The 1,093,726-nt window shown below is 36.5% G+C and overlaps 6 protein-coding genes, 1 long non-coding RNA gene and 1 other non-coding gene across 20 annotated transcripts in view; 4 read left to right on the top strand and 4 right to left on the bottom strand.

Moving 5' to 3' along the window:
- LOC145663920 (follicle-stimulating hormone receptor-like) overlaps positions 1-107,605 on the bottom strand; it is a 590,817-nt gene extending 483,212 nt beyond the window's left edge. The window contains exon 1 of the mRNA XM_081730117.1: positions 107,377-107,605. The gene's annotated coding sequence lies outside the window, so the exon portion shown is untranslated. The remainder of the gene's footprint in view (positions 1-107,376) is intronic.
- A 12,640-nt stretch (positions 107,606-120,245) lies between these two features.
- On the bottom strand, positions 120,246-120,317 carry TRNAC-GCA (transfer RNA cysteine (anticodon GCA)). Its single transcript has one exon. It is a non-coding gene; the product is annotated as a tRNA-Cys (tRNA).
- A 6,813-nt stretch (positions 120,318-127,130) lies between these two features.
- On the top strand, positions 127,131-245,531 carry Yif1 (Yip1d-interacting factor 1). Of its 4 annotated transcripts, none has more exons than XM_081730112.1 (8): positions 127,131-127,353; positions 133,900-134,073; positions 139,722-139,975; positions 149,596-149,682; positions 181,582-181,718; positions 195,865-196,020; positions 202,532-202,625; positions 244,885-245,531. In XM_081730112.1, the coding sequence occupies exons 1-8, from the start codon at positions 127,317-127,319 to the stop codon at positions 245,047-245,049; spliced, it is 1,104 nt and encodes a 367-aa protein (XP_081586238.1). In that variant the 5' UTR covers positions 127,131-127,316; the 3' UTR covers positions 245,050-245,531. The 4 variants fall into 4 exon arrangements, with proteins under 4 accessions (XP_081586238.1, XP_081586240.1, XP_081586241.1 ...); XM_081730114.1 differs by having other exon boundaries at positions 127,132-127,347; XM_081730113.1 differs by lacking the exon at positions 127,131-127,353 and adding an exon at positions 127,424-127,574.
- LOC145663919 (uncharacterized) lies at positions 176,078-338,783 on the bottom strand. Its single transcript, XR_014127296.1, has 3 exons — positions 337,290-338,783; positions 181,340-181,541; positions 176,078-176,209 (listed from the first exon to the last, which is right to left on the bottom strand). It is a non-coding gene; the product is annotated as an uncharacterized LOC145663919 (long non-coding RNA).
- KrT95D (phosphofurin acidic cluster sorting protein KrT95D) lies at positions 266,805-654,535 on the top strand. 10 transcript variants are annotated; one of them, XM_081730103.1, is made up of 20 exons: positions 266,805-266,996; positions 463,320-463,407; positions 509,860-509,949; positions 529,980-530,105; positions 534,554-534,716; positions 568,389-568,543; positions 572,780-572,888; positions 576,233-576,403; positions 585,706-585,738; positions 599,152-599,327; positions 603,601-603,642; positions 606,654-606,782; positions 618,657-618,865; positions 622,532-622,686; positions 626,220-626,433; positions 627,605-627,647; positions 628,931-629,118; positions 630,951-631,156; positions 641,447-641,563; positions 644,585-654,535. In XM_081730103.1, exons 1-20 carry the CDS (start codon positions 266,848-266,850, stop codon positions 644,701-644,703), a joined length of 2,682 nt encoding a protein of 893 aa, XP_081586229.1. In that variant the 5' UTR covers positions 266,805-266,847; the 3' UTR covers positions 644,704-654,535. The 10 variants fall into 10 exon arrangements, with proteins under 10 accessions (XP_081586229.1, XP_081586230.1, XP_081586227.1 ...); XM_081730104.1 differs by having other exon boundaries at positions 585,706-585,759; positions 599,152-599,294; XM_081730101.1 differs by having other exon boundaries at positions 585,706-585,759.
- Positions 654,536-662,385: 7,850 nt separating this feature from the next.
- On the bottom strand, positions 662,386-686,052 carry LOC145663914 (protein FAM50 homolog). Its single transcript, XM_081730099.1, has 7 exons — positions 685,866-686,052; positions 683,235-683,442; positions 676,915-677,079; positions 673,222-673,437; positions 670,326-670,428; positions 664,337-664,491; positions 662,386-662,841 (listed from the first exon to the last, which is right to left on the bottom strand). The coding sequence occupies exons 2-7, from the start codon at positions 683,412-683,414 to the stop codon at positions 662,620-662,622; spliced, it is 1,041 nt and encodes a 346-aa protein (XP_081586225.1). The 5' UTR covers positions 683,415-683,442; positions 685,866-686,052; the 3' UTR covers positions 662,386-662,619.
- A 3,212-nt stretch (positions 686,053-689,264) lies between these two features.
- Positions 689,265-689,887, top strand: LOC145663915 (fatty acid-binding protein, muscle-like). The gene has a single exon (XM_081730100.1). It carries the CDS (start codon positions 689,398-689,400, stop codon positions 689,800-689,802), a length of 405 nt encoding a protein of 134 aa, XP_081586226.1. The 5' UTR covers positions 689,265-689,397; the 3' UTR covers positions 689,803-689,887.
- A 31,360-nt stretch (positions 689,888-721,247) lies between these two features.
- TrpRS (Tryptophanyl-tRNA synthetase) lies at positions 721,248-772,795 on the top strand. The gene is made up of 7 exons (XM_081730098.1): positions 721,248-721,515; positions 735,878-736,106; positions 741,867-742,049; positions 758,775-758,985; positions 762,652-762,825; positions 764,705-764,845; positions 768,468-772,795. Exons 1-7 carry the CDS (start codon positions 721,365-721,367, stop codon positions 768,624-768,626), a joined length of 1,248 nt encoding a protein of 415 aa, XP_081586224.1. The 5' UTR covers positions 721,248-721,364; the 3' UTR covers positions 768,627-772,795.
- Positions 772,796-1,093,726: the final 320,931 nt, after the last annotated feature.

The raw sequence follows: 1,093,726 nt of genomic DNA, 5'->3' as shown, positions 1-1,093,726 counted from the left end.
ACATATTTGTGATTTATCTATTTTGTCTCAGCCTAGAATAAACTCTCAGAAGAAGAATTTAAATGAAAAGAGGTCTTTAACGTATCACAGTTATATATCTTCTAGAACAATGGTGACATATGATAAATGAACGGCTTCTTGTCCAAGTTATGATTGTGTGAAAATAGAAAAATAACTTTCATCCAGATTAGGTTTATAACGACTGTGCATAAGACAGTCAGGCGGCAAATATCATTATGATGAATAAGAGTACAAAGGATTCTTCACATGACAACAGTGATTCTCACAAATTATGTGAATACAATTTGGACGAAATTAAACTGCATTAAAAGATTTCCTCTTCGTAATACCTAATTCCGTGGAAGATAATTCCGAACACAGAAGGAATGAAACTCGACGAAACACAATCTGTTGCGCGTGTTGCACAATGATACAAAGAAATACAGTTTCAAATTACCGATTTATTCTGTTTCATACAAAGTAGGATCACTGTAAAATACTCAGAGGTACCTTGTACAATATTTGTGCAATTTAGTATGTGCACACGAGACAGCGTTGAAGAATTACAGTTCACAACCTGATATTGTCGACCGTTGACCGCATTGCAAAGATAACATCGGCAAAGCCTTTAAGGGTCAAACACACCTGAAATTTCGGAGATAACTGCCGCAGCTATAACAACTCGAGCTCAAGCAACAAGTTCTTGGGCGATCGTGGCTGGCGTTGCATACAAAACGCATCCTTCTCTCCCAATCCAACAATCTGGGAATGTGTCATTTAGGTAGGTTTGCATATTCCTGTCAAAATGTGCAGGTGCACTGTCATGCTGGGATCACATTTGCTGCCTTATTTTCAAGGGCACTTATTCTAACAATTTTGGGAGAAAAATAAGTAAAAATAAAAGATACATATTCCCATACAGGCGAGCCAGTAATAAGTAAGGTTCTATTATAAAATTATCCACTATATGCACGGTACGCTCACAATAAATATCTGCTGCTGACCTTCACTAGAGTTGTATGTGAATTTTTACGCCCTACAAATGGCTACTGCTATTTTCAGGACAGTTTCTGATAAATTCCAGTACGCTTTCTTTAAATTCAACTGTCCACATGGTTAGATTTCATCCGGTTTCACGTAGGGAAAATTGAAAAGACCTTATCTCTCGAAAGCGAATATGGAGAAGTGGAAAAAATATAGGGAAAGTTATTCTCATTTTCGTCACCAGTGAGAACTTGTTCGTGGTTAAGCGGTTAACGTGCGCGCCGTTGGCGTGGGAGACCAGGGTTCGATTCCTGGCGGGAGTTCATGTGGTTCGGATTTCACGTTAATCAGTAGTTTACGTCTCATAACTAACCTCCCTGGTGAAAGGGAAGTTAAATTCAAAATCAACAACTCTCCAGTAGTGACAAAATCAAAATGTAAGTGGGTTACTACAGTAGAACGCTATTTTGGTATGTTCACAATAGCAATGTAGTTTTTCGTAGCTCACGGGTAAGAGTCGGTTTGCAAACTCCAAGGGAGGGGATAAGTCCCTCGAAAGTATATCTGGAAGAATATTCACCGAACGGTTAAATCAAGTATACTGTCCCAGTGCATTTCTCTGTATCGTTACGCAACGTGTACAACATCACGTGTTTCGTCCATTTTTGTTGCTTTTGTGCACAGAAGTATCGTATTTCACGGAATTACATATTACGAGGACAAAACTTTTAATGCAACTTACTTTTGCTCAATATTATTATTATTCACGCGATATTTGGGAATCCTTGTCATGTGCGGAATCCCTTGTACACTCCTTCATCACGTATATTCTTTGCATTTTTGGATACTATATGTTATGTTTCTTTACATGCCGCCTGACTGTCCTATGCACAGTCGTTATAAACCTAATCTGGATGAAAGTTATTTTTTCTATTCTCACACATTCGTAACTTGGACAAGAAGCCGTTCATTTATCATCCGTCACCACTGTCCTAGAAGATATAACTGTGACACGTTAAATACTTCTTTTCATTTAAATTCTTCTTCCGAGAGTTTATTCTGTGCTGAGACAAAATAGATCAATCACAAATATGTATCTTTATTTCTTTCGGATTCTAAGTGTTCCTCTAACTTGAACGATGTATTAATACTTTTGATTGTTGAAATCTTGTACTTGATTGTTGTTCATTTCCCTCATTCAACGCTTGATAAAATACTCAAAGGAATACTCCAGTTTCTTTGGGACTCACCTTTGCACCGCCACTGTTCTATATATGATCTACACTAATGGAATCTACTACTAAAAATAATGGAAATTCTCTTTTACCCGACTTCGATCCGACCTTTTGTTCTTAAATTATGGCTGTTTTCAACGGCGCCGACTGTCCAAAATGTATGTGGGTGCATATTAATGGAGGGATGGGTTAGTCTGTATGTTTTCAGGGAAGTCTCGACATTTGACAGATTTATTTTTACTTAAAATCTCTTATGAATACTGTCATAAAGTGCTATTCTGTGATAAAGTGAAATATACCGGTACTATAAGGGTAAGTTGGGGTTGCCCTAGCTCAGTCGGTAACACGGATGTCTTAAACTCAAGAGAAAGGGGTTCAAACCCGAGTCCAAACTAAAAATCTTGTGGGTGCGGCGCACCCACAAGATTATTTGTGTGGGTGCCGGAGCTCCGAAGCACTCACGTAGTCGATGGGCATGGCTTTTCACATTTTTCCGACAAATTTTCAGTTGATCAAGGCACCAAAAGGAGATATTTTTACACCCAGGTTAGTGCATGCTTTTCCTTTTATCTAGGTGTCAGGAATCACCTCCTGACGTTTGTTGTATTAATTCAGTTACATCCTGTATATATACGGGCGCCATTTTATGTACTAAACCACCGAATTTGTTTAGTAACGTAAATAGCTAAACTGTGAAATCTTCTTCACTAGAGAGACACCTTTTAGTTCGTGTAATAAAATTTTTGTCAAACAAAATGAATCTCAATATATACCAATAAATCAATGTAGCTATTTTTTAGAAATACAGTAGACACTGATCATTTGAACACTGCTCTAAAACACCTAGGAACAATCAAATTTGTAAATGAAGAACCTAAATATCTTGAATTATTAAAAATGTGCTATATCGATTTTGCTTAGCATCTGAAAGATTTTTTTTGGGTAATAAATGAGTAGCAGCACAAAAAACTCCTATATTATCTTACTAAATAGACCTACGTGTTAATTGCTTTACTAGCTTTACACATATTTTTTTTAAAGTGTTTGTACTCTTTACCTGTTCTTTGCCATGAATGTATAAATACAAAACTAGTATACAGAAGAATTTTAAAAATATTTATAATATGATATTTCACAGGCCACCTTTTATAAGGGCGCACTGTACCCTTCATAAGTTCTTGACCAACAGACACTATATGAATTTACTATAGAGAACTGGTATGCAGAACAACTAAAATCGCTTATTTATAATGTGATGTTTCGTAGGGCGCTCTATGCGCAGGGCGCAATCTACCTTCACTATTGGCTATTCATCAACAGTAACAGTACTGTATGTGTTTATTGTACAGAATTGTGCTATACAGAAGAATAAATAAAACCGCTTATCTTGATGTGATTTCGCAAAGGCGCCTTACATAAAGGGCTCACTGTAGGGTTCTACTTTTCACGGGTTCTTTACCAACAGTAACAGTATATATTCATTGTATAGAACTGTACCATACAGAAAAAAATACAACTGTTTATCTTTGATGTGGTTTCGCAAGGGCGCCTTATGTAAATAGCGCACTGTACTTATCATGAGTTATTTACCAATAACAACTATAGAATTTATTATAAAGAGGTTTGTCCTTTATTTATAATGTGATGTTTCGGAGGGCGCACCGGGACATGTCCCGGTGTTCCGGTGGGCCAGCACGGGCCTGATTCTTATGAGTCAAGAGTTGAGGTTATCTCGTATCGAAAAAGGCGACATGAAAGCGATGTCTCATAATGTCTACAAGACGTACAGGTATCTTACAGTTTCCTGAGGCTTCTGTGAATTTGTTTTTCAAAAGAACAGAACAATAACACCACTTTGTGTCATAAAAATCAATACAACCAATCTCAGAATGAAATGAGGATGGAAATGATATTTAGCGTGAAAGAAAACTTTCCCACTCTGTCTTGTCACACGTTTGGTTTAGCGGTCAAGAGTTCAGCTTATGGTAATAACCAGGACCCGGATCTTGTTGACAAGTCAACTTTTTTCTGTTACGCATAGGACAAGGTAAGTTCAAATAAAAACATTATCCATCAACTCTTGGTTCTAAAAATATATATTTTTAGTGTCAACTTTTGGTCACTTTTTGCCGTTTTGAAGTTTCAGGTCAATTTTTAATATTTTAAGGTAACTTTTAGGTCACATATGGTCTTTTTATTCTTTTTCTTCTACATAAGAAAATCTTAAAATGAAAACTGTTTACGGATTTAAAAACACGAAGTTAAATTATCTTTTTTCCTGCTTCCTGATTGTTGTGGTGGAAAAATTGCATTCCTAACAAGTTAATAAACACTAAGCTGTACCTGGTTGACAAGGGCTGGGGGTTCGTAAGTGGCCAAAGCAGTTAGTTGTAGGTTGTTTACCACAAAGGATATGACTACATGAATAACTAAAAATAGATTAGAAGACGTTCAAAAGGTTTTAAACAGGGTTTTTATCTATTATTCTGGTGTATACAATCTACACTTGCGAACTTTTATTCTTTAAGTGTGCTTCCTAGTTTCAACTCGAGAGTGAATTGATGGTTTCAGTATGTAGAATGCCAAGGCCTAAACCATCTACAGCTTCTCATTTAAGACAGATTGTTTCTGAATTTGGTGTGGATGTTTTTAGTACTGACGGTACAATATTGTTTTGCAAGGCATGCGAAGTAAAACTGGCAGCAGAGAAAAGATACACTGTACAAAAGCATATCAGAAGCGAAAAGCATTTACGTGCAGGTGAAAACAAACATAAAACCAAGTGTTCGCAGTTGTTACTTGTGGAGAGTGCTTCGAATAGTAAAGGGAAATCCTCAGTTTCCAAAAGAGTTGTGTGAAGTTTTTGTGTCTTCAAATATTCCTCTTTGGAAACTCAACAATGTGAAATTGCGGGATTTCCTGAAACGTCATACAGGTCGTTCCATTCCAGACGAAACGAATCTTAGGAAAAATTACATGTATGCCAAAGTGTAACGAGGACACAATAAGAAAAATAAGAGAGGAACTTTGGACTCAGAAAATTTTTGTTTCTATAGACAGACCAGTGATGTGGAATGAAATGAAATCTTTGAGTTTTACGTCCCGCGGATATGCCGGTTAGGCTAAAGGAGACGGTGATGAAGAGAAATAAATGAAAATGGTGGAATGAAGAAAGTGGGAGGAAACGGGACAATCCCGAGGAAATCCACGGACACGGAGTTTGTCCACCACAAAGTTCACTTGTCGGGGCTGGGATCGAACCCGGGACCCCAAGCACCAGAAGTGAACGCTCTACCACTAAGCCACCGCAGCCCGGATGAGTGATGTGAAGGAACGTTATATAGTCAATATCATTTTTGGGGTAATGAAAGCCGACGAACCTAGCAAAATATTTTTGCTAACTGGTGAAGTGTTGGAATCTCTCAATCATTTTACAAGATGTAGACTTTTCGATAAATCGATATCCTTACTTTGGCCTGAAGGTGTCCAACATGACCATGTTGTTTTTGTCAGATGCTGCTCTGTATATAATTAAGGCTGCTAATTCAATAAAATCGTAACAATGTTTACAGTTATCTTCTGCAATGCTGAATAAGGTATGAGCTAAATTTTCTTATGATTACAAAGTTCCTGAGTTAGTTCGTTGTACCACAGCTTAAAAATGTTTATATGTTGCTTAACTGGCTATAGGCCTATATATCTGTAATTCAAATATGAAATGCTTAGTTATTTACTAAATTCGTCAAAGTTTAGTTTTAATATTATTGCTTTTTCAAAACCAAAGGCACAAATGATCAATGGACTGCAATTAACTGAAACAAAACTTTTGAAAATGAAAATGAGAAATGGTAATTAAAATCCAACAGATATTCCAACACTGTCAATGTTTTAATGAAATAAATGTTTAAAAAACTGCAAGTTTTAAGGTCAACTTTTGTAAATTTTAGGGTCATTTTACAGGAATTTTAGTGTCATTTTATAGGTCACTTTTTAGAAAATTTTAGGTCAACAAAATCCGGGCCCTGGTAATAACCATTGTCCGTAGGTTTCCTTAAGAAAATTTCCCTTGACTGACACAAAATGTTTTCCTTTTCTTATAAAATTTTCCCTAGCTTTTGAGTATTCAATTCCTACGACATAACTTATCTAAAAAGATTACTATATTAAACGACGTACCAACAACATTTGTTTTATTCATTTTCTTTTTTGCTTCTTTTTTACGTTTTCCTTCACTTTTTTTAAAAAGAATACAGACACACCCAGTCAATGGGTGCAAATTATGCTACTTTGAACAGATACATACACACATGCACACAAACAGTGGCTATTATATTGATTTATTGATGAACAAAGAAAAAATTAAGCATTTAGACCTATATTGATTAGTCAGTGCGAGAATTTCCCTGCATTTTCAAATTTTATCGAAAAATTCCCTTTTTCCCTTTTTGGTAAATTTACCTATATGAAATTTCCCTAGGTTAGAGAAATTTCCCTCAAACTACGAACACTGACACAATTTCACTGTCAAAATATCATGCAACCAACAGATCATCTGCGTATCGCGGGTTGCTTACTTGTCAGTTAGTATACGTTTAATAAAGGATTAACGTTAATGCTAGTGATAAAAAGTTCAAAGTTCCCACGCTTGGATACATCGCTTTTTATACAAATTTAGGGATGCTGAATCCAATGGGTTGTATTTTTAGACAAAAAAACCATCAAAGTTGGGATTTTTATGTTTATTTATATCCAAATTTTAATAGGGGAAACTATACAGTCGTGGGCACTCTGATAGTGATGGGCACCTTGCCAATTATTTTCAAATAATAAGAGTCTGAGCGCCTGTAACGAGCTATTGACGACTTTCAAATGTTGGTACGCCTTTCTTCTTTACGCTCACAATTTGTCAATTGTCTTCCTTCTTTCGTGTGTGTGGCGGGGTGTAGAAAGGTGCGCGATGTGAAACGTTGTGATGGTTGTTGTTAATTTCTAAAGAATTCTTTTAATCAGATAGGTGTACTGATTAAGGTTTTGTTTCATTATAAATCAATTGGAAATTAAAATTTTGTATTTGGAGTGATTATTAAATGATAAGAGCACTTCATGCTAATGAGATGTAAGTCTAAATAGAGTTTTGCTCTCAAATCATGAGGTGCTCACCACTGTATTTTAATTTCATGGAACATGATAGTGATGGGCACCTAGTGCCCATAACTATATTTTACTATATGAATTTTTTATCGTTATTTTAAGCCTAAAATGCATTTCAGGCTGTTGTGTTTCTTGCTCGAAAATTTCATGAAATTTAAAGGTTATTTAACAGTGATGGGCCCAGTGCCCATTACTGTAAACTCACTATGCCCATCACTATGTTTATATTGGATTAAGCCACGGCCTCCTTTGTTATACAAGCCAGAACCTTGAATATGGCAACTGCGCAAATCGTCCTGCCACAGACTATCCACCTTCAACAGTTGGCAGTCCACAGACTATTTCTCTACCATTTTAGCGAGGATCCTCCCTTTCTCTAGACATTAATGCTGAGAATTTGGGCAGTCGGCTGTGCTGGGTGGATAGTCTGTGGAAGGCAAAAAGGCGCAGTTGCCATTTCAAGACTGGCCTGTATAACAATAAAGGCGGCCGTGATTAAGCATAACAATAGAACTAGGCTTATTTTATAGAGACCCCTTTCTGGAAAAAATGTACAAGGGAATGTATAACTATGATCTCAGTATAGGGCCCATTATAATCAGGTTACTTAAGTAGGTTTAAGTTTGTCATGTATCTGATTACATTTAATTTTAGGGAAAAGGAGGAAATCTGCACGCTTACCAATATGAAAGGAAGGTTTCGACGCTTCGACTCAGCTAGACCTAGATCATGATCCCAAAACAGAACAAGAAGGGGAAGCACTGCACAAACGTCGGTGTGCGTTGGAAATGCGAAGCCTCTTTTTTTCATATTGCTAAGTGTACAGTTTTTTTCCTTCAAAATTAATAACAAGGCCTAGTCATATTTATCACATATGATTACATTTAAAATATAGTTACAGTCCTCGCGCTAGCAGAAAGGCCAGTGACTTACGTTGTGACAAAGTACAGTACTTACACGTGAAGTTATGGAGTATAAAATAGGCCTAGTTGCTATTGAGCTGAATTCTGTGAAGTAATGGCCAGTATCTATCGGTGATTTTTGCACTGATACCTCGGATGTGATTACTCAGCGCATCATTTGCCACTACTGTTAATACCGGCTTTTAAGAAACTAATCACAGCGTTTTCACTCAGGTAGCTGCCCAACTTAGTTTGCAGTGCTGAGTGAGGACTGAATTATTTCCAAGATTATTTAAATACAATTTAAATGCAATCAAGTTTTCGTGATTTGAGAAGTTTTGTGATTTACTTCGCCCGAGAAGTGTAACCAAATAAAACAGTTTACAGATAAAGCTGCAAATGGCCATGAAGAAAAATGTGAAGATTTTTGCCTTTTCTGTAAGATATCTGAAGAATTTTCTAAAGATGAAACGCTCATAAAAATCCACACAAATGATGAGTTGCCGTCAGATGAAGCCTCAAACTCACCAAGATTACAACAGAACAGCTTGAGGAAGCAAGCACTTCTCTACAAGTTGAGGTGACACCAGAAGAGCAAAACAGATGTACTGACCGGGGTAAAATGTATCCAATCAAGAAATCAGATATGCTGCTTTTTAAGGACTGTTTGGTATGGCCAGAAACGCCAAAGCGGAAAGGTCGCCATATTCAAAGATTTCCATTTGTAATAACATCAGATAAATGGAAAGAGCTCCACAAAGAGAAAAGAAATACAAGAGAGGGAGAAAGAGGAAAAGAGAAGTTAAACAGTCAGGTCCAGCTGGGAAAGTAGAAAAAGGACACGAAGATACTCCTAGTGTTAATCTATTTTCTTCTGAACGTACAGGTATAACTGGAGCTGATGTGGAGAAATTACCTTCTGCCCCTCCGGCTAAACGAGTGCTTTTTGGCGAACTGCAAGAGAACAAAATTGAGGGAGTTCATTCTTCTTCAGCATCCAAAGAAGATTCAAACATTGAAAGTGAGCGTGTTGGAAAAAAGTACGGAACAATTAGAAAACCACACTTTTTTCACTTTCTGGATTGTGTAACCAGTGTGGTGAGAGTGTAGGCCCTCGTTTACCAGAAATGAACTGCAAACGCTGTGGACAGGCTTTTCATAAAGCTTGCCTTCTTGCTATGGAGAAGTCTACGGTGATGATGTATGTTATTGTATCCATTGTTTGCAGATCTTAGACGAAACTGAAAGTGACAGCGATTAGGCAAACAGAGTGCCTAATTTCATAAGTTCTTAATTTTTTATTAAAATTGTTACTATAAAACTACAAAATATCAAAACGAAATGCTGTATTATGCATTTATGTAACAAAGTAATGTATCTTGGCATTATTAAATAATTTTAGAAATTTCTGCACAGGTGCCCATAACTGTAATCAAAAGTGCCCAACTCAGTCTCTGTAGGGCCCATCACTATAAAAGTTATAGTACTTTTTTTAAAAAAAAATATTACACGTACCTAATGTTACATTTCAGTCCGATATCATATTTATTTTAAAGCCCATACTGTAACAATATTATTTAACAAATATTAGATATATGTATGGCCAAACGTATAAAAGTTATAAATTAATTACTTAAAAAAATGCCTTAAGGTGCCCACGACTGTATAGTTTCCCCTATATAGTATTTCTTCTCGTGGTCCCATGTTTTAAATGGTTCCATTGGATTCAGCATGTTCTAATTAGCAATAAAAAAAAGAAATGTATCCAAGTGTGGATACTTTTATCATTGTTATAAACAATAATATTTTATTAAATACCGTATTATTTGTTTTCTCCATGGTCCGCGGGTGGCTCGGTGTAAGAGCGCTCACCTCTGGTGTGTGGAATTGCTAGAATTCTAGTTGACGATGAATTTTGCTATATATATATATATATATATATATATATATATATATATATATATATATATATATATATATATATATATATATATTGTACGGAAATAAATAACAATTACTATCAACAAACATAAAATTTTTCAATTATTATGAACAACGAGCGACATATGTCTAATCCTTTAAGGCTATCTGTCTTTTTTCTGAGAGAGAGAGAGAGAGAGAGAGAGAGAGAGACGTCTTATAAGCAACCCCAGCCTGTGATTAGGTACCGAATGATTTATTTCACAAATTAAAGAAGTTGTTTTCGATTTATGGTGACGAAATTACACGCCTCGTGCAGCACCATTAGCGGAGAGAAAAGGAATCTGCCAGTCGTGTGAATACCTTGGACCATTGACTGTGCGTAACAGGTGTGGTAAGTGTATATCGGCACAAATACAGCCGAAAATAAGTGCTTATTGGGAAGATTACATAAATACCCTTTCTGACGTGAACTACAGTTATAGTGCCATTATCAAATTGTGCAAGGAGCGTGGATTCACTGTGTCCAACAATGACATATCAGGGTGTTGAAAGGGGCAATTAAAACGAGGCGTGGGATGATTCCTGTGGAGCCAGTTCCCTGCCTGCCACTAGCCGTACACGAGCTAGAATTCGGGAAGTCGAGGCTCTGGTCACTAGGTAGAATCCAACCACACAGAGGAGTATTGCGAATCGGCTATAGACATCACTGAAGACAGTGCACACCATCATTCACCGCGATTTAAGGTTGGTAAAGAGACGACAAGGCGTGTTCATAAGCTCTTGCTAAAATAGATCCAGAAACATCGCACCAGCTGTCGAAAGCTGTATGAGCAGACCTGGGCGGTGAACAGTGGAAGTCTGTTGTAACACTGGATGAGGTATATGTTTCTCTGGATGACTGTCGCAAGCTACGTGCAATTTTGTATCGATCGACAGGTGCGAGGAACTTTCAAAGATGGTTCACTGAATGCAAGGAAAGATTTGGCAAACGTTTCATGATCATTGCTGGATACTCGCAAGCTGATCATACATCGTGTAGTCAAAAATACGAATGTGAATTCGGTATATTATCAGGCTAACGTCCTGACACCTGTTTATCGCCATGACATTCTTCATCTCTACGGGAGGGACAAGAATCGTATGTGGGTGCATCAAGACAAGGCGTCAAGTCACACATCTCGCTCAACCCACCTCTTCCTCCAACAAATGGCAGCAGAAACAGGAATACGTGCCATTCCATTCATAGAAACTCCAGTGAAGTCCCTTGATGCATCACCAATGGACTTTGGCGCCTTCGGCCTCTTGAAACGAGCCTTGTCTCCAGGAGACTCCGCATCCTTAACTGATATGGAAAGCCTGTCAGAAGTGATTGCGGCTTGACATGACTACATTGCGTGCCAGTCTCCTACAATGGAAACTTCGCTGTCAGGCAATTGCCGAGATGCAGGGCCACCAAATAGAGCATTCTCGATGGTGACGACATGGTTTGTTTTCAGGTAAATGCAGTTTAAAATCGTCACCATAGATCGGAAACAATCTTTGTAAACTCAGACCAGGCTTATAAATCACATTCTCCATCAACGGAACGATCAGTTATGTGTTTATATACAACTTCTGTCTCTAAAGGGTTAAGCGCCATAAAAGTTGTTTTTTCTATTTTCTCTTAAACTACGCATAAGAATTGACACTCTAGTACGTCATTTTGTTCAGGTCGATGAGATGTATTGATGTCTTAGCGTTTGACAACATTTTAATCAAATTAAAATTAAAATTTCAGAGTAAATTTTAATTTTTAGGCCATATCTCATTAACTATATTATTCTGTCATCTTGCAAGTGTCATAGTGAAGACTTCATAAGGGTATGCTTTCGTTTCGGTTTCACTTCAGTACACAGCATGGTTCAATTTTTAGATTTACAATAATAATAATAATAATAATAATAATAATAATAATAATAATAATAATAATAATAATAATAATAATAATAATAATAATAATAATAATAATAATAATAATATAATAATTTTTCTCCATTTCCTCAGAATAAAGACATGGAATTTAAGACTCACTCGCTTCATTTCCTTCAGCTCGATAATCCCTATCGATCGGTGTATATCTCATCTTTGGACTTCTTTAGGGGGTTGATAAACGGTAATTTTATTGAATTATAATATATATTATAGTACATAATATAATATTATATAGATTTCCATTGGAAGAAGCAAACACACAGTTACGGCATTTCTTTGATGAGAGTTTTAAAAAAGGAATTATAACTTAGAGACCAATATCATAACGGAATATTTTACATAGAAAAAAAAGGCAGGGAGCGAAAATGTTGTTTAGAAAAAAATCCTTTGTGGAAGCTTAGTGATAAAATGATTAATGGTTATGAACCGGAAATGTATGCTTAAAACTTAAAAGAAAGGGGAAAAAAAGCAACTTCATATTCTTTTATATTACAAGGTTATTTATCATGACTTTGTCATATTCAAAATCGGAAAACTATATTATTCGTTCGTTTGTAATACGTATATGACATGACGTAATAATTAATATCTATAAAGTGTCGCTAAAACATGGAGGTGTACCAGATAACACGAAGTATGACACATCTGACACATTCTCAAACATTATTTTGTTCGTGTTCTCTAACAAAGCGTGATAAGATTCTCATTTTGTGACTTTTAAACAATGTTTTTTCTTCTATACAAATCGAATAAGAAAGAAAGAAAAGAAGAAAAATTTCTAGGCCAGGGGCGCCCGAAGAAAATTTTCTGGGGGTAGGCCATCTCCCTGGTTGCTATATTACATTTAGTATTTTTTTTATTTGTATTAAGAAAAATCTTAAGAAATTTGGGAATACATTATACATTTTCGTGAGCCAAGGGGGAGGCGGACCCCCTGCCCTACCTTCGGGCGCCCATGGTATAGGCTAAGAATTTAGAAACCTAAGATTCAGTCTATGAATTAAAATCTCAAGCACAGTATGAGAAACTAAAAGTTCAGTTTGTGAATTTAAAATCAATTGGCTTAGCTCAATATATATCGGGTGTTCTAAAAATGGCGTTCACGGACTACAGAACACTATTCTACAAGTTAATATAAAGCGAAAATTATATATAGCTCTATACCTCTTAGGTCCTCGTCTGGAGATGCGAATTGCACTATATGGCAACGTCACAGACAAAGCTACCAATCCATCAAATAGTTACATTAAACTTTTCAGATGGCAGATATTAAAATCAATAGAGGTTGACACAAGCACCATTTATTAGCGTAAGAATCGACGTAACTGTTTGATGGGTTCGTAGCAGGGGTAAAAGTTGATCTGAAAAGGTAGGGGGACGCATGACGTCCCACCGTCCCCCATGTCTATCTTTACCCATTGTAATTCTTTAGGAAGTGGGGAGACGCCATAGCTATGATTTGGAAGTGCGGTAATGGCGTCCTCCAGCGTTTCCCCTCACTTTTACCCTTGATTCGTAGAGTAATGCTAACGGTACCAAGTTAATATGCGATGTTGTCACATAGCAATTTTTGATTCCCCGTAGCAGGTGAAGGAGATCCCGGAGGGTATAACATTATGTAGCATTTTGGCATTATTTTGACCTGAAGAATAGAGCTCTGCTGTCCGTAGGTACCATTTTTAGAACACATCTGTTTGACACTTTGATTTTTTTTCTTTTTGTTCGGAGACAAATAATAATAAAAAAAAAACTTGCTACGGTAGGAATTCTTGCAACTTTCAGTTTGATATTTAATCAAGTATGGAAGGCAAGCCAGTGAGGTGAGTCGAGCGGTCTTGGAGGTTAAGATTAACGACCATGAGATGAAATAGATCGTGGGTTCGAGTTTAGCATTAGAGCGTGAGTACTTTTAACTGTTCTGAATTTTTCTATGTGCGCGTCCCTGTCGTTTATGATCCAAATATCACTTCAAGTTAACGAGTAAGCCACATATAAACAACTGTCAAGTGACAAAAAAGTATAGTGGCTAGAGGGCCAGTCTTTCGTGCATGTCGTCCCACGTTTGAATTCCAGTACGAGGTCATCGAATGGACTGCAGTGGTTTCAGATCCCACTTTAAACTCTGAATTTCGCTCTGTATAGCATCGTGATTGACCGAGGATTTTTTAAAAGACCGAACAATCAATGATGTTTTTAAAGTAAAAGCCAATTAAATATTCAGATGAATTAAATTTGTGAAACTTTATTGATTTTCTGGCTTACATAATCCACTTCACCATAGAATCATCGCCGCACAAACAAACAAAAGTTGTTGTATTCTATCTTGTGTCAATATTGGTACATCCTACTTTACCAAGTTCCTGATTCGTACTCCCTTTTTCAGCACTATCCACGAGTCTCTTCCCAAAGAATTTTCAACTATAAACTAACTTATAGAGCTGTATATACAAGATCTGTCTGGAAACTAATACCATCACGAAAATTCTGTCTCCTCAACAACCCTTCCACACCGTCCAGTAAAACGTTTCGAATGCTCGATAATGTCAACAAGAAGGCAAGCGTTTATAGTATTTGAAGGTGGCGCTCCGTGTTCCCTTTAAACGCTGCTAGCAAATGAGAGAGCTGCGATGTTGCCAGAGTACAAGAACTCTGTCACATGATCACGCTGTAGTTCGTCTGCTTAGCCTCGGCTCCGACATTTCTTGACTAAAATATCCAGGACACCCTATGAAAGATTACAATATATTCATAAATGTATACTTGCTTCTAATGACAACAACACCCATATTTAAGTGTGAGAGGATGGAAAATAGGACACACTCGGGGCAGAAGAAGGTGGAGGAAAGGAATTAAAGACGGCAACACCGATCATCGGAAAAGGCGGAGACAAAGAAGTTATTGTTTTAGATTTGTGGTTGAGAGTTAGATTTGTTAATTTTTAATTATTTTTCTTGTCGAAAATAAGTTATAAAATATAAAAGCAGCTCTGAAAACGTCTAAAGGGTAAAAACCTCATACACATTGCAGAGATGTTCAGCTATACAATCTCGGTATTACCTGACCAGGATAGCAGTGCGGTTTTGGAGGGATGGCGCTGCTGTTGTGTTTACATCAGTCCTAGGGCAAGCGCGGTGGGACAGGGGAGCGGAGAGTTTCATCCTGCAGTGTATCCAACGGTTTTTAAAAGTTGCAGTTTAGATGTTATACATAGCCTAATCTGTTTACGCGTAATAAAGAAAACCTTAAGTTACGTAGTTTAGTGAAACATTCCTGCAGTAATGCAGATGGATTATGAATAGTGATATATGACTGGAAATTACCAATTTAAGAACAACATAGCACAATTGACAATTCAGTGAGCTTTTACCGTGTATTAAGCAGATTGTATAAAAATTGATTACGTTTTATTCGATTTTATTATAAAACAGCAATGCCTGTAGTCTGTAAAACGCAGAAAAGACAATGTCAATGACTAAAGGGTTCATTTAAGGTTCATAGCTGAGAGATTTGCGAAATACCTTGTAATTGTAAGTTTAAATCAAGTTAAGGTTAAGGCTCACGATGCTTGTGTTTGTTTATCGGCTCACGATGCATGGGACAGGTTTTAAGTGTATGTTTATCGGTTGACAATATATATATATATATATATATATATATATTCTCTAATTTTGGCCAAGAAAGAATCCCGATATGTTTCCACTCGAGAACTGTGAAAGTCCTCTCCGTTGGTCTATTGGCTAGGGCATGTGCTTTTACTGTACGTGGTTCTGGGTTTGATTCCCAGTGGGAGACCAAAATTTAATTTTACAATCCTTCACTTTCATTAATCACCTGTGTCCTCTAGCATAAACAACATAATCATGGGACGTTAAAATAAAGCTTTTTTTAAAAAAAAGATAAGTGAATCCTTTGGGGGAAAAGGAGGAGAAGAAATTTTTCCTTCATTTTTTAAAGATTTATGGGATTGGATAGCTTGCCTTTCGGGATTGATTTGTAAAATTTGATTCAGTACATCCTTCTTTTAGGATCATTATAGAAATCCAGCCCTTGGTAGAGTTCGAATAGAAATATTGATAAAACATTAGCGTATGGGTAGTGTAAGCGTAAGTATCATTACTTCAGTACATAATAAATTCATAACTTTTATTTATGAGAAAAGAAATTTCCCCTGGATTCCCTCTGATTTTCTCTCAGGTTCTAGCTATCATGTGACAAAGAATTAAATCTACTAACTGTTTTCACACACAATATAATTTTGAAACTCGGGAGCCTAGTGGTATCTTTGTGTCTGAGTATATAACAATGCTGATACGTTATTCTCTTGAACATCTTAATGGCATTTGTCGATTGACTTCAGAGAACTGAGTTTAGCCTGTAAGTACAAGTTACCTATAGTTAAAACACACAAGATGTACGGTCTTCTTTAATAAAACCTGCCCCTTCCCTCTTCTATCTGAAAAGCCCTATGTTGTTATTCATATATGAAAGACAAAGGCAATCGTCTTTATCCAGTTGTATTTTTATTTCAAGTGTAAGTATTAAAGTGTGCTAAGCATGGTTGCAAGAGGTTGGGTGTTTTGTTGTTGTTGTTGTTAATTCTGAACTTAGGTGCCTAATATTGGGACTCATCTTCTTCATGAATTGATATAAAAAGCGGCCGCGTGATTTCCGGCCAACTGGTATCTATGAGCAATGAGATAACAACAGTGGAAGAAACTTCGTTCTTCTCAAAAATTTGATACTTTAAAAACTTATGAAAGTGGTTTCGTTATTCAAATACTCACTCTAATCAGTTTCAGAAGTAGCATTAATCTTATAATAACGTAATGGCTGTAAGAGTTACCCTGAAAATGTATTTTGTATGTTTTCTTTTATTAGGTAATTCAGAGATTTTTTTTCTGAATTTCACCGGAGTTATAAGGAACCTTCAATTATCAGGCACCCCACTTTAATCGCTACCCCTCCGCCCTCAATGCAACATTGGGTATACTTGCAGCTTAGTGTAGCAAACCATGATCGTGCATATTTGATTTCTGACTCGCTTGCTCATAGTGTTGCCCTCGAAACGAGATGAGAATTCAGGTTTTCTCCTCTCATGTCGTAAATGTTTGTAAAAGTGTTGTCTCGAATCAAGATTTTCTCGTCTCGTTTTGTAAATTTATGTACAAAATGTGTCCTGATTTCCATCTTAGTTTCATGTAGAAGTTATCAGAATTCTTCCAGGTTACAACGAGTCCACGAAAGATTGATATAACGACATTTAAATCATATTTATTATTGAAGTAAATTGTGTAATGACTTGCGTATCTTTAAACGTTGATAAATGATCTTTCTTGTGTTCATACAATCACCGTATCAAATTGTTACTTTATAAAATGAGTCAGAAAGAATTTGGCTAGTGTTAGCAGATTAAATTACTCTTATTGTAAACTATCCGGAATAGTATATATCCAGTAATCAAAACTCCTGTGTTCACTACATACAACAATCTGTAAACTTTATTCTTACTCGTAATCGTATCTTTTTTCTTAAATCATCTTAACAACAGTATCCTTTGAATCTTACGAATTCGTATAATTATTATATTCTTTCTAATCTTTGTCCTTACGACATATACTCAAAATCTTCCGTGCATCTTGTTTATCTTAGCAACGACCACAGACTATCTAACATTAATCTTAGGCTACATCAGCATGTGCACTCTTTTGTGACACTTCCTGCCAACTACCAACACAAATTACAGTATCCTAGTCATTAATTATATAACACTAAACAGTGTTTGAAATTGAGATGTAACATTTGGGTGAACTAGTGATGCCTACAAGACTCGACTATTTTCTCGCCTCTTCTCGATTCACGTCTCACTTCATATTTAACAAAAGAAGGAGCGTATACATGGATAAGCACACCCTATATTTTTGAAAACGGGAGATCGTATGTTTACCGAAAGTTCTAGTGTATCTTGTGAGTATTCTACAATTTGTTTCCACCAATGATTTTTTCGTCCCGCGCATTATTTGAATTTGTCCCCATGCATATTTTATAGACTTAAAAATAGTAGAGACAGTCACCACAAAATAATGAGTACACATCCTACATATCCTCTCGTCAAAAACTTCGGAATGACCACCCTTCGAAGTTTTAATTGGTTTTCTTTGCCACAGAGAGTATCTGATCCTTTGCACAGTACCGAGGTTAGTTTATTTGTAAGTTAATATGGAGGATGTATGTATTTTTTCCTTTTTTTGCTTGTTATTTAAAATGTTCTGCAAATAACTTCAATAATTTTTGAAACTGTTTGTCTTCACTTGAGCATATGCGTTTCGAAGACGAACAGGAAAAAAAGTACTGTAATAGATTAATTACAAGTAATCCGGTTAGAAACACTGCTGCTTGCATTTTAGTTCCAAAACCGGCCGCTCGCACTCGTTTGCTGGTCAGGTAATAACACAGAGTATCAATTACTAATATATATATATATATATATATATATATATATATATATATATATATATATATATATATATATATATATATATATACGAGGGCTGTCTAAAAAGTATCCGACCTTTTGCCAGAAAAATAGTTGCGAATACCTGAAAGATTTGGGACCCTAATCCCCTTCAAAGTAGACCCCTTGTGCTTCCACACACTTAGCCCACCGATCCTTCCACTGCTGGAAACACCGCTGGAAGTCTTCTTTTGGAATGTTGTTCAGCTCCGTCGTCGTGTTCCGCATTATATCTTCTCTACTCTCAAAACGGGATCCCTTCAGAGGCGTCTTCAATTTTGGAAACAACCAGAAGTCACAAGGAGCCAGGTCTGGAGAGTAGGGAGGTTGGCGAACGGTTGTAATTCCATGTTTGGCTAAGGACGTGTGGATCAATTGGGATGAATGTGCTGGGGCGTTGTCATGATGGACGTGCCAGTTCTTCGCTGTCCACATGTCTGGTCTTTTGCGCCGGACTGCGTCACGGAGTCGCCTGAGAACATCTTGATAGTACTCCTTTGTCACTGTTTGTCCTTCCGGTGCGTACTCGTGATGCACAATTCCACGGGCATCGAAGAAAACAGTCAGCAACACCTTGATTTTGCTTCGCACCTGCCACGCTTTCTTCGGCCTTGGAGAATCGGGATGCTTCCATTGAGACGATTGTTGTTTTGTTTCTGGGTCGTACCCGTACACCCATGACTCATCTCCAGTTATCACGGTATTCAGATACCCAGGATCAGTGTTGGTGGTGTCCAGAAGGTCCTGTGCAACATCAAAACGGTTGTCTTTTTGTTCCTGAGACAACAACTTGGGTACAAATTTAGCAGCCACTCGTTTCATGTTCAAATCGTCACGCAAAATTGCTTGTGCAGAATCTTTACTCACTCCAACATCTTCTGCAATCTTCCGCACTGTCAAACGGCGATCTACCATCACCAAATTTCGCACCCGCTCAACAACAGCTGCGTTCCGAGCAGTTTGGGGCCTGCCGCTACGCTGCTCACTCTCGACTGATGTGCGGCCATCTTTGAATCGGTTGAACCATTGTTTAATTAGTGTTACACCCATCGCATCTTCTTCAAACACCTGCTGAATCTTACGAATTGTTTGGCTTTGAGAATCACCCAGCCTTTGACAGAATTTGATGCAGTATCTTTGCTCAATTCGTTCAGTCATCTTGCGAGAAACACTAAATCCGACGAACACTACCAACAGCACCTCACTTCGCGACTACCAGCTCACGACTGGCACACGCGAACGCGGTTAAAAAATTCAAGCATGCGCATTAAGGTTCCTCCTTCCACCGTGCACGGTGGCGCCGCCTGAGAATCACTACTTTGCTTGGAAAAAATTAAGGTCAGATACTTTTTAGACAGGCCTCGTATATATATATATATATATATATATATATATATATATATATATATATATATATATATATATATATATATTTAACGAATTATGTTAACTTATGTTTTGGAGGTAAACAGGGATTTTTAGATTCCCGAACTATTTCTACGGGACAGAGGAATGGGTTATATGAATTCTAGATCGTTCCTGCTAAACCGGGATGTCTGGAAGCCCTGACTTAACCATACCTCTTTACCACACAGGAACATGACGTTACGGCTTTCGTTTCATCGCCTAGCTCACAAGCCATCGACTATGTCTCACACACACACACACACACACAAAAAAAAAATATATATATATACAGTGGCGGATCTAAGGGGAGGGCTATAGGGGCTATAGCCCCCCCCCCTTGACGCTCAGATATACACTGGATAAAATGGGCTTCAATCCTGCTTTACACTGGATAAAACGGCAAAACAAGGCTCAGCCCCTCCCTTGATCATATCCTGGATCCGCCCCTGTATATATATATATATATATATATATATATATATATATATATATATATATATATATATATATATATATATATATATATGAGCAAATTACATAGAGTGCTTTGAAAAGGACTTTACAAATTCATATAGATTTATCCCAATTATTTATAGAGCTGATTTTGATGTCATTTAGAAGCAAAATAAATCGAGTTTTGGTTCACGTAGTGCATAATACCGACTAGCACCACTATTGCGACATCAGCGTTAGCGACAATTGTAACAAAGACAGCTATCTTCACTGATCACCCTGATGCACCACTCCTTATATACCCAATTGAAATTCAAATCATTCCCACAATGCAACGAAATGGATATCAGCGACCCTGCCGACTACAGTCGTAACTAATCGCATTGTCTGCTACTGGTTAATCGTATCGTTGGCTAATAGTATCAAACCCACGCGCTCTGAATGATTTGATTCGTTCTTGTTTTCAGTAGTTCATGCTACCCGAACTGCTTTGAGTGGCGGCGCCACAGTTTTCAGTTACGTGATTTAGTTTCAGCGGGAAGAGAAGCTGAAATCTCTTATACTACAGCCTTACTACGGCTATCTTCACTAGTTCTAAGGCTGCTCGCTGTGTGTTTCAGTTTAAAGAATCTGCAACGATTGTGCAACAGAATTTTCGTACCGACTATGCCAAAGACCATCCAATAGGTCTACCATTTATGAGTGGTATAAATGTTTTATTGCAACCGAGTGTTCAGTAAGAAATAAGAAATCATCAGAGCGTTCCCGTGTGGCTGGCGATGTAGAGGAAGGGAAGGCAAAAATATCGAGGGGGGCCGATAGCATACAACGACTCACCAAAGGTAGTCGTTAACCCTGGTTCAGTTATATCTTTAGTGGCAATAATCGTTTTCACCTTAAAATATCTTCTGAAGTTATATTCACTAGTATGCTCACCTTTTCTACTGAAATTACAAGTCCATAATGAATATTAAATAATTTATTCTTTGATTCCCTTTTAATGTATATTCACACAAACCGACTTGCAATCAAACATGTTAACTGAGTATCTATAAACAACAACATAGCAACCAAATAGACAATAATGTATATTTCTTATATATTAAAACATTCTTCTTTTATTATTTTTAATTAACATTATAACAGGTATAGTGCTTGTGTAAAAGCACTTTCTGCCCGAGATATATGTAATTATGAGCCGATACAAAGTATCTCGTTATATAAAATGTCGCCCGATAAAGGGACTAAATATAAAAGTTACAAGGGAGCTTGACTTTTATATTTAAGAACCACTGATCCGTTTATAATAATGACATGATAATAATTGTGTTCTCTACATTTTGATCGCCCTTCATATATAACTTCATTAAGTTTCCTTCATATAAATACATTTATAATAAAACTTTTATTCCATTATTATTTATCTTTTATCATTAAAAATGTCGTCGCTTACTAATACAATCAACGAAGGATGCGAAATCAAAAGCGTAAGAGATAATTACATTTTAAAACACAAATTACAATGATCAACGATTTCATTCATCATTAAAAACGATCATGTAAAAAAAATGTTTGCTCTTTCCAGGGCGCATTATATAACAATTACGTAAGATGGTATTTTAAAGTATACATCATATCAACAAGGCGTCATGATACAAAAGAATCTTATCCAAGTATCAGATAAGGTGACACATGAGTACAGTCGTCGGATAATTAGCTTAATAGAATGAACCTTCTACTGAATATAATCTTTGACAATAAAGTTTCAACATAAATCAATATAATATAAATAACCTTTGTTTTTAATCAATAACAACACAACGATTCGCCAAAGGTAGATATAATAATCTATGCTCGAGTGAACGAAAAGAAGGAATTAAATTTATTTTCACACATAAATATTCATAAGAATCAATAGCTGATATGGGTTTAACCCCTAACACATCAACTGCAATCAGTTTAGATTCGTACTTGTATATGGTTCTAATAAAGTACATTGTACCGCACAATCATGATTATGTTCCGCATTATTATTCTGTACATGAATTGCGTCATTGTTTTGATTTTGATACGAAGTGCCATCTCTTGAACTACAGTTACGTCTATCAATGCAGTTTACAGTATTTCTAGAATTTCGCCATGTATTTCGTCTGTTTTTGAATCTACTTTGGTTAAATGGTCTGACATAATTATTGTCACGATTAGTTAGGTTAGGTGTGTTCCCATCATATCTTTGCCTATTTTGATTGTTCTGATTGTTTAAATTTACTCGATTTAGGTTATGTTCCGTATCGTCTACATTACGGATATTTAGATTCCGGACTGGTACTGATCTAAAGTTATCTGAATTGTTTTTAATTTTGCCTATTCCCGCTTGATGATTCTGTGCCTGGTATTGAGTTTCATAACATTGAACAAGCATTAATAGATGATTAAAACTCATGCATTGCGTAGAAAACAGGATTTGTTGTAATTTAAACGGTAGTAGATTTCGAATAGATGCGATCACTCTAGATTCAGATTGTAGTGGATTTACGATTTTTAATTCATTATACGTATTCACAACAAAATCAACAACAGATTTGTGCAAGCGAGGATTAAAGGGTTGATTTCTAATCGTAGCGTCTCTGTTTGCAAGTAGAAAGTCATTCTCATAATTTGCAATCAGCGCTGCCTTGAATTCCTCATATGTGTTGACGTGTTCCCGTACCGCTTTAAACCATAAAGAACACGGTGGAAGTAATAAATGAGGGATTAGTTTCATATATTGAGATTTATCTATACACATTATACTGCATTCGTCCTGAAATTTTTCTAGGAAAGAAGTAGCATTTTCATTACATCTACCACTAAACTTACTCATAGCACGTCTTTCGCTCATTTTTACACTTAACTTTACATTTCTTTCACCGTTTCGTGTTCGTGTTGAGTGAAAATTTCTACCTACTGCGTTATGTGTGGTTCCACCATCTCTTTTCCGCCCATCTGTATTCCTTGGTTGAATTCTTTCCAAAATAATATCCTCATCGGATGGGTTACTTGAAGAAGAGATAACGCAAGGTCCACGTCGATCTACTGCGGGTGAATGCGAGGTCATCTCTTGTGAATGAGGGAACTCCAAACGATCATTAACCATGTTGTTGTTGTATGCGTTGTCTTTAATCTGTAATGTCCTAATTTCCTCCTGTAAGGTAGATATCAATTGTGTATTTGCACGTATTTGGTTAGAATTATCTGTCACCTGAATCTTTTGCTGACGAACAGAAGATTCGATTACTTCAAAATCTTTTTTTACAATATTAACTTCTTGGATTACATGATTGTAATTATCCTTGCAATCTTCAGATAATCTTTTTAACTTCTCGTCGAATTGTAACGTGATGTCTGTCACAGCTTGTATTACAGATTGTTTCGCTTCTTCGGACTTTTGATCTATTTGTTCTAACTGCCTACCCAATTCTTCATGCTGTCTCTCTAATCGTCCATTCAATTCTTCATACTGTCTTTCTAATCGTCCATTCACTTCTTCATACCGTCTACTCAATTCTTCAGATTTTTGCTGTACTGTTTGTTTTACTTCTTCGGACATCTGGGCTAAATTTTGTTTCATAATTTCTAAATCATCCTTTCGGCTTTGTTCCTGTCGCTGTAATGCTAGTAGAATTCTTTCTTCTAATGTCAACATTCCGGGTGCAATAGGAGCTATATTCTGCCCGTTGTTAGCATCTTCAACAGTTTCATTCTCTACTGTCTCACCAATCATGATTTTTCTTGTAATTACTCTACCACTTCTAAGAATAGTTGAATTCGTATTCATGAACCTTCTTACTAAGGTAAATTCACCCTTACTTAGACTTCGGGATATGAATTTACAAGAATCCCGGGTGAGGTAAACCAAAAATTTTACAACGACTCACCAAAGGTAGTCGTTAACCCTGGTTCAGTTATATCTTTAGTGGCAATAATCGTTTTCACCTTAAAATATCTTCTGAAGTTAGGGGGGGCCCAGAGGGGCCGCCCCCCCCCCAAAGGGGTCCGACGATGTACTTTGGTACTGTGATGTTTGTAATTTTTTATATATTTTTATGTTTATATATTTTTTTGTTTGTAATTTTTCTATATGTACCTATAACAGCACTTGGGCCCCCCCAAACACACATCCTGGCTACGCTACTGCTAGTATGCTCACCTTTTCTATTGAAATTACAAGTCCATAATGAATATTAAATAATTTATTCTTTGATTCCCTTTTAATGTATATTCACACAAACCGACTTGCAATCAAACATGTTAACTGAGTATCTATAAACAACAACATAGCAACCAAATAGACAATAATGTATATTTCTTATATATTAAAACATTCTTCTTTTATTATTTTTAATTAACATTATAACAGGTATAGTGCTTGTGTAAAAGCACTTTCTGCCCGAGATATATGTAATTATGAGCCGATACAAAGTATCTCGTTATAAGCATAGCCACCTCATTCTCTGAATCTGGCAATACTCAATTTTTAATTCTTGGGACTCATCAAAAAGAAAATTTGTAATCCACATTACGGAGTTGAAGAAGCTACGCCTGCCATGCTGCTGCGGATTTGGCAGGAAATCGAGTTCAGATGAAGTGTCTGCATTATCATCAGTAGAAATCGCATTGAACCTCTCTATTATGATACAAAATGACATCAAAACAAATTCCGTAAGTAATCTGAATGAACGTATATGAATTTACAAAGCTGTACAGTCAATTTTGAAGTACCTTGTATTAACATATAACCATGTTCTCACATTTCAGTATTTTTCTCTGCATTTATGCGATTACAAACTCATTTTCCTTTTTTTTTTTTTCTTTCTTTGTCAACGAATTTCTCTAGATAATCCTTCAGTTGACAAGTGCTCCCATATCAGAACTCTTTCTAAATTGAAAGAAATGTGCACAGTGTTTTTGTCGTGGGAGAGAAATTCCGCTGTTATTCCTCTTTACTTCCTCAGATTCCACATCGCAAAATGTTCAGATGTAACACAACTAGCAAAAGTAAAGAAAGAAAAATAATCTCTCCTGAGCTTGAAATTTTGTCTGTTGGTAGAGTAATAAATAGGTGAATTACTTCCAAGCATGAAACCTTGAAAGAAAAAAGAGTAAAGCCCCAGACTACTAATAAAAAGTAATATGGCGTAAATTACACAAAATCCTCCGTTTACTTAACAATGGTCTGCTTCAGTGGCGACACGCTTGGCTGGTATGAGAACTATTCAATTTAGTGCTCTAATGTCACCGTTTTATATTGGCTGCGATCATTTTATATGATCTCCATAACCGTAGTAAAAGAAATCAGGGTCTTAAGGGAGTTAGTGATAGCAAGAGTTATGTTCAAGTAATATTTTAAAAAGTCTCCATTGAAAATAACCAGAATATTTGATTTAATCGATTGAAAATATGACAAATAGTAAACAAGATGCCAAGAACTTGGTTTCATAACAGTATAAAGCATACTTATACACACATCAGAGGAATATTCAGTGCTATGTGCAAGTAAACATCTTTGTGGTGAACACAATCTCAAAGTCTTTATACGCAGTAGTTCTGAATCCAAGATCCATCTGTATTCCCAATACACTTCTCAAACAGCCGCATCATTTCAGGTTTTGCTTCAGGGGGATGACACCCCGTGTAAGTAGATTTTCACGTTTTTTAGTGATATACAGGATAGAGCAGAGGAAACGCTTTTTTTTTTAACCGCTAGTACTCGGCGACGAGTAGGAGTATTGATTTTGAGCAACCGTTGACAAGACAGCTCAAACAATGCAGTTCCAGAGGTTGGAGCGTAGACCATTGTGTGTTCGCGGTCGAGCATTTAGAAACAATTTTTCTGTGGTCACGGTTCAACGTCTTTTCCGTCAAAAGTTTCATGTCGAACGTCGAGGTACCGTCCCTGATCGAAACACTAGACCCTATACTTCGAAGGGTTGCGGCGTTCAGAAGTAGCCTACTGGATCTGTAGTGAAAAAGAAAACTTGAGATCATCATGTAAGATGCGATGAAGCGAACGACACGACATACCCAGCGATACAGCCAGTCGCCTAGCGGATCGTTTCGGACTAGCAAGAACTGTCATTTTCACTCTGTCTACGTTTTCCGGAGTTTGAACTGGAACGGGGAAGACCAGGTGGTTTCTTTTCATCACAGATCCAGTACTTCTGAACGCTGTAACCCATCGGAGTATAGTGCTTCGATCTGGGACTGTAGCTCAACGTTCGACATGAAAGTTTCGACGGAAAAGACATTGAACTGTGACCACAGAATCATTGCTTCTAAAGTACCGCTCAAGAACGAACATACAATGCTCTACGCTCCAACTCTCCATAACGACTGAAACTGCATTGTCTGAGCTGTCTTGCCAACGGTCGCTCAAAATCAATACCCCTACTCGTCGCCGAATACTAGCGGTTTAAAAAACAAAAGAAACATGCGTTTCCTCTGCTCCACTCTGTATATCATTCTATTGATTAAAATTTACATAAATCTTGGATTCAGGGAGGAGGAATATGATGAATAACATGTTAGAAATCCAAACTTGGCCCACAACTCACCTTAATAAAAACAATTTAAAATACAGATTAAAGTTGAAGAGCTAACCATAATTTTGAGCTATTTCTCTTTAATCTTACGGTGTCATATCGTTCTGCTAGTGCTCCAACAAAAAAGCTTGATTAGTCTATACCTCAGTCTCAGTTTTATGTTAATAGATGGCGTAGTTATCGTACTGCATTAATTTTTAAGTTTACAAACAATTAATTTGGTTTACAAAATACTCGAACTTCTCGAAAACCATGCGATGATGATTCATAATCACTAATATCATTCTTTTTTTAATTTAACGAGATCTATCGATTAGTATATCTTTCGATAGATAGTATATCGATTAGTATCGATTAGTATTATTATCTTTGAACTTCTTTTTTCTTTGTTTGTTAAAAAAGCTAATATTAATCCTAGAACAGTGCTGTCCAAATGGCGGCCCGCCAAATGATTTTGTGCGGCCCACAAAGCTTTCACGATTTACAATTCTTATTACTGACATATTTTCATTTATATTTATTCATTCTTTTAATGTTTCCACTCTTCTTTCGAAATAAGGCATCCATTTAGCGATTCTGTACAACAAAAAGGCACGAGAATCCACGGCAACACCTTTCCCTAAATCTTGGAGCTTGGTCGGGAAAGAGTGTCAGCGTTTGAAAGTGCTTATTTGTGTGAAAGTGCATTTTCCACCATGAAAAATGTGAAGAATCGCTTCAGAAGCTGCCTTGGACATTCTTCTCTTTTACATTTCCTGTGGCTCGCAACGACAGGAATGAATTTAGATATCCCGACCCTTGAAAGCGCTGGTAGTCACCTTCATTTCTCACATTGAATTGAATAGGTAATGTATTATTTCAAATACGTTTTTTTTTTAGATTTTTCTTTTCTAGCATTATTATTATTATTATTATTATTATTATTATTATTATTATTATTATTATTATTATTATTATTATTATCAGCTGCGGCCCTCCACTTTACTAGTAAAGCCGGTTATGGCCCTCAGGCACATTATAATTGGACACCACTGCCCTAGAACTAGCAATGGGAGGATACTTTGTGCCACCACGGTATTTTTTTTATAATTACTTTTCTAACCGTTCCTTTAAAATTAAAAAAAAAAAATCCTCAACATGTTTAGCTGAAGCATAAGTTATACCTTACGCTGGTGCAAATGGAACGTTAGTGTGTCTCATAAATTTGTTATTTTAAGTTGGTGGGCACAAAGTAACATCCTCTCCCCCTTGTTGATAGGAAATGTGATTGACATTTAGAATTGTCACTCCTAGATGGCAGTATAATAAAGTTAGTTTTCCCGTGTACTGTTCATTTCAGTCACAGGAGATTTTTGTGAGAGTTTCTAGTTCATTTCTTTTGTGACATATTTTTAATCTTAATAGATGAGTACAAAATGCTCTCTCCTTGGTAGCCTGCGTTACCAAAAAAAAAAAAAAAAAAAAAAAAAAAAAAAAAAAAAAAAAACCTAGGTAGTACGAGGGTTAAAACGTAGGTATAGATACCTCTAATTTGATATTAAAACACTTCTGACAAAACTAAAAGTGCAATTTATTTCATTTATTGCTTAATTGCTATAATGATATAGAATAAAACATCCGTGTTGCCCTCTCCCTCGAAAAAAAATGACTATATATGCTTAAGTGATACTCTGACCCGAATGTGTAATTTATTCTTTATGAAATTCATTAACACATTTTTTTTTTCATTCACTTATCCTGATGAATGCATGTCATACATTCGTGTCAACTTATATAAAAGAAAAGAAACTTACAAACTTCTCAAAATTATTATTTTTTTTATCATAAAAGGAACTTGGTTCATTTTTTCCACCTTTTTCATCCCGCAGCGTTTCAATTTAACTGTGCTCACGACCATAAATATCCATCTTTGCGTAAAAGTGCGAAACTTCTTTGATGAAATATGATAATGAAAACTAAAGAGGCCTTAATGCTGACCCTTGGGGAACACCTTTCTTCATATGGCTCTCCTAGGACGTAAAGTAATTTCTCTTCATTTTAAATGGTCTTGCACTGAAGAGTCTTTTCATGTAACTTTCGGACAAACGTTGGAGTTGATTTTGTAGTTTTTTTTAACAATAAAAATTGCATAATCGAAATCTCTGCTTATTAAATTCATGTACAGCACATCACTTCCTTATTATTATTGTTATTAACAGGAATCGAGAAATGTGGGCGCCAGGTCGCCATTGGGATTAGAAATATGAGCCTGGAGTCTAGCTTTTCGATGTTGCTATTTCCAGTTTTTATCAAAAGTTCTCATTGTTTATGTTTTTGGATGGACTAAAAACAGTTTATACTAAATTCGTATTACCTTGAATTTCAAACATATTTAACTCCATTGAATTACGAATACTGTCTACTGTATCGTTTTTATTCTGCGCTTTATGTGTCGGTGTCTTTGCTCTGGAGTTGAAGCAATCTCAACTGACGAATTATTTTAGCATAGAGGTGGAAAAGAAAGATTAGTGTCGAAGTACGAAGTCGGAAACATGTGAAGTGGGGGATAATATTTCAGAATTGGTTAACGTTACTCTTGTAATTCTACTTTTTAACCAATAACTGTAAGAGCTTATCCAATTACAATGATGTGAACAGACTTTGGGGGATATGGCTGAAATTCATCTAAAATATTGAAGAGACTATTTAGATTCTACATTCCAAAAGCAAATTGCTCTCAAATAGATGGAACATAGTCAAAAATCAGGAAACATGAACATTAAACTCAATAGAAATTATATTTACAAAAAATGAATTCGTGCACATATCTAAAAAATTATAATAAGGAGATGGCTAATTGGCAAAGTCCACACTGATGAACAAGAAGGTTAAGTTGTGTGTTTGGTGGGATCGGAAGGTCATCATGCATCACGAGCTGCTGTCACCGGGCAAAAAATGATAGAACTGTACTGTTGACAATTAGCGCGAAGGCGCCTAGCAATTCAAAAGGAATGGCAGGCAGAAAGGATGTCGTACCACGTTGACAACGCCAGACCACATCTATTTCTAACGACCGGTGAGAAATCGAGAGAACTTGCCTGCGCGATTTCAATGTATCCACCTTATAGTCCGGATCTGGCACCGTCAGACTATCATTTGTTTTAGTCGCTGAAGAACTACTTGAATTGTGTTAAGTTAGCTTCAAAAGAAGTTTGTAAGAACCAAGTATCGCTTTTTTTTTCTAAACCAGAAACGACAGAAGTTTCGTAGCGACTGGATTATGGTGTTGCCGTAAAGATGGCAGAAGGTCATCAAACAAAATGGTGTATATGTGGTTTCATAATGTTATTTTCACTTCCTAAGGCTCAATACTTTTTAGACAACCTGATATTTTTATTAGGTTCAACAAAAAAAAAACTGTTAACCTGAAAAACTCACTTAAATTATAAAATAATATTTGACTAAAAAAAACTTGTACCTATTAATATAAAAATAAAATTGTAACCTTAGCTCATTTTCCATGTATAGGATAAAGGATATACGTAGATAACCACTGATAAATTTCCTTATACCTGTGATAATATCAACGGATTAATTCCATTAACGAAGTCAACCGAGATAGTCACTGTAGCTGTGCATTGCATAAAAGCAGAATTTAAAGTAGCAGATGGACTGGTAGCAGGTCCTTATTGCAAAAAACGAAATAAATCCACAACAAATAATCCACAGGCAAAAATTGATAACAATAAATTGTTCCCATTCGGGAACAGTGAGATTAAAAGGGTTAAAAATATACTTTCGTTCAAATAGTATCATGTGGAGTAACTGATTTACGTGCGTAGTACTAATATTACGATCTTATAAAGTATAGTACCCACTAGGGTAATCCTAATAATATACCGTTGTCAACAGGTTTCCTCAAATTAAAAATAGCTAAATGACTTACAAAATTTAGCTAAAAATGCTAAACTATTATAGTAGATATATAAGTAAATTTTCTAGCTGATAGAATTTAAGAATAAGACAAGCAAAATATTTCATAGTTTTATTGTATACCTAAAGTATACTGTAGCATTCTTTCTGATATTCTAAAATAAAATACCTTCACCTTGGATTGCATCATTGACAAGGGGTTTTATATATATCCCTTGAATTTCTTTCTTCGTTACCAAACTCTGCAGAAATATTGGCTGCATGTTTGTGGAATTATTGATCTAGAACAGAGGTATCCAAACTGCGGCCCACGGGCATCACCTCTATATTTCGAGTAACCAAGCATAACTGACGTTTTGCGTAATTCCGCCGCTACCTACAAGGTGGCGCTGGCGTTATAGTGTGTTAGTACTATAAGTTAGCTAAGTCTTGACTCTGCGAACTTAGTGGAGAAGTCAGAGTAGCCCTTAGACTAAAAGCTTTGAAGACCCACTGACCTAGAATATCACTAAAGAAACACCTTCCTTGTTCAAATTTCCTTGTCGCAAATAATGCGTTAAAATTAGCTGTTGGTAAGTGGGCTTGTAGTACCAACTACTGCCTGCATGCATGCCTTTTTTCCTCACTACAACACAGTATTGACATTTTTAAATGAAGTTATTGTATGAACCTTTTGTAAACAGATGATACCATATTTAAGATCCACTAATTATCTGGCAGTACAATAACATTTTTTCTTTATCATCACTTTTATATTTTTCTCCTTCTTATTTTCATTATTGTTTTTATTTCTCTTTATTTTCTGCTTTTACATCATTCGTTTTATCTTTTACTATTTCCTTCTCTTTTTCTTTCTTTTCACTTTCAACAACTTTTATTTTTCTTCTCTTCACTATATTCCCTTTTATTTTTCTATTTTCTTTATCTTGTTTATTATCATATTTATATTTCTTATCTTCACTAGCACTTCTCGAAATACTTCTGGTTTTACTAATCATATATATATATATATATAGTGTTTCAAAATAACACCGACAACGTTTGGGAGGTGATTCCTGACACCAAGATAAAGGTGCTGACTGCCACGATGGCGTGCTGACTGCCACGAGCCTGAGAGAAAGTTGCTAGACGTAACATTACCGGACGCCAAGAAGCATGAAAGAAACTAGATGATCCTTAAGATCTTGTTGTTCAGACCAACACCTAACAAAGGTAAACAGGTCTCTGTATGTACACTTATGTCCAAAATTATTGTCACATGATTATAAATATGTTCTTCTAGTAATATAATTTGATAACGAATTCGCCCGGTATTTCTTATAATGTTAGTATGTGTATAATCGGCAAAGACAAGTATGTAGTAAATTCCATGTCAAAAGAGCAGTAAATAAGAATCCTTCCCATCAGCACAAGAGCTGGATGAAATTTTTTACTTAAAATAAGTAGTATAAACATGGTGATGGACAGCGATTTGTTTTCCTAAGTTTATTTAGTAAATCCGTTCTATTTTCCTTTATAATTCTTCGCTGGCATGATGTTCTTATTTCATTTTTTTATCACTAATTCCGAAAAGATTTTCCTAAGATATTGAACTTAGACGGACTCCTATCTTTTTAAAAAAATATATCGTGCTAAACTGTGGTCTCCAGTTCCTGTTCTGTGTTCTGGTAATATTGAATGTGTCGTTGTCGAAAATGGAGTGCTAGGTGTAGAAGTGTGTGATGAAATAGATTTTTTTTAAAAAACATTTATCAGATGTTTAAGCATGATATATGCGACTGTTTCACTAAATGTAATACTTAAACAATTAAACACAAAAATATAGTTAGTATTTCGAAAGCAAAATATAATAATAATAATAATAATAATAATAATAATAATAATAATAATAATAATAATAATAATAATAATAATAATAATAATAATAATAACACGTGTATTTATATTAATGTTATCCTTGTAGTACATATTTCTTATAATATATCTGTTGGTAAACTAAAAAAGTAAATAAGAACAATAAAACGAAAATAAAATTTTCTTGTCCATTTAGTTACATTTTATTTTACTCATTATGATTTTCGTATTTATAATTCTTTTCCTATGAAATTTATCACAAATATAAATTTCCTGATTATACACATAATATAAGTATTAAAAGTACTCTGCAAAATTATCAAATTATATTCTTACAAGAAGACAGTTATAGATATGCGACAATAATTTTGGACATGAGTGTACTTTCAGTTTTGTCAGGGAGCGGTGCGTACAAAATTGGTACGATTTATGTATTCTCACTTGAACTCCCTATGTCAGCATGAACTGTGTACAGCTGTGCAAATTGTTTCGAGCAGCTCTTGAAAGTTCCATCAAAAAAGCACTGCTGGCTGTACCTCACAAGGGAAGTTCAGGAGAAAGCACTCGCCTGCAGAGAATCTAAGCATGCCATTTGAAGCCCCAATTCATGCTGATTATTTATAACAAGCTAATAAAATTCCTGTACGATTGAGAACGGTTCGAGATATTCAACTTGGAAGTTTATATGAGAAAATGAGGATATACGCATTTATACGTGTCAAGTACAATATAATTAGTAACGAATATTGACATACGAATTGAAAGCTATTAAACTTGAAAGTTTATATGAGAAAATGAGGATATACGCATTTATACGTGTTAAGTACAACATAATTAGTAACGAATATTGACATACGAATTGAAAGCTATCGGAAGTAACAACAAAAAAAAGTGTTTCGCAATAACTAACGGGTTTGTTAGATACAATTAGTCATTACATTGTTCACAATAATCATAGGTTAGAGATGAAAATTGATCACTGTTGTTCTTCTGTTTTATGAAGAAATGACGCAGGCAAAATACTCCCTTGCACCATGAACATTTTATATGTGCAATTGTGTTGCATCCGTCAAGAGAACAATTCGCAGAACCAAAGCAAAAAGCAAATTCGACAAGTGATTCAAAAGTTATAGGCCTATAATTTGTTCGTAACCTGCCTTGCAGAACGCAAACTGAAACAATCCAATGTATCGCGGTGATCGGAAGTGATTCGTATGGACACGAACTTTATTTGATTGTTTCGTTGGTACATTATAACGTCCAGATGAAGAAGTTTCATACTATGTACAAATCTCCTACCATAATCTTTGATTGATCGGAATCAAAACACATCAAATGGTTGCATAAATCGTGTGCAATTCTTTGGTATCTTCTCAACCATTAGGTCTTTGCCATCCGTCATGCAACTTGTAATGGACAATTTGCCTGCGAATGGACCCCAGTGATCAAGCAATAGCAAGTTCAAACCATCAGGCTTCGCCATGGGTGAGAATACTTAACGCATTGAAACGTGCACCCACTCATTTTCTCATATAAATTTCCAAGCTGAATATCTCTAACAGTTCTCAACTTACAGGAGTTTTATTACCTGTTGTAATAAGCATAAATTGGTCCTTCAAATGACATGCTTATTTCTCTGCAGGCGAGTGCTTCTCCCAAACTTCCCTTGTCAGCTGGCTTCAGACCATCATATCCATTAAATAATACAATAAAACAATTAATATAAACAATGAAATGTGCAAATTGTACATATAACAGAAAAGACAACCCCTTTATAAACATCCAAGTGTATGTCGTTCCACTTAGTGAGCAACTTTGTAACTTATAGGATGCCACATAGATTTGCTGTTTATGATTACTAAATTAATCCCTACTAAATTAATTAATAATCATAAATTTAGTATGAGGGATTAATTCCTCTCTTTCGAACTACAGTTTCTCCCAGGTTCGTGGCAGTCAGCACGCCGTCGTGGCAGTCAGCACCTTCATATTTGCAATCAGCGACAGTCGTGGCAGTCAGCACCAATAATTGGCTGTGGCAGTCAGCACCCGTGGCAATCAGCACCTATCCACCTGGGTGCACAATACTTCCTTTTGGAGTTATAGGCTGCCGAAAACATGTAAAAATGAATTTTAAAGGTCCATAGCTCCAAAACTATGGGGCCTACCGCAGTCGGATGAACACTTTGTTGAGAAACTAGTGCACCCTATACAAATATCCATGTTCAAGAATCCTGCGGTACTTCCGCAACAATTTTTATAGAGGTAGCTGGTGAGTATCTCAAATTATATGCTCCGTAGTCAATTGCATCTATAAAAATTGTTCTGAGAGTGCCTTAGGATTCAGAAACATGTATTTTTGGATAGTGCACATATTAGTTCCTAAGTGAATTCTTTACCCGACTACGGTAGGCCCCATAGTTTTGAAGCTATGAACCATTAATCTTCATTTTTTTCATGTTTTCGGCAGCCTATAACTCCGAAAGGAAGCATTTCGTGCCCCCAGGTTGGTCTATACTTTTCGTCTTATCTTGGTGTCAGGAATCACCTCCCAAACGTTGTCGGTGTTTTGAAACACCCTGTATAATATTTTCTTATATTTCATTCATATCCTTTTATATCAAATATAATTAATTTCTTCTTATATACCTTTTCCTTCTTACTATATTAACAAAATATATTCTTTATTTATTCTTACAGATACGTTGAACCTCCGCTACAACCATTGATGTCAGTTTCTAGGCCACAACAAGCGTAAAGCTGATCCTCGAATTATTTCCAGAGCATCATTCATTTTGTATTTAAAACATTAAAATAACTTGGTTTGTCAGAATTCCATATTCCTAAACGATATCTCAAATTGTGTTACGAAACCGCAATCTGAACTATCCATCTACCATGGTTAAGGTTAGTGTAAAGGGTCAAGTTTTGCCGATAGATGTCACTACAGTCTTCGTATCGCTCCCACGTATTTTTTACCTTTCATGAAAATTTACAATTTCTTTTACAAATTTCAACGTAGAGACTTTAAATTTTTAGAGAAGGAACTTCATAACCTATTAAAGGGGACAATCCATGTCGATTTTTTATTTAGAATTTTCTTCATTGTTGAAACAGTTCCATTGTTAAAGGTTTGGATATCCATTTCAACAATCAAGCCATTTCAACAATGAAGAAAATTCTAAATAAAAAATCGACATGGATTGTTCTCTTTAATAGGTTATGAAGTTCCTTCTCTAAAAATTTGAAGACTCTGCGTTGAAATTTGTAAAAGGATTGTAAATTTTCGTGAAAGGTAAAAAAATACGTGGAAGAGATACGAAGATTGTACTGCAATCTATCGACAAAACTTGTCCCTTTAAACCAACCTTAAGTTTTAATAGTGAATTCATATTATATTTCTGAATATTCAAAACACAGGCAACGTAGAAAATATCGGAGAATTCACTATGAAACATGAGATTTTGACTATTTTAATAATGTTTTACTCTAGATCATGTCTTCCTAAAATAATGGTAGGGCACTTTATAATTATTTATTCTCTTTGCCCCTCAACAAAATATACGATTAATTAATTCGATTTTACCTTGTGTTACTCCTAACTTCAATTCATATCCGTAGAAGTTAATTAGCTTTATTTGGTAGATTTTGTCTTCACCTCAAAGTAACTTTTTTAATTCTTGTATTGTATTGTATTGGTCACCTCCAAGGAGGTGTTTTCTACTGGCGCAGATGTTGAAATCCGTCTCGTCAACAACGCTAGAAAGGTGCTTTCGCTAATTTGTACAAAATTTGTTAATCTTGAAAAAATTGATGAGTATCCGGTGAAAATTGATTAAATTACCATGCTTTATTATTATGATTCTTACCAAATTAATATGATTGTTATTTTTTTCATTCTTTTTCCACCGGATTGGAATTTCCAGAAAAGTATAGTTTACACGTCTTTATTGTAGTTTCCAGACTTTTTTTTCTTTCAGTTACCTCCCTTACGAGAGATTTATAAAGGAAGTCCCAGCCTTAGGGCCTTGTAGACTATGTCACTATATTTGTTTTAATTGCTTGAAATAAGTAAATGTGCTAAAATGGCACGAGCCAAGATGGCCGAATTTGCCTGTTTTAAGGAAGGATAAGCGGCGCATGAACATTTGAAAATGAAATATAGTTTATGAAAATTGTAACAAATAATAAAATTGTCCAAAGTAATGAATTGTAAATAGTAAAAAATGAATAAAAAAAATAGAGCAAAGCTCCCCACTACTTAGTCCGACAGCGCCATCTCTTCTCCCGACTTTTTTTAATTCATAACATAAAACATTTGTTTCAAGGATGTTATAAATATAGGATCTGCTCATATGTATCTTCATCATATTAAATCGATGAAGCCAAAAAACAACCGAGCATCGTTACGTCTGATTGGCTACTCTCGTTTCTGCCATCGTCTGATTGGTTACTTTCGTTTCCGCCATGATTGTTGGCTCAAAACATTGCGATCCTATTGGGCGGAGTGGGCAGAGTAGGGGTGGCGAAACTGTGACGTATGGCTTCAAGATTTTGTTGTAAGGGCAGATCCTCTATTTTATAAGATTCTTGATTTGTTTATACTGTATATTTCGATTCGAAAACATTATTCACTTTTCTAAATTTATATTCTATGATGCGGACTGCAATCCTTATCACCACCTTTTAAATATGTAATGTGATGTTGTGTAGATTCGGAATAGCAGCCCATTACAGGCTTTTCCTAATATTTTATTATGTTATTCTCTTTTTATTCATAATTTCGGTAAAGTTTCATTTTTTAAAAAAATGTTTTATCTATCGCTAAGCAGAAATAGCTAGAAATCGGCAACTTCAAACCCAGAACTGGTTAAAATAATAACTAAGTAATAGCTAAACTATATTTTTACTGACTAAACACCCTGTGGATTTAGGATTTTGCTATAAAATGGCTCTAAGGCAACAGTGCTTTAAAAAATCCAAATAAAACTTCGGAAACTATTTCAGTTAATTAGTAACATTTCCTTGTTCATCAAATGATAATCAATGATAGTCCAGAAAATTAATAATTAATCGTTCGACAAAACAGAGTAAATTATAATAATGGAATTTATGCAAAATCAATACACAACTTCAAATACTACCTCGCTCGTCATGATCATATTGAAAGCAAACAAGTAAAGCCTTACCTTGTTGCTATGCACAAGAAAAGTACATTTCTCACAGATACACATCCTGAAATATGAACAGTATTTCTTTTCCCTTCAGAGCAAACAAAATTCACTTAAGAAAAAAAAACTAACTTCGGACTAATGCAACATAACTTACGTTGGCTTAGATCAAATTATTATCACAGACCTTCACCAATCCGAAGAATCACACTGAAATGCAACTCATCAGGATTTCTCTCATCTACATGCATGTGATCACCATTGTGACTGCATTTCTATCCTAACCTCTGTTTAAACAAACATGGCGACCGGGTATTATGAGAGACAAATGCACTACTACGAGTTTACACGCGCATTAACATAACAATCGAAGCAAATTGTCACACTTCCTTTATTTTTTTTATATATCTTCTTTGGACAATTATGTAAATATTTGGAAGCTACTGACGCATAAGGACAAACTCTTTTCAAATTTTCTACATTTTTTTTTTCTTTTCATGTGCAATAACAGAAAGTTTGGCGTCATTTCTTTCGCTGAAGTTGTTTTCTTTCGTCGTTTACATGGTTAAAGGGTAAATATCACTTCCTTCAACACAGAAATTTAAGTTATTCAGTGGTGGCACAATGGCTTTGTGTTGTATACAGCTCTAATGTAAAGTATCCCTGGTTCGATCCAACAGAATTATGAATTAATGGACAACACTTGTCCGTGACTTCTCTTGATTTCACTATTCTTCCGTAATAATATATCTGCAATATCACCCATTTGTTTTAGCTCAACACCCTCGTTCTAGCATTCAAACTTCTTGTAGGAAGTAAAAGACAAATTCTGACTAAAGCATGTACTATTAATAAATTATATCGTTACAGTTTCGTCAAAGAATCTTTGCCTTCATCAGACACATTATAAAATACAATTTCTAAGACTACAACTTATATATCTCAGAAAATGAGACGAGATTATATCTAGGAACCAATCAGATACCTCCTTTGATCTTTAGTAATTTTTAATTGATTACATATTTATAACTTTTAATGATACAACTTTCACTTGAAATCTTAACGTTTAATTTATACACCTGTGCTATTATAATGAACAACTTTCAATTTCGAGAATGAGAATTATAATTAACAACTTTTAATTGGTTATCTGCTATAAAAATACACCTGTGTCACCTTTTCTTATTCCTATGCTTTATCCAGTATCCTTCCCAATAGGCTGGAATAGCGGACTAGATATAAATAATGTATGGAGAAGGATACTGATCAGAATTTGCTTTTTCCTTTATATCTACACCTGTTTTAGCCTATAATTCGCAATATTGTGGAGGTACACTTAAAATTGTATTCTTCTTATTCTCAAGATGTTCAAAGGGAGACACATTGACGAAATACCTACAAGTGTGTTGCTGAATAGGGAGAGAAAGGACCAATTCAGACTCTTACATTGTTTCAAGTTACCTTTTCCCGGGACTCCGCAGAAGACATGCGAAAGCAGTGTTGCCAGATTGGGCTACAAGTAGCGGATTGTGTGATTTTTTTAAAGTTCCCTCGCTACCAAATTTTCAAATTGGGCGACATGCTACTTTTGGGCTACTTTAAATTATCTGCAGCCTATAACTCATAAGAATGCGCTATTTTCTTATTTTTCTTCTATGAAATCACAAATTATTAGTTTTACATAATACAATAAAAGTTTTGTTTGCCAAATATTCTATTAATAACGAACAATAGTTTTAGTAAAACTAGCATGTTCGGTACTAGTTCAATTCTTATTTTAGTACTTTTTAATCTCCAGATCTGACAACACTAGACTTTTGTTAACTTTACGCTATTGGAGTATCACTGGAGTATCACTAACTTTACGCTATTGGAGTATCACTGGAGTATCACTAACTGTACGCTATTGGAGAATCACTGGAGTATCACTAACTGTACGCTATTGGAGTCTCACTGGAGTATCACTAACTGTACGCTATTGGAGAATCACTGGGGTATCACTAACTGTACGCTATTGAAGAATCACTGGGGTATCACTAACTTTACGCTATTGGAGTATCACTAACTTTACGTTATTGGAGTATCACTGGAGTATCACTAACTTTACGCTATTGGAGAATCACTGGAGTATCACTAACTGTACGCTATTGGAGAATCACTGGGGTATCACTAACTTTACGCTATTGGAGTATCACTAACTTTACGTTATTGGAGTATCACTGGAGTATCACTAACTTTACGCTATTGGAGAATCACTGGGGTATCACTAACTTTACGCTATTGGAGTATCACTAACTTTACGCTATTGGAGAATCACTGGGGTATCACTAACTTTACGCTATTGGAGTATCACTGGAGTATCACTAACTGTACGCTATTGGAGAATCACTGGAGTATCACTAACTTTACGCTATTGGAGTCTCACTGGAGTATCACTAACTGTACGCTATTGGAGTATCACTGGAGTATCACTAACTGTACGCCATTGGAGAATCACTGGTATCACTAACTTTACGCTATTGGAGTATCACTAACTTTACGTTATTGGAGTATCACTGGAGTATCACTAACTTTACGCTATTGGAGAATCACTGGGGTATCACTAACTTTACGCTATTGGAGTATCACTAACTTTACGCTATTGAAGTTGCTGTCTCAGTTAATGTCTACGCTCATAGTTCTACGAAGCTGTGTAAATGTGAACATCGCAAATGTAATTTTGTTACTGTATTATCCATGTAACGTAATGTGTAAGCAGAGCTACAATAAAAACCTCCAAATTCATGGCTCCCAAATAAAGAATTTAGTGATTGAATTAAAGAAGTTAGGAAAATCAGTGAAAAATCATATAAACGTTGTAAAGTGTATTTAAGAACCTACAAAATTGACGTAAGCAAACATGTCTCCTTGAAAATCAGAAAGGTCGCCCATTATATATTGTCATCGTCTACCCAATTCATTCCACACTGGAGTTGTACTGCTCTTGATGTAGTATGGAGTTAGCCCTAACACCCCACCGCCAACAGTCCGAAACTATAGTCGCCACCTGACCGTTGCCAACCCAGATATCTGGACGTATTTCTAATTCCAGATGTTTCTATTTAATCGTATATGATTAGTAAAAGTGTATAGTTGTAAAATAATTATTTTTTTTATGTTTGGGCTACAAATAGTTCATATTGGCTACTTTTTGATCTTCGGATCTGGCAACACTGAGTGAAAGCAGTGATTGTTGTAACGATTGCTTCAATTTTTACTACTAGTACCCAGTCCTGTTTTGTGTATCTATACTAGGATGAACACAGAAAAAAAAGGGGGCACGGGTCGAGGAGGAGTTAGCAAGCAACATGGTTACATTCATTTTTTAAATGTAGATATGGTTTGCTGGAATTTGTAGAACTCTTGTTTGTTATTATCAGAAGTGCCCGTCCGTCTCAGAGTAGTAAAGTATGCAACCTGCGAAAACAACAGAGTATTTTGGGTTGTCTAACTTAAGGGAGTTCTGAAATATTATATACGTTTTAAACTTCCAGAAAGTATAACCCCCAATCCCCACCGAATCAAAAATTGAAAAAAAAGTAGTTTCGTAGTCGATTAGATCTGGGGAATGTCCATCTGTGACAAAATCTGTCCTCTTTCGGATCTGATGGCAGACATATACTTGCAAGTTCTTTTATTTATTACTAAGGAAGGACGGATCTGAAGCCATTTCATTCCTCGTAAGCGTGTACAAAAAGTATTTATTTCAGAAGAGAATTGACTAAGTTTTTTGTGAAAAACAAAAAAGATGTTCCGTAATCGCCTCAGCTTCCCTTAACTAAATCCGCCTTTCAAATTCTCTGAACACCAATTTACAGTTGAGAAGTGTTTCTTGTGGACTCTTGCGATGTAAACAAAATGAATATCCTGGAATGTACAACTACTTAAATGTTGCATGTCATTGTACCCATACGTAATTGTAAAAGCAAAAGGAAGTGATTACTGAACCATACTCAAATGGAATGTTACAGTGACTTTGTATCATTTAAAAAGCAAAATGGATCAACAGGATTTCGCAAGCAACGATCACTTGTGTTTTGCATGATTTCATACAGATCTAGCAACCATTCCACTTACTTTTACCTTTACTAATGATGTATGTGAACCTCTCTACACCACATGAAATGGTAGAATGCCTCAGTGAACTCTTCGCATGGTTATTTACAAATACACTACCTACACTCATCACTGGAAGCTTTGAGGGAACCAAGCCGAAAGGTAGAATTATGGGAATTCTCTAATTGAAATATTGTTTCTGTGTATGCCACTCAGAGAGAAACCAACATCTCTATTGGTTAGAGATCCGTTTTCTATGCACAAGAAAAGTTTCCCAGAAAGGAATTGGTTGTTGGTCATGTTTACTTACACTTAATGATCTGATTCACCTGCTATAAAAAAAAAAGATAAAATTGCAAAATAGTATTTCATGGTAAGAAAAAAACTATTAGGTTTCCAAAAACGAAAAAGTATGGATTAGTTTTGCAAAAGGGATATTTACACATAAAAGCATATTTCTTTCGTATTTTTTCTTTTGCTTTATAAATTGGGGTTAGTTGAGGATTTTTTCTTTTTTTTCCAATGAGTAATTCTAAAAAAGAGAAAGGAGAAAAATAAACAGAGGCATAGCATAATTTTCTACTTAGGGGAACCCTCTATTTTTAATACATTTTTCTGAAATTTTAATCCATTATTCTTATATCATTATTACATGATTTATATTAATGTGTTTTTTTGTTCATTCAGGGAAGGGGCAATTCTACGGCTTTCATGCACGCTAGGTTGATATGAAAAGTAGCCCTTAAATATAAAAAGGTTGGCCAACTCGATTTATTTTATCTAGTTATAATCTATATAAATAAAAATGAAAGTGGCTGTGACTTAATAGCTCTTGAACTACCCGACCGATCTCGATAAAATTTTCAACATAGATGAGGCGCAGGCCTGGGATGGTTTTAATCATTTCACTTCGACGGTACAACCTAGGGGAGGGGGAGAGGGGGATATGAAAATGATCAAAAATAATCGATATTAGTGCCGAAACCATAGTTTTCGGGGTCGCTGAGATGAACAGTGACGCTTCCAATTCCGTTTGAATCCAAAATCAGCCTCATAACTTGGGGAGAAGAGGGGATATATATATATATATATATATATATATATATATATATATATATATATATATATATATATATATATATATATATATATATATGTGTGTGTGTGTGTATGTATGTATGTATATAAATGATCAAAAATGACCAATATCAGAGAGCGTTCAGTAATAGTAAAAAGTGACTGAATAATGGAACATATTACTAATGTTTCTTATTTTAACCCAGTGAAGCGGGTAATTGACGCTACTACTTAACTAAAACTAATGGTTTTAATGATTTTAATGATTAGTTTTAATGATTAGCAAAGGTTTTAATGATTTTGAAAAATTGTACTTAAGGCATGGGAATATACTAAAGTGATATATTCATTTAAAACTCAAATACTGTATTAACACATGGGTAAAAAGATGCGTTGGAAAGATTTCTTTAAATCTAATGTGACAGAATGCATATGAAGTGAGCTGTGCATACAAATATGGGATATATATCAAGAATCAAGAGCCTTAACCATTTCCTTTATTTTAATCATTATCATCATTACATAGGCTTTATCAGCGTAGATCTATTGCATTCTGTCTGACAAGTGACACAAAAGTCATTAAGTAGGCCTACTCCACATCAGAGATGGCGTGCGTCGATGAAAACTTTACCCATGACCCATTGACCCACCATCCACCGTGAACCATGATCTACTATGACCCACTCAGAACCATGACCTACTGGACCCAACACCCACCGTGACCCATTCTAACATACCAAGGCACCCTGACCCATCACCCACTAAAACCCACTCGTCATCAACTGTGACCAATAATCCATGCCGTCCTCTCCACTGACTAAAGAGTGTATACTTGTAATAAAAAAGGCTGTGAAATTATTATTACTAGAAATCGTAGTTTGAATTTCTATGGTTAATCGCTCAATACCGGTGGATCTAAACTTTACGATATAAAATGGTAAAGTGTTTGTCATGGGTCATATTACGAAGAATTCAATTTAATTATCACATATAGTTATTTCCTTGCATATCATATGAATTACAGATACTTTTCAGTGGAAAATATGCTACTTGACCCCCGGTTCCATTTGCAAATTTTGAGTGAGACCCCGCCTGGGACCCTGCGAGTGCCCCGGGGACACAAATTTTGCATTCCAAAGGTGATGTGCTCCCCACACTAATATAATATGTATTCGCTGAGTTTCCTTACTCGACCGTTTCCAAAAAATCTGACTTTGTAATGTATAGTATGGAGCTCAATTTCTAACTTTTCACGCTTATATCTCCGCAACGGTTGCGATCAAGGATGTATCCCTTTTCGTGTTATGTTCTTTTAGGACAAGGTATCCAACGGCCATAGTCTCGACTCGAAGTGAAAGTTACATGGATTGGGTCCCTCGTTAGTTGAATTAGCTTGAGCTTCCATTTCAGGCACCATGTAACTAGTTTGTCCAAAGCTGGTTGTAGGAGTTGATTAATGCGATCAACAGAAGATTCCAATGCTCTATAAGCGGTATCATCAGCAAATTGTAAGGCATGTAGCGAGGACTGAGGTTGAGGCATGTCGGCTATATAAAGAATATATAATAGATGAGATAAAACAGATCCTTGGGTCACACCGGCGCGGAGTTGAAAGATGTGTGACTTTGGCCTGTTGATCTGAACGAAAGCCTGGCGCTGATGTAGAAAATTGACTATTAATTGGACATAGCTGTGAGGAAGCAGACGTTTGAGTTTGTAAATTAACCCCTCATGCCAAACAGTATCAAACGCTCTTTCAATATCAAAGGAGATCAAAACAGATGGTAAACGCTTATTAAAATGGTTGACAAGTAGTGTAGAAAGTTTGAGTAATTGGTCAGCAGTGCTATAGAGTGGACGGAATCCAGCTTGTATAGTTGGTAGTTTGTTTGTGATTTGTAGGTAGTGATGTAGCGTTTTACCATACGGCGTTCTAGTGTCTTGATAAACACGTTAGTAAGGCTAATGGTTCTGTAGGATGACACAGCCGTTGGATCTTTGCGATGTTTTAGAAAGACCACAATTTTAGCAAGTTTCCATTTAGTTGGAAAATAGCCTGTAGATAAAATAGTTTTTAATATATTTCATTCTGCTCTGGTCAGAACTGTGTTTTATTTGTTATAAAATAGTTGTATACAAAGAAGCAAGTAAGACTAGAAACGCCACAGGTGCCTTAAGCAGTTGACGATACGTAATTGAGTCTGCCCCCGGAGCTGTGTTGCGACGGCATTTTAGAACAGCTGTAATATCATCTGACGTTATTGGAGCAGTGAGCTGATTTGTTCGATCAAGGTGATAGTTGAAATCAGGTTGAAATGATGGCTGCACTAGAGAACCAGCGTGTGAGATATGGGTATCTGTAGGACAAGTGAACAAAGGAGTAGTGTGTGGAGTGAAGACTCCCTCAAGATATGTAGCGAAAGCAGTTGCCTTTTCTGCATCTGTCGTTGGTACTTGGCCAGCATATATGATGGGGTATTGTGGGACCTGTTTCTGAAATGTGAGACGTTTATCAGTATTCCAGAATTTAGTGGGATTTGTTTCTTGACGCAAAGCATTACAGGAGACACGCCAGTCTAGTCGTTTGCGGGCTACTATGTAGCTCTGTACTGTTCGTTGGAATTGACGATGCAGAAGAAGAAATCGGCAGTCATTTGTGCGACGAAACTCTGTTAGCGCCGGAGAAGATCGAGGGCGCGTGCTGGTAAACGAGGTCTAGACAATTTGCTGGCACATTTAGGAACTGCGTAATCCGTAGCGTGAGAGACTATGTCAGTCAGAGTATGTGAGAGTGTTTCAATAGATGCAACTGTTGTGAGAGTAGGTAACAAACGCACTTTCTTTTTTTAACTGTTAAACCGCAGACGATAATGTCGTCTCTTCGGGAAGAAACGCGCCTGAGCTCCAACCTATAACTTTGGATTTCAAACTTTTGATTTACGGTTATTTGTAATTTCACGTTTAATAAAGACAAATATTTCAAAGTATGTGTACTTTAAATAAATAATTTAAATAGATCCGTTTTTCATAAAGTTTATCTTTTTTAAATTATTGTTCAAAGCCTTTGTATTTTAATAAGCCTTTTCCAAAATCAATGAAATGAATTGTCCTGCCATCTTTGGAGTTCTTTCAAACTATACGTTTCTGGACGTTTATATGCTTGTGGTCAATCCTTTCGACAATGAGATCTCGGAAACTACAAACTCTAGAAAGATGGCGTTTCCATTGATCGATTGCAAATTATATGCAGATTGTCCAGTTCTAATTGAATATTTAAAAAACATGGCCATTATTTCTTTATTGCATTTTTACGGGTACACTGGAAGTGTTGAAATTAAAGAGAAAAAAAACAACTAAAGCATGATATTCTAAACATTATAAATTCCAACACCACATGATTGTATGAGGTTGCATATCTCTCAGGCGTTTGTTTCATGGCCAAAGGATAATGAAAAACGAAGGATAACAATTTCTCCAGTCTAAGTTGAATCTTTATTGTTTGGAGTGTTTTGACTAATGAACACCATATATCACTGGCATTATAATTAATTATGTGCATAATGTTTTTGCTTATTACATACTTCATGCAAGAAGAAAGAAAACACTGATCGTACATTAATTAAAAACTCCAACCGGAAGTAGGCTCAAATCTCTCCTTTATTGTATATCTTGCCGATTTTTATCAAGACGTCTTTCACTTGTACAGAAAAGGACATGTTCAGATGTGAGGAATAACAGAGATTCATGTTCATATCTGAATGATGCGCTGTGTAGAGAGCGCAGATTCAGCTAGTACATTAAGTAAAGTTTCTCTTCACAGCTTACAGTGATAAAAATGTAAATTTCTGTTGCTTATTGTGATTTGATATCGAGATGCTAGCACGTAGTTTCAATAACGGTGAAACATAGAAATTTAGAAAAGGCCTCATGCTGCACGGGGCCTCGAGTTCGATTCGAGTTCGTTCGAGAATTGAAATTTGAATGCATTTCAGCAATTCGGGTTCCACTTTAAACTGTAGACTCATGTCTCATACAGCCGCGATGTTGATAAGGAACGCTGAACTTCAAGAAAATGAGCTACCAGTCATCCTGTATATCGTTTCTGACTTGCCTTTGTAACGATAATCTAGCAACAAGGAAATATTTTAAACATATCTCACCAGTTGTCTTTTACTTTCCTTGATACCATAAGACCAATATAACCTTTTTAAAAAATGAAACATGAGAATCCAATTGAAACGCCCATTGCGAATCTTTCTTTTAAATCCCTACCAGATTGTATTTTCAGTAATATTATTAAATTTCTTACCAACAAGAAGAGCCTGTCAGGCGCATTTCGCTACTTAAGAAAAGCTACTTTTTTAAAAAAATCTATTTTGCAAAGCATGACGAGAGAGAGAATGGAGCTAGGGGAAGGTTGTATGTCATCAGACGCTACCAACAGACAAGTTGACACGAGATGAAGTGGTTCTCAATTTTCCCTCCATTAAATGTTTCCAAGCTCTCTCTCTCTCTCTCTCTCTGCCTCTCTCTCTCGATCAAGGAATGCTGTTGCTGATAGGCCGAGAGAAAATTGAATTTCTGAGGAGAACTATCTGTTCTATGCATGTCAACCTCATCCTCCTCAATTGGCCTCCCTCATCGACGTTCCTGTCAGCACAGAGGCTAACCACTTGAGGATTCGCGGAATATGACAACACGAACTGTTAATAAATCATATTATTGAATCTGACAATTTACATTGCCAAAATTGGATGGATATATATTTCAATCTTGCCACAATATTCTATTAGGAACTTCCCAGATATAGACTAACTTTCTAAACTTTGATCGTTAATTAGTATTGTTAACAGTTTCAGTATTCCGACAAATTTTCAGCATTTTGTCACTAGAGATTATTTCTTCAAATAACAGTAACTACTAAGCTAGTCTCTGTTACTCCATAAAAACATATTTTTGTCTTTAATCAGAATTTGAATGTCTTTAATTAGAATTTTAAAATTTTTAATTAATTTATTCACATTTCGAATTTCTAACTTTATGCAGAAAGACAGTTGCTGTAAGACATATTATTTAATTAAATATTAATTAAAATATTTCCCTTTATGTCTTTTATGCTAAGAGAGATGATGATTAACGCAAGTGAATGATGATACAAGATTTGGTGGAATGAGAATGTGGGTGGAAAAGGGAGTACCCCGAGAAAACCCACGGATACGATATTGTCCACCACAAATTAACTTGGCCGTGATCGATCCAATGACCACAAACACCAGAGGTAAGCGTCCTACCACTGAGCCACCATTTTCTTCTTCGGAGAGTCTTAAACCCCTAATAGGCTTCTCTTCACTATTGTCAGGCTAACGCCTCAGACTGCTCGTCTACACCACTGACTACCACTGAGCTACCATAGCTCCATTCTCTTCTTCAGAGGGACGTGAATCTTCTACCTGTTTTTCCTTATGATTGTCAGGCTAACGCCTCAGAATGCTCGACTATACCACTGGCTACCACTGAGCTACCAAAGTTCCATTCTTTTCTTCAGAGGGACGTGAATCTTCTACCTGTTTCTCCTTATGATTGTCAGGCTAACGCCTCAGAATGCTCGACTACACCACTGACTACCACTGAGCTACCATAGCTTCATTCTCGTCATCAGAGGGACGTGAATCTTCTACATGTTTCTCCTTATGATTGTCAGGCTAACGCCTCAGAATGCTCAACTACACCACTGGCTACCACTGAGCTACCATAGCTCCATTCTCTTCTTCAGAGGGACGTGAATCTTCTACATGTTTCCCCTTATGATTGTCATTTGTCAGGCTAACGCCTCAGACTGCTCGACTATACCACACCGTATCAGACCAGTGGGGAAGGCACCAACGTCTTACAACCTGTAATGTAATTTCTGTCTGTTACGTTTCCTGAAAAATTCTATATCCGAAAACTGTTCATGATTTCGATTGTCGAATTCTGGTCTGTACGTGTAATTTCTCTGCTTTCGTTTCCATGATTTCTAAAGAGAATTTTTCGATATATATATATATAATTGTTGGTTTTTCGGATTCACAATTAAAATACTATTCAACATACATTTTTGTTTAATTTTTCAAGAAAAATTGCATTTCGGTTAGAGCTGTAGAAATATGATGAGAACTTGGATGTTAATAAATGGAAATATAGCATTAGAAAAGAGAGGTATACATAATAAATTATTATTTTTTTTATAATTTACCATATAATTAGTAATTTAGTTTCGCTGACGAGGACAGGTTTAGTCTTTGAAGATTAAATTGAAATGATGCTTAAACTGGTTTAAATATTAATTTTAAAATTGCTGACTTATTGTAAGCTTCTATAAAAATCTAATTTTGTAACCGAATGTGACAGATTTCTACAATTTCCGGTTTCAATACTTGGATTAGAGTAGGGCCGTAACTTGTGGGGGAAAGGGGGCAACTACCTCCCCAGAGAAGCTCCCCGCCGTTCGAGGGGAAGCCACTTTAAGACACAATTTTCTTACTCCATATACGATATGAACATGAAATTATAAATGACGCATCAAACAGGTTCACTACATTACATAAACAAAACAGCACACAACAGATAAATAAAACAAAAATCAGTCATGGGCCCATTTCAGTAAAAAAAAGTCTACTATTAAGGGCCCTAGAAATAATATTTATTCGTATGGCTTTGAGATTTTTCAATATTGTTCTCTTAATTAATTTGTCATATATGGAACAAACTTTGCCGTTTGGAAGGGCCCACAGGCTCCGGGGGGCCATAAAGAGTAAGAGAAAGATAGAAAGAGGGGGCCCAAGGTTTAGAAAAACAACTTTTTCTAGAGGGCAAAAATACGCGTATTAATGCTTGCCTTCACAGAAAAAAATCCAGGTTACGGTGCTGGATTGGAGCTGGAATAGCATATATTCATGTAGCGCTAAATAGTATATATGCCCCAAAGCAGTTTCTCGTTATCTATTGTCGCTTTTGCGTTTTGGAGATCATCATCGAAACCGGAAGTTATTGCAAAATTTCTACCATTTCCGGTTTCCGTAAAAGAATAAGGACGGAGAAAGAGTATATTTTTTGAGACACTTAATCCATATTAGGGCTCAATCTTGTCTCAGTGGTTAGCATGCACGCCTTTGGCGTGGGACGCCCGGGTTCGAATCTCCGACGGCAGCTTATGTGGTAGAAATCATAGCTTCACTGGTCTCATATAGCTTCACTGCTGAAAGAGACGCTAAACTTGATATCAACTCAACCGAATCCATATCAAACAAACCGTTTCTCACTATGATTTATAATTGTTTGTGATGCAGTCTGGGACAAAGATTTCATTTCGGTTCCGCAAGGGATGTGTAAACAGGAATGCATAAACTGTTGCTGTCTAATGAATACAAAAAGAAAAAGTTCGTAGTGGAGAAAACAAAGAGGAAAAAAACAAAGGATCTATTTATGTTGGTGCAATGAAGTGCTTTTATGGCGAGCGCGGAATATAACACACAGTAAACACGGAGATCAAAGTGTGGTAGCGAAACATTTCAATTAGGAAATCTCGGTGCGTATGGAAATTTTGTGGTTAACGCTGGTCGTTGTCTCAATGCAAGGGATTTAGGCTTAAGCAGCGCAATAACCTGATACAATTCACTTTAAAAAATAGCAGCTGACAAGGAAACGCAATTCTCATTTCAACGTCAATTCCGTTGTGGCGGGATCTCGCCTTCAAACTCGCTTTACTGGTGAATAAATCAACATGCTAAATTATCAATACCTAGATAGAATGTAAAATCGATTTCTGAAATTTCGATATATCGATCTAGATATTTTTGTCGAAGTCTAATATTTGCAAATGTCAATCGAATGTCATATCATCTCGTTCATTCGTAGCAATAAAGTTAGACCACGCGTCTTTGGAACGGTGAGACCTGTTCCATTCCGGTGGGACCTCATGTGCTTCGGATCCCACGTAGGTCAACGTGTCATAGCCTTGCTGCTGAACGAGACGCTATACTCTAATCAATCAACCCATCATATCATTTCTTAGTTCTCACGAACTGCGTAACTTGTAACCCAAAGGAAACAGAACATCATTATACACATTGTTTGGTAATTCGAACAAGCATGATCCTCGACTCTCTTACTTTTCTCACTAAATCTATAATTTTATTTCTCTCTTGTTGCATGTATGTATGTGTACGTGTGTGACGAAGCAGTACACTGAAAGATAACTGCAAGGTCTATCAAAGTGTATGTGCGTTTGAATCACAGAAAAGAAAAGCTACATTTTTTTAAGGGATATCAACGTTTAGTCGAATGAGCCTGTAAAACTTAACCTGTAGAATATAAGTAGACAGTAGCACTGACTGGGCTCCAAAAAATATTTTGTGAAATCTATTTAAATCTATTAAAGCCAGTAGCCTATATTTTACTTCTCCAAAGGAAGACCTGATATTATATATGAAATATTCAAGACATGGTACTTTAAATGAGAATATCACATCTGAAATCGAACACATGAATATTCGAGCTCGAACAGTGGACATCATCAAATGCATACGATCCTTTGTCCAGTAGGAATCGTCATTTTTAATTGTTTCATACTTGTCCGATGTCGACTCATTTTTTTCGTAAACGAGGGGGCCGCGGTGGCTCAATGGTAGAGCGTTCACTCCTGGTGCATGGGGTCCTTGGTTCGATCCTAGCTCGTGCCAAGTGAGCTATGTGGTGAACAAACACCGTGTGCGTGGGTTTTCTCGTTCCCTTCCACTCTCTTCATTCCACCATTTCATTCATTTCTCATCGTCACCGTCTCCTTTAACCTCGCCGGCATAACTGTAAGACATAAAACTGAAAGATTTCGTGTCGTTTTTTGTAAACGATTCAACGTCTATAGGCAACATATTATGACTATGAACAATATTCGACCAACCGGTTTCAATACTTACTTCCGCAGACTAAAAACGATAAATGCTATCAAAATGTTTTATCAGTTGTTTCAGCGTCTCAAGAGTAGATTTCATATCCTTTCTTAGCCCTCTATTCAAAACGGAAGTGGTTAAAATTAGCCATTTCCTGTTTCAACTTTTATCGCTTTAGAACGAAAACTGTAAGGTATATCGACTATTGGCTTCTTCATGTGGATTCAGCGTCCGAGGAAAGAATTCTATCTTTGATCGTATTACTCTATTGCAGCCAGTGCACTACTTCAAGTTTGTGTATTAAATTCCCATAGTTTAGAAGTTTTTGTTTCAGTCTGTAAAACGATACTCTCATCACATATAATTATTTACTGTAAGTATCACGCTAATGAACATTGTAAGATTGTTAATCTTGAACGAAAGCGAGTTTTTTTTTTAATTATGTTTCTTGCAATAGATAGATAGAGTGGTTAGTTCGTTAATAGAGTCAACCCGTTAACACTTGCAAGAGTAATGATTACGTTAGCTGTGGGTACTCATGTCTGCCCCGTTTAAAGTCTGTAACATTCCCTAGCTTCTATGCAACCTGTACAGTAGCAAAGTAATGCTGGTTGCCTATAATAGAAGGCTAAGTAGTTTTTCTTATTGCAATTATCTCGGCCGAGTTGGATAATGGAGTCAATCCGTTAACATCTTCACGGGTAACGGTGGCTATTCATATCCCGTTTAAAATTATATAACATTGCCTAGCTTCTATGCAACCTGTACAGTAGCAAAAAAATGTTGTTTGCCTATGATACAAGGGTAAGTAGTTTTTCTTATTGTAACTATCTCGGCCCAGTTCGTTAATGGAGTCAATCCGTTAACATTTTCACGAGTAATAATTACGTTAACTGTGGCTACCCATATCTTTCCCGTTGAAAATCTACAAAATTCCCTAGCTTCTATGCAACCTGTACAGTAGCAAAGTAATGCTGGTTGCCTATAATAGAAGGCTAAGTAGTTTTCTTATTGCAATTATCTCGGTCGAGTTCGTTAATAGAGTCAATCCTTTAACATTTTCCCGAGTAATAATTAGGTTAACTGTGGCTACCCATATCTTTCCCGTTGAAAATCTACAAAATTCCCTAGCTTATATGCAACCTGTACAGTAGCAAAGTATTGCTGGTTGCCTATAATAGAAGGCTAAGTAGTTTTTCTTATTGCAATTATCTCGGCCGAGTTCATTAATGGAGTCAATCCGTTAACATTTTCACGAGTAATAATTACGTTAACTGTGGCTACCCATATCTTTCCCGTTGAAAATCTACAAAATTCCCTAGCTTCTATGCAACCTGTACAGTAGCAAAGTATTGCTGGTTGCCTATAATAGAAGGCTAAGTAGTTTTTCTTATTGCAATTATCTCGGCCGAGTTCATTAATGGAGTCAATCCGTTAACATTTTCACGAGTAATAATTACGTTAACTGTGGCTACCCATATCTTTCCCGTTGAAAATCTACAAAATTCCCTAGCTTCTATGCAACCTGTACAGTAGCAAAGTATTGCTGGTTGCCTATAATAGAAGGCTAAGTAGTTTTTCTTATTGCAATTATCTCGGCCGAGTTCATTAATGGAGTCAATCCGTTAACATTTTCACGAGTAATAATTACGTTAACTGTGGCTAACCATATCTTTCCCGTTGAAAATCTACAAAATTCCCTAGCTTCTATGCAACCTGTACAGTAGCAAAGTAATGCTGGTTGCCTATAATAGAAGGCTAAGTAGTTTTTCTTATTGCAATTATCTCGGTCGAGTTCGTTAATAGAGTCAATCCTTTAACATTTTCCCGAGTAATAATTAGGTTAACTGTGGCTACCCATATCTTTCCCGTTGAAAATCTACAAAATTCCCTAGCTTATATGCAACCTGTACAGTAGCAAAGTATTGCTGGTTGCCTATAATAGAAGGCTAAGTAGTTTTTCCTATTGCAATTGTCTCGGTTGAGTTCGATAATGGAGTCAATCCGTTAACATCTTCACGGATAACGGTGGCTATAGGGAAAAGCGGGATATTCACGAACACTTAAGCTTTCATTACAAAAACTCTTTTTTTTTTTTTTGAGATAAAATTAAGATTTCTTGTGTACATAAAGCTTGGAGTTTTTCCTGTTTACTAAAGTGCAGAGGAAACTGGAAAGTAACATTTTTCAACAAAATCAGTGAGATGTTTTAAAAATGTACCTATATGTTCGGCATTGTCCTAGGGGTCGGGGTAATCCCAAACATACTGTTTACTTTAAATTTGCCTTAACGAAAGAAGCGAAATGCATTAAAATACATTAAAATTATACCGTAATTTAGTATTTAAATCTTTAATAATTATTATAATTACAAACATAACTCAAGTTAATGAGACGCATGATTAACCCTCACCATCTTTGGAATCATTATAAATGAAAGCTAATAGGTAAAGTCTAAACAAAGTGTACTCTTATGAAACAAGTTCAGAAATAACGGTGCATTAAGTAAAATATTCATTAAAATGAAAACGTAATTTGGAATTGTAGAAATCACAGAATTATGCATTAATGTTTTGCTCCAAACGACAATGTTCTTTAATAGTTCAATTGTCAAATGCGGTTATTAGGCTGAACAAAATTGGCTAACTGCTAAGACGCTACTAGGCTAAACAAATTTGTAAAACACTCTGTGAATCTCACACAGAAAAGATGCAGCCTATGGTGAAGGATCATATATCGAGAATAGGGTTACTGATTATAGAATAATGAAGTAATTCTGCTGCGAATGGTCTAAAATAACAAATATAGCAAACTATTCTAATTAATAAAGCTAATAATGCTTATTAACAAAACATGATTTATTTCCTAAACCAATTTCAATAACTTTATTACCTACTTTTTAACAAAAAGAAACTATTTAATTTATTTTTTTTTGATAATTTATTTTACACCATGGGGCAATCCCGAACATTCCGGGGTAATGGGAAACATTCTGTCTGGCATTTTTCCATGAGGCACCATTTTATTGTTAATGTCGAAACAAAATATTGACTGCATACAGGCTAGTAAAATTACAAAGAACTAATGCTCGAATAAAGGGAAATATATCCCTATCTATAACAATATAGATAGAGCCAACTTACCTTGCCCAGATTGTTGAATCAACGTTATAAGTGAATCGACAAAAACAACAAAACGTCTTCTTCCTGGTAATCCACTTAACTGATTGTCACCAAATTAATGCTACACTTTTCCAGGTCTCTGGTAGAGTGCAGCAAAATCATGTAGTTTCTAACAAGCTTGCTTGGGTGTAAGCTTGGGTGTTCGGCATTACCCCAGTGTTCGCCAATACCCCGGTTTCCCCTATACATCCTGTTTAAAATATATAACATTCCCTAGCTTGTATGCAACCTGTATAGTAGTAAAGAAATGTGGGTTGTCTATAGAAAAGGATATGTTCTTTTCTTACTGCATCTATCTTGGTCGAGTTCATTAACGGAATCAATCCGTTAACCTCTTCATGGCAACGCTTGCCCTTTCAACGCAAGCGATAATTTAGCTTTTTGTTGTATTGCAAGCGATAATTTAGATCCTTAACAGAGCGTCATATAACTGGCCATTCACTGGCTATTGACTTGCCGCCAGCATAAAAGATTTACGTCAAGCATGAATGGAACATTAAATGCAGGGTTGACCCCATGTAACTTCGTTACTGGAATCTAGCTGGCGGCATGCTTGCACGCTTTAGAATCAAGCCGGATGCAAGCTTCCCGACTTGCAATGCAAGCTTACAGCAAGCGGTTTGCAAGTTGTCTCTGTTACTAGGGATTGATTAAAAGACATGTGTTTTTGAAACTCAGAAGGGGTAATTGCCCCCTACTCTCCCCAAATGATGTCCGTGGTCCCCTCATAGAAAACATATGGGGAAGGATTTCGAAAGAAAAATAGTTTCCGCACTTGCGTAGTATATTACTTATATATCTTTCACATAAGTACTTCACAGTAAAACGGAAAAAAAAATAACTGTGGTCTGCAGAAAGAAAGAAAACAAGGCCATATTATTGCTGACACGCAGAAATAAAACTCCCCTCTTTTACTATTATCAAAGATATAAACAACAATGTGAGGGAATTGGATGTCGACGCAAGTGATTAGGATCAACAAATTACTTTTCGCGAATTCAATGTAGGTATACAGGGGAGCTGAAGAAGGAAAAAAAAAACAATTTTCCTCAGACAAGGAAACATAGATGAGTTTCGCCTCTGTCTTTTTTTTTCCCCCTTTCTACACAAGCAAAATAAACTCTGTGACACATACCGGTAGGTGGCGCTGGATCGTGTTTCGAGAGTCAATCGTGTCGGGAGAAGCCTATCTGATGTTTGTTTGTCAGTTTTCGTGCTCTGTAAGCAAACGACGAAGCTAGAGAGAACACGAAGCACAGTGGTGCCAGCTAAAAGAAAAAAAATGTCTTTATAAATGAAATTTTCGTCAGGAGGACTGGAAAAATGAAGCCAAGGCGAAATAAATGCAAAAATGATATTAATGGATAAGCGTTATAAGCTCTCGCGTAAGTAATAATGGTATGATAAATTGAGTTGGTCAGCGAGGAAAACTGAATCACATCACGTAAAATCTTGTTCAAAAAATCTAGTCACCTATCTCTCATTAAAAAGTTCTATAACTACTCTTATCAAACCGAATACGCTAAAATCTTATTTATCCAATTTATTTATTTTTTTTATTTGAAAACAAAATATTAAAAATTTCATTATGAGAATTCATTCTTTAAAAGACCAACGCCTTTTTCTTACAGGTAACCACCACAGGGTAATCTTTCAAGGAAGGAATGGAGACACTTCAACGGTTTATCCCTCCCTTGATCATATCCTGGGGATCATGTCCGCCACTGCATATATATAAAGTTCCAATAAGCCTATTTGGGTATTATGCGTCTAGGGAGCGACCAAGCCAGATGTTCTTATTTGTTATTTAATCGAGGTGACGTCACAAAAACTGCTATTTTTTTAACGTCAGTAGCATACTACTTTAATTAATCAAGATAAATTCTGTATAAATTGACGTATCTTGTTTATTCTTTTTTTTGTTGCGCAAATGTGAAAAACAAACAGCACTTAGAGACTAACGTAAATTGATTCAGATTGGCTTTGTAGGTGAAGAAGCTCTAGTCTTTATTAGGTCAATAATCGTTACATTTTACTTATTTATTCTTTATAATATTAACGTAGTGAAGGGTGGAAAAATAAGTGTAACCTCAATGCTATGAGAGAGATTCGAACAAGCGTTAGACAGGAATTGCGATTTTGCTACCCTCTCATCCATATCAATTGTCTGATATTCTCTATTTTCTCGTGTGATTTTCAATCAAATGTCCCAGTTGAGTACTCTATAAATAGGACCTTCGGGAGACTAAAAGAAAAGTAATGGATGTTGTGCACATGCCTATAAGTTCTAGAATGAAAGCTACGACACTTTGCGCCAGGGGAGAAAACTGTGTTCCTGAAACCACTGTCTGTACAGAAAATCTCCCGCTATGTAGAAAATAAAATAAAGAAAAACACTAAATATCTGCAGTTGTCATCTTGTCAAATGGTTTGACAATGAAGATCATCATAAATTCTTTGTAATCAGAATTCGATTCTCTTATAGAACTTCGTAAACTCGTTGTAATGGTAAATGTGTCTTTATTCTCTAATTATTATTTTTTTTAAGAAGTTAAACGTCTCTTTTTAGTGTTAAGGCTGTATGAGATTGTGAACATCTGTCCAAAATGGGATCCGACCATTTACTGGGGGTTTGTATGTTAAAATAATCACTTTCGAAGATTCAAGCCCGGCACAACGAGCAAAGTAGCCACTTGGCAATGAATGGGTGTTTGTTATTGTGTTTTTTGATGGGCAGAAAGTGTTATAAGTAGAAGAATATTTAATTAGCACTCACCCTTAATAGAAAATTAAAGTATCAACTAAAAAAGATAATTTTTCATCATTTATATTTCGTCTTCTGTGAATAATAGAAATTAATGTTTCTCTATGGTGGAAATAGTACAGTGATTACCAATACACGCTGAAGGAAAGAGTTTTCGGGCCAAGTATATGTATATTTAAATGTGTTAAACGAGAAAGTATTAGGAATGGTGAGAGAAAAGAGAATACTTCAAAAAGAAGAGATAAGATGACTGGAGACATTGTGAGACATAGAGGAATCACGTCAGTAGCTATGGATGGGATTGTAGAAGGAAAAATTTCTACAGGAAGACCACCATTCAAAATTAAGGACACAATAATACAAGATACAGGCAAGAAGAGCTACAAAAAACAAAAACAAAAAATGTTTGACTCACAAGCAAAGGGTACGATATCAGGACTCGAGTCGCGCAATAAGAGTTATATTTTCTTAAAGAGCATCAAATAGTTAGTTAATTACCAAGTTATTAGCTGCAGTCCGCCAATAGGGAAAAAGTGATGTGACTTCAAAGGTAATAATGGAGCCTATGGCAAACACACGAAAGAAAGAAAGAAAGAAAGAAAGCGTCTCTCCTATATATTTGGGGAAGTGATTCGAACGACATATTCAAGTCACACAGTTGATGTGGAAATTAGAAAAGATCGAATGATCCAAACAAAAGCAGTTTGTACAATGTGAACACCTTTGAACAACAAACAAAGACAACGAACTTTACAACAAATTTGATCCTGCAAATGTCACATTCACGAAGAAACTGATCCCGGCTGGTAATTGGTAACTAACTATTTGATGGTCTTTAAGGATATATAATTCTTATTGCGCAACTCGAGTCCTGATATCGTACCATTTCCTTGTCAGGATAGGGAAGGTTGAGAAGCTGCATCAACCAATCGAGAGATTGCTGACCTGAGATAATGATCTTATTTTCAGTGAGTGCGCGTAATATAGCTGCTGAAACGTATGTGCATGAGGAAGCTGGCCGAACAACTCTCCTCTGGAATTCTTTCAATTTAGCGTCCGACGATTAGCCTTTTAGGCCAGGTAAGACAATTGATTAAAGCAAGTGAATGATGATCGAAGAATTGGTGGAATGATAATGTGTAAGGAAAGAAGTGTACCCCGAGAAAACCCACGGACACAATGTTGTCCATTACAAACGTATTTGACCGGGTATCGAACCAGGAGTCCCACACATCAGAGATAAGTGATCTACTACTGAGTCACGGTGTCCCCTTCAACTCACCTCTGGTTCTACGATTTCTCTTAATTATTTTTTCTTGCGTTTATCACATATCTTCTTTAGCATACTCGACATAAGAGCGCAACGTTAAATTAAAGATTTCTGTTTTAAAAGTAAATCGAAGATAAAATCAATATGATCTAATCTTATTTTGCATAACTTCGAAATCATTATTATTCACTTGATGTCGAATAGAAAAAAAAAGCGAAAGGTAATCGGTGAGTGTTGTAAACTTGTTGCCATCAAATCTGAAACGTTACTCTCTACGACTAGTTGCTTAATGTTAGTCAGGTACTTTCGAAATCTCTATATTTTGTCATTATTGAAGCTCATAGTAGCAATTTGAAAGCCAGTCTCGGCCAGTAAACAGGATACAGTTTCATAGCACGTGGCAACCAATAGCGGATACAGAGGGATCGATCGCCTCCTGTATAATCAATGTAGACATGAAATACAGAGTTCATCAAATCAGAATAAAGTAGTGCAATATTTTATAGATAGACCTATAGAAAGTAACCTTTTTAGGGGTACAGATGCCCCCAAGCAACCGCCCTTTCCGTGCATTTACTACTGGTAGCAACATTGCACTTCACTGGTAGAAGATACTTCCACAAAAGAGCATCAAATAGATCGAAAGTGTTGAATATAAATGTATTTAAACAACGATTATTTGTTTCTTGAAATCATTTAGTTTTATTCTACTTTTCATACTGCGTCTGGGTGTTATTTTTGGCTTATTTTTTGCTCGACTGTCAAAACAGCCCCGACAGACAGACTGAATAATAAGCTGTGCTTGCATGTCGGATGAGACCCGCACAAACTTTTTCGTTCGCGTAGCTCGTGTCGGGGTTAATACCGCGATATTCCTAACTTTATAAGCTTCTGCGATATGTAGGGAAATCGAGAAATTAACAACTGTTGGTTATAAAAATAGACATGGTAGAAATGGGTAGTGGGTAGCAAGAGCGCCGATTTCCCAGTAACTTTTGGGGGAGGGTCATTCATAAAAAATACATGTAACAATATATTACAATAAAAAATACATATAAAAATATACATTCATAAAAATACATGAGGGCGCACATGAGCTTTGGGGGGACCGGGCTCCCTCGGCCACCCCAGGATCGGTGCCCTTGGTGGGTGGGGTAGAAATGTTAGAAACAAGGCAAATGAAAAGGATACATACCATTTCTACAAGTAAAACTATTGCAAACCACGTGAAACCACAAGATTTTTAACCTTCTTATACCTTCAAGTGGCAATCATAGCCAACTACAACGCAAAATCATGAATTTATTACTGTTTCTATGCAATTTATTGAAATTTTGCTAACATTTTACATAATTCAATACAAAGAGTAAAGAGAAATCAATTACGTATTCCTGCGGAACAATTCCATACCTCTCTGTCCAGAAGTGCATGAACAGATATACGTATATTCTATATATAGCCTACTCAAATACATGCTCACCTTTGGGAATGGATATTATTTGCTTGATTAACGAAAAAGGGATTTTTTTTTGTGTCTCGTCTTAAATGAAATTTTTATTCTGTAAGTATTGGCAACCCTGTCTCAATAGAGAGGCGTCGAGTGAAAGAAGTGATTTGGCACAGAATATCCTTGGAAGGACTTGCGTTTTTCCTCACAATTTCCTTACTATTTTGTCTCGAGAACGCTGATAGAGCCAACCCAAAAAAGAAATGTCGACAATGATACCGGGCGACAAGCTTTAGATGAAAAGGAGAGTGGGAATGAATTGAAGTCTATTTTCCACGACATGTCAATAAAAAGGCCTCATATCGGAACGGTTGGTAGTTCGACGTGCTAAGAGTTCTTCTCAATAGCTTTAAGCATTCTTCCTTTTTCCATCTCCAAAAGCAAAGAAAGGTCCGCATTTGACCTCCAATAAATGCGTTTCCTTCACTCAAAAATTAGATTTACACTGCTTCTGGAAGTCTGAACATGACCAATGATTTCCTTCACTTTTTTTTATAACTTCTTTAGAACTAGAAGAATTGCAAACAAGGATTTTTTAAAACTGTTTTCACTAAAGCTGACATCGGTGAGGTTAAATTACCGATCATGATATAATGTCATGTGGTATTTAGTCAACATTCTACATACAATTTTATTGATAAAAAAAGCTATTTACTTGTGCTATGAAACATAGCTGAGCGAGCGTTAGCGAGCAAAGGGGGTTAGAAGCCAGGTAGGGCTCGTTTTATTTCACCTTTACTCCACTGATAATACTACCTGACATTACGTCGTGATTGGGTAGTGTAACTTCAATGTAAATCCAACCTCACCCAAGCTGACATAGGGATCTCAAAGATCATCATTGCAAGTTGATCACTTCAACTGTTACCTAGTTATGATACAGGCAAATATGTCCCTATCCTCATGAGTTAAAAAAAATAAGCATAAGCAGTTCTATCTATGGTAAGTTTTATTTGCATTTTTATTCCTATGCACAATGTTAGCAATTATAACGTTTGTATATGCTAATGGCAGTGTTCCCTATATACTTCATAAATCCATAAATTGCTGGTAAAACAAACCAGAGACTGATAACAAAACAACTAGAGAGCAAATTTATACTTACATTAACTTAGATTCAAGTTTATTTAGGTAGTTCCTGTATCTTTAACGTCTAACACAAGAAAATTGAAACACTTTAAATAATCGAATACAGAATGCTCTTAGCAGTGCCGCACCTATTCCTAATAATGACAGAATACTCCTAATAGTGACAGAAATCTCCTAACAGTGACATAATACTCCTAATATTAACACACGTACTCCTAATAGTGACAGAATACTTCTAACAGTGACATAATAATCCTAACAGTAACACACATACTCCTAATAGTAACACACGTACTCCTAATAGTGACAGAATACTTCTAACAGTGACATAATACTCCTAACAGTAACACACAAACTCCTAATAGTAACACACATACTCCTAATAGTGACAGAATACTCCTAACAGTGACATAATACTCCTAACAGTGACATAATACTCCTAATAGTAACACACGTACTCCTAACAGTGACAAAATACTCCTAACTAGAGCCGGATCCAGGATTGTTTGAGGGGGTGCACCAATAACCAATCATACCGAAACTCTTCAAAGTGACATGTGACAGTATTCTTTACTCCTGACAACGCTGCTACATAGAACGGAGGAGGTATTTTAAAGAGGTGGCAAGTGGAATGGAGGACAAAAATGTCCTTCTCTGCTCCTGCCTTCTGTTTTCTTTTCTAGTTTAAAAATGTTACATTGTTTTGCTTGATGAATCCTTTTGCTTCAACTTTCAGAAAATCAACTTAAACTTGCTTTTCCAAAGCTCTGCTTTCTTTTATGCCCCAAACGCAAACATGATGGAAGAAAGTTTCGGAATGTGTTGCTTTTTCACTGCTAGCTTCTCATTTTAGATAATGTATACTTACAACGAAGGGGGTGCACGTGCACCTTTGCACCCCCCTAAATCTGGCCATGCTCCTAACAGTGACATAATACCCCTAATACTAACACATGTACTCCTAATAGTGACAAAACACCCCTAAAGTGACATAATACTCCTAATAGTAACACACGTACTCCTAACAGTGACAGAATACTCCCAACAGTGACAGAATACTTCTAAGAGTGGCAGAATACTCCTAACAGTGACAGAATACCTCTAAGAGCGACAGAATACTCCTAACAGTGACAGAATACTTCTAAGAGTGACAGGATACTCCTAACAGTGACAGAATGCTCCTAACAATGATACACATACTCCTAATAGTGACAGAATACTCCTAACAATGATACACATACTCCTAATAGTGACAGAATACTCCCAACAGCAAGGCATGTACTATTTGTAAGTTGACTTGTTAATGTGCAGTGGCGACTTTAGCGGGTATGCCGGGTCTGCACGGGCCTACCCAAAAAATTTGAAAAAATATATAAACGCTAAAAGATACTTAAAGAGTAAATGTATTTTCCACTATTTATATTAATGGTAGATAATTATTTAAATAGCATCAACCACTACTATAAAACTAATTTCCTACTGTCGTTAATCAACCAAATGTGTGTACTGTATAATGTATCCATAAGCGAGGGAGCTGGCCCACCCAAAATTAAAATCCTAAAGCCGCCCCTGTTAATGTGATTACGTTAAGTTGTAGAAATAAACTACTAGTTCCAAGTTCTTGTAAAAATAATCTAGGAACAAGGATTTCTGAGACTCAGGCTTGCAACTTCTATATTTTAGGAGTTATGAAGTAATAGCTTAATAGTTTTGAAATTCCTAACACTTCCTACTAAAAGAAAAAGAAAAAGAAAAAAAGAAAGAAAAGAAAACAGAAAAGCCTGATGGTGTAAATATAAAAAATCTTTAACCTTTCTTACTACACTACAAGATTCCAATAATAGTCCTGTTCTAGAATACGAGGAGAGGTAAGGTCTCAGTGAATCAACGTCAAATAATTTTAGCACTTACTGTTACTATGACAACAAGTTGTTTATCGAACCGTTTGATTGAGAAAATAAACTGAAGCCGGAAAATGAATATGCAACATCCGATTGCTTCTTTTGCAATGTTTTCTTGTAGCGTTAATGGACCGTCACGATCACAATTGTTGACAACGTAATAGATTCTGAGTGAAACTTCGTACTTTGTCGCTAAGCGATGGGTTGGTCTACAAAGTACGTAACTTTGTTATTCTATCGATTAAAGTCGAGTAAAGTTCTCGAATACGATCGCATGTCGTCTCTTGCACCATATTTTCAAAGCTTCTAGTCCTTGGGTTCGTGGGGTTCCTGGTTCGACCCCCGACCAGGTAAATTCGGGGTGCACAACATCGTGTTCGTGGGTTTTCTATCGTATTCTTGTTTCCTGTTACATTCTCATTCCACCAATGTTTTCATTGTCATTTCACTTGCCGCATTTATTAGTCTCCCTTACTTTAACAGGCATAATCGTGGGACGTTAAACTGAAAGATTTCATTTCATTTCAAAGTCTCTAGTGCAAAGACTACCAGGTTCGAGCAAATTCCGCTTAAGAGCATTGAAAACTACTAAGTGTACTTGCCATGAGTGAGGCGCTTTGGAGTAGAACAAAACCTCTGGAATCCTGGGTAGGGATGCGCACGAGACAAGATTTGAGGCTGTCTCGACTCGACAAACGTATATTTTTCTATTGGAAGAGCTGTGTCTCGATTCGAATTTTCTCAGGAAAATTCTGTCTCGACTCGAATTTTCTCATGAAAATTCTGTCTCGACTCGATTCGTTCGCATCCCTAATCCTGGGATCATGTTAATTTTGAATCAAAACAGGAAAACTGGAGCTCTCTTTGGAATGGATTCCTAAATCCTACTTATGTTGAACTCTTCACAAGTCCTTCACACTGATCTAAAGGGTAGCGCAAGCCTTTGGTGCACAGGGTCCAAGGTTCAATTCCCGATGTGGGGAACCTTGAAATTTGAATGCATTCTTGCGTTCGAATTCCACCTTATGCTGTAAGTTCACGTCTCATACAGTCTAAAAGGGGACTTGAACTCCGGTCAACCAACCAACCATGAACTCATCATTTTTTTTTTCTAATGAAGTTTTCTTTTTTAAAAAATCTGACTTGAATAATTTAATAAAATGCTTAAAGATCTCTCCAATATTGCCTGGTTTCTCTTATTAGATGAATGATCTCGCCATAGAAGTTTAGGGATGGGCACGAGCGAGTTCGAGCGAGTTTTCTTTGAAACTCGACTCAACTCGGAACACACATCTTTGAGCTCGACTCGTCAACTCGGCTCGAAAAATTTCCTGCAACTCGACTCGAATTCGAGCTGAGTTTCGAATCGAGTCGAGAAAAACGAACTAAATCCTCTGTGTAATTTCAAGTACTCTCTTCAAGTACTTGATACATATACAATATATTTTCAATACTACTACTACTACTGCTACTACAACTTATTATTATTATTATTATTATTATTATTATTATTATTATTATTATTATTATTATTATTATTATTATTATTATTATTATTATTATTATTATTATTATTACATCGTGTAACACACCGCGTAAAGATAGGCGGTTTGTTTCTGAATACTAAAATCTAGTTGACTACCGATCTCGATCGTGGACAAGTCTTCAGGAGGCAAGGACTTCGGTTCTGGGTTTGAGTTCCGAAGGAACATGTATTCGGGCTCGAGCCAAAAGTTGTTAAAAGTTATAGGGCGCCGGCCAAACATGTTCAAAACCACTCGGCCCGGATTTAGGGTTGTCAACGGCTCGAGGAGCTTGATTTACAGCTCATTCGCTATCGAGCCAAAGGGAGAAGTAAGCCGCATTGAAAGCTCACCAAACCGAGCCGGCTCGAGCCAGTGACTCACCTGAGCCGAACCAAATGGAGCTGATGGCTCACCGCAACCGAGCCTGTTCGAGCTATCGGCTCAGTTGAGCTCAGTCGAACCAAACCGATGGGCTCACTTCAACGGAGCTTCATGTGGTTCGAACTCCACGTTAATCAGTAGGTCTAATTTCATATAGCCTCTCTGCTGAAAGGGATGTTGAACTCAAATTCAGTTCAACTCGTTTCAACGGAGCTGGTTCAAGCTTATGACTCATCCCAACCGAGCCGGTTCGAGCCATCGGCTCAATTGAGCCGAGTCGACGGTTCATCCCAATCGCGTTGACTGAGTCCAATCTTCGACGGAGTTGAACCGAGCCGAGCCGGTTGACATCACTACCCGGGTTGGGCTTCAGCTTAGGCTCAAAAATTCGACTGTGCAAGTCTCAGCCTTCATAGTAAGAACTACAGTATATATTTACTTATGTGGTGGTCACGACGTTCGAGGCTGTCTCGTTATCAAGACGAGATGAGATGCGAATAGTGTCCCCTGTCATGAGCTACACGACACATAAGTATTCCACATTACAGCTTACATTTCTTATAGCTTTTGCTTTCCAACAAACTCGACTCGACTCGAAACTCGGCCTTAGAAACAATGACTCGTCTCGGAAGTCGACTCGTTAAAATTACCTTTGACTCGGCTCGAAACTCGACTCGTTAAAATTACCTTTGACTCGACTCGAAACTCGAGTTGAATTCGAATCGAGTCGAGTTTTAGCTCGACTCGTGCCCATCCCTAGTTATAACTGGTAATAGATATATATTCAAATAAAGCAAATCTGAAACCTGTAAGAAATGTAAATCTTCGACTAGATAAGAGGAGTAGAAATACATTAAATGCTTCCGAAGAGTCTGATCTTCACAAATGTATCAATATACAGGGTGACTCAATAAGAGCTCTCATATTTTAAAGGCTAATAAGGCAAAAAGTATTGGAGATAGAAAATGTTTACTGAAAAATATGAAATGATATTTATTACAGTTTGCAATTACTTTATTTTGATTTGTTCTGTTCTTACACCTTTCTTAGAAAGCTTTACAGCTGCAGCATGCTAACTTACAGAACGTTTTGCGGACAGCAAAATGTAGACTGTCTTACAGCCTCGATATTCCAACAGTAAACCTGTTGTTCGGTAGTACTCGACCCACTGCAAGTAGTCTTCCGATCAGGAACATTTTCACTACGTGGAATAGCAAACTTTAAGCGGAAAGCTCTTTGCACTGTAATCACAGAATTACTGATTTTGAAGAACATATCGACTGTATGTGCGATGAGCTTCTGGCCAAACCATATTGACGACTGAAAACTGCAGGAGAGGTGAGCGGAAAAGACGATCCCAACTCTTCTTTCCTCTCCACTAAAAGCGCTATAGCCGATCAAAAAAGAATGTGTTTTTATGGGGTGTTATTTACAATAATTGTATTGTCAATTTGCTGTGTAATTTCAACACACAATAGTGCAGAATAATTATGAACTGTTTTCAACACCATTTTATATTTTTGAATAAACAAATGTCTAGCTTCAATACTTCTTGTTTTATTAATCTTTAAAATATGGGAAGTTTTATTGGGACGCCCTGCACTTGCATACATTAATAATAATAATAATAATAATAATAATAATAATAATAATAATAATAATAATAATAATAATAATAATAATAATAATAATAATAATAATAATAATAAGAAGAAGAAGAAGAAGAAGAAGAAGAAGCAGAAGAAGAAGAAGAAGAAGAAGAAGAATATTAAGAATTAGAAGAATAAGAAGAAGATATTGGCAAGATCCATGAGGACGACATCCTAACCTTTTGAGATTTATGCATAGGGTTTAGGTATAATAATTTTTTAACATACTATTTTCTGCGGTGTAAGTTTCGTTGAATAAGTAAAACAATTGTAAAATTCTCTGTGTTTATAGAGTAGAGCAAAATGTGTTACATGGGAGATCGGACTTTCCCATTGCCTTTTATTACAAAAAGTTCCTCTTGAATACAAGTATATTACAATAAGTAAAGTTTCCTCTAATTATGTAGGTAAATAGCAAAAGGAACTCAATGACCAGGCGTCATAGGGCTTTGTTGGTTAGGTTACTCTGAATGACCGGGGCGGGCGTCTTAAAATACGTTGTCACTTTACATGAATCTTGTAGCTGTCATTCAAACATCTTGCAACCCGATCTTTCTATTTACTGTTTATACATTACAACATTCTGAAAGCAAGAAAGTTATCTCCACTCATGCAGCACTGCACTCTAGTGGACAAGTAGTGAACCTTCTCATTAAAAACCTGTATTTTGGCGCGCTTCCCATTCCTGTCCAAAAGAATCCACTGTTTCGGAAGCGGCGAAATTGTTTTTTTTTTTTTCTTTATGTCAGCGGGAGGGCGTCAGCAGGTAGCAGGCAAGACGACCAAGAAAGTTGCACATGGTTTGACCCCTTACAAGATGAAAAAAAAAACTGTTGTACGTAACTTTCAAGATTGTGTTTACATGGAGAAATATTATAGGATTTTAAGATTTTTTTTTTATGACAGCTACAAGATTCATGTAAAGTGACAACATACCTTGAGAGAGGGAATGAGAATTTGTTGATTATTATAGGTGCCTGTCAATGACCGGACGTCTTAGAGAGGAAAAGGAGCTCAATGACCAGGCGTCTTAGAGAGGAAAAGGAGCTCAATGACTAGGCGTCTTAGAGAGGAAAAGGAGCTCAATGACTAGGCGTCTTAGAGAGGAAAAGGAGCTCAATGACCAGGCGTCTTAGAGAGGAAAAGGAGCTCAATGACCAGGCGTCTTAGAGAGGAAAAGGAGCTCAACGACTAGGCGTCTTAGAGAGGAAAAGGAGCTCAATGACTAGGCGTCTTAGAGAGGAAAAGGAGCTCAGTGACTAGGCGTCTTAGAGAGGAAAAGGAACTCAATGACCAGGCGTCTTAGAGAGGAAAAGGAGCTCAATGACTAGGCGTCTTACAGAGGGGTAAGGTGCTCCCAGTGGCCTATGAGAAGGGCCATTGGCCCAGGAATCGACGTGATATACCGGTATACCTCACCGCGGTGCCATAATGTTCAGTGAGGCGGCTATTGTAACCGCCGCTACTGGGGAGAGTGATTGGTTTCTCCCAAGTGAAAGTACCTACCTTGGTGTAGATTGGCTACATCGCCCATTGGTATCAGTAATGTGCGGCATACCTTTTCCATAACATAAGGTAGGAGGGCCTGATACCCTGTTATCCCTAACAAGAGAGGGAAGCCTTCAGGATACCTCTCAAATGGGCAACTAAGGTGTGCCCTTAGGTTCGGGAAATGGTAGGTTAAACGCCTACTAGGTACCTCTTAGCGCTGTGGAACGATAAGTAAGTAAGGAGGCCAGGATCCGAGCCCCGGGTTATCCTGGGGTTTCCTGGTTTGGATTGGATTCTTCCGGGCTGTAATCAAATCGTGGGATTCGGTAATATTTTAAAACTTCATAACTCCCTTAATTTTGGATCATATCATTAAAAAAAACTGATTTCTATTTTTGGTTTTAAAAAACTTGGACAGTTGTTTAAAAAGTTATTAAGTATATTAAAATGACTTGATAATGTGTGTCACGAAGATTGAACCGGACGTTGCCGCACTAGTGAAATTACATCATGCTCAGGTATCTCGTTAGCTTTCAATTTTGATTGTATTTCAATATGTAGGTTTTGTTGCATTTGTATTTTTCTTGTACTTCAATATGCAGTTCTCATTAGTTTCATATCATATCTTTTTTCATTTAAATTGATTTTTAAACAACTCTGCACCTGGCGAAAATTTAAGTACACCTATTTTTTGTTGTCCTTAACAGTATGTATAAAAATAAACATATGCTTATCAAAACAAAACTCAAAATAATATTTAAAAATATTTTCTGGTATTAAATTATAATTATATTTCTCTCTTACGCCTATCTTCATAAGCCCTATGAACTCCTCTCGCAACTCCCTAAGGGTCGCGATCCCTAGGCTGAGAAACGCTGATATAGAAAATTGAGTTGATTTTTGAGTTTAACGTCCCGTTCAGCAGCGAGGCTATATGAGACGTGGACCTACTGATTAACGTGGAATCCGAACCACATGAGCTCCCGCCGGGAATCGAACCCGGGTCTCCCGCGCCAAAGGCGCGTACGCTAACCGCTTAGCCACGGAGGAGCTCGCTGATATAGAAAAAAAAATATGGCGATCACCACGGCAACAGAGAGGAAGTGACAATCATTGCAGTTCATAATGTACTTGATTAGGAATTAGTGGTGCTATCTATGGGTCATTCCGGGAATTTATCAAACCATCTTTTTATTCTTCTTTTTCCTTTTTTATATTCAATTCAAGTAATGTTGAATTAAAACTAAAGAGGAAAAAGATGAAAATAATATAGGCAGAAATATAGAACTTTAGCCTATAGGAACAGATGTCATATGCTATTAGCTTACCTAATGGAGTACTAATTCAAAACCTACATAGATGTTGTTCATACAATCGAACAGCGAGCAGGAGAGGACAAAAGGAGAAAGTAAATAAATGAATAATCTGTTGTCCAATATACTGGTATTTCAACAACAAAGGAGTGGTAGTTTAAAAGAATAGAAAAAAAATGGTGCTCTCTCTCTTTCTCTCTCTAATATCTCCAACGTTTACATATGGTAGTGGACTGTAGTACCTAGAGAGCATATGAAGAGTACTACTACTATATATCATTGAAAAGCTCTTTGTAAACAAAATACTTGTATTGGATTAGTGGTCTCCATGTAATGACCAATGTTGCAATTTAAAGGACGTACTTCATTAAGCTTCTGTTTGTTGTGTGTCCTTGGTATCCACCGTTGCAATTATTTTCCCCCCTCACTTTCCATATGTCGTTCAATATAACGTAATTACCAGTCAAATTGTTTTATTTCATCTATGCTATACACAATGTTCTCGTAAATATGAAACATACCACGAAGACTAGAAATTCACTTTTTAAAAAAAGTATCCCGTTTATGGCGGAAACTAAGAATGCAATTTGTGAACTCATGCCTTTGCCATTGGTTTGATTTATATTCTTTTTACTCGATTTAAGGTGTTCGTTTGTCCGGATACTCCATCCAGATCCTTGAACCGTTCTTAACGAAAAACATTGTGATTTGAGAGCGCGCGCTATGTGTCGCATGTCCCGATGGGACATAAAATTGAGGAATAATTACCGAAAAACGGTATGCCTATAGACTGAACATTGGAAAAGCATTTGGAGGGCGAATTTCCATTGTTAACAATGAAACAGAATTTTCAGCGTTAGAAATAGGGCGAAACCCATTTTGTTTTGTTCTGTGAACAAAATTTTTCAAAGCCATTACTCTTTTCACTACTTCCCGAATTCGACTATTTGCATGCCGTGTTCGTCCACGAAAACAATTGATGCAATAAAAAAACTCTATGAATGATAATCAATAAGGGTTGATCACTTCGCTCCAAATTTGCAATTAATGCATACCTAGTTTAATTCATCGTCGAAACTGAATTTACACAAGCAGTCATGAAATTTAGCAACTATAGATCGGCAAGTTAGTGAACTATTTCCGACTGCGCAGGCACGAGCATCAGTAAACGTGGACTGCTTATTTTAATCTTTTGTTTGAAGTTATAAGGCGAGCAAATGATAACAGGGGTTTGTGGTTCCTCTTGAATGAAAAGAACATGTTTGTATCCCGATTTTTCATCTAAAACTAGCTGAACCTGCGCTTTCTATACAGCGCATCATTCACATATAAGCATGAATCTCCTTGTCATTCCTCACAACATCTGTACATGTACTTTTACACACACAAGTGAAGAACGTCTTGATAAAAATCGGCAAGGGGCATCATAAAGGGGAGATTTTTTCAATATCTCCCACTGTTTGCAAGATTTGATTCTACTTCAGGTTCGAGTTTCTACTTCATGTATATCAGTGCTTTTTTTTTCTTGGTGCACGCACTATGTAATAACCAAATACATTCCACACATAATTAATTATAATGTCAGTGATATATGGTGTTCATTGGGCAAAACACTCAAACAATAAAGATTCATCTTAGACTGGAGAAATGGTTATCCGTTTTTCATTATCGTTTGGCCATGAAATAAACGCTGGAGAGATATACTAACCCCGTATACAAATATATGATGTTGGAATGTATAAATCCAGACCTGTAGCCAGCCCAAAAATGTAGGGGGACCGGCTGAAGTTAGGGGGGCCGATGCAACCATATTATAGTTCATCATCATATTATAGTTCATTTCTCAGTCTACCGTGAAAATTTTAGGGGAGCTAGCCAAAATTTAGGGGGGGCGCCCCCCTAGACCCTTCCTGGATACGGGCCTGTATAAATTGTAGGATATGATGTTTTCTTTTTAAAATTTCAAAACTTCCAGTGTACCGCTAAAAAATGTAATAAAGAAATAACGGCCATTTTAAAAATATTCAATTAGAACTAAACAATCTACACAAAATTTGCAATCGATCAGTGTAAACGGCATCTTTCTAGATCTGGTTTCAGAGATATCACTGTCAAAAAGAAAATGAAATGAAATGAAATTTTGAGTTTTACGTCCCACGGTTATGCCGGTTAGGCTAAAGGAGACGGTGAAAATGAGTAATGAATGAAATGGTGGAATGAAGAAAGTGGGAGGAAACGGGAAAACCCCGAGAAAACCCACGCACACGGTGTTGGTCCACCACAAAGTTCACTTGGCGGGAGCAGGGTTTGAACCCGAGACCCCTAGCACCAGAGGTGAACGCTCTACCACTGAGCCACCGCGGCCCCACTGTCAAAAAGAAAAATGAAAATGAAGTCCTTGAGTGTTACGTCCCACGGATATGCCGGCTAACCTAAAGGACACGGTGGTGATGAGAAATGAATGAAATGGTGGAATGAAAAAAGTGGCAGAAAACGGAAGAACCCCGAGGAAACCCAAGCACACGGTGTTGGTCCACCACAATATTAACTTGACGGGAGCTGGAATGAACCAGAGGTGAACGCTGTACCACTTAGCCATCCAGGCCCCTTCACTGTCAAAAGAGTTGGCCACAAACATGTAAACTTTTCTTCACTACAAACACGTAAACTTAGCATTTTAATATCTAGATAGCAACTGAATGTTTGATTTTTCGGTATATTACCGTATATAGGGATGCGCACCAGTCGAGACATGTCTCGAATCTCGACTCGACTCGACTCGAATTCGAGTCGAGATTCGAGTCGAGACACACTTTGTAAAATTCGAGACGAGTCGAGGCAAACGTATTTCTCGACTCGAATTTTCGAGTCGAGACTCGAGTCGAGTCGAGACATCTGCTAAAAATCTCGACTCGACTCGAATGTCTCGAAAATTTTTCTATAATTTTTAATATTATTTTGAAGAAAGTGCTCGCTCAGAAACACTCGGCACGAGTATTTCGGAAACTGCAGGACTTGTCAGGTGTTCGAGGAGTGCTGTGGTGATTGTCTTCAGCAAGTGGCGAAACCAAGGGGAAAAGACGTCCAAATGTCGAGGGGTTAGGTGCCCCCACCTCATTACAGATGTCGAACGTTCTAATCTAGGCAGATTGGTAAAACAGAACAGGCGGCGAACTGCGTCGGAACTAAGATCAGAGTTTAATGCTGGGCAAAGTACAAGTGTATCTGAACTAGTTTTGTCAAATTTCCGGAAATTTTGAACCTGTTTTTTTTTTTAAAAAAAAACGTTTTTTTCGATTTTCTGGAAAAATTGAAAAAATAAATATGTTTGTATTGGGTTAATTTTACTAGTAATGATATCTTTTTTTTTTCAAACACTGGAAAAATTTAAGTTCAAAAATTTCAATATTGCGAATATTAAAAAATAGCACTCGAAAATAAAATTATTCCAATTATTATCTATATATTAAAATACTAGATTTACGCGTATATGTTTCTCCTCACAGAATAGTTTATATGTTTGTCTCCAATCCTTTCAACAATGAGACCTCGAACCCACAAGTGCTAGAAACGTGCCGTTTTCATTTGTCGATTCCAAATTTTATGTAAATTGTCCAGTTCTAATTGAATATTTTTGTAAAAAAAAAAAAAAAACAAAAAACATGGCCATTAGTTCTTTATTGCATTTATAGGGGTACACAAGAAGTATTGTGGGGGCGCGGTGGCTCAGTGGTAGGACGTTCACCTCCGGTGTATGGGGTCCCTGGTTTGATCCCAGATCGTGCCGTGTGGACTTTGTGGTGGACAAACACCATGCTCGTGGGTTTTCTCGGGGTTCTCCCGTTTCCTCCCACTTTCTTCATTCCACCATTTCATTCATTTCTCATCATCACCGTCTCCTTTAGCCTAACCGGCATAACCATAGGACGTAAAACTAAAGATTTCATTTCACTAGAAGTACTGAAATTTTTGAAAAAGTAAAGCATCATACCCTACGAGTTATATATTCCAACATCACATAGTTGTATATAGGGCTTGTATATCTGTCAGGCGTTTGTTTCATGGCCAAATGATAATGAAAACGAAGGATAACCATTTCTCCAGTCTAAGATTAATCTTCATTCTTTGGAGAGGTTTTTCTTTTTCAATAAACACCGTTTATCACTGACATAATTAGTTGTGTGTGTACTTTATTTACTTATTAAATAATGCATGCAAATGCATGCATACACAATATGGGCATTCAGTAAATGGATACTTCAAAATTTGAACTCAATTATCTATACAAGCCGGCTACGAGTCTTTTGTTAGCCGGCTACGGGTGCAGTGCAAACTACTCTTTGGATTGAGCTTCTTACCGGATGTGTAGCCTACCGAAGGACCACACAGATGTTATCGAAACTATTGTGCTTTGTGTTTTTTTGTATGCTTTGGCAGAAAGTTCTGTAGATATCGAAGCCCGCCAGTGAAGCCATATCTAGCATCTTGGTGCTAGATCTAGCATAATTCACTCCCATCTAGCATCTAGCATCTTGACTTTAGCATCTTGGCAAAATCTCATTCTTTACTCTGGAGAACAGAAAAAGAACGAAAATTTAGATGGCTCACTGAGCGTTGGGAATTACCCTTGGTTGAAGCGATGGTTGGAGTAATAAAACCAGTTAGTATTTCCGCTGTTGTATTGTTGAATTCACAGAAATGTTCAAAAATAAGCAAAACGTGACTCTGTACAAGATGTTTACTTACCCATAGTTTTATTATTGTCAACTGAACCCTGAGTGTCTGGGATGTTTCTGTCCCTTCTCACTTTACAACTTGAGAGGGGAGGGGGGTATGACCGCTAAAAGAAATGCTTCAGTGCTGCGTCGGAAGCGGCATGTTTTGTATATATTTCTTCCCCTGATTCTCTTTCCAATACAGAGAACCGACTCTTTAAATGAAGAAAGAACCCTGAACCCTCCCGAAAATGCAAAAATGAATGATGCGTACAAATAAATCTATGGATGAATCAAATAATGCAGATACATGAGAAGATGATGACGTGTGTCTTGTAATTGTTATATTAATATCTACTGGATTAAGTGAAAGTATAAAATGGATTTGATGACTGCCAAATTGACGTCACCTTGGCAGGTCACAATATTATATATGAAGTCATTATTTTTTAATATTTAGTAATATTAAATTAGATTATCGTTTAACGTCGTTTTCAGGAGCAAAGCTCTACAAGACGTGAACGTACAGTTTAAAGTCGGATTTGAAACACATGAGCTCCTACCATGAATCAAACCTCGTTCGAGAAAGGCGCATACGCTAACCACATAGCAACGGGAAGCTCAACATTTAGTGATATGTATATTAAGTTGTAAAATTATATTCGTTTAATTTTCACTAATATAATCTTCACAATGTAAAGCATTCGCTAGGCACGTTATCTTGTTTAAAAACAAAAAGCCTATCTCTTATGTTTCCGTCTCGGGGTTGGACTGCGGGATGATAGAAATCCGAAAGAGATGTTTTTATTATATTTTGTGCAGTAGATCTGCTCCTTCATAATCTCCGTGTTTGATAAGAATGAACCTCCCTGGCTCACGAAAATGTACAGGTAATATAACAAATCATGCACATTAAATGCCAGACTAATATAGCAAACATTGAAGATGCCCTCCTACAAAATTTTCTTCGGCCGCCCATGTCTGGAGGTACACAATTTCGCAACTTAGTGGATACGATGTGGATGTATTCAAAGTCTACTGATTTACCCATAAAATTTAAATTTTATAACAATATTCTCAGTGAATACTATTATGAAGAACTATTTTTTTTATCGCTTTTTTTTTTTTTTTTTTTTTGTTCACCAGGTCTCGGTAATCGTCTGGCACGAAAAATGAAGTTTCTACAAGTGTTTCCCCAGCATTTTTTTTTTTTTTTTTTTTTGAGAAAGGGGTCCTCCAGGAGCGTTATTGAGGGTGTAATTCCTACGTTTGTTATATACATATATAGATATAGATAGATATAAATATAGAGATACTGCGTATATATATATATATATATATATATATATATATATATATATATATATATAAAGATAAGTAGGAGCGAGTCTTTAAAATTAGTTCGGAAAGATAATATGAAAATCTGGCATAATTTGCAAGAATCTATCTAGTCTAATATATATAAAATAAATAGTTTGTTTGTGTTTGTCTGTTTGTATGCGGCCTGGGGACCAGACGAGTGGACCGAGAGTTACCAAATTTTAGTCAGGGGTACCCTGGCCCAGGCCCCAGATCAAGACGAATCTTTTTTTTTTTAATTCGGACCAGGAGGTCTCAGGGGGCGCTTACAGGGACATGTAAAAGTGGTAGAAAATGGCCGATATTACTGTCGAATTCGTAGTTTTCGCGGTCGCTGAAAACTCTGATCACATTAACTTACAAATTCACCCTATTCGGGCCGGGGGTCGCCGGGGGAATCGGATACCGAGACAAGTAAAAGTAATCCAAAATGACCGATATTAGTGTCAAATCCATAGTTTTCGCAGTCGCTGAAATCAATGGTGACAATTCCATCAGCGATGATATGCAAATTCAGCTATAATTGTATGCGGACCGGGAAAAATCTTTAAGTTTCTACGTCCCACGGTTATGCGGGTTAGGCTAAATGAGACGGTGATGATGAGAGATGAGTGAAAGGGTGGAATGAAGAAAGTGGGAGGAAACGGGACAACCCCGAGAAAACCCACGCACACGGTGTTTGTACACCACAAAGTTCACTTGGCAGGGGCTGGAATCGAACCCGGGACCCCAAACACCAGAGGTGAATTCTCTACCACTGAGCCACCGCGGCCCCCAATGAGGTTGGAAGCTGGTCAGTCATGGCGGGAGGTGGCACATGCCATAGGAGTGGCACAAAGTGTGATGTGATTTCCCGATTGTGGAATCGATTTCAAACAACTGGAAGTGTTCGAAGAAGACAAGGACAGGGCCGTCCACTAGCAACTAAAGCCAGAGACGATCGTTATCTGTTGTTAACAGCCCGTCGAAACCAGAATACAACTCTGCTACCGCGAGCCTTCCGAACAACAACAGGACGCATAATATCTACTCAAACGGTCCGCAATCGCCTTCGAGAAGGTGGTCTCTACGCACGTAGGCCTATGGTGTGTGTCCCATTAACTGCACGACACCGTGTTGATCGAAGAGCGTAGGCGGAGGAACATCGTGGGTGGGACGCAAAGAATGGGGCAATGTTTTGTTCTCTGACGAGTCTCGATTCAGTGTAGAGCCTAATAATCGACGTGTTTTCATCTGGAGAGAGTGTGGAACACGACACAATCCCATGTTTGTGCGAGAAAGATCCCAGTATCATAGTGGTGGACTGATGGTGTAGGCAGGAATCAGCATTGGTGAGCGTACTGAGCTCCACATCATCCGAAATGGCTCTTTGACGGCTCTCAGATATAGGGATGAGATCATGAAAACTCTTGTTCTTCCTTATGCTGGTGCCATTGGTGATTCGTTCCTTTTTATGGATGACAATACTCGTCCTCACAGAACTCGGTTAGCGGATGAGATGCTGAGGGTATCGCTCGGATGAAGTGGCTAGCATGCTCTCCGGATCTCGTTCCAGTTGAGCATGTCTGGGATATGCTTGGCAGACGAATTGCCGCTAGGCCAGTAAATCCAACAACCATTCCAGAGCTGGAAGTCGCTCTTCTGGATGAGTGGCACAACATCCCCCAAGAACTCATCGATAATCTGATTGAATCCATGCCACGCAGGTGCGAGGCTCTGTTGGCTATTCGAAGTGATCATATGACATATTAACGAACAATCAGTGTTGTTGCTTTGCCTGTTTATGGGCAGTTCGAGAGATGCATACATAACCGTCTTGTGTCATGAGTCATGTGAACAAGGTTTTCCGTGCCCCAATACCAGTATGTGCCCCATTTTTCTACTGTATCTTAAAGCATTCCTTCTTGTATGATATATATGAATCAAACACAAGCTTATTCATACACTATCTTAAGGTCTTGTGTGATATTTCAGCTGAACCCCTAATTTTTTTGAGTATTATATATATATATATATATATAGTGGCGGATTCAGGATATGATCAAGGGAGGGGCTAAACCATAGTTTGCAGTTTTATCCAGTGTAAAGCAGGATTGAAGCCCATTTTATGCAGTGTATACTTGAGTGTGAAGGGGGGGGGGCTATAGACCCCTTGGATCCGCCTCTGTATATATATATATATATATATATATATATATATACATGATCGAAAATGGCCTCGAATCCATACTCGCTGAGATGAGCAGAAGATGCCGTTTAAATCCACAAATTCAGCCCCATTAGTACTCTAAGGAGGATGGTGACATGTAAAGATAATTGAAAATTATCGATATTAATGTCAAATTCATAGTTTTGGGGCTCCACAAGTTCATTAGTGACAGTTTTGGTGCCCTTTGCGTCCAAAATGAAACGTATTCTCCCCGTGCGAAGAATGGATATTCTGCTAGTCTGTGATAATAACTAACGGAAGTTTCATTTAATATATTTCTCGCTGCTCAAATTTACTCACTTGTGCGGTATATGTGTGTAAAGTAGAATTAAAACCTGTTGCTATAAGTATATTTCCGTTAGCGAAATACATTGTATATACAGTAGGACGTCGATAATCCTAACGTCAAAAATCCGAATGCGGTCCCTAGAAGCTTTTTACATTTTGTCTTAACGCTAGCGATAAACAAACAATAACGTGTCCATCGACATTATGTGAAGTCAGTGTTTTTACAAAAGTTCATTTATATGTAATTGTTTGTCATGTATTTTTATTTTTATTTTTTCTTAGACCTATAAGTTTTAAGTGTGACTTACAAGAACAGTGTTATTTAGAGTACAAGCAAGTTCTTCAGAAACATTAAATGTAAGTAGCCTTACGTACGGTATTGTAATTACTGTATGTACTGAATAACCACTGTATCGATAGAAGAACATACCGTACAGTATGTAAGCCTAAATGGCATTTTCTTGGTCATTTTCGAAAATCCGAACAATTTGAAAATCCGAATACCTGTGGTCCCAATTAGTTCGGATTTTCGACTTCCCACTGTATATGTTGCAGACATGTTACAGCAAGTAAGATTACTAGCATCAGGCTAACAAATAGTTTTTAAACTACATTTTCCTGTTTTTGCCAATATTTCCGAACAAACGATTTTTTCTAATGGTTTCAAAATTTCAGGAATTTTACATAGAACAATCAAGATATCTCTATGAAATATATGTTTGATTTAACATATTAACTAAAATGATTCTGTGATTAAATGATGATTCTGATAATACCCAAATTTTCCGTTTTTTCCCCAGCTCGGAAAAACAGTAAAAAAAACTGTTTTTTTAACCCAAAATTTCCGTTTTTTTCACAGGCCTTCACAACACTATTCTGAACACACACTCCTAACGATGGCGAATGTTAACACCACGACATCGGCAACTATAACTAAAATGAACACGTGACCATCGCCACTAGACCTTGGCACAATGGCAGAGCGTTGCATTGTCTGGTGAATCCCGATATCTTCTTCATCATGACGATGTGAGGGTGCGAATCCGTAGTGTTCATAGGGAACAACTCCTTGACATCTGTACTGCGGGACGGAGACAAACAGGCTACGGCTTAATTATTATCTGGGGAACATTCAGGTGAGCATCTATGTGTCTAGTGGAGCTTGAGCAAGGCACCATGACGGCCAAGGTATCGCACGCTGCTTGCAGACTACGTACACCCCTTCATGACGGCCATGTTTCCCATCGGTAGTGGCATTTTTCGACAAGATAATGCACCATGTCGCAAGGCCAGGAGTGTGATGGAGTGGTTCGAGGAACACAGGAGCGAGTTCCAAGTGATGTGCTGGCCCCCAAACTCTCCGGATCTGAACCCAATCGATCACATCTGGGATGTGATTGAACGTGACGTGAGGGTGCATCACCCCCTCCCCGGAATTTACGGGAATTAGATGACCTGTGTGTGCATATGTGGTGCCAACTCTCTCCAGCGACCCACCGAGGAACATTGCGACCATGCCAAGACGCGCTGCCGTTGTTATTCATGCCAAAAGGTGGATATACTAACAATTAGGTAGGTAGTCATAACGGTCTGGCTGATGTGTGTGTATATTTTAACTCGTATATTTTGTCTCGACTCGAATTTCGAGACGTCTCGACTCGAATTCGAGTCGAGTCGAGACACAAGTCGAGACAGCAACATATTTTCGAGTCGAGACACGAGTCGAGACAACATTTTCTCGAGTCGAGTCGAGACAGGCTTAAATCTCGACTCGAATGCATCCCTAACCGTATATGTAGTGCCCGGAATTAATGGCAAAATAACAAGCCCAAAGTGCCTGGCAAAATTCCTAAATAAAAACCCAAAAATGGCAAAATAAAGAAAACAGCTTTTGGAGGAAAAATGGGTAGTAAAATTTAAAAACCGCAAGAGCGGTTGCTAATTGAATAAGAAATAGGGATTCCTAAGAAATAAAATTTTATCCATTTTATAGATAGTACTTACAATTTAAACTTTCTGGAAATTTGCAAGTTGCGCAACGCGTAAGGGACATTTAATGATCCATTCATCATTCTTAAGTTGTAACAATGAAACAAATTGATAAATTCAAAAATTATCACATCGAATGTGCGACAAAATTTCGAACTAATTTCCTTATTTACAAGTGACGTCAGCCGCATTTCAGGATTGTCAGAAGTACTGATTTTACTTGAGATTTCTTTCATAGGCATTTTTTTTTTTTTTTTTTTTTTTTTTTTACGAAAATCAGGATATCCTGAACCAATTCAGATTTGATGGAATAAGTCGTGTACATACTTTAAGTCGTTGTGCGCTGAATACATAAAACTATTTAACATGGGATATTTAAAACTAAAACGTCTACAGTTTACATATGAAAATACAACTTAGATAATAAAAGAATATCAAACAATATTTAAAAAGCATTAATTTAATACGTCTGCAGCAGTGGCGGAGCCAGAAAAAACATCTTGGAGCTAAAAAACACTGTCATATATATATATATATATATATATATATATATATATATATATATATATATATATATATATATATATATATATATAACGCTCTAAAATGGTTCTATATTAGACCAAGGTCACCCATGAGGAAAATGGCTTCAATTAAATAATATGAACGAGTAGAATAGCTCCGACTTCATACCTCATGCGTATCCTAAGCGCCAAAGAGATTCAAATACTTTTCATAACCCTATTCTACTCGTGCGAAGAACGGACAATTTCAGCTAGTGTTTAATAAAACAAAATTATATCGTATTAAGCAACGTTTCTGTTCAGAGAAAAAGATGCATATAACATTTTTATTCGGAGAAAAAGATACACCATTATAGAAATGCTAGTGCTACCACTTAATATCCGCAATGCTGCCGATCTAGCTACCGTATTAGGCCCAACCATATAACTAATATTTCCTAATAGCTGAAACTCCATACGCAATAACTTCATCATGTACATTTCTCATACAGATCTTATAGCGTGAAGGGTTGAACTTTAAAATCCACAGTATTACAGAATAAAAGATTTTTTGTTTCTCTAGTTAGTGACGTAATCGTCTCTAAATAGAACAAACTACGTAATTTTGTCACTATCTTTAATAGAGTTGTTTCTTTTAAAACTCAATTCACTTGAATTCTGAACCTATTTATTGCAAAACATTTCTGCTCATTCAGCATTTGTATTATCTCTGCTCTAATAAATATTTTCTGATTTATAGGGTGTCAGGCATACTTTACCACGCACTCATAGTTCCTAACCAGACCTGGTAGAAAAAGCAGAGTTGCCAACCTCAGAGAACAAAATTATCGATTTTCGCCTTTAAAATTATCGTATATTACAAAATTTATCGTATATTTATTATGCACGTGATAATTGTGGAACCAAGTATAATACTATTAATAATAGCAATAATATATTTAAAAACTTATCTAGTACTTTTCAGTTTCAAACTCCATATTGGAGTCACTATTCTCACCACTTTTAAAATTAAATAAAATATTTCAGTTTAGCGTCTCACAATTATGCCCTTCAGGCTAAGATAGACCATAATTAAGGCAAGTGAATGATGATGGAAGAATTGGTGGAATGATGAAGTGGAAGGAAACGGGAATACCCGAGAAAACTCACGGACACGATGTTGTTTTCCACAAACTTACTTCGCCGGGCATCGAACCAAGAACCTCACGCACCAGAAATAAGCGCTCTATAACTGAGCCACCTTACCCCAGTCACAGTTTTAAAATCCTTGTTAACACTACTGTGAATAACAACAATATTCCCACTCCCTCGTAAACATAATGGAATTTAAAGAATGAAAGCAGGGTTGCCATTTGCGAAATCTCAAATCGTTATTGATTCATTTTAGCTGGAATGACTGTTAAGAAACCTCAGAGTGTGTGTTTATAATTATTTTATGAAGATCTACAATTTATTTGCACATTCAACAACTACAAAAAAAAAATGTCCGTTCTGAAAATATCGTATATTCACCTTTTATTTCAAGGGCATTATCGTATATATCATGAACGCTTAAATTATAATTATCATATATCATGATAAATTATCGTATGTTTGGCAACCCTGAGAAAAAGAGCAAATAAACAAACGTTACAGTGTCCAGCAAGATTAGACTTAAAACTCCATTACAAGAAGACAATCGATCGATGCACAACACAAATTCACACTTAAAGTCAAAATGAGATTTTTATTGAGTGCTAATGCTCATAAAAGTTGTTAAATTGAGCTTCCAAAGTCAGTCTTCTTGTATTTCTTCAAATGTATTTGTTCCAAGATTCACACTTTATTTCTTGTAATAAAGAAAGAAGGATTCTAAATTACTCCACTAACATAACATATGAGTTTCCGATTGCATGTTCCTTATCTACTTCGACTGCTTTAAAAAGCTCATTTAGAGAGGAGAAAAAGCCTTGTGTTGTGTCTTTGTGTTCTTCAAAGTCTTCTGTTTTACGCTAGAAGGTTTGTTGTGTGCCGTGAGTCACGGTGACACACGGTTTGTTTGCTTCTCACTGTTTTAACAAAAGAGGTCGCCCCTTTAAGGAATTACTGTAGCAACAAAAACAACAAATGTTATGTGCCTCTTGAATGTCACTATCGGGAATCGAAGGCAGGCAGAAGAATTGTTCTGTTTACAACGGCGTTGTCGGTCTTTTAGAGCGACCTTAACCGAAGATAAAAGTACTATGTAAACATTTTTTTAAATAATTTATAACCGCAATAGATGGCCTTGGACTGGAGCAGAATTTCCGCTAGTGTTCTAAAAATTGCGCCCACGGGCTATATCATGTTTGACATCCAGAACATTGAAATTTCAAAATGTACTACTATAAAACATTAATTTCCTCAAAACTTCAAATTATAACTGAACGGACAGAGCCAAACACTGGTAAAACTACCGACTTAAATTTGAGAAAACCATTTTTAAACGTGCAGTCTTTTCTCAATATTACCTGACCAGGATAGCAGTGCAGTTTTGGAAGGATGGCGCTGCTGTTGTGTTTACATCAGTTTCTTTGCAAGCGCGGCGGGACAGGGGAGCGGAGAATTTCACTCTGCAGTGTATCCAACGGTTTTTAAAAGTTGCAGTTTGGATGTTATGCACAGCCTAATCTCTTTCCGCTTAGTAAAGAACGCCGTAAGTTATATGGTTGTAGTGAACCATTCCTGCAGTAATGCAGATGTATTATGAATAGTGATATATGAATGGAAATTACTAATTTAAGAACAACATAGCACAACTGACAATTCAGTGAGCTACTACCGTGTATTAAGCAGATTGTATAAAAATTGATTACGTTTTATTCGGTGTCATTATAAAACAGGAGCACCCTGTAAAACGCTGCTCGCTAGTTTGTTCGCAAGTTAATATGGAGGGTGTATTTTTGTTGTAGTTTTTTTTTTTTTTTTTGGCTTGTTACTTAAGATGTTTCGCAAATAACTTGCAAATAACTTCAATAACTTTTGAAACTGTTTGTCTTAACTTCAGCCAGGGGCGGATTTAGGCTGAATGTTTCGCAGTTAAATCAAGATAAGAGTGTATTGAAAAAAAAAAAGTAAAGCAACTTTAGAAAAGGAGAAGTAGCTATTGTCTGCAATTTCTAGAACAGAAATGGCCACCTGCGATTCCAAAGGTGGACATTTTTTTGAGCAAGAACGCCAATGTAAGTAATTTCTTGCTATTTATTGCTTTATTTGACTTCTGCGACGTAAAACAAAAAAAGTAAGGCCTACCTATTTTAGGTTTTATTTTACATTTATAATACAAAGGTGAAAATTCTTAGGTTTTATTTTTAAAATAAAAAAATATCCCATTCTGGGGGAGGGGCAACCGCCCCGCCCCATGGTTCTGCCCCTGACTTGAGTATATGCGTGAAGTGGTTTATTACGAACAGGACAAAAAGAACTATGATAGATTGATTACAAGTAATCCGGTTAGAAACACTGCTGCTTGCATTTTAGTTTCAAAACCGGCCGCCCGCACTCGTTCGCTGGTCAGGTAATAGTGTTGTGTATATCTAAGACTGTTTTGTATCTAATTGATTTATATGGGATTTTTTTTAATTCTCTTTAAAATGAACTGGATTTTCAACGAATTTAAAACGTTCATTACTGAATTCTCTCTGTCTCTCTCTCTCTCTCTCTCTCTGTGTGTGTGTGTTTGTGTGTGTGTGTGTGTGTGTGTGTGTGTGTGTGTGTGTGTGCCTGTTATTTGCGAATTTTTCAATTTTGAGCCAACTATTCGATACAGCATCAAAAACTATCTCAAAGAAGTGATGGAATTTTTCGCGTCACACTTATCGTTCCCGAGACATTGGCCAAAAAGCTTAGGATTTCGGGAGATTTGAATAGCTATATTTCGGGAACCGTAAGTCATAGAGAAATGATGTTGGTATTGATCGATACCTAAGAGGATGATGAACATTATGGTACCAAATAGGAACCGGTGACCACTGGCTAACTGGCTACCGCTCCCCAGATATTGGCCAAAAAGTTCAGATTTTGGGAGATTTAAGGAGCCATATCTCGGTTACCGAGAGATTACTTTGGTGTTGATGATTTAATTTTCAGCTCTCCATTTGATGGAGCATCAAAAACTATCTGACAGAAGTGATTACATTTTTCACGTTACTCTTATTGTTCCGGAAATATTGGCCAAAAAAGTTCAGATTTTGGGAGATTTAAAGAGCCATATCTCGAGAACCGTAACTCATAAAAATACGATATTTTGCGAATCTTTCAATTTTGAGCCCTCCATTTCAAGCACATGTCTTCGTAAAACAACATATCATAAAACGTTTTAACAGAACTCTTAAACAAAACATGCGGAAAGAATTTAGTACTCAAGGAAATGATAAATGGATAGATATATCACAAGAATTGTTTAATGAGTATAATAATAAAGTACATAGAACAATTGTTATAAAACCTGTAGAAGTTAATAAGAAAAATTAATTATTTTGAAGTTTGTTCTGGGAATCGTCTTGGAGCATTCTCAACTGGTTCTTAATTATGATTTTACTGATTTCTTTTCCGAGTCTAGTTACGTGTGTGTTGTATTTTCAGAATTAATTTGCATCAAGCTTGATATTATTTGAACTAAACTTGATTATTAATATTAAAAAAATATCTACAAAAAATTTAATTTTCACGAAATAAGAAGCTTTTAAGTAGATTTGAAGAAGAGACCAGTAAAAATAATTCCTCAGATAAATCAATGGGCTAGAAAGAAAGAAAAATTAGCATTGTTAAAAATGAGATCTTGGTATCTTGATTCATTAAGAACTAAAATTTCAGTAATGAGAATATCTTTCTCAAACATACTGCAATATCCTCTCGTATTGGAAGCATCACGTATTAGTAAATAAAAATCACGTGCTTTGGCAAGCACCTGTAGGCGGCCGACGGATGCCGTCACATCGATGGAATACGGAAAGGATCTCTTCAATCCCTCTACAAGCTCCGCCTCCAAAGACTGGATATAAAAACGGACACTTCGAGGCAGAAGACGTCAGTTAAGAATTGGTCATATCTTACCTATCACTCAGAGCTGCATCGGGCGGGAGAGACTCCTTTAACCTTATATCTGAGCTGCAATGGGCAAAAGGTATCTTCACCTATCTCCGAGCTGGAGTAGGGAGAAGATACTGCCCTACCTCTCAGCTTCAACGGGCAAAACGTTGCTTACCCATTTCCGAGCTGCAATGGGCAGGAGATATAATTCCTACCTCTGAGCTTCAACGGGCAAAACGTTGCTTATCCATCTTCGAGCTGCAATTGGCAGGAGATATAATTCCTACCTCTGAGCTGCAACGGGCAAGAGGTTGCTTACCCATCTCCGAGCTGCAATGGGCAGGAGATATAATTCCTACCTCTGAGCTTCAACGGGCAAGAGGTTGCTTACCCATCTCCGAGCTGCAATGGGCAGGAGATATAATTCCTACCTCTGAGCTTCAACGGGCAAAAGGTTGCTTACCCATCTCCGAGCTGCAATGGGCAGGAGATATAATCCCTATCTCTGAGATGCAATGGGCAAGAGGCACCAACCCTCCCTCTGAGCTGCACCGGTCAAGGGTTCCTTTAGACCCAGCTACAACGGGTAAGGTCGTTCTTAACCAACAAACCATTAATCACGAGCTTCTATGGGCAGAAGGTCCAAAGAAGGAAGATCTATTATAGAATTACTTGTTTGCATCTTGTATATAAACAGTATAATGTCTTTTATAACCAAAAAAAAGGTGAGGGAAACCTGTGTACCGTTACTCTACTGAATATTACAATACACTCCCTCATAGATGAAAATATCAAACTTTACTTTAAGACTAAATAGACTATGGGTAGAGCGCATGCCTGTTTCGTTTCCCGGTGGAAAATATATCGAATGCATTACAGTGATTCAGATTCTATTTTAGAAATGAAATTTCTGAGTTTTACGTCCCACGGTTATGCCGGTTAGGCTAAAGGAGACGGTGATGATGAGAGATGAATGAAATGGTGGAATGAAGAAAGTGGGAGGAAACGGGAGAACCCCGAGAAAACCCACGCACACGGTGTTTGTCCACCACAAAGTTCACTTGGCGGGAGCAGGGTTTGAACCCAGGACCCCAAGCACCAGAGGTGAACGCTCTACCACTGAGCCACCGCGCCCCCGATTCTATTTTAGAGTATAGCATAGGATATTTTGGATTATAGACATCATATATAGTCTCGCTGTTGACGAAGGACGTTTAAGTGCTAATCAATCAAGCAAAACCTCACTTTTCAGACAATAATTCCTCAGTGTACCCAGTAAGAAACGTTCTCTGAAACTTAACAAAAAAAAAAAAAAAAACTTTATTGGGAGTGTGAGGCACAGTTTACGTGTATGAAGCTATTATTTGAAGTTTTCAACTAATATCACCAATGCATTTTTAAATTCCATTTCTCTATACGTCAGTTTTGATCAAATATATACTACCTCTTTAATTAAAGAATTATATGTATATCACACATTGTAGGTAAACAACGATGTTGCTGATGAATCTCTATTAATATACACCGTTTCTTGTTATACGGAAAGTAATAAATCGACTTTAAATTTCTCATTTATATTCCTAGTTTAATTAAACAATCATCCGAAAGAAAGAGATAAATTTGCCCTTGTTACGAGTAACACAAAATTTGCGAAGTAAACTCGCGTGCGTTTTGTATCAGCGGAGAAAGAAGGACCAAAATATTCTAGATTTTGTTTTCCAAACTCATTAAGTACAGTAGATTGCTATACTTCCACCTGACGCGCCTTTATAGCTTCTAAGCTAATAGAGTTTTAAAATAAAACGTACAAATTATGTGCACTCATGTCCAAAATTATTGTCGCATGTCTATAAATATATTGTTATAGGAATATAATTTGATAACGAATTTTTCCGGTATTTCTTATAATGTTAGTATGTGTATAATCGGAAAAGACATTTATGTGGCAAATTCCATGTCAAAAGAGGAGTAAATAAGAACAATAAAACGAAAATAAAACTTTCTTGTACATTTAGCAACATTTTGTTTTACTCATTCTAATTTTCGTATTTATAATTCTTTTCCTATGAAATTTACTACAAATATACATTTCCCGATTATACACATAGTATCAGCATTAAAAGCACCCTGCAAAATCATTATCAAATTATATTCTTACAAGAAGACAGTTATTGATATGTGACAATCATTTTGGACATGAGTGTACAATGCAAACATAAATAGTGGGAAGTCGTTTAACGTATTCTGCAATACTACCAGATTAATAGTGTTGCCAACGGAACATAAAGTTGTATTTCTTTTTAAATAGCAGAACGTAAGATTATTATGTTTTCAAAATCTACATGTTAAAAGCAAAACATACAATATTACAAACCAAGGATGCTGCAGGAAAAAAATACGTGGTGTAACAGCTCTTTTTATGGGTCTAAGATGCTCCAACGCCATCTGTTAGCGATTAGGTGAACTACGCCCAGTCTAGCAAAGAACACGCGGTCAGCCCGCTTCTCGCCCTGTCTCTAACAGGTGTATCAGGACTAGTGGCCATCACGTGACTCCCCAGTTTGCTACACGACGCTGGGTGGACGCCGAAAATTTGGAAACACCGAACGGGAATCGAACCCCCGACCACACGGAGTGGATCCAATGCTATAACCACTAGACCAGTGATTCTCAATCTAATTCCTATCACGGCCTCCATTTTATCACATCCTCTTGCCAGCGACCCCCTTTATAATTTCTGGTTTGATTTTTAAACAACTCTGTACCTGTTGAAAAAGTTTAGTAGACCTATTTTTTATTGTTCTTAACAGTAACCAAAAACGGAGCATGGCCTCAAGCCCTACCTTCTCACACACTCGGCCTACACCTTTCTAATGAGAGCTTTCGTATACGCTGGTGCAGAAAACGTCACTTCCGCTTCCTCTTTAGCTAGCTGGTTACAAACAAACCAGCTTTGAGCGGGTTATATAAAGAAGTTTACATGGTACTAGCCTCTGAAAATGATTTGTTCCGTTTTCGGATGTAACCATAACAGTTTAAGAGTAATTGACTACAGAATGATTAAGAAATCAAATCAAATTAGAAATATTGCACTACATAATATATTAAAGAGTAACAATAAGAAAGCCACGCTATACAACAAGCGATATAGCGATTAATTATTTATTGGGTGAACAATCTTTTAGAGGGACACTTTCTCTCTTTGCACATTTTGCCAGGAAGAAATTAAAATACACATTTTTACCAAAAGCACCCTTGCTCTGTCTTTTTTCTTTGTTTGTATGTTTGTGACATTTTAGGTTAATTTCGCTAACTATTTAATATATATTAATACTCAGAACACTGTAATATCTTTTCTTAGTAAACTGATAACTGAATCACACGTTTAGGGACACTATAATCTTTAAACAATGTCTACCTCAGCATGGAGTGTGATACTCGTCTGCCTCCGCTCTCTCCGAACCTCACTAGCGCAAGTTCGATCACAATTTTACCCTTGTGGTAACATATAAATTATGTGTAAAAATTCGAAACGCTTGATACAATTGACATTAGCAGGCAATGGATGATTTTAAAACTGGTAAATCGCCGTTTACACATATATGTAAGACAACCGCATTTAATTAAGCACAATTAACCTAACTGTACCTTACTGCATATGAATGTTGGTAACAGTCGTTCTTTCAGAAAAAAATGTTCCGAAGGGGCACTCTTACTATTCTGAGGGTCCCTGCTGGTACTATTCTATTTATTATTATATTATAGACGTATTATTTTGGTCTCCTCTGGGGGGACACTCTCAGAGCTCCGGGAGAGGGGGGCAGTGCAACCCAAAAACATATCTGAACACATATGAAAGAAACACTGGTTGGTAAGAGTATAGTACAGGCAATATAGTAAAGTTTAAATCGGACTTGTTAATTTGTCTCATTTCGTTTGACCTAAACTATAATTGCTCCATCCTATCGATCTACGTTAAGTGCGCATGAAGAATACAGGATCATTTTTTGAAAATTTACGTCTAAAAATCCGCTAATCTACGGAAATAGTTATGTGGAAGAAAATTATTTACGTTGAGGGAGAACATAAAAGCAGTGTTTTAAAAGGGTCATGGTTACTAAGAAATTCAAATGCAAATCCATCGTAAGGTTCTAGAACACAGGTCCCCCCATATAGGTTAGTAGTTAGGTTGGTTCCTTTCTGTACCAAAGTTTAATATTTAATCCAAATAGCATTGCCGAGCTAGCGTTAGCGAGTGAAGGCGGGTTAGATCATCGAAGGGCACGTTGTTTTCTGTCTTTTTGTTACAGACAAATGGGAACGGGGACATGTGTTCTAGAACCTTGTACAAATTCACTTGTGGTGATTACTACTCCAGGTTGGTGTATGATTTTCGTACCTGTCTTTCTTTCTTTGCACACACATCAAACTTCACTGATCTGCCTCCTCCCTACACATGCATCCTTACGGGCGCTCGAGCTTCAAGCGAGCTCGAATTATCATAAATGCCGGCATGTTACAAATCTGTACGCCGTTCGTGGCAGACGCAAAGAAAATAATACTTCAGATAAGATTAGGACATTATATAAAATAGTTCGAGTATTATATCTTTTAAATAATTATTTCTGGTGACGCATTTCAACTTTACCAGAACCAAGCAAGGAATGAACATCTGCTAACAAAAGAATGAAGGATAATTTAGAAAACTATTTCCACGAAGAGATGTTACGTTTCTGAGATCAAGTATTCGTAATTGTATATTATAAAAAGATTGGATATTCTAGCGCTGCACTCTTTCGCTCCGAATATCTGATCCCCATTTATTTAAAAATCAACTTTCTTTCATATTAAACATTTTCACTGAAGCTAAACAAACAATATGACAAAAGTATATAGCATTAAATTTTCAGTACTTTTAATTAAACTCAATCCAAAATTATTATTAAGGGGCGCTCATGTACATACTTAGCATTGTCACTCGCTTGTTGTCCAGCAAGTTATCGGCGATTGCAGTAAATAAAATGTAGTGTAATTTTCTTTCATATGATAAGATATAGGGTTCATATACGCATAAAGTAAATATATTCACTGCTATTCGTTAAATCAGACATTTCAGCATACGCATTTATGTGGTTCATTAACACTATATTGAGAATATTTCACAAGACTCAGCAGTTTCAATACGACTCCATTGAAACTGCCTTAACAACCACCCTAGCAACGGTTTGTTTGTAACCAATATGGCTGCGCCCAGTAAAATTCACAGCAGACGACTTCAGCAGCGTATTGCTACAGCTCTGCGCTTAGGTGCTAATATTTGTGAGCCTCACTTTAGTCCTGCTTGCAACGCATATGTTGATAATAAAGGATTACATGGTCCTTCATGTAAAAAAAAAATGCGGGAAGACAATCTCGACATCATATTGTAAAGGACATTATTTGTAGAGCCCTCGTTTCAGCGGGAGTTCCTTCAATAAAAGAACCAAAGGGTTGTTGCCGCTCTGATGGTAAAAGGCCTGATGGCATGACCTTGGTACCGTGGAAAAATAGAAAGGCACTAGTCTGGGATTTCACATGTTCCGATACGTTTGCTCCTTCCAACTTATCCCATTCTTCAATTCAGGCAGGTCTCGTCGCCGCTCACAGAGAATTAGACAAAAGACTAAAATACTCAAACCTATTGGACAAATATTGGTTTGTAACAGTAGCAATAGAAACCAGTGGGTCTTGGGGTCATGAAGGATCTAATTTCATTAATGAAGTTGGTCATCGAATACAGGGGTGCCCAGAAGGGGGGGCTATGACGCAAACTGCGTCATTGAAATATTTGGGGGGGGTTAAAAATCTATATAAATATGTTTGGCGAGGGGGGGTAAAATTAATCGAAAAGATTTTTTTTCATGGAAGAATACCTATGGATAGACAATTGCGGGGGGGTGCGTCATGGACATAAGGGGGGTGGGCACCACTGTCGAATAGCAATCAAAACTGGTGACCCCAGAGCTACTGCATTCCTTTTCCAACGTATCAGCATCGCCATCCAGCGCGGGAATGTGCCATCTATCAGGCACATTACCTCCTGGTAAAGAACTGGACGAGATTTTTCTTCTATAACACAATAAGACGGAAGTAGAGACATCCTAGGAGGCTGACAACCACTTTGACTATGTTCATGAAGAATTTTTTGAATACAGTTTGGATAAATATAAGTTCTTGGAAGTCATGGCTAATACCGGTAAATTTGGGAGTGGTAGCAACATTATCTACAGATTTTACTTTGTTGCTCAAAATCGTTAAAGACCCGAAAGATATTGTTGTCAAGCTGTCCGATGTTTATTTTGGAACATATATATATATATATATATATATATATATATATATATATATATATATATATATATATATATATATATATATATATATATATATATATATATATATATATATATGGTGTTAATGAACTATAGAGACAACCGTAAGAGGTGATTTCTCACATCAAAATAAGACAAAAAGTTCATATGCACCTATGGCGAAAAGAGCATAGTTTCAGAACTAGGGTGTCCAAAATCGTGAAAAAGCTAAATTTCAATAGGACCTATTTCAAATTCCTGAAACTGTGGATGGTAGTTCCTATCAACGTTAAAAAAAAAAAAAAAAAAAGCTACGCATACACAATCCAAAAGTGCATATTTGTTTTTATTATTATTATTATTATTATTTACTAAGAAATTCTGTGTGCTAAGAGTATTTCGAAAATAGTGACGAAGCGTGTTAATTTCATAAGAGGAGGAAACCGATCTTTGACCAATCGCAACTTTCTTTTGTTTCCTAGAAGAACTTGAATCCGAGTATAGTGATTTGGTTCTGTACACTGAAGTTCGCTGACTGAGTAAGGCAAATTACCTCAGACGATTTTTCTTTAAGAAAGGAAGTTGTCGAATTTCTGGGTAAAATCATTAACAAAGGTTTCAAGGCTGTACTAGTCGAGCTGCAGAATCCGGAGCTCAATTTCGGTCCTGCATTCCTAACAGACATTACGCAAAGCTCAACGAACTGGATTTAAAATTACAAGAACGAAACCAAAGTCTTTCAGACTTAGTTGCATACACATTTAGATGGGTTCGTTAGTACTATGAAGCTAGATCAACAGCTAAAGGAAGAAACTTAGAAATGAAATGAAATCTTTAAGTTTTACGTCCCACGATTATCCCGGTTAGACTAAAGGAGGCGGGGATGATGAGAAATGAATGGAATGGTGGAAGGAATAAAGTGGGAGGAAACAGGAGAACCCCAAGAAAACCCACGAGCACGGTGTTTGTCCACCACAAAGTCCACACAGCGCGAGCTGATATCGAACCAAGGACCCCAAGCACAGGAGGTGAACGTTCTACCAATGAGCCACCGCGCACCCGGAAGAAACTTAGACTACTTGACTACCTTAGAAATATGATTTTCACTATGTCGGTGTTTTCATTATCGGTGTTTTGTTATCTGTGTTTCGGTGTTTTGACTGTCGATTTTTTAAACAGACACCCGTAAATTCGACGATTTATGCGCTAGGGTGTAATGAATGTATACTATAAACGTAAAGCATCAAATGAAGTTGGGGTCCTCTCCACATAGAAATTTCAGTCATGCGGTCCCTTAGTTTATATAAGTTGGCCATCACTGTGCTATATTATTAATGAAATGCTTACAGGGTGGTTCATAGTTGTGTATGTGATGTTTCAAAGATTGCGGTAAAGAAACTAGCAACATAACTTTAGCATAAATTTGAACATAAACACACTACTCTCATACCTTTCATTACAAGAATTTTAATCTCTGTTCTCCATGGCATGGTCCATCAATTCACCAACCAAATGAAACATGTCTGGTGACGAAGAACAACGTTGTTATAAACAGCTTGACAGACCCATACTGGTATCCTGTGGAACTCTTTTGTAATAGCTGCCCGTAGTTCGGTCAAATAGCGTATGTGATGTTGATACCTTTTGTCCTTTTAAGAAAAAGTCAGTTGGTCAGGAGATCGAGCTGGCTACTCCCCAGACCCACGTTGACCGATCCAGCGGTTCGGGAGTGTTTTGTTCATCCACACCCCTGTCTGGCATACATTAACCGTTCTAAGTCCAGTGACCGCAAGCCAGTATTTATATATTGTGCACCCTGTACTCTAAATAATTTGCCGACCCCTGCACAAAATTTGCCGCCCCTCCCCGAAAACGATCAATATTAGAGTTGAATTCATAGTTTTGGGGGGTTGCTGAGATGAATAGTGATAGTTTTAATCTAATTCAACTTCAAGGTCATACTCCACTCCCTAGGAAGGGGGCGAGATTTTAAAAGTAATCGAAAACGACAGATGTTAGTGTTAAATTCATAATTTTCGAGGTCGCTGAGTTTAACGGCATCAGTTTTCATGGTGTCGAAGTTCATCCTCACCCTTATGGGTGGGGGTCTCTGCGGGTTGCTAGTTTTAAATGTTACTTTACTGTGAATCTTTTAAAAAAAATCCTGATGGCCGCGGTGGCTCAGTAGCAGAGCGTTCACCTCTGGTGCATGGGGTCCTTGGTTTGATCCCAGCTCGCGCCAAGTGAGCTTTGTGGTGGACAAAGTGTACGTGGGTTTTCTCGGGGTTCTCCAATTTCCTCTCACTTTATTCATTTCACCATTTCATTCATTCTCATCATCAGCGTCTCCTTTAGCTTCGCCGGCATATTCGTGGGACGTAAAACTTAAAGATTTCATTTCATTTCATTTTAAAAATCCAAAATTTTGCAGCACCCCAAATTCTGCCGCCTGTGCTCGAGCACAGAATAGCACTTACCTAAATACGGGCCTGAGTGACCGTTATCCTCACTCTCAAGGTACACAGTGTTGCCATACCGAATTTTTTGTTCAGATTTACAAAAACTTCAGTCAGTCAAACATCATTTACATAATTATGGGCCATTTGTATATAGGAAATAAAATCAACTGTACACTTCTTGAGAAAATCTTCCGAAAAAACTCATTCCCAAGAGGAAACTACCCCTTGTGTGCTTTTGCATGTGAAATTATGTACATCGTGTTGTAGGACTATTAAGAAAATATTTATTTATGAAATAGGAGGGCCGGATGGCTCAGTTGTAGAGCGCATACCTGTAGTGCGTCGATCCCTATTTCGATCTCCGGCCAAATAAGTTTGCGGTGGACAACATCGTGTCTTTGGATTTTCTAGGGATACTCCCGTTTCCTCCCACATCTCATTCCACCAGTTCTTCCATCATCATTCACTTGCTTCAATCATCGTCTCTCAGCCTAAAAGGACGTAATCGTGGGACGTTAAACTGAAATATTTCATTTCATTTCATGATTTAGACTCTAATTTCTTTATGAAATAAGAACAAAATCAATTGGACATTCCTCTACAAAATCCTCCAAAAAAAAAAAAAAAAATCCCAAGAGTAAACCATCCCTTGTGGACTTTTCCATATAAAATTATGTACGTCATATTGTAAGGCTGTTAATAATACATATATATTTGTGAAATAAGTATAAAATTAACTGAACAATTTTTTGCATAAAATCATCTGAAGAAAACTAACTCCTTGCGATCTCTTTTATGCAAAATGATTTACGCTTTGCTGTAGAATTTTAATTAAATGTTTATTTATGAAATACAAACAAATTTGTCGGAGTCGTTTTGATGGAAACAGCTAAGACAAAATACTTCCACGAGTGAGACGTTCATTCATGAAATACGAATAAGATCATTCCAACTCACCCGAAGACTAAACCACCCCTTCTAGTTAAAAAATAAAAAAATAAATAAAAATGCATACAATATAAATTTGTTCATGAAACATTTGTTTCTTAAATGGTTCGTATCCCACGCTAAGCTAAAGGTCCACGTCTCATATAGCCTCACTGATGAAAGTTACCCGAAAGTAAAAAAATCAAATCAAATCAATCTTCAATATGAACAAAATTGCTTGAGTTGTTTCTGAGAAAATAGTCCATAAAAAAATCTCACCCTAAATGTAAACCTACCTCTCCTGGATTTTTTTAGAGAAATGAGTTATACTATATTGAATTGTTGCAAACTATCCATATTTTCGGTGTAAAAGGCAATTTCCAGAAATCCACCTGAAGATTCTTACAAAAAATGGAAGTTTAAAGTTTAGTTTAGATATGTTGAATGGTATGGCCCAATCGAGAGTGCTTAAAATCGAGTGTGCGAAATTGGGCATATTTGATCTTATTTAGAATGATATCGAAAGATTTATTTAACGCCCAAATTTTCCGAACTAAGCCTCATATCTGTATTACCTGAGAATATTAACCTACACGTACTCTTTAACAGTTTCATAATCAAAAAAAACAAAGCTATCCGTCCACAAGAACTTGAGATTTCCACACGTATGATTGGAATTAACGTTATAAGGCTCTGCAGCCTTCCCCAAGCACTTAACCACGTGCATACATTTAAAAACAACACAAATACATAGAAAATATTAACAACTACTGAAAAAAGTATTTCAACCACATGAAAAGAACATGTTACTTAAGTAAAAAAAATAATTAAATATTTTAAAACAAAAAAATGAAAATAATATACAAGAGAGTAAACAAAAAAGACGTCTATGTATGAATACAATCTGAAAAAAAAACATAGAGTAACATAAATTAAATATTGTATATAGCGGTGCTAGAAATATGAATATAGCCTGTATAAGCTGTACATATTATCATAGGTTAATAAATTGATTGTGTTCATACATGGGTAATTAATAATCTGGTAAGACCAAGATACCTCATGTGCTTCTCACATCTTTATCTTTGCTTAAAACAAAGGAATTTACAGATTTTTTTAAAAAATGGCAAATGTTGGAACATTGTGTATTACTTGAGATACGAGGGTAAGTCAACTGAAAACCATAAAAGTAGAAATAAAAATCCGCATATGGCGCCAGTGAGCTGTAAGTTGGCATGCCTGTTTACGATAGTATGCCGGATGTCTCCTAGGTGGCAGCAGCCGGCAGATGCACAAACACCGGCGCAACAACAGTTCCAAAATGGCAGCCCCACTAGCCACATGCACCAGCGAGGAGCAGCGTTCTGTGATTCGGTTTTTGCGAAGTGAAGGTGTGAAACCGATTGACATTTTTAGGCGAATGAAGGTTCAGTATGGAGATGCGTGTTTGTCACAGCCACAAATCTATGAATGGTGCCGGAAATTTGCAAATGGTGTTACGTCTATGGCCGATGCTCCACGCCCCGGCCAGGCTCGGCGCGTAGTGACTCCAGAGACCATTGCAGCCGTTGAAGCCATCGTTTTGGAAAACCGCCGTGTGACAATAGACGAAATTGCAGCATGTGTACACATGAGTCATGGATCGGCACATCATATTGTGAATGATGTTCTCCAGTTTCATAAGGTGTCTGCAAGATGGATGCCCCGACAACTGACGCCTGAACTGAAACAGCGACGTGTTGATGCGTGCGAAGACCTTTTGTGGCGTGCTGAACATGACGGTAATGCCTTCCTGTCACGAATCGTCACTGGTGACGAAACATGGGTGCATTACCAACAGCCTGAAACAAAGCGAGCGAGCAAGGAGTGGCGCCACTCCTCATCACCAAAACCCAAAAAGTTTCGAACACGGCCGTCTGCAGGAAAGGTTATGCTGACCCTCTTTTGGGACGAAAAGGGCATCATCTTGGAACACTACACGCCACGAGGAACCTCTATGACGAGTGCTACGTACTCGGACCTCCTAAAAAATCATCTTCGGCCTGCCATCAAAACGAAACGACGTGGATTGCTGTCAGCCGGTGTGCTGCTGCAACACGACAATGCACGGCCCCATACGGCGCGTGCAACGGTTGCGACCATCACAGACCTGAAATTTGAATGCCTCCCACATCCCCCTTACTCGCCAGACCTCGCACCTAGCGATTTCCATCTGTTTGGTCCGCTCAAAGAAGCAATGGGCGGCAGGAAGTTCCACTCCGATGAAGAGGTACGCAACGCGGTGCACGAGTGGTTGCGCCGTCGCCCAAAAGACTTTTTTCTGCAGGTATTCAGGCTCTTCCGAAGCGCTGGCGGACTTGCATTGAACGAGGAGGGGACTATGTTGAAAAGTGATTTACTTCTGTACCCTGTGTGACCAATAAATAATATTTAAAAAAATAATTATGGTTTTCATTTGACTCCCCCTCGTAAATTGTTCCAAAGGCATGTAGTACTTACTGTGAACTGGATTAGATATTTGGAGTATGAATCCGAATATTGTGAGAGGGTATGGAGAGCAAGAAATTATCCTGTGATCTTGCGCTTCTATTATGAAAGTCCGATAAATATAAAAATCTACGATGGTTCTGTCGTAGTAAGTACTTTGTACAATAGGGTAAGATTATGTACTTCTTTCTACTAGCGTCAGCCATGACAGTTTTTTTATATATATATAAAATGATGTGAGATGTTCACTGTAAGTTAAATTGAAAATAAATCTAATGCAAACATTTTGAACTCTTTGCAAGCGCTTTGATTGGTTTTCAGGAAGATCAAAATAAGCTGAGTCGCAATAGTCAAAATGTCGAAAGACGAGTACCTTGACAAGTTTTATCTTTAGTGATATCGGTAAGAAACTTCTTAGCCGATTTAATGAATGCAAGGCACCAATTGCTCTCTTACAAACTGCATTTATTTTGATCTGATCAGGAGAGATTTTGATTTAATATGACTCCCAAATTTTTGACAGTTGTAGAAAATAGAATAACAGTATTGGACAATTTTATATTTGGGAACTGATAGATATTAATAGAAGAGAGAATTCTTGGGGAGTCAATTAAGATGCACTATGAGTTTATCACATTTAATTTTAACCTGTGAGCCGTAGACCAGTCGCTGATTTTGTTTAATTCACTATTTATTTTCTCAACCGCATTATTAATATCTTATTGGAGAAAGGAAGCATATAACTAAAAATCATCAGCATAAATATGGTATTTACAATATGTCAGAATTTTTGGGAGATCATTAATGTAAAGGACAAAGAGAAGGGGACCTAGTACGCTACCTTGTGGCACTCTACTGTAGATATAATGCCATGTCGATTTGTGATCCTGATTTTTCACTATTTTGTTTGTTTACGTTAGTGAAGGTAAGGGTGAAACAATTTAATCATTGATTCAGAAAAATTAAATAATAATGATAATTTCTGAAGTAATATGTCAAAATCAATCGTTTGAAATGCCTTACTATAGTCAAGTAGAATAAGGAGCGTCAGTTTTCTGTTACCAATAGCCGATCTTATATCATCCGTTACGTTCATTAGCGTAATGTTTGTGCTATGATTACTTCGAAAACCAGATTGAAATGTATGCAATAAACTATTTGTTGTTAAGTATTCCCGAATTTGATCATTTACAATATATTCACAAACATTAGAAAGCACGGGAAGGACACTGATTGGACGGTAGTCTGTAATATTGTCAGTATTGTTCTTTTTTTTGGAAGTGAGCGGACCTTAGCAAGCTTCCATACCATGGGAAAAATGCCTGTAGAAAGAGAGTAATTAAATGTCAGTGATAGGATCAAATACATGCAGTAGGATTTTCCTGATCATGGTGATTGAAATATCACTTATACCTATAGCTTGAGATTTAATTCTTTGGGTCGCTTTTAATACATGTGCAGGTTGTGCGTGAGAAAACGAGAACAGAGAGTTAATTTCCGAAGATACAATATTATTCATTGTTTGTAGTTTCATGGAGTCTGGTATCATTTGCTTTCACATAAAAAAAAAAGTTCAATTCGCCTGGTGTATAGTTACCTGCATTGTTGGCTGTTTCTCCCAACACCTAATACTTTGAGATGTTTCCAAAAAAACTGCTCCGTTATTTTCGAATTCAAGTATTTCATAAGCAAAGCGCTATTTAGCCTCCCTTACTTCTTGAATGCAACAATTTCTTAATACTCTATAGTTTTCGAATTTTGTATTGGGGTTTATTGTGCTAGCACTAGAAGGATCATTATTTTTTAACATGTCTTCTGTATGTTCCATAGCCTTTATCTCTCCATGCCATTAACGAACGTAACTGACCTGTTAACCATGGTGATGGAGGTCGCGAAACGCGTTTTTCTTTTTAACTTCATGGACCTACAGTTTATAATATGGGGTCCAAATCGCATGAGCTTCCACCGGGAATTGAAACCGGGTCTCCCGCAATAAAGACGCGTACGTTAACCATATAGCCAAAAAGAAGCTCTACCCTTCATCGTGTTTCACAGCAGGAGATAAATTCTCTTCCGTCAAAGTCCTGTTCCATCTTTTTCTGTCCTATCACTTTAATATCTGATGCAAATAGCTTAAACTTGATTTGCCTGTAAAAAAAGAAAATTTTTCCGCCTTTCCAAGTCGTTTTTTTTTTTTTTTCATATTCTCTTGCGAATAAGATTGAATCGTTTTATACATGTATGGTTCGTTCGTAGCTGTTGAACCACGGAAGCCTTCATCATTGTTTCGATATTAACAAAACTTACTAAAACGCAATGTTACATTAGTTAATAGACAATTATTTAGTCGTTAATTATTATTACTATCCCCGGCTTAGAATGGAATAATAATGTTTATACATTATATTTGAGAATAAAGAGCTGAATAGAATACGAGGTGTACTCAAAAAGAAACCGAACTTTTGCTATATCATCTTTATTGCTCATTGTACATTTTAAGCACTGTTCCCTTCAAAGTAGTCCTCTCTACTGGCAATACACCGTTCCCAACATTTCTTCCATTTCTGAAAAGCCTCCTGAAACACTTTCTGAGATGGTGCGCAAGTTTCTTGTCGCGTTATCCTGAGTCTCCTCTACGATTTGGAAACGACGTTCTTTCAAAGTGAGTTTAAGTTGGGCAAGCAGGAAAAAGTCTGCTGTGGCTAGGTACGGAGAATAGGATGGATAGAGCACAACGGAAATCTAATGGTTTGCCAGTTAACTGCGGATGAGGAGCGAAGCGTGAATGGGCACGTTGGCACGGTGCACCATGCAAGTCTGATTTTCCCACAATTTACGCCTCTTCCTTCGCATAACATCCCTGGTGAAACTGTTTGTTTACTATCTAATCACGTGATAGAAATTCATGGCAGACAATGCCTTTCCCATCAAAAAGCACTACTAACATCATCTTGATCCTTGATCGACCTATGCATGCGTTTTTGGACGAGGAGTACCTGAATGAATTGAAAAAGAATTGAAGTGTCTCTGTTAATATTTTGCCAAGTACAGTAGAGCGTCGATTATCCGAAGTAATTGGGGGACATGGGTGTTCGGAAAACTGGTTTGTTCGGATAATCGAACTGTACTGTACTGTACTGTACTGTACTTCTACAGCCAGTGCCAAACTTACAGAAGTGTGCTGATTGTTGAAACACAGCGACTGGCGGCTTGGCCGGTCAGCAGCGCCTTATGAAGGCCCCATTAGAAGCAATGTTCCGCCAGCGGTGGCTCAGTGTGGCGACTACTGTGGGAAACTTGGTTTGGGAGTGAGGGGGATGATGGACGGTAGGGTGGGAGAGTAACAGGTGCGAGCGAGTACACAGTTCGGTTAAGCGGTCGTTCGGTTGACCGACGTTCGGATAATCGACGCTCTACTGTACGTAGCAAAATTTCACACAAATGTTGTTCTTCAGCTCCTTTAGTCTCACTGTATCATTAATCAGTCGAAAGGCTTGTGCACGTGCTCACTTCAGCAGCTATTGCTCAGCGACTAATGGTCATAGCGAAACGAAATAAATGGCAGTTTGTTGTCTAAACTTGCCTTTAGATGCGATCAGTAGCCGTAGCCGCAGTGCGCTCCCTCTGCCACTTGGCGCGCTATTTCAAAAGTTCGGTTTCTTTTTGAACACACCACGTAGATAACGACAAACAACGCCTTCGGCGTTTCCCTTGTGAAATCCCGGGTCAGTTGCGATGCACTTTTTTAATACTAAACTTGGGTTTAAATGTCATCGTAACTGTCACCAATCAGCTTAGAGAATCCAAATTAACGCCGATGGGACCTCAACTTACACTGTATCAGGAGTGTCTATTCATCTCACCGACTTCAAGAACTATGGATTCGATTGTGATATCGGTTGTTTTCGATTAATTGTTATTGTAACGTCATCACCTTTCCATCTCCCTAGGGCTGTCTTTCCTCCACGGCACTTTTTTTTAAATTTTAAATCATATGTGTATCTCCAGTGACGGATCCAGGATATGATCGAGGGAGGAGGTAAACCATAGTTTGCAGCTTTATCCAGTGTAAAGCAGGATTAAAGCCCATTTCATCTTATGTATACCTAAGCGTCAAGACGGAGTAAAACCCCTATATCCCCCTTGAATCCGCGCCTGTGTATGTCTTTTTTTTTTTTTTTATTAGAAAAATGAGTTTATGTGGTGAGTTTCATCTTACTAACATGAAGAATTCGAGATATAACCTAATTATTTTTTTTTTTTACATAAATCTTAAATCATTTGTTCCAATTTGAAGCCCCCTCCTCCCCTCCCCTCTTTAGGATACGCATCAACAAATTCTATCTAGTTTACAGCCTCTTCAAGATTATGGTATCTATATATTAAAATGCTAGGTTTATATGTTTGTCTCCAAAGAAAAGTTTATATGTTTGTCTCCAATCATTTCGACAGCGAAATCTCGAAAACCACAAATGCAGGAAATGTACCGTTTTCACTAGTCGATTCCAAATTTTGTGTAGATTGTCCAGTTCTAATAGAATGCTTTAAAAAAGATTGCATTACGTTATTTCTTTATTACATTTTTCAAAGGTGCATTGGAAGTGTTGATTTAAAAAAAACATCATATCCTACGAGTTATACATTCCAACACCACAAAGTTGTATATAAGGATTGTATATCTCTCAGGCGTTTGTTTCACGGGCAAATTACAATGAAAAACGAAGGATAACCATTTCGCCAGCCTAAGACGAATCTTTATTGTTCGGAGTGTTTTGCCCAATGAACACTATATAACACTGACATTATAATTAATTGTGCGTGTAATGTATTTTTTTATTACATACTGCATGCAAGAAGAAAAAATACTAGTCACACATGAATTAGAAACTCCAACGGGAAGTAGGCTCAAATCTTGCAAACGATGCGGGATATTGAAAAAATAATCGAAAAAATCTCCCCTTTCCTTGCCGATTTTTAAAAAAATCAAAACGTATTTCACTTGTGTCTGTAAAGGGACATGTACAGATGTCCCAAGAAATGCAATGAGGTTCAAGCTCATATGTGAATGATGCACTGTGTAGAATGCGGGTTCAGCTAGTCTTTAGTAAAAATTACTTTGAAGTGTGCTAAATTAACAATATGGACGAACAAACTAAAAATAAAAAAGACCTAACTAAAATATACAGGGTGGTCCAAAAGTAGGTATACACCCCTGCATTGATAAAGTATAACATTCTAGTTTATGGATGTCTTTTCTTCGGCTCTTCCCAAGATGTAAGTAAAAACACATTAAGAACAAATAATAAAGAAACTAAGCCTACTTGACAGGTAACAATAAGAAATTATATAAAATGCAATGAGCTTATCAGTACGGTATTGTATACCTACTTTTGGCCCATCCTGTATATTAATTTGAAGTTTTTTTTTCTTGTGTCTAATAAAATAACTGTTATTAAGGTTTAATGGATTTTTGTTTGTTTATTCAAAGATAAGGCATACACCAAATCGACAAACCTCGTCGCGCTGAACAAAATGATAACGGTGATTTTAAATCCTCATGCGTCGTTCTCGAGAAAGTAGAAAGAAAACTATTTTTGATGCTATTATGATAACCACGCCATGTATTAAGATGAAGCTCAATTAAGTATAACCCCATCAACATTTTTCTTTATTATTATGTTTTTTTTTTATTATTATATTATTAAAGATGACATGACCCAGTACGGTTTAACTGTACAGATACTAACATGGGTGAAAATTCACCCATGGAAAATTTCAAATCGTTATCAGTAGATTGCGTAAGCGTCGCAGGTGTCTGAGCTTCCAGATATGCTCCCCTGCTTTAGTGTGATTTGTGTTGATATGCGTACCGGCCGCGTTCTATGCACTTGCTATTCTGTGTATAAGCGATGGGGGTGAAAATTCACCCGTGTTAGTATTGACGGAAGTTCTAAATGTGATTAGTTTATATAGTATCTCTATTATTTTTTCTGTAGTAGTATGTAACGTAATGTTGTATTAAAGTATTTATTTAGATATTTTTTTTATTTTCAAAAAAATTGACATTGGACCGCATCAAAAGAAAAAAATCTTATTTTACCAAGAAAACATTTAATGCAAAATTTACTTTTTACGATTTGTCACATCTCACATATAATTTTTATATATTTTTGCACACGTATCACGTTAAAAACTGTATATAGTATTTTTATTATATTTTAATAGTATTGTATACAATTTTGGATTGAAGTAATTATTTAGATTTTTTTTTAAAAAAAAATTAAAAAATCACATTGGAACGCATCAAATGAAAAAAAATCTCATTTTGTCAGGAAAACATTTAATGTAAAATTTACTTTTTTAAGATAAAAATATGTCATAAGAACTATATTATCTTACAGATTCGTCACATATTGAAAATCTTAATTTTTTTTTTTTTCAAAATTATGCAGCAAAACATTATGCGGGTGAAAATTCATTCGTGTTAGTATCTAAGAGTATTAAAACACGTTAGTACACTACGGTAAATGAACTATAACCAAAAATATATAATTAACTCTTGAAAACATTGTTTCCGTTTACCTAATAATATTTTCTATAGGTTAGGCATACATAAACCGATAGGTCACATTGTGCGGAACAAAATGACATTGTTTAAGGGGACATTTTCATGCGTAGTTTTCGAAAAAATAAATTTTTATTCCGCGAAAAGGCATGTCGTTCGTTATCGATAATAATTTGTAACTTTTATTTTCTGCTGGGACAAATTGTATACTTATTTTTTTATTTACAGTATGTGTAAAAATGTTAAAAAATGTTAGCTTACAGATTGTACTTACTGTTGGGCTTCTACTAACAGTAACACAAACACACACATATACACACACACACACATATTGCTTGTAATTTAAACTGATCAAAAAAATAGAATCAAGAATCCATTGAAGGTAATTTATCTTAACCAGAGGTAAAAGTGGGTCTGAAAAGGTAGGGGGACGGTAGGTAGCGGCATAACGTCACGCCATCCCCCTGATAATCTTTGCCCATTGTATTTTTTTTTAAGGAACTAGGCAGACGCGGTACATATATTTTGGAGGTGGGGAACGACGTCATCCCACGTTCCCCCTGATCTTAACAACAAAATAGATGGGGGAAAAAGAGATTTATGAATCGAAAAATTAAAAATATTGAAAAATGCTCAGAATTCATGGAATGAGCAAGGAAAATAGAAATCCTGGAAATTGTAACTCATGTTGAAAATTCATAGACTTACGTTACTCTGGATTACAAAGAGCTTGCCATTTTATTTATTTATTTATTTATTTATTTATTTATTTAAAGTTGTGGGGCACGGTGGACAGTAGGTAAAGCGTTTAACTTTGGTCCTTGCAGTCCCTCGTTCGATCCTTGGCCAAGTAAGTTTGCGGTGGACAACATCGTGTTTGTGTGTTTTCTCAGGGTTCTTCCTTTTTCTCTCACTTTCTCATTCCACCAATTCTTCCATCATCATTCATTTGCTTTAATCATCATCTCCCTTAGCCTAAGTGACATATATGTGGGACGTTAAACTGAAAGATTTCATTTCATTTTTTTTTTAAAGTTAAATGTTAACAGAGTACTGAGAAATATGTTCTATTTCCATCAGTACTAAGTTACAACAAACAATTGACAATATGTTTCAATTTCATTATTGAAAATTTACTTTGAAAATTAAATAAATTCTTTTTTTTTTTTAGTTTAACGTCCCACGGTATGCCATTTTGTAGGCTAAAAGGAAACGGATGGTTAATGGATGTAAATGATTGTGTAATTACATTTTTAGTGCTCTCCCACTGGGATTCGAACCTAGGACCATATGCACCAAAAATATATGCGCTAACCACTAGACGAGCGGGAAAGACCTCGTGGTTAATATACGCATTTTCAGTGCGGTAAACTCGGGTTCGATTTGCGATGGGAACTTATGTGGTTCGGATCCCACGTTAAGCTGTAGGTCCACTTCTCACATGCAGTCCCGCGTAGCGTAGTTCCTAACGCTCTCACCTTCGGGGTGAGCGGTCCTGGGTTCGATTCCCGCTGGGAGCACTCGGTTGAAAAAGTCTGAAAAGCTTTTACAGGCTAGCCATCCTCAATGGGCTTTTACAGATTTTTCTTACTTACACCAGGCAAATGCCGGGATGGCACCTAACTATTATAGATCCCAGGCCGCTTCCTTCCTTCTCCAATGCTTTCTTCGTTCCCTTTCCCCTGATAATGTACTCGCTGAGGGACGCCATCCCTCATACGTGGCGGGATAAATGGCCATAGATGCCGAAAATCCAGAAATCTAAATCCTAAATCCACTTCTCGCATACCCTCGCTGTTGAACGGAATGCTGAAAACTAACTAACTCAACAAATGAACTTTTTCTTTATTGTTTATTTCAGGAGCGTCATTTAGAGGGTCAGAAGGGGCAAATGATCTCCAACAATTTGAGAAATACATATACTTTAATCGATTGTCTACTAATACTAGTACAGAATTTGGAAGTCTTCTTGCCCCCATCAAGTGAAGTCTGAAATTGGCCCTTGGTTTATTTGCCGCGGCGCTTCATAATACTTGCAAACCGATTAACAGTAATAAAATTATCATCCTTTTAGTGCATTTTCGTATGAAAGGATCTTTAAGAAAACAATTTTCTTTTAAAATATAACACAAGTAAACAACATCAATTGCCAACAGAACATGAAATCTTCTATAAAAGCAAATAATTTGTGGCATAAAAAAAAAAAAAACAAATAGTTTTTGACTTACCAATCAGATGAAATAATCTTTAGCCGGAAAATTTTAAGTTCTATAACCAAGTGTTGAATATGTATATTTTTTTTCTACGGAACTATCTTCGTCTTAAGTCCTAAATAACTTGATAGACAAGGAAGGACTAGTGTAGTCGCTTATGAGATTAAGCTACCGGAACGAGTTGTGTCGTATCGCGAACTGAGATAACGTTTGTCATCCGTGCGTGTTCCAGCGATGTCCTGCCTTGCTTTTCTCCCTTTTGGAGGCAATCAAAAGTGCAAGCGCCTGCGTGTTTTCCCTACTCTTGCCACGCTGAGCCATCACCTACCACAACAGACGCGCAAGAAGCTATGTAAGATGATTTTTTTCCTGAACACGATGGTTAACAGAATCGAACTAAGCTTTTACTTTAAACAATCTTAACAATAAATAAATAAAATAATTTTCTGTTTTATTGTGGTCTTTCTTTTACTATGAACGATTTTCCTTCGTATTTACAAAACAAGAACACTTATTTTATCATTGAAAGAGATTAGCTTGTATCCAGTGTTGTTATTCTAATTTTTCAACAACCAGTTATATATATATATATATATATATATATATATATATATATATATATATATATATATATATATATATATATATATATATATATATATATATATATATATATATACATATATATATATACATACATATATATATATATATATATATATATATATATATATATATATATATATATATATATATATATATATATATATATATATAGGGTGTTTCAAAACAACACCGACAATATTTGGAAGGTGTTTGCTGACCCCAAATAAGACGAAAAGTGCGTTTACCTCTAGTGCGTGGCGTCCCTGGTTCGATCCCAGCACGCCTTAAGTGGGCTTGGTGGTGGACAAACACCGTGGGCTTGGGTTTTCTCGGCTTCTCCCGTTTCCTCCCACTTTCTTCATTCTACCATTTCATTCATTCTCATCATCACCGTTTCCTTTAGCCTCGCCGGCATATTCGTGGGACGTAAAACTCAAAGACTTCATTTCATTTCTATGGTAGTGAAATTTTCCTTTATACATTGAGAAAGTGTTCAATGTGAGGATTCGCTTAAACTGGAGATGTGAAATTCCGAATGTAAACTCTTAAATAAAAATATTGGATTTAGTGGTTCCGAATAGTCCACTACACAGTGGCGTGCGTGAGAGTCTCTTAAAGATGTGAATTCCAAATATAAACTCTTATATAAAACAATGAAACATGTTTCAAGGCTTTCATATATTCTATTGCTAAAAGAAGAAGGGCAGTCATTTATATAATATCAAAATTTGCACTTATATATTTACAGTTTAAGCAAGGTAACCAGACGTCCCGTTTTAGCCGGGATAGTCCCTTTCTTCAACCGTTGTCCCGTTTTTCTCTGATTCTCAAACAGGATGCCTAAATGTCCCGTTTTAAAGCAAAAATGACCCACGTGTCCCGTAATTATTATTCAAAATATAAATGGTCAATGCAAATTCTACACTCTGTACCAACACTCATTGGGAAGGTTCAGAAGTGTATGGAATTTCTGAATGTTCAAATGAGAATTGAGTGTTCTGTGGTTCAAGTGGGAATTGAGTTCGATTTCTGAGTGTTCAGAAATTGAAAATGAAATGAAATCTAAGTTTTACGTCCCACTTTTATGCCGGTTAGGCTAAAGGAAACGGTGATGATGAGTGAAATGAAGAAAGTGGGAGGAAACGGGAGAACCGCGAGAAAACCCACGAGCACGGTGTTTGTCCACCACAAAGTCCACACGGCACGAGCTGGGATCGAACTGGGGACCCCAAGGAGCGGAGGTTCACGCTCTACCACTGAGCCACCGCACCAGTATCTTCGAGTTCGATACCATAAAAGATCTCGCACGATGATATCTCTAGTTCTTTATATATATTATCTCAATTATTCTTGTATATAGACTATGTATGAACTCATATTTCTGTAATGACAGCACTTATCGATATTTTTAAATACCTATAGACTTGTATTTTTAATGGCTCCCTTCAGAAAAAAATAGAATTGAACGCTTTGTTATACTATATATTTTACAATAATAATATTCTTAACCAAAACACTTATGAATAGTTTTTTGTCGTTCCACCCCTTCTCTTCAGTACTTTAATAAATACTTATCAATTTTTAGTTTATTTTGAGCTCCATGATCATTGCTAGCACCAAGGCTATATGTGACGTGAGTCAATCTCTTAATATGAAATCCGAACCATGTGAGCTCCAACTGGGAATCCAGCAAGGAACCCCGTACATCAAAGGATACGTGCTAGCCATTTGAGCAGCGGGGAAGGCTTGACTTAGGTTATTATTATTAATTTATTTGTTTGTTTGTTTATATTGAAGATTACCGTCCCTTTCCAGCACTGATGCTATATGAGACATGGTTCTACAGTTTTAGGCGAAATCCTGTTATTTAGGATATTAGATTTCTGGGCTCTCGGCGTCTAAGGCCATTTAGCCCGTCACGTTTGAGGCGAGCACACTATCCGGGGAAAGGGAAGGAAGAAAGAATTGGGTAAGGAAGGAAGCGGCCTGGGACCTACGCATAAGTTAGGTACCCTCCAGCATTTGCCTGGTGTGGATAAGAAAAATCCAGGAAAACCTCATTCAGGGTGGCTGGCCTGAAAAAGCGTTTTACACTTTTTCGACTGAGTGCCCCCATCGGGAATTGAATCCGGGACCGCTCACACCGAAGGCGAGATCGTTAGTAACTACGCTACCAAAGTGGAATCCTGTTATGCCCCGGTATTCTGAACCTCTACCGAGCAATACATATTTTACCGATGTTTAACTTTAATATTGTTATTAAGTTTTAGTTAACTTGATTTCTGAAAATTTAATTTGAAGGTTTGTGTTCCATATGCAGGGCCGGATTTCCCAATAGGCCCGGTAGGCCCGGGCCTATGGGCGCAAGCTCCCAGGGGGCGCACGACCTAGAGAAAAAAATTAAAAAATATCTAGAAATAAAAATAAATAGCCATAACTTAACATATTTTTTGAATTGATTTTAAAAATCATGCTAATAAAGCATTCTGATTTTGAAGTTCATTGGAACAAATAATTGTTGGTAAAGTTAAAATATTTTTCAACATTATGCATCAACTTCGTTACAACATTGATCTCAAAAATGTCATTTTTTATACTAGTACAATTTACTATTTGTACATACAAAATATCTAGTTTTACTTTAAAACACAGTTTTTGTGTCACGTTATCAGAATATTTCATGTAAGCTGTGTTTCTGAGATTAAAACTATTTTATAATGTATTACAGTTTCTTTTTATATATTTGCCCAAATGGCTAAATTGAAAAAAAAAACATAAAACCAAAAACAAAACCAATCTTTTGTTAATACATTAACGGTATTTTTTAAGCCCAGAACCAAGTAAATTCCTCAAAAAACTTGCAATGATAAAATTGCATCGTGGAGTGGTGTTTAAGCAATTAACATATAGGCCTGATATATTTTTTTAAATAAAGGTTTTTAGGAAAGTAACTTTAACTAGACTAGGGGGCGGAAAAATTATTGGGCCTAGGGGCGCCAAAATGCTAAATCCGGCCCTGTCCATGTGGTATAATTAAAGGATGTAGGACACGGACTTTTCAGTGCGAGCCATCTGAAGTATCGCATAAAAATTAATGAATATGTTTAATGGTGAAGAAGCAACACAAAATTGATAAAATTTAAGTTATGGGGAGCTGATCTTCAAAAATTAATGCTCCACCAACAAATACATTTTCTTTTTTCTAAATTATGGCAGGTATTAGAAACTAATTTTTAACCAAATAAATCAATATTTCGTGTGTTTGCTAATAAACTAGTCATAAATTGGAATTATCCAATCTGTTTATAGTAGCTGGTTTTTATAACAATTTTCCAATTACGTAATGGAGTTGGTTGTTAGCTTATTAACATTCTGCTCTCGCATGAAATTTTATAAGCTATGCATTTTCTAGCTTTGTTACAAGATAATTATTTAATGTTGAGAAGACGTCAGTGATTTGCCTGCCTAATCATTAGTGTGTGTAGTCGTTGATTTTGTAGTCCCTGCAAAAGAAAGCACTAGCTAATTAGTATATGTGTAAAAGCAAGAAAAAAATACGGTATATGAAGTTACTTAATGAAGAATTTTAAAATGTAAAATAATAAGGAAGAAAGCAGATGACGCGAAGCAAGTCGCAATAATCCTATGAAGCATATATTATTATAAGTAATTATAGTTATTTAAATTATGTTTGAATATGCGAGATGAAATTTTGATAGAACACTTACCGGGGATGCTTAGTTTATGATGGCGATTTTTTGCGATGTCTTGAACATATGGTCATCTGAAAAGACTAAACGAAACAACATTAGTTTTAAATAAAAATTCATACTAATAACAATTTCCTAAGAATATAACAACAACGTAAATTTGCTCCATGACATCTAGATATCTAAGAGAACAAACTTTATTCTGAATTAACTCTGATCTAGTACATATATTAACTATATATATAAAACTACATGAACTGACATAAATTAAAAAGGTACTTCCGGTTGACGTGGAAAGTTGAAATTTGGCATGATTGTAGCTTTCCAGGACTAACCGACATGAAAATTTTCAAATGTGAATATTTTTAATTTTTAGAAGTCTAAAGATGAAGAAATTCCCCCTGTTATTTAAATTGGTGTTTTTTGAACCTATAATCTCATATTTTAGGTACTTGGAATCAGGGCCGCCCACAGGGGGGGATGTATGGCGCAAGCTGCGCCATTGAGAAAAAGTTTTTTTTTGGGGGGGGGGCATTTTACTCTACTTTCGAACTAGCAATTTTACTGTCGGAATAGCATTAAAACACGATTTTGAGAAGCTAATTTTCAAAAATTTTCCGGGGTGAACCCCCGTACCTCCTGCTTCGATACTCGATGAATGAAGTACCGCGCAAGTAGCCGTATGAAAGGAAAGGTTGGTTCGTTTTAAGAGAGAAGGGCCGTCCACAGGAGGGATGAATGCCGCAAGTTGTGCCATCGAGAAAAAAATTGCGGGGAATAAAAAAATTGGGGAAGAATTTTACTCTAATGTCGAATAAGTAATTTAGCTGTCGCCAGAATAACATTGGAACACGATGCGATTTTTTTTTTTAATCTCGAGAATGAATCCCCCTACCCCCTGCTTAGAAACTCTATGAATGAAGTACCGCGCAAGTTGCTATATGAAAGGATGGCGCCAAGTTCTGGTGAACAACAGTTACAAACACTCAAGGAATCACTTTCAAATTTAGATTTGAAACTTGCCTATGTTGTCTGTTGAAAATTATAAAGTAGTTTGACATAATTGTGAGCTAGTGGTAACCATACAGACAACAGCCAAGTTTCAAATCTAAATTTAAAGTGAGCCAGTGAGTGTTTGTAACTGTTGTCCACCAGAATTTGGCGCCTATTTTTGTGATTTCAATTCTTTTTAAGGCCACTCGTACTTGGCTCTTTTACAGGAATGTTTTTTGTTGGATATCACTCCTTTTTGTAGGCTAATTTCGAGGATAACATTTTCTTTAGGTATCAAACTCAATAACTTGTAACTTGCGTCTTACTTTTCATGTACAAGGGAATTATATCAATATTTTGTAAAGAAAAAAATAATACTACTAATTGTAAAAAAAAAAAGAATACCTGTGCCATACACAGTGTGTAGAAGTTTTTATACCCTTCAATATCCTTATAGAACATATTTAGTATTGTACACTACCAAGACTACTAATAAAAGTAATGCCATTTTTATAATTACTACTGCCCCTACTACTACTACAAGCATTCTATAATACTACTACAGGAAATAAAAACAACAAAAATAACAATTACTAGTACTATAAAAACTACTGCTACACTGGGCAATTGTTTTTAGAGGGGGGAGTGCGCCATCAGCTTTGGGGGGGAATGGGCACCCCTGCTTGGAATTAAAATACAAACTTGAAATTCAGTATGATTTACGTTTTCGTTAGTATTACTCGTACCTACGTAAATCAGTAAAAATAAAAGTTTCCAACTTTAGAGTGTTTAGGGATACGCACGAGACGACTCGAGACGGGATTTTCCTGACAAAATTCGAGTCGAGACACGGCTCTTCCAATAGTAAAATATACATTTTTCGAGTCGAGACATCACTTTTACAGCACATTTTCGAGACGAGACAGCCACAAATCTTGTCTGGTGCGCATCCCTAAGAATGTTTTATGGGGAAAGAGGATGTCTACACCCCAAAATATTTAGGCACTTGCGACTGGATTAGAATGATGAAATTTGACATGATGGTAGCCCTTCGGGACTTACAGGAAAACTACCAAAAGTGAATATTTATAATTTTTAAAGGTCTAAAGGGGATGCAGAAATTCCCATGTTATTTAAATGGGCATTTTCTTGGGATACAAAATCTTATCTTTTACGTAGTTAAAATACGAAAAGAAACTTAATATTCGGTAGAATTGTGGTGTTAATTGGTACGAGGCTGTAGGCCGAGCTAAGGGGGATATGGGGGCGAAGCCCCCAGCCGAGAAAATTCAGGAAATGTGAAGAGCAAATGCACAAAATTCACTGTTGATTCAAATGCTGATACATGAGAGGTACGAGGCCGAAGACCTAGTAAACACGGGGGTTTGGGGGCGTAACCCCCAGCTAGTCAAAGGCTAGTTTAGCTATAAAATTAGAATACTCACCTTCTGGAAACTTCAATGCTACAGTACTTACCTTCTCTAAACCTCATCGTCAATACTTACGTTTCAGAAATCTCACTGTATTTACCTGGACATCTTTGTGTATACTTATCTTTGGAAACTTTAACGTAACCTAAAAGGATACCTTCACTACCTAACCTAACGGTGTTATACTTACCTGAGCTTATTCTATCAAGTGCATTTTGCACCTCTACTAGGGATTTGAACTGGTGTCCTCTAAGGTGATTGTCCAGGAAATGGAACAGGTGATAATCGGAAAGTGCAATGTCCGGGGGAGTATGGTGGGTGCAATAGTGTTTCCCATCCAAGGCGTAGAATGGTGTCACGGGTTGTCCTTTAACAGGATTACCCCTTTGCGATTCGGAAGTGCTGGCTCCAGAGTTTTAAATGTTTCTTAAATACGGTTCAACGGCTAACAGTACACAGTTGCACTGCCTCTGACCAGCTGGTAGCAGTTCCCGATGCACGATGCCGTAAGCAGTTCAACAAACACACAGGAGGACCTTCTTCTGGTGCAGTGCTGGTTTTGGCTGTTTCGGAACCGGTTTGTGGAATGCTAACAAATGACGAGGTGCCGTGAAGTTTCGTACAGAACCCACTTTTCGTCACATGTCAACACCCTGTCCATAAATGGCTTCTTCCTCAAACAAGACAGCAAAGAAACACAGGTGTCTGCTCGCATTGCATTTTGGCCCGGAGTCAAATCATGAGGGACCCATCGACCCAACTTGTAATGCTTCCCAAGTTGGTGGAGGTGCTGCAGAATGATTTCTCCACTTACACTGAATTATAGTCCCAATTCCTTACATGTCTGGCCACGAACCACCAGAATGCGTTCAAATTTTTTGAGGCTCTGCCAGCGGATAGGATGCATGCTATTCACTGCATCAGCGGGGAGAGCTAATAATAATACGAATAACAAGGCATATGTTTAGTTTTGAGGGGCCATTATTTTTAGGAAAAATGTTAAAATTACTCTAATTTTATGTTGTCTTCGGGTTAGGTTAGGTTACACTATGTTACATTAGGTTAACCAAAATTTCCACTCTCTTACGTACGCCCTACAGTCTTTCGTATACCTCACTTCCATACAGTGCATTTGCATTCCATTGACCTGTAAAATTGCACACGAATCAACTACACTCATGTAACATCAACTCAATTCTCCTGTAAATCTTCTCTCTTTTTTTTAATTATTATTATTATTTACTTTTGGCCCTCCATATCTAAACATAACCCAATAATAATAAGTTTGTAAAATGAAAATAATTCCTTTTAAACTTAACATCTTACTTTCATGCTCTTTAGGCTAAAGAAGAGAAATGATTAATGAAAGTATTTTTACTGCTCCCCCTCGCAAATCAAACGCATAACCACGTGCAACCAAGGAGCACATGCCAGAGTATGTTTGTTTTATCTTGGCACGCTTCCCGCCTAAAAGATGGATCTGTCTGCTACACGTTGTTGCCAGGCCACGGTTAAGTTGAGAGTTACAATACACTAGGAAACACAGTAAAACGCCACATTATTCACAAATCACTATAACACATTTGTTAGCGTGTGGCAACTAAGCACTTCAACTACCCGCCAAATAGCAATGACCTCATTTGATGGGCTGGATGACAATTAACGTCACGTACACAGCAAAGCCAATGAAATGTCTATTGGATTAAAACGTTCACGTGGGTGCTAGCAGAAAATCTTTAAAGGCCAACCAAGTGCACTGGCGGGAAGTGTTCCAAAACAAAACAAACGTACTCTAGACCAGCAACGATGGCTGAATTAGAACTGTATGGTTTTCTTGTATTACCTTACATTGCTTTTATTATACAAGTGTTTCATCTACAAAATACTTAGACTTATGTATTATTTCATTGATAAGAAAAGGAATTTAAAATTATGAATGTATATATATGAATGTATATACATATATATAATTATGTATGTATCTATATCCTTAAAAGCTTCTCAATTACTATATTTTGTAATGCGATGACATGAGATTATTTATTTACATTTTCCAGTTACATGTTTCATAACTGGAAGTGTGAAAGTCGATTCTGCTTTTTACCTAATTCTCAAATGTTAGTGATGATCTTTTGATCTCTATTTTGAGGTCTTCTCCAACCCTGACTCAACCTCTGAAACTCTTGTAAAAAAAAAAGTTGATTAGCTAGAATCCTTTTGATGAGTAGTCTGTGACCAGGCTGCTGACCAATAGTTTAGGCTAGGTGTTGGACAAATAAGAGAGAGACATTTAGATAATTAATATGGCTCTCACCATTGCCTGGAAAAGAACGCTTCCTGGTGGAATCTTGTCATTGCTTAGTAAAGTTTAAAAGAGGCTGATACAAGCTAGATAAAGAAAAAAATTAGAGCCATTAGACTAGGAGCTAATTTCCTATATTTTGGAAATTAGGAATTAGTGATTTCATCTGGAATCCCCTTTCGCTGTAGAAAGAGGACGAACAGAGAACAATTTATCATCTAGAGATCTTTAGAAAGAAAGAACTATTTCAGAAATAAAGAGATTTCAGTTAAGAGGAAATATGTTGAGTGTTTGGTTAAAGGTTTGAGTCTAGATTAGTTGGTTAAGGAAAAATTCGTAACCGTTTTCTGCGTTAATAGAGGCTATGACTGTTATTCTTTAAGGACATTTTCATCTCTTTCTCTTTTGGGTAACTTAAAGGAAAAGGAGGAAAGAGGAGTAGGAAAGAGTTAAAGATTCAAGAAATTATTATTATTATTATTATCTTTATTATTATTATTATTATTATTATTATTATTATTATTATTATTATTATTATTATTATTATTATTATTATTATTATTATTATTATTTCATTGTAAGGATTCTGCGTAGAAAGCAAGGAAAAGTCATATACTGCTTACCAAAATCTTTTTGAAAAATTATCCATCTATAGAAACGAATGAAAGTTTTTTTTTTTTTTTTTTTTTTTTTTGTCACTTCGGATTCAAGCGCTCCATATAATGGTAAAGTAAGATATCAAAGTGGTGTCAAAGATATCCAGAAACTTCACATTGCTGTACTATTTTATTTGTTAACTCCAAAATGATTTGTGCGATGTAAATACGTACAGTGCACAAGAACGGAATTAATAATTGCAAAGTTGCCGAGGCAATTTGAAGCATTTGCAGCCTCTTGAATCACATTTCGTAAAAGGTTTTGTAAAAATTGTGGGGCGTAACGCAACAAAGAAAGAAAGAAAAAAAGAAAACTCAATAATAGCTACTACACCTATTTTTATTGCAAACCAAGACGCAGATTTTTGCGTTGTGTTGACGCAAACTGTCACGGAATGAACTGTGTCAATTTATTGCAGCGCTATTCATTCAAATCACGATGTTATCCTGGTAAGCTCAATCACAAAACATAAAACTCAATTGGAAAATACACTCTGCGTTAACTATTATTATTCAATTACGGTTTGAGTCATATGCAAATGAACTTCCGACGGCAATGATGTAAATCGCAGCTCTGCACGTGAAAGCAAGCATAACATGTATTTTTGTTTTTTTAAATAGAGGAACAAACTCGTCTTATAGACTAGCGTTTCTCAATCTTTTATCCTTTGGGGCACACTAAAGTACGTTTCAAATTTTCGCGAGACCACTGCATGTCATTTTTTACCCTAGCTGCAAAAAAAAAGCAAACACATAAAAATACACGCAATACATTAAAAAAAAATATGGAACGATTATGACATACAAATCTTACAAGCAAATTAATAAGACTCTTGAAGTATTACATATAAGTAGTTACATATTAAGTCGATTGACGATAACTTTTTAATTTCTTCTAAAGATTATTTCTTTGCGGAAGATCTTAGAAGACATTAAAAATCTCGCGGCACACTAATGTGTCGCGACACAGCGATTGAGAAACGCTGTTAGAGACAACTACAAAACAATGTTCCAACTAATTTCGTTAAGGGATCAAAATGGTTTTAATAATAATAATAATAATAATAATAATAATAATAATAATAATAATAATAATAATAATAATAATAATAATAATAATAATAATAATAATAATAATAATAATAATAATAATAATAATCGTTTAGTGCGAACAGATTCTTGCAATGTTTCCAGTAATCGAAAGTTATTGGTAATACTGATCAAATTGTATGAAGCTCGTCGTAAACAAATAATGCTTGTTTACGAGGTACAGTATTTTCTTTCAATGAGCAAATAAGTTTGTTTCTTGTAAACAAATTCAGCATAAAACTCAAACAATAAGGACATCCATGTTGTGTGAAGGTTTTGTAGTAAGCTTCAGTCTGTGATAATATCAGATGATTTCCCACGGAAAGAATATACAGTGAAACCTTTAAGTTACCAACCTGAGTTGCCAAAATGGCTGAAAAACAGTAAGTGTGTTACATTCCATGTTCTCATTGTTAAGGTAATAATCTTTTTTAAATATATCATATTATTATGAAATAATAGTTTTTTCCTGGTACTTGAAATACGCTATATTCCACTGAACATATTAAAAATAGTGAATACTTAAAAATTTAAATTATTTTATGGTGTCCGACTTCTGTGTTAAAGCATTTGTTGACATTCCAGTAGTCGGCTAGACTGGCCGGCCACTGATGTTTTGGGGTGATTTTTATTTTCATGTTACACTTGCATCTTATTAAATTAACGTTATAGTAGACATTTTTCAATATATTAACACTTTCGATCCCAAGCTCAAGTCAGACTCTTCTGTATGTTTATTCCAAAACGCCGGAGCCCGAGTCCAATAAATGTCGTGTTTTGAGCATGAGCAGTTTTAGGGATTGTCTGCTGTGGGGGCGGATCTTCCGGGGGTTTGGAATACCCCTCAGTAGAGTGAGGAGTCTGGGAATTTTCCCGCGGGAGGAAATTGTTTATATAAAAGCTCAGTTCTTAAATATTCTGTATAATACAACATAAGGAGATTTTTTTTTTTCAGAAAGTTGTTGCCGAGGAATCAAAGCTTCTCCATGCCTTCCTCCTGCCCACCCCTTAACTACAGTGGTTTTCAGTCATTATATAAATAGAAATTCAATCTTTTAGGCAACATACCCTCATTGTAATTCAACATTTAGGTAGCCAGTATGTAGAGTCAAAATCGTAATAAAACATACCGCCTCTGCTTTTCTTCCACTTTGAACACTGGACAAGAGACACCCTAACGTGACTCCCTGAAGCGCACATAGTCAACGGCAAGGCAGCCCGCCAATTGCCCACCGACAGTGTTCTAATTCGTCTAGCAGGAAACAAATGGCCTGGAAAACCAGGCTTGCATAAAGGGTCAAGGTGGACATTTGAAAACTGATTGGTTCTCTTCATGCTCCACACTTCCATTTTGCAAAAGGATATCCATATACATCATCAACACAGTGGCTCTGTTTTATTGCAAAATCGCTGACAATATTTATTAAGTAACTAGCTAGACCTATTCAAAAACGAACGGAATGATGAGATAGGTAAGTGTACTAGTACGGTATGTTAACTTTCACTCAAATTTGTAACAGTAAATTATGAGTAAACCTGTAATAGATTTTTTTTTTTTTTTTGGTATGTCATTAAGATAGATCAGATTTTCTTAGTCACTTAGCACTAATGGAACATTGGTAATATATAATTTAAAACAAATTCTGACATACATTTTTGCTTATCTATCACAGTGTAAAGTTAAAGCACATAAAATTTGTGTTTTAGAAAATAAAGAAAAATAGAAATAAAAGAAGCAATAAACAAAACCAATTCTAGATGAATCGCAGTCTGAATACGCAAGTGAGAAGCTATATAGGCCTAATTAAAGAAGAGAGAAAAAATAATTTGAAGAGATGAGAATTAAAATAGATCAAAGCGCGAATCCTAGTAAATCGCTAAGATAGTGCAACAAGAATAGGCGTGCAGAATCAGAAGTAATGTAAAAAGAAAATTAACAATTCTTGTGAAAGATTCTTTCAATTCTCAGAAAGGATACGATCCCCTACAGCCAAATGTCATTGGTACGCCAATGGAAAGTATGTATGGAACAATTTTGAAATAAAAAGGACTATTTGGAATCTTTAAAAAGTATCAACACAAAGAAAAAAATATTCAGAGGGGGCACCCGGGTTTGAACCGGGGACCTCTCGATCTGCAGTCGAATGCTCTACCACTGAGCTATACCCCCACGACAAAAGGCGCCCTGCAAATGAACTAATTCCTGTACTGTGGGAAGCGTCATTTACCAAATACCGAACTGGAAGTTTTTTTACAGGAATGAAAGATGCTTGTCATGCTGAAATGGAAATAATAAGGATGTTAAATTCTATTCGATCAATTGCTTGCTCTTCTCGTAACAGATACTGTTCTGCCAAAGCCACATACTGCGCCTCCGCTTTAAAGACCTTGAAATGTCGGCAGCAAACGAGGAAAAATAGCACAGGCTCAGATTAACACACGTCATCGCTTTACCTCATAACGTCCTTTACATAATGAGTTACCTTCTTTCTTCCATGTCTTTAGGGATTCTCTTTAATTGCATCAGAACCCTTGTGTGGTAGAGAAAAAATATCGGTATTTTGGCATTTTACCGGAAAGTAGTGTTCCGTTTCTTATTAAAGAAAAAGAAAAGGAATGGCAAAAAGTTCACGACATGTATTTGTGACAGGAAGTTGTGACGGAAAGAAGCAAAGTTGAGCGCCGATCCGAGTGTAGCACATACAGCAATCGTGTGCAAAAACCAGCCCCACATATCGGTCCCGGCCCAACTGGGACATTGTTGAAAATGTTTTTTCTTACGTTATATCTGAAACTGAATCATTTTTGTTTCTTTTCTGGATAACTGATATCCAAGGGCGCCGATTTCTTTGGAAATTGGGGGGGGGGGCATTCAGATACAGAACGTATATATATATATATATATATATATATATATATATATATATATATATATATATATATATATATATATATATATATATATATATATATATATATATATATATATATATATATAGATGAGGATTTTAAGACAAATTGCATTCAAATTATGCAAAATATTGTATATTCATAAATACAACACGGGGGCCCACATGAGCTTTGGGTTGGGGCGGGTCCCCTCGGCTCCCCAGGATCGGCGCCCTTGCTGATGTCCACCTTGAAAATATCCTCTGCACAGCGGCGACTTCAGCTTCAGTTTTTGAGGGAAGCAAGAAGAGGGTAAAAAAAAAGTTTCTGGGAGGTGCAGCTATTTTTTTTACCGAAAAAAATACTTTTCATTAAATGATCTACATTACAATAGAAGTGTCTGAGTGAGCTAACTAACCAGAGGTGACACGCCCTCTTGCCCCCCACCCCTTAGACTCGTCAGTGGATACTAATGCAATATCTACGAAAAGCCATGTTGGTCAGCCTAAATGAAAAGTATTCTCAGGGTTTTAACCAATAGTAAAATTAATTTTGAGTGACCAAGATAGTAGAATGTATACAATATAATTTCTATATACCGATCAGCATGAAACTTGACATGGTAGCCTTTACCTGCATGGGGAATTAATTGTTCAGGTTTTCGTTTCTCGAATTATAAGCGGTCAAAAGTTGAGCCAGGTTTTGGGGAACAAAAGTAAATGGAAATAGAAATGAACGGAACTCATCCGAACGGGAACAAACAGCATAGTGGTATACGTTGACCTACTATATGTATGAAATATTGTAGTGTATCAGTCTTCTGGTTCTTAAGTTACACACACTGGAAGTAGCCTACTAAATTAACTCATTGGGGATAATAAAAACGTAAGAAATATTGATAAAATATCAATAAACGGTGATTCGGTAACGATTTCCGTTTACGCAATGCAAAATTTGCAATGTAGTTTGCGATAATCGATATAGAAGTTATAATGAGTTGTTGCAAGTTTCACATTTTGTTGCTGTGCGCAGAATCTTGCGAAAACTGATATGGAATGCCTCCAAAATAAAGGATTATTATTTATTTATTTATTACGACTGGATTTTTTATTTCTATATGTAAATTCTATGAATCAGCTAGAATACCTTCACATATACACTGTGCAAAATGAATACTAGAATTATTCCCCTATTCTGTTCTGGACTACATATATGTATTATTTTGATACAGAGAAAAGTTGTATAAATTGGCTCTATTGTTATGTCATTTGTAACTGCTAGAATTTCTTACGTAATTTCCCAATTACTGAAAACAAATTGTGACTTATCCTGTTTCATACATAGTTAGAACTATTTTTCTATTTCTTTCTTTCTTTTTTTTCTGTTACGAGAGTAATGAGACAAACTCACAGAAACAAGATACCTGAATTCAGGGGTCAGTTTACCTACAATTAAAAATATTTTTCCTTTTTCTTTTTTTTTCTTTTTCTTTTTTTTTTTTTTTTTAAGTTTCGAAGAAACGTAATATGTTAATACTGTAATATATCTCTTCCTGTGTATACTTTTATAGGGTCAGAATCAGTTTATTTATTCATTATAGTTTAGCGTTCCTTCCAGCAGCGAGGCTGTATGAGACATGGATTTCTGTCTCTGGCGGAGGGGACGAGGGGGACACATCCTCCCCAATATTTTGAAGTACAAAATATTCAATATTTTATTCTAATTTAATTATTTACTAACAATAGAATAACATAAATAATAATAATTTTTTATTTGGAATATAATATTCAGGCTGTGAAACGATTATAACAGAGTTCTTGATATACCTCACAAGTAAGGGACCATATGGTTGTCGCGCAAATCAGATGCAGACATACGCCATCTGATTGAGCATGAAAAGATATGGAGAACACAAAAATTTAAGGTGCTAAGGGCCATAGGGAGCGGAGCGAAAAAAGAGGAAACATTGAATGTCGGCAAAATTGAAGAAAGTCAGGAATGACGGGAAAAGTTAATTTCTTGCAAACAGGGAAAGAAAGTCAACCAAAAGAACGAAACTAAACATAACAAGGGCATCAAGGACGAAGAAAGATCATAATCAGGGTTGTCATCCGGACCACAGTGTTGCCAGCGCTGCTTAACATTGATATGAAAGGTATAGCACTCCAATGAACATCCTGGATAGTTTGAAACACCTTCCGCATATTGCTTTGAAAAAGGACTCACAGAGGAATGCTGCAGAGACGCGTGTGACCAGCTTGCTTTCATCCGATGTGCTCACTGCGAGAAATGTTTGTGTGTTGACCACGCATTCTTCGTGATCTTCACGTCAACTGCAATTAAACTACAAATGGTGCGTACTGTTTTCTATTTTCCTCTATTTGTATTCACGCGGGTGTAATATTCACTCACGACTAGTTAAACCTTTTTACGCACGTGTACAGAGTCTTTTCAATTATCTTTTGAGTTACTAATTTTTTTCCTTGTGCATGAATTGCTATACTGTGCTATATCTTCCATATCAATGTTATGCAGCGCTGGCAACACTGCGGTCCGGATGCCAACCCTGATTATGATCTTTCTTCGTCCTTGATGCCCTTGTTATGTTTAGTTTCTTTCTTTTGGTTGACTTTCTTTCCCTGTTTGCAAGAAATTAACTTTTCCCGTCATTCCTGACTTTTTTCAAAATTGCCGACATTCAATGTTTCCTCTTTCCTCGCTCCGCTCCCTATGGCATGCTCAATCAGATGGCGTATGTCTGCATCTGATTTGCGCGACAACCATATGGTCCCTTACTTGTCAGGGGATCCGTGAAGGTAAGCAGAGGGGTAAAATGGAATCGAAGATAATAAACAGGTTGGACTAGGAAGTACCATTTAAATCAATTTTTTTATGCCCCCCCCCCCCTGCAAATTTTACATGCCAGAGACTCCAGTGGCGGATACTGATGTTATGTACTCTTGGGACTCTGAATAGTTTACAGAAAGCTGCTTGTCGCAATATATTAGCTTCCATTTTTGTTCTATCGCAATAAATGTTGAAACCAGAAATCGTCAATTTGAATCACATCCGGTTTGGATAGAAAGTTAGAACTAATTCTTTGGAATCAATTGCAAACAACTGTATCTCGATATCTCTTACCGATATTGCTCTCAACCACTTCCGGTTTTGTTAAAATGTTGCGGGTTGTGATAGTTTGTTCTATTGAGGCTCTGAATCGTTTGCAGAAAGCTTCTTGCTATTTTGCTCTATGGTGATAAATGCTGAGACTGGAAATGGTTAATTAGAACAAATTCAAGTTTAAACTAAAATTAACGGAAGATATGTAACCTATTCTTAGGACGCTGAATTCAACTAAAAAAAAAAAAGTTCAGTATTTCTTACTACTTTTGCTCTAGCTTTATGAAAATCAATATTGAAACCAGACGTAATAGTTAATCTTAACCGCCTTCAGTTTCGATAGCCGGTTGTGAGTTGTGACGATACACTCTCTTGAGACACTGAATCGATTTCAAAGCGCACTTGCCGCTATATCTGACCATTTTTATTCTATGGCGATAAGTGTTGAAACTGGAAATGGCTAATTTAAACCAATTCCGGTTTGAACAGAGGGTTATTACAGAAGGTATAGAACCTATCCTTGGGACAATGAATCGATTGCATAAAACCGCATCTTGATATTTCTTATTGTCTTTGTTCTTTGGAAATCAGTATTGAAACCGGAAGAAATATTAAATTTGAACCACTTCGGGACTTTGTAGAATTTTCGGGATAGTCATAGTACGTTGTCTTGAGACGGCGAATCGTTTTCAAAAAAATCCGCTTCTCGGTATCTGTTTCCGTTTTTGTTTTATGGCGAGGAACGTTGAAACCCGAAATGACTAATTTGAACCACGTCCGGAGGAAATGGAATCTATCCTTGGGGCGCTGAATCGACTGAAAAAACAAATCTGCATCTTGATATCTCTTACCGTTTTCGCTCTGATACCTGTCGACAGACAGACGAACGGACAAAGCCGTTCTATAATACTTCCGACACTTATGTATAGCATAGTTTGGAAATCAAAAATCTCAATTTTGTATATAAGCTGTATATAATAATTTCAATGCCTGATTTTCCATTTTTGTTTCTTCTTTAACTTCATTGCACTAGCTATTTTACCGTATTGGCAGCTCTTTACAAATTTTGGAAACTAAAAAGTATTTTGCATATTATTATTGCTATTGTCATTAAAGGATGTTCGTTTCTACGAGGTCAGCTCGAAGAAATTTATGCTTTCTCTGTCAGATATGTATGAGGTTTACATTCAATAACTACTTGGGTAGGGAGAATCACCCAAGAACCAAGACCCATAGTCGTCAAAGAGGTTTGATTACGGGGCAGTATGCAATCAAAATCAAACACATTAAGAGCTCTCTGCTCATTTTCTTCTTACGAGAAAGTCAATTGATCACTTAAATGTCTGTCGACAAAATAAATCTCGAAGCATCGAAGCTTTCGTATTTCAAAGGGATCGTGAACCACAATTTTAATTTTTAGAATTGCATAGAAAGGATTCCATAGGAAGAATCAGCGTGACCACCTAACATAAATATTTCGTACTAAACTATGCAGAAAAAAATTACTAGATCTGGGGGGAAACTACTAAAATTTTATCTGCTTCCGTTTCACTCTATTTATGACATTTTACGACGTTTAATATCTTATTAGAAGGATTCCGGCAGCTCCGTCTTCCTTTGGGTGGGGGAGTGACTCACCACATATCCTTGATAGAACCCCAACTTTATTTTTTTTAAGTCAAAATTCGATACAAACCGTGCAAAGCACTTGCACTCTCCCAATTTTGACTTTACACCCCCAAACTAAAAATCCTGGCGGAATCTCTGCTTAATTGGTGTATTAGAACTCTCTGTTAAACCACTAAAGAAACGCAAGAATGACAAGTATAGAGGATGTCGGAGAAAACAAGAAATATCATAAAATGCGCTTATTCCGAAAATTGAGTTCTAATTATTTAAAATCCTACTGTTTAAACGGATCACCAAATATGTAATATTGTTTACTGTGGTCACTCATTAGTTGGAGGAGGCGACCGGATGGCACCTAAGCCCCACTTCTGGTCTTGTAAATACCAATGTTGAAAAATCGCAGAAAAAAGTTATCAGAAACAGTGAAATTTTCGTACATTACCAAATTTTCTTCAGGTTCCTTCTTCTCTCCCAAATGTATTTATGAGAAAAGAAGAGGAGGAGAAAAGTACTAGATTTGTTGGTGAACGTACTAGAACACTAAAATAAATAATTATAAAATAAATTATTATAAAAGGTACTAGACCAAGTACGAAAGTATTAGTGGTGTTCACACTGGGAAGAGTGATGTATTTTTTGTTTTGTTGATCGAGGTTTATGATGCAGAAACCGAATATATCTATATTAGGTTTCTTCTTTTATCGATTCGTGAATAATTGATGTGTAAAATTAGTAGAAAAGGAAAAAAAAAACATATTTGTTAAATTTTAATGTAGTTAGCCTATCACACGAATTCATAACAACGATTGTTTGTATAAGTTTGTACAGGTCAAAGATACAGAAGAGACATCTGTTAGCAATGTGCGGTACTCCGTGCTCAAATCTTACAGATAGTTTGGTCTCTCAAATCTTGCAGATGGTCTTTTCTAAACCCACACACATTTTTACGTATACTTAATCCTCATACGAAACAAATTCATTTTCGATGACGAATTGAAGCATGAAAGAATACTGAGCTATCTGGTCTGTTAAAAGTGCTGCAAACAATTTAAAGAAAAAAAGCAGACTAACAATATCCTACATGAAGGCTAACAATATTTGGAAAATAAAGATAGATTGATACCGCGTTAAACTGAAAGTCTCTGTTTATCAATAGCCATGCAATGATGTTTGCACGGTGAATAAATGTTAACAGGGTGAGAAATACTTTCTGAATCATTTCTCCGTAATCTTTCAAATATATAAACAGAAGCTGAAAAGTTGAATTATAAAAAGGATTGGGTTGTTAAGAACGGAGAAATGGATTTACAATTTGTAAGTCGGAAATGCAGTGGCAACATTGCACTTCGCTACACGTTATGTTGTTGTTTTTGGTGACAAGTTGGTTGGGATTTGTTGGAATATAATGATGGATCCAAGCAAAATGGACACATAGTTATAAGGAGACAAAATTATATTTTATTTAGGTTTGAGTTGTGCAGTAAATATTGGAAAGTTATTTGTGGAGTTTACCAATATTTATTAGTGAAAAATGAATTATAATGCATCAGGAGCGAGGCATCGTAAGTGTACGTTGTCACGAATAAGTTTGATGTGGTGTGCTTTCATGGTAAAGCGGCGGTATTTCACGTGTGTGCTCTTAACATAAATAAAATAAAGTTATCGTATTGTATATTTAACTTGCTAGTTGAAGTATAAACAGTTGTATTGCTAGTGTGTTAGATAACACTAAGTAGTGTTACCTTCAAAATTATGCTTGATATATCCACGTTGGAACCTTCCCATACGGGTAATTAAATTCAGTTGTTAGTATTTGAACTTTGGAATCACTGGACTTGGAAGTAGTTCTTCCAGTATTGGAATATTTTATTTAAATATGTATTAGACAATGTAAAATGAGTTTAGTTACCGTTATTATTATCAAAAAGATAAATTGCGATATTGGAAAATATGCTGGCAAACTTACAATTAAAAGAAAAAAAAGAAACGTTTATGAAGGCGCTATATCTTGGACTAAAGTAGTAACATAAATAATGTAAGCGTCATTACTATTCAGTTCCCCGTATGATAATCATTTATACATTATAAATTCGTTTAATACCTTACATGCACTAATATGTAAAGTAACTTGCTTCAAATAGGTTTTCAGCGGAAGTACCCTAATGCTCCCACTCTCGGGTGATATTCTCGGCTATAGGCTCCGCAGATGCCAAGAAAATAAAACGAGAAAGGTTCACATTTTCCCGAGTTATGTTCCTCTGTAACAGGTTATCTTTGAGACTTACCCTTGTTTTTCTCCTTTACGTTTGTTGGTAACGCCCTCACCTTTGGTACGAGCGGTTTCGGGTTGGATTCCCGGTGAGGACACTCGGTCGAAAAGGTGTAACAGCTTTTCTACGCCAGCCATCCTGAGTAAGGTTTTTCCTGGTTTTTTCTCATGCGGTGGTACCTAACAGGTCCCAGGCAGCTTCGTTCTTTCCTTGAATAGTGTGCTCGCCGAAGCCCAGAAATATCTATAAATAACTTACAGTTTTTATGACGTTTGTGCCGCAAAATAGGTCCAGTTTTTTCAGACTGAAAAACATTAAAACTTTGCCATTTATGAGAAAATTCACTGTCATTCTCTTAGAAAGTGTTTCTTAAGAATTGCTCTGTTCACAGTCACTTTGAGAGAGGACTTTACCGTTTTGCGTGTGAATACTGCGTCCGGAAATTCCATAAAAAAACAGTGTAAGACAAACCAACCGGCACTAGGTGGTTAATAAAAAGCACGAATGCTATCTAACCAAATCAGGGCAGAGGTCCCGGGCATTAGCGAGGGCGTACGTCCTTAGGGAACAGGCGCGTCAGCGATGGTGGGTATGCTCATAAACGAGGATGTCGCTAAAAGCGTTAGGTTAGGTACCTTCTTTATCGACAACTTTGTATCCTGGAAAAAGTGTTTCATTGCCGACTTTCCAATGACATTTCATACCATCAATACGACTGTCACATTTGAAAATATATATGTGCCCTCTTTTATTATTATTATTATTTTTAATGCCTGTCTACATTTGCCATACTTTCTGCTCAATTTCAATAATTCGTTCCTCTCCACATAAGTAATAAGTTTTTTTCTTCAGCAACATAGGGTTGTGATTCACAATCGAAACTTGACACCCGTCATATGAAACTACCGTATTTAAATGCTGGCAATTAATGTCGTCATTACACCACAATGTCTGACGTCAGCATGCCTCCACTCAAAATAGTACCAACAACACTAATAACACTTTTAACATTACAAAATAGCAGCTTCTAACACTTGAAAATGCCACATTACACTTCTTTTATTAGCACGAATTTAATGAAAAATAACCAATTCATGTTTCCTTTCCTTCAAATTTTATGTATTTTTTGCATTTCTGGCACTTAACCCGTCTTACATATTTATTATTTTCGCTTTTTATTTCATTTTCATTAAGTACGTATGTATCCTTGGTGTGTTACTTGCAAAAGGAGTACCTTTAAACTCTCTTTACAAATAACAAAAACACGATTCAGAAGAATTAGAAAATTGTTTCTTTGCTTTATTAGGTACAGCTTCGGTTATATATTACTGTTTATTACTACGTGATTCTCGTCCTGCACTGCTAACCTTAGTAAGAGAGATTGGAGACTCCTCATAAAGCATTGTGTTTACAACTGCAGTTTGTTCCATCCGTGACTACAAGGGACATACACCGATGTAGCTTCACTGCTAATGTTCTAGAGGAAAGGGCTGGAGGGGAGGGGGGGGGGTCGAAGACGCAATAGAATTTTGCAGCACTGGTTTATTCTGATGTAACGTTAACGTACGTGTTACTGGTAACACATTAAAGGTGAGGGATTAAGGGCAGAGCTACTAATACTGACTTTATAATACTTACAAATCGATGCCAATTTATTTTTCTATACTAAATTCCTTGCGCAAGGTAGGCTTGCGTTATATTTTTCTTGTGTATGTTTGAATAAATGTAGTTTAGGATGAGTTAAAGTGCTGCCAAAATGTCTTGAGCCGTGGCAGAAGTGCGAACTAAAGCTCACCCTCGACACAGCCATGCGTTGAGCCAATAAGGGTTCAACTGTTGCTAAGCAAGAGAGCCTCAGCAAAAGGGAGTGGAATTCCTTCAGCCGATAGCAGCGCTCGGAACGGAAAATTAGGTGTCAAGTCAATGTGGTACATTTATAGTTACCTTTTTGTAAGTGTAGCTTAGGTTAGATTCCAACATATCACAGAGACATTCCTTGGACATGTCCAATTACGGTTAACGAGATATCCAATCAAGAAATAGCGAGATGTTCATAAGACAACCATTTTTGCCATTGGACATGTCCATTTATGTCCTGAAACTGTGACTTCGTGTAGAATTCCTATAGGACACGTCTGGGTTCTTTGAGAGACATTCTTGGAGGTCCAAGGGATATCCTTTCACGAGTAACGAAGTAACCCACGGACATCAAGGGATAGCTTGTATAAACTTTCAACATACCACAGAAACATCTTTTGGGTATCCCAGGAATGTCTAGTCACTGGCAATGGGTTGTCCATGAGACGTGTAATTTTGCCTTTGTTAATTTCTGGGTTCTTTTTGGGCATCCAAAGATTGGTTTTGGACATCCAAATTTTGTCCCGCGAAAGGCATTTTATCCCTTATAGGTAAAAGATAACTCTGAAGCATTTTATTGGTTTACGTGAAACTTTGGCTCAATGTGTTGTGTTCTACATTTTGGACATTTTCACAGGCACAATAAAATTAGGTTTATTATTATGTAGGTATAGCTGTACGTTATTCTTGAAATGTCCCGTTATGTTGCGTTTGAGAAACTCTTCTGTGTAATTCGTACATAATAATTTGATGTAACGGAATATTATTAAAAAATGTTTGATAGTTACTGTAATGATCTAGGGCAGTTAATTTGTATTTTTCCACTTCAATTCTATAATCACACTAATCTCTATTATAATGAACAGTCATGTTGAGGTTCCTTATGGTACACAAATACTATGAATAATTAACGTTTATGGGGCCGCGGTGGCTCAGTGGTAGAGCGTTCACCTCTGGTGCTAGGGGTCTCGGGTTCAAACCCTGCTCCCGCCAAGTGAACTTTGTGGTGGACAAACACCGTGTGCGTGGGTTTTCTCGGGGTTCTCCCGTTTCCTCCCACTTTCTTCATTCCACCATTTCATTCATTACTCATTATCACCGTCTCCTTTAGCCTAACCGGCATAACCGTGGGACGTAAAATTCAAAATTTCATTTCATTTCATTAACGTTTATGTCACAAGTAAATCATTGAAGATTATATTTGCACAATGAGAGAACTAATAAAACGCGTAAAGAAATGCTAAGCATTTTGCCATCGTTTGCAATATCTACCAGATAATTTCTTGACCAGCGTTGGAGATATTTCCCTTGTTGATATTTTTTTAATTATAGTAAAATAAAAATTGACGTATTCACTATAAGAGGTTTAACTTAGTTACTACAGTATTTTTTTTTTTCGTATACTAATTGAAAGTGTCCAGGTCTGCTGTGGCTCAGTAGTAGAATGATCATCTCTAATGCATGGGGTCAGTGGTTCGATCTCAGCTCGCGGCAAGTGGGCCTATGATAGACAAACACCGTGTGCGTAGATTTTCTCGGGCTTCTCTCGTTTCCACTCATTTCATCCATTCCCATCATCGTCTCTGTTAGCCAGCACGGTATAACCATGGGACATAAAATAGAAAGATTTCAGTATTGATAGTTATGAGAAAAGAAAAAAATCCATAAGTAGTTGGAAACTGCCAAGTTGTCTCTAAATATGGCTTCAGTATGTTCAACATTTCGCTAAACGATTTATTAATTCTCTTATTTTGTAAATGCCCGTAACCCCTTGAACTATTTATTCGTGTAATGCAAGGTTACTTTCTCATATCATGATGTTTGTGTATCATAAGGAACTTCAATACGATTTAAATAGGGACTTCTGTATTCATAGAGCTTCATAAACACCTGCTAACGAAATATTTTTATAACTGCAATATTGAATTACACGGAGTGGTTACCAATAAACTTTTTGTGAAATATATATATATATATATATATATATAAAGCGTCATCTAATTGTGGTTTTCCTTATTTCTTGAAGAATGTAATAGAAATCAAGTTGTTAATTTTGTAGCCACAATGTCCCTGAAGAAATATATAGGCAGTGGAAAAATATAAATTTTATTTTTTCGTTACTTAATAAATACCAAACGATTTCCACACATTTTAGAACAGAAGTCGTGCACTGTCCACAGACTTACCTTGTTTATTTATATTTTTGTTTTAATACTTCTTATAGGCTATACTTAAACCTATTAAAAATTATCTTTTATATGCATGGTTAATTGCACTAAGGTGCATGCGTTAGTAATGCAGAGATACAGTATCCATTTAGCCACCACATCTTGCTTTCTTTGTGACATATTTCTAGTATTATTTATGGTTTTTAATTTAAATATATGTAATGAGTAGTGCTTGTATTCTATTTATTCTTTATTTTTAGTTATATATTTGTAGTTATTTACTGGAGAGAAAAAATAGATAATATTGATAAAGCCCATTTGATGTTGATCTGTAGAATATTGCTAGTTTACTTTTTTTTTTTTTTATTTGCCTTATAATTAAATTTTCTCATTGAGACTTCTATTCTTTTAGTATTATTAATGAACTGTTGCTGTTTCGTTTTGGCTTTGTATACGTAGGGCCTAGTTTGTGCACTTTGACTGATCAGTTACAAAAATTATATGGTTATTTAGTTTTGTTTGAGCTGTGAGGAGTGATGTATATCCTAACGTGTAATTTTTGTCTATACCTGCTCTGTTTTAGTTAGTACGAAATGCATGTACGTGATATTTATGAACGAAGTTTCAGATACAGAAGTGTGAAGCCATGTAATCATGAAAAGCGAGAAGGAATTTTGAGATATTGACCAAGGTTTGAATTTTTTTTTTTTTTCAATTAAAACGGAACAAGTAAATAAACATTGTCCTAAAAAACATTTATTTTATAAATTTACGGATAATTCCCAGTTTCCTTACGTAATTTCCTTGTCGGTCTAAACGTAACGAAGGACGAGTTTTTGAATACTCTGCTGATAGAACTTTGCCACCTGTTGTAGTAACCCGTTATTCACAATCGTTTTCACTTATTTATGTATGTCGAAACGGTTGCTACCAAGGGAGGTCTTCAGACGGCGAAAGAGATGGTAGTCGCTAGTAGTTGAATTGTGGTTTCAACAGCGTGTACCAAATCATCAGTCATTACAGGTGACCGTTTTCCCGATCCTCCGTGGGAAAATCTGATCTCGCACTTTGCTATCACGTATTGTAATGTCACTATACACCTCACATACTTGGCGATGGGAACTGCCTCATGGTTATATATTTGGCCTGCAGCCTTTGGAGCTGGAGACCCGGGTTTGATTCCCGGTGGAAACGTGGTTCGGATCCTTTTTTAAAGCTGTAGGTCCAGTCTCGTATAGCCGTGGTACTGAACGAGACACTATACTCCAAATTAAGCCATCAACAAATATCTGGCGATGAATATTCACAGCTCTCATGTTTCTTGTTAGGAGTCGGATGACTGATCGTATTTCACAGTCGTTGAGCCGCTCTGTTTTCTTAAACATGTTAACCTCGCACAGCGAAGTGTACAGACTGACGCCGTGAAGGCACATTGGGTGTAGTTGTACGCAAGGAATGCCGGGAACCTGCGAGCGCTCGTTGTCAAGGGCGCGTCAAATTTCAAATGATATAATATTTACAAACGAATTTTACTTTTAAAAAGTGTCCTTTGTATTACGTAAAGACATTTTTCATATTGTTAGATGAAGAAAATTCTCAGTCAGGAGAGGTGAGTTACGAATTTGAACCGAGGACCTCGTGTTTACGAAATAAGAACGTTAATGTATGCCCATTCTCTGTTGGATTCTGTAATATGTGGAATTCTGTCAAAACTTGTACTAGACTGTAAGTGTTTTGACCTCTCCTAAACACAAATTTTATAGTTTTAACTTTGTTTGAGATAAGATTAACCTCTCTGCTTTCTTTCTTTCTTTTCTAGCTGCCCAGAAGACGTCGAGCAGGAAACAGAAAAGACTAGGAGAACCTCCTCCGGGACCTCCGATGTACCCTCCTCCGTACAATCCGTATGGAGCGCCAGGACCACAGGGAGGTCCTTATGAAATGGGTGGGCCACCAATGCAACCACCACCTGCCTATCAAGGCGGTGGCGGAGGTGAGTTTCTAGTTTTATCACTGGTTTGCGTATGCTGTTGAGCTTCTTTGGTTATGTTCGTTTGACTTTATACGAAGGAGGATCAGAAACTAACGCTACAAGGCCGATATTTCTGAAGTTTCGTCTATTAAAGAGGAATGAAGAGTGTGCGGTAATTTTAATACATGGAGTTGGCAACTGTGCAGAGTTTCAGCCACGGCGCTACTTGTGGGTAATCGCGACTCGTTTAGATAATTTGTTTCGCGAAGAAATCCGCATAGTTATTCGATTTCTGTGGGCAAAACATGTAACCGCGGCTGAAATTCACCGGCAGCCGGTAAAGGTATACGAAGAGACTGCAATTTCTCGTCAGTATGTCGCAGAATGGTATCGAAAGTTTACGGTTGGTAGAGAAAACGTCATCGACGAGGAGCACGGCATCAACAGATTTGAATGTAGCTCGCGTTCACAGCCCGGACCTCGCTCCAAGCGACTTTCATCTGTTCCCGCACTTGAAGAAGCACCTCGGAGACCGTCGCTTCGCTTCAGACGAGAAGGTGAAACACTTCGTAACAACGTGGCTGAACACGCAAGGACAGGATTTGTACGAGGAAGGAATCTTCAAACTCATCCCACGATGCGATAAGTGCCTCAACCTATGTGCAGGACTATGTCTAAAAATAACCTAATCTATGTACTATCTGTTGGTTATATGTAATAATATATACACACTTCACTTACTGATCACCCCTCGTTTGTCTGAAGCCCTACTTTTCGATTAATTAAGGGCCGCGGTGGCTCAGTGGTAGAGCGTTCACCTCTGGTGCTAGGGGTCTCGGGTTCAAACCCTGCTCCCGCCAAGTGAACTTTGTGGTGGACAAACACTGTGTGCGTGGGTTTTCTCGGGGTTCTCCCGTTTCCTCCCACTTTCTTCATTCCACCATTTTCATTCATTTCTCATAATCGCCGTCTCCTTTAGCCTAACCGGCATAACCGTGGGACGTTAAACTCAAAGATTTCATTTCATTTTTACTTTTCGATTAAAGGAATCGAGAATGATTCAGCCAAGGTTCTAGTTTATGTACTAATGTGACATTTGTTGTAGCTAAGAAAGATGTTGAATAGCTGCGTGTGACAAGGAATTAAACTCCATTTTCTTCAGGTACTAGGAAAATGAATTTGTCAAGTTGAGGAAAATCAATAATACAGTTGAAAATGTACAGGCAAAATGGAGAATGCTAATATTAAATAAATAATGCGATTTTTTTTTTTTCTTTACAAAGGGCAACGCATTGAGCGTAATATGTTAACGTGTTCATCTATATTCTTATTCTTCTATCTACGAAAGGTCTGTAAACTTCTGGCTTTCTCTCTGTAAGCAAGATTTGTTGAATACTCCCTTATTCGGTTCTATTTTACGTTTCCCAATTTGATCTATAAAATATCCTTTTGGGGGGGGGGGGGGATTACACTACTGCCGTTATTTTTAAGACATCCTGTATCTCAGTGCCTTCTGCGTCGCATTAGACTTGGAAGTGAAATTGGTTGTTGGATTCTTACTCCACAAAGCAACCATCAAGTGTTCAGCAAATAGTGTAAAACAAATCAGCAAGACTTTCCCGTTGAAAGTAAAAGATCCCATTAACTGAGGAGTAGTGTATGTGGATTAACAGTTCATTCTAGTCTGCTATTCGTCAATAGTGCCTGATATAAGCAAAAATTGTGATTGGCTGAGCTTTTTGCCTGTGTGGAGAAACTGGCGTCCCTATTGATAAGTGTGGCTAAACGCATAAAATTACCTTGTCGGAAGCTTTTTAAAAATATTTAGTCAGGTACTTGTTTATTGGTTATAAATGTGATATCGTGTACGTTAATGTGTGTTTAAACTATGAATAACAAATCGTTTAATATGAGGATGTGATTATTTAGATAAAGCGGGGTGTAATTCTACAGAACATCAAAACGCATTACATTACCCGTCCTTAATACTCAGTGTTATTTACCACGAAAGTACAGGGTTATTCAAAAAGAAAGAACAGATTTCAAACATTTATTTCTTCCAAACTACAAAAAATAGAAACATGATTCGAACGTTACTTGATTAAGAAAAGTTTACAATTTAAACAGCTCGGATAGAAGTTCCAATCACGGCCGCATTGGCGCTGTTGTTTGTTTGTCTGTGTAGTGAAATGGCGGCGTCACCACAGGGGAAGTCTTTTTGTGTGCTACAGTTGGCAAAACTTGGGTCCATTGTTGCAGTTCAGCGAGCATTTCGCCGTCAATTTAATAAACAACCGCCGCATCATAAGCAAATTTACGAGTGGCATTGAAAATTCGTAGAAGATGGTTGCATCTGCAAAGGGAAAAGCACGGGACGTCCACGCATATCGAACGAGAATGTCGAGCGTATTCGTACACTTTACGAAAGGAGCCCAAAGAAATCCACATCACGAGCAAGCAAAGAACTTGACATTCCGCAACCAAATGTATGGCGAGTTCTAAAACATCGTCTGCACATGAAGCCATACAAACTGCAGTTATTGCAAGCATTGCATCCTGACGACCACAACAAAAGGCACACGGTGCTCATATCGAATGCACACCATAATTACTAACAATAAATTGTAAACTTTTCTTAATCAGGTAACGTTCGAATCATGTTTCTATCTTTTGTAGTTTGGAAGAAATAAATGTTTGAAATCTGTTCTTTCTTTTTGAATAACCCATGTTTCATTGTGTTGATGATAAAAGTAAGTACAGTTAAAAAAGTACTTTTCATGCATGATCAATCCTTTTGTCTGGATATATATATATATTCCGTTTTATAAAATCCGGTAAACACGAGATTATTGTGATAATACTAGTGAGTTAAGGCAACTAACGGCTCACGAATTTTGAGAATTAAACGGCTTACAGTATAATTGTTTATGATCTGTTTTCATTTCGGAGAAAAATAACATTCCTCATCCTCGGGCAGCAGCGTTTTGCAAAGAACATCCGATCATGGTACTAGTAAAAAGTGACCACGCTTGAGTAAACTTTTAATTGCTCTTTTTTATGCTAATTTGAGGACGCTGAATTCAAAGAAATTATTTTAAAATTTATCCGTCTATGGTGTTACGAAAAAAAAAATTAAGTTAGAGTCTTTGAAATTTACGTCAGTTATAAAAGTGGCCACGCTTCAATATATTCTAATTTCACTTTGCAAACTATTTTAAGCTTACACACTCATGGGATCACAGTCGAGTGACCTCAAAGTTTTGAGTCTTTGAAGTACCGTTTATGTCAATAGTAAAAGTGTCCACGCTTTCTAATTGTACTTCTTTGTACTAATTTGGACATGCTGAATCCAGTTGACCGATTTTTTAAAACGTATCCGTCCAGGGAGTGGCGCGAAAATGACTTCAAAGTTGGGATGTACATCTTTGTTATATTGATCATAAAAAACAATTTCTTTGAATATGCCATACTACAAATCATTCGTATTTAATATACTTACCGTGTTATTTAATTATATACAGACACTTTTTAAAATAAAAAAATATACACGGTGCATATGGAAAGTTCGGTGTAGGTAGCGGAAAATAAAGAAAACAAAGAATTACAAACAGAATTCCTGTACTGGCCTTCAAAGTAATCACCATTAATCACCTTTACTTCTGATATCGGTTGTAAAGCTGTTGGAAACTGTCAGTAAACGCTTCCCGTGGAATCGCTTTCCGCAAAGTCGGCGAAGCGTAAGCCTTTCAGGGCTAACTTAAGGACAGGTACCGATCATCCCCAAGCTTCCGTTACACTCGTTCTATGTTGTCTGGGATTGTGCTTGTAGACTGTCGACCCGAACGCAGCTCATCCTCGACACTTTCCTTTCCATTTCTTTACCACTCAAAACACGCATATTTTACTCACTGATTCAATACCATACACTTGCTTCTACTAACATTCCATGAGTCTCCGTTTTTTCTAATTTGAGGTAAAATTTCATGTAACACGTTGCCACATTGAGCGCTTCATTTTGCAGTGATAACGAGTCCTCACACTGACTCCTTAGCTTGGTCGCAGGTGCACCATGCTTCAATTCGGTAATCTGCACGGAAGGGGGGCGCTTGTTGACGTCTCTCAATGGGTGTGCCTTATGCTAACCAGCGCGATTTGTAACATATGAGACCATTCACCGAACGTTTCAGACGCACCTTGTAAAAAATAGTATCTGGCACTTTTTTTAGTGTTGGCATAAGCGATACTTCAAAGATCCCAACTTTGTCATTTTTCTCTTGATGCCATGGACATATAAGTTTAAAAATAGTTATGGTCTCAGCATCATCAAATTAGTATAAAAAACGTAATTAAAAATTTATCTAAGCGTGGGTGCTTCTTACTAGTGCCATGATCTTTTTTTTTTTTTTTTTTTTTTTTTTTTTTTTTTTTTTTTTTTTTTACATCCTTCTATTTCTGTGTACATTGCAGACACATAGAAATACGTACCTTCTTGATTACTTAGGGTTAGTGTAAAGACTTGACTATCACCAGTAGATAGCATTAGTTTCTCCTGTCTTTCCAAAGTATTTTCTGGTGAGTAACAATAATCATAATAATTCTATGAAATTCGAGAGAGGAATATTCGAACTTTGTACTAAGACACTCTGTATACTTATTCAGAGGTTAATTCGCTCCATTAATTTTGGTGTAGCTGACATAATAATTGAAGAAACATTGCTACTTAGTCCCATTCGTACGCTTATGTTTCTTTCTTTCTTTCTTTCTTTCTTTTTTTTTCCCACTCTGTTAACAGTTAGTGTTTACGAAGTGGAGTATGTAGGTGCTAGAGTAATTTTATGAAAGTATACTGGATTAAGAGAAAAGAATCCTATTGAGAGGAAGATAACGAGGGGGCTGTAGTTTCATACACAACATTAGCTTTCTGAAAGAATTTGTGCCGAGGAAGGCGATAAATACCTTGCCGAAACATACACATTTAATAATTCTGTATGCTTTTGGGGTAAAGTTACTTTTTCGAATATGGAATATGCATCCTGTTAAATCAAGCAGCTACATATATCTATATAAATTCAGTGGTACCTTAGAAGCTAGGTGTATATATACACTCACTGTTCGTATTAAAGTTAGGCGCACCCGCTGCCCGAGATTTTTTTTTCCCTGAAATACAGGGTTAGCCTAAATGATTCATAGGGTATCAAAGCACTGTTTATTTACAAGTATGCGGTATACAAAGACGGGTTATACATGAAAAGATACATGTACTCACCCAGTTTCTGGTACATTCGACAAATATTCAATATATGTACCCGTGGTCACTTGGCACACATCTAAACGGTAATCCAGTTCACTAGCCTGTTTCCGTCAATGTTCGTCAGCAGCAGTGATGCGTTCCTGCAGTTCTCGCAGCGTTGTTGGCATTGGAAGTACATAAACTTTGATCTTAACACAATCCCACAGGAAGAAATCACATGGCGTAAGACTTTGAGGTTAGTGCTTTGAAACCGGATGAATCATTTAGGCTAACCATGTATAGTGGTAGAAGACAGTACGCATAATATTTGGCTTTAGGAAGATAAAAGGTAGCTGTGATGCTCTTAAACTATTATTGTTATTCCTAACATTCAAAGGTTAGAAATTTTCCTAAATGTTCTGTTATTTTTACTCTATAGAATTTTCGTCGCAATCGAACAATCGAGGCTATTACCAACCGGAGCAGGGTTTTGCTATTCCTGGACTGAGTGAACCACTTGTAACAAATATGGCAATGCAGTATGGACAAGTGTTAGTCGGTCAAGGGAAGCAGTTGGTGGACAAAGAGTTAGAGAAATATGTTCCTGTTTCACGGTTGAAGTACTACTTTGCTGTTGACACGAGCTACGTAACGAAGAAACTCTTCCTATTGCTTTTCCCATTTACACATACAGTGAGTTAAAAATAATATATATTAGTTGTTTATAGTTTTTTTTTTTTCGTTATTTATCTTTATGAAAAGGAATGCACAAAAGGTTGATCACTTCTCTAGTCTGGTATTTTTTTTCTTTTAATCCGTAACGCACAGACTTGTTCCTTGTCAACTTCCTGTGCTTAATGTCGTAGTGATGTCTTGCAGTTCAAGTAAGAGTCAGTGCAATTTTTCAGTTAAAAATAAGTAAAGGCATAGTTAGAATGTCCTGAACTTAGCGTTTTAGAACGTGTTACTAAGTGGAAAGAGTTTCTGTCAATTTCTTATTTATTTATTTTAATATACCTCTTATTTTGGTTACGTTTATTAAGATATATATATATATATATATATATATATATATATATATATATATATATATATATATATATATATATATGGTATTTCTGACACCAAGATAAGACAAAAGGTATAGACTAACCCGGGTACAGAAATCCATATTTTCGGAGTTATAGGCTGCCGAAAACATGAAAAAATGAACTTTAAAGATCCATAGCGCCAAAGCTACGGGACCTACCATAATCGGGTCAAGACTTCACTTAGGAACTAGTATGTATCCTATCCAGATTTTCAAGTTTCAGAATCCTGTGGTACTTCCGGAACAATTTTTATAGAAGTAGTTGGAGGTTAGTTCAAATTGTGTCCGTAGCCAAACTCCCTTTGGAAATATTGCTTCGTGGTACCTTAGGATTCTGATAATGTATTTTTGGATAGCGCACATATTAGTTCCTATGTAAAGTCTTGACCCGACTATGGTAGGTCCCATAGTTTTGGAGCTATAGACCTTTAAAGTTCATTTTTACCTGTTTTCGTCAGCCTATAACTCCGAAAGGAAGCATTTGTGCATCTAGATTGGTCTTAATTTTTTGTCTTATCTTGGTGTCTGGAATCACCTCCCAAACGTTGTCGGTGTTGTTTTGAAACACCCTGTATATTGATACGTGAGTGGTAAGAGTTTGTTAGTTGGACACCTATTCTTCGTATGATTTATGTTTTATATACTGATATGTATGAAGTAAGTAAGAAGTGCGTTCTGATTTCTTTGTTCTTCGTACGTTGAGAATGAGAACTGAAGCTGTTCTCAAAAACATATCGCTGGGATAAATTCCTTGTCACTGTAAGGTTAGTTATATAATTTACGTAAGAAAAATGCACCAGATGGTTTATTTACTTCTTTTTAAAGTATACTTATTCATTTACTCTTCATGACATATAGGAGAATCCAAATAGCATGTTGTAGCTGACCATGTACAATAAATGTTAGCTTCCAGAGCCTGGTAAAGCATCAGTAAAAGTGTTTTACATGTATGTGTGGTCGTACTGTAGTATTTTAATCAGAGTTTTTAAATAACTAATTTCGTTTGCAGCTGTAAAAATGATGAAAGAAAAATTTACTCCCGAACGTCATAGTACTTTCTAGATTCTATTGTGCCACCTAAATTCTAATTTTGCTATTCATTGTAATTATTATAAATGGTGTGAATTTTACTTTAACAATGGCTTAAGGACATTAACTTTCGCTTAACTGAAAACCTTTTTAAGATATTCAGTTGATCTGTAATGACAGTTTGTGTGCTTAGTATTTCAAGTAAGGCTCAATTAATCCAAACGCCAGATGTGCTTAATATTTCAAGTAAGAATCAATTAATCCGAATAGCAGGTGTGCTTAATATTTCAAGTAAGATTCAATTAATCCGAATAGCAGATGTGCTTAATATTTCAAGTAAGATTCAATTAATCCGAATAGCAGATGTGCTTAATATTTCAAGTAAGAATCAATTAATCCGAATAGCAGATGTGCTTAATATTTCAAGTAAGAATCAATTAATCCGAATAGCAGATGTGCTTAATATTTCAAGTAAGAATCAATTAATCCGAATAGCAGGTGTGCTTAATATTTCAAGTAAGAATCAATTAATCCGAATAGCAGATGTGTTTAATATTTCAAGTAAGATTCAATTATTCCGAATAGCAGATGTGCTTAATATTTCAAGTAAGATTCAATTAATCCGAATAACAGATGTGTTTAATATTTCAAGTAAGATTCAATTAATCCGAATAGCAGATGTGCTTAATATTTCAAGTAAGAATCAATTAATCCAAATAGCAGGTGTGCTTAATATTTCAAGTAAGATTCAATTAATCCGAATAGCAGATGTGCTTAATATTTCAAGTAAGATTCAATTAATCCGAATAGCAGATGTGCTTAATATTTCAAGTAAGAATCAATTAATCCGAATAGCAGATGTGCTTAATATTTCAAGTAAGAATCAAGTAATCCGAATAGCAGATGTGCTTAATATTTCAAGTAAGAATCAATTAATCCGAATAGCAGGTGTGCTTAATATTTCAAGTAAGAATCAATTAATCCGAATAGCAGATGTGCTTAATATTTCAAGTAAGAATCAATTAATCCGAATAGCAGGTGTGCTTAATATTTCAAGTAAGATTCAATTAATCCGAATAGCAGATGTGCTTAATATTTCAAGTAAGAATCAATTAATCCAAATAGCAGGTGTGCTTAATATTTCAAGTAAGATTCAATTAATCCGAATAGCAGATGTGCTTAATATTTCAAGTAAGATTCAATTAATCCGAATAGCAGATGTGCTTAATATTTCAAGTAAGAATCAATTAATCCAAATAGCAGGTGTGCTTAATATTTCAAGTAAGATTCAATTAATCCAAATAGCAGATGTGCTTAATATTTCAAGTAAGAATCAATTAATCCGAATAGCAGGTGTGCTTAATATTTCAAGTAAGAATCAATTAATCCAAATAGCAGGTGTGCTTAATATTTCAAGTAAGAATCAATTAATCCGAATAGCAGGTGTGCTTAATATTTCAAGTAAGACTCAATTAATCCGAAAAGTAGATGTGCTTAATAATTCAAGTAAGATTCAATTAATCCGAATAGCAGATGTGCTTAATATTTCAAGTAAGATTCAATTAATCCGAATAGCAGATGTGCTTAATATTTCAAGTAAGAATCAATTAATCCAAATAGCAGGTGTGCTTAATATTTCAAGTAAGATTCAATTAATCCAAATAGCAGATGTGCTTAATATTTCAAGTAAGAATCAATTAATCCGAATAGCAGGTGTGCTTAATATTTCAAGTAAGAATCAATTAATCCAAATAGCAGGTGTGCTTAATATTTCAAGTAAGAATCAATTAATCCGAATAGCAGGTGTGCTTAATATTTCAAGTAAGACTCAATTAATCCGAAAAGTAGATGTGCTTAATAATTCAAGTAAGATTCAATTAATCCGAATAGCAGGTGTGTTTAGTATTTCAAATAAGACTTATTTAATCCGAATAGCAGAAATAAAAGCTTTGTAGTGAATCGTGTGCTAAGTCAATGCAATCAGAATTGCATTACTTCACTAAAAGCTATCCTGATATTATCTTCCATCTTATATATAATAATTCGATGAAATAACCTATTTTAAATAACATCAATTTCTCTATAACGGTAAGCCGGTAACCAAGGTCCGAATTACGGTCTGCTCTTGATTTTTTTTTTTATAACTCTTTTTGGATCATTTTCCATATTTGCCTATCCATTAAACTTTTACTCAGAAGCTTTCCAATTAACTTATTATGTGTGTGTTTTTTTCTGTTCTAGCATGTCCTGATCAGACCCCGATGTAATTATCTGCCCTGTATTTGGTGGGCAACTTCATACTCAAGATTCAGTATTTTATAATTTCCTTATTCACACATCCATTTGGTTTGATTTGCAGTACATATTTTCATCAGCATTTATCTTAAAGATAACAATTGATGCATGCCATTCCATAATTAAAGGCATTTCACCACTTGCTGCGTCTTGCTATGTACTTTCGTATCTTGTTTCGATAAATTTGTCTGCTTCATCAATAGGCTAGTCCCTTACTGGAAAATGTCCCTCAGATCACAAAAATATATAATGTTTATCCATTTGTACATTTTAGGAAGGATCTGATCCCCTATACTGCATACCCACGAACAGTGTACTGTACATTTTATTTCCTGATACAATTCACGCAAATTTTTCTCTGTAATTTTTCTGATAATTTTTGCTTCCTCCCCGTCCCACAAGTAGTAGTTGTTTCTGCTCTTTTAAAAGTTAATGGTGGTGAAATGAAACAAATTTATCAATGCTAAATTACCTTTCTAGTGTGGAGTAACAAAAGTTATTCTCTTTTGTGTTTCAGTGTTTTTATTTTATGTTATTTTGTTATATTATTATTATATTCTATTGTTTTTAATCACTTTGACCAAACTTAAGTGCAGAGCTAAAAGCTAGATAGAAGTGGAAACTAGAGAGTAAATGATTTATATAGAAACCAGTTATTAAAGTCCTTCTTTGTCACAATAAGGTTAAGGCATCAACAATTCACCGAAACTTACTATTCTAAATTGGGTGACGGTATTTCCAGCACATTTTCCTCTGTGTCTGAGAATGGATCGTCTCATTTATGTTTTGAATCACATAAATTACGTTTCTCAGGTAAATGATTGTGCAACTTAGTATCTCGTTAATGGATAGGTTAGCTACGTTGGCTTAAGCGATCTAAAACTTAATATCTTGTTAATGGATAGGTTAGCTACGTTGGCTTAAGCGATCTACTAGACTCATTTCACTTGCCTTATTTTTAATTTTATTACCTTTTTCTATTGATTGAGCAGTTAGGAAGCTCACGCTTCGGAACTCATGATATCCACGTTTAATATACAGTACCTCGATATTATAATGGAAACACTTTTAATTTAATATGAGTTAAATTTCAGACTTTTAAGTGACTGAAAGAAAGAAGTAAAAGGCTCTATCAGGAATTTACACGAAACACGCATCAAAGCATGAACTTAACTGCAGAGATTAATTTCCCAAAATTTTTTTGGTGTTGTTTCGGAACTCTGTGGATTTATTAACTTCCCGATTTGCGAACAGTTCGGTTTACGGCAAATTTTGTGAACAGTTTTTCCCTCAGCTTACGACCAGTATTTCGGGATATGAACGGCACACGCCTTTACTAGCAATTCCATGCGCCTAATGGTACTTTTGCGCGTTTGCCATCAACATCATGTCGGCATTCTGTGTTGAAAAATTCCTTTTCTTTATATTGTGTGTTTTTGGCCCTTATATTGTTTTGTTTAATTTAGTGTTATTACTTTCAAAATTACCTTCAAGAAGTTCAGTGTTATTTCTGTTCTACATTTTTCATCACAGAGAAACACATATAAGTTTGAAAAGTACATACAGTATCATGTTTCTGTGGCTAGAACGAATTACTTGTATTCCTATTAATTTCAGTGGAAAACATAATTTTGGTACGAACAGCGTTACGGAACAGATTTAGTTCGTAATCCGAGAATTCACTGTACTTAATATTCAGTATAATATAAAATTGTTTCTGTCTCTACCTTTGGTGCTAAGGTTCAATTTTCTGTGGGTCCACATACTTTTCAGCATTGACACAGTTTGATTTGTCGATGCTGAAGAAAGTTGAAATAAAAGATAGTGAACCCCAGTGTTTGTAGTGGATGTGCTGTCTACACGTCGTTCAGTAGAACGAGCTCCATGTAATTGGGTTGTAGTGTCAGTGAGTGTATTTTTTGTAACATCAAAGCGCTCTGGGTAAGTTCTGATCACATCCAAAATGTATGTATCCAAAGTAGTTCGTTTTCCAGCTGAAGGAATCCGAAATAATAATAATTTTGTATGGTATACTTGATATGTGTTCATATAAATATGTACGAAGTCAGTTTTTACAGTTCGAATTCAGGTGCTTGTTCCCAGGTTGAACCAGATTAAACGCTGAATGAGTGAGAAACCTGGCAATGTATGTGTTGTTGTATCTCCAGATATAGTTGCTGATCATTATATGTAAGTTGCTTGCTATTTCTATCCCTTACTCTGTAACACTTATACACATGTAAATATGCTGTTCTTTTGTAAATATATATATATATTTATCATTACATGTATAATTTACAATATATGCCTTTTTTATTTATAGATTGCTTGTTACTGGCATTTTTCTTGTATTTTGTGCTCTTGCAGTAGTAATGTTTACGATTAGATTTTTATTTTTGATTTTTTTGTTTTTAACTAGTAGTAGAATGTGTTCGTGTTCTAGGGAATAATATTGGTTTATTGGCATGCTACATGTCGAGCAGAATGACCTACGTTAATTCATTGTCCTAATTCTGTTGTACCTGACGTCTGCTGGAAGTATTTCAGAATAAATAATGCCGGAAAGTAGTTCAGATTCCACATATGCGATAATTAAGATTTTTTTTTTTTTAAGTTAAGGGACAGCATTTCTTTCGTTAATTGTTTCTAGTTTTTTAGTTTCGGAACACTTTCTGAGAAGAAATTCATTACGAAGCACTTAAGGTTGGTGTAAAGGGACAAGTTTTGTCGATAGATGTCACTACAGTTTTCGTATCTCTCTCATGTATTTTTTACCTTTTACGAAAGTTTATAATTTCTCTTACAAATTTCAACCTACAGACTTCAAATTTTTAGAGAAGGAACTTCATAGCCTATCGAAGGCAACAAACCATGCCGATTTTTTATTTATAATTTTCTTCATTGTTGATACAGTTCCATTGTTAAAGGTTTGAATATCTATGTCAACAATCAAGCCATTTCAACAATGAAGAAAATTCTAAATAAAAAATCGATACGGATTGTTGCCTTCGAAAGATTATGAAGTTCCTTCTCTAAAACTTTGAAGTCTGTAAATTAAAATTTGTAAGAGAAATGGTGAATTTCCGTTAAAGATATAAAAAAATACATGAGAGAGATACGAATATTGTAGTGACATCTATCGGCAAAACTTGTCCCTTTAAACCAACCTTAATGTCATTATGCAGTCAGGTTATCTAAAATGTATTGAGCCTTTTGGGAGAGGTCAAAATTGAGAATACATTTCTTGTTATTTGAAAATACGAGGGTAAGTCAAAAATTATCCGCAATGTTGACGTAACTTTTCTTATATAGTTCATACCGACCTTTATCTTCGTTTATTTTATAGTTCTGTTGTAGTCGTGCTATAAAAGTTTGATTGTAATTCCTCTATTTGTCTTCCTTTTGTTGCAGATACATCATGGCCGCTCCATTAGAAGTTTGCACCAAAGAGGAACAACAGGCTTGGGTTTCGTAAAGTCTGTGCAAAATGGGTTCCACTGCGGTTCATCAATAGTCACTCGTCTAACGGAACGATATGTCCACACTCAATGTTGTCATTATTTGTGGCCCTAGATCAGCGTTTCCCAACCTTTTTCAACTTGCGGCACACTACGGGTGTTATTTGGATTCTCGCGGCACACTTACAGATATTATTATTTATAAATATAAAACACAGTGGTATTTTTTTCTATGATTAATGATCTCCTTCTCACAGAGAAGAAAGCTCTATCACTGGTTTTTCCCCATAGTAAATCATTATGCTTATTTTTCATTCGAATTTAAAAAAAGAAAACAATTGATGAAATATTGGACTCAGGTTTTTAAAATACGCTTTCTTTCTAAACTGTATCCAACCTTTTACTAAGAAGGAAGATCACTAAATAACGAACGAACAAACAAATCTCTTTTACTTTTGAAACACAAATGTAGGTAATTTGTCGAAAGGATTGAATAATATTTTAAATTTTCAAGTTACGAAATAGTCTGCAACAATAAAGAAGCAATAATGGTTATAACAATGATAACAAATGAAGGGTAAGGGGAGAAAAGAAGGAATGTCACAAAACTACATTTTCGAGAAAATGGCACTTTAATATTGAAAAGCTGTATAAAATGAATAGGGATAGTCAAATCTTTTCTCCGTTTTACATGGACATTTCTACATCTACGCATGCATGCATATACAGTCAAATAGTACCAACAGTCACCAACAGATAGAACAAAGCACCCGTTTAAGCACACACATGGACAGTCCTTGTTTTTTCCCCTTACCCTTCAAATACTTTTTTCAACATTAGAAATGTACAGAACAGTAACACGGTATAAAACTTAAAATTGTAGATTTATAGTAGAGGTTCATAGTAATGTGAAATACAAATATACATTTTTTTCCCTACGTTTTGCAATTTGATCGCTATAAATTTAATAATTTTGTTTCGATTCCTCGCGGCACACCAGCAGCCCATTCACGGCACACCGGTTGGGAAATGCTGCCCTAGATGGTCGCCCGGCTCCTTCTTCGGACGTGATAATTTTTCACTTTTTGTGTGTAATCTTACATAACACTTGTGTTACCATTTTTAAATTTTTCAATCCATTCGTAGACACTCCGTTGCGACAAGACACTGTACCCGTATTGTGCCGAAAGTCTTTGATAGATTGCGAACCCTGATAAATCTTCCAACCACAAAAACCGGATCAGTGCTCTTTGTTCCTCATTGGTGCAAACTTCTAATGAAGCGGCCATGATGTATCTGCAACAAAAGGAAGACAAAAAGGGAGGAATTAGGATCAAACTTTCATAGCATGACCACAACAGCATAACAATAAAATAAACGAGGACAGAAGTCGGTACGAACAATGTAAAAAGAGTTACGTCAACATTGCGGATACTTTTTGACTTACCCTCGTAACATTGTGAAACCGCATATGTGCCATTTTGTGATGACCTACTGCCATTTTTCCGAAAGGATCATAATCCCGTTGCTATTGATCTTTTTGGTTTCTGGTCAAAAAATTATAATATATGGTTTTCACAGGTCTTTTTTGAAACTAACTTAACACCACCTAGGGAGTTCTGCAGAGACCGAAACAAATGACACACTGATGGTGCCAGGTCCCGGCTATATAGTGGATGTATTAAAACTTCCCATCCAAGTTTTCTCAATTTCTAACGGGTCGCTACACATGTATGCGATCCAGAGTTGTAGACTGATATACGACACCCTTTCTGTTAACGTGTACTCGTGCTAATTGTCGATAGTCCACAACCGAGTCTGTCGTTCTGTCCGGCAGCAGCAACTCGTAATGCACGATGCCCTTCTAATCTTCCAAACGCGCAGTATAACCTTGCTGGGTGTCACTGATGTACGTGGTCCTGAATTCAGTTCCTATATTTAAGTGCTGACCTAACATCGTTTGGCAATTAATAAGTTACTTGATTAACGGTGAATTTCAGTCTAGTATTCGGAAATAACAGAGCAATGCGCCTATGTACTCACACTATATCACCCAACTAATAAGCCAGCAACATGAGTAGACGAGTTGTTAGCACTCATACTTCTGTATGAGTGCTCATGAGTTCGATCTCGGCAGAGTACGCAAGATTTATTAAATTGTAAATCCCCGTAGAGCCTCGATGCTGAATTGCTATCAAGCCGTCTAGTACGAGCCTCTTGGAGGTTGTGGATCTGTGTATGAGTAACCGAGATACATAAGTATCAAATGTAACTCAAGTATTAGGTTTTAAAAGGAAGTGATTTCGTAATATGATTGGAATATGTGCCCTTTTTCCCCCCACTGGTTCATTCTGTTGTCATGTAGCATCCAGATAAGACCTGAAATAATAGAAAGTTTGAGATTTAAGATCTGATGATTTGAAAGATTATTTTCTATTTAGTTGGATGAAGAGACTGAACCTGTAATGACCTTCGATGACCTCGACGACGATAAACGATATCCTGTCTTACTGGAGGCAGAGGTGTTGGTATGTGTGAAAATTCATCATTAGAGTAGGACGTTTAGCTTAAATGCTAGATTAACTACCTGGATAGTTCTTAGAGAGGACCTTCTAGCGATTCCATTAGGTTCCATTACTCAGATTGTATACATACCTATTTGTTTAGATTATTTTTTAAAAGAATATAACTTGGTCTATTTCAGTTAGCGAAATAAAAGTAAAGACAAGAAAAATGGTGAAGTAATTTAAAAGTGAATACTAGCTGAGAGTACGACGTCTGCGGTTCCATTTGACAGTTCATACATACAATGCGTCCCAAAAGCTAATTGAACAGTAGGAATAAATTTATTCAGTACAACAAGAATTTCTTATCTGAACTGATGTTTCGTACAAGTATATCATTAGCTGTTTTAGTGATACGTTACAGAAAGATTTACCTTTAAAATGTTGCGCTACACAGAGCTTTTCGATATATATAAAAGGGAAATTATGTTTAAGTAGATTTAAAATCCGTAAAATTTAACCTCTGGAATATGCCTACATTGATCACTGTCAATTCTGAAGAAACTGGTCAACTTATACTAATACCTCATCTTAGTAATAATATATCTTATATCTTTCTAACAAATTTTACTGTATTTGCTTCTTTCTGTTTTCTTAAAAATGTAACACGAAATATCTAGCAATAAATTTATTCAAACTTGAAGAAACCGATTCTGACATCAAAAAAGTAATTGCAGAAAGAGCGTCTGTAATTTTCGTAAGAAATACATATATGTAAAAAGTACGAAATACTTTTTATTAAATGTATTCAGTTTTTTTGTCAGTAATAACAATTAGAAAAGAATCTGCTCCTCATTTCTTGCAGTATTATTTTATTTAAGGATCATAAAGCCTTCTCAATTAGAAAAACTCCTATGTATGTAACAGCCTTGTCGTTTTGAAGCTGTTTGTCGTATTGTGTAGAAGCAAAGTTACTTCACTCCCATTTGAGGTATCTCCACATGGCGGCGAAACGAATTACGGAGAGATATTGATGTTCGTTGAAGTGCTTGACCCTATTTATGGCTAATTACTTTCGTAGTGTATCAGTCTTACATTAAGTACGTCTATTCCAAACACGAATCCAGAATCTGATTCAATTAAGTTCATTCCACCTTGAACATTCATTCCCCTGAATACATATGATCACCATTTACTTCTCCTGTATGGCCATCCGTCAATTACTAACATAAAAATCCATAATCAGACCGATTAATATTCTTCTACAAATTACACCAGATGGTTCCAGAGAAGAAAGAGTTGAATTTTTCCTGGTGATTTTAGTAAGTCTTTTCGGGGTATCAGCTAGGTGAAGGTATTGACATCCGACGTTTCGAATGTAGACATCGCATTCATATTCAGGGATTGATTATTTCCTGATCCACCTGTGTACTATTCTTAGAGTTACGCATTCTGCCCCGGCGCCCTATAGCCACATTCATGTCATGGGAAGATTTGCTACTGCGAACATACTATACACGCAGTTAACACAGTTAACAAGACTTATGGAAGTGCCCTTTTCACATCACGTGCTCATACGATGTAAGCTGCCTCCTACACGGAGCGATTGAAAATGCAAGTTAGCATACTGTAAAGACCACGAACTTCTTTCGATAAGCCGATAGCATGGTGAAATTAGAAAATTATCATAGCAGTTAGCAAGTGGCACACTAAGATAGATACTTATTATGTAATTGTTGATTACATTAAGATATTTTTATGTTTTCACTGCATTTATTACGTATAAGATACAAACCGATGAGAAGATAATAATCAATTACTGTGTTAGAAATATGTATATCATCATCTACTGTCTTGTTAATTATACGTACTGTATATAAGTTGGCCATTTTCCAGAGGAACCAATGGTGATTAACGTAGACAGATCCGAATGTAGTAACATTTTGTAATTGGAACAAACTCTTTTATTTAGATAATTGGATTTACATAAAAGATAACCTGTTTACTTAGTTGCAGCATCCTGTAAATACCATTAAACACAAAAATTGTTTAATTCAAAGGGCGTGACCGTAGAATAATACGTGTTAGTAAATAATACAAATATGAATAAGGTCAAGGAAGCTAAACCAAGTAAGTAAAATATTTATTCTTAGATTAGTAGAAGTTGAACTTACATCGCAGCAGCTTCTAAAGTTATACATGCTTGATAAACATGAAATTAGCTCTAGTTTGTGTAATTTCGTTAAAATATTTTTATTATTTTTATTTAGTAAGCTAAATAGTTATAAGTACTTCTCAAGTTACAGTGATACGTGAGTAATGTTGAATTAGTATTATACTTATAGAATATCGACAAGTAATATTTCTTATTCTTATACCAAATGAACCAAAAAAAGTAATATTTTTCATAACATGAATTCAAAAGTTGCTTCGTTTATGTGTTACAAACATCAGAAATTTTGATCCCGAAAACTCCGCAGATAAAATTAGGCACGTTGAACACTTCATGCAAGGAAAAGAAAGGACATGGTTTATTGTTTTATTTTTGAATTAGACAGTTATGCACAATTTTCTCTTCTAAATAAACTAAGTTTGTAAATAATCGATATTCAAGGAAGGACTACAGGTGATGGACAAGAATAGTTGACACTGGGAAACAATATGGAATGGAAATCGACATCGAAAAGTCGAAAGTTGTAAGAATATCCTGTGGAAAGACGCCTTTAAGGATCAGAGTAGAACAAAGAGAACTTAAAAGCCAATCATTTCAAATATCTGGGAAGTAATTTTGCGAGAGACGCTTACTGCACCAAAGAGATCACGTCAAGAATGGCATTAGCATGAGAGATATTCAACAAGAAAAGAATACTCCAACTTGGGCATTACGGAAGTTAGATAAGTAATACTTAGAGAGTTACGAAATGTGGTGTTTGAGGAAGATGAAGAAAATAAAATGGACAAAGAGAGTGACAAGTGAACATGATTCAAAACGAGTAGGAGAGAAGAGAATGCTCTTACCCAGCAACTTTCGTAGAATGACCAACTGAATAGATCTTGCGAAGAAGTTGCCTTCTTCATACCGCCGTAGAAGGTAAGATGGAAGGGAAGCGAGGAGTAAGAAGAAGAACACAACTTATCGGTGATTTGAAAAGAGAAAGCTAAAGATCGAGAAACTTGCCAGATCTTAACCTAAGAGAAGGGGGAGAATGTCCTATTAGTCCCAAGACCTGCTAACAGACAGAGAATACTTAATACTGTACTGCTAACGTGGAGCTCTCTCTTGGGTCTGTGCTTAGCTTTCGCGCCAGTGACGTGGAAGATTGGGATTTGATTCTTCGTGGGAGTTCATCTTACGTTGTAGGTCCACGTTTCATATAAATGTGGTGCCAAATGGAACGTTTAATTCTAAATCAATCAATCAACATAGAGGAAATGACTTTATTTGGTCTAATCGTTAGATCAAGCATTTCCAACTGGTCGATAAATATCGTAGGAGTGATCTTTACTATTAGAGCCAGGACAGAGAGAACTGGTTGAGCAAAGAATGGGAGGTAGCCAGATAGATACGAATAGAATAAAACAAATGTTCGTACTGAACGATTAGCAATGAATCCATGAGTAGTATATATGCAAAACTATCGACTAAGTCTCTTTTCCCAGTCATCACTGTCTTGTATCAACGCTAAGTTTGCTGTCGTCGTCTTGTTCTCAGTGTGCGTTTTAGTGAGAATAGGAATAGTGAGCTGTGACGTCACTGAGCACCAGTTGGAAATGACTATTTTAGACCAATAGTAACGAAGCGAAACTACGATAACCAACTTCCGTGTTTCCTAGTACTTTGTTCCCGTAAATTTCTTGCTTTCCTTTCTTCAAGTTTCATACATGTAGCTTATGTTGTATTTTTATTCCTTTCAAATGTTCTTCCTATTTCCTAATGCTACTTTTATCAATTTTCTGCTGCACTATCCGTCCCAAACGAATCAGTTAGACATAAAGACTTGTGCAGATTCTTTGCTTCTTCCAGTTCGTCGTCAAAAGTGAGCTCCTATCACTTTATTAGTGTTGAATACCTACACAATCTCAATCTTCGGTTATTATTAACCTATTGATTTATGTGAGGAATTATTGGTCTGATTTCTTTTGAAATGAAATTTTAATTGTTTCTTCTTCAGATATAATTAAATGTCACTTTCTCCTTGAAAATTAAATTTTGTTATACAGTAGACTCGACTATGCTCTACGCCATTAAGGAGAAGTGTATCGAAAATCGTGAATTCAGAAAATGTGATAAAACAATCCAGATTAGAAAGTCGTTTTCTTATTTCTCACCTCAACCATAGGTTGGTGGGGAACATGGAAATTTTAAAACTTTTCTCTCCCTTGGGAGAGCTGTTTTATACTTTGATATGGTCTCTTCTTCGTAACTGCATCCAGATATTCTATTCTTGGTTTCCTCTTCCTGGTTTTCTTCTGCCTTTCCCTCCATCAGCACGGTGATCCAATCAGAGTGTGGAATAAGATGGCCAAGCATGCTGTTTCTTCTGTTTCCTATTCATGATCTGTCGTCCTTCATTAGCTTTCTTTAGTACGTTTTCATTCTTTTTCCTTTCTGTCCATGATATGCATAGCATTCTGCGCCAACACCACATTTCAAGTGGTTCCAGCTTGGATATTTCAGCTTTTCTTAACGTCCACGTCTTTGATCCGTAAAGCGCCACGCTCCATACCAGAGTCTTAATGAGTCGTTTACGGACGTCCAACGACACATTTGTTGATGTTAGCAGTTCTCTTTTCCTATTGAATGCTTGTTTAGCCCACGCTATTCTGGAACTTACGTCTTTTTCACTTCTTCCGTCCGAGGATATTAGACTTCCTAAATAGAACGTCTTAACGTCTTCGATTTTCTCTCCATGTAGCCATAAGTTTCCCCTTCCTGTTCTTCTTCTGTGTACTTTATAAGTTTGATTTTCTTATTTATCTTCATTTTTCACCCAGTTGTTCGTTCGAGTTTGAAAGTGCTTCCGGCAAGTCCTTTCTGTTCTCCGCTATCAGTGCTATGTCATGAGTAAACCTTATTGTGTTGAAAACTTTGCCATTTACTTTTACTCCTTTTTCGTTTTTATCAAAGAATTCTTTCATAACTTCTATATAGACGCTGAACAGGAGAGGTATAATTTTAAAAAAAAGTGAGACGGAGGGAAATCACACACAGAGCTGACTCCAGATTCTGTATGGAAAAACTCTGATAACCTTAGACATCGACGAATACATTATTAAACACTGTATTGCAATATTTCTAATTTATTTGAAGGATATAACATGTTCCAAGATTCCAATGTTAATGATACTTTTGTTTCTCAAACTTATGTGATTTTGTGCTACATTAAAGTGTAGATCCTTGTGTCTGATATAGCTTGGACGCTGAAAAGGGATGTTCAAGTCCATACCAGCGGATATTTCTTATTCCTTATTCTTTGGAAATTTACGATTATAGTACTTTTATATGGTTCATTTGGTGTAAAGGAACATTTCTTAACTCTCTAGTACAGGGCGCAAAATTTCTACTAGACTAGAAATTTAGAGCTGGCAACCAGTGTTCAGTAGAAATGGTTTCTGCCTAAACCCACAGAGCTGCGCAGTGTGTGTTTCGCACGAAGATACTTGTCACTGAGAGAAAACACGAAATTTGAAGTCTCCATAACAAACATGGAAAGTGAGGTCTTCACAACGTTGTAATTCGACCCTCCTTTTCCACCTTCAATCGAAATAATTTGTACGTGAGACATACTGGCGACCATAATTTTGGATTGGCCAGTGCGTGTGACTTTGAAATTTTGCGCCCTGCTCTGGTATAAACAATGAGTGTAACGTTGTATGAATGTATAAAGTTAAAAATTTATTCCAGGTTAAATCTCTTCTGTCAAATTGATTTGATGTACTCAGATGCAGAGCTTAATGGAGAATTTCTGTTTTTTTTTTTTTCGTATAAAAAATAAGGGTTATACTGTTGTATGCCTTTAATGTCATTTGGCAGGTTCATATAAAACAAAAAAAGAAAAACATTAATAAGCGCATTAGGTGCAAGTTTTTTTTTTTTTTTTAAATGTATGCTGTTTGTTGACATTGTTGTTTCTCTAAACTGTGTAGATTTTAGTAAGACTTCAGCTGGGTGCATAATATGTATATATGTATAACCAGTGCATCTTATCTGGGTGAGTAGTAAAGATGCATGTTATTGTGCATGGATTTGTATTTTAATATTAATAATAATAATAATAAAAAAAACATAAATTGCACATCGACTTTTTGAGTGCATGCACCGCACTTTGCATGTAGACCAACAATTCAGTTGTAATCAAAGCTTCAATTATTGAACAAATTTTTATTTCTTTGTGTGGATAATTTTTTTGCATGTTAGTTACTAATAATTATGTTAGCATGGTAAACGCAAGCATGAATTTATAATACGCAATTGCTTTAATTTTTTTAAATTTTAGTTTTGCTTCGCAACCCATTTTATGTAATTAAATTTTCACTATCACGTATGTTGTGATATTTCGAGTGTTCTTTTTTTTATATACATATTTTCTCCAAGTGCACTATCGTTATAATGTTTTATGTTCTGTCTATGTACACGTTTATATAGAATTATTTCTGTATAATTCAGAAGATTGTGTTCATAGAGGGAAAGTTCATACCAGTTTGATAGTAGAAGTGATCAACCATTGTGTATCTATAAATTGAATTTGTTGTTGAAATATGGTATAACATGTAACATCGAAATATTACTGCTGGATAGGTAGGTATTAATTAGACCTTTAAATTTTGTGTCAAAAATGATTTGAAGCATCAAGGCAGTGAAAGTTTTATTCATGTATTAATGTAAAACACCATATGTGTAATTTCAAAGAGTGAAAAGATAGTGAATTTCGATTGACTTTACAAGTATAGTTGATTTAATATAATGAAAAGTAAGCTTGATTCCTTAATTTCATATAAAATAGGCTTGATTCCTTAATTTCTTAGATAAAATAGGCATGATTCATTCATTTCTCATATAAAATAGCCTTGATTCCTTAGTTTCTTATATAAAGTAGGCTTGATTCCTTAATTCCTTATATAAAGTAGGCTTGATTCCTTAATTCCTTATATAAAGTAGGCTTAGTTCCTTAATTTTTTTTTATATAAAATAGATTTGATTCTGTAATTTTTCATGTAAAATATGCCTGGTTCTTTAATTTCTCATATAAAATAGGCTTGATTCCGTAATTTCTCATATAAAATAGGCTTAATTCCGTAGTTTCTTATATAAAGTAGGCTTGATTCCTTAATTTCTTATATAAAATAGGCTTGATTTTGTGATTTCTCATAAAATAGGCTTGATTCCTTAATTTCGTATAAAATAGGTTTGATTCTGTAATTTCTCATATAAAATAGGCTTGGTTCTTTAATTTCTCACATAAAATAGGCTCGATTCCGTAATTTCTCATTTAAAATAGGCTTTATTGTGTAGTTTCTTGTATAAAATAGGCTTGATTCCTTAATATCACATATAAAATAGCCTTGATTTTTCATGTAAAATAACTAGCAAATGCCTCCACATGTTACTGCGAGTTATATTTTGTAGGCCTCCTTCTGCGTCTTACATATATATCAATAGAATTCCTTTGAACTCGGAGTCTCGCACGAATTGGCAACGTAGTGTACCCCACCTTTTTTTCTTTCCTTGTAGAGCAAATAATTAAAAAAAAAAAAAAAGTGACACAATTTTAATCATTTTAAATGAAAGGTTCAAATACCGAATTTCATGTTCGTAACAAAGGAATTCAAAGATATGGAGATCTGATTATAACAATTACAGCTTCCATTGTATCCCTTCTCACGTCGAATTTTCGAAAAATTCTTCCTGAGTGGTACATTAGTCACTGTCCTAGTTTCAAATTTCTGGCCCAAACCGTGTGTTCTAGGCGTTGATCAAACTTGAAATTTGAACAAGGCATAGAATTTGTGATGTAAGTTACCTCTATTGAAGGATTCTTGGAAATTCGATGTGGAAGAGGGAAAAATTAGAGCTTTTATTATCATAGTGTAATGTTCATATCTCCGAATCTCTGAATGGTAAATATATGAAATTTGGTATATAGTCTTCTTATTTAAAATTTTAGACACGTGTTTCGCCGGTTTATACATATATATAAGGGAAAGCAGGTGGTTATAATTGTTATAATACGATATCGATATCTGGAAATCCTTTAAGATTAGAGACATTAAATTTGGTATTTAGGCTTTTCACCTAAAATAATGAAAGACGTGTTTCAGCGAGTTTTGATAACCTAGAAGGGACGAAGAAAGGATGGCAGTTAGAATTGTTATAAGATGGTCATACCTCAAAATTTCTTAGGGTTAGACATAAGGAAATTTGTATTAGGGTTTAATTTAAAATAACTAAATACGTGTTTTAGCGGTTTTTTTTTTTTTTTTTTTTTTTTTTTTTTTTTTTTTTTTACGTTTCCTTAGAAGGGAAGAAAAAGGGTGGGTATTGCAATTGTTATAAGATAAGATATATCTCGGAATCCCTTAAAATTAGAAATATATTAGGGATATGAAACTTCTTATATAAACTGAAAGCTGAAATATAAGTTGCGATTCCGTAGGCTCTGGGGGCAAAGTCCCCAGGTAGTCGATGGCTAGTATGTAGATATAACTACGACGTATTCGAATTAACATTTACCGAATCTTGACGGTTGATTGACTGCTTATAACCAAACATCGCTTTTTTTTTTTTTTTTTTTTTCAAAGTAGTAAACTGGATTTTGCTATATTGGGGTCATCAACGTGGAAACATGAGCTCGTAAATTCGTATTTTAACTTCGTTTGAATTCCTATTCAGGTAAATAAAATTCTGAACAAAGCACTACAATTAAATAAATATATTATTAAACTGTGTTTTCAGTTTTGGCTTTATAACAGCACCTTCCAAACACATCATTAGAATAGTGTGTGATGAAGGCGTTATACCAAAACTGTAACAATTTAGTAATATATTTATTAACCGGAGTGGTTTGATCAAACACTTATTTATCTGAATGAGCTTTTAGTAATGTGATAAACCAGCCTTAGCTGGAGTTAGATCCTTCGCTCCGGCACCGATACGGGAGTCGTTCAAAGGTGACAGTTCAAAGGTTTTAAACTGGTCGTCGAATGCGATGCTGATGCAAAAAGAAATACTTTGTCATTGAGTTCTCGTGCTGTTTTTAGATGGCGCATCAAAACAAAAGAATTCTTATCTGTGTAAAGATTGGTGATGGTTAGTATTTAGTTTGTTATGTGAAGCACTAAAAGTTACAATAATGGAGAAGTTTTTCATTTCATTCTGTTTTAGTTTCTGTCTTCACGCTGTAAGTGGCACGGTATCATTCATTGCATGCTTATTGGTTATTTCGGTGTCGGAGTCGCGGCATTTACTTTGAACGAGTAGTTTAAATGAACGAGATACTTGTTCAAATGAACTTGCCGTTCGAAAGAGACAGTTTGTGTAGGAACAATCTATCGCCGATTAACATACTTGTACATAATATGGCAGAGAGCTGTATGAACTAGAATTTAATTTTAAAATTGTAGACATTATAAGTGGGAAATTTGTAGAAAGATACCTTTCGGGAGGTAGTGTGTATATATTGGCCGTGTAGAGACCAACCCAGACCGTATTTGCTTTAGACAAGATAACGATTTACTGACGAGCTTTTATTTCTGCCGTGATGTACAGTTTTGTTAGAAAAAACTGACCACCCAATTCTGAAAAGCCCTACGCTGTTACGTAAAGTTGAAATTAAATCAAACAAGTGTGGATTTTTGATTAATTGAAATCTTTACTTAGAACCAGAACATTTGAATTTCGTACGTACAGTTGCTAGATTTTTTTTTCTTTAAAGCAAGGTGGGTGACCAAGATATTTTTGTACATGACTGTACCTTCAGATTCCAAAGCCATAATGTGAGGTACATTACTATATATATATATATATATATATATATATATATATATATATATATATATATATATATATATATATATATATATAATGTAACTATATATCGGGTGTTCTAAAAATGGCGCCCACAGAGCACTATTCTACAAGTCATATATATAGTTTAATACATTATGGTGCTAATTGTACTATGTGGCAGTGTTGCAGATAAAGAACTATAGAGTAGATGTATCAGTCCATCAAAGAGTTGCATCCATTCTTTCCAGGTAGATAGACATTGACACTAGTACCACTTAATTAGCGTAACAATCGATGTAACTGTTTGATGGATTTGTAGAGCAATGCCAATGGTTCCAAGTTAATATGCGATGTTGCCACATAGTGAAATTTTTGATTCCCCATAGCGGCTGAACGAGGCCACGGAGGGTATAGCATGATATAGAGTTTTCGCTTTGTTTTGACCTGCAAAATAGCGCTATGTTGTCCGTGGACGCCATTTTTAGAACACCCGGTATATAAATATAGCGTAGAAAATAATGCTTAATAATGAGCCCTTTTATTCTAGTGCGAAAATGGTAAATGGAAAAAAAAAAAAATAGCATACTTCTGTGTTTTTGTTTGTTTGTTTAGTAAATAATGAATCCATTCTATACCCAGTTACAAACTCGGCTATCCTTACGCTCTTAATCTCCACAACTTTTATATAAATTTTAAATTCAAATCTCGAAAACATTCCGGGTAGAAAGCAATGCGTAAGTTCTCATTCTTACTGAAATTATTTATATATGGTGCAGTGCATACCATTCTGCACCCCGGCGGAGCTCATGTGGTTCGGATTCCACGTTAATCAGTACATCCCGTCTCATATAGCGGCCGAAAGGGACATTAAACTCAAAATCAACTCGAGCGTTGTGCGTCGTACGTACTTTCTGAAAGTAGTTCCTAGCTTTACTTGATTCTTTATTTTATTTAATTACTGTAAAACATGAAGCATAAAATAAAGTAGGTATGCAATAATTGCAAATTTGAAGCGAAGCGTGAACGAACACAACATGCAAATAGTTGAATTTGGCGATGAGTGAAAAGCATAATGACTTTGAAAAATGGTGTTCGTAGAACAAAACGAAAACGGCTTTTCCCTATTACTAATGATAAAAATTCTGTTTTCCATTGTTTACAATGAGAGTTCGCCCGCTAAATGCTTTTTCATTTTTAAGTCTAGGGGCGTCCTGTTTTTCGGTGATTATTCCTCAATGGTATGTCTGATCGTTGGGACATGTGACCCTTTACGACACTCAGTGCGCGCTCTCAAATCACCATGTCAAAATTGGTTAAGAACGGTTGGGGATAATATTCGGACAATCGAACGCTGAAGTCAAGTAAAAAGGAACTTAGCTCCATTAAAATAATAATAATAATAATAATATATATATATATATATATATATATATATATAATAAAATTGGTCTCATCGTGAATAAATGGTTAGTGTAATATTATTTTCGATGCGGGAAACTTCGATTTTAGTTCTCTGGGAGTTCATGTGTTGCGAATCTTTCGTTAAGTTACAGGTTTGTAGGTTATTAATGCAGCAAACTCTGCATTTAACAAACTAACTGGAGCGAAAGAGTGTCCGTAAAGTCGCACTTCCGTTTATAATCACAAATTGTGTTATGAGCAATATTTAAAATAGGACATTACACTTGGTAGTGTGCTGTATAATGTAAATGTGCAGTATTTGATGAAAACATACCATATTAGTAACGAAGAAATTAAATAAATAATAGAATCTTTTTTTACAACTGCGTATTAGAGGTGAATAGCCTGAAGCTTCAGTACGTTTCCCATAAAATGTTGTTTCGTTATAATCAAAAGATCTAAACTATCTGAAATTATTATAATAAGCCAACACTTCTAAATCTGATGATGATCTTTCTATGTATGCGATAATAATGTCCATATGGCCGCTTGCTTGTTAAATCATAAGTGGTCCTTTGATTCGAGGTGCTTTAAATCCACGGTTTACTGTATACCCTTGATACTGAAAAGGTTCACAGAAAAAAAAAAAAAAAAAAAACTGGGATCAAGGTGTTGGACAACTTCCGAACATGTAATGTATGACTGATGATTACGACCTGATCAAGTATGATCAAGTTTATTTTTCAGATGTATTAATTATCGAAAGAAATTTATAACGCCACACAGTTCGATTTACTTATTTTAAAAAGACGTATTGTAGTATATGCTTATAAGAACTTGTTACTATTTACTACGATGATAATTCAAATGATTAAACACTATTTTGATCATTTAGGAGCACTATATTTTCAAGTAATTGATAATTACTTTCCAACAATTTCATCTAAATTATATGACGTCTTCCTGAATTATGTTAAACTAACTTGTAAATAAAACCTTAGTAACGAGAACTGTTACTATAGCAACCAGATTACGACGTATAAACAAACATTTTCCCTCTAGCGGCAGCAAAATAAAACATTTACAAATCGAGATTATTCGTGGCATTTTTACATTTTTTTTTTCTATTTTGTAGCTATTGCCAGATAAAATAGCACTTTTCCCCCAACATATTAAATAAAATAAAAGCTGTAAATACATGTTATCGTTGTAAGTTGTACAATCCGCGGCAAAAAACCTGCAACATGAGGATGTAAGTTTATTGTGAAACTACAACTAACAGCACAGGGAATGAACATAACGTTTAAGTGGAACGAATCACGCCAGGATAAACCCCGGCCTCCTCCCATGAACACTTATTTTGGAGCAAAAGACTTCGTCATTTCACAATAAACTTACATGATTATGTTGCAGGTTTTTTGCCGCTGATTGTACCACGGCATTTTATAGTACATTCCAAGTTCCATGTTTTCCAGATTTTAATCTTGTCTTTTGTTTTGGGTATTTAACTGAAATGAACCAAAAGGATCGAATAAATTATTATTTTTTTATCTAGAACTAAACAACTCTTTATTTGGAAATCTACGTCTTGTTCCGTTTAATTTATAGTTGTTCCAAATGATTGTTTCGCTAGTTCCCCTGCTAGCTTCTTCAGGAATATATTAATACCGTCAGTGTGCTTTGTTCCATCAGTGCTGTTTATTGATTTCTAACTGAACAGTATGTAAATGTAATTTAAATTATATCAACATTAATTGTTGTTTTCTTTTATGATTTTCACTTCTTTCAGTCATTCGATCAGTTTTTTAATGTACAGGGTACTTCATTTATAACGATAGTAGTAAATATATCAGAAATCTAAAAAAGGCAGAGAAGCAAAATTTTGCACCAACAAACCATAAAGAGGCGGACAACGTCCTAGGTATTATGCAACATCACCGAATGAACAATGTTGCCAACTCAATATAAAGTTTTTTTTTTATACGGCACTACGTCAGATTATTACATATTTCAAATCAACATGTCAAATGAAAACACTTAAAATACCATGTTTATTATTCAGTGTTGCAAACTAAGGATGTTATAGTATCACAAACATCCAAAGTCTGGAAGCCTCTAACGGACATACAGACAACGCAGATGTACAGGATAATGCACATTGAAAGTATCTAACCGTTGGATACCGAGGTCGTGGTATGACTTGTTTGGAATGAATAGGAACCAATTTACCAGAGCTTGAAAATTTGAAATTTTTGAAATGCTTTTTTAAGAAAAAACCTTAGGTAAGTATCATATCTAGTTATTTGTGTGGTTTGCAATCGACGCACAAAATATTTTACCGGTTACTGGATTTCGATATCTCAAACCGTTCCGGAGATATGATAAACCTTGATAACTGAAAATGGCGTATTTGTAGAAAATATTTAAAATGATTCTTGTTTTCCTTCTGTTTTATATCATTACAGCTTTTATTATTGCAGGTTGTCGCAATTTCATGATTTAAGCAGTTTTGTAGACTTCAGCAATGTTTATCATATCTCTGAAAGGGTTTGAGATATCGAAGTGCTGTAAACGGCAAAATAATTTACACACCCATTAAAAACCATACGGGTAACTAGATATGATACTTATCTAAGCATTTTTTCGAAATAAAACATTTTTAAAAAATCATATTTTCAAGCCCTGGTAACTGGTTCCTATCCATTCGAAATAAGTCATACCATGACCATGGTATCCAACGGTAAGCTACTTTCGGTGTGCATTATCATGTGCATTTGCGTTGTCTGTATGTCCGTTAGATGCTTCCAGACTTTGGATGTTTGTGATACTATAACATCCTTACTTTGCAACACTGAATAAAACATGGAATTTTAAGAGTTTTCATTTGACATGGTGATTTGAGATATGTATTAATTTGACGTAGTGCCGTTTGAAAAAATATAACATTATATTGAGTAGGCAGCATTGTTCGTTCATTCGGTGATGTTACATAATACCTAGGACGTTGTCCGCCTCTCTATAGTTTCTTGGTGCAAAATTTCGCTTTTGTGCCTTTACGATTTCTGAGATATTTATTGCTATCATTATAATTGGGCTATCCTATATATATATATATATATATATATATATATATATATATATATATATACAAATTCATGGAATTGCTGAATTAATAATACCACAGCAGCACTGTCCCTTCAAAATTAAGTTGCAATTACGGATCACTATGGTAGGACAGTATTTTGGCAAATAGTGTAATAGTACAACTCCCTTATCCAGTATTTTGATTTGTGCCCTTGGGCGAAATTTTCTGGAAGAAAGCCTGTATACCAGTGCGTATAAACGTAATACAGAGAGAAATCATCGATGGTGAATCGTTGAATTGTACCGGGAGATAAAGTTCTGTGTGGAGATGTATAAAAGATTAAATCATGTTAGAGACCCTTCCTGATTTTTTGTCTCACGAACGGACACACACGGTAAACATATAAAAGAGTTTTCAGTAAACCAAACTCCATAAAAAAAAAGATCAGTAAAAAATAGGTAGAATATCATAATGAACAGAATCAGTAACAATGATTTCACTATACAATCATTATTGATAATTGTTAATGAAGGTTGATTAAATTAACCTTGTTCAGTTAGAAAACAACAAACAACAGTGCTTTAATATTACAGGTATACTGATAGTTTAACATGTTAATATATCCGTAAAGAAACTACTAAAGTAGTGGGCGAGATAATCATCGAGAACAATTATAAAATTATAGTAAATATGACTTAACAAGGAAAGAGTTGTTTAATTACAGAAATGAATTCACACAATCGTTGTGAAAGTGTTAAAACATGTTCCAAGATTGTTGTTCGTATTTGCTGTCATATGGTCAAAATCTTGCCACTCAAGTCAGTAATAAATATAATTTCAGTTCAAGAACAAATAGATTGAAGATACTCTAGAGTTCAGATTACACTGGTCTACAAAATTAAGCTTTAACGTAATTTCTTTGTATCTAACTAGCTGTTTCTTACAGTTTTCGAACTGCTGAAAGCGAATCTGAGCTTAGTTTAGGTTTTGCACTTTCCAATTTAGAAATAATGCCACTAATAGTATTAACTGTGTTTTTTTCAAGAATGAATTTTAGGCTTTCATTTAGGAAGTGTCTCTTTCTATCCTAATTACCATAGATTTATAGTTAGTGTATCATTATCTTTGTAATAACTCGTGCTTTCGAACGATACCCCACACACACTTCACGATCAGTAAATTTTGGGGAAATTCGGGAAAATTCGAGAATTTTCTCAGAAAAATATGTTGTTTAGCAATCTAGGCGTCCGTGGCGGGGCCCTAGTGTGAGGTACGTATACCAGATGTACCCAAACATTATTCTATATTGTGGAATATATTTCTGCCAAGTTTCATTGAAGTAGGTTACAGATGTGAATATAGGAAACTTTTCGAAGTGCGTTTCAACACTATATATATATAAATTATACGTAATAAGCTCCTAATTGTCATAGGTTCATGGTTCATACGTCATTATTTTTAGAATAATTCCGGCTTTGGAATAATACCAGGAACACTTGCAATGAGGATCCATAAATTGTGGAGTTACTGAAAATTCCCTTTAAAAGGTTATATTCTAATTGGGGCCTTATTGCCAAGTATCTGCATGAATGGTACCTAGAAAAAATCTTATTGTCCTAGATATCTTTGCTAACATGCATTGAAATACGATTGGTAATTATGGAGACACAGTAAGTTTTCCAACAGAGGACAATAATTCTTACAGCATATATGACTTTCGTAAGAGATGAGCGAGAGAGGATTATAGAGTGACAAGGGTGTTTTCATATAAAAATGATAATCTTAACCTATAAGATGCTTTGTAGCACACATTTAGAATATAATTAATGGTATGCACAGGGGATGTACAAAAATATGGAAACTTGATATAAAAGAGGAAACTTATTTTAAACACGATTTGCGTCTGAATGGTAGGTGTCGCTGTGGTCACCGGCACATTCTGTGGGGTATACAACCTGGCCAATCGAACTGATAGGCCACTTACAGTTCAGCAACCGATCCGTGCAAGTTATCGTGAATCATGTCTGAGCTGACAGTTTCAAACAGGGCAAATTATGGGTGCGCGTATGGTGGAAGCTTTCTAGACGAAAGTAGCGAAAATGTTTGGTGTATCAACAGGTACAACCTCGAAGATCATGACTGCCTACGAGTGTTCCGGAAAAACCGCATCAGCGAAGCACCAGCGTGGACGCAAGTCTGTGTTGTGCGACAGACAGACGCACATTGGGTAGGATTGTGAGCAAGCAGATCACCCAAAGTCACAGCTGAGTTGAATACAGTGCTTACAAACCCTGTTAGTGTCAAAACAGTCAGAAGATAACTCCACAAGCAGGGCATTTATGGTAGATCTGCAATTCCCAAACCATTCGTGACTGTTGACCATGCTGTTATATGGAAAGAGTGGTGCAACGCCCATAAAAACTGGACAATCGAGCAGTGAAAGACTGCCATGTGGTCGGATGAGTCATTTTTTGTTTTACGGGTGCATTGTTTCCAACTGCTATCCGAGTTCACGTGTGGAGATACGATACAGAGTGTCTGTTATCAAGATTGAAACATGGTTTTGGTTCAGTGATGATTTTGAGCAGCCATATCCTGGTATTCTGCCGGCCCCATCATCACCCTGCATGGACATGACACTGCCAAGGATTATGTAACCATTTTGAGTGACCAGCTGCATCCCATGGTGCAAACCTTGTTCCTAGATGGTACTATCGTCTTTCAAGATGACAGAGCGCCTGTTCATACAGCTTACATCGTCCAGGACTGGTTTGATGAGCACGAAGATGAAGTGTCACATCTGCCTTGGTCTCCATAATCGCCAGATCTCAATATCAGTGAGCCCTTATGGTCAGTTTGGAGACCAAGGTGCGAGCCTGCTACCCACCACCGTCGTCTCTACAACTTGCAGTTGCTTTAGCGAAAGAATGCTACAACGTCCCTTTGACAACCATGCGTGACCTATTTCTACATTCCCCGCCAACTGCAGGCCGTTCTGCGTGCCAAAGATGGTCCTACTCGCTATTAATAAAGCTAATGTACAATTTTTCAGGTGTTTTCATATTTTTGTACATCCCATGTAAATACCAATCAAATGAAAAAAAAAATATTCTGATCACCAAGCTTCTCACATTAGTATTTGGTAGAAGTTCTAACTACAATGAATTCAGGAAAATATATACGTAAAGTTCGTATAATGCAATACAAAACTAGTCATGTGTAAACGAATACTTAGTTTATTGTTTCACGTTGGATTCCCCCCGTGCGGTTTGTGATGTTCCAAACCAATCCTCAGTAATATTCTGCAAGAATACTTGATTTTCACTCACTTTAGTAACCTTTAATCATTGCTGATATTCTTTGCTGAAGTACAATGACTGTAAACTATGATGAATTACAACCACCTCTAAGCCAACTTCACTTGTTTTTGAAATACTAATTGCAATAAGTTAAAATTTTAATGCTGTTTTTATAAGTAGATGTCGTGCATGAAATATCTTCATTTAATACAGCTTACGATTACGGAAGCTTAATCCTTTTAAAATCAGCCGATAAACACGTGACCAGAATACGGTGTTTTCATTTGCCTTGTATTTACATACCCTTAATTACATTCTAAGTGTGTGCTACCAAACCTATTTTACACGTAAGATCATTTTATTATGAAAACACCTTTGCCACTCTCTATTAACCTACCTCGCTTATCTTTCACAAAAGTCATATTCACTGTAAGAATTATTGTCCTCGGTTGGGAAACTTCCTGCGTCTCCATAACTACCAATCGTATTTTAATACACGTTGGCAAATTTATAACCTAGGACCTGTAAGATTTTTCTGGAGACCATTCGTGCAGATACCTGACACCAAAGGCCCCAGTTAGAATATAACTTTTTAAAGGACATTTTCGGTAAGACGATAAACGCTGGTTCTTTTATAAATTAAACTTGAGCCACATTAAAATAACACGCACTTCATTCCGTCGTTTTTGATTCCATTTATTTATATCTGTATGTCTGGTTGTCCCTGACGAAGCTACATTTGCCATAATTCTATTTATTTATATTATATATTGTTATCTGGTTGTCCTGCCAACCACGTATTGACAATCTCATTATTTAAACATTTCTTTCTCTTCAGATAGTAAAAATCAGCCAGCCTAGTACAAATTTGAAATATCTTATGGCCCAAAACCATAAACAAATACATATTTACAATACTAATATACAACGTACCGTTGTATCGGTAACTCCACAATTTATGGATCCTTACATATGCGTCCAGTATCATTTCAAAGTCGGCATTATTCTAAAGATACTGACGTATGAACCATGAGCCTATGATAATTAAGTTCATGGTTCATACGTCATTCATTCCTCTCTTCTTTACGGTATTCAGATCTCAACTACTATTTCTGACATTCATAACTTAATGATCACCGATTAAGTTTGTATTCTTATCAGCACTAACGAAACTCGTTTGAGCAACGACTGACACATTTGAACACTGATCACCGGTGCTGCCTTCTTGTACTTCAATCTCGAATCCGGTCAGCTCCATCTCCTCTGTGATATATACTTCCAGTAGTTTATATAAAGTAACAGTATTAACGAATGATGTAAATAAATTTGATGTTCACATTGATAATAAATAAGAACTCATGAATCACAAAGTAAGATCCATTTATCTTCTATACCATTTCGCACTAATAGTAGCGGTAGTTGCATTTGGCAGCTACTGCGGTTAGTTTGGTTTTTAAGTGTAAAAATATAAGTACACTATTTAAAATTTATAGTCAGTTTATGTACAAAGTATTAATCTTATCATGCCTTGTCTGTGAATTTTCACGGGGTTCTTCTGTTTCCTCCCACATTGTCCTTCTACCAGTTATTTCATTAACTTCCACTTTCGTTAAGCATCCTCCTCCGTTAGCCTAAAGGGCATAATTATGGGACGTAAAACCAGAAATTTCATTTTATCTTGCCCCGCGTAGTATAGTCGCTACGCTCTTCCCTTCGGTGCAAGCGGTCCCGGGTTCGATTCCCGGTGGGTCGAAAAAGTATAAAAAGCTTTTTCAGGCCATCCACCCTGAATAAGGTTTTCCTCATTCACACCAGGCAAATGCCGGGGTGGTACCTAACTTATAGGTCCCAGGCCGCTTCTTTTCTTTTCCAGTCCTTTCTTCCTTCCCTTTCCACGGATAGAGTGTTCGCCGAGGTGCGTCATCCTTCAAACGTGACGGACTAAGTTGGCCATAGATGCCGGAAGCCCAGAAATCTAAATCCTATATCCCTTCATCTTATTATTTAAAACACTTGCAGTCTACGTATACTTAGACCACACTTTGTAGCAAAAACTTAGCTCAAAAATCCTCACATTATACCTTTTCAAATTATGCGCTGAATGAAAGTCATACACTGGTATGACAATGTGTAATACGGAAAACAACAAAGAAACACATTTAAAAAAAAAACGCATATCACAATTTTACGTAAAGAACATCACTGAAGGGAATGTATTAAAATTATATCTACTAAAACAAAAGGAAAAAATCCAAAATTAAACTTAGACCAATTATTAAAAAAAAATGCCTTCCCTATTAAATAATTACAATACACCGTTAGATAAAAGGTGAAACAACGTGCAGCAACACTGAAATTATTTTTTGACTCCTACAAATTAACCTTTCTAATGCTTATTGGGGTCCAGTTGTAACTCAGCCCTTATTTTTCATTAAAATATGTAAGAAAATACCATATTTGAAAGTTACCACTTTATTAATATGTCATAAATGTATTCTACTTCATTATTAAATAAATAAATATTTTCCGTAATGCAATCAATTTCAGTGTTAAGAAATAATATATTCATTAGGGTCCACGGGGGACATTAAACTAAAATTTTATGTTTTTACCTCATAGCATTTGACCTTCCATAAATATTCTTTGAAGTTGGCAATACATATATAGAACTATGTTGGCTGTCGTGTTTACTGTTATCATACCCTTTTTAAAATATAATTTGTTCAGTGTCATTTCGATTGTAAATATCAGCTCACCCTTTTTCCTGGCTTAGATTGTGCATTCATCATCATCATAGGTATTCTGCCATTATTGGCAGGTCACTCGCTGCAACTGAGAAGCTCCCATGTTCCACGTTTTTCCGCTAACCTCTTCGTGTTACCATACGACTTTTCTGTTTTGATATCATCGATTAATTATAGTCTCCTTCGCCCTCTCCCTCTCTTTCCTGCCACCATAACCCCTACCACGTCACTCATGATACAATTCTTTCTTAGCCAATGTCCCAACCAATTTCTCTCTTCTTAATAATATCTAAAATATCTTTTCTCCCCACAGTTTTAACACCTCATTCGGTTTCAGCTCGACCCATCAAATTCTTTCTATTCTCCCCCACACCCACATTTGCGTAATATCCATGTTTCTGACCCATATAGCACAATACTCCACACGAAATATTGTATAAGTCTTTTTCTCAACTCTTTTATTCAGGATCCTTTTATATATATATATATATATATATATATATATATATTCTCGTAAAGGCTTCTTTCGCCATTCCTACCCTTGCTTCTGTTTCACGTTCACACTTCATATCATCACTAATAACACTACCCAGGTATCGAAAACTACCCACCGGTTCTATTTTCTCCCCTCTTACTTCTATATTTGACACTGACCCGTTCTTTCCAATCACCATTTCTTTTGTCTTTCTAACATTTATTTTCATCCCATATTCTTCACAGCCCCTATAAAATTAAGTCTTATAAAATGTTTTATATTAATAGCCGAGAAGGCTCCTTTTTATGTAAATAATTGTTTAATGCATATTTTTTGACATCAAAGATTCAGTAATTGTAAAAAGTATGATTGATCCTGAGACGAATATTCGGACCCAAGAGGAACGGGAATGGGAAATGGCGGGAACTTTATAACGAGAAACTACATAATTTATACGGTTTACTAAACATTGTTAGGGTTATCAAATCTAAGAGGCTTAGGTGGGCAGGTCATGTAGCTAGGATGGAAGAAAGTAGGAACGCTTTCAAAGTCATAACTGGAAGTCTAATCGGAAAACGACTATCAGGAAGACCTAAGCCTCAAATGGGATGACAATATTAAGATGTATCTCGTAGAAGTAGGAATACAAAATAGAAACTATGGATCCAGTAGGTTAAGGACAGAAGGCAATGGAGAGCTTTTGTGAACGCGGCATTGAACCTCCGGGTTCCATAGGCCTTGGAGTGAATTAGTTTTTAGTACAAAATATTATTATTATTATTAGAGTTTTACACGGAGTCTACAGAACCCCTGTTTTACGTGAGTAGTTTTCATACGTTAGTATTAGCAAGATCGAACTACGTTTTCTGCAACATATTTTGCGAAAATCTGTGTAGAATACTTTTCAAATACCATTCTCAGTTCCTTTTTTGATCCCGATATCCATTTTTTTAAAGTCCTCTCCTAAACCTCAGTTTTACCTCAATCTGACTAGTATAGCTAAATAGTAAATGCCAAAAATAACGAACTAGGATTTTGAAGTGACTTTCTCATTACGAATTACAGATGGTTTTCGATGGAAATCTTGAGCTGTGTTCTGTGTTTCTCTGCTGTATTTTTTTTAAGAGTCATCTTCGCTATTGCTTTGCTTGTACAGTGAGATGTGTTTCCTTATCCTACTCTTCGTTCTTATTATGCATATTAAGCATTTGTTAGTGTAATATTTTAAACAGATGCAGTGTTCGCAGGTGCAACACTGTGATTATGGTATTGTTCTGGGTGCATCATACTTCAAAAACAACTTGGGGTTTGCATTTTTTTTTTTTTTTTTTTTGGTATAACAATATGTCATAGAGTGCTTCTTTGGAAAATAACATATGTTCTCTTATATTTCTGTCTCGCAAAATTCAACAACAGCATACGGTAGATCATTCTCTGTAAAAAGGCAGGAAATTTGATTTTCGTTCGAGGGATTTTTTTTTTTTTTTTTTTTTAATTAACAGAGAATTGACCGAAATTCAGGCGCTAAGTGAAATATGTGAGGGTAAGTTAAATAATTATGGTTCTTAGGAGGGACTTTTCTTCAAATTACTTTCTGAGTTGAAAGTAAATATGTAGTAATTCTGTGTTTAAATATTTATATATTTTAAGCTCATTAAATTTCACTTAAAAAAAAAAAAAAAAGAATTGAGGCCAATAATGTTTCCGGAAGTTCCTTTGCTGTCATATGATTTCCCAAATATTAGAAAATTATGTTTGCATTACTGTAGTATTGTATTTTTGTTTGATTTCGTCATTATACTTTATCTCAGGTGTTCTAAAACTGGCAGCCACGGACTACAGAGAACTCTTCTTCATAAAGCAAAAAATATATACAATTATATAAGTTTCGGGTCGTCGTGTATAGACACGAATTGTACTATGTGGCAACGTCGCAGATGAACCATAGAGTAGGTCTATCAAGCCATCAAATAGCTACATCGATAATTTCCAGATAGCAGTTAAGGTCGATACATGTTGACACTAGCACCACGTATAATTGTTTGATGGATTCGTGGAGCATTGCTAATGGTTCTAAGTTAATATGCAACGTTGCTGCAGATTGTCACATAGTGAAACAGACTCCCTCTAGTGATTGAAGGAGGCCCCGGGGAATATACCATTATATAATATTTTCTCTTTATTTTGACCTGAAGAATGACGCTCTGTTGTCCGTGGGCGCCATTTTTCGGCATGAATAGTTTCCAGAGGAATATTGTATAATTCCTCGTGAAGTCCAACACAGTGTCAGTTGGCTCATTGGCAGGTCAGAAACTTGCACCATTAGTCAAAAACAAAATCTGGACTATAGGATGCATGTTGCCATCTAAAATATCCACATAATTACCGGCAGTTGTGCGTTCTGTAAGCGTAATCACAAGATCCAGGGAATACCAGGTAATTGCGATCGACAGCATTACAAAGCCGCCGCCATGTTTTACGATCGAGGGGAGATAGATCGGATTACAGTCATCTTTAGGCGTTCACCGTACGTAAATGAAATCTTTCATTTTAACCTCACACGATTATGGATGACTAAAGGAAGTGAGTGATGATGGAAGAATTGGTTGAATGAGAAAGTGGGAGGAAACGGGAGTACCCCGAGAAAACCCACGGACACGATGTTGTCCATCACACTTACTTAGCCAAGGATCGAACCAGGGACCCCACGCACCAGAGATAAGTTTCTACCAAAGCCGTCGTGCACCCTTCCGTATGTAAGCACAGCCTATTGTTGGAAGTAGGGTGAAAGAAGACTTATGGAACCATATCGCGTTTTCAGTCATTTGTAGTCTGCTTTGCATGTTGTTGACACCATTTTCGTCACGCTAAAGTTTTCGTAGTGATCAGCGTTTCGGAAATTGCCGCCAGACCACGAATGTTTAGATCATACAACTCAGGTCGGCTTTGTTGGTTGCAGTAGGATTTTTCAGGTGTTGGTTGCGTTCCGTAGTCACTTTTAGCATATCCACTCTTCGATCCTCGGTGATGATGATAGTTGCTCTTGAATATCCTGTTACTGAGATCCTAACCGGCGTAACTGTGGGACGTTAAACTCAGATTTCATTTTTTTTTTTCTGTTACTGAGATGTCTATTTCATTCAGTATTACTCTTCGCCAATGTTTCTTGCTATTAGTTCTGTAGCATGGGATCATGGTCTCAAAGATGATCGAAGTATAATGAAAACATAATCTTACACATGAACGAGAGTACATGCTACAAGCTAAAAGTTTTATTTTAGCAGTCACTTCCCTGAATAAATTAATATAACTCTTCGAAAAAAAAAATCGCTGTTTACATTCACCAAATTAAACTATAATAGATTTGACAGATAACTTTTCCTCTAATCTGCGTTTATTTTACAATTATTTAAACCCTTGAACATTCTTCACTGAATAAATTGTTATGGCGATATTTTGACCATGCAAACGTTCGTTCTGCGAGGTATTAGGGCGGCGATGTTTTCAAACGCGAGATTTTGTCCGTATAGCCAAACCTAAAAATTGCAAAATCCCTGACGTCATTCTTATCTGAAAGCTCTGAAGAAGATGGCGGTAAACAGACATCAAAATTTTTAACAAATTTAATTTACACAGAGTACAAGAAAATTATATAATTAATCTTTATAGTTAAAATGTGTCCTTTGTGCAACGTTAGAAAATACATCTCAGTCTGTTTATTACAACTGAAAGTAAGGTTAGTGTTTTGGCGTGTGTGTGTATAGTGTAAAGTCAGCTAATCAATTTTCACATTAGAATCACGAACACATGCGTATTTTTATTATTTTCAATAATGTAAATATAATATTTTGCACTGCGTTCTGTCATTTCTCGTGAATATAGCACAGTTTATTCAATTTTTCGTTTGAAAAAGAGTAATTTGCTTGCTTACACGAAAATGAGCGTGATTTGTATTTTATTGACACTATGCAAAATTTGGCTTTATTCAATTGTTTTTTCTTGTGTATGAAGGAAACGTCATATTCTGAACCGTTGGTTCGAAGAAGAAATGGTATTTAATATGATATAGAATAACTCAGAGTTCAATATGAAGATTTAAATTAACATTATAAGATTATGTTGTGAGTAATGGAAAGATATTAATAATTACTTGTTTATTGGCTATATGGATGGCATTATATTCGATTTGCACCGGCTGTCTTAAAGAGAGACTGACGGATTTATATCTCAGCATCCAATATCTATTCCAAAATGTAGGATAGTCTTACAAAATGATTATAGGTTTGTCGTCGTATGCGTTGAGGAAATTTGTAATTTTTAGTTTTAGGAGTCGTACAACAAACTGATTGTATATTTAAATTATTGTATCGCACATTACCGTCTAAATTTTTAAATAATAATAATAATAATAATAATAATATAACTCCGATATACAGGGTGAGACAAAAAAAACGTTAACATTAAATGGGGATTTACTCGCGTGAAATTTTTACAGGGTTTCAATTTGGCACCCATCCCGCTCAAAACACTTATGGAGTCTGTCCATTGTAGATTGTATGGCCCTCTGGGCCATTTGGACAGGGATAGCAGGATGACCTGAGTGATGCGGTGCTTCAGGTTGTCTAAGTTGCTAGGTGTGCTGGCATACACACGATCCTTGACCATGCCCCACAACCAAAAGTCACATGGCGCAGGTTGGGGGAACGCGCTGGTCATGAGAAAGAACCACCTCTACCAATTCAACGTTTAACGAACGTGTTGTTCAGGGAATCTCGAACCATCTGACTGTAAAGTGCTGGGGCGCCGTCTTGCTGAAAGTACTCTTGCTGGAAAATGGCAAATGGCGCGTTTTCCTCCATAAACGTGTTGAGCATGGCAAGGTAATTCTCTCCCCTGACAGTCTCTTCTTCAAAAAAGAAGGGTCCAATCACTCCAAATTTGCATACTGTACACCAAACATTCACCTTGGAGAATCCCGCATGGGCTCGCGAACTTTCTGCGGGTGCTTGGTCGCCCAGATGACATAGTTGTATTTGTTCACACGACCACTGATGAGGAATGTTGCTTCGTCAGAAAACATGAACAGAATATCCGGCTCCATGCGCACCATTTTCAAGATAATTTACGTAGCATTCAGACGTGCTTGCTTCTTCGCGTTTGTGAGATGCTACACAATTTGCAAGTGGTATGACTTCATTCCTAAATCACGGTGTAAAATTCTAACCATTGACCTTTGAGAAATGTTAGTCTCTAGAGAAAGTCTGCGCAAGGACTTGGTTAAGCTGGCTAGCATCGCTCCCTGGACGAGAGTGATATTCTCTTCAGTTCGGGCAGATTTCTTTCTACCACTGTTCTGTTCCTTGCAGTCGTCTTGAACGGACCCCTTCCTTACAAACTTCTCGTAGATCCTACCAATCCGTGCATCTCGTCCGGTACAGGCCGTGAATTTTTCTTGTACGATGCTTGGGGACTGAAAAACCTTCATCCACGCAGCTATTTTCCTTCGTTCCTCAATGAAATATTCTCACGCCATGGTTTAATCTGCAAAACAAAAAGAAACAAAAAAAATCCATTAAATGTTAATATCTTTTTGCCTCATCCTATAGGTGCATTAAAAAATAAGTTGTCCATTATTTTCGCTGGATCGTTAAAATAATCAAAGTGAAACCACGGAGAAGTGTAATCACAATTTTTTAATTTTTCATTAGACGAAAGATTAGAAGAGAAATCAATAGTTTAGTGTTTTTTTAATTATCATGCTTTCAGATACCACCGGTGTGAGTAACTTATATATTAAGATACCATCCCTCCATTCACTCATTAGGACTGAAAAAAAAATTTGGTCAGGAGCTACGAGATAAAACAATTTATAACTGTTTGACGCATATTAATATTTTGTTCCAGACCCAGGTCTTTATGTTGTTCGAACTTCTTTTCAGCCCTTTCACAATCTTATCCTACATTGTTGCCCTTAGGCACGAACCTTTCGCGTTAGTCCTCACGTCAACTTCTCTTTTCACCTTCAAACTGGCCAGTAAATTCAACTTAAATTGAAAAACGTTTATATTCAAACCAATTTTCTCTAATTCCTTCTAAGAAAGTCAAGTTTCCAGTATGTCTTTGTTTTGTTCGTCATGGTTTGCACTTTTTTGTGTCTGCACCTAAGCCTCAATCGCTTCGGTTTCATAACATTAATGGGAATGGGTAGCTTTTAAACAATAATTGCTATATTAGAAGCAGTAATTGTATTCATAAGGTAACTTTTTTTTTTTTTTTTTTTTTTACTTCTGAGGTAACTTTCTTTCTAACTGTTTTGTGTATGGCTATCCTTAATTTCACACACGTTACGAACTAACAATGGATACTAAATATCTCAGTCTTTGTAAAAGAAACATCATAAAGGTAATGCGTTTTGTTTTGGAAAATTCCAGTTTTGGAAAAGAAGAAAAACTTAGAAGTTACGTATAACCTAAGATTAGTCAAAACATCATCCTTTTCTTTTTACACATGTTTGCTATCATGTAAATAATTATTAAAATTGACTGTGGAAAATTCCTGAAGGCTGTGTTGTTCATTCATTCGCAAGCTCATGCATTCACAGCGAATTTAATGTCTTCCACATTCTCGAAATGTTTTTCAGAGTGACCAAATAGATCAGAGGGAGCCAAATCACGATTGCAGAGATGTTCGGGGATCACAGTCCATCACCCCATTTTAGCAATGGCCTTGAATGTTCGTATTGACATGTAGAACATAATATAGGGTGTGACACAACACTGTCAATGAGTGGGCTTTCTTTTTCTTGTAATAGGTTCCTCAATTTCTTTTAAAGTTCTGCACATAGCGAGTGCTATTTATTATTTAAAAATGTTCATGAAAATCAGAAAAAATGTCATCGTGTGTGTCCCAGAAAATCATCAGCACCTTATATAGGAATCGAATGCTTTTCCTGTTTAGGTGAAGAATTTCTGTGCCACTCCATTGAAACATCTTCGGTTTGTAGGTCGTAGAGGGGACAGGTTTCAACCCTGTTGCCACGTTCCTAACTCTTCCTCTTGAAACGTTCCAGAACATTTCTACATACCTCGCTTACATTGTTCACGGGTTAGATGTTGTGAGATCCACTTTGAATATATACCCCGTGTTTGCTCGCACTATGGCTTCGCATCTTTTATATATATCAGTCTTTGTATCAAGAATTTGTGCATTTACTCTTAATATTTCCTGGATTTGACCGCTGTGGGCTTTGTCCTCAAACCCCGCTAACGGAAATGTACAAGCATACCGAATTTCAAGTTTTTATTGCAATTCGAAGTACGTAAAATATGAGATTATAGGTTAAAAAAAAAAAGTCCATTTAAACAACGTGGAGAATTTCTTCCCCCCCCCCCCTTAGACCTTTTATTTATTTATTTATTTTTTTTCAAGTCCCGAAAAGCTACAATCATGTCATATTTAATCATTGTAGCCCTACAGGAAGTGCCCAGTAATTTTGGGGTGTATATGTCCCATATAAATAACAGGGAAGATTTTTCAGTTTCCCCTAAAAGCGCACTAACATTGGAAAATTTTTATTAGTAATTTTGTTAAATAATCCTATAGAAAACGTGTAAACGTGACGAATTTCAACTTTTTATTCCAATTCCAAGTACCTAAAACATGAAATTATAGATAAAAAAAAGGACCATTTAAATAACATGGGGAATTTCTTCATCCCTCCTTTAGACCCCCTAAAAGTTAAAAAAAAAAAATATTCACTTTGGCAATTTTCCTGTGAGTTAGCCCCGGAAGGCTGCAATCATGCCAAATTTCAATTTCCGCATCAACCGGAAGTACCCGTTATTTTATGTCAGGAGTAAGTTCATGTTATATATAGTATATATATATATATATATATATATATATATATATATATATAATAAAAGATTAATAATGGTTAGGATATAAAAATATTAATAACATCGGAAATTACGGATTAATGTTGTCTTTCTCTGTTGATACCAGTCACTGCTGCTGCGGGTCTCCCACTTCAATGTTTTCCATTGACAGAACGTCTTTATTCATTACATACACATACACCATAGCCTGAAACAGTGCGTAACCCCAAGAAAATGTGACGTGTAAAAATGTCATAATGTATCGCTGATCCCCTCCCACGCTTCCACACGCGTCCCAAATGTCTCAGTCCTCCTCTGAACTACTTGCTAGGTCATATGAGATTCTGGATTTGATTTCCGTTAGAAAAGCATATAACACACTGCATTGGTTCAGATCTCTCGTCCTATACTGTCTCACTGCCGACAAAGTACGCAAATACAAATCGATCAAACTAAAGACTCCGATAAGGCGAAGTTTTCGGAAGAAACATGAAATATTTTTATTTTATTTATTTCTTTATTCCAATCAAGGTGAAAGAAATTGCGTATGTTAATGTTTCGGGCCCCGCATCCCATCCCCATATCCTTTTCTGTGTCAAAGTTAAAATAGAAATATTTACTTCAAAAAATTTGAACCATCTCATCATCCTACAGCTGTTCATGAAAAGAGTGAATCCTACACTCTGTCCTTTGGGGATAATCACTATTGACCCAAATAATTAGGAATAGAAATAGTTTCAATGTAAATACTATATCTATTTCGAGTACCACACATTTTGATTTCACTATTTTTTTGTTTCCAAACAAGTTAATGCTGCAAGTAAAGTGAGAAGGGGCGAATCTGAAATGACCCAGTTTTTAGGATCCCCCCTTCCTGCATCCTAGAGATCTAAAGCATATGCATGGAGATATCCTGTATTTTAATATTTTCTTCTGTTCATTCAGAATTTTTTGATTCAACTTATACATATCATCATATCAACAGTTGTGGCGGATGCTTATTTCATTAATTGCGCGCTTAGTTTGTGGAATATTTGGAGCTGTATTTTGAAAGGGACAGAAGAGACAATTTTGCATGTTGGTATCTGATGAGAAAAAAGTGTAAATTGGCGTTTAATGACAGCTTTTACTTATTTGTTTAATGAATTGTAAAACAAACTTTCGGATGGCAGAAGGCAATTCAGTTTCGTGTACAGTAATCGGTGGGATCTTGCATGTTATAAAATAATCCATTCTGAACATGTATATTCCTATACGTTGAGAAGAAACTACATTGTTATATGCATGAGTGATGCTTTCCTGCCTTTTGCTTAGAAGCTATGAGTAGATGATAAAGACTGAATTGTAAAAGCAATAGAGAAAACTAGAATATGAAGAGAGACCCACTAGGAACAGCATTGAAACATCACTTTTCCAGTGAGGTAGCCAATGTTTTGCTTGTTCAATGCTAGATACATAATCACATTATCATTTGGCGACCTCAAAAGACAATGTGTTCCAGCGTTGTTTCCCCGGCGAGTCCATGCCTCTTATATACTTGACGATTTTATTGTTTTTACATATATATTTCATTTTCTGTGACCAAGATACCAGAGGAGAGCTGAAAGCTTGCAATTGCAAAGACATTCAGGAATTGAAATTAGGAGCGAGTGAGATAATTGATAACATTGGACTTCTTTCTCAAATTAGTGTACACTTTCTTTAAAACAGAATATCTCACTAATTAAAGCAAATAGATATATATATAATTTTTATGGTGTTGTGTACTTTAAGGATGTGTGTTCAAAATAACCGTCTTCCACTGCAATACACCAACAACAACGTAGAATAGCGGTTATTATAAATGATTCATCGGGTTTGTATTTTTAAAAAATGTATATAACGTATACAATAACGAAGGATACATGAAAATATACAGAAACTCCAAGTTTTAGACGTACTGTTACAAATGTTCGATGTGACCTACTTTCGTCACACAACACACACGTGCTACCTGAACGAAAAACTCCCATGGCCGTCTAGATCTGCCGATCTGGCAGTTTGTGACTTTTCCTTGCGTGGGGCATATAAAAGACGCAGTGTACGTGCCTCCATTACATCATCTTTGGATGAGTTCCAGGGACTGCATTTACGACCATTAGTAGGGATATACTAGAGCACGTGTGTGGAGGAACTATACTACTTCACAGACGTGTGTCGGTGTTACGAAAGGAAGTACATTGAACATTCGTAACGATTTGTATAAATTGGAATAGTTTCTGTATATTTTCGTGTATCATTCATTATTGTAGGCGTTATACATTTCTTACTAGAACCCCTTCAAACCCGATGAATAATTTATAATCACCCTGTATTGTTTCCAATGATATAGCATCACAGGCTTGCTTAATTTGCTCTCCTAGAGATTCCAGTATTTGTGGTTTTTCGCCGTACATTGTGTTCTCTACACTTCCCTAAAGAAAGAAACCTATGGGGGGTCAAATCTGGAGATTGGATGGATACTGTGCAGCATTTTCTTTTCGTTCTAACCGTTTCTCAGGGATATGCGATTGAGAAAACCCCTCACATCAGAATTAAAGTGGGATAGTGCCCCATCATGTTGAAGGTAGAAAACGTAAGGTACACCATGCTCCATCATCATCATCAAGTAAGTATGTAAAGAACACAACACCACAAAAATTTTATACTTTAATTAGTAAGATATTCTATTTTAAAGAGTGTATACGTTAAATTGAAGCACTGTACTCCTAAGTATGTCTTCATACTCGAAGTTAAACGTCATGTTAAAACTTACCCTTTCTGTTGTGTCTCCAACGTATTTTTGACTCCTAAGTAGAAGCCATCAACAGCTTTTTGTTCATTCTTGGCATCCAGAAAAATTAAAAGTGTCCAGTTTTCTAAAATGTTGCTTTTAATTTAGCCACCAAGTCTTAATATAAAAATGATGACTATTTCCTTGGTATAACTCTGAGATAATAAAGTGTTGAACATGGTATCTGTGAAAGAACAACAATAAAAATTTATTTATTTTTCTAGGATTGGTCCGTGAAGTACGAACAAGATGACCCAGTACAACCACGTTATGATATAAATGCTCCAGACTTGTACATACCAACAATGGCATATGTTACGTATGTCCTTGTGGCTGGACTTGTGCTAGGAATGCAGAACAGGTAAAAGTTATATACTAAGAATATAAAATATACTCTACTTCACTTACAGCTGGACGAAGCGGCTTACATTGCATTTAGAATTGCACGGTTTAGACTTAATAAACTATACCATATATAAGCATGAGAAGTTCTATAGAACAGTCTATCTGTTTCTTATCATATTAAAAATAGTAAGAGATAGCAGGATTCCCATGCCAGGAAAACTATTGAAAAGTTCTTTAATATCAGGGAAGTTATTGAAAAGTTATTTAATGTCAGGGAAACTATTGAAAAGTTCTTTAATATGAGGGAAGTTATGAAAAGTTATTTAATGTCAGGGAAACTATTGAAAAGTTCTTTAGTATCAGGGAAGTTATTGAAAAGTTATTTAATGTCAGGGAAACTATTGAAAAGTTCTTTAATATGAGGGAAGTTATGAAAAGTTATTTAATGTCAGGGAAACTATTGAAAAGTTCTTTAGTATCAGGGAAGCTATTGAAAAGTTATTTAATGTCAGGGAAACTATTGAAAAGTTCTTTAATATCAGGGAAGTTATTGAAAAGTTATTTAATGTCAGGGAAACTATTGAAAAGTTCTTTAGTATCAGGGAAATTATTGAAAAGTTCTTTGCCAGGGAAATTATTGAAAAGTTCTTTAACGTTAGGGAATCATTGAAAACTTCTTTAATGTTACGGAAATTATTAAAAAGTTCTTTAATGCGAGGGATGTTTTTTTATTAAGAAGTTATTTAATGTTAGGGAAGTTATTGAAAAGTTCTTTAATGTCAGAGAAATTATTGGAAAGTTCTTTAATGCCAGGGAAATTATTGAACAGTTCTTTAATGTCAGGGAAATTATTGAAAAGTTCTTTAATGCCAGGGAAATTATTGAACAGTTCTTTAATGTCAGGGAAATTAATGAAAAGTTCTTTAATGTCAGGGAAATTATTGAAAAGTTCTTTAATAACAAGGAAATTATTAAAAAGTGCTTTAACGTTAGGGAATCATTGAAAAATTCTTTAATGTTACGGAAATTATTAAAAAGTTCTTTAATGCAAGGGATGTTTTTTTATTAAGAAGTTAATTAATGTTATGGAAGTTATTGAAAAGTTCTTTCATGTCAAGGAAACAAAGTAGTCGTTCTCGATAATGAACGTAACTTGGAAGTAATAAGATTGGTTGGGATTTAGAGATCAATAAATACTATAATATAGAATAATATGTTACAGATGCATTAAATTATATTAAGGTGTGTTGTGCCATGATTTATGACATCTATAGGTGAAATCAGTTAAGCTACATCATCTTGAATCCCTTACTGTAGACAGTGTGTGGCGTCTCTGATCTTCTGAGCGATATATATATATACATATGGGTGATTCCACGAAAAAGGGAAATTTTCACTTGGAAAATTTTTGTTCCGTTGATGGTCGCCTATTTCGATAAAAATATCACATGCACTTACTACTACTAAGTACATGTTAATTAGGTGTTCAGCAGAGCTGAATCGTTATTGGTGTAGTAAATAAAAAATAATAAACTTTTCAGCACCCACGGAGTTGAGACCATAGGTCACGGAGTTGAGATTAGTTAACACGGAGTTGAAAATTGCTGTGGAGTTGAGAAACGTAAAAATCTGGGTGATAAGTTTTGGTTTAAAAGTGATTAAGCTTATAATTTACATAAAAATTGAAATAATTTTCCAATAGTTTTTGTAAGTTAGAATTATTCTTCTTATGTTGAATAAAATTCTAACAAACTAGATGACACGTAATTTGTTATACAAAAATACTCCAGAAAATACTGCAAACATATGAAAATATATCTAATGAAGATTCCAAAATTGAGTACATATATATATATATATATATATATATATATATATTATATGAATATGTGACGTAAATAAGAAAAAAAGAAATACACATACACTTATCGAATATTGAAAAATTATTGCGCTTTCAATATGTTGACTATCATATGGAGAGGACAAACTTTTCACATAAGCTTACGAAACAGATGAAGTAGTCACTAAACCTGTCTATTGTCTACTTCATTTGTTTTCTGAGCATATGTAAACCGTCTGCCTTCTCTGTGTGATCAAGTCAACACGTCGAAAGTGCAATACTTTTTCAACATTTAGTAAGTGTATTTGTATATTTGGTATATATACAAGGTGTTTCAAAACAATACACACATCGTTTGGGAGCTGATTCCTGACACCAAGATAAGACGAAAAGTATAGACAACTGGGTGCACAAATGCTTCCTTTCGGAGTTATAGGCTGCCGAAAACATGAAAAAAATGAACTTTAAAGGTCCATAGCTCCAAAACTATGAGATCTGCCGTAGTCGGGTCACGACTTCACATACGAACTAATATGTGCACTATCCAAAAATGTTTCAGAATCCTGAGGTACTCACGAAGCAATTTTTATAGAGGGAGTTTGGCTACGGGCGTATAATCTAAAGTACTCACCAACTACTTCTATAAAAGTTGTTGTGGAAGTACCGCAAGATTCTGAAACATGGATATTTGGATAGCGCACATACTAATTCCTAAGTGAAGTCTGACCCGACTACGGTAGGTCCATAGTTTTATGCTATGGACCTTTAAAGTTCATTTTTTTCATGTTTTCAGCAGCCTATAACTGCGAAAGGAAGCATTTGTGCACCCAGATTGGTTTATACTTTTTATCTTATCTTGGTGTTAGGAATCACCTCCCAAACGTTGTCGGTATTGTTTTGAAACGCCCTGTATAATGCACACTAAATGACAGTGTAAGGCACTCATCATTTCTGTTTTCTTTGGATAATTCTATGTTCTTTGTTAAGTAGCCCTCATTTTCCACTCCAATGAAGGAAATGTCTTGAGGAAACAGGGAAGGGCTGTTCTAGTCTACACAGAATGACAACTGTCAACGCTTTTTAAAAGTCAGGTTTAGTAGACCAGGAGAAATTCCTCCTGATCCGCGTCATAAAATTGACTGTCCGTACATTGCCCTCAGACTCTTCGACAATCCCTGAAAAGAAAACAATTAGCTGATCATAAGATTGAGACGTCAATAGGTTAAAAACAGATACCATCCATCTTGACTTGACTGAAGTTTTACCTCCGGCTACCTGACAGCCTCAAATCTGAACTTCCGCGAAACACCCCTTAAATGGGCTAGGACCCACCAGCCGGCCTTTGAGTGTGAATGACACGTGGTCAGCGTGTCGGCTCCTACAGCCGTTGTGATGGTCTGCGCGATCAGGTTTCAGTACATCTCTACTCAAATGAGTTTTTCAATTACCTCACTATGCGGTAAACACCATTAACTTTTGAGCTTCCACCGGGGAACAAACCCAGAACCACGCACGAAAGGCGAGCATACTAGTCACTAGACCATAAACGATATTTATTTCTATCAATATATTGAAAGAATAAATATTTGGAAGAGCATGAGCATAACAAACACTGTAGGATTATCAACTCCGTGAACTTGTCTCAACACCGTGGATTCCTTAGTTTTCAGATGGACATGGAGTTGAGAACCATGGAGTTGAGAAAATCGAATATAATTTATCTTTACCGGCCCACTTTTTAACCAGTACATGTGAGTAATTGTGTACGAATTTTCTACGTTAAGGCGTACGTTCCTCAAGAGAAAGAAGGTATATACCATACAAATGCATTCAGTAATAAATACCATGGTGTTGAGTATCAATTAATATACGCACCTGCTTTCCACACATAAAAATATTTTTCCTATAGCTTTTAACACATGCACAGAACTTTTTCTGTTCTTCAGTCAAACATGTCTGCCTTGCCTTCTTGTGGGTGTTGCCAATGTGGACGACCATGCTATCTGTTGAGAGCAATGATAATTTTTTCTATTGCCATGGAGTTGAGACGAAATAGAGGTGACAGAAACGAAGCATAGTCAAGCTTTCGAAAATAATCGTTATAAAGGTTTACTTTCCACAAAACCGAAACATTGAAGTGTTCTCTTCCATTTAATTACCATTAAATGATGTTTGATTTGCGACTTCAGTTGTAATTTATTGATTAAAATCAGTCAACTGTAGTCTGTGACAGCCCACGGTGTTGAGAAATTGGGTAATAATTAATTTTTTACGCATGTTTCGTGTTATATTTGCAAACTGTTATACATGGCGTACCTACTTTGTAACGGTTACTACCAAACAAAATAAAAATGAGATGATTCTTTCTAGTAGTAGTTTGAAGAAATGCCCGTGACGGAAAATTTCCCTTTTTCGTGGAATCACCCATATATATACGTCTTTTTAACAGATTTTAAGAAGGAAAAAAAAAAAAAAAGGTTCTCAATTCTACCCGTTTATGTGTATGTTGTGCGTATGTTCAGGCAATTCTCCGATACAGATTTTTTCCTTATTAAATAAAGAGTGTTCTTCTCCAGTGGTTCCACATAAGTCTCATGAGTATCTAACAATAGTAATTGAAGCAATAGACCATGAAATTCCTCAACGGTTAATAGTGTTAATATCGTAATTAAGACTTCATCGTGTGCATGCTTATGCATAATTCAATACAGATGTACATGTTTTTGTTTTGTTTCAAAGAGTGTAGTTTCTTACAGGTACTGTATAAATTTTATTAGGACCTGATAATAGTTTTTCGAATTACACGAAGAAACTCCTCAGGATCTGATTTTATTCATATATCGTTTGTATGCTATAAGATATATATATAATTCGGTAATGCGTAGATCGATTTTTATATATATGCATCCTTCGTAGGTCGATCTATTTTATAGGAAATTAGTGTCCTGCCTTCAGTTTAGGTATCTAACTAAACTAATAGGGTTGCGAAAAACTGGAAAAAATAAGCAAATTTTCTCGGAAATACGTAAACCTTTATCAGGAAAAATCAGGGAATGTCAGGGAAAATAGATTTAAAAACTGTGGGATTTTTTAAATTACTATTTTTATTTATTTATTTATTATTTTACATGAATTCAGTGTTCATTGGATAGGTTACATCTCCTCCGTGAACACATTGTTCACACCGGAAATGGTAGAAATCAACCATTTTCGTTGAGGCTATGTGTTCCCCCTTATCTCTTTAGTAAAACCGAAAGCAGTAGAAATTGCTACAATTTTCGGTATCAGTTGTAATCTCAATAGAACAAAAACTATAGTAAGTAGCATTTTAGCTTCATAGATTCAGCGCCTGAGGAGCAATTTCTATCTTCGGCTTTATCCCTCCATTAAACCGGAGGTAATAGGTCTACCAATTATATTGAATATCCATAATTTGAGTGTACCGTAGTTTCTCTCACTGTAGTATGTTCCAAGGGTTTTGAATTATAGTGTTTTTATAGAACATACTCGAAATCACACCCGTTATTTTTACACACATCCCGACTCTGCTGATTTCATTATCACATGGAATAACAGAATGATATGGATATGTTCCCGCTTGGATAGAACCGTCTTCATCTACCTGGAAAGAGATAACAAATTCACTATTCTAAACTTCTAACGCAACTTGTATGTTCAAGAAAGATGATAATCGGGGAAGATATACCTTAACTGCGAGAAAAACTTCGCACAAAGTGCATCCTACACATTCAGAATCGATGAAACCTCTTTCAGTGCGACCACCCAAAACTTTCAGTTAAATTCGATCGTCTAGAGAAGTGGTCTTCATAAAGAGTTTTAACAATAATTTTTCATATCAGGAATTAAAACTCAAGTAAGGCAAACTGCAATTGAATTACATAATACACCATGCTTTCATTCATATAAACTTTGCACTGTCTTATTACTATTAGCCATACTATATATCATGAAAAATATCAGACTATGTACAACTAGTATGTAGTTTGTTAATGTAAGTCCGTAAGACCTTATTGTACAATTATTGATTTATAAAGAAAGAAACATTCGAAACGATTGTTTTCAAGCTTTTGACCAACCCAGAATAATTCAAAAACCCTGTTACAATTAGAACAGCTTACAAGATTGTACTCATCAGTTTGTGAGTTTTCGTAGAATTCCATTTTTAACCTCCGCCGATGCACTTCATTTTACCTTAAGAGAAGGGACGTTACTCTTAAAAACAGGATTGGTAGTTGTTTTAAGATATCACATCGTATCGGAAGCTTTGTACTTGCATGAACGCATGCCTCTTTCACAAACCGAACAGGGGGCTATATATATATATATATATATATTACCTCAGTTTCGCCAACCTATCCCACCAGCTCAGGTTATTAGCATCATCTGGCCACTATGTGTTAACACTGCAAGTACCTCATTCGTCGAAGCATATGTTTATAATGAAGTAGTCGTGTTGAAGAGAGTAAAAGTAATATTTTCTGAGAAAAATCATTGTTACTGGTCGAGAGGAAAAATGATTACCATACAAGAGACTCAGATCTGCTGCCCTTACGGGATTACAACTCCGTTCCAGCGAAAAACCAGTCGTGATGAGAGGTGATCATCAAGGGCGCCAATTTCTCTCTAAATTGGGGAGGGGGGGTGGCATTCAGATGCAGAAGGTATATATGTGAAGGTTGTAAGATAAATTGCACTCAAATTATGCCAAATATTGTATATTCACAAATACAGTAGGGGGGCCCACAAGACAAATTGCACTCAAATTATGCCAAATATTGTATATTCACAAATACAATAGGAGGGCCCGCCCTTGGTGGTCATTCATCGAGGTTTCATCATATTGTATATCTGTATCTTCATTATTATGCTCTTTCCTTGTGCAGATTTCAGTGATTCCCAACTGTTATGGAGTCGAGGACCTCTTAATGGCCATGACTTATTTAAAGACAATAAATAAATATAATATGTAGATTTTGTTTGTATAAGTGCTAAAACCAAAATAGTGCCACCTTTGACGCTTATCACGAATTCCTCTGAAGCGTAATCAAAGTTTATTTGAATAAAACTAAGGAAATAAAGTATTCAACCATGTCTTCATTGTACGCGCTGGGATGCAGAAACAATAAAACAGTCGTACTTCCCTTTATCCTTTGTATGTGAATAAACGTAGTTTCTTCAATACTTTGGCTGAAAATCAACTTTTGATCTAGGGTTGCCGGATGAACTGAAGGCAAGCCCAAAGACTAGCCGCATTTGTGTACTGTGGAGACAAAAATTTGAAACTGAAGATTTCATCATGCTGTCACCAATGTTAGTTCAAACATTTATAACAGGGTTCCTACTGATCAGGGAAACTCAGGGGAAAAGACTGGAAATCACGGAAAATCAGGGAAATTTTATAAAATATATTTTTTCTAACATTAATTGTACACCAATTTCAGCTGAGCCAACCATTATAATACCTATTTCGTTTTTTATTGCTTTTTTTGTTATACGTATGAGCAATTGATTATTATTTGTCTCTATATAATAAATGTTCACATATATAAATATTCACTGTTATTTGTTCCTTATTTATGTGTCAACGTCATCCGATACCGGTCATGAAAGTCAGGGGATTTCCTGCCAAAGGTCAGGAAAAGTCAGAAAGAAAGCAGGGAAATAGATTTCTCTAGATCAGTAGGAACCCTGTATAACCACTAATGCTAATACTACCAGTAGTACTAAACAAACGTATACTGTTATTACGTTTGTGTGTGATACTGATTATAGATGCTTATCTTATTATTCTTGTTTTTCGGAGCTTCTCGTTACGTCAAGCTTCAGAACAGTTTTTGCACAAGTCTTGACAAGACATTTTTATTTTCATATAAACACAAATTTAGGTCATCACAAGTTCCGTTGACTGTGTCTCCATCATCTGACCATAAAGCGCTTATTACATTAAACACTTCGTGAACAAGAGCATTACTGACTGGTATAGTGAGATTATTTTAGGTCTGATTCATATTTTTCGCGAAAAACACACTGCATAATTTGCAGCAGTTATTATTCTCTTTTCTATTAAGTATTAATAGTACAGTTTCAAAATGAAAAACTTATTGCATTTCCATCGGAACCCCACCTTGTCAAAGCATTAAATAAAATTAGCTTTGATGTTGTGCGACAGTACAGGCTTAACAATGAAATAATTAAAACCTTTTGTTACAGTAAGAATCCTTGGAAATAGCTAGCAACATAAAGAAAAATAAATGTTTTTATATTCCTTGCGTTAATTGGTATTCTTATTCCCGTGTACTTCACTTCCTATGTACTGGAAGCATCTGCAGAAGAATTAGCCCTTGAAGGTAGATCGAACTTTAATTACATGCATCCCTTGTGTATCTTCTTCCGTGTATTTAATGGGTACCGCTTTTCAATAGCTATTATGATAATGCTAGTGCTAATGAAGAATCGCCATTTTTCGTAAGTGACTGTCAATTTGTTTTTCGTATAAAGGACTGGATATACTTTGTAAGAAAAAAAAATATTTAAGACATTTGCAGTGAACATTGAGAAGCTGTATACAGTAAATACACAGAAGATAAATAAGAAAAGTATGTAATTAGAACTTGATCTATCTTCGAAAGCTAATTTCGCTTCAGATGCTTCTAGTATATAGAAAGTGAAGTATAAGAGAATGAAAATACCAGTTAACGCACGGTATATAAATACATTTATTTTCTATAAAATAACAGACAAATTCGGACCAAAGCAATATACTAATAAATAATAGCGTTACAGTTTCAGCAAATTAACTTTGCTTTCATCAGACACATTATGAAATACAATTTCTAAGATTACAGCTTATATACTTCTTAAAGTAAGTTAATTTGCCGAAACTGTAACGCTATTATTTATTAGTATATATGCTTTGGTCAGAATTTGTCTGTTATTTTATACAAGAAGTTCCAAAGCTAGAATGAGTGGCATTTATTTTCTGTATGACATAAGTGCGTAAACAACATGAAAACTTTAACTAGGAGCAACCAAGTACGACAAATATTATAGGGCATAAATGGTGATTGATACTCGCCCCATTAAACGAGGACTACAGCTGTTGGAAGTGTGTAAGTAGTATATGCAAAAGACACACGATAGTGCTGCCTAACAACCAGATCATATTACTGCTGCGCACGGGTTGATCAGTGCGGCGTCAAACTTGGTAGTGTGCAGACGTGAGTGTAGACAATGGAGTATGCGCTAATAACATGGAAAGAGACAATCATGGGTAACGGTGGATTGTGCTGTTCCCTTAGAAGGAAGGTGTGGCTGTTACACATCCATACGAGGTTAGTGGCCGTATGTCGAAACGCAGCACTAAGTCTCAAAACCGTGTTTCGTTGATTGCCTGAGTTCAAAACCAGTAAGGACTATGTGGAAAAAAGCAAGAATAGTGATCGTCCTGCAACTGCACACAAAGCAGATAATATTCAGCGTACGTCCAACCTGATACAGGAGAATAAACGAATCCGTTCGGTGACCTGGCAAACGCAACAACTTGTCACGCGGAATCTTACATACCATTCCTCACGAATTGAAACTGAAAAAAGTATGTGCGTAATGGGTGTTCATTCCTTCTCTAATGCAAAAGCAGAAGTCTATAGAGATGTGCCAAAAAAATTGCTGCAGCGGTATAGCGCGTAGCAGGCGGAGTTCTTGGAACGTCTGCGCACCGCGGACGAATTATGGTTCTGGCAGGATACTCCCAACAAGAAACGCCGTTCCATGGAATGGAGACACGCTGGAAGCCTTTCTCCTAAGAAGGCATGCCAGGATTATTCGTCCGAAGGCAAGTGGCGACTGTATTCTGGGATCAAGAGGGAATCTCCTTATTGGAATGTCTGCTTGTCGGGAACATCCGTGGGTAGTGGTCGGCACTAGAATTCACTGCAGCAACTGCACAGATGTATTCAACAACGTCCCCCAGAAAAATAGACGCGGGATGTTCTTCACCAACTGGTCAATGCGCGTCCACATTGACACCCTGGGTGTTTAAGGGTTAACGGAGCTGCCCATCTTCCGTACTCACCAGATCTTGCTCCGAGTTACTATGCCCTGTTCGACGCAATAACAGAGATCCTGAGCTCTAATAAATTCACCAACTATGCCCACCTTCAGGCCGTTGTCTAGCAGTGGCGCCGGATGGAAACTGCCGAAACAATGGCAACGGCGCGTAGACGTTGAAGGAGACTACCTACATGATCACCTGTATTGACGTTGTTCCGATAAATGGTTATTGGAAGCATGCCCCAAGTAATTTAATATTTAAGCCTATAAGTTTTTAATTCATTGGTCTGTTGATGATGAAGATGCTAATATTTTAAACTTGTACTTCAAAAATTGTGTAATCCAGTTTAGCGCAGGAGTACGAACTTAGTGATTCCAGCCACTATACTTACTTTTGTTACATAAACTGTAGCTATCAAACAATTGTATCTATATTTTATATAAGTTTCCTTGTTCAGAGTTTAATTTAGAGTTTTTGTTTGTTTGTTTGTTTCAATGAAAATTAATTCATAAATGCTTATTATTTATTTATTTATTTATTTTTTTAAGAATGTAAAATCTTAACTTGTGTAAGATGTTGATTTCTAGTTCTTAAGTATTAAGACTTCTACTTTTTGGTTCCTAATATGTTTACTGAAGGAAAAAAGTAAATAAGTTACAATATATGAAGCCTTTCTACATTATTTTCCTAAAGGAAATTTGGTTAAGATATGAATACTTCATAAATACGTAACCGCCGATTTCATAAAACTTCGCTCGTCTGGATTAAACAATTTTGACAGTGGAATTTTAAAATCATTATGTACTTCTCTCTCCAAAATCTTCGTAACTACCTCGTCTTATCTTTGTTCAGGGTGTACTATTTTCAGACGAGATATTAAGGAAATTACATTTACACATAGATTGAAACAAAAGTATGTCTTAGAAAATTTGTGAAAAGGAAAGAGTGACGGAATAGAATTACTTTTTATGGGCTATTATTTGATAAAATAAGTACAAGATTATGTCAGTAGATGTAACTTTTTTTTTTTTTTTTTTTTTTTTCAAATTAGCTGTTTTCTGTTTTAAGGAAAATGGCATACCGTAATATATATATTCTTCTTTTATGTCCAATATACAGACACAGAATCAGAGGGCTAAATTTTAAATTAGGGCTTGCCTATCTGTATGTACACTTGTTTCCAAAAAAATTGTCCCTTCTTATCATGTTAGTATGTGGGTAATCGGCAAAGACATGTATGTGGCACATTTCATGTCAAAAGAGCAGTAAATAAGAACAATAAAACTTTCTTGTCCATTTAGCAACATTTTGTTTTACTCATTCTAATTTTCGTATTTATAACTCTTTTCCTATGAAATTTACCACAAATATATATTTCCCGATTAGTCACAGTATTAACAGTACCATGCAAAATCATTATAAAATTATATTCTTACAAGAAGATAGTTATAAATATGCGACAATGATTTTGGACATGAGCAGGGTTGGCAAAAACCATGGTTTTTATTGAAGAAACCAAAAGCCGGTTTTTGGTTTAAAGCCGGTTTATTTGGTTTAAACCAGATTTTTTTTTTTTTTTTTTTGGTTTAAAATAGTTTGCTCTATGTATTTATATCACATATGGACAGAAATAAGTTTGTTTCGCTTTGGTATTATTATGCAAGAACCGACTTATGCTGGAAGGGGTCACATAAGCTTAAAGCGGAATCCAAACCGCTTTTCGGCTTACATCCGAGAGAAATTGTTCTCTATTTGAACTCGAAACCGGGACTAGTTGGCCACAAATGAGATACGTCTGCCGACTCACTCACGAAGGACTCCTGATAAAAATAAGTTGTGCTGATACATACTTGTTAATATAATTGTCAAGAGTCACTCAGAAGGACAAAAAAATAAATAAATAAATAGATAAACAGTTGACCAAGTAAAACCATTGTACAGAATTACATATGAACAATTTCAAAATACTGCAGAGTACAGGAGAACTAATTTAGTCCAAGTTAGTTCACTACGACTTTTATGAGTCCAATTCATTACTCATCATCACCGTCTCCTTTAGCCTAGCCGGCATAACCGTGGGACGTAAAACTTAAAGATTTCATTTCATTTTATGAGTCCAAGTTAAAGAAATACAAAACTTAATTTGCATATCAGTAAGGGAAGTGAATAAAGATACCAATTATTTGAGTTGACACTGACTGACCCATTTATACATAAATAGATACCAAAGATACTTCTGATTTCAATAAATATCTCTCGTGGGGTTGGTATGACCCCCTCAAAAAAAAAGTACGGCATTTCGACGTATCTTATCAATAGTAAACATTATTAAAACGAAACAATATTTAGAATTTTTCTCCACAAATGGTAGCAATTCTTCTAAACGAGTTCATTATTACTGTGGACCCTTCCGCTAAGATAGACTGAGCGCTGTGCATTACTGCCTGGTTCAATAAACACCAGCTGAGTTTTGGGTAATGATTGCAAGTTATAGTGCACGTTTGTGTTTTTAATAGGACAATTTTTGAAGTCCTTATTAAATATTTAGGAAGAAGGGTATAATACAACAGAAATACTATACATGATACTAAAAATACTTTAGAGGACTCAACTTTGGTATTTTCAAACTTAGACGCGATTGTGAAAGCCTAGAAGATGATCCGCTAAGTGGATTACCTGAATCTGTCATTATACTACATATTACTCCAATTGTGCACAATATGGTATTCCAGAATTGCTGATAAAAGGTCGAATTATATTTCGAATAGTCTAGGCATTTCAGGTGAATAAAGTGGTTCAGTGATTGAACACTCACTTCTGGTGGTAGGATTCCGTGGTTCGATCCCAGGCCTTTTAGTTTGTGGTGGCCTCCATTGTGTTTATGAATTTTCTTGGGAGTAAGACTCCCATGTCCTTCTACATCATCATTCCACCAATTCCTTTATAATCATTCACTTTCCTTATTCATCTGTCTCTGGTGTACAGAATATAATCGTGAGGCATTAAATTAAGATTTTAAATTTATTTCTTGCGACAGCTTAGCACGTTTTAAGGAAAATTGAACTGCTTTTGCGTGGGTTTCTCTGCTATACTTCGGAAGTGAAACATGAGTGAAAACGTGGAGACATCATGATTTTCCATTTCCAAATAAGGTTATCTGTGTGAAATCTGCTGGAGAGCTCATGAGTCTAACTTTTTTTTGCGATGCCAAAGGTAATTATCCATTTACTACCATTCACCTAATGAAACCATCACCACTGAGCAAAACAAAGGTTTTGGATCAACTACGGGAACAAATAACAGAAAAACGACTGGGTTTATTGAAAGAGAAACTCATCTTGCACGAGGAAAATGTATTGTTCCCGTACAGGTGTAGTTGGAATGAGCAAAATTAATTTGTTGGACTATGATTGGCTGTCATATCTGCCGTGTTCACCAAATTTGGCGACAGACTTACACCTCTTATAAACATCTATATATTTATAATTTCGTTCGTTATATTATAATTTCTGGAGCTAATTAAAACGTTGTTTACTTACTAACTGTTCAATAATAACACTCAAGAAAAACATATATTTATACTGATGTATTTTCCAAAGATCTTCTGCATTTATCTTTTTATTTTTCACAAAATTCCTTCCTTATAATTGAAAATACATCCACTGTTAATGGCTTCTTTACGTATTCAATCCGAACTGTCTAGAAAAACATGTTTATACATGTCTGGCCACAAAACAACAAGTTAAATGTTCAAGTCTGGCCATATAAGAAAATACAAAAATACGATACAGATTATTGTCCATATCAACATATACATAAGTGTTATTGTTATATTCTTCACACAGTTGAAAAACTACTTTGACAGAATTCGATATATATATATATATATTTCATAGGACGTACTTCAAGCGTCAGTGGAATATTTTGCAGGCTCGGAGGACTATGGTTTCCCCTATGGGATAAAGGGTTTAGAACGTCTTTGGACCAAGTGTATTGGTATCAGAGAAGACTATTTTGAAAAAATAAACATAATTTAGAACTGTGGGAGTCCCGGGTTCGATTCCCGGCGGGAGCTCATGTGGTTTGAATTCCGATTCGTTAATCAGTAGATCCCGTTTCATATAGCCTCGCTGCCGAAAGGGACGTTAAACTCAAAATCAACTCAACTCAATAATTGAGAACTTTTCAAATGACTCTCTGTATTATATTTCATTCAGTGTAAGATATTAAAAAAGTCTTAACTGTTTGCAGGTTTACACCTGAAGACCTTGGGATTCAGGCTAGCTCAGCATTGGCATGGTTAGTTGTGGAAGTGGTTGTGGAACTGCTTACTCTTTATATTACGAACATCAAGACAAATCTCAAAACATTGGATTTAGTGGCGTATGGCGGTTACAAATATGTAGGGTACGTATCACGTTTGCATAGTTGCAAGCGAAAATGCATACGCACCGCATGCTGTGTTGTTAACTGTGGATATAGAATGAAGTAAATTGAGTACAGTGTTTGGTAATGAAAATTATTTTTAAAAAGTACACAGATTGGTCAGTTTCGAAATTATCAAAAGGATTGGTACAGTGAAACCTGTCAACTTGGCCACCTCTCTAAGTTGGCCACCTGCCTATCTTGGCCTAGTTCGTCTTGAACCTGCATTTTCCCATAAGACATTCGTTACTTACTACTCTATAAGTTGGCCACCTGTCTATCTTGGAAGTTGGCCACACTGAAGCAATGTTTACCCTATGATGATAATGATAAATTTACCTGCCTATCTTGGCCACGAAAAATACAGTTTTGTTATTTTTCTGAACTCTTTCGAATTCCCATATGAGAGGCAGATGTTCTGTATTTGTGACTGGACACAAGAAGCATGATTTGTTCTTGGAGGTCAATGGCCAGAACACTACCCTCATAAAAGGGTGGTGAAGGAAGATGTGAATAAGAAAAAGCACGCACAGGAATTCAGGAAATGGTTGTAAGTATTTGTTTACCCTGTCTGTTTTGGTAAAACCATTAGCTATATCGGCTCCCTTCATCAGTGGGAAGCTTTAAAATTCCGGAAAAATCTCAAGGTTAAAGCTCAATTGTCATTTATTGGCACCTGACTGCATGTCAAAAGGTAGCGGAGGTTTTGAGATATGAATTCCCTCAAGATTTTCTCAAAACATCTTTTGCTCCGAGGAGTTAACTACAATATTAGAATGTGCATATCTGCCAAAAAGAATAAAGGAAATATGTCTAGAATGAACCACCATTCAGTAACAACTGAAAAGAAGTCATATAAATTGCATATGAATTTCTCAATTTATAACTTAGCTTTTCTTGTTTTCAATCTGAATAACTCAGTGTGCTATAATATCAATTCCAATAAACTGCGTACATACACTTCTATTTCATGGTTGTTTGTTTTATTGTGTTTTCAATCCGAATAATCCAATGTACCAGACTAGTTTTCAGGAAGAGAAAGATATGCATATATATTAAAGATACTATCAAGAGCGCCGATCTTGGGGGGACCGAGGGGACCGGGCCCCCCAAAGCTCATGTGGCCCCTATTTAATTTATGAGTATACAATATTTGGTATAATTTGAGTGCAATTTGTCTTAAAATCTTCATATATATACCTTCTGCATCTGAATGGGCCTCCCCAAATTTACAGAGAAATCGGCGCTCTTGCATACTATAGTAATATTTTCTAGTACTGTATATTTTTATGATTACTCTATATACATTATTTATAAGTAGCTGTCGTGCCACTGCTTATTAAAATTTTACAATCAAGTAATACTAGAAATCCTATTCTAAAAATACACAAATCACACTTATTTTCTGTAAGTTGGCCACTTTTCGATGGAACCGATGGTGGCCAACATAGACAGGTTTCACTGTATATGTATTGGGTATGTGTTTTCGTTTTCAATTGCGTTATTTGCATTTTAGAATAATCATTTTGTTTTTACGTGAAATGTCAGTGTATCTGTACTTGATTGTATAATATTATAATTACACTATATAAATATTTTTGGTGTAGAATGCACTATGAACATAATAGGTCAGTATGTGTATTTCTTTCTTTCTCATTTTTTCTTGCTCTCTCTTGCTTGCTTGCATTCTCTCATTCATTCGGTCAAAGAGCCTGATTCTTGAAAGTTGGTCTACTAAATCCTAGGCCAAAAGTATCTTTAGTAGAGTTACTAGAGGCTTGGACATGTATCCAAATTTGTTTTAGTGGGAGCGTAGAAGTTTCGATGTTAACCCAGGATCGTGAGACAGTTGGGAAGCTGGGTAGCGAACTGATGTCTAGGAATCCAAAATCAACAAGATTGGGAACCGATGTGCTCACCACATATCAACCGACTAATATACTTCTTGGCTGCCATAATCTTCTTGTGGGCTCTTATATGGAGGAATAGAGGATGACGCGAAATTCCCGGTCTTATTGATGACCAAGCGCTCGGGTCTAGCTACTGGATTCAGATCCAAAACGTCGAGTACTGATATAGAGTATGTACTTGAAACGTGAGATCTGAATCATGCAGGCTGTATTGAGATTTTTATGGAAATGGTTCTTTCACTAAGCAGTAACTTTGTTTTAACTAACGAACTGATTAAAGGATTCGAAAATTGAGTGTTTTTTTCTGTTGGTAAGCAACCTTCCTGCAATTTAATTCTTCTTGTGGTCAATAGTAAACAAGTATGTTAATTAATATTTGTTAAAGCTACAATGAAACTGACAGTTACTGACGTATTTCTTGTAGAGACATTTGGCAATGGTATTCAGATGGCAGTGAATAAGAGAGAGTGAACAATGATAGAAAAAGTGTTAGCATGAAGAATGTGGGAAGGGGTTCTGAAAGGAGAGCTACTCTTGCGTCAGTTCCCTCTGCTACGCCATTGGCTGCAGTTCACTCTGAAGTGACGACGTTGCTCGTAATTTTTGTTTGTTTGTTTGTTTGTTTGTTTGTTCGTTTGTGTCTCAAGTGAATTTTACCACTATCACTGAACCGGTGCTAACGTGAGCTGAACTTAAATGGCATTTAGAGTGTCACTCTTTATCTAAGCGACCCCGAAAAGTGTGGATTCCACACTAATATATTTTTTTTTTATCATTTTGTGGTGGACAAGTTTTCTCGGGGTTCTCCCGTTTCCTCCCACTTTCTTCATTCCACCATTTCATTCATTTCTCATAATCACAGTCTCCTTTAGCCTAACCGGCATAACCGTGGGACGTAAAACGTAAGATTTCATATTCATTTTTTTTCATATATATATCTGCCCCTCCCACTCCTCCCTAGAATTGCTGCGGGGTTTTGCCCTACTGGGGGCTCAACATGGACTTAAAAGGCATTAGGATTGCCACCAATTAATTTAACGACGCTGAAAACTAACGATTCGACACTAATATCGGTCATTTTCGATATTTTTATGTCACAATTTCACCCCTTTACCCGGTGCCAATGGGGGCTTACATTGGACATAAACGGCATCATAAGTGTTACTACGGATTCGACACCAATGTGGGCGTTTTCGATAATGTTTATGTGTCTTCCCCTCCCCGTAGGAGTGCTAAAGGGGTTTTACCCCAACCGGGAGCTGACCTTGGACTTAAAGGCCACCAAAACGGTCACTAATTAACGTAGGAACTTCAGAAACTGTAGATTCGACACTAATATCGGTCATTTTAAATTATTTTTACCTCTCTCCCCCCCCCCCCACACACACACTGGAACATTAATGGGGGCTGAATTGATTTAAACGGCGTCAGAAATGTCACTGTTCATCTCAGCTACCCCATAATCTACGGATTCAATACTAATATCGGCCATTTCGATCATTTTTACATGTCACCCCCTCCTACTAGTCTGTGTGTGATAAGGTGTCTTATCCTCACTACGGGGCTGAACTTTAACTTACAAAGCACCAGAACTGTCACCAATTAGATCATAGGCCCCGAAAACTGTGGTTTTGACACTAATATCTGTTGTTTTCGATCATTTATGTTTGTTTCCTTCCTAAGTGTGCTGGGGGTCTTACCCCGACAGTGCTCTTTTCCTGACTAAGTGATATGTGTACAAAGTTTGGTTAAAATTTCTCCAAACGGTCCGGAGTTATGCTGGAGCATCCATCCAATTGTAGGAAGGAAACATTTGTTCGATCTTGTCTCCTTGTATTCCGTCTTAGGTGGGAAAAGGTTCTCGTTAATGTAGGTTAAAAATTAATGAATAAAAGCTTCGAAAGGTTTAAAAAAAAAATCTCTGCGAGAACATGGATTCTAGGAGAATGTAAAAATATTCCTTTCAATGAAGTTAAAACTAACGGTGCTAAAGCTATCTTCAAACGTTACAGTATTTATCAACTATAATACATATCATATGTGAGCTTGGACATATTATCAGGTAAAATTACGAAACCAGTCGCGGATGGAAGAGCCATAACTATGGAAAAATACCTGCTAGAGCCATTCTGTTTCAAGTGTGCCTCTACTGGCAGTGCTGTCGATGTGTTTTCCCGTGTCTCCCTCGAAAGAGGAGGGACGAGTTGCTTTGGCCGAGTTGCTTTGGCCGAGTTCTTTCAATAGTTGCCTGTGGATAAAGTTGCCACATTGACGAACTTCACTGTGCACTGTCTTGTTGGCCATTCTAAGTAGCCTACGATCTTTACTCGCCCAGACCAAACGACTGAATGAAAAAATGGCTACACAGCCGAGGTCATTCACTTCTTTCCCCAAAGTGAAGGGATAGATTTCTCCGAAAGAGGGCGGGGGAGGGGGCAAAGTGTGTTTCACATATTTTCCGAGGGCACACTTGAAAGGCTGTAAGAAGCGGAATGACATTCGTGATATGTCTAATTTAAAAACAGTTGTTCAGTTATATTTGCAGATAAAAACCACTGAAAAAAGGATATTTGCAGATAAAAACCTCTGAAAAAAGGATATTTGCATATTAAAACCACTGAAAAAAGGATATTTGCATATTAAAACCACTGAAAAAAGGATATTTGCAGATAGAAACCTCTGAAAAAAGGATATTTGCAGATAAAAACCTCTGAAAAAAGGATATTTGCAGAGAAAAACCTCTGAAAAAAGGATATTTGCAGATAGAAACCTCTGAAGAAAAAAAAAAGAATATTTGCAGATAAAAACCTCTGAATAAAGGGAGATAGTTTGGGTGCACTCTATTTTAGTAGATTTCTTGTCGGATAGTATTTCTTTTATGAAGTACTAAGCCAAGGAGATATACGTGGTGGCAGTGTTAGAGCGGTTATTTCTGCAGCAAACAGTCCTTGGTTCTTTCCCAGCCTGTGAGAGTTTGTAGTACAAAACAGCGTTAGTGGAACTTTCATAGTTCTCTCTTACATATCCCACCCTTTTTCTATTATTATTTTTCACATTTACCATTTGTCTTGTTTAGCCATGAGGTAATAATGGACGTTAAACTAAAGATTTTATTTTTAGTACGCAAGTGCAATTACCAGTCGATATATTGGGTTATTCAAAAAGCGCGCCGGTTTTGTTACATCAAATTATTTTTATTTTTTTAAAACACACTAACAAAATTCATAAACATATTCATTACACATTCCGATTTCAGGTATGGTGAATGACGTTGGGCATATGACTTCCTCTACTGCGCTGGCATACAATAACTTTGTTCGTGAAATTTACTGTGACTGCCTGACTAACAACCACACTGTCATGAACCAGCGCAATGTTTTGCTCAGAACGACCACTACGAGGACGCCCAGGACTTGTAATGTTCACTGTTGAAACCGTTTCAATAAACTTCTTCATAAGTCTGCGAACTGTTGATTAATTTATAACCACACAATGCCTCAGTTTGTACATATATTCGAATATATTTTATATGCTCCTCTTATTTGAGATAACTTAAAGAAACATACACCAGTCTTGATTTCACAGAACTGTATATTTTGCAATAATAGCTTGTTTTACTTTACAATTCAAGATTACACGGCTAACTATAATGGCGTTTTTTCACAATTATATATTATAAACATATCCTTGACAACGAATGCCATCACCATAGCAACGTACTAACAAAATATATTGCTCAATCTACAAATATTACTTACATTTTTCTTTCTTCTTTTATTTTGTGGCTAGTGCTTGTAATATAGCACTTCTGCCCTGATTGCTATATTAGATAAATAATAAGATATACAACATATGATGTTACCGTTGTACATTCGGTGCCTCACTTCGCTCTAGAACCGCGCGAAGTCGCCTGACAGTTGCTGCGTAATTTTCTCCGTTCCGATAAAAAGTTTTCACAATTAGCACACGTTGCGTTATAGTAAACTGCTCCATGGCTAGACACAGACTGAAGAAATGCGAGAAATTCAGACTAAGGCGACAATCGGAGTGTTTGTGGGTAGAGCAAAAATACAAAACAATGTAGGCAACCGAGAAATAAAAATTTGCCAGGCGATCCAAAACCGGTACGATTTTTGAATAAATCTTGAGATGATAATAATTTTCTCCTCAATAAATGCAAGAAATAAAAAAAAATCCAACCCTACAATTGACCTAAAGTTTCTCTTCAGTTCATTTAGTTGCAAATGAATGAGGAAATGTTAACCGCCCTAGTGAGAAAATGTATCGTTATTTCCATTATATTATTCCATTTGGTTCCATTTTGTTCATAGAATCGTGAGGTAAAAATATCGTCTACGTAGCCACTATTACTCTTTCCTGGCTTTTTCCTCATCCTTAACAGGCTCCTTCCATGATGGTAGTTTAAATATGTCTGCTTACTTTCTGTTTTCGTTATTTCTGCTGATTGTTAATTATTCCTGTGTAAATTGACCTTGAAAGCTGAATCTAGGAATGAATTAAATAAATAATAAATTGTGATACTGTAGATTTGGTATTAATTTGTCTATTTTCTTTACCTTCAGGGTCATAATTTCACTCTTGCTGAGCTTATTGTTTCAAAAGATGGGATATTATCTAGGATTAATATATTGTAGCATTTCTTTAGCATTTTTCTTGGTGAGTACAAGTTCTCTTATGTTTGTCTGTGTAAGTTAAAATAACTGAAAGTTTCGTCATAATTATTATGTTACTCTGTAAGTATAGTTAGACAAAATAAGCTATAATAAGTAATCAAGACTACATAAAGATAGTGTGTGGTTGTTCTGGAGAGTGAACTGGGTGGCGTAGTGGTTAATGCATCGGCACGGTATGCTGGAGATCCCGAGTTCGAGTTCTGGTCCAGTCACTCTTTCACTCTTTCTGTGATACCATAAAAATGTTTGACTATGTCGTGATATTCTGTATATAAGGTTCCTGTAACTGGAAGCTTCAAAGTGTTCGTGTTCACAAGTGTTAATATAATGTACAGAGTGTTTCAAAATGATTTGAATAATTTCATCTTTATATATATATATGATTGTACTAAGTAATTAAAATTTTACACGTAAAGACTATAACTGTCAGAGTTTTAGAGGTAAAAATTATAATACAGTAACTTAAAAATGGTAAAGTGAGCCGTCTTTGTACCATGTATACATCAGTTTGGTAATCCAATTCCTTCCGTTCAAACCCTGCTCCCGCGAAGTAAACTTTGTGGTGGACAAACAGCGTGTGCGTGGATTTCCTCGGGGTTCTCCCGTTTCCTCCCACTTTCTTCATTCCACCATTTCATTCATTTCTCATAATCACCGTCTCCTTGAGCGTAACCGGCATAATCGTGGGACGTAAAACTAAAAAATTTCAATTTCCAATTCTTTCCACATCCGCTTCAGCATGTTTTCATCAACAATTTACACTATACTACAGCAGTAATGCGCTTTTAAGTTCATAAACATCTTCGGGTAGAAGTGATTTATATGCAGTGACTTTGAGAGATGTTCACGCAGAAATATCGTATGGGGTCCCGACGTCTGCTCATGTGGTGTCTTTTGACATCTGTCTGAGACGTGGAAGGCTTACTAGACGAGTTGTCCTTGCAAATGCATCCTTTTGTCTTGAATTATTGATACCACTTGTGAATGGAATTCTTTGGTGCTGGTTCTTCACGAAATTTTATACGAAACTCACGTTTAATACTAACAGCAGGCCAACTAACATGAAATTGTAGGATGCAAAATACTTTATCCGCACCTCAAGCAGTCATCGTGCAATTCGTCTCTCTGCCGCCTAGCGGAAGAATTTTGAACTACGAGCGTGCGAAACAAAACTCAAGAAGTCGTCGAAAGTATTTTGATACAATTTTAATTGTCAATGGAGTGTTAACGCTCATGGAACTATTTCTTTACCGTTAAAATAATTTTTGAAACGCACTGTATTTGTGTATCTAGTTATAATCTGTATAATTAAATTCCATCCACTCTGTTCCTACTAAACCCATTTTCTTAACTTTGTCTTGGCAATGTTTGATAGCAGGTAGAGAAAATTTTTGCTCCTAATAATATCTAGGTGTTTGTATATATATTTTTAATTCTAGAAGAAATGTTTGTTTTGATACTTCTATACCACAATGATGGATTCTATGTGATATGATGAATTTGCTGAAGAAGTGCGAGTGCAAGTAAGAACAAGGGCAAATTAAAAAAAAAAAAAAAATCTTTCGCAAGTAACGTTGCCAAACGTATCATGTACTATTGTTGAATCTTTTGTTGTGTGAAATATAAACTTTATAAACGCTTGTAAACATTTTAAAATTATTATTATTAGGAGTTTTACAGTTCTGCTACGCGAAGAAAGGGGTTTAGTCTGGGGAAACCGTGTGGTGATCATGGAATTGTCACTTTCTCAGGGTTCAAATAATTCTTGGATTCCCGGTGTAAATCTGGCGTAGTCTATTTACAGTTACAGCTTCGACATTTTAAAGTTCTGAGAAATGAAGGCGATAGAGAGACTGTGGAGAAGACAGAAATTTGTCAGACAATTGGTTCATTTCTCATTTGAGATATCAAAATTAATTAAATAATAGGTAAACACTCAGCAAAAATGAGTGTGTGTGTGTGTGTGTGTGTGTGTGTGTGTGTGTGTGTGTGTGTGTGTGTGTGTGTGTGTGTGTGTGTGTGTGTGTGTGTGTTCCCGCATTCCTATCCTTGTTGGCACCTGCATATGGTTTAACACCTTACCAGTTGGGACCGGAAAAATTGTTGGGACATTTTCCGGTGCCAACAATTTTTAAGCCTACAGGAGCTTCGTGGCGACCCCCTGGGCCTCCTGGCCGAATTTCGGGAAGGTCCCAATAATTATAGAAAAATGTGAAAATCTGTGTATACCGTGTGTATGCTCTGCCGAATTAGCTGCCTCCTGGTGGTCTCACACTTTAACTAAGAAATGGTGTGTAAATATGACGCATACCGCATTTATTGGCACTGCCCTGCTTACGGGATGGAGAAACGTAAGGGGAGCGGAAAGAGGAGGTGAGTCGTGCGGGGGAATAAACACACAAGCAAATTTACACAGTGCTTGTTGGTACCGACGCAACCTTGAAAATTTCGTTTGCGCAGTCGCGTCTACTCACAGTAGCCTGCCTGTCACATGACATAGTTAAAGAGCAGAAGGTGGGTTGAAATCAGGGGGAGGCATTGATCACAATTGGAGAAACGTATATGCATATATTTACAACTCGTACTGCCAGAAACGATGGGAACAGAAACAAAGATTGTGGTAAATGAATGGAAGACAGGCTAGCGTAAAACATATACACAGAGCGTGATCTTATCGGGACACAATTATTGTTTCTATCTACACACGTAGTTCGATTTTCTGTTGCTCCATGTAAGAAGGTCTGAGACCAGTGTCTGAAGCGAAAGTTAATTTATTTGAACAAGAGCAAAAACAAATGTATCCTAAGATGTACACTAGAATGGTCTAGGATTGAAGACTTACAAGCACATTTGCAGAGCACAGATTCATACATACCTACATACTATATGTTCCAACTTTCACACTATTTTATTTCCTTCTTTTGTCAAACAGAACTCATTAGTTTAAAAATAATAATAAACTGAATATTTATTTTAACCTTTAACAAATAAAAAAACACATCCGTAGTTTACAGATATGTCGCATACAGATTTATTAAATTAATTCAAACATATGGAGTAGGAAACACGTAAGATGTCTGGGTTGGCAAACGATAGGCAGCGACCGCAGCACTTGATTGTTGGTGGGAGTGATAGGGCTAACTACGTATTCTGTGAGTCTTAGTAGAATAGTAGTGTGTCTGTATCGAGCAAGCGGTCCTTAAGTAAAATACATTAACTAATTTCCAAAGAGGCCAAATTATTAAAGCTCGAATATATGGTGTTAGCGTGGTGAAAGTGGTAAGAATGCTGAGTGTTTCGCGAGTAACAACATTTAGGTGACGGTCAAAGTGATGAAATTCTACAAAATTTGCGGGGAAACCACATCCTCGAAGAGGAACAGTGGTTAAAAGGAAATCCTCGGTGACAGGTCTCACGTACAGCTGTGCGATATTACGATGTATCGATTGGTAGATATTTTTAAGTATCGAAAACTTATAAGATCGGTGTTTTTAATATTTCAATATTTTTAATATTTCGGTATTTTTCAGTATTACGATATTACGATTCTTCGATACTTTTAATGCTTTAATATGTCCATGTTCCACAATATTTCAATATTTTCTATTTAACCTCTTCAATCCCAGGTAATTATCTGCATCATACAAATTTATGTATTTGTGTATTTGTATCGTAGGAAAAGCAAATTTGTATATTTTTAAATTGGGGTATTATAAAACATAGAAATGACGTTTTGTAAGAAGACACTACCTAGGTATATTTATTTTAATAACCCGAACCTGCCTAATCGAAAAAATAAAGAAAACCTGTGAATTTCAGTATACGAGGCCTGTCTAAAAAGTATCCGACCTTAATTTTTTCCACGCAAAGTAGTGATTCTCAGGCGGCGCCACCGTGCACGGTGGAAGGAGGAACCTTAATGCGCATGCTTGAATTTTTTCACCGCGTTCGCGTGTGCCAGTCGTGAGCTAGTGGTCGCGAAGTGAGGTGCTGTTGGAAGTGTTCGTCGGATTTAGAGTTTCTCGCAAGATGACTGAACGAATTGAGCAAAGATACTGCATCAAATTCTGTCAAAGGCTGGGTGATTCTCAAAGCCAAACAATTCGTAAGATTCAGCAGGTGTTTGGAGAAGATGCGATGGGTGTAACACAAATTAAACAATGGTTCAACCGATTCAAAGATGGCCGCACATCAGTCGAGAGTTAGCAGCGTAGCGGCAGGTCCCAAACTGCTCGGAATGCAGCTCTTGTTGAGCGGGTGCGAAATTTGGTGATGGCAGATCGCCGTTTGACAGTGCGGGAGATTGCAGAAGATGTTGGAGTGAGTAAAGATTCTGCACATGCAATTTTGCGTGACGATTTGAACATGAAACGAGTGGCTGCTAAATTTGTACCCAAGTTGTTGTCTCACGAACAAAAAGACACCCGTTTTGACGTTGCACAGGACCTTCTGGACACCACCAACACTGATCCTGGGTATCTGAATACCGTGATAACTGGAGATGAGTCATGGGTGTACGGGTACGACCCAGAAACAAAACAACAATCGTCTCAATGGAAGCATCCCGATTCTCCAAAGCCGAAGAAAGCGCGGCAGGTGCGAAGCAAAATCAAGGTGTTGCTGACTGTTTTCTTCGATGCCCGTGGAATTGTGCATCTGAGTACGCACCGGAAGGACAAACAGCGACAAAGGAGTACTATCAAGATGTTCTCAGGCGACTCCGTGACGCAGTCCGGCGCAAAAGACCAGACATGTGGACAGCGAAGAACTGGCACGTCCATCATGACAACGCCCCAGCACATTCATCCCAATTGATCCACACGTTCTTAGCCAAACATGGAATTACAACCGTTCGCCAACCTCCCTACTCTCCAGACCTGGCTCCTTGTGACTTCTGGTTGTTTCCAAAATTGAAGACGCCTCTGAATGGATCCCGTTTTGAGAGTAGAGAAGACATAATGCGGAACACGACGACGGAGCTGAACAACATTCCAAAAGAAGACTTCCAGCGGTGTTTCCAGCAGTGGAAGGATCGGTGGGCTAAGTGTGTGGAAGCACAAGGGGCCTACTTTGAAGGGGATTAGGGTCCCAAATCTGTCACGTATTCGCAACTATTTTTCTGGCCAAAGGTCGGATACTTTTTAGACAGCCCTCGTATTTGTTATCTAATGCACTATGTATATTAGAGTTGTTCAACTACCAAAATACCAGCAAAATATGATAAAGGCGGCTTGTAAGATAAATTACGACTGTAAAAGTAAAGTGATATTGCGTAAAACAAACAGATGTAATACTTTTTCGTGTTCTGACTGTTGATAACAAAAATAGGAACAGGAAGTGACATTTCTTCTCTCAGTCTGATGCGACAAAACTTTTAAGTTTTACGGACATGACTTCCGGAGCCGAGTCTGGTGTTGAAATTGTAATATTTATTATTATTATGTCCCTTCTTTCTTCTGTATTTCATATCTGTTTTACTTTACATGCAAATCATCAGGACAGTTTCTATTTTCTCAATACACAAAAACATCTTTCACTTAACGTACTTGAAACTTTTTGATTTCGAACACCCAACCTTAGTCCATCTTTGGTAGGTTTTGTCTTCAGCTTTCTTTCTTTACATATCTGCATCACATTCATCCGTTTCTTCAGATTTTTACGCAAGAGTTGTTGGTTGATTCAGGGCTTAGCATCCTATACAGCACCGAGACCTTAGAAAGCATGAAATGCAACTTAACGCGGGATCCTAACCACATGAGGTCCCACCAGAAATCGAACCCGGGTTTCACGCACTTAAGGCGCGCATGCTAACCATGTAACCACTAGGAAATATGAAAGCGGAACTATTTCTAAGAGTATCCGAAATTAAAATTGTATTTTCTATGGACTATTTGTTCTTCCAGATCTACAAATGCTTAACTATTTAACAGTCACACCTGAAGATGGAAACACGTCATATATCTGGGTCACCAAAGATTACGCGGCCACCACATATTTGAGACGATAGTAGTGGCGTGTTACGGCCAACTCCATACTACGTGAGGGGTAGTAGAACGTGAATGGACAGTGAGCTGAGCAGTGTTAGTGTAAAATGAGAATTCTATTTTTTTTCAAGGAAGGAAAACTGTTTCTCCGTCAAGTTCTGCAAGCGCGACAAAACTTATAGGCCTGTTAGGTGTGCCGCAAAGGACAGTGTCCAAAATGATTACAACCTACAAAACTGACGGCAAATCCTCATCCGCGAAATGAAACAGTGGATGGAACAATACCGCCGTTGACAGATCTCGCCAAGCCTTACGGCGTATTGTCACTTTGAATTATCGTCTGACTGGGGAGCAAATAATGGAGAAACAAATAGCACCTTCCTCAACCGGCGTCGACAATCAGTCTGCCAAGTTACATAACATGAATATGACCTGACATGGATGGCCTTCATAATGGACCATGACGCTTTAGCACAATGTCACCAGTGAAACATGTCGACGGCTCTGTGTCGTTGTAGGCTCAAATATCCTGTTTTCAGTAGATTCTGTGCTGACGCATAACGGTTGTGCCAGTGTCCGTGATTATGTCGTCATTTTTGAGAATCAGGTATTTTATGATCCAATTGTCTCAGTTATGAAAGAGAAGAACACCGAGAAACCCATTGAGTACAAAGAAGTTTTTCCGCACCTGAGGTATGGGTAGGTAATGCAAAAGCTCAACCCACCTAGCATCCTGCAGACAGAGCAAAGATATTAACACGCTGTTACAAATCTTTACAGAAAAAATAACTGGAGAACGAATAATTTCGTTGAGAACTTGTACCAAAATTGTAAACCAAGTATTCCAATTCCGACTATCAACGAAGGTCATGATTTTTTTAAACTGTTCGCAGCTGAGAAATTTAGAAACGAAGAAAAATGTATTTTATAGAAAGAACGCGACTAAAGAAAATATAGCAACCGTCTAATTAACGTTTGAGGAGTCCAGGGAGAAATGCGGGATGTCCACTTTTAGGCGAAATTTCGATTTTCATGCCATCTTGTTGAGCACGCTGAGAGTTTCATTCAATATATCGAAAAGGGGGAAAAGGTTTACGGTTAGCCTGCTATAGCAGTTTAAAAATCCTTTTAAAATGGAAGGAGGTATCGTCATCACTTACGGTGGGAGAAAGGGGAATTCATTTTACTCTTATTTTTCTGTCTCTTTTGTCGATAACGTTCAACTGTATTTATGTTCCAGTGTTGACTGATCATACAGCTAAATGTAGCTTCAACATTCTATTTTCTAAAAAAAAAAAGTAAGACAAATCATCTCCCAACATCCATAATCTTGAGCATTTCTGTTACTCTTGCAGTAGTCAAAATAAGGATTATACTTTATTCAGATGCCTTCATTGCATTGCACATAAAAGGCAGGGGTTCATTTTCTTTCAAGTGACATTCCCAATTCGTGTCATTCCTACCTTGAACGTGATAAGAACATGAGACTGGTGAACATAAAATCAAGAGATCAAATACCAGAGGATTGGAATAATGTAATCAAAGGCAGCAGAGTGAAACGTACACCATATAAAGCAAGTGAATTTACAGTTTCATAATTCGAGATTGGATATCATTCTTACAACCAATGTACTTGGGAGAATGCTCATTCAACTCTAGGCCAATCATGAGCTTCGAGTAGAGAAAAGTCACCCATGTTTTGTGATACCTAGGGAGAATTATAATGGACTTTGGTTTTCTTATGTGATTCACCTACTATTAACAAATGGCCCACCACAACCATATTTATTGGAGGGAGAATTCTTTAATCCATAAATGACTCGCGTCGGAAAGCTGGACGCTTATACCATAAATTGTATTAATGTTGGAATATAGTACAATAACACTGCACTTGACACCCGGGTTCGATTCCCGGTGGGAGCTCATGTGGATTGGATTCCACGTTAATCAGTAGGTCCACGTCTCATATAGCCTCGCTGCTGAAAGGGACGCTAAACTGAAATTCAACTCAACAACTCAATAACACTGCAATAATGCGCAAAGAACCGCATATACATTACTATGAAATAAGAAGAAAAATCGAATGAAAAGAAGACCAGGATTGTAAAAATCATATTATGCATCCGTGATATTGATCTGTCATGGGCATGCGTGCAATACAGGTATATCCAATGAATTATTATTAAATGAGTTAAAGTATATAACTATTGTTCCAGAACCCGATTTTTAAAATTCTAATGTCGTCAAACTTGCTTACAGCAGATTTCAAATGATAAGCGACATGGCCTTGAGTTGGCTTCACACGGCGTCCAATTGGCTTTGAGCGGTGTTGACAATTCGCGACAAGCAGTTCTGCACGCTGACTTCTCGCGCTACTGCAAATCTTGACAATAGCAGACGCGCTTATTAGAAATATTGTATTAGCACATTAACTGCTCACTTTACGAAGCAGAGAAAAGAATTACGAACACATACGTGAAAACTACATCTTTTTATGACAACTGGTTGTCATGATACACGCTTTGAAAGGTTTCCATATAAAACAATTAGTAAAACGAGTGTTGAGTCCCGTCTAATTTCCAGTGGATTATTCTTCGATTTGGAAATGGAACTCAACTTTTATTAAAGGATAATCAGGGGTGTAACCAACAGGTTGTTCTAGGGGAACATTACTTTCAGGGGGAGGAAAGCTTTTCACACATTAAAAACAGAACAAATGACTCTTTCAGAATATGAAAGCATTTTAACTCACCATGTATACTATACACATATTATGTTTTCTCGATGCTACCTTAACAAAAGACGGATCTTGACAGTACTGAAGTTGAAAACCGGATTGTAAGAGATAAATCAATAAGCTATTCATAAGAAAACAAATGCTGTTTCTAGCAGTCTGTTTATCCGACTTTGTGTTTATGTAGGTTAGAATACTAAAGAGAAAAAACTCGAAAAAATATCAACTCAGATATTATTATGCAATAATATAGTAGTGAGATCACACTGTGAGCGTCCAGTTAGGGAAATGAGAATATAAAGCATATAATTAATGTTAGTTGTTTTAATTAGGCAAGGGCGCCGATCCTGGGGGGACTACGGCAGCCAGGGCCCCCTCATTTTATTTGTAAATTTGCAATATTAGGCATAATTTGAATGCAATTTGTCTTAAAATCATCATATATGCTTTCTGCATCTGAATGCCCCCCCCCCCCAAAAAAAAATTACAGAGAAATCAACGTCCTTGTAATTAGGTACAGAAACTGTATTGATGATGTTTTCTTTTTTCCTTTTTTTAAATCGTATTTTATTATAAACGTTCCTAATTTGCATTAACTATTAAATAAGTTTACTAAGCATATAACAGATGAACCTCATTTCGGGGCTGGAAATAGTTTTGAAAGTCAAGGCCCCCTTTTCCCCCGTTTCTACACCCTTGAGAATAGTAAGCGATCGAATTAAATAGCAAGCCTCTGCAATCTGATTCATATATATATATATATATTCGATTCCCGGCGGGAGCTCATGTGGTTCGGATTACACGTTAATCAGTAGGTCCACGTCTCATATAGCCTCGCTGCTGAAAGCTAAACTAAAATCAACTCAACTCATTATATATATATATATATATATATATATATATATATATAAAAGAACAGAAGGTATGGGACATTCGTAATATTGTTTTGAAATTGCCTTCATGCAAGATTCTTCCTTATTCGACAGAAGAAACGCAGTATGATTTTTTTTTCTTCGTTTCAATACCTTACGTATGTGTGGCCAATTACGTACTCCTTCTTTAGTCCTCTAGCAGGGATGCAAAAGCACCAGGCGTCTGAGTGGTATCATAAATTATTGTAACCCAAAACAAACTCGACCATATCGTGTTGCTTACGAATCAGATGGATTGTTGTTGTGAGATCTACATCAAGTATAAATTCTCAACCAAATGTTATTATAGGAACAGACATGAAAGCAAAGGAGCTAGTTGTGTGTGTAGGAACGCAACTTCTCTTCTAGCATAAACAGAATTCATCAGTGTCTGGGATGCTTTCTTTCGTGGTAGTTCATTTGTTCTCCAAAATTATAGTTGACAATGTCTTTGAGGAAACCGAGTACAAGTGCGGAATTTTCTTTTAAAAAAAAGTGCTACGAAGTGAAGTTTGAAGAATTATTTTTTGTGTTTACATTTTTTGGAACTCCTAATAATAAATTTACAAGAGTCAGATTCAGACAATGGCGAAATATTAATTGACATAGACGACAGTGAAAGTAGTGTTGAAGACGAACGTTTAGTAGTTCCACTGGAATAAGTTAATAGGTAGGTTATTCAGTTGCTATACTATATACTTCTAGGATACAAAGCCAAAATCTTTGAATTTGCTGGAATAGTATATTTACATTGTGAATAATGTTGCCATTGTATGTGTAATAATCTCAACTAGAGGAAGAGCGAGAAGGGAAAGGGGAGTCCGAAATCCGGCAACACCGCGCGGAATATCACACAACATTGGCTACTGACCGTGATGCTTTACATCTGAAACACACAATAAGCAACTGCACCTTTCCGTAAGCAATGTCAAATAGTCTTTTATAAGGCGTTGACTCTCAGGTCAACAAAGTAAATGATACTTCGTACCCCACTTGTTCTCCTTGTTTCACTCTCCCATATTTGATATTGATTAGAGGATAAAATTACATTTTCAAGATTTTTGTTGTACATTAAGGAACTGGGTTAAATCGGTTGAGAACAGTTTGAATGGGATGCTACGACCAACATCATAATTATTAGTGGGATTTACAAGATCGTTTCCTCTTTCTTAAGGGAAGTTGCTTATCTAGGAAGAAAAATGGTAGGATCTGTATGCTTTGAATGTCTTATGCAGCCTATACGCTTAAGCCTTCTATACGAAACTCCAAAATAAGTAATTAGCGGAGTAAAGGAGAACAAAGATGTCATATTTTTAATAATATTATTTTTAATTTGATAAACAATTGCCTCTTTTTTCCGTTATTTTGCCTGCAATAGACCCGTTTTTTCCCAGTATATACCAACCTCATGTCAGTTTTCTTGTATTCTTTTACTTACAATAATACACATTGAACATAAGATTTTGTAAGCTAGTTTCCAATATAATAAAGAACTTTTAAACCAAATCTGAAGCAGTTTCCACGACTAGTTTCCGAAATAAAATGTTTTGAACTTTAAAAATCGTTTCCTGAAAAAATTGTAAAAATGGACATCCCCTTTTCCCCTGGGCTCTTTATTTATGACAATTTAAGAAGGGACTACTCGGTAGCCTTATACAAACTCATGCAAACGATAAGCATACGTGCGACATGCAGGCATTCGACCTATGTTTGCGCCATGAGTGACAGTATTTCTTCTAGAATGACCTTGCCGTCTGATTGTCTTCATATGGTGGTGCTCTAAAGATATTTGTAGGTAGCGCTTATACGTAATAGTAGCGTTGGTTAATTTAGTTTATTCAGTAATATGAGTAATGTTTTTCGAATCCAGGTTTTCTGCATCAAAGACTGTAACGACAGTGATTTAGCTACAAGGGAACTAAAGAAGGAAACTAAAATTATCCAAAATTTTTGTGTTGGAAAAATTGCGACCGTAGCTATGCAAAACGTAAAACCAAAGAGCCCATTGGGAATGAAACGAAATCTTTCACTTTTACGTGCCACAGTTATGCCGGCTAGGCTAAAGGAGACAGTAATGGTTATGAAATGGTGTAATGAAGAAAATGGGGGGAAACAGAGGAACCCCCAGAAAACCCACGCACACGGTGTTTGTCCACCACAAAGTTTATTTGGCGTAATCAAACTAGGGATCCCACTCACCGGAGCCCATAGGGAATAATAGAGAAGAAATTAACGTAACTGGAGACAAAGATAGGTTAGGACATCACTGCTGGACAAATTGTATTGTGGGAGAGTCGGTAGTACATGTGAGAGGAAAAGGGGTAAATACTACAAATTATGATGGTATTAAAGCTGACAATTCGCATATCAGGACAATAAAATTGCTGAGAATCGCAACGATGAAAATTCGCTTCAAGTGGTGTACTTGTGATGGCAAAGAGCTATAATGAATTATATAATACTGTAGTAGAGACAACAACTGTATTTCGTGTCGCAATGTGAACACGGTGCACTTTGAAACTATGAACATTCAATATTAAAACTGGTTGCAGGAGACATATAGGTTTCGATTGCAATAGAGGAATAAGATTAGAGATTACACGTTCTTCGGACGCTGAATACACAACAAAAAAGTTCTATGTATTATCGTATTTGCTCTATGGAGATCAACAATGAAACCGGAAGTAGTATTCGGTTTTACTAGTTTCGCCTTTAGTGTCGAGGTAAGAGTGAAAAAAAATATATTCTTGGGACGATGAATCGAATACAAAAAACAGATTTTCGCTATCTATTTCCATTTTTGCTGTATAGAGATTAACGTTAAAACCAGAAATTGTCTACTTTGATCACTTGTTAATTAAATTGGTCAAAGACTCAATGGATCCTTGGGACCTTGAATCGATCACAGAAAACCGATTCTCATACATAACTTTCAGTTTTATATCAATGCAGATCAATACTGACACTAGCAGCAGTAGTAATTTCTTTACCATTTCCGCTTTAATAGAGAGAGAGAGTGAAGATGGTATATTTTCTTGAGATGCTCAATTAATTCTAGAAAACCGCTTGGCGCTATCTGTTACTGTGTTCTTTCTATGGTAATCAGTGCTGAAACCGTAAAATGTTTATTTCCACTACTTCCGGTTTTAGACAAGCGTTAACGGAGAAAATGGGAGCTATTCTTGGAATGGCGAATCAATTCCAGAAAACCGCTTCTTGATATACCTTACGGTTTTCTTCCTGTACGGAGATTGATATTGACACGTTGACTATAGCTCTTTTCAAATGTCAAGTTAAACACCTTTGAGAAGGTTTCCTGCTCCTTTAATTGCAGTGAAGCGACGTTGTCATCATTGTGGGGCAGATGAGAAACAGTATATAGACACACATAATTTCGTACTACTATGATTTTTGTCAATATCTGTCGCAGTACCTAGAAATATCGCGTATCATTGGCTACCGCTCAAGTAGGTTTTCATGTGAAAATAAGTATAGTAATAATTTCTGGTTTTAGCAGACAGACGACAGATATATTTCCTTAACACGCTCAATCCATTCTTAAAAAAAAAAAAAAAAAAAAAAAAAAAAAAAAAAAAAAAAAAAAAACTTGTTATATATTGAAGCTTTTATTCTATGGCAATTAATCTTGAAACCGGATATGGTTGTCGTCTACCACTTCCGAGACTTATCAGAGCCGATTGAATCTATTCTTCAGTAGCATAATAGATTCCAAAAATCGCATTCTCTATATCTTACTTTCGCTCTCTCTCTCCCTCCCTCTGTGTAGATCAATAATGAAACCGGAAACAGTAGTAAAATATTACAATTTCGAATTATAGTAAAGAATTACAGGTTTTTTTTGAGAAACTGAATCGAATTCTGGAAACTATTTGTCAATATCTAGTACAGCTTTTGTTATACTTAATTTCTACCATTTCTGTTTGAACAGCATATTAACGGAATAAAGAGAAACCTATCTTGGGACGCTTAATCGATTAAAAACTGGTTTTCGACATATCTTACCGTTTTTTCTATGGATATCAATACTTCAACCGGAAGTAACATTAAATTTATAATGCTTTCGGTTTTACTACCATATGGATGAAGATTATAAAATCTTTCAAAAATTGAATTGATTCCCGAAAACAACATGTTCTGCAGCTCTTTTCAAGGGAGAAGTTACATGAGTGGTAGCCAATGATACGAGATGTTTCCAGGTAGCTCATCTGGCATTGACAATAATCATAGTATTGCGAAAAGTCTTGAAAAGATTTTTGATTATTACTGTTAATTTTAAGGCGATCAATGTTGAGACTGCATAAGGTTGACTTTTACCACTTAGGACTTCAATAGTGGATTAACGGAGGATAAGATGGTGCCTATTCTTGAGACTCTGAATCGATTTTCAAAAACCACTTCTCGATATATCTCACCAGTTTTGCTCTAATTCCCGTCGACAAATGGAAGGACGGGTATAGCCGTTTTGTAAAACTTCCGATATTTATGTATAACATAATTTGGAAGACTAAAAATTGAAACTCATTAGCTTTTAATTCAAATATCCATCCAATTGCCTTACCATTTCAACATAACTTTAGTTAAGTCTACAAGTATTATAAAACATTAGTTAAGTCTACAAGCATTATAATGCTTTTATTGTACCAATCAATTATAACATTCAAGAGACGCCCATGCTTATATGAAGTTATTCTGTGCTCATCCGGTAACGTTTTGCCTTTTATGAGGAGCTATTCTTTTACTTTGTACATTTTCATATTTCTCGATTGAGTAGCCTAGAGCTTCAGCAGTACCCGTGTCACGACGCGCTCACACGTTTCCTCATTTTAGTGTTTACAGGAATGTTTCCCTTTATCATAAAATGTTAGGCCATTATGAAGCATTGGATTCAATTATTTTCAAACACAGGAATACGTAAGAAAAATGTATTTAAAAGTTTTGTTGATCATTTCAGTTTGGATAAAGTTTCAGTTGCCTTTTTATCATAACTTAATCAACTGAGGTATCAGTAGATTTAGCTTCGTATCAGTATTCTATATCTCTCGATCAGTATTCTATACAGTATTCTATAAGTATTTATCGTTCTACTCTGTTCTATATTCTTAAGAGGAGACTAAGGCTACTCTGGTCATTAATAACATGTAAACGAAAATAATAATAAATAGCATTTATTAAGAATGCCAAATTTTTATGTGACTTTATTAAAATTTAAGCTTGGTAAAAAAATCGCGGATTTAGAAGACAAAAGTCCTCACCACCAGGAACGACATTTTGGGAGGGCATAGACGGTAATTGTCACTCCTAGTTTTTTTTTTTTTTTTTTTTTTTTGGGACAAATACAGACCATTTAATAAAAAATCGTATTTTGGCAAGCAGTTCTTGTTGCAGGGTCTGTCACTTTTCCGTGAGAGATTTTCGAAAGTCTGGAAGAGTACTTGGTAGAGGTATACGCTCGGCAACACGTCTCCCTAGAGCATCTCAAGCATGCTCTATGGGTTGAACTCCAGGGAATACGCTGGCCATCAGATTTAATGAATATCCTCTTCCTCAAGGAGGGCGGCCACGGCAGCTGTACGATGCGGACAAGCATTGACATTCATAAAACGAAACTTTGGACCGATAGCTCCACGCAACAAACGAACATAACGGAGAATGACATTAATGCAACAACTGGCCTCTGTTATAGTCCCTCCTTCTACGAACTGCATTTCACTGAGTGTTAAATAACAAAATTGTATCTTTCGTGCCCTTACCTAGCTGAAAACGAACTCGGAGACTGATTGTCGGTTGAGAGAGAAAGTTTGGAATTTCACTATTAGCTAAGCCTAGGACTATTTTCATCATCTATTTACAAGTAGCATTAACAACGTTTCAGCTGTTGTGTGTGATCTATTGGTCTTAACGGTAAGTTCGGATATCTTATAATTAGCTATCTGTACTTTTTGCGAAACACGCACCGTGGGAGCAGATACATTTTTGGAAACCCAGTTATATTTTTGTGTACCCAAAAACTGCTGTGATAATACAGCTTGCCTGGGAAGCGGGGGTTGTCACGAGGACGGAAGGCGGACGATGTGATCTAAAGGCGCCCGTTCCCCTGGTCCCTTCTAGTGTCGTCACTGCGTAGCAGTCATAAACGTCTTCGTTTTTTGTTCCAACAACCGACGAAATTAATATATAGAGAATAAAATACGACAGAGAACGAAATACTATACAAGCGTATGAACCATAGTAACTGGAATAATAATAATAGACTCTAATAACAATAATAATAACTCAAAAAATAATTTCCTACGATGTCGAAAATTTGCATCACATTTTTCACCTTGTCATGGCACTCTGGCGCCGCGGTACGCCGGTTGCAGATCACTCGTTTAGTATACTGGGTGCATCTAAAGACCGAAACTTAAGATGCAACAACAGAAAAATGAAAGTTGTTGGAAATAGAAGGTTTTCAATCTAAAATCTCGGATTTATTCCAATCGCTCCAGCCGTTCCCGCTCCACACTGTAAGGCGTCCAGTGTTAAACGTTGACAGTGTTTTTCTGTTTAATTTGAAGGATATACGAGTATACCGTATATATTGTATATAATACTCATTGTCAAAGCTGCTTCAAGATAGATTCCCGGCGACGTCACCACCAAACAGGTCGGGACTTTGGAAATACTTTAGTAAGGCGAAGATTGTAACTCACACTGTAATGTAGGTTCCATAACTCTTTTTATTTTCAGTATAAAGTCGAAATTCCTAAATCTATATCTTGGCTATGTCACTGATTTAGATACAATCAAAACCACCAGTAGGATTTTATTGATTATAAATCTCACGACCGCAGTTGAAAATTACAACATGATTGCTTAATTTGATGCATGATTATAAAAATAATGGTTAATGCTTATGAACTAAACCTTAAGAGAACAACAGAAACGGTAATGAAAATGATAGAATTATTGTCTTGTGTAACTAATAAGGACAGAATTCTGCTTTGATAAAGAAGGAATAGGAAGAAGTTATAGCCTTGATTTTTATAAAAGGTACGGGCCACCGCACTACATTTTGACGCTCCAATTTCCTAAACTGTTAGGCCACACTTCCTATTGAAACTTGTATTTGGGAAATACATAATATAAATAATTTGTATAATGGGAATGGGAATAAAATAATTTGTCTTGGAAAACTCAATTGAATAAACTTCACCCTTCCTCCCAAAAAAATGTACCACCCCTTCAGATATTTTCATTAGATATGTCATACTGTATATTAGAGCAATTAACAAAATAATTGTTTTTGCAATATTAACAAAAGCACCTGAGCCATTTTTGAGAAAATCGTTAGAAATCTCACCCCAAGAGCAAACTACATATTGTGGATCATTTTCGATCCTGCGAGTTTAGCCATATATTTTAGCTAATTAATGAAACATTTATTTTCGAAACTTGAACAAAATAGTCTGAGTCGTTTGAGAAAATTTTCGGGAAAAACCTTGAGTAAACTACCCTTTGCTTTTTTTTTTCAGGAACAATGAGTTATTTCATGTTATTAGATTACTAATGAAATACTTATTTATCAAATCACTTGAGTTGTTTTCTAAAACGAAAAGTAGCCGAAAAATACACGAATATGCTACCCCTTGTAGATTTGTCCCAGGGAAATGATTTTTACCACAATATAGGATTGTTAAAGAAATATTTATAAATTATCAACAAAATCGCCTGGGACATTTTTGTGAAAATCGTCGATAAACAACTCACCCCCAATTCACAAACTGTCCCTACTATATTTCTTCACGTCAAATGACTTATGCCATATTGCCAGGTTATTCGTGAAATACTTATTTATGAAATACGAATAAAATAGCCTGAGCCGTTTTTGAGAAAAGCATCGATAAAAAGCTCAACCCCAAGAATAAACTACCCCTCGCAGATTTTTCCCAGGGTAATGTCTTATACCACAATATAGGGTTCTTAATTAAATGTTGATTTATGAAACTTAAAAAACTGAAACTTCCTAAACTGTTAGGCCACACTTCCTATTGAAACTTGTATTTGGGAAATACATAATATAAATAATTTGTATAATGGGAATGGGAATAAAATAATTTGTCTTGGAAAACTCAATTGAATAAACTTCACCCTTCCTCCCAAAAAAATGTACCACCCCTTCAGATATTTTCATTAGATATGTCATACTGTATATTAGAGCAATTAACAAAATAATTGTTTTTGCAATATTAACAAAAGCACCTGAGCCATTTTTGAGAAAATCGTTAGAAATCTCACCCCAAGAGCAAACTACATATTGTGGATCATTTTCGATCCTGCGAGTTTAGCCATATATTTTAGCTAATTAATGAAACATTTATTTTCGAAACTTGAACAAAATAGTCTGAGTCGTTTGAGAAAATTTTCGGGAAAAACCTTGAGTAAACTACCCTTTGCTTTTTTTTTTCAGGAACAATGAGTTATTTCATGTTATTAGATTACTAATGAAATACTTATTTATCAAATCACTTGAGTTGTTTTCTAAAACGAAAAGTAGCCGAAAAATACACGAATATGCTACCCCTTGTAGATTTGTCCCAGGGAAATGATTTTTACCACAATATAGGATTGTTAAAGAAATATTTATAAATTATCAACAAAATCGCCTGGGACATTTTTGTGAAAATCGTCGATAAACAACTCACCCCCAATTCACAAACTGTCCCTACTATATTTCTTCACGTCAAATGACTTATGCCATATTGCCAGGTTATTCGTGAAATACTTATTTATGAAATACGAATAAAATAGCCTGAGCCGTTTTTGAGAAAAGCATCGATAAAAAGCTCAACCCCAAGAATAAACTACCCCTCGCAGATTTTTCCCAGGGTAATGTCTTATACCACAATATAGGGTTCTTAATTAAATGTTGATTTATGAAACTTAAAAAAATTGTTGGAGTCATTTTTGAGAAAATCGTGTTTTTCGATTTTTACTCTTCAGTAAACTACTCTAATTTGAAGAAAACTTAGCGAACGGACGGACGGATATATATCGAAAAATCACCGAACCTAGAAGTGTAATAGGTAAATTGCGGAGAAACCGGGAGGATGCTCATTAAAAGGGAAACTTCATATTAAAAATGGAAAGTTGACATAAGATTTCATGTAGAAGAGATTTCTTTTTAAGAAAAGAAGTTGATTTAGGTGTTTGTATAACGATAAAGGTCCTAACATTACAACCCACGAAGATTTGGAGGGCTTTTATAATGACATTTCATTAGCACTATGGTTCCAATCGCAAATTATTTTTGGTTTTCTAATGTATGAAAATGACCAATGACTGATGACGGTCATTGATCGACTGGTTGGAATTAAATCTCCCTTTTTAGCACCTAGGCTATATCACAAGAGGCACACTAATGTAATATCCAAAACACATTGCTCGGGTTTGTATTTGAAGCAACTACCACCACTAAAACTTGAACCAATGATACCAACTTGTGGGATAAATCCATATTGTAGGATTTTTTAACATTTGCTTTTAGAAAAGGGATAAAAGAAGTTTTCGTCGAAATTGGCAGCTTAGGTTTATGTGGGATTTTTACACCTTATCGACGCCAACAATTATTTTATGGTCCGAAAATAGTCTAATAAATCTTCAATCTAAAATCAGGTTAATTGTAATTTTATGCTACAAACACATGGTAGAGGAAAATGTCTTTAAAAAAACTGCTATCGGCGGCCAACAAACTTAAATTGTGCTCTGGCATTGAAAATATATACTGCGAAATGAAGATGTTTTTTTTAATTTTTTTTTATTTTCTTTTCTTCTTATTTTCATATTAATTTTTGTTGTTACATCCACTACAAGATGATGGCACAAAGGAATGGCAGAAATAATGTTTTGAAAACAATATATATATATATATATATATATATATATAACGTTTGAAGTTAGCGTAACTGATTTGGAACCATAATCATAATCTGTCACGAAGGACATACAATGGCGGTAATTATGTGGATTGATTGATAATGTGTGCGGGACTACGTATACCAAAAGTGCATTCGCGGTCTCATTGTTAAGACCCGTACTCCGAGGTCATATATTCAAGGAATTTTCAAATGAAAAGGCACGAAACGTCGTAGAAACCAAACGTCGTATGTTGAAATAGGAATATATCGCTTTGAATTAAAGTACTGCGACAATTAAGGAGAGAATGTAGTGTCCGACCTGTAGTGATTCTGCTCCACGATTACGCTTGTAAACACGTCTCGCAGGTCACACGAAGTGTACTGAATAAGTTGAAGTGGGAGCAGCTCAGCCCTACAGTTTGGACATATCTCACGGCGACTTCAATCTGTTTGGTCCGCTAAAAAGACATCTCAAAAGGCAAGCGCTTGAACTCGGACGAGAACTGAAAGAAACAGTGGAAGACTGGTTGCTATCACACCCACTGGATAGCATAAACAGTGGGATAGTTGTGCTCAGGTGTCTGGTAATTACTTTCGAACAAAGACTTCGATTATATCCACAGTGTCATCTTTCACCTTTCCATTTGAACACCCCTCGTATATCTGACTTCAATATAATAAAATGAATACATTCTTTGTATCAGGTCTAGTTAGAGAGAACGATGAGAAGCAAAACTTGGCTGCCATAATGGTTTTCTGTTTTTGATAAGAACTGCTTCTTAACTGTTATATAATGATCCAACTTTTTTTAAATCACCAACTTTTTAATGCGATAAATTTGTGTTCTTCTATCGCAAGCATGCATACTATTAATTAAACCCACAGTGCTAATAATATTATCAAGCAAACAGGTGGTAGCAACGATCCTCCAGATCCTTGGAGGAGGGGTGAACCTCGAAACTGTTTTGCACAGGGCTTGGGTGTTATTCCAGTAATGGGAAAACTTATTTAGGAAGGGGCCAAAAGAAAAAATAACACTTTGGCCGGCTAATATTCAAAGAAAAAGAACAATTAGGTGGCCTATACATTTTCCTAAAAAAAAAAAAAAAAAAAAAAAAAAACTTCTTGTAATACTAAGCCCATGATTGAAAAACTATAAAGTAGAAGTGCTAGATGAAGTTTGTACAGTATTTCTACAAGTTTCTCACAATATTGATTAAAGTGGGATTCACGGATTTTCAGAAGTGAAGTTAAATTCTGTAGATCAGGACTCATACTGCGGACCTTGTGATGGACAAACACAGTGCTCGTGGGTTTTCTCGGGATTCTCCCGTTTCCTTCCACTTTCTTCATTCCACCATTTCACTCATCTCTCATCATCACCGTCTCCTTTAGCCTAACCGGCATAACCGTGGGACGTAAAACTTAAAGATTTCATTTCATTTTTCACATTGCGGACCTGATAGAATGTTTCAGCCGGTGGCATCGGTTCCGTGGGCCGTAGTTTGCCCATCACTGTTCTAGTCTACAGATGGATAAGACAAAACCGGTTCCGTCACCATTGTGCCAAGTTGCTGCATAATTAATATCAGTGCCAGACCTTAGTTATGCACTGAAAAATTTTGTTTATTTTTGTAAGGTGTTGGCATGTCTGCACTCCTATTCTTTGCTGTCTTGGGTTATAGATTGTTTTCTTTCTTTAACTGCAGTGACCAAACGACCTGGGCTCTACACCAATCACATAAATGTTTTGCTTTACCTCTGATACATCGAAAGATTTCGATATACGATTCGTGGAGCCGTCTTGCGAACGCACGCTTGACAAAACGTTAAGCACCAAAAGTTCACGAACAATATTACCGAACTTTGAAGACGTGCTGATGATTTGGTTTCGCAAAAACACATCCTAAATAAATCTAAAGACATTGTATCCTCGTGAGATGTTCTCCGTACAATGGAGATGACAGAGCCAAAATTTCATGCATAGGAGTTGTAAACCGCCCCCCTTCCCCCTCACGTTCTATAGGAAGGAAATTCGGTATATATAGGTGAATTAAGCAATGTAGGCAGTGGTGAATGATATTACGAGGAGTGTTCGATAATTCCTGATATAGAAGATCTTCCATTTTCCCACATAGTTCCCTTTCACTATATTGCACTTCTCCCAACAATGTTCTAGAGCATGAATACCAGTTTTTAAAAAAAAATCCTTGATTGCTATACTGGAAGTCATTCTTCGACAGCCTGCTGCCTTCGACTTTGTTCTTCGCGGGTGCTACTTAATCTTGGGAAACACGTGAAAGTCACTTGGGGCAAGATCTGGAGAGTGGGGAGGGTGCTCAAGTATTTCATACCTGACATCGGCAATAGCGGTGGAGGAAAGGTGACTTTTGTGAGTAAAAGCATTGTACTGCAGCAGCAGCACTTTCATGTGTAGCTGCGTTTCCCCTTGATTGCCCGCCTTACTTTTGGAATCAGTTGGGAATAGTAGTCACTTGTAATTGTTGTGGAACCTGAAGATAATCAATGAAAAGTATGCCCTTATTATATCCCCTTCCAGAAAAAAATGTTTGCCATAATCTTGCCATCTGATTGCATTATCTTGAATTTCGTGAGGGGTGGACATCATGAAGCCGCCACTGCATGCTATGTTGATTGGACTTTGGACCGCAATGATGTACACCTTGTCTCAAAAAGGTTGAGCGCATTCTTTATTGGTGTTTTGAGGCAAAAATTTTCAAAGTCCAGCTTCGGGTATCTTCGGGAAAAAGTAAGCCAGGTTCGAACCTCCAAGCCAGCCTTTGCAAAAGGGTAAAAGTTTGCAGATTTGTTTTTCTTCTTTTAAATATAATAAGACTTGTTACCAAGTGTTTAAAAAAGCAACATTGATTGAAATACTAAATGATACAATATTTCGAAACGTTTTTATTAATGTGAGCACATGCTTGTTTGTCATTTAGCTCTCTATACGTAATGGAACATTTAAATACGTTAAAGAATCTTTCCATATGTAAAAGAATGCTCAAAATTAAGAAATAGAACATAATTATCGCCTGAGTACTAAAATAAAACTCAAAGTAGAACAGAAACTGCGTTTGTAATGGATATGAATGTCATAATCATCTTGAGATCCGTTATACGTTGCTAGAAGCTTAGTTTTAGAAGTCCTTGTGTTAGCTCATTGGTAAGCTGTCGGATTTCAAATCATATGGTTGAGAGTTCGATTCTCGTCTGGGCCAATACTTTTTTTAAAATTGCATTTTCCGCAATGCATGAAAAATTATATAAAATAATTACATTAAAATACATAAGTTGTTTATATATAACATAATAATTGCAGAACATAGTAATTATTATGTTTAAAATATAACATCTGAGATAATTTTCACAGTAGGTCGGTATTATATATGAGGATGTAAATACAAGTTAAGAAACTCGTTCAATAGCAATAAATAAATCATGTAGTGTATTTATTTGCAGCTATTTGTCATATAGAGAGTAATTCTCAACATTCATAATACAGAATGTCATTTATGTTCTTGAAAAGTTATTCGATGCATAAACAGAGGGTATAAACAGAGAATCCAAAGTCGGAACGCTCGCAAAAAAAATTCATGAACCCCAATGGTCACGTGAGCAGACTGGAATTGTGCTTATGAAGCATGCCACAGCAGAAAGTCTTTACATAGATTTTCAATTCAATTCCTGATATATGCTTTTGCAATGTGGAAGTGGTGATGCCTTGAGTCGCCTCTCTCTCGCTCGCTCGCTCGCTCACTCTCTATTTATACAGAATATAAAAGTGGATTTATGTGTGTGTTTCAACATAATTCTAATATATCTAGAGCAATTTTAACTATATTTCTTACAGTCTGGAAAAAGAGTACTGTCGGGATACATATCAAAAATGCTAGAAACGGTTCGATATTAGTATCGAATCCATAGTTTCGTGGTCGCTTAGGTGAATAGCTCTACTTTCAATTCAAGTCCAATTAAGCTCCCATTAGCACCCAGGGTGGTTACGTAGCGACATAAAGATATCGAAATCAACCGATATTAGAATCGAATCGTAAGTTTTCAGCGCCGCTAACAGTGTAGCATTTCCCATTAGTCCACATTAGTCCCATTGCCTAGAGGGCAACATATTTGCAGAGTGCAAATTTTAAAACTTGAATAATATTTTAATTTTTTCCGTATGAAAAAGTTAAAAATCATGAGCAAATATACTATTTCACGAACAATCCTCTTTTACTATTCTAATATGTTTAATAATTGCGTAAGAAATGTAATAGTAATTCAGAACATGTTTCACAGTTGTTATTTTTGTTACATAGTTGTAGCTATAGCATGTAGTGAGTGGAATTTAACTGTAATAAATTCAGTAATTAACCATATTCGAATTAAGTTTTATTTTTAAGTTCGGAATGAAGGGGCGGAGAAATATGCAGTTATTGGCGGCACCGAGCTTTTCTACATTTTACTTTCAAGATCTCCATTTTTCTTTTGTCATTTGTTCCTAATAAAAAAAGTTCAGTCACTTTTGGATTGTCATAGGATAGTAGGAGTTGGATTTTGGGATGCAGCCTGTGAGATTCTAGAGGAGCTAACTGCTTGAAAAAATATTTTTGAATCATCTGTAACATATGAAATAAGGATATGTATCATAAAAAATTGAAAGTAACTATGTCTGCGTAATCATCACGGTCAAATTGCAAAGTCAAATGAATTGACGTTTGGTATATAATCAGGCTCCAATCCCAACTGGGAAGTTATCATACGCGTGTCACTTTCATTATAATACATATCCTTAGGGGGAGTTGAAGTCCGAATTTTTGCGAAAAATTTGGTATCTCACAAGCCGTTCAACTGAGAGCTGAAATTCAGCATACAACTCTTTATTAAAAATAAAGAGAATATGCCCTGGCATTTTTTAAAATTGTCTTTTATGAGCGGGGGGACGGGGGTGCCTTTTCTATATAGTGGAAATTAATAGTGGGTTGATTTGTAAAAATAATCGAAAACGATTGATATTAGTTGAGAAAAAAATTGAGTAATGCAAACTAAAGTTCTTTTTGAATTTTATACCCACTGCTTTCTATTTATAATTGCTGAAGCTGGTGTTTAATATATGGAGCGTTCCGAGCATAAGGCAATCAAGCCATAAAGTTAGAGAAAATGGCCATAAAATTTGTATTCTAAACGTAATTACATGGGCATTTTCAATTTTTTTTTTTTTTTTTTTTTTTTTTTTACGTTGGTCTACTTTTCCTTGATTCGAAACTTTTAAATTTCACCCTATTTTCTACTGAATGTGTCTGTAAGGCAACAAAGAAATAATTACATATGATAAATTTAAATTCATTTTAAATCGGAAAATGAGAAACACTTTGCCATTATATATCGTAAAGGTCAGACCCACCAGTATTGTAACAAAGAGGTGCTTGAGCCAATGACGGTAGAAATTCAAACTCCGATAAGTGATAATTTCACAGTCTTGTTTTATTACAAGTGTAATCTCTTTAGTCAATGGAGAGGAGGACGTGGGTCATCGGTCAGAGTTGATGTCGATGGGTTTTGGTGGGTCGGAGTTGGTCGCAATGGTTCAGAGTGGTTCATAGTTGGTGGTGGGTCAGAGTGGATCACGATGGTTGATGGGTCAGAGTGGGCCAATGGGTCATTTGGGTGGTGGGTGATAGTGGGTCATGGTGGGTCGTGGATCAAATTTTCATTGACCCACACCATCTCTGGTTAAAATTGTACTAAAGATAAGAGGCACCGAAGATGCATGTCGGCTATTATGCTCAAATTTTGCGCATGGATAGTACTTTACCAGAAAGCAATAAATCTGAAACGGTTCACGGTATCACCTCCTAGAACTCGAGATGTAGGGGTTTGTCTGATTGGCTAAATTAAGACGTCAATGATTTATCCTTCAACAACCAAGCTTTTTATAATCGTTTCCGTGGGGAAGTCAGAAGAACACGTGCCTAGTAATCGTAATATTGATAGTTCGCGTCCACCCCGGCGTATTTGTTTTGTGTTTTTTTGATTCACCTAAATATAAACAAATCACACATATAGGCATTTTAACATATTTTGGGAGAGTAATTTTTGTGGTTCGTTGGCGTTTCATCGCGTCTCTGCCGCTGGTAGTAAAGTTTTCAAAATTGAACTTGGGCCATCACGGATCGTCGCTGCGGGGCCACCAATTTCTGGCGAGAGGTTAATAGTTGACCATCTGTACTCCACCGACGCTTACAGCTTAGGGTAATGAACGATGTCCTTGCCTTGTAGACTTCATGACTACCGACGTCGGCAGTCAACTAGCTTTTAGTATTCCTTTATTAACCATCTATCGTTCATGTTTGTACACGGTGTTGTCATAATAATAATAATAATAATAATAATAATAATAATAATAATAATAATAATAATAATAATAATAATAATAATAATAATAATAATAATAATAATTATTATTATTATTATTATTATTATTATTATTATTATTATTATTATTATTATTATTATTATTATTATTATTATTATTATTATTATTATTTGTAGTAACAGTAGTATAATTGATGATAGAATAATTATTGTCTATGTATTGTCTAGGTAGGACTACACACAGGATTTGGCTCGTTTTGGTTCGACTTGACTCTAATCCGAGTCGAGTTGGAAGATATTTTTCGCGCCGAGTCCAAGAGTAGACCTCAAAGATGTCTGTTTCGAGTCGAGTCGAGTTTCAAAGAAAAGTCGTTCGTGCCCATCCCTACTAATGAGAGCTTAATCGGAGTTAAGCGAAATTGAAAGTCTCACTATTTATCTAAGCGACCCCGAAAACTATGAATCTAATATCGATCATTTTCTAGCAATCTTTTATATGTATCCCCCTCCCATTCACCATAGGTAACCCGACAGCACTCTTTTTGAAACTATAAGAAATGTGGTTAAAATTACTCTAGGCCAGTGGTTCTCAATCTAATTCCTATCACGATCCCCTTTTATCACACGCTCTTGCCAGCGACCCTTTTATAATTTGTTTTATAATAAGCTTGTGTGGGATTTTTAACATACCTACTTCTATAATAGTAGAATCCATTTTTTTGGTTTATAGTGAACAGTGCCATGGAAAATCATTGCCCGGGGCGAGAGTATAGTACGATGTCACCGTATATATGAGTGACGTCGACAGACTAGCTACGAAGCGCCACCATGGTTGGCACGAAGCTCAATAACATTTTCAAAATAAACCCTACCTTTCCTTAATTTTGAGCACATTTTATTACGTTTTCCTTCTATTTTACACATGTGCACATGCACTTTCCTAACATGAGTAACACACTTCCTCCGAAATGTGTGGCCCCTTTTTTAGGCGTCCGGCACTGACAGTGGATACAGTAACTGTAATATCTATATTCCCAACGACGAAGGTGATGGTTCAAGATGGATGTTAAACTCCTTCATTGAAGAGGCCATTAACGTATCCGATCTAAGCCCACAACTTCTTGACCAAATAATAGAATGATCATGCGACAAGTCTTTGCAACTGGTTTTCTGTAACGAAGACTTGGACAAGTTCTGCCTGATGAGGAGAGAAGAATATCCTGGTCTGGTGATTGCTGCTTTAAAAGTAATAATTCCATTTGCTATATCGTACTTGTGCGAAAGTGTTTTTTTTATGGTAAACATTAAAACAAAGATAAGAAATCGCTTATCAGTTGAAAATGGCTTGATAATGTTCATCATGAAGATTGAACCGGGCATTGCTGCACTAGTGAAATTACACCATGCTTAGGTATCTCATTAGGTTTTAATTTTAATTGTATTTCAATGTGCAGGTTTTGTTTCATGTGTATTTTTCTAGTATTTCTATATACAGTTCTCATTAGTTTTATATCATACCTCTTTGATTTAAATTCATTTTTAAACAACTCTACTAACTAACTAACTCTATGGCCTATGGAACCCGGAGGTTCAATGCCGCGTTCACAAAAGCTCTACACTGACTTCTATCCTTAGCCAATTGGATCCAGTTTCTAATTTGTATTCTTATCTCAGCGAGATCCATCTTAATATTCTAGTCCCATCTGCGCCTAGGTCTTCCTAATGGTCGTTTTCCGTTTGGTCTTCCTGTCAAGACTTTGAAAGCGTTTCTACTTTCTTCCATTCTAGCTACATGACCTGCCCACCTAAGCCTCCTAGACTTGACGACCCTAACAATGTTGGGTAACCGTATAAATTATGTAGTTCCTCGTTATGAAGTTTCCGCCATTCCCCATTCCCGTTCCTCTTGGGTCCGAATATTCGTCTAAGGATCTTGTTCTCAAATACTTTCAGTCTATGTTCTTCCCTCAGAGTAAGTGACCATGTTTCGCAACCATACAGAACAACAGGCATGATTATCGTTTTGTATATTTTAAGCTTCATATTTCTCGACAGAATTCGCGACGACAAGATACTTTGAACCGAATAGTAACACGAATTCTACACCCTTTGAAAATGTTCAGTAGACTTATTTTTTATTGTTCTTTACAGTGTGTATAAAAAATAAAAGTATGCCTATCAGAACAAAATTAAAAATAATATTTAAAAATAATTTCTGGTATTAGATTCTAACTATATTTATCTCTTCCGCCTATCTTCGCGATCCCCTAGGGGCCGCGACTCCCAGGTTGAGAAACCCTGCTCTAGGCACACATGAGTTATGATGGAACATACATACATACACTTTTATATGTATAAATGCAGATAAGAGAGAGTTGAGAGAGAGCGATTAAGGAATTACCGCTCTCAATCTCTTCACTTTACTTTTGCGATTCGTGAATTTCTTACGTGACAGTTTGGGGCTAGCTAGTTTTTTTTGTCTTGAACCACGATCCGATTTTCGATATGCTCGACCTAAATGCTGTAATGCGAATATTGAGAAGTTATCTGCGATGAAAGTAGCTGCAAATAAATACATTACATAACTCATTTATTGCTATTACACGATTTTTTAAATTTGTATTCAATATTCACACATAACACACCGACGTTCTGTGAATACCTCAGATGTTATATTTTAAAGATAAGAATTACTTATGTCGTGAAATGATATGAATATATATATTCAACTCATATATACAAGTGATGGTATGAAAATATATATACAACTGATGAATTGTAATGTAACTATTTTACATAATTTTCATGCATTGAGGAAAGTAGAATATCATAAAATAATCTCATCTGAACGGGTATCGAACTCACGATTTAAACACTCGGTGGTGTACCACTGAGCTAACATGACCGCTTTTCGGAATCTGCTTCTGAAATATAACTGAGCTCATACGTAAATGCTCTTTTCCGTATGGAAATCACAATGACGAAACGAGAGTGTGAATACATAGTCTCGAAATATTGTATCATTAAGTATTTCAATCAATGTTACTTTTTTCTACACTTAATACCATTTCAACATGTCTTATTATATTTAACAGAAGGAAAAACATATCTGTACATCTTTTCCCGATTACTAAGGTTGGCTTTGGAGGTTCGAACCAACAGCTTTAGTTTACTGTTTTCCGAAGATACCCGAAGTTGGACTTCGAAAGTGTTCGTCTCAAAACAGCTATCATCATATCGCTCAATCTGTTTGGTATATGGTATATGTTTTTATACGTGTAAAGTCAGTATAACAATTCATTCTTTAAACAGCTTTTCGTATGTATTAATATTTCTTTATAAAAACTGTTTTTAATATTATTATTACGGCGCACCATTTTCAGATTTCTTTCGCGAGTCGTTGATCAAGTCGTTCGCCACCAGCGTTGCCAGACTCACAGCTCGGAATTATTCCAAAACCTGATCGAACTTATGCTAGATTCGGTCAAATTATGCTAGATCCTCATAATTACTAATTCAGGAGTTTTAAAAAAAGGAAGTTGAGATACGATAACGTAACTTAAAATACACAGAGAGCAAGAATGCATGGATAGAACTCAATACTTCACGCACCAAAATTTTAACTCAACTAAATTACTGCAGTCGTTGTCAGACTCAATGGCGTATATATCGTATAAATGAATGCAAAGTTTTTCTTTACATATTTTGAAAGAAAATTACTTCGCAGCATAAGCGGAGTTGGGAATCATCTGCTGGGGGGGGGGGCAGATTTTTGGTCGGTCTCGGAGCTGTCATTTCAGGAATAAATATGATCATGAAGTCAGAAATAAAGATGGTGAAGTTGCCAAAAAGTTGGGGGGAGAATGGCCCCCATAGCTCCGCCCATGCCTCGGAGTTAAAGGATTAGAAAACCCTGGGTGGAGCCACAAAAAAAAAGCCCAAAGCCGTTCCGAACTTACTTCGGAAAATAAGACTGCCTGTATGGTTTACCGAGTGTATGAATCAATGGAAGAGGATACATTTCTGCCGTTCTTTTTCTTCCCACGACCAACTTCTTTCTCATCTCCAGGTTTTACGGCTTTTTGATAACTTGCTGAAATTGTGCTAGATTTGGGCAGGATGCTAAAAGCAAGATGCTAGATGCTAGAGACATGCAAATTATGCTAGATCTAGCATCATTATGCTAGATCTGGCAACGCTGTTCCCCACAATAGGCGTGTCGTGCAAGTAACCAATCACACGCCAGGTACTAGCTTTTACCTTATGCTTCCTTCTCACAGCTCAGAACATTAGTAACTATGGATAGACGTACAGCAGTAATTACTTTATGGGAGTTGGAAGGTTATTCTGCAACTGCAGCTAGCAGGCGAGTAGGTGTCCCGGCCTCTACAGGAAGGCGATGGATTCGGAAATATGGTGTTACAGGTCAGACTGGTAATTTACGATCTCCTGGTCGTCCGCATGTGTCAACCGAAGCCCAAGATGCGAGATTAGTAAACGAAGCCCGGTTAGACCCACTAAGGACGTCTGGACAGCTAAGGGAAGCTTCTCTCTTTCCTGGTAGTAAGCATACAGCTCTGCGAAGGCTTCGTCATGCTGGGTTACGTGGCCGTGTTGCTGCCGTGAAGGAAAAACTCTCAAACGACCACAAAATTTACCGTCTCGCGTTTGCACAGGCGAATGTGGGTCTCAATTGGGAAAACGTAGTTTTCTCAGATGAATCCATATTCACAACATCAAAGGAGGGACGCCGTTTTGTGTATCGTCCGAGAGGCACCCGATATGACCATGGATATGTGGCTGCTTGCAATCGCAGTGGCCATGTATCTATTTTATGTTGGGGTTGGATTTCCAGTCGCGGAGCAGGACAGCTTCATAGAATTGAAGGACATCTGGACAATGCTCAGTACTTAGACATTATCAGTAATATCATGGTGCCATCTGTACGAGTATTTCAGCCTGATGGTGTAATTCAGTTCCAGCAATACCAGTCGCCAATACATACTTCCCATGTGGTTCATGAATGGTTCGCAGGGCACCCTGAGATTGATTTAATCGACTGGCCGCCTCGTGGAGCAGACCTCAATCTCATGGAAAATATGTGGGCAGAAGTGAAGCGTACTCTAAGGGAAAGTTGGCCTGAGGCAGATCCACCAAGAACTCAGGATGACCTGTGGCATCTTGTTTCCGAAGCATGGCTGGAGGTAGGGGAAGGAGATAGATTTGTCACCCATGTAATAGATTCCATGCCCAGAAGAATGGGGCGTGTAATAAATTCAGAAGGGTCTTGGACACAATATTAATGCCCCCCCCCTTAACTCGCGAAAAAAGCCCTTTTCAGGGCTACCTAAACGCTTCTGAAAATATTTCTAGAAGTAAACCACTCCTTGTATCCGATTTCTGTGCAATCCTACTAACAAAAGAATGATAATTAGCTGTAGGCTTTGAACTCAATACCTCTTCAGTGGCAAGTCCGTACTCTACCAGTGAACTAACATGAACACGCAAACCCAACCTGAAGAAACACGACTTTCAATTTCTGGTATTCGATGACAATGATGCTCATATACTTTGCAAATGTTGTATTCAACTTGGGATATTCCGCAACACACACACACACATAAACAAAGCGAGAGAGAGAGAGAGAGAGAGAGAGAGAGAGAGAGAGAGAGAGAGATGAATACACAAAAGCATATTCAACGTATTCGAATGAGACTCGGGGGGCGCGGTGGCTCAGTGGTAGAGCGTTCACCTCTGGTGCTTGGGGTCCCGGGTTCGATCCCAGCCCCCGCCAAGTGAACTTTGTGGTGGACAAACACCGTGCTCGTGGGTTTTCTCGGGGTTCTCCCGTTTCCTCCCACTTTCTTCATTCCACCATTTCACTCATCTCTCATTATCACCGTCTCCTTTAGCCTAACCGGCATAACCGTGGGACGTAAAACTCAGAGATTTCATTTCATTTCATTTCGAATGAGACTCTAAGTAACGACATTCCGTTCTAAAGAGAATTTGTGTTTCTTCCCGTGACGTTAAGGGGATCGGGAAAAGTTGTGTCTTGAAGCAGGATACGACTTTGGATACTCTGTTTATACACTTTCTATATCCGTAGGAATATACTGTATTTCACGAATATAAATAACATACTGTAATGAGAATATTGAGAAGTTAAATCTGTATGACAAATAGCTGCAAATAAATACACTACATAACTTATTTATTGCTATTAAACGATTTTCCTAACTTGTATTTAACATTATCATATATAATACCGACCTACTGTGAAAATTATCTCAGATGTTATATTTTAAACATAATACTTACTATGTTCTGCAATTATTATGTTATATATAAACAACTTGTGTATTTTAATGTAATTATTTTATATAATTTTTCATGCATTGCGGAAAATATAATTTTAAGAAAAAGTATTGGCCCAGACGAGAATCGAACTCTCAACCGTATGATTTGAAAGCCGACAGCTTACCAATGAGCTAACACAAGGACTTCTAGAACTAAGCTTCTAGCGATGTATAACGGATCTCATGATAATTATGACATTCATATCCATTACAAACGCAGTTTCTGTTCTACTTTGAGTTTTATTTTAGTACTCAGGCGATAATTATGTTCTATTTCTTAATTTTGAGCATTCTTTTACATATGGAAAGATTCTTTAACGTATTTAAATGTTCCATTACGTATAGAGAGCTAAATGACAAACAAGCATGTGCTCACATTAATAAAAACGTTTCGAAATATTGTATCATTTAGTATTTCAATCAATGTTGCTTTTTTAAACACTTGGTAACAAGTCTTATTATATTTAAAAGAAGAAAAACACATCTGCAAACTTTTACCCTTTTGCAAAGGCTGGCTTGGAGGTTCGAACCTGGCTTACTTTTTCCCGAAGATACCCGAAGCTGGACTTTGAAAATTTTTGCCTCAAAACACCAATAAAGAATGCGCTCAACCTTTTTGAGACAAGGTGTACCTAGGTTCCACACAGCCATAAGAATACATAGCCAAATCAATTCAACTCTCTCCACTGTTCGGATTTTTGCGCACTCGTGCTATGTGAAAGGAATTTTAAAGTTTACAAGAGAAGGAGAATCTTTGTTTTAAATAGAACGTCACTTCAGTTTCCGTATTTCAAGATAATTTATTGAGAATCTGGTTTAAGATAGATTAACAGGGAAAATAATTGAAATATTTTCATTTTTCTAATGCTTTTCCCTCGTACGTAAGGTGTTGGTCAGGGCTGGATTAACTTATCTGGAGGACCGTGGCTAGAAAAATATATGTGGCCCCTGCTGACTTCACCTAATAAATATCTTTCAAAGTACAGTACGAAAGTTAAGAGAATGTGTTTAATATTTTTGGTCATTTTATTTTATGATGATGATTATATCGTCATGATTCTTTTTAGAAAGCCAGTTGAGATTTTGATCAGATTGGAGGACCCTATTCACCTGGAGGCCCGGGCTATAGCCTCCTTAAGTCCCTCCCTTTATCCGGCCCTGGTGTTAGTGCATGTGCTTTCGTGTGCATTGCTTAAGCTGCTATCCCGATACTAGTACGTTCTCTGGTTTAAAATTAGAGAGGTTGAAAAATTTCGTATCCGATTCTCTGAAACCTATCGTCTATTTATGTTCATCCTGAGAGTTATCGAAAGTCATGTTAATTATTTATTATCTGCACTCATACTGTTTTTTTTTTTCTGATGCGGTAGTGGGAAGTCTGCATGTGATGTTTTGATTGGACTATAGAATATAAATACACTTACCAACTGGTCAATATTTGTTCTCATTTCATTCTTCCTTCTACGATTTTGTAAGATTATTACATGGAAATTGTCGAACAGTGGACATTCTTTCAGAAAATAGTTGACTTTTTATTAAAAAGTTAGACTTTTTACATGTAAATTTGAAAACATTTTACCTTGTGGATGATGTTGAATCTGCATTGGTTCTTGAATCAGAATTGTAGTTGCCCCGGCCAGCATTTTTTGACTGAAGTAATGCATGATGATGTTCCAACAAGTATTTGTAAAATTCTTCATAATTCATGTTCATGAAACTACGTACATTTTAGTACAATGATCGATCCCGTAACTGACTGTATTAACGAGCTTTTTTTACATTAAGCATTGACTAGAAAAAACACTCTTTACTCGCTGCATTACCGTACTGGTAAAATCGCAAAACAAATTTGATAGCTGGAAATTTCAATGCTATTGTTACTTCTGAAACATACTCTTCAGCAACATATTATCACTACTCTTCAGCAACAGTTAAATTTTCATTTTAAACTAAGAACACATATAAGATAAGAGACACATAATGAGTTATTAGGCCTAAGCTATGTGCTATATGCCTATGCTTATATAACTACTTACATAACTTTCGTCATTTATAGTTTCGTCTTTCATTGATTATTTTCTGAAAGATCAAAGGGAGTTACAGAGTACAAATTCAACCGAACTCATTGACCTGAATCAAACTTGGCAAGGTGTAAATCTTGACGTTAAACTAATGTGAAATAAATATGATGTGCAGGCTTTTATTTCCCGAGTTAGATGAGATCAAATTTAAAGTTTGGACTTCGACACATTTTAGAGAATCAATTTTAATAAAGAGTTGATTAAAAACCAATGAAGGACAGTTTTCTAACGCAATTGGGAAACACTAATTTTTAAAGCAAAATATTGAACAAATACAAATATGATTAAATGTCAGACTATTCAAAAATAATTGAAATGATGTCTCGACATTGAAAAATCGCAAAATGTCGGACATACTCGGCAAACGCCGAAAGGATGGCAACCCTAATTTCACTGAAATTACCTGTGAAGAAACATAAATGTTCTTTTTCGGTATCTTATCAATGCTTTTCACTTACTAATATTGATATGATTCAAATGCCGGAAAGAGATGGGGAACTACTTGTTTACTAACACGCTGAATCACAAGAACTATTAATATATCTCCCAATTTAGATTCAATTCCAGATCTCGGATACAAATTCAAAAAACGATTTAGACTGTAATTCTGATCCGACCACTTCTACCTCACAAGTTGGCAATTTTGTTATGGTAGGCATATGCACGTTCGGCGCAAGACGCGAATTTGATTCCAGGCGGGAGCTCATGTGGTTCGATAGCCACGTTAATCAGTAGGTCCACGTCTCATATAGCCTAGCTGGTGAAAGAGACGCTCAACTGAAACTAACAACATTCCGGGTGGGAACTGAACGGGTTAGGACATAACGATAAGGCGGAAGTTCGTGTCAAATGATTCAGTGCTCAAAAGGCATGCTAAAATCCGAACCAAACAATCAAGCTGCAGAGACACATGAGATGTTCATGTACGTTCAGCACGACAAAAGATTACGTTAAACAACTTATTTTTTTCAGGGCACGGGAGAGATAGTGAATATTGAGAAAAGCACTATGTTATTAAACATTATATAAAATGCATCTTTTAGATAAATGTTTATCTAAAAAGTTAATTTCAGAGACAGATTAAACATTTATGGATAGGATGTTTATCTCACAAGGAGACTTACGAAAGTGAAACTCACCGATTTGAATGAAACTTTGTAGACTTGTAAAACATCGAAAAATAATCAACGCGTTTTTTTTTTTTTGTTTTTTTTTATTTCGGCATTGGTGCGGGTTTAAGAGTAGAAACAAACATTGAACGTTTGAGGTGATCTTGAAGCATAGACAGAAAACAATTACTTAATGTAGAAAGAAAACATACTGCCAGGGGGTTTCAGGACAGCTGATTCAGAATCTCACGTCTAAATTAGAAACTGCAAAATTGTGGATCTAATATGGTGATTACAATTACAAAAGTCTTCTGGTTTGAAATGGTCTGCAGTTAGCCAAGAGCAATTATCCACTATCGCAGGCAGGGGTTACTGCGAGGAGGTTGCAGAACGATTTGAAACACCTTTCTCTACTTATTTTAACGAGATGCTTGATTAAAGTGCATCTCTATACCTCTCATATTCGGGGCGCTTGTTTATAGTGAGTCTCCTCGCTTGTCAATATGTCCGAGTTTCATATATCCTCAGTTGTTATAATTATAAATTTATTGAAACACATTTTACAGTAATGATATTCCGTAAAAAGATGTATGATGCATAAACATAGTTTACACAACGCACACCTTATTACAGCAATAACTGCGCACAAATTGCAAAATGATGCACAATCTTTGAAATAAAATGTTATGGGATTGTCATACGTAGGAGGTTTTTATTACAAATAACCGCTTTCGTATCACAGGTACCTAACAATATTTGCAAATGTGGGAGAAAAAACCTATTTATGAATCAAAGATTGGATCTTAATTATATTATTACGGAGATGTTAATTTATGTTATAGAAAGGACAATGCCAGAAAAATGTCCCGAGATGTTTTCCCAGGAACTAAAGAAGAGTACATCAAGATGCCAAATCCAGTTGTTCCTGCAAAAATGGTTTCTATTTTGAGATACTCTTCTGAGGTTTAACTCGGGACTCAAATATAATATAAATCACTTAAATACGCACCCCCACTAGTGAGAGGCGATGGGACTCACTTTAAATAAGCACCCCGAATAGTGATAGGTGCAATCAAACATGAAGGTTTCAAATCGGTTTCCAACCTTCTCGCAATAACTCTTGCCTCCTATGATTGTTCTTGGCTAACTGCAAACAATTTCAAACCAGAAGACTTTTGTTAATTGTAATCAACATACTGGATCCGCAATTTTGACGCCAGATTTTGAATCAGCTGTTCTAAAACCTCCCTTGTTTCTTCAATATTAAATGATTGTTTTCTGCCTATGCTTCAAAACCTTCCCTAACGTTCAAAGGGTTATCGAGAGACCTTAAACCCGCACCATTGCCGAAATTAGAAAAAATACGTGTCGATTATTTTTCGATGTTGTACAAATCTGCAAAGTTTCATTCAAATCGATGAGTTACACTTCCGTAAGTTTCCTTGTTAGAGACGCATTCAGTAATATAATAATGATGGCCAAAAGAATTATCTTACACAATGACCAGGACTATTACAAGAATATTTTTTAATTCTAGAAATTACATACAAACTGTGGAAACAAAGTTGTCAGTTATTTTCTAATGTGCAATTTTTGTACTGACTGCTCTTGTTTCAATGTAATTAAGTTTGCTTAAAGTGTCAAATGTGGAATACATTTAAATTCATTTGATCAATACAAGAGCAACATCAAAAGTCCTGTTCATCTATCCGAAAAGCAATTCCAAATGTCCCATATTGAAAGTCTAAGTACTTAGCAAGAAAATGCAAAAATTAGCTACGCGTTAAAATTCTCAGCATATCCTATTTATGTTTCTGTATTAACATTTTTCTTTCGAAACAGTTCAGATCTTATGCTTTTCCTTTCTATCGACGAATGTGATATAAAAGGAGTCTCACTGTCGTGAGAATGTTACAACGTCATCGTCACGCAGAAGGTAAAGGAACTGTTTGAATGGCGGGGGAGTAAATTGAAAAGGTGGATATATCCTTCTGAGCGTTTATTAGCAAATGCAGCAAGCAGTTGTGATCGTAGCAAACCTCGAATGACCTCTCGGCCGTTTACGAACGAGTTGTTTCTTTCCCGGTAGAACTTGTTTTAAATACCCACTTCTACCCCGATAAAGCGAAGTGGAGACCAAACATACAGAGCGTCTCCCGGTTTAACGTGGTTGCCAGATTTAAGGAGCAGTGTAGTAAGTTCACTTGACGGATATCTGATAATTTAAATATAAACAACTATGTAGTTTCTTTCCACATATTTTTAAATTCTTGTAGCCTTATTTCCCCAAAACTGCGTGTACTTTCTTACTTTTTGCTATTATTTTACACTGTAGATAACTGAAATATTGCAACACTGTAGGGGTCCTCATAACGCCTGCAATTCTGTAGAATAGTGTTAATAGTGTGTGTGTGTGTGTAACATTAGATGATCCAGATATGTTATTGGTAGCGGTACCATTTATATCTTGCAGGTGATGTTGGCACCAGGATCCAATAAATATAGTACGGCACCACACGTGTTTCCCAAGAAACTGCCAGAAATAGCGACATAAGTATTTTCCCACCGCAAATATGAATAAAATTAAAGCATTTTGATCTCACTCTCGTTTTTGTATCTCTTCTAGTTTTTTATGCACATTTGGTTCCAACAAGTCGGTCTCCCAACTCGGAGCTAACAAGTACACAAATACGCGTATACGTGTGTGTGTGTGTGTGTGTGTGTGTGTGTGTGTGTGTGTGTGTGTGTGTGTGTGTGTGTGTGTGTGTGTGTGGGTGTGTGTGTGTGTGTGTGTGTGTGTGTGTGTGTGTGTGTGTGTGTAAGAGAGGGAGAGAGAGAGAGAGAGAGAGCGAGGGTAAGTTATTTCTATTAGTTGAATATCGATGGCTAATAAAAAATATGTTTTTAAATATCGCATGAATGATATTAACGTACGTTTTGGAAAGAAAAAGAGAGAGATTTGATTGTCAGTTCGGATGATTTGTTGACGAATATACAGATCATGTCCTAATAAGTGCTTGACTTGAGATAACCCATTCACATTGATAAATCTGGAAACGAGGCGATTGAAAAGCAGAAGGCGAAGAACATCCCTTGACGTTAGGGATGTGTGAAACGTTGCCTCGTTTTCGTTTATCTCTTGCACAAGCCTCACTGTACAATTACTGATTTGAAATTCCGCAGCATGTCTTCGAGCAGAGCGGCCCGGGCTTCGTAACACTGCTGTTCTAACTTTCAACATTGTCCGGAATATGCGCCCTATGTCGTGCACCTGATAGTCTGGTTTTCATTAATGAATCTCCTGAACGATGATGATTAACCCAACCTAAGATACGAGAGGGAATAGGCATTTCGGTGAATTTTGAATCTACGGTTAAAGTCAGACTAATTCGCGGTCAGTGATTTATCATTCCTCACAAATCCCTCCTCGTATACAAAAACACAATATTCTGATCATATTATTGCGACCTGTGATAATGTTCACAAAGAGATGTAAGTGAAAGGCTACTACTCACCGCAAAAGAAACAAAATATTCTAAGTAGCGTTTTCGGAAGACCCTGCTTTCATCTTCAACTTAGAATCAGATACACCCTAGAATCAAATTTACGATGGAACTTGGAGCTGAAGAAATTGGAGCTTCCTTGACATTACTATCAACATACAAAACAATAATTTGTTATTTCGGTATATCGCAGACTTTCTGCTCGTACGAAATATATTAATTTCAAATCATCACATTCATGGCTTCAAAAATGAATGTTTGAAAAAAAAGCTTCTGTAGGAGAACTCTTCTACTTTCAGACCTCCCTGGAAATTCAATATTTAATAAAAATCGGACAAGAAAATGGTTTCCAAAAATCTTTATTACTGAAGTGGTGCATGTAGGTACAACAGGAAATCGTAGGCACCGGCACCCAATCAACAACAGATGCCGAGGCGATAAATGGATTGGTGACCGCATATTTGGGCAAAAATTAAGAAGATACTGCAAAAACACAACATCAAGATTTCAGAAGCTGCTCCTAAATCTATAGAAAAATACATAACAAATTTTAAAGCATTTTTTACTGATCCTCAACAAAGTAGTGGCGTTTATCGGGTTAAATGTCAATGTAACAATATATATATATATATATATATATATATATATATATATATATATATATATGTCAAATATAAAGAAATATTTGTACCAGAATAGCTTAGCACATTCGCACATCAAAATCCCGTAACTTACAACAGTTATCCGGATTGGCAGAGCATCTTAAAGACAATAACCATAGCATTGCTAACTCATCTTTGATAGAGAAAGCAAAAACAACAACTGAACGAAAAATTAAAAGAAGTCTATTACATTCATAAAGAGAAGCGTATACTCAATTTAGATAAAGGAGATATAAATGTGATTTGAAGCAGTCTTCATTAAATATTTTTTCCGTCTGGAAGGTAAGTAAAAAGCAATGAACAACAGTGAACAGGGACGAGTGAGTGACCATTGGCATGTGTTTATTTTTGACAGAAGACTTGTGATTCACATATTTTAAATCCATTTAACCATTTTTATACCTACCCACTGTTACACTGGGGTCCTTACTACAGGAGTCCCCAATTTGGTATACTGGCATGCCCTACTACAACTACTAAGTTATTAAAACCCTTCACTGTGCTCTAAGGAAGAAAAAACAGTGATCACTTCACACAAAAAATGAACTACACCAGAATTAGATGGTCTGCTTCGAATTCTCACAATAATTCTTCTTGTACCTTCCCTGTACTATCCCGATAGTGCGCACAAATAATTTTATACACCCTTTTAGATTAATACCAGATAAAATAGAACTACGATCAGATATATAGAACTACAACCAGGCCTAGTGTTCGTATACTGAATATATTTGCATATTAAATTTTATATATATATTGTACTTATACATTAACAAACATGCACAGGAGAAAAGTGCCAAGAACAGAGAGAGCCGAATTGGAGTGGGGATTTAAAGCGTTTCGCTGCAATAACATATTCGCTTCTTAAAAGTGTTTGTTGTGTGTGTGATGAGGGATGGAGGTGAAGAGGGATGGGTCATTCTGTTGCAGATTTGCTTCCTTTCGTTCTGCATTTCGGCAAGAGACGTTAGATGACAATTTCGTGAGTTTTTCTCTCATTGCTGCAAGTGCATTAAAAAAAAAAAAAACTTAACACTCAATGGAGGGGAGGCTTGTGCCAGGTGAGCAGCCCCTAAATACGCCACTGGAGATATTATATATATATATATATATATATATATAAAGTAGCAAGGTGTGCCTTGCACCACATTTCTCCCCCATGTTTTAAATCCTCTTCGAATTGTTTCTAAGGTGAAGATGGAAGCAGTTATTTTCCGAAAGCGCTACGTAGAATATTGTGTACCTTTTGCGATGAGTACTAGCCTTTTGCTTACGTTAAGATGTTCTAACGTTTACAACTATATATGATGTCAATTGAAAATGAACAAAGAAATGGAACGCCTTCACCCGCATTTCTCTCTCCATCCTACAAGCTGAGTCTAGCCATTTCAAAAACGTCCTAGTTCTCTGTCTCTCCCTATAGTTTGGAAGTGTATTAGTTTTACACAATGTAAAAATAATCTCAATTTCAATACTTAAGAACGTGACTTACTTAAAAAAAAAAAAAAAAACTTTTGCTTGTTTTTCATAAGTAAAAGGAGATAATGAATTGCAACTTACCACAACCATAGATAATGTTATTCTACAACAGAAAATATGAACTTCAAGAATTTTCAGTGTTGCCGTCCATAGAAATTACAGTGTTGCCAGAATAGCAATTACTCCAAAATCTAAGTTACGGCACTGCCGTGTCGCGACAAAACGCTGTAACTTGAGTTACATTGTTTTGTCGCTATAAGCATTTGTGAATTTCCCGCCACCGATATTTATGTTCACCAGGCCCAGCATTGAGCTGTCAAATACTTCTGAAAATATACCAAAGAGAATTTCGATGTAAGTAGGAAATTAGTCGGTCTGTAGCGACTTTACGGCTTTTTCTCAAAACTGCTCCGCCAAAGTTACAGCGTTTTGTCGCGACAGGGCAGGGCAGTAACTAGAGGAACGAACTCAACTGCATTTGGTTACGTATCATGTCTTGGTGTCCTGCAGGGCCGGGCCGTGGAAAATCAGTGCCCGGGGTGAGAGTACGACGGCGCCCCCATACATATATTCCAAGCAATTTTTCCTATCTTTTTTCCTTTTTTCTCCCCAATTTTTCGGCGCCCGGGGCCGTTGCCCCGCTGCCCCCCCCCGGGACGGCCCTGGTGTCCTGTGAACTACTTTTTAAATAATAGTTGTATTTAGTTTGTAATAAACAAAATAGTTTTAACATACAGTTATTAAAATTAAGTAATAATGTGATTTAAAAAGTAGTTCACAGGATACCAAGACAACATGATACGTAACCAAATGCAGTTGAGTTCGTTTCTCTAGTCTCTGCCGTAACTTAGATATTGAGGAGTTGTTATTCTGACAACACTGTAATTTCTATGGATGGCAGCACTGAAACTTCTTCAGGTTCATATTTTCTTTTGTAGAATAATATTAATTATGATTGTGGTAAGTTGCATTTCATTATCTCCTTTCACTTATGAAAAACAAGCAAAAGAAAAATGGTAAATTTTGTATTTGTAGTAAATCAGGCCCTTAATAGTTGACTCTTATCTTTTATATCAGTGGTGATGTTTGTATTGTAATATTTTATTTTTTCAGATCCGAACGTTAAGAGTGCAAGTAGTCCCAGAGACAGGCCAAGAACAATATGTTGTAAGCACCGGCAACAAACGGAGACTTTATTTGCTACTGTTCGTCGCTGGCATACAACCCCCTTTAATGTGGTGGCTATCAGCGCATTTAATAACTCCTCCGAACTCTTAACACATTCAAAAATACTTTTTTTTTTCTTGCATGAGTGGGAATTGTTTTACAAAGCTATTGATTTGACAGTGTCTGTCCAGTTTTTTTTTCTTTCTTTAAAAAATATCAAAAGTGTCATTTCACTGGATTTTTAGAAACTACAATAGGAAAAAAAATATTTATTTATATAAAAAAAAAAAGAAAAATAACTGAATTTTCAGTTGTCCTTGCATTTGGCAGTTTATTAACTAAGACATATTAATGAGATGTTCAGGATTTTAAATTGTATTTGTGACATTATTAGGCTAAATGTCGTAGCTACATAATGTCTATTAATATTTGAAGTCATAACCAACAATTGAAGCGTTAATGTAATAATGGGGGTAAAAAAAACTTTTGTATTAAGTTTATACGGACGTAATGTGTCCTTCTCAATTAACTGCAAATATTGTACAGATTTTATTGACGTTACTCTGTATACACAATAAAATATATTTGTAATACCGATGGTTTATTTATCTATTTTATGTTTATCGTTGGTAAATTTTATTTAAAGCGTAAGTTTTGTTTTCAAATGTGAGGCTATGTAACAGATGGACCAAACTTAACGTGAAATCCAAGCCACATCTATTCCTACTGAGATGGTAAAATTTCTGCTAAAGGGAGAAGGTTAGTGATTGTACCAAGAATCCTACGAATCAGTGAAAGTCGATATCTGGCAATAGTGAATTTACAATGAACATCAAAGGGCAAGCACATTCTAATAGTGGAAGTTGAACATATAATTTTAGTATTTTCACAGCTTTGGTGTGTATTTTAAAGATTTACCAAGAAAGCAACAAGATGTATAAACTTCTTGCTCACTTGCTATAAGCGCTCCCTCCAATGATCTGGTGGTTAGCGCGCATGGAACCGCGGGTTCGTTTTCCGGTGAGAGAGCATTGACATTTAATCGCATTGTGCTAGTTTGGATTCCTTTAACTGTATGTCACCATCTCATACAGCTTCGGCACTGGAGAGAGCATTGAAATTTAAACTCATTTCGGTGGTTCGGATTCCTTTAACTGTAGATCTCCGTCTCATGTAGCCTCGATGGTGGAAAGGGACGCTCGGGTAAACCAAACCAAATACCTACTGCAAGAAGCTGTAAACCCCGAAGTTCGCAGAAGATTAAGCAGATGAAACAACAGGCAGTATTTTTTTCGAAGAGGAAAACAACACGCAACTCTAAAGTAAAATAGTTTCAAATTGTACTAATGTAAGTTGCGTAGAGACATGATATTTCTTTTATTTATTTATTTATTTATATATTTATTGCTCCGTTGATGTAATGTTCGTTACAGGTACATAGTACCTCCAAAAATACTGTTATTCCAGAGGAGGCACAGTATATTCTACGGTACTGTATAACATAATCACCTGGATATCTAGATCTGTTTCTTGTCTCAATTTAAAAGCTATCAACCGGGAGTGTTGTTCCAACAAATTAAAACACCATCACATTGATCCAAGGACGTCCTCAGGATTTTTCTAAGGGAAGGGAGCAAAGGACTGATACTTTCGCAAGTACAGTATGGTCGGAAATACACATACACTTTGAGGTTAGCCTGCACGTAATACATTATATAAAACAACAATTATTTACGTACATACATGTGTCTTTACTAAGTACAGTAAATACAGTACAGTCACCCATATAAGTATCTGGACCCCTGACTGTTATAATTCCATTATGGGGCCCAGGTACTTATGTGGGTGACTGTACATAAGTTGTAGCTACATTACCACGTTGCTTTACAGTAGCGATCTGCACGGTTGGGCTTGGACGAGTAGACTCTCGTTTCTCTTCAGGTCGCGGCCCGATTAATTGCAATTCTTGGATGGTATTTAGCATTTCCTTCAAATCCATCCACGGCTCTGCAACCGGTACTGTGACCTATAGTGAGTCGTATATTTTTTTGATGCGTATCCCCACCGCCTTCCCACGGACGCATCCCCGTGCTAACGCTCGGATCCCCCTGCTGCACTCCTGTCCTGACTCTGTTAGTGTTCGTGCTTTTTAGTGGCCACCTAACACACGTTGGTTCGTGTTTTATGCACTGTAGTTTTTATGCCGTACGTCCACACTATAACCATGACTAAATTACCGGTGCAAACAATGAATCGTAATCACTACCAGGTGAGCCAGGGTCACTACCAAGTGATTTGGGAGAGAAAACCAAATAATATCAGCAGTTCTTTAATAAATCATTGATTTTCGTTAAACGATAATTGGAGTAAAGACAAACGTTGAAATCTTGTGTGCACATAGAACAATGCAATATTTACAGTTGGTGTTGCTTAGTGACGGCTTGCTTATCAGGACGGGTCAAAACTTACCGGGCTGGGCTGGGCCTAGGTACACTCATGTCCAAAAATATTGTCGCAAGTCTATAAGTATGTTGTAGGAATATAATTTGATAATGAATTCGCCCTGTATTTCTTATAATGTTAATATGTATATAATTGCATAGATATATATGTGGCAAATTTCATGTCAAAAGAGCAGTAAATAAGAACAATAAAACGAAAATAAAAAATTATTGTTCATTTAGCAACATTTTGTTTTACTCCTTCTAATTTTCGTATTTATAATTCTTTTCCTATGAAATTTACCACAAATATACATTCTCCGATTATTTACATAGTATCAGTATTAAAAGTACTCTGCAAAATCATTATCAAATTATATTCTTACAAGAAGACAGTCATAGATATGCGACAATCATTTTGGACATGAGTGTACATTCGGGCTGGATTGGGGTTGGGCGAAAAAGTCGATCCCTGCAGGTTTACTATGCAGCACTGAGCGAGCCTTGGCTTCCTCAGCGATACACCTTCACTCCTTTCTGAACGTTCATTCCAACCTACTTATCTATAGTAGTTAGGGAGTGAGATGATCAGTTTTCCTCTGTGGTTCAATAAGATAGTCATATTGAACACTGAAAATTAAGGAACTGGAGTGGAGGGATAAATTGAACATTAGGATTTGAAATGGAGATGTATACAATAACTAGGTAATTATAGCGCCATTATACAAATAATCGCTACAAACGTCAATTAGTATTTCTTGATATAAGGAACTTGGGCTTCTTATGGTGTCGAACAAAATACTTCACAAGTTGTGTTACAGTATTTTTCTAAGTTTTAATTCATTATTTTTATTGACGCCCTGACCAACACGTATTCCGTCTTCGTGTCTACTCAGTTGCAGCTCTGTTTAGGAAGAAATTTAAAACGTTAGACACGAATGCGAGAAGAAATCAGTGTTAACAAGTCAAGAAATGTATTGTTTTAAAATTATGCACATAATAACTTTATGGTGTTAGTAGGGTTTTTTTTTTAGTAACAAAATACAGTGGGCCAGGAGTGGTGGGTTGGAGTAAGTAATGATAGATCGATGGATCAGAGTCGGTCACAAAGTAACCCACTAACCATCAAAATTTGACTTACTTGATCCATTTGAGCTTCGACCTACTGGCCTATTCCTGATAGTGCAGTGCAGTGCAATCTTCTCTCTTAAGCTCATGTTCAGACCGAAAGTGGCAGAGATCAACTATGTCGATCGCCATAGAATAAAAATCGTAATGAATAGCGAGAAGTTGTGTTCTGCAATCAATGAAGCATTCCAAGAATATATTTCATCTCGACTCTAATTTACCTATTAAAACAAAGTAACAAAAAATCAATCTCTCTCGGTTTAAACGTTGATCGTTATAATCTAAAAACGGTAAGCTAATAGATAGCAGAAACAGTTTTCTGCAATAGATTGATCGTTCCAAGAATATTTTCATTTCCGTCATTAACTCTCTACTAAAAACAAGAAGTGATGGGAATCCGCTACAACTTCCGGTTTCAATAATGCTCTACATGGAGCAAAAACGATAAGAGAGAGCGAAAAGAATTTTGTTTTAATCGATTTTCCGTTCTAATAATTTGTAGCATCTTCTGTCTTAACCGCCTATTGAAACCGGAAGTCGCAGAAATCAACCACTTTCGGCTTTAACGTTGGTCGTTATAAATTAAAATAATAATAAATAGTGAGAGGCGGTTTTCTGCAATTAAGCGTTCCAAGTGTATATATATATATATATATATATATATATATATATATATATATAATATACAGTGAAACCTGTCTTTAGCGGAATCGAGCGGGACTTGCAAAAATTTCCGTTAAATTCAGGTTTCCGCTTAGTGGAGGTAGACCTTTTTTTTTTTAAAAAAAAAAAAAAAGATACATGTTTATAAAGGGGCATACTGCGAAAATATATTGCTGTACGTACATTGTTCGATTACAGTACGTCTTTCTTCTACGAATAAATACACAAAAAAATTAAAATGAATACAAAATATACTATGCACACGTTTGCTTTATTTTTCTAATAGCCAAGCAGGGTTTTTTGTGTACATTGCTGCTTGGTTACTTGACTTTTCGCATACACTTTAGCCTGAGAAATTATACTAAGTGAATCAGAATCATTTTTCCGTAAGGCAAAGTTTTGCAGTTCCTTTAAACTTCTGAGAGCATCTTGATATGTATTTATTCTACACTCTTCTTCGAACTCGGTATCGTATTCCTCTTCTTCCTCTATCTTGTTTTCTTCTTTTCGACATTCCGTATGATTCTTGATTAAGTTGCGGGGATTAAGGACAATTTGTGGAGGTGAATATGAGTAGTGGTTGGGGAAGGTAAACGCTGTCCAGAAATATTTAACTAAAGAATGAACATTTTATCGCAGACAGTGTAATGTATATGTCTCACAAAATGTCTAAACATCTTCTAAACGCTGTAGTCCGGAACTCAGAATTTTCCGTTAAGTGTTTATTTTCTTTCCGTTGTCCGCGTAACACAGTTTCCGCTTAATGAAGGGACTTTTTACACGTTTTGTTCTCCAAAATTCACGGGACCGTGAAATATTTCCGTTTAAGACAGTTTTCCGTTTAATAAAGGGTCCGTTGAAGACAGGTTTTACTGTATATATCATCTCTACTCTAATCTCTCTACTAAAAGCCTAAGTGGTGTATATACCACTTCCGGTTTCAATATTGATATATGCCATACAAACCAAACTCCTTCACGTGGTGTACATGTCGCGGTTTGCGAAGAACTTTCCAGGTTAGCCACCGGTGAAGAAATATTTAATTCGACTAATAAATATGTGCTCCATAATGAATTAAAATAGAAGCATTCCATTGGTGTTTTTACAGATGGAGCCGATTATATAGCAGACAGTGCGCAAAGTAAAACCTAACATGCTTTGAGATCATTCTCATTCACCGCGAAATCATTGTTGCTAAAGCCATGCCATCTTCTCTGAAAGTTGTGCTGGACAAGTAGTAAAAGTCGTGAACTCATCAATTCGCGGCTTCCCCCCCCCTTATTTTGTCAGGAAATGGGATCATAACATATAATACACTTTTGCTACATACAGAAGTGTGTTGGTTATCACGATGAAAAGTGTTAACTCGATTTGAGGTTCGTGTATTTATGACTATTGAAGAACATAAGTACGCAGTTTTATTTGCATATAATGAATGGGTACCTAAACTGGCATATCTTTCCGATATTTTTGTACACTTGAATGAGGTGAACCAGGGACAGGCAGGGGTTAAGATCCATATCCCTCCTCCCCGAAATTCCAACTTTTCTGTGAATTCAGTCTAATTTGATGTGTATTTTACAATTTTTAGTATAATTTATTCTTATATTGAACTTGGACCTCCCGAAATAAATTCCTGCGTACGTCCCTGTCTCCTAGTATACATTACTGTCATGAAATAACCCTTTAAATATGTACCTGGCCTTACGTATTAATACAATTTAATCACACATTCCTCGCAACTTTAAAGTCTTTCGTTTTCTACGTTCTTGGAACAACACGAGAGGAAAAAATAGGGCAAAGCCTGTGAACTCTTGTGTTGATCGCGCGCTGAATAGAAGGAAATACATATACATACAGTCAAGAATTACTAACGCTATATCGGAAATCTCCGTAAATCTACTCGTGCAAACCTCAAACAAAACAAAAGAAAAATCATATCAATAATAATATCAACGTCACAATTCATAACCGCCATCTAGGGGCGTCACAACCAGAACACATAATTTTCGACTTATCCAAGGATTCTTACTGGCCGCAACGAGATACAAACTATGTATTGCTTTGAGCAGATCTTAACCTTAATTCTAACCTCTAACAATCAAAGGGTAATAAGGCTGCCTTTTATCACCTTTAAAAAAAAAAAAAAAAAAAAACACGAGACTACAAGACAAGACCAAGACTAAAAATTGAAGGAAGAGAGGGACTTGGGACTTGGTTTCTGCAACTCACGGGAGAAAGACTGGCTCATTGTTTCAAGGTGGAGAGCTCCTCAGTGGGCTTTCGAAGAATGATTGTGCTTGCTTTTGTGACATTCATACAAACCATTATAAAGAAAAGATACTTTGTTAAATCGCTTTAGGATTTCGGAATATATTAAGACCTGATATATGTCTTTTTTATTTTATTTAATTATTTTATTATTATTATTATTTCAAATTTAAAGTACGAATTAATATTCTTGAACTGCATTTTAAATTTATTTACCTCTTAAAAGTTACTGTGAAAGCATGCAATTGAAACCAGAAACGAATACGTAAGTATCCAACTTGCAGTTTAAATAAATAACTATAAAACGCAAATAGGTAGAGAGTAGCCCAATGTTGAAAAATAAAATTTCAAATTTTACGAAGAGATAGACTTCATATACACAAATTTCCTTGGACTTACTACTCTAAAAGTCAAAATTATTGTGGTTTGGGTTAATTTCCTGTATAGGGTGGACATGAGGCAGAAAACACAAATAAGAGTTTCAGTAAATTCGGTTCCATTAGACTTGTGGAACTTCATGCATATTTTGAAGTTTCCTTGTGGATATATGATTAGCAATCGGTCTTCAACATGGAATGCAAGGTTCAAGTTCAAGTAGGAGCAAGGATTATACGTTAAACGGTAGGTCTACATCTTAATGCTTAAAAGATATTGTCGATTGAATTACCTATTTGCTTTACTAGCGATCAAAGTCAAATGCATATACTTGAATTTCAATGCATTATGAAAGCATTATCATATCCCTATTTTAGAAGCAAATAAATGATACAGGCCAAATATACGATCAATGCAACTAATTAACTTTTCACTAAGATTTTAGTCTTTCAAAGTCCAAACTATGCTATGCATAAGTGTCAGAAATCTTATAGAAAGGCTTTGCTCGTCAGTCGGTCGACACGTTATCATGAAAATCGGAGTGATATATCGGGAACTTTTTTTTTTTTTTTCAATCCATTCAGCGTCCGAAGAATAAGTTCCATCTCAGTTAACTCTCTATTCAGACTAGAAGAGATTCAAATTAACAATTTCCGATTTCAACGTTTTATCGCCATAGAACGAAAACTGTAACAGCGAGAAGCGGTTTTGTGCAGTTTGCTTCAGCATCTCAAATCATTATGACCCGCAATACTTGCGGAAACAGCCTTACCCTCCCAAATGGAATCGACATCCAATGATATTACATTCTGAAAATATCTCCCTGATAGCTTCGTGAGCTGTAGTTTCAAAGTCTACATGGATTGATTTCAAATTTATTACAGATTCTCAACTTCTTATGATTCCCAAACTTCTTATGGTTGCTTTGAAAGCTTGCTTAGCCTTTCCTAGCAAATACGCATAACATAGAGGCGAAGAAAATCCATTTTTGTGTGCGTGAATAATATACAGCTGGTGAAAATCACGAGGAACATATGTAAAGGTAGTACCATCGGCGTAAACCTCAATATCATTTGTTTCACACATAAATCTGAAAAGTGAAACGAGAAAAAATGTTACTTCAGTTGCATTAAATTTATTAACATTAATACTACAAATATAACAATTCCTACTATTCAGTTGTTCATCATAGTCAAGTTTATATACAAAAACAGCCAACAATATTGATATTATACTAAGGCCGTATCCAAAAGTGCAAAGTGTACACTTCGAGGATGCACGCTCAATGTCGAGAAATGGAGTGCACACTTAGTCAAATTAACTTTTGATCCACACTTCGTTCCAGCGCCTCGTCGTGGAGAATTCCGTATATTAGAATAGACTTTTTTTTTCTTAGATGATTGCCTTTCCAGTTATGAAGTAGGGATGGCCACATTTTTCGGAAAAAACGGAAAATATTTTTTTCCGGAAACCGGAAAATTGAAAATGGAAGACGGAAAATTATCCGGAAAAACGGAAGGCGCAAAATTTTCCGGAAAACGGAAAATGAACATTTTTCGGAAAAACGGAAGGCGAAAAATTTTCTGGAAAATGGAAATGTTCACTTGGAATAGTGACATTGGTCGTCTTACATTAAGAAAAATAACGAAAAATGCTACGCGAAAACAAGTAAATGAGGCAATGCTCTTCACCATCTATAGGGATGCGCTCGAGTCGAGTCGAGACAGAATTTTCCTGACAAAATTCGAGTCGAGACACAGCTCTTCCAATAGAAAAATATATATTTTTCGAGTCGAGACATCACTTTTACAGCACATTTTCGAGATGAGACAGTCTCAAATCTTGTCTCGTGTGCATCCCTAACTATCTAGTGCTATAGAAACGCAACTCAAACTTAACAGTTGATAGGAGAGGAAAGGTCGAGTAAATCAGCGACGAAACATTCCTTCCTGCTACATCTATTTGTACACTTCTTTAATCACGTACTTTTTCTGTTTATGTGAGGACTTGCGGATTATTCGTTTGCACCGGGAAATTCCGATCATGTGTGTGTTTCGGGGAATCCCCGATTATGCGTTTGCCTGAGGGCAGACCCCTGGTAGTAAAGAGAGCTGGCAGTGTGTTATTAGTGCAACTGGTGTGTTTATATTCCAACCATTTCTTCATTGCTTATCATGATCACGGTGATCTGTCAAGGTCACTGATCCCCTGGGGGGCCGGGGGCAGCCCTCCTCAAAGTTCATGTGGACCCCGCATTGTATTTATAAATATACAATATTTTGCATAATCTTAAAACCCTCATATATGCCTTCTGCATCTGAATGGATCCCAAAAGTTACAGAGAAATCGGCGCCCTAGATTCTATAGAATCCACACGCATTGATCTTGTATCATTTCATGGGCGGAGTACACTACGGATTCCAACTGAGCTCAGGCGTTAGGCTAGTTTTAGACGGAAGCATTTATCGTAACATTTCTCGTAGCAAAAATCGTATCATCGATATCCTACCGTGTAAAGTAGCAAATGTTATAGCATTTCCCATGCCATGGCATATCCTATGGCATTTCTTGTCGATAGAACCTGCTCTATTTCGTAGCATTTTCCCCAGCATTTCTGCTCCGATTGCAGCGCCGTAGTGTTAAAAGGAAGCGAAAATTGACTTGTAGTAAAGAAAAATGAGTTTAGTGATACTATTATTATGTTGATTAAAAAATATGAGGAGCATCCTTATTTGTACAAAGTTAAAAGCGTGCAGTTTCACTATACGAATCCACACAGAAATTCATTAAAAAAAAAAAAAACTTTCTCGTTCCATTTATTGTACCTTCAGCAATCATTTCTGAGGTGTGCTCTTGCATTCTCCGGTGCAGGTTCACTTTAACAGGTCTTCTGCAAGACAACTGGCAAGGTGTTGTTTTACTATACGAATCCATAGTATAAGTAGTAGGAGGAGGAGGAGGAGGAGGAGTAAGTAGTAGTAAAAGTACTTAGTAATTGTAACAGTAGGAGTAGGTGTAGTAAGAGTAGTAGTAGTAGTAGTAGTAGTAGTAGTAGGAATGGGAGTAGGAACGGATAGTAGTAGTAGTTGAAGTAGGAGTAGGAGTAGTAGTGGCAGTAGTAGTAGTACTAGTAGTAGTAGTATTGGGAACGGGTTAGAAGCCCCGAAAGGGTTGGTTGGGTTCTGTTCTTGATACAAAATGGGAAATTATAGACTTGCCAAAATTTCATGGCAGTTTATTGAAGATTACGTGCAATTCGGGTTCGACTAATTTCTATATTTCCACGTAAATATGCATCACAGATGTAAGTGCACACCATACTTCCATTACTTACACACTACTCTATTAAAATATTAGAAATTTCTCCTGTAAATTTTATAATCTATGGATCTATATCTAGGACGCTCGAATCGAACATCGGTCTTCTGAATGTTAATGCGATGTTCTAGAAGACCGATGTTCGATTCGAGCGTCCTACCGTCCCAACTTTTTTTTTCTTGTAAGTTTATTACTCAGTTACACCCGACCTGTGCCATAGACTTTTTAAACCCGTAAGATAAATTCAGTTCTACTGATGTAATTGAATTTTACACTGTACCATCTTGCAACCAGGGTTGAATCCAGGGGGTAGCCCGGGGGAGAATCTCCCCCCGAAGAAAATTCATTCCCCCCCCCCGGAGAAACAAAAAATTAAATTTCAGTCACAAAATGTAGAAATTACTTCACCCAATTATTTGCTTTCTTTCCGTGCACGTGCAGACGAAATCCGATCTCTCAATATACATATAAATGACGCAGACCCATTCTATATAAATATTAAACATGTAACATCTAAGATAGAATACCAAATAGTCAATAAAACTTCTAGTTCTTAACGCTATGACCGAGTTTGGCAGAACATGAAATTGTTAACTGTTGAAGAAAGGTTTGTATTTTAGTAGGTACTATACTCTCGCTCTATATTATATATTAGTAGGGAGATAGGAAACGAAAAATAGGGAAGATCCTTCGATCATTCCATATGATCTCTGGTGTCAGCAGACTTCAGTTCTTGAAAATGTACAGTTCTTGCATTATTTGAAATAGAGCGCCTAAATCCCATTTCTCGCATCGGAAGTAACAGACGTAAATGTGTTTTTCGATTGTTAAAGTAAACACACCTATCTTTAACTAAAAATAGTTCAATTAAAGGGTGAGATTCAGAGGGTGTCATTTAGAGGGATCAGGGAGGAACAGTTATCCCTCCTGGGTAAGAGATTTATATAGAATTTATCAATATGTCTGTCATATGTTTATCAATATGTCAATATCTGTCGACCTCACTCATATATACGGGGGTATTGTCGTATACTCTCGCGCCAAGCGCTGATTTTCCACGACACGGCACTAATCCTACTGAAGATTTCATAAACTAAGCTATTGATGTGTATGCAGTGAAGAAACCAAGGCTAATATGCTTGATTTAGAATCAGAAGTGTGAGAAAGAATGATAACTTTTTGTTAAGATATTCCTATGTATGTTTGTTTTAGGACAAAAATATTTGAGTTAATTTAAATCTTTTTAAAAATTTCTACATTAGTAACAAACAGTAACTACTGAATATAGAAAATAATAACAAAAATAGCTACTGTAAATAGCAGTTAAAGTTTAGTCTAAAGTATTTTTGCCAGTCTTTATTTAACGTTTTAAATAAAATTAAACGATTGTTTTTTTTTTCTTTATTATAATCTCACATTGAATATTTATCAGCAATTAGTCTCAATATTAGGTAAGATGTGAATAGAATTGTTAAATATGCTGCTTTCTTGTAAAAATGAAGAAAAACAACTCTCCCCCCGAGGAGTTGACATTCCTCCCGGGTGAAAATGTCTGAATTCAACACTGCAACTATAAGCGTCACGAATTCCAAATACCATTACTATTGACTATACATACCATAGTATGTTGCACTACTTGATGTAGCGCCAGTTATTCATATAATGATCTATTCCACATAATTCTCTATATAACTTTTTCCGCCAATTTCTCGTAAACTGAACGACGATTCCACCTAGTCATCGATATATCAATTTAGTTCTCAATGCTGACTTATTATCTATGTTTTTGTATGCATTTGAAAGTTTTACTTATTATTCTACGTTCATGTTTTGTTACTAAATTGTCAACTCTTAATGCAATCAAAGTATTTATTTTTTATTTCAGAAAGTAGATGATAATCTAGGTGCTTCTACCTCTATATCTCAGATTATCGCTTCACCTGGTGCAAGCTCAAATGCATCTAAAGTAACAGAAAGATCCCAGGAAAAATGTTTTACAGATAAGGGAACATAGTAGTACGTAAGAAACAGAAAATAATTCTGTCTTATCGCAGAGGCCCTAAACCTTGTTCTCCCGCAAGAGCAGAGGTGCTTGAGTAAAATAAGTAATATGGTACCAAAGGATCTTCTTCCTTTGCCTTTCGTTGAAGCAGTTCGGTTTCTTGAATTTATGAATGAAATAGGACCAAGTCGCTATCCAGACAAACTGTGACTCGCCGTATTGAGGCCTTGTTTTCTAAGGAGAAGTGTGGCTGCGGAATCGATTGCTTTGACAACAGATAACTGGACTTCGCATGCTACGGAAAGTTATATTACAATCACAGTCCACTATATGCTTGCATCTAAGTTCAATAAGTTCAGTCCTTCAAATAATTGAAATAGAAGTGAGGCACACAAGGGTAAACCTAACTCAGCACTTAGCAGTGTTGGGTAAGTTACTTGTAAAACTGTAACGCGTTACAAGTTACTTTACTTTCTCTTAAAATGTAACGCGTTACTTGCCCCAAAAAAGTAACTGTTACTTTACTTCGAAAGTAACGCGTTACTTTTAGGTCCGAAACTTTAAAAATGTGAAAAAATATGACTTTAATTTTCCGTACTACTATTACTACCGCTATTATTATTATTATTATTATTATTATTATTATTGCACGTTCTGAATCGCTTTATCTAAATGCATGGACAAATGTTTACTTGCTATATGAACATTTTCATATAATGTAACATTGATAAAATGCCATACTGCGTTACTCGTAGGGATGGAAACGAGTGAGTTCGAGCGAGTTTTCTTTGACACTCGATTCGACTAGAAACAGACATCATTGAGCTCGACCCGAGAACTCGACTAGAAAAATTTCCTCAAACTCAACTCGAATTGAGGTCAAGTTTCGAGTCGACTCGAGCCAAATCCGGTGTGTAGTTTCGAGTACATTCTTCAAGTATATTACATAGACAGTATAATTATTATCAATGACACTACTACTACTACAACTTATATTATTATTATTAATTATAACAACACTGTATATAAAAATGAATGATAGGCGGTTTGTATTTGAATACTAAAAAACTAGCTGATTGCCATCCTCGGTAGTCGTGAAGTCTAGGAGTCAAGGGCATTGTTCACGAGCTTCTGAATTTTGGTTGAGGATCTAGGTTGAGTATTCGGGCTCGAGCCAAACAATGTTAAAAGTTATAGGTCACTGGTCAAATATCTTCAAAACTGCTCGGCCCGGGTTTAGAATTGTCAAGAACTCGAGCAGCTCGGCTCACAGCTCATTCACTATCGATCCGAACCGAGAAGTGAGCCGAGCCAACAGCTCACCCAATCGACTCGGCTACATCCCTCGGCCGAACCGAGCAAATGGCTCATCCCTACCAAGCCAGCTCGAGTCGATGGTTCACCCTAAGTGAACCGGCTCGAGCCATCTTCTCAGTTGAGCCGAGCCGAGCTGAGCTTGTTATAAAAAATCTCTTGTGATCTCGCTACCGAGACGAGACGAGATGCGAGCAGTGTCCCCTCTCGTGAAGAACACTAAAAGTATTCCATATTACTGTTTAGCTTACATTTCTCATGGCTTTCGTTTTCCAGTGTAATCAGGCCATGATTTCAAGACGACTTAAAACGAACGAGCCATTTATCAAACTCGACTGAACTCGAAACTCGACACGAAAAACTGAATCGGCTCGGAACTCGACTCGAGGATATTACCCTTGACTTGACTCGAAACTCGACTTGAATTCGAGTCGAGTCGAGTTTTAGCTTGACTCGTGCTCATCCCTATGCGTTAGAAAAAATGGTTGCTTATTAATATTTCTGCTAAACTTATTATATAATAATAACAATGTTGTTATGTAAAATTAAAAATAAAGAATATAGAGAAACATTACACTATTCTATAATCAACTTGACTGTAGGATAAGCAAACTGATCTGAAAGAACTCCAATATTACATACCATCAGCAAACTATTTTCTAGTAATAAAGTAGACCTGCTCATCAGAACACAGTTTATTCATATTAACCCCTTATTGTAAATCGTTAATTATGGCACCCTAGTTGTTGATAAATATTTTCTGCCGGGACACTTCAGACACTTTACTTTTAAATTCTGTCCACCATCATCCTCGGCTCTTAAGAAAAAATATTCTTTCAAATTTTCGAACGGTAAAATATTTTCGATCTCCATCTTTATAAAAACAACACCTATCAAAGTAAAATAGACTACCGGTATCATTTCACTCCTAGTTCACTCACTGAATGTATTGATTTGGAGCTGTCAAAATCTACGACAAAATCTTCCAGGTGCTTGCAATCAGTACACGTGGTTTCCCTAAGGCTGTCCTCATCTTCAAAAAACAGCAAGTGGCACTACGAACTTATCTGTTTCTCTGTGTGTCTGTGACTGTCGGTCACTGACAAACGTAGTTCATGCTCGATTGTTTCATTCTGAGAAATTCACTTACAGGAAAGAAACATTTATTTCTGAAAAAAATATATACATATATTGTAGTTACTCATCCGAAATGTAACGCGAAAAAAGTAACGCAAACTAGGTACGTTACTTAAAAATTTGTAACGCGTTACCGTTACAGTTACTTTGGAAAAAATGTAACGCGTTACTAGGAAACGTTACTTAAAAAGTAACGCGTTACTTGCGTTACGTTACTTCCCAACACTGGCACTTAGCACATGATGCAGAGTAGAGGAACATTTCAGATAAAACACATGCAATTGTCTATGACAATGCTAGTAATATCACAAGTGCGGTACGAGAACTTCCGTATGTAAGCATATGTAGTTTTGTTCAGACCCTACAACTCTCTATAAATAAGGGTCTTACAATAGAAAAAATCGAGAAAATGTTATGTGTTGCTAGTCGGTTTGTTTCCCACTTTAAACATAGTACGTTAGCAACGTCAGAACTGGAAAAACAGTAAAGGCTATTAGGATTGGCAGTACATTCCCTTATACAGCAAGTTAAAACTCGGTGGAACAGCACACATGGAATGCTTGAGAGACTGATAGAACAAAGAAGAGCTCTTAACAATGCATTATCAGATAGAAATGTAACAAAGGCGTCAGATTGCAAGAAGTTTAACCCTTTAAGGATTTCCACTTTCTGAGGTAATTTTAGACTTTCACTCAAACAGCTACTGCTTCCTTACATTTATCGTTGGATCATGGTTCATACCTCGTTTTTTTCACGATAGAGCATACTTACCAACGGTACCACGTGTCCTTATCATAAACCTTAACAGGAAAAATCGGGAAAAAAACGGAATTTTTCTGAAAAAAAAAAATCACCCCTTCGTAACACTTGCGCCCCGGCCCGGTTTCACGTAGGGATCTAAAAAAAATTGGTAAATACCCAAAGGTACACACAATCCTTATGCAAAGTTTCAATGTGATATCTTGAAATCTAAAGGCGTGAAAAAGTTTTGAAATTTGTCTTAAGAAAAAAGTCACGCCCCTTCGCCCCACTTTGGCGCCACCAAGTTGACCATCCGGTTCCAAAACACATCTGCGATATTCTTTGGTCCACCCTTGACTTGAAAAATAAAAAAAAAAATATCCCGGCTTAAATATCTGTTATAGAACCTCGATCAAAGACGATAGTACGCCATGGTATATAAATATACCAGAACTCTTTAAAAGATTAAACTTCCTACAGACTAGGGATGACCACATTTTCAGGGAAAGCGGAAAACGGAATATAATTCTTCGGGAAACTTGAAAATTAGAAAGGAAAGACGGAAAATTTTCCGGGAAAATGGGTGGAAAATTTTCCGGAAAATCGGAAGAGGATTTTTTTTCGGAAAATCGGAAGACGGAAAATTTTCCGGAGAAACGGAAAACGAAAAATGTGATTTCCGGAAATCGGAAAACTCTTTTTCCGGAAATGGCCATCCCTATTATGAAGATAAATATATCATACAGATTGACAATATGGGGCAACCATAAAATGACTTACGAGTTTCTAACTGGAGCTAACAGCTTCAGTTTTGCCATACTTGGGAATATTTGTCATTTCAAATATCTCATGCGCAGATTAACAAGAGCGGAGCGTAAAGGCAAGAACTATATACATATTGTGTTATGTGCACAATAAACTCGTAACAGCATAAAAAACACTAAACTATTGGCCTTGTTAAATGTCAGTAGGCATGCTTGCGCGAGGGAATATTTTTTAATCCGCCAGGAGGAGAGTAGAACAGGTGGTTAGAGCTCTGATGATACTTGCGAAGTAACAGGTATTTCATTGCAAGTGAAAGAAGACAACTTACAAGAGCTTTAGGACACCGAATGTACTGAGGGGACCGCTACTTACAATATTGTGACGCGAAATTATTTTGAGAGAGAGTTCATATTGTGTATAGTCCTAATTGCTTCCTGTACGGCAGATAACACAACAAGGACAGTGTAGTTGTAGTAGTTCTACCCTATTGCTTCAGTTACAGGCATACTGATTGGACTATTTCTATAATATGACGCTAATAATTAAGTTCCTTAGATGTTGCTCTTTCTTTGTAAATTATAGATTTTAACCGTACATTTTCGAAATAGTGTCTCCATATTCTTAATCTGCATACGTAACAAATCTCCTAGTTCAAGTATAACATAAATAAAAGCTTCTAATAAGAATTTTATGAAAATTAAGAAATGGTTTTATGAAAAAAAAATACAGTACGTATGTCATATAATAGCTTTCACTGTTGAACTACACGGAAGGAATTACTTGTTTATAATCGTTTCATAGTGGGTACGGTAATGAGATTATATGAATTAAGAGGAATGCGTGAAATCTTTTATAAATGTATGGAAAAAACTTTGGCCTGTATTTCACTTCTAGTTAGCTGTCAAAAATGCAAAATGTACAATAATTGGCATATTACGATCCCTCACTCAGACCAAGTGCAAGGAAATATGGTAGCTTTGAACAAGGCCTCCGATCCTGTGGGGTCGGGGGTCCCCAAAGCTCGTGAGGGACCCCTGTATTTTTATGAATATGTATTTTTATATTATTTTTTTCTTGTTATATGTATTTTTTATGAATGCCCCTACCCCCAAAGTTACAGAGAAATCGGCGACCTTGGCTTTGAAGGGATTTGTTTGTTTAGAATCAAAACTGGAAAATTAGGCCTATCTACATAAGAATTAACATTTGAAGCTGTAGTTTCATTATTCTATGCTAAAGCTTAAAATTTTAATCCGCATGCCATTGAAGTTTGTAATTTACCAATTAAAGAATAACTTGTGAAAGACTTGTTTTTTGGGAAATGTTCTCTCAATTAGTTTCAAAGCGGGTGACTAACATATTGAAACCTTGTAAGAAGTGAAAGTATGCTGGAATTTTGCTCCAATAGGTTAATTTTTGGGTTATTTTCCGTGGCAATTAAAACGCAATTCCTGTAGCTATGTTAACTCCACGGGAAGACAACCAATACGGTTTGGGTACAAAACCTCGCGGCGAATACTTCGCGGACCAAAGCCTCGCCGCCCAAAACCTCGCCATTCGAAAACCTTGCCCCCTAAAGCCTCGTGTCCCAAAATCTCGCCTGGCCAAAACCCCGCGGTCATAAATCTCGCCTGGTCTAAACTGGGAAGGACATACTCTCGCCTAGGAAAAAATGTCAGTATCATATAAAACCTCGTCACAACGATTTCTTCGATGTAGAATGTTCTATATGTCGTTATACGTTTATATTTAATAATAACACATAAATGAGGCTAATTAATGGAATTGGTTGTAAGGTGGCGACACTAACAACCAACAAACTTCTCATTCGTATTCTGGACCTCAATACAAGCAAAAGTGTATCTGCGACTTTGATTGGAAATGTTTATTTGAGGACATAGGGCTAATTAAAGGTAATTTGAGGAAATGCCATTTCCACTAATTTCCTTTAATTACCGGTATCTCTATCTCCTTAGTAAGCGTTTCCGACCAAAGTCAAACAAAAACGTTTTTCTTGTACTGATGTTCTGAACACGTATGCGACGTTTAATGGTTGTTTTATTCAGTGTAGTCACCCTATCACCATCTTCACTGCTTACCTTTAATTAGTCCTATCGTCTTAATTAAGCGTTTCCGACAAAGTTGCAGATAAATTGTTTTCTTGTATTGAAGTCCGGAACATGTGTGTGAAGATTGTAGGTTGTTTTATTAAGTGTAGTCACCCAAACTTCAAATCGAAGGATTGGGGATTGTGGAGTTATTTTGCGTGTATATGTCCGTTCATTTTAAATGCATCAATAATCTTGTGCTTCTAATCTCTAAAGTATACATGTATTTAAATCTCTTCTTGTTTTTCTTGTTCTCACGCAACGGCAAATATTATATGACACAATTTTTTCTATGAAGCAGTAATACACATAAAATCTTTACATTTCCAAATGAAACTATATACATTAATGGGATACTTAGAAAAAAAGTGGGGGCAACTGTCCCCTTTCACCCAAACGCCGCCCATGCCCGTATCATCCCGTAATCATCCCCTTTTCTTCCAGCGCCCCTTTGGAAACGAGAACGCATACGTTAACAACTACTGGTCCATGTAGTAAAACATTAATCGTATTTACAAAATTATAATTATAAACATAATTTGTATTTTTAAACAGATCTATAAAAATTAAGGTAATGGGATTTAAATTTGATCGTTCTAAAGTTGCATGAAGCAGGCTATCCTTCTGTCCATTTTCTCTTCTCTTCAGCCCAGGGGTGTAGCCAAGGGGGGCCCATCGGGGCCGGACCCCCCAAATGGTTTCCTGGCCCCCCAAATGACCAGCTTTTAAAACATTATAGTAAAATTATCTCGCTTCATTCATTTAAAAGTAACACATTTTATTGACAATTAATAATTTATGGTAAAATAGTAAGGAGAAATATTGTTTTTTTTTTTTTTTCATACCGATCGAAAAATAGTATAGTTTCTCTTCCTTATACCGATCGAAAAATAGGATACTTTTTTTGTGACAGCAGATTACACAATTTACTGCGATTTATATGATTAACAAGTATATTTTTATATGCTTTAACAAGAGTTTTAAAAGACATAGAGCAGCGTTTCCCAACCTTTTTCAACTTGCGGCACACTACGGATGTTACTTTGATTCTCGCGGCACACTTACAGATATTATTATTTGTAAATATAAAATACAGCGGTATTTTTTTCTGTGATTATTGATCTCCTTCTCACAGAGAAGAAAGCTCTATCACTAGTTTTTCCCCGTGGTAAATCATTATGCTTATTTTTCATTCTAATTTAAAAATAGAAAACAATTGCAATGAAATATTGGACTCAGGTTTTTAAAAATACGCTTTCTTTTTAAAAACTGTATCCAACCTTTTACTAAGGAGGAGGATCACTAAATAACGAACGAGCAAACAAATCTCTTTTACTTTTAAAACACAAATGTATGTAATTTGTCGAAAGGATTGAATGACACTTTAAATTTTCAAGTTACGAAATAGTCTGCAACAATAAAGAAGCAATAATGGTCATAACAATGGTAACAAATACTTTTTTCAACATTAGAAATGTACAGAACACTAATCCGGTATGGAACTTAAAATTGTAGATTCATAGCAGAGCTTCATAGTAATGTGAAGTACAAATATACATTTTCCCCTGCGTTTTGCAATTTGATTAATATAAAATTAATAATTTTGTTTCGATTCCTCGCGGCACACCAGCGGCCCATTCACGGCACACCGGTTGGGAAACGCTGACATAGAGGATGGAAAATTTGGTGAGAAACAATGCTTTTATTCAATTTGGATTTCATTCGCTCTCTCTTTTATTTCTACTCAATGTAGTATTTTTTTTTTAAGTCACGAATAATAAATATTTTTGTCAGGAAACCGTAAAGAAATTAAGTGAAATTTCAAAGAAAATCAATCTTGTGTAGATAGGTTCTGTATACAAGGTCTTAAATTTAAAGGTAACCAAGAGAAGTTTTGTTGCTTTTTCACCCACCACCTTCGAACATTGATATGTCACCTTCGAAGATCGAAAATAGTTCCCATCAGCATCGACGACCTTCTGAAAACGTTCTGGAAGGCCATGGAATCCATCGCGGTAGAACTTGGTGGGTCGTGAAACGAAGAAAGTATCAGGTGCATTTTGGACTTTTACTAGGGATTTAAACTGGCGTCCTCTAAGGTGATTGTTCAAAGAATGGAACAGGTGATAAACGGACGGTGCAATACCCGGGTAATATAGTGGTTGCAATATTGTTTCCCATCCAAGGCGGAAAATGGTGTCCTGAGCCATTCTAGCCACGTGAGACTTAGCGTTGTCCCGTTTACGAGGACCCATTTGCAATTCAGAAGCGATGGCTCCATAGTTTTGAGTTTTTGTTGAGCACAGCTCAACTGCTGACACTACACAGTTGCATTGATACTCTGACCAGCTGGTAGCAGTTCCCGATGCACGATGCACCAAACACACAGAAGGACCTTATTCTGGTACAGTGCTGGTTTCGGCTGTTTTGAAATCGGTTCATGGGATACTAACCAATGATGACGGCGCCGTGGAGCTCCGTATAGGACACACTTTTTATCACATGTCAACGCCCTGCCCGAAACAGTAAATAAACACAGGCGACTGCCGCGTTTCCTTCTGGCCCGGAGTCAAAATATGTGAGACCCATTGACCCAACTTGTAGTGCTTCACAAGTTGATGGATGCTGCCGAATGGTTTCTCCACACACTGAATTGTAGTCCCAGTTCCTCTTTGTACATGTGTTGATCTTCCGGCACGTGATGTTTTCGGGTGTTTCGTCATCGTCCTTAAACTTATTAAACCATTGCTGCAATGTCCGCGTCGTCAGGACACCCTCACCAAAGGCCTGGCATATCTTCTGTCCCGCTACAGCGGCGTTTGACCTCCATTTGAACTCGTTCATCATACATGCTCTTATGACGTTCTGTGGATGTCCCATGTTCCCTCTGTCTTTACGCAAGTTCACGGTGTGTCTGAATTGCCACAACCAGGTAGTATGTTGGATATACCCACACCAACAACTGACGTTCGCCTTATCTCCACTCGCATTCAACTCACGATGTGAGGTCCAATTCAACACAGACTTCCACGAAAAGGGGCAGAACTTTCTTGTTACCTTTATAGTTATGCACAAAAGTATAGCGTTTGGTCCCGGGCAGTAGTTCTTGATTAAGCATAATAAAAACCATCTTGAATATAATTTATGGATAATAATAATAATAATAATAATAATAATAATAATAATAATAATAATAAGCTAAAATAGTGTCTTTAGTTTTCCAGAAGAAAACCAAAATTTTCCTTTCTTTCAGGCCTCAAAAACACTAGCAGAACACTTTTTTTTTTTTGGCTTTGTACATTGTAGCTGGCCCCACCTCAAAAACGACGGGCCCCCCTACACAAACCTGCTGGCTACACCCCTGCTTCAGCCTAACAGAAAACAAAAATTTTCATATGGAAACTAAAGTACTCCCATAAATAATGACAGCAGTTGAACTAATTCAATTATTTTCACTCTCTCTCTCTCTCTCTCTCTCTCTCTTACGGAAACGCTTCAATTGCACGTGAAGAGTCATGCGTCATCGCGGTTCCTTGTTTACGTCATGAATAATTTATTTGTGCAATGCAGTTAGTTCAGTGTTTTGCTAAAAGGTGGCGTCGAAAGCTTTTGAGTACATGTGCCGCTGCTGTACTGACACTCCTCAATGCACGCTGGGAAATCGGGATTCAGTACGCGAGTAAACATGGCGGAGAAAGCGAGTAAGCCACCGCCGATCATGGGGACAAAACCTGTCCCTATGAAACTTTTTGCAACATGGGAAGTGGATAGGACACCACCAAACTGCATTCCAAGGTATAGTAATTTTTTGAAATTCTTAAATCAAAAAGTTTTCAGTAAGAAATGAAGAATGAAGCAATGGGAAATCCTGTGCAGTGTCAAATCGCGATCATGTGTATGATGGCAATGACATTAAATGTTGTGATAATGTTTTCGTGATAGTTAAGTGCAAAGTGTAAATTATAGTGGCAGTGCAATGTCGAAAATACGAGCGATTTGTATGACTGTGTGGTCCAAATTGTTTCTGGTTCATGTGTACTTACACGCATGAAATTGAAAAAGTGTGTACACAACATCGAAGTAAGATTGGTACTTGAATTAATATTCATGAAGAAATGTAACAGTTTCTAGTTTCTAATTGTTCCGAAATCTTGCAACATGTTTAAGGAGATAGCGGGTAATAATGTCAACAGTTTACACGAGCTGTCATATTTTTTTACTGTGAATAATAAACCGGTGACTTGATATTCAGTCGTGACGTGTGATATGGCTTTGACAGTTCTAGTTACCGGTGGAAGTAAATCTGGGGCACGAGAATGAACGAGCCAAAATTTAACTTAATTTAAGCATGCTTATTCGGATAATAGCTCCGAAATTAATGTTGTATGCATATTTAGTTTCTGAACAGATTTGGCATATTCAAAGGTAGTTGCAATGTAATGTATCGAAATCTTTGCCCTTGCATTACCATACTTAGTACGAGGACAACGTGTGGGGAGTGTCATAGTTGATTGTTTTAATGAATTATCATTATTTTTTTAGCTGAGTGAGGTCGTATTTGAGTAAATGCTTGTATGTATTTTCTAAAAAAATTAAAATATTGACATTAGTTAAAAATACAGAAGGTGTATCGTGGCACAGTCCGTATTTCAAATTTCTCAACTAGCCCTAATCCATTCGCTTTTTATTTGAAATTTGTCGCTATGATGTTATACATTTATTTTTGTTGATTAAACGCGTTTGTTGTACATGGCTTCGTGCATATGGCAAGTTCTAGTTTGCTATCAGTACGTGGTGGCTGAGTTGAAACTGAAATCACAGTGAAGTTCATAAAATTCAAATCCCACGCCAAACTGTAGTAGGGCACTTTGATACTGATAAAGAGTCTAGCTTTTTATTTTGTTTTAATTAGTTATTTACAGTATATTCAAAGCGTGTGTTATTTTATTTTAGAAATGGCTCGTTCGTAGTCCTTGTTTGGATGCCTTGAAACTTCCTATAAACAATTTGACATTTACCAGGCTTCGTTTTTTGAGGAATGTAAAAGTGTTTATTTTGATTAGTAGCTGTAGGAAAAATGACTCTGGGCGTTTTCTGCTCGGAGTTAAAGCATGTGTTTTTCAATTGCAAAAAAGTAGGAAAAGTATTTTGGCACTAGCCATATTAATAGTTCAAATGATGTGAGCAGTATTTGAACTCAGTATTATTATTATTATTTTAGATTGTCCAGTAAGTCAGGGCCGTGCCGCGGGGGGGGGGGGGGGCACCGAAGTAAGGGGGACGAAAAATTCGGGAGAAAAAAGGAAAAATTGCATGGAATTATATGTATGGGGGCGCCGTCGTATGTTGTCGCCCCGGGCGCTGATTTTCTACGGCACTGCCCTGCAGTAGGTGCATTCATACACGTTTTTGTTTTCTTGTGTGTCAATGTGGGGTTCACTGGTATTATTTTCTTAATAGTACAGTAATGTTTCACGATCGTTATATGATTGTTTTCATAATGGTGATTTTTTTTTTTAAATTGGCATTTATTTTTACAATGTTTTGAGACTAGAAATGTGTTGTGTTTACTTCCACGGGCAGTGTCAATGCTGCAGATATACGGTTGTCGAAGTTCGAATTTTAAGGCCAGGGAAAATTTTCATGATAATGGACTACGGGAATCATGCTCGTGGTGCATAGTTTAGGGAAAAGTGCTTTTCTTCCGGCATCAAAATACCTTGAATGTAGTTAAAGTAACACTTTTGTATTTTGCTGTGGGGTAGCACTTACGGAGAAGAAATAGGCTAGCACCAACGACGAGAATTTCACGATAGACTGACCACATATTCCCAGTTAAAGATCACCGACTGCTCACCTCAGTCTCTTCGTGTCTTTCTTAGAGGGAGTTTGGATAAGTTTGTATATACACTATATGGTGTTAAGATTACTATTCGAATAATTGTTCTGTTATTAGGATGGCATTTATTCAAAAAATCTTGTATGCAAATGATAGATTATTCTAACTTGAAACACCACTGTTGCATGTGATTCATCGTTTTGCACTTTCGAATCAACGTGTAGTTAGAGGTATCCCTGTTTTTTAATCTTTGGTTATATGGTTCATTCACTCATTCCACTAGTTGTTATCCCTGCCTTTTACGTTAATTGTGAGGAATTCGGCTGTTGTTTGTGTTTCTTCGTTTTTCCACCTCTTGAAAATATTATTATTATTATTAGCTTGTATGTAATAGCTTATTGTCATTTAGTTACAATAATAGTGATAAAACAAATGCTTCAGTCCGTTGTAACCACAATGGGCCAGTCTGCAGTTATAATAATAAAATTGAAGGTTGGTTCGTTGTGGTTAGAGTGGATTGAAGATGTTCTTTTTCTGTCGAGTTCGTTCTTGTACCCCCGCCAAGTGAACTTTGTGGTGGACAAACACTGTGTGCGTGGGTTTTCTCGGGGATCTCCCGTTTCCTTCCACTTTCTTTATTCCACCATTTCATTCATTACTCATCATCACCGTCTCCTTTAGCCTAACCGGCATAACCATGGGACGTAAAACTTCATTCAGATTTCATTTTTTTCGTTCTTGTACGTACAATAGTATGCAAGTACAAACCAGTATACGGGATATGATAGGAAATAAAAAAAGATTACAAAGCCTATTACGGCTTATGTGTGTGATATACCTAGAAGATTAACACACCTGATGATAGAGGGCGCTCAACACTAGTCCCCGATGTAATCGCGAATTTTTGTTCAACCACATATCGCAGCGATAGATAGTTTTCCATACAGTTTGCTAGAAGTCCGCGTCAAGTTCTGAAAACCACTATGAGGGCAGCGGTTTTGGCACAATCACATGCCAGATAATGGTGGCCAGCCATTTTTTGCTTTAGAACAGAGAAAGGAAGAAGGTCACGGCTGTAAAAAAAATGCTCTAGTCGTTCCAAACGTAACGTCAATTGTTGGAGTACTGTGTCTACCGCTGTGTCCAGGGTTGTCAGTATCAATATTGGACCTTTTTCTTTGAAAACACGACATTACTTCCCTACATGTTGCCTTGAAATTTAGCCCTCCTCATACACCTTCACAATCTGCCTATGAATGTCAGGAATGTTCTGGCTCACGGAAACTGCACCACTCTCCTTACTTCTACTGTTGACTAATTTTCCAGACGAGTCATAATTTTTAATCCCCGTTTTTCGGGTGTATATGAGCAGAGATCGAAGTCTTCAAGCCTGTACCAAGACAGACACGTTATTCATCTAGAAATAAATTTTCGTTAAATTACATTTAATAACATAAAAATTATGTGATGTGTAATCTTTTCTTTTGGTCATTCCTCGTAATAGTAGGTAGTTTTGGTTTAGTGCATTAATTCTCACAGTAACGTGTTACTAATCCGGCATGTATTGTAACAGATTGTGCTCGACTGCCAGAAGAGTATCTAAATTGAAGCGTCCTATTTATATAGTAATAGTTTATAAAACATGTTAGTCTGTGCGACGGTAATATTACACAGTCAAGCTAGTGGGTGTCGCTTGCTCCAGGGCAATTTGCAGATTCAACACTATTGTGACGATGTAATTGCAACATGAATGTGTCTTGCTGCTTATTGTTCTGATACACACACACACACACGAAAAAAAAAAGTCCCACGTATATTCTCTTTAAGCTAAAGGAAACGGTTGATGTGAAATTGATTTGTTTTTGTGCTTTCCCGCCGGTAGTCGAACCCAGAGCCACGTGCACTGAAAGTATTATGCATCGTAGCGTCTAGATCAGCGGATAAGGCTAATAAGGAATTTGATTAATTAGGGTTTGTAATTAGGCATGACATGAGGCAAATAGACCAAGCAATTCAAATATTATACGTTTTAAAGTTTACTGACATAGTGACCTGCAGTGACACGTTCTCTCCCACCCCTCTCCGCTCACAAATAGCTCATCAGAAGATTACGAATTGCTTGACGGGCCGCAGGGATTGTAGAAAATTTGTTTTCTTACATTATGCAACGACGAGCTTACGTAGGATCTGACCTTTTCCGTCAAAGTGGGTTCCAAACAACATCCAGGACTTGAATACGGTGCAATGGGAGGATGGATGGACGATCATGCAAAAATTAAATTATTTATTATTATTATTATTATTATTATTATTATTATTATTATTATTATTATTATTATTATTATTATTATTATTATTATACATTTTAATGCTTCACAGTATTGCCCGTTAGCCTAAGGGGGCGGATGATTAGGCAAGTTAACGATGGTGGAATTAGAATGTGGGAGGAAACGGGAGTACTCCGAGAAAACCCACAGACACAGTGTTGTCCAACACAAACTTACTTGGCCAAGAATCGAACCAGGGACCCCACACACTAGAGCTAAGCGCTCTACCGCCGAGCCACCGTGCCCCCGACGACCCTCAACATATGAATCGTTCCCCTTAACACTATCTCGCCTCTTGATAGTTGGATTACAGGTGCAAGACAAGTTATATCTTAAGGGAGCAGCCTGCTAATTATTTTACAAAAGCTAATATTTTTTTTCTTTTGTCCGTTTTTCGTTGAATTGTAACTTACCACAATAATAGATACCGTAATGTTATTCTATACCCGAAATAATAAATCGGAAGAATAATCAGTGTTGTCATCCATAGAAATTGCAGTGTGGCCAAAAAATGAATTACCCAAAAATCTAGGTTAAAGAAAAATGAACTCAACGGTATTTGATGAATTATGATGCCGTGTTTGTTATTTGTTAACTGCTTTTTGAATATTATTTGTATTTATTTTGTAATAACTACATAATTGTAATAAGCGTATTCTCCCTTTTGTCACGTGCTAAACTTATTCCCAACTACTGGGGTCCATTGGGAAGAAGCATAGAAAGCATACAGTATATAGGGTAGTTATATTTATAAAAACTTGTGTCCATTACTATTTTTGACCCTTAACTTGGGAAGTCTGAAAGAAATCACACACCTTGTTTTATGAACATCTTATAAAGTGTTAAGAGAGTTGCTGTTATTATTTTACAAAATAATAATAATAATAATAGGTTTAACCTCTTGGTTTTATGTATTAATCTTCCAAGTTTTGGGTCTCACGATTATATGGGAGGATGAGAAGTGAATGATAGAATCATATTACGTGATTCTCATGCCCTGAGTAGGATTCGAATCTGTAACAAAGGCCATTGCCTTAGGTCGTTCAGTCATGCCACGCGTCTTGTCTTTGACTAATTTAGGCACTAGGCGTGGTGGCTCAGTGGTAGAGTGTTCTTCTCCGGTGCTTGGGGTCCTGGTTTGATCTCAACTCCCGCCGTGTGGACTTTGTGGTTGACAAACACCGTGCTCGTGGGTTTTCTCGGGGTTCTTCCGTTTCCTCCTACTTTCTTCATTCCACCATTTCATTCATTTCTCATAATCACAGTCTCCTTTAGCCTAACCGGCATAACCGTGGAACGTAAAGCCCATAGATTTCATTTCATTTTAATTTTAGCCACTAGCAGTTGTGGTAATTCAGAAGTCTTAAACAATATACATGATATCTTTCATGAAATGTCGTACAAGACTTTTATGACGTTTTATCGTGGTGCATGCTTTTTAGCTGTCTTTAGGTTTATTTCATATTATTTTTATTCCTTGTTACTGCCAAAAGAAATAAAATGACATTTTTAAGTTTAACATCCCACACTTATGCCCTTTATGTTAACGTAGACGGATGATTAATGATATTGAATAATTGTAGAATTATTATTTTTTTCTGGTATCTCATCGAAAATCGATCCCGGGATTGCATACGCCAAAGATACACGCTTTGGTCGCTAGACCAGAGTCTCTTAAGCTAGGGGTCGCGCAGATAAGTAGAAGAGAATAACATAATTAGAATCTAATAGTGGAAAAAAAATTAAGAATTATTTTGAATTTTCTTCTGATAGTCATATTTTTATTTTTATAAATACTGTTAAAAACAACAAAACAATAGGTCTATTAAACATTTTCAACAGGTGCAACGTTGTTTAAAAATCGATTTAAATGAAAGAGGTAGGATGTGAAATTAATGAGAACTGCGTATTGAAATACGAAAAATACAAATGCTGCAAAAATTGCATATTGAAATACAATTAAAATTGAAAGCTGATGAGATACCTGAGCATGGTGTCATTTCAGTAGTGTGGCGATGTCCGGTTCAGTGTTTGTGACGCACATTATCAAGTCATTCAGAATACTCAATAACTTTTTTAGCAACTGTTTTTTTTTTTAACCAATATTACAAATCACTCTATTGTTTTATCATATGACCGAAAATTAAGGAAGTTATATCCATCAGAGTACAATTAAGGAAGGAATATTAAAATTTTCAAACTGCCTCAATTTTGAAACGGTATGATGGATCGGATTTGATATTTGTAATATGAATAAAGTGGCCAGATTTGGTTTTAATTCATTCGCTTTTAGGGAAGCTACTGTATGCATTATATACAAGAAATGGATTCTATTATTATAGAAATAGGTGGATATTGTGAGATCTCTGCACACGCAAGCTTATTACAAACCAGAAATTATAAATGGGTCGCTCGCAAGAGAATGTGATAAAATGGGGGTCGGGATACGAATTAGGTTGAGAACCACTGCACTAGACTAACGATGAGGATCTGATAGAAAGCAAAACTCTCTCGTCTCTCGTGTATATGATTAGCGTACGCGGTCTTCAGTGCGGGAGAACCGGGTTCGATTCGTGGTGGTGCGAGCTCGTAGTTCGGATCCCACGTTAAGTAATAGATCCACGTCTCGTATAGCCTCAATACTGAAAAAGACGCTTAACAACACGCCTTTTGATTAACAATGTGGCATACTTGTTATAATTTGTAGTATATTTACGTCGTGAACACTATGAAGTTCATTGTGTATGTATTGCATGCCCTGTTCCCAGGGACACTTTGTTGTTTTTCTCTAGTTTTAACGTATGTGATTTCCTTCTCCGTTGGGTTCTTTGATAAGCTTGCGTGCTTATGTTTCAGCGAATCAGACAAGCAGTCGTTACTAATTTGGGCAAAAGTCCGTAATTGTGTTCCCGTAGGAGAAGGAAGTCTATAAGCAAACAGGTAATCTCGTTGGAAGCAATAACAATAATAATTACGAGAAATTAATGTTAGTCGCAGCAGGAAAAGGAAATTAAAACTGTGCTTTGCAATTTTAAAATTTTCATCATCTGGAAAGCATTCTTCTCTTTCATGAATCGAACGCTAAAGCTCGTTGCATTGTTTTCTGTTAACTTAAGAGTGCAGCAGCGTTTTCTTTTTTCTTTTTTTTAATTTTTCTTATCTCAAGCAGGGAGCGCAGTGTGAAATTTTCGTGTCGAGCGTGGAGCAAAGACTATAGTCGTTAAAAAAATGATTACTTTCTGCAGGAAATTTTTGATTGTCTCCGATTAGTTCCAGATTGAAGTTTGTTAGCAAATGGTACGATATTCTATGTTGGAGATAGCACACGAACAAGATAAAAAAAAAAGAATCCATTTTATGATAGAGAAGATCATTGATTTTTCAATTCTACAAACAAGAAGGATATATAGCGCGTGGTTGTTTCTTTTTAGAGTTGCTAATCAATTTTGTGTTGGTGGTATGTGAATTTACTTACCAAAGACCTTTTAATGTTGTTGCAATTTTAAATTACTATCTTCTGTGTAGACATTAAAGTTACTAAAAATGGGATTACGTGTAGTTACTTTTTATTGTCTTGATTAATACTACTGTTTTATCCATTCTTTCGTTAACAGCGGTCTATGTTTTTTGTCCTAGTGTTTTTGTTTTATGTGTAACTTCAATATCCGAATAGTCGTAGCTTTTTGTTATTTAAAACTGCGGATTCCAATTGCTCATTTTTTATTCAAAACTAACCCCCTTCCCCTGCTACCTTTCGAGGCATTTACTCTTAAGAGATCAATGTGAGCATCTGCCATTGTAGTATTCGTGGTTGTGGGTTCTATTCTTGGTAGGAGACGGGTTTCCTTTATGCTGAAATTCAGACGTGGGATGTCAGACTGTTTTTTGATTTAGAAGGGAATCGTTCATAAGACCTAAACAGAATAAGACTCAGAAATAGGGGCACAAATCCTAAATTTTAGGGCTTATGCCTATTCCATTCCGTGCTTTCGTTCTGAATTTTGCCTCCAACACACAGAACTACTAGCAGAGGTCGGCTCCTACTTTATGAACTGTAAGACCCGTCTCATATAGAGTCTGAACTGAGCAATTTAAACTGTGTATGCTTTACCCTTGTTCTGCAGATTACACCCGTCGAAGCAGTAGCGGCGATTAAGGGCCATTTGCGCTCGCATATTCAAGAATCTTGTGAAGTATTGAGTGATTTCGTTAGTAATATTGATTGTTATGGCGATTTGTTTTCAAAAGGGGTCCGCAGTGGCTCAGTGGTAGAGCGTTCATCTCTGGCGCATGGATCCCGTGGCTCGATCCCTGCTCGCGCCAAATGAACTTTGTGGTGGACAAACATCGTGTGCGTGGGTTTTTTCAGGGCTCTCCCGTTTCCTCCCACTTTCTTCATTCCATCATTTCCTTCATTTCTCATCACCGTTTGTTTTAGCCTAACTTTCATGCTGTGGGACGTAAAACTCAAAGGATTTTTGTTTTGAAAAGGTACTTTGAAGATTTAATTTTGATTGAAAGACCGTAATGCACTTTTTACCGCAAGTGATTATTTTCCGTTTTATTATTATTAAATATAAACGACAAAACTTTGGTAGGTGATAAAGATATTTAAGATGCACTCGTCACACAAAAACTAGATAGAAGGATTTTATGTTCTAATTAAACGGCAGAATAAGAACGAAGGGAAGCTTCAACGTGTTCTTGTTACAGTGAATAATACTTTATTTAGGGACTACGTTCTTTCATCGTATTTTTCACTTTTTCTTTCATGTTTCCTAATTCCTGGCTTTCCAACCTTATTGCGCTTGCGGGTCGCATTATAGTTTTCGCAAAATTCTTCATTTATTCTTTCACTAGATTTCTTAATGAAATATGGTGTTAGTAACACTGTTTAAACTTTTGAGCTGTCAAGTTACTCAGTGATTTCTGTTTTAGTAGGACACATGGAAATCTGTTCAACTTGTAGAGATGTTGGGATTTGTAAATGGTTAGAACTCTCATATTGTCATCGTTGTCATAAGTTTTCTGCCATGAGAGTCCGTCCACTTGCTTCCATGCCTTGCAGTTCATCTTTCATTGTTCGTTTTGATGGAAGAATTACCATTTTTGATATCAGTTTTAAATATTTTGACCTATGAGAAACAGTATTTTCACTTGTTGAATGTTATATACGGCAGGGCCACGCATCTTCCGATTGGCAGTGAGCACAGACCACCGTTCCTGGATCTGTAAATACAGTAGAGTTTCATAACCTCGGCCTAACGTGAACCGAATGGTAGCCGAGTTTCTAAAGCTGCCGTGTTATCGGGAATGGAGTTAAGAAAGAATAAGTACAAGTGTTTCCGAAAATACTGTTCTGTTCTTGTACTGTTCTTGTATGTATTGGTTGCTTTAGAATACAACATGCAATAAACTGCCCAATTCCCCTTAAACAAAAGAAAAGTGCGTGCTTTATGAAGGCATAATGCCTTTACTATACGTGAAAATGAAAATTAATGAATACACACTGTACAGTAATTTATCTAATAAGATACACATCAGAAAAATACCCTGCAATGACCTTGAATGGGTCTGCGCGAGGTTTTTTTTACTAGGGATGCGCAAAACCGGTTTTTATAAAACCGAAAACCGGTTTCTAAAAAATCGAAACCCGAAAAACCGACATTTCGTTTTTCTCCAAAACCGGTTCGGTGAAAAGTTTTGAAAAACAAAACTATTTCTGTAGAAACGTATTCGGTTTTCGGAGAACAACGAAACACTATTCTAGTCAGAAATAGAACAGATTTTTAAAAAAGTCTGGAACTGGTTTGAAAAAAAAAAACGAATCCGGTGAAAAACAACCGGTTTCGGTGAGAAACCGAACCTTTTTTTTCTAAACACCAAAAAACCGATTTTTGTGCCCACCACTAGTTTTTACGTCCTAACAGGGTGTGGTCGAGGTATCCGGACTGCCGTGTTATCGAGTGCCGAGTTTTCGGGACTCGACTGTATGAATATTAACTTCGTCGGTGCCCACTGAGCTCATTTTGAAATTCTGTATCATCGGAACGAAAGTTGACAAACCAACGACGAATGGTGCGTTCATTTGCCATTTGGAGCCCATATACACTGTCAGTGTGTTTTGCGGCTTTCCAACAGAATGTCACCTGGAGAATTTTTGCTCATTGCATTGCAGAAGTGCTCCATGGGAAGTGGAGTTTTGGAGACTCTGTCTGAACCACGATCTAGAATAGCCCATATATGTTCAGTTGGGTTCATATTGTGGGTTGACTGACCGACGGCAGTTTTTGAATGCTATTTAGTGTCTGCCAGGTTTGGGTATTTTTGGCAGTATAGCAAGGGGTGTCGTCTTGCATGGATCGGCCTTTATTGACTCCTTCATTTCCTTAGGAATTTCTCCTTTCTGGCAAATGAGGTGTGTTCAGTGAGGTATCGAACCTTTGGTTGGTAAACATACATTTGTTGACTTGGAAATCCGAAACACTAATCCCCTTTTAAATAGTCTCCTTGGTAATGCATACATTTCTGCCACCGCTTCCGCCATTGTTGGACACACTTTTGGAACGCAGTTTTTGTAATGGTGAGCAACTGTGTCCTCGGATTCCACATGTCTTCTCTTGACCAAAACGAGTCTCTTTTACTGTTATTTTCAGCTTGGGAAATAACCATAAGTCACACGGAGCCATGTCGGGTGAGTGTGGAGCCTGACGACACACAGGAATGTTGTGTTTGGCGATTAAAACCTGAATCAGATTTCACGGACACACCCTTCATGCCCAAAATCTCATTCTAAATTGAATGTACTTATCAAATTGAATAGTTTCTACTTGGGTAGCTCCAAGCTTTTTGCAAAATTTGATGCAATATCACTGCTCAAGTTTTCCTGTCATTATAGTAATAATAATAATAATTATAAGAAGAAGAAGAAGTCTAACGACCGCTCACTATACGTCTCCACTCGTTGGCCGACTGACGCATTGTGCGGGCGGGAAAAAATTCACGAGTACGCATGAGTGTCTCCTCTATATCTACACTGAAGAAAGCCTCCCGCGCTTCAGTGATTTACGCGGGAAAAAAGGTTCGATACTTTTTGAACACACATCGTATTATCGAGATGAGTCTGTGTATGCAATTTCGACACTTCCTTTTTTTGTTCTCTTACAAATTGCACTTTGGTTACTGTACTGTACTCAAGGCTTATCAATTCAAACTATCAATCGTAAGCTTTATGTTTTCCTAGTGACGTTTCGAACTCCAACCTATCAATGAATTAAAGTGATCCTTCTGCACAGATAGAGTATAGAGCTTCCGATTAAGTGAATAGTTTATGTATTTTTTTTTATTTATTTGTAAAGTCCTTACCTTACTAAACCTTATCTACTACAGAGATAAGATTTTGTGATCAACTGGATTACTCCTGTACATCTATAAATGCGATAATGCTTTTGTAAATATTGTCATTAGAGTCATGTTCTTGGTTATGCACTCATAATATACGGAATTTTTATTTGTAAAACACCACACTTAATAATAATAATAATAAAAAAATTCTAATTCTGATGTACGTACTTGGATTATCTACTTTTGGAACCATGATGGGTATCAGAATAATCTCGTGTTTCCAGTCCAGATTTTCTTCCAGAAACTTTTGTTCGGAGGGAGAGAGAGAGAGAGGTGCAATGGAACACTGCTAAGGGACTTAACTTCGCAAGAGTGTCATCGCAATTTAATTTCTGAATTATGGGGGAGGGGAGGAAAGACACGTGTCAGAGGTCTGAGATGACATATTTATTCAACTTCTTCCCAATGGAGATCACTGTATTTTTGACAGCGTTGTTGAAGTTTTTCTGGCCCATGCAAAAAATTCTTTTGATTGTCCCTCAAACCAGCTCTCAGCAGCTTGTGTGACGTTAGAAATGTCCTCAAAGCTACGACCCGTCAGGTGTTTTTACGGGTTGGGAAATAAATAGAAAGGGAAAAATGAAATCTTTAGTTTTATGTCCCACGATTATGCCGGCTAGGCTAAAGGTGACGGTGATGATGAGAAATGAATGAAATGGTGGAATGAAGAAAGTTGGGGGGGAAAACGGGAGGACCCCGAGAAAACCCACACACACGGTGTTTATCCACAAAATTCACTTGGCGCGAGCTGGGATCGAACCAGGGACCAATAGTCAGAAAGGCCAGTTTTGGGGAATAAGGTGGGTGGTGTACCAATTGGAATCCCAGGGTGGTTAGTTTGACAGCGACATTGTTGGACTTGTGTATGGGTGCATTATCGTGTAATATCATGATCCCTTTTGCGAGCTTTCCACGGTGTTTTCTAGTAGTTGCCTCTTTCAGTTGGTCTAGATTAGCGTAATACTCTCCGGTGATAGAGGCGCCATTCGGCAGGTGTTTCACTATTATAATGCCATCTTTGTTCCAGAAAACAAACGCTATGACTTTTTTTTTTTTTTTTTGGCCGATTTCTGAATACGGAACTTTTGTGGCGGGGGGAACCACTGTGGTGCCATTCCTTTGACTGTTCCTTAGTTTCGGGATCATGAATATGGAGCCAGGTTTCATCCTCTGGTATTAGTCTAGCCAAAAAGTCATTTGTCTTTTCAAAATAAACCAATGTGGCTTTGGATGCTTCGATACGTTCCTTCTTCTGATCCGTACTAGAAAGTTTCGGCATCCATTTTGGTGAAAGCTTGCGCATGTTTAGGACTGTGGTAATCATATAACCAACTTGCTCTCTGGAGATGCCAGTATCTGGGCACTCTTTTTGGCTGATATTCGACGGTCCTCAGAAATCAGTGCATGGACAGCATCGCATGTTTGCTGGTATGTTGAGGTTGACGGGCGTCCGCTGTTGGTCTCATATTCCACCGTGAAATAGCCAGTCTTAAAACATGGTATCCAGGTTTCTACACAGTTGTACAGAGGTTATTCAGCCTACGTTTTTTCCGAATTCGTTCCTTTCTCCTCCCGTTCAGAATGGACTCACCCGACCTGGCTCGTGGCGTCCTGCAGTATTATGCAGTGACTTCGTGGGAACGGAGTTGTTTTCCGCGCGGGCGACAATAACGCACAAAACAGGACCATTTTTGTGAGTGTTGTGTTAAATTTGTTTCCAAGTGTGTGTGTTTTCACTCTGTGACCAAAATGCCGCCCAAACTAAGCCGGTTTTGGAAAGGCTATGTTGCGGCTCTTTATGACGCCCACTTTAGTGTTTCTGTCATTAGTAAACAATGCAAGAAGAATGATTGCAACATCAGTTTAAGTGGATTAAATAGTGTTATTAAAAAGCTCCACCATTTGGATCACCAACGGAGTTGCCTAGGAAGCGGGAATGCACCAAGGTCACCTCCACCATGCAGAGGAAACTTCGCAAAATGGCAATGCAAGAAAATCCGCCAACACAAAGGTGTATGGCTAATCGTCTTGACGTGTCTTTGGGGACTGTGAGCCGGACGTTACACCATCAACTCAAGCTGGAAAAAGTCATGAAAGCTCGCGGCCATCTTCTCACGGATGCCCACCAAAAGGAACGAAAGTGTAACGCCCGGAAGCTGTACGAACGGCATCTGGCAAAACAAAGGTGTATGTACGTCGTAACGCTCGATGAAGCATGGATTTACCTTTCCGACTGCGGCAAACCGAGAGCCATTATGTACCGAGAGAAAGGCGCCAAGGACTTCAGAAGGTGGGTCCGTGTCTGTAAAGAACCCTTCCCAGAAGGGTTCATGGTCGTTACTGGCTACTGTTACCGAGGTAAACTGAAGATTCGTAGGGTGGCGAAGAACTGCAAAATAAATTCGCAGTATTTTCAGAAGCAGATCATGAGCATGATATTCCAACAATGCACGGAAATGACGCCAATCTGGTGGGTATTCACATGGACAAGGCCTCATCACATACCTCACGATCGTCCCTCGCATTCTACAGGGAGGTGGAGGAGGCAAGTGGCATACAGGTGATACCTTTCAATGAGGTACCTGTTAAATCTCCAGATGCAAGTCCTATGGACTATTGTGGATTTGGATTGCTGAAGCGGGCTTTGGGAAAACGGCGTGTGGCAACTGTGGAAGGAGTTTGGAAAGTTGTGCAAAGGGACTTTCACCTATGTTTTTAGAGCAGGTGAGCGTAGATGAACAGTTATATCTTTCTTGTTTCGCAGTCAGGAGATCCTGGATTCGAACCCCTAGCTCAATTATTCTAAACAAAGGTTTTCCGTTTCTCTATTCGACCGAGTGAATGCTGGGATAGCGCCTTTAAATAATAGTTCTAATCATCGTTATTTTGAATATTTCTTTTTCTTATTAATGTTTTAAGTATTGCAACTCCATGGGTCTATTAGCATTTTCCTAAATACAGAAGTAAACGAAGTTTAACCCCAGATTGTTTTCAGTGGAGCCAGCTCATCAGTAGTTCATAGAACGAAATCGTTTCGCATATTTCAAGAAAAACCGTATTAGCTGCTTCAGAAGGAAAAATATTGTGTTCTGTTCTTTTTCCGTTTTCTTTTTTCAGGGGTCGCACTGTGACAGTGATGTAGTGCTTACTGATCCAATAATGTATGAGCGTATTCTGGACGACATCGTGTTTTTTTTTCTAGGATTTTTGTTTCACCTCACGTTGTTATTTTACCAGATCTTTCATAGTCATAGGACTATGTGAGCTTCTGTTGTCTGAAACCGGGTGTACTCGTTACAGAGGCTGAGAAAATATATGAATCAGACAGATGTGAATATATAGGGGTTAATTTTCAGGTTTTCGGTCAAATGTTTGACGCTTTCTACGAATTCTTCAAAAGGATAAATCGAAATGTGCCCATTGTATCTGTTGGGTTTGGTTATTTTGACTTTCAACGCCCCATTTCGCACAGAGGTTATGGGAGATGCTCTTACAGTTTATCTTGAGATCCGAACCAGCTGAGCTCTGCCGTGAATCGAACCTTCGGTCTTTATCTTTAAAAAAAATAAAAAAAAGAAGAGGATTTTTCGTGGATGGTTAACTGGATTCTTGTGGTAACGTGTACTACGACATCGTATATAGTTCATTTTTATCTTAAAAACAAAATAATCAATCAAAGAGCGAGAGAATAGGGTCAAACTAGTAGTTCCGTGATAAAATATGCACGCTACTATTGAGTCGACCTGAGGATCCACGTACGTCAACTTAACTCATCATTGAGGGAGCAATGAATTGGGCCGAGCCACTATAGTGTTTCATTATTCCCGGCCTTAAGCTTTTAGTTATTAAGAACAATATGACCATTTCGGATTGAAAAGAAGTCTGAAAATAATTATGGGCCAACCAGATTTGCTTCTTACTGTTGAGAAACCAGCAATCTTAGAACTAACTTGGGGCCTCAGCGGTAGAGCGCTTCTTGTGGTGTGTGGAATCCCTGGTTCGATCCTGGGGGCCGGAGGGGCCGACCCCCCAAAGCTCGTGGGCCCCCTATTATATTTATCAATATACAATATTTGGCATAATTTGAATGCAATTTGTCTTAAAAATCCTCATATATATATCTTCTGCATCTGAATGCCCCCCCCCCAAATTTACAGAGAAATCGGCGCCCTTGGTTCGATCCCCATCCAAGTAGGTTTGTGATGGACAACATTGTGTACGTGGGTTTTCTCGGTGTACTCCTGTTTGCTTTAACTTTCTAACAATTCTTCCATCATTTACTTGCCTTAATCATTCGTCTCCCTTAGCTTAAGGTTGGTGTAAAGGGACAAGTTTTGCCAATAGATGTCACTACAGTCTTCTTATCTCATGTATATATTTTTGTTTTTACCTTTCACGAAAATTGACAATTTCTCTTACAAATTTTAACGTACAGACTTCAAATTTTTTGGAGAAGGAACTTCATAACCTATCGAAGGCAACAATCCATGCCGATTTCTTATTTAGAATTTTCTTCGTTGTTGAAACAGTTATATTATTAAAGGTTTGGATATCCCTTTCAACAAACAAGCCATTTCAACAATGAAGAAAATTCTAAATAAAAAATCGGCACGGATTGTCACCTTCGATAGGTTATGAACTTCATTCTCTAAAAATTTGAAATCTCTAGGTTGAAATTTGTAAGAGAAATCGTGAATTTTTGTGAAAGGAAAAAAAAAACATTAGAGAGATACGAAGACTGTAGTGACATCTATCGGCAAAACGTTCCTTTAAACTAACCTTAAAGGGTATGTTAAGCTGAAAGATTTCATTTAATTTTTATTTTAGAAACCTGAAAATAGAAACTATATTAGAGCTCCCTTTTAGAAAAGAGCGGGAGCCGCAGCTACCAACTTAATGATTATGCAACACAAAACAATGCAAACAAACAAAAAATAATAAATAACGTAATTCTATCTGCAATTTTGATCAATTCGAACAATAATTATTACGGTAAGGGATTCGGTGCAATTTTGAAATGACAATGGAGAAGAATTTCCCCATTTTGAAGTATCCAGCTGCGTGTGAACTAAGTCTCTCTTGTACGCTTTCCTAAATGTTTAATGCAGATAAACACTTATTGATTGGATGTACGAAAATCACTCACTGCCTTTGGATTTCAGGGCATAAATTGATATATGAACTTCTGTTAAAGTGTCTTCCGTGCGCGCTTGTAATATCTTTTGTTGGACTGTATCACACTTAAACTATACGTAAGGGAGATGTCAGTAGCGTGGCCAGGATGTGTGTTTGGGGGGAGGGGCAAGTGCTGTTATAGGTACATATAAAGTAAATACAAACAAAAAATATATAAACATAAAAATTATAAAAATATTTACAAACATCAAAGTACCAAAGTACATTGTCGGACCTCTGGGGGGGGCCCTCTGTGCCCCCTTTCCTACGCCACTGGGAGATGGTGTAGTAGCCTCGCTCAAAAATGCCATTTCCTTTCGAAGGATGCCGCCTTATTTACTGGGTTCTCTGAAATATCACGTTTATTGTTGTCTCTCCTTAGCTGTTTTATCAAATTGAACTGTTTCTTGTCCAAAAGCGTCCACTTAATCCAACCCAGGGCGCCAATCCTGGAGGGAAAGGGGTCCAGGCCCCCAAAGCTCATGTGGGCTCCCTAATTTTATTTATGAATATATAATATTTGGCATGATTTGAACTCAATTTGTATTAGAATCCTCATATACGCCTTCTGCACCTGAATGTACCCCCCAAATTTACAGAGAAATCGGCGCTCTTGATCCAATCCCATGCTCACGTTCCGACATCACACCCACTCAATCTCAACTTTCATTTCGTACATTGCATTTACTCGACATCACGCTCATACTCACATCACCATTCTCATCACACGCTCACTTAATCATTACCGATATATCACGTTCACTCGACCTCACAATTACATAACCATTTCGAAATCGCGGTAACTCGACCTCATACTTACAACGTTTTTTCATCACGCTCACAACATCCTCTCGACATAACGCTTTTATCATTCCAACATGCTCACCTTTATGAGTTTGTTTGAGCGAGAGTTTCGAACTCACGGACGCCGACCTAATGAGTTCGGGCATCTTCGTTCATACTTGTCAGGTAATGAATTAAAGCTTACTTTTCGAGGCATGTGTAGTAGTATCCATGGTTTTCACGAAAAATGGTGGCTCAGTGGTAGAGCGTTCACCTCTGGTGCATGGGGTCCTTAGTTCGATCCCAGCGAGCTTTGTGATGGACAAACACCGTGTTTGTTTTTTCTCGGGGTTCTCCCACTTTCTTCATTCCACCATTTCATTCCTTATCATCACCGTCTCTTTTAGCCTAGCCGGCATAAGCATGGGACGTAAAATTTAAATATTTCATTTAATTTAATTTCAAAGTTTGCCAACTAAAGACGTTATGGATGCATCTAATATATATATTTAATTTAACCAACAGAACACCAGGTAATACTCAGTGTATGGCAAGTTCCTGGAAGGAGCAGAGGAAACAATGACAAATAGGTAGAATTAGTAGATCAATACTTTATCAGAGGAATCAAAAGCAGGGTCTTAATCTGCAAGCTAGGGAAGGGAAAACGTACTATACCACTGTGTGTGTGTATCTACAATGTTATAACTATTTCTAGTTGCAAAGTGTAACGGACGCTTTTTCCAAGAATATCAGAATGAAGATTTAAATGATGAGTGACAAAGATAGATTACAGTAAGGACGTCATTAAACACGCGATACGGAAAAACTGAAAGATTTATTTGTCTTTAATAGCAGATCAGATTCTCATGAGAAGACTTGTGAGAATACACGAGTGTTTTTTTTCTTTTTTTTTCTTTCGTGTGCTGTAATTCCTCTTTTCCTGGAATTGAAGAAGTGCGCTTTTTTTCTTCCTTTCTGTGTTCCTGGTAAAAAAGGAGTTAAAACAGTTCTTATATGCCACAGAAGTTGTCCTGTTCAGAAGCATAGCGCTTGCAGAGCTGTGTCAGTAGCCAAGGAGAATACTTCGAAGAATTTTAACAAATTGTACCAATCGGATCAATAAGTTACATTTCCTGGACCCAGTCTCATTACTTTCCAGGCAGAGCTCCTCCGTGGCTAAGCGGTTAGCGTACGCGCCTTTGGCGTGGGAGACCCGGGTTCGATTCCCGGCGGGAGCGCATGTGGTTCGGATTCCACGTTAATCAGTAGGTCCACGTCTCATATAGCCTCGCTGCTGAAAGGGACGCTAAACTAAAATCAACTCAACTCAACTTTCCAGGCAACCTTGTACCCTCAAAAAGTGCCTGAGTTTGTCGAAGCTCTTGCTTTCTTTAAAAAGAGTTTCCTACATAACACACGGACGTCCACGGGTTATCCGAGATTGACCCGCAACGGGGCATCCCGGGAACATCCGAATTTGCTCCCGGGACATCTATAAGACCCCCGCGGGATATCCAGATTTCCGCTATTATCCCGGAAAATGGGATATTCAACGGGATCTCAAAGGGATGTCCACTGGTAAATCGTGGGGTAATGTGGTCCGAGGTATGTCCAGCGTGGGATTTCCCTGGGGTCTCGTGTCCTATCCGGGACATCCCGTGGACATCCTACGAGGAAATCCTTTAGGACGTCCATGGGATGTCTACTCATTGTGGCGATAATCCCGGGAAATATATAGGATAATGGGATCAAAATTGGACGTCCTAGGGACGTTGTGTATATATATGAAATTGTTTATATATATATATCACATGATACAAATCAAACTCATCCACGCGATATACACGTGACACTACCACTTGTTTCATATTGTAGTTCTTTTCCTCACGTCCTTGGCCTTTTGAAAATAACCAAATAATAGGTAGGCCTATTTGGATTGCTATAGGCAAAGTATGATTTAAACAGAATATGTTGATGGTTTGAATAGAGAGCAACTTTTTGTGTGCGCATTGGTGATTAGGATTAATTAATTATCTGTTAGAGTAAGACTATCTTCTTTAATTCTGTCGTAAGTGCTAGAGTACTTAGTAGAAGTCGCAAAATGTGTTTGATGTAGTTTTTGTTCCAAGTAGGTCTTTAGTCTTCCATATGCTGTTGGAACGCGATCAAAACAGATCTCTCCTGCTGCGAACGACCACAATAACTTCGCAAGAAATATTTGCACAGGCTGTGGTGAAAAAAAAAAAAAAAAAAAAAAACTGTTGTCAGTTTATCTTGTATTGACACTTAAAATGAACTTGCGTGCGGTCAAGATGTGTATTTTCAGGGGATTACAATATGCTTTAAGTATCAGTGTTATAGTTCCTTGGTATTCTTCAAATATTTCACGTGTTAACGTAAATACATGAACATTTACAAATACGTATCAATTTAATGGAAACACCTATAAAAAGCATCTGTAAAAATTTTAGTTAATACTATATGATATTAACTATGTTAATACTGGTATTAACATTTACTGATACAAAATGATTTGGTTTGAAGGTGACGGAAGTAGGTGGTCCGTCTAATATTTCTAATGAAAGTACTCCACACTTGAAAAAAGTTCGAGGAACACTGCTATATGGTATTAGGTTTTGTATCTTTTTTCTATAAGGTATTAAATTCTATGTAATATTTATAATGTGGATATCAAAAGATATTTGTTTATGTATAGGAGAAACAAAAACGTTTACAAATACACCCTCTGATATGGAAAAACAATGAGCATAAGATAGTTTCGTGTTCGTTCAATCAGTTGAGGCTATGTTGTGATATATCGTACTTGTTGCGTTACCGCAGATCAATCATATCATTTGAATTGTTCCATGAATTTTTCTGTTCTTATCGCTTTCTACTGTCTTTCAACTATTAAACAGTTGCATAGATTCTGCTGTAGAGGGGAGAATTTCGCAAGAAGGAGCGCATTTTGCGTTCAGAACTACTTATTACGTAAAGCTACAAATAATTTAGTGGAGAACATTTGTCCCATCTTGTAAGGGGAGGGGGGCTCAGTGGTAGAGCGCATACCTCCGTGCAGTGTGCGAATTGAAAAATTTTCCCAGGGGGGGATGAATTTCACCCATATGCGCACCCAGTCCTCCCCCCATATATATATACACTAACAAGTACAAAACAGTTGAGATGTGAGATCTTTCATAAATTTTCACTCAAGTAATATTTAGGTTAGCTACGCAAAGTAGACCTACTTATCTTTATGTCCACTTAAAAATACTCCAGAGGGGGAAAAAGTTATCCCTGCCAGGAATAAAATTTTTCTTCTCCAGGGTGGGAAAGATTTTTGTCAGGGGGGGAAATCCCTGGCATCCCCCGGCCAATTCGCACCCTGCCTCCGTGTCGTGAGTTTAAAAGGACAAGTTTTGCCGATAGATGGCACTACAGTCTTCGTATCTCTCCCGTGTGTTTTTTTATCTTTCACGAAAATTCACGATTTCTCTTACAAATTTCAACTTACAGATTTCATATTTTTAGAAAGGGAACTTCATAATCTATTGATGGCAATAATCAGTGCCGATTTTTTTATTTAGAATTTTCTTCATTAATGAAGTGGCTTGATTGTTGAAATGGATATCCAAACCTTTAATAATGGAACTGTTTCAACAATGAAGAAAATTCTAAGTAAAAAATCGGCACGGATTGTTGTCTTTAATGTTATAAAGTTCCTTCTCTCAAAATTTGAAGTCTCTAGGTTGAAATTTATAAAAGAAATTGTAAATTTTCATGAAAGGTAAAAAATACATGAGATACGAAGACTGTAGTGATATCTATCGGCAAAACTTGTCCCTTTACACTAACCTTAAAGTTGCCTACGAAGCGAGACAAGTAAGATTTTGTTATCTCGTCTCGTAAATTTAATAGGGGATTCTCTAGATTGTCAGAGAACTTTCTCGTATCGATTCTTGAAAAAACTTTTTCTTATCGCGTCTCGATGTTTCTTGTCTTGTTCAGTAAATTTATGTAATTACAGAATTTATTGAAGAAGAGTTCGGAATTTGTCCATGTCACAAGAGGTTCATGAAGGGTACGATTGAGCAACGTTTAAACCATATTTATTTATACATATTTCTGGGCATTCGTGTTATGCGTCAAGTTCGTGACGTATGATGAATGACATCTCTCGGCGAGCACACTATCCGTGGAAGGAAGAAAGCAGCCTTGGAGGAAACATCCTGGCATTTGCCTAGTGTTATTGAGGAAAAACCTCGGTTAGGATGACTGGCCTGAAAAAGCTGTTTTACATTTTCGACCGATAACCCCGCCTGGAAAAAACAATATTTATCGTCGGAATGTATTGTGTAATGACTTGCAAATCGTTCAACGTTGATAATTACTCTTCATTGTGTTTGTACGATGACTTTATCGGTCACAAAAGTCACGAAATCAGAAAACGGTCATGAAAGTCACGAAAGTTAGCTTTTGGGGCACATTCTTTTTTTTATCTGTATAAATATAAGTAGAGACTTGAAAATTTTGTTCTATAAAAAGTAAAAAATTACCACCAAAAATGTGTATGAGCGGCTTTAGTCGCTACCAAATCGCAAGCAAATCATGCTACTATCGCATTCATGAAAATTCGGCCTAATTCGCACCCAAATTCGCACTTGGAAATGTTATGAAATTTTATGGTTTGGAAAAGAAAAGATCACGAAAAAGTCACGAAATTTCATTTTGGAATTTTAGTAGACACCCTGTTGTAGCTTTTATACTATGAATCATGTAATACTAGGATACTAGGGTCTGAGACGTGCCTCCAAGAGACCCGTGAAATTTATCGACTCGAATTTAAGAATGTACTCGTCTCGTTTTCGAAACGAGAATCGAAATCGAACGAGAAATTTCTCCTTTTCGGGGGAGTCCTAACTCTCCCGTTTCCTCCCATATTATCATTCCACCAAATTTTTCATAATCATTCACTTAATCATCTGTCTCTTTTAGCTTATAAGTAGACATTGGATTTTTAGGTTCTAGAAAAAAAAGTATGTTTTAGGTGCCTAAAATAGGTGCCAAAAATACTAAATTAGGCATTACAATTGAAAAAACAGGTTCTTATAAAAGATACTTATTTTTGAATGGAATGATTCATTATGATGCATTACGATCTGAATACAAACTGTAAGATACAGAAATGCACGCACACACGTCATGTTGCCTTACATTTTAACCTGCTCTATATTGAAATATTGCTGACATTAAATTTTTTAAATAAAACTATATGTTTGTAGATAAATCTTCAGTACAAAATATAACACCTTCACATTTCTGCACCACATAAGCCATAATTGGCATCACGGTAAATAACAAGCACTTTTTCCATGTTTTATATGGTGAAACTGTAGCGTTTGTTGGTGAGGATGAGCTTGTACGCAGAGAGTGAATGTTCCACATCAACTAACACGATAGAGGCAAACTTCAACTTGGGTACATGTTTGATTGGTATTTCGCATTTGTATTTACTTTGTTTCTCAGCCAAAATATCTGCTGCTGCTTACAAACTCTTGAGTCCCAAGTTCTTTCCCAATACACTTTCAAGTTTTACCTTCGCTTTCTCTCCAACTTCACCGGGCACTTCCACGATTTTTTGCTTCACTTCCTGAAGAAGCTCAATATTCTTAGAAAGGGTATTCCCGAGCCCTTGAATTCTGCAATAACTCGAATAAGAAATGTGCAATGCGATCGGATGTGTGCCAGATAAGTAGGGATAGAAGAATCATTCATAAACTCTTTGGCAGCAGTAACGCTATAAGCATCCTCCACTAAATTTTCAACAATTTCCTTTGCTGTCACTATAGTACTCAACTGCTTTCAATCGGGTACCCCATCGTGTAAGCACTGGTTGAGGTGGCAGAGAGCTATTTGGAAGCTTTTCTTTAAAGGACCGTACTCTTGATAGAACACCTTCAGCAACTTAACTGCAGCAACCATGTATGATGCAGCATCTGTATAGGCAAGAAGCACTTTCTTCTCATCAAATTTGTTGGGATACAATATTTTTAGTCCATTGTTCACAAAGTGTGCTATTGTTTCCTAATTGGTTGTTGAAAGTCGTTTGGCGCAAATAAGGTAAGCTCTGGACGGTGCCTCAGAGTTTAGTTTCCCGACAACTAAGTTACAAATGGATCGTCCTATGTCGTCAGTGGTTTTATCAACCGATAACCAAATATAAGAATCTCCAATGTCATTTCGTATTCTGGATATTGTTTTGTCATATGTGGGTTGCACATAGTTCTTGCGTAACATCGCAAAATAGGCAAAAATAAGATATAACGTTCAATTAGACAGTTTTAGGCAAAATAAAACTTGGTGCTAGTCCTTTAATTTGTCATAAAACCTTCATATAAGACTTTATTTTTCATTCTGAGCTAAGAAAAAAAAATAGGTTTTACCAAAAGATCCGATGTCTACTTACAAGGTAAAAACGTGGGACGTGACGTGGTATTTTAATGTTCATTTTGTATTGAGTGATGCTGTGCATCGAAATGATAACACGAGTTTATTTGTGGTCATATATTTGATTCTTGATATAAGGACGCTGCATTTCTGGTGTTGGTCCACCGTTGTGAGGTAATAGAGGAGAGAGGTAGATCTAGATACACTCGATCTAGCAATAACGGCAGTAGGAATACTATGCTGACCACAGAATATTTTCTGGCGTGCTGTATCATTCTTTAGACTAACCGAGCAGTTGTCAACAACGAGGCAGTATGAGTTGTGAACCTACAATCTAAAATCCGGCTCAAACCTCTTGACGTCTTTCGAAAGCCAATGGTGTGCAGGTGCAACGTTGTCAGATTTTGCTTCCTTTCGTGTACGTGTATAACGTTAAACATTAAAGCGAGAAAAAACAAATTCGTTCTTACAGATTTATTAACAGTATAGTGACATAAAAATATATCAATAAGAACGTATCTTCAAAATTACTTTCTCCTAATCCAGGAACAAAGCTTAGACAACGTCAACCAATTTGCGTTGAATGTTGCAAAAAGGAGGACACGTCTTAAACGTCAGGAGGTTTGAACCGGACTTGTAACGCAGGATTCAAGACGCATGAAACTCCAACGGGAATCAAACTCCTGTCTTTGACAGTAATAACGAGAACGCTAACCGCCAATTACGTGAAAAGTCCATAAATTTTGTTTTCTGTTACAAAAGCTAGATCAAACCGAACTGCGCCAAATGCTTAAATGTGTTATACAAGGTGACCAGAATTTTTACTTGCAAAAACGGGACGCATACGAATCGGCGACATGGGGGGGGGGGGTAGAGAGTAAATATCTGAATTCCAGATTGAATTTTGGGACCCAACGGTGTTTTGAATTTACAAAATACACAAGTACGAGCGACAGCACAGATTTTCTAACTTAAGGACTACCCAAAAATATTTTTTACTACTTGAACACTCAGAATCCCTACTCAATTCCTATTTGAACCACAGAACCCTGGATTTCCATTTGAACATTGAGAAGCTCCAGACACGGCAGAACCTTCCCAATGAGTGTTAGTACGGAAGACTGTAGAATTTGCATTGACCATTTATATTTTGAATAATAATTACGAGACACCTGGGTCATATTTGCTTAAAAGTGGGACATTTAGGCGTCCCGTTTGATAATAAGAAAAAAACGGGACAACGGTTGAAACAAGGGACTGTCCCGGCTAAAACGGGACGTCTGGTCACCTTGGTGTTATAACGTAAGCGTGAATGTTCCAATGCGATTCTGAATATAATCTTATCAGTATGCACTTATTCATGTATGAAAAGCCAGTGTACTGATGACTGTGTTTAGTGTTGATGGTCATTTTTTGTAAGAGAATTCTATACTATTGTAGTCTGTCCTGTACAATTGCCATTGAGTATTCTTAGTCACGAGAAATGAACATTTCCGTAGCAGCCAAACGTGACTTGGCAGGATTCATTCTCTTTCTTCGTCTTGTTTCCGCCGTGATTGTCATACTAACTTGCACAGGTACTCATTGATGTTTAGCACGCAACATTACTACAATAAATAAATAAATGCACAAAAAAGATATTAGAACATATTAACTGCTATGTGTATGGTGTGGGTATTCCGTCCGATTGTCCAGAAAAGATGAGTGGACAGATCACTAACTGTAAGAGAAGTTCTGTTCCTGGCTTTTTGATATTTTTTCTTGAAGATAATCATTATATTTGGATATGTAGAGTGGGAAAGGCTAGTGTAAGGCTCTTAAGATCCATAAAGAACTTCAAAGTTCTAGTTTCACGATAATGGAGATGGAGCATTAGTGGAAATAATTGATGAAATGGTAACATGGAAGAACCCCGAGAAAACTCAACGGATCATAAGGAATTTGTGTATAAAATACGGAACGAAAGTAAACGACCAAAATTGTCATTAGTTTTAATGGCGTTTTTGGTCGTTCATTTTTGTCCCGTAATTTAAGTTAATAATAGACGAATATAAGTAACATAAGAAGCTTTAAGTGGAGACTTTATTCAGCATATACACTATGTGATCAAAAGTATCCGGACACCTGGCTGAAAATGACTTACAAGTTCGTGGCGCCCTCCATAGGTACTGCTGGAATTCAATATGGTGTTGGCCCACCCTTAGCCTTGATGACAGCTTTTACTCTCGCAGGCATACTTTCAATCAGGTGCTGGAAGGTTTCTTGGGGAATGGCAGCCCATTCTTCACGGAGTGCTGAACTGAGGAGAGGTATCGATGTAGGTCGGTGAAGCCTGGCTCGAAGTCGGCATTCCAAAACATCCCAAAGATGTTCTACAGGATTCAAGTCAGAACTCTATGCAGGCCAGTCCATTACAGGGATGTTATGGTCATGTAACCACTCCGCTACAGGCCGTGCAATATGAGCAGGTGCTCGATCGTGTTGAAAGATGCAATCGCCATCCCCGAATTGCTCTTCAACAGTGGGAAGGAAGAAGGTGCTTAAAACATCAATGTAGGTCTGCGCTGTAAGAGTGCCACGCAAAACAACAAGGGGTGCAAGCCCTCTCCAAGAAAAACACGACCACGCCATAACGCCACCACATCCGAATTTTATTTTTGGCACTAGACACGCTGCCAGATGACGTTCACCGGGCATTCGCCATACCCATACCCTGCCATCGGAACGCCACATTGTGTAACGTGATTCGTCATTCCACACAACATTTTTCCACTGTTCAATCGTCCAGTGTTTGCGCTCCTTACACCGAGCGAGGCGTCGTTTGGCATTAACCTGCGTGATGTGTGGCTTATGAGCAGCCGCTCGACCATGAAATCCAAGTTTTCTCTCCTCACGCCTAACTGTCATAGTACTTGGAGTGGATCCTGATACAGTTTGGAATTCCTGTGTGATGGTCTGGATAGATATCTGCCTATTACACTTTACGACCCTCTTCAAATGTCGGCGGTCTCTGCCAATCAACAGACGAGGTCGACCTGTACGCTTTTGTGCTTTACGTGTCCCTTCACGTTTGCACTTCACTATCACATCAGACACAGTGAACCTAGGGATGTTTAGGAGTGTGGAAATCTCGCGTACATACTTCTGACACAAGTGACACCCAAACACCTGACCACGTTCGAAGTCCGTGAGTTCCGCGGAGCGCCCCATTCTGCTTTCTCACGATGTCTGACTACTGAGGTCGCTGATAATGAGTACCTGGCAGCACAATGCACCTAATAAAGGTTATGTTTTGGGGGTGTCCGAATACTTTTGTTCACATAGTGTATCAATGTGTCTTAACCTTTTCAAATCACACTCAAATTCAAGACTATAAGGAATTCACGGGACCCAAAGATACAGTGTGTATCAGAAAGGACTTTACAACTGAATACTCATTGATGTATTTATTTAGCTTACAGACATGATTTTGGTGTCATTTCATAGCAAAATACATCAGGCTTTTTACCTTATACCTTAAGAGGTTCAATGTGGCTTCGATTGGTGATGCGACACACATCCCATCTGAAGTCTCACTTGCTCAACAACGTCTTCAGACGGTACGGGGACGACCTGAAGATTTGTTGTCTCTTACCGAACATCCAGTTTCAATAAAACACTTATGCCACTGATAAATAGTAGACCTACTGGGAGGATCATTACCATACTTTGTACGCAAATTATGTTGCACAGTTGTCGCAGACTTGGATTTTTCAAACCAAAACACACAGCTAGCACGCTCGGACCAGTAAAGCCAGCTATCTGTGCTACAACCAGTGTTGCCAGACCGATCAGTTGGCAAAGCAGAAGATTCGAACATAAAAAACAGGAGAAAGCAGTAGACACACAAAGTTGCGGCATTTTAGTGCAAATGCAGGGGAGGACCAAAAAATTGCTATTATTAAGAGGACAGCGGTCAAAACAAGAGGTCCAGAATTCATTATTACTTTAATTTCAAACTAAAACAATACATACAAACCATAAATTTGAATTTGAATTACTTCAAAATAAGCTGACGATCGCGGAGAAGTGATCTAAGCTACTCTTCCAACCAGGGGTAAAAGTGGTTCTGAAATAGTAGGATGGCGCATGATGGGCCGTCCTCCTTGCCTATGTTTATTTACTGTAATTTTTTTAGAAAGTGGGGGACGCCATATATATTTTTGGAAGTGGGGAACGACGTCCCCCAGCATACGCCTAACTTTTACCCTGCTTCCAACCCAAGTCCCAATCTTCGTAAATCTTACACATGATCGCCAACCATCATCCATATAAAAGATGACGTACAGTTGTATCCTTGTATACATATTATATACATCAAAACTCTATAACTATTTGCACTACAGAGCTTTGTGTATGGATACAGAGAAATTTCCTCTTTTTATGTAAGAAAAATGAAAATTCAATATTATTAATAATATATTTCTGTAACTTCTCGAAGGAAAAAGCAGGAGATTGTTCACTGTTCATTTTCTTTCACAGTGAAACGTAGAAAAAGTAGGAGTTCTCGTGCAAAATCAGTAGGTCTGGCAACACTGGCTGCAACTGTCGCTATCGCTTGCGGTGGTTTAAACTAATGTACTACATGAGTCAAAACTTGAAATATTTGCTACAAAATGACACCAAAACCATGTCTTTAAGATATATGAATAAATCAATATAAGTTTTCTAAGTTGTAAAGTTCTTTTTCATACACCCTGTATAGTGGAAAGGAGTTATCTTCCTTACTCCACAAACTAAATTCCTTAAATAAATCGGATGCTGAAGCTGAAAATCAAACATGTTAGGACTTCGTTATGTCTAAATTGTAGGAATTTAAGATCCATATGTTTTTTGAAGAAAGATAGAAAAAAAAAAGTTCTATAATTGATGGAAGCCAGAAATGTAGTTGCATGCATTCAACGATTCATGCATTTGTGAACAAAGAAACGAGAATATTAGCTGTTGCATTATTTTGACTTCATTACAATGTTTAACCTTCTAATATTTTTCTTCTTTTATAAACTAAAGTGTGGCAGGTGACATCAATTTTTCAGTCTTCCACATTGAGATCATGTCATTTTTTATTCTGAAGTCTAGTTTAGTAAAAATCACATGTAGCATTGATACAAATGACTCATCCTAGGTGACCACATATGTAAATATGAGAGGTGGTCTTCTTCACTGTAGAAATATTAGATAAGCAAATGCATCACTCGATATTTCCTAAACAATGCAATAATGTAGGCAAGGTGTGTCTCATTTTTTTCTTTTTTCTTCAAAAGGCACACAGTTCCTAGCCTTCGATCTGGATGTTTTCTGATGACTCATGCGATCGACTAGCCTATCTTATTGGCAGGTTTACAGCATGCATATTGTGTAATATTGTAAAATCTCTTTTTGTTTTGTTCTTGTTGATCTTCATAAAGGCGTACTCTGTCTTTATGTATGACCAGGAATTATGCATGCAATGTTTAAGTATATAGTATAAGCAGCCTACAAATGAATGATCATGATGCATCATTGATGTGCGTCATAGAAATTTAAGGGTAGGACAAAACAAGCATTTGAAACATTTAACTAGTGATCAATCTGTCTATATAAATACAAATGAAAGTGACTGTGTTTGTGAACTTAATAACTCTCGAAACACCCGACTGATCTCGGTCTAATTTTCAACATAGATGTGATTCGGACGTGGGAGTGATGTTATTACTTCAATTTGAGAGTACAACGTAGGACAGAGGGAGATTTGTAAAAATGATCGAAAATGACCGATATTAATGTCGAATTCATAGTTTCAGAAGAACACCGACAACGTTTGGGAGGTGATTCTTGACACCAAGACAAGACGAAAAGTATAGATCAGCCTGGGTGCACAAATGCTTCCCTTCGGAGTTATAGGCTGCGGAAAACATGAAAAAAAAAAAAAAAATGAACATTAAAGATCCATAGCTAAAACACTTGGGGACCTACCGTAGTCGGGTCAAGAGTTTATTTAGAAACTGGTATGTGCCCTATCCGAATGTCAATGTTTCAAAATCCTGCGGTACTTCCACAACAATTTTTATAGATGTAGTTGGAGAGTACTTCAAATTATATTCCCGTAGCCAAACAGCCTTTACAAAAATCGTTGCGTGAATACCTTAGGATTCCGAAACATGTATTATATTTTGGATAGAGCACATATTAGTTCCTAAGTGAAGTCTTGACCCGACTACGGTAGGTCCCATAGTTTTTGAGTTATGGACCTTCATTTTTTATGTTTTCGGTAGCACATAACTCCGAAAGGAGGCATTTGTGCACCCTGGACCATATATTTTTTTGTCTTACCGTGGTGTCAGGAATCACCTCCCAAACGTAGGTGTTGTTTTGAATCATCTTGTATATCATTCCTAATATGAAGAGCGTTTCTGTATTGTTCATGAATTTTGTTATGTTTGAAAGTAAGAAAATAAATAAATAAATAAAATATAGACAAAAAATATAGACCAACGTAGGTGCACAAATGCTTTCGGCAGCCTGTAACTCCGAAAATATGGATTTCTGTACCCGGGTTAGTCTATACTTTCTGTCTTATCGTGGTGTCAGGAATCACCTCCCAAACGTTGTCGGTGTTGTTTTGAAACATCCAATATAAAAATGCCCGATGTAAGTGTTGAATCTATAGTTTTTGAGGTCGCTGATATAAACAGTGACACTTTTGATCCCGTTTAAATCCAAATTTAGATCCGCAACTTGGGGTAGGGGGACCGGTATTAGTGCCGAATCCATAGTTTTCGGGGTCACTGAGATGAACAGTGACACTTCCGATGCCATTTAAATTCATATCCTGCTTCCGCAACTTCGGGGAGGGGAAGATATATAAAAATAATCGAAAATGGCCGCTATTAATGTCCAATCTATAGTTTTGGGGGTCGCTGAGACGGAGAGTGACACTTCGATGCGTTTAAATCCAAATTTAAGTCCGCAACTTGAGGTTGGGGGAGATACATAAAAATGATTGAAAGTGACCGTTATTAGTGCCGAATCCATAGTTTTCTGGGTCGCTGATATGAACAGTGACACTTCCGATGCCGTTTAAATCCAAATTCATCCCCACAATTTTGGGGAGGGGGAAGAGAGATAAAAATTGTCAAAAATGACCGATATTAGTTTCGAATCCATAGTTTTCGGAGTCGCTGAGATGAACAGTGACACTTCCAATGCCGTTTAAATCCAAATTCAGCTCCGCAAGATGGGGAGAGGGAGGAGATATATAAAAGTGATCGACTTCAGTAAAGTAAACAGTGGCTGACTAACGGAACATATTACTAATTTTTCTTATTTTAACCCAGCGAAGCGAGTAATTGACGCTAGTTTAGAATAAAAAAATTGTACGCAAAGTGTGTTTGTAACCACAAACTAGTAACGAGTTTCCAGAAGAAAGTCGCACATCATTAATTTTATCCTGTCTGTAATTCAAGTTAGAGGTTTCCAACCTTGTTCATCTGGGGCCCCTTTCGTAGACCATTCATAGTTCATGTCCCCTTACTTCCCGCTCGCTGATTATATGTGATTTCATCTCACAAAATATTATTCGCTTTTAACGGGGAAAACGTTCAAAGATGAGACATATTACCAACCAATATATCTAATTGAGCTGAATGAAACGACATGGGGGACATTCCATGCGTAGACTTCGAGAAAATCATTCTTTTTATCAGCCTTCAAAATTAATACTGTACGAAAACCATACCAGCTATGATTAAAACGGACACTGAAGTATATACCCCATCAAGCTTTTCCTTACGACACTAACAAGAAGGCACAATACACAGTAGGATGACGTGAGACAATCATGGCAAGGACATGTAATTTCTATGTATTCCAGTTCTGTATCTCAAATCACTGTAATATGTGTTGTTTAGCATATCACCTACACAAGGGAAGCATATTTGTGTACAAAAACTGGTTTTAGTAGCTGTTATAAGCAATTAGAAAACCTGCTTTCATTTCTTGCACGTTAGCAATTAAAAGTTTTTAGTAATGTAGGTGGTTTCACAATGGTCCAAAAGACAATTAGAAAATAATTATATCAGTTAGTACAGTTAATGATATGATTTACCAGGGGTGCTATAATTGCCCCATTTTGTTATGCTGTGCAACAATTAGGGCACAAAAAAAAAAAAAAAAAAAAAGGAAAATTATGGCAGTCTTCTCTTTTAACAAGAATATAAAGATGTGCTGAATTTGGATGTAGACCCCCCTACTTGTAAACATATGTGACACAGATTCCTACATTATAAGAACTTCTTTCTCGATGTTGAGGTATTGAAGTGAATTAGGTAGAATAGAATACACAAGATAGTTGCAATAGAGTTCGTCAAGAATAGTAATAAAAAGAACTATTACTATATTATTAACTGACAGCTAATAAGTAAATGAAAGTATTACCTACTAACAGTTAAACTAGTATTCTTAAGCAATACAGTTTTCAATTTATACTTCACAAATAGCAATAAGCAAAATCTAATTATTACCATTATTATAGAGTTAAGTTCAATATTACATCTCTGAAATTCGGGTGAAGTTCCGCAGTAGCAATAGTAGTAGTTGGTTTGATAAGGATATGTTCAGTTGATCAGCATCACAATGTTTTGGTTCCTTTTAGATGTGCCGTATACGGAACTTTACCCTCAAAATTTTACCAGTTGACATCTACGTTTTATAGACAACCAATGCATTCCTCGAATTCCGTAATACTACTGTATATATACAATTACCTATTAGCTTTGACAAACTGCTTGTTTTCCAAATTGCGTACATATACAACTAGCAAATGGAACAGCTTCATTCCATTGTATTTATTTTCTACTAAACGATAAAGCATCAGTATATTATAGAATATGTTTGCCTTCCAACAACAGAATTGACACTTACTTTGGTTCAAAGTAAAAAATTAATTTCCGAATCTTCGAATCTCTTACCTGTCTTGGTCGGTGATTTGAGCAGTCTTATTTTCTTCTTAGTGTTTTGTTTGTTCAAGAAGAAAAGAAAAGAAAGGAAAAAAAACTAACGATAAGTAATATTTATTCTTAAATGAAAAATTCGGGAATGGGGCCAGGAGTATTGAGAAACAAAAAAGGCATTATCGTTTTCAAGTTATCAACCTAAAAAGCCGTGAGAAGTCACAGAATATCTTTGCAAATTGATCTTCCATTTGGAGCAGTGAAGTGAGTGATAGTTTCTGTCAAGCGTAGATACGTGCTGTGTGCGTCGAATACGTTGTATCGTTATATAATCTATGAATTATTCTTTACTGGTTATTGGAGGAATAAATAGATGTGTCAACTCGCCCGTGATGTTTTTCAGTGAAGAGAAGTGCTAGAAAAGATGAAATGCTTTATTACGTTTACTGTTTGTTTGTTCATTTCTGCAAGGCTGCTCGAAGTAATAGTCCGAAGTGAGAGTGCATTTAGTTTAAAATATTTTGTTCGAAAATAAATAATAATAAGAAGAAGAGGAAGAAAAAGAAGAAAAACGATAAGAGAGCAGGACAAAGTTCACGACTTTTAACCATGAAATAATAAGAATAAAAAACAAAATTAGTATTTGAGAATCTTAAGTGATAGCAATAAATCTGTGTGAATAATTATGATTGTGGATTATTGAAATTAGAGACATGATTTGTTTATTTGTAAACAGTGTGTGAAGTTCATTGCTACAGTGCTGGCCTCTAATGATCGGAATCGTAGGTTCAGTCTCAGATTTTGTGGTTTTCTGGTTTTTAATTCATATATTCTCCCTTTGATTTTTCAATCTTCAGTTGACTACAGTGTATAACTAGACTTCAATCAACTTTTCAATGGGCTGCACGGTTAACGGCAGGAGATCTGGGTTGATTCTCAATGGGAGCTAATGTCGTTGAAATGAAATGAAATCTTTCAGTTCAACGTTCCATGATTATGTCCTTTAGGCTAAGGGAGACGATGAGTAAAGCAAGTGAATGATAATGGAGGAATTAGTGGAATTAGAAAGTGTGAAGAAACGGGAGTACGCCGAGAAAACCTACAGACACAACATTGCCCATCACAAACGTACTTAGCTGGGGATCGAACTAATAATTTAATCTAATCCTTGAGTTTTACGTCCTACGGTTATACCGGCTAGGCTAAAGGAAACAGTGATGATGAAATAATGAATGAAATGGTGGAATGAAGAAAGTGCTAGGGAACGGGAGAACACCGAGAAAACCCACGTACTGGGTGTTTGTCCACCATAAAGTTCATTTGGTACGAACTGGGATCGAACCAGGGACATCAAGTACTAGAAGTGAATGCTCTACCACTGAACCACCGCGGCCCCCCAGGGAATCGAACTAGGGTAGGGATCCCACGCACCAGAAGTAAGCGCTCTATCACTGAGCCACTGTGCCCCCCTAATGTCAGTCGGGTCACACGTTAAGCGTTAGATGCACGTTTCATATAGTCTATGCTGAAAGGGACTTTAACGTTTTCTAATCCATTTTTTATCTCCACACTTCTCAGTTGTTATGACTGTTCCAGCTACTTATTACATAGTGTGTATTATCGCCAAACAATTTGTGGCCATATGGTAGAACCGGGGAAACCTTCTTCTAGTATTTCGGTGCTCTACGAAATTCCAAGAAAAAATAAAAAAAACACACGAGTTCGCTTAAGGCACAGATAATATATGAAATTTTTCTAAGTTTTTGTATTCATGGTCTACATACAACGCTGTTTTCAGTAATTTTAGACTTTTAAATTTCTTCCTTGGCAGTTTCGTTACACGATAAACAAGATAATTATTGGGGCAACTGGAACTTGCGACGGGACGTGTCTTCGAAGGCCATCCAATGTGAAATTCTTCTGGTTTCTAATAGTACCTTTTGATAATTATTCTATACTTTTGGTTCATGGGTTACTTGAACTGTTACTTATTTGTTTGGGAGTAGAAGAGTAATACACCTAATTTAACATTCTCTGAATATAAATTTATGTAAAATATTGTGTTTGTACGTTCAGAAGCGAGTTTGTAATGTGAAATCACCAGAAATCGGCTGCTATCTTAGAGGTTGACTTGTAATTTTAACGCTTCTTCTCACTATCGATGCTAGAGATCGAGACCTACAACTTAACGTAAGATCCGGACCACATGATATACAAGGCTCATTCAAGGTTGATCGGGATATTCGTACGTAAATAATCGATGAATAGTCGGATCATGATGGAACTTGCGGGTGACGTAATGTATTCCGTCTCGAGTAACTAGCGCCCGGCATGACGTATTTATCCCATGCGCAGCAGTTGCAGCAAACTTGACAGCGAGCAGTGTGTCTGTGGCTGTGGAGCAGCGGTGTGTAATCAAATTTCTTGTGAAGGAGAAAGTTAAACCAGCTGAGATTTTCAGAAGATTACAAGCACAGTGTGGTGAACAAACTATGTCACGGACGAGAGTGTACGAATTGTGTGAAGAGTTTCGCGAAGGACGGGAGCTGGTGATAAATGAAGCGCATGGACACATTCGCCCGACTGCGGACACATCAGTGAATATCACACGTGTTGAGCAAATGATTCTTGAGAACCGTCGAGTAACAGTGCGGGATACTACTGCCGAGGGGAATATCAGTGTCGGGAGTGTTGATACAATCATTCACGACCACTTACGCTTCCACAAAATCAGTGTAAGGTGGGTTCCCCGCCAGCTGACATTTGATCAGAAGTGGACACGGATGACGGTCTGTGAACAACTTCTGAATCGGTTTCGAGCCGAAGGTGATGAATTGTTGCAGTCCAGATTTAGCCCCCAGTGATTATCATTTGTTTGCACCCCTTAAAGACCGTCTGGGAGGAAAGAAATTCACGACAGATGAAGCATTGCGGAACGATGTCCTCCAGTGGCTACGACAACAACCAAGTTCTTTCTGTGCCAAAGGAATCAGGGAGCTGCAGCAACGATGGCAACGGTGCCTCGACGCGCACGGAGAATACTTTGAAAAGCTGGTATAGTTTGGTGCTTCTTGTGCTGTTTCCTCTGAAGAAATAAAAGTCCCGGTCAACCTTGAACGACTCTTGTATAAGGAATTGAACCTAGATATACGAAACTGTTATAAGGTTCAGTAAATTAGTTAAGCTTTCTTCCCTTAGTTTGTGGGGATAAAATTTTATTTTATTTTATTTTTTATTTATTTATTTTTTTACCAATGCGACTTCCTTCAAGAGCTGCTTTTTCATTTCATTAATTTGTCTATTCACAGTTGACAAGAATACTTGTCTTTGCTCCTTATTCTTAGATTCAGTTGCCTACCAAAGAAGATTTTCATATCAGGTAGACATTCATGGTCAGTGTATTCTATGCTTAACGGTGTAAAGAGCCTTTTATCTCCTCATTTGAAAAGTGTTTCAACCAGATTATAAAAGTTCTTTGTGTATGGTAAATCAGTGTTTAGTTGCTGTAGATTTCAATGTTCACTACGAAAAATTATATCACAAGCATAATATAATGTTTCATCAAAACATCTTGGTCAAACGAATGTGCTACATTTTCGTGTTGGATGGTTGGTTTGAAGTTTAGCGTCTTTTTCAGTAGCGAGACTGTGATACACGGACCTACAGCTTGACGTGGGATCCGAAATGTGCTCCATTTTCTTCCTGGATGCTTGGTTTGGTTAACCTCTCTTTCACTAGCGAGACTGTAAAGACGTGAACCTACAGGTTGACATGGGATACGAAATATGTTCCATTTTCTTCCAGGATGGTTGGTTTAAAGTTTAGCCTCTCTTTCACTAGCGAGACTGTAAGATGTGAACCTACAGTTTAACGTGGTATCCGAAATAGGGCGCATTTTGTTCCTGGGTGATTGGTGTGAAGTTTAGCATCCCTTTCAGTAGCAATACTGTAAGACGTGGAACTACACTTTAACTTGGGATTTGAAATATACGATATTTTCTTCCTGAATTGTTGATTTGAAGTTCAGCGTCCCTTTCAGTAGCGAGGCTATGAGACGTGGACCTACAGTTTAACGTGGGATCCGAACTACGTGAGATACCACTGGGAATCGAACTCAGCTGTCACGCGTCGAAGGTGCGTACTTTTAATCATGTAGTCACGAAAGAGTTCAGGATTTTCTTCTGTAGGCAGATTTTTGTTCTGATGTTGGTGTGAGTAAACCAAAGTAAATGCTTCCAAAGAAAAGGAAATGCTTCAAACTTATGAAGCACTGTTCTTAGTAGATTCACATCTATTAAAGAAGATCGAAATAGTAAATTTAGAACCAGGAATCAAGCTGTTTCACGAGCGAGGGAAACTTTTCCATATTGATATCCAAGATTTATATTTCATGTTATAGTGCTGTACAGTATATGAAATCGGGAAAATATTACCCTGGCAGGCAGTGGCATATTTTGTGAGCTACCGGGCCTACCGGTGGTAGCCCTAGAATATTACAAAATAAAGTTATTACAATATAAACTAATTTATATTGATATTTTTGTACTTCAGTATCTTCTTTCAATGATACAAGTTTTTGAGAACTTTATGTATTTAGAAACATCAACTAGCTTCTTTGCACACAGTCTGTTTCACCTCCTTAAGAGATCTAGGATATGGAAACGTAGCGGAAACCACTTCTCTACTTGCTGCAGCAAGAATCATGTAGTTATGAGCAGCGCATTTCCTTTCGCTCCATGTCTATCCACAGCGTATAAACAGGCTGTAGGGAAATACCAGTTACCAGTTGCCTATAGAGCAATCGGTTTCTTGGGCGTGAGCAAAGGGTAAAGAGAATTTATATGTGTAATGCCTGCATATTTGGGGGGTTTCTGGGAATTGTCTCGGACATCATGAGCCTCGTTCGTTAGCGGTTTGCGTCAACGCAACGCGAATTTTCTATTTTACAGTATTTTGTGTTGGGTTGCATTATTTGTTTTTCGTTGTGAAAGGTCTTACAAACTGGTGCTCCTTCGTCGACTAATCGCCTATTTCAGTGTTCTTTATTACTTGCACAAATTCCTGGTGAGTAGAGTTACTACCTACCCAAAGCAAAATGTAGGGACACTTCATGTAGCAAATGAAGGTAAAAATATATGATAGTTTTTCTGTAATAACTAATAAAATAAAATAAATCTTTCTAGTGAAGGGCAAATCATATTTATCTGCGTGATAAATATAAATTGTGTTGTAAGATTTTCTCTTACTTCGAAGACTGTATAATAAGTGAAAACTAAATAATAATAATAATAATAATAATATCAATGTACAGGTGTTATAAAAGTTAGTGGTACCTCAAGCCATCAAACCAATATACGCCACTGCTGGCAGGGATGAAATTCTTCGACGAGCTGGGGGAAATTAACTTGACGAGAGGACCTCTCCCTCGTTCATTCGAACCACGAGAACGATTAACACAAATGGAATGAAACAAACGAGAACGATATGAAAAACGTTTAACAGTTGAAAGAAATGGACTTTTTTTTTTTTTTTCCTTTTCATCCCAATTTTGTTTCTTCAGTTCGTTTGTTTCATGTGAATTATTGTAACATGCTAGGCTGCAAATATATGATCAAAATTTTGCTGATGAATGTTCTTGAAAGAGTACTTCATTCTTCCATTTTGCATCAGGGAGTAGATACTTTTCTGAACATTTGAAAAATTTGTGTAAAGACACTGCTGTATTTAAATTTGACTCACTAGTTTGACAGAGTCAAAATGTATTGTTTTGATTATTGCGATATTTGCTGTACATAGATCAGCTCTCAGTACTTTGAATCAGTTGGCTGTTATGATAGTAGATGGGTAAGCTTATCAATATGGCATGTTTTAATCATTTAAAAAATGTTGTTGAGTCATATGAAACATTTCTTTTTGCTTCCGTAATCGTAGGGTCTTCTTCAGATTCCTCTGCAGCTACGCCACTGATATAACACGATCGCACTATGAATAAGACGCTTTATTAGCATGAGAAGAGAATGAACTTAAACTCACCTTCCCCTTGGCCCTGATGTATGTGTTCTTTGTCCGCATCAAGGGTCAAGGCAATGTTTATTTTCTGTTAGTTCCCGTTTGGTAGTATGTTGGCACGTTTCTATGTCTGATTTCGTCATTCGTACCAAGTCCATACATCATTACTAAGAAGCTAAAAAGTGAGAGATTGTGTTTTGTTACGGTAATTGGTGTCTGATACTTTATTTACTTATCTATTTATTAAGAGTAGCAAGAGAAAGTTGCTGGAAAAGGATAAGTTTTAAATATATCATTAAACCAAAGAATATTTTCTGTAAAATATTATTCAATCGAGATACACGTATTCAGATGACATGGTTCAGTCCATTGTTTTGAATTTTTTCTTCGAATTTTGTCTTTTTAACAACTTCTTAGGTGACAAAATTTCTTGCAAAACTGAGCGAAGTTAGGTAAAATGATGGATTATTTCTGTCATCTGAATATGTATACAGGCGGTTATCAAAATAAAGAAAACACATGAAGAAAATGTAGGGCATGACAGAACCGTTATCCTGCAGAAGAACGTCGTGAAATCGTCGTAATATATATCAGAATGGTTTCCAAAGGAACGTTGTACCAATCCTCATGCAATGCAACACTTAGTTCCGTAAGCAGGAATAGTGGGAGATATCTGACCACAGGTATTTAAAGGTTAAGGTCTGGTGTTTGGAATGGCCAGTGATGTGTTGTACTTCATTACTATGTTTATGAGATCACGCCGGAACTGTTCTAACAGTGTGAATTGGCGCATTGTCATCGTGGAAGATTGCATCAGTTATCAGAAACAAAATCTGGACCATATGATGAACATGGTTAGATAATCATTGACATGAGCGTAACCACAGGAACCACGGGATACTAGGGAATTACCTCTTCCAGCATCACAGATTCGTCGCATTGTTTTGCAGCAGGGAGGAGACAGCTTGTGACAGAAGTTTCTTTGGGCATCCGCCATATATAAACACGATCAGTTGGAAATGAGGACCCATCAAACCTTATTGCGCGTTTCGAATCATTGACGCCTCACTTTGCTTCTCGACACAATTTTCTTAGCGTTGAAGCGTTATTGCGGTGACCAATAGTTCGGAAATTGCAACTCGCGTCGAACTGTGACATTCAGTAGCGTACCCAGGAATTTATTTCGGGGGGGTCCAAACTAAATATAAAGATATTTTATATTAAAATTCCTAAAATTGCCCCTAAAATTAGGCTAAATTTTTAAAAAGTCGAAATTTCCGGGGGGGTTTGGACCCCCAGGCTCCTCCCCTGCGTACGTCCCTGGTGACTGTCGTAATTGGTTGTACGTATTGAGTTTCGCTGTTACTTTTGCGGTAGGCTTCTCTCCCGCTCACTATTAACTCTTTGCAGATATTGTTTTGCCATCACCCGCCAAGTGAACTTTGTGGTGGATAAACACCGTGTGCGTGGTTTTCTCGGGGTTCTCCCGTTTCCTCCCACTTTCTTCATTCCAACACTTCATTCATCTCTCATCATCATCGTCTCCTTGAGCCTAACCGGCATAACCGTGGGACGTAAAACTCAAAAATTTCATTTCATTTCATTTTTTGTTTTGCCATCAGTTCTGGAGGCTATCATCATCGTAGGCACTGCTCCTCGCCACACACCTGACACGGTGGCCACCTTAGATACCCTTGGACCAGAAGCTCTTTTTACGATATTTTGTATACAACTTGAATTAATTCTAATCTCGACTAGTGTTTCGAAGGTTTTAATAACTTCGCTTTCCGAATATTCGGATAACCAAATTGTTTGAATCATAATTACACGTAACGAACAATTGATCGAATTCGAACAGCACTAGCCTCCAAACTAACAACAGATAATTCACAAACTCGTTGTTGACATCACTGCCTAGATTGAGTGCTTTCAGTATGCAGGATTTCACTCTGGGTCTAATCTTATTTGGATTCCACATTAAATTGTGTCCAAGTCTCGTATGTAACGTACAACGAAATGGGACGTTATTTTTTTAAAATGTTTTTTTTTTTTTTCAGGTGCGGCTCTATAATGTAATAAAATGTCACTTGCCTTCCAGGTTAATATGAATAAAAGTAATTAAGAAGAAATGAGGATATTTATTCCTATGTAAGAAAGAGGAACGATCGAAGAAAAAAATAGTTATTTTAATATGAAGATTGTAACCGTAATTTACATATGAGAGATGTGGGAACATAGTGTAACTAACAATCCTTGATGTTTCTGCTTATGTAGTTTGGCTTGGCTCTTTCTAGCGATTACTTACCTCAGAGAGCAGCCTTTTAAACGCCCACCTTTACGTACAATATAAAAACACATTTTTCGTGACGGAAAAAAGAATTTCATTCGGTATACAAGGCTGCGGGTGTTCGGTATATAGGGAAAATAGGGTGGAGGCTAAGCCCTGTGGCTATGTTGATGCATTCAACCCGAGCAAAATGTGATAGATTTGTTCCACGTCGCACTCACGTAAAAGAATGAATCGTGCTGTCAAAGAATGAGAATTTCGAATCATTGTTTCCGATGCTCAAATTATTATGAAGAAAAAACACAACACTTTCTTAGGGCGGGGAGATTTGCTTAGTGGTTTTCAAATTCCCTGGGTTTTCTCATTAAGGTTTTTAAAGTTGGAGAGATTTGGCTTGTGTATGTTAAGAAAACCCGAGGTTTTTGCCCCCTTGGTTTTGGTAAAAAAAACACCAGCAAAACACCAGTGGTTTTTCGTCTGGAGAGTTAAATATCTCTGGGTTTTTAAAAATGGAGATATTTGGTCTACAGTGAAAAAACCCAAGGTTTAAATACCTAGCACTTTACTGGGGGAAATTTAACCTACTGGTAGGAGTGTTTTTAGACGGAATAATTTACTGTAATCAACCTGGGACGAAATAGACCACATCGATTACGTGGGTGATGTTATTGAGAACCAGCCACACCAAAGAAATTATACAATATGTGACAGAGTAGATCCTTTGGCAGTCTACATTAATGTAGAATTTGGAGATCGTTTTGGCTATACCAAAGAAACTTTCCGAGCATTAATGCATTTGATTGAAGAAGATCTACGCAAACCAGTGCGTAAGCATGACTGCTCCGCAGATTTACAGGTATTTATTACATTACGCATTCTCCGCAAAGGCACTTTTCAACGAGTTGGTGGTGATTTGGTAAATGTGCATCTCACAACTGCAGGAAAAATATTTCACAGTGTAGTTGGAATTATAGCTAGAAGAAGGCCCCAGTTCATAAAAATGCCTGCAGGAACAGAAGTGCCTGCAGTGAAACTGAAGTTCTATGAGGACTCACAATTCCTTGGTGCAATTGGAGCAATTGATTGCACGCATATTCCAGTTCTGTCACCCTCTGGTCCAACTGCAGAGTTGTACAGAAACAGGAATGGGGTACATAGTATCAACACACAGCTAATTTGTGATTCTAATATGAAAATATTAAATATCGTTGCACGTTGGCCTGGCTCCCCCCATGATTCAACAGTTTGGAGGAACTGTTCCCTGAGAGTCATAGCCGAAGAAAGAAACCCTCCTAGATCATTGATAACTGACGGTGGTTATGCTTGTACAGCGGGGGACACTTCTAAATGGTACACCTTAGCCGTAAATCTCCATATGGCTGTACCATTTAGAAGTGTCCCCCGCTGTACAAGCTACATGTTAACGCCTATTCCAAATCCTAAAAACGCTGCAGAAGAAAGATATAACCATGCTCACAGGAAAGCAAGAAACGTTCGCTGGGTTCTATTCGATTAGACAGACAGGGAAAATAACAGTCACATGTACAGCAAGTCGGTGGATTTCAAGAAAAACTCTGGGTATTTCACCCCACGGTTGATAATGAGCAAATCTCTTCACTGAAAAACCCCGGGTTTTCGCAAAAATACCTCGGGGGCAAATACCTAGTGTTTTACTAAAAACCAGAGGTTATTTTCCCCACAGCAAATCTCCCCGCCCTTAGTATACTTTACAATTTCCGAATTTAATAACTCCTAGTGTACGTTTCTGTAACTTTTTTTTCCAGTCATTTAGGGAAGGAAATAACATACATGTATGTTACTGCGGAAGAAAACATGCGGAGCCACAGCCAAATATGCAAGTGTTACACTTGTAATGTAGTATTATAAAATGGCAATAAGTAAAGAATAGTCAGTTGTAAAGTCATGTAGGGTAGGTTTAAGACGGACAACACTGACATGGGGTCAGTAAATGCGATCCCCGGTAGATTTGCGTAACTTCATGCTTATTTGTAAGCTTCCTCGTGCGTAAATGGTTTTGCAAACAATCGCCATGGGGTTACCAGGGCTTGGTTTTCGATGGGAACATATGTGAGTTCACCTTAAATAGTCTTTGATGCTGAAAGTAAATGGTCGTGTAGTCTTTTACTTTAGAAATGATCGAAAATGAATCTATACTTCTTTCAATGTATCTTTTACTTCTTTCAAATATTATCGTGTATCTGTTTCAAAAATAAATTAATTTCTTAATTTACCATTTAAATGGTTCATTAAATGAAGAATTGGTAACAGATACTTAATTCTCAGTACATGCCAGGTGCGGTATAAATAGTTTCCTAATTATGATGTAAATGATCATGTTCATATACTTCATACCTCTTATTTTATAGTTTTATATTTTAGTAAGATGAATAAGTGTAATATTATGTATACTACCTGATAATATTTTGTATCAATTGTAATGCTCATATAAAAATTTCTCCCGTTATGTAAGCTAATGAAACAGGCAAATAAATGAAAATACGATAAACGGAGCCAGGGAATGAATTTGCGACGGAGAAGGGGTTTGCAAAGCCAGTTTAATCGCTATTGCTGATGTGAGACTTCCCTGTTGTAGAATATTAGAACCGCCACTGGTTTCGTCTAATACCATTGTTTCACATGCATGATTCTTGTTATTGCAAATATTCACTTGCACGAGACCATTTTATGAAGACACTTGATTTATGTATTCAGCTGTTTGGGAATAATTTAATAGTTTTTCTTTTATTTCAAAGCAAATATTTATTTATCCTCTGTTAAAACCATGTGTCCTTGTTTGTATCCTGCTGTTTACGAGATTGAGCTTAATAACACCGGTGGAGAGTGGAGGTGAAAGCAGTATAGGTGACATTCCAGTAGCTTGTTTATGTTTGTATGAATTATCTATACAACACATTCTTTGGCACAAGTATGAAATGCCGATATTATTTTTTTCCCCTTTTTCAGTTGGTTGATTAAAAATTACGTGTCTAATTTTGGCTAATATTGAAACATTACCAAATTACAAGTGATTCGAATTAGAAAGAGAGAGAGAAAAACAGCTAGAGGAACAATTGTGTTAAATATTAATCTATAATCCGAAGCGGAAATGTGTTTACAGAGTTAATTTTTTTTTATGGGCGGGGATATTAAACAAAATTGAGGGGGCCGCGGTGGCTCAGTGGTAGAGCGTTCGCGACTGGTACTTGGGGTCCCTGGTTCGATCCCAGCTCGCGCCAAGTGAACTTTGTAGTAGACAAACACCGTGTGCGTGGGTTTCCTCGGGGTTTTCTGATTTCCTCCCACGTTCTTCATTCCATCATTTTATTCATTTCTCATCATCACCGTCTTCTTTAGCCTATCCGACATAAACGTGGGACGTAAAACTCAAAGATTTTATTTCATTAAGAAATATTGAGTCCTTCATTTTATCAAGTCCTGGCATTCTCGTTTTTGTCGTTAAGTTATGAATGCTACTTTTCTGAAACGGGCTTGAAATGTAATTTTTAAAAAAAGTCATTAATTGATGGGATAATCCCTTAAACAAAAATGTATCAAAATCATTTATCGAAGGCTGGCTTGGCTACCATACTGCTGGTGGAAGCAAATCCAAACTTCACAAAATGTAAATCAAATATTTGTGTACAACATACTGGAAAATCTTTTTAAAAGGACAAAAGCATACCTTTTTTCAGTGAGAAAGGATTTTTCAGTACTTGCTTCTGTTCTTACTGATTTTGAAGTTCGTCTGGTGCGAGGGACCGCTGGTTCAATTCCAGGATGTGTGGGTTTGTGGTGAACCACAGTGGGTAGTTGGTTTTTTCGAAGTTCTCCCGTTTTCCCTACATTGTCATTCCACTAATTCCTTCATCATTCGCTTTAATTAATCATTCTTCTGTAGCTTGCAGGTACAGCCATGGGACGCAGAAGTAGAAATATCATTTCATTTCATTGGATTATATTTTCCAAAAATGTAAAAAAAAAAAAAAAAAAAAAAAAAAAAAAAAAAAAAAAAAAAAAAAAGAAAGAAAGAAAGAAAGAAAGAAAAAAGAAAAGTGTAGCCTTTAAAAAAATGATCACTTCTTTTAGTGCATATTCCAACAGCTATGCGTATGAAATGTTAATTATTTAGTTTGAAGTAGATATTAATTGGTCAGAGAATATTCCCATGTAGTTAGATGCAATTCCATACAGTTCATTCTCATATAGCCTCGATACTGACAGGGAAATTAAATTTGATTCATTGAATCAATCAATCAATCGAGACAATAAGATGGTTGTACTGTAATATTAAGAGAGGGTGTTGGAGGAAAAGGGGAACAGTTGATACGTAAAACCTCCTGTTTCAAAAATTGTTTTGTACCACATTGCTGGAATTACTTTTAATAAATTCTTTGCGTTGTTTCCTTTCCATTATTATTTGCGCGAAATTCATTTTCTGGTTAGAGAGCTTTGAACGTATTCCGCTGGTTGGGATTCTGTCGTAAACTGTAGGTCCACGTCTCATATACTCTTAGTGCTGAGAAAAGACTCGAAGCTTTAACATAATTAATATTTTAAATTAATTATAAATCCTCCAAGGACGTGGGATTTGCCACCACCAGCGCATCTCCTTCAAAATAGCATCACTTTACCTTATAGTAAGAGGGCTATCCAGAAAAGTACCAGACGTTTTGGCGTATTGCGGCGTGGGGCGTGGGCAGGGATAGAGTCGCCATCTTGGTGTCAGAACATTGTCACACTCAATACGCATCCAGTCGTGGTAGCATAACGACTGTGACGCTCTTACTCTGCTTTCTGTAACGTGTTACAATAGAAACTCTCGCCTCTTGTGAGGTGCGTTCTATGATTAGGGTTTTGTTGAAAAAAAAAAAGGCCAATTGAAGTCCATCGCCAAATGTGTGAAGTGTACGCCCGGGAAAATTAGTGCGAAGGCGTTGTTTTCTTCTGGACAACGCATGTCCACACGCGGCCAAGCGTACCTGAGAGCTCTCGGATGGTTTTGGATGGGAGGTGTTCGATCACCCACCATACAGCCCAGATTTGGCACCGAGCGACTATCACCTCTTGCCAGCGATGAATACTTTGATACTGACGCCGAGCTGTATGCCGTTTTAAGCCAGTGGTTGAAATCGCAAGCGGCAGATTTCTTCCGCGACGGTATTGAAAAATTTGTTCCACGGTATGATAAATACCTTAATTTGCATGGCGAATACGTGGAAAAATAGCTTAAGAGTGTTTCTTTCAAATGTGTACAATGCAATTTGGTTTGTTAATTCTGTTCCTTTAAAAAAAAATCATAACGTCGTACTTTCTGGACACTCCTCGTACATTACGTACCACACGTTTCCTTACACAATACGTGAAATAAAGGTTCGAGTAGCATTCATTTAAAGGGAGAATTGGAAAGGTTGTTAAATTATTGACGACGAATTTTTGCGTATCCTGTAGGAAACTTGTCGATAAAACTGTTTGGAAGTGTTACATTGCACAAAACTCATTCCCATAGGTTGAGCTCGGGTGATCGTTTTCGGTGAATGCACTCTGCCACAGCATCCGTGTTGATGCATTTATGTAACGTGCAGGAGACTGGCTCCCAGGAGTTTTTCGTTTCGCTTTCGTGATGTCACGCACTGTTCGATTAGTGTGGCTAGGAAAAACACTGGCTCGTCGCTTGATTTTTTAGCGACGCGTGAATGCTCTCAGTAGCTATATGTCAGAGATTATGCACACAATGTGTCAGTTAATCACCTTTTGAAAGAATTGATTTACGCTTGAAGGATACAGTACAAATCAGTTGCTGTTCATTATTGTGTAACTAATGCGCATGTTTGTAGGTAATATGACACTGAAGGCGAAAAAGCAGCTAAAGAGACATAGACTTATGAAAAATTATTCTGCTGTAGATAGATGATGATTACATGTATCATTATCTGAAAACGAACCCAGGACTACATGAACCAAAGATACGTGTGGGATTAAGATTAAACCATTGAAGCAGTGTAGTCTGGAGCATTAAGTGAAATTACATTAGCAGAATATGATTTTCAAGGTTGAACTTCTATAATTCACCAGATTTATTATAGTCAGATAACATGAGAACCTACTGTCTTATTTGATTTTCAGTTTAATGACTTTCAGCAGCGAGGCTGTATGAGACGTGGACCTTCAAGTTAACGTGGGATCCGACCCACACGATCTCCCGCCGGGAATCGAACCCGGGTTTCCTACGCCAGAAGCGTGTACACTAACCGCTTAACCATCAGGGAGCTCTGTACTTAAATTGTGTGCATAGACAAAACTGTAATAGAAGGTTAATTATTACTAGTTCTTAGGTCGTAGCTAATTCTATGTATATACGTTGATGTCAGTTGATTTGATTTTTGGAGTATATTGAACTGTATCTACCATCAGGGCAGGATTTAATGTTTTGCAACCCTAGGTCGAAAGTTATTTGCCGCCTCCTCACCACGTTGTACAATTTTTTTAACAAAATAGAAAAAATAAAAAAGTAAACTTATTTTATGCATACCTTTGTTCCAACATTTTTGTATAAATTTTAGTGAATTTTTTGGTGATAGGGTGTTGTGTAGCGCATATGCACAGAAGTGTTATGCCGCCACCCCTACGTACGTAATTGTCTACTGTAAGTATAACTTTAAAATTCCACTTAACTTCAGCCATCATTGATTGAAGCCAATTGATTCGTTCAAAGAATTACTGTATTATTTGGAGAGTGTTTATTCGGACTTGAATCAGGATGCTGCTGCTGCTGATTATTTATTATTATTATTATTATTATTATTATTATTATTATTATTATTATTATATTGTATTTTTTCGTGTTGCTTATTAAGCTTTCGTCCAAATTGCGTCCGCAGTCCCTGGCTTATTGTTAAGCATAACCCTCTCTATCACCACATATGGTACTGAAATTTATGGTTGCATTTGTTTGTATATAACATGTGTTGAATTTATTCACCGAATATATTCTCTTATTAAAATGTTAATTTTTTGCCTATTTTTCAGGTAAGCCAAGGCACCACATTGCTCAGAATTCCATTGTACTTTGTGGGTGAGTTATTTTGCCTTCTTTCGATTATGTAACAGTTTCACCTGTTAATCCATATTGCATTGTAAATCATTGTAGTGAAATTCTTCTTCGAGGTAGATCGTGCAAAGATATAGTGAAAAAACAGTAGCGTTGTACATTATATCTAATTTAACACGAGACATTTTGGATTTTAATTGAAAGAAAGAAAGAAAAAAAAAAGAAATTTGGACAGTTGTTCGGTGGTTCGTTTGAGGAGCTTCCAACCATTTCGTCAAAAACAAGTTAACTCAGATAATAATCCTTTTAAGAGCTTGTTATTTAGAAGCATAAGAGCGTATAATCAACAGATTAAAGTAACTGTGAAGATAATATCTTTTAACTTTTTGTCAAGTTACATAACCTAACGTTGAAATGGTCATAAGTGCATGGAGAGAGAGGTATCATATAGTCAGTAAGCTTTCGTCACGGTGTTGACAGGAATATTTGGAAAGAACAGTTCATTTTCCTTGTTTGTTTCATTGAAAAGGGGGCCAATGAGACACATTTGCACTTTCCGTGTGTAGCCGATCGAAATAACATGCTGTGTATCGTTTTGAACTAATTTCACTTCACACGTCAAGGGTGAATTACAGATTTCTCATTAACAGTGTCTTGAAGTAACTTTTGTGACGCTTGATTCTCTTACAGCATAACTGTAAAACAAAAATGAAATAAAATTTGAAAGGTAACAGCAACGTGGAAGCTTGAAAGAAAACGTTATTAAAAGAGAGAGTTAAGATTTTTCTAATTATTTATTGAGTTTAATTTCCGTGTGCAGCACAGAGGTGATGAAGGACGACTAAGGCTTGAATCTGGCACAGTTGTCGGATACAGAGACCGTTCCCCATCACACTGTTTCATTTCCAAAAGATCTGGGCTATAGGACCTCGTCACCCGGCTCGGACATTGATTATTGGTTTGAGAAACACATCATGTGTACACTAACACGTTATAATTTGCTCTATATTTATATTAGGTGAATGAATATTTGAGAGTGAATCCGTATATTCAAAAGATTGGATCATACTTTTTTGCTATACGTAGTTCTGAGTTTGATTCCGGATAGATGAACTTTTTCCCCCTCTTGTATAAAGTTCCATACTCTGATACACAACTACATGTTTTAACTACGTGTTGTTACGTTCATAACACAATAGCAGATGACGGAAGGGGGCCACCAGGAAGACACGAATGGTATGCGAAAAACCACGAAGATGGCCGACCTCCCCTCATGGGTCCTCCCTCCAAGAGCCTATAAAAGAAAACCTCAGGAAGAGGAAATGATCAGTTTATCACTGATCACTAACTCATCAACACATTCTCCTGGGGCCGCATGAGCTGTGGAGAATTCCTTTAGACCATTTCTTAAGGCAGCTATGAGCGAAGAAGATATCCTTTAAATCACCGTCTCGTGGGACTGCTATGAACTACGGAGAATTCTCTTAAACTATCTCCCGAGGTTGCTATGAACGAATTAGTTATTCTTTATACGTGTATACGAGCTAGAGACGATTGAACTTTTATTCCGCTGTCACTTTCATGTGCCGAGGATCTTTATTGAATTCTGAAAACTTTTAGATTTAGAAGAACTTTGTGAAAACTTTTATAAGACTTTATAATAAAAGGTGATGGGATTAAATCCCGAGTCCGTTATTTAAGACTCTACCAAACAGAACATTACACTATTGATGTTGGCCCAGCGACATCAGACATTTGAGAAGCAATTTGAGTTTAAGTAGCTAACTACGTTCTAGTAAGCTATAAGTGTTGGGAGCAGATGCGACGACCTGGCATCATTCAGTTGAACGTGAGCAGTGTTGTCGACGCTAGCAGTTAATTGGGTGCAGAATTAGGGAGTTCAGTTACATAAACCATTGATGTACTATTCAGTATGTACGAGGGGGAATCAAAGAAACCTTAAGAGTGTGCTAATCTTTAGAAGCTGCGTGCGATTGTCGTAAACGCAATCAACGATGACCATCTGGTTTGGAAGCTGAACAATAGGTGTCTGCAGCACATTGGAATACTCATAAGGGTGGAGTAATAGAGTAAAATGACTGCACCAGTGGTAACAAAAGCCAACCAGAAATACACTACCCTTCCTAGACTGATGTAACCCAGATATTACTGTAGTGTAGGTCGAAATACACCTTACAATAGAGCAGCCAACTCGTTAATACGCTGTAGATGTTCGTCAATGATTCTCCTTTTTCTGATCTCTTTACAGTGTCTAATTTCACTTCCATCACACGGTTCGCGGGGGCTCAGTGGTAGAGCGTTTATCTCTGATGCATTGGGTCCCTGTTTCGGTCCCGGCTCGCGCCAAGTGAACTTTGTGGTGGACAAACACCGTGTGCGTGGGTTTCCTCGGGGTTCTCCCGTTTCCTCCCACTTTCTTAATTTTATTTTCACTTCCATCGTAACGAATTTCCTCTGCTTCGAAGCACTGCCATTAGAAGCTATCAACTTTTGGTTACAAGTCATGCTAAGGATTCCAGTGTTGCAAAATAAAACAACACAAACTGTAAACTTTTACTCTTAAGTCAGTACAGGAGATGCCAACATCCTCTTTCATACCCTGCGCTAATTCGTATTCTTCCCACCGCGAGGAACTAAACTAATTTTCGTACGTAGTCCGTGAGTGCGACGATAATGGCATAAGTTAGAACACTCATATCGCAGTTTTATTTATTTATTTATTTTTTCAAGTGAGCGTCGTAAACTAGAAACGTATGACGAGACTATCATAACCCATGGATTACGTGTTTTCGTTTTTAAATTCAAGGCGGAATAAAAACCATCAGCATTCTTTAAAGAATAAAAACTTCAATTCGGTGATGCATACCTTAACTTCATCCAATGTTCGAATAGACTAGGAAATTTGGAAACAGTCTATTCTGTGACGAGTGATGCTTCCATTTTTACATTACTAGTGCATCGTTTCAACTCTGTAGTCCCTTGCGTCTCCCGTCTGCCACTCGTCATATCATGCCCATTATTATTGTAAACATTAAGGACTATAGCACACTGTTTCTAAATTTTAGCACAGTTTTAAGGTTTTCATTCGACCCTGTCAAATATATACGTATTGATAGTAAATAACTCTAGGGAAACGTCATTGGGATGAACCCAATTGGTCAAACGTTGGAGCTTCTATCTATGAGATGAGAGTGCTGTTACCTAATTTACGAATCCTTTTTGTATTATGTAATCTTTATTATTAAAATATTCGTTTCGAATTTTCAGTGTTGTTTTGATTATTTTTTTTAAATTAATAAATCAATAGAAAATAACTGTCATATGCGTTATAACAAGAAATCAAAGTAAGCTCTCGGTTTATGCTCTTCGTTGTCATAGAAAGTTTTTTTTTACAAATTGGGAAATTTTTGTTTTCAAGCGACGATAGAAGAGAAAGTATGGTGGTAGTGAAAAAAAAATTCGAATTTAAGGTTTCAGCGGATTTACACGTGTTATTGCCCCCTATATAAAAAAGAAAATAGATTCAGTCCGTGTGTTTATTCATCCTCCGTTTCGATGTTTTGTGTACACTTGCATAGAGGTCATACTATTCAACGTATTCAGACCAAATTTCAAACTAAATACCTTATAAAGTTCTATAGAAGAAGCTTTCGAAATTTCTTGCTACTCCAAAAAGTAAGGGTAGTTTCGTGGTTGGTGAAACCATTCTAACGATTCTGTGTACAATTCATGAAACAATGTAGCATTATTATTTATTTATTTATTTATTTTTGGTTTGGGCCTGCAAATGTTTCTTCCACGTTCTCGATCTTCAGCTTTTTCTTTTAACTCTCAATATTTTCTTTTATTTTTCAAATCATCGATCTAGAGGTCATACTATTCAACGTATTCAGTGGCGTTTTTCCTATCCCTTGTTTTCCTTCCATCTTTCCTTCTATATAACCGATATGAAGAAGACAATTTCTTCGCAAGATGTGTTCAGTTCAGTTGGACTCCTACGAAGGGTGATAGTTAAAAGCATCTTCTTGTCTCCTATCCGTTTTAAAACGTCTTTGTTACTCTCTCTCTCCATTTAGTCTTCTCTAACTTCCGTAAGTCTCTGAACCATACAGTCCAATACTCCATATATAGCACTTGACCAATTTCTTCCGTAGTCCAATATTAAGGCTGCTAGTTAAGAGTGATCATCTCTTGTTGAATGCTTCTTTGGCTATGCCTATTCTTGACTTGGTCTCTTTGGTGTAGTAAGCGTCTTTCGTCAAAATACTTCGTAGATACTTGAAATTATTGACCTCTTCAAGTTCTCTTCGTTCTACTTTTGACTTGTAAGGGCGCGTTTCCACGGGATATTCTCATGACTTTCGATTTTTCAATGTTGAGTTCCATTCCGTATACAGTAGTTTCCCACTCAACTATTTTGTCAGTTATGTCCTGTAGTGCTTCTTCGGTTCTAGGTTTAAGAACGTTATTATCTGCATACCTGATCTTGTTATAATATCGTATTAGTAGTTTCTTTTTTTTTTTTTTTAAACTTCGGAAATGGTAGTTTACTGGGACGGTTTTCCCACATGATTTTCTCACAAATTACTCAGGCGATTTTGTTTGTATGTAATATTTGACAACTCTATAATGTAATGTAAGTAGTTTTTTTTTTTTTTTTTTTTTGCTTTTTTTCTGAAATTCTCCAGAAGAGTAGCTTATTCTTGGAGATGAAGGCTTTTTTTTTTTTTTTTTAAATCAAAAATTTGTTAAGCGAGTTTATATTTTATAAATAAATATGTATTTCAATAACAACTGTATAATATGATATATAAATTATGTCAAATGAAATCTCCACAAGGTACAGTTTAGTTTTGAGGATGAGTTCTCTTCGAAGTTTCTCGAAAATACTTATTATAATTTTCTTCATATTTCATTAATAAATGTTTCAGGAATGCAGCATGACTTAATTTAGTTTAATAAATGGGGGTAAGAATGTTTTGTGCGGTTATCCATACCTTCTATTCGTATAAATTTGAACAAAAAAAAAAAAAATCACAGAAATTTTAATTGAACCTCAGAAACAACGCCTGTATATTAGATAATCCCCTTCGCTGATTATACGAGGGAGAGTTCGAAAATAAGTTTCCTCTCTCGTTTTCCATATTGCAACTCTTGGGTGGGAAGCACCTTGCCCATCCGCCATACAGTCCTGATTTCGCTCAGCTAAGAACACTCTCGGCAGCAGGCGCTTTGGAAGCAATGCTGAAGTCACAGATGTTCGACGCATCTTCCGTAAACCTAGTGTAGTTTACTTGCTTGCCTTAATAATACCTTTATTACAGGATTTGTCCAATCTGGTGTGGTTAAGTCACTTGGGGTAATATTTACTTTCCTTTTTAACTATTGTTGCTAATAGATACAGGAAACATTCTGACCGCGGTACCGAGATTTGTGACAAGAGTACTGAAATTTTCCTGGAAGAGCTTTTTAAGCTTATAGATCGGTATGACAAATGCCTCAATATACGTGGTACTTATGTGAAAAAATAAAGGTACGTCTGATCTTGAATGTCACATGCTACTTTTGGTCTCGCATCTTCACTTCTGTCCACAGTCGTCTGGGGTCGGACTCTCACTTGTATAAAAGCCTTACATCCATGTTGCAAATCGAAAAACTTTGGGAGGGAGTACTAATGAAATAAAAGCTCAATCGAGATTCATCCACGCACGCGGTGCTTCTACTATGAAATCAGCTTGATCTAATATGAAATCGAAGGCAAGATTTAGTATTTACCACCAGGGTGGATTGATTTAAATCAGTCTGATTGAAATCAAGATTTAAATCACGTGATTTTTTTAATAAAAATCGTTGATTTAAATCAAATTCCAAAGTAATTTAAAGTGAAAATAAGTTAAGTCCCATTTATGTTCTGTTATTTCGATTATGGAAGATGATAATCATAATACAATGAGAGTCAAATGTACAGTATGTACAGCATAGTATGAAAACAAGTGTCATGCAGAGGATGATTAGGGAAAATCCCGTTTTGAACGGGTAACAGGGCAATCCTAGTTTCTTCTCTTCGTAACTTAGGTTTATATTGTAAATCGTTAACTTTCCAACGGGGAAATCACCATCGACATTTAAGACGAAGATTCTTTTGTGTGCGCGTCTATATATTTGTTCCCAGGTAATAGGGCGTGTTTAGAAGTGTCCTATCCCCTCTCCGAATTTTTTTTTAGATTTTATAACTTTAGGCAAAATTTATGTATTTGATGCCGCAAGCTAGTTACAATTTCCTTAAAAATATGCCCCTGCCAAATATAAGTAACTTTTGTGAAAAAAAAAGTGTCACTTTGATAAGCGTTGCTGTACTTTTTCCTTAACGCTTAACCTTTTAAATTATATCACCTATTTTTAGGTGATAGGATAAGATCTCTATTATTCGATTAAAAAAGTACCAATAAAGCTTTTTACTTCGTTCTTTCAGGACTGAAGGCATTGTAGAGCACGTTACATATGCTTTCACGCCTCTCTGCGTCGAGACATAGGATGTGATGGCGTCATAAATTTAAAAAAAAAAAAAAAAATTGTTGTGCCTATTTTTACTATTTTTTGGCGGGCCTACATTTTGCACTCAGAAGACTGAAATTCTGCACACTCGTTCAGTGCACCCTTAGTATTTTTCAGATGATTTCAGATTTCTACGCGGAAACAGGAGGGTCCAGAAGGAAAAAAAAAAAGATATTTTTAACAATAAAAATAGCTTTCTTCGCGATTTTGCCGCCTAAGATGGAGATATATGAATGGTACCATCTGAAAGGCTGTTCTATTCTGAAGAGAATGATGTACGAACCATGATCTTAGGATAAATAGGGATGTCTCAGGAAACTGTTACCTGAGATCCTGTTTTATACAGGAATCTGGGATATTTGGGGATATTTTTCGCGGGCTTACTTTTGCATCTAGAAGTTTGAAATTTTGAACACTCATTCACTGCACCCCTTAGTATTTTTTCAGATTTGTTTCAGATCCTTGCCTTTAAACAGAGACGGTACAGAGGGGTAAAAAGTAAAAAAGAGGATACTTCTTAACAGAAAATCCCTTTTTTCGTGATTTTCCAGCCCCAGATAGCCTACAGGATGGAGACATTTGAATGGTACCGTTTGAAACTCTGTTTTATTCTGAAGAGAATAATGTACAAATCATGATTCTAGGATAAATAGGGATGTCTGAGGAAATTTTTATATTACATCCGGGTCATCTGGGGTATTGTGGGGATGTTCGTAGCTCATTGTTAAATATTTTTCCCGCCCTTACTATTCAAGATAGAAGCTTGAAATTTTGTACATACATTTAGTACACCCTTAGTATTTCCCAGTAGATTTTGAGATGTGTGCTTTAACATAGGGGAGTCCAGAAGGGATCAAATTTTTTTAAAAAATCAGAAAAAATCCCGACTTCTCAAAATTTTCCGCTTCAGGGACATGATAGGGAAATGTGAATGTTACCGTTTTAAAGGCTGTTCTATTCTGAAGAGAAGGAGGTATGAACAATGATCCTAGGACGGGACAAATAGGGATGATGCTTGACTGAAAGTCTATAATTTACCAAAAAAAAATTAAGAAACATTGTTTGGGATTGATATAGGTTAACGATTGGGGATTAATTCAAAATTCAACCCCAATACTTTCACTTAAATGGCATAATTGGCATTTAATACTAATTCGTAATGCTTTTTCTTCAGTTTGCGACTTGTATTATACGAGGAGAAAAATTTGATTTAAATCAAAAAAATCATCAAAAATGATTTTTTTTTAAAAAATCATGATTTTTTTCCACCCTGTTTACCACTTATAACTATCACTGTGCCTCCTTTAACAAGTCACTCTTCAGTCAACACACAATAAAATACTGTATAATTTACTCTGAATTGTCCAGAAAATTTTATTTCTTTTCTTTTTTGCCTTGCCCGAGATAGTTAAATGCATCTGTGGTTGAGATGTATCCAGATAGAGGATGTCATTTGTGTACATTCTATTCACAACGGTCTTCACAACTGAAAAATACTTCATTTTCTCTTCGAGACTCATTTTTATAATGGTCCAAATGGAGTTTCCGTTCGTGAAGCAAAATGACCTGAGAGAGTTAGTTGCTCTTCATTACAATACCAAAGTTTGTGCTCTCCCCTCGCACTTTCCCGTCGCTTCTTGGACTTTTTTCAGCACGTGCAAGATCGATTTGGCACGGTTCTTTTCCTTCTTTTTAATTTCTTCGTCCAGTTCTACTTTCTAACTTGTTGCTGTACGCCTCGCTTGAAAATAAAACGAGCTAAAATAATATCATAGGAGCTGCTTGAGCAGCTGTTAGCTAAGAAAGAAAGCTGTTTTACTCTTATTGATTAATGTGAGTTTTAAGACGAAAATCTAAGTGTCACTATATGGTTCCTATCTTTTTCATGTCCTTGTCCCTGTTCTTTGTGCCTAGGGCCTAGAGCTGAATGGTATTCGCCTAGTTATGGCGTATGCTGATCATATAAATTTAATAAGGGATGATATGAGTTGTTAATTTTGAGTTTAACGTCCCGTTCAACAGCGAGGCTATATGAGACGTGGACCTACCGATTAACGTGGAATCTGAACCACATGAACTCCCACCGGGAATCGAAGCCGGGTCTTCTACGCCAAAGGTGCGTACGCTAACCGCTTAGCCACGAAGTAGCTGGGGGGGGGGGATGATACAAGAACAATAGAAACAAATGCAGAGGTCTTATTAAACGCTTGTAGGAACATGGGTTTAGAACGAGATGCAGAGAAAACTAAATAACTGGAAGTTCGTCGGATCGTAATACTGCAAATTATGGATGCGTTAAAATATCAAATAATACTTTTGACAAAGTGGATACTTTAAAATATCTAAGATCAATATTAACAGATGAAAGCCATATTCACGAAGAAATTAAATGTCGACGAAAAGCAGGGAATTTGTGTTATTATTCAGTTCAAAATCTTTTGTCGTCTCAAATTCTATCAAGAAATTTGAAGCTTAAAATATATAAAAATAATAATCATGCTTGTTTTTCTGTATGGTTGCGAAACATGGTTACTTACTCTGAGGGATAAACGCAGACTGGAGGTATTTGAGAATAAAATTTTGAGACGAATATTCGGATCCCAGAGGAACGGGAATTGGGAATGGCGTAAACTTAATAAGGAGGACCTGCTTAATTTATACCGTCCACTAAACATTGTTAGGATCATCAAATCTAAGAGGCTCAGGTGGGCAGGTCACGTAGCCAGAGTGCAAGAAAGTAGGAATGCTTTCAAAGTTTTAACAGGAAATCCAATCAGAAAACGAGGAATACAAAGTGGAAACTTGATCCAGTTGGCCAAGGACAGAAGTCGGTGGAGAGCTTTTGTGAACGCGGGATTGAACCTCCGGCTTCCGTAGGTCATAGAGTTAGTTAGTTAATTAGTTTAGTTAGTCCCTGTTTTTTCAGTCATTACAATGGTTCAAATACTTTTTGAAAAACAGTCTCACGTCTACGATAAAGGAGACGGATGATTAAGGAAACTGAATGATTATGTGATACAATTGATGGAACCTGAAGAACTCCCAGAATACCATTGGCTTGATGTCGTCCTCCATAAACTCATATGGCGTGGGATCGAATCAGGGACTCTGCATCAGAGATGAGCGAGCACTCTACCATTGAGCCACCATGTTCCCTCCTCTGCCTCAAATAATAATATAGAAAACAAAAGAATATAGCTAATATTTTCAGACTTCAGATTGTAACAAATTTTGATTTGCTTCCGTGTTAATCATTCTGGAGAAGTGAACTATCTAATTAATAGTTAATACTTGTAACAGAACCTTGAAATATTTTTTTTAGTTCGCAATCTGTGCGGAAGTACATATATTCCTATCCTATAACAAAAAAAAAAAAAAAAAAGTCCCTGCGTAACCTTCGTAAGATAAATGAGCAAATGAAAATAATCAAGATGATGGTATATTGTCAAGTAACCGAAACTGAATCTGTCTTCCGTGGAAGTTATGATTGATTTCTTACTGTATGTAAATAATCTGAACTGTCATACTCTATTAAGCTCAGTTAAGCTGGCAAGATATGAGTTGTGATAAAATAAGTGTATGATAAAACTTAAGAACGATGCTACTATTATTATAAAAAGTGATTTACAATGACATTTTTTCTAAACCTTTTTCCCAGTTAGCTGGGGTCGGTTTTTCGGATCGCTGTCTAACTGTTTCTATCTTGTGTAAAATCCGCTGTGACACCACACTGCACTCACATTGTTCTTCACACAATCTCCCCACTTCTTCATTGGCCGGTTTCGCGTTCGTTTCTCATTTAGAGTCTAGAAGGTATAACGTCGTTGCTTCCCGCGCTTGGACCTGCTCGTCACTGAGGGTGTGGTAAGAGGATAGCCAATCATCACCCTTCAGATTTGTCTAACTTACTCATCGCAAGGGTAATGATTGGTTATCCTCTTACCACACCCCCAGTGACGAGCAGGTCCAAGCGCGGGAAGCCAAGGACGTTATACCTTATATCATCCGCTTGGTGAGCTGCCGGTCCTCTTCTTACATGCCCAAACCATCTCAGGCTACTTTCTTGTAGCTTTTCTACAACTGGTCTCACTTTTACTGTTACCCGGATCGCTTCATTCTTGAACCTGTTCTTTCGCGTCACTCCTTACATCCACCGCGGCATCTTCATCTCCGCAATAACTTCTGTTCCTCTCTCTTCTTCATCGTTCCAACATTCCGCTTCATACACTATGAAGGTCTCACTATTGTTTTGTAAATTTTTCCTGCGGTCACATAATACTCGTACTTTTTCTCTCCATGTTATCCAACCGCGGCTAATTTTGCTGTTTACATCATCTTATTTTCCTTGATGCCAAGTACTTGAATTTCCTCGTCATTACCACCTCTCCTTTGTCAAAGTCGTATTCTTTTATTGTCGATTTCATTTTTCCTGGAAAGACAATGTAAATACTCTGTCTTTTATTTAATCTGTCTTTTACTAATTCTAATTGAGTTGTTGAGTTGACTTTAGTTTAGCGTCCCTTTCAGCAGCGAGGCTATATGAGACGTGGACCTACTGATTAACGTGGAATCCGAACCACATGAGCTCCCTCCGGGAATCGAACTCGGGTCTCTCACGCCAAAGGCGCGTGCGCTAACCGCTTAGTCACGAGGAGCTCTTTACTAATTCTAAGCCCTTTGCCCTCTAATGTTCCTCTCCAGGTGTCTAATTTCTCTTCTAGTCCAACACGATGTCGTCTGTATTTCAAAGTGCTAACTCTTGGATATCCTTCGTAAGCTCGTGCATCACAACTGCAAAATGACATGGGCTAAGTCTATTCATACACATGTATGTTCTCGTGCTCGGAACACTTCTTCTTCAGTGCTCACCAAATAAGATCTCGTGACACACTCATATGCTTTCTTTAGGTCGAGGAAAACCATATGAAGGTCCCTCTGGACTGACAGTATAGATAGAAGGAATTTGTTCCCTAAATTTTATGTTATTTTGGATATTAGACCAGTTAATAATAGCCCTTGCTTTGGTATTGAGTATTTTCTTTCTTTCATTAATGTTACCTAGATATTGCTCTCTTACTTTTTGGCCTACAAAGCATAACGGTTAAACGTGAAACTCAGCAAAACAAACGCTAAATTGTAGTGCAGTCAGGTGGTTTTTACGGCAATCTTCATAAACCTCATAAGCGTGGCTTCCCCATCCATTTCTTCTTTTCATGATAGCTACTCCTTGTCTGGATGTAGCTGGAATGGAAGGTAGCTTCTTTGACTTATACTTGAAGTGTGATACATTTATGACTACCATATACTTTCAGAACGATCAGATTTATGCCCCGGGGGAAATCTTCACTCCAGATCATCCCTGAAATTATTACTAATGATGTGTGGCACAACCGGTGCGATATCTTTGCTCAATATTTGCAAGACATTTGTCCACGAACGCCATATTTCATAATTGTATCATTGAAGAGATAATTTTGCATGGTCAGGACATATTCTATTGTCACGCTGGGAAAATGAAGTGTGCAATATATGTTTATTTCCTCTGACGCAAATTTCTGAACCAAATAAAATAACTCCGCTAGTTCCCAAGCCAACACTACAAAATACACAGGATTATTGATTCTGCGAATTTATGCATACATTTATGCCAAGCTTAAACAAGATTATCGGAATATTATGCTAGTTTAGAATTTATTCTATCCAAAAATATAATTTAATTATGCAGTTGCGAAAGCAGCCTTAGAAATTAAATTGTTGAATAAATATACGGTGAAGAAAATGTTTTATATTAATTCGTTATTTTGAGATTAATTTAAACTTTTTTTTTCTTTTTTTAAATGTAAGCCTTTTGAGTACTATGCGTGTTGATAAACTAAAATCAATTCCACCGTATGGAGAGATGTTTTCAGACAAGAGAAAATTAAATTTTAAGCCCTTCCGGTTTAGTGGGATATGATATCTGTACATACATACAGTTGACGACACACTTATTAACTAGTATATCCGTGAAAGGATTGCGACAGCCCTGTTATTGATGTTCTCTGAAAATAAATGTGCTCTCTACAAATCCTGTCCTATTAATTAAACAATCTTGTAATAACGAGAAATGTAACAGATGTGAAAATCATTGTTGTATGAATGATTTAAACTGCAGTTTTTTAGTATAAAAGGTCAGTATTTTTTTATGGTATATTTTTATATTAACTTTTATTTTATTTGTATATTCTTGAATTTTCAGTTTGTCTGCAAAGAATATTTACAGTGTCTACTAACCTGAAAAACTAGATTTTATTTTTGGATCTGGATAATAGTGGATAATTAAGTAACCGAGATTTTAAAAACAATTTGATAGATTTGATTTCATTTCAGTTTATCGCCCCGTTCAGCAGTGTGGCTCTATGAGACGTGGACCTAAAGCTTAACGTAGAATCCGAAGCACATGAGCTCTCACCGGAGACGAACCCGGGTCTCCCACGCCAAAGGCGCGTAGCCATGAGGAACTATTTTTTGTCTAGTTATTGTTTAATAACAATTTTATTTCTCGTCTTTGATTTAATTTTTAAGGAGTTTCTGTGACCAAAATTTTATATATTTACTCTGTCCGCGTGTACATCTCTCCGGGAGATTAGATAAATAAATAAATAATAAAAATTAAAAAAAAAAATCTCAAGGATTACTTGATAACCACCTGCACCAAATTTTGCCAGAATGTAGAGGGTTAAAAATGAGGAATCGAATTCGTTTTGGAGGCCACATTTACACCGGATGCGGAAGAAATCTACCATTTATTTATTTATTTATTTATTTATTTCTTATTTAAAATGGCGGAGTTAAGGCATAACCTTTTCTTCCACTCAACCATTTACATTTTTCTTGTGCAGTCGGATCTCATAATAGTTTTTTTTTTTTTTTTTTTTACGATGAGAATAAAAAGTTATACACTTAGGTACGTTAAAGAGTTACTGTACAAACCAATACAGAAAATAAAACATGAAAAGTGAAAATGAAACTTATTACATATAAAATAAACACTAAAATAAACAAGCGACAATGCTGAAGACATGTTAAATTATACAAGGAGAGAGAAACAAAGAAATCAATCGTGATTATATATAACATATAAAATACATTCCTATGATTGACTATGTATAGATAAAATGATGCACATACTTAAGTAATTGTGTATAATGTATACGTTCATTGTTGGTTTTTATGTTAGAGTAAAAGTGGTGATAGTGAGAAGCGGTTTCCTAGAATAAATAAAGCGTCTCAACAATACATTCCATCTCCATTCTAATTATATATTCATGTTATTATTCAGTTCAAAAACTTTTTGTCGTCGAATTCTGTCGAGGAATTTGAAGCTTAAAATATATAAAACGATAATCATGCCTGTTATGCTGTATGGTTGGGAAACATGGTCACTTACTCTGAAGACTGAAAGTGCTTGAGAACAAGATCCTGAGAAGAATATTCGGACCCAAGAGGAACGGGAATAGGGGATAGCGGAAACTTCGCAACGAGGAACTGCATAATTTATAACATTTACCAAATATTGTTATGGTTATCAAATCTAGAAGGCTCAGGTGGACAGGTCATGTAGCCAAAATGGAAGAAAGTAGGAACGTTTTCAGTTTTAACCGGAAATCCAATCGGAAAATGACTGTTAGGAAGACCTAGGCGCAGATGGGAGGACAATATTAAGATGGATCTCGCAGAAATAGTAATACAATGTGGAAACTGGATCCAGTTGTCTAAGGACATGAGTTAGGAGAGCTTTTGAGAACGCTGCATTGAACCTCCGGGTTCCATAGGCTATAGAGTTAGTTAGTTATTCCAATTATCCACTAAAACCGGAAGTGTAAAAATTAACTATCACTTCCAGTATTAATTTAGAAAATATCACGCCATACTAGCCCAAACTTCTTTATGTGTTGTACACGTGACACTGTAATTTGTTCTAATATACAATGTAGACCATAAGTCCCTTGACTGAGCGGTGGCTCAGTGGTAGAGCGTTCACCTCCGGTGCTTGGGGTCCCTGGTTCGATCCGAGCTTGCGCCGTGTGGACTTTGTGGTAGATAAACACCATTTCGTGGGTTTTCTCGGGGTTCCCCGTTTCCTCCCACTTTCTTCATTCCACCATTTCATTCATTTCTCATAATCACCGTCTCCTTTGGCCTAACCGGCATAACCGTGGGACGTAATGCTCAAAGATTTCATTTCATTTTCCCTGACTACAACTCACAAGTGGCATGACTTAAGTGATGTGTGGTAGGCACATTGGCTCCTAATGACATAATTTCTACCTTTCTAGACGGAAATTCAGGAATTAGCTGCGAAATTATCTCACGATAGGGGTCAAGTTCCCGATGGACTGTGTTCCCATAGGGAACGTAATCTGAAATCACATACATTTTAACAGTTCATCTGCAATAGAGAAGGAATAAAATTAATACTGTTGTAGAAACGTATTCACTTTCAACAATGATACATTCATTTGTGTGTAAGCTGATTATACAAAGGAACTAAATAATTAGGTTAATGAAAACCCTTGTAAATAACGTTTAATGTGATAAGGGAACAACAAGAAACTTGCATTTATAACCCTTTGGAGACCTTTCCATGAGAACAGAATTACAGCTTTGCTAAGTATTGTTACGCATGAAATGTTTGATAATCCAGAATGCATATGCAAAGGATGATGCACGTGTGAATATGGATTTAATTCGCTAAAATTAGCGGAAGATAATTAGAGACATAAAATGAACAATGCAGATGGTTAATTCAGAAGCAATTAAACTTTCAAAGTTCATATTGAAATCCATTTTGTTTTAAGATTATTATAACTGTTATAGTTTTTATTTCTATCCCTAAAGTAGCAGAATTGAATGGCAAATGTTATCTGTGTATATCGGATCTTAAAGATGATAGATACGAGGAGCGTACGGAAAGTTTTTAGCAGCTCAATAATGTAACATTGCAGAACTTTGTGTGTGTTGCATTTGATAGCCTAAAGTTTATTGACCTCAGTGTTGTAAAAAGCTAGTTTTTTTTTTTTAAGAAAAAAAGAAACAGCCCAGTGGGTTTTATTATTTACGTATATTTTAACAAAAGATCCTACTAAAGATAGGAATTAAACTTTCGTGTTCTATTGTACATATGAAATTATCAAATTTCCTTGTTGAGTCACGGTGGCTCATCTGTGGCGTGGATTTCTCGGGGTCTTTGTAGTGGACAAAGACTGAGTTTTCTCGGAGTTCTCCCATTTCCTCCCACTTTCGTCAGTCCACTATTATCATCCATCTCGTCATCACAGTCTTCCTTAAGAGGCCTCATCCCGGTGAAATTAAAATACCGCTAATTTTACAGTAATTATGTGATATCTTCAAATAGATAAAAAATAATTGAAATGTGGAACAAGAGCGCCCTAGACAATATTATTTTACATGAGATACCGTTATCACGACTCACTTATCTGCTTTCAATTTCCAGCCAGTTTGAAAATCGGCATTTATTTTCGTGTTTCTAAACGGCTGAAAACGAAAGCCTCTTGGTGACTTGTGATAACGGTACCTCACTGAAAATAATATTTGTCTAGGCCGCTCTTGTTCCACATTTCAATTATTTTTTTTTATCTATTTGAAGATATCACATAATTACTGTAAAATTAGCGGTATTTTAATTTCGCCGGGATGAGGCCTCTTAACTCCGATGCATAATCATAAGACATTGAACTAAACTTAAAAATAACAAAGAAAAAATGTCGCACAAGGAATCTAGTCACTCTAGTTGTGTGTATTTTTCGTATTGTGCTACATCGCAACGCACTTTTGGTGTACATGGCTGGGACATGTTTGTTGAGGTTTCATGAAGCCACACTATTTTGTGACATCTTTCTTCGTGTTTTTTTTGTTTTTGTTTTTGTTTTTGTTTGTTAGGGACAACCTAGATTCACATAATTGTACAGTAGACTCCCGAGTACCCGGCCTAATGTGGCAGAAGGGCAGGATGGACTTCTGTATATATATATATGTACGTTAAATAAGAAAGTTAAAGAATACGTACAGTATATGAAAACTGTTCACATTTAAACATAAATTCCATAATGCCTAACTTAAATGCAGGAAACATAATCAAAACATTAACATAAATCGTAGGCCTAATTCTTAAGGAAATTAACTCAAACTGATTTTACAGAATACAAATATGAAAAGGTAGCCCGGAAACTAGACCGATTAGTACGGAGGCCGGATAGTCGCAAACCGGATACTCGGAAGTTACTGTAATTTCCATTCCTTTTGTGTGGGATACGGTGACTCAATGATAGAGCGCTTGACTATGGTGTGTAGGGTATCTGGTTCGATCCCCGGCCAAGTTAGTTTGTAGTGGACAACATCGTGTCCGTGATTTTTCTCGAGGCACTCCATTTCCTCCCACATTCTCATTCCATTCGTTCTTCCATCACCATTCACTTGTCTTAATAATTCGTCTCCCTTACCCTAAGGGGCATAATGTGGGACGTTAAACCGAAAGATTTCATTTTTTCTACTTCTTTCATAAAGTAAGACAAAGAAGAAATGAAATCTTTAATGTAACCTCCCATTGCTATGCTCTTTAGGCTAAGGGAGACGGATGATTAATTGAATTGCATAATTAGAAAATAATTTGTGAAATGAGAGTGTGGGAGGAAACGGAAGAACCTGAGAAAATAAACTAACGTAAGTTGTGCACCTCAAACTCGCATACCCTGAAATCGATTCAGGGACCCGTCGCACCAAAGATGAGCACTCGATTGCTTGAGCCACCGTTCCGTATATATAGGATTGTAATCAGAATGTGCGTGGCTTTCACTAGTGTCCAGAAGCCGCTTTGATACAATTGCGAACTCGTGCCGTATTTGTTCTTTTACTGAATAACTGGAAAGATTCGGAAAATGTACCCAAACAATATTTTCAGATTATCACCTTACAAGTAAAGTGAAATTCAAGCAAAAATAAAGTCCTTTGGAAACCAAGTAAGCATAATCTAATATCTATATATAAAATTGAAAGTGATTATGTTTGTGACTTAATCTCTTGAACTACCCGACCGATCTCGATCAAATTTTCAACATAGATGTGGTTTGGGCCTGGGAAAGTTTTTATAATTTCACTTTCACGGTGCACTTCGCGGAGGAGGAGGGAAATATTTAAAAGTGATCGAAACTAATTGATATTAGTGTCGAATACAAAGTTTTTGGAGTCGTTAAGATGAAGAGTGACACTTCCCGATAATGGTTAAATCCAAATTCAGACCCGCAACTTGGATAAAAATGATCGATATTAACGTTGATTACATAGTTTTCGGGTTCGCTTAAACTAACAGTGACACTTCCGATGCTGTTTAAATCGAATTCAACTCTCGTTAGTATTTTATGTACAAAATGAAACATATTCTTCCCGTGCAAAGAACGAGTATTCTGCTAGTATTGAATAAAACAGTTAAAAGTCTTCATCTCGGCGAAATTAAAATACCGCTGATTTTACAGTAATTATGTGATATCTTCAAATAGATAAAAGATAATTGATATATGGAACAAGAGCGCCCTAGACAATATTATTTTGCTTTAAGTACCGTTATCACAAGTCACCCAGTAGGTTTCCGTTTTCAGCTGTTTAGAAACGCGAAAATAAATGCCGATTTTCAAACTGGCTGGAAATCGAAAGCAGATAAGTGAGTCGTGATAACGGTTTCTCATGTAAAATAATAATGTCTAGGGCGCTCTTGTTCCACATTTCAATTATCTTTTATCTATTTGAAGATATCACATAATTACTGTAAAATTAGCGGTATTTTAATTTCGCCGGGATGAAGACTCTTAACTACTAATTAAAGGTACAACTATTATAGCATTTTTACTTCGAGTTGAGACTAGATTGTTAGAGATCACTTGTATAGGCAAAGTATTTCTGCTGTTTACTTTCTGCTGCTGCCATTGAATAGTTGTAATGTGGACTCTGTTCCCACTTCATGTTACGCTGTGCAGGCAGAAATTGAATAAGACATTTAGCAGTTGAAAGTGTTTACTCGTGCTAAGAGCTAAGCAGTTATACTTTGAGGTGAATGACCATAGCTATTAATGCATTAATTTTGCTGATTCCTTGTAACGTGAAAATTGTTGTATTGTTTGTATTCTTGTCTTAATATTCTACTTTTTCATGCGTGTGCACACTAACAATAGAGATATTTTAAATCTTAATTTTCAGAAATAATTTTACTTCTCGTGGATTTCCAACAAGAAGCATTTAATAACGAGAAGATGGGCTTGTGGGAAAAGAAGCATTCATATTCCCATCTTGCTGTTTACCTGGCGTGACCAGGAAAAAAAATACTGATTGTAATTTTGAATTCTGTCCTCCGAAATAAATGGCGAATGATATACCGGCTCTACCACATTTGCAACTTTGGAATTTGCACGGTCGGTAAAATCTGTTATATCTGTATTATTTAAAATAAATATTTCTTATTTGAAACAGATTTCACGATGGTGGTAGTTAAATGTACTACGCTGACCTTCTGTTTGAATAGTACATTCATAAATCATTTTAGGTCGCATTAATTTAAGGTCACATGGACAATGCTAAAGCAAATGGTCAAACAAATCCCAGCATTAATTGCTTAAGTGTTGTTAAATACCAGAACTCAATTCTAGAACAGTAGCGAATATCTATTCCATTTAATTAGTTATCATAGTTTTAATATGAAAACTAGTCTTGTCTTTGTAACAAACAAGTTCCTTATCATTAAAGGTGGACACTAGTTTTTTTTTTTTTAATTAATTTTGAACAGATGTAGAAGGGAAATCAAGAACCGAAGATAAAAGAGCTCTGAAAGTGCAACTGATATTGAGAATCAAGCTTGATATTGAACTCTATATAAGAACTAAGAAGGATTACCATCTTTCCTCTGCAAGTGTGTTTGCTTCATATTTCACTAACATAATGGATTACTATTAAAAAAAAAAAAAACACACACACACACACACACAACAAAATTGTATTTGTAGTGTTTAAGCCTTTCTGAGAGCGAGTGCCCATTTCCTCTCCTCCTTTGTTCATGATACTTAAAAATAGTGGCTTTTAAGATTTTTTCGTTCTGGAGAAAAGGGGACCGGCAAATGATACCATTGCATGGGGCACCAAATTGCCTAAGCCCGGCCCTGGACGAGAGCGATTATCTCAGTCGATTTCATTTATGGAGTAAATCCGGTGACATGTTCACAGGTAACGGTGATTTTAATGGTGATTATTTATTTCCCATTCACTCATAAGCGTACGTTTCGCGAATGCAACTCTCTAAATATCGAAGAGTTACGGGCTACATAACCATCAGGCGAAATATTTATAAATGTATAGTTCATAGTAAACGCAGGGCGCAAAATTTTAAAGCCAGACGGACTCGCCAATCCAAAAATGATGGTCGCCAGTCTCTCTTACGTATACATTATGAGAGAGGTCCTCCCCTACGGCCTTTGGCTTGACAAAGAAAGATTTAAATCACGGCATAAAATTTCAAAATCAGACAATTAGATTCAGAATAATCAATTTTGAATTGGACAGTTCATATGCATGTTAAAAAAATCTTACCTTTGACTTCAACTTTGTGTAACGCTCTCTCTCTCTGCACTGAAGCACCAGTTGTCGATTCCAGTTTTCGGATCAAAGTCCTTAAGTGAAGGGCCATTGATAGAAATTGTCAGAAATCATCCAGTGTGACAGTCTTCAGTGAATTCCTGTGGGCAGTCTTGACTCTGTTGAAACTGCTAAAGCCTCCCTCACATGAAGCAATACTCACAGGTAAAACTGCACAAAATGTGACAAATGAAAGCAAATTTGGGAATCCTGTAATAAAGTTTTCGATTGAAGGTTGGAAACGAGGGACAAATTACAACGCTGTGAAGACTTCACTTTCCGTGTCCGTTGTGAACACTTCACATTCCGTGTTTTTTCTCACTCAGTGGCAATTATTTTCGTGCGAAACAGACTCTGCGCAGCCCTGTGAGTTTAGGCAGAAACCGTTCCTACTTAACACTGGTCGCCAGCTCTAAATTTGTAGTCGCCATTGGCGACTGGAAATTTTGCGCCCTGTATACTTAAGTCCATTCATTCATAAATGTATATTTTGCTTAATCCAATGTACTGTCTTTTCCATTTTTTTTTTTTTTTTTAAAGCTGTACTTGTGTGTCTGTCTTTGGCAGCAACTTGAACTTTGGAATTTTTCGTTACATATTCTACAAATTCTCTGCAAGTGTAGTGAAAATTCATAGTGATTTGTAAATCAGTTATCGTTAATTATATTGGTTCCCATAATCAGACCATTTGTTCTTTAAGAAAAAAAAAATGTGTTGGGATGAGCATTAGATGATACTGTAGATTACTGAGAACAATACCAGGAATGTGTAAGTGGTAAAGAATGTGCAGGAATGGTGTAGGAATCGAATAGAAAAAAAAAAATAAAGAACCAGTTGCTACAGTTACTACTGTTATGTTTTGATAATGAAAGCAGTTTCTGTTTTTATTTATTAAGTCAGAGGTCCACAAACGATGTCACGCAGTCCCATAAGATGCAACGAAATTTTAGAATTTAAAAACCACGATGCATTTAATAATTAGTTAACGCCAACTTTTAGATAAACAGTATCAGTCAGTAGCTTCAGAAGAGTGCTCAGTACTAGATACAGTTAATACTTTATAGAAACTTATATAGTGTACCGTAAGTCTAAAAATTAAAATATTAAAGAAATAAAAATCAAAAGTAATTGTATCATATCGAAAATTGTGTTATATAAATAACAAAAGGAATAGCAAATTTGTACCTCAATTAAAGAGTGAAAATAAACGAATGGTTGCAATCTCTTATTGTCATAAAATGACAATATTTTATTGATGAAACAACTGACTTAGAATGGTAGTATAGTGGCTATTTTTGTAACAATATAAATTAGTTAACAGTGAGCATCCAAGAGTACTGAATTCATAACCAGACATAGTATGTCAGATTAATTGTATAACAGATCATTATAATTTTACTGAATGCTTAACCAAACGGAAATAAGCTAAATATTTAAGTATTTAAACTTTGCCTGTCACATTCAGAGACCTCCTAATATCATGTCACATGCAAAATAGACAGTTAAAGTTCTCTGTAGTCATACACTACCTCATTGCATATTTCGCTTGGTCTTGGCCGGACAATGGTCTTTCTTGCGGCATTTGTAATTTCGTATAGACCATTCCATTGCGATGCTGGATGCAGAACCCAGAATGCAGAATGCAGAAACCAGAATGATTTTTTAGTTGCAAACTTGGTCATTTTATATGGACTATTGTCCTTGTTTGCCTTAATTATTTTTTCTTTTAACTTTCCCAAAAGCCAACATAAAAATTTACAAATTCCTAATTACATTTCCTGACAAAATATTGTTGTTATCTAATGATGTAAAAATAAGTATTTTTGAATTTTAATTTACCCTGAGGTTTGCTTTCATCTTTTTCGTGATTTTATCCGAATTGTTAATTACTACTGACAAGCAATGTTATTTGACTACAGGTGATTCTTGACTATTTTGCTTCTGCTTCCAACGATTTCTTGATTACAAGTACTGTCCTTGTGAGTTTTAAAAATAATGTGATGCATGTATCCAAAAGTTAAAATATTACAGAAAACTTAGTTCCATGTTCACCTACCAAATTGCCATTATAATTTTTATGAAAAAATGATTTTTTAAATTCTCAGTTCATGGGTTCATTACATTACCCCACCAACTGGAAGAAAAATTCCTGAACAGTACCTTTAGCGTATGTCATTAGTTTTTAAATTCTCAGTTCATGGTTTCATTACATTACCCCACCAACTGGAAGAAAAATTCCTGAACAGTACCTTTAGCGTATGTCATTAGTTTTTAAATTCTCAGTTCATGGTTTCATTACATTACCCCATCAACTGGAAGAAAAATTCCTGAACAGTACCTTTAGCGTATGTCATTAGTTTTTAAATTCTCAGTTCATGGTTTCATTACATTACCCCACCAACTGGAAGAAAAATTCCTGAACAGTACCTTTAGCGTATGTCATTAGTTTTTAAATTCTCAGTTCATGGTTTCATTACATTACCCCACCAACTGGAAGAAAAATTCCTGAACAGTACCTTTAGCGTATGTCATTAGTTTTTAAATTCTCAGTTCATGGTTTCATTACATTACCCCACCAACTGGAAGAAAAATTCCTGAACAGTACCTTTAGCGTATGTCATTAGTTTTTAAATTCTCAGTTCATGGTTTCATTACAATAGGGTTACACGATTATAACTGATATCAGTATTAAGAAAAATCAAACTGGTGTGTCACGATGTCGTGTATGCTAAGTAAAATGCGTTGTTAAACATAAAGTTGGGAGCCAGTGTTTAAGTTGGAATGTGCCATCCCTTGCAGTACTTTCATTTAGAGCCAGGGGTAAAAGTGGATGTGAAAAGGTAGGGGGACGCATGATGTCAAACCGTCCCCCATGCCTATCTTTGCCCATTTTTTTTTTTTTTTTAGGAATTGGAGGTACCTCATTAGGTGTTTCGAAGTGGGGGAACGGCGTACCCCTGGCATTCCTCCTAACTTCTACATCCTGTTTGGAACACACTAGAATGTTCGATTGCTGAGCTTAATTTTGCCTCTGTCATTACATATACCCATCAAAAACGGCCAGAAATGGTAAATGAACTACCGATTCCAGATTCCTTGCCTTAGTTATCAGCGCCTGTCACCTGTAACGAAAAAAAAAAAAAAGAAATAATAATAATAATAAATAAAATATTTGCGCCGTGGATTGCATAACTTCTTGATCATTCTTTAAATATTTAATGCATAAATTATGAAGTAACCTATCATAGTAGTGTGGCGGGTATTTCCTTGTGTTTGTACAGAACAGCTCTCCCTGTCACTGGTTTTGGACATTCCGTTATATATTTGTATTAGCTGGAAGTTCATTCTCAAGTCGAATGGGATGTGGTGCTAATTATTTAGAACAGTAGAAGTTAATGAGAAGCTCTCACAAGTCGGTGCTAAAAGTTTCTAGTGGCTCTTCATTAACAGCATATACACTGCTAAAAACATCTTAAAACTTTTGTTTCTCATTTTGTTCGGTCTCTGAAATACTAAAGCCGTATCACGATTTTCCAACTGTATAAAATAAGGAATGTGTAAACAAATTATCTGGCATTTGAAGTAGGATTGGCATTTTAGTTATCTTCATAAAACATAACTTCTGTAGTAAAAGACAGATTTTATTTAAAGCTGTGTTTATTTGGCAGTAACGGGGAGCGTGAACTTCGGGATTTTCCTTCACATTCTATAAATTCTCTGCAATAGTCAAAATTCATAGAGATTTGAATTCAGTTTCATTAAACCTAAATTATAGTGGTTCCTATAATCAGTTAGGAGTGGTTCCATAAATATCCAAGTTACAAAAATATCCATGATATGGACGACAATGTAGCTTCATGACTGTCCATGTGGGGCAGCCATGGATACGAGAATTGAAGGACATCCACTGAATATCTTATCATGTCCATTTCAGTCTCAAATACCTGTGGACATTATATAAACGTCTGGTTTTCGTGGGGTAGACGCGTTTAGCAATCGCATTATAGATTTGTTCTGAACTTACAGGGCGTAAAAGAACAAACCTCAAACCTTACTGAGAGAAGAATAAACTGTGAAAGTTACTGAATGCATTCTCCCCTTTCACTGGCGTCTCTGGCATGTAACATTTTGGAGGGAGGGGGGCATCATAGAAAGTGATTTAAATGGTACTACCTAGCCCAACCTGTTTATTAACTTCGATTCCATTTGTTACCTTTCTGCTTACCTTCACAGACCCCCTAAGGTATTTCAAGAACTCGGGTTACAATCGTTTCACAGCCTGAATATTATATTCCAAATAAATAATATTATTTATATGATATTCTGTCGTCAGTAAATAAATTAAATTAGAATAAAATATTGATTATTTTGTACTTCAAACTATTGGGGAGACTCGTCCCCCCGCCAGAGAGGCCCGTGCCTCCTCCTGAAATGAGACTTGGGAATATAGTCATTAAAGGCATGGAACGTGGAGTTTGCAGCTATTGCGGGCGTAAGGTTTAAGAAAAAAGTACCTAATGTATGAAAAAAGCATGCACAAATTATACGGCTGGACTAATGCTTTCGGAATCCTGTTTTCCTGGAATAAGAAGCAGATCAACAGACCATCTCGCTACTAGTTCAATCGAAGTGCTTCTGTTAGCAAGCTGAAGTGTGGGATTCGATTCTCGGCCAGTCCAATAGTGTTGTTTTAAACTAGTGCGTGGGGTCCCTGGTTCGATCTCCAGCCAAATAAGTTTGTAGGATATTGTGTCCGTGACTACTTCTGTTTCCTCTCACTTTCTTATTCCACCAATTCTTCCATCATCATTCACTTGCCTTAATCATCGTCTCCGTTATACTAAAAAAGGATATAATCATGGGCAGGGCTGTAGTCGAGGGTAGCGTATAGTACTTTCTAGTTTTGTTTCGTTTATATTTATTTAATTGGACCATGACTCCAATGATAACCTGGCGTCGGGATGTGGCGTCCCCATCACCCAATTTTTCGAAACTGCAATCAGCCACTGATCCTTTAGGTTGGAGGTTGTTGCCGGGCCGATTACCCGGCATTTAAAGCCTACGATCGAGCAGAGTAAAAGATAAGCCTCAGATATGGATTGCTTTCTTGGGATACCAACCTTGCTATGGCGTGTTTATGATAAATGGATTTGTGGTTTTAAGACGTATGGTTTCTGAGCCATGGGACAGGGGAGTGAAGTGCATGTGCACCCAGCAGGAATGGATAGAATGGTGCCGTGAATGGTTTGTGGGGATCTTGGGAAGTGTCGATTTAAGTAAGAAGTGTCATCAAGAAAATAGCATGAAATGCTTTTAGACTATAAAACAGTAATGTATCCTTTATATTTGAATTAAATTAATATGTGTGTTTTACATTGTTCATTAAAAAATGCCTTCTATGACAATCACAGATGATCGCGAAACAGCGTATACCCTCTGAAAATTTTAGGACTACAACACTGATCATTGGATATTAAACTAAAATATTTCATTTGTTCTTTCATCATTCACTTTCCTTAATCATCCGTTTCCCGTAGCCTAACAGGCATCATTGTGGGACGTTAAACCGAAAGATTTTGGAGTTAAGCCATGAAGCTCTTCAACAACCGATAGTCTTAATATCATATATGGTCACGCATGTTTCCTGGATCAACCCATTTTGTTGGAAGCTAATGTCTTCCTGTAGTTCAGGTACCTAACCTTTGTCAGGGAAAGCAGTTTACAAAAATCCATGGGAATCCTGAATAATTTAAAAGCATTATGTTAGTTTTTTTAAATCTTTTATAGAAAATACATTTTATTTCTTTATATAGGTTGTTTGGATCAGAGAGTAGAAATGTTTATTTTACCGTGTGCAGAGACTTACCCTCATAATTAGCACTAGAACTAATTTGGTATTATTTTTACATGTATAAATGGTGGTGATCTATTTTCATAATATAATATATAGGAAAAGCAATTTGCCTGCATCCAAAAATACCGGACATCCCTGCGTGATTCCTGAGGGAGAGGAATCCACAAGACTGACATACTGAAACCAGAATAAGAATCTTACTATAATTGCGTGTTGATGTTGAACGCGTGCCGGAGAGAAAGAGAAAAAAAAAAAAACTATCCATCCGATGGTCAAACCAGTATTGTGCTTCTGAACGTGATGTATAGCAACATTAGCCAGAACCGTAACGCGGACACGACGAGCGTGACTAAAAATACAGTAACCCTACGGCATGAGTTGTGGCTAGTAAGCAGTAACACGCTGTTCTAAACTATTGGTGCTTCCCCTCTTGACATTTTGCATAATTTAGCTAGAGAATGCTAATTAGGAAATTAAGCAAATATACTCCAGAATATAATGCTGTTGGGTGCCTGCACCATCGTGTTTTTCAGCCCATTGATTAAATCGGGAAATATATGGTTTACCAGAACTTCTTTATATACAGAGTGGCTAAAAAATGTATACACTATTTAATTGTGAATAATTCTTCAAATGGATTGACAGAAACATCTCATATTTGGTGGTGTTGTATTGTAATATTCTCTTATTACATTGCAGTGTGTCATTAAGGATTGATATTAGTTTATGTGTTCAAAGAGTTGGTCCTTAAGCATCAGTACACTGGCTATCGAACTGTTGCACGGACTGTAACGTACCAAGTGTGATATCTGCACATGAACGTTCGATTGCTGCTCTTAAGTGATGCAGTGTACGAGGATTTTTATCCATAAACAACGTTCTTGACAGTCCTCCATATGTAAAAGTAGAGAAGTGAGGTCTGGGGAACGTGGGGAATACTCGACAAATCTTCTTCGATCTATCCATTGTTCGAGTAAATTTTCATTGAGTAACATTCTGATAAGATGATGGTAGTGGCGTGGGGCATCATCATGCTGGGGAGATAAGCTTTTGTCCCAATAGATGTTTCACGGACACAGTCTCACAGAGGTCCGTAGTGAGCGAGTACGTTGTTAGAATACAGTACGGGAGTTAGCAGGACTTGTTGCTGTAAGAGGTCGTTAATCATAACATATTACTAGAAAAATTAAAGCTTTTTCACTTTTCTCCGTCCCTGATTAAATTCTTCTCATCATATCTATCTAATCGTAAACAATCCGTTCTTTTTAATGCATACAAATCTAAAGAATATATTGCATCCTCAGGAATCCCTCAGGGTTCAAATTTAGGACCATTATTATTTCTCTTGTTTATTAATGATTTACCTGACTGTATTCCTGACCATGAAAAAATTACTATATGCCGATGATCTAAAAATATATGCTAGAATCAATTCTGTGGACAACAACATAAAGCTGCAGCAAGGTCTAGATCATATTGGTAACTGGTGCTCTTCGAATCAACTTGGGGTCAATGAAAGCAAGTGCAAAGTATTATCATTCACTAGGAGCAAATCACCTCGTCACTTTAATTATGAAATTAATAAATATATAGTAAATAGGCATGACTCAGTTAAAGATCTTGGTGTTACGTTTGATTCTAAGTTAACGTTTGACAATCATATTGTAAATATAACAAGCGAAGCATTCAAGCTATTAGGATTCATAATTAGAACGGGAAAAGAATTTAAGAATTGTTCAACATTACAGAAGTTGTACAATGCATATGTTCGCTCAAAGTTAGAGTATACCCTATGCCTCTACTATTTGGAATCCGACTCACATATGCAACATCGCAAGCAATTAGAAAGAATACAAACAAAATTTTTAAAATTTCTAACATATAAAGAAACTCACATTTATCCTACATTTGACAGCTGTAAAACCATACTTGCTAACTTTAATCTTCCTACACTAGAACAAAGGCGACATGTGATGGATTTATTATTCATTCAAAAAGTAACGCAAAATATTTTGGATTGTCCTGATTTAGTTTCTTTATTGAATTTTCATGTCCCCACATTAAAAGTACGTAGAAACACTGGTCTTTATTACTGCAGAAAATCAAGAACTAATATAATGATGAAATTGCCAATCTGGAGGACAACAGCTTTGTATAATAGAATGTGTACAAATAACAATGAATTTGATATATGTGATATGTCGCCTAAGAAATTTCGGAATGCCATTATCATGAGTTGTGAACTCAAGTTATGTTATCAAGAGTTACGAACATGTAATTGCGTATTTTACAACACTGTAATTGGGCTATAGCCTGTTGTGTTGACAATAAATAAATAAATAAATTCTTGTGCTCATCTGTAACACAACTGTCCGCTTGAAATTTATCATGAATTCGGGCAGTTGTTAAATATGTCTGTTTATCTTCCAAATTAATTCCTCGATTGACGCTGTCTCACTGATAGTTTCGTACTTCGTATACCACCTTTTATTCAAGTGTCAGTCTTTCAGCCATGTTAGAACATCAATCTATAACAATACCAAAATTGAGATATTTCCGTCAATCCATTTCAGTTATATTGACGATTACACAATTCACAATTAAACAATGTTTACATTTTTTGAGCTACTCTCTATTTTTTTGTATGTGTTTGTTAAGAAATCTCAAGGACTATTTGATGGGATCATCAGATTTAGTCAAGCTGTAGAGGGTGAAAAGGTAGAAACCGAGCTCATTTTTTGGAGAGTTGGGAGTCCAGTTTTAATCACTATAAAGCCAAAACCGTAATAGATAGCGAGATGCGGTTTCCTGTAATCCATTAAGCGTCCCAGATACATTTCGTACTGATTCTGAACACTCTACTAAAACCAGAAGTTACAAAAATCCACTGTAGAGAAGAAGGATATGCTAGATATCCGAAACAGTTACAAATTATAATTTAAAATAAAGTGGGTTTTAAGCTTTGGTCAGTGTCTCTTTTGTTAAAATAATTAATCCAAAGCCATGAATAGTCTTACTATTGTAGTGTAAGGTTTTGGTAATCTCAAAAACGATAAGAGATAGTGAGAAATGTTTTTTTTTGGAATCGATTTATCGTTCAAAAAATGTATCATCTTCTCTCTTAACTCTTATCCAAACTGGAAGTGGCAGAATTAACCACTTCCGATTTTAAAGTTGGTTACCATGGAATAAAAACTTTATAGATAGCGAGAAACAGTTTGTGTAATCATAAGCGTCCCAAGAATATATTCCATCTCTTCTGTGATGTTTCTCTTTAAACCGGAAGTAGTAGATATCTACCATCTCCGATTTCAATATTGGAAATTTTTACGCCATACCAACCAAACTCCGTTGCGTGATGTACACTCATGTCCAAAATTATTGTCGCATGTCTATAAATATGTTGTTGTAGGAATCTAATTTGATACCGAATTCGCCCGGTATTTCTTATAATGTTAGTATGTGTATAATCGGCAAAGTCATGTATGTGGAAAATTTCATGTCAAAAGAGCAGTAAATAAGAACAATAAAACGAAAATAAAATTTTCTTGTCCATTTAGCAACATTTTGTTTTACTCATTCTAATTTTCGTATTTATAATTCTTTTCCTATAAAGTTTACCAGAAATATATACACCGATTATAAACATAATATCAGGTATTAAAACTACTCTGCAAGATCATTATCACATTATATTCTTACAAGAAGACAATTATAGATATGCAACTATCATTTTGGACATGAGTGTACATATGATACTGTTACTTGTTCTTTGAAATTATCAGATTTTTTAAATAATTTATAAAATCAGTGGCATGTAATTTTAATATGTATAAATCATATTTAATCCGGTTTACAAACGGTATGGGTCTCAATGCATCTCGATAATAGATGTTGCTACTTGCGTAATTAGTTGCCTGCCTGACGCTAATAGATATCGCTAGCGTGCTGGCAGTGTGCTGATTAAAAATTATTGTAACAATTTATTTGCGACTTAAAAACTATTGTTTCAATGTAACTCTTTCATCATGATATATTATACAGGGTGGCCCAAAAGTAGGTATACAGCGAAACCGAAATCTTAATTTTATTTACAATTTTCAGGCGCGCAAGTGTCCGAAATGTCCTCAGTCATCATTGTAACGTTCATCAAACCTACCCAAAAAGCTGCGACACACATATTACAACAGAAACTTTTGTCCAAATCAGTGTCTTACCTGCGTCCGAACCTGTTTTCATCAAATTTGTCCCTGATACGATAAATTCTTAAACGTATGCTCATAATGTACGAACATGCTCACCACTTTTCCAATAGATTTTAAGATTCCATTTTCTTTGCTCTTCGTCCAAGTTATCAGCCATCATTCAAGAAATTAAGATATGTGAAAAGACAAAGAGAAAAGAAGTTACAAACAACGTGTTATGGCAGTACTACGACTGTATACCTACTTTTGGGCCACTCTGTATATCTAGCATAACCCATTTAGATATTAAGGCTCTTTGATAAGCTTACCTTCACTTTTTGAATTTCAGTGAATAGCATAAAGACAATGAATAACAATAAAAAATAGTAAAGCGGACCACATAGTATCTGCAGAATGCTATTACTTGAACTAGTGACTGTTTTCAAGATCTTTCGTACAGTGTAGAAATTTTCGATTATGACTTCAAAAACTGCAGAGCCAACTTCTGGTTAAGAAATGCTTTGGAAGCAGTTACAATTAGTTCATTTAATTACATTTTGTAGATATTATCCGTCTCATTTTCTATATTTTTATATGCTTCATTGTCATTTTTTTTTTTTTTTAATGGAAGAAAGATAAACTTACCGAAGAGATTGAGCATATCCGCAGCAAGTCGGACTTTTTTTTTTTCATAAGAATTATGTCATCTTGGTCTCGGAACCAATTCTGTTTACAGTCTCAACATTTTAAGTCACTTTTCAGCTAGCATGCAGATCACAAAAATTAGGGACTAAATAATCGAATCTAACGAAATAACATACATGAAAGTTGTTGTGAAAATGTAAATTAACCCTGACTTTGAAACAATACTCATGGCATTGCACTGGGAAGTTTTCTCACGTGCTTCCTATCTTGGAGGCAGAGAACAGAAATTAAAAAACAAAAGAGGTGGTAGCTGAATGCCAAATACCATAGTTCTTTTGGCTTGTGCTCCTCTTCACCGAATCAGTTATATAAATATATTGCCCCGTGCTAGCTCCAATACCATACCTGAGAACCACGGTAATGTCTTTCGTTTATAAATGGATTGATGCATCATAGTCATTGCCAAGTTTCACAAGTTGTTCATTTGATTTTAACAGATGGTGAATTTTGTGCTAAAATAAATAACAGCCATTATTTAACTTTAATAGCTAGAATACGAAATGAAACATCCTTTCATAGTGCTTCTATTAGCAATAGAATTATTGGTATATAAACCGTCATAATATGAAAATCCAAGGTTCGGTTCCGTATCAGAAGGGCAAGAACAGAAGAGGCGTATCGCTCAAAAGGATCTCGTTTAAAATGGTCTCGCATTAAAAGGAAAGAAGTGAAAAATGCTCTACATCAGAAAGACTTAAGTCAAAACAAAGAATAACTCGAAAATATAAAATATTCGAAAATAAAGTACCCCGAGAAAACCCACGGACACGATCTTGTCCACCACAAACTTACTTGGCCGAGGTTTGAACCAGGAACCCCGCGCACCAGATGTAAGTGCTCTGCCACTGAGCCACAGCCCCCCCCCCCTTGGGTAAGATAGTATTCTGAAGGCAGTGAAATATTGGCGAAACTGCAACACAGGTCAGTAATACGTAATAAGTGTTGAATTAGGTCAGATTTTTATCTTTATTTAAATGATATTCATTGATAAAGCATAAATGACTTCAATGGTCTTAATTTTGAGGAAATGTGAAAAGGCAATTGAAGTATTTTATACATGATAATTCATTGAATTACTTTAACTGCTTTTCTTTGGCCTAACCTTGTTGCTAAATATGACCTTTTAAGTTTAAACTTAGGAGGTTTGATTTTTTTTATCCGTATCTTTTTGCGTTAAAATATTCTCGAAAGCTATTCTATTCACGTAGAAGCATAACCGTCAAAGGTGAAAATGTGTCTGAGAATGGTTGAACGTAAGACCTTCATCCGCAGTCGCCGTTATTGAATTATCGAACTCTTGAAATAACAGTGGAGTGGAGAACTGAGAGAGATTGGGATGGCTTCTTTCAGATCTTTATCCGCTCTGTTTATGTTCGAAATTGCTTTAGTAACACCTGGAAGAAAATGTGATTCAGGAATATTTAACCGTTGCATTGTGAGTTTATTTTTTTATGTTGGTACACATACATGGAAAATTATGATAAAGTTCTCAAATTAGCTGAGTAGTTACTACACGTTCCTTTGGTGCACGGGGTATCGGGTTCGATTTCAAAAGATATTATTCCATTACGGCAGAACCTAATGGAAGAGTAACTACTAAATGAAATAAGAGCATGTAAATCATCGTTTAATTTTAGCAGTGTTAACAGGACGTCTGTCACTGTATGACCTTTGGGCTTCACTAACGGTCGTTTCAATAAAATACTGCTAGGAATAAAAGCTAGTAAAAATTACAAGGGTACACACAAACAATTTTGTAATAATTAAGGCAGTGGTTCTCTACCTAATTCGTATCACGACCCCATTTTATTACATCCTCTTGCCAGCGACCCTCTTATAATTTCTGGTTTGTAATAATCTTGTGTGGGATTTTTAATATACCTATTGCGGAGATCTCACGATATCAATCTATTTCTATAATAATAGAATCCATTTCTTGTATATAGTAGCTACAGTAACTTCCCTAAAAGCGAATGGATTAAACCAAATTTGATCAGTTCATTCATATTACAAATACCGAATCCGATGTCATATTGCTTCAAAATGGAGTCCGTTTGAATTTTTTTTTAAACTTCGTAATTCCCTTAATTTTGGGTCATATATAAAAAAAAACAAAGTGATTTCTAATTTTGGTTAAAAAAAGACCTTGGACAGTTGTTTAAAAAGTTATTGAGTATTTTAAATGACTTGATAATGCGTCACGAAGATTGAACCGGACATGGCCGCACTAGCGAAATCACATGCTCAGGTATCTCATTAGCTTTCAGTTTTAATGTATTTCAATATGCAGTTCTCATTACTTCTATATCGTCTCTTTCATTTAAATTGATTTTCTAAACATCGTTGCACCTGTTGAAAATGTATAGTAGACCTATTTTTTGTTGTTCTTAAAAGTACGTAAAAAAAATAAAAATAAAAATATGCCTATCAGAACAAAATTGAAAATAATATTTACAAATATTTTCCGGTTGTAGATCCTAATTAAATTTATCTCTTCCGCTTATCTTTGCGATCCCCGTATGGGGCGCTACCCTCGGGTTGAGAAAGCATAAATTAAGGAAACAAAAAATTAGGAGCAGCTCCCAGAAAAAATAAAAGAATATATTGTGGGTACATATGTGAATCATGAAATTCATCAGTCTGTTTCCAAATTATGATAAATATTAACAAGTCCTAGGGTCTCATTTCCTAAAGGATTACGTCATTCAGCACAAAATATTGGTTTTAGTTTGCGATAATCAATATAGCACTTACAATTGCTTGTTTCAAGTTTTACGTTGCGTTGTGGTCCGCAACATTTTTCGAACAGTGTCACGGAATGAGCCTGCTAAATGTTGTAATCATCAGTTGGCGTCTTAGTGACGATTTAAAAATATATTTATACATCTTAGACACTTTCAAACGTTAGTGCAATATATTGGGTATATGGTAAATTCTCTTAATTCTGGGGGGCCGCGGTGGCTTAGTGGTAGAGCGTTCACCTCTGGTGCATGCGTCCTGGGTTCGATCTCAGCTCGCGCCAAGTGAACTTTGTGGCGGAGAAACACCGCGTGCGTGGATTTTCTCGGTATTCTCCCATTTCCTCCCACTTTCTTCATTCCACCAGTTTGTTCATTTTTCATAATCATCATCTTTAGCCTAGTCGGCATAGTCGTGGGACGTAAAACTTAAAGATTTCATTGTTCTCTTTATTCTGATACCTATATCATGCTATACATTTCCAAAATGCATCACTGTCACTTGCCGTAACATAAAGAATGAACTAAGCGGATAATTTTACGTTGCTCTGAAATGTTACACTTTATTTGCCATATCATTTTTTGACATACAAAGTAGATTTTAAAAAAGGAAACAAAGGTACATTTGAAATTTTGTTAATTTGTCAGACGGCGGCGTAAAATAATCTGTCGGGAATGCAATTAACCATCAGTCAGCTTTGATCAGACATGATAACGCGAACAAGAATTACATGCGTTTGTTTTTATTGTGTCCAGGGATGTAATGGGTCGTATATGGGAGTTAAAATTTAGGAAAGAACGAACGAATGTACCAGTGGTGTGCACGATATTTTTGTAAATGTTCGAACATATTCCTCCGAAAAATTGTAGCATTTCATCATTGAGTGCATCTAAAATCCTTGAAAAATTCTAGCATTTCATCATTAGGGGCATCTAAAATCCTTGAAAAATTCTAGCATTTCATCATTGAGTGCATCTAAAATCCTTGAAAAATTCTAGCATTTCATCATTAGGGGCATCTAAAATCCTTGAAAAATTCTAGCATTTCATCATTGAGTGCATCTAAAATCCTTGAAAAATTCTAACATTTCATCATTGAGTGCATCTAAAATCCTTGAAAAATTCTAGCATTTCATCATTGGGTGCATCTAAAATCCTTGAAAAATTCTAGCATTTCATCATTGAGTGCGTCTAAAATCCTTGAAAAATTCTAACATTTCATCATTGGGTGCATCTAAAATCCTTGAAAAATTGTAGCATTTCATCATTGAGACCGTCTAAAATCCTTGACTCATTGGGAACTTTCAATGAGGATGAAAACAATGCTGGATATTTTACACGGATCATAAAAAAATCTGGAATACTCTATTGGTAATTGAACCTGGATTCAAGCACTTCAAAATCACGCGTAGGTTGGATTTTGCATTGCGATTCCAGCAGCGAGGCTATTTGAGACGTGGACTTAGAGGTTAATATGGAATCTGAACCACACACGCTCCCACCGGGAATCGAATCCGGGTTTCCTACGCCAAGTCACACGTAGAAATCGATAAGTTACACAAAGCGTTGCTTTTAGAACTCACTTCTAAAAATTGTTACAAGGAATGTAATGAATTCTGAAGCTGAAAAAGTAATTACATTGTCAAATTTTGCCGAAAATGTTATTGCACGTTTGGAGAGACTGTATTCCTCACGCCCATGTTTACAAAATCATCCTCCGGGCCAAAATAAGATGGATGTTTCATAGCAAAATATATTCCAAAAAATAAAAATAAAATGAAAGACGGGTAAAGATGAGAACTCAAAAAGTAGTAACGGAAGAAGAATGGTTTTATGAAAACTTTTTTTTTTTTAATTCCACGTCTGCCCCTATAGCTACTTCTACAGATACAAGTTTTATTATATTTATTAGGTATTCCTTTTAATTGTGTTTTTCCCTCTCTCTGAGATACCCTCGAGACATAATACTTTACATTCTTTCATGATTTCGGATAACTTGTCTTACTGCCAGGTAAAGCACACGCGTCGTGTTCTGTTACATAAAAAAGTATGACTAGCCCATCTTCTTCTGTTACTGATTTTGTATTGTTTATATATATAACCTTACTGTGTTACTTATTACGTGGAAGCGGAGTTCGTGACTGGCAATTTGAACATGTTTCTATATAGTGTAAAGTTCTCTTGCAACGCGGACTCTTCTTCCACCCTGGTCGGTCTCTCTTCTTGGTTGGCGTGACTTGTTCTTGCAGAGAGCAGGTGTCTAAAGTTTCACTTCCGTTCCTCCAGGCATTATGTAGTTTACTAACCTGGATAAGTTTCGTTACTCAAAATATGTAAACGAGATGAGGCTTATGATGCTGAAGAATATTTTTAAACACTGTGGGATGTAATTAAAAAAAAGCAAAAATAAAAGATCTTATCGAATTAGTTGTTAAAACATGGTTACGAAGTTCGTTTACCCGTTGTTCGCTAAATCTAATTCAACTAAACCACAAATGACTATGGTGTTAGTATCATAATGTACGGTGACCAGACGTACTGATTTTCGCAGTACGTACTGTTTTTCAACGAGAAATGTCCCTTTAAAAAAAAAAAATGTCCTGCGAAATGTCCTGATTTAACTTATTTGCAATACTTCAATGTTTCATTCTTTATTCACAACAATTGAATCACAGGCATTTTTTTTTTTTCTGAATGATATAGACCATTGTGTTTTTCAACTCTTCTCAAAATATTATTTTTATGTTTCATTAAAATTGTATGTTTCAGCATACTTCAGTTTTCTTTTTCATTAAAGTGACTCTTCTGTTACTCCATCAAATTGTTGAGGGGCCGCGGTGGCTCAGTGGTAGAGCGTTCACCTCTGGTTGTTGGGGTCCCGGGTTCGATCCCAGCTCCCGCCAAGTGAACTTTGTGGTGGACCAATACAGTGTACGTGGGTTTCCTAGGGGTTTTCCCGTTTCCTCCCACTTTCTTCATTACTCATCATTACCGTCTCTTTTAGCCTAACCGGCATAAGCGTAGGACGTAAAACTCACAGATTTCATTTTTTTTCATCAAATTGTTTCATCAATCTTATATTTATCATTCATGAAAGTATTTGGTGCAATCTTAAATTACTTCAATACTTCAATGCTTAACTTTTAACAAAAATGAATGATTAACTTAGGGTTAACGTTAAATGAAATAAGGACACGCATATTACCGACGCAGTAAACTATCGTATATTATTATATCTGTGTCCTACTTTTCGCCTGTCAGAATCTGGTCACTCTGTCATAATGTGATTGTAATCTATGCTGTTCAGTGTAGAACTATCGTTTGTAATGTTTATGGGCTGAGGTTCGATTCCGGCCGGAACCAGTCACTTGGATATACGTGAATTTTCTCGTAATATTTCCATTTTTAGACTTTCAAATTATGCTGTGCCTAAATATGGAAGATGTTACAGCACAACTACTGTATGTCCGTCCATTCGTTTTTGGTTTGGGGCCCCGGTGGCTTAGTGGTAGAGCGTTCACCTCTGGTGCATGGGATCCTTGGTTCGATCCCAGCTTACGCCAAGTAAGTTTTGTGGTGGACAAGCACCGTGTGCGTGGGTTTTCCCGGGGTTCGCCAGTTTTTTTCCCACTTTCTTCATTCCACTATTTCATTAATTTCTCATCATCACCGTGTCCTTTAGCATAGCCGGTGTAACCTTGGGACGTAAAATGTAAAGATTTCATTTCATTTTCGTTTTACTGGCATGAGCAAAAACGGTGAGAGAGAGACAAAGAGAAAGAAAGAAATGGTATTGATATGGTTTCATCGCCTCCCTTATCACACTGTTGAGATGAGCAGGGTGTCTAATTTAACAGCAGTCCATGTATTGAATAAATCAAAACGAATATTGATGGAAAATAGAAAACAAGATTGTGGACGTGCGTTCAACAGCCTGTTCAAGATGACTGAGATGTACCTGAATATCAGCGGTTTACATGTTAAAAAAACACCTACAGCAGTATAAGTATGCATTTGTTAAGTGATGTAATGCTAGAATTTTTGGTTTGAGGAGTCGCTGTATGTTACATCTCCCTATTTGTCCTTCTTCTGTCAAAACCGGCTGTAATAGATGTGCCACTTCCGGTTTCCGGTTTTAACGGGGAGTGGGCACCAAAAACCAATTTTTGAAAAGTGTCAAAAGTCACATTTTTTTTTAAGGTTTAGTGTTGATCGATTTTCTATTGAAAAAACTAGTTTCGGTTTTAAAACAGGTTGAGTTTTCTATCAAACCGTTTTTTGCTACAAACCGTTTTCCGGTATTTATAAAACCAGTTTTGCCAATCACTAGTTTTAACATTGAATTCGTATAGTTTGCAAGTACACTGTAATTTCATAATTAAACGAAATTTATTAGTTTTCTACTTATTATTCAACCAATTGTTGAATAATAAGGAGTCGCTAACGCTCTCGCCTTTGGTGCGACCGGTCCCGGGTTCGATTCCCTGTGGGGACGATCGAAAAAGTGTGAAACGCTTTTTCAGGCTAACCACCTTGAGTGAGGTTTATCTAGGTTTTCCTCATTCAGACCAGACAAATGCCGGGGCGGTACCTAACTTGTAGGTTCCAGGCCCCTTCCTTCCCTTTTCAATCCTTTTTTCCTTCCCTTTCCTCGGATAGTGTGCTCGTCGAGGGACGTTATCCCTCAAACGTGACGGGCTAAATGACCTTAGACGCCGACAGCCCAGAAATCTAAATTCTAAATCCTAATCAACAAATTTTCAGATTTATTCATTTATATTTGTAGAGTACAACAAGGGTTTCCGTTCAGACCTCACATTAAGCACAAATAAACACTTGCATTTTCTGTAATCTCCATTAACGGCTAATAACTTTCTGAGTACTTAGGCCATAATTATTTTTATTTTTTAGCCCACTGATTTAAATAGAGAATTGTTTTTCTTTTTCCTTTGGAATAAATTGAAATTTTAATGTGATTTATTGATTTATTCTTCAAGCTTAGTTAAATGTCTTGCTTTTTAAAATGAGTTTGCATTGTATGTAGGTAAATCATTGGGCTAAAAAAAGAAAGAAAAAAAAGAGAGAAAGACGCAAATATTTAACACCGTTAATCTAAAGGCTATAATAACTGTTGGGTGGTGAACACAAAGCCATACCGAGAAGGGATATGTGGGACCAGAACCTCACAGATTTACCTGGATAAAATAGCATTTTAAATATTTTTAAGACCTTGTATTATTTTTTCTTGTTTTTAGACAAACTGTGCGTTCACGAAATTTTAATGTAACTTCAAAGTTGGGTTCAAACCATTTGACGGTAGTGGAAACACCTCCGATGCTTTTGGAAATATTAGAATTTATCCTTTAGTATAATGTTTATTTTTAAAAGGCACATCAGAAGTATAAGAGAGAGTTCAGATATCTGTCCCGAGTATTATATCTGATTCTCGTAACGTAGCCAAGCGAGACAACTTAAACCAAAGGAGGAGGAGTGTGGTGGCCAATTGTTTTGTTTCCCTGTGTGGCTCACAAAAGAAAGTAGAAAACCAGAAATTAGGAAGTTAAAGTGAAGGGAAAGTTTTGATAATAGGGTTTGGAGTACCACATAAGCAAGAGAGTAGTTAGAGTGGCACAACACAAGCATTCAGCTACTTACACCAAGTAATATTTCTCCGATATAAAACCACTGACTAGAAACTAGAAGATCCTTGGCTAGGATTTTAGAAATATACTTAATTCTATTATATATACAGGGTGGTCCAAGAGTCATAAACATCTGTGAGATCACCATCCATGTCGTAACAGCTGAATTCTGCGCCAAGTTCTCGCAGATGTTTTGCGGAGATACTCTGGACTCGTGAGGGTGAAGGCGTGTTCCACAGTTGCTCGTAATTCCTGCGTTGTGTGATATCGAGTGTTTCTTACTTTTTTTTTTTTAATGAAACCCCAGAGAGCATTGTCTGGTGTCGTCAGATCGGGACTTCTTGGAGGCCAGGCAAAGGGGGCTGGTGAAGATGCACAACCTCTTCCAATCCAGCGGCCAGGAAATGTAGGTTTCAGGTAGTTGTGCACTTGAATTGCGAAATGCGCTGGTGCTCCATCCCTGTATCACAACAGTGTCTTTGATACCATTTTCTTCCAGTTGAGGCACCAACCACTCATTAAACATCTCCCGGTTAGAATGTCCATTAACATCCTAAAACCGTCAGAAAACACCAATTAGGGATACGCCCACTTCCGGATCACGCTGAACATTAAAGAAAGCTGCATTTTCGAGGGAAAAAACCATCGTGAAAGAAGGACTCGGGAAATTCCTGCAATTTAACGCACAAAGCATTGGAAGTGAATACTTGAACAATAAAACCATTTATTTTACGCTGGAAAATATTTAATTCCATTTAAGACATTTTGAAATACTTACTTTATAAAATATGAAATATATCTTTGTTTTAAATTAATTTTCTGGCAAGAACAGTCTTGCAACAAGTGTTCGGGAAATTCCGTAATTGAACGCACAAAGTATCGGAAGTGAACTTCAACAAAACATTTAGCTAATGTCACAGGCTTCTGGGATGATTCGACCTACATTTGTTCCTTCGTACTTTAGATCGTTAGACGAATATTTCACCTCCATCAGCTCTAACCTTCCTTCTCCCACTTGGAGTCTATCCACCCCTGGTGTAGTACACATACTACAGGGTACCACTTTCGGTCTTTTAAGTTTAAATTTTCAGGGTACAAGCACGAGACACTCTAAATTTCTTGTATAGATTTTGGCGGCATACCAACGTAAAATTTCAAAATGGCGTCCTTTTTTTAAAAAAAATAGCTGTTATCCGCGCTACAAAATGCAATTTTTGGTCTTTCAAGTTGAAATTTTCAGAGTAGAAGCACGAGATACTCTAAATTATCTGCACCTATCTTGACGGCGATCCAACGTAAAATTTCAAAATGGCGGCCATTTTTCAAAATAGCTGTTATTCACGCTACAGGGTGCGATATCGGACTTTTAAGTTGAATTTTTGAGAGTAGAAGCACGAGACATTCTAAATTGGCTGTATAGGTTTTCTCGGCGATCCAATGTAAAATTTCAAAATGGCGGCCATTCTTTCTAAAACAGCAGTGAATAGAAAATTGTTGCAAGTTGTAATAATGATAATCTTAAAATATAAATCACATTTTAACACTTTCACCCCAAAGACATTGAAATATTTAAAAAAAAACAAACGAAAAAAACAATTAAACCCGAAAAACCCATATGGTCCCAGTTTTTTTTAAACGGGTTTTTCAAACTGCAGCACAGCACTCGATGTTATACGCTAGCAGCTCAGGAGTCAACTGTACTAATGTTATGCACTGAAATTGTGCTATGCTCACAAACGTGAAATCATAACGAAACTAGTGATGGCCACAAAGTTTCGGTTCCAGACCTGTATCGGAAAACCCAGTTACAGACCGGATCGTAGAAACCGGTTCCAAACATGGATCCGAAAACCCGGTTCTAGAACCGGATCTTAGGAACCGGTTCCATACCTGGATCCGAAAGCCCACAAAGATCCGTAAAGGAGGCACAAAGTTCACCTTCTAAACACGGCAAAGGGGAACACGCGCTTGTGCCTTCCCCGCCCAGACCAGCTTGTGCCCCCCAGAAAAAAAATTGGTCCACCAGTGGGTGTTTAACCAAATGAGTTTGCTAGTTACACAGTTTGTTCAGGCAAATGAGACAAGCGGCCGCCGCCTGGGCGCCTGCCTGTCGCTTCCACCATTTTATCTAGTACACGGTTCACAGCCTGCCAGCAGCTCGGGTTTAGCGTAGGGATGGCCACCAGAACCGGTTCCTGACCTGGGTCCGAAAACCCGGTTCCAGAACCGGATCTTGGGAACCGGTTCCAGACCTGGGTTCGAAAATCCGGTTCCAGAACCGGATCTTGGGAACCGGTTCCAGACCTGGATCCGAAGGACCGCCAGGAACAGGTTCTGGCCATCCCTAAACGAAACGTACAGACACACGAACTCAACTCGTCTTGTATTGAATCATTGGGACTATGGAACTGAGGAGTTCGATCGTTTTTCCAAAGTACTCGATTCTTCCAAAGCTAAATTCCAGGGACATTGGTCACGTTTTCGAGATACACAGTTTACTATATGTAAGACCACTATTCGTTGTATAAAACAGCAATAACAGTTCGAATTCGAAAAAAAAAAAAAAAAGAATAGCTATAGCTCGGAACGGAATAGCTCGAATTCGCTGTACCTTTGACGCTCAGGCATACACTGGATAAAGTAGACTTCAATCTTGTTTTACACTGGATAAAGCGGCAAACTATGGTTTAGCCCCTCCCTTGATCATATCCTCTATCCGCCACTATATATATATATATATATATATATATATATATATATAATATTAAAAAAAAAGTTTCGGAGGCCATAGCTTCTAATCAAAGTCTTAACAGATCCATGTCATAGCTTTTTCCTCTTACGTTAGTGAAGCACTTGATGAGCTTCGTTACGGAACATTGTGTATTCCGTTTATCCATGAAGGACAACTTTCCGCCCTGCTTTCCCGTACAAGCTTTACTTTATATGGTTTGTATGTTGCAAATTATCGAGATAAACCGGAATTCAGGATAATGAAAAATGCACTCGAAATACTCAAAATTATTTACAATTGAAAGGTTCGAATCATGTTATCGAGCTTGCTTAAAACATTTCTGACTAGCGTGACTTCTCGTTGAGAATAGTAACAAAATGTTGAATGTTGTGATTTCCGAACATACACGGCTTCCATCCATTATTCATGTATGGAAATGCGCGGTTACAAGCAAATAATACTCCATTGGTGAGCAGAATAATACTAAATCTTTTTCTTTCGCGTCAGTCAAAGATTCTCGAACAGCTCAAGTATAATTTATTCTTAATGAAAAGGAAACTTCAGATTATTTTGGTTCAAATGTTAACGAAAATAATCGTGGACTTTTGGTTCTTAAGTCTCGTTATACGAAGCCTGGTAGCTTTAATTAATTGCTGGGGGTAAGTGCGGAAGTTAGAAATTCAAACGAGTTCACACAAGTTCACTAAGCCTTTGATGTTCCCGTATAGATAGTGAGTGCATTTTTTAGGTAACAACTCTGTCATTAAGTTCCCGAGACAACTAATTTCTAACAAGCCTTCCGTATTCCATTCAGTGAAAAACTTTTACTTGCGGCTTCTCGTAGAGATAGAACAGTCAGTATTGTTGTGCTTGGTCGCGGAGTAATTGAGATGCTTCCTCCGACCACTAGTGACGATCATTTTATGGGCATCTGACATACAGAATTCCTACGCATGTGCTTTAGGTTTTTTTTTTCCTACTAACATTTTTGAGTTTGTGTCCTTGGATGTGAATTTGTATGTGTAATATCTGTCAGTGTGGCGTGAAGCGTGTGTGTGTCTGTAATACGTATAAGTATAGAAGAGCTGAATGAAAGTTTTTACTAACTTAGTATGCATTTTCATGAAACGAAATTTATTTTAATTCTTAAAATGGAAAATTAACGATAGTGTTGTTAGTTTGAATTTAGCATCTCTTTCCTGTATTAAGAGTATATGAGACGTGGATTTACAGTTAGAACTTCTTCGTGGCTGAACGGTTAGCTTACTCGTCTTTGGCGTGGGAGACCCGAGTTCGATTCGCAACAGCTCATGTGGTTCAGATTCCGCATTAATAGATCCACGTCACATATAGCCTTGTTGCTGGTAGAGCGCTAAAAATCAAATAAAATCAAAGTAGATCTACAGTTTAAAGTCTGAACTACCGTATTGCGTTCTAATTTTAAAGCTCTCCAACCAGTGACCCCGCTTAGCGAAGTCACTAACGCTGTCTTTGGTGCGAGCAGTCCCGGGTTCGATTTCCAGTGGGAACATGCGGTCGTAAAAGTGTAAAGCTTTTTCAGTCCAACTATTCTGAGTGAGGTTTTCCTCATTCACACCGGGCAAATGCCGGGATGATATCTAACATACGGGTCCCAAGCTGCTTCCTTCCTTCCCCAATCCTTTCTTCCTTCCCTTTCCTGCGATAGTGTGATCGCCAAGGGACGTTATCGCTTATACGTGACGGGCTAACATGAACATTGATACCGATAGTCCAGAAATTAATTCCTACTCTTAGATTTCCCACCAGGGATCGAACCTAGGAGCCTGTAACCGCATTGTTGTGTTTCTTTCTGATAAGTTGGCTAACAGCTGAAAATAGCACAATGTGTAACTTCTATAAGCAAACTCAACTGGGATCACGATACAAAGTGTGAGGTTAGGCAAGTGAAAATCCCTGTAATGAACTAGTTGAATTACTTCTTACGGGGAGAGTTAAGTTCGACTTTTTGTTGTTTTCTTGTCAAGTGTTATTTTTGTTTCCCTGTAATGGGTTCTGCAATTAATAAGTGCGCTTACAACATCCAGTATTTGTGAGTCCTATGACAGTCCAGGGCTGACTGTCTTAATTTATTTTCAAACGCATTGCAGTTGTTTCCAGCAAATGCACATTATGCAACCATCATATCCCAAGTGTCGTTTTAATTTGCCTAACCGTGATTTTAGGTTGCCAAAATGCTATCTGGCAGGCAAGTATAAAGTACCATAAACCAAGAAACATATATAATATACAAGGTGTCTCGAAAGTTCCCTGAGAGACTATACATCTGTTATCAGAACTACAACAAAATGTAAGAGGGTAAACCGTCTCCAAATTTGATTTCAATGTAAAGTGAAGGAATTTTTAAATCGGATGAGCCGTTTGAGTTGTACGCTTTTTATGCACCCAATATTAAATTAAAATGCAACATTGCCGTGTACCATGAGGGGGATGAATTTTGTAAGAGTATGCTGAATGGGGGCTGGGCATCGAAATGTAGCATAAAAGTTAGTAACTTCATTCACTTATGTTATGGGTCCAGGTCTCTCTCAATTAAAAGTCCCGGTTTGTGTTGAGCGCTCCTCGCACATTTGAATCTAACAACAGTTTTAGATTCGTATTGTAACAATTTCAATAGCACGTGTTGAAGACGTGTTCCTTCTAGATGTAAGATAAACATGACACATTTGCGACAACACTTAATTATTCCCTCTGAACGTAAAAAAAGTACTAATTCATCGTATTTCAATCGAAGGTAATTGAAATGAAAAAAAAATATGCTTGTTTGTTTGAAACTAATAAAATATTCTCATGTAAACTAAATAAGGATTGAAGTTAACTACAACTGTCGTAATACCTCTTGACAGGAACAGTGGATTATTTCGTTCATTAACGTTACAACTCTCATTGAAGAACCAATTGAGGAAAATGCTAAGGTAACTCGTTAAATTTTAACAAACAGCATTTGATGTCATCTGCATTTATCCTATTTAAGCACATCACTTTTTTAGTAGTATCGATCGGATTTGAATAATTTATTCAAAGTGGTAGGAAGGGAAATTCTAACTCCTTGATAAATGTGACAAGTGCGGTTGCTGTGATGAATTCCCACTGACATTTATTGATTTCGCTTTTTATATGTCGCAAATGCAGGTGTGTGTCTTTTGTTCCTTTCAGCTCTACTTATTTCTTTCTATTATGTCGTAATTGCTCTGGAATTATTATGTTTGTACGCTATCTTCACTTTTTCCGTATTGTATTCGACAGTTATGTACGCATTGTTATGCATGGACATTACAGCAATTTAAGCATCAGTATATGTTAAGATAGTTACGAAGGAAAGTGGCAGAAGTGTCTTGATCCCCGCGTAGACTTGAAGAACTGTGCACATTTGCAGCTTTTTTCAAGTAATATTCACATGTGTGTTTTCCGAGACTAAATATTTGAATTTACAACTTTGCTTTATATTATTTCTTCTCTCTATCATAATTACTAGGAGGCCTTGGATTTGTATGACCAAAAAAGTTTGAAAATATACATGCATTTTTTAAGCCGGAAAATATAAACTAAATATAAAATATAAATATACATGCAGGGAAAATATAAAATATAAATATACATGCAGGGAAAATATAAACTAAAACATGGGAGAATGACCCACAAAAATAAATAAATTTTGAACAATAATTCTTAAGAATACGAGGAGTGATCAGAAAGTAAGGTAACAGTCTGCAGTGAAACGTGTATGCATTATTTCATACAACCAATACAGCCAATAGATTGTACATACATCAGGTTATTTTTTAACATAGCCTCCATGTCGGTTGAGGCACTTGTCGGATCGTGGTATGAATTTGAAGATTCCCTCCTGGTATAAAATCCTGTCCATGCATGTATAGCTACGTTGTTAACGAAATGTTTTATCTCCTCGTCTGAAGCGAAGCGATATATATATAGGGTGGACAATTTATCTGGAACATCCATGATAACGGAGAAACCAAAAGAGGGAGAAAAGCGAAACTTTGCACGAAGCAACTATAACGAGGAGAATATAGTTTTACGTAATAAGCAATACCACCCAGTGAACAATATTGCCATCCCAGTATAAAGTTATATTTTTTTCAAATAACACTACGTCAGATTATTATACATTTCAAATCAACATGTTAAACGAAAACTGAAAATACCACATTTAATCAGTGTTGCAAACTAAGGATGTTATAGTATCACAAACATCTAAATTTGGAAGCATCTATCACACACACAACTAAACGGAGATGGACAAGGCAATGAACATTGGAAGTTCCACAACGCTGGATTCTATGGTCGTGGTATGTGTTTTGAATAACAGCAACGAAGTTAGAGGGGGCTTGAAACTTTGAATTTCTCTGAAAGGCTGTATTTCGAGAAAATGTTTAGATAAGTATCATATCTAGTTACCTGTGTGGTTTGCAATAGATGTGTAAGTTATTTTGCCGTTTACAGCGCTTCGATATCTCAAACCGTTTCTGAGATACGATAAACATTGTTGAAGTTTGCTATATTGGTTAAATCACGTAATTAGGAGGACTAGTTGTAATTACACCTACTAAAAGTTATTCCTGGGAATGCTACAAAAGAGAAAGAAACCGAAATCAGTTTAAATGTTGACCAGAAATACGCCATTTTCAGCAGTGTTGCTAACTTTATCAATGTTTATCATATCTACGGAACAGTTTGAGATATCGAAGTGCTGTAAACGTAAAAATGATTTGTTTGCCAATTGCAAACCACACAAGTAATTACATATGATACTTACCTTAGCATGCTTTCGAAATAAAGCCTTTGAAAAAAAAATCAAATGTTCAAGCCTTTGTAACTTCGTTGCTATTCATTCAAAAGAAGTCACCATGACCATAGTATCCAACGCTGAGATACTTCCGATGGTCATTGTCTTGTCCATCTCCGTTGTATTTGCGATAGAGGCTTCTAAATTTTGGATGTTTGTGATACTATAACATCCTTAGTTTACAACACTGAATAATAAATGTGGGTTTCAGTTTTCGTTTAACATGTTGATTTAAAATATGTAATAATCTGACGTACTGCCATTTGAAAAAATGTAACTTTATACTGGGATGGCAACACTGTTCACTAGGTAGTGTTGCTTATTACGTAAAACGATGTCCTCCTTATAGTTGCTTTGTGCAAAGATTCGCTTTTCTCTCTTCGTTTCTCCGTTGTCACGGATATTCCAGATAAATTGTCCACCCTATATATATATATATATATATATATATATATATATATATATATATATATATATATATATATATATATATATATATATAAGAATTGGTACGATAGTTCAGTGTAAACGACATACGTTAAGGCAACTATTGAAGCATACTAAAGTTGTAATTTATTATGTTAATAATGAATTTTGTTATGAAAAAAAATGGTCCAATAGTTCAGTTTATAGGTAAAAGACAGGTTACGTTAATTCAACTGTGTCGATAGAAGCTTCATGGAATATGTGTATTTACTTAGTTTTCTGTTATTAATATAATAAATTAAAATTTTAACATTTTCATGAAGCCTCCATCGGTAGGTACAGCTGCAGTAACATATCCGCGGTTTATATTGAGCTCTTGTGTTATTTCTTAAAAAAAAAAATAATAAAATAAAATAAAAAAAGCACCAAGATATACAATAAAAAGTTAGGACCGATGTTAAATCGAAGATCTTAATTCGTCGTATGAAAACCAGAGGAACGTAACTCCATTTTCGTAGGTGTACAAAGAGATGGTGGCAAAAGTTGTTCTTTTTAAAACAGATTTTGTTTTAATAAGATTTTAAACACATTATTGCATAGCAGACAAGTCAATGACAAAATCAACTTCAGTAACACCAAGTGGGGCTTTCAGAATTATCTTCACAATCCAAACAAACAAAAATTCTTGGAGTTACATTGCTTTGGTTCTCATATGACGAATTGTACATTTGTGTCTCTGTTTTTTAGCTCTGAAACCATTTGACAAACAAATGGATGAACGGATATATTAGTTCTAGAAAACTTCTGATACTTATGCATAGTATGGTTTGGAAGTCTGGAAACAATGCTAACTTACTTCACATTCCAAAACAGTTATTTGTCAAAATGGAGGGAGAGAATAATGAATTTGGATTTTAAAAGATTGGAGAATTTACTAATTATGTACCATCTGTGAGCGTTTCACTTCGTTACTAATGCTTAAAATCGGATTGTGTGACAGATGTCGGTTTAAAATTACGAGTGAGTGTAATATACTGTATTAGGAATGGTAATGGAATGAAGGGATTAAAAAAAATAATAACAGAATAAAATAAACATTTTTTTTTTTTTGTGGTAGATATGAATGAACTCCGTTATGTAGTTTCTTACTTACTATTGACCTACAACAATATGCGATGAGTACAACAACACTTGCATGTAATTTATCGTGGTAACTCATCGCGCATGAGAAAGTTTCACAGGCTCATTTTCTCACAGAAACCTTCACTTTCAGCACAAGTTCATGTTTAAACTTCCCGTAACCATTTTTTTTTTTTTTTTAATGAACAAATTGCTTTAGTCAAATGAAACGCATATCAAGAAAAGTGAAGGCTATGGTTATATTCGGTAGCCACGTATTAAGTATTGTGTAATAGATTCTGGAAGATTGTCGCAAGCTAATTAAGAATGCAACTCATTCGCGCTGAGTACACACAAGGAATTTTTGCATAGGTTATCAATTATTGAATGCTAAGTTTGTATTTTCACTTATTTGCTTCTTTCATGAAGTATTATCCCGGGCAGTGAAGCTCCAGAAAACAGTATTCTTAGATGGAAATACGAGGGTCATTCCGAAAGTAATGCATCTTGCTTTTTTTTTTTTTTTTATGAAAACTAATAGTGATACATAAATAACAACAGCACATCTAAACAGAGCAATATTTCAGCTATACACTGTCATTTTTCCACATAGTTTCCACCATTCGTTATACACTTTTGCCAATGATGAACCAGAGCCTGCATGCCGCGTTTGTCAAAATCGGAATCAGCTGAGGCTAATCACTTCCTTATAGCTTTGACAAGAGCTTCCGAGTCTTGCCAATGTTCGCCACATTCAGCTTTGTACACAATTCTGTAGTCATTATCCGGCGATAAGCACGGATGAGTTGATCAAGACGCTCTTCAGTGCGACGGATGACAGCTGTGCAGGATCAACCGAGCCATGACTTGTCATGAACACCCTTTTCACCACCTTGAAAATGCCCGTACCCATCGCCTCATATTGCTCACATCTGTTGTATCGTCTCCATAAACCTTTACCAAGCGACGATGGATTTCAATCGTCGCAATTCCTTCAGCAGTGAGGAATTCAAACCACACATCGTTGATTTATACGCACGTCCATATAAGGCTTCATTTTGGAATACTATGCTGGCGCCAACTACCGCAGAACAACGGGACCAGCTGCAAGTAAAAGAGGAAGGTTAAAGCATTAGCACTACACCAACGACATCTGGAACGGACATACAAAGTCAACACAAAAAATAGGAGGTATAAACGTGATATTTCGAAATCAACTTAAGACGCTGCTAAATATAATTTTAGTGTGTGCTGGTCATGCTTCGTAATTGTTTCCAGCGCCATCCGTATCGATTTCCTTTAAATAAATGTAAAATCTACCAAAGCAAACATACCGAGTCCGCAAAAAAAAAAAAAAAAAAAAAAAAAAAAAAAATTCAGAACAGTTGTCAATGCCGGTATTCTGATACAGGATGGTAAAGAGTGTATACACTTTTCTGGCGACTCTGTATACTGTTACTAATCTGTGTCATACAGGTCTTGCAATAGGCCCGTACACAACATACCTGTATGTATTACAATGCAATGAAAGCTGATTAACATTCGAAGTATAGCCTCTCGTGGTGGGCTGTCTGCAGCATCTTCCTGCCAATTCCTCGATTCCACATCGATAGCACGTTTTGTCCTTAGACGCAAGGAAGTCGTTCACTGCTGTTTCACTTCCCACTGGTTGTTGAAGTATCGTGATTTCAGGATAAGATAGTAATCCGAAGGGTCGAGGTCAGGATTATATACCGGGTGTAGCATCATTTTCAGGGTGTCTATCAGTCACGAAAGTCATGAAAAAGTCACGAAATCAGAAAATGGTCATGAAAATCAAGAAAAAGTAACGAAATTTAGCTTTTGGGTCACGATTTTTTTGGGGGGAAATTTTGTTTTATAAAACGTCAAAATTCACCACCAAAAATGTCTATGGTCGGCTTTAGACGCTACCAAATCGCAAGCAAAGCATGCTTCTATCGCATGCATGAAAATTTGGCCTAATTCGTACCCAAATTTGCTCTTGAATGTTACGAAATTTTATGGTTTGGTAAAGAAAAGGGCACGAAATTTCATTTTGGAATTTTAGTTGACACCCTGATTTTGATGCCATCAAGTTCTTGAATTGTGTGTTGTGTTTTTCGAGTCGAGTATGATTTCGCGTCCTCCTGTTGCAGTATGGTGCACTTCGGGATCACCAATGCAGGCTATTTTTTGACATAGTGCATCATACGTCCGCTCCATCTGTTCTGAATGAATGTCGGCATTGATGATACGACCGTTCAGAACGAACTCGAAGTGAATTACCCCCTTGTAGTTCCACCACATCAGACACAAAGCGTAACTTTACGCTCGAAACGACCTTGTTTTACGGCCGGTTCTAGAAGTTGACCGTTGCTCGAGGTTTTGCACATTCAGACTTCGAGAAAAACACGTACTTTTTCGTTGCATATCACAATGCGTTTCAAGAAACGCACGTCACACGAAGCTTGCAGCAGTTGTAGGCACACAACAACTCAACTGGACCTGAGGTTGGATGATACAATGCGGAAGGTCTTGATGGTTTTCCCGAGTTCGCGAAAGTGACTCACTATAGTGGGCTGGGACATGTAGAGTTCGTTTGACAGTCGTAAAGTGCTGGTGGATGGATTTTCTCTGGTGTGTCGTATGACTTCAGAATCCCTTACCCTGCAGCGGCCGGACATTGACCGATTTTCGGCATTTTTACAAGCTGCACGAAATTTCTGGAACCAACGAGTTGTACTATGGTGCACCTTTACCATTTACATGCCAAGTGTGTTGGGTTGTTCTCGTGGCGTTATGCGTGAGTTCAAACTCGTACTTTAACAGTTCACGTATTAGACATTGTTGAACACTCATCGTCACAGCAACTAAAAACTGACTGAAGATGCTGGGAATGGCAGCGTTGTATCCTCGACACATCATCTAATACTTTATACACCTGACTTTTATATAACTACAGATTCGCTTGTTTATTGCTAGTTATTCATTATACAGAGAGTTGTATCAGCCATTTTGATAGTTGTATTTTTTATCACTTATCTTTGTTTTTAGGAGTATGCAGCTGGATTCTTCCTTTTACCAACACAACACTTTGTCACTCAATTTCAGAAAGCCTTACAGCGTGTTGGAACAGGAACCGTTAGCTTCAAATTTCGCCACGAATGGCGCTGCAAAACGAAACGTTGCGGGTAGGCCGTCTTTGAACAAATGACCCTGTGTGATGAAGGCATTGATAATATTGCTGATTACTCATTACAACACAGATTAGTAATTAGGTTTTATTTTAATTAAAGTAGTCCCAATTCAGATTGAATTCCAGTTTGGTAAACGTCTTTCCGGTTATTATATATATGGTTACTATTTATAGAGAGGTTCAGAATTGATATTAGATCATGTAATAGCTACAGGAACTCTAAAATGTACTGTAATAAATAGCTGACTGACGGTTTTTCAGCAGTTAATTCAGTCTCAATTCGGGGGTCCGCGGTGGCTCAGTGGTGGAGCGTACAACTTTGGTGTATGGGATAGGGTCCCTGGTTCGATCCCAGCTCATGCCAAGTTGACATTGTGGTGGACAAACACCGTGTGCTTTGATTTTCTTAGGGTTCTTCCGTTTCCTCCCACTTTCTTCATTCCACCATTTCCTTCATTTCTCATCATCACATTTCATTTAGCCTAGCCGACATAAGCATGCGACGTGAAACTTAGATTTCATTTTTTAAACTCTCAATATGCCGACTTGTCTTATAGTGAATCGAATTCAGTGTCATGTATTTCAAGTAATATACGTTACAGTAATGTAATTAACAATAACATAAATGCTATTACGTATAAAATCTTTTCAACCATTAAAAAAAATCTTTGTAATGTTGTTGACGGTTAGTGGAATCGAGCGTTAGAACCAGCAGAAGTAAAGATTGAACAGGGTTTCTTTATTACAGAGCTGAATGTGCATGGGGGTCTTTGAAGCCCTCGAGAGACTTCTGAACTCCTTTCATTAAACGACACGACCATGATTGTTAACTTGAATCCGCGCATGAAGCAATTATCGTTTTATTGATTTTCAATTCATAATCGTCTTTAGCCTCCGTTAAAGAGACGATTAGGAGGGCTACAAAGACATCGAAGTTTTGATTGCAGACCTCGGCGAACGGCGTAATCTTGCTCTAAGCGAAGAGGAAGGATTATTTTGCCTTTGAAAAGGATTCTTCTTTTGAAATATAACCATTTCTACTTGTCTTTAGGGAGAACAGATGGAGATACAAAAAAATCTTCAAAAAATGGAAGAAATCAATACCTTCAAAGCTATAATTAAGAGCATTAAACATTTAATTTACAGTATCTTTCAATCTTCCTTCGTGATACCACCAAGAGCGAAATAGTCATCCATACATGCGCTATATCCGTAGCGCGTACAAATTAAGAACAATTTATATATGTATGCGTCTTTCGACACGCACCACATGATTTCTCGAATTATTTTTGGTGGCCGTAGCAAGGAGGGTGGGTCCCTACCCCTATGAAACCTTTTAACTAACATTTTTCGAGTGTAAATATACATAAAAATCGAATGTAAATACATGTAGCCTACATAAATCATCGAAATATGAATGTCATGTAAATTCGGAGCACAATGTCTTCGAACTGACAATTTACAAGAACTGTGATGTAGAGATATGTACGGGCTTAGGCCCGACCCAGCCCGCGGGCCGCACTCGGGCCTACAAGGTACAGATCACTTCAGGCTCGGGCCGGGCTTGGGCCGTAACTTTTTAAATATGCAACCATATTTCTCGGGCCTTTTCGGGCCTAACTTTGAAAATATACGGTACAACAATATTTATTAGACCGTTCTTTCTGAAGAACCTTTAAAGCACAACTGCATAATTAAACCTCTGATTGCTGTACATAAAAATTCAATTTTGTGTTAATAATTAAGTTAATTCGGGCTTATTTTGGACTGATTTGATTATCACACGGAATCGGGCTTAAAAGCTAAAACACATTTCGGACTCGGGTCGGGCTTAAAAGCTAAAACACATTTCGGACTCGGGTCGGGCTTCACATTATAAATTCACGGACCAGGCTTGGGCTAAAAACTCAGGCCTGTGCAGACTTCTACTGTGATGATACCGGTTTTTAGTAGGATGGAGAAAGTATTTAAAGAAACAGTTCCAAAGGGAGTTTCTGTCGCGCTTCCTTTAGATGAAAAGTTCTAAAATTATTTTTGTGTAACAATTCAGACGATTGTTGAACGAATAGGAAAATTGCATCGGAATAAAGATTCCAGTAAGTTGTACGAAATTGGCACTATACTTAATTGCGAAAAGTTCGAATGGAATTTGTAATTTTCTGTTGTCTGTAGGGTATACCGCGTATGGATCCATGCCTAGGGATCCGTATCATGTATGTACGCTTGACTGGAACGGTGCTTAGCTCGAAGTCGAGTCAGTCTATTTCTTAATTTTGAAACAGTTTTCAGCTAGTGTAAGTAAAAGTATGATTTCGGTAACACAACAAATAGATTAGGAATAGGATTTATAGTAGCAAAAGGAAATTTGTATTTATAAAGGCACTGTTGAAGAATTTCGATGTTTGATGTTTTATTCTGGACTACAGATTTAAAAATTCCGGTCATAAAGGGGCTGATGTGAAGTTTGTACCAGTCACCGACCAGAGTTTAGAAACGAATCAACATTCATTAAACTTATAGTTTGTACGTAAGGTCTCAATTAGAATATGCGTGCGTTATTTGGACACCGAATGTAAATAAATACTTACAAGCAAAAGAAAACATACAATTTAAAAATTTAAATTTCTAAAAATGCTTACGTACAAGAAAACAGCTTTCTATCCCAAACAGATTCCCTGCGTGGACTTAGTAAGGAGTTTGAATTTCCTAACGTTGACGAATCGACGAAAGAGGTTTGATTTACTATTTTTATATAAAGTATTAAATAATAAAATTGACTGTCCAGAGCTACTCACGAAAATATATCTGAGCGTTCCAACAGGCAGAACAAGACCAGGGAATACTTTTATATTTTTCTGTGAAAGGGCACGAACAAATATTCTCAGTAAATCTTCGCTGTGGAGAATGTGTGACTCCTACAATGAATTAAGTCATAAAACTAATGTATTAGATATATTCAGTATGTCAGAATGTGTGTTTAGAAACAGGATTATTACCGAGTACCTGACACTCGAAGCGAATTGATTAATTGTACGGGTAAAAGTATATATGTATATGTATGTATTATACGACACGATAATTAGGCATTAAGCCTGTTGTGTTGTTTTCTAAATAAATAAATAAGCAAAATAACAGCAACATTTCCGGCCAGGCCGGTGAAATACCTGCCACTTGGCAACCTTATCGACAAAACCCACACAAATGGTGTTTGTCCAGCATAAAGATCACTGATCGGAAGCTGGGATCGAACCACGAGACCGCACGGACAAGAGGTGAGATCTGTACCACTTAGCCACCGCGGCCGCACTGAGGCTTCGTGAGATTATAATACAAATTAAGAATATAAGTACTTTTTGCTTGGATATTTATGTAACCCGTAATTCTTAAATATTTCGAAGTTTGCATATTAGCATATAAGCTAATATATTTTTGCTTTATCATAAGAATTTAGGGTCATGTATACCCAGTATTACATAATGCTTTAAATTTAAAATTCATTCTGGTAGTAGCGAAAGGAGTGGCAGAAGTGAAAGGAATTATTGATAGCAAAAAAAAATCGAATTAGTCTTTACGCAACGAATATGCTGAAGTTTAATTCCAGGATTTTTGTGCCTTGTATAATTTTTCACTCTCAAATGCTGTAGCAAAGCGTTTAGTATTTAAGTAAATGTGGCTATTACTGTTTTTACAACTTTGTACCGGATGTTTTATGTAGTATATCCTCTGTAATGGTGCAGGGAGTACGATAAGGCCTTAAAAATGAAGAGGAAAAAAAAAAAAAAGAAACAGGACGGCTTTGAACTTTGTCCAATACTCTGAAACCAGCCAACCGTTTCAGTATTGACTAAATCCTGTTTGTCAAATGAAGAAAGGAGAGCGAGTTCGTTTTGTTTTATAGGACTTTTGTAGATTTCCGGAGTTACATCAACAGGAGGACGGATGAAGGTAGTTTATTCCTTTTTTTATTATTTCCCTTTTGCACTTTGTTGCACAGTACTTGAAATGTCGAGGTCTCACAGTTTCCTTTCTTCTTTTGTTCTACCATTTTGTTATTAATTAAAATTTTACTTTTTTTTTTTCATGTAGGTGAAGTTGATTATCCTCTTTTGGTAGCCATTTTGCAGAGGATGCTAATGGTTAATGACCCTTTCATTGAAACAAGAATAATAATAAGATAAACTTGCGGTATATTGTGAGTGTTATTTGGGAAGAAAGGACTTTTTTATGCAGGTACTTGAAAACAATTTAAATATACGAGGCGTCTTCAAAATGTATCGAACCATTGGTTGGGAAAAATACATTTATTGATTTGAAAATCCGAAACATTAATTCCCTTCAAAGTAGTCTCCGGGGTAATGTACACACTAGAGACCTGCACGGGCCAAATTTTTCGGCCCGAGCCCAATCCAGCCCGAATGTACCTAGGCCCAACCCGGGTCCGAAAAGTTTTGGAGATTTTCGGCCCGAGCTCAGCCCGGCCCGATAATTTTTAAAAAGATTCTTGGCCCAAGCCCGGCCCGGGCCCGATAAATTTTAAAAGTTTCATTTTGTAACATTTTCACGGGCACAGTTCTTCAACGTTTCCCTTTATTCTAATTATCGTTTAACGACAGTCAATAATTATTAAAGAATTACAATTAATCGGCCCCAGCCCGGCCCGACCTGAAGAGAAATCAGTGTCGGCCCGCCCAAGCCCGGCCCGGCCCGGCCCGGCCCAAAGAAATAACAGGGTGGGCCCGTACAGGTCTCTACTACACACTTCTTTGAGCGCTCCCGCCATTGTTGGAAACACTTCTAGAACGCAGTTTTAGGACTGGTGAGCAACTGTGCCGACGCATTCCACATGATGTCTTCTCTTGACTCAAATCGGGTCTCTTTTAGTGACATTTCCAGCTTGGGGCATAACCAGGGGCCACGTCAGGTGAGTAGGGAGACTGACGACACAGGGGATCAAAACCTGTGTTTTTCTATGAAAGCCTGAATAAAATTTCGCGGACACTCTTCTCAAGCCCAAATTCTCGTTTAAAATTTAATGTACTGATCCGATGAAATGGTTTCCGCTTGGATATGTCCAAGATTTCGGCAAAATTTGATGCCAATATAGCTGCTCAAGTTTTTCTGTCATTATATATATATATATATATATATATATATATATATATATATATATAACTCAAATCTGACGACCGCTCACGTCACGTCTTCACTCATTGGCCGACTACCAGCGACTGACGCTTTCTGCGGGCGGGAAAAGATTCGGGACTGCGCATGAGTGTCCCCTTTATATATACAATGAAGAAAGTATCCCATGCTTCATTGCTTTAGGCGGTTCGATACTTTTTGAATACACCTCGTATGTCGGATTATCGTATCGGTTACTTTGCGTACGTCTGGAGGTTAGGGTAAAGACTTCGAAATTCGAGATATCTGCGTTTGGTACCTGCATCTTATTATTATTCAATGCTATCAATGGCAGGTCATGTGCCGCTAACCTCTGGTGGGAACGACGGCAGGCCATGCGAGTTTGTGGTGGGCATTACCAGGTTCGTGAGTTACCTCGAATTTCTCCCCGTTTCCTCCCACGTTATCATTCCACTATTTCATAATCATTCATTCCATTAATCGACCGCTTCCTTTAGCCTAAAGGGCATTTCCGTAGGACGTTAAACTAGGACTTCCATTCCATTTCATTTCATGATAATTACACATACACATTAAAAAACTAGATATTGGAAATTCCGTATCAGTTTATCCGTAAGTGTGACTTTTTTTATTTATATATCTGTAATAATATATACATAGTCGTGTCATAAATTCCGTTACAAAGTAAACACCAGACTACAGGCACAGGTTTCAAGCAAATGTATTATTACGTGGTCATTACAGAGGCACCGATCTTGCAAATACGGAGGACCTATCACTGCCCCTGGCTTTCACACAGGCCTGAAGTCTTTGGGGCGGCACGCACCATCTCGAGGGATGTTGAGGCGTAAACACGGTCGTAAAATCTTTCACTTTTACGTCCTACAGTATGCCGGCTAGGCTAAAAGAGACGGTGATGATGAGAAATAAATGAAATGGTGGAATAAAGAAAGTGGAAAGAAACGGAAGAACCCCGAGAAAACCCAGTGTTTGTCCAGTAGGAATGCGCACGAGACAAGATTTGAGGCTGTCTCGTCTCAAAAATGTGCTGTAAAAGTGATATCTCGACTCGAAAAATGTATTCTTCTCTATTGCAATAGCTGTGTCTCGACTCGAATTTTGTCAGGAAAATTCTACTCGTCTCGTGCGCATCCCTATTGTCCAGCACAAAATTCCCTTGGTGCCAGCTGGGATCGAACCAGGGACTTCATGCATCAGAGGTGAATGCTGTACTACTGAGCCACCGCAACCCTGTAAACACTGTCGTTTTGACGATTGTAAGTCTCTTCAGTTGTGAAGATTTTTTTCGTCCGTGAAAAGGATACTCCTTGGCCATCATTTGCCTAATGCTGAAGGAGTCGTTTCGAATTTTGCGCCCTCTAGACCTTAAACTGGGAAGTGAGGAAAAGACGAGTTCTCCGATAAGCTCTGGATCCTAGTTCACTTCTAAGCACACGCGACTTAGAAATTTTCAGAACGTTCATCTCTTAGCCATCACCGTTTCTTTCCTCACAGGATTTGAAAGCAATATAATAACATTCCAGTTGGGATTGGGCCTAACTATATACCAAAAGTCATTTCATTTGGCTTTAACATTTGGCCGTGATGATCACGCACACATACTTACATTCAATTTTTCATATAATAATTCATATATTACAGGTGATTCAAAAATATATTTTTTCCAGTACTCAGCTTCTCAAAAAACGCACAGACTGTCTCTCGAAAGGCAAGTAGTAAGTTCTGTTGCTATTATTATAATTACAAATATCAATATCCAAAAGTGCCAGTAGTTCTTTTTTCACTTACGAGGGAAGGGCGAGATGTCACTCAGAGATAATTGCACTAAAGTTCGTGTAGGAGTAGGTAATGGGAATAGAAAATAGCTTGTGGAAGCATTCGTTTTACAGGCGTTCGGAATCACAAATAATGGGCCCTACAGTTCTGGAGAAGTATGGCCTGTCAACCAGATATTCATGGGAGGGAGCCTTTGCTCGCTGTTGCGACTAATGCAGAAGTAGTTAATAAAGTAGAATGAAAACAGAAAAGATGAGCTGAACAGAAAATGCGCCAATGTCCGCTTCATAGGTGTCCAAACTCGCGAGCCCGGCGCTCATGAGCTCGGCACTCGCGCCCAACCGGGCTCGGGCTCAATAATTGAGCGCGAGCCCGAGTGAACCCGAGCCCCAATGAAATAAGTGAGCACGAGCCCAAGTGAGTGCGAGCCCAGTTGAGAGAAGTGAGCGCGAGCCCAAGTGAGTGCAAGCCCAGTTGAGAGAAGTGAGCGCAAGTCCGAGTGAGCGCGAGCCCACTTGAGATTAGTGAGCGCGAACCCAATCGAGAGGAGTGAGTGCGAGCCCAGTCAAGAGAGATGAGCGTGAGCCCGAGTGAGTGCGAGCTTAGTTGAGAGAAGTGATCGCGAGTGCTAGTGAGCGCGAGCCCAGTGGAAAATAGCCATCTATGGTCCGCTCTCAGTCCCACCAGGCGAATGCCGGGATACTAAATCTATCAACTGCCCTGTCCTTGCTGTTACCAATTGGGTATGCACCACTAATTAGCTTAATGAAATTATATTAAAAAAATAAAGAAACTATATACATAAACTTATTATGGGCGTTGCCAGAAGTTTTCCAGGGAAGGAGTCGAAATTAAGTTGCTGTATTTCTTCAATACTATAAGATGCTGTCAGTACGCAAGTATTAAGTGTTTGAATCCACCAATATTAACTGATTTTATTTGTACGGGTGTTTGATATCTACGACGTAGCGCCAACCAAAATTAAAGTATTGTGTGTTTGTGAGGCGAACTTAATATATATTTTGGAATTATTGATGTTTAAAATGGAAACAGCTGTAGACGGCCATAACAAAAGTAACCGTTTGAATACATAACAAACTGTTCATCAACTCAACTATGTTAACTAAAGGATAAAGGAAATATTTGAATTTGGTCTACTCACTACTAGAAAGCAGCAAAATGTATTGAACAGAAACAGCCTCGTAACAACTGCGTTCAAGACTCCAAATATAACTCATCACAAACACTGCACTTTAATATGTGAACACAAGATGAACATGAGAGTTTCACTTCTGTTGCCTAGCACACATGAGACAGAACGTCTTCACTGTCTACACACATGCCATGTTCGTAAAGTTAGCTTCCAAATTGGTATCAACAAGATTAGAAAATACCATAGTTAACCTTAATATGCCATTCAGTGAGTTATATATTGTTTTGAAACAGTTGTTAACAAAAGCATTAAAAAATATAACAGGTTCACATAGTACCAGGAACTGTATTCAAAAAATAAATGTGTTTTTTTTTTTTTAAATACAACACACGTTCAGTTTGAAACTTTATTTTTTTTAATATTTCAGTTCCTCTTCGTAGAGATAAGGTGGATAATGGCAAGGGGCAGTTGATGATTTAGTATCCCGGCATTCACCTAGTGAACTGAAAGTGGATTGGCGCATTTTCTGTTTGGCTTCTCTTTTCTGTTTTCATTCTACTTTATTTAACTTCTGCATTGGCCGCAACAACGAGCAAAGACCCATCAATATCTGATTGACATGCCATACTTCTTCAGAACTGCAGGGCACATTATTTCTGATTCCGAACGCTTGCGAAACGGATGCTTCCACACGTTCTTTCCTACTTTGACTAGCTACTCCTACACCAAATTTGGTGCAATTATCTCTGAGTGACATCGCGCCCTTCCCTCGTTAGATATACTTATCTCACCGTCAGGTAAGTAAATTGAAACAAATGAAAAAGGAATAAAAATGGAGGCCTTGAAAGTAAATCGTAGACAAATTCACCTCACCAGTGTTCAGAAAATACTGTTTACAATACAGTGAGCAGAGTGTGTCAAGAGTGGGTCACGGTGGGTGGTGGATCGCAGTGAGTCACGTCCTATTTGACTCACGACCCACTGATCTATTCCACCTCTGGTACGCATATGTCATGCCTGTGAGGTGGGCAACCCACACTACTTAGTTGTGTTGTGGGTTGCATCGGCGGAGAGTCGATAGAGGAAATTACGAAAGCATTGGTCGTCGATATAGAAATTTCACGCATTTCGTTACGTTTAGGATTTTGAATACAGATTATTCTCTTGCGAAGAATGGATACTTCTGTCATTTATTTATAAAGTTTGCCATCCTATAGAAAAGGCAAGAGGAAAGTAATATTGTGAATATAGAGGTTTGAAATAATTTTTTGAAATCGCCCACCAACGTTTTGTAGAAGCTTTCTGTAGAAGCTTTCACGTGATTACATAAACTTGATTGTTTTTGTCTTTGCGATGTGAGTGATGGCTTTTGTAAGCTGTTGGAACTAAGGATACTAACTAATCCCTTCATTAATATTGATAACATGAAACTGATTGCTTCTATTTTTAACTCTTGTTTTTCTGACCGAGGTGTGGCCTTTTCTTAAAACAATATAAAACAAGAGTAGAGTAAGAATATGTTTGTCTTAGGTAATAAATACACTTCGCGGAAAAACAGGCCACATAATTCCTTTGAAAACTCTTGTGCTCTTATCTGTAAGAAATATTAGACAAAATAAGGCGGCGCATTTTGTCAGTTCGTGATGAGTAGCTCGCTATCCATTTTCTCGAACACACATGCTCCTATTGCACCAACTACTTCTTTCATTCCAAGTATCGTCACTCTCAGCTTTTAGCGCGGAGCTCCCCTAGATCTTTGTGGGATTACACTTATTTTCGACGCACATGTTTATACGCGTAGCTTCAAATCCTGCTGGAAGTGAAATATCTTGAATTCAGATGACCCCCCATATTCGAGTAAATTAATTACTCAAATCAGACATATGGAGGGCGCGGTGGCTCAGTGGTAGAGCGTTCACCTCCGGTGCTTGGGGTCCCTGGTTCGATCCCAGTTCGCGCCGTGTGGGCTTTGTGGTGGACAAACACCGTGTTCGTGGGTTTTCTCGGGTTCTCCCGTTTTCTCCCACTTTCTTCATTCCACCATTTTATCCAACTCTCCTTCACCGTCTCCTTTAGCCTAACCGGCATAACCGTGAGACGTAAAACTTAAAGATTTCGTTTCATTTTTTCGAATCAGACATAATGTGGGTCAGTGACAAATTACCTACTCGATACTACTTATTTGTCATTATCATTATATAAGGCAGTAATATAATCGTGTTTCACACTTGAATGTTTTCGTTGTTACAATTCCACTTATGTTGGAGATAGAAGGCAAATATTGTTTTTTTGTCTGTTTGGGAGCTCATTGCAGTACGTTTTATTGTTATAGAAGACAAAGCTTATGTTCACAAGAAGCCGATTTTTTGTTTTCAGTCTCGATAGTAATCCTTTGTTCCTAAACTGTACACATAACAAAACTTGGTGATCAGGCTTGTTTGTTGAGCCCCGGTTTTGGAGTAACAAGCGATAGTTAGAGTGGATTACATACGACTATAATTGGCCCGTCACCCTCTGATCTACCTCATCTCTGATTGGAATAACGCTTATTCGAATAAGTGTTCAGATAATTAACCGAATAACTTCAAAAATACCAGATCTGATCCCACTAGAGTAGTAAGCCTCGTTCTTCGTCACTTGATTGATGCATAATATCTGCCATAGATGATGATGTACGACTTCAACAAATTCCCACTAAACTTACTGACTAGTGTGCGACTTGGAATTTAAAACTAAACCCTCAAAAATGTTGCATTCTTAGTATTTCTTTGAAGAAAAATAACATGCGACACATAAAGATCTCGCAGTATTATTCGATGAGAAGCTTACATTTGCTGATTACATCACCCTTACTGTGAAGAGTGCTATTAGAATACTGGACATTCTTTACAGATTTACGGAAATTCGCGATCTCATATCATCAGTGTTTTCTTCAAAGCCTTTGTATCTTCTAAAATTGAATATTGCTCACCGATATGGAATATGGCCTATGCTTAAAACTTATCCCATTCTGATTCTGTCCTTAATTTTTTTTCTTGCTTTTGTCCAAGGGTTCCTTCAGTGAGTGTGTAGTCTTAATAAAACAGAGCTCCTAAACAAACTTAGTACTCAGATTCCACTTACTCGACGCACGGTTGTAAACTTGCTGTTTCTCCATAAAATCATTAATGGGAAAATAAAGTCCGAATTATTGGTCTCCGTTCTTAATTTTTGCGTACCTTCTCGCCTTACTCGCAGTCATACGCTACTAACATACGTAACACTCAGACTATCAGTTATACAACGTTCCGGGTACTTCAGGCTGGCATCATTGTATAATAGTTTATAGTCAGATGTTGATATTTTTGACTCTGAAAATCATTTTAGAAACAAATTAGGTATACTCGTATATATGTTATTTGTATTACTTTTTAAAATTTTCTTTCTTTCTTTTTTGTTATTTCTTATATACGGTGTTACATTGTTTCAGTATAATATAGACATTGATCTGTATCTGAAACATTTGTAATTGAGAGTTGAACTTTATTTTGATCAGTCGCTGAACGGAACCAAAGCGAGGCTGATGAAAGGATGTGCATTTAGTGGCGCTAGAAGAAAAAAGAATGAAGAATGGGAGCTTTCGAAGGTGCTATAGAAGAACATATAAAAGAAAGAGAGTGAATAAAGTATCAGATGAAAAAGAGTTGAAAACTGGTGGGAGAAAAAGTAGTTTGTTTCGAAAAGAAGAGATAGGATGATTGGACAGTTATAAGACATGAAGGAATCTCATTATTTGGTATGTAAGGAGTGGCAGAAGCAATAGGTAACGATCGGAAGTCAGAGGTTAAAATATATGGATCAAATAATGAAGTAAATAGGGAGGAAAAACAACAAGGAAATGAGAAATTTGACTTGGGATAGGGAAGAATGGATCGTCAAATTTAATAGAGAGGTTGCTGACTCAAAAACGAAAACGGAAAAATATTGTACAGGGTTAGCATGAATGATTCATTCATTTTGAGAAGGCTATATTTTCAAAAGTTATTACACGTACATACATGAAAGACATATGAAAAGAATCACAAACTCAACAAGTTTGTATGGGTCGCGATGGCTCAGTGGTAGAGCGTTCACCTCTGGTGCATGGGGTTCGGGTTCAAACTCCGCTCCCGCCAAATGAACTTTGTGGTGGACAAACGCCGTATGTGTGGGTTTCCTCGGGGTTCTCCCGTTTCCTCCCACTTCCTTCATTCCACCATTTCATTCATTTCTCATCATCACCGTCTCCTTTAGCCTAGCCGCCATAAGCGTGGGACGTAAAACTCAGAAATTTCATTTCATTTCATTTTCAACAAGTTTGTATTGTGTGGCAGCACGAGTCCATTATCTTTGCAATCGGGTGTGGCAATGTGGCAGTACGATGTTAGTACCTGCCAAAAATGGAGAGTAAGCAAGAAAAAAAAAAAAAAACGTTGAGTATCATCTGGACGTGTGGCATGTCACCAAAGAAGCACATATTGGTGAACAATTTTGGAGCTTGTATAAACTTGTGAGTTTGTAGTTCTTTTCTTATATATTTCATGTGTGTACGTGTAAAATTTTTGAAAATATAACCTTTTCAAAATGAATGAATCATTTATGCTAGCCCTCTATTTTTTTTTTATATATACCTACAATGCAATTTTGTCAACGTATACCAACTATTTTATGAATCTAGAAATGCTCGTTTGCTTTGGTATGTGTATTGACTCGAGCGAGCACTTTTACAAAGTCATATGTTATATCTTATGTCAACATATGCGGTGACAGCGGGTAGTCAGTAAATGAGTGTATGATACATGTTATTTTCCACTCTTAATACCCTCCGTTATGTACGGAACGTAAACGTTCTCTCTCTTTCTCTGCCAATCAATTCATTTACGTTTCATTACACTTTTAGCGTCTTGGGGTTTGTTTCACAGGAAGAACGTACAGATTTTATCGTGGCTTGACAAGGAAAAATTGTTGTTTTTACTAATATGTATTTGCATTTCCTTTGTACTGGCCATAGACTAGTTATTTCGTAGTACGGAGGAGAGTTAGTTACCTATGAATGTGATTACATTGCTGGGGTCTAGCACGGAACAGAAAAAAAAAAAAAGGAAAATCAATGGGAGACGTGTTGTCGGGGGCACGTTACATGCCGTGTCATTATGTAAAAGCGACATTGCGTGGACTTTCTTATTTCATTTCTTTTCATGACAAAAGTCAATAATGACACCGGTTAAGGAAGTGACACGAAACATCGGCCTTTATAAATGGTAAAAGGAAGAATTTCGGTAGATCAGGACATGAAGCTTAATGGCTGTGGAAAAGGTGCCTTACATCAAGTTATTTTTGTTCTTGCGCAATGCAGATGATAAAAGGAAAAATCAACATTGTCTCAAACAGGGTTGGTTGGTTTAAACCAAGGTGGTTTAAATCTTGGTTTAAACCAGCTGTTAAAAAAAAAAAAAACTGGTTTAAACCAAAAAACGAAAAATGTTCGTAAAAGTGTAAATGTTCGGAAAATCTTGGATGAACACACATTTTTGGGTTATCACGTTTCACTCCCGTATATTATTCGTATTATACTCAGACCTAAATTCCCCATTCATTACTCAAAGAGATTATACTACAAAAGCAACTTTTTTTTAAAAAAATATATAAGTTTATAAATGTTTCTTTTGTGATTTTTTTATAGTTTGTTATTATTGTTATGCAATTGCAATCAAAGAAATTCTAAATATTGTTTCGTTTTAATAATGTTTACTATTGATAAAATACATTTACATGACGTACTTTGAGGGGGTATACAAACCCCACGAGAGGCATTTATTGAAATCAGAAGTATCTTTTGTAACTATTGATGTATAAATGGGTCAGAGCCAAAGTTGACTCAAATAATTCGTATCTTTTCTTACTGATATGCAAATTAAGTCGTCGTATTTCTTGAACTTGAACTAATAAAATTCGCAGTGAACTAACTTGGACTCTTCTGTACTCTGCAGTACTTCGAAATTGACCATATGTAATTCTGTATAATGATTTCACTTGTGCAACTGATTATCTTTATTCCTTCTGAAATGACTCTTGACAATTAAGTATATAAAGATTAGTACAACTTTTTTTTTTTTTTTTTTAAATCAGGAGTCCTTCGTGAGTGAGTCGGCAGACGTATCGCATTTGTGGTCAATTAGTCCCAGTTCCGAGTTCAAACGGAGGACAATTTCTCTCGGATGTAAGCAGAGAAGCGGTTTGGATTCCACTTTGGGCTTATGTGACCCCTTCTAGCATAACCTGGTTGTTGCATAATAACACCAAGGCGAAAAAAAAAACTTGTTTCTGTCCATATGTGGCATAAGTAGATAGAGCAAATTATTTAAACCAAAAAAACCTGGTGTAAAAAAAACGGGTTTAAACAAAAAAAAAACGTTTTTTTGTTTTTTTTTCAATAAAAACCCTGTTTTTTTGCCAACCCTGGTCTTAAAAATACAAGAATATTTTCTTATTTTGTGAAATATTGGCCATTTTAGATGTCAAGAACCAATAATAGTACATTATATGCTCCTAGAATTTATCTTTGACTCTTTGATTTAAAATAAAAAGTATATTTAAAAGTATTAAGGCTTGTACCCACTGGAGATTAGGTGTGAGATTTAGTCCATCTTTCGAAACCACTCGAATCTAAGACGCACCTCCCCCCACACTATTTCTAAACTTGCAAAGTTGTACCAATTTCTTATATTCCATTTTAAGACGCATCTACCCCATTGCCGGATCAGTTTTGTATGGAATTCCAAAACACTGAAATTTTGACAGAAAAAGTTCGTCATAGATTCGAGCATATACAGCTATTCGATTTTCCAAAGTTCGTATATTACCTTCCACGTCATCCGAATTGGCGTATGGCATCAGCCAATAAACTTGCAGTGCGTTGTTACTAAACTTTCAGGGTCGAATCTAATCATTCATAATTGATTTTGTTCGTATTTGTAGACAATTATAAAAGATTAGATTCGTCACTGAAGGTAACAACGCACTGCTTGCTGACTCCATGCACCAATTCGGGTGGCACGGAGTATAGTACAATAAAAATCTTATTGAATTTGAGAAACTGCTAATAAAACTGAAATGATATCCTTATTTACCAGAAGAATGAATTCAATATACTTGTTATAGATACGCGCATAGGCCTCCAAAGTAAGTGAAGAAATTCAAATATTAACTAAGAAGTTGTTCCCTCTGCTGAAATATTACTTTTTCCTAATGAAAATTCTGCAAAAATTGGATTTAAAAATATATGGAACCATAGGCGCTTTTACTATTGGAATAAGTGTTAACTCAGAGTAGAGGTCTGCACGGGCTAGGGCCTAGAAAGCATGTATAACTTGGGGCTCGGACCGTAAATATTTAAACACACATTTCTCGGGCCTTTTTGGGCCTATGTAAATATACTATACAACAATATATATTGCACTGTTCTTTCTGGAGAACTTCTAAAGCACAACTACAAAATTAAACCTTTAATTGTTGTAAATAAAAATACAATTTTGCGTTAATTATCAAGTTTCTGTAATTCGGGCTTATTTCGGGCTCATTTGATTATAACACAGGCTCGGGCCTAAATGCTAAAACATATTTCGGACTCGGGTCGGGCCTCACATTGTAAATTCACGGGCCGGGCTCGGGCTAAAAATTCCGGCCCGTGCAGACCTCTACCTCAGAGGTCCAACTTTTAGGCCATTTTTCTCTTGACTCCATGGACAGATGTATGCGCAAATAGTCCCATTGGGTTCAACATTCTCAAATTAATATAAAAAGCACGATTAGAAATTTATCCAATGGTGGGCACATTTTACTAGAGGAATTAGCTTTAGTTCTGTCAGGTCTTCACTGAAACAATTCGACCTAGGTATTGAAAACTTAGTCATCTATTTGCTTCCTCCCTTCAGCTTCTTTTGTTGATATAGTGCGCTTCGTTCCAATCATAATTTCATTCTTTTTTAATTTTTTTTTTTATTTGTATTGATTATAGTTGAGTATTGGACTGTATGGTTCAGAGACTTGGATATTACGGATATTAAAGAAGAAATATTTAGAGTTTCAAAATTTGGTATTGGAGGAAGATGGAGGAGATAAAAATGGACACAGAGAGTAACAAACAAAGATGTTTTAAAACGGGTAAGCGAGAAGTGGATGCTTTTAGACAGCATCATTCGTAGGAAGGCTGGTTGGATTGGACGCATTTTGCGAAGAAATTGCAAATGAAAATGAAATGAAATCTTTAAGTTTTACGTCCCACGGTTATGCCGGTTAGGCTAAAGGAGACGGTGATGATGAGAGATGAGTGAAATGGTGGAGTGAAGAAAGTGGGAGAACCCCTAGAAAACCCACGAGCGCGGTGTTTGTCCACCACAAAGTCCACGCGGCGCGAGCTGGGATCGAGGTGAACGCTCGAACGAACGAACGAACGAGCATCGGAGGTGAACGCTCTACCACTGAGCCACCGCCACCCCAATTGCCTTCTTCGTACTGCCATAGGAGGAAAGGTGGGGAAAGTCTAGGAATAGGAAGAAGAACACAATTGATCGATGATTTGAAAAAAATAAAAGAAAGTGTTAGGAGTTAAAAGAGAAGATGAAGATCGAGAAATGGCAGGGGCGGATCCAGGACTGACTTTTGGGGGAGCGCGGTGGGTTGGAATACTGCTTCTTTTAAAAGGTCCAAACTCTGGGATTGGTTTTATTTATATATATATATATATATATATATATATATATATATATATATATATATATATATATATATATATATATATATATATATAAAATAAGAAAGTTTCCTCTTCTGGTAGGGGGGATCGCCCCCCTGGATCCGCCACTGGGAAGAAGCATTTCCTGGTCCATAATAATAATATAATAGTTATTTGATGTTGAAGATAAATATAAAACTTACACGTGTTTCTTTTTATTCAGTTTTGTTTTCTTTTCACGTGATATATTTCTTCTTAATATTTTTTCATCCGTTAAAGCTATAACTTTTGTTTCTTATCCTTCCAGTATCGTTGATTTGTGATAAAAAGTATGAGGATTTATTCGGAAAAATGTTCTTTCTAGTAATTCGGAAGCAGGTTAAGTATCGATACTTTTGCATAATCTTTTTCGCTTTCATAGATATTTATATTGGAAATTCTTTTTTATAGAAATTAATATATGAGTGGTTTTTGTTAAGCTTTACATTATCTACCTTTCCTTTTCTCTATACATATCTCTACATCTTTGGAGATTTATTTATATGTTTACCTCCCATAAAACGCTTGGTTTGTGCGTCTGTTACTCACTTGAATTCCCAGCGATTTAAAGTTGGGCGTTGACCCCACAAAGCGTTTTGACGCGTCGCTACGAATCGATCCACAAGAATCATTTTTATGTTGCTTGATTTATTAAACCTTGGGCTAAGTTTCATCAAAGGAAATACAACGAAAATACAAACATAGAAAAAAAGAATCACCTCCCCCCTTCATTGGTTTTTGTGAGAGTGAACAGGAAAGAAAATCTCGTTATCGAAATAATTCTTGCCCTTATAAATCATTTTATCTTGTTTAAATCCATTTAACGAGCATGAGTAGCGTTTCAAAACTTCTTTTTTCTTAAAATAACGTTCTGAAATTAAAACGTAAACATTGCTTATTAGTTGCTTGTAACAGTAAGAAAACGTCGGAAAGGTTATCATGGATAGCTCATGAATAGTTAGAATTCTTGTTTTGCTCTTGTGTGGTCCTGGGTTCATACTCCTTGATAGATCATCCTGCTTCGTGGTTTTCCTTTTTTGTTTCTTCAGCCATACTAGGAGAATACTGAAACTGTACTTTTTAATTTTGGGCCTGAACAATTTCCGAAATATTTGACTCGGGAGCGATTCCCGGCGGGTGCTCATGTAGTTTGGGTTCCACGTTAATCAGTAGGTCAAATAGTTCGCTGCCTCTCTGCTAAAAGGGACGTTAAACTCAAAATCAACTGAACTCAATTTCCGAAATTTATTCTCGTATTGTATTCCCTATAAAGTGTTGCATGCAAGAAGAATACTGGCTACGGGCCGCAGTGGCTCAGTGGTAGAGCGTTCACCTCTGGTGCAGGGGTCCCTGGTTCGATCCCAGCTCACGCCAAGTGAACTTTGTGATGAAAAGACAGCCGTTTCCTACCACTTTATTCATTCGTGCATTCCATTTATTTCTCATCATCACAGTCTCCTTTAGCCTAGCCGTCATATCCGTGGGTCGTAAAACTCAAAGGTTTCATTTTCGAACAAAGGCTATACAGAATTATTTCATTCTTTTCTTTCTTTCTTTCTTTTTTTTTAAGTAATAGATAATAATATAGAGGCAGATTTACGTGACTATATGATTCCCTTGTGACTATAAGGTTAGCGTACGCGCCTTTGGTGAGGAAGACCCTGATTCGATTCCCGAATGGAACATGTTCAAATCCTACGTTCGGCTGTAGATCCACGTCTCATATAGCCTCAGTGCTGAAAGGGGCGCAAAACTTAAATCCATTCATCCAACCAGCAAATGTAACTTATCTCTAGAATTTTGATAGTTTTACTGATGTATAGTATGCAGATGGAGTCAGTTTATGGCGTAATAAGTATTAACAAAGAGCGAGCTAAATTCGGAAATTTGAAGAAGAGTTCGGATGATATACTAAAGATTCACTTAAGAGGCCTAATCACTGCGAAATTAAAATACCGCTAATTTTACAGTAATTATGTGATATCTTCAAATAGATAAAAGATGATCGAAATGTGGAACAAGAGCGCGCTAGACGATATTATTTTGCATGAGGTGCCGTTATTACGAGTCACCTAGTACCTTTCCGTTTGCAGTCATTTATAAACGCGAAAATAAATTAGATTTTCTAAATGGCTGGAAATCGAAAGCAGATAAGTGAGTCGTGATAACGGTATCTCATCTAAAATAATATAATCTAGCGAGCTCTTGTTCCACTTTCCGATTATCTTTTATCTATTTGAAGATATCACATAATTACTGCAATATTAGCGGTATTTTAATTTCGCCGTGATGGGGCTTCTTAGCAGGACGATATTCCTTTAAATGAAAATGGAAACGTTTTGTTCGAAGCTACTATACTTTTTTTTTTTTTAAGGGCTTAGCCGGTTTCCTTTTACTTTCTTTCTCATTGTCGTTGTTATTGATTATTAATGGTTCCACTGTATAAATTGATTTCGGTGGTTCTGTCTGGAATTTTATTTTAAAAATTAAAAAATAAACCAGACAGGTTTTCAAAAGCAAATTCGAATACTGAAAACGAATATTCGGATATTCGAATTACAGTAGCAAAAAGATTCGAATAATTATAATAGCACTACTCTAAACCAGTGTTCGTAGTTTGAGGGAATTTCCCTAATCTAGGGAAATTTCATAGATTTAGGAAAAATGGAATTTTTCGATAAAACGTGAAAATCAAGTAAATTCTCGACTGATTGACCAATATATAAATGCTTAAATTTTTCTTCAGAAATAAACCAAAACAATAGCTACAGTTTGTGTGTGCGCGTCTGTTCAAAGTAACATAATTTGTACCCATTGTTGGCTAGGTGTATTTTTTTTTAAAAAAAGAGAAGGAAAATAGAAAAAGAAGCAAAATGCACATTAACATTAAAACAAATGTGGTTGGCGCTTCTGTCAATCATAGGAATTGAACTCTTAAGAGTCTTCATCCCGGCGAAATTAAAATACCGCTAATTTTTCAGTATTTATGTGATATTTTCAAATAGATAAAATATAATTGAAATATGGAACAAGAGCGCCCTAGACAATATTATTTTGCGTGCGGTACCGTTATCACAAGTCACCTAGTGGCTTTATGTTTTCAGCTGTTTAGAAACGCGAAAATAAATGCCGATTTTCAAAATGGCTCGAAATCGAAAGCAGATAAGTGAGTCGTGATAACGGTTTCTCATGTAAAATGATATTGTCTAGGGCGCTCTTGTTCCATACTTCGATTATCTTTTATCTATTTAAAGATATCACATAATTAATGTAAAATTAGCGGTATTTTAATTTCGCCGGGATGAAGACTCTTATCAATCTAGGGAAAATTTGGTAAGAAAAGGGAAAATTTTGTGTCAGTCGAGGGAAATTTTCTTAAAGAAACCTTCGAACACTGCTCTGAACCTTTTTCAGCATACGAAGATCCCGAACAGCCTTTGTATTGGCTTTCTTCTCGCAGAGTTGTCCGGGATATGGGAATTTCACAGAAAATTCCTTAAATTTCAAAATTTCCAATTCGTCATAGCCCATGAGGTTAAGATCTGGTGAGCGTAATGTGTCCATCAATCTATAGCACTGCCAATAAGAGATGGTCTCTGACGTTTCTTACCACATGCGGTGGGACATTGCAGCCCCTACTTTGATACCAGTGTTACCAACCACGATCACTCTGTCTTATATCATTAATTAAATTGCCACTACAGTTGCACCGAAAAAAACCTTGACACGCGAGTAGTGGCAATGTCACTGCGAGCTGTCAGAGACGTTCTCTTACTGGACGCACTGTAGCGTCGGGGAAATAGGTCCTTCAGTTAAAATCAGGTTATTGTTATAATTGTTCCAGTATTTATGGTCATCCTGTATATACGAAACCTTCACCATTGCTTCCTGTCATTCTATGTAAGATCAGTGAAATTATATCCAACTTTATCGTAATAAAATAAATGACAATTGAAATATTCAACGAGTGGTTTCAATGTGCTTCCCTTTCATGGTGAAAGTAAATACAATAGTTATTGTAGTTTTTAGTCCACGATGATTTTGTGTTGGTTGTAGAAAAAAAAAAAGTTTGACCACACCTTATTTGTAACACTTTGTCAAACATTTGACTGTTCAATTGTATAGTAATTTTCATTTTTCTTTTCTTTCCTCTCTTGCTATTGAAGTGGGGCATGATAATACATGAATAGAACATGCATGTCATCTGAACACTATATGCAAACTGAACGAGGCTACTTGACGAACGCGTCCTGGTAACACAGATTGCGGTTTCTTATAGCTATTTTCAGCGCTTTTGTCTCTTGACAATAAAATGTAGGCTAGTCTACTCGCCACCTGACATCTTGGATGCACTTGAATTACAAAGTATTTTCATATTGTTCTTAACGCGCTGTGTGGAGACTAAGATTTAGATAGACGCTTGTTGGCCTTGAAAATCCAATCGCTTTGCATCGTAGTAGACGACAAAAACATATGAAATATACATATAGTGTACCACGGGCGTCTCTGGCGAGGGAGGGGGGACGAGGGGGACGCGTCTCCCCCAATATTTTGAAGTACAAAATATTCAATATTTTATTCTAACTTAATTTATTTATTAACTACAGAATATCATATAAATAATAATAATTATAATTATTTGGAATATAATATTCAGGCTGTGAAACAATTGTAATATTCTTGATATACAGGGGGTCCGTGAAGGTAAACAGAAAGGTAACAAATGAAATCGAAGTTAATAAACAGATTGGGCTATGTACTACTATTTAAATCACTTTCTTTGATGCCCCCCCCCCAAAAAAAATTACATACATGAGACGCCAGTGTACTGTACCATTGGTATAAACTGATGCTGGTAAAATTATTTGTATAATTCTTGCAGTATTCGCTATTGGAGTAATTTTTCTTCTGTTGGAAGATCTGAATATTCGTTCTTAATATTCGATATTTGTTACTTGCGTCAATTACCGCTTCGCTAGGTTAAAATAAGGAAAATTTAGTAATATGTTTCGTTAGTTAGTCACTTTTTACTACTGTATTACTGAAGCGCGCTCTGATGTCGGTCATTTTCGATAATTTTTGTAGTCTTCCTCCTCCCTAAGTTCCAGGGCTAAATTTGGCTTTAAACAGCATCGGAAGTGTTACTGTTCATCTCAGTGACCCCGAAAACTATGGATTTGACACTAATATTGGTCATTTTCGATCATTTTTATATAACTACCCCCCCCCCTTCAGAGTTGCACGGTCAAAGTGAAATGATAAAACCATCTCAGGCCCGAACCTTATCTATGTTGAGTGAAAACTTGATCGAGATCGGTCGAGTGGTTCAAGAGTTATTAAGTCACAAAGATGGTCACTTTCATTTTTTTTTTATATGTAGATTTGAACATTGTTCGAACAGTTATTCGTTATCCGAACAATTATTCGAATAACGAATTTGGTTCGAATATTCGAATAATAAATCATTCGAATTTTAACAGCACTAGTATAGAGCATACCGTATTTTTCCAAGCTTTACATTGTCTTCGATTTGTAAACATTCAAACTCAACGCTCTTTTTCGTGTTTTCTGTTTGCCTGGTTATATGGTCCCGGTTCAATTTCTGATGAGGATAGTTGCTTCGGATACAAACCCGAGATCCAATTTTAAACAGTAGACCATTTTAAGCAGTAGAAGGGGACAGGGTGGCTCAGTGGTAGAGCGCTTACCTTTGGTGCGTGGGGGTTCCTGGTTCGATCCCCGTCCAAATAAATTGTGAGGCACAACATCGTGTCCGTGGGTATTCTCAGGGTACTTCCGTTTCCTCCCTCTTTTCTTTCCCCCTATTTTTCCATCATCATACACTTGCTTTTTATCATTGTCTCCCTTAGCCTAAAGGGCATAATCTTGGGACGTTAAACGGAAAGATTTCATTTGATTTTTTTTTTTCACTTTTCTAAATAGTAGATCATTGTCTGATCGGTGCTGGAAGGGAAGTTAATTAATCAATCGAAAAAATCCCCTTTGACGTTCTAGTATCATACGTGTAATTGATCAGTGTTAATCCTCGGTTCGATTTTAAATCCTAATCCATTTATCAGTTATTTTTCTTAATTTTCTTTAGTTACACTAATATTCAGTAGTCTACACACTTTGTTCCCAGTTTTGGTGGGGCTGCAATGACTCAGTGGTAGAGCGTTCACCTCTCGTACGGTTCGATCCCAGCCCCCGCCAAGTGAACTTTGTGGTGGACAAACACCGTGTGCGTGGGTTTTCTCGGGGATCTCCCGTTTCCTCCCACTTTCTTCGTTCCACCATTTCATTCATTTCTCATAATCACCGTCTCCTTTAGCCTAACCGGCATAACCGCGGGACGTAAAACTCAAAGATTTCATTTCATTTTTTGTTCCCAGTTTGGGAACTACTGGCAATGATCAAGGGTTTGTAATGTTTCCATTATGGATCTTCTTGGAAAATACGTAAAATGAGTAATAATACTGCGGAAGTAAACGATTAGTGTTCAGTGACCCCGCGTAGCGTAGTTGCTAACTCTCGCCTTTAGTGCGAGCGGTCCCGGCTTCGGTTCCCGATGGGGACATTCAGTCGAAAAAGTATAAATATTTTTCAGGCCAGCCATCCTGAGTGAGGTTTTCCTAGGTTTTTCCTCATTCACTCCAGACGAATGCCGGGATGGTACCTAACACATAGGTCCCAGACCTCTTCCTTTCTTCTCTTTCCTCGTATGGTGTGCTCGCCGAGGGACGTCATCCCTCGGACGTGACGGGTTAACATAGCCATAGATGCCGAATGCCCAGAAATCGTAATTCCTAATCTTAATCCTTAACGATTACTGGTCACCCTTCATAATGAGATGCTTTTTAATGCGAATCTCACGATCGACCAACTCGACGGGTTTTACACTATTAGATCACATAATCTAAATGTTGATATAATTCTAGTAATTACATAGCCAATGTTCAAATCTAGTTCAAACATCTTGTTTCTTTCATTGTAAAAATGTCCCCTATGTAACAATGGCTATGATAGATGTTACTGACACTCCATTAATAATATACTACTACTAATAATAATATTACAAGTTCATCTTCTTCATTAGTCGTAATAGTAGTAGTAGTAATAGTTGTATGTGTCGAGTACAAATAAATAACAATATCTTACGACAGTACTTCCCAGCTTTTTTGACTTAGGACGTACTGTACTGAACACGCACATGATCGCGACACACTTACGTTAGAATTGAGCGTTGACTAATACAGACTGTCAAAAAATTAATGTTAACTTCTTGTTAAGGATTTTATAGTAAAAAATAAAATGTCATATCATGTAAGTCCTGATTTTAGGCCTTCTAGGTGGTATAAAATTTTATTTTGAAATTTTAAAATTTAGCGACAAACCACAACTTTGTGTCACATTGGTTGGAAATGGCTGTCTTATGGTAATATTCATGTGCATTTATACATATTACATTCTTATTTTAAAAAAAAACTGCATTAAACTGGATTTAAAAAAATGATTGGAGTGCGGAGCTCGAACCTCCAGTTGCGCATGTAATAGGTGTGTTCTTTACGACTTAGCTGTGGGATCCAATGGCTTGAAAGTTTTCGTACATTCAGGTGACCATACAAACTAGTATGCATATCTTTCGTGGCAGTGTTCAAGGGTGCTTGAATCTCACGATATGTCAATTGCCGATCTCAATCATTTCACACACAGTACCAACATTACTGGCATCAACAGAGTGGATCAGGGTAGGGAAAAATCATGACTTTTATTGATTTTTTATTTAAATCGATTTTTTAAAATTTAAATCACAGCTTTCTCCTCGTATAGGTATAATACAAGTCGTGAACTGAACGGAAAAAAAAAATAGGAATTAGTATTAAATGTTAATTATGCCATTTAAGTAAAAGTATTGGGGTTGAATTTTGAATTAATTCCCAATCGTTAACCTATTTCAATCCCAATGTTTCTTTAGCATTAAGGAAAAAAGCACAGCAACGTTTATCAACATGACACTTTTTTTTCTTTCTTCACGAAAGTTACTGATATTTGGCAGGGACATATTTTTAAAAAATCAAAACTAGCTTGCGACACGAAATACATATAAAATAGCCCAAAGTTTTAAGACCTTAAGAACATTTAAGTTTCGGAGAAGACATCGGACCCCTCTAAATACGCGCCTATTATCTGGGAACAAACAAGCAAACGCGCACACAAAACAATTTCGTCTTAAATTTCGCTGGTATTTTCCTCGATGGAATAGTTAACGATTAAAAAGCCCTTTGTTACGAAGAGAAGAAAGTAGGATTCCCCCGTTACCCGTTCAAAACGGAATTTCCCCTAATCACCCTCTGCATGACACTCGTTTTCATGCTGTGGTGTACATACATTTTAGTCTCATTGTATTATAATTATTATCTTCCATAATCGAAATAACAGAACAAAAACGAGATTTTACTTTCACTTTAAATTAATTTATTTCGAAATTTGATTTAAATCAAGGATTTTTATTTTAAAAAATCAAGTGATTTAAATTGTGATTTAAATCAAGTGATTTAAATTGTGGTTTAAATCAATCCATCCTAGAGTAGAGGGACAGCCTTCACGAAATTCACCACTGAGAAATGTGCGGTCACGCTGGAATTGGGAAAGCCAATGATATACAGTCCTGTTGGATAATGCTTCATCTCCAGACTCAGATGAAGTTGTTAATGCTGTTTTTTATTTGGTGTGTGTGTGTGTGTTTGTTTTCAGATGTATAAAATCATTGCCCAAATGTGTTCACGAGATATATAAAATCTCACACAGTACTACTACTACAAACTGCTGTGAAAAATAAATTAGCGTAAATAAACCATCAAAGATAATTTAAACACAGAAAAGCTGGTTGTTTTGAATTGTTTAATATGGGAACACTAGCACCACTGTAAGTAGCAGTTTGTGGAAACTTTTCCAGAGTCCTTCATATTATAATACATATAATTATCATATGTAATTGGAATTAATGATTCCTTATGACGAAGTACGAAAATGTACAAAATTAAAATTTGTTCAATAATTCATCTGCTTACTTGAAATAATTGATTTCTTGGTTTGTTGCGGGAACTGATAAAATGCTGTAAATAATTTGCTCGAATTACACTCATCATCATCATCATAGGTATTCTGCCCTTACTGGCAGGTCACTTGCCGCAGCTGAGAAGCTTCCATGCTCCACGGTCCTCCGCTAACTTCTTCGTCTTCGCGTATGATCTTTCTGTTTTTATATCATCCATTAATTGTAGTCTCCTTCGCCCCCTCCCTCTCTTTCCCGCCACCATAGCCTCTAGGACGTCCCTCATGATACAATTTCTTCTTAGGCAATGTCCCAACCAGTTTCTCTTCCTCTTCCTAATAATATCTAAAAGTGTTCTTATCTTACCCACCATTTGTAACACTCTCATTCGTTTTCCGCTCGACCCAACTAATTCTTTCCATTCTTCTCCACACCCACATTTCGAAGGCTTCCAGTCAATTTTCATCACATTTACGTAATGTCCACGTTTCCGCCCCATATAATACAACACTCCACACGAAGAATTTTATGAGTCTTTTTCTCAACTCTTTATTCAAGGTCCCACAAAACAGACTTTTCTTCCTCGTAAAGGCTTCTTTCGCCATTCCTATCCTTGTTTTTATTTCATGTTCGCACTTCATGTTATTACTAAGAATACTACCCAGATACCGAAAACTATTCACTTGTTCTATTTTCTCCCCTCAAGAACGATTAGCCAGGTGTGTGTTTCTAAATTAATTGGACATTGCACATAGCTTAATGTCAGATTTTGTGTCATTGAATGTTTGTGTTCATAATTTCAAGTAATTTCAAGTGCCTATTTTTGAACTATATATCTATTTATCTACCTATTTCATGTTTTTAATTCCTGAACGTCCGATGTCTAGTAATCACGCTGTAATAAACCAGAAATGGTCATAAGAGACTTGTAGGAGTACTATTTAGATTATTTGAAGTGTCCATTTTTCATGTTAGTGCCTGAACATCTGGTCTTTAGTTATTAAGCGACCCGGATTCGATTCCTGGCGGGAGCTCATGTGGTTTGGATTCTACGTTAAGCTGTGGGTCCATGTCTCGTAGCTTCGCTACTGAACGGGACGGTAAACTGAAATTCAATCCAAAAATCAAGTAATTACGCTATAAAGAATATGAAACAGCCATAAGAGACTTGTACTGTTTCAGGCGCTCAAAATCAATTTTGCAAAACCTGAAGAATTGTAGCGTAATGGTGGTTATCATAGATTCAGCGAGGAAAAGTGATGTTAGAGACTTTGTCACAGTTGTTGCAACCATGTGCGTGCGTCTGTTTATGCATAAATAGTTTAATTATTTGTGGAAGACGTAATTTTGTAGTATTTACTTAACCCAGTGTAGAAGCACTTGTGGTGATCAATGAGAAGCGTTTCCCTTCATTTTATGTAAACAGTTGCATCTGTAAGTGAATGGAGGATGAGTTGGGCGTGGTCTTTCAAGTGAAACGGTCACCATGACAACGAGATTCGCTTTCGGCCCTGTTGCCGGAACCCTTGTGAACAAGAACGTATGTGATTCACACCATTTTAAAATCGAGGGAGAAAAAAAAAATGTCTCGCTTCTATATTTTGTGCATGCATGGTGCAAATCATTCTAATGCCAGCTCTTGTGTATATAATTACATGTACTGTAGTCAAGACGAGACACGTGTTTGGTCTTCCCATTGTGTAGTCATGCGATTGTGTGCAGTTAGCATTTTACACGTGAATTTTATTTGCTCAATTGATCGGACAAGGTGTTTGTGTTTCGAACAGAACTTGAAAATCAATAGGGTTCTGTTTCCGTAGGTTGATTTTCTTTTCCATATAATTTTCCCTTGTAGTTTTTGTGTATTATTATTATTATTATTAACAGTAGTTTCGATTATAAGAGCTGGATGGGGAACTTCCTCATTGCGGCGCGGGAGACCGGGTTCGATTCTCGGTGAGAGGTCATGTAATTCGAATCCCATGTTAAGCTATAGGTCCAGCTCTTATATAAAGTAGGGATGGGCAAAACCGTTTTTTTTATAAAAACCGAAAACCGGTTTCTATAAAAACCGAAACCTGAAAAACCGACATTTCGGTTTTCTCCAAAACCGGTTCGATTTTTCGCCGAAATCGGTTTCGGTTTTCTCCAAAACCGGTTCGGTGAAAACTTTTCGAAACCCATAAGACTATTTCTGTGGAAATGGATTCGGTTTCCGGAGAACAACGAAACACCATTCTGCTCAGAAATAGAACAAATTTTGAAAAAAAAACGGAATCGGTTTTGAAGAAAACCGAAACTGGATCAGGTGAAAACCCGAACCGGTTTTGGAGAAAACCGAAACCGTTTTTTTTTAAATCGAAACCGGTTTCGGTTTTTCTAAAAACCGAAAAACCGGTTTTTGTGCCTACCACTAATATAAAGTGTGTCCACGAGACGAGAATATCTCGTCTCCAAAACAAGACAAGAGTCGAGACAAGAAGTACATTTTCAAATATGAGACTAGACATTTTACGAATTTCGCGGACAGTATTAGTTTACCAAGTCTCTTAGATCTCAAACACTGTTTGTGTTACATGATTCTGAGTATACAAATTATAAATAGATACTAAATACAATGAGAAACATTTTCCAACATTTAAAATGAAATCTTTAGGTTTTACGCCCCACTGCTATGCCGGTTAGGCTAAAGGAGGCGGTGATGAGAATGAAGGAAAGTGGAATGAAGAAAGTAGGAGGAAACGGGAGAACCTCGTGAAGATCCACGCCACACGGTGTTTGTCCACCTCAAAGCTCACTTGGCGCGAGGTGGAATAGAACTAAGGAGCCTATGCACCAGAGGTGAACGCTCTACTACTGAGCCACCACGTCCACTTCAACATTTAAAGATACGTAAGTCATTACATAAAATACTCAGATAATAAATATGGTGTAAACGTTGCATCACAGTCTTAGTGGAGCTCTTGTGACGCGAAAAGATTGTGATAACTTTTGGATTACATTAAGAAAAATCGGGACATGAATTTTGTTATAAATTTACAAAACTAAACGAAAAAGTTCCAAAACAACAAATAATCCTTGGAGAATCGAGACGAGATGAGAAAACGTTATTTCTCGTCTCGTCTCGTGGTGCAGCGGTATTCATGTAGCCTTGGTGCTGAACGGTACGGTGAATTCGAAATCAGCCAGCTGCACTTTTGTCGTGGGAGACCCGGGTTCGATTCCCGGATGGAGCTCATCTGGTTCGGATCCCACGCTAAAACTGTAGATCCACATCTCAGATAACCTCGCTACTGAACGGGACGCTAAACTCAAAATCATATCAAATCAAATCAGGCAGTCAACAAATCGAGACGAATGGGACCAAGAATACTTCGGAATATTTTGAAACACAGATAGAGAAACAAGATTTCTAATTTCATGTCGGGGGGATTGAATTCAATACGGTGACACAGATTCCTTCTATAAACTTCTAAGTCCACATATCATGTAGCTTAACTAACCACTGGCATAACAATCCTTTCTTGGGCTGAGCCACTCCAGCGCTATCTGTTGGCAACCTGCTGAACTACGTCAAGCTTAGCGACGAACATGTGGTCATTGCGTTGCGCTACTCTAACAGGCGTATCAAGAGCTTCCTGGACCTAGTGGCCGCCGCACCTTTTATTCACGTGACTGCCCAGTTTGCCTCACGACGCTCGGTGGACGTCGAAAATTGGGATGCACCGACCAGGAATCGAGGCCGGGACTACGCGGACATGAGTCCAAGCACTAACAACTAGATTACGGAGCCCCTATATTATGTATCATGGGTGCTAAATAAAGGACGCTAAACTTCAACAAGTTAACTTGACTGCCATACTTCTGGGAGGACAGTGGCTCAATGGTAAGAGCGCCTTCGTTAAATCTCATGCCAAACGAATATGGTGGACAACATCGTGTTTATGGTGGAGGTCTTTAAGGTTCTTTTTCCTTTCATATCCTTATCCACCAATTATTCCATAATCATATACTTTCATTAATCATCCGCCCCCTTTAACATAAAGGACATTATCATAGGACGTAAAACTACAAATTTAATTTTATGTCTTTCTTTTTTTACCTCTTTGAAAGTGACACTCTTGATATGACATTTTAGTCGCATCAATCTAATACAGTTTTAAAAAATAAAGTTGATGTTCGTGTTCATTTAATTAGAAATGTATATGAAAGCGATAGCCTAAAATAAAGTAATTTACTCTTGACATCCTGGAAATTACTTTGTTGTTGTAACTTTTGAACAGTGTTGTATGACTCCTAGAAATTATAAAGATGGCTATGCCCAGATAATTTTAATCAGAGTAATATCCTAGTAACATCGCTTGACAGATAATTTCCGGATATTGCTACCGAATACTATCGATCTGATATGCATTATCGTGATATATTATATTTAATAAATTACATTTTTGAGCTTATTATGAAAGTATAGTATTTACCTCATATTAAATTTCCTTTTGTTATTTCTTTCAGGTAAGTTTGGAGAGTCGTGATATGGTGGGAAATCCAATGTGGTGAATGATCCCTTTTCAAAACTAAACCAATGGTTTGAACAAAACATCGTTATAGAACAAAAGCTGGTAAGTAGCTGCAATCATCGTTCGTCAATCTATCTACGCAAAGATCTTTTAGTCTTCCCAATTAGAAGTAAGTACTCTTTGCGTATTAAATTGCCCTGTGCGCAGCTTATCCCACTTCTCTTAAATATTCGATCCACTTATCGAGTTGAGTTGATTTTGAGTTTAACGTCCCGTTCAGCAGCGAGGCTATATGAGACGTGGACCTACTGATTAACGTGGAATCCGAACCACATGAGCTCCCGCCGGGATCGAACCCGATCCACTTATTGAATATCTATTGTCTAATTCCAGAGTGTTTCTCACTTGGAACTTACAGAAGCCATTTATTCGCCTCTTCATGCGGGACTCTTAGTCAAGATCCCGCAGAATACCCAGGTTTAATTCGTACTGGAAACTGAATGTTTGGATCTCACGTCGTATAATATACAGTTTGGTCAAAAGTTCTGTCTTAAGGTAGCAGATCATAAAAATGTAACGAAATATGGAGAGAAAGAAATGTGTATTTGCAATACTGTATATACAAGAATAAGTGACAAATCAGTGGGTACAGCAATTATTCAAAATGTCATCCCTGTGCCTGGACAAGACTTGTAAACGACGCGACCAGTCATCAGTTTAGCACGCACCACATTCATGTCTAGGTCTGCCACTGCTTTCACTATAACAAACATCAAGTAGCCTACGGTCAATGTGAGGTTGAGCACACACGTGCTTCTCGAAAGAACCAGATCTTATAGTCAAGAGGATTTAAGTTTGAACTGGACGAGAGCCATTCTTTGGTGGTGATGAACGCGACGAAACTACTACTGCGTCGTCTTCGCCTTGTGAGCTGGTGCTGAGTCCTGTTGAAAGACCCAAGGCTTATTTTTGAACATAGTGGTGCCAAAGGGTTTCACCATCTGGTCGAGAATGTTCTCTTGGTACACTTGGGCTCCCGTTTTCACACATTTTGGCAAAAATGGAACCAATACTGATGCAAGGTGATGGACTCGCTGAACTTGTGGAAATGTTGCATCACTGGTAGCACACACACTATCAATTCTGTCTGTTGAACTGTTCTTCAGCTGTGAAAATTTTCTCACCTGTGAACAAAATTTGTCGATGCTTGTTATCCGCGTACTGCTGCAAGAGTAACTTTGACCTATCACGTCGCATTCTCATCAAGTGCTGATTTAACCGCTGGCCTGTCCTTCGATAAGCATGCGGTCCTAGGCAAGGGCACTCATCAGGGGGGCAAGGTGGGGCGCTCGCCCCCCCCAAGAGGAAATCGTACTTGGGAATATCGAAAGCCCAATAGAATTTTTACATTAGTTATAGCAAAATTTGAAACTATATTTGAAACCTCGCATATATTTGCCCCCCCCCCTGGAAACCACAACATGGGCGCTCTTGGTCCTAGGTCTTCATTAATGATCGTGACATACTCATTTGAAGGACCGTGGATTTCTGCTTACGAGACCGGATTTCGAGCGATTCTTACCTTCACTGCTTTAGACACCTGATGTCCTAACGGAGCGAGGTCTACCAGTGCGAGGCTTATCCTCGACAGACGATGTTTCGTTTTTTCTCTGATGCGTTAAACGAATTTCTGTGTAATATTCAATTTCTGAAGTAACTTAAAGATCGTTGATGGAGAGTGTCCGAACTTATGTAGGGTCAAAACAGCAATATGATTTTTCGTTTCCCACTCCATCTTCACTATGCAAAAAAGAAAGGACAATAATGGTGTTGTACAAGGGAGGATCAGAAACTAAGGTTACAAGGTCGATATTTCTGGAACTTCGTCTTTATAGAGGAATGTGCGGTAATTTTAATAAATGGAGTTCGCAAATGTACCGAATTTCAGCCACCGGCCAAATACGGCACTAGTTGTACGTAAATACAAATGACGACTCGTTTGGAAAATTGGCCTCGCAAAGTCTGCTCAGTTATTCGATTTCTGTGGGCGAAACATGTAACCACGACTGAAATTCGCCGGCAGCTGGTAGAGGTTTACGGGGAGACTGTAATGTCTTGGCAGCATGGTGTCGAAAGTTTGCGTCTGGTCGAGAAAACGTCACCGAGAGGAACGCAGTGTCCGACCCAGCACGGTATCAACAGATTTGACCACAGCTCGCGTGGAGGATCTGATTCAGGACAATAGGAGAATCACGTTACGGCATCTGATGACAGAATTGGGAATGTTGTTCGGAAGCGTTCGTCACATTGCGCACGATATTCTGTAGTATCGGAAAGGTCGTAGCAACGCGACTGATTACACAAGAACAGGATTTTTATGAGGGGGGGAGGGGAAACTTCAAACTCACGCCACGATGCGACGTGTTCCTCAACCAATACGGAGACAATGTCAAAAAATAATCTAATGTACTCGTTATGTACTATCAGTTGGTTGTATGAATTATATACACGTTTCACTCCAGGCTTTGTAACTTTACTTTCTGATCAGTCCTCGTAAGTTCAACCAACATTATGGTTTCACAACAATGCTAGTTTAATTTCATACATCATTTTTAACTACTGGCATTTTTCGTACGGTACTTGTTTGTGACAAAATTTTAACCAGACTTATATAGCAGTCTGTTAGTTAAAATGTGTTACATTCAATACATTAATAAATAATTTCTTCCAGCAAAATAAAAACTGTTAACAATTATTTTAGCAACAAATGAGATACTTTTAGTGCCACAGACTTTTTTTTTTCGGATTTTCTCGAATGTACTGTCAAAGCATGCTATCCTATTCAACGTGATTTGTGAAGTCGACTGATGCATGTCTTATACTTTGACAATAGTTTAGTTAAAACGAAGTTATACTTTAAGAGTTAACGATAGTCTTAGGCTATGTATAATTAACCATACCGTGTAAGTCTACTGTTGTCTTGCTAATGTCGTAATTATATGCTTAATGAAGGTATATTTTAAGTGCCAGTTTCGCCATCAATAAGTAGCCTAGTTGTCGTACAGCATCAATTTTTAGATTTATAATTTGTGTCTCCATTTTCTCGAAAGTTACGCATAAGCCTGTAATTTTGTTCAGGTTAATAAGATCTATCATTTGATATAGGTTTATTTTGGGACTTGTTTTTCGTTTAACGTCAATAATCTTGTAGAATTTTGTGTTAGAGTAGAGCAGCTATCAGCCACGTATAAAGCCTTAAAATACACGTATGAGAACTGTTTTGTGCTTTTACTTCTCTTGAATCGATCAACATTGCTATCATTTTGAGCTATATTAATAATACATCAAGATAAAATTAACGAAAGAAAATAATTGTGAATTTTATATTCAACAAAATTTTCAAGGGAGAGGAGGATTGTTTTCAGTTGCGCGGTCTATGTTACTTGAATCGGAGGCACTGTTGCCAACCTCGGAGGACAAAATTATCGATTTTTGTCTGTAAAATTGTCGTATATTACAATAAATTATCGTATATTCGTAAAAATTGTAGTAACAAGTGTAATACTACTTATAATAGCAATAAAATATAATAAACTTACCTAGTAGTCTTTAGGTTCGAACATCAAATCGATACAAAATTGCCAGGAAAGTCCTTAATGTAGCTTACTTGCAACAGAATTATCTTTTCCCGTCATTGTGTTGCACCCATCGGATGCGAAGCGTATCACATTTTCAAGTGGGTCATAATTACTTGTTAAAACATTATATAGGAGCGTTATTGATTTATTTCAGTGAGAATGACTGTTTACATCCTCAGTGTGTGTGTTTTTTATACTTCTTTAATGCACATCTGCAATTTATTTGCACATTCAAAAATTTCAAAAAAAGATGTGCGTTCTAAAATTATCGTATATTCACCTATTATCGTAGGGGCACTATCACATATCGCATTAAGGCTTAAATTATCGTATATCTCGATAAATTATTGTATGGTTGGCAACCGTGATCGGAGGCTAGCATTTTAACCCTTGTCCGGGCAAGATATTTTTATAACGTAGATGGGCAACTGGGCCTTACAAACTCTATTAGCCTTATCAACTCGATATGTTCATGACTTTAATTTCGACTAACGATAGAAGAATTCGGAATTTTATGTCATCGAAATATTTATGGTTACTGAGAAATTCAATATATATATATATATATATATATATATATATATATATATATATATATATATATATATATATATATTATGAAGTTACTGGGCCTGGGAGGCCCCGCTTACCCGGATAAGGGTTAAATATAGCTAGACAATGGAAAAATTTAAACTATTTTAAGGGTGTAAAAATAACTGTTGTTTCATCCATTATTATTTGCGTGCTATTAAAAATTCAGCAAATTCTTGTATAAATGATCGGAATGAAAATAAAGTTGTCACTATATGTTGCTGTTTTCATTCTGTAATGATAAAGGTTGAAAACTGAAATTGATGATTTCTAGCACTTACAGTTTGAAAAGAGGATTAGCAGACGATGAAACTTTTTTTTTTTTTTTTTTTTTTGTGTGTGTTTGCTCCTGAATCTATTGCGATAAACCGCTTCCCAATATCTGTTACCATTTTTGCTAAATGGAGATAATACCGGAAGGACAAGTAAATTTCTATCACTTGCGATTTTAGTAGAGTAATACTGATTGAGACGCTATTTTGTTGAGACACTGAATCGAAGAATCTCTTGTCGTTATGTATTAACAATTTTTGTTCTATATCGACCAACGTTGAAGCCGGGAATGGTTGAATTCTACCACTTGTGTTTTAAATAAATGGTTAAATAAATAGTAGTGCAGAGGACGGAAAGTATTCTTGGGAAGCTGTATCGTGGATGCCATCGGTCAAAAAAATAAACGGGAGTCAGTGGTGGGATTTGAACCCTCGACTCCATACGTTGGAGCCGACTTCCTTTACTATACGGCCAGTACAGCAACTATTACTTTTGCTTTCGTATACTTTTTTTCACGAGTAGACATTTTCCTTTTTTTTTTTTTTTTCCGCAATCCGTATTCATTCTGCTCAAATTACTATCCATTGCATACACAGCTCATTGAACCCTCCCCAACGTGTTACATTGTGTTAGAGTAAAAGTGATGAAAGCAATAAAGGAATGTTGAAAAAAATTAGTATAGACTATTATTTTGATCAGGTATGAAAGTAAGTTTTTAATTTGTAAATTAACATTGTGTGCTAGTTTTTTTTTTGGGGGGGGGGGACTGTATTACACGTTGTTACTGATTGCTAGTCGAATTTCATATGCCTTTTCTTCATTTTGTGTTAGCAGGACTTTATTAACACTGCCGATGTAGTAAACACTTCCATTTGTTTCGTGGAAACTCATCTAACGGACAACCCATGGTATGTTCTCCTTTGTGCATCCGTGTTTCTTTTTCGCAGTTTGTGCACCATAAATTGTGCGTTAATCATCTGCTCAATTAATCTTGGAACATCCGTCTTTCGAGCGTTTCGAACTACATTGTAGATTACATAATAAAGTATCATCAAAGCAGTTTTTTTTGGGGGGAGGGGGGTCTCCTCTCATGCTCTTCATTCGTTGTATACGGCGGGAAAACACATAACCAACACAATGGACTCGATCAGTGTGCCGTCTTGCTACATGAAATGAAGAGCAACGAACTGTGAAATTATTCTACAGGTGGGTGCAGTAGCTGTGGGAATTTGGAAGGGGAGATGCTCGCTTCTTCATACGAATGGTTCGTCTCATGATAATAACGGAGTCTTCGTTTTACACATTATCTAAGCCTCATTGTGGCTGTCCTCTCAGCGGATGATTCTGTCTTTTGTCCAGCGAGTTGGCTGGTTCAACAAAAAGAGTATTATCTAAGCGTCGTGTGATAATAACGTTCTGCGTCGCTTAGTACCAACTAAAATTTCTAAATTGCACTTGTTATACGAGCTTCCTGTATCGTGTAATATTTTTTAAGGTTTCGGGGATAGTAAGTGTTCGGTTATTAGTTTGATTAAAGGAGAATGTCAGAGGCGAAGGTATTTGTTGCTTTCACGCTGTCATTGCTTGTGCAAGGACTGACTATTTTGAAACTAAAAACGAAAATTAAGAGAATAAATGAAGATGACAAACAACAATAAATTATTGAACAAAACAATGAGTAACACGAGACATAACATCGTGTTGGAAAGGAGCCTCGGTGGTTTAGTGGCAGAGCGCTCACCTCTGACCAGAGATGGAGGGAGTCAGTGAGTCGTGGGTCAAGATTTTTGAGTGGCCCATGGGTCAGCAGTCCGTGTTTACAGTGAGTGAATATCCACTGGCTGGGGAATGTAGATCAAACAAAAGGACAACAGTCTCGTGCATGAGTTGACAGTTAAAACAAGAATAATTATGATTGAATATCATAGATATAGCAAGCAACAAGAGAAATGAATACTTACGATCATTTTGCCAAGTGTGCATTCTGACTTTCCTCGCCTTCTGCTGATAGCGGCATTCTTCACCTATGGGTGTGATAATACAGTGAATCACAACTAGAGGAGAGAAATGAGCTTGAGAACCTTGACTGGACTAACCATTCATCCTACTTTATTTTACTTCAGAACAACGAATTTTCAGTTGAATTTGTGAACAAAACCCTCTTAGAATATGTTATTCCTTAATACTTTGACCCCCTTCTGCTCAAAAACGTAAAATGCGCTTTGTTGTGTGTTATGGTATACTAAAGGTGTAACTATTCCCAAAATTTCAGATTTTTTTTTTCTTTTTTAATCCAGGCCCATTGGAGATATTGGACAGTGAAATATGCCGAATTGGAATAATTCCCCAACTTTACGATTTTTCAGGCCTTTGGGAGCAGCTACAGGTCTGCAAATTTGTGTGTGTAAACTTACGACCCCGGACTATATACACACACGAATTCAGATGTCATTTGTTTCCTCTTCCCAAACATGTTTTCAGTGTCCAAAAATGTTGCTACTATAGGCCATGATTTCATTCCTTTCAAGTGGTTTTAGGCAAAAAATGTTAAGAGATCAAAGTTTTAGCTCTGCACAAGTTGGACATGCCCATCAATTTTCAATTTGCTTGGACAAATACATTCTGAGATATTCAAAACAACGTAAACGCCTGAAATCGAGAAAACGCAAAATGGCGGCAGCCGCTGCATTGCCATTGGATGTTGTAAAAATCCAATGATCGTGAGTTTGAAGTACTCTGATATAGTATAAACATTCATAAAAAAAATTACAGGGCTCATAGCGAGTCACTTTTTTTAAAACTAAAAGTTACTTTTTTCAAGTTGGTCACTAAAAGTTACTTTTTTTTTTCAAATTTGTCACTAAAAGTTATTTTTTGGGGGGAGGTAAAGTGACTTCTACGTGTGATTTATGTTTTGCATTCGCAGTTTTCTAAGAAAAATATTATAAAAATAAATGAAAAAGGGCAGAAACTTAGTACTCATTACTCTTCTGAAAGCTGCAGTACTTGCTGCCACATGTGAAACAGTTTTATTCTCATTTTAGCTTTTATTCTTTGTAAAGCACAGTCGATGGTTGGTGGGTGTTGAAGCTCTCAAGGTGGGGTTGAAAACTCTTCTGTGTCTATTCTTTCTTCTATCATAATAGTCTTTTAGTTTTATCTCGTAATAGTTAACGCTCCGCTCAACGTTGTGTGTGTGTTTGTGTGGTTCATCATGTTTGTCTTGTATGTTTTTCTTAAGAGTAGGTGATGAATTTGAATATTTCATGACTTTGAGAGCTCTCAGTGCTAAGTTAAATATAATGGCTGGGATGAAGAAATTCGGAAATAGGCCAGAACTGGTTCTACTTACTCAGAAGCTTCTTACATCTACTAAGTCTGCTTACCGTAATTACAAAGCATACTTAGAAAACCGTAGAAAGGAGGAAGCTCAAAAAGAAGTAAAGAAGAAAAGATAAAACAACAAACAGAAGTGATGGAGAATTTGACACAGGAAAAAAAGGAGCATGATGAGATTTTGGTCACTTTTCGTCTGCTTTTGGTCACTTTTTCGTGTGCTTTTGGCCACTTTTCAACTATTTACAAGAGACCAGACCAATATGAGCCCTGAGTGGGGCCGCGGTGGCTCAGTGGTAGAGCGTTTACCTCTGGTGCTTGGGGTCCCGAGTTCGATCCCAGCCCTCGCCAAGTGAACTTTGTGGTGGACAAACACCGTGTGCGTGGGTTTTCTCGGGGTTCTCCCGTTTCCTCCCACTTTCTTCATTCCACCATTTCATTCATCACTCATCATCACCGTCTCCTTTAGCCTAACCGGCATAACCGTGGGACGTAAAACTTAAAGATTTCATTTTCACTATGAGCCCTGAAATTAGATTTTTTGGAGATGGTCGAGCGGCACATGTTTGATCACTGAGAATGGATCGACTCAGTGGTGAATGTGACTGCTACCTACAGACATCACACATAGAAGTTCCTTAATGTAGATTTAAGGAAAGAAAACGCACACAAATTCAAACCGATGTAGAAACTTGAAATCTTTCTATCTTCCTCATCCTCCTTCCTGTAGCAGGAATTAGAATGAAATCGATCACATTTTCAAGTGATTTTTTTTTCTCCTTTCGTCGAGGCAAAGGAAACTTTGAGATAAATGACCTTTCTGTCCATATTATATAAATCATTCTTTTTTAATGTAAGAAATTCATTTTTGTTATTCTGTAATCAATCTTCGAAATGAATAGAACGAAAAAAAAAAAACATGATTTGACAGATTTTAATGTTTTTCTTTTTTTTTCTTTTTTAAATATCGAATAGCATTTGCATTGATAGCGATCTTTGTTTAATGCGACATTTTGTACTGCTTTTTATTTTCGAGTGATTATAGACGAGAAGAAAGCATGGTAATCGTGAAGAAAGAAAATAGATGCGAGATTTCAAGGGATTTACTTATTACTTCCCTACTGTAGAAAGTTAGGTTTGAGTGTCTGTCCGGATGTGGATGTACATTCAGAGTTCATTCCATTCACCGTATCCAGACCAAGTTTTAAACTTATGACCAAATTTTAAACTTATGATTTTTGTAAGATTCTTCATGAGGTTTTGAGTTTTCTTCCTACCCGCAAAATAAGAATAATTTATCCAAAGCAAAAATAGAAAATGCAAATTATTCAAAAACAAAGCTAATAATTTTATTTATATTTTATAAATATCCACATAATATGCTATTAATAAATCTTTTTTTTTTTTTTTCTGATAAAATCCGGAAGGGATAGTTTATTCTTGAGGTTGATTTCTTTTCAGATAATTTTGTCAAAAACTATTCAGGCGATTTCATATTCCATAAATAAATGTTTCTATAATAACTGCAGGGTTATTTGATTTAATAAATAGAAACGAGAAAGTTTAGTCCGGTGGCATATACCTTTTATCGTGAAAGATGTGCACAAAGTACGGAACCTGATATGTCACTGATTGGATGTGTTTTCCAGCTGGATTCACAGTGGGCACCACTGTCACTTGATCTCAACCTCATGGACACTGCTATAAGTATTGAGAATTTTGAAATTTGAGGTTACGCTTAATGTTTGAACGAATCATCCTACCATAAGGATATAGTGTCCAACAAATAGTTCCGTGGCATTAGCAGTACTCACAAAAACTGAAAATGGATGGCTTCCTTTACTACCAGCAGAGTGTAATTGAGTAGGCACATTACCTCCAGCGAAAACGTGATTGGTTCAATTTAATGACATTGTTCCTTCGTTATCAGTTTTGAAGTCAGGTCCGTTGTAGAACACATGAGTTAGTGTATTTTATTATATCATTTTTACTTTATAAATAAGTATAAAGTAGATTACAGCAGCTTAAGGACAATACAATATTCGTGCAGAAATACGGGCACACGGACCAGAAGTTTTGGCCACTGTCATGAATCATGTGTTACACAAGGCGCATATCTGTGAGGGCCATAATGACGGACAGTCACTTGAGATTATATTCCACACATAAGTGTAAACCATCTTGCATCCTTGTTCTTTAAGAGGCCTCATCACTGCGAAATTAAAATACCGCTAATTTTACAGTAATTATGTGATATCTTCAAATAGAAAAAAGATAATCAAAAAGTGGAACAAGACCTCCCTAGACAATATTATTTTTCGTGAGATACCGTTATCAAGACTCACTTATCTGCTTCCGATTTCCAGCCATTTAGAAAATCGGCATTTATTTTCGCGTTTGTAAATAACTGCAAATGCAAAGCTACTAGGTGACTCGTGATAACGCTACTTCATGCGAAATAACGTCGTCTAGGGAGGTCTTGATCCACTTTTCGATTATCTTTTATCTATTTGAAGATATCACATAATTACTGTAAAATTAGCGGTATTTTAATTTCGCAGTGATAGGGACTCTTAAGTACATGAAACATTAATGGAAACTACTGATAAATAATAAAAAAGTTATTCACAGATATATCTCATTCATGACTTTTGGCGCATCCTGTATGAAGTGAAAAATAACAGGTTGTCCTTTTTTTAAATCTGGAAAATGGTAACCCTAAAATTACTACGCTAAAAATTGACATTACTCAGTGGTAGGTTTGCATTGCCCTTACCTTAACACAAAGTTATTAAACACGTAAGTCTTACGTGAAGGCGCGATCAACTGAAGATCATAATGCATGTAAACTTGACAATTTACGATGTCACTGTCAGTAATTGCAGGGAACTAATAATGATTACATGATAAATAAATTCGTTACGAAAGAAAGGAAGAATTGGAAGGATTCTTGAATTAAACTCAAAGATTTTTGTTATCCAAATGAAACTCTTTCTTCTTTTTCCTCCTTTCCCCATTCCTTTCTTCCTCCCGTTTCCTGGGCAGTGTGATCGCCGAGGTACGTCATCTCTCATGTAACGGGCTAACATGGGCATAGATGCCGAAAACCCAGAAATTTTAAGTCCTAATCCTAATCTCTAGTCCTTCTTCCATCATCATTCAGTTGCCCTTCCATCGTCATTCGTCTCCTTTAGTCTAAAAGGCATAAATGTGGGACATTAAACTAAAAGATTTATTTTCATGTCTTAACCATAGTTTAATACTAACTTTGAATGTAATAGTAGTTGGAACTTTGGAAACATTAACATAAGCAATTGAAATGCTGAGAAGGACTAGATCAGATACAGCAATGATTGATCGATACAATGTGTAAGTCAAGATGTGACATCAGTTATTCCCATAGAAAAGAGCCACCTAGACCACCAAAGTTTGTACAAAGAAAGATCTTCCCCAATTCTAATCGCATACAGGACTTTTTTTTTGGGGGGGGGGGGGAGAAGGAGTGTCGAGAAGTAAAAATGTATTAAATTTGCTGTTTCTAAGAACACCTTACCTATATGCAACCAGGATTACACATTGAGGGGAAAAAACATCTCTAATTAATTTTATGTCCCTCGATTATGCCAATAAATTGAAGGAGGCAGATGATTAGTGAAAGTGAATGTTATGAAAGAACTGGTGAAGTGAGAATACCGACGGATACGAATGTTGTCCACCTCAAACTCAGGTGATCAGAGAGCAAACCAGGGACCAGCTGCCAAATTGTCTTTTTACACGGGAAGCACTAAAGGTGAAAATTAAAAAGTTTTGGTAGATAATTACTAGGGCAACCAACTTTATGCTTTATACAGCTGTATATTATGCTTTATTTTTCCTTACATTATGCTTTATTATGCTCTTTTCTAAATTATGCCTTAATATGGTGTTCCCAGAATTATACTTAATTTTTATCCATTTCTATTACATATTTCATTTTACTCGTTTTTATTACACAAACATTGAAAATGTATATGAATGTATTCATTTTTCCCACTAAAAATTACATCAATACAACATACTACCTCATTTTGTGCAGTTTTCCTTTAGCGGTGTTTCGAAGGAGAAACATGTAGCTGCACACTAGACTTCCCATATTTAATGAATTCAGAACAAAGAGTACAAAATAGATTACCGACTTCTACTTTGAAATGGTCAGTTGGGAATGCTCTTACTCCCTGAGATTGCATATATTCCTCATTTTGACTTCTCGGAATAAACACTGCCAGTTTTGCCTACCTTTTAACACAAACTGAGGAAACACCTAAGTTAATCCGACTAGCCCCTTTATTCGAACTCCGAGTCTCCCAGTTGCGAGATTGCACATTAACGATTTACCTACCCTCGTCCTATAGTTCGTTTCCTGTTATATGATAGTAGAGGGAAAAAATAAGATTGCAGCCCATGTTGTTTGGATGTGGAGAGTGGGGATAGCAAACAAAAGCCCTTGTTGACTTCGTTTTTCTCATCTGAGTCTCTGGTGTTACGAGAACAATAACAGGACTGGGCGATTCCTCGTAAAACAGCAAATTGGTCATTTCCGTTCATCATATTTCTCCCAATCTTGGATCCAGAACGTCCAGACAGGCCATTGTATAGTGTTTCCTTTCCTTTTTTCCTTGAAGGACAACAGGACGCTGATAGAATAATGTTAACACAAGGTTAGGAGAAATATAAGAATTTTAGCAGTATTGGCACCGTTTACCACTCTGGTTAGTTCGTTCTGTAATATTTGTTTTCCGAGCGCAGCTGTTATCATTTATCCCAGTAGCCTGGCTAAAGAGACTCAGTTTTGGTCGCACAGTTTTTATTACTACATCGTAAGCGTTGCGAGTTAAATTACACGGAAACATGTGCACATGTTTCATCATGACATTGTTGGATTACAGTGAAGCGCAACACGAGTTAATACAGTTAAAAACAATGCTTGATTGATGATTACAGCGAAAACTACAGGAATAAAACAGAGATACGGTTCAAAACTCAGTAAGCCCAGTACCATCATCAACTTCATGAGCAGTCCCTCAGTCAGTTATTTTCCACTTTTGTTTTCATGTCTAAGGATGGGGGGGGGGGGCGGTGGCTCAGTGGTATAGCGTTTACCTCTGAGGCATGGGTAGGGATGCGCACGAGACGAGTCGAGACAGAATTTTCCTGACAAAATTTGAGTCGAGACACAGCTCTTCCAATAGAGAAATATACATTTTTCGAGTCGAGACATCGCTTTTACAGCACATTTTCGAGACGAGACCGTCTCAGATCTTGTCTCGTGCGCATTCCTAGGCATGGGGACTCTGGTTCGATCCTCGGCTAAGTGTTTGTAGTAAATAACATAGTGTCCGTAGATTCTCTCGGAGTAGACTCCCGTTTCCTCCCACATTCTCATTCCACCAAATTCTTTCATCATTCAGTTGCCTTTGTCATCGGTCTCTCTTCACCGAAAAGGCATAAACTTTGGACATTAAAGCGAAAGATTTCATTTTCATGTCTTAACAATAATTTACTACCACCTTTGAATATAATAGTAATTGAAACTTTGGAAACATTAAGAGACCTCATCACAGCGAAATTAAAATACTGCTAATTTTACAGTAATTATGTAATATCTTCCAGTAGATAAAAGATAATCGAAATTTGGAACAAGAGCGCCCTAGAGAATATTATTTAACATGAGATACCGTTATCACGACTCCGCGTTTCTAAATGACTGCAAACGGAAGGCTACTAGATGACTCGTGATAACGGTACCTCATCCAAAATAATATTGTCTAGGGCGTGCTTGTTCCACTTTTCGGTTACCTTTTATCTATTTGAAGATATCACATAATTACTGTAAAATTAGCGGCATTTTAATTTCGCTGTGATGAGGACTCTCAACATCGGAAACTGAAATGCTGAAAAGGACTGGAACAGATTCGTTCAATACATCAGTGCTGTTCAACCGGTTGTGCGCGTACCACTAGGGGTACGCAGAGATGTTTCTGGAAATACGTAATGCTGCTTCTGGGGGTCTGCTAGAAACGTCTGTTGACAGTTCACTGCAAATGAAATTCGATAACTTGTCAATTTGTGGCTTTTGTATTTATGCTCGAAAAGAGTACAATGAAATTAGTGACAGTGCTATTTCACGACTTCTTCCATTTCCATCAACATATTTGTGTGAACAGGTTTCTGTGCATTAACATCAATAAAAACGAAGCACAGAAATTGCTTCAATCCAGAATCAGCTCTTGATTCTCGCACTCTCGAAGATTTGACTAAGAATCGAGGAGTTGGCATCCCGAAAACAAAGTCCGTCATCTCATTAACAGGTGAGTTCTAAAGTTACTTTTAGTGTTTGAATTTTTAATATTGTCCTCAGTGTATGAAATATGAGGGAGAATGAGGGAAGAATGTCTCTCAGTAGAACTGGATGTATCCCATATGTTTTGAAATTTTCCATGTCAATATTTTTGGATGTGCACTTTGCCCCTGTAAATAGTCTTTTGATTGGCACACTGATCGTTCTTTTGTTGGGTCTCTATTTGTCCCCTTTTTAAATCAACATAACACCGTATTAAGCGTAATAAGTTAATTTCTTTTAAACAGCTTCTGCGGTACACAATTGGATGGCGAACTGTGTCTGGGGGTACGCGAGGAAAAAAGGTTGAATAGCACTGCAATAGAGTGTCTCGTGCTATACTGGATTCTGTGTGTCGCGATGTATCAGTGGGTCAGAGTGTATGCATGTTTTCTGTGCGGTTTTTGAGAACGCGTGTCCTATACAACCGACATTACATATTGTTATGCGGTCTTACATAACAGCAGAGGATAAGTACCCGCGCAATTGAATGAGGACTTACGTCTTCCTATTTTTTAAACCAGGTTCTTAATTTGACCCTGCAACGACGAATGCTTACAGCTAGTATTTACTACTACTACTACTACTACTACTACTACTAGTACTACTACTAGTACTACTAGTACTACTACTAGTACTACTACTAGTACTACTAGTACTACTACTACTACTAGTAGTAGTACTACTACTACTAGTACTACTACTACTACTACTAATAATAATAATAATCAGCTTTTCTCATAGAAAATAGTAGCCTAGAGCCAAGAAAGTTTGTAAAGAGAAAGATCTTAAGTTCTAATCGCATGCAGGACCGTTTTTTAAAATTATTTGGAGATTGAGTATCAGGAGGTAAAAAATATATATATTCAATCTGCTCGCAGTTTCTGAAAACGCCTTGCGTATATGCAACCAGGATTACACATTAAGTGTGTGGGCTTATATAACAGCAGATAACAAATACCCAAGGAATGGAATAAGGACATTCTTTTCTCTCTCTGTGTCCAAATTCTGAATTAAGACACGATCCTGGTGTAGAAGTCTGAAATGAGAGGACGAACCAGGGAAAGTGTCCTATCATTTACGATGGCGGTAAATGTTTGGAGTAGATCATTTGAAAAACTACATAAAAAGTGCATTATATACTTGGTGATTATTCTTGCGTTAAGAATTCATTTTATGTGCTCGTGCGCGTTTATGATCCCGTCTCAATTCCTTCTTAGAGAACGACAATGAAATTTACTTTTGCTAGAGAAAGAAAGAAGAGTATACTGCTGAAAAGGAAAAAAGGAGAATAAAAAGAGAGTTGCGATGGAGGTGAAATTGACTGAGCGGTTTTTTGTTCTAATTGATTGACGAACTTGTTACAAAGAGCCTTTCTCATTCTCTCCTGTCGTAGATCTGGAGTTGTGGGTATTGATTAACCGCTTCTTGGGAAGTCGTTCTTCAGACACAGTTGGTTTTCGAGACAACTACATTTTAAAATGTGACTGACGTTCTCCGGTCTTTTGGTTGTTTTCTTTTAAAGGAAATAAACAAAGAGTCCCTCGGGAGGGCTTTGGATTTCGAGAAACAGATAGCAACAAGCTGTCAGAAAAATGTCCTCTTTTCCTTCATTACTTGTTACTTCTTACAGAAAGGATGTAAGAAATTAAGTCTAAGCCGTTTTATGTCTTATACTTGTATGCTTGATTACGACGTTTCTGTAATGTAGACTTTTTATGTGCCTGTCAACTACATCCGGTTGTGAACGTAGGTGATGCAATAGTAAAGGTTAAGTTCTTTGACATTAAGAAGTATTTGTAAACTTTGGGAATCTAAATGTGTGGAACTGACAATCAGATATGAGAAATAGAAATTGGTAGTTATCGATTACGTTTCTGTGATTAATATACCAAATGCGTAAAAAAAAAAAAAAAAAAAAAAAAAAAAACAGACTTTAAACTGTCATGGAAAATGTAACTTCCAACTTTCTAGATTAAATTTCTGGGAAAAGTAAGGCCATAGTTTAATTTTAAAAAATAAGTGTACTTTCTGCCCAAACTTAACGTTCTAAATGGTATTTAAAGTAAATGTTCGAAATGATGGCCTTTAGCATCGATACATTTCTAAGTACGAGTTACGGCTACTTCCGTGCTTCCAGAAGTGTTCAGTGGGATTTCTGCGCTCTACGTTTGAATCTCATCCCAAAGTGAGTCCAGTTTACATGGTTTACGACGATACCCCTCATCTTTTACTGTGCCCCATAAGAAAAAAATTGAGAGGCGTAACGTCTGAAGAACATGCAGGAAACTCGATAGTTCTCCTGCGTCCTTTCTATTTACCTGATACCTTTTGACCCAGGTGTGTTCGCACATACTTATGATAGTGCGGAGGGGCGCCACCTTGTTGATAATAAAACCTGTTATTATCGTACATTGACGAATGACAGGGAAAATGGAATTAGTAAGCATGGTTAGGTACTTTTCTCCAGTACAATATCATCAAAACGAAAAGGCCCAATGAGTTCCCTAGGAGACAAATCATATAACATATTTACATCAGGCAAATTCGAATTGTGCTTCATCCGACCAAACAGTGCTACCCATAAGTACCGATTCTCGTTTAATCATCTCCTGAACATTCACAAATTGTATTGTGAGATCTGGGTCGTCGTCACTTAGGTGTTGCACCGCCTTGGCAACTTACTTTTTTTTTTGGGGGGGGGGGGTAGCACACTACTAGCACTTGTACCTCTCACGTGACTTTTGCTTTAGAAGATTTTTGTGGTTAGCGCTGAAACAGTTCCAGCACCGCAGCTGAGGTAACACAGTGACATGCACTAAGACGAAGAGCTCCTGGTTCAAACCCACGCAGTGTGAATTTGTGATGGACATCATGTAAGGTGGGTTTTCTCGGGATTCTTCCGTTTCCTCACAGTTTTCATTCCTCCGAGACTGTAAGAGACATGGATCTACAGTTTAAAGTTAAATACAAACCACTGCAATGTGTTTTATTCTCTCTCTTCAGGAATCGAATCCATGTCTATATTCACCGAAAAGCGCACGTATTACTCACTCTAGAGTAGCGAGGAGGTCTAACAATATAAAATGTGTTTGCACTGAGTCGTATTGGTGGTACAGTGTAATATTTTAAACATTATTCTGGACCGCAGATGAAAAAACTATAATTTGGACGAGTATTACAATTGAAAGTATTTTCAAGAGGAGACTCTTAAATTTAATTTTTTTTAAACTTTTATTTTATGTATTTATTTATTTTGCAATCTTCATAATTGTAAATTTTTCTTCAGTCTTTAATCTTCATAAAAAAAATTAAATGAATATGACTAATAAAGTAGATTTTCTTGAAGTCCTTATGATTTATGATTGTTTTTAGCAGGTGATTTAAATCTGTCTGTTGCTAGAGTAGTTAGTTACTTTGTATGTGAGTTGAATTCCTTCTGTTTTCTTTGGATGGTTGATGAACGAAGAAGACTTTTTGCGAGCAATATGACGTTTCTTGAAGGGTTTTCAGAATTGGCAGAGAGACAGGAATCACAATTCCTTGAAGCTTAGTTGTTTCCTTAGGCATGCAGATCACATAGTTGGAATGTTCGGTTGGTTGATAGACATGTCTAGAATAGTTGTGTGCCCGCAAGTGGAGGAGTCTTTTATGTCACATTCCTTTGTACGTTATCATTCACAAAGGAGTATGTGGTTGCGAGGGAAAACAGAGAGAGAGAGAGAGAGAGTAAAGCTGTAGAATTTTGGGTTTCTGAGAAAACATGACTTCGTGTTTTGTACTAGTAGTATTGAACGCTTGGAGTTATTGTAAACGACATCAATACGTAGTCAAGTAGACTTCATTTCTTTCAGGGTGAATTTCAAGTCAGAATAAGCTACTGGATGAAACGACTTGTATCTTTTTCGGTATTATATTTCCTTTCGAACGAATACTTATTAAAAAAATACAAAGTACTCCTGATGTTACAGCGCTCGAAGGGTTTGTCTCGATTGACGAATTTCACTTGGTTGCTTAGCATATAGGCGCCAACAACAGTCATTTCTGAGCTACACTGAATTTTCCTACCTTTGAATCAGAGTACATTCCCAGTGGTTGAACCATGACATTTTGTTACTTTCGCTGACAATGTAAGTGCAGGATTAAAAATAAATTAAAAAAAAAAAAAAAAGCTCCAAACAGTGTGTCTGCTACGTAAAGAAAGTATAGGTCAGTGTATGATTCAAGTTTGTTTTTGTGTGGTACGTTCCTTTCTTACTTTACTGTTGATGTAGTTTTCCTTTAATTTTTTTGTTTCGTGAATTTAGAGCAAAGTTACAATTGTCTACTAATATAATGTTCATATGTCATTGAAAAATATAATCGTAAGTCCGTATATAGCACATTTCTTTGGAACGACCAGGAACAAATAACGCCGGAAGTTCGGCACGCTTGATCCACTCATTGTAAATTCTATTTGTAGCATACTTCTTTGGAACCCACCAGAAGAATTGGTGGAAGTAGGTCTACATCATACTTAACGCATCCATTGGAACTTCCATATGTAGCATACTTCTTTAGCACCCACCGGAAACATTGATGGAAGTAGGTCTACATCATACTTAATTCATCCATTGGAACTTCTATATGTAGCATACTTCTTTAGAACCCACCGGAAACATTGATGGAAGTAGGTCTACATCATACTTAACGCATCCATTGGAACTTCCATATGTAGCATACTTTTTTAGAACCCACCGGAAACATTGATAGAAGTAGGTCTACATCATACTTAATTCATCCATTGGAACTTCTATATGTAGTATACTTCTTTAGAACCCACCGAAAACATTGATGGAAGTAGGTCTACATCATACTTAACTCATCCATTGGAACTTCCATATGTAGCATACTTCTTTAGAACCCACCGGAAACATTGATGGAAGTAGGTCTACATCATATTTAATTCATCCATTGGAACTTCTATATGTAGCATACTTCTTTAGAACCCACCGGAAACATTGATGGAAGTAGGTCTACATCATACTTAACTCATCCATTGGAACTTCCATATGTAGCATACTTCTTTAGAACCCACCGGAAACATTGATGGAAGTAGGTCTACATCATATTTAATTCATCCATTGGAACTTCTATATGTAGCATACTTCTTTAGAACCCACCGGAAACATTGATGGAAGTAGGTCTACATCATACTTAATTCATCCATTGGAACTTCCATATGTAGCATACTTCTTTGGAACCCACCGGAAACATTGATGGAAGTAGGTCTACATCATACTTAATTCATCCATTGGAACTTCCATATGTAGCATACTTCTTTGGAACCCACCGGAAACATTGATGGAAGTAGGTCTACATCATACTTAATTCATCCATTGGAACTTCTATATGTAGCATACTTCTTTGGAATCCACCAGAAGCATTGATGGAAGTAGGTCTACATCATGCTTGACTCATCCATTGGAAGTTCATACGTAGTTCGTTCTAATCCACCGGAAACAAATTGTCAGAGGAACTGGAGGAAGCACGCCATGCTTAACTTATCCGTTGCCTTCTAATGTTGGATAAGCAAAAAAAATTTATGAAGCAACAGGGAATTGAACCTAGAACTATGGGCACTAATCAATCAGCTACACGCGAGCGTGTTATTACAAATTATTTAAAACTAGTAATTAATTTCCCGATTGTGGAAAAAAAATTCTAAATAACAATTAGTAAAATCGTTTGTGAAAATTTTACTTAAGAGCCTGCCTTACTAAAAATAATACACAATTTATCATTTTTGTTTTGCTTGTTTATTCATCAGTGAAAGGAGATAATGGAATGCAAGTCACCACAATTATAGATAATGCTATTCTACAACAGAAAATATTAATCTGAAGGATGTTCAGTGTTGCCATCCATAGAAATTACAGTGTTGCCAGAAAAACAATTTCCCTAAAATCTAAGTTAAGACAGCGAGTAGAGGAACAAACTCAACTGCATTTGGTCACGTATCATGTTGTTTTGGTTTCCTGTGAACTACTTTTTAAATAATAGTTGTATTTAGTTTGTAATAAGCAAAATAGTTTTAACATACAGTTATTAAAACTAAATAATAATGTTAATTAAAAAGTAGCTCACAAGAAACCAAAACAATATAATATGTAATCAAATGCAGTTGAGTTCATTCCTCTACTCGCTGTCTTAACTTAGATTTTAAGGAAATTGTTTTTCTGGCAACACTGTAATTTCTATGGATTGCAACACTGAACATTCTTCAGGTTCATATTTTCTGTTATAGAATAGCATTATCTATGATTGTGGTAACTTGCATTTCATTATCTCCTTTCACTGATGAATAATCAAGCAAAAGAAAAATGGTAAATTTTATATTATTTTTAGTAAGGCAGGCTCTTAAGTCCAAATCCCGACTTTGGTGGCCCATAACTCGGAAACCAAAGGTCTGCAAAAGTCATCAGCAACTCAATGCCTACCTCCATGCGAAATTTGGTCAAAGTCGGATAAGTGCAGTAGATCGTGTACAATTTATATTGTTGTTATCGATTAAAAGAAAAAAACAACAACGGAAAATCAACTGAAGGGCAACGATAAATGAAAAATACCTAGATATCCGAAAAGCATTTTAATACAATTCAGAAGTGTTTGTTGTCTTATCTAGGATGGATACGATAGACTTTTCAGTAACTAGCTGATCAGATGAGACTGTGCTCATTGAATCGATTAATATTCATGTCTCTGGGACAAAGACGCCTTCACTGTATGAACGTGATGTAGCAAAATCAGGCTGAAAAGGGAACTCTTGCGTTTGCTCCTGGGAGGAGGGGAACAGTTGTTTTTCTTGCTTAATCACTTGGAGAGGTATTGGCTGCTTCCTCTCTACGATCAATAGAAGGATGATTCATTCCTTTGTCCAATTAATTTCTTGTCTTGAAGTCCTCAAGTGTTCCGTTCATACAAACTTGTAAGTAATAACAGCCAACAGCATCCACGCCATTTTATTATTTATTTATTTATTTTTACAGTTAGCGATAGTGTCTTATTAAAGAATAATCGTTCGAACATGTGTTTGTAAGAAGACCTAACTTCAAGTAACGAATATTTTTTATGATATTAATTTAAAAGCAATAGTAACTTCGATTTTATTAAGTTTTTAATGAATAGTAATTAGTACAGTGGCGTAGGAAAGTTTTTTTTTTTTTTTTTTTTTTTGAGTTTTAACTCCCCTTTGAGCAAGATATTGTAGAAAAATGAACATATACTATACCGTATATCACGCGTACCTCGAAAAATTGAGAGATTGAGTGCTTGAACCCCCCTTGATAAATTTGCATATACTATTGCTGTGTAATTTCTGGGGGGTTTCAGTCTTAGCAATATTAAGTTCATTCCCGGGTTCGTTTTCTAGTGGGAACACTCGGTCGAAAAAGTGTAAAAACTTTTTCAAGCCATCCATCCTGAACGAGGTATTTCTGGGCTTTCATCACTCACACCAGGCAAATGCGGGATGGTACCTAGGTCCCAGGCCGCTTTCTTCTTTCCCTTTCCTCACATACTGTGATCGAGAAACGTCATTCCTCATACGTAACTGGCTAACATGATCATAGATGCCGAGAGCCCAAAAATTTATTCCTAATCATATTCTTGAAACGTTATGAAGATAAGAGGGTTCTTAATCAGATTATTATTGACTTAGTTATTAATGAAATTCCAACTACATACCTACTAGAGTCAGTGTACTCAAATTTTGTTAACAAGATGGAGAGGATCCTGGTTTGATTAAGTTATTAATATAGTGTAGCTGCACAAACCATTTTTTTAAAAGAAAAAAGATGAATTTGGAAGGAAGTCACTGTTACTATTATTCCATTATCTATGTATGCGAATGCGTATTCAGACTTGTTGCGGACAGAAGGACGCGGTGGCACAATAGTAGAGCGCTTACCTATGGCGCGTAGGGTCTCTAGTTCGACTCCAGCTCTCACCATATGGATTTTATGGTGAACAAACACCGTATGCTTTTGTTTTCTCTGTGTTCTCCCGTTTCTTCCCACTTTCGTCATTTCATCATTATCATCCATCTCATCACCGTCTTCTTTAACCTCGGTACATATTTATGGGACGTTAAACTAACAAAGAAAGAAAAGTATCCAAAATGCGGATGCTATATTTTATATCCGCACCACAGACCTCTGCATATCATCATCCGGAGATTTCAGTTAATATTGTTTACGGCTCCATTGAAATCGGTCCAGTAGTTTTTGAGTCAATGCAGAATAGTCTAAATTGGTGACTAGCTGATTTGTAGACAAACGCGAATGATTGCTAAATTTAAAGACACGAATGTACAACATTCGTGACTCTCTCCTGTGAACTTTAAAGTTTATATTAGTGAAGGTAACGTTAGCACAACACACTTCATGATTGTCTTTCAATAAAAGAATTTCTTCCGGTATATTTTTATTGTTTTTTTTATTAGCAGAATATCATCTGAGTGTAATCTGTAAGTTGTTTATGCCCTTCTTTCCTTCTGAAGTTAAAATTGTGTTAGTAGTGTTGCGGTTGTTAATCGTGACATTCGTGAGAGCAGGTCTATTGGAACCAGGAGACAGCATGGTTGGTCGTGCCAGCACCAGCGTTTTTGACTTGCTGGCGTGCTTCCGGTAATCGCATGGAAACCTTCATGCTTCGTTAAAGTGCGATATTATCGTGGACCCGGCACTTTTCGTCCTCCTCCAACATTCGTTTCCTTCTTCGCTGGATCGATAAAGTATATACTTATTTATTTTTCTTTCGTTAAGGTTTCGCAGAAATGTCGCGTTATCTAACGCTATAATGTAATTTCATCAAATAATGTCCTTACTAAAGACCTTCGCTAGTACAATAACGTATGTGAGTGATGTTGCGTTAGTAGCAGTGTAAAGGAGAATGACTTGCAAGAGGTAGTAGCAAGTTTGAGGAGTAACTGAAGGAAAGATGTACAGTAGTGTAAAAGGAAGTAGCAGTGTTACGTGTACAACTCGTGAAAGAGTTTGGTTTGTATGGCGTGATATTTTATCAATATTCAAATCGGAAGTGGTAGTACGTTTTTACAACTTCCGGTTTTAGTAGAGAGTAAAGATGAATACAGTCTTTGGACGCCCAGTTGAATCACGTCTCTTCGAAAACTTTCTGCCTGTTTCCCAGTTATTTTTTTCCATTCTTCGCTATACTCATATTTCGGACAGTCAGGACCGGATCCAGAATTTTCTGAGGGGGGTGCACCAATAACTATCAGTACATTTGAATCTAATTTTTTAAATACCTTTAGGCATCTGTGATGTGTATGAGGTACTGACTTAAACTATTGTATTTAACAAAATCACTTTCTTTTAAGCCCGAAGCGGAAACGTCATGAAATTTTAGGAAAGTATTGCTATTTCCACTGCCAGTTTCTCACTTTAGATAGTGTATATTCAGAACGGAGGACGGGGGGAGGGGAAGGGGGGAGGGTGCATGTGCTCCGGTGCACCCCCCTAGATCCGACCCTGCTTCTTGTCATTTCACATCCCTCTTCGGAAGAGCACTATCTATACAATCCTAATTCGTGAGAAAGTGTCAGGAAATCTCTGTTTTGTTTCTTTATGAACGAAAAACTTCCGATGAGAGAAACAACAAGACAATACTGGACTCAACAAGAAAAGTAAATTCTTCAGGAGGAGAGTCAACAACAATAACCTTCTTCCCTCCTTCATCTATGTTTGCTCCTCTGGACGAAAATATACCCAGACAGCTTCCCGATCACCTCAGCTACGTCAACTGCGGTACAGACAGTCATCGGGAATCGATCCCAAAGAAGCATCCTCCGCTCCCAATTTTTTTAAAAGAAAAGATTCTGCAGGAGAAAAGGCCACCCTTCCTTTCTAGTATTCCAAATTCTGTCTTATTTACCTTACGGTGAATTTTCTGTCCCAAGTTTTTTTTTTTTTTTTGTTATAAATCTTGAAAGTAGTATAAAAATCAGAGATAACTTGAGTATTAATGTTTTCTCGCATTTTTAAAAGTTGTTGTTGTAGAAATAATCCTAATATGAATCAACATGCTACTTAAGAAGGGTATACTACACAAATCTACGTAGTAAACGACCTACTTTTATGTTCGTACATATAGGTTTTTATACGAATTTTCGTTTATCTAAAAGTTGAGTATTTTTTTTATATCGAGAAATATAATGAAACTTGTATTTAAATTCATCTAGATGGAATAGCTCACATATAACTTCACACATTTTATTAAAATTATTTTATCTCCTTACTTTTCTGTGCGTCAGCGCCAAATCTTGCAATTTACATTGCACGCACTTCAATATTAACTGGAACTCTGAAATGTTATACAGATACGCAAACTCAACGACAATCCAATATTTTCACGTAAGTTTCATTTCAATTTATCATTTTTACGGTAAAATGATTTAGGCATAATTATTGAGTCCCCTGTTGCTTATACAACTCTCATACTCACGAAGTTTGACTGGTTGCAGACTATTAGGCGCTGTGTTCACTTTATTTTAACAAGTCTGAGCATTGTCCTTATCATAAGAGAAAAGAGACGAGTGCCTTCTACAATACCATTAAAAATACTGAGTAAAGACTAACGGGTGAAAATAATAACCATAGAAAAAATTAAAAACAATGCTTTTACAAAATGTACTAACAATAAAATAATTATTTGAGGAGATAATTCAGTGTGAATGCCTTGTTAACGGAAGTTGAGAAAAATGCACGAAGATTTTTCTTTTTTCTTTTCTTTTCTTTTTTCTTTTTCTTTTCTTTTTCTTTTTCTTTTCTTTTTTTTTTGCAAGCTAAATCAAACGGTCATTACTTTCTTCTTTTCAGTCTATTTTTCTGGACTTTCGTTAATAACACAAAACACTGAATTACTCAACCAAATACTCTTTATAGTGTACTCTATAAAATCCATTGTTTTAATTAATTTTATTATTTTATATTTTACAGTAGCTGCTTTTGCTATTCCTCGTTTACGTTTCATAATTTTACTGCAATTGTAACATTGTATCGAAAACTACTACAGTGAAACCTCTACTAACGGACACCTCTATAAAGCGGACACCTCCCGTAACGGACACATTTTGTAACCCCCAAACACTGCAATAGGGAAAACATATTGGCAAACCTCTCTAAAGCAGACACTCTCTAGTACGGACACGGACAGTCTTTTCTGTCTTTTATAGGTATTATTTACCTCCGTATTACGGACACTTTCTCTAGAAACAATTTAAAAAGTATAGTAAAAATTCATTTTTCATATATGTCACCAAGGAAGCAATGTGACATTTAGCTTCCTCAACTGTCTGCGCAGCAACCCAGATAAAGCGTCTCTGTTTAGCAACAATCTCATGTATTTTGCATACATCCCACACCCACCAAAGCTATTTTAGATACAAAAGTGATTGACAGTTGCCCGAGGTTTGGGATGACATGTTATGCTACTGTCCCTCTGGAATTTCTGACCAAGCAGAAGACAAGTTTGGTATTTTTTGCCCGCGGTTATGCATATTGTCTCAAAAAAGACACTTCTGGACTGCAATTAACCAACAAATTAAAGCGACAGTGATAAGTGTAAAGTGCAGAGAACTATAGCACCTTATTTCAATGCTGTGCCTCGAACATAGAGTGTTGCATGGCAGAGGATAATGCAGGTATCGTAACATTTTGGTAATATTCGTAAATACACGATTCATGCAAAAAATATTTTTTTCTAATTACATATCACCTTGATTACTAATTTGCGTAAGAAAATATTGAAACCTCTTTAAGGCGGACACTTCTCTATAGCGGACAATTTTTGATTCCCCACGGCTGTCCGCTTTAGAGAGGTTTCACTGTAGTATGTTTAACTTTTTTTTCTTTCCATTAGCTACCGTTGTGACAGTTTCCGTTGTTTCAATCACAGTTGCTGACGTCTTTTACATATATCGCACAACCTATATTCTGTTGCATCTAAGATCATATAAAAACATGTTCCTACGTAATTGTCGACTCCTGACTCAACAAGACATCTGCAGACCGTGTTCACCTCATACTTCTACGAATATTCCGACTTCCGTGGATAAGTAAATAACAGCCTTACATATTGACAACAATAAATAGGTCTCTCTCGCTAGTCCCCAGCGCACGCGTGTTTCGTGCACATAATCTCAGGTTCGATTCCCGGTAGGATAGCACTGAATGTATTGCAGTGGTTTGCAGTCTTCGTTAAACTGTAGTCCCACATCTCATATAGCCTCGGTGCTGAAACGGTTACAAATAAACAAATAACAAGAAATGATAATCCATTATTTGAGCATAAACAGAATAAAATTCTGAAAGAGAAAGTCCTTCATCAGTTTCGCTATTGCGTCTTTACTAATTCACATTGCGTGTATTATGAGAAAATGTATCACGTTTACCAGTGTTCGAAGTGGAGAAAAACCAAAGTGGAGAACAACCATTTAGCCGATGGTTGTTCCTAGTACTATAAAGTTTATGCTAATATAATAATAATAATAATAATAATAATAATAATAATAATAATAATAATAATAATAATAATAATAATAATAATAATAATAATAATAATAGAAATTAAAATAAGTTTGTACTAGTCGGTTCGAAACGATACACAAATTTGAAATCTACGCTAGTATCATATTCTTCACAATTAATCTAGCATTTGGGTCAAAAGGTATTCTAAAGGAAAAAAAAAAAAAAGAATGTCTTTACTCTATGCAGCAGCACACTTTTATATATCAAAGGTGGAAAGAGATGGAGAAGTTCTGAGACGACTACCAGTAGCAATAAAGAACGAGCTTACTTGAAATTCGCTGTCACGCAATCCCATTTTACATTTTTAATGCTAGTTCATCGTGCGATATGCAAACGAATATAAATAACATGCTTGACCCCTTTTAAAGCTTTTAGCTTTGCAGTTATTGTGGTTAAACTGCAACCACATGTAATTCGTGCATACATTACCTGTCATATTATACGTCTTTTATTATTCATCGATGCTTTTTTTGTTATTTTAAAGCTATCAAAATAAACTAGTTACACAACACAAAAACTAAATTCTTACTAGCTACAGTTCACGATACACTATGGCACGCCGATAGGTTTCTCAGTTGGGTAATGTTAACATATAGGCTTCTATCGATATTATTTCAAAATGAAATTAAATGAAATCTTTGAGTTTTACGTCCCACGGTTATGCCGGTTAGGCTAAAGGAGACGGTGATGATGAGAGATGAGTGAAATGATGGAATGAAGAAAGTGGGAGGAAACGGGAGAAGCCCGAGAAAACCCACGAGCACGGTGTTTGTCCACCACAAAGTTCACTTGGCGGGGCTGGGATCGAACCCGGGACCCCAAGCACGATATTATTTCAGTCTTACAATACTCCAGTGTTCGCTACCTTAAGTAGCTCCTAATTGATGTTTGTTCAGGTTAAAAATTGCTGTCCCCGACGGGAATCACGATACGGTGCACGTCCACACACATGCGTATACCGATACACAACCACTGTCCTCGAAGTTTTGTCAAAATCTATATCTTAATAATAAATGGAAACATTTGTCTGTGCCTCACGCTTATTCTAATAATAACAAGTCATTCTAATACGAGGGAGGATCAAAAACTAAGGTTACAAGGCCGATATTTTTGGAGTTTCGTTTGTTATAGAGTTGAGTTGACTTTGAGTTTTACGTCCCGTTCAGCAGCAAGGCTATATGAGACGTGGACCTACTGATTAACGTGGAATCCGAACCACATGAGCTCCCGCCGGGAATCGTTTGTTATAGAGGTATGCAGAGTGTGCGGTAATTGTAATACATGGAGTAGGCAACTGTGCAGTTTCAGCCACCCGCCACCTACAGCGCTAGTTGTGGAAAACTGGTCTTGCGAAGATATCTGCTTAGTTATTCGATTTCTTTGGGCGAAACACGTAACTGTGGCTGAAATTTACCGGCAGGTGGTAGAGATTTACAGAGAGAGAGAGTAATATCTTGTCAGCATGTCTCAGAATGATGTTGAAAGTTTGCAGCTGGCAAAGAAAACGTCACTGCCGAGGAGCGCAATGGCCACCACGCTGATATTGAAGCAGTTTCTCTGGGACATCATCGACCACCCTCCCTAACAACCCGGACCTCACTCCAGGCGACTTTCATCTGTTCCCGCACCTAGATCGCTTCGCTTCAGACGAGAAGGTGAAATACTTCGTGACAACGTAACTAAACACGCAAGGACAGTGTTTTACAGGGGCAATCTTCATACTTATCCCACGATGCGACACGCGCCTCAAACGATATGGAGACTTATGTCCAAAAATAACCTAATGTATGTACTATCTGTTGGCTGCGTTTGTTTTATGAAATAATATATAAACGTTTCAGTGGAGGCTTTGTAAACTTACTTTTTGATTACCCCTCGTAGATGTCTCTATCGGGTGCTAAACTGTGGAGGCAACTTGACGATTTAAAATTCGATTTTCATCTCGAGACAAGTGATTTACATCAACAAAATATTGTATAACGAAGTTCTTGAATAGCTCCATAAATATGATAATAGAGTTTGGCTGGTTGCTGGGTGAACCAGAAAGAAAGAAATGAGTTAAATGTGACTAATCAGAACTTTAACTAAGCACGTTTTTAACCTATATGTAAAGCGGACAGAAGACACGGGCGAAATAACTAGTTTCAATAATAATTTTTCATTAGTTGCGAAGTTGCTAACCAATTCTATGGACAGTGAATGAATTTTGCAAAACATAATTATTTCATTTAGCCCCTCATAATGTGGCTACTGAACCATGAAGTAGAACATTTTCGTCGCTTTTGTTGTTCCAAGAAACTAGTGACTCGTGGCTTTATAGCGCCAGAAGTGTTATTAGATAATCTAGTGAATGTCTGTTAGAGTACATGGCAGTACCTGAAGCACAGAAGCCAACTTATCTGCATGTGTGGTGTTCTGCAGTTCTATTAATATTCACATCAACGAAGTCTCACACATTCTCTGCAACGGCAACATCTGTTTGGAATACCAACACATGTTGATGATGCATCTCCACTCGCGTAGCTGCTTTAGCTGTTCTCTGGCATTAACTTCTCATAATGAACACATATCAACAACGTCAAAAGCAAAATCTAAATGGGTCCCAAATCAGGAAAGTCACAACTTCCGACAATTAGCTAATAATCTAAATGATACACACTTTGGATTTTAGGTAAGTTTATCTTTGTCTATTGATAGAATTAGTTCCGGGTAGGAAGATAAAATAAGTCGGAAATAAACTTTTGCTTCGATATGAAAAGACAATCGACAGTATGAAAGAATACAATGATACAATATGGAAGATATAACCAGCAATTACATTAAATTGTATATCGGTCTAGTACCTACAAAATCCTATGAAATAAACAAGATACTGCACCCTTATTGTTCAAATACTTTATTATTTCCTTCTTTTCGGTAAGGGTATAAACAGGCCCATATTTAGGTAAGTGCTATGCTGTGTTCGAGCACACGACGGCAGAATTTAGGGGCCGGCAATTTATTTTTTTATTTTTATTTTTTAAAAAGACTTACCATAAAGTAATATTTAAAACCAGGAACCCGCTGAGTCCCGCGGAAGCGCTAGAAAATATGTTAAATGTGTTTAATTCGCTGTAATTACAGTAGTAACTAATTAGCTAGCTTATCTGATTATTTTTAAAAAGTCACCCTCACCCCAAGGGGTGAAGATAAACTTGAACATCAGGAAAATTGATACCGTTAAACTCAGCCACCTCTAAAAGCTTGAATTTAACACTAATATCTGTCGTTTTCCATTATTTTTAATATCTCGCCTCCTCCCTGGGAAGTGGAGTGTGACCGTGAAGTTAAATTGGATTAAAATTCACTATTCATCTCAGCGACTCCAAAAACTATGAATTCAACTCTAATATTGGTCGTTTTCGATTATTTTTAAAATGCCCTCATGTTATTCTTATGGGGACTTTGCACCTCCGTATCTCAGCTCAAGTGTGACACAGGGACCTGGAACAGGTCATTTGGATCATTTCTCTGAGAGCTTTAAACACACATTAAAATTTCATATTTCTATCTATTATGGTTCATTTATCACACCATAATCATCATTGAGAGAATTAGGCCATTTAAAATTACGTTGTAATTTTTGTAACTTTCAATGCCTAAACTGCTACTCAACAAGAGCTGGTATGTTTGCAAAATCATGGCTTGTTTCCTTGTTTGAAACATAAGTTTGTGCGTAGCTCTCACCGAGAATCGAACTCGGATCTCCCGCACCGGAGGCGTAAGCCTATAAATGATTCCACATAAATAGTTCATCCAACCAATATTGACAAGTAGAGCAGATCAGAGATGGAGTGGGTCGTGGGTCAACAGGACATGACACTGCATCCCACCACCCACCGTGACCTACTCTGACCCACCATGAAATACTGATCCACTACGACCCATGACCTACTCTGCTCAGTGCATTGTAGAGATCATCTTTTGAACGCTGGTGATTTTGTTTACGTTTTACTTTCAAGGCCTGCATTTTTCTTTTTTGATTTGTTTCCATTTACTTACCTGAGATGAGTTGTATATCTAAGTGATAAAAGAACTTCAGGTACTTTTGGATATTGATATTTGTAATTGTAATAATAGCAATAGAACGTACTACTTGGCTTTTGAGAGACAGTCGAATTTTATACTTTTTTTTTCTATCTGTTGGCCTATTTTACCGTGATTTAGACTTTCAAATTTCATGCTATTTTCCATTGAAAGGGTTCCGTAATTCAACAACGAAATAATTATATACGATAATTAAATTGAAGTTCATCGTAATATCGCCCATGACAAACACTTTACCATATCGTAAAGATCGGATCCACCGGTATTATAAGAGAGCGGTCCTTGAGCGGTTGACTGTAGAAATTCAAATTCCGATTATGATGATCACAGCCTTGTTTTATTACAAGTGTAAACTCTTTAGTAAGGGAGAGGAAGTCGTGGGTTATGGGTCAGAGTTAATGACGATGAGTTTTGGTGGACCAGAGTGGATCGTAGTGGGTCACGGGTCAGATTGGGTCGTAGAGAGCGGTGGGTCACAGTGGGTGGTGTGGAACAGTAGTTCCATATATCCTAACAGTTCACGGGCCTGACTATGTCATGCATATTTACAAGTTACATTATCGGTCAACACACGAAATGTTCGGTATCTTCCTCAAATAAGAGATCTACAAAAGCATAAGTGCTGATCATACATATCATCAAACTAGAAAGCCGGCAAAAATCCTGTAACACCAGAAAGTTGTGTTTGGGACATCCATGAAGCATACACAAGATTAACGTTACACATTTGATTTAGGTTGGAACAACAGCAATTAAGAAATGGAAGTAAGTTGAAAGCATTAATTACAAATATATAAATACCTAGGTATATTCAGAATTCCTCACGTTACTGTTAGTCGAAGTTTTTTAAAATGATTGATTTGCGTTTGAAGAGGCATTACAGTATTACACGCGTACACAATATTGCATATTACAACCAATGAATAACTATAGACAGCACCTTGCGTTATGAATCACACTATTTGATAACGACATTAAACTCAAGTTTAGAAAAATATTTGTAATGTACGTTGAAAGGCAAAACTATAAGAAACAAAATCATTGAAACTATAAGATTTTTCTTATTGTAAAAGGAAAACATATAATCGATTGCCATTATTAACCAATTATCAGTTTCAAATGAAATCAAACTTTTAATGTTCTGTTCTGGACTTAGAAGTCTCAACGACAGGAGAATTGAAGTCAGGGTCACGCTTAGGACTAAAAGAACACATTACAATCATTTGTAAATAATGGCAGTGATTGGTGTAATGAGAAAGTAAAATGAAATGAGAGTTCCCGAAAATTCCCCGAACACTATGAACAACTGATCGAATCTAAGAATACATAAGTTTCTTCGTATATTATTCCGAAAAATTGTAAATACGAGTATAAACTTAGAACATTAGTTTTTGTGGTGTAAGCAAAAGATAAAGAGAAAACAGTAATATTGGAAATCTCTGGGGGGGGGGGGGGAAGGAGTCTCGTCGTTGTCCTATGGTTTATCCTCTTTCTGCTAGCTACTGCCGTTAGATCTCTCATCTTGATTATTTTCACCTTCATGCTTCTATGTTCAAAGGAATAATATTGAAAACTTGCAACTGTACTCAAAGCACAGTTGGATACAGCTGTTTACGATATGAACATGAAGCACCTTTTCAAAGCTTTTGAAATAATCATTCTGCCGACCTCTTCCAGCATATGCGATGACATTTAAGGTATTTTCTTCCTTCTCCTCCTAAAAGTTAGAGGCAAAATAGAAGAGTAGAAGTATTACATTTTCTATTTAGTGATGGTTGTCATGCTCTTCATTCCAGAAGCACATGTTAGTTAACTTTCAAAAGCGAATTAAGTGGGCAACTGTGTTCCTATTCTCTATTGTAGTCAAGATCAGTCAGTTTTCATTTTTCCTATAATACATCTCTGTTACTTCTCTTTTCTGCCCATGATATACGCAAAACTTTTCCTCAGCACGCATAATGGAAGCTTCCAATTTTTTTCTTTCTTTTCGCTTCTTTACAAAGTGCCCTTTTCCATGTCCATACGAAGATCAATCAACAAAATTCTCTCTAAGGATCTTCACTACGCTCTACACGAGTGCTGTTAAAATTATAAGAATATCTGAATATTCGTTTTGAATTAAATAATTGCTCATCCAATAATTATTCGTTACCCTAGGATTATCTACTACACGAGAGTTCAGGTGTATCAACTCGGAAAGATGTCATGAAGACGATGTCTCGATTTCCCGAGATGACTCAGACCATTAAAATGATGTTCATTTCACGGAAAAAAGAAGAATGATCTCTCTATATACTGTAAAAGGAGTGACTAACTGAACAACTCTCACCTCAAACGTGAAATTTGGACAGTGCATAGGATATGTGACGTAAGGTGCCAATAAGAAAAGATTTTTAGAAATTCGACGAGGAAAGGTCGGAACAGAGATTGCAGTTATTACATTAAAATGTCCATATCTCTGAATCTCTACTAGTTAGAGACATGAAATTTGTTATATGGACTTCTCGTTTTAAATAATCTAAAACATGTTTCAGCGTTTTTAGATGAGTGTCCTAAAAGGGGAGAAAAGAGGGGCCGAAAAAAAGCGGGCGTGGGGTTGTAATTGCTATGATATTGTCAATATCTCGGAATTCCTTAGAGACATGAAATTTGATATTTAAACTTTTCAGTGAAAATAATTAAATACGTGTTTCAGAGTTTTTAGTTGTTTGATCTACAAAAAGGAAGGAGAAGTGGGAGTGGTTTACTCAGGCGCCCATTCTAGACGCTCGAATTTAGTGCAGGACTTCGTGCTCGGACGAATTCTATACAGGGTGTTTCACCGACAACATTTGGGAGATGATTCCCGACACCAAGATAAGAGAAAAAGTATAGACCAACCTGACTGCACAAATGCTTCGTTTCGGGGTAGGCTACCGAAAACATGAAAAAATAAACTTTTAAAGGTCCCTAGCTCTATATCTATGGGACCTACCGTAGTCGGGTCAAGACTTCACTTAGGAACTAATATGTGCCCTATCCAAAAATACATATTTCAAAATCCTAAGGTAGTCGCGCAACAATTTTTATACTATAGATGGAGTTGGGCTACGGGCAAATATTTTGAAGTACTCACCAACCACTTCTATAAAAACTGTTGCGGAAGTACCACAGGATTCTGAAACAGGGATATTTGGATAGGGAACATAGTAGTTCCTAAGTGAAGTTTTGACCCGACTACGGTAGGTCCCATAGATATAGAGCTACGGACCTTTAAAGTTTATTTTTTCATGTTTTCGGTAGCCTATAAGCCCGAAATGATAGATATTTGCACCCAGATTAGTCTTCATATTTTTTTTTTCTTGTCTTAGTGTCAGGAATCACCTCCCAAACGTTGTCGGTAATGTTTTGAAACACCCTGTATAAAAGATAACGAACAACTAACATTACTCACAGCAGCGCGTGAAGGGATTTACTAGTTTATGTAAATCAAGACAAAAAAAAAGAAGAAGAAAAAGAAAATGGCGCTGATAAACATCATTAAATGCCCTACTTTCCAGAATGTCATATGCTTGTTGTAACAGAGTTACTTTAAGGAAATAAGTGGTTGGAAGAGCATTGAAGAACTTTAAAGGATATCTTTTTTATAGTATGGATACTTGTAGATCCTGCTTTTTCTACAATGCATGCTTTGCTTTTTCTCTCTCATTTTTACGTCACTGGATATGGTCTACTGTAATATTTAAATTGATTTCTACAATTTTCTGTGAGTCAAGGATATTTTTCCCTGTTCCTTTGCATGCATTTTAGAATTTTCGATAAAGCTACTGTCTTCGAGACAAAGTTGAGCCTGTCTCGCCTCTAAGAGGAGTCCTGAAAGTGATATCTCGTCTCGGAATACTTATCTGTTTCAATTAGAGCTCTGTCGTCTCGTGGACAACCCCAATTTCCGACATCCTGTTTACAAAGGACTTTGATTTGCCAGAACTCCTTTATATAGGGGGGGGGGGCGGTGGCTCAGTGGTAGAGCGTTCACCTCCGGTGCTTGGGGTCCCTGGTTCGATCCCAGCTAGCTCCGTGTGGACTTTGTGGTGGACGAACACTGTGCTCGTGGGTTTTCTCGGGTTCTCCCGTTTCTTCCCACTTTATTCATTCCACCATTTCACTCATTTCTCATTATCACCGCCTCCTTTAGCCTAACCGGCATAAACATTTGACGTTAAACTTAAAAATTTCATTTCATTTTTTCCTTTATATATGGGGACACCACAGTCTAGTGGTGAGAGCGTTGGATTCATTTCTGCGTGGTCCCGGGTTCGATTCCCGGCCGGTACGTCTCCAATTTTCGGCGTCCACTCAGCGTCATGAGGCAAACTGGGGAGTCACGTGAGTAAGAGACATGACGACCACTAGGTCTAGAAAACTCCCGATAGCCAGTTACGTATGAGAAGTGTGACGTCCATCAGCGATTCACTATCCGAGGAAAGAAAAGGAAGAAAGGATTGGAAAAGGAAGGAAGCTGCCTGGGACCTGTATGTTAGGTATCATCCCGACATTTGCCTGGTGCGAATGAGGAAAATCTGTCAGAATGGCTGGTCTGAAAACTCTTTTACACTTTTCCGACCGAGTGTTCCCACCGAGAATTGAACCCGGAACCGCTCGCACCAAACACGAGAGCGTTAGCGACTATGCAATGCAGGGCAGCAAATACTTCATGGATCACCACAAATTTAGACAAGGATATAGAAGGTCAATAGTTAGGAACTGAGGTCGTTGATGGAGAAGATATTAAAACCGGAAGTGGTAGAAATAAACCATTTCCGGTTTTATCTTTGAGCACTATATAGCGATCGATTTAGTGTTCTTAAAACTAGATACCATTTTCTCTCTCAACCTTTCATTCAAACCGGAAGTGGTAGAAGTAAACCATTTCCGGTTTTTGACGTTAATTGATGTAGAGTACAATTAATCACATGTATAATGAAATTCAAGACTTTCAATTTAACGTCTCACGATTATGCCCGTTAAGGGAGACGAGTGATTCCGGCAAGTGAATAATGACGGAAGAATTGGCAGAATGATAATGTGGAAAGAAACAGGAGTACCCCGAGAAAACCCACGAACATGTCCACCACATATACTTGGCGGGGTATCGAACCACGGACCCCACGTACCAGAGGTAAGCGTTCTGCTACTAAGCCACCATGCTCCACTACAGTTAAATGAAGGAAGAAATAGAGAAACTTGTTAGGAAGTAGTAGAAGAAATTACTTAAAAGGCGTGATAAAAGGAATACATGTTAGTTCCGTTTCTCATTGTGGAACTACGGTAGACTTCCGAACTATCGGGACTGAATATTGAAACCAGAAATGAGAGATATATTACTTCCAGTTTCAGTAGAGAGATGATGTAGATGGAACCTATTCTTGAGACGCTGAATCCACATGAAACATTTCTCGCGACTTATTACCGCTTTTACTGTAAGGGAATCATAATTGAAACCGAGCTTCCATGGTATTAAGAAAATTTAAGGCAGAGAGATCTATCAAACCAACATCACATTTATCCAGTGTGCGTGTCTTTTAACTCCTTTTGTTTCACCATTAAGACGTCCATCAGTCTCGTTTCCACTTTCTCACATTTTTCAGAGTATTGCAAGAATCAAAGAAAAAAGATTTCTTTGCATACTTCTCTATTAACTACAAAATGCTACTGATGAAACTAATACTACAACGTAGCTGTATTGTTTGTTGTGAAGGAATGAGCTTGCGATGTCCTCTTGCCAAATCTCGTGTGAGAAGTTTTCCAATATTGCGAAATGTTACCAGGGTCCTTATTTTACGAAGAGCATGTTAATCGAATCGAAGTTCCACAATTGGCATCGTCGCTGCCAGCGGACTGGTCCACGTGAGAACATCAGTCAAGACCAAACACCAATTCGCTTGGTCGGTGTGCACAATAAGTCATTGTTTTTGAGATGGTCCTTAAGTTCCTGTTATGTCATATTTTAACCAACTTTAAAAAGAAGAGTAGGATAGGATTTTCAGTTTAGCGTCCCCTTCAGCAGCGAGGTTAAAAGGCGCGTAGGGATGAGGTTCTCAATTGAACCCGTTTATATGTTGTTCTGAGTATTTTCACTCTTCGACATGGTTGCACAAATTTTGACGATCTTTTGTATTATTATTTGTAAGAATATACCTTCCCGGTGGTCTCATATAATTTTCTTTAGGCTCTGATCTTCGAATCTAGACGATAAAACACTTCAACATGTTCTGGGTTAATTACAGCAAATTAACTTGCCTATAGGCAACCATATATTCTTTGGTATGATTATGGTTGCATAACAGCACAGGGTTGTATAGCAAAGTTTCTGAACACTTTCATAGTACATCGTAGTGTTTCTGTTGTTCATAACATTTTAAACAAGTGGATCACCTGTGTAAAGTTGTTCATTTTTTAAAAAAAAAGTTCTGTAATGTAGAATAAATTTCTTTTAAATAGTTATTGGCTTTTCAAATCGTCTAGTTATTTTCGGACACGCCTATCGTTCAATACATGTTATTTGATAATATGAAACATATTGACAAACTTTAGAAAGTAATATTACGCAGAAAAATCTTAGCATTATTTTTATTATTATTTCTGCAATACTTTTAATAATGTAAGTAGCTTCTTAGGAGTGAGTTCTACTCACGTTTTGACAAGTTGAGTAGATGGATAGAACGATAATGTAACATTTTACAGTGGCTATAATTTAATTTAAATATAGCCTTAAGAAGTGGAATTTCGTGGTTCCCCGGTTATATCTACGGAATATTTGAAGTATGGATTTTACGATAGAAACTGGAGTTTCCCAATGTGTCACTCAGGAGTGTACGCAATGTATGCTTCGAGTTATACCTAGAAGCGACTGAATATATCGGTGTTTGCGTGTTGAGCATTCCCTAATGATGCATGCGTGACTGGCTCACTGTTAGAAGTGTTGCCATATGCTAACTGAGGGAAGAACATGCTATGCATAAAGTAGATATGATTTCCATAAGCATTGGAATTAAATGCTAATGCTACAGCACCACAAAAGATAACAAGTTCAAGTTCATTAGTTTGTTAATGTTCAGAAAGAATTGTAGCTTCATTTCCGCTTTCTCGTTTTTCGTAATTATTAAATTACCTTCTGTCAACGATATTTCTTAACAATTATTAATAATAATATATCTGGTTAATTTAATTTTAACACCTTCTGACCGGTACAATGCATAATTGAACATAAATCATATAGTTACGTAAAAAACCATTAATGAAACCAGCACTATTGTATCCCGGGATTATTAATAACTATTGACATCGTATCTGTTTTCATGCAAGAATTTAACATTTTTCATTCAAAGGGAGTAAATATTTTCAATCTATTATTTCGCAACACACCAGAGCTTCATACATGAAATGATTTATAGGTAAAAACTAGGGATGGCAAAAATTTTCGGGAATTCGGGGAAATTTCACTTTCCGGATTTCGGAAAAATTCCGGAACTCAGAAAAACTGGAATGTAGAAATCGGAATTTAAATTGCGAAATTTTTCGGAAATCGGAATTTTCCAAATTCCGGATTATTCCAAAATCCAACATTTTTCCCAATTTTACTTTCCGAATTTCGGAAAGTAAAAATTTCAGAATTGACCATTCCTAGTAAAAACATATTTAGTTGCCGAACTGAAGTGGTTCTGGTGGGGATGCATATCTAACACACTCATATCGCATATTGCTTTTTAGTGCGTGGTATTAACCGTCCATATTGTTAAAATTGTATCGTCCCACTGAGTATTCGGTACATTGTTGTGGAATGTGCAAAATACTCAGATCTTGAACGTTTTTGGACTGCCGTAAAATCTTGTTTTGCGAGAGGGGAGTAATACGGTCTATAGTCAACATGCTCTGAGTTTTTTCGTTTTGCATTTTTCCTATTATGTGGTACTATTATTGCTATTATATTTACTTATTTTCTTGTGATATATTTTGTCATTTATTCTTTTAGCCTTCCCCGACCTCTCTTTTCATTATTTTCTTTCTTTCTATTTTGTTTTAATCTTTTTTATCGCGGTATATTTGAACTTAGCTTTTTTTTTAAAGTTTTATATTCGCTACAAGTAGTATATATGCGCGACTGTTAGACAACAATATAAACAAGCTACTACTGAACGGTGTATTTTTACATACTCAGTTCTTAAATATTCAAATAACATGTTCCGACAAAATAAAATTATCAATTATTGGTGACGAGCAACATATTTTATATTACCGTAAAAGCTAGTTTTTCCTTGGATACCCTTTGAGTATCTCATTTACCATTGTGCTGTCGATGGAATTCACGATTTTATTGTGTCTAAATTAGTTAATACAAAAAATATGACAAGTGTTGTGTTTATTATTATTATTATTATTATTATTATTATTATTATTATTATTATTATTATTATTATTATGGATTTTGATTTAAGAAAACCCATTTATAAATTTACTCTCTGGTAGTGGTAGAATTTTAATTTTTACCGATATGATGTACTTAAAGAACTGCATTTCGATGTAAATGAACTTTGATTACTGCTTCAGATTCAGACGTCAATTTGACACTAAAATTTCTTCTTTAAGTGCAGTTTCGTTGCCCGCGTATCTATAATTGAAATAAATTTGGTCATCGCATGGCATCGTTAGCCATTCTTGATTTCACATTTGATCAAAATTTTCTTCCATAAATCCTGATTCTATTCATTACGTATAACTACATTGACCTTTTCTGAAGATTTCTTGAGAAATGCATACGAGGAACACAAAGAAGTGAAAGTGAACAAATTGAATAGAAAGCTTATTATTATTTCTGCAGATTCAAACCACCGCAATATGGCTCGGAAGAAAAGCTGGCGTGATGAAGACTAAGAAGAACTGAAGTTTTATTTTCTTTCTTTTCTTTGAAAGCTTGAGTTGGCAACACCAAATGGAAGGCGCCAGCTGGTCTCTCCCTCTCATGTAATAAAGTAGTGGGTGAATGTTCTTGGAGTGTCTACAGGTGCGTTAGGATGTGGATGTGTGATACGGTTACCCTACTCGCTCTCTCTGACATACAAAATGTTTGGACAGAATCGAACCCCTGCGGCTGTGGCTGGAGATACTGTTGAATCACGTAATCGTGGACGAGTGTTTTGTTCAGATCAAAGAGATCAAAGAAGTAGAAGCCGAGATGCTCAAGAGCAAAGGTTAGTCACCTTGTAGGTCTCATTAGGCAATATGTAATATACTCTCCCTTCGCAGTATTTTAAACTTCTCTGCTAGAAAATTAGCAATTATCCTCCTGAAAATTTGGGTATACTACTGGGTGTCTCGAAAATAAGTACCACTTAAAATATTATAAATAACTACTTTGCATATCATGAGGTTTTTGTATGTGTGTGTATTATATGACGACATGGGTCGTTCAGTTTTTGTGGTAGAATGAAGACATTCCATGGGCTCAATGTGAGCGCAGCGTGAGACAATCAGTGCGGTAATCTCACTCTAACCAGACTATAGTTAATATGTCTGATGTGACCATAGCTGCCGCGTCTTCAATCCTGGTTCACAGTTCATGAAGGTCTCGTAGAAGAGGAAGCAATTAAATACGGTCCTTAATGTAACCCCATAATAATAATAATAATAATAATAATAATAATAATAATAATAATAATAATAATAATAATAATATGGAGTTATTTTCGAATTCCATCACACGGGACGCCTTTTCAGCACCGCCAACTCCATTAATAGTATTATCCTTTAGTAATATCTAAGCTTAATTTTAATTAGAGCTATTCATATTTCGAGAAGAGCGTGAAATTCGTGAATTATTATCAAAATTAATTTTTAGTTCTTCTGTATTGATTCCGTGAAATAGCGTACTTCCTGAAAATTGTCGGAGAATGACTCAGCATTACAAGTAGATAATTTATTGCGAAGACTGGTTTATCGTTAGTACAATAGCGTGACAGAAACACACCAAGTACACAGTAATTCCAAGTTTTCTGTACTATAGGAATTACATTTTTCATTAATTTAATTTTACCCATGCGAACTGTCACCGTTGTTACGGACTGGTCGCGTGCTCTTTTAGTTGACAAATGAAAATACCCTTAAGTAGAAGTAGACACAGAAGACTGCCATGTAATTAAAATGGCTTTTACGCGTTTGTCTTTGGCGCACCTGATTTCAGATTCAATTCCCGATAAGAATACAGTATTTTCTGTGTTGAATCACCAACATCGTGAGCCACTCGATTGAATAAAAGAGTAACCAAACTCTGGTCCAGAAAAGTCCGGAATAACTGTAATTGAAGCCGCTGTGCTGACCATAATAACCTAAAGCTATTTCACCAGTTATGCTTGACCTTCGTGGTCTTTAGCACTGTGGATATTAGTGTAGAGTAGTGTTCTTAAAATTCGAATAATTCATTGTTCGAACAATTTTAACAGTACTAGCTGAACATGTGCTCTCTACACAACACATCATTCATATATGAGCATGAATTTCCTTGTCATTCCTCGCAACATCTGTACATGTCCCTTTACAGACATAAGTGAAAGATGTCTTGATAAAAATCGGCAAGAGTTATCATAAAGCGGAGATTTTTTTCGGTTATTTTTTCAATATCTCGCGCCATTTGTAACATTTGAGCATACTTACTGTTGGAGTTTCTAATTTATGTATGATAAATGTTTTCTTCTTGCACGCAGTATCTAATAAGCAAATACATTATATACATAATTATAATATTAGTGATATATGGTGTTCATTGAGCAATTGTTATCCTTCGTTTTTCATTATCATTTGCCCATGAAACAAACGACTGAGAGATATGCAACCTTTGTATACAACACTAGTGTTGGAATGTATAACTCGTAGGATGTTTTTTTTTTAATTCAACACTTCCAGTGTACCCTAAAAATGTAATAACGACCATATTTTTTTTTTTTTAAATATTAAATTAGAACTGAACAATCTACACAAAATTTGGAATCAACCAGTGAAAACGGCACGTTTTTAGCACTTGTGGTTTTCGAGTTTTCATTGTCGAAAGGATTGGGGACAAACATATAAACTTAGCATTTTAATATACTAGCTGAACCTGCGCTCGTTACACAGCGTCTCATTCATACATGAGCATGAAACTCCTTGTATTCCTCACATCTGTACATGTCCCTTGGCAGACACAAGTGAAAGAAGTCTTGGTAAAAATCGACAAGAGATACGTTAAAGGGGAGATTTTTTTCGATTATTTTTTCTCAATATTTCGCACCGTTTGCAACATTTGAGCCTACTTCCAGTTGTGGAGTTTTTGATTCCTGTATGATCTGTGTTTTCTTTCTTTTTGCATGTAGTATGTAATAAGCAAATGCATAAACTAAGTAACTCTATGGCCTATGGAACCCGGAGGTTCAATGCCGCGTTCACAAAAGCTCTCCACTGACTTCTGTCCTTAGCCAATTGGATCCAGTTTCTACTTTGTATTCCTATTTCTGCGAGATCCATCTTAATATTGTCCTCCCATCTTCGCCTACGTCTTCCTAATGGTCGTTTTCCGGCTGGTCTTCCAGTTAAGATTTTGAAAGCGTTCGTTCTTTCTTCCATCCTGGCTACATGACCTGCCCACCTGAGCCTCGTAGATTTGATGACCCTAACTATGTTGGATAAACCGTATAAATTATGTAGTTCCTCGTTATGAAGATTCCGCCATTCCCTATTCCCGTTTCTCTTGGGTCCGAATATTCGTCTCAGGATCTCGTTTTCAAATACTTTCAATCTATGTTCTTCGTTCCGATTAAGAGACCATGTTTCGCAACCATACAGAACAACAGACATGATTATCGTTTTGTACATTTTAAAATAAGCTAATACATTACACACACAATCAATGATAATGTAAGTTATATATGGTGTTCATTGGGCAAAACACTCCAAACAATAAAGATTCAACTTAGACTGGAGAAATGGTTATCCTTCGTTTTTCATTATAATTTAGCCATGAAACAAACACCTGAGAGAGATGTAGCCCCTATATACGATTGTATGTATGGTGTTGGAAAGTATAATAGGTAGGATATGATGCTTTAGTTTTTTTTTTTTTTTTTTTAATTTCAACACCTCCAATGTACCCGTAAAAATGTAATAAATAAATAATGGCCATGTTTTTTTCTAAATATTGAGTTAAAACTGAACAATCTAGGCAAAATTTGCAATCGATCAGTGAAAACGTAATCTTTCTAGAGCCTGTGGTTTCCGATATTTCACTGTCGAAAGGATTTGCCACAAACATATGAACGTCCACAAACGTATAGTTTAGAAAACTCCAGAGATGGCAGCACAATTCATTTGCATTTATTTCGGAGAAAGCTTATTAAAATGCAAAGGTTTTGAACAATAATTTAAAAGGATAAACTTTGTGAAAAATATCTCTTTAAGTAATTTATTTAAAGTACAACTTTTTAAAAATATTTGTCTTTGTTATAAACGTGAAATCACAAATAACCTTAAATCAAAGGTTTGAAAGCTAAAGTTATAGGTTGGAGTTCAGTCGCTCTTAATAGTACCCGCAATCGCTTTTAGTAGTACCCGCAGTCGCTATTAATAGTATCATTCCTCGCAACATCTGTACGTGTCTCTTTACAGACACAAGTGAAACACGTCTTGATAAAAATCGGTAAGGAATACCATAATAGGAAAAGTATTTCGATTATATTTTCAATATTTTGCACCATTTGCAAGATTTGAGCCTACTTCCGGTTGAAGTTTCTAATTCATGTATGACCATGTGCTTTCTTTCTTCTAGAATGCAATATGTAATAAGCGAATACATTACACATTAAATTAATTATAATGTCATGATATATATGGTGTTTATTGGGCAAAACACTTCAAACAATAAAGATTCATCTTAGATTGGAGAAATGATTATCATTCGTTTGCCATTATCAGTTGCCCATGAAACAAACGTCTGAGAGATATGCAACCTCTGTATTCAACTGTTGTGTTGTAATGTATAACTCGTAGGATATGATTTTTTTTTAATCAGCCCTTCCAGTGTACTCCTAAAAATGTAATAAAAAAATAACGACTGTTTTTTAAATATTCAATTAGAACTGGACAATTACACAACATTTGGAATCGACCAGTGAAAACGACACGAGTAAAGGATAGGAGAGTCACATGGGAAGTGAATTGCTATGATAGATGTTTATTGAGTTTGTAGCAAAGTAGTAGTAACACGATATCAAGTGGGAATACTTTTTTTTTTTTAATAAATCATATCCGTCCGAGTACACCTCATTGCGTCTCTTGAGGCCTTTGAAGTTGCCAGCATGCGATAGGTTATGCCATTCAGATTTAAGCAATTCGCCTGTAATGTCCGTCAACCCGCTATATATAGCTTCTCTACTGGTTGCCTAACACCGTAGTTTCGGCCTGCAACAATTTAATCTTATGAGCTCAAAACGGGGCGTAAAATGTTGAACAATAACGACACGGTTTTTGAAAATTTGAATAAGAACTGAACAATCTACACGAAATTTGGAATCGATCAGCGAAAACTGCACGTTTCTAGCAGTTGTGGTTTTCAAGATCTCATTGTCGAAAGGACTGGAGACAAACATATAAACCTTGCATTTTAATGTATAGACTAGCTAAACCTGCGCTCTCTACACATCACATCATTCGCATATGAGCATAAATCTCCCACTCATTCCTCACACCTGTACATGTTCCTTTACAGACACAAGTGAAACACGTCTTGATAATAATAATAATAATAATAATAATAATAATAATAATAATAATAATAATAATAATAATAATAATAAACGGAAAGGGATATCATAAAAGGAAGATTTTTTCTCAATATTTCGCACTGTTTGCAAGATTCGAGCCTACTTCCGCTTGGAGTTTCTAATTCATGTATGACCAGTGTTTTCTTTCTTCTTGCATGCAGTATGTAATAAGCAAATACATAACATACACAATTAATTATAATGTCATTTATATATGGTGTTTATTGGGCAAAACAGTCCAAAAATAAAGATTCATCTTAGACTGGAGGAATGGTTATCCTACCTTTTTCATTATTATTTGGCCATGAAAAACGCCTTTGACATATGCAATCCCTATATACAGTTATGTTGTGTTGGAATGTATAACTCGTAGGATACGATGCTTTAGTTTTTTCTTTAATTTCAACACATCCACTGTACCCGTAAAAGTGTAATAAAGAAATAACGGCCACGTTTTATAAATATTCAATTAGAACTGGGCAATCTATGCAAAATTTCGAATCAATCAGTGAAAACGTCATCTTTCTAGAGCCTGTAGTTCCCGAGATCTCTTTGTCGAAAGGATTGGCCACAAACATATAAACGTCCACAACCTTATAGTTTAAAAGAACTCCAAAGATGGCAGCACAATTCATTTGCATTGATTTTGTGGAAGACATTAAAATAAAATGGTTTTGAACAATACTTTTGAAAATTAAACGTTATGAAAAAATCTATTTAAAGTACACATGCTTTAAAACGTTATTTGTCTTTGTTGAATGTGTAATCACAAATAACCGTAAATGAAAAGTTTGACATCATACTATATATATATACTAGCATCAACTATCCGCTTCGCTGGGTTAAATTAAGAAATAATAGTAATATGTTTCGCTAGTCAGTCACTTTTTACTATTATTAAAGCACTCCTTGATATTGGTCATTTTCGATGATTTTTATATATCCTCGCTCCTCCCCATGTTGCGGGCCACGGCATCTGAAGTGTCATTGTTCATCTCAGCGACTCCGAAAAGTATGAATTCGACACTGATATTGGTCATTTTGATGATGTATACCCTTCCCCTCCCACAATTTTTTGTGGGGCTGAATTTGGATTTAAATGGCATCAGAAGTGTCACTGTTCATCTCAGCGACCTCAAAAACTATAGATTGTTCTTTTAAAATTTAGTTTGATCTCGTAAGTTACATAGCTGAAAAAAAGGAAATCAAACTAAAATTTAAAAGACGATCGAATAAATAATGACAAAAGGTTTAAAATTTCTCTCCTGGAAAAAATTAAGAAAATGAGATACGCCCTTTTGTCTCGAGAGGGACGATATGTTTGAAATGGAATGTTGTCTAACGCAAAATAAAGCGTTTGTTATAGTCGTAGTTTTTGTATAGATCCCTCAAGAGTAAGATGATAGACACATGTTCTAAATGCATGTTTGCAATTTTCTCTCAGAGTTGGAACATTACGCTTGTACGTTAGTTTCTAAAATGTTAATGATAAATGTAACATTTGCTAATGCTGTATTAGTAAGTTACAAATTTCTCCTCCCTGCTCTCCGTACATTGTAGTCATAATTTATCTACTGTAATCTTTCATCTTTTCTGATTCAAAATTGTACGAGAAATAAAGTGTTCTTGTGTAACATCATTTACAAGTTAACAAGAAACTCGGTTGATAATTCTACGAAAGAGCAGAACTTCTCAGAATTAAACTAGCATGATAGCTCTTTTCGAATATGAGTGGGGAGAGAGTATCGTGTTCCTGAAGCAGTAAGTTGACAATTTATTTGTCAAGTTTTCTTGTAAAGTAACTTGTTTTCCATGAATTTGACAATTTGTTTCGTTTGTGACAACACTGTCTTTTCATGAACCTCAACTAGAACAAAGTAAATTGTTTTAATAATCTGGAGAATGTTTTCTTCGTGTATCTAGCGATGGCTGTTTTAGACTGAGTCTATATTTAAGCATCATCTGTGAATAAATGAATGTTATTTGAGCAAATGCAATGCTCTTCCCTGAAACAGTATTATCTGCAGAAGCTGTTAAGTCAGATTCTGCGTAATGTGCGTGCTGCGCTGTTTTCATTATGCAGTGAAGGGGTTACTAACCCAGAGATCCATTAACCTGTATTATCTCCACGTTTTGCGTGGAGTTGCGTGAAGTGAGTGTAGTCTAGGGATTTCTACTATATCATGCTATTGTTATGGTTCTCACGTTATCGCAAAAGGATTTTTTTTTTAAATGTCTATGCTTTGTAGGGTATAATGATTGCATCAGAACTTAGAGCAGATTTATGTCCAGCTATAAAAATAATGATTGTATGTTGTAGATAATGGTAAGTCTGTTGGACAATGCAGCTAGCTAGCTATAAATCTTGTAAAGGGGCCGCGGTGACTCAGTGGTAGAGCGTTCACCCGTTGTGCTTGGGGTCCCGGATTCGACCCCGTGGACAAACAATGTACGTGGGTTTCCTCGGGGTTCTCCCGTTTCCTCCCACTTTCTTCATTTCATTATTTCATTCATTACTCATCATCACAGTCTCCTTTAGCCTAACCGACATAACTGTGGGACGTAAAACTCAAAGATTTCATTTCATTTATAAATCTTGTAATACGCCAAATGACTAATGGACGTGATCTCTTCACGCGTGGCCCCTAATTTGATTCCGGAAAGGGTACTTGTCTCGAATACCAGCTCGAGCAGTGATTCGGATCGAGTTTTAAGCATGATATTCCGTCTTATATAGGTGCTGAAAGTTAAATTCCAGTCAATCAAATTTGTTAATATGATAGAATATTCACTTTGTGGTGAACAATATGAACTTCGGAAAAGTCTCTACTATAGCGGAGGGTCTTATGGTATATTGAGGCACTGTCTATCTGTTAAAATTAACAGAACAAAGGTTTCGTAATTTCTCTTTAAAAAGATTCAGTATTCATTTTATTTGAAATTGTACGGGAGATCCTTTTTTCTCAATCTCCGTTAAGCCACAGAGGAACCACGTGAAGTGGCGAAACGCAGATTAGTCGTCTGTTCATTGGAGATCGTACATCCTTTATACCAAATGACAAAGACTCTGGTGTTCCAGTCGTTGTGGAGCTCCTTCGTGGCTAAACGGTTAGCGTGCGCGCCTTTGGCGTGGGAGATCCGGATTCGGTTCCCGGCAGGAGCTTATGTAGTTCAGATCCCACGTTAATCAGTAGGTCCCGTCTCATATAGCCTCGCTGTTGAACGGGACGTTAAAATCAATCAAGTCCAATCATTGTGGAGAGTAGTCAGCGTGAAACATATTCAAGCTCCCACCAAGTGTGAACTACATGTAATTCGATTTCTGAAGGTGGAAGGGCGCAATACAGCTGCCTTTCATCTTCGGGTGATTAAGGATTATGGCAGGGCCTTTATAAGTGATTGCTGAGTGCGCAGTTGTTACTGAGAAGCCAAATCCAGAGCTGGATATCTGTGGCGGAAGATGACATTGATGAACGCATGAATCTTGTAGTTCCGGAAGTGGATAAAATATTGTTTTTAAACTGTCTGATCTTGGAGTTTCAGGAAAATGGAAAAATCGAATTAAATAACGTAGTTCACACTTCGCGGGCGCTTCGATTACTTTCGATAGGGTGATATTTGTTAATACTGCTGCAACTATAAGAACCAATTTATTCTCGATTTTTATATGTACCCTGCATCTTTTTGGCATATCTGCTACATAATTAGATCAATGATACGTTCGTTAAAAAAGTGCAAAAAAAAGTTGAGAAATTAAAATAATATTTGGGGTCCCTAGAAGACTCCAGCTTGGCAAACAACGTTGACGATTTAGGCTTGGTGCGTTAAGGGTTAACAATGATCGAACACGAGAGTCTGTCTTTTGATGTTGAGGATGTGCGATCTCCAATGAACATATTTTACTAATTTGTGTTTCACCATCTTATGTGGGTCTCCTTTAGTGGCTTAACGGAGGTTGAAAAAAAAAAAAAAAAAAAAAAAGACAGCTCTTGTAAAACACTAAATATAATATTCTTGGTTAATGACAATAGTAGTACATTACTTTTGTAAATAAGTTTATTTATTTATTTTTTTGGATTGATGGAGAGAGGTGTATCTGCGTCAACAATCTAAAATTTGAAACTAAGGGTTTGTGCATGTTATTACCATCTTTGCGTCTAACACTAATAACCTTGCACTACCGTTCTACTAACCAAACGTACACAGCCGAACTAAATGAAAGTAACACAAGTTCATCTGAACACAAATTTCGTCCATCACAAGTTGTGTTGACATTTTGCCATCTGATCATAAAGCTTTCAAGCGAAGAAGTATTGCATTATTTTGAACAGCTTTGGTGTACATGCTGTAAACACACTCCATAATTTACAACAATCTTTCCTATCCTTTCTGTTTCAAACATGGAAGTTATTGTATCATTAATTCATTTTTTTTAATATATAGAAACTGATATTTTAAAGTTTATTTTCCACTTCTCTCAAACCATTAAATAAAAGCAAATTCGATGTCTCGCACGAGAATACAAGCACAACAGTGAAAATAATTTACACTATTCTTTTGTTACAATACAAGTAACTTCATTGTGAGCAACCAACAAGAACCAAGTGTAATCCACATTGTAAAATATAACTGCTATAGTAATTTAAATAATTTTTAAGTCCATAGACCCCGAGAATGTATTTCGAATCCGGACAGCGCCCGGAGATCTGCCAGACCTTTTTATGCACTAAGTTTTGAACTGTCCTTTTATTTCTGAAAATTTAAATAAGTGTTGGAAGAAGAAATATTAGACATTTTTTCAATTTGTACTCCTTTGTTTCAGCGTCTTGTGCTGGGGTACCGCTATAATATTTTGAATGCTACTTCCAGCAGAAGCGCCTTTGTAACCACACTTACATTAGAGATAGGAAAGTCCAAAGAGGGAAGAATTATTTTCAAAAGTTACAGCAACCACTTCTGAGGAAGGCGCAAACTTAGTCACACTCAGTGAACTGATAATGGCAAAGAGGGACACGAAGCTACTATCTACTTGGAGGATTTTCTAAACTTCCCTGTCGGGTGGAGAGTTCTTAATGTAGCTGAACACGTACCGAGGCAGGAAAATGGCTTGTGGCAACAGTAAGGAGAAGGGAAGAAATCCTGAAACATTGCGGAAATTAAAGTTTAATATCGCTACCATACCAGCCAAGCGATGAAGGAGATTAATGAAAGGTTGGGAGATTTTTTTTTATTGTGAAAAAACTAATACTAAATTACCATGATGGATTACTAATCTTAAGATTATGAGTTTTCAAACTCAGCAGACTTGCACGAAACGTACACGTGCTTACACTTATTAAAAATAAAAAATAAAAAGAAAAAAATCATATAGCTTGTAGACTGCTTCTATGAATTTTGTTTGGGAAATTAAAGTGAATAATGAGTATATAATATTCTGGATTTCGTTGCCCTTCCAAGCTTGTAAACTAAATAATTCGTTAGAAAAGAAACAACTATTAAAGCTAAGTACGAGGGAGGATCAGAAACTAAGGTTACAAGACCGATATTTCTGAAGTTCCTTCTGTTACACAAGAATAAGGAGTGGCAACTATGCAGTTTCAGCCACCTTCCACCTACGGCACTACTTTTAGGTAAACACAAATGGCAACTTGTTTGGAAAACTGGTCTCGTGAAGAAGTCCGTTCAGTTATTCGGTTTCTATGGGCGAAACATGTAACCGCGGCTAAAATTCACCGGCAGCTGGTAGAGGTTTACGGAGGGACTGTAATGTCTTGTCAGCATGTTGCAGAGTGATGGCGAAAGTTTCACGAAAACTTTCTTTCCTCCACGACAACGCGCACACGCATATAGCTCAGAAGACCACCACGCTAGGATATCATTGACTACCCTTCCTACATGCCGACCTCGCTCCAAGCGAATTTCACCTGTTTCCGCACTTAAGGAGCATCTAGAAGGCCATCCCTTCGCTTCAGACAAGGAGGTGAAACACTTTGTGACAAGATGGCTGAACATGCAAGGACAGGATTTGTACCAGGAGGAAAACTTCAGACTAATCCCCCGATGCGACAAGTGCCTCAGCCGATATGGAAATTGTCGAAAAATTTCCTATGTATGTACTATCTGTTGTCTGTATTAGTTGTAAGAAACAATAAATACACGTTTCATTGCAGACTTTGTAACCTTACTTTGTGATCATTCCTCGTACCTATATCCGCAAACAGCTTTGCGGGGGGAAGAAATATGTGAAAACAAACGAAAAAATACTTTTCATATTTTAAATAATGAAATTGTAAAGTTTTACGTCCCACAGATATGGTCTGTAGGCTAAAGACGTAACGGACGAACGATTATGGGAGATTTTGTAGAGTGAGAATGTGGGGCAACCCGAGAAAGTCAACGAAGACGATGGTGTCCACAACAAACTCACATGGCCTGGGATCTAACCAAGGACCTCCCTCTCACCAGAGGTGAGTACTGTCCACGTGAGCCGCCGTGTCCCCGAAATAAGTGCTCTGACATTTAGAATAAAGTATATAAGAAAGATTGATGTGCCTCAGAATTGTACTAAAATCGTTTTAAAGTGTTATATAATACCGTTGTTCTGTATTAAACGGTAAAAAATAAAAAATAAAAAGTTCGGATATGCGCTTTAAAATCCGAAGTCCAGTGTTCGAATACCCGAGGCTGGCTTCGTGACTGAGGTTTATTAAGGTCTTTCCACAGCCTCACTAAGCGAATATCTGTATGGTGCCTTTAAATCCTTGGCAGATTTCGTTGTTTTTTCTCTAAAATTTTTAACGTAACATGTTCCTTGAGTTATATGAAACACTTAGTAATTAAGATAATAGCGCGCGTTCCACATTCTTTCTTGAAGTTCGTCGCGAATTTCATGGATGTTTATCGAACAATGAAAATATCCGAAGAAAATACAGTATTTTCGGTGAAATGCTTCATTGGACTTTCGGCACACTTGACGCCTTACGTTATTGCAATGCAGGCAGAAACGCGAGTCGTCGGGTTAAACTATACGTTTCCAGTTCGCCATAATCCAGTGTCTGTGTCTTGATCAGTTAAAGACATGTTGCGGTGAAAAGTGACGCCTTTCATGATACTTGATTTCAAATGTTCATTTGGAAATTGGTTAAGACAGATTGACCTATTCTTGGACCGCAGCAAGCTCTATCGCAGAGTTTCCTGACCATAGATGTTCATTTTAGTCTGACCTCACTCACCTTCGTACTCGCAGTGGCAGTTGACTCTCGCCCTTGCAGTATCAGTTGGCCCTCGCTTGCCCTCACGCTGGAAACTTGTCCTCGCCTTCGCAGTGGACGAAGAGAGTTGTCCGTCGCCTTCGCAGTGGACAAAGAGAGTTGTCGTCGCCTTCGCAGTGGACAAAGAGAGTTGTCCGTCGCCTTCACAATAGACGAAGAGAGTTGTCCGTGGCCTTCGCAGTGGCAGTTGGTCCTCGCCCTGGCGAAGGCAATTGTCCATCGTCCTCGCAGTGGCAGTTAGTCCTCGCCCTCATATCATTGTGGGCGAGGAAAATTGAGGGTGAGGATGCCTTCGAGTGGCCATCCTCGCGAGGATGAACATCTCTGGATGCGGCACGGTGGGATATCGCGTGGTAGCATCGGGAGTTTCGCAAGCTGTTTGTTACAAATTCAGAATCTTAAACAAATGAAGAATTTGTGATAAATAATACTAAATGTCCTTGTTTTCATTCAATACTTTAGCGCATTTCTACAATAATATTCAGTGGTAGTACAAGATATCTCTGTTCTTAATATTGAACGCGACTGTGTGACTATATAAGTCTTTCTTACGCCATTTTGCATTAACATGAGTGTAAGACCATTCCTTTTAGACACATTGGACAGTCGGCCAACTTGGTGCTCTGATACACCAACTAATCGGTGAACTTCATTTACTGGGTGCTCGTGGGCATGCCGAAGGACAATGTTTTTTTTTTTTTTTTTTCATTCATTTTCTCTGAGTTAACTGCAACCAACATGGACAGGGAGTAGTGGTCATTTAGTCATGTGCTACCAGCGAAGCGCTACCTTACAATAAGCGAAATGGATCAACGTTTTATTTTTGGCCAATGTGTGTTTAATGTATGTTTTTTTTAAATAATGAATAAATATGGTTTTAATATTGGCTGTATCTCACATGCTATGCACAACTGTAGTCTTATACTAAAAATTCTGAACTCTCAGTGTAATTTTATAACTGTCCACGTAATAGTGGTTTGTTTAAATAACGTGGGAGATGTGTGTGTGTGTGTTTTAGATATAAGCATTTAAGAAAAAGAAAAAAAAAAACGCAGAAAGACAGAAGCAGCATATGAGGGAAGGTCTCTGCAAATATCTTGTGTCGTGTTGGAAATAAATGTGAGGGACTTGAAAGAGGCTTTTCGTATGGCTGCTTCTGAAAGCTGTTGCGTCTGAGTGTATATTGATCCTCCAGGGAGTTCCAGAGTCGTGTCTTTTGTACGGCAACACGTGCCTCAGATCTCTTCTCAGAAGCAGTGGGGCTTGAAAAATCGCAGTCACTGTTCGCTATCACTGTTTCTTTGAGTCTTCAACTCGCAAAGTTTTTCCTTTTCTCTTTTCGTTGACTGCGTTTTGATTTTCTTGGAATATCTATTCACCCAAACTCCGCAGTAAGAAAGAATGAAAATTATAAATGCCAAAGTTTTAATTTAGTTTTAATAATTCTTTAGAAATTGCCAAAAATACGTTGTTCGGAGAAAATGTTCTTTAAAATGTATTGTTCAGTCAAATATAAACCACATTTTCATATGTTAAAACGTTAATTCCATTAATATACTTTAAAATAACATTGAATCATTCTTCGTAGTATTAGGTGACATATATATATATATATATAAAATATCGTTTCGTGGACTTTATTTTTCTAGGTACAGAGAGAATCAGAAGGGATACGAAGTAAATTTCATAGAATTGTCAGCCTTTCTAAAATATGGAAAATGTTTCTTTCCCACCCAGAATAGAAAGAAATGACCAACAAATGATAGAAAAATCTGGACTGAATGCGAAATGTTCTAAACCTTCTAAAGCCAGTATGCCAGTTTCTCTCGCATTACATCAGTTGTAAGAAATGCTGCACGAAACCTACCTTAGTACCTCAAGCTAAAGAAAGTTGCAGGGTTATACTCTGGAGACCTTGATGACTGCGGTGAATATACAAAATGCACATTCAGCATAACTTGCTGCACAATAACATTATCCTACTGAAAGATTCGAGAATAATAATTTAATGATATTTTGAGCTTTTAAGTTTCGTTTTATTTACACGTAATAACACATTTATGTGAAAATACGAGGGCTGGATAAAGAGTACTGTCAACGCTGTCACCACATCCTATTTATATAAATGGCAAACATCTCAGTGCGTCACTCTAATTTGAAATAATAGAGTCACGCTGATAGATGTCATTACGTGCGCGATCGCGTGCCCACCTGATGCTAATAGATGTCACTAATGTAGAAGCAACTTACACATAAGTGTGTTGCATGTGTTGTATCACGTGCTAGGTTGCCGCAAAATCGCATAATGTGGGTGCTTCATCACATTAAAGGGGTTCAAAAGTTGATACGATACTTCGTGCAAATGAACGTTTGGAGTGTTACAAAGCAGAAGGATGTGCTACTGCATGACAGTGCTTGTTGTCACAATGCTGTTGTTGTGGGGCACTTTCTTCAAGGGAGGGAATGAGAGATCCTTTTATATCCTACTTTGTGCAAGTAAATATTTGGAGCTTTATGAAGTGGAAGGACATGATGATGTATAACAATGCCTATTGTTGCAATGCTATTATTGTGGGGGACTTTCTCCAAACGGTGGAAACGCAAGATTCTTTTAACATCCCCCATACTCTCCATATGAGCCCCTGTGACTGATATCTTCAAGTAGCTAAGGGAAGACAACGCTTTTCTCACCAGACACCATTCTGCATGCGATAGGGCTCTGTTGTGAACATCAATAAAAACAGAAATGGGACTGCTGCTAGTATCAGGTGTTTTCCAGTGGTGTTGCAGCGGGTTATAAATATAGCTGAGGATATTTGTATTGAATACATGTAATTCTGCTGTAAAGGATGTACACTCTATGGTTGTGTTGCTACACTTCCTTTCCAATTCTCGCAGAATTACCGATCATCAAATATTGTTGCTGGAAAGGGATTTCTGGTAGCTTCTGCTCTATATCCTTTTGTTATTAGAGGGATCCATACTCATATTTTATTTAGAAAGTAACTGAACTAATGTAATGCTGTTTTAGTGATAATAATAATAATAATAATAATAATAATAATAATAATAATAATAATAATAATAATACGTTATACAAATGAACATAATTTAACATATGTACAATAATAATAAAATTAATATTTCATTAAAATAATTAGTTTTATTTGAATGCCATTTTGGTAATGGAAGGTGTTAGTATCAGTTATGAAGAATGAAATTACACTGTTCAACAAATTTCAACTTTTTCGTTTTTACATAGATGAAAGTAGCTGTTCCTTTTAGATTTTTGGGAGCTGAACACGAAAAATAATTAAAAAAAATATATCTTTCAGCTGAGGTTTCCAAGTAAAAGGACTTCCATTGTGTACATAACGTAATGTGACATAATATTAGCGGTACGCATATAAAGCGCTTTAAAGCGCGCCATAGACGCACGCACTTGCATTACCAACATGTATGAAAGGTTTCTTTCATCATGCATCTTGAAAGAATTTTTTGTCCACACACGTACCAACATGCTGTCCAGCTTACTGAAAGTAGTTTAAGAAATGTGGAGGGCGAGGAAACGTGTGCTTTTTCTTTCTGCAACTGGACGACCTTGGCATGCGACGGAGGAGAGACTCACGTGATTTCTTCCGCTGTCGTGATTGGCGGGCGTAAATATAAAACAGCCACCTTGCATGAACGAGCCTATACACGGTAAACATGCATGCAGAATGGCTAAAATATCAAGCATGTTTTCAGAAGATTTTGAAAACTTTCAACATGAATGAACGAGGCCATACACGATCAACTTGCCTGTGGTTTTATCATTTTTCGTGCAAGTCGGGCTGTTTCTTCAGGCATGTGTTTACGTGTATGGGCCCCTTAAAGATTAGATCGTTCGTAAAAGACTTTAGTTTTTTTTCCCCGTCTGATGCAGTTCGGCAGCGCTGCTCCCTAGCGAGACCTGACCTAATCCTTCGAGTATATAATAATAGACAAGGAGTGCGTGAACTATCCATCTGGGTTTTTGTTTAGAAGAGTGTATCATCAACCTATTGTAATTGATTGTGTTTGACTCTCATTGAAATTATTTAAAGTTAAGATTATTTTATTAACGTATTATATGTGGTGCTGTTTCAGTGTTTATATTTAAGTGCATTGTAATGCACTCTACATGTAGAAATAATCCAGATAGCTTTTGTTACATCTGTGATGATGTGTTTGTAGACCAAGGAAATGTCCATTGACTCCAACAGTGAAAAAGCATACTTTTGCGTGTATTTAACTCCTATGGCCAGGGTCGTGCGTGATTAGAATATATGCGTCAAACACAGTTTAACGCACTGTTTTCGCAGACACTTCTGGAAACACGGGCGAGTTTGTTATTGTGAACCGGCAATTGGATCGCACATTCTCGTAAACGTGTTCCACTAGATCATCCGTCTGAACACTAGGCTTTTCAGTACGCCCATCATCATGAACATTTTTAACGTCCTCCCCGAAACTCGCTGCACGATTGGCTGAACTTCCTTTCACTCCTGGCACACAATTACCGATGGGTGTCAGCTGCATTCTATTCTTTGACGTTCAGAAATCATATGACAAATATCTATGTATTATGGCAACCATTTCACGTTACTGCTACTTGCTAACCCGCGTAAAAAATAGAGTTTTTTTTTTTTTTTTTTTTTTTTTTTTTTTTTTTTTTACATGCGCCTCGTACTTTTGTCTTTGTAAAAATTTCACTGTTGAACAGTGACATTTATTTGCTTGTTTACTAATGATACATTTTAATAACTTTTATATGAAGTACAAAATTAATTTTTTCAAAATTAAATTAAATTAATGTGATGAAGTGACTTGGTTGTTAGGTAAGTGATGAAGTAACTGGAGCTTTTAACAGGATGAAACACTCTCATTCGTCTTCCTAAAAGAAAAAAGCGGAGACTGGGTCAGAAGATCAAGGAGAAGGGGAAGTCAAAAGAAAAGACGGAATTGCTCTTGAAAGGAAAGGAAAGGAAATCCAGACAGAATGCAACAGCGACAGTAAGATCTGAGACTCGCACGCAATGTTCTATTGAGATTACCTTTTGCTAGGCATCTACTGCATATATATATAAATCCGGATACAGGAATAAGAAGAGTGTTCGTGACGCTGTATAAACACATTAACTGTTGTCACTTCTGCTGAAAATGCAGAAAATTACCCGTCTATGACATCTTTCATGTGCTGTCGCTTTGAATATTTCCTGAGAATACACGCTTAAATCTATTAAATCAACTCACATAGATAGCAGAAATGAGGAATTTCATAGCCTGACGTTGATAATATAATATGGGGAAAAGAAAGTAGAGGGACATAAGAAAACGCATAAAAAGTAACACTTAAGATCTTCAGTTGTACAGTCAGCGACGAAAGTTTTTCCCGTTTGATGAAATGAAATGAGTTTCGTAAATAACTTCAGAATGGAAGGACAATTTGAAAGGTTAATGAAAGTGAATGAATATGAAGGAAGTGCTGAAGGAAGAATGTGAAAAGAAACGGAAGAACCGTGAGACAATCCACATACATTACGTTGTTGTTCACCCCAAACATGCGCCTTTGGCGTGGAAGACCCGGGTTCGATTCCTGGCGGGAACTCGTGGTTCGGATCCCACGTTAATCAGTAGGTACACGTCTTATATAGCCCCGCTGCTGAACGGGACGTTAAACTCAAACTCAATTCAACTCTCATGTCTTCACATCTAACCTGAAACCCGCCATACTGGAGATCAGCGCTCTGCCACTGCGTTGTGAAGGATATACAGTTTTGGCAGTAGAGTAGTAGTTAAACAGAGATAGTGTGGGCCAATAAAAACTTGACCCATAGCCCACTGACACACCACCCAATATGACCCACGACCCACCACCTACCGTGATCCACTCTGACCTATCATCCACTCTGATCCACCATCCACCATGATCTCACGACCTCCTCTCCACTGACTAAAGAATTGTAATAAAACACGAGTGTGAAATATACTGAATTTCAACTCCTTAAGTTACACGGCTCGTGAGCAGTCGTTATTTCAGAAAAAAAAAAAGTTCCGGGGGGACACATTTAGTATTCTAGAGGGACACTGCTGGTACTATTCTATTTATTGTTACATTATAGACGAATTATTTTGGTCTCCTCCGGGAAGGGAACTCTCAGAGCTCCGGGGGGAGTTCCCCCCAAAATCATGTTTGAAAGAAATACTGCTCGTGAGATATTTTTACGCAAAAATTCGGACCTACACTCCTCCCTTAGGGTACATATGATGAAAGCGATGTGATAACATCCTAGTTGGGATTGGGGGTAACTGTATACCAAAAGTCGTTTCATTTGCTTTGACATTTATCCGTGATGATCACGCACACGTAGTTACATTCATTTTTTAAAATAATAATTCATATATTAAAAGTGATTCAAAAATATTTTTTTTTCCCCAGTAGTCAGCTCCTCTAAAAGCGCACAGGATGTGTCTCTATAGCCAAGTAGTAAGTCCTATTGCTATTATTACAATTACAAATATCAGTATCCAAAAGTGCCTGAAGTTCTTTTTCCACTAAGATATACTCATCTCAGGTAAGTAAATAGAAATAAATGAAAAAGGGAGAAAAATGGAGGCCTTGAAAGTAAAACTTAGACAAATTCACCAGTGTTCAGAAGATACTGTCTACAGTGCACTGAGCATAGTGGATCGGTGGTTGAGTGGGTCATGATGGGTAGTGGGTCGCAGTGGGTCACGTCCTGTTGGCCCATGACCCACTGACACACTCACAAATCTTGGTTCACTTGAGCCATGACCCACTGACACACTCTCAAATCTTTATCCATTTGACCCACGACCCACTGACCCACTCGAAACTTTCAAAATTGACACTAAAAGAAAACTTCTTCCTTTGATTCCATTACTACCAGATTTTCATCCGCATGCTAATATATTTAATGAAGATGAAGTAAAATAAAGTATAAACAAATGTCGAATGAAGCATTGTGAAAAGTTGGTTAGAGATTAGAAATAAATATTTGCCTATGTTGTGTAATTGCATATTCGAATAATTTGTCAAAAATTTAATGAATAGTACTAATATTAGCAGACAACCCAGTTCGGTGCATTTACTAAGACACCCTATCTCGTTTTATCGCCTGGCCGAAATAGCAAGAAAGCTGGACAAAACCCCAAAAATGAATTCCGCCACCGAAATGAACTGCTATTGTTTTTTTTTTTAGTAGCTGAATGTCCACTCGATATACAGGATGGCCCAAAAGTAGCTATACAGCCCTGCATTGATCAAGTATAACATTCTAGCTTATGGGTTTATTTGCTTCGGATGTTCCGGGCTTAAGGTATAAGTAAAAAGACATTAAGAACAAATAATAAAGAAGTTAGGTCTACCTTTTTGATAACAATTAGAAATGATATGATATACAGTGAGCAGATCAGTACGGAACTGTATATCTACTTTCAGGCCACCCAGTAAAAGAGACTTGTGTTTCATTCTGGCATCACAGGTTCTTGAAAAAAAAAAAAAAAACTGTCGAAAGTAAATGATTGGTCGTCCTTGTAAAACTGTTTTTCGTGTGGGATGGTATGACGGAATTGTTTCTCACAAATATATTAATAGTTACGAAATGTTAAATATTGGCATTGCAGAACAATAGCACATCTTGTAAAACATATGGGACACTAAATAGTAACAGTAAGTTTAGATACTTCAGAGTTCATGTTTCGATTAAGAGCAGTCCACAACTTAATTTTATTACATCAGAACAATGCATATTAAAGTAGTTGTGTTGTGTTGGAATGATTGATTCGGCTGTATCCCAGCCTAGTACATAGTGAGTTGAGAATACAAGATGGATTGACAGAAAGAAATACCGGTACCTTATAAAGAAAAATAAAATATTCAGAGTTGCATAAATAGTAGATGTCAGAACACGATTGTAAAGCACAATTTGTTCTGTGGCGATAAATGTTGAAATGGTTAGTTTGAACCTCTTACGGTTTGAACAGAGGGTTAAGGGAGAAGTCGGAACCTATTCTTGGGACAATAAATCAATTGAAAAAAAAGTCTCGATATCTCTAACCGGTTTTGCTCCGTGGAAATCAGTATTGAAACCGGAAGTAAGAGTGAATTTGAACCACATCCAGTGTAGGTCAATGTTGCGGATTGTGGTGGTATGTTCTTGAGACTCTGAATCGTTTGCGGAAAACCACTTGTCGTTATCTAATACCATTTTGTTCTGTGGCGATAAATATTGAAACCGGAAATGGTTAATTTGTACCACTTAAAATTTGAACAGAGGGTTTAAGGGAGAAGTCGGAACCTATTCTTGGGACAATGAATCAATTGCAAAAAGTCTCCTCTCGTTTTTGCTCCGTTGAAATCACCATTGAAACCGGAAACATTAAATTTGAACTACTGTCGCTTTGGGTATAGTGTTTTAGATAGTCATGGTACGTTGCATTGAGACGCTGAATCGTTTGCATAAAAACAGTTTATATCTATCTCTTATCATTTTGTTCTGTGGCGATAAACGTTAAAACCAGAAATGACTAATCTAAACCACTCTCGGTTTGAATAGAGAGTTAATGGAGGAGATGGACACTGAATCGATAGCAAGAAACCGCATCTGGATATATTTTTACGGATTTTGCTCTGATACCTGTCACCGGACGGACGGACGAAGCCGTTCTATAAGACTTCCGACACTTATTCATATCCCCGACCACTCATAAATTTGCCGTTCTTGATGGCTGTTTATGCTTAGTTCGCCTGTATGGACGAGCCAGCCCTGAAGGCAACGATATTCACTAATATATGGAACCATTATTTTTATTGGTGGTGTCCTACTTATAGAACTGTAATCAGTGGTCGAAGTGAGGCGGTATGCGGTGGTATGCAATACCGCCTCTGGTTTTTCAGTTATGAGGACATACCGTCTCTGGGTTTTCAATGATCAAGACAATATTTAAGTAGCCGGTATGTTGAGTCAAAATCATAATAAAACATACCGCCTCTGCTCTTTTTCCACTTCGAACACTGACTGTAATCAGTTTTTTTTTCTTGTTGTGAAATTTTCTAAATTCCAGAATTTTATTGAATGTCGCATGATCTATTCTCCATAAATGTTTTAAGAAAATCCAAGAATACTACTCTAAAGAGCGAGGCCCTTCCATACACGTGACCCCGTGTGGTTGCGCGGTTTGCCCTAAGCAGAAGCCACTACTGACCCGCATATACTTGGCGGTTACAGTTTTAGCTTGTACATTAAAAGATGATTTGAGATTGCTGCTTGTTATATTCAATAAAATATAAGATTTTAAAAGAAGGTACTTATTTATGCTCGCTTAAGCGTAGTGTATTCTCATTTCCATTAAGAGCCAGGCGTTGTTTTATCGACAAGAAGGAATAGTAGAGCGTGTTTATTCTTTCCTCGTAGAGAAGGATCTGACGAAAATAGAGAAAAGGAAAGAAAATGAATTGGATTTGCAGAACTTCTAAAAATAGCGAAGTTCCGCATGGGGATAAGATGGGAAATAGGCACTTGTGTGAATTTGCGTTGGTGGCCGAGTTGCGGAAAAGTCATTTGTAACTCCTCAGGCGGCTGTTAGTCGGCGTAAGTGCTTGCTGAGCTTCGTGAAGAGGAGGCGGATGTAGACAGGTGTTTAACAAAGCAGAAGTAAGCAAGCGAGAATATCTCCCGTCTACAGAATGAAGGGGAAATGTTAACACTTCAGGGATCAAAGTGATTAATATAGTTTACATTTGCGTTTTCTCCGAAGTATACAAAGTATTCTCAATAACCATAATTCTAAAAAGTATGCCCCTTTGTTGTCGAATTAGCGTGCGTGCATAATCAGTGTTCCTTTCAGAAAAAAAAATGTTCCGGGGGCCACACTTAGTATTCCGGGGAGCACGGAGCACACTGCTGGTACTATTCTATTTATTATTATGTTATAGACGTATTATTTTGATCTCCGGGGGCAGTGTCCCTCCAAAAGCACGTCTGGAAGAAACACTATGCATGATGCGTGCGTGTATTGTTCACGAGGTTTAACATCCCTTTTCAGAACCGGGACTATATGAAACTTGGACTAGTTTAAAGTGAAATCCGATCCACCGTAATGGGTTCAAATCTCAATACTCTCTCACCGGGAATCAAATCTCGGACCACATGCTCCAAAAGCGCGCCTTAACTACTAGCAGAGTTGGAATTGGTCAAATGGGTCAAGATTTGAGTGGGTTGTGCATCAACAGGACGTGACCCACTGCGACTTACCGACCCATTCTAATCAGTGCATTGTAGACAGCATCGTCTCAACACTTTTGAATTTGTCTACGTTTTACTTTCAAGGTCACCATTTTCTTCCTTTTTCACGTGTTTCTGTTTACTTACTTGAGGTGAGTATATTTAACAAAGTGAAAAAAGAACTTCAGGCACTTTTGGATATTGATATTTGTAATATTGTAATAATAGCAATAGGACTCACTACTTGACTTTCAAGAGACAGCCTGTGCATTTTTAGAGGAGCTAACTATTGGAAAAAATATATTTTTGAATCACTTGTAATATATAAATTATTATATAAAAATGGATGTAACTATGTGTGCGTGATCATCACAGCCAAATTGCAAAGCCAAATAAAATGACTTTTGATGATATATAGTTAGGCTTCAATCCCAACTGAGATGTTATGATATCGTTTTCATTATAATACATATCCTAAGGGGGAATTTGGGTCCGAATTTTATCGAAAAATTTAGTATTTCACGAGCCGTTCAACTCAGGGAGCTGAAATTCAGTATATTAACCCTTTATTAAAAATAAACAGAACGTGTCCTAGCAATTTTAAAAAGATTTTCTTTTATGGGTATTCACTTTCTATATATGAAAAATTGCTAGTGGATTGATTTAAAAAAAAAAATCGGAAACGATCGGCATTAGTTGAGAAACAATTATTTATTGAGAAACAAAAACTACATTGCTTTGGATTTTATATCCTCTGCTTTCTATTATAATAATTGCTGAAGCTTGTGTTTATTATATGGAGCGTTCAGAGCACAAGACAATCAAACCATATATTTGTGAGAAAAATAGACATAAAATTTATATTGTAAGCTTAATTAAAACATATAAATTTTAAGTTTGTACAGTATGTTTAGTTATATGGAAAATTTTACACTTTTTCCCCTTTTACGTTGATCTACTTCACCTTGATTTGAGACTTTCAAATTTCATTCTATTTTCCACTGAAAAGTAACTGTAATTCAACAAGGAAATAATTATACACGAATTAAATTGAAATTCATCCTAATTTGGCCCATGGCAAACACCATTTTATATCGTAAAGGTCAGATTCACCGGTATTATAACAGCGGTGCTTGAGCAATTGACCGTAGAAATTCAAACTCCGATTAGTCATAATTTCACAACCTTGTTTTATTGCAAGTGTTAACTCTTTAGTCAGTGGTGAGGAATGAGATTTTATGATGGGTCAGAGCTGATGACGATGGACTTGGTGGGTGATGGGTCAGAGAGTCATAGTTTTTGGTGGATGAGAGTGGGTCAAGGTGGGTGATTGGTCAGTGGCTCATGGGTGAAGTTTTCATTGACCCACGCCATCTCTGACTACTAGACCAGCGAGGAGGGCTACGTGATGCATGTAGTCAAGCGATTGATGTATTGAAAATCCGAAGATAATCGCAGCATCGTGAGTCAATTGGAAAAATGAAATTGTAGTCTTCGTCTTACGGTTCTGCCCTTTAGGCTAAAGAAGACGATTAATTAACGAAAGTGAATGATAATAAAATAATTCGTGGAATTAGAATGAGTAAAGAAACGGGAGAATCTCGAGAAAACCACGGTTACGATCTTGTCCACCCGCTACTGAAACCAGTAACAGGCAGTGGCAAGGTTATTGGAATTAACAGATATGGAACTCCAGTTTAGAAAGCGACAAACAAATAGTGACGGCTCTTGATGGAAATCACTTTTGCCCCAAGTTAAGGAGACCACCCAACCTCAATTTGTGTATACAAGAAAAAGTACTAGGCGATTCCTCTCCCAGTCTGCAATGATAAAATTACAATTTTCATCTTTTGTGTTTTCTCTCAAGAACCGACACTGAAAATAATATAATTCGATCCATTACCCACGTGACTTCACCATCTGGCAGGCTATAGTCATCGAGAACTTTAAGACTGGCATATTTAGTTTATTGCTTTTGTTTAGCTCAATGCTTAGCGCTGGTACCTATTGTGTATACCGGTATGTAGTATTGGGTTCAATACCGGATCACAGTGAAACAGTAATTTCTGTACTATTTGTTGGTATTCTGAACGTGCGTCGTAAGTCGTGCTATTAACATTTACAACTGGTATATTTAATATTAACATTAAACAGAAAGTTCTTACCCTCATCTTTAGCTAGAGTTCTGCAGTTCGATCCACGGACGCGTCCTTATCCATATATTCATCTCGTATTTTCTTACATTTCTCACATCTGTGAGTTAGTCCTGTAAAACTACCTGCATAAAAATCTGGATATTTGTATGCAAACCAAGTTTCCACCGTATTGATAACTTAATCATCATCCACAAAACACACACATCGCGTTTTTATATTGTAATGTTTTGGTAGAGTCAAATGATAGACCGGGTGTCTTTTCCCCTTCACCAAGTTTTATTACAAAATATAACAAATACAAGTGTCTGTAATTCAATCTCTCTTCCTCAATGACCAAGTGAAGGAATACTAAATGTTTTGCCGGGTGCCCCTTCCACTCATGGCAGTTTCCGGAACACTTTGGCAGGTTGTAGGTTAGACTGGGATTATAAGTTTAAGATGGATCCCTAGCCCAGTGCGACATAGGGTAAGGAAGAGGTGCTCCTAGTCCACAGCAACATAGGAAGGTAAAGGTTAGGCGATCAGTTGGTCGACTGATGCTGGGTCCCTCGGTGGTCCTCCTTTTATTTGTCCTCCTCGGGTCCTTCCGTGAGGTCCGTCTGCTTTCGGTGTTTCTCGGTGTCTTCCGTGTCGGCTTGTTGTCTCCTAGGTTGTTTATAATCATTAGCACGTGTGGAGCTGACACGTGCGTCTGTTGTGATGTGGGGATCCTTGCAATATGTTTCATAATTGGGAAAAGTAATCGGACGAAGTTGGGTCGGGTAAATATGATGTGTGGGGCAAAGGTTCGTAGCCATATCAGTGCATAAAATTGGTTTCCACTTCTCTGTATGCCAATGTATTGTCCGTTAGCCAGTGGAAGATCTAGTCTGGGGCCGGCGGGGCCTAGGCTCTCAGTTTTTGAGTGAAAAAAAAATAATTTAAGGTAGTATTTGTATATTTTTGGAAGTTTATAGTAATCTCATGATATAACTATCATAGTTTGGGGTCTGTCTTCCCCCCAGTTTTTACCTTCTAGATCCGCCATTGCCGCTAGTAGTTACAGACCTTTGAGAGCAAAAATAGCTTTTTCTCTTCACTTTGAAAGCTCTGCGTCTGAAAGAGGTATTGAACATGTAAAACATTGTGAAATAAAATCGTCTTTAGAAATTGATTAGAAATAATATAGGATTATATAGCAGCTAAATTACTATTAAGTAGAAACAAATTAGTATGTTTGATTACTGTTTTAAAACTAATCTTTTTGTGTTATTTCCAGGCTGTGCTCGCTTACATTGTCAAGGCTCGTTCTGGTGAAACCACTTGGTGCTGATCACGCTTCCATTATAATCGCCGTCAAAATGCAGGTAAAGAATAATTCTGTTACTTTTTGAAACTTAATTAACGCATTCATTTCTACTATTGTTTGCAGTTGCATTCAGTTTTTTTCATTGCATTTTTTCATTTTTTCATGACGGAATACATGCATACTATGTCATTCGAATCGTCTAATAACAATTAATTGTTCTCCCCTAACGCAGCAGCTGTATTTTTTCCTGTGAAACAAACCAATGCTTGGTCGGTATTTATAATGAATGACGATACTTTTTTTTTTCAAAAGCAGAGGGGGGGGGGGGTTGGCAGAACAGTTTCATTGAAACAAAACAAGCGTTTCCACTTTAGTATTTCACTTGCATGTAGCTCACTCAATGTTACCAACACGTGAGAGCGAAATTACGCGTGTCTTCTAAAAATTTAACATTTTGAAAGCAGCAATTATTATATATATGTAATGAAAATTAAACGCCCCGCGACTTTATACTCTTTAAGTTAAACTAGAGTTGGATGAGTAGTGAAAGGAATGTTTACGAAGTAATTGGTGGAATGAGAATAGGGAGGAAACAGGAGAACCCTGAGAAATCCATGGATATGGTGTTGCCTATCACAACTTTATATGGCCTGGGACCCAACGAGAGACCTCTCACATCAAATGTTCCATTAAGATACCGCCCCTCTCAATTAATAGAAGCGAAAAATATACATAGTTGTATACCTTTCGGGTCCTCGTCTGGACACACGAATTCGCAGTTTGGAAACGTCACAGATAAAGAACTGTACAGTAAATTTATCAATCAATCAAACAGTTACATCGATTCTTTCCAGATGTCAGTTATTGAGATTTTTGTTGTGGTTAGAATTTTTTGTAAACATAAATGTAATACTTATTTTTTTTCTCGTTTTTTCAGCTGTGCCATGACGAAACTTGATTTATTTAATACTTATATTTTATTACAACCGGAGCTGGGGGGATAAAAATATAAGTACCGTAAAATTGTTAATGAATATATATATATATATATATATATATATATATATATATATATATATATATATATATATATATATATATATATATATATATAATATTAATTACACGTGAACAAGTTGAAAATTAATTTTATGAACAAATGAAAAATTTGGTTTGTAATGTATAGTACATGTAATAACACTGAAACCGAGAGAATCAAACATGAGTATTCGAGCTCGAGTAATTGACATCATTAATCCATTATAAAAGTCTGCAGTAATTCTGTAGAGTTGATACAAGGTATGTGAGAGAAGTAATGAGACTGGCAACACTGCGGGCGATCTGGCAACGTTGTGTCTACCGGCCTGTGCTAGATCGGTTTGTTTATCTCTTCCGCTTCCTCAGTCGGAGTTACAACTTCGTACAGCTAACACAATTTTTGACAGCGCCATCAGTGAAGTTATGTTTTTGTTGTGTGTTACAGAAATGGAGCATCGGAATTTACAGCAACGTTGTACAATAAAGTTTTGTGTTGAACTTGGTGAATCCGCGAGTGTGACTTTTGAAAAGTTGAAACAGGCCTATGGGGAACATTGCTTATCAAGAGCACCAGTTTTCCGCTGGCACAAATCATTTTTGGAAGGCCGAAAACACGTTGAAGATGAACCTCGCTCAGGGAGACCTTCAACTTCAAAAACTGACGAAAACGTTGAACGTGTGAGGGCACTTGTGAGATCAAACCGTCGTTTAACAATAAGGATGATGTGTGAACAGATAAATTTAAACACTTTCACCGTACATCAAATTTTGACAGACGATTTGAACATGCGAAAGATTTGTGCCGAAAAACCTCACAACTGAACAGAAGGACAATCGAAAAAACGTGTGCGTTGATCATCTTGAGAGGATTGCCAATGACCAAGAATTCTTCAATTGTGTGATCACAGGGTATGAATCCTGGATATTTGAGTACGATCCTGAAACAAAGTGGCAAAGCGAAGAGTGGCACACTCCGTCATCTTCTCGGCTAAGAAATGTCGAATGAGCAAATCAAAGATCAAGACGATGCTGATTTGTTTTTTTTTCGACGGTAAGGATATCGTGCACAAAGAATTTGTGCCACCAGGATAAACTGTCACCCAAGTGTATAAAAGTGTCCTTGAAAGGCTAAGAAAAAGAGTGATTCGTGTGAGACCAGACATTGCAGACAAGTGGATGCTTCATCATGACAATGCCCCGTGTCACACGGCCATTTCCATCAGTGAATTTTTGACCTCAAAACGCATTACTGTTGTTCTTCAACCCCCCTATTCACCTGATTTGAGTCCTTGTGACTTTTTCCTTTTACCGAACTTGAAACATGTCCTACAAGGACGTCATTTTGAAACTCTGGAGAACATTCAAAAGACTGTGACCGACCAGTTAAAAGCCATACCAGTTGAAGACTTCCAGCGCTACTACCAAGAGTGGGAACAACGACTCCGCCGGTGTATAGCTGCCCAAGATAACTAGATTGTTGTTTGAAAACAGAAAAACTTTAGTTAGTACAAAATCATTCTCATTACTTTTCTAACACACCACGTACTTCAGTTGCTTCCGGGTCATCGGGTTTCTCCGCGTCAGCGGATGTGAGAAGCGAGACCCGGATGTCGCGAACAAAGTCGTAGCCCAAGTGATCTGTGACATCATTACATGTTACGCAAAGAAGGTGATTTATTTCTGTTGCACATAATAAGTTGCTTACACTACAATAAGCGAACCCTCTGCGTCCAGAAAACAATGACCATCGTGACTCACTGTTTATTGAGTATATGGAAATCCCTCAGGGTCAAACAATTAATGAGAATGAAAAGTTGTGAAACATTAAAGATATTGCATCTGAGAAGTTGCGTCTGATAATATATCTGATTATTCTTCACGATGATGCCCTGCTTCATGTTACTATTTCCACACAGCACTTGTTTCAGGTGTTTGGAGTGGCAGAGTTGGGGTATCCGGCCTACAACCACGATTCCACTCTCAGCAATTACTGTCTTTTTACATGATTAAACGTATTTTGGAGAGGAAAGCGCTTTGCTAATGACATAGAGCTCTAATGGTAACAACATTTCTGAGTTGTGTGGCTGCAAAAACTGTAATACGAGGCCATCCGGAAAGTGGTACCCGTTTGTGCAATAAAGACAAAGTAGTACATATTAACAAATATACACATTTTTATTGGAAAGAGCATACTTTACACTACTTCTCCACATAATCACCAAGCAAATTGAGGCATTTGTCATACTGTGTTACGAGTTTTTGTATTCCAGCGTCATAGTCCTCCGCCGCCAGCGTATTGAGATACGTAGTCACGCCTCGTTTAAGTTCTTCATCGCTGTCAAATCTTTTTCTCGCCAGAAAGTCTTTAAGCTTCGTAAAGAGATGAAAATGTTCACAGAGTTCATCAATTGTGACGCGGCGATCGTTCCTCACGCATTCGTCTACTGACCTCAGTAGTTCGTCTGTAATGACAGATGGTCTCCCTGAACGCTCCTCGTCGTGTGTACTCCCCCTCCCCAGGTTGAAGTTGCGACACCAGCGCCGAATAGACGACTCGTCCATCACATTGTCTCCATACACCTCCTTTAATTGGCGATAATTTCACAAGGTCGAACGCTTCGTGCAATTAAGAAATTTAATCACGGCCCTCACTTCACAACTGGCGGGGTTCTCAATTCGTTTAATCATTATAAACGAGCACAGACACAACACAGGCACTGCTAGCGTCACGCAACCTCGCACAGAGCAGGCAAAGCCACTGACGCGGTCTGACCTTGCCCCGCGGCTGCCCGAGTCGTCAGCGCTTCATGCGGCGCAAACGGGTACCACTTTCCGGATGGCCCTCGTAGGATACAAAAAGCTTGTCTCCCGATTGCTAAGTGCTAGAGCTAGAATATTATTGATTCCTATACAGAATTGTAGCCTAATAAAACGGTTTTCTTCAAGTTCCTTTTTCCCTTTTATTTTACAAAGGTGTAGACGTATGTTCTTTGTGGACGTGCCTCGTAGATCTTGTTCAACTTCCAAATTTTCATTTCTCTTGTCGCTGTTTCAGTGTAAACTGACGTTTTAGTTGTACCTGAACTTGCTAATATATAGTGTGTGAGTGAGCTCGACAGAATGATGATTATAACTTCGTTACAAATTATTAATATATTAATTTGACGAAATGTTCGACTAGAAACAATCTTACATTTTTTTTTAATTCTAATTTTGTATTATTGTATTGTATTAGAATAGAACCTGGAGAAGAAACTGTAAAATTACTTTTTATTGGGTAATATTTTAGAAACGTGAGTGTATGTGGGACTGGTGCGAAAGGTCACTAGTTCGATTTTGGATTGTGTCAACTTGCGGGAGGCGCGTTGGCTTTATTCCATAATATCATTGATAACTGTAATATGTCGTATGTCAACAATCATGTGCAGTTTTTCACATCAAAATTGGAGCAGCAGTCTCGTGGAATACGTTGCACCAGTGGAGCATTCTTTCCGCACTATGATTGCAACATTGTAGCCACACTGGAATATGAGATCAGTAAAGTCAAGCAGTGTCCGTTCTGGTCAGAGAAAAGATGAGTGACCGTTCTTTCTCAATAGTAGTGTTGATATTGCGGCATCCACCCAGCGTCGTGAGGACAGTCGAGGACCTACTTACAAAAAACAGCATTTAGGACGAGGGGAGACGGTGTGCTGACCACATATCACTCCAAAGGCATGAGTGCTACAAGCTGGCAGGTAGACCCTATTCGCTGTTGCACAAGGAGTTTTAGTTCCGCATTGTTACACTACAGGCATTTCAAAGGACTTTGGATTTGGTTACAGCAACATACTTCCTTGCTATCCTGAAAACTTGGGATACAACGTTAAATTCTTTTGTTATCATTCACTTGCATTCATAACCCTCTTCCCCATATCTGCTTTCTAGCCTGTGCGATTTTGGTGCACAGAGTCCCAGGTTCGATTCTCGGTGGAAGAGCATTGAACTCATTACGGAGTTTGGGATTCTACCTTAAATTGAGGTCCACGACTCCTATAACCTAGGTACGTGGAAGGGACACGAAACTCCAAGCAATTAATTCATTAAAAATTTTGCATTCTTCAGCCTTCTGTAGCCTCTCAATGGAATTATTTTCTCAACAACCGAAACTTCTTTCTTCTTTAGTTTAAAATTGTGTACTAATGTACATGTACCATTATATCTACAAAATATGTGTAAGCGAATTTAGCATGTTCCTCTCACTAAATTTTGTAAGAAAGTCTTGTTCCATTGGCAACACTGGTTGGTTATATGAGTTCCCCCTTTTTTGTTTCATTATATATTGAAAACAAAAGCGTCTGACAGACAGGTGATTTTTATATTGATCGCTTCTCGTTTTTCTTCGTCCTGTAAGGTGTTAATCAGACATTTTATCCGTGAAATATTCCATTGTGTTGATGCAGCTGCCCATATTCACAGGACGTCTATGAATGTTATGATAACATAAAACATAGAATTATTATTCTCTGCAGAGAGAAGGGGGACGGTTGATTGAACTCTGTCCTTTTAATTATCTTCCAGTGAAGGGTCAAAAAACGTATGTTTTAGAAAGGGATACGGTATACAGAACTATGTTGTATAGGGTTTTCATAAAGTATGGACGGATTTAATTCGCTTATAATTTACATAAAAATGCTCATATTGAAATCAAATAAAGTGCAAACGGTAGCGAAAGGATTAAAAAAGGATTAAATTTTTACCTGTAATCTGCACCAGCTCAGTTCATTCACCGCCACACCTCCAACTGGGCGCCATTTACGTCCACTTCTGTGGGCTGTTGATGATGCTTTCCCTTACCCTGCTCACTGTTGCAGGCGATGTTGGCGGCCTCCCACTTCGAGGACGGTCCAGGACGCTTCCTGTCTTCAAGAACTTAGCATGCCACTTTCGGATTGCACTCTCAGTCGGTGCCGGCTTTTTTAACTCTTTGGTGAACTTTCGACACACCAGTATTGGTGATTTTAGATCTGCGTACCACAGAACACATTGCACTTTCTCTTTCACCGACGCCATCTTTGATACGGTAACAGTGTTGCCAACTAAAAATTTAATCCTTCCGCTGCCGTTTGCACTTTATTTGATTTCATTATGAGCATTTTTATGAAAATTATAAGCAAATTAAATCCGTCCAGACTTTATGAAAACCCTGTATTACGAGAGTATGTTCGTAAATTTGATTTTTTTAAAGGAGCTTGGTTGACTAAAACTCTTCTATATATTTACTCTCTCCGTGTAGCTAGATGTCTGTCGCTTGGTGAAAAAGTAAATCTCGTAATGAAATCTTTTAAATTTTACGTCCCACGCTTTTGCCAGCTAAAGTAAAGGAGACTGTGATGATGAGAAATGAATGAAAGGGTGTAATGAAGAAAGTGAAAGGAAACAGGAGAACCCCGAGAAAAGTTACGCATACGGTGTTTGTCCATCACAAAGCTAACTTGGCGCGAGCTAGGATAGAACCAAGGACCTATGCACCAGAATTGAACGCTCTACCACTGAGCCACCGCGGCCCCAGTAAATCTCGGTAACTACTTGATATGTCAGGATGAAGAGGATCAAAAGTTGGAATCTAGTTCGTTGGTACAGATGATATTCAAACCAGAAGTTGTAGCGGGCGACCGAAACGTCGCGCACATCAAAATAATAATAAAACCAAATGACATTAAGTAATATTACTCAATACTATTTAATATAGTATTATAGATTTTCACAGCACATATACGAGGGGCGTTCAGTATGCTCTAATACTGACCCCCTTCCCCCTCATGTAGGATCATGATTTTAACAAGTGTAGAAAGTAGACATCTTATGATGACTTTATGCCGCAGTGCAAGTTATTTGACCATGTACTTTCCTTTTTGCAGGTGTTTGCAGTAGAGCATCTGTAAGAACTCTGTGAAAATGGAAAATAGTGAGGTTCGTGCGGTCATCAAGTACCTGCAATTGAAAAACTTACAGCCAAGGGAAGTTCATGACGACTTGGTACAAACATTAGGACAATCTGCTCCATCATATCGTACAGTTGCGAGATGGTGCCGTGAGTTCAGATGTGGCAGACAATCATGTGAAGATGACCGCACGAACCTCACTATTTTCCATTTTCACAGAGTTCTTAGAAATGCTCTACTGCAAACACCTGCAAAGAAGAAAGTACATGGTTAAATAACTTGCACTGCGGCATAAAGTCATCATAAGATGTCTACTTTCTACACATGTTAAAATCATGATCCTACATGAGGGGGAAGGGGGACAGTATTAGAGCATACTGAACGCCCCTCGTATGTTTTCACAACATATGAACTCTTGCTAACGTATAACATATGCTCAAAATGGCTGCACTATTTAGTAATGCAAGTACGAACTTATAATAATAATAATAATAATAATAATAATAATAATAATAATAATAATTATTATTATTATTATTATTATTATTATTATTATTATTATTATTATTATTATTATTATTATTATTATTATTATTATTATTATTTAGCAGGCCGCTTTGTAGAGCATGTGTATACTAATGTTAATCGAATTTATGCTCATCTTTAGTTCCACCAATGTGTATGGCTTATCTTACCTTTAAGGTAACCCCACAGGGAGAAAATCTGGGAACGTTAAATCGAGTGAACATGTTGGCCATAATCCTTTTAGAAATGATGCGCTTGCTAAAAAAAAAAAAAATCCGTGGTGGTGTTAGATGTATGACATGTGACACTGTCCTGCTGTAACCACCAATCACGTTCATTCTCGTCAAGAAGCACACTGAACTCTGTAAATATACCGTGGTACACACTGTTGATTGAAGTGTCAAAGAAAATAGACCCGCAATACGACGACATAATATGACACACCAAACTCCAATTTTCTCATAGTGTAAGGGAATTTCGTACAACACATGTGGATTTTCAGTTGACCAAAACGGAGTGTTTTGACTGTTCACGTACCTACTGAGGTGAAACCACGCCTCATGAATGAAGAAAGCATGGTCAAGCTCTGCAATTCCATGTTTGTCAACAAATGAGCGAAACCATGTATATTACACTACGGGGTTATCTTCATCCGCTCTTTCAATTTGTGAACACTGCAAATATATAAACAAAAATGTAACCTCTTCATCGCTTTCTGAGCACTTCCATATGAAATCTGAGAGTGTGCAGATATTCTTCTCAACCTTTTTGAGGGTGAACTTTTCATCAGATTTTTAACCTCAGCCGGTGTAGCATCACTCAAAAGGAACGGTCTTCTGGTTTATTTGTGTGTAACAGATATGCATTCTCTAAAACTAACAACTAATCTCGTAATGGTTGAATTGTTAGGCTCTGCCACATCCGGACATTTCCTACGAAATTCGTCAGCAACATGCGCATAAGAATATCCATTGGCAAAATAATATTCAACAGTGAAAACTCTTCTCATGGGAAACCAACATGTTCACCAAGGAATATACAAAGCACTAATGCAAGCTTCTTGTGCTCAATGTTAGAACATTCTTGAAGAAAAGATATACTTTGAATGACGTAGTAGAAGGTGTGATGAAGGAAAACAAGGATGGTAGAGAAATATAGAATTATTGGATGGTATTAATAGTATAGTTCCTACATCAAGACGAAGTTCCCCAAGGATCATAGTATGCAGACACTCATAAAGGGGAGTATGTAGCAAGTGTAATATATCAACGATGAAAGAGTGTATTATGGTTAGTTGTATTGGTAGAGATAGAACCTCGATCCCGTTAGTTCAAGTAGATTCTCAAGATTTTGAGTTAAATTTAGTTGGATCTACAAGCACTCTTTAATCTAGTCGTGCCCCTCAATGTTTACCTACCAGAGTCGCCCATGGTCTAGAATGAAAGAAACTGGGGTGGACAGGAAAAGGGGTAGGATTACAGTTATTATAACATGATCATATCTCAGAATTTCGTAAAGTTGGGTGAAATTTGGTATTTAGACCTCATTTAAAATAATCAAACATGTGTTTCGAGATCGTATGCTTGCTAAGGCATCCTACATGGGCGTGATAAAATCTAAATCTAGGACATTTCACGTGTTTTGAGTGGGAGAACAAAGTTCGATTCCAAGTATATGTGGTTCATATTCTGGTAGGGGTTTTAAACTTCAAACAAAGCAAGCTTAAATCGTGGTAAGAAAAACTCCAATGCGGAAGTGTTGAGGCAAAAATAAGTACTACATACTGTGTGCTTCCAGAGGAAGGTCTCTTTGACATACAGATACCTTATAAGCATCTAAACCAATCAATGAATTAAATAAAGTAATCCGTTTCATTGGATCAGAATATAGAGGGATAGACGTGAGAAATTGCGTAATTGAATTGCACCAATGCTGATATGAAGTTCAGCGCAGCATTCGTTAATACAAAAATTATTGATTTAGAAAGTACAGTTAGTTACTCCTATAAATATTCAATCATCCATAAAACTGAAAATTTTGCACTAAAATAAACCAATTGTCCTTATTCCGTACTAGCTTTCGCATAAATTGCATAAGCTAATGCAACGCAAAGCGTGCAAAAGTCAGTCATCATTGCTATGCCTATTATTACAAACTGGAACGCAAACTGTTACATAATGTGGTCCTATCTCTTGTAAACTTTCAGTATATATATATATCCGCATTTCTACACATCCGATTGGGTTTCATTTACATCGACGCATTCCATTCACATCTTGTCTGAAATACCCGCAATGATTGCATATAGAAGTAGTCACCCAGAAAACGGGTGCCTCTGTCGCGTACTCTTCAGTCTTAACATATCCCCACAGCAAAATGCCATACAATCCAGGGTTGATGACCTTTCGGGCCATAATATGGATCCTCAGTGAATAGTTCATCTGCCTCCAAATTCCTGGTCCAGAAAGTTTCTGACTATGAGAGCGAATTGAGGAGAGCCTCATTTTGCGTGAAGTGCACGTCATCCTTAATACCCAGTGTAGCCAGCTGGCAAAGAAATGCAGCATGTTGAGTAGGTAGAGTCCGTCTGGTATCTCGAGGAGAAAAGGTGTGATGAGGTTGTCCCGAAGCAGCATATCACACATTGATATTGGTCTTCCGCTTTCTTGGGGTTTTAGTCCTTCAGACCACCGCTACTATCTAGGTAGTGGTGTCCACACTGTGCAATTATGTTGATCGGTTTACTTTTCCGCACACTGGGCTGGGAAGATGTCTCATCTAAGAACATACGTTTCACAGCAGTGCGTCATCATCTTCTAACTAGTTGAGGATCGTTTTACAGAATTCCAACCTGATAGTTTTCCATGAGATAGTTCAGAAGAGCTTTATGTAAATTCCATTCTAGAGGATCCTGAACATTGTAGATTGCGGTATGTGCATCTCCAAGGATCTGCGCGGAATCGATTTCTTCGGGCTCCTCGCAACGCTGTTCCTCACTCGGTCAATCGTTTCTTCGCTTCTTCTTGGATGATCGTTTCGCGGTAAATCTGCGATAGGTACTTCTTATCTCCGGAAACTTTGCATGTCATCTTTTGATGCTATTTACTTCCGGAACCTTTTTTGTATAGACGCTGATAAACTATCGACGCACCAAACAGCACGATTTCAGCTTTGCATTCCCCACCACTCACTCTGCTATCTTAGAGCCACGATCGCACGCAGTCACATAATAACGTACCACTTCCAGTGGATGGATCGCCTCCATCAAGGAACTCTATTCCTAATTTTTAACTCTCTACATCCTGGCTAAAATTGATGGTGATCTGCCAAGTAGTTCTTGAGATTTTTGGTTGTCCATTTCTTGGGATCAACTGGATGGATCACCTCCATGAAGGAACTCTATTCCTAATTTTTAACTCTCTACATCCTGGTCAAAAATGATGGTGATCCGTCAAGTAGTTCTTGATATTTTCTCTCTCCCAGATGGACACACAAACAGACAGAGTAAAAGAAGTTTTTGGTAAAGCAAGCTTCTTAAAAATGAAAATCAAAATAGATCGCCTGGTGGAAGAGTGCAGGAATTCGTGTACTGCAAACAAGATGGAAACGCTAAAATAGCTGAGGCAAAGAGGACATTTGAAAATCAAAACCTCCTGACCGGAAATATTGACAAACTAGATGTATTGAGTGTGACGGCTTATGCATGTGAGGTATGAACTCATAGGAAAAGAAAAACGGGGAAAACAAAAGAAAAATACAGAGTGGAAACCTTGAAAAATATACTTTAAAAGAGTATTGAAAGTTAAATGGGCTGCTAAGATATCAAATAAAAGATCGTTGGAAATGGCTGAGAGAGACAAAAGGAGCAAACTGAATACTGTTGCGGAAAGATGAGATAGGTTGATTGCATACATTATGAGGTATGGAAGAATACTCTTTTGGCTATGGAGGGGATGCAAGAAAATAAATACTCAGAGGAAGACCGTGATGGAAATACAAAGGACAAGAGAAGTATGTAAAGTCAAACTCAGGATAGCAAGAATGTAAATCTTTGTCAAACCAAGCCCAAGCCAACAATCCTAAGGAAAAGTTGAGTTAATTTGATTTGGCGTTACTTTCAGCAGCGAGGCTATATGAGACATGGACTTACAACTTCAACGTGGAACCACATAAGCTCCCGCCGGAAACCGAACCCGGGCCTCCCGGGCCAAAAGCTTATACGTTAACTACTTAGTCAAAAAGGAGCCCAAGCCCAAGGGAAAATTGTGGTGTGTCATATATATTTTGCTGCATTGTAAATTATGTTTGTACGAACGATATAAATAAAATCTTAAGTTTTACGTCCCACGTTTATGCCGGCTAGGCTAAAGGAGACTGTGATGATGAGAAGTGAATATAATGGTGGAATAAAGAAAGTAGGAGGAAACGGGAACCCCGAGAAAACCCACGGTATTCGTTCACCACGAAGTTCAATTGGCGCGAGCTGGGATCGAAGCAAGGACCTTATGCACCAGAAGTGAACGCTCTACCACAGCCATTGAGGTCCAAGAGCGATATAAGATATTCATAGTAGTTTATGTACAAATATACGGTATTATCGCTCATAAATACAGTAGTTTATAATGTACCAATACATACAAGCTCCAATAACACAATTCTTCTGCTTTAGTTAAGAATTTTCGATTGGTTTGACGCAGCTCTCTCTCTCTCTCTCTCTCTCTCATATATATATATATATATATATATATATATATATATCAGGTAGCCGAGTATTGAAGGGAGTTACTATTAGAAATCCATTTGACTATATTTGTAAAACATTACTCTAGTAGATGGTATCTATAGGTAACACGAGGAAAACATGAAAGCACACGTACATTTTTCCTACCGTAAGTACAGTATTCTAGTGTTAGTTCCGCGTTCCGTGCAGCGGCTCCCGATGGAAAAAAGGGAAAAATTGTTTCGAGGAAAGCTGGCAGTCGATATTCTGAGGTGAGCGGATTATTGACGTTGGAGGGCAAACAAAATGAACGATTAAGTGAAGTAAGGGTAGGCGGACAGCGAATATAGTCGGAAGCTTAAACTTACGAGGCTTCTGGGAATTTTGAATAAGTTTTCATTCATTTTTCGTGTGCACACATTTATTTTTCTGATAGGTTTTTTAAAGAGAGAAGAGGCAGGAACACGCAGATGATTTGTTTGATGAATATCTTCCATGTAATAATACTCTGCTGCACATAAGTTATAAAAGAAACATGCGATGATGTGTGAAGAGGGAATAGACAGTGTCTGTGCAGTTTCAATGTTGAACTTCTGTTTTAGTAATAGAGTTCTGTAGTATATATTCTCCAATGTTTACATTTAGTCGATGTGGAAAGAGACAGACGTAACTCTGAAGCAGATATAATTATTCAGAGATGATATTTCCTTTCCTGTGTTATTTTAGAGTAAAGAAAAAGACGGTGTTTCTGTCCTATTATAATTTTTTGAACATCTATGAAACAAAACACTTATTTAAATAGTGTAAGAGTAGAATTTTCTTCGTAAAATTTTAGAACGAAGAATATCAGACATTCGTACAAAGAGAAGAGCACTGTAATTTAATATGTAGTCAGCACTATCCGAAATCATGACTTTGCAAATTACTGGTTTTGGTAAAATAGAGTTTAAAGATTCTTATCTGATTGAAGAAATTAGAACCATGAAATGAAAATGAAATCTTTCAGTTTTACGTCCCATGTTTATACCGGCTAGGCTAAAGCAGACGGTGATTATGAGAAATGAATCAAAATGGTACAATGAATAAAGTGGGAGAAAACGGGAAAACCCCGAGAAAACCCACGCACACGGTGTTTGTCCACTACAAAGTTCACTTCGTGAGCTGGGATCGAACTAAGGACCCCATGCACCAGAGGTGAACGGTCTACCACTGAGCCACCGTGCCCTCAAATTTGGAATCAATTTTCTGTATGCCTCCTTTGATATATTCTGACGTAAGACATACGGTAGTGTTGTCAGAGATGATGCTTTTACATTTAATTGAAATGAAAAAAATGAATAGTAAGACTATTCATGGCTTTGGATTGATTGTTTTAACGGGGACGCGGTGGCTCAGTGGTAGAGCGTTCACCTCTGGTGCTTGGGGTCCCGGGTTCGATCCCAGCCCCCGCCAAGTGAACTTTGTGGTGGACAAACATCGTGCTCGTGGGTTTTCTCGGGGTTCTCCCGTTTCCTCCCACTTTCTTCATTCCACAATTTCACTCATCTCTCATCATCACCGTCTCCTTTAGCCTAACCGGCATAACCGTGGGACGTAAAACTTAAAGATTTCATTTCATTTTTTTTGATTGTTTTAACAAAAGAGACACTGACCAAAGCTTAAAACCCACTTTATTTTAAATTATAATTTGTAACTGTTTCGGATATCTAGCATATCCTTCTTCAGACACTATCGAAATTAATGAAAATACAGACATATATGTAAATGTTGTTATAACAAAGTTTAAATTCTTTAACCGTCATATATATAGTCATTGTTATAAAATAGTTTAAATTCTTTTAACAGTTTAACAGTCTGGTTTAACAGTTTAACAGGTTGGTCAGTGTCTCTTTTGAAAAAAATGAAATATTACGTTCCACAATTATGCCGGCTAGGCCAAAGGAGACGGTAATGATGAGAAATGAATAAAATTATGGAGTGAAGAAAGTGGAAGGAAACGGGAGAACCCTGAGAAGACCCACGCACACGGTGTTTGTCGACCACAATGCTCACTTGGCGTGAGTTGAGATCGAGCCAAGGACCTCATGCACCAGAGGTGAACTCTCTACCATTGATTCTCGCGACCTTCCTGTAATATTAAAATCCTGGGTTCGAAATCGAATTCCACCGCCGATCACTTTTAACGAGATTCCCAGGATTTCTCTCAGTTGCAATAGACAGATGGCTGGGAGAGACAGGCTTCCAACCCCCACCTGCCGTCTCCTTATTTCCAGTTGTTGATATTAGTATAAAATAGCTGCAAACGTATCTCGAAGCTTAGCAAATAAAGTAAATCTATGTAGGAGTGATGCCTTGTGACTCTCTTTAGATGTTAACCTCATTTCAGAAGTGTTAGTTTACTCAAGCAGCGTTTCGGATGAATGCTTTTAAAAAAAGAGATTATGCTTTGAAAAGTACAAAGTGTTGTAGATCTTGATTTCATGAATTTTTCGCCAATGTTAAAAGTAAAGAAGTAAAATAAAATAATAATAAAAAAAACTTCTCGTATTGGAATTGTGATTAGCTTTGTGGGTGTATTGGTTGAAAGAACATCATTTTCGATTTACGTGGGGAAATGTTCTGGCGAACGTAATACTTTTTTTTTTTTTTTTTAGGCAAACTGCCAGAATTCTCGGAAGTGGGTTACTCATGCATCACGGGAATAACCAACATCGGATAAATTTTATAATAGCAAAGAAAATAGGAAGAAAAAATATTGTTACATTTGGGAATAGTTAACCTACTAACACCTTTCAGAATAATGGGGAATGTTTTGCAGAGTAAATAAATTTACAACCAGTAAATGTTAGTAATACAGTTTGAATATTTATTGGTACATATTCAATATACGGGGGACGTACAAGTTATAATCGGAATTTCTTTTTCTTTTCTGTTACATAGAGAAGACAACGTGCGAATCAATTACTGTTCCTTTTCAAGGTACTTACTCCCCATGTACACGCACATGCTTGTTCCATCAGTATAAGAGTGTCCATATCACTGCGGCATAGAATTCTTTGGGAATAAATTTACAACCAGTAACCAACCATTTCAGTGCACACGTTTTGACTTAGTCGTCGATGTGGAATTTTTGTCTTCCCAAATGCTCCTTGAGAGGACCTAAAAGATTAAAGTCGCAAGGTGACAGATTGAGGCTATACTGATATGGTGTAAGGTCTCCCAATCAAGTTTGTTGATAGCTGTGATCGTTGTCGTGGCCGTATGAGAATGCACGTTGTCATGCAGGGTAATTAGGCCATCCTTCACCACCTATGGCCATTTTCTTCTCAAAACTTTGACTTTGGTCTGGAGAAGGTTGCTGTAGTAAGCCTTATTGATTATGGCCCCGTGTGCGAGGAAATCATGTCATATTTGCCCCGTCGTTGTATCAATACCGTCAACGTCACTTTGTCAACAGACGCTTGTACATTGAATTTTTTCGGCAGCGGTGAATCTGGATGCCTTCACTCCCTGCTGGAGCACTTTGAAATGTAATGATGCAACCAGCTGTTATCACTGGCGATTATCTTTGCAAGGAAGCTCTCGCCTTCTCTCTGAAATCGCTGCAGATGCTGAGACGAAACGTTTTCCTTGCACTGATTTTGGTCGAACGTTAGCATTTTTTGGGACCCATCTGGCTGTGAATTTTTGGAAGTGAAAATGAGCTGCTTTTTACCACGTTGAGAATGGATTCTCTTCCTGCCTTGGATTTTGAACACCACTCGTACACTTGCGACTGAAAGTTTCTTCGCCATATTGAAAGATCTGAATCTTCTGAAGATTTCAGCAGGTTTCATACCTTTCTTCAAGAGAAACTTGATGATGCAGTGCTGCTCCACTGGGGCCGCCATCTCAACACTGCCAGGCTTCTTGTTATCGTCCATTGCCGCTGTCTGACACGGTATATCCTCACCTGACTGTTGTCTCAGAAAAGTATTAGGACTACCCTATCATAGGATGGGACACAGACGGCAGGCTGCGCTCAGCATCTAGAAAAAAAGAAATTCCGTTTATAAATTGAATGTCCCTCATATGTTCTCAAAGATGGTAGACTGAGCGTGCAGTCATATTTTACAACATTCACATAGGATTCGTTTAAAATGCCGATTTCCTCGCTTTCCTGTAGCTGATATTATATATGATGAGTGTTTTTTGCTACAAGTCAAGACCTTGCTGAGAACTGCAATAGATTGATTGATTAATTTTGTATTTGGTCCTGTGTCAGCTGCAAGAATATACAGGTCGGAACATACAGTTTAAAATAGTACAGTCTTGTTCCCACCTTGATTTATAGAAGGCCGTATTCGGGTAACTGTGCATATAGGCCTATTTACAAAACGAGACGAGAAAAAAATTCCGAGAATCGAGGAGAGACGGGAAAGAATTCTTCGAGAATCGAGACGAGACAAAAATTCTACAAAAAATTACGACAGAACTTTATTTCTCGTTTCGTGTCATGAGCAATATTAATCCCAATTGAACAAAGAAAGTTCATATTTGTGTGATTTAATTCCTACTGTAGAAGGAGAGGTGGATGGCCAGGCTTTATTGAACAAAACCGTACCTGAGCCACTGTAATGCATTTGATGCTCTCCAACTGGGAATCAAATCCGGGACCGTGTATCAAAGGCACGCGCTTGTAGGTTAGGGAAGAAAGTTTCGAATTGTAGAAAAAATGGAACTTCGTATATGTTTTTTGCTTTATATTGCTATCAGTAATATACATATATCACATATAAATCCTTTTAGATTCGATCAAAATGAATACATTAACACTTGTCATTTCGCTTATTGATTTGTCGATAGGACAACTTTTCAGTTTAAACATATAAACATTTTAAATATCCTGCATTTATATGTAGCTTGCTTCGTAAGTGATATCATGATAATCTTATCGCATTACTGGGGTTACTGTATGTCAGTATTTATGCAGACATATCCGCATTTTGAAAGTAGAAATTCCGTGATTTAGTCTATCCGCATTTTCTAAGCTCCAGTGGATTTTCCACTATTGAGGAATGTAGGGGTTGGCTGTCTTGCATGACAATAACTTTCGTAGCGCGTAACGTTGTCTTCTTTTATCGTTCCTTCCAAGGATCTTATAAAATAGAGGATCTGCCCTTACAACAAAATCTTGAAGCCATACGTCACAGTTTCGCCACCCCTACTCTGCCCACTCCGCCCAATAGGATCACAATGTTTTGAGCCAGCAATCATGGCGGAAACGAGAGTAGCCAATCAGACGATGGTAGAAACGAGAGTAGCCAATCAGACGCGCCGATGCTCTATTGCTTTTTGGCTTCACCGATTTAATAGGATGAAGATACATATAGGCAGATCCTCTATTTATAAGATCCTTGGTTCCTTCCGTATCTGCGCTTCCGGTTCTTTCTGCCGAGCTTTGCTATGCGTGTGTTTGGTGAACATTTTGTACGTGTATGTACAAAATGTATGTACTTGTTTATTGTCATATTTAAATTATTAGACTAAATGTCTAAGTACATAGTGATTCTGGTATTATTGTCCTTATTGTATGCTTTCAATATATCGGATAGGTAAAGGAGTATTAATGTTTATACCAGGGCGCAAAATTTCAAACTCAGACGCACTCTCCAATCCAAAAATGATGGGTGCCAGTATCTCTCGCGTACAAATTATGAGAGGACCCTCCAACCCCCTTCACGGCCTCTGGTTTGACAAAGAAAGAGATTGGATATCATAAAATTTCAAAACCAAACAATTAAATTCAGGATAATCAATTTGGAATTGGACAATTCACATACATGTTAAAAAATATCTTACCTTAAGACTTCATGTTTGTGTAACGCTCTCTCTTTGCACTGAAGTACCAGTTGTCGATTGCGGTTTTCGGATCGCAATCCATAAGTTTTGTGAACGCGGCACTGAACCTCCGGGTTCCATAGGCCATAGAGTTAGTTAGTTAGTTAGTCCATAAGTGAAGGGCTATTGATGGAAATTGTCACCAAATCATCAGAATACTCACAGGTAAAACTGCACGAACTGTGACAATTGGAAGCAAATTTGGGAATCTCGTAATGAAGTTTTCGACTGAGGGTGGAAAAGGAGGGACGAATTACGTTGTGAAGACCACATTCCGTGTTTTCTCTCATTCAGTGAGAATTATTTTCGTCCGAAACATAAACTGACAGCCCTGTGAGTTTAGGCAGAAATCATTCCTACTTAACACTGGTCGCCAGCTCTAAACTTCTAGTCGCCAATGGCGACCCGGCAACCGAAAATTTTTTGCTCTGGTTTAAATACAAGTGTCAGCATTTTAGGTTTTCAAAATATGGTAATTCCACCTATCACCCAAATGAATAGTGCACTTGTTTCATAGAGCGTTGATCCCAAACTACGTGTGCGTGTAATATGCTTGGTCGTTAGTCTTCGCCAATCTGTTCCTTGGACACTCACCCGCATGTTATCGCCAGAACAGGACTGCTTATCATCTTGCATGTCATTAGAGATAACTGCTTAAAACGAACGAACTATGTTAGCAGTTACAGTTTTGAGCATGAAATTTTTTGCAAGTTATTCTAAACGGATTGGACACTGGTTAACTAACTCAATAATATTCTTTTCTTTATACCAGAGCAATTGGTTTATACATTGATAACCATGTTAAATCAGGTCTAGGATACTACCCAGTAGTCACTATATCTACTATCTTGTTAAAAATGATAATTCTGTGGCTAATTGGAAGCGGTAGCAGTTCTTTTCGCAAAGTTTTACTATTTTGTAACCATTGACTGTTGCATCATGACCTACTAGTTTTGACATGAGAGAAAACCTGTCACGTCATGTAAGTGTCAAGATGTTGAATGTCTTCCAAGAATGTCGGTTGTTGAAAGCAGTTTAGCACTCTTAATTGGAAAGGCTGCCAAGAACAGATTCCTTTTCTATTTTAAAAAATAAAGCAAGGAGAGTTCATTTCAAATGGACTTGTGAGTATCCATATTGTTGTTCCTGTAATATACAGGGTGGTTCTTTCAACCAGGAAAACTTGAAAAAGTGGAAAATTGGAATAATCAAGTAATTGTAAAGACAAGTCGAAATTCTTAAAATAAAAAAAAATGTACGTACATTATTGTTGCATGATTTTTTGTGGGAATTCTTGGACATTAAATGTGAGGTAGGTGTGTTAAATCTACAAGTGATATTGCCAAAGAGACGAGAAATATATTTGTCTTATGTTGTAAATTTTGAAGGTCTCGTCTCGATTATCAGAGGAACACATTCTCGTCTTGTCTCGTTCTAGAAAAGTTTTATCGTCTCGTCTCGAAATTTTCTCGTTTTGTAAATTTATGTAAAAAATTGCCTTTTTTGTCAATTTCATCTAGAACTTATCAGAATCTTTCCGAATCACAAGAGGTTCACGAAGGGTGTGGTATAACTATATTTAAAACAAATTTAATATTGGAGTATATTGTGTAATGACTTGCATATATTCAAACGTTGATGAATGCTCTTTATTATGTTCCTACAATCACTGCATCAATTTATAGTTTTTATACAAAGGGCACTAGGAAAGTTTTGCAATAGAATAGAACGGATCATCACAGGAGTTTGCAACTTAGTACGTGTTTAGACATGTTCAAACCTGCACTTCAGAAGCTCTAGTCAGTATCTGGTGATTTTCAACTGTGTTAGTTAAAAGAAATGGAGATTAGTGGTGGGCACAAAAACAGGTTTTTCGGTTTTTAGGAAAACCGAAACCGGTCTTTGAAAATTTTCAAAAACCGCTTTCGGTTTTCTCCAAAAACCAGTTCGGTTTTTCGCCGAAACCGGTTTCGGTTTTCTTCAAAACCGGTTCCGTTTTTTTTTTTTCAAAATTTCTTCTGTTTCTGACCAGAATAGTGTTTTGTTCTCTGGAAATCGATTTCGTTTCAACAGAAATATTTTGTTTTCCAAAAGTTCACCGAAACTGGTTTCCGTCAAAACCGAACCAGTTTTCAAGAAAACCGAAACCGGTTTCAGTGAAAAACACGAATCGGTTTTTGGAAAAAACTGAAATGTCTTTTTTTTCAGATTTTTTTTTTTAAGAAATCGGTTTTGCCTATTCCTTGTAGAGATGATGTCAAAAACAATACCGGGCAATTTTTTGCGATACAATTTTGCACGTTGTTGAAGTGTTGACTAGTGTTTAGAGGAAATGACTCCTGTGCTTGGAGAGAATTGTAGTGGTGGGCAAAACCTCTCGTTTGGTCCTCTTGTTTCCGCCATCGTCTGATTGGCTCCTCTCGTTTCCGCCATTGTCTGATTGGCTACTTTCGTTTCCGCCATTGTCTGATTGGCTACTTTCGTTTCCGTCATGATTCTTGGCTCAAAATATTGCGATCCTATTGGGCGGAGTGGGCGGAGTGGGCAGAGTAGGGGTGGCGAAACTGTGATGTATGGCTTCAAGATTTTGTTATCAGGGCAGATCCTCTATTTTATAAGATCCTTGGTGGAAACCGTTGCCCTCCATACTCTCCATACAGCCGTAATTTAGCTCCGAGTTACTTCCATCTTTTTCCGGTTCCTCCAAGTCTGCATTGCAAGGTGAACGTTTCGAAACAGATTAAGAAATGAATCGGAATGTGAGGAGAGGAGAGCGCTAAATAGCTAGAGCCGAGCGCTGAGTTTTTTGCAAAGGGTTTGGACAAATTGGTGCAGCGACGAGGCAAATGTCTGAATCTCAATGGGGATTATGTAGAGAGGTGAGGAAGGACCCTGTGTGTGTGTCTGTGTGTGTATACTTTACAAATGTATCTTTAAAAATAAATATTTTACAACTTAGGGAAACTTACATATTGAACGACCCACGTTTGTCCGGTATCTCTTCATGAGGTTCAGTAAACATAGAATATGTTAACTGTAATGTTACAGAGTCTGTAGTTGAAAATGACTGTGGTGTACACGAATAAGTCTTTGCAAAGTGCACGCTTAGGAGTCCGAGTACTCAATTACGTGCGTCATCTGTCTGATAAAGAACAGTTACTGTTTTGATAACATTTTGCAGCCATACGAAAGAAAGAAGAAGAAAAAAAAGCGGGTACTGATAAATGTAGTGTGCCAAAACAATGCATGAAGGCTGGCGTAAGTAATGAATATGTGAAAATGGTTTCTAATACAGTTGTTGAAGACAGTAGTTCCAACCTTTTTTGATTGATGTCACACTCTACTGTACGCCTAAGACTTGACGGCATACTTGTTTAATTTTTTACTAAAATAATGCAAATTGTTTCTCAAGGAGTTTCTCAAGGAGGGCATCAAGCACTGAATGTAGGTAATATCCTTTCAGGACACGGATGAGTTTTGTGTATATGCAGCGGACTTTTGTTAATCCAAATTTGGATAATTCAAAATAGTGGTTAAATCGAAGAATTCTCGGTAGAAACTGTATGAAAAACAGTGGTAATAATTTCGGATAAATCGAACTTTTCTAAAACCTCCTGTTTTGGTTAAAACATATAAAGAGGATGAAACCTGGCTCCATATTTATGATCCCGAAACCAAGGAACAGTCAGTGAAATGGCACCGTAGCCCTTCGCTCCCAAAATATCCATACCCAGAAATCTGCTTTAAAAAAAGTCCTGGCGTCCATTTTCTGGGACAAAGATGGCATTATAATGCTGGATTACTTACTGAATGGTGCGTCTATCACCGGGCAGTATTCTAGACCAGCTGATAGAGAAAATTAAGAGAAAATGCTATGGAAACCTCGCAAAAAGGATTATGATGTTGCACGATAATGCACCCGTACACAAGTTCATTGTTGCTGCCAAATTAGTCACCTTGGAATTCTAGTTGGTCCACCACCCACCTTACTCCTCAGATGTGGCCCCTTCTGACTTCTGTTTCCCAACCTGAAAAAAATACCTGAAGAGTCGTCGTTTAGAGGACATTTCTGACGTCACACAAGCTGCTGAGAACTGGTTTGAGGGATAATCAAGATAATTTTTTGCATGAGCTAAAAAAAAGCTTAAACAACGCTGCCAGAAGTGCATTGATCTCAGTGGGGAATACGTTGAATAAATATATAATCTCGGGCCTCTGACACGTTTTTTTTGGGGGGGGGGGGCAAAGTCAGGAACTTTCCAGCACCCTCTTGTAAATAATAAAGCTTCCGAGAGATGTCTTGAAGTTTTCTTTTAAAATTTATTCTTTTGCTGAATGCTTAGCTGTGGCCCGAATTTTATTCCTACATGCTGACAGATGTGGTTTTGACCCCAAAACTGGGACAAGACGGAGTTGAGTTGATTTTAGTTTAGCGTCCCTTTCAGCAGCGAAGCTATATGAGACGTGGACCTACTGATTAACGTGGAATCCGAACCACAAGAGCTCCCGCCGGGTATCGAACCCGGGTCTCCCACGCCAAAGGCTCGTACGCTAACCTTTTAGCCACGAGGGATAGTTAAAAAGGACCATACTGTGATTATTATTATTATTATTATTATTATTATTATTATTATTATTATTATTATTATTATTATTATTATTATTATTATTATTATTATTATTATTAATACAAGTAATATGAGTGTCACAGTTAGAATACAAAAACAAAAGATATATTCTGGTAGTTAAAAATTTATTTTTTTACGTGTTACAGTACGTACATAGATAAACATTCTATTCTAGCATAATAAAAACTAGACAAACTTTATGTCGTTTGAGGCGGGGCTCCGAGTTTTCTTTAAACACTATATTAGCAAATGAGAGGACTGCGGTGTTGCAACGTCTTTCTGACACATCTGTCACCTGCTCTCGCTGTACTGCGTCTGCTTAGCCGCAGACCACCCGTACACAAGTTCAACATTGTTGCCGCCAAGGCGCTGAATGCCTCTTTACCCCATGGCAACGTCACCTCACAGCCTTCATTTCATTTGCTTAGACCATTCGCCATCAAGTTCGTCCCATTCTTTAGTAGCAAAGAATGACACTTTTTGCGCCATAAAGTCATTTTTACTCAAAAAGTACGCATGATAATTTATCTTCAACTATTTCATTCCATTTAGCTTGATGTTACCTATCAATTCATATGTCTTATTTTCGGGTATATCGCATTAACTTTACTGGGTACTGTTTACTAGTATTACGGGCAAATCGATGTTCCTCTCTTTACATCGTTTGTGTATTTTGGGAGAAATCGCTCATGAACAACGAAATTAGCACTTCGTAGAATTTAACTTGGTAGCATACATAATATAGTCTTTTTTGACTTTATATTATCGGGCACTGTGCCATGGAATTTTATTCTAAGTATAAACGACTTGTTCTAAGAATCTAACAGAAAATAAGAAATGTTGATTAACGGAGTTCCGTGCAAAGGTGAAACGGTATGGCGTTTTGGATGGTTGCCAGGCGTCAAAGCCCTGAACTGTACTTGAGTTCTGAGGTCCGAAGCAGCACTAACACATTGTAACTACGTGTTATTAACAGCCAAAACAAGAAGCTTTACCTTCTGACTAAATAGCTAGCATTTTCGCTTTTAGTGCGAGGTAACCCTGTTCGATTCCCTGTGGGAGTATATGTGTTTCAAATTCGGATTATATATTAAACTATGCATTCACATTTTAGGAGATCGGAATTATACTGTACGTGTTTCTGGGCTTTCGGCATGTATGACCATTTTAGCCCACACTTACGAGAGATGACGTTTCTCGGCTATCACACTATCTAGAGAAGTGGGAAAGAGAGAAAGGGATAAGGATAGAAGCGACCAAGGACCTTTTTATGGTAGGTATCATCCCAGCTATTGGCTAGTGTGAATGAGGAAAACTCAGGAAAAATCTTTCAGGATGGCTTTTACACCTTTCCGACCGAGAGTCTCCGCCGGGAATCGAACCCGGGACCTCGCTCCAAAAGTGAGAGCATGAGCGATTATTTTACGCAGAGCCATCTCCACGTTTTACATAGTCTTTGTGTTGAAAAGAGATTTCAAACCTCAAAGAAGCGAACGACGGTGATTTTCCTGTCTTTTTCCCTTCTGGAATATTATTTAAATACAAACTAATTTATCTATCTAGTATCTGTCGTCAACTAGATATAATTTTCTTTAAAAGGAAGTTTCTGGCAATATCGTTGAAAGGAAAGAGAACGAACGTTATATTCGTTGAGATAATTTTTGTTTTACACCCTCTCCATTGTCTTGAGTTTTTGAAAATTACGCAGTAACAATTAGCAACATAATAGTTTTTTGAGAGTAAACCTTCTAAGAATGTATAAGGAGTGGTCATGAAGTGCGTACTTTCTCTGACAACTACTTTGGTGGTTTACTTAGTTTTCTCACGTAATCACCTCCCAAAGGGACGCACTTTTTCCAGTGAAGGATCACTTTCCGGATATTCTCATCTCAGAAGTCCTGCATTATCAAGCACTAAATAGTCTTGCCACAGAAGAGCGTTTACAAAATTTCTAAATCCTAGTTTTTCTCTAAAATTTAATTTCATTTAATATGTAGAAAAGTTAAGTTTAATTTATCGCTGTCGGAAATTTCATACGTGAAAAATCACTATTGAATGATGAAAAACGCTAGAATACACAGCATTGAGCTAAGTGCCAAGAAATATTCAATATTGGCCTCCTACGGAGTCAATATTTCCCGAGAATTGTCATCTCTGTTCATTTTGCCAGTGTGGCAGCCTCGGAATCCATCGGGAGGACACTTTTGTCACACAAATTATTGTGAATGATGCTCTGAGCGGACCTTTAATTAATGTTAATATTCCGTATTGTCTTGTTGATGGGCAGAATGGATAAGTGGTAGAGCTCTTACCAGTTACGCGTGGGATCCCTGGTTCGATCGTATCCGTGGGGATTTCTCGGGTTACTCGCATTTCCTCCCACATAATCATTCCATTTCATCTTCCTCGTTTACTAGCTTGAATCATCCGTCTCTCTTAGCCTAAAAGGCATAATCGTGAGACGTTAAACTGAAATATTTCATATCATTTCATGTATGATCTTGTTAGTGATATGACGGTCTGTGAATACTAGGGTCTTCAGTTGGGTGGTAATATTTAGTTTGGTTGGTCACTGAAGGATGACCAGCTATTTCGTTGTTTGTCTTTCATACTTGTCCTCATGTAAAGCGTCTCATCCACTTGCCGCTTCCAAACGCTAGTACATTCTTCTCATACACCTCGACCATCTCAGCATGAATGTCTTTGGCATTCTTTTCCTTGAGGTGGAGGAGACGAAAGCTTCTCTTTCAAAAAAGTTTTTTTCATGTTCACTATATCCGAACCGGTCAAACGTCACTTTTCAAATGACTGCCTGCTTCGCAAACAAAGGGACGGATGTTTTAACGAAATTTGATATTTCAAACATTCTGCTATACGACCCAAGATCTAGAAATTCTCAAATCTATTTTTTTTTAACTTTTGAGGAACGTTTAGGGATTTCAGCCCAGTGTGGGACAGACAGACGGACGGACGTGCTAATATTATAACAGGGTGTCTATCGGTCACGAAAGTCATTTAAAAGTCACGAAATCAGAAAACGGTCATGAAAGTCTAGAAAAAGTCACGAAATTTAGCTTCTGGTTCACGATTTTTTTTTCATCTGTACAAATATAAGTATAGACTGAAAAATTTTGTTTTATAAAACGTCAAAATTCACCACCAAAAATGTCTAAGGTCGGCTTTAAGACGCTACCCAAATCGCAAGCAAAGCACGCTTCTATCGCATGCATGAAAATTCGGCTCAATTCGCACCCAAATTTGCTCTTGAAACTGTTACTAAATTTTATGGTTTGGGAAAGAAAAGATCACAAAATTTCATTTTGGAATTTTAGTAGACACCCTGTATAATCTTATGGGGTCCACTTGCATAAGCATAATAAATTAATTAATTAATTTCATAGTAAAATAAAATAGAATGAAAATTCTGTAAAAATGTCATCAGATGTATCAAATTTCAGCGATTAATTAGTATGGAGGTACGTGGAATTTAAGTTGCAAGTTTTGACAACAAACAAACAAACCGAAAAGTAACCTAATAACACAGTGTGAAAAGAGAAACTCTTCAGTAATGATACATGATAACTGAATTATAGACTGAAAAAGAAAAACAAACTGAACTACATTTTAAACGTAGAATTAGGGGATCGGCCGGAGAGTAGCATACGGCCGGATTATAAGGAGTCGATGTTACCCATATCCAGCTTCAAGGCTATGCGAGATCCATTAAATGTTGTTGGGGAAATAGGCCGTATTACAAAACTAATGCATGTCTCTTGAGATTCAAATCCTAGTATAAATGTATTAAACTAGTCTGTAATTTTGAAAGCAAAAAGAAAGAGAGAAGCGAAAAAAGGATTGAGCGTATGCTTGGAAGTGACACATGGGTTTTCTAGTGAGCCATGAAGTGTTTGCCTCCACCCGCACGTCTGGAGTTCTTGCCGGGTTGCCTAACCCACAACCAGACGGAGACCGTCGGTTTGATAATATTTGCTTTCCGAGATTATTATATTTGAGGATGTTGGTCATGAGGAGTTAGTTCCCATCGCTGCTGGAAAAATACAACTATAAATCAACAGAGTCAGAGCTCTATTGGATGACAGTAATGTTCTTTTGAGGATAAAGCGAGGCTCTTGAGTTAGAAATATGAAGAAATCGTAGGAAATAGAAAACAATAAGGTTTCACCATGAAACTTCCGTTTCCAAGAGCAGGGAAAGCAAACATTTTTATTATTATTATCTTTATTTTTGTTTTTCTGTGTGATGTGCGCTATTTTTGGTTTATTCTGTCAGGTTACATTTCTTGGCAAGTTAGCAAATAAATAATGTTCAGTGTTAGTAGAGGGCTTCTTTCATACTTGGAATGTTCAGGGTTCAGCTCCCAGGATGTTTTTTGTTCAGATTTTTTCTAGTTGTTGTTGCTTTTCCGTGACATTGCAGACTATGACTACGGTTTACGTTTGTTTGTTTGTTAGAGTTCAGCGTTCCTTTTCAGCACTGAGGCTATATGAGAATTGCACCTACAGTCTGAGTCGTAGCTAGGGAGGGCGAGCGGGGCGGTTGCCCCGGGCACTGAAAGCAAGAGGGCGCCAAACGAGCAAGAAGAATTTTAGAAATGAGTAAACGACACGTCGCTCTGAAAAAGTATTGGCGACCTATGAAATCAATAACATTTCGGTTTGCAAAGAAATAGATTTGTTAAAAATTTTCGTGCTCGCTTCGCTCGCAACTCAAACGTTTCAGTAACAGTCACCACAAGTTTTTATTTAGTCCTTAAAAAAAGTTATTATATATTTCTTAATGATGATGTGATATACAAAGTACAGAATAATGACTTATAGTGTACGTACGAGCGTTTTGTGTTGAGTTGATTTTGAGTTTAACCTCCCTTTGAGCAGCGAGGCTATGAGACGAGATATACCGATTAACGTGGAATCCGAACCACATAAGCGTCCTCCGGGAATGGAACCCGGGTCTCCCACGCCAAAGACGCGTATGCTAACCGCTTAGCGACGAAGGAGGTCACGAGCGTTTTGAAGGTAACAGAAACAGGCAAAGTCTGAAACACGTCTTCGACGGTTTTGTCGTGACTTTACTTCATTAATCACACTTTTCTACCCAATCGGATTAATCACGACGGGGGAAATGAAGATATGAAAATGAGAGGAGTAAAGAGACACACACACAAGCTGCTGTTTGTGCGTGGATATTAAAAGTTAAGGTAAACAAGAGGAATATTGACAGTTGCGAACTTCAAGCAGTTGTAGAATAGGGCCTTAAGAAGTCAGAACTTAATCCAACAAATTTCTTTTTCAAAGATTGATCACTACCAGGTTTTTCTTATTCCATTGAAATATAAAATGCTTCACATTTGAACAATTTATTGGGATCATTTCTCTATCAAGTACTTGTATCGCCAGGATTTTTTTTTTTTGGTGCATACATATCTAGTTGTGTGATATTTTTATCTATCTAAATACATACAAAACATATATATACACACACACAACTAGATGTGTGTGTGGGTGGGTTGGTTTGTGTGTTAGTGTATTTTTAATATGTTAATTAGTAGTAAGTAACTTTAAATTCAGAACTTTTATTCATTAAGAAATTAAGTAATTACTATAACTTCAAACATATGTAGTAGCTAAACTATATTTTTAATTTTAAATACAAGCATTAAATATATTCTTCACCTCAATCGATCAATATTGACAAAATTCGAAAAGAAGGCTCCTTTTGAATTTCTGTTACCTTTCACGAAATTTTTCACCGTAAAAGAATCTAAATTAAAATACTATTGGTGTGGTCATATACATAATAAAATTACAAAAGTTTACAATTATTACTGGAAATTAATGGTGTCTCCATTTCGAACATTAAAAAAAAAAAAAAAACATAGTTCCTAATGTATTGAAATTTCCTAATGTATTTATTTTTTTATCGGTAGCATGAAACGTTGTAAATAGTAAATTTCCATAACTGTTCTCCAAGTGAATTTGTATACAACCAAAGGTAGTTTTGTCAAGTTTAACATCAAGTCCAAAATAAGCTTCTTGAAAACAGCTCTTAATTGTAAAATAATACATAATGATCGGTTTTGGCTGTTGGAATGGTCTATCCAAGCAGCTTAATAAAAATTTAGCATAGTGTAACAACAAAAGCTGCTTCTCTTATATGAAAAAAAAAAAGAAAGAGAAAAAGCATGGTGAGTGAGTGTAGAGGACGCCGAATTCTACTTCGCCCCGGGCGCCAAAATCTCTAGCTGCGACTCTGCCTGTAGTTTAACTTCTTCACGTCCAAGAGACATATTTGTCTCATTTCTTTAAACTGTTCTAAAACTGTATACTAATATTTTAAAATGCTTCCAAAATTCGTGTGTTGGGTATTAGAGGTAGGGGAAGTACATACTTTACCTTGAATATAGATTAATACAAATATAAATCTCACTATGATAGTTTTATAATCAGCCTCTGATCTTTTATAATTATTCTAGCTACTTATTGATTTATGAGGTATATACAAGCTTCGGTCTATAAGTAATGCACAATCTTTAATAACGTCTTCAATTAATAACTCACAATAATGATACTATGAACTCTCAGCTATTGGCTACAGATCAGGGTCATTCAATATATATCCACCATTCTTCTTGACTCGTTTGGCCAAGCGTTCTTTCCAACTCACAAAGATAACATGGTAATGCTACATCTTGCTTTCGATACCATCTTTTTACCTCTAGATGTCACTTGTCATCGATTTCGAATGTTCTGCCATTAGAAAATTCTTCAAACCAAGTAGAAATGTGAGGGATTCCGTTCGGCACTGTAAGATAGGCGAGGTATCAAAGTCCACTCGTATCGGGCAATTTGTGCGATCGTCTGGTGCGCGGTCTTGTATTGCCCTAATGGACTTTAATTTGCGTGTCTTTTAGAGCCCCCAGTCTTTTTGTGAAGAGTGCTTATCTAAGAGATGTATTCTTCGAACACTGAACAAAGTGCAAAACTCTCGTCTTTTGGCAATGTGTTCTATATAGCTGGTAATAAACGTTGTGTTCAACATGCTCCACAAATGCATTTTAAATGTGTCCCATAAATATGCCCCACTTTGTAGGATCGATTAAATGCTTGGAATGACACGGCTGCTCGCACCACATAACCGAGCACAACAATTTGCCCTCTTTGGAAATCAGAGAGGTCGTTCGTATTACACTATGACCGTATAATCACTCCACTACACACCAGCATCAAGAACACAGCGCTGTGGTCGCCACCTAACAGTTGCTAACCCAGACATCCTGTGTGTTTGCAACTACATAAGGTGATAAGTGTCTTTATATTCGGTTTTGTAGAGCAAAATGATACTCACCTCAGCTTGTGTGATTAAGCATAGCTTTCTTTTTAAGGAATTAAAAATTAATGCTGTATTGTAAACTGAATTTGATTCCTGAATTGACCCTGTAAATTGAGATGATGACCACTCCGCTGTCATAATCTTGATTTTTTTCTGAAGTTGTAGTGTGTTCGTTGCTTGCGCAGAATACCAGCTACTTTCATGTGTATTACAAGCAAATTTTATGTCTTCAAGATGGTAACGTAAAAGCTTGACCTTTGCATTCATAAAGCAGCACTTTGTTCTGAATGGAACAAATATGCACTACCACCTACAACATGGTGTAAAGTTGTTTACGTTTGCTGCGGTTGTAAAGAATGAAACAAGTCTTCTTACTCTTCACTGAATACTGCAGAGAGTTAAATGAGCAGCGTTTAGTGCTCTAGATGTTGTTTTAAATGAACAGCTTTTGTATATTTTTGTGTTGTCTCTCCGTCCTTTTCGCTCATGAATAATGGAATCTCCAGCGAGCATATAAATAGCCTATACTGTTGAGTAGCCTTCTGTTGAGGTTGATGCTAGCATATATAGAAAAAACATGGCTGAGAAGGGTGAGTTCGTCCTTTCTCTTAAGCGTGTATTAGCTGCATGGGATGGTTAAATTGAAGCTGTTCACCAAGGGTTAAATTAAGAGCCTTACATTTGCAAGGTAAATGGCATGTAAATGTGTTTGTGTGGAACACTTTATTGGATACCCCTGGGATTTTTTTAAGTAGAGGCGCTCGCTCCAAAGTGTGGAATTTGCATATAATTCGTGGATAGTATATCTACGCTTTGTGTGGATTAAGTATAAACGAGTTACATGTAGAGTGCATGGATATATGATCAGGAACGATCTACAGGTGTGTATGTGTGTGTGTGTTGGTGAGAATCTTTGTACTCTGAAAGCAAATACCCTTCGTAGAAAATTGAGTTTAAAACATTGACGTAAATTTGGCTTCACTTTCTTTTTTAAGAAGAATTTGAAAGAGTTGCCACTTACCTTAAGTGTCAGAAAATTTGCTTACCATCAGAGAAAATCATTTTGAAATTAGATTAAAAGAAAAGAATTGCATAACTCAGGAGAACCTTTTCAAATTTTGTGAATGAGAAAAAATAATTCAACACTTAACTTTAGCAGCCATAATAATGTTTACACTAGGCATCCTCTAGTTCAACTTATTTTGTTAAAATGCCGTTCCCTACTTGGTGCCGGCTCAGTTGTCCACTTTTGTTGGATTCCTAGCCATTTTGGCATTCCTGGTAATGAGCAGGCGGATTCTGTAGCAAAAGATGCAGTCCTTCGTGGTGTAGCACTAGTGACGCCTCTCCTTGCACTGATCTTTACCCGGTGTTCACATCTCGTCTTATTTAACAATGGCAGTCGGAATAGGATCACGCACATGCCAACAAATTGCATGCCATTAAATCACGGTTAGGAGTCTCTGGACCTCTAGTTGCCGACAGTCTCATCGCGAAGAAATAGTTTTAACTCGACTGCGTATTGGACACAGTCATTTGACGCATGCATATCTTTTACGTGGAGTTGTAGTTCCAGAATGTGTGTTTGTCGAAACCTTTTATCAATTCTGTCTTTTATCATCTTCTGTCGATTGCCTTGCTCTAGCTCGGCTTCGACAACGATACACCAGAGGCGCAAATCTGTCTTCAACATTTGGGAAAAAGGGGAAGACCGTTCCCATAATATGATTTTATATATATACAATGCTGTGGAGGATCAAGGGAGCAGAGTTGTCATGGTGACAGATTTGAAGCTTATTCTGGGGGGACATCAATTTCATCTCACTTTCCGTTGTGGCAGTTGATCACAAATCATTACATTCCCCCCCCCCAAAAAAAAAAACAAATTTCAAATCGGATTATTGGGGGGACAGTCCTTCCAGTTCCAAGATTGGAGGGAACATGTGCCCCTCATCCCTCCCGGGATTTGCGCCAGTGATACAAGCTTCAAAAAGATCTACACTTGTTCCTTGGTGACGGCACTCACTTTCTCGCTGGACTGCTGCTATTTTTAGAAGAGCTTCAGATTTTGCATGCAATCTAATTTTAGCTCGTATGTGGATGTATTTTTCTTATATTTTAATAAACTTATTCCTCGTTTTATTATTGTTGATTTTGTCTTTGGTATGTTCTATCTCTGCAAGGGTGCAAAAAAGACCACGCCGTTGACGCATCCAATAATATCATGTTCTTACTCTTATCCATTATTTTACGTATATCAGTTAGTCTTTTGGTACGAACTGAATGGTTAGCATTCTCACCTATTGGTACGAAAACCCAAGTTCAATCCTCGGTGTTAGTTGTGTGACTTGTTTGCATATTTACGTCTCACATGACTTCAGTGCTGAATAGAGGAGTTACACTCCTTTTCCTTTGTTATTAGAATGACAAACTGATATTCTTCAGTGGCAGATGGTGTGACAGAAGCTAGACATTGTTATATTTCGCAGCAACAGAATTAGGTTAGTCGCATATTAACCAACAGGGTAGCCAACCTGAGGCGCAGTAGAGGCAGGAAACTATGAGCAATGGAACAAAACGTTGTACAATCCGCGGCAAAAAACCTGCAACATGAGGATATAAGTTTATTGTGAAGCTACGCCTAACAGCACAGGGAATGAGCATAACGTCTAAGTGGAACGAATCACACCAGGATAAACCTCGGCCTCCTCCCGTGCACACTTATTTTGGAGCAAAAGACTTCGTCATTTCACAAAAAACTTATATGCTCATGTTGCAGGTTTTTTGCCGCGGATTGTACCATATGCTCAACCGAGTACGTGATACACAAAGGTATTCCCAACGTTATGATTGAGACCAGGGGGCGGATCCAGGACCGACTTGGGGGGGGCGGTGGGTTGTCATACTGCTACTTTTAAGGGCTTCAAACTTTGGGATGGGTTTTATTTATATATATAAAATAAGAAAGTTTCCTCTTCTCGCCCGATTGCCCCGATCGTCCCCCCCCTGTATCCGCCCCTTATTGAGACCCATGGTCAATGCACTCAGGGATCTCTTCCAAAGAGTTATGGGAGCACAGTGGCTCAGTGATAGTGCTTACCTCTGGTGCGTGGGTCACTGGTTCGATCCCGACCAAGTGTTTGTGGTGGACAACCTCGTGTCCGTGGGTTTCCTCGGAATACTCCCGTTCCTTCCCATATTTCACTCCGCCAATTCTTCCATCATTCATTTGCCTTAATCACCCGTCTCTCTCAGCCTAAAGGGCATAATTGTAGGACGTTAAGCTGAAAGATTTTTTTTCAAAGATGGCAACCTAAAAAATTATAAAATTCCTCTTGAAAGGCAAAAAGTTTCCGAATAGTAATTGCAACAATCATAAAATATGGAAAATAAAAGTACTGTATTACTCACTTTTTTCAGTAATTTAATAGACCTCCCTCGTGGCTAAACGGTTAGCGTACGCGCCTTTGTTGTGAGAGATCCGGGTTCGATTCCCGTCGGGAGCTCATGTGGCTCGGATTCCACGTTAATAAGTAGGTCCATGTCTTATATAGCCTCGCTGCTGAATGGGACGCCAAAGTAAAATCAACTCAACATTTTAGTAAAATATCTGTAAATTTCAATTGTCTGTTTATAAAACATTACATGAATAAGTTTCCTTTATCGAAACAAGTATATTTTGTCGTTAGAAATACAGTCTCTCTTCCACGTCTTTGTTACCATCACCTACTGACCGTAACGATATTGCAAGAACTTCGTTTCGTGCGAAGCGTTTAATATTTTAGTTTATTTTATTCATTCGTTTATTATTTTTTTTTTCTTGCTTAAAATACCAGAGCACAATTCTCGTTTCTTGATGTTTAATTTTCGAGTACCACATATGATTAAGTCACCTCACAAACTAGTTCCACGCTAGCTTGCACTTTCCCGATAGCCTTCAGGCAATAATTCGACGATGAGACCGATTTTAACGTGTTGATTCTACACTATGTCAACTTCCTGCCCATAGAGAATTTTAATGCCATGGATTATTTGCGTATAATCAAAAATCCCATATACGTTGCCAGTTTTAACTAAAATTCCTTTTATCGCTTTCCGAAAATTGAATATAAAAAATTCCCACGATATAAGATTTTTCCACGGGCCGACATCACTGCTCTCCGCATTCTCTTCTGTCTCCCTTTCTCTCAAGTTGAATGGCCTGTCGTTTAGTGAGTATGCGGCTAGTGTTACCAATAAGCCAGCCATTCGCTAATGCCAAAATTCCTGAAAGATGTTTACTTTCCTTGAGCAAATATTGCTTTATGTTGATCTGTCTAAGAACATACAACTTGTAGACCGAATTGGACTTCTGCATCATAGCGTTTCAACGCCATGTAAGCGAATTGATTGACGTGAGAACAACGCTCAGGGTCAAACGCAAATTTGGCTGCCGCACACGGTAGACTTTCCGTCATACTCCAGTATATTTATTACAAAGTAAAGAAATTTTAAGTTTTACGTAAGTTCTGGAAATTGAAAATTAGTTTGTTACAGCCCCTGGTGTCTACGTAAGGCAGCTTTCCGTATTGACAGATAGTCTGTCCAATTTGATTCAAGTCCAATTCTGAAGTTATAATGAACGATTCCTATACCTCATCACTATAGGAGAAACTCGCTCGTTTTGTCATTTTAATCGGAAGAGGGCTTGGCTTAAGCCTCTGACTCAAGGCGAATTAATTGACATCCACATTTCTCATTTCGTCTTCTCTAGGGAACTTGTATCTTTCATTGATATAGTCAGAGATAACAAGTAGCACCTTGAGCTGTAGTTGCAGTTTGGGTGAGAGATTTCTGGATAGGAGTAGAAGAGGGAGAAGGGGAAACAAGGCATTATAGGCGTAGAATATCCAGTGACGTTTTTTTTGTCTGTTTCTCTGGTGATGAACATCCAGATTCTGTAAACCACAAAATTATTTAGTGAAATGTTTTCACAGCTGGATCTTTAATAAAAGAAATAAAACAAATGTTTGCATTTCCATAAAGAAAGAAAAAAAAATACGGGTTTCAACGAGTGTGAGAGATTAAGATGTTCTAAGCCTCAAATTGCCTTTGTTTTTCCATGCACATCGCGTTAGAAATGCTACGTGTGTTGGTTCCAGTGAATCTTGGTGACTCTTGGTGGCTAAGCCTTGATGGTCGGAGTGGTTGGTATTGATCATGTCATCCAGTGTGCTAGTACGGATGCTGTAAATCATTTTCGATACGGAACCATTAACGAAACTAGGGACACGAGCACCTTGTGTTTTACGGCCTATTTATATTATGTCTTCCGAGTGAAAGTGCCTTTCATCGTATCCTCTGAAACGCGTGATAAATTGCGCCGAATTAAGCTTGTTAGTCAAATAGCGCAGTGGAGATGGTATTAATCTTGTGAGAAGAAAAAAACTTTTGAATTATGAGGTCACACTGAAGTGGTCGAAACTCAGGCAGAGACGAAATTTGATATCTCCCTTCAGATTTCTAAGTGGAATGAAATATGTTGCCATTTGACAGGATTGGCAGAGGGAAGCCTATTTTGATATTAATAATAAGAATAATTGAAATGAATAAATTCACGTACTTTTTCGGAGGTGATTAACCTCAAGACGTTCGACCTTGAGCTCATTCGTTCTCGACCGATACTGAGGAGTTTCCATTTTTTTTCTTTTCTAAAGCCCTTACCTTACATTGAGAACTGATAAAGGACAGGATTTGATTATCAGTTTAGCGCCCTTTTCAGCAGCGAGGCTATGTGAGGACGTAGACCTACAGCTTAACATTGGATCCGAGCCACATAAGCTCCTGCTGGGAATCAAACACGGTTCTTCCACGCCAGAGGCGTGTACGCTATTTAATACAGTAATAACTGGAACTACGACCGATACTTGAATCTATTTCAGTTGCAGGGTGTACACTCATGTCCAAAATGATTGTCGCATGTCTATAACTATCTTCTTGTAAGAATATACAGTAGAGCGTCGATTATCCGAAGTAATTGGGAGACATGGGTGTTCGGAAAACTGGTTTGTTCGGATAATCGAACACTACATGTTTATTTGCCAAAAAGAAGTACTGTACAGTAAATTTATTCATCAAAAGAAGTGTGCTAATTGTTGAAACACAGCGACTGGCGGCTTGGCCGGTCAGCAGCGTCTTATGAAGGCCCCATTAGAAGCAATGTTCCGCCAGCGGTGGCTCAGTGCGGCGACTACTGTGGGGAAACTTGGTTTGGGAGTGAGGGGGATGATGGACGGTAGGGTGGGAGAATAGCAGGTGCAAGCGAGTACACAGTTCGGTTAAGCGGTCGTTCGGTTGACCGACGTTCGGATAATCGAAGCTCTACTGAAATTTAATAATAATTTTGCAGGGTACCGGTACTTTCAATACTGATACTATCTGTATAATTGGTAAATGTATATTTGTAGTAAATTTTATAGGAAAAGAATTATAAATAGGAAAATTAGAATGAGTAAAACAAAATGTTGGTAATTGGACAAGAAAGTTTTATTTTCGATTTATTGTTCTTATTTACTGCTCTTTGCACATGAAATTTACCACATACAGTACATGCATTTGCCGATTATACACATACTAAGAAATACCGGACGAATTCGTTATCAAATGATATTCCTACAACATACAACAACATACGTATAGACATGCGACAATAATTTTGGACATGAGTGTACATACCATCGTCCAAGATCTATCCTGACAGGGCGTTTCCCATCACACTATCTTACCTCCAAGAAAGCTGGTGGATTACGGGAACTCTGTACTGGTTCCAGCTGTGAGCAGAAATGTAAAGTTGAGGCCAAGAATTAAAAACTGAAAATGAAATCTTTGAGTTTAACGTCCCACGTTTATGCCTGTTAGGCGGCTAAGGAAGACGGATGATATAGGCAAGTGAATGATGATGGAAGAATTGGTGGAATGAGAAAGTGGGAAGAAACGGGAGTACTCCAAGAAAACCCCACAGACACAATGTTGTCCACCACAAACTTAGCCGGGGATCGAACCGGGGATCCCACGCACCAGAAGTAAGTGCTCTACCACTGAAATTTAAAAAAGTGAAACCTTTCAGGTTTTTAAGTCCTATGGTTATACCCTGTAAGCTAAAGAAGACGGTGATGATTAAGAAGGGATGAAACGGTGAAATGAAGAAAGTGGAAGGAATCGCCAAGACACCAAGAAACCCCACGCACACGGTGTTTATCTACTACAAAGTCCTATACCATAATGTACAGTTAAAAAAATAACTTGCGCGTATGAAATGTAGTATGCTCCATATTTAAAAGCTTACGACGCTTGTAACTGCTTGCTTGTAATTTTTTTTAAGAGTCTTCATCCCTGCGAAATTAAAATACCGCTAACTTTACAGTAATTATGTGATATCTTCAAATAGATAAAAGATATTCGAGAAGTGAAACAAGAGCGCCCTAGGCAATATTATTTTGCATGACGTACCGTTATCACAAGTCACCTAGTGGCTTTCCGTTTTTAGCCGTTTATAGGGATGCATTCGAGTCGAGTCGAGTCGAGATTTAAGCCTGTCTCGACTCGTCTCGAGAAAATGTTGTCTCGACTCGTGGCTCGACTCGAAAATATGTTTCTGTCTCGACTCGTGGCTCGACTCGACAGTCTCTGTCTCGACTCGACTCGAATTCGAGTCGAGACGTCTCGAAATTCGAGTCGAGACAAAATGTACGAGTTAAAATATACGCACACATCAGCCAGACCATCATGACTACCTACCTAATTGTCAGTATGTCGACTTTTGGCATGGATAAAAACGGCGACACGTCTTGGCATACACGCAATGATCCTTGATAGGTCGCTGGAGAGAGCTGGCACCACATGTGCTCACTCAGGTTACCTAATTCCCGTAAATTCCGGGAAGGGGGGCGATGTGTTCTGACGTCACGTTCAATCACATCCCACAAGGGACATCACTCAAATGTCCGGCTCCAATTTCAATGAAACTTTTTTTGCTGATAGAAGGCATGTATGCATCATTACTTGTGATGACAAATTTTTGCCATGGTGCATGTTTTCTATTTTTTTAAAATAACTTTTAAGAGTTGTGATGTGGTTATTAGAGATTACTACACAAGTCCCTTACTACCCTTTGTAAACGGAGCGTTAATGAAGAAAAGCGAAGAAAAAACATGTGGATACATATAACTCCTGGGGGGAAGTCGTATGGTAGATATGACCTTGATGGCAGCCATCTTGAAATCCGCCAGTTTGAATTAAGGCCAAATTTTCAAAATGGGAATAGGGAAATATGATACATAATTTCGGGCTAGAATTTAATTAGAAAAATAATGGTGAGGTTAGTTTTAAGATACACCCATTTGGGGGAAAGTTACAGGCATATTAATTGTTTTTACTTACTGTGTGCGTAAGTCCCTTCTTACTTTCGTCTCAAGATCTGTAAATCGATCGCAACGGCAGAGCCCGGTTTCGCACTAGTGTTTAGAAATCTTTAAACTCACTTGAGGCAATATTTGTGGATTATTGCCTCTCTCACACACACACACAGAATCAGAGTCCTCACACACCAAGGGTGAGAGCTGTGCCACTGAGTCACAGCGGCCACGGGGCTAGGTCGAGTCCACTTTACGTTCATAGTTTCTTAGTACATAAATGTTACGATTATGAAATAGATTTTCCTTAATGAGCTGCATAAAAACAAAAGCTTTCGAAATGCATTAAACAATTAGCTCGATTTGAGTGTGAACTTAAAGTTATATCAGAGTGTAAATACGGATACGCACCAAAGCTCGAAAACTTAATACACTATTTCTCCTATATAGTCAGCATGTATCAAGCAATCGTTCAGCTTTCATTTGAGAGGATGGAAATCGAAGGCCCCTGAACAACTATGTTACTAATGTGCGGAATGTATTTATCTTACAGTGAACTGCTTTGATGCCAAGTGGCCTAACTCCAAAATTGAAATTTTCCAGGAGTGAAAGTTGAAGTTCAATATCTCATGAACAATCCATATTTCTTTTATGTTGGGAACCAAAACCATAACTACTGTATGTAGTTCATTGTTTTATAACTTAGTGTTTACAAAAATCCTTTAAAAAAATACCTATTCATAGAAGTGAATGGTACTTATCTGTACTAGTTCTTGGCATCCAAGCAGTCCATTTATTGTATTACTAACTTAATATACCCATTCTTCGCATGGGGGCTGTATTTGGAAGTCAACACCTGTGGAAGTATCACCATTCATTTCAGTGACCGCGAAAACTATGGATTTGACACTAGTATCAATCAATATGGGCTATTTATACATGTCTCGGTAATCCTCACCCGCTGACACCCGGCCCGCATACAGTAGTAGCTGAATTTGCAAGTCATCGCTGATGGAAGTGTCACCATTGATCTCAGCGACCGTGAAAACTATGGATTTGACACTAATGTCGATCAATTTGGATTACTTTTACTACATGTCTCGCTAAACGCCCCCCTGAGACCCCCTGGTTCCAATTTTGACAAAAACGCTTCGCCTTAGACTGGGACCTGGACCAAGGTATTCGTGACCAAAATTTGGTAACTCTCGGTCAACTTGTCTGGTCCCCAGGTCGGTCCCAGTAAACGTTCCCCCCGAGACCCCCCTGGTTCGAAATTTAAAAAAAAACGCTTCGTCTTGATCTGGGGCCTGGACTAAGGAACCCGTAACCAAATTTTGGGAACTCTCGGTCCACTCGTCTGGTCCCCAGGTCGCACACAGACAGACAGACAAACACACAAACAAACTCTTTATTTTATTTATATTAGATAAGATATACTATGTAAAATAGTCTCGTATCATAATATGTGATATACAACAAATGTTACATTATATATTATCCGTAGCTCGTGATATGCTGCAACATATTAAAGCCTCAGAATAGTTGGGCAAGCAAATAATCCAAAAGTTACGTAACCCTATTGCGTTCATGGGAACGAAAACACAATAATTATAACTATGCTAAATTACTATAGACTACCAACTGCTCATTCAGAGAATTTATGAAGTTCACTTTATCGCAATAGTTTTATACAAACTAGATTTAGACTACGGATAATAGTTTTATACAAACTAGATAATCAATTATTATTATTATTATCATTATATTTGCAGTACAGCCAAATACAACGACATTAACTATTAGTTCTAATTAACTGAATTGAGCTGAAAATTAAATCTTGATCTTTAAAGATTAACTATTAATTTTATGCGTTCTGTACCTTTCTGAAGGAATAAAAGCTGGAATTGGTTTCAAGGCTGTTTCTGAGTGAATACTTTCTTCAAAATAATATTAAAAATTATAGAAAGATTTTCGAGACATTCGAGTCGAGTCGAGATTTTTAAGAGCCGTCTCGACTCGACTCGTGTCTCGACTCGAAAATTCGAGTCGAGAAATACGTTTGTCTCGACTCGTCTCGAATTTTACAAAGTGTGTCTCGACTCGAATCTCGACTCGAATTCGAGTCGAGTCGAGTCGAGATTCGAGACATGTCTCGACTCGAGCGCATCCCTAGCCGTTTAGAAACGCGAAAATAAATGCCGATTTTCAAAATGGCTCGAAATCGAAAGCAGATAAGTGAGTCGTGATAACGGTTTTCTCATGTAAAATAATATTGTCTAGGGCGCTCTTGTTCCACATTACGATTATCTTCTATCTATTTGAAGATATCACATAATTACTGTAAAATTAGCGGTATTTTAATTTCGCAGGGATGAAGACTCTTAAGCAAATCAATCTTTGAATTCGTTTCCTTTCAATTTTTCTGTGAGCGTAGAGGCAAATGGATAATAGAACGAAGTTAGGTTTTCCTAGGCAAATTTTGAGATAGTTAACTGTGCTTTCTACATTTTAAAGCATTTTTTTTTAAATGCATTACATTCTTTTTTTACATCACAGGAAGGTGAATTTATAATATGACAAAATCCTAACCCGAATTCTATTAGGGTCAGGAAGTTATTACAGAATAAGTTCTCTTCTGAAACAATTTGTTTGTCACTCGAGTGCTAACATGCATAGAATAACTGCTGTCATATCACTAGTGTTGTAAAAAAACGATTTTTTTTTTCTGTGAAGTTTTTTTTCAATAAAAAAACATCGTTCTTTTTCATGTTTTTTTTCAAATGTCTGTTTTTTTTCTGGCAACTATTATTTATTGATTTACGTTGCAGATTATTGAAATAATCAACAGAATTGAGTCGAAGCCCTCGTAACTTACAAATCTTTTTGTTTCTTTGTACCTATATATTAGCAAAATTGTGCGATTATTCCTTTCGGCCCCAGGTCATTTTTGGCGTTTTCCTTCATTTCCAGTTAGTGACTTATTGCTCAAGAACCATTCATTCGATTGGTATGGTTAAGGCCTTGTTTTTTAGAAAATGGATGTGACTATTTTTCGGTGTAAGTTGCATTGCAGTGTTGCCAATAGGTGGGAAATTATTGAGGGAAATGTAGTGGTGAAAATTTACAAAAAATTCCCTAACCGATTTCAAATTTTTTTGTATCTAGTACCACTCCTGCTATATGGGTTCAAATCACCTAAAAGAATATTTGGTATGTTGACAAGGTACAGTGAAATCCTGAAGTCGCTTGCTTCCATCCAAAGAGGGAAAGAAAAAATTCTGTCATACACAGGAAATTTATGTATGTCAAATATGCCGGGGCTACAGCTTCTCTAATTATCCTATTGAAACTTTTTATGATGCGTTTTGTAGAGCAAAGAGGAAGCTTTCAAGTAGTGGTACGTTTGTTTCAATGTAGCCAGTAAGAGGGTAATAATAGAGGGGAAAAGGGAAATTTTCCGAATTTTTCACGTAAAAGCGGGAATTAATTGTTTTGGCTGGAAACAATGCCATCAGACAGACGAAAACTATCTGAAAATAAACCTTAGTACTCCAAGAATATATCCTACAAGTATCATGGCAATCTATATATATAAAAGAGAACGTACAAAATTTTGTCCGCTCATCACGCTAATACGGCTGAACCAATTTCTTTCATTTTTGGGGGGTTATTAGGATTTGGACCCTAGATGGTTTTTATCATATCACTTTAATTTTTAATTACCAGTGTCTTGAGATAATTGACCATTCAAGTGTCCATAACGTACAAATCCTTTGTTATTAGTTCATCATAGGTAAAAATAAACGTATTTATATGCAACCCGCATGACCGTGTCACTCGGCGGGTTAACATAAATGACAGGCGATATACAGCGGAAAATAGCTTGAATCTTCTGTTTAAAATTTTTTAATTTATTTGCTTATTTTTACAGACACTTTTACAATATGCCAGCACCGGGATGACCGCAGCGAAGCGGGGCGGGTTAACATAAATGACAGGCGATATAATGTTAAGATTTACTGCAATCTTCTATGGTTTTTATCATATCACTTGAAAGCGAAAAAGTAAAAATTATCTAAGTAACAAAGTTTATTGCGTTCCGGGGTGACCGCAGCGAAGCGGGGTGAACGCTGCTAGTATATAACAAAGTAAGCATGAAATTTTAAAAAATCTCATTCTACCTCAGAAATTCACCATTTTCTTACCATTTACAGAACATGGTTTATTATAAACCTCAGCTGTACTTTCCCTAATTATTCTAGTGAAACTTTATGGTACGCTGTGTAGGCTAAGGATGAGGCTGTTAGACACTGTTACGTTTGTTCGGATGTAGCCAACAAGAAGGAAATAATAGAAATAAAAAGGGAATTTTTTCCAGAATTTGCTCCTAAAATCTGGAATTAAAATTTTCTGTAGCTGGCAGCACTACAATCAGACACACACAAACTATCTTAAAATAAGCTTTGGTATCCTTCTAATATATCCTACAAGTATTGTGACGATATCTAATAAAGTAAGCATGTCAATAAAAAATATCTCATTCTACCTTCAAAAAAATAACAGTTATCTTCCCAATTAGAGAAAAGGTCTACTGTAAACCTCAACTGTACTTCCCCTAATTATCCTATTGAAACTTTCTATAGTGCGTTGTGAAGAGCAAAGACGAGACTGGTATGTGTGATCCGATATAGCCAACAAGAGGGTAATAATAGAGACAAAACAGATATTTTTTCCAAAATTTCCCCCTAAAATCTGGAATTAAAATTTTCTGTAGCTGGTAACACTGCTACCAGACAGACGTAACTATCTTAAATTAAACATTGGTACACCACTAATATATCTTACAAGTATTATGACGATATTTAAGGAACAAAACTTCTAATTACCAAAAATATATTACGGTAAACAGAAAAGTAGGGAAAAGCTAGAAAATCAAGGGTTAGAACCTAAATACGAATTTTTCGTGCGTTCCCTAATTACCCCATTGTAACGATCTGTACTTGCGTTTGTTAAGTAAGGAGAAATGTTCGATTGGCGTAAGTCGACTTGCACTCGGACGTATAGGTACGGATTTATAAACAAAAATTTCTAATTTTTTGCCCAAATTTTAGGAAATTTTAATTTCCCTAATTGGCATCACTGCGCGCAGGCAGTCCAATTGATGTCAACAGTTAGGTATCCATCCGAGGTATCTACCTAGCAAGTCTTAAAGAGGTCTTTTTACTACGAAGGAAGCTACAGGAAAAAAAGAAGTAAAGGAAATTCGAAATCAGAAAATTCTCGAATTTTTGACTGGGGTGAAATTTGAGAAGGAAATTCGACACCAAAAGAAAAAAATTAATATGATAAACTATGGTCCAACCATATTTTGCAAGAATAATATCCCGATATCTTAATTAGCGTCCACACAGGAGTGGATTAAACAAATGACACACCCGTGTGTGCCACTTTGGCCATCTGGCCGAGTATACATTTTTTAACTACTAACTCGTGTTGTTGTTGTTGTAGTATAGTCTCGACTAATAATAATATCGTTGTAAACAATAACTTTATAAGGAAAATTTTCTCTCCTTTTTACATCTTAGTTCCAACACTGTTGGTGAGAAATGCAGGGTGTTTCAAAATGAATTTTGGGGTTTTAAGTCTTCGTAGTACAGTACTTATTACATTTTACGTACAATTATAAGCAATGCATCAAGTAAAAGAGCACCTCAAACAGTCTTTGCTGCAAGTGTCCGATGTGAGATTCATTCGTCACATGGTACACATCTAGTTGATAGACGAGAAAGGCCCATAAACTTTCCGCCATATGGCACAAAACACATTCAATTTAGGGGAGTCTCGTTTCAAGTGTACCATCTCCTGAGAATTTGCTGACGGACAGATGCAAACATTATGAGTGTTCACATTAGCTCTTAGGTGAAATGTCGATTTATCACTGAAGACGACACGATCCAGAAAATCTTCATTGTTATGCAGCAATATTTCACTTGCAAAATTGACCCGTAAACCGTAGTCTGTAGGCTTTAGACCTGTAGCAATTGCAAACGATAAGGACGTAGTTGCAAGCGTCTCCTTAATATTCTTAACACAGACCGTTGCACTATACAGATTCAGTCTTTATTAAAACACAAAAAAACTTTCTGCTCTAGTCTACATCTTTGCTGCTTGCTCTTTCTAACGGCAGGTAGAAGAGACAATGCATATACATGCGTGCGTACAAAACTGTCAGTTGCTCTAATATTTATAATTGTAAGTTAATTGTAATAGATACTACAAAGTTTCAAAACCCTAATATTAATTTTGAAACACCCTGCATTACTTCAAATTGTATCATCCTATATTCATGTCTTTTATATACATATCATCAGGGCCGGTCCTAGTCAATTTGTCGCCCCATGCAATGGCATAATTTGCCGCCTCCCCCTTTGTCCAGAAAGAACAAATCTTAAAAGTCATGATTTTAAGTATGCTACTCCAGCATGAACAAGAAACATGAGGGTAAGTGCAGTTACACTCAGAAAGGCTTAAATACTTACTCTAAAAATGCAATCACGTTGTGTCTTTTTTTTTTTTTTTAATCTATTATGTTAGTGAAAGATAAAGCAAACATACCTGCAGAGGAAAGATGGTAATCCTTTTTATAGAATTCACTATCGAGCTTCAATCTCAATGCATCAGTTTGCAATTCCAGTGCAACTAGCTCTTTTATCTTTATTTCTTGATTTCTCTGTTATATCTGTTAACATTTTTTAAAGAACTTGTTTCTATCTTCAATGATAAGGAACTTGTTTCTGACAAAAACAAGACTAGTTGTCATATCAAAACTGTGATAACTTACTAAATGGAACAGATATTCACTACTATTCGAGAATTGAATTCTTGCATTTGGCAACAATCAAGCAATTTGTGCTCGGATTTATTCGACCATTTGCTTTAGCATTGTCCATGTGGCCTTAAACTAATGCAACCTAAACATAATTTATGAATGTAGTATTCAAATAGAAGGTCAGCTTAGTAAATGTAACTACCATCATCATGAAGTCTGTTTCCAACAAGAAATATTTAATTTAAATAATATACTTATGACAGATTTTTCCGGACCATCCAAACTTGCCGCTCCACGCAAATGCACGTGTTGCATATATGGTAGAGTCGGCTGTACATTTCATATATATCTTGTCGACAAATTATTTACATATGACATTTAGAAAAATACTATTAGGCAAATTAGTATTAGTTTTTACCTTTAGACAAGTTATTTGAATGTTATACTGTTCGTGACATTATTTTCGTACTTATTAAAGGCCTGCTTTCACGAAAAAACAAAATTTCATTTCTACTTTTATTTCTTAGTTGATATTGATGAAAACTGCTGAAACCCGAATTGTTAATAGGTATGGTATTCATGTAAATTATAAAATATTTGTAGCGTATCAGTATCTAGCATTTAATTTATATTGCATTTTACGGTGATTATACCTACATAAAAATATTTAATACTTAAATAGACGTAAGATGCATTACAAATGACTATTTGAAAAAAAAACGAAATTTAGAAAAAAAACGAGAGGCAATGTTTTTTTTCTAAAAAAAAAAGTACATTTCTGAAAAAATACGAACGGTTTTTTTTTTCTATTTACAACACTAGATATCACTACAAAGATTTTTTTTTTTTTTTTTTTTAAAGAAGAAGAAATGAATTTTAGTCCAAGTGCTAAGAGAGAACAAGTCAACATACTGTTATATCGTGACCAGGTAACAAAATGTGCGGGAATGTGCAGAAATAGGAAATCATTAAGACTCACTTGTATTCTTCGCTTCGGGTTCGTTTCGTGAGTTACGAAAATCGAATTTGGCTGCGCAGCTTCTGTGTTTTCTTAAATGTATATTACTAAATGTTTAATGAAATGAAAAGGTTTCTATTTTTAGAAGGTAAAACGTAACCATTCTGTAAAAAAAATGCTCACTCATTTAACTGTTTTGAATATCACAATTCATGTATTCTTTTCAGTTTTAAAATGAATAATTGTATGTTTTAATTTCCTCTTTCAGAGCTCCAAAAGGACATTGCGATCGAACGAAATGTTACTTCCTCCGGGTGGTCTTTTGGACACCGAACTTGAGCTCAATTTTTCTCTTCAAGTGAGTATTCTATTATAGTTTTATGCTATGTTTGTAACATGTATGGGACTGATACATGAGATTCTTGCTTATTCGTACGTTGGCATGGTGTGCAAGTTTTTTTAAAATTGTATTTCTAAATAATAATTTGTTTCGTAACATTCCCTGAATACGAGATGCTATCCAAAATATCCGAGAATGCAATTGTAAAAATCAGAAAACTATACTTACGTCCTAATGTCCTCCGTTGCCTTTAAAGTAGTCCAATTCGGTGTGTATGCAATGATCACAGCGTTGTTCCCACTTTTGGAAGCACTCCTGTAAGTCCACAGGGTGAAGGGTGTTCAGAACCCGTTGCAGTTCCACTTGGATATCTTTAATGGAGTCAAAACATCGCATTTTAACTCACATTTCATCTTCGGAAACAGATAGAAGTCGCACGGGACAAGGTAAAGGGGGGTAGGTAGGGTAGGGAACGTTGCCATGTTGTTTTTGGCCAGGAATTCCCTCACAACGGACAAGGTGTGCGCGTTGTCATGGTGCAGCAGCTATTCTTTCATTTCCCACAGCCCTGGCCGTTTGCGCCGAATATCTTCCCTCAGTCTCTTCAAAACCTCACAGTAAAACTTCCCATTGACATTCTGATCAGATGTTTCAAAACAACACCGACAACGTTTGGGTAGTGATTCCTGACACCAAGATAAGACAAAAAGTATAGACCAACCTGGGTACACAAGTGCTTCCTTTCGAATTACAGACTGCCGAAAACATGAAAAAATGGACTTGAAAGGTCCATAGCTCCAATACTATGGGACCTACCGTAGCCGGGTCAATACTTCACTTAGGAACTACGTATGCTATCCAAAAGTCCATGTTTCAGAATCCTGCGGTACTCACACAACAAATTTTATGGAGGCAGTTTGGCTACGGGCATATAGTTTGAAGTACTCACCAACTACCTGTATAAAAATTGTTGCGGAAGTACCACAGGATTCTGAACATAGATATGTGGATAATGCACATACCAGTTTCTAAGTAAAGTCTCGACGCTAGAGATGCAAGGGCTCGGAAAAAAACCGGCTTTTTTGGAAAAAAACTCGGTTTTTTCTGCTTTGCTTTTTTGCTTGGGAAATTTTGGGCTTTTTTCAGAATTCTGCTTTAAATCGATAAAGCAGACTTTGTTTCGCTTCTCTATAACACAGAAAGTCATTTAATTAGTGGTTGATGCCGATAATAATATAAAACCTCGAAAGTAAACCATGAATTTCGAAAAGATATTTTAAACAATTTTACTTCAACATTTTTACATTATGAATTCCAAAGGATTAACCAATGTATATAATGAACACATTTTAACCTCCTATAACCTCCTATATACAAAAGTAAGCAGAGTTGGCAAGAACAATGGTTGTTTCTGAAAATGCCAAAAACCCGTTTTGGGGGGGCAGTTTAAACCAGGCTTTTTTGGGGTTTAAACCAGGTTTTTTGATTTAGATATTTTGCTTTATGTATTTGTATTACATATTCACAGAAATAAGTTTGTTTCGCCTTGGTGTTATTATTCAACAACGGGGTTATGCTGGAAGAGGTCCCATAAGCTTAAAGAAGTCCGGTCAGTAAATTTCTTAACTTGAGAAACTCCCGCCCTAGCCATCGGGAAAATCCGTCATTCTTTTAAATGTAAAACAATAACGGGAAAATCCTGTAAAATTTAATTTGCATGTAAAATTTAAAGGTCAACGTATTATAATCAGTACGCTAAAACTGAGTGACACACAATCATAGTCAACGTCTTGCGAATAAAATCAGAAAAATAAACACACTGCTGAACAAGACTGCACTTATTTAATATAAAAACACATTTACACGTGACGTTTCGATCTTCTATCCAAGATCCTCATCAGACGTGAGTGTACGTCTGATGAGGATCTTGAATAGAAGATTGAAACGTCACGTGTAAATGTGTTTTTATATTAAATAAGTGCAGTCTTGTTCAGCAGTGTGTTTATTTTTCTAAAACTGAGGTATTAAATTACAAATTTAGTATGTAGGTATCATTGAAAGTCCAATCCAAGCTAATGTTGGAAGCTAAGTAGGCAATCGATAAATTTTACCAATTTTAATCAATATATTTAAGCAACCTTCGCTTCTTTATAAAACAACAGGCATGCAGAAATATATAATTTGGTTTCGTTTTGTATGTTTAGGCTTAACATCCTTACGTAATACCGAGGTTATCAAGGAGAAGACTTTCGCTTAAAGTGACATCCGAAAGAGTACTTGGTTTACACATGAAAGAAGGGTTGTGGTTCGACCGACAATTGAACATGGGACACCTTGATTAAAAGGTGAAAAGGAAATAAGACTAATGCAGATGGTTTGACAAGTGAAACGTCACTATGAAGTTCACACGATTCGCATTTTTGTTCTTTTAATTTTTTTAGTTTAAACCAGTTATTAAAAAAAAAAAAACAGCTGGTGTAAACGAGCCAACCCTAAGAGTAAAAACTTCTTTCAAAAAATACACAAATAACTAGCAAAATTGTATGCAGTATTTTTACTTCAAAATATTCCATACCCTCTTTTTGAAACAAAATAAAATTAAAATAAAACATAAGAGAAATACTTAGATTTGTATGATACAATTAAAGGCTGCACATGGTTCTATATTCTTGAAATTTTACAGTCAAGTTTTTTATAACCACCATCAAGGACGCCCATCAGGGGGGTTAAGGGGGCGCTTGCCCACCCTAGAGGAAAATGTACTTCAGAATATTGAAAATCCAATAGGATTTTTACATTAGTTACAGCAAAATTTGAAACTATTTTTGAAACGTCGCTTATACTTTCCCTCCTTGGAAACCACAACATGGGCGCCCTTGACCACCATCACGGTTTACCCAGTCCTCAAGTTTTCTGAATTTTTAACAAGAGGGATTCAACATATCATTACGGAACAAAAAAGAAAAAAAAAGACTACGGAATATATTTAAGTTAAGCTAAATACAACTGCACAACAAACGTGACTGAGTGGTTGGCTTTTGCGCTTCTATCGGGAAGTCCGGGATTCAACCCAGCATTCGACCATTCTGACAAAGCCTTCCTTCATTCCATCTGAGAATGTAGAAATAGTGAGTGTACTGGCCGACTAGGAGTGTAGGAGTTGGCCGACTTCCTTTCTTATTGGTTTTAAATCGTTATTATTACTAATTACCAGCAGTGACGGTTTTGTGAAGGTTAGAGGATCGGTCTTTCGGACTGAAGCCTGTTCTCCAAAGTTGTGGAATGTCTAAAACGAACGAAATATCTATTAGTTATGCCTTTACTCATAAACTTTAAGCTCCCGTCAAATAAAAATTACGAATGTTTAGAAAAACTAAACATTAGTAGTAAGAAAACCCCTCCCAAAACACTTTTTTAAATTTGCCACTGATTCTCAGTATAAAATGATCTTCAAGGTTGTATCCGGAAGATTATTGCTAAACATATAAACGAAACGAAATATTAGTTATGCCTGTACTCATAAACTTCAAGCACCTCCCAAATAAAATTAGGACTTTTTAGAAAACGAAACAATCAGAGAAACCCCTCCCAAAGTACTTTTCTAAATCCGCTATTGATTATTTGTATAAATTGGTATTCAAGGTTGTATCTGGAAAATTATTGCTAAATCATTGCACATCTACAGTATAACAGAAATGTGGAAATACGGTTTGACGGACATATTGAAAAACGTACGCTTTGACGGATATATAGAAAAACGTAAGTTTAACTTTCGTGCTAGAAGCTGGAGTACTAAGCTCTTAGAAATGAGACACGGATGACAAACTAAAATGATCTAGAGAAGGAAAAAATGTCGATAACTCAAAAGTTAAAATAAAGTTAAATAACCTGTAAAATTGCCCTCAAATACTACATTCTTTATGTTAGCTTTAATTCGTAAAATATGTGCTTCATCCATCTTGATGGTGAATTACAGAGCTAAATATGGCATTCAGGTCGTGGAAATCTTATCTAACTATAGAATATACTATAAGAAAGCTATTTGGATAGAAAAATCATGAAAATGAAAAAAGCCAAAATTTCCAAAATTCTCGGTTTTTTTCCAAAAAAGCCGGCTTTTTATGTGAAAAAAACCATCGATTCAAAAAAGCCGGCTTTTTTGCATCTCTACTCGACGCGATTACGGTAGATCCCATAGTATTGGAGCTGTGGATCTTTAAAGTTCATTTTTTCATGTTTTCGGCAGCCTATAACTCCGAAATGATGGATTTCTGCAATATATATATATATATATATATATATATATATATATATATATATATATATATATATATATATATATATATATAATGGAATGCGTCATTCTGAATGAAGTGACTGATGTACTCTGCAGTAAAGACTATTTAACATGGAATTAACTATGTAGTAGAATACTAGCCTGATAGGAACTGCAAATTGCTATTACGTGGACTAATAGCCGTTTGCAGATCTTTTCTTTTGGCTAGAAAATTTACTGTGTAGTTTATGACGGTCATGGGACCTCGTGACGGGTTTTGGTAGAAACTGAAATTTGGAATTAATTTGAAACGTGAGTGCAGTCATTTAGATGCAAGAGACACCACGGTGAAGAATACAAATAGATTTCATATTTTATAATGAGATATTTGGAAAGCCGTCACTCATTGCCTAAATTGCCTAGGTAACTTTATGTTCATGCGAGAGGACTGATTCTAACGTTTGATGTACACTAATATCCTCGGCAGATAATGATTGCAAACCGTTCTCGTTTGCGCGTAGTGGCATTGTAAAAAATGAAATTCGTAAACCTTTATAGTTTACGTCACCAGATAATGAAGATTACAAATCTTCCTGTCCCTGGCAAACATCTTTTAGACATCTATAATCGTATCTGGATTGAGGGATCCTTTTCTACTGTCTGGCTTGGAGCTTATATTGTTGCTATCCTGAAACCTGGGAAATCGGCTATATCCAGCTCCATTTATAGGTCAGTTGCCTTAACCAGTTGCTTATGCAAGTTATTGGTCAATTCTCAGCGTTACGCACGGGACATTTGTACACAAAAACTGCTTTTTAAAACAAAAATGTATTTTCAAATAAAATAAAAAGTATGTCAAAATTAGTGGGGAAATTATTAATGCATAGTTAAATGAAGTGAAACACTCAAAATAATTGCAAATTTGAGTTATAAGCCAAAATTAAGCGTTACGCACGGGATTCAGACAAAAAGCTCTTTTGACAACCTCAATTTCATTGGATATTCTCTGCGGTTTATGGCAGCATTTTCATTTTATGTGTCATCACTTATGTTCTACATTCATTCTCCTTACTCCTTTGGCGTGGGAGACCCGGGTTCAATTCCCGGCGGGAGCTCATGTGGTTCGGATTCCACGTTAATCAGTAGGTCCACGTCTCATATAGCCTCGCTGCTGAACGGGACGTTAAACTCAAAATCAACTCATTCTCCTTACTGTGCATTATGTTTTTAAATTGGAAAGCAGATTTTAATTAGTCTCTCATTATGTTTTCTTTTTTGTCTCACCGTTACGCACGGGACAGAAAAGTAACCATGCAATTGTTTGGTTGTTCTAAGACTGTTATTATGCAATATCTTTACTAAAGAGATTTGTATTTTAAGATTAACATTTGGACATTAACAAGCATAAAAAATTTGCATCCATAATTTAATTTATTTGAATTAAATTACATTCCAAAATATCAAAATCGAACTTTGCTAGGCAACTCGCTTAGTGTTACTACCATGTCTTTGGGATATTTGTCTGAGCACTGATTGGTGGCGTTCAAACCACATAATGTTGTGCAACTGTTGAGCTGCTCGATCCTCTGTGCTACCTACCAAACGTTGAGTCGTTTGAACGCTGCCATTGTCAGGTGAAATGCGGGAAAGTGAATTGAAGGGAAACAGTTGATTTTTGGTTATTTGGTATTATTGATTGTTACTTCACAGTGAAGATTTGCTGTAGTGTGTGTTTTTAAGTAATAGGAATTCACAGGCAAGTAACTCTGTTCCAAGTAATATTGTCAGGGATGAACTGAATCGATCAACAAAAGCAATGAGTGGCGCTGAAAGGACTAGAAAATATAGACTTAAGCATAGGAACAACGAGAGACTGAAAAATAAAGTGAGGATGCAGCGTTATAGGCAAGTTAAAGGATTAACTCTTTCCTGTCACGTTCCTTTTGCGAAACTCTTCCGCATTGTTTCGATGTTGACCATTTAGAAGAGGAAAACGCTCTAAAATGCGAAGAACAACAAGGTAATTCAAGTTAGATTGGTTCAAGGAAAACGAAAAGAATGATATATACATCAAGTGATGAGAGCGAAATTAATTCAGAATACAACTTTCAAGACGATATTCATAATGATATTCCAACCCTCCAACTGTCGAGCTCAAAATGGGTGTATTTCTCCTAGTGAAATTTGATTGTGGTTCTTCCAGAAATAGGATTAAATCTCGGTATGTATGTGGTCTGAAAGTGATGTAGAAGAAGATGAGGACATTATAGAGTAACAAATCTGAAATGCATGGATAACAGTTGTACAAAGTTTTGTTTTGATGAAAAGAACAGATCTTATGTCTCATTTGATCAAGTTTTAAAAATATATACTATACTTCCAGCACCTAATTTGCTGATAAAGGATGAAAGAATATACTATAAAGTTCCAGAACCAATAGCCGTTTTTGTAAAGAACTAAAGAGTTTTGAAGCGAATCCATTTGCCCCCTACAAGACTGTCAAACCAACTTAGATACCTACTTTCTAATGAAAAGAAAAAAGTGTGATTTATCATGATAATTTGTTTTTAAGCCTCGTGGTAAATGTTTCTACGTAACTTAACCTAGACGTTTTTGTTTGTTATGTTTGGTTTAGTTTCTCTCAACAAATTAATGTTTCTTTGAGTTAATATAAAAGTTTATTGTTTAACCTCAATAACAATAAACAGGTATTGAAATCTTAATAACTTGATTCACTTCCTTGTATAAATCTGTAAATGTCCCGTGCGTAACGTTACGCACGGGATAACATTTCTATACCTCATGAAATAAATAAGGAGGATAATAAACAAATTTAATAAGTACCACTAACAGGCTAATAATAATTCTACTTTAGAGCAAAAGTTTCAATACTTTATGTTCTACAATTACAAAGGAAACACGAAAAATACATGTTTTCCGTTACGCACGGGACAGCAAAACATGACATGAAAAGACTACAATTTTTGCCTACCAGAATAAAATATTAATTAAAACAAAATTGTCAGATTTTTGCCAAAGGTCCACTACACACACACACACACACACACACACATATATATATATATATATATATTGCTTTTGTTCATATAATTACGGATTTAGAATTTAGTTCGAAAATTATTTGAAAATTGGGATATGTAAACAACATTGAGCATAGTGTAGAACAGATAAAGTTTATGTGGTCAAAACCTAGTAAATATATTTTATAAAAGTATTTTAAATGCCTCAGTATATAGTTACACTATTTCTTAATAGAAAAACATAAACATCATAGTTTCAAATTAATTTTGAAAACACTGACAATGGACCACTTGCCAGAGAATCACCCTATTGGAGAAAATAATCAATGCATATTTAGTTTGATATTTGGAAACTAACTCATAGTTTTCCAATCAACATTGTAGTTTCCATATCTACCAGTACTTCTGTTTCACTACTGATAATTTTGTCCGTCTTAAGAGTCCCAGACAGTAAGCCAACCACCAGCCGTAACGAATTTAAACAAAAATTTCACTCTGTTGCAGCAGTTTCAAGATTTGACTGTATTTTTTACTGATAGTTCCAAAGATGGAAATTTCATGTCGGATGTACCTTTTTTTACAAGTACGTGTACTTTTGATATTAAATTACACGCCTTCTCTACAATATTTACTGTTGAACTAGTTGCAATTTTAGTAACTTTACGTCATGTCTGCATGTTATATCTTAATCTGTTGCGATTATCAAAAGTGCTCTGAGTAGCCTCCTTTCAAAGTAAACATTCATATGTATAGGTTAAACACGTTTTTAATTTTTCAAATTTTACTTTCTGATGAATACTTTTTTTTCTTAAAGTTCTGTCAGTGATTCTAGGTAGAATTTTATAACTGTACGAAAACTCTCACATTTGTGCTTTAAAAAAATTGTTTATGCTTTCTGTTTGGTCCATTTTCTGTTTTCTATAGACCTAAAAATACTATGGTTTATTTTTATCGTGCACAATTAACAATGTGGTAAGACAGATGTACACCTGAATTCCTCGACGAAAACTACCAATTGAAATGCTTTTCTCCATTATTTGTCTATCTGTCTGAAGTGTAGAAAGAGGGTAAATCCTTTGATCTCTCCAATCCTATTTCACAGTATGTTTACACTGTATCTCTGCTTTTCTTATTGTAAATGTGATACCTAAACATTTGACTGTTTCTTTTTTTCCCTCAGAATTTTCCATTGATGTTAGTTCCCAACCGTGTTCTTCTTTCTTCTCTAATTCGTCTTTTAAATCTTTTTTGTCTTTGCGTTGTTGTCACCTGCTTATTTTTGGTTTTATAACCTTGAAAAGAAGAGAGAGGACGTAACAAGCAAGAAATATTCGCCATAAGAGTGATGAGGGTGTGATAATTCGTGTGTCTCATATATACCAGATGGTGGCGTTCAAATAAATCAACCCGCTTCTCAGTTGACGTCAGTCTCCCCGACGTATAGAGAACAGAGTGTGGGAGAATGTTAAGCGAAGTCTCTGCTGCAGAAAGAATATAAGGACAACTTTAAGATTTCCGTTTGCGATCTATTTTTTTCTTCATTCCAACTGTAGATTGGCTACAAAGGATGAACTACTGCCACTAATTGTTTTTTAAATAATTGCTCATTATTCGGATAATTCCTCTTTAGCCGATATCAAAATAATAATTCTTGTAGTTGTTCGAATAATACACCGCAAATACGAGGGAGGATCAGAAACTAAAGTTACAAGACCGGTATTTCTGGAGTTTCGTCTGTTATAGAGGAATGAGTGTGCGATAATTGTAATACATAGAGTACGAGACGGTGCAGAGTTTCATACACCCGCCACATACAGCGCTATTTGCATGTAAACACAAATGGCGACTCGTGAAAAAATCTGCCTCAGTTATTCGATTTATGTGGGTAAAACATTCATCTGCGGCAGAAATTCACCAACAGCTCGTAGAGGTTTACGGAGAGACTGTAACGTCTCATCAGCATGTAGCAGAATGGTGTCAAAAGTTTACGGCTGGTAGAGGAAACGTTAGTAGATATAGATACATAAGTACACTAACCTTGAATTTGCTTTGTGTACTTTTCTGACATTTTAGCACTTCCTAATGCACGGCCGGTTGACAGTTTGAAGAATGGATACACCCTTTTTTTCCGCATAGTAATGACACAGAAGAAATACGATAATATATCCACCTGCCACGTTACATGTAATGCATATTAATATATTAGATTGTTCTACGTGTGTGATCTGCATATTTTATTTCCGAAAGGTCTTTCTGTACTCTGCTTGTCCAATTAACATTTCTTTTTCATCGGAAAACATTTATTATGTGTCATGTTCTGTTTTCCCTATACAACCTCCGGCAGCAGGTGCATATATTATCATATTCCTTCTGTGTCATTACTATGCGGAAAAAAGGGTGTATCCATTCTTCAAACTGTCAACCGGCCGTGTATTAGGAAGTGCTAAAATGTCAGAAAAGTAGACAAAGCGAATTCAAGGTTAGTGTACTTACGTATCTATATCTACTAACGTTACCGACGAGGAGTGCAGTGGCCGACCCAGCACGGTATCAACAGATTTGAACACTTCACGTGGAGGAGCTGATTCAGGACAACAGGAGGATCATGTTACAGCATCTGATGGCAGAATTGGGAATGTTGTTCGGAAGCACCTAGGAGGCCGTCGTTTCGCTTCGGACAAGGAGGTGACACACTTCGTGGCAACGTGGTTAAGCGTACCAGGATAAGATTTTTACCAGGAGGGAATCATCAGACTCATCCCACGATGTGACAAATACCTCAACCGATATGGAGACTGTCTAAAAATAACATTGTATGTACTATCTGTTATCTGTATTGGTTCTATGAAATAATGTGTTCACTTTTCACTGCAGGCTTTGTAACCTTACTTTCTGATCATCACTCATATTATTCGAACAAGGAATATTCGGAAAATGCACTATTCGATTTTTTTCAACAACCCCAGTATGAACTCAATGCTAACTGTTTTGTAATAATGTAGAAACCCCAGGTGACTGTCTAGAATTTCTGTTAGAGTAGTCATCTCTAACAATGTGCGTTATGGCGTTACACTTGCTAGACCAAACAGAGGCAGACCACACAAGAGCATCGAGGACTCGATGAAGAAGACGATGCTTTTCAGGTTCCGTCCCCACTCTTACTTTGCTCTATCTGTTTATCTGCTTCACTGCTCTAAACTAAATAAGTGATTTGACGTCATAGATTGACCATTTGTTAATGACTGGTAGACACTGGCATCATTAACTTTTAAATATTTTTGGACATACTCAATAATTATCTATTTTCTGTGGTCAAGTTGTTATGCAGCCCGAAAGAAAATAATGAAATGCGGGTGGTATGAAACCTCAGGCGTGTCTATTCAATTATCCATATTTATTCTGTTCGAACTGTTAAACCAAATACTCATGGTGGTATATAAAAATTCGTTCGTGTATATCAGGAATGGCCAATGTGTCGATCGCGGTTACTATGTACCAGGGACGTACGCAAGAATCTATTTCGGGGGAGAGGCCCAAATTCAATATGAGGATACATTATATTAAGATTTGTAAAATTTCCCCTAAAATTAAATTAAATTTACGGAAAGATCGGGATTTGTAGAGCACATATCTCCTTCGTACGTCCTTGCTATGAATCATACTGTCTATATCGATTATTGTTATCAGTAAATGAAAGTTATACGAGTAGACATAGCAGCCATTTTTGGGATATCTGGGAATTGTTTCGGATATCTTGATTGGCTAATCGTCTGTTTCAGCGTTCTTCATTGTCCATCCCATTCTCGATTTGAGAATGGGTTGTCATTACTCGTACAACTTCCATGTACTCTGTTATTATTCTATAATTTCCTATAGCGGGCTGTGCCTACAACTGATCTCTAGCGTACTAATTGACAGTTACCTTTAAAAAGATGCCAACATTGACGCATCTCGAAAGTTCTCGAGCGTAAGACTGTATAGCTCACAGACGACGAGAAGAACCCTAAAACAGGGGAAGCGGGGAAAGGTCAACGACACGGACAAGTCCATTTTTGGTTTTTGACGTGTGGTCTATACTTAGGTGTCGTCTGCTACTCCGGGTAAAGTTATGTGTATGCTATTCCGTGGTGTCATTTGAAACCCCCGTGTGAAAAGTGGGCGAACCCATACCTATGTCACACTACTTCCGCTATGGTTCTTCTCATCTTCTGTGAGCTGTACTTGCTGCGGCTATAAATACTGGCGGAAAGTGACGTGAAGATTAGTTGTGCCACGCCACAAGTAATAGAGGGCGTCAGGGAAACCTGCTATTAAATTAATGTAGATTGCTTACCTTAATCTAGAATCTATGGAGTTAGTATAGTGATTTGTGAAATGAGAAGTAGCCCTCAAGCCAGAAGAGGTTGGCTACCCCGCTGAAGAAATCTGTGATAATAGGAAAATTTACCAATCTCCCCTTCTCTCTGGGCATGATGTATTTGTTGAAAGTTACGTCTTACTTTCTGCTGCTAGCGATGATCAATCGTCATACTCGAAATGATCCAGATCTACAAAGTAGTTTTGAAGGGAAGGGACCACAAAAGACTTTTTTTTTATTACTTAAAAGAGTAAATAGATGTTCGTGCGTTGTTTGGTGCTTTGTGTACATATGCACTATGCCATTTGACATTCAAGTTTTTGTTGACCTTCGTTGCTACCATAAATTTTCATGAACGTTCTCGGTTATCTTGTTCCAATCAAGATTTTTCACTGGCAGCTTTTGTTGACTTTGTGAAGAAAACTTGAGCGTTAGACAAAATTTCCTTCGTTGAGAGCGTATGCAAACAGATTGCAAAGATGTGTGTCATCCATGAGTATCCCGTCAGTCATTAGGAGAGTATTCGCAAACACGCTAACCATCGTCAGAGATCGATTTCGCCAAAAAGAGATGGTGATTGCCAGAGCTTCCAACAGAAAAGGGTAACATGCAAAGATGAATTCAACGTTTACCGCAGAGAAAGTGTTTGCAGGCTGTTTGTGGGTTTCTATGGTCAATTCAGGAACGTGGTTTCCGTAATCCACCTGATAGATAGGATGGGTCTGTGAGCCCGTTCGTGTTACAAACGTTGCAGTTACTTGTTGTGTTTTCCACTCTTTCTAAATGTTCCTACCTCTTCTTAATTTGTAAACAGGTTAAATATTACTGTGGGTTACCATTAATCAACGAACTTAATAAGTTCGTTTCTTAATTCTCTATGTCTGTGTGTCTGTTATTTGCGATTTTTTTTTTAATTTTGAGTCCTCCACTCGATAGAACATCAAAAACTATCTGAGAAAACGATGGAATTTTTCGCGTCACTCATACCGTTCCCGAGATATGGGTAAAAAAAAAAAAATGACCGATTTCCGGAGACTGAAGGAGCCATACCTCGGGAACCATAAGTAATAGAGAGATGATATTAATGTTGATCAGTACCTAAGAGGATGGCAAAATATTTTGGTATTAAATAGTAACCGGTGGCCACTGTTCCTCAGATATTGGCCAAAAGAGTTCGAATTTCGGGAGATTTAAGGAGCCATATCTCGCGAACCGTAAGTAATAGAGAGATGATACTTTGTGAATTTTGGGGAGAAACAGAAGAAGGAGCAGATAAAAAGACTTACTATTATATGTAGGAACAATCACAGTTATCCTTCCCGATCCATCTTTCCATTCTCTTTAAGTTCGTTTTGGCAATGCTCTTGGAACATTCTCAACTTTTTTAAAAAAATTTCATGCTTTCTATCAATCTGTTGAGGATTACACAAAGTTCGTGTTCTGTATTGAGTTATATATTCATACTGTTCTGAGTATTCTCATTAATTACATCAGTTACATTACTATCAAGACAGTGGTAGAGAAATTGACACAACTGTTGTCAAAAGTTACTCCTAACAGTTGACTCAACTCTCAATACATTGTAGAATGGGCTTTAGATTTATTAATTTTGAACACGATTTGACATTGAAAGTATTGATTCAACTTTTTCTTTCTCAGATCTTTGTCCTCTCACTATATTGTCCATACTCTGACGGTCAGTTGGGGGCCGCGGTGGCTCAGTGGTAGAGCGTTCACCTCTGCTACTTGGGGTCCCGGGTTCGATCCCAGCCTCCGCCAAGTGAACTTTGTGGTGGACAAACACCGTGTGCGTGGGTTTTCTCGGGGTTCTCCCGTTTCCTCCCACTTTCTTCATTCCACCATTTCATTCATTACTCATAATCACCGTCTCCTTTAGCCTAACCGGCATAACCGTGGGACGTAAAACTCAAAGATTTCATTTCATTTCATTTCTGACGGTCAACTTTTCCTACACTTCATTTTGGAAAATTTGTCTATGAGAGTGTTCCAAATAGCCTAGGATTAACATCCGGAATATATGCTGACGGCAAGTCAAAAATTATCTACACTTTTCATTCTTCAGTTTATTTGCATAAAGCTACGGTTATACTATGCTCATCATTTTTCTATGTAATCTCCCTCCTTATCAATGCACTTAACCCAACGGTCAACGAGCTTACGTATTCCTTCCAAATAAACGGTTTTCGGTTTGGTCGTGAAGCCACTTTTGCACCGCATTTTGCACGTCTAAATCTGAGGCAAAATCGGCGACCACGCAAAGCATCCTTGAGTGGCCCAAACAAGTGAAAGTCAGATGAAGCTAGGTCTGGGCTGTAGGGAGGGTGTTCCAATAATTCAAAACTTCAGCTTGTTGATGGTTTCAATAGTGTGATGATCCGTGTGTGGCCGTGCATTGTTATGAAACAACAAAGCTTTCTTCGACAACAAAACCTCGGCGTTTGTTGCGAATTGCCGGCTTCAGGTTCTTTTCCAACATTTCACTATAACTCGCACTGTTGATCGTCTTTCCCTTTTCCATGAACTCTGCCATTATGAGCCCCTGAGAGTCCAAAATCACAGCTAACATAACCTTTCCTGTGGATGGCTCAGTCTTAATTTTTTTTTTTTCGTCGGGTGTTTCCACTGCATACTCTGGCGCTTTGATTCAGGCTCATAGTGATGAACCCATGTTTCATCGCCAGTGACAGACCCTAACACGAGTGAGCTAGTGTTCTGCAGTAACCTTTCTTGGTACCCACTGTGCACAGACTTTATGAAAACCGAGCCCGTCGAGGATGATTTGACGGGCAGAGCCGTGACTGATGTTCAGAGCAGCTACTACCTCATCAATAGTGATTCGCCAGAACCATCTCTCGAGCTTGCTGAATGTTGTCATCTGTAGTGGAGGTTGATGGCCGTCCTGCTCCCTCTTCATGCGTTACACTTGTTCGACCACTTTTAAACTTCTCGAGCCACAAAAACAGTTTTACGTGATAGTGCACTTCTCCCATATTACGATGATAGTCTGCGATGAATGTCTGACCCTCCGACCAGAAGAATCGGATTACTGCTCGTTGTTTTTCTTTGGTGCAAACTTCTAATGGAGCAGCCATGATATATCTGCAACAGAAGAAAGAAAAATGGAGGAATTAAGATCACACTTTCACAGCATTACCACAAAAGTGTAGATAATTTTTGACTCGCCCTCGTATATATATATATATATATATATATATATATATATATATATATATATATATATATATATATATATATATATATATATTTGAGTGACGATGGAAGAGAAGGAAAGAGATCACTTTTTTCTGGTTTTGGGAGAATATATAACGACTTCTTCGAGTTATGTTTATTAGAATTCTTTACTGCTCACTGGAACCTTAAAAATTGCAAGCTTGTGTAATGAATCTTTCGCTACCCTGTACGTTGATTGCGAATAGTTAGAGGCTTGATTATAGCGAATAGTTCGGGGCATAGATTAGGGAATTGAAATATCAGGCTAGACGTAGCAAAGGAATAATCAGACAGAAACCCTTAGAGTCTGTATCAACATTGTCCGACCGAAATAGCTCTGTTCTAGTGAAAATAAAATATATTTGTCTTAATAGGATCAAAAAAGAGCATTTCAAAGCGTTTAGAGTTGTGATTGGATAGCGCTAACTACTCCAAGCATTTATCGCTGAGAGAGAGAGAGAGAGAGAGAGAGAGAGAGAGAAAGAAAGAAAGAGGTGAGGTGATTTTGAGTTTAACGTCCCGTTCAGCAGCGAGGCTATATGAGACGTGGACCTACTGATTAACGTGGAATCCGAACCACATGAGCTCCCGCCAAGAAAGAAAGAAAGAAAGAAAGATACTAATTTGTGGCTTTGCAGAATTTTAATTAAAAATAAAAGCCATTCGGGAAATGGAATAAAGGATTCGTATTTGAAGCGCTGCAATTGTCCACAGTTAAATGCTAGCTACAGTGATAAACGTCCATTCCAGTTGGTACTACTAACATTACGACTAGTCAATGGTTATGTGGTATCCAATTTGTTCCTCTCAGGCTGAACAGAGAGGGTATCTTAGTATATGCAGTAAACTACATAGGACTAGTTGGAAGGTTAACTTTCCTTTTTTTTTCTTTCTTTTGTTTTTGTGACTTCACAAATAAAGATGTGATACAGTTGGCAACAGTAAAATACCATTCGAACATGTGGATTGCAAAACGTTAAAGAAAAAAAAACTTATTCCTGGGTAGGGTTTCCAACTCTGGAAAATAAAAAAACCGGCACCCCCTCAAAATTCCCTGTGATAAGTTTAAGTGTGAAGTATCTCTATTCGCACCCATCCATGGGAATAAATGTACTACTGTAAACAAAAGTGCAATAGTACCTGTATTCTGCATATCCTTAGTACATTCACTAATAAGCTTAACAGATACAGTATGCTATAAATGAGAAACATATAGAAACTGAAGAAACTAAATTAAAAAAAAAAGTTTTTATAGCTCCCTGACAACTACCAGATCTAAGTAATTACTTTGGTAGCTTAATGAGAACGTAAGTCCATATGCTTCAAAGGTAAATCTTATAGAAGGACTTAACTTTTGGTTGGCGCATTAACAATGGCCCAACGCCAAACACAAGAAGGTCATAAGAGTCTATCCATAGAATTGTTCATGCCAAAGTAGTCGTGAATGATCTTTTACGAAGAATAGAACATGCCGTGTTCCCTTTAGGACTACCTAACACGTTTTACCAAAATTTTGTCGTAAACTGATTGTAAATTAAGTTTCTCTCCTTTGACTTGTGACCGAAAGACGTTCGTCCAAATCTTTGCAACAATATTTCCCACTTTTCTGGTCAGTAAACAATGTTTCCATATCTCTCCGCCCCGCCCGTGACTATATCGTTAACGTACTTGCCTTTGGCGGAGGAGACTTGCATTTGTTTCCCGGTGGGAACTCATGTGGTTCGTATCCTACGTTAAGCTGTAGGTCAACATTTCATTTAGTCTTCGTGCAGACTGGAATGCTAAACTCCAAATCATCTAACCAGTTTAGTCGTTCCTATTGGTTTAGTTGCTGACGCGCGCACCTTCGATGCACGAGGTTCCGGGTTCGATTTCCGTAGGGAAAACGTTGGAATTTAAACACATTGCAGTGGTTCAGATTCCATCTTAAAGCGTCGGTTCATGTCTCATACAGTGTAGGCTCTGTGCTTAAAAGGGACGCTAAACCCTAACCAATAATGTTTCTACTCGTATTTAATAGTTGGTGTTACTGTGTAAACACCTCTACATTCCGATTGTTAAATTATTACTTTTCTTTTTTCTGTTTGCTGTACAGTATCTCCAAAACTTGTAAGATCAGTTTCGATTTGTCTACCATAGCCAGTGCAATCTATCTATCTACGGATGTAAAAATGAAAGTGACTATGTGACATCATACCTCTCGAACTGCCTGACCGATCTCGATCAAACTTTCAGCATAGATGAAGTTCAGACCTGGGTTCAGTTCAGTTATCATTTCACTTTGACGGTGCAACGTAGAGGAGGGGTGAGACACAGGGCCGTCCCGTGGGTTGTAAGCGCTCGGGGCGAGAATCCCCAGGCGCCCCCCAGTACGTTATGAAAAACAGCCAGAGTTTATTTTGTACTCCTAGATTTAAATATGGAATGTAAGATCATAATGTAAGTAAAAAGAAGTTGGTATTATGTCAGTTTTTTTAAAAAGTTAATAGCTTTTGTAGTTAAAACATAAAAAGTTAATGAAAACGTGGTTTTTCCATTATTGAAATCGAGTGCTATTCTTGCTTACTTTGAACTTGATACACATCAACATGGTAATAGCATAGAATATACAAATAACGATACAAATATTAAATTCCAAGATTTAAAAAAAAAAAAAAAAAAAAAAAAAACCTCCGAGGACTGGACGGTAATTTTTAAGTTCAATACTCTATCGAGAGTCCCTCAAGGATCTAATCTAGGTCCCCTGTTGTTTTTTCTTGTTATTAACAATATTCCTCTGTGTATTAATACTTCTCAAGTTCTTCTTTTTGCCGACGATCTCAAATTATATTCCAAAGTAAGTTCAAGTGATGACTGTAACAAGATCTACAGAGAGTTCAAATATGGTATGATAAGAATAAATTAGTCCTGAATGTGTCCAAATGTAAATCTGTATCGTTCACGAGAACCTGTACAATAAGTGGCACTTCCTTGTGCACCCCAAATACTATCAAAGATCTAGGAGTTACATTTTACAGCAAATTAACTTTTGCTCAACACGTTGACGCAATAACGAGTAATGCATATAGAAACCTAAGTTTAATTTATATGATAGGACAGGATTTCTACAAAAAATCAACATTTATAAGGTCAAATTTTTTGAATGTGAGGTCAAAATTACAATACTCTTGTACTGTTTGGGCACCAACTGTCACTAAATACTCTGATGCAATAGAAAATATACAGTTTAAATTTTTAAACAATGCTATCATAAAGAAAACCGGTTTCTACCCAAAGTATATCCTCTATGAAGACTTAGAAACGAATTTTAGTTTTCAAACATTAGAAAAAAGGAGATGGGTATTTAATCTGTTGTTTTAAATAAATTACTAAACGGTAAAATTGATTGTCCAAAATTAGTTTCAGAAGTGTTATTACGTGTCCCAACAGGTAAGACTAGAACAGCAAACACTGGGACATTCTATTGTCGAAAAGAAAGAACTAACATATTACGTAAGTCTCCTTGTGGAAAATGTGTGCTTCATATAAGGAAATGATTAATTTTATGTAGTAGATGTGTTTAGTAATGTCCGAAAACAAGTTCAAAACAATTGTCAGGCAATAACTTCTGCATAATTAAAGGACGTATATTTGTGTATGTATAATAGTGTATGTTAGATAAGCATTTACACGACACTATAACTGGACATTAAACCTGTTGTGTTGTCCTTATGAAATAAATAAATTTTACTTAGCTGTGGCCTGATCATTATTAAAATATCTGAATTAACATTATTTAAAAAATCATTTACCAACATAATCTGATTTCCATGAACTATGTTGATTTGTCGTCCCGGCCCCCCCCCCCTCCCCCCGGTCTCGGCGTCCATTCCATAGCCTTGGGGAGACATGTGAAAATGATCAAAAATGATCGATATTAGTGTCGAATCCATAGTTTTCAGGGTCGCTGAGATGAATAGTGACACTTCCGGTGCCGTTCATTCCAAATTCATTCCCGCAACTTGGGAGGAGAAGGGGAGATATCTAAAAATGATCGGAAATGTCCAATATTAGTGCCGAATCCATAGTTTTCGGGGTCGCTGAGAACAGTGACACTTCCATACAGTTTAAATCCAAATTCAGCCCTTTATGCCGAAAATGAAAAGGAATTGTCCAGGTGCGAAGAACGGATATTCTGCTACTATATACTAATGGACAAATGAGCAGATGTTCTGAAAAATTAGAGCAAATTTGAAAAGTCCATACTAATTACTGCAAAAATATTGAAACATTTCAGGTACGCAGAGCCAAAAACTACTATTTTTAAAGTACAACGTATATCATTACGAATTTTTAGACACTTATGCACCAAGGCTAAGGGATGCAATGATGATGATAATGAATGAAGTGGTGGAATGAAAAGAGTGGAAACGGGAGAACCCACGCACACTGTGTTTATCCACCACAAAATCCAATTCGTAAGAGTTGCCAGGGACCATTCATACACCAAAGGCGAGTACACTACCACTAAGTCAGTGTACTGTAAAGGATGCAATTGTACCTAAGGCATATATACTAACTTTATAATCGTAAATTTCCTAAATTTTACTCAGTCTGGTATTAAACAGAGTGAATTTTACGAATATTGTACGTTGGAATTTCAAAGGAAAACGACTAATGCTAGCATATATATATATATATATGTGTTTGTGTGTGTATTTACGGTATTTACGTATACGCGGTCTGCTAACTTTCTCGCGGTTACCATTGACCAAAGAATGAACGTCCGTAAACGGAACGGGAAGGGGAAAAGGTGTTATCGTTATCAGTTGGTTAAAGATTCTTTAATTTCCGAAAGCAGAGCAGTGTGTGCTAAGAAACTATTATTTTGATTCCAGCATGCTCTTGTAAAATACCCGTTTGTTCCTTTTAGCCTCAGCAGTTTTGTTATCTTTCTGTCTTCTCTAACACAGAGTTTTTCCTGCGGCATTGCGTGAATCTGAGATTAGAACTTGAGGAACTTTGAGAAACTATTTTATAGTCCTTCTAAAATAGAATTCCAGTGTGTATAAATTGAATTTAAAATTAAATGTATTTCTAAAACCTTCACAAAAGTCTTATTGAAATGTATCTTTAATTTCAGTATCCTCACTTCCTGAAAAGGGACGGCAACAAATTACATGTAATGTTGCAAAGACGGAAGCGGTATAAAAACCGAACGATATTGGGCTTCAAAACGTTAGCAGAAGGGATCATCAACATGTCACAGGTGAGTAACCTTTATTAGTTTTAAGGAATTGTGCCTACTATATTTTCAGATTCTCTATTGTGTAGAGAAAAACTTGAACATCCATCTTCCGCTTAAATAATTTCCAGTTTCATCCTAGAACAGTACGTTGTAATAATACTTGCAAGAGCAGTCACATTCCCACAAGTTAAACTTTCCAGATTGTTCTCAGCTTACGAGTCGATTAATTTACTTTCGATGTCAACGATAGTGTAAAATTTCAAAAGTTCAATTCCAGACACTATACCAGTACTTGCTGGATAAAGAAAACAGAGAGAGATATGAACCTTCTCAGGTTCGATTACAGACTGGAACACTCGGTCGGAAAGGTGTAAATGCCTTTTGAGGCTAGCAATCTTGAGTGACGTTTTACCTTAGTTTTCCTTATTCACAAGAGGCAAATGCCGAGATGGTGCCCAGGTCCCAGACTTCTTCCTTCCTCACTTCCCCAGGTAGTTTGATGGCCGAGAGACGTCATCCCTCATATATGACAGGCTAGAATGGCCATATATGCCGGAAGGCCAGAAATGTAATTCCTAACACTCAAAAGAAATCAGAGACCAGTATGTGTATATACGTTTCTTTCCTCCTTTTCTTTGATCCAGTTATAATTTAGTTTTTTTCTTCAAACATTTAGTCAAAAATTATTATTCTGTTTTCCATTATAATGTTTGTAGGCTAGCACATAACATGACTATAGTAAGTTCCATACGTAACATTTCGTTTTCAGCCACTAGAAACAAACGACATTGGAAGTTAGATTAAGTGAGGTGTATCTTTTCGTTTTTATGTAATGCAATAATGTTTCTAATTAAATATCTATTAGGGATAATAATAATAGTTTTAAGAGAAAATATTTTCACCTGTTTACATGAATCCGTCCCATCCTGATATTAGTGGCGTCGATCCTGTTTGAAGGCACAATGTTAAGACAAAACCCATAGAGAATAGATCTAGGAAACAGAGCCATTTACCATTTAAGAGTACCGGTATTTGAACTTCGTAATTAGAGTAACGTGCGTAACTAAATAGGGTAATGTGCATGGCCCCAAATTCAATTTTCGTGAGTTCACAGAATATTCAGGGTTGAGCCAGTGTCGTAGGACAACTGGCGTACCAGTTGAATTAAGAAGAAGTGAAACACTGTCTAGAAAGCCAAAAGTAATTGACGTGAGAGTCATTGTGCTAACTACAATCATCCAACTAACTGCTTTCTGCCAAAGCCGTTCCTGGATTGTAAACTAGTGATTTTAGAACGAACATACAGATATGATGGTGTTCCGTGCACTATTTGAATCGTATTTTTCTTTAGAAAACAAATTTACTCGTAGTATTTATTGTTTTTCCTTATTTACGAGTCAGTTCTGTAATTTGTAAGGCTTGTGCATTCTCCACAGTAATTGCACATATTTTTCCTGCACGTCTTTGGTTAGTAATTTCAGAGCAAAACAAAACAAATATTACAGTTTTCTTCTGAATAGAAAGAACGTAATTTTCTTAATTAAGCAAAATCCATACTCAAGTGTAAAACTTCTGAATTTGTGTGCTTAGCGTCCTTGTCCAATACCGAGGTCATAAAGAATGGAACCTACTATTACTGTGGCCTCCGTACCACAACCGAGACTTGAATTCAGTGCAGTTGGCGGGTGCGCTTATCATCCTAGGTCAGCCCTTATCATATAGGTTATTCCCCACCGTACTAGCTCGCCTCCAAGAGAGCGGATGCTATCGTCCTCGGCATGACAAATTGGAGTACTTATTGACAGGAGAAATGTAGAATTGAGGAAATCACTTTTAAGACTGTATTTGCATAATCTTCAACTTAGTTTTGATACTTCTGTTCTCAACATTAATTCGCATAGCGGTCCATTGAAATTTGTTTTACATTTATAATATACGAGGGCTGCCGAAAAAGTTTCTTGCGAGTACTGTATGAACATTGGCACCAGTGTTCCTTTATTATAACATTCAGAAGAATAGATGCTTTATGTTTAATATATGTAATTGTTTTTTTTTAAGGCTTATTCGTTTAATTTTCACAGCAGTTTGAAGAAGTAGTTTTCTGTAAGAAATGAAAAATTCTCATGAACACTTTCGGGCAAATGCAGTTTAATACCGAAACAATCGAACATGTTATAAAATAGAGGATGTGGCCATACGTATCTTCATCACATGAACTCAATGAAGTCGAAAAACAACCGAGCATCGTCTGAGCCGGCTCGTCTGATTGGCTACTCTCGCTTCCGCCATGATTGTTGGCTCGAAACATTGCGATCTTAGTGGCGCGGAGTGGGCAGAGTAGGTGTGGCGAAGCAGTGACGTATGGCTTCACGATTTTGTTGTATGGGCAGATCCTCTATTCTATAACATCCTTGGAAACAATGCATGGAGAAACTTTTATTTCGCTTTTGGGGATAAAGAACCATGGACTAGTATAAGTGATTTTTCGAATTTCAACATGGTCGCACATTTCTCAGTGATGAACTACGTGAAAGTCGTCCATTCACGTCTGTTGTTTCTAGTAATGTTGGTACTATGGCGTGGAATGGTTGCGAGAGATCGGCATGTGAGATTCACGTATCCTTGAACATGGACATGAACGCAATACATATGTTTTTGCATGGTCAATTGAACGTACAGAAACCTTCAAGCCATTAGATACTACCCAACTTAACGAAACTCAAAAACAGACTTGTCTCAATTGATGTAAAGAAATTCTCAAAAAAATTCAGTATTGGTAAGTCAAATTTAGTGTATTACATCGTTATAGAAGGCGAAACTTGGATCTGTTCATACGAACCCGAAACTAAACAGCAGTCCACTGTTTAAGTGTTTCAAAGCGAGCCGAAACCAACAAACGTTATCTATTCGTTGGAGTGCCAAGCATACAATTGCTTGTTTCTTCGGTTATACTGGACATGCGGCAGCCCGTAGCTTTAGAAGATCGAAAGGCTATAAATGCTGAGTGGTATAGAACGATTTGTTTACCAGAGGTCGTTATGAATTGTGTAAAACAAACTCAAAACTTCGCATCATTCTGCACCACGAAGACGCCAGTTCCCACTTAGCGCATGAAATTGTTTATTTTTGTCCAATAAAAATGTCGAATTAATGACATTGTCCGTACTCCCAAATGATTTTTTTTTCTTGTTCCCACACGTGAAAAGAAGATGCATGGTGAGTGATTTATGTCGCTTGAAGCAGTATTCAGAACAGAAGAACTGTTTTTGAGGTAGCGGACTCAGAGTGGAAAAAATGCTCTCAAAATTGGTTTGATCGTATGCAGAGGTGACTTGATAGTAAAGGTGAATACTTAAAAGAATACGTAAATAAAATTAAAAAAATAATTTCTACAATTTCTCTCGTTTTGTATTGATTGTAGAAGATTTTTCCACTAACCTTCATATGTAATCGTAAAGTCAGGCGTTACGTTTTTCAAGATGTTCTTGCTGTGCGTGTGCAGTAGTGAAAACATCAGAGAACGAACGGGTTGTTTTGGCGAGCTGTATCCAATAATCCAGTTGCCCCTAGGGAAGGTTGGGATGGCTTGGAAATCTCGGTGAACCGAAAAATTCCCCGAGGAAGATGACAGTTCGTGCATGCTGCCTACAAACAGGAGTTTGTTGTAGACAGGTGTTAATGGATATGGAACACATTTCAGTGTTGATGTTATGGGAAAGTTTAAGCTTCTTGTGATGGAGAAACTTGCTAGGTGCATTGTAGATCCTGAGTTATCTACTATATTTCCAGAACAAACTTGAAATCCGGGTGATATTTTGTAGTATACAGTATAGTTGCTTCTATTTCCACTTTTTTTTTTTTTTTTTTTTCAACCAATAGTTGTTGTGGTGTGATAGGGGAAACTTGTTCCGAGCGAAGAATCGTTGAGTATCATTTTCGTCTTATTATTTGTAAACAGTTCAGTATCAATAGACAATATGAAAATGTTGGAAAGCAGATTGTTTAATATTTACAAAATGCTATTAACATAGGCGTAATGCATAAAGACAAGTAAACTAGAACTTTTCATATTAACAGTGCACAAATATAATTAAAGCAGATTTTTTTTATATGGGTGTGTACAAAATTAAAGCAGACTCATACGGGTATGCACAAAAGCAAGTTTAAACAAAAAAAAAAACTTTTTTTTTTCAATAAAAACCATGGTTTTTGCCAACCATGATGGTTATTAAGAAATAGTGATTTTATTATAATTATTTCAAATTGTATTGATGCTTAGAATAATGGCTTTTGTGTAGCATTTTGTCCTTGCCCTTGGCGTTTGTATATTAGTGCTCCGTTAAGAGTAACTAACACTACGGAACATATCTGAACAACAGTAGCAGAAAGTTTATATTCTTTTGCCATGTAAAGCAACTTATACACAACGATTCTGTTAAGTGTTTTGTTTATATCTTTATTTTCTGTAGGTGCTGCAGAAACAAATGGATCTCGAGCTGGACTTGTACAGCGACGCAAAAGAGAAGAGTAACGTCGTAGCCCGAGTGACGATGCTATCGTTAAGTAGTCAACCTGTAGACGCCGAAGACGCAACGGATCGCCAAAAACACATGTCCCTCAGTGAAAACGCAGGTAAAAGCATCTTCCAATATAGCATGTTGTTTTGCAGGTTTGTAACTCAGTGCTCAAAACATATCACATTATTTGCCGAAGGATAAGGGTAAAGTTAATCCCCTGTCGGAAGTATTTATACTGAATCGTGTTGTGCGTGTTCTAGCCCATTTACGTAGAAGGCTTACGAGGAAGGGTAACGAATAATTAGGACAACAGAATGCAACTATCCAGATGCTATTCAATAGAGCTTTTCGGGGCTCCTCTCAATTTCACCCAGTTCGATTTTATTCCAAAATAAACTATCCCCGCTGGTCTAGCGGGTAGCGCATGTCCCTTTTGGTACACATGATCTCGGTTTCGATTCTCAGTGGGAGAGTCCAAAAACTTAGTTTTGCAGTCACTCATTTTCGTTAACCATCTGTCTCTTTTAGCCTAAACGGCATAAGCGTGAGACGTTAAACTATTCACTTTTAATTTCCCATTCCAAAGTCACGGTGAATCTTCTTTTGTTCTTTTCCATATTCCAAACTAGAACACTTTTGAAACTTCAAGTACTAGGCAATATGTCGCGAAGATGCCATTGTTTAGTGTACAAAGCGAATGAAAAGCAGTTCAAATAAATTGATATTTTACACCTCAGATCAAATGGATAAAACTACACAAGTTATTACACTTTATTCACGAATATCAATATCGAAAACGAGTTCTTAGCTTTCAATACAAATTATGAATTCAGTAGGGTAGTTATTAACATTATCTCAATACTTTTGTTGGGCATGGTTGGCTCAGTAGTAGAGCGCTTAATTTGGTGCGTAAGATCCTGGTTCGATCCCCGGCTAAATAAGTTTGTGGTGGACAACATCGTGTACGAGGGTATTCTCGGGGTACTCCCGTTTCCTTTCACGTTCTAGTTCCACCGACTCTTCCATAATGCTTCTCTTAATCGTCAGTCTCAACCTAAAATACATAATTGTGAAACGTTAAACTGAAAAATTTCATTTCAATATTTTTGTTAAAATTCATGAAATTTGTAGACCACTGAATTTGGTACTATCAAAATTTACTAACTTATGTTACTAATATATGGCCAGAAATAGAAGCATCTATGAAGTGCTGAATTCAGGTCTTTTCGAACTGCTTTTGGTTTGCTTTGAATACCAAACAACTGCACATTTTTCGCGACACACACTCCAGTAGTTTGCGTTGTTAAAAATGTCTTACCTAAAAACTGCCTTACTTTGGAAGAGGTACAGAAAATAAGGCAAACTAAAAGGTTAACTATAAATTCAGAATTAAATTGAACGTGGAAATATTGGTAGTAGCTCGTAGTAGGCCAGAAAAACTTCTGTCGGATGATATCTAGAACGTTTCTTTCCGTTATTTAACTCTCCTATCCTCCGTAGGTTAGTAGAGCAAAACTAGGATAGCCAGTTTTTTCTCCTTGTGATTTAAGATCATATTAAGAATGGAAATTACGGATCTGGAATCAAGGGATAGGTACAAAGTAGGGTTATTGATACCCGAAATAGAAATTAAACAACAGTGACTTTATTATGCAGAAATTCACTTACCTTGATTAATATTTTTCCCATGTTCTACTGAAGAAGACAGATTTTTAATAGATGATTGCATACTACTGCTGGTCAATTCTGTAATCGTATTATCATAATTAATATTTTGAAATAAATGACAGGTCACTATGCAAGTATTCCACTGATCTCTTCGTTTTGGTATATGAAGTATACCATCTTTAACCCTTTTAGGTTCTAGTACACGTACCTATTTTTAGGTACTAAAGTAGTGTCTTCATTATTCTATTAAAAAAGTACCAATAAAGCTTTTAACTTCGTAATTTTTCCAAGCATAGAGGCATTGTAGAACACATTACGTATGTCTTCACGCCTTCCTTCGTCGAGATATAGGTGATAACGTCATAACTTTAAAAAAAAATTTTTTTTCGTAAGCCTATTTTTATGTTTTGTGGGCTTACTTTTACACCTAGAAGATTGAAATTTTGCACAAACATTCAGTCCATCGAGTAGTATTTATCAGATTTTTTCAGATCTCTGCGTTTGAGGGACAAAAATTTAAAGAAAAGGGATATTTTTTTAACTCAAAAAATACCTTTTTCCGTGATTTTTATGCCTCAGATACATGATGGAACATGTGAGTGGTACCGTTTGAAAGGCTGGTCTATTCTAAAGAGAGTGAGGCACAAAACATGACCCCAGGATAAATAGGGATGTCTCAGGAAATTTATTACCTGAGATCAGGGTCTTTTGCGGTAATCTGAGGCATTGTGGGGATCATTTGTAAATATTTTCCCGCCTTTACTATTCAAGTTAGAAGCTTGAAATTTAGTACACCCTTAATATTTTTCAGTTGATTTTCAGATCTGTGCGTTAACACAGTGGAAACTAGAGGGGCTCAAAATTTAAAAAAAAAAATCAGAGAAAAATCTCGGTTTCTCTCAAAATGTCCCGCCTCAGGGACATGATAGGGAAATGTGAGTGGTATCGTTTAAAAGGCTGGTCAATTGTGAAAAATACAACGTATAAACCATGATCCTACGACAAATAGGGATGATGCTGTAGCCGCTTGACTGAAAGTCTATAATTGACCTAAAAACGGCATGAACCTAAAAGGGTTGAGAGTCTTCATCCCGGCGAAATTAAAATACCGCTAATTTTGCAGTAATTATGTGATATCTTCAAATAGATAAAAGATAATTGAAATATGGAACAAGAGCGCCCTAGACAATATTATTTTGCGTGAGGTACCGTTATCACAAGTCACCTAGTGGCTTTCCGTTTTCAGCTGTTTAGAAACGCGAAAATAAATGCCGGTTTTCAAACTGGCTCGAAATCGAAAGCAGATAAGTGAGTCGTGATAACGGTTTCTCATGTAAAATATTGTCTAGGGCGCTCTTGTTCCACATTTCGATTATATTTTATCTATTTGAAGATATCACAAAATTACTGTAAAATTAGCGGTATTTTAATTTCGCCGGGATGAAGACTCTTAATATGACCTTCAAATGCATTCTTCTTTTTCCCTTTCCGTTTTATCTTCTACCGCACCTTTATGACACCCCGATAATATTGCTCTTCAAGTAATATCGAAAGGCATGTAACTAGTTTTTTCTTTCTTTTTAACTATCCTTTGCTATACTCTTCTCCCCTCAAAACTTTTTTTTTTTGTTTCAGTTAACTGTTTTTCTCCATTTCTTTCCATATCTACATTTCGATCGCTTACAACTGCTTTTTATCACTCCTTTGTACCTTCTACATTTCTGTCCCGCACAGTACATTACTCCATACTTCATATAGTTTTAGTGTAACCTCGTTCCTAACATAGATTGTTGTGTAATTAATCTCGTGCCTTTGATTCTTGTGGTTCTGAAATCGATTCACGGTATAAACAAGAGAGTTTCTTTGTTGACCAATCACGTCTCACGATTACACACGGAGGCTAAAGGAGACGGTGGTGATGAATAAATTGGTGGAATGAAGAAAGTAGGAGGGAACGGAAGAACCCCGAGAAGACCGACGTAAACAGTGTTTCTCCACCACAAAGTCCACTTGGCGCGAGCTGGGATCGAGCGAGGGACTCCTACTAGAGATGAACGCTCTACCACTGAGTCATCGCGTCCTCCAAGCATTTGAAGCAATTGGGAGGCTAATATATTTAAGATTTAGGGAATTTCATCGTAGAAGCCACAAATAATGTTAAGATCCGATATACTGACTACGCATTGCTGAGTTGAATGAACATCATCTAGGCGTTTGGGAATTTATTTTAGCTACGTTGTAATAGCGCTCCATACCGAAACAGCGTCTTGCATTGATATTGAAACTTGGGTGGTATTTTTCTCTTGTAATCTAAGCTACATATTACGTATTTTGACATTTCCACTTGAGGAGAACTCTTGTCTTTCAGATAAATAAATCAGTTGTCAGGAATGTATTCAGTTTAGATTATGCAGCTTCTTGTAAGTTGTGTCTGAAACACTTCCCGGAACCCTTTTTTCATCGCGAAACTAAATGGTGTGCGAAAATAGCCCTTTCCCGGCACGTAAAGAACTTGTAGAGGAGATATTTCAGGCCAATTCTTTTCACCATGAAATGTACTTTGTAAAACGCCAAGATCTCAAGGCTTTTTGAGTTGCGATACGGCACGTTCAATCTATGAGCGAAATGATCTTTTCCGATTTCTTTTGTTTCTCTTCTCTCGTGTGCTTTCGAGATGTCAAGTTGATGTTTTCAGGATATGGGAACGCAAGAGAAGAAATAGAAAAGAACAATGTGAAGAGAAATCGAGAGCTGGGTCAGAAGCTCTTGCGGAGAGACTAATGATCGTTAGATGCCTGATGGAGGGGTCTTAGCAGAGCATTTACGAATGGTTGTAAAAGATATATGGAATATTATAAAAAGCCAGGTTCAATTTTTACAACGAGTGAGTTTTACATTGTGAAACTAGGGTCAGGCACGTAGCCAGAATTTCGTAATAGGGGGGGTCCGTAACAAATTACTGCGGTTATCACACCAGGGGTTCGATCATTCTAAACTATTTTACTGCAAAGATATATTGGTTCATTTAGCCAGGATTTCGTAATGGGGGGGATGACATGAAATAGTCTGGTTACACACCAGGGGCTCGATCAAAAAAAATCTAAACTATTTTACTGGCAACATACCCATATTGGTTTGTTAGGACTATTAAATTAGGATATGTTAGTAAGTATTTTAATAATAAAGAACTATGAAGAATCTCGAATAAAAGCATATAAAAAAAGTATTAAAAAGATATAGACCTATTCTTTCAATCTTCTTAAGTTCTCCTGAGAGACTACCTGATCGAATCGATTTATCGATCGTCATTTGTAGTCCATAAGATTACCATGGAGCTAGATGAAATTCGGAATGCTCTGTTATAATAATATCCAATTTCAACTTAAGCGTCCCCCCTGTTTCCTCCGCACAAAGCTCCTCATAAGAAAGAGTAACCAAACGCTTGCTGTAACTTTATATTTTTAACGCTGATTCTTCTTTTTTTCTCGTTTCTTTTTATTTCGCCTTCCTCAGTTTTTTTACATTGTTGGTTCCTAAGGGGGAAGGGGTCCGGACTCCCCGGACCCACCCCTTGGCTACGTGCCTGCTAGGGGAGACTTCCAAAGTATGGGAATTCATTACTAAAACTGGAATTTGTAGATACGTAACTATCGGTTGCAATAGACGCATAAGGTCAGAGATGGAGGTTGTTCTTGATGTACTGTATATGTATAATGGACACAAAAGTGATTCAGAAAGTAATGCCTCCAAGGTGATAACTTTGTATGTGTTTGACAGATAGCACCGATACAGGTATCAGTGGAAATCTTGCAATATCAGCTACAAATGGTGGCATCATTTTTCAACATAGTCCCCATTACGGGCAACACACTTGCACCAACACGAAACAAGTTTTTTTTTTTTTTTTTTTATGCCGTCAGCAAGAAATTGTGCCTGCTGGCGACACCATTGCCTAACTTTTGCTTCCACCTCCATGTCACAACTATAGTGTTGGCCGTGAAGATGATCCTTAAGTTTGGGGGAAGAGCCAAAAGTCGCAGGGCGCAAGATCAGCAAAGTAAGCCAACGACTGTGCCTGTGGCGTTTACGATGTGCCCCGGTGTTATTGTTGGCATGCATGCCCTTGTTTAGTTATCCTTAAATTATACCACCACCGATTATGATGTGTAGTTGATAATAATAATTAAAACTGCTGTTGAGATCCAACTTATTCAATGGATACTGAATTCATATTAAAGAAACATTTCTCGATATTTCTTGCCGATTTTGTGATATCTCGAGTCATTACTTATAGTTTGAGATAAATCAACGGACTCTTCTCACCTGAGATGAGTTTCACCACTGAGCTGCCGTCCCGACTTTCGAATAATTTTGAACTGTCCATATGTAGAAGTTCAAACTTGTTAGCCCGGCTCTGTAATATGCCCGACCTCATGTGAACACCAATCCTGTAAGTTGGTAAGGAGCCAGAGTCCGAATCCATGCGAACGGGAGCACGAGCGAGTTCAAGCGTCCTTGAGGATAGCAAGCCCAGTTAGGTTAATTAGCACGAGGTCAAGCTAGCGCGAGTCTCGTTGAGAACGCCGAGCTCGAGTCTGAGCTAATGTGATCTTTTTTGAGATTTGTAAGCGCAAGCGTGATAATGAGCCTAAGCTCACGCAAACACAAGCGAATGCAAGCCTCATTGAGGCTAGTGAACGCAAGAATGCGAGTACAGGCCTAATTGAGGCTAGTGAACGCAAGCATGAGCGAGTACAAGCCCAATTTAGGCTAATAAGCACAAGCAAATGTAAACCTCGTTGAGACTAGTGAGCGCAAGCATGAGCGAGTACAAACCTAGTTGAGACTAGTGAGCACGAGCAAATGCAAGTGTCGTTGAGGCTAATGAGCGCAAGCATGAGCGAGTACGTGCCTAATTGAGGCTAGTGAGCAAAGTGGAGTGCAAGCCTAACTGTGGGTAGTGAGCGCGAGCAAGTGCATGCCTCATTGAGGCTAGTGAGCTCAAGTATGAGCGAATACAGCCTAATTGAATCTAGTGAGTACGAGCAAGTGCAAGCCTGAGAGAGGCGAGTGCAAACTTAATTGAGGGTAATGAGCCTAAGCTCGAGTGAGTATAAGCCTAATCGAGACTGGTAAGCGGAAATAAGCGAGTGGAAACATAATTGAGGATAGCGAACCCCGTGGGATTAATGACCCCAAGTCTGAACTAGTGTGATCTTTATTGAGATTAGTGTGCGCAAGCTTAATTGAGGATAGTGAGGCTAGTGAGCGCAAGTATGAGCGAGTACAAATCTGATTTAAGCTAGTGAGCACAAGCAAGTTCAAGACTGATTGAGGGTCGTGCGTCTAACTCGAGTGAGTGTAAGCCTAATTGAGCCTGGTAAGCGGAAACTTGAGCGAATTCAAGCATAATTGAGAATAGCGAACCCAGAGGGGTTATGAACCTGAGCTTCATTGAGCTAGTGAGCTGAGCTAGCTCTAGTTCGAGTGACACCCAGGTGCAAAATAGCTACTGTATCTCTGTATCTAACAAAATGGCTACTCAAGTAGTCTTAATAGTAGAGTTCCATTGAGTAGCTTCTCTAATTCACAAGATCCCAGATTCAATTCTCGATAAGGCACCGAGACCTCGACTTCCATTACATGGTCTTGAAACAGTGATTTTGACGGAGTCCATGCATATTCTAGTGTTCAACACAATCCTATCTTTAAATAAAAGCTGCATTCGTTTATTTTAATTTTTAAGCAGACTTTTCAGAAAAAAAAGCATATAAAGGATTGAGATCTGTGACGTGTGAAAGCTGGAATAATGTTAAACAATAACCCTAGAGAAAGATTATTACAGCAATAATTTAAAACGAGAAGGAGAGATCTTTGTTTTGTTTATTAACATGAAACAGTGAAGATACAAAGAAAATGCGCATTTTACCTATTCACTTCTTTATATTTTCACTTGCATTATATTAATGTTATTATTATTATTATTATTTCAAGAAAATAAGAAAAGTTTAAAGTCCTTTTTTATATTCAAAATGATAAAAGAAACAAGATATTTTTTCCCTCTCGTTATATTCTTCCGGAGAAAAACTGTTTCCATTTACGTGCCTAGATGCTTGCTTTCATCCATTTCCTGCGTTTTTCTTCTGCTCATCAAAATTTCCGCTTTCGTTTATTCTCTGTGTCTGTGTTTGGGTTATTTTTCATTGTTCTTTCTCTTTTCTATTCTGTTACTGTGCGAGGGATTTGTTTGAATTTGTTTTAGAAAGTTATATATCTTGCAGTGAAGTTTTTCCTTTAAAGATAGAGATTTATAGTGGGCAGAGAGAAAAATTCTTTGTATCGAAATACAGAGGTAGTTTTTGCAGCTAACATGGCTAAATGTTGAGCAGGACTTAACGAGACAAATAGAAAACTCGTATTTTACCTAAGAATGAAGGGTTGCCTGAGGAACGATTTGTCTTAAAATTTTTGCTGATTTGGTCACGCAATAGTGAGGAAATCTTGTTTGTTTGAACTGTCAGAATTTGAAACGTAAGTATTAAATATCAAGCATTGTTGCTAAATACCGATAATTCGTTAACTCAGGGCACGGTGGCCCAGTGGTAAACAATTCACCTCTGGTTCGTGGGGTCCCTGGTTCGATCCTAGCCCGCGCTGAGTGGACTCTGTGGTGGACAAACACCGTGTGCGTTGGTTTTCTCGCTGTACTTTATTCCCACTTTATTCATTCCACCGTCTCATCTAACCTACCTGGGAGCTTGAGGAATTTTCCAGTTGAGTTTAGGTTAACAATTCTCAACCTTCGTGAGACCGCGGCTCGTTAAATTAACCCTGGATATATATAGTGATTATCTCAATAAGACAAGAAATTTTGTAATATGTGTTGGCAATGTGTGAGAGGTTTTTAAAAGAACAAGTGACAATATGGCGGCTCGTCGAAAATTTCGACAATATTTTAATCTGGTACGACATACACAAATTCCATCCGCGTTTGCAATAACCACATCAGGGGCGTCATTTCAAACTGCTTGGGGGGGGGGGCAAGAGCACCACCGACATAAGACTTTCACGTTTTGTACTAGTATATTGACAATCGATTAAAGTATACGTATTCCTCAAGCTCTTGGAGGGGGCAATTGCCCCTTCTGCTTCCCGCCTCCGAACCACATGGGTGCTTAAGTTTGAGGGCATTGGTTTGACTGAGAAAAAACATCACAGGATGAGTGCACAGTGCTCATACACAAAAGAACATTGAGGCTGTCAGAGCTGTTGTCATCAGAACCCGACAGCGTTCTGTTCGGCGTCTCTACACTGCATCGAATAATGACAGAATACTCGGTGAAGAAATTCATCATAATCTTGTAGATGTGTTACATTGAGCTATGCTGGTTGTCCATCGACGATAAAACACACATTAGTCAATGTTAATTACCCTCAGAAACATAAGTGGTATTAATGGAAAGAAAAACACAAAGACAGAATCAATTTTATATTCCATATTGAAGGTGTCCAGTGTTACATTCCTTTCCCATTTGACACACATCGAGCGTGTAGCCAAGCTCTTGCCATACACGTTATACATTAATGTCGTGGTAGATTGGTTTGCTTGCTTGTTCAACAGTGATGCTATATAAAAGGAGACCTAAAGTGTAAATGATTTCAAGTAGAATCAACCATTGAAGTGGGTTCAATACTTCACCATCACAAATATGACCCAGTACCGTGTGCACCAAAAGCACGTGCTGTAGTCTAGGGAGTACTCAGTTAGGGATGAGGACTCACGCGCATTGAAGCATATCAGGACCGACTGATGCAATGGCTTCTGGAATGTGTTCGCAGATGGTAAGGGTGGCTTGGAGACTATCCTTAACGTACTCTCCTCCTCCTCAAATGCAGGACATAATGCCCGTAGTGCGTGAAGACTAAGAAATAAGTTCACTATCGGAACGGCTAATCTATCTGCATGGTAGAAGCTTATTGAACTACTGGTAATATGAAAATAGAGTGTTGCCTTACCCTGTTGGAAGATGACACCTGGTATGTCTGTAACATGTGTTAGGCACCCATGCGGCACAAGCAATTATGGCTAACTGCCAGCTTGATGTTGTTTACTTTGACATTTCAAAGGCCTTTGACGCTATAAACACCAAGTTGCTTCTTTACAAACCCTCTAATAGATACAGTATTCATGAACAGACCCTCTTTTTCCTAGATTATTATCTCTCAGGGAGAGAACAACGCGTTACTCTTCGTGGATCCCTATCTTCGTACAGTCCCATCTTATCTGGAGTCCCTCAGGGGAGCGTGCTAAGTCCGTTTTTGTTGTTACTGCATTTGGACGATTTACCTAGCATCTTTTCATCCTCTTCATCAACTATACTGCTTTTTGTTGATGACTGTAAACTCTGTAGAGTCATTAACTCTATAGATGATGCTTCTTTACTTCAAATTGACCTAGATGTACTAAGAAACTAGTATACTACGTGGAATTTAGCTTTAAACTCCAACAAATGTTCTATCTTTTCTATCTCTTTAACCACCTCCCGGTCCACTTTATCCGAGGTAACCAGGTCCTGGCGGAGCAACCCGAACTATTAAGATTTCCGCCTGTGCTTCAATTTGGACCAGGACGAGTAAATTCGAACTTTGTTTCGTCGACCGTTCTTTCGTGATTTATTGCTAGATATTTCGTATACAACATAGTCACGTTTGGGAGGAAAATTCGACCAGCACTGATCTACTTAGTAAAACGAAATAACTCGGGTTAATCCGGGAAGCGGTTAAAAAAGAATGAGCTTCTTCAGACTTACAGTGTCAACAACAACACCTATTAAACGCGTGTCAACTTAAAAAGATGTAGGCGTTGTCTTTCATGAAAATCTCTCCTTTACGCATCACATCTCATCGATCTCATCCAAGGCTATGAAGTTACTTGGTCTGCTTTATAGATTTCCTGAAATACAAAGTCTCCCTGCGTTAAAATGTTTTATAAGGCTTATATTTCCCCGATTATTGAATATTGTTCACTTGTATGAAATATAGCAGTACCTACTAACCTATTACGTAAATGTCTTTAATGAACTTATGTACCCCAAACAAACGACGCCAGCCGCAGACCTACTTTACCTATATAAGATTATCAATAGTAAAATTGATTGTGAATTTTTGCTATCAGAAATTAACTTTCGAGTTCCTGCCCGGCGAACTTTTTCTGTTAATTTGCTAAGTTATGAGCCACCTACATTTCTTCTGAACAAAACTTTAGAACACAGCTAAAGAGAACATTGTAAATTTAGAGGTAAACCTTCTTTGTTTGTTTCTTTTTTATTTTTTCTTTTATTTTATTTTATTTGTTATTTCATATTGTTCAGTTTCAGTCAATTGGTTTAATGCTGTATGAAACACTGTGAATAAATAAATTAATTAAATATACAGATACGAAAAACCGGTGATGACTTTTCCGATTGAAAAAGAAGGGACCTGCACATTTTCATTGGTTATAGTGCAAAACATATTCACCGTAGAGGAATCGCGTATATGCTTCTCGTAGGCGTGTGTGTTTTCTGGGAGACAACATTGCGTTTGTTCACACTATTAATAGTAATTTTTTTCTAAGAATTTATTTTTTTTTAAATCTTTTATCTTTTTACATTTATTTAGACACACTAAGATATCTCAGTTGATCCAAATCGTATTACAAACATGAATGAGGAAGCTTTACAGATTCCAAACTCTAGAGTTTGGCCCCTGTATAGAGTCAGAACTGTAGAGTTACGCCACAGGAAACCTTATTAAACCAGAACGTTATCTCAAAGCTCTACGTGTTAGAACTTCTTTATTAAGATATATCTTGTTAAAAAGTTACGGCTATTTCTCTACATGTTATCTAACACTTAAAACCAGGATTTTTTCCTTTACCTCCGTTAACTCAATTTCTCTTCCTAGAAATTGATTCTCTATCATAATGATATTTTAAATTTAGCTTCTCTCTAAATTGTTAAAACACACTAATAAGTTTGGTTTGCAAACAAGAAATCTAGACGTTTTCTTTCAGGCTGGTTTACTTAGTTTTTAATTTGCTAAAAGTGTCGTCCCCATTCGTAGGCAGCGACACAACTAAGCTAGTTGTCGCCCAGGGTAAGAACTCGCCGTAGTGCCCCCCCACCATGACCAACCAAACCAAAACGCTCCCCGACTACACCTGATACTGGCCTTCAAGTGGTAAAACTTAATTTCAAAATTGCAATACAGAACTAAATTTTCAGTACAAGATAAAACGCCAAACTAATTAATATTTGATTGCCAAATTATTATATTCTTATCATAATAACTGCAAATCACAGTGTCTTTGGAATTATATCGGGATGTGTAGAATGAATCAACAGTCTGTTGCTTTAGGATAGAATATTTGATTATAACAAGCAGTCACACTGTTGTCAGGAATACTATACTCGGACATTTTGTAAATCTTTTAAATCGATGTAAGTTAAACGAAAATACAAAAAGCTGGAGCTAAAATTTAAAATTCTGAGCTGTTTTGGCTGCAAATGTTTTTACAGTGTCCTCGAAAGATGGCGTTGAAGCTAATTTATGCTCTGTGGATATTATCCTAAAGTTGGTGAGTCGTTGTTGTCCTGTTAAGTTTCTGAAGTAATTTTTTAATGATCTTTAGTTTGCTAAAACTCCTTTCCTTTCCTTATAGTGAAAATAAATATTTGTCCAATTTTACACCCCCCAATCCGGCGCCCGAGGCACAAGACCGGTTTGCCCCCTCCTCCTAGTTGCTTCACTGTTCGTAGGACACTTGGCCTTTCTGTATTCGTATAACTGTCTCTTAATCAGACAGAATCACTAAAAGGATACTAAAAGAATAGGGTAAAAACTTCTATATGAGGTTTCGTCTATTACTTAAGATCGGGCTTTATATAGGATAAAATTAGAACCACGGCCCTGATTTCTCCCTCTTGAGAGTGGAATCGAAAATATACTCTATCAGAGAGGCTTAAAATAGTGTAACCTTCTTAAGAAACAATCGAATCCTGATACCAGGACTCAAAATGTAAAGCCTACCACTAGTCTCTTGATAAGACTATACATCTCTAGACTTTAAAACTGTAGCATCTAATGTCTGTAAGCGGTAAACCAATCTAAATAAAATATCTTTAATAAGAAAAGAGCCTGCTATTCCTATTATAGGGCAAATGTATTTTATATATTTTATTTTACACGTTTGCGGTCATTATCTACACCAGCGTTTCCCAAGCTTTTTCAACTTGTGGCACACTACGCGTATAGCTTGAATTCTCGCGGCACACTATGCGTATAGCTTGAATTCTCGCGGCACACTCATAGATATTATTAATTGTAAATATAAAATAACGTGGTAGTTTTTCTGTGATTACTGATCTCCTTCTCACAGAGATGAAAGCTCGATCACTGTTTTTCCCTTAAGCTAATTCATTATGCTTATTTTTTATTCTAATTTTAAAATAGAAAACAATTGCAATCAAATATTGGAATCAGGTTTTTAAAAATACGCTTTCTTTTTAAAACTGTATCCAACCAACCTTTTACTAAGCAGGAAAATCACTAAATAACGAATGAACAAACAAATCTCTTTTAGTTCTAAAACACAAATGTTGGTAATTTGTATGTATGTTTGCTTTGTTGAAAGGATTAAATAATATTTTAAAATTTCAAGTTACGCAATAGTCTGCAGTTATTAAAAGAGCACTAATGGTCATAACAATGATAACAAATACTTTTTCAGCATAAAAATGTACAGAAAAGTAACACGGCATAAAACTTAAAATTTAGATTCATATTAGAGATTCACAGTAATGTAAAATACACATATACATTTTTCCTTATGTCTTGCAATTTGATTGCTATAAAATTAACAATTTTGCTTTGATTTCCTCGTGGCACACCAACGGCCCCTTCAGGGCACACCAGTGTGCCGCGGCACACCGGTTGGGAAACGCTGATCTACACTGTATTCATAGGTGAACGCGGCAAGCCTGCCTTTTATGGCCAAAGCACCGTTCAAGTCTCTACATCGATGTTTAGCCTCGCATGGGATAAGCAAAAGTCATTCTTTTATAAAGAATGTGTTCTTTTTATAGTATCAGAGAAAAAGATTCTGATGTCAAATATTTACAATAACTCCCAGAGAAAACTACGTATAAAATTACATGTTAAGCCTTCTTATAAAGGGTCATATAAAAAGTCTCCGCGGTTTTTTGGTACATTTTTGAACAAAAAAAATTCTTTATTGAAAATCAATTTTAATCAATTACATACGTATTAACCATTATTATCTATGACCTTTTGCCATTTTTCGGTTAGCTTAATAATTCCATCGGTATAGAACTTCTGTGTTTATCGTCGAAAAACTTGGCCAAGTGATTTTCAGCGGAGCTTCGGTCGGCCAAGTTTTTACCATCAAGAGAGTTTTGCAGAGAATGAAACAAATGGTAGTCAGACGGTTCAAGGTCCGGGCTATATGGTGGATGCATCAAAACTTCCCAATTAAGTTCCGTCAATTTGTTCCGAATCATCAAAGATGTGTGTGACCGCGCATTGTCATGATGAAACACAAGTCTGGATTGTCGGCAAACAAGGTTATGTTGAGTACTTGGTGGGATTGGAAAGGAATTGTCCATTATGAGCTACTGTAAACTGACGAAACCATCAGTTCGTGTCTGTTCAACTCGACCATTTGAACGAAGCAATCCAGAAAAAGCGACCAGAATTGGCGAGCAGAAAGTTAGTTGTGTTCCATCATGACTATGCACGGCCACACACTTTTTAATGGCTCGCAACAAATTGACGGAACCTGGTTGGGAAGTTTTGGTGCATCCATCGTATATCCCGGACCTTGCACCGTCTGACTACTATTTGTTTCGGTCTCTGCAAAACTCTCTTAATGGTAAAAAAAAAATGGCCGACCGAAGCGCCGCTGAAAATCACTTGGCCAAGTTTTTCGACGATAAATCTCAGAAGTTCTACGCCGATGGAATTATGAAGCTACCCGAAAAATGGCAAAGGTCATAGATAATAATGATCAATATGTACTTGATTAAAATTGATTTTCAATAAAGTAATTTTTTGTTCAAAAAATGTACCAAGAAACCTCGGGAGACTTTATATGATAAACATCTGCGATAAATATTGATTTTTTAAAAAAGAAATCCTCTTAAATTTTTAGAAAGAGCCATCCTATATATAATCCTGTTGGCTGGTCTTAAAAGAGAGAGAGAGAGAGAGAGAGAGAGAGAAGCTTCCTATCAATTTAGAGAAAAAGAGAAAATCTCATCTACAGAGACTGACTACTCCCTTTTCCCTTCTGTTGAGCTTCAACTTAAACTCAGGATGGCTCTCTCTAAAAATTTAAGAGGATTTCTTTTTTTAAAAATATCAAAACTTAACTGAAAACTCAAAATAGTAAACTCCAAATTGCCCTTTTCGATCTCTTCTGTTAGCAGCCATTTCTATATTTGAATATATGACCTCTAGCAGCGAATTATGAAAGTTTTGAGAGCCGCTGGAAACGTCTTGTATTTCTCTTTCCATATATTCAAATGTATTAAAACGTCTGATGGATGACTGCGTAATTTGTAGTATCCTCTTCTCTCTGTTTGCCTGTCTCGCTTGCTCTCGAGGCCTGTTTTCAACTTCACTCGTATTTTAATAATTGGAATTTAGCGTCCGTTTTAAGCATGATGTAACGTGGATCTACAGTTGAAGGTGTACGCCGAACCTCAGTAATGCGTACATATTTCAAGGCTCTTCCACTGGGGATCGAACTTGGCATCCCGCGCACTAACAACTAGACCCGTGGGTAGGACATATTAGTTACAAAATAACCCGAAATAATATGATACACTTTTTGGAAATTCCAGAACTTCTCGTAGCTCTGTATAATTGATTCCAGGTACAGTAGTTGAGAAATACTGATTGAGATGAACTTCTTGTTTCGGAGTCGAAGAAGTAGCGGTTTGCAGTCCCAAGGCCAGACATCCAGTTCGGATTTTTTTTTTTTTTTTTTTCGTTAGACGCACCTTCCTTTCAAACATTTGTTTTCACTTCTCACAGTTTAATGTTTCCAATGTAAAATTATTTTAATGGTTATATTCATAATTGAAATAAATATATAGTTGAATTAAAAGTAACATTGCTCTATATTACTGAGCGCGAGAATAAACTTGATATCAAGCTTACCATTACACTCAATCTGGGACATACTATATCTTTCGTACCATTGTTTGTCGAAGAAAAATTTAGGGGATGTGCTTTCTTCCTAGCCCATGCCTAGGTTGCGGTACTATGTTTTGGCACGGGGCACTTCTTAAAGAATAGAGCAGTGGTTCTCAAACTTGTTGTAATCGCGCTCCACATTAAATATTAAAAAGTACTCTGTGACCCACCTACTTTTATTCAAATACACAATGTCATTCTACGTAATGGTGGCGCATTTCAAAAGAATTAAATTTTGTAAATCATATCTCTAATTTTTCCATAGGAAGGTAACACAAACTAACACTTGTATTCCGAACGCAATGCCCTACCACATGACAGATTTTGACTCACCCATTCTCTTTCCATCCTAACCCAGCATCTTTACTGACTATACAACAGGGCAGGGCTCTGAGTAACCACTTATTCTTCACCTCATTAACAAACGTTTCCAACTTTCATTTCCTGAATAGTATTTATTTTACAACATATGTTTCTGCATCCAAATAAAATTTTCACAATTGAAAAGAAAAACTTCTCGCGACCCACTAAAGAAACGACCCATGACCCACCAGTGGGTCGCGACCCACACTTAGAGAAACACTGGAATAGAGTATAGATGGAATAAGACGTTTTGTTTTCTTTCCGGAGATTGGAATTCAATCTCGTGTTCAGGGTCGGCCCTAGGCAATTTGCCGCCCACTTTTCCCGAGAAAGAACAAATCGTAGAAGCCAAAATTTTAAGTATGTTACCTCATCATGAAGAACGAAGGGAAGGGTAAGTGCACTCGCACTCAGAAAGTCATAAACAGTACAAATACAATCTTGTGTCCGTTTTTTTCTTTAAATAATAATCTGCTATGTTAGTGAAAGATAAAACATACACACCTGCAGAGAAAGATGGTAATCCTTTTTATAGAATTCAATATCGAGGTTCAGTCTCAACATATCAGTTTGCAATCCCAGTGCAACTAGCTCCTTTATCTTTATTTATTGATTTTCCTTCTACATCTGTTAAAAAGCTTAAAAAGTAAAACTTGTTTCCACCTTCAATGATAAGGAACTTGTTTATGACCAAGACAAGGCTAGTTTTCATATCAAAACTGTGATAACTAACTAAATAGAACAAGTGTTCCTTACTGTTCGAGAATTGAATTCATGTATCTGACAACAATCAAGCAATTCATGCTGGAATTTGTTTGACCCATTTCTTTAGCACTGTCCATGAGACCTTAACTTAATGCGACCTAAACATGATTTTTGAATGTAGTATTCAAATAGTTCAGTTTACTAAATTTATTTATCATAATCATAATCAAGAAATATTTATTTTAAATAATGTTGTTATAAAAGATTTTGCCGCCTCTCAAAACTTGCCATTCCGTGCAAATGCACGTGTTGCACGTATGGTAGAGACGGCCCTGCTCGTGTTATCTACAGGCCTCGGTGCTTAAATGAAATTATAACAGCTATTCAGTACATTAAATGAATTGTAGATATTTTCGTCCAGTTTCAGACCCAGGTAGTTCACGGTTATCAATTATTTCAATAAATTACGTGTGTTTATTAAGGAAGTCGACAGCATTTTTTTTTATTCGTGTAAAATTAGTCTAATTGTACAGGGTGTTTCAAAACAACACCGACAACATGACGTTTGGGAGGTCATTCCTGACACCAAGATAAGACAAAAAGTATATACCAACCTGAGTACACAGATGCTTCCTTTCGGAGCTATAGGTTGCCGAAAAAATATGAACTTCAAAGGTCCATAGCTCCAATATTATGGGACCTAACGTAGTCGGGTCAAGACTTCACTTAGGAACTAGTATATGCACTATCCAAAAATACATGTATCAAAATCTTGCATTACTCACACAGGAATTTTTATAGAGGGAGTTTGGCTACGGGCATATAATTTGAAGTAATCAACAACTACCTCTATAAAAATTGAGGAGTTTCAATAAGGGCGTAAGTCTGAAACATGCAGTTGGAGAAAAATGATGTTGAAAATTTAAGTAGTTTTTTTTTCTTTCATAAAACAATGTAATATGCAGCATTTTATTCCGATATTGAATTGAAATTTTACCAGGAGGCTAAACAAGCATGGCAAAAGCCATAAATGCGTTTGATGCAAAAAGGGGGTGAACTCGCTTACGCCCTTACTAAATCATACTCCTCAATTGTTGCGGATTCTGAAACACGGATATTTGGATAGGACACATACCAACTCCTAAGTGAAGCCTTGACCCGACTACGGTAGGTCCCATAGTTTTGGAACTATGAACCTTTAAAAATAATTTTTTCATGTTTTTGGCAGCTTATTACTCCGAAAGAAAGCATTTGTGCATCCAGGTTGGATTTTACTTTTCGCCTTATTTTCATGTCAGGAATCACCTCCCAAACGTTGTGGATGTTGTTTTGAAACACCCTGTATATTGGTATTTTCAAATGAAAGCTACACATGCAAATTTGCAACTTACGAAGAAACATAATTTAACCGAAGCTCAGTTGGTGGCTTGTTGATTATTCTATTTAAAAAAGTCAAACTAGATGTCCGGCGGTATATCTTGTTTTCGTAGCGTAATTTAAAAATAATACTACCAACGGTTTTGTTGACATGAGTAAATGCGAGTATCAAGGGGAAAACACATTTTCGAATGTAGCTAGCTGTTTTCATTTTCGTTTGGCAAGTGGGAAATCTGATATCACGTTGGTCACATCATGTAGAGAGTTATATTTCAAGTTTCTGTTGTTTTATCCGTCATCGCATATTGTTATCAGTGACTCTGTATTCATTTGATGATGATTAATTAATACTATCTAATGAGAATGAACCCTCTTGAGAGAGGGGAAGCAGCAGCTGGAAGAGACGTTTGTATAATTGCTCATTTACTGTTGTATCACAATTGGTAGCTGTACATGAGCAGTTAGGAATTCAAGTGTGAATTGGGCGCGAGTGGTACGTAGAAATTCGAAGAAATAAATTATCTGTGGTCGTGAATTTGACAGCGTAGGATTTCTCTCTCTCTCTCTCTCTCTCGCTCGCTCGCTCATTGAGCAGTCACATCCCCCCATTTGTGATGCTAGTCGCCAATAAGCTCTTTAGATACTCTTCAATAATAATAGCTACTAACACAGAACTGCAGTAGACATGGGATATATTCAAATTGTTTAAACTGTTGTAGAATATTGAGTATTGCTGAAGTTCAGAGATTAACCAGATCAGTGGCGGCGCGTAGGAAGTGTACATAATCGTATTTGAGGATTTAAAACCTGTTTCTTTTAGATTGAGCTCTAAATGAGATATGATTAGTAAATCCTAATCTTAACTATATATATAAAACTACATGAACTGACAAAATAACGGGTACTTCTGGTTGAAGTGGAAGGTTGAAATTTGGCATGATTGTAGCTTTTCGGGACTAACCAACAGCAAGATTGCCAAAAGTGAATATTTCTAAGTTCTGGGGTGTCTAAAAGAGGGATGAAGAAATTTCCCATGTTATTTAAATTACACCTTTTTTTTGGGAGGGGGGGACGTATAATCTTGTATTTTAGGTACTTGCAGTTGAAATAAAAACTTCGATATGCTTGTGCGTTTTCGTTAGCGTTTCCTTAGCAAATCACTAAAAATAAAAATGTCCAACTTTTAGAGTGGTTTTATGGAGAACAAATATCGTTCCCATGTTATTTATATGAGACAGCTTTTATACCTCAAAATATTTAGGCTCTTCGGGCAGGATTAGAAACATTTAATTTGGCATGATTGTAGCCTTTCGGTACTAACTCACAGGAAAATTGCCAAAAGTGAATATTTTTAGTTTTTAAGGGTCTAAAGGGGAGATGAAGAAATTTCCTTTTTATTTAGATGGGCGTTTTCTTGGAATGCAAAATCTTATCTTTAGATAGTTCAAATAGGAAAATCAACTTGTTCAACAGAATTGTAAGTTTAAGAGGTGCGAGGGTCTGGAGGCGGAGCCCCCAGCTACCCAAGTCCTTTACTAAAACCAAAATCTTGTATTGCAACAGACACATCCTCTAACTAATCGACGGTACTTTGCAGGTACCTTATATCTTTAAAAAAAAAAATAAATAAATAAAAAATAAAAAAAAATAAAAATAAACGTTTGAAAAAGTTGGAGATTAGTTAAAAGTCAGCGACTTTCCTGATGGAGAATTCAATTTTGTTATCTAATTGACTTCTCCATCAGAAAAAGTCCCTGATTTTCAACTAATTTCCAACTTTTTAAAACATTTTGTTGTTCTGTAAAGTTGTGTTTTGTTTTTGAGACACGAGGTAGCTGCAGAGTACCGTCGAAGTGTATTAATTTTGTATGGTAACTATAGCTTCTATGAATGATATCCCAAATGTTAGTTTGCTTTTTGTGTTCAAAAATAATTCTATATTCAGATTTACACAACACTGAATAAATAAATAATGTGATATGTTTTGAGAATGCATGATTAAGTTTTTAACTGTCCAATATATATATATATATATATATATATATATATATATATATATATATATATATATATATATATATATATTGAACAGTAAAAAACGTATTAATATTATATTAAATCATTGCGTGTTTGCTTGCTTGTTTTAACATCTGATTGTTTTAGGTTCTGATTGTGACTTATGTAACTTTTCTTTCCTTTTATTTTTCTCCGGTTATACGTTTGGCACTGTAGGACACAGTAAATAAAAATTGCTTTGAGGAGAACTTATACGTAAACAAAATATAAACATATATCAATCACTGCAGTACAAAACATTGTAAGTTTCTTCTTCTTCTTACAATATTGTAATAAAGATCAAAATACAAAATTTTTCACTTCTGTTCTGAGAAAGTTTGAGAAATTTCCCTTTTTTCCCTCTAGTAAAAGTGAAAATTTTCTTAATTTTCATACAATAAGAACAGCTTGTTAAATATCTCTTCAATGAGGTATATTTTATTACAACCTGTGTTTAGAACCTGTACTATAGTCAGTTAAAGGGAATGCTAGATCTCCAAAAAAACTTTTGGCGTTGGAAATAGGCCCCCAATGTGGCGTCCATAGCGACGAAATCCGGCGCAAGTTTTTTTTTGGACTTTCTCTGAGTTACTGAATAAAGTATCATGATCATTTTAGAAAAGGTTTCAGATTGTTCTTTGTTTTTTCTCCCTACAATGTTGTAATACAAATCCCAAAACTCAATTTTTCACTTTTGTTCTAAGAATTTTGTAGAGTTTCCCTTTTTTCTCTTTCGAAAAAATGTAAATTTCCTCAATTTTTACACAATAAGAACAACTAATTAAATATCTTTTCAATGAGGTATGGTTTATATCTGTGCCGTGTTTACAACCTGTATTATAATCAGTTAAAGTGAATGCTATGGTTTCCAAGAATACTTTTGGCATTGGAAATAGGCTATCCAATATGGCGGCCATAGTGACCAAACCCAACGCGAGATTTTTTGGGACTTTCTCTGAGTTACTGAATAGAGTATCATGATCATTTTAGAAAAGGTTTCGGCTTGTTTTTTTGAATGTCCGGATTCAAAACTAATTGCACTGTTCTAATTGGCTTTTGTTTAAAACGTCTTCCCTAAATTTTCTTGACATGCTTCTCTCTCCAAAGAAAAAGCAGTCTGTTGATTTAATTAGCAAGATCCGTTATAACGAGAAGAAACCGTTCGTCATTGATTTTAAGTAGATCGTTATTACACCTAGGTAAGTACCTATTGCATGTGCTTTACATTTGAGAGGTTTGTTAAATACAAACCCAAACCGTGATGTCTTATAACTCAGGAACCAAAGATCCGCACGTGCCCAAATTTCAAATGATGGTAGACCTTGAAAAGCTCAATCAGGGACATCTGCTGCGCGTCCATCGTTTACGGACGCCCCAAACTTCATAACTTAATAAAACCATAATTGTTTAACAGGGAAATACTTGATGTAGTGTGAAAATTTAATCTTCATCTGTACTCTTTCTTATAAAAATAATCTAGTTCTTTTTTTTTTTTTTTTAAATGAAACAGGTGAAAGTATTTACAATTATTTATCGTCTTTTCGGGTGCGGAATAATACCCGTTCAATACTACATACACATAGTGGCTTATAGTACTGAACCCCCTTCTCAAGCGTGGACCCTATGGAAGGCTCGAAATTTCAGGTCTGGACCTTTTTTTGCACAGAGTAATTTATACGAATGTCTATCGCCAAACTAAATAATTGGTCACCAATGGCGACATATATATCGAATGTGTGAACCCCCATTGATGAGCATGAATACCATATTGTTCATCACAATTCATAAATCTGGAGTTGAATGAGAAACCCTTTGAATAAGAGATAGACGCTATCTGTCTTCCGACTTTTAGTTTTTTTTTTTTTTTTTTTTTTTTTTTTTTTTTTTTTTTTTTTTTTTTGTCAAATGTTGATATTTCGATATACATAATGCTAAATGCATCTCGTTTTTAAAATACACCTAGGTTCGATTTATCACTAGAAATCATGTATGTTAAATCAATATTAAACTGTTGATGGCATTTCATGTAGCTGAGAGGGGACGTTAACTTCAAGTATACAAAATTGATGGAGGCATTTTTCTTTACACAGAGTCCGTTTCGGGAAATGATTTACCAAGAATTATACGAAGCTTAGTGCTAAATTGTTACACCATGGTTTACATTCATAAAAACACATGTTACTTCTTGAGATCTGGTTATTGCAATAGAATGTGTGAACAGTAATATCTTCATACATTTCTAGATTTCGCGTTTCTTGACATTTTCACCATAATTAGTGAATTTTCACTAACCACTAATTTTATTGATGATATGATGTATATTATATATAGTTTGCAGTCAAGTGTTAAATTCAAGCAAGCATTTTTTCCATTAACTAAGTTATAGTTTAGCATGAATTGTATCTAATCATATTTGCTTTAAGACGTTGTTCGTCTTCGTAACAGAAAAAAAAAGAAATATATGTCGTATTTCAGTATTTGAGAAAAGATTGCTCATTAACAATTTTTTATTTGTTGTTCCTAGTTATCCTTTTGCTGTAAGTTAAATAAAGTTGCATGGGTTTTCAGCTTGGTTACGAAAAAATCGTCTTTGAATACTGTGAAAGTTAATAATTCTGAATTCGGAAGACATGGTGTTCTGTCAAGAATTATTGAAAATTATCCTGAATTTAAATTATTACATTGATGTTATTTCGTCACGACATTTGGCCTATTCTGTAATTATTGACTGACAGTGTATCTGAGTGGGCGAGGCTGTTGGTACAAGTTAAAGAAACAGAAGTTTGGAGAGCCTCTTTACATCTCCGTGTATCTGTAAATGATGGTGTGCGATGTTGCTACATTCGTTGTGTGTTTTCCAAATATACCGTTTTTTCTGGAAATGTTAGGGATAGATAGACAGCGTATGCAGCAACTAGGTCTATAATCCTCTCAGTGCGAAATAAGTATGAGTTACGGTGTTATTCAAGGTACTCAGAAACAAAAACTAGAGATATTTCGAGTATTGCAGTTGGTCAATTCGCGAGTGCCAGTAGAAAATTGTTTCCGTATAACCCAGGCCTGTAGATATGGGGTAGGCAGGAGGCTCAGCAATCTCCTGTGACCACCTTCAGCCTCTTCTGAAATTTATCACATATACGTTAAAAAATAAGTACAGAATTCTGTAGTGTGAGATGGATGCAAAAATTATCTCGGCTCCCTGTCTTAGTATCTGGTTATGGGCTTGGAGATTTTTTAAGAAATGGGATATTTGGTACACGTAAAAATCCTGTGTTCGATTCGCGGATGGGGCCCAGAGTTTTCACAGTTGACTTCGTACCGCAAGGCAATTGAGGACGTACTTGAAGTGAGATAATCAAATTTCTGTGCTAGTCTAGAAAACCAGAAATGAAATCATGGTAGGCGATATGCTAATCACACATCGCCCAACTGGAAGCCTGGCTGGCCTTACCCCTTAACACCAGGAAGTTTACATTAGTTCAGAAAATTATATAAATATTAATATTAATAATAATAATAATAATAATAATAATAATAATAATAATAATAATAATAATAATAATAACTTAGGGTGAAGCAAGTACATCCCTTTCGTTGGACCTTGAGTCAGTGAAGAGGCTCATTATCCATAGCTTTGTACTTAGTTTATCCTCTTTTGTTACGTTTAATACTGCAATATTATATAATACTAGTATATGCTTTCATATAGAAACGGATTTACTAAGATTTTTCTATGACAAAAGAAAAGCACAGCGTCAGAAAGTGTAATAACCCGTAGCATAACTGACATAAACTAATTTGCTTTCAGTAAAAGAATTTAAAAGGCGAAATTTTTCATCTATTAGGATAACTTTGATGTAAAATCACTGGCACAAATCCCTGGGAGATGAGGGGGATATATCCCCTCCAATTTTGGAACTGGGAGGAACTGCCTCCCCCCAATAACCCGATTTGATTTTCTTGAGGGGGAGAAATGTGATGATTTGTGTCCGACTGCCACAAAAGAAAGTGAGATGAAATTGATGTCCCCCCAGAGTAAGCCTCAAATCTGTCCTTTCAATATTGAAGACAACTCTGCTCCCGTGATCCTTCACAGCATTGTTTATCACCTTCATAAATATTGTGAACATCGCTTTATATACGCTATATATCATATTATGGGAACGGTCTTTCCCGTCCCCCCTCCCCAATGCTGAAGACAGATTTGCGCCGCTGTTTAAAATCTCATAATATTTCACGCTGATTTAAAATACTATATTCCGAGAGCAATTATTGCGATTTCAATGAGTCGGCTCCAAATGTAGAAGTGATTATTAACTCTAATTCTCGTTCGAATCACACCTTCTGTAGTCATTTCAGTGGTTAAATGACTTCTAAATTTTGTAACCAAGCTGAAGAATGTAACCAACTTATATTAATGTTTTATTGTGTGTGTATTTGAATGCGGCAAAGTAGACAAAAAAATATTTGTATACAAGACTTAATTATTATAAATGGTTACAAGAGCATTTCAGTAAATAAAAGACAACGAAATAGGTCTACGCGTTACTTATATGCTGTATATCTTGTCACAGGTCAGGGCGTTTCAGCTAAAAGAACATACTATTCCGAAACATTATAGAGTAGAAGGAAAAAAGTACTGTGAAATTGTGGAACATTAGATGTTTGAAATCAGTTCTGTCATAATTATCAGTTTCCTAATCTCCTTATCAGATTTTGAGTAATGCTCCACTATCTTTTCGTATCCGCCAGAATATGGCTACAGTTCTTTCCCTGAACTCTTTCAATATGTTAGTCTGAGCAGGGAGTAATCATAAGGGTTTTAAGTCAGGAAACGATGGAGGCCATGAACTATGACAATATCCTGGTCGTGAATGAAATCGAAAACCCTATTGGTAAAAGTTGTGGATGGCTGCATAACCATACGTCTGAAGATCACCTAATGCTCGCAGAAATAGTCTTTCAAGTGTGGACCAATATTTTGCTACTTTCAGTATCTCTAGTCATTGTGTCCACTCTTCGTTCTAATGAGAGTATGCTCTGCGAATGTGAAATGTTAATATTGTTAGTAAGGATGGAAAATGAATCTGTTCAGAGTTTCAAGAGCTATATCTATCAAATAGTGAAATGGCGTGCCATCAAAACCTGTTCTTTTAGGTGGAACACCCAGCAGGTGACTGACTCAGTCTAAATAAGGTCTGTAAGACAGAACATTGCAGCTAATTGATAATGTCGTTTTCTCTTAGCAATAGTGTGTTATCAAATGAACGACCATTTATCTAAGTATAGACAGGTGGAAAAAGCACCGCTAACATACACCTGGCTGTAATATTACGGATGAGATTATAGGTATGCAAGTTATGCATAAATAAGGTCGAACAGAGACCGATGATTATGTATGCAACTTACTGAATTGCTCTTCTAAGAGTTTGAATAGCATCTGCAGGTAGGAGTAAAAGTAGTAAAATAGTGTATGTAGAAATAGTAGTGGATAGTAGCCATGGCAATCCAGCTGTTCCTCGCTATATTTTCCCTTCCTTGTGTGCATATTACCAAATTATTTTCTTTTTTCTTCTTCTTCTTTCCTTACTCAATTTGTATTTTTTCTTCTTCAGCATGATGTAGCATGTCATGTGGATAAATTTTGTTCTTATGTATATACACATATCCTTAATTAAAGTTCGTGTTGACTTCATAACAAGGGGAGGGGAACAAGTGTAGACGAGATTTTCTTGTTAAAAGGGTGAATCAGCTTCTTTTTCCAGCCTTAAGAGCCTGACTTACTAAAAATAATACAAAATTTACAATTTTTCTTTGGGTTGTTTTTCATAAGTGAAAGGAGATAATGAAATACAATTTACCACAATCATAAATAATGTTATTCTACAACAGAAAATATGAACCTGAAGAATTTTCAGTGTTGCCATCCATAGAAATAGCAGTGTTGCCAGAATAACATTTCTTCCCAAAATCTAAGTTAAGGCAGCGACTAGAGGAACGAACTCAACTGCATTTGATTATGTATCATGTTCTTTTGGCATCCTGTGAAGTACTTTTTAAATAACTTTATTATTTAATTTTAATAACTGTATATTAAAAACTATTTTGTTTGTTACAAAGTAAATACAACTATTATTTAAAAAATAGTTGCAGTCGCTGCCTTAACTCAGATTTTGGGGGCAATTTTATTCTGGCAACACAGTAATTTCTATGGAGGACATTAAAAATTCCTCAGGTTCATATTTTCTGTTGTAGAATAACATTATCTATGATTGTGGTAAGTTTCATTTCATTACCTCCTTTCACTTATGAAAAACAAGCAAAAGAAAAATGGTAAATTTTGTATTATTTTTATTGTCAAGCTCTTAATGGGAGAATCTTTATCTCACCCGGGATGTACTTGAACCTGACCCCACGAAGTGGGATGATGTGTATATTTTCTAAAAGCTTGGGTAAATGTAAGATCAAAACCGTTTGCCAAAATTGGGGAGGTCTCATGCATTCCACTTGGAGGCAGCACTTTACTCATTTTTATTAAAATCTTTAAGCTTGTCTATAAAGGCCGTTGCAACCCCGAAAAATCTGAAACTGAGACAGATATGAAAACAGAAAAACATGTTTTTCATCATTTCAAAATCGCAACATATCAAAGTAAAGGTGTTAAATGAAAGAAGAAAAAACAAGTCTTGACTCTCTACGATAAGCCTGTGCAAAATAGCGGTGGGTCAAAATATCAACACAATCTTCATTGAAAAGTCTATGCTCACTCGTATTAATCTAAAACGGTGAGAGAGGTGTAAAACAAACAAACAAACAAAACGAATGTTTCAACACGCTTGTTTTGACATTTTGACCCACCGCCATTTTGCACAGGCCTATCATCAAGAGTCGAAACTTGTTTCATCTTTCACTTCACATCAGCTTCCATACGATACTCAATTTGAACCCCTTTCCCATTTTAACATTTTGAGTTATACTCCATCTGAGACCCTGCGAGGGAACCTGGAACATTTTTTACTTTGAATCATTATACTTTTGAAATAATAACATATCCCCGCTTTTGTTTTTACACCTATCCCACCGTTTCAGATTAATACGAGTGGCCATAGACTTTGTAATGAAGATTGTGTTGATATTTTGACCCGCCACTATTTTGGACAGGCTTATCGTAGAGAATCGAGACTTGATTTATATTCTTTCTTTTAATACCAACTTTCATACGATATGCAAATTGATCCCGCTTTCCATTTAAAAATTTTGAGTTGGACCCCGTCTGGGACCCTGCGGGGGACAATTTATTTTACTTTGATACGTTGTACTTTTGAAATGATGAAATACATGTTTTTCTGTTTTCATATCTGTCTCACCGTTTCAAATTTTTCGGGGTTGCAACGGACTTTATAGACACGCTTAAAAATTTTAATATAAATGAGTAAAGTGCTGTCCCCAAGCGGAATGCATGAGACCTCCCCAATTTTGGAAACCGGTTTTGATCTTACCTTGACCCAAACTTTCAGGAAATATATACATCACCCCCATTTTGTGGGTTCAGGTTCAAGTACATCCCTAGTCAGTTTCATTAATTTCAATTCTGTAACGACTCTTCTATCCGAATAATTATTTCTCTGAGTAATTTTGTATGCGTCAATCATATTGTTTCGTGCATTGAATCAATCATTACTGAAAGGAAGTACATGCCATTTGAACGTAACAAAACATAGTCCCTTTTAACAAGGGCGTACTTAATTATAGTACAGCTCCTAAGAATGATGACAGTACAACAGCATTCATCTCAATTTTATAGAATACCGTGCGAAAACTACACACTAGGAGAGATAATCAGCCATAGGTGTAGCTGAAACAAATCGGGGGAGGCATATAGCCAAAAAATGATCTGTGCGCATATAAATTGGATCACTATGGATCCATGTTTTCCCATACGTCTGCCTATGTAGTGAACTAGTTAACGTAATTCTAGTTCCCTTCAGAAGCATGCCGTGCACACACAATGACATAAAGAAATTACCTGATATTTTATTAGTATGTATGTGTCTTAATTTTCTTTGTGTTCAGGTGTATTATTGTTGTTTCGTTAAGTGTAATATTAGTTTTTCTTATGGACAGAGTTCCCGGAGATATAACCTCTTTTCAGTTAGTACGTGCAGTATACTCCAAATTTATTCCTGTTTACATATTCTCGTGCAATAAATTTTGGGAGGTTTTCCACTATTGTTTCTTTATGTAAAGATTGTGACAGCTATATTTGCTGTTATTTTCTGACTAGGAGTTCTAGGAGCTGCACTCCGATCTGTACATTCATAATTCTTGTCCCAGCCATTCTGAAATTTTCCCTAATGATCCAAGGGAAGTGCGTTGATATCTTAACGAAAAGCAGGCTAGTAGCCAGCCCAAAAATGTACGGGGGGGGGGGGGAAATCCAACTATACTATAGTTCATCACCATACTATAGTATTTGCAAGCCTACGGTGAAAATTTTAGGGGCCAGTAAATAGGGATGCGCACGAGACGAGTCGAGACAGGATTTTCCTGACAAAATTCGAGTCGAGACACGGCTCTTCCAATAGAGAAATATACATTTTTCGAGTCGAGACATCACTTTTACAGCACATTTTCGAGACGAGGCAGCCACAAATCTTGTCTCGTGCACAACCCCTACCAGTAAAAATTTAGGGGGCCACTTCCCTAGCCCCTCGTGAATACTGGCCTGACGAAAAGCATCACCCTTCATTCCTTCGATTTTCCTATAAAGAAAGAAGGAAAAAAAAACGAGCAAAAACCTACAGTAAATGCAATTAATTAATATTATAGTTCTGATATTTGTAAGAGTAACTATAAAAATAACTTTGCGTGATACGATTGTTGATAATATTGGTTGTTATAATCAACGTCACAGACAATCAGAAAAACAACCATCGCTGATTGTGTGTACTTGAAAATACAAGTTTAATAGTCTTCTTGGAGTTGTTCCCCCCGCATTCTTGTTCCACCAATTATTATTTGACAGTCATTCACTTTCATTTATGTCTTCTTTACCTGCATTCCATAACCGTGGAAGATTTCATTTCATATCACAAAGTACTGTGGTTTAGCAGAAAATTCTTTATGTATTTATTCTAACAGTCCGTATGTCCATCTGGGAGAGAGAAAATCTCAAGAATTACTTGATGGAAAACGATCAATTTTGACTAGAATTTAGAAGATAAATAGGTAGGTATAGAGTTCGTTGGTGGAGATGATCCATTCAGTTGATCCCAATTCCCGTATATTGCTGTAGGAATAAATAAGGATATCATCCTTGCTTGATAGATTACCCAGCAGTACTGTTGCGATTAGCGGGTTAGTATAATGTTCAGGATGAAAAATACTAATCTGTCTGTGGAATACAAGTTAAAAATGAAGTAAAATGGCTTTCTACTCGACAAGTCTAAAAACTTAGTAATTTTTTATCTTTAAACATTCATTTATCTTGAAATAGACGAAATTTAATTTTAGTTAAAATGTTATATATATAAGCCTAGGCATGATAAGATTTAGTTTATTATTATCTAAGATTTAAAAAGTTTGATTTACCAGAAACCAAACAAACTTCATTCACTTTATGCATTAAAATACTGCTACTGCTCTAACCTGACGTCAAAACTTCTCGGATAGTCTGTTACTACAGGGTTTAGGAAAACATCTAAAATTTAAACTGTTAAGAAGAAAATGTTATTTTAAATCCAGTTCTTGAACCGTGTGCCTCGTTTTATCTTTACTGCACAAAGAACTATTAGAAACAGTGATCGATTCGTGCGAAAGTAGTGGCTGGGATTTATCTGATTTTTTGGCAAAATGTCGTAAATCAGAGGCTGAGTGACTATACTGTGAGCGTCACTAAACATGCTATACGAGCTATATATGTACATGGACCTCAACTATCTATGAATATTAAATATTTCTCCTAAATCTCTGTTCATAATTAAGACTAAAATTATTTCACGTTTTCGTTGATGAAATTACTATGTACTTTGTGGTTTATTTATAGTTTTTTTTTCCTTCATTGCCTTTTATTGATATCTTTAAGGGTCATTTTGCGTTAGGAGTGTTATTTCCCATTTCCTGTTATTTGGAACTCCGTAGTGGTCTAAATTTATGTTCTAAGTGTGGACCAATCGTTCATGTGCATCTTGCAAGTATATTCTGTACATGTATAGTGGAATAAACGTTTGGTAACTAATTCATTTACAGTATATTTAGACAAGATTACATAAATAATTTATTTGCAAATTTCATATAAAAATTCAGAAAAAAATTTAAAAAGTAGTTTATTAAGAGGTATTATACTAATTTTAGATCACAAATCTAATAAGAGCAAATACTAAATATGCAGCAGTTTCGTTTCTGTTTGTTGTATTTCTATATTAATTACTGAGCATCTGACGTAAGTTAGGTAGAAGTTGCATTTTTTAAATATACGTATATAAATGTTTCAAATTAACATTATCTTGGAGCCACAGTTAAAATTTTTCAGGCTAAATTAGCAGTTAATGCTTGAGTTAACTGCATGTTAATGAAGCAAAAGAAAATCATTTAAAGCACTATTAGTTTTGAATGCTATAATTAAAATTAGGGTACAATTGAGAATTATATCTCGTTACTAGGGCCCGGATTTATATGCACTGAAAAATTAGTAAATATGCACTATAAATAAATGTACTTAAAGAACATGCTTATTCACAGTAGATTCAGTTGTTTACTTGTGCAGGATCAATTTCACAATGCACTACTAGAAAATTTTCATTTAAAAAAAAATCAGCTTCGTTTATTGTGTATTAAGACATGTTTTTATGCTGAAAATGCTTTTTCAACATAGACAGACATCATTTTACAATATTTGTACAGTAATACAGAGAGGAAGTAGCATTCATCTTGCAGAGATTTACTGGTTCCATACATGTACCGGTTGATAGACTCAATCTTTCCTAATCGTGAATTTGAACTAAACCTTATCCAACTGCTCTTGAATATTTTTTTCAGTTTCGCCTTGGGCAGAATTTAAAGTTGTTTTCATCGAAACTTCGAGTGACTCGTAGAAGGATGCAACATCTGATTTTCCACCTGTTGAAAAACGGACATTAAATTAAATTAATATATTGATCAGGGTGTCTATCGGTCACGAAAGTCACGAAAAAGTCATGAAATCAGAAAACGGTCATGAAAGTCACGAAATTAAGCTTTTGGGTCACGATTTTTTTTATCTGTAAAAATATGTCTAGACTAGAAATTTTTGTTCTATAAAACGTCAAAATTCACCACCAAAAATGTATATGGTCGGCTTTAGACGCTACCAAATCGCAAGCAAAGCATGCTTCTATCGCATGCATGAAAATTCGGCCCAATTTGTACCCAAATTCGATCTTGAGAATGTTACTAAATTTTATGGTTTGGGAAAGAAAAGGTCACGAAAAAGTCACAAAATTTCATTTTGGAATTTTAGTAGACACCCTGTTGATAGAGATATAATTTTTCAATGCTAGAAAAGAGTATTTGAGGGTAGAGAAGATAGTTTCTAAAAGGACGGGTGTTCAATACACACAAAAAGGAATGGGTACTCAATACACACACGAAAGGATAGACGTTCAGTACACAAAAAGGGATGGGTGTTGAATACACACAAAAAGGGTTGGTTGTTCAATACACAAAAAGGGATGAGTGTTCAATATACACAAAAAGGGATGGGTGTTCAATACACTCACGAAAGGATAGATGTTCAGTACACACAAAAAGGGATGGGTGTTCAATACACTCACGAAAGATGTTCAGTACACACAAAAAGGGATGGGTGTTCAATACACACAAAAAGGGATGGGTGTTCAATACACTCACGAAAGATGTTCAGTACACACAAAAAGGGATGGGTGTTCAATACACACAAAAAGGGATGGGTGTTCAATACACTCACGAAAGGATAGATGTTCAGTACACACAAAAAGGGATGGGTGTTCAATATACACAAAAAGGGATGGGTGTTCAATACACTCACGAAAGGATAGATGTTCAGTACACACAAAAAGGGATGGGTGTTCAATACAAACAAAAAGGGTTGGATGTTCAACACACAAAAAGGGATGGGTGTTCAATACACACAAAAAGGGATGGGTGTTTAATACACACAAAAATGGATGGGTGTTCAATACACAAAAAGGGATGGGTGTTCAATACACACACGAAAGGATAGATGTTCAGTACACACAAAAAGGGATGTGTGTTCAATGCACGCACAAAAGGATAGATGTTCAATGTACACAAAAAGGAATGGGTGTTCAATACACACAAAACTACCGGCTTAGGACGTTAATATTAAAATGATTCGTAAGTTCAAATATATTCAGAAATATCTGAATATCCTTAGAATATGCACTTACCTTTAAAATATGCGCATATACATTTTTTTAAAAAAATCCGGGCTCTAGCTCATTACCATGTAGCTTAAAGCTGGAATTGTAATAATACTTAAGTATTCCACTATAACTTAAGTAGTGTCTTTATATTATGGCAACCCTAATATGCACAAGTTGCAGGTTGCTTGTTTACTTATTCGTTTTATGGGTGGCTGATATTCTTCACTGCACGTTGTCTTTCTTTCTTGTTTTTTTTTTTTTTTTTCCTTCTCACCATAACCTGTCATATCTTTTCTAACCATCCTTGATATGCACCTGATCTACTGCATGAATAAAATACATTTTTCGGAAACTTAATATTAATAATATTTTGTTCCTTTCGCTTGTGCTAATCATTAATTATTTCTTATAAATTTAAAATAAACAATTGATAATCTGTATCATTGTTATTTGTATATACGTATATATATATAAAATCTCAATGACGTCAAATTGATTGAACATATTACTATTCTGAAACATTGATGATGTATTAATTTATAACTTGATTTCTCCCTGTCTTTTTCTCTCGTTTAATCACTGTTTATGTTAAATTTTCTCAAACTAATACATAATTTATTTATTTTGGATTTGTAATATGGCATGCTTACATGATGTTAAACCTGTGTATTTTCCTCGACTTGTGTAATCCCCACGATTTGCATGTTCTTCTCCTTCAATTGTTCACTACATGTTTCACTTTTCCTTTTAAATTATTTGTGCATTTACTGTCACTTTATTCACCGGCATTTTGTTTTGTTTGTTTGTTTGTTTGTTTGTGTGTATGTGTGTGTGCCTGTGGTGTTTCCCTGGACTTGTTCACCCTGATGGCTGGTATTCAGCTGCCCTGGCTCCATTGCTATGGTCGCTGTCCCGCCGACTAACCGTTTCCACTTCCCCTGCTCCCCTTTCTTCCCCAGACCGAGTGGCCGACTTCTCTGACGAGGACGAAGAGTTCAGCAGCAATGAGGAGGGCGAAGCTGAGGGATCCGACTCAGAGCCAATGTTGGAGGATGCCATGGGCAGGAGGGCACGGAAGTCCAGTAGACCAAAGATCCTTCCAGCAAATGCAAGGGTATGTAGTTAAGAATTCGTTCAAAACGAATTTGCATAAAGTGGTGAAACTTGTTTAAAACAACCTGTTAAATTTCGGCTAAGGCGAAAACTTGTGTAATGTCTAAGCAAAATCATGACGACTTCCTTGTGTGGTCTTGAAAGCTCACAAATTAGTAGTCTCCTCCCACTACATGGTACTGAAATGAATATTTACTCCGAAAAATTGTGTTGCCAACATATTCAAATTGAACACCACTTTTCGTTTGGGATGTAGGTGAGTAGTCTCTGCTGTGTTTTGCGTTAGTTAAAAATGTCCTAATGTGGTGAAGGAAGAAGAAAAATAACTTAAATACCATGGAACTCGAAGTGTACCAAGATTTGCTGATCGACGCTGAGTGGAAAATAAAAGAAAACGTGCTTTTAAAACTCGTACATGTAAGTCATTCATCACAGTTAAGAGAGACAAAAATATTACAACGTCATTCGACCGCACACTTTGATATAGCTCCCATATTCACAGGAGGTTGACTGAACAAGGGTGGGGAATGGCTGTCAGGAAATTCGAAGAATTTTAAAAGAAAATTTACTGGTTCGAGCTCTGGTTTTGACAGCTATCACATTAAACAAGCATGGATCGATATCATTACCCCAGCTCCAGTGACAGTTTAAGCAAGTTTTGTTCAGATTCAAAACCGCCACGTTTAACCGCTAAAATAGTCCAGTAATATGGTTAAAGGAAAGTTGGTATCTGACTTAAACATAATACATGGTGCGTCGAAAACCCTGTTGCCAAGAGCTCTGCATTAATAGCAGCTCTGACGACAAACTTAAAACGATTACCAAGTCATAGTGCTATAATTGTAATAATATAACAGGAAGATTAGTAATGTATGATTTCCAAATAACCAAAACAGTAGTACTTGCAACATTTGACTGAAGATTCAACATTCAACTACGGGCAACAGCGCAGTCAGTGACTTTGGTTGCCTAGAAATAATGTAAAAGAATGCTGTCGTGATTGGCTAACAACTCCTCGTTTTGTATATAGCATGTGCAACTGTCAGCCGCCAGCTTTACTTAACGGCACAGTAGTTTCTGATACATTCTTACTTTGCGCATGTTTGATGTTAGAGCCACGTTAAATTGGAGTCCGCGTAGTGCACATTTTCTTAGCTGTCAGAGCCGGAATAGAACGGCCACGGCCAAGGTATACATAAGGTAGGAACTTTTTTAACAATCTGTGTAAAACGAAGATATTTTCTAAAGTAAAGTGCTTCTCAATTCCAATCAATCTTAGTAGGTATTGATATAAATGTACTTAAAGGTAGTTATATTTCAAAATAATGTATGTGTTCATTTTGTCTTCCAAAATAATGTATACTTTCATTTCACTGCTTTGCCTTGAGACGTGTACTAGCTCAGGAAACCATCATAAATATTGTGATTTCATGCATCTTCAAGTAATTTCTGTTTTATGCTATTTTTGTGTAGGCATTCGCTGCTTTACTAGTGGGAAATAATTTCACAATGCAGTGAAGCGGAACTATTTGAAATAAAAGTTCGACTTAGTATATTTTGTAATGTCTTTTTATTATTATTTTAAGAGAGAATGTGTTAATAAAAGAAAACGTCGAACACAGTTTCTTGCTTCATATAATAAATACGTTTGTTGGCATTCGTTACCGAACCGACCAACCTTGCTTTTCGTGTAATAAAATATTTCTGTTTTTATGTATGATTTGATTTCTTTACTTCTACTTCGTATCGAAGATGGCTCACTTTTGAAGCACTGGATTGTAATTGCGATTCTAAGCCGCACTATACAGGTTGTTTCAAAAAGTGACCTGATTTTAAGAAGTCCATATGTATTGATAAGAACATACTACAAAAATGAAATAATACTCAAAAAAAACTTCAAGTTTTAGCTATGCTATTACAAATGCTCTGTGTGTCCAACAGCAACAGCACCACCGTTTTCACCATTTCATAGGAAGTGCGAGGCCGACCTGAACTGTTACCTTTGCACAAGCATCTTGTCTCTTCAAATTGGCGATACCAACTGATCAATGCCAAAACGACGATGAATCGATAGTTTGGAACAGGGGCGGATCCAGGACGGACTTCTGGGGGGCGGTGGGTTGTAATACTGCTATATACTTAGAGCTACTTTTAAGAGCGTCAAAAAATAAACTATATATCTTATTTATATATAAAATAAAGTTTTCTCTTCTCGCCCCGACCGCCCCCCGCCCCTGATCTGGAAAGCTTGTTGACATAGAAAAATTTAAACAGAGCAGAGAAATACGAAGAAATATGAGGAAAAAATTTAGTAGAAATAGGAGGGATCTTATGAAGAACAAACATAAAACTAGAAAATTGGAATGGAAGGACTGTATGATAGGGAAGTGAAGTTTTAAATAGTTATTTTGGATTAACCGTCCGTTTTCGTCAACGGGCCTATATTGAAGTTGGATCTAGAGCTTAACTTTAATCCGAATTACATGAGCTTTCGTTGGAAAGATAGTTCGAAAGACAAGAATCGACTATGTAGCAAACTGAAATCAAGCGAATATGACAAAGGATTATCGATATTAAAGAATGAGCACGAGGAAGGTATCACATCAGATGTAGGTTTGGAAGTAATCGTTGCAAATAATATACCGACTTAATTAAGATTATAAGAGAAGAAAGAAAGAATTAACCCTAGAAAGAGCGTGCTCGCATGTGCTACATGAAGGACCAAGGGGAGGCCAAATTTGCCCGCTCTGGTTAGCTTTCAGGGTATATTCGTTCAATTTACATTAACGTGTTCAACTAAACTTCATAAAAGAAACTTTTAAGGGAATTGTGCTTTTCATTTGTAAGAAACGAGTTAAATACAGCGCGTAAACATGTTTATATATTATACCAAATTTCTTATGATATTATGGAGAAAACTAGTATTATAACTAACACTTGACAAGTTCTGTGAAAGCCTGTGGTTATATAAAGGAGAAAAGTAACAGTTTTGAAAAGTAATACAAATTTTAGAAATAAAAGACAAAGGAATTTTTGGGAAAACAAAGATGGATAGCAGCTATGACCGGGGGAGGGGGGTCAAATCGCCACGCACAACATGAATGACATTTTTTTTTTACAAAAAAATGCAGTATATTCCAATTGAAAAAAGCGAAAATGAACCGTTCATCAAAAGAAGCAATAAATAAAATCAGAGAATCCTGAATACATATTAATCCATATAAACTAAATAAAAAAGAACTCGCGGACAAAATTGATCCCCTCCCTGGCCTTTCTAGGGTTAATGCTCCGAATTTATAATGAAATACGCGAATCTGAAGAATAGACTAAATTTTCTTTAGAATAGAAGTAATCCCATTTCTAAGAAATCGAATGCAAAATGATATGAGGATTATTGCCTCATATTGCATGCAGAAAATTTTTATTCGAATACTGAACACAAGATTATTTGGCCGAACAGATATCGGGATTACTGCACGAGTAATTAGAGAAATGTTTTTAGGAAAAAAAATAGGAACTGTATGTAATAGTGTTACAGAGACAATCTAGAAGAGGCTTCCGACTTGGAAGTACTAGAAAGTATTGAAATGCAAGGGTGGAAGGCTCATAAAAAAATGCAAGGGTAGAAGACCCATAAAGAACACACAGATAAGAGAATAGAAGAGGGAATTGAAATTGGTAAAGAAAGTTTCATTGTCTAGTTAACTAGAATAGAAGAGGAAAGTGAAATTGATAAGAGGATTCATTGTCTAGTTAACTTTGTTGAATATGATTTAAAAGAAGAAGTAAAGAAAGCTTTGTTAGTTTTTTTCTTTGTTTGTTTGTTCTTTAAAATGTAGCGTCCCTTCTTAGCAGCGACGCTACGTTGAGACGTGGATTTACAGTTTCAGGTGGAATCCGAACCACCGTAATGCATTTAGAGTTCAAGATGCTGCCACCGGGAATTGAACATAAACCCGGTGCAAAAAAAAAAAAAGCTCGCTAGCCACTAGAAAGAAATGCTATTTTCTGAGTTTTGAAAGTTGTTAAATAAATGAAAGCCGACTTCATTGGACTATTATGTAGGTAATTAATTAAATAATAAAATTATTGTGTTGTTAAGATTGTGCTTCTTTTTGGCGTAAATGTTAAAATTTTCAGTTATGTTTCACGCTCGCTCGTCTTTTTTTTTTCAGCTATGTTTCACGTATTTATGGTACTTTCGGAAAATAATTTGCTGCTTTATTCCTTTTTGCAGCAACGTAATTTAAAACAGAAGTTCATCGCTTTGTTGAAAAGGTTCCGAGTAAGTGAAGATCTGCAAGGGTTAGATAATGACCAGGAAGAAATAGATCAGAAACTTTCAGGTACGTAGGATAGTGTTGTTATTATCTTAAAATTGGAATTAATTTGGAAAGACCTGCTAAAAATATGTGGAAATATTAACTGTAAGTTACCTTGTAAACGTCATTATATTTATCTACCGGAAACGTCATTATATTTATCTATGAAAATTCGGCCTAATTCGCACTTGAGAATGTTACGAAATTTTATAGTTTGGTAAAGAAAAGGTCATGAAAAAGTCACGAAATTTCATTTTAGAATTTTAGTAGATACTCTGATAGTAAATGAATAACTCCCTGATGGGGAGAAATATATATATTCGTATTTATTTATTCACTTGAAAATATGTAAATCGTGACCTGGAAAATCTATAAAACTCATCGAATAAGTGGGAACGCTGTATCTTTTCTTGTAACTTTTTAAAGACATACATGTAAATCTGATTGAATGCCGGATCATTCAATAATAATTTAAATGCCTTCCGGACTTAGAAGGATGATAAAAGCAGAACATGTCCAACAAAAGCCGGACGAATGACAGTTCTATTGTGGTGTGGTCCTAGAGAGTGCGACGTACAACTGACCGTGTGAGAAAGGGGCCGCAGTGGCTCAGTGGTAGAGCGTTCACTTCTGGTGCATGGAGACCCTGGTTCGATCCCAGATCCCGCCAGTGGACTTTGTGATGGACAAACACCGTGTGCGTGAATTTTCTCGGGTTCTCTCCTTTCCTCGTCATTCCACCATTTCATTCATTTCACATCATCACCGTCTGCTTTAGCCTAGCCGGCATAACCGTGAGACGTAAAACTTAAAAGATTTTTGACCATATGAGAAGACTGAATTCTTTAAAAAAATAGCATCACCGTTGGTCTGTGTGATCGAGCAATCTATTGAATATATTCTTCATTATAAAACAATGATTTATTGAATAATGCTCCAGAATCTTAATGTGCTTGAATTGATGACAGCTTAGAGAGAGAGACATTTGTTAAACACATACTCTTACTAGTAAATGGAGTAGGTTTTAGTATCACGATCGATAAAATTGAGAATTCTTTTTATACAGTTGTTATCAATTCTAAATTAAAACAAAAGAAATTGCAGGGTGGAAAGAAAAAAATATTATTGCGAACGAACAAAAAGAAATGAATTTTTTATTATTATTATAAATAGTAATGGTATAAATTAAATGAACGTAATCTGCTCGCAAATGTGTAATTAACCATTAAGTATAGGCGAACCTTTAGATACTCACGACTTAACTAGAAATAATAATTTGTATTTGTCCCGGAAAGTTGTAATTCATTATTATTTGAAGCTCTCCAATTGTCAGGAAATTGTGTTTTTCTAGTCTTTATTGAATATTTTCCGGGTCATTCTGGAAATTTTCTGTTTTTCGTTGATTTTTTTTTTTTTTTTTTAATATTAATAAAATTAAATATTATTTCTAATGTGTCTTCTTACATCTAGTGACACATAATTTTGAGTAAATGTTATTAACAATGCTATAAGGGGCCTATCCGTTTGCCACAAGGACCAGACTGTCATGTGATCAGGTCAAAAGTCAAGTTGCTTCCTAAGTCGAGTCTGAATATTTCAAATCAAGATGTGAAATATATCAAGCACGTAACCTCCGCGTGGGGCGCCCTGGGTAATTCGAAGAAAGTGCATATGCTTTATCATTATTATTTATTTTACTGAAACAACTTGGTGTTTGACAATGTTTCATCCATATTTACCTTACGTACTGTACCTCGTTTTTAAGCTCATTATTATGTCTTTGCAATAAGCTTTCAATTAGCAATCTCCTTATTATAGTTTAGAGATATGTGGACGAATTCATTTTTGTTCATTAATTTCCCATTGACATTAATGTTATTGTTTTGTGTGTTTTTGCTTATGTAACTTCCATTTTAGAAAAATTTCTCTTTTGAATGTAGAATCTGTATAGTCTGTCCTATATTTGAGCTGAATTTCAGCCAATTCCCTCTTTTGGTTTTTAAGATAAATGGAGGAATTATTTGTTTTACATTGATTTTCGATTGACATTAATGTTAATGTTTCGTGCATTTTTGACTATGTTCCATTCATTTTAGGACAATTTCTTTTTTCAATATAGCATCTGTATAGTCTGTTCTATATTTGAGCTGAATTTCAGCCATCTATACCTCTTTTAGTTTTTAAGGTGGATGAATTATTTTCCACTGATTTTCCATTGACATTAATGTTTTGTGTGTTTCTGACTATGTTCCATCAATTTTAGAATAATTTGGTTTTGTGATACAGAATCTACATAGCCTCTTCTACATTTGGGCTGAATTTCAGTCATCTTCCTCCGGTTTTTGAAATACGTGGAGGAATTATTTTTCATTGACTTTCCATTGACATTAACGTTAATGGTTTGTGCGTCTTTTGACTATGTTCCATCCATTGTAGGGCAATTTTGTTATGAAATATAAAATCTACATAGATCAGTTCTACATTGGAACTGAATTTCAGCCGTCTCCGTCGTTTGGTTTTTGAAATACGTGGAGGAATTATTTTTCATTGATTTTCCATTGGTTTTTGAAATACGTGGAAGAATTATTATTTTTCATTGATTTTCCATTGGTTTTTGAAATACGTGGAAGAATTATTATTTTTCATTGATTTTCCATTGGTTTTTGAAATGCGTGGAAGAACTATTATTTTTCATTGATTTTTCCATTGTTTTTTGAAATACGTGGAGGAATTGTTTTTCATTGATTTTCCATTGTTTTTTAAATACGTGGAGGAATTATTTTTCATTGATTTTCCATTGATTTTTGAAATACGTGGAGGAATTTTTTTCATTGATTTTCCATTGTTTTTTAAATGCGTGGAGGAATTATTTTTCATTGATTTTCCATTGTTTTTTGAAATACGTGGAGGAATTGTTTTTCATTGATTTTCCATTGTTTTTTAAATACGTGGAGGAATTATTTTTCATTGATTTTCCATTGGTTTTTAAATGCATGGAGGAATTATTTTTCATTGATTTTCCATTGGCATTAATGTTAAAGTTTCATGCGGTTTTTGGCTATGTTCCATCCATTGTAGGGCAATTTGGTTTTCTAATATAGAATAGTCTCGTCTATATTTGAGCTGAATTTCAGCCATCTCCCCCAAAGTCTGTTCACATCATTGCAACCGGATAGGGCCTGTTTCCTATTGTTTTCTACTCTTTTAAACCACATTTCCCAGTGGAAGTACTAATGTCTCACCAGGAGACTAACCTACACCGCACTTACTAAGTGCTAATATCCTTACTATTTGACAATCCTGCAAGCATGTTTGATCATTTTAGAATGGCTATATATCTATGTTTCTAAATGCATAATCTGTTTTAGGAGGAGATATGGATCCTGCTGAAATCGAGGATTTGTTTGAAGAGCTAGAAGACTTGAGTGATTCTGGTCCAGAAATGGATACAATGAGTATCACTTCAACTCCTAAACCATCCTTGAGGCCATTCTTTTCCAGCAGTAGATCGCTACTTCAAGAAACATTAAATGTACCTGGTAAGAATTTTTACAATTTTTCAAGTTCTTCTAATATTATGAATGTTATAATAATAAAAAAGTTGAAAGTAAGTTTATTAACTCTCAGAAGTGTTGCATTTTCTGGATTGAATTTCAGACCTGACTGGTCGAATTTTCCTGAAATTTAGTCTTAATTAGAGGGTAAATGACAATTAATAAACACCATTCCTGTAGCGTGTGTAGTATTGTAATTAAAAAGAGAACTCTTATTGCCTCCCTTATTTACAACTCTTGAGTGGTATGAACTTAAGTTCCAAAGTACATCGTGTGTAACCTGTAGAGACACACTCCTCTTAGGTTTATTTTATTATTATGTGAGAATAAAATTATTACACTTTGTGACAGCAATTATTATTATTATTTCTTTTTCGAATGTACGTTAACTACTATAACACACAAATGGTACTCTTTTATAAGACGTAACTACTCAGAAAATTTATTATACAGGGCTAGCATAAATGATTCATTCATTTTTCCGGCCGGTGCTTCCCCAACTTTCGGCGTCTACCCAGCGTCGTGAGGCAAAACTGGGGAGTTATGAATAAATGACGTAACGGCCACTACGTCGAGAAAGCTCCCGATACGCCGGTTAGCGATAGGACCACGCGTCCGTCACTAAGTTAGACGTAGTTCTACCACTCGCTAACAGATAGCGTGGAGCGGCTCAGGCTCACAAAGCAGGCCGTTACGCTAAGTGGTATATTTTCAGAAGTATTACACGTACAAACATGAAAGATATATATATAAAAAAAGAACCACAAACTCACAAAGTTTATACACCCTCTACATATGTTCAGTATGTGCTCCTCTGGTGGAACGACACACGTCCAGACGATACTCAAGCTCATTCATACATTTTGTAGAATAGTCCTATCAATTGTCTACATTGCAGCACTAATGCGTTCTTTGAGCTCGACTAAGGATTGAGGTAGTGGGAGTACGTAAACAAGGTCCTTAACTCAGTGGTGCCCACCCCGCCTCATGTCCATGACGCACCCCCTCTCAATTGCCTATCCGTAGGTGTTCTTCCATGAAAAAAAAAATCTTTTCGATTAATTTTTACACCCTCTCAAACATATTTATATAGATTTAACCCCCCCCAAATATTTCAATGACGCAGTTTGCGTCATAGCCCCCCCCTTGTGGGCACCCCTGCCTTAACTTATCCCTACAGGAAGAAGTCACAGGGCGTTAAATCAGGAGATCTGGGAGGCCAGGAAAACAAAGCTAGGTCATTCTTATCAATACGCCGAATCCAGCGATGCGAAAGTTCTTCGTTTAGGCAGTCACTAACTGGAATGTACCAAAGAGGCGGGCCCCGTCTTGTTGAACGACAAAATCCCTGAAGTCAGCACTGAGTTGCTGGAACAACCACACCTGCAACATATGCAGTGACATTTACCGGTCACAATATGCTAAGCGAAGGAAAACGGCCCGATCGGAAGGATAATGGACTCGTGCTGTCACCTGGAATACACAATACAAACCTGATGAGTTTGTGATTCTTTTCATATATCTTTCCTGTGTGGACATGTAATACTTTTGAAAATATAGCTTTTCCAAAACAAATGAATCATTTATGCAAAAACCCTGTATAATTTCACCTTCTTATTTATTTATTTATTTATTTATTTATTTATTTATTTATTTATTTATTTATTTATTTTTATGGTCATATGATCACGAAAAGAAAGTCGTAAATTAAAAATCTTTTCATACGTAGTATGTTGAGTATAGAATATTTTAATGTACAAACCAAAAACTTGGGTATTGCGATAAAACTTAGTGAAATCCAAGAACTCTTTGACATGTAGGTATAGAAAACAATGGAGAAGAATGTAAAAATAATAGAAAATAGCGAAAAAGTGAGAAGAAAATCAAATCGGTTACTTGTGTAGAGACTAGTTACCGTTCGGCCAATAATGTTGTTTGTAACACATTCGATCTCGATAATCGGTTATCAATATGCAGACTTGTCTGGAAATTACTTTTAAATAAAGTCGTAAGAAATACATAAGCAAAAAGATATTATTTTCAACATTATTAAAAATCTACCCGAATTTAGTTAGTTAATAGGAGAAAACAAAAACAAACGCGGAAAGATGTGGTGGTGAGCCTTTTAAATAGTTCAAGATGAGGAAAAAAGGCTCAAAAACAATAGAGAACGACGTAGAGATTGAGAATCCGGGTGCTTTCAGAAAATGGGAATGAAAGTCACTTTTCAATAATCAGAATAGTCTGCAAACATATGGAGAGCTGTTACATTTTTTTCCTGCTTACCCCGTGTGTGTAGATTTACAGCATGGATTGTAAACGAAATGAAAATAAATGCTACAAAAACGATTGCTATAACTACTGTTAATTTCTACCTGGCGTGTTTGCACAAAGGGTGTCGTTTTGTGACCACGGTGAAGTGTGGTGCTGAAGAAAATATTTCGAAAAAGTAGCACTGAGGGTACAGCGCCGAAGTTGCAGGGGTGGACGCTATTCATAACCATTCTGTAACTGTTCACTTTACAGAATAGAAATCCGGGTACAAGTACTAGTACTTATAAGGAATCGTTTTTAATGTTACTCATATGTTAATATCCCCCTTACATGAATCGTGTTTACATAAGGAAGCTTCTTAAATAAGTCCAAATTAAGAACAGGTGTATAAACAGAAAAATTACTTCACATGTCGTAGCCTTTGAATAAACTGAAAAGTATAATACTTATAGCTATGAATTTAGTGTTTTCTACGCATAATTCGACCCAAACTGCGTAAGAAACAGTTGTCTTACTAGTTTACTTCCACGATAGTATTTTTTGGCGAAGAACCGAAGATAGCAGGAGCTTCAATGGGCGAAGGGAGGCAAGTGTTACAGAGTGTTGGGCACTGGACTGGGCGCTATGTAGAGTATTTTACTTGCGTGAACTATTTTGCATAAGTTTTGCCGGTACTTCCCTTTGCACCCTTTCTCGATACATCTCCTATACTTTTTCTCCTGTGATTTCCGATAGTAGCACGTTAAACCATCAACCCTCACACTTCTTATCATCAGTGTCATGTATTTGTTACAGCTGTCGGTTTTCACGCGGTCTTTTCTTACTGGTTGACTGGATCACACTTGGAATACAGAAGGCTTTTCGCTTTATATGCGACCATTTCCGATTCGGTGCTCCCACCTGGCGTATCATGCTGGAACTATGGGTTTGCTGGCGGAAGCAGTATTGTGTCTGACCTTGTAGGCGCGTGAGTGTTATCAAATGGCGCCGAAAATCAACCGGTTTTGGGCAGGTTACCTAGTGGCCCTTTTCCATTGCTAACTTTTCGTTCATTGTGAAACAGTGTCGGAAGAATGAATTAACATTCGGGGATGATTACTGCGAAAGCTGTTGTGGGCCGTGACACACAACAGACTCCCCTTGCGAAACATTCCCCAATGAAAACCACCAGGAGAAAGGCTGCAAGCAAAATGACACCCGCAGTGTTAAGAAGAATCCGTCGATAGGCGTGCCAAGAAAATCCCCCGATGCAATTTGATCTGTGCCATAGATTCCACCTCGCACCGTCACCTGTGAACAAAACAATTCGCAAGGGAATCAGGTTGAAGTGTATGCGGAAGACCCGTGCACACCACCTGCTACCGTGTCACATTGTCGAATGTAAGACGAAGTGCAGGAAACTGTATTAAAAGTACCTGGCTGGTTCCAAATGGAAGAAAGTTGTTGCAGTGGATGAATCATATATCCATCTCACTGTTGGTGGTCACATTCGTGCGATCATATACCGTGACATTGACGGCAAGTGGCGCAGGAACTTTGTTTGTCAGTGTTGGGAAAGTTTCCCTCGTGGCTTGATGATTGTTGTTGGATTCGGATATGAGAAATAAGTTGCTGACACGCAAGGTGGACAAAAACGTGAAGGACAATGCAAGATACTTCGAAGAATCCATTCTGACACCTATCTATCGGAGACACCTCCCACAATTGTATGGAATGGAAGCGAACCAGGTAATGATCCATATGGACAAGGCTTCGAGACATACCGCCAGAACATCACTACGTTTCTGTCAGGACAGGGGCGGATTAAAGGAGGGGGCGATGGCCCCTTCCCCCCAAGAGCCCTCTAAAATATTAAAATTACACACACTGCCGCTTGTAGCTTACCGCCACAAGAACGAAAGTTTGTGATCGTTCTTGCGTTATTTCAAAGGAGGGTTAATTCTTTAAATTGTATTTTAAAATAGTCTCTATCCGGCATGACGCGTTTACGCTAACGATAAGTCGAGTCATAATATCAGATAAATCTCAGGAAGAAGAACGGTGTTACTTGAGGCAAGAACATCTGGAAAACTATCCATGGCTGGTTGTTTCCCATAAGGAGAGGGATCTTTTTTGTAAATATTGCTCACTTTTTGCAACGGGATATTTGGGGGGCTATCGAAGAAACGAGCCCCTCCAAACTCTTAGGACTTGAGGAAATTCGCTACTTTCTACGGTATTTTAGAAACTCACAAGTAGGCACAATATTACATTAACGCTCTTGAGGTCGGAAAAGCGTTCCTGAAAAACTACTAGGAACTAGTGAAATCAGTTGAGAATCAAATCAGCTCGTCAGGAAGACAAGTCATCCAAAATCGCGACAAACTAAAATTAATGTTGCAGAATGTCATATTCCTTGGAAGGCAAGGCATTACTTTTCAAGGCCACAGGGACGATGCGGATAATTAGACCTCAGATGCTGACGGTGCAGAAACTAAGTTCAACGAGGGCAATTTTCGAGAATTGCTCAAATTTAGAATGGCTTGTAGTGACGATATCTTAAAGAATCACTGGAAGAAAGCATCGAAAAGGATCATTTTGGCCAATAAAACCACACAAAATGCCCTCATTGAGGGTTGTGGATGAGAAATCACGTCTGTAAAATTGTCAATCGAGTGCGAGAGGATAAGTTTTATTCTATTATGTTTGATGAGACTACGGTCATTTCGCACATCTCAGCTGTCTTTGATTCTAAGGTACGAACACATGGGTGAAATAAGAGAAGACTGCTTCGGTTTCATTGATCGTCGACCAGCAGAGCTGAAAGGTGAAGACTTTGGTTCGAGTTCGCAATCCCAAGACGCAGAACCGCCCGAACTCTCACTGACTGGAGGGAAAATTGGAGAAATTGTTCTATTTTTGCTACGAGATTTCTCACTCGACCCGAAAAACTGCGTTGGTATTGGTACAGTAGGTTGCGCCGTCACGACTTCTCAAAGTCGCCGGGCAGTGCAGGAGATCCAGAAGGAGGCTTCAAACGCGCTGCACTGTTCATATTGTAGTCACAGCCTCATCTTCCATGTCCATCTTCAGGTCGTCGTTAGTACAGTGCGTGAGGAACTGTCTGGGAACAACGAAAGAGATCATTGCGTTTTTCACCGCATCGTCAAAACGTAATACTGTCCTTAAGCTTACGGTTAGTGGCCAGTTGGAGACATTGTGTGAAACGAGGTGGGTTGAACGGAACGACGCGGTGTTACAACTTCACGTAAAATTTCAATAAATAAGTGAGGTTCTACAGTGTGTTCCAAATAGTCCTAGTTAGATACAGCAGCCAAAGCATGGGCACTTTCTTCTGCTATGCACGACAACGAGTTTATCGTAACTATTACGTGTCTTCAGGGTGTTCTCACGATAACCCTCTCCTCAATCGACTTTTGCAGAAGACAAATTTAGACATGAACGCAACGTCAGATGCCATTCAGGACACTATCGCAGCATTAAACAAGAAGCGTTCAAACAGCAAATAATTCTAGGCAACTTTCGAAGCAATATCCAGAATGGCTGCTAGTGTCGACGTGCAGATTCAAACTCCTCATCTCACTCAAAGACAAACACATCGTACGAACTTCAGAGCAAATGTCACGACATCTTACTACTGAAGAACTGTCTACATTCCGTTTATAGAGTCGGTTGTAGAGGACCTCAAAACTCGTCTTGCGCAGGAAGTTTTCAATGTATACGGACTCAACATTTTATTGCCAACACGCGCAACTGACTAAACTCTGAGCAGCAACTTCCGCATTCTAGCAGAAAGATTTTACAAAAGTATCGGAACTCAAGAAAAAATGCTAATTTCCCTCTTTAGTTCTGAATTTGCAATCTGCACTTCTAAATGGAAGAGAATTAAAGAAGGTGGAATTCTATCACGGACTGCGTTGGAGGCCTTGCCCACCAGCAACGAAGATCTTCACGTAACTATTCGAAAACTGTTGCGCTTACTTGTAACCCTGTGGTACGGATTTCACGTTTATCAGTAGGTCTCATATAGCCTCGCTGCTGAAAGGAACGTTTAACTCAACATCAACTCAACTTGTAACCCTGCATTCGTGCGTGGTCAGTGCAGAACGATCTTAATCTACATTGCACCGACTGAAAACGTGGTTGAGATCTCGTTCTGGCGAAAAGCGGCTGAAGGGACTAGCACTTTTAAATGTCATAGGAACATTGTCGTAGATCGCGACAATATTATATCGACAGATACGTCTTGGGTAGTATTCACCAAAAAACGTGTTTTGAGTGTAACTTTCAAGCTCTTTTGTTCTTTTGTTTAATTCATTTTACTAAAATACAGAAACATTATGAGCGTTCTAAAAAATGTTTAAACTGATATTTTTTCTAGCGAAATATTTAGTAAAGCATAGCCACGACCAGGCCTGTACACAGAATATCGTTTTGGGGGAGGGGGCATTGTGGTGAAAATTCCGTAGCAATTATATCTTTTACCCTCTTTTCCTGAATCCGTTTTACCTTTTTTTAGAGGAGAGGGGGAATTTCGAGGAACATATCCCACTCCACAACAAAAAGCCCCCTCCAAGACGTTTCGTTTAATCCGCCAATGTGTCAGGAAATGGCAGAGGAATTAATAAAACTTTGAAACGGAAGGAAGTAGCACATATTCATCGTTCAGATCTATAATGTTTTTGTAGGGAAATTGGAAGATAATGAGCAATAATATTGTTCTCTGCAACTCTTCGCTAATACTTAACTTACAACTGTGTTGAATCCTACCTACTTCAGCAGTTATCTCTCCTTATAGAAGTCATTTCTTTTATAAAATATTAGATGTTACTACACCTGTTCTTAATCATGCTGTACGTTTTTCTCTATTGGTTGCCTTTCACAAGACTATCAACCTAGTTGCAATATTGAACTAATAGGGACAAAACAATACCTAAAATGTGGAAAGAAAAATAGAGACAAGTTTTTTTTGAAAATTTGAATGAGAACTAACAAATCTACGCAAAATTTGAAATTAACCAGCGAAAACGGCACGTTCCTAGCACTTACGGTTTTCGAGATGTCATTGTCGCAAGGATTGGCCACAAACGTAGGAACGTTTCTCGCATTTTAATATATAGATTTTCAATTTAGTTAACTAAAAAAGAGGCAAGAAGGTTATACATTTCCTTTTTGCTTGCGACGTACAATCTTTCTTGTCCCTCAGCTATCGGCTTGAATGAAGTCGCTTCTTGTTACTCCGCTCACGAAAAAGTGGTTAACGACGGTTAGAGAATTGAAAACAGCACTTACATCAGACATCTTAACGTAACGACTAATGCAGAATAACCCCCCCAGAACAGAGTTTAGTATAAAAGAAATAAACAACACAATCTACACCTTTTAAATCTAAAATGAATTTGATTACTGGTCTATACATGACCCTCACAGCGAAATAACGTGCCCGTCTTCGGTTAGGAAAATCTGGCTTTGATTCCTACATCAGAAGCTCTTGTGATTCGAATCTCACATTAAGAGCATGCCATCCTAAAAATAATACAAAATTTGCCATTTTTGTTTTGCTTGTTTTTCTTAAAGTGAAAGGAGATAATGAAATGCAACTTACCACAATCATAGATAATATTATTCTTCAACAGAAAATATGAACCTGAAGAATGTCAGTATTACCATCCATAAAAATTACAGTGTTGCCAGAATAACAGCTCTCCAAAATCTAAGTGAAGGAAGCGACTAGAGGAACAAACTCAGTTGCATTTGATTATCTATCATGTTGTCTTGGTATCCTGTGAAGTACATTTTAAACAACGTGATTATTTAATTTTATTAACTATATGTTAAAAACTATTTTGTTTATTACAAAGTAAATACAATTATTATTTTAAAAAGTAGTTCACAGGATACCAAGGCAACATGGTACGTAATCAAATGCAGTTAAGTTCGTTCCTCTAGTCGCTGGCTTAACTTAGATATTGGGGAAAATGTTATTCTGGCAACACTGTAATTTCTATGGATGGTAACACTGAAAATTGTTCAGGTTCATATTTTACGTTGTAGAATAACATTATCTATGGTTGTGGTAAGTTGCATTTCATTATCTCCTTTCACTTAGCAAAAGCAAGCAAAAGAAAAATGGTTAATTTTATATTATTTTTACTATGTCAGGCACTTAAGCTGTAGATCTCACATAACTTCACTCCTGCAAAGAGGCGTGAAACTCCAAAACATCTTTTCATCTAGAAATTATTGACAAAAGATATTTTAAATGGAAAGCTATTTTTTAAAAGTGACTGCAAGTACGTGGGCTGACAAGCAGGAACTGCCAACAAAATAAATAATGCTGACAAATACACTAAGACGTATCGACCATTGAATTTATCGTCAAACTTAAGTAAAAAGAAAGAGAAAAGAAAGATCAATAAGAAAAAGCAAAGTGGGTCGATTAAGAATGCATAGTGTGAATTCTAAAAATAAATAGCTTGTTTCTCTATATACTTTTCACCCCTAAATGGTGGGAATAATAAGGCAGATTAAAAAAGAGTATTTTTTGTTTTCATTATTATAATTTTATTTGAACATACCGACCATTTTCAAATGGATAAATATTTTCATACTTAGCTTTGAAATCCGCACAACTCCACCGCCTAAATAAACAAAAGTTTATAATGCATGGGCAGACAGACAGAAAGGAGAAACATTTGGCATTACAAGTTATTTTGATTACATTGACTGTTAGATGTTCAAAATAAGACAGAACAAAACCAATTTTATATTGATTATTTTGTCATTTATGTTAAAGTTGTTGAGTAACCAAATTGTTTAGTTCTCTTGTCTATTTATTATTCCTAAATAATATGAAATCTAATTTAAGAATTGCTTAGTTTATTCCTAGGTTATCATGTAGTTTCTCTTGTAGTGTTTTATTATTTCATGTATATTTAGTAGTAGAATCTTATTTTTAATTGAACGTTATATTATGTGTAAAGATGTTGACGTAATGATTCTTTTGCCCTCAGGGGGTCAAGCCTATTCTCGGCTGAATGTGCCAGGTAGGCAGCCCGTTTATGCAGGTCAGCACCCATTTGCCATTTTGCCTCTTGCTAGTTTAGCACTCTTGGTGATGGTCCTGTCTTATTCACTGCTGATCCATGTTCTTTGTTTTCTTTCTTTGTTTTTTATTAACATTTAGGTATAAATATTCACAATTAACACAGCAAAATAAAGCATGCGGCTATTTTGCCTGTATGTCCTATTTTAAATATAGATTAAATAAACAGCGTTTCTAACTCATATTGTCACTAAACTATTATAGAAATCCGCAGCACATGACGTGAATCTTTATTGTACCATGATAAATATTTATAATGCTTTTTTTTACGATTACATCTCCCACTTCAGAGTAAAGTGAATAAAATTCGATGACAGGAAATTCTCCCCCCCCCCCCCCGATCTGTTCATAATTTCTTAACTAATTGGTTCATATTAGCTTTGCTATCTTAAATAATTTGAACTAGAATACAAATCAGTCAACAGACCAACGTTTATTTTAAAATAATAACTATCTGACAGTTTCGCCAACTAACTGACCGCATTGACTTCATCAGACACTATAAAAACAAGAGGAAGTTGCATCTAAATAAAACAGAATCCCGGAAAATGGTTCTGGACGCTGATTGGCTGATCCAAACGGATTCAGCCAATAATCATAAAAGTTGACAAAAGGGAAACTAAACTAAGAGAAAAGCTGTGTTATGAATTGGAATACAGGACTTAAAATTGACGAACAGTGGGGCAAGTTATTGGAAAGTCTTAATTTGTAGCTTATTTTTGTACCGGGCCAGGGGAGGTAATTGAGTTCGTGGTATTTAGCTTTACTTCTGTCAACTTTTGTTATGATTGGCTGAATCCGTCTTGATCAGCCAGTCAGTTTTCAGAACAATTTTCCAGGATCTTGTTCTATTTAGATGCAATTCTTTCTTGTTTTTATAAAGTGTCTGATGAAGCCAAATATCTTTAGTTAGTTGTCGAAACTATCACACAGTTATTAAGCTATTTTAAAATAAACGTTGGTTTGTTCAATGATCTGTATTTCTAGTTCAAATAATTTCTTAATTACAAGTGTATATCAATTGTTTATACCTTACCTAACATTAGACGTAGATTTATTCCAGTGCAAGGAAAACAAGTGAATAGATAAGAATTTCGGAAAAAGTTAATGCTCTTGGTAACTCACTTGAGACGCTAAATTGAGCTGAGAGAGTTTATGTAATTGTCCCTTCTTCATATTTAATGCCGTACCTAAATTACAAGTCCAGTTCCGAAATTTAGAAAGAAAGAAAAAAAAAAAAAAAAAAAAAGAATTTCAAATACCTAGGATTAGTGTTAACCAAAACCATATTCACGAAGAAATCAAATTTCGACCAAAAGTAGGGAATTCATGATATTATTCAGTTCAAAATCTTTTTTCGTCATGAATTCTGTCGACAAATTTCAAGCTTAAACTATATATAAAACGATAATCATGCCTGTTGTTCTGTATGGTTGCTTACTTTGAAGGAAGAGCATAGACTGAAGGTATTTGAGAACAAGATCCTGAGACGAATATTCGAACCCAAGAGGAACAGGAATAGGGAATAGCGGAAACTTCATAATGAGGAACTACATAATTTATACGGTTTACCAAACATTGTTAGGGTCATCAAATCTACAGTAGGAGGCTCAGGTGGGCAGGTCATGTAGCCAGAATGGAAGAAAGGAGGAACGCTTTCAAAGTCTTAACTTGAAGACCAATCGGAAAACGACCATTAGGAAGACTTAGGCGCAGAGGGTAAAATAATATTAAAATGGATCTAGCAGAAATAGGAATACGAAGTAGAAGCTGGATCCAGTTGACTAAAGATAGAAGTCAGTGGAGAGCTTTTGTGAACACGGTATTGAACGTCAGGTTTAATTAGCCATAGAGCTACAGTAGTTACTTATTCCTGTTTCCGAGTGAAAATTTGTCGCAATTGCGGAAGATTGTCTCCACATGAAGAAGGGAGTCAAAATAAATCGATAGTAAATAAATCGATTTTTTTCATTTCAGAACAGTAGATTCACTCAGTTTCATGAAAATAATTATCCTATTCGATCCGAAAATGAATGTTACTGTAGTCTTCTTCTTTCTAATATTTTAAATGACATCAGTCACCGCCAGAGCGACCCTTATCAGTATACAAGGGTTAAAAGTTTGTAAACTGTTCGGTTCACTTTTAGCCGACCCAACGAAACTTTGAAGGGATGAAAAATAAAACTCACAAAGTAGTTTTATTATTTTTAAGGGCATGCGATGTTGCTAAAAAAAAAAAAAAAAAAAAAAAAAAAAGCCTATTTCTCAAAACTACCTTTTTTACAAGTCGTAAAATATGATGAGATAAAAAGACTAGAAGAATAGTATAAATCAATTCTAAATATTAATCCTCGCACTAAAAATGCTGAACACAGCACTGTTTTATTATAAAATAATAAATGTGACAGTTTCGGATATCTAACATATCCTTCTTCAGACACCATCGAATCATTTATTTTCGATAGTGTCTGAAGAAGGATATGTTAGATATTCGAAACTGTCACATTTATTATTTTATTGTTTTATAGTAAAATGGTGCTTTGCTCAGCATTTGTATTTTAATGTAAGATATTTTTAGTAACGCGAACTACCAAGGAGATCATTTTATACCCACCTGTTAAGATTAAATATATCTCGCAAAAGAAACAAATTGGAAATTCTTACAAAAATCAACAGTGACTGAAGTGAACCCCAGTGCACGGAAGAAGACTAAATGCTATTTATTATATGACACTTTAAATATCAGTCATATCTCCTACCACCTGGGAATACTTTGTTCGTATCAACTTTATAGCAAATTTATGTGGCACACTAACCTTCAATTTGCACCACCGTAAGGTATATACTTTAACTAAACATGCTGAGCAATAACTTTTTGCAATTTTATAGAAATTGTGGTGGGCACAAAGTACCGCTTGGTAGTGCGAGGGTTAATACTGATACCTCTTACTTATCTTCATTCTATGGTATGTTGCAAAATATTTGAATTTTAAAAAGTATTACACTAATATTACAAGACTAGTAGCTTTAAGAAATAGGCACATGGAAGTTAAAAATAACAGAACTTTAAAACAAATGTCAAGAAATAGAAGGAAAGTTGCGTGGATAGAATTAAATGTTATATTTTGAGTGTTAAGAAGAAGAAACATCTTACCATTTAATTTGGTTACCTCCATTATAGCTAAAGCAGAAGCTGACAGTATTATTTCTTAAACGGGGTTTGCTTTGGTTAGATTTTATTTTTATTTAAGGCAACACAGTTCCAAAGGTAGAATGAACGGCATTCAGCTAAAGCAGATACGGTACAATCGTTTCATTTTGAGTTATGTAGTAATGGAGAAATTTTAACTTCTACCTTCTATTAGGAGTGTCTCCATTTTAAGAAATTCAATCTTCCCATTATGTTGTACATGTGCATGATTATTGATTGATAATTAGTTGAATCGTGCAGTAGATTTTCGATGAAGAGTTTGTTCAAGTAAGTAAAAGAAAAGAAGAATACGTAGTACATATAGAAATGAATCAGCATCTCAAAACTCAATCTGCACGTGTTTATTCCATTTTAAAGGCAATGGAGGCCGAGTAGCTGTTGTTACCATCCGAAGAAGGTTTCTTTAATCCGTAATTCCTTTTTATAGTACGATATCTTCCCTAATCTCCATCTTCTTTTTGCACAATATATTGCACAATTTGTATGTCTCTAACTTCACCCCCCAATTCTCATGTTCACAATTTACACACTTGCTCTCCATTGTCTAAACCTTTTACGATGGTATGTCTGAAATTCGCACGTTATATGTGGTAAGTAATATAGGATGTGTGCCATTCGTAAACTTAGGACATGATTGAGTTGTACAAGGATAACGATACATTCATGTTTTGAAGCTTCAAAGGAGTTGAATGGAGACTTAAGAGTATACGAGTGGTTAAAATACTCGTTGTGCTGGGTTCGAGATCCTATAGGATACTTTTCCCGATGGTAGTTCGGATCCCACTACCATCTCCTTCTTGAAAACGAAAGTTAAACTCCAGAAAAATGTACCAGTTCGCTGCACATTGTTCTTGGATCGATTGTAAAGTAAGATCGAGTATTCAGAAGTCTTCTAGACATAATCTTAGGATGTAAATCTGGAAAGACAATATCTCTTGAAACCGCCATGAACGAACTTAACGTTTTTACATTCAGATTTTTTTCTTTCATCATCAAGAACTTGAAATATAGAGAAATAATAAATAAGTAAATAAAATAAAAGTAAAAGTAGTTCAGATATGCAGAATGTTCGAAATCGATACAAACTAACTTTGGGAACACATGATACTACACTGAGCAGCCAAAACGTTACGCCCACGTACTGCTTTTCTAACGAAATCGTTGGGCTGACGTAAGAGGAAAGGGGCATAGCAGAACCGCTCACCAGACGATAACAGGAATCTCACTCGATTAGTCAGTGTGAGGCCTACGTATATAATGGGGAAGGTCGGCGATATATCGGAGTTCGATAGGGGCCAGACGGCTGGGACGGAAACAGCGCAACATGTCTGGTTCACGAGCTGACGTGAATAAGGTCTTCCAAAGATAGGAAAAAGACATGAAACCAGCACCAAACAACATGCCACGGGGCGGCTACACCTCATTAAATATGTCCAACGTCCTAGATTGTCCAGGTCGTACAACAGGACAGGATTTACTCCATTAACGAACTCATTCGTGATAATCGTTCTAACACTCTATTAAAAAAAAAAAATTAAAAAATAAAAATTAAAAGTTTATTTTCGTTTAAGAGTTATTGTTTGGAGTAATGGAAGACGTTACCCATTAAATTGTTAACGGATGACGCCATAGAAACCCTCGGTCGAGGTAATCGCATTAGCTGTATATTGCTGAACTTCGTTTAGGAATTGGTGTGTGTAGTAACGTAGTACTAGCATTACAATCTTGTAAGTCTTGCAAGGGTGATCCTAATAACCAAGGCTTGAAAAAACTTTCTTGCAAGTACTAGCTACCCGAAAAAAGAAAAAAATCTACTAGCCAGACCATTTTGCAGTCCCAGTGTCTTTATTCGCCAAATGTAAAAACGTACTCAACCACTGGCGAACAGAAGAGTGGATTTTTCAGGCCCTGCTGAGAATTTACTTTGTATGTGATAGTGACAGTTTTGACATGAAGGGATACCCTTTTACTACGTTTATCTGCCGTTCATATGCCATTCTGTTACGGATTTGTAGCTTATACAAGCATCTAGTTTCTAAACGAGATTCTTCGACCAGTTTTGGAATTTTTTCACAATAAATGAAAGAAGTCATTCTAAATGTTTTTCTCAGAATTGTTTTACATTTAGAAGCGCATTTTTCACTTTAAGATAATTAATTTCGGTAAATACGTTTGGCACAAATCCTGTTAATGTAAACTTCATTTAGTCAATAGGCCAAGTAGACTTGATTACAAATATAGTCAGAAATTTCTGCTTACGTAGTAACGGTTGTGAATGAAATTCTCATTTTTTATTATTAGACACTGGACAGCATGTACTGCTTAAAATCTTTTACATTTGCTAACACAATAACATTCTTTCTAAACCAGTTAGTTATACATGGCACATAGATATCAGTACTAGATACATCATAAGTAGAGCTGGTATGAATTAGCATTAGATCTATATGAAGAACAATGATTAGGTGTAGAAAAAATGCTGTTGTAATTAGGACTATGACATATCGGGAATTGGAATGGACGAAATATAACATCAAATACGAGGGTAAGTCAAAAATTATACGCAATGGAGCTGTAACTTTTCTTATATTGTTCATGCTGACCCCTGTCCTCGTTTATTTTATTGTTATGCTGTTGTGGTCATGTTATGAAAGTTTGATCCTAATGCCTCCATTTGTCTTCCTTTTGTTGCAGATAAATCATGGCTGCATCATTAGAAGTTTGCACTAAAGAGGAACAACGAGTAGTGATCTGGTTTTTGTGGTCGGGAGGTGTATCAGGGATCATGACTAATTTCCAGACGATGTGCCATTTCATCAATAGTCACTCATCTAACAGAAACATGTCACGTGTACGCTCAATGTTGTCATTTGTGGCCGTAGATGGTAATCCGGCTCCTTCCTCGTGCGTAACTTTTGTGCGACCATTTTTGAATTTTTTCAATCCATTCGTAAATACTCCGTTGCGGCTATTGTGCCGAAAGTGTTTGATGGAAAACGGCTCCTGATATACCTTCCGACCATTGCTCGTTGTTCCTTTTTGGTGCAAACTTCTAATGGAGCGGCCATGATCTGTCTGTAACAAAATGAAGACAAATGGAGGAATTAGGATCAAACTTTGGTAGCATTATCAAAACAGCATAACAATAAAATGAACGAGGACAGGTGTCAGCATGAACAATGTAAAAAGAGTTATGTCGAACTTGTGAATAATTTTTGATTTACCCTCGTATATTGAAATTTCGAACATTTACGATACACGATAGTTGGATATCGATATTTTAGGAATCTACCGATATCCCATATAAAACATTCTTTTGTCAGGATTTAAATGTCGAAATTGATAGTAGCGAGGAAAATATCTAAATACTTTACCAATTTTGATATATTAATTGAGATATAATTTGGGATTTTGGAATTAGGAAGTATCGGTCGTTATACAGAATTGACAGATACACAGAATATATTGCATAGTCCTAATTATAGCTGCAGTGTATTTGCTTAATTACGAAACTGATTTTTCACACTTTCCACACTCAGTTTCTGTATATCAGTGGTGTATCCGTTTTTGTTCTGCCGAGGGTATTAAAAATCTCGATAAGCTTTATAAAAGTAAAGCTAGTTTTGTATATTGCTGTTAGACTTATACAGTTTCAGATATGTTTCTGCTTAGGCATTGAAGAAAGAAAGATGATTAGTAGACGTTTAATTTGTGAAGAAACTTAATATATGCATAAACAGATCTTTATTATTTCAGGTTCAGCAGCCTATTTTTATTTTCATGATCATTCCTTATCTTGTCTTTCACACCCCTCGTTATGCTTTTAATCTCTGTTAGTTTATATTTTACTCAAATATTGCTTAAGTTTAAATTTACTACTCCATCTTTGTGTGTGATCACTTTCTACTGTCTTTAAATCCCTCTTTCTTCAGCCTCTTTTTCGAAATGTAATTGGTTATTTCAGAGTTCAAAATAACTCACAAGTGACACACGACGAAATGGTTTACGATTCTCTCTATTTTTCTCAATCTTCTTTCTCAATCTCCATCACCATTACGACGGGAAGTTATTTATGACTTGAAAACTGAGTATGTCTATTCAGAGCTTGTAATATATGTAGTAAATAATGAAATGTGTATAGTTACATAAAATGGATACGACAGGATGCATATCTATTAGCAGTAAATAAAAATTCCCATACCTTAAAACATCCAAGAGACAATCTGCAAACGGTTTCAAGGCATCTATGAAATTATCTGCTGGTCCATCCTATAGAATAAATGTAATAGTGAAATAATAAGATTTTCTTACGAGACAACAGAATTCTAGAGAACAGTTGCAAATTGGTTTATATATATTTTATTCCTGAACTTCGTACAGAGTAAGTAGTTCGTGAGTGTGTGTAAATCTTCAAATTTTAAAGAAAAATTCTGTCATCCCACATTACATCAGTTTGTTAAATAATTCGCATATTAGTTCAATATAATGAATTGAGTACTTGTTATTTGTTGGTTGATTTGAAGTTAACGTCGCATTCAGCACCAAGGCTATCTGAGACATTGACTTTACAGCTCATCAGGAATCGAACTCCGTTTGTTATTTGTGACCTTACGCAAAGTACATACCAAGAAATTAAATTATCTTTAAATTAACAAGAGAAGGATATTGTAGAAGATGGAGAATTTCGTACATGTCTTTCATACAGCAACTTTTTTTTTTTTTTTTTTTTTTTTAAATAGAGGCACTGAGAAAACGGTAAGAAGTGCCTTGATATCATTGACAAATTGTCCTTTAGATGTTTTAACCGTATGAGAAATTATATTTACTATTATTATCAAATATGTACGTATTATTTTATATATACGCAGTACAGTTGCTTATCACCAAATCGTAAAGTAAATATTTTTTCCGCCATTGAGTTATACTTTGTTCAAAACTAAAGTAACAGTTGGCTGCTTGTTAAGCGAAACAATATAATTCACCTCCTTGTAAGTAAAATTATACAAGGTAACATTTAGTCTTTGTCAAATTACAAGTAGTGGGAGCCATTATCTCGTCTTCGTAGTTCTTATTTGAAACTCAATTCATTTCTTGATAGGTTTATATTATTGTAAGTTGAAAGAAACGTTTTAATTACATCACATAGAGAAAAATATAAGAAAAGCATTGGATAAAATCGGAGGAACATTTTTACAGAGACGGAACCCAGGAAGAAGCATTCTGTTCCTAGAAGACCATGAATTAATCACATAATCATGAGGCTGATACTTTGTGGTGTATATATTCTCATTGCTTGCAGAAAGAAGTTATGAACAGAACTTAACGTTGGATGGAACTGAAGTAATTGATGTCTGGAAGATAATTTGATTCTCTTAACAAACACAATTCTTCATGAGCTTATTAGAACAACAGATCTCACTCAAAATGTTTGTTGTTGTTCAACTTTACTTTTCTAACTTTGTTACCATATGTTAGTTGGTTTTGTTCATTAAAGGCTGACTTTTTTACTAACAACTTTCATTTCTTTCTTTCATTCCTTTTCCTATCTAATAATTATTTATTTTAATGTATCCTTGGAAACTTGATGTATGTGGACATGTATCCATGCAGCTGTAATGAGATAATGTTTTGAAATGCACAATTGAGCTGAGCAAGCCTAACAGCCATTTGCTAGCAATTTGTGAAAATAATTTATTTAAGGAAGGTTCTTATCTATGAACCCGAACTCGAAAATTGTCCCTAAATGTGTTTTCCGAAAGTTGAAACTTGGCTGCGTCGCTTTCTTGCAGATACATGATTATTATATAAGAAAGACATGCACATAATTTCCAGACACAACTTGTGAGATCAGTATACAGGGTGTTACAAAAAATGTGGGAACAGATTTTTCACATCAAAGTAAGGAAAAATGTTCATATGGACCTGTGCTCAAAAGTGGTTAGTTTCGGAGTTATAGGGTGTCCGAAAACGTGAAACAAGTGAACTTAAAAAGTTCATAGTTCCACTACTATGAGACCTATCGTAGTCGGGTCAAGATATCTCTGAGGAACTGGTATGTGAACTATCCAAATATCCATGTTTAAGAATGCTCCAGTATTTGCAAACTGATTTTTAAAGAGGTAGATGGAGAGTGATCCCAAACAGCCTCTCTAAAAGTAATTGTGCAAGTACCGGAGGTTCATAAAGGTAGATATTTGGATAATCCATATACTAGTTTTTCAGTAATGTCTTGACCCGACTACGATCGGTCCTATAGTAGTAAAACTATGGACCTCTTAAAGTTCACTTTTTGACGTTTTCGGCACCCTATACGAAACTATGCACTTTCGACCATAGGTCCATTGAACTTTATTTTCTTATTTTGATGTGAGGATTCTATTTCCAAAATATAGTGACAAATTTTTGTAACACCCTATATACTCAAATAATTAGTAATGAAATAAGAACAACAATGTGTATGCAAGTGGTGAAAAGTCTAATATTGCGTATTTAAATGTACCATTCTGGTATTCATCTAGCGGGCCTGGTAGTCACTGACCTAAATTAAGTATAAATATTATAGTCAAAAAAGAAGCCTAAATTTTCCCTTTATTCCTTTCGAATGTTTCTAAACAGTGTAAGTTGTCAAAATAATTTTAATGTTAATTCTCAAGAAACCTAAAAGCGCGCGTGGAAAGGGGACGTAAATATTTTAAATCAGTGATGGGCAAACTGTTGCCCAGGAGGCCATCTAGGTTCTATACACTGTGTTACAAGCAAGACTGAAAGAAAGTATTTAACCTGACTTGTAAGAATTAATGCATCTTAGTTCCAACCAGGTGATGAGAAACTTCAATTAGTAAGAAGAATTAAAATTAAAAGAAATCTGTACAAGATACCATTGTTGCTTTTAATAAATTATATTGGCCCGCCAAAAGTTATTCTCTCTTTCTTTGACCACTCTTATGAAGAAGTTTGCCTATCACTGCTCTTGTTTCAAGACCAATAGCTAAACTTGACCCTTTACTTCCATATTTGTAAAATCCTTTCTGCCTACTAACTGCTTGATTATTTTCCTTTCTCTCACTATCTATCTTAATAACCAGCTTGTTCTTCCAATATATACTCACCACAACCAAATCATTATTATCACTCGCTACTTTTTGAATGAAGTCGTTGGATGGCGTAAAAGTAACGGACCATAGCAGAATCGCTTGCTAGACAGCGACAGCGATGAGGTAGTGTGGTGCTTGTACATAGAGTGGGAAAGACCAGCAATATATTAGAGTATGATACGGACCAGGTTGTGATGGGCAGACAGCTGGGAATGAGCATCTAGGATACAGCGCAACTTGTCAGGTGTTCGCAAGCTGCCATTGGTTAGTATATTCCAAAGGTGGAAAATGGACGGTTAAATAAGCACCAAACCACAAGGCGTGGGGCGGCCACACCTCAGTAAAGATGTCGGACGTCGTAGAATATCTAGATGAGTAAAACAGAATAGGGCGCAAACTGTGGCAGAATTAACAGTGGACAAAGCACGAGTGTCTGAGTAGACGGTTAAATGATCACCAAACTACAAGGCGTGGGGCGGCCACTGGATATCCAGTGTAAAATGGCCTCTGAGCTGTATCTGGTGATTGTTAAATAAATAAATAAATAAATAAAGATTTCGGACGTCGTAGGACATCTAGATTAGTAAAACAGGATAGGGCGCAAACTGTGGCAGAATTAACAGTGGACAAAGCACGAGTGTCTGAGCACACAGTTCATCATATACTGTTAGATGTGGGCCTCCGCAGCCGACATCCCAGACGTGTAACAATGTTAACAGCATGACATTGCCAACAACAACTGGAATGGCCACGTGCCAACCGTCATTGGACCGTAGGGCAATGACAACATTGCATGGTCCGATAAATCACGATACTGTCTTCATCACATCGTTGGTCGGGTCAGAATCTCTAGTGGGTCCATTATGATTTGGGGAACCTTCACATGGTCACTGATGGACCCAGTAGTGCGTGTGGAGGTCACCGTGACGGCTCCTAGTTACCGCCATCTAACTTTTCCAGCTGGCAGTGGCTTCTGTCCGCAAGACAACTTTCCTTGTTAGAAGGCCATCGTTGTACAGCTGTGGTTCAAGAAAAACAGTGGTGAATTTCAATTGCTTCAAGGGCCCCCAAATTCATCCTATCTCAACTTAATTGAATACCTTTGGAGTGTCATTGAAAGTAAAATCCAAGCTTATCGCCCCTCTCCGGGGAATTTACAGGAACTAAGTTACTTGTGTGTGTCATGCATCGAGCCACCTACTAAAGTCTCATTGCTACTATCCTGCGAGCTGAAGGTGGATATACCAGTTATTAGGTAGGTCAGTGTATCAAATGTAAGATTTTGTAACCGGACGCAGTGATCTTTATAGAAAATTAAAGCACCATTATCTTCTACACTGTGCTACATTTGAATATTATATGTCTTTTTCGTTCACGTGTACAAGCGACCTCCTGTGTAATGAATCCATAATTACACGATTTTTGCATTCGTGGTGTACCTAATTCTATTTCTAAACTTATTCCTCTACTTCAGCTTTTAATTACCATTTGGTCATGTCACTTTCTGAATCTGAATCACAGCCGAAAAGAACTGGTCACCGTTCCTCTGCTTAACTCGCTTAGTCCCACCTTAACTACGTTTGGGTAAGTGGGATATAACCTGGCTTTGGATAGAACAATCAGACAAGACACAAGTAGCTATAAAGGAAATGTGAATGCATAGAAGTTTTGCTTCGTTCAACTCGATGGCGTAATACAATATGGGGCTACTTTTTAATTGTGGAATAGAATGGGGAAACTTGGGGGCAATGATTGATATGTTCTATATATTCTGTTCACTATAACAAACAGTTTTTGAAGGAAATAATCCAAATACATTTTGCACATGGGTTTGTTTTTGTATTATTTTTAAGAATGATTAAAATATTTAAAAAGTTATGATTGAATTTATCCCTTGTCTCGCAAATACTTTAAAACTTGCGATTAAATGTTGAAAAGCACTGATTTATTGGTCATTTTTTGGGAAAGAAACTATAAATTAGTACATCAATGTACGTATATTAACGCATTAATTTATATAAAAGAGCAAATATTGTTTCCTGTGTGTTGCGTTAAAGTGGTGCGTGTATAAACAAACATTGGGGTTTCCGAAATACCGTAGAAAAACAATATCCCTTGAAGTACCACACAGGTAACAATATTTGCTCTTTTGTACAAATCAATAGCTATTATATCAGACAACAGATAAATATAAACTTTAATTATTTAATCACTTTCTCACATAAAAAGTGTCCAGCACCACAGTTCATCATTTATTGTTCCAACCTACCCTTAACAGAGTACTATCTGGTGAAGCAAATTCTTTTGGTAGCCTTGGTTATCCTGAGACACTTTCTGAAAAAAATTAGTTGTTCAGCAAGCATAAATTCCTTTAAAGATATTCTATTAATTATTTTTGTATTCTAATTTTCTTTGTGAATACTAAGGTCGCAGTAACTCTCATGAAAAAGAGTAATCAGAGTAGTTGCCGTTTCACTTTCAATATGTGGCATAACTTTTTCCATTTGAAAGAAATATATCGTCAAATATAGGACATTGAGTTTTTTTCTTGGGTTTTCAGTTTCATTTTAGTTTTTGGTGCTGACGTTTCCCAACCTCTAAACTGCTTCCGTTTTCAAAGCTGATATGAAACTGTGGTGCTATTGGGGAATTGGTGCGTGGAGACAAACCGAGTTTAGCAACATATGTTGTAGGATAAATATAATTATTTCACAATTTTATTTCCACGTCACCCATTCGTATGAGCTTTGAACATAAAAGCAGTTAGAGCTTGGGAAACCTTAGCATCAAAAACTTAAATCTGAACGAAAAGCCCGTAACTTATCATTCTTATGTCCGTGAAAATATTGTGCATTTTCTAATATTGGGTATTATTTACTTACAATATAACAAATTAGGAAGAGTAAATCACTGCCTATACAGAAACTTGTGGAAAAAGCAACATATGATGCTTTCGATAAATGCCAAGATTGTGTAATGTAAAAAATGTTACTATCTGCAAATGGAAAGTACTTACTATAAGCTTTAAGTGAACTTGATTGTATTTCAGAGAAAGGATCTGATAGATTAAGTGATGAAAGCTCGAAGAAGGCCGATTCGGATTCCCATCCAGAGAATTGGACTGACCACGAACACAGCGATCCCCAGCAAGTTGCCTCGTCTCCACCGAGGAGCTCTGAAGAGAAAGGAAAGGTGATGAGACCGATGGAGCCATTGATGTTGAATGTACTTATCTTTGTGGCTTTTTATTAAAACCTAACCGCTTTGTGTTACAGTAAAACTTTTATGTCTACAAAAAAAATACTTTCATGCGTTTGTACTTTCTAAGCAAAAAAAAAGAAAAAAAAAAGTGTAACAGGATAGACAAATCACTTTACATTAGATTGTAACGTGTGGTTAGATCTATAATTCTGTTCAAAAATCCAAAGGACGATATTCTGGCCACAGTACGTAAGAATTGTTTGGTAAAAGTCTCATTTACGAAAGAAGATCCAGTCTGATTTAATTTCATTTAAAGATAAAATTACCGTTTAAGTAATTTTTTTTTATGAAAGGTTATATCAATAAATTTACTATATTACCCGTAAGTTAGGTAAATTTCTTTTAACTATAGGGGGCGCGGTGGCTCAGTGGTGTAGAGCGTTCACCTCCGGTGCTTGGGGTCCCTGGTTCGATCCCAGCTCGCGCCGTGTGGACTTTGTGGTGGGCAAACACCGTCCTCGTGTGTTTTCTCGGGGTTCTCCCGTTTCCTCCTACTTTTTTCATTCCACCATTTTATTCATTTTCCATCGTCACCCTCTCCTTTAGCCTAACCGGCATAATCGTGGGACGTAAAACTTAAAGATTTCATTTTTTCCCCCTCTTAACTATAGGCAATGGGCCGCTTGTGGTTTCAGAAAAAGTATTCAGGTTATATAAGGTTATTCAAAAAGCGCATCGGTTTTGTTACATCAAATTATGAACTTTATTTTTTCAAAACACACTAACAAAATTCATAAACATGTTCATCACACATTCTGATTTCAGGTATGGTGAATGACGTCAGGCATATGACGTTCTCTATTACGCTGGCATGCAATAACTCTGTTCGTGAGATTCGTTGACTGCCTGACAAGTTTCTACTTGGATTTCGCGAACGACTTGTCGAATTTCCTCCTTTAATTCACGGATGGAACGGGGTTTATTGATATACACCAATGATTTAAGCGTATCCCAAAGAAAAAAGTCACAAGAAGTTATGTCGCATGGCCTCGGGGCCATTTCTGGTCAGCATTACGCGAAATGAGGCGATCCGTACTGATAAAAAAATTTCACAATTAGCATACGTTGCATTATAGTAAACTTCTCCATGGCTAGGCACAAACTGAAGAAATGCGAGAAATTCAGACTAAGGCGACAATCGGAGTGTTTGTGGGTAGAGCAACAATACAAAACAATGTCGGCAACCGAGAAATAAAAATTTGCCAGACGATACAAAACCGGCGCGCTTTTTGAATAACCCTATACAATTCGCCAACTTACAAAGTAACACAGTAAAAAAGTTTAAAAAAAAATAATAAAAAAAACTTGCAATAATGATCTACTAAGTTGAATACCTGTGCTATTATTATTCCATAAGTTTGGTACCGTTGATTTGTATGGAATTGGTGGCCAACTTAGATGAAGTTCCACTGTAATAGCACAGGACTATGACTATATAATTCTAGGATTAATACATTAGAAATATTTAAAAAAAAAAAAAAAAAAAAAAAAAAGTAGTGATTTGTAATGATGTTGTGTGGCGTTCCAGATATTACGGACAAAGAAACTCATGAGTTATTTTAGGTTAAAAAGTAATGTAATGTGTCCGTTTCTAAGTCTTAAGTGAATGCGTTAAATTTTCGTCATATATTTTCTTACTGCAATCGATCACCATCGTAGAAGTGTATCCCGCAAATAGTAATAAAAATATTTCTTACGTTGATTTCGAAGACACAAAGTTTTACTGTAGCACATTTTTATTTTATTTTATTTTTTTTAAAAAAAAACTTAATAGCATATTCTTTTTTATTATCCGAGTGAATAAACTTAACGGAAAGAATTGCTTGGTTCTCGATTTCACTTGCAGTTTCATGTTTCTGTTTTATTTGCAAGTATTTGTGCATGAAATTAACTTGTTTAATTCCTTACACTACCCTACACTGTTCGCTACATTGTAAATCCTTTGTTAAAAAGTTAAATTAATACATTCTGTTCAGCAAACATTAATTAAGAAAAATCATATAAGAAATTGATTAGAAAATAAGTTATGACGGATTTTTAAAAAATAATATTAACATTAACAACTAAACAAAATCACGTACGTGGGATATCTCTCGGTGATGAAACTATCCGGGGAAGTTGGGAAAGACTGAAAGAAATTGAGAAGGAAGGAAGCGGCGTGGGATTTCTGTTAGGTACCACCCCGGCATTTACCTAGTATGAATGAGGAAAACCTAGGTAAAATTAGGTAAAACCTAGGTATTCAGGGTGACTCGGTTGTAAAGGCTTTTATACTTTTTCGACGGAGTTACACCACTAGGAATCGAACCCGCAAGCAGTCGCACGTCAATTAAGAGAGAAAATGCTATGTTTTTATTGGCCAATTCTTCAAAAGGTTGGTCACCAAAGAATATTTGAACTTTTGTTGAACCTAAATATAAATTGCAGCTAGTTTTTTTTTTTTTTTTTTTTTTTTTTTTTTTTTTTAATATACATTAATTAGGACACGGTTTGTCGTAAAATCTGTTTGTAAATTTGTCTAATTCTAGAAACTCATGCCTACAGCACTGTACATAGTATCACCGAGCACGTATAACCTGTTATTTTCTGATAGTGTCTTAGCTGCATGGAAATATATGTATATTTAGTGGTTTTTTATTATTATTATTATTATTAATAAATTAAAAGCAACTTGGTAATGTATCTGCCTGAGAATTTTTTCGGATGTAGTTCATAGAATTAGGCAAATGTTTTAACGAAGCAAATCACATTTTGAATTAATTGTATGCGAATATTGTAAATTCGTTATTGTTTAACATACGTAATCCTTAAACAGAATTAATTAATTTATTGATTGTTTTTAATTGTGTAAAATTTCTGATTGTAGGAAGAACAAAGCATATACAAGTTTAGTTTTCTAGAAATTGCTTTATAAAGAAACACTCTTATGTAAATGGTCTAATAAATACGAAACCTTTGCATAGACTAATAATAATAAGTCATGTACTTAAGGATTTTTACTCATATACTGAAGTTTCACAACTCAGCAACACAAGTTAATTAAAACTAAATTGATCATAGATAAACAAGTTAGCAACGTGTAACATTTAAGATCATCCATACTTTCACACATACTTCATCTGGTACATTCAAATCGTTTTAAGATACAGGGTATTTTTTTTTTAAACTCACGGATTTCATTTGGGTCTAGAATTTCTAACTGAGGTCCGATTTTCATGCGGTTTGTGGCAAATGATCAAGGAAGGATGGGAGATTTGTTGGGCTATGTTTACTGGTTTAAATTCATCCAGAGTAATATCGACCACGGCTTAAGAAAAACAGCAAATATTCGCCAGTGCACCTTACAATTAGAATGAAGTGCGGTGCGGTGTGGAGATTTAAGTTTTCTTTGTTAGATGGCAAACTCGCCAAGGTCAATAAGAAATAGGAAGCTGGGCCGTTGTATCAATGAATTGTGCTGTACAGTTTTGTGCTACTGTATGGGTATGATTAGGACAAAGTGCGAATAGTGTACTCTTTGGAGCAACATGAGTTTATCGTTAAAACTTTTTGGAGAACGGAATCTTTTGTTGCTACGCAAAAGGCATTTAGAAACAAATTTGTCTCGTCGTTCTGCCCCAGACAGGAACATAACATGGTCGCTAGTGAATAAATTGGAAGAAACAGGATCGCGTCTGAGTGAAACAGGGAAGCATCGAATTCCGCAGGTGGGTGTTGCGGAAGAAGTCGCCCAAGAAATATCTTCGTCGTTTGTCGCAAGAAACCAGCTATAGTTATCCAACATGTCAAAATGCTAACACTTAATTTGTATTTTGCAATTTCGCTTCAAAAATCCCAAACCTCATCCCAATTGTAACGTATACTGGCGAATATTTGCCGTTCTTTGTGACGCGCGGTTGATAGTACCCCGGATGAATTTAAGTCAGTAAACTTAGTCCCATAAATCTCCCATCCTTCCTTGATCATTTGCCACAAACTACATGAAAGTCGGACTTTAGTTAGAAATTCTAGACCTAAATAAAATCCGTGAGTTTTAAAAAAAATCACCCTGTATAACAGTCACATAAGTCAATAAAATACAATCATTTGTTTATACCTTATTACAATATTTATGTTCATTTTTTGGTTAATTTACTGTGTGGTTTTGTTTAATTTTGAATTAGTTTGAGTGGTGCGTTGATGTTAAGTTTCTTTACAGCGAGATTACTTATTTATAATATGAATAATCTTTTTTCAGACGCAGCGTAACTTAAGAAACCTTCTTCTAAATGAGTTTTATGTACGTTTCTTTCCTCATTCTCTAGTACTTAGTTGGCATTAAAATGTTTCGTAATATACATATATATATACTAGATTTTTTTTCTGTCGTTTTGCTATTACTGCGTAAAGTTTTTCTAGATATACGTTTGTACAGAAAATTCGGTATGGCTTCGCTTCGTAGTACTAGCGTCATATTCTCTGCATGTAGCTGGTTCCTTGTCCCATTTTTTGTGCAAAAAAAAAAAAAAAATACATTTTTTTCCAGGTCTTAGAGGATTTTTTGTAGTCATCAGTCTTATTTCCTATCCCAGAGACAAAAATGTGATTGCTGTTGTACATAAATATTTTTTTCTTCCGAAAATTATGCTTTTTTGTTATATATATTGATCAGAAGTTGTTCTTAGCTTTCTTCATGCATGAATCTCATGCCAGATGTTTTTGCATTTGTTTTTTGCCATCTGGGGTGCCCTAGAGAATAGACCAAGCTCCTAGATGCATAAATGCAGCGGTAGTTATGCTTTTCCTGCGGTGTATATGCGTTGTCTGTAAAGACATTTCAACCAGTGTATTGTACGCAAGGAGTATTTACTATTTTACTAAAAGCTTTCAGCAGATACTCAAGTTTTGGGAAAACGTTGCATGAAATGATAATATACTAGATAAGAGGGTACGCTTATAGTAGTCACTCTTTAGAATATGTAAGAGAGTATAATATGCGGTCTTGCTGTAATATAGTTGCAGAAAATAAATGTAGAGATCTCTGTACTAATATATTTTCTACAGTACTGAAACTGTACTTTCACACGAGCTCTTCCCAATTTTTTCTTTTCTTTTTTTAATGAATAATTAAAGATGATCTTATTGCAACAGTAAACCAATCTGGATTTTTAGGAAAAATGATAGCTCTCCCCTCTAGTCTAGTGGCTAGCACGTGGTCACGGATTCAATTTTCAGGGAAGAGCATTAAAATTTAAATACATTAATTAGGTGCTTCGGATTCAATCTTAAACTTCAGGTCCAAGTTCTATATAGCCTCGACGCTGAAAAAGGGACGCTAATCTTCAGCGAACGAACAAACAAACACGCAAGAAATGCTATTCGAGAACTACAAAGCAAGAGTTCTAATATTATTTTAACATTTTCGTGGTTGCTAGAAACCAGAATCGTGATCTAAGGAATATTCTTAAATGAGGATTGAGCATTCCATGTTAATTTCTACTGGCTAAGCTTGGCCTTCCAACAGGCTCTTTTATGTCTTCCTCATTAGGAAGGAACTGATTTGTTGGAAATAAAAGCTGCCCGTAACTTGTCTATCTTATAACATATTGCCCGTTGCTCTCATTTATTTATCATAGTATCCTGTGTAGAATACTTCAACTCTTTAAAGAGGCACGTGTATATATCTTGAATTTGAAATAAGTAGAAAATTTGATATATATATATATATATATATATATATATATATAATAAGGGGGGTCCTAGGAGAAAAGGGCAATATTTTGGGAAATGAAAGTATTTATCCTTACAAGCAAAAAAGTGTGTATAGGATCGCTATGACCACCTTTTCGAGATATCGATATATAGAAATAAAGAACAAGGGAGAGAAAGAGGCTTTTTAATGGGATAATAAAATACAGTCAAGCTCTCTTGGGAGGAAGGACAGTTTATATCGAATTACAAAATGCCACATGGGTGTCCGCACACTTACTCGGGTATCGTTTGCGAGATATCGATATATCGAAATAGACCAAGGCAGGGAAATCGGCCTTTCAACGATATAACAATAGTTAGTGAAATATCCCTGTATTCGAGAACGTTTTTCCGAATTTCAAAATATCACATGTGTACCTGCGCATTTGGATATTGAACCCCTGCACAAAGTTGTTTCAATACTACCATTACTATCGGAATGGGGCACGAAAAATGTAAATTACAAAAAATGCCCACTGAATGCCAGTATATATATAGTTAGTTTTCGTTACTAGTGTTAAATAACTTAGGAATGTATGTCGATTCGTTTCAGGGGCAATTTCAAGCTTGCAGTTCACAGGAAACCTATCGTTATTCAAGGTCGAGTTGGCCTATATACCGATTCAGAATACGTGAAATTTATATTTAGAAATGCGAATGATCTGAAAAATAAGTGTGAAAGTTTATGAAACCGACCGAATAAATATTGGTAAAACAATTAGGACTTTTCTCAATATTGAAAATCATGTAATATAAAGTATGTTTTCTTGAACTAACTTTTCATCCAGGTTACAGCAGATCTTATATGTTGTTACTTCACTTCTGTACTCTTTCTTGTAATAATAAACAAAATAACCTTTGTAACTTATAATTCACTGATTGGACTACAATATATAATTTCTTAGCAGACTTTCCATTTATTACAGTGGAGAGCCGTCTTACTTCAAATTCGCCGATTTCGAAAATCTAGCTAAACCTTATGCGTATTGGAGCGCATTTGAGTTTCTAGGATTTGATTGAAGTTAATGTGATTTGTAAGTAAAATGCGAAAACTTAAACTAGCATCAACAGAGTACTTAGCATTCACGAAGCAAACGCAAACAGTAACGCTTTATTTCAAACGTGAAACAACACTATGCACCTACATTTTTGTCTACATGGACGCCGTAACGTGTAATTCGGTCAATGTGTCACGTTTACGTATACGCGCATCGCATGTTTACAGGACAAGATATTGCATGAAATTGCTTATTTATTTTACTTCTGCTACATTTGTGTATCTATGAAGGCTTATATTACTAGGGAAAGCCCCCATGTAGTTTTTCTGTACATGCTTGCTCGCTTCCCAGAGGAATATAGGTCATTGTTTAGCTCCTCGTAGTACTGACTGCATTCAGTCCTGCTTCCTTTGTTTCGCCAGTAAAAAATGCCTCATTTTTTTGCTGCTTTTGGTCTGCTTGTCTTCTTGAAAAATTAAAGAGAAAAAAAAAAAGTTGTATTGACTGTTGCATGATTGTTGTTGGTATCTTTAATATTCATGCGTTCCCACTTCGGTTATAGGATGGTGGAGAACGAGAACGGAAAAGTCGTCTCTTTGCTCGAGACCGCACCACATCAGGTGGCAAAATGAAGAAACAGGATAAGGTGGTTGTGGAATACACAAGCAGCCTCTTACAATCAGACAGCAGTGTGAGTCATATATGGTTGTTGTTTTTTTATGTATTTTTAAAAGTCCAATCTTCCTTCTCAGATATCCTTATACTATCCAAAGTACGTCGTCAAGTGTGGCATAAATTTGAAAATTTAATCGTTTGACGTTATAGATGCGTTAAAATATCAAATAATACTTTTGATAAAGTAGATACTTTCAAGTATATAGAATCAATGTTAACAGATCAAAACCATATTTACGAAGAAATTAAATGTCGACTGAAAGCAGGGAATTCTTGTTATTAATCAGTTCAAAATCGTTTGTCGTCGTGAATTCTGTCGAGGAATTTGAAGCGTAAAATATATAAACGATAATCATGCCTGTTATTCTGCATGGTTGCGAAACATGGTCGCTTACTCTGAGGTAAGAACGTAGACTGAAAACATTGTTAGGGTCATCAACTCTAGGAGGTTGTAAATTATTCATTGTAGCTTTGGATATTTCTCTTACAGTGTGTCTGGAAGGAAGGCTATGTTACATAGCCGAAACTGTAACACAAATATATAATCTTAAAATATATATACTGCTTTGGTCAGCTGGAGTTTTATTAGCAATCTAGGAGGTTCAGGTGGGCAGGTCATGTAGCCAGAATAGAAAAAATAGGAACACTTTCAAAGTTTTAACTGGAAATCCAGTCAGAAAACGGCAATGTGAAGACGTAGACGCAGATGGGAGGATAATATTAAGATAGATCTCGCACTCGCAGAAATAGGAATACAAAGTAGTAACTGGATGTATTTAGCTAAGAATAGAAGGCAATGAAAAGTTTTGTGAATGCGGCATTGAACCTCCAGGTTCCGTAGGCCATAGAGCTAGTTAATCGTTTGACATTGAAATTCGAAGGTGGTAGTAGTATATTTCGCCTCTTAGTATGAAGAACCCGTTCATACTCCATAATCTTCTGGCTTTCGAATTTAGAAAGTTCCTTGGCCACCTCAGGACAGATGTGCCTTTCATAGTCTTCGTTCATTTGAATAAGAGATTACAGAACATCATGAAAATTGGAGTAAATTCGTTAGCGATGTTATACGTCAAACTTTCGAAATTAAGGATAAGGGTACCAGTCCTTTTAACCCTGAGTCTGGGATTATTTTTTAAAATGTGTAATATGATAACTGATATATATCCAAATTTGCCAATTCAGGGTTCACACTGACGTTGAAAGTTAAGGAAATTAAAATGAGTCTGGGAAAAACTAAGAAAATGTTTCAAAATATGCCGAAAGTGAAAATCTACTGTATTTCACAAAAGAGTCTGGGAAATTTTTGTTAGCTGCCCACAAAAGATATGAAGAACGCTTCAAAAAATCAAAATAGTTGTATAAATAAGAAAGAACTGAAATAAATTAGAAATCAAGAAGGTTCAAGAGCACCGAAAAATTTTAAAAGTTCAAGCTTTGAAAGAAGAAGAACAAGTTAAAACTAAAATTCAAATGCTGCAAAAGATAATTAGTTTTTTTTTTTTTTTTTCTCGAATAATCAGAGAGAGAAACCAAATTATGGTATGTGTACTTGTTTATGCTTATGAATATACCGGTATTTCAGAATGCCGATGTATTAAAGATATCATTAGTGTAAAATTATTGTTTGGTATCAGAGTTTTGCTCATAATTATTTACAGTAAGAAAATAACCTTGTTCTGTATTTAAAAAAATATTAAAAGATACGGCACGGTAATAGGTAGAGCATTTATTTATGATGCCCGAGTCGTTTTTGAGAAAATCGTCCGGTGAAAACTCTCACACCAAAAGTAATCTACTCCTTGTGGATTTTTTCAACACTAATTAGTTAATGGCACAGTTGTCAGGTTAGTAATATAAGATATATATATATATTTATGAAGTACGAACAGAATCGCCCAAGACGTTTTTCAAAAAATCCCCCAAGAGTACACTATCCCTTCTGGATTTTTCTCAGAGAAGCTACTTATACCACACCGTGGAGCTGTTAATGAAATATTGATGTATGAAATAATAATAAAAACATTAGATCATTTTCGGGTAAAATCTCAGTTCTTTTATTCTAACCCTTCAGTAGACTATTCTTCATTTTGGGAATAGGAAGAAAATTCGACAAACTCTCGTGGAAAATATTTTAAAAACCTTAAGTGTAAAATTTGGAGCGGATGTGTTGAATAGTTCGGCCTCCAAAGAAGTGAACACATTTAGAGCATGACGAAGGGACATCCAAAAATCACGTTTTTGGGCTTCGAGATGCCATGAAACTTGTAAATACGTTGAAATCTCGAATTCGATTCCCCCCCCCCCTCCTTCCCATGAACACTATACTTTCTTCTTTCTTATCGTCGCTCGAAAGTAAAAAGGAAGAGGGTTGGTATTCGCAGTGTCGCAGGTCAGGGAAAATTTCCTTACCCAGCCATGGAAATTAAGGGAAATGAACACGAAAACTTCAGTGTGAATCATGTAATTGTAGCTTTAGAATATATATTTAATACCTTAAGGATAGAGAAGACCTTATCTTGTATTTGTGGAGAAAAATCGTGAACAAATAGTTTCGATGCTTTCTGACATCTTTTTCAAAGTCTTCAATCTGTAACATGTTTTTTTCTTTCTTTTCCCTTTCTGTGGAGATTAAAAAAAAAAAAAAAAAAAAAAAAAAACTTTGTTAAAGATAGTGAAATAGGTGGTTGAAGACGTTGAAAATTATGCCAGAAGACGTCGAAACAGTTTGCAGAAGATTTTGCTCCGTGGATACAAGGGAAGATCCTTTTATCTGTAAATGCTATCTAGTTACGTAAGATTTTTCTGTTTTTTTGAATTCAGCGTTGCAAAATTGAAACACAAACTTGACTAAATAAAACGCCTTGCTCGGTGTGGACTGTATTAGGCTTTATCGCCATATAAATATATATTATGATTAGACATCGGATTTTTATGCCCTTCAAATTCATGAAATATACATGTAATCATACTGTTAAATGTGTTAAAATATGCACTAACAATGTAATAAAAGAGAACACTTTCAAACATGCAGCGAAATTGAGACAGAAGTTTTTAGGTGATATGTAATATGGAAAGAGGGACTTCTTTTCAGAATTTATTATTATTATGATATTCACAGTTTACACATTAAAAAAAAAAGGAAAAGAAAAAAAGAAAGAAAGAAAAAAAGCATACTACATAGGTTATGCGATTAAAATGAATACAGTGATATGAGACCACAATTTGTAGTTTTTCTTCACAATTGTATTTTAGAGTGCATTTATTTTACACAAAATTGTACAAACCTCACTTTTCTATATGTTTCCATATATGTTCATGGCAAAAAATATATTTTTATTTTTAAGGATTTATACCTTTCCATACTTACCCTTGTATTTGTGGAGAAAAAACTTGTACAAATAGTACAGTATATCACAACATGATTCTGTACATTTTGTAGTGCGAGTTTGTGACATTTATAGCCAGATAACCTGTCAAGATAAATAGATGTTACCGGACAACACTTATAGAGCAGCAAGATTAGTATCTATATTTTCTAGCAAATTGGAATATAATCCTTGAAAATATTTTCCCATGGTTTTAATTGTTTTACAGTTTTTTGGTAAGGATATTCCTCATATTCTTTTCCACAGAGCGCTTGAATTTACCAGGAACAGACTGGTGCTCGTGTGGAACTTCATTAATTAGAACTAATAAGCACTCACTGAACAACATTCCTCACGTCTCTAGTTTGTTAATTGATGTCGACAGGATATTACAATGTCTTTAATCAGATTCAAGTTAACGCCTTGACATTTGAAAGCGTCTTTGCTCTGATGATCGGTTGCTAACAATATTAGTCGTGCATAAACTAGACATTCTTCCATCCTCTCATGCAAAACCATTCAGTTGCATGTGAATTTAAATGCATTGAAAGTGCAATCTAAAATTGGATTTGTTGCATGCTATAAGCGTATATCTGAAATAAGAACTTACAGAATATGCTGAATATTCTCTTCAGAACTAATATATGCTTTAAAATCCGAAATATGCATTTATATTCCCTACTAGCAGCGTTCACCCCGCTTCGCTGCGGTCACCCCGGAACGCAATAAACTTTGTTACTTAGATAATTTTTACTTTTTCGCTTTCAAGTGATATGATAAAAACCATAGAAGATTGCAGTACATCTTAACATTATATCGCCTGTCATTTATGTTAACCCGCCCCGCTTCGCTGCGGTCATCCCGGTGCTGGCATATTGTAAAAGTGTCTGTAAAAATAAGCAAATCAATTAAAAAATTTTAAACAGAAGATTCAAGCTATTTTCCGCTGTATATCGCCTGTCATTTATGTTAACCCGCCGAGTGACACGGTCATGCGGGTTGCATATAAATACGTTTATTTTTACCTATGATGAACTAATAACAAAGGATTTGTACGTTATGGACACTTGAATGGTCAATTATCTCAAGACACTGGTAATTAAAAATTAAAGTGATATGATAAAAACCATCTAGGGTCCAAATCCTAATAACCCCCCCAAAATGAAAGAAATTGGTTCAGCCGTATTAGCGTGATGAGCGGACAAAGGATTTTGTACGTTCTCTTTTATATATATAGATAAAACTTCAAATTCGAGCTGTATTATTGTTGTTAGAAATTCCTACAAAGTTTTACAGACATGTATATAAGCAAACAAAATATGCATTTCCATAAAAATCCGATGTCTTATCGTCCCGGGTTCGATCCCAACCCCGCGCCAAGTGAACTTTTTGGAGGACAAACCGTGCTGGTGGGTTTTCTCGGGGTTCGCCCGTTTCCTCCCACTTTCTTCATTCCATTTCATTCACTACTCATCATCACAGTCTCCTTTAGCCTAACCGGCATAACCCTGGGACGTAAAACTCAAAGATTTCATTTTTTTCCGATGTCTAATCATGATAGACTACATTCGTTGAATAAACTCTAAAGGTACTCACTCTCTTTGCTGTTTCTAAAGTATTTATAGGTAGTTCACAAAAGCATATTAAGTGTCGATTTTTCGCTGAGAGGGTCAGCATTGTGAAGACGTAGGTAAGAAAAGATTTTCAGAGGAGATACGATAGACGGGAATTAATTTTATACTATATATAATTAATTCCCATACATCATAAACCAATAAAAGCTTTCCTTACCTTTGTCTTGACAATGTTGTCAGTGAAAATTTGACTAACTTTTTTTTTTTTTTTTTTTGTAACAATTGATGATAGTTAAGATAGTAAGTACTTTTTCAGTTTATTGATACGATTGATAATCAATCTACTTACTTACAGTATATATTCGTTTAGTTGAATGTATTTATTTCATTACATTAGTAACATCAGCATAACTATTGTACTATTACAATCTGCTTCTAATGGACGGAATACTGTTTTATTTATTTATTTATTTATTTATTTATTAAAAACTTTGTTTGATGACGATCAGCTGCATTGTCAATAGGATAAGAGTAGTAGAGATGGATCAAAACCTAGAGAAAGTTTATTGAATTTATGTCAGTACTTTCCTTCAAAAATGTAGTTTAAAATAATGTTTAGTACCAGAAGTAAAATATACGAGGGCTGATCCTTAAAGAAAGATCATAAATGAATAAAACATAATTACCTGTACTAATCCTCCAAATGTTGATGGTCTTTTTCAAAATAGTCCCCATTACATGCAGTGCACTTGCCCCACGTTTTTGCTAGTCATCAAAGACATGCTGGAAGCTATTTTTGGATAGATCCTTCAAAATCGCCTCCACAGCTTCGCCACTGTCCCTGAAGATGCAAAACGCCGTCCCCGGAGGTGTTTTTCAAAGTTGGAAAATGAAAGAAATCACAAGGGGCTAAATCAGGACTATATGGAGGATGGGGTACGTACGGAACGTTGATCTGTGCAAGATGGTCAACAGTATTTCTGTACTGTTCTTCGCGTGTCACTTCCATGTTACCTTATGCGAAACTGAAACTACGTGTGCTTGAACGACTGCCAAGGTCACCTTCCTGACGTCATAGCCTTTAAACTTGCTCAATCTATTCGTCACTTCTCTTACTTCACAAACGTGTTTCATTTTCTTGATGTTGTATCACCTCGTAAACACTGGTGATCAGTCTTTATTGAACAGCCTAGGAATTGATTTACTGAAATTAGTGAATGAATAACGAACGAAAAATTCAAAACTTATAAAAGGCCAGAATCTTTTTTTTTAACTCCCGGTTGAGTCCTTAGGTTTAAATTCGGAGTCGTAGGTTTAAATACCTATTTTACTGCAGGCTCAATATTATATGTAATTATCATGTTTCAACTGTGATGAACATCCATTTATTAGTCCTATGAGTACAAAATTTAAAAGAAAGGTGAAAAAGGACGAATTTTTCAAAGTTATGCCACACTTAGAAAACATACTGTTTATTAGTGTACCTTATTTTCCTCCCCATGTTATTTTCTTTTGTCTCACTCATAACTGTTTCTTTCCTGTAATCTGGTCGTTGTCAGACTTGATGTGGTTTCTAGTCGTTGTGTTTAACAAATATTTGCAGGCAGCGGAATTTTGTTTCTGTTCGAAGTGGCTTAGGCTGATGAAGATTATTTTTTTTTTCTGAAATCGAATGTGGAAGCACCAGAAGTGAGCGTGCTATAACCATTCAGCGTGCTGGGATCCCCCCATCCCCCGAGTGGATTTTTTATTTCTCTTCTTTTCGTTCCTTCTTTCTTTCCTTCCTTTTTCGATATTTAATGGTAATAAGTTATCATCAGAGCGAAAGGATAGAAACTTAAACATTGAAAATTATAATAAATTGAGCTAAATAAAGCAACAGTAATGAAATCACTCGGTGACCTGATAGGATGCGTATCATAACCCTTTTAAATTATAGTGCCTATTTTTAGGTACTAGGGTAATGTCTTCATTATTCGATTAAAATAGTACCAGTAAAGCTTTTTACTTCGGTTTTTTGTTTTTTATTTTTATTTATTTATTTTTTTTTTTTTTTCAAGCCTGGAGGCATTGTAGAACACGTTACGTATGGTTTCACGCCTTTCTGCGTCGAGACATAGGGTGTGATGACGTTATAACTTTAAAAGAATATTTTTTTATTTTGCCTATTTGTATTATTTTCTGGCGGGCTTACTTTTGCACCTAGAAGATTAAAATTTTGCACACGCATTCAGTGGACCCCTTAGTATTTTTCAATTTTTTTTAGATCTCTTCCTATTAAAAGAGGGGGATCCAGAGGTGGTAAAAAGGGATATTTTTGACAAAAAATCCCTTTTCTCGCGATTTTCCCGCTTCAGATACATAATGGAGACGTGAATGGTACCGATTGAAAGAGTGTTCTGTTCTGAAGAGAATGATATACGAAACGTGATCATAAATGGGGAACTTGATCCTAATACGAAATAGGGATGTCTCAGGAAATTTTTAAATTGCATCGGGTCTTTTGGAGTAATCTGGGGCATTATTGGGGCTTTTTCTGCCGCCCTTACTATCAAGGTACAAGCTTGAAATTTTGCACACACATTTAGTACACCCCTTAGTATTTTTCAGTTGATTTTGAGATCTGTGCGTTAATTCAGGATGGGGAGTCCAGAGGGGCTCAAAACTTAAAGAAACAATCAGAGAAGATCCCGATTTCTCTCAAAATTTCCCGCCTCAGGGACATGATAAAGAAATGTGAATTATACGTGTAAAAGGCTGTTCTGTTCTGAAGAGAAAGAGGTACGAACCATGATCCTAGGATAAATGGGGATGATGCTGTAGCTGCTCTACTGAAAGTGTATAATTTACCTTAAAAAAAGCCATAATTTATAAGGGTAAGTTTGTACTCACGTAAACAACCATTTTGTTAATCTTTATGGGCATTTCGGCGACTGGCTCGTCGTTATCTTCAGTACATCTTCTTTAAGGAATTATATGTTACTTGAAGAATCACATTACCGATAACATTCATGTGCTCTGCAATAAAGTATTATAAAACGTAATTTCTCACTTACTCTGAACTTACTTCTTTGCTTTAAATTGTACACACTAAAGGGTTATTGATACAACTATCCTAGTGTTACTTCGTTCTCCACTTGTCCATCTTACTGAGTTCTAATTTAAGGATGAGAGTCGGTATATTTAAACTGCACACCAAAAACTTTTAATGTTACTTGTAACATAGATTTAGAAACAATTTTATTTGAATTGAGAAGTGTTATTTCTTAAATGAAAGTATTTTTAAGTCTGGGTTACAGGTAGGATTAGAAGGTTTTCAGTTTAAATAAACCGGTTCTCATCCCAGAGTTTTTAAAGTAAAGAAGTAAATTCAGAATTAGAAGGTATTTTTTTAATAGTGTATACCAGAATGCACGAATGTTGCCAGTATTGTGGTTCTTCAAACAACGTAAAATTCCTCGAAGAGGTCCTGAAGATAGCGAAAAGCCGGTCGCCGAAATGTCTACGATAAAGATTAAGAAAACAGATACCTAGGTGAGAACAATGTAATAAAGTGTACTGCCCTCATTTAGCTGAATGGTGCACGTAATTGATTTTGGTGCGCGTGGTCCTGCGTTGAATTCATAAAATGTTCAGTGTTGGCCAAGCATCATAAACGGTTGGTGAACTGCTTGAATTAACGAATAGCGAACACTAGTCCAAAAAGCCAGAAATATGACGTGCTTACTACATATCACCCAACTAACTTAGGATTTACTGAGCAGCGAAGTACTGTCCCTGTGGCTGAATGGAGTTAATTGTATCAATAAACAGTTGGACGTTATTACAGGTTTTTATCAGGTACATGAAAATAAAAATATGAAAATTAAATCACACCGGAGAAACGTATTTTTATCAGGAGAGTACTGGAGGACGTTCAAATAGTGTTCTTAAGCAGTAAAACTAACTAAAGCTTTAAAAAATTAGTACTGCATTGTTGGTGTATAATACGAAGCCGATTTTCAGTTTTGAGGAAAAAATACTTTCACTGCATTTTGTAAAGATTTTTTTATAAATTAATGTAACGATATTTTTAGCAAGGAATATTGTAGAATTAATCTATAGAATTAATATGTGCTTAATAAGATGTAGAATTGCACGTGTGTATGGAGATGTCTAGAACACTGAAACTATAATTAGGGCGATTGTATCTAAACTGTATTTAGTGAGTCACTGAACTGTACTAACACACTGAACTGTACACAGCAAGGAACCAAGTAAAATAACAAACAGCCGAATAATCGGGAAAACTTAACTTGAAATAGTGAAAGTCTCTGTATTGACGTATGGCGTGGGAGACCCGGGTTCGATTCCCGGCGGGAGCTCATGTGGTTCGGATTCCACGTTAATCAGTAGGTCCACGTCTCATATAGCCTCGCTGCTGAACGGGACGCTAAACTAAAATCAAACAAAAAATCTGTATTGACGTGTAAAACGTACCCATATTTGGACTTGTTCTGAAAGAAAAAAGTACGTTGGGGACGCGGTGGCTCAGTGGTGAGAGCGTTCACCTCTGGTGCATGGGCTCGCGCCAACTGAAATTTGTGGTGGACAAACACCGTATGCGTGAGTTTTTTTGGGGGGGTTCTACTGTTTCCTCCCACTTCCTTCATTCCACCATTTCCTTCATTTCTCATAATCACCATCTTCTTTAGCCTAACCGGCATAATAGTGGGACGTAAAACTGAAAGATTTTATTTCAAAAAAGTGCGTCTTATACGTCGTCAAATACAGTCATTACGAGGATAACTTATTGCAAACTGTTTGAATAAGTTCTACCAGAAGGCATTTTGTAGTAAGTTTATATTGATCACTTCCTAATGAATTGAACATGTTAAGTGGAAACGAACTTTGTGAAATTGAAGAATACAGATATATGGAATGTATAAGTTTTAAAAGATTTTTTACTAATTAAGTCACTATTATATTCTCACTATGCCACTATTCATTATATCCATCCATTGTTTTTCATTGCCTCAGAAACTCAGCATTTTTCCTGTTGATTAGATACTTTAATCGATCAGTTATTACCTTATACACTCATCATTTTAGTTAGTTATTTTGTAAAGCCGTATGTCATCATATATCAGATATGCAACCACTGAAAATAGAATATAACTTAGAATAAATTAAGTCGCACCACTGTGATAAAGGAATATCACAATAATCTGCATGGAGGACTACGCAACTTCAGGTGAGATAACAACTTAAATAAAAGTAGTTTTAACAATGATTCGTGGTTGCTGTTTTTCTTCAATTAAAATGGTATGCTTCACTAAGTTATATTCTACTTTTCAGTGTCTTGAGATTAATAATTGCATTTGTAAATCGCAGTAATACGACCACAAAGAGAAGAATTTAAAAGAAGAAAAAAAAACTCAAAGGTAGTGGTAGAACTCTCACATTTGGTGCTAGGGGTTACTGTTTCGATTACAAATCACGTGAATTTAATTTATGATGAACAACATAGTGTTCTTCATGGGCTTTCTCGGGGTTCTAGGACCGTCCTACATTCTCATTCCACCAGTTATTTTGCAATCATTAGTCTGTCATGGGTAAGTCTATCTTTCAGGATAGTTTCATGAGTTATATGGCTGGGGCTGGTAGCATGGACCTGCATTCCAGTTCTGTTGGAGGTGATTTAGGATTTAGATTTCTGGGCTTTCGGCATCTAAGGCCATTTAGCCCGTCACGATTTGAGGGATGACGTCCCTCGCCGAGCACACAATCCGGGGAAAGGGAAGGAGGCGGCCTGGGACTATAAGTTAGGTACCACTCCGGCATTTGCCTGGTGTGAATGAGGAAAACTCAAGAAAACCTCATTCAGGGTGGCTGGCTTGAAAAAGCGTGTTACACTTTTTCGACCGAGTGGCCTCACCAGGAAGCGAACCGAAGGCGAGAGCGGTGCCACTCTGTTGGAGGTGAGATAGTGTGATGGGGAACGACCAGTGTTATGAGATTCGATCTTGCCTGATGCTCTATGTACCCATCCACTTGTACCAGAGTTAAGCCCCAGTCGTGGATCGGGGCCCACGTTTAAGTAGGTTCCATTCTTCTGTGTTGCATAAAGACGCACAAATGCAAACTCAGACTCACAGCTGTTGATGGGGGTATGGTGGCGCAATGGTAGAGCGCTTAACTCTAGTGCGTAGGGTACCTGGTTCTATCCCCGGCCAAGTAAATTTGTGGTGGACAACATCGTGTCCGTGGGTTTTCTTGGATATTCCCGTTTTCTCTCACAGTCTCATCCCACCAATGCTCCCATCATCATTCACTTGCCTTAGTCATCGTCTCCCGTAGTCTAACAGACGTAAACGTGGGACGTTAAACTGAAATATTTCATTTTTTTCAAACTCATAACAGTTATGAAAATAGATACTTCGCATCATGCTGTTCTAACTACTAAATTTCACCATAAAATCAATATTGTGATAATGCTAGGTGTTTGTACTGTTGTTTTGATCAGTGGAAAAATACACGATTATTCTAGAACAGTCCTTTCCAGCTCGATGCTGTGTGACATCAAAGTTTCCTTATCCCGATGAACAAACATACGGAGCCGTCCGAGTAATTAAGTGTTGGCAAAGGCAGATCGAGCGGCAGACAAGAACGTCGATTCTGGTGTCAATAGTTTAGTAAGTGTACCACTCACAGATCCATTACTGCTTATACACTGCCAATACTCCTCTACACCTTTCTCCCGTCTCCCCCTTCCTAGCTCTTCCTGTTTCTTTCTGTCGCTACTCCGAACGTAAAGGCGTTTCCTAATATCACACATCATCCAGCTGGAAATTACTTCCCTAAAGAATTTTTATTCTAAATATTAATTTTTATACATTGTAATACTCATACCGTTTTTCTTGTTTACTATTTGCTATGTATGACGTAACATCCCTTCATTTGTTGTTGCAGCCTCGAAAAATGCTTCTCGAGCAGTTATCTCGTGTTCTTCCGGCGGAAGATTATATTCCTGAAAATGTAATTCTAGTGAACGCAAACGATCCACAGGGTACGCTTCTTGCATCGAAGTTGCAAGAGCGACAACAGAGGGTGATCAGCACAGCGGGAGGTGCTGATGTTCGTGCCACTATCACGTGTCTAGTCAACAAAATACAGAAGTTGTAAGTATATTTTTGATCTGATTGCCAGGTTTCATTCAGTTGTCTCTTGGTTTAGTGTATAGGAAGTTTGAAAAATTCCCAATGGGATTTTTTTTTTTCTGGTCATAGGTGATGGAACCGTTTTAATATGATTTACATCTGGTGAATTGAAGTTTTAATCGGTAAAATTACTTTGTAAAACAATAAGATGCATGTCAATTAATTATAATACAAGTCTAACACCAGACACCAGCCACAAGGTAACGGTTTTTAGTACTTTACAAGAGATACGAAGTTAGATATACGACTTCCAGGTTTAAGCGGTATGGAGTAGATAGAATAGTTGGTCGACTGGATATAAGGGTAAAAACTGAGTTTCAATATTTTTTCATTTGAAATACAATATGAGAAAATTATGTGGTACTAAGCAGCAGTTATTTTTCGACACATCAATTAGTTTTTGAAAATAGCCAATAACTAAAAGGATTTGGTTGTTGTTGTGTCACAAGATATTCATTCACAATTAAGTGTTCTGGAATGATTCGGTGTTTTTGTAAACAGATGAATAATCTATGGACGTTTATTTAAGTTTAGATACAAGGGATCGGAAAACTAGGGTTATAAAACAAAGAAAAAAAACTAAGGACCTTCTATTATTTGTATTCGATGAACTATCCACCACAATTTTCTCGAATTAAAATTATGTACATTCATGTCCAAAATTATTGACGTATGTCTATAAATATGTTGTTGTAGGAATATAATTTGATAACGAATTCGCCCGGTATTTCTTACAATGTTAGAATGTGTATAATCGGCAAAGACATGTATGTGGGAAATTTCATGTCAAAAGAGCAGTAAATAAGAAGAATAAAACTAAAATAAAACTTTCTTGTCTATTTAGCAAGATTTTGTTTTACTCATTATAATTTTCGTGTTTATAATTCTTTTCGCATGAAATTTACCACAAATATACATTTCCTGATTATACATACAGTATCAGTATTAAAAGTACCCTGCAAAGTCATTATATTCTTACAAGAAGACAGTTATAGATATGTGACAATCATTTTGGACATGAGTGTACTTATTGTAACGATACTTGTCGTCCTGAGGATCTTGGTTCGATTCCTACAGGGGGACTTTCGGATTGGCTTTTTTTTTTTTTTTTTTTTTTTTTTTTTTTTTTTTTTTTTTTTTGGCTTAATAGGAAAAAATAGAAATTCAGAGTCCTGATGGAATTATAACAAGATTACATCCTTGTTATATATTCTCATACTATAGTCTGAGAGGCGAATACATACAAACTCAAGAATATATAACAAGGATTATGTATTCTCATACTATAAGCTACACTCTCGTTAAGTAGCATGGCGGATGAGAAAAGCTATCGCACAGTATTTGGACGCAAAACTGCGCGATAGCTTTTCTTATCCGCCATGCTGCTTAACAAGAGTGTAGCTTATAGTATAAGAGGCGACTACATACAAACTCAAGAATACGTAACAAGGATGTAATCTTGTTATAGTTCCATCAGGAGTGAGTTTAATTTCTCTTTTCTATTAAGAAAAACTAAAATAAAATAATTAAAAGTTAAAGATGATGTTAATCCAAAAGTCGATCTGTAGATAGGAATCGAACCAAGAGCCTTAGGACGTAGAGTATCGTTAAATTATGTTAACACAACTATAGTAAAATCTTACTGTTCTCCTATAAAATGTAAAAGTGTACAACATGTGTATAAATGCGCCTTGTACTTTTTGATTTAAAATAAAAGTAGCAAATGCAGTTAAACCAGAATATTTGTAGATATTATAATTTCAGTACACTAAGATCTCAGCACTGTATCACATTAGAAAAGTACAAAGACCACAATCCGTAAATTAAATAATAATAATAATAATAATAAACTTAATTTACTATAATGTGGACTACTCGAACACACCAAAGAACGAAAAGGAACGTAACAAAACAACGCAATATAACGCTACTGAACATCCAGCAATAGAACATGGAAAATAAAGCGCCAAGCAATAGAGCGCAAATACTGGTAGAGAATACACTAAAAAGCATTGCTAAAATATCTGAAATGGTGATAATTATTTTCTATAAACAGAGAAAATTACAGCAGTGCCTCATACGAGCATAGGCGGAGTTGTTGTCCCCCCCCCAACTTTTTGACAAAAAATAAAAATTCCTTGGTTATTTTAAGGATTTGCTCCCCCCCTCCCCCAGCAGACAATTCCTATCTCCGCTTATGCATACAAGACACTCGGAAGATGGCTAAATCATGCTTGTAGATCATGTTTAGGTTGCAGATAAGTCTTCTTATACCCAGTGGTAGAGCGTTCACCTCTGGTACTTGGGGTCCCGGGTTCGATTCCAGCCCCCGCCAAGTGAACTTTGTGGTGGACAAATACCGTGTGCGTAGGTTTCCTCGGGGTTCTCCCGTTTCCTCCCACCTTCTTCATTCCACCATTTCATTCATTACTCATCATCACCGTCTCCTTTAGCCTAACCAGCATAAGTCTGGGACGTAAAACTCAAAGATTTCATTTCATTTTTTCAAGGCTTCTTATACTCTTAACTTCAACATATAAAGTAAGTCGAAATAAATAAATAGTACACTCAAAACTTCGTGAAAAATTTCGCCGTACAATATAGATTTACGACAAGCAATCTTCCGGCAAACCACTGTTAATCGGAGAAACCAGAATTGCAGTGCTTCTATTATTCATACCAGCTCTACAATATTTGTGGAGAAAAAAAAATGAACTAAACTTTTCACGCGCACAAGTTACAGATTTTGCATTGTCTAACGGAAGAACAGCCCTGACTGTAATATTTTAACTGTATTAATAGTTCCTCCCCTCCAAATTCGGGTTAGCTCAATCTTTCTTGGAAGGTCTGACGTTTCTCATCAAGGCATTTTTTGTATTTCTTGGATGGTGAACTAACATAATTTCAGGTACTGGTCAAATAGGAACTCCCAGTGGCTCAGCGACATCATAAACTGTCAAAGCTTTCAAACATTGCTAGTTCTGTGTGGTTTTTGAGACATACACAGTTAGTCGATTGTTATTAGAATCCACTACAGGCCAAACAGAAAATTATCTCTGGGTGAAGTGGAGCAGTTGATGTGGCCCTGAGTGTTCTGTTCAATACCGGGCACCATCTTATTGAACAATGGCGTGTTTCCTAGATGCATAAATTATCTTGTGAAATGGATACCAAGTTATATGGTGTCAATCTCGTTTTATTTACCACATACGTGTATGAGCAGTTTGGGAACCGGAAATGTACAGAACTATTGAAAATGATTGTCAGGGTTTCAGCGTCCTGTCATACGCAATTCAGTTGAGATATTGAGAATAAGCTTGAATAGGAGAAATAGAACACGATCTGTCACCATGAATGGCCCTTAAATAAATAAATGGAATTATGACTATAATGTTTTGTTAGTCTGCTTAAATTTATGTAAAATGTTCATCGATATTTGTTCAAAGTGTAGATCTATTTTCGTTTTACCGTCTTGTAAAATAAATTATATTTAAAATACAAACAAATTCATGTAAACAAGGCTCAGCAAAGCAAGGAATTCTTGTATTTAAGATGAATATAATGGTGTATGTGTATTTGTGATCCCATTCACTTTGATAATTTATTCATTTCCCTTTCGTTTTTCAGCTGTAATACAAATGCCAAACCTCCATCACCAATTAAAGTGTTGTTAGCCGGTTCGGACAGCTATGTAAATACTGTTCTGAGGCATTATGTGGACCAGTTGTCTTTCAAACCGCCCGATTGGCAAAACTATATAAAGTTCCTTGTGGTGCCTCTTGGTGAGTACTTTGCAAAGTTTTTTATTATTTCTTTATTGTGAATGTTTTGTGCCTTTTTGTTTATCTTAAGTAGAACTACGAGGGTGATTCAGAAAGTAATGCCTCCAAAGTGTTACCCTTATTTGTGTTTGACAGATAACACCAATACAGATATCAGTGGAAAGCTTGCAACGTCAGCTACAAATGGTGGCATCATTTTTCAACATGCTTGCGGACAACACACTTGCGCCATCGCGAAACAAGGTCTTTCATGCTGTCTGCGAAGAATTGGGGTCGCTATTGACACACCATTGCAGAACTGCTGCTTTCACCTCCGCGTCACAACTGTAGCGTTGGCCCTGAAGGTTGGTGTAAAGGGACAAGCTTTGCCGATTGATGTCACTACTGTCTGTGTATCTCTCTTATGTAGTTTTTACCTTTTACGAAAATTCACAATTTCTCTTACAAGTTTCAACCTAGAGACTTCAAATTTTTAGAGAAGGAACTTTATAACCTATCGAAGGGAACAATCCGTGCCGATTTTTTATTTAGAATTTTCTTCATTGTTGAAATGGATATTCAAACCTTTAACAATATAACTATTCCAACAATGAAGAAAATTCTAAATAAAAAATCGGCACGGATTGTTTCGTGAATTTTCGTGAAAAGTAAAAAATACATAAGAGATATACGAAGACTGTAGTGATATCTATCGTCAAAGCTTGTCCCTTTACACCAACCTTAAGTTAAGGAAGAGTCAATAGTCGCATGGCGCAATATCCGGACTATAGGGAGAATGTCAACAACAGTGACAGTACTTTTTTTTTTTTTTTTCGGAGCAGAGGACGTGTGGCGTTGCTCCATCGACTGACGTTTCGTTTCCGTGTCGTAATGGTGTATCCATGACTCATCGCCGGCGATGAATGTTCCTGGGTGCACAATCTTCCGCAGTTAGAAATTCAATGACAGCCCGCTGTTTCAACCGGACGTCACTGCTGAATGGCATGGATTGCTCCATTAGTCCGGAACGAGAAAAGATAGAAAGGTGAAACAAGTGACATTCTATAGCTTAATCATCAGTGCATTAATGATTAACAGTTCAGAATGTTTGCAGTACTATTGGCCAAGTCGTGGGCTTGGAGGCATACTTTCTGAGTCACACATGTTAGAACCCTAGAGAAAATTATCATGTTTGTTGTATTTCACTCGTTAATATCAAGAAGTATTATCAGTCATCATTTCAAGACCAGAATTATGATAATTGATTATCGTCTGAGGACATTCATATTTCATAAGACAAAATTAATATCTGGAAATAAAGAATACCATATGTTTACAGCTAGCATCTTTTTCTTCTTTAATTCCCCAATATTTTTTTTCTTTCTTCAGGCAACCATATAATAATAAGATTATTATTACAGAAGACGCCCGGCTGTTATTCCAAATATACATTTCCTATATACCCGCTATGGGGACACTGGAGTCCAGTGGTTATAGCGTTAGATTTACGTCCGCGTGGTCCCAAGTTCGATTCCCGGCCAGTGCTTCTTAATTTTCGGCGTCTACCCAGCATGGTGAAGGGTGTCATATGAATAAAAAAACGTGACAGCCACTAGGTCTAAGGAGCTCCTGATACACGCCTATTAGAGACAGGGCGTGTTTGTCGCTATGCCGGTCGCTAACAGATGGCGTTGGAGCAGCTCAGACCCACAAAATGGGTTGTTACACTAAGTGGTTTGGTTTATATACTCGCTATTCATTTTACAAATCCTCGTTAATCTGTACTCTTGGCTAAAAGTGGACCGTATGGTTCTGATATAAAAACAATATTGGTAAACAAATATTTGATTATTTATTGGACATTTTCGTTACTTATTAAAATAACTTAACTCAATTTCTGATCAGTGCATATCCGCTCAATCCGGACTCCCAACAATTTCATATTAAAAACTTGTATCTTGGATATGAAAATCACTACAAATTGCCTTACAGCTTCTCTAACGTCTTTTTCAGTATAGATCTTCCGCTATGCTACCCACTAAAACATTGCTGTAGGTTGTATCTATCTAGATGAATCCATGCTTCAATGGAGTTGAGTTGATTTTGAGTTAGAGTCCCTTTCAGCAGCGAAGCTACGTGAGACATGGACCTACTGATTAACGTGGAATCCGAACCACATGAACTCCCGTCGGGAATTGAACCCGGGTCTCTCACGCCAAAGGCGCGTACGCTGAGCGCTTAGTCACGAAGGAGCTCCTTGCTTGAGAGACATATACAGTATCCAGCGAGTGATGTTAGGGTTATGGTTTGCAATATAATAGAAGTCAACCGGCTATGAAAATCAGAATGAACGTGGGTAATAGTTTTCAACGAAGCTCCAAAAGGAAATATCACACAATAGATCCAGCGACTGGGGATGGCTATAGGTTCTTATTGTCATCTGGATTACGAAATCAACGCTGTGGAAAGAATCGATTGAGAATCACTATACATTCCTGTGAGAATTGTGAAGAAGCTGTGAACTGTTAGTAACGCGTCTTTAAACTTCGATAGCTGCTCTTTTTAATGGCGTAGACTACTATAGAAACTGTTCAATTCACATTCGCCACCCTATTATGAACACTTTTTGCAAACTAAAGTAAAAGTTGTAAGACTTCCTGTTAGGTTTCACGAAATGGAATCAGTCAGACCTAAAAGGTGTAATGATGATAAAATTTAGGTGAATATAAGTCACTCACTGAAAAATAATAATTATAATCTAAAAGTAGATTACGATCTAAAAAGTACATATTTGTGCAAATTCTCACTTTTTTCACCTATTTTTATATTTCTGATATGTCTTATCCTTAAAAAATAATTATCTCCATTTTGTTGATTTTACATATTGGGATATTCCTCCTTAATTATGTAAGTTGCTCTTATGCTCTTTTTTGTTTTTTATTGTTATTTTTATGTATAGGCCTTTTTGATCTAATTTAGTCAGTGTTATTTGACGGAGTATTGCTTTATATGGTATCGAAAACTAAAAGAGATACTGAAGGCCTATGTATTGTGACTTGTGACTTGACTGTGATAATCTTGGTCGATTTTTCACATGATCCTGTGTATTCAAAAAATATTTCATAATTTCTGCCAATTCTTTTATTTCTTTGTCGTTATTAATGTAGAGCCGCGATGGCTCAGTGGTAGAGCGTTCACCTCTGGTGCAGGGGGTCCTTGGTTCAATTCCAGATCACGCCAAGTGAACCTTGTGGTGGACAAACACCGTGTACATGGTTTTCTCGAAGTTCTCCCGTTTTCTCCCTCTTTCTTCATTCCACCATTTCCTTCATTTTTCCTTTACCTAGCCAGCATAATCAACATAACTTGAAAATTTTGTTTCATTTCATTATCGTTATTAATGGTAATCATAGAAATGTCCATGAGTGGCGTCATGGTATTATTGCAGTAGTACCAACACTGAAAATAATATTTGTTGTATATAAGTTTCCATTTGAGTTATATATTTGCATTACAGTTGAAGTGTATAATATATATTTTTTCCGTATTTATAGGCAACAATACGCTATCACGGTATCTTGGTAGTCTGGATGGTGTGTACGCCTCAGCTTTCGTTGGGGATTCGTGGAAGGAGCTTTTAGAAAGAGCCGAGCTTCAGAAAACAGACTCCCAGGAAATGGTGAATAGGGTACATCGCTACCTCCATAGTTCCAGTGCAACAATTCAGTTACCAGTGGCGGAAGCTATGGTCACATATAAGGAAAAGAGGTATTGCTGTATTTCCAGCCATTTTTGTTCTTTACAACAAAATCATTGGATCTTTTTAAATTTTTAACTTCTTGTCTCAAACTTTCTGTGGGATCAGGCTGGAAGCAAGGTGACTCAAAGGTAAAATGTTCACTTCTGACCCTATGAGTCCCTTATTTGCTTTCAAATCATGTCAGTTGACAACACTGTTCAGCGCTTTCTCCCAGTCGTTCAGTTCACCAATCTTTTCATCATTCACTTGCAGCTGGAACCTATGATGGATTCTAAAATCTAGTTTCCTGAAGGTGAGAGAGTGTGGTAGGAATAGGCTTATTCTGTACGATATAACAGTGCATGATAACCTGTGCACTAGCTAACTGAAACGAATTGAAATCCTGGTGTAATTCAAGGTCCGCAAAAATTTTGAGTCTCGCCTTTGTATCCTTGGTGTTGCATAAGAATATAAAAAGAAAATCAATCAATTATTTAGTTACTTGCATGTACCATCCTGTATCGTAGCCTACTTTGCATAACGAGGGGGTATTCAATTAAAATTCCAACTCATTTTTTCCATGCTTTATGTGGAACGGTGAAACTGAGCGACAATGTATGAGCAGTTTTGTTTGTAAATTCTACCGCGTCTTATTCCACAGTGCATTTTGTGTCTCATTCTTTTCAAGATAGAAGCAAAAATAGCTTTTCATAGCAATAGATGCAAGAGTTTTTAATGCTAATAATTTTATGAAATAAGATTATTTCTTGTCTGTGTGTTCCGAACAAGGATTTCGATTCGGGAAGCTTACGATTTTTCCTCTTCTGGCATCCAATTGTGTTTTATTTTTTATGTGTTCATTATTTTATTTATTAATACCATCAGTAATAATAGTATGATATCTGCAGTTTTGTGCTTGCATATTTGTATAGTACTTTTCAAACTAATAATAATGGTACAGACTTAACAAATCCTTGTTCTCCAACGCTTAATGGGAAATCGCTTGTCTGATTTTGAATATATTAGATGTAAATTATTTATGTAAATTTATTACATAAATATTTGTTTTTTTACATGTCAGTATTTTTTTTTTTTTTTTTTTTTTTTTTTTTTTTTTGTACCTAATGTTAATCATACAAATGGAAAATGCTTTGTGCATATCTTATTTCAATTATGTAATAATAACCTTTATATTTTCAGTTCCGACGACGAGTCTTCCCAAATTTTTATCCCTTTTCTTAACGTAAGTATGGAAATCTTTATTACTACTTTTAAACTAAATTAGACTTTAATGTTACTTATAATTTTCGTTCAGTTAGCAAAATAATTTATTGTCTTAATCGGTAAATACGAAGTTCAATTTATAAAAGGGAAAATTTAATTCTTTGTAATGAATATTATAGATATCATGTCTTGTGTTTTAAGCTCTTTTCCCGATCTTTTACGTGATTATGTTACTAGCTTCAAAGTAATACAAACGTAAACCAGCAATGCACTCTCGATTCGATCCCGTATGGGTGTATGCGTAGATTGTATCCAGCGTAAAGAAAATATTGGATACGGTAGGACTATTCTTCTATAGCTTCGATACTAAAATTGTACGTTGTTATATATATATATATATTATGTACGTTGTTATATATATGCTCAAATATATATCGTATTCGTAATTGTTAAAATTTCAATTATTCATTCATAATTATTGAAATTAGGGATATCAGTAATCATTAATTCACCCGTTGTTTACATAGTATGTACTATTGTAATTAATTGTCAGACTTCTCACAGTGTTGTGACTTTGCTTATCCCCATGTCCAGTAACTTATTAAAGGGGAGTTTTATTATAATATTTTGCTTGTGTATATATATAAAATAGAAAACTTTGAAGTCAGTGTTGGACTTCTAATGAAAATATACTGAAGTGCATTATAAACCTTACAAAGTACGCCATTCTCTTTTCTTTTACATATTTTATAGAAGAACAATATTTTCAGAAAGGAACTTCCCCAGGATAATACTAAATGTCCATGATTCCACGTTGATGACATGCATACTTCCTCTAAACCATTTTGTTTTATGTGCTTAGGCTTATTGTTGGGCTTTGTAACAATTAAATTTTGTACGAAAAGTATTGTTATCTCCATACCAAACCCCAGCCTGTAGAACCGGGTAGTTTTCTTCCTAGGTTGTTTTTCCTTAGCTTTTGTAGATTTTCTGATGGGCCATATCAGTTTAGTCGGTCCTTGATTTCTTCGGCACCTGCTATCTAGTAGTCGTTCCCTGCCCGCACCTAGGAGGCATCTAGTCAGAGTCCGACATCTACAGGTTTGGAAAATAAACTGGTATGGTTATGTAACTTGTAAGGCTATTGCTCGAACATATCATGCAGCTACATCCTCGCTTGAGTTCTTGCCTCTAATAGGCAGTATAAGTAAATATTTGTTTTATGTTTGTGTAGAATTACTTGAAATACCATATAACTTATATTGAACACTAATTTCTTCTAATGTAAAACTGTATTTCCAGGACGTAAGACTAGGCTCAACAGAAGGTTCGGCATCGGCATCCGTAGATCTGGAAGAAACTCAAATGTCAGCTCCCCTTCTCTCAGGGTCTCCACCGAATTATGGAGCACCTCAGGAGAAGAAAGAAAGGATAACACCTCCAAGCTCACCTAATATCAATATCAACAGCTCATATACTGCTCCTCAGAGGTAAGTCCAGGATTTGCACATTACTATATTTGATCGTTTTGATGTCAAGCTTGTCAGCAGTAATTTAACCCTTTAGTGCCGAAATTCTGTTTTGACAAGCCGAAATTATGTTTTGACAATTATGATATATATCTTCCTATATTTATTTTTGATCCAGCGTCACTTTATTCTCGTTATGAAGTTATCAAATTATATTTCCATATATCGGAAATCTGATACCTATTATAATAAATAGTATTAAAGTTATTTTATGTACTAATAAACGTAACTACGTACTCAGTAATAAGAAAAAATGCATAAATAACTATGACATTTTAGTAAGAGAGTATTTTCCCTTCCAAATAATTGAAATTGGATCGATCCGTTCTTGAGTCCCACAAACACCAATTTTCAGAATGATTTTAACGGTAATTACGATGGATTGTAAGATAAATGGGTATAATAACAAATAGTAGTAATTTTAATAGAAGTATAAATTAATAAAGTGAAAAATCTTCACTTACCGTAAGGAATTAGGATGGCGCAGATTATTTCAAGGAAGGTGAATCACTTTTCATGACAACATCAGGCAACTGGCTTTCTGATTATTTTGGTGTCTCTTTTCTTAGTCTTTTCATGCCCTTTGCTAAGGAATCACTTGATATCTTTTGAGAACCAACATTCCAAAGTATGTGACGTTGGCGACATTTTAATCTTTTCCAAAATGTTCGATGATGTTATCACTGAACAAGTTAAGAAGGATTTTATTAGGGTATTACTTCCCAACGACTGCCTTGGTTTTTGACCACATACTGGAAAGATCTTTATTTCAGCAGTGGAAATAGTTTGGATTCCGGAGCAGTGTTCGGATTTCGGAGGTAATACTGTAACACCAGTGGTTTCTAAACCTAATTCCTATCACGACCCCCATTATATGACATCCTCTTGCCTGCGACCCGCTCATAATTTCTCGTTTGTAATAAGCTTGTGTGGGATTTTTAATATACATATTGCGGAGACCTCACAATAGCCATCTATTTCTATAATAGTAGAATCCATTTCTTGTATATAGTAGATACAGTAATAGTAATATATTCCCTACGATGAAAGTACTGGTTCAAGATGGATATTAAACCCCTTCATTGAAGAGGCCATCAAAGTAGTTAATCTAAGCCCACCAATGTATAGAATTATCGTGTGAAAAGTCCTTACAACTGGTTTTCTGTAACAAAGACTAACGAGTTCTGGCTGAAGAGGAGAGAAGAATGTCCTGGTCTGGTATTTACTGCTTTAAAAGTAATAATTGCATTTGCTACATCGTGTCTGTGCGAAAGTGGTTTTTCTTCCATGGTGAGCATTAAAACAAAGACAAGAAATCGCTCATCAGTTGAAAATGAACTTGGTAATGTGCGTCAAGAAGATTGAACCGGACATTGCCGCATTACTGAAATCACACTATGCTTAGGTATCTCATTAGCTTTCAATTTTAATTGTATTTCAATATGCAGGTTTTGTTGCATTTGTATTTTTCTAGTGTTTCAATATTCAGTTCTCATTAGTTTCATATCGTGCCTCTTTCATTTAAATTGATTTTTAAGCAACTTCTTACCTGTTGAAAATGTTTAGTAGACCAATTTTTTGTTGTTCTTAACAGTATGAATAAAAATAAAAATATGCCTGTCAGAACAAATCGCGGCCCCCAGGTTGAAAAATCTTGCTGTATACTAATAATAATCTTGGTCTCTAACTTTTCTCCTTATAATGTCATTCTTTTCTTTTTAAAGTTGAAAATGGAAATATGAACATATACTATTAGCAAAACACATTTTAAAGTTGTTCCATTTGTGTTGCAGGGATTCTCTAGTGGAGCCGATGGAGTTACAGTTGGACTATTGGCTTGTCCCAAGCAAAGGTGAAGCCGGACGAAAGGGAGAAACAACTAAGTCATCGCTGAAAACGAGTTTTCGTTCTCTCCAAATTCAAAGGCTTCCAGGCGCTGGAGACCAGCCTTCTCCACATTTCATGATGAATTACACAACCAAAGAGAAGAAACAGAAAAGTAAGTCTTTCGTTTTAGTGTTTAACTTTTATTTGCATTCCTTTAGTATATTCGTTTTATTAAATACAGTCAGAAGGCAATTTTGTACTAGAAAAATGAATATAAATAATGGAGAAAAAAGAGTTTTTCGAGGGAGAACGGTCACAGTGTATGTACAGGGCTTGCAGTGTATGCATAGGCAATTTGCTGCCCCTCTTTCTCCAGAAAGAACAAATCTTAAAAGCCACGAGTATGCTACCTATGATGAACAACGAAGGGGAGGGAAAGAGCACTTACATTTAGAAAAGCCTTAACACTACAAATACAATTTCGTTGTGTCTTTTTTTTTTTTTTTTTCTTTCTTTAAATAATGATCTGTTATGTTTATGAAAGATAAAGCAAACAGACCAACACAGGAAAGATAGTAATTCCTTTTATAGAATTTAATATCGAGTTTCAATCTCAGTATATCAATGTACAATTCCAGCAGCTCTTTTATCTTTATTTCTTGATTTTCATTCTACATCTGTTAAAATTAAATAAATAAATAAATAAAATAAAAATTGTTTCCACCTTCAATAATAAGGAACTTGTTTGTGACAGAGACAAGACTAGTTGTCATATCAAAACTGTAATAACTAAATGGAACAGGTGTTCGCTACTGTTCTAGAATTGAGTTTTTTATTTGACAACAATTAAGCAATTCATGCTGGGATTTGTTTGACCATTTGCTTTAGCACTGTCCATGTGCCCTTAAAATAATGCGACTTAAACATGATTTATGAATGTAGTATTCAAATAGAAGGTCAGCTTAGTAAATTTAAGTACCATCATCATAAAGTCTGTTTTCAACAGAAATATTTATTTTAAATAATATAGTTATGACAGATTTTGCCGCCCCGTGGAAATACACGTGTTGCACATATGATAGAGCTGGCCCTGATAACAAATGTGATATTGCATATTTTCTTTTCACACATGGATTTGAAATGTGTAATAATCTAACGTAGTACCATTTGAAAGAAACATGACTTTATGTTGGGTTGGCAATACTGTTAACTTGGTGGTATCGCAGAATATATATATATATATATATATATATATATATATATATATATATATTTGGTCTAGGAATTAATTCGTGCGGGTGGACAAGAGATGGCGCAACGAACGGAGCGTCCCACAGTTCCGTGTATCCACACATGTGTTGCAAACCCCTGTCATCGCGTATCGTTCGTAGTATAGGGCAGTGGATTAAAGCGTCAACAACACCAGTTTGTTGTGAAGTGAACATGGCGCAATTTGTGCCTGATAAAGTGTTTTTGCGGAGTGTCCTGCTGCATTACTTTAACATGCAGAAAAGTGCGACTGAAAGTCATCGTATTTTGGTGGAAGTGTATGGTGACCATGCTCTAGCTGAGCGAACGAGTCAGAAGTGGTTTGCACGGTTTAGAAGTGGTGATTTCGGCTTGGCAGACTAAGAGCGAGCTGGACAGCCAAAAAAATTTCAAGACGAAGAATTGACAGCATTGCTCGAGCAGGATTCGTGTCAAACGCAGGAACAACTTGCAGCAGCATTAGGCGTTGATCAAACAACAGTCTCCAAACGCTTGAAAGCCATGGGAATGATTCAAAAGATGTCACATTGGGTTCCACATGAATTGAAAGACAGAGACGTTGAAAGACGAAAAACCATTTGCGAATTGCTGCTTCAACGACAGAGCAGAAAGGGGTTTCTGCATCGAATTATTACGGGTGATGAGAAGTGGATCCATTACGAGAACCCTAAACGAAAAAAGGCCTGGGTGAAACCAGGTGAACCAGGTCCATCACAACCAAAACGAGATATTCACTGTGCAAAGGTTATGCTGTGCATATGGTGGGATATGAAAGGTGTGGTGTACTATGAGCTGCTGCAACCGGGTGAAACTATGAATGGAGAACGTTATCGACGACAATTAATGCGTTTGAAGCAAGCTCTGGCCAGAACACGACCAGAATGGGAGAACAGACATGATAAACTTATTGTTCAACATGATAACGCTCGCCCACATGTCGCAAAACCGGTCAAAACCTATTTAGAAAATGTCGGATGGGAAGTTTTACCCCACCCGCCGTATTCACCAGACGTTGCTCCTTCGGACTACTACTTGTTCGATTGCATGAACAACGATTTGATTGGACAGCGGTTTACTTCTTCAGAAGATATCGAAACATGGGTCTCTGACTGGATCGCTTCCAAGGATGAGGACTTCTTTCGCCACGGAATCCGTACATTGCCTGACAGATGGGCGAAAGTGGTGGCTAGCGATGGACAATATTTTTCTTAAGGTATTTATGTATTTTGTGTTTGTACTACAGCTTCAATGTGTGCGTACCAACCGCACGAATTAATTCCTAGACCAAATATATATATATATACCTAATCTTATCATAAATACTGTCGTAAAAGAGTTTTAAGTACATTGACACAAAATGGTTAGAAATATTTTAATGTCTTAATAACATGAGTTAAATGGATGCATTATGAACCAAAATCACAAATAATTATTCGAAATGGCCACTATTAGCACGCGCACGTCCTTAAGTCTTTGTGGCCATTCATCAATTGCATTACGCAACACATCAACTAGAAAACCTGCGTCTGCCTTACGAAGAGATCGCTTGTAACTTTCAGTATTGGGATGTCTCTTCTTGCAAGCCACTTCCTGAAGCTTGGACCACAATTTGTAGTCCAGAAGGTTTAGGTCCAGAGTTGCAGAAGACCAATCTGATGTGGAAATAGAGTCCGGAATATTTTTTCCAGCCATTGCTGGGGTGTCCGTGCCTTGTGAGCTGGGACTGAGTCCTTCAGAAAGCTCCAGTTCTATCCATGGAAGAAAGTGTTGGTGAGATTCTTGACTAGGCTTTCAGGCACCGTATCCTGGTACATGTTGGCTGACGTTTTGGCCCCCTTTTCATAGAAACAGAGCTCCGTTGTGCCCTCATAGCTTACATCCCATCACACCATGACTGAGGAAGGATGCTGACACTTCTGGATCCTTGGATCCTTTTCACCACTTCTCTAGAGAATGTGGCATATATCCCGTAATTTTCGGCATTAAAAGTCTCCTAGGCACTGAAAATCTTTTTATCAGTGAAAAGGGTTCGACGGTGTCCATTTGCTGTGTAATGTTTAAGTGAGCGCTTTGCTTTTAGGAGGCTCTGATGCTTTAGTTCGTTTGCCAGATGTCCTTTCCGTTGTTTGTAAACATGGAGTCCTAGGTCACTGATTAACGTGCGAGATATAGACATATTCGGTATCATTAGCTCACAAGCCATAACTGACTGTTTCTTAACTGGATTTTGTCGGACACGCGCCGCCACTTCTTTCACTAGTTCCGGTGTTCGTACTGTGCGTAATCTACTTTTCCGCAGGCGGTCTTTCACAGTTCCAGTCTCAACAAAGTGCTGGATAGTGCGATAAACGAATTTTCTACTAATTTGCAGCTTCTGGAAGCTTTTGAAAATCTTCCCAGGTGATTTGCGTACTTGTGCAACGCTATCACTGCCACACGATTTTCATACTCGCCTCCATTCCATCTTGACCACCTACAACTGACACCTTTACACTTCTTCAGCTCATACAGCAATGACTCACGCTTCACGGTATCGCTCTTGACGTGGTTCGCTCGCTTGTACAGGCGGAAGTACAGCCATCCTCAAAAGTTGGGACAGTATTTGTGGTAAGACAATATATAGAAAAATAGAAACAATGAAAAGAATGTTTGGAAATTTAAAAATAAATAATAAACATGCTCGCTGTTACTATTATATATATATAAAAAAAAGTGTTTAATATGGGTCTTTTTTTAATTTATTGGTAACTTTTTTTTTCTTTCTTTCTTCCTTCCTCTTGGTAGATGTTCGTTGGTCAGGGAATTATTCTTCCCAAAAAGTTTGGAAAGCCAAGAAAGGTCCGGGTAAATAATTTTAAAAATTCTCTGGCATCTTTGTGCTCCTTTTTTCTAAATCTTCCTGTGACTAAATTTTTCACAATGTAATTGTAAATACTAACAAAGTTACGTCCTCGAACATTAGTGTGGTAAAACATTTGTCTTACGAATGTTGCTCGTTTTAAATGTGCATCATTATATACATAACAGCTGAAATAGTGCAGTCCCGAAGCGGGCATGGAAAACAAATGTTGTGTGATAAAATCTTCCCTATTATTATTCTCGTTATAACATGCATCTAATCCAATATGTATCCTATTTGTTGAGAGTAAATCGGACAGTTTTTAAGTTGTTATTAATCCCTTAAGTGAGAGAGAGTGAGTATGTATATCTACGAATAGAAATTATTGATAGGTTCAATTAACGTTTTTTTTTTTCTCCGTGAAGTAATTGAAGTAATTGATAAATCTAATGTTTGAAATTTTATTTTGAAGCTCCGGTTACATATTGTAGGATTTAAGTGACAAACTTTCTTAATTAGAAACAAAAGATGTGATACCCAGCAAACTGAAACTCTAATTAGATTGTGTCTTGCTAAAAGTTATGGGAAAAAAAAAAGCTTTATAGATTTCTGTAGATACAGCAGCATTCTGTAGGTACAGCGGCATTTGATGATGCTGACCATTTTCTTCTCATAGAATATAAAACTAGTCTATGTGCAAAATGATTGCTTTAACTTTCGCTTCCCAAGCAATTAAATACCACAGTTTTCCATCGCATCTTTCTTAATAATAGAGTTACCATCCGTAAAACTTAGGTTTAATTACTGGTGAAAACTTCTGTGGTTCGAATCCTACGTTAACCCATTCAGATCCGTAAGAATTGTAAGGCAGGTGAAACATACGATGTGTGTTAGAAAAGTAATGAGAGTGATTTCGTACTAACTAAAGTTTTTATGTTTTTCAAACAACAATGTTATCCTCTTCAAAGTAGTTCCCTTGGGCAGATATACACCGACGGAGTCGTTGTTCCCACTCTTGGTAGTAGCGCTGGAAGTCTTCAACTGGTATGGTTTTTAACTGGTCGGTCACAGTCTTTTGAATGTTCTCCAGAGTTGTAAAATGACGTCCTTTTAGGACATGTTTCAAGTTCGGTAAAAGGAAAAAGTCACAAGGACTCAAATCAGGTGAATAGGGGGGTTGAAGAACAACAGTAATGCGTTTTGAGGTCAAAAATTCACTGATGGAAATGGCCATGTGATACGGGGCATTGTCATGATCATGACTTGTCTGCAATGTCTGGTCTCACACGAATCACTTTTTTCCTGAGCCTTTCAAGGACACTTTTATAAAACACTTGGGTGACAGTTTGTCCTGGTGGCACAAATTCTTTCTGCACGATATCCTTACTGTCAAAAAAAAAAAAAAAAAAAGCATCGTCTTGATCTTTGATTTTCTCATTCGACTTTCTTCGGCCGAGGAGATGACGGAGTGTGCCACTTTGTTTCAGGATCGTACTCAAATATTCAGGATTCATCACGTGATCACACAATTGAAGAATTCTTGGTCATTGGCAATCCTCTCAAGAAGATAAACGCACACGTTTTTCCGATTGTCCTTCTGTTCAGTTGTGAGGTTTTTCGGCACCATTGTGGCACAAATCTTTCGGATGTCCAAATCGTCTGTCAAAATTTGATGTACGGTGAAAGTGTTTAAATTTAAATGTTCACTCATCATCCTTATTGTTAAACGACGGTTTGATCTCACAAGAGCCCTCACACGTTTAACGTTTCCGTCAGTTTTTGAAGTTCTCCCTGAGCGAGGTTCATCTTCAACGTGTTCTCGGCCTTCCAAAAATGATTTGTGCCAGCGGAAAACTTGTGCTCTTGATGAGCAATGTTCCCCATAGGTCTGCTTCAACTTTTCAAAAGTCACACTCGCGGACTCGCCAAATTTAACACAAAACTTTATTGCACAACGTTGCTCTAAATTCCGATGCTCCATTTCTGTAACACACAACAAAAACACAACTTCACTGATGGCGCTGTCAAAAATAATGTGTTAGCTGTACGGAGTTGTAACTCGGACTGAGGAAGTGGAAGGGATCAACAGGCCGGTAGACACAATGTTGCCAGTCTCATTACTTTCCTCACACGCCTTGTATTTTATAAGTTATTGAGGCTGCATCTGATATATAAATTTGAAAAAAGAAAAAAAATCCCCAATTCATTACTTCAGCATACCTAGTTATGACCTGTGACAGATATATCCATATGGTAAATAACGGATATTTTTAAACAAATAAGCATAAGCAATTCTATCCATGAATTTTTATTTATTTTTAAAGTTTCATTCCTCTGAATAGTGTGTGCAATTATAACGTTCGTGTATGCTACCTATCTATTTCATAAATCGATGAGTAACTGGTAAAAATTGTACGAAATCAGAGACTGATCGTCAAACTTTTGTAGAACAATTTGTATTTATATTCGTTTGTATTCAGTCTCATTTAGGTAATCCCTGAAGTTTTAACATCCAATTCACGAAACTTTAAACCTTTAAATGATCCAGTACAAATTTAGGACATATAAACAAATATGTTCCTTGGACGTAAATGTCTTATACAGGAGTTGATTCGGGTGTCACAAAATCTTGGAACTGAAAGGAGACATTATACATCCAGCAGAATTATTGAAATATTCATTCTACACTACTGAACTAGACTTATTTATGTAATTTAAGCGTGACAGAACATCTTGATGATGTAGCACGCCAAGGTAATATCGCAGTGTCCACATAGTGCGCTTATATACAACCAGCTAAACTATGCAGAAGTGCATAGCATAGATTTTTGAGCATCAACATGAGTCAAGTATAGATATACCACATTGACTTGACACCTATAGTCTTCCGTTTCAAGCGGTGCTATCGGCTGAAGGAATTCCGCTCCCTTTCGTCATCCGCTCTCTCGCTTAGCGACAGCTGAACCCTTATTGGCTCAACGCGCGGGTGTGAGCTTTAGTTCGCATTTTTGCCACGGAGCAAGACATTTTGGTAGCACTATAGAAACAATGTTGCATGAATACGTTTTTCTTTCAGAAGGTTTGTTTCATCTTGAATGTGTTGCAGGAAAGATGCATATTCGCATTTCATCAAGACTAATCTAGTAGAGTAGAGAGTGGATTAAAACATGACCAGAACAACAACCAACATTCAGTACAAGAAGAACGAAGAAATGCAGTAGTTTTTGTGAACTGTTTCTATTGCTCAGTTGAACGAAGCTTATTCTGACGTGCAACTCGAGACAGTATATCTTCGATGTAAAATCAAATATTAAAATCCGTGCATTAATGATCTTAGAAATACGAAAGGGACCATAAAGTCGAATCTCATACCTTATCCGCATGGAGCGCAATATTTTTAAAAGATTCGAGTGCAAAAAAACTTGTTTATTTTCCCTAAATCTCTACCTAACTTCCGTTTTCGTTTTTATTTCCGAATATTAAGGGGTATAACATGTAATGCCTGAAAGCAGTGAGTGCATTTGAAACCTATATATGTGTGTGTATGTGTGTTCAAACACCTGAGCATGATGCTTGCAGGATTGATTTCAACGACTGTTAAAATTAATAAATTGTTAAAAAAAGATACTTCGGGAAAGATAACCATTTTCTGTAAAATCTTTTTTCCCCATGCATTGAATTGTCTCTGAGTGTATACGTTTAAGTAAGTATTATGTTACATCCAGGTAATGTTATAAGTTGTTCTTTTAGTTGTAGGTGTTCGGACATACCTTTAAGGTATACGTGTAATATGTAAACACCACTCATTCTAGCTTTGAAAGACAAATTCTGACCAAAGCATTTACTATTTAATGAATAATATCGTTACAGTTTCGGCAAAGTATCTTTGCCTCCACCAGACATTATCTTCTGTAATACGAGTGGGAGTCCGAAAATAAGTTTCCCCAGACGACCGTGGATAGAGGCGGGGATGCAAGACCAAAAATATCATATGACATTAAAGATCAGATGTACCTTTATTTTTTCACATAAGTACCACGTATATTGAGACATTTGTCATACCGGTCTATAAGCTTCAAAAGTCCTTCCAGGAAAAATTCAGGGCTCTGCATACGGAAGAAGCGTCGAACAGCTTCTGTGACTTCAGCATTGCTTCCAATGTGTCTGCCGCCGAGAGTCTTCTTCAAAGCCGGAAACAAAATGGAAGTCACTCGGTGCGAAATCAGGATTGTATGGCGGATGGACAAGTCGCTCCCACCCGAGGGAGAAAACGAGAGGGAAACTTATTTTCTGACTCCACCTCCTACGTAAAATATGATGAGATCTCAGTTTTTCGTATACTCATATCTGGATTTTGCATAGCGTTAATAAGTATTTAATATGCAAAGTATCTATAACCAATGCACATGGACGTTGATGAAAATTATTTGTTGAATGCTAATGAGAGAATGAGAACTAGGGTATCTCGTGAGATAACTTACCCATTTTGTGATCTATAGTATAGAGTAAATTAAGAAACGACTCACGGCTTTGCAACGTAAGTAAATATTCTCCTAATTACCATATGTGAGGATTTTTGTTTAATTATTCTTTCTTCTCCATTTCCGTATGCTCTTACTGACCAACCATGTCATGTCGTAAATTTCATCATCTTCCGCTGAGTTCTACCAATATGACCAACGCTACTAATATGGCGCCAAACCGGGTGCTTCTCAGTTATTGCTGTTTTTTCTTCTTATTTCTTCTCGCCTTTCTTGTCAAAGCTTTTAGTAAGAGCTTTGCCCTCTCTGCTAGTGTAGTGGCTAGCTAATGCACCTTTAGTGGTCCCGGATTCGATTCCCAATGAAAGAACACGGAATTTTACGGTGGTTCAGATCCACTTTAAATTATAGGTCGACTTCTCATACAGCATTAGTTCTAAAAACGAACGCCAAACTTTCAACAAATAAATTTAAACAAAATTCAAAAAAATAAATAATAGCCTCAGAGATAGCCATATTGCATGTGAAGATTTTCTCTAGATTTCCCGTCTTTCCACATATTTTATTATCAGTTACTTACATCTATAAGTCTTTCTTGTTAGTTTAAAATAGTACAAATAAACTTAATGTTTTCGTAACTGATACGACAAATTTTACAGATATTTCTGCCCCTTGTGCATATTCTTACGAAACATGAAAATCCCCTTTCACAGTGGAAAGTTTCTTTTTGTAGCGCCAGGTCAACTTGGAAGTTGGCGTGAATATATTCTACGAACTTCATTTCCATGTTTGGAAATAAAAATGCATTAATTTGAAATAAAGCATACACAAGTGATAGTAATAAATTATAGTTCGTCTTGTACATTTCGAATTAGTTATAAATTTGAATTTTATTACTTTCAATTTTTTGAATTTGAATTTCTGAATCCATGTGTACATAAGACTTTTTGGATACTTTTGGTAGTGGAAATTTTCTATAACAGGGCTCGAAAAATTTTCTGATAGGCATAACTTGTAAGAACCTGGTGCCCCACCAATTTGACACGTAAGCCTACATGTTTTGACCTAGTTACTGGTATAACAAGCACAATTAGAACCGTGATGTCCGCTTTTCAACACACGGTTGGAACTCAATACTTCGGCTCGGTCGGTCAACATTGCTTTAAATCTAATGTTTGAGTATTTAATGCCGTATTTCATGGTTAATCTGAAAGCAACAAAATTTTGCTATTAAAAAAATATATGTAATTGGACGCAATTAACTATAAATGAGGTTAATGGTGAATTGAAAAACTTTAAATTTTATAGCGTGTTTATTAACAAGTTGACTGCCACAGCGAAATCGGGTAAAATGCACCATTGGGTCATTTTTTATTGGAGGATCATATGTATCAAAATGATCAAATAATTTGTGAAAAAAAGAAATTCAGAAGCCGGAAATCAAGGACACCGAACATCTTTCTGAGGCCATAGAATATATTTCACCATTTAAACCTTCGTGCTTGTGCATCACCAGTGATTCACACGGCTTCAAATACAAAGATGCAAAGCCTGTGAATGACATGTGATGCACATGGCTCCGTGAAGGCCGTTGTAAATCATCGGTGATGCACTTGCCAGTCAACGTGTTACTGTGTTCTTAATCCATCCAAGACTATAAAAATCGAAACTTCTGGCACGTAAAAGCTGGCAATAGTAACGCCTAGAATATTTAGGCGCCATAGCGACCTGGCATCTGAAATTTTCGAGCCCTGCTCGTGAGTGGTCGTTTAATATCCATACCAGTTGTTTTCTCTTGTAAATGTCTTCTACAGTTATGTTGATAAGTTAACGAATGACAGTAATATTTTGCTTTCTGTTTCTTTTCCGGAAGTAATGAGGTTAGGAAAGAAAAAGGAAAAGGAGAAAGAGAATGAGCCAAAGAGTCAGTCAGTGGAGGGAGTCTCACGTCTTATCTGCTCTGCCAAAACTCACAGCATTCCTCTCAAAGGTAAGTAGAATAACAATAGTATATGTATATGTATGTATAAAATCTTTATTTTATATAATGAATGTATGCAGGGTGATTCAGGAGAAATGTCACATAATTTGTGAGGTGATTGTGCATGTGAAAATAAACCAAAAAAGTCCTATGAACATATGTCCGATTTTCGATCGTTAGGGAACTGGAGCTGATTGAAGATTAAACACATCCATGAATGATTATGAAGACAAGACTTGTCTTTATAATTATTCATGGATGTGTGTAGTCTTTAATCCGCTCCAGTTCCGTAAGGATCGAAAATCAGGCACATGTTCATAACACTTTTTCGGTTTATTTTCACATGTAGAATCACCTCACAAATTATGTGACATTCCTCCTGAATCACCCTGTATATAATTTTTAGTTTCTAATCTTAGCCTTTTGGTTGGTGGGTAACGTTCTGTCACTCATTTGAGATAAATATTTTCCCCAATCGAAGTCTTTCTCGACCCATTTTACGTTCTATTTTCCTGCAAACATAACATTAATCCATTCCAAATCGGCAATCATTGAGTTTTAGTTTTTTTTTTTTTAAATAATTATCAGAGTATGCCTTCTGTCGCAGTCTCTTTCGAAACTTTGTGATTTGTCTTTGTTCTATCAAGGTTACAAACCAGCAACACTTCAAATTTCAAGTTTTGTCTCTCTACCACCCTGATTTCTTTCATTCTGACTATAATTATTCCTTTCTCACCGTGTACCCTTATCGACCAACCCATTCCGTACGGTGAGTCCTATACTCTTCTTCTAGATTTTGTATGACTTTGGGCACCAATACAGGGTGTTACAAAAATGTTTTACAATATTTTTGGAACAGATTCCTCACATCAAAATAAGAAAAAAAGTTCATATGGACCTGTGCTCAAAAGTGGATAATTTTGGAGTTATAGGGTCCCGAAAACGTGAAACAAGTGAACTTTAAAAGTTCATAGCTCCACTACTATGGAACCTATCGTAGTCGGGTCAAGACATCACTGAGAAACTTGTATGTGAACTATCCAAATATCCATGTTTAATAATTGCCCAGTACTTGCACATCAACTTTTAGAGAGTGATCAAGTATTTCCAAATAATCTCTCTAAAAATGATTGTGCAAGTACCGAAGGTTCTGAAAGATAGATATTTAGATAGTTCACATGCTACATAGTTCCTCAGTGATGTCTTGATCCGACTACGATAGATCCTATCGTAGTAAAACTATGGACCTTAAAGTTTTTTTTTTTTTTTTCACGTTTTCGGCATCCTGTAACTACGAAACTATGCACTTCTGACCACAGGTCCATATGAACTTTTTTTCTTATTTTGATGGGAGAAATCTATTCCCAAAAGATAGTGACAATTTTTTATAACACCCTGTATAGGATTGTGCCATATGCTTCTCGGTTCTTGCTATTTTTCTTTTTTGTTCTGCTCATCTGTGTTCGATGAGGCATGTAACGAAAGCTTATAGTTTTCACAATTTTATTTCGTTTTTGATAGTGTTTATTGTTCCCTAGTAAATAGCATAGATAAGTAATTGATGAAAACACCCTAACTTCCTAGCTTCAAATAGCTTGTCGAAGGAATATAGGGAGAAGAAAACCAAAGGACGCGGTGGAGAGAGAGAGAAAATGAAATGAAAGCTTTAAGCTGTACGTCCTACTGTTATGCTGGCTGGGTTAAATGAGACGGTGATGATGAGAAATGAAGGTAATGATGGAATGAAGAAAGTGCGAGGAAACTGGAGAATCTGAGAAAACCCATGCACTCGGTGTTTGTCCACCACAAAGTTCATTTGGCGCAAACTGGGATCGAAGCAAGGATCCCAGGCACCAGAGGTGAACGCTTTACCAGTGAGCCACCGCGGCCCCAAGGGAGGGAGATTCATCGAGTGTTATATCAGCATTTAAAAGGTAGTGACAGAAGAACTTGTAGCTAAATCAATGTTCGAGTTGTTGGGTGGTTAGTTTGGAATTTAGCGTTCCTTTCAGCAGTAAGGCTATATAAGACATGGATGTACATCCTATCGTGGAATCCAAACCACATAAATCTGGTCGAGAATCGAACTCGGGTCTTCTGCGCAGAAGACGCGTGTGCAAATCATACAGCCCCGAGGGAGCTCCTATTGAAGATGTATGAAAAATGAAAATTAAATTAAATCTTTGAGTTTTAGTCCCACAGTTATGCTGGCGAAGCTAAAGGAGACGGTGATGATGAGAAACGAGTGAAATGATGGAATGAAGAAAATGGGAGAAAACGGGAGAACCCCGAGGAAACCCATGCACACGGTGTTTGTCCACCACAAAGTTCACTTGGCGCGAGCTGGGATCGAACCAGGGACCTTATGCATCAGAGGTGAACGCTCTACTACTGAGCCACCGCGGCCCCATTTGAAGATGTATTTCAAGAGAAAGATAAAGTGGAAATACTAGGAAGAGGATGTGTCGTCCGCAAAAGATTACTGTAGATGGACTTCAGAAATGACAGCTGTGGCGGGATGGTTAAACTAAAGATTTATGTATATTAGGAACCCCCCCCCAAAAATTATGTCGCGTGTCTATGTAGTAGCAATTCGTTTTTTTTTTCTTTTCTTTTTTCTCCTTTCATTTCTAGGTATAGAAGAAAAAGTGAATATAATATGTTAATGAATATTTTCTCTAGTAACGTACTGGTGTTGGTCACTATACTTAACAGGGACGTTAGTGAGTAGGTACAACATGGAAACTGCAAATAGTTGTATGGGTCTACATGTTTCATTACTTCAAACTAGCAACAAATGCTAGTGAAACGGAAAGAAAAATATGCCATGATTTAAAGAATGCCTTCAAAATGCCGATGTGACCCCCTTGTCTGAGGGCCCAGGATTCTGAAACCGTCACTGAGTCTCGCATATTTTAGGAATAGAGAAATGTTCGACCTTATTTTCATACACATTATAAATTATACTTTTCTTCCTTTTCTCTTATTATAATGTTATTATTAATTGTGTGTTGTTTGCTGACTTTTCAGTGTGTATAGATGGCACCGAATGGACTGGAGTGAAGTTTTTCCAGCTTTCTGCACAGTGGCAAACTCACATCAAGAACTTTCCCGTAACGTTATTTAATGTTCCAGACTCCTCCCTTTAGCCATCACAGACGAGGGGTGTTGGTACTAGTTCGAAAAGAGTATCAGTTCCTCACTCAAAAAGCGATCTGTCTACGTTCATGTCAGCGGTGCGGTCACAATGGGCTGACAAGTATGTATAAAATACAGAACGAGTTTCAAGGATATATTAGCCTTGTAAAAAAGTCAGATAATCTATCAGTATAAGGATACAAATGCTGTGTATTATATTGAGGAAAAGGGGTGTGTCTTCGTTGTTGTAAGACAGGCAAGTGAACGAAAGTAAAGTTGCGGCAGCTATATACGTACATACGCCATGCGTCACATGGGTATGTTCTAGTTTTAAGAAAAGAAAAGTAGGCGCAGGTTCTCGATTCGAGCTGGGTAACGTATACAGTGCTATATATATATTTTTTTTTTTGAGTTTATATTGCATAGCTATAATTGTGATGTAGAACGTAGTTCCAATGTGACATCCCCTGTTTCCCCACTGAACGGTGGTTCTGAGACTGCAAAGAAAGAGAAAAAAAATACTCATTTGGAAGGTGTACTGTTGAAACAGAACAGTTATCTGAAATGGTGTACTGTATACCCTTCCTCGAGTTGTCTAGTTACTGTAAGAAGCTGTGATGTACATTTTTTTAAAAAAAAAGAAAAAAGAAAGAAAGAAAGAATTATGTTCTGAGGAGATTGAATGGTTAATGAAAAAAAAAGAGACTGTGAAAGACGGAATTGGTAAATTGTTACATAATCATAATTTTCAACTATACTTTTCAATTGCAATTATTGTGGTCCTTTTTTTAAAACAATAAAAATACCAAGCAGTATTTTTAAAGTGCTCAGTTCAATCAATTCGTAAACAAAGCAAATGTAACAATAATTATAACAATAAGCAACTAGTGAGATAGAATTTTTCAGTGTTTTAGATCCGAAGAAAAATAACAAGACACAAACTTGTGTTTTTTAATATATTTTATTTCTTCAATGAGGAAAATGTTTTATATATTCTATTTGAATATAATAGATAAATGCTCTTGACTTCCAGTTACTTTTATAATGCGCTAGAGAAGAAAGTGTATGTATAAAACAGTATATAAATATATAGATATCTATATTCATGAATACATATATGTATTATCATATTACGTGATGTATTAAACCAATGTAATGTTATATCAAAGCACGTTAGTCATAGCAGCCCTCTTTGTTTAAAAAAGAAAAAAGAAAAAGCAAGGGAGACCATTGCATTGTTTGGTGAGTCAAATGTCATATGTAATTTTTTGCGTGACTGAATGTACAAATAAAAGAGTTTAATACATCATTTAGGACAAAAACTGACAAGTTACAATAACGAATAAGAAATTTAAGGTTGAAAAGAGAGGAATCTGAATAAATTCGCACGTGAGATCGAGATATCCACTTCACAGTCAAATACTTCCGTGTTGAGATTTCAAAAATAATCACTTTTCTGCTTAAGTATAACTTTGTGTTAGGATCAAACTTATTTTTATTACGAAGTAGGTCTAAAATATGACAATTATCGAAATGTTTAACCTTCGGAACACCAGGTTGGGGGGGGGGGGGGGCTCTGAGACCCACACCCTTGGTTTTTATGTAACCCAAAAATACCTTGGTGTTCATAGGATTAATGTTTTATTTAAGAGCCCCCATCACGGCGAAATTAAAATATCACCGGTTTTACGGTGATTATGTGATATCTTCAAATAGATAAGATAATAAATAATAATAATAATAAAAAAAGTGGAACAAGAGCGCGCTAGACAATATAATTTTCCATGAGAAACCATTATCACGACTCACTTATCTGTTTTCGATTTCCAACCATTTAGAAAATCGGCATTTATTTTCGCGTTTATAAATGGCTGCAAACAGAAAAGCTACCAGGTGACTCGTAACGGTACCTCATGCAAAATAATATTGTCTAGCGCGCTCTTGTTCCACATTTTGCTTATCTTTTATCAATTTGAAGATATCGTATAATTACTGAAGTCGCGAAAATAATGTATCTTTAAAAATAAGATCATGAATTGTACAGGGGGCGGAGGGAGCGTATATTTGTAAGTGGATGAAAGTTGAGAAATTATTGAGATACTATTATGAGATAATTAAAAGGGTTATGAAACATTAACTTCGGAAACGTGTGTTATATTCGATGAACTATTCTGCACTTAATAATACATTACAAATTAAGCTTCACAAAACAAGACAATAATTTTTTTTTTTTTTTTTTCAGATAATGTATATTATGATATATATGGAAAAATATCTTAAGTTATTGTGCTGGTTTAAGATGCAAATAATTACGTATCACTGTTAATGACTGAAACAAATCTTTTATCGCATATAATCTTCGTAATCGTGTTAGACTTTGAAATAATTTTTTACATGTAATAATTGATCTGATTTAGGATGAATGAAGTTCAAATCTAGCAAATGCAGCCGTATAATATGGCACGTATTTATACTAAATCGTATGATATAAACTATGAAAAAAAAAAATGTACTAGAAACGAAACTCGAGGAACAAAGCGTAGTTAGAAATGTGCAAATAAACTTTCTTACAAAAGCTGGCGAAACAGATAAACGAAAAAAAAAAAAAAATGTTAAAATAATGTATGTAAGTATACTTCAATGTGAAACATATACTTGTTAACTATCTACTTCCTTTTGGTGATTTTTTAGATACCAAAATAAATGCAGATGCTGTTTCATGGTACGTCCAGTACCTCAGGTCGCTGGCAAGTAAAATAAATAAGTGAATAAAAAGCTGAAAATTTAGTTTCGTTTTGGATATATATTTATATATTTTAACAGCTGAATTTTTTTGTGAAGCTTTCTTAAACTTCCAATTCTGCTGCCACATGTAGGTAACCACCATTTCGGTTATCAATAACCTGGCAAGGAACGTAAAGTGTTTCTCATGTTCAAGGTATCCGAAAAGCAGATGATGTGCATTGATCGTTAATGTTGAGAGTCTTAGTAATGTATAAACCAGATCATTCGTGTATACCCTAAGGAAGATCGTGTACATCATGCCGAAGCGTGTGAAAGGGGGTCATTTTGAATCCCTTCCGTAGAAAACAGTTTGAAGTGCTACTTTCAATGGAATATAACTTTACGGATATCCTGTATAGATAATGCTTAGACGGCGTGAAAGAAAATTATGAATAGCAAGTTATATATAAATCCTTAATGCATATTTAATTATCCATGTCTCATACTTATTTTATAGTTAAAAATTTGAATTAATATGGTTCGATTCTCGGTCCAATCGAACATTTTTTAATACGGTGCATTTCATTAAAACCATAATAAATATTAACAATTTCTATCCAAGCTAGCAAGTTAAACTAGGGAACTTTAGGAATCTGTGGGAAAAAAAAAAAAAAACTTTGTAGGTAGTACTATGAATTAGACCCAGGACACGTGGTTACCTTGTTCTTGTCACTGGTTAGTAATCAGTATTTGAAAATACTTGAAACAGTTTCTGAAATCAATAGTATTTACATAGTTCTGTCAGTCGCATCTTGTGAATACCCCGAGTAGATGTTACTACTATGATGATCAGGATATGTATTTACCTGAGAACTTGAACTAGAGGGAAAATTTGTGCTTTATTTAAGCAAAGAATACATACCTACCTAGATGTTGTCTATACAGTAAGTCCAAATACGTTACTAGCGAGCATTTTCTGATTTCCTCTGAATTTCATTGGCTTTTCCTTCCTATGCTGTGGTGTTTGTTTGATAGTATGTACAGCTACGCTTAGGTCTATTGTCTTATTTGTTAGTGCCCGTTTGGGTTGGCACGATTAAAATAACGAACTTTATCCATCAATATACAAAGTATTATGAATTGCACCCCGTGTTTTGTATTTTTGGAGTTCAAATGCAAACATCAAAGTATTAGTTGAGGTATTCCACTTTTTTAATAGATAATTACAATGTTGTTCGATCGGTCATTTTTATGTTGTCTTCGTCCAAAGAGTTGAATAGAATTTCTTCTGACTAGACAATAAATGTAAATATTTTATGGATTAACTTCTTCTATACTTCATCCTCTGGTAATATTACTGATACTTCAGTATCTGAGACTTATACTTCAGATTAATTCGTTACGCAGTGAGAATTGTTTTAAGTTCCTAAACAAAATTTGTATCCAGAAGGCAATGAGGAATCCAGGTACATAAATGTAGTTTTATGGTTGATTGTTAAGTATAAATGGTTAATATTAAGTATAAAAAATATACTATCATAATATTATTAATACAAGTATGTTAATTAGTATCATGTTGTTGTAATTGCGATCAAGAATTCTCATTAACTAAGGCGGTTATTTTTGACTGTAAGGTTGGCAGAGTTAAACATTACCAGTCTGTTCAGTTCAAGAAGCGTGCTTCATGTACGGGGGTCAGTCAAAAAGTTAGTTGCACTGTTTAAGAAAATTAAACAAGATAGAAATTTTACAATAACTTTATTTGTATCGTAAAGTTCCATTCACAATCTACTTTTCAACGTAAATATCTCTGTTATTTAAGCATTTGTCAAGGCGTGGTACAAGTTTTTCTATGCTTTCTGTAAAGAAATCTCGTCGAATGCCCGATAACCATTCTTAGGGGACAGCTTTCATCTCGTCATCCGAGTTGTATCATCGCTTTGAAAGTTCGTCTTTCATGGGACCAAACACATGGAAGTCACACGGTGAAAAGTCTGGGCTATAAGGAGGGCGATCCCTCACTTCCCACCTAAACTTTGCCAGAAGTTCATGTCTGCAGTGTTGCCACACAATTTCATCAAAATAGCCTTTGACCGAAAATATTATACGAAGGAGTGCAACTAACTTTCTGATTGATCCACATAGTAAGTACTTTGTTAATATTTTTTTGTAATGGTTTCTACGGCTTTTTACAAAATGTGGATGTCAGCAAAAAATGCTTAATATTCAGACACATCCATAATATTCCTACTCTAAAATGGGAAATATATAGAGGAGGCGGCCTTAATGTCGAAACATTTTACTGTATTCTCACATCACATCTTACAACCGGGAGCAGGTTCGGATTTAGCGGTGTCTGTATTAGATTTAAAGATGTCCGCAAAGATTTTGCTTGTTCTTTGTAAAGGTGTCGGGAAGTTCAGTGCACATAAACTATCAAGTGGAGTTTGGAATCTCAGGTATAATTACATGATTTTTTTATTGATTTTTTTGTTTATTTATTATTAAAGATAACATACTTTCATGATCAGTATTTGTTAAAGTAGATTATTACTGTGTTAGGGGTGTTTTTTACTTTTACAATACGATTTTTGTATTTTAAATTAACCGAATTCATTATTCGTGTGTTTCTTTTGTTATAGTGTCCAAACTTAGTAAATTATTTAATTAATAGAAGATATTTGCTATGAACTTCTTAGAAAGTATTTGATGAAGATATATTTATTGTGCTCACATTTCGTACGTATGTACAGAATGTAACGTAGAATCGAATCGTTCACATCCTGATTATTTGATAAATGGCGTGAAATTATTGACATGTATGATAAATACATGGACGGCACGCTGATTAGATAGCGCATTACACCGTAATTAAACTGAAGAAACGTTAAAAGGATTGATGCTATGGTTGTAAAGAAGGGGTCTTTTAAGAGATTCATCACCTCCTCCTCTTCTGACATTTTCAAAGTATGAAGTTTAGATAAATTGTGTTACGTAGATCGTAACAAAAGAATAAGGTTTGAATACTTGTTGATGTCATGTTTTTCCTGTGTAGGCAATTTTTGGGTATATTATAACGCTTTTCCTTCATTGGGCTACAAGCTCAGGGACGAGTGTGCCAAAATAAGGTAGGGAGGACGTTAACATTTTGTTTGCTTGTGTACTCTCTCAAAAACCTGCATACAAACTTTTGTAACAATTTCAGTTTTGAAGAACTGTTTGACACGTTCGCTGTTTAGTTTATTTTGTGTTTTGATCCAGTTGTTTCTTTCTTTCATGTTTCCATACCAAAATTCATAATTTCTTCGGGCGAATAGACTATATTAAATTCATTATATTATCACATTGACTATAATTAAGGCCTTATCCAGGAAATAATATTTGTGAAAATTCTTAAGTTGAATCTGAATAGAATTCAAAGTTGTAGTATTCTGAACACAATCTCTTTTTAAGAACAATATGCATTTTTTTAATTGGTGCGCTACCTTGACTTCAATTGTTGCTGTATTTTTTTTTTTTTTAAATCCTTGCAATAAATGTTCATTTGGGAACACTGTAATTTAGTGGTTAGAGCATTGGATTCATGTCCGCGTGGTCCCGGGTTCGATTCCCGGCTGATGCTTCCCGATTTTCGGCGTCCACCCCGCGTCGTGAGCAAACTGGGGAGTCGTGTAACAGGACATGCCGGTCACTAGGTCTAGAAAGCTCCTGATTCGGCTGTTAGGGCCAACCACGTGCTCGCCGCTAAGCTGGACGTACTTCAGCAGGTCGCTAGCAGATGGCGCTGGAGCAGGCTTAGGCCCACAAAATGCAGTTATGCCACGTGGTTTGGTTTTATAGATATTCATTTATATACAAATTAACTATATTTGGTGCTTTGTTCTAATATATTACATGTGGTGTAACGTGTTGTTGGGGTCTATCTGTAATGCACTAACTAACACATGATGTTCGGAATCAGCAACAAACAACTTGGGGAAATGAATCTTTACACAAAAACATCAGAAAAACTATAGACGAACGTGGGTGCACAAATGTATCGTTTCGTAGCTATATACCGCCGAAAATTGGTCGAAACGATAGAATGGAGAATCGTGACTTGAAAACGAAATTTCGGATCAAAGTCGTATAAAAGAACATAATAGTTATTGTAATCCGATATTCCATGTATGAATGATGTGGAACAGGGGCGGTAAGAAGGGTAGACCTGACGCATAGAAGGAAATTTATGTGGTCGTTTGCAAGCGAGTAATAATAAATCAGAAACTGAAATTAGCGCACTTTCATATATGGTGATACATTAATGGAATGTAGGTACAAAATTATCGATATGTTCTTTTATCCATTTTTTTTTCTTTCTTTCTTCAAGATCTTGTTCTAGAGTTTTGGTTCTTTTAAATGTTGCTCCGACCAATTTTTAGCCGATTATGCATTTACTTACTTTTTTTGTCTCCTGTGAAGATTTATTTCTCAGAGTTGTTTGGTATTATTTCCAAACACCCTGTACACAGCAGACCGTTTTGTTAATAGAATCAGCATAGAATTTCGAGTTGAAAACAAACTAGCGTAACAGCTGATCTTCATTTTTCTGAAAATATTATTTAATACATATGAAGTTCAGTATGAGGAAGAATGAATGCGTTTTGCAGATAAAGAATAATAATTTAGATACTCTTCCATTAAAAACCGAGTCGATCCAATATTTTATCATACTATTGAATATGTTTTTTCCAATATATTATTATACGGCTTCACGGAAATTAAAAACGTCCGGAACCTGAGAACGTTTATTTTGCGTACTGTTAGTATTGAATAAATTTGCAAAAATTTATGCAAAAACATATAAGGTGAAATGTTTCTCGTCGTATAGGCTAAGCTATATGATCATATATTACTAATGCTGATCTACTTGAACGGAATGAATGTATGCTATTCGTTATTGCCCTTATTGAGGCAAAATATTAAAAGTTTTTGAAACTCAGGTCATCCACTCTTTAATGTATGAAATGTGAGTTGGGTAGAATCACTGTGCCGTATAGCGTGGTAACGTGCACTTTTGTGATACAATCTGCAATATTCTAATTGTGAATGTTCACCTACATGCGGCGTTCTCGTTGCAAAATGTTAAGTTTATTAGTAGTACAGTCACGTTAATAAGTCATTTTCCCTAGTGATAATTAATTATTATTATTTTAATATTAACTTCTAATTGAGTGGGCCAATATAAATATATATATATATATATATATTAAAAGAGAACATTTTAAAAGTGGGATTCTCGTGAGAATATCAGGTTTCCAAGTTGAAAATACGGTGGATTTTGCAAGTGATAGCTCAAGCCACTCCAACAATGCATTATCGACTCTTCTATTTCTTTTTAGAGTAGTATAGAATAAACTGTAAATGAGGATGTTAACTTTTGCTGGAATTTACCTGCATTTAGTTGATTTGCTTTTATTTTTTTCAAAAACTAGTTAAAATCAGAAGATATGACAGTGACAATTTGAAATACACATTGAGTCTTTTATCTCAAATTAGTCAATTCATTCAGCAACAGGATGTCTATCGGTCACGAAATCAAAAAACGGTCATGAATCAAGAAAAAGTCACGAAATTTAGCTTCCAAATATAAGTAGAGACTGGAAAAATTTTGTCCTATAAAACGTAAAAATTCACCGCCAAAAATGTTTGGGCGGCTTAAGACGCTACAAAATCACAATCAAAGCATGCTTCTATCGCATGCATGAATATTCGGCGTAATTCGCCCAAATTCACTCTTGAGATTGTCCTTCAGCTGGCAACATTGAGCAGTAGCGATACAAATCGCATCGTATCGCCGAAACCACCTACGCATCTAACCAGTTTATTCAACTGTGAGAAAACACCTAATTTTTTTTATCGCTCCAGGGAACAGCCTTTGAAAGTAAAGATAAGTGCTAAAGAATATAGGTAATGTTATTAGTTTTCGAAATATTACGGTTTGGTAAAGAAAAGGTCACGAAATTTGATTTTGAAATTTTAGTAGATACTCTGAGCAATGCATGATAGTAAAGATTTCTTTCGTCTACGTAAATATAGAAAGTAAAGTAACTAAAGAATTTTCGGCTGGTATATGATGTCACTCATTAAATGAATTATAGTCTCTTTATATAATGAAACTCTCCACATACAAGCAGTGTCAAGAACGAGTTTGTTCATGCTCCTTTCTTTTCAACTGTAAATACATTTGGTACATCAATGTATGATGAATAATCATTGTGAGTCTGTCACAAAAGTAGTATTTTAAGCTGTTGTTGTATTGACTTTCGTTTGTTGAGAGAAGCCTTGTCATTATTATTATATTATTATTATAATTATTATCATGGAAGTCAGGCAGCAGAAAAAAAAAAAGTACGAAGATTATTATAGTCAGAGAAGATAGTCAGTCATTGATAATTTTGAAATATGTGATAACTGATTTTGTAATCTGATATGAATGAAAGAGTTTTAGTGTGTGTTGTTATATATATATAAATATATTTGTTTATCCACTGAAGAGAGAAAAGAAAAAAATATAAGTAACGTGTAAATTATATAAATATATCTCGTCCAATAGCCTGTGCCATCTGTATCACTCTATTCTGTAATATCCCTTGTAGTTGACCTCCTGTAACTTATTGTGTAAAACACTATGATTATATATATTATAAATATAATGTATATAATATAGATTATATGTAATATATCAAGATGTAAATATATTATATATAATATATATTATATATTTTTATATACTATCTTGCTGCAGCGGAGCGTGTTCTTGGCCTAAGGGTGTGTGGTCCGTGTAACAATTTCAGTATTCTTAGTAATAGTTATGTGGAATAGTTAAATAATTGCGTAATATCGATCGTGGGGCTCAAGCAGATCGCCATCCATGTCTTCATGTTCTGTAAAACAATCACAATAAAAGAAAAAAAAAACTATAATACACTTAGGCTGAGAACCTATCTGCAAACATTTGGAAATGATATATATACATATGCTTCAGCTGTGAGTGAAAACATACTTATGGTAATGTTTTAAATAAAAGAGGAAGTTGTATTTATGTACAGTTGAGAAAATTAAAAAATGAAAACAGAATGTGGTTTCATTATATGTAAGGTAAAGCCTCCTCACCCCCTTTCCCATCAGGTATAGGTCATAAGAAGCCCAATTATTGTGTACAGATAAGTTTCCGCACTTACTACCCTTAGACACATGCAGATGATGTCAGCATAACAGGTTTTCCTAGGTATACAGAATCTGGGTGAACTTCAGTGGAACGAGAAAAAAGCCTCCTGCCTCCACGGAGGATGGAACCGTAGCCGTCCATTTGGTAAGTAGGTATCTTACTAACTATGCAACCCAGATCTCCCTGCTAACTATATGGTTACTGTACGCGATCTATGTTCAGTTCCCGGTGAGAGTTCGGATCGAACGTTAAACTCTTGGTCTACTTTTCATATATCCTCGATGCTGAAAGGAACCGAGGACTATGCTATAAACAGAGGGAAAGGAAATTAACGATTTTTGTTTCTTATCTTACATTGTGCTCTCTGGTGAAAGGGGATTGGCCGTAAAAGCCTACGGTAGCCAATCAAGAATCAAAGAATTTTTTCGCTGTTTCTTGTATTAAAATACGAGGGTCACTTCGAAAGTTTTGAGATACGCATTGTTGTGGCACAGTATTTGAATTCCACAATTGCGTTCGGTAGTGGTATCCAGAGCGAAAAAGCGAAGCAAGTTTCAACTCGCCTCGCTTATCGGCTTGGCCGTATCGCCTTCACTTGTTTGTTGATGTGAGCAGTATTCGGCTCTCTAGAATGGAGCTCGAAAGGGAACATTTTCGGGCAATGATCCTTTACGATTTCAAAAGTGGTTTGAACGAGACACAAAGCCTTGACCGTTTGCAGGGAGCATTTGGGGACCTTGCTCCTTCCCGTGCTACAATTTTTCGGTGGTTTGAATTCAGAAGAGGCCGGACATCGCTTAAAGATGAAGAGAGAGCTGGACGTCCGGCAACAGCTGTGTCAGATGAAAACATTGCCGCTGTGGAACAAATGATTCGAGAAAATCCTCGAACAACTTTCAAGAACATTAAATCTACAGTGAACATTGGATCGCCAGCAGTAATAAAAATTCTTCATGATCATCTTCGGCTCAGGAAGGTTTCATCTCGTTGGGTGCCTCACACTTTGACTGAACAGCAGAAGCGCATGCGTGTGGAATGGTGTGAACAAATGCTTGCAAGATTTGATGGAGGCAATTCTCGACGCGTCTCTGACATTGTTACTGATGAGACTTGGATCTATCAATTTGACCCTGAAAATAAACGCCAGTCTACAGTTTGGATCTTTACAGACGAAAATTCACCCACGAAAGTGAAGCGACCGCGAAGTGTGGGGAAGAAGATGGTCGCAACATTCTTCTCCAAATCTGGCCATGTTGCAACTGTTCCACTTGAAGAACAAATGTCTGTTACTGCTCAGTAGTACACCACTGTTTGCCTAACAAAAATGTTCCAGAAGCTTCGGGAACGACGTCCAAGAACTGGATTGCGTGGGATCCTGCTTCATCATGACAAGGCATCCGCACACACGGCCAACATCACAATTCAGTTTTTAGAATCTACGGAGGTCAAACTTATGACTCATCCGCCGTATAGCCCTGGCCTGGCCCCGTGTGATTTTTTTCTGTTCCCCAGGATCAAAGAGATTTTGCAGCCCTGAAGAAGCTTTAGTGGCTTACGAGAAGGAACTTTCAACACTTGAAGAAAAAGACTGGCAACACTGCTTCCAAAAGTGGTTCTCGAGGATACAAAAGTGTGTACAGTGTAATGGTGAATACTTTGAGAAAATGTAAGTGTTAAATTGATTTTAAGTATGTAAGTTACTTCACATCTCAAAACTTTCGTAGTGACCCTCGTATGTCAGTACCTCTGTATTCATAGTGTCTGATTAAGCCAAAGTGGATAGTTGGCACACGTTAATATTTTTTTTACAATCAACGTATTGTTTTGTTCAGCGAGTAGTTCAATTCAGATTTAAGTCTGTTAAAAGCAAAGCTTGTACCCGTGGATAGGATTCTCCCACATCACAATTCTACCAATTCTTCTATTATTCAGTCACACTTATCTTTGATGGGTCCTACGTGGATTGATATATCTCAGAAGACGACACAAGGAAATTACTTTGTTGTCTCGCCAAGAAAAGGATCCACTTCTGAACAGAATGCTGACTTGGTTGGATTCATTTTTTTCTTTTATTTTAATTTATTTATTTTATTTTTAGGTGCAGGGACTGTTATGATACGGAATCAACTATTTAAAACGGGATTCGAATAACTACTCTGGTTTGTATACGAGGCAAGTATCCCAATTGCGTATCGAAAGTGAGACGACGCACATTAGCCACTCCGCCATGAGGCACTCATAGTCTTGTGACAAGTGGCGACATCACTATTAGCTAATACGCCTTCAACTCCTCCTCAGACATTTAATCCAATCATTGCATCAACAAAGAGTTATGAAGACGATCAATGTAACTCTGTACTCGCAATAATGGGAACGTGCGCATAAAAAAATGAAAAACGTGGAATCAGTGCTTGTGAATTGCATAGATGTTATTGTGCTCAAGACAACGCTCAGCCACACATTGCTAATGTCACCTGTGATGATATCAGCCGACTTGGTTGGGAAAAGCTAAAGGCACGTAGCCAGGATTTCGTGAAGAAAGAGAGGGGGGGGGGGTCCGTGACATGAAATACTGTTGTCATCACACCAGGGGCTCGATCATTCTAGACTATTTTACTGGAACATATATTGGTTCGTTTAGCCAGGATTTCTTAACGGGGGAGGGGGCGTCACATGAAATTCTGAAGGCCCAGGAGCTTGATCAATCTAAACTACTTTACTATCAACATATATTGGTTTGTTAGGACAATAAAATTAGGATATCTTGGTAAGTATTTTAATAACAAACTATGAAGAAATCTCGAGTAAAAGAATTAAAAAAAAAAAAAAAAGTATTGAAAAAGATTTTATATTTACGTCCTTCCTCTGTTTATTCAAATATAACAATTTTCGTTTCATTATGACTTCAACTATTATGAAAAGTACATATTCACTATTATAAAAATTACATACTCAATAATGTCTTATGAAATATTTTACAATATCTGCGTTCCTTTTTCTGTTGAATCAAATGCTAATAGAACTCCTTTTCCATATAAATTTCTGTTTTTATTATTCCGTCAACTACTGTCGGTTCCAAATGACAGGTTAAAGGATGAGTAGAAAATTGTTTTTGAAATAACATGTTTGATACTGGAAGGATGCGATGAAGAAAAATTACGTTTAGAAATGTCCACGCTGTTACACAACGGCACTATGCTTTCGGAAGCTTGAAATCTCCCTGACTAGTAGCAGAAATTTTGAAAGTTCCGTAACTTTTCTAGAAATTTCAAATTTCCCGACTCTTCCAGGATATCTCGCTCACCTCGCCACCATGTATTTATTGCATGTACAGTAAGAAGTCGAAAATCCGAGCTAATTAGAATCACAGGTTGTTTGGATTTCCAAATTGTTCGGATTTTTAAAAATAACCAAGACAATGCTATTTAGGCTTTATGCAGTAATTACAATACCGTATGTAAGGGTACTTACTTTTAATGTTTCTGAAGAACCTGCTCGTACACTAAATTACACAGTTCTTGTAACTCACACTTAAAACTTAACCTGTTTAGGCCTAAGGGAAAATAAAAATATGCATGACAAACAATTACATATTAATGAGCTTTTGTAAAAACACTGATTTCACACAATGCCGACGGACAACCCTATTATTTGTTTATCGCTAGCACTAAGACAAAATGTAAAAAGCTTCTAGGGACCACGTTCGGATTATCGACGTCCTACTGTAATACAAATCTCCTCATAAGAAAGAGTAACCAAAAGCTTCCTGTAGTTTTTTTTTTCTTCTTTTTTTTAATTTTTAACGCCAATCCTCCTTTTTCTCATTTCATTTTGTTTCATCCTTCCTTAATTTTTTTCATTCCTGGTCTCGAAGGGAGGTTCCGAACCCTCCCCCCCCCCCTTGGCTACGTGCCTGCTTCCCGTATATTAAATCATCGGATTATCATTCATTTCATTCGTTAGGTAACTAACTGCAAAGATAAGCTTCCGAATCCTTGAAGAAGTAACCTATGCACTGAATGTCGTCTTTAGTTCCTGTTCTGGTGAATTCTACCTCCTAGGGATGCATATACTTCGCCCAAGTGTTTGAGGCAGGTTATTGCTGCTGACGGAAACTATTTCTAATTTCCAGTTTCGTTAAATAATAATATTTCACGAAAATAGAAGTCCAAATAAATATCATTGACCGGAACAAAATGACATGTGTCAGTATGTAGCTCATGCGCGGTTATCGACAAAAAAAAGAGAACTTTTTGTTGATTTTATTTTGAAAATATTTTAGTTTAATGTTCCACGATTATGCCTGTTAGGCTAAAGGGAGACAGATGATTAAGGCAAGTGAATGATGGAAGAATTTGTGGAATGAGAATGTGAAAGGAAACGGGAGTACCGCGAGAAAACCCACGAGCACGATGTTGTCCACCACAAACTTACTTACGCACCAGAAATAAACGCTCAGCCATTGAGCCGTCATACCTCCATGATTTGTGTTTAGTGTCCCTTTCAGCAGCGAGGCTATATGAGACGTGAATCTACAGCTTAACGTGGAATCCGAACCAGATAAGCTCCCGTCGGGAATCGAACCTGGGTATTCCACGCCAAAGGAGAACTTTTTATAAACCTAAAAATTGATGTACAGGAATGACGCTACCTATTAAGGTAAAACTGATACTGAAGTATGTCCTCTTCATTATGACGCTAGCAAGAATACTTTCAAGGGTGGAAACGGCATTTCCTTAGTAATTCAAGAAGAAGAAAAGAATGAAGGAAGTAATTACACTGTGTTACAGTTGTTTTCTTTCCTGGAAGTTATGCAGTAATTGTAGAAGTTTTTCGTGGCCTTATCTCCATTTTCTCGAAGATGGGGAAAAAGAGAATTTTTAATAATAAATTTTCCCTATTCGAGTTGGCAACACTTCCTACCGTGTAATTGCAACATTGTATAGATCAGTGAATTTGTGGTTCATTGTTTGACGGAAATTAGTATAGAAACCAGAAGCAGCAGTCAATTTTAACCACTTCCGGTTTTAGTATTGTTGTAGATTGTCATGGTATGTTCTTTTGACACCCTTAATCGATTGAAAAAAAAGCACTTGTTGATATATATTAATGTATCATTTTTGTTGTAAGATAAAACCAGAAATGGTTTGAATAGAGGGTTAATGGAGAAAGCGGGGAAATCGGTCATTGCTAATTTGAACCACTTCCGGTTTCAATAGAGGGTTAATGAAGAAGGTGGAGCCTCTTTTTGGAGACAATGAATCGATTGCAGAAAAATGCGTCTCGATATATTTTACCATCCTTCGTCTGTGGAAATCAACATTGAAAACGGAATTAAATTTGAACCACTTCCGGTTTTGGTAGTGTTCGGGATAGTCCTGGTGTATTGCCTTGAGACACTGAATCATTTACAATAAATCGCGTCTTGTTATCTTAACCGTTTTCGTTCTATGGCGACAAATGTTGAACCGAAAATGACTAATTTCAACCACTTCTGGTTTTAATAGACTTAACGGAGGAGATGGAAACTAAATGGGATGCTAAATCGACCGAAAGAAACCACATCTAGCTATCATTTACCGATTTTACTCTATGGAAATCAGTATTGAAACAGGAAATGGCTAATTTGAACCACTTCCAGTTTAAATAGAGGGCGAATAAAGAAGAAATCTTTTTCGGGACAGTGAATCGACTGCAGAAAACTAATCTCGATATTTCTTACCGTTCTTCCTCTGTGGAAATCAGTATTGGAACAGAAATTAATATCAAATTTAAATCACTTCCGGTTTCCGTAGAGTGTTGAGGATAGTCATGGGACGTCGTCTTAAGACGCTGAATCGTTTGCAAAAAACAAAAAAGAAAACAGCTTCTCACTATCTGTTAACGTTACCGTTTTTGTTTTATGGCGTGGAACTGATAAATTCGAACCACTTCCGGTTTAAATAGTTATCGGAGGAGAGGAAACCTATTTTTGGGACGCTGAATCGATTACAAAAATGCATCTCGATATCTCTTGCCGTTTTTGTTCTGATATCTGTCGACTAACGGATGGGCGGACAAAGACGTTCGACACTTCAAGACTTCCGACACTTACAAGGGAACATCTTATATTGATAGCAGCACTGCCCAATCGAACAATGCGCAATCGATAGAGGAGTGAAGAAAAGTGAGAAATCCAAAGTTTTACAGGCCGACACCCAGAAACACAAGAGATACAGAGGAAAGAAAGATCTAGAATTATATGAAGATAGCAAAGCAAAAGATACTTCACAGAAAGAACTTCAAAATGATTAAAGTAATCAAAATGACAGTTACACAACAGTATAGTAAGCAAACATCGTACCCACAGACATGCTCAATAACATTTTATGTAATGCAGTGTTGCCAACTGCGCACAAAATGAAGTTTTGTTAAATGGCATGGAACACAAATTATAACATCTAGCAAATCCAATTATCAGTAGAACCCAAACTGTTACAAAATAGAGAATCTGTCTATACAACAAAATCGTGAAGCCATACGTCACAGCTTCGCCACACCTACTCTGCCCACTGTGCGCCACTAAGATCGCAATGTTTCGAGCCATCAATCATGGCGGAAGTGAGAGTAGCCAATCAGACGTGCCGGTTTAGACGATGCTCGGTTGTTTTTTGGCTTCATTGAGTTCATATGATGAAGATACGTATGGGCAGATCCTCTATCTTATAACATCCTTGGTAGAACCATACCTGTGACGTCTTGATGTATAGTATTGCCAACGTTTAAGGCTAGGCCTATATGAATCTTCGATGCAGAAGAGTACATACAGTACACGATTCGAACTAGTTAAAACTTACATATGAGACCACAAACAAAAATATAATCACTGAAGTACAAAGATAACGGACGAAGCACAGTGTCGAAGCAGTTTTGCTCAAGTGGAAAATCAGAATAGTATCAAACACAACACACAAAAATGAAATGATGCTTGCACTTGGATTGACAATTGATTAGCGGGCTCACTTTTCTGATGCACGTAATATTATCACCTCACACATTATTGGTAGTTAGTTTTGCAGTGTTGCTGTTGATAAAGCACTCCGCAGTATGTTGGTCCCTAGAGGAGAGGGTCGCTTGAGAACTTCATTTTGTGCTCAGTTAGCAACACTTCATTACATAAGATGTTCTTGAGCATATCTGTGAGTACAATGTTTGCTTACTATACTGTTGTGTAAATGTCATTTTGATTACTTTAATCATTTTGAAGTTCTTTCTGTGTCAATGTATCTTTTGCATTGCTATCTTTACATGATTCTAGATCCTTCTTTCCTTTGTATCTCCTGTGTTTCTGGGTGTCGGCTCGTAAAACTTTGGATTTCTCACTTTTCTTCACTCCTCTATCGATTGCGCATTGTTTGATTGGTCAATGCTACTATCAATATAAGATGTTCCCTTGTTAGGCATAGCATAATTTGGAAGTCTAAAAAGTTAGAATGCAGTACTAGATTGTAACTAATTAGGTGAATACGGATTTAGATTGTGTAGAATCGCTGGATTACAGGTAATGCGCTGAAATGTACTACGGAAACTTACTGTTTTGTGTGGAGTCCAGGGAGCTGTAAAGATACGTTCTTCCTTCACGCTCATACAGACCAATAGAAACCATACGGGCCGAGTATCGCACGGTAAGATTAAGAGTTAACTGTACTTATCTCATTATTACGTAATAATACTGAGCTTAACCATGCAATTGGTTTGGATTTAAAAAATACACAAAACATGGCACAGCTGACACTTGTATTTAAAGTACAAAATATTCCATTAATTCACTATTCAACATACATAACATAGATATAATACATTATTGTTGTTATTATACTTTAAATAAAAAATTGACAGATATGATTTTTGCTTTCTTGATTCGAATCACTGCACAACTATTGTCCTACATACATTGATAACAAAAGATCTCATACGTCCATTTATTAAATGATATGTTTCTCTATTTATGACGTCACTTCTTACACCTATCTCCCACCGTGTATTTGTCATAGGATTTGGTGGGATCATATGGTTCCCATCGACTGGCAGGGAATATGTGTTTATTTCGTTCGTACCAACTTCTTAAAAGAACTTTGCCAGCGTGAGAATCCTCCTTTTCTATACTGGCATCATTGACCATTCGAACATCGTCATGAACGTCAAATGTAAACAGGGGACCACTTTTACCACGAGCCTGGAAAAGCAATAATGAAAAACAATTAATTAACTATATATCGCTATTATTAATTGAATAATTACACAGACTCTCTCCTCCCCTCAACATACACACTCATACAAACTGTCTAATGGACCCCAAGGTATGAATTCCAGGACACGGTCAATCGTTCCGGGGTTTCGAAATCTGGATTGTCTAACAAAATACACCGTGAGCATAAAGTCCTGCCCTCATTATAAAAATTTATTACGAAATAACCGTTGGACAGAATAACGTAAATTCTGGTCCGTTACACAGGTTAGTATTACAAGTTTTTTTTTTAAAGACCAATAGATGGCACTAGTGATACCCAAGAGTGACGCAGTACGTTACTTGGCGCGCGCGGGTTAGCTGGCGAAATGGCATCGAAGCAGGAGAAAGCGCAATGCTTAAGACATTCTCCGAGTTATTAAGGGGGCACACGTTGAAGTGGTCTAATGTAAGTGGTCTTAAAAAAAAAAAAAAAAAAAAAAAAAAAAAAAAACTCTTGTAATACTAACCTATGTAACTGACCAGTATTTACATTATTATGTCAAACGGTTCTTGTGTAATAATTTTTTGTATTCAGGGCAAGACTTTATGCTCATCCTGTACATCGAATCCATACTCTGCGGTCCGATGCATAGAACTTTTTTGTGTGTGGCTGTGTTACTTTACTTAATTAACTGAAGTTTAACGTAGCTCTCCAATACAGAGGCTACACAAGATAGCATTCCTTGGTTAACCCTTAACATACAATGCGGGGACTTCGGAGAACCCCATAATAAGAGACATCTTTAATGATCTTGTTGTAACAATTATTTTTTAATTATTTTTGTGTGTCCCGCATCAGTTTAACATTAAACAAATAATTAGATCTACAGAAAATATTTTAAAAAATTAAAAAAATATATAACGCGCCTGGAGTCCTAGTAAAACTCTGCTTGGTACATTACGTATATATATATATATATATATTTTTTAAAGAACGGGTTTTGAGTGTTCTAGTGTTGAATAAAATATGCTGAAATATAGTTTCAGAAACCCAAGGAAATGAATTTGTGTGTGATGACAGTGTCCGATACGTAAGGGTCCCAGCATCACTTTATCTTTGCGACTACTACGTGACGATGAGTGCCAATTGCCAAAAATAGATTTCAAAGAAACTTATTTTCATTGAGTTGGTCCAATCCGTTTGACAACGAGAGTACAACAGTTAGACGAAACCGTTATAGAGGTCGGAAAACACAACAGAATGCTCTTATGCAATAACTGCCAACGCGATGTGCTTGGCTGTTGTGTCGGGACACTAATTTCCCCGAATGCCGTAATGTACCAGCACCCAACAAACAACAACACAACCCTATTACTGAAACATTATTATTCATGTAAAAAACGTTGTCACTTTGATAAGAACGATCTTCGAAGAAAGGATCGAAATTAAAATTGCTGTGTAGAGAATTTGTAATATTGTAGTACGACATTACAAACTTACCTTTGTAACGATAAAATCGTAAAATGTATAATGGTGTGGAAGAATCAGATCCTCTTTCACATACATTAGCTGGTCAGCTGTAACCGTCTTCAACTCACTAAACTCCTTCCTCAGTTGTTCCAAGCAACGTTGTAAAAATTGATATATTGAGTTCCCTAAAAAGAAATACATTTTTAAAATATTTTTATAAGTACACTGTTTTCAACTTAAGTTTCACTTTAAAAGAGAAGTGGGCAACGGGATTTCTATTTGAACATGGAGTAAGAGCCATATGTACCCATATCCAAGATAGAGCTCAGAACTCCGCACGCTACTCGCGAGCAAACCTTCAAATTACTATTAACTATGTGAAGTGTTCAAATATAAACAGAAGTTTCTGTGGTACACAATCTTTATTGAACACAAAGAAAGTACTTATACTTGTCACATTCTAATGTCCCCAACCGCTTTCTTTGCACTCAAGCAGAAAATTTACACTAACCACATTCATAAATATAACACTCCAAACAAGTCATAAACGGTAGGAGTGTGGTATCGACGGGGCATGTTGTTGCCAACGTTAAAAATTTATATATTTTGCTAATATGTATCAATAATAAAGAGTATAACTAACATTAAAAACACTAAAATTGTGATTTTAAAGTAATCCAAAACATTAGATATGGAGCTATACAGATTAAACAACGTATTGATTTCGTCTTTGCAACGATTTCTGTACAAGACGGTATAAAAAAAAAAAAAAAAAAAAAAAAAAAAAAAAAAAAAAAAAAAATCACATCGCTTTCTCTTCCAGCAGGCGAATCGGAAGACTACCCTCAACTAGGACTCGTTGAAATATTCCTCTCTTGTAAAAAAACAAACAAACAAGCAAGCAAAAAAAAAGAAAAAAAAAGTGGATTACTTCAATAGTGTTCCGTTTCTTTGAAGTCGCTCGAGGATGATTTGGCCGCGCCGACTTTACATAAAATTCTTTTCTTAAAGGGTGTTCTATAATAATAACAAAAGCTTTGGGATATGAATCCTCACATGAAAACATGGAACGAAAACTCGCGCACAACAGGGGGTGATGATAAAGGTACAGAGAAGATGATAACACACTAGAGAGGTTGTTCAGCCTACGTTTGGCCGATTTCGATCCTTCTCCCTCCCGGGACGAATGGACTCACCCGACCTGGCTCATAGCGTCCTGCAGTGTTGTGCAGTGGCTTCCTGGAAACGGAGTTGTTTTCCCGCGCGGACGATAATAACGCACAAAACAGGACCATTGTTGTGAGTGTTGTGTTAAATTTGTTTCCAAGTGTGTGGGTTTCCGCTCTGTGACCAAAATGCCGCTCAAACTAAATTGGGTTTGGGAAGGCTATGTTGCGGCTCTTTAGTGTTTCTGTCGTTAGAAAACAGTGCAAGAAGAATGGTTGCAACATCAGTTTAAGTGGAATAAAAAATGTTATTAAAATGTATAAGGGCAACGAAGCTCCATCATTTGGGTCACCAACGAAGTTGCCTAGGAAGCGGGCATTCACATGGACAAGGTCTCATCATATACCTCACGATCGTCCCTCGCATTCTACAGGGAGATGGAGGAGGCACGTGGTATACAGATGGTACCTTTCAATGAGGTACCTGTTAAATCTCCAGATGCAAATCCTATGAACTATTATCTCGATCCTAGATTCCATTAATATACCAGTGGATGTGGAATAAGGGTGGTGACAGGGGTAACCACGAACCATAAAAACCATATGTCTTCTATAAACGAAAAATGATAGCTCAGGAACAGAAAATGAGTATACATTCCTTGTCCATTGGTACAGCGGGGGACACTTCTAAATGGTACACCTTAGCCGTAAATCTCCATATGGCTGTACCATTTAGAAGTGTCCCCCGCTGTACATTAATGGAATCTACGCACAAAATAACCATTAAACTCTTTTAGTCTATATTCATGCAAGGTTTCATTCTCAAGTTATAAGAACAGGATAAAAAATATTGTTCAAAATATTTGAACGCTGTACGTAACTTAACTGACTCCTTTGCAAACAAATAAAACAAAAAACATGACTTGTCTAAGACAGCAGACTACCTTTTCACATTTATGAGAAAAAGGGGAGAAAAAAAATAAAATAAATGAATAAATAAATAAAACCTTTTGTGTTCTACTATACCGCCAATTCTTTAAGCGTTATTTAAGTTGTTTTTGGCATCACTATTCCAAAGAGCATTCAGGATAAAGATGAGAAACACAACTGTAATAATGCAAAAAGAATTGGTGGAATGCAAATGAGAAAATTCCAAGAATCCCATGAACATGATGCTGTACATGTCAATATCGTAGTGTGCGACTTAACCTAGTAAAAAGGACCACAGAAAATGAAATGAAATCTTTGAGTTTTACGTCCCATGGTTATGCCGGCTAGGCTAAAGGAGACGGTGATTATGAGAAATGAATGAAATGGTGGAATGAAAAAAGTGGGAGGAAACGGGAGAACCCTGAGAAAACCCACGCACACGGTGTTTGTCCACCACAAAGTTCACTTGGCGGGGGCCGGGATCGAACCCGGGACCCCAAGCACCAGAGATGAATGCTCTACCACTGAGCCACCGCGGCCCCAGAAAGGATCACAGGATAAGGGGATGAAACTACTCACGAAAACTCCGTAACCATAGATTCAATTCAAATTTAAGTTACACCTCTATGAATTATTGTTAGCTAAATAATTTTATTGCACTCTAAAAAGGGACGATTTTCCCAATTTTACAGAAACTGCAAAGAAAATTGTTATCTTTCAGCAAATGATTTCCTCATATTTTTTCATTGAATGACTTTTTCCGAAGTTGAGACTTAGCAAATTCGCACTCTCACACTTGGAAACAATAGATTCACAAGCACACACGTAAATAAATAAATAAGGGTTGTTTATTTAATTCTCACATTTTTTCCGTTAAAAAAAAATATTAATTGTAGGTCAGAGTCCTCACCGTACTTACATGTGGTAATATCTCATGATGACGTCACAGTGTCATCATCACTCACCTGAATCCAGGCAGTGTATAATGAGTCTGAGTGCGTGCGTTGTGTTGTTTAGTTCATATTCTTTTAATTGTATATCGGGCCCACGGACCACACAATACTATTCTACAGATCAAAATAAAGCAAAAAATATATAATCGTATATCCTTCGGAACCTCGTATAAAGATGCGATTTCCACTATGTGGCTACATTGCAGCGTCAAGAAACATATAGAAGCATCACGTAGTTCCCTCGATTCTTTCCAGATGGCAGTTAAAGTCGATAGTCGTTGATACTAGCACCATCTATTAGCGTTGGTATACAGAATAAGCACAATACACTTGCTAAAAGAGGAGCAAATACTTACCAGGTTAAGCCAAATACAGGGTGTCCAATATACAATGCAACCCGGAGTTTGGATAGAACTTTTTGAACCGGAAGCTGTACACAAATAATGGTTATAGCCAAATAAAGCCTTGTTCATGCATATATATTTTTAAACTAGGAAGCAACGATTGAAGTACACTAGGAACCACACAGTGTTGCCAGATGTAACCGAAGGTGTAAATCAATTTTTTTACAGGTCACGTAAATTGACTCGTAACTCATACGTACTTACAAGTAAAAGTTTTATTATGATAATTTCAAAGTTTGTTTTTCATTGTTTTCAGGAATTGCATATGTAGACAGATCCTTAACACACCTTTTAATGCACTGAAACATCAGCACTGTTGCCAATTCAGAATGTTAATTTATGAAAACCACGTTTTTCCTAGTAACCCCTTACAGAGATCTCATCCGATTAGTTATCGGTGGAAATGAAAAATTATTTTTTCCATTCCATAGTTTCCAAGCTACTTTAACTATACAAACTAAAAATTAACGACAGAATATCTATACGTATGAGTTATGAGTCAATTTACGTGACCTGTAAAAAAAATTACACCTTCGGTTACATCTGGCAACACTGTGTGGTTCCTAGTGTACTTCAATCGTTGCTTCCTAGTTTAAAAATATATGCATGAACAAGGCTTTATTTGGCTATAACCATTATTTGTGTACCGCTTCCGGTTCAAAAGTTCTACCATCCCAAACTCCGGGTTGCATTGTATATTGGACACCCTGTAGTTCCTTCAAAAACACTTTATGTTCTAGCTAAATCCGTGTAATTTTATTGTTTTGTAATGAATTGCAAATAAAGAATTATTTGAAAAAGGGAATGACTCAGACCAAATAACTTATCACATTCAAATAATAAATAATTTTCGTTTCGTTGCTCAGATTGCCTCACCGCAATCCAATATCTCAGGAGATCTCAATATATACACACACATTTTTAATATTCTTTTAAAAAAAATGCAAAGTTAAATGAAACTGATATCTGAAATGAATACATTAATTACACAAGTAGATCATAGGAGAAAAAAATATAAAGTAGAACATAGTGGGATTTGAACCAGGTAAAAGCGAACTTTTGAATTTGAATTTATAAGCACCGAAGAAATATGGTTTAGCACGCTCAGCTATTAAACCAAGGACAGAACTTGATGCTGTTAGAATATATTCCATAATCCGTCTTCAGCTTTTTTTATTCATTACTGTCTTTGATAAATAAAGTATTATTTTTTCTCAGTCAGCGAAGATTAAGTAATGCTATCAAAAGCATATTTAACAGAATATTTGACATTTCAAATTTTAAAGTAATAAACGGTTTATAGGTGCAGTTGAATCTGTGTTTAAAATTTAGACAAGTAAATAAATATAATGTTGTTACTTAGATAACTTTACGTTAACTTGTGTGTCAAATGTAATTTGCATACACTATGAACTCGTGGATTAAGAGACCAGGTGGCATCTATTGTGGCGTACTTTTTGTGGAAGAAAAACGTGTAATTTTTATTTTTAAGTGTGGTAAACTGATACCAATTTTTCAACTTTTATTTATTTATTTACAGTTTTAAGAATAACAGGAGAATATCGTTCTTGTTCAACCACCACTTTCTTCAGATTTATGAGTTATCCGTCTACTTTACAAAATTATTTTATTTCATTTTCCTTGCTTAAAATAATACCCTAATATACTCTAGAATGTTATTATTTTGACACATGTCCATATAATTGCGCACAATTGCAGGCAGATTACTAATATGCCTGTGAACAAATATGCCTTGAAAACATATTATTGATGCGACAAGCAGGCTCCAATCTGTACTAGATTGTCACTAAAAACAATAATTCTATGTATCCCTGTTTAGGGCAAGGTGAAACTTACGGGCTGAAACTAACGAAAAAAATAGAAATATGGCAATAGGGTAAGCCTTTTTGTTTTTCGTTCCGTTGTTTGCTGGTCAACAGACATTAGCAGCTCTTTTCAAATGCACAACGAGGTATTTTATTTATTTTATTATTATTATTTAGTTTAACGTCCGACGATTATGCACCAAAGCTAAAAGAGACGGTGGTGATAAGATGGATGAGAATGATGGAATGAAGAAAGTGGGGGAAACGAGAAAAAAAACGAAAAAACTCACGCACATAGTATTTGTCCACCACAAAGTTCACTTGGCATGGGCTGTGATCGAGCAAGGAAGTCCATGCATTAGAGGTGATTGCTTTACCACTGAGCCTCAGCGGTCTAGGGTCATATCTGGTGTTTCGCTTTTATGGGGGCTAAGACACGAGATGAATATTTTTGAGTATTTCCTGGAATTGACAATCTTATCTGGATATATACCGTCATGAAGAATGTGCCGTAGAGTTTTGCAGCTAGTGTAAATATCAAACTAATGTTAACATTTTTTACATACAGTGTTTTTATATCATATAAATAATTTTACTATATATTGTTTATAAAATACGAAGTAATACGTAGTTGATAATTACTTACTGCACTTACATTACAGTCTACTGCTTTAAAATATATTTTATTTTCTGTAAGTGACCATTCTATATATAAAATCAACAAGAAAATACCTGTTTACCTTTCTTCATCTTGACAGTTCGTCTGTGCCCTGAGCCATCCCAGTAACTGAACGTGATTTCAATCTCTTCACTCTTCAATGCTGCCTGTTTAGCCGCCCATTCCTAACAAAGGAGAAAACTAACACATACATTAATAGTACTGTACAACAAAAGAATTTCACAAGAAAAAATATTTAGCCTCCTGCGTTCCAGTGATATCCATGTGGATGTCATGAAAATGTATCCTTTATTAAGGATCGTATTAATCCTGGAGATGTTGAAATTTGTTAGTGGATGCAAGGCAAGACTTAGTTCTACTATTTCTCCTTAGATGACTAGCGTACCAGCGACATCCATGTGGATGTCATGAAAATGTATCCCTTATTAAGCGTCGTATTAATCCTGGAGATGATGAAATTTGTTAGTGGATGCAAAGCAAGACTTAGTTCTACTATTTCTCCTTAGATGACTAGCGTACCAGCGACATCCATGTGGATGTCATGAAAATGTATCCCTTATTAAGCGTCGTATTAATCCTGGAGATGTTGAAATTTGTTAGTGGATGCAAAGCAAGACTTAGTTCTACTATTTCTCCTTAGATGACTAGCGTACCAGCGACATCCATGTGGATGTCATGAAAATGTATCCCTTATTAAGCGTCGTATTAATCCTGGAGATGATGAAATTTGTTAGTGGATGCAAGGCAAGACTTAGTTCTACTATTTCTCCTTAGATGACTAGCGTACCAGCGACATCCATGTGGATGTCATGAAAATGTATCCCTTATTAAGCGTCGTATTAATCCTGGAGATGATGAAATTTGTTAGTGGATGCAAAGCAAGACTTAGTTCTACTATTTCTCCTTAGATGACTAGCGTACCAGCGACATCCATGTGGATGTCATGAAAATGTATCCTTTATTAAGGATCATATTAATCCTGGAGATGATGAAATTTGTTAGTGGGTGAAGCAAGACTTAGTTCTATTATTTTTCTTTAGGTGACAGCGCTTTACAGAAAAAATGTTTTGTCTCACTAAACAGCAGGGCTAAGGGAGCATTCAATTACGACACGCATGGGTTTGTTTTGACGATAAAACATTGGCAACTCCAAGATCGGAAACAAGAAAACACTTTTCTTTGACCTCCGGTCAGTGTTGCCAACCTGAAGCAGCGTAAAATCTCTTCAGGACATCAAGATTTTCCTTTTTCAGTTTAAAGGTTTCACAATGCATATATACATATATATATACAGTATATCAGTAATATGAATGTTCTTGCGCGTGCACAATAACTATGCTCTATATAACGGTATAGACGGTCTTTTAACAGTAAATGAAAACCTGGTATTACAGTATGCACATAGGAAAATGACACTGGAACGCACGGGGTTAAGTACTTTACAAAATTTCAAAAAGAAATAATATAGCTAGCCTCTTCTCGTAGTTATACCTTTAGATTAAGTAAACAATTAAAACATACAAAAGGTGATTCTTCACGCTGAAGATAAGCAAAACATCCAACCAACCAGACATGAAAACTATTTGTGGAGGAGTTACAGGCTTTGGAAAATGCTATCGACAAGGATTTCAAAAATTTAGAATACGAAGTGAAAATTGATTAGCTACGGGGGTCCAGTTGTCTTTTGTCCAGATTGAAATATGGACTCGTAGATTTTTTTTAAATATACATACAACACATTTTCTTTCAATGCTACTATTGGGTTTACCAAGTTTCTTTAATATTATGGAATCTACTATGTTTTAAATGCTGTGAAAATGAATGGTTGATTGGTCATTTTCTTTTACGTCCTTCAATTGTTCAAATCTTACAGAAATAGTTGTTCTGGAGCTACCCGTATATAGGTATATATCCTCCAAAGAACACACAATAAAAAAATAACGTAGTGTAGCGCATTTCTTTGTAAATTGTTCGTAACGAAATTTTATGGACTACGCGTATAATATGTTCCTCAAGATTCTTTAGTTGCACTTAAACCATAAACAAAATAAGTTATTATGAACTGGTTTGGTTTAAATGCAGACAACCAAAGCCATTCTGGATACGAGGTTGAACATGATTTGCAACACTGCTACATCATTTTATTTCTATCCCATAACATTCTTTATCTGGATAGTACCGTACAGGTAATTTCGCTCAGTTTGAATTTACCTGCATAAATACACTCGTTCTACTCAAACAAAACACCACTACAACAAAAGAAATAAGGTTTGCACTGTCATTCACGCACTACTTCATTTCATGAATGGTGTCGTGTCTGTTATCAGCCTTTTAATCTCAAACTTAATATCTATTATTACCTTCTAATTTCTAAAGTTAATAGCTTGTATCAGCCTCAGGCTTCTAACTTCTAAAGTTAATATGTGTTATCAGCGTTCTAACTCCCAAACTTAATTTCCTCGTCTAGTTAAACATTAAAATAACAGCAATATTGCATTTATAAAGTTGACTGCAATGATAGTGAAAGTTAACAGTAGCTTTAGTCTTACTCTGAACGGCATGTCTTTGAAGAATGATCTTATGAGCTTTGTGGAGACTGATGTGGCACTACGCATTGTCGTTTCTCCCATCAAGTAATGTAATGAAAATAACAGCATTAAAATTAATAATCTGTTGAAAAATATGAGTAATGTCTCAAAACGAGTTGACAACGGTACTGATGCCATGGTTTCCAAGACAGTGTTGCTAGGGGCAGAGTTCTAGAAAACCCAGCTTTATTTCATTTTATTTTTTCTTTCTTATTTTCTTGTACTTATGATATGATACGTATATGTAATTCACAACATCAATCTATGGATCTATAACTTATCAATTGAGGTATACCTCACTGCATCACTATAATTGAGGTACACAAGAGGTACTAATCCATGTTGTGGAAAGAATATGAGGTGCAATACCTGTCTTAACTCTTCCCGCAGCCTATTCTCTTCTTCTTCCCTTTCTCGGTCAGGAAGAAAACTTGTGTCCACATCAGGATTTTTTCGGATTTTTTTCTTCACTGTTGTCTCTTCATCTTCACTATCCGCTCTCCTCTTCTCCCCTTCATCTGTGTCTTCATCACCTTCTTCTTCTTCCTCTTCATCTTCTTCCAAACTGAAGGACAACGCCTGAATCTTCATGTCGAATGAAAAAATAAAATACAAATATTGTAATGCTCATAAAGCCGAATTTCAGCAGTTAAAAAAATCTACATGGTCAACGTTTCGCAGCAATAATTAAATAAGCTTTTTATCGTACACAATGTATTACCTACGTATTTGCATAGTAAGCTTGCATATTCAAAAAGTATTCACTAGTTACCCCACATATTTGAACGCATTTCAAAGGAATATTGGAAAATCAAGCGGAATTTGGTATTATTGATACACATTATGAGACAAAAAGAAGTCATGCTATTAGTTTTGGAGGGAACGACAACAGCAAATACATGGAGAGGAAGACCACAATTGAAAAATACCGAACAAATAATAACAAGACGTAGGAAGAAAAAGTATACGTAAATGAAAAGTTTAGCTCAGAATAGAGCAGAGTGCAAAGCTGTGTCAAATAATAATACAAGATGTATGGAAGAAAAAGTACATGGAAATAAGAAGTCTAGCTCAGAATAGAAGAGTGGAAGAATACATCAAACTAGTCGAAAAATACAAACCGAGAAGAAGCAATCTGGATTTTACCTACAATAATTTTTGGATTCTACTTATAATTATTTTTTATTTTGAATAAAATTATATAGCGCTTGTTTCTGTTACAAGAATATTCTTTAGAACTATACTTTAGGGGATATTTGTAAAGATAAACTGTTCTTTTAAAAGATAATACTATTGCCCATTCTTTAATAAGAGTCACTAACACTTTATCATTCCTCTGCGTCTTTTATCCTCTCATACATGGAAACTCCGATGTCGGGCCACAGTCGGTAGAGGTGGTCTGCAGAACGAAGAGAACCGATAGTGGAAACAGTGCATTTCCTAAGTAAGTGACATATTCAAATTCGGCTCAATATAAATGAATCAATCTCTGTTTATCACTGAATGTTCACCTATAGAGGAATTGGTGTGTTAATAATCGGTTGCTTCCTCTGTTTGTCATAACATATAATATAACCATTAATGATATTCTGAATGAAGACACTGAATTGTCCAAACACAACAGAGTTGTGACACAAACCATGTGGTATGAGCGAATGAGCACAGGCTTCAAGAGTGAGGTAATGTATCCCTGTTCAGCGAACAGACTGAGTAACGTAGTGGTTAATGGGTAAGCATGGAACGTCGAAGAGCCCGGGTTTGTGTCCCGGTTCAGTCGTATGTCTTTTAACTCTTTGTATATCATTATGAAAATGGCCTCAAATATTCAGCTTCCATTTGAATAAGTGTATACAATTAAATTAAAACTGTATATAAAATACATAATGAACATTAAACGAAATACATAATGAACGTTTTGATAAAATCCAAAAATTACAACATAATTCTAAAAATTCTGGAAACATCCGACATGTAAGTTTCTTTTCATGGTCTACAAATAAAAATTGAAACAACTGTACCACTTACAAACCAAACAACAAATGTATCATTTTTTCTTATTACCAAATAAGAAAAATTCCAATTACGAATTGGCAACTATAATAAGTAAATGAATAACAACAAAAATAACAATGGTACAATGCAAGTTTCGTGCGTAATTAAGTTCTTCATAATTTTAATTGTGTGTTGGATATACAGTATATGAACGAAACCACGAACTAGTTTAAATAACGAACTTTGCACATAAAAGTCTGTGCTGAGTGCAAAAAATGGTTATTTGTTTAGATACATCTGATTTTTTTAAAAAATTTATTTGAGTTTTAGCGTCCCACGTTTATGTTCCGAAATTGTGGGAGGTGAAGATGATAATGAAGGAAATGGTGGAATGAACAATGTGAGAGGAAACGGGCGAATTTAAAAAAAAAAACACGTGTACGGCGTTTGTCCACCATTAACCCCATTTGACGTGAACTGGGATCGAACCAGAGATCCCATGCACTAAAGGTTAGCACTCTACCGCGGAACGACCGCAGACTCTCTTGGAAGCAGTCGTAAGCAATTTACCTCAATGTACCTAAGTCCTTGGCAACACCCTAATATTCAATACTTTCTATACTCAGTTGTGTTTCAAAACATAACTAGTTTTCTTCTGGGTAGAGAGTAACACAGAAGAACGATAAAACATTTAAAACGTCCTAATTCAACAAGATCATGTACAACAATCAATTATTTAAAAATCAACAACAAAATTATCTGTTTATATATATATATTAGAAATCGCTTTGTTTCAAAAATTGTTATTTTCTGCCCACAACACCCTACACTTACAACTAATAATTTAAGTTTATAAGCTTGATAGATGAGAGCATCGTACCTGTAAATCTCTTCTATAAAGCTCTCTTTACTTTAATTTTCTCTCTAATTATTATAATGATTTTTTGTAAGTTTAATAGAAGATTTCTAAGGATTTTCAACGATTACGTAAGGAAATATAAAAGTATGTAAGGTCACAATCTGTTGCTTCCAGAAGAAAGTCCGATTAGGCTTTGAAATATTGCAAATCCATATTCGTCATATTTGTCTTCAGGGAACATGACAGTGAATGTTATAAATATAAATAAGTAATCCTTACAACTTTAAATGATGATGATAAAGGCACGGGCGTCAATCCCACCGGGGACGTGTCCCCCCTCCCTCAATATTTCACGTAATTTAGGTCACTTATGACCCAAAAGAGGCTCAAGCATGTAGCAGTTTGCTACGTTTACAAAGCGGTGTTAAACAAAGTGGATATAAATGAATGAATGAACTAAACTTTAGTTTAGTTTATCTTAAAAAAAAAAATGAACTAATTTTTTAAACTATACATTGTTGAGCCTCATTTACATTAGTTGTAGGCTTGTATAGGCTTGTAGGCCTAAAACTTGTTTTCAAAACTTATATTGTTTTTCAGTATTCATTGCACATTACTTTTTATCGTTATTTTGTTTTTGACATACATTTGGTATCATTTAAATTTAATTAAAATTGTAAAAGAAAAGGCTGGATTTTACCATTTGAATAAACAAACTGTAAAGTGTGTGTGTGTTTTTTAATACCACATTTTCTACCAAAAAAAAAAAGTCAAACTAAAAAAAAACACAAAAATTTCCAAGTTTCTGTTTGCTTTTTAAGTCAAAAATGCTTTAAAATGCAATGTACGAGGACTATTTTTTTTTTTTTAATTTTCTAGTGGAGGACTCCCAGACTCCCCGCATTTCTGAGGGATATTCCATATACCCCAGTAGTCTGACTTCCCCCAAAGTTTTATATCCTGCTGACGTCAATGAATAAAGGAATTGGTAAGATGAGATAATAGGAGGAAAAGGAAAATCCCAAGAAAAGCACAACCTCACGCGGCCTGTGATGGAACCAGTAGACCTTTGCACCAAAGATAGGCGTATCGCTAAGCAAGCGTATCTCCTACAAGAAAGTAACGTTAAAGAAATCCTAGTAATGGTTTTATAATAAAATTTACACTCAAAATAAACGCATACTTTTGATGGTATATGTACTCGTATGTACCTGTTGCTTTTGTTTCTTCTTTTCAGCCTTCTTCGCTTCTAGTTGTCTTTGCTTTTCCCTTTCTTTCTCCAGCTGCTTTTGAGCTAGCTTTCTCTCTCGTTCTTTCACTATGTCTTCCTGCTTTGCTTTCATTTCATTCAGAGTCACTAAACCAATTGTTGAACTCTGAAATAAATAAAATATACTAAAAATATCTAAGGCTTCAACTATCTGCTAATGAATATAAAATACCTTAATTTAGTGTTGTACAGCTGAAGTTTTATAGTATTTTGTTAGTACTATGTTGATATACAATCTAAAAATAATGATTTAGTTATTTTATACTTTCAAAAACTACCCTCTTGTAACGGTTGTATATGATAGCATACTTACTTTGTAATTAAAACATTCTAAGCAATGTTAAAAGATTCCTATAAAAAAAAGTTCATTATGAAAAAAGCATATTCGGTTTGCCATAAGGACCAGAATAAGTCATGTCATCAGGTAAAAAGGTACGTTGCGTGCAACATCGAGTATGGAGATTCCAGATGTGAGATATTACAAGCACGTAACCTCCGCGTGGGGCATAATTCGCACAAGATGCATATACTTTTAATCATTATTATTGATTTTACTCAAACAACTTGACTTTGGATAATGTTTCATTCATATTTACCTTACGTGTTATACATCACTTTTGAGCTCTTCATTATGCCTTTGAAATAAGCTTTCATTTAGCCATCTCCTTATTCTAGTTTTTGGGTAATATGGACATCATTTTTTTTTTTTTTTTTTTTTTTTTTTTTTTAATTATTGATTTTCCATTGACATTAATGTTAATGTTTCGTGCTTTTTAACTATGTTTCATCCATTTTAGGACAATCTGCGTTTGGAATATGGAATCTACATAGTCTCTTCTACATTTGAGCTGGATTTCAGCCATCTCCCCCAAAGTCTATATATTCACATCACTGCAACCGGGTACGCTCTTACGAATCAATGTATACTTATCCCTAATATAATAATATAACAAGACATTGAAAAAGTCTTGTGCATTCGTGATATGCTTAATGAAATGGTATTAGTCAATCATAAGAATTCCACGATAATACTATGAAAAAATAGTAACAGTTTAAACGAAGTGACATTTGTCACAAGAAAAATAAAAAAAAATAATAAATGTAATGAAATCATTTTTTACGTCCCACGATTATGAAAGCTAGGCTAAAGGAGACGGAGATAATGAGAGATGAATGAAATGGTGGAATGAAGAAAGTGGGAGGAAACGAGAGAACCCCGAGAAAACCCACGCGCACGGTGTTTGTCCACCACAAAGTTCACTTGACGCGAGCTGGGATCGAACCAAGGACCCCATGCACCAGAGGTGAACGCTCTACCATTGAGCCACCGTGGCCCCTGTCACAAATAAAAAACCTAATCCCTAATTTATGTAAATAAATGTGTTTTTCATTTAAACAGAACTTGTTAAACAGATGCATTCTACACAGAGAGAGCGAGGGAGTACAACGATGTGAATACACAGAATCAAGTGTTGTGCACATCTGTTGCTAGAAGGACATAACAAACTTCCCCTTACGCTAAACTAAATATTTTATTCACCTTTGCAAGTAATAATTAAATATTTTTCGAATAAAGATTTTCTATAGCATATCTGCAAGGATATTTATTTTAATTAACTAGTTACTTTACAGAGAGCACTATACTTTAAAGTAACCACATTGTGATGGTCTGATGATAGAATAAATTTTCCCAAAAGTTAAAACTCATATTAAACTCCCTACTCTACAATCCATGAAAATTACAGCCTACTACATGGCACACACTCAACTGGGTGATGAGTGGCCACCATGATTTGGAGCTTTTTTGACCAGAGTTCGTAATTTCTTAATTCAATCAGCTCCATACTTGGTTCAAAATAACGGGTTAATACTGAATCCGATAAAACACATGCCAAAAACACGCCCACTAACCGTTTTAACTACATGGCTACAACAAAAAGCTAAATTTTGCAAAACATTCCCGCCTAATTTTTAGAAACATAATTTCTAGTAATAAATATGCATTAAAGTTACCAAATTTTACGATTTTCCCGTATTTTTCATGTTTTCCTGACACGTTTTATATTATAGACTTCTTCCTAAAACGATTTCTTAAACATAAATTAAAGAAATTATAATACTGGAGGCCTTTAACTTCTTTCCTGAACATGCGAAGTTTTATTAAAATATAATTAAAAGGCAAATATTTCTGTATTTTTTTTTTCTGTTTTACGTGTTGCAATTACTTAAATAAAAATGTCTTAATTTTCAATTAAAATTATTGTATTTTACCTATGTGAAACCATATATGATGGACCCAGGGGAAGAACATTATTTTTAATAAATAAATAAAAAAATGGTTTAGTAGTTGATTACGTTGCTAGAATTAGGACCTTAATGACAATGAAATATTAAAGGAAAACAGTATGATAACTTCGGCGATATTTAAGAAAGAAAAGTATGCCGTCCGGGAAATAACTTGGTGAGCGTTGATTTTGTTTTGGAACTCCTATAAAATTTGTAAAATGGCAATTACCGAGTTCTTTTTCTGAACCCTTCACAATATGTGTTTGTTGAATATACATATCACTAAAATAATCTTATTCTCTGAAAAAACTGGCAACCCTGGTATGCATATGCTTTCCGTAAAGAGAATCTGTAGCATTAAACGAACAGAAACTGCCAAGTCTTAACCTAATCTTAGTTAATATTTTTGCTACGAAGGCTGCTGCAAAAGTTTCTGGAAATTACTATTTACAGTGGTACTAGTGTGGTCTGGTGTTGGAAGAAAATGTAAAAGATAAAATAGGCAGAGAGAGTAAGAAATGAGGATGTTTCGAAACGAATAGGAGAGAAGAGGACGCTTCTAGCCAGCATCCTTTGTAGAAAGGCCAACTGGGGATTGGACACATCATGCAAAGAAATTGTTTTCTTCATACCGCCACAGAAGAAAGATGGAAGGAAAGCGAGGAATAGGAAGGAAAAGAACGCAAGTGATGGATAATTTGAAAAATAGAAGAAAATATTGGGAGTTAAAAGAGGAAGTTGAAAGATCGAGAAACGTAGAAGAAAAAAATGAAATCTTTGAGTTTTACGTCCCACGGTTATGCTGGTTAGGTTAAAGGAAACGGTGATGATGAGTAATGAATGAAATGGTGGAATGAAGAAAGTGGGAGGAAACAAGAGAACACCGAGAAAACCCACGCACACGGTGTTTGTCCACCACAAAGTTCACTTGGCAGGGGCTGGGATCGAACCCGGGACCCCAAGCACCAGAGGTGAACGCTCTACCACTCAGCCACCACAGCCCCAACGTAGAAGAAACTAAAACCTAAAATTAAAAAGGGGGGGGGGGGATCATTAGTCCCAGGGCTTGCCAAAAGGCAGAATACTTAATAAATATAAACTAGTGTACCGATATTATAAAATTCGTAACAATAGACCTTTCTATGTTTAAACTATCTTTGATTGTATCTTTAAGCCTGTATTTTTCAGAGCAATTTGAAGAAGTACCTCAGAAATGCATGTTCGGAATATGTCAATAGCTGGTTCAGGCGACACAAATCGCTCACCATACATCGTATCTTTTGTGTCTGGGAACAAAAATAAGTCATTAGGCACTAAATACGTGAGCACGGGCAATATGTCATTAATTCGACAATTTTACTGTACAACAATCAACAGTTTGGTATGCTGACAGGGAACTAACGTTTAGTGGTGAAGAATGATGCGACGATTTGAGTTTGTTTTACGCAATTTATTGATGACTTTTGGTAAACAAATTATTGTCTATCACTCAGCATTTACAGTCCTTGGATCCTCTAAAGCAATGGTTGCCACATGTCCGGTGTAACCGAAGAAACAATCAATCATTTGCTTGGCAGCACTCTTCGAAAGAACAACTTTTGTTAGTTTCGGCTCACTTTGAAATGCTCAAATAGTGGGTTGCTGTTTAGTTTCGTGTTTGTATGAATAGATCCAAGTTTCGTTCTCTGAAACGATGTAGTACACCAAATTTGAATTACCTCGGTTTAATTTCTTAATCGTTTCTTTACACCAATTGGCACGAGTGTTTTTAAGTTTCGGCCAACATGTTGAAACTTGCTGTATGTTCAGATACCATGCAAAATTGTACGTACTGCTTTTAGATCAATGTGCAAGGATGCATGAAACCCACGGTATGTCGCACGCCGATCTCTTTCAATCTTTCACACATAACATCAACATTACTGGCAACAACAGATATGGAACGACGGGGGCGCGGTAATTTTGGCACCGGAAATTTTGGCACCAGTAGTTTTGACACGGTAATTTTGGCACCGGTAATTTTGGCACCAAGAAACGAAGCAAGCGGAAATTTTGGCACCATTTATAATTGAAGTACAGAAAATGTGAGAAAGTACTCTGAATGTAATAGATATTTAAATTCACATGTTATTAACTAGGACTGTTCCAGCGCGACGAATCAAACCAGTGGCGAACGTACAGTCAGCGACAAAATTTCTTTCTCTTCTGTAAAATTTATTTGCCTATAACTTTGGAATTGATGGACTGATTTGAGAAGTTTTCTGTAATTTATGGAAAACTGTATCTTCTTTGAGTTGCTGAAGACTGCACTATGTTCACTGCACTGGGTTTGTATTTTACTTTCAAGTGCAAACAGTAACAGCTGATTCGAACCATGGAAATTGAAGTACAGAGAAAAAAATAGAAAATACTCTGGATATAATAGATATTTACGTTCACATGTTAATGACTAGAACTGTATCAGCACGAATAATGAAACCAGCGACGAATGCACAAACACCAGTAAATGGTAATATTGGTAGCTTCATTAGGTATTCAAAGCAAGTCAAAATGGAAATTATTGAACTCTTAACTAAGAAAACTTAAATACACACTTACGCAAGAAAAATTAACAAATCAATAAATGAATTTCAATAACACATGATTTGCAATAACATATGGTTCCCAATAATCCCAATTGTAAAACATTGCACCTTTTCTTTACATCTTTAATTGTTGTGCACAACATTAAATGAAACAGCATGCAAAAATTCTTGCATGCTCTTTGTTCCAGCATTGTAGGCCAAGCACAAATTTTGAAGTCTTTTCTGCAAATGCTCATAGATCCGCTTCAATCAGTCTATCAATTCCAAAGTTATAAGCAAAATAAATTTTACAGAAAAGAAAGAAATTTTGTCGCTGACTGCACATTCGTCACTGGTTTGATTCGTCGCGCTGGAGCAGTTCTAGTTAATAACATGTAAATTTAAATATCTATTACATTCAGAGTATTTTCTCACATTTTCTGTACTTCAATTATAAATGGTGCCAAAATTTCCACTTGCTTCGTTTCTTGGTGCCAAAATTACCGGTGCCAAAATTACCGTGTCAAAACTACTGGTGCCAAAATTTCCGGTGCCAAAATTACCGCCTTTCGGAACGACGACCTTAACGATATTCATCACTGAGAAACGTGCAACCACGCTGAAATTCTAAAGACCCATTATACACAGTCCTACTGGATAGTGCTTTATCCTTAAAACCAAATGATAACGCTCAATGCATTATTTCGGTTTTAAACTACATTTGAAATCATAAAGATCATTTAAACATAGAGAGGTGTATTCTTTGAAGTTTTATACTAGCGGAACAGTAGCGTCACTGTAAGTAGTGCTTTGCAGAAACTTTTCCAGCAGCCTTCGGGACAGAACATCATTCTACAAGTCAAAATAACGCAGAAAATAGCAATATATATATATATATTTGTATACCTTTCGCGTCCTCGTCTGGAGACACAAATTGCACTACGTGACAAGGTCGCAAATAGGGAACGATAGATCAGATCTACCAATCTATTAAATAGGTATATCGATTCTTTCCAGATGGCAACTAAAATCGATATTGATCAACACTAGAATCACTTATTAATGCAGCAATCAATGCAACTGCTTATTGTATTCGTACAGTAATGCTAATCGCACCCAATTAATCTGCGGCGTTGCCACATTGTAAAATTTTGATTCGCCATAGCGGCTGAAGGAGGCCCCGAAGAGCATTTCATCATGTAACATTTTCGCTTTATTTTGAGCTGTAGAATAGTGCTCTGTGGTCCGTGGGCGCCATTTTTAGAACACCTGATTATATATATATAATGTGTACTACGCTTAATATTCCAAAATTAAAATAATAATAAACTTTTTTATCACATTACTTTCTAGCATAAGAGACCATTTTACTTGATTACAAACTACATTCGCAGAAATTCTTCCACTTTACCTTTAACTGTTGCTCTACGGCATCATAATGAGCAGCAAATTTGTTCTCAATGTTTGAAATCCGAAGATCTTCTTCAATCTTCTTCTTCCGAAACTCCATCTCCTGTTGCGCTTTCTCTCGTTTCTTCATGAGCTGCATGGCTCGTCCAGCTTCACTTGCGGCTCCCTTATAATGCGCCATCTTTAAATAATTTTAAATATCTTCACACCTGGAACACACCACAAATCATTAATTCATTTAGAGAATTAAAATATAACGATATCAATATTTAACAAAGACTTATTTTTAATACGTTTTGATTCAATACGCCAGTTTCGACACGGCCTCTTTTATCTTCCTCAGCAACTTAGAAATCCCTACTGCAGCTCCCCAGGTAGTTTAGAAAATAAGCTTTCTACATTTTACTTTTTTTTTAAATTTTTAAGCTGAGAATTAAGTATTGTAGTTAAGAGTATGATTATTAGGATAAGGTAGTTTAGAAACTGCTTTTCACTTCATTTAAAGTATGTTAGGTTTATCTGTGGTTGTTTCTCTAATGCACATTTTGCAGAATTTGTGAATTACAATAGTTTAAGAACTGATTTATCTGAACTGGTTTCCAGAGCAGTTTGAGAAACAGTTGCCAAAAATGTTTCCCTACTCTCCGGAGCCATTTGGGAGTTTATCGTAACAGTTTGTCTGTTTCGAGGAACTGATTCCTAGATTGCTCTGATGAATTGAATCGTTCTTGGCAAATGATTTCTAAACTGCTTCGGGAACCGGGTCAGATGAATCAGTTGAATCACTGTCCTAATCAAAGTAACAACTTGCCACGTTAAGTTAGCATGGTTCACAGCCATTAGTATTTGAATCTGTCAACGTTTAAAATAATTGTAAAAACATTACAGTCGAGATAATTTTGGAACTGGAGCGCCAAAAATCAGATTAAAAAAAAAAAAAAACACCACGTTTACAGAAGAAATGAGTTGATGTTACGTAAGGATAATTACTAACATAACCTAACCTAAACCATCAAAACACAGGAAATATACGAATTTTAAGCGAAGAATTCTGGTCCCCTAAATCCAATAATACAAACCCTAACCTAACCATCAAAAAATACTTCAAATATAGCAACAAACCCGAAATTTAAGCAAAATATTCTGGGCCCCCAAATCCAAAATATGCCTTACAGTCTAACCTACCATGTTTCCTATACGATTCAATTCGTGAGAAACTGGTTTCTAATGATATTTACCGAATTGTTCCTAGAAACTAGTTCCTTACCAGTCGATTGATTGAATTATATGACTAAAGTAAAAACCTGGGCAAAAGTGCACTTTGAGCAAAACATTCATATGAACCGATACCTAACCTACCCTAATCTATTACATACAAATAACAGTAATTATATTCTCCAAATGCTCAATGTACACTCTTACCAAAACTTGCCCTTCACTATTCTAGTAATAATTAAGGTTTAAGTGCCGTATCACCGGACCAATTTTAGGAAATTTACAGGGTCGATTGGAGAATTTATCTAAGTTTGTGAGAAAGAATGAGTACAAGGGAGGTAAGGGGAATAGTAAAAGTTAAGAAAGTGGTTGTATTTGTTGATTGTTTTTGATGTTGTTAGCGGCACTGTATGTGGAGGCGGATGGACTATTTCGCGGAGAGGTACACTTGTTTTACTATACGAATCCAGAAATTGCAAAATGTACAGAAAAAAATTGGCAAGTCTTTAATTTGCCCATTTCATGTCGAGAACAGAACTCAACCAACCCCTGCCGGGCTTCTAACTCGTACCTACTACTACTATCACTACCCTTACTCCTGCTTCTTCTACTACTAATACTTATACTATGGATCCGTATTAAAGTAATACTGCACGCCTAATGTAACGTAATCTAGGGCATTTATTCCGAAGTTGGGCGTCCGCTTTCGTCACGTTTTTTCGCTGTTACCTCCTTTCCACACTTTCTGCAATTTGTTATTAGCTTCATTAATCCGTGCTCTTCACAAACTTTTAAAAGATTTTGCTCGTTATCAACCTATTGCTTCACAAATATTAAAACTGTTAGTTCATTGCCCTTGTAAATTCGCCACGTTGATAACATAAATGCTCGTTTCTTTCCTACAATGCAACTGTTCGGTTACCTTGCGCCAAGTAGTTCCCTCCGTTCGCCGTATAGTTCCATGTTTATAACCGCTTATATATAACAAATAAACAGATTTTTCGAGACTCTGATACATTATCAAGCACACAAACGATCAAATTATCCATATCTTTCCTGTAAATTTTCAAAATTTTGCTGGAAACGGACGCCCAACTTTGGAATTTAACCCTTTTTTCAGTTTTCAAAGTGGTCCGGCGATACGGTACAAATGCCATAATTTAATATTTACTTATCATGACTAATCAACACCAATTTACTTTGCTCTTTCCCGTGAAGTATCGCATTTCATCTGTAAAATTTACAAATTTCTGTAACCATTGCGAAAATCTGCACCATATTCGCATTAATGAGAATAAAAAATTAGCAACGTATTTTTGAATTGTGGTCTGGATTCCAGTATAAATTTGCAATCCTGTTATGAATTCTAAACATTGAGACTTTTCTAGAATTAAGATAAGCTTCCTATGGTAACTACCTATTTAGCAATCACTGTTTTGATTATAGAAAGTAAATACTTCTTGCCACTTTCTTCAAATACAAGTTTCTTGTTTCACATTCACTGGTTTTCGAAAAATCAATTATTTTTTCCCCTTGTTTACAAAATTTTCACCACCACAAAATACAGGATTTCCATTAGAATTTCTTCTTCTTCTACTGTACTACATCTTCTTCTTCTTTGGAAATAATGGTATCTGCTACTTTTGCTCCACGAATCCGTTGAGCAGTTTTTAAAAAAATGGTTGTAAAATTATATAATTTAGGTAAACATTAAACAAAACCTTGGCTTCAAACTACATATGAAAACTTGGAAAATAGATAAACATAGCAACTGCATTTGATTTCTCATCAGGTGAAGTACTGTGAGTCACATTTCTTAGGGGATTACGTTGACACAACACAAAATTTGTGTTTTGTGGTGGACAAACACCGTGTGCATGGGTTTCCTCGGAGTTCTCCCGTTTCCTCCCACTTTCTTCATTCCACCATTTCATTCGTCTCTCATAATCACCGTCTCCTTTAGCCTAACCGGCATATCCGTGGGACGTGAAACTCAAAAATTTCATTTTATTCCATTTTCCAAATTTGTGTTTAAGTTTGTGATAATTGACGTAACAGTTACGTTGCAAACACATCGAAATTTCTGCGAAGGCTGGAACGGAAAAAGCTCCCGTTATAAATAGTTTGATCAAAGCAAGGGAGGGGTAGAGGTAGGGAAATAGAGTTAAGCAAATGTTGACAGTGTACTAGTAAGCATGGATTCAAGATAGAGGTCTGCACGGGCCTTAATTTTTAGTCCGGGTCCGGCCCGGCATGTGAATTTATAAGGTGAGATCCCATTCGAGTCCGAAATATGTATTATCATTTAGACCCGAGCCCGGGCCGAGCTCCTGTGATAATCAAATAAGCCCGAATTACAGAAACTTTTTAATATACGCAAAATTGTATTTTTATTTACAACAATTAGAAGTTTAATTTTGCAGTTGAACTTTAAAGTTCTCCAAAAACAACGGTCCAAACATCCAATATATGGTTGTAAAGTACTCTTACAAAGTTAGGCTCGAAAAAGCCCGAGAAATATTGTTGTATATTTAAAAATTTACGGCCCAGGTCAGAAGTGATATATGCTTTGTAGACCAGGGTCCCGGCCGCGAGCTCGGCCCGACCCCATGCAGACCTCTAATTTAAGAGTTGCATGTCCTATAGGCTACACTGTCGATACTCTTGTTTGTTACTTGTTTGCAACGACAAGTTTGAAATTTCTTCCTTTGTTCCTGTGTGCCTACTGAAAATGGGAGCACAAAACTGTGTCGTTCAGGGTCTTCACTACAGCGAAATTAAACTACCGCTAATTTTGGAGTTTTTCTGTGTATATCTCCAAAACAAATAAAAATATTCGAAATGCAGAAACGTAGTGAACTAGACAATACGATTTTACGTGATACCGTTATCACAACTCATCAATCTGCTTTCGATTTATAACTGTAGATAAATTTAGCACTTTTTACTGGTTCTGTAAATAACGGCATACCAAAAGCAGATAGGTGAATTGTGATTCCGGTATCACATGCAAAATCGTATTGTCTAGTTCACTACGTTTCTGCTTTTCGAATATTTTTGTTGGTTTTGAAGATATTTCAGAAAAACTCTAAAATTAGGGGTAATTTAATTTCGCTGTAGTGAAGACCATAAAGAGCATCCAGTTAGAAATACCGAGTTATAAACCGTAATATTGCTACATTATCCCGGACAACTGAATTATCTTGTAATATAATCATGATGTAGGAGACAAAATAGTTAAATTGAAATAGACCTGGAAATAGTTAAAGAAAAATGAAACAAGTGAAAGGAATCGTGGAAAGAGAAATGACAAGGGAAAAGAAGAGCTTATCTTCTATAAACGTAATAGACTCTAGAATTGCATACGATAACCAGGTGCCGAATGTTTCTTCTCCTTCTTCACCGGTATTGAGACTGCAAGTATACTAAGCTAAAGGTCCACGCTTCGTATCCACTCGTTGCTGAAAGTGGACATTAAACTAAACTACAGAAACTCCTTCTTCTTGCTTCACTGCTAGTCACCTCCAGTGCTAAAATTATTTCTATTAATTTAACAATGTACCTTTCGACATGTGCGAACTAGCTATTGACATTGTGGTTAAGCATGTGCGCATAGTAATTAATTCCATTGTAAATAGAGGGCTGTCTTCATTAACATGAACAGCGTTGTATTCGGATGCACATATTTTGATTTGATAGGCACTCGTTTGCATTGTTCTTGTCGTTTCTAAAATATATAATTGAACTTAATACACTTGTAATAATGTCTAACACTACTTCTACTGGCATTTCTTGCACTGAAAATCCCATCGCTTCGACTGCAAATTACGCTCCATTCGCACGAATTCTTACAAACTATCTAAGCAAGTTGGAATCATTTACATTCTCAACTTTCCATCTGTCTTGACAATTCACGATTCGACGCATTCCTATTCATTTTCAAATGTTGGGATTGGAAAATTCGCAAGCACATTCGGTCCTCAATAAGCTCTATCGCCATTATAATCAATTAAATTTGTTAATTATCCTGCAAGAATAAATGGATTCGTTTGCCTCCACTGCCTCGAATCTGTGAACTTAGAGTCCAAATTCATTCTCATTTGGTTCTGATCAAGAAATGTCTAAGGATTATGCCTTCCTTGCAGCATTTCTGTATATGCAATAGATTTATACTTTTATTTTTCTTAATTTTAATAAATAAAACTGACAATGAAGCTCATTCCATAGCAGATTGCTTAAACGCAACGCAAAATTTACATTTTTATTTTGCAACAATCGTCAAATTGTTTGTTGCATAGGGCTGTTGTCTGAGGAAATGTAAGACCTAAAAAGAGCCAAGCTAGAACATGTGCACTGATGCTAACATCAAGCATCGTGATTTACACTACATTTCCAAATCTCTCATCTATATCAATCAGGTTTGGAGCCATCATATTATAATAAATATAAAGTTTTGATCGGCTGATTGTCTATATTTATTTTTTAATTATTTTTTGTATTAATTGGGAAGGCGCGTGTAACTACATTACAGAACCGTTGCTCATATGTATTTGTAATTTCAAGATGAAACTTTCGAAACCGAAGGAAAAAATGTCGTTACAAACAGCAATCATAAAGAATAGCCATTATGAATATAGACAATCTAAAAGACATACACTATATTCCATTGTCATCAACCTTTTGAAATTAGTTTATATATTAAAATAACTATATTATATTGAAATTATTTATAACAGTACTCAATGATACAGATAACTGGGACGTAGGTCTGAATCTGAAAGCATTAAACTTAAAAGATGATAAGAAAGAAGGAAGACAGAATATTTAACCAAATAAACAAGTTACATGATGTTCTATTCCAGTCTTAATATAAAATCAAGAAAATATAAAGTGATTCTGGAGTGAACGATATACACATAGCCAAATAACTTATTCGAGTAAGTTTGAAAATGGAAGATGAAATCCCAGTAGGAGTAAAATTCAAATTGTATCGTAGTGAGAAGTTTGAAGAGTTCATGAAAGCATTAGGAGTTGGTCTTATATCCAGAAAAGTTGGAAATACTGTAAATCCAACTATTGAAGTTGTAAAAGGCACTGGTGGTACTTTTATTATGAGAACAACTTCCCCAATTAAAAATCAGGAAATTACTTTCAAATTAGGAGTAGAATTTGACGAGGAAACTCCAGATGGAAGACATGTTAAATCTGTTATCACTAGAGAGGGAAATAAGCTAATTCATGTGCAACAAGGTGACAAAGTTGCAGTAATCACTAGAGAATTCACCGGAAAGGAACTCAAGACGACAATGAAAGTCGATGATGTTGTGTGCACGAGATACTACAGAGCTGACTAACATGTGCCCGATTTTTAATGTTTCAAAGTATTTAATTGTAACTGCAAGATTGTCAGAATATACAATGTACTACATTAATACCTTAGTTACTATTATTGTTTCACTTGAAAAGTGAATCTGTTGAATTTGTTTTAATAATGCTGTTTAGTTGATTGAAAGAAATAAAAGTTGATCATGAAATTTATAAACATTCTTAATCAGAAATTCTTCACTTTTGCTGAAGCTTCACTTAATGTAGATAAATGAATGCATTGGAAAATTACTGCATAGTACTACTACTACTACTACTACTATTAATAATAATAATAATAATAATAATAATAATAATAATAATAATAATAATAATAATAATAATAATACAGTGAAACCTCTCTAAAGCGGACAGCCGTGGGGAATCAAAAATTGCCGGCTATAGAGAGGTGTCCGTTCTTAGGTTTCGATATTTTCTTACGTAAATTAGTAAATAAGGTGATATGTAATTACAAACTATTGAAGGTAATTTATCAAACTGTGGGCATGTCGACATCTGCGGATTCTCCACAAATCGCTTTGAAAGAAATTTTGTGTCTAATCCGAAACTTCTCTAACCACTCGTTCGAGACCTTAAAATCTGAAACATTCATTTCTGTTGCTACCTCCAAATTCTTAGCTTTTAGCATCGACCCTAACACAGGATTTTTTTCATTCCGCACTCTATAAAAACATTCACTTGCACACCAACTTTGTTCTAAGCAATGTTACACTATTTTTATTGTCATTTTCACACCACAACTTTATTAACTTGTCTTGGTTTTATATTATCTCAAGTGCTTGTCTTTTACCGATACAAACATTTTCAGCTATCCTTCGCACACCTCAGTATTCTTCGAAAATTCAATCAATTCGATTTTAACATTAGCGCCTCTCGTGGCATTTCGAAAGCTCACAACAACTTACACCTTATTGCTTATTCGGTGTAGAATGAATCTTTTTAAAAGAGTTCCGTCCACAAATAGCGGCACTAAGACATTATGCGAACACGCGGACAAAAAATACCAAACATGTCTTCTGCCTGATTCCAGCGGATCAGTAGAATGACGTGTTATCCCAAAGGACAGGCAACTGTCAATCGCTTTTGATTCTAAAACAGGTTGGGTGGGAGTGGAATGCAAGCAAAGTATATGAATGTGTTGTTAAACAAAGACGCTTCATCTGAGTTTCTGAACAGCCAGTTGACGAGGAAAAATGTTATTACAATGCTTCCTTGATGATACATGCATGCATTTCTGAAAATGTATTTTTTCTGTACTTTTCAACTTGTTTCTAGAGAAAGTGTCCGTAATATGGAGGTAAATAATACCTATAAGAGACAGAAAAGACTGTCCGTGTCCGTAATAGAGAGTGTCAGCTTTAGAGAGGTTTGTCAACATGGTTTTTTCCTATTACAGTGTTTGGGGATTGCAAAATATGTCCGTTATGAGAGGTGTCCGCTTTACAGAGGTGTCCGTTAGTAGAGGTTTCACTGTAATAATACTAATACTAATACTACTACTACTACTACTAATAATAATAATAATAATAATAATAATAATAATAATAATAATAATAATAATAATAATAATAAACACCTATGCCACATAAAACAGAGTGTAATTTAAAGTATAATCCGGGCCAGTTCAACCATGGGCCAGATTATTACTTTTCTGAAGAGCCCATGAGCAGATATATATTACGTGTATAGTTTTACTCATAAGGCTCCAGCATACTGGTTGCCCAGGACTCATAATTCTATTAACGTGGGACTGACAAGGAAGCATCTTATACTGATCGTAGTATAGCCCAATCAAACAATGCGCAATCGATAAAGGAGTGAAGGAAAGTGAGAAATACAAAGTTTTACGGGGCGACTCCCAGAAACACAGGAGATACAGAGGAAAGAATTATGTGGGAATACCAATGCAAGAGAAACACTGACACAGAAAGAACTTCAAAATGATTAAAGTAATCAAAATGACATTTATACAACAATATAGTAAGCAAACATTGGACCCACAGACATGCTCTATAATATATGTAATGCAGTGTTACCAACTGAGCACAAAACGAAGTGTTGTTAAATGGCACGGAACACAAATTATAACATATAGAAAATCTAATTGTGAGTAGAATCATGCCTATGAAGTCTTGATGTATAGTGTTTCCAAAGTTTGAGGATAGGCCTATATGAATTTTAGACGTAGAAGAATAATACAGTACACGATTCTAACTAGTTAAAACCGAAATATGAGACCACAAACAAGAATATAATCACTGAAGTACAAAAACAACGGACGAAGCACAGTGTCGAAGCAGTTTTGCCAAAGGTAAATGTCAGAATAGTACCTAAACACAGCACATAAGCTGAAATGATCCATGCCCTAGAATGACCAAACGGTCCGCCGGTGCACATGTTCGATTTCCAATTGGAGCGTTCTGCAACATAGTTGTAGTTGGAACTCTACATTAAGCTAGATGCAGGGTTGGATTAGGGGGTGCCAATTAGGGGCATTTTCCCAGGCGCGCAGCTGGTTGAGAGTATGTTGTACTTATTACATGTTGTAATATTACGTGCATCAGAAAAGTTAGCCTGTTAACCAATTGTCAATCTCACCATATGCATCATTTCAGTTTTGTATGTTGTGTTTGATACTATTCTCATTTTCCACTTGGGCAAAACTGCTTCGACACTGTGCTTCGTCCTTTATTTTTGTACTCCAGTGATATATTCTTGTTTGTGGTCTCATATTTTAGTTTTAAATAGTTATAATCGTGTACTGTATTACTCTTCTACATCCAAAATTCATATAGGAATTTATATAGGGCTATCTTAAAATGCTGGCAACACTGAAATGAAAATGAAATGAAATTTTTGAGTTTTACGTCCCACGGTTAAGCCGGTTAGGCTAAAGGAGACGCTGATTATGAGAAATGAATGAAGTTGTGGAATGAAGAAAGTGGGAGGAAACGGGAGAACCCCGAGGAAACCCACGCACACGGTGTTTGTCCACCACAAAGTTCACTTGGCGGGAGCAGGGTTCGAACCCGGGACTCTATGCACCAGAGGTGAATGCTCTACCACTGAGCCACCGCGGCCCCTGTTGGCAACACTGTATATAAAGACTTTACAGATATTATTCTACTCATAATAGATTTTCTACATGTTATAATTTGTGTTCCGTGCCATTTAACAAAACTTCGTTTTGTGCTCAGTTGGTAACATTGCATTCCATACAGTGGCGTAACTGAGGGACCTGCAGGGCCTGCAGTGTGGGGAGGCCCACTGCGAAGCAAATCCAAAAATTATAGGCTACAAAAAATGAGCTGAATACGGAATATCCTTTCCCTGAACAACATTGTTTACTTTAGAAAAGAAAAATATGCTGTGGGTGAAAATTCATCAATTCAAGCAATCATCTTAGCACTCGAAGGTTAAGGAAAAATATTTTTTGCCTTTTTCGGTAAGTATTAATTTTAATTGTAATTTTATTATATTCCATGGATTTTTTAACCATTTTCTTCTAATATAGTACGAAGAGACATCATATAGTACGAAGTTAGTAGGCATGGGAAGGGGGGCCCAAAAATAATCCTGTGGAGGGGCGACATTCTTGCGTTACGCTACCGATTACATATGATATTAAGGAGCATATCTGTGAGTCCTGCAATACTAAGTTTCACCTGCAATACTCCTTAAAATGTTGCACAGTACCCGGGGGCGTATTATCCTTTATGATGTGAATGAAGGTCGACAGACAATCCTTTGCACTCTTAATGTTTCCTATCTCAATAAAATTTCTCGAAAGCATTGTTGTTCATGTTATTCATTTCTTTCCATGTAGTTATTTACGTACTTTTAGTGGTTCATGTTATTTATTTTCATAGATAACGGGACTTTGTGGCTACCCTGTAGTTATCCGAAACATGATTTTTCAGTTGCCTTAATAGATGTATTATGCTGGAAAATCTACCAGAAGTATAATTTATATGTAGTTTCGATGGTAACTTATTGTCGATATAAATGACCAAGAACATCACAAAAGTTGAGAAATTTTTATCATCACTTCTTTCAAACTAAATCTCTTTCAACACGGGGAAACATAATTGTGCGTATTGGTTAAAATCAATGTAGAAGTGTCAGCTGTTACTTTTGTGCATTGAAACGGCGTGCAGTGATTGTGTAAGTTTCGTTCAACGATTTGGAGTTGTTCTGGTTTGTGATAGGTCATTTTTGGCGCGTACAAGAAGAAGAAAGAAATGTAGTGTTCTAAGCGAAGCCATGACTGTCGCCTTGTTGAAAGGGATATGTTAAGTTTTATTCTCATTAAGTAGAAACACATTAACCTTAAACCAAATTGTAGCTTGAGCCAATCTATTTTCAGTCATAGTTTTAATTGCGCCATTATCAGTACTGGTACTTAAAAAAAACGTATAATCAGCATGCAACTGTGAGTGAACAGGTTAGGGATGCGCTCGAGTCGAGACATGTCTCGAATCTCGACTCGACTCGACTCGAATTCGAGTCGAGACACTCTTTGTAAAATTCGAGACGAGTCGAGACAAACGCATTTCTCGACTCGAATTTTCGAGTCGAGTCGAGACAGCTGGTAAAAATCTCGACTCGACTCGAATGTCTCGAAAATATTTCTATAATTTTTAATATTATTTTGAAGAAAGTGCTCGATCAGAAACACTCGGCACGAGCATTTCGGAAACTGCAGGACTTGTCAGGTGTTCAAGGAGTGCTATGGTGATTGTCTTCAGCAAGTGGCGAAACCAAGGGGAAAAGACGTCCAAATGTCGAGGGGTTGGGTGCCCCCACCTCATTACAGATGTCGAACGTTCTAGTCTGGGCAGATTGGTAAAACAGAACAGGCGGCGAACTGCGTCGGAACTAAGATCAGAGTTTAATGCTGGGCAAAGTACAAGTGTATCTGAACTAGTTTTGTCAAATTTCCGGAAATTTTGAACCTGTTTTTTTTAAAAAAACGTTTTTTTTCGATTTTCTGGAAAAATTGAAAAAAATAAATATGTTTGTATTAGGTTAATTTTACTAGTAATGATATCTTTTTTTTTCAAACACGGGAAAAAATTTAAGTTCAAAAATTTCAATATTGCGAATATTAAAAAATAGCACTCGAAAATAAAATTATTCCAATTATTATCTATATATTAAAATACTAGATTTACGCGTATATGTTTCTCCTCACAGAAAAGTTTATGTTTGTCTCCAATCCTTTCAACAATGAGATCACGAACCCACAAGTGCTAGAAACGTGCCGTTTTCATTTGTCGATTCCAAATTTTATGTAAATTGTCCAGTTCTAATTGAATATTTTTGTAAAAAAAAAAAAAAAAAGGCCATTAGTTCTTTATTGCATTTATAGGGGTACACAAGAAGTACTGTGGGGGCGCGGTGGCTCAGTGGTAGGACGTTCACCTCCGGTGCATGGGGTCCCTGGTTTGATCCCAGATCGCGCCGTGTGGACTTTGTGGTGGACAAACACCATGCTCGTGGGTTTTCTCGGGGTTCTCCCGTTTCCTCCCACTTTCTTCATTCCACCATTTCATTCATTTCTCATCATCAGCGTCTCCTTTAGCCTAACCGGCATAACCGTAGGATGTAAAGCTAAAGATTGCATTTCACTAGAAGTACTGAAATTTTTGAAAAAGTAAAGCATCATACCCTACGAGTTATATATTCCAGCATCACATAGTTGTATATAGGGGTTGTATATCTGTCAGGCGTTTGTTTCATGGCCAAATGATAATGAAAACGAAGGATAACCATTTCTCCAGTCTAAGATTAATCTTCATTGTTTGGAGAGTTCTTTTTTTTTTTCAAGAAACACCGTTTATCACTGACATAATTAATTGTGTGTGTACTTTATTTACTTATTAAATAATGCATGCAAATGCATGCATACACGATATGGGCATTCAGTAAATGGATACTTGAAAATTTGAACTCAATTATCTATACAAGCCGGCTACGAGTCTTTTGTTAGCCGGCTACGGGTGCAGTGCAAACTACTCTTTGGATTGAGCTTCTTACCGGATGTGTAGCCTACCGAAGGACCACACAGATGTTATCGAAACTATTGTGCTTTGTGTTTTTTTGTATGCTTTGGCAGAAAGTTCTGTAGATATCGAAGCCCGCCAGTGAAGCCATATCTAGCATCTTGGTGCTAGATCTAGCATAATTCACTCCCATCTAGCATCTAGCATCTTGACTTTAGCATCTTGGCAAAATCTCATTCTTTCCTCTGGAGAACAGAAAAAGAACGAAAATTTAGATGGCTCACTGAGCGTTGGGAATTACCCTTAGTTGAAGCGATGGTTGGAGTAATAAAACCAGTTAGTATTTCCGCTGTTGTATTGTTGAATTCACAGAAATGTTCAAAAATAAGCAAAACGTGACTCTGTACAAGATGTTTACTTACCCATAGTTTTATTATTGTCAACTGAACGCTGAGTGTCTGGGATGTTTCTGTCCCTTCTCACTTTACAACTTGAGAGGGGAGGGGGGTATGACCGCTAAAAGAAATGCTTCAGTGCTGCGTCGGAAGCGGCATGTTTTGTATATATTTCTTCTCCTGATTCTCTTTCCAATACAGAGAACCGACTCTTTAAATGAAGAAAGAACCCTGAACCCTCCCGAAAATGCAAAAATGAATGATGCGTACAAATAACAAATCTATGGATGAATCAAATAATGCAGATACATGAGAAGATGATGACGTGTGTCTTGTAATTGAGGCGTATAGTTCGAAATCCGCCATCTCCAATTTTCAAAAAAAATGAGCTAAGTAGATTTACTGGTATTCCTTTCCATGCCCTACATAATAGTGAAAAGAGTTGTTTGAAATGTCGCCACCTCCACCCTCAATTACTGCTTTAAGGTTCAGGGTATTCTTCAAAAGCCGCCATCTACACTCAGCAGTGTGTTTGTAAACCCCATCATCTCGATTCTATTCTATTCTATGCTATGAATTGAAGACCGATGTTAATGAAAAAATGTTGCAAGATGTTGTTCAACTCCTAACGAAACACTTCGGGGAGAATTGGCGTGCTAATTCAAACTTAGACATTTATGTTGATGCTGAAAAGAGACTGACTGCTTCAACAGAAGAAAGTGTAGATGAGGATTAGGCTGAATGCCAGTGTTTCGAACATGATTCTGATGAGAACTATATCTGAAAACAGTGTAAAGATCACTTTCAATCCTTTTCTTGTTGGTAAAGGTGGCATTTATTCCGAAGTTCCCATCCTGTTATGTCATGCTATGTTAGGTTAGGTTAGGTTAGGTCCCAATGGGTTAGATTAGGTTAGTGAGGTGAGGTTAAGTAAGCTTATGTTAGGAGACGATATTTCTAAACGGGCTGGGAACTTCGGAACTTGACCCGTAAATAGCTAACGTACTATGATTATAGCTTCATTTTTTTTCCTTGTTTGTGCACATTATAATGTCACCCAACAAGTTAATATCGTTGTTTAGATTCAGTTTATCTCCATCTACTGTTCTGTTCTGAAATATTTATCAGAAATTATAATAGTAATGACTTGGAAGCAAATAAACCCCAAAAAACTTAAGTACGTTTGTTTCAAAGTCCTCCATCTCCAAAAGTTGTTTTCAAAATCCGCCATCTCCAAACTGCTTTCTGCAATAACCGAGAAATGGGATGAGAGAGATTTTTGTCATTTGGTAGTTATAATGAATGTCCAGAAAGCAGTAAAGTATTTCTTAAAAGAAAATTTTATCTCACATAATCTCTGAGTTATCAGTTTTTCCTGTTTTTCTCGAAACCGTTTATGAAGGAGATGGCGGATTTAGAAACTATACGCCTCAATTGTTATATTAATATCCACTGGATTAAGTGAAAGTATAAAATGGATTTGATGACTGCCAAATTGACGTCACCTTGGTAAGTCATTATTTTTGAATATTTAGTAATATTAAATTAGATTATAGTTTAGCGTCGTTTTCAGGAGCAAAGCTCTACAAGACGTGAACGTACAGTTTAAAGTCGGATTTGAAACACATGAGCTCCTACCATGAATCAAACCTCGTTCGAGAAAGGCGCATACGCTAACCACATAGCAACGGGGAGCCCAACATTTAGTGATATGTATATTAAGTTGTAAAATTATATTCGTTTAATTTTCACTAATATAATCTTCACAATGTAAAGCATTCGCTAGGCACGTTATCTTGTTTAAAAACAAAAATCCTATCTCTTATGTTTCCGTCTCGGGGTTGGACTGCGGAATGATAGAAATCCGAAAGAGATGTTTTTATTATGTTTTGTGCAGTAGATCTGCTCCTTCATAATCTCCGTGTTTGATAAGAATGAACCTCCCTGGCTCACGAAAATGTACACGTAATATAACAAATCATGCACATTAAATGCCAGACTAATATAGCAAACATTGAAGATGCCCCCCTAGAAAATTTTCTTCGGCCGCCCATGTCTCACAATTTCGCAACTTAGTGGATACGATGTGGATGTATTCAAAGTCTACTGATTTACCCATACAATTTAAATTTTATAACAATATTCTCAGTGAATACTATTATGGAGAATTATTTTTTTAATTCGATCGCTAATTATTATTATTTTATTTATTTATTTATTTATTTATTGTTCACCAGGTCTCGGTAATCGTCTGGCACGAAAAATGAAGTTTCTACAAGTGTTTCCCCAGCATTTTTTTTTTTTGAGAAAGGGGTCCTCCAGGAGCGTTATTGAGGGTGTAATTCCTACGTTTGTTATATACATATATAGATATAGATAGATATAAATATAGAGATACTGCGTCTATATATATATATATATATATATATATATATATATATATATAAAGATAAGTAAGAGCGGGTCTTTAAAATTAGTTCGGAAAGATAATATGAAAATCTGGCATAATTTGCAAGAATCTATCTAGTCTAATATATATAAAATAAATAGTTTGTTTGTGTTTGTCTGTTTGTATGCGGCCTGGGGACCAGACGAGTGGACCGAGAGTTACCAAATTTTAGTCAGGGGTACCCTGGCCCAGGCCCCAGATCAAGACGAATCTTTTTTTTTTTTTAATTCGGACCAGGAGGTCTCAGGGGGCGCTTACAGGGACATGTAAAAGTGGTAGAAAATGGCCGATATTACTGTCGAATTCGTAGTTTTCGCGGTCGCTGAAAACTCTGATCACATTAACTTACAAATTCACCCTATTCGGGCCGGGGAAGTAGTAATGGGGCGACTTGGTCTCACTTTTTGGCCCCTGGGTCCCTGCCTCAGGACCCATGGTCCCTGGCCCAGGGTCAATGACCTAGGGGTACCATGGCCCACCCCCTAAAATTTGGCAGGGGTACATAGGACCACCCCCCAGGACCCATGGTCCCTGGCCCGTGTCAATGACCTAGGGGTACTTAGGACCACCCCTCTAGACTTTGGCAGGGGTACATAGGACCACCCCTTAAATTTTGGAAATTGCCAAATCTAAAAATTGGGTGTGGTAGCCTAGGACCACAGTATGTACCTCTATCAGTATTGGGTGTCTATGTCGTTCCCTTTTATGAGTAAAAAATTGCCAAAAATTTCAAATTTCGGGGTTTTTTGACCTAATTTATCCCCTTGGATGAGGTATTATTACCCTATATGGTTATATGTGCATATACAGGGGTTCATTACCTTTCATAAGACATGGGTATATTAATGCACCCCTTGAAATTTTTGGGAGGGGTACTTTGGCCCACCCCTTCAATTTTGGAAATTGCCCAATTTAAACATTGGGTATTATAGTACAGGACCCTAATATGTATTATGATAAATTTGGGTGGTCCACCTCGTTCCCTTCTAGGGGTACAAAATTGCCAAAATATAAACGTAAGCAATACGTAGTACCACGTGTTTGGTTTTTGGTCGATTTTATCCCCTTTGATGAGGTTATTATCCTATATATATAGTTATATGGTCATGTATAGGGGTCCATTACCTTTCATAAGATATGGGTATATTTGTGCACTCCTTTAAAAATTTGGGAGGGGTACTTTTGGCCCACCCCTTAAATTTTGGAAATTGCTCATTTTATATATTTGGTATTATAGTACGGGACCCTAACATGTATTATAATAAATTTGGGTGGTCCACTTCGTTCCCTTTTAGGGGTACAAAATTGCCAAATTTTAGTACAACCACATGTTTGGTTTTTGGTTATTTTATTCCCTTGGATGAGGTCCTATTACCTTATATGGGTGTATACAGGTGTTTATTTCCTATTGTAAGACGTAGGTACATTTGTGCACCCCGGCAGGAGTGCCTTGGCCCACCCTTAAATTTTGGAAATTGCTCAATTTAAACATTTGGTATAATAGTATAGAACCCTAATATAGATCACTATAAATTTCGGTGGTCTATCTCGTTCCCTTTTAGGGGTACAAAATTGCCAAAATATAAACGTAAGCATTACGTTGTACCACGTGTTTAGTTTTTGACCTAATTCATTTCCTTGGATGAGATCCTATTACCTTATATGGTTATATGACCATGTATAGGAGTCCATTCCCTATTATGAAACATAAGTACATATGTGTACCCCCGGGAATGGTACCTTGGCCCGCCCCTTAAGTTTTTAGAAATTGCCAAATTTAAACATTTGGTATCATAGTACTGGACCCTAATATATATTACTACAAAATTTGGGTGGTCCACCTCGTTCCCTTTTAGGGTGCATTTTGTTCCGCTTTAGGAGTGAACCTTGCAATCGTCCCGAGTTTGATTCTTGGAAATGTTGAATTTAACGTCCCCGCGAAAACGGTGAGAGATGATAGGACGAAACATGAACTTACTTGACTGAGGATTGAAGCAGTGACCTCATACAGTAGAGAGACAAGCACTGAGCCATCGTACACGTGTGTTGATTACTATGCAATGGTCCCGAGTTTGATTCTAGGTGTTAGTTTCAGGAAATGTTAACGTTCCCTTGAAACGATGATGAGAAATGAGAAAACATCATAAACTTACTTGCTTGCGGATTGAAGCAGAGACCTCACACATCAGAAATAAGAGCTGAGTCACCATGGCCCATTGAGAAGTTCAGTTTTTTGATTACTATGTCATGGTCCCGAGTTCGATTCTTGGAAATGTTGAGTTTAACGTCCCCTTGAAACGATGATGAAAAATGATAGGAGGAAACATGAACTTACTTCGTTGTGGATTGAAGCGCTGAGCCGCCGTACTCCATTCAGTGCGAACAGTTTCGCGTATGAAAAGAAGACGAGCAGATTATGTTACATTACACATTTCAGTGCGAGCAGTTTATACTAGGTTTATGTTTCATATAGAAAGATAGAAGATCTGCGTTGTCATCTTTTTTTACTTCGTGTGCAACTTTGACCTTGAAGAAAACCTTGTTGACTCAGTGCTAGCATTGACGTATACACATAATCTTATTGTTTAGTTGGCTGTATTTAGAGATGAATCAGACATGTAAGGTTGCTGGTTCGAATCTAGTTGTGTTCGCTGTAACTCAGGGTCTGAGCGATACTTACCGAAATTTTTCCAGTGTTGCCAACACTATCAGAATGAATCGATTCATTTAGTCGGAGCAGTTTCGTGACGAAAACTGATTTTTGTTTTGCACACAAAAAATTTTCTGAAACAGAATTTTGTTTGTACATAAAATTTTTTTTCTGAAACAGAATTTTGTTTGTACATAAAAATTTTTCTGAAACAGTTTTTGTTTTGTACACACAAAAAAATTTCTGAAACAGAATTTTGTTTTCGTACACAAAAAATTTTTCTGAAAACATTTTTTTTTCGTACACAAAAATTTTCTGAATCAGTTTTTTTTTCGTACACTAAAAATTTTTTGAAACAAAAATTTAGTTTGATTTTTTTTTCGCAAAACATTGATTTATTTTATCGGTAAACTGATTCAGAAAAAAGAAATTGAAATCGCAGTACAGGAAAAAGAATTTGATTTTAGGATGTGAAATAAAAACACAGAATCATGTTTTTGTACATTTATTTTTAGCATGTGAAATAGAATACAGAATTTCTTTTTTCTTCAAAGGAAGACGTGTCCGTGACGGGTACAAATTCTGTAAAGAGAAAATAAAACATATGAATATACATGGTAATATTTATTTTGTTTCCTGTGAAAGAAGAAAAACAGATTATTAACATCGAACTAACTGATCAAGAGAGAGTGAGGTGAGAAAAGAAACGCAAATGTGACGTACCTGAATTCCTTTTTTTTTCTCCACGGGTTTCTGCAAGGTGATGTCATCTGAGTTTTTGTCTTCGCTGTGGCCTTGTTGAAGCATGTCCCGTGTTGCGTTGATTCTTTGCCCCGTCTTTGGGAGGTGATGTTGGTGGGATTAGGGGAAAATATGGCTGTTATTCTGTTCTGGCTTTTTTATACCCATAGGGCAATGTCTCGTATGTGTCTGGTATTAATCGGCGTTTTTTATAGTTGAAACTGTACTTCTTTTCTTCAGGTTTTGTGACAAGATGATGATCGTGGGTTCTGTAAATTTTGTGCGGCGTGCTAATGGAGATTTTTTCACTTGATTGATTTATGATCATTTGCTCCAGACTATTGAAATTTAACTTTTGACTTGCAGTATAATTGAGTGTGAATCCACGAATTTTGCATACATAACTGGTTGATTTCGTGTCGGGGTTGTAGATTTCCAAGGCGTACTGTTTTGGGCCACCAGACACGAATTTTTTAATGTATGCTTTTGGTCCAATTGATTCAAGTTCATTTGACATTGAACCAAGAAATACTTCTGGTTCTATTGTGGGCTGTGATGGTCGCTGCGTGAATATCACTGAATCTGTATCGAAATATAGTACTCTTTCTTGCAGAAGTTCTAAATATTTGTAGAGTTCCAGACGAGCTTGACACGTTGTAAATGCTCCAAGGACAACATTAGCATTGTGATTTTGTACTGGAACATCATCTTCATACTGCCAATAAAGGTATAACATCGAATCGTTAACAGGTAAAATTTGGTTGACTTTTATGTCTGGAGCAGTTAATTTCTGATACAGTTCTTTGGGGTCGTTAATGATGGTCGTTTGGCTGAAATTGTCTCTTATAGCGAGTCGTCCCCAGAAGGCATTCAAACAGAGCTTTGCAAGACTACGACGTGCTGAATTTGTCATTATATTTGCTGCATCTAAAGTTATGCCTTCCCGTTGTTGTACCACTTGGATATACTGCTGCTTTTCTTCTTCGGTGACGCAATTGGCAGGCCAACCAGAAGCTTCCAGCTTAGATTTCAAAAATGTATTAATGTATTCGCTGAATAATCCGCCAGTCTTGGTTTCTGGATCATATACGGTGATGTCGTAATCCCAAATTTCGTAAATTTCAATGACTTGATACCAAGTTCAATGGCTTTTTGAATTTCATAGGACACCCATGTTCCTGTTAGGCTTCGTTCACTGTCCGAATGTGTACATTCAGAATCTTGATTTAATGCTGTGGCACAAGCAGCACAAAGTGGAAACAACAACTTCTTATTTGAACGAAATGGCAGCACTGGATGAAACACATTTCTGCTAGGCAAGATCTTCAACTTGACCAATCCGTTGACAGTTTGAATGTCGGGCATTTCTGGATCTCCCTGTAGATATATTCGTGGATGCCCTATTGGATACCGTCCACATTTATTCACATAAGGATACAGGGAGACGATATCCAAGAATTTTATTTCTTCGCCTTCATTTTCATTTGCGACGTGGTACAATTTAATGGCATTAACACGGCCACCATAGAAGCTGTCTCTTGGATTTAATGGTGTCTTATTAGTATAAGGATGTGTGCTTAAAGAAGAGGCCAATGCTGGATTGGATTTTAACACTTGACGAAATTCACATTCCCACATTTCATGTACTTTATATCCCATGGATCGTAATAACTTCATTTTACGCTGTGTTCTCTCGTAGCGATAGTTCATTGTTTCTTCGGAGTTCTCATAAATGGGTTGATCACGGCCTGTAGGGACACATAGAGGACAGCCGTGGAATCTGCACCCTTCAAATTCATACACGTGTTCCTCTTTAGTGTCGGGATTTTTGTAGTAACCGTCCAGATGAAAACCAGCAACATAAACTTCTTTTCCTCTCGCAGCATGTAGAATTGAATGACCCTCTTTTTACTCCATGTAGGCAAGCCACTGCAAAGCAATCCGTGACTGATTGTTTCTGTGACGGTATCCACGTGCAGGGAGAATGCTAATAGTATTAGGTTTTAAGAAATTTCGTCGAAATACTAAATTGCACGCACTCGCCAAAGTGATAGCCTCCAGGAAAGGATTGACGTGAGTTTCTTGTTCAAAAGTGGTCATGAAAGATATACAAGCCAATCGAAGTACGTTGACGTCCTGGATACAATAGTTCACCAATTCTTTTTGGAAAATAAACGTATCGTTCTGGTGTTCGTTATACCATGTCATGAATTTTTCTCGTTCATCCACTTTCATTTCATCTGCACCATAATAATGGATGTCCGGTAATTTTCCCACATACGTTTGATTTGCAGCAGTATTAAAAAAGTGTGGAAAATATCCTTTGGCCGCTGGTAAATGAAATGAATTGGATAATTTACTTAAAGCCATTGGCATGAAATTTAAGGAGTCAATAAACGATAAGTGATTCACTTTCATGCTTAAAATTTTTGCTCCGTTCAAGATCAAAGTAGGTTTCAATTCATGTTCTTCCACTAAAGATTTAAGAATAAAATGACCATCATATCCCTTACAGTTATGTGCCAAAGATACAATAAGTTTGATGTTGGGTCGTGGTTGACGTAAATACGCAAGAAAGGCATTGATCGGATCATCTTGAAAAATATGTTCTCGCTGTCCACAAACTTCACACGGATGATGTATATCCTCATCTTGAACACAGTTGTAACATACTTGTTGGGCCACCAGTAAATTGGGCTTATGAATGAACGTGTCTTCATCGAAGAAAGTATCCTGTGTGGCTTCGATATCATAGAAGACAATCATAGCTTTCTTGGCATGTAACACTGATGGAACTCCAGGCTTTAATTGAGTCGTATCAGGCTTCATGTAGCATTGGTGGGTAGACGTAACATGTTTATGGCACACATTACAAAAATAATCAGTACAATCATGTTTTCTTTCCCCTGTATGGACAAACGAATAAATGCGTAGACATTTGGCACACTGTTTCACCATCTTGCATATTGGTTGGCCTTTATGATATGGTACAGTTAGATGATTTGTATAGCATGTTTCACCATAAAATTCACGATTGCATTCTAGGCACTGCTTCTCCGTATTGGTCTTACTGCATGGCGGTTTCTGCAAACATTTCTCACACATGGCCGAACAGTTCTTGACGTGTCTATTTCTGTTATTATATTTTTTGTGGCATGCAGCACAATAGTAGTTGGTAGAAAAAACAGACGTTAATGACGTGATGATGTCATAATGAGAATTGATGCACATTAAATTGATTGGAATTTTGTCTTCGCCACCAGGCCCTTCATACAGAATATCTTCTCCGGAAAAGCTAGTGTATACGGTAAGTTTATAATTTGTCAAGTAGCGTTGCAATTGTCGTAATTCTTCCACGGATCCCCCATGCTCTAAATTCACTGATGATCTGGACAAAAGTTCATGTACGTCAGGGAGAACAACACACTTTCTCTGGTTGTGATATTGATCGTAAACTTTTTTATTTGTATCCTTATATTTCTTTAGGCCAATAGCAATCACAATCGCATACGCTAAACATTTCTTGTCGGTGTTTTTTACACGTAAAATGCCTTTCTTGCACTTTAATAATTCGTCGTTTGATAAAAGACCTCGACGCACCAATCCAAATCCACGGGGCACATCCACATGATGAAAATGGACAATGAACGGTTCGTTCATGAGAAAACTATCGTTACTTTGAAGGATGCGATCAAAGGATGCCCATAAAGTCTCCAGTGTCAAATTACTTGCATGCCGGAAAGATAGATAAAATGGCTTGTTCTTCTCATCGTGGGATAAAATCGATAATCCAACCATCGATGATTTGTCGACGTTTTCCAATAAATAATCCAACATCTGTTGAAAGGAGGCCTGAACCCACTCCACAATATCGGTGCCACTGGTCGGAGCATTAATTTGAATTTCCAGCATTCGTCCTTCAAGATTAAAACGCCGATAATGTCTATTGATTTCTCGCAAGACAGTAAAGCCAGAAGTAGCCATATTCAAATAGGGAAAAAAGGTAAGGTAAGCAAAAAAAGGAATAGGCAAAGAAAAACAAATATCTAAAACGAAAAGAGAAAAAAAGCACGAATTAAAATTGAATTCAGAGATCACTACGTTATCAAAATGACTACACGATCAATCCTAAAAGAATGATCATATCTCAAATAGTTCTACTACTGAAACGTTTTATTGTCGTCAAACCGGACCAACATCAACATGTAAATGACCTAAGTTTCTGTAGTGATAAAAAGAATGAATGAAATTGTTTTTCTAACTGTGCTGAAAGAATCATTGTAGTAAGCATTTTTTCCTCTGACACTGAACTTTAAAACGTATGACGAACATGAAACGAAAACAAAATCTCATGCGCTTGCTTTTCTCGAGCTAAGACAAGAAAGACTCGAATTCGTTTCTCGGCGGGAGATCAGATCCCACATTAAACTGCAAGTCCACGTCTCACGTTGTAGGGAACAAAATCGTGCGTAGTTTCTTTGTTTACTTTCAGAAACTGAGCTAAGTGGTTAGCGTTACGTTCCTCTGGCCCGGGTTCAACACCCAGTATGCGATCAGATTCAACATTAAGCTGTATTCCTAGCCCCACTACTGAAGGGACGCTAAAACTAAATCAACAAATTTCTCGTGCTTACTTCTAATGTGTGGGATGTGGCCCGGGTTCAACACCCAGTATGCGCTCAGATTCAACATTAAGCTGTATTCCTAGCACCCCACTACTGAAGGGACGCTAAACCAAAATCAACAAATTTCTTGTGCTTACTTCTAATGTGTGGGATTCCTAATTCGATCCCCGGTCAAGTTATTCTTCCATTTGCTAAATATTTCGTGTTAAAATAAAACAATGATAACAATGTTATCCTCATGCAAAAAACACTCCATTGATGTTAAGAAAACGCAGTCGATACTTACCTCAAATTCAAGGAACGGAGTAAAGTCACGCTGTCACTAGAGGTACACCTACGTTCATTCAAGATCTTCGTGGAAGTAGGATTTGAAAATGAAATTAAGAAATTTATTTAGGTCTAAAACGTGTTCAACTATAAAGTGACATCACTATCAGCCAATCAGAAACGAGGAAAATGAATCAATGACATCACGGAGAACCAATGAAAACACAGCTTTCATCATGAGCCGAAACGTGATGTAAGAAGCAATCTGATTGGTTGTGACATTATTCACGTTTTTTCTCCTTACACATCAATCGTTACGACATCTAGTATCGCAATTTTGATAATGACATCATACCGTTGACTCGTTAGTTTCTTACGACATTCAAATTAACACATCTAAAATGTGATTCATTTTCCTTAAACTTGATTGAAAAAATGTAACACTCATCGATATGTTACGAAACTGTCTTTGACATAAATGTAAAGTTGAGCTTTAAAAGTCCGTCAGCTGAGAAAAAATGCTGATGTAGTAAAAGCAGATTCTGCAATTTCACAATAACAAGCTTCTATGCGTAACAACAAGCAGAAATGTGTAGTAATGTAACATAATCTGTTCATGTTCTTTTCATACGCAAAACTGCTCGCACTGAATGGAGTACGGTGGCTCAGCGTTTTTTTTTCTGATGTGTAAGTTCTCTGCTTCAATCCGCAAGCAAGTAAGTTTATGATGTTTTCTCATTTCTCATCATAGTTTCAAGTGGGACGTTAAATTTTTCTAACACTAGCACCAAGAATCAAACTCGGGACCATTGCATAGTAATCAACACACGTGTACGATGGCTCAGTGCTTGTCTCTCTACTGTATGAGGTCACTGCTTCAATCCTCAGTCAAGTAAGTTCATGTTTCGTCCTATCATCTCTCACCGTTTTCGCGGGGACGTTAAATTCAACATTTCCAAGAATCAAACTCGGGACGATTGCAAGGTTCACTCCTAAAGCGGAACAAAATGCACCCTAAAAGGGAACGAGGTGGACCACCCAAATTTTGTAGTAATATATATTAGGGTCCAGTACTATGATACCAAATGTTTAAATTTGGCAATTTCTAAAAACTTAAGGGGCGGGCCAAGGTACCATTCCCGGGGGTACACATATGTACTTATGTTTCATAATAGGGAATGGACTCCTATACATGGTCATATAACCATATAAGGTAATAGGATCTCATCCAAGGAAATGAATTAGGTCAAAAACCAAACACGTGGTACAACGTAATGCTTACGTTTATATTTTGGCAAATTTGTACCCCTAAAAGGGAACGAGATAGACCACCGAAATTTATAGTGATCTATATTAGGGTTCTATACTATTATACCAAATGTTTAAATTGAGCAATTTCCAAAATTTAAGGGTGGGCCAAGGCACTCCTGCCGGGGTGCACAAATGTACCTACGTCTTACAATAGGAAATAAACACCTGTATACACCCATATAAGGTAATAGGACCTCATCCAAGGGAATAAAATAACCAAAAACCAAACATGTGGTTGTACTAAAATTTGGCAATTTTGTACCCCTAAAAGGGAACGAAGTGGACCACCCAAATTTATTATAATACATGTTAGGGTCCCGTACTATAATACCAAATATATAAAATGAGCAATTTCCAAAATTTAAGGGGTGGGCCAAAAGTACCCCTCCCAAATTTTTAAAGGAGTGCACAAATATACCCATATCTTATGAAAGGTAATGGACCCCTATACATGACCATATAACTATATATATAGGATAATAACCTCATCAAAGGGGATAAAATCGACCAAAAACCAAACACGTGGTACTACGTATTGCTTACGTTTATATTTTGGCAATTTTGTACCCCTAGAAGGGAACGAGGTGGACCACCCAAATTTATCATAATACATATTAGGGTCCTGTACTATAATACCCAATGTTTAAATTGGGCAATTTCCAAAATTGAAGGGGTGGGCCAAAGTACCCCTCCCAAAAATTTCAAGGGGTGCATTAATATACCCATGTCTTATGAAAGGTAATGAACCCCTGTATATGCACATATAACCATATAGGGTAATAATACCTCATCCAAGGGGATAAATTAGGTCAAAAAACCCCGAAATTTGAAATTTTTGGCAATTTTTTACTCATAAAAGGGAACGACATAGACACCCAATACTGATAGAGGTACATACTGTGGTCCTAGGCTACCACACCCAATTTTTAGATTTGGCAATTTCCAAAATTTAAGGGGTGGTCCTATGTACCCCTGCCAAAATCTAGAGGGGTGGTCCTAAGTACCCCTAGGTCATTGACACGGGCCAGGGACCATGGGTCCTGGGGGGTGGTCCTATGTACCCCTGCCAAATTTTAGGGGGTGGGCCATGGTACCCCTAGGTCATTGACCCTGGGCCAGGGACCATGGGTCCTGAGGCAGGGACCCAGGGGCCAAAAAGTGAGACCAAGTCGCCCCATTACTACTGGGGGTCACCGAGGGGATCGGATACCGAGACAAGTAAAAGTAATCCAAAATGACCGATATTAGTGTCAAATCCATAGTTTTCGCAGACGCTGAAATCAATGGTGACAATTCCATTAGCGATGATATGCAAATTCAGCTATAATTGTATGCGGACCGGGAAAAATCTTTAAGTTTCTACGTCCCACGGTTATGCCGGTTAGGCTAAAGGAGACGGTGATGATGAGAGATGAGTGAAAGGGTGGAATGAAGAAAGTGGGAGGAAACGGGACAACCCCAAGAAAACCCACGCACACGGTGTTTGTACACCACAAAGTTCACTTGGCAGGGGCTGGAATCGAACCCGGGACCCCAAACACCAGAGGTGAACGCTCTACCACTGAGCCACCGCGGCCCCCAATGAGGTTGGAAGCTGGCCAGTCATGACGGGAGGTGGCACATGCCATAGGAGTGGCACAAAGTGTGATTTCCCGATTGTGGAATCGATTTCAAACAGCTGGAAGTGTTCGAAGAAGACAAGGACAGGGCCGTCCACTAGCAACTAAAGCCAGAGACGATCGTTATCTGTTGTTAACAGCCCGTCGAAACCAGAATACAACTCTGCTACCGCGAGCCTTCCGAACAACAACAGGACGCATAATATCTACTCAAACGGTCCGCAATCGCCTTCGAGAAGGTGGTCTCTACGCACGTATTCCTATGGTATGTGTTCCATTAACTGTACGACACCATGTTGATCGAAGAGCGTAGGCGGAGGAACATCGTGGGTGGGGACGCAATGAATGGGGCAATGTTTTGTTCTCTGACGAGTCTCGATTCAGTGTAGAGCCTAATAATCGACGTGTTTTCATCTGGAGAGAGTGTGGAACACGACACAATTCTATGTTTGTGCGAGAAAGATCCCAGTATCATAGTGGTGGACTGATGGTGTAGGCAGAAATCAGCATTGGTGAGCGTACTGAGCTCCACATCATCCGAAATGGCTCTTTGACGGCTCTCAGATATAGGGATGAGATCATGAAAACTCTTGTTCTTCCTTATGCTGGTGCCATTGGTGATTCGTTCCTTTTTATGGATGACAATACTTGTCTTCACAGAACTCGGTTAGTGGATGAGATGCTGATGGTATCGCTCGGATGAAGTGGCTAGCATGCTCTCCGGATCTCGTTCCAGTTGAGCATGTCTGGGATATGCTTGGCAAACGAATTGCCGCTAGGCCAGTAAATCCAACAACCATTCCAGAGCTGGAAGTCGTTCTTCTGGATGAGTGGCACAACATCCCCCAAGAACTCATCGATAATCTGATTGAATCCATGCCACGCAGGTACGAGGCTCTGTTGGCTATTCGAAGTGATCATATGACATATTAAGGAACAATCAGTGTTGTTGCTTTGCCTGTTTGTGACCAGTTCGAGGGATGCACACATAACCGTCTTGTGTCATGAGCCATGTGAACAAGGTTTTTCCGTGCCCCAACACCAGTATGTGCCCCATTTTTCTAGTGTATCTTAAAGCATTCCTTCTTGTATGATATATATGAGTCAAACACAAGCTTATTCATACACTATCTTAAGGTCTTGTGTGATATTTCAGCTGAACCCCTAATTTTTTTGAGCATTATATACAGTATATATATATATAGTGGCGGATTCAGGATATGATCAAGGGAGGGGCTAAACCATAGTTTGCAGTTTTATCCAGTGTAAAGCAGGATTGAAGCCCATTTTATGCAGTGTATACTTGAGTGTGGAGGGGGGGCTATAGCCCCCTTGGATCCACCTCTCTCTCTCTCTCTCTCTCTCTCTCTATATATATATATATATATATATATATATATATATATATATACACGATCGAAAATGGCCTCGAATCCATACTCGCTGAGATGAGCAGAAGATGCCGTTTAAATCCACAAATTCAGCCCCATTAGTACTCTAAGGAGGATGGTGACATGTAAAGATAATTGAAAATTATCGATATTAATGTCAAATTCATAGTTTTGGGGCTCCACAAGTTCATTAGTGACAGTTTTGGTGTCCTTTGTGTCCAAAATGAAACGTATTCTCCTTGTGCGAAGAACGGATATTCTGCTAGTCTGTAATAATAACTAACGGAAGTTTCACTTAATATATTTCCCGCTGCTCAAATTTACTCACTTGTGCGGTATATGTGTGTAAAGTAGAATTAAAACCTCTTGCTTTAAGTATTTTTCTGTTAGCGAAATACATTGTATATACAGTAGGACGTCGATAATTCTAACGTCAAAAATCCGAATGCGGTCCCTAGAAGCTTTTTACATTTTGTCTTAACGCTAGCGATAAACAAACAATAGCGTGTCCATCGACGTTATGTGAAGTCAGTGTTTTTACAAAAGTTCATTTATATGTAATTGTTTGTCATGTATTTTTATTTTTATTTTTTCTTAGGCCTATAAGTTTTAAGTGTGACTTACAAGAACAGTGTTATTTAGAGTACAAGCAAGTTCTTCAGAAACATTAAATGTAAGTAGCCTTACGTACGGTATTGTAATTACTGTATGTACTGAATAACCACTGTATCGATAGAAGAACATACCGTACAGTATGTAAGCCTAAATGGCATTTTCTTGGTCATTTTCGAAAATCCGAACAATTTGAAAATCCGAACACCTGTGGTCCCAATTAGTTCGGATTTTCGACTTCCCACTGTATATGTTGCAGATATGTTACAGCAAGTAAGATTACTAGCATCAGGCTAACAAATAGTTTTTAAACTACATTTTCCTGTTTCTGCCAATATTTCCGAACAAACGATTTTTTCTAATGGTTTCAAAATTTCCGGAATTTTACATAGAACAATCAAGATATCTCTATGAAATATATGTTTGATTTAACATATTAACTAAAATGATTCTGTGATTAAATTATGATTCTGATAATACCCACATTTTCCGTTTTTTCCCCAGCTCGGAAAAACAGTAAAAACATTGTTTTTTTAACCCAAAATTTCCGTTTTTTCACAGGCCTTCACAACACTATTCTGAACACACACTCCTAACGATGGCGAATGTTAACACCACGACATCGGCAACTATAACTAAAATGAACACGTGACCATCGCCACTAGACCTTGGCACAATGGCAGAGCGTTGCATTGTCTGATGAATCCCGATATCTTCTTCATCATGACGATGTGAGGGTGCGAATCCGTAGTGTTCATAGGGAACAGCTCCTTGACATCTGTACTGCGGAACGGAGACAAACTGGCTGCGGCTTAATTATTATCTGGGGAACATTCAGGTGAGCATCTATGTGTCTAGTGGAACTTGAGCAAGGCACCATGACGACCGAGGTATCGCAATCTGCTTGCAGACTACGTACACCCCTTCATGACGGCCATGTTTCCCATCGGTAGTGGCATTTTTCGACAAGATAATGCACCATGTCGCAAGGCCAGGAGTGTGATGGAGTGGTTCGAGGAACACAGGAGCGAGTTCCAAGTGATGTGCTGACCCCCAAACTCTCCGGATCTGAACCCAATCGATCACATCTAGGATGTGATTGAACGTGACGTGAGGGTGCATCACCCCCCTCCCCGGAATTTACGGGAATTAGATGACCTGTGTGTGCATATGTGGTGCCAACTCTCTCCAGCAACCCACCGAGGAACATTGCGACCACGCCAAGACGCGCTGCCGTTGTTATTCATGCCAAAAGGTGGATATACTAACAATTAGGTAGGTAGACATAACGGTCTGGCTGATGTGTGTGTATATTTTAACTCGTATATTTTGTCTCGACTCGAATTTCGAGACGTCTCGACTCGAATTCGAGTCGAGTCGAGACAGAGACTGTCGATTCGAGACACGAGTCGAGACAGCAACATATTTTCGAGTCGAGACAACATTTTCTCGAGTCGAGTCGAGACAGGCTTAAATCTCGACTCGACTCGATTCGAACGCATCCCTAGAACAGGTAATGAAAAAGTTGGATCATTAATAAAAATCGAAGTACTGTACCCTGCGGCACTGGTCACTTAACTAATATAATACCAGATTCATCATCATATAGAAAGACAATTTCCGATTTTTAAGAAAGACTTGAACAATCTAAAATTAATACAATAGTAAGTCTAGGAGGCTTAGGTGGGCGGGTCATGTAGCTAGGATGGAAAAAAAGTAGAGACGCTTTCAAAGTCTTGACTGGAAGACCAATTGGAAAACGACCATTAGGAAGACCTAGGCGAAGATGGGAGGTCGATATTAAGACAGATCTCGCAGAGATTGGAATACAAAGTAGAAACTGGATGCAGTTAACTAAGGATAGAAGTCAGTGGAGAGCTTATGTGAACGCGGCATTGAACCTTCGGGTTCCGTAGGCCCCTGGCCGACGAACGATGATTTCTGTCAGTTCAGCTCGCGAGGACGACTGAAGAGGACGGTGCTTCTCGCACAAGGGAAGAATCGTCTGCTTTCTCGTTGAGGGTGAGAGGGGCTGAGTGAAAGTTTTGCAATGTGCGGTGTTTACCATGGAGACGCGTCAGGTTCTGAGCCTAAGGTTGGTTGACCTGCTGTCTTCTGCTCGTTTGCCATGGCTTTGTGCAATTCTGTCAGAAATCATCGTTCACCGGCCAGGCTATAGTTAGTTAGTTAGTTAACACAATACTAAGCCAATTTATTTAAAATAACGGTGTGTTCAAAAAAAATCGAAAGCTTTACATAAATTACAAATGTGGCATCAACATTATCCTTGCCCTGAAATGTTCTAATAACCTTCCTTATTAAAGAATTAGTGGCATTTTTTTATGAAATCAATCTTTTACTTACTTAAGCCATCCGCTTCTACCTTCCGGTGTAGAAGGGTTTTCAGAGAATTTCAGATTCAGTTTCAGTTATCTCCCTTTCGGAAGATTTATAAAAGAAGTCCCAGCCGAAGAGCCTTGTAAACTATTTCACTAAATTTGTTTTAAATCAAATTTGTTTGAAGTAAGCATATGTACTAAAACGGCACGTGCCAAAATGGCCGAATTTGCCTGTTTGAAATATAATTGTTTATCACAAAGTTAAGGTGGATCACTAGGTGTTCTCGGTGCTATGCTAAACGCTGCTTGAATAGTGCGGTATTGCCAGATAGACTCGAGTGTTTACTGATGCCAGATAATAAAGGAAGTAATCATGGAATTCTGCCTGGATACTTACGAGAGAAATTAGTTTTCGACCCTTACCGCTATTTATAGCTAAATTCCGCTTCTCGAACTGCAACGCTACGATCCAGGAATTTTTTTATTGTGACTACTACAGTAAACGTACATATTTGGCAACGACGCGTTATGACGTTCGGCGCAAGTTTCTTCTCAAAATCTATTTCCTTAATTGGAAAATAATATTTAAATAAAATGTGAAACATAACATGAAAAACAGTCAAACAATATATCTATTTCATAATAAGACCGTTACTTTAAAATACTTTACACGTACAAATAAACGTTTCATAAAACTGAGCACTTCTACTAAGATCTAATAGCAAAATGCCACCTTGTGTGTTCATTGTAAAACGAATCAAATATTTTCTTTTATTTGTTATCTTTTTCGATATCAGAAGACATAACCAAATGGATCAATGTGTTGTGTTGTAGCTGAAACATAACTCTATCTTATAGTACAATATTTATAATATATAACGTTTCATTGCGCAGTAGTTAAGGGAATGAGCTAAAATATTCCCTGATTTCCGGGTGGTGATCCACCTTAATGTAATAAGGAAGGATAAGCGGTGCATGAGTATATTAAAATTGAAAAACAGTGTATTAAGATTGTCACAAATAGTAAAATTTCAAAAGTAATGAATTATAAATAATAGAAAATTGAATAAAAATTGAGAGCAAAGCTCCCCAATACAAGAGTGTTTACAGCGCCATCTCTTATCCTCCATTGGTATTTAACACACTCCCAGTTAACTTCCCAATAATCTCTGTTTCGTGCTGTTGTCTGCACTATATTCCATGGAACCTTCTTGTTCTTCGCGATTTCTCAAATACCTTCCAGCCATGTTTTCCTCGGTCTTCCTTCTGGTTTCTTTCCTATAACTTTCGCTTCAAATATTTGTTTTACTATTCTCTTTTCATCCATTCTTGTTAAATGATCAAACCGTCTCAATTTTATCTTCTGTATCTCGTTTTCTAATGGAGCTACTTTCAGTATTTCTCTTATTTTGGCATTCATTATCTTGCCTCTTCTGTTTTTATCCTATATTTTTCGCAGAAACCTATTTCCATTGCTTGTTGTTTCTTTTGTTGATTTTTACTCAAGGTCCAAGATTCATAAGAAAATATTAATATTGGCTTATATATCGTTTTGAATACTGATGTTTTTGTTCTTGTTGTTATTTCCTTTCTGTTCAGGAGCTGTCTCTTTAATAACCCATTAAACGATCTTCCTGCAGCTGCTACTCTATTAGAAATTTCTGTGTCTATTTTTCCTTCTTTATTTATCCAGGTTCTTAGGCATTTGAAGTTATTCACTTGTTCTATTGTTTCATTTCTGATTTTGATTTGGTATTTTTGTGTTCTTTAGAAATTATCATCGACTTTATTTAGCCTATAGGAGAGAATTGGATAAAACGGTATAGTCTGACAAAACGGGATACGTCGCCTAGGAACCAGACTAGTGCTGCTATGTAGCGGACGATGACAGAAACTTGTTATCTGCCGTCATTACATCATTCTCAGTTCGTCCCGCCTCCAGAGCACCAGCTGATAGAAAGTTGTAGCTCTTAGAACTTTTGTACTCTATTTTCCTGCCACTTTCTACATTTACGTGCGTTGTTTTCTACTTATACTGCCTACAATTCTGGTAAGTATTACATTTGAATAAGCGTTTATTAACGAATATTCTCATGTGTAGTCAATCTAATTTTCCCTTCAATTAGGCAGCAGCCATGTTTGTTTTGAAAAGTGGTGGAGTTTGACAAGACGGGACACTTCTGAGTTGGATAAAACGGGATACAGTAGTTTTCTGTCCCGTTTGATCAACCTATTTATTTTTGTACTATTACTTTTATTTTTTAAATAGCCTATTTCTTTTTTTAAATAGTCATATATTAATGTAGGCCTCGTCCTTTTGAACAGCTTAACTCATCGCCTTCAGCCCCTGGATGTCAGTTTCATGGCTCCACTGAGCACGTATTATGAACAAGAAGTTCGAAAGTGGATGTTCAACCATCCAGGTAGGAGCGTTACAATTTACAAAGTTAGAAAACTGTTCAGAGCAGCTTATTGACGGGCAGTTGTTGCAAAAACTGCCGTTAAAGGGTTTAGCAAAACCGGCATAAGTCCTTACAATCCTGACGTTTTCCCAGATCACTTGTTTGCAACCTCTGTCACCACAGACCATCCTACGCCAGACCTGCAGGAAGAACCTCCAGGCGTTGGGCACCAGTCTGCTGTGAGCAAAGATCAAGAGCAACCTTCAACTTCTTCAAGGGACATCGTAGGAGGAGATCAACCAATAAACCTGTCAGGAGATAGCCTACGGCCAGCCCAACCTGCAACATCCTTAGGGCAGAAAGGATTAGAACTCTCTTGTTATCGACAAAAGCTACCCTTTTCCATATCTCCAAAGATTGTTCTGCCTATACCTCAAGTAAAAGGACCTAGCCCAGAAGAAATGACTGATAAGAGAAAGAAGAAAACTGTCGTAATAACACCATATCCATATAAGAGTGGGTTAGAAATGGAAGGAAAAGAAAGGATGATTAAACTACAAGAAAGAACCAAGAAAACTGATGAAAAGGCTGCTACGAAATCCCCTCTTAAAACGATTCAAAAAGAAGTGTGTAAGAGAAGGAAATGGACAAGAAGAAGAAACAGAACTATCAGGTCCAGCCAAACCTGAAAGTAGGCCTACAAACAAATCCAAAGGAACGCCTAATCCTGATGTTAAAGGTCAACACATAGAAACGTTTAATAAACCTTCAGCAAGCAGCCAAGAATGCAAGTCGTCATCGTCTGAAGATTAAACAGATGGAGGAGAAACTTGCATGTGTTTTAATCTACTGTACGTCGACTCTAAAGGTGGTGAAGGTTGGATCCAATGTTATGGATGCCAAAAATGGGCTCACGAAGCGTGTTCTAATGTTGAAGGAGATGACGACAGCTTTGTATGAGACTTTTGTTCTGCTATAGGCCTCAAAAAAGTCTTCTTTCCCATTTTGGAAATAATAACATGAAAAAGCTCCTATTTTACGGCTCTGATTACTGAAGACATTGTTCTTTCAAGCGGAAATTTTGCTTCACAGTAGTTTCCTGTCAGTTAATTATGCTTTTCAGTTAGTTTCACAAAAAATCCAGATTGTAATCACTATCCCGTTTTGTCCAACTCAGGTATGCTAAAACGGGATATGTAAGAGTTTGGGAACAACCTTTTCTTACTATTTCACTATCATTACAATTAGTTAACAATGTTTTTTTGTGTGTGTGTGCTTCAAAAAATGTGGTTGAAAACAATCAATTAATGTGTGGTTTTCTTCAACATATTTTCCGTAGTAAAATAAAAACAAGAATGGTATCCCGTTTTATCCAACTCTCCCCTATTTATTTTTAGATTTCTAATTTTCAATTGCTCTTCCCACAGCTTTAAATCTAATTCAAGTTTTCTTCTGATTTGGCTATTAGAACTACAACGTCTGCAAATGCTAATTTCGTGATTTTTATTGGTTTTATTTTCTAAAAACGTACTTCGTACCATTTATTCTTCTTGCGGCATTCTTTCATAACGTCATCTAGTACTAGGTTGAATAAAATAGGGCTAAGTACATAGCCTTATATTTTCCTGTTGTAGCGCAAAATTCTTTGGATGTTTCATTACCTCACGTATATACCTCCTTGTTTGTCTATAATAACTCTGAATTACATTTCCTAACTTACTATTTACTTTTCCTTTTCTTGAGGCTTTTCTATATTTCTTCTGTTCTGACAGTGTCAAATGCTTTCGTTAGACCTATGAAGAAAAGGTAGAGTTCTATATGTTGTTTTTTTTTTGTTTTTGTTTTTCTATGATGTCTTTTAGAGTAAAGATTTGATCTTGTTTGCTTCTGTTTGGTTTAAATTCACTTTGAGAATCTTCTAATTCCGGTTCGATTTCCTTAGTTTTTTTTAAAATCAAGAATCCTTGCAAACATTTTAGCTACTGTATTCAGGAGCTATATCCCTCTAGTTATTACAGTCTTTGTTATCTCCTTTTTTTATAAACGGAATACTATCACTGTGATTTCCCAATCGCAGAACACTTATTCTTTCTTCCAAATCAAGTTAAGCAACTTCACTTGATCTAATTCTCCACTACCACTTGAGCTAATTCGCTCGGTATTTGTAATTACTAGGTTGCTTTCGACGCAAAACTCAATGGGCGGTATTCAGAGAGAATTCATAAATAAAGGTTTAGTCACAGACTAGTTAGTGAAATACTAGATCTTACTAAGGAAAATGTACTTTTTGGTATTCAGAGTCTACTTTGAATACAAGTAAAAAGTTGATTTGGGTATGATTAAGTAATATAATCGCAAAGCATCGGGTGAGAAAAATAAATGTGGCAACTACGGAATGTAAATGTGCGCATGCGTAGTCTGTAAAAATGAAAATACATGAAATCCGAAATGTTGTGTCGCACAAGCTGAACCGTGGCTAAAATGGTATCTTCTGCTTTAGATTAATTAGTCACATGTGATTAACTTCGTCAACTACTACGTCCTAATCAGAGACTCTGAATACCCTTTTGATAACCATCCGTTAGTCAAACTCGTAGTAAGGCATTAATCAGGTTTCAAAACGACTCTGCATAAGGCCCAATGATTCTTGCTCCTTTATCGTTTAGTATTATATTGCCTTAATAGCCCATTATAATTCTTATAGTTTCTCTCAACTCTTCCATTTAAACTTCCAATTAACTATTTTTGATATGTTGCTGTCTTCTACTTTTTAAATTTGCCCCAAAATTCTTATTTCTGTTCCACTCAGGCATTTTCACTTGGTCCGTACCCTATAACTATTTTTTGTCGTCTATCTTCTTCCTCTTCTAATATGATTGTGAATGCCATTATATTTTCGTTAACAAACTCCCAGTCTTGTATTCTGTTTATGATGTCCTCTTGTACTGTACAACCGACTCCTCTCCTTGCCCTTTCGAATTTTGATACTCCTGAGTAAAATAGAGTGTACCGATTCCCTATGTTTTTTATGCCTTGTCCTTTCTTTTTGGTTTCAGATATTCCTATAATTTTCATTTTTAGCTCCTTAGCTGTTAGTTGTTGTTCTTTTCCTGATATTCCTCGAACATTCCAGGTTCCAAAATTCTCATATATCCTAATTCTCACCTTGTTGTTATCAGACCGTCCAAACCGGCTCTCTATTTCCCTGTTCTTTTGTTATCAGCTCGTAGTATTCTATCGTGATGAAGGTGTTGCCTTCTTTAGGGGTTCAACTTTGTCTGGCTATTGGTCTGCAGACTTCTTGTTTTACAGGGAATTAATGCCTAACTCTCCTCCTTTCTCATACGGGCTTGGGATCGGCAATAGCGGAGTTATAAAATCAAACTCTGAATCGCTAATTACTTCCCGCTTTATGCAAAGTCGTTTTGACGTATGATTAGCGTCATACTACAGACCTGACTACTGCAGGAAACACATGTTAGTCGATCTTTTTAGTACTAATCACGCTTTAGAACGTTTCTGCATAAGGTCTATCATGTTCAACAAGGTAATCACGTAACTGCATGTACATCATAGCTTCGAGAAATTTTGAAAAGATTGGTTTCAAGGAAATGGATCGATAAATGGATGAACAATATTGCTTTACGTACTTTTTACCTTTACATACTTTTAAAACTTGGAGGAAAATTTTTTTGCATTAGACATTAGTTGACGTAATAGCTAGGTTACAAGACAATACAATAAATAACTTTTTAATTAAGTAATTTGAATATTCATAACAATCGATATTTTCGAAGGTTTAAAATTATTTTCTATATTCAAAACAACTAGTGGAGATATATTTTTTAAATAGAAAAACAGCTTGTATAAAAGTTATACTTTGATTCATTGGATTGACAGCCGATACATCAGGTTTGTCAATATTATTATGTACCTTAACTACGATCTCGAAATAATTATTAACATTTTCTGGAAAAGGATAAACACAATCCCGATTTCTCCAGTTACAGAATTAATTATATTCCAGGCCACTACATTTATAATTGCATTATTGACAGATGAGTCAATTTTTTCAGAAGTATACTTTTCTTTGGTTCAATAACAGTATGCTTATATGCTTTTCTCGTTTTCAGATGGATAATTTAGCCATTTCACTTTTCCTCTCTTGTAAACATTTAAATGGAACATATCATCACATTTCATTAAGGGTAGTTGAGGGATATACCAGCCAATTTGTTTCATTATGTGATTTTTATGAATAGGTTCATATTAGCTTTGCAAGTTATAATAGTTAAAATGATTTGCATTACTTTCTTTGAGTTGCTGTACTCATAATTTGTGATAATTAATACTTACACCCTGATACAATTTTCAGTTGTACATTATTATAGAGTAACGATTTTGTTATGACATCTGTACATTCATATACGTTATTCCGCAATTGGCTTAGTCAACGTAACACTAAATTGCTTGCATATTTTGCGTTGAATTAATTCCCGCAAATTTTGTCATGGTTGGTACGCATGGCACGTATTATACAAAATGATCTGATATTAAACACTTTAGAAGAGGAAAACGTATTAATCCTATTCTGTGTCGTAAAAGAAGAAAAAGAAAAACAATCGACTTTCTCGCTCCGCAGTGAAGTACACGTTAAGGTTTTGGATTGTGTCAGCTCAGCAGTATTGCATCATACGTATTTGTTTAGGTGAATAGCGAATTAAAATGTCCTCTGAAATAATTAACCAAGTAAAAGATCTCGAAATACATGGAGAGGATGTAAATGGCGCAAAGGAAGAAAACGATGAAGATATTGTCAATCCATGGAATGTTGCTAGCAAATGCCAAACTGGAGTTGATTACGACAAGTTATTAAGTAAGTTACTTTTTCTGTGAAGGAATAGTGCTGGTATAAACATCGTAAATCTGGTATTTACATTTTCATGATATATTCTTATAATTACGAAAAAAAAAAAAAAAAAAAAAAAACAAGCTACATCGATTCTGGATTATATGTGACGTAATGTGACTACTGACTCGTGTCAATCAATTATGCGTAAGAGGAAGAGCAATTAATATCAAGGTTTCACTGATGACTTCTTTGACCAGAGGAACATACAGCTAGTTTAAACGTTATTTTCCTAATTGCTTGTTGTTAAGTTAGTATACATTACTCACAGTTACACTTGTTTCATTTCTCTACTTAGGTTGTAATTGTATTTCGCTAATATATTATTAAACTATATTACTGCGCAAAATAGAATCTTTCAAATGTTCAGTGTTGCAAACTCGTATTTGGAAATATCGAAAACAGTAGACATATGGGTTTGAAACTACAGTTCATAAACACAATTCAACTTGGGATAAATTCTAATTACGAGTCCCAGATTTTAAAAATAATCCATACTTTTTAGACAACTATAGCCTAATTTAGTTAGGTTAGGTTAGATTACGTCGTATTTACTTTCATGGCTTGTATTGGTCCTCTGCAATTAGAATTAACCCTCAAGTTGTACTAAGTGTCCAATAAAAACACTTTTTCATTCTCATTTTTTCATATATCCACTGTCGCTAACACGCCCGGTTCCTACGGACAAGGTACCGTGCAGGCCCTCCTGCTGCAATCTGCACTATAGCTCGTCCATAGGTAGCAGGCGTGTCAGCCATAGTGGGTATATGGAAGAATGAGAATAGTGAAAATACTTTATATAGCATAAAAACACATGGCTATTGTGTGAGATAGCTTTGCGGTGATTCTGTAAGTGCACACACGTTTTTAGATTAATTACTAATACAGGGGTTTGAAACGCTGACACTTTATGCTCTATTGTTAGTTTACCTAATCTAACCTCAATACGTACCTTCATGTAGTTCAAGGTTTAAAGTTAATTTTCCTCCGTAGTACCGTATAATGATGGCCGTTATCGTCTTTTTTTTGTTTGTCTGATGCTTAAATTTCATATAATTATATCAGTTTTCGTGTAAATTTTGTAATTTTGTAGGCCCATCTGCGCAAGGACGCCAATCGTGCGGGGCCGCCCCTCAAGCTTTTGTTGCCCCCGCCCCCAAATTGTATTTATGAATATACACTATTTGGCGTAATTTGAATGCAATTTGTCTTAAAATTTTCATATATGCCTTGTGCATCTGAATGCCCCCTCCCCACAAATTTACAGAAAAGTCGACGCCCTTGCATCTGCGGAACTTAACCTGAAATTTGAATTATATCGAAACGTTAAGATTGTATGATACACATGATTTCAAGTATAAAGCAGTCGACCTTCCTAATAACCCGTGCTATACATTTTGGAGCGGAAGGGAGCATCTTTCAATGAGTGCAGATTAACTTTAGGAGGGCTTAGTATAAATATAGAATGTGGCATATGGCATAATAATTGCAGTGCATAAACCATGGACCAACTTAAAAATCAAAACCATCTTTTTGACCACTAAGAACCACAAATTTTATTTAGCGGAGTCAGGACAAAAGTGACCAGGGAAACTTGTGATAGGTGCGTCTGTAGGGAACATATGCGTCAGCGATGGATATTCGTAATAATAATAATAATAATAATAAATTTTATTGCAGAACCATCTGAGAACATCAGATGTATTACAGCCGTCAGAAATGGATAGAAGTTGAAAATGTTAGTGTTACATATATAACATACCATAATATAAACAAAGATCACTGCATAACAGACGCAGATATTTTAACTATCAACTTTGAGTTCAAAAAATTCTTCAACCTATATATACAATTATTAATAAGTAATTTCTGTACTTGTTTTTTAAAAGCCAGAAATGGAAGTTCTCTTAAAAATATAGAAATAAAATTATAAATTTAACTGACATATAGTAAAAGGTCTTTTGTGTCTTACTATATTCACATCTAAATAATACTAAACGGTTCCTGTCTCTAGTTTCATAAGTATAAGAGTACCCTAATTCATTGTAAATATGATAGTTCTCCTTGATGTAAAGCAAACATTGGTATATGAAAATTGCAGGCACTGTCATAAATTCCTAATTTAACGAAGTTTGGCCTACAGTGTGCACGACTAGGGAGACCGAGCATCAATCTTACATATATCTTTTGTATTTTCAATAGGCTTTTGATGGAGGACTGATGACCCCAAAGTATTGTACCATAACTTAAATGACTGTGAATTTGCGCATAATAAACAGTTTTAAGTACCTTTAAACTTACGCACAATCTTAATCTACGTATTAGATAAACTCCTTTACTAGCTCTAGATTCCACCTTAAGGATATGGTCGTCCCAGTTCAAGTGATCATCAAGTAAAAACCCCAAGAGCGGAATATTTTTTAAGTTCTGCATTCGAATTTTTGTTATTGTAGGTAAGCACCAAGTCTTTGATATTATCAGAGTTAATACAAAGCAAGTTGGAAGTACACCAGTCTTTAATAATATCTGAGGTGATGTCTAATATAGACTGTACTGACTCTTTTTGTCGTGAGTTAACACAAATATTGAGATCATCAACAATCAAATAACTATTAACGAAGGGTGAAGCGACGTTGTATGGAAGTTCATTAATATAAATAATAAAAAGAATCAGACCAAGAATAGATCCCTGAGGTACTCCGTGTCTAACACGCAACAGGTTAGACTCTTCCCCTTCATAAACAACCCTCTGATATCGTCCATTTAAATATGAATGAAGAAGTGACAGAGCTGCATTATCAAAACCATAGAATTCTAGTTTTTGTAACAAAATATCATGAGACACCGTATCAAATGCTTTCGACGGATCATATAGTTTTACATGAACAAAGTTTTTACTGTCCAACCCAGAAATACAATTTACCAAAAGTGAGACAGCAGCCTTAACAGTACCTAGTCCGGATCTATAGCCAAATTGAGAATTACTAAATAAATTATTATGTTCAAAATAGTCAACAGCGAGGATAATAAAAAAAACACTTCATATTGCATAAGATAAATTCCTTGTGTGTGGCAGAGCTTTGTGACATTTGTATGATCATTTTGTACACTACTTTTACATAGCATTTCACTTTATCATACCTTACTTATGAAGTACTACATGGTAAAGAGCAGACTTTGGATTTCTCATTTCTACCTTATTATACATGTGAGAAGTAAGATACCGATATATTTTGATAAGGCTTAGAGACATTGTCTACGGTATTAGCTGGCTCTGCATGGTACTCTTAGCCGCTCTGTCGCTCGAGAAACGTATTCTTTGTATGGCACCCTGGTACAGATAAAAAGTAATTTCGTTGGTGTTTTGTGATTTTTGACAATGGGAGGATAAGGATTTGTTGTTTTCTTTATTTCGTAATAGTGCTTATTTTTGTGACCACCTTTTGATCCGAGCACTTCGGTTTTCGTCTGCTACTGGCAAAGGACTCGCTGAAAATCCCAGCGCTGTTTAACGACAGTGTATCCAATTCAGCAACTTTTCTTCCAAGTCATCTTACGTTCGCTATCAATTATATGAGTTTTCGAAAACTTATATGTTTGTGACAACAATTTGTAAATAGATTAAGGATATTATTGATTAACGTTCTATTATTGAAAATAATAAATACGAAAATTAAGGGGATTGTAGCTTCGCCATTTTTCTTTTTTCTTTTCCGTAATTAAAACATATTTTCTAGTATTTATAATTGCAAATAAGAAGGTACATAATATTATGATTTTTGTAATTGATTTTTTTAAATATGCTAAATAATTACAAGATAATAATTAATTAATAATTTAACTTTTTACTTTGAAACCCAACGAAGGAAATTCAATCAACCAACCCTGCAAATAATGACTAAGTTACTCTTCCTCTATAGGATAAAATAATTTACAAAGCATCATTTACACACAGTCACTTAATATTTAATTGAATTAATAGAATTTTTAGGGGATCAAGAAATTAAAATGAAATATAGTGTGATTGTTGGTAAATGAAGCTTTGCAAATTATTTTATCGTATACAGGAAAAGTAATTAATCGTCTTCTGCAGGGTTGGTGCTTTGAATTTCCTTCCTTGGGCCGAAAAGTAAAAACTTTAATTAGTGATTAATTATTAATTATCTTGTATTTAATTAGCATGTTTTAAAAAGTTTCAATTACAAAATTAATATGTTTCTTTATACTCAACTATAAATACTAGAAAACGGATTTTAATTCAGGGGCGTCATTTAGGGAGGACAGGGAGGGGCATTTCCCCCCTGAGTTTGAGATTTATATAGATTTTATCAATAAAATAGTAATAAGTCAGTGAAAAACGCGAAATTTTACTTATATCAAGGGGTCTTTCCCCCCCCCCCCCCCAAGCCAAATCTGAAATGCCGCTACGCTTTTAATTTCGGACAAATAGAAAATCAAAATGGCATGGTAAAAATCCCTTTAAGCTGCTCAGTGTTGTCAATTCCATTTCCATGGGTGTCAGCGGACTTGTTCTTTCGAAGTTTATACAAGTCTGTACAATTACGGTATATTTAGTAAATCTGCTCAAGAATACCCTTCGTGTAGTAAGCTTGTTAAAAAACAAATTTTACAGAAAATAGGACGCTGAAGGAAATGTGTTCCTTATTTTGTTTGGTCGCTTTCTTTTTTTTAACACAAGGCTTTGCAACTCCGTCTGTTTACAAACATGATTGTCTCAATATCCACTACTGAGAATAACATTGGTTGAATTTTCGTTCAGCACATTCGAAAATACTAAGAGCTCAGACAAATTTAGAGCACTTATAGTCAGCGTCTTTTCAAATTACGACGAAGAAGTTAAAATTATTTAACTTTTCGGAGGCATATGTGGTTTCAAAGGGTGCACAATGAATGACACAAGATAATTCCATTGACTGAGTGAGTAAAACCTAATGTCCTGGCGCGTGATTTAATTCCATGATCTCCCGAGTGCTAAGCCAAGGCTATACCAGCTGAAAGTGAAAGTGTTTAGGATTTTACGTCGTTTTTCAACAGCGGGGCTATATAGAGACTAGAGACCTGCACGGGCCGGGCCTGGCCCGAAGCCCGGCCCGGCCCGCGGGCCGGGCTTGGGCGGGCCGACTCTGTTATTTCTTTGGGCCGGGCCGGGCTTGGGCGGGCCGACACTGTTATTTCTTTGGGCCGGGCCGGGCTTGGGCTGGCCGACAGTGATTTCTCTTCAGGTCGGGCCGGGCTGGGGCCGATCAATTGCAATTCTTTAATAATTATTGACTCTCGTTAAACGATAATTGGAATAAAACCAAACGTTGAAGAAGTGTGTCCGTGAAAATGTTACAAAGAATGCAATAGTTATTTACAGTTTGTGTTGCATAGCGACTCCACTTTCACTATAGAGGATTGCAGGCATTATGCGGTAAATTGAGCTCTGACCTTGACCTTCACTGAACTCAAAATATAACAAGAAGGGGTGGGAATGTTTTGCCTGTCGCTAAACAATATTGCCATCTTCACTTTATGCTAAAAATCAATTAAGTTAGATTTTTGTTACAGGGAGTGGAGTTTTTGTTCTCTCGATGACAGGCAAAGTTCTAGGAGGCAATGGTACCAGGTTGCAAGCGTCAAGTTGTAAACCAGAGTTTAGTAAATGTTTCTGAGGTTAGGTCAAATTTAGTACTAAATTTTGAGAAAGATTGGGGCTCGAGCTAATATTTTTTAAAAAAATTATCGGGCCGGGGTCGGGCCAAAAACTTTTAAAATTTATCGGGCCCGGGCCGGGCTTGGGCCAAGAATTTTAAAATACTTATCGGGCCGGGCCGGGCTCGGGCCGAAAATCTCCAAAACTTTTCGGGCCCGGGCTGGGCCGGGCCTAGGTACGTTCGGGCTGGATTGGGCTCGGGCCGAAAAATTCGGCCCGTGCAGGTCTCTAATAGAGACGTGGACCTACAGTTTAAAGTGAGATCCGAACCACTTCATTCAAGGTGGGCTCTCGGCGGGAATCGATCCCGCGACCACTCGGGGGAGTCCGCGGAGCAACGAAAAATTAATTTGTACTCCATTTATAGTTTCATTATTAGTATGCACCTGGACTTTCCATTCGTTTTTTTTTTTTTTTTTTTGTTTTTTCCTTTTTGCACTTGTTTTCAGGTTTTCAGCAGATAAGGGATTTTGTCGTGAAAAATGTTCTTGTTATTTTTCTGCAGAACTTTTCACACTTTATAAAGAAACCTTTTGCTACGAGATCCACTGTTATCCACAGCAAGAATAGTGTCTTCGTATTCACGCTCTTATCATTTTATACAAAATAACTTAAATCTAATAAACCTACTTACCTACTGTCTAAATTTAAATTTCTTAGAGATACTTATTGGCTAATACCCTCTTCAAAGGAAATTCCACCTTGCTGTTCAAGTCTTATTATTTTTATCAAGTCCTTTTTGTTATGAAAATGTTCTTTCAGTTCGAAAAACGCGTCTAAACTATCGCGTTTACATAAGAAAGCATTGATTCCACTTGTAGCTTTTTTTTTTTTTTTTTTCTGCTGCTCTTGAAAAGTTTTGTCTGATGCTCAAGTGCTTTTTGATTCGGACGTCTTCAAATCAAGATTTTTACTGAAGTCAACGTCAACATGATGTTTCACAACACAAGCTTTATATATGAAAGAGACGTATTTCTTTAATTATTTTCTCTTTTCCTCTTTATATAGTTTTACATCTATAACACGTTCTCTTGTTTCTCTTATCTGTCCATTCCCCCCTGGTGAAAAATCATTGTGTACTTTGAAAATGAATTTGTAAAATAAATAAATAAATAAATAAAAATTGTGGAAATGGTTGAGTGAAAGAAAATGTCATTTTATAACTCTGCCATTTTTAAATAAGGAAATAAAATAACTCATCTAAGGGAACCCTCGTTACTTCAGAGCACTCGCCTTCAGTGCACGTGGGAGAGGCCTGAATTCTTAGCACGGGCCCGGCCCGGCTCGTGAGTTTATAATGTGATGTCCGACCCGAGTCCAAAATATGTTTTAGCATTTAGGCCCGAGCTCATGTGGTAATTAAAGGAGCCCGAAATAAACCCGAATTACATAAACTTTATAATTTACTCAAAATTGTATTTTTTTATTTATTTATTTACAGCAATTAGAAGTTTAACTTTGCAGTTCTGTTTTAAAAGCTCTTCAGAAAGAACGGTCCAAACGTCCAATAAATATCGTTGTACAGTACATTTACAAAGTTAGGTCCCAAAAGGCCCGAAAAATATGATTGTATATTTAAAAATTTACGGCCCGGCCCTGGCCCGAAGTGATATATGCTTTGTAGGCCCGAGTCCGGCCCGCGGATTGCAGTTTAACCTGTAAGTCCATTCTCTATATAGTCTCGCTGTTGGCTAAAGACGTTTAAAAACCTAACAAACGAATTTTACCTTAGAGTGTATTCCTTCGTGTCATGCTTATCATGAGAATTGCTGTCTTATGATGAATTTGCCATATGAATTTCATTTAGCGCTATGGGAGTAATAAACTTACCGTTAGCGTTGTTTTCAAATATTGGAATTGATGATACGATTCCAAATGACTAAGAACAGTAGAATTGTATCTTTTCTTGTATTCATTTGGGGCTTCCAGAGTTCGATTCATTGGTCATAGATACGAGGATCTGAAGAAGAGGAGTAAGCAACACTACAACTCATCCACCCCCAATGAGAGGATGACAACCTTTGTTGCCAAATGTCAACGACCGCTGAAGAGCCACTGTACTGTTCGAGAGAAAGCGATCTATTGCCTCGTTACTTTGCTTATATCCGTGGAAAATATTTAGTAATATTTATTTAAATATATCAATTGTACTGTGTATATATACATTATTTGTTTTTTTTAGTGCGGAAGTTCTATTTGCAGAGTTTAAGTTATTGTCGTGTGATTGTGTATGTATATAATTGTGTATCGTCTCAAGATTTGCTGTGTGTGTGTGCGTGTTCGTGTTTGTGTTCCATCTCCCTTTTATGCTTCCTGTATATAGTATTGTTTTTTTGTAAATATTTAATTGTAAATAATGAAACCATCAACATCTGTGCAGTCACCCGAATGTTATAAGATTGGAGGAAAAAAAAGCGTATTCTTAAAAGTGAAGAGCGACAAATTATTCTTAATGTTTATTCATATTTCCGCTCACAAGAACAGGAAGGGGGAAGAAAAACTTCTGTGCGGGAAGCTGTGGATAAAACTGCTGCGGCCACTCTCGTTGCAAAATCCACTGTATATGATATAAGAAAGCAGCATTTAATGAACAACGGGAGACTAGAAACCCCACGCAAAGACAGAAAAAGTGAAAAGCGAATGACACGTGTTGACATTTACAATTTTACCCGGTAAACTATAAGGCGGAAAGTACATGAATTTTTCAGAAAGAATGAACTCCGAACAGTGCAAAATGTGTTGGAAATTGTGCAGAATGACCTTCAGCTCCCAAACATTTCACGATCCACTTTGTACCGCCTACTACGAGAAATGGGTTTTAAATTTTTAAGAAATAAAAGAAATTCGCTCTTAATCGACAGGGAAGACATTATTGCTTGGAGACATAGGTACCTAAGAGCCATAAGAAAATCAAGGCATGAGTGTAAAAAAATAATTTATACGGATGAAACTTGGTCGAATCAGGGGCACACCAAAAACAAAAGGTGGGTTGATACGAAAATAAAATCTGCGGAGCAAGCTTGGCGAGAGGGTCTTTCAACGGGAGCGAAAGCTCCCTCTGGGAAGGGAGGAAGGATGATACTGGTTCATGCAGGATCAGAAGATGGTTTTGTTCCAGGCGCTGAACTGATTTTTCGAGGCCAAAAAGATAAAAAGAACCAAGAATATCACTCTGAAATGGATTCCAGGGTATACGAAAAATATTTCAAAGAAAGGTACTTCCTAATATTCCCCCTAAGTCTGTGATAGTGATGGATAATGCCCCCAGTCACTCGGAGAAAAGTGATAAAGTGCCGACAAAAAGAACTAAAAAAGCAGACATTCAAGAATGGTTGACCGAAAAACGTATTTCCTGGGATTCATCTCTGAATAAATGTGAACTTCTTGAAATAGTGGATCGTGAGCGTACTCGACACGTGACGTATAAGCTTGACGAGATAGCTCAAAGTGCCGGACATGAGGTATTGCGGACTCCGCCGTATCACTGTGAGTTAAATCCGATAGAATTGATATGGGCGTCTGTGAACGGTGAAATCGCGGCGCGTAACTCGAAATTTAAATTGGCTGATACAGAACAATTGATGAAAAACGCTGTACAAAATATCACGCCAGAGCAATGGAAAAACGCTGTACACCACGTACAAAAGTTGAGGATTATATGTGGGAGACCGACGGACTTGCTGAAATACTGCATGACCGTGTAGTGGTTAATTTGGAAACTGACGACGAAAGTGATGAAGAAATTGTGAGTGAGTGCAGCGATGATCTCGGTGTGGATATCTTGGAAGAGGACGAATCAATAGATGAACAGTGATCAATATAGCTGCTATTTGTAAGTACATTTTTTTTCTAATTTAGTAGAAATGATGTTTTGTACATTTGGATTTCTCGATTCTCGAAAAGCAAAATTAGAGAAATGATGAATTGTGAACCATCCAGGCCCGTAGCCAGTCCCCAAGATTTAATGAAAGTAGGGGAATTTAGGATGGATACATTTATTATTATTATTATTATTATTATTATTATTATTATTATTATTATTATTATTATTTCTCTTCTCTTTCTGACCGGTGTCTGATTCCCATATACACTTTACATATTATAAATTGGCTTTTATGCGGGTGTACCCAAGAAAGGTGCTGTATTTATTCGTTCGTTCTTGCCCCCAGAACCAAAATTAATTCTCCTTATAGCGTCTTATTTTGCTTAACTGAATTAAATTCCTTATCGAGCATTACATAGCATTTCATAAGAAAAGTACCTTCAGTTTTCTATAAAGTGGATCTCAAATCATTGCGCTCAATAAATTACAGTTGAATCGAACTCGATCACTCTATGCACAGCAGAGCCTCAGCCAGATCGCTCTCTCTCCCTCGCACGAGTAGCTACACGAATTGTCTAAGTCTACGTTTATGACGAAGTGACAACGCAGCAAGTTGGCGAGTGGGTGAAGAGGAGCGGCTTCGAGGCACGAAGTGCTCTGATGAAAAGGTGGAATCTAGTATAGTTTGCAACACTTAACTGTTTATAGTTGCAGACTCATTAGAGCAAAGAAAGCATAAAAATAAGAAATATTTGTGATTAACAGTTAGAAGTAAAGGAGGGAAATGAAACAGGAGTAATTATGTGTAAGGAATATTAAAATAACAAGAATTAATTAGTTATACAATGTTGGAAACAGGTCCATATGGGTCTCATACGAGTCAGCCATCTGTGAAAGATTAGCTCATATTTCTTCTGTAGATTCTACAAATGTATCTCCCCCCTCCCCCCGATAACCTAGTAGTCGCCAACACTAGTATATACACTAGTACTGGCGACTGTACGTAATATATGCAGGGTGTTTCAAAACAAAACCGACAGTGTTTGGGAGGTGATTCCTGGCAGCAAAATACGGCAAAAAGTATAGACCAATTTGGGTGCACAAGGCAAGGGTTTGAAACGCTGACACTTTATGCTTCATTGTTAGTTTACCAAATCTAGCCTTACTACGTACCTCCATGTAGTCCAAGATTTAAAGTTCATTTTCCTCCGTAATTAGTCATCGTACAGTGATGGCAGTTATTATCTTTTTTGTTCGTCTGATGCTTAAATTTCCTTTCGGAGTTATAGGCTGCCGAAAACATGAAAAAATAAATTTTAAAGATTCATAACTCCAAAGCTGTGGTGCCTACCGTAGTCAGATCAAGACTTCACGTAGGAACTAATATGCACACTATCCAAAAATGAATGTTTGAGAATCCTAAGGTATTCACGCAACAATTTTTAAAGAGGCAGTTTGGCTACGTGCATATAATTCGAAGTACTCATCAACTACCTCTATGAAAATTGTTGCGGAAGTGCCACAGGGTTCTGAAACGTGTGGATATTTGGATAGGGCATATATTAATTCCTAAGTGAAGTTTTGATCCGACTACAGTAGGTCCCATAGTTTTGGAGCTGTGAGCCTTTTAAAGTTTTTTTTTTTTTCATATTTTCGGCAGCCTATAACTCCGAAAGGAAGCATTTGTGCACCCAGGTTGGTCAATACTTTTTGTCTTATCTTGGTGTGAGGAATCACCTCCCAAACGTTGTCGGTGTTTCTTTGAAACACACTGTATATCAGTTTGTGAATAACTTCGTAACGATTGGTCAAATTCGGTTTAGATGAAGAATATGAGTGTGTTATTTGGAAAATATGTAGGTAAAATGTAATAATTAATAATCAGTAAGTAAGATGTAAGGAACGTATTTGTGCATGCGGCGCACTTCAAGTAAAGTTACATGGTAGAAATCAATGTAAGTGTCATTACTATGGAATCTACTTTAAGGAAGAGCAGTAATACACAGTGTCAATTCTCTAGCACTTCTATGCATTTCCCAGGGCATTTTAGAGTCATATTTTATGGTACAAAACTCTCTCACGCTTCCTGGCGAGTCACCCCTTATGCAGAAATAATTAGTGAGAATTGATAATTGGACAAATAAAATAAGAGTTTTACGTCATTAGTAGTCTATTTCGTAGATAACATACGTGTTCCAGTGTTGTTAATCTAGAGATGAATCGTTATATAGTAGCCCATATTCTTGATCTATACACATATGTTGAACGCTGAGGGTTGATTTTAACGTAATGGTCAGTGCACCGGATTCAAGTTACGTTAATAGGGTATTGAACCTATTGTAACCTATTGAAAATGGTTTTTAAAATTTGTGCGACTTTTTTTTTCACCTGAAATTGATGACAAAAGAATCTGTTAGAGGGCCTATACAGTTTTCCCAGCCATTGTGCATAAGCTAGCAATAACACATCATCACAGGAAACTTAAAGGTAATAAAATGTACATTTATTTAGCTAAAAATAGACATGAACCGATGCAGGAATTGTGTTTGCAATAAATATAATTTCTTGTTTGAATGCTACACCGCCTTTCTTCTAGGCATTAGAATGCAATTTTAAATAAATGAATATGATTATCAAATGTGATAAGGCATTGAAATATATTCCTGTTGACCCAGCGCGCTGATTGGTGTGTATTCTTGTTCTTATTTGTTCAGGTACGTGATTCAGTTTGAAGCGTTTACTTTTCATTCTATTTTTTCTCACATATTTCCATGTACGTTTATGTTGAACTCTCTATTTCTCTTAGTAAATTGCTGTAGGGTATGCATTTTCAAAACCTTACCTTTTAACCATAACTTTCATTCATGTTTAAGTCATTATCCTTAAAATATTTCAATCCTCTCTGGAATCATTCTCAAACACAGACGTGATGCTAGCCGAAATCTATTTTTTGATTACATTATTATATCTCTTCAAAATGTGTCGGTATACCACGTTACACTTCTGTAATTCTGTTCATTACTTCTGAGTTTTTATGCAAACAATCCTGTTACCTTAATTTTTGTAACTTGTTTTTCTGTCTTCCGCTATTGGTTAATTAAACGTATTTACGGGCTTGCAAAATAATGGAATAGGTGACTCTCTGTGCACTCAGAGCTCTGAACAGGTTAATTGAGTAATTTGTATGTTTTACAGAAATTAAGGCAATAAGTTTGTGTACACAAAAACTCAGAAATGGTGAATGGAATTAAAGAAGTGTACCGTGGAACATTTGATACGTATTTTTCTGTTTGCACGTTTTGAACAGATACAATAATGTAATTGAAAAATAGATTCCGGCTAGCATCACGTCTGTGCTTAAGGATGATTCCAAAAAGGATAGAAATATTGTGAGGGTAATGACTTAAACACAAATGGAAGTGAGGAGTACAAGATAAGATTTTGACTTTTTTCCGTGTTCTTTACACAAATCGTACTGTAGTAAGTACATAGACGTAAGTGGAATCTACGGTATAAGAAAAAGTCACTAATGTTACACTACCAGCTTCCTTAATCGTAGCTATTAGTGAGGAAGGTAACTGGTACTTTTCGTAAGATGGACACACTGTATGCGTGGGTTTTCTCGGAGTTTTCCTTCCATTTTCTTTATTCCATCATGTTCATTATCACTGTTCCCCTTAGTCCCGGAACATAAACATGGGACGTTTTAAAGTTGAGTTTAACGTCCCGTTCAGCAGCGAGGCTATATGAGACATGGACCTACTGATTAACGTGGAATCCGAACCACATGAGCTCCCGCCGGGAATTGAACCGGGTCTCCCGCGCCAAAGGCGCGTACGCTCACCGCTTAGCCACGGAGGAGCTCGGGACGTTTTAAAGTGTCTGACTGTCCAATGTATTTACATAAAAAATTAAAGATATGTAAAGATAAATTATTCAGTTATTCAATGGGAATCCGTGTTATTATTCAGTTCAAAATCTCTTGTCGTCGCGGATTCTGTCGAGGAATTTGAAGCTTAAAATATATAAAACGAAAATCATGCCTGTTGTTCTGTATGGTTGCGAAACAGGGTCACTTACTCTGAGGGAAGAACGTAGACTGAAAGTGTTTGAGAACAAGATCCTGAGAAGAATATTCGGAACAAAGAGGGACGGGAATGGGGAATGGCGGAAGCTTCATAACGAGAAATTACATAATTTATACCGGTTACCAAACATTGTTAGGCTCACCATGTGTAAGAAGCTCAGGCGGGCAGGTCATGTAGCCAGAATGGAAGAAAATAGGAACATTTTCGAAGTCTTAACTGAAAGTCCAATAGGAAAACGACCATTAGGAAGACCTAGACGCAGATGGGAGGACAATATTAAGATGGATCTCGCAGAAATAGGAATACAAAATAGAAAATGGATCCAGTTGGCTAAGGATAAAAGTCAATGAAGAGCTTTTGTGAACGCAGCATTGAACCTCCTGATTTCGAAGGCCATAAATTAGTTAGTGATGTAAATATAAAATAAAGATTTTAAGTTTAATAATTTCTAATCTATGAAGATTTTAGTAATTTCTAACGTGGTTACTATTTTGTCTGCACGATCATTGTAAATGTCTGTAGCAAGTGGCTGAGGTGATTTTCCAGTCTCAAAACACACAAAAATCCTGTGTAATACTTGAAATATGTGGCAAAATTAATTTAATGAATCAACAGGGTATAATTTTTAATAGAAATTTTGTTTTTTGCCGTAATTGGGATCATTTAATAAAAAATGTTAATTTCTTTTCTCATTCTTTGCAGAACGATTTGGTTGTTCCAAGATAGACCAAGCGTTGATTGAGAGATTCGAGAAAGTAACAGGAAAACGCGCGCATCGTTTCCTGCGACGAGGGATATTTTTTTCACATCGAGATCTTAACAATATTCTGACGCAGTATGAACAAGGGAAACCATTTTATTTATATACAGGAAGAGGTCCTTCTTCGCTGGCTATGCACATGGGACATTTAATACCTTTTATTTTTACTAAGTAAGTGTTGTGGAAAAACTTCTTACAAGAATCTAATTTTGTTCAGCCCTGTTTGATCTATCGATTTATATATCTTAGTACAATATTATAGTTAAAATTTAAGAGCTAAGATCATTTTAAGCTATATCTCAATACATATATAGTGTGTTATCGTCTTCTTAGTCTTATAATGGAAGATTTAATGATGATATTATTTTAGTATCAGTTTCAACTTGATAGGTGTTGTGTGGAGTTCCCTCATAGCTGAGAGGCTAGCGTACACGCCTTTAGCGTGGAATTCCCGGGTTGAATTCTCAGCGAGAGCTCATGTAGTCCGGATCCCACATTAAGCTGTAGGTCCACTAGTGTTGTGAAGGCCTGGAAAAATCCCTGAAATTTTGGGTTAAAAAAAGTTTTTTACCATTTTTTTCCCGAGCTTGGAAAAAAAAAACGAAAAATTTGGGAAAAATTAAAATTTTTGAGTATTGTGCTGCATTATGCTTTTAAAACGAAAACTATTTTTATTTGCTTTTTTCCAGTTAATATCATTGAGTACTTATGTTTCTTGTATTAAAAGAAGGAAAATTTGTGGCAACAAATATATGTGCATTACTCCCTTAAGTTAGCTCCGTGATAGAATGGAGTTCTGGCTACAAAATAAACTATGATCCTAGTTGGATTAATTAATATAGACGCATTTAAATTATCTTAAAAAATCTTATGAAGTTCCCGCTTTAAGGCAGGGAAGTGTTAAAATAACGGGGTCAGTTAATACCGGTATGTTACAATTAAATATATATTTTATGGAGATACGTATCTTCCTTGTGCTGTGTAAGATTTCCTGAAATTTTGAACCTATTAGAAAAATCTTTTGTTCAGAAATATTGCCAAAACCGGAAAATATAATTTAAAAACTATTTCTTCGCGTGATGCTAAGCTTACTTGCTGTAACGTGTCTGCAATATATATATATACACTATGTTTCTCGAGCATAAAATATACTTAAAGCAACAGGTTTTAATTTTACTTTTTAGTTTTCTGATTTCTGCTTAAAATCTCTCTTTATTATTTTATATATTTTTGAAACAACTCAAAAAAATAGGTGATCTTATTTACACATACACACACATACCCCGCAAGTGCGTAAATTTGAGTAGCGAGAAATATATTAAAGAATTTAACATGTGAAGCTTCCGTTCGATATTTTTAAAGACTAGCAGAATATCCGTTCTTTGCACGGGGAGAATACCTTTTATTTTGGACATAAAGGGCACCAAAATTATCACCAATCAACTTGGAGACCCCAAAAACTACGAATTCGACACTAGTATCGGTCATTTTCAGTTACTTTTACATGTCACCCTCGTCCTTTAGAAGTACGAATAGGGGCCGAATTTTGATTTAAATAGCATCGGAAGTGTCACTGTTCATCTCAGGGACCCCGAAAACTATGGATTCGACACTAATATCGGACATTTTCAATCATATTTATATCTCTCCTACCCAACTTGTGGGCCTGAATTTGGATTTAAGCGACATCGGAAGTGTCACTGTTCACCTTAGCAACCCCGAAAATAGATTCGACACCAATTATAGGTCATTTTCGATATATTTCCCCCTTCCTTCCTCCATATTGCAACTTCAAAGTGAAATGATAAAAAACTTCCCAGGCCCGAACCACATCTATTTTGAAAATTTTATCGTGATCGGTCTGGTGGTTCAAGAGTTGTTAAGTTACAAATATAGTCACTTTCATGGTCGCATTAGAAAACATGCATTTGTTTACATACAAAATTTTGAACATAGAGTTTATATAAAAGTCTATATTAGAATATTAAATAACAGTAATTATATGTTTCAGTGCATGAGTGTTAGTGAAATTTGCTTACTGCTCTCTCGTTTAAGAAGTAATTTGGTTAAAATTAAGCAAATTCCACCAAATCAAAGAGCACATTGAGATCTCAGTTTCACTCAAAAGCCCTATTTATTGCAACAGAAACACTTCATGATAGTAGATGAGTATGCAACTGTAGAAGTTCTGTAATTAATGTACAACCTCGAATAAACGACTAAAAAGCACATAAAGGAAATGAGTGCAGACTATTAGTTTTCAAGAATGATTACGATAGTTTTATTTTCGAATGCTTCTTTTTTTTACATATTCCCAATATTGAAATTTCTCAACTGACATTTTTCACGCGTTCGAAAAAGAACTGTTTTATTACTAGTAAAATTAACTTAATACAAAAATTTTTATTTTCCTAATTTTTCCAATTTTTCCGGAAAGAAACCGGAAAAAAACTTTTTTACCAACAGGTTCAAAATTTCCGGAAATTTTACAACACTAATGTCCACGTCTCACAGAGCCTCGCTACTGAAAGCGACGCTAAACTGAAAATGACATAGGTGTTGTGGTTACCGTAATTCACTTCTAAGCTTTACCAAAAAAATAAAAAATGAAATGAAATGAAATGAAATCTCTGAGTTTTACGTCCCACGGTTATGCCGGTTAGGCTAAAGGAGACGGTGATTATGAGAAATGAATGAAATGGTGGAATGAAGAAAGTGGGAGGAAACGGGAGAACCCCGAGAAAACCCACGCACACGGTGTTTAAAAAAAATGGCTTCTTCAAAAACTACGTTTTTTTGTTATTTGTTAAACAATAATGTATTGTAGAAAATTCTTATCTTTTTTAACTTTTATGATTAGAAGAAGATATGATTAATAAGTTTGCTTCTAGTATTACTAGTATAGTGACCACTGTAACTTCTTTGAATGCATTAACAGTAAATTACCTTTTTAGAACATAATCTATTGTGATATTAGAATACTACGACATAATGTGAAGTGTTACGTATCACAGAATAAAGTTGGTTATTCTTACGAACGCTGGGTGCTAGAGTCTGAGTAGGGATATGATACAGCTGTCTTTCTCTTATTATTTCAACACATGCTTTTAGGGGTGCGCGGTGGCTCAGTGGTAGAGCGTTCATCTCCGGTGCTTGGGGTCCCTGGTTCGATCCCAGCTCGCGCCGTGTGGACTTTGTGGTGGACAAACACCGTGCTCGTGTGTTTTCTCGGGGTTCTCCCGTTTCCTCCCACTTTCATCATTCCACCATTTCACTCATTTCTCATTATCACCGTCTCCTTTAGCCTAACCGGCGTAACCGTGGGACGTTAAACTTAAAGATTTCATTTCATTTTTTCAACACATGCTTTAATTCTTATCTTTTAACTACAATTCAGATTTATACAATTACAGTCTTCTTTCATTATTTCTTTCTTTACCGAATTTTAAAAAGAAAAGAAAAAGATAAATGTTTCCTTTTATTAATGCTTTTTAACATAAGTTAATTCAAAGTTCGTGTTACGTATCAGATACTACTTTTTCTTCCTCTAATCGCTTCTCACTCTTTCTTCACCCCAAAGCATGGCCGGCAGAAGAATTTTTTGAAATATCCAAAAAATTCAGTCCATCCATTGAAATCTAGCTCCAATCGGGTTACATGTCATTGGAGCCACCAACAGCGTCTAAAGAACATTTTGCTTAAAACTTCTTAGTCTCTGCTGCTTGTATCCAAAGCTTTGGGACATCGGAAGAACTGGTTTTGAAATATATCACATTCTTATAAAGGCACTCATAGTATTTAAAAAGCAACTTGGGAAGATTGTTGTAAGCATGATTAAAATGTGTAACACACATACATACACAATTAAATATTGCAGTCCCAGTTCGTTTAATATTACGTTAATAACCAGCAAAACTTAGTACGATAATTATTTCAATAAATTAAACGATTTGGTTCCTTTTAAACTTCGTTTAACCAAGTCTGGCCATAAGCTTTGTTATCATAAGGTATCGGATTATTTTCCTTGCCCTTTAAGTAAATATACGTAAACGTTATCGTTGCAAATGTTAAAAACGCACCTAAAACTTCGTATTGTTCAATTGACCAGATTGTTTCGAAGAACCTCCGTCTTCATTGGTAGTACATAGAGGAAGAAAAGAAAGAAAGAAAGAAAAAAAAGGAAACTTATTAAACATATACCAATATGGAGCTGCCTCCAATTTATCTACACTGAAAACTGTATACAACTCTTGAAAGCTGTGTGGTTACAACTTTTGTTTTTTAATATGGAAAAGTATGCTCTTGTGAAGGAAACGATACATACTAATACAGCAAAAGCTGCCAGTATGAAACTTTAATAACTAAGATATAGATAAGTTTAAGAAATGCCAAGTTGAAGTTTAAGAAATGTCGAGTTGGTTTATGTTTCATGGTAGATGTAGAAATCCACCGATGAAGACCGAGATTTTCCATTGAAATATCCCGTTAATTGAACAATAAGACGCCTGGGATGAGTTCCTTACAGAAACCCGTTCTATATTTTGAACCAGTACAATTTAAACAAAATTTTCATATTACCATAATAAAAGATGGTTGGACGTATTTTCCTTACTTCAGGTCAAAGAATTAATCACTTAGTAACACGAAACACATACTATGCTAACGTTGGCTCTTTTGGCAGGAAAATGAATAAGATGCTGCAATAGGATTTTTTTTTTCTCAATTGTCTTTTCAGATTATTAGGTAAGCGTTCGTTCTCATTCTCACACCCGTCTGATAAAGACACTCGTGAGTGTTGAAACGTTTCGGCAAATTAAAACAGCAGAGATACAAACAAGAAGTTTTGAAGAAATTCTGTAGCCAAGCCATTCTCTTGATACAAGCAAGGTTACAGTGTTTTGATGGTTATGTTCGGATACACTGTAACAATTCTGTCACTTACCATTAACTTCGTACATTTTGTTTCAAAATAGTTTATGATTATGTGAATATATTGTATAGAGTAATCACTTTGGAATGCTAATCGAAATATGATGGAATATATTGGAGATCTGATGGAAATGAGCACACACATAAAATACCCTAGAAAGCAAAGGGTTGTAAATTAATCAAATAAATTAATAGGACGCATAAATGGCTCACCTTGTACTCCTTGTTTGCTGCTTTAATTAATATTTCTTTCCTCTCTGGGAACGTCATCAGCGCCATCTATTATAGAAAATTTGTATGTTTTTCAATTATTTTTATGTTTAGAATAAGGTTGATTAAAATAAATTTACTTGTAATATTACTATGATAGTGACACTGACATTGTTACATATTCGAATGCGTTAACAGGAAATTGTCATCTTTAAAATATAATCTGTTGTAATATTTGAATGCTATTTACTTCTCGATCCGGTCATGCAATTTTTCACTTTTTTGATTTCTTTTAAAATTGTTGTTATAAACAAATGTCTCAATTATAAACACCTAAAAGAGGAATAGACTTTGTACGTACATCATATTGTGTAACATCAACTATGAAAATATACACTATAGTATTCTACTTATATTATTTTTGTAGGGGATACAGGCTTTACAGTGCTCCTATATTTCCTATATATTTGCGTCTCTTCGTATTAACATCTATATTTCCTACATTTTAATGAAACTATCTATATTTTTGTAGCATTGCTACTTCCACTTGTGAAAACAGCATAAGGAAATAAGGTGTGGATGGTTGGAGGGTCTTCTGCCTCCACAGTAGAGTAGTTAAATGGAGACTCGTGTGTGTTCCATCCTTTCCTGCTTATTGTCTAAAGACAGTGTATATTTATTAGTATTTGGAAAGCCCGTGAATAAAATATACAGCAGTTTTTCGTGTTAAGTCTGGAGATTCTAATGTTCCGTTTTTTTTCTTTTTCTTTTTTTTTTTTTTAAATTTAATAGATGGTTACAAGATGTGTTTGACGTGCCTTTAGTGATTCAGTTGACGGACGACGAGAAGTTCTTATGGAAGGATATGAAACTAGAAGAAGCACATCAGATGGGTTTTGAAAACGCTAAAGACATTCTCGCCTGTGGATTTGATGTTGAGAAGACTTTCCTCTTTTCAGATGTCGAGTTTATAGGGTTTGTATTTCTTAATTATCTTCACCTATTACTATTTCACTACGTAATTTATTATTATTATTATTATTATTAACTAACTAACTCTATGGCCTATGGAACCCGGAGGTTCAATGCCGCATTCACAAAAGTTCTCCACTGACTTCTATCCTTAGCTAATTGGATCCAGTTCCTACTTTGTATTCCTATCTCTGCGAGATCCATCTTAACATTGTCCTCCCATCTGCGCCTAGGTCTTCCTAATGGTCGTTTTCCGATTGGTCTTCCAATCAAGACTTTGAAAGCGTTTCTACTTTCTTCCATTCTAGCTACATGACCCGCCCACCTAAGCCTCCTAGACTTGACGACCCTAACAATATTGGGTAAACCATATAAATTATGTAGTTCCTCGTTATGAAGTTTCCGCCATTCCCCATTCCCGTTCCTCTTGGATCCGAATATTCGTCTCAGGATCTTGTTCTCAAATACTTTCAGTCTATGTTCTTCCTTCAGAGTAAGTGACCATGTTTCGCAGCCATACAGAACAACAGGCATAATTATCGTTTTGTATATTTTAAGCTTCAAATTCCTCGACAGAATTCGCGACGACAAGAGATTTTGAACCGAATAGTAACACGAATTCCCTGCTTTTAGGCGACATTTAATTTCTTCGTGAATATGATGTTTCTCTGTTAATATTGATCCTAGATATTTGAAACTATCCACTTTATCAAAAGTATTATTTAATATTTTAACGCATCCATAATTTGCTGTATTCCGGTCCCGACGCACTTCCATGTATTTAGTTTTCTCTGCATTTACTTCTAAACCCATGTCCCTGCAGGCGTTTAATAAGATCTCTGCATTTCTTTCTATTGTTCTCCTATCATCCCCTATTAAATTTACATCATCAGCATGTGCCATAACCTGGTGAATACCGTTCAACTCTAGGCCCTGGTTGCTATCTTTGATTTTCCTTATAGCGTATTCCAGAACGAAGTTAAATAATAATGGCGACAACGCATCTCCTTGTTTCAGGCCATTTTCAACGTGAAAGCTCATGGACAAAAATTTTCCTACCCGTACTTTACTTTGGGATTCATTTAAACATATCTTAATTAATCTTAATAATAATAATAATAATAATAATAATAATAATAATAATAATAATAATAATAATAATAATAATAATAATAATAATAATAATAATAATAATAATAATAATAATAATTATTATTATTATTATTATTATTATTATTATTATTATTATTATTATTATTATTATTATTATTATTATTATATACGTACAGGTTGGCGAGAAGCCAGCGTACATTGCAAGCTATTAGTTCATTGGCTCTATATCGGGTGTTCTAAAATGGCGTCCACGGACCACAGAGCACTATTCTACAAGCCAAAATAAAGCGAAAATGTTATATGATGGTATGCTGTCCGCTCCCCGCTCTGGGGAAGCAAAATTTTACAATGTGGCAACTTCGCAGATTAACTTGGAGCCATTAGTATTACACTACGAATACAAGTAGTTGAATCGATTGTTACACTAATAAATGATGCTAGTGTGGATCAATATCGACTTTAGCTGAAATCTGGAAAGAATCGATATAATTATTTGATAGATTGATAGATCTAATCTATGGTTCTTTATTTGCGACGTTGCCACATAGTGTAATTTGTGTCGCCAGTAGAGGACTCTAAAAGTATACATATATATATAGGGTTATAAGATGGTATGGACAAACTGTAGAAGCTGATAGTAGACGTGAAATTAAGCAACAAATGTGTAATGAACATGGGACGAGAACCGCACCATGTGGTGGGAGGCGTTGAAAACTCTGACATAATGCTGGGTATCATAGAGAAACGAGAAGATTTCGCTGTTTGGTCAACAAACTACAGGGAAGTGGCAACCGACAAATGCATTGACGTGTATACGGGAGAGGCAGCCGTTTTGCAACAGGGATCCTCATAGATAGATAGGAAATCCCCAATGAAATATAGATATTAGATATAAAAAAGGTAGAAGTATAACACAGGGGATGATGAGATCCACAAACAGAGACAGCCTACGAACAGGAGCCCCCAAAAGATCGCAGAAAGGGATTCCCTGGTGCAGCACAGAATTACCGGGAGACAGAAAGAAATGTTACTATTCTTGAACAACCTGTACACACGACAGGAGCAATACAACACTGGTATGACCAAGAAACATTGCCAGTTTTCAACCGTACACAGAAAAAGCGTAGCTTCGGACTGCAGTATGATAGCATATGCGAGTAGATTGCATTACGAGCAATACGGTGATGGATATGCAACGACAGAAGTAGATAGGGGGCATGGGAAGTGGCGCTGTGTAATGGCTTCTAATAGAAGATTCACCGTGTTGCACAGATTACGCGCACTGCTCAGATGGCTCCTCGTGCCTCAGTCTGTTCGTGAGCGGGTAATCGGAGACGACACAAATAGTAGTCTTACGCTTGTGCATTCGGTAGGAATGCTTTCGTCGTCGTTTTGAAGAAAGAAAGGAAACTATTATCGTTAACTTGGGAAATATAGCTCACTGGTAGAATTGAGAGGTAACTGAGAAGACGACGAGCGTTTTAGTTTATAGGGCATGTGGGTAGAAATAAATAAAAACAAATATTTAAAAAAAAAAGAGAGTCGAGAGTTTGTTTAGGAAGAAAGAAAAGGAAGGTTGTTTGGGCGTTTAGGACCTTGGATGTGTATTCCGTACCTCCGTTCCTGGTCGTCGACTGGTGGTCTCCATGTCTCGGCTTCTGTGTCGAATTGGCGAGGAACTTGGTATAGGTCTCTCCTGTCGTTGCTCACACTCGCTCCTCGTGAACTTTACCGCTCCTCGTGTACTTCACCGCTTCTCGAGTGCTACTCCCCTCCCCCTCTTCCGGGTCCTGGGACGTTTTTATATGAAACAAAGTAGGAAGATGGCCGACGAAATTACGGAAAAACATCCAAAGTACGCACGTGTAGGATTCAGGAAAGTGCAAGGTAAATGGAATTCTCGACTTATTTAATAATTTGTCAACAGTTACAGAACGCTTTGGTTACATCAGATTACATAAGTTACATAAATTTACCAAGAATGAAGAATGAGGAATCGTCTACTAAAGAGAATTTTGAAATGTTTGCTGACTGTCTTATTATTCCAAGTTGTGTCTGTCTCTCATCATCCACAGAAAATAAAGAAAGAAAAAAAATAAAAAATAATATCGTTTTTAAATCTTGATTTGTTTATATACTGAATATTAAAAATATTAGGGAAATCCAATATCTCTACATTCCCGCCACTAAATCTTACTGAACGACGAAAAGAGGAACGCTGTCGTTTCAGGTCCAATTACTTATTGAACGCACTGTATATCTTTATGTATGTTAAATACATATAAAAAAATAATTAATCACACATCACTAAAAAAAAAACACTTAAATCACTAGCGTTAACAGATAATAAAATGTAGCACTAAACCAATCAATCAATCAATATTTGAAGAATAAACACACAAGAAAGTTAATTTGTCAATTTGAAAGCATCATCTTTCAATGTCTTGGATAGTTCCTGTCTTTTCTCCCATTTAAATAGTTGACGTAATCGTTAAGATACTGAAGCACATGGTCTTGTTTATAACATTGAACTTGAAACTGTAGAATGCTGAATCGGCAGAGTCTCAGCTGCAAGATAATCTACTCCAGCTTGGTCGTTGACCATATGCAAAGGACGTAGTGAAGTTGAAGTAGCTGTCACCAGATGGCAGATGTTATCGGCTTGGCTGGATAGATGACGCTGGGCGTGATGGGGTGTGGCTGTGAGCTTCTTGAAGATGTATAATTATAATATATTTATATTTGCAGTATTTATGTCCGTGACGTGTGATAAGGTGAGTTTTACGTGCATCAAAAAAATTAGTGTGAACAAAAAGTGAGAGAAAAAAACGTTCAGCAACATATCATTCCTTGCGTCGGTTGGTGGGCAAATCGTGAGGTTCAAATCTGAGCGTCGATATCTCTTGATGTCCATAAATCCTCTTCTTCTTAGTGGTGTAATGCTGCATTGAGGTACGGAAAGGGGTTGTGGGGAGATAAATTTTTTTATAAAAAAAATATTAAAGGAAAAAAGGAATAGTGATTGAAGTTATCAGAAACATGTGACTCTGTATATGTGTATCTAGGATGAAGATTAAGAAAGGGTGTATATCAGAAGGGTAGAAAGTGAAAATTATAGATGTTATAATATAAAGAAATAGGAATTGTAGCGAAAATATGGCAAAGGAACACAGTCTCTAAGCCGTGGGAAAATGTAAACATGAAAATTTTCAAGATGGCTGCCATGACGCTATGACGGAGGGATGGGAGTTTTCGCAAAGGCTCTCGGTATAGTAATGGCCGATGTTTGTTTACAAACAGAAGGATAAAAGCAAAACGAATGACAAGTTATAATGGCTGTTTTTAATTTGGGGGGGGGGGGGGCACAAGAGTTCAAAAACAAGGATAATGATATTGGGAAAGTAAGATTTGATTAAGATAACTATTATTAGGCTTTTGAAAGGCGATTTCAAAGTCGTACCTAAACGTGAATCCAGTGGCGTCTCGGGGGGGGGGGTTGGTTTTACGAAATAGTGGAATTGTGGAGAAGATTTGAAAGTAAGGAAAATTAGAGTGAAATGCGGTAAGGTTATTGTCCGAAGACTTACTTCCGGTGAGAAACAGGGTTGGCAACTCAGGTAAGAATATCAAGGTATCGTAAAAAAAAAAAAAAAAAATCAGGGAAGATAAATAAAGGAAGTGTCGTTATTTGAGGACTGTGAGGGTGATTTTTATGAAAGCCTGAGAGTGATCGTAGTATTTCAGTAGAGGTGGGTAGGAGGCATCAGAAAAATTAGGAGAATAGAGAAACATAAAAAAAGAAGAAAAAGAAAGAATTAGTATTAGTATAAGTACTTCACATTCATGATCTGACCAAATGCCCAAAATATCTAAACAATTTCCTATTAAAATCTTAAATACAATTTCCTTAATATCATATTCTAAAGGGGGCCGGGGGGCTCATTATTTCCAACATAAACCTAACCCATTTCCTGATTAGGTTGGGAATTTAAGGTAACTAGAGGTTGGATTGGGTTTTATCGCCCAATACTCGATTGTGTTAGTAAAATTATGTTGGAAATAAAAATTGTGGGGGGGAAGAAGGTCTCTAAATTCATAAAAATAGGTATGTCCGGTAATGATTCTCAATTTTATATGGTCGTGCGTATATACGTTCTAATATCTTCTTCTAGATGCTGTTTCACAAAATGCGTGAATTACTCGACGTCTCAGTTTCCGTATCCGCTTTTAAGAATACACTATGTAGTTGGAAATGTACGAAGATTTTACGTTAGAATTCCTTAATTCCAGGACGGTAGAAGGTGGTACTATAATCTCTGTACCAAAACTTCCGTCATTAACTATCAATTCTTCCGGAGGAGGAGGTAAACTCAATTCTGACACTGAATGTGCATCCTCATTTCTGTTCGAAGTGGTGAACTTTTCTGGGGTCACTTCAGGTTCTTGATCTCTTTCTTCAATCCTCTCGTTACATTTATTCTCAAAACTCTTCATCTGCAGTGGCGTATCATCACCAATTTTTTTCATTAAACTTTTCATAACTCTATAGAGCAAAATTAGACTTACAATTGCAATAACGGTTTGCACAATGTCTAAAAAGTAGCTCAATTCTTGCAAAGAAAATTCCGTAGACGCACTACATTTTCTACAAAACCATATAAAATTGAAAATCCCATGTTCTCTTAGCAAATAAATAAGTAGAAGAGTGATGATGATATTCCAAATAATAATAATTCCTGGTATAAAATATTCATGCTTATAGATAGGCATCTTAATGGGCGTCTGGTCAATTATCGTAAATGCTGATATATTCATATGTCGGATTGAAGAACTCCAAACATCGTTAAGTAAAGATGAAACATTAAAAAATTCATTCCCTTTATACGTAGATCGTAATAGCATCAGATCATTAGAGACTAGCTGGCTCGGAAAAAGATGTAAAAATACAGGTTCTGTAAGATCATTGTCGAGACACGGAAAATCCGATCTGACGAAAAGATTTCTCTCCACAATTAATTTAGTATTGCATGGTATTCGAATTTTAAGGGCTCCGTATAATCTGGCTTCTTCTGGAACTCGAATGGTAGACACATTTTCTCTAGTCTTCAAAGTTAGAAATTCTGGTGGGTGTATTAAAACAAACTCATGCGATCTAATGTCTATAATCTGTGCCTCTTTCGAATCATAGCACGTATGGTCACAGTTGTGTAATATTTCCCTGACTGTACTGGCAACGAAAGCTGCGTGAGCACAATTTATTAAACGAGAACGTGTCACAGTGTGTGTAGGTATCTTACATAACTTTGATTGGCTATAATGACAAGCAAGTAGGCTTGTTCCTGTTATTGGTATAAGATCTTTTTTATCTTGAACTACCATAACTAAAGGCTGGATATCAACGGTACAAGTTTGGTTGTATACAGCAAACGGAAGTGGCTGCACATCATATAACTCAAATGAAGGCTGTATTTCAACGATCGGAATTTTCATCTGTAGATAAATGTACGTGTCGGTGATTGAACAAGTCAAAACATTAATTGAATAATACATCTCCAATAACGACTTATCTATGGCTAACTTATATCCATTTTTCAAAATGATATTCTCAAATTCAGATAAATGTGCGTGCAACACTTTATAAGGAATTATATTAGGGTTCAGCCTAGCATCTGTACACATCTGAATTGTCAGATCATATTTAAAAATTTGTAGAAACTGTACAAACTGCGTTGAAATCGAATAAAATTCTTGAATGAACGAAATGACCTCTTTATGTACTCGATTTGCAAGCTTATTAAGATGATCTCCCAGATCATGTTCTTGATCCAATATTTTTGCCGAAAAGTTTCTAATTTTTTGAAAATTATCCTGTATCTGATCTTGAAAACTTAAAAATTCTGAAGTTGTGTTTTGAATATATAAATTGTTTTTTAACAATTGTTTTTGTAAACCCAGTACAGTTTGTTCCAAATGAAATTCCTTCTTATTTATCGAATCAATAGAAGAACTGTCAGCTACGTCACAACACCAATTCAATGCTTTCCCAATGAACCCTAACAGTGCACGTGGAGATCTGGTTGATAATCGATGAAATCGTGGATTTGGAGGCTTTAAAAAATAATCGTTAATGTGGACTTTCAGATCATGTAAGTCTTTTACAGCTTCGCAGACATCTGGAGCTAGAGTGTCATTTTCGTTGCAAAGCAGAGCTTCAAAAAGAGAAGAAACCTTAACATCATGCGGAAAGGAAAATGTCAAATTAAAAGATATCGGTAATGAGTGTTGGTACAAAATAATATTTGGGAGTTTACGGAAAAATAAACCAGATGTTATTTGGAACTCGGTGTTATTAGACGACACATGTGGGAAAGAGAAAGATAGGATAATGCAGCTTAAAACAAAATAGGTTATCTGAAACACAAATTAAATATAATGAGAAATTTAAAATTTTCACATGTTCTATTGATTATTATCTCTGTTAGCCTAAGTATATATGTTCCTGTTAAATTGCGTTACTAATTTCAATGTTTCCTTCTTTTCTAGGTAAGTGGAATGCCTACTAGTTCATCTCAGTACTTCACCTAATTTTATTTTCAACAATGGAGGTAGACAAGTCATAGCAAAAACTGTTTTTGAGAGATGGTTTAATACTTCCTCTGGACCTGCACTTTAACAGAATAATGGACACAGGATTTTTTTTTTTTTTTTTGGTGGTAAAAGGTTGTACTAACATACTGCAAATTAACATAGAAATAACTCCCTGTTAGGCCAGTAATAAACTAATCTCTAGGTTAAGTACATTATATAAATTTTATGCTCTTGTAAAGGACAAAAAACTCATTTCGGGAAATATTCGTGCATCACTTTTTCGTAAATAATTTGATTTTGTTTATCGAATTGAACAAAAATTATTTTTTCGAAATAATCGAGGTACTCCTCGAGATATTCCCTTACTACGTTCAAAGCAATTCTTGCAGCCTCTAATTTCGGGTAGTTAAATACTCCTGTAGCTATATTTGGAAAGGCAATGGTCGTTATGTCATTGTCCATAGCCAACTGTAGGGATTTCTCATAACACATCTTTAGGCGCTTAGCATTTTTATCATCGGGTGCAGATACATGTATAACATAATCTACAGGTAGATTATATCCTGAGGTTAATACGGCATTACCTGGGTTCAAGTGACCAATTTTCTTGCACTCCTGCCTCATTTCACTTCCCGCCAAAGACTGTACCATCAAGTCTACACCTCCTCTTGGTTGCAACTGGGTGTTGGATGAATTTACGATCGCTTGTCCTGCCAGTGACGTAATAGACCCATAATACAAAGCCACTTTCCGGTTAATTTCCTCGTTGACGGCAAACTTCGGTTTTTCAACATCAGCCATCGATTTGGTGTCGGGTCCGGTCTCGTCCCACGACGGAATTTCGGTCATCAATTTCACATCTCGAATGAACAATGAATCCGCTTCCCCCGTGCTTTCCTCTTCCTGATACTCCATCAAAAAAGAAGTGGACTCCTCCTGCTGCTGAAAAACCTTTTCCTGGACTCCTTCACCCAATATTTGTGCATCCTGATTCTCTAACTTTTGCAAGTCCTTAGATATTCCCTTCTCAGGTGGATAATACTTCTTAAGCCGGTCTATAGAAAATGAGTCTATCTTAATCTGTCCTCTAGGTGTTCGAAACTTAACATAATAGCTGTTGTCATGTTTTTTGGACACAATTTGACCAGGTCCAAAATACTTTCCCGAGAAAGCAGCACATTGTCCTCGTTTTCTAGACAGATCAAAAATCCAAACCGCTTCACCCTGCTTGAATTCTTGTTGTATTCGCTTCTTGTCGTAAGACTTCTTGGACGTCAGATGTCGGTTGTACAAATTTTCTTGGGCTTTTTCGCGTATATACTTCATTCGTTCCAATCTGTCTTGGTTTTCTGAAAATTGACATTCCATACCCAACATGGCGGAATGCAACAACCGAGGAGAAAAGCCGTGGAGGAGTTCGAAAGGAGAATACTTCATGCTCAAATTGCACGTGACGTTATAGGCAAAGGTTACTTCTGGTAGAAGTTCAATCCAACGTGATTGGTCAGTTTTGTCTAAGGCGATCTTCAATTGCTGTTCTATATTTCTTACTGCGATTTCTACACTCCCAATAGAAAAATGCCCTTGAACGTCAGCGAAATGTATTTGAGTCCCCAGTATTTTACATAACTCCTTAAATAATTGACTGGTAAATGCAACACCTCTATCACAACAGATTTGAGTTGGTATCCCATACTTCAATATGACGTTGTCATATATGAAAGCACTAACAGAAGCTGCAGAAGCATCTGGTAGAGAACCAGTAATACAAAAACGAGTTCCTTCATCTATGACTATAATTAGAAATTTGTGGCGTAAGATATTATTACTAGGGTAGGTCCCACCAAGATCCACATAGATTCTAAAGAAAGGATGAACGCTAGGATGTGTCTGAAGACTACCGAACTGTTTTCCACTCCTCTTTTTTAGCAATTGACAAGTTACACAAGATTGGCACTTATCATACACAAATTTTTTCATATTGGGGAAATAGACAGACTTTAATAAAAGGTTGTATGTTTTCGAAAATCCACCATGGCACGCACCCAGTTTCCCACAATGCAGTTTCTCAAATACAATGTCTCGCAATTTCGATGGTACTGCTAACAAATAGACTTTACCGAATGGTGTCTTATTCACTTTGTATGCTACATTATTCTTCAAAACAAAATACGATGCCTGCCTTTCATAGGCTGGATCCTTTTCTGCTTGATCCTCCAAGTGATCAATAATTTTCTTCAGTACTGCATCTTCTCGCTGTTCTTTTGCGATATCAATGAGGTCCATGTCTTCGATTAGGAAAATTCTCGGGTCAGAGGCACTCTCTTCTTCATCTTCCTTGTCGCGACTATGCTTAACAAAGCGACTCAAACTGTCGGCTTCTATGTTGTCGGTACCTTTCACGTGGGCGATCGTAAAATCGTAACAATCAATCTCAGACATCCAGCGTGCTAATTTACCTGTCAGGTTCTTACTGTGGCGAAGAAACGTAATAGCTTTGGAGTCCGTATGAAGATAGAAATGTCGACCCACCACGAAATATCTGAAAGATCGCAGTGCATACAGCAGAGCCAAGAGTTCCAAATGGTACACTGACAAATTTTTTTCTGAAGGTCCAACTGCTCGACTGGCATATGCGATCGGTACTAGTTCAGCTTCAGGATCGTCTGAAATAGGTTGTTTTGCTACAGCTGCGAGGCCCTTCTTGCACGCATCGGTGTAGATATGTAGATCCCTCTCTGGTTTGTATGCCATCAATGTTGGGGCTTCCAAAATTGCTTTTTTCAGAGCTTCAAAAGATTCTTGTTGCTGGGTTCCCCACTTAAAATCTTGGTCTTTTCGAAGCAGAGTTTGAAGAGGATAAGCGATTTCCGAGAAATCCTTAACATACCTTCGCAAAAAGGAGCACACCCCTAAAAAACTTTTTAAATTCTTCTTCGTGCGTGGACGTTGGAAATTCTGAATCGTGGCTAACATTCGATCTGACACTTGTACTCCAAATTTTGATAAACGATGTCCCAACACTATCAAAGAATAATGTGCGATCTTTGTCTTCTCGGGAGACAATTTTAGTCCCCGTTCTCTAAGTTTTTCAAAAAGGACCTTGCACCAATGCACCATCTCGTCTACAGATGACGCGATAATGTAGAAGTCGTCCACATAATGCATAATATTTGTACTTGGAACGCCTGCTAACGTCAATTTGACCAGTCTATTAAGCGCTGCTGCAGAAGAAATGTGTCCCATAGGTAGGACACAATATTGATAACTTGACATGCCTGGTATCGAGAAGCCTGTACACTCTTTCGACTCCTCTGTAATCGGAATTTGGAAGAATCCTTTGGTCAAATCACTCGAGGTATAAAGGAGATGTCCTGCCATACGATTGATTATGTCATCCACCGACGGTGTCGCAAAGTTCGAAGGATGGGACTGCTGATTTAGACCCCTCAGATCACTTACAAATCGGAACTGATTATTACGCTTCCTAATCAGCAAGATGGGGTGGTTCCAGGGCGAGATTTTTTCCCTCAAAATCCCTTGACGAAGCATCGTGTCTAACTGCTGCTTGAGTATTCCACGAAGATGATAAGGCACTGAGTAGGGCGTCTTATTCACGGGTGTGGGATCGGATAGACGAATTTCATGAAGGTAGCCTCGTGCGAGTCCTATGTCCTCCTCAGACCAACTCCAAACATCAGGAAATTCTCGTATGAGACTGTAGAATCTTTCTTTCTCTTCTGGAGATAGCTCGGGGTTGACATCGACACGACTAGGATCACAAAGTCGCCTGGAAAGCTCCATCTTCTCCGGGGACGGTAGGCTTTCTTCTACCGACGAAAAACTCCTTTCCTCAGGCTCCTCTGGGACCTCCTCAAAATCTTCAGCATCCCCAAGGTGTGTACCTTGTCGCAGTTTGATCTCCTTAATGGTGGGATTCGTAACATACACCACGGGGCATCCTCCATTCACTATCGCACATGGAATAAAAATGTCCAGTATTTCTTCTATCCGGCGAGAGGGTGACAATAATAACTTCTTCCCCAAAATATCCCAACAACTGCGTAGCTTCACCAGAGTATGCGAGCGAGGTGGTAAAATCGTGTTTTCCAATACTCTAAAAATAGCCCGAGATCCCTGCGCAAGCCTGGATGTTAAGACTTTTGACAAATTGACTTCTAAATTCCTCGGAGGTAACGTTTTTGAAGGAGGGCGTCCGAATCGAAAAAGAGTTAAATTTTGCTTATTGTAATCTAAAACAGCCCTGTGCTTTTCCAAAAAATCGGCGCCAATCAAAGGCCCATAATCAAAATTTGGAATAACTCTGAATACATGAGTAAACCATTTTTTACCAATCCTAAATTTTAATAAAGCTATCTCAGAAACTTGTATAAACTTCCCTGTTACTCCCCGAAGTCTAGTATTAATACGGAAACGTTTAGCATTATCCGGGACCAAATTTTCCCCCAGACAACTGATCTGGCTGCCGCTGTCAATCATCAGTTCTACGACTTTCCCGTTCATTAAAGCTGACACATGAGGCAATTCGTTAAAGGACACTATAGGGACTATAACGGAACCTTGAGTAGATTCGTCCCGACCATCTACTCTGTCTGCGTGTTTAAAGAAGGCATACGACAATATCTCGCAATATGATTCGGTAATTTGCATTTGTAACAAATAATTTGGCCTCTATCCGGAGTCGAACCCTGACCTGGCGAAGAATTACTATTACTTGAGGACGCAAAATCACTGCTGGACTTTTTATTAGTATCAGCATTATTATTCTGACTTCTGTTGTTTTGATTACCGTTCCGTTTTCCTTGGTAATCCTGACCTACATTTTTCGGCTGATTAAACTGCTTTTTCCTATATTGAAAATCATCGCTTCTTTCACAATTTGTTGAAGGAGCTAAGGCTGAAATCTGCAGCGTCAACTTTGACAGTTGTTGCTGTATGTCAGTCAACGGGTCGATTACCGGTTGGTTCTGTTGAGTCTGCTGGTTTTGCAAGTATGCTGACTGTGTATTATATGGTTGAGCAGTAATCGAACTTTGAACCCTTACTTCAGCATTATTCTGAGTATTAGCATCTATGCTAGTCGGAGAAAATAAAGACGACTGCAAAACAGCAGAATTCTTTTTCAAGAATTTCTCTAATTCCTTACGCTTCAATAACAATTTAGTCCTTTCCTCGATAATTAGGTCGTTCAGAAGGTCACTGACCGTGTTGTACTCCTTTCGTACTACAACTTTAAAGTAATCGGGTAAAAGTCCTTCCACAATAAATTGTAATTGTTTCTTTTCATTGGCAGTCGGGTCTGCGCGTAAAATCAAATCCTGCTTCGCATAAACGTACTCTAGAACGGATTCTGATTCATTCTGATCACGGGCTCGCATCTGAGCTTCAGATAATTGTGGCACCAAATTGTCCTTAAAAGCGTTTATAAAAGCTTGCTTGAACTGGTCGTAAGTCATTTGGGCAAATTCTGGCTTTCTTTCTATGCCAGCAAACCAGTTTTCAGCGGGGCCACGGAGTAGGCTCCCCAGCACCAATTTTCGTCTCATAGCATCCCATGAATTAATGCTAGCGATGGTCTCATAGCGTCTGATGTACGTGTTTACATCGTCACCCAACCGGGCATAAAAAGGCTCCGGTTTCACAATCGTGCCGTGCATGGACGGAGGTGGATCGTTTCCTCCTGTAGCCATACTGCTAGAACTAGAACCACGAACAGTTACGTCTAAAGAATCAGGAGAAATATCCGAAAATGATTCCGAAAATTCTAGCTTCTTTTTAAGTTGCTCTAAATAATTACGTGTAAATTTAATCGATTTAGGAGACGAACAGGCCGCGGGATCGAAATAGACAGTATCACTTAAGTTAAAAATATCCTCTAAAGGTATCAAAAATTCGTCCGCTAGTCTTCGCAACATATAACACAAGTAATAAAACTATTGGGCACAAGTCAAGACCTTAAATATGCTATACCTACACTAAAAACTAAATACAACACATAAAACATACACAAGAGGTATTGGGGCTCCACCACTCTCCGAAAAGGAGAGAAAAAGAAAGGTAATTATAGAATAGCATAAGAAAGATTGCTCAAAAAATAAAAAACAAAAGAGAACAAAACTAGTTTCATAGAGGGTTGGTGGCGGGGAAGTTGGAGGTGATTCTAAAAAGCCTAAAAAATGAAGAGAAAACAGTTTAGAAGTTTGAAAGACAACTAGCATTGATCACCTTCTTACGCTGATGCGAGAAAAAAGATCAGCATCTCCATCATCTTACGCTTGTGCATTCGGTAGGAATGCTTTCGTCGTCGTTTTGAAGAAAGAAAGGAAACTATTATCGTTAACTTGGGAAATATAGCTCACTGGTAGAATTGAGAGGTAACTGAGAAGACGACGAGCGTTTTAGTTTATAGGGCATGTGGGTAGAAATAAATAAAAACAAATATTTAAAAAAAAAAAGAGAGTCGAGAGTTTGTTTAGGAAGAAAGAAAAGGAAGGTTGTTTGGGCGTTTAGGACCTTGGATGTGTATTCCGTACCTCCGTTCCTGGTCGTCGACTGGTGGTCTCCATGTCTCGGCTTCTGTGTCGAATTGGCGAGGAACTTGGTATAGGTCTCTCCTGTCGTTGCTCACACTCGCTCCTCGTGAACTTTACCGCTCCTCGTGTACTTCACCGCTTCTCGAGTGCTACTCCCCTCTTCCGGGTCCTGGGACGTTTTTATATGAAACAAAGTAGGAAGATGGCCGACGAAATTACGGAAAAACATCCAAAGTACGCACGTGTAGGATTCAGGAAAGTGCAAGGTAAATGGAATTCTCGACTTATTTAATAATTTGTCAACAGTTACAGAACGCTTTGGTTACATCAGATTACATAAGTTACATAAATTTACCAAGAATGAAGAATGAGGAATCGTCTACTAAAGAGAATTTTGAAATGTTTGCTGACTGTCTTATTATTCCAAGTTGTGTCTGTCTCTCATCATCCACAGAAAATAAAGAAAGAAAAAAAATAAAAAATAATATCGTTTTTAAATCTTGATTTGTTTATATACTGAATATTAAAAATATTAGGGAAATCCAATATCTCTACAGTAGTAACTGTGTCCATCCATATGAAGTGATGCAATGAGGGTTGCTTGACCTTTTTTATTTTATTTATTTTTTTCATTTTATTTTGTATACTATTACCATGTATATTTGCAGCACAGAACTGGTTTATAGAAATTTTAATCCCAGCCCATTTGTAGGTGGCGTCCGTTTTTATTGATCAACGTGTGCTAATTAGTGACTTTGCTAACAATAGCTTAGACTTGTATATTTGGATTGTTCTTAGGATTGGATTATTTAGAAACAGCTTCTTCAATACTTCTTTATATTTTGTCTCTTAACGTGAAAAGCGTAAATTGAACCCTAGTAAATGACAATTACTTCCGAGGTTTATTGTCGAAAGTTAACAAATTCCACCTTTTAGAGGTGAAGTTTATAATGAAGGGTTGAAATATCGAAGTTAATTTTTAAATTTTAATTGAATATGGTATTATACTCACTATAGCTAAAGTAACTACTGGCTATACAGTTCGTACAGTTTTTATGATTGTTTAAAACCGGGCTGGGGTTAATTTTGAAAAAGAAAAAAAATCTGTGCTGCTAATATATGTGGTAATAGCATATAAAAAGTTAAAAATAGTCAAGCAAGCTATTTTTTTTTTAATTGGATCTCTTCATATGGATTGATCCAATTGTATGTGGAAGTAGGGAAGGCTGTATCATGTGTAGGAAAAAAGTTTCTAATAATAATTTGGTAAAAGGCAGACATGCTTGTCACGTATGGATGAGCGAACGGTATTGGGAGAGAAACGACACGATTGTATCACGTAGATCATTTGCCGCTGTATATCATCGCCTGGATGAGTATTGACAGAAGACACACACATCTAAGGAACCTCAATAATAAAATAATTAAGAAATAGGAACATATGAATAAAATAATAAACTTTTCAGAAGAAGAAAAACGGACTAATTTTCTCTCAAATATTGAAGATGTTTGTACTTTGTCTTTAAGTGAGGGTGAAAAATTTTAATAAATGTTTCTCACGTTCTTTAAGTAATAATAATCGTTGTGCTACATTATTTGCAGACAGTTGCTGGTTCTTCGATGGAGGTATCAACTATTATTATTATTTATGAAAGTATGAAATTATGACCGTATTGTGTGTTTAAAACTAAAATCAACAATAGAAAAAACCTTTCTAAACAATAATACCAGTTAAAAACCAATTTTTTTTACTCCATTATGGCTGCTGCTACTGTAAGTTATACCAAGTCAATGTTTACGGGCCTTAAATGAAAATTTAATGGTATTATGTGGAGATTACTAACTTGGATGATTGTTGTATAATTTAATAATCTTATTATCACACAATTTATTTAGATTAACCTGATGATATTTCTAGCAGCAGCCATAATGACTTAAAATTGATTGAAAATCCAACTTTAGTGAAAAGTTAAATTTAATTCAATTCAGTTTTAGCCTAAATATTCAAAAACCATATCCTTCAACTCTCCCTAAAACATTCAGCAAATTGCAGGACATTACATGATGCAACAAAAAAACATACACAATTTTGATTTGTCCAGTAACGTGGTTTGTTCGTTGCGTTCCATGTGTAAAATGAAAATGAAATGAAATCTTTATAAGTTTTACGTCCCAGGGTTATGCCGGTTAGGCTAAAGGAGACGGTGATGATGAGAAATGAATGAAATGGTGGAATAAAGAAAGTGGGAGGAAACGGGAGAATCCCGAGAAACCCGCGCACACGGTGTTTGTCCATCACAAAGTTCACTTGGCACGAGCTGGGATCGGACCAGGACCTCATGTACTAGAGAGGTGAACGCTCTACCACTGAGCCACCGCGGCCTCCACGTTGCATTTGTAGTAAATATATAAAGTTTGTATATTTTGTATGTTCTGTTTCTAGTAATAATGGTCGTAATTTATTCATTTGCAGGCGATGCCCACAATTCTACCAAAATATGGTTCGAATACAGAAGTGTGTGACATTTAACCAAGTGAAGGGCATCTTTGGGTTTGGCGACAGCGATGTTATTGGAAAGATCAGTTTTCCAGCCATTCAGGCTGCGCCGTCGTTTTCATCCTCGTTTCCATTTATTTTCAATAAAGCCAATGTCCCGTGTCTTATCCCTTGTGCAATTGATCAGGTAAGTGTAGTAGTTGTTGGTTGTAGGGCATTTCTCTTGAAAGATTAAAATTCCATCATTTAGACGTGAAAGTGGTGAGAAGCAATCAAATAAAAAATTACTGTAATTATAGTTTTTAGTCTGACACAAGCAGATTACTGCTTTTTCTCCAAGATATGCGCGTAGGAAAACTAACTAAAAGGAGGAGTACAATGAACTAAATGAAAATAAAGATTTATAAACGAACAAAATACAAACTACAAATATATAAAATATATAGAGGTAACCTAATTCTGTATAATCTACCGTAAACTGCTATAAAATGTATTGGGAACCGATTCTAGTGTACTATTACGAAATTATATCCGGCTTTCTAATATTCCTATATTTCCTATTTTTCCTATATATTTGCGCCTCTTCCTATAAACGCCTATGTTTCCTATATTTTAATGAAACCTATATTTTTGTGGCATTGCTACTTCCACTTGTGAAAATAACATAAGGAAATAAAGTGTGGGTGGTTGAAGGGCCTTTTGTCTCCACAGTAGGGTGGTTGAATGGAGACTCTTGTGTGTTTCATCCTTTCCTGCTTATTGCGTAAAGATAATTACATCAAACAATATTCAGTTAACGCAAAAAGAGTTCGTACACCTACAAAACAGAACAAAAAATAAACTAGTTTCGTCATATTCATTAAAAAGTTCTATGGAGTAGTGATTTTAAAGACTTATAAATACATACTATACTTACCACATACTTACTAAGTAAAGACTATACTTACAAACACTGTTTTTCTGATGCAGATCCGTTTTCCTTCTGGTCGTTGCTTAGTACTAGTGAACTACGTACAAAAACACAAAGAAACTCGTATAAAATTTTGCAATTCTCATTTTGCAAGTAAAATATATGGTCATATAACATTTTAAAACACATTTTTCTGACCAGAACAAAAAGAACTAACGGCTGAGGAAGATATAAGATTTGCTGTCTTTTCTCAATGTCTGATGAAGAGGACGTTACGTCCTTGAAACTGTAACAAGAATCGTATAGTTATTAAATAATTCATTTTGTTCTGGTCAGAAAAATGTGTTTTAAAATGTTATTGTGATTATCCAGAACCATGGAGTTTATTTATTATGGTCATATAACTGGTGTAATTTCCATGATTTTTTTTATTTATTTATTTTATTATTTCTACGTATTGGATAATTGAAATGTTCCTTCCAATACGTAGAAATATTGTTATATGAGTTTCTTTGTTTCTTGTTCTTTCAAAATGTTCCAGGAAATAATTAAGATGTTCCTTTTTCATAGCTTCACGAAACCTTCTATATTTTTTCGTCGTGATTTCCTATATTTTTTTCATTAGCATTGGAAAGCCTGTGATGTAAAATTAGCTGAAGTCGTTCAAAGTTAGTTAACAGAAGAGCATGTATGAGAGGGTATGCCGTTTTGTTTGTGAGTGTACAAGTAGTGCCTGTCTGTTTTTAGACATTTTTCTAGTTATGAATTTGACAAGTGGAGAACACATTTGGTCCAAGCTTTGGGGTGGATGAGGTGGGGATGTCCAATATTAAAGGCACTACGTCTAAGTAGTATTGGATAGATATTATTCTGCACCCGAAAAACGATAAATAATTGTAAAATACTTCCACCTATATTTCTAGAAAAAAATGATAGAACTAAATTGTTTTAATAAGAGAAACAATATAGATGAAGTCACTTGTGGATCCAGTGGGGGAGCGATCCCCCCCCCAGAAGAGGAAACTTTCTTGTTTTATATATATAAATAAAACCCATCTCAATGTTTGGAGCTCTTAAAAGTAGCTGTAAGTAGCAGTAATACAACCCCCCACCAGAAATCCGTCCTGGATCCGCCCCTGGATGAAGTGTAAGATCAAATTTTTCATACTAAATCAATCATTTCCCTGTTAAACAATTCAGTATAGTTTTATTGAGAGAGCGTACAAATGTATTTTGAGTTAGGATTTTTTTTTGGGGGGGGGGGGTCAGACCCGGTAGACCCTCCCATGGGTGCGCTCCTGACGTGATATTCCCATACAAATCTGGAGCACAATGTTGTCCATCATTTACAGTCTGATAATTAAAAAATCAGACTGATTTTATTGAAGTAGAAACAAGACAATTGAGTGGTATCTGTTTTTTATTCAAGATATGTTCCTCTTGAATCGATACAGCGAGTAGCACGATAGAGCAACGACTGGAACGACCTCTGCATATCCCGAAGAGTTGATGCTGCAGTCCATTGGGTATCTAGAACATCGTCAGAGAGTCACCCTTCAATTTTGAAAAAAAGAAAAGTCACAGGGAGATAAATCGGATGAATAGGAAGGGTGGTTGAGCACTTTTTTTCTGGGTCTAAAATTCCTGTTCAACTTCTGCCATATAAGCAGGTGCTTTGTCTTGAAATAGAAACCAACTTCTAGGTGTTGAGTACTCAGGCCGCACGCGTCAAATCCTTTTTCATGAATGTTCTGAAACACTCATAAAAATTTGTAATGATGGTCTCAGAGAGAAATTCATTATGAATAATTTCCTATCCTAAAAACAGAACAGCATTGCCTTCGCTTTCTGTTTTTGTGAACGAATTTTTTTCCTTCTTTTTGGTGATACTGTTGACATCCACATTGGCTTTTATGGCAAAAACGCCATGTTTCGTCGTAAGCAACAATGGAAGTCACAAAATTTCTATTCTTGCTAACAATTTCAAGGATGTTGCCTGCATAAACACACAATTACGTTTCTGATCATCAGAGAATGAATGAGGCGGCGGCAAGCCGAGATATGGCGTTTTTGTTTCCTAAATCCTGCACTAAGATGTGACGAATCGTTTTTCAGCTTACACGAACCTTATCTGACGACATTTTTACAGTCACACAACGATCTTCTGTTAAATATTGTCTCACTTTTCTGATATCTTTCTTACGGACTGAAATTGAACGACTACGTCTTGCTTTATCTTCAGTTGATTCCACACCACATTTTGATTTCTTACACCATCTGGTATCTGTGCACGAGACCGACAAGTATTTTCTTACCCTTGTAACACCAATTCCACGCTTTCGGTCGAACTTTTGCCGAGTTTCAAACATAATTTAATGTTCGCATGTTATCCCTTGGCACTAACGTGACCACATTCTCTCGATATGACGTCATAGTTTCCGACATGCTTAGTGTGCAGCGATGCAAATGTTGCCAGTTCGTAAATGGAGGTTGTTTCGTTGGCATACAATCATTTGTGCTAACATCTTTTCTTTACAATAATATGAGTCCCATTATTTGTCAGACTGTATGCAGACGTAGCCTGAGATCGAACTAGAGATCATTTTGCATTACAGCTGAGACTTCATGCACTCAAGTCTGAAATTTGAAACGGTGCTAGTAGCATGCTGGTTTAGTGGTAGAGAGTTCACCATTGATATGAAGAGCCCCAGCTTCGATCATCCGTTTCGTTAATCTTATAGGACTAACCTCGAAAGTTTAAAGCAATATTTCGTTCCATGGCGGAACAATGCTTCAGTGACTGTTTTTTAAATTATTATTATTTTCAAATTAAGATTAGACTTTAGACTTAATACATGATAAAATTTCAAGAAAACTTTTTATTATTATTATTATTATTATTATTATTATTATTATTATTATTATTATTATTATTATTTCTAGGATCCATATTTCCGAATGACTCGTGATGTAGCTCCAAGGATTGGGTATCATAAACCAGCGTTGATGCATTCAGTATTTTTCCCAGCGCTTCAAGGAGCACAAACCAAAATGTCCGCTAGTGATCCCAATACTTCTATCTTCTTAACTGATACGCCAAAGCAAATTAAAACTAAAGTAAGTATTTGGTGTTGTGTTACTTTGCACTATAAAAATAATTATTGATTTAAATGAAAAGTATTTAATAGCAAATGTGTATTATTTTCTTAATTTTTTTTTCATCGTTTTTATGGTTAACTTTTTTACTTCCAATAGAGTATGTCCCATTATCTTAATGCTTGCTGTCATAACTTTCGTTACATATAATATTGCAGAACTAAATCTGTCATTTAACTCTGTAATTATAAAAAAAATGTAAGAAGTTAAAGAGTGTGTTATACCGAAGCAGTATTTGTAATTAAACTTTGCTTTTCAACATTGAGGCTACATCCAGTTGAACGTGGGATCTGAACCACATACGTCCCATTGAGAATCAAATTAAGGGAAACTTGCACAGAAATCACGCGTGTAATCACTCTGCTGTCTGGGAACACCGGAGTATTTTTATTTGACATAAGGAAGTGTGTAATTAAAAGAAATATAGTGCATCGAGGCCGGAAATCTAACCCGAGTCTCCGTCTTATCGTACCGTTATGTTGACTGCTACGCTACCCAATTCTTCTCGAAACCAATCAAATATTCTCACTCTTTGAGGCCTGTTGTCACGTGTTCGGACTACATCTTACATTCGTGATGTTCTAATCCCAGTTCCATGGTAACAGTCCAACTCCTTGATATCTGTTCCCGTATATCCATTTGAAGCACATGGAAAGAAACTGGCCACGCTATCCGTGTTCTGCTAGCGTAGTTTCTGCCTAGCTACGTTAGCTAAATGGTCTAGAACCTGTCTTTGGACACATTTAGAAAGGATAAAATACACATAATGGAGTAAGGCCTGGGGTAAGACACTATAAATGCGGCGTTACCAGCGAAGCGTTAACTCCGGCCGATTGGGGCAATTACTATACCATTGGATCAACTGTACGAACGCTTTCAACGCAAAGCGATGACGCACTAACTAAGCTTTGAAAATAGTCAATGCATTTCTCGGGGAGACCAATCGAGATCTTACTTGTATCCTTTTAGCAAACTGACGCAAACAATTCATGAAAGGATTTCGCCGACTTCCGGTAGTATTGAATGAATTTATCTTCGTACATCCGGTGTTTCGCAAACATAAAGTCAAATTGGTCACTTGAAGGTCTATTTGCCAACATATGACGAGTTCCTCATTTTCTAACTTCCCTGTCAATTTAACTTTCTAAGCACTCAGTTATTAGGACGAGAATGCCCATACCATTAATTGCACCGTGTCTATATTCACGACTGAGGAAGGAAAATCAATTTTGTTGCAAAAGTTCAACGCCAGCGTGCATAAAACGCGCCGTAGTGTGGTTATAGCCCCAGCATCGCGTTATCAACACTACGTATTTAGCGTCCGTATAGTCGGACAAAATAACATCTACTTTTCCGCTTTCCTAACTCGACATTTACAGCGTCCGTATAGTCCAGGCCTGGCCTAAGGCTCGGCTTCGGTTCGTATTGAAAGCGTTCGTACAGTCCATCCAGTAGTATAGCCATTGTCCCAATCGGTCGGCATTAACGTCGCGTTTACAGCGTTCGTATAATTCAGACCTAAGGTGAATTAATGTTTCGTAATTATATCATGTAAGCTTAAGGGGGATGATAAACTCAGATAAATTAAGTAGTGGAATGATGCAAGTAGAATTAGTGAGAGACAACTAAAATATACGGCATTACAAGCCCCACAGTTTAATTACATAATTAAGCACTTGATTTACAGAATCATATATCATTGCAATGCTGTTTTCATGCACAGATGCGAAAAATTGTCCTTTAAAAAGTTTTATATGTGAGATAAGGCGATGATTAAAAATTCTTCGATGATAGAAGGTTTCTTAAATTTCTATATTGCTTTTGTATTTCTGTCTTGTAGATCAACAAGCACGCATTTTCTGGTGGCCAGGCTACGGTTGAAGAGCATCGACAATTAGGTGGCAACTGTGATGTAGATATCTCTTATCAGTATCTTCGTTTCTTCCTCGAAGATGACGAACGACTAGAGCAGATACGACAGGTAAGCTTCAATTAGAATCCTAAATTCCTCTTTTCAGTAAAATTGTCAGTTGTTTTATGCTACGATACTTTGAAGAACAACACTCACTTCTTTCAAAAGTAAGGTACAATTTTCTCTTTTTTCGTTTTTTTTTTTCATTTTTCTTTCTTTTTAGTCTCTTTTTCCTTTCATTCTTTCTTTTTCTCTTATTCATTCATTCATTCTTTTCTTTTTTCAATCTGTCTTTTTCCTTTCATTATTTCTTTTTCTCTTATTCATTCATTCTTTTTTATTTCTCTCTCATTTTTTCATTCCTTCCTTCCTTTTCTCATTCATTCTTTTTCATTCGTTCATTCATTCTTTCTTTTCATTCTTTTTGTTCCTTTTCATTCTTTCTTTTTCTCTTATCCGTTCATTCATTCTTTCTTTTGCTGTCATTCTTTTTCTTTCTCTTTCATTCTTTTCATTCCTTCCTTCTTTTCGCATTCTTTTTCATTCATTCATTCTTTCTTTTCATTCTTTTTGTTCCTTTTCTTTCTTTATTTTTCTCTTATCCATTCATTCATTCTTTCTTTTGCTGTCATTCTTTTTTCTTTCTCTTTCATTCTTTTCATTCCTTCCTTTTCGCATTCTTTTTCATTCATTCATTCTTTCTTTTCATTCTTTTTGTTCCTTTTCTTTCTTTATTTTTCTCTTATCCATTCATTCATTCTTTCTTTTGCTGTCATTCTTTTTTCTTTCTCTTTCATTCTTTTCATTCCTTCCTTCTTTTCGCATTCTTTTTCATTCATTCATTCTTTCTTTTCATTCTTTTTGTTGCTTTTCATTCTTTCTTTTTCTCTTATCCATTCATTCATTCTTTCTTTTGCTGTCATTCTTTTTTCTTTCTTTCATTCTTTTCATTCCTTCCTTCTTTTCGCATTCTTTTTCATTCATTCATTCTTTCTTTTTGTTCTTTTTGTTCCTTTTCTTTCTTTATTTTTTATTTCATTCTTAATTTTTTATTTCAAATATTGCCCTCAAGAATGAGTGGAGTTACTGTCGAATACTTCTGGTTACGTATTAGGATGTATTATAAAGTAAACTTTGATTTGATTAACTTTTTTTTTTAATCAGCAGTAAAACTAATAAAAAAGCGTTAGTGGTGTATTAACGAGTTGACTTTAGAAGCCATTACAAAGACTTAGCCTCTTTCCATTGTTACCAGAAGACAGAAGGAAGGCTTCCCTTTCATAATGTTACTTTTTGAGAATTTGAACGTTGGGGAAAAGTTGCTTTTGTTTTTTGTATGCAAGTTTACTTCTAGTTTAATAGTAAAACTAACCTTACTCTGCCATATTTTGTTTAATTGATGAAGTTAAAATTATACATCAAACCAACACCTATAGAAAGGAACGTGTATATTGCAATTAAGATTAAGAAGCGTAAATTAAATCTAGATTGTGGTAATTTAAATAATAATTTAGATAGTATCTTTAATAATTTTACTCAAAAATTTAATTTACTGTGAATTATATCATTCCTTGTTATGTCCAACTATACAAGTGCTCAAAGATGTTCTGTTTAGGAGCAGGTAATCATGGGAAAGTATTATATTTAATATTTACTTATTTATACTTCGTGAGTGCTTACTGGACAATGTGAGTGCCTGGTCAATGTATGATTTGTTATATTTGCTTTTTACAGTTGTACTCATATGATTTGCAGTATCAATATTTCCCGACATGTAGTAGAGTGCTTTCTAGTCTGAATTTTCATCGTTATCTTTGATGTTATTTATTGTATTGAACTAACTAGCTGAAATGTCAGTTCTTCGCACGGGGGAATAAGTTTATGAAAAATATTTGAATCCCTTTCCCCCATAGAGTACGTATAAGGAATGAATTTGAACGTAAACGTATCAAGAGTGTCACTATTCATCACAGCGACCTAGAACAACATGGATTGGACACTAAAATCGATTATTTTTACATGTCGTACTTTTCCGCCCAGACTCATCACAATCCATGCCAATAGGGATAAATTTGGACTTAAACGGTATCAAGAGTGTCACTATTCATCACAACGACCAACCATAAATTGGATATTTAACCAATCATTTTCGATTATTTTTACATGTCACCTTTCTATCCCCTTGCCGAAAATGTGCTTGAAACTCTTTAAGTTAGGCCAGAATGCACTCATGTACTAAAAGTGATTTACCGAGCGAAGTAGCTCAAGTGATAGAACGTTGGCTTCGCATTCGGGAGGTTGCGGGTTCGATTCTCGCTGCCGACCATTCTGACTGGGGTTTTCCTCAGTCCTACCAGGCAAATGCCGGGATGGTACCTAGTAAACAGGCCCTGGCGATACCTTCCCAAATCCTTTCCATTGTTATTGTTGTTGTTAAATACCCAGTATAAAATAGTCCCCGAGCTGTATCTGGTAATTTTTAAATAAATAAATAAAATATGAGCAGAAGTTTAGGAGGATTTAGCGAGCAAACATATTTCCATTCATTTCATTCATATAGACGTGGTTGCGAGTTCTTGATGTTAGTTTTTCTGAGTCCCATCGTGACAGAGAAGAACAGTAAGAGTTATTGAAATAATCTTACCGTGATTAAACGGAAAGACACAGTAAGATTAGTTTTACCAATTATGTAATAATAGTAATAATGTATTAGACATTTTTCAGATTTATTTCTGTTAACTCTTTTCTCAATTTGTTGTAGTCGAACTATATAATGTTCAATACAAAATCAGAAACGGTATATTTGCAACTAAAGTGAAAAACCAATTACTTTTATAGACACAATAAATAATACTGTGTGTTGATACAAAATCTTGATTATCATTGTAAGTATTCTGGCATTATTGGCAGGTCACTTGCTGCAACTGAGGACCTCCATGTTCGACGGTCTTCCGCTAACCTCTTCGTGTTCACGTACGATTTTTCTGTTTTAATATCGTCCGTTAATTGTAGTCTTCTTCGCTCTCTCCCTCTCTTTCCTGCTACCATACCCTCTAGCACGTTCCTCATGATACAGTTCGTTAGCCAATGTCCCAACCAGTTTATCTTCCTCTTCTGAACCACTATTTCTAACACCCTTTCATTCGTTTCCCGCTCGAACCAGTTAATTCTCTCCATTCTTCTCCACACCCACATTTCGAAAGCTTGCAGTCGTTTTTCATCTTTTTTGCCTAATGTCCATGTTTCTGATCCATACAACACAATACTCCACGTGAAGTATTTTAAAAGTCTTTTTCTCAACTTTTCACTTAAGGTCCCACATAATAGTATTTTCGTCCTCCTAAAGACTTCTTTCGCCATTCCTATCCTTGCTTTTATTTCACGTTCACATTTTATATCACTGCTAACAATACTACTCAGGTATCAAAAACTCGTCATCTGTTCTATTTTCTCCCCTCCTACATCTATATTTGACACCGACTCCTTCGTTCCAATCACCATGACTTTTTCGTTCTAACATTTATTTTCATCCCATATTCTTCACAGCCCTTTCTTACGTTTTCTAACATCTTACTGATTTTCTCTTCAGATTCTGTAACAAGCGCCGTATCATCTGTACAAAATACAATATAATAATAATAATAATAAAAGCGTATATCCATCTAATAGCGTGTGTCTGTTTATATTTCAGGATTATTCTAGTGGCGCAATGCTGACTGGAGAGTTGAAGAAAATATTGATTGAAACTATTCAGCCGATAGTCAAAGAACACCAAGAACAACGAGCGAAAATTACGGACGATATAGTGCGTTCGTTTATGACGCCGCGGAAGCTAAAGTTTAATTATTAGCTGTGTGTTTGGTGGGTTTGAATGTGATGTATATAATGAAAGAAAGAAACCGACATTGTGAGACTGAGCGGTGTGAGCTTTTGGATAAAATTTTGTGAAAATTGTCAACCTATGTGTGCGGAAACTGTTGGAAGGTGCTTGTGTTCAGGGATATATCCAAGACATGGAAGTATAGTCTGCAGGAATTTTGCTGACAAACTAAGCAAGCTCGTGTCTTGCTGTACCTTGTTGAAGACAAGAAGCTCAGATAACAAATTTACCTAAAAGATTTTGAGTCAGTGGTCGCTATCTACAGGATTTTAATAATGAAAGACATGCAAGCAACATAATTATACAGGAGCTACGTATATTTTTTTTCTTAATGGTGTCAAGAGGCTGATTCCAGTGTATATTTAAGTACTGTGAGTTACAGGAATAGTAACTTTCCGTGGAAGTATTGATGAAATTTTTTATCGTCCTGTACTTAAAAGCGTAGTATTGGGACCCACATGTCATCCAGTTAACAAAGTGAACCAGATCGTCATATAAATTATAGCTATTATTATGCTTTGTTGTTTTATGATAGGTACTGCTACAACTTATGAATAGTTCTGACACATGTTCAGCTGAGTGGAGCATAGTCAGGATATCAACTCCCGACATCAGTTTTTTCTTCTTTCTTCTCCTCATCAGTACTGCTTTATTCAAGTAGGTCTTTTCACTCTTGTTTCCTAACACCAAGGCAGCACAACCAGGAATCGAATTCAGGACATTGTCACCTACATTCATCAAGAGTACGCGTATGCTCCTAATGCATATGATCATTAACTATGTTTAGCTTTGTTGAAGAATATTAAAAGAATTAGTGAATTGAAAATAATAAGATGTATTTGTTGCCTCTGACTGGGCCATAACCAGCAAGATTATTGGGGTTGTACACTTGAACTCGTAGTTCCGGCGTAGGAATGTCCTTCCAGCCCGCTGGGAATCCGTACTGTCCATCGAAAATCTAAGTTGCTGTTGATATTACTGCCTCTTTAATAATTTTAAGTCTCAGTGTAATCAATTATGTTGTAACATAATGGATAATGAGCATATATATATATATATATATATATATATATATATATATATAGTTATAAGTACTCCTGAAATTTTTGTATTCGTAAAAGTGGCATCTGAGTTTCTTTTCTTTGACAGTTTTTGCACGAGATATAGGGACAGGCAATTGAAAAGTATAGTATTATGTTTTACATTTTTACTGTATATTTATGAGCATACTTGTTACCATGAAGAAGATAATTTATTTTGCATAAAAGATAAAAGCAGTCTTAGGTATTCATATATTTATTACACCTTCCTTTTTTTTGTAAAAATTGCTGACACACAGTCTTTAAAATGTTGTAATGAAAAAAAGTGAGAATGCATTAGGGGCCAACAAGTCTAGAGGGAATACGGTGTTGGAGTCAACTTTAGATGTGGAATTCAGTTGGCTATTTTCAAAGAATTAGATGTCTGTTTCTTAAAAGTGGCCTTCGATTCCTTGTTATTAGTAATGTAATTGTTCTACGGATTGTGGTGTATTTTTATTCGTGATAGTGGCCTCTTGTGGTAGAGTGACTGTCGTGCGTGATCCTGGGTCCCAGTCTGGTGTGGGTACTTACCTAGGGTTTCACTTCAAACAGTAGATTCTCCTTCTCATATAGTCTGGCTACTGATAAGGGACGCTAAAGTAAAATCAACCGAGAAACCTGGCTTTTCCTAAACCATATTTTTTTGTTCTGCTCTTCTTTCCTTTTACTTCAGCCCCTTAATTCCAAGTATTCCATATACCTGGTTGTATGAAGAGTTCCTGGCTAGGCCGTGTAAGTTTGTGGTGGACAACATTCTTGAGTCTTTTCGGGATTCTGCTGTTCTTTACCACGTTCTGGTTTCTACTAGCTCTTTAGTAATTGTTCACTTCCATTAGCCATTCGTCTTCTTTAGCCTAACGGGCATAAGAATGGGACGTTAATTAAGTTCGTGAGTTAAAGTTAAGAAATTCTACTTCTTCTGTATTTATTTATTTATTTATTTATTTTTTTTTTTTAAATTATCCTTTGTTTCACACTTTTTGTCGTTTTGATAACCCACCGGGAGAATGGTGAAAATTCGACACTACATTCGAAAATTCATCTTGGAACAATGATATAAAATCTTTGAGTTTAACGTCCCACGATTATACCCTGTCAGGCTAAAGGAGACGATAAATTAAGGCAAAAAATGATGATGGAAGAATTGTTAGAATGAAAATGTGCGAGGAAACGGTAGTACCCCCTAGAAAACTCATGGACACAATGTTGTTCGCCACAAATTTACTTGGTCGGGGATCGAACTAGGGACTGCACGCAGCAGAGGTATGCGTTCTACCAATGAGTCACCGTATCCCTCGAAAATTCATCTTGAGATAGTCTACCTCATTGTGCTGATATCAAGTTATCTCATACCTGCTTTGGCAGTAGGGGAAAAGGAACTAGCCATACTGTTATTGCTGTACTGGATTACTGGTCCCGTTGCAGCTAAATAAATATTTTAACACTTGCCTTTCGACAGAACTCATCGAGAATATCCTTATTAATGAAGAATCTTTGTTGCAACAGTGGGTTAACTCTTTTCTCTTGTGAGTTGATAAAATCTGCTTAATATTTAAAAATGTAGAAAGTTTTCTTAGCTGTTAAGAAAAATGGGTTAATCTTTTGTTGTAGTGGTCTTCTGTATCATTCTTCTTTAAGATGTGTTAGCAATTAATTTTGGGTTCTGTTACAGCTGTCAGAAATTGAAAAAAAATGGAGTATATACTTTGAATCGTACGCTTCCAAATTAATTAGTAAAATTGTACTCTAGAGTACTTTAAAATGTACACGTTAAAATACATTGTAGATGTCATGGTGGACGAAAACATACAAACCAATGTGTGAACTGTAAATATTTGTTGTATAAATAACAGCAAATCCGTACCTTAAAGGCAGAGGGGAGTAGGTCATTTTTTTTCTGAAAATGAGTTATTGCCAGATTTGAAACGCATGTTCTGATATCTCTTATTCTTAGAAAGCTTGTAGTTGTATTATGAATACTTTATCAAATAGCAACAATAAAATTGGATATAAGTCCGAAGGCACTTAAAAGGCAAAAAGAAGTAAGTCACTGTTTTCTGTCTCTCCTGAAAATTTAATAAAAATGACTTACTCCCCTCTGCCTTTAAGGTCCGGAAATAATCTATTACGCATTATGACTTGGAAATTTCATTTGACATCATCTTAAAGTAATTCAAAATGCCTACTACAGTATGCACTACTTTTGAGTGTTGCTGTTAGGTTTTGTTTTAGTTACTCTCGTACCAAAACAGCGCCCTGCTATAAAATTAGTACAGATAAGATAATAAAATTGGATGAACACGTGTTTCTGTACATTTGTAATTAATATTTTGCTTTTAAAAAAATAGTAATATGTATTTATATATTCCTTGCGAAATAAGTAACTGACTGTTTCTTTTAAGATTTTTTTCTTTTCTTTACTTTACTAAAATACTGAATTTCGACCTGTTACTCCAACATTAAGAAACTACTTGAAATTACATTCTTAGTTCATAGTGTTTTGTAAATACCAAAAGAGTGAAGTACAGTCGGCAGTAAAAGTACAGACTTTTTTTGTCAATTACTTTAGAATAAATAAACAAATATCAGCACAGTTTTGGCAGCTTCATACGGAATCCCATACTTCAAAAAGAAATATACGAAAATAAGTCAATTTATTTCGAAGTTACTGAAGAAACGATATGTAGATAGAGGTATGTACTTTTGCTAGTGACTGTATATTTGTGTTGGGAATACAGTGAATCTTGTGTAGATTGGACTTCCGTGATTCTACAAAAAGTCATTCTTTAATACAAATGATTAAATTAGTTTGAAATGATTTCTGTATTCGTTCTCACTTTTTCTTGATATTGCAAAAAAATAATTGGCGAACGACTATAAAGTTCACTTTTGGTGCCTATTTGTACGTTTGACGATTATATTTTTACTGTTGATACCTATTTTTTTTGCTTGGACGTAGAAGGCCAGACTCATGTACTGGTGAAACATGCACTTGTTATTGTATTGTAACTAAATGCGAGGGATATATTGAAAGTAATACAAAAATGGTCAAAACTTCATTTGTTGTTAAATAGAGATTGCTCAAATATCACGTTAGTAGCGCAACTTTTCGATACAGATATATGTTGTCACTAAGCTCAGCTCTCAATTTCTCGTTTAACCTTTTTGGGATTTGGAATTTTTAAGGTAAATTTTAAATTTCCAGTCAAGCAGCTATTGCATCGTCACTATTTATTCTAGGATTTTTGTTCGTACCTCATTTTCTTCAGCATAAAGAAACATTCCAAACAATACCATTCGCATATCCGCATCATATACTTGAAAAGAGTAATTCGAAGAAAATATGATTTTTTTTTCTTTCTTTAAAAATCCCCTCCTCATTTTTTTTTTAAATTTAGGCCCCTCCGGACCGACCATATGTTAATGTACAGATCTCAAAATCATTTGGAAAATACTAAATGGTGTGGTTTGATAGTCATGTCGACGACATATCTGTGTGTTCTTGGATCCTATAAAACTAGCATTTGCGAGAGAACAAAATAAACCTTTTGTGTTGTACTCTTGAAGGCCAAAAAGATGACATAATAACCCTCACCAACTTGACGAGTTCCTTCTCAAAACGTTGTGACCTGTTTGGGAATGCATGTACGAGTGCACTTCTGTGCACTCGCAGAATTTCTTCAGAAGCCGGGGGCCGCGGTGGCTCAGTGGTTGAGCGTTCATCTTTGGTGCTTGGGGTTCCGGGTTCGATCCCAGCCTCCGCCAAGTGAACTTTGTGGTGGACAAACACCGTGTGCGTGGGTTTTCTCGGGGTTCTCCCGTTTCATCCCACTTTCTTCATTCCACTATTTCATTCATTACTCATCATTAGACTTCGGATCGATATGCACTAAAAAACGGCAAAATATGCACTAAAAATGACGAAAATATGCACTGAAAATATGCAAATATGCACTAAAATTAGTAAGTATGCACCATTCAAAAGCTAAAGTTAAACGAGGAAAAAGAGAAAAAAGGTGTATTACATGATCTATACTTGGTGTATAACTATGATTTATTCATGCTACAATACACAACTATGTAGTTTTCCGTGTTTTTTGGCAAAACCCTGCATTTATCAGTCAAAACATTACTGTACATGGAAAATGTTCCTTCCGTGTCACGAGTCGTTAAGAGACAGTATTTCAAAGAAGCAATATTACTTGCCGATAAATCTGAAACTCGTGCGTCGTTGTTCCCATGAACACTTTATTTACTTTAGACAAGAATTTTATACCAGGATTTTTCGCATCTATTGACTGTGCATTTCGAAAAAATGCTTGTCCGATTGGTTTTGGTGGTGTCTGTTTCGTTGTTGAATCAAAATGCTCAAATGCACTACAAAGTCCTAATCATCGCTCTTCTAATCTCGTTATGATCTTTGAAATCAAACTGAAATGAGTATTGATAAACGCATGGTCGCTTTTAATGTTTTTAGCTCCGCCAGCGTCCACGGTGCCAAGTATCTGTCAATAAAAAATAAATATACTCAGAGAAGTAAATAAACATTTCAGGCATAAGCATATAATAAAACCTACTTAGCGAAATTGAACAGGACTCTCAAAAATGTTCATTAAAGGTTTTAAAGTTAACGAAGATAGATGTATGTTTTAAAAGATTAAGTGATGTACAAACATATAATGGATATAGCGAGATAAAATAAAATAGTGTACATAGGCCTACTGTATTCAATTACAGTATTTATTTGTGCTACGAATTAATACACATAAAACTTACAATAAAAGAAAAGCCTACCTACGGTTTCAAAGGCCAAAACAAAAAGTAGATGCTATGCTCTGTTCAGCGCGTTTCCCTCTACTGTTGGCTCCCTTTTGAACTATTGTGTATATTATGCTCCTTGTTAGATGTCTCTAAACCAGCTAGAGAACGAGTTATTGGTATTTGAAAATTACTATGTGAATTGCACTTCGTTCAAAAAGTCGCACGGTATCTAGGGTCTTATATGGCGGTGGACTAAAGGTTAAATATGTAGGGCAACAAGCAAGCTCGCAACTAGAGGGGAGCTAGGGGGCCAGGCCCCTCCAGACCTCAATACAAAAAACAATTTAGATATTTGTAACAAAATGTTTGATGACTTGACCCCCCTAACATATTCATGCCCCCCCCCAACCTCTGCGGCAGGTTTCGGGTCTTGTAACAACTAAAGGAAGACCTTTACAGAAAACGTAGCTCTTATATCTAACCTTTTACAAAATGTCGAAAAATTTTCTAAATGCTTGAAAATTCTGGCTACATTCCGGAATTTAAACTTTCCATTAAACATATATTTTAACATCTGTTCTTCGCAACACAGGTTCCGCCTAATCAAGAGAATTTAACCATGTTCATTTACCTTTAAATTCATGGGACGGTGAAATATTTCTGTTTAAAATAAATTTCCGTTTAATAAGAGACCTGTTGAAGGCAGTTTTTCTGTATTAAAAACCTGTATTCAAAAACCTTATGTTCTTTAAAAGAAAATAAATCCACTTGAAATTACTTTTTGTATCCAATTATGTGTAAATCCCAAAATATTTTCTTCTAGCGTAACATTGGCCGTTTCAAACAGTAATAATTCGCAATGTATAATATTGATACTTTAAAATGGAATAAAGTGATTTGAACGAAACACGGAACATGAATAGGAAGAAGATATAGTTATCGAAAACATAACAGAAGGCTTAGTAGGAAAGTTACGTTTCGAGAAACTGAGGTGCATATCAAATCAACACAAGCTTATATTTAAATACTCTCATAAACTCCTTAAAGGAAAACTTGGGAGCTTATGTCCATCTTTCAGAAAGAAACTGCTGTGACAAGTTTTAGATTTTGTAAAGCGAATATTTAATTAATTTAGTGCTCATTTCCAAAGGGTTGTTCATTTCTTCCTGAAATACATTTCTTCAACGGTTTCTTTAGGATGAACTCTGTCGAGTATTTAAAAAAAGCCACATCTGAATTGTTTCACAGTTGTATAAACTCTTTATTAGGCTTGAAACTGCTTTGAAAATATAAGGAGGCCATACAATTGAGCGCTGCTGACGTTTGAGCTTTTGCTGTCGAAAATAATAGAAATGTCCTCTTCTGAAATCAAGCTTGCTTACTTTGAAAATATTACTTGTTTAGCATACACTTTGCACCATATATTTTCTTTTCTCAACTTCAATCCACTGTTTTAGAAGATTTTTCGGGCCCATTTAGTTGTAGTGCGACATCTCTGTCCAATTTTTGTCCATGTTTGTCCACCCAAGAAAACGATTTGTACCATTCAAATTAAAAAAGGAGGGTCGTTTAGGGATGCGCAAGATTTGTGGCTGTCTCGTCTCGGAAATGTGCTGTAAAAGTGATGTCTCGACTCGAAAAATGTTTATTTCTCTATTGGAAGAGCCGTGTCTCGACTCGAATTTTGTCATGAAAAATCCTGTCTCGACTCGTCTCGTGCGCATCCCTTGCCATTTCAAAATTTCGGCCACTTCGATCCCCTGTAGGGTGACATCTTCAAATGCGAATTTTAGCTAGCTTAGAATTTTAACCAATTTTTGTCCACCCAAGAACAAATTTTGTACCATTCAAATTAACAAAAGAGGGACTTTCAAAATTTGGTCACTTCGATCACCTGTAGTGCGACATCTTCAAATTTGAATTTTAACTACCTCCGAATTTTATCCAATTCTTATCCATTTCTGTCCACCCCAGAAAAAAATGTACAATTCAAATAAACGAGGGAGGGTCATTTCAAATTTGGCCACTTCGATCACCTGTAGTGCGACATCTTTAAATTCGAATTTTAACAAGCTTAAAATTTTGTTCAATTTTTGTGCATTCATGTACCACCAAGAAAACAATGTGTACCATGAAAATAAACGAGGGGGGATCATTTCAAAAATTGACCACTTAGATTACGTGCAGTGTGACATCTTCAAATTCGAATTTTAATTAGCTCAGAATTTATCGAATTTCCGTACATTTTTGTACCATAAAAAATTGTACCATTCAAATTAACAAAAGAGAACCAGTTCAAAATTTTGGGCACTTCGATCACCAGGAGTGTCATTTTTAAATTCGAACTCTAACTATCTTAAAATTTCCCCTATGTTTTGTACGTTTTTGTACCACCAAGATACTTGAAATTCGAATTTGAAAATGTCTCACTACAGGTGATCTAAGTGGTCAAATTTTTAAATGACCTTCCTTGGTTTATTTCAATAGTACAGAATTTATTCTTCATTGTACAAAAATGTTCAAAAATTGGACACAATTCTGAGCTAATTAAAATTCGAATTTGAAGCTGTCGCGCTACAGGTGATCGAAACGGCCGAATTTCTTGAAATGGTTCTCCCTCGTTTATTTGAATGGTACAATTTTTTTTGTGGACAAAAATTGGACAAGATGTAATCGATGTGGACAAATTTTGAAATGGGCCACTCTCGTTTATTTAAATGGTACAAATTTCTTTGTTGGGTGGACAACACTGGACAAAATCCTGAGCTAGTTAAAAATCGAATTTGAAGATGTTGCACTACAGGTGATCGAAGTTACCGAAATTTTGGAATGATCCTCCTTTGTTAATTTGAATGGTACCGAAGTTTTTTTGGGTGGACAAAAATGGGCAAAAAGTGAACAAAATTATGAGTTAGTTAAAATTCGAATTTGAAGATGTCGCACTACAGCTAAATGGACCCAGATTTTTCTTTTGGTATTCCTATACAGCCACACGACCACACAATTTCAAATCCATACACACACAACAGTAGCAACTTTAACTGTCGAGATGATTACGTAGAAATTTTGTTGTAGGTGATTTGACATCGTTATTTGTATCTTCTTCCGAAAAGCTGACATTCATTCATCATTGCTAGTAGGATGAATCACCCAATCTTTTGTTATTCTTCTTTCAAATGACCTTGGAAGATATTCTAAAACTACAATAATGAACCATTTAAAGATTTTGAGTGTTATTTATATTAGAAACTTGAAATTCCACTTATAAAGAAAGTTGTCGAACTTTAAAAATTATCAATTTGTTCGTTCCTTTAAATATGCATTTATATGCAATAACGACATAAATATGCACTAACACCCGAAATATGCAAATATATGCACTATAAAACTCTGCTATTTTGCCCCAAAACAGCTGAAACGAATTTCTGTTTAAAGAGCATACTAATATCACATCAGGAATAAAACATGCAAATATGCAAAAATCCGAAGTCTACTCATCATCACCGTCTCCTTTAGCCTAAGCGGCATAACCGCGGGACGTAAAACTCAAAGATTTCATTTCAATATATTTCTTCAGAAGCCCTAGCGCGTACGCCTTAGGTATACGTAGTCCGGGGTTTGGTTCCCAGTGAGAGAGCATTGAACGCATTGCGGGGGTTTGGATTTAATGTCCCATATAGCCTCGGATGCTGAGAAGTGACGCTAAATTTCAACAAACAATTTCTTTAGATTCCCTTTTGTCTCTGTCATCAAATAGTTGTCCCTGGTGGAAATCTGGAATTCAGATCTGGTCTGTGCTGTTAATGAGGGATTATTGACCAGCCTAATTTCCCGATTGCTTTTTTCTTTCAAAAAATGTGTGCTTGCGCACTCTCAGGGTGCATTGCATCATCTGTAGATTGTTATTCAGTTCTTTCTCATACTGGATTTCGTCTCCTTTAGTTACAGACACAATCATGGGACGTAAGACTGGAATATTTCATTTTTCATAATAGCTTGTCTAAGTTTGTGTACACCCTGCTTGTATAACCTTGGTAACATACGGCTTACTGTAGAAATTCAAATACAGTGAAGTCTCATATAAGGAAATAGTTACCATGGCCTATTGCTGATTACTACTGTTGTACTGTTTTTTGTCCACCCCTGTTTCTTGATCTGCCACATCTTTCTAAGAACTTGTTCTTCGTTTCTGGATCGTAAAAGGATCGCTCACGCCATGTTTTCCATTAGATTAAAAGTGTAATCTTTTCCAATTAGAGCAAGTGGTGGCCGCAGTGGCTCAATAGTAGAGTGTTCTGGTGTGCATGGGGTCCTTGGTCCGAACCTAGCTCGCGCCAAGTGAAGTTTGTGGTGGACAAACACCGTATACGTGGGTTTTCCCGGGATTCTCCCGTTCCTTTCAGTTTCTTCATTCCACATGTCATTTCTCATCATCACAGCCTCCTTTAGCCTAGCCGGAATACCGTAGGACGTAAAACTTTCCCCGTAGGATTTCATTTAATTTTTCCATTAGAGCAAGCTTCTGTCTTACTTACCTGTAGTGAAGAAGTTACTATAGCCAAGAGTCACTACAAACATGTACAAAATTGAGCGACGTATATATCAGTTGATAAAATGTTATGCTTACGTTTGTATTACTTGGGTACAGCTCTCGAAATATTTATATTATTTTGATCTCTGTTTTCAGACGATCTTTGGGACAACCAATGCTTTTTTTTTTTTTTTTTTTTTTGTTACCAGTGGTCCGTGCGTGCAGTATGGAGTTGAGTTTTATTTTTGTGAATGTAATAATAATAATTTATTGAATTTTTAATGTAAGGTTTAAAGCGTAAATGAATTATGTAAGGTTTGTAAGCCTTTTTATATATAAGTACAATTCTTTGTCTTCTCTTTCCTTTTCATGTATGTATGTATGTGGATATGTACAGTACATATGTTATTTTTTTGTTGTAAAAGGCACCCATTCAATAGCAGGCCATACACACGCTGTTTCCTGTATAAACTTGTGATAAATAGAATCCACGGTTATTCTATTAAAAATCACGGCACTTAAAAAATACATTCTTAATATTATAAAATAAAATCTTCAATTTAACATCCTACAGTCATTACGTCTAGGCTGAAGGCGACGGATGGTATTCACACCAGTATTTTTCGCGGGGTGCATGATAGCTCAGTGATAGAGCCCGTACCTCTGGTGAAAGGGATTCCTGGTTCGATCCTAGGCGTGAGTTTCTGGTGGGCAGCATCGTGTCTGTTGATTTTAATGGGGGTTTCTTGCTTTCTTCCACATTTTCATTCGACCAATTCTTACTAATCATTCGCCTTCTTTAGCCAACAGGACGCGTGATCATGTGACGTTTTTTTTTTTTTTTTTTTTTTTTTTTTTTTTTTTTTTTTAAGTATGGCAAGAAGATTTGTATATATGGATACCCGGGATGTTCTGTTTCAAACGTTCTGTTCTTTTCAGTATGCGATTTTCACCTGGTTAGGCAGATTTAAATTTAAAAAAATAATATACTATGTGATCAGCATTATCATACACACATTTTTCTTCACTTATAGACGGAAAACATGTGGGTATTGTAAATTTCTGAATTACGTACCATTCCAGAGGAAAGAACACCTAAAATTTAAACCACGTTTTACCATAGCTAGTGAGCAATGTCCACAACACATGATTTCAGATTGATTATAAGGAAAGAAAAAGATATGTATGTAATCATTGGGTGCGTGTGTATGGCTTGCTGTTACGCTTTTTAAAGTATTTTCAATCTGTATTAACATAAAAGCAATCTGGAGTACATAATTTAAGAATATCTGAGGAAAAAGAACAATGTTAAATGCGATTGGCAAGATAGCATAATATTTGTACGCCACGCTATTCGTCTTGCATCCGCTATATTGACAATGTATAAAAGACATTTTAAGTGCAATGAAATCGAAATTACGAATAAAACATTCTCTCGGTAGTAATTTGTTTTCCCTTCATCTCGAAAGATCTTCCTATGTCTTACTATGTGCAATCGTAAAGCCATATACAAGGACCCCCCCTCCAAAAAAAAAAAAAAAAAACATAATTTGGAGCAGATTTTTGGTGTAGTTATGGCTTGTGCCGCTAGGTGCTATTAGTGTGGAATATCTTACATCAATCTGCAAATTGGTGTGCTCAGTTTCTGTGCTGAGCGATTTGTTCATAGTGTTGCATTATTTCTGGTCCTGCAGCAAGAATCGGGCAATTTTTGATTGATTGTGTAGATGGCGGACCACAAAGAGCGAAGGATATGTGTTCAATTTTCTTTATTGTTGGCAAAAACTGGAGCTGAGACTTGTTATGCTTCGTCAAGCTTTTAATGATTGCTGCTTTGGGAAAGATAAATCTGTCTGGTTTTCCCGCTTTAAAGACTGCGATATGTTAACAGAAGACTTGCTACGTCGTGGTAGTCCTTCGACAGGAAAGAATGAAAAACATTGGAAAACGGTGTCTATCGGTCACGAAAGTCATGAAAAAGTCACGAAATCAGAAAACGGTCATGAAAGTGAAGAAATTTGGTTTTGGGTCACTTTTTTTTTTTTTTTTATCTGTATAAATATAAGTATAGACTGGAAAATTTTGTTCTATAAAACGTCAAAATTCACCATCAAAAATGTCCATGGTGGCAGTACACGTTACCAAATCGTAAGCAAAGCACCCTTCTATTGCGTGCATGAAAATTCGGCCCAATTCGCGACCAAATTCGCTCTTGAGAATGTTACTAAATTTTATAGTTTGGAAAAGAAAAGGTTACGAAGAAGTCACGAAATTTCATTTTGGAATTTTAGTAGACACCCTGGAAAAGTACGGGATGTCATTAAAGACCATCGAGAAAATTTCTGAAGAAGTGGGGTTGTCCTGGAGTACCAGTGCATTTTAACTGATAATTTGAAGATCTGAAAATCGACGGAATTTGTGCCCCGCTGGCTGTCATGGGAGCACAGAGATATTCGAATGAATGTTGCGACTTGAAGACTGAACTGCACAAGCACCGAAATTTTGTCCCCATCTTGGCTTACATAGAAAACACAGTGATAAATGTACCCCTAAATCTTGAGTTAAAGAGTATTCAAGACTATAACTAAGGAGGAGACTTCAAATCTGTTTTACGTAGGGTCTTCTGTAAGAGCTTGATAACGTCATTGAGAGAAATACAAAGCAAATTGCTACATAAACATACAGGGTTTTCATAAAGTCTGGACGGATTTAATTTGCTTATAATTTTCATAAAAATGCTCTAGGACTAACTTAATAGGGCTAACAGTTAAATTAGTTTTTGCACGTTTTGCGTTGTGTTATGCTCCAAAAATTTTGCGAAGGCTGTTACGGAATGAACCTCATATCTCTACGTAAAAGTTAACAATTATTAATTCGATTATCAGATGGCAGCACATTCGTATAGGTTTTGTTACTCCGGGTTCGTGACAAATTCGCTCCTGACATCTTACAAAATAACCTGGAACTTTTCTGATGCATGAGCTGGATAGAACATTTAATGAAATAAAGTTTAGAGGAAACGATCAGTTTTTATAGCTTGAATGCTTCCACTTTTACTTCCTTAATACAAAGACTACTATTAAAACATCTTAAAAACAATTGGGCATAATTAATGATTTTAAAAAAATGCAAATATACAGGGTGGTTCAAAAGTAGGTTTACAGCCCCGTACTGCTCAACTCATCGCTTTTTTATATCACTTTTTAATTGTTATCCATCGGGTAGACTTAGTGTCTTTATTATTTGTTCTTAATGTTTTTTTTACTCATACCTTAAGCTCGGAACAGCCGGAGCAAATAAACCCGTAAGAGAGAATGTTATACTTGATTAATGCAGGGGTGTATACCTACTTTTGGGCCACCCTGTAATTAGGTTGGTTTATTGATTTAGCAACTCTTTTCAATAGGGCGAGGTGCACTTAGAGGGCTCTGGGATGGTTTAGTGTTAGTGTGTTCTCCTTTGCGGCGTAGGTCCTTGGTTCGATCCAAGCTCGCGTCAAGTGGGTTTTGTGGTTTGCAAATCGTGTGCGTGTGTTTTCTCAGGATTCCCCTGTTTCCTTCCAATTTGTACATTCCACTATTTCATTGATTCTCATTATCACCGCCTTCTTTAGTCTGCATGGCATAAATGTTGGACGTAAAACTGAAAAAAAAATCATTTAAACCTGAGCTTACAACTTAAAGACACTCATTAATTTCTCCTCTTATTACAGAGATCAATAATAATAATAATAATAATAATAATAATAATAATAATAATAATAATAATAATAATAATAATAATAATAATAATAATAATAATAATAAGGAAGTAATATTCGTTTCACATCCTGAAACTAAAATAGATTTCCAAATTATGCGAATTCAAAATTGAAACCAGAAGTAATAAATCTTATAATTTAAGGCTGCAATACAGAGATAATGTAAGAAATGGAACCTATTTATCGGAGACTGAATCAACATCAAAAAGTTTCTTCCTATCTCTTATCATTTTTACTTGTAGGAATCAATGTTGAAGCCCAAAACTAGTTATTATTAGTTCCAGTCAGTGATAGTAGCCTAGTTTGAGGGAAAATTTCATAGGTAAATTTAACAAAAAGGGATTTTTTTTTTTTCGATAAAACGTGAACATCCATGGACATTCTCCCGATGACTGACTGATCAATATAAATGCTTAATTTTTTCTTTGTTGTTCAGAAATAAACCAATATAATAACAATACACTGAGAAAAATCCGGTCTCTGAACAGTGTACAAATATACGGAATCATCTTGCTTATTACAGAAATCAGTATGGAGCATACCAGGCATGTAGCCAAGGGGGTGGTCCGGACCCCCCCTTCGAAACCAGAAATGAAAAAATTAAGAAAGGATGAAACAAAAAGAAACGAGAAAAAAGAATCAGCGTTAAAAAAAAACCTTTCGTTACTCTTTCTTGTGAGGAGATTTGTATTATTTGCAATACATGATGGCGAATGAGCGAGATATCCTGGAAAAGTCAGGGAATTTGAAATTTCTAGAAAAGTTAAGGAATTCTCAGAATTTTTTTTTACTAGTCAGGGAAACTTCAAGCTTTCGAAAGCATAGTGCCGTTCTGTAACAGTGTGGACATTTTTTATAAAATGATTTTTCGTAATGCACTACTGTGTACAGTTCCACCATACAGAGAGCATCATTGTAGGTGCAGAAATGGTTTTAAGGTGTAAGGAACAGGGTCACGTGGCGACAATCAATGTCATAGAGAACCCACTATTCGTCGCCGGTGAGCAAGCGATGAAAGATGGGTGTGTTTAGGTGCCGGGTGAGCAAGGACAAATTAACTGCCTGGCACTCATTGTTCCTTGCTGGTTGTCGACAATGTGTGGGATGTTTAACTATGACTTCCCTATTCCACGCAGGTACAGTCTTGATTGTTTCAGCAGAAACATGGAACCTTTCTGGAAGTTCTACCTCCTATCGAAATACCATCTTCATTATGTATTCTCCTTTTCACTCTCTCTTCTAGATAGATATTAAATAAGGTTGACGACAGACAGCATTCCTGTCGAACTCCGCTTACAATTGCACTCTTCTTTGTCTTATATATTAAAGAAGGATATATTGCATACTATCTGCGCCGAAAACAAGTGTTACAGAATCGGATGTTCGTTTGTTTATAAATATACAGATTAGCTACAGGAAGATACCAATTACAGATATTCTGTCCATCTCTACACCTGAGGAGGCAGGCATGTTCATTAAAGAAATTCAAAAATAAAAGATAGAAAATTAAAAATCTCAGGGAGAACATTAAGTGCAGCTTTAGTTTCTTATATATATATATATATATATATATATATATATATATATATATATATATATATATATATATATATATATATATATATATATATATATATATACACAGGGTGTTAATGAACTATACCGACAAACTGTAGGAGGTGATTCCTCACATCAAATTACCATAAAAAGTTAATATGGACCTATGGCGAAAAGTGCATAGTTTCAGAGCTAGGGCTGTCAAAAATTGCGAAGAAGCTAAATTTCCAGAGGCCCTAGTTCGAATTCCAGAAGCTTGGATGGTGGTCATTGTTAGCATAGAGGAAGTCACGCATACACAATCCGAATTATATATTTCATCCATTTTCAATAGGTGTACAGGGTATTCCCCACAGGGTGTAATTCTAAGATATGCTCTCAATAGAGTTTTCAGATATACCCTGATTTCAAGGATGGTCTAATGTAGGCAGGAGATAAATCTTAACAGCGATGGACACTTAATGCTTCGGAGGAAAGTCGGAAGTATTAGGAATAGGTAGCTCCATGTATTTTTGTGTTCGGAATAACGTGTGCTGTGATGTATTTCGTCACGGTATATTTCATGTTTTCTTCACTTATTGTTTGCCTACTTTGGACCAATCAGAAAGTCAGAGCATATCTCAAAATTTAGTTGATGGGCATGGGGGGCGCGGTGACTCAGTGGTACAGCGTTCACCTCCGGTGCTTGGGGTCCCTGGTTCGATCTCAGCTCGTGCCGTGTGAACTTTGTGGTGGACAAATACCGTGCTCGTGGGTTTTCTCGGGGTGCTCCCGTTTCCTCCCACTTTCTTCATTCCACCATTTCATTCATTTCTCATCTTCACCGTCTCCTTCAGCCTTATCGGCATAACCGTCGGACGTAAAATTTAAAGATTTCACTTCAGTTATCGCATGTCTGGGAATTTCATTCTGTACACCCATTGAACATTAATGAAATATCCTTTTTTGGATTGCCCATGATGATAAGGACCACGCTGATAAGGATTCTTTTACGCTGATAGGGACCACCATCCATAGTTTCTCGAATTTGAACTAGGTCCTCTTAAAATTAGACTTTTTCGCAATTTTGGACAGCCCTAGCTCTGAAACTATGCACTTTTACCCCACAGGTCGATATGAACTTTTTCTTATTTTGGTGTAAGGAATCATCCCTTACAGTTTGTCGGTATAAATTTTACTTCATTAACACCCTATATATATATATATATATATATATATATATATATATATATATATATATATATATAAGGAACTATAGCTGCACTTAATGTTAATTTTCTTGACAACGAATATGAAATGAAAATAATAATGATAGAGTACATAGTAATTAGAATTTTAGAACTGCTACCAGTCAGCTAATGAGCAACTAGAAACGGAATATTTTACATTGAAAATGGGGTTTTGACGGTAGCTGTAGACCTTCCGTCTATAAACAAATGTTGGATCCAGGCAGCAGTGGTGACGAAAGTTCATATATGATATCTATTTATTCCTTTAGTATTGAATAGTAATGAAACGAGATACAACATGTGGAAGAATGAACGCCAATCAATCCGTTTTGTAGACCTATTCGTTTGCAGGGAATTAATGAAAGTAGCACCAAAGAACATACGAAAAAACACGGAAGTAAATATCTGATTTATATTATTCTTTGGCACTCTCAATGACAAAATATGACGTCTCCATGCCGTAAACGTCGCCAATACCTAGTGGCCCACTTGGCGGTAAATGCCGATCGGCGATATAGGGAAGCGTCGAAAGATTGCCGCTAGTGTGCTACTAGTGGCAGGGTCTCGTAGAGTCGAAAGAGATATCTAGAGTCGGAGTGTTGAAGTTCCCACCGCATAGTAGCGAGGACTTGGAATTCATTTGGGTCCGCGTTCCTTCGATTCGTCGCGGAGAATCCCGAAGGGACCAACAGGAACTATCACCAGTCATGTGCATGCGGGCATTTATTATATATTTTTTTCCCTGACGAATTGTTCCAAAAGCGAGTCCGGGGGTCAAGAGTAACTCCTGCCTCTACATCATGAAGTGGAAAATCTTGAAACGAGTGCTTATAATTGTATGAATTTAGATGGAACTGTTGCCGATTATTAGAAAGTGAATATGGGAGAACTATGAAATAAAGTACATATGTGTCATTTTGTTATAAAATTACATGGCGAACGCATTTTATCTGATCTCAAACGGTTATCGTCTAATATACACGGTTAAAGGAGCACTTTTAGATTTATTAAAAAGATTTTAAAGACTTAAAGACTTTATCCCTCTACAAGCGATGTTTTTCTTTATTGTCTCCCTGGCAAAGTTGGAAGAACACTCGGTAGTAATCATAAGGTTGGTGGTTCGCGCTCCCCCCGAGTACTTTTTTTTTACTTTTTATTTATTTATTTATTTATTTATTATTTTTTTTTTTTTAGATTCACCTTGATGTAAACAAATCATGCATATAAGTGATTTAACGTATTTGGGGCTAGTAATTTTATGGTTCATTGGCTTTCCGTCGCGTTTCTGACGCTGGTGGTATAATTTTCAAAACGGAAGTGGGGCCACCGCGGATCGTCGCTGCGGTGCTGCCAATTTTTGGCGAGATGTCGCTAGTTGTTCATCGGTGGTCCACCGACGCTTACGGCATGGAGATGTCATTACTAATCCAGCTTTAAGAGTAATGGTAAAATTATATTACAAATTACGATCATACTGCTCAAAGATTTTTCGAAAAACTTGAAATAGGTTTAAAATTGACAAAATTAGGTCACGAATTAATCTCTCGTTTCGGAACAGTGTTGACAACAATTTCACGTGGGTACAAAATGAATAGAACAGTGTTCGAAACCTACTGCACGAAAACAGTGGACTTACCTAGGTATATGTGAGATTGGATCCCCAAATATAACACGAAGAATACATAAAATTCTTATCGACAGAACGGTAGTTGTGCGAACAGACATATTAAAAACTGGAGAACTTTCCGAAGACGCCGCTGAATCTCGAAATAAAGATGCTGAAAAACATAAAGAAGGCTATAGTCTACTCGAAAAGAAATTCAAGAGACCCCAATTCGAACCTCTTTCACAGGTTAATGTTAAGTTCTGGTTCAGTTTTCTGTGTATAGCTATCTAAAGAACTGGAGGAGAAAGAGATTAAAAGATGATGACAATTCTGTAAAGTACCGGTATTTAATTTAACGTCTCTTTCTTAATAACTAACTAACTCTATGGCCTATGGAACCCGGAGGTTCAGTGCCGCGTTCACAAAAGCTCTCCACTGACTTCTATCCTTAGCTAATTGCAACCAGTTTCTACTTTGTATTCCTATCTCTGCGAGATCCATCTTAATATTGTCCTCCCATCTGCACCTAGGTCTTCCTAATGGTCGTTTTCCTATGGGTCTACCAGTCAAGACTTTGAAAGCGTTTCTACTTTCTTCCATTCTAGCTACATGACCTGCCCACCTAAGCCTCCTAGACTTGACGACCCTAACAATGTTGGGTAAACCGTATAAACTATGTAGTTCCTCGTTATGAAGCTTCCGCCATTCCCCATTCTCGTTCTTCTTGGGTCCGAATATTCTTCTCAGGATCCTGTTCTCAAATACTTTCAGTCTATGTTCTTCCCTCAGAGTAAGCGATCACGTTTCACAACCATACAGAACAATAGGCATGATTATCGTTTTATATATTTTAAGCTTCAAATTCCTCGACAGAATTCGCGACGACAAGAGATTTTCAACCGAATAGTAACACGAATTCCCTGCTTTTAGTCGACATTTAATTTCTTCGTGAATATGATTTTCGTCTGTTAATATTGATCCTAAATATTTGAAAGTATCCACTTTATCAAAAGCATTATTTAATATTTTAACGCCTCCACAATTTGCCGTATTACGGTCCCGACGCACTTCCATGTATTTAGTTTTCTCTGCATTTACTTCTAAACCCATGTCCCTGCAAGCGTTTAATAAGATCTCTGCATTTATTTCTACTGTTCTCCTATCATCCCCTATTAAATTTACATCATCAGCATATGCCATAACCTGGTGAATGCCGTTCAACTCTAGGCCCTGGTTGCTATCTTTGATTTTCCTTATGGCGTATTCCAGCACAAAGTTAAATAATAATGGCGACAACGCATCTCCTTGTTTCAGGCCATTTTCGACGTGGAAGCTCGTGGACAAAAATTTTCCTACCCGGACTTTACTTTGGGATTCACTTAAACATATCTTAATTAATCTAATTAGCTTTCTCGGTATTCCAAGTTCTGTAAGAACGTTGTATAATGTTTCTCTCCTAACCGAGTCGTAAGCCTTTCTAAAATCAATAAATAGTTGATGTACCGGGGTATTGTATTCCCACTTCTTTTCGAGTATTTGGCGAATGGTAAATATTTGGTCGATAGTTGATCGATTTCGTCTAAATCCGCACTGATAACCTCCAATAATTTCATCTGCGTATGGGGTCAATCTTGCTAACAGAATATTTGAAAGGATTTTATAGGATGTTGACAGAAGAGAAATGCCTCGATAATTATTACAGTCAGTTTTGTCGCCTTTCTTGTGAATTGGAACAATGATTGATTCTTTCCACTCTTGTGGCAATTCTTCCTTGTTCCAGATAAGGAGAATGAGTTTGTGTATCTTGTTCCACAATTTTTCGCCTCCAGCTAAAATTAACTCAGCCGGAATTTCATCTACACCCGGAGATTTGTGTTTCTTTAATTTCTTTATAGCGGCTTCCACTTCTATTCGATTGGGTTCTGGAATATACGGTTCTGCGGTGTGTATCTCCTTTTCTCCACGCACATTAGTTTTTGGCTGCGTGTTCAGCAAATCGTCAAAGAAATCTTTCCATCTATTTAAGAGGCTATCCGTATCGGTGAGAACTGTTCCGTCAGATTTCTTTAATATATAAGCACGAGGTTGATAGCCTTTCTTAAATTCGGTGATCCCCTTATACATGTCCCGAATATTTTTATTTTTACTATTATCTTCAAGTTCCTTAATTTTAGCTTTCAAAAAATCCCGTTTCTTTGTTCTAAAAGTTTTGGAAGTTTCCCGCCTGATATCTGCGAAATTTTGTGTAGTTGTTTCATTTGGATTTTGTAGCCACCGTAATTTTGCCTGTTTTCTCTTCTCTGCTAGTTTAATGCATTCTTGGTCGAACCATGGTTTGTTCCTACGTATTTCCGCGTGTCCCAATTTTTCTATTGCTGAACTTTTAATGCTATCTTTAATTTCAATCCAAGTATCCTCAACACTAGTGCACTCTGAGTCTTCTAAAACCGCGAATCTATTCGAAACTTCAATCTGGTATTCCTCTCTTACCTGGCTCTCTTCTAATTTCTTTAAATTAAATCTCTCCGTTTTCGGACATTGAATATTACCTTTATTCAACGATAATCTCTCCCGTATTATCGCTACTACCAGGTAGTGATCAGTGTCACAATCAGCCCCTCTAAACGACCGGACGTCAATTATGCTGGATTGTCTTCTACTATCTACTAAAACGTGATCAATTTGATTATGTGTTTTTCCGTCTGGTGATGTCCAAGTGTATTTATGAACGTCGCGATGTGGGAATTTTGTACTCTTCACGATTAGGTTTTTGGATGTTGCAAAGTTCACGAGTCTAACACCGTTGTCATTACTTTCCTTATGCAAACTTTCGTTCCCTATAATCGGTTTGAAAATATCCTCTCGTCCTACCTTCGCATTGAAATCCCCTAATAGAATCTTCATATGGTATCGCGGGAGTTGGTCAAATATCCGTTCCACTTCTTCGTAAAAACTATCTTTTATATCGTCATCCCTATCTTCAGTTGGGGGCATGTACATTTAAAACAATAATATCACACCACCGTCCCTTAAGAGTAATAAAAGAAAGTCTGTCAGTAACAAATTCAACCCGTTTAATTGCTGGTAATATTCGTTTGTGAACGAAAAACCCTGTTCCTAACTGGTGATTTTTATTTCCTTCTCCATAAAAGAACGTAAAATTTCCGGAATTCTCAGATCCATTTCCTTCCCACCTAACTTCCTGAACTCCTACTAAGTCCATCCTGTATTTCTCTAACTTACTCGTTACAGATTTTAACGCGCCTGCCCTATAAAGACTTCTAATATTCCATGTTCCAAATCTCATGTCCATTTTCTTTTGCTGATGTAGTGCCAAGTTAACAGTCCTTGTCCGAGGCTTTTGTGAATGTTTCTGAACAAGTACCTTTTTTTACAGGATGAGGGTGTTAGCCTTACCCAAACCCCCAAGCTGGAGGACCACTCCTAGTCGTCTGTCCGCGACTGCTTATTCAGTATATTCGCAGCTAACCTCTATATCTAGAGGCCTTCTCCTCGATCCGCAACCTGAGGACGCGCCATGCCGTGGTGACAGGACATTCGTAATACAGTTGGTTCCCGATAACATTAATTCCGTGATAACTCGATCTTATCATATTCCCTTGAATGTTTCATAACACTCAATGTTAAAATAACCTCTGTAGGTCGAATGTTTAAAAATCAGAACCTCGATAATTCGAATCATATTTAAAAACCTTGATAACTCAAACTTTCTTATCTGCGAACCTCTACAAGTCGAAGTTTATCACAATAAATCGAATTTCTCTTAATGTGACCTCGATATCTCGAAGCTTGTACGCTTGTTGCTAGTCCTGTTATTGTTGCTAATGTGTGCGGTAATTGCGTTTTACTGATGTCTGGACATGAAAGTCCCCATCCACCTGTTTCTAGGTCAATAAATTTCTTCTTCCTTCCGCAAATCAGTCCAAGTTTGTCTGCTTGCGGTCATCTTATTTCATTTAAGGACTTTTCACAACTTCGAGCTATAGAAGGTAAACGAATAAATCTTCGAGTTATAAAGTTTATATAGTCACTTTTAATTAGGAACGCGGATCCTCGATATCTCGAATTTTTGTTGTGGCCACATTGATAACTCGAACACTTATTACTCAAAAAACTCGGATATTTATCTATTCCCTTCAGCTTCCAGTTATCGATGTCCCACTGTGTTTATAATTACGATGCTGGCTTACTTTTGACGCATCATATTTTGGAAGATTTACAAGTAAAATACAATACTTTGCATGAAAGGACGTATTTCATCAAATAATAGAATTGAAAGCAAAGTAATACACTCGTATTTTATGTTTACAAGTATAGGGTTACTAATGTAAAATCATTACAAGTATTTTATCAAGGATAAAATAAGTGAGTGCATATGAAAGATGAGTGTATTAGAAACTATTTTCCACCGGCAGTGTATTTTATGTTTACAAGTGTAGAGCTACTAGTATGAAACTATGACAAGTGCTATTGAAACTCGTATCATTGCCAAAACTCACTTGTTTTCACTATCCTAGCATATATCTATTCTCGCTAACGCTCGGGCTCCCCAGCTTCGCTCTGCCCTGATTCAGTGTTCTTTTTAGTGGCCACTTAGCACAAGTTGTTTTGTGTTTCTTGCACTAGTTTTTAAGCATACATGCGGTCACCGTATTTATAAACAAATCGTAAAACGATTGTAATTTTTCAGCAATTACTTATGGTGGCCCCCTTGAATTTAATTGTGCCATGTGAGATATTTTCATGTCGCCCAGCGCAAATCATTTAGGAAACAATAAGAAGGAAATTAGTGAAATAATTATAATTTTTCAACAATTATTTCGAGTGGTGCGCCAAAGGTAAACTTGCACGGTAATTACGAATATAGTTCTGTCCCAGTAGCTCGTTTCCCCTTGCTCGCCCCCTCACAGGTCTCCAGGGAGCGCGCCCTAGGTTGTGAACCACTGATTTAGAGGAACTGATGGCAATTTGAAAAAAAAACTACTAAATTTTAGGTAGGTTGAGCACGAGATTCAAATCCAGTCTTTCTGTATTATAAAGCGAGAACGCTATTTATTTACCTGGGATAAATATCACATCTTATTATTTAAACCTCATGTAAAGAAGCAACTTTTACTGAATTTTATTAAATATTTTAAATAGAGGATCTGCCCATATGTATCTTCATTCTATTAAATAATGAAGGCAAAAAGCAACTGAGCATCGGCACGTCTGATTGGCTATTCTCGTTTCAGCCATCGTCTGTTTGGCTACTTTCGTTTCCGCCATGTTTGTTGGCTCAAAACATTGCGATCCTATTGGGTGGAGTGGGCAGAGTAGGGGTGACGAAACTGTGACGTATGGTTTCAAGATTTTGTTGTAAGGGCAGATTCTCTATTTTATAAGATCCTTGGAATTTTTATACTACAGCGTTCATTTCACACAGTAATACTCTCCATGCGATTTAAAGAAAAAGAAAAACTATACAACAGTAAAATGTAATTTGAACTTTTTTAAAAAATAATAAATGTAATGTGGTAGCATATCGTATTTAAAACAAATTTAATTCCATTCCAGTGCCCAGCTGTGGGCATTGCGTTTGATTAATTTGCTCATAATCAGGAACACACACACACAACGTGGCGCACAGTCGGATGTTTATCGCATCGAGGGAGAAATTGGAATGGCTTTTATATGTATATAGAATTTAGGAGAGTGTTTTTGTCATGTTTAACTTCATGCCCTGTTGACTAACTATTAACATCGAGCAGCCTTTTAATAAAAATAACAATGAAAAAATATTACCGGCTTTCTGCTCTGATAGGACAGAACTTTTTAAAATTTTTTTATCTTGGCGAGTATAATAAAATATAGATACCCGTCAGACTCTGCGCTGAATTAAACACGCTCATTGTGCATGTGTCATTTCTATTAGCACTTCCCTCCCTGGCTCTTTGTATTATTTTAATCATTTGTCTTTTACGGAAATCCCCTACATGAATCTCCCATGTTATTATCCCTGAATTAATTTGCATCTATGGGTTTAAAATGTCTTTTGTTACTCGGCACATGGATGTTATCATAGGTTAAATAGATCTGGGATGAATGTCATTTCTTACTGTTAGAAAAGGTGTCTTTCATGGTGTTACAGCATAGGAGGAAATGAACTTTTCTTCATGGATAAATTAAAAAAAAGAAAGATAGGGTACGAAATTATCACACATCAACTGCGCGGGTGTTGTAATATTATGGTCGCAGCCATAGAGTTAGGTCGACTTTATTAGTAATATTGATTAAAAATCAAAATTGGTTTAAATATTACACCACTGATCATCTTACTCTATATATTAGAGCAGCGTTTCTCAATCGCTGTGTCGCGAGATTTTTAATGCCTTCTAAGATCTTCCGCGAAGAAATTATCTTTAGAAGATTTTTTTAAAAATATATCGCCAATCAAGTTGATTTCATACTTGTCTCTCACACTTTGTTTCTCGTATCCACAATGAAAATGTTTTGTATGTATTTTTATGTGTTTTGTTTTTTGCGTTTAGGAAAAAAAATCACATGCAGAAATGTCGCGAAAGTTTGAAGTACACTTTGGTGTACCCCAAGGGAAAAAAGGTTCAGGAACACTGTATTAGAGTATCAAGATGCTCCATCCACGAGAACGATTGGTCGGTTCAAAGTAAAATTGTTATCACTGACATTCAGTGGCAGATATAGCCCTGGGCCTAGGTCCCCAGGTCCTCAGTTCTTTTGAGTGGCAAAAGTATTTTAAGCTATGATTTATATAATTTTGAAAGTTTATACGAGTAGTAAACTCATGATATACTTATCATAGTTTGAGTTCTGGCTGTCCCCCCAGTTTTTACCTTTAAATCCGCCACTGCTGATAATTGTAAAAAAAATACTGGGAAGTATTGGCACCAGATATAATAATGTGTTAAATATCTTAAAGATTATATCAAACCGTTATATTTGTTTAATAGTAACACTGATTAAAAAATTAAAATTGAAAAAGTTAGATCTTGACGCCCATATATTTATTCATCCGACAGCCATCTTGATCCCCTTTCAAGTAGGAAATGGGGACCAAAGGGAAGAAAAATCGCACTGAAATTCAACATCAAAAAGGGTTTCCATATATTTTTTTTAACATTAATATTACACAACCATTTGGAATTAGAGATAACAAGTTACCAGATCATAATTAATCTGTTTTCAGAAATTTCCCATACCACTAGTTCAGCCGTTAATTACATTTAAACTACAATTTAATTGCATATAAATTACTTTAACTAATTTGCAACATAATACTGGAACTTTATTCAACTCCAATAACCTATTCGTAGGGAGACTCTTCTTTTTTCTTAAAAAAAAGTTGGCGAAATTACTTCACCTTCCTCCGGAATTTCATATTGTTAAATTACACTTTTAAGGAGTTTCGCTATCAAAAACTCTTTCATATATTTACTCTGTCTGTCCGTGTGTCCGTCTGTCTGTCCGACAAAATCTCAAGAGCTACTTGATGGATCACCATCGATTTTGGGAAGAGTGTAAGAGTGTCAAGAGTTAGGAAAGGAGTTCATTGATAAATAAACATAATTTATTTAGTTCATCCGAAGATATGACCAATCAAAAGTCGGTTCCTGTGTATTCCTATGGGAGTAATTCTGGATATTATCCTGGCTTGATAGGCTACCCAACATTATTGTTGAGATTAGCGGGTTAGTATAATGTTCAGGATGCAAAATACTAATCTGTCTACCAGTTGCGGCGCTAGGCTCTTCATAGTAGGGGAAAGACGGTAGACAAGAAAAAATTTGGGGTGGCGAGGTAACCAGATTGGTTTTGCTTTTTATTATTATTATTATTATTATTATTATTATTATTATTATTATTATTATTATTATTATTATTATTATTATTATTATTATTATTATTATTATTACATTCTGAGCTTCTACCAATCCAATTTATTTCTGATAACAAAGCTTTATGTTTGTGAGCAGCAAACGAACAGCGGCACGTTTCTGGACACATTTCAACGTAATCACAACACAGGAACATAAACTTGCAACAAATATTGAAAGATGCATATCACACAAGTACAGTAAAGTGAATTGTAAATTTTAGAAGCACGTAGGGATGCGCACGAGACGAGTCGAGACAGAATTTTTCTGACAAAAATTCGAGTCGAGACAAAGCTCTTCCAATACAGAAACATACATTTTTCGAGTCGAGACATCGCTTTTACAGCACATTTTCGAGACGAGAAAGCCTCAAATCTTGTCTCGTACGCATCCCTAGAAGCACGTATGTCTACAGTTTATATGCTATGAAAATGCACATTTACTTGAAACAAGAAGTAACATAATATGAATTTTATAAGGGCATGTAACAGTATTATGAAAGAAATCACATGTAAAGAAACATTAATGTTCACTACTGTGAGACTTTTTCAGTTTTTATGTAAGGTTCTGTTCACCATCATGACAAATATAAAAAGTAAAAACTCACAACATATCTAACAAAACTGGAATGGATTTTAGCTGCAACAAAATTCTTCTCTTTTTATGAACAGTGGCGAATTCTTTTACATTTTACAAATCCAGAACTTTAGACGTGAATGTGAATAAGAGGCGTGTATGTGAAAAACAGTGTTTGCTTTGTGTGTCTGGTTTTTGGAATCCTTTAGAAGTGTTTTATAGTCTTTTTTTTATTTTATACATTTGTTCAAATACATCTATAAATTCAATTAATTGTGGAAAACAAAATCAAGTTTACTGTGAACAGTTAAAAATGTGCTTATAATACACTGAAATAAAATGTCTAGACAAACAATCAACGATCACTCCTTCTCATATCCAAAACTAGATATTTTACAATTTATATTCAAATCATTTTAACTTATTATTATTCAACGATTTGTTTATAATTCAGGGTATACGGCATTTTGTTCGTGCTAATATCTTATAATTTGTATAAAAGAAATATGATACCGCTTAGAGCTCATTTTAAGAAGATAACTTTTTATGCAAATTGTGCCGGACAATATATCAAATGTCATAGAAAGACGACATATTAGAACATAAAATAATTTACAGCTTAGAGCAATTTTCAGTGTTTGGACAATTTACAACAAACTTTCATTATTGCTACTATTGAAATATTAAACACAAATAATATCAAAGTGTGAAGTTGGTTTTCTTGGGTCAGACGAATCCAAGTTCGACCTATTATTTAAAAAAATGACAAAACTGCCCAAGGAACACGTCTCCTAACTAACCAGGATGCTTGTCTTTTAGGCGCCGCTCTCACAAAGAAAGCTTAGAATATATTTTGTCTCGACTCGCCTTGATTTCTGTCCATGCAGCTTTCTTTCTTCTACGTGCCTCTTTGTCGATCCCTCGTTTAAATTACTTCTTACGATGCTTTCCATCTTGGAATGAGTCTCCACTTCTGGAGAAATACGATCATATCCTTAAAATGGGCCTCGAGTCAATTTTAAACTGCTCCTTAAGCGACGAATCTTGGATTCAAGCATCCTTACCTGTGAGATTAGGGGGTTTTGGTATTCGGCGATCCGTGGATATGGCGATTCCTTCCTTTTTAGCGTCCTACTACGGCAGCGTTTCCCAACCTTCTTCAACTTGCGGCACACTACGGGTATAACTTGAATTCTTGCGGCACACTTACAGATATTATTATTTGTAAACATAAAACACAGTAGTATTTTTTTTCTGTGATTACTGATCTTCTCACAGAGAAGAAAGCTCGATCACTAGTTTTCCCCAGTGGTAAATCATTATGCTTATTCTTCATTCTAATTTAAAAATAGAAAACAATTGCAATGAAATATTGGACTCAGGTTTTTAAAAATACGCTTTCTTTTTCGAAAACTGTATCCAACCTTTCACTAAGAAGGAAGATCACTACATAACGAACGAACAAACAAATCTCTTTTACTTTTAAAACACAAATATACGTAATTTGTATGCATGTTTGTTTTGTCGAAGAAATTGAATGATATTTTAAAATTTCAAGTTACGACATAGTCTGCAACAATAAAGAAATAATAATGGTCATAACAATGATAAATACTTTTTTCAACATTAAAAATATACAAAAAGTAACACGGTATGAAACTTAAAATTGTAGATTCATAGTAGAGGTTCATAGTAGTGTGAAATACAAATGTACATTTTTCCCTACGTTTTATAATTTGATTGCTTGATTGCTATCGAAACAATAATTTTGTTTCGATTTCCTCGCGGCACACCAGCGGCCCATTCACGGCACACCGGTTGAGAAACGCTGTACTACGGATCTCTTCGTTTAGTCGAGGCTCTTCTTCCGCAAGGTTACCACCTAGACCCAGATGGCACAGTTCAAGAAGGCTCTACCAAATGGAAAAAAATAACAGATAAAGATCTTCCAGAAATTAACAAAATAGGTTCTCAGGCATCTTGGTACGCACCAATTGCAGCGCATTTTCATGAACTTCTCTTACAGTCAGTTATTGCTCCAGAGGATAAAGCCAGGATTCGTGCTGCCTCATCCCTACATGCTGGGGCATGGTTGAATGCAATACCCTCCCCACCAGTAGGTCTTCATATGACAGCCAGGATTCGTGCTGCCTCATCCCTACATGCTGGGGCATGGTTGAATGCAATACCCTCCCCACCAGTAGGTCTTCATATGACTAATGAGGCATTTCGAATCTCTGTCGCCTTAAGATTAGGTGCAGATATTTGTGAGCCACATCGCTGTCCAGCTTGCGGGGATCAAGTTAACCAACGTGGCCTGCATGGCCTTTCATGCATGAAGAGCATGGGTAGACACGCTAGACACTCCGCTGTGAATGATATCATTTTACGAGCCCTTACCACAGCTAGAATTCCTTCAATACGTGAACCTTCAGGATGTTGTCGTTCATATGGTAAACGACCTGATGGCATGACATTAGTTCCTTGGTTGAAAGGCAAATCACTAATATGGAACTTTACGTGTTCAGATACATTTGCCCATTCAAGTCTCCCTTTAGCTGCTATGAATGCTGGATCTGTTGCTAGTCGTAGAGAAGTAGAAAAGCAAAGGAAATATAACAACCTCCTTGATAAATTTATTTTTGTTCCAATTGCCATCGAGACTAGTGGTGCTTGGGGATCTGCAAGCCTTGATTTTATTAGAGAAGTAGGCAGACGCATTTCTATCGTTACTGGAGATATTCGTTCAATATCTTTCCTAATTCAACGCATATCTATTGCTATCCAACGTGGCAACGTGTCGTCGGTTCTTGGCACCTTACCACATGGAAAAGAACTAGATGAGGTATTTCTTCTCTAACACAAAGGACAACACTGAACATTTATACAACTGGACGACATACTATACAAATAAGGTGTAATATCATTGGATGGCGTAGAAAAGCAGACAGTAACACTAGATATGATGCCGTTGATAGGGGTTTTCTACCCCTTCCTTTGGTTCGACTATCGAAATATATTTCCTGCTGACTTAATTATTTTTTCTTAATTGTTTCGTAAATTTATTTAACGCAATTGTTACAATTTTATTCAAATTATTATATTTTTCTGTTATTCTGTTAGCAATTATTGTTCCATTCCTCATTTATGCCTGTTGTTATTTTATTTGAATGCCGAATAATTTTGAATTGTAATAACTTTGTTGTGTTTGTTTAGTAAAAAAAAAAAAAAAAAAAAAAAATTATATATTTCAAAATAATCTAAACATTAGACTATTTAACATTTGTAGCACACAGAAACATCATGTCTGGTGCAACTATTAATAACACCAATAAAGGTAATTAGAACGAATGAATGAATGATTTTAATATTTCAAGATTCAAGTGACATGTCTAAGTGATAAGCTGTGTAGAAAAATAATATTTTAAGATTTTCCAACATAATCTCGGCAACATAAGAATTTCATCTTTTATTGTTCTTCCTCTTGTCTTTCGCGGTAAATTAAAAAAAAAAAAAAAAAACACACACACACTTTAGTGTAAGCTACCTTTGTAGCGAGTCTTTCTCGAGTATAATTTGAAGACAGAAAGGAGAAACGTAGTCGACGAAATATCACAGGAAAAGTGGAGGGGTTGCTGTGGAGAGTAAGGATAAAAGAATGGCGTCGGCTGATGTAATGTAATAGAGGGAGCTTTATTGCAATTAATTTGGAGCTCCCCGTTGAGCAACTGTTCTCTTCATGGCTATACAGCGACATCTTCAAAAGTTATCTTCACGTTGCGGAGGGAACGGGAGGGAGCTTAATAAAAGGGGTAGGATTGATGCTTGTGCTTTTGGGGGTTGTTGCGGAGGTGGATGGTTGTCTGCCACTGAAGATACAAGCTCATGCATATGGATCCCTCATTACATATACACAAGCATCATAAGAACGCAGGTTGTGTCATTCTCCTTAACATCTTATGGGAGATAACAGAAGAGGGGTTTAGGGGTGGAATAAAGAAAGCCTTGAAAAAGAAAAAATGACGGAATACAAGTCTAAAAAAAATCCTTTAGAAGATACGAAGTAAAATATCTGCGTACAAGACACAAGAGATAACAGAGTTCTATACAAATTTGGTAGTAATAAAAAAAATCGTGCAAGGTATAGCTGATATTTTTACCATCCCTCTACGAGACTATTTCTAGGAGGATCTTTGAAAGTAGTTATTTTGGACTATTAGTGACAAAGAACTTGCGACTTCAAGTTATAGTAAACCGTTTGTTGCGATTTTTCCACATTATAATGGTTGATCACTATGTAGTCGATTGGTATTCTAGTTAGTTTCATGTTCGACTACAAATGCTCCATATATACAGCCAGTTATCAAACGAATGGAAACACATGCTGAAAATAAAAATTACCTACTTACCGTAAGACGGAGAAGGACCTGCCGTATTAGCCTGCAGAATACACTGAGAATGTGTAAATCCTGTAGTTTTTGGACTTAACGTACAGCAAACATATAACTGAAAACGCATGTTTTGTAATATTTTTCGTATAAGTGTTCCATCTATACGTACTTTCCTTATGAAACAATATAGGCGGTCAGGATCTCATATACAAATGGACGTATATAATATATAGCTGACATACGTAACATACGGAAGACTGTTAAATGTTAGATATCTTGCAACAGCATGATGTAACACATAAGCGGGAAAAAAGGCAGTACATGTGTAGGATGTGGATAACGTATGCCCCATACATATTCCTGCAGTAACATAAGGATACCGTATATTTGTACAGTATACCTCTGTACGGACAACGAATTTTTGTCAGTGTAGATCTGAATCGTCGTGGAGTGAATACCTTAGGGTCAAGAATGATTTCCAGAGGAATATTATACCATTCTTCATGCAATGGAGGACTCAGTTACGTCAACGAAGATGGAAGATGGGGATCTACTCCGAAGTTTTAGCTCCAGAACTGACCATAGGTGTTCAATAATGTGGAGCTGTGGAGAACGGGTGAGCCAGAGAAAGTGTTGTAGTTTATTCTGATATTCATGAAACCACGTCTCTACAGCTCCAACAGTATGAGTTGGCGAATTACCGTGTTGAAAAATTACATCATTGGATGGGAACATGTGAACCTGAAACATGGATATATGTAGTTACCTAAACTTTCATTCAATATAATCACTGACTGAAATTTGTCCTGTGAGTGCACTCACGGGACCTACGGAATACCAGGAGATTGCAGCCATCAGAAACCAATAGATAAGTGTTAGGATAGGGTAGGAAATGATAGAAGAGAGTGTAATTGGAAGGGGATGCTGCCTGTCGCCAACATTATTCAATATATATCTAGAAGAGATAGCGAAAAAAGCCTACATAATGAAGATGGTGTTTCGATAGGAGAAGAATGATTAGGTGTAGTCTATACGGTTTGCAGATGATATGAGGCTTGTTACGGAATCTAAAAATAAATTCAATAAGATGTTAGAAAACTTGATTGATTGATTAATTTTTTGAGTTTAACGTCCCGTTCAGCAGCAAGACTGTATGAGACATGAGGAAAAGCTATGAAGAAAATGGGATGAAAATAAATGTTAGAAAGACAAACGCCATGGTGATTATAAAGGAGCGATCGGTGTTAAATATATGAATACGAGAGAAGTAAATGGAAAGAGGTGACAAGTTTTGGATACGTGCGTAGTATTAATAATGATGATATGAAGTGCGAAATGAAATAAAAGTGAGGATAGAAATGGCGAAAGAAACTTTTAGAAGAAAAGTCTATTTTGTTCGACCTTGAATAAAGAGTTGAGGAAAAGACTCATATAAGATGCTTAGTTTGGAGTATTGTACTGTGTTGGACAGAAACATGGACATTACGCAAAAATGATGAAAAAACGACTGCAAACTTTGGAAATGTGGGTGTGAAGAAGAGTGAAGATAATTAGCTGGTTCGAGAGGAAAACGAATAAGAGACTTTTTAGCAATGGTGGGGATGCAAAAAAAAAAAAATAAAAAAAATATTAGTGGATAAGAGGAAGAGCAACTGGTTGGGACATTAACTAAGAAAGAACTATATCACGAGGACGCGCTAGAGGGTATGGTGGCAGGATGGAGAGAAGGGGCAGAAGGAGGATACAATTAATGGACAGTATCAAAGCAGAAAAATCGTATGTAAAGACTAAGAGGTTAGCTGAAGACCGTGGAGTATGGAAGCTTGTCAGTTTCAGCAAGTGACCTGCCAATAATGGCAGAATACCTATGATGATGATGATGATAATGTATGGGATGCATATGCAATTGTATCTATATTGCAAGGATCCCCACATCACGACAAAAGCACATGTCAATACAACATGTGCTATTGATTGTAAACAGTGTAGCAGAAGAGAAGCCGACATGAAAGACACCGAGGAACGCCGAAAGAAGACGGAACTCACGGAAGGATCCGAAGAGGACAGATAAAAGCCCGCACATCGAGGGACCGGGCATCAGTCGACCAACTGATCGTAACCTATCCCAAACCTTGGAGGCTGTTATGAAGCTAAGGGGTTATCCTAACCACAACTAACCCCTGGAGGCTGCTATGAAGCTAAGGGGATCATCTTAAATACCATACCTCGTAAGGGCTGCTATGAGCGGAGGTTACCTAGAACCAAATCCTTGAAAATCCCGGAGGCTGCTATGAAGCTAAGAGATTATCCGTAGAGAACGCTATAACCTGTATACCTAGGTCATTCAAGAGACACTTTATTGTTGGAACTTTTGTAAACATGACTCTGTCGAAGTCATTACAATATATATCCTTGTTTATCATCTCCTAACAACGATGCACAAGTAGTATAAATTAATTCCAACTGACTGCGAACATTATTTTACGCAACCAGCCACAGAGGTTTGAGGGGCATGAATATGTTAGGGAGGGGAGCAAGTCATTAAACATTCTCTTACGAATAGCTAAGTTGTGTTTTTTGTATTAATAATAGCACTTTGTGTTAAGGTTTGGAGGGGCCACGAAAAGTTTAGGGGGAGCCAGGCCCCCTAGCCCCCCTCTGGTTGCGGGCCTGTTTTACATTAAACCTTTTGCATCGTTATTAAAAATAATGTTAACAACAATAGTAACTTCAATGGATTTACAGTCAAAGAAATGCCCTAGCTTCTGTGTTCGTAAACTTTGTTAGCAAATAAATAAACAACTAGTAACTAAACCATTTAGCTAGTTTATGAGCTATCGTCTTCCTTTTGGTGGTAATAATTTGAGTTAAGAGAATGTGCCAACAGATGGCTCCCTCGTCAGGGCAACAAAATGAACGTTCTTATTTTTTTAAAAAAAAAGAAGGCAGAAGGCTGCCCTTGGAGCAGTTGCCTTTTCTATTAGATTTCAACGCGTTCCATTCAATCAGAAAAGGCCATGTTTCAATCAACGACCACTAATTTCTCGAGGACATGCTTTAGTTCTTTCTTCGTTCTCTTTGAGAATGTGTGTGTGGAGCGATGCGAGTCTGCACAGAGACCGTAGAAAACGAGGAGAGGTAACAGAAACTAATCAGTGAGCCTAGACAGAGGAACAGATTGCCTTCCTGCTAAGAGACGATTGTCAAAACCACAGGAGGTAAAAAGGAAGATATAAAAGCCCCCTCGATTACATTCTCCGAGATATTACTTCCGAAATGACGAGAAACGCACGTACGGAAATGACAGGATTGCCATCTTTATGATGAATGTTTCAAGAATTGGTAACAATTTAATTCTTCATTTCTTTGATCGATGAACATTATTCATAGATTTCTCATCACACACAAGGGTATATTTTAGATATATTGCTTGTGAGAAAGTTTGGAAAACTGATAAGTGCAGGGGTGGAAGGAGGCCCCTAAGAAATCAAAGAGTACATATAGTATATAGGTTTTAATCTTATCTTCTCGCCGCATCAGGCATATAGCGCACCTGAATTAAATCACGGAGCAATGACTATCTAAATATGTACGTTAGATTTATACTTTCGGTGCAGATTAAGAATATGGACAGGGACGGCCCTAGGCAATTTGCCGCCCCTGTAATAGCATTATTTGCCCCCTACTTTTCCCAGAAAGAACAAATATTAAAAGCCACGATTTTAAGTATGCTATCCGTCATGAACAACAAAAGGGAGGGAAAGAGCAATCGCACTCAGAAAAACCTAAAATCTACAAATACAATGTCGTTGTGTTCGTTTTTTCTTCAAATAATAATCTATTATGTTAGTGAAAGATAAAATAAACACACATGCAAGGGAAAGATCGTAATCCTTTTTTTTTTTTTTGAATTCATTATCGAGCTTCAATCTCAATATATCATGAGTTGAGTTGATTTAATTTAGCATCCCTTTCAGCAGCGAGGCTATATTAGACGTGAACCTACTGATTAACGTCGAATCCGAACCACATGAGCTCCCACCGGGAATCGAACCCGGGTCTCCCACGCCAAAGGCGCGTACGCTAACTGCTTAGCCACGAGGGAGCTCTCTCAATATATCAGTTTGCAATTCCAGTGCAACTTGCTCTTTCATCTTTATTTCTTGATTTTCCTTCTACATTTATTAAAAAGTAAAAAAAAAGAAAAAGAAAACGGTTTCCACCTTCAATGATGAGGAACTTGTTTGTGACAAAGACAAAACTAGTTTTCATATCAAAACTGTGATAACTAACTAAGTGGAATACGTATTCGCTACTGTTCTAGAATTGAGTTCTTGTATTTGACAACAATCAAGCAATTTATGCTGAAATTTGTTTGATCATTTGCTTTAGCACTGTCCATGTGACCTTAAACTAATGCGTCTTAAGTATAATTTATGAATGTAATATTTAAATAGGGTCATCTTACTACATTTAACTACCATCATTATAAAGTCTTTTTCCAACAAGAAATATTAATTTTAAATAATATAATTATGACAGATTTTGCTGCCCCTCGAAACTTGCCATCCCCTGCAAATGCACGTGTTGCACATACAATAAAGCCGGCCCTTAAATACGGAGCATACTAACCTGCTCTTAATCGGAAAAGATGCAAAGCTAGCATGACATAGGTAAGTGCGGGAACAGATTGGTGTGTATTATTCGAAATTGTCTTTTGTACGCTAAACAAGTTAGCAGGCATCTTATTTATGGCATATAAGTTTATTGGCAGACGGTTATTTATAGTATATAATAATATAAATAAAATAGTTTGTTTGTGTGTTTGTCTGTCTGTCTAACTGTGTGCGGCCTGGGGATCAGACGAGTGGACCGAGAGTTACCAAATTTCTGTCAGAGGTACCTTGGTCCAGGCCCCAGATCAAGACGAAGCCCTTTTTTTCAAATTTCGAACCAGGGGGGTCTCAGAGGAGGCGTTTACCGGAACCGGCTTGGGAACCAGACAAATTGACCGAGAGTTACCAAATTTTAGTCACGAATACCTTGGTACAGGCTCCAGACCAGAGTTAAACGTTTTTGTCAAAATTCGAACCAGAGAGGTTTCAGGGGGGCGTTTACCGGGACATGTAAAAGTAGTAGAAAATGACCGATATTAGTATCGAATTCATAGTTTTCGTGGTCGCTGAAATCATTGGTGAAACTCCGGTCGCATTAACTTCCAAATTTACGCTATTCTACTCCGGACCGAAGGAGGGAGGTGAGATACCGAAACGTATAAAAGTAATCCAAAATGACCGATATTAGTGTCAAATCCATAGTTTTCGCGATCGCTGAAATCAATGGTGACACTTCCATTAGCGATGACTTGCAAATTTAGTTACAATTGTATGCGAGCCGGGAATCAGCGGGGAGGGGGGAAATTCCGAGACATGTAAAAAAAGCCCAAAATGACAGATACTAGTATCAAATCCATAGTTTTCGCTGTCGCTGAGATCAATGGTGATACTCCCACAGGCGTTGACTTCCAAATACACCCCCGTGCGAAGCATGGATATATTCAACTAAACGGCGTGACAGACATCTCGGCATTTGAAGGCGGCGCTCCAAGTTCCCTCTAAATGCTGCTAGCAAATGAGAAGCTAGCGGTATTGCCACGTTTATTTTGTACACACCCACGTCTATCCCCTGTCACCTGATCGCGCTGTAGTTTGTCTGTTTAGCCATAGCCACACTCCTTTACCACTTGGCAACGTCGCGCCAGAGTTTGCGTTTTATTCGTTTAGCTGAAATGCCAAGATGTTTGTCACCGGCTTTAGTATATAATATGTTTTCAGACGCATTATAAATTTGTACAGAGATGGTAGGAAGTTGCGAAGAAAATAACCGTGTGAAAGGCATTAGGAGGTAATGAAATATTTTAAAATTTTGAACAATTATTTCTGGTGGTTCCTCCAACTATATTTGCTCCCAGTGGGGTATGTTCATATGTAGTAAGAAAACAAGGGTGTAGAAAGCATTTAAAAAAAATGAAATCTTTGAGTTTTACGTCCTACGGATATGCCGGTTAGGCTAAAGGAGACGGTGAGTAATGAATGAAATGGTGGAATGAAGAAAGTGTGAGGAAACGGGAGAACCCCGAGGAAACACACGCGCACGGTGTTTGTCCACCGCAAAGTTCACTTGGCGGGGGCTGGGATCGAACCCGGGACCCCAAGCACCAGAGGTGAACGCTCTACCACTGAGCCACCGTGGCCGCGAAATAAATTCATTTTTCGGAAGCGGAACTTTCACTTTCCGGATTTCGGAAAATTATGGAATTCAGTTAAACTCCGGAATTCAGAAGAATTCCGAAACTTGGAAAGAATCCGGAATTGAGAAAAACTCCGGATTTCGAAAAAATCCGGATTTTTCCGAATTCCGGAATGTTAACGAAATCAGAAGTTTCTAAATTTCCGATTTTTCCGAATTCCGGAATTATTCCAAAATCGGAATTTTCCGAATTCCGGAATTTGTCCGGTTTTACTTTCAGAAGTCCGGAAAGTAATAATTCCGGAATTGGCTATCCTTACTTTATACACAACCTTTCAGAGCACTAAGCTAGTAGCTGTCTACAAACAAACAAGTAATGCAAAGCATTTTGTATCCTGCGATACGTCATGTATTAAAATCCGACAGGAGTTTCAGTATTTAACCAGAAATTGCATGTATCTAGCTACTGGAAGCTGAGGTATGAAGAATTGTATTGTGTCTTATACAACCCTGCCAACCACTGAATATCTAAATGGCTTTCGTTAAATCTAAGTTGTAGTACTCACAGTTACATCCATTTGTGTCTATATTATCGTGTTACTAAAGCTTACTATATGATAGTGTTAGTAAGTTTTTCTCTGCTCTCCCGTAAGGCGGTGATACGATCTACTACAGGATACAGAACCAATTATCAATTTAACCAAGATGTTGTATTACTACACATCTGCTTCCGCCTCTGTCAACTCTGGTCGATCTCGTTGACGCGACATATTTGCTTCTTTATACCCCTTTCTTCTTTTGCTGAACTAAACAGTAACTATTCTGAAATATACTACTGCGCATGCCTCGTAGATAAATATTTCTGATGCCAATAGTTTCCGTTTTGTCCAAGGAATGTTCTTTTTCTTATTCCCAGCATGACCCTTTTATTACATTATATGAAGAGCACGTAGGTCTAAATACCTAATGTATTACATAGAATATAGGTTTAACTCTTCCAGCAAAGAAGGAACATGTGATCATAGTATACAACCCACAGAAGTGATAGCTGGCAATACAGTGGTCGTAATCCCTAACGACACAGGGGGTGAGCGGTGCCCTCCCCACTGGTCTAGTGGCTAGCACGTGCGCCTTTGGTGTATGGTATCCCGGGTTCGATTCCCGGCGGGAGAGCATTTATGACTTTCAACTGTCCTCGATGTTACTGTGTTCGTGTCCCTGTCGTTATAAGTTATTAGAAAAAGCAAGTTAAACGAGTGAAGCAAGTAAAATTAGCAATAAGTAAGTTACTGAAACACGTTCGGTGAGTCAGTTAAAGAAAAAAGTGGACAAAGCACTGGCTTTTCGCGCCGTCCATGCGAGTTCGAACCTATCTTGGCTAGATTCTTTATCCATTTGAGAGAAAGTATTGTGTCTTTTCGCTACAGGTAGTCACTCTTTTCGTATTTTTCGCCGTCCTTCACAGTTAAAGTAACTGGCTATTCTTATTCTTTCTACGAATGATGGATCTTCTCTTTGGTTTCGTGTCAAACGTGCTCATGTAATGAAAAGACTCTGTTGATAATAATAATAATAATAATAATAATAATAATATGAAATATTACTAGCTAGCTCGTGTGTATATTTCGACAATACAGTTTTATATTATTATGTGGAAATAAGTAAGGCTGGCTGGCGCCCCCTCCCCATTTTTTCGATGCTCCTTTTGGGTCCACGGTGCCCAACGTTGGTCCCATCCCACTATCACCTCCTGTTCTCTCGATATAAGTTATCGACATTTTGCCTAAAGATTGTTCTGCCGTGGCCCCATGACTCCCCATGACAATGACTCTTCGTTCATTTGGCATTGAAATCGCTTATTTTTGTGATTACTATGAGTGCATACTGCCCAATGTTGCTCCTATGTAATTTCCCGTTCTCTCGATATAAATTGGTAATATTTTGTTTGTAAGGGAGATATGGCGTTACAATCATTACGTTTGAAGAAGAATTGAGAAAGATATTGCCTTGCCACACACAACACCTATTATTATTATTATTATTATTATTATTATTATTATTATTATTATTATTATTATTATTATTATTATTATTATTATTATTATTATTGTTTTACTTACCACTAATGTTGCCTCCTTTATATGCATTGCAATGTGTTACTAAAAAGCAAATCAAATAACACTCCTCGCCATTCACACTCCCGAACTCGAAATACATGATTTACAGTTCTCTGTGTTAGGGGAAAGCACATTTATTATATTATTCTTTCAAATAACACGTTTCACAAGTTACTTCACTTTCAATGTGTAATTTCATATCATCACTAACAATCATCTTGTTCCGATACGAAAATAACCTCCCTTCTGCAAAAAAAAAAAAAAAAAGTAAATAAATAAATAAATAAAATAAATAAATAAAATAAAATAAAAATTAAAAAAATAAAAGCCTGACCGTAGCGAAAGGGCGTGAACCTTCTTTAAGCGATTAATCGGGTCCAATATTTCAATAAAAGAGGATAAGTCCCTGCACACAAATATTTCAGTAAAAAAGGAAAAGTTATTCAAACTTTCTGAATACCTATTTATGGGCGAAATTTGGTTCCCTTGGAACTTTTTAAGAGTTTGAAGGGCCGCCATTTTGAACATTTTCATCTGATTATTCTGGTTAACGAACTCATAAAGATATTTCAACAATTAATATTTGTGCCAAGTTTCGTTTCAATCCGCTGAAAATTAGGGTGGTTATGACCTTCACAAATAGCGTTATATATACACAGATAGATAGATAAATAGACACACAGAGGGAGAGAGAAAAAGTGTTTTGCACCCTTCTCCCTTCTCGCACCTGTGCTGCGTGAGAACTAAACCGGGCCTCTTTGCAAAATGTATTGACCAGCCTAACCTAAATACAAGCCTCTTACTTGCTAACGTAGAAACGCGGTCGAGAGGTGTAAGACATGTAGAAATTGTATTTTTAATAACCGTGAGTATAGATTCGAACCCCTCCACTTCCATGTTTTTCTTTTTACTTTTTGCAGCTACGTCGAAACGTTCAATTTTTATTCTTTACTAAATTTACATTGAAAATAGAGGAATTTTCGTGGCATTTTTTCGGATATTCTTCTCTTTCGAAATGAAGAAAAGAATAAAAGCAATACGCAAAGACAAAAAGTATTATCAGTACTAAACATTACCAATAATAATTGCTATGAAAGACTAAATACGATTTCTTTTACCATCTCTCATGAGTTGTATGTGTTATTAATAAAAATTCTTAAAACCTCCTTGCCAGGGATTCGAACTGGGGTCCTTAGCATTTATAGGCTAGCACCTTAACCACTACACCAACAACATAGCGTAGTGAAGGTTTAGTTGTCGGCGTATTTGTTGTATTTGTGTTTTATGTTCCCACTTCGACAATTTTTACTCTTTTTTCTCCGTTTAAGATCTGTTTCTGGCTTTCTCTTTCGGTGTCGTCCTTCATTTAGACTATGCACTATTCGTATTCAAAGCTTGTGCCCCTCTGCAATGTCTTATTCAGATTAGACTTTATTTTTGCCCCTCAGTAAATATTTGATTGATTTAATTCTCATATTCTCCAGGGATGGAGCGCAGGAATGCCAGACTCGAAAAATAGGTGTACATTTACTTTTCTGACAGATAATACAAAATGAAACGTACTCTTCCCATGCGAAGAACAAGTATTCTGCTACTACTTTCTAAAATTTTGTTCTTTCCACAAAGTTGGAAAACGGAACGGAGACCAAACAATACGGCGCTTACCTCTCACACAAAACGTTTCTATTTCAATCCCTGGGATTGTAAGTTTGTAGTAAATAGTGATGGTCACAAGACGAGAAATTTCTAGACTCGCTTCGATTCTCGTCTCGAAAACAAAAGTGGAGTTGAGTCGAGAAACGTGTTTTTTTTTTTAATTTGAGACGAAACGAGACATTTTGTGATTATCGTGGGTAACACTAGTCCACCCCAAGTCTTTGATCTCGAATAGTTTTAATATTTCATGACTCCTAGTATGACAACTATAGATTGATACAGTAATTTTGCGACCATAATGAAGAGCGTTTATTAACGTTTTAAAATATGCAAGTCATTGCATAATAGAATTCAATAATAAGTTTGGTTTAAATGTTGCTACATCATACTGTTCGTGCACCTCTCGTGACGCGGAAAGATTCTGATGATTTCTGGATGAAATTAAGAAAAAAAAATCAAGACATAAAATTTGTACATATGCTTACAAAACGGTACGAGATAAAGAAAATATATTTTTGAGAAATGAGACGAGACAAGGAAAATTTTTGCAGAACGAGACGAGACATCTACAGAATTTTCGATACGAGATTAGAAAAATTCAGAAATTGAGACGAGACAAGGAAATTTCAGGAATTGAGACGAGACTAGAAAAATTCTTCGAGAAAAACGAAAGGAGACGAGACAACCCAATTTCTCGTCCCGTCTCGTCTCGTAAACAACACTAGCAGTAGACAACACTATGTTGTGAACTTTCTTCGTAGGTCTTCCATTGCTTTCCATTTTCTAATCCCATCAAATTTTCCATAATCATTCACTTCTATTTATCTATCATCCTAGCCTTTAAGTCTAAGGACTTGACCGCGAAATAGAGAGGACAGAATCTACTTCTAATGTTAAATGGGAACCTCTACTCGGTTTAGTATAGTAAGACAATCATCTTGAGCGAGATTGAACTCGGAACCTCGGGCACAGATAAGCTTTATGCCAACAAAGGAACATACTCTAAGAATCATGACAAATCGTATGTCTTCGCAAATCGCCGCTACCATTTCATCGGACCTTGTATATCGGAGGTGGGTGCAAGATGGCGACTGTGTGAGCGGGAGTGTCTGTTATGTGTGATTGTTTTCGAATCGTATACAAGTACTTTGTGGCTCTTCAGTTATTTTATTTGGACTAACAAGTGTATCAAATTAATTATTACCGAGAAAATATTCAATACAATTATGATTTATGATAAAAGTGTAAAAATAATCATAAACAATATTGACTCAAACAAGTGACAATCAACTTAATTAATGACTAATTAATACAGTTAAGTATGAATTTACTATTATTTTAATTATTATAAACACACTTCTATGAGTACAAGCCCATTTCGGCATTTGTTCAAGCCAAAATATAAGATACAATATAATTTATAAAAATAACGTTATTTTTTTACGAATTTAACTCAGCATATAATGAAAATGGCGGCGGACTATGTTATACATCATAAAAGGCTATGAGAATAAAATTCACAACAATATAAGACAATTCTGGAATAAAACTATATTACATTAAAAACATTTTAGAGAAAAATACATACCTGCCGTCATACTATGATATTTCAGAATAATGATACGAATAAAAACATTTAAGGTAAAAGAATTTTGCCATTTATAGCACAATAGGACGTTATATGCAATGCCGTAACAAAACTCTTCGGGCCCAGGTGAAAGAGGATATTTGGGGGCCCCACAAGTGAAAGTATTGTTCAATATAATAGTAAAAGCAGCAAACACGATATTGCACACACACATACACAGAAATACTTTTCTCCAAAAATAAGCTTAAATAATGGAATAACATAAGATAGAGTATATTTACATACTACAGCATTTCACAATTTACGATAATTTTATAAAGATTTTAAAAAGCACAGTATCGTATTCATCATCTTTTCAATATTATAAATATACCACATTGACTTGATCCCTAGTCTTCCGTTGCAAGCGCTGCTATCAGCTGAAGGAATTCCACTCGCTTTCTCTCGCTTAGCAACAGCTGAATCCTTATTGGCTCAACGCGGGGGTGTATGAGGGTGTGAGCTTTAGTTCGCATTTTTGCCACGGCTCAAGACATTTTGACAGCACAATAGTCAAAATGAGAAAGGTATTAATTACAAAAATTTTAAAGAGAAAACAGAAAATATAAGAAATGATGGTATTCATAATATATCATAGTTATACACATGTTATTTACATAAAAGAGTAGCATGTTTAAGAAATAAAAAAGGAAATATCAGGGATGTTGCACAACTGCTGAAACAATTTCAAAATAAACTTATTGTAATGGATTCAAATATTCAAACATGCAAAGTACCATACAATACAACAAGAATTTAAAGTCGTTTCAAAAAGCTTTTTCTCCTAGCTTTAGCATCAGCAAAATCTGAAACAATCTTGTCTATGTTTAATCTTGAAGTCTGTTTTCGTTCTATGTTTAATATAGCAACATTCGTTAATCTTTGTTGTGAGGTATTATTTCTGAAGTAGTTCTTTATGAGCTTTAATTTCTAGAACGAGCGTTCAGTAGAAGCCACACTTACTGGTATTGTTAAAAAAAATTACACATGCGGTAAGCACATCAGGAAAAGACATACAATACCCATTTTCCACTAAGAATAAAGCTATTTCCCGAGTTGTTCGAAGGTTACCTATTTTAGCCCTATTATAGTCTCTGAATACCAGTATTTCCCGTGGAAAATCTGAGCTTACATCACTACCGTACTTTGTAGCAAAGTCATATCTAGATTTCTGAACGTCTTCCTCAGATACAGACAACAATGTTGCTGGAGGTTGCTGGAGTGAGAAAAGCTATTGAGCACTTCAGTTATTTCGTGGAAATGGGTACTAAGTTGTGACACAATATAATTCAGAATAGGATAAAATACAATAACACTAAATGTATCTTTCGATACATCAAGTCTACTATCCGTGGCCAGTTCATCAAAATATTTCTTTTCCAAACCTTTTGCATTTCTCTTGAATTGTTTCTGAAATACTCAACTTCGAACACAGGTCTTTTGTGGATTTTACAAGCTCGTCATACTTTCCCCGAAGATCTTTGATTTGCTGAAGTGATTTTCTTCAGAGTTTTCTCTGCTCTTTGCAGATCAATATCAGAAGACTGCAAACTTTTGAAAGTTACATACATGGACATCAGGATCTTTCCCCAAATGACTAGAATCAACATAAATTATATTTTCTTTAATGCCTCAACTACTCACAACTCATCTGATTTCTTACATCTCAGACAAATCGCAGTAAAGAACTTTTGAACATCACCAATTCTGTCTTTCATGTTGCTAACAGCAGTATGTTTCTTTCCTATCTAGTTTTACATTTTTTTAGTTTCGTTCTTTAAGGTTGGTGTAAAGGGACAAGTTTCGCCGATAGATGTCACTACAGTCTTCGTATATTTCTCGTGTATTTTTTTACCTTTTACAAAAATTTACAATTTCTCTTACAAATCTCAACCTAGAGACTTGAAATTTTTAGAGAAGGAACTTCATAACCTATTGAAAGCAACAACCCGTGCCGAATTTTTATTTAGAATTTTCATTATTGTTGAAACAGTTCCATTGTTAAAGGTTTAAATATCCATTTCAACAATCAAGCCATTTCAACAATGAAAAAAATTATAAATAAAAAAATCGGCACAGATGGTTGCCTTCCATAGATTATGAAGTTCCTTCTCTAAAAATTTGAAGTCGGTAGGTTGAAATTTGTAAGAGAAATCGTGAATTTTCGTGAAAGGTAAAAAATACATGAGAGAGATACGAAGACTGTAGTGACACCTATCGGCAAAACTTGTCCCTTTAAACCAGCCTTCACTTTGAAGCCATTTCATCACCAAGAGCTTAAAGTAACCATTTAGGAGCACTAGAACTAAAAAGAAAAAAAGAGGAAAATACCTTGAAGAACATAAAAAATTGGCAACGTATGTGGAGACTTGTAGCATCGGCAATAAGATTCAGATTTATGCGCACAGCAATGAACGTACGGAGCGTTTGGAGTAGTATTACTAATTCTTGCTTGTAAACTACTATAAACTACGCTCATTACTGATGCTCCATTATATCCCTGCCCTCTGCACCGTTGTATGTGGATTTGGTTGCTGAGTAAGATGTTTATAGTTCTTGGCACCATACTTATCTAATGCATAAAATCCTACGAAACTTTCTTTAATTTCTAATGTCGCTTCTTCATATTTCACAACAACGTAGCGAAGAAAGACACTAACCTGATCAGTTTTTGTTATGTCCAATGTTGTGCTGTATCCACGATTATTAAAAAATATTAGGTTTTTGAACATCTTCAAAAATAATTTCATGATTACGTCTTCCACATAAGAAATAAATAACAGAATATAAGTATTCAGTACCGAGTAATAAACGGGTTTAGCGGGGGCCCCTGGGTTTGGGAACTCCAAGAACGAAAAAAAAAAAAATGTTACGAAAGTTACTAGTAATCTCTAGAATTTCACCACAATGTTTATTTCTCATCCATAAGAAATGCCCCTATAGGCTTAAGGGCTCAACCAAAAAAATGTTACTAAAATTGCTAGCAATTTTAACATTGACAATAATTTTTCTCTTGCACATATGAAATTAATAATAAAATCAGTAACCTACTGAGTACTTAACGGGTTTGACGGGGCACTCTAGGCTTGGGTGTCCGGTGCGTTGCACCGCTTTCACCGCCCATTGTTACGGCACTGGTTATATGTTTGGTACACCCAGTGGCGTATTTACGATTTTGTTTTGGGGGGGATTTGCTAACTTTCGGGGGGGGCTATGCCTGAAAATGCGAAAATTCTGCAAGATATTTCATATACTTTACTATAGTAAGTAAGATTTCGGGGGGGATTAAGCCCGGAAGTCCCCCCTAAATACGCCACTGGGTACACCTATACTTTTACCAATATTGATGTATGAAGAGGAAGACGTTTTATAAGGAACACGAACTTCATTACACGAAAGTTCAAAATAAGTTTTAAAGTAAAACAAAAGTTCAAATTTTAATTAAGTTTTGGTAACAAAAGTTTGCTTATATTGGTTTGTATTTCGCATGTTTTGCTATAAAGAGTTCCATAAAGTTATAATTACCATAGCTAGTATGAGTTTGTTTGTTGAGAACTTTTAGATAGCCTCTGAGAAGAGAACACATCGATTGAAATAAGAGAACTTATATATATATATATATATATATATATATATATATATATATATATATATATATATGCGTTAATTAATATTATGAAAATTGATATTGATAAAGTTCATATACAATTTCGTACTTTTGAAGTTGAAACAATGCACTAAATATGACAATTTTATCCAACTTTCAAACAACTTGATCATCACACCACAGGCTATAACGGGAATTTTGTATAACATGTTAGATATTACAATCAATGCTTTAGGAAAGATAATATTCAATTAACGAACAGTATGTAAATGTTGAACTAAAAGGAAATCTAATATGCTGATAATTTTCAATTAATGATTTTTGAAAAATATTGTTAAAGTAGTTTTTTTAAAAAAATATATTATTGGTATTACTATGAAAACTCTTCATTCTGCTGGGACGTTTATATTGTTCAGGATCCATATAGTACAGGGTGGCCACAAAGTCCCGTTATCCCTTGATAAATACTAATGTAAGTTTTCCCGTTACCCCGTGATAAATGCTAATGTAAGTTTTCCCGTTATCCCTTGATAAATACTAATGTAAGTTTTATCATTACTCTTTGATAAATACTAATGTAAGTTTTCCCGTTACCCCTTGATAAATGCTAATGTAAGTTTTCCCGTTACCCCTTGATAAATGCTAATGTAAGTTTTCCTGTTACCCCGTGATAAATGCTAATGTAAGTTTTCCCATTACTACTTGATAAATACTAATGTAAGTTTTCCCGTTACCCTTTGATAAATACTAATGTAAGTTTTACCGTTACCCCTTGATAAATGCTAATGTAAGTTTTCCCGTTACCCCGTGATAAATGCTAAAGTAAGTTTTCCCGTTACCCCGTGATAAATGCTAATGTAAGTTTTCCCGTTACCCCTTTATAAACAAATGCTAATGCAAGTTTTCTCGTTACCCCTTGATAAATACTAATGTAAGTTTTCCTGTTACCCCTTGATAAATACTAATGTAAATTTTTCCGTTACCGCTTAATAAATAATAATGTAACTTTTCCCGTTAGCCCTTTATAAATGCTAATGTAAGGTTTTCCCATTGTTTCAGATTGTGTGAACGATGGCTGATACTTCCAGTTACAGTATTGAAGAACGTGTTATTGCAAGTTGTTGGGTGCATGAGAGAAATCAGTGTGGTCTTTTGGTCCAAGGAAAATTTACACTTTTATGAAGAGTTGGAACAGAAACTCCCGCATGTGATGATATGGGCAGGTGTGGACAACAGACGCGTGTTTGGGCCTTTCTTTTTCGACTGTGTTGTGAGTCACCAGCGATACATTGGACATGTTGCAAAAACTGATTTGTTTCTCTCTTGGAGGAGCACAGAATCAAAGAGACTGTTGGTTTTAGCATGATGGGACACACCTGCCCTTTATGCTCTCGCCGTACGCGAATATCTTACAGAAGTCTTTCCTGGGCGTTGGATTGGTCGTGCTAGTCCGGATCTGCCCGTACCAGGAAGCTCAGACCTCACCATCTATAGTAATGCACAATGGGGGTTCATAAAGGGCATCTTTGCACAAAAACCTTTATGGTACTACTACCGAACTGACGGAATGTACAATAATAATAATAATAATAATAATAATAATAATAATAATAATAATAATAATAATAATAATAATAATAATAGTGGTAGTAGCTGTAGGAAAAATTGAAATTATTATTATTATTATTATTATTATTCAAAGATTCGGACCTTAAAGTAACTCGTTACTTGCGTTACTTTCGAAGTAGGTAACAGTTACTTTTCTGAGGCAAGTAAACTACATTTTAAGAGAAAGTAAAGTAACGCGTTACATTTTTACAAGTAACTTACCCAACACTGCAAAAACTAAACAATTTAAATACGTCATTTATCAGTGTAACTCAAGTTACTACAAGAGAGTTAATAGGATTCTGTGATTCTTACGAAAAGGCCTATTATGAAGTGGTGTATATGAATACTGTATCTCAACACAGCCATCAATTACCCCTTTGTCTTCACTTCTCGTGGTCATGGATTTATTTCTTCAGGATCGAAATTGATCCTTAAACACGGCTGTAACAATAGCTAATTCTTTTCAAGTGGTTTTAATAAAATCTAGTCCTTGCATTCTACACTGTAAAAAATGAGGTGTTGAAACAACACAAAATGACTACCACTTTAGCGTGTTACTTGTGTGTTAATTTAGCACCAAGCACATCGCCTTCCGAACATATCAGAAATAACTCGTTACTACCTAAGAGAATTTGCATTGATATCTATCGTTTAATATGAGCAAAGCTTTGCGAAATATATTTGGTACTTATGCCAAGTAACGAATAATGTTCTATGTTTCCTGTAATCGGTCACAATATTGTTGTAAACCTATGAATCATCCGACAACAGTTACATAGACAACAGTTCTGCCACCTTCTGTTCATACATTCTAAGACACAATAATAACAGATAAAGAAAATAGATGGAAGCACTGCTATCTGTGTAACTGTTTTCAGATGAACTGGGCCCCAGGATCGGCGCCCTTGTCTTCAATGGGTGCTTGAACCCAAGGGCGCCGATCTTATGGGGGCCTGAGGCCCAGGCTCCCCAAAGATTATGTGGGCCCCTATTGTATTTATGAATTTACAATATTTGGCATAATTTTGAGTGCAATTTGTCTTAAAATCTTCACATATATACCTTCTGCATCTGAATGGACTAACCCCCCCCCAAATTTACAGAGAAATCGGGGCCCTTGCGTTGAGCCACGGAGCACTCGCCTATTTATCCGGCTATTTACTTACAGGCAGATTGTGCTTGGTGGTTCTGTTTAATGTTTGATTAAAGGAAGTTAGATACCACAATGCTGTGGAATTCTTGGAAATAAAATTAGAAGTTATCATGTGTAGAGGAAACGGAAGTAATGGGCATCCCATAACGATAATTGTATGTCAAACGGAAACAACTTTCTAAATATGTAATATCAGCTATTATGAACTTACTAGAAGCCTTCTTTTGTCTTATATACGCATAAGACGCTAATTACATTTACCGAAACGTAGCTACTCCGAAAAAAAAGACAACTACATTGATCTCCACTTCTCGCACCTTGCGGTAATTGAGATCAGTAATACGAGGGAGGATTAGAAATTAAGACTAGAAGACAAATATTTCTGGAGTTTCGTCTGTTATGAAGGAATAAGAAATGTATGGTAATTGTAATACATGGAGTTGGCAACTGTGCAGAGTTTCAGTCACCCGCCACACAGAGAAAAATCCGTTCTCCGGACAGCGGTATATTGTACAAATATACGGTATCCTCTTGCTTACTATAGAAATCACTACGGAGCATACGTTATCCGTATGCTACACAGGCACTGCCCTTAGATGTTACATCATGCCGTTGCAGGATGTCTGATATCTAACAGTTTTCCATATATCACATGCATATACTTATGTTACCTTCGTCAGCTATATGTTATATACGTCCATTTGTATGTGAGATCCCGACCGCCTACATTGTTTCATACTGAAAGTACGTACAGTTGGAACACTTATAGAGAAAGTATTATAAAACATGCGTTTTCAGTTATACGTCTACTGTACGTTAAGTCCAAAAACTACAGGAATTACGCATGTAACCTATCTTTTTTAAGTAAGCCACCTACATTTTTTTTTTCTCAGTGCACCTACGGTGATAGTTGTAAATAAACACAAATGACAACTCGTTTGGAAAACTGGTCTCACGAAGAAGTCCACTTAGTTATTCGATTTCTGTGGGGGCGAAACATGTAGCCGTGGCTCAAATTCACCAGCAGCTGATAGAGGTTTACGGAGAGGCTATAATGTCATCTTCCTCCAGGGCAACGCACCACCGCATATAGCCCAAAAGACCACCACGCTGTAGAAGCAGTTTCCTACAGCTCAGACCTCGCTCCAAGTGACTTTCATCTGTTCCTGCACTTGAAGGAGCACCTAGGAGGTCGTGCTTTCATTTCAGACGAGGAGGTGAAACACTTCGTGACAACATGGCTGAATACGCAAGGAAAGGATTTTTACCAGAAAAATTCATCCCACGATGCGACAAGTACTTGAACTGATATATATGATACATGTTTCACTGCAGACTTTGTAACCTTACTTTCTGATAATCTCTTATAATACCATAATAATAAGATAGTGAAGAATACTTTGTTTACTGTTCTGTTCTGTTCTGTTGTAGGAAAAAATAAACTAAAATAAAATAACTGAATAAACAAACAAATAAAAAAAATTCCTAGATATATTAAGGTTGGTTTAAAGGGACAAGTTTTGCCGCTAGATGTAACTACAGTCTTCGTATCTCTCCCATGTATTTTTTTATCTTTCACGAAAATTCACGATTTCTTTTATAAATTTCAACCTAAAGAATTCAAATTTTTAGAGAAGGAACTTCATAACCTATTAAAGGGAACAATCCGTGCCGATTATTTTTATTTAGAATTTTCTTCATTGTTGAAAGGGCTTGATTATTGAAATGGATATCCAAACCTTTAACAATGGAACTGTTTCAACAATGAAGAAAATTCTAAATAAAAATAATCGGCACGGATTGTTCCCTTTAATAGGTTATGAAGTTCCTTCTCTAAAAATTTGAAGTCTCTAGGTTGAAATTTATAAAAGAAATTGTAAATTTTCGCGAAAGGTAAAAAATACATGGGAGAGATACGAAGCCTGTAGTGACATCTATCGACAAAACTTGTCCCTTTACACTAACCTTAATAGAAGTTTTGATACTTTAGAAAGTTTTTTTTTTTTTTAACTAATCGAAGTTTGTAGCTGTAGCCGGAACAAACTTCTGGAGATACAAATAGAAAACTTCTTTCGCATGTAACTTGGAAAAAAATTGAAGAAAAATCGTTAAGAGATTCAAGGATTTCGTGAAGTCTTAAACTTCAGCTGCGTTAAGTGTAAAATGGTGATCATATTTGATGTTGAGAGAACGTTCTGTGATACTGGTTTAGATGTTTAAAATGTTCCTGCAGTATTATTCTTGTCGTATTAATTACTTTTGAGTTTATGTTTAAAACGAATACATGTATAGATTAGAGAATTACATTATGTGATGCAGCACAATATCAGTGAAGTGGCTAAAATACGAAAGCAGGCGTGGCAGAACAAAACACGATTTTATACCAGATGGAAAAACATTTTTGCTCCTCTAAGAAGACTTCCAGGGCAGGTACGCACTATAGCAGATGCAGTTTATGTTATCAAACCAGGTAAGGCTTCATTTACAACTTCGCTTGTAGTAGTTTAGTTTCAAAGACAATATATATATATATATATATATATATATATATATATATATATATATATATATATATATATATATATATATATATATATATATATATATATCGGGTGTTGCAAAATAAGTGTTACAACTCTTGCGAGGTGTCTTCTGCCATTGAGACAAGAAAAAAAAGTTCTCTTGAACTTTCGGCTATCATACATAGTTTCGGATCTACAAGGTGACGAAAGCGTGGGAAAATGACTTTCATACACCAATAGTTCGCAATCTATCCAACGTAAAGAGGACGGGTAAAAGTTCACTGAAGAAGTCATATCTGCTGTATTGAATTTTGCATGTTTCACAATCCTACCATGCACGCGTAAGGGATTCCCCAAAGGAACGTAGGGAGTCCCGAATAATCTGCCAAATGAAAATTGGTCCAAATGGATATGAATTGATAGGGTTTCTACCAGGTAACAATAATTCGTTTGTATTAAGTCGATAGCTATAACAAATACAAAATGGCGGACACCTTCATGCCTGTTGTGTGTGGTTGCATAATCGCCAGGTATGGATGCTGGCCAACAGTGACGTTCTGAGTATTAAGTGTAGTGCCTTTGTACTCAAATACTCTAGAAATGCATCTGGAGTCTCGGTAGAGCACAACAGATGAAGCAGGGTGATTCACGTGTGTGGAAACACGTAACAAAAATGCCCAGAAAAGCACTCATACTCAGTAAATGTGAGTTCAAAGCTTCGGAAATGTAAGGATTAGCATCAAGAACATCAAAGCCATTGCCAATTCACCAATAATATTCCATCAATCCGATGCAATATTATGTGCACGGTTGCATACCAATAAAGATGCGACAACTGAGCCAAGTTGAAATTGTGCAAGGGGACTCACAAAGAAACTGGGTAAACTAAATGAATGCCACTAGTGGGATCGCATGATCGATATTGAAATGTGGCCAATGTGTGTGTTAATATCAACATGTAACTAATGGAAAAATGTCAACATGTCCCACTACTGCTGGGACACCATTCCACGTTCGAAAACTAGGAAAATAACGTTGTACATTCTGCTATTACATCTGGTGCACTTTTTGGTAGGACGTAACTAGAACACGATTGTATCAATGTCCCTCTTTGTTTGGGACATTGTCCCACAGGCGACACATATGAAAAGAAATCTCTTAATGGTTCAAATTCTGATAGAGCGTGAAAATAACATACTTGTATAACATCCCACGTCTTCTGGGACATATGACGTATTCGAAATATAGGAAAATACCTCCAGAAACCTTACACACAGTGCACATGCCAAGACAAAGACGAAAATGAACCTATTTGGCACATCTAACACTACTGCTGGAACACCATATATACGGAAAATAAAACGACATGAGAAATAGTTTTAAACCTCTGAGTGTTTACAATTGCAGTAGGTGTAACAAAATGAAACACACAAGCATGTCGAGAGGCTGTACAAGAGCGCTTGCCAAACAAAGTGGGTACTCCTCAAAGAAATGAATACAGAGAAAGTGAGGCTCCCTCGAAGCCTCAGGGCTACAGCGCTGGCTTTTGCTCGCGTGTTTGCAGTTTCCAATCCTACTGGGAGCCCACGCCCTCAGATTCAAGACCCGAGTAGTTATTTTCCTATTTTTCGAACTTGGAATGGTATCCCAGCAGTAGCGGGACATGTTGACATTTTTCCATTAGCTACATGTTGATATTAACACACACATTGGCCACATTTCAATATCGATCATGCGATCCCACTAGTGACATTCATTTAGTTTACCCAGTTTCTTTGTGAGTCCCCTTGCACAATTTCAACTTGGCTCAGTTGTTGCATCTTTATTGGTATGCAACCGTGCACATAATATTGCATCGGATTGATGGAATATTATTGGTGAATTGGCAATGGCTTTGATGTTCTTGATGCTAATCCTTACATTTCCGAAGCTTTGAACTCACATTTACTGAGTATGAGTGCATTTCTGGGCATTTTTCGTTACGTGTTTCCACACACGTAAATCACCCTGCTTCAATAATAATAATAATAATAATAATAATAATAATAATAATAATAATAATAATAATAATAATAATAATAATAATAATAATACTTACATTTTTTTCTGAAGTACTGGCTGGCTTCTTTAGGTATTTCTTTTTTGATTCTCGGTTGCTGCTTTTGGATATTTTCTTTACCAAAATTAACACCACTTCTGTCTTTTTTTGCGTGCTTGCCAGTTTTCTCAAACGCTTCTCAAGTCTTTCCCTGAATTAACAACTTATTTGGATTTTTCTCAGTTGTTTTTTGGTTTATTTGTTTGCACATTTTCCTCACCGAAATTAACACAATTTTCCTTCTTTCGGTTTAACTTCTTTTGTAAAACGTTTTCCGACATTTTACAATTGCAAAGTAAGTTCTTATTTCGACACTCTGAACATGTATAACTCAAACAAATCTTCTGAACTGATCTAACTGATCAAAAATCAGAGATCCTGTGACGTAGTCATACGCTATATATATATCTTTACATATGTTTTTCACCCTCTTCTGTTAGAAATTTTTTCCCCAAAAAATATCTAAATGAAACCAAAACAATAAAGGAAAATCTTTATTTTTACTATTTCTTTCTTTTCTTTTTTGCCTTGTAGGTTAAAGAAACTAGCCGCTGAATATTTATCAAAAGCAATTGATCGCCGCTTTCTTTGATGCCAATTGCGGCCCTTGAAATAACGTAAAGATATTTTTTTTCGGAATCTCCTTTTATTGTTTGAAAGGAACTGATTCTTTTCAGTATTGCCTGGCTCAGTTTTCAGACTTTGGCTTTGGATCAAAGAAAACACGTGAAAACTGTGGTCATTGCTATGCTAAACCGTAGAACAGTAACTTCAAGGTCACCTCATGCATATAGACCCTCCTCACCTCTTTCCTTTCTTTACTTTGAACAGTAGGGATTGTTGGAAAACTCGATTTCCATACCCCCTCAAAAATGCAAACATTTTAACAGAATAAATACCACGTTGGCGAGCACAGTTTGTCTAGAAACTGTTTAGTGACATATTTTGTTTTGAAACAAAGTACTTGAAAGGCAATTTCTGTTTGTTCCGAAAATAAAATACAAAGATCAAAATACCAAAGTACATTGTCAGAACTCTTTGGGGTGGGGGTGGCCTACCCCTTCCCTACGCCACTGCTTCCGTCTCCTGTACGCCTGTTAACCTCTTATTTTATTTATAAGAATTCTACAACACTTTAGTATCTAACCTTCTTCATTAAAACATTAAACAAAACTACCGGGTGCAATCTGCCTACAAAGAAATAGCTGAATCAAACAATGTATCTCCATGATCTGTTCCCTCAGTTACGAAACAAGTGCGATCCAAAATCAACAACCAGATGTGTGCTTCGTAACTATGATCGGAGGAAAATGAGAAATGAATTGGCATTTGAAGGGGATGTGTTACTCTGTTTGCCACAAGTTGAGTATTCCTCTGAGATGTTCTCTATAACTATCTTTTCGTTAAAGAGGGTAGTTATAGTAGACGCTCACCGGAATACTCACGATGTGGTAATGAAATAACAGGTCCTCCTGTATATGTCAATTCGTTTTTTTTTTACTTTGCTTCGAGTATAGAATAGGCCTACCATGTCCGATAAATTACAACTTATTCTATCTTCCCAACAGAAATTAGTGCCAGATGTGAGTAAGACTTTACTTCGAACGCGACTTCTGATAGCGACTGCTAAAATTCCAAATGCGACTGGTAATATAGAGACAACCTTTGAAAAGTACAAGTAGTAAAATAATCTATGTAAGATCTATACTTCATTAAAATCATTTGGAAAGAATGAAGTATTGTTACAGCCGTGTTTACAGATTTGCTTTGATTCTGAAGTGGGAAGTCCATGATCACTAAGAGATGCAATGGGAACAGCACGGGGAATACTACATTGTTGAAGTTAGTTGATTTTTGAGTTTAGCATCGCTTTCAGCAGCGAGACTATATGAGACGTGGATATACAGTTTAATGTGGAATCCAAACCACAAGAGTTTCCGCTGAGAATCGAAGCCGGATCTCCCACGCCAAAGGCGTATAGACTAACCGCTTACCTAAGAGGGATGTTGGAATGCTTCATTGTGAATAAATAATTACTGCAACCCAGTATAAATATATATGAATATTGATTCACATCGTCAGACTGAATACATATCAATTGACTATTGGCTATTACCGATAATCGATAATCATCAGGCAATTATGTGCAAAGTGTTTATTTTTGTTTTTATTATCTGTGTGTCCATTATTTGTAAACAAAGCTTAAGTCATCGATTATTGATCGCTTATCGATTAAAACCGCTAAGACCTATAAGATGCAACTTGCTCTCGCTAATCTATTGGAATTGTTTGTTATGTTATTCTATGTCTACACTCTGTAAAGAAAAAATAGCGACACTTGCTCTAATATGGTTTTCTCAACATACTTTAATCAATATGAATTTTTACATGAATTCCTGATAATATTACAAGGCATATTCCTAATGAGCAGTTCATTCTTAATACTTGCGCCAGAGTTTCAGGCTTTTGACATGAATTTGGTGAATTTATATGCATATATAAGTAGCTATGTGTGTTTTGAGCAAAATCGTTTGTAGGAAGAGTAATTCATAAAACTGAAAAAGATCAACAACAATAGCAGAAAACAAGAAATGGAATTTCTTTAGGGTAAGACATATTGTGTGCAAACATCGAGAAGTACGATACACCAAACTAGTATTTTGTATGTGCACCATGGGCTTCCCGCGTTGGTAACAAAGCTATTGCAAAATGCAACCTCGATATCACGGAATAACACCCGGATTATCTGTTCCTTGAATTCCATTCTATTTGAGATAGTTGTCTATTGAAATTTCTACTCATATTGATCCACAAATTTTCAACTGGATTCATGTCGGGTGAGTTTGTAGGCCACACGAGTCTCTAAATAGTCATATTCTTGAACCACGTATTAACAATTTTGGCTCGGTGACATGAAGCATTATCGTCCTGGGAAAGGAAGTAGTCCATATCTTCTTCAGAAAAGTCATCTTTAGCTGTTGTAAGAACTTTACGTGCCAGAATTTGATGATATTTTCGTGCATCAAACGATCCTTCACATATATCCGTCGTTCTGACGTCTTTAACGGTGAACCATGCCCATATCATCACTCAGTAACTGAATATTTGAATCTCTTAAACAAAATCCTTGTCAAGTTCCTTGCTTGTTCGTATCCACAACTTCACACCACTATCGTTTCCCACTATTCTAAACTTCTTTTCAATGAAGAAAACGACATGCTTTCAGTTGTCATAAGTCCAAGTTGTATATCGACTCACAAAACTACATGTTGAAGTCCTCTGTGTTTTGTCAGTTTCGACTTTCTACGCGGTTTTTTCTTTGTAATATCCTCTTCATACAGTCAAGACAATACAGTTGTACAAGTAACTGCAGTTCCAAGATCATGTCAAACTACAAAAGCGATTTTTTGGGAAATCACTCATTAAATCTGCGGTGCTATTGATTTCATTTAGCAATCTGCTCTGGGTGATGCTTTCTTTTTTCTTTCACACTGTTGACGAAGGGACGATTTGTTATGCTGTTTGCACTTGTGAATTACTCTTCCTGCCGTAGAATGATGGATTTTCAGAATTCCATCTATTCTTCTAGAGATTTGCCACAACTCACATTTCTTACCCATCTTATTTGTTTACAGTCCACATGTAGCAACAATATCACACACAAACAACACTGCACAACAAAAATTTTGCCACTTGACACACTGTCCAAACAATGAGAAAGCAAAGAACAATCACAAAATGCTATTTACCTCAGCCTACACATTACAAATGCAATGCAGAATTCTTACTACAAAAATTTACGAGACGCACTCAGTGCCATCTATCGAAAATACTAGTGATACACAAACAATTGACAAGCGATGTCCTACACCACAGGTGTCACAGATAACGCAAATGAACTATCCCACTCTTCATTTCCTTCTATTCCTCTTCTAACGGGCTGCAACTATGGTTTTCTGTGTAAGTTAGTTTAAGAATTGAGGTGTCGCTATTTTTTCTTTACAGAGTGTATTAAAGCATACAACGAATTTTCAATTGCAAGAGAGCTGTGACTGACTAAACTAAATAATGCTGACGAACACTTTTCTTTCCTTATTAATTTAACGCAACGAACTGTATGAGTCTCATTAGCTGTTATATAATCTGAAATAAAACAAAGGGACCTCCTCGAACTCCTCATATTCTACCAAGTTATCTGCTTTGTCTGACCAATTTTCGACGACAGCAGCTGTCAAGTGTACGTAGACGGGTCCTTATTACGACCCTCGACTTCTTCTAGACTTGGCTGTTTACCAGATGATTAAGATCTGTTAAGACGCGAATGAAGATGAAAGGTACAGACACTGAAAGCTTCATCTATTGGAGTCGTGTGTTCTTGACAGAAGTTCTAAAACCTTTAAATATAAACTAATTATTTGCTGAGCAAAACTATATATTTTCATTAAAATTCAACACGTTAAAATTAAAATCTAAAACCTGTCAAAATCAAGTACATCGAATAAACTCAATAAGTAGAAGTGTTTGTCTTACTTGTACCGAGACCCTGGGGTGATATTCCTTGATTGTTAAATTGAGTTGATTTTGGTTTAGCGTCCCTTTCAGCAGCGAGGCTATATGAGACGTGGACCTACTGATTAACGTGGAATCCGAACCACATGAGCTCCCACCGGGAATCGAACCCGGGTCTCCCACGCCAAAGGCGCGTACGCTAACCGCTTAGCCACGGAGGAGCTCTCCTTGATTGTTGGCAAATACTCCTTTAGCTTGTCTCAGCGCTGTAACTTAGATTTTTCTGGGGGGGGGCAAGCATTAATACGCGTATTTAGGTCCCTAGGAAAAATTGTTTTTCTAATTCTTGGGCTCTTCTTTCGATCTTTCTCTTACTCTTTATGGCCCCCCGGAGCCTGTGGGCCCTCTCGCACGGCAAGGTCTGCGGGTCTTAGTTCTGTCCCTGGGCCCATTCCAAAGCTATAGGAATAAATCTTACTTCTAGGGCTCCTAATAGTAGACATTTTTTTACTGAAATGGGCCCATGACTATTTTTTGTTTTATTGACCTTTTGTGTGCTGTTCTGTTTATGTAATGTAGTGAACCTGTTTGATGCTTCATTTATAATTTCATATTGGTATCGTATATGAAGTAAGAAAATTTTGTTTTAAAGTGGGCCCCCCACAAGTTTGGCCCTGGTTTGTCTATAAACAACAATAATTCTACAAGTAAACGAAGAGCCATCATTACAACGATAACGTTGTATGTAATATTAACAATCTGTGCCAATTTACAGAAAGGGATCAGAGGCGAATTATTTGAGCAGTATTATGTATAAAGAAAAGAAAGACATATAGAGATTTCGAGACATTATTTTGGTAATCGGTAACTAAAATAAGAGAGTGGTTACTATAGCAACGTCGTAAAATAAGTGGACATGTACGTAGACATCTTGTCGAGAAAATAAGTGTATGTATAAAGGTGTAGACATCTTGTTGTATATGCAGAAAGTTGATTATGTACGCTTCTCATGGTTTAGTATTAAAAACCAGCTAAGAAAGTGTTAAAACTTTTGAATTATTTTGAAGATTACTAAAATACGAACCAGGACAGACCCCTTACAAATTGGTGCCTCACCATCGGGAGTTATATAAGTGTCGTTTTGAAGGATAGTAAAAACGGCAAGCTTTCAACGCGACCTTAGTATTACCATATTGAGAAGTGGAAAAGTAATTCATCGAAATATGGCCATGAGTACAGCAAGTAATAATATAATTGGTGAACAGAGTGTGTATCCTGAATTGACTCCTAGTGACAATTTGACTGACATTTTAAAAGACTTGGCCCAACAAATAAGAAACCAGTCTGAGCAAATTAAGGATCAAGTACGAAAAGGTGATGAGTTGGTCCAACAAATAAGAAACCAGTCTGAACAAATGAGGAATCAGTCTTAGCAAATTAAGGATCAAGTACGAAAAGGTGATGATTTAGCCCAACAAATGAGGGACCAGTCTGAGCAAATTAGGAGCCAGTCTGAGCAAATGAGAAACCAGTCAGAGCAAATTCAACAGTTTGAAGAAAAATTGGACCAGAAGATAATACAGTTAGCTAATGATTTTGACGAAAAATAGTGAAGTTGAATCAATGCAATGAAGACAGATGGGATCGTGTTCAACATCAATTAAATCAGATGAACCATCATGTAGTGGAAAAATTCGAGAAGTACGATGAGAAAATAGAAAAAGTAGTACAAAAGAACACGGAAATCCAAGAGTCAATGGATGTACTAGAATCAACGATTAATGCCCATGAAAATCATATTAAATTAGTGCGAGACGAAGTAAATTTCATCAAGGAAAGATGTATTCCCGGAACTCCATTTCAGGATAACGAATGCACGAATCCTCCTACAGCCACAGTTGGGTAAATTTCATCAAGGAAAGATGTATTCCCGGAACTCCATTTCAGGATAACGAATGCACGAATCCTCCTACAGCCACAGGTTGGGTACCTGATCGTCCTCCCAGAACAACTTTAGAACTTGATGGATCATCGAGTGGTGCAGAGAGTAGTGAAAGAGAAGAAAGAGTGAGGCAAACATCCAGGCGCAAACACATCTCCAGTAGAGGTATGAAGACATACACAGGTAAACAGTTGCGATTTAGCGAAGTTAAGTCGCTTACAAAATTTAGTGGCGTGCCAGAAGATATACCCGCTAGGGCATTTCTCGAAAAATTTCAGGATGAATGTGAGCTCATGGGTGTAGATGAGTCTCAGTTTTTAAAATTATTACCACACATCTTGTTACCACCCTGATTAACATGGTTTAAAGCTATTAAAGGTAGTCTTCATACATATTCAGATTTTAAAAATGCTCTTCTATCAAATTATGAAAACGATTTTATGGTAGCGAATATAGATGCCGTTTTGCGAACGAAGCATTACAATCCAAAATTACACCGGAGTATTACTGAATTTGTAGTATCTACATATCATGAGTTAAGATCATTAAATCCAAACCATCCGGAATCCCGAATTATAGCTTCTATTAGGATCTTATTGCCATTTAGACTACAACAGTTGTTAATGTCGGCACAGTGCATTAACTTCAACCATTTAATTATGCTCATTCAGAGTTATGAGAGCCAGTCTGTAATACAGAATAACAATAAAATGCAGGATAGAGGTCAGGGTAATTATGCACGTAATCAGACACAATATGCTTCTGTTCGTAATGTAGATATACAACCTGAAAATGATTCCAACGTTCGTAGTTTCAATAATAGAATGAGTAGTTATAATGGTACCGGAAATCAAACCCAACCTAATTATAGAAATGGAGCTAGGAATTTCAGAAATAACAATAGGAATTTCAGTAGAAGTAATAATTATAGCCGATCTTCACAAAATCAATTTGCAGATGACAGGAATTCTGTAAATAGGAGTCAAAATATGGTATTATCCTATGAAAGACAAGAACGTACACAAGATTGTGCAATACAATGTTGCTTAAATGAACCCTTCGAACGTATAACTTGAACTGTCAAAAAGGCGTCCGACAGATTTGTATTAAATTGACCTTTGCTTACGTCTATGGTTAACATGTTCTTTAGTTGATTTATTATTAAAATGTATGTTGAAAGCATAAAGCAAATCATTTACGGAATATTGACGAAGATAATTTATGGCAGTTAACGGAAAATACTATTGAATTTATTCCTTATAGTTTTGTTGCAATTTACTTTTATAATATTAATTGAGGAACTGTTAGTTTGTGTTTCATGATAAGAAATTATCTAAAAGCTTTATTGTAAGACGCTACTCTTGTTGTCGTGTTTTTATTCTATTCGAATTTCATGCGAATATTATAAATATTCAAGAATAAAAGATCATAATTTTAATGTAAACGTATGAAGGTAATGACGAACTTATATAAGATAAATGCAACTTATTATATGGAAAGAATAAGAATAATGAATATCGAATCTCTTAATTTTTCAAAGTTTATTAATGTATTAAATGATAATCACCAATGTGTTTATCTGTTAATTTTGTTGCCTTCTGACCCTGCTAATATTTAATATTACGAAGATCTTTGTTTGTAAATAATGTTGTTTGTATATGAAGGAATAGTTAATTTATACCCTAGAAGGAAACTATCAGTTAGGTTTAATTTTTGAATAGCCTTATTTATAATAATTGTAATTCGTCGTTATTAATATTGAGATATATTGACAAATATAAAAAAATGTGTAATGTTATAATATATTATATATATATATGGAAAAGTAGAATATGTGTATTAAAATTGATATTAAATATACGAGGGCTATTCAAAGGGTAAATGTTTTCTGATAGTTAACCCAGGGTTCTTTCCTTCATAGTAGAACTATTATGGAAGTCCCGTCCGAGCGACATCTACAACGATAACGTTGTATGTAATATTAACAATCTGTGCCAATTTACAGAAAGGGATCAGAGGCGAATTATTTGAGCAGTATTATGTATAAAGAAAAGAAAGACATATAGAGATTTCGAGACATTATTTTGGTAATCGGTAACTAAAATAAGAGAGTGGTTACTATAGCAACGTCGTAAAATAAGTGGACATGTACGTAGACATCTTGTCGAGAAAATAAGTGTATGTATAAAGGTGTAGACATCTTGTTGTATATGCAGAAAGTTGATTATGTACGCTTCTCATGGTTTAGTATTAAAAACCAGCTAAGAAAGTGTTAAAACTTTTTGAATTATTTTGAAGATTACTAAACTACGAACCAGGACAGACCCCTTACATCATAACCTAGCATCATGGCCAAGATAACACAGCACAACCTAAAATTATCGCTCTTCATAACCTACAACCTGTGTCTCTTTCTCATAAAAATTTTGGGTAACAGTTTCTTTTCTTGTCTACTAAACTTCTTCTGTTCGCAGATCAAAAACTCGTAAAAATACACAGTTTTGATCTATGTACTGCTTTCCTGAGCCGATCCCAAATTTCAAACTAACGGTGTCTTATATAAGCTAGAAATTCTACATTCTCCTATCCTAGATATTCCTGTATTGTCTGCAGCTCTGATCATGCTCTTTAACAGAAACGGAAATAAATATCGTGAATTAAGTAACTGAACTGTGTTTGCTTTACGTATACAAATAACAAGTAAAAAAAAATAATATCATGGGATATTAACTAATATCAAATTGAAAACAAATTATAAACCAATACAATGTTGTTTCATTCGTTTTTCTGAGAAAAATCGAGAAAGGGCAGTTTAATGATGGGACAAGTTTTTGTTTTCAAAACGGAGGTTCGGGTTTGATCCCAGGGGCGGGGACTTGAGAAAAGTTTCTTATTCTACCGTTGTTTAAATGCCGGTCTGAGGTTTACTCAGTTTTTTTAAAATGGGTAGCTGAGGTACCCTTGGAAGTAAAGAGGTCGGAACACACAGAAGTTTAGAGCCTTTACTTCTATCAACAGTCCTTGGGGTTTCTTGACCTGTCCCAACCCGAAATGCTTTCGTTTGTTTGCAACATTTTACTCGAGAAAAAAAAGATTCAAAAGATCATTTTCTTGATGTCTTTATTTCATAAATCAGAAATATCATTAATGACTCGACAATATCATTATTAATTTTTCTCAGAAAAACCCAGAGATAATATTTGAATGATGGAGATAAGCATTCTTTTTTCGCTATAATTCTCTCTAGTATTTTTTAAATTGTAAAAAGCTACGGATTCAAGGAATTCTTTACTCATTTGATGTCTGGCGAGGTCCTACGTTATTAGAAATATTCCTAACCCTAGCCATCAGGGGTTAAGCCCTCTATTTGGATTTTGCTTATCTATATTTCTATATAAAGTAATATGTGTGTCTGTATGAGTGACTGTGGGTATGCCTGTGTGTCATCAGATTTTTGCATAAAAAGAAGCGACCTACAGGCACCAAATTTGGTAGGCAAATAGATTTTTTTTTACCAAATCTAATTCTGTACAAAACCCTTTTACCAATTTTCTAACTAGGGGGATCGGATTTGCGGGGTGATAATGTATCTTCAGTAGGTATGGCAAAAATCCGCAATCAGAAGATCCCCGAAATTTAAACTTATCAGTAATTGCTTTCAGTCTTCTTCAGTTGTTGTTGTGAAAATGAAGAATTCCTAGAATTACGTGCCATAAACCCTTATCTTAGCAGACTCTTCAACCCATTTCTTTATGATATTTCAAACCATGGTAACAAAGTACAAGGTGGCCCGGAAGTGGGCGTACCTCCCCTTTACTTTCAACAGTATAGTGTTAGTTATGGTAGAATGTCTGTACAGTTACCTTCAAGTCTTAAGAGTCATAAACATCGGTATGATCACCATCCATGTCGTAACTCAGCTGAATTCTGCGCCAAGTTCTCGCAGATATTTTGCGGAGATACTCCGGAGTCACGAGGGTGAAGGCGTGTTCCAGAGCTGCTAGTAATTCCTGCGTTCTATGATATCGAGTGTTTCTTATTTGTTGTTTTATGAAATCCCAGAAAGCATTGTCTGGTGTCGTCAGATCGGAACTTTTTGGAGGCCAGACAATGGGAGCAGGTGAAGATGCACAACCTCTTCCAATTCAGCGGCCAGGAAACGTCTGATTTAGGTAATTGCGCACGTGAATCGGGAAGTGCGCTGGCGCTCCATCCTACTGTATCACAACAGTGTCTTTGATACCATTTTCTTCCAGTTGAGGCAATGTTACCAAACGAATGTGGGTAAAACCTAAAACCGTTAGAAAACACCAATTAGGGATACGCCCACTTTCGGACCACCCTGTATGAATTAAAACCAGTAAAGAAAATTTAAGTTAGCGTATAACAAGAAAAAAAGCCAAAAGATAAGACTTTTATCAATCGATAGATCTCACTGCTCGGAACAAAATGATGTGAGTGAATTGTAAATTCTCATGCTTAATTTTTCAGAAAATCAACAATTTCTGTTTTAGAAAAAGCTAAAAAAAATCGATGCTGTATGAGAAGTACACCAACTATGAAGATGAAATTGTTACCAAATTATACCCTAATTGAACTCGTCATAATGATATTAGCCACTTAATAACACAGAGAATGGCTAATGAGGTATAGCTCAAAATCAAACTTAACTCCTCAATTTTGATTTTTCGTTAATTCTATTGTTGTCCAAAAATCATTTCTATATCAATCAATAGATGGCATCAAGCACAACAAATTGATAGGCTTAAGGGTAAACTCTTGTGCGAAATTTTTGAGAAAATAGAGAAAAAAATATGCTAGTAGAAAGTACAGGGTTATTACAAATGATTGATTCGATTTCATAAATTCTCTGTAGTTTTATTATTGGACACAAAACTTCGCCGACCTATTAAAAGGAAAACAAAAAAAAAAAAAAATGTTTGTTTTGGGGTTGCCGATTCGCTTTTGATTTCTGCCACAAGAGCACAAGAGTGAGTATCTATTATATTCAAGATGGCGACAGACGCAGAGAAAAGTTACGTTGTGCTAGAGTTTCTTTAACACCAGTCTGTCCTAACATAACAACCACACTTATGAACGAAGATTAACAAAGAACCACAAACTATCAAGTCCATTCGGGGATAGTATGCACAGTTTACAGCTTCAGGATACCTGAGTTTCATCTCGATGTTTGTAAATCCCTTAACAGGAGATTGAAAAACCGGTCGTGGTAGGGATAAGGATCAGCAATTCCTGTCATGGCATCCACACTCTCCGGACCTATCCCCATGCGATTTTTTCTTGTGTGGGGTTTAATGAAAGATACAGTGCTTACGCCTCCTCTACCAACAAATTTAACAGAACTCAGAGCTCACGTCAACAGTTCTTTCAAACAAGCTTTCTCTGCGCCTGTTGCCATCTTGAATAAATGCTCACTGCTGCACTCTCGTGGCCGAAATCAGAAGCGAGCCTGCAACATAAAAAAAAATTTGAGTTTTTCAATACGTCTCCAAAGTTTGGTGACAATAATAAAGTAACAATGTATTTGTGAAATCAGACCAATCATTTATAATAAGCCTGCATATCATTAATTGCCAATAAATACTCTGCTGGAAGAGATAGTTTATTAATTATTCACTGTGTATGTAAAGAAATAACTATTAACTACTACATTTGTATAAGTATCTGTTGCCCGTCTTCTCCGAAGGGAGACGCAAATACTACTTATAAAAGTATCTGTCTGTGCTCCTCTTGCACTGAGAAAAAAAAGTTCTCCTGCCAGCGGTATATTGTACAAATATACGGAATCCTTATGTTTACTACGAAAATCAGTACGGAGATACATTATCCATATGTGATATAATCTTTTTTCCGCTTAGATGGTACATCATGTCGTTGCAGGATGTATGACATCTAACATTCTTCTGTATATTACATACATATACGTATGTTACATACGTTAGCTATATGTTACATACGTCCATCTGTATGTTAGATTCTGACCACCTATATATAGTTCTTTCGTTCGTACAGAAAGTACGTTTATTAAAAATATTTATACGGAAAATATGTATAAAATATCTTTTTCAGTTATACGTTTGCTGTACGTTAAGTTCAAAAACTACAGGATTTACACATGAAAACTACGTTTTTACGTATGCTACATATGTTCTTTTTTTCAAAATAATATTATGACAATAAACACACTCATTCATTTTCCTACCGAAGTTATCATAAATTTATTCCTGTTTGTAATTTATATAAATGACTATTTCGATCTCAGTTGCAGAAATAAATAACAATAGCGATGCCTTCTACCGACATAATCTTCTAATCAATTATCATATATAATTAAATACTGTTTTATCACAATGTGGCAATTTTTCTTAATTTTTTTACACACAAAATACGTTTATTTAAATTACATAACGCCGATTATGTAATAACATTTGTAGCCAATGAAACTCGTTATCGTCGTAATGGGAAGAAGAAATATAGTATGAACGGTTCTGGCAACAGTGTGTGTGATCGGTCTCAGAAGAGCTGTTGGTCACGTGTGTTAGGGACGCCACCTTGAATCGTCGCTATGGCAACAGAAACTTTGCTACCTCGATACGGAATTGCAGCACTAACTTTCAAGAAGAAACGTCCAAACGTGAACGTCCTTGTAGAGACTCGAATAAGAATTTTACAAGAGAGAAAAAGAAGAGAGGGAGGAGAAAAGAATCATCCGCGAAGAGACATGAAAAGTGTATGTGTGTGTGTGTGTGTGAGAGAGAGAGAGAGAGAGAAACTAAGGGAAGGAAGCAATTTCAGAAATTGTCAAGTGCATGCTTTGGCCTACAAATTAGCATTTTCTTCCCCTAACCAACCAACGCCAACCTATTTTCAATTACAAATAACGTAAAAGCTCGGGTGAGTCCTCGTGGCGAAACGAAATGAGAGACTCAATTCAATAGCTCTGAACGAGACAGACAATTAAAGAGAAAAAAAATATTTTTAACACAACGAGAACAATTTGTATTAGATAAATAAATAAAAAGAGATCGATTCTAAACAGAAAGAAATTCAAGAAGGACTTATCTTTAAACGAAAAGAAGTGAGTGTTGTTTCGTATTGTAGAACTACGGTAGTCTTCCATAGCATGTGAATTCGCAACAGTGAAACCGGAAGTTCAAAATATATAACTTCCGGTTGCAATAGAATGAAAATGTCAAAGATGGAAGCTGTTCCTTCTACTCGGAATCCATATCAAAAACCTTTTCTCGTTATTTCTTACATTCTTACGAGAAACAGTTTCTCACTATCTCTTATATCCTTACGAAAAACAGTTTCTCGCTATCTCTTACATCCTTACGAAAAACAGTTCCTCGCTATCCCTTACATCCTTACAAGAAACAGTTTCTCACTATCTCTTACATCTTACGAAAACAAACTTTCTCGCTGACTCTTATATCCTTACGAAAAACAGTTTCTCGCTATCTCTTACATTCTTACCAAAAATAGTTTTCCTTTATCTCTACATTCTTACGAAAAAGTTTCTCACTATCTCTACGTCCTTACGAAAACAGTTTCTCGTTATCTTACATCCTTATGGGAAAGTTTCTCACTATCTCTTACATCGTTACGAAAACAAAATTTCTCGCTATCTCTTACATTCTTACGAAAAATAGTTTCTCGCTATCTCTTACATCCTTACAAAAACAGTATCTCGCTGCCTCTTATATCCTAAAGAAAAACAATTTCTCGCTGCCTCTTACATCCTTAGAAAAAAAAACATTTCTTGCTATCTCTTAAATCCTTACGAAAAACAGTTTCTCGTTATGAGAAGGTTTCTTCCTTATGAGAAAGTTTCTTACTATCTCTTACATCCTTACGAAAACAAAATTTCTCGCTATCTGTTACATTCTTACGAAAAACAGTTTCTCGCTATCTCTTACATCCTTACAAAAACAGCATCTCGCTGCCTCTAACATCCTAACAGAAAACAATTTCTCGCTGCCTCTTACATCCTTAGAAAAGAAACAATTTCTTATTATCCCTTAAATTCTTACGAAACATTTTCTCACTATCTCTTACATCCTCACGGAAAGTAGTTTCTTGCTTTCTCTTACGTTGTTACGGAAAACAGTTTCTTGCTATCTCTTACGTCCTTACGAAAAACGAAAAACAGTTTTTCGCTATCTCTTATATCCTAACCAAAAACTGTTATTCGCTATACCTTACATCCTTACGAAAAACAGTTATTCGCTATCTCTTACATCTTTAAGGAAAAACCAATTTCTTGTTATCTCTTACATCTTTACGACAAACAGTTTCTAGCTATCTCTTATATCCTTACGAGAAAACAGTCTCTCGCTATCTCTTACATCTTTACGACAAAATAGTTTCTCGCTATCTCTTACATCCTTATGAAAAACAAATTTCTCGCTATCTTTTATATCCTTGCGAAAAAGAGTTTCTTGCTATCGCTTACAAAATTATCACTAAATTGAAATCAATGTTGAAACCATGAATGGTACTGGGTTTCAGTACTTCCGGTGTAGTAGCGGAGGAAGAGCTGAGCTGTGTCCAGTTATTCGGATTCTGAATCTTTAATAAAAACAACCGTTCTCGTTCTATGGGAATAAAAAAAATGACATTTTTCAGTTTAACGTAGCACGGTTATGCCTGTTACGCTAAGAAAGACGGATGATTATGGCAACTGAATGATGATGGAAAAATGGTGAAGTGAGAATGTGGGAGGAAACGGGAGTGCCTCGAGAAAACCCACGGACGTGATGCTGTCCACCACAAGAAACGTACTTGGTCGGGGATAGAACCAGCAGCGCTGTACCATTGAGCCACTATTCCTCTATGGGAATAAGTATTGGAACCGGAAGTGGTAGTAGATTTCTACAACTTCCGGTATCAAAATCAGGGTTGTTTTGTTTAAAACAAAATTTTTAAAACGAGTTTTATATACGTGTATTCTTTAAGGCTGTTTTAAGCATATGTTTATTTTCATTTTATTTTATTTTTGTACTAAAATCTGCCACAGAAAGAAAATTGTCCAAAAGTACTCCCCGTTTAGAAGGCTGTTTTCTTCCCGTGCGATTTGTGAAAATGTTTTGATTTCTCGTGGCTACAGAAGGTCAATGTGGTGATCAACAATTTATTTTCTCTTTTTCCCTTTTGTTTTTAGCATTTATTGTATTGTTTAAATGCTTATCAGTTAACTTGCAAGAAAGTGTCGTAGTCGAAGGTTGGACAAGTAATCCAACTTGTAGAATTAATATTAAAAAATAAATAAAAGAATTATAATTATTTATTTCCCCTCCGCAACTCCGTTCTAAATTCTCTTAAAAACTTTACGCTCTGGCATAGCTTATATTGAAGAGACCAGGCGAGAAAGTGCAAGGTACATGGCAGTCACCCGCGTAACTATCTCTTAAAGCGTGATATTTATTGTCACATCATTGCCGAACGTCAGTGAGGTTCTTGGGACAACAATCTACATTTGCCCGTCTGCCTGTATGTATGTATGTAGCATTCTACGGGCGCAATTTTCGGTCTTTTAACATTAAATTTTGAGGGTAGAGGCACAGACATCCGGAATTCATTGTATAGATTTTGATTGCGATCCGACGTAAAATTTCAAAATTAGTGGTTCGAATCCCGCTTTAAACAAGAAACCCTATCTCACATAGCCTTCCTACTGATGCAAAACTGTAATCAATCAAAACAAACAAACTAATTTTATGCGTTTCAAACAAGCTTCGGTTGCAGAATAAATTTGGCTTTAACTTAGTTTTCTAAAAATATTTTTTTGATATGGCGTGTTCAGAGCACAAAGGATCCAAATCCATTTTCAAAAAGGTTCATTTTTGCTCAGCAGACGTAGTATCTCCGTAGCCAAGAGTCCAAAATAAATGAAACAAAAACCACGTGAAAGTGGTGTGGGCTAGGGTTTCACAGGATAACCGCTAGAGAAGGGCGTTTCTGGAACGGGGGAACAGGAGGGCTAATTGCTCTTTCCTGCTATTAAATTTAAGATATTATATTATATTGTGTATGCCAAAGCATGTGACAGACTAGCAGGTTAAGCTCCGAATGCCATAGTCAGTGATGTATAATTACATTAAATAAATGCAGGGTGTTTCAAAAAGAATACACCGACGGAAAACATCAGATCTTCGCAACCACGAATCCGAAATGAAAGAAAGAAAAAAACTACGTGAAAAGCTGAAATTTAGAGTTTTATATGATTGCTGCTAGAGAGAGGGCGTCCGTTTAGAGGTCATCCTCCTCTTACGCTGAATTTCAAATTTTGGGAGCAGTAATGCAGATTTAGAAACCTTTTGCCGAGCAAAGTCCAACAGAACAAATTTGAAGTCCAAAGGTGGCTCTACTTTCGAGTGTCAGGTCTGCTTAAGATTCTGGAAATAGGGCCTAAACAACTTTCCAGTTTTGATCATCTGTAGTTCTTCCATATTTATTCGGTGTAAGGACCTGAAACTTGTTATGTTGGACTTTGCTTATCAAAAAAGTTTCTACAACTGCCGTACTGTCCCCAAAATCTGAAATTCAGGGTGGGGATGGGAGCGGCTGCCCTCTTGCTCCCCCTGTCTAGCAGCTGTCATATGAAACTAGCCCACGACCTTTCATGGTATTAGTTTAAGTTATTTCGGACTCTTGACTGAAAAGATATTGCCTTTTAAAATAGAATTCATTAGCTAAGCAAAACTGAATCTTATTGAAAATAGACTTGGATCCATTGTGTTCTGGATGCCCCAAATATTATTTTTCCTCAATACAATTATGGACTAAAAAAACAACCAATTACATAGACTTCCAGAAAATATTCTAAAGTTAGCACATTAAGTGTGCTTCAAACAGTCTTCTTGTTCACCTTAACCACAGGTTGGCGGGCAACATGGAAATTTTAAAACTTTTCTCTCCCTTGGGAGAACTGTTTTATATTTTGTTAAGTCCTAGTCTTCGTAACTGCATTTAGATATTCTATCCTTGGTCGTCCTCTTCCTGGTTTTCCTTTTGCCTTTCCCTCTATCAATACGGTGATCCAATCGGAGTGTCCAATAAGATGGCCAAGCATGCTATTTCTTTTTTTCCTGATCTTTCGCCCTTAATTAGCTTTCTTTAGTACGGCTTCAAAGAGTACTTTTCGAAAATTTATTAAAATAATTTTATTAGCACCAGTGTTCCGAAATAGCAATCAAATTTTGCAACTAAAGTTTCACCCGCCTCTAGGTGACCAATTGAGTAAAAATTATGCACACGTGTGTACACTTCCGATAAGTGCGTTATCAGTAATAGCTTACGGAAATAGGAAATCAGCATTATGAATCCTATATGGACATTAAAAAGTCATTTCCAAAACCGCTGGTGCTACAAAAGCGAAATTCGGTATATTAGGTTCGTTATCACTTGTGAACTACGAAAATATTAAATATTTGTTTTTAGAATCCAATATGGCCAACAAAAATTCATTTTAAAAACTATATAAAAGCCAGAAATCAAACGGTTTTATTTCTGTTATCAATGTTGCACTAAACGGTATATACAGGATGAATCTGTAATATCGGTTGCAAGAGCAAAGTCTTAACAAAATAAAAGTTATTACACGATTTTGAAATATATGTTTAAAATCATGTTTTAAACTGTTCAAAATGTTTAAAACATGTTTTCTCGTATGTGTTTTGAAATGTTTAAAACATTTTGAACATCTTTTTCATGTTTTAAACACATGTTTTGTTCTCTTTTTTTTTTTAAAAAAAACTGCATTTTTTTTAACTGATCAAAATAGGTGTAAAATAGGAGATGAAATCTATGTTTTTGTACTGAGTCCATATTTTAAAAAAATAACACTTTCAGCTATCTTTTTACTGGATCTAGAAATAAGATATGTTCACTACTTCTTGCTCGATTAATGGGACAAAGATTAAGATAGAACATATTTTAGGGACCCAATTCCAAGTTGAAAACCATTTCTCGATATTATTGTAAAATTATGTCTTTTAGGGTAGAGCTAAAAAGAGGTACACGCAAATTTGAACTTTTCCCATCACCTCTTATTATAAAAGTTTTTTCTAATATCAAATAGTAATAAATGTTACAGATAAAATATAAATTCTTCTAGATATCTTGGTGATTTGCTGGTAAATTTGTAGGAGTCCAATGAAGCGTCTTAGAGCGACATGAACTAAGGCTCTTGCGGGCAAGGTGTGGGTTGGCACGTCTGAGACAGTAGGCGTCCTAGAGAGGGGAATAAAATCGAGAGACCAGGCATTTTAGAGTGTGGCAAGGTTTTTGCAGAGACCAGGCATCCTAGAGGGGATAAGGATAAAGAAGCTATCAGAGACTATGCGTCTTAGAGGGGGTAAGGATAAAGGAGCTATCAGAAAGCAGGCGTTGTAAAGAGGATAAGGATAAAGGAGCTCTCACAGACCAGGCGTTCTAGAGAGCGTAAGGATAAAGGAGCTCTCACAGACCAGGTATTCTAGAGAGCGTAAGGATAAAGGAGCTCTCACAGACCAGGTATTCTAGAGAGCGTAAGGATAAAGGAGCTCTCACAGACCAGGTATTCTAGAGAGCGTAAGGATAAAGGAGCTCTCACAGACCAGGCGTTCTAGAGAGCGTAAGGATAAAGGAGCTCTCACAGACCAGGTATTCTAGAGAGGGTAAGGATAAAGGAACTCTCACAGACCAGGCGTTCCAGAGAGGGTAAAGGATAAAGGAGCTCTTACAGATCAGGAATTCTAGAGAGGGTAAGGGTAAAGGAGCTCCAACAGACCAGGCATTTTAGAGAGTAGAGGTAATGACCAGTCGGTAGAGATTGATACCTTCTGGGGTGTGTTGGTTTCTTTTATTCTGAAATGTCGGCTGACTTAGTTTATCTTCGTTGTTTGGCGATTGTTTACGATGGTCTATAACGTCTTCTTCGTGGCTGTCGTGTGAAGTTATTAACAGTCAGCAAGTGATGTTGGGAGCACATGTGGAACCTCGTAATATCCTGATCTTATTTTTTCAGTACCATTGATATCAATTTTGAAATGGAAGTGGGGAAAGAAAGAAATATATTCCTGCGGGGTACTAAAGCCATATCAGCAAAGAGCTTCTTGCTTTCTATACCGTTTTTTGCTCCAGAAAATCAGGTTGAAACAATGGCGGAAATCAAACATTTATTATTATTATTATTATTATTATTATTATTATTATTATTATTATTATTATTATTATTATTATTAGATTTGCTTCACGCCTCATGGTTCTGCTCTTTAGGCTAGTAGAGGAAATGGATGAATCTTCAAAATGAACAATAGTGGAATAAATTTTTTGTGTGGTTTCCCCAGCCGGAATCGAACCAGGAACCACGCACACCAAAGGCAGCAAAGACTGGCAGAGTAGGGGCAAATCATACATTTATACCACTCTGGTTTCAATAGGTTACTCGTAGGTTGAGATGGAATTCATTTTTGGGATGGTTTATTCACTTCAAAAAGCCACTTTTGCGCTATCTCGTCCCATGTTTGCTCCAAGGAGATGAATATTGAATCAGAAGTGGTTGTAGATTTCTGGTTTTAGAACGGAGATAAGAGTGAAGATAGAAGATATCTCTGGAACGCTGAATTGCACAGAGAAAAATCCGTTCTCCGGACAGCGGTATATTGTATATACAAATATACCGTATCCTCTTGCTTACTTTAGAAATCAGTACGGAGCATACGTTACCCGTATGCTACATAGGCACTGCCCTTGGATGTTACATCATGCCGTTGCAGGATGTCTGACATCTAACAGTTTTCCGTATATCACATGCATATACTTATATTACATTCCTCATCTGTTCATTTGTATGTGAGATCCTGACCGCCTACATTGCTTCATACGGAAAGTACGTACAGATGGAACACTTATACGGAAAGTATTATAAAACATGCGTTTTCAGTTATACGTCTGCTGTACGTTAAGTCCAAAAATTACAGGAATTACGCATGTAACCTATGTTTTTAAGTATGCCACCTACGATTTTTTTCTCAGTGTGATTACAAAAAACTTCTTGGTATCTCTCATTGTTTCTAATGATAACTGCAGACAGACAAATAGATGGACGGACAGAGCCGTTCTATAAGAAAATCTTTCTGTTTAACTGCCACGAGTATGCCCTTTAAGTTACTGAAGATGGATAGTGAATGATGATAGAAGAATTGGTGGGAGGAAACGGAAGTATTCCGAGAAAACCCACGTACACTCATGTCCAAAATGATTGCGCATATCTATAACTGTCTTCTTGTAAGAATATAATTTGATAATGATTTTCCAGGACACTTTTAATACTGATACTATATGTATAATCGGGAAATGCATATTTGTGGTAAATTTCATAGGAAAAGAATTATAAATACGAAAATTAGAATGAGTAAAACAAAATGCTGCTAAATGGACAAGAAAGTTTTATTTTCGTTTTATTGTTCTTATTTACTGCTCTTTTGACATGAAATTTGCTACATACATGTCTTTGCCGATTATACACATACTAACATTATAAGAAATACCGGACGAATTCGTTATCAAATTATATTTCTACAACAACATATTTATAGACATGCGACAATAATTTTGGACATAAGTGTACATGATTGTGGTGTGTCCACCACAAACTTGCTTGGCCGGGGATCGAACAAGGGACCATAAGCACCAGAGGTAAGCTCCTTATCACAGGGCCACCGTGCTCTCAGCCGTTCTATAAGACTTCCGATACTTATGAATAGCATGGATTATTCTCACCATTACATTATGTAGTTCCAGTACATCACAGATTATATATAGTTTAGAAATACGTTTACAATGGCTGTGATAAATTGTAATGTTTATTGAAAAAATAACTGAATCGTAATGTATTATACGGAAGTCAATATACATATATCGATAAACAGCGTTGCCTGGTTGCGATGCAACCTACCATGCCATAAAGTTGTATCTACATTCTAGGAGTTAATTCGTACTGAAGTATTATATATATATATATGTATATATATATATATATGTATATATATATGTATATATATATATATATGTATATATGTATATATGTATATATGTATATATATATATATATATATATATATATATATATATATATATATATATATATATATATATATATACATATATATATATATATATATATATGATGCCTTTTGGCATCGACATTACATGTTGTTTGTGGGTTTAACATGTTTTTCCTTTAGCGTATCTGGGTTATATGTTATTTAATGCCGTAGTTCAAAGTTCCGTTTTTGCATCGAGGCAATACAATGACATGGGCAGAGGAGAACTTTACCGCCTAAAACCCTCTCGCTTAGTATAATCTGATACCAAAAATGGGCATTGTTTGTATGTAGTATGTTCCATTTATGATCGCCGATGTTACGACATTGTTTGCTTCATAATTTGTCACAAAAAGCAAGTATTGTACAGTCACGTTCAGTAATATTATTTTCTACGAGCACTATCTTTAACAGTACATAAGATTTCAGAAAATTAGTTATATAGAGAGGTTGATTCATTTATATTGAGCCGAAGCCAATGTGCAATTGTACCGCGCATGCGCAACCCATCGCTGTGAGATTGTGACGAGGCAAACAACAGTATCTTGTTAGTCACGTAATAGAGCAGTGTGGTCGAGCGGAGTCTGAAATTGTACCGCGCATGCGCAACCCATCGCCGTGAGATTGCGACCAGGCAAACAACAGTATCTTGTTAGTCACGTAATAGAGCAGTGTGGTCGAGCGTAGTCTGAAATTGTACCGCGCATGCGCAACCCATCGCCGTGAGATTGCGACCAGGCAAACAACAGTATCTTGTTAGTCACGTAATAGAGCAGTGTGGTCGAGCGTAGTCTGAAATTGTACCGCGCATGCGCAACCCATCGCCGTGAGATTGCGACCAGGCAAACAACAGTATCTTGTTAGTCACGTAATAGAGCAGTGTGGTCGAGCGGAGTCTGAAATTGTACCGCGCATGCGCAACCCATCGCCGTGAGATTGCGACCAGGCAAACAACAGTATCTTGTTAGTCACGTAATAGAGCAGTGTGGTCGAGCGGAGTCTGAAATTTTACCGCGCATGCGCAACCCATCGCCGTGAGATTGCGACCAGGCAAACAACAGTATCTTGTTAGTCACGTAATAGAGCAGTGTGGTCGAGCGTAGTCTGAAATTGTACCGCGCATGCGCAACCCATCGCCGTGAGATTGCGACCAGGCAAACAACAGTATCTTGTTAGTCACGTAATAGAGCAGTGTGGTCGAGCGTAGTCTGAAATTGTACCGCGCATGCGCAACCCATCGCCGTGAGATTGCGACCAGGCAAACAACAGTATCTTGTTAGTCACGTAATAGAGCAGTGTGGTCGAGCGTAGTCTGAAATTGTACCGCGCATGCGCAACCCATCGCCGTGAGATTGCGACCAGGCAAACAACAGTATCTTGTTAGTCACGTAGTAGAGTAGTGTGGTCGAGCGTAGTCTGAAATTGTACCGCGCATGCGCAACCCATCGCCGTGAGATTGCGACCAGGCAAACAACAGTATCTTGTTAGTCACGTAATAGAGCAGTGTGGTCGTGCGTAGTCTGAAATTGTACCGCGCATGCGCAACCCATCGCCGTGAGATTGCGACCAGGCAAACAACAGTATCTTGTTAGTCACGTAATAGAGCAGTGTGGTCGAGCGTAGTCTGAAATTGTACCGCGCATGCGCAACCCATCGCCGTGAGATTGCGACCAGGCAAACAACAGTATCTTGTTAGTCACGTAGTAGAGTAGTGTGGTCGAGCGTAGTCTGAAATTGTACCGCGCATGCGCAACCCATCGCCGTGAGATTGCGACCAGGCAAACAACAGTATCTTGTTAGTCACGTAATAGAGCAGTGTGGTCGTGCGTAGTCTGAAATTGTACCGCGCATGCGCAACCCATCGCCGTGAGATTGCGACCAGGCAAACAACAGTATCTTGTTAGTCACGTAATAGAGCAGTGTGGTCGAGCGTAGTCTGAAATTGTACCGCGCATGCGCAACCCATCGCCGTGAGATTGCGACCAGGCAAACAACAGTATCTTGTTAGTCACGTAATAGAGCAGTGTGGTCGAGCATAGTCTGAAATTGTACCGCGCATGCGCAACCCATCGCCGTGAGATTGCGACCAGGCAAACAACAGTATCTTGTTAGTCACGTAGTAGAGCAGTGTGGTCGAGCGGAGTCTGAAACTGACCAGATTCCTGGGGGGGGGGTTCATTGTGGCCCCTTCTGACGCCAACTTCACGGGATTACGAATCGTAAAAATGTGTCAAATGCGTAATTTTCGTGTAAGTCGTGCTACTGTAAATATGCAGCACAAAACCCTGCGTCCACCACAATGATGCAAGCAGGTAGAATCGTTTCCCGAAAGGATTCAAGATTGTGGCCGGTTTCTCGTGCAGGGGCAAACTGACTTTTCTAAAGGTAGAGCAAAACATCGAAATCAATGGCATGTGTTACCAGATTTATGTCCTGACTGAAATGTACCAACATGAATTCCCAGCATTGTACGAACAAGATCTGAACTACGTTGAACTTCACCAATACAACTCATCCAGCCACGCGGCGGAAACAGCTGGAATTATGATGCTGTACCGAACAGGAAATTGGAATTTCGGAAATTTCCCTTCTCTGACATTCCAGTAAAGAGTCAAGATGCAAGTTCAATTACCTATTTTGCTTTCGGACTCTCATGCGACGCCTGTCCCGTCATCGAGTCTGTGCCGTCACCGGCCTGTGGAAATTCTGTAAAGAGGAATGCGATGTAATATCCATAGTCCAGCTAGAATAAAGTCGCGTGCAATGGAAACTCCAATGCCAGGCAATAGTCAGTAGAAGTTTCTTGCAAGTAGAGCATAACCGGTGGTGGGCACATCGGCATTTCCTAGGTAAGTGGCATGTTCAAATTCGGCTCAATATAAATGAATCAACCCTTGTAGCTAGTTATAGTTCTTCATTTTTTTAAAGCCTTTTCTCTTTAGCATTTGCATCAAAGTTCACCATCTGCAATATGAAAAACGCATTTAACTAAATGTTAAAAATTGTTATTATTAATATGTAATGTTGTATAATGCAATATAATGCTTCATATATATGGTAATGATATATATATTTCTGGGTTCGGGGAGTACATTGGCTAAGCAATAGAGCACTTACTTTTGGTGCGTGCGCTCCCTGCTTCTATTTCTGCCCAAGTAACTTGTGGTGGACAACATAATGTCCGCGAGTTTTCTCGAGTACCCCTTTCTTCCCACTTTCTCATTGCACCAATTTTTCCATCATCATTCACTTGCCTTAATTATCGTATCTTTTAGCCTAGAGGGCATAATCGTTAGACGTGAAACTGAAAGATTTGTTCCTTTAGCATCTTTCTGCTTGACACAATACATTGCAAGTACTAACGACCATGCCGTTTGTAAAAAAGTGCTCACTCTTCTATAAATATTTAATACCACTCTTAATACTAATTTGAGGATGATGAACCCAATGAAGCTAGTTTTAAACATACATATCCATAGGGTACTCCCAAATTTGGAATATAAATAATATTAGTATCCTAACTTTGAGGTAATATTCCTCATGATTCTATGGACGGATACGTTTGAAAATACTTCAATTGAGTTCAAAATCCTGAAATTAATATGAAAAAGCGCAGTTAGAAATTTATCCAAGCATGGACTCTTTTTAATAGTGCCATAATCAGTAGTTCTCTCTTTTCATCATTAAAGCTTGTTCTTTGACATGTAACGTTGATCAAGAAATTGTTTGTTTCGTTCGGGCTGGAACATTGTGAACATATAACGCCTAGCCCATTATGCAACCCACCAAACACTTCTGTCAATTTGGTTGTCCAACCACTGGGGTTAACTCAAATATGAGTACACTGAAATACTCATCCAATTCTACAATCTACACTTTTTCAGACCCTATTTTTGCTGCAAATGAAATTGCCAATTCAATAAAAATAATGATTTTTACATTATTATTATTATTATTATTATTATTATTATTATTATTATTATTATTTACAACGTTGTATTTATTTTAGCTTTGGGCCTGGAAATGCTTCTTCCAGTTTCTTAATCTTCAGATTCCTCTTTTAACTCCTAATATTTTCTTCTATTTTTCAAATAATCGATCAGTTACATTCTTCTTCCTATTCCTCGCTTTCCTTCCATCTTTCCTTCTATAGCGGTATGAAAAAGACAATTTCTTCGCAAAATGTATCCCATCTAATTGTCCTTTCTACGAAGAATGCTGGTTAAAAGCGTTCTTTTCTCTCCTGTCTGTTTTAAAACATCGTTGTTTGTCCATTTTATCTTCTCCATCTTCTTTCAACACCATATTTCGAAGCTCTCTAAACATTTCTTCTTTAACTTTGGTACAGGCCAATATTTAATCCATAAGACTTCACCAACTTCTTTCATAGTCTAATACTAAGCCTGCTTGTTAAGAGTGACTTTTTCTTGTTAAATGCTTCTTTGGCTATGACAATTCTTGACCTGATCTCTCGGTACAGTAAGCGTCTCTTGTTAAAATATTTCCCACATATTTGAAATTATCGACATCTTCAAGTCCTTTTTGTTCTGCTCTCATTCGTAAGGGCGCGTGTCCACGGGATATTCTCATGACTCTCGACTTTTCGATGTTGATTTCCATTCCATATAGTTTCCCAGTGTCAATCCTGTAAACTCTGTCCCACCCTAGGAAGATTATAAAACGGAAGTGACGTTCAACGAGCGCGACGTTGCCACTTATTATGAGTAGGAGGAAGCCGATTTGAGAAAATAAAAAAAGGAAGAGCACAAACTAAACAGCGCAGCGGTAAGCGACTCAATAATAATAATAATAATAATAATAATAATAATAATAATAATAATAATAATAATAATAATAATAATAATAGAGGAATTGTAATTACTTACCATACGAAATCTACTCCTGGATTCACGAAACGCCCAAATCTTTACTCCGCACAACTTCAGTGGGAGGGAGTTCGCAATGATAAGGTAGAGACGAAGAACTTAATGTTCGGCTTCCTTTGCAATGCGGTCTATTCTGTAGAAACTTCTATGTTAGAAACAACTTTATTTAACATTTCTATTACTTCAAATTTGTTGCAGCTTGAATCACATTCAACACCTTTATTCTTTAACCACTCTACAATTTCTTTTTTGGTACATGATTTCGTGTGGATTTTTTCGTCTTTTATTGAGCGTGTGCGGTCATTATATATAACAATCACGGAATTTGGTGGTACGTTCGGAAGGAGCATTTCTTGGAAATGTTCATATTCTGCTGCTCAAATTCTCCGTGATAATAACCTGTTTTTGTGCCACGGAAAACGATGTCAGCACCAGGAATTTACCCACTCTCAGTCATGGTATGAATCGCTATTGCTCCCACCACCCCTTTCCAGAGATGTCTTGACGCCTAAAGACAAACCCTCTCTCAGCTTCACTGCCTGGTTTCGAAAATATGAATAAACGTTTAATAACATGATTTTTTCACCAGTAGAAAGAGGTTTCCCTTCTTTCTTTGCTTCTTATAACAATGTGGGCATTTTCAGCGACTGTCCTCAAAAATACCACTATAACAGTTAAAAAGAAAATTAAGTAATAACAGCACTAATAATAACACGGATAACACACGGAATAACTATGACAAGAAAATAACAAAATGAAACAAAACAAGAAACGCGCACAACAAAATTCACTGAACTATCACAGAACACAATGAATCAAAATTGTCGTCCCGCTTCCGCCGACGTGGCAACAACTGAGCTCATGTTGCCAAACTTACCGTATCGTAAGAAGTTTAACTGATAAAGAATGAGTTTGCATACCTCTATTATTATTCTAACAGTCAGTCTTACTTTCTTCGTTTATCTACTGCAAAAGCAGCTCCATTTTAAGAAGTTTTTCGATACACTAATATTTGAGTCAGAGTAAATCTGACAATCTTACTTGTGACATGCTTCTGCTGTTGTTGTCAGCTACAGTTAGGGTTGCAAGCACGTATATTAATATGCTAGAAGAACGTACCAGCTACGCTGGACACACGAACAATTATAAACTGCCGTGCAAGTCAACTCTCAAGTTTAATTTGTTTTAACCAGAATCTTAAAAAAAAACATTTTAAATTCTCTCACTAACCGAGTTAAGCAAAACCGTTTTTGGTTTTAAACCGCCTTGTTCTTCTACTAAAATACGGTTCGGTTTTCTGTTAATAATCGGCTTCAGTTACAAACACAACCGTTTTTAAATTCGAAACAATTTTCTCTGAAAATCGGAACTGTTTTATAATATTCCCGGTTTTAGAAAAATCTCTGTCGTTTTTTTTAACCGAAAAACCGTTATTTCTTTTCGCACCAGTAGTATGGAATACCATACAGGACAGTGGGTGGTCCGGAACCTCTCCCGTAAACGGTGTTTTAGGCTTCATTTTTTTAAAACAAATTTTAGCCTTTATATTTCCCCACCGCTTCAATGACTTGTTGAAGCAAATTTAGTTTTGCTTAAGGATTTATATCATAAATAACAATAAAAGACATAAAAAATACAGTGTACTGAAAATAATAGCATAGGCAAACAACTTTGACAGTTTTAAAATTGGCTACGTATAATTTTAACAAAAATAATAATGCAGGAATTAAAAAAAAAACTTTTAGAGGTGGATAGCCCCGGATCCTCCCTGGCCACACTACTGCTACAAAAATTAACATATTTTAAATTTTTGTTATACTACATCTTTCGTAAACCTCTCGTCATGAGGAGGGAATCTCATAAATTGTGGATGAAATTAAGAAAACTCAGAACATAAATAAATTTACAAAGCAATCCAAATAAATTTTGAGATGAGACGAGAATAATCCATCGATAATTGAGACGAGAAATAAGTTTTCCATAATCCAGACGAGGCGAGAAAACCTAATTTCTCGGATCGTGAGCAACTCTATTTGTACAGATTTGAGATTGTCACTATTCATTTAGCGATCCTGAAAACTATGAGCTCTACACTAATCTTAGTGAGTTTGGACATTTTCATTTTCATCCCTACCATATGGATGGGGGTAAGCTAAGACTTGAACAGCTTCGGGAGAGTTAATATTCATCTTAGTGACCTCCAAACTATGAAATCGACACTAATATCAATCGTTTCTGATTATTTTTACATATCAACCCACTACCAACTGTCATATACTTAAAGCGCGCCCTCCCAATAAAAAGGGAATCAATACGTATGCCAGGAACATTTACTTAGGGAGATGTTCAAAATAAAAGGGGGCGTATTCACAAAGGAATATATTCCGTAACTCGACTATCAGTGATAATAACTGGTTTAATGGTTTCCTCCCTCTCAACCTTCATTTATACGTATCAATTTGCTATATATAAAAAACTTACACGCTTAATTATTTCTCGAAAGGAACTGCGGCAAACACAAGAGAAGGATTAAACATGTCTATATTGTTAATTGTCTTGATCGAAACTCCGAAACAATGAAATCATGTTTTATACAAAACCAGACATAAGCATGTGTTTACTTCGTATTTTGAAAAGAAACAAATATATCAGCAAACTTTTTTTTTTAATTGATGCAATAAACATATGATGCTGATCGGTGGAATTGGATTTGAAGATAGAATTGGATTCCTTTTCTATCCAGGGGTATATAAAAAATGAATGTTAGAAGGGTCTAGAATCTGAAGGGAATTATCAAAAACGCTAAAAATTCCCAGGCTGTTTGCTTATTTTTTAAAAAAGTCAAATTTCAGCTTTCTAACTTGAGCGGCTGGTGAGATACTATTTTTTTTGCAAACATTTGGATTCCCCCCCACTCCCCCTATTATAATCAATGTGATATGATAACATCTTAATTGGGATTGGGGTCTAATATAAACCGAAAATCTTTTCATTCTGCTTTGCCGTTTGGCCATACATAAAATTGGATTACACACACTATTAAGTTATTTAAGTAAAGATACTGTTATAAATAACTATATAAAGTGATATGTGTTGTTCACTTCCCACCACTTGTTCTACGAATAGAGGCAACCTTAGGGTCCGTAACCTTGTTGTATGAGACTATATGCATATGTATAAAGGGACAATAGTCTTTCATCCTATCTGACAGAAAAGTGCATTTTTTGCCACTGGCTACCCTGGTTCGACGCGTTTGACGTACTTCCGTTTTATATTCTTCCTAGGGTGAAACAAAGAGTAGTTCTTCTTTGATTCTAGCTATAGTAACCGTATCAATCTGCATACCTGACCTTGCTAATGATTTCCTCTGTAATGTTGAAATCTCCAATTCCCATTAATGCTTCCTTCATTAAACAATCACTGCAAATGTTGAATAATTAAGGCGACATACTACGTCCTTGTCTGACTCCTCTTCCAATCCCCACACTATTGGTTTCTCCTTCATTCAAGCGCAAATTCACTCGTTGTCCTATGTACAAGTTTTGAGTTATAATAGCTAAATTACATTGAAAAATTTGTATATAGAAGATAAGTTCTCACGAGTGTGTACAAAAGTTTCTAAATCTTGTAATTAAGACTTGGAATATGACGAAGATTCGAATTTGAAATGCTAAGTTCTTTAGAGCGGGTCTTTATCTTGGGGGTCAGGATCTCTAGGGGGATACGAGAGTAGTTCATGACAGTCGCGAAGAAAGGTGATAAAAATAAATGTAATTATGATTTAGTAGTGGGATAAATATTTTGTATATCTTATTTTCATGAATTTCCTTTTCTATTTCAATTCTTAATGCATATTGTTATTCATATTCCTATATAACGCTTTCACATATATACAACTATAAATGTCAACCAATGGTTATAATAATAAAGCTTATCACAATCTGCAAATTCTTACGGAAGTCGATGGCAAGAGGATGTGATAAGTGCGGGAAGGAGTCATGGTACGAAATAAGTGGAGAAAGTGTGCCTTAGAGCTTTATGTAGGCCTACAATTTTAAAATTAATTTTACTTATTAATTTTTATTTTAAAAATAGATTATAAACACTAATAAACAAAAAAAACCTTTACTGAGCGCATAGCTAGACATTGTCGTAAAGGTTCTAGTTATAAATAAAATTTTGATAAATAATTAAATTCTCTTAAGGTATGCTTATGTAATCAGCATTGTTATGTTATACTCTAAGAGTTTTCTATAAAATTCAAATGAATCAATTACAAATACGCTACAATGCTTTAAAAGTCTTTTATGACAGCAATATTTTCATTCAATGATTAGAATTATATTGTCAAATCTTAACACAGTTTCTTAGGAATAATCGAACGCGTGGAGAGAGGTTAAATCTGTTGAGATTTTATGAAATTCACAGCTCTCAAACTGTGCATTTACTAAAATATAAGCTAAACTCAAACTCGAAATTGTAGGCTTTATGTTCAAATGCAGGTGAAACTCGAACCAATCTTTAAGAAGATAGGAAGTGCGAAGATTATCTACTAGTATTATTGCTTCGGGCGGGTTTGTGCTGAAACGAAAAACTTAGGATAAAGGATGATCTTTGACGAACTTAAAACATTCAACTGTGCTAGCCATGCTGTCCCAAGAAAGTGTACACGATCTTCCGTGGTAAAGTGGCTATTGCAAGTACTTTTGTATGTGTCTCACTTTTATAACAGTAACACAGATACTTCCAGCAGTAAGACATATACTCTATCAGTAATAAAAATACTCAAACGGTGACACACATATCTCTAACAGTGACACAAATGCTCCTAATAATGACACAATATTACTCACAGTGATACACATACATTACAATGACACATATACTCTATCAATGACACACATACATTTTAGCAGTGACATACATATACTTTGGCAGTGACACACATACTTTTAACAGTGACACATTTAATCGAACAGTGACACACATACTTCTAGCAGTAACATGGATGCTCTAACCGTCACACACATACCTCTAGCAGTGACACATGTACTCTAAAAGTGACACAATACCCCTAATGGTGACACATATGCTACTAACAGTAACACAAATACTCCTAACACTGACACATATATTCTAGCAGTGACACACATACTTTTAACAGTGATACACATATTTCTAACAGTGACACATATGCTCTAATAGTGACGTAATACTTCTAACAGTGACATAAGTACTCCTAACAATGACACAGATACTTAGAACATGACACACACACACTATTAACAATGATAAATATATTCATGACAATGACATACATACTAATAACAGTAAGAAACATTCTTCCAACAGTGACACATTTGTTCCTAATAGTGACAGACGTACTAATAAGAGTGACAGCATACTGCTAACAGTAACACAAATACTCCTAACAGTGACAATTATATTCTAGCAGTGACACACATAATTTTAACAGTGATACACATATTTCTAAAAGTGACACATATGCTCTAACAGTGACATAATACTTCTAACAGTGACACAAATACTCCTAACAATGACACAAATACTTAGAACATGACACACACACACTCCTAACAGTGATAAACATATTCATGACAATGAAATATATACTAATAACAGTAAGAAACATTCTTCCAACAGTGACACATTTGCTCCTAATAGTGACAGACGTACTCCTAAGAGTGACAGCATACTGCTAACAGTAACACAAATACTCCTAACAGTGACAAATATATTCTAGCAGTGACACACATAATTTTAACAGTGATACACATATTTCTAAAAGTGACACATATGCTCTAACAGTAACATAATACTTCTAACAGTGACACAAATACTCCTAACAATGACACAAATACTTAGAACATGACACACACACACACTATTAACAACGATAAACATATTCATGACAATGACATATATACTAATAACAGTAAGAAACATTCTTCCAACAGTGACACATTTGTTCCTAATAGTGACAGACGTACTCCTAACAGTGACACCATACTGCTAACAGTGACCCAAATGCTCCTACCTGTAACACATATACTCATAACACCAGTGGCGGATCCAGGGAGCTATCTGGGCAATCACACCCCAGAAGAGGAAAGTTTTTTTTTTTTAAAAAAAATTATATATAAGTAAAACCCATCCCAGAGTTTATAGCTCTTAAAAGTAGCTTTGAGTAGCAGTATTACAACCCACCGCCCCCCCAGAAATCCATCCTGGATCCGCCCCTGCACAACACTGACACATTTAGTCGTAACAGTGACACTCATATTCCTAATAGTAACACTCATATATTCCGATTAGAGACGTGTCTGGTAATAATATTCTTTTTTTACTCACAAATAACATTTGACAAGTAATTTTCAATTAACAACTTCTTTGTGATACCCCCCACCCCCATCACGTTACTTCGCTCATCTAGACCTACACGGAGAAAAATGCATAATCCAGTCGGCATGTAAATGCTGTTTTTACCAGGTTACGCGCGTCACCACATTAAGTAATGTTGTTTCATCAGTAGTACGATCTACACCAACGTCCAGCGAAAATTTTGTATTGTGGGACCACCATTTCAAATCTGGAATTAACGCGATACTCATTCCGACGGTGGTAATTAGGTATATAATGTTGTTATTATCTTCCTACGAGTGTCCCCTCTTGGTTCTTTCTAAATCTGTGACTCCCTACCTTACGAGAGTAATAGTTTTTAACACGAAATCAATCGTGTGAATAAAATTATCCAATCACAGCGAGTCTAGTTCGACGCCGAACTCCAGACTTGGCATGGTGTTCCCACCTGCTGTACTTTTATACATGAAATTACCTTACTTAAGGAGCGCACCCGCGTAAATACGATGTATCCACACGGAAATCCTAGTCCATTTTTTTCAGTGTAGGAATCTATTTTTAGACGAACAGAACAAATATTCTGCTCTATCGTTCGACTAACAATAATCAAAAATTAAAAGAATTCTTTTCACATTAATGCTTATTTCACTTATGCACATTGAAAGCTCTAGTATTCTTTGGTCTTTGTGAGAAAAAGCTTTAAAGTGCTTCCATCTACATTTGAAGAAAATTGACATTTTAATTGTCTCTGTTTCACAGAAAAAAAGGTAAAAGCTCCCAGTTGCCAAAGTGAAGTGACTGAAAAATTAACAGACATTTTAATTATCTAAGCCTCTAGAGATAGCACTCTCTCTCTCTCTCTCTCTTTCTCTCTGTCTGCTTTCAGAAATAAACTCCACAAATCCCTTTCAAAACGGGCGACGTAATCCCTGCTAATCGACGAACGTAATGACGTAACATTTATTTAAATATTCATTGAGTTTTAATCTTTAACATTTCTAACCCAATAATAAGCGAAATCTAATAGCTCATTACAGCAAAACAAGACATTTTTATTTTTGCGTATCTCTGTTTGCAAAACGAGGAGTTATTTTGCTATTATTTGAGTTTTTAGAAAGGGGAGGAAAAATGAATTGAAGCGTTTCTACGCGACGCGAGCGACGCCAAGGTGCCTGGCGGTGAGTTCACACAACCGCTATGGAGAGTGGATTTCGTCCAGTGTGTACGCCAACTCGCAAGTTGCCAGAGCGAGTTAGTCGAGCTGTTAGCTCTTGCCAGAGAGGGTGGTGTGCGCGCTTTGTGCGAACCGGCCTGGAATTTCCAAGCAGGATTTCGTCATATCATCACGAACTATCAAAGTACATAGTACGAAAAAAAAGATAAAAATAAGTGATCGTTTCGATAACTAGTTTTCTGGACCTGAAATCGGTGACAGTTAGTAGCAGCTAGTAACGGACTAGAAAATTATTATTATCTACGGCAACAATAAATTCTATTTGTTCGGTGTTTGTGTTTTGTTTTAAGTAAATTGTGTGAAAACAAATCGTTAGCAAATCACAGCAAAATTTAAAAAATCCTAGTTTGTGGTTGTTTTATATTATTACTTGAACAAAATATTTAAAAAAATTATAAACATCGCTGTTTTTTTTTTTTAATTTTTTTAAAAACCATAAGAACTAATTATATCGTCTGATGTAGGGTTTGAAGTTCGGTTGCCAGGTTATTTTGTGCTGGCTACTAAGATGAATGTTTTAACACAACTCGTCTGCTTCGTTATCTTCAATGGAGCAGGTAAGATATCAGCAAATGTTTGTAATAATTATAATATGTTCACGAAATTATAACAAATGCACTTTTCTCTCTATTGTTATAGTATTCTATTTACACTATAAAATTATATTAAAACAAAATACTAGCATATTTTCTTCTATAATTTAGGGATTTTAGCATAAATACAAGGAACCACTGGAAAATTTTGTGCTACACTTTAAAATTTTTTAGTATAAATACAACTAATTACTGACAAATTTTCTTCTACGATTTAGGGATTCTAGCATAAATACAAGGAATCACTGGCAAATTTTATGCTACACTTTAAGACTTGATCATAACAACAACTAGTTGTTAGCAAATTTTCCTCTACAATTTAGGGAATTTAGCATACTACAACGATTCACTACCAAATGCTATGCTACATTTTAAAATTCTAGATTATCTAGAACAAATTAATGGCATATTTTATGCTACAATTTATAATTTCACTAATATAAAGAATGTCTGGCCAATATTCTAGAATTCAGAGATTTTAGCATAGCCACAAAGAATCTCGTGACCGTGCTGGGTTAGTAGTAGAACTTTTACCTCTGGTATGTGGGATCAGCGGTTCAATCCCAAGTCGCAACAAGTGGGTTTTGTGGTGGACAAACACAGTGTACGTAGATTTTCTCTGGATCCTCATGTTTACTTGAACTTTCTTCATTGTACCACTTCCTTCATTCTCATCATGACCGTTTTGTTTAGTCTAGACGGTTATATGTGTGCGACGTAAAACTTAAAGATTTCGATACATTTTCTCTTATATTTCAAAGACTTCGTTTTATTAGAACTAACAAATTTACTGCAACACGTTATGGATTAGCAAGTAGCTACTTTATGATAAATTTATTTCATGTTATGCACTAAAATTCCCGGGGGCGCGGTGACTCAGTGGTAGAGTGTTCAACTCTGGTGCTTGGGGTCCGTGGTTCGATCCCAGCTCGCGCCGTGTGGACTTTGTGGTGGACAAACACCGAGTTCGTGGGTTTTCTCGAGGCTCTCCCGTTTCCTCCCACTTTGTTCATTTCACCATTTCATTCATTTCTCATAATCACCGTCTCATAATCACCTAACTGGCATAATCGTGGGACGTAGAACTGAAAGATTTCATTTCACGTACGATTTTTCACGTACGATTTTTCTATTTTGATATTGTCCATTAACTGTAGTCTCCTTCGCCCTCTCCCTCTTTTTCCTGCGACCATACCTTCTAGCCCGTCCCTCATGATACAAAACCAATTTCTCTTGCTCTTTTTAATAACATCTAAAATCATTCTTTTCTCCCTCGCCATTTTTAACACCATCTCATTCGTTTTCTGCTTATTGTTTGCATTCTTCTCCACACCCACATTTCTAAAGCTTCCAGTCGTTTCTCATCGCTTTTGCGTAATGTCCATGTTTCTTACCCATACAGTACAATCCTCCACACGAAAAATTTTATGAATCTTTTTCTCAACTCTTTATTCAAGGTCCCACAGAATAGTACTTTATTCCTCCTGAAGGCTTCTTTCGCCATTCCAGCTTTGCTTTTATTTCACGTTCACATTTCGAGCATATCATAGTACTAATATAGTAAATTTTAAGTAAGAGAAATTGATATAGAAATAACATTATATTATATTTTTAATTTTTGAAAATGTATTTTTTACTTGTAAGATTTTTTCACTCGAATTACAACTTGACCAATAACTATTCTGTCATAACTTAATTGTTAATTAATGAAGATCTTAACAACAAGGTACGGTGTTGATTTTAAAACAACAAAGATTTATTGTTATTTTAACATAAATGGTGCCTTTTTCTACATTCAAATTGAATTTTAACAATGATTTATGTTAGTATATTTGATAGTTGTGAGATAAAACTAAGAATAGCTGCAAATTTATTAAGTACTTTATGATTGTAAATAGTAGATCTTGGTTTCAGGCTGGTATCCAGGGGGTCTAGGTGGCCCAGCCCCCGTAAAGTTTTGCTGGCCCCCTAAAATTTTCACGGTAGGCTTGCAAATGTACTATAATATGGTTGGATCGGGCCCCCCTAACTTCAGCCGGGCTCTCCCTACATTTTTGGGCTGGCTACGGGCCTGCTTGGTTTTATGTTTACTTTGAAGATTGTGGGAAACACGGTGGCTTAGTGGTAGAGGGCTTACCTCTGGTGTATGGGGTCCCTGGTTCTATCCTCGGAAAAGAAAGTTTGTGGTGGACAACATCGTGTCCGTGGGTTTTCGGGGAGTACCCACGTTTCTGCCACCAATTCTCCCACCCATCATCATTCACGTGCCTTAATCATCGTCTCCGTTAGCCTAAAAGATATAATCGAGGGACGTTAAACTGAAAGATTTCATTTCATTTCCTTTATGACAAACTAATCTATTAATTCAGGGTCTTGCTTAAGGGGGTTACAAAACCAAAGTGAGTGATTCACATTTTAGAATAGAGTTCGTTGAGATAAAATGGTTGGAACATTAACAAAGAAAGCAAGTTTGTATTTCTTACCAGAAAAAACACATTTTAACTAAGGTTCTATGTGAAGCGTGGAAGGACTCGGAGATCGGAATTTCTTTAGTAACTTACAAAATAGTAATACTTTTTTTGGAGGAGGGGGGCATGATGGCTCAGTGGGGCTGGTGTGGTGTAATCAGAAATATTAGGCTGATGGTCGTTAGATGAAACTCATTAAAGGTTTGAATCTTTCAAAAGAAGATGAGGGTTATAGCTTGTTCTCGATATTTCTGCGTTCGAGTCCTCGTTCAACCCTCTAGAAATTTATCAATGTAAAAATGAGTTGACTGATTATACAAATAAAAGAGAATGCAGCGATAACAAGGAGAACAGTAATAGGGAGCCCTACTTGTGTTCTAAAGAGTCCTTGGTTCAATCCTAGGTCACAGGGATGCTCCGAGACGATTTTGTGTGGTATAAGTTATCCTCTGTGAGATTATTTAGATGATGGGTATAATTTTTCATTGAAAAATGATACAATAAAACTCGAAAATGACTAATTAAGGGAGAGAAAGATACAATTGAGAGAAAATGATAAGTTGATGGCAAAAATAGTACTTTTTGGGAGGTAGAATGGTAAATTTATGGAGGAAAGTGATACATTTGTGGAGGAAAATGGTAAATTTAAGGGGAAAATTGTAAATTTTTGGAGGAAAATGGAAATTGGGAGGGAAATGGTAAATTTGTGGAGAAAACTGATAAATTGGGAGGAAAAATAACAAAATTTGTGGAGATAAATGGTAAATTTTGAGGAAAATGGTAAATTTGCGAAATTGGGAGGGAAAACGGTAAATTTGGAGGAAAATTGTAAATTTGTGGAGGAAAATGATAAATTTGGAGGGAAATGGTATGTTTATGGAGGAAAATGGTACATTTATGAAGGAAAATGGTAAATTGGGATGGGAAATGGTAAAATGGGATGGAAAATGGTAAATTTATGAAGGAAAATGGTAAAGTGGGAGGGAAAATAGTAAATTTGTGAAGTTAAATGGTAAATTGGGAGAGAAAATTGTAAATTTGTAGTGGAAAATAGTAAAATGGCTTAGAATGATGGTAGTTTTGTGGAGGAAAATGGTAAATTGGGAGGGAAAATGGTAAATTTGTGGAGAAAAATAGTAAATTGGGAAGGAGAGTGGTAAATTTGTGAAAGAAAATGGTAAATTGGGAGAAAAAATGGTAAATTTGTAAAGAAAAGTAGCAAATTCGCAGGGAAATGATAATTTTGTGGTGGGAGAGAAAAATGGAAAATTTGTGGAGAAAACAGTAAATTGGGAAGGAAAATGGTAAATAGACAGGGAAAATTGTAAATTTTGGGTGTTGTGCCGAAGTCCTTGAAGGGAGGGGGAGAAAAGAGTGGATACCTTTGCTAGGGCACGTGAGTTTGCGAGTTTATCGTGGTTCTCGCGTTTTTTCCCATATCAACAATTCATCAGTTCTTTCATAACCATTCTCCTGCGTTGACCTAAAGGATATAATCTAGGTACTTTAAACTAAATGATTTTCTTTCATTTCAGCCCCTACCATTTGGGGTGTAGATAGGAAGGACATGTTAGAGGAAGAACTTAAGTATGTGTTTCAGAAACTATAAAGGATATGTGGGGAAACTATGTCTAATTGAACCTCCTTCTTGACGAATCCATGTTTTAAAAAAATCCCAGCCATCTCGTTCCGTGGCGGATCTAAAAAGTAAAAACTGAGTTGCTAGTCAGAACCTAGACTAAGATAAGTATATCATAAGTTTACTATAAACTTTTAAAAACATATAAATAATAGTCAATTATTTTTGACACTAAAACTAGGGGCTAGGCGCCCCTCACTACGGGCTGATCTCGTTCCGTCTTGACTATCTCTGCAAGTATAATAATTTGAATGCTTTAACAAAAGGCATCTACCTCGTAGAGATAATCATAATATGAAAATGTTAACAGCATATGTGAGTGTATTATGTATACTATTATTCACTTACGTGTGTACATATACTAACAATATAAATCCACATTTGAAAACAAAACACGAGAAGTATTTCCACCTGTAAAGCATTTTAATCGATGAGCACTATGCATAGCGCAGCAACGTGAGAATACTGACAGGACCAGCGCACTCCATGAAAATAATAGTTGCGCTGTGGTTTTGTACTCCCAAACTAAGCTATGCATCAGTAATGGAAACGATATAAAACAGCTTTGTCCGTCCATCCGTTTGTTTGTCGACAAATAACAGCAAAAATGAAACGAGAGAAATGAGGGAGCCAGACCCACAGTCTTTTGAATGTAAAAAAATAATCGAAGCTTTTATTTATATATTTTTTGAAAATTTATAATAATCTAATGATATACGTATCGTAGTCTATTTTTCTGACTGGCCCTCCCCCCAATGTTTACATTCTAGATCCGCCACTGAAAGAAATGGCTGAATAGATTTTCTAATATGGATTCAATATCCCAAGAATAGGTTTCATTTCGTTGCTTTTTATGTTGTTTTTTTTTCAATTTAAGGTCTTACAGATTACGCATCGAGACTAAGGAATACAGGCGGTGATAACGAACAAAATGGTGGAATGAAGAAAGGAGGAGGAAACGGGAAAATAACTCCAAAAATTCCACGCACACAGTGTTTCTCCACCACAAAGTTCTCACGTGCTGAGAGCTGGGTTCGAACTAAAAACCCTCTCGCTTAGAGATGAGCGCTCTATTACTGAACCACCTCGATCCCCCATGTTCTATTTCCGTCCATATCCACTTATTGCAACCGGAAGTCGTACAAAATTACTATTTCTGGTTTTTATGTTAATCACAATAGAGCAAAAACGGTAAAAAACGAATTTTTATGGCGCTGAAAGTATGTCAATCACGAATAGCTAATTTTTATTATCCTAAGATCTTTCTTTACGAATTGTAAATGTAAATCATACACTGTTAAGTAACATATTTATCTATTGTGCTGTGCCTTCTTCTAATACTGACACATATACTCCTAACAGTGACACATATAGTCCTAACAGTGACACACATACTCCTAACAGTGATGTATATAGTCCTAACAGTGACACACATACTCCTAACAGTGATGTATATAGTCCTAACAGTGACACACATACTCCTAACAGTGACGTATATAGTCCTAACAGTGACACATATATTCCTAACAGGGACATATACTCCTAACAGTGACACATATGCTCCTAACAGTGACACATATACTCCTAACAGTGACACATATTCCTAACAGGGACATATACTCCTAACAGTGACACATATTCCTAACAGGGACATATACTCTTAATAGTAACGCATATATTCCTAACTGTGACACATATACTTCTAACAGTGACACATATAGTCCTGACACAAACACACCTAATAGTGACACATATATTTCTAACAGTGACACACATACTCCTAACAGTGACGTATATTCCTAACAGTGACACATATGCTCCTAACAGTGACACATATACTCCTAACAGTGACACATTCCTAACAGGGACATATACTCCTAACAGTGACACATATTGTCCTAACGGTGACACATATATTCCTAACAGGGACATATACTCCTAATAGTAACGCATATATTCCAAACAGTGTTACATATACTCCTAACACTGACACATATAGTCCCAACAGTGACATACTTCTAACAGTGATATATATATTCCCAACAGTGACACATGCTTCTAAAAGTGGCACACACACTCCTAAGAGTGATACAGATACTCCTAATAGTGACACATATACTCGTAATAGTGACACATTTACTCGTGAATGTGACACAAATAGTGCTAACACCTATACTACGTAAAATATTTTATTTAATAGCGTTTTATAAATATTTGATGACCTACTTTTCAAAAATATTGTAATGCTTCTTATTATTTACGAAAAATAAAGAAAAACAGAAAAAAAAACGAAAAGTATTTGTAAGCATACTGAAGACCATTAAAATCAATTCAATGGGGTACCTGCCTAACTTCTTGTAAAGATTGCTTCGTTTCTAATGCGTTAAGTCCACTTAACTCTTTCCTTGTTTGCTGGCTTTGTTGTTATTTACGACCTGCCATTACATGTAAACAGGCTATTTCAACTCTTCCTAATTGTTCCAAGAAGCCATTCACGTAAACGGCTTTACCTGGCAGTTTTGGTGTTTGTTTAATGATGATATTCTCTGTTGACCACAAACAACAGATTCCAAAGCTGGTTTCCCTGATTGCGCGGACAAGTAACACACATCGGTCGAATTCTGTAAAGTGCATGGTAGTTACAGGTTAACTCGAGTACAGTTTGGTACAATTAAAGTTCATTGTTAGACAAACAATTATGTTAATAGTAGGAATTTTAATCTACTTGAGAGGAAAAGTTGCTTTCGAATTAAATACTCTTCGAATTAGCCTGTGTGTTGGAGATAATACAATTTCTTTTATTTAACACCTTGACTGCCACCATATCTGTTGACCGTTGTTAACTGTGCGTCACTGCCAACAGTTCGCTAGTAATATTTTGTTTTCGCCTTTGTTTTAGACATATAAATGTACGTATGATCTTCTCAATGTATGGTTTTGCATACACGCGGTTTGATGCCGTGTGTATGTAATTGCATACACACCTATGAAACAAAACGCGACAGAAGTGAAATATATTATTTGTATATAGAAAATCATACAATCGGTGTTGCATGAGAGAGCCTTGTGTATGAAATTCCATACACATGGCAGTCTACGTGTTAAAATGATTATTAAAATCAAGTATTTTTAGAAGTTACTTTGTGGGATTTCCATAATACCCTCATTAACGATGTTGATTACTTTGTGCTATCTTTGTTTTTAGCTCTGTCTCTCTCTCTTTTTTTAAAACATTTTTTTCTTTGAGCAGAGCGATCGCTGAGGAACGAGGATCCGCACAGATAGGGAATGCGTATGTGAATGATCAATCTGCCCCTAGGGATCCCTGTAAAACGGTAACCACTCCGCTACCATCGGTACGTCATTGCATTTTTCAGGGTCGATTTTCTGTGTAATCTTTTGATTGATTGATTGATTGTTTGAGTTTTACGTCCCGTTCAGCAGCGAGGCTATATGAGACGTGGACCTACTGATTAACGTGGAATCCGAACCACATGAGCTCCCGCCGGGAATCGAACCCGGGTCTCCCGCGCCAAAGACGCGTACACTAGCCGCTTAGCCACGGAGGAGCTCGAGTGTAATCTTTTGACTCGACAGCGATGTCTGTGGGGAAAAATGAACAATTTTAGATGTTATTAACCTCTTCCGTTCCAGGTGTCATTTTCCTATGTGCGTGCTGTAATACCTGTTTCATTTACTGTTTAAAAAACTGTCTAGGCCGTGGTATAGGGCATAGTTATTATGCAAGTGCGAGGAGAATATTCACATTACTGGTAAAAATAATTATTTGTATTATGGAACATTTGGACTGAATAAGGGAAATTCTGATATTTTGAAGGGATTTTATGCTGCTTCAGGTTGACAACACTGCCCGGAGATCAAAGACAAAAATTTTCTTTTCCGATCCCGAAGTTGTTCATTGTTTATCATCAAAACAAACACATGTATGTTGTAATTGAATGCCTCCTTAGGCGTGCCATCTACTGAAGCAACACACTTTTTCGTCTTTTCTATCAGTAAAGTGTTGCCACCTAAGGAGAAATAGTAGAACTAAGTCTTGCTTGCACCCACTAACAAATTTCATCATCTCCAGGATTAATACCACGCTTAATAAGGGATACCTTTTCATGACATCCACATGGTACAAGGGCGAATCAAAGAAGAAGCTAAGGGGCTATAGCCCCCCTTGACGCTCAGGTTCACACTGGATAAAATGGACTTCAATCCTGCTTTACACTGGATAAAACAGCAAACTATGGCTTAGCCCCTCCCTTGATCATATCCTGGATCCGCCATTGCACATGGATATCACTGGTATGCAAGGAGTTGGGACCAATAGGAAGCGACACTGGTTGGGAGCTTGACTAAGGAACTGTATCATAAGGGACATACTAGGTGGTATGGTGGCAGGAAAAAGAGGGAAGAGGTGAAGCAGGTTACAATTAATGGACGATATCAAAACAGAAAAAGACAAAGAGGTTAGCGGAAGACCGTGGTGCATGGATGCTTCTCAGCTGTGGAAAGTGACGCAATAATGGCAGGCTACGTATGATGATGACTCACGGTAAAACGGAGCTGTTTTCGACGCACGTTTATTAGACATTTTTTGTTGCTTAATTTCGTGTCTGTTATTCCCTTCTTAAGTTTGTTGGTGTAATATAGTACCACCCTGCACAGTAAGTTAAAATCATACTTAATTGCAAACTGTAAGTGTTTATATTCAACTCTTTTTTAAAAGTATAGTCATCAACCACTCCAAACTACGCATTCTTTTCATGTAATCAGTCAAGGACTTAGTTATACAGACAAAATCTATAACGCAGGAAGAGACATCTATTAACATGACTATTTGGTACTAGGATTAGTTTGACGCGCACAGATCAATACTTTTGACAACTATTATTAGGATTGAAATTAAATAACATAGAATTTAATTTTTAAGAAACAAGGGGCATTTAAACAGATTTTTAGAAGATATCAGTAAAATCAAACAAATAATCATAAAAAAATTTTCTAAAATTTTAACCAACTTCATATATGTAACCCCACTTGTTGAAAATGTTGAAAACAACAAAGACAGTATAATGTACGTACTATGAAAGTATTCTGAAACTTTGCATTACAACCCCCTTTATGTTATATCACCACCATCACACTAAAGAATGTATGGTTACATATAAGCATGTTACTTTGCCATAATTAATCCGCATTCATTGTGGTGTTTCATAGCATAACTCGGAAGATTACATTGAAATCCTAAGGAAATTTATAGGGACTTTTGGTACACTTTTGTCGAAATTTTGCGTGATATATATATGCATGTCAAAAGAGACCGATAATTATTTACGCGGGATTGGCGATACTGATGAAATTGAGCAAGCTCAGGAGAATGCCTTAGTATTCTGTGCTAGGGACAGACATAGAATCGTCCATCTCTTTTCCAATGGAACTGCTTACGTGCTAGCGGCAGTAAGGTGAAATGTAGTACGTCAGCTACAAAATCCCGCTAAATGTGAAATGAGATCTGTCATACAATTTCTGAAAATAATTGAATAGAATGTAGCTGACATCCATCGGAGAATTGTGTGTCATTTACAGGCCGACAGTAATGCGTGAAGGGAAGATCAGGCAATGTTGCAGTTTCGAAAAGCATGTTCAAATGTTAATGAAAATGAGTGTAGCGGAAGGCCTATCGTTCAGACGGACGATATGGTGAAACACGTTAACGAGAAAGTGCGATCCAATCGCCAGTTCATAATAACTGAACTCTCCAAAGAATTTGCAGAAGTGTACAATTATGACTGACAAGTTGGGTTATCAGGAACTGTGTGCGTGTCGGGGTCTGTAAAATACTTGGAGACTCTTACACTCGCTAAAAAGAATATTAGTTGCATATGACTTTTTGGTCCGCTGGCAGGACGATGGGGATTATCTCTTTTCTCACATACTGAAGAACAACGAAACCTGGATATCCTACGCCGCTGGGGAGTCAAAGCAGCAGTCAATGCAAAGGCGGCATTCTGGTTCTCCTAAAGCGAAAAATTCAAATAATTACTATCAGTTCAGAAGATCATGGCAACTTTGTTCTGGGATCAAACGATAGTGATTCTTGTGGAATACTTGGAATCAGGACCAGCAATTACAGCAGATGTGCAGTGCCAAGCACTGAATAATCTGCGACGTGTTATCCAAAATCGGCGAAAGAAAGGAATGCAAAAGTTTCGAATTATTCTGATCCATGACAACGCCCGCCCACACACAGCTGCTCGTACTGTTGAGACAATTCAAAGATTTCGATGGGAACAGTTCAATCATCACCTTACAACCCCGATCTTGTCCCCATTGATTTCTTTCTTTTTCTTGACTTCAGAAAGTGGCTTGCATGGAAGCGTTTCAACGACAGTGAAGTGCTCAAGACATCAATCAATTCTGGGCTGGCTGCACTTTTAAGCGGCAGATTTTTACAGAGGGTATAGAGAAGCTATGCTACGTTACCAGAAATATCTGGAGATCCATGGTGATTAGCCCAAAAGATAGCCAACATATGTACTTATATATCAACCATAATATTTTCTTTAAAAAATATTGGCATTTGCACCTCGTATATATATATGGTCAAGACTTTACTTAGAAACTAATATGTGCGCTATCCAAAAATAGATATTTCATAATCCTAAGGTACTCAAGCAACCGTTTTTATAGAGAGACTTTTTCTACGGGCATATAATTTTAAGTACTCATCAACTACCTCTACAAAAATTGTTGCAGAAGTACCGCAGGGTTCTGAAACATGGATATTTGGATAGGACACCTACTAGTTCCTAAGTGAAGTCTTGACCCGACTATGGTAGGTCCCATAGGTTAGGAGCCATGGATCTTTGAACTTCATTTTTCATGTTTTCAGCAGCCTATAACTTCGGAAGGAAGCATTTGTGTACCCAGGTACACTTTTTGTCTGATTTTGACGTCAGGAATCACCTCCCAAATGTTGTCGGTGTTATTTTGAAACACCCTGTATAATCGTAAGGTAAGACTAACATAGGTATATACAAATAAGCCTCCTATTTTTGTTTATTCATAATTTTATTTCATATTCTTAATATGGACACCCTCTACAGTAAGGCCTAGCCTATCAGTTACTCTTGACGGGCTTTGTTAATTGTATATTTACCTAGGTATATTCAAGGTTACCTGAGTATTCCTACGCATTTCCAACTTCAGGATCCTTAAATATTGACTCACAACAACAGATCAATAAACTCACACTATACATGAGAACTCTTCTATTGATCACCACATTACTTCCACTCAAATACTTTTTATCACTTATTAATACTCTAACAGCTTGGGCGTCCGCAGGAATTTTCGTAGGCAGGGACAAAGTTTGTAGTCTTTTTCTTAAAAGAAATATGTTTGGGCTTTTGGCATATACAGGGCTCAACTGTGGATAGGGGAAGGGGAAGGGAAAGGACGTTCTAAGGCGAAGTGCAAGGCGTAATTTGTGTGGTACCATCCTGGTATTTATTACGGCATAGATTTAAGACAGATTTCGACATACAGGTAAATTGTCTACGAAAGCTTGTGTCACTCTTCTAAAGGTGTTTGGAACTTCATGTTGACTATGTAGAAGAATATAGCCAAGTTATGTACTAGTATAGAATCAGAAATTATCATTGTATTATATTCTTTACAATAACCAATTGACTTTTTTTTTTTTTTTTTTTTTTTTTTTACATGTGCCTCATATGATCTCCAGTTTTTCACTTTATAAACGGGGAGTTCAACTATGCAAGCTCTAAGGACAGAAAAAAACGAAATCTTTAAGTTTTACGTCCCACGATTATGCCGCCTAGGCTAAAAGAAACGGTAATGATGAGAAATGAATGAAGTGATGGACTGAAGAAGGTGGGAGAAAATGGGAGAACCCTGGGAAAACCCACGCATACGGTGTTTGTCCACCACAAAGCTCACATGGAGCGAGCTAGGATCAAACCAGGGAGCCCATACACAAGCGGTGAACGCTCTACCACTGAACCACTAGGAACATTAATGACTAGAAACATAGGATGTTCCTGATAGCGACATGACATGAAACATATGATGGTTGTCGTTACACAAATTATAGAAATATGAGAGAGAGGGAGAGAGAGAGGGAGAGAGAGAGAGAGAGAGAGAGAGAGAGAGAGAGAGAGAATAAAAACTGAACAAGAGGGTAACCATATTCTTTCGGTGGGAATAGGAATTTTTCTACTGTATGACAAGTTTTGACAGCTCGGATTAGCTGCGGTAACCAACATAATTGACTGCGTCATCAAAATGATATTACGCGCTCTATATCTTCCAGCATCAAGGCATGTAGATTAAAACGGTCAACGTACCTTTAGTTATAATGGTTATAATAAACTAATTCATAAACTTACAGTTTCTATGTATGATCATATATATATATATATATATATATATATATATATATATATATATATATATATATATATATATATATATATATATATATATATATATATATATATGCGTGTGTGAGTGACTGTGTAAATGTTTGTAATGTTATATTTGTTTTGAAACTAGAATTCTTTTTGGGGGGTACCGACAAAGTGTGGAATACATAATCAATTTAATATCTAGTAAATAAATATTTTTATGCGTTTTGTCATCAAATTACATCTTCAAATAATATTAAATGCTTTTGCACATGACGATAAAACAATAATAAATTGTGTTTGCGTTAGACACAAAATGACTATATCAACACATCAATGTTGAAGGGGGAGAGGAGGAAGCGCTGGGATTTGGTTGCTAATTAGAAAATTAATCTGCAGCCTGAAAATCCATACATTAATTGATATCTGCTTCTGAAAGATTTATAACGATACAATGCTGTTAATTATTATTATTATGATTATCTGTTTTCATTTCAATATGCGGGCTCGATTATTATTTAAAAGCCAATGACGTAGAAAATGCAGTATATGGTGCAAAAAATAAAAAAAAAAAATCAAATATTCTTTTTTGAATAGTCCGTTTAGATAAGTGTTTCCCAACTTGAGCACCGCGTCCCCTTTTGACACGTGAAAACCGAGCAATGAGAACGAAGCAAAACACTAACAGAAATAAACTACAAATCTTTATTATTACGAATGTTGTGACAAAGGAGGTGTTAAATAAAATACCATACAAACACAAAATAATCGTTAAGAAAGCTGGTAAAAATATTAATGCTGCACCACTGCAATGGGGGGGGGGTGGAACGGTGGCTTAGTGGTACAATGCTTGTATCTAGTGCGTGGGGTCTCTTCTTCGATCCCCGGTCAAGTAAGTTTGTGGTGGAGAACATTGTGTTATTGGTTTTTGAGGGTACTCCCGTTTTCTCCCACTTTCTCATTCCACCAATTCTTGAAATTGGCCTAACGGGCATAATCATGAGACGTTAAGCCAAAAGATTTCATTTTTTCTTTGGACTACAATGGTACACAGACATCTTGATGAAAATAAATATAAATTTGTGAGAATGTGCTTATTATTATTATTAATAATAATATTATCATTATTATTATCAGTGGCGTATTTACGATTTTGTTTCGGGGGGCTTTGCCTGAAAATGTGAAAATTCTGCAAGGTATTTCATATACTTTACTATAGTAAGTAAGATTTCGGGGGCGGGGGCTTAAGCTCGGAAACCCCTCCCCTAAATACGCCACTGATTATTATTATTATTATTATTGCGGTTATGCTATGAGATATCTATGGTTAACATAGAACAGGACGTATGTGAGAGGTATCGTAATCATAGCAATAACCAAACCTTTCTTAGAAATAGAAATCATGAACATTTTGTTTATAGTGAAACGAAAGAATAGAGTTTTGAAGAAATTATTTTAATGCGTGTAACGTTATGTTTATTTGTGTTTCTTGAAACTTTTTAAGTACTGAATCATGACCTAAGCATTTACAAATATGAAACGAGTATTTACTTTAGACTTATGATGTAAAGATATATGTCCGGATAATACAAGCCCTGTAGATTAATCAGGTCTGTTTTTAGGTAGCTACGATGTTCTTTTTTTTTTAAATTGCATCACAATTGCCTAAACCTTTCGAGGAAGCTAAATCTTTTCTGTTTTTTTGTTTAGTGCAGAGTTCATATAGGAGTTGAGTTGAGTTGATTTTAGTTTAGCGTCCCTTTCAGCAGCGAGGCTATACGAGACATGGACCTACTGATTAACGTGGAATCCGAACCACATGAGCTCCCGCCGGGAATCGAACCCGGGTCTCCCACGCCAAAGGTCATATACGAGGTGTCATCAAAAACTACGATGAATAATTTTATTAGAAACAAAGAAGCATTTCTGGAAGAGTATACAGCTGCTCTGTCGTTGGCCTCCCAATGTGAGGAATCGTATCAAAGAGGAATGGTATCAAAACGTTTTTCTTTAAGCACGGTTTTAATTTTTGGGAAGAACCAGAAGTTACATGGTACTAAATATGGTGAGCAAGGTGGATGTGGACAGACATGAACACCTTTTCCGGCCAAAAACTCGCTAACCAAAAGCAAGGTGTGGTACGGCGCGTTTTCATGGTGAAAAAGAAAACCATTTGTCCATTTAATCGGCGATTAAAATGCTTCTCATGGTCCCATACGGGATGTTTAGTTTTTCCGAAACTCTGGAATAGTCATTTGCTTGTTTGCACAAATCATTTGTGCCACTTTTTGCATGTTTTCATCTGTTTTTGACGTCGAAGGACGTCTCGATCGTCGCTCGTTTTCAACCGCTTATACCACTTGTAGATAATCTAGAATACCACCGCTTCGTTACCATACACTGATTTCTATATTTCGTAAGCTTGTTTGGCACTTTTTTGCAGCTTAGAACAAAACTTAATGTTGGCGCGCGACAGACACTCTTAACATGTCCTCACTCTTCTGTCTCTGGAAGCCAACTAACATGTCACAACTTGTTCAAACTCGAAATGGTTAACGCTCGGGCGCCATGCCTGCAGAGCATGGTAGGACTGACTCGCTAGCAGTCTGCCTCAACCAGTAGGTCAACCGGTAGGCACTCAGGACTTCGGTTTGGCCGCGCAGTGGGCGTATCCCACTCCCTCAGAGAATGGGGTTACATCGCTTCGGCGAGTCAGAATTAGGGGACAAATTCTGACGGTGCACGTCGATACAATAATGTATAGAGGAACTACGGGGGGGTGCGACACATTTTAGCTGGACCCGTCCATCAAATAGACCGAACGGTCGCCGGCATGCTCTCCATGCATGCAACTAAGCGTGGCAGTAGTAGACCACTAGCAACCTATGTACGAAAGGTTTAGGCACCGGGATTACTAGTTGAAATGGATGCAACATTGATATATGGCACTGTATAACTACGTTCACCGTACTGTTTGATCAAATCAAACCTTGTTCCTACTGCACTTGTGATGAAATAGTAAGTACGTGTACGTACGAATATACTTCTTTCATCATAGTTATCATCGTATGAACTTACAAGATAACTTCAGTAGTTGGAGACAAATTTAAAGACAGAATTACATAGCACTTTCTTTTATAGATAAATAATTCATAAGTTAATCACAATTAGTTTTGAAATATCTAAAGATATTTTAAAGTATTTTTTTGTTAAGTCATTTCCAGAGTAATGAACTAAAAATACAATCATGGACAAAAGTTTAATAATTGAGTTGAATACAGTCCGTGACATTATTATTATTACTGAAAATTTGATAACTTTATGCCGCATCTGAAATCCCAAAAGGATGAGATCAACGAGCCCCAACAAGGGGGAGGATTAACGTGGAGCGTGTAGGGTTCAAGAGGGGTGTACCATTAAACAAGGTTGGAAACCACTGATTTAAGATTCAACAAAGATGAATCACGCACACACACACACACACACACACACACACACACACACACACACACATATATATATATATATATATATATATATATATATATATATATATATATATATATATATATATATATAGGGTGTTTTAAAACAACATCGACAACGTTTGGGACGTGATTCCTGACACCAAAATAAGACAAAAACTATAGACCAACATGGGAGGAGCACAAATACTTCGCTTCGGAGTTACAGGCTGCCAAAAACATGAAGAAATGAACTTTCAAGGTCCATAGCTCAAAAACTGTGGGACCTACCGTAGTCGGATCAAGACTTCACTTAGAAACTACTATGTTCACTATCTAAAAATACATGTTTCAGAATCCTAAAGTACTCACGAAGCAATTTTTATAGAGGGAGCTTAGCTCCGGGCATATAATTTGAAGTACTCACCAAATACCTCTAAAAAAATTGTTACGGAAGTATCACAGGATTCTGAAATTTGGATATTTGGATAGAGCACATACTAGTTCCTAAGTGAAGTCTTGACCCGACTACGGTAGGTCCCCTAGTTTTGGAGCTATGGACTTTTAAAGTTAATTTTTTCATGTTTTCGGCAGCCTATAACTTCCAAAGGAAGCATTTGTGCACCCAGGATTGTCTATACTTTTTGTCTTATTTTGGTGTCAGGAATCACCTCCCAAACGTTGTTGGCGTTGTTTTGAAACATCCTATATATATATATAATCATCAGGGCGGAGTGAAGAGTGTGGAGTCAGTTTTTATGTTGACTAACTTCGACTTCAAGCACTGAAGATTGTGTAAAAGGTTTAATAAACATATACCTTTTTTTTTTGTCAAAATCGAATAATTTTTACGAAATTTGTGTATATTTTTTATGGTGGGGGAGGGGGGAAGTTCACTCTCTCGTTCTTAAGAGCCTGCATTACTAAGAATAATACAAAATTTACCATTTTCTTTTGCTTGTTTATTCATAAGTGAAAGGAGATAATAACATTCCTATAGCAGAGACAACTTGCAAACCACTTGCTGTGAGCTTGAATTATAGGTCGGTCGGACAAGCTTGCATCCAGCTTGATTGGAAAACGTACAAGCATGCCGCAAACTGGATTCCAGAAACGAAGTTATATGGGGGCAACCTTGCATTCAGTATTCCATTCAAGCTTAACACAAGGTTTTACAAGCCAAGTCAATAGTCAGTGAACGGCCAGTGATGCTATGACGCTCCGTGAAGGGTCCAAAACATCGCATGCAAGTACAGAAAAGGATGCGTTTCAACTGCAAGCGTAGAAAGCCAAAAGCCAAGCACAAGCAACTTTCCGAAAGCTTTCTTGCTACTAGGGATGCAACTTGCCACAATCATAGGTAATGTTATTCTACAACAGAAAATATAAACCTGAAGAATATTCAGTGTTGCCATCCACAGAAATTACAGTGTTGCCAGAATAACAACTCCCCTAAAATCTAAGTTAATACAGCTACTACAGAAACGATGTCAACTGCATTTGGTTACATTATGGTTTCCGGTGAACTACTTTTTAAATAACATTATTATTTAGTTTTAGTAACTGTACGTTAAAACTATTTTGTTTATTACAATCTAATTGTAACTACACACAGGATACAAAAACAATATGATAAGTAATGAAAATTCTTCAGGTTCAGGGGGGCGCGGTGGCTCAGTGGTAGAGCGTTCACCTTCGATGCTTGGGGACAATAGTTCGATCCCAGCTCGCGCAGTGTGGACTTTGTGGTGGACAAACACCGTGCTCGTGGGTTTTCTCGGGATTCTCCCGTTTCCTCCCACTTTCTTCATTCTACCATCACCGTCTCCTTTAGCCTAACCGGCATAATCGTGGGACGTAAAACTAAAGATTTCATTTCAAGTTTCTTCAGTTTCATAATTTTTGTTACAGAATAACATTATCTATGATTATGGTAAGATGCATTTCATTATCTCCTTTCACTTGTGAATAAACAAACAAAAGAAAAATGGTAAATTTTGTATTATTCTTAGTAAGACAGGCTCTTAAGTAATAGTAGTGATTGCGAAGATACAATATAATTGCGATAAATTAAATCAAAATTTAATTCTGAAAGAGGGAAAATTCAGTTTCAGGAAAACGATGAAAAAGCTTAATTGGAACAAGTATGGTCCAGAAACCAAAAATGCAATGTTCTACTTGAAGATAGAACTAAAAACTCTTTCCTTGCTAATCACAACTGATACTTTTTCCTTCTAGAACAAACTACTCCTAAGGAGATTGGTTTAGCCTGTCTGTCCACCCGATCAAAACTCCTTTAGATATTTAGCTTGTCTGTTCGCGTATGAATGTCCGTCTGTGCGGAAGACAAAGAAACTTAAGAACTACTTCGTGCAAAACTGTCAATTTTGATCAGGATCAAAACTTAGGAATGAAGTTCGTTGATGGAGGTGATACTCAAAACCGGAAGTGGTAGAAGCCAACCATTTCCGGTTTTAACGTTAATGTCTATAGAGCGAAAACAGTTATAGATAATCTAGAAACTATTTCATGCAATCGTTTGAGCGTCCTAAGAATACATTTCAACTCCCCTTTCGCTCTCTACTAAAACCGGAAGTGGCAGAAATCCACTACAACTTCCGGTTTCAATATTGATCTACATAAAGTATAAACAATAAGAGATAGTAAGGAGCGGTTTCTTTTGAAATCGATTTGCCGTTTTCAGAAAATACACCATATTTTCGCTTAACCCTGTATTGAAACCGGAAATGACAGAAATCAACTATTTTCGGTTTTAACGTTGCTCGTTATGAAATAAAAACGGTAACAAACAGCGAGAAGGTGTTTTCTGCGATCAATTAAGTGTCCGAAGAATTTATTTCATTCCCTCTCTAATATCTCTACTAAAACCGGAAATGGTATGAATCTATAACTACTTCCGGTTTCAGTGTTAATTGAGAAAGCATTAAGCGATTTAAACTAAACTCCTTCATGTGGTATACACGTGACACTGCTACATACTTATATGTTGGGAGCCGCGGTGGCTCAGTGGTAGAGCGTTCACCTCTGCTGCTTGGGGTTCCGGGTTCAAACCCTGCTCCCGCCAAGTGAGCTTTGTGGAGGACAAACACCGTGTGCGTGGGTTTTCTCGGGGTTCTCCCGTTTCCTCCCACTTTCTCCATTCCACCATTTCATTCATTTCTCATAATCACAGTCTCCTTTAGCCTAACCGGCATATCCGTGGGACGTAAAACTCAAAGATTTCGTTTCATTTTTCTATTTATATGTTGTATTTGTTAAAAAGAAAAAAAAACATATTGTTAAGTAGATGAATGTATTTATTACGGTTTTCCCTTACCAACGATGATACAAATACTTGTAACACTAAGGCATTTATTATTTGTAACATTGTAGCATATACTATTAGTACAGTTACATAAAAACCTACAGCCACATAGAATTTTTTGATAGACTAGAGTAGAGTGTTACGCACTGCAATCAGTTAATTCAATATGACCGCTACAACGTTCGTGCATCAACACCTGTCTCTCTCTGTCCCCTCCTCCCAACGGAGATTCTCAAACACCCCCTCCCCTTAAATACGGCCACTACGCTGGTCTCTTGTCTGCAACGGACAATGAATATCACCTGCCATTTATATCATCCTAACATGCATATATTGCCCTCTACAAACACTCGACAACCTGACAACGGCTAGTTTACAACGATGGACAGGGCGGTTTTGATCGTCTTTTTTTTTACATTATGTTATTTTTTACTTTTTTTTAAAGTTCCTCACTCTGTGTTTGTTGTCTTTTATACCTTCTACATAGGAATATGCATGGAATTTACGTCCCACATGTTTCGTATTATGGAAATAAAACCTCCATGTTAACGTAACTCCAGCTTTGGCAAATTTTACTTAATTTGCATTCTATTACCAATCGCATATTATGACTAGTGTCCCGAAATGCGTTATACACGCTCTGTAGACAGACTCTTCACCTCAAAATGCAACCTAATTTATCTTTCGTTTCGCTAAGTTACAACAGTGGAGCGCGTTACATTAATGGTAAATCCGAGTGACAGTTTCTAAGTAACAACTATGTGAAAGTTGCTCTAGCTAGTGGCAAAATCACGCAATTTAGCTCTCTCTGAGGCGAGGTAGTGTGGTGGGGAATAGTCCATTCATGTTGCATGATTGTCTACAGGCCCGCTAATTGCACCGGACGTGGTTTGGACGCCACATTAATAGAGGTTTCGTCCTTATTTACCTCGGTATTGCATAAGAACTCTTGAGACAAAAACTCTAATTCATATCAAAGATATGTTAACTAAAAGCTCTAACTCATATGGGGGATAGCCAACTAAAAACTCTAACTCATGTGAAAGGATATACAAACTAAAAGTTCTAATTCAGTTGAAAGATATGCTAACTAAAAGCTCTAACTCATTTGAAAGATATGCCAGCTAAAAGCTCTAACTCATGTAAAAGATATGCTAACTAAAATCTGTAACTCATTTGAAAGATATGCTAACTAAAAGTTCTAACTCATATGAAAGATATATCAGCTAAAAGCTCTAACTCATGTAAAACATATGCTAAGTGCTCTAACTCATATGAAAGATGTGCTAACTAAAGCTCTAACTTATTTGAAAGATATGCTAGCTAAAAGCTCTAACTCATATGAAAGATGTGCTAACTAAAAGCTATAACTCATATGAAAGATGTGCTAACTAAAAGCTCTAACTCATTTGAAAGATATGCTAACTAAAAGCTCTAACTCATTTGAAAGATATGATAATTTAAAAGCTGATTAGAAATTCTTAGATTTTGGGTAACATCGGAAACAATGTTAACGAAATCTGAGAAAGACTTAGTTTCTCAGGACACCCTATACACATTTCCTTTGTTTCTGAGTCTCGTAAACAAAAAATGAATGTACAAAGCGATAAAAGAAGATTTAATTTCAGATTATACACTATGGAGCAGTTCACATATTACGTAACGCTATTTTTGATCAATTTTACCCCCTTCGTCCTTGTCACACTTTGTAACGCAAGGTGGAACCCCTCCCTCTTTTGTAATGTAACTTACTGATTTTTGCTTTTTCACGAATTTTGCTTATTTTGCTGGTTAATACAACGAAAAACTATTTTTAATGATACAGCCTTTTATTACAAGGTTACTTGTATTCTGAATATATTTGTAGTGTTTTTCACCAACAAATCAAAATATTAGAAAATGGTAGTACGGTAATAGTATTTTAACAATATAAAGTGTTTTAATTAACCAGTCTTATTTCTTCGAAATTGCATACTGCCGTTTTCCCAACGAGCTCGTACCCATTCTTTTAGGTCACCGATGATCGGCAAGGAGAAAATGCTGCCGGAAGATGCAGGTGAAACAGGATCTAAAGAACTGGCATCAACTTCTTTTTCCAGGATCCAGGATGCTTCCTGTATTTGAAGTTTGCCAGCAAACTTCAGTACGAGCAAAAAGTAAAGAGCAAAAAATTCAGTACGAGATGAATAACCGACGAATTCGGTTTTTAATATCTTATTGAGTTTTGTTCTCCAAATCGTGGATCGTTCCGTCGCGAAAAATATTACTTCACGAAAAAAGAGTTTCTTCTATTTCACATGCGAAACTCCATAGAAGAATACAGTGGGTAATGATTTAGATCAAAAGTTCTAGACCATATTCTTATAAAAAGCAATATGAGTGAAACGCGAGGGTAAGCGGTAGTTACGATCGGTAACAACTAACTTCAGAAAAGCTTCGTGTGCCGTAAATATAGTTTCCAGATTTAAGGTCCACAAGAAAATTGCCTGAAATATATTGGATATTTTGATCCAAAAAAGAAAAGAACTGAATAAAAGCATTTGTTTCAAAGATTGCATACAAATCTGAGAATAAAAGTATAAGTTACAGAAAAAACATGCGTTATGTAACGAAGGCATACACCCCTCCTCCCCCTTACCACACTTTGTAGAGCAAGGCTAAACCCTTTCTTCTCCCTTACCGCGTTACGTAATATGTGGACGATACTTTTACAGAAATTACATAGTTAATATGCTAAGGAAATCTGTTTTTTATCAATCATATGTGCACGAAAATTAATCAACACAGAACTAAGACGTGCTTACTTAGTTTCTGACTAACAACCGTATGAAAATCATGTTAAGGAAAAGCCAAGAAATACTTAGTTTCTGACTAACAACCGTATGAAAATCATGTTAAGGAAAAGCCAAGAAATACTTAGTTTCTGACTAACAACCGTATGAAAATCATGTTAAGGAAAAGCCAAGAAATACTTAGTTTCTGACTAACAACCGTATGAAAATCATGTTAAGGAAAAGCCAAGAAATACTTAGTTTCTGACTAACAACCGTATGAAAATCATGTTAAGGAAAAGCCAAGAAATACTTAGTTTCTGACTAACAACCGGATGAAACTCAATGTTAAGGAAAAGCTAAGAAATACTTAGTTTCTGACTAACAACCGTATGAAAATCATGTTAAGGAAAAGCTAAGAAATACTTAGTTTCTGACTAACAACCGTATGAAAATCATGTTAAGGAAAAGCCAAGAAATACTTAGTTTCTGACTAACAACCGTATGAAAATCATGTTAAGGAAAAGCCAAGAAATACTTAGTTTCTGACTAACAACCGTATGAAAATCATGTTAAGGAAAAGCCAAGAAATACTTAGTTTCTGACTAACAACCGTATGAAAATCATGTTAAGGAAAAGCCAAGAAATACTTAGTTTCTGACTAACAACCGTATGAAAATCATGTTAAGGAAAAGCCAAGAAATACTTAGTTTCTGACTAACAACCGGATGAAACTCATGTTAAGGAAAAGCTAAGAAATACTTAGTTTCTGACTAACAACCGGATGAAACTCAATGTTAAGGAAAAGCTAAGAAATACTTAGTTTCTGACTAACAACCGTATGAAAATCATGTTAAGGAAAAGCTAAGAAATACTTAGTTTCTGACTAACAACCGTATGAAAATCATGTTAAGGAAAAGCCAAGAAATACTTAGTTTCTGACTAACAACCGTATGAAAATCATGTTAAGGAAAAGCCAAGAAATACTTAGTTTCTGACTAACAACCGTATGAAAATCATGTTAAGGAAAAGCCAAGAAATACTTAGTTTCTGACTAACAACCGTATGAAAATCATGTTAAGGAAAAGCCAAGAAATACTTAGTTTCTGACTAACAACCGGATGAAACTCATGTTAAGGAAAAGCTAAGAAATACTTAGTTTCTGACTAACAACCGGATGAAACTCAATGTTAAGGAAAAGCTAAGAAATACTTAGTTTCTGACTAACAACCGTATGAAAATCATGTTAAGGAAAAGCTAAGAAATACTTAGTTTCTGACTAACAACCGTATGAAAATCATGTTAAGGAAAAGCCAAGAAATACTTAGTTTCTGACTAACAACCGTATGAAAATCATGTTAAGGAAAAGCCAAGAAATACTTTGTTTCTGACTAACAACCGTATGAAAATCATGTTAAGGAAAAGCCAAGAAATACTTAGTTTCTGACTAACAACCGTATGAAAATCATGTTAAGGAAAAGCCAAGAAATACTTAGTTTCTGACTAACAACCGTATGAAAATCATGTTAAGGAAAAGCCAAGAAATACTTAGTTTCTGACTAACAACCGGATGAAACTCATGTTAAGGAAAAGCTAAGAAATACTTAGTTTCTGACTAACAACCGGATGAAACTCAATGTTAAGGAAAAGCTAAGAAATACTTAGTTTCTGACTAACAACCGGATGAAACTCATGTTAAGGAAAAGCTAAGAAATACTTACTAGGGAAGTACATGAAGAAACAAAGAATCTTGTAGGTTATTAATAACATAATTTCAGTATTATCTGTTCTGAAACTCAGTATCTCTCTTAGCTTTGGTTAACATACTTTTCGTGCAGTTGTTATTCAGAAACTAAGTATTTCTTAGCTTTTCCTTATCAGTTTCATACGGTTGTTAGTCAGAATCTAACTAGGGAAGTACATCAAGTAGCGGGAATCTGCATGTGTTATATATCGTTGGAAAGGTCACACCGAGTATACTTCACATGTGAAATATCTCGCTTGAATGGGGCCTGTAGGGGGCGTGACGACCATTTAAAGATCAGAACAAGGCTCGCTCCGAAACACCAGAAAACGTGCTTAAAACAAGAAGATGTGACGTAATTGTTTTGAGACTTGGTCTATATAGGTTTGAAAGGTAGCTGAATACGAATCTGACACCATATGTTTACAAATCAAGATGGCGGATCCAACATGGCTGACACAAATTACAAAGAAACATGCTATGAATCTCAAATCAGGTATATGGAAATATTCGATGTCGCTGTGTATGAATCAGATGCGAAACGTATAAAATTCAAAATTTCTGATCCAAGATGGCGGCCAAAATGTAAAATACTGCTCTGGAACTGAAAGCAGGTAGATAGAGGTTTTCGTGGTCGCTGAATACGAATTCAATGTTAAACGTACAAAATGCAATATGACGGATCGAATGTGGCGGACGCAAAATGCAAAAAAAGATATGTACAGAACGGGTATATGTTATTCTTACACATGTACTAGAAAAATACCTATAGTGCATAAGGAGGCAAGTAGATCATGTTTTACAATAAACAGGGAACGCGTTTGGCTGTACAACCATACCAACGTTGAGGCACAGAATGCAGGACAGGTTTTGTAGTGCACATGAAAGTTTTATGATATGAACAGATTGCAATCATAGGCAATAATTATTTTACTACCAGCTCCCTCCCCCGCCGCCGGAGAGATACGCAGGGATCGGCATGTGTTATATATCGTTGAAAAGCTTCCTCGACTACTCTTCACATCTGTAATATCTAGCTTGAATGCTCTCTGTAGGGTATGTTGCAATTATTTTCGTATACTGTCTGAAGATTCGAACAATGACAGTGAAAAGTAACCGTTTAAAATATCGTTATGCTTTCATAACTGTCTTTTCAGTTTCACATTATGTCATGTACACTTGTGAGCAATATGTATGATAAATGTCCACTTTCCGAAGTAGGGATGGTACTGATGCAGAGAGTAATTTCGATCTTGTGTGTTTTTCCAAATCGAGAGGAGATCGAGACAAAGCCCAGGCTCGTCTCGATACTCAAACGTCCATTCTGTACTTTTGCACCTTTTGTCCGCCATATTAGATGCGTCATATTCAATTTTGCACTTTTAACGTTGAATTCGTATACCGCGACCACGAAAACCTCTACCTACCTGCTTTCAGTTCCAGCAGTGTTTTACGTTTTGTCCACCATATTGAATTTTACACTTTTAGCATTCGATTTATACACAGCAACGTCGAATATCTCCATATACCTGATTTGAGATTCATAGCATGTTTCTTTGTAATTTGTGTCAGCCATGTTGGATTCGCCATTTTGATTTGTAAACATTTGATGTCAGATTCGTATTCAGCTACCTTTCAAACCTATATGTACCAAGTCTCAAAACACTTACGTCATAGTTTCTTATTTTATCCACGTTTTCTGGTGTTTCGGAGCAAGCCTTGTTCTGATCTTTAAATGGTCGCCATGCTCCCTATAGGCCCCATTCAAGCGAGATATTTCACATGTGAAGTATACTCGGTGTGACCTTTCCAACGATATATAACACATGCAGATCCCCGCGTACCACTTCATGTACTTCCCTAGCTAGTTTCTGACTAACAACCGTATGAAACTGATGTTAAGGAAAAGCCAAGAAATACTTAATTTCTGACTAACACTGCACGAAAAGTATGTTAACCAAATCTAAGAGAGATACTGAGTTTCAGAGCAGATAATACTGAAATTATGTTATTAATAACCTACAAGATTCTTTGTTTCTGACTAACATATATCATAGAAAAAGTACCTAACAACAACTTAATAGACCTTAGTTTCAGATTCATGTACTCTATATGAAAATTATATTATTAATATTCTGAAGAACTTTTCATTTCTTAACAGCATGTACCTGGAAGTTAGATAAAAAAAAAAAAAAAAAAAAACCCTAAGAGATGCTTAACAACCATTTAATAACAAGTTTAGAGATACTTAAGTTTTGAGTAAGAACCAAGGATATTATATATATATATATATATATATATATATATATATATATATATATATATATATATATAATATTAATACACTAAAAGACTGTTTATAGTTAACATATTTACAAAAGTTAGCAAAAAGCTAAAAGGCTTTTAGTTTCTGAGTAACATCAATTTGAAACTTCTAGTAACAAAAAGGTAAAATATTAGTTTTTCAGTCCATATAAAAATTATACAAACGAAAGCTAAGAAATGCTTATGGTTCTTAAGAGAAATACTACAAATATTTACGTTATATTCACAAAGATATCTAAGAGAAGCTTAATTCCAATGTAGACACTTTACAAAAGTTATGCTGTTAACAAACTAAACAACTTTCTGCTTCTAAGTAACAAGCATACGAAACTTGGTTAAGAAATAGGCAAGATATGCTTACTTTCTGAGTAAGCAACTTTACGAAGTTTATGTTAACAAAAAACCTAAACACTTAGTTCTTTAGTAACAACTAATGGCGGTTCTTAAGGTAAGGCATATAGGCAAAAAATAAAATCTTAAAGTTAGAAGGTAAGAGAAATAACGCTAATGGACTTATCTTTGTATATAGCTTTTTGAACATGTATGAAGCGTTCTTGTCTTACCAAATCACCATAAACTCTTATTTTTTGCCGATATGAACAGTCGAAAGTCATGAGAATATCCCGAGGAAACGCGCCCTTACGAGTTAGAGTAGAACAAAGAGAACTTGAAGAGGTTGATAATTTCAAGTTTCTAGGAAGTATTTTAACGAGAGACGCTTACTACACCAAAGAGACCAGGTCAAGAATAGGCATAGCCAAAGAAGCATTCAACAATAAAAGATCACTCTTAACTAGCAGGCTCAATACTCGTATTGGACTTAGGAAGAAATTGATCATGTGCTATATATGAAGTATTGGACTGTATGGTTCAGAGACTTAGACATTACAGAATTTAAAGAAATATTTAGAGAGCTTCGAAATGTGGTGTTGAAGAAAGATGGAGAAGATAAAATGGACAGAGAGAGCAACCAACGAAGATATTTTAAAACGGATAGGAGAGAAGAGGACACTTTTAGCCAGCATACTTCGTAGGAAGGCCAATTGGATTGAATACATTTTACGAAGAAATTGTCTTCTTCATACCACCATAGAAGAAAAGATGGAAGGAAAGCGAGGAATAGGAAGAAGAAGAACACAATTGATCGATGATTTGAGAAATAGAAGAAAATATTGGGAGTTAAAAGAGGTAGCTAAAGATCGAAGAACGTGGAAGAAACATTTCCAGGGCTAAATCTAAAATTAAAAAAAATAAAAAGCCATTAGCCCCAGGACCTGCCGAAAGGCAGAATACTTAATAATAATAATAATAATAATAATAATAATAATAATAATAATAATAATAATAATAATAATAATAATAATAATAATAATAATAATAATAATAATATGACTACCATACTGAACTGACTCTGGATATAACAATGCGAAAGAGAAACTTATATTAATGAGTTATTCCATCGCAATTATGTCTGCAGAACTCTATACAAGTATGTACTATTTCTATGTATGTTATTGTACCTCAGTTATTTCTATTAGTAGAGGAAGGAATATCCATCTCCCGTAAGGTCTATGAGGCAGCAGCATCCCTAAGTTCTTCTTACATATAGTATGTTCGTACAAAAGTACATTTTTAGTCATTGATATTGAAGTTTCTGCCTCCCAATAAATCAATGATGCACTTTGCATCATGCCATCCTTATGAGTACCATCAGTGTTGGGCAAATTTCTATTGAATTAAAACTTAACAATTATTTTTTAAGTTTAATTGTTAGTTGCAATAAATAACTGAAATGAGTAATTGTCAATAGTTAATTGCAGCTCATCACTAATCAATGATAATCAATTGCAATGGAATCAATCAATTGAAAGTAATTTCTGTGGAAATAATTGCAATTAAATTCTGTCGTTCAATTTCAATTGTATATATTTTGCAATTAATTTTCACAATAATTACTTTCAATTGATTTATTCATTTCTACATGTATAATTGGCGATCATAAATGTTATTTCCTTCATTCTCACTCAAACATGCAAGAGACACTGTGAACTTTCATCTTTCTATTCTATACTTTGTTCTATCATTGTTCAGTACTGGTATCATTCCTTCATATTAGGTGCAATAAACAATTTGTCGAATTTCATTCAACAATTCAACAATGTATGGTCATTTATAACAATCGCTTGCACCAGACGTCATTTGGCAGGGAACATTTCAACCATTCAAAGAGAACTCATCTGCAAAATTAAATCATCCGCTAATTTTATAAATTTTCGTATTGGTAGTCTCTGTTCTTGCCAATCTCTGTTTTGGTCAGTCGCAGATTTGGTTCAGAGTAGCTGGTTTAGCAGTCCGTCTTTTGTCCGTATACCCTGTGCATGAGACAGATAGATGCCGTCCGAGAGGGGTGGAACCAGACACATAATATAATAGTATGTGTCAGTGCCCTTTCAGGCTTTCTTCCCAGAGGAGGTAGGAGATGATTGTTATTCGTATTCGTATAAGTGTCTTATTTCAAATCTGTGGATTGAGTAAGTGCAATTGAACAACACAATATACACACTTCTTATGTATACTTTTAATTGCTTATTTCAATTGCAATTAACATTAGGTATTAACAATTAATAAATTTTAATTTCCTAACTAATTAACAATTCACCCAATTTTAATTGCAAATTTTACGATGGGCTTCAATAGCAATTAATATTAAATTTAAAGAACAAATTGAAATAAATTGCAATTAATATTAATTGTAAAGGTCAAATGAAATAAATTGCAATTAACATTAGTTGCAAAGAATAAATTGAAATAAATTGCAATTAAAATCAATTAGAATCAATTTCCAGAGCAATTGTTTTCCATTGATTGATTAATTGCAATTGATTGCAATTGATTAATTAGCATTGATTAATTGATTAATTAACACAGGGCACTGCTTAATAGTACATATGAATTATATAGTAAGGGACGTGATGAAAGCTATTATTGAAGGAAAAATTAGAAAAAGAATAAAGCTGTAAGGGATAGAATTGAAAATCTAAGGGAAAACAAAAACATCTTCCAAATATTATGTTTAGCTTAACACAATTCAAGAGATGCCTACGAAACAAGTTTTAAGACTGTCTCGTCTAGAAAAAGGAATTTGTTCCTATAGGAAGAGCTCTGTCTAATCTCGTATCTCGCTCTCGGATATTCTGTCTCGTCTCGAAATGGGAATCTGTTTCTATTGAGGAGGTCTGTCTAATCACGTATTTCGTTCTCGAAAATTCTGTCTCGTCTCGAAAGGGGATCTGTTTCTATTGGAAAAGCTCTGTGTAATCTCGTAACGCATTCTCGAAATTTCTGTCTCTTATCGAAAAGGAACTCTGCTTCTATTGGAAGAGCTCTATCTAATCTCGTATCTCGTTGTGGAAAATTCTGTCTCGTCTCGAAAGGGAACTCTGTTTCTATTGAAAGAGCTCTGTCTAATCTCGTATCTCGTTCTCGAATTCCTGTCTCGTCTCGAAAGGCAACTCTGTTTTTATTGGAAGAGCTCTACCTAATCTCGTATCTCGTTCTCGAAATTTCTGTCTCGTCTCGAAAGGGAACTCTGCTTCTATTGGAAGAGCTCTGTCTAATCTCGTATCTCGTTCTCGAAAATTTTGTCTCGTCTCCAAAGGGAAATCTGTTTCTATTGGAAGAGCTCTGTCTAATCTCATATCTCGTTCTCGAAGTTTTTGTCTTGTCTCGTTTCGTGGCTAACCCACACGATATTAGGTTCTATTTAGCGTGTTTGAAACGGATAATATGAACCAAATGATTGCAAGAACTGTTGGAATGAAGCTATTATTATTATTAAGCATTCTCCCTGTCGGCAGGTCCTGGATCTAATTGAAGATTTTCTTCCTTAGGTTTGATTTCTTCCACGTTTCTTGATTTTCAGTTTTCCCCTGTGTCTCTCAATATTTTCTATTTTTCAACTCATCGGTAAGTTGTGTTCTTCTTCTTCCTATTCTTCGCTTTCCTTTCATCTTTTCCTGTATGGCGGTATGAACAAGACAATTTCTTTATAAGATACGTCCAATCCAGTTCGCCTTTCGTTGAAAGGATCTCTTCTCTTCGCGATCTTAAACATCTTTGTTACTCTCCCTAGTAATTTTATCTTTTCCAGAACCACATTTCGAACCTCTCTAAAGATTTCTTCTCTAATTTCCGTAATGTTCCAAGTCTCTGAAATGTATAACATGATACTCCTATGTAGAACTTCTCCAGGTTCTTCCTTAGTGCAATGTTAAGCCTACAAGTTGGGAGTGATCTCCCCTTGCTCATCACCTCTTTGGTTACGGCAATTCTTGATCTAATCTCATCGATACAGTAAGCGTCTTTCGTCAAAGTATTTCTCAGATATTTGAAATGATCAACCTTCTCACTCTGCAGTCTTTTCTGATTCGTAAGCGGGTGTTTTCACTGGATATTCTCGCAACTTTGAATTTTTCGATGTTGATTTCCATTCCACACTGTTTCAGAGTGTCAGCTATTCTATCCACCATCATCTCCTGTAGTCCTCCCTCGGTTATATAGTGGCCGCGACGACTCGTGAAGTCTGGGCTCTACACGAATTATAGAACTGCTTTCGCACACGTGTGATGAATCGGAAGAAGTCGGTACGATTCGTGAAGCTGCCTTCCGAATGCAGACTTGAAAAAAGTGAAATAGCAGAAGTACCAATAATAATAGCAAAAATATAAAATAACTCAAAGGAACAATAACAACAAAACAAAACTTAGAGACAATCCGACAACACTGTACCATAAGGAGATATTCTCCATATAGCGGAAGATACGACACTGCTAAAATTTCGTGTGTGGGAGATCGACAACCGGGACACGCCTTCACGTTCTATTAGGTGGGGAAATTGGTAGATCTAAGATTAAGCTTCACGACTTCTCGTCATTACTATAGTTATAATAACCATGTAGTAGAATTAAAGGGAAAATTCTGAGAAAAAAACACTGTTAGAGTGTTATCAACATAGGTATACATGACTTGGGGCCGAATTGGGACTTTTGGTATCAGAAGCACACCCTCTACACTCAACTAGCATGATTGTCGAAACAAACATGCCAGCGGGCGACGATAGAAATGTTTAATTTCATGCGAATGATCTGCCAGTACTCTAGAAGCACATATGGTTGGCCTACCAGTGGGGAACAGTGGAGTAGCCAACTGCCGACGTTGATCCAACGTTGGGAACTGTTGGATAAATGATGGCAAATTGATGGTTGGCATCACACACACACACACACACACACTTCAAACTACGTTGGGCCAACTTTGGAAACTGTTAGATAAATGATGGCAAATTGTTGGTTGGCAATACATACCTTAAACTACAGTGGGACATCGTTGGAAACTGTTGGATAAATGATGGCAAATTGTTGGTTGGAAATACATACTTCAAACTACGTTCAGCCAACGTTTATTTTTCTAATATAAAACCATGCCAACTACTAGCCAACGTTGGCCCTGTCAAGCGTGGTGCTAGAGTTACGGTAGAATTCATATAATGATTACTTTTCGTCCATTCCTCGTACATAAAATTCAACTTTTGTAATGTATAATGTACAAAAAAATAGTTTCACAAGTAGCAAGTTGTTTCACTGCTGATATCGTAAATTAAAAGAGAAAGAAGAAACGTTAAGCCCTTTTGGATCTATGCTTACGATAGAGCAAATATCTGGCATTTTGGACAATTGCCGAGTTCTTAGCAAAACTTTTTCGAAAAAAGAAAAAAGACATGGAGGGGGAAGAGAAAAAGAAAGTTTTGGGTGGCCCATTTACTAGTTCTTCTTGGGGAATACTTTCACAGAGGAAAGGGGCTAGAGGAGGGGGTAATTCTTGTTTCATTTGGCGTGAAATTGAGAAAACATTCGAAAGGTTTTCGGAATTCACGACGAGAAAAAATGCCAAAGGAGGAGAATGGAAGAAATAACATACAGCAACATTATCCAAAGGAAAATAAGGAAATGTTTAAATGACAGAATTAGCAACCGTATATTTTTTCTTTCTTACGCAACAACGTTCACTAAAATTACCACAGAAGTTAAATGGGAATCAAATTACAACTGTTTTTATACTCCCTTTTGTTTCTCTCTTTCCGCCTGCAAGTGTTTCTTTGTTTACGGTATGTTTAACACTATATACAGGGTGATCAGGAAACAGGGGTGCCCATCCCCCCAAAGCTGATGGCGCACTCCCCCCAAAACTAATAATCTCTTCCCTCCTCAAAACTCAAGTCCTCTAAAAACAATTGCCCAGTGTAGCAGTAGTTTTTATAGTACTAGTAATTGTTATTTTTGTTGTTTTTATTTCCTGTAGTAGTATTATAGAATGCTTGTAGTAGTAGTAGGGGCAGTAGTTATAAAAATGGCATTACTTTTATTAGTAGTCTTGGTAGTGTACAATACTAAATATGTTCTATAAGGATATTGAAGGGTATTTTTCTATAAAAACTTCTACACACTGTGTATGGCACAGGTATTCTTTTTTTACAATTAGTAGTATTATTTTTTTCTTTACAAAATATTGATATAATTCCCTTGTACATGAAAAGTAAGACGCAAGTTACAAGTTATTGAGTTTGATACCAAAAGAAAATGTTGTCCTCGAAATTAGCCTACAAAAAGAAGTGATATCCAACAAAAAACATTCCTGTAAAAGAGCCAAGTACGAGTGGCCTTAAAAAGAATTGAAATCACAAAAATAGGCGCCAAGTTCTGGTGGACAACAGTTACAAACACTCAAGGAATCACTTTCAAATTTAGATTTGAAGCTTGGCTGTTGTCTGTATGGTTGCCATTAGCTCACAATTATGTCAAACTACTTTATAATTTTCAACAGACAATATAGGCAGGTTTCAAATCTAAATTTGAAAGTGATTCCTTGAGTGTTTGTAACTGTTGTTCACTAGAACTTGGCGCCATCCTTTCATATAGCAACTTGCGCGGTACTTCATTCATAAAGTTTCTAAGCAGGGGGTAGGAGGATTCATTCTCGAGATTAAAAAAAAAAAAATCGCATCGTGTTCCAATGTTATTCTGACGACAGCAAAATTACTTATTCGACATTAGAGTAAAATTCTTCCCCAATTTTTTTTATTCCCCCCAATTTTTTTCTCGATGGCACAACTTGCGCTATTCATCCCTCCTGTGGACGGCCCTTCTCTCTTAAAACAAACCAACCTTTCCTTTCATACGGCTACTTGCGCGGTACTTCATTCATCGAGTATCGAAGCAAGGGGTACGGGGGTTCACCTCGGAAAATTTTTGAAAATTAGCTTCTCTAAATCGTGTTTTAATGCTATTCCGACAGTAAAATTGCTAGTTCGAAAGTAGAGTAAACCCCCCCCCAAATTTTTCACAATGGCGCAGCTTGCGCCATACATCCCCCCTGTGGGCGGCCCTGAGGAAACATTGCAAAACGTTTAAAAAATCGCTTGAAATGACACTTCCTTTGAGACTTCCAAATGAAAGTCTTATACGTAGAATGACTGTGTCCCCTACCGTCTGTTGATAGTTCTCAAAGCGAAAGATAACGAAAAACGGTTTTCTTGATACGGATCAGAGGCGGATTCAGGCCGGAGCCGGAGGGCCTATGCCTCCCAGTTTCTTGAGTGACAAAACTAATTTAAGCTATTATTTATATATTTTTGAAAGTTTGAGTTGAGTTGATTTTGTGTTTAACGTCCCGTTCAGCAGCGAGGCTATATGAGACATGGACCTACTGATTAACGTGGAATCCGAACCATATGAGCTCCCGCCGGGAATTAAACCCGGATCTCCCACGCCAAAGGCGTGTAAGTTAACCGCTTAGCCACGAATGAGCTCTTTTTTGAAAGTTTATAGTATACTCATGATACACTTATCATAGTCTGGGTTCTAGCTCGCACCCCAGTGTTTACCTTCTAGATTCGCCCCCTGATATTGATTCCTCGTCCCCATCTCCGTCTTCGTCTCTCTATTAACAGCAAGTGTAGAAATTGGCCATTTCCGATTTCAATGTTAACCACAATAGATCAAAAACTGTAAAAGGTACCCAGAAACCTCTTCTTAATTTGAATTCACCATCTAAGTATATCTTTTATCTAAAACTGGAAATGGTTGAATACTCACCGATGCAACAGGGGCCCATCTACCGGGTTTGGACACCCCAAAAACGTTGTAACTCAACATACATTTGTACAATTTTTCAATAAAATTATCTTTGTTTAACGGGGAAATGATTGATGTAGCATTAAAATTTGATCTTACACTTCATCTGTACTTTTTCTCTTATAAAAATAATCTATTCCCTGTTCAGCGTAAGCTCTAAACTCTGATAAACAAAATATTTGTATCCTTCCGCTTGTCACAAATACGATTGGTTAGTGATGTATCACTCCCACTCCCCAATGGGAGGAGCAAATTATAAACGTGCATTTTGACAATACTGTCTCGTGTTGTCCAGGTACTTACAGTAACAGCAGAAAAGAAGGGGGGGAAACTCGAAAGATTAAAACAAAATTATTTGAATTTTGCTGGTAAACAATTGTTGCTTAGTGAGTAAAGCTTTATCTTGTTAGTGTTTCACTACAACACTCGCGGAACCGAGATTCATGTCGGCCGTCTTTCAAGCTTTAAAGCAGAACACGCGTCCACAGTTAAATTCGCGCCATAATTACTGCGCATGCTTAGTGTTTATTTCTATTGTTTCATTAACCACACTCGATTGCAGTATTATTAGATAATCTTCATTATATTTTTGTCATTTATAATAATGTAGCAGTTTTATATGGAGCTTCATAGTAAAAGTAATAATCAAACCATATGAACTATTTTGCGGAGGAGTACAAGCGTCGGTAGGCCAACAGCAAATCAGAGAGATTTATTTTCACGTGGCTTTGTTTATCGCAGTTTAGAGCTTAGGCCGAACAGAGTTTAGTTCTATAATTTTTTTCTGAAAATATAGGTGGAAGTACTTTGCATATACGTATTGTCTTTTCGGGTTCAGAATAATACCTGTTCAATTCTACATAGATGTCGTGGCTTTTAGTATTGCTCCCCCCAAAAAACTTGGACCCAGCCCAACAAAAATTTCTGGATGCGCACCTGCGGTGTAAGATTTGGTTTTCCAAAAATCCAAGATGAACCTATGCAATGATAGAGAAGGCTTTAAGTATTGGACCTTTGTTAGTGCACACAATTTTACACGAACTGAAGAAGGTAGTTTCTCGGTGTGGGTACAAATTTAGTTTCTTAATTATACAGTAGAACAACTTGTAATGCCAATTTAGTCTATTTCATATCAATACTAAGTATTCAATTTGACCTTAATTTGCACTTAGGTCTGTACCTACATGGTACGAGATCCACGTCTTAATGTATAACTATTACATTGAATACATTTTCCGGGATTTGAATGTGGAAGCACTCGTCACAAGGGAGAGATCCCTAGACATTCAGTTTTCGGGTGCAACAAAAATGTTTAAGTATAATACAGGGTGATCCGGAAGTGGGCGTACCCCTCCCTTTAGTTTTAAGAGTATAGTGTTAGTTATGGTGCAATGTTTGTACACAGTTACCCTGAAGTCTCAAGACTCTTAACAGCCATAAACATCGGTATAGTCACTATCCATGTTGTAACACAGCTGAATTCTGCGCCAAGTTCTCGCAGATGTTTTGCGGAGATACTCCGGAGTCACGAGGGTGAAGACGCGTTCCACAGCTGCTCGTAATTCCTGCGTCGTGTGATATCGAGTGATTCTTTATGAAACCCCAGAGAGCATTGTCTGGTGTCGTCAGATCGGGACTTCTTGGAGGCCAGGCAAAAGGGAGCTGGTGAAGATGCACAACTTCTTCCAATCCAGCGGCCAGGAAATGTCTGATTCAGGTAATTACGCACGTGAATCGCGAAGTACGCTGGTGCACCATCCTGATTTATCACAACAGTGTCTTTGATACCATTTTCTTCCAGTTGAGGCACCAACCACTCATCAAGCATCTCCAGGTAATAATGTTCATTAACATTGCCCTCAAAGAAGTACAATTAAAGATATGCCCACTTCCGGACCACTCTGTACTAATACAAATGTATTAACTATAGAAAAGTTATTATCTTGTTCTATCTTTAAAAAAACCTCAAACATAGTTCAAGTAAGAATTTTTGAACAAAACTTTCATGGTTCACTAAGTGAGGACCTTAGATAACAGAAATATCGAAAAAAAAATGTTTTCAAATGAAATGGAAACCCAATGTGACATCTATGACTCAGTTAGAAACAAACCTTGAATTAGTACATGAACAATTACTACTTTACCAGAGTAATTGCTGACCCTTCTAAATACAGGAAAAATAAATTATTAGAGGTTAAAGTACTTACTTATCATAAGAATAAATATAAATATATCCGGAAGCTGAAAGGCGCTCGAGAACTCCATGAGCAACATGCACCTACTGACAAGAAAAGGTGAATAAAGTTGCTAAAACTTGAAAAAAGGAATGATACAAAGCTTGCTACAAAAATTTAAGTGTGACTTGTAAAGTACAATGGGTATTTGTGTAAAATGTTTAAAACTAACTATATAAGTTCAACGGGAAACCAATGTGACACCTGTGATATACTGGGGATTTGTGGGTTAAACTGTAACAAAGAACTGCAAAGTATAGGAAAGTGGACAATGGACAATAAATAAATCATCGCACCTCCTTCTTTAAAAAAATCCATGAAAAAATTGTACGCAGCTTTTGTTGAAAACATCTATATCAAAGAAAATATTTTCTTAGGAAATAAGCACTTTTGCTTTTATCATGTTAGCCCACTCGGTGATTGTCGGGTAGCGTGATGGGCCAGCCTGCCCCTGATTTGAACTACTTTTGCATTTCTATTTTTCATCTTCCCTTCCACATATTGCCAAATGTAATGAAAGGAACAGTGTATATTATTGAACATATGACTTCATTTGCAATTGTAGAGCTTAATTAGAGATAAATAGTTTCAGAATATAAACAGTTATTCTCCTTATACTTGTAGTTGAATTGAATAGTTAGAGACAATTTAGTACAGGCGCTCACCCAGAAATTTGTTGGGAGGGGATCCAATGTTTCGTGGCGAGGTCCAACACTACAAGCCACTACGTTTTTGTAGTATTGAATGGGTATCACTCTGAACCCTAAAAGGCGATAAGTAGTTGTAAAATACTTCCATCTATATTTCCAGATTTAAAAAAAAAATATAGAATTAAATTGTTTTTATAGGGGAAAGAGGACAGATGAAGTGTAAGATCAAATTTTCATTCTACATCAATCATTTCCCTGTTAAACAAGTATAGTTTTATTATAGTATTATAGTATAGGTTATACTTCCATCTATATTTTTAGGAAATAATGATAGAATTAGATTGTTTTTATAAGAGAAAGAGTACACATGAAGTGTAAGATCAAATTTTCATGCTACATCAATCATTTCCCTGTTAAACAAGTATAGTTTTATTATAGTATTATAATATAGGTTATACTTCCATCTATATTTTTAGGAAATAATGATAGAACTAGATTGTTTTTATAAGAGAAAGAGTACACATGAAGTGTAAGATCAAATGTTCATGTTACATCAATCATTTCCCTGTTAAACAAGTATAGTTTTATTATAGTATTATAATATAGGTTATACTTCCATCTATATTTTTAGGAAATAATGATAGAACTAGATTGTTTTTATAAGAGAAAGAGTACAGATGAAGTGTAAGATCAAATTTTCATTCTACATCAATCATTTCCCTGTTAAACAAGTATAGTTTTATTATAGTATTATAATATAGGTTATACTTCCATCTATATTTTTAGGAAATAATGATAGAACTAGATTGTTTTTATAAGAGAAAGAGTACACATGAAGTGTAAGATCAAATGTTCATGTTACATCAATCATTTCCCTGTTAAACAAGTATAGTTTTATTATAGTATTATAATATAGGTTATACTTCCATCTATATTTTTAGGAAATAATGATAGAACTAGATTGTTTTTATAAGAGAAAGAGTACACATGAAGTGTAAGATCAAATGTTCATGTTACATCAATCATTTCCCTGTTAAACAAGTATAGTTTTATTATAGTATTATAATATAGGTTATACTTCCATCTATATTTTTAGGAAATAATGATAGAACTAGATTGTTTTTATAAGAGAAAGAGTACAGATGAAGTGTAAGATCAAATTTTCATTCTACATCAATCATTTCCCTGTTAAACAAGTATAGTTTTATTATAGTATTATAGTATAGGTTATACTTCCATCTATATTTTTAGGAAATAATGATAGAATTAGATTGTTTTATAAGAGAAAGAGTACACATGAAGTGTAAGATCAAATTTTCATGCTACATCAATCATTTCCCTGTTAAACAAGTATGGTTTTATTATAGTATTATAATATAGGTTATACTTCCATCTATATTTTTAGGAAATAATGATAGAACTAGATTGTTTTTATAAGAGAAAGAGTACAGATGAAGTGTAAGATCAAATTTTTATGATACATCAATCATTTCCCTGTTAAACAAGTATAGTTTTATTATAGTATTATAGTATAGGTTATACTTCCATCTATATTTTTAGGAAATAATGATAGAACTAGATTGTTTTTATAAGAGAAAGAGTACAGATGAAGTGTAAGATCAAATTTTCATGCTACATCAATCATTTCCCTGTTAAACAAGTATAGTTTTATTATAGTATTATAATATAGCTTATACTTCCATCTATATTTTTAGGAAATAATGATAGAACTAGATTGTTTTTATAAGAGAAAGAGTACACATGAAGTGTAAGATCAAATTTTTATGATACATCAATCATTTCCCTGTTAAACAAGTATAGTTTTATTATAGTATTATAGTATAGGTTATACTTCCATCTATATTTTTAGGAAATAATGATAGAACTAGATTGTTTTTATAAGAGAAAGAGTACAGATGAAGTGTAAGATCAAATTTTCATGCTACATCAATCATTTCCCTGTTAAACAAGTATAGTTTTATTATAGTATTATAATATAGGTTATACTTCCATCTATATTTTTAGGAAATAATGATAGAACTAGATTGTTTTTATAAGAGAAAGAGTACAGATGAAGTGTAAGATCAAATTTTTATGATACATCAATCATTTCCCTGTTAAACAAGTATAGTTTTATTATAGTATTATAGTATAGGTTATACTTCCATCTATATTTTTAGGAAATAATGATAGAACTAGATTGTTTTTATAAGAGAAAGAGTACAGATAAAGTGTAAGATCAAATTTTTATGATACATCAATCATTTCCCTGTTAAACAAGTATAGTTTTATTATAGTATTATAATATAGGTTATACTTCCATCTATATTTTTAGGAAATAATGATAGAACTAGATTGTTTTTATAAGAGAAAGAGTACAGATGAAGTGTAAGATCAAATTTTTATGATACATCAATCATTTCCCTGTTAAACAAGTATAGTTTTATTATAGTATTATAATATAGGTTATACTTCCATCTATATTTTTAGGAAATAATGATAGAACTAGATTGTTTTTATAAGAGAAAGAGTACACATGAAGTGTAAGATCAAATTTTTATGATACATCAATCATTTCCCTGTTAAACAAGTATAGTTTTATTATAGTATTATAGTATAGGTTATACTTCCATCTATATTTTTAGGAAATAATGATAGAACTAGATTGTTTTTATAAGAGAAAGAGTACAGATGAAGTGTAAGATCAAATTTTCATGCTACATCAATCATTTCCCTGTTAAACAAGTATAGTTTTATTATAGTATTATAATATAGGTTATACTTCCATCTATATTTTTAGGAAATAATGATAGAACTAGATTGTTTTTATAAGAGAAAGAGTACAGATGAAGTGTAAGATCAAATTTTTATGATACATCAATCATTTCCCTGTTAAACAAGTATAGTTTTATTATAGTATTATAGTATAGGTTATACTTCCATCTATATTTTTAGGAAATAATGATAGAACTAGATTGTTTTTATAAGAGAAAGAGTACAGATGAAGTGTAAGATCAAATTTTCATGCTACATCAATCATTTCCCTGTTAAACAAGTATAGTTTTATTATAGTATTATAATATAGGTTATACTTCCATCTATATTTTTAGGAAATAATGATAGAACTAGATTGTTTTTATAAGAGAAAGAGTACACATGAAGTGTAAGATCAAATTTTTATGATACATCAATCATTTCCCTGTTAAACAAGTATAGTTTTATTATAGTATTATAGTATAGGTTATACTTCCATCTATATTTTTAGGAAATAATGATAGAACTAGATTGTTTTTATAAGAGAAAGAGTACAGATGAAGTGTAAGATCAAATTTTCATGCTACATCAATCATTTCCCTGTTAAACAAGTATAGTTTTATTATAGTATTATAATATAGGTTATACTTCCATCTATATTTTTAGGAAATAATGATAGAACTAGATTGTTTTTATAAGAGAAAGAGTACAGATGAAGTGTAAGATCAAATTTTTATGATACATCAATCATTTCCCTGTTAAACAAGTATAGTTTTATTATAGTATTATAGTATAGGTTATACTTCCATCTATATTTTTAGGAAATAATGATAGAACTAGATTGTTTTTATAAGAGAAAGAGTACAGATGAAGTGTAAGATCAAATTTTCATTCTACATCAATCATTTCCCTGTTAAACAAGTATAGTTTTATTATAGTATTATAATATAGGTTATACTTCCATCTATATTTTTAGGAAATAATGATAGAACTAGATTGTTTTTATAAGAGAAAGAGTACAGATGAAGTGTAAGATCAAATTTTTATGATACATCAATCATTTCCCTGTTAAACAAGTATAGTTTTATTATAGTATTATAGTATAGGTTATACTTCCATCTATATTTTTAGGAAATAATGATAGAACTAGATTGTTTTTATAAGAGAAAGAGTACAGATGAAGTGTAAGATCAAATTTTCATTCTACATCAATCATTTCCCTGTTAAACAAGTATAGTTTTATTATAGTATTATAATATAGGTTATACTTCCATCTATATTTTTAGGAAATAATGATAGAACTAGATTGTTTTTATAAGAGAAAGAGTACACATGAAGTGTAAGATCAAATTTTTATGATACATCAATCATTTCCCTGTTAAACAAGTATAGTTTTATTATAGTATTATAGTATAGGTTATACTTCCATCTATATTTTTAGGAAATAATGATAGAACTAGATTGTTTTTATAAGAGAAAGAGTACAGATGAAGTGTAAGATCAAATTTTTATGATACATCAATCATTTCCCTGTTAAACAAGTATAGTTTTATTATAGTATTATAGTATAGGTTATACTTCCATCTATATTTTTAGGAAATAATGATAGAACTAGATTGTTTTTATAAGAGAAAGAGTACAGATGAAGTGTAAGATCAAATTTTTATGATACATCAATCATTTCCCTGTTAAACAAGTATAGTTTTATTATAGTATTATAGTATAGGTTATACTTCCATCTATATTTTTAGGAAATAATGATAGAACTAGATTGTTTTTATAAGAGAAAGAGTACAGATGAAGTGTAAGATCAAATTTTTATGATACATCAATCATTTCCCTGTTAAACAAGTATAGTTTTATTATAGTATTATAGTATAGGTTATACTTTCATCTATATTTTTAGGAAATAATGATAGAACTAGATTGTTTTTATAAGAGAAAGAGTACACATGAAGTGTAAGATCAAATTTTTATGATACATCAATCATTTCCCTGTTAAACAAGTATAGTTTTATTATAGTATTATAGTATAGGTTATACTTCCATCTATATTTTTAGGAAATAATGATAGAACTAGATTGTTTTTATAAGAGAAAGAGTACAGATGAAGTGTAAGATCAAATTTTTATGATACATCAATCATTTCCCTGTTAAACAAGTATAGTTTTATTATAGTATTATAGTATAGGTTATACTTCCATCTATATTTTTAGGAAATAATGATAGAACTAGATTGTTTTTATAAGAGAAAGAGTACAGATGAAGTGTAAGATCAAATTTTCATTCTACATCAATCATTTCCCTGTTAAACTAGTATGGCTCTATTGAGAAAGAGCACAAATTTATGTTGAGTTTGGAAATCTGGGGGAGTCCGGAACCAATGGATCCCCTGATTTAGTATTTCTTTCCAAATCCTGAAAATAATGTTGCAGTAATTTCTAAGTTAAATATTCAATAGACAGGCGAAAGACTTAACTTGAATGTTAACCCTGCAAAATTGATATTAATGTGTTTTTAAAATTTTGAACTCATATTTTTCTTTTTTCTTTCTTTCTTTTTCTTTCTTTTTTTTGAGTTTATGTACTGAGACTAAAGGAGACTGTGATATCATAATAAATGAAATGGTTGAATGAACAAAATGGGAGGAAACCTTGAGAAAAGCCAACCTTGCTCGAGCTGGGATTGGTTGGCCTTAGAGGTAGCAAAAAATTCTAAAAAACATACTATGAAAATAATTTGTTCAAATTTTTCCGTGTTTTAAATTCGAAAATATGGTAACCTTAGACATAAAACACTTTCACTACTTTTGTCAGATTTTCCTTAGGTCCTGGTGTAAAAGAAAAAAAAAACGTAAATCTAAAAAAATCTGAGTATACGTAATGGTGAAATCACAGTAATAATAGCACCAGTACTGATAATAACAACGAAATCGTAAAAGAGTTTTACAATTGGCACTCAAACGAGTGGTTACAGCTTTTCACAGAATATCGATTTCTACAGTCGGAGGAAATCTATTTTTAACGACTTCCTCTCACAACCTGTATGTGTACGAGTGTATGTGTATGTGTTCAACTCACGTACGTTTTCTCTCTCTATCACACACACACACACACACACACACACACACACACACACACACACACACACACACACACACACACACACTACGTACGGTACGCATAATGTTGGATTGGACTAGTTGTCATTAGAGCCTCTGGCCGCCGGGATATTACAAAACACAGAAAGAGAGGGCGGAAGGCTAACAAACATGGTGGACAACGTAAGTGGTGGAAGACCGAATTGTGGATTTAGATCATGTATTTCTAATCACAAAACTCGGTAAACATAATACAGATACCTTCCATGTAATTGTTGTTGGTCTATAAAAGAGGGTGAAAGCAAAAAAACGGCAGAGAAAAACAGAAAATAGTGAAAAAAATGTTGTATTGTTTCCATAGACCACGAGACAGTAGAACAAAAAAGGATACCTGTACAACGAAAGAGAGAATAAATACTGTCTCTTGTCGCTTGGAAACAATTGATTCAAGCTGTTTCTTTTGTTTTTTTGTTAACTGACAAATACATGGACCTTTTCTAATTTTTTAAATGTTTGCTTTTCTTGTTTGTATTACAAGAAGATAAATTACTACCAGGAGTGATTGAGGTTCTTCAACCTTTCTCCCCCCTCTACTCAGTTTTTGCAAAAATGCTGCTATTCTCCACTTATGTTACAAAGAATTAGGTGTAAGTTGGTTCTTAAGATATAGAAAAATTTCGGAGATAATTGAAACAAAAATGTTTGTGTGTAACGAAAAGTTAAACAACTATTTCACTGAAAGTTAAACAACTATACTGATAAAGCATACAAATCGATCATATCATTAATCTGCTACTTTATATCAAATGATGACACAATTTATCCATTACTTTATATCACATAACGACACAATTAATCCATTAGTTTATATTAGATGACACAATTTATTCATTACTTTATATCACATGATCACTCAATTAATCCATTAGTTTACATCAAATAACACAATTTATCTATTATTTTATACCACATAATAACTCAGTTAATCTATTAGTTTATATTAGATGACACAATTTATCCATTACTTTATATCACATGATGACTTAATCAATCCTTTATTTTATATCATATGACAATTAATTCATAACTTTATATAATGGTTTAGGTGATGATTTAAAAATTGATTCTTTTGACCTTTTACCTTTGACACATCCTGCATTAGAGCACCATTTCTTAGCAATGAAGACAAAGAAGTACTTGTTTTGCTAAGGGCATGATCAGTGGCGTATTTAGGATTTTTTTCGGGGGGGGGGCTTTGCTAACTTTCGGGGAGGGCTTTGCCTGAAAATGTGAAAATTCTGCAAGATATTTCATATACTTTACTATAGTAAGTAAGATTTCGGGGGGGGCTTAAGCCCGGAAGCCCCCCTAAATACGCCACTGGGCATGATCCTATTTTGTTCTTAGTAAAGTAAGTCAAATGTGCTCCAACAAGAATTCCTCTTATACAATTATCGAGTGAAATTAAAAAAAAACAAACAAATAAAGTCACACTCTAGAAGTAGATTCAATCTTCAAAGACCTTTTGCGAAGTATTCATCCATACTTGAATGTATTAACCCTCCGTGGTCACACTGAGGTCCGACAGATCCCAGAAAAATTACATTTAGTTCTAATTTCTTTCCTGTTGTTTTTTTGAAAACTTTCTCATCCATGTAAATTCAATTGCCAACACTGCCTGCCTGTTGTTATGGCTGGTACGCTGCGTCTATCACAGAATAGTAGAAACAAAAAAATTGCAAAAAAAAAAAAAAAAAAAAAAAAAGATATTAAATAAGGAAAAAAATTCCTGGGATCCATTGAACTCCAATGTAACTTCCGTGTCACAAAATAATACTAATAATAATAATAATAATAATAATAATAATAATAATAATAATAATAATAATAATAATAATAATAATAATAATAATAATAATAATTAGTGTGACCAAGGAAGGTTAATCACACGAAACACTTAGTGAACGATAATTCACTCATTAAAGCAAAGCAAAACTTTTCTTTGCAAAATCCGACACAGTTTCCTAACTCTTAATTTCCACTTTTCAGTTTTAAGATGATGATAGAACTTAAAATAAGAAATTTCTGCAAAACCTTTGCAAATTTTTCCTTTACATTTGTAGAATTAATTTGTCGTGAAAATTGAAAAACGCAAACTGAAAAGTTGCAAATTTTAAGGCTGAAATAGATCCGTAGACTTTCAGTTCAAGATTGCACCTGAACCACCATATTGCGGTCAAATTTCAATGTTCTCTCATCGGGAATCGAATCTGGAAAGACTTGGCCGCTAACCGCTAGACCACCGGAGAGGAATACACATGATAAATCACATTTATTTGTAGATCTACGTTCATATATACGTAGATATATAGGGTAAGGGTGCAATGGGTGGTAAATAAACAATTCAGGGTTATTAAAGGGATTGCAAAGCGTTGGTCTTTAATTAAATTCTGCCTTTCTTGGATTGATTTTTGCTTTAGGAGAATAACAGAGCAAAGTGAAACAGTATTCTATTAATTTGGTTGTTGAGTAACTTTGGAAACCACAATATGCTTATACAATTCTCAGAATGTTTACAAGTTAGCCGTAATCATAAGTTTCCACGTTTCTTTCTTTATTCGTCTACATACGCTAGCACAGAACATGAGATAAAATTTCAAATTTCAACGTGCGTTTGAAATTCCATTTTCTTGATACTCAAGCAATGCGGTTGCTTTATACGCTTCCACGAAACCCTAGAGAATATATTGTAGGGTTCTCCCTTACCAACAAACCAACAGCTACCCCCAAACCCTTGAGTTTACCATATCTAATTAGCTGCAACGAGGCGGTATGCGTCAAAAGTTCGTAACATCATCCAAAACACTTACCTAGTTTCTCTCCCTCCCTTAACCCTCATACGCACTTGCACTACAAACTTCCACCCTCTGGCTGTTGTTACAAACACCTTTTTTTTTCACTTTGAGAGCGGTTCTCGGCCGAAATTTACGCAACTACACGCATCCAAGAAGCATTAAATCAAGACAGTGTTGCCACGCGTCACGCATGTATGGCTAAGAATTTAGGGTATTTCAAAACTGTATGTTGTAACTTCAGAAATAGTTTCGTGACAAGTAAGAAAAAGATGTGTTAACACAAGTACTAAAGTGCTAAATTCTTTGGTGAAGAAAGAAGTTTGGCAAGGCAAATAATTTTCTTTTTTTTTCGTTTTTTAATACTTTCAGTAAAGTATAAATAACATAAATATAATAATAAACATATTGTAAATATAAATATTTTGTGTTAAAATCATCATCATAGGTATTCTGCCATTATTGGCAGGTCACTTGCCATAACTGAGAAGCTTCCATGTTCCATGTTCTTCCGCTAACCTCTTCGTGTTACCGTACGACTTTTCTGTTTTGATATTATTGATTAATTATAGTCTCCTTCTCCCTCTCCCTCTCTTTCCTGGCACCATATGCTCTAGCTTGTCTCTCATGATACAGTTCCTTCTTAGCCAATGTCCCAACTAGTTTCTCTTCCTCTTCTTAATAATGTTTAGAATTGTTCTTTTCCTCCCAACCATTTTCTAAGACGCTCTCATTCTTTTCCCGCTTGGCCCATCTAATTCTCTCCATTCTTTTCCACACTCACATTTCGAAAGCTTCTAGTCGTTTTTAATCATTTTTGCGTAATGTCCATGTTTTTGACTCATAGAGAACAATACTCCACACGAAGCATTTAATAAATCTTTCTCAACTCTTTATTCAAGGTCCCACACTGTAAAAAATGAGGTGTTGAAACAACACAAAATGACTACCACTTTAACGTGTTACTTGTGTGTTAATTCAGCACCAATTTTTTTAAACAAGAGTTTCATTCCCATCCAATGAATGGGCGGGCCGTAGAAGGCAACACCTTCTCTGTAGCCAGAGGTATTTTCAACTTTTTTGATTTATAGCACATGGAGAATGAATTCAGGCTATATAATAATGTGGATTGAAGCAGGGAACTAATAGCAAAATCAAGTTGAGGAGAATGTGTCAGAGTTGGCTATTGTGGTAAAATGCTTCTTGAGTACATGTACGGAGGTTATGGGCAATATATATGTGGATTTCGGTGGTAGATACGGCGGTCAGGATTATACTGATCTATGGCTTCGGTGCATTCGCATATTGCTAAGAGATGATCCAGTGGTGGGTAGGCATAGCGTGGTACAGCAGGAACTTGGTCTAACAGCTCATGGACGATGGGATGTGCCAATTGGATTCGTGTCGCTATGTAGTGTTGGCGTAGATGGTAGAGGTGTGGCAAAATAGTTGGAAATTGCGAACGACGATATATTTCAGCAGTGGGGGAGTATCGAAAGCGAGAGAGTAGGCCAAACGTAAGGCGTGTCTTTCGAGAACTTTCAGACGCTTCAGGTGCTGCTGATAACCAGGCAAGATGTCCATACGTGATTGCTGGGCGTACGAAGACTTTATATGTTAGAAGTAGAAGTTTTGTATTAAGACCCCACGTGGTGCCTTAAAGGTTTCGTAAAAGGTTCAAACGGCGCCGGATATTAGCTTCCAATTGTTTCAGATGAGGCTTCCAAGTAAGATGTTTGTCGAATATTACACCTAGATATTTGAGACTGTTTTGAATTGGGATTGGAGAGTCAAAAAGGGTTAAATGTAGACGTTCCGGATTGCGACTGTTACAGTATTTATTGCGTTTGAGCCCAAAGAGAGTCATTTGAGTTTTAGTTGAATTCAGCTTGAGCTTCCATTTCAGGCACCATGTAACTAGTTTGTCCAAAGCTGGTTGTAGGAGTTGATTAATGCGATCAACAGAAGATCCCAAAGCTACATAAGCGGTATCATCAGCAAATTGTAAGGCATATAGTGGGGGCTGAGGTTGAGGCATGTCGGCTACATAAAGAATATATAATAGAGGAGATAAAACAGATCCTTGGGACACACCTGCGCGGAGTTGAAAGATGTGTGACTTTGCCCTGTTGATCTGAACGTAAGCCTGGCGCTAATGTAGAAAATTGGCTATTAATCGGACATAGCTGTGAGGAAGCAGACGTTTGAGTTTATAAATTAACCCCTCATGCCAAACAGAATCGAACGCTTGTTCAATATCAAAGGAGATCAAAACAGATGGTAAACACTTATTAAAATGGTTGACAAGTAGTGTAGAAAGTTTGAGTAATTGGTCAGCAGTGCTATAGAGTGGACGGAATACAGCTTGAATAGTTGGTGGTTTGTTCGCGATTTATAGATAGTGATGTAGCCGTTTCACCATAAGGCGTTCTAGTGTCTTGCTAAACATGTTAGTAAGGCTAATGGGTCTGTAGGATGACACAGCAGTTGGATCTTTGCGAGGTTTTAGAAACACCACAATTTTAGCAAGTTTCCATTTAGTTGGAAAATAGCCTGTAGAAAAATAGTTGTATACAAAGAAGAAAGTAAGACTAGAAAAGCCACAGGTGCCTTAAGCAGTTGACGATACGTAATTGTCTTCTGCCCCCGGAGCTGTGTTGCGACGGCATTTTAGAACAGCTGTAATATCATCTGATGTTATTGGAGCAGTGAACTGATTTGTGGGATCAAGGTGGTAGTTGAAATCAGGTGAAATGATGGCTGCACTAGAGAACCAGCGTATGAGATATGGGTGTCTGTAGGACAAGTGAACGAAGATGTAGTGTGTGGAGTGAAGACTCCCTCAAGATATGTAGCGAAAGCAGTTGCTTTCTCTGCATCTGTCGTTGGTACTTGGCCAGCACATATGATGGGTACGGAACTGAATTTAAATTTACCGAACTTAACAATAATTATTATGTCAAAGATGGAACAGACATCAAAAGTTAGTGCATCGTTACTGATTCCCAAAACACCAAGAAGTAATATAAGTGCTTTCATAGGTTCAGAAGTCAATGCAAAATTCGAAAAATTAGTGTAAAATTCGATAAATTTAGATTCAGTCATGTCCGAGTTATTCATTAATGACTCATAAACTATGATAGCAGTAACGTTAATGCTTTGTGTTTTATGAAGCACTAACGATGCATTAATCTTTGACGTTTATCCCAACTTTGTGAGACGATTATTGTAAATTTAATAAATTTAAATTTAGTCCCGAGTGAGTTATTCACATATAATACCTAAACCATGATAGCGCTAACTTTAGTGCTTGTCGTTTCGGGAAGCACTAACAATGCACTAATCTCTGACGTTATTAATGTCATTATGGGATAATTATTGTAAAATTCGATAAATATATATTTCGAGTTATTCGCTAATAACTTCTAAACTATTATAGCACTAACATTAGTGCTTAGTGTTTTATACAGCTCTAAGAACGCGCTAATCGCTGGAGATGTACCACTTTTATAGCATGATTACTATAAAATTGTGTAAAAGTTGAAAAATCTAAAGTTAGCTCCGCCCGTGTTACTACTTAATAACCTCTAAACTATCATAGCACTAATTTTAGTGTTTAGTACACTAACGTAGCTCTGTGAAAAGTTTCAGTAGTATTTGAGATGTGGGTGGGGTTAACTTTAGACATCATGGAATTTTTCATTTTGTAAAATTCCAGCCAAACTTAAAATCACTAATCACTACATATATTGTAATGGTTACTACTTCGTTACTTGGTTTTATTGCACAACTTCCAACATTAGTCCTTCAACAGTATGGGCGTTAGAAGATAAAACTTAACGGGTGCACCTTGCGCCTTCCCACATAACCATTCACAATGAGAAGCACTAATGTTCGGAGTCTATGCACTAGCAAGTACTAACTAAGCACTAACGATTACACTAGAATTGACCATTAGTGCTTTTAAATTTGGCGAGAAGTTTACAAAATGAAAACTTCCCCATGTATTTATGAAATTTTCGTGACATATAACTGGCCATACCTACACTAATAGGGAAGCATTAACGAAACTATGAGTGTTGTCTAACGATGCACTATCTATTGCACTAGGCTTATCGTTGGTGTTTTCTGGGGAGGAGCTAACGTGAATTTAGACCTCCAAAGTTTTTTGAATTTGGCGAGAATTTGACCCAGTAAAAATATTCCTCATGTATTTTTATGGGAGTTTCGTGATATATAATTGCCCACATCTACATTAATAGAGAAGGATTAACGAAACTATTAGTGTTTCCTAGAAGCACTAGCGACACACTATCGATTGCACCAGGTATCGTCATTAGTTTTTCTGGGAAGGAGCTAACATGAAGTTAGCTCCACCAAAGTTTTCTGGTTCTAGCATCCAAACTACTGAAGCACTAATATTGATAGTTGGTGCTCTAAAAAGCACTAACAATTGCACTGGAAGAGATCATTAGTGCTTTTGAATTGTGAAGAATTTGACCCGATGAAAAATTCCAAATGTATTTCTTACGGGACACATAATTGACCATATTTACACTGATAGTGAAGCACTAACAAAATTTGTAGTGTTTATCTAGAAATACTAACAATTACACTAGAAGAAATCGTTAGTGCTCCATATGGGGACCACTTCACGGAGGTTATTCTACCAACAATGTCTCTGGCCCGCTAGAAGCATGTCCGTAGTTACGATTTTGGCTTGTCACTATTTCAACATCGTCACTTTAGTTTGATTAATTACATCATTTCAGTGAGAATACTAACGTTGTACTTGAAGCACTAACAATTGACACTATTTTTGTGTACTTTAGACAATATGATATAAAAATGGAGATACTGGCTTCACAAGTGGATATCGACATTTTAATTCCTTAATAACTTTACATGGGTGAGAGTACTAACGTTGCGCTTGAAGTACTAACCAGTATTAATGAAGCACTAACGATTGACACCGCTTTTGTACATTTTGGACAATATTTAAAAAAGTGGCGATTCTGCCTTGACGTCAAGTGAATATCGCCACTTTAATTCGTTAATAACTTTATATGGGTGAGAGTACTAACGTTGTGCTTGGAGTACTAACCAGTACTAACTATTAGTATGTTTCTAATTTAATTGTTAATAAGTGGAGAATTTGACTTGACAAACGTGAACTGACGACAGGGACACGCTTTTACGTTCTATTGGGTGCTAAAATTGATAGATCTAGGTTAAGCTTTACGACTACTTACGATCACTAGCATCGTGTTACTTCCGTACATGTAACAACATATAGTGTTACCTAGCAGATTGAATCTATTATTGTTCAATTTCTCCTAACAGTGACACGGACACATTGCTTTACGCACATACTCCTTGCAAATGATTTAATTTTTATTTTTAAACTTATTCGTTGTCCCAAAGTTTCGCGATGTAACAATTTAAATCCATTGTAAATACATCTCGATAAACGCGGATTTGTATAGGACAGTCGTTGGATTGAATCAAGGTAAGCCGTCTTATTCAAGGTGTTCTTATAATTACTTGTACGGGCCGCGGTGGCTCAGTGGTAGGGGGTTCACCTCTGGTGCATGAGGTTCTTGGTTCGATCCCAGCTCCCGCCAAGTGAACTTTGTGGTGGAAAAACACCATGTGCGTGGGTTCTTTCATTTCCTTCCACTTTCTTCATTCCACAATTTCATTCATTTCTGATCGTCACCGTCTCCTTAGCTTAGGCGGCATAACCGTGGGACGTAAAATTTAAAAGATAATTACATGTACTTTATTATCAGAAATCATATAGAGTATTTCTGTTAATAAAGCACAAGTAATCACGATAAATAATAATCTTAAAAGACTGGTGTAATCTCAAAATCCTTCCAAATTGCTTTATTCATTTTTCTTTTCACAAAAAAAGAACAGAATCGACCCCTCTATAGATTGTTAAGTATTCCCCCCTCTACTTGACCAACATTCCAGGGCCCTTTTTGTTCCTTGTGAAATGCAATTTAGATAGTTTTCTATTTTGCAGAAAGGTTTTTTTAAATCTTTCCCCTCCCTCCGTCTATCATTTTCTGAAGGGACCATTATTGCGAGGGGGAGATTGGTCCGACGAAGGTACAAAAGATCTTTGATTGGCTACGGAACAGCCACCTTCAATCATTGTTCTAGTGCGTGCACGGAAAGCTAATAGATTGCGCACGGAACACACGTGAAGTTACAGTAGAACAGAGGGGGAAAAATCATTTTCAGTCGCATGACGTGAAATGTTCAATGTATAAAATGAGAAGGTAGTCTTTCTGTAATAGAACTGATCTCTTATCTTGATTTCTTTTTAATTTTGGAAAATTTTTAATGCTTTTCCCAGCGGTCTCTGCTCAGTGTTTCAGCTAGCGTGTTTTGTCTATACAGAAGTTTCGTTTTCCAAAGCGAGGAATCAACGTCATTTTTGCTATATTATAATGGGTTAATTTTCAAAATATTGCAATGTTCTGTAGGTAAAGTCAAAATAATGTATTCGAGAATATATACGAGAATATATACACAAAGTTTTAAAAGTTTATCTCTAAGTCTTCGATCACTCTAAAATGCTTCCTAGCTCATAGCAGCCTCGCAAGTAGGTATTAAAGAATATCTTCGTAGCCCATGGCGGCCTAAGGAGAAGGTTTTTGTGGGCGAAAGATCAGCACTGGCACTGATAACTTCTTAGTCCCGTCGTCCGCTTTTTATAGTTGTCCTTTTGGAGGGAGAACCTGTGGAGGGGTCGTCGGATTTCTTCGTGGTTTTCCGTGTTTTCTTCGTTTCCTTCTGTCGTTTGCCATTTTCTGTTTATAATCGTGAAAACATGTGGCTTATAGTACGTGTTGCTGTATGAATTCTTGCAATATTATTTCTTAGGATATTTTATTCGCATAATACAAATTTACACTCCAAAATATTTTTTTCCGTGACCTATTGCTTGTTTTCTCCGTCTTTCTTTCTTATGAGATCTTTCATTGCTGTGTATCTTCTTTTATTTTGGAATATTTACCTCTTCGAAACGTGTTTTTCCGCTATGATTTTTGTATCTTACCATCACTCTACAACTTACAAATGTACCTTTGCATACGGGCTATTGTGGCGAGGCTTGCTGTCCCGGTTTCGATTCTCGGTGGGGACACTCGGTTCAAAAATTGTAAAAGTTTCTTTCAGGTCATCCATCCTGACAGAGGTTTTCCTGCTCTCCTCATTTACATTAGACAAATGTCGGGATGGTACCTAACAAGTGGTCCCAGACCGCTTTCTTCCTTCCCAATTCTTTTCTTCCTCTCCAATCCCTCAGACAGTGTTCTTCTGCTCATAAAACCAGGTACAAATTATAACAATGCTGCCATTACGTTTACGTTTCAGAGCCTATACGATCAGTGCTGAAACTGGAAGTGGTATTAAATGTTTACCACTGCCTTTTTCAATGGAGAAATAAGAGTGTAGACTGAATTTATTCTTATGATTTTCAATCTGTACTTGTTTCTTGGTACCTATTGCCTTTTCTTCTCCATTGCCTATCGACGTACGAACATAATTGTTCTAGGAAACTTCCCTATGCATGATATAGTTCGGAAATCGCATAAATATGGAACTTAATTGAAGCTGTCAAAAATTGTTTGCCCAGCACATAACCAGTATTATAATGAAAAAAAAAAGAGTTGAACATATGACCTTCTACGCATCTTGAATTTTCAGTTCGCAGATGCTCTTAAGAGGCCTCATCCCGGTGAAATTAAAATACCGCTAATTTTACAGTAATTAAGTGATATCTCCAAATAGATAAAAGATAACTGAAATGTGAAACAAGAGCGCCCTAGACAATATTATTTTGCGTGAGGTACCGTTATCACAAGTTACCTAGTGGCTTTCTGTTTTCAGCCGTTTAGAAACGCGAAAATAAATGCCGATTTTCACAATGACTCGAAATCGAAAGCAGATAAGTGAGTGGTGATAACAGTATCTCATGTAAAATGATATTGTCTAGGGCGCTCTTGTTCCACATTTCGATTGTCTTTTATCTATTGGGAGATATCACTTAATTACTGTAAAATTAGTGGTATTTTAATTTCGCCGGGATGAAGCCTCTTAAACAGTGATGATTTTCAAGGGATAGTCTGGTGGGGGAATTCCTCTCTTGAAGCTACGAAATTCCCTACCCGGTATAGTGGTGCACAGTGGGACGAAATGTCGAAAACGTGGACAAAAGTCTAATTTTTGTGCAATTTGGACAAAACTTCGCTTTTAATAGTAATTGACCGTGCTGATTACGAATATGATGTCAAAATTGGAAAATTCAAAATGGCGGAACCAGTATGGCGGACATCATTTTTGAAAAATCGTGTAAATAAGTCCAATACGTGTAAATATATGTTTTCGAGCATGCTGAGTTCGAATTTGGTGTTCAAATTTCAAAATTCAAGATGGCGGATTTGATATGGTGGGAAACATTAAAAAAAGTCGAATAAATAAGTCCAAAATTTGTATTTACATGCTTTTGAGCATGCAGATTATGAATTTTATTTTACAATTGGGGAATTCACAACGGTGGATGCAATATGACCGTCAAAATTTTGAAAAAGAATTAATGGTCAAGTCCGAAACTTGTGTTTATATGTTAATAAGTGAGGTGATGACGAAGCATACAGGAAATGTTCAAAATTCAAAAGGGTAAATAGTTGATACAATACGACAAAAATTAGAAAATGAGTCATATATGATATTTTAAGTTCGTTTTATCTTGTTTTTATAATTAAAGAAAGGCACATTGATAAAAAACAAACAATACAAAATTTGCTTCTTTATAATAAAAAATTCACATTTAAATGTAACATGCTGAGTTTTCTATGAATCAATGTATTCAGCTGGTTGTTATTGGGAGTATTCATCAGTTTCAAATCCAAAATCGCTGATGTCCCCACTTGAACCTTCATCTTCGTCGGAATCGCTTTCCTCGTCGCCTGAATCTCCTTCGCGGTCTTCCGTAATTGGACTTGAGACTAGAAGAGCTTTGGCTTCTGGTAGTAAGCTTTTTGAGGTTTTCGGACGTTCTTGACGCAGAGATGCAATGACAGGATCGGTAGTTGCTAGCAATCTTCGGAAAACATCCTCCATATTTTTCACTCGAGAACATTTCCGAGCGTGATATTCTGTTTCTCTTTATCAATTTGTTTGTCGCTTCCTGCGCTTCTTCTGAAAGTTTACCTATGGGTAACAATGCTGCTGCTACTATATCTGGCCCATGGATCAGTAATCGATGGACTCCAGTTGGCATTTTGTACCAGGGATATTTTTCAACGAAGTACTTGGCTGTTTCTATGGTATATAAACGAAATTTCTCAATGTCGATTGATTCTCCAGATGAAATTGTTTGTAAGATGATATGGAAGCGTTTAATTAGTTCTTCGTCGACTCCAGTTATGCGAGCAGATGTAGTCGCGTTTTCGAAAAAACGTCGCGCGGTATTACCGTCGTTTGTGCTACCAAAACCAGGTTTTGGCATGTCAATAAAAAGTCCTAATTCTTTTCTGAAGCCGTCTTGAATCGCAAGTTTTCTTTTGTCCACAACCTCTTTTTCTTCATTCTTGCGAGCTTGCCATTTTTGGGTGCCACTTTTGTATCATATATGAATGCAGCATTCAAAACACCGAATCCACGCGTGAAGAGTTGACAAACCTAATTTGTAATGTTCAATTTTCACTGGCTTCTTTAACATTTCATCAATATCGTTGAACATTGTCGATGTTGCATCACACAGGTAACACCGTAAAGCAGATTTAGTCCCAGTAATGGCGTTGCACACTTTTCCATCCACCATCGTCATAGCTAATTCATATTTCACTGAAAGTTTTCTTGCGTCGATAACTCGTTCCAAATGTGTTAATTGTTGAATCTGAGTTTCAAAATAAGATTTTTCATTTAAAGACGTTTCATTGCTTTCTTTCACGAATTCTAGTTTTAACGGCCTGCAAAACTGAGTTGATGAAGGCTTCGAATTAGACCACAGTATACATTCTGTATTATTTTCTGTATTGACAGCTTTCAGTTGTAGTGGAACAAGGGACGTGAATAACAAACTTGAATCAGATATGTTAGGATCATTGAATTTCATTTTATAAATACTCTGACCTGAAGTACCATCGAAACCCCACTTGCAGATAAATTTCATGTGCTCCAATTCTGAGTCACTCATTTCTGCGATTTGATTTCGTTTGAGTGATAAAATGTGATCAATAGTGTGATCCAATAAGCCTTGCAATCGAACTTCAGCTTTCGATTCTGAGAAACTGAGAAAATCGTCATGAGGGTAACACACTTTTTTTGCAGCACGTACAGTCGCGTATGATGGTACAATATCCATTCCTTTTGCCTTAAAACGGTTTCGCATCAGTTGATATCCTCCTTTCGACATACCGGTTTCAAAGATAAGAGCAAGAGCTTCATTACCGTCTAATTTTTCCGACAATGATGAACGTGCCCTTTTTCTAAACTCGGATACTTTGGATGGACTGGCTGATAAAACTTCTTTTACTATTTTTGAAGCATCCACGTTCCCAGAAGCTCGAAAACTCATTTGCGCAGCGTATGCTAATTCTTTATCGGAATAATTTGCACGAATATCTTCCGTCCTTCTGCGTTTAGATTTATCTGAAATCTTATCAAATTCTGCTGGTGGTCGTCCAGTTGCTTTACGCTTTTCAGTCGTCTTGGTGACAGAGAAGTCTAACTTAGCATCCAACCATGATTCGTTTTTCGTTAAGAAATAATCTTCCCGGCCCTTCGCCTCACGAAATTTAGTCTTTAGTTTGGTACATAACACTTTAATAGTTGACTTCATGGTTTCCGGTATTTTAACAGGATGCCCACTCTTTTCACTTAGAGACTTTTCCAGATTCTCAAGTATGACATTGATGTCGCACTTTAAATGCTGCTTTATTTCCAAAAAGATTTCTTTTCTGGAGTACTGCATGGTATCACTGTCACTAGCAGAACCTGGAAAGAAAATTAAGCTTTTAACATCATATCATAACATACAATCAACAGCATGAGAAAACGGAATAAAATATCGCAAAATTATTCACCAAAAATTTCTACTTCTGTATATCAATTTTGCAGTTTACTTCATATTGGGCTTAACATTTAGAATTTTCAAATTTTAACATCATACTCGTAATCAGCAAGGTCAATTACTATAAAAAAAAACAAGTTTCGTCCAAACTGAACACTATTAAGAATTTTCCTACACTTTTAAATATGGATATGAAAAATTGAAATAATGCAGCCGTGGCTCCCTTTGTTGTTCATTGGCGGAATAGAAGCTAGTAGAAGGAGTTTGTCGTTTTATCTTGAAGTTAATATAGCCTAGCTTAGAAAAAAAGGGGTAACTGAGTGGAACTCCGTGGAACTTTTAACTTATCTCTTGCTTTCAACTAAATTATACGATTTTCTTTGTTTATTTTTCAACATAATTGTTAATTCAAATAACAATGGTTTATACATCATATAACAAGTGACTATGCATTTATAATTCAGTACATACCTTGCTGAACACCCTCCATTTTCAATATTTGGAATCAGTGTTGACTGCAAACTTGTATCCACGTTTGAACATGCACCTTATTGTTCGTGAATATATCCTAACGCGACACTAATAAACGAACTCCACATTTGACTTGCTGCGTCCCTTCAACAAACAACAGCTGACTGAACTCATTGCCGGATTTCAGTAGTTCCAACATTACTGTAGCCAACCCAAAAGATAAAAATCACTAAATCGAACCTTTAATTTTTGGACTTTTGTCCACGTTTTCGACATTTCGTCCCACTGTGTGGTGCCCACGAGACCAGACGACACAGAATTTCGGTAGCGAGATGCCAACCAAGACAGGGCTCTTCCAATAAAGACATGTATAATTTTAGAGAACAGATAACCCCACATTTATCTGGTAGACAACACTATTCCAGAGATCGTGATCAATATAAATTATTAGTATTTTTGGATCAAAAGATCCAATATATTTCAACCAAAAATGTTCTAGTAAGTCTTATATCTGGAGAACTACATAGAGTGTAGCCAAACCTAAACTATCACTTAACTCAATATGATGTGCTTATCCCGTAGAAAATACGAAAACTCGATTTAGGGACCGTTCAAAAATTTTGTAGCCCCTGGTCCAAAGACTAATTATTGGCTAAGATTGCAATTCGATCCATTTTTTTGATCATTCCTAAAATTATGGTTCTAGTACTGCTTTCACTTCTCATATATTAAAACTCACCGCGGGGGAAATCTGAAATCTCAAAAGAATTTTGGAGCTCACGCCATGATGCTTTGTGGTAGACAAATACCATGTGCGTGGGATTTTTTCGGGGTTTTACCGTTTCCTCCCACTTTCTTCTTTCCATCATTTAATTTATTATCATCACGTCTTCCTTAGTCTCGGAGCATAATCGTAGGGCGCTCAAAAAGACAAAAAAAAAAAAAAAAAAAATCTTTCCATCCGACCTATAAACAGAAACTCCATGGTTAGAATCTAATACATTCTCGAGATGATTTTTTTAAAATCGAATTTATATATATAGTGAAAGCTAAAATATGCAGGATATATAACATTCTAGTTAAGTCTCGAGTATTCCAAGCTGTTCACCCCATCGTCTAAGCACTGAACAGTCCCCCCCCTTAACCCCCCTCCCCATTTTCCTCTATGTGCCAGGCATCAGCTCCAATTTTACGAAGTAATCATTATCTGAGGTACTGTACCTACAGTAGAGAAGCATTAGCATTTCGTTCGTAAAATTCGTCGTCTGTTTTACATTTACGACCTCTTAAAAACATTATCCTAGCTGCTTTTGGAAGTGTAAAAAAAAAAAAAAAAAAAAAAAAAGGCATCTGACTTTAAAATGAGTAACTCCTACTTTTAAGAAATACAGGAAGAGGAGGAGGGGGAGGGAAAAGGCTAAAGTTACTCATGCTTCTTCTTTCTCTTTCATTTTTATGTCTATAAATTTTTATGAAGGGGTGTAAAAATGACCTCTTTCATTGTGTGTTTTTTTATATTATTTTTCTCTCTTTTTTTCGAAAGGATCCATCCAACATTTAGCCATGAAATGAAGGCAACACGGCTAAAGGTTATGTGCATTTTTAAAAAAAAGAAGAAAACGAAGAGCCTCAGCCATCATTAGTGAATGTTGATATATATATAAAAGAACTGGCTTTAAAAATTCTTCATCAGGCTTTACCTCTTAGTTATGTATATCAAATGAGCGGATCGAGCAAGAAGGTTACTCTTAGCTGTTTAATTGTTCTTAAAATCTTAATTATCCCTGCTTTTACGATATAATAAACTGAGGAAAAGTAACAAGTGCATTCGAAAGGAACAACTTCATATTTTGTAAAAAGAGAAAAAGAAAAAGAAAGAAAGAAAAAAGAAAAAGAAAAATGTAAAAAAAAAAAATGTCAAAGTGTTTGAAGTGTAAAGTTTTCAATGACATATGGTTCTGAGACGTGGACCTTAATAAAATCAAGTGTTCACCATCCACCAGACAAGTCAAAGAAAGCATGGAGAAATATACTGTATGTTAGTAATTAAGAGGCCTAAGCATTGTGAAATTAAAATACCGCTAATTTTTGCAGTAATTATGTGATATCTTCAAATAGATACAAGATAATCGAAATGTGGAACAAGAGCGCCCTAGATAATATTAGTTTGCATGAGGTAGCATTATGACGAGTCACCTAGTAGCTTTCCATTTGCAACCATTTATAAACGCAAAAATAAATGCCGATTTCCTAAACGACTGGAAATCGAAAGCAGATAAGTGAATCGTAATAACTTATCTGCGACGATATGGTTCTCTTGAATGGTTCTCATGCGACGATATGTCGAGAAAGCAAGACGACTCTATTTTTATGGGCACGGACTTAAGAAATAGACGTAACACATAAAGCAGTGTGTTTAGTTAAACAAAAATTAAATGTACTCGGTTGATAAATATATTTTGATTTAGAATTAAGATATCTGGGCTTTCGGCATCATGTCCATTTAGCCCGTCACGTTTGAGGGATGACGTACCTCGGGAAAGTGAAGGAAGACAAATTGGGAAAGGAAGAAGCGGCCTGGGACCTATATGTTAAGTACCATCCCGTCATTTGCCTGGTGTGAATGAGGAAAACCGAGGAAAACCTCATTCAGGATGGCTGTCCGGAAAAAGCGTTTTACACTTTTTCGACCGAGTGCCCCTACTGGAAATCGAACCCGGAACTACTCGCACCGAAGGCGAGAGCTTTAGCGACTACGCTAAGCGGGGCTACATAAATGACGTCAAAATCGTGTTCTTTAAGTTTCTGTCTGCACTAGAAAATGCTCTTAGTTAATTAGGTACTAAATAATTGTTTATCTGTACCCATATATACAGTGGCGGATCTAGCCTGGGGACAGGAGGTCTAGGTCACCAGTTTTTTAAGCGATAAAAATAATTGAATTTATTATTTATATATTTTGGAAAGTTTATACTGACTGTTGCCTTTTGTTCTTTATTGGAAAATTTGCAGTTTTTCCTGTTATGCAATGTGTAAAACAATACTTCAAGTCCACAATGTGAACGTCCAACCTAGCTATAATATTCATCGGGAGATAGCTAAGTTGGAAACTTCTGCAGAACCCATGAAAAATTGTAAACTCATAATATACCTATCATAGACTGAATTCTGGTTGCCCCCCCCCCCTCAATTTTTACCTTCTATATCCGCCATTGCATACGTGCTAACTAAACGGCTTGACAAACATCTTGGCATTTGAAGGCGGCGCTCCAAGTTCCCTTTAAATGCTGCTAGCAAATGAGAGGCCAGCGGTATTACCATGTTTATTTTGTACACATCCACGTCTATCCTCTGCCACCTGATCGCGCTGTAGTTCGTCTGCTTAGCCATAGCCACACCCCTTAGCACTCGGCAACGTCGCGTCAGAGCTTGCGTTTTATTCGTTTAGGTGAAATGCCAAGATGTTTGTCACATTCTTTAGATGGAGTATGCACGTAGAGAGGAACCGCTAATAATTTAGAAGGCAATAATAAGGGTGTTTTATATTCCTAAGCAAAGTGGAGCTATTTAGGGGAGTTATTGAAGAGATAAACACTACTATTCTCTTGGTCTTTTCTATGCATATAAGTTAAAAATTCTGTTGTGTTGATGTATTGAACCACTTTGCTACATACAGTAATTGATTAAATGTGTATATTTTGTTCTCTGTGGAGAAAAAAAAACACATTATTAATACAAAGATGAATAAAATGTAGAAGAAAGGAGGATAATTGGGATCAGCGGGGAATCACTCAAATTTCTCAGAAACTACACTGACAGTCTCATTTCTGAGACTTACATTTCACACTCATTTTACACTGAGCATTTCCATCAATTCAAATACATTGCTTATTTATGTCACACATTAATTTAATACCAAACTTTTTTGCCAATTCATACACAATATTCATTTACGTCATAGAGTTACGTTTATAACTGAATTTTCAGGTAGATAGCCCATTTATGTCACATTCATGTTTATAGTAAGCTTTTCATCAATTTAAATATATTATTGTTCATTTATGTCATACATTCAAAGGTATACTGAGCATTTACCCCAATTTCATTACATTTATATCACACATCGTAACGTATACTAAGTATTTTTTGCCAATTAAAATACATTACTCATATGTCATTCAGAATTCTTTACTCAGCATTTTCACCAACCCAAACACATTACCCATTTACATCATATATTCATATTTGTTCTCAGCATTTACACCAATCCAAACGCATCAATCATTTATATCATATTCATTTTTATGCCCAGCATTTTCATCAACCCAAACGCACTACCCATTTATGTCACATATTCATATTTTATACTCAGAATTTGCACCAATCCAAACGCATTACCCATTTATGTCACATATTCATATTTTATGCTCAGCGTTTTCATCAATCCAAACGTATTACCCATTTATGTCACATATTAATATTTATACTCAGCATTTTCACCAATCCAAACGCATTACCCATTTATGTCACATATTCATATTTTATGCTCAGCGTTTTCACCAATTCAAACGCATTAGCCATTTATTTTACATATTCATATTTTATGCTCAGCATTTCCACCAATCCAAACGCATTAACCATTTATGTTACATATTCATATTTTATGCTCAGCATTTTCACCAATCCAAACGCATTACCCATTTATGTCACATATTCATATTTTATACTCAGCATTTTCACCAATCCAAACGTATAACCCATTTTTGTCACATATTTATATTTTATGCTCAGCATTTTCACCAATTCAAATATATTATCTACTTATGTCACATATTCACATTTATACTCAACATTTTCACCAATCTAAACGCATTGTCACCGATCCAAACACATTACCTATTTATATGACATATTAATATTTATACTCAGCATTTTCATCAATCCAAATGCATTACTCAGCATTTTCACCAATCCAAACGCATTAACCATTTATGTTACATATTCATATTTTATGCTCAGCATTTTCACCAATCCAAACGCATTACCCATTTATGTCACATAGTCATATTTTATACTCAGCATTTTTCACCAATCCAAACGCATCACCCATTTACGTATGTCACATATTCATATTTTATGCTCAGCATTTTCATCAATCCAAACACGTTACCCATTTACGTCACGCAGTAATTTATATGGAACATGTTTACCATTTGAAATACATTACTCGTTTATAACACATACTCAATCTTTATAATTAACATTTTCATCAACATACATTCGAATACATTCTTGTAATACATTCTTGTAATACATTCTTGTAATACATTCTTGTAATACATTCTTGTAATATATCTCTTTTGTAATACATTCGAATTCATTGCAAATTAAAAAAAAAAAAACGTTGCTTATCTCTAGCGTTAAGATAAAAAGATGTATACATTTAAATCGATTTACACTGTTATTGTTAGTTTTAATCGATGTGATACAGACCGTGTTTCTATTGTCAACATTTTCCTCGGCTATGCGGAGTCTATTTCTACTCGATTCATTTTGAGACAATGTACTGCGCCACAATAAATGGGAAACAGAGAATTGTGTGTGCTACAGTAGAAAATATTGTTTGTTTGTTTATGTTTGGTCTTACAGTTAGTGTGTGTGTGTATGTGTGTGTCTGTATGAGTTTTTGTCAATAAAAGTTTCAAGTACAGTAGTTTGACGTCAGCACTCCATGGTAGCTATATTGAGGTGAAAGTGGAAAGTTTGCACAGGGTTTTTTAAAAAAGAAAAAAAAATCCATTATATCTAAAGCAAACAAAGACACACTAGAACAGACAAAATGGATTATTTTTTTAAAATTATTTTTCTTGCAGAAGTAAAGAAAACATAGGGAACAGAACGGAATTCATGGTAAATCTTCGTGCATTATATTTTCTAATTTGAGTTTTGAATTTATACGTTAAGAACAGTGGCGGATCTAACCCGGGGCCGGATGGCCTAGGCTCCCCCAGTTTTTTGAGTGACAAACATAATTAAAGCTATTATTTATATATTTTTTGAAAGTTTATAGGAAACTCATGATATACGGTACCTATCATAGTTTGAATTCTGGCCTCCCCAGCTTTTACTTTCTGTATCCGCCACTGGTTAAGAGTGTTGAGTACTAGCGGCATCTTTACTATCTAGCCCACTGATTTAAATGGAGTAAACTGGAATTTTAATGATACGTTTTTACTAATTTGTTTTTTTTAACACATTGAGTGCCACACTATAAAATAAGTAACAGTGTCATGTGTACACCACGTGAAGTAGTTTGGTTTGTATGGCGTGATATTTTCTCAATTAATATTGAAACCGGGAGTGGTGGTAGATTTCTACAACTTCTGGATTAAATATAGGGATTTTCATATAGGAGATGAATTTACTGTTGGAACACTTAATTTGTTGTTGTTGTTGATTTTAGTTTAGCGTCCCGTTCAGCAGCTAGGCTATATGAGACGTGGACCTACTGATTAACGTGGAATCCGAACCACATGAGCTCCCGCCGGGAATCGAACCCGGGTCTCCCACGCCAAAGGCGTGTACGCTAACCGCTTAGCCACGAGGGAGCTCGAACACTTAATTTATTTGCAGTTGCAGAAAACCGCTTCTGTTTTCCTATTACCGGTTTCACTCTATATAGCAGTCACCATTAAAACCGGAAGTAGTAGTTTTATGCCGTTTGCAGTTTTAGTAGAGAGATTAGAATGGAGGTACAATATATTCTTAAAACCCTTAATTAACTGCAGAAAACCGCTTCTGTCTACTACAGATTTTCCTGTATAGACGATCGTAATTAAAACCGGAAGTGGTTGATTTCTGCCAATTTGGATTTCAACATAGAGATAAGAGAGGAGTTAATATACCATATATTAATATTTAATTTCTCCCACTTCCGGTTTTAGTAGAGAGATTAGAGTGGACATGGAATATATGATTGGGACGCTTAATTAATTACAGTAAAACGGTTCTTGCGGTCTATTACCATTTTTTCTATGGTGATCAACTTTGAAACCGATAGTATGGTTCATTTACACCACTTCCGATTTGAATAAGGGATAAGGAGAGAAGATGGTACCTATTATGAGAACGCTAAACCTAATAACAAAAAATAGCGCCTCGCTATCTTTAATTGTTTCTGCTCTATATAAAGGGTGTCCCATAGAGAATGCAAATTTTGAAATACCCGCCATTCCTGTTCTCGTAAGTTGGTACCACTGAACGTTATAAGGTTTTCATCTGATATCTTTCTGGTTAGTAATCACGAAGCACGCAACAGCGCGTGATCGCCATCTGTTTTCCGTACGGCTAGGAATGGAGGGAGGTTCCCTGGCCGGGTGATTTCTCGCAACGGGGGCGTGAATTGTGCACCCAGATTTTGTGATTTAACACCATGGAGGGGAGGAGATTTTGTTTCTGTGGGAGTATTTGAAATCTCGTGTGTGTACGTCAACAAACCACGATCACTTTCAGAACTCCAGGCCGAGATTCAGCATGTAATTTCAGATCTAGGGGTGCAAGTATGCCGAAAATATATGGAAAATTCCATCGAAAGAACGAAAGTGTGTCTGCATAGTCGTGAAGAGCATTTCAGTGATTTCATTCATAATCATAGATAGCGTACACTGCAAAAACACGTAGGTAATGTGTAAATTACTTAACTTCATCAAAATGAATTTGTATGTTATTTTCCACTCTGAAAGCGGAAGTTATAGTGTTTTTCTATCAGTATTTCGGTTTTAGTAGAGTTAGGAATGAAGACATAATGTATTCTTTCAGGGGCGGATAAAGGACGGACTTCTGGGGGGGGGGGCGATGGGTTGTAATACTGCTATTTTGAGTTACTTTTAAGAGTTCCAAACTCTGGGATGGGTTTTATTTATATATAAAATAAGAAAGTTTCCTCTTCAGGGGGGGGACGATCGTCCCGATCCCCCCTGTATTCTTTGGACGCTTAATTAATTGCAGTAAACTGCTTCTCGCTATATATTACCGTTTTCGCTCTCTAGTGACCAAGGTCAAAAACGGAAATGGTTGATTTCTACCACTTCCGTTGGCATGGATTCCTAACTTTTGACTCTCTCGGGACTGCGGTGGCTCAGTAGTGGATCGTTCACTTCTGGTGAATGAGGTTTTTGGGTCGATCCCAGCTCTCGTCAAGTGAACTTTGTGGTGGACAAACCGTGTGCGTGGGTTTTCTCGCACTCTGTAATTACTCTGTAATAACTTACATATGTTATTACAAAATAAATACCAATATTATTTAAAAAGTAGGTAACAAGGAACACAGATAGCATGATAAGTCATCAATTACCGCTGAGTTCATTTTTCTAGTCGTTGCCTTAACCTAGATTTTAGAGTAATTCAAATTCTGGTCACACTGTAATTTCTATGGATGGCAACACTGAAAATTCTTCCGATTAGTATTTTCGGGTGTAGAATAACATTATCTATTACCGAATAAGTTACATTTCATTATCTCTTTTCATTTATGAAAAACTGGCCAAAGAAAAATTGTTAGCTTTTGAAAAATATTTAGTAGTCTGTCCCCTTAAGCTGTCGTAAAATGAATAGGTACTGGGAACACATACTACACTGTATACTATATAAAATAATAATATGAATTATCATTCTGGAAATTTCAACTATATTTGGAGACCGGTGAGGAAACGAATTCAATTCTGAGAATGAGTTTCCTGGCCATTCTGGGACAGTTGGCAAGCCTAGCGTCCAGACAGAGAGAAAATTTGGGATTCTATCTTTGCTTTCTAGCCCATCTTTCTCCTTTAGTTTGGTTTTTGCAAGCGTTATACTGTTTGTCTTCGTCCGAAGCCTGGTGACGCGGAACAAAACACTGTCAGATTGAACAGAGGGAAGGACTTCCATTGTTTCACTAAAGAGAAACGCTTTCGTTGTCCATCCGGTGAAGATAAGCAACAAGAACTGAAGATAGCATTGTCTATTATTTGAGTTTCGCTTTTGTTAAGGATTCTTTTCTGGTAACTCATGCTTTTAGATCAAGATAGACGAAAAGATTGACTTTTCTTCTCGATCAGACCAAGAGCATGACTTGGTTTCTCATTCTACGACTAGTAATGTTGCTTTTATTTCGTGTTTTGGAAAGGTCTATAGATTTATCCACTTTAATGAAAGGGTTAAGGCGGCTTCTTTAGTGAGTCTCGTCCAAAAGATACTATAAATAGGATATATGTATAGGGTGTTTCAAAACAACACCGACGACTTTTGGGAAGTGATTCCTGATACCAAGATAAGACTAGACCAACTTGGGTGCACAAATGCTTCTTTTCGATGCCGAAAACATGAAAAAATGAACGTTAAAGGCCCGAAGCTTCAAAACTATGTGACCTACCGTAGTCGGATTGAGACTTCTCACGCAGGAACTAATATGTGGGCTATCCAAAAATACATGTTTCAGAATCTTAAGATATTCATGCAACAATTTTTATAGAGGCAGCTTGGGTACGGGCATATAATTTGAAATACTCACCAACTACCTCTATTAAAATTTTGAGTGAGTACCGGTATAGAGGTTATTTTTGAGTACTTCAAACTATATGCTCGTAGCCAAACTCCCTCTTTAAAAATTACTTTGAGATTACCTTAGGATTCTGCAACATGTATTTTCGGATAGCCAACATACTAGTTCCTAAGTGAAGTCTTGACCCGACTACGGTAGATCCCATAGTTTTGGAGCTATGGACCTTTAAAGTTCATTTTTTCATGTTTTCGGCAGCCTTTAACTCCTAAAGGAAGCATTTGTGCACCCAGGTTGATCTATACTTTCTGTCTTGTCTTGGTGTCAGGAATCACCTCCTAAACGTTGTCGGCGTTGTTTTGAAACACCCTGTATATATATACTGTATATATCGGATGTTCTAAAAATGGTGCCCATAGCGCTATTCTTCAGTTCAAAATGAAGCGAACATTCTATAAAATGGCATGGCCTCTGAGGCCTTCTTCAGCCGCTACGGGAGATCAAAATTTCACTACGTAGTAACGTTGCAGATTAACTTGGTACCATTAGCATTGCTTTACGATTCCATCAAGCAGTTACACCAATTGTTACGCTAATAACATGTGCTACTGTCAATGTCTATCGACCTTAACTGCCATCTGGAAAGAATCAATGTAACTATTTGATGGATTCGTTTATCTTTTCTCTCGTTTTTTTTTTTTAAATCTACGTCGTTGCCTCATGGTACAATTCACCTCTTCGCACATGAACACGACAAGTTTAGAATGATATATTATATTTTCCGCTTTATTGTGACTTGTAGAATAGTGCTATATAGTCCGTAGGCACCATTTTTAGAACACCCGAATGAAAAAAAAAAAGAAGTTGGAGAAAGTACTTAAGGGTCTTCACTATAGCGAAATTAAACTACCGCTAATTTTAGAGTTTTTCTGTAATATCTTAAAAACAAATAAACATATTTGAAAAGCAGAAACGTAGTGAACTAGACAATACGATTTTGCATGTGATACCGTTATCACAACTCATCTATCTGCTTTCAATTTGCAGCTGTAGATAGATTTAGCATTTTTTGCGGATTCTCTAAATAGCGGCATATCAAAAGCAGATAGCTGAATTGTGGTAAAGGACTCACATGCAAAATCGTATTGTCTAATTCACTACGTTTCTGCTTTTCGAATATTTTTATTTGTTTTTAAGATATTACAGAAAAACTCTAAAATTAGTGGTAGTTTAATTTCGCTGTAGTGAAGACTCTTAACACCGATGAGAACAATGCACTTAAGCTGTGAATGGACTTGATAAAAATATTTTGCTTTGTTTCTTAGAATATAAATTGAAACGCATAACTGTTTGGTACCGTGTGCTGGTAGTAAGTAATAAAATATCTTATTATCTTGTTTTATTGTTTATTTCAGGTAAGTTTGCCGCATGATTTCAATAAGAAAACAAGTGCTGTCAGTTAGAAGACTGATCAAGGTAGGACAGTGGACAGATCTATTATCTTATTCCATTGGTGTACAATTTACTTTCGTTTTGAAACTTATTAGTATTTGTTTACTCTTATTCTATCAAACCTTGCGCCATATTGTCAAACTATACACAACAGCACACTGACAAAGTCTATGTGACCAATATATATAGGGTGTTTCAAAACAACACCGACAATGTTTGGGAGGTGATTCCTCACACCAAGATAAGACAAGAAGTATAGACCAACATGGGTGCACAAGTGCTTCCTTTCGGAGTTATAGTCTGCCGAAAACATGAAAAAATGAACTTTAAAGGTCCATAGCTTCAAAACTATTCTTACGCTTGTGCATTCGGTTGGAATGCTTTCGTCGTCGTTTTGAAGAAATAAAAAGAAACTATAATCGTTAATTTGGGAAATATAGCTCACTGGTAGAATTGAGAGGTATCTGAGAAGACGACGAGCGTTTTTAGTTTGTAGGGCATGTGGGTAGAAATAAATAAGAACAAATATTTAAGAAAAGAGAGTCGAGGGTCTCTGTTTAGTACGAAAGAAAAGAAAAGTTGTTAGGGCGTTTAGGACCTTGGATCAGTATTCCGTACCTCAGTTCCTGGTCGTCGATTGGTCGTCTCCATGTCTCGGCCTCTGTATCGAATTGGCGTGAGATTTGGTATAGATCTCTCCTGCCGTTGCTTACACTCGCTCCTCGTGTACTTCACCGCTTCTCGTGTGCTACTCCCATCTTCCGGATCCTGGGACGTTTTTATACTAACCAAAGTAGGAAGATGGCCGTCGAAATTACGGAAAACATCCAAAGTACGCACGTGTAAGGATTCAGGAAAGTGCAAGGTAAATGGAATTCTCGACTTATTTAATAATTTGTCAACAGTTACAGAACACTTTGGTTACATCAGGTTACATAAGTTACATAAATTTACCAAGAATGAAGAATGAGGAATCGTCTGCTGAAGAGAATTTTGAAATGTTTGCTGACTGTCTTAATATTCCAAGTTATGACTGTTTCTCATCATCCACAGAAAATAGAGAGAAAAAAAAATAAAATCGTTATTAATTCTTGATTTATTTGTATACAGAATACTAATAATATAAGGGAAATCCAATATCTCTACACTATGGTATCTACCGTAGTCGGGTCAAGACTTCATTAAGGAACTAGTATGTTGGATATCCAAAAATACGTTTCAGAATCCTAAAGTACTCACAAAGTAATACTTAAAGAGGGAGTTTTGCTACGGGCATATAATTTGAAGTATTCTTCAACTACCCCAATAAAAATTGTTGTGGAAGTACCACAGGATCCTGAAACTTGGATATTTGGATAGAGCATATACTAGTTCCTAAGTGAAGCCTTGACCCGCTTATAGTAGGTCCCATAGTATTGGAGCTATGGACCTTTGAAGTTCATTTTTAAATGTTTTCGTCAGCCTATAACTCCGAAAGGAAGCATTTGTGCACCCAGGTTGGTCTATACTTTTTGTCTTATCATATCCCAAACGTTGTCGGTGTTGTTTTCAAACACCCTTCCGTGTGGACCTTGTGGTGGACAAGCACCGTGCTCGTGGGTTTTCTCGGGGTTCTCCCGTTTCCTCCCACTTTCTTCATTCCACCATTTCACTCATCTCTTATCATTACCGTCTCCTTTAGCCTAACCGGCATAAGCGTGGGACGTAAAACTACAGATTTCATTTCATTTCATTTCATTTGAAACACCCTGTATATAAAACGTAACAGTTTCATCTACCTAACTGTGTCTTTTTCAGACTTTCACTTTTTCTGGCTACTTGAGAGTTGATAATCTCTTATATACCTTCCAGAGATAAACTTTTAATTACGCTCCGTTCCTTCATTAAAAAGTAACAGTTGTGTTTTTCCGCTTCCACCTTTTCAGCTGCACACTTGTCTAATTGAAAATATGCCTTTTGCTGGATACATTGTTTTCCTTTAATTATCCTTGTTTAGGTTTCCTTATTCATTTGTTCTCTTTCTCTCCTCTTCCTTCTTCTTTAAGTAAAGTCTTCTCTCACTCTATTTTCTCCGGAAGGTATAAAAGAGTTGACCAACTCCCAAGTAGCCAGAAGGAGAAGTCTAATGTATACACAGTTAATGTTGAAATTGTTACGTCCAAGGATGTTATAAAATAAAGGATCTGCGTATACTGCTAAATAGTGAAGCCATACGTCACAGTTTAGCCACCTGCACTCTGCCTGCTCCACTCAATGAGGTCACAATGTTTTGTGCCAACAGTCATGGCTGAAACGGGAGTAGCCAATCAGACATGCCGATTCTCGATGTTTTTTTTTCTTTTTTCGGCTTCACTGAGTTAATAGGATGAAGATACGTATAGGCAGATCCTCTATTTTATAACATCCTTGTTTATATATATATATATATATATATATATATATATATATACACGTCGCTTTGTTTTTGTGTTGTCGTGTTTAGTAATGGTGAAAGTGTTATCTTTCTTTTATCGCTAAATCACGTGACAGTGTCTCAGTCCCTTATCGTAATTGCTCTATACGAGTCATTATTAAAAACGGAAATTGAATTTATAAGTTACTACTTCCGGTTTCTATAGAAGAAAACGAACTGACAAGAGATCTATTCTTGGGATCCTGTTTCCAATACCGAAAAATCAATTTTCGCCTCTGATTACCATAATTTGATCTATGGAAATCAATATTAGAAACCGAAGTGATAGCAATTCCTTCTACTTCCGGTTGCAACTTTTCACTATATATTACATATAGTGAACTTTGTGGTAGACAAACACCGTGTGCGTGGGTTTTCTCGGGGTTCTTCCGTTTCCTCTCACTTTCTTCATTTCATTTTATTTATTTCTCATCATCACCGTCTCCTTTAGCCTAGTCGGAATAACTGTGGGACGTAAAACTTAAAGATTTCATTTCATTATCTATTATATAAGTGATCTTGTTGCAACCGGAAATAATTTATTTCCAGCACTTCCGGTTCTTGGACACTGAATCCACATTAAAAAACCAGTCTCACTCACTGTTTTTGATCTGTGGAAATCATCTTTGAAAATGTCAGTGGTAGCAGATTTCTACCATTTCCGTTTCAAATAGAGACATGAAAATAAGGGAAAAATGAAATCTTTGAGTTTTACGTCTGACGGATATGCCAGCTAGGCTAAAGAAGACGGTGATTATGAGAAATGAATGAAATGGTGGAATGAAGAAAGTTGGAGGAAACGGGAATACCTCGAGGAAACCCACGCACATGGTATTTGTCCACCACAAAATTCACTTGGCGGGAGCTGGGATTGAGCCCGGGACCCCATGCACCAGAGGAGAACTCTCTACCACTGAGTCACCGCGGCCCCCATGAAAAATAAGAATAGAATCTCGTCTTGGGACACTAAATCGATTACAATAAATCTCTTCTTGCTATATATTTGTTGTATTTGTTCTACGATGGTCAACATTAAAACCGAAAATGGTTGATTTATACCACTTCCGGGTTCAATAGTAGGATAGGAAAAGAGATCAAATCTATTCCTGGGACAATGAAATGATATGAAAGGCCATGTATCCTTATATCTTACCGTTTTTGCTCAGACCTGTTGGTAGAGGAACAGATATAGCCGTTCAATAAGACTTCCAAAAGGACAAAAACCAAGCCACATGGCGTAACAGCCTTTCGTGGGCCTGAGCCGCTCCAACGCCATGTGTTAGCGACTGTCTGAACTACGTGAAGCCTAAGTACGAACACATCATCAGCGCGCTGTAGTACCCTGTCTCTAACAGACATATCCGGAGGTTTCTAAACCTAGTGGCTGTCACGTCTTTTATTTACATGACTCCCCAGCTTACCTCACGATACTGGGTAGACGCCAAAAATTGGGAAGCACAGGGCCGGGAGTCTAACCAGGAACCACGCAGACAAAAGTTCAATGCTCTAATTAGTGACTACGGCGTCTGAAATTTCCTCAAGAAATTAGAAAATGATATTTTTAGACCTCGTCAGCACGTTTTCTAATACTCAATTTGCAGCCACTGTCTTAGAAGCAACAAGAAATAAAAATATCTGTAATTTCAGGGCATCTTAGTTGACTTCTTGTTAAACCGTTTACAAAGGAATTTTTGCTATTGTTATTTTCGGCTAATTTAGCCCTTACAGACAATATACGGAAGCCATGAGACAGGGAATTGTGCCTTCGTTTTTACCATTTTCTTAAGAAGTAAAATATATATGCTATCACAACACTGCAGATTAAATACGTGCTGTGTTAGCCAAAAGGCAAAAAGGCTGGACCTTTTTATTCTCAGGAGATGTTGGTAAGGCTAGCACGTGTTGCCTTCCCTTCTCTTTTGCTCCCAGGAAGCAACAATTGAGAAACAACTGAGCATCTCGCTAGACACGTGTTTCACTTGCAAATTTCTCTACTAAATCGCGAAATTGATATCCAGTCGCCCGTTTATCTTATTAATGTTTCAGTGTTACGTTTTCCGGCCACGTTGTTGCGTCATTTCTCCCTCCTCTTCGTAACTATATTATATTTTTCGAACTCGTATTCTATTTTCTGAGATTTCAGTTGGACTTGCTATATACCACGGTGGAGACAAAAAATGACGCATACGATGTATATACCACGTGGCAAAAAAAAAAAAAAAGGTTTTCATGAATTTGTGCCTCTGTTAGAAAGCTGTGGTATTCGAAAATTGGTTTCTTTAGATTTTGAAAATTTTACAATGTTGATGGACATTGAAACCAGGGTTGCCAACCGTCCCGATTCTATCGAGACTGTACCGATTTCTGATTTATTTGTCCCGCGTCCCGACCAGACATTCGACGGGACGCATATTATCCTGATTTATCAATTTTCAAAGTTAATTAATATTTTACTGGTTTTTTTTTTTTTTTTTTTTTTTTTTTTTTTTTTTTTTTACAAAGGAATAACTTAATCTTTTACACTCATAGTTCTATGTATAGAATCAATTTAACAAATTTGTGTTTTGATTCATGAAAAAAAAAAAACTAGTTAGCACCTCTATTGTTTTGAGTTGATAAGCCAGCCGATTATGATGATAGTATATTCCATGCAGTGCCAAAAATATTGTTTTTGCAACCTCTATATAAAAGCGACTGCTACCGCAGTGGCAGTAACACTAGCTATAAAATCTGCTATTTAAGTTTACCAAAGGGAATAGTAAAAAAAGAAGAAGAAGAAGAAGATAGTCTGTCTCAGTCTATTTTGATTGATAGTCTGCTGGTTGATAGTCTGTTTTAGTTAGTCTTTAAAGTATCTCGTTTGTTTGTGATAAAAACCAAACACTCTATATAGCTTTCTTTCTAAACGTTGTTTATGTTAATAAATTACAAATGTTTTGGTTTGAATTTGTTGTATGAAGATAGCCACAGAATAACACTTGATTTTAGTAACACTTTTTGTCAGTAATTCCTTAACAATGTTATGCACTCATTTGTCATAAAAATTAAATAACTTGCAGTTGTTTTGGTTTCAATTTGTTGCATATATTGCTTATACCTAGTGATGAGCAAGGGGTGGGAAAATAAAAGAATAAGATGCCGCATTCATTTAGGTTCATTATTTAGCTGATTATTTACATTGTTTTCAACGACTCGCCGGGAAGGGGAAGGAAGGGACCCCAACCTCGATTATCCCGCCCCGAGTTTTTCTTAAGAAAAGTTGGCAACCCTGATTGAAACCATGAAAAAATCTATACATGTTTCGTCGAATACTTTATGCCAGCGTTTCTCCATAGCAGCTAAAAAGATAAGGGGACACATGACGTCTCGCCGTCTCACTTGCCTATCTATGCTCTTTACAATCTTTTAAGAAGTGGAGGGATGCCAGAGATATTGTTGGAAGTGGAGGAATGTCGTCCCACCACGTTCCTCCTCACTTTTACCCTCTGCTTCACAGTGAAACCGAAGTGAAATATAAACTACTTCATGTTTTTTTTTTTTTTTTTTTTTGCAAGGAAGATAAGAGCAAAGATGAGACGCTGCATCTATATCAAAATCATTTCACGTTATCTACCTTGTGGCCATATGGTTATTATACATGTTTTTAGCACAGAAGATCCTGGTTCTATTCTCGGCGGCAGCGCACATGGTTCAGATCTCACGTTAGGGTACACATATAAAGGAAGTGGATTTCCTGTTTTCAGACTGGTTGGGCCGATCAGTACCTGCCAGTTTGGAGAATGATTGCAAGTTTGTAACCAGCACAACACACAGAGATAACAGGTTCAGACTTACCGGCGCTGACAAGTTTCCCGTAATTAATTTCTAATTCTCGCTCGTTTGACTATACCGTGTAGGCTAAAGGAGACGGTAATGATAAGAATGAATGAAATTGTGGAATGAAGAAAATGGGAAGAAACGGTTGGAGCTCGTGAAAACCCCCTGCATACCGTGTTTGTCCACCACAAAGCCCACTTAACGAGAGCTGGAATCGAACCAGAAACCACCACTCAGATTTGTATGAATGGCCAGCACCTCGATTACAAACCGAATCATAAATACAGAAACGGTGTGCGTTAGTCAATTGGGCATAAAGGGAACATGGAAACTTGGACAGCTGGATGGCCAGACATGCAAATATAACTATATCCTCCTTAGATCTGAAGGCGAATTTTGGTAGCTGGAGCTACCGTTGGCTATGAATTCATTGCTCAACACTGATGCTAAGAAACCTCCCAAGGTCCTAATGGCATCTCACCTGAAGGTCACTTACTTCTAGCAACCATCTAATAAATTTTAGTAATACTTTGTATTTCAAAAGAAATTAACAAACACATCTATAATTGACAACTTACTTGACTTGCACGAGCACGTTTTTCAAGCTAGTGTTCTGCCATCTTGATAACGTGCTGCCACCTACAAATATTTTGTTGAAATTTTTCAAGCTACCTACAAGTCGTTCAAAGTTAGATGAGATGCTATTCGGACCTGGGGAGATTTCTTAGCATCAGTGTTGAGCAATGAATTCATAGCCAACGGTAGCTTCAGCTACCAAAATTCGCCTTCAGGTCTGAGGAGGATATGTGGTCAAAAGTTTGAACCATCATCATAGAACAAACACGGGAAAGCTCTGGGCAAAAGACCATTTAGCAATTAGATCGAAATAAAATAAAATAAAATAAAAATCTCCCGTAAACGACATTTACCTGCCTGTATATCCACATTTAGCATTTGTAAAATTCAATAAATATTCCAAATGATATTAGGCCACCTAAATTAAATTTCTACGTAATTTTTCATTCCATACTTATGCTCCTAAGGCTAAAGGAGACGGTCATTGATGAAATTGAATTATCATAAAACGATATCTGGACTGTGAATATGGAGAAACCCTAAGGGGGGAAAAAATATGGTCACAATTAAGTCCATTATAAACTCACGTGGTTTCAGATTAAAACAGGGGCACCTGGCATTAGTGCTGGGCGCTCTACCACTGACGCATCGTGCTCTCTATAGATATTCCAATTGTGTTCTAATTCGACATTGAATTTGTATTCTTGTAACTGTTGAATGAAGTTGTTGTGTTTCCTAACGTCCAATCTAATTTTCCGATCTCTGCAACAGACGACTCTTCTGAAAGGAAACCACAGAAGTGAGGTGGTCAAGCCGAACCCTGTTAATGGCATTGGAACAATGTGGGGTCTTCCGTTTCCGTCTTTTAACCCCCCTTCTTCTCTGTATGCGCTTGAATGCTAACCTCTTTGCTTAGTTATCCCACTTTAGTGTAGCCCAACTGACCACGAATCACCGGCCGCTATAGACAAGCAATAGCGGAATCAAACGAAGGATTTAGCAAAAACCAGAAATGGGAAAACTATTTGATAGCTCCTAACTTCAAATAGCCGCAACCAAGAAATTCCAATACAAGTAGAAAGCATCTGTATCGCTAACGAATTTGTATGTATATATCCATTAAAGAAAGGGTTAGGGATGGGGGAAACTCCTTGCGTTTGAGAAATCTATATCCGTATTAAAGGATAGAAGATATGGATAAAGATAGATTTCAACATATCTTTAACGTTGGAAGTGTTAAAGGTAGATCGTAAAGAATTCAAATGATTTCCTTTTATGTGGTCTTGCTGTCTCTAAATTTAGTGTATGATTTGCTGATAAATAACCTCTCCTGTTATAATAATATGAAAATACTTACTATCGATATTTCGAAATCGATCGCTAATAACAACGACCTATCGCTGATTATTTTCTTAACAATGATTATTACTGACTACAGTATTTTCTTTCTTTATATTAGTCATCATTGTATTCTATGTTTGCTAGAGATTCTTTTAACCTTAGAACGCACAACGTTCTTCCAACAGGACGTAACGTCCTAAAAGTCCTACCATGTTTATAAATTAGAGTACTTTGGATAAGTTTAGCAGGACAGAAAGTTTTCCTGGTGGAAACAGCATGAACTCTAGTTTTAGAGCAAGAAAGAATCATGTTATTACGACTGTGAGTTCAGTAATGGCGGGATGTTTTCTAAAGGTGATCATGTGTACGTTTACCTTCCGTTTTTCATCTACCAAACACCAATCATATGTGGAGCAGAGCGGATTTCGGTGATAACTGGGAAACACTAAGCCTATTCTTATATTGTTTATTGTATATTTTAAAATGCGTGCTGCTGGAAGGCTTCCGTCCTTTCGGAAGGACAAACTCATATTCTTTCCATTAAAGAGGTGCATGCTGCCGGCAGGATAGCTGCTCGTGTACAGAAGTCCTTCCGGAAGAGCCTTCCGGCAGGACAAAGGCTTGTATACGTTTCCTTCATTAAACCTAACAATTAGAGAATGATAGAAAGACATCTCGGTGGGTGGTACAATGTTTCACTGTCAGTGGGGGAGTATTCACCTCTGGTTCGAAGAGTTCTTTGTTCGATTCCAGGGTTATGTTAGTTTGTGGAGGACAATCATCTTCCATGAGTTTTCTCGATTTGGATTAATTGGTTACAACCCTTTTTCAGTAGCGAGGCTATACAAAACGTGGATCTGTAGTTTTAATACAGTTTAATGTGTTGAAATTTCAAGGCTCTATCACCAGAAATCGCACCCAAAACTTTATTTATAAAATGTGCGCATGTTAGTCGCTAGGCCAGTGGAGTAGGTTGGATTTTCCTTTTTCTCCTTATGCATTGTCATTCCACTAATATTTTCATTAACTATTAGTCTCATTTACCTAAAAGACGTAATAGTGGGAAGTAAAATTAAACTTTTCTTATTTAAGTTTCTTTCATTTAAATTTCATTCAAAAGTAATTCACTACTTTGTACAGTCAGTGACAAAAATTCTTTCCGTTTAGTGAGATTTATTTTGGGAATAACGATGATAATGCTGGAAAGTACAGAAAATAATATTCTTTTTAATTTGCTGAAAACTGTGTTCAAATTGTCCTTCCATTCTCAAGTTATTTTCGAAACTAATTTTATCAAACGGAAGAACTTTTGTCTCTGACTGTATATATGTAGACTATAAACGTTTTTGAAATACACGTTAAGTATGCATTGTTTCTTGTTTTGTATCATTTTTCGACTCGATTTTCTTCTTGGGCTAAACTTGTCTCTATTCTCAAAAGACTACTACATGTCTTTTGTTCCGCATGGTTGACGCTTCTGACCCCCCCCCCTTCAACCCCTTAACCCTTGCGAACCCCCTTTACTTTCCCTTCAACCGGAAGAATCTTTACGACGCAGCACTGGAGACTGGACTCTTCAGAAGTAGCCCATCTTCTCCTGGAAGCTGTATGTAGTTATATGCTGGAAGAGAGAGAAAAAAATAGAGGAAACGAGAGTACGGGACCCGTTCTTCCCTTTTTTACAGGAAGGATAATACGATTTTGTAAGGAAACGTGCAAAACGAATGTGACATCTACATGCACGGGAACTCCTTGCGTGTGAAATGGTAATTGAAATTGATAGGAGAAAAAAGAAAGAGGGCAATTTTCTAAAGTTATATTAAAAGAGGGGGGGGGGGAATCCTTTGCAAAATTATAAGGCGTAGCTAAATGGAAATACAAAGGAAGCTAGAACCCAATTTCCTTCTATTCTGTGTCTGAAAACTGTTTTGCATTCGATTTAGTAAGAGTACAATAAGCGTGAATTGGCTGCCTTCCTTTTACTTACCCTCCGGAAAAATTCCCAAAATATGTTTCTGAATTTTAAAAGATAATTCTATTCAAAATGTTATCAAAATCTAGTCCATATAAAATTCTGCTATATGAGCAGGGTTTCACGGGAAAAAAAGCAACACACACACACACACACACACACACACACACACACACACACACACACACACACACACGGATATATATATGCCATAACTATGTCACTTACAAAGATTAAGTTGATACTAAAGTGTATCCTCGTAAAGGTTTTCAGTAGAACGCTAGCAAGACCACAGTACATAATATGATTAACTTAAAGACTGTTTTTTTGGGGTTTAACTATTATATAGTCTAACGATTATATATATATATATATATATATATATATATATATATATATTAGATTACGTCTAACTAAAGAAAAGCGGGAGAAACTAATTTTTGGCGCTAAAACCTATGACGTTCGTTGGTGGTAATACTATAGGTGTATCGCTATATGAATCGTCCTCCAATCACGTAGTATTACAAGCACACAGAAGACAGTGCCAAAGAGCGCGCCTGTCATTGGCTACTGATAACTTTATGTCCTTGAAAGCATTCGTCTGTTGTATCGTCACGTCATTAAGTAAAAGTGGTATAGCCGTCACTGATTGGAGAAGTTTAGTGACGGAGGTGTGTTAAATTGCAACATGGTATTAATTCCGTGTGTTTCCAGATCAGTGGGAGTAAACAAGTGGGTTGGGCAGGCCTGGATAACAGTGGCGGAACTAAGTATTTATTCTGCTAAAACAAATAATTTATTTATTGTTTTGTGTAAAATACTTCGTTATGTTGCAATAGGATCTCCTCGCTGATCTAGTGGTTACACGTTTGCCTTTGGTGAATGTGGGCCCAGTTTTGACCCCCAGTGGGAGAGCACACACACACACACACACACAAGTTACTGTATTAATCATTCACTTTCAGTATCATTCGTCTCCTTCAGCCTAGAGAGCATAACTGTAGGACGTTAAACTACTAAAATTAATTTTATTTCAAGTAGCAGAATGTACCTGTTGCTGTTTCTTTTCTTCTAACGGTAACACTTACAAGTTGTAATTTAAACAACACAAAGAATAATTTTGGTTCGTAATCGAAGTAAGTATTATCTGTTGTCATTAACATTTGAGGGGTAGATGCAATGCCCCTTGATTGCCGAGTTTGTAACACGCCTTGATGTATAATGTTCGTTGCATCCGGGTTCGATTTTCGGTAAGAATGCTTACCTCGGCACGAAATCTAATTAGAGGTCAAGATTCTAATTTTAGTAGTAAGTCCACTCTCGTAGCATTATTCCTAAAAAAAAAAAATGTTCCACTATAATCAATCAATCAACACCAATCAATTAGTCAATCAATCAATATCAATTATTCAATCAATCAATACATAACAATCAATTAGTCAAACTAGCAATATATATCAATCAATCAATCAATATACATCAATTAATTAGTCAATCAATCAATATACATCAAGCAATTAGTCAATCAATCAATACATATCAATCAATAAGTCAATCAATTGGTCAATCAACATATATTAATCAATTAATCAATAAATGTATATCAATTAATTAGTTAATCAATCTATATATATGGATCAATTAGTCAATCCAGCAATATTCATCAATCAATTAGTCATTTAATATATATATATATATATATATATATATATATATATATATATATATATATAAACATTGATTAGTCAATCAATACATAGTAATCGATTAGTCAATGAATGAATAAATGAATCAATCAATATATATATATATATATATATATATATATATATATATATATATATCAAACAATTAATCAATCAATCAATATATATTAATTAACTAGTCAATTACGGCTGCACATATAGGCTACACAGGGCCCGTATCTGTGAAGCCCACAATGGCAGATACCTACCTGAGATTATATTCGACACATAAATGTAAACAATTTCTCATCCTTGGTCTTTGTCTGTCAAATATCAATGGAAACTAATGAAAGATAAAAACGTTATTCACAGTTGTAACCCCTTCGCGACTTTTGGCCCACCCTGTATATAAATTACTTAATAAATATTGATTTTTATTCCTCTGATAAAACCAAAAGTTGTATAAGTTGCCTATTACTGCTTCAAAGTAAATACCGTACTTGTCCCTATGCTATCCTTCACGTACTTGGTATTCAATTTGAAGAATGTGAGTGTTTATAAGATCATGAAGAAACCAATGACCATGGAATGTATTCATCAACATTCCACAAGACAACGAGGGAGTCCTCGAAGAGAACTTTATCTTTGGTGGGACAACAATCGAAGTTTCCGCGTGCTTTCAAGGAAAGTTCCAGGCTGTTCATCAGAAGGGTCACTTCAAAGAGGTGATCACAAGCACCCTGCGAGAGCTACAGCAACACTTCAGAATACACAAGTGCTATATAAACCATGTCTCTCTATTGATAATTTACGTCTTCGGCAGAAATTGTCTTGTTTTAGCAGAATATTTTGTCCAAAAGCAGGTACTTAAATTACTTACATACTCAGGATAGTTAGGACAATAAGCCGGTAGAATAAGGATAAGGTTGAATACAATAGTTCTCGGTAATGTTCAAAGCGGAAAAAAAAGCAGAGGCGGTATATTTTATTACGATTCTAACTCGACATACCGGCTATCGAAATGTTGAAATACAGTGTGGGTGTGTTGCCTAAAAGATTGCATTTCTATTTACATAATGACTGAAAACCACTGGAGAGTTTCTCTTTAGTTACGGGCTGGAGGAGGAGGGGGGGCATGAAAAGACTTTGATCTCTCGCTAACAATTTTCTGAAAAAAAAATTAAAATGTTCTTTTATGTTGTATTATAGAAAATTATACACGAAAATGCTCAAAAACCGAGTTTTTATATTAACAATTTCCTGCGGGATAACTCCTGGGCCCTCACTCGACTGTGGAGTATTCCTAACCTTCGGAAGACTCGCCCCCCACAGCAGACAACCCCTAAATCCGCTCCTGCTCAAAACTTGATGACATTTATATCAAGTAAGACAAGAAAACACACATACATACGAAAGAAACGATTCAATATGGCACATCAAAATGCAGACTAGATGAACTTCTTTGAAGACACCTCATTTTAGAAACAAAAGATTGGAAAAAGATAAAAAAAATGTCGGTCTTGTCAACTTAGAAATTATTTCTACATAAGAAATAAAGTCGTTTTAGGTGCAAAGCTATTCGTCAATCACCGTGTATGAAAATGGTTTTATTAAAGGTATATTAGCATCTACTTTCCAGTGACGGTATGTCTTTATCACTAAAAAACCAGAGGCGGTATGCCTTCATCACTGAAAAACCAGGAGCGGTATGGCATACCACCGCATACCGTCTTACTTCGACCACTGGTTCTTGGGCTAAAAACCAGGTGAATTCAACGTTGTCGGACATTTCGAGCACTGACCACATTTTTTATCATCTTCAGGGTATATATTATGAGAGAACCAGACTGAAGCACTCTTTATATGAGTTCTGGCAAAAGAAAACTTAAGTTCTTAGGCCTGTTTCAAGACTGTTAATTCCTTTTTTCTGTTATTTAAAACGAAAACTTTCCTACAATGATCAACTTATGGCGCTTATATGATTTACTTCCAATGATTCAACTACTGACATTTTTTTTTTTTAGTTTAACCCTTTCCCTTCGAATTTGTTTTGACACAGCAAACTGTACAGCTCGGATTTATTTTGAGATAATTTCAGTAATATCTGCTTACTACCATTTCAATAAAAATAAGCAACCACATTACAGACAATACCTTTGTTTTATTTGAAAATAGATCAGAAATGAAGCATAAACTGCCCTTTTACATATCTGTTACCTATATTTGCGCTGTGTGTGATATTTTTCGAAACATTCACCTGGATGTAATCCGGGTTTCCTGGAGCACGTGTTACAAAAATACACAGTCTCTCTCCTTCCACTACTTTCTTCACTCAAACTATCATTATCTAAATATTCGATACCACTATCACTGAAATCGGTGTCTGAAGCTTCCAAAACACCTTGTATATCTTCGTCTCTCACAAACCCAGCCATCTTTGGTGTCTGTTTACATTTGTATATCGCTTTTCATTTGTTAAAAACTGGCAGGAACAACCGAGTAAGGAGTTGGATAGACGGACAAAAGATAGCAGAACTTGTCGACTAAATCATACAAGCGAGGCTCTGTCGACATGCGAGTAATTAAAGCGTCAAAACTAGTGCGGGGTAGCCCCGTCATACGAGCAAAAAAGAAAATTTCGAATGTCGGGGCTCTCGCTGCATTCGAGGGGAAATGGTTAATGTCCAACGATTATTTCTACGCCCGAGGCTAAGGGAGCCGGTGATGATGAGAAAATGAAATGAAATCTTTGAGTTTTACGTCCCACGGTTATGCCGGTTAGGCTAAAGGAGACGGTGATTATGAGAGATGAGTGAAATGGTGGAAAGTAGGAGGAAACAGGAGAACCCCGAGAAAACCCACGAGCACGGTGTTTGTCCACCACAAAGTTCACTTGGCGGGGGCTGGGATCGAACCCGGGACCCCAAGCACCAGAAGTGAACGCTCTACCACTGAGCCACCGCCCCCCCCGGTGATGATGAGTTGGGTGATAATGGTGACATGAAGAAAGTGTGAAGGAACGGGAGGAACCGCGAGAAAATTCACGTACACGGAGTTTGAATACCACAAATTCTATTTGGTAGGAGTTGGGATCGAAGCAAGGACGACACGCGCCAGAGGTGAGAGCTCTAACCACTCAATAGTGCCAATTGTATTGATTTTTTTGGTATTCTATTAAATAATAAAAGATGGTTTTACATTCAAGTATATTTTAGTGGTATTTTCTACTATACTAAATTACTGCTGTAGCCATTGTATAGGTCTTCAGGATTATCTTCAATAAGTGTAATTACCGGTACTATTACTTAAAATTTTAAAAATGAAATTTAGCTTAATTAAGTTACTGTACAAGACTTAAACCTAAAAGATAATAGTGCGAGAACAAACACTTAGGAACCAAACTGTCCGTAATCGCCATTACTTAATGCAGGGTGTTAAAACAACGTCAGGAAATGAATACTCACATGGAAGCATGAAAAAAAAAAAAAAAATACAGAGCAATATATGGATGCACAAATGCATCATTTCGGTGCTATAGACCGGTCGTGTCTCAAGTTGAAAACGAAATATCAGGTCAAGGTCAGATAAAAGAGTGCAGAAATTACTTTGAGCCTAGATTCCATTTGTGTACCAGTAGAAATGAACAGGAGCAACGAGCAGGTTACTCTCAAAACATAGAAGAAAATTCATGGAGTCGTTTAAAAACGCAAAATGGTAGATCAGAACTGGAAAACTGGCTTCAAATATTATATCCTATAACTGTCACCTCCTGATCCTTAACGATATTATTATCTTATTGAGCCACACAATGAGTAAACTAAATTGACATAATGCAAAATGTCGTTTATTGTATACCCACTTTGGTAACTCTTTACTTTGGGCAAGGCAGTGATATCCTGTCAGTACATAGTATTGCCGAACGAGCGTTAGCGAGTGAAGACGGGTTAGAGCCCCGCAGGGCACGTTGTTTTCTGTCTTTCCTTCTTGGGAACTGTAACTATAATTGCGGGAACCAGTTCAGATGACTTGGTTATTGTCACTGCCTTGCCTAAAGTAAAGACTTGCCCGTACTTTTTATAAACGTTATGATCCTTACAAGGTAGTTAACATTACGTCTAATCTTACTTCGGTTACCATAGTGACAACTAAACATGTAGTTTTGGTGATAACAACAACACATTCATTTTTTAAATACATCGATTTTTATAGTATATCTTTTCTTCTTCTTCTTAACCTAGCTGGCTAGTGTACAGGGTGTCCGAGAATTATCTATACAACTTTACGACGTTATATTGAAAGAAGTTAATGTGATATTTACATGCGGTTTTTTGCATTTAATACAGAAAGTATTAAAGTTTTTTACCTGTTCAGTACACCTCTATGTGGACACCATGTGTGATACGAAGCACATCCAGACGAAAATCAATTTCAGCCCAAGTGCGCTGCAGCAAATCATGTTACTGTGTGAAAAGCAGCAAGGATACGCTGCTTTAGCTGTTCAAGGTTTGCTACCTTCGTAGCGAAGACGATGTCCTTAAGGTACCCCCACAGGAAGAAGTCCAGTGGTGTCAGATCCGGCGACCACGGAGGCCATGATATCGGACCGTCGCGACCAGTCCACCTATTGGGAAACATCTCATCCAGGTATTCTCGAACTTCTAAAGACTAGTGTGGCAGAGATCCATCATGTTGAAAAAACTTTAAGACTTTCTGCATTGAATGCAATAAACCGCATGTAAATATCACATTAACTTCTTTAAATATAACGTCGTAAAGTTGTATAGATAATTCTCGGACACCCTGTATATTTTATAGACAAGATCAGATATTTTGCCCAAATAATACATTAAAAATACAACATATCGTTGTAATCCAAGGTACATTGAAAGAATCTAGGCTGAAAATGAGTACCGTTTTATTTTTATCCGACCTCTATCCGACACTTTGCTCACCGGTTATAATCCTTTTCTCATCATTCTATGTTCCGTCGGGCTATCCCCGTGAAACAATGCATTTGTGCTTTTACATCAGTACATCTTATTCAAAAAATTCTGTCCACCTCTATCTCTTTGGAAAACCCTCTATTCTTACCTATAGTTGGATTTTTTTTTAAAAAAATGAATATCATTTGGCCAATAAAGATTTTTATTTTGAGCCAAAGTATGGTTTCCAGAATAGGCCTTCTGAAGCAAGGTATGTTGCTAATATTTTTTGAACAAGACTGACTGTACATTTTGATATACAGGGTGGCCTTAAAGTAGGTATACAGTCCCGTACAGATCAACTCATTGCTATTTATATAATTTCTTATCGTTATCCATCAGGTAGACATAGTTTCTTTATTATTTGTTCTTAATGTCTTTTTACTTATATCTTAAGCTCGGAACAGCCAGCCGAAGCAAATAAACCTACAAGCTAGAATATCATACTTGATCAACGCAAGGGTGTATCTACTTTTGGGCCATACTATATATGTAGAAAAAAAACCAGTAAGGATGAATGCATTAAAATTCCCATTTATTTCAAGGATAGTAAAGATCTATACATTAAAATTTCCATTTATTTCAAAGTTAAAAGGAGCATAATTTTCCATATAAATAGTCGATTACACTTTACTATGAAACATCACGCAAAAGCAAAAGGCAAAAGCCATCGAATGAGAATATCCACTTTAAAAGCATTTTGTTCGGTTTTTTTTTTTTTTTTTTTACCTACGCAAATGAACACTGTCAGGTGTATTTAAATTCTCGTTTTGAGCAAAATTAATTAATGATATTTTTTTTCTGTTGTTGACATTTGTCTTTACGTTGGTTCAAATTTCGTATAATGCGCTCTTTGCTAATTTGACAGATATTCAGAGAGAGAGAGAGAGAAAAGAGATAGAGGGATATAAAAGAGCTCGAAACTCGATCGGGAAAATATCCCTCAAAACGTCCATTGAATTGAACTTCCGTGAGGAGGCGTTGTGGCTGATGGTGATCCTTCTCTCACCTTCCCACTAATACCTTTACATTTCTCTCTCTCTCTCTCTCTCTATATATATATATATATATATATATATATGTTCTAGCAGGTTAAGTTGAGCTTAATGGATTCATCGATCGCCACTAAAAATTTTCGGCAGACTAATTTCTGCTCTTCGCCCCCCTCTCCCCCCAACTTCCCTATCGTATTGGCCAAAATGATTGGATGAGTTCGTTACAGAAAGACGAAACGAGGAGAACAAGAAAAATGAACAGATCGAATAGCTTATATACCTTCAAATGAAGAGCTATTTGTATGTTCTACTGTTACTTAGGAAAATTCCTAAAATTATTTCTATTGTTTAAAAAGCAGAGAAGTCGAATACATTGACGACATTATATAACATCAAAGAAGTTAAATTTATTGATAATTGCTAAAACTGCTCCCACGTTTGTATTTTTTTTCAACGTGATTGTATCAAAAACTAGTATGAGCGTTATGCGTATCACTTTTACGAAACTAAAATAACAATCTGCCATTCCTGTATCCACGGAGGGGGGGGGGGGGGCACGAGGGGGCCGGGCCCCCTAAATTGTTATTGGTCCCCGTAACATTTTCACGGTAGGGTTGCAAATGAACTATAATATGGTTGGATCGCACCCCACTAACTTCTACCGGCTCCCCTACATTTTTGGGCTCGCTACGGACCTACCTGCTAGTTATCAGCGTATTTTGCTACATATACACAATACACAAATAACTTCTTCCATTAAATTAGACGTCTCAATTATATTGGAAGTGAATATATATAATACTGGACTTTATGTGTTAGTCTTTTCAATAATATCAAAAATTTTTCTTTTCTCCTCCACAATTTCTAATATCCTCTCATTCGTTTTTGGCTCGGCCCAGATAATTCTTTCCATTCATCTCCACACCCATATTTCGAAAGCTTTCAGTCGTTTTTCGTCACTTCTGCGTGATGTCCATGTTTCCGCCCCATACGGTACAACGCTTTACACGAATCATTTTATGGGTCTTTTTTCTCAACTCTTTATTCAAAGTTCCACAAAACAGACTTTTCTTCCTCCTAAAGACTTCTTTGGCCATTCCTATTCTTGGTTTTATTTCACGTTCACACTTCAAGTCATTACTAACAGTAAGAACACTACCTAGGCATCAAAAACTATTCACTTGTTCTATTTTCTCTCCTCCCACTTTTATGTTTGACACTGACAGCTTTGTTCCAATCACCATGGCTTTTGTCTTTCTAACATTTATTATTATCCCGTATTCTTCACAGTCCTTCCTCAAGTTTTCTAATGTCCTATTGATTTTCTTTTCACATTCTGCAACAAGCGCCATATCATCTGCAAATCTTATACCTCTAATTATTCTATCTTCTACTGAAGTGTTATCTTCATTTTGTAGACTCTTTTTCACTATCTCTTCTACAGCTCACAGACAACGAGAAGAACCCTAGTAGAAATAGTGTGACGTAGGTATGGGCTTGCCCACTTTTCGCACGGGGGTTTCAAATGACACTACGGAATAGCACACAGATAACTACCCGGAGTAGCAGACGACATCTAAGTATAGACCACACCTCAAAAACCGCAAATGAACTTGACCGTGTCGTTGACCTTTCCCCGCTTCCTCTGTTTTAGGGTTCTTCTCGTCATCTGTGAGCTGTACATAGATATTAAGTAATGTTGGTAAGAGATAGCATTTTTGTCGAATTCTGCTTCCAATTGCACCGTCCTCTGTCAGTTCCTCCCCTATTCTAACACTTACTTTTTGATTCATACATACGTAAGTTTCTTAATCAGAATAAAATAATGTAATACATTGTATTATATATTTTTTTTTACATATAGGCCTATGAAAAGACAAACTTTGGGCGCAAGGGACAATCGTATCTATCCTTTTTCCATGGCTTTGGTGTATACCTTTTGATTTACTCCACTTTAAGTACTGTTCGTAGATTTCTTTGTTATATGCCGTTGCATATGATCCAGTTAATTGTTATTCTTAAATTGCATCATAGATGGAAAAGTTGCATTGTTAATATTTGTAAATTCTTCCTCACACCATTTTCTACATACTTCTCTACGTGGTTATATTGTTTAATAATAATATAAATAATTATTATAAATTTTTCCGTATTAATTGCATTTAAATACGAAATTAATATAAGTATGATGTTTACAGTTAACTAGTGTGTTCTGTTTCTGTCTCCTATAATATATATATATATATATATATATATATATATATATATATATATATATATATATATTTTCTAATTTAATATGCTATATGTGTTATGTTACTGATATTTACGGTCTGTTTAATGCTTTCCATATGTAGTGATATAATGTCAAACAAACTGGTACAAAATTCTTCAATGTTATTAACATTTAACGAGGAAAGGAATATCTCTATAGATGATATATACAGTGGGACCTCAATAACTCGAAACTCAAAGGTCATCATAGGTATTCTGCCCTCATTGGCAGATCACTTGCCACAGCTGAGAAGCTTCCATGCTCCACTGTCCTCCGCTAACCTCTTCGTCTTCACATATGATTTTTCTGTTTTTATATCATCCATTAATTGTAGTCTTCTTCGCCCCCTCCCTCTTTTCCTGCCACCATACCCTCTAGGACGTCCCTCATGATACAATTTCTTCGTAGGCGATGTCCTAACCTGTTGATCTTCCTCTTCTTAACAATATCTAAAGGTGTTCTTTTCTCCCCCACCATTTCTAACATCCTCACATTCGTTTTCCGCTAGACCCAACTAATTCTTTCCATTCTTCTCCACATCCACATTTCGAAGGCTTACAGTCGTTTTTCATCATTTTTACGTAATGTCCATGTTTCTGGACTGAAAGGAATAGATAAAAATTTAAGTTTTACCAGTAATCAAGGTTCGAGTTATCAATGTGGCCATCAACAAAAATTCGAGATACAGAGGTTTCGCATTCCTTATGGATACGCACGAGTCGAGATTTCAGACTTTCTCGACTCGACTCGAGAAAACCCTGTCTGGACTCGTGTCTCGACTCGATGGGTTCTGTTCGAGTCGAGACGTCTCAAATTTCAAGTCGAGATAAAATGTAAGAGCTAAAATATATACAGGGTGTTTCAAAACAACACCAACAACGTTTGGGAGGTGATTCCTCACGCCAAGATAAGACGAACAGTATAGACAAACCTGGGTGCAAAATGCTTTCTTTCGGAGTTATAGGCTGCCGAAACCATGAAAAAAGAACTTTAAAGGTCTATAGCTCTAAAACTATAGTACCTACCGCAGTCGGGTCAAGACTTCACTTATAAACTAATATGTGCCCTATCCAAAAATCCATGTTTCGGAATCCTAAGGTACTCACGCAACAATTTTTATACAGGGGGTTTGCTTACGGGCATATAATTTGAAGTACTCAACTACCTCTATAAAAAGTGTTGCGGAAGCACCACAAGATTCTGAAACATGGATATTTGAATAGAGCACATACTAGTTCCTACGTGAAGTCTTGACCAACTACGGTAGGTTCCATAGTTTCTGAGCTATGGACCTTTAAAGTTCATTTTTTTCCTTTTTCGGCAACCTATAACTCCGAAAGGAAGCATTTGTTCTATACTTTTCGTCTTATCTTGGTGTCAGGAATCACTTCTCAAACGTTGTCCGTATTGTTTTGAAACACCCTGGATATCATAATAAATACAATGTTGGATATTTGCAATATTCTGATTAACTTGTAGCAAATCTCACAGGTTATGACAAGAAGAAACTGACACTTAGAAAACAGATAGTTACTGAGCCAATATTTGTCTGGATTTAAAGTTGCCTGACTTTGAGTCTAATAAATATTTTATACCTTGTGAAATTTTGATGCTTTGATGGTCATCAATCGCGCCACCATTTTTGTACAGTTTTCAAAACATTATAAATTTAATTTTAAAACTAAAATTTCTGTGCCCATTTTCGATGAATTTAATATTGCACACATATATGTTGTTTCAATTAAACATATAAACTAGAGTATTCTGAACAAAGAAAATATGAATTTAATGTTCTTACATTACTTGCTTAATGCAAGGATTGGGGAGGAAGTTAGAAGTAAAAACTTTCGTATCCCTTTTGAATACTCATGATTTGATGTAACCAAACATGTTCGCCTTTTGTGATTTGTCTGTAAAAGGAGAAAAATAAAATAGTGTTTCCAGTTCATAATAACAATTAAACGACACTTTGCACAGTTCGGAAGCTGCGTGAAGTTGGCCCGCCACTTGTCGCCAAAATTCACCAAATTTCGTCCATCGTTAGTGCTACGTTAATACTGTTTTCTGCCGTTAATAGTTTCGTTATTGCTGATAAGCTTCAAGAATTAGAACAACTTCAAAATGGCATTAGCGTGAAGTTGTTCCGCCATTTGTCACCGAAATTCACCAAACTTCAGCCATTGTTATTGCTACGTTAGTGCTGTTTTCTGCCATAAGAATTTTTGTTAGTGCTGCTAAACTTCACGAACTAGAGCAAATTCAAAGTATGTCCGGTCAATTTCACACAGACCACCATTTTTCGCCAACTTCACGAAATTTTGTCCATCGTCAGTGCTACGTTAGTGCAGTTTTCTGCCCTAAAATATTCGATAGGGTTGCTAAACTTCAAGAATTAGAGCAAAATTAAAATGACGTTAGCGTGAAGTTGGTCGGACCTATTTTGATTTTGCTCTAGTTAGTGAAGTTTAGCAGTACTAACGAAAATTCTTATGGCAGAAAACAGCACAACGTAGCACTAACGATGGAAGAAGTTTGGTGAATTTATGTGACAAGTATTGGGCCAACTTCACGCTGATGTCACTTTGAAGTTGCCTAATTCTTGAAGTTTATTAGCATTAACGAAAATTTTTACGGCAGAAAACAGCACTAACGATGGACGAAATTTGGTGAAGTTTAGTGACAACTGGCGGCCTGCGTGAATTTAGCTAAACCCATTTTGAAGTTTCTCTAACGAAAATTTTTACGTTAGAAAACAACACTAACGTAGCACTAACGATCGTGAAAATTTGGTTAATTTTGGCGACAAGTGGCTGGCCAACTTCACGCACAGCAGTTCGGATATATGTTAACCTTTTCATTCGATTCAACTCAAGTCGCTTCAGAATGAGAAACCTTAAAGTTATGTTTGTTCACGAGGAATTAATTGCTCAGTATGCAAACTCTGATTATAATCTGGATTGTCAAATCGTGAACGCAAGTTCCATCAAATATCTAAATAACTTCTGTGGATAATTCAAGAATCTGCTCATTAAGGTGTTTCTAGCTCTTCTGTATTTGACAAAACTTACACATCGACTAGAAAAAGAAAAAGAAAGAAAAAAAGAAGTAAAGATGGTCATTTTATAACCGGGGCTTACTCGGGCTCAGACTGGCTACCTTTAATGGGGCTCGGGTTCGCTAGTCTCCTTGAGGATCACAATAGGACTCAGCTTGAACTAGCTATTCACAGCTAGAGTCTGACAAAAGCCACATTGCCACGTTAGAAGAACTTGTAGCTGTCATAAAAAAAAATCTTGAAACCCTACCATATTTCACCATGTACACATAGTCTTGAAAGGGTCATAAAACATTTTTTTCCATCTTGCAAGGAATTGAACGATGCGCAACTTTCTGGGACGTCTTGCTTGCTACCTGCTATCACCTTCCCACTGACATAAAAGAAAAACCAGTTTCGCAGCTTCCGAAACAATGGATTCTTTTGGACAGGGAGGGGAATCGCGCCAAATTACACGTTTTGAATGAGGAGGTTCACTGTTTGTCCACTAGAGTGCAGTGCTGCATGTGGAGAAACCTTTCTTGCTTTCAAGAAGTTGTAACATGTAAAGAGTAAATAGGAAGATCGGGTTGAAAGTTTTTTTTTTATGGCAGCTACAAGATTCATTTAACGTGGCAATGTGGCTTAAGATAGCTCACCCAATTTGGATCTCAGGGGAACGGAAACACAACATTCTTACTCATGAGTCATACATGAGGAAACTTTCGGCCCGAAGGGTGCCGCGCATACTCGCACCAGAAAGTTCATTGTGTCCTTCGGCGACCATACTGCCCGGGAAATTGGAGAAAAAGTAAGGATCGGGGAAGGAAAGAAGATGAGATGAGATGATTTTGAGTTTTACGTCCCGTTCAGCAGCGAGGCTATATGAGACGTGGACCTACTGATTAACGTGGAATCCGAACCACATGAGCTCCCGCCGGGAATAGAACCCTTGTCTCCCACGCCAAAGGCGCGTACGCTAACCGCTTAGCCACGAAGGAGCTGAAAGGAAAGAAGGGACCTGGCACTATTATGTTAGGTATCATCCCGGCATTTGCCTGGTGTGAACAAGGTAAACCCAGGAAAATCTCATTCAGGATGGCTACCCTGAAAAAGCGGACATTTTCGACAGTGTTCCTACTGGGAATCGAACCCGGGGGAAATGCAGCTTAAGTAAAGTTGTACTGGAACACTCGTTCACTGTGGCACTGGTGTATCCTGTAAATAATTATGTCATTGAATTTGTTTTGAATTTTTAAATAAGTATTGTGTCTTGAAAACAAAGCAAAGGTGATAACAGCATATTAAATAAAATTAAATCTTTCAGTTTTACGTTCAGACGCTGATAATGAGAAATGAATGAAATGGTGGAGTGAAGAAAGTGGGAAGAAATGGGAGAACTCCGAGAAAACCCACGCACACGATGTTTTTCCACCACAAAGTCCACTTGGTGCGAGCTGGGATTGAACCAGGTACCCCACGCACCAGAGGTGAACGCTCTGCCACTAAGCCACCGTGCCCCCATTATATTAAATCTACAATTATTTAGGGTATAGTATTGATAGTGGTATTACAGTTTAGATCGATACAGTAGATTGCTTAAATCAGGTTTCCTCATAACATTAATATTTAAATCACATTAATTGTCCTTACCATATCAAATATTTTCCTTCTCAAATCCATAATACTGTATTTTTGCTTTAGAGTGTGTATACATTTTGTAATATGCTTCGTTGTGGCTTAGAAAGTGACTTCCATAGCCTCCTTTCAATCCTTCTGTCAATTTCGGAGGGGCCATCTTATCGTGGACCGTTGGTTGAGCTCATCCGACTTAGGTTATTAACGGTCGTATTTGTTGAAGAGGTTGTTAGACAAACTGGGAGATGCGGCCACGAAGTGGTTTATTGATTTCAGACGATGCTTCAACCCAGCACGTACTTTCACGTTAACATCAATATCTCACTGGTTTTGACGGCCGTTATTAGACACACCGACGTATAACAGGTAACGGGGAAAAGAAAAGGAAAATTACTTCGGTATTTCATTCACCAGGTGGCGTTGACGTAGCTTGTAGAATTGGTGTTTTCGTTTTTGTCTACAATTAACGGAATAGCTCTGTTCAATTTAGTTTCATTTCGCCACTGAATCATTTATTATCGCACCATGCTTTGTAATCACGGGTAACTTCCAATGCAGTACTTGCATAAAATACCAGTACAATATAGGATAGGCAAGACGTAATTGTATTCCCGCAATTGGTTTAACGGAATTATATATTACCATCGTGTTCCACACAAAAAAGCGCGGCATCATCACTCTTTCGTGACATATAACGAGCGCTTCTGGTCTGGTAGTGTGCACGGTATGCACCACAGCATCACACCTAATTCATTTTAGTAGAGCAGAGGTGTCCCTTTTCTAACGGTACTTACAAACAAATGTAAGGATATGTAAGGATATGTAAGGATGTAAGGATAGCTAATGTAAGGATTTTTTTGAATGAGCTCAAAAATCAATGACACTAAGGTTCGCAGAACTCAATGGAATTAGCCCACTCTTGAACTCGCGCTCACAGAATTCAATACAACAAGTTCAGTTGTTCTCGTACTTATAGAACTCGCAGTTGCTTACGTTATTTTCTGCTTACTGATCTAACTACCGATTTACATTATTATTATTAACTAACTTAGGCCTATGGAACCCGGAGGCTCAATACCGCATTCACAAAAGCTCTCCTCTGACTTCTATTCTTAGCCAATTGGATCCAGTTTCTAATTACTTTGTATTCTTATTTTTGCGAGATCGATCCAATGCAATCTGCGCCTAGGGGGCGCGGTGGCTCAGTGGTAGAGCGTTCACCTCCGGTGCTTGGGGTCCATGGTTCGATCCCAGCTCGCGCCGTGTGGACTTTGTGGTGGACAAACACTGTGCTCGTGGGTTTTTTCGGGGTTCTCCCGTTTCCTCCCACTTTCTTCCTTCCACCATTTCATTCATTTCTCATAATCACCGTCTCCTTTAGCCTAACCGGCATAACCGTGGGACATAAAACTCAAAGATTTCATTTCATTTTTCCAATTTGTGCCTAGGTCTTCCTAATGGTCGTTTTCTGACTGTATTTCCAGTTAAAACTTTGAAAACATCCCTACCATCTTTCATTCTGGCAACATGACCTATCCACCTGAACACCCTAGACTTGATGATTCTAATAATGTTTGGTAAACGGTATAAATTATGTAGTTCCTAGTTATGAAGTTTCCGCCATTCCCCATTCCCGTTCCTCTTGGAACCGAATACTCGCATTCGTCTTAGGATTTTGTTCTCAAATACTTTCAGTCTATGTTCTTCACTCAGAGTAAGCGAGCATGTTTCAGAACCATACAGAACAACAGGCATGATTATCATTTTATATATTTTAAGCTTCAAATTCCTGACAACAAAAGATTTTGAATAGAATAATAACACGAATTCCGTTTTCAATCGACATTTAATTTCTTCGTGGATATAATTTCGGTCTGTTGATTCTAATTCTAGATATTTTAAAGTACCCACTTTGTCGAATGTAATATTTGATATTTTTTTTACGCCTCCATAATTTGCAGTATTACGATCCCTGAGAACGCCCATGTAATATTTAGTTTTCTTTGCATCTACTTCTAAACCCATGTCCCTGCAAGCGTTTAATACAGCCACTGCATTTATCTCATTTTAATTGTAGGTGGAACGGCTATTCCTGTTATATGTCTTTTCCCATTTCATCCACACTCACTCGACGAAGGGTATTTAGTGTCTGAGGAAATTTTCTTACAAGGTTTCATTATAAAGGGTCAGCGTAACATCAGCAATAACAGATATCTGTAAGAACAGACATGATTGGCTGTAACTTCAAAGATGGGATCTCTGATTCATTTATAAAATTTGTTCTTTAATAATAAGGAATTAACTAATTAAGAGGCCTTATCACTGCGAAATTAAAATACCGCTAATTTCACAGTAATTATGTAATATCTTCAAATAGATAAAATATAATCGAAAAGTGGAACAACATCTCCCTAGACAATATTATTTTGCATGAGATACCGTTATTACGACTCGCTTATCTGCTATCGATTTCCTGCCATTTCGAAAACCGGCATTTATTTTCGCGTTTCTAAATAACTGCAAACGGAAAGCTACTAGGTGACTCGTGATAACGGTATCTGATGCAAAATAACATCGTCTAGGGAGGTCTTGATCCACTTTTCGATTATCTTTTATCTATTTGAAGATATCACACAATTACTGTAAAATTAGCGGTATTTTAATTTCGCAGTGATAGGGACCCTTAACAAATGAGAAGGACCATGAGAATCTATGGGAAGCCAGTATTCCTTTAGGGAACGGAATTATAAGGTTGAGTTGCTTGGAAAAACGACTCTTTCTTTCACGCTTCCTTAACAGAGACAGGACACATGTGTATACGATAATGGTCAAGTACGTTCGAATAGTCTCCCAAAATCTGGGAGATATATACGTGTTTGCAGGACTTTGGAATAATGTACTCATACAAATGAATAATAAGCTTAAAGATTCAATTTTCTACTTTTATTTTTTCACTGAAATGTGTTCACTGATTTAAATAATAATAATAATTATTATGTACTACATTATTTTTTATTTTTAGTCACTACGTCAAATTTCCTATCCACATGACTACGAAAATACGTGATTCTTTGTCTTTAGTAGCAGAGATTCTTATTAAGCTATGTAGATTTACGTCTCATATAGCCTCGGTGCTGAAGGGTACGTGAAACTTGAAACCAACCAATCCACCAATAAGAGTCAACATTGCAATCTTATCTAAAATCCTTCGGAAGATGACTCCGTACATCGAATAATGCGTATCACAAGTCTTATCTCCCCAAAGCTGAAGTTCTAGCGATGCATCTAACCAAGGCATAAGCTTCATAAATTGAATGAACCTTAGGATCTAACATATTGCCTCAAAAAATTTTTCACGAGTATGCAATGTTCTTATTTTAAAGATACTGCAAGGAATAAATCTTTTGGGGTAGCCACAATTAAGATGAAAAGGAATTTGAACTAATCCAGAGATTATTTTAGCATTGCATCCAACAAATCTTTTCAGAATGAAGAAGAAAACAAAAAAGAAACATTGCAGCGTCTAATTCCTGTAAAGTGCAATTCCTCCTGCAATGAACTAGCAATATTTTCAAGAGGAAGCCTTATCTCGCGTGACGATGAACATAAGTGTCTGCATTAACAGTGGGTTTCATTTCTACTTTGAAGAACAAACAGGGGCTTTTGTGAACATATTTGTGTCTTTGCCTAGTGAGGAACTCTCGCTTTCACGTTAATTGTAAAGCTTTTCAAGCTACATTTAAAGCGTCCATGTTTTTCAAAGCCTTTTCCCTGTGTATACACAGGAAGAAGTGCAACAAATCGTAGATGAGTTCCATCTTGTCAGGGTTGCCAGATAATTATACTGAAATCTTCCGGGGGAAAGAATCGTGGAGAACACTGGCGTATTTACGGGGCTATTTGGCTGAAGCTCCCTCGAAATAAATTTGTTAGTTTTTTTTTTTTTGTATTCTAAGTACAACAATAATCCTTCTTACCATTTCTAAGAATTTCATTGACTTTCCATTTTCTTATGCTCTTTGTTCAGAAATAATAATGTATTTGTCAAAATTCATCCCATGTAAGAACTTCATTCTTTTTTTCTTTCTTTCGTCCATTCTACTCTTCTGTTTCTTTTTCTTAGTTGTTACTTTCTTTCGTTTCTCCTATCATACTTTCGACCGTTGTTAGTTGTGATTCAAGTTGGCCGTCCTCAGTAACACCAAAACTAAAAGAAGCTGATAAGCGAAACTAGTGTTCCACACCAACTTGCCCGGAAATCAACATAAAGGGATCAGTCGTTCTTTCAGAAAAAAATGTTCCGGGGGGACACACGTAGTATTCCGGGGGGCACTTCTGGTACTATTTTATTTATTATTATATTATAGACGTATTATTTTGGTCTCGTCGGGAAGGGGGGGGGGCACTCTCAGAGCTCCAGGGGGAAGTGCCCTCCCAAAAACATGTCTGGAAGAAACACTGAATGGGACTTTAGTTATTATACCAAAGGAATATTTACATCGTTTAGTTATAAAGAAACTCATGTTTGAATTAAAGCAAATCAAGAGCGGGAGGGGAATAAGTAGCCTGTGAAATTAGGTAGGCCAAGAGGATGCTTCTTTTTTCTTCTATGAATAGAAGAAAAGGTTAGATTCACTGAAAATTTTTTTGTATCGTATCGCATAAGATTCACCATTAAAACTGCAATCAGTATATTTTAGCTTCAACTTGGCTCAACATTTTCTTTCAGGTAAAAACGTAAACAGATAAAACTCAATATTTCCATTATTTTTTTTCTAAAATGAAGTCAGTTAAGTTGAAATGAGATTACAAATATGCAACGAAGTGTGTTTGCAGGAGCGTCATTTCAGATTTGCCTTGGGGGGGGGGAGGATAAGAGCCTCCACCGAGATATGAGTTTCACGTTTTTTCCTCGTATATTAGTAGACAATCGATTAAAATATATTTAATTCTCAAATTCAGGTGGGCAATTGCCCCCGTGCTTCCCCGTGCTGTGTATAGTCCCCCAGAAACAAAATCCTAAATACACCACTGGTGGAGGTCTTCTTTTTGGAAATTTAATTGCTCTAGGATTATATTAATTTCATCAGAAAATAAAGACGAAGTATTGCGTTCTGTCTTTATGCAGATAATCCTGAAATTATGAAGTTTTCCAGACGACTGTTGGGATGATATCTTTAAATACAGCCCTTAAACAAGTCCATTCATTTGCGGAAATCCCTTCCCATGTTGGGTTGTTAAATTTTCCAGTGAAAAGTGACTTCAGGAAATGAAAATAAAATGAAATCTTTGAGTTTTACTTTCAATGGTTATGCCGGCTAGGCTAAAAGAGACGGCGATGATAAGAAATGAATAAAAACGGTGTAATGAAGAAAGTGGGAGGAAACGAAAGAATCCCAAGAAAACTCACACACACGATGTTTGCCCACCATAAAGCCCACTTGGTGCGAGCTGGGATAGAACCAGTAACCATACACACCAGAGGTGAAAGCTCAATCACTGAGCCACTGCGGCCGGCCAGTAACTTCAGGGAATTATCTACAGTTTTTTTGATTAATAAATTACTTACATTTTTAATGATGGAATAACCAAAGGATACAGTCGCTCAGTTATAGACCGCTCACCTCTGGTGGCAGGGTTTCATCGCATAGTATATGAGTTTTTGGGTGGACAGCATCATGTACAAGGGTTTTTCTCCGTATTCTCCTGTTTTCTTCAACATTCTCATTCCATCAAGTTAGTTCACAGCCATTCTAAAAATAAGTAGCAGTGTCATATGTACTCCACGTAAATAAGTTTGGTTTGTATCACGTGGTATTTTCTCAATTAATATTGAAACCGGAAGTAGTAGTGCATTTTTATAGACATTGTAGTGGGGATGGAATATATAGTATACTTTGGGATACTTAATTAATTGCAGATAATTGCACCTCGCTATCTATTATCAGTTATACTCTTTGGAAACAAAGTTAAAACCGGAAGTGATCAATTTCTGCCATTTCCGGTTTAAATAAGTGATTAGGAAGGAAGATAATACCTATTGTAGAACGTTAAATCGATTTCTATATAACACTTCTTACTATCTCTTATCGTTTTTGTTCTATGAAGATCATTTAAAACCGGAAGTTGTAGTGGATTTATATCACTTCCGGTTTTAGTAGAGAGTTACGAGTTGGGATGAAATGTATTTTTGGAACGCTTAATCTATTGCAAGAAGCCACTTTTATTTGTTACCATTTTTGCTTTATAGTGGTCCGTGTTGAAACCGGAAGAGATTGATTTCAATCTCTTCTGTTGGATGAGTCACCTCAATCAACAATCTCGATGCCTCACTTTTGATCTTGTACATTCTGATCAAAATTGATAGTGATCCTTCAAATATTTCGTGAGGATTTTGTCTGCCTGCTAGCCGGACGCTGGGTCAGTCTGGGTAAATACATAAAGGAGTTTTGGGGAATCAAACTATTTTTAGAAAACTAAAGAGTGCGGCCAACAATGCATTAGCCTTTAGCCCCAAGTTCATCTCCTTATAAATTTGCTCAAACTTGAGTGCAAGCGATAGCGTCGATGCATAGAACACGACTCTGAAGAAACCAGAGTGGTCAGATGCACCGTTCCTGTGTTATCGCGTTCCAAAGTGTGGGATGTCACGAGATGGCGCCAGAATCGAGGCGCAGCTGCGTGATAGCCTTTTAACGTCTCGAAGGTATTTGTATAAAGTGTGAAGCTATCACGTTATAGTGGTCACAGATATAACTCCGTATTATATTAAACTCGTCGAGTCTGGAGCACGTACAGTGGGATGTTGTTCACAAATGGCCACCATTATTTGGTCCTTCTCTTACGGGCACAACGTTTCTCTTCGCATTGAAAATGCTTCCGGTGTGAAGATGTTTCTGACTGATTTCCATAAATTAAAGTGCTACGTCGATCTCAACCTCAATGCTAGCGCCATCTCGTGTTATCCCACACTTTGGAACGCAATAACGCATCTGACCAGTCTGGTTCCTTCACAGGCGTGTTCTACACATCGGAAGCTATCGATTGCAATCACGTTGGGGAAAATTTATGGGGAGACAAAATTGGAGCTAAACCTGGACGTACTCTTTAGCGGAACAGGCTCTAGTAGCCGGATTGTGGCACTTACTGCTTTGGGGATGTTGTGTGGTCAGCACAACGGTTGCCTCCACCACCGTTAACACTGGCTTTCTAGACCGGAGCTTACTATACATCTTTCTTTCAGCTAGCTCTTCAATTGTCCTCACGACGCTAGATGCACACCGCCATGTCAATATCACCTGGTGAATGCCAATTGTCATCCATCTCTCTTCTGTCCAGACTCAGAGCAGCTTATCTTTCCTGACCCCTCACGAGAAGGAGTAACACTGTGTGGCTATGGTGGACAGTTTCGTCTTGTCTTCTTTAACCTAAAAGACAAAATTATGGAACGTAAAAGTAGTATTTTATTTAATTTTGAATGTAAATATCAAAAGATTGAAAACCATATGTAGCACCAGTACTTGTCCACGTAATAAAATAACAAAAATAGTTCTTGAGTTTGCAAGATAATTCCCTGTACGTCTAGCAATGCTGTGAAACTGGCTTTAAATCTTCGTTACCCAAAATCCTTTGCGCTGAGACATGTTACAACGAGAATTTGTTGCAGACAACCTTCAAGTTTCAACTTGCAACTTAGCTGTGGTGACCCATTTTCTCTTCTTTCTTCGAAAGAAGAATAAAATGAAAAAGATAGATCACAGGAAAAAAGAGCTAAAATAGAGATTAAAAAAAAAAGGAGAACAGAAATGTGGTTTTTCTCTTGAGAGTAATGTAGTGTATTACAACACATGCTCAGTCATTCCACAACTAAATCTACTGCCCTTCTGTTGTCACCAAAACCTGACAAGTTTAATGAGTTATGGCTACAATTGTTTTTCCTCTTGTTTAGATATTTTTTACTCAACCTTCATTATATATGATTGTACTGCAAAAGTTGTTTTGTATGAAAAACTAAGTAAAATATGATTTGCAAAAACAAATAGGACTTGGTAACAATGTTGAAACTTTATTTTCGTGCAGTGGTTGTCCAAAAGACGAAAGAAAACGAGAAATGAGGTTTCATCTTCTGGTCTCGTAAATTTTTGTAGAACTCGAATCTCGATTCAAGAAGAAATCTTTCTTCTATCGTCTCGAATTTTGGAAGTCTTTTCTAGTCTAGTCTCGATTTTTGGAAAAAAATTCTAACCTCGTCTCGATTTTTGGATTTTTTTCTAGTCTCGTCTCGAATTCTGGAAGCCTTTTCTAATCTCGTCTCGATTTTTGGAAACATTTTCTATTCTCGTCTCGATTTTTTGAAACCATTTCCAGTCTCGTCTCGATTATTGCAAGTCTATTCCCGTCTCGTCTTGATTTTCGGAAGCATTTTCTCGTCTCCATTTTTAGAAACCTTTTCTCGCCTTGTCTCGATTTTTGAAAGCCTATTTTCATCTTGTCTTGATTTTTGGAAGCCTTTGTCGTATCGTCTCGATTTTGGGAAACCTTTTGTGTCTCGTCTCGATTTTTTGGAAAAACCTTTTCTAATCTCGTCTCGATTTTTGGAAAGCTGTTCTAGTCTCGTCTCGATTTTTGGAAGGTTTTTCTCGTCTCGTCCTGATTCGTAAATGTATGAATACAATTTATGACCTGATATTTTCATCTAGAAGTTATCGTAGTCCTAGACCGTAAGAAATCCACGAAAGGTGTGCTATAACATTTAAACCGTATTTATTATTGAAGTAAATTGTGTAATGCCTTGTGTACCTTTAAATGCTAATAAATCCTCTTCAGTCTGTTCGTACAATCCCTTTATCATTTTATAGATTTTATACTATGAATCGTGTAACACTAGAGTAGTGATGATTTCTCATCTCATGGGCTATACCATAATTTTGTTGAGTTGAGTTGATTTTGAATTTAACGTCCCTTTCAGCAGCGAGGCTATATGAAACGTGGACCTACTGATTAACGTGGAATCCGAACCACATGAACTCCCGCCGGGAATCGAACCCGGGTCCCCCAACTATAATTTTGTGTTTCGATGATACAAGGTAGAGATATGTCCGGAAAGTAAGTTTACAAAGCTCATAAACATGTAACAAATATAATGCCTGATAACACGTTATCAGTACAACGTACGTAATTATTTTTCCGAGTAGCAGCCATCATTGCCTAAACTTTTGTGAAATACCGAGCTACTAGATATCATTTAAACCATTATTGACTCTCCCTTTCACCGAATCTGGTACAACGTACCCTTCTTCCTTGTCTAGTGGCAAACGCGCATGTCTTTCACGCACGAGGTCGCTGGTTTGCTACCTGTTAGGAAAGCATCAAATACACTACAATGGTTCAGGACTTATTTTAAAGAGTAGATCTTATTTTATATCGGTGTTCATCAAGCACCATGATGACAATTGGGGAGCCACTTGAAAGAAAGAAATAGCGAAATCAAGTCTGGAAATCCAGTATTAATTTATATGCTTGCTTTCTAGAACAAAGTTCACTACTATTTAATTGAAATAGCTCCTTAATTGAAATATCTCCTTAATTGCCTCATGATTCTGAATCAACTTTGGGAATCGAAGCTAAAACCTCGCACATAAAAGGTTGGTTGGTAGGATTTGAAATTAGCATCCTTTCCAGCAGCCAGGTTATATGAGACCTAAACCTATAGCTTAATATGGGCCCGAATCACACGAGCTCCCGCTGGGAATCGAACCCAGGTCTACCGCGCCAAAGGAGCGGAGCGTATACTTACCATATAGTCATGCGGAAGCTCTCGCACACAAAAGATACGAGGGCTAATATTCGACTACACGATCTATGATAACTGATTGAAGTTATCGAAGTTTTGGGCAAACGCAGTGCAACGTCACCGTTTTGTTGAACGAAGTTGCTGTGTTGAAAGTTTTCCCGAGATTCTTTGTGGTGTAATCTCTTTCGGCAACTCGAATGGATGTCACGGGAAACTTTCTAAAGCCAACTCGGAACTCGGAAGCATGTGAGGTGAAGGAAGGAGGGTTGGGAGGAGACGTGTGTCCTAGCTGATGGATGTTCCTCAGGGTGTAATAAGGGCTGCGAAAAGAGAGACGTTCCGCAGTCACAAGAAGAGGTGAACTCTCACTTCCAACGCCTTTTCCTCAGTTCATTTGGTAGCTCAGTAATTTCCGCTTTCTCCCCACTCGCCCTTCTACTTTGAGATGAAAGTGTTGCTATGTGCATCCCACATATTTCCTTCCACAGACTACATTCACTGTGGCAGCTAATTATACGGGTATTAATGCGCTTCTGCAAACTGGGTGCATGAACCTAATTTATTAGACGCATTCAGTCCTGGAAGCAACAAACTATTTTTTTCTTAAACCACTTACACTAGGTTAATTAAAGAAGTTCCTTAATGTGGGACTCAGTGAGAAGGGCGAAAGGTGCCATGACTTAAAGTGCGTCATTTAAATTTTATAGGTGAAGTGTTGTTAAAATATTTAAGCCAGTCAGCAACTATAGTTTTCTTGTTTAAAATGATATAATGCATCATATACACCTATAAAACTTGGTCAACATTTACCTGAAAGAAATAGTGAATTAAAGGTCAGGTTCTTTGAGTGTGTTTGAAAGAAGGCTACACGCCAGAGGAAGTTTTAGAGAGCGCGTCGTGGACAATAAGAGGATGGAGAATGAGATCTTCGCACAGTAGAAAAGAGCTGGGCCTAGGATTGTCCCATATTTGATTCCAGGCCGGAAGAGGAGAGATACGTCCATCTTAAATAGGTAAAATGCGTGTGCTATTTGTGCACCAGACACCTCTGTTGTAACATAAGTTAGGCTGGGTAAGGAACCGAGCCAATTCCTGAGTTTGGTTAGGATAACAGCAAACACCCATATTTGGTTAGACTCTGTCTAGCTGTGATGAAAGCGGGGGATACGGTATCTGATGGTGTTGTTAAGGCTCCTCGTGACGCCGTTTAGGAGAAGTAAGCTTAATTTGACGCTAAATACGCCGGTAGAGTCCCTAATCGCTAGAGGAGTTCCCTCCACTAGTAGGCATGACTGGAAATGGACTTCCGCCGATCGCAAAATAGCCGTATCCCATTCTCGCTCCTTAGAGGGATGTTAGCAGCCATGCTAGAAATGACGGAAGATTGTCGTGGACAGTGGTAGTGAGCCCTTAAGAAATCGTTCCAACCAGTGATTAACTGGTGGGACCAAAAATAGTCTTCCTTGAATTAATGGTATCCTGATTGTCCACTCCATCCTCGGATGGTTTCGCTCGGGTTATAAGCTATCAGGTATTCTAGCTACTCTAACTTTGCTTATGATTTCAAACTCTATTGATATTATAAGTATAGCATTCCGATAACCAGGCGTATCCTGATTCTCCATTCCCTCCTTGAATAGGTAGCTTTGGGGTCCTAAGTTATAAGGTACCGATGGTAATAGAGCATGAGTTCAACAAAGAGAAGGTGCACTGAGCTTGTTCATCATTTAAAACTCTATTTTTAGACTCCAGGTCATAGTAGTGGAAAGACAGAACTATAGAAGCGACGCATTTTAGTAAGCTCAAGCAATCGTCCAATCAGTGATTAGCTGGTACGAGGACAATAGTCTTCCCAGAATCAGGTGCATCATTATTATCCACTCCATTCTCTGATGAACGGCGCTGAGATAATAAGTTGTAAGATATTTACCGTGCTAGAGCCTGGAGTTAATCTAGAGGAGCTACTCTGAGCTTGCTTATCATCTAAAACTCTAATTGAGTTAAGTTGAGTTTATTTGAGTTCACGTCTTTGTCAGAAGAGAGGCTATATTAGACAGGATCTACTGATTAACGTGGAATCCAAATCACATTAGTTCCCGCTGGGAATCGAACAAGAGTCTCCCAGGCGCGTACGCTAACTGCTTATCTACGAAGGATATCTTAAACTCTAATTATAAAAGTAACCAAGAAAGTTCTGTCCTCTTTCACCCACCACCTTGGAACAGCAATATATCACCTACAACGTACCTGGAAGGTCAAAAATAGTCGCCATCAGCATCAACGACCTTCTGCCAACGTTCTGGAAGGCCATGGGTTCCATCGCGGTAAAACTTGGTGGGCCGTGGAGCAAAGAACGTATCAAATGCATTTTGCACCTTTACTAGGGATCTGAACTGGCATCCTCTAAGGTGATTGTCCAAGGAATGGAACTGGTGATAATGAGACGGTGCAATATCCTGGGAGTATGGTAGATGCAATAGTGTTTCTCATGCAACGCTTAGAATGGTGTCCCGAGTCATCTTAACCACGTGGGGTTTAGCGTTGTCCTGTAATAGGAGGACCCGTTTACGATTCAGAAGTGCTGCCTCCAGAGTTTTGAGTTTTTCTTCACCACGCTCAACTGCTGACAGTACACAGTTGCATTAATGCTCTGATCAGCTGGTAGGAGTTCCCGACGCACGATGCCACGAGCAGTCCACCAAACACACAGGAGGACTTTCTTCTGGAGAGTACTGGTTTCGGCTGTTTTAGAACCTGTTCTTGGGATGCTGACCAATGATGACGAAGCCGTGGATCTTCGTACAGGACCCACTTCCCATCACATATCAACACCCTGTCCACAAATGGCTCCTTCCTCAGACGAAACAGCAAAAAATACAGGTTTCAGCTGGCATTGCCTTCTGGACCGGAGTCAAATCATGTGGGACACATCGACCCAAATTGTAGTGCTTCCCAAGTTGATGGAAGTGCTGCCGAATGGTTTTTCCACTCACAGTGAATTGTAGTCCCAGTTCCTTACATGCCTGGCCACTGTTCGCCTCAATTGATGCCTGAAGATCTTCATGGTCTTCCGGCTTGTGGTGCGTCTTCGAGTGTCTCGTCATCCTGCTTAAACTTGTTAAACCACCGTTGCACTGTCCGCGTAGTGGCGACAGCCTCACCAAAGGCCTGGCATATCTTCCACTTCGCTGTAGCGGTGTTTGACGCCAATTTGAACTCGTACGGCATACACGCCCTTATGACGCTCTGTGGAGGTCCCATATTCACTCTGTCCTTACGCAAGTTCACGGTGTAACTGAACTGCCACAACCAAGTAGTATGTTGGATATACCCACACCAATAACTGAAAATCGCCTTATCTCCATTCGCATTCAACTCATAGTGTGAGGGCCAACTGAACACGAACTTCCACAAAACGCAACAGAACTTCGTTAGTTACCTTTATAGTAGGAGGAAAATAGTCTTCGATAACCAGGAGTATCCTTATTATCCACTCCATCCTCGGACGGGTGGCGGTGGGGTAATAAGGCATAAGGTACCCTCCGTAGTAAAGTCTGGAGTCAACCTAAGGGAAGTACTCTGTACTTCTTCATCATCTTAAACTCTAATTAGTAAGATTACAATAGTCCTATCATGAATATCCACTGCATCCTAATATGGGTGGCGATTGGGTCATAAGTTGTAAGGTACCCTACGTAGTGAAACTCCTTCAAAAGCATGAGTAATTGAGCTGAAATGGCAGATCGATTTCTTCATGTCGATTCTATTGTGTCATTATATACCTTCCACGATCTCCACCGTGCATACGTGCAGCTGTTCCTCTTGAAACAGCACCTTTCATAAGTCGAAAAATTACTCCCTTTGATACACTCATCATATATGCAACCAGTATGAATTTGACCTGCCTGAAGCCACGGTCTTAATCAGTTAGACAATCTCCTGCCTCCTTCCAACATGCTATTTATGTTACAGGACAGCTTCTACCATATTTGACTGTATCTCGTTTGCAAAGATACCCACTTTGACCTAACTTCAATTACATAATCATTTCCACATGACGTTCACTACATTCCCTTGACATCATGCTGATTTCAACCTCACACTCACATCCTTTCGACAGAACACTCACTCAACCTCATGTTTTCATTATTTCAACACAATACCTTCGTAAGGTTGAGGTCGAGTGAGCACGAGGTTCAAACCCCTGAGCGCCAAACCCATAAAGTACAGCGATAGTAGAAAAAATATACGCTTATGTAACGGTTTTATTTGTTCAACTACACTCATTTTTTTTAAATGAAATAAAATGCAATGCATAGTTGTTTCTTACTGCAATGTCCTAAAACGATTTATTTGCGTGAATGCCAAGTGGTTTGGTTTTCTCCTCTTGGCAATCCTCATGTATTCCTCTCGTGACCCCTGTAAGAGTCCCGACCTCAAGATTGAGAAACTCCCTTTGAGTTTCAATAAGACGTAATACAGAGCGTTCTCGTAGCTCTGTTGTTAGAGGACGCGTCTCCGTCTCGGATTCGACTCCAGGCAGGCGCCCACATGGTTCGAATCTCACGTTAAACTGTAGGTCCACGTCTCACATAGCCTTGTTGCTGAAAGGGCCTGCTGAAACCCAAACCCACGAACCGAAGAGGTAATGCAACTTACGTAGCTTGGCAAGCATAGCGTTTTATGCTCTTCATAACATCATAACACTTAATTTGCTCTCTAATAAAGCAGACATTAAAATTGTCTGGCATTAACGTATTCTCATTAGATTTAACTCTTTCATTAACTACGCTGGTGAGTACAAATTTGTTTTTGTTGCTGTTGGTAGTCCGGCTCTTCTGGCATTTCGTGTCCACTGGCTACAAAACCCCGTAGATCCAATGTAAGCTTAGCAAAGCTATTTTCTCTCTGTGTGTGTCCTCAAGGGAAAAGGCTGAAGGGATTCTATGGTCCTTGCGAGACGAGCCATCCATGGAGGAATCGCTTCACTTACTCGCATCATAACTTGGCGTCAAGGGAATGACGTCAGTGTTGCCAAATTACTATAAAAAATAAACATTTCTAATTAAAACTGATTTCTCTTGCATTAGTGAATCTTTATTTTATTTTCTTCCTTTTTTATTTCTGCTTGGCTTTAAGGAACGCACGAGGAGTATTCCATAACTATTCGCCTTGGAATTGCGTGGAGTTTTACGTCATTTTTAGCACTAAATCTATATGGAAAATGAACCATAAGGAACTCGTTTCTGGGTCTTCCGCACAAAAAAGGAAGAAACTCCAAGCCCTTCTAGCTGGTCTAGTGGCTAACACGGATGTCTTTGCTGAACGGGGTTCGGGTTCGATTCTTAGTGGCAGAGCTATGAACGCATTAGGAAGGTTCAGATTGCACCTTAAAGTGTAAGTCCGCGTCTCAAATAGTCTCGATGTTGGAAAAGGTCTTTTAACTACAACAAGCAACAAACCAACTCTCATCGCTCGTCTAGTCACCAGCGCGCAAGTCCACGGAGTCCCGAATTCGATTTCCAATGGGATAGGCTTCAAAATTGAACGTATTACTGTTGTTCGGATTCCACTTTACATGTAGATCCACTTCATACATAGCTGAATGAAACGCTAAAGTCTAATCTATCAACGAAGCAATCCAAGCATTAATACGAAATTATGTTCCACTCATTACTCTAATCTTGAATCGAACCTAGGACAACCCGCACGTTATCAATGATAGAATTAACGCTGGATAAACTGTTCAATATGATTGCATTTAGCGTGTCATTTTGACTAGCGTGTTACAGAACTAGTCTCGAAACTTTTGGATACCTCCTCGTATGTTATGTTTAGACACCATTTTAGTTAAACGGAAAGCAAATTGTAGGATTATTGATAATGTTTGGCTGTATCTCATTAGCCATAAAATGTATTATATGTCGTCATAAAGAATAACTTACACGGGAGGGTCCCACAAGTTGTCGCTAAAATCTGATTGCCACATAGCACATCTGATAGACCATCATGAGAAATGAACTTGAGCAGAATTTAAAATGCTATGGACCAGAAGGATAGGAGGTAGGGGGACTCAAAATTTGAATATCCAAAGAATTATATCATGGAATTATGTACGTTTAAAATATATATATCTTGAAAACCGTTAAAGCAATCAAAACAAAAGTTGCACAATATAATGAGAACAAAATGCCCTATCGAAAACCATAAGCAGTGTTGCCATAGGTGAAGCAGTGTTTCCAACTCAGCATAAAAATATTTTATTATAAACTAGCAGCGTTCACCCCGCTTCGCTGCGGTCACCCCGGAACGCAATAAACTTTGTTACTTAGATAATTTTTACTTTTTCGCTTTCAAATTGCAGTAAATGTTAAAATTATAGCGCCTGTCATTTATGTTAACCCGCCGAGTCACATGGTCATGCGGGTTGCATATAAATACGTTTATTTTTACCTATGATGAACTAATAACAAAGGATTTGTACGTATGGACATTTGAATGGTCAATTATCTCAAGACACTGGTAATTAAAAATTAAAGTGATATGATAAAAACCATCTAGGGTCCAAATCCTAATAACCCCCCAAAAATGAAAGAAATTGGTTCAGCCGTATTAGCGTGATGAGTTCACAAAGGATTTGTGCGTTCTCTTTTATATATATAGATAGCACCATATACAAGTGTGCACAGATTTAAAATGCACTATTATCAGTAAACATAATAGTGAAGTGTAGTGGTTCAGTGTTGCACGCTATTGGAGCTACATGTGCTGAAAATGTAACAATGGAGACGTCTGATATGTGGGAACGGTGGGATAGGGCATTTTGTTCTCATTATATTGTACAACTTTTGTTTTGATTGCTTTAACGGTTTTTAAGATATATACTTTAAACGTACATAATTCCATGATATAATTTTTGGATATTCAAATTTTGAAACCCCCTAGCTTCTATCCTTCTGGTCCATAGCACCTTAAGCTTTGCTCATTTTTATTTCTCATGATGCTCTATCAGATGTGCTATGTGGCATTCGGATTTTAGCGACAACCTGTGGGTCCCTCCCGTGTTAGTAAGAATATACTTCAATAGTAGTTTCACCTCAATAACTGGAATAGTTCTCACACAACATATTATTTCAGGTTTACAAATTAATTGTTTTTTCTTTAATTTTTCAAAAAAGTTACGGATGAGCTTTTATACTGATTACATCAGTGTGTTTAGCTTAATAAGATCTATCCTCAGTCCTTGAATAAAATAAATTTTGTTTTACAGATTTTATTGATAATACGAGGGTAGTTTTAAAAGTAAGGTCTCCAAAGCACTGGGGACGCAGTCAAACTCTTTGTGTGGCTGTTGACAACATAGTTACGTTCATTGTTTCTCCCACTCTCAAACAAGCTTGCGCGCAAGCACCTTGCTGGGACGCTCAGTCTTGGCTTAGCAGCTGTTTGTACTGTAGCTCCTGCATGGCGCTAACGCCAAGTGTGAAGTTCGCGCTTAGTTATTAGGTTTTTGAACGCAAAAGACAACGTTGAAATTCATTGCCTACTTACGGAAGTGTGTGGCGAGTTCTTGTATGAATGTCAAAAACGTCTGTAAATAGGGGTAGGAAGCAGCCGGTCATACTGTAATTCACGACGAAGGAAGAAAGGAGCTGGAGACAGTCAATTTCCGATGAGGCAATCACGAAGGTTCACCAAAGCACCTGTTTCCTAAGTTGAAAGGACATTTGACCGGAACGTGCTTCAGTAATGACAACGAGGTGAAAGACCAGGTTCAACAACGCTTTCTCAAATAGTTCGCGGGGAGCTGATATGATATGAGCGTACAAAAGGTGCCATAGTGCCTACAAAAATGTATCTACGAAACTGGAGATTATACAGAAAAAAGATAAATGTATAAGCTTTAAAATTATATAATTGTATTGAAAACAAACATTCCTTTGTATTTGTAATGTATATTAGGAATGATCAGAAAGTAGGTTATAAAAACTGTAGTGAAACGTGTAACTATATATGATTTTATATAACTCATTCAGCTAACAGAAATTGCATACATTAAATTATTTTTCGTCGTAGTCTCTATTTCGGTTAAGGCGCTTTAATCATGGGATGAGCTTGAACAGTCCTTTCTGGTAGAAATCCTATTCTTGCGTGTTCAGGCACGTTGTCGCGAAGCTTTTCACCTCCTCGTCTAAAGCGAAACGACGGCCTTGTTGGTGCTCCTTCAAATGCGAGAACAGGTGCCGTGTATTGTCCTGAATCACCTTCTTCAAGGAAGCTGTGTTCAAATCTTTTGATGTCCTGCCGCTGCGCTTCTTATTGGTGACGTTTTCTCTACACCCCCGTGAAGTTAGCGACCAAAAGTTTAATAAATCGATATTTTTTTAGAGTTCTGAGTAGCACTCAAAGAGTTCTAGAGTTCTTGATAGGTTAGACCAATAGTTCTGGGTAAATAAAGATTTTATAGCGATTTTAAAATTTTGGTGCTAACTTCACTCAACACCAAAAATCTTAAAATGTCTTTATTCTTTTAGAGTTCTGGGTAGCACTCAAAGAGTTCTAGAGTTCTTGATAGGTTAGACCAATAGTTCTGGGTAAATAAAGATTTTATAGCGATTTTAAAATTTTGGTGCTAACTTCACGCAACACCAAAAATCTTAAAATGTCTTCATTTTTTTAGAGTTCTGAGTAGCACTCAAAGAGTTCTAGAGTTCTTGATAGGTTAGACCAATAGTTCTGGATAAATAAAGATTTTATAGCGATTTTAAAGTTTCGGTGCTAACTTCACGCAACACCAAAAATCTTAAAATCTCTATATTTTTTAAGAGTTCTGAGTAGCACTCAAAGAGTTCTAGAGTTCTTCATAGGTTAGACCAATAGTTCTGGGTAAATAAAGATTTTATAGCGATTTTAAAATTTTGGTGCTAACTTCACTCAACACCAAAAATCTTAAAATGTCTTTATTTTTTTAGAGTTCTGGGTAGCACTCAAAGAGTTCTAGAGTTCTTGATAGGTTAGACCAATAGTTCTGGGTAAATAAAGATTTTATAGCGATTTTAAAGTTTCGGTGCTAACTTCACGCAACACCAAAAATCTTAAAATGTCTTTATTTTTTTAAGAGTTCTGAGTAGCACTCAAAGAGTTCTAGAGTTCTTGATAGGTTAGACCAATAGTTCTGGGTAAATAAAGATTTTATAGCGATTTTAAAATTTTGGTGCTAACTTCACGCAACACCAAAAATCTTAAAATGTCTTCATTTTTTTAGAGTTCTGAGTAGCACTCAAAGAGTTCTAGAGTTCTTGATAGGTTAGACCAATAGTTCTGGGTAAATAAAGATTTTATAGCGATTTTAAAATTTTGGTGCTAACTTCACTCAACACCAAAAATCTTAAAATGTCTTTATTTTTTTAGAGTTCTGAGTAGCACTCAAAGAGTTCTAGAGTTCTTGATAGGTTAGACCAATAGTTCTGGGTAAATGAAGATTTTATAGCGATTTTAAAGTTTCGGTTCAAACTTCACGCAACACCAAAAATCTTAAAATGTCTTTATTTTTTTAGAGTTCTGAGTAGCACTCAAAGAGTTCTAGAGTTCTTGATAGGTTAGACCAATAGTTCTGGGTAGCACTCAAAGAGTTCTAGAGTTCTTGATAGGTTAGACCAATAGTTCTGGGTAAATAAAGATTTTATAGCGATTTTAAAGTTTCGGTGCTAACTTCACGCAACACCAAAAATCTTAAAATGTCTTTGTTTTTTTAGAGTTCTGAGTAGCACTCAAAGAGTTCTAGAGTTCTTGATAGGTTAGACCAATAGTTCTGGGTAAATAAAGATTTTATAGCGATTTTAAAATTTTGGTGCTAACTTCACTCAACACCAAAAATCTTAAAATGTCTTCATTTTTTTAGAGTTCTGAGTAGCACTCAAAGAGTTCTAGAGTTCTTGATAGGTTAGACCAATAGTTCTGGATAAATAAAGATTTTATAGCGATTTTAAAGTTTCGGTGCTAACTTCACGCAACACCAAAAATCTTAAAATCTCTATATTTTTTAAGAGTTCTGAGTAGCACTCAAAGAGTTCTAGAGTTCTTGATAGGTTAGACCAATAGTTCTGGGTAAATAAAGATTTTATAGCGATTTTAAAATTTTGGTGCTAACTTCACTCAACACCAAAAATCTTAAAATGTCTTTATTTTTTTAGAGTTCTGAGTAGCACTCAAAGAGTTCTAGAGTTCTAGCTAGGTTTGACCAATAATTCTGAGTAAATAAAGATTTTATAGCAATTTTAATGTTTGGAGGCTAACTTCAGGCAAACGCAAGAATCTTAAGATATCTATACTTTTTCAGAGTTCTGAGTAGCACTCAAAGAGTTCTAGAGTTCCTGCTAGGTTAGACCAATAGTTCTAGGAAAATAAAGATTTTATCGCGACTTTAAAATTTCGCTGCTAACTTCACGTAAAACCAAAAATTTTAAAATATCTATATTTTTTTAGAGTTCTGAGTACCACTCAAAGAGTTCTAGAGTTCCTGCTAGGTTAGACCAATAGTTCTGTATAAATAAGGATTTTATAGCGATTTTAAAGTTTCGCTGCTAACTTCATTCAAAATCAAAAATCTTAAAATCTTTATATTTTTCTAGAGTTCTGAGTAGCACTTGAAGAGTTCTAAAGTTTCTCATGAGAAGTTAGAGCAATTGTCGCAAAATAAGGTGATAAATGGGAAATAAATGTTTCGTGATAATCTACTGATCACACATGCAATCATTGGAAATCATTAACAAGTATATAACACGTGCCTAATAAAATTCAAATAATGTTACCCAAAGCATAGAAATCGACAATTGCAATTGCGTGAATTTGGCAGGACCACTAACAGCTCAAAGTCTGAAACTTGGTGGAGAATTTGAGTAGAATTTGAGCTCTCAGAAAAAACAACTGCCAGAATTTGGGCTTTCAATTTAAAGGCTCTAAGTCCACGTGGAAAGTGGTCCTGCCAGCTTCACGCTCCAGGACCACCGAAAGCTCAAATTCTCAAACTCCGTCCAGATATTCACTAGAATTTCAGCTTTCAAGAAAAACAACTCTAGAAATTTGAGCTTTCGATTTAAAGGGTCTAAGTCTACTTAAAAGCTGCAATTTTGAACACATAGTACCAAGACACCAATAGTACAAATTCTGATACTCCGTTTACATATTGAGTAGAATTTGAGCTCTCAGAAAAAACAACTCCCGGAATTTGAATAATGATTTCCAACGATTGCATTTGTGATCAGGAGATCAATTTAAATGCTCTAAGTCCATGTGAAAGGTGGTCCTGCCAACTTCACGCTGCAGGACCACCGAAAGCTCAACTTCTCAAACTCCGTCCAGATATCTAGTAGAATTTGAGCTTTCAAAAGAACCAACTAACGGAATTTGAGCTTTCAATTTAGAGGGTCTAAGTCCACTTCTAAACTGCGCCACTAACAGCTCAAATTCTGAAACTCGGTGCAGAATTTGAGTAGAGCTTTAGCTCTCAGAAAACCGACTCCCAGAACTTGATGTTTCAATTTAAAGACTCTAAGTTCATTTGAAAGATGGTCCTGCCAACTTCACGCTGCAGGACAACCGAAAGCTCAAACTCGGTCCAGATATTCAGTAGAATTTGAGCTTTCAAATAAATCTAACTCCCAGAATTTGAGCTTTCAATTCAAAGGGTCTAAGTCCACTTAAAAGCTGCAATTTTGAACACATCGTACCAGGACACCAACAGCTCAAATTCTGAAACTCGGTGCAGATGTTGAGTAGAAATTAAGTTCTCAGAAAAACCAACTCCCAGAATTTGGGCTTTCAATTTAAAGGCTCTAAGTCCACGTGGAAGGTGGTCCTGCCAACTTCACGCTCCAGGACCACCGAAAGCTCAAATTCTCAAACTCCGTCCAGATATTCACTAGAATTTCAGCTTTAAAAAAAAAAAAACTAAAAATTTGAGCTTTCGATTTAAAGGGTCTAAGTCCACTTAAAAGCTGCAATTTTGAACACATAGTAACAAGACACCAATAGTACAAATTCTGATACTCCGTTTACATATTGAGTAGAATTTGAGCTCTCAGAAAAAACAACTCCCGGAATTTGAATAATGATTTCCAACGATTGCATGTGTGATCAGGAGATCAATTTAAATGCTCTAAGTCCATGTGAAAGGTGGTCCTGCCAACTTCACGCTGCAGGACCACCGAAAGCTCAACTTCTCAAACTCCGTCCAGATATCCAGTAGAATTTGAGCTTTCAAAAGAACCAACTAACGGAATTTGAGCTTTCAATTTAGAGGGTCTAAGTCCATTTCAAAACTACGCCACTAACAGCTCAAATTCTGAAACTCGGTGCAGAATTTGAGTAGAGCTTTAGCTCTCAGAAAACCGACTCCCAGAACTTGATGTTTCAATTTAAAGACTCTAAGTTCATTTGAAAGATGGTCCTGCCAACTTCACGCTGCAGGACAACCGAAAGCTCAAACTCGGTCCAGATATTCAGTAGAATTTGAGCTTTCAAATCAAACTAACTCCCAGAATTTGAGCTTTCAATTCAAAGGGTCTAAGTCCACTTAAAAGCTGCAATTTTGAACACACCGTACCAGGACACCAACAGCTCAAATTCTGAAACTCGGTGCAGTTGTTGAGTAGAAATTAAGTTCTCAGAAAAAACAACTCCTAGAATTTGAGCTTTCAATTTAAAGGCTCTAAGTCCATGTGAAAGGTGGTCGTGCCAACTTCATGCTGGAGGACCACCGAAACTTCAAATTCTCACCACATTTCAAATAAACTTAGAGCCTTTAAATTGAATGCTCAAATTTTGGGAGTTGGTTTTTCTAAGAGCTCAATTTCTACTCAGATCCTGCATTCTGTTTCAGAATTTGAGGTGTTAGTGGCGCAAGTTTTAAGTGGACTTAGGCCTTTTAAATTGAAAGCTCAAACTCCGGGAGTTGGTTTTTTGAAAGCTCAATTTCTACTGAATATCTGGACGGAGTTTGAGAAGTTGACTTTCGGTGGTCCTCCAGCGTAAAGTTGGCAGGAACACTTTTCACATGGACTTAGAGCATTGAAATTGAAAACTCAAATTCTGGGAGTTGGTTTTTCTGAGAGCCCAAATTCTACTCAATATCTGCACGGAGTTACAGAATTTGAACTGTTGGTGTCCTGGTACGATGTGTTCGAAATTACAGCTTTTAACTGCACTTAGACGTTTTAAATTGAAAGCTCAAATTCCGGGAGTTGGTTTTCTTGAAAACTCAAATCCTGGAGAATATCTGGACCGAGTTTGAGCTTTCGGTTGTCCTGCAGCGTGAAGTTGACAAGACTATCTTTCAAATGAACTTAGAGCCTTTAAATTGAAAGATCAGATTCTAGGAGTTGGTTTTTCTGAGAGCTAAAACTCTGCTAAAATTCTGCACCGATTTTCAGAATTTGAGCTGTTAGTGGCGCAGTTTTGAAGTGGACTTAGACCCTCAAAATTGAAAGCTCAAATTCCGGGAGTTGGTTTCTTTGAAAGCCCAAATTCTACTGAATATCTGGACGGAGTTTGAGAATTTTGAGGTACTATGTGTTCTATGTGTTCAAAATTGCAACTTTTAAGTGGACTTAGACCCTTTAAATTGAAAGCTCAAATTCCGGGAGTTGGATTTTTGAAAGCTCAAATTCTACTGAATATCTGGAAGGATTTTGAGAATTTGAACTTTCGGTGGTTCTGCAGCGAGAAGTTGGCAGGTCCACCTTTCACATGAAGTTGAAAGCTCAAATTCTGGGAGTTGTTTTTTCTGAGAGCTCAAATTCTACTCAATATCTGCATGGAGTTTCAGAATTTGAGCTGTTGGTGTCCTGGTACTATGTGTTCAAAATTGCAGGTTTTAAGGCGACTTAGATCCTTTAAATTGAAAGCTTAAATTCCGGGAGTTGGTTTTTTTTTGAAAGCTCAAATTCTACTGGATATCTGGACGGAATTTGAGAATTTAAGCTTCCGGTGGTCCTGGAGCGTGAAGTTGGCAGGACCACCTTTCAAATGGACTTAGAGCGTCTAAATTCAAAGCTCAAATTCTGGGAGTTGGTTTTTCTGAGAGCTCAAATTCTACTCAAATTCTGCACCGAAGATCAGACTTTGAGCTGTTAGTGGTCCTGCCAAATTCACGCAATTGCAATTGTCGATTTCTATGTTTTGGGTAACATTATTTGAATTTTGTTAGGCACGTGTTATACACTTCTTAATGATTTCCAACGATTGCATGTCTGATCAGTAGAATATGACTAAACATTAATTTCCCATTTATTACCTTATTTTACGACAATTGTTCTTACTTTTCATGAGAAACTTTAGAACTCTTGAAGTGCTACTCAGAACTCTAGAAAAATATAAAGATTTTAAGATTTTTGATTTTGAATGAAATTAACAGCGAAACTTTAAAATCGCTCTAAAATCTTTATTTACCCAGAACTATTGGTCTAATCTATCAAGAACTCTAGAACTCTTTGAGTGCTACTCAGAACTCTAAAAAAATAAAGACATTTTAAGATTTTTGGTGTTGCGTGAAGTTAGCACCAAAATTTTAAAATCGCTATAAAATCTTTATTTACCCAGAACTATTAGTCCAACCTATCAAGAACTCTAGAACTCTTTGAGTGCTACTCAGAACTCTTAAAAAATATAGAGATTTTAAGATTTTTGGTGTTGCGTGAAGTTAGAACCATCTTTGAGCAACTTTAAAATCGCTATAAAATCTTTATTTACCCAGAACTATTGGTCTAACCTATCAAGAACTCTAGAACTCTTTGAGTGCTACTCAGAACTATTAAAAAATGTAGAGATTTCAAGATTTTTGGTGTTGCGTGAAGTTAGCACCGAAACTTTATAATCGCTATAAAATCTTTATTTACCCAGAACTATTGGTCTAACCTATCAAGAACTCTAGAACTCTTTGAGTGCTACTCAGAACTCTAAAAAATATAGAGATTTTAAGATTTTTGGTGTTGCGTGAAGTTAGCACCAAAATTTTAAAATCGCTATAAAATCTTTATTTACCCAGAACTATTGGTCTAACCTATCAAGAACTCTAGAACTCTTTGAGTGCTACTCAGAACTCTAAAAAAATAAAGACATTTTAAGATTTTTGGTGTTGCGTGAAGTTAGCACCAAAATTTTAAAATCGCTATAAAATCTTTATTTACCCAGAACTATTGGTCTAACCTATCAAGAACTCTAGAACTCTTTGAGTGCTACTCAGAACTCTAAAAAAATAAAGACATTTTAAGATTTTTGGTGTTGCGTGAAGTTAGCACCAAAATTTTAAAATCGCTATAAAATCTTTATTTACCCAGAACTATTGGTCTAACCTATGAAGAACTCTAGAACTCTTTGAGTGCTACTCAGAACTCTTAAAAAATATAGAGATTTCAAGATTTTTGGTGTTGAGTGAAGTTAGCACCGAAATTTTAAAATCGCTATAAAATCTTTATTTACCCAGAACTATTGGTCTAACCTATCAAGAACTCTAGAACTCTTTGAGTGCTACTCAGAACTCTAAAAAAATAAAGACATTTTAAGATTTTTGGTGTTGCGTGAAGTTAGCACCAAAATTTTAAAATCGCTATAAAATCTTTATTTACCCAGAACTATTGGTCTTAACCTATGAAGAACTCTAGAACTCTTTGAGTGCTACTCAGAACTCTTAAAAAATATAGAGATTTCAAGATTTTTGGTGTTGCGTGAAGTTAGCACCGAAATTTTAAAATCGCTATAAAATCTTTATTTACCCAGAACTATTGGTCTAACCTATCAAGAACTCTAGAACTCTTTGAGTGCTACTCAGAACTCTAAAAAAATAAAGACATTTTAAGATTTTTGGTGTTGCGTGAAGTTAGCACCAAAATTTTAAAATCGCTATAAAATCTTTATTTACCCAGAACTATTGGTCTAACCTATCAAGAACTCTAGAACTCTTTGAGTGCTACTCAGAACTCTAAAAAGATATCGATTTATTAAACTTTTGGTCGCTAACTTCACGGGGGTTTTCTCTACCAGCCGCAAACTTACGACACCATTTTGCGACCTGCTGACGAGACAGTACAGTCTCTCCATAAACCTCTACCAGTTGCCGATGAATTTCAGTCACAGTTACGGTACATGTTTCACCCACAGAAATCGAATAACTGAACGGACTTCTTCGCGAGACCAGTTTCCCAAACGAATCACCATTTGTATTTACCTACAACTAGGGCCGTATTTGGCGGGTAGCTGAAACTCTGCACATTTGCCAACTCCATTTATTAAAATTACCGCACATTTCTAATTCCTTTATAAGAGACGATGTTCCAGAAATATCTGCCTTGAAACCGTAGTTTCTGATTCTCCCTCGTATATATATAATTAGCCGACTTTTGGGATTATCCTTGTAAAATAAAAAAACTTTCCCTAAATACTTAGAAAACCACGGGAGACCACTGCTCAAAACATAAAAACATTATACGACACTTCTAAAAAATCGTAAAAGAGACGAAATTGTGATGAGGAAAACATATTATTTTCCGTTTATACACTAAAAAATATTATATTGATATATTAATAGAGCTGGCAACACTGTGGTTATACATAGGAAGCTTTCTTCATGTCATTAGGCAAGTTTCTACAAAACTCGAATGTTTAGTCATTCATAGCCTCTGAAATGCTTTTAATGGCGTCGGGTCAAGTTTCATGCATTGCATGCTCATAAGGGTCTTTTCATTTGCACGCACACCTTCAATTACGAAGCAAAGGCAACCCAGCTTTACTGCTTTGTCGTGCGAGTAATCTACGTTGAAGGATATTTTATCGTGGTTGTAGTTAGGAACTGATAAGTTTGTTTCTTTGTTCAGAGGAAACCCTTAATGAGATACGGGGCTTTTTCCTTTCTTTTGATCAGAGAAGATATCTCTTTGCTGTATTTTTAAGTTCAAGGTCTTTCTACGGTAATTAAGAATAGCCACCGAGGTCAATAAAGATTTGTTCTAGTAACATATATTTAATGTTCAGGTCTATTATGTTACGAGAGGAGAAATCATATTGATTTTTTTAAAACTTTCGACTGATTGCAGGAACTACGTAGGTCCAGAGGGTAAAAATCGAATTTGAAATTTCTGACTATGTATTCTATATTTTTTATTTAATGTCAGACGATTTTGCACTTATGCTAAGGAAGACGGTGGTGATGAGGTTTATGATAATTCTGGAATGACGAAAGTGGAAGGAAATGGGAGAATCCAAAGAAAACTCACGCATGATGTTTGCCCAGCACAAAGCCAGCTTGTCGGGAGCTGGGATCAAACCAGGTACCTCAGGCACCAGAGATAAACGTTTTACGTTACCGCGACCCACACATGAATATACATATTTCATGGTCTCTGGGGGCCTTATTCAGGGCCGTTATTTCGTGTGATTAGCATCATACTAAAGACTTGATTAACTATTGAATTATGCTGTAGTCAAACCTTTAGTATCGCGATAATCACAAGTAAGAACGCCTTTGAATAATTCTCTATAAGTCTAGCAATCTTATCCTTGTAGATAGATTATAATTGTCGTGGCTGTGAAGTATACCTCTGGTAGTCCACATGGAAACATATGGGAGCCCCGGGGTTAACTGAGGAGGGTGAGTGGCTCGGTTCCGCTGCCCGGGAGAGCTCGGGTATTTCAAATGTACTAAAGTAGTTTTTAGAGTTACCCTACCGGGCGAATGGAAGCCTTAGAGTTACCTCCCAAATGAGGTAGTAAGGCATGCTCTTGGGTCCGGGAGGTTGTGGTTGAATGCCTCAAGGCCCGAGCAGCTTAAGGGAGGATCACCACGGCGTTCCAAGCAAACTAAGTGACGTGGATTTAGGAATCTCAATGCTCTAAGTAAGCAGAGAGAGGTTAGAAGCTCAAATAACTCCAAGCAAACAAATTGGGCAGGATAGGAGGCCGTAGAGCTCCAAGCAAGCTAAAAGGCTTGGGTTATGTAGCGCTAAAAACTCCAGGCAAGCTGAGGAAGTGGAGTTGACCAGTCGAAGACTGATACCAAATGTGGAGTTCTCTTGGTTTTATACCTGTTCTAATGTAGCGGTGGCGCTAGTGGTTCATCATCACATGATTTGTGGTGTCGCAGGTGTTCCTGTCGTCTGCAAGTGTAGCAATTTGCAGTAAGACGACGTGCTGTTGTTTGTGTTGATTATTTGTAAGCAGAGCCATATGTGGGATATTACAATATGCTACATTTTGATATTATGTATAAAAAAAGAATCTATTTTATACTTCGGATGACATATTTGGCATAAGAAAAAAAAACAAATATTGAGCAATTTATACAAAGAGTGCCAAAGAATTTTTATTCTGGACTACTACGTATGATAAATATTTCAGTATCACTTTCCCACATACCTTCCCCTTTGTATAGGACGCACCAGTGGCGTTACTTTATGCATAATTTTCGGGATTACCGTTGAGGCTTGTGTATTCAGATTGTCAGAGGTATCGAAGCAAAAATTTGAGGAAAGATATCTTTGAGGACCTAGGTTCCTTGAGACCCTCAGGATCGGCGTCCATGAGACACACCCCAAAATTTTAATTATTTTTCCTTATACAAAAACACAAAATTCAATTTAATACTAAAAATATTTAACAAAATGCTACATTAACTTTGGAATAGTATGCTGACCTTTTAGAAAATCTCAGTTTTCTCTTCCACTCACGTAGTCTTTTTCTCAATCTTTGCCATCGTCTTTATACACAAAAAAAAAAAAAAAAAAAAAAAAAAGAGAGAGAGAGAAAAGAAGATCCTTGCTATCGTCAAGGGAATTACTGATGCTGTAATTAGGAAAAGATTTAATGACAATTTGTTCGTTTACTTTCGACCACGATGTCTTGTGTTATCTGGCCTCAACAGCCCTTGGAGAATCAAAGCAAGTGCGCATAATAATATCTTGGAAGTTGAGAGCACGCAAGGGTTTGAGAGAGAGAGAGAGAGAGAGAGAGAAAGAGAGAGAGAAAAGGAAAAAGAAAGAAAACAATAACCTGCATCTTAACATTTATAAGACACATCTCATTTTTATAGATTAAAAAAAATGCATTTATGCACCGAAAAATACTGTAATCTTCTTAGAGGTCATTTCACTTTTGCTGGCAGTGGTTCTCAACCTAACTCGTATTACGACCCCGTTTTATCACATCCTCTTGCCAGCGTCCTCCTTATAATTTCTGGTTTGTAATGAGCTTGAGTGGGATTTTTAATATGCCTATTGCGGAGATCTCACGATATCCATCTATTTCTCTGAAAGTATTAGAATCCATTTCTTGTATATAGTAGATACAGTTCCTAAAAGCGAATGGATTAAAACCAAATTTGGCCAGTTCATTCATATTACAAATATCGAATCCGATTCGTCATACTGTTTCAAAATGGAGGCCATTTGAATTTTTTTTTTAAAAAATCATTAAGTCCCTTAATTTTGGGTCATATAAGGATTCTTTCATACCCGTTGAAAATGTTTAGTAGATCTATTTTTGTTGTTCTTAATAGTATGTATAAAAATAAAGAAAATATGCCGTTCAGAACAAAATTCAAAATAATATTTAAAAATATTTTCCGGTGTTAGATTCTAATTATATTTACCTCTTCCGCTTATCTTCGTGATCACCTAAGGATCGCGACTCCCAGGTTGAGAAACCTTGCTCTGTAGAAAAGAATGTTTTTTTCTTGCTTTTCCAACTTTCTTATATTAATATACAGAGTAAATAAATGTAATGTTCAGTGTCCATGTCGAAGGTCGAAGGTAATTATGGAGGTTTATTGCAATTAGCTCCGGGTTTGTCTTCAAACCCCTGCCTTCTTATGTGACTTCTAAAAGCATATGTTTATCGGCATATGTGGAAGGGAAACCCAACTCCCATTGTTTTCATGGAGTATATTTTCATTTTTATCTGCTGCTATTCTATTAAAAAAAAAAGCTTGAAATCTAACTAATCTTTTTTTCTTCAATATAACGTAATTTACAGTAATTTGTCGCTTTCAATCAATGGAAATTGCTCTAAATTGGTCAATTACTGAATTTGATGTTGAAATTACTCTGAAAATAGGAGATTCTCATTTGTGCGTGCTAAAAGAATATTTCTAGGTAGGAAGGAAAACATGTACCGCGATTCCAAGTATTAGATATTTCTGGAATTGTCAATGTTTGATTCGTAATGAGTTTTCCTCACTTCAGTGCCATGATGAAACAAGCTTTTTTTTTTTTTAAAGGAATTTGGTGAAAAAAAAATTAAGTCATCCGTTAAGAATAACAATTATTATCCATATCACATGTACGCCACGTAAAGGAGTTTGGTTTATGTGGCGGGATAACTTTCTCAATTATTATTTAAGCTGGTGGTAGAAGAAGATTTTTGTCATTTTCAATTTCATTAGAGTCGAGATGGAACACACCTTTTAAACACTTCTTCAGAAAACTACTTCTCTCTATCTATTGGCACACAGAATGCATTGCAGTATTGCCACATTGTGTCAAACTGTTTATGTCATTACTTGTCTATTTTTTTTTTTTTTTGATTTTATGTCATTAATTGTCTAAGCTTTAGAATCAATTAGGGAAGGAGTAGGCAGTTCCTATGTATGGATTTCCGTCGACGAAACAACTGATGCTTTGGGACGATATGTAGCTAATTTCATAGTTGGAAAGCTAACTTCTGATTCTTCATCTGCACCACATCTTATTGCACGCATTGCATTCTGGGGCGTACAAATCGTTTCACCATAGCCCGATTTGTGAATGATAGTCTTAAAGTCTTGTATCCGAATGGTGTATAAGAAGAGATAATTCTTCTTATGTATAGGCTATAGTAGAGGTCTTCACGGGCCGGAATTTTGAGCCCGGGCTTGCTTGGCCCGGCCCGTGAATTTACATTGTGAGGCCCGACTCGGCCGAAATATGTTTGAGTATTTAGGCCCGAGACCGACCCGAGCCAGGCCCGAGCTCGTATGATAATCAAATAAGCCCGAAATAAACCCGAATTACTGAAACTTAATAATTAACGAAAAAATGCATTTTCATTTACAGCAGAGATTTAATTTTGCAGTTGTACTTTAAAAGATCTCCAGAAAGAACGGTGCAATTCGTTGTACAGTATATTTACAAAGTTAGTCCCGAGAAATATGGTTGTATATTTAAAAATTTACGGCTCGAGCCCGGCCCGGGCACGAAGTGATACATGCTCTCTAGACCCCAGCTCGTGCAGACCTCTAGACTATGGACAGTGCGTCATACGTGTTAAAAGCTACTTTGGCACGGGGTCCCTGGTTCGATCCCAGCTCGCGCTGTGTGGACTTTGTGGTGGACAAACACCATATGCCTGGGTTTTCTCGGGGTTCTCCCGTTTCCTCCTACTTTCTTCATTCCGCCATTTCACTCATCTCTCATCATCACCGCCTCCTTTAGCCTAACCAGCATAACCATGAGACGTAAAACCTAAAGATTTTATTTTTTTAATTTAAAGTGTTTTATCCTAACTTGATCCACTTAACTTGCACATGACACATGCTCTCCAACGTATTGCCGAGAAGATGACAGACAAAGTTTCCGGAGAGCAACCAACTTACTTCCTCCACGAAAAAGTTGTTCTTGAAGGCAGCACAACGTGTGCAATTTTACAAGGAACAACTAGCAAACGTATCACTTCATCCGGAACCTATTATTACTACCAGTAGATGGAGCATTTGGATTCTAGCAAGTCAGTTTTACAACGAACATTTTGACTGTGCTTTACTAATTTTCGGTAGACTCATCTCCGTTGAGGGTGTAGGAAAGAAACTGACTGCTGTCGGAGGAAATGTGGAAGAGATAGTTCGAAAACAAAAATTAACGCAGTGACTGGGAGGAACCAGGTTACAACAGCCACGTTCACCTTATGAAGTATACTCTTGTATATACATTTTGCGATGTAGAAAGAAGTTTCTCTGTCTACAAGAACATATTGTCGGATCGGCGACAAACATTTACTTCTGAACATTTGGACATGTACATATTGACATATTGTAAATTTAATAATTGAACATGTTGAAACAGTACCCATCCCAAGATCAAAGGTAACTTGAAATTTGTAAGTGCTTTTTGAGTGAAAAACATGTGGACAATTAACGTTTACTTTTGAACATTTTGAATGTACCTAATGGTGACATATTGTAACTTAAATAATTAAATATATTCAAACCGTGGTTAATTTCTGAATGTACACTTATGTCCAAAATGATTGTCGCATATCTATAACTGTCTTCTTGTAAGAATATAATTTGATAGTGATTTTGCAGGGTACTTTTAATACTGATGGTATTTGTATAATCGCGAAATGTATATTTGTGGTAAATTTCATAGGAAAAGAATTATAAATACGAAAATGAGAATGAGTAAAACAAAATGTTGCTAAAAAGACAAGAAAGTTTTATTTTCGTTTTATTGTTCTTATTTACTGCTCTTTTCACATGAAATTTTCCACATACATGTCTTTGTCCATTGTACACATACTAACATTGTACGAAATACCGGGCGAATTCGTTATCAAATTATATTCCTACAACAACATATTTATAGACATGTGACAATAATTTTGGACATGAGTGTACATTGCAGAAGATCAGAAGATAACACTTAATGCAAACATTCTTACTTGCGAGACAAGACGAAACCTTTTCAAATCTAGATAACTTAAATTCCGACTCGTGGGTAAATACCATGGACATCTTGTCTGTGGGTTTTCCTCGGGTTTTTCTCATTTCTTCCCACATTCTCATTCTACTAATTTTTTTATCATCACTCACTTCTATTAATCATCCCTCTTTTACAGCCTAGAAGACAGAATCGTGAAGTGTAACATGAAGATCTCACTTTTCATATTTTATTCTAAACGCAGATGTGCATTAAAAATTGTTTGTTGATTTTATGCTCTGAATGGCACAACATTTTTGTCTACCCTAGTCTCTATTCGGCTATTTTGATATGAAGAATTATCGCAAAAAATACGTTAATTACATTTCACTCTTAGAACAAACAACCATGCTCACCGGTGTGTGTGTGTATATAAGTTTGAGCAAATGGAGATAATAAGTGTGAACTTGAATGGCTATAAATCTTCCACAGTTGGCAACAATTTCCTGCGAAGAGGTGCCCGGTGCCACGTCAGCACACTGACTGAACAACCAACCTCATGACACGATTTTCCAGAATCTCTGGAGAACTCCAGAATGATGGAAGATTCCATTTTACAGGAACGCAAGCATTAAGAGCTTGGCTAGGAAGAAGGGAAAGAGTATGTGGAAAAAAAAAGTGAAAGACATTTTTAAAAGTCTGAAATTACAAAAAAAGAAATAAAATAAAACATGTGACAGAAAGAAGCGAACTTGGTTTCAGTTCCCAGCGAGGCGTAAGATAAGATACGTAGAATAGATTGCAGACATCAGATGGACACATACGGCATTGTTTCCTCTTCTGCCTGTGTGTTTCACTCACAGACTCACACATATTGAGTCTGTGCGTTGTAATAGCCAGTTCTCGGGAACAGATCTCGGGTACTTAAAATTTTCCCAATCTGAGAACATCTGTGCCAGTTATTATGGTCTTGTAACGACTCTTTTGAAAAAAGAGTTTTACTGCCGTAGTTAAGTTCTTTAATGTCGTAAGTAGTTCTGATGTTGGAGAAATAGGGATGGCTCTGTCATCAAAGTATAAACTTTAATTTATGACTCATTCTGCATTACGTATTTTCATAGACAGTTCAGATGGACAATAGCTGTTTAGACAGTGATATACAGGTTTCAAATAGTTTCTGGAATAGCCACACAGATGGCATCACTGCAAATGTAAAGTAAGAACGTTTGGTATGGATTATGGACTGAAAATTTTGGAAAACTTTATTATTTTCATATATAAAGGTGACCGAAAAATCAGTTCCTCATAAGAGAAACTGTATTACCATTAAAATGTCAAATGTTCTTCCAAGCAACGTTAAGCATCAGCACCATCTGTGTAGCGACAGCTGAATCGCGAACGTCTGGTGATGGCAGTAGGAAGGTAAATGGAAGCAAGTAAGCAAAAATATACTCAGCCTTTGTCTTGTGTATGACATGACGGGTAAGTTTACTACACAGGAGAGAATCTGCATGCTATGATTGTGGTAAAAAATTTGACAAAAACGCGGTTGATGTTCACACATGTAAACTCTTACTTGATTATTCAGAAAGAATTAAATATGTTAGGGCTCCATGTTTGGGGTGGAATCAGTACGAATGATTTGATCGGGTCGCTCTTTTTCTCTCTCTCAGGAACAGTAACTGAATAGTCGTGTCTTGAGTTGCTACTGGGTAATGTTGTTTCCAGAGCTTGAAAACAACTTTATATACCACAACTGCACACCCATTACCTGACAACAAGGTGTCTTTCTATTCGCCTAACAGCCTCTTTAGTGTATCAAGCCTGCTGATTGCTATCCTAATAGCCATTTTGTGTAAAAAGACTGTTAATCGCTGTCCAAATACTTATTTTGTTTATTAAGCCTATTACGTTTACATGTATGTACTATCCTTTCATTTGGTTGTTTCAAAATTCCTCACTTCTTTCCCATTTTCGTGATACTGTTTATATAATAGTTGCCATGACATTTGAACTAACTCTCCTGATTAATAACTTTTTGAAGCACTTTAGGTCTTCTGTGTTATTGGAGTAAAAGTATGCGTATACTCTTTATTGGAGGATTTATTTGTGTTGGAATTGAGAAATATTCTGTACTTGTAATTTTTAGATTTTTAAACTATACTGTTCATAAATATGGGTACTTTTATAAAGCAACTATGTCCATCCGGCTCTCTGTTGTCAGTTATCAGAGCAAAAATGAAAAGAGATACTAGCCTTATATATTAAACTATATTCTAATTAGTCCTTAATCTACCTAATATTCTATAAGTAACTCAAGAATGTATTCTAGTTTCTCCCTAATATTCTATAACTAACTCACGAATATACTCTAGTTCCTCCCTAATATTCTATAAGTAGCTTAAGAATATATTCTAGTTCCTCCCTAACATTCTATAAATAGCTCAAGAATATATCCTAGTTCCTCCCTAATATTCTATAAGTAACTCAAGAATATAATCTAGTTCCTCCCTAGTCTCCCTAATATTCTATAAGTAACTCGAAAATGTATTCTAGTTCCTCCCTAATATTCTATAAGTAGCTCAAGAATATATTCTAGTTCTTCCCTAATATTACATAAGTAACTCAAGAATATAATCTAGTTCCTCCCTAATCTCCGTAATATTCTATTAGTAACTAGAGAATGTATTCTAGTTCCTCTCATATTCTATAAGTAACTCGAAAATGTATTCTAGTTACTCCCTAATATTCTATAAGTAGCTCAAGAATATATTCTAGTTCTTCCCTAATATTACATAAGTAACTCAAGAATATAATCTAGTTCCTCCCTAATCTCCGTAATATTCTATAAGTAACTAGAGAATGTATTCTAGTTCCTCTCATATTCTATAAGTAACTCGAGAATGTATTCTAGTTACTCCCTAATATTCTATAAGTAGCTCAAGAATATATTCTAGTTCTTCCCTAATATTACATAAGTAACTCAAGAATATAATATAGTTCCTCCCTAATCTCCGTAATATTCTATAAGTAACTAGAGAATGTATTCTAGTCCCTCTCATATTCTATAAGTAACTCGAGAATGTATTCTAGTTTCTCCCTAATATTCTATAAGTAACTCAAGAATGTATTCTAGTTCCTTCCTGATATTCTATAAGTAGCTCAAGAATATATTCTAGTTCCTTCCTGATATTCTATAAGTAGCTCAAGAATATATTCTAGTTCCTTCCTAATATTCTATAAGTAACTCGAGAATATATTCTAGTTCCTCTCTCAATCCTCTACTTAAAGGCAAGTGGTGGAAATAAACGTTTTCTATTTTCAATGTGGATCTCCACAGAACACAAACAGTATTAATAAGCAAGAAGAGCGTTTTCTGATACAGATTCTATGTCCCAAAAATAGTTTCATTGCCACACTTCTAGCTCTACTAAAATGGGAACTTCTAGAAGTTTACTCTCACTTCCGACTTCAATATTGATCTTCATAGGGCAAATGCGGAAAACCTACCTTTTGGTGAAGGTTCAGCATCTCAAAAAAAAAAATAATAATAATAATAAAAATAAAATAAAATAAAAAAAAATAAAAAAATAAAAAAAAATAAAAAAATAAATAAATAAATAAAATAAAAGGCCTCTTTTTACTTCAAGCCGTCTATTTACACTGTAATTGGTATAAGACAACGCCTTTCGATTTCAGCATTGATCTCCGTAAAGAAGAGGAATAAATAAACGATAACATAGCAAGAAAATATTTTTCGAAAACGGATAGCTTCTATCTGAACCTTTAAGAAAAAACGGAAGATGTAAGAAACGGCTTAGAGTAAAATCGGTAACAGATATTGAGATTCTTTTTTAAAATGTGGATTCAGCGTCTGAAGAACAGGTTCTTTGTACAGCCTTATTCCTCTATTGCAACTTGAAGTCATAGATCTGTTACTTTCGGTTTCAATATAGTTCCCGTAGTTTGAAAGTTTGATGTAATTTCACAATGTAAAATGTAACTCCTTTGTTTAATAGAAAGGATTTCATTCCCCAAAATAAAATGAACACCTTCCTTTAGACGGAGAATAGGAGGAACTTCTTGCGTTACTTATAAAATATTAGAGAGGAACTTTTTGAGTTACTTATAAAATATTAGAGAGAGACTTTTTGAGTTACTTATAAAATATTAGAGAGGAACTTTTTTGAGTTACTTATAAAATATTAGAGAGGAATTTTTTGAGTTACTTATAAAATATTAGAGAGGAATTTTTTGAGTTACTTATAAAATATTAGAGAGGAACTTTTTGAGTTATTTATAAAATATTAGAGAGGAATTTTTTGAGTTACTTATAAAATATTAGAGAGGAACTTTTTTGAGTTACTTATAAAATATTAGAGAGGAATTTTTTGAGTTACTTATAAAATATTAGAGAGGAAGTTTTTGAGTTATTTATAAAATATTAGAGAGGAATTTTTTGAGTTACTTATAAAATATTAGAGAGGAACTTTTTGAGTTATTTATAAAATATTAGAGAGGAAGTTTTTGAGTTATTTATAAAATATTAGAGAGGAACTTTTTGAGTTACTTATAAAATATTAGAGAGGAACTTTTTGAGTTACTTATAAAATATTAGAGAGGAACTTTTTGAGTTATTTATAAAATATTAGAGAGGAATTTTTTGAGTTATTTATAAAATATTAGAGAGGAACTTTTTGAGTTATTTATAAAATATTAGAGAGGAAGTTTTTGAGTTATTTATAAAATATTAGAGAGGAACTTTTTGAGTTACTTATAAAATATTAGAGAGAGACTTTTTGAGTTACTTATAAAATATTAGAGAGGAACTTTTTTGAGTTACTTATAAAATATTAGAGAGGAATTTTTTGAGTTACTTATAAAATATTAGAGAGGAACTTTTTTGAGTTACTTATAAAATATTAGAGAGGAATTTTTTGAGTTATTTATAAAATATTAGAGAGGAACTTTTTGAGTTATTTATAAAATATTAGAGAGGAATTTTTTGAGTTATTTATAAAATATTAGAGAGGAATTTTTTGAGTTACTTATAAAATATTAGAGAGGAACTTTTTGAGTTATTTATAAAATATTAGAGAGGAATTTTTTGAGTTACTTATAAAATATTAGAGAGGAACTTTTTGAGTTACTTATAAAATATTAGAGAGGAACTTTTTGAGTTATTTATAAAATATTAGAGAGGAAGTTTTTGAGTTATTTATAAAATATTAGAGAGGAACTTTTTGAGTTACTTATAAAATATTAGAGAGGAACTTTTTGAGTTATTTATAAAATATTAGAGAGGAAGTTTTTGAGTTATTTATAAAATATTAGAGAGGAACTTTTTGAGTTACTTATAAAATATTAGAGAGGAACTTTTTGAGTTACTTATAAAATATTAGAGAGGAACTTTTTGAGTTACTTATAAAATATTAGAGAGGAACTTTTTGAGTTATTTATAAAATATTAGAGAGGAATTTTTTGAGTTACTTATAAAATATTAGAGAGGAACTTTTTGAGTTACTTATAAAATATTAGAGAGGAATTTTTTGAGTTACTTATAAAATATTAGAGAGGAACTTTTTGAGTTATTTATAAAATATTAGAGAGGAAGTTTTTGAGTTATTTATAAAATATTAGAGAGGAACTTTTTGAGTTACTTATAAAATATTAGAGAGGAAGTTTTTGAGTTATTTATAAAATATTAGAGAGGAACTTTTTGAGTTACTTATAAAATATTAGAGAGGAAGTTTTTGAGTTATTTATAAAATATTAGAGAGGAACTTTTTGAGTTACTTATAAAATATTAGAGAGGAACTTTTTGAGTTACTTATAAAATATTAGAGAGGAACTTTTTGAGTTACTTATAAAATATTAGAGAGGAAGTTTTTGAGTTACTTATAAAATATTAGAGAGGAACTTTTTGAGTTACTTATAAAATATTAGAGAGGAAGTTTTTGAGTTATTTATAAAATATTAGAGAGGAACTTTTTGAGTTACTTATAAAATATTAGAGAGGAAGTTTTTGAGTTATTTATAAAATATTAGAGAGGAACTTTTTGAGTTACTTATAAAATATTAGAGAGGAAGTTTTTGAGTTATTTATAAAATATTAGAGAGGAACTTTTTGAGTTACTTATAAAATATTAGAGAGGAACTTTTTGAGTTACTTATAAAATATTAGAGAGGAACTTTTTGAGTTACTTATAAAATATTAGAGAGGAAGTTTTTGAGTTACTTATAAAATATTAGAGAGGAAGTTTTTTAGATACTTATAAAATATTAGAGAGGAACGTTTTGAGATACTTATAAAATATTAGAGAGGAATTTCTTGAGTTACTTAGAGTTACTTATAGAATGCTAGGGAGGAAATAGAATATATAAATCTCATATCTCTTTTCGGTTTTGTTTTGATAGCTAACAACAAATATCCGGACGGACACAGTTTCTTTATAAAACAATCTATATTTATGCATAGCATACTTTAGAAATCTAAAAATTACAACTACAGAATATTTACTTAGCTACGAAGAACTTTTAATCTCGTTTAGGTGTAATAGCTTGCTTGCTGCAGTCATAAAACACATTCATCTTCAGGCATTTATTGCTTTTGTAACTTGGCAACACTTAAAATATTCATATTTGAGATTTCTCCTGCGAGGCAGACATTACCAGTTACAAAATCCAGTGAACACATTTCCCGCTTGTCTGCTCCTGAAGGATCAGAACAAATTCGATTTTTTGGACAACTATTCACTGCAATCTATGAACTTTGGAAAAGAAAAAAAAAGAAAGAATATCACGATCCATTTAGATAAAGGTAATATCAAAGAATATTTCCACTAACATATGAATATGTATGTAATATATTACAATTCATCCGGAATATTAACCTCATTAGCATACCAGAGAGGCATCTTGCTTTTATATGAAGTTTTATGCATATAGTTATCATTTCGTTTTGTAAATAGCAAAACCTCATTTGTATATGCATCAGAGATTTTGAAAAGAAGGTTACAATGTTTTTTGACACGGTTTTCACGTTACCTTTGACGTAAATTGACATTTTGATATTATTTTCACAGGAACATGCGCTGTTTATTATCGCTTTTCAAGGTTCGTGACATCTAAATTCAAAGAAAGAAACTCTTTACCGTTCATTTCTCGAAAAAAAAAGAGAAAACCTTATTCCGATCAGGAATATGCTTGAAACAATTAGAATTTGTTCTATTGTTTAACGTTGATGTGTTTTTAAAATGTATGCAAGATGACAGGAATGTTTGAAATTGTGTTTTCCATTGAATGTGAAATAAAATTATAGCGTATTCTCAATAGAATGACAGGATTAAATAACAGATGACCTTTTTTTTTTTTTTTTTTTTTTTTTACAAGACAAAGAGGTTTTGCTGAGAATCTTGATGCATAGAAACACAGGCGCCAACTACGTGGGTGCTCCGGTGCTCAAGCCCATTGGACATATTTAATGGGTGTTGAGCACCCATTGAGGAGCACACCGTAATTTAGTGGTTCGAGCGTTGGACTCACGTCAGCGTGGTCCTGGATTCGATTCCCGGCTGATTCTTCCTCTAATTTTCAGCGTCCACCCAGTGTCGTGAGGCAAATCTGGTGAGTCGCGTGAATAAAACACGTGACGGCCACTACGTCTAGAAAGCTCCTGTTACGCCGGTTAGCGATAGGGGCGCGCCGATCACGCGTTCGTCGTTAGATTCGACGTAGTTTCACCAATCGCTAACAGATGGCGTGGAGCGGCCCAGGTCCACAATTTGGGCCGTTGCGCCAAGTATTTTTTGGTTTTGAGCACCGTTGAATATTTGCATTGGAATTAACATCGAAATTACACTTTCATGCAAAGAATAATAAAAAGAAAGTATTGTATTTGTGATCCCAGGTTAATTTTAGATAGGGATACATACGTGTTGAATAATCACTTATCAATAACTATTTTAGACTTTTCACGTCAGGGGCGGATTCAGGACCGACTTCTGGGGGGACGGCGAGTTGTAATACTGCTACTTAGAGCTACTTTTAAGAGCTCCAAACTCTGGGATGGGTTTTATTTATATTGTAAAATTTTCTCAGTTTATGTAAGGTAAAGCAATTATCGTACACGGGAATTTGGACTTTCCCATCGCCTTTTATTATAAAAGATCTTCTTAAATACAGAAATATATTACAGTAAGTAGTTCCTCTAATAATTTTAGGTAAGAAAGTGGAAGGAACCCAATGACCAGGCGTCGTAGGGCTTTGTAGGTGAGGTTACTCTCTTTGACCGGGCGTCGTAAGAGAGGATAAGTTTTGTGTGATTAGGTGTCTCTCGGTGACCGGGCGTCGTGAGAGAGAAAGGGAACCCAATGACCAAGCGTCGTAGGGCTTTTAGGAAAGGTATCTCTCAATTGACCGAGCGTCGTGAGAGGGTAAGGTATTCCCAATGGCCAGGCTCCTTAGGCCTTTAGTTGGTTTGATCAACCTGGATAGATTGATGCTTGTTGAGGCATGCTCCTGTCTTTTATCCTAAAATGTCGGCTACCTTCGGTGATCTCCGTCTTGCCGACTGCTGGCGATTGTGGGCAACTCCTCTTCGGTACTGACGTCTGCGTTGTATCTGTTTACTGCCAACACGTGTAGTACACACATGGTTATCGCATGATGTGAAGACATGCGGAACCTTACAATATATAAGAAAGTTTCTTCTTCTGGGGGGCGGGAAGATCACCCCAATCGTGCTCCTTATATCCGACCCTGCTTAAGGTTTACTGCATTATCGAGGATCGAGCGATATAACATTACAATGATAATAATAATCCATGGATGTAATTTTGTTTAATTATTTCTTTAAAGAACTTGATATTTGACGTTGTTAAGTTATTTTAATGTAAAATGCTTTACGTAAATTACATGCCAGTTAAATTATTTGCTATTTTCACTCAAATTATCCCAAAATGTTCTAAAGGTTTGACTGTAATCATCGTTATTTTAAAAAATTCTGTCTCCTGATTTTGGCCAATATTGCTAAACACGTTTGAAATTCACAAACAAAATTTTAATAAGGATTTTCACAGTTCACTTCAGAGGATAAGGAAATAATTTCTCAGTTCATTTCATTTCAGTAGGTCTTGATAGTCTTTCTCGCCCCTCAAAAAGAATTTTGGAACCACTGTTCTATGAGATCTGAAGGGAAAAAACATAAACAAAAGAATATTTGACATTAGTGCCAGTGTCTGAATACCCATTGAGAAACTTAAAAGTCGGCGCCTATGCATAGAAACTTCTGAAAATGAAATGAAATGAAATCTTTAAGTTTTACGTCCCACGGTTATGCCGGTTAGGCTAAAGGAGACAGTGATGATGAGAGATGAGTGAAATTGTGGAATGAAGAAAGTGGGAGGAAACGGGAGAACTCCGAGAAAACCGACGGTTTGTCCACCACAAAGTCCACACAGCGCAATCTGGGATCGAACTAAGGACTCCAAGCACCGGAGGTGAACGCTCTACCACTGAGCCACCGTGCCCCCCTAGAAACTTCTGAGTTCGCACCAAGTGACTTGCCACTGATGGCAGAATGCCCATGTTGATGAGCTTTGATGCTAGATGAATAAGCTCTACAACGTACAAAAATAAAAGCCCAAATGTGATACGTATACCAATCGCTAGATTAGGATTAGGAATTAGATTTCTGGGCTTTCGGCATATATGACCATGTTAACCGTCACACATATGAGGATGACTAGAGGCACGAGTTTTTGGCATTAAAAATTTGAAAATTTCGCGTTTCATTTTTCATATTTCGCGTTTCGTCGTATTTTCCAAACAAAGTTTCGCATTTTGTAGCCCCTGATATAACATTGCTACAATTGTTTCTTTTTATTCATAGATCACTACAAAAATAAACCACTAATTACTTAAATAAAAAATACACTGATTATTTCAGTTGACACTGTAAATTCACTTAATAGAAAATTATATTTAAAAAAAAATGAAACTGAAGGAAAATCAGTAACTAAACTTACTACCAGTAGGAAAGTTTGCGATGGTGATAGCTAACGCGCAACACGTTCTCTATAGCTGTGTCCGAATCACCCAAAATGCACCGTTCATGCCACGTTCTACCGTTCCATTAGCGGAAAATTGTCGTTCTTAAACTAATGAAAACCTATTTTTTAATAATTTCGCGTTATTTCGCGTATTGTTACAAATTTCGCTCAAAACTGCCAATTTCGCGTTTTATCGCGCAAAGGAAACCAATAAAAATACAAATAGAATATCATAACACGTTAAGAAACTAAAAATTACTTAATTCTGACGCATTTCGTTTTATCGCTCATTGCGAAAAACTCGTGCCTCTAAGGATGACGTCACTCGGCGATCACGATGACCGAGGAATTGAAGAGGAAGAAAGGAATGGGGAAGGAAGGAAGAGGTCTGGGACTATTATATTAGATACCATCCCAACATTTGTCTGATGTGAATGAGAAAAACCCAGGAAAAACCTCAACCAGGATGTCCGGTCTGAAAAATCTCTGTTACACCTTTTCGACCGGGAATCGAACCCGGGATCGCCAATTGATACGTATTATTGAGCTGAACAAAAGTATGAGTGAGTGTAAATGTTCATATGTGGAATTCAGACCACAAAGGAATCGCACAATTATTCAGTTGTGAGAAAAAGACACATAGAGTCTTTTTTCAGAGTCTATTTTCTTAAACGTTGTATTAACAGCTTTACTAACGCCAACGCGGGTTGCTAACTTCCGTATTTAGTAACACGTAAGTGAAGCTAACAACAATTCATATCGAAGAGGTCAACCATGACTTTACCGCTGGGTTGTCCAAACATTTTAGGAGAAAACCAGTTAAGTTCTTAGTACCAGAGACAACTTGCAAACCGCTTGCTGTAAGCTTGAATTGCAAGTCGGCCTAGCTTGCATGTAACTTGATTGGAAAACGAAGTTACATGAGAGCAACTTCCATTTAGTATTCGTTCAAGCTTGACGCAAGCGTTTTACAAGTTAAGTTAAGTCAATAGCCAATGAACGGCCAGTGGTGCTATGACGCTCTGCGTAGGGTCGAAAGCTTCGCATGCAAGTACGACAAAAGGCAGATTGTATGAAAGCATGCGTTTCAAGTGCAAGCGTAGAAAGCCAAAAGCCAAGCACGCGCCAACTTGCCGAAAGCTTAAAAAAATCCAAGATATACCACCACAACAAGTGAACAAAAAGGATCAACAAATATACTTTATCATCGCAATCAATTTGAGAGACGGCGTAAAGAAATAAAATCTGGCGTAAAATTAACCTACAAAACTTTTATTTTAAATTGAGAATGTTCTATTGAAAAAGACCCAAGCCAGATCTGGAGCTTTATTAAACGCGAAACTCAGCATGTGTCATCAAACTTCCTTACATACAATGGCAATGATATCCAACATGTCAATGAGACAGCACAGGCATTTGCACATAATTTTCATTCAGTGTACAGCAATGTACCCGCCACATACAACGTTGACTCTTTGCTTGCTAATCGAACCGAATGGAATATATTAAACAACTTTCAATTAGATGAAATAAAACTCGAAGAAATAGAAAATCCTATACGAGCGTTGAAACCAACCACCCAACCTGTCTCGATCAAATTTTCAATATAGATGGAGTTTGAGCCTTGGATGGTTTTTATTTCACTTTGGCGGTAACCTTAGGAAATTCTAACAAAACCGAATAATATTTATGAAAGTATGAAATAATACGTGAGATTTTACGTCCCTCGATTATGTCCTGTAGGTTAAACTAGACATAGATGATCAGGGTGAAGGAAATGATGGAATGAAGAAAGTGGGAAAAAACGGGAATACTCCGAGAAAGACCACACACACGATGTTTTGTATATTATTATTATTTGCAATATGGAATTGCATATTAAGAAGCTCATTGGGTAAATTTTAAGGAAAGGTTTCATTCCGCAAATTTTTGGCCAAGCTAGATTTTGGTTCGCGAAGTTTTGACCAGGCGAGATTTTGGCTCACGAGGTTTTGGGCGACGAGGTGTTGGTCACGCGAGATTTTGGGCGGTGAGGTTTTGTCCATGCGAGGTTTTGGCCCGGCTTGATTTTAGCCCGCGATGTTTCAGGCGGCGAGGTTTTGGCAACGCGAGGTTTCGGCCTGGCGAGATTTTGTCCCGCGAGGTTTTGGACGGCGATGTTTCGGCCGCGAGATTTTGTCCGTATCCCGTTTTCACGATACACTTGAGCACTTATTTTGATCCCTTGTTCGCAAAATTGCAACTTTCTGACCCCGTCATAAGACATCCCCCACCAAACCATCAACGAGGACGGATAGTGACCCCGCTGAACCTTTTTCACAACTTGAGAAAACTTCTCTGGATGTATGAGCATACTCCCTGTCATTTAGTTTGTTGAGGTGTTCTTCAATGTTGAAAATTTTCTCATCAAAAAAGAGAATTGATTTGTGCCTTCCATCCGCGTACCTCTGAAGCAGGGCCTTGGATCTCACCTTCCTGATTGCTTTCAGTGAAGGGGTTAGGAAATGTCCCGTTGATCGGCAGAAAGCACCTACCTTAAGGTCACTTTTGAGTATCCCTGTCCTTTGCGGAATGTTCATTTCCCAGGACATAATTTTTTGCTACCGAAGTGGGTTTCGACAAATTCTCTGCCTGACAGCCTGGATGGCTTGTGGTGTTCTACTGCTCCGCAGTCGTCCTGGTCTTTCGTGGTCACGTGCAGAGGGAGTCTCACAGTACCTTGCTATGATCCGATAGACGAATCTCAGTGTGATTTTCAGAGGTTGGAGAAGTTTGAAAATCTTCGATACTTTGTGATCATACTTGTGTAACGCAATTACAGCTACACAGTTCTGTTCCTGACTCCACTCCATTCTTACAATATCACGGATCTGCAAAGAGACATAAACTACACAATGAACAATACACAGACTACTGACAGGAGTGAATTCACTAAAGTCTATGCAGTATAAACGCTCGGTTACGATCTGCAACTTTTGTGACAGTACTTGTGGACAGATTTTAAGCATGTGTTAAGAATGGCTATGCTCTGGCTTATGATGCTCTCTTAAATCGTGGCACACTAAAGGCACGTTGTACACCTAAAATGTGTATAAATCATTGCCGTCAGTTAGAGAATTCCTGTACCTCTTTCATCAGGCGGTCTGTATTTTGATTTTTACTTTCCTTGTGCATCTCATAATTAAGAAATAAAATATAGTTAGGAAGATAGCCATTTCTTGATTCTGTATACTCGGATCCCATATTTAGAGAGAATTTCTGTAGATGTTAAATTGAAATTACATTCCAGTTGTCAATTTTGTTTTTTCTTGAATTGAAGTGGTCCAGCAATTAAAAGAAAATAACGTAACATAGCAATGCAAGATAAAAATCAGTCAATTGTAATTCAGCATACTGTTTCAGCGTCGAGGCTATATGGGACGTGAATCTACAGTTTAAAGTGGAATCCTAGCTTAGTGGTTTTCAACCTTTTTGACTGACGGCACATTTTACTGGACGTTCAGGACATCACAACACACTTGTATGATATTTATTATTATTATTATTATTATTATTATTATTATTATTATTATTATTATTATTATTATCTATTATAATAGTGAAACCAATTAGTTTTTATTATGACTCTATATAGTAGTGAGTATTATTGCTACCTCTGAAGCTGTTGACTGATACAGTCTGTCTTGATTTTAACTTATTATTTTAAAATTCTTCATGATTTTTAAATTCTTAAATTTCGCGACACACCTTAAGGGACTGCACGACACACCAGTGTGTCGCAACATATCGATTGAGAACCACTGTCCTAACTACCGTAACATGTTCGAATTTTCAATATTCTCCCTCCGCGAATCGAACCCGAGACCAGGAGTACAAAAGGTGGGCACGCCATCTACTAGAGCAACAACAAGAAGGGCTGAAAAGGAGGTCTACATACAGAGTGTCTCAAAAGTACCCTGACATAGGGTAACTCTGTTATTATCAGAGTTACAACAAAATGTAAGAGGGGGAACTGTCTCCAAATATGATGTTTCCAATCTAATGTGAAGGATTTTTTTTTTTTTTTTAAATCGGACGAGCCGTTTGGGCCGTACACTCTTTATGTGCCCAATGTTAAATGAAAATGCAACGTTGCCATTTACCTGCACCCACAACGTAAGTAAATGAAGTTACTGTTTTAAATGGGAGTTGACTATCGACATGTTAGCGTTAAAAACAGTAACCTCATTCACTTAGTCCAAATAAATGGCAAACGGTTCGTCCCATTCAAAAAAATTCCTTCACTTTAGATTGAAAACATCATATTTGGAGACTGTTTCTCCACTTATATTTGGTTGTAACTCTGATAGTATGTCAGGTTACTTTTGAGACACCCTGTATTAAATACAGCATTCCGAAATTTGTCTCCTGAGACTAAATCTGGATGGCTGTCCGCAAGATTCGATCCTGGCACTGTACATCAAGGACGTTCATATGCGCTAGTTTTCAACTTAACATTAAAAAAAAAAAATAGATTCAAAACATTAAAAAATAAATATTTGATAATAATTGTGATGAAGTTTTTAATCTCTTTTTCTTCCATTAAATGAAGAGAAAAGGGGAAAAAATAAAGTTGTAGAAATTTTTCAGTTGAAATTTTCTCTAAATCAAATTGATGGGTCCAGTGCGTTATCTTTACTTCCCATTGCAACCTGATGTGAATTCGTCGTCGCTTAATTTCACAAATTGGACAGGCGGAGTTTCAACTTTCTCTCTCTCTCACTTACTTTATCTCATTCATTCATTCTACTTTTATTCCCTTTTTTTTTAGAAAAAAAACTCTGTTCAGAGGGAGAGGGTGGACAAGAGAAATTCATCAATAAATGAAGGTGGAAGAGATACAGAGAGAGAGAGAGAGAGAGAGAGAGAGAGAGATAAATAGAGAAATTAGGTTTAAAAAAAAACAGACAAAGGAGAGAAAATGGGTGAAATGACCCGGAGAAAATGAAGGTACTGCAGTTGTACTGGCAATTAGATTATTATCAAACCGCTAATCGCTGGGCCTTAAGTTTTCTTTAAAAAAAATTAAAAAATACCTTTTATGATTATGTTTTTTCTTTTTTTTCTAAATTCATATAATTTTTTTTATAAAAAATACTTCTCTCTGAACTTCTTTTTTACATGTTTCTTTGTTTTATCTCTATTATTATTATTTTTGTTCTTTTTCTGATTTTTTTCCCTTCTCGTGTGTGTAAGAGTATTTCGCAATCTGATAATGGTACAATCTTTTAGCTTTGATTTCCCACTAGAATTTAAATTTTTACGTTTTTGGTTTGGTTTTTTTAAAAAAGGGAAGCCCGTTTGTGTTATTCAGGAAAAAAGGAGAAAAAGAACGAAGAGAAAACAGCAAAAACAAAAATGGATTATCTACTGTATTATGAAATACGTTGTGCTTTATTCGTGTTTTTTTTCTTTACCCGCTTCAATGAAACATATTTTTCAGTTATGAGGTACGTTATGAAATCCTTTGTAGTAAGTTGTTTGGTTGTATAATGCAAATAAAAGTCCGATTTACAGCAGTGATTGCCAAACTGTCGATCGCAGGCTGCTAGTAGTTCGCGGGGGACATTTCTGGTAGACCGCGTTAACGCTCCCATTGGCTAACCATGATTCATCCACTGAGCTGACACTAACGACAGGGAGCGCTGACGACAACTGCTTGTTTCTCTTGCGCAACTGCTATTATCAGCCTCATCTCACAGTTGATTGTATACGCGTGGTGTTATGCACGTTATGTTTTTCGTGTATATATTAGCCATTTGTATGTTTTTCGTGTGTATATTAGACATTTGCTATGTTTTTCGTGTGTATATTAGACATTTGCTATGTTTTTTGTGTGTATATTAGACATTTCCTATGTTTTTCGTGTGTGTATTAGACATTTGCTATGTTTTTCGTGTGTATAAGAGATATTTGCTATGTTTTTCGTGTGTATATTAGACATTTTCTATGTTTTTCGTGTGTATATTAGACATTTGCTATGTTTATCGTGAGTATATTAGACATTTGCTATGTTTTTCGTGTGTGTATTAGACATTTGCTATGTTTTTCGTGTGTATAAGAGACATTTGCTATGTTTTTCGTGTGTATATTAGACATTTGCTATGTTTTTCGTGTGTATATTAGACATTTGCTGTGTTTTTCGTGTGTATATTAGACATTTGCTAATTTGGATAGTTTGATTTCATATTTACTAGAAATATAAGTTTATAGGCAATAAAGAAATATAAGATTTTTTAAAGTTTATAGCTCTTCTGGTTGGTAGCTCACAGAAGCATTTAAGAACAGTACGGGAACTCACAAGCTTCATAAGTTTGTCGAGCACTGATTTACAGTGAGAGCTCATACTTTAGGTTGGTGCGAAGGGGATTCTCTGTAACTCATCAAATAGAGAAAGCGAGGTTACTCTTACGACGTCACAAACCCTGTATATGTTCAGAAAACTGACTGAAATGACACTCAGACATGACACATTATATTGTTGAATAGGACCATATGAAATGAAATGAAATGAAATTTTTAAGTTTTACGTCCCGGTTAGGCTAAAGGAGACGGTGACGATGAAAAATGAATGAAATTGTGGAATGAAGAAAGTGGGAGGAAACGGGAGAACCCCGGGAAAACCGACGAACACGGTGTTTGTCCACCACAAAGTCCACACGGCGCGAGCTGGGATCGAACCAGAGACCCCAAGCACCGGAGGTGAACGCTCTACCACTGAGCCACCGCGCCCCCCTAGGACCATATGAAAGTGCCCCAGGGAAGACACAAAATTGCAGGTGATTTTACTTTAAGAGCTTAAGAGGCCCCATCACGGCGAAATTAAAATACTGCTAATTTTACAATAATTATGTGATATCTTCAAATACAGATGTAGATACAAATATCTTCAAATGTAGATAAAAGATAATCGAAAAGTGGTACAAGAGCTCATTAGACAATATTATTTTACATGAGATACCGTTATCACGACTCATTTATCTGCTTTCAATTTTCAGTCATTTAGAAAATCGGCATTTATTTTCGCGTTTCTATAAATGGCTATAAACGGAAAAGCTACTAGGTGACTCGTGATAATGGTATCTCATGCAAAATGATATTGTCTAGCGCGCTCTTGTTCCACATTTCGATTATCTTTTATCTATTTGAAGATATCACATAATTACTGTAAAATTAGTGGTATTTTAATTTCAACTTGATGGGGCCTCTTAAACTAGGACAGTCACACAAATACAGTATGAATTACTTGAAACTGAGAAAGAAACAGGATTTCTGGAATTAACAGCTGCTTCAATTAATTCTCGTACACATGAAGAACACATAAGTGTGAAGGCATTGTGCTTTACACAACAAATTAAGTATAACAATAACAATAACAGATTTTATACATAATTTATTAAACTAAAATGTTGCAAACATAACATACATAATTTATTGAAAATCATAAACAGTAAATTTTTATCACCAAATTTATGCTAAGTTTTTACTTTTTGTTAGCGCAACTAACAATTTAGTTACATTTTAAACATTAAAAAAAATATATTTTTGTCGACTCAATTCCTTATGTGTATTTTCTTAATCAATAAAAGCTGCAGATTGTTTCCTTTGTTCACGTTCCAAAAATCACTTTAATTGACGTTAATCTACAGATCTTGCAATTTCATTATCAATGCGACAATCCATTGAACTAAAATTATAAAATGATGAAGACACAGGAGAGTTAAAAAAGTAGTTTTGCTAGAAAAAATATGTAAACGCAAAGATCATCATTTTGAGTTTTAAAGTCCAAATTTTATACATTTAAAGTAAGAGTAATATCTGTATTTACGCTATCTCAGTGGCGTATATTGGTTTGGTTGATTGAGCTACCACTAACCTTTGTAACACCTGTTCATTATTATTATTATTATTATTATTATTATTATTATTATTATTATTATTATTATTATTATTATTATTATTATTATTATTATTATTATTATTATTATTATTATTATTATTGGAGTTTAGTTTCCACGTTATTATACAGTCTCCAAAATAAGAGAAAGTCTTCCCTTTTATCAAGTTATAAATATGATTTGCTCTTCATTAAAAAAGACTTATTTCATCTTATTATAGAAAAAAGGATCGTACATTTCTACCTTCATGTGCTGCGTGAAGTGTCCCTATATTTTACTTTGGACAGGTGGTAACTGTACTCATTAGAGTAAATGCAAGTTGTGCAAGTAATAAAGAACGCTGAAATAGGCGATTAGCAACGAAGGAGCCTTAGTAGTAAGAGAATTAGCAGCGTAACACAAATAATGCAACAATTAATTAAAACAGCTATGCATACTGTCGCAAAATACTGTAAAACAAAATTTGTTTCGCATTGACGCAAAACCGATATGGAGCAAAGCTCAAGATGTCCGAAACAATTCCTAGCGACCCCCAAAATACGCTGTCATTACTCGTATAACTTCCCTTTACCCTTCGTGCACACCAAAGAAACCGATTATTCTATAGGAAACTGGTGCTACCTGGAAGCCCTTTCGTACGCTGTGGTAGGAGGTGGAACGAAGGAGAGTACTGGTAACTACACGATTCTTGCTAAAGTAACTGGAGAAGGTAGGTTTCTGCTACGTTGCCAAATCGAAGATCTCTTAACAAGTGAGACAGACTGGGTGCAAAGAAGCTAGTTAATATTTCTAAATACATAAAGTTCTCATGAACTTGTATCATAGAAAGAAGATACTAAGATACTAAAGTATAAAATTATCAACATAAATTAGTTTTTATTATAATTACTTTATTTTGTAATATTCTACGGTATCTTCAGTAGACCCGATAGCCCACAAAATACGCTACTGCGCTACCTCGTCTGAAAAAAGAAAACCGCTTACGGTCTTGTACTTCAATAAGGGAAAATTATAGAAACTATTTGGCTTCCATAGATGTTTTTAAACAAGTTAACCTTTTCTAAGTTACTCAAGTTTACACCAACAAAGTTTCCAATATGATTTGGGCCACATAAAGGCAGAAACGAAGAGCTCGTGGATGCACTGGTTTCTGCGGAAATGGTACCTCACGCCATCAACAGAAGACTCTACTGCTTCATGTTTAGGGTTGCCAACTTTTGAAAAATGGAAATACCGGATACCTTCCTGGAGTATGTATACTCTTAAGATTGTGACACCATCGCTCGTCAAAAATGCGAACAACCTGAAAATGGTTACTTTACATAAAATTGAGCAATTCGGAGTTCGAATTTAACAACTTTAGTTATTTTCGAAGCATTCATTAAACTTACTTATTCCAGTTGTGGTTGAGTCGGCACATTCAATTTTTTGTAGTCTACCATCAAAAATACACCATATTTAAAGCAGAAAAGCAAATATAATTGGTATTATAATTATTGCATGCAAAACATATACTTGAAAAATAATCCTTACCAGCTTCTCTTGGATTGGTAATGTCTCATAATGCTTACATACTTTTACTAGATCTGGATGCATTATCTAATTGGAAGATGTAACTGAGGATAAAGCAGTGCTAACTGGGCTCTTGAGATGTACTTTTGTTGACTTTTAGCAGTTTTGTTTTTCAGTAAATTTTTTGCTTACAACTCTTCAGCAAATTTCCCGCATGACAGTTCGATATCAAAGCGAATTATAAGCTATGCTTTAAAACCATGTTCATCGACAAACGATTCATTTGTAAGACGTTCCCCCACCACAGTATCTCACCTGTAAGAGAGGTTGATTACAAGACCACCCTGCCGAAAGAGGGCATAACCAAAAATATCCTATAAGAAAATCATTTCTGAAAACTCAACAACAGTGGCGTTTCTTGAGGGAAATCACATAGGTAAACATTTATCGCTATATGCTAAACAAGGAAATTTTACATAAATGTACTAATGCAACTTTCTCAAGCTTTGTTTGCTGACTTGTAGTGATCAAATTAAAATTTTAGTGATGTAGTCAGAGAGCAGTGGGTCAATGAAAACTTGACCCATGATCCACTGACCCATCAAAACCTATTGTCATTAACTTTGACCAGGGCCGTGCTGGGATACTAATGAGGGCGGTGGACAAGTCTACTAAAAGGGCGCCTATACAAACGGGAATATATATATATAACATAAAAAGAAGCTAAATGTATCAACAACTTAATATAGCACGCCTATAGACGCAGGAGGCTCATTGCTGCGTTTACAAAAGCTGCCCATTGATTTCTGTCCTTCGAAAACTGAACCCAGTTTCTATTTTATATTTCAATCTCTACGAGAACCATTTTAATATTGTCCTCCCATCTGCGCCTCGGTCTTCCTAACGATCATTTTCCTATTTGGATATCCAGTTACAACTTCGAAAGCGTTTCTAATTTCTTCAATTCTGGCTACATAAAATGACCATTTGAGCCTCCTAGACTTGATGACCCTAACAATGTTTGGTAAACGGTATAAAATTATGCAGTTCCTCCTTTTGAAGTTTCCGCCTTTCCCCATTCCCGTTCATTTTGGAGTTCGAATATTGGTTTAAGAATCTTGTTTTCGAATACTTTCAGTCTGCGATTTTCCCTCAGTCAGTTACCATGTTTCGCAACCATACAGCACAACAGGCATGATTATCGTTTTATATTTTGAGCTACAAATTCCTCAACAGAATTAGCGACAACAACATATTCTTAACTGAATGATAGCACGAAATTCCTGCTTTCAGTTGACATCAAATTTTTTAGTGATTATGGTTTAGGTCTGTTAATAGTGATCCCAGATATTTGAAAGTATCCACTTTGTCGAAAGAAAATATTATTTGGTATTTTAACGCATCAATAAAATGCAGTATTACGATCCCGACAAACTTCCATTTATTCAGTTTTCTCTGTATTTACTTTTAAGCCTATATCCCTGCAAACGTTAATTAAGATTTCTGCATTCCTTTCTATTATTCTATCATTACTTATTAAATTTACATCATCAGCATACGCCATAACCTGGAAAATACAATTCAGCTCTAGGACCTGATTGCTGTCTTTGATTTTCCTTATCGTGTTCTCCAGAACAAAGTTAAATAATAATGACGACAACGCATCTCCTTGTTTCAGGTCATTCTCAACGTGAAAGCTCGAGAACAAGAATTTCTCTACTCGAACCTTACTTTGGGATTCATTTAAACATATCTTAATTAATCAACCCTTCACGGTATTGCAAATTTTGTAAGAATGTTGTACAATGTTTCCCTTCTACCCTAGTTTAAATTCAATAATTGATGTGCCAGAATATTGTATTCCCATTTCTTTTTCAAGTATTAGTTGAATAGTAAATATCTGGTCGGTAGTTGATAGATTTTACCTACATTCGCTCTGATAATCTCCAATAATTTCATCTGCGTATGGAGGCAATCTTTCTAATAGAATGTTTAAGAGGATTTATTGGATGTTGACAAAAGAGAAATGTCTCGATAACTATTAAATCTGTTTTGTTGTTTTTCTTCTGAACTGGAACAATGATTGATTGTCTTCAATCTTGTGGTAATTCCTCCTTGTTCCAGATAATGAGTTTGTGTATCTTGCTCTACAATTTTTCCCCTCCAGCTAAAATTAAGTCAACCAGAATTTCGTCTACATCCGGAGATGTGTGTTTTTTTTTTTTTAAATAGCGATTTCTATTTCTGTCTGGTTAGGTTCTGGAATATGCGCTTATGCTGCATACATTTCACTTTCTCCACGCGCATTAGTTTTTGGCTATGTGTTTAGCAAATCGTCAAAGAAATCCTTCCATCTATTTAAGATGCTATCTGTGTCAGTGAGAACTGTTCCTTTAGGTTTCTTTAATATATATAAGCACAAAGTTGATAGCCTTTCTTAAGTTCGTTAATGCATTTATACATGTCCCGAATGTATTTGTTTTCACTATTATCTTCAAGTTTATTAATTTTAACTTTCAAAAGTCGCGTTTCTTTGTTCTAAAAGTTTTAGAAGTCACTGCCAGACGCAGTTTCTTCTATTTTCTCTTCTCTGCTACTTTAGTACATTCCTGGTTGAACCATGAATGCGTGCTACGTATTTCTGCGTGCTCCAATATTTCTTTTGCTGAAATTTTAATATTTTCTCTAATTTCAACCAAGTATCGTGAACACTAGTGCACTCCGAACCTTCTAAAACCGAGAATCTATTCGACACTTCAATCTGGCTCCCCTCTCACCTGACTCTCCTCCATTAAAAACAAAATTAAACCGCTTCGTTTTCAGATATTGAATATTTCCTTTATTCAACGATAGTCTCTCTCTTACTATCACAATCAACTCCTCTGAACGACCGAACATCAGTTGTGCTAGACTGTTCTTTTCTGTCTACTAAAACATGATCAGTTTGAATATGTGTTTTTCCATCTGATGAAGTCCAAGTATATTAATAAATGTCGCGATGTTGGAATTTTGTAATCTTCACGATAAGGTTTCTGTATATTGCACAGTTCACGAGTCTAACGCCATTATCACAACCTTCCTTATGCAAACATTTATTCCCTATAATCGGTTTGAAAATACCCTCTTGTCCTACCTTCGCATTGAAACCGCCTAACAGAATTTTCATATGGTATTGCAGGAGATGATCAAATACCCGTTCTATTCTTTCGCAAAAACTGTATTTTTTTAAATCGCCATCCTTATTTTCTGTTGGGGCATGTGCATTTAAAATAATATTACACCACCGACCCTTAAGAGAAGTAAAAGAAAATATATCATTAACAAATTCAACCTATGTAATTGCTGATATTACGTATTCGTTTGTGAACGGAAAGCCCTGTTTCTAGTTGGTAATTTTTAATTTGTTCCCCGTAAAAGAACGTAAAATTTTCCGACTTGACTCCTCCATTTCCTCCTCATCTAACTTCCTGATATCCCACTAGGTCCAACCTCTATTTCTAAACTCATTTTATTTTATTTATTTATTTATTTATTTTTTTTTTTTACAAACTTTAACGCGCCTGATCTATAGAGACTTCTTACATTTCATGTTCCAAATCTTATGTCGATTTTACTTTGCGGAATTCGTGCCAAGTTATCAGTTCTGATCCGAGGATTCTGCGAACTTATCTGAACAATCCTTTTTTTACAGGATGAGGTTGTTAGCCTCACAATAAATTCTCAAGCTGGATTATCACCCCTTGTCTGTCCGCGACTGCTTACTCAGTATATTCGCAGCTAACCTCTATATCCCAGAGGCCTTCTCCTCGATCCACAACCTGAGGACGCGCCGTGCCGTGGTGACAGGAAGACCACATTTTACGGAAATTAATATAACTATATTTCAGAAATACAACAGGTACTGATTATCCGAACACTGCTTTAAAACACACAGGAACAATTAATATGCTCGCATATATGGATGCATATTAAGATTGTGAAAGCTTCGATGCCGTAAAAATCGTAAATTAGAGACTAGTGTCAGTGTAGTATTACATAAATGCATCGTACGTTTGACTATCCGAACTATTCTTGATGTATGACATTGTTTCGTTTTATAACTATATAACTTTATAATATTTTTGTAAGTGATTATACTCTTTACCTGTTCTCTGCCAATAGCGACTGTATGAATTTATAATACAAAACTGAAATACAGAAGAATAAAATAAAAAAAAGTGATATTTCGCAGGGCATCCTACACCGTATGTAAAGGGCGCCTTGTATTCTTCACAGGTTCTGTACTACCAGTCAGTATTTGAATTTATTAAACAAAGCTGTTATACAGGATACAACGAGATACTTTATATCGTTTAATAATTACCTGTACCTTGGGCAGAAAGTGCTCATACACAAGCACTATACCTGATATAGTGTTAATTTAAAAATAACAAAAGAAGAATGTTTTTAATATATGTAAGAAATATACATTATTGTATAATTCGTTGCTATGTAGTTGTTGATAGTTATCTAACAAACATGTACGATTGGAAAGCAGTCTATGTGCATATTCGTTCATAAAGAATCAACGAATAAAACTGTTTAATACGTATCACCGTTTTGTAATTTCAGTATAAAAGGTGAGAATACAAGTAAATGTACTCACAGAAGATATTTTGAGGTGTGAATAATTACTACCACAAAAACTTGACTCAAATTATTAGCCGAACCAGGTTAACGATTACCTTTGGTAAGAACGTTATAAACATTTTTGGTTTACCTCACCCGGGAACTTGTAAATTCAATTCCCGAAGTTAAGTAAGGGTGAATTTACTTCTGCAAAAAAGTTAATGACTACGAACTTGACAAGACTGAGGAGTGGTAGAATAATCTCAAGAAATATGAACGGGGAAACAATGGAAAAAGAAATCAGTGATAGTGATAATGGTGAACAAAGTGCAGCACCAGGAACGACACTAGAAGACCGAATATTACTACTCTTAGAACGGCAAGAACAAAGCCGAAAAGAAGATATGGAAGCCATAAAGCAGACGATGGAGCAGAAGTCAGATGAGACGAAACAATTTATTCTTCAGGCGATGAATGACATCACCTCGCAGTTTGACGAAAAGTTAAAAAGAATATCTGAGGATTGTCAAGATAGTCACAGCCATCTAATCCAAGAAGTCAGTGGTGTAAAAAGGGATTTAGAAGCAATAGAATCTTCTGTACATCAACAAAAAATCCAGATCACGGATAACTCCAATCAGATACGTGCAAACACGCAGTTGATAGCTATCTTACAAGAGGAAATTAGGACGCTACAGATCAAGGACAACACGTACCCCAATAACACGATTAATGATCGTGTGGAATTCCCTTGTTCGCCAGAGATGACCTCGCCTTCACCCGTATCTGATGAGGACATTATTTTGGAAGAAAATCATCCGAGGAGTTCAGATGGGCGGAAAAGAGACGGTGTAACTACACATCACGCCATAGGTAGGAATTGTCACTCAAGAAGAACACGGAATGATAAAAGGAAGGTAAAGTTAAGCGTAAAGATGAGTGAAATACGTGCAATGAGTAAGTTCAGTGGTAAGTGTAATGAGAATGCTACTTCTTTCCTAGAAAAATTTCAGGATGAGTGCAATATAATGTGTATAGATAGATCACAATATATGAAATTAATCCCTCATTTATTACTCCCACCATGTTCTTTATGGTTTAAAGCAGTACGAGATCACGTTAGTAGCCCTACGTATGAGGAGTTTAAAGCAGCGCTAATCGCAAATTATGAAAATGACTTTTTGCTTGCAAATAGAGATGCCACGATTAGAAACCAACATTTCAATCCTCGTTTGCACAAATCCGTTGTAGAGTTTGTTGTAAATACATACAACGAATTAAAAGTCGGAAATCCATTGCAATCAGAATCTAGAATCATAGCATCAATTCGAAATTTGTTACCGTTCAAGTTACAACAGATCCTGTTTTCTACACAGTGTATGAGTTTCAACCACTTACTAATGCTTGTTCAATGTTATGAAACTCAATACCATGCTCTGAATCAACAAGCAGGAGTAGGTAAAAGTAAAAATAATTCAGATCATTTTGTACCTGTTCGGAATTTAAATATCCGTAGTGTGAACGATACGGAACACAACCTAAACCGAGTAAATTCAAGCAATCAGAACGAGCAAAATAGGCAAAGATATGTTGGGAATCAACCTAACCTAACCAATCGTGACAACAACTATGTCAGATCACTTAATCGAGGTAGACTCAAAAGCAGACAAAATACATGGCGAAATTCTAGGAATGCTATAAATTCTATGGATAGACATAACCGTAGTGCAAGAGATGGCACTTCTCATCAAAATCAAAGTCATGACGCAATACATGTACAAAATAGTGTGGGACATAATAACGATTGTGCAGTACAATGTACTTTATTAGAATCATATGCAAATCCGAATTTAAGCTGACTACAATTGATGGAGTAAGGGTTAGACACATATCAGCTATAGATTTTCATGAACATTTATTTTATTTTTATTCAATTTAATTTTCTTTAATTCTCATTAACCAATGACAATTTTCAAATGATTTTAATTCTCTCTTGTTAATGTGAAGAATTATAATTTAATCCACAATTGATTAAAGGCAAAGGTTATTTATATTATATGAATTTGTGTTGAGAATTTGTTGTCAAAGATTATGTTAAGAATAAGGTTCATTATATCAAGCTAATTATCCGACAACTGTCTTCATGTACCATCTTATATGCTACTGGAATAAGATTCTTCTATACTCTGACGCCTAATGAATACAATGCATACTGTAAAATATCATTTTAAGTAATTACTATATAATGCGCCCTTGATCATGGTGACTCATGTTTGAAAATGTAATTGCTTCTTACTATTTTGAATTCGTACCCTTCGTTAGTTATATAAATAAGCGACGACGTTTTAATAATAATAAAATATATATATTAATGTAATAAAGGATAAATGATAAAGAAATGAAAGATTTATTATAAATATATTTATATGAGTGAAAATAAATAATGTTATCTATATGCGAGGGTCGATCAAAATGTAAAAGACGTAATTATGGAATATTGTTCTTATAAACGGACCAGTGGTTCTTAAATATAAAAGTCAAGCTCCCTTGTAACTTTTATATTCAGTCCCATCGTCGGGCGACATTTTTATACAACGAGATACTTTGTATCGTTTAATAATTACCTGTACCTTGGGCAGAAAGTGCTCATACACAAGCACTATACCTGATATAGTGTTAATTTAAAAATAACAAAAGAAGAATGTTTTTAATATATGTAAGAAATATACATTATTGTATAATTCGTTGCTATGTAGTTGTTGATAGTTATCTAACAAACATGTACGATTGGAAAGCAGTCTATGTGCATATTCGTTCATAAAGAATCAACGAATAAAACTGTTTAATACGTATCACCGTTTTGTAATTTCAGTATAAAAGGTGAGAATACAAGTAAATGTACTCACAGAAGATATTTTGAGGTGTGAATAATTACTACCACAAAAACTTGACTCAAATTATTAGCCGAACCAGGTTAACGATTACCTTTGGTAAGAACGTTATAAGGATAACTAAAACCACTTATCTATAATGTGATGTTTCATAGGGCGCCTTATGTAAAGGTCGCACTGTACCTTTCACGGGTTCTTCGCCAACAGTAACTGTGTGTATTTATTGTACAGAACTGTGCTATACAGAAGAGTAAATAAAATCATTAATCTTTGATGTGGTCTCGGAAGGGCGCCTAATGTAAAGGGCGCACTGCACCTTTCACGGGTTCTTTACCAATAAAACTGTAAGAATTTATTACTAAAACCTTGTACCATTATTTATAGTGTGATATTTCGGAGGGCGCACCAGGACACGTCCCGGTGTCCCGGTGGGCCAGCACGGGCCTGACTTTGACCCATGACCCACGCCTTCCTCTTCACTGACTAAAGAGTTTATACTTGTAATAAAACAAGGCTGTGAAAATATTGCTAATCGGAGTTTGAATTTCTACTGCCCATTGCTCAAGCACTGCTCTGTTACAATTCCGATGTACCTAACCTTTACGATAAAAAATGGTAATAATATTTGTCATACGATGAATTTAAATTTAATTATTATATATAATCGTTTCATTGTTGAATTACAAATACTTTTCAGTGGAAAACAGGATGAAATTTGAAAGTCTCAAATCATGGTAAATTAGGCCAACATAAAGGAAAAAAAAATAAATAAAAACTGTAAAATTCGATTGTGTCTCGAAAGCCAAGTAGTAAGTCCTATTGCTATTATTACAATTACAAATATTAATAGCCAAAAGTGGCTGATGTTCTTTTTCACTTAGATATACCCATCTCAGGTAAGTAAATAGAAAGAAATGAAAAAGGAAGAAATATGGAAACCTTAAAAGTAAAACATAGACAAATTAACCAGTGTTCAGAAGATGCTGTCTACAATATACTAAGCAGAGTGGGTCGGTGGGCGAGTGTGAGTCATGGTGGGTCGGTGGGTAGAGTTGGTCACGTCTTGTTGACTCACGACCACTGATCCACTCACAAATCACTAGACCCACGACCCACTGAACCACTCAGTCTCTGGATGGGGCCGCGATGGCTCTGTGGTAGAGCGTTCACATCTGGTGCCTGGGGTACCGGGTTCGATCCCAGCCCCCTCCAAGTGGACTTTGTGGTGGACAAACACCGTGTGCGTGGGTTTTCTCGGGGTTCTCCCGTTTCCTCCCACTTTCTTCCTTCCATCATTTCATACATCATTCATCCTCACCGTCTCATTTAGCCTAACCGGCATATCCGTGGGACGTAAAACTCAAAGAGCTCAAAGATTTCAATCTCTGGATATGACTTCCCCAAAACCTGCCACTGTTCACACTTCCGACATTTTCTTAAAGAATACAGCACGTTAATTAATATTTTTATCTTAACCACTAATAATAATAATAATAATAATAATAATAATAATAATAATAATAATAATAATAATAATAATAATAATAATAATAATAATAATAATGTTTGTGTAAGAAAAATATTTTTGGGCGTGTATATGCAGTAGCAAACAGAAGAGTTGAGCTTATAAAGGTTGTAAAAAAAAAAAAAAAGATAAAAATAAAATCCCTACAGGCGATTTTGTTAACGTTTTTTTATTTCTTTAAATTCTTAGTTGCATTTTTTCTTCCTGTCTCTGTCACGTACGTATCTTTAAGAAAATTATTCCATTAAAATATTTTTAGGTTAAAAAGGGAAAATTAACCTACCTCATACTTCACACGATGATTTACAAAGGCTTGTGATACGTCTAATAACTCATCTTCTGTTCCTATAATTTCTTCCTTACTTCTATAAAAATACAAAGAGGGAAGGAAAGAAAGAAAGAAAAATTGAAGAACAGCGAGAAATCTTGTAAAGGTTAACTGCTCAGAGAGAAAGAGAGGGAGAGGGGGGGATACAAGTTCTTTGCAAGTGGAAAAACCGGTTTGTTAAAAAAAAAAAAACAGGTTAAACGAAGCTTCTTTATCCTTGGAAGTATAATATTGATCGAAGCAAAATGAAAATAGAAAATTTTAGCAACGCTCAGAGGGATGAAGTAGCGGAAATGAAAATTATGTATATTATATAGAGGGAAATTATGAACAGCATTTTAAGATATAGTTTTTGTTCTGTTACATAACACTATATAACACTTTACTGTTTAAGGGAAGTCTTTTATATACAGAAACCACTACATCACTGCTTTAGAACCTTGTTAAATAATCGATGAATTACGTTCTGAGTATCCAATTAAAGGTGCTTTCCTAGGTAGAAATAATTTTCAAGCTATATATATATATATATATATATATATATATATATATATATATATATATATATATATATATATATATATATATATATATATCGTGTTCCATACATAGATATATAGCTTCTTCCACGAAATGTTATATATTGCTCGAGGCTTCTGGATAATATAATAGCAACATGAAAGCGAGTTAAGTTCTTTGTAATGTAATTTTCTTTTATACGTATATTTCTTTCATGTTAACTTGCTGCAACGTATATTAATCTGTCGAGATCAGATACTTGCTGTCCTGAAGGTACCTAAAAAATTTTATCGTTTATTTCCTTATATTTTATCCTGATACAATAAATTATTTGATTTTATATGAACCTCTAATCTAACTGAAATAAAGTTTTCAAATTAAAAAATTTTCTTTTATTTCCTTATATTTTATCTTGATAGAATAAATTATTTGATTTTATATGAACATCTAATGTAACTGAAATAAAATTTTCAAATTAAAAAAAATATCGTTTATTTCCGTACATTTTATCCTGATACAATAAATTATTTGATTTTATATGAACATCTAATGTAACTGAAATAAAGTTTTCAAATTTAAAAAAATTATCTTTTATTTCCTTATATTTTATCCTGATAGAATAAATTATTTGATTTTATATGAACATCTAATGTAGCTGAAATAAAGTTTTCAAATTAAAAAAAAATTATCTTTTATTTCCTTATATTTTATCCTGATAGAATAAATTATTTGATTTTATATGAACATCTAATGTAAATGAAATAAAATTTTCAAATTTAGGTCTATACTAGTGGGCTCATCTTTGGTGCCCAAAGCTCCAGGTTCAATCCCAACACATGTGAGTTTTTGGGATGAACAGTTTGACAAAATCTACTAAATACAGAAAGGGTAGTACGTATATCTTTCAGTTGACGCAGAATCACAATCGCTTCAGGCCACAATGGGTCCGAGAACACTATCATTGTCGTGATCAGTGACAATTCCAGCTCCGACGTGTACTTCAGTAACGGTCGCATACGTGTTATAATTTATCGTAATGAGCATTGTCTGCTAGCGTTCATTCACAAGTGCCATAATTGCCGAACCACAACTGAGGCGCCATTGGGCACAACATGCGGTTACGGCTGGTATATGTGTATTGAGGGCAATCTTACTAGTTTACCACATCAGGACAGTTTTATAAGCCGATATTATATCATTGTTTCACACAACGTCGGACATTATGTTTCAGCAGGGCAATGCCTGTACACATGTGTCTCGGAATGTGTCAGGTTCCTTCAACTAACTTTTCCTTCTGTAGTCTGCACGGTGACCTGAATTATCGCCCATAGAACATCTGTAAAATTTTGTTAAGAGGCACTTTTTCCTTCTCTATCTGTGTTTTGTGGATTCGCATACAAGCAACACATCAGACAATTCCTCAAGAACACACCCAATGATTGTTTGATTCTATGTTTCGAGGTATAGAGGTTCGACTGCAGCACAGTTGTACAGTGGTAATAACTTCTGTACACTAATGTAATACATCTGTGGTATAAATTTGATTCCCCTTACGTGTTCTTTTCTGATACTGCTCTCAAACAGGAATACTTATTTGTTGTTGTCATACATGAAAGCACATTAAATGTTATAATTTTTTTAAAAAAATATTTTAAAGCCTCCACTTCTCTCTGCCGTTTTGCTTGTGTCTTTAGGACTTACTTATATGGCAGTTGCTACTGCTTCTTACTCTCTTTTTCTCTATCTTTTCTATTTTAAATTTAATTCCTTTTAGTTGGGGACGAGGCACCTCTTCTGCAGGATATCACCTCATTATATATATTTAAACGTGTCCATTTTCCTTTCTATTTACTTCCTCCATCATTCAATTTAAAACATATACTGTACGTGAAACCAAACAAATCAAAACCAAGACAAATAGGAAAAAAAGAAAGAAAATTAAAAAAGTAGTCAAACTGCTTATTCTGTCTTCTCCCTTCCACCAGTCTTAGGGCGAAGGCACACTAGGACGACAGCAACAACAACACCGACACCGACACCGACAGATGAGTCTAGCTCGAGGTCTGACTCGTCTCTGGGAATGAACGATACCGACAGCGACAACGACACATGTCCGAACTCAGTTGCAAGGTGGATGTCGAAGAGTTAGCAGTGACTGTGCATTTGTACCGAAAGTATGTTAAGCGGAAGAAGAAATATTGGGTACATCCCTTACGAAATGAGAGTCGTGCCGTTGGTAGTGTGCGTTGTTCCATCTGCGAACATGTTACAACTTGTCGCTCCGCAGTCTGGTCTGGCACTCTGTCGCGCGTGAGAAAACCAAGCCCCGACTGTTGCCCCGCGAACTTCTCTGCTCGTTATTGCAGTCGCCGTTATAGTGTGCGTTGCTCCAATGGAACGCAATGTTCTAACCGTTGTTCCGTCTGTCGTTGTCGGTGTCGTCCCAGTGTGGCTTCACCCTTAGTCTTATGTTTTTGTCTTTCCTTGTGTTTTTGGTTTCCTCTTTCTACTTCTTTCTTCCTTTTAGTTTCACACTTCGATTCTTACCTTTCGGATGTTTTTCTTTATGGTTTCTTCGTCTATGTGGTTTCTTCGTTTATACATGGGTATTCTTATATACACTATGTAAAGCTTGTCCTCGCTGTGTGGTTCCTTCCTGTATGTAGAGTAATCTCACACACATTGGTATTCATATATGTGTGATACAGGGGTGGATTCAGGACGGACTTCTGTGGGGGCGGTGGGTTGTAGTACTGCTAATTAGAGCTGCTTTTAAGAGCTTCAAACTCTGGAATGGGTTTTATTTTTATATAACATAAGAAAGTTTCCTCTTCTGGGGGGGGGGGGGATCGTCCCGATTTCCCCCCTGGAGCCGCCTCTGGTGTGATAGATACTATATTCTGAGACTCGATTATCAGCGAATTATGGTAAAAGATTTTAAAAACGGGAAGATTACAAGAAAATACGATAAGTGAATAATTCTGCCATGCAGGACCATAGACAGTTTGATTGTGTAGAAATTGTTCGAAATAAACTATGTGTATTATATAGAATTTTGTCTTGCTGATTTCTTAATGTAATTTAAATAGCTCAAAACTTACACTGTAACACCAAATTAATATTTTATCTTTCACAGATTATTGGAAATCCCATTTCAGTTAATTGATCTAATTGACCAATACGATGATACAGCAGTTGTACCTTTATTCGTTTGAGGAAAGATCATGATTTATTCAAATTCCCATTGCAGAGGAAACCAATCGTTGACATGATCATGGGTAGAGAATGGGTAGAGACAAGTGAAATTCGTTTGACATTGTTAAACCGTAATACACTTCTATATGAAAAGAATTCGCTATTGGACCTTAAATGTCCAGTTGCAATAGTGATAATGAGTGAGATTAAATCCATACTGAGGATGCTAACTCCATATCAGAAAACAGTTCACGCCATTTCTGGTTGGTTTTGCTTCATGGAGTTCCCAATACTGAACCAAGAGTTATAGACAGTTGCATATTTAAAGGGGGGCTTCCGGGCTTAAGCCCCCTCCGAAATCTTACTTACTATAGTAAAGTATATGCAATATTTTGCAGAATTTTTACATTTTCAGGCAAAGCCCCCCCCGAAACTTAGCAAAGCTTCCCCCCCAAACAAAATGGTTATAGATCACCCAAGAGGCACTGCATTGTTGACGAGAGTCGTATGAAAGTGCGTCGTGGAAAACATATAATTGCGATTTTTCGTTACGAATTCAAACTTGGACATTCTGAGCAGGAAAATGCAGAAAACAATAAAGTCTCGTTTGATTCAGGGATAGTGGATAAATACATCATTCGTCGTTGGTTTGTCATTAAATTTAATTTCGGTGGTACAGCATTGCAAAATAAGTCTCATTGAGCACCGACCAATATTACGTTCGAATAAGCTCTTTATGAACATTATGGAAACGGATTCTCGAGAAACTTGGTATTGCCAGTCCAGACGACTTAGATATATACATAACACCAAGGGCGCCCATCAGGGGGGGGTCAAGGTGGGGCGCTTACCCCCCACCTAGAGGAAATTGTACTTCAGAATATCGAAAACCCAATAGAATTTTTACATTAGTTACAGCAAAATTTGGAACTATATTTGAAACGTCGCTTATACTTGCCCCCTTCCTTGGAAACCACAACATGAGCACCCTTGCATAACGCTGTCGCTCGGTAACTTAAAACAACTTTGTACTTAAAAATTTGGACTCATGAGTGATAATTTAAAGGTTGGACTCATGGAAAGTTGACACCGGCCAACAAGGATCGCAGTCTGGAGGCTTACAGTTCCCTGAGAGTGAGAAGTAACCGAACTTTTTCTGCATCGGATTATCACTTTAGAAAAAACAATGAATCTGCTTCGAGAATCGCAAACGTCAGGACAACAGTTTGGTCGCAATCAAGTCCAGAACGGTTTTCTAAACCATTTCTTAATTAAAAAAGGTATTTTATCTGATATGACGGTCCATCATGTCGTATTCAGGCGAGGTGAAACCATCAATACAGATTATTATATTGCTTAACTCCATGAAATGCACCGGAAACTTATCCGCAAGCATTTAGCAATAGTCATAGTATCTTGTTGCACGGCATCGCTTGCTCAAATGGCGCACAAAGGATTGTACAGGTTCTCCATAAGTTGCAATATGAAACTCTTCTTCAACCACCATATTTCCCCCGATATCTCTCTCACTGACGACCAACCACTTCTTCCTGGATTTTTTCATTTTTTGGGGGAGGGGGCGGGAGGAAAGACTTTCCTTGGTGATTGGGCTTTGCAACGTCAAGTTGAGGACTTCTTCGTTTCGGAAGACTCCAGACTTTTTTCCACCACGGAATCCAATTGCTGACTGACCGATACAAAAATCTTTGGTTGCAGATGGCAACTAATTTGATAAACCAGGTATTTAGTTTTAATTTTTTGGGGGCTTTGTATATGACACATCTGGAGCGTACATTCCTCTCCCACCAGGTTAATGCAATAAACGAATGCATGTGTGTTAGCCACTCAGCTACATAATGCTTAAAGCATAAATGTCTCGTCTACATACATCATGATATACACTCATGTCCAAAATTATTGTCGCATGTCTATAAATATGTTGTTGTAGGAATATAATTTGATAACGAATTCGTCCTGTATTTCTTATAACGTTAGTATGTGTATAATCGGTAAAGACATGTATGTAGCAAATTTCATGTCAAAAGAGCAGTAAATAAGAACAATAAAACGAAAATAAAACTTTCTTGTCCATTTAGCAACATTTTGTTTTACTCATTCTAATTTTCGTATTTATAATTCTTTTCCTATGAAATTTACCACAAGTATACATTTCTCGATTATACACATAGTATCAGTATTAAAAGTACCCTGCAAAAAATCATTATCAAATTATATTCTTACAAGAAGACAGTTATAGATGAGCGACAATCATTTTGGACATGACTGTACGTGTCCATCCCACATAGATCATAAGCACCTCGTATACATTGCAAACTTTTATATGAAATGTCGGAATGTTTTCTGCGTGCCATACATATTTCCTTGTCTGTCATATTTCCTTCATATTAAACTTCCATCTTTTCTTTTCTACACAATAAATTAAAATTTTTGCCATTATCTCAATAATCTGAGTAAGCATTTGAAAACAGTCTTTACCATTCAATAAAGGCGGTGTTTTTATATTCGAGCCAGACTTAAAACATTTATGTAACTTTACGAAATACAAAATTGGAATATTTATCAATTACAATAATTCCATTGTAATAATTTTCATTTATAATAATAATAATAATAATAATAATAATAATAATAATAATAATAATAATAATAATAATAAAAATAATAATAAATAAACTTTCCTTGTAATGTGGGTTCTTCTCACCACGGCATGGCGCGTCCTCAGATTGCGGATCGAGGAGAAGGCCTCTAAATATAGAGGTTACTTGCGAATATACTGAATAAGCAGTCGCGGACAGACGACAAGGAGTGGTCCTCCAGCTTGGATGTTTGGGTCAGACTAACAACCTCATCCTGTAAAAAAAAAAAAAAAAAAAAAAAAGCACTTGTTCAGAAACATTCACAGAAGCCTCGGACCAGGACTGATAACTTGGCACGACCTCAGCAAAAGAAAATGGACATGAGATTTGGAACATGGTATATTAGAAATCTTTATAAAGCAGGCGCGGTAAAATGAGTAACGAATGAGTTTAAGAAATACAGGATGAACCTAGTAAGAGTTCAGGAAGTTAGGTGGGAAGGAAATGGAACTGTGAATTCCGGAAACTTTACGTTCTTTTACGGAGAAGGAAATAAAAATCACCAATTAAGGACAGGGGTTTTCGTTCACAAACGAATTATATCAACAATTAAGCGGGTTGAAAATGAGTGAAAAAAATTAAGCGTGTTGAATTTGTTAATGATAGACTTTCTTTTATTAATTTTAAGGGTCGTTGGTGTGATATTATTATTTTAAATGTACAGGCCTCAATAGAAGATAAGGATGACAATATAAAAGTTTTTACGAAGAAGTGGAACGCATATTTAACCAACTCCCTCGATACAATATGAAAATTCTATTAGAGGATTTCAATGAAAAGGTAGGACGAGAAGCTATTTTCGAACCGATTATTGAGAACGAGAGTTTGCATAAGGAAAGTAATGACAACGGTGTTAGACTCATGAACTTCGCAACATCAATTTGGAAACTCTCTCACGTTCGCCCATTGCCTAAAACCAAAAATCCAACAAAAGCAGAAGATCTTCGCCCTATTAGGATACTCCCTGCATTCTCCAAAGCATTAGAGCATATAATACATGACCAATTAACTAAGTTCCTCGAAAAAAATAACATCTTAAATTCGTTTCAGTCAGGTTTCAGATCTCAGCACAGCACTTGCACTGCTCTAGTAAATATCACTGATGATATTCGTGCCGCTATGGATGAACGCCAAGTTACACTGTTATCCCTACTAGATTTTTCTAAAGCTTTCCAAACTATAGACCATGACATACTGATTGCTAAACTGTCTTCCTTCTACAACTTTTCTCAGTCAACTTTATCTTGGTTTAGCTCCTATTTATCAAATAGAAAACAAAAAGTTGTCACTAATAACATATGTTCCAATACGAAACTCGTTCCATGTGGAGTCCCGCAGGGCAGCGTCCTAGGACCTCTTTTGTTTTCCTTATACATCAACGATTTACCTGAGCACATCACCCATTGTAAATATCACTTATATGCAGATGATATACAATGCTATTTAACCACTAATCCCCTAAATTTAACCACCGCGATTGATCACTTAAACAGTGACATTGAAAGTATCTGCACATAGGCACGTAACAATGGACTGCAAGTAAACCCAACCAAATCAAAATATATCATGCTTGGTTCTCGTAAACTACTCTCCACAATCAATATTACAAGCCTACCGAATGTTCTTGTAAACAACGTAGCCATTCCTGTAAGCGATAGCGTCAATAGCCTAGGACTCCAGATCGATAAATTCCTAAATTGGACAGACTATATTAATAGAGTATGCAAGAAAGCTTACGGCTCCCTCCATTCTCTTCAGCGTTTAAAAAACCTTCTTCCGGAATCCATTAAAGCGTCCCTGGTTCAGTCATTGGTAATCTCTCATTTAGATTATTGTGATGCAGCATATGTTGATTTAACCGAAGATCTGGCAAAACGTTTACAGCGCATTCAGAATGCCTGTGTTCGATTCATATTTAATAAACAGCGCTTCGACCACATCTCCCATTGTTATCAGCAACTAGGATGGTGCAATCTAAGCACCCGCCGCCGCATTCATTCTCTAACACTTTTATATAAAATAATTAATTGTAAAAAACCTACTTATCTATCCTCTAAATTTAAATTTCTCGGCGATACTCACCCACTAAATACCCGGTCTAAAGGAAATACAACACTCGCCGTTCAAACGCACAAATCTAATTTCTTTTCCAAATCCTTCACACTATTTGCCACCAAAGCTTGGAATGACACCCTTGAAAGCTTTAGAAACTTTGGTTCAGTGTTGACTTTTAAATGTCGGCTTAAAGAATATCTTTCTAATGAAAGTCTTCAGTAAGTTAAAAAAAAAAAAAAGTTGTTACACACGAAACTATTTCTGGCGTTACCATGCAGTCGTTCGTTTGTTTTTTCCCTCTCTCTTTCCATTTCTTCTTGTTTTCTTTTCTATTCCCTTCTGATACATGTGTATGATATACATTATACACAATCACTTAAGTAGGTGCATCATTTTATCTATAGATAGTGAATCATAGGAATGTATTTTATGTTATATATAATCAAGATTGATATCTTTGTTTCTTCTTGTATAGTTTAACATGTCTTTAGTATTATCTTTTGTTTGTTTTAGTGTTTATTTTATATGTAATAAGTTTCATTTTCATTTTTCATGTTTTATTTTCTGTATTGCTCTGTATGTCGGGAACTCTTTAACGTGCCTAACTGTATATCATTTTTATTCAGTATATATATATATAAAAAAAGAGTTCTGACTGTAAAAGAAAAGTGTAAATGGTTGAGTGGAAGAAAAGGTTATGCCTTAACTCCGCCATTTTAAATAAGAAATAAATAAACAAATAAATAAACATCCAGAAACATTATCGTGAAGAATACAAACTTTCCACATCGCGACGTTCATAAATATCCTTGAACCTCACCAGACGGAAAAACACATAATCAAATCGATCACGTTTTAGTAGATAGAAGACGATAATCCAGCATAATTGATATTCGGTCATTTAGAGGAGCTGATTGTGATATTGATCACTACCTGGTAGCAGCGATAATACGAGAGAGATTATCGTTGAATAAAGGAAATATTCAATGTCTGAAAACGGAAAGATTTAATTTAAAGAAATTAGAAGAGAGCCAGGTAAGAGAGGAATACCAGATTGAACTTTCGAATAGATTCTCGGTTTTAGAAGATTCGGAGTGCACTAGTGTTGATGATACTTGGATTGAAATTAGAATTAGCATTAAAATTTCAGCAAAAGAAAAATTAGGACACGTGAAAATACATAGGAACAAACCATGGTTCAACCAGGAATGCATTCAACTAGCAGAGAAGAGAAAACAGGCAAAATTAAGTTGGCTACAATATCCGAATGAAATAACTACACAAAATTTCGCAGATATCAGGCGGGAAACTTCCAAAACCTTTAGAACAAAGAAACACGATTTTTTGGAAGCTACAATTAAGGAACTTGAAGATAATAGTAAAAATAAAAACATTTGCGACATGTATAAGGGGATCAGCGAATTTAAGAAAGGCTATCAACCTCGTGCTTATATATTAAAGAAAGCTGACGGAAAAGTATTCAGTGACACAGATAGCTTCTTAAATAGATGGAAAGATTTCTTTGACGAGTTGCTTAACACGCAGCCAGAAACTAATGTGTGTGTAGAAAGGGAAATACACACCTCAAACCGTATATCCCAGAACCTAACCGAATAGAAGTAGAAATCGCTATTAAAAAAAAAATTAAAGAAACACAAATATCCGGGTGTAGACGAAATTCCGGCTGAGTTAATTTTAGCTGGAGGCGAAAAACAGTTTAACAAGATACACAAACTTATCTGGAACAAGGAAGAATTACTACAAGAATGGAAATAATCAATCAATGTTCCAATTCACAAGAAAGGCGATAAAAGTGACTGCAATAATTATCGTGGCATTTCTCTTCTGTCAACATCCTATAAAATTCTCTCGAACATTCTATTAGCAAGATTGACCTCATACGCAGATGAAATTATTGGAGATTATCAGTGCGGATTTAAACGAAATCGATCAATTATCGACCAGATATTTACCATTCGCCAATTCTGTACTCGAAAAGAAGTGGGAATACAATACCCTTGTACATAAACTATTTATTTATTTTAGAAAGGCTTATAACTCGGTTAGGAGAGAAGCATTGCACAACATTCTTATAGAATTTGGAATACCGAAAAAGCTATTTAGATTAATTAAGATATGTTTAAATGAATTCCAAAGTAAAGTCCGGGTAGGAATTTTTTTGTCCACGAGTTTTTACGTCGAGAATGGCCTGAAACAAAGAATATGCGTTTTCGCCATTATTATTTAACTTTGTTCTGGAATACGCTATAAGGAAAATCAAAGATAGCAACCAGGGCCTAGAGTTGAATGGGGTTCACCAGGTTATGGCATATGCTGATGATGTAAATTTAATAGGGGATGATAGGAGAACAATAGAAAGAAATGCAGAGGTCTTATTAAAACGCTTGCAGGGACAAGGGTTTAGAAGTATATGTAGAGAAAACTAAATACATGGAAGTTCATTGGGATCATAATAGGCAAATTATGGATGCGTTAAATATCAAATAATACTTTTGATAAAGTGAATACTTTCAAATATTTAGGATAAATAGTAACATACGAAAACCATATTCTCGAAGAAATTAAATGTCGACTAAAAGCAGAAAATTCGTGTTATTATTCAGTTGAAAATCTTTTGTCGTCGAGAATTCTGTCGATGAATTTGAATTTTGAAATATGTAAAACGATAATTATGCCTGTTGTTCTATATGGGTACGTAACATGGTTACTTGCTCGGAAGGAAGAACATAGACTGAAAATATTTGAGAACAAGATCCTGAGACGAATATTCGGATCGGACTCAAGAGGAACAGGAATGAGGAATGGCGGAAACTTCATAACGAGGAACTACATAAGTTATACGGTTTACCCAACATTCTTAGGGTCGTCAAGTCTAGGAGGCTCAGATGGACAGGTCATGTAGCTAGAATGGAAGAAAGTAGAAATGCTTTCAAAGTCTTGACTGGAAGACCAATCGGAAAACTTCCATTAGGAAGACCTAGGCGCAGATGGGAGGACAATATCAAGATGGTTCTCGCAAAAATAGGAATACAAAGTAGAAACTGGACCCAGTTGGTTAAGGACAGAAGTCGGTAGAGAGCTTTTGTGAACGCGGCATTGACCCCGCGGGTTCCATAGGCCATAGAGTTATTTAGTTAGTTAAATAAATAAACTTTACTTTACGTGCTGAGAACAGCTGATATAAAGGAAAAATACGGCACTTTGCCATAGTATACACCCTTAACACCACAATATAGTAAAAGAGATAAATAATGATTAACATTTAACATGAATTGATAATACTCTTATAATAAACTTTGACAGTGTTGTTTATGTTAATTTCTAAAAACACTGCGACGTCAAAATTAAAAGTAAAGATAAAAACAACTACTACGTTATATTAAATATTCTAAAATAAAGTCACATTTTGAGATATGCGTCTATTATAGCTTGTTAAAAGTTTAGAGATTAAAATATGTTTCCTATTATGTGCTTGCATTAAAAATTTTACCATTGTACTATATATTGAAACTTTAAAATCCACATTTTTTAAAAACATAGTCCGAGTTACATCGGTTGTCAAGCATTTTTCCTACAAATATAGAGTGAATTAATTTTTTCCTGTAAGAGAATGGTTCCAATCTACAATATATTTTCCAGTACTGATATGTGCTAGAGTAATAATCCAGTGTTAATTTAAAACAAAGTATTCTAAGAAAACCTTTTTGAATAATAATAATAATAATAATAATAATAATAATAATAATAATAATAATAATAATAATAATAATGGACCATTTTATTTTATTTTATTTACAATTATAAGTACTTTACTAAATACAACGTAGTCAAAAAAGGATGTATTGTATGTATTCTTGTTTGCTTACTAGAAATCGAAAACATTATAGCCCGATACTAAAGTCTCATTTTTGGATTCGTAGAGCATTTGATTTTCCTAGAAAGCTCACAAATCATACACCATAATTAAGTTATGAATTATTAGGGTTTTGCATGATGCCTTCTGAGATGTGCGTGACCAATAATCCTGGTTTTTGTTAGTTTGTTTAGAAATAAACTAGTGCTTAATTTAGAATTCAATTTATTGAAATGATATGTTTTGTGTGAAGTATGGCTAGCGTATGTTAGTTAAGCTGAGGAAATCAATATTCCATTATACACTGACCAGCCAGAATATTATTTTCATTTACGATATATAATATCTGGTGTGTCTACCTTTGGATCACAGGACAACAGCAATGCGGTTTAGCATAAAAGCAATAAGATCTTGGTAGGTGGCTGAATGCATGACGAATCACGTCTACTCACACAAGTCTCTTAATTCCTTTAAATTCCACGGATGGGGTTGGTGATCTAGAATCTGACGGCACTTTAAAAGTGTTCTATTGGGTTAAGATCAGGTGAGTTTGGGGGCCATTGCAGGAATAAAAATTCATTATGCTCCTAGAACAACAGTAACAGTATCAAGGAGTACTGTCCTGGTAAAGGATGCCATTCCCAGCTGGAAATATGGTCGACATCAATGATTGCACATAATCAACAATGACCTGTCGATAGCTAGGAACCGTCATGGTAGCTTCCGCATGCACTATCGGGCACGTGAATGACCATTTTTAGGTTTCCTAAATCATAATGCAGCTACCATCGGCCTATCGTCGTCCTACAGTGCACGTTTCGAGCAGCTGTTACCCTGGAAGATGACAAATTCTGATTGGTGATCGATGTGACGAGGCAGTATCGTGATTCTTCACACCATACACCATTGTGCCATTGCTCCGCGGTCAAAGGCAAGTGGATATTCCAGTCGTTATCGATGATGCCGCGCGATTAACATTGGTACTCGTGTGGAACATCGCCTGTGGAGGTCCATATCCAACTGTGTTTGATACATGAAATAACATAGTATATACGATATATATTATCAAAGGTATTCTGCCATTATGACAGGTCACTTGCTGCAACTGAGAAGCTTCCATGCTCCACGGTCTTTTGCTAACTTCTTCATCTTCACGTACGATTTTTCTGTGTTGATATGGAACCCCTATCTCTCTTTCCTGCCACCATACCCTCTAGCACGTCCCTCTATGATACCTTATTCAATGTCCTTATGATATACAATAGGTATAAATTCCATTAAAATTATAAGGGGTAGTGTACCGTTGGGGATGATTTCTTTTTAGGAGAATTTGCTCAAAAAGTATTCGGTTCATTTTGTCTTCTTTTTCTAACGAATACTTAATTAACAAGTCTACAAAACGGTAAAAAATATGTTTTTCTTTAAACAGTTCACAAGTGGAAGTCGACTCTTGGTGGAGGTGTTTTCTACGATACAGTTTTCCGAAAGTGCCTTTATAATTCTGTTCATATTTCGTAAATAGACGCTTCTGTAACAACTACAGCATAATATGATTCAATTTAAGAAGTGATAGAGTACGGAAGTTTAGTGTACTGGCCCGTAGCTTGTATTATGTTTATAAAAGAGTTCGTTTTTCTTCTTTTCTCGAAAAGTACGCATGACGTTTCACAGTTACACATAATTTTCTTTAACTTAATGAGATCTATAGATTGGCATGTCTCAATTTTGGACATTTTTCCCGTTGAACGTTTATAATAGAATTAGCTAGTTTTAGACAATTTTCTGATATCAAATGTCTCGTATGTAATAAGAATGTTTGTATCAACAACAAAATAACTAATTTTGCTTTAGAATATGGGTCAAATTAAACTTTTAATGTATAATAAAGAAATGAGTGGGCCAAAATTAGATCCTTGCGGAACACTTGTGTTTGTACTTTGAAGACGGAGAGAGTAAAAAGGATCTAGTGCAACTACTTCCACCGGTATCTCTTTACAGTTCTCTCTCTCTCTCTCAGTGGGTTTCTTGGCGTGCGTTCTTGAGTTCAAAATAGCTTATTCTTAAAGCCGTTATCACGGCTTCCCAAGGTGGTTATTACAGAAGAAAGCATGGGGTTTAATATGAAATTGTGGTACCTATGGCGCGATAAGTTCTTCCTAAAGTTGACAATAGGTGGCGCTAGAAAAGCGTTAGGAAGTAACAAAAAATATTCCCATACGGGAAATAATCCTTGAAGACATCACTGTTAGAAGGGAAAAACGTTGAAGATATCAATATTAGAGAGATTTGCTTCTAAGAAATCTCATAGTTCCTTTGGCCCAGCTACATAGCTTAAGAATTATTATTATTATTATTATTATTATTATTATTATTATTATTATTATTATTATTATTATTATTATTATTATTATTATTGTGCATTTAATTGATACATATTTCGAATCATTGTTCCATACCAGAAATGCGCGTCTAAGATCTTTATACTTCCTAGCGAATCCCTGTCTAAAAGATCAATTGTCTTTGAAAAATACCAGAAATCATTACGTAAATTAATTGCACTAAATTTGGTAGCATATTTGTTAAATTAAATATAATCTTAAGTCAGCGGTGTAGCCAGCATGTTTTTTCTAAAAACTTTTCCAGGGGTTGTCGAGTTTTTAAGTACTAAAACCAAAATTAAAAGTATTCTTTTCGAATATGATAGCATTATTAACTCACCACACATGTATACATTAAACACATATGTACATACAAAGATACATACATATTATTATTATTACTGGTATGTTTGTACTATTTCACTATATTGAAACAGGGAGCTCGAAATATTTATTCGAATAATTGTTTATAATCCATATACTTACTTGAGTAATTATTTATTATGCAAATATTTATTCATTTAATTGTTCATAATTGACATATTTACTCGAATAATTGTTTATAATCTAAATATTTACTTGAATAATTGTTCATAATCTAAATATTTACTTAAATAATTCTCTATAATCCAAATATTTATTCGAATAATTGCTCATAATCCAAGTATTTACTTGAATAATAGTTCATAATCTAAATATTTACTTGAATAATTGTTTATAATCGAAATATTTACTTGAATAATTGTTTATAATTCAAATAGTTACTTGAATAATTGTTTATAATCGAAATATTTACTTAAATAATTGTTTATAATCCAAATATTTACTTGAATAATTGTTTAAATTCAAATATTTACTTGAATAATTGTTTATAATTCAAATATTTACTTGAATAATTGTTTACAATGCAAATATTTACTTGAATACTTGTTTATAATCCAAATATTTATTTGAATAAATTTTCATACTTCAAATATTTATTTGAATAACGAATATTCTTATACAATAATTTTAGCAGTAGTCACTTCTATTGCCTGCTTGAATATGTCATCTTGTGTTTTGAATATTTGAATGAGACGTAAGGCAAAACAAATATATCCCTATGAATTGATGTCTTTATCTTGCTTTGAAAGCAAAACACAAAAGTACGTTGCTTAATCACGCACACATGCACGCAGTACATACAAGAACTCTAAAATCCATTTTTTTCCTTTGTTTTCCGCAAACGGTTACAGCTCCGCTTCGGAAATGAAATTTGCGAATACTATGGATTATTATCATGGTTTTGTCTGTTATGTTTATGTTACCTTTATAACGAGGATATAGTACTCGCAATTCATCACAAACATATATGGTTGTTAGTAACGTATGTAATTTCTAAGCAGAAAAAATGTCAGAGAGCTTAAGCATGAATTTTATAAATGTTATGAACCGAATAGTCAGGCGCAATGCAGTATTCATTAAAGATAGTAATAAAACATAACTAATTAATTAATTTCTTTTTTATGTTTTATATATTTTTCATTTTTATTATTTATTTTGCTAATTTATGTATTTTTTAATGAATGAATCATAGGAATTGGAACTGCGTAATGGCTTTGTCACAGTATAAGAAATGCAAAAATACATCAAGAGTGTCTTTTTGTGTGGGATAGAATGCGCAAAACAAAGTAATAAGGATAATGTTTTTGATGTAGTTCTTAAGCCCTAATCTGATTAAATTTTTAAAACGCGGTATGTTGATTCAAAATTATACAGATTTTATTTTCGTTTCAATACAAATTAATATCAAATTCATTATCATTATAGTAATGAGTTTTAATTTACTTAACGATGTACTCTAAAATGCCAGATTCACTGCTGAACAGCATATAAAACTCTCCATATTGATATTTTTAGCATAGTATCTAAAGAGTGGCTTTGTGGTAAAGCGCTCACCTCTGGTGCGTAGAGTACCCCGTTCGATCTCAGCCCAGCTCAGGCCAGGTGAACTTTGTGCTAGAAAAACACAGGGCTGGCTCTAGATATCTTGACACCCTAGCCAAAAGATATTTCTGCGTCCCCTATGATATTAAGAAGGCCCTCCGAGCACTTCGCCTTTTCGCCACCAGATGCTCACTTTTTCATTTAGCAATCACTGCTGGTACCTCTACTGGGAAGAACTGAAAGATCGTACCGCTCAGTTTGAATGTGTCCAGGATATCCACACTTGAAGTGGGCGGAGAGAGGAATCCAACAGTTTTTTTTTTTTTTTTCGTGCACCTGCAGTCAGTCAGAGTCTATTTATACAAGCCGTGTTGTTCAGCCGCAGGGCAAAACCTCAACCATTGATGAGTAACATAAATATTTTCTTTTTGCAGGTAGGAATAGAGTTTTGTACGAAAAACGGGAATTAGGTTGCAGAGAACGTCATTCACATCGCGTTGACAAATTATCTTTCGTACGTTTATCACATGAAACTCTTCTTTTTTTGATTATTACCAGAATATGAGATAAAAAGAACCTAAATGGTTCTTTGTATACAGAAAACAGACAAACAATACTAATATTTTCTTACATATCAGTATTATATGATTTTTTTCTGAAGTGTATGATGCATGAAAAATGGACAAAATGAATTTTGACTTTTCTATTTGTCCCTATCCTTCTGAGTAGAGAGAATGATGTGGCGCAACTAAAGGGCCTGCAGGGCCCGCAACATTGAGAGGCCCAGAACAGAAAGAGGCCCATTTCAGTTTCGAAGTTAAACTTTATAATGTTAAGATGTTAAAAATTATGTGATGTTCCAACTATATCTCATTTTTACCTATGAAGACGGTAACACCTGAGCGATTATTTAGTAAATTAAATGCCAACAAAACTTTTACTGACCAGCGAAAACATTATGACCACTCGCTACTTTTTGAACGAAATCATCGGGCTGAGATAAGAGCTACAAGGCATAACACAACCGCGCGCCAAACACGACAAGAATCTCACTCGATTAGTCAGTGTGATGCTTGTGCCTTGAATGGGGAAGGACGACGATATATCAGGGTGACTAAGTGGCTGGGAGCTTCATTTCGGAAACAACGCGACTTGTCGAGTTTTCGCGATCTGCCGTGCTTATGTATTTCAAAGATGGGAAAAGAACAGTGAAACCAGCATCGAACCAAACAACAAAAACTGGGACGACCACACCTCATTAAAAATGTCGGGTGTCGTAGACTCTCGAATTTGGTATAGCAGAATAGACGAAAACTATAGCACAATATAATAATAATAATAATAATAATAATAATAATAATAATGTGCATTTTTTTTGCATATGAGCAAGTTGTGACTCACTAGATAGAACATAGAAAGTCAAAACTGTTCTCTGTAAATTTTACGTGACTCATGAATGTGGAAAGAGGGGGTCCGTTTAACATTTTTGCGGGGAGGACCATTCGTCCTTACTTACGCTACTGAGAGAATGTAAGGTAAAATAATAACACCTGTAAATAAATATATATATATATATATATATATATATATATATATATATATATATATATATATATATATATATATATATATATATATATATATATATATATATATATAATCCTGGCGCAACAGTCCCTTGTGATCTGAGCCTGCAGCGGGCTTATGTTAGTAGTAAGCACAACCACACCCAACGTCGCCGGCTGTCTAGATTGAAGTCCGCTATCTTTTAGTTTCCCAACTTTTCTCTCGATATTTGGTCAACACAGAAATGTTTGAGTGCCACACCGGGAATTAATCCCTGGACGATGCACACCGTATCACTTTCGCTAATCATTTGGTAAAATTCAGGTTAGGGTGGTACTGAATTAATTTTGGAATATGCCATTTCTCATAAGGTAAAGTTCAAAAGTATTGTGACATAATTAAAAAGCTCATTATCAACCACGTATTCTTGCCTCTAATATCTCTAAAGTTTTCGAGTTATGTGTCAAAAATAGTTGAAACATTTGAAGTTAGTTTAGTAACTTGAAGAAGATAGTGGACTTATACATACATGATTAGAATTGCTCCAATTTTTATTTTTATTCTTCTTTCTCGTAAAGAAATACAAAATCATAATTTCAACCATTTTGGTACATTTTTCATAATTTGAAGCGCGAACAGCCGGTTTCTTTCCTTACGTTTTGAACTTGGGATTTATATTCTCCTTGTCACTTATCGTGAAAGTCATATAATAACATGGGTCACAAAGCTAGAATATCTTATGCGACAGAGGTAATGACAATTTTTGTCATTTCATCTCTCAAGATCTGTTAAATTTGACATTTATTGAATGATATCGGTTTTATAATACGAATAAATTTTTCGCAATAAGGTGCGTATAGTGGTCGTAAGAAATGGCAAAAGCTACCACTGACCTTTATAGTTTGACTCATGCTTTTTCGATCATGGTATTCCTCTTAAATTTTGCAAAGGACAGTATCATTTTAATTATCTTAACCTAATTTCCTACAGCATCTCATTCGTACGCTAAAAGAAAGATTTCTATTTTTTATGTATAAGAATTCAGGGGATGCAAATTTATTCAAAATTCCTTTACAATTAAAGCCGCCTAAACAGATATTCCTTCGAGATTTCTGTATTTTGAAAACAATTCACGATTTCAGTTCTTTGTATTTACTTGTTTCCATGTTTATTTATATCAATACTGTATGATCAGTTCCCAGAATTATTTTAGTTCCCCGGTAAATCCATTTATAACAAGCTCCAAATACTGCTACAATTTTAATGTGGTTTCAAGAGAATCTGCATATCTCATCCTTTTGTTACTCTCTATATATTCATCTACTACGTAAACAAACATCAGTGAAAGAAAGAGGCTGAGAGCTAACATGTGCTCCGTGAGGAACGTTGTCATACCTTGCACTGATATATCTAGAGAGTCTAGTGTTGCCACGAGACGAAACGAGACGAGACAAGACGAGACTTCTGGCTGTGTCGTCTCGTCTAGAAAAGATGTGTCCGTCTCGTCTCGTATCGAATGGTTCTGTCTCGTCTCGTGGCAACACCAGAAAGGCTGAGGCCCACAAAAGAGCTGTTAAACCAAGCGGTTAAAATTATAACTTTTAACCTAGTTTGGGTAACAGAGCACAACACAAAACACGACTGCAATCCTCCAGCAACGACTGCTTAGTTTCGACTGAACCCGTAATTACTTCGATAGGAACATTTGTCAATACCGTCAGTACAGACGAAAGGCAATATTTCCCCATTTATTCTGATATCCTTTTTAAAGAACCCCTGGCGCCATTTCAACAAATAAGGAGGCCTATGTAACTTTCCCATTTAAAAAATGGTTTATCTTCGAATAACAGTATAAAAGGATAAAAAAGATAAATTTTATTGTCAAATCAGAATCTTTTTCGAAACTCAGTGTCGAGAAAGGCTGACACGTTTCTGTCTTGGTTCGGAACGAGAAAGACCATGAAACAATAGTTAGTTACTGATAAAATTGCCACTTCTACGCATACTTGTACTTCTATTAAAGGATTTTTATACGTAGATATCTCCACCAGCCCCCGGAATAAAATCTTCTGAAACACTGATCTCAATGAACGCTTTACATTGTATTTGAATCTGGAGCACTATCACAAAATAATTAAACTTGAATCGATTGAAAAATGGAAGTGAAACCTGTTTGTAAGAATCATTTTTAAAAAGTGTTTTAGGTATTCCCTGTTCTTTGTAGGGTTTGAAACGTTGAATCATTTGGATCATTTGAAATAATAAAAGATGGTATACATTTCGAAGGCAAATAATTTATTCCGAGTTAATAAATTTTTAAGCAAATTCAGAAACTGTGTTTGTATTTTTCGAGACACGAGACAAGACGTTTTACGAAACGTTTCGTATTGTATCGTGTCTCGCTTCAAAGAGTCCTGTCTCGTCTCGTTGCAACACTAAGAGAGTCTTACGCATTATCTTTCCAAGAAAATGAGCTAGAAACTTGAAAAGCACATTCAGTCAATTGTTATCACAGAATATACTATGGGCATAGCCGCTGATGTGTAGAAGGTGACACAGGCGGAATTTGTTTTTGGCGAGTTGGAGCCGTGGGGCTCTATTATTTGGATTGGAAACATTGGTTCAAAAATATTTTACATTTAGCATACATACATATACACATATCATACGCATACACACACACATACGTACATGTGTGTTACATATACTTTAATTAATGTGTGGATCTAAGGACAAGGTCCGGTTCGCCCACCCAAAAACCGCCTCTGGGAGGTGGATTGGAAGCGCATCCCTGAAACATAGAATTATGCTAATCATAATCTTCTGAGATAGACTACCCCCGAGGAATAAGTAAATAAATAAAAATAGTTTATTAATGTTTATCTTCCGTATACGATTAATTGAAAAATTTTAGTGTCTCAACAATGAGAGCCATATACAGGTGATCCTGCGTTCCTGGCGGAACTTCCCTAGTTGCGGACAAAATTTCATACTATAAACTCTTTTCGGCTCTCTCCCTCATGGTAGTTTTTTTTTTTATCTATTATCTACTCCCTTGGAGTAACTGTTGCTCTGTATTTTCACGGGCTTGCAACCGTCAGAATGAATATCTTGGCTGCCTTCCCAGCTACCCAATCAGCATGCAATAGATACATGCAATAACAATCAAATCCCACACAAACTACTCTACCCATCAAATATTTTAACATGGAAAGTTCTTTTACGCAACGTATTTCGTTTGTTTAAAATGGAATAGACCTAAATACATCTTTTTTTTAATGTTCTTCTGGAGATTCGATAGCGAGACCGCTCACATCAAAAAATGAGAGAATTAGTGCTCTGACAATCTGATAGAAATACAACATGCCATATGTACATTACTGTGATTACATTGCTATTTATTCAATGATTATTTTGCTTAGAGTTTTCTTACTCTCCAGGGTACTCTTCAAGGATATACAATTACTCTTCACTTATGTCGCGAAAAAATATTCAGCTTGCAAATTTATTTGAGAACTTCTCATTCCCTAATACATGTTTATACTCTCAATTTGTGTGTACAACCGACAAACTTACACAGAATCTCAACAGAGTTCAAATGTGAGGTGTCTGCTGTGAAACAAAGGTCAGTTATATGGGAGGGGATTTTAGAGTGCAGCTCTAGGAACACTGTGGGCTTTTAGAGTGTAATTCTAGGAACGCTGTAGGGGGCCATCCCGCTCCACCTGAGACAAAAAAAAAAAGAATGAAAAGAAATCTGGCGGCACACAACTAATTCACACTGGTTACAAAGCAGGCACAACAAAGTTCTGAATGGAATATGTTTATTTTTTTGCACTATTCCATTTTCCGAACAATAACATTTACCGATGACTTGTTAGCCCCTCCACCACAGCCACCATGAAAACAAATTCAATCGGAATTTGGCCAGCTCGTTTGATCACGAATAATTATCGTTTGATCCCAAGCATAATGACGTATTACACACAGTTTGGCTAGGGCTTGTTAGCCCTTGATAATCGGCATGTACCATACCATAGACATTTCAATCGTAAATAGGTAAGCAAAGTTTCGTTAGTTTCTGGTAGAAAGTATGACAAATAAAGTTGATTGTTTATTTAACAATGGTGGCCTCTAACAATGCAACTAACAACAACAACTGAAATCGACAAGTACCATTTCATAGATAACTCAGTGGTAATCCGATGGGTGTGCCAAGTTTGGTCAGTTTCTGGTACAAAATATAGCAAAGTTCATTCTTTGTTTAACGATGGTGGCCTTCAACAATGAAACTAACAACAATATGTGGAATCAACACGTACTATTTCCTAGATATTTCAATCTTAAATGGGTGTGCAAAGTTTGGTTAGTTTCTGTTAAAAAGCGTGGCACATAAAGTTGATTTTTTATTTAACAATGGTGGCCTCTAACAATGAAACTAACAAAAATAAGTGAAATCGACACGTGCCGTTTCATAGATATATCAATGGTAAATGAGTGCGCCAAATTTGATTAGTTTTTGGTAGAAAGAGTGTAAGATAAAGTTGATTGTTTATGTAACAATTTAGAAATCCAAAGATTGTTTATTTAACAATGGTGGCCTTCAACAATGAAAGAACAACAATATGTGAAATCGACACATACCAATCCATAGATATCTTAATCGTTCATAAGTGTGAAAAGTTTGCTTAGTTTGTGGTAGAAATTATGACAGATAAAGTTAATCGTTTATTAACAATAGAGAAATCCAACGAATGTTTATTTAACAATGGTGATCTTCAACAATGAAACTAACAACAAGATGAGAGGACGACACATATCCTTCCCTAGATATTTTAATCTTAAATGTGTGTGCAAGGTTTGGCCAGTTTCTGGTAGGAAGTATGGCAGATAAAGTTGATTGTTCATTTAACAATAGCGGCCTCTAACAATGAAAGTAACAACAATAGGTGAAATCGACACGTACCATTCCATTGATATCTCAATCGTAAATGAGTGTGCCAAGCTTGGTTAGTTTGTGATAGAAAGTATGGCAGATAAAGTTGATTGTTTATCTAACAATGGAGAAATCCAACGATTGTTTATTTAACAATGGCGGCCTCGAACAATGAAACTAACAACAATATGTGAAATCGGCAGGTACCATTCAGTAGATATCTCTGTGCTAATCCGATGGGTATGCCAAGTTTGGTCAGTTGGTGGTAGAAAGTGTGGCAGATAAAGTTGATTGTTTATTTAACAATGGTGGCCTTCAACAATGAAACTAACAACACTATGTGGAATCCACACGTACCATTCCCTAGATATCTCAATCTTAAATGGGTGTGCAAAGTTTCTTCACTTTCTGGTAGAAAGTACGGCAGATAAAGTTGATTCTTTGTTGAACGATGGTGGCCTTCAACAATGAAACTAACAACAATATGTGGAATCAACACGTACTATTTCCTAGATATCTCAATCGGAAATGAGTGTGCCAAGTTTGGTTAGTTTGTGGCAGAAAATATGACAGATAAAGTTGACTGTATATTTAATAATGGAGAAATCCAACGATTGTGTATTTAACAGTGGTGGTCTTCAACAATGAAACTAACAACAATATGTGAAATCGATACATAGCATTCCCTAGATATTTCAACTTTAAATGGGTGTGCAAAGTTTGGTCAGTTTGTGGTAGAACGTATGGCCGTTAAAGTTGATTGTTTATTTAACAATGGTGGCCTCTAACAATGAAACTATCAGCAATATGTGAAATCGACCCATATCGTTCCATAGATATCTTAATCTTAAATGAGTCTGCAAATTTTGTTTAGGTTGTTGTAGAAAGTGTGGCAGAAAAACTTGATTGTTTCTTTAACAATGGTGGCCTTCAACAATGAAACTAACAACAATATGTGAAATCGACACATACCATTCCCTAGATATTTCAATCTTAAATGGGTGTGCAAAGTTTGGTCAGTTTCTGTTAAAAAGTGTGGCACATAAAGTTGATTTTTTATTTAACAATGGTGGCCTCTAACAATGAAACTAACAAAAATAAGTGAAATTGACACGTACCGTTTCATAGATATATCAATGGTAAATGAGTGCGCCAAATTTGATTAGTTTTTGGTAGAAAGAGTGTAAGATAAAGTTGATTGTTTATGTAACAATTTAGAAATCCAAAGATTGTTTATTTAACAATGGTGGCCTTCAACAATGAAAGAACAACAATATGTGAAATCGACACATACCAATCCATAGATATCTCAATCGTTCATAAGTGTGAAAAGTTTGCTTAGTTTGTGGTAGAAATTATGACAGATAAAGTTAATCGTTTATTTAACAATAGAGAAATCCAACGAATGTTTATTTAACAATGGTGATCTTCAACAATGAAACTAACAACAATATGAGAAAACGACACATATCTTTCCCTAGATATTTTAATCTTAAATGTGTGTGCAAGGTTTGGCCAGTTTCTGGTAGGAAGTATGGCAGATAAAGTTGATTGTTCATTTAACAATGGCGGCCTCTAACAATGAAAGTAACAACAATAGGTGAAATCGACACGTACCATTCCATTGATATCTCAATCGTAAATGAGTGTGCCAAGCTTGGTTAGTTTGTGATAGAAAGTATGGCAGATAAAGTTGATTGTTTATCTAACAATGGAGAAATCCAACGATTGTTTATTTAACAATGGCGGCCTCGAACAATGAAACTAACAACAATATGTGAAATCGGCAGGTACCATTCAGTAGATATCTCTGTGCTAATCCGATGGGTATGCCAAGTTTGGTCAGTTGGTGGTAGAAAGTGTGGCAGATAAAGTTGATTGTTTATTTAACAATGGTGGCCTTCAACAATGAAACTAACAACACTATGTGGAATCCACACGTACCATTCCCTAGATATCTCAATCTTAAATGGGTGTGCAAAGTTTCTTCACTTTCTGGTAGAAAGTACGGCAGATAAAGTTGATTCTTTGTTGAACGATGGTGGCCTTCAACAATGAAACTAACAACAATATGTGGAATCAACACGTACTATTTCCTAGATATCTCAATCGGAAATGAGTGTGCCAAGTTTGGTTAGTTTGTGGCAGAAAATATGACAGATAAAGTTGACTGTATATTTAATAATGGAGAAATCCAACGATTGTGTATTTAACAGTGGTGGTCTTCAACAATGAAACTAACAACAATATGTGAAATCGATACATAGCATTCCCTAGATATTTCAACTTTAAATGGGTGTGCAAAGTTTGGTCAGTTTGTGGTAGAACGTATGGCCGTTAAAGTTGATTGTTTATTTAACAATGGTGGCCTCTAACAATGAAACTATCAGCAATATGTGAAATCGACCCATATCGTTCCATAGATATCTTAATCTTAAATGAGTCTGCAAATTTTGTTTAGGTTGTTGTAGAAAGTGTGGCAGAAAAACTTGATTGTTTCTTTAACAATGGTGGCCTTCAACAATGAAACTAACAACAATATGTGAAATCGACACATACCATTCCCTAGATATTTCAATCTTAAATGGGTGTGCAAAGTTTGGTCAGTTTCTGTTAAAAAGTGTGGCACATAAAGTTGATTTTTTATTTAACAATGGTGGCCTCTAACAATGAAACTAACAAAAATAAGTGAAATTGACACGTACCGTTTCATAGATATATCAATGGTAAATGAGTGCGCCAAATTTGATTAGTTTTTGGTAGAAAGAGTGTAAGATAAAGTTGATTGTTTATGTAACAATTTAGAAATCCAAAGATTGTTTATTTAACAATGGTGGCCTTCAACAATGAAAGAACAACAATATGTGAAATCGACACATACCAATCCATAGATATCTCAATCGTTCATAAGTGTGAAAAGTTTGCTTAGTTTGTGGTAGAAATTATGACAGATAAAGTTAATCGTTTATTTAACAATAGAGAAATCCAACGAATGTTTATTTAACAATGGTGATCTTCAACAATGAAACTAACAACAATATGAGAAAACGACACATATCTTTCCCTAGATATTTTAATCTTAAATGTGTGTGCAAGGTTTGGCCAGTTTCTGGTAGGAAGTATGGCAGATAAAGTTGATTGTTCATTTAACAATGGCGGCCTCTAACAATGAAAGTAACAACAATAGGTGAAATCGACACGTACCATTCCATTGATATCTTAATCGTAAATGAGTGTGCCAAGCTTGGTTAGTTTGTGATAGAAAGTATGGCAGATAAAGTTGATTGTTTATCTAACAATGGAGAAATCCAACGATTGTTTATTTAACAATGGCGGCCTCGAACAATGAAACTAACAACAATATGTGAAATCGGCAGGTACCATTCAGTAGATATCTCTGTGCTAATCCGATGGGTGTGCCAAGTTTGGTCAGTTGGTGGTAGAAAGTGTGGCAGATAAAGTTGATTGTTTATTTAACAATGGTGGCCTCTAACAATGAAACTAACAACAATATGTGGAATTCACACGTACCATTCCCTAGATATTTCAATCTTAAATGGGTGTGCAAAGTTTGGTCAGTTTCTGTTAGAAAGTACGGCAGATAAAGTTGATTGTTTACTTAACAATGGTGGCCTCTAACAATGAAACTAATAACAATATCTGAAATCGACACGTACCATTCCCTAGATTTTGTAACGTCCATTAACCAGATTATATCCGTTTTTGCTTAATTTTTGAACTGTTTATTTTATATTTGATTGTTTTAATTTTATTAGTTGTATATGTTAACATTGGTGACGGTGGCGCCATCTATCGTTTTAGACACAAACTGTTTGGACGTTCTGAATAACCTTAAGAGATTCGCACGTATACAATATCGGAAACTGCTAAATGGAAAAAATTACAGTGTTTGGATGGGATTCGAACCCAGAACCATAGTATTAGAAATCCCACACTCTACCGATGTAGCTAGTCTGACAGTAATACCCTATTCCTCCATCATTACCTATGAAAGATGGAATGGAGTCTGCAGAAAACTACGTCTAACATGTCCACGACAGACCGCCTATAACCTATGTCTAATTGGTACTTAAAAAAGCTAGTTCTACATGTGCATAGAAAAGTAAAATCAAATGAGTAGTTAGTACACATCACTTTGTCTGTCTCACTCTATCTCTGACTATAGAAATCGAGGAAGAAGAAAAAAGTATAGAGGTGAGAACATAGGAAGAATAAGCAAAAATATAAGTTGCAGGAAACTGAATATCAAGGGGAGAGAGAGAGAGACATAGAGACAGAGAGAAAAATAGAGGAACGGAGCAAATGATTTAATATACATCGGAAAAGAAGGTTCACAACTGTGCTGTACATTTAATGTATTGAATACTCTGCAGGCCCGTCTCCACGGGGGGGCTAGGGAGGCCGGGCCCCCCCTAAACTTTGGCCGGCCCCAATAAAGGTTTCACGATAGGCTTGCAAATGAACTATAATATGGTGATGAAGTATAATATGATTGGGTCGGGCTCCCCCTAACTTCGCCCCCCCCTATATTTTTGGGCTGCCTACGGGCCTGATACTCTATTTCTTCTAAATTGCTTGCTAGATGATAAATATTAATTTGTAAAAACGTAGCAAATGCCCGCGTTGTCTTGTTTTCTTACTGTTTCAGTAATAGTGGAAAACGTGGTTTATGCAACATAATAAATTACTAATTTTCCCACAACAATCATGTAGATGTTGTTGATGATTTTGAGTTTAACGTCCGTTCAGCAGCGAGACTATATGAGACGTGGACCTACTTATTAACGTGGAATCCGAACCATATGAGCTGCTGCCGGGAATCGAAGCAACCATGTACTGTTGGTAAGAAACTTCTAAGCAAAAGAAAAAACTGATCAGCAAAATACATAAAACGATAGTCCTGCAAACTATTACTTAAAGAGAATTTATTGTAAAATCAATACATCCATGTGGCGGTATATAGTCGTAAAGTGATTAGAAAACTTAATATTAAACTGTCGATCACATCGTTTTACTTATTTGAATTCAATGTCGTATAGATTCGGTTTTAGCTCTAGATTTCAGCGTTCTCACTTCGATTCTTAACTTGTTGGAAATATGCATTAATCGAAATTATAAAAGTATACGAAATTTAACTAGCTAAAAGAAGAGAATAACATAAAAATCCGGATTAGAGACGTCGTCGCCAACATGTGCTTTTATTTCAGGGAGCATAAAATCGAGAAGATCAACATTTTTTTTACCATTAAGTCGGCCTATAATTCGATGGATACCACCTCAACCTGCAGTCTCGCATATCCATCCCCAACAGTGAATCGTCACATGACCCATTCGCGCTGAACGGGCCATATATTATGGATCAAACCGTCTTCCAGATGGGCGATACACACGTGTTGGCCCAAAGTTTCCAGTGGAAAATATTTTCTCATCTGTAAAGACAACAGTGCCCCAGTGACAAGTAATATTTAGCTCTGCAAACGCCAGTCTATCGACTTTGTGATCTTCTGTCAATCTCTCCTTAACAGCAGCCCGGAAGGACCTTAAGCCTGCGGCCCGAAGTCGCCGTTGGACTGTAGTTACATCACCTGGAAAGGCGGTAGACTGCTGCAGTTGTCGGGCACACATGAAAGGCTGTCGACAGCATTGATCAACTAATCGTTGGTCTTGTGTCGGTGAGGACACTCGTGGCCGACCACTTCCAGATTTTCGAGTTAGACTTCCAGTTTCCTCATATTTTTTCCACCTTCTGAACGCTGTTGCACGATGCACGCCTAATCGAGCGCCTGCTTCAGGAACACTCAATCCCGCATGTTCAATAAGAGCGATAACACTCTCACGTACAGAATGATCATATTGCGCCATTCTTACACAAAAGTAAAAGTGCTAAAAACGTCTTTGAATATACGATAATGCACAATATTGCTATACATGACGTCGTATTATGAAAAACATGCGCAGAAGAAGTAGATGTGCCTGTAATCAACTGTTGTTGCACGCAAAAATACTCACTCACTGTTAGTAACAAAATATTTTCCATTTTTTTTTAAAATCCAATACATTAGAATATAGTAGCAGTTACTATCTTTCAAGAACATAACTTCCATCGAGTGGTGGGCATAAACAAAAGCTCGTAACTATGCAACAGTTAACTTCCATCAGAACCCCCGAAGCACTTTACAGATTTAATCTGATTTATTTGTGCAATTTAGATACATATAAGATTACAACTTGTCTGAGAAATTTGTTCATACTCGTCTAAAACAGTTCTATTATTCGCCACTCGTATACATTATATGACAAACAACAAAACAGAAACAAGTAAAGTGCAAATACTCTAGACAATATTTTTCAAAACGTACTAGAGAATTAAGATATAGCCGAGCGGTTTAGTAGAGTAGTCTACTACCTCCGTGTTCAAACCCACCTGAGGTTTGTGTCTATTCCCTGCTTTCTTTCTTGTGCTTTCACAACGAACGTTTTTTCTATAATTCCTATAAGCTATGACTTGCAAACCCTAAACAAAATACACATGTTTATTGTAATACTCTAATCCGGATTTTTATGTTATTCTCTTCTTTTAGCTAGTTAAATTTCGTATACTTTTATAATTTCGATTAATGCATATTTCCAACAAGTTAAGAATCGAAGTGAGAACGCTGAAATCTAGAGCTAAAACCGAATCTATACGACATTGAATTCAAATAAGTAAAACGATGTGATCGACAGTTTAATATTAAGTTTTCTAATCACTTTACGACTATATACCGCCACATGGATGTATTGATTTTACAATAAATTCTCTTTAAGTAATAGTTTGCAGGACTATCGTTTTATGTATTTTGCTGATCAGTTTTTTCTTTTGCTTAGAAGTTTCTTACCAACAGTACATGGTTGCTTCGATTCCCGGCAGCAGCTCATATGGTTCGGATTCCACGTTAATAAGTAGGTCCACGTCTCATATAGTCTCGCTGCTGAACGGACGTTAAACTCAAAATCATCAACAACATCTACATGATTGTTGTGGGAAAATTAGTAATTTATTATGTTGCATAAACCACGTTTTCCACTATTACTGAAACAGTAAGAAAACAAGACAACGCGGGCATTTGCTACGTTTTTACAAATTAATATTTATCATCTAGCAAGCAATTTAGAAGAAATAGAGTATCAGGCCCGTAGGCAGCCCAAAAATATAGGGGGGGGCGAAGTTAGGGGGAGCCCGACCCAATCATATTATACTTCATCACCATATTATAGTTCATTTGCAAGCCTATCGTGAAACCTTTATTGGGGCCAGCCAAAGTTTAGGGGGGTTCCGGCCCCCCTAGCCCCCCCCCCCGTGGAGACGGGCCTGCAGAGTATTCAATACATTAAATGTATAGCACAGTTGTGAACCTTTTTTTCCGATGTATATTAAATCATTTGCTCCGTTCCTCTATTTTTCTCTCTGTCTCTATGTCTCTCTCTCTCTCCCCTTGATATTCAGTTTCCTGCAACTTATATTTTTGCTTATTCTTCCTATGTTCTCACCTCTATACTTTTTTCTTCTTCCTCGATTTCTATAGTCAGAGATAGAGTGAGACAGACAAAGTGATGTGTACTAACTACTCATTTGATTTTACTTTTCTATGCACGTGTAGAACTAGCTTTTTTAAGTACCAATTAGACATAGGTTATAGGCGGTCTGTCGTGGACATGTTAGACGTAGTTTTCTGCAGACTCCATTCCACCTTTCATAGGTAATGATGGAGGAACAGGGTATTACTGTCAGACTAGCTACATCGGTAGAGTGTGGGATTTCTAATACTATGGTTCTGGGTTCGAATCCCATCCAAAGACTGTAATTTTTTCCATTTAGCAGTTTCCGATATTGTATACGTGCGAATCTCTTAAGATGTTCTCTCTTTCTCATTTCTCCATGTAGATGGATGCTACGAAGAAAAACAATAGAGAAGTAATCTCTTGTTTCAGTTATGGTTGAGATTTTAAAGACATTTTCAGCTTTCTGCAAGCACTTTTATTTGTTTAAATAAATATGTATTATATAACACTTACTGTGTGTAATTATGTCTTTGTGGTTTGCTGATTCTCACAGTTATTATATATGGTTCATAACAAAATTTGAGGTGGTCTCCTTTGAAGTGCATGTGTCATTTGTCATATATGAGCACGTTTTCTTTTCCTTTATATTTCGCATATTCCTCTTTATTTAGTTTTCATCACGTTGACCTTTTTCTCTTTCTCTCTCTTTAAAACTGAGGATGTAAATTGAGAAGAGAAATGAGAAGAACCTCAATCTATTACTCCATCTTGTGAGAAATTTGTGATTTGTAGTCACGTGGTCTATGCATTTCTTGCTCCAAACGAAGTGTGCAGGGGGACGAAGCCGAAGGTTATCCTGGCGTGATCAGTGCCACAAAGTCGTTAGGTTGGTTGCCTATGTTGTTGGCGTAGTTTCACAATGAACTTAAACTTTCATGTTGCAGGTTTTTTGCTTCGTATTGTACAATAGCACGGTTTAATGCTTTTACATAGGTTGTTGTAATAATTGTTCGCCCTATTTATTTATTTATTTATTTCATAAGGACAACACAACAGGCTTAATGCCCAGTGGCAGTGTCGTGTACATAATTATCTAACATACACTACTATACATACATTATTTATACATACACAAATATACGTCGTTTAATTATGCAGATGTTATTGCCTGACAATTGTTTTGAACTTATTTTCGAACATACTAAATACATCTATTACATGAAATCTAATCATTTCGTTATGTGAAGTACACATTCTCCACAGAGGAGATCTATGTAATATATGTTAGTTCTTGTTTTTATATAATAGAATGTCTCAGTGTTTGCTGTTCAAGTCTTACCTGTTGGGACACGTAATATTACTTCTGATATCACAAACGAAAAATATAACCTTATAAATGCTGATTCTTTGTAGAAATCCTGTTCTATCCTAAAAATTAAACCTAATTTTCTATATGCACTACTCGTTATTGCGTCAATGTGTTGAACAAAGGATAATTCGCTATCAAATATAACTCCTTGATCTTTGATAGTATTTGGAGCAGACAAGGAAGTGCCACTTATTGTATAGGTAAAGTTAATTGGATTTTCTTTCCTCGTAAAAGATACAGATTTACATTTAGATATATTCAGGAATAATTTATTAGTATCACACCATATTTGAACTCTCTGTAGATCCTGTTGAAGTTTCACGCAGTTATCAATTGAACTTACTTTGGGGAATAATTTGAGATCGTCGGCAAAAAGAATAACTTGAACAGTTTTAATACACATAGGAATATCATTAATAACAAGAAAAAACAACAGGGGACCTAGATTAGATCCTTGAGGGACTTTCGATAGAATATTGAATTCTTCAGTTTACAAATCCTTTGTATGAAACATATTGTTTTCGGTTATGCAAGTATGATACAAGATACTCCATTGCTGGTTTCGAAAAATTCAGACATGCTACTTTAAATTATGACTGTTTCAAAATCCGTAAAGAAAAATATCACCCGCTCCGCTACCTCTAAAATTTACATCCTAGGTGGCTGCTTAATTCGCCCATATGGACAAGCCAACCCCAGACAAACACCGTTTCGTGAGTTTTCTCAGAGTTCTTCCGTTTCCTTCCCGTTTCTTCATTCCACCTTATCACTACCATCCCCTTAGCCTGGTTGCTTAATCATGAAACAAACTACATTTTTCCACGTCGTATATCATTTTTGCTCCACTGGATGCAATATTGAAACCAGAAGAGGTAAAAGACTGAGAGGGTATCTATTTTTGAGACGTTTAATCTATTTCAAAAAGATTTGTCCCTATCTCTGAGTGTCTTTGATGTATGGGGTATCCCTAAATGAATCCGAGAATGGTTAGGACTACTACTTCCGGTTTCAATATTGTGATAAATGTGGAGTTGGTCCTACTCTTGAAACTCACTTTAAAAGCCATTTTATTGCTGTTTCTTATACTTCACGCTCTCTGTTGAAACCGGAAATAATAAATTATTGTCACTTCTGGCTAGAATAGAGGGAATAAAGACAAGATTGAATCTCTTTTTAGGACACTAAATCAAGAAGGTCTGTCCAAAAGTAATGTCATACATTTTATCATGCAGCGACGTTGCAGTACTCTCTATCCACCGGGATCGATGGTGGTGTAACTCAACTATCAAGCGAGTGCTTGCTCAGTTTTCTCCGAGCTCTCGGAGGTGAAGGATCTGCGATTTCATAAACCTCTGTTTCGTCTCTTGTACAAGTCGCGATACAGCGCTCACTGGAACAAAGATACGATATCAAGTTTTGTGTGAAACACGGAAAGTCTGTTGGTCCCGCAGACTTCTTTTTGTTTCCCCGTTGAAATCCCCCGCTGAATGGACATCATTACATCACAATTGACGACCTGAAAGCAGTTTGGGAAATGGTTTTTAAAGCATTTCCTGAATAGGCCTTCCAAGATGCCTACGCAGATTGGAAATTGTAACGTTTGCAAAATCGTTACATTTTGGTTCATAGTTTCTTTGTGGAAAATTACTTTTTTTGTTTTCTTTTTTTTTTTAAAAATAAGAAGTTTATTGTTTTTGTTTTTGAAGAATTGTTTTGTTATATGTTGTTGGATTGAAATGAGAGTACTTTCATTGTAACGAGCGTAAAAAAAGCTTTAAAACGATATATATATGTCTATATGTTAAACTGGTAATACTTGTAATACGGCAGAGAATCAATTCTTTTTTTTTTTTTTTTTTAAATTACACAACCACTTCAGTTAGCGCAGGGGTCTGGAGTGACGTATGTAATGAGTTGGGCGCTGCGCAGTAGCGAGAGTCTTGCTCCTATATATGGCATTCTGATCCGCTGCGCCTCATAACTGTATTGTAGTTTATTGCGCCAACACGGGTTGGACTCGAGTATTAGACATCATTAATTCGCGCCGAAAATTGTTCTTTTTAGAAAACGTGGTCGAGAGTTCGTTATAGCTGTGCCTCGTTTAAACTTGTGAAGTGTGTCTTAATTACAACTGTGATTCTAAAACTCAGTGTTAAATTACTAAGAGTTCAGAAATATAAAATTAAATTGTGTTTAAATAAGTTCTGTAAGCTTAATCAGTTTAAAAGTGAAAAAGTTACTTGTGTTTCTAGAGTGTGAAGTTGTGTTAAAGGAAGACGTATCTTGCAAGTGGATGAAATTAATAAGGTCTAAATTTCCTCTTAATAATACTTCCGTAGTCAAAACCTTTTAAAAGCTAAAAACTACGTTAAATTCCTAACGCTGCTTTGTGAGAGACGGAACACGTGTATTACGTCATCGAGTCTAGTGCGTTTCTTGCTTTCGTTGTGCCACAGAAGGTCGAGTAAGAAATTTAACTGGGTAACTTTAAATGGGGGAAGAAAAATAAAACGTTAAATCAAGTATTAAAATTCCACTTTTAAATTGCATACTCGCGTGGTAACTAATATAAGAAGGATTTCCATAACTTCTTTTCATTCATTACTAAACTTTGTCGGTAATTAATGGTAATTAAAATTACTAATTACTTTTAATTTCGTTCTATTTAATTTTAAAATCTAAAACAGTCTCTAATAACGTGTTTAAAGTTTTAAAGAACTAAAGTAAAATATAAATTGGTATTTCCTGCTTTGGAAATAGGTTAACTAATTTACAGTGCTGTTAATGAAAACGTCACTAGTTACCTAGTTCAGTAATTAATTGCTGTTAAATGCATATACTTCTATTTTAGCTCTCTTGGATATCTCGGCTAGGTTTCAAACGTAAAATTGAAGTAAAACGAATAATTTTGATTAAATCTAGAACATGCTTTCCGACCGAATAAATTTTTTGCTTAATTTTTAAATGCTTGAAATATTCGCGTGCACTGTACTGTATGGAATTGTATTGTAAGGAACAGTCTCTAAACCCAAGAGGATCTGGAGTTGAGAAATGGTAACTACCTCTGCTATACTGTCACTATTATTTCCTGCTGTATTACGGTAAGTGTGAAGTAGTAATGCTAGTTAAAAGTATTGTAGTTAGTTAAATAGTTTTATAGTAGTAAAAGCACTGCGTACATTCCTTAACTAAGAATTACTGAGAGAATTAAAGAGAGAAATAGTTCAAAGGTTAATTTTTAATAAATATACGAGGCTACTTCGAAAGTCACGATATCTTTTTGTTACAGCTGGATTAAATTGATTGACGTGGTTGTTACCTTGCTGTTTATGAATTATAGAATTAAATTTAGCGTTTAATATTTAATGAATTGAGAGTTTTGATTGTGTTATCTTCATTTAAAATCTAATTACTGTAAATGATCTCTGCCTTGCAAAAATTAACTGTAGTTGTTAGAGTAAAGGTTTTTCAAGTAAAATTTTGAACACCTCCTTCGAAATTAAGAACCTATTAAGAATTTGTTTAATTGTTATAACTGCTCTGAAGGAATCTGAATTGCATTAAATATTTTAAATTAACACTTCTGGAATTTCATTAAATAAAATCTGTAATTCTAATCACCCACCTTCACTCAGTTTAGGGATTAAGATTGTGTGCTGGTGTGAATGGTACCTAGTTGTTATTTACTTGCTATAATAATACCTTTTTTACAGGATTTGTCCAATCAGGTGTGGTTAAGTCACTCGGGGTCACATTTAGTTTCCTTTTTAACTATTTCAGCTAATAGATGCAGGAAACATTCTGACCGCGATACCGAGAATTGTGACAAAAAAGATAAACTACAATACAGTTATGTATTTAGTTTCGGTGATTCATAAAATAGCCTATAGATTAAGCATATTGTAAGGTCACCGACTATAGTAAATAGGATTATAGTAATTGAGAATATTTTCATGATTGAAGTTAAATTTCGGAATTACGAGAGTTGTTTAAAAGTTAAGGTGTGTAGGATCTTTCATTGTGGGAATCATTTTCGGAATTTAGATTGGGGGATAGGATTTTTAGGTCCTAAATTAATATTAATCTCCGCGTTTGCTCTTTTGAAGTCATTGTTGGTTAAAATCAGTTCAGTTGATGATTGCAATTATATTTTTGCTAAAAATTGGGTTTGCTTATATAGAGTTTGAAAATTTAAGAGAATTTAGTTGGAAATTATTAAATATTATCAGAGTTAGCTCTTTTGAGAAACAGTTTGAAGTTTTTCATAGTTCAATTAATAAAACACGAGTGACTTGCAACTACACAAGCTGTCAGCTGTGGATGCTTTCTATTTACATTTGTTGTTAAATAAAGTAAAATTTAATAAAAAATTTGTCAAACTTTATTTGTATTGGCTTGCGTGCTAGAGATTGAATGAATGAGTTTCATTGTAGAAGTAGTTGTAGTGTAGCTAAATTGGAGTATTTATATATTGTCATAATTGAATTTATTTTTGTGTTACTACTTCCTTATTTAATTTGTATTGTGTGTTTAATTTACATTTTGTTTATTTATTGTGGTTTAAACATGGAATTTGACAATCGGTCTGATGTTTCAAATGCTAATTCAGTTAACATTGAAGATCCTATGATAGAAGTAGTTGAGGTTGCTGACATGTCGACTCAGTTTTTACAGGAGAATATTGTAGCGCCACCTAGGTTCGAAAATGATATTGTTTACCAACTAAGCGATGAATTGGATAAACTGAAAATAGAAAATGGGGGTAATAGTAAAGGCGCAAACAGGTGCTTTGCAGGATTAGGTGCTTCTAGTAAATTACCGCAAAATTCTGAACCTTTTAGTCGAGTTGTCGATTCTCATCGCTATGCGAATAGAAATTTTACAGTACAACCTAACTTTATTGATAAATATCTTAGTCATAGAAGCGAACAGGCGGTAAGGTTTGAGCCTGGTAGGTCGTTTGAAGTTAATCATCAAGAACCATTTGATGAAGGTCATAATTTAGATAATCCTAATATACCAGTGGCGTTTAGTGGTTTAGGAGTAAATGATTATTGTCACATGCCAGATCAGAATCAACATTTAAATAAGAAGGAAATAAAATTTGATAATTTAAATCAAGAAAGTCAGGGAAATGATAGAAAATTTATTGTTCCGCCTCCTCCCTTGTATTATAAGGGTGCTATCCCTAAGGCAAGAGACGTTAGGTCTCAGATGAAATCTAGTGTGCACAATATTTGTAAAAAAGACTCTGAAATAGAAACCGAAGTAAAACAAAGGGTACTTAACCAACAAAACTCAGGGAACTTTGAACAACCGCCTCAGTATGTAGATAGAGTGGGAGCTCAAGTGTTTGATGGTATTCCTAATACGTATAGACATAGTCACGAATCAGTAAGGTCTCGATATTGTGAACCTCCTAGAGCCTTTATGCCTTTAAACACATACAGTATTCCTGAGAGATTTCCGGTAGTAACAAACTGTGGGGATAATTGGAAATCTTTTGATCCTTTAATAGATAAGTATGTTTTCAATAAGATTAGTGTTCTTATTGACACTAAACTTAGTTCTTTGAAAAAGATTGATGGTAATGACAGTTTTCAAGTATTTGAATTGATGCTTATTTTAAACGATCTTGTTTTAAATTACAACTTCCCTTTAAGAATGATTTTGTATGCAGTTTCTGTTAAAACTTCAGGGTTGTTGTATACAGAAATAATGAATAGTCTTACATTAAATAAAACTTGGCCCGAATTAAGGATGACTTTGTTGAATAAATTTATTTCTTTAAATGTTAGGGGATATTTAATAGGAGTTAAAGTATATAGGCCAATGAAACCTAGTGAACATGTGATGGAATTTATAGATAAAGTGTATAATTCAGCCAAGGTCTTAAATGTAGGGTCAAGCGAGTTTGAAATCTTGGAAATTATCATTCATGGTTTGAATCCTGTGTATAGGTATAAATGTTTTTCAGATAGGATTCCACGAAACCTTACTGAAATGAAAAATATAATTGAGCAACTTGATTTGTACAAAAGATCAAAAAGGGAATACTTAGAAATTAATTCATCTAAAAACAGAAACTTAAAAACTTGTTTTGTTGCAAATAAAGATCAGGAGGTAAGGGTGGCCAGTAGTGGTCCATCAGCTGAGAATGCTTATAAAGGCAATAGATTTAAGCTTAATTATCCTAATGGAGGGAATAGGTTTAAGGATACCATGAATTATAGATCTAATAATAATTCTAAAAAAGTTTCTGAAAATAATTTTTCAAATAATGTCAATAAGAAAAACTTTGAATCTGAACAGGGTATAACATGTGTAAGTGGTAATAATGTGAGGTTGTACTCAGGTAAGGCAAACCAACTCAGTCCCAACACGGGAAGTCCTGGGAAATCCATAAATGACAGAAAGAGTGTAAAATCATCTCCTACGTACAGAGTGCCTTCTAGTGGAGATAATTGTTCTGCAACCTTTGTGATTGGGTCCATTAGTGATAAGAGACTTCCTCTTTGTATTGACAGCGGAAGTTCTGTAAATCTAGCATCGTTGTCTCTAATTAATCAAATTAGTCATCTGATTAAGAGGCAACGAATGATTCCGTCGATGAAAATGAACTCTATGATGTGTTCTAATGTGACAGAACCTAGAGAAGTCACTGTGGGCTTAAACTTAGGTGGATTCAGATTTGAAGTGGACTTCGTAGTGATAGCTTCATTACCCTGTGATGCGATCTTGGGTACTCCGTTTTTGCGTTCAACTGATGCCATGCTTGACGTACTTGGAAATAAACTTTATTTTCGAAACCAAAGAAGATACATTCCTCTGAGATCAATGGAGACTTTAAAGAATTTCTTTGAAGTAGATGCCATCAATGGTTCGAGCGGCTTGAAGGATGAGGGTCTGAAGCCTGTTTGTATTTATCTACATGGCTTCCGTCGTCGAAACAACTTCATCCCTTCCGTTCCTTCAGTGGTGTCTGGTGCTAGGGAGATTGGAATCCAGTGTGAACCAGTTCCTAATTTGGACTATCCGGAACCTGAAGATACAATAGTTAACACTTTTCCAACATCAGTTTCTGGTCTTGTGGATCAACTTGGACGTGTTAATGGACTTCGTGATCATACTAGAAAGAACCAAATAGCTAAAATCGTCTTAGCAACTGGTGAAGTGTACGCCGACAAGGATGGAGTGTTAGAACTGGTAGATTCAGGTGAAACCAAGACTACTAACGAATGGAGTGAATCCTTTGAAGAAGAATTTAGTGAAAGATTTAAGAAGTTAAAACAACAACTTGGACTGGAATCTTCGAGTGACATAATAGTTTGTGAGAAACCACCACTTGAAGAAACTGAAATTAACTTGGATAACAAAGAACTTCATGAACCTGAGGATGAATCTCCTATTGGTAGTTCTTCGGAGGATGATAGTGATTATTGGATTGATCCAGATATAGAGTCATTTGTGAGATCTCTCAAACAGGATTTTCCTGATGTTGTGAGTGAGAAGGTGGGCTGCCTCAAAGATTTTAAATGTAAATTGTACCTTCGGGAGCAAAAATATTTTAGAGAAAAACCTTTTCCCATACCTAGGGAAAAAAGACAGATTTTTGAGAATGTTATAAAGGAATTAGTAGAACAAGATGTGTTAGTTGAAACAGATCATTCAAATTTTGGTAGCACATGTTTCATTGTGAAAAACCGAGATGGTTCATACCGCTTAGTTGCCAACTTTGTAAAATTAAATAGTATGTTGTCAGATTATGTTTTTCCGACACCTCACATGGAAGAATGTTTAAGTAACTTATCTGGGTGCCCCTATATATCATTGTGTGACCTAAAGAAGGCTTATTTTCAGCTGGAGCTTGATGAAGCGAGTCGAGATTTAACTACGATAGTCACTCCGATTGGTACCTTCCAATATAAGAAGCTCCCAGCTGGAATTAAGGTTGGAAGTAGTGTATTATCTAAATGTATGAAAGATGTACTTGGTGACCTTGAACCATATGGTGTTCATGTATACTTTGATGACATTTTAATCGCAAATAGGGATAAGGAGTCACATAAAAAGGCGATTAGAATGGTGTTAAATAGGTTTAGAGAATATGGTTTGACTATATCTCCTGATAAGAGTTTTTTCTTTAAAAAACGGATTAAATATTTAGGTTTTATAGTCGATGGGGATAATATCACCATGGATCCTAAACGAGTTGAGTCTATTCTTAGTCTTCCACCTCCTAAGACCAGAAAGGCTGTGCAGCGATTCTGTGGAGTAGTTAATTTTTATTCAAGGTTTATACCAGGATTTCAAGAAATTATAGGTCCTATATCTGAGTTAAGATCTATTAAGAAGAAGTTTGAGTGGGGGGAAGCCCAAAATAACGCCTTTTTAGAAATAAAAAGAATTTTCTCAGAAGAGCTTATTCTAAAAACACCTGATCTTTCAAAGAGGTTTGTAGTACACGTCGATGGGTCCTCGCGAGGCTTAGGAGGCGTGATTTCACAGAAAAATGATAAAGGTGACTTAATTCCTGTGGGTTTCTTTTCGAAGAAACTAAGTGAGGCAGACCGGCATAGATCAATCTACGAGATTGAATTTTTAAGCCTAGTTAAAACCATAGTAAGATTCAAACATTTTTTGTTTAATGAGTTTGATTTGTATACTGATAACAAGGCCCTAAGTTGGATAATTAATAACTCTAAAAGACTTCTAAAGTACGGTTCACTTATAGAACAACTTTCTCAGTTCTCATTTAAAATCCACCATTTGAAAACGAATGAGAATAAAGTAGCAGATTTCCTTTCTAGGCAGTATGACATGTTTAATTTTGACCATAGTGTTAAAGTCAAAGAAAGTAATGATAAAACATATTTAGTATTGACAAATCTTTGGAAATTACCTTTTCTAAGTGAACCATTGATTGAATTACAACGTAAAGATCCTGAAATAAATGAGTTAATCGTTAAGGTAGAAGGTGGTGAGAATAGTAATGAGTATCAAATCAAACATGGGTTTTTGTTAAAAAAGACTAGGGCAAAGAACAATGAGTGGAAAATCGTTGTTCCAAAAGATCTTAGAAGAAGTCTGGTCGAATACTACCATTTAGAATATCTTACAGGTGGTCATTCTGGAATATATAAAACCTTACGTAAAATTATGAAGAGATTTACATTTGATGGTTTAGTAGAGTACGTAAAGGAATTTGTTAGGTCTTGTCCAGAATGTCAAAAGGCTAAGCCTTTAAACACTAAGAAATATGGTAGACTAGGGTCTCATGTAACTCGCAGGATAAACTCAAACTGGATGATTGATACTGTAGGGCCTCTACCTTCTTCTGAAGGGTACACTTATCTTCTAATAGCAGTAGATAATTGTTCTAGATATTGTATGCTTGAAAAACTAAGGAGATTATCTTCTAAAATAATTTGTGACAAATTGTATGATTTGTTCTCCCGTTACGGTTTTGTAGAATCAATATCTAGTGATAACGCCTCAGTATTTACATCTGAGTATTTTCAGGGATTTGTGTATAGTTTGGGTATTAAGCATATAAAACTGAGTCCTTACCATCCGGAGGCAAATATTGCTGAAAGGTTTATAAAAACTCTGAAATACTCTTTGAAATCTTATTTTGCTGAAAGACAAAACAAATGGAGTAAGGTTATTCGTGAGCTCCAGTTTAATCTTAATTTGTGTGAGCACGAAGGACTAAAAGCTGTACCTTCAGAATTATTTTTTGGTAGAGAGTTAAATAGTCCATTAGAGATCAAATGGAAAGTTATGGATGCTGATCTTAAAGGTCTGAATAGTCAAGATCTTTGGAAAAATGCAATGGATAACATGGTAAAATCTTGGGAAAAACGTCGTAAACTATTTGAAGGTAAACGAAAGGATGTAAATTTGGTAGTAGATGATCTTGTGTTAGTTAAAAACCACGAAAAATCATCTCTGAAGGATAAAGTAACTAAGAGTTTAACGTATCATTGGATTGGTCCATTCAAAATTGTGAAATTCTTAACTTATAACTCCGTGTTATTAGAAGATGTAAACAATTCTAATAATACTAAGAGAGCTCATGTAAGTGATATTAAAAAATACTTTGTGAGAAGGAATGGAGCAAACACCAACTGAACAAATGAAAATGAGAATCCTACACATGTAGAGTTAAACTAGAAGAAATTAAACTTTCATTAGTGATGTAAGGTTAGAATAAGAAAATTTAGATTTAAGTTAGGTTTAGAAGTAGGTTAATGTAGGAACTAAGATGTCATTTAGAATTAGGTTATGATCATAATCGTTTCACGTTCATTTTTTCATGTTCATTAAAAATTTTCAATTGTAAATCATGCATTAGGGTAGATTTATATCATTTATAGTGTTAATAATTGAAATGTATAACATCTGAATAAAATATTATCTACATGTGAAAGGGAAAATGTCGAAGATCTTTTTCTCATTTTGAAATTAAATCCTTTGTTACCTTACAGGACTAACATCTTGTAATTGCCTGAATTTAACGTTTCTATTTATATTTGTAGATTGCCTTTTGTTTTCCTTGCATTGATGTATTTTTATGGAGACATGTCAAGATGGTCAACGTATCCTGTAGAATGGTTTATGGTCTCAAATGGAACCTAAGCTGTAAATTTGGAAGTTTGGAAATCTCTTATCTGGCTGGATGTTCTTAAACCCAGACATGGAAAATTGGTCTACATTTGAGTGGAATGTTTCATCAAACTGGAATGGAAATTCTACTGAAATGACAAAATTTCCGAATGGACATTTTGAGAAATATCGTTAAAGGAATGATATAAAATGTGAAAATAATGGAAGTTTAACATGGAATTGTATATTGTATATAAAATTTTGTTCTACCTTAAAATTTTATATTTAACAAGGAGGTGGTGTTTGTAACGTTTGCAAAATCGTTACATTTTGGTTCATAGTTTCTTTGTGGAAAATTACTTTTTTTGTTTTCTTTTTTTTTTAAAAATAAGAAGTTTATTGTTTTTGTTTTTGAAGAATTGTTTTGTTATATGTTGTTGGATTGAAATGAGAGTACTTTCATTGTAACGAGCGTAAAAAAAGCTTTAAAACGATATATATATGTCTATATGTTAAACTGGTAATACTTGTAATACGGCAGAGAATCAATTCTTTTTTTTTTTTTTTTTAAATTACACAACCACTTCAGTTAGCGCAGGGGTCTGGAGTGACGTATGTAATGAGTTGGGCGCTGCGCAGTAGCGAGAGTCTTGCTCCTATATATGGCATTCTGATCCGCTGCGCCTCATAACTGTATTGTAGTTTATTGCGCCAACACGGGTTGGACTCGAGTATTAGACATCATTAATTCGCGCCGAAAATTGTTCTTTTTAGAAAACGTGGTCGAGAGTTCGTTATAGCTGTGCCTCGTTTAAACTTGTGAAGTGTGTCTTAATTACAACTGTGATTCTAAAACTCAGTGTTAAATTACTAAGAGTTCAGAAATATAAAATTAAATTGTGTTTAAATAAGTTCTGTAAGCTTAATCAGTTTAAAAGTGAAAAAGTTACTTGTGTTTCTAGAGTGTGAAGTTGTGTTAAAGGAAGACGTATCTTGCAAGTGGATGAAATTAATAAGGTCTAAATTTCCTCTTAATAATACTTCCGTAGTCAAAACCTTTTAAAAGCTAAAAACTACGTTAAATTCCTAACGCTGCTTTGTGAGAGACGGAACACGTGTATTACGTCATCGAGTCTAGTGCGTTTCTTGCTTTCGTTGTGCCACAGAAGGTCGAGTAAGAAATTTAACTGGGTAACTTTAAATGGGGGAAGAAAAATAAAACGTTAAATCAAGTATTAAAATTCCACTTTTAAATTGCATACTCGCGTGGTAACTAATATAAGAAGGATTTCCATAACTTCTTTTCATTCATTACTAAACTTTGTCGGTAATTAATGGTAATTAAAATTACTAATTACTTTTAATTTCGTTCTATTTAATTTTAAAATCTAAAACAGTCTCTAATAACGTGTTTAAAGTTTTAAAGAACTAAAGTAAAATATAAATTGGTATTTCCTGCTTTGGAAATAGGTTAACTAATTTACAGTGCTGTTAATGAAAACGTCACTAGTTACCTAGTTCAGTAATTAATTGCTGTTAAATGCATATACTTCTATTTTAGCTCTCTTGGATATCTCGGCTAGGTTTCAAACGTAAAATTGAAGTAAAACGAATAATTTTGATTAAATCTAGAACATGCTTTCCGACCGAATAAATTTTTTGCTTAATTTTTAAATGCTTGAAATATTCGCGTGCACTGTACTGTATGGAATTGTATTGTAAGGAACAGTCTCTAAACCCAAGAGGATCTGGAGTTGAGAAATGGTAACTACCTCTGCTATACTGTCACTATTATTTCCTGCTGTATTACGGTAAGTGTGAAGTAGTAATGCTAGTTAAAAGTATTGTAGTTAGTTAAATAGTTTTATAGTAGTAAAAGCACTGCGTACATTCCTTAACTAAGAATTACTGAGAGAATTAAAGAGAGAAATAGTTCAAAGGTTAATTTTTAATAAATATACGAGGCTACTTCGAAAGTCACGATATCTTTTTGTTACAGCTGGATTAAATTGATTGACGTGGTTGTTACCTTGCTGTTTATGAATTATAGAATTAAATTTAGCGTTTAATATTTAATGAATTGAGAGTTTTGATTGTGTTATCTTCATTTAAAATCTAATTACTGTAAATGATCTCTGCCTTGCAAAAATTAACTGTAGTTGTTAGAGTAAAGGTTTTTCAAGTAAAATTTTGAACACCTCCTTCGAAATTAAGAACCTATTAAGAATTTGTTTAATTGTTATAACTGCTCTGAAGGAATCTGAATTGCATTAAATATTTTAAATTAACACTTCTGGAATTTCATTAAATAAAATCCGTAATTCTAATCACCCACCTTCACTCAGTTTAGGGATTAAGATTGTGTGCTGGTGTGAATGGTACCTAGTTGTTATTTACTTGCTATAATAATACCTTTTTTACAGGATTTGTCCAATCAGGTGTGGTTAAGTCACTCGGGGTCACATTTAGTTTCCTTTTTAACTATTTCAGCTAATAGATGCAGGAAACATTCTGACCGCGATACCGAGAATTGTGACAAAATCCAGATGACAAAGATGTAACCAACTCAGGAGGACAATATTTTGAAGAATCTTAATGTACAGGTACTATTACTCCTGTCATTATGTAAATATATATATATATTTTAATGCTTGTAGACTTGGTAACATTACTTTTCGAACATGTCTTGTATGTATACTAGAAAACCGTTTGTCGCTCTCAGTTTCCGATTTTTCTCTGTAGACAATGATATTGAAATCGGAAGTTCCGGTGGATTTAAACCGTTTCCGGTTTTCATAAAGGGATTAGACCTACGAAAGATTGTATTCTTCTTCTATTTCATTTCTATCAAAGAACTGTTTCTTGGTATCTCTTACCGTTCTTGAACTGAAATCTGTTGACGGACGAGTATAGTCGTAGTACACAAACCGACGGACGAGTATAGTCGTAGTACACAAACCGACGGACGAGTATAGTCGTACTACACAGCTTCCCATACTTCTTCATAGTACAGTTTGGAAATTTAAAAAAAATCGATGGAAATCACTTAAAGGGTACTTGTAATCTTTGAAAGAGGTGTATGTTTCAGTTCGCTACACCTATTTTAGAACAGAACACTGTTACAAACATGAGTATAGAATAATACAAAAGCATAACGGGAATTTTCAAATAATAACCTATCAGATGTATATTGCTCACCATCCTCACAGATATCCAACATTGAAAATTAACTCATAAATACGTCATTGTGATTAAACAGAAATGGAATAATAATTTTCTGTTATTGAATTTGCAATTAAATTTACGGTCGCAAAAGATATTAATAATTGCTCCCATATTGGCCAATGTGTTTTATCTCGCGGAGAACGTGGACTAATTATAACGCTGAGAACGTGCGAACATCATATGTGGTAATGAATATCAAAGTATTACCAAGGTAATAAGTCAATTATTGTAGCTAATCGTATTATTGCAGAGATCTATGGTGACCAATTGTTTCACTATTGGATACGAGAAAAAGAAAACTTTGAAGTGATGACGATGAGAGATTTTCATGTATTGCGTATAAAGTCTGGTGCAATTTGAGTTCATATGTTTTACGCTTTTTATGCAACACCCATGCAGTGAAGAACGGGAGTTAAGGTTAAGGTAGGCTCGGATCGATGACTAGATTCGTTAATTTGGACCTTCGTGTCCCATTCAGTGCCGAGGCTGTATGAGGGTGTTTTAGTACGAGGGTAAGCCAAGAATTACCCGCAATGTAGCTGTAACTTTTCTTACGTTGTTCATATTGACCTCTGTTTTCATGTATTTTATTGTTATGCTGTTGTGGTCATGCTATGAAAGTTTGATCCTAATTCCTTCATTTGTATTCCTTTTGTTGCAGATAGATCATATTCGCTCTATTAAAAGTTTGCGGTTACATTATGAAAGTTTAATCCTAATTCCTCCATTTGTATTCCTTTTGTTGCAGATAGATCATATTCGCTCTATTAAAAGTTTGCGGTTACATTATGAAAGTTTGATCCTAATTCCTCCATTTGTCTTCCTTTTGTTGCAGATAGATCATATTCGCTCTATTAGAAGTTTGCGGTTACATTATGAAAGTTTGATTCTAATTCCTCCATTTGTCTTCCTTTTGTTGCAGATAGATCATATTCGCTCTATTAGAAGTTTGCGGTTACATTATGAAAGTTTGATCCTAATTCCTCCATTTGTCTTCCTTTTGTTGCAGATAGATCATATTCGCTCTATTAGAAGTTTGCGGTTACATTATGAAAGTTTGATCCTAATTCCTCCATTTGTCTTCCTTTTGTTGCAGATAGATCATGGCCGCTCCATTAGAAGTTTGCACCAAAGAGGAACAACGAGCAGTGATCCGGTTTTTGTGGTCGGAAGGTGTATCAGGGGCCTCAATCCACCAAAGACTTTCGGCACAATACGGGAACAATGTCTTGCCGCAACGGAGTATCTATGAAGGGATTGAAATCGTAGCTTTTCTCGGGGTGGAATGATAATATGGGAGGAAACGAAAGTACCCCAAGAAAACCCACAGAACCACAACCTTACTTGGAAGAGAATCGAACCAAGGACCTTAAGTATCAGAGGTAAATGCTTTACCACTTAGTCATCATATCCCCATACATTTCTCTGGCACTGATGATAACTAGAGGATACCACCTATCCCAATGGATAGCAGGGAGATACGCAGGGGGTGGATCGTCGGAGTCAGGACCAGGCCTGTATCCAGGAGGGTCTAGGGGGCCGCCCCCTAAATTTTTCCTGGTCCCCCTTAAAATTTTCACGACACGCTTGCAAATGAACTATAATTTGGTGATGTACTATGATATGGTTGGGTCGGGCTCCTCTAACTTCAGCCGCTTTCCCCTACATTTTTGAGCTGGCTACCGGCCTGGTTAGGACCCCACTTACCTCGAAGTCCCAACTTTTCTGTAACTTTAATCTAATTTTTGTATTGGTTTTACAAATCCTAATACATATAACTTATTCTCAAATGGAATTAGAACCCCCTCCCCTTCCAAAGCTTTGACTATTCCCGAAATAAATTTTTTACGTAACGTCCCTAGTGGATAATTATCATGAACACCACCTTGTAAAGGTATCAAGAATAAATTTTCATTTTAAATTGAAATAGTGTCGTGAAATAAAAAAAAAAATTGAAAACTTTTCTTTCTCAATGTTTCTGCGGAACTTTAAAATACGGACAAATTTTAAAGAATATATACACCCCTGTATGAGTATGTGAAATTAGTTTTTTAATCCCACAAAATGATTTTAAACTTAAAATTATTGTTTTTTCTATATTTGGAGCCATTTATCAAGTCTAGTTGCTCATTTGCATGCTCTATTATCAGAATTTTCAACAAATATAATCACACGCAAACACAGAGAGACAGCCGAGGTTGGTTTTTGATGGCTTAGAGGATGGAAAGCGGGACCGTTAATTCATTAAATCAAGGGAGAAAAAAAAAACGAAGAGGAAGCGCGGTTAATTATAGCAAAATCATGGTGTGATGGGTTAAATAAACCAAGCCAACCCTTTTCCTTTGCGTCGCAGGAGCAGAAAACCAGGAGGTATGGATGGCATTTGTGTTAAATGACAATCCGTGTCAATTACAAAACCCTGTAGACAGTTTGTTAGCTTGTTTCAACCCGGATAGTGGCTGTCATGCAATTGGCAGGACTCAATCCATCACACAAAGCCTTCACTGCCATTCCATGGCTACCCATTTCTAGTCATGTATATATGATTCCTTGATTTTGCCTTTGGATTCGCTGGAAGCAATTAAGCGAGAGAAAATCTTGTTGGCCGTTAGTTGGATCAAATTAAACCGCATAATCAAACAAAGCCTGCCTGTTAAGTGATTGTATGTACGATGCACACAATGTTTTGTCTATTTTTTGGTATATTTATTCATTTTAGAGAAAATTAGCAACTTTCCTCATGTATTGATTTCCTGTTTTGATTGTTACGAAATGAAATGAAATCCTTAAGTGTAACGTCCCACGGTTATGCCGGTTAGGCTAAAGTAGACGGTGATGATGAGAGATGAATGAAATGCTGGAATGAAGAAAATGGGAGGAAACAGGAGAACCCCCGGAAAACCTACGAGCACGATGTTTGTCCACCACAAAGTCCAAACGGCGCGAGCTGGGATCGAACCAGGAACCCCAAGCACTGGAGGTGAACGCTCTACCACTGAGCCACCACGCCCCTTTGATTGTTACGAAGGGAGCATAAAAAAATTAAATGAAATCTTCCAGTTTAACGCCCCACAATTATGCCGGTTTGGCTAAGGGTGACGATGATTAAGGCAAGTGAATGATGGTGGATGAATTGTAGGAATGTTAAAGTAGGAGGAAACAAGAGTACCCCGAGAAAACCCACGAACCCGATGTTGTCCACCACAAACTTACCGGTACTTGGTAGAGGATCGAACCAGAGATCCCATGCAGCAGAGGTAAGAGCTTTACCACTGAGTCACCCTATTCCCCACGAAGGGAGCGGACTAATTCTTTTTTTATCTTCTTTTTTAAGTTTTACGTCCCACGATTATGCCGGTTAGGCTAAAGGAGACGGTGATGATGAGAGATGAGTGAAATGGTGGAATGAAGAAAGTGGGAGGAAACGGGAGAACCCCGAGAAAACCCACGAGCACGGTGTTTGTCCACCACAAAGTTCACTTGGCGGAGGCTGGGATCGAACCCGGGACTTCAAGCACCAGAGGTGAACGCTCTACCACTGAGCCACCGCGCCCCCCAGGAGCGGACTAATTGTCGGTACCTATAGCTAAACTCGATGATCTTACAAATTATAAAGGGCTATGGCCGACCATACAGCTGTTGGTTCGGTGTTATGCAGATAAAACATGTACACACCCACTGTCTTTAATTTAGGTTTTCTAAACCAGAATTTGAAGCCTCTTAATCCACGTAATTTCTCAAGTGCCTCATGATGCTTAGTCAACAGTGATAATTTTCTGCCCTCACTGAGATTCGAACCTGGAAACGAAAGAGACTACGTGCTATCAATTTGCAACAATGTACCCGGGAATTCGAATATCAAAATTAAAGATATAAAATGTAAATTTAGAAATATATAATATTATTAACAGAAATAAGAAAAAATGAAATTTTTGAGTTTTACGTCCCATGAATATGCCGGTTAGGCTAAAGGAGACGGTGATGATGAGTAATGAATGAAATGGTGGAATGAAGAAAGTGGGAGGAAACGGGAGAACCCCGAGAAAACCCACGCACATGGTGTTCGTCCACCACAAAGTTCACTTGGCGGTGGCTGGGATCGAACCCGGGACCCCCAGCACCAGAGGTGAACGCTCTACCACTGAGCCACCGCTGCCCCAACAGAAACAAGAGTTGTCGAAAGGTATGACATATACACACTAATCATGAGGTTTCATTGGGCTGAACAAAATTATATGTGTGAGTAAATCTTCATACGTGGTTTTCGAGAAAATTGAGATCACAGACGACGATGACCGGTGTAGAGGACAATGTAAATGTACAGTCTTGTTCAAAAATACTTCTCTTTCAAACAGTGGCGGCGTAAGGTGAACTGATGCCAGGGGCCAGTGAAGGAGATCGAAGCTCTTTCGCACACAATCATAACTTATACTTACCGACTGGTACCCCTGAGAATGTGGGGGCTGGGGCGGTAACACCGCTCGCCCCACCCTTACGCCGCCACTGCTTTCAAAAGCCATGCACTCTTACCTACGGTTGGACAAGTGTGAACATTCTCTTGCCAATAGAAATATTTATTAAAAACAAAAGTATTCGAACTTCTTACTTACGATACCTATAATATCAGCTTCAAAATCAAGGCGAGTGAACAAGATTTTTTGTACACTCATGTCCAAAATGATTGTAGCATATCTATAACTGTCTTGTTGTGAGAATATAATTTGATCATGATTTTTCATGGTACTTTTAATACTGATACTATGTGTATAACCGGGAAATGTATATTTGTGGTAAATTTCGTAGGAAAAAGAATTATAAATACGAAAATTAGAATGAGTAAAACAAAATGTTGCTAAATGAACAAGAAAGATTTATTTTCGTTTTATTGTTCTTATTTTACTGCTCTTTTGACATGAAATTTGACCGATTATACACATACAAGACTTTACCGATTATACACATACTAACATTATAAATAAATACCGGGCGAATTCGTTATCAAATTATATTCCTACAAAAACATATTATTGTGTACCACAAAGTGTAATCAAACAAAATATTTAATTGAATTTTTAAAATGTGTATAAAATAGGCAATGTATGAAGTGGAGGCAGTTTGAATATTCTTTAGGATTCATAATCCAATGGAAAATTTAGAATACCTTGACTTCTACAATGCAAATGACCGGCTATGACTTCTAGAACTAGGAAGACTCAGAAAGAATGTGCAAGAATGTTGACATGACGGGAAAATCATATAAATACTACCGGATTCTCTTCCGGGTATGGAAGTTCTATTTTGACGTCGAAACCCTGCGAGTCAGATCATTCATCATTAGTTTTGTTACTCCGTCATTCTGTCCATCAGAGGTTCTGTTCGTCATCGTTACCAAAAGTAAGTGATTATGCATTGTCTTCTCTAGTCTTTAAGTCATACCAGTTCATACCGTGCTCTGTGATTATTCAATTATTCAAGATCAGTTCATTAAATTCTTATTCTAAATTATTTCTGTGTTATCGAATTTTATCTTTGAATTTCTACTCCCATGTTTCTAATTAATTCTGAGCTACGCTATCTACGCCCCCAAGACTTGCATTAATTTAAATTACTTCTTGGAGGAACTGGGTGGATGTTAAGGCCATTCAGTAATTTCGTGTATGAGAATTGTTTGGGGTTCGAAACCGAAACTAAAGGTCTCCGTTCGACATGCCTCCGGAAGTTTCTAACTGCCTTTTACGTCACAAATCCGGTCACGTTTAAGGTAGATTGCGAACCTATTTTTAAGGTTTTAGCAATATTTATAGACATGCGACAATAATTTTGGATATGAGTGTACATCTTCTTTTCGGTCAATTACAACAGGGATTTCAAATTAAAGTATTCAATTTTTCTATATGCGGTTGCGAGAATATTGCGTTCTAAAGAGACGTTTGACTTTTAAAGTATGCCTGTATGTAATATCCTGCAACAAGTGTATAACTGCTAACGTATGTTTTACAATACTTTCCGTATAAGTGTTCCATCTATACGTACTTTCCGTATGAAACAAAAGAATTATATATAGGCTATCAGGATTTCACAGATGGAAGTATATAATATATAGCACATATATGTAATATACGGAAGACCGTTAGATGTCAGACCTCTCGCAGTGGCTTGATGTAACACCTACGCGGGAAGAGGGCAGAACGTATTAGTATATGGATAACGTACGCTCCGTACAGATTTCCGTGCTAAACATAAGAATTCCGTATATTTGTACAATACACCGCTGTCCGGATAATGGATTTTTCTCAGTGTGGCCAATATTTCTCAGTGTTACTATTCGGTTCAAAATCTCTTGTCGTCGCGAATTCTGTCGAAGAATTTATAGCTTAAAATATATAAAACGATAATCATGCCTGTTGTTCTGTATGGTTGCGAAACATGGTCACTTACTCTGAGGGAAGAACATAGACTGAAAGTATTTGAGAACAGGATCCTGAGAAGAATATTTGGACCCAAGAGGAACGGGAATGGGAAATGGCGGAAACTTCATAACGAGGAACTACATAATTTATACGGTTTACCCAACATTGTTAGGGTCGTCAAGTCTAGGAGGCTTAGGTGGGCAGTTCATGTGGCTAGAATGGAAGAAGGTACAAACGCTTTCAAAATCTTGATTGGAAGCCCCATAGGAAAACGACCATTAGGAAGACCTAGGCGCAGATGGAAGGACAATATTAAGATGGATCTCGCAGAGATAGGAATACAAAGTAGAAACTGGATGCAATTAGCTAAGAATAGAAGGCAGCGGAGAGCTTTTGTGAATGCGGCATTGAACCTCCGGGTTCCACAGGCCATACAGTTAGTTAGTTAGTGGCCAATATTTTTTGTACAAGACTATATATATATATATATCCATGAGGTCAATTCTCGTGTTGTAATGCCCAGATGTTAATACAAGTTATATACTCCTTGTTAATACATGTTAATACAAGTGTGTCCGCTAGGAGGTATATATGTGTGTGTCACTTTTAAGAGTATACGTGTCATTCCTAGGCAGGAGTAAAAGTAGATCTGAAAAGGTGGGGAGACGGTAGGTAGTGGCATGACGCCACGCCGTTCCTCTGCCTATCTTTACCCATTGTAATTTTTTAGGAACTGGGGGAAGGCGCCGTACATATATTTTCGAGGTGGGGCACTGCTTCCCCCGCATTGTCTCGCACTTTTACCCCTGTTTCTAGGGCTATTCGTGTAACGGTTAGAAGAAATGAAACGATAGTTTGAAAATGTCACTTAAAAATTTATATTTTTCATTTGCAGTATATAAATAGAAAGATAAATAAATAATACATTACTGTAGATTGAAAACTGTCAAGTTAGTTAGATGGAAACAACCGAGATATCTTTTTCATGTCACAAAAAATCGTTATTTTCGATTTTCTCAAAAATTACTCATGAGAATTCAGTTACGAGGATGTTATTTTGTTGTTCTGGAGGATTTCGGCTATTAATTGATGTATGTTGTATCTTTAAATAATATTATTATTGAACAAAAATTTAAATTTAAAAGTTAATCATATTTATGGTCGATATCTCATTAACCCTTTCGAAATTTATGGTATATACATACCATACGTGTGTATTGTTTTAAAACACTCATATAACATCTATTATGGGTGGATATTTTATTGTTCATTGTGCATGCATTACGAAATAGGTCACATGTGTTTTAAGAAGGAGTTCTTAAAGTTGGTGGGGGCCATGACGTCATCGGGTTGGCCTTCAAGATTACAACGCGAAAGGCTTATTCTTTTTGTCGCAAATGCTGTCTAAAAGGTTTCATGGGATCCAAGAACACATATAACATTACATGTCGTCGACATGACTATCAGACAGAGTACACATGCTATGGCTTCTTTCTTCCTTCTTTCCTTCCCCCTTTACAATTTTCTTAACGCAAGGTCGGTTCAGAGAGGCTTAAAGTTTTGAAAAAGGGATTTTCAAGAAAAAATTCCAATTTTCCTCTAATTTCCATTTTCAATCATATGATATGAACATGCGAATGGTACCGTTTAGAAGGTGCTTTATCCTGAAGAGAATGAGGTACGAACCAAAATCCTACTATAAATAGTGATGTGTTAGGAAGTTTTTACATTGCGTCCTATTTTTTAGATTTCTAGGTTATTTTTGGGATATTCATCGCACATTGGTAAATATGATCCTCTCCTTAGTTTTCAAGATATCATATTAATATTTTGCACGTGTATTGCGTATTCCAGTTACTATGTTTTGGGTGATTTTGAGATTTGTACGTTAATACAGGACCGGTCCAGAGGGGCCTAAACTTTTGAAAAAGGGATGTTTTCAAAAAAAAATTCATATTTACCCAAATTCCCCTTTTCAGGTATATGATACAAACATGTGAATGATATCCCTTGGAAGGTTGCTTTATCCTGAAGAGAATGAGGTACGAACCATAATCATAGGAATAATAGTGATGATGCAGTAGCTGTTTGACTGACAGTCTAAAATTTGCCTTAAAAATTCCAAAATTCCAAAAGGATTAACCATGCTGTGTACTTGTTTTTTTTTAAGTATCATAACAAACACTTGAGGACGTTATACTTCAATATTAGTTTGATTTATCTAATTTTTATCAAAAACTGCGCATAGGGATTTTCAATCACCCGTAATATTTGGTTCAACTCAATAATTTGTCAGTAGCCCTATTTTTTTGGACACAATTTTGTTTCCGTTTAATGGTCAACAATATTGTTGAATTATGTCCATTATAATAGCCTAGAACAGTAGTTCTCAATCTATTCCTATCACGACCCTCATTTTATCACATCCTTTTGCGAGCGACCCCCTAATAATTTTTGGTTTGTAATAAGCTTGTGTGGGATTTTTAATATACCTATTGCAGAGATCTCACGATATCCATCTATTTCTATAATAGTAGAATCCATTTCTTGTATATAGTGGATAGAGTAAACACCCTAAAAGCGAATGGATTAAAACCAAATTTGGTCAGTTCATTCATATTACAAATATCGAATATGATCTGTTATGCTGGTTTAAAATGAAGGCCGTTTGAAAACTTTAAAATTTTATAACTCCCTTAATTTTTGGTCATATGCTAAAAAATAAAGTGATTTCTAATTTTGATTAAAAACTTAAACTCCAATCTTGTTTTTTAAAAAAGTTATTGAGTATTTTAAATGACTTTAATGTGCATGACGAAGTTTGAACCAGACATTGCCACACTAGTGAAATCATATCATGCTCAGGTATCTCATTAGCTTTCAATTTTAATTGTATTTCAATATGCAGTTTTCCTAGTTTCATGTCGTACCTCTTTCTCTTAAATCGATTTTTAAACAACTCTGTACCTGTTGAAAATGTTTAGTAGACCTACTTTTGTTGTTCTTAACAGTCTGTATAAAAATAAAAATATGCCTATGAGAACAAAATACTATTTAAAAATATTTTCTAGTATTAGATTCTAATTACTCGTATATTTATCTCGTCCGCTTGTCTTCGTGACTCCCAGGTTGAGAAATCCTACCCTAGGAATATCTCCATTTACCAAAACTTTAGCGGAACCCCTGTCAAAAAGTGTGACTACATCAAGAGTGCAGAGGCATCAATCAATATATAATCAATGATTGCTCTGAGGAGAATGTCGTTACAGACATTTAAAAGAGATATAAATCGCGAGAGTAGTAGAGTAGGGTAGGCGTGTGCTCGAGTCACTCTACGCGCCATTAATTTGTCTGACATTCGATCAAACGATTAAAAAGATCTCCTTATTCCCTCGAGGCCTAGGGAAGTGATTATCTCGTGTAGAGGGTGGATAGAGAGAGGTGAGATGTGATGGACTTCTCTCATGCCAGAAAGAAAAAAAAACGAAAAAAAAGATTAAAGAGTCGCCGCCCTGTGATTTATTTGGAGTTAGCGTGTTCTATTGAAGGGGTGGAAGAAAGAATATGGTTCATTTTTACTGCTTTTTTTTTTTTTAAAAAAAAAGTTACCATTTTCTTCTCTCTTAATTATAGAATATCTTTTCAGATGCTCTGAGGCCTAAAGTTGGAATTTCGATGCTGACTGGAACAATGAAAGACCAATAATAAAGAAATTACAGTTCATTTTTTAAAAAGTTGATATTTATACAGCGTGAGTCAAAATGATGTTCCCGACTTCAATGATTATTGTTTTTTGCTTTTAATAACACGTACGTATATAGAGATTAAACATTGCTTGATCAACTCAACAAGAATTTTAGGAATGATCCACAAAATGCATAAAAAAAATTGCGATCTTCACCAATAATTAGTTTTTGGAAAAGGGACCACAAAATTTTTGAACGTCATTAAATCGGGTTTTCGTATTGTCTACGGAATAAGCACATCATACTGAGTTAAGTGATAGTTTGGGTTTGGCTACACTATATGTAGTTCTCCAGATATAAGGCCTACAGGGAATTTTTTGCCTGAAATATATTGGATCTTTTGATCCAAAAAGTTCTTTTTTAACATATTATAAATGTTCAATATGCGATCCACTAGTTACACGACACACATGTTATCTATAACCAAGTTTATGACAAACTCTTCCTATTATGTCAGGGTTGATATCAGCCAACGGCGCCGACTTTCAAAAATTTATATGGGTGCTCATCAATGGTGGGACGTGTTATATGTTTTCAGGGGAGTGTCGATATTTTTTGATTGATTTTCTTTTTGTTACAATCTTTTATGAACACTGTCATAAAGAACTGTGCTCGATTATATTCACAATATAGCTTGATTATTATTATTATTATGGGGACTGTCTTTGACCAGGCCAGAGATAGGCAAAGAAGAGGACAAGGTGTTGCTTGGTTGCCTCTTCATAGACACCTTTGAAACAAACAAAAAAAAAAAAAAAAAAAGTGTTTTAGAGGTTAGAAACGTTAACTTCTATCCCAATGTTTTAATTGCTTATTATTTTTTGATACTGGTAAGTGAAAAAAAATTATTTTATATTGTTCCTATCAAAATAAAAATCTTGTGGGTGCACTACACCCACAAGATTATTTTTGTGGGTGCTGGAGCCCCGGAGCTCCCACATAGTCGGCGCCTATGATATCAGCCACAGCGGTAGTGATGCGCTCACGCAATTCAAACACGGTTGTAGCAAGGGTCGGTACAAGTACCCTATATTTTCCACAGCAATGCTATTGAACTTGTACTACAACGGACTTAGTCGCATGGATATCAAGCACTCAGAATCCTCTGTGGCCTGTAGAAGCCATATTATTCACTTAGACTAAACTGCCTCCTGGTGGACGTCTCCGTAACTACGCCTCTGCAATAGAAAGAGAAAAAAAAAGAGATTATATTGCAGAAAAAAATTATATTGGCAAGAAAACCTCTTTATTGTTCGAATAATAACGAAATTGGGCACATCATTTTGACTCACTCAGTATTTGCTGCGTATTTGAACCCTTCAACTAAAATAAAGGAGTTCCTCATGAACCAATGTTAACGAAAAAACAAAATCGAATGTTTAACAAAGCTGTACTTGTTTACTGCAATAGACAGCACAGTATTTGTAAAATACTATCAGGAATATACCAAAAGTAATGCAAAACTAGTACATTCTTTATACAGGGTGTCCGAACATTTGCTGTGCACTAAAAGTAGGTTTTGAAATGTTTCGTATAAAAGACGGTAAAAAAGAATATTTTCGGTCCTACAAAGTTGTTTGCATATCCTTGTTCACGTTAGTGTATAGAAGATCTTTCTTCGGAGGTATATATTCAGGGCTTGAAAAATCCACTCGCCTGCTCGCCAGTGGCGAGTACTTTTTTTTTATATTTGGCGAGTAAAGTCTGTGTAAATCAGGCCGGTAGCCAGCCCTAAAATGTAGAAAGACCCGGTAGAAGCTAGAGAAAGCCCGACCCAATCATTTATAGTTCATTACCATATTATCGTTCATTTGCAAGCCTACCGTAAAAAATTAGGGGGGCCCGGCTCCCTAGACCCCTGTGGATATGGGCCTAGTGTAAATACTGTGACTGCGAAATGGTTTGGCTAGTACTTACAATCAAGATTTTTCTAGATATATATACGGTGGACCATTTATGCGAGGGTGTATCAGTTAAACATTTCTGAGTTGCTATAACGTATTTTGAGGGTTTATCATAATGAGACGTGTTTTTGTAACATGTGAATTAATACACGTGACAAAGAATTCTTTGAGTTTTCTTTCATGATTCCCACCAACAAGGTATCCATTATGAATATTCTTACAGTTAAATATAACTAACACATTTTTAATACATCCATTGATTTTCAAAATAATACTGAATTGCCATAACTTATTCTCCAACCAACCCTCGTAGCTTTCAAACTACTATACACAAAACGCTAAATTTTGTTCCATTCAAATATCGACAGAGGACAGTGTTGCAACCCACCATAACGTTATATATTTTTTTCTAACTAGCACTATGTCAGTTTATTACATATTTCAACTCTACATGTTAAATTAAAACAACCAACATTGCATTTGTTATTTACTGTTAACAAAGTAAGGACGCTAAGTATCACAAACATCAAAAGTGTGAAAGCATCTAGTACAGAAATAATCTGAGTGAGACAGACGAGAAATACACATTCAAAGTATCTTTGTGTCAAATACAGTGATTGTGGTGGGCAAACAAGGTGTTCGTAGCTTTTTCAGGTTTCTTCCGTTTCCTTCCACTTTCATCATGTCTCAATTATCGTCCATTTCATCATCACCGTCTCCTTTAGCCTACACCCCACATAGCACACTACGTCCCTGGGATGTCCCATTTTGATCCCAATCATTCCCGTGATTATCGGGACAATGAGAAGATATCCCATGGACGTCCTGCATGGGACGTCCTGAAGGATTCCCATGTAGGATGTCCACGGAACGTCCCAGATGGGACAAGAGGTCCGAGGGAAAACCAATAGACATCCCTTCGTGGTCCCGTTCAATATTCCGTATCCCGAGATATTAGCGGACATCTGGATCTTCCGCGGAAATCCTGTGGATGTCCCGGAAGCACATTCGGATAATCCCGGTATGTCCCGTCGTCCGTTGCGGGCTCAGTCTTGGACATCCCGTGGACGTACTTGTGCTATGTGGGACGGCATAAACGTAGGACTTAAAACTGAAGTATTATATTTTATTTCTAATACAATGATCATATTAAGGCATATTTCGAATGAACACGAACAAAATCAAAAGGTTTTATTTTGACAAAATTAATTAGATAAGTACCACAAGGAACCCCCAAAATAGCTTTTAAATGATTGTAAAGATTATAATGTCATTTACAACGATTCGATTTCACAAATCTATTTAGAGATAGATGTAGTAAATATTAGTAAAGTTTGTAACACTGCTTAAAATTATGAAATTCCGAGAATTTATTATAACTATTAAATCTACTAAAAAAATTATTAGTAAAATTAGTATGAAAACCTCAATTAGAATTTCATTCTAGCGCGTTCACTTTCTCCTAGTGGCATGATTAGATGGCATTTTTATCACGCGCTACCCTAGCCAGTATTTTCACGCGCTACCCTAGCCAGTATTTTTAAGTTGGTCACAAGGAATGGGTGCGGTTAGATTCACATCCAAGTTGCACCAATCCGAGTATGGCGTAATGTCACGTGGTATTATGGGGGCAAAGGTGGAATAAAACGAGTCCTACAGAGTTTCTAACTCCTTCACTCGGTGACTCGCTCAGCTATGTTTCGTAACGTAAGTAAATAACTTTTTATCAATAAAGTTGTGTATGCCCCCTCTCAATAAAGTTATGTGTATCCCTCTCTAACTCCCCACTACCCCCTACAATCCCTCGCTTCGCAAAGTCCCCACTTGTTACTCTCCTGTTGGTTTATAACGTGATTGTTTATAATGGCTATCAGAAATCTCTAGGCAAATGGTGGAAAAAGCACAATTTATGCATTATATATTACGTATAAGAATAAATGAGTATTATTTCCATTTTATTTTAGTGATAAAAGTGTTGTGAAAATAAAAAAAAATAAAAATATATTTCTTCCGGCCAGTTTTGAACCCACGCTAAAATGACTTTCATTGCTTGCAAGGTCGCTAGCATGTTTGGCTACGAAGACCGAGAACAATTGGCGTTTTATTTGTGCTATATGTATGCTACGTGGCAAGAAACGGATAACTCCGTGTATAACCGTGTATTTAGACGACCCGCTCGGGAGAGTAATACTCCCGGAAGTACGTTTTTTCGCGCGCTACTCTAGCCAGCTGTTTTACGCGCTATCCTAGTCAGTTGTTTTAAGTTGGTCACAAAATCTATATCATGGAGTACAAGGGGAACAAAACGAGTCTTATATCATGGAGTACAAGGGCAACAAAACAAGCCCTGTTCCTTTCTTCTAAGCCGTTCCTACTACTACTACTACTTATCTGCACAAAAGTAAGTAAATCACATTTTTGAGTATTATTTTCGTATTATTTTAATTTAAAAAGTGTTATAAAAATGTAAAAAATACTTTCCTCGGGCCGGATTTGAACTCACGCCAGAATAGATTTTCATTATTAGCATATAGCACTAGCCCACTCGGCCACGAGGACCGACAACAACAATCGTCTGAATTCTGCTATTTGAATGCAACGTGGCAAAACATAGATAACGCCAACCAATCAGAACTGTGTTTTTCGTTCCTACTTCCGGGAGCATTACTCTCCTGAGCTAGTCCTGTATTTAGCTCCTATGGCTAGGGTCGAGCGTGACTTCCGGGAGCATTACTCTCCTGAGCTAGTCCTGTATTTAGCTCCTATGGCTAGGGTCGAGCGTGACTTCCGGGAGCATTACTCTCCTGAGCTAGTCCCGTATTTAGCTCCTATGGCTAGGGTCGAGCGTGACTTCCGGGAGCATTACTCTCCTGAGCTAGTCCTGTATTTAGCTCCTATGGCTAGGGTCGAGCGTGGTTAAAATATACGTGATCAGATGTTCCTTGTCCTTAATCTGTACCCAATTAAATATTTTACTTGCATATATGTTATTTAATTATTTTATAACTTCAACTAATCAGTACCGTCAGATTTCTATTCGATCCGTGAGTAGCAAAATTATTGTATCTTTTTTTTTTTAAACAAAAGCTTATAATCTAGGAAGAAACCACACTTTTGGATGAAACTAACGAACATCAAATCTGACAGAGTAATATCCGTAAAAGGAAGGGAAAAAATGTTAAGCAAAGAAAAATACAAGGCAGGAAGAGAAGATAAGTATAGAAGAGGATCTACTCTTTAAGTCTTCTTCTTTCCTTTGCTTCCGTTTCTTCCTTTTTCTGTTGATCTGTCCGCCTTATCACCCTGCCTCCTCTGCTAGGGAAGTCTGAAGAGGAATGACACGTGAGGGAAAGAATATACCATGCTAAATCCGCTCTCTTACTTCCCAACCTCCCTCTGCAACATCAGAGGTGCTTGTAAGCATAACAAGTCAACATTTAAGCTGAGTGCATCTAACATGGAGTACCTTTACGTGGTCTCAAGAGGGCGTTGCAAGTAATGGCCACACACACACACTTATATATATAGTAAGGAAAGCAGGCTGGACTGTTTCCCCCATGTCTCCCCCTTTCATTCGATCTTAAAGTCAACAGTACAAGCAGGGGTTTTCTTTCTAGAAAGCGTAAGAACATTGCGAAGGAAGGCAAAGAAGGAATTTTTGGGAGATTGACGCCGATGGATGAAATGAATCCCACGGGAAAATGCAAGGTAGGGTCGATTGAGAGATTTTTGTGAAAATTCACAGACAAAGAAGAAGGAATGCGTGGGATATGGGAGGGTAGGAAGGGATATAAAAAAGAAGCCAAAAGAAAGGGAGTAAAGGAAGAATCGATAAAAGAGAGGGAACGAATTGGATAAAAGAAGATTGCAAGGTCAAGAAAAAGGCTGTGTTTTGGTACCTCCATGGGTTGAATGGTTTTTCGTTCAACTATATATATAAGTTTACATTCAAAAAGATTGCTGTGAAAGACAGAAATAAGATGCAAAGAATAGGAGGGGAGAAGAAAACATGTTTTTTATTGTAGAAAATTTTTGCTTACACCAAAGAATATTGGCTAAAATAAAAGATCAGATACAGCAAAAGATATTGAGATTTTTCCTTCTTGTCTTATGCTTTGATCTGCCATAAAAATCTTTCGCTATTTTCTTCAGAATATTGTTGTCCTATCTTCAAAGGATTGGAGAACCATGCAATACGTGCAGCAAATCCCAACGTTTATCCAAACTGGTTATACCTGTTCCAGTCAATTGCGATTTGTTTCCTGTTATCTTTTTTTTTTTTTTTAAATCCAAACTGGTTATACCTGCTCCAGTCAAATAGGATTTGTTTCCTGTTCTCTCTATTGTTTTATCCTGTATTTTATATCGTGATATATCATTATTTTATATTAAATTTTATGAAATTTGTTGCATAGAATTCAAGATAAAGCGAAATATATATATATATACAGCAAAAATATATAATTGTATATCTTTCGGAACTTCGTATGGAGACTCGAATTCCACTATGTGGCAATGTCTCAGAATAAAATACCACAAAGAAGATCTACCTATGCATTTTGAACAGGGCCGTATGAAAGAGCACAATGAAGAACGCATAATTGCGGACGGTTTTACTTACAAATTCAAACTGAACAAGCAAGCTCAAAATAATAAATAAATAAATAAATAAATAAATAAAATAACAGTGCATTTGGCCAGGAATAGCAAACGAACGGAACATTCACGGTTGGTTTTGCACATTTTGATTCGATAATACACCATTACAAAATGAGCCCTGTGGTCGCCGCTTAACATCATGTTTGGATGAGCATCTCACAAATATCACGTCAAAACATCATCGGAAAAGTATTTGTGTTATTCAAGACGAGCTAGGCATACACCCTACCATTGTCATTCAGCTGCTCCGTAAAGTCAGTAAGGTAAAAAAAAAAGTTGTACTAAGGGATGCTACGGGAGTGGGCACCGACCAACAGGGATACCTGTCTGGAGGCGTGCAGTTCTCTAAGTGTATGGAACAAGTATGAAGATTTAGTGCATCGGATTGTCATTTCTGATGAAATTTGAATCTCGTACGACAATCGTAAATGATCATTACAGTAGTTGGTCCCAGAACAGTGTCTGAAAACACTCGTCTACCAGCGGAAGGCGTTGCTGCTTGAAGTGTATTTCACCATCGAGGCAAAACCATCACTGCGCATAGTTACATTCCTGAATTCCATGAGATGTAGCCCGAATGTATCTGCAAGTAACCATCAATGTAGAATGATAATTCACATGTTGCTGAAAGGACGGCACAGAGTCTTTATGAATTAAAGTAGGAAAACCCTTCCTTACCCCAGTATTCTGTTAATCTCTCCCTTCGACTACCACCTCTTCCGGCATCTCCGACACTTCCTGGGAAGGAAAACCTTCTAAATGATTGGGAAGTGTAACGTGCAGTTGAGGACTTCACGTCGTGATGTCCCTGTGCCATTCCTTCACACACATTAAGAACTAGTTCCCTCGGCTCGTCAGGTCTCTTTGGTGGGTTGTCAGGCTAATTTCCCCCTAGAGTTATAGTAATTTCTGCCCACAGATTTTCCATTGGATTTAGGTTGGTTGCTTTACGAGCTCAATCGACTAATTTAGGAAAATGTAGAAGATCAACAAAGAATTCAATCATTGGCTGAACAATGGAAAAATTGTGTAATTGCAAACGGCGGTTATTTTGATTAACCAGGCATTGAGTTTCCATTTTTGAAAATTTCTCATTTGAACGGCATTTCATTTATGCCAACTTAATACACAAGCGCGATACTAATACCCATTCCTCAAAAGCCATAGCACTAAACCTTGAATTTTCCAAACATATCCCGCCACAAAACAATCTACACTTATTTTATTCTTTTGTTTAGATTTGGTACATCACAATCGAGTCTCTTCTGATTGAATTATACATCTAAAATTGAGAAATGGTTGTCTCAAACAGTCTTTGCAAACAGCAAAACGAATTTGTATGCTTACATCATCATAACTTTTATGCTATAACTGGCAAATCACTACTGCTAATTATTAGTTTCAAGAACTAAATCAATCATTATTTCATAATCGGTTTAAAATAATCAAAATAGGTTACTGATTGCTAGAAAGAGTAAACACATCAGTTAGATATGATATTCAAATATTAAAATGTTGGATAAAATGGTCAGGGAGTGGAATTCGCAAGTCATGTCACAACAAAATATGCCTGTTTATTGATTTATTACAAAATGCACATGAGAAACTTCAGAAATAATTCATGCACAAAGAGCGTTATTAAAGTTTTAGCAAAGATCTAGAAAATATAGTTGGTACAATCCGCGGCAAAAAAACCTGCAACATGAGCATATAAGTTTATTGTGAAATGACGAAGTCCTTTGCTCCAAAATAAGTGTGCACGGGAGGAGGCCGAGGTTTATCCTGGCGTGATTCGTTCCACTTAGACGTTGTGTTCATTCCCTGTGCTGTTAGCCGTAGTTTCACAATAAACTTACATCCTTATGTTGCAGGTTTTTTGCCACGGATTGTACAATAAACAAGTTAGCAACTAGAAGTGTTTATAACAAGTAGAAGTGTCGTAGTGTACACAACGTGAAGGAGTTTGGTTTGCGAAATTGAAGTTGGAATTTTTCCATATTCTTTCATTCTCTATTCTCCACTCTAGAAACATTACTAAGATGAGTGAATAGTTGAAAATAGAAAATATTTGAGCCTTTAGATTTGTCGAGCAGCAGGAAATGTAGTTACATTTTAGCGTTGTATTCCATGAACAAATTACATTGCATCCTGATCATTATACTAACCCGCTAATCTCAAGCGCACTGCGGGTAATCTAGCAAGCAAGGATATTCATAGTTATTCCCATAAGGAATACATGCAGGATCTACTTTTTTTTGATCGCCCATATCTTTGGAATGAACTAGATGAATCACTTCCATGAACGAATTTGACTCCTGACTTTTAAGCTTCTACGAAGCGCGTTCGGACAATAACCTCCGATTGGTCACTGTGCGTGAAATAGTGGGGGCAGCGCTATAATCTTTGCACAGACGTGAGCGATAGATGAGTCTGCATCCACTAGTGGTAGAATGAAGGTTATCTGATCTCTAGTTCCACTTTTGTAGCGTCTCAAAACGTATGCTGCAATAGAAAACCCCGCCAAGTGCGAGGTGCGAGATGTTGTACGTGTTCTTACAACAAAACCATATTCGGCACCAGCTAATCATTCGGAACTTCGTGCAGTGTATGGACCAACTGTGATGACTGAAAGAGTTGTTCGTGAATGGGTTCGTTCATTTAAAAGTGGACGAACAAACATTCATGACGAAGAGAGGAGTAGCAGGCCATTAGTGGTCACTGATAAACTTGTTCAGGAAACTGATGGACAAATTCGTGTAAATCGACGTTTCACACTCTCAGAGCTTTCCGAAGAATTTCCACAAATTTCCAGAACTATGTTATATGATCTCAGCGCTTTGGTAATGATGAGGATCTGAAAGATGCTGTCACAGGCTGGCTCAAGGCACAAGCGGGAGATTTTTATGCTGATGGACTTTTTTAAGTTAGTGCAGAGATACTATAAATGCTTGAATGTTTATGGGAACTATGTTAAAAAACTAGAGCAAAGATGCAGTTTTCAGATGTATATAATAAATTCCTATTTACTTTCGTGTTTCTTTTTTTGACCAATCGGTGGTTAGTTTCCGAACGACCCTCGTATATATTTTCAAAAAAAAAAAAAATTAGGTGGTTGATCGAGCATTTTTGAGATGTTGCGTCTTCCAAACGGACACACGGATAAACAGAGTAAATATATGAAGGAGTTATTGGTAAACAAAATTGCTTCAAGAAATAACCTACAAATCTGCGTCTCATATAGCATGGCACTCAAAGGGACGCTAAACTTAAAAAAAAAAGAACAATGAGAGAAATGCTTCTTCAAAAGAACTCATCACTGATCGGTGGCTAGTGACATGCCTTGGCTCCAGGAGAACCGGGGTTCAGTCTCTCATAGGGGACCATTAAACTGTGCATATTTTCATAGATAAGCCCACTATTCGCAAATAGAAATCAATCAATTACCTTCGTTTCTGTAATTGTTCTATTTGTGAAAGAAACTAGCTCATTTTTTATCATAATCCGTAATTTCTATTATTACAGCAGAATTTGAATTAAAATATTTTAGAATAAATATTTTAAATACAAGTTTTTAAGTTGAAATTTGTTTTCCTAGTTCTGAAGAAATAAGAGTAATCGTGGTACAACTTTTGTCACGCTCTCTTTATCTTGAACCATCGCAAGCGTTGCTGTCTGTCAAAATATCCGGTTCCTTATCTTAGTTTAACTCCACCCACCACCCCAATCCCTTAACCTGGTTAGTAACAAAAATCTATTCCATCTTTTATTCAGGGTTCTACTACGAGCGAAGTAGTTGATTGTCTCAACGAAGGGGTAAGTATGGGTATTTCAATAGAACGTCTAGTATATTAATATAGTAACAAGTTAATGAACAACATTAATTGAATTCTGTCTAGAACAGGCGTTCCAATAACGAAGGAGAAGAGCTGACAAGAAGAGTTGTCAAGGTTAAAAACAGTGTTTCCAGAGGAAAGAAAATTTTGTCTTTAAAAATCAAAACATTTTGAATTCTTAAAAATGAGCTCATAAAGAGAAACATATGGGTTTCGTTCCCTTCATATTGTGGTAGTAACAGACTTACAAGCTATGGAGCTTCAATATTAAGGCTGAAAGGGATAGATCTAGCTGCATGTAGAGTTCTGGTTATCAAAAGGAGAAAATACGAGAAATCTTGTTAAAACTTTCTGATGTTTTCGATTTAACGAATTTACTAATTTTAGAAAGTTTTAATTTCCTCAGGTTGAACAATTCCAAATAGGGTTAATATTTGTTAAGGGTCTTCACTATACCGAAATTAAACTACCGCTAATTTTAGAGTTTTTCTGTAATATCTTCAAAACAAATAAAAATATTCGAAAAGCAGAAACGTAGTGAACTAGACAATACGATTTTGTATGTGATACCGTTATCACATTTCACCTATCTGCTTTTGGTATGCCGCTATTTACAGAACCCGTAAAAAATGTTAAATCTATCTACAGTTACAAATCGAAAGCAGATAGATGAGTTATGATAACGGTATCACATGTAAAATCGTATTGCCTAGTTCATTACGTTTCTGCTTTTCGAATATTTTTTATTTGTTTTGAAGGTATTACAGAAAAACTCTAAAATTAGCGGTAGTTTAATTTCGCTGTAGTGAAGACCCTTAAATCTCACCCGAATCTAACTTATTAAAATTTCTTTTCTGTACGCTTATCTCCAAGTAAACGAATCACATTCAGCGTCAGCAACCATGCAAGCAAAATAACATATATAGATGTCAAAACTTACCAGACTCTTCTAATTCTGTCCGAAGCTAAACCTGACATTCTCTATTTTGGTTAAGAATGGCTCATTTTAATTTAAAAAAATATGTTTCGGTGTGCTCTTTTGTTTTTAAGACTTGGATATAAGCTCAAATATATAAAGAATAAGAGGATAAAGTTAATCGTTTTCATGATAAGGTAAGTAAAAATTATCCGATTTGGATTAACTATTGTACACATTTTTCTTAAAGTTTTACTATTAAGTAGGTACAAATGAAATGTCAAACTAAACTGCATTTCCAAAGACCAAAAACTGAAATTTACAATACCTTGTTAATCAAAATACTGTCGCCGTATAAAACCACCTTTCCCTGTCCCTGTTAGCCAATGATTCAATTCCGTGGGAGAAAAAATAAATTTGGTGTCAACAACGCGAAGAAGACAACTGCACGTTTCACCGCCAGTTACGCATATATATATATTATAAATATATAAGGCACTAGACCGGGCTTTCTCAACCTGGAGGTCGCGAGAGGGTTTCTTGTAGGTCGCGAAGATAAGTGGAATACTAGTGAACTGACCAAATTTGGTTTTAATCCATTCGCTTTTAGGGAAGTTACTGTATCCACTATATACAACAAATGTATTCTACTATTATAGAAATAGATGGGTGTCATGAGAACTCCACAATAGGTATAATAAAAAAAGCACACAGGCTCATTATAAACCAGAAATGATAAGGGTGTTGCTGGCAAGAGGATGTGATAAAATGGTGGATAGGAATAAGGTTAAGAACCACTGTATTAGACAGATAAATTGATGATTCGTCCCATCAAAATAGGAAAAAGTTCGTTTGAACCTGTGGGTGCAAAAGGCAGTTTCGTAGCTAGAACCATTCAAAAGCGTGGAAAAAACACATCGCAATATTTACTATTTCGAACACGAGGAACTGTGAAGCTGACGATTCGTGACAGTGTAAAGAAAGCGACACATACCGGCGATTCAATGGTTCCTCATATCCGCGTGCTACCTTTTATTTTTTCAAGCTTTTGGCGGTTTTAGTTCCAAAACTATAAACTTTTTTCCCGCACAGGTTCCTAGGATCTTTTTACCTTATGATCTCCTGGTACAGTTTGTTGATCAAGTTCATGAACTCTATCACTCTTTCTCTCAGGATGACTCAAAAATCCCCTGATAGGGTAACTCTATTATTATAAGAGTTACAACAAAATGTAAGAGGGGAAGCCTGTTTTCAATCTAAAGTTAAGGATTTTTTTTAAATGGGACGACCCGTTTGAGTTGTACGCTCTTTATACGCCCAATGTTAAATGAAAATGACACGTTGCCGTTTAACTGGACCGACAACATAAGTGAATGAAGTTGCTGTCTTTTACATTGACGTGTAGATGGTTAGCCCTAGTGCTCTCAAACGGGTCGGGTCATGTCAACTCGGGTCGGGCCAGTCGGGTCAGCTCGGGTCGGGTTAGTCGGGTCAGTTCACTTTGGTCAACTGAGTTTAGGTTGAGCTTAAACTCGGCTGGAGTCGAAAGCTGCTATTTTTCACTACCTGCCTAATTAAAAATAGCAATTTTCAATTGATTTTTTAGAAACCATAAATCTATTTTGAACACTTGCAGCTAGTGTTTTTATGGTAAATGCTTAATTTTGTACTTGTGTGTACTTTAATTTTTAAATGTGGAAGATTGATTTTATCAATCGACTGTAATATTAATATCTACGCCAATATGGAGTCTGAATTTAGAACAAAACAAGAAGTTGTTTAAGCAAGGCCAAAAGAAAGATTGGATATGGACGACCAAGCCGAAGCAGGGCTGCGGTGACTCAGTGGTAGAGAATTCATCTCTGGTGCATGGTGTTCATGGTTCGATCCCAGCTTGTGCTAAGTAGGCTTTGTAGTGGAGAAACGCCGTGTAGTGGGTTTTCTCTGGGGTTCTCCTGTTTCCTCCCACTTTCTTCATTCCACCATTTCATTCATTTCTCATGGTCACCATATCCCTTAGCCTCGGTGCAGAATCGAGGGACTTTAAACTGAATATTTCATTCTATTTCACCAAGCCCAAGGACATCGATACAAGAACAAGATAAAGATTGGATATGCAAGACGAATTGCATAGTAATTTTGCTCTTGGCCTTGTTTTGGTGATCACCAACTAGCGATGAGCGTATTTTCTTGCTTTCCGTATAGTATGAAAGACCATAATCAAAATCACACTTGGTCTTCATTTGTACCGATGAGGCGAGCATTCTTGGCTCTTGTATAGCATGAAAAGACCACCAAGGCTACGAAATGCAGGACCAAGACTTGACTGCAAGACAAAGAATAAGACGCAGTATTGATGACCAGGACCCAGGGAGCGAATTGTTTGAATTTCATTTGTTGGGCTGAAAGTGGTGAAAGAAAATTAGTACTTTATAATTAAATATCATACTGTATTTTTAAATTTTAAATTACAAAATTCATATTATGTATCTTCTTACGTGCAACTATATATACTGTAAAATACGTTTTAATTACCGAGAAAGAAAAATCAAAGTGGCACGGGTCCCGGAATAATAAGAATCTATTTTGGAATGGAAGTTGAAGGGTTGTAAAAAATCACAGGTGTTCTTCTGTTTCCTCAACCCTTATCATTGTAGTTAAACGATTTCCTTTTGTCTCCGCCAAAAGACTCTTGCTACTGCCTCCGAGAAAACCCCCTGCCGTCCGAGCAGGTGGGAACACTGACCTTGAAGAAAAATTTCTTCACGTAGAACTAAAACAAGAAAAAAAAAATTTCTCCCACGTCGGACATTGGTATCAGTTATAAAAAGAAATAACCAAACCTCAAAAGTGCCAAATATTCATTAAGATGCGTATACAAATCCCCCGCTTGATCTAGCTAGTGGTTAATGTGTAAGACTTCGGTACACGTGGTCCGGGTTTAATTCCCAATGGGAGTGCATTTTGGTGTTCACCCAGTTTCGTGACCATAGTGCTCTCAAACGGATCGGGTTGATCAGACCCGACCAGTGACCCGAACCGACCCAAACGGGTCAGCTCGGACCGGGTCGGGTCAGCTCGGGTCGGGTTGTCGGGTCGGGTCAGTCGGGTCAGCTCGGGTCGGGTCAATCGGGTCAGCTCAGGTGGGGTTGTCGGGTCGGATTATTTGGGTCGGGTTGTCGGGTCGGGTCAACTGGGTCAGCTCGGGTCGGGTTGTCGGGTCAGGTCGGATCACGGTTCGGGTCAGTCGGGTCGGGTCGGGTCATTCAATTCGGGTCACGGGTCGGGTCGGGCCGGTCTTCAACCCGACCCGACCCGACCCGTTGAGAGCACTAGTTAGCCCCCATTTCAAACATGCCCCTGTTCCCCATACTTTTACAAAATTTACCCACCTCCTGACCCGTCCTTCCCTCTTCCATCCAATCTATTATTGGCAACGTTGCATTTTCATTTAACATTGGGCACATAAAAAGTGTACAGCCCAAACAGTCGCCCGATTTTAAAAAAAATCCTTCACTTTAGATTGAAAGCATTGTATTTAGAGATGGTCTATTCTACATTTATTTGTAACTTTGTTAATAACAGAATTACCCTGTCAGGGGACTTCTCAGACACCATATACCGAGTGAGGCATTTAAAACTGTTTTTGGGAATATCTGGAAAACTACAAATCGGATTTTGACAAAGTTGTAATAAAAATGTTCGTCTCGAAGGGGGACATCCAATGATACCACACTCGACCCCTACCCCACCCGCCGGGGGTGGGAGGGGGTCGACTTTGAAATCTTGAATAAGAACCACAATTTTTTATAGCATATTCTGATTCTCCGTGAAAAAATACGTAACATTTGTATTGAACATTTTTTTTGCTGCGTGATAGATGGCGCTGTAATCGACAAAAATCAAAATGGCTTACAAACACAAAAAATGAGGCATTTAAAACTGTTTTTGGGAATATCTGGAAAACTACAAATCGGATTTTGAAAAATTTCTAACAAAAGTTGATCGTCTCGAAGGGGGACATCCAATGATACCACGCTCGACCCCCTACCCCCACCCCGGGGGAAGGGGTCAACTTTGAAATCTTAAATAGAAACCACCATTTTCTATTGCATTTTTCGTGTTTGTAAGCCATTTTGATTTTTGTCGATTACAGCGTTATCTATCACGCAACGAAAAAATGTTCAATACAAAAGTTAAGAAGTATTTTTTTCTCGGAAAATCGGAATATGCAATCGGAATATATATAGTATTTCAAAACAGTACCGACATTGATAGGGCACATACTAGTTCTTAAGTAAAGTCTTGACCCAACTACGGTAGGTTCCATAACTTTGGAGCTATGGACCTTTAAAGTTCAGTTTTTCATGTTTTCGGTAGGCTATAACTCCGAAAGGAATCATGTGCACCCAGGCTAGTCTATATTTTTTGTCTTATGTTGGTATCAGGAATCACCTCCCAAACGTTGTTGCTGTTGTTGTGTTGAAACACCCGATATATATATATATATATACACGCAGATAGAGTTAGATAGATAGAAAGATAGAAGATTTGCGTACCGTAACCTAATCAGGATTTTTTAAATTGAGATACTGCTCTTGTGTATGTAATTCCCATAGCGTAGCACACACACATGTGAAAACAATAGCACCGTTGGGTTCTGTTCATCTATCTCTCTCTGAAGGCATAATGTACGTATGTAGTATATCTATATACGCACGTGTAGGTTTACAATTGATTGTATCTCATACATGCACATTAACGCACTGCTTAGCACCCTTTCTGAATTATCTGGACACAAATATACTAGTAAATGTATAAAAAGACATCAAAGCGCATAATTATTCAAATACCATGCAAGTTCCAACAAAGGAATTTATATATATATATATATATATATATATATATATATATATATATATATATATATATATATAGAGAGAGAGAGAGAGAGAGAGAGAGAGAGAGAGAGGGAGGGAGAGAGAGAGAGATTTTGAGAACTATGCCTTTAAACTTCATATATTTTATTTTTAAATAAACTGTAATTTTTAAAGGGAGATTCTTTAATTCTGGTAAAGCGTACAGGGTGAGTCAGAAGTAATGGAACAGTTCTACTTAGTGTAAACTGTAGCTACTATGTATGATTGAGGAGCATAAGAGCAATTCTTGCACTGCAGCGTAAAGGATGGGTCATGAAAGAACCATTTTATACCCAGCAGTGGAGTGTTGTGAAACTTGTTATCAGTGATCTACATGATATTCAGCATGAAAGGTTGTATAGAATATGTTGAGATCATTTCCAGTTGTCCGTGTAGAGCGTCCGGAAGTTACCCCGGACTCCAACTTTCGAAAAGTCGAGGTGGGTGCGTGATAAACGGAACGTTCCAGCCTTGAAACTCGGTGAAACTGTGTACGTTCCACCGTTATTCCGAAAATAAATTTTACTTACGCAAAGAACTTTTGTTGCTGACAGTACAGGGTGCTACTGAGTACATGTTACAGTTTGGGAGAAATCTGTGTACACATGCAATACGAAAAGAGGCTATGTGACACATAATAAAGTGTAGTATCGTTTCCAAATTAGAAGCTGTTTCAAAAGTGAGACATAATTGCTGGAATGGATGTGCAGACGAATCATGACGGACTGGTACAATATGGACTACACGTGATAAGTGATGTTGCCCACGAGGCAGGACAAGACGAGAAAGCATTATTTCTGGTCTCGTATCGCGATGTTTTGTAATATTATTGTTCTCGTCTCGATTGTAGAAGAAGAGTTCCTTCGTGGCTAAGCGGTTAACGTATGCGCCCTTGGCGTGGGAGACCCGGGAGCTCATGTGGTTCTCATTCCACGTTAACCAGTAGGTCCCGCTGCTGAAAGGACGTTAAACTCAAAATCAACTCAACTCGATTCTAGAATAGTTTTTCTCGTCTCATTTAGAAAATGTTATTTCCTGGGTTTGTAGATTTATGCTTAAAATTTATGCCCTAAAGTTTACTTAATTTCATTTAGAAGTTATTAGAATACATTCATGTCACGAGAGGTGTACAAACAGTTAACTCTTTCCCCTCGAATGCGGCGAGAGCCTCGACATTCGAGATATCCCTTTCCGCTCGTATGTCGGGGCTACCCCGCACTAATTTTGACGCTTTAATTACTCGCATGTCGACAGAGCCCCGCTTGTATGATTTAGTCGACAGCTTCTGGCATCTTTTGGCCGTCTATTCAACTCCTTACTCGGCTGTTCTTCCACAGTTTTCAACAAATGAAAAGCGATATACAAATGTAAACAAACACCAAAGATGGCTGGGTTTGTCAGGGACGAAGATATACAAGGTGTTTTGGAAGCTTCAGATACCGATTTCAGTGATAGTGGTAGCGAATATTTAAAAAATGATAGTTTGAGTGAAGAAAGTAGTGGTGATAAATCTCTCGATTACAATGCAAATGTTGGCCAAGTGACAGGTGATGTGTTGACAAGGGACAATTGGAGTACCTATGGTAATAATGATGCAGATTTTCCAAAAATACCTTTCACAGCAAATTCCTGGTATAAACCACCAGTTGTTGGAAGGTCAACTGCAGAAATTGAATTTTTCCAATTATTGTTTAGTGACACTTTGCTTGAGGAAATTACAAATGAAACAAACAGGTATGCTAAGTCTAACATATAAATGCCACTACTCAAAAGGTCCATTTGGTCCATTTGGCATGACATAACAGTTCCTGAAGTGAAGGCATTTTTGGGTTAATACTGCATATGGCACTAAATCCTAAACCAAACATACAAGATTACTCTTCAGAGGAATAGTTGGACAAATGTTAATTTTATAAGGACATTTTCAACCGCGATAGGTTTTTTCACACTTTTTGGATGCTTCACTTGTGCCCCCCCAGCACGTCAGATGCAACAAGGTGCTCGTGCAGGGGGTTCAAAGATAAAAAACATTGTGGAACATCTTAACAACAAGTTTTGGGAATTTTTTGTGCCCGGAAAAAATGTAAGCATTGATGAAAGTACAGTGGGGTTCAAAGGGAGAATAGTTTTTTAAGTGCTACAACCCACAGAAGCCAAACAAATGGGGGCTACGAGTATTTGTATTGGCCGACTCAAGTACTGGGTATATCTCAAAATAAATCCGAGCTGTACAGCTTGCTGTGTCAAAACAAATTCGAGGGAAAAGGGTTAAACTACATTTATTATTGAAGTATATTCTGTAATGACTTTAGTACCTTTTGAACGTTGATAAATGCTCTTCATTATGTGCGTACATTTAATTTATAAATGTATAATTTTTATACTATGAATCTTGTAACACTAAAATAGTGTTTGAGATATATTGCTTGGGTGAATTAGTGTTTCCCAGAAGACTAGAAAAGTATCTCGTCTCGAAAATGAAAATTGTGCTTCTCGTCTCGTTTTCTATACTAGAGCGTTTCTATTTTAAGTGTAGCTCTGCTGTCATTGTTGGCGATGTGTGTTTTCCCGTATTTCCCTCGAAGGAGGAGGGAGAAGTTGCTGTGACCGAGATATTCAATAGTTGGGTGCGGACAGGGTTCTTTCCCCAAAGGAAAATGAAGTTTTCCCCCGTAGGAGGTCGGCAGGGGTGAGCCCAAAGAATGTTTCACTTTTCTTCCGAGGGCACACTTAGCTAAAATACAAAGGGTCTAGTGATAAGTGAAGGGCTACTGTGATGTATAGGGTCCTTGATTCAATTCCAGCTCTCACCAAGTGAACTTTGTGGTTTACAAACACCGTGTGCATGAGTTGATCAAGTGTTTTCCTGTTTCCTCCTACTTCTTAATTTCATCATTCGTCTCATTACGTCCGTCTCCCTTAATCTCCGTGCATAATCATGGGACGCTAAACTAAAAACATAACAGTGATAAAGTAGACGCAGAAACCAACAAACGGCTAGTAATCACATAACTACTAAACAACCAGTGGCGCAACCGCAAGGGACAACATTTCTGCCCTTCCCCCTTCAGCTGGAACGACAGTATACTGTAGTACATTGTACACGCGAACAGAGTGTTAAGCCTATGTATCACTGATCACTATGATGCATCACTTACTATGTACCCAATTGAAATTGAAATCGTTCCCAGAATGCACCGGAAGTTATATCAGCGACCCTACAGGCTGCAGTCGTAATTAATCGCACCGTCTGCTACTGGCAGTAGCTAATTGTGTCATTGGCTAACTGTATCAAACCCACACGCTCTGAATGATTTCATTTGTTCTTGCTTTTAGTAGTTCCTGCAACCCAGCCTGCTTTTCTTAGTGGCAGCGTTACAATCTCAGTCACGTGATTTAGTTTCAGCGGGAAAAGCAGCTGACACCTCTTCCACAGACAACCACTGCAACTGCCAATGGACTGACAGTGTATCTCACATGTGACAACAATATTTCTACGCTCGTCCACCACTATTACAATACAAGTATGGTTTGTGTATTTGTTACAATAAAGAAAAGATCGCTAATCGGCAGTTTGAAGAGGCTACCTCTGTTCCTGCGTCATCTATTTTAGTTTTTGGGATCGCAATTTGTCCATTACTTGTACTATACCTTCCATAATAATGATTGAAACAAATCTAATGCGGTTCTTTGATCGTGGCAAAATACGATCGGGGAAACTTTCCATCTTTAGGTTAACCCATAAGAAGAAAACTAAGGAGGAGAAATCCGGAGACCGAATTACCAATTGATATAATCATAACGTGAAATCAGTGGTGTACGCAAGGGGGGTTTCGGCCCTTGAACGAGATATTTCGGAAAAATAAACACCACAGTGTTCTGAAAGGATATGAGACTGAGACTTTGAATCCCCCCTTGATGAAATTCTGCGTAAGCCACTATATGAAATCATGAAATATCTGCCGTTTCAAATTTAAGTACAATACAGAGTGAACAAAAAGCCAGTCCCTGCTTTGGAAAGGTCATAATAGTAGCGAAAGTACCATTTTATTCAAACTTTCATAGTAGTTACATAAGCTCATAAAGTTTTTGGTGTTGTTAATTGGAAACACAAACACACGATGTGCGCGCCATCTATAACGCGGGAAACATCGAGACGATAATGTTACGATCAACCACATGTTGTGAAACGCATCCGGTGTTATGGAGTTTATAGTTGCACTAATGCACGAAGAAAAAAATGTATGTGGCGTACGTAAGTAGTTTTCGGACTTGACGTACAGCAAACGTATAACTGAAAACGCATGTTTTATAATATTTTCTGTATAAGTGTTCCATCTATGCGCATTTTCCGTATGAAACAATATAGGCGGTCGGGATCTCACATACAAATGGACGTATATAACATATAACTGACGATGGTAACATACATATATTCATGTAATATAAGGAAGACTGTTAGATATCAAACATCCTGCAACGGCATGATGTAACATCTAAGGGCAGCGCCTATGCAGCATACGGGCAACGTATGCTCCGTACTGATTTCTGTAGTAAGCAAGAGGATTCCGTATATTTTTACAATATACCGCTGTCCGGAGAACGGATTTTTTTCAGTATGCGCACCTGAAGCAGATCTCTAGCTAGGGTGGCCAGCGGGGCTTAGTCCCCGTCTTCATCTCTCTGAAACTTTCAATTGTTTGTTGATAGATATGCACTCTTATAAATGAAAGATGAACTCAAATTAGACCCTCGAAAAGTGATCCCGCCCCCTTGAATATCAGGTAGATCTAATCTATGTAACTCATCTACCCACAATCCTAAACGGTCTTCAGAAACGCATCAGTGTAATTACTATAAACACTACTAGTATTATACCGGTTACGCTTCACAACGTGTGGTTGGAGCTGGATTAGTGTGTCGAAATTTCCCGCGTAACATGTACCCTGTGTGCGCGTAATTTTGCAATTCCAATCAACACCATCAAAAACTTTATTAGTTTATATAACTATTGCTTAAGTTTGAGCAGAATTAGTATTTTATGGTATTCAAGTTACACCCTTTCCCAACCAGATTTGTTTTTGTGTGCTCGCCCCATAGTATGGCAATGCAATGGTATATCAAGGACAATATTGTAACCTTTCAGTTTAACGTCCCATGATTATGCCCTTCAGGCGAAGGGAGACGGATAATGAAGGTAAGTGAATGATGATGGAAGAATTGATGGAATGAAAGTGTGGGAGGAAACGGGAGTACCCAGAGAAAACCCACAAACACGTTGTTATAAACCACAGACTTACTTGGCCGAGAATCGAACAAGAGATCTCATGCACCAGAGATGATCGCTGTACCACTGAGCCATCGTAACCCTTATGAACATATTCTTAAGGCCCGTCTATTGAAGACAAATTTACTAGACAGTTACATATAACCACATACTAGTTAAACTACCAAAGTAGAGCTAGTCTTTATTTCTCTAATATGTTGTGTGTTGAACAGTGTTTTCGGGGAAAATTTTACAATTTTATTAGTATTTAAGGAAACAAAATCCACAGATGAAGTAAATACCAATCGATCGATCTCATTCAGCGGAACATAAGTAAGTGCAAAAAAACTCATTTGTATTTTAGATTCCGAAAAATCCAGTAAAATGAATCTGTTTGTTAACCTACATAATGACACTGTACAACCACCACAATATCTATTCGGGTGAAACTGACATTGAGTATTCAATTAAAACTCTTCAACATGACATTGACAAGATTATAGTGCATATTATGGCTGGTTGATTGATTGATTGATTTCACGTTTAGCTTCCCTTCCAACAGCGAGGCTATATGAAACGTGGACCTGCAGCTTAACATATGATCCGAACCACATGAGCTCCCGCCCGGAATCGAACCCGGATCCTCTACGCTAAAAGAATATACGCTAGCCGCTTATCATTTAAACTTGACTTTCTGTTGAATTAAAATACAGTAATATTCAAAGCTGATGCATGCGTCAGTCGATAGATGACGTTAGTGTAAGTAAAATGACACACTTCTTAGCAAGGATCTTATAAAATAGAGGATCTGCCCTTACAACAAAATCTTGAAGCGAAACGTCACAGTTTTCGCCATCCCTACTCTGCCCACTCCGTCCAATAGGATCGCAATGTTTTGAGCCAACAATCATGGCGGAAACGAAAGTAGCCAATCAGACGATGCAAGAAACGAGAGCAACCAATCAGACTTGGAGATGCTCGTTTGTTTTCTGGATTCATTGATTTAATAGGATGAAGATACATATGGGCAGATCCTCTATTTTACAACATCCTTGCTTCTTAGTAAGTTCCAATGCGTAGGTTTTGAGAAAATAAAAGAAAAAATATGGCGCTAAAACTTTTGTCTTTCGTTACCAACAATACTAGTAGTTTATTCAGGTCATAATAAATTGTAAGTTTGAATTATGTTAAATGATTGTAAGATATAAACCACATTAATCCGTGATAGAAACACTTTTTTGTTGTTGTTAATAAAGTGTTAAAGCTACAGGCAGGTTCAAAAGATTTATTTCAGGAGAGGTCCAAAATTTCTAGGGGATTCCAAATTATTTATTATGTGGATAAGTCATATTAAAATTTGTAAAAGTCACCTTTAGAATTTGACTAAATTTACCGAAAAGTTTGGATTTCGCTGAGGGGCGTAGGTCTGGGCCATAAGGTCCATCTCCTTGTGGACTTAATTGTTAAACACAACTCAAATAAATTTAAAATTTCTTATCAAAGTTTTAATCTCTGACTTAGGGGGGCACGGAGGCTTAGTGATAGAGTGCTTACCTATGGTGCGTGAAATCCCTAGTTCAATCCCCGACAAAAGTAAGTTTGTGGTAGGCAACACCGTACCCGTGAGTTTTCTCGAGCTACTCCCGTTTCCTCGGATTCCACAAATTCTTCCATTATCATTCACTTACTTTAATCATAGTCTTCCTTAGCATAAAGAGCGTAATTGTGGGACGTTAAACTCAGATTCCTTTTTTCATTCCAATCTCTGGCTTTTACAACAGAAACCAATGCCTTTTTATTTATGATGAGAAGTATCCTCCATATTTCATACAGAATGTAGAGAAAATTAAACAAAAAATACATATAAATGACAATACAATTTTCCAGACCATTACGCTGGCTGTGTTCCATTTGTCGAATGAACATCGTATAATACTCTATCTTCAATCTGTGCTCCTCCGCCGCTCAGTGCCTTGATTATCAAATTCCATGCGTTAACCGAACTACTATTGCCTTAACACACACACACACACACATAGAGAGAGAGAGAGAGAGAGAGAGAGAGACCACGATTCCTCATCAATTTGATCTGCTTAATTGCCTACTGCAAGTTCGGATTTCCATATCCACGTATAAACATATTCTGTTCTAGTCATATCCTTCAAATATATTAGTTCTTGCGTTTAGTTTTAGTATATATATATATATATATATATATATATATATATATATATATATATATATATATATATATATATATATATATATATATATATAATACACTGTGATGAGCGACGAACTGATCACAAATATTGCCTGGAGAATTGTTGTCAAGGATATTAATACATCTCGTACACACTACTGTTCATGTTGGAGTATTTCATTACAGTTCGAAACTAATATTATAATAAATCAATATGCCATATTCTCTATCCAAGCTTATAGTATAATAAATACTTCTTTTATCGCTTGCGTTCTGAAGAGGGTGTGCTAATAATAATAATAATAATAATAATAATAATAATAATAATAATAATCTATGCTAAATACATTAAAGTGGATCACTTGAAAAGTATACTTTAACTGAATGGGATTGCGTTTATAAGAATTCAGAATATACAAACATTTTCCCCTAGGTATTTATGGAACTTGTTTTGTTCTGAGGGTTGCATATTAGCGTTAAGCGAAAAGCACTTTTTTTTTTTTTTTTTTTAATGAATGAATGGCATATTGATAGCCACCGTTACAAGTTACCGTTGTAATAGACTTACTCTCACAGTAGTGTTACGTTATAGATTCAACGAATTTTTATACGTAAGGTTCGGTCTACGGATGGAGAAACTCACACAGTAAAGAAAGTAACTATTCATAACATATATCTCTAAGACGGACAAGTAATAGTGAAGCTGTGCATAAAAATCTGTGAGATATCAACTAGATTATGCAGTACACTGAGAAAAATGTGTTCTCCGGACAGCAGTATATTGTAAAAATATACGGAATCCTCTTGCTTACTACAGAAATCAGTACGGAGCATACGTTACCCGTATGCTACATAGGCACTGCCCTTAGATGTTACAGCATGTCGTTGCAGGATGTCTGATATCTAACAGTCTTCCGTACATTACATACATATATGTATATTACCTTTGTCAGCTATATGTTATATGCATGTCCATTCGTATGTGAGATCTTGACCGCCTATATTGTTTCATACGGAAAGTATGTATAGATGGAAACTTATACAGAAAGTATTATAAAACATGCATTTTCAGTTATACGTCTGCTATACGTTAAGTCCAAAAACTACAGGAAGTACGCATGTAACCTACCTTTTTGAGAACGCCACCTACATGTTTCCTCAGTGTACTTAAGGGTCTTCACTACAGCGAAATTAAACTACCGCTAATAGAGTTTTTCTGTAATATCTTTAAAACAAATAAAAATATTCGAAAAGCAAAAACGTAGTGAAGTAGATAATATTATTTTGCAAGTGATACCGTTATAACAACTCAGCTTTCTGCTTTTGATTTGCAACTGTCCATAGATTTAGCATTTTTTTTGCGGTTTCTATAAATAGCGGCGCACCAAAAGCAGACAGGTGAGTTGTAGTAAAGGTATCAAATGCTAAATCATATTGTCTCTATTTCACTACTTTTCTGCTTTTCCAATATTTTTATTTGTTTAGAAGATATTACTGAAAAACTCTAAAATTAGCGGTAGTTTAATTTCGCTGTTGTGAAACCCCTTAAGAACACATACGAATATTGAATATGACGTTTAATTGATATCAATTCTAAAACTTTTAACAGACTTTTATCAAATTACATACGTATTATAATTAAAACATATCCATTACATATTATATTTGTAAACAATTCTCATATTTCATCAGATTATTAAAATCATTTATTTTTCATCACCGAATTCCGTAGAGGGCTGTTTTCAAAACTAGAATTAAATGCTCAGTATATAGCCATAATCAAATTACTAATTAATTACTGATCATTATGTTCCTGTAAAACTCCATATCATTGATAGAAGAGTATTAATATAATTGTGATAGCTCGATCTAATTTTAAATGTTTTATTTTATCTGGTTATTAATTTCTAAATATAAACACAAATACAATTACAGTTGGTTTTAGAGTTATATATATATATATATATATATATATATATATATATATATATATATATATATATATAGATAGATAGATAGATAGATAGATAGATAGATGACTCTATGGCCTATGGAACCCGGAGGTTCAA

The sequence above is a fragment of the Thermobia domestica genome, chromosome 11 (genome assembly GCF_964235325.1).
Source record: "Thermobia domestica chromosome 11, izTheDome1.hap1.1, whole genome shotgun sequence".
Classification (NCBI taxonomy): Eukaryota; Metazoa; Arthropoda; class Insecta; order Zygentoma; family Lepismatidae; genus Thermobia; species Thermobia domestica.
Note: the sequence above shows the minus strand (reverse complement) of the source record. Positions and strands in the feature narration are given on the sequence as shown.

Excerpts from the sequence above, each read along its gene's own strand:
- Yif1 (XM_081730112.1), top strand. The coding sequence starts at position 127,317 with ATGAATTATAATGCATCAGGAGCGAGGCATCGTAAGT. Across the intron at positions 149,683-181,581 it reads TACTGGAGGCAGAGGTGTTG|GATTGGTCCGTGAAGTACGA; the intron begins GTATGTGTGAAA and ends TTATTTTTCTAG. Across the intron at positions 196,021-202,531 it reads GGCGGTTACAAATATGTAGG|GGTCATAATTTCACTCTTGC; the intron begins GTACGTATCACG and ends CTTTACCTTCAG.
- TrpRS (XM_081730098.1), top strand. The coding sequence starts at position 721,365 with ATGTCCTCTGAAATAATTAACCAAGTAAAAGATCTCGAAATACATGGA. Across the intron at positions 736,107-741,866 it reads ATACCTTTTATTTTTACTAA|ATGGTTACAAGATGTGTTTG; the intron begins GTAAGTGTTGTG and ends TAAATTTAATAG. Across the intron at positions 762,826-764,704 it reads CAAAGCAAATTAAAACTAAA|ATCAACAAGCACGCATTTTC; the intron begins GTAAGTATTTGG and ends TCTGTCTTGTAG.
- LOC145663915 (XM_081730100.1), top strand. The coding sequence starts at position 689,398 with ATGGAAGATGAAATCCCAGTAGGAGTAAAATTCAAATTGTATCGTAGT.
- KrT95D (XM_081730101.1), top strand. The coding sequence starts at position 266,848 with ATGCACGCTGGGAAATCGGGATTCAGTACGCGAGTAAACATGGCGGAG. Across the intron at positions 627,648-628,930 it reads TTTTTATCCCTTTTCTTAAC|GACGTAAGACTAGGCTCAAC; the intron begins GTAAGTATGGAA and ends CTGTATTTCCAG. Across the intron at positions 629,119-630,950 it reads TCATATACTGCTCCTCAGAG|GGATTCTCTAGTGGAGCCGA; the intron begins GTAAGTCCAGGA and ends TTTGTGTTGCAG.
- LOC145663914 (XM_081730099.1), bottom strand. The coding sequence starts at position 683,414 with ATGGCGCATTATAAGGGAGCCGCAAGTGAAGCTGGACGAGCCATGCAG. Across the intron at positions 677,080-683,234 it reads CCGTAGAGCAACAGTTAAAG|AGTTCAACAATTGGTTTAGT; the intron begins GTAAAGTGGAAG and ends TATTTATTTCAG. Across the intron at positions 664,492-670,325 it reads AACTGTCAAGATGAAGAAAG|GGAACTCAATATATCAATTT; the intron begins GTAAACAGGTAT and ends ATTTCTTTTTAG.